The sequence below is a fragment of the Battus philenor genome, unplaced genomic scaffold (assembly GCF_028537555.1).
Source record: "Battus philenor isolate CCGP_79_NKW_IND1 unplaced genomic scaffold, ilBatPhil1.0.hap1 SCAF_5, whole genome shotgun sequence".
Taxonomy (NCBI): domain Eukaryota; kingdom Metazoa; phylum Arthropoda; class Insecta; order Lepidoptera; family Papilionidae; genus Battus; species Battus philenor.
In genome coordinates this window covers 87,552-1,240,984 of record NW_027181715.1, presented here as the reverse complement: position 1 = coordinate 1,240,984, position 1,153,433 = coordinate 87,552, and the positions used below count along the sequence as shown (strand labels likewise).

Sequence of the window (1,153,433 nt, the reverse complement as noted above, 5' to 3'; positions counted from 1 at the left end):
GGCTAATAAGAAATGGCTGCACCAAGTAATCTCAATGAGTCCACGTGGAAAGCATATTTAGGAATGACACTGTGTAATATATATTGCAATACACTGCTGTCTTACTCGGAGATTAGACTAAAAAGGGGTGCAGAAGGATGCAATCAACTTCAATGCTAAGATTCAGACTAAATTAGGTGTAGAGGGCTGAAAGACACTTGTCCTTATAGGTGCTCGCTTCATTCACATGCTTTGCCGTTATATAAAAAGTATAGAAAATATGATGAGCCATTAAATATTGTGTGCCTTTTATGGGAAGACAAGAGGAAGATTTATCAGCTCTCAGCTGCGTTGGCAAAAGTATTTTACTTGGTACAAGTCTAACATATTAATTTCGCATCAACTATGCATTAGAATAGAGAATTTCTATTATTTATCATCGACATAGCTCGAAGAATTGGTAGTTTCGTCTGAAGTGGCAGTGGATGGAATATATTGCTCGTGCAACCGATGGCCGTTAGGGCCTAAAGACTCTCGGGTGGCGAACATGAAATGGCTCCCTGCTAGGTAGACCAACTACAAAAATAAGGTCGTGGCAAGTCTCTGGATGAGAATATAGAGGGGGCTATGTTTTGCATCGTGCGTCCATCAGCTAAAAAGAATAAGAAGAGGATTTCTAAAGTTTCAAATATTATGTCAATATCTTTTTCGTACCTAAGATAAAATCTTTTGATTCCAGTTCCGTGCAATAGAGAAAGGTAGGAAAGATGTTAGCGGCCACTCTCAGCACGTTGACGCCGCGTATGCGGCTCAACTACTCCAAGCCAAACATAGACAATTTGGTGTTCAGACTGCACTACAAAGTGACGGTGACCCTTCTTCTGGCATTCGTCATCCTCGTGTGCGCGAGAGAGTACTTCGGCGAGCACATCAAGTGCATCTCCGATCAGGGCGTTCCGGACCACGTCATCCAAACTTACTGTTTCTTCATGGCGACCTTTACCATCGTAAGTTAAATCTCCGAAGTCAGTGTTAATCTTCTGCGTATAGGATTATGAATATTTTGAAGAGAGCTTCCGAAAAATTGGCGGCAACTTCGGGGAGCTCTTGTCATTGACATAGGAGAAAAAGGCATTGAATAAAGAAGATTTGTGAACGTAGAAATTAGACATAGACATCATTATTTCGTTTAGGAATTATAATTCGCCATCTGGGAGCTTTGACATCTTTACTTCTGTTATTTTGCATGTGTATCCCATAAGTCACACTGCAAGACATAGGCCGATGTAGAAAAGGAAAGGTAAGAAGAGGAATATAAGATATTATGAAGGGAAAAAAAGAAAAATGCATAGATGATATTGAGATGGATAAAAGAGGAGCATGACAGTAATACTATTCAGTAAAAAATTAATAGTTGTATAAACAGTTTCTGGTTTATCATGATTTTTGTTTTTTTAATGTTTACTTAGTCAATTTCTTTTGAAAAAGGAGTATTTTCGTATACCTGAAAATTATCTTCGATCTTTACATGGTTTGCTATAGAAGATCTTAATTCACTTTGCGTAGTTCAGTTTACCTCATATTTTGGAACGTAACCACGTCGCAAAGCGAGGTATTGGTGTATGTTCTTAACATTATTAATAGTTCAGAATTTTAGTACATAATCCATTTTATCCAACTCTAAAATCCATGAAAAAGAAGAAAGAAGGCAAGTATTAATAGAGACTGTAGAAGTAAAAAGAAGGTGTAAGAAATGTTTCAATTGTTTTTAACAGGTGCGACATTACAACGAGAGCTTGCTGGAGCACGGGTTTCTACCGCATCCAGGCGTGGGCCCCATCATGGAGAACGATCGGACTCTCCATCACACCTACTACCAGTGGGTGCCATTCATTCTCTTCCTTCAGTCAATATGCTTCTACATGCCGCATTACATTTGGAAGAAGAAAGAAGGTACTAAACATTTATTTTAATTTAATACCGTTAACACGTTACTATGTATATCTTTAAAATTACGTGTTGTAATGATAAAAATCGAATCACATAAAACTGTGGTTTGCTGGGATGTGCTACTGTTTTATAAGTTTTAATAATATTAATTCATTGTCATAAAAATAATAACGAAACATGAAGAAAATTTATAGGGAAGAAGCGTTTGTTTAAATTTTCTATCAAATTGCTCTTTCGGCATTCTTTTTTTTTTAAATTTCCCTATTAATTCTATTTGTCACCATTATCATTATGTAAGCCGATAAACACCCATTTCAAGTCATAGACCCGCATCTAGAAACTTTCCGCGACCTTTTAATTGTTCTACCTAGTATAAATAAATGTAATAGTAAAAATAGTGCATATATAGGCTATACACGAGCGATCTATCTAATTCTACCACAGACGAGAAATTTGTTGTTTATTATATTTATTCAATAAAGAATTTAATACTAATAATTGAAACAGTAACAACTAGAATTGTAGTACGTTAGTATTATAATACATACGTAGTATTTATAGTTTATTTTGGTATCTAAGATAGGTGCCAGGTCTTGTTTCAATATTAGAAAAAAACCGACATTATCATTATATACTATGTACTTGTATTGTATAATAAATTGTAACCCGTCATTAAAAAATATTTAAATGTGACAAAATGAAATTAAGTTCACAGTTTTAGCGGTCAACTTTACAGTTTGTTTTAGTTTTAGTTCCATCGCTACCCAGTAACAGAGATAAATAATTTCTTAAATGCATAAATAAAAATAAATAAACTCAGAAGGCACTTACGTAACACTTGTTTTGATGCACACTCGCAAATTATTCCATTCCGTTTTTGTAAGCATTATCGACAAAGCGAAATAAAATCGTTGTCACGGATGTGATGACGATATAGTTAAGATCAAGGGAAGTTAGCTGATTATCTCTTTCCAAAGGTCGTTGTGCAATATTTATTGCTGGGTACTGTATATATTATAAATCGATTGTAATGCTTTGTCCAATAAATTATCATATTTATGGGAAATGGCATTACAGGGAAGAGCAAGAGGCCGTCAATATTGAGGGCCATTTGAAATAAATAAAAATGGCTCCTCTTTGGACCTCTTGGGCTGTCACTCGTCAGAGAATAAGGGTATCAATAACTTATTATCTAACTTCGATTATGTAATCTAACTAATAACAACATGTACGTTGTTTCCAAAGGAGGAAGAATCAAAGCTTTAATCGATGGGCTACAGATGGCAGGTCTGGCGCTGCAAGCCGAGGACATGAAGGTGGGTTCCACAACCATCCCATCCAAGGGTACCGTTGAAAAACAAATTGAAATGATCAGAAAAGACATATTGTTAAGGTAAGTTATATTTATATCGATTATTAACAATTTTATCAAAATTTTAAAATCGGTGAACCGATAAGGACAGATAGATTAACGAGAAATAAAATCATTTGTCTGCACGTAACATGATATTTCAGAATTTAAAAAAAAAGAATTCTGGAAATTTGAAATTATTAAGAGGACAGAAAAAGTAAATCAATGATCAATCAGTGATCGCTCTGAAATATGTTGCATTATTTTTTTTATTGAAATGCGAAAAGCCAATAATTTCTGGCAGTATAATTTCTACAGGGACAGATAGTAAACAATAATTAATTTTAATATGTATTAATCCGAATTTTGAAAACTCTTTTTATTTAGTTGCTTATTATTTCTAAAAACATTACTATTCGGATAGAGTGTACAATACATTCATTGAGCAAATGAACGCCTTTAAAGCTTTTATACTTATAACAAATCACTATGTAATATAAATATCGATAATGTTGTCAAAATGTGCGAAATATTAAACCAAAGTAATATTTACACAGGCTGCACATAAGTCGAACATGGTCGACGTGGCTCGTGGCGCTGGAGTTGACCAACTTGTTGCATCTCATGTTCCAAATATGGATAATCAACATCTTCCTCAACGGACAGTTCATTAGCCTGGGCTCCAATGTTTTGGCTTATAACGACTGGAATCAAATCGCCGATCCTCTGGAAACGATATTTCCAAAGGCAAGTATCAGTTCAATCTCATATTCACAAACACTTAAACGTTTAGCCTAGTTCACGGACCCTTCCGCTACGTGAACTCAATACCGATGAAGCTGTAAAACCATTAGGGCTAACAGCATTAACATCTTCAGAAACAATAGAAATATTTAGTGCATTTCGGAATTACAATATTGCCAAATAGAAGACGAAGACTTCAGACTTTTACAGCGTAATGTTGGTAATGTTAGGTTTAGAATTATTCCGTTAATAATAACCGACTAAACGAAATGAAGTGCGGCATGCGCTCTGTCACTCATTAGAGTATCTGCTAGCAAGTGACCTAAGGTCTTAGTGGACTCCTACGAAATATCTTACGTAATATTCCCAAGGAATATTTCGACCCTGGCTAATGTAAAAAGGTTAAATATAATCGCGCTTTCCACTCGGACATCTACAATTAGACAAAACTGTAAAAGCTAATAAGAGAAGTGACCTTATTTTGATTTTGGGGGGATAAGGAATCCTTTGGCTTAACACAAGATACTGTGCTCTCTGGGAAAGGACAAGGTGTTAGTGGCCATTCGAACCTTTGCAAGGCCCACTGGATTACCTACAGAACTAGCAGGTGCCCGTTGATTACTGTTCCATGGCATATCATCAAGACAAGGAACTTACTGGCCGTAACCCATTAGTCTGCTGTCGGTTAAACTACATTGCTTGGTCACTAAAACAAACAAAGATCGGTACCGCGCTGCCCTCATCTTGCGACTTCCGATTGATTGTGCCGTCTGTCCACTAAGTGGGCGATCTACCTATGCTGCGCCTACTGGCTTGTGATCGTTACTCAGGAACCTTTTGTCCAATGGCTGTCGTTTGCACGAGCGATGTACTCAATAAGCGTATTGCCATTTCAGACAAGCAATTCTTTAAGCTATGGTGACCTTGGTTCTTCTGCGGACTATTTGTTATCAGCTACCTTAAAATTTTGTTTATTCTTTATAATACATTGCAGGTTACGAAATGTCTATTTCATAAATACGGTCCGAGTGGTTCCATACAACAGCACGACGCCCTCTGCGTGATGGCGCTCAATATCATCCATGAGAAGATTTACACAATACTGTGGTTCTGGTTCCTTTTCTTGTTTATTGTCTCACTATTGGGTAAGTGTTTGTTTAATTAGACCCTTGTGTTGCGAAATAGTCTTTCTTATCCTTTCATAAGAATTACGGTTTTACGATTTCTAAGAAAATTATCATAGTCAATTAGTTCCCGCTGTCCAAAACACAGCGATGATGGTGGAATCCAAATTAGTGGAAGTAACAAAAGATATGTTGGTTCCATTAAAACGTTTCTGTTTATCGTTACAAGAGTTGTGAGTCGAGTTCCACAACCTATGAACTAACATATAGATAGTATTATAAAAAAGAAAAGAAGATGATGATCGGATCTGTATTACGTTATCTATTCTGAAGGAAAAAGAGATGTAACGCTTTAAGGTAAATACAAAGAAACCGGAACAAGAGAGAATTAAATAGATGAGCATAAAAAAATAGTAATGTAGAAAGATGCCACTGTCTCATAGATTTAGTTCATATTTGTATAATATTAAAAGTGAGTTATGCATGGCAAACAATGCGAATTACACAACCACCACCGTTAAATCACTCAACACGTGTTTCACCACTCCATGGGGCATCCTCAGGAGTAATGTTACACCGATTAGTCTCTGTGTTTGGTATATATTAGTCCTTTTCTTAAATAAAAAAGAACAAAAATTATGAAAATAATCAACAAGAAAGATAAAATAGCTGTGATATTAGAAATGTAAATTAAGTGCAGTATAGACAGTAAGGAAATAACAATAAAGAATGATTAAATTAAATAATAATAAACGTAAAAATGTAAAACTGAAGGGAAGGTGAAGAAAGTAAGGCGATGTATGAAAGGAAAGTCTAGATGAAATGAGAGATATTGTAAAGGAAATTAGAGTAAAGAACGAAAGACATTGAGAAGGACGAAACATAAGTATTGAAAATAATTAAATTTATGTGAAAAATTACAATGTAAAAGTCCTTGTTCACCCATGATAGAGGATCAATGAGAAGCCCAAAAAGAAAAAATTAAAATAGTACATAATCGTTATAGTTGTGTGAATGTTTTAGCTGTAATTTGGCGCGTCATGTCCTTCTTCCTGTACCGCCGCTCGTTAAAGTTCAACCACATGGTGTTCCGGCAAGTGTCTTCTGGAAAGTTCGATCCACACAACATCATCCAAGTGGTCAACGGCTGTCAGTACGCGGACTGGCTGTTTCTGTACTACCTCGCTAAAAACATGAAGACATCTCTTTTCGCGTAAGTTTAGTTTTTTTTTTATTTCATGTAAACATCTAGAAGTACCACAGTTTCTTTTTCACATAGATATACATACATGGATCCTGAAAATATTAACATTACCAGAGCCGAGGTTTGAAGGTTCAGGCGCGCATCTTTAGCACTTTAGACTTTAATGACAGATAGCAGTTGTCCAGTATAAAAAAAACTCATACTCACAAATTACTATCAAGAAAAAGCTCTTATATTCGGGGCATATGTTCTATAAATATGCCGCGAATACAGACACCGTGAAAACGGTATAGTAATTTATATGAGATACTAGGCTAACACTGCTCAATAATATTCTACATGCTGTCGCATTATTTGACAGTTACATAAAAGATTGTCAGGAAACCAGTATTTATCGGAGGATTTTTTAGATTATATATATCTCTCTTCAATAAAACTTAAGTCTCCACTAAGAGAACATCTAAATGTCTACGGTATTCGGTCTTCTAGTAACATATACACCAGGGGTGGTCAAGCTGAGGTTCGCGAGACAAATGCGGCTCTTTGAACGACTATTTTTTAACTTTTGTACACATAATTTGTACTTTTATCATATAGTTTAAATAAATATACTTTATGTAGAAAAATATTCGTTTGCGTGCTTTAAATTGTGGCTCGCGAAAAATTTCAAATTTCGAACAATGGCTCTAATTATCAAGAAGATGAACCATCCCTGGTATATGTCTCCATACGTTCTATTTCTGAGAAGAGAGACCGATGTATTTTAATTTTTCTATCGCTACCATTGTCCATATTTTATTGCAGGGAGTTGTTTAATCGCGTGGCAGAAGAGCTGAAGAAAAGAGAGCTTCATTTAAACAAAGACAAAAATAAGGCGAACGGTGAGGAACCTGTTCTCTTAAGTAAAGTGGAGTACACCGACGAAACGCTTCCACTTAAAAGTGAAAAGAAATCTTCGTAATTACGTCTCTTTAACGAGGATTTTAGACTGTGATTTATATATTTATTATTTAAGAATTTTTGTATGTTAAGTTTGGCTCAAGTGACTACGACTATTGTTTTAAGCTGTTATTCAACACAAGACTAGAATGGACTTTAAGTGATAAATAAGCTCCCAAATTTCAATATTCGCTTACGATTTATACTTAGAAGTATATTTAAAAGCTACTACTATTTCACTAGGCGGTCTTTAGTAAGGAAAGACCTACCTATATATATCTACTACTTGCTGGACTATATAGGAAGATTCCAAACGCGCACTTATTAAAGAGGACCCCACAACGAACTTAGTAAAGTTTTTTTGTGGTCACTTTCCTAAATATACTTTATACAGTATTTTAAAAATAATTTTCAGGCTTTATGATCACTTTAGAACAATCCGTTCTAGTCTTTGTTAATTTTGGCTTTTACTGCTTGAAAATTTATTACTTTTAGACTCTGTGTTTGGCACTAATCGGTGTAACATAACTCCTGAAGATGCCCCGTTGATGGTTGAAACACGTGTTGAGTGATTTCGCGGTGGCAGTTGTGTGATTCGCATTGTTTGCCGCATACGCATTTATCAGCGGGCTGGCAGGCGGTGCACTTTGTTGCACGACTACCACTGCATGTGCGGATGTGGCTAAATATTGGCCCTTTTCTAACTTATTACTTTTAACTTCTCTGAAATAAAAAAAAATTAATGTACATGAAATATAAATGTACTATATAAGATGCTCAAACTATTATATTTCATTATGAATGACAGCTTTAATGCGCAAGGCTAGGTTAAAAGTCAAAATGACTATAGTTTCATAGCATTGATATACAACTATTTTGTTTTCTTATAAGCAATTTATATAACATAGTGCTTATATAAACAGAATCATTGAGGTGAGAAAGCTTTAAAGCAGTGAATATAAAGCCTTCAATTTATGTATGGTATACCTAACGTAATAATTAATAGTTTTAGAAATAATTAATAATTTAATGATAACATAGAAAGAAAAATAATTTTTAAAATTCGGATCACCACAGATTAAAATCATTATTTACAATCTGTCGACAGGGAGACTGTACTGACAGAAGCTATAGACCTGTAGCATTCCAGTAGAAAAAAATGAAACAATGTTACATATTTCAGAGCGATTACTAGATTATTGCTGATTGGAAAAAGTTGTAAAAGTTTTAACGCTTTTTTGCTGACAAATGATCTAAAAGTCCCCCATTTAAAGCTTCTTCACCTAAAATAAAACGCTCTTTATATGTATTACATAAGTAAACATTAGGTTCAATAGTTTTAAGTGAAAAAAATAAATGTTAATGTTTATTTTGTTATATATTAAGATTTGTATTTTGACATAAAATATGCAAGGTTACCAGTTTTTCACGTAAAGTTTTTTTTTTATAGCAATATAACTCGACTTGGACACTCAAGTAAGGAAATATGTTGCCATTTTGTTAATCTTGTTTGTTTTTTTTTTACGAATATAGTTTAAGTTCGTATGTAGATTAAATAAATGTTTACTGATGTCTGATATTGCCGTTTTTATTTACATAATCAATGAAATAAAGACAAAGAGATTAAAACGCTCTTGATTTAGGAACAAAAAAAACAATGATTGCGTCGTTTAATGAAGGTTAAATGATAAACAAATAGTTATCATCAACGTTATTTCATGGCCATATAGTATTAATAATTCCGTTGAAAAAAAAAGATATGTCTTTGACAGTTCTTTTTTTAAATCATCTAAGTAAACGATGACATAAGCTTAATTGCGGCCAGTGTGAAATATTTATAAGCGCTGTTAATTCGACGGATGATGTAATTCGACATTGTCATACAAACAGCATAATAGGCGTACGACAAACATATTTGTAATATTTAGCATCGTGCCAGTAATTATATACTTTTAAGTTAAATGACACTTGTGTAATGCAACCCGAATTGCGCTGGAAAATTAATAAGAGGTTGTACTATTTGATCGATGATTTCATGTTATTAGTCAACATGCAAGGTTAGACGACCTAATAGGGGTTAAAATTATGTCCATGTTAATATATATACAAGGTAATACATTTTTGAAAAGTAACTAGAACCTGAGGAATGACAAAGAAGATTATAATATATTCTTCATTCGGATATATTCTTGCTAAACCCTACTTAATTACATAACACCCAGAGGTAGAATGGGTTGACTGGAAGATAATGCCTTTAAAGTCATTCCACCACTGCAGCTCTTTAACGGTGGATAAAAATATCACATGGGAAGGCATATATTTACCTAGTTCTGCAGCATCCTATTTGGCAGACCTATAATTCATTTTGTATGGTGGGAGGTCTGTGTTCGAATATCTCCATCCTTAATATTAATAAGGTTCAACTTTCTTTATTTTCACCCGGTAGACGCTCACTCCAAGGTACAAGTCTCCGTCAAAGGTCGCCACAATGACTGGTCTCTGACCGCATCGTAGTTCTAACGGGGGGGTGGAGGGGGCCCCCACCAGCCGCGTTTATACTAGTAGTCGCCACTGTTTACTTTAGGTTGTTAAAACAGTGGGCTCTGCCCTCTACCACTACAGAAGAACTCTTGTTTCTCCTGCAGATCTCCTTACGTCGTAATCGTAACGTTACTCCGAGCATAGCCATCTCCATTGTTCTCTTATTGACCTTGAGTCTTCTTATCAGGCTTACCTTCTGCGACCACATCTTGGATTCGTAAGTCATCTCGGGAAACACACACTAGTCACAGACAAAGGGTTTAATTGATTCATTATTATTGGCCATATTTGAATCGTCATTTGGATTGACGACTTGATTTCAATCATAAATGTTTCAAGGATTTACATAATGGAATAAGAAATTTCCGTTGTAATCTTCCCCTTCGATGATGGAGACTAGCGAACAGAACAGTTTACAGATAATGTTTCTGATGATGTCTTTGACATCCGAGACAAAGAGTTTAGTGAGGATTTTTTCTCGTTTGCAACTTGCAGCGCTCGGTAGGCCAAACTTAAGCGTTGGATAATATATCACACGTGGCAACAGTAGACTCAGTCTGCCGATTTTAAGATATACGTATAAAATTGCTAAGTTCTCTTAGGTCTAGCATTTGGATCCTGTTCTACCAAACTTAGAGTCATGTTATAGATGGTAAAAGTTGGTAAAATTAAAGCAGGTTTCACCGTTAAAGATAACAATTATTCTTATTTGGAATAAAGTTTCTAGCAAATTGTCCTCTTTCAAATACACGAACCAATTTTCAAACTGTGGTAACGTCACGAAGGTTACTTTGAGGTGCACAAGACAAGTTCGGTCAAAATGTCGGGTGTGTGGTAGCTATTCAGTTAAATGCGATCATTTTGGAAGTTATATTTAATTTGTGATTAAGTAATCGCTTCGCCGTGAGCTCTGGTTATTTGTTGGCTTTCATCCCGCAGGCGACGCTGGGTGTTGACCCTCGACGAATGTTTCGGGATGTGCAGACATACTGCATCGTTTTTATTCCTTGAAATATTAAAAAATATAGTAATTTAAAATAAGAATGCTTAATTGTTATGATAAAGTTCAATCTAAATCAATTTGGTAGTCAGACGATTTCATTTTTTTTTGTTACCTTTTAATGTCAAGATTTTTCCCACTACAATAATGTATTATTTTCGTATGTATATTTCCGTTGTTTGGGTTTCGAGAATCCAGAGTATTTTATAAATTCATGGTAACGATAAAGTTAAAGTTTATATGTTCTTTTTACTCGTTTTCTCCTGACTGAGGATTTCGGCCATGTAAGACTTTGCTACCATTCTTCACTGAGCTTGTCTATTTTTATAAAGTTTTATGGAGCCGTGCATAGTGGTGATGGACGCTTTTGTAACTGCGTCAACTCTGTGAGTAAAACCGTCTTCTAGCATCTTCTACATCTATATATCTTCTTTAATGTAGGTAATAGATTCACGTATCACTAAATCTTAATGATATTTGTCGAAAAAACAGCAATTCAGTGATTTATATACAAAATTTATGAATGCAATTATTGTTTAAAGTTTTTATTTATTAAAGTTGTAAATATATCTTATTTAAATTATTTATTTAATTAAAAAGAAATTCAAGACTTCAAACAAAGTGAAAAATCAAGCATTTTGCTTACTAGAGAGTGTCTGATATCTTTTAGGTATGTTACTTTCAATTTATTTTATCGAATACATCGAATAAGACATTTTTAAAATTTTAATTATTAGCTGTAAAATTATAAGAACTAATTATACGGCTAATATAATAAATAAATAAAAGCAATATTAAACTAAGCTTTCTATTAAGCGCATTTGCAGCGCTTGTCTTGATACTATATCGTATCAAGTGCGTCCTCAGGACGAACAAGAACAAGAACAAGAACAGAACTCGGGACGAACGAGATAGTCACAAAAATATTATCAATAATTATTTTTGGAAGGCGCGTCCCGAAGCATCAGCGGGTACCTGGAATTTCGGTCGCACAGGTAGCGGCACCGACTGGTTTGGACCGAGCGCCCACACCCACACACGACAAACTCGCGTCCGTCACCCCAGCGCATCTCAAACTTTTACCACTCTTAAATTCACAAAAACGTTACCTATTTTCCCTGCAACTGTGATATACACAATATAAATACCAGAGAACAAACTAATCAATAATATAGAGACTAGATAGATATTTAAGTTATTGTAAATACGTAGATAGTAATAAACATAAATCATATTCATCTTGTAAGAGTGCCGACAAAAAGGTTATGAGTGACGTAATTAATCAAAAGAAAGTAGTTGTAATCGGTTCAGACTAGAATGAGATACAAATCGGAAGACTGCAAAAAAGAACTAAGCAAAGTATCAAAGAAAAAATGTAAAGTAGAAATTTGAATGCAAAAATAAACAAAATATGAAAACAAAATAAAAAATGTAAAAAGTGGTATTCTGAAAATGATGATAAAGTAAAGGCGATTTAAGAAAAGAAAATAAATTGTAGAAAGGCATGATATGAAGGAATGATAGAAAATATGACGAATAAAATAAAAAGCTATAGAAGATATTGAGAAGGACTAATGCTGAGGATAATAAAATTATTAAGTGGAAAGCTTATTTAGAAAAATAATGTCCTTGCGTACCCAAAACAGTATAATACATACACACACACACACACACAAATATATATATATATATATTAGAGTTACTACACTGAAAATGGCTTTATAGCATGCCACACCTGTGTAATGATATTTTCGCCTCATTCCGAATTAAAGTTTATTATTCTCATTTTATTTTATTTCTAAGGATATAGTCCTGCTAAGTTTCTTTCGCTTGTTCTTCTCTGTTCTGAGGTTTAACATTTTATATGTTAAATCAATTTTGAATTGGAGAATTTGTTAGACCGATAGATGGGAACCATTACTTTGACTATCATTCTAACAACAGTGTAGAAGTAAATAAATGCATAAATTATTATATTCTAAAATACGTAATTATTAACAAGTATTCATGTGTTAACAGTTTAATATTGGTTGCGTATGTTTTTACCCTGGGGCAGAATATTTGAATGAGAGGTTTACATACATAACATATTATTTTTTAAAATACATTCCCGATTGGCGTGCTCTTCTTTGTATGGTATTACATTACTACTAAACATCGTAACTCTTTTAGTGAAAGCTTGTCGCGCGTCATGGTCCATGTAACAGTGCCGGCCTTCGAAGGCTTAAATTGCTGCGACCACTATGTTCGTATTCGTAGAGTTCGGACCTGATCAAAATAGGGCATGAGGTTGTGGCTTCTTGTTCGCTGTTCATCCATCTTCAAGGTGATCAAAAATATTTCCATGTTATCTTTTTGGGCTATGTGACAAAACAACTCAAAAATTTGCGTTGCGCATATAGAATCCTTAAGTGATTTCCCTCTCTACCCTTTACGAATATTTATACATACAAATAAAATTGAAGTGTCTGTTTGTAATAATACTAGATGTACATATGCGGCACATATACCAATATTACAGTTTTTGAAATTTCTGTCTGTCTTGTTCCGGCTAATCTCTGAAATGGATGAACCAATTTTGACAGGACTTATACTGGCAGACGGGTGATGTAATAAAGAGTAAGTTAAGCTACTTCTTTTTTTAAATTATAATCGAAAAAAAAAACTTAACAAAATAAATATTTCTTTTGGTAAATTCTGTGCGGAAGAAATTACGGGCACAGCTAGTTAATAAATAAAAACAATCTTTAATTTATCATGTCTTAAATATTAAAGACTAAATGTCGAAGAAGTTTTTAAGCACTTAAAATAGGACAATTTAATTGTTTTTGTAAAGTTTAAAAAGCCGTGACCGCCGTATTTGTGAGACAACATAGCCTGCAAGATAATCCATTTTTCTTTGGCCACTAAATACAATGACAAGTTATTTAATACCGTATTTGACTGGTATAAGATCTACAATCATTTTTAAAGATTTAAAAATACACGAGTGAAAAGGTTCCAACGGCTGGAAAGTATTTAAAAAATTTAGTATTGCATTATCATAAGAAGTTTTCTCTTTGTATAGTACACGCTCTACGTTGCGTGTGTTATAAAGTTTATCTCTTTTCTAAATAAATTTTGATAAGATGGAAAGAATTAAACCTCATGCAATCATAGACCTCTCCCAAAGGTAGCGTTATGACCATTCTTACGCAGTTCTAGGCTTTATGACCTTATAGACCTGTAGGTCTCCCTACGTGTACCGGTTTGCTATTGCCACTTGATAATATTTCGACCTCAACGGCTGTTGGTTGCAAGATCGATATACCTAACCTGCTGCCACTTCAAACATATAAATAAAAGTAATCTAAACATCAATTGTTGAAATTCGTTAACAATCTTCACAATTACTAGACCGACGAGGTCTATGATATATTTTTTATATTATCTGTGGCGTTTCATTAGATTGTTACCGATATAATTTTTATTGCTAATGGCAATGTAATCAAAACCCAGACTGTGCAGAGATGTCTTATTTCAAATACTGGACTGAAATTACATAATATAAGCAACTGTCAGGTTAGGTATAATTATTATATTAAATAAAGATTTTTTACTTATATTGTCTTGAATCAGAGAGAATAATATAGCGAGAAAATTTTTACCAGGATTTGTTACTCTTGAAGTGCTCTACAAGATGGTTTTCTTTACAGAAAAAAAATATAGTATAAGTTTTTAAATAAAATGTATTTTCTTTTGCAATAAAAACATAAAATTCTGAACGTTTTGGTACGTAATGATGGGATAAACAGTTCTTTATTTAAAATAAGTTTGTTTATAATTACTGAATAAAGACAAATATACTGTAATGATCATTGACGCAATAAAAGCGCATAATTACATTAATTTCGCGTCGCGAACAAGTTCCGTGTATTGCACAAATCGACTCGAGCTCCGAGCACAATTATACTTTCCTAGAAATAGTTGTATCAGCTTATTTATTATAACCTTGAATAAAATTAAAAATCGCTTCCGTGTTTACTTAATAATTTTTTCGAGTATAAAACGTGACATTTTTAAATTGCATAGCGAAGCGGTTGCTAATCCTCTCGACTAACTTTCAAAACGTATTTCGTAATGAAGACAATTAAGGAAGAGAAAGGCACGGCAAAAAGACATGGAAATTGTCGGAGGAATCTTTCGGTCCGCAGTCGAAGATCTGGAGGTCGGAGGGTGTAACCGCGCCTATCTTCAATCCCCTTAACATGGCCTTGGCGATGGATTCAGGGTGATCAGCCGCAAGTAAGGAGTTGAGGCACTAGGTCACCGCCGTTGAAACTACGGTAGTAGGCAAAAGCGTTCCCGTTTTTTAACAAAAGGCGTTCAAGAAGACCGTGGGGTTTTAGCCGGAAGGAGACAGGCATAACCCTTTCGTTGCCTCCGCAGCGGAGGGGTATCCAGGAGTATCCAGGGGCACGCAGGATTTAACCACGAGAAAATAAGTCCCACATCCAAGGAGGGATCAATGTCCAAAATAAATACTAAGTATAGTTACATTCTAACCAATCATCATCGTCATCATCAGCCGATAGATGCCCACTCTAAGGCCTCCCCCAAACATCACCACAATGACCGGTCTTGCGCTGCTCGCATCCGACTTCACGCGACCTTGACTTTTCTTATCTACACTTACAATAGACTAAACAATAGTTTTTATTAAATGACTTATAACATTACAGATTAAAAATAAGGATTTGGAATTAAAATACATTTATTATTTTTTTATTTTATTTATTATCGAATTCTGCGTGCAATGTTTTCAGTAACGATACATTCAATTCATTATAACATAATGCAAAACAGATTATTAAAATTATAAATATAACCAATATCGTGCTCGTGGTCTTGGGATATATATGCAAATGAGAAGTAATTATTATCAATTATAGTTTTCTCAACACGGTAAAAATTATGGAAATATCTGTTGTCTAGGATTTTCTTTGAAAGAATATTGATTACAGGTTAAATGAGTGAACCATAAATTTGTTCATTTATAAATAGCTTTAAAACTTTTGAACCTATTTATAATCATCCTTTATATAATGATCGCTCTTAAATATCGATTTTTTATTGGAGCTGCTCATAAACTTCTGGCAGCACAAAATCTAGAGGAACAGATAGTAAAAACCATAAATTGAAATGTTGCAATTGGAAATTTGAAATGAAATTTCTTACTATATAGTTATATTATGTCATTTATTATTTTTGAGGACATTTATTTCTTGGAGAGGTGTACCGTACAATAATTGTCAGCAAATGAGTGATGCATTCAGCGCTTTACAACCTTCACGCCTGTAACCAATTATCCTGGATTATGATGGATAGTGTTATGTATTAAGATTTAAAAAATATTGTGAAAAATTACTGGATTGTAGATAATTCAGTCCTATGTTTATCTCGTCTCTATTTGTATTTTAATATTTCGAAACTCACCGACATAAACAAACTGCGAAAACTCATCAAGACATCTTTCCATCTCACACAACTACTAAGCGGGCACGGGTACTGCAAGCAGTACCTGCACCGTAATAAAATAATCGATAATGAGACTTGCCCATGTGACGACTCCACAGTACAGACTTTTCATCACTTACTCAGACACTGCTCCCGATTCGCACCCAAAAGACGTAACCACGTGACCTTATGTAAAAACCTTAATATACCTCCGTTCAACTTACCGGACCTTCTCAAGAAAAAATCTATAGCAGAATTTTTTGATGAGTCGGCCCGGCACATTGTCCTAAATCTCAAGGCGTTTAACGGTCTGTAGCGCTTGGGCAGCGACTTGAAATAGAATAATGTACCAACTAATATATAATTGAGTAAAACTTCCAAATTGTATTGTTAATGTATATAAATTTTAGCTGTATTTACCCATAAGAGAAAATAGTGTAAGAAAAATTGTAAAAAATTATAAAACGCTGTGGTGCCTTGCAGCTGGGAGAAGAAAGATCCGTATTGAATAGCGGCAACCCTCTCCCAACTGTCTGCGTCTAGTAAAAGAGAAAAAAAATAACACTAGCGATACAAATTAGAATTAATAAAAAACAAGTCTTGTTCTTGAATTAGTCGTGGAATGTAATACGTCTGTGGTATATGTAACCTTTTTTCACAATACCTTATTTCAAACGACTCTATAATATTTCCTGTCTATTGTACGAATTAATAACCATTTGAGATTAATATATCATACAAAAAGGAATATTCGACATTTTACACATTCCTTTACCACTTATGGACGCGTCCGATTTTCTCTTTTGCGGTTTCCCTGCTTACTGATAAACCTAGGTAAATTAAATCCTGCCGTTTCTACCGTGGATGCGAGATATTCAGTCCGGTTCTTTATCATAAGTTTCATCAAGTTTTTGTTTATTGAAAATTCTGCCATCTTTTGAATGGTTTTTTGCTCAACATTGCTAAACAGTTAATTTAATTGCGGTCAAAAGATGCAACAACCAGGTATCATCAGCAAATTGAAGATTACTGATCTGCCACTTCCCCACCCGTTATCTCTTTCTTTATATAATCATTAAAGAATCGACAAAAGAAGTATATGGTCTCCGTCATTTTGTCGATATTGTCTTCGAAGTCTAGACCATACGCACTTAGTCGTTGTAGGTTAAATCGTCCCGCCAAGTCTTCAGATACCATTTCTTGAAGCATTTATCACTGCGGTTCCCAATCAAAGCAGGAATATGTTTTATAATAGAAAATATACTATTATTATTATAAAACAAATGAACATTAACACTTATGACAGATACTTAAGTATCTGTCTGTCTCAACAGCGTGGGAATTGAGTACCAACGTTATAAATTTCACATGATTTTGTGACTGCCTTCTTGTACAGCAGTATTAGAAGTGATTCGATCCAAATCAATGATTTTTTTAATACACTGGACACCTCGAAAGTCGTTTGTAGAGTTTTGGTAAGAGTTTAATGAACATGTTTACTAAAATACTTAACTCTTCTGCAATTACAGTACCTCTTATGCTTGAATTGATTATTTTTAGCTTTTTAGAGTAACCATAACTTCAATTTAATAATGTCATGCACAATTCTCCCATTTTGGAAGTAAAATATGACTACTAGAGGTAACCTTCTCCGCAACACTACATTTTATTTGATAATTATAGCGAATATAAAATACATTATTATTATATTCTAGTAAGTTTCAGTGTTATTACATTTTATGTACTTAAAATGTTCTAGTTATTATTAATGCAACAAGTTTTTTTGTCAAAGTCATAAGACAAACACTTAAAGACAACAAAAATTCAAGAAAACCTTTGTTATATGAATAAATAAATTCTTTAAATAAGTATTAGGTTTAATAAAATTATTACTTATGAAAATTATTTAGTTTTACAATTTTTGGCGAAAAAAGGAACGACATTGTGTCAAATTGTATCTGGTAACACAAAGCTAATGGCGACGGCGGCGATGTGATGTTTATTAGACGTCAGAGCTGAGCTATATCTTGTGTTTCGATCACTCCTCTTGAAAGCATATATAGTTGTTTCAGTTGCCGGTAAAGCTGCCCGTGGTCGGCGTTAGTGAAACAAAATAAATTTGTAGAGTCGCGCGGACTAGCCGTGTGCTTGCTAGTACTATTCGGTGATCGTGTTTTAAGAATTTTATTTTTATGAATGTTATGTAAACAAACGTGTGCATTACTGAGTGAAAAACTTTAAAATTAATATGCGTGATGCTTATATTGAATGACATATATAAAAACTTAAAGCCTATAACTGAAAGCCAATGAAAAAACTGTGAGAAAAACAAAATAACATTTACAGTATAGAAAATAAATAAAATTGAAACTGTGAACTGGTAAGTAACTTTATTAACTAAATTTATAATAATTTTATTCAGACAAATTGATGTAGTTGCGCCGATAATGTTGTTTGTAATTTTGTTTTGTCATATTACCAATAACACGTAACTATAAACCAAAACAATTGTTAAAATAGGAAAGAATTTTAACATACTGAATTTGCTGTAGTAGTGTTAACTTATGATGTTAATAAAAATAAATATGGAATGATTATTTACCTATTCCGAGCATAATGATGGACTTCAAGATATTTTTTTTATAAAAAATGTATTCGAATGGTTTAAATTTAAATAATATTTAAAAAAAATTATAACACATGATCAAGTATTATTTTCGAAGAATTTTATATATAACATACGTTTAACTGCTTGTTGTATGTACATTTTTAATGCCCCTTTTTGTACTAATTTAAACTAATTGCATTTGCAATGTTCATGTAAAGTACTTATTTGGAATACAATTGTATCATGTATTTTTTTATACAATAGCCAATTACAAAACAAGATTAATAGCAATTGTTAATGTGCTTTCTAGTCTGACATAGATAAACAGGTTGTACTGAATTATTTTGGAGTGAAAGTATGTTTTTTTTGTTTCTTAATTTAACCTGTGCACCATTGTTCAAGTAATTTTTTGTGTCCACATGATTATCACACTTTTTATAAGTAATTTAATAACATATTAGTGTACATATTAATATAGAATAAGTAAATATTTACTATCAGGTTATTAAGGTGTTCTATGTTATATTTGTATGAGGCATCATAATAATATAATGTGACATAAAACTTGATAAAACTTTTTTGATATTATGTTTCACAGTAGTGAATGGTGGTTAAGAATAGATAGTAAATGATGCATTTGAAATGAGAAAATATTATTTTAACTTTTACATGTGGTCTGGTCGGCTCTGGAATCAATTTTTTTATTACCAACAGTTTAACAGTTTATTTTATCTGTTATTTAAAATTAAAACATTTTGTGTCTTGTATTTAGAAATGCTTATATTTAAAAAAATACTGTCAGGTTAAGTTAACATTATGATATTCATGGCTTTAATTAAAAACTCAAAGTATTTTAAATTGAAAGGTTAATATTCTAGAGACTAATAAAATAGATGGTGAATAAATATTGCTATGCTTATGGATGACATGATGTGTGTTGATTATTAAGAGAAAAATAATATGATTTAGAACACATACATACTCACTTATGTAGTAATATAGATAAATAGACTGCTTGAAATTGGATTCGAATATTGCGCCGCCATTATAAATAATTGGATTCTAATTTCAAACAGTTTCCTCTGGTTTCATTTTTTCATACCGCTTTTTTAAATATCGAATCCACTGGTAACACGTGTTCAGCAGCGATGCCGTTTCCGCTGGTATAATGACCGTTCAGAGGAGGTCAAAAGCGCGCCCCGAGGCCAGAGCGTGTAATTTGGTCCATCCTGCTTGCAGCTTTAATCACCGATTATGGCGCGCCGGGGAGGGCGGCCTGTTTTGATTTATAAGTAACAATTCTACCGTCAAACCGTCTGTCGAAATTGTGGTGGAGTTGTTTGGTAACTGCCATGTTTCATAATATTTACGTAAATGACATTAAATGTTTTAATTACCTTCAACGTTTTTTGTAAGCAATACGTTTTGAGTAGTGGTACTCCAGCAGTGGGGAACTGAGACATGCGATTGTAGGTCGTGGGTTCGTTTCTCGCGATGTCATCAATCTTATATAATTCACACTTTGTGCCTTATATAGGAATGCCACTGCTCACAAACACGTTTCCAGAGGAAGGGCAGAAGTGCCTTTACTACCAGCCTGTTGCCAATACTGGCGATTATGGTATACCTCCTATACATATCTCTGCAGAAGGCCTATGTCTTTCAGTAGGCGTCTCTGACTATCACAATTAATAGAAGCTTGACTTAAATTTTCTAAAATTGTTCTTTTGTTTTCCCAGAAGGACAATGAACTGAATTTACAAGTTTTGTGAGAATAATCATGTCACATTTAAACACTTTTTGATTTTATAGTAATAGGTAAAAATAATGAAAAGGGATTTCATATTTAACACCTTCATTAGTAAACGATGTATATTTAAATGATTTTTCTGTTACATGCGGGTAATGTATGTTGCTTAACACCGTTGCAGGAAATTTAAAACTAATTCGCATTATACTAGTGTTGAATAAAGCTCAATGGAATCGATAAGAATATTTGTGTGTTGCCAACTTTAAAAAATTTAGAAAAAAATATTTTTATGCGTATAGCATTGCATTGATGGAAAGAGCATTTTCTACAATTACTACAACCTATCCACCAAGAAGAACTACATAGTGATGTACCTATCTACTATAATGTCGAGAAGGAACTATAAGAGCCAACTCTACTATAGGTTCAAGCATGCATAAAACGCTTTAAAAATAATAAATCACCTGGTTTATATACATTTACCTCAGGGTTACTAAAGGCCGGAGGCCTTGCTTTTGAAGAGAGACTTTTCCTGTTCATCAAAAAGATTTGGATGGATAGCTGAAGACATGCTTCAAGATTGGCGCCTCGGTGTCATAATGCCTATTTTTAAAAAAAAAAAACGTTAAATCTGTTTGCACCTGAATAAATGCTGACGGAAGAGGATAGTGGCAGAGGCGAAGACTTATAAAGTGTTGTAGCGCTACAGGAAGAACAAGACATGGCATATTGAAGCAACATACACCGATAAACACTGGCACAGATGACGTAACATAGTGTGTGAAAAACTTTATATAAAGGGTTACGATTAAAGAAGTTCAGCTTATTTTTGAATTTGAGATATCTTTCTTTATCTATTACTCCACAGTTTTATATAAAGTACGTAATTAAATTCTGTTTAGTAAAATTTTTGTTAATAAATACGTTGTCACGTCGCGCCATGACCTGTATTTTGCTTAAATTTGCGGATGTGTCGAACGATAACTGCGTGAAATAATTGAGGTGTAATACACACGGATTACCGTGTCACGCTAGAATAAATCATAGACAAAATCATAGGTTTATGTGGTCAATGGAACTTACACTCTAAGTATATTAACAATCCGCCCAACCAACCTTTTCTTTTCGCATCTTCTCACCTCCGGTGTTATTTACAAACTTCTTTCCAATCAAAATAGCTCAAAGCACCTTCCGTGTAGTGGTACACTAGTTAAACAACGAATTTAGTCATCTCATTTTATTATATTTTTAAATATATTTTATATATATATATATATATGTATATATATATATATATATATATATGGCTTCAAAAGTTTTTAGGGATAATTATATATAAAATATATTTAAAAATATAATTAAATGAGATGACTAAATTCGTTGTTTTATATATATATATATATATATATATATGCCAGGTTTAGCCTGGCACTTTGAACCCACAGAATCTGCAAATGCCACTGGCGCAGCAATGAAAGTCTGATCCTTAAAAAAGTATATTTATTTTTGCACAATAGTACAATATAGATATGTGAAATTAAAACTAAATTCATTGTAGAGTATTTGTGAATTTCTCGTTAAGAATTTTTACTTCCGATTATAGCATGCACATTCGTAATTTCTATTGTTATTCTTGTATTGTTGTAACGTTGTATTTTTCGGAACACAAACCTCAAAGAAAAAGACTGTTATCTGTCAGACTGTTATCCACTAAGCTGACGTACTGCGGATTACTGGGTCTAGCCTGTTTTTTTTAATTAGTAGTTGCCTGTTACACTGCAAGGCATATACCTTCCAGAAAGATCGCCACGGTGACCGGTGTTTCGCTTCCCATATCCAGCGACTAACTGTTTCTTCGGTCTACCTAGTAGTGGTCTACCCACACGTCTACCATTCGTCACCAATCGAGGACTTTTCGGCCCCAACGACCGATGAATGCAAGAGTGATTTAACCCGCCTAGTTCCACTTCAGAAAAGCAATTCCTAGGACTACTTCGATGACCTTAGTTCTGCGGATTTCATCATTTCTGTTTCGATCTCGTGATTACCACACGAGAACCTTCGGGCCCTAATGGCCGAAGGTTGGACGGTGTGGCCGATAGGTTCTTAAATCGCCTCACCTTCTGCCATTTCAGACGAACAATTCTTCGAGCTATATACGAATTTGGTTCTTCTGTCTGAGTTATACATATTGTGCGACAGTTGAAAATGAATTTCGAGACTTACTTGTCAGTCATAACAACTAGTCTAAACTATATACAACTATGAAATTCATGTTATCAGCATGTTATTATATGCTTGTTTTTTATTATGTGTAAACGATGAATTGTTACAAGGCCATAGAGATCGGGTCATGCCCGCAGTCGTAATGAGTCCAATGTTTTGACGTCACCGAATTTTATTGGTGTATAAAAAATAGTATTACTTACAATTGTTCCTTGATTGTTTTTAGTGGAGTCATTGTAAATATTCTTTGTTCTTTTCCTAAGGGGACACAGACGAGTCTTCTTTCAGAGAAGCCATAGACATGGTATCGTGCGACCGCTCTGTAACCGTTTACGAAGACATAATTTGTCACTGGTTGAGAATCGAACCTGTGAACCTGATGTAATGGTATTTAAAAATAGAACGTTAAAACTGATGACGCTGAGTATCCTTTTGCAGCTTAACCCTTAGTAGCCTGATTTACGAAAGTGATTTTTTTTAATATTACTGTGTTTGCTTGAGGGTCTAGATGAAGGGAAAATTAGATTTTTTTTAATTTCGTTGGAAAGAATATTATACAACAGTAAAATACATACAGCCAACTTATAAAAAAAACTAATAGTAATGTGAACATTCGGTTTAAAAGATTGGTATCAAAATAGAAACTCTAGGTTATTAAGGGTTAATGCAGAAGTGTCAGCCATAGTACGTCCACTGCTAGATAAGCCTATATAGTCTATATAATTCCAATAGTTCGGGTTAAAAGCGGCATTTTGGAATTTTATCTAACAATGATATTTTCATTAATTTTATTTCTTGTATATGTATCAAATAATAGAAAAGAATTATATAAATGTAACAATGAGCTGTGGCAACTCGGCGATAGACTGAGACTTGCGAAGCACTTGTAGGTCACGGGTTCGAATTCCTGGATATATCTTATACACCACTGCTCACAAACAAGTTTAGGATTAGCAGCAGCGACTTATGGGTACCATAATACAACACTGCGATCGCCTACCGGCATATGAAACGTGGTGATTAAGGTATATCCCCCCCATAGATATCTTAGGGAGCGGCCTTGCACTAGGTATATATGAGATGTAATATTGATAGACAGAATAATTAATAGAATCAGGCGTTACCTTGCAGAAGTGCATCCTAAGTAAGAAAAGGACCAATATTTAGCCACTTCCGCACACGTAGTGGTTTTCGTGCAACAAAGTGGCACCGCCCGCCAGACCCATGATGAATGCGTATGCGGCACAGAGTCGCACGCACTCTGTGTTTGGCACTAATCGGTGTAACATAACTCCTGAAGATGCCCCGTGGAGGAGTGAAACATGTGTTGAGTAAATTAACGGTGGCAGTTGTGTAATTCGCATAATCAGCGGGCTGACGGGCGGTGCACTTTGTTGCACAACTACCACTGCATGTGCGGAAGTAGCTAAATATTGGTCCTTTTCTTACTTAGACAGAATATTGCTACTTTTTAAAATTTTAATTTTCTGAAAAAAATTACATGTTATGTGTATTGAATATTTCATATGCAAAAATTACATGTCAAGTATCGAAATATAGTCATCATATCATTGGGCAACACCGGCTTATTCTCAAAGGATAACCTTTCCAAGTGACAAAGTCCAAGCTACGTAATATACGTTACGGTCGAAGGCATCGGGTAAACAAAGAATGGTAAGTGGAGACGTCTTCAATGAGCTGTCATTGAGACGGCCTGAATTGATCAATTGCTCCAGTCGCAGCCAATTGTCGTTAACTTACATCGGACGATACATCGAAGTACATAGGTACTCGATTTATATGCCGGGAGAATTGAAATAAAGGTCCGTTGAAAGTGTCACCTAGGGTTTCTCTTTATTATATATAAGATATACAAACAGTGAGCAGTGGTAGTAGTTGAATTCCGAAACCTCTGTTTTCATCCAAAATACCGTAATATTTGAAGACTAAGTACTACGTCTTTTACCAATATATGTTAACGGTGATGCCATACGGGTCCTAGACGTGGTCATCATCGACGGGCCTTATAAGAAGATCACCCAAAAAGAATTGTAAAGGTTTTCTCGAAGTTTCGCTGCGAGATTGAATCAGAAGAGACGCGATCCGTGGAGGAATCAAGACCACCGACGCAGTTCGAAGAATTGGTCGTCTGAACTAACAGTGGGCGGGGAATGCATTGCTTATTCAGCCGATGGTCGTTTTGGTCGAAAGATAGATCTTGCGAGGTTACGCCCCGCAGTAGAGCAACCTGTGACATAGTCAAGGTATATGTGGAATAAAATAAGTACGGGAAAAAACGTGTTTTTTATTATATGTATTTGGTTATTATATGTGCGTATTATCTATTTCCTCCACTTATAAACCTTACTAGTGATTAAACGATACTATAATTATAACATATCCAATTGGTCGACTCACATTTGGCGATGCATTTTTTTTATTTTTATGTAAAGAAGAGACAATTTTTTCGACTCTTAATGAAATCAATTAACAAATTTGTGTCTGTGGTCAAAAAATGGCTGTAGATTTTGGCTGGTGAAATCTGTTATACTTGAATTAGATGTAAAACCAGAATAGCGTCGTACGTTTTAGGAAGAACGGTAGGAAATACTAGGCAATAATTATTCAGGCATTTTTTTTATAATTTTTACTGTATATAATTTGGTAAGTTTCAAATAAATCTGACTATGTTTTATCGACCATTAGTTATGATGCAATTCATATGCTAATTTTTCTATTGATTACATACTGGTAAGGAAGGTAGGAAGTACATAAAAACGGTCAAGGCGATAGCTTGCAATGTTTATGCTTAATACAAATTCGCATTGTCGACAAGATTTGTTGATTTATTTAAGATAGTAAAACATCAGCATTATACTTTTTTGTTTATTATTATGAAACTATATATTTTTTAGAGTATACAATAAAAAATTTTTAATTAAATTAAAATAGATTAATAATTCATAAAGGTAAAAGATATAATTCATTTAGCCAAAGTTGGAAGCTGTGACAGAACTCTTATTGATTGTCTTTTTTTTAAGTATTTGATATTTGACTCTTCGCAAGGAATTATTGTCGTGGAGAAGAAGCAAGATGGAGTATCTTGCTTCTTCTCTACGACAATACACACTTATTAAATACACACTTTTTAAATATTTTGACAAGACAGATTTAAACATATACACTTTATCAGATATAGCCTAAATGAAATCAAAATAATCAAGCGCCAAGGATTCTTGTCATTCAAATATTTGTTTATTGAATAATAATTCTCTTTCCATCAATTTACTTTCAATATGCTAATTTTGTAAATGGTAGTCCAATATTGTTTTTCGGATATTTACATATTCAAGATACTCCCAATGAAGGCCTCTTCTGTTATTTTAATTACTGCCTAGTTTCCCGAATTCTATTTTCAAATTTCGAAACATCGGAAGCATTTCTTCGCACATACAAGTTCAACGTTGTTTTTCTTGAATCATTTATACGATTGCAATTGTTTTTTTGTGACGTATTCCGTATTTAAAAATAGTGAGTTTAAATTAAGAATTAAAGATTGCAATCACAGATGGAACTTTGTCATTATGTAGTATAATTGTTTATAGTTATAAAAGATTTAAAGGAGTGAATGCACATTCGTCAGCAAAAAAAAGTTTATAGCTTCTAAATATATTTTCAATTATTCTGTTCAAAGTGATTACTCTGAGATAATTTTTTTTTGGATATGAGTTCGACAGGCCAGTTATTTTTGGTAGTACAAAGTGTTCAGGGACGGATAGTAAACAATAATCATTCTTAATAAATAGCAGACGTTATTTATGATATCGCAAAATGACTGGCCATATATTCGCCTTTTTATAGCTGACCAATCATCCTGTATATGGTGAAACATATATAGCGGTTGTTATAATATTAATTAACAAATAACTTCAATATGTAAACAGGCGTATTGTATCGCACACATTGCGATGCAGTGTTTGTAAACAGTCTAGACTTCCACCGTGACAGTATTAACTTACATGCTCCAATACACGTTATCCTTCTGGAATGTGGGCGCCATAAAACACATTGTTAGTATTTAGTACAAATAAAAATGTAGGATATTTTAAAACAATGTTGCATACGAAAGGGTATATTTATATATTTTACTAGCTGATCCCGCAAACGTTGTTTCGCAATAAAAATATTTTTAATTTTCAATTTAAAAATAAGGGTTGATCGTAGAGGGGTGAAAATTTAGGGTTGTATGTATTTTTGTATGTTGTATCATTAAAAAATAAAAACAAAAAATTTCGTCAAAAAAATAAAAAAAAATTTTTAAGGGTGAACAACCCTTATCACTTAGGGGTATGAAAAATAGATAGTAGCCGATTCTCAGACCTACTAAATACGCATATAAAATTTGGTAAAAATCGGTCAGATGAGTTCAAGTTCGAACACCGCGACACGAGAATTTTATATATTAGATTATACTTTATTGCAAATAAACAAACAAAAGGCAGTAAGAAATAAAAATAGTAATATAAAATCAGTAACAATTGTTACTTTAAAACTATCTCACTAAGAACATTTAATGAATCAAAGTCAATAATGAAAAAAAAAAAAACTAAAACATTACTAAACAGGGATCAATAATCCAGAGCATTCTGCAGAACAGACAGAAATAATTACGAGTCACAACAAGCCGTCATATTTTAATGAGGTTTGAATTGTATTTTGTATATCCAAAAATTTTGAATTAAATTGTCGTTTAAAAAATACAAGAGTGCGAGAATATAATAATATCACTAATTCATGATATGAGATATATGGATAGTCAAAAAGTATGTTATGAACATACGACGGCAAACAAATGGTTAATAATACAAAATGCATTCGGCTGTAGCTATGTGGCGGGCCGGGATCAAAAATGTAGTATGTTTAGTTCGACTTATCTTCTAAACAGTGATCAGATTGAGTGAAATTAATTTTATATAAAGTAAATTAATCTAGTAATAGACGACATTCCTTGTGTTATCGAAAGTCCGTTTTAAATTTACAATGACGATTCATATTCCCAGAAGTACATACATATGTCTATATTATTTTTGTTCTCCGCATTTGACTACTAAATCACCTGATGGAAATCGACTTTATAGTCGAAGATGAAGCACGCGAGTCTGTAGGTATGTGAAAAGACCTGGGTTTACTATTCTAAGGCAGAGTTCCCCAAACTTTTTGTGTCATAGACCCCTTGCCATATTTTTCCGTGTTGGGTAGACCCCCTACTTACCTGATATTGATTTCCTGTAAATTTCTAACTGTAGTTAAAAACTTAAAGTAAAAACACATGTTAATTTATACATTTATCAATAGAATTAAAACTACTCAAATTACTACTTCTAGGTACTTTTATAAATAATGTAATTGTTTTGATATTATAAGATAGTATGATGTAAGTAAATAGGTACTATCAGTGTATGTGTTGAGATCCACTATCGTGGACCCCCGAATTTTTTTTCGCTGACGTAGACCCCTTGCAGGTTGTCATAGACGCTTAGGGGTCGATATAGACCACTTTAGGAATCAATGTTCTAAGGAAATAAAGAACTGGACAGATCGTTCAAGACACGGGGTCTGCGTATCGCAAACGCATGGTCGGTCTCCAATTAGCACTATTGTATAATAATGTTAAAGATTAAAACTAAAACAGGAAAAAGTACATCAAAGAATTCGGGAATGTTCGAAATATTTAAAAATATATTGAACGACAAAACAAAGCTGCATGTTAAGAAATAATGAAATTTATTGAATTATTCAAAAGAATATTAGAAACAAATAATTTATGTAATGATTTCTAATTATAATAATTACTTGTCAAGAATTATCGATTTTATCCGATTAGTGATTCAAAATCGAATTAAAATCGCAAAAAAGATCGCGTGGACATCGATTATTTGAATTAAATCATCGACAAATTTCTCACGTAAATTAATCGTGGAGTTTGAAAACAGTTGGGGACAGAGAGTAGGTCGAGAATGCTGCGTCGCGCGCGGTCAAGGCGAGCGTGCGAGAAGGCGTTATCGTATTTCATTACGTCGACCAGTCGGTTCAGTTCAGGACCTTCAAGAAGTCGACAAGGATTTTTTGGTTAAATTTCTCAGAAGGCGAGTATCTATCACTAATTTGCTTTTACTTCATTGAAATTATAAACTCAGTAAAAATCGCGAGGTTTAAAATTTTTATTTTATAAATAAAGTATGAAATCTACTTGACAAGTGGTGTTAGTTTCTAAGATCGCAGTCTTTAATTGAACCTAGATAGAAGGAGCTATGTTAGGGATTTAAAGACATGGTAGGTAGGTAGGTAGTAGTAGATGGTAGATAGTAGGTAGGCTACGAAACATGCAGGACAGATGGCTACTGAGGCCTTTATATAACAGAGAGATTGAGAGGTTGAGTAAGCGCATCTTAAAATGTCAGTCCATAAGGTGGATTGCTATCCGGTTTTGATGGAAACCTCAGGAGGAGGCCTATGTCCAACACTACGTTCTATGGCTGAAATGAAAATAATCATGATTGAAGAAATATGAAATAAATCGTTTATTTCCTTATATATTAGTGGAACCGGAAAGTAAAGTCGTTTCTGTCGACACAGAAAGACCGATTGATTTTTACCGCTCTGGCATTGTAATTTGTATACTATGGTAAAAGATTTTATAAGTATAATATAACAGGTTGTCAAATATCTCCCTTCCGCTTTTTTGCTCTTTATTCAATGCTTTATAAAAAGTGTTACAGTGATCGGATTTAGTTTAAATATGCGCCGTTTTGTTCGATAATCTGTTTCCATCTAGACGGCAACTTCATAATACCTCCCTCGTAGAAGCCCCCCTCCTTATTTGCGAAGAACTCGGACAGCCACTTTTCACAAACCTCTTTTGAGTTCAACTTTACTACACCACCAAGGGCGTTCGCCATGGACAGGAACAGGTGGTAATCACTTGGCGCTATGTCCGGGCTATATGGTGGACGTGATAAAACCTCCCATCCGAGCTCCCGTAGCTTCTGACGAGTCATCAACGAAGTGTGTGGTCTGGCGTTGTCCTGGTGGAACACTACACCCTTCCTGTTGGCCAATTCTGGACGCTTCTGGTCGATCACCTGCTTCAAGCGGTCCAGTTGTTCGCAGTAGATGGTAGAAAAGCGTCTGGCCATGTGGGAGCAGCTCATAGTGGATGATTCCCTTCCAATCCCACCAAACACCCATCCCGCAAAACCTTCCTGGCCGTCAATCCCGGCTTGGCCACTGTTTGGGACGATTCACCGGCCTTCGACCACGACCGTTTTTACTTGATATTGTCGTATGTGATCCATTTTTCGTCGCCAGTCACCATCCGCTTCAAGAATGGGTCGAGTTCGTTCCGTTTCAGCAGCATATCGCATGCGTTGATTCGGTCCAGAAGGTTTTTTTGCGTCAAATCATGCGGCACCCAAACATCAAGCTTTTTTATGTATCCAGCCTTCTGCAGATGGTTTAAAATGGTTTGGTGACTAACTCCCATCTCCTGGGCGATGTCACGAGATGCCACATGCCGGTCTAACTCGATGTAGTCCATGATTTGATCGGTATTTGTCGTCACAGTTCTTCCGCCGGCTGGCTTATCCATTGTGTCGTTTTCGCCGTCTCTGAATCGTCGAAACCATTCCTCCGCGGTTAGAAGTGATAGAGTACCATCCCCCAAAACACGGAACGTTTCTCTAGCGGATTTGCCTTTAACGATGGAAAACTTTAAAATAGCGCGAATTTCGGCGTTAGTGAACTCCATGTTTACACGTCTATAACTGTTGAACGCAATATCCAAACTAATCATGCATAGCGTCGTTTTGTAGGTTATGTCAAGTCCTTTCAAATTATGTATAGTATTGCCAGATACGAGCTCTGTAGCGCTTTGTACATAGCCGCGAAATTCAAAAGACAAAAAGGCGGAAGGGAGATATTTGACAACCTATTATAAGTGTTTTAACACGTATCGTTATGTACATATATATATATATATATATAAATACATATGTGTATATATATATATATATATAAATATATATATATATATAACTATAAATGTTCATACACTTAGTAGTTTATAGAACAATGCACAGCAATAATACGTCGCGTCAAAATCCAGCCGCACGTGCTAACAGTAGTAGGATACGAAATAGTTAAAAGTAACGTATATCTAGGTTCCACTGTTAATAACGCTCGAGGCTTCGAGGATCAGATTCGGAGAGGTAGCGTTGTATGTTATATATATATGCAATATATATACCTATTACGTAGGAGCTTGAAAATGTAACAGCGCTTCTATGTGTTACTAAATGGAATAGGATAAATAATATAGGATAATAAATATAGGATAAATAACAAAGCGACAGCGGACTGAGCTCACTACACTAATCGGTGTAACAACTCCTGAAGATGCCCCGTGGAGGGGTGAAACACGTGTTGAGTGAATTTGCGGTGGCAGTTGTGTAGTTGGCATTGTCTGTCGCATGCGCATTTGCGAGCGGGCTGGCGGGCGGTGCACTTTCATGCACGACAACCACTGCATGTGCGGAAGTGGCTAAATATTGGTCCTTTCTTATTTGGAATAGGATCATCAATCTACCCTTGGAATGTGACTGTTTTCCCAAAGCAACATTTAAATCTCTCGTGGTGTAAAGATCACACGTTGCCTAGGGAACACTTTTGTACGAGGTACAATTTCGTCCACCGCTCTTCGTATTGTAACACCGACCCATTACACCTAATTATTATAACAAGGTAAAATTAAATGACTTCCTTATGTACTTTAATTAAATTCAGTTCCGACCTCGCCGTCAATTTACTTTCCAACGCGAAATCGTAATGACTAAACGGCATTTTTTTATTCAATTTTATACTCTATTGTATCGTTAAATTAAAAATTCTTAATGTTGTACAAAGAGCACACTAGTACCGGGACCGCTGTATTTAGTTGTGACGTCAAAGCGTTGGGAAATGTGTAGATGCGATCTTGTTTACGTCTAAAGAACTGATCGGAATATATTCTTAAATGTATGTCAGCATGTTTCCAGGTTTATATAGAAATTAGCAGTCAATAATTAAATAAAACCTCTTTAATAGACTGGATTATAATTTGAAAAATTATTTGTTTAATTTAATAATAATGTTACGTTGTAAATTTATGTATATTTTCATGGGAAAAAGGTATATTATCCAAATCCATAATATTTACTGTTTTGTTTTTGTTTTGTCTTATTATAATTTGAAAGTGTCCAACACAAAATGGAAATGTTTCAAAGAAATTGAATAAACTATGGTAGGAAACACAGTATAGTAGCTTTGATGGTCGTTGGTCTTTTTAATCTCTTTGTATGAGTTGCAGCTGTGAGAAAGATATACATCATGTAATAAAACTTAGAACTATATTGTTTGCGATTCTTGTATAATTTTTTTTCTTAAGTTTCTTCAATTATACTCTACCAAAGACTGTGTTTATGTGGTTTTAACTATAATGAATTTATGTACAATAAAGAAAATAGATGAGAAATATTTTCATTTCTTAAGTGTTTGTCACAATGTGTTGATATAAAAGGAATTATTACATTTGACTCAATTCTAGTATCTCACCAACTACAGCCTTAATGCATCAGAATACTTTAATTCTTGTGTAGTGTTGTACTCAAATTATAATTTCGAATAGACAATCACACGTACATTTAAATTTAAATTTATAAAAAGTTCAGCGTAGTCATGGGTATGGGGTCATGGGGATAGATCAGTGTAATACGATATAGGTCCGAGAGAATGCTATCACCGGCTCGGAATGCTAATCTGTTGATAAGATCCAGACTCAATAAATGCTCGCGCCGGCGCAGGACGTGAGGAGTATGTTGAAGGGCCAGTCTCGCGCCGGCGCGAGATCCACATCTACGAGTTATGAGCCAGTACGGCGCTGGCATCGCGCTAAGTAAAATGCTAACGTCAGTATTGCGCTTGAACTTACTAGCTTCGTTGGCGAATTATCGGTTTTTAAATTTTTTTTTATTGCGCCTTCAATCAGTACGAGAAAGGATCCGCCTCGTGCCAAAAAACACATGCCAGCAAAGATTGTTGATAATTCCTTATGTAACGCCGGGTTCGCGCCATTGCGTAATATTTTTGATTCCTAATTACCTTATATTTGCAAATGGTACTTACTTAATAACTTTTGAATCCCTTTTAAATAAAAAAATAACAATAGAGAAAGTTGGCTTATGACAGACAACCATTATTCTAGGCACTGGCAGTGAAGCTGTTAAATAAAATATAGCAATGCTTGAAGCGTCTTAATATAAATGCAGCAAATTAGTGAACTATTTTATTTTGTAAAAGCCTCGGTATGAACCATCTGAACTTCTAACAAGTCAATATTGAACATTCAAAGATTTTCGTCTATCTTCTACAGTAGCTTCAAAGAAAAACTCTTTCCTACTCCCATCTCATTTATCCAACTGAGGCTTTGTGAATACGCAGACGGAGGCTTACTGCATATTTGCATGTATGTTCCGCGGAACATACATGCAAATATGCAGTAAGCCTCCGTAATACGGACTGCATATTTGAAATAACACCTGATTTGCGTGCAGTGACATTGAAAGTTAGGAATTAGAAGTAATAAGATTTTATAATCATTTGAACTTTTTCATAAATTTTTCATTAGGTCCAACTTGTCAATTCTTTTGTTATGATATTTTTACGATATCATGCCTATATGCTTACGATCATTGGACAGATACTTTTAAAGAGTATTGTTGGGTTAATATTTTTTAATATACTTTCTTGTCCGATTGATTACATGAAAAGTGATGATATGGTAGGATGAACCACGCAGAATCACTCTGGACCCTGAAGAGATCTGGTTTAAAATTTTCGGGCAATAAGGAGATCCTAGCATACTCGGACTGTGCAAATCAGAAACCCTGAGACGAAACGCTCGTTGGTACGACTTCAAGGAAATTTCACAGTGAAAGTGTGGTAGTGGGTTTTCTACTAGTTCTATATAGAAACGTGAATGGTGGGATAAGATCGTTTTCCTCAAAATGAATCCTGTAAAAATTGATCGACTTGCTACTCGCAGTCAATGTTCAAGGTTGAGAATTTTCTTAGAAACCAACTCAATATTATCCATAAGTCGAACAGCACGCAGTTTTACAGAAGGAAGAAAAGCTGATATTTCACCGAGCCTTCGTAAAGGTGGCAGTAGTATCCTACACATGTACTTAATACAGATTATTAATAATATTAATAATCTGTTATGTGAGGCAAAGTGGCAGTGCTTTGATACGGAGGAATTCTATTGCATAATTATCCAATTGCATTTTTGGGGATACAGTGTATACATATGTACGTGGTACAAAACACAAATACGACAATTTTAATTACGTTGTCAAAAACAAAGTGGCTAAGGAAGCTAGTGGCTACTTTGACTACAAAGAAGAAGAGATAAAACTTCGAGGTAGAAGTCCAACTCGCTGGGGGAGCTAGTGGCTACTTTGGCTACAAAGAAGAAGAGATAAAACTTCGAAATAGAAGTCCAACTCGCTGGAGGAGCTAGTGGCTACTTTGGCTACAAAGAAGAAGAGATAAAACTTCGAGATGAAAGTCAACTCGCTTGGGAAGCTAGTGGCAACTTTGGCTAAAAAGAAGAAAAGAAAAAACTTAAAGATAGAACTCCAACTCGCTGGACACAAGTTCAAAGTTTGTCCTGCTCTACGCATGCTGCAAAAAATTTTTCGTTGAGATAATTTAAACGCTGAATGCTGATTCCTTCGATTAGTTGTGTATTTTTTTTCAAAGGTTCGGCTTAAGTTTGTTGATGAAAATAAATTTATGATGATTAGACGATGATGAAATGATCCGAGTTTAAAGGATTTGCTAATTAAATTCCTTGCATTTCCGATGCATCGACGAGTGTTATAAGACAGAAATATCTATGGCAGGAAGTTGTGAAGACTGTTTACGTCGTTTGTGTATATCGTGCTTAATGTACTAGCCCTGGCGTGTACATTCCTCGCTTCGTGTATTTCTTATTTTTGTAAGTCGTCTTTTTGTGTCCGGAAATTAGATATACGTTTTAATACTTGTTATACATACATTACTAATATATCTTTGATATAAGAATGCGTAGAAAGTTTGTATTTTCTTAGGTTTAATTGAGATATTTTGAATATAAGGCCACTGTTTTTAACAGACTCTGCTACGAAACAGTATTGTTAAAAAAAAACTAAATTTATAACCAAATGGTTGAATTTGTGTGATTGAATAAGGAATAATTCAGTTAAATATATCTGAATGGCTAACATTTCAAAAAGCTTAGAATAGATTTTTAAACAAAGCCTAAAGCGTTATGTCAAACCCAGATGTAAATGCGATCGATCAAGATCCGAAATCTGTGTTTAATTCTTCGCTTATTTGTTCGCGGAATATTTTAAACGTTTGACATAGTTTTAAACTTTGTCGCGGTATTTTTAAAGATGCAGTGTTAACATACAGGGCTGTCACTAAAATTGATTTTATTTTTCGATTCATTTTAAAATAAAATTTTTTTTTGGGGCATTCCATTTGGAAAGAAGTTACTAAGTATTTAACTTTATAATAACTTATTAACTATATTAGATTCGTAAATTTTGGTTTTATTTTAAGTCCTGGAATGTAACAATTTTACTTCAAGATTTGTACTGCTCTAAAATGAATGAATCAAATATATGGTTTAGTTAGGTTTTGATATCTTCAAACTCGTCACTTGATTTCTCTTTTATTACATAAATAAATGCAAAAAGTTCCTTTATTTACGTTTAGCGATATTACATAAGTGCCATTCTTTTATGACTTTTGATAACATATATCATGTTGGACTTTTGAACGAAAAAAAACGCGACAGATAATTTTGACAGTATGCCACTTTTTTATGACAAATTTGTACAACCCTATTTCACCGTTGACGTCTTTTCTAATGTTTTTTGACAAAGTTCTGGTTATAGATCGTTTCTCTCGATGTCTCCGTCTTTTGTCGGAAGTTTATTTAGTTCTTTTAGTGGTTCTTTTAGAAAGCGGCGCTAAAGAATAGATCACGATCTTTGGGCGATAATTTTCTTATAAATCTATTTTACACCTTAATAATAATAGGGAAGGTTGTTATTGAATTTATTTTTCATTTCGTCAACTGTAAATTGTGAAATCTAAAGTGTTAATAGCTGAAGAATAAATTTCACGCAATTTCTATAGTTAAATTATGACTATTTAAATATTAAAGAATTTAAGGAAAAATTTGAAAGCGAAAGAGAATTGAAGAATTTATTTAGTACTAAAATCGGGAGAGGCAAAGATACGTTTGTTTGGAACACAACCCTCTGCAGGGTTTATATTTCAAAAGGTTCAGTAGTATTGTGTTCTCATAGGCAAAGAACGTCGTTTACTTAGCTATGTATGTCCTCCTTTTAATAAACTTATAAAAATAGATCTTTTTTATTCATTTGTAGGGTGAAAAAAGCAGTGTTGACCCTGTGGTAGAGAATTGAGACTGGCGATCTTAAGTCACGAGTTCTATTCCCGTTATATAATCTTATATATAATTTACACTGGTGCATTAATTATATAAGATTACCTCTGCTCACAAACATGCTTACAGAGGATGGGCGGCAGCGTTCTCCGCGTACCATAATAACACACTGCGACCCTTGCCAAGCGTGACGACTTTAGTAAATCTCACGTAGATATTTTTAGGGGAAACGACGATTATGTAATTGAAAATAAAAATTAGAATATTACAGTAGGCAATAAGATTTAGTAGTTACATTGTTTTCGGATTTTTAATGTCGTGTATAAAATAAGTATGCAATGATATTATGAAGGTTTTTGTCTCACTAAATATAGTTCTATCAGTTTCAAATACGGAGGACACCTACTGTTTCCGTTACTTCAGGAAAATGCGTGCACTATTTCATTGTCTTGTAAGCTAATAGAAGCCTACTGCAAGGAATAGGCCTCTTTCAGAGATCGCCACGATGAAAAGTCACGCTATTGCGATCACACTATGTTGAAAGTTCATCTATTAGGGGGTCTGCCTGAATCTCTGGGTTCCAACGTGAATCAGTTGCGTACGCGGTGCAACGACAGATTACTCCACAGTTGTTTCTGTTCTCACGCAACCAAACGAGTAACCAAAACATCGAGTTCGAACAATCGCCCGTTGGGCAACCATGTTTGCACAACTGCCGTAAGTGGAACTGAGAGTTCGATCGCTTTTTTATATGTAACAATGACAAAGGCGATACGTGTCTTTTACGATCGGAAAAATACATTGATTAGAAATATGTGTAAGACTAAAGGGATGAATGTATAGCTCATTTACTTTCAATTAAAATATAGTACGTTTTATCGAAAAATCAATGGTTTCAGAAATAATAATATAATGATATAGTGAAAAAAAATTATTATTATTTAAAATGTGTCTCTTCAAACTTTGTACTGCCAATAATTATACAAGAAGATTGAAATTGGTGTTAAAAGTAAAAAAAAATTCCTTCTAAAGAGCTATATATTTTTTTGGAAACCTATTTAAAATCACCTGTATAACGATATTCGTTTTAATTTTACTTAAAATTTGATTCCCTAAAAACTTTTTATTTTTTATTAATTCTAATTTGTATCGCTAGTGGTTTTTTTTTTTACAATATTTTTTTTTCGCTTTTACTAAACGCAGACAGTTGGGAGAGGGATGCCGCTATTTGTTACGGATCTTTCTCCTCCCAGCTGCGAGGCACGACAACGTTATATAATTTTTTACAATTTTTCTTACACAATTTTCTCTTATGGGTAAATACAGCTAAAATTTATACATATTTACGATACAATTTGGAAGTTTTACTCAATTTTGTATTAGTTCATACATTTTTTTTTTCAAGTCGCTGCTCAAGCGCTACAGACCGTTAAACGCCTGGAGATTTAGGACAATGTGCCGTGCCGACTGATCAAAAGATTCTGTTGTAGATTTTTTCTTGAGAAGGTCCGGAAAGTTGAACGGAGGTATATTAAGGTTTTCACATAAGGTCACGTGGTTACGTCTTTTGGATGCGAATCGGGAGCAGTGTCTGAGTAAGTCACTAGAAACTACATCTTCGGAATGCTGTTAAAAACTGATACGTTGTTTTATCATCGTGGTATTGTTGCGCTGTGAAATTAAAACGAAATTACCTTGTCTTGTAGTTTGTCAGTTAATACAAATAATGGATATTAAAATTTAGTTAAATGAGCCTAAGGGCACAATTTTTTGATTTTTTTTTTAAATCTATCGATGGAAACTTTTTGTACATTTTCTGTGGTATTATTGTAAAAGTGTGTATACGTTGCCAATAGAAAGATATGCTAACTCGATTAAGTTTTATCTTATTGACAAATAATTTGTTTTTACGTATTTAAACTGCGTTTGTGGAATTTTCTACGAAAATCTGTAATGTTTTTGTGAACATACAATGCATTTTCATACGTCTTGAGAAGGTGCAGTGAATAAAGCCTCTGGTAATAATTCAAGTAATTCGTTCCATGCGTTAGAGCCTATTAATTTATAATAAACCATTGCACTGTTCTCTCTTACGGCTATAAACATGATTGTCGGGCATTAACCTCTGCAATAAGTTGTAGGCTTATGGCGGTACCTTGCTGAACCTTTGAATCAATTGATTTTCGTCTATAATGCTATGGATATAAGAATTACAATTGTGTGGCCAAGCTTGGTTTATTCGAAAAACTTATAAAGATCTGGAAAGTTCTACTCATGAGAATCCTGGTCTTTCTATATGGAACCGAAAGCTGGACGCTGTGGGTTCTAGATTATAGGAAATTCAGAATCCAGTGGACAGCACATGGATCCAACGTTTCGATCCTCAAAGAACCCTTCATGTAGAGAGGTTACTGTCCACTGTGCAAATATGAGAGAATGGAATATTTGGTGTTGCAAGGTGAAGCGGAAGGCAGGCGATCTCCTGGACGTCCTTGAAGATGGTCAGATCTCGTCAAAACTGTCACTAATGAGTAAATGAATGCTTTACGCCGCCAAATACATACAACCAATTATCGTGTATAAAGATGTCAGATATGACATACATAAGTTCTAACGCTACATATTTTTTTTATTAAAGCATATTATATATTATGTATTACGTAAACCTTTTATAAATTACTTTTGCAATAAATTGCGAAAGTATCTGACAGATTATGAAGGAAATTAACGCGTAATTAAGTAAGTATTGTTAAGAGAATTGTTTTATTTATAGCTTATTGATGTTTCCTCCTACAACCTACCTTTGTAACGCGATGTTTTTATTGCCGAATTTTAAGTTTTGTTTTTACATGCTTTATTGTAGTCAGCCTATTCATTAAGATATTTTGTGTCTGTTAAATGAAATTATATTTTTTTGGAATTTTTCATTTTAAAAATGCAATATAACTGACTATCAGGAAGGTAAAGCAGTGGATGCCCAGCGATATGAATTGTGATCGTAGGTTGCGTGTTTGATTCTTAAGATACAATCTTATGTAATTCACAATTTGTACATTAAATATATATAGGATTTTTACTACTCACAAAAGAAGTTTCCAGAGGATGGGCAGCAGCTGCGTACTAAAATGCTACACTGCGATCGCAAAACCACCTGCCAATCGTGGCGATTAATATCCCCTGTAGATATCTGTGAGGGAGATCTATGCTGATATATCCCCTGTAGATATCTGTGAGGGAGATCTATGCCTTCCAGTGGGCGTATATGGGCTAAAACGATACGGAAGAAAAATCCGAAGGCGTGTATGACTCCCTGTCGGTTGTTTCCTATAATTTTTTTTTAGTTTAACGCTAAAATGCAAAAAAAAATTAAATCAATTGAATAAAATATTGTAATAAGGTCTAAAAATGTAATGTAATAGTATAATGATCTTTGTGAACGATTTTTGGGAATTATCAAGTAATACAAAAAAAAATTATAAGCTGAATGTGGCCAAGGTTGGCGATTGACTTGATAGTACGCCTTTAGTGGCAGTGGGTTTGGCACATCGGGTTGCGCAACCGAAAGGCTTTGGCAATCAAAGGTTCTCGCGTTAGGTAGACGCGGTGTGCTTAGGTCTCCCATTAGATGGATCGACGACATAGTCAAGGCAGTGGCAATGCCTTGCCCTCTACCGGTTGACAAAACGGTGAAGACGCAGGGACATAACAATAATATTTATTATTTAGAGTATTTATTAACGATTCCTTTTCTTTGTTACAGATAAACACCAAGCAACTTCGACAATAATCTTTTTATACAAAAAAAAAAACGAAACATTCCGGCGATACAATGAACTCTTGACAAGACTGATTTTACAAATAGTAGCTCTTAAGTAACGCATATCTTGTGCCAGTGACGCGTGATGCGATAGCGTTTCAACATGTTGCGACTTCTGGGAGGGTTGAGCGTGTACTTCAAGTACCAGGACATCAAGACCGACAACGCAGTGTTCCGGTTGCACAATGTGTTCACCACCGTCCTGCTGCTCACTTGTTCCCTCATCATCACAGCCACGCAGTACGTGGGGCATCCTATACAGTGCATCGTCAACGGGCTGCCGGCCAACGTCGTCAACACCTTCTGTTGGATCACCTCCACGTTTACGATGCCCGACGCCTTCGCCAGAGAGGTGAGCATGATAATATATTTTTTATTACATTTTTGATAATTAATTATACCTCCTGAAAATGCCCCGTGGAGGGGTGAAACACGTATTGAGTGATTTGGTGGTGGTGGTTGTGTGATTCGCATTGTTTGCCGCATGCGCATTTGTCAGCGGGCTGGCGGGCGGTGCATTTCATTGCACGACTACCACTGCATGTGCGGAAGTGGCTAAATATTGGTCCTTTTCTTACTTACAATGGACTTCCGCAAAGTAACGCCTGATTCCATTAAATAATTATACCTCGTTTATACCACCAAACCATTCGGGTCTCTCTAGACAATGTTACGTCGTTATTCGAATATTATAAATTTCTTGTAATCTCCAAAATTAAGTCAGTGGTATTATCTTTCTGCTTACTCTTTATAATAAACATTGTTTAGGATAATTTTCCGATAGATATATATATAATTTCTTTGACACCATTGAAATGCATGGAACTAGGTTTGTTGACACATTTACATGCACAATCTTATAATGTAAATATTGAAAATTGTTAAATTACATTTAAAAAGAGCAACTGTGGAGGTCGTGGCCGGCTTTTCTCGGCAGATCAGCATTCACGAACAAAATTCAACAACTTTTTTTTCGGCATACAGCAGATTTTCGTTTGGCAACAAAATTGCCTATTTAATAATATTTCTAACACTATCTAAAGTACAGAAAGAAAGATTTTAAAATATAATTTCTAAAAATAAAGAAATAATGTATAAAAACTTGAGTAGCATGCACAAATAAATGATATACATACAAGATATGTAACGTCGTTCAAGCCAATAGATGCACAGTGGAAGGCTTAGGCCTTCCCCAAAGATATCTATGGGAGGATGCACCATAATCGCCACACTTGGTATGCGGGTTGGTGATCGCAGTGTGGTATTATGGTGTTCACAGGACGTTGCTGCCATGAGCAGTGGCAATCCTGTATAATAAATACACAGAGTGTAAATTATAGGATTGTATCCCGCGATTCAAACCCAGTCGATCGCAAGTCATAGTTCTCTACCACTGAGATACATCTACTCGACTACTCTACTAGATATGTTTACATAATAGCTTTAGAATAGCATGATGTTATTAGGGACAGTTCATATCGTGTACAGGAATTATAATAAAGACAATTGACAGGAACTAGAGTCCTAACCAGGCATGAGAATGAAGAGGTGGCCAAGCATAGATGTGTGAAGAAACTCCTCGTGTGTCATAGGTGAAGTCGAAATCGATGTCAATAAACTGCGGAATGCATGAATCACTGATTTACAACGCGCGAGGGCTAATGATTATTTGATTGCCTTATGTCGCAAGCGTTGCGTGTTTGCGACATTTGTTTCACGTAATGTTATGTCATTCGAATGATTTTTGTTTTGTTTTTATTAACCTAATATATGTCCAGAGAGCGGTTAATCGTATTTTTTTAACTAATTATATGAGTAGGAGTTGTAGAAGACTTTATCAGGGACAAACTGTCCAGATTGGTAAGTCCAACTTTCGAGAAGGAGATAAATTGCCGAATCCAACTCGAAACCTCTACCCATTCAAAATACAACAATATTTGAAAACGAAGGTCTTTGATCAATGTGTATTGCTGGTGATGACATACAGATCCGAGACTTGGTCACATACGACGAGTCTCATAAGAAAGTTCAAGGTCACTCGGAGAGCAATCAGAAATGAAGACATCCGCCGAAGAACCAGGATCATTGACGTAGGTCAAAGAATTGCTGGTCGGAAGCGGTAGTGGTCCGGGCACTTCGTTGGGGCAACCAAAAGATTCTCGAGTGATGACCACGAGCCGGTGGACGCGGCGTGGGCAGGCTTCCCACTAGGTGGACCGACTACTTGGTTCAGGTCGCGGTATGTCGCTGGATGCGGGCAGCGCAGAACCGGTCACCGTGGACACACTCGCAAAGGTCGAGATAGATTATGAAATCTAAACGATTAAATTAAAACAAGGAAAACAAATAGGCTGGTAATGATGATATTATTAACTCATTTGTTTTCCTTGTTTTAATCGACTCCAAAGTACTTTACGTAATAAGCGTAAATATTTTTGGAAGTTTGTAATATTAAATAATTTAGCGAGTTGCTATAACAATATTACATTTCTAAAGCTCGCAATTTGAATAGACTTTTAATTTAAAACTGCTCTGTATAGTTGTTTAGCTTACAATGGAAAGGTGTTAGTTATAAACAATCCAAAAATGTATTAACCGGCATCAGTGGAGCTAGGAATTTACGACAGAACTCTTCAACTTTGTACACTGTACCTATAAATATAATTCGAACAAAGTTGGGCTTTAAGGTTAGTTGCGTCGTAAATAAGCGCGCGCGACCAATCGCCCACAGATGCTACGGTCACCACATGTGGAACGAATCGCAAACTGTTCGCAGATGTGCCAACTCCTTATGTTTACGTGCTTTATCACGGACCTATGCATACTTACTTATCACTTAAATGATTATTTACCTTGTAGAAGATATAAAGAAGTGAATGTATAGGAATAAGAAAGAAATAGTCGACAAAAATAGATGCAACAGTGTGTCAATCTATTCTGGGAATAAATAACACGTAATAAAAATAAATGAATATTGTTATATAAAAATAGATTAAAGTAGTATAAGGTAAAGTAAACATAAAACCCGCAAGGCTTTCTACTGTGGTGTAAGAAGCAGGTAAATGGAAGAACGATGTAAAAATAAATATAGGTTGTAATAAATACTTAGTATAAACAATCGTCTCCCAGCTATAAAGACTTAGACTTGCGATCAAAAGACTCGGGTTTTTTCGAGATAGAATCGTATATAATTTAAACTTTGTGCATTAATTATATAGTATTGCCACTGCACACAAACAAGTTTCCGGTGTATGGGTAGCAGCGTCCTCTGCGTATCATAATACCACACTGCAATCGCCAGCCCGCCTATCAATCGTGGCGATCATGGTTTATCTCCTCATAGATATCTTTGGGTGAGACCTGTGCTGTGCAGTGAGCGTCTATAGGCTGAAACGACAACAAATATTTATTAGATATTAGAGTTAAACTGAATAAAATATTAACTTATTATAAAAAGTCTCTGGCACTTGACGGTAGAGTCGTAAAGGCGTGAAAAAAAATCTTATTTGCTGTTAATTAATCTATGGTACATCCTATGTAAAAAATCAACGGTTTCAAATGTAATAATGTCATAATAATATGTTAAACAAAGAGCTTTCAAAATTCGGTCCAGAAGAGATTGCACTGTTAGAAGATATTGGCCTATCGCAGTACAATAGAAAAAAAAGTATATGCAGGGTGATTGGAAATAGATGTAAAAACTTAAAAGTGCGACCTCCCAAGGTGCGGAACAACCTACCGGAGTCATTCCAGACAATTATAACTCAGGAGTTCTCAAGAAAAGAGTGCATAGGTTTCTACTGTTCAAGCATGTACCATAGTGGTCGCCGTCATCGATTAAGAACAGGCAAGACAGGGTCAAATTTTTCGCCTATAAAGGATAACTTATTCTTATTCTCGGTTGAGGTTGTTGCTGTTAGCTCGAGGGCTATTACTGCTTCGTCGGAGCTGATTTCACGGAGTGGAAGGGTGCGTGAACTTAAAAATTTATAAATAAACAAAGTTGGACGGGCGCGTACAAATTACATGAAGTCGTTCGCACGCAGCAAAACTCTCTACTTAGTAGAGCTGTGTAGTGTTGATGTTGTGTATATGCAGCTTGGGACGTCAGCGTGGACCACAGGCGAGCCAAACAGGAATCCTGATCCATCCTCGATTAACCCACGCTGATAAAGGATTAAAAAAGTGATGAATGTATAGCTCACTTAACAGCAAATTTGCTCCCTTTTTAAGCTAACCTATTTCCAAACACTCTCTTTAATAAAAGTACCAAGTTACATTTAAAAATTAAAAAGTATAATTTGATTTAACAATAGTAAGCGGAATTTAATACGGACATTTAATTATAATTTGCATTATTGCATTTTGAAGATTGAATTTGTACATTAAGTGTCTTAGACACGTACTGTATACGGAAGTTTAGCGGAATAGCTGCCGATTGCACAAGTGTAATTCGATTCGCTGTACTGTAAAACCTTGAGATCATTAACGACTAATTACGTCGCTCTTCGAAGTCTGTTTGGTCGCATTACCGGCTGTATTCTTTGTGATGCAAATGATATAATTTTTACCGATTTTTTTGTTCAGTTAATGCATAGTCATGCAGTGTTTGTACGAAATTTTCTTTAGTAAACTAGTACAATAGTCAAAATTCTGTAAAATTCACATGGACTTTACTTTTTAAAAATAGGCCCACAGAAAATATAGACATCGGAACTTTGAGGTTTTGGAATGTAGTCCTCGGACCATGCAGCGTAAGACGTCGGGTGACTAAGGATATAGGCCCGCCACTAAGCGGATCAACGATTTAGTCAATGTCAGGGGTAATTGGAGGATGCTGGGCAGCGCAAGATGGTAATGTTTGGGAGAGGCATGTGCCTTACAGTGGGCATCTATAGGCTGAATTAGATATCGTCCTAATCCCTTAAGTAATTCCACAGGAAGAATAAGTAGATAATAATAGTATGTAGATTAGTGTTAGGAAGACCTTCGTAAGCGTATAGAGGCTTTCGAAATGTGGACATATAGACGCATGCTGTCCATAAGCTGGACTCAGAAGGTGACCAACGTCGAAGTTCTGAAACGAATCGGCCATATACGCGTACTAATGCTCACAGTAAAACGAAGGAAAATCGCTTGTCCCAAACACGTTCTTCGACACCAACGATACAATCTCCTTCAACTTATCATGATGGGAAAGGTCGCTGGTAAAAGGAAGGTTGGTAGGAGAAAGAAGTCGTGGCTTCGTAACATTAGAGAGTGGACCGGAATCGCCAGCGCTGCTGAGCTATTACGCAGAACCAAAAATAAGGAAGAGAGCAGGAAGCTGATAGCCAACCTCCACTAGTTGGAGAGGCACTTCAAGAAGAAGAAGAAGATTAGTGTTGTGTTTTAGTTTAGTGTTTAGTTTTAGTTTAGTTTAGTAGATTAGTGTTAGTGTTTATTTGTCATAGAAGTTTTACTTTGTGCTATTTGTGTTGTGCGGTCTAGCTGCTGGCAATTCACACGGACGTGTATCTAAACTAAAATGGTATAATTGAGTCATTTCAATTTATAAACAAACGCACGCGCGGCCGTGTGTCGTCGGCTGTTAGGTCACGCGAACTTGTTACGAGTCAATCTACGACCACTTTGTTTTATGTACGTTATACGTTGTTCTATTATTTTTATTTGATTTTAAATTATGTAATGTTTACGCTGATAAATGTTTAGATTAGAACGCAGCTTGTAACTATTCACACTGGTTACATTTTTGACTTGTCCTTCACTGCTGTTTGAGGGTGATGGCATAGAGGTTGTCTAACCTAAAAACATTTTTAAGGCAGAGAAGTTCGAAGACTCTCTAAGGAGCTTTGGTTTGTGATGTAACGTACTGCAATATTACCGCTTAGGAGGTCGCAGAGCTCTTCGATCGCACAGGCGGTCGTTTCGCGGAGTTACTTTGACCAAAGGGTCTCTCTTGAAGACCTCGGCTTGGGCTGTCAAAAAGCCGAACCTTGAATTAGACGATTTCTATTGCCTGGCTAATATAATTACCACTTCAAAAAGCATTACTGCTGAGAGAAACTTCGAGACTTCTATTAGAATGATCAGAGTTTGATCCCTGTGCTTCAGGAGCTGATCTCGTTTCCGACGAGGACAATTTTTTAGCGGAGCTCTACAATGGCCACTTTTGATCCACAATACTCTTTATTGATACACGACAATACTCTTTCGAATTTTAATTCAAATGCTCATTTGAATTTGATCGCAACGATTGATTGTCGAGGCCATCACTGTCGTGTCATATATTTTATACTCTCTATTCAATACACGCGAATGAAACTTTATTATTAATTCATATTTCCTCGTCGAGAAGTAAGGAGAACAATTGCATAGCTGGTCCCGTACCTCATAAAACGTATACACTACACTACACTCGCAGTGAGGACGTATTGATGATATTGAAATACATACGTATCTCATTTGTTTTTTGTTCTAGAATTTGATGATTTTCTTATTATTTTGTTGATCGTATGTGAACATTGGTAATATTGTATAAGTTACACATGTGCTTCTGTTTATCGAACCAGGTACTAGCCTTGTGGTGGTGCATTATTTGTATACAAAACTCTTATTGAAAGATAATGTTCGGAATGTATGTCACGTGCTTAATGCGTTTTAGCAGATGTTACATATCTATGTTTTTGGTCGGATTTCTTGACGGTATTCTTCTCCAAAGATAAGGAAGAACTAAGGGCACCAACGTAGCTTGAATAATTACTCATCTGAAGTGTGGACGAGGGGGCGTACCTTATTAAAACGACAGTTGTTGAGATCGAAATGTTCTCAAGCGACTAATAGGTGGTAGACGCAGATTGGGTAGGCGCCAACCGGTGGACAAAATAGTCAAGGTAGCATAAGGCCGGTGATCGTGGTGATCTTTGGGGGAAGGCCTATGGCTTGCAGTGGTCATTTATCGGCTGACTTGATGATGATATTCCTTCACTGTTATCGAACAGTATTAATGTTAATTAATATGCAGATATGCGTCTGTCGAAGTATGAACTCGCGATTTATGATCGTAATCTTACATCTTAACCACGAAGTTATCACGTTCGCTTAAATGTCATTGTTCAATAAATAATATATCGTAAGTCACGCGTTTCGTATGCAAGCACGGGTGTTACATCTTTGTTTTCGATCTAATCTCGGGCTTAGACTGAAAGTGCGGCAAAGTAAGAACAGCGGACTGAATACTCGTCCAAAATACAAGGAGCCGGTAAGTATGCTTTTAAACAAGGGCAGCTTTGGCTCCTGGCCAATGTGGATGGCGCGCATTGCGACGCAGTATGTGTCGACGGATTTTTTAAATTGCAAGTAATTTATGAGACGGATTGTCGTTTGAATCGACCTTGCTAATACTTCTTTGTAAACAATCTGTGAATTAAAAATCTATTACTGATCAAACATGCGTTATTTTGTATATATTTCGATGTTGATTGGTTTGATTAAAAACAACGTGTTGTTTAGTTTAACCTTCTGCTACTCATGCCGCGTATATCGACTCGTGGTCATAACTTCAAAACATTAGTCGTAATATTAAATGAATGGATAATGCGAAAGAAATTGATTTAGTAAAAATAAATCTTCCTTGTATAAATCGCGTTTTTACTACATAAACGTGGATGCTATAAAAAGCGTTAATTCATTCGTTCACGTGAAGAACTCGCATGATATCGCGTGATGTTTTTTTTTGTAAAGATGCCATCTGATAAGCTGTGTTTAGTATTATCTTGCATATTTATTATGAAATTTGAAGGGCATCCCACATAATTCAACGCTTATTTATTATTTTATACAGGCGAAGGAAGATTGTTTCATGACTAATATAGAATTAATCATCCTGTATAAACAAGTTAAGGTACATAAATAAGTTGTAGTTATATGAATGTTAACATACATATGGTTTAATACAGATATTTTAATAATGTTTCATTTATAATTTGCAAGGGAAAGATTATCATTGTCATATTAGCCTATAGACGGCCATTGCAAGGCATAGGTCATTCCCAAAGGCCGCCATGATGTTCGGTCTTTCACTGCTTGTATCCAATGACTTCTCAAGTTCTTAACTATGTTGTCGGATCAGTGAGGGGCTTACTCACCCCGCAACTGCCTGCTTTTAGTCGTCACGTTGCTCTAGCGATGTGCACCACAAACTGTCACTTGATGAGCAATTCTTCGAGCTACGTCGGTAACCATAGTTCTACTGTGAATCTTCTTAGTTTTAATAATAAGTGATACTGATGATGTGTATGAATACAGGTAAATATTATACACAAGTAGGATAAAAATGAAGTGTCTGAGGTAAAATTCGAACACAGTATTGAAATGACTAAGAAGTAAATTTACTAGCGCTTGAAGCCTTCGGATGTGTCTTACGACCTTCTCCCCACCGGTATTGCTGACCTGAATTAGGCTTTTCATCATAAGTAAGAAAAGGACCAATATTTAGCCACTTCCGCACATGCAGTGGTAATCGTGCAACAAAGTGCACCGCCCGCCAGCCCGCTGATAAATGCGTATGCGGCAAACAGTGCGAATCACACAACTGCCACCGCCAAATTACTCAACACGTGTTTCACCCCTCCACGGGGCATCAGGAGTTATGTTACACCGATTAGTGCCAAACACAGAGATCATTGCTTTTCATCATTGTCAGGTAGTAGTACAGACAGGAATACTTAACACACGTTTCACTCTTGTTAAATACTGTACTATCTTGTATGTCCGAGTCTTTGTTCTATAAGAGTTAGTTGAATGGTGGACGGAATTCCTGATGACGTCATGTTTGTATGTGTGTAATGTCGCTGCTATTCAAAAGCGGGGTTAAAAAACCGTCTTAGCCTATGTATGAGCAGGGATCTGGCTCTACGGAAAAGAATATTACATCATTAACGTCTCAGAGTAATCGACCTAGTCTTGAACCATCATGGAAGCATAAAAAGTATTTTAGCGGTATCGTGAACGACGCACAGACGAGAGTGGTTACAAAGTAAAACGTCGAGAATGACCACCAAGAAGGTTTTAGAGGATAGAAACTCCACTTACGCCAGTCCTATCCCTAAGCTCTGGGTATCTTAAACATTTAGAATATTCTGACTCACTAAAATAAAAACAATCGTGTGTGTGAGAAAGATACGTGACATCGATCAATCTCTCCAGGACTAACGTGGTTTATGATGTGTGCCATCTCTAGAGTTGAGAGACGCATGTGTGTCCATACTAGAAATATTTGATCTGATGATAAGATGGTGACCGTTGCCCAAAATTACGATGACTAAGATATTATGCAGCCGTAATAAGATTTATATTTTACGATTCATTTGTTTAATTTTCATTGCTCATGCAGGTGCCGTTTGAGACATACCACTTGTATTGGTCGCTTCGTATTTATGTTAATGTTAGGCTTAATTGGAAAACGTTACGAAGTAGCTTTTAAAATTAATATATCTCTAATTTATTCGCGAACGTCACCTACGCAATGGTTTTGAAAGTTGAATTTATGGTACATTGTGTTTAGACACCTCATTCGGGTAGAGTTCTGTGTTAAAAACTCAGTTTACAAAGTTACCTAGAATTTTTGTTTCTGCCTCTAACTACTAAACTAAATCCAGTTTTAATTACTCAATGACAGAAGAGATGGTAAATGAAAGAAATAAAATATACAATGACGCTTTGACATAAATATTTGTCTCTTAAGTTCCTCTCTTAAGATCCTCTAGGAACATAACATAAAGAAGGCTCTTCATAATACAGTACTGATGAGTTTTATGTTATTTTGTCGACATCACCTAAAGACAACCAGGTAAGATCGACAGAATACTGGCTGTAGTGAAAATAGACGGTAAAACACTTCAAGAGCGATCACTTACCTGCTAGCCTGGTTAAGTGAAGTCAATATTGGAGACTCCATTGCTATTGCTTTGAAAAAAGCTGGTGATAAGATAGAACAGAAAAAGTTCGTCATCGATTCAGACAAGGCGTTTGATATTTTAAAATATATAGACGAGGGAGAAGAAGAAATTTATCCAAAACAGATGGATCGACCTGATGATTTGAGATTACCAGATCTAATTTCATTTGACGAAATCGCACGACTTGCAGCGGACAACGGCGCTTGGTGCATGGCCCGTAATAGCACGTTTCCTCCCTAGCGGTGTACGTGACGAGACTACTACAAAAGGATCGTTCATTAGTATTGCGATGTCGATCATCATTCGCTTGTCCCGACAATGGCTGTTGCTTTGTGCTATAAGGTTTACTTTCTCAACATTCAAACAAAAGAATATTTTTACTATTAAATGTTTTGACTTAGTTGTTCGATTGTCTTGAACTCTAACCGTTGGATCAATCCAAGTTACGTAATTAGCGACAGAGAGCTATGTTTTTCATTACTCTATTGTATCATAACTAAAGCTAAGAAATTTTACTGATAAAGTTGTCTCTATTGCTTTATAAATCCGCAAAGTGAAATAGTAATGGATTAGTTACATCTGTCGTGTGGCTCATGGTATGTGGAGGTGGCAGGTTGTGACCACATACGGAACAAGAAGCATAAGTCGACTTGATTTCAGATAAATGAGGAGAGTAAGAGTACACTATGGATGATATTGGGAAAATACAGTGTCCTATAGTAGATGAATATAGAATTATGATGATAAATTATTACCTAGGTAAATGGTACTGGATTGTATTTTCTATTGAATGACCACATTGCTGGGATATATATTGGCTAATGTGACAAATGTTCATGATTTCTTATATTCTCCTTAATCATTTGAGAGCAGTGGCGGTGTTGCAGAAGTAAGAAGTAACACATATGTGTGTATCTCGCGATGTAAGTCGCAGTATTTCTCTATCTAGTTATATACTGGGCGTGCAAAAAAGTATTGGACACATGGTTATCAGGGATGTTTTATTTAATGCCAGAGCTCTTCACGTCCTACAGATGTTTAGCATCCAAACTGAAATATAGCCTTTAGTATAAGTTTGTTCTGTAGTAGGTTTTATTTGTCTTCTATAGGAGAGTGTAGTCACCCTGTGTAGATGTTCAAACATCAAGTTGTAATTTAATTGATAATTGCACATGTCTCTCTGCGGTAACGAATGGTAATTTGTCCGTGTGACATGCTAGGGTTGCCATTGCCAGTTTGTAACTATATATATATATATATATATATATATATATATATATATATAAAAATAAATATATATATATATATATATATAAATATATATATATACTATATATAGACACATGGATGTACGCCCACTGCATAGTACGTATTACGATGACCCTTTACACTGTCCGTATCCAGCGACTTCACGTGAGTTTGACTATGTCGTCGATCCACCGAATGGGAGACCTATCCACGCAGCGTCTAATGGTTCATCGTTGTCAATCTGTTAAAAGTCAATATTGGAATATAAAGCATAAATTTTTATTAGGCTTGAATTATATATTAATATTATTATTGAAAGACGATTATAAATCAGAAAACACACAGAGTATGTGTCAGACTGTGTGTTTGGCAGTAATCGGTGTAACATGGCTCCTGGAGATGCCCCGTAGAGGCGCGAAGTAGGTGTTGAGTGATTTAGCGGTGGCAGTTGTGTAGTTTGCATTGTTTGCCGCATGCGCATTTATCAGCGGGCTGGCGGGCGGTGAATTTTGTTGCACGACTACCGCTGCATGTGCGGAAGTGGGAAAATATTGAACCTTTGCTTATTTAGGATGGACTTTCGCAAGGTAACGCCTGATTCCATTAAAGACGATCATAAACTTATATTATTTCATTCAAAAAGAGCAATTATTGAACTTCTGACCAGCTATTTTCAGCAAAAATATGCCGTCGGTCCACTTAGAGCTTACCAAGTTTCCACCGTCTCGTGATCGCAATTCATGAATATTTCGTCCCCATCGGCCGTCGGTCTACAGAACTTAAATTGTGGGAACACAATTATAAAGAAATATGATTGAAATTTTTCTTTTTCGTCCTGTTTATACAGTATTAATAATCAAGTTAAATTTGACCAGTATTTTATTAAAAGTTTTCGTGGTTATTCTTGTTGTGAATATTTTTAATTTACTTAAGTAATTAAATTTTGACGTAAAATTTTGTTTATTTTTATTTGTGATTTATACTAAGCAATAATGTTTTAGATGTGGAGCCATGAATGGAATTATTAACAATTATAATTAATAAATTTATTCCGTTCTCACAATTATAACATTATTTTTTCTTTAACCAATGTGAAGTAAGATAATGAGCTCTTCGTAGTTTGGGATCGTTTGAATTGTATTTTTCTTGCCAGCATTATGAATAAAAAACATGCATGTGTTCTTGAATTACGACACGTGCTTCAGAAAGATCTCAATGAAATCTGTAATTAAAATAGATAGATTTCTATTCATGAAAAAACAAATAATTCTTGTAATGTAAAGGCATATCATATTCTTCGACTTTGTAAATGTAATTGTATTAAGAAAAATAGAATGTGAAAATTTTCATAGATCTGGCTGAAATTATTTTTACTTAACTTTGAATACAGCTATGGGTTAAAAAAAATTGTTGAGAGTTATAAAAATAACCTTTATGTGAAAAATGTAAATGTAAAAAAAAAACGATATTACTTCAGATCTATGGTGAAGGTTTATATCCAGTAGTGAATGTCATGTGAAATGATGATAAAAATCCCATAAGCAGATTTTTACAATTTATTTATTCAATATTATCGATGCATTAACAAGAAAGAGGAAAGAGGTCATCTGTCATCTTGTCTATGCTGACGTATTATTATTATTGAGCCTTGTTTTTATTCCACATAAAAATAATTTACATTTCAAATGTTATTTAGTCGTATTAGTACAATTAATTTACTAGTCTAATGTATTATTATGGTTAGTTTTTTCTTTATGTCGATCCCATTTGGGTGAAGACTTCGTTATTTTCCAGAATTCTCTGTTTTTAGAAAGGGTCATCCGAATGTGCCCTGCCGTTGCAACAATATCATCAGCATCATCAGTCCACCCTCGTGCTGGTCTGCAAACATTTTTTCTCCTAAAGATCTTTTTTAACGAGTCAGTCTTAGGGTCAACTTATTGTCTTTAATCCTCGAGCCATTACCATTATAATTTTAAATCCTTTGTTAAAGTCATCAGCTATTTTAGATTTTTTCTTGATAGTTTCTAACCTTATTTTATGTATCTTCTTAATTATTAATATACTTCTCTCTGTTGATCACTGAGTGACGAGAGTAAAAATAATGAGAATGGACTCAAGCCGCTTCTAAAAAGTTCTATTGGATATATAAAAGGCATGTTTATATCCAGCAGTGGATGCCATGTGGACAGATAATATTAAAAATCCGCTTAAGGGGATTTTAAATAATAATTTTCAATATAATCTATGCACATAAAAAGAAAAAGGAATAATGGCACTTAACCCTGGAGTCTTGTCCGTGTTGACATTAACGTTGGAAACAATTTTCTGTAAAATCCATTCAAATCACTAGTTATAAAATATGTGGCAACCCTACGCTCGGCCACTTGTTGAGGAAATCAAGTAGATAGAGAGCGCTGACTTACTGACTCATCCAATTACGCTCGTTGATGTCTCCAATGACCCGCTCTGATTTTGTGTCATCGAGATTTGCGATTTTTGCACACGTACAAATGTGGGTGTACGACGCTTGTTACATCATTTATATTAGCTTTGACCGTTAAAACCATAAATCTTATCAATAACGAAGTGATATTATATCTAAAGGACGTAAGCATCAATATGTATTAATTTGAAATCAATGTTAAATGGTAGCATAAGTGGTATACAGAAAGAAAGCTTGCAGCCGTCGTCGATTTACCAGCGCTTATCGGAATCAGCCAGCGCGAGTAATCTGCGCTGGTAATATGCGTCGAGTTTCTATACAAAGCACAGCGCCGAAAAGCTTGTCGGAACCTGTCTGAGACGTTCAGCTCCGGCTGTCCGCTTTCTTACCAGTTAAAGAATGGCTTACGCTATAAATTGTTCATGAAAGGTGAACAAATCGTGAGAGTCCCAACACATCCTTGGACTAACCGAAATGAATTTTACATTTACTAATCTCATACTCTTCTACCCTATAAGTAACTAGAAAAATACCTTGCTAGATTGGTAACTACACGCGATTAAAGCGGAGGTGAGTTATCTCCCGAGCATATCTGACCTTCTTTCGATGAAATATACGTTGAACAATTTGGAAAGAAAAATGAGAGCCAAGATTGATTAAGATGTATTTACATATGTACAAAGAGTATTTACAATTTATACCACCCTAACGAAACGACAGCGACCACATCACTGACGGCGTTCGAATTTAAATCTACGTTCGAATTTTGAATTCAAACGCGCAAGAATTATTTGACATTAAAATATTGTGGTCTTAGTCGCCAGCAACACGGAGCATGCACGCTACATATAGGAGGGCCGGAATATAATGTCGTTTATGTCGACATATTTTACAGAAAACCGATTGCTTTTGATTTGATTAGAATTTTTTTGATTGTTGATTAGAAATAAATGCTTGTTAAAGGTAATCGTGTAAATTTTACTTAAGAAAGCGATATTTACTTTCCGGACCTCCGAATACATTATCATGACAGGCGATGTTAATAAAAATACCTCTGTAAGATTAAATTAGGGGGTCGCCATAGAACATTGTCTACTTTAGTGGACAATATGTTGTCCGAGGATTTCTGATTCTTCCAGGCATAGGTCTTCCCTAAAGATATCTATGGGGGATTTACCATAATCGCCACGCTTAGCAGGTAAGTTGGCGATCGCAGTGTGACATTATAGTACCCAAATACATACATAGCTGCTCATTCTCTGGAAACTTATTTGTGAGCGCTGGCAATCGAATCGAATCCGCGACCTACAATTAAAGGTCTCAGTCTTTATCGCTGTGCTACCACTGTTCGTATACAGTGTACAATTATAAATATTTATATTCCGCCCACGTTAATCATCTGTAATATTTATGACTAGGTATGAGTAAATAGCCTTTGAAACCTACGTTAAATAGTTCATAATGATATTTAACAACGCGTTATTATCATTAATTTTAGAATTTCGAAACACATTATTTTTATACTTTTTTTACTACAAAAAATACAAATAATTAGAAATACTGAATAGCTGGTATAAAGTCGAATTTGTATTTGTATTAATATGTACTTAATTGTAAGAAGTTATTATCGTCATCGCTTCAGTTTATAGACGTCCATAGTAAGACTTAAACCTCCCCCATGGGACATACCATAATCGCCACGCTTGGTAGGCGGGTTGGCGATCGCAGTGTGATAGTATGGTACGCAGAGGACGCTGCTGCCCATCCTCTGGAGACTTGTTTGTCAGCAGTGGCAATCATATATTATATAATTAATGCACCAAGTGTGAATTATATAAGATTGTTTCCTGGGAATCGAACCCACAGCCCACGATCACAATGCTCAGTCCTCTGTCTCTGGGCTACAACTGAGCAATGTGTAGTATATTTATTTTATTACAACCTACATTATTTCCTACTCGTATTAATAACAACTATAATTTTTAAACTGACCAACTTTTTATAGGACAATGCTTATATTGACTATATGTATGTATGTCGGATTATGGTAATACATGATGATATGTTCCATATCTAATGGATTCAGGCGTTACTTTACGGAAGTCCATCCTAAGTTAGAAAAGGACTAATATATAGCTACTTCCGCTATGTAGCAGTAGTCGTGCAATAAAGTGCACCGCCCGCCAGCCCGCTTTGCACTAATCGGTGTAACATTACTCCTAAGGATGCCCCGTGGAGAGGTAAAACACGTGTTGAGTTATTTAACGGTGGTAGTTGTGTAATTCGCGTTGTTTGCCGCATGCGCATTTATCAACGGGCTGGCGAGCGGTGAACTTTATTGTAAAACTACTGCTACATAGCGGTAGTAGCTATATTTTTACCTTTTCTTACTTAGATGTTCCATGTCGTCGTTTAAGCCCATAGATGTCCACTGAAAGACATGGGAGATCAATGATATCTATGGAAGGATATACTGTAATTGCCACGCTTGGCATGTGGGTTGGCGATAGCAGTGTGGTATTATGGTACGCAGAGGACGCTACAGCCCTTTTTTGAAAACTTATGTATAACTAATGCACAATGTGAATTGTATAAGATCTCAGAAATCGAACCTGTGACTTACGATAGCAAGTGTCATTTACTTACAGCTGTGCTACCACTGCTCCACTGCTTGTAATGAGTATATATTAGTTAATTACAATTAAGTATGTACTATGTTTTAATACCGTTGTAACTTGAGTGAGTAAAATAAAACATATGACCGCATCTACAACTAGATATTGTCGCAGTGACGACACAAGTGATTCATCACATCTAATGCACTTTGCACTTATGAATAAAACAGCTGAGATGTCAGCTGGGCGGCGTGAGTTATGACATATAGCTGTGGGAGCAGAGTTTCCGGTTCGTCAGGTTTTCTTATAATCGACTTTTAAATTACACGTTGTCATATAAACACATCTAATATATTCGTAATTAAGATCTTGATTGCTGACAACGAAATAACCGGAAAAATATGTCTAGTTTCACTTAAATATTTAAAAAAAGTGTGAAGTGCAAGTAAAATAAAAAAAAATTTAGGTGAAAGATGTATGTGTTTCCGTTCGATAAACCGTGTGTGATTTCACGAGAAGATTCTATATGCAATGTTTTTTACTTCTAAAACGTTTTCAGCAGTCTATTATATTTTAGTAGGCATTTGTAAGAGAGATAAAGATGTTTTGCGTGAGGGTAAAGTTCTTCGCCCACGACGAAGTACTTTGTGGCATTGCTAGTCGTATTTGCAAAGCACTGCAGTAGCGATGTCAACTCACTACTGCATCTTGACGGGCAGAGAACGAAGGGTACTGAATAAGGAGTAGGGCACACAACGGGCGAATGTTCCGCGACTAGTTGACTACAAAATGTAGCCGGGGACGACGGGCCTAAGCCTTCAGAAACATACGAGGACGTTTCATGAAGTTTCATGAACGGAAAGGCTTTGTAGTTGTAACCTTGACTTAAACCACGTTACTTTTAATAGGTACAGTAAAAAAAGGAAAGGAATTAAGTCAAGATGTGTCCGTAGAAATTTTTTAAATTAATTTTTCCACTGGTAGCTTAGAGTATATGTATTTATTTATTTATAAATATATACATATATATATTTATACAAAAAATTGTTTAAAAAATTTCGACGGACACACCTTGACTCAATTCCGTTTTTTTTACTAAATATATAATTAATTGTTTAAATATATATACATATAAATATATATATACTACTAAATTTTATATATATATATATATATATATATATATATATATATATATGTGTGTATAAATTATTTAAAGTTAAATGATGATATTCAAAAATAAAGGTTATTAACATTGAACACAACCGAATATAAGTGAGGTCATGTACATTACATACTCGTACGTTATGTAGTGATTCATTTGTAATCTGATTTTGTATTAATCAATTAATCTAATTCACTTATTAATTTCTAATGTAAATATATAAGAAGTTGTAGACATACGTACATTTGTTTAAATTAACGAAATTTAGTTTTTTTTCACATAACAGATTTTGTTTTTTTATGTATATTTTAGAAGCCATGGGTCATGGCTCGCTATGCCTCTGCTGGGGATTTCTCTTTGAACCATTAGATCTGTGATACATGAACAATAGTAACCGCCATATTCCTGCGGATTGGCTAGTTTGAAAATAGAAAGAAATGAAGATGACACTTACAGGCGTCATTTAACATAACCTCCAAAGTAGTACTGTCATAAGATAATATATTTAATTAGTTATGAGTACGCATAGTTAAACTCAAATAGTTTTGACTGTCCGTGTGAATTCATTGCACTGACAATAGCGTCCGCTATGCGCGCCCTAGTTTGACCCGCTGACATTTCATACATTTATCACGCCTTAATTACAAATCGTGACAGACAGACTGACGGGAATACATTTGTATGTATACTAGACAGGTTCACCCCAATTTCCAGGAACCGGCCCCTCTGAAGACTGAGGATTTAATTCTGATTGTGAGTGGAGTGGTATTTAGGGATGGATTTATGGGTGATGAGGCGTAAGCACAAAACTGTATGTATGTGTGTGTATGAATGCTTATGCTTGGGTGCTCGGTCATTTAAAGCAATCGATGTAAATAAACGCAAAATATCTTCATAATTTCTTTTTGCCAAACCTATATATCTGTTATGTGCAATGCTTAAAATTTTAAATAAAAACTTGTACAAAATATTAAAAATTTCTATTACTGGTAGCACATTTTAGCAATCCTAAATAATAAGGTATAAGACATCTACAGGCTGATTAGTTACAGGAGTAAAAGCTTTATAGGTGTGAATGTGTAGCTCATATGTCAGCAAAAAACTTTAAAATCTTTCCACCCACTTTTAATCTTCCAGTATTAATTGATCAATCTGAAATGTGTTACGTATATGCAGAAGAGCAAAGATCACAGACGTATCACAAAGAATCGTTCGTTTAATGTGGCAGCGTGCGAGGCATATTGCTTATATAACCGTCGACCGTTGGGGTTGGAAAGTTGTCGAGTGACGCTGCCTTTTTAAACGGTTTTATTTAGTTCGACCCGTACGGAATTTATTTGGATCAAAATTAGAAATTGAAATTGAAGCACCTTCCCGTTGTCAGATTGATCTGAAATTTGGTACACACTTTTAATTTAGATGACAATACAAAATGATAAAATCAATAACATTATAAATCAAAGATGGTCGCCGATACAAAATGGCGGATTACGTATTTTTCCTTAACCACCTCAATATGGGTATCAAATGAAAGGGCTACACTAGTAAAACACGATGATTATGTCAAAATTTAAAATTCAAAATGGACGCCGTTCCAATATTGCGGACTAGGTACATATTTTTCCACCACAATATGGGTATCAAAAAATCTTAAAAGTTTTTTAAATGTATTTATATCTTTTCTATTGGAATTCGACAGACCAATAACCTCTATCTGTACAAGTACATTTTCTATTTGAATTAATCTGAATTTTGAAATCGCTCTTACATATTATAATATTTTTTATTAGTTCAGAAACCATTGATTTTTGGATAGGGTGTAACATACATTAATTGACAGTAAATCAGCTACATTCACCCCAAAGCTATTAGATCTGTATCGAATCACATCGTACATATCTCTGAAAAATGCATACTAGACGTTGTGTGGATGGATCATGTAACACTGATATTTTTTGTGTTAAGTAATAGTATACAGCCTTATAGAGCGATGTACAAACACAGTTAGCCGTCGTCTGCATCACGAAGAGCGGTGAGTGTCACTTGCCAAAACTAAATAACTGAGTCGATGAAATTAGTTTTAATTATACATCGTGAATGCTTATAAAATATCATTAATATGATCCTAAAGATATATTTTTACATATCCTGTTTATATATAATTAATTGTGTAATTGTCGGCCCACACTAGACTAAGTCTGTATCGTGAGAACTAGTACGGTTATCTAACCTTTTTTATGGCCTCCCTTTTTGGGGGCGTCTCGTTCCCCTTCCTTTTGTGGGGCAAGGACGTTCTGGTAAATGGTTTTTGTTTTGTTTTTATTCTACATTCTCTTTCGTTCTTAATGTTACTTTTTATTTATTATTTTTACGCTTCACGCGTCAGACATTCTATTTATGCATGTCATTCCTTCTTTTATCTACATTGCTAGATTACATTTTGTTACATTATCACAGATTATTTTTCAATACACCTAACCATTAAGAGTGTCCAAAAATTCCTTAAATACTGTAACAGAATTATAAAGGAAGTAATAAATAAAAGTAGGCATTAGGATTGAGATATAAGGTCGGGACAATAAAAAGAATAAAATGAGAAATAAAAACATAAAATATGAATTTGTGACTCACTATGATACCATAAATGTGGCGAAGGAGTAGAGACGACTTTTGTACAGAATGAAAGAGATTAAAAGAAAATGAACAGAATGAAAAAAATGCAGCAACAGGAATAGTGAAGTACAAGAACCATGATGAAAAATCATTGCAAAATAACGTTCCAGTTCTAAAATATGACAGATAGAAAGAGAGGCCCCATAAACGGAGGCCAATAAAAACCTACTTAAATAGTTAAATATAAATATTTTGTATATATGTACGTGTTAAGTGTATTTCACTAATGATTTAGTTCATCGAATATTGATCTCTCGCTCTAATCCTCATTAGCAAGCTTCACAGTCGCTCAACTGTTCACGGGATCAGAAGACGAACGTATGTAACCGACATGGCCTAGTGGTTTGGCAAGTTGAAGTGGCAATACGCAGGCTAGTGCAGACTGCTGAGGTTCTAAAGTTGAGACCATGGACTGGCATGGTGGACGTCAACCCATAAGGTGGATGTCTTTATTCAGGTCGATGGAAGACTCTGGATTCAAGCCGCTTTCAATGTGACTTCTTGAAATCTATGAGATAGGTTTATGACCAGCTATGGATGTTCTATGGCTGAATTGGTGATCATGATATATTTAGGTAAAGTTGAGAAGTTAAATTTTAAAGTTTATCGCTAAACAACGTCATTGATTTTGTAATACAATATTTATGTATAAAATTTCTCCTACAGGTGGGCAAGGCGGTTGCGCATCCCGGTGTGGCTAATGAGTACGACAGCACGCAAGAGAAAAAGTATTACACATACTACCAGTGGGTGTGCTTCGTGCTGTTCTTCCAGGTAAGATGATAGGACAGAGTACGTTTCGTCTAATGCATTAGTCTCTGGTTTGGATATCTTTATTAATTAACATTAACAATTATTAAATAACATTAAAAATAAGGGCCGTTACACACTACACGGTAGTTTAAGGTGGGTGCACACAGATCTCTCAAGATGAAGATTGTTTTTCGGGTATACATTTTCGCTATTCCATTTTGTATGATGTGAAGGCAAGAGTTCAAATTTCAGTATCAGGTCTTGTGTTTTAATGGGTGACTAAAAAGGGCTTTTGATTTGCGGGCGTTGGAGCCCTTTTTCATTTATTAAATTCTAAGGATCATAGCGAGGATGATGCGGAGGTTAAGCGTCCTGTCGGACCTGCCTGAAGAATCAAAGAACAAAGCCCTGCAAAGAACTAACTTTGTTCAACTGACTTCTGTTATTTCTAAAAATATGTCGACCAACTGGAATTCGTAACACTAACCTAGGATCGTAAATCACACATGATTACTAATCCGCCACTGTTTCAAATGTGTAAATAACGGTTACTTGTTTATAATTCAAATAAATTTAGTTAGTATATTTATCACTTCGGATAGTTCGAATAGCTGGTCAAATAGCAGTAATGTGACAGTCACGATCGTCGGATCTCGTAACTTTAGTTTCGGGTCGCGTCGTGGGCGCGTAACGGTAAGCGACGAACCGACGCACTCCGACGCGTTCACTGCTAATGAGTTGACCCACTACGACTAGGAAACTACCAACGACCAGATAGACGTTAAGAATGAGTGACTCAACATAGTACAGTTACGTCGTAATTGAGTCGACTCAACAGGATTGATCTTGAAATGATGTTTTTTTAACTATAGTATTGTCATTAACAGTATGTCAACCTTGTTTATTAAAGTATAAAATGAAAATGCTAAATTACTTCAAGTAGCCAGGTGTAGCTTTGGTTGAAATCATGTGTCATGTAAGTGTGTATTGTTCTCCGATGAAGCCGGAATATCTCTGTATTAGAAAGCGTGTGTTTCTTTACAATGTGCCCTAAATACAGAAGCGGGTGTTGGAGGTATAGAGTAAACACATTACGAGTGATATAAGAAATAAAATCGAGGATATTAATGTCCCTTAGGTAGATTCAAACTAAAATTCAAGATAGTCTGGATATGTGTGACATACTGTCCAAGTTTATATGTGATTCAATGAACGTATATATATATATATATAAATATAAATCTCAAGGTAGCTAGAACAAACTTTGTGGAACCATAATATGGTATATAATTTTTTTAGCACGTTTTTGTAGTTTAACTAATCATCTTCGCCAAGGCTAACGACGTGAGAAATACTTTTAGGCATCAAGTTTAGTTACACTTTTGTGAAACGCGGGTTCGAATTAGTGGATACAATGATATATAATACAAACTTTGTGCTTTATTTATATTGTAAGGGGACCGGAAAGTAATGTCGCTTTCTTAAGTTAAATTCACAAGACTACATTTTTTACAAGTTTCTTTTTCTAATCAACAATATATTCAAATTCACAAGACTACATTTTTAACAAGTTTTTATTTTTAATCAACAACCTTTTGCCGTCTAGTATACAAATTTTCAATGCCGGAATTGTAAAAATCAATCGGTTTTTCTGTGAAATATTTCGACAGAAACGAAATCTCTTTCCGATCGCCCTAATAGAATTGCCACTGCTCAGTAACAAATTTCCAAAGCTGTGCAGTAGTAGTGTCTGCGTACCATAATACCACACTGCGATCACCAACCTGCCTGCCAAGCGGCGATTATGATATATCCCCCCATAGATATCGTTAATGGAGGCCTATGTTTAGTAGTGGGCTTCTATGGGCTAAAAACCAGGACACGTTTTAAAGAGAGGTTTTACTAAACAAATATTAGGTTATTGAAGCGAATAGGTTCTAAAGCCTGTTCATGCATTCGTGAGGGTGAGCGGTAAATGTAATGTGCGCGTGCATTCACGTGTGCGTGACGGAGGTCTGTGCGGCGATGTCATTTGCTACTATCACGTACTAAACTAGCTTACAAATTTATACAGCAAATCGTGATGCCAAAAGCACTGCGCTGATTCGACTGTTCTGATAGTTTCAGATAAGTACAAGTGGACCCGCTTTATTGTATTGCATAAATCATTTTTTTTCTTTGAGTTGTACAGATAAAAAAGATAATCACGTTTTTGGATCATATATATATTTAGTATTTCTTATTCTTCAAGTATTTATATCTAAGGGTCTAAAATAAGAAATAAAACAATTTCTTTGGTAATATCAAAAATCGCCCTGATGTCGAAATAGAATATTACTATTTAGTAGTAAATTATTATATTATATTTAGTAGTAAATTATAGTAAAGCAAGAAAAAAATATTGAGAATAAACAACGTGGACAAGATTCGAAACGTCTTTCATAAAAGGGGTCCTAGAGTCTCGAGTTCAATCCAGTCTGGCCAAGCTGATCTAAAGAGTGTGATCTTTATATTAGATTATTTGTATATTAGGTTTCTTCTAGGTAAGCATGTACCATTGTAGATTTCTTGATCGCTTAATATCAGGCGAGACATAGGTCATATGCTTCGCCTATAAAGAATAAAAAAAACGTTCTTCCCACAGGCAATTATGTGCTACACTCCAAAGTTCCTATGGGACGCCTTCGAGGGCGGTTTGCTGCGGACCATCGTGATGGGGCTCAACGTGGGCGTCTGCGATCAGAAGGAGAAAGAGAAGAAGAAGGATGTCATCATCGGCTACCTCATCAGGCACGAAAGGGTGAGTTGCTTTAAGAATCCTTTGCACTTTCATTTTTACGTTATCATAACATAAAATCAGATATATTTCAGAGATCCATGATTAAAGTTTAGTAAATTCTATAAAGGTAGACACGCTGTGATTAGGAGGTCAGCGCTAGAACGGCCACTGTAGCGATCTTTGGTAGATGCCTATGTCTTGCATTTGGCGTCCATCGGCTGAAAATAAGAATTCTATGTGATTGCGTAATAAAAGCCCATCATAAATAGAGGTTATAGTAGTTAAAAATTTTCTATGTAAATATGACACGCGTCGGGAAATTCATATTTAATACATGTATATAGTGTCTGAACATATATGCAAACTTTCATACACTAACTAGCTGATCTAGCACTAGCATGTTTTTAATTAAAAAATAAAATATAAGAGTTGATCGTAGAGGGGTGAAAATTACGGTTGTATGTATTTTTGTATGATGTATCATAAAAAACTAAAAACAAAAATTTTGTCTAAAAATAAAAAAAAAATTAGAGGGATGAAAAATAAATGTTCGATTCGCCACCCTGGCCGATATGCGCGCTAAGATTCACGAAAATTGGTCGAGCTGTTTCGGAGGAGTTCAATCACGAACACCGTGACACGAGAATTATATATATTAGATATTTTAATCCGTCAAGGAATTTTCTTTTAATTGATTATTAAAAACAATATCACAAATATTCATTTCTTCGAGTTGGCTTTGCCAAGCAATTTTAAAAATTCAACACATTGTTACAAAGTAAATATAAACATGTATTTATACGTAAACTAGTTATCTGGTGTTCGAAGTTTTGATTCTAGCGAAAAGAACCCGAAAAAATATGAAAAGTACTCACTATTCGGACTCCATTTAACTTTTTTTCCATTATTAAATCATGTCATTTATTGGCTTATAAAAGTCAATAGATTATTAAATAATACCAAGATTAGTAGCTGTCTATATCGTGTAATTACATCGCGTCTCAGGAAATATATTTGAATATTTTTGAATAATGGAAGCAAGTTAGTTTTAATATATTCTTTGGACATTATATTTACTAAATCGCTTCAGCTATTCAAAGTTGATTAGTTCACAAATAGATGAAAACCAAATTCTTTTCATCGGTGTATGTTATTCGGTCATCGAAGACAAGGTCACAATGGTATTTAAACAAAATTAGCTTAAATAGCTGTTTATTTAGCAGTTTTTATGTGTAGAGTAGCGTAGAAAGAAACGCTAGAGAAGGTTTGGTGTGGCTTGGAGAAGCCGCTGCGGTATGCTCGGGTCATCAGTCGGCCTTTTTGGTATTTATATCTCCATTGTTGTGGCGAACGATGAAGCACCACCAGTGCATTAGTTACGGTACGAAGTTCTAAATTTACAGGTTCAAATCCGACTTTTAAACTAAAGCATACATATTTTTTATACTAATTCGCCTGTTGGAAAGCGACGGTGTGATCGAGGATGAAGCTAGCAGACTCAGTAAACACCTGCTCGGTCTGTGCGGATCAGAAACGTAGAACCAAGAAGTACTACTAAGAAGTAGTAGGTTGGCCTCCTACCTGTTAGAACGTGATATCTATAGATAGAGAAATAATATTTTCCAGAGGTTCCTAAACTTTTCTCACATAGACCACTTTGAAAATATACTCCTGCGGTTACATTAATATCGTTCGTTTCGACAAAAATGTCATCGGATTTAGTATTTAGTATGGAAATTTCAAACGATGTAATAATTTGCAAGCTCCACAACTTAACAGTAATAAATAGGAACAAATGATAAAATAACCAGTGCAATACAAAAACGTATATTAGAACTAATTATAATAGAAATAAATTAAATATGTAAATACTAATATTGAAAATAAGATAAATAAGAGAACTGTGATACAGAGGTATAAGATGTAAAATTAACTAAAAAAGCTGTGATATATATAAATAATATAAATAAACTAAATCGCAGTAATTGAGGATGAACGAAAGTATATTGGAGCGGAAGAGAAAAATAGACTGAATTATGGAATGAAGAACAGAACGATAGAGATTGTGAAGAGTGGAAGAAGAGTATGAAAATAGTACAAAGGAAGTCAAAGATTTTATAAAGAAAGTAAATTCCTGTTCCCAACAAAAACGGGGTGGAACGAGAGGTCCCCAGTGGCGGGGGCCAAAAAGAAAAAAGTTAGTTAGTTTATAAGCTCAAGCACCGTGAGTCGTATTTCGTCCCTTTGTACGTTCAAACGAGCGTTGGTGACGGCGGCGGCGCTTTGCAAGTCTCGACACGTGTTGAATATGGAATATGCAAGTTTTTACAACAGTCGCTGAGCTTTTTAAAATGTTACTTGCCTATGCTGATACGCGACGTAAAGCCAATATTTTTAGCTAGCAATTTACGGCTTAGAGCCGAGAATCTCTTCGGGAAAGCGGTTTAGAACATTCAGTATTGTTACAGTGGCCTCACAATATAATTATGATAATATTTTGTACATTTACAACAATAATAATCAATTAAAAAATATTTACGAGGTATCGCGAAAAACTAGCTGTACCAAAGTTTCGACTGTAAAGTATCTAATTTATTTGTAATAAATCGAAACGAATTATTAAATAACAAAAATCCTTGATAGTGTTCACGCTTGATTATTTTGATTTCATTTATGTTAAATCTCATAAAGTGTATCTGCCGAAATCTGTATTGTTAAACTTTTTTTTTTAAATATATGTTTTGGAGGAGTTCCTTCGAACCAGAGTAGAGTAAAATCGCAGATCCCAAAAAATAAAATAATTTGACCATCAATAAGAGTTCTGTTAAAAGTTCACTTTCGAAAGTGGATAACTTTTCGTGAACCGCTTACAGATTGAAATCACAGATTGTTTTTTCACGCTTATAAGGTACCGTAGACCCCCGTAGAGTCTCGTATGGATCCCTGGAGGTCTGAACTACTTTGGTAACTAAGTATGTAATACTTGCTACTGTATGATATAATGGTTCAATGATGCTACATAGTGGTTTTGAAATTCTTTTACATCGTACATTTAATGTCGACGGATACGCGTTACTTACGCATGTCGTAATATTTAAGGATTTCAATTTAAAATCTGTTCACCACGGCAAACGCGCTTGTTATCCTATTACAAAAAACGAGGAAGTTTTATGTATATATACAACCGTTATATGGCAGATAGGATTATCTATAGGCGTACACTTTGTGTGAATTACAACGTACTCATATGAAGAAGGAAACCTTCATAAAATAATTAAGAAAACTATTAATTATAAGACTCTGTGTTTGGCACTAATCGGTGTAACATAACTCCTGAAGATGCCCCGTGGAGGGGTGAAACACGTGTTGAGTAATTTGGCGGTGGCGGTTGTGTGATTCGTATTGTTTGCCGCATACGCATTTATCAGCGGGCTGGCAGGCGGTGCATTTTATTGCATGACTAACAGTGTATGTGCGTAAGTGGCTAAATATTGGTCCTTTTCTTACTTAGGATGGACTTCCGCGAGGTAACGCCTAAATACATAAAATAATTGACATAACCTATGACTAAAAATTCTAGATGTACATCCAGAAATCAACCAATAGCAGTTTCAATACAAGGATGATATAATTGTTGTTTACATTCACAATAACTTATAGTTTGAATATTCAAATGAATGTCTGTTCACTTATTCAAGTTCACGAGAAAGTATCGCTTAAGTGGGACATGGTGCGTCGAGTCGTGCGGTGCTGAGCTAACAATCGACTTGGGACGCGCGCTGCGCAGGAGGGAGTTGCGGACGAGCTGCACGTGCCCGGCCTAGCTAATGCTGTCCCGGGTTCAATGCTTCCGAGAACAACGGCCATTGTGCGAAGCATTCCATGCAAACTCTTTAGAGACGGCTTAAAACTAAGTATACAGAGTGATTGGTGAATTTATAGTTCACTTGCTGTCAATTGATGTACACTGTAACCTTATATGACTTCTACACCTATTTGCAAACATCCTGTATAAAGTGCACACTCGAAAATAAGTTACATTAATTTATTTTATTCTATTGGAATGCGACGGGCTAATGATTTTTAGCGGTACAAAGTCTGCAGCTATAGATAGTCAAAAACAACCCTTTCTTACCATATTATCATTATGTTATTTGTTATTTCTGAGACCATTGATTTTTGGGAAAATTGTGCCTTTTACCAACAGCAAATGAGCTTTACATTCACTCCCTTAAAGCTTTCACACCTATGTCCACTCATTGTTTTTTTTTTAATTTGAAATCGCCAAACTACACACGAAGTTCGTTGGCGCCAATAGGCGCTCTCATGTAATATAACTGGAATATATATATATATTTATATATATAAACACATACACATATATTTATATATATATAAATATATATATGTGTATCATAATACGCAGTTATTTAATAAGTATGTTTTAATTTATTTACATCATACTTTGTGCGTAAAAAAGTTTCAAAAAAATCTCTTCAGTAGGTCCTTCAGAGTTCTAACACTAATCTAACGTAAAATACATTACATACGGGATAGAAAGATAATATACGATAATTGTTTATAATTCTATTACCATTTGTACACGTAATGAGAACTTGATGATTAGCTATTTTTTAAAATATCCTCCTTCCTTCTGCTTTGTTTGGGGCATAAACTATTTTTATTGTGACTGCTCGCTCTCCTTTCTTTCCCCACAAAATCTTTCATTCTTCAAGTTCCAGGTCTTCTTTTCTCGTTTATACTCCTAATAACACCGGTTCTTATTTCGCAGCGTGTTTATTTGTTTTCTCTATTTAAAATTTTCGCTTATACTTTTATTATTTATTTACTAGTTTAGCTGTTAAGCGTTCGATCAGTCGTGTCGAGACCACAAAGCAATGACCGAGAACCGTTTTTCTGTCGGTCGTCGACAGCGGCCAGTACCAGATAGTTATCATTGGGTAAGCTGTTGCGTAACTTGCGCCGCGGTTTCCTGTACATCGACCCTTGTAATAGATCCAGGGCTTGTTAACTGCCGGCCCGCGTTCTCATGCTTCGAAACTATTTCACGTATCGAGGGCGATCACGGTGTCCGTTGTCTGATTGACAATGAGATGGTACTATTAAATAAATTTAAACGGGTGCTTCTATTCATTTATGCAGGTCAACAATGTCGTAATAGTAAACGTGTTGTCATGTAAATAGAACTAGAAACATAAATCAAGTGTATTTTTTTAAATTAGGTTTAAGTATGTACCATTTTGGTACGTGAAATAATTGGCCAGGTAAAATCATAAGCAGTTAGATTGTTTTTCAGATGGGCGTGTTTTCCTCGCAGGTATTGTTTAAGGATGTAACTGATGGTAACAATGAAGTTGACATATCCTAACCTGGGACCCAAATTAAAAATAAATAAAATCGTTTTAAGTGTAAAAAATTCTGACTGTAGTTGACAACACCTGCATTCGTGTATCCCATTTCCACTTATAAGGAAGGTACGAGACAGATATAGTTTTTGCTCCGATCAGGTTGTCATTCCGGTTTGGGAAAGCGCGGGAAACTAGCCGGCCGGCCTTTCCAGAATTTATTGATTTGTTTTGTATTGAGGCGAGGGAGCGTGCGGGGTTTCACTTTGATGCTGAAATTAATATATACACGATACTGTATGTTTGTGTGTGCGGTTACACACGTGCGGCTAGGCTGCTTTACAAAACTTGGATTCTTATTAACTACTTTAAATAAATGATTTTTATTTAATTAGGTTAAGGAAAATGAAGGAAAATGTACAGCTAGGGCGTATTTTTTTATAATAATAACAGGGATAATTAATAAAGAGTCTTCGTGTGACGACCATGAGACAGTATACATTAACTATATGTTGTAGCCCCACCCCCTCCCCTCTAGGAGGACAGATGACATCTTTAAAGTCTCGGGAAGATGATGAGTGAGGGTAGCGCAAGACTGGTTGTGATGGCGGTCTTTGGGGGAGCCTGATATGATGATGAACGGTAGCAGGAGGCAAATTGAGAGATATCACTTAAAGAAAGCAACACTCTAGAGTTAAGACATGTATTAAGGTCACTCTTTATAAAGATGAATACATATTTCAGCTAAACAAAACGGAAGGACTATTGTGTTTGCTTGTATTTTAAGAAAAATAAATTGACTTTTATAGTCGGGTTGTGTTTTGTAAAAGTTTAAGTCCTCTTTAAAGTTTTTACATATAACCAATAATCAAGTATAAAAGTTAAATACTTTACATAACATCATGTGATCTAACAAGAAGTAAATATATCGGCTTGAATATGAATATATATAAGTATTAATTTGGAGATATACGGCGACACTGTTATATCGATTTATCTAATAATAAATTTATGAAGTTCATTATCTGCGTCATCTGCTGCATTTTGTTTACCGTCTACTTCTATCATTGTTTCATCAATAAGGATGATCACCTCTTCGTCTCGTATCTGGCCTCAACTACAATACTTACATCCCCATCTAGGTCTATACACGATCATTGTGGTCGTCTCATCATCTTCAATATCTTTGTATCCGATTCAATCACTCATAGAAATTCCTAGTGTATATGCTCGTATATCTCTCTCCTTAAAGTCAACGTCTAAATTCTTGTATTTCTTTTGAACTTTATTAGGCTTTGTGTCGTAGGTATGTTACATGTTACAGTAAGACAAATATGGTTCCAATAAAGCCAGCGTAATCTTTAACGGGAGTAGACTTAAATTGGAATTACGAATGTCAACGAACCGTAATAAAAACGCGGACCATTACTCGCTTCTAGTGCATTTTGGATTATCAACACGTAACAAAACCCTCGACGCATCGACGCTTAAGCAGTCGCGTCGTCTGAAGCCGCCTTAATCCTTCGCATTAGACGGCCCACGCCTGATCGAGCTTTCGTAATGCCCGCCGTTGAATGCCTTTGTCTTCGTGTTATTCGTAATTTGTATAAATTCTGCTTTTTCAAAACTATGTACGTGAATTTATTTTTATAGTTGTAACATTTGGAGTCACAGTGTAATACAACATGAGTTATATACGAAATTTTGTAACATGATAATAATCTAAATAGCTCTAAGTCTGTCCTCATATTTTATGACGTTGTATTTATTATCTCAGGAATTGCGTTTAGACTTATGTTAAGATGCCAAACTGGTCTGCTACATGTTCCTGTGATGGTTCCTGGTCTAATGGCCCTTGTTCAACATCAAGGCGAACATACAAATGCATTTTCTCTATAAAAATAAAAAAATAAAGTAATTATTATCATAATCATCGTCATTTCAGTTGTAGGATGTCCAGTACTAAACATTAGCTTTCCTATTAACCAAAACCACCGGTTGGAAGCCTTCCGCATGTTCCGACGACCTTAAAAAGTCCCATGTCATCCTTGACGGTTTTTTGTCTCCCGAACCTTAAGCCTTAGCAACCAACTATTCTGTTCAAGGTATGCTATACGTTAGCATAATGGTCTCTTGGTCTGATGACCCTTGATTAACATCAGGGCGAGCAGGCGAAAGCATTTGCTCCACAAAAACTAAAAAAAGAAAGAATTTATCTAATAATGGCGTTATCAAATCGAAATAAAGTAATCATCATTATCATTTAAGGTGTATCACGTCCAGTGCTGGACATTGGGTTCTCCTATAGATCACCAACAGGATCGGTTGTAAGCTCTATCCACTTTCCAATAGACTTAAAGAAGTCGTCTTGCCGGTCCGGGGTCTTCGCTATAGAATCTCTGGACCCAGCGGCCATTTTTTTATACGACTTTAGGTATTTGACCTGTCTCTCTAATGTTAAGCGAAGAGGTCTACAATGCTACATGCTTGCCTAGAACAAACCTATTCGCTCTAACTGAATGACCCTCAAGTTATAGTTGGATGAAAATAAATTCCGTTCTGCGCGCTATGTGACCTAACCACTGCTGCTTCAACTTGCCAAAAAAGTAATACACTGTTCGATGGTAGAAATAGATGCCGCGGTGGAAATGATGTTTAGCAATTATTCACGAAATTTAACTAAAAAAACAGACTAACATATGACATTTGTTTTGATTGTAACCTACGAAAGACATGCAGATCACTTTGTCAGAACTCATCGGCATATTTACCATCACGTTTGTTTTAAAACGGGTCAAGTAGTAGACGGCAACAGCCCTAAAGAAATACTGTACAAAGTACTCCATTCAGTAGCAAAAGCGAACAGGTTTGTAACTTGGTTCGTCCTAGTTTGTAAAATCGTGTATGGCATTTTTGTAAAGCCCTATTTTAGAATATCAATCTTCAAGTAATTTTGCCTTCTTGATAATAACTTTCCTAATAATTACTCCAATGTACAAATCATTTCTCCACAATTCTATCAAATATTTTGTCGGGCGCCGAATCATTTGTTTTATTTACATATATTTAATTACAGGGGTACATATAATAAATATGTAAATACTATTATTATACGCAGTGATTGGTTATAAGTATAAAAGCGGCACAGCCCGTTCTCAATGAATTAATTTATGGTATAATTATTAGTAATATTTATTAATAATTTGTATTAGAATTTTAAAATGATTTTCTTTACTATACAATCAACACATTATTACAGATAGTAAATCTATCTTTGCGAATTTTGCATTGCCCGAAGAAATTGACATGTCTCAATCCCAAAAAAAAAAATAATGTAACGATGCCAGAGTGAGAGAATATATGATTACACGAAATGATTAGAAGAAGATGTGCTTAAAATCTTTTTGCTTATCAATGAACTATACGTTCACCCCTATAAAGGTTTGATAAAATAACTAATCAATCTGTAAATGTAGGAAGACTTAGAACTCTGTAATTCGGGTTATGCAGACGATGTATTATAACACATATATTCAAATAATGCAACGTAAGTTACCTCGTGTCGCTTTATGAAGTTACACCAAAGTACAAGGGCTGTAATTAAAGTAAAAATAACTTTTAACTGCGCGTCGACTTAACCCAACCGGCTCGTCGGGCGTCCGCTCTAAGTTTAATGTCAGCTGGAACGTCCGTCGCTCATACGTCGGCTTAACTGTGAATTTCTAAACTCAAGTCATTCTTATAGACGGGTTAGATCAGTGATTCCCAAAGTAGTCTATATCGACCCCTAGAAGTCTATGACAACCTGCAAGGGGTCTACGTCAGCGAAAAAAAATTTGGGGGTCCATGAAATGAATATGGGGGTCCACGATAGTGGATCTCAACACATAAACTGATAGTACCTATTTACTTACATCATACTATCTTATAATATCAATACATTTACATTATTTATAAATAATAATATAAATAAACAGACTGGACATCATTAGCCGAGGAGATTTAAGATTAACCCTTACAAAATTGACGCCAAATGTTGATAATTTATATATAAACTTCATTACAGTTAGAAATTTACAGGAAATCAATATCAGGTAAGTAGGGGGTCTACCCAACACGGAAAAACATGGCAAGGGGTCTACGACTTAAAAAAGTTTGGGGAACTCTGGGTTAGATTAGATAATCCGTAGTGTTTGATAGACAGTTTTTTTTTATTTGACATACCGTGCTGATCACGTGGCATATTGAAGTTTTCTCTGGTTTTGTGGGTCAGGGCAGAGCACTTAGCCTCTGTTAAGATAGCCAAGTGCGAGGGTGAACTTCGTATGAATCTCAGCAACAAGAAGAGGTCGTATAGAAGGAAGTAATAGATGATTACGATAGGTTTGCAATCATGTTATTCGTATGTATAAATGGTAGGATGATATAAACGTTTATTTATTTGATTATTCACATAGGATCATTTAAATAGAGCACTGGTGTGCAACATGAGAAGAGATCCAGAAGTGACTAATTTACTAAAACAGTCATTAAATTTAAGCTACGAGGGTACCTAACTCGCTCTGATCTGAGCAGTGTCCATAATAAACTCGGATGAAGCCAAAAAATTTTTGTGGTTTCTTTTACAATATCTTTATTACAATAACATTAGAGCAATCCATTCCTTAACTCTATAATCGCTTATATTACTTTATTCTTCACGTTATAATAGGAGTTTTTGTAATATATCGTGAGATTACTGGATCTACGATAATCAAAATCACCGATGTAACTTGAAATATTGCTTATTTAAAGTAGCAGTGGGGGGACGGGACATCTCCCACGCAATCGATGGCTGTGGAGACCGAAGTGTTCTCGAGTGGTGAACACTAGGGGGACAAGGTTCCTGGAAGTCGCTGGATGGGAACAGCATAACACCGATCATCGTGGCGATCTCTTTCCTAGCAATAGGTGTCTATCTGCTGAAAAGAAGAAGAAAGACTAATTTACCTTTTTAAATTATCATGGTGCACCATCAGGAAATGAAGTTGTTCCACCATTGAAGTATCATTTTACAATTTACTCGACTTTTGATGTAACCTGATCTGTCGCGTATCAAAAACTGCCATATGTTATCGAAGCCTTATGAATTATTCCATTGTATTCCACACGGTTTAGGGTAAAGGAGTTATACAACCAAGTAGGTTACTGGAAAATTGACACGCGATCTAAATCAGAACGATTACGTTTCGGACAACCTCGTTTTTTTAATCAAACTTGAACATGTCGAGTAAGGCTTTTTGTTATATATTAGTCATAATTATTGGGTGAATGGCCCACTCATTGTTTAGCCTGACTTCCTTGTGAATATTAATTTTTTTTTGGTTGAATCAGAATTTGTGCGTCTGAGTCACTGTAAGACGTGATTTTTGTTCTTGCTAACCATAATGATGTTTTAGAATTATAAACACTATATGTACCATTGTGGTAATCTACAATCTCGAAGGTCTTCATTCGGTAAAACTGAGTTTGTTCGACTTTAAGCGTTTAGATTATATGTTACTGATCCACACAGTTTGGATATGGAACAATCTGCCGGCTTCGTTATTTCCAGAGAATTATAACCCAGGTTTCTTAAAGGTTAGAGTGAACAGTTACTTACTAATAAATGGTCGGGTAAGACCAATGGATGTAAAATATTTAAGAATATATACAAAATTACTGCAGATGAATAATATATTAGTTGTAGAATTTAATAAAATGTAAGATACAAAAGTCAAAACACAAAAGTAGGAAATAATTATGTGATACTTTGAGAATGGAGAAGAAGGATTAAAGGCAATGTTTGAATGACAATAATGCTTATGAAGTGAAAGATTTTATAATGGATGAAAGAAAGAAGAAGTATGAAAGATACTGTGAAGGAAGAAAGAGGACAAATGCTTATAAAAAATTATTTAAAAATCTTTTTAATCGAAATTGTAACGTCCTTGTCCTACACCAAACAGAGAGAACGAATATATATAAAAAACAGGTACCTACTGAGTCTGCGTAGTTCATTTTCGGGTTAATATTCGCCAAGTAATTCTCGAACATATAAAAGATTTCATAAGCTATTCATAACATGAAAGGTTGTAAGGTCCACACAATATGAACAAAGATGAAAATAATTACAAAAAAAAAATCATAGTCCACATCCGCACATGGCCGCCCGCTTATACTCGGGGCACAAAAACGTCCAGGTGTACTGCCGGCGCACAAAGGGCACATCTGTCGCGCTCTTCCGATGCAGTGGGGTGCGAATAGACGCGACTCTTCAATGACGCGTTTTAAGAATTACTATTCTATTCGTTCTATAGTGATGTTCACACATCTATCGACATATATATATATAATCTTCTAAAACAATAGTAAATATAAAAAATACATTAATATAAAGAAACTACATAACATTACTGTGGTATTTTGACATGTCATATGTCATTGTATTGATTTATAATAAAATTTTACTCGTCGAAAGAACTTTACAACAAACTTTAAATGTCGTTACTTTGTTTTCAGCAAAGCTTTATTGTTTCATTGTAATATCAGAAAAGGTGTCTAACAAAATTTTAGGAGGAACAAGTTTTAGGATCAACAAATAGACAAACAAATGTAATCTGAATATCCTTAATTGAGACAGGATGTTAGCGTCTTTTGAAGTCCCAGATGCATGCAGGCATAGTTTCTTCTGATTTATATACTAAAATCAGAAATTATTTGTAAAAAAGGACATCGGACACGATCAGTATGTATTCCTTTAAATATGGAATTGATTAAATATATTTTTATTGTTTTATTGTAAGACCAGAAAAGTATAACATAATGGAGTACTAAAAACCTAACCGGAGATAAAAGCGTCGTTGGATTTTCCTTAACCACTTCTCCCATTAGTATCCTTTTGTGTAGTGGTGATAATCCGATGACATCTAGAGATCGAGTAAATGATCAACAGTCCTCTCTCGGATATCCTTGAATTATGTTAAATGTGTATTGAAAGATAGTCCAATATCCTTTATAGGGGGTCCATGGGATTAGTCACTCTAAGAAGCGTTGGCTCCAGTGTGAGCATGGTGGTTTGGACTATCAGGCAAAAACACTCTACCCGTAAAAACTATGAAGACTACAAAGCCATGTAACGTATATATGAAACGCCTTAACAAATATCTTTTCGTCACAAAAATAAAAACCTTTCGTGTATCAACGTATTTTAATGGAAGTAAACATCTGTTGTAAAACACTTCCGTTACAGCCAATAGATGCATGACAAGGTAAAACCCTACCCAAAAGATATCATTGGGAGATATACCATAACCGCCACGCTTGGCAGGCTGTTTAGTGATCACGGTGTGGAATTATGGTACGCAGAGGACGCTGCTGCCCATCCTCTGGAGACTCATAAATAGCAGTCCTATATAATTAATGCACTATATAATATGACATTATACGGATTTCGATAATCGAACCCGCGATCTACGATCGCAAGATCTACTCTTGTACAATACTCGGCTTTATATGTTGCATATCGACTTTTGGAAAGAGACAATCGGCTAATTTCGGCTTCGTATAGCGTTATCTCTGTCGCACGAAATACAAATAGTCCGGTATCTATAAGGAGCTGTTAAAACAAGTGTCATCTCCTTCTTTTGATAATTATTTTTGTTTTTTGTATTAAATACACCAATTTTTCTATAAGTCGAGGCTTTAAGTTGGGGTAAAATTAAAAAAAATATGTTCACATAATGTTTACGTATTTAATTATTTAGGAAAATTACAATTATATATAGTAAACACCACTACACCTATTGTGAAAATAAGACCTTGTAATAAAAATAAAAAAAGATTCTAATTCTCAGTTAATTCCATTTCATTGTCTGTGCTCTCAAAGAGATCAGTATCACTAAACTTAAAACATAAATATATAATAAGTGCGCATAGGTAATACGATATATGCTTTCATTTTGTTCAAAAGGATCCGTAATCCTACACAAATCACTATAAGGATCCACCCAAAGAATTATTAAAGTTTAAAATTGGAAGTCCCCTCTATTTACTGGTGACGAAAATAGATACCACTTAAGAAACAGTCATGGGGTTCGGTGAGACTAATTGTGGTGTAGATCTACCATAGATATATGCATAGAAATAAAACACTTAGGTTATAAATGTATTTACCACTAACTTTTTAATTTTGTCTAAAAAAATTGTTATTAGTAATAAGGTCTATTCTACATTATAACCTTCATCTAAGCCTTTCACTATATGTGATTCTATTCTCTTTTCATCCGGATGCTGTTGCAAGTGTCTTAAAATTTTGTAGTTGTACGTTTAACTTTTGTTATAGTGTTTTAAATTTTATTGACGCACTTGATGTGTTTGAAATTTTGCTGCTAGCCGATTAAGGCTTTGTGCAGCTCCATCGAAATTGAGTCCGCAGAAACAGGAGGTCCGCGGACTATTATTGATGGGTTATCTAGAATATTCTATTATTTTGTAATAGTTACATCTACTTAGACGGTTTTAAGATTAGTGGCGAACGGCGGGGTGACATAAATAATGCTATCTTTTGAAGTCTACAGATGATACGGATACAAATCCTGAAATATTAACGTATTGTATATATATATATATATATATATGTATACACAGTATGTTGACTCAGTCGTCGGTCGGTTTTACCAATGTGACACGTACATTGCCACTTTAGACTAGTAATTCTTAGAGCTACGTCTGTCATTTTAATTTTTTGGTGGATCGTTCGTTGTTCATAGCCCTCTCCGTTGCTCTCTGGGTAAACTTAAGCCTTATTGTAAGGACCATAATAAAAGACCAAAAGCCATCACTAGTATTGGGGTGTTTCGAACGAGATGTTAGTTTTTTATGTTCACAACTTATTAATTATATAAAAAAGAAAAGAACTTAGAAGCAAAAAGATACATAAAATATGTTATTTGCGACTTACATAAATAAACTAGTACTCTGATTATATTTACATGTTGTAAGCTGTGTACACATCGCCGAGTTGAGTTTCACTTGTTTGGTAATTTGTCGGTGGGGCAAGCTCTTTCACTGAGCCGTGTCGAAGAGAAAAATGTCGTAAGAGAAAGTGTTGTAGGAGACTAGTTTTTTTATTTGAATATTAAATCAGATGGTAAATCCACTCGGCTAAAGTACGTGATTCAACTGAGTTAATTATATGTGGTTGAGCAAGTAAAATTTAAATTAAAATGTTTATGTATATAAAATATGAATATATTATTATTGCATCGCATGTATGTCAATTATATATTTGATAGCTATAACTTAGAAGTCTTCAAGTCAAGAGAGAATAGAAACATGCTTGCCTAGAAGATTCGAGGTAAGCGTGAACCATCGAAGACCTCGTCATCGCTTTTAAAAAATGTATTCAAAAAATATATACACTCGATTTTTTCAAGCACCAAAAACTATAACTGTATATATAGAAAAATTATGTGTGTAAAAAATAAACAAAACACTTCAAAAAGCAAACTGTGTCGCCGTTCATTTCGACCCCTGATGACGTCATAAACAACCCCTAAAGTTCAGACATATTATCATCAAAACACCCTAACGACACAAATATGAATTAAAAAAAAAGCCTTTTGGAACATTCTAGCAAGTCATTTTAACCGCTGCCATTTCTTCTCGAATGTTTTGCTTTAATTCACAAAGTGTTGTCGGAGTGTTACAGAAGACAGAGATGGATATATAAAAATCTAGAAATTGTGGTAGGCATGCAATGTCAACCCTCTTCGAAATGGCTGATCTTGGGAGCATTTGTCTTACGAACATCGAACGTTCTACTGAAACCAGTTGTTCTCATTAAGCTTGAAGCTTTGGTTGCGAGAAGTTATTTAAAAAACAAAAGTGATCTTTATTGTCATCATCAATGTAATCTTATATCACATTGGACACAAATAATCATATCTCTTATTACGTTGTTGATTTAAAAGCTCGCACACGAAGCGTTAGTACCGAGAATGGAATGCAACAATGAACAGTTCACACAAACAGGAGCTCGGGTATCGCGTGCTCCGCGCTGTTGCCTACCGTGGTGGTCTTGTCGGTGTGGTCCAGTGTGTTAATACGCCATATCTAATAATATATCATATACTTAATAAAAGGAAATAGAGCTATTCAGAATTGTCAACAATTGTGGAAACTACATAATCCTACGCCAAAAATATTATTCAATATCAGGTGCTAATAGTCATTACAAATCATATTGTATTGTACATAGAATATCTGTCAATATTTAATGTATCGGTAAAGAACTCGTGGAGCGTCCTTTGTACTCCTTTGACCCTGCGGTGAACCAGACTCTCGCGCATTTGATCACCAGCTGTCACGTATTTGGTGGGGAGCATATGGACTGGTTCGGTTGCAGGAGAGAATAGAGGAGGGAAATAAGAAAAAACACTGTCAAGCTTTTAAAGGATGAAGAAAGGTGCCAAACCTTCTTGGAGTATTGTAAAAAGATAATAATAAAGTAATTAAAAGCAACAGATCCTAGTCGGGTAAAATTAGAAGGAGAAAAGAATCTGTGATTGTATGTGATTTCGAATTTAACAAAGTAAAAAGAATAATATTAATTAAAATATAAATAAATAGATAAAATTTAAAAAATGTAAAAGTAATACTGTGGAAGTGAAGGCGAAGTAAGGAAGGTGACGTAAGAAAGGAAAATAAACTATGGAAAGGAATGGAGGAGAATGTGCCGAAAAGAAAGATGTGTAGATGATAATGTAAAGGCTAAAGGATGATGCAAATAAAAAATTCGGTGAACAATTTATTGAAAGCATAATGTCTGCACATCTAATACAGGGATATGTACAAAGAAAAAAAAAATGCTTGTTGGATGCCTAGTCATTCTGACGCTACCGGCAGTAAATTTGTTTTAAAAAAAATTTCACGCCAAAAAATAAATTTATTCAGATTCATATTTAAATTGCCGAACAAACACTTTAAAATTCGAAGCATGCCAAATATATATGTTTGCTTAGCACTCAAGCCTGTTGACGCGTGGGTAGGCGCGCCGCTAGGTGGACAGATGAATTAGTCAAGGTCCCGGAAGTTTCTTGATTCGGAGCAAGATATGTCATCACGGCGATCTTTGGTGAAGGCCTGTAACTCGCAGCGGGCGTCTATCAGATGATGACGATGATGAAGCGCTCTTAAAACACACAGAATCGTCCGATTTTTTATCCTAATTTTTTGTTAATATTTTAATACACTAAATAATGCTTTGTTATTAAGTGGCATCATTAATTATACTCTTAAAACCTGATGAAAACAGGTATGTAATATTTTCAAAGACTAATATAATTAACTTTAATTGTTTCACGTTTTTAGACTTCAAAGGGTTATGCATTAAACAAAGTAATAAAATGAACGGATGGATTCTTTTGTACTTTTTTTGGTTTTTTATTATAAAAACGTGTGCATTTTATATATTATAATTTAATTCGTCGTACTTTTAAAAAAATGCTTATGATGATAAAATGGAGTTTGCATTGACGTGAAAGATATATATTATGAAGAAAAATCTACAAATATAAAGATTAAATGCCCTTATAGTATTAGTCGGATCCGATAGTACCAGCGCATGGAGTACATGCGCTGGTACTATCAGATCCGACTATTGTCTCACGGTCCCTCTATAAACTTGTCAGGACTTCAAAAGTTATGTCCGCTTTGTACATACACTTGAAAGGCAAGTGGATAATCACATTCAGTGAACTTTAGTTGTTTTCGTGGGAAGTTAGACTAATTGGTATTTAATGGAATCAGGCGTTACCTTTTGGGAAGTCCATCCTAAGTAAGAAAAGGACCAATATTTAGCCACTTCCGCACATGCAATGGTAGTCGTTACACAACTGCCACCGTCAATTCACTTACACGTGTTGAGTGATTTGACGGTGGCAGTTGTGTAATTCGCATTGTTTGCCGTATACGCATTTATCAGTGGGCTGGCGGGCGGTGCACTTTGTTGCACGACTACCACTGCATGTGCCGAAGTGGCTAAATATTGGTCCTTTTCTTACTTAGACTAATTGGGTTTATAGGTAAGTAAGCTAAGTAAATCTAGCAGTCTAAAGACCATCGTCATAAGGAAAACTTCTTTTGAAAGCAAATTAGTTTATACTTTATTATAGATGCTAGATAGTATATAAATAGTTGCATAACAGTAAAGAAAAAAGAACAACGCGGTCTTATCATACTAGGCAGTTTCATACAAACATATTATGAAAACAGAGTAGAAGTATAAATAACGGGTAGTTAAGATGTTTAACAGACAAGACATACATATATAAAAACATACATTTATATATAGCATGTAAACTTATAATAATGGTACATAATTATATATATAATAATGAACAAAAACATCTGACTCTGATCGCACTGGTTTCAGAAAGAATAAAAAACAGAGAAAGAAAAAAATAAATAAAGGGTAAATAATCATTTGTCTAGTAAATATTATGGAAGGTTAGTAAGGAATCCTCCCTGATTTTGTGGAATATCACCATGTGGAATATACCATCATATTAACGTTTATAAGAGAACACGTGATGTCTGACATCAACTGCTATTCTTTCTTCTTATTTCTTTTAAAATTATTAATGCAAAGGAAATATTTCCCATAATAAATTGATTATTGTTTAGGAAGGTACTAATGTAGGTTTCCAATACATCGACATGTTACATCAAGAGGTCAAGGTACCCGTTACCGCATTCTCCGTTCTACCGCAAGATTTAATTGAATCCGACGTATGAGGAAACTCTCATATTTACTATCGACCAAAGTTCCGCAATAGTGTCGCTTGGTCTGGATTTACATAACTATAATAACATTGTAATCTGTATTGTTCAGGGTTTACTAAACCACGGGCCGCGTATGTAATATTAAAGAGAATATATGCGGGTCGCAAAATTATTAGTAATTGTATAAATATAATGGTACTCGTATTTAGTTTAAAATATCTGTTCCATAAAAGACTCTTCTGTAACCTCTGCCATTAAATGTAATTGTTGCTGAGTCATTGATGTTTTAATACTGATTTACGAGTCATTCATTAATGATATTAAATGATTTTTGTTTATTACATCGGTAAAATTAGCTTTAATGAATAAAGTTGTAAGTATTGGACGAACGAAAGTAATTGTCATAGTCCAGCGAATTAGCAATGGTTGAAATGGCAGTCGTCACGTAACATTGTGTGCAGAAGTGATGCTGTGGTCATCTATGGTCATCCATGGCCTAAAGGCTATGGTGTGGAGATCCCAGACGGGGAACCCGCAGTAAATATCTCCACCCGGAATGTGACGTGCAGGCCGCTTCATTCATTTCTTCTTCTTAGTGCCATCTTCTTCCGAAGCTCTGCGACCACTAGGACAATCTTAATTTTTGATATAACGGCTCTCAAGATTAAACAGACGCTCTTTCTAAATCACTGACGTAAGTTTTTCAGCCTGGATATTTTTCTTCTGCCAACACTTTGTTTTCCGTGAATCTTATTATGATGATAATTTGGATTCTGTTAGAGGTTTATGTTCATCGGTGACAGTCTTACGAAATTATTATGGCGATGAGGTAACAAAACAGCTTATTAATGTAAAAATATTTTTTTCCAGACGCACAAGTTATACGCATTGAGATACTGGGGCTGCGAGCTGCTGTGCCTGATCAACATCATCCTCCAACTGTGGATGATGGACAGCTTCTTTAACGGGGAGTTCCTCTCGTACGGCACCCGGGTGCTAGGGTACAGTGAGGTGCCTCAGGAGCAGAGGTAGGTTTCGTGGATATGATTTATATAGTTCAAATTTAAATTCTTCAAAATCTACCATCAAACATTAGTGCTTAAGTGTGCAAATACTACCAAACATCTCTCGTCCAATATCCTTAGAGGCCTAAGATAAAGATTTGCGACCAATGTCTGTTACCAGTGACGACTTTCGACTCTGAATCGGTCTTTCATTTTGGACCTATTTGACTAGTTACCTTTGCTCAACAATCCATGGAGATATAGCCTTCTTCATAGTTAAGATTTGTTAAGCTCTGAATTTATCTACCAGAACGAATCGTATATAAGGAGATCCGTTGATGAACGAAAGTATCCGAGATAGCCCAGCGAAGTGTCAGTGACCTGGTTATGTAGCGCGTGGTACAGATGATAGGTGGGGCTTTAAGATGATGGAGATTACGGACCTGAAAGAATATCATACCCACATGGTGGTCAGAATAAAAGATTGAAGGTACGCTCACGTATGGATATAAGAAATACGACTTAATTCTTAGTCAAATCACTGTCTTTCTCATATAAAAAATAACAACAAAAGCAAGGCTTTCGCATTACGGTGATTAATACGGTTCTCTTTTATCAATGCAATAGTCATCATCAATATTGCAGCTGACGTCTAATACATCCACGTCTGAACATAAGTCTCCCTTTAGAGATTTCCTATCGGAAACGATCTGCGTCCAGTGTCTTTTGAAGACCTCAAAGTCATTTGTCCCACTTGTGGGTGGATGTAATACATTAATTATATATAATAGTATTGTACGTGAATAAACGATTAGTTTGACTTGTTTAAAATGAACATGAACCTAAGATAAATGTGCGCTAGCAGACATATCGATGGAAACGTTTGTAAGAAAGTGTAATTGTTCTCATATTCTTCTACCTAACTGATGCCAATATACTATTAAATTGATATAAATACTCATTGTTATCCAAGTTAAAAAGTAATACATTACTAGTGATTGTATTGTTTGCCAGAACAAAGTCCAATGGGTTGTTTCATTTAAGAGACCACAGTCCTCGACCTCTAAGTAAAGGCAGTTCTTTCGTAACAGCATTATAGCTAAGTCACAGTTGTCTCTGATCAGTATTAGTTAAGATTTTACACCTAAGTATTATTTATTTGCAATAAATAGTATATTTAATGTGACGTGCGGTTTTAACTTTTAAGACTTCTTTCTGACTTCCTGATGAATTTTTCAGTGTCTTTATAAAGTGTTATACATTTTAAAAGAAAGTTCTACATTTTCAGATACGATCCTATGATATACGTGTTCCCGCGCGTCACTAAGTGCACCTTCCACAAGTTCGGCGCCTCCGGCAGCATCCAGACGCACGACAGCCTCTGCATCCTGCCGCTCAATATCGTCAACGAGAAGACCTATATCTTCATCTGGTTCTGGTATATCATCCTCGCGGTCGTCCTCTCTCTGCTCGTCATATACAGGTGAGTTGGCTTTTTAATGGTTTGTTATTCTCATAGGCCTCTTTCAAATTTCAGCTGGTTCCTGTTGAGCCCCTGTAGGTAAATTTCTACTATATTCACAATCATCCACAAATAAAAAAAAAATATATTTTTATAATACTTTTTTAAATTATTCACACAAGTAAAATTTACTTAAATTCTTAAAATATTATCTGCCTATATCGATAGGTAAAGTCAATCTATTATAGTTCTTCCTTATAATCGAAATCAGATATATGTTCGTGGACCTCTATTTTTTTGTGACGCCAACGCATACCGGAGACGAGTGTTCCGTAACCACATTGGGTTTCTTTTTTTTTCAACGTTTATAGGCAAAGCATGTGATCTTTGTCACGCCTGATGTTAAGCCTTGACCAGGTCTACTATGGTATATGTTTGCTTAGGAGAAAGATGAATAGTCATTCTTGTCTTGAAGACTCCTAAGTTATGATTGGCGTGAAAAGCAGACAAAGAGTTGAACGATGTAAAATTAGAGATAGTTTGAAATAAATACTTAATAATAGGAAATTAGAGTAGACTAGAAAATAATGTTAAAGAAGTAGAGGATAGCCAAGAATCGGTCAGGTTAGGTAAAAAAGTAAGCAATAGAATAAATATTAATGTAAACAAAAATCAAACCAAATTATTAACCGTGTATCATAAAAAGTTTGTCAGGTGAGACATGAGAAAAAAAAAAGTTATTATCGTCTGTCTAAGTTATAGTAGGACCATCTTAAGCACCTTGAGGACTAATAACTACCCTTTATAAGTACTTTTGTCTTTTCCTTACTATGGTTGTCTGTAAGAGATTGCCTTGTGTGATAAGACCGCCCATTGTACTTTTCTGTATATTATTGTATCTGTATATTATGTATCTTATCGTGTACAGTAAAGAATATTAAATAAATAAAAATAATTCATAGTTGTCACTCATATGTGTCATGAGTACAATACCGGATGAGAATAATTTGACATTCAAATTAAATTCTTCTACCTAAAGCTACCAAATTGGAACCGTCACTAGAGCATCTGGGAGCTCACATCAAACTTGGGCGGTTTTTTTTTATTCATTTTCATAATTATCCTTAAAAATCAGATTCGTATATCCGGTTCTTTAGCGTTTCTCGGCTATCGTTTATTTCACTTCCTAATAATGTTTTCATGCTGAAAAGAGATTTCGATCCGCTCAATTGACGGCTATCTGCAAAAATTTGTCGTCGACATTGCAGATTTGATTTCAGAATGACTCATGAACTGATGATGAAAGATAGAACTGAGTTTGTCCGGTTATCAGCCTTAATCAAATTAAAACATTCTTTATTCGAATGACATAGAATGTCGGCATTGTTAAATTAAATACTAGGCCTTATTCGTTAAACACTAAATCAATACTGTTTGAAAATCAGATTAAATCAGTAAAAGTATGATAAAGTAAACTGAAGTAAGGTAATGGGATACCTCGATAATGTTGGAGTAAGTTAGTGGAGAGGGCTATGCTCGGGATTTCTCTTTGAGATAGGTTTAGAAATGTGAAGATTGGTAGACTTAACATTTTCAGCAATAAGGTAAAATAAAATTACTTGAAATAACCTACGAAAGCTCTTTCAATTGAACTATAACAGGTTAAGGTATTATTTATAAAAAAGGGTTATCTAAACTGGGACACGCCTTTGGTATTGAACGTGAATGGCAAGCCTTAGTTCTTATCTACATAAATAGTTTATGTTTGCACAAAGAAATGTCAGCGACAAAGGCCCGCTGATACTGAGCGCTTTGGAATGTTTATTGAAATTAGATAAGCTTTCGACGTGTAGACAATTCTTTATTTATAATTAATTAATTGGATGCTTGTTTCACAAATGGCCGACATGAGTATAAGATAAATAAACGTGTAAAAAGAACGGTGCTATTTTAAGAAAGAAAACCTTAGTGAGAGAATTCAAAAGAATTTGTATAAACAATTGGACGTGTCCTGTACGAATTTAATAAATCTGGAGCGGTGTATTGATACGTTGAGGCAGTTGCATAATTGTCAATATATTTAAAGATCAGATGTCATCCAATCAGCGAATAGATACCTACTGCAAGGCATAGCTCTCCCGAAGAGATATCTGTGGTAAGATATACCATTATCGACAACGAGACAGGTAGACGCGTCGTGAGTAAGCTCCTCACAAGGTAGGGTTTTAAGATAAGATATTGAATGATAATTTGTAATGTAATAATGTGTAATGATACCCGGCAGGCTGGTGATAATCTTCGTGCCGTCGGTGCGACCGCGGCTACTGCACGCGCGCTCCCGCACCATCGCCATGGAGACGGCGGCCTTGCTCTCCCGCCGCACGGACGTGGGTGACTGGTGGCTGCTCTACATGCTCGCCAGGAACATGGATCCCATCATATATAGGTGAGTGCTGGAGACTTCATTACTAGAATAACGCAGTCCCTATACGCTGGTTCGATCAGGTTAAGACCACGCCGAAGACTAGCAGATATGACGTAACATAGTACGCCAGAAACTATAAATAAGGGAGGTATACGACCCAGAGAGGAGGTGGAAAGAAAGATCGATGCTGCTGGAAAGAGGATAAGGTTACGGGAAGTTGCGGGAAGTCGCGGGAAGTCGCGGGAAGTCGCTGGATGCGGGAAGCGCAGGACTGGTCATCGTTGCAATCTTTAGAGAAAGCCTATGCCTTGCAGAGGGCGTTCATAGGTTAAAAAGAAGAAGCAAAACCTGTATAACAAATATTGTGTATTTGTTTCTTACCTTGATATTAATCGACAGGTAAATAAATGCATCTGAAGCTACTGGAGTGCAACAAATACAAAATACAGGAACCCATTCTTATCCTAAAAGTCTCCCGGTGGCCATTTTCGGGGTTGACTAGGTTAGCTAAACGAAAACAAAGTTTCATTAAAAATACAGTCACAAATAACCAGGGTTTCGCTAGTTGGAGAATTTAGTTTAAACAGTAAAAGAACTTAAACAGTGATCAAAATCAGATAAAGGTATTCATCGTCATCACCATTATACCAGCTTATAGACGTCTACTGCGAGGTATAGGCCTCTCCCAATGATCGCCGCGATGTCATCGATATACTTAGTTAGTTACTTACGCCAAATCTATCCAAATAAGACATAGTTCCCCTAAATTTAATCATTTGTTGGTTTCAGAGAGTTAATAGCGGAGCTGGTGAAACGAATGGGCGAGAAGAGTGGACCGCGCGCGTGACGATCGCTCCCGCTTCAGCCCTCCGATCCGCCCATCGCCACGGTGGGCGTCTGACCAATGGGCACCACCATCATCGCCTCCATGCTTATACATAGTGCCACTCGCCTATACACGTGGCCACTCTGTGGGCACACAGATGTAATGAAAAGTGATTTTATATAGATATGTTATTAATTTTCATCTTTACTGCCATTGCTTTAAAGATTTAATTACATTGACGAGCTGAAATGGCCTCTTGCATATACTCGTGTTAGCATTTAAGTTTACAAGCGTAAGATTTACTTTTGTGTACAAAGTATGCTGATAGGAAGTTTAATTAATTAAAAAAACGATTTTCGATTTTACTTTACGATTTTTATATTTCGCATTCGATTTGCAAAGGACTAAGCATTTAATCGAAAAAGACTCTAAGTAAGAAATATTGTCGACTTTATTTACTTACGATTAAAGTTCATTTTATGAAATAAAAACGAAAGCTGACATATATTAGTTTTTATGAATTATATTTATTTTATACAGCATAGTAAAAAAATAATAATCGATTTCATATAATTCTGATCCCGTGCTACTTTTAAACAGTCTTATAAAGCTTCCATGTTACTGCTATTCCAACAATGTCTTCTTTTTGATATAAATATGTCTGTAAAAATAGTAGGGTGTCCATAAAATACTAGAACGAAATGGACTGTCTTTTTTGTGACGGTTTTCAACAGCTCACTTATGCATATATTATAAAGTTTTTATTTATAATACATATCTGACTTACAGTTAATTTTTACGATTTTTTTCAGATATATAGTATTAACTATATTGCATTTTGTAAAATTTTGACTTATTTTATGAATGAAATTTAAGCTTGGTTAAATATATTCCAACGAACTAAACTCTTTTGTATATCAATATGCCTTATATGTTAGCTATAAGTATATTTTTAAGCGTGATAGAAGGACGTATAACAGACAAATGTCAAAAATATTCCTAATTCATTTGCCATAAGGTCTAATATTGTTTATAGTTGATTATGTATTTAATATACGTAGCTTACATTATAAAGGTCCCATAATTTTATTTGAAAGGTCAGTAAACATGGATTTAAAATGCATTTTAAATGAGTCATAATCCCCGAGGAAATTACGAAGGAATAATTGTAAATGAAATTAAAATTTACTACGTGATAGTATGGAAGAGACTGTCTTCTCGGTATAGGTGAGGAATATTTTTATTCCTTATATTTCGAATGACTGTAGCGTGCCTTGAGTATGGATCTATGTAGGAATTTAGAGTATACAGTAATCGGAATAATACTTTCAACAGGAAATCAAAACATGGACATGCCTTTATCGATATTTAAAATTTCGTTTTTTGAACATGACATCTATTTACATTTTGTGTTTTACTAAAGCGTTGTGAATGAAAGTTAATTTTATAATTCCTCAATTCTGAAGGTATGTCCATATAATATATACATTTGACGCCATTAATAACTTATCAAATATTCCGATCACTATTTATATGTCATTAAAATAGTAGATGTCGCTGTAGTCGAGATCAGTCTGAGAATCTCTAATTAAACTAAAATATGATTTTTTTTACAAGGTAACAAATTTTGTGTTTTGTCATGATATCATTTGTTTTACTGTCATCATAAGATGATTATATAATCACTTTAGAGCAGCGTTTCTCAACTTTTTACAAGCCTTTCTAAAATTCTTATAGGGGAGGGATCCGTGTAACATAATTGTTATTAAAACACTTATTTTAAATAAATATTAACCGAATGCTGTGAAACACTTCAGATGTTGCTATGGGTCATATAGGTGCGATGTAAGGTTTGCAGGTTGTATAGCGAGATTTTTAAACAACAGGACTTCCCCGCGAAGTCTGTAGTCTACTGTAGGAAAGCGACTGACTCAGTGGCGATGACTACGCCATGCACCAAGTTGTTATTTTTGTCTTGTCAAGCGAAATTAAAAGTTTGCTTTTTTCGTTACATTTTGTACCGAAACATTAAATTGCATTTAAATGACCCAGAACGAAGGGGGTTAAACTCGTGTAGAGCTCATTTTCGAATTGCTTCTCTTGACAGTCAAACTACCTTTGTGCTGGGCGGTGGGTCTATCGTTGGGAAACAATGGTCCAGAGCAATGCTTCCAAGTAGATGACAAAAAAATATGGGTTCATAGTTCTTAACCGAGGGTCCATGAAAATTTATCGAATGAGGAATTTTCTAAATGAAATAAGTGAGAAATGGCTGTTTTTTTTTGTACAGTCAGATGTCAAGTAAGAAAATTTGGATGAAATCATTTTTTTGCTTGATCAACTTTGCTTTTTGACATACACTTACAGCATCAATTACTTAATTAACCAATCGATTCTATGTTTGATAAAACTCGTAAATTGCCGTAGTAAGACCTAATCTTCACATTTTTTGGGAAAATGGTAGAAATGTGGCAGGGAATTTACTGGAATCAATTTATAAGCTGTGTTCTATAGTAGCATTTTTTAATCTTTTTGATAAATGGACCTCTTTGTAGTAGTTCCTTTTATGTGGTATGCCGAGTGTGAGTGTGATTTAGTTGTGCCTTTAATTTTTTGTATTATAAAAAGCACGAGAATTTCACGAAACCCTGGGGTTTTATTTAGCTTGAGAAACGTTGCTCTATTGTATCAATGGCTGATTAGAATGTTTATATAATGTGACTTTTTGGTGAAAAGGTTGTATTTTAGATATAGTGTTCGTAAGTTGATAACATTCAATTCTCGTATTTGAAATTTCGGGACCTGATGTTTATGATATACATTCAAGTTTTTTTTTGCAACGTCTTCGTATATCAGTCTAGATTAGCTAATATAAAAATATAATTTTATTATTACATGCATTTGAATTAAATTTTTCAACCTCGATAGGTGATGGATATATCTGTTATGTATATTTGTATAGTTTGGGAAATTTAAAGTATAAGATGAAATACTCGCAATTAAAAATAAATCAAGGATGCAAAGATCTGTTTAATTATCTCGAAGTATATAAAATATTCCATCAAATACCTTCCATAGCTCGTTTCTAAGTATTTCAGAATATACAATGTACAAGTGCCAATACAATTGAATAAAAGTTCTGAAGGTTTTATATAAAAAAGACATTTTTTGTAAGCTATGTTAGTTTAATGTTTGTGGTTCTGTATTAATTATTTTATTATTATCAGCACAAATTGCGGAATATCGAAATACTGGGTACACAGTTATAGCACAATGTACTGATTGAAAAACAAATGGACTTTGTGGTCGCCTTATTTCTCTAGTTTATGAATATGGTGTGTATAGGAATGCAGTCTATGTGTTGAAACAATTGTTTCAATGTTATCAAAGACATCTTTGAATATAATTGTATCAATCTGTAGATCTGAAGTAGGGATAAGAGTTTTTTGATAAATATTTGTAAATATACATTAACATTTGGCATTTCATCGTTGTCAAATTAATATATGTTCTGTGCACTTTTGTATTTAGAAAATTTGACTATTACGACAGAAATTATATAAAAATTACTTTGTCTTTTTGTATTTGACACTATGGTGTTGTTTAAATTTGGTGATAAGACGTTAATACTTTTCACACGTAACATATTTTAGTTTGACATTGACGTTATGTCAAATTTGACAGATGACATTTGCGATTTTGGCGCGCAATTGTAAGATGATATGATTGATGCTCTTGAAATGTCTTAGTTCGATAATTTTATATTTTTAACGGCAATACACAGAACGGTTGTATATGTTCATATTCTAGTTGAAAGGAATCTGTAAGTAAATCGATATACGTCCATATCTGTTCTATATTGCGAAGAAGAAAATGAGTTTCGATGACATGCCGCTGTGTAACTGTGTGTGTTTAAAAAGAAACATCTATTAATGTTATCAAAATTCATTTTCATTTAAATGAATTACAAAGTATTTGTGGTGTTGTGAGCTATATTATAAATGATTTATATTGCCTTCTCAAAGTTTCGAATGTTTTATTCCTTTTGTATACTATATATTAGAACTTTCGCTTCGATTTATATCGAGTAACGTAGACTGTTGAGTGTTCATTTACAAATGTAAGCTAACTATTCGATGCGCGCGTAACGTGTTTTTATAAATGTCGTGCGTTTTACGATTGGCGCAGCATTTGTTAAGTTTATGGCGTTTTGTCATTTTATTATAGGTTATGCGGCGGTATTGCATAACTTAAGATTTATATTTTTAATAAAATTTCTTTCTTGTCATCATGTTAGCCGACTGACTTGTAACGGTCTACGTAATGCGGGGCTTATGCGTCCACAGGCGTGTAATGTGCCACATGAGTACCTTTCGGTCCCACCAAACAACTCTTTGAGCTACGTCAGTTACTCCTGCCGATTTTCTCATTTATGAATCTCACAACGAATCTCTGAGCATAGCTAACTTCACCTTCCCCGCCATTGTTCTCTGGGTGACCGTAACTCTTCTCGAAAGCCCTTCGTTTACCACCACAACTTAGATTTATGTGTCGTCACTAGTAACGGTCACACTGGTCAAAAAACTACATTTTACATTGAAACTTATTGCAATTTTGTCGGTAATATGACATTTTTAACTTCACGACATTTAAGCTCTGAAGGCATTTAGAAAAGTGGTCAAAATTTTTCATTTGGGTCCGTAAAGTATATTTTTTGTTTTATTAGATTGGCTGAAATCGTTCAACTTTCTATAAGAGATCAATCGAATTAAATTCTGTTGGGCAACGTTCGGAAACTTATCATTACTGCTTTATAACGAAAGGCTATAATCAGTGTGATAACCAACGTCACAGTGATGATTTATGGTAAAGAAATGTTGTCTCTCACTTCGAATGCTATGCACACTTTATCTGGATTGTCGCTCTAAACATTTTGTCTGGAGTTCTTTTTCGACGCGTGTCATTATTTTATTTTGTTTTATTGAGTGCGTATGGCTCGCTTTTTTCATGGCCCACGTTTTAGGGGACCTCTTGTATCCCCATACCATGGCAAGGTATATATATTATAACTTGCATTGCTTTTCTTACCTTTCCTTTCGTACATCGCATTCTCTTGGCTTGCTTCAGTGGATGCGTACCTATGAACATAATGAAGTGTTTTTTAATGTCGCCGCATAACCCGTAGCCATTTCACGATCATTCCTAGTGTAATCGTCCCACGACGCGAGCGGTGCATCACCCTTTTATTGTTAAGTTATAAATGTATTCTACTTAAGTGTTCCAACGTTTTATATGTCTACATTAAGTCAGACTTTATTTTGGCAGCTGTAAGATAAGTTGTATGTATCATTATAAATGATTTTCTTTTATTAAATACATCCGACGACTGTCGACACGTACGGCGTGATTAATGTCTCATGTGTTTATTTTGCTCAGACTTTGTTTTCTTTAAATAAACTTTCTACACATATTTTATAATCATGAATAAAATCTTAAATCATTTTAATATATACTTTGTTTAAATTATGATAAATCATGAGAATGTGGGTAATAGATCGGAATCTATTTTAATAGGTTTCAGAACGTATATGATTTTGTAAGCATTTATTATTTTTGAACAAAATACTGACACTAATATTATGTCTAGAGATAACGTTATTTGATCGAATTTGCTTTGACTCTGTAGTTTATTGGAACACAAGTAATTAATAATTGATTTATAAAAATTGTACGTAAGTTTTAAACACTTACAATATTAAAATCTACACGAGTCGAGTGATTTTGACCAGTAACATATATTTCTGAACTGGACATAAATTTTAGAGTTGCCAGTTGTAAATATAAAACGTATTAATTTTATTTCCAAACTCGCAACTTTCCAGCTGAGATGTTTAAGATAGTGAATTTTGTATTATTAATTATTTATTTATAAGAGAGTTATTGTCAATTGCTCGTACCATATTCATATATAAATGATATTTTTGTGTTTTACGTATGCGACTAAGTTAAAAATGAATTAAATCATTTTGATTTTACTTTTTTGTTTTATTCACAACAACGCGGGAGTCTGACTGATACCCAAGGGTTTCAGGGAAGATTTTGCCCTCTGGCTGTCTCTCTTGTTTTGGAACATCGAAAACCTAACGAGTACCCTAACACCTTTTTTTCGGTATCGGGGGAGAAATCTTCTGGAAGATACCCTTTCCTCTGGGGCGAGGACAGGGCTATATGGAATTTCTACCCACTAAAACACCCCCGGTGATTACCCACTGCTGTTGCTATGCGGGAGACCGCGGTATCTCCCAGTCTCTCCACAAAATGTCCACTTAAGCGGTCTATGACATTGGCGGCCTTAGATAAACTCCTAGAGTAGTCCAAAGTAAGCGCATCATTCTGCCACTACGCGGTAAAGCTATGAATGCATTTTAGTAATGATTGTAATAGAAAGAGATCATCTTTGGGTCTCCATTCTTCATATGCGTATCATACAAGGTGATTCACGGCACGAATACATCGAAGGACGTTACAAATTTCTTTGTCACGGAAATCACTATGTAAGACGATTCTATGACAAGTGCTTTCAAAATAGGTTTATTGGTTTTAGATGTAAAAGCTTTAAAGTGGTGAATGTGTAGCTAATTTTTCGTCAATTAATGTATGGTACACCCTATCCAAAAACCAAATAATGTTAATATAGAATACGTTAGAAAATTAGTCATTACTATATGTCCTTGCAGACTGCACTGCCAGATGTTATTGACCTATCGCATTTTAACAGAAAAAATCAATATAGCATATTTTAGAGTGACTACTTTATATAGGAAAAATAAAGATAGGTGTACTTATGCTATAAAGCTTTTTGCTGACATATAAGCTATAACTTCATCCCATTAGGCTTTTGGACCTATAACGAATCACCTTTATATAAGTGTTACTGTGTCGTAACCTGGCAGCTGCTGTACATTTCAGCTGCTGTCATTAGGAATCAGAATTGAATAATTTAAAACAATAACTGACAACGGTGATGTTCATATATACAATAACTCATATGCTCTTTTCTCAACATATTTTGAAATTTAAAAATTGAGATAGTTCTTATGTAGCTTTTTATAATAGTGTCAATGTCACTAACCTTTCAATAGCAAGTGTTAGTTGATCAATTGCTGTTATTTGATTTTATTTGCCGGTTTAGTAATGGACCTTGATGGTACATCGCAACATCACGTCAGACAAGCGGTATACTTTGTGTGAATTTTAAATATTACTAGGAGTTTAGGAAGGCGGTATGTTATATACAAAATTGGCATTCTTTGTAATGGAATAAAGAGAGTTTGTCAAGTAACCAACGTCATTATTTTAGGATTCATTCCACTATTTCAAACTCTATTACGCTAATACGTAGATATTTCATAGAAGCTATCAACTAGAACGTTTTTTTGTGCAATTAAGTGTAAATGATAGATCTCCACTTTAATACTTATACTTCTTTCAGGTACCATGAGAATTTGTGACAAAGGATATTTAAAATTTATACTGTCAATGGTGATAAAGAGTAAATTTCTTCTAGTAAAAACACTCAATGATGACTCGCTTCGAATATTCGTAATTTAAATACGCATGAAATAGTTTTTAAAAAAAATTGGAACAGGCACAGCAACCTAGTTTCGTTGTGCCGATAAACCAAAATAAAACTAAATTGAACGGACTCGTCTAGAATTTTAATACGCTCACCCTGATTTACGACGAAACATTCGCGAAATAATTACAGCGACAAATCAATCAGCCACGATTTCAGTAGCAGTTAACATTATTTCGAAACTGGAATTATATTTCGCAGTGGCTCAATCCGCGTGCGACCGACTGCGCTTGTGAAAAAAAAAATAGAGATAATTAAAAAGTTTTATTGATTCACGCGTCCTGATTGATTTACGGCGCCAATTTCCGCAAACAATTCGCCCGATATAAAAACGGACGGCGGAAGATGGTATGTGTAACTGTGGTTACGTTTTTATTAAGATTTTATAGATTTTTTTTTCGACGAAATAAATATTGTTTGTTCAAAATGGCCGAACCGTCAATCAAATTTGAACTAAGACGCAGTTTATGTTGAAGTTGTAATAAAATAACACAATGTTTACTTCTATTTTTATTTAAAACTGAAACATTAAATAATTTATTTATTTTTGTACATTATAAATCTGTGGTCGCTTACGATGGGCGTTATAAAAATGCTCAAGGTTACCAGATAGCAATGAAAATGCCTATGCACAGAGCTTCGTTGCAAGATTGAGAAGTTGACGTTGTTCGAAAGGCAGGGTTCGTGCAACCGACAGTCAAAACGAGCTGGTCGACGCGGCGTGGCTATGCCCCCCACTAGGGCTACCTATGACATAATTAAGATTGTGGGAAGTCGTACGTGGGCAGCAGTGGTGATCTTTGGAAAAGGCCTATTGCCTCGCAAAGTGTGTCACATGTTCACATGATGAATTATTACTATGTGCGATAGAGAGTCGTGGCTTCGATTCCGGAAAGAGATACGCTGATAATACATCTGTCAAATAACTCATGTATATGTACAAGTGTCACTGTGAGCCGCAGAAATTTAAATCAAGAGATTCATCAACCACATACAAGCGGCTTTACGTTGTATGTCATCACGCGTAATCAACGTGTGATATAACAAATATGCGAATGCAATCTTTCTTTTCCTTTGTGCTAGAAACGTTGACGGTGTGTTTGAAAGTTTCTGAAGTATTTCATTCGTCATATTCAATCCATATTAAATCCGCATTCTTGACATATCTATATATAGGTATAAAGTGTGTGAAGATACATCTGTCCTACATTACCATATGATAGGTATTATTCAACGGCTTACTGATGTTTCCCTGTTGGTATACATGTTGATTGGTTATAGATGCAAAAGCTTTAGAGAGATGAATGTATTGCTTGAATGTACTGCTGTCGATGCAGCTATCTTCCCATATATAATACATTGGCAATATTTGGGCAGGCCTTTGCCTTGGAGTAGGCGTCTATCAGCTGACAAGTTGATACCATTTGATTTTTGGTTTTAGAAATAATAGATAATTTAATGATAATAAAGCGTATTCGAAATTCGGATTACTACATATTAAAATTATTGTTTACTGCTGCCAGCAGTAACAAGTTTGTCGCATTCCAATAGAGAAATAATATTTGTAAATAATCATTTTATACAGGATGAATGGAAACATGTAAAAACTTGAAAACTTTTTAACCTATTTCGGGCTTATACACATATGATCAATCATTCTGTATACCACTTTTCCGGGCTGGTGGTAGGCCAGCAGTCAGCATCGCTTAACCAAAACCTCTTCACAGTTATTGTGATCGCTACAGTGATCGGACTTGCGCTGCTTGTAGTCAGCAACTTCCCGTGACCCTGTGTGGCGAAATACCAATAGGGTCCACATAGTGGCACATAGTGGCACGGGGCCTAACCACACCGCCGTCTAGTCATCGACGGTCGTCGGAGGCATTTAAATGCATAAATATATTTAATTTTTTATACCATAAAGTAATAATAAATATTGAATTAAAGTGATGAAAAATTATTAACTATTTTACGTCTCATATCTTTTTTTCATTTTACTTTATTTCATATCTTTTTAATGTTCAAAAAAAACCTTTGAAAAATCACATTTGTTCTTCATAACACGACTATATACCTGTTTACAACGTTAATTTTCATTTTAAGTCGATCTATTGTAATTATCTAGTGTTTCTAACACCACTTCCTTGTCCGAATTATCCATCAAATGAAGTCATTATATATGTCGTAAGGTATTGCGCTCGTGTAAATTATTTTATTCTATTACATCTATTTTTTTTATGAGCAGTGATAGTTCAGTGGTATAGAACTGAGACTTGCGATTGTAAGGTTCGATTTCCGGAATACAATCTTATATAATTAACACCTTGTGCATAAATATAGATTTGGTACTGCTCACAAATAGGTTTCCAGGATATGGATGGGCAAAAGCGTTCTCTGGGTACCATGATACCACACTCTGATTGCCAACCCGCCAGCCAAACGTGGCTACAGTGGTATATCCCCTCGTAGAAATCTTTGGTGGAGGCTTTGCAGCTCTAGTTTGTCTTATGTGTATATAGTGTGTACAACAACTGAATGTTGTATTTATTTTTAATAATTAAACCTGTTTTTAAACTTTGCACAACTTATGCAATAATAAATGTTTGAGTATGAATCAAATAAATAAAAAAATCTGAAGATACAGTCTTCTAATATTTCAGACAAGACAGACTATAATGATTCCATTTATAAATAAATATTCGTATATCTGTTGATGCGTTTGAAACATTTCACACATCATTTACACCATCTGCTGCTTAGTAGCTGGCCCCGGTAAGAAAGGTGTTTACCACCATTATTTTGTTAATAGGACATCCAGTGCTGGACGACCTTTTCCATACATGGTTAAAAGCGCCATTTGGAACACCTATAGCTATTGTGTTTATGTAATTGAATGTTAATAATGTAACATGAGTACCTTTTATTAACTGAATAGACTAGATGAGTGGCTTTGAGTTAAGAACTGAACTGATGATTGAAGGTCAAGGGTTCAAACTTCGGTTATAATATATCACTGCTAAATAAGATCATTGTACCTTACCTATGCATATCTATCGTTTCGCAGTATACTGTTTAGGTATGGATTCCCAAATAGAATGAAGTATGTACTATTTCATCCATTTTATGTAATTAATTCTGTGTATCATTAAAATGCACGAATTCTTTGGAACTAAAATTTTGGTTGGTGTGGTTGTTTATTTATTGTCACACCGGTAAATCCCCTACTATCACGCGACAGAGATGTTACATTTATTTATTTTTATTTCCTTTCATTTAAATTGTAATATTTATGATCATTGTTCATTTAAGTCATAAGATATAGTTTTTAGCTGATTATAATTCGAATTTTTATTGGATCTTCTCTATTTTTGCACCTTCCTGTAGCCCGTACCATGACGACAAAATCCACCTCAAGTCATTATCTATGCAGATAGGACGCGAAAGGAAACGGAGACGTGTTAATAGTAGGGGCGCTGGCGTGTGACTTTAATGGTTTTTTATTTATCATATGATTTGATAATCATTAATATAGGGTATACCACAATAAAGCTTACCATTAAAAATATTAAAAAAATGTTGTATTTTAGTCGATACGTGGAGGCTATATTACGTCATCGTCTGAGGCATTAAAAAAAGGAATCCCACAGAAATATAATTCTTTATTTACATCGGGCAAAAGGGAGCGCTCTACAATACTTCTTATCTTGTGATTTTATTTATTCGTGGAACATTGTTTTCATAGTTTTAAATACGTGTTAAGCTTGATGAATATATACACTTCTACTTTGTACTTCGTGTTGTTATTACGTCCAAGACTTACCGGTCTTAGGAAGAATCCCATAAACACTAATTCAGCTGTTTATCCGCCTCTGTCACATTGCACGACAAGTCACAGGCCTCACCCAAATGTCACCACGATGACAGGTCTTGTGTTGCCTCTATATCATCGGCCCACCTAGCAGGAGTCACGCACTGCACGCTTTCAATGTCATCCACTTTTGACATAATAAAGGGTGCTTAAATATTAAATAAATGTATGTACAATAACATATCTGTGTTATAAATTTATGAATAGTAAAATTTTATTATTATCAAAACTTTGGTTATCTTTTAGAAACATAAACAAAAGTTTTGTTTGAAAACCTTTTATTTGCTGAGGTTTTTTTATTACTCATCTTTTTTAATAAACCGATGTTTTCTTCCGGGTGTAAACGACTACTTTTTTATTTTAATTAAGTAGAAGAGGTTATAATTTTAACTTTATTTCATTCAATGGCAATAAGCTTAGAGGGTAAATGAAATTCGTAATTGGTTTCCATTATTTATTCGATACTTTTCACTTTAATTCTTTTGTTTTATTTAACATTGTCCTCACTAGAGTATTTATACTTTGGCACTGTGTTTGGCGTGTTTCACTACCATACAACATACAATACTGATTATGTCAACCTATTGCATATTGCTTCGGCTTACGCTTTCTTTGGTACTGATTACATCTTTAGATGCTTAAATATGAACGGACGAAATCCTTCCAGCCGGCTTTGAATTAATTATTTTACATATAAATGTTTACCCGTGGAAGGTTTTCGTTGGAAAAGATATTTTGAAATGGACTTTCGGTGTCAAACATAAACATTTGGAATATCTTTTAAAAGTACAAAAAGACTAATTTCTATTAAAACTATTTTTACAATGTTTTTTTTTTTTCAACAAATAAACGAAATGTTAATGTACGCTTTCGCATTAAATATTTTAAAATAATCCACTAAGTCGCTTACAATTCTAGACTTGACACCTAAAAGTCAAAACAAATATTCCGATAGCGCCAGATGTCTTATAACGGGAACTTAACAAAATCAATATCGCACTTAATTAATAATGTTTAAATAGTTACAGACAAACAACCTTTTCACATTTACAAATCGTCTACTGAAACACAACAGTTCCTCCGACAGCCCTGCATCTTAACACGAGGCAACGAACTCACAACTAAACTTCAGCCCAATAATTATATTTCCCCGAAATCGTTTCGATAAATTACACAATTATCATATTAAAGCGATTATTCAGTTTGGGAGCAATTTTTATTTCATAACGAAATCCTCAAAAACATATCAAAAATTTGATTTATAAAAACAAGAAACTGAGAAATTGAACACTTTGAATACTGGCAAAGCAGTCGGTATACGGTTTTAATTCGACCGAGTTATTCTTTCGAACATCGGGCTAAGTAAAAAGGTGAGAGAATACAAAATCTAAACGCTGACGAAATGAAACGCTTACAAAGAAATGCAGAGCGAAATGCCAGTTCGACTTAATTATTCTTTAAATTTAACGTACAAATGTCTTTTGGCCCGCGAAATCTAATAACGTCGCTTCAAAACATCCCACTAGGAAGACGTTATCTGACAAGTTATGGCGACCAATTCATATGAACTCCCACTTACGATTATCATTATTTATCCTATACAACAATCATTAAATTCCATTAATTATTGCTTCATTTTCGTCTTTGGTCTATCAAATCCATGGCGAGTGTTCGTGTAATAGATAAGTTGTGTGCTATCCATGTGCTTATCTTCGTTTATCAGCTAGAATAGAAAGAAATAAAGCGTCCTCGACAAACATTTACTACGAGCAGCGAAACTATGAGTAAAAATACTTCTAAAAGATGAACACTAGTTACTCTAACGGTAAAGCCGCCACCGGTGACTTGCGAAAGGCCTTCGGTTAGGTTCGTCCTGAGATCACGTCCTTAAACTTTAAGTACAATCTATTATTGCGTGTTTCGAATTGCACTAATGCGATTACAACGTACAGATGAACAAGGTCTCTGATATCTTTTCACACCACAATTACATTGTCCGAGGAGCGGGCGGTGCGCCGCAAGGCGGCTGCTAGGCCCGCTCCTTCTCTGTGTATACGCGAGCGAAAAGGTCGCCGTCTCCGATGCCGGCGAACACTTTCAGTCGCTTCGAGCGCAGTTCAGACGGGCGGGTCCATGTTGCGCTGCAGCGACGTCAGTCACGTGTGGAACACCCACCCTGGGATCGGAGGTCACGCGTCCGGCACGCCGTGGATGTGGTGCTGGTAGTTGTGGTTCAGCTTGTTGGCGAACTCGTGCATTATGTCCCTGAATATCACCGAGTCGAGGTTCTCTCCCAGAATGTAAAGCAGGTACCAGTCGCCCATCTTGCTCCGTCTCACGATCGTGTCCACGTTGTCGCGACGTACTAGACGGAACCGCATCCGCATCATATACACCCGCATCCGCGGCGAGAAGATGATCACAAGCCGGTAGATCAGTGTGATGAAAGTCAGGATGCCGAGGATAACGAACCAGAACCAGAGGAAGACGTAGATCTTCTCGTTGACAACGTTCAGCGGCAGTATGCACAGCGCGTCGTGCCGTTCCACTTCTCCAGACGATCCGAATTTGTTGAACAGTGTACATTTTACCATCCTGTAATATAAACGCAGCTGTTAGATCTCCATTTTCACTACCCACCCTTACTAATACAAATTCAAAACACCTTCATACGAGTAGGCAATTACAGACACTTTTGAGTGGTCAGGTATTTTATTTGTAGTAAGTTCCAATGATTTTATGCTAATCTGTTAAGAAGAGCCGGCCAGTATATTTTTGCAATAGACTTGAAAAAATATTTTTTAGGATTGTGCGAGCTTTGTTGATATGAATTTGAATTAGTATATGAGTTTCGAATTCCAACAGATGTTTTGAATTAGAATTATTTTTAATTAAAGTTACATCGGTCACGTTACCCAGCTATTGGAAATTGTATCTGTGTAATATAATCAGGTTAATTGAAATGATTACAGCGAACCGCACGCCTGTGCGGCTCGAGTGCGCGGTGTCGGGATTTCGTATTATGAACATTTGATAGATTGCGTTTCGATATTATTCCGTTACTAACAGTTTTAGATATTTCCATTTAGTTATATATCTATTTTTACTGTTTTATGTGTTCTAAGTATTGATGTAATGATTTCTTATCCTTACATCTTTAGGCAGACTAATATTGAATAGAATTACTAATATAGAATATATTTACAAAACTAATGGATTCTATTTTGTTCCTTTGACCACAACTGTATTTTAAAAAGATAAAGACTGATCAGCCTGTCAGCCAATAGACTATATGGCAAAGGCTTTCCTCAAACATTGCCAGAATGCAAGGTATTGCTCGAACTTGACTAATCGGTCACTTTAGTGTGAGGTTTACCAACTTCTTAGTTCAGTAAGGTTTTACCCAATTATTTAGTGTAATAGTAGTTCATACTCGATATGTCTACTATAATATCACAAGCGTCTTTTCACTCACTCCAAAAAATAACGTGAATTTTGTCGTAATTTTTAGCGTTGTCAATACGAAGCTTTTTCAATTCATAAAATTAACAAATTATTGTATCACACGTATCAGAACATGTTTAATGATCGAAACAAAACAGTTTATCTTCTACTTACTATGTAACAGTGAAAGGAAGTAAAACAATATAAAATCTTGATAAATATTACCTTGGGAAAATGTAAATCATAGGATCCACTCGGTCTTCCTGATCCGACTCCATGTACGCGATCACCTTCAGCCCGAAGGTCATGAACTCGCCGTCGAAGAAGCGGTTCATGAGGAACATTTGCCCTGGTGAGAGAATATAAAATAACATATCTAGAATAATAGTCAAGAATAAGTGTCGTCCTCCTCGGGATTTACAGCTTGGGTTTGAAGTGACAGAGCGTTGCAGGCGCTTTTTTTTTCTCACACCTCAACCGTTAAGTCACAGAAACTTAATATTATAGGGTTAAAAATTTTCGGTTTGATTTTTGTTTAAATAATTATTATATAATACGTAATTATTTATTCTATTTTGTTCTTAACTAATCTGACCGATTCTTGGCTTAATTCTTCACATTATTATGATCGTTTTTTTTCTAATATAATCTAATTTCTTAATATTAAGTATCTATGTCAACCTATATTTATTGATAATTCGCTCTTTTCTTTGCCTGCTATCCAAACTATTGTGGTAAGTCAGCAGCGTTTATATCTACTTTAACTTATGTCACTTATTCTTTTTGTATACAATACTATTTAATTATTCTATTATTAATTTATTTCTATTATATGTGCGTGCCATCTATATCCCGTTGCAGGCGCTTAGGATATACTTGTTTGCAGTAAGTAGTTTTGAGAGCTTCCTCGGGAGTCTGTCACAGTTCAGGCCTATACATCACACGTTCACACACACTTTGAGTCAGTGAGTTGTTTGTTATATTTCACTTGAAATACTTTAAGTGTCTCGTTTAGTTGGTTTCGGCCTTAAAAGACCGAATTATTGTTTGTTCCGATGGTACAGTCAAGCAAAAATGTTTATTAATATAATTTTAGCTATATTATATAATTCTCCTAATCCGTAGACGAACAAAAGTGAAATCGAAATAGCCTTGCGAATTTGCAAGTTATGGTTACAGCAGGTAGGCCATATAACGAAAAGAGCTGATGGTGTCTAGTCCTAGAGTAGAGACAACGGATATGGCGGCGAAGAATGTCCACCTACAAAATGTCCTTATTTAGATTGTCGGTAAACGCTGAATATAGGTCGCACCCAAAAGGTGTAAGAGTGTAGCATGTTCAGCAGTGGAGGTACTGCGGTTAAAATGATGACGGTGATATTGATTTAGGTTCACAGACAGCGGTCCAGATGTTCAACTCTTATAACTGTTTTCATGAATATTTTGGAGTTTTGAGGTTTCAATGCTTCAAATTAAGAGTCTTAGCTTATTAAAACTATTTACGAACCATTAATTTTATAGATTTTTTGTTTATTAACATTTAAATTGAATTGTCTTATAAAAGCATAAATTATTTACGATTGAGACTCTTTTGTGTGATTATTTATCACTTGCTTAGAGCCTAGTGTATTGATAGAGATGTTAACACTAGTCTTACGAAAAGGGTTAAATTATTTAACCTAAAATTACGAATATTTACGAAAATTAACAAATTTGTTATTAAATGATTTCGATATTTATTTAATATAATTATTTAACATAAACATATTGTAACAAAAATTATGTTTAAAAGAATGCTTGCTCAAATAGACCTTTATTTTTATGACTTATCTATGACCTTTGAATATGTCGACGGAATAGTCACAGGCGCGTTATGTTGCTAGATTCATGACATGATCATGAGAAAGAAATTTTCGTAACATTCATCAAAAATGTAACCATAAGTTTTCCATGTCGTTGCTTAACCGATAATAAAATGACAAAACTACTTAAAAATAATAAACGGTATGCCAAACGAAAAACGCAATATATTTATTACTAGATATGTCAATTCGTAGCTTCCCTTTGTAAATGAATTGATAAATTATGTAGATCGTTTAGAGAGGTCTATGCCTTGCAGTGGGCGTCCATCTGCTGACATAAAATTATATTTTATAAATCATTTAAGATTCTTCAGTATGACAGGTTTACCGACTGTTGAAAATGATTATGATACTATGTACCTTAGTTGTTAGGCCATTGTTCCAACAAGCTGTGGCAGTATAAGTTATTGTACTCGTCCCATGCCCTGCAATACTTCCGGCGGACATCTTTATTTATTAATAAAAAAATAACGGAAATTCGCTGTTCATGCTCCTCCCGTGATGTTGTGGCCAGGAAACTCGCGATTTGACGTAAAATTCCATAACTTTCTTATTGAGTATAATTGATAATTTGTTATAAGTATAAACTCTTTAAACGTGTGAATTTATACCTCATTTGTCAGTCATATTATATTTTTTATATTAGAATGCGAGATGCGAATAACTTTCCACAAAATTTTGAAGATCGTAAACAATAATTATTTTTTTCATATCCATTTAGGTTTTTGAAAATGGTTTTTCTTATTACTTCATTTCGTTATTTATTATTTATAAACCATTGATTTTTGAATAAGATGTACTTTATATGTGCTATACAATCACGTCTTAAGATTTTACACCTATAGCCGACCAATGTATAACGAAATATTTACAAAATGTTCGTTTTAAAATTCTTTAACGTGTTGTCTTGTACTTATTGCTAGTGTTCGTAAAAGATGGAGCGATTAACGGTTAGTGATGTTAAGCGTTTGTTATCTTGGTTATGTCTCTGGGAAAACACAATTTCGAAAGAAACTGTAAAAATCAAAACGTAAAAGTTAATTTATTTCTGCCTATCTCCTTTTCTTTCGATGAAACTGCTTAGACAAGTTCGAAATCGCAAATACTTCGTTTGCGCTCATTCCCGAAGAAATTTTGTAAATTACCGGAAGAGTTTCATGTTAAGTATTCATGTAATGTAATTTCAAATACATACAACTGTTTATTGTAAATTAGTAATAATTAAGTTAAATATTCTTTTACGGGAAGCTCTTAAGGAATTTATATGTAAATAAATAAATATATATAATATACTAAAGTAAGTAAATTAACCAGCTTTTAAGCATTGATTTATCTAAAAATGTTAAATCGGTTTAACAGAACGCTTTAACAGCGTTTATTGACATTATCTCGTTTCGTGGCCCGCTGTTGTCCCAAACTGAAATATCGGAAGGCCATCTGTCGCTAGTCCCGCCCTGAATTACAACTACTGCGCCCGCAGATTATAAATCATAACATATTAAAATAAAAACGCGCGTAATGCGAGTACTGGAATCTCACTACGAATTATAAATATACGTTATTAAAGACGCAACTCTTTTAGCTCATTATGCAGAAGAAATGTTTTAACCACAATACTATCCTTACTAATATTATCTTACTTTCTTAGTCGTTTTATTGTTTGAATGTTTATTTTTGTTACTTTGAATACACTTGTGAGTTGGAAAACACTCAAAATCAGGGCTGAATTGCGACTTCGGCATCTTTCATTTCTCTAGTTGTAATGTAAGAAACTGTAGAACAAGAATAAGAGTCACGGCTTGGCTCGAAGAATTGCTCATTTGAAGTAGCAGTGGGCGGGGCATTTCGCTCATGTTACGTACGGCCTTTGGGGCTGAAAGGTTCTCGTGTGGCGACGGCTGTCGCGGTTTGTGAAGACTTTCACTAGGAGGACTAATAACATAATTAATCGGGAAATTGCTGGACACAGGCTGCGCCAGACCGACCGTAATGGCGGTTTTTGGAGGAGATTTAGCCCTTGCAGATGAAGAAACTTTATTTCAGTCGTCACTGCCTTATTCTATTTAATGGAATCAGGCGTTACCTTGCGGAAGTCCATTCTAAGTAAGAAAAAGACCAATATTTAGCCACTTATGCACATGCAGTGGTAGTCGTGCAACGAAGTGCACCGCCCGCCAGCCCTCTGATAAATGCGTATGCGGCAAACAATGCGAATTACACAGCTGCCACCATTAATTCACTCAACACGTGTTTCACCCCTCCACGTGGCATCTTCAGAAGTTATGTTACACCGATTAGTGCCAAACACAGTCTCTCTCTCCGTGAGCGGGCTGGCGGGCGGTGCACTTTGTTGCATGACTACCACTGCATGTGCGGAAGTGGCTAAATATTGGTTTTTTCCTTACTTCCTTATTCAACTTTTAATATTTATTTATTACCATTGAAATAAATTTATATTTCATATAGTTATGTTTAGTTTAGTAATCTAAAATGTTCCGATATCGGAGTTTTTTACTTAACCCTTTCACGACCACGGGGACGCCGGTGTCCCAAGCAAAAATCATGGATTATTTAAATATTTACGTGACCATTGTAAATAATTTTTTTGTTTTAATATTTCGGAAAGTACCTTTTTATTATTTTTTACTGGCAATATAGGATTACTAACACCGTTTATTGTTTATCGTCATCGGAACGTAAGAGTTCTTTTGGCGCGAATGATCTGCTGTTTGGAATAAATAATTGATATTGTAAAAGCGCTTCTCAAGTTTTTACAGTGTCAAATTATCATTACCTGATAAGTAAATTGTTATTCTGAATATTCAGTAGTAATGTATTTATGTTGTATTCTGTCATAAATCGTTATAAAGATTATGGGACACGGATGTCCCTGTCGGCGTAAAGGGATACTTTTTACGGAATTTCTTAACTTTTAGCCTGGTGATATACCAAAATGCTATCATTTTCTTATTCATATTTTTCTTAGAATATGTTTCGTAAGGGACGTGGAGTTTATGAACTTCGAAAAAATAAAATTCTTCAAATTTTTGTGGGTGACAATAGCGATGAGGAAGATGACTTAGTGCTTGATAACGAAGACCAAAGACTTTTAGTACAGATGAAGACCAAGGGGTATTTGATGTCGAGGTTGAAGAAACAACGACTCTTCAACGGCAAGAATCACCTGAACCTTCAACATCTCAAAAAAACAATCCATCTAATCATCAACCAATCATCTAACATAAGGAATTGTTTTGCCGAGTATCACAACTAACTTGCCCTATTATATTTATATTATTCATAAACAAGTAAAAAAAAGTACACTAAGTAACAAATGTACATTATTTACAACAAAACAGACTTACCAACAAGTAAACCAAAATTTAGATGTTTAAGTAGAAAGTAACCCTTAGCGACCATAGGGACATATTTGTCCCATAAATTTCCAAAAAAAATGTAAAACTTTTTTGAATTTTTAGTATACATTATGTTTTTAGGATGCCTATTAATTCATTACATTTAGCTAAATTGATTAAATAAGGTACCGTAACCTTATGGTCCTGAAAGGGTTAAAGAATATTTAAGATAAACTATTTTGACATGGTGTTGCATCATTGTTGCTTCAATATTGATTGCTTCAGTATATGACAAAGAATGGTGACGCTTTGATTAAACGAGGTGGAGAAAATTTGTGGACATTTTGAATTCAGCGTCTAACTTATGTTTATAATCAAACGAAGAAGCAAGATTTAGAGGTCGAGTACTATAGACGAATCAAAAATTTAAACAAAATTGAGGGCTGTACCCAGTGGCGTAGCTAGAATATTTGGGGCCCCTGGCAAAATTGTGGTCAGGTGCCCCCCCCCCATTTTTTTACTGAGTTTAAAAATTTTTGATTTCAGAAACCAATGGTCTTATCTTTTCACGCACATAAGACCATATGGTGTCCTCTTGGGGTGTTTTTTAAAACTTCATATGGTGTTCTCTTCAAATGAATCTTTTTTTCTAAAAACGCCATATGGTGCTATCATGAAGGTCAAAATTTACAAAAAAATATAAGGTGCTATCTTAAAGGAAAAACTTTTAACAAACACATATTTAGTTATCTTAAAGGATTAAAAAAACGGGCGTTGGTAGCTTTGGAGAGAGGGTCCCAAAAATAAAACGAAAAAGTTACCTTGTAAAAAGAAATTAGCCGAAATTTTAAAAATAACATAAACCGAACAGGATGCATTTGAACCTGATGACCAACTCCGACTAGTAAATGTTTCTGTAAAATATTGTGAATGCGGCTGACCCACGCATATTGAAAAGGGAAGATTCGCCACGCTATTGACGGACGAATGAGGTGTTCACAGAAAACATGTAAAAAAAAGACTTCTCTATTTTATAACACAATTTCGAAAATTAACATATGGCGATTTCGGCCACTATGCGCATTTTATATAAAAATTGTTTAGGCATGAAAATGAAGTATATTTCGGATGAAACAGATGTTAGCAGGTCTGCGATTTATGGTATAATTCATGGCTTCTCAAATTATTTAACTCGCGATACCCTTTCGGTATATAAGTTTTTCGCGACCCCATTCAATAAAAAATTCCTTAGCGACCCCCTCCAAAAAAATATAAAAGGAAAAAGTCTTATAGAAATTAATATTTTCGAAATCTCGCGACCCCCTAAAATTTTCAGGAGACACGCTAGAGGGTCCGAAACTCAGTTTTAGAAGCTTTGGTTTAATCTATATATCTTTTAATAAATTCGATTATGGTTTTTTTAATACTTATTTCGATAAATTTGGGCCGTTTGATACGATTGTGGAGCCACCTCCACTAACCCCTACATGCAAAAAATAAATGAACATTAACGAATTTTACAAAACGAGAAAATATGGATAATTTGGACAGTTTGCATATACACTGAGAATAGTGCTCTGAAAGTAACACATAGACATCGTACTGTACCGAACCAGTTTCGGCATATATTAAATTTGTAAATGTTCTTAGGGCCCCACTAATCTGTTGAATATGTCATTTTTGGCAAAAAAGGCCCCACTGGAGATCTGAACACTGACATCGCTAGTTAAAATCGTGGTTTTCATTTTTCTTTTAACATTTTTTTGTTCATCAAAAAAAATATTTTCAATTTGGGTGCCCCCCTTGCCCGTGGTGCCCTAGGGCGACCGCCCCTCTTGCCACCTCCTAGCTACGCCACTGGCTGTACCGCTTTCTTTAAGAAAAAAAATTTTAATTGACCTTCGGATACTATTATTAATGTAAAAATATGTACTAGCTGTAAGTTTTCTATAAATAATAAAATGAAATTAGCATAATTTTGTCATGAACGTTCCAGAACTACCTCGTGGTTATCGCATGCAAATGGAATAAAGAGAAGAAATTATCTTTGTCCTCACTCACCTATAACATTGACAAGAGCTAACCCCTCGCATAGGTAGTACCGGTACGCCCACCAGTTGTGGTAGCGCAGGTTCTCCCACAGGTAGTCCAGGATCAGTTTCTTCTTCGTCTTCTTCTCTATCTCCGTGCACACGCCCACGTCGAGGTCCATCATGAGCGCTCGTATCTTGCCGCCTTCCCATGACTTCCACAGCCATCGCGGCGCGTAGAACAACATCGCCTGGAACAAGTTACATTTGATATTAGTTAAGGTATCATTTCCCTCCCAGGTACAGTAACAGAAGTCACTAATACCAATCGAGAGGAAATAGAGTTCTCTCTTACAACAAGAATTGTGCTAATCGTGTTTCTAATGACTGCCAAAGCCAAAGTTGTTGACCCTATGGAGTTTCCGCCCAAGTGTTTTAGGTTTGACGGCCTCCTAATCCGTTGGAATAATTAATTTAATGACTGAGGTTGCTAAGGGAGAATTTGAGCTGACTATTAATGGTTAGGATAAATGTCTTAGTCGCTTCGTCACTTAAAACTCGATGACGTTGTAAATGCCAACGTGCCATTTCAGCCGTTATTAAAAATACAACAATGAAATTCATAGCAAGTACCAGCATTCAGCCAGTGATCTGCGATGGTAATGTTGTTAATAATTGCAGATTGTAAGCTTATTATATGTCTTTGTCGAGTTTTCTTTAATAAAAATGTCGATTTTACCGCGCGGTGCTTCTTATACACGTTTACGAACAACTAGCGCCATCTGTCGAATTCGTCCGAAACAACAGAGTTCCGATAAATATTTTATAAGTTATGTACAGAAAACTGTAAAATCTGAATGAAACAGACAGTCTTCTGATCCTATCAGTGAGAATTTTGAATTGTCGAATATCACACAATTCAAGAAATCGTTTTCAGTGATTTGACCGCTCTTTGAACTGTTTTTGGCCTATTAAATGTCATTTCTTTTTATGTTTGGTTCAAGTACAAAGAAGAGTAAATAAATAAATAATAAAAAAAAGCTTTGGATTTTATTCCCCCACGATAATTTTCTCCAACAATTTTTACCAGTTCCTGTATTAGATATTCTTATTGGTCGTTTAACTTCATTACTAAAGGTCGCATCGTTCCTGGAAAGCCTTGGATCTCTTTCTATTATTATGAGGCTCATCACAACCCGAACAGAGCCCGCCCATCGGATTTGAGATCACCCTCTCGGTCTCTTTCCCTTAACTTTTCATACGACTACCAGCTTCTCTAGACTCTGGTTGCCTCCGAGCAATGTGGCTGAAGTAACCCAGAATCCGCTGGTAGCCGATGGTAGCAGCACAGAACTATTAGTTCTTTTTTATTAGATATTTAATTTACATAGTTATAAGAATTAATAAACACGCTTATGGGAATTGACTGGTTTTCACCCAGTTTCGAGTTTTTATGGTTCTGTTTCTTAAAGACGCTTTTTAATTAGAACATGAAATCTACCAGAGTTTACAGCGCTGCATTTTTGCTGTTTTAAATTTAGCCTCATAATATTTTTGTAATTCTGGTACTTGGCGACAACCTTAATAAAAATACACGAGAAAATTATTTTTCTTAGTTATGGTTGAATGTATATTTTTATAAAGATTAATAAAAAACAATTGTGTATAACAACCAAGCAGTAAAGTCGTGTTCTAAATAAAAACGTTCCAAATTATAAAACATGTATGTATTTTGTCTTTGCCTGCGATTTCAATATGTGTGCCATCCAAATATCTGCAATGCAAAATAGACTTAAAGCTGTAGTGATAAGGCAACTAATGTAACAACCGCAGATTTGCCAATAAATTCATCGGGCTAGACGGCGCTATACGGTATCGGATAAAGTGTACGGAGGACTATTGAGGTTTTCATCGGATGCGTTTGAATTCGTATATTTATTTTGGGACCGCAATGTTTTGCTGGCTGTACAAATTTCCCGAGTGATATCTCTATTAAAAGTAAAACCTTGCTGAGACGTTAGATGGCGTTAGTTGTTTCTTTAAAATAAAAATTTTAGACGAAGCATGTAAAAAATAATATTATACTTATTGATATAATGTTTATTAAATAATAAAGTACACAATTTAAGATGCTTTATTTTTAAAAAAGGTCATCCGATTGTCGATGTAATATACAGTAAAAATTACTTTGACTGTTGTATGTATATATCCATATGCCATCTCATAACTACTTTCTTTCAAAGGCAAAAGGAAGTCGCTTTGTTGGCGGTCACTAAAAATGTATAGGAGATTCCCTACAGACCATTTGTGTTAACTTTTTTGTTAGTTTCGGAAATTATTTCATTAGTAAAGTGTGTCTGGTAAATTCGTATTTTTTGTCCAGAGAAGTTTCGCGAAATATGCATCAGACTTCTAAAGAATGCACTTGAAAAGTCCATGTCATACTTTCGTCTTCTTGATAGAGTCGACCGCTACCAATTCGTAGTCTTTCTCTTGTGAAGCAGTTGTGATTTCACAAGTAAGAAAAAATTTTGACTTTTTTCTTATTTTATCTGTGGAACTTTAATTACAGTTCGTAATACGTTCAGATTCAAAATCACACAAACAAACTCGACTAAGAAACTTGGAGGCAGTTGACCTTTTGCGAGACATCAAGTGTGTAGGCGGCCTTAGATGTGATGTCGTCATCGCAATCATGACAAAAACCTTTAAAAATAAACACGAATTCGTTAATTAAGGTGTGAATAAGTAACATAAACGTTGGTAGTTATATATACCATCTACACAGAGAAAAAAGGAATGTATGTCTGTAATTGGAATGTCCGTTTGTGACATTAAAATAACTGCAAAGTTTTAAAATTATATATTTAAAAAAAATTCTGTGTCTGTTTCTTCAGGCTAATCTCTGAAATGGGTGGAGCAATTTCGACGAGACATACTAGCAGGCAACTGGCGTATGGTATATAGGTAGGTAGCATTTGCATGTAGTAAAAAGCGTTTATTTTTATGTTAAAAACAGATACTCCAATATTATTTATTTGCACAGATTATATTACTAATAACATAAAGTAGATCTGTAAGCTTTAGATTGGTAAATATATAACATATTTACTGTCAATTAATGAATGATGCACCCTATCTACGAATCAATGGTTTTAGAAATATTAAATCACGTAAATATAATGTAGTAAAAAAACCGTATTTAAAATAGGGTTTCCTACATATAAAAAAGGATTTATTGTTTACTGTCTGTCCCTATAGACTGTACTGAAGTCATTGGCCTGTCACATTCCAATAAAAAAATAAATTAATGTAATATATTTCAAGTTGACCACTCATCTCCTTTTTCCTTTTTTCAGCCAATAGATGCCCACTGCAAGGCATATGCATCCCCTAAAGATAGCGACGACGAACCGTCACAGTGATCACTGAAGGGTCTATTTCGAAACGTTCTTTATATCTGTCAATAATACCATATAAGTGTTTTAATATCAACATTTGTTTAATAAAGTAGATTGCTATAAACCTTTTTGGTGTTTTATTTATTTTATATTCTGAAATTGGTATAATATATGTAATTTCAAATTTAAGCTGTTATAATTTATACTAATGAACATCACTTCAATCAGCAATGTTAATAAAACTGAGACGCGCACCAGGTCCAGATAAGTAAAGTCCCTATGAAATAATGTTTTGTCGAGAAATTGGGATGAAATTACATGTTATGTTCCAGAAGGATGAGGCGTCTACCGTTGAAGACCATCATAGACTTTCCAATTTCAGAATTCAAAAAGAATAAACCACCAAAAGTATATAGCAATGATAATTAAATTTTATGATCTATAATAAAATAAATGATTGTTAAATCAAAGTCACTAAAACGTCTTGCACCAGCACATACTGCGTAAATGTAAATACTCGATGACTAAAGTCATAGATAAATCGTTCACGCGAGCGCTTTCCCATCTGAGGCAGCCGCGCGAACTCACCTGTGAAGATAAACGCACGGAGCCGGGACTTCCCCGCCGACACACTTAAGTGCTTTTCACTTCGCATCGCGTATTTTAATGCAATACCATATTGTATCTACATAGGCGTGAGCATATCTGTAACCATTATATTTTATTTCTACATGCTAAATAATTCCGTGATATAAAATAAACTATATACTCGTATAAAAGGTACAAATAAACTATTGCACCTATCTAAAACCGCATGAGTTGAATTAGAAGCGAAATAATTTTAATGTATAATTTAAATTTAAATGAATTGTAATCTCTTATGAAACGCATTCCAAAAGCTAACTATACCTGCTTATGTATGTGAGACGACACAGTACATAACTTTGCGATATAAAAATAATTTCTTTAGTTAATTAATCTATCAATAAGTCATTAAAGCCACCACAATTTTTATTAAAGATTATTATAGATTCATAGAGAATAGTGGTGGTCTAGCGGCAGAAAACTTAGATTTGCGATCGTAGGTAGCGGGTTTGATTCCCGTCTTAAATATAATTCAAACTTTGTGCATTCATTTTCTAGATTGCAACTGCTCATAAATAAGGTTACAGATGATGGGTAGCAGCGTGCTCTGCGGACCATAATACCACACTGCGATCGCCAACTAGCCTGCCAAGCGTGGCGATTATGGTTTATCGCATATATATCTTTGGAGGAGGCTTAAACCTTGCAGGGGGCGTCTATAGGCCGAAATTCAAACTAAACTACGAATTGTACTTACAGACATTGTACTGCCAACGCAGTTTATACTGGCTGTCGCATTTCAATATAAAAAAAATAAAGAAATATTGTCATATATGTTATACATGTTTAAAATGGACACACCATTTTAAACTGGTAAAATGGGAATAGGTGTGAAAGTTATAAAGATTTCAGATCACAAATTAGCTGTAAATTAACTTCTTTAAACTTTAACATCTTTAATCTATACAGAGAGAAAGTTTACGAAATATATCCAACATGAAAGGATATTTGGTATTATTAGCATTACGCGCAGTCTTTTTAAATTGTCTTTCAAGTTAGTATTTTTTCGTGACAGTGAACAGTGCTGACCCAAGTCGAATCTGCTATCTACGATCGGATGTCGCACACCTTTAAAACTAACTATTGCTTGCTACGGTTATATGCCCTTCATCTTTTCAGCCAATGGACGCCCACTGCAAGGCATAGTTCTCCATCATATATATATGTATATATATATACTTTAATATTACTTAATTTCATTCTCTACCCCGTGAACCGGAATGAGATAAGTAATGTTGTAATTTTGTTGGTTTTCCTCACCAACACCCGCGCACCGAAATATTTCCCTTCGGATACAATCGCTTATTGCGGTAATGCGACATTAGCAATATCGGCGCACGTGTTTATAATTGTCGGTTAATATTACGTGTAGTTACGCACTGTACGTCGAGGTCACATCACGCCGTGACTCAGTTGGCACGGGCCGCTACCAGTGACCGAGTGGTCCAAGTCATAAGCATTAAGAGAGTGTAAACATTTCCTAATTAATTGTTAATACATCTCTATAATTATCATTGTCGGTCATGTGCTGCTCGATCGAGCTTGACTAATTCGTCAGTTTACCTAATGGTTCTTGGTCGCAATTCAAGAATCTTTCGGCCCAAACGTCAATTACAAAATATTATTACATATTAAAACATCTCTATAAAACTACTTAATTGCGATGCGTCGTCTATTATCTGATGTAGCAACATATTCAATACTTAAAAGCCCTCTTTGAGTATGAACTAGCGTATTCTAAGCATAATGTAGCAACATTATAAAACTTAAAAACCCTCTTTAAGTGTGAACCTCCTCTAGCGTATTCTAAACATCCCTGTCTTTTACCTTGTTTACTGGAAATATCATCTTCCCATCTTTCTGGCCGATAAACTATTCTTTTGCCAATTGGACCTTTTCACTTCATTGACAGCAATGTCAACCTTTTATTTTTACAATACGTGCCCAGCTCATCGCCACTTTGATTTTAGCACCAGGATGAGAGGGTTGTAAACGTTGATTATGCGTCTTGCGTTAGAGATGAACATACTCGAGTCCCCAAAAATTCAGATTCCGGTTTAGAATTACTTAACTCTCACTTGATTGTACCCCTTACTTGTTGCCGTTTTAGGCCTCATTATTTTAGGACTAGCACTAACAAAGTAATACTAATGCACTATTGTTTGACCTAGTTATAACCTAAAATTATAGTAATTGATTGTAAATACAAAATTAAACAATTTTGTAATCAGGTTTAAGGAAATGGGTGTAATGAATTAGTATAACAACATAATTGTAAAACAAAGTGGGGCGAATACGATGGCGGGCCAGGAAGATTATCGTTACCATATCCGCTTGCGCTTATGAGTTGTTTGCTGTTACCGCGGGCGTGCGTCCCGTTTTACAGCGGGACTCGTGACTTTCTCAGGGTTAGGCGGAGTGAGTTATCGCTTAGTAATAATTGAAAAGCTGGATCGGAGCTAGTTCATTGGCTCTGGACGCAATGCGGGGAGAGTGCTAAGAAGGAATATTTAGAACAAGCACTCGATCTAAGACTACTGCTCTGGAATATGTGTTCTAATATTTAAAATGTGTTCTATATTCAAATCATCAAATCTAAATAACACAACTTACTGTCTAACAGTACAGACTACACTGGCCAGTCTTGTAGAATGAATTTAGTAGGGTTGAAGGTATGTACATATAGTTTTAAAATATTAATACTAATTATTCTTGTATGCATATAATCTATTTCTTTGTTCTTATTAAGCCTTGTTAGTAATTTATTACTTTTTTTGTCAGTAATAAAGTCCTGATGTGCGTAAAAAACAATAAAAAATACGTAATAAGAAGTAACTTTATTTTTAATTATTTGTTTTTACCTAGGTCTTTCACAGCTTACGGGATCGTACATAACAAACTATAAACATTCATAGATAAAATACACCAATTACGAGAGTAATTGGTGTATTTTATCTATAATGTTTATGTTGTATATATATGTAAAAATCAAACGCCTGAAGCATCGATTTATTAATCGATGTTGTGTAATTAAAAATCGCCGCAGAAAGTTAGTATATTCAAAATAACAACTTATTTATTTACTTATACATTGAATTCATATGTGGATGTGCGTGCACATGCATATATGTATACGTGCATGTGTATATGAGTATATGTTTATATGTATCATGTATTAGGTCCCTATCCTGTACGTGCTGTAGAGTTTATTGAGTAACTTTTTTCTATGTAGGATTATGATCCTTTTGCACGTACTCACAATGTATGTAATAATGCTAAAGACGGAAACTTGTAATGACATTTTGTTGTATAAGTCGCCTGTTAAAATGTAACTAGTTTTCAAGTTTCCTAAACGTGTAAATATAAAAATATTTCTTTTTTATTAATATAAGGAATTGAATATGATCGGAAATGTCTGCCCTTTCATCTCTTGAAGACTAATGGAAGAGAAAAATTTATCACTGGCTGCACACGATGTTACTAATGTCAATTTCTTTTTTTTTTTAGATATCTGGCGCGAAAATTTTTAATCACTTCAAACGTCACACGGGAATCGAGTATTGCAATTTCAATGTTTTGTCTAGTTCGAGTTGTCAATGTCATGTGAAATGATTTGTAAAGATTTATACCTCGGAGAAAAAGTTACCGATGAATTGTTTACCGTTTTGTTTATTACAATACTATGTTTTATTGGTGGTATATTACATTTATTAATTTTGTTATCTAGATAGGATCATTGTTACCAAATGTGTACATCATGAAACATTCTTACATCAGAAGAGTTCAATTTGATAAAAAATAAAATCTAATTGAATTTACCCTATAAGGCATACTTTGACTTAAAAATACGAAGGTTGTAATGGCGCCATGATCTGAAAAGAGCTTACAATAAACTCAGACTTTAGATCACTTTTACAACATCTTTAACACAGTTGTTAAAGCAATTCATTCTTAATATCTAATAAAGTTAGTTTAGTCCTTCACAATATAAATTTAAAGTTTTCATATTATACAATTCTTAAATTTATTACGAGATAATTTAGTCACATTACATAGGTGTGTATTTTAATAACTTACACAGTTGTCCAAAAACATATACAAATTTTATAAAGACTAGAGAAATGTAAGTCTGACTTCGAGGAAGAAATCACTATTCGAATTCAACTACGATAGGCAGCGTTCGAAACATCTTATTGTCCAAAATACTGTAATGTTTGAAGACTAAGTTCTTTGACCAATGTGTTTGGTCAGTGATCACTTGCAGTTCCGAGACGTGGTCGCTTACGACTAACCACATAACAAGACTCAAGCTCACCCAACGGCTGTCCATTATAATCTAAGTTTCGCAGGGAGATCAAATCAGAAATGGTTCGCAGAAGAACCAAGATCATCGACTCAGCTTGAAGAATTGCTCATCTGAAGTGGCAGCGGACGAGGCTCATTGCCCCCGAACCCCCCCACTAGGTGTACCGACATAATCAAAGTCGCGGGACGTCGCTAAAGGATGATAAAGGAGCGCACGACCAATCAACGTGGCGAGACGGCTTCGGTAACGAGGATGTTTTTCCCGGACGCCGTCTCAGCCTACCGCGTGCTCCGCAGCATCGAGGTGGACGCGGTCTCGGCCCAGCTCTTCACGGGGCACGGGGGGTTCTCTGAGTACCTTCATAGGTTTAAGCTCAAGGAGGACCCCTCGTGCTTCTGTGAACCGGGCGTGGACCAGACCGTGATCCACCTTGTGGCCCGGTGTCCCGCATTCGGGGGACTCCGGTTCGGCTTCGAGTGCCGGTCTGGGGTTCAAATCAGGGAGGAGTCAATAGCCTCCCTGATAGGCGAAAGTGTAACTAGGAACGAATTCCTCAAGTATTGCAAAACAATAATAACACAAGCAATACAAAAAAACAAAACTAGGTAAAAGAAAACAAAAAAGACTGAAGTAAAATAAATAATAACTATAAGTAAACAACTGTGATAACATACCTAGTAAATAAGATTTGTAAAACAAAATAAGAGGATGAAAGAAAGAAGAGTAGAGTAAAAGGGCATAAAAGAAAAGAAATATAACATGATAGAGAGAAAAGAATAAAAGATAATAAGATGAATGACAGATGATTATGGAAATAAAAAACTTTGTGAAAAAATATTTGTAAAAAAAGGTCCCTGTCCTAAAAATCAGATAGGGGTACGAGAGGCCCCCAATAGCGGGGGTCATATAAAAAAAAAAAAAAAAAAAATCAACGTGGCGATCTTTAGTTAAGGCGTATACCTTGATGTGGTTTCTATAATAATATAAGACGTCTAACGTCTGAAAAGAAGAAGGGTAAGGTATAACAAGGTAAGGTATCTATCTTGATTTAAATCGATTCACAGAAATCTGTGTAGCATAGTTATGACTGTAACATGTAACAGCAGTTGAAAGTTTTGTTCGACCTGTGCCTTTCGAGTGTGAAAGAAAAAGTTTTTTCGCGCCAATATTTCCCGCTATAATAATTCTCGAGTTCTTGAATTCGGCGAGCGACGGACCCGGTGTTGTATGCTTAATGATCTTGCATTTCATATTTATGAATGCGACAAGTGGAGAATATTATTCTTGTCTATTTTCGATGACATTATGATTTGAATGTTACCTTTGACATTTTTTTTATCTGTGCACCTGTCATGAAGACATAAAAATGTTTATTGATAAAACTACTTAGTGTCAAAGTTTTAAAGGGACTTATAGAAAGTTGTAAAGAGCTTTAAAGCCTTTAAATTATTTCTAATCACCCTTTATAAAGTGATCATATATGTTGCAACATTTTTATAGTGAAATGTTAAAGGCTAATAATTTCTGTCAATGTGCAAGTTTAAATAGTAAACACTAATTAATTTTAATGCAAAATAATCCGAAAACGCTTTTTTTATTTTATTATCATTACGTTATTATGTCTGATTACTATTGATTTTCTGATAGTGTGTACCATATATTATTTTTTTAATGGAATCAGGCATTACCTTGCGGAAGTCCATCCTAAGTAAGAAAAGGACCAATATTTAGCCACTTCCGCATATGCAGTGGTAGTCGTGCAACAAAGTGCACCGCCCGCCAGCCCGCTGATAAATGCGTATGCGGCAAACAATTACACAACTGCCACCGCCAAATCACTCAACACGTGTTTCACCCCTCCACGGGACATCCTCAGGAGTTATGTTACACCGATTAGTGCCAAACTCTGTGTTTGTCCGGAAGTGGCTAAATATTGGTCCTTTTCTTACATATATTAATTGACAACAAAGTAACTTTATTCACTCATTTAAAGTTTTTACAACAATAACCAATGGAGCTTTATAATACACACAAGAAATAAAAAAAAAGTTAAAATGTGAGTACAGTAATAGCCGAGGGAATAAGGACTCTGTCCAAGGATACTGTGTCATGGGTTCCATTTACAGCAGGCGCTCTTTGTTTTAATTAATTATCACCACCTTTGCTAATAGTCAGAAATAATCGTAACAAACCCTGCGTACCCCATTAGATATACAACATCCACCACTACGCATGGATCCTTCGTAGAGGATTGTTATCTTTCGTCGCAGTGAAAATTACGTATATACAAATAAATATGTATATTTATTTCACTATGTATAGTGATTAGAAATAAGTTTAAAAGATTTATAAAAGATTGTATGTCGGGAATCAAACCCGCGAACTATGCAAATCTGTCTCCTCTACCTCTGAGCTTTCACTGCTCAGTACTGTCACTACAGTATGTAAGAGTAAACATCACATTACTGACAATTAAAATCATCTGATTATTTAGCGAGTACACGTGTAAACTAAATACATAATTAGTTATAAGAAAGACTACTATACTTATTATTTTATTATAATATTGCTTTGCGTTCAAGTACAGATGTCCTTATTACGTATATATAACTGGCATTTTAGAATCAAATTTTTTAGCTTAACGTGAACTTTAAACTAGTACGGAAGATAAAAAGGTTAATACTCTCCATTAAATTAAATAATTATCTATAGGTATCATTATGTATCCACTATAATTGTTCATTAGAACTATGAAAGCTAAATTGAATATATAAATTAAATAATTTTACAACAGAGAATTATATGTCTATTTTCGTAAACAAACGTCAGATTCCATCTCGGTGAGAATAAAAAACTTCCTGTTGGTAAATACATCAAGAGACTGCTCGATGCGCGCGCAATATAGCAAAGATATGAATGCATTTAAGCGATTAGGGAAATTGGAGCGAACGCCCGGGCACTGCCCGGTGAGGAGTCGACTCCAGAAACTGGCATGTTTGAACGCAGCCAGTGGTGGAGCGAGTTAAAAAAACATGGCAACAAACATTTTTAAAATTGTCAATTTTTTTAAAGAAAAGAGTTCAAATTTAGAATGTATTATAGCTAGCTGTATAGAAAATGAACCATAAAGTTAAAAGTAAAATTTAAAGTAGCAGTGGTTAGACCACATAAAGCACAGAACAGTTAGCTGCTGGGACTTAAATGTTTTGGAGTGAATATCACAGATGACATTGTAAAAGTCACCGGAAAACGTTGGAAGCAGGCTGCTTCCAAACGATTTTTTTGGAAATCTTTGAGGAAGGCCTATGTTCAGCTATGGACCTTATCGCTAAATGAAGAATACAGTTACATCATTTCTAGAAAAGAAGTGACAACGTAACCAATAATGTCACTTGAGATACTGTGTCGACTATCTGTTAAAGATGAATTAGTAGAGAAATAGAGTAAAAGAGAAATCCATATTTTGATATCATGGTTGTAAGAAAAGGACCAATATTTAGCCACTTCCGCACATGCTGATGCATGCTAAATATTGGTCCTTTTCTTACTTAGGATGGACTTCCGCAAGGTAACGCCTGATTCTTTTAAATATCATGGTTGTTTTTCTTCTTTCCAGCTAATAAACACCCACTGCAAGGTATAAGCCTCTCTCAAAAATTTAAAAGGCATGAGCGGTTTTGCGCTGTTAACATTCAGAGATAAATGATACTCGAGTTTTAAAACATTGAGAATGCTATGTAAGTAATAAGAATATATGTTTAAAATGTAGATAGATGATATATATTAAAATATAATAAACTACTGGTCCGTATATATTTGTTCCATTGTTCAACTTGCCGGTCGAGTAGACGGGACCGCAAGTCGCGTGTAAACGGAGCACCGCTGGATAATATTAGCCGCGTTGAGAAACGAGTGCACGCGCATATTGTTGTAAGGTGTTTGGTGCAGAGCATCGGTTTATTGCAGCACTCGAGCGCTGCGCGGCGTAAATATAAATAAGCCGTTGTGTTGTTACGCGGGTGTGCGGGTATCCGTAGTAATGTACTAATTAGATAGCTTGCAGCGTCAAGTGCTGCGCTGTAACATAGAGCTGGGTAGAGGACGCCCAGAGCCGTCACGTATTTCTTGAATTTGCGACAAAAATAATCGAAAGTGCCATCAAAGAAAATAAAAGCAGTCAATAACAAAATTTAAATGTCAAAAGACAATAGATATTACCTGGCGAAAGCAGTATAAGCCACTGTAAAATATAAAATATATTAACATTGTATTGTAAACGTAAGTAAAGTAAATATAGAAAGTAACATAAATATAGAAATAAGTAATATCATATAAGCATAGACTAAGCAAAATACATTGTTAATAATATAAGAGATAACTAGTATTGTACAAATAACAATAGATATTATATAAGCGTAAAATAATTATAGATATATAAGAAAGTAACATAATGTATAACTTTAAGAATTCAATTGTAACAGAGCCGACGGAGGGGGTTTTAGTCAGTAAAAGTCTGACACTGCCTAGACCCTCCATTCCCAGGCGTCCATTAGAGGATTCCCCCCCCCCCCCCCCCCGTCTAGAAATTGTTATTTAGAAATATAAGCTCTGACTAAGTTAGGGGAAAATTTTGTAATATTAAATTAAATTAAAAAAAAACAGAGCTAGCCGAAACAGCTGAACAAAATAGATACAGGTCGATAGAAAAGAAATAGAAAAACACATAGAAAAAAATCTGTGATATTTGGTAATAATTAGCGAATTAAGAATGTAAATAACTATATATGTACTAAGTAAATAAATGCGATGTACTAGATCTGTGATATTTGAATAACGAGGCAAAGGGAGTGAGGCGATGAATGAAAGGTAATTAGTATGAAAGTTGTGCAATGAAATAAGAAGAAAGATAGATTATGTTAAGTATGTTAGAAGAGTAAAGAAATAAAAAAGAAAAGGAAGTTAAAAAATCATTAAAAGATAGAAATGTATTTGTCCTATAAATAAAATAGGGGAACGAGTGTAAAAAAACATAAAGCTGGAGAAAAAAATGTATTGCAAATACACATATATATATATATATATATATATACGCACACCTATATATATGTATGTATATGCATATGTATATATACAATGCAAGCTTACTGATTGACGGATAATCGACGAACATCAGACAAGCAGTGGACTCCTACAACAATGTTAATAAAACATAACTGAAAATGAAATCATATTAAAACCTTGCGTTACATCTTTATATATGTTTATCATAATCATCATCATCATTTCAACCATGGGATGTCCTCTGGTAGACGTGGGCCTCCCCCATCATTTTCAATAGGACCTATTAGAAGAGGGCTTTAGTCATCAGCAGTATTTTAAAACTCCAGTGGTCTATTTTCCGGATGATTCTCTTTAATTGGCATGGTAAAATTACTATATCTGCTATTGTCTCTGCTTTGTAACGCAGCTCTCGTGGAATAGCTTGTCGTGCTGGACCAATATAGCAAGCTCTGGTGGTTAGATGATCTAATAGCTCCATTGATGATGTTATTGAAAGCCCAAACTTTACTTTTCCCTTCTATTGTCATATGACATATTGACTGATGCTAGTGATACTCGTATATGAGCTGAGGCAACCGAAATACCTTTGACCTGAATATTTCCGTTGATGCGTATAAAATTAGTTGGTCTTTATGTTTTTTATATTAACAATCTTAATTAAGCACATTACTTTGCATAGTCTTTATACAACAAAACCTTTGTTCTAATAACTTATCTACTATCGATGTTTATTTTTACAAACATTTGTTTCAGCCTGTAAACACTGTTTATGTTTCCGTAATATCGTTTGCTATGAACCATTGGGTAATACTACTTTTATACGACTTCCAGGACTGATTTGTATAGTCATACGTATGTAAAACTTCGATAGGTGAACATTCTTCTTTACTAGTATGCACGTCATTGGCGTTGACGGAACGAGATGAAGTTGTAGAATTCACATTCATTTTTTGACGGATAATTGGCAAGCACACACATAAAACAGATCTGATATGTGAATTTAAGGTAAACCTATATGGATAGTTGAATTTATTATGAATAATTATTAATTTTAAGCTAAAACATATTGCATTTGATGTGATGGATGATGTGCTGCTAGCTTGGTTAGGCTTTGTGCAGCTTCATCAATATTGACTCCACGAAAACAGGAGGTCCTTGGGCGAAAAATTTACCCTGGCAGATCGTATCCCAGTTGAAAGAGGAACTTTACCATTTTCATCTTTGTTGAGCCCACGAAAACAGGAGTTCCTCGGGCGAAAAATTTACTCTGGCCGATCGTATCACAGTTGGAGGAGGGACTATATTCTAGAAGAGGGATTATACCCGTGTAGGTGTATAGTGTTGTGAGTGAAGGGTAGAGTTAGTTGTGCGAAGCGAGGAATACTCGGCGGTCGAGAGTGAAGCAGGTTACTTCCCCGCTACCTATGTCGTTGATACCTGTATGATGTGTGTTCGTGCATCGAGCCATCGAGGGGGCACGATGTGTGGACATATGTAAAATCCGTTATGAAATATTTAAACTAAATCCATATTGAGAGATTTTTTTAAATGTATGTAAATAAATGTGTACTAATAAAGTATAAATAATTAATAATAATTGAAGAAGCAAATTGTGATAAATTAGTAAAGTCGTCTGATATTGTCTTTAAATAAAAAAAATGTTTTAAATTAATGTCATAAATTATTTTAGTCATAAATTAAAGTTATGAATAAAATTTTGCCACATATAGGTACTTACTTATAGTTTGTTATTAAATATATTATTAGAAAGAATTGCGGCAGCATTTGGATTGGGGGGTCGGTCGGTTATCCCGATCGCCTTCTTTATAGAGAGAGAGAGAGAGAGTGAGAGAGGGTGAGGGAGGAAGAGACAAGAAAACTGCCAAAATCACGATCATATCTAGCCTCCATCACCATCACCCCACTTGGAGCTTGTATACTGCGTTACTTCTACCACAGAATGTTTTAATCATCACAAATTATCTTCATTCACTTTAAAAAGTTTTAGATACAGGTCACTTTGTTAAGGAGTTAGCAAAATTAATTTTAATAAAAACGAAAAGAAAAAAATAGTGAATCTGATTGTTGATTCCTCATAATAAGTGTTAATACTAAAATTAAGAATTTAAATTTTGTTCCACTAACGTATTTGTTTTTATTTCAGGTAGCTATACTGGATGAAGAAAACTAAGGGCTGAGGGATATCGAGGAGTGGATTGATAGCATCTTTGTCTAACAACTTTACTTCAATAAGGACAGAGAAATTTAAAGAATTAACGATCAACTAAAATAAAAGGTAGACGCGGTATAGATAGGCTTCCACTAAAAGCTTAAGGCTGCTAGAAGTAACTGGATGCAGTACCGGTCATCGAAGCGATCTGCTTAAAAGAACAAGAAGTAGAAGGAGGAAATTACAAGGCACTTAAAAAGAAGACAAGAAGTTTCCTAAGTGTTTAATTACTTATGATCTGTATACCAAAGTTCAGAGCAAAGACTGACTAATGCCAAACGTCATAAACCTTCCCGGATTGGTACACGATAAAAAAATGTACAATGTTTGTTTAAACGTCTTCGTTTGTTTGTTTGACGCATGTCAATTTGGAACTTGTTGCTTGGACGTGGCGCCATAACAATGATATGCGCGTAATTATATACAGACGCTCGATAAAGCAGACGGCATATAAAGGACATTTTAAACAAATTAAACTCAAAAAGGTTAAAGAAAAATATTGCAGCAGATTGAAGCTAATATAAAAAGGTGTGGTTCATATGTTATTTTGTGACTGGCTGGTCATATCACCATTGTTCGTCAATTTTTATTTAATATTGGGACAAAGGTGTTTTGTGCAAACTATCTGCAACATCATATTAATCATCTTTGTGTTTCCCAACACGCATGGTTTGACGGAAATTTGATTGTTAAGATGTGCCATTTGAAATTTGACTCAGCGTAAGAATTTTAGAAAGGCCAAGGTGGAGCACGGCTCATAAAAAGTTGAAAGTTGAGTTATAGATAGCTAGACAGAATATGCTTGAAGCTTCGCCGCGAGATTGCATCAGAAAGATGGACAAAAGAAAAGTCACCAACTTAGCCCGAGCTGACAGTGGGCTAAGTTGTTTATGTAATTAATAGGATCTCGAGCCGGTGCTTGTGGTTGCTAATCGAGTTGCCGCGAGTTATTGCAGGAGTTCCTGAAACTTTCCTTCCTAAGGTAATAAGAGTTAGAAGAGAGTTTTAATGGGCAATACTCTCAAACAACTACTTGCTTCCCTCTAGAGGTTACATAAGTACCCTGGTACACAAGGCTATCTCTTCTAAAACAAAAGAAGGACGTAGAAGATGGTGGAGAGGGGAAGAAAACAACACAGAGGAATCTCGTATAGTCTTTTGTAGACCCGTGGGTAGGCTTCTCGACTGGGTGTACAGACGACAATCAAATTCGTCACCGTAGCAATCTTCGGAGGATACCTATATCTAGTAGTGTTTAAAGTCTTTCGGCGGACATGACGATGATAAGAAACAAATTAAGTCGTAAGTAAATTATGGTAAACAGCACCAGTTAATCCGCTGTCTCTTGTATTAGTCAAAGGCGAATGCCTTTATAAAAAATCAAAGTTGGTTAGCATGTAGCGATGTATATTCCTTTTAAATAACAATAATGTAATTTAATGCCGAAAATAAAATATGTAAGAGGACGTGTAAAAAAAATTTAAGCCTAATTTAAGATTTTCACGGTCATCATCAAGTATGTTAATTGTTCCTCTGTCCATGCAGAAGATTTCCAGGTTTCGAAAGGCAAGCGAACATCGCCATAAAATTGTTTCCTAAATATTATCATCAACATTTCAGCAAAAGTACCTCCCACCGCTGGATATAGCCCACTCCCGTAGATTTATTAAAGAACCAGCTGCAAGGGGTCCCCATTCAGTGTCTTCCAATGACCTTAAAAACGACATTCCACGTTGCTCTTACCAGTCCGTGGTTTCCACTCCAGAACTTTAAGACCCAGTAGCCACAGACTTTTCTGCCCAATATATGTACTATCGCTACTTAACTTGTCAACCCAACTGGTCTATTCGAGTTACTTTTGTTCTTCTACGGAAGAATCCCTAGCATATACCTCTTTATGGCCTGTTGAGATACTGTTGAGATACTGAAGCGAACAAGTCATATGTGAACAGAGACCATGACCGTGGGCCGTTTCGCTGATATTCGCTAACGTCGAACGATTAGCAAAGACCTCGCCGAAGCCTCGTAATCCATCGAAAGGCGAGGTCGCGGGCCCTTATCCGTTTAAATGATAAGACGCATTTATCTCATTATTCATCAAGGCTGAATCATTAAACAATGTCATTAATCATAAAATACATTAACAATTACATCTAGTACAATGATATCTATCTAAACTAGGTGCATTGAAAGTTATTAACTTGTTACTCCTGTTATTCCTAAGTCAGTGTAACGAAAATACAAAATCCGGGCTATGGTTAATATACTTTAGATTTTTCGTCCTTTTTTCACGGTACCCTATCTTAACGTATGATATTGCTTAGGAAATATTTTTTTCAATATTACGTTCTTCGTTTCTCTTCTTCCATCATTTATATAATCTCGCATTCTTTCTTCATTGCTTCATAACATCTTTCACCGAATAACTTTTATATGCAATCCATCGCCTTCTATCCGTCGGCACATTTCTCACAATATAACATTTTTTATTTTCTTTTTTATCATTTACATTTTTATTTTTACTATAACTATTTATCACGATTATCCTTAGATTCCGTTCATGGTTATGAGTTTCTTTATGACCTCTTCGCGGAATTGAGACGGCATCCTCATTCCCTATCAGGCAAGCGTGGTTGCCATTTTCTACCTTTCTTCCTAGCTCGATCTTTATATCTTTTCGAATAGCACTGAATAAGGTAAAGCAGATAATCAATCATCGTTTATTACTATTATATTAAGATTAAAAAAAATCCTGCATAATTATAATAGTTAAGGCTGTACACTCTTGTAATAGGCAAACATATTTAATTTTGTAGTATATAAAACTAGACTATTGTGAGCCTATATTATGTTTTCGTATTAGTTTATCTGTTTAAAATGAATAAACATTCATAACGGTTAATAATGTTTAATACAAGTTATTTTTACCCCTGTATAACTTGCGAATTTAATCTGGACTAATACTAGCTTATTGTAGCTGACTCAAGAACAAAAATATCATACAACCGAACCGCAATCATGACCAAGTCACAGGTTGCCCAGATCTATAAAAATACCTTGGAGTGACATCAATTAACTCCTCTATCTCCTTTTTTCTATAGGACTAGAAGACTCGCTGATTCACGACATCCATACATGGTTGAAATCCCTACAACGCGCTATAAGCTTTTTGCTGCCTTTATAGCACGAACAGCCAAGGTATAGAATATATAGAAGCATGTAGCATGGTAGACCTCGTCAACACATAATATCAGGCGAGGCAGAGCTTTGCCTATAGTCAATAAAAAAATACCAAACAATGCAAATAGAGCCTTCAAGATACTACCACGACTATAACATCTTGCAAAAAATAGACGAATAAAAAAAGTTGACGATCATTAAGTCCACGATAAATTCTCTATTAATATTTCTATTTTTATTCTTATTAATAGAGATCGTAATAAATTATAAAAATACATCAAATAAAAACCAATTCTACTATAGTATAAAAAATTCTCAAGCGGTGGATATTTAGTAAATTGTTTTGAGCTCATTTCAAAACAGCGTGCGTTTTAACCCTAGCAGTTTGGAATCCATTCAGAGTTGATGTCAGATGTTATAAAGGAACTAGTTTTGATACTAGCTTGAATCAAATTGGTCTATTTCGAAATTTTTTATTGTGTACATATAGTCAAAACGATAGGTTAAAATAATATGAATACATACATGAATAAAGGTAACATCTAGGAAGACGAAGACCAAGTGGAAATTTTGTGTAAATGTAGTCATGATAATTTTTTTTACTTCTTTTTTTAATTTCAGCCAGCCGTTAGTCTTGTAAACATAAATTTGCATTCGTACGGTGTGGTCAGTAGACATTCTGTTTACGCGAAATCTTTTACACTACAATGGAAGAGGCGAGCGTTTCACTAAAATCCGTGCAGACAAACAGAAACTTTTTCATTTTTTTTAATCCTTATAAAACGCAAAAGACTCGAGCCCCTGCTTTGTCCTAGTTTAAACTTCCTTAATCCTTAACAAATACAAGCAAGAGGTTTATATTTAAATATGGAAAAGGAACACTTCCTTAGTCGGTTCTCCGTACAGGGTTCAGTGACACTGCTAAAGACTTTATTATAATCGGAGATGTTTTGTGATTGTACATTTTAGACCCAGATCGAGTGCTCTACCTGAAGGGTCTGATGGTAATACCACATTATGTTATGGCATCTTTGTAGACCCCAGTCTTGATGGGCTTTTTCGCTGCAGAACATTTTAAGAATTGACCACAAAAGGGGAGTGATGTGCTCTTGGTAAAGTTAGACATGTACGTATACATGTATCGTATAAATAAAGCGATATATACAAAGATTATTTTACACTAGAACTTGACTATCGAAGTTTCATCTGAAAGTTTGTTGAAAACTTTTTTAATCTCAAAGGCTATGCAAAACTGCACCAGAGATTTTTTTACTTAGAGACATAATCGATTAGATAGATAGACAGTGAGTTTTTTGCGCTCCGAGTAAAAATATATTTAAATTTACTGTAAAAAAATTGGTAAACAATCAAAATTAAAAAAATACGGCACAAAACATCGTGTTATTGCTCGAAGCTTTCTCTACCAGACAACCTACGAATGGAGATGATAGATATCAATAGAAAGATTGTATAATACATAAAATATGGAATGTATGACTAGGTAATAAATGCTTGTAAATACAGCATTTTAGCGGCCAAAGAATTGCTGTTTTTTGTTACTAACTAGAAAAAGCACCAAGACCTTTATCTGTATCATGTGAAAAAAAAATTATTCACATTCTATAATTGAATTATTTTATTTGCTTTGCTAAAACGACGCCGCAGTCGTATGAACGAGTATCTCGAGTCGTAACCGCCGTTACGGCTCGTTGTAAAAATATAAATAATTTTATTGGCCAGTGTTCGGTATCAAAGGCCAGACTCACCCACACAAGCCGCTCTGCTGCTACCGTTTCACTTTGTACGAAAATGTACTAACGACACATATAGCTTCTGCTACCCATCAATACTTCTGTTCCAAGTTACTGGATAACTTGGTATAATATTGAGGTAGCTTAGCAATTAACAATAGACGCACAGTTTTAATAAATTCGCATATTCGAGGAACCAAAATTACGGTTACAGAACAAAATATGATAGTTCAATGAAAGGTCAAAAACCAACAACGACTTTGCCTTTGTGTAATAAAAAAAAATATGGTTTCTAATAAATTGTCTGTATAAGTTTATTAAGTATGTTTTTTAAAAAAAAATATTTGAAATTTTGTATCTATTGTTATTTAAAAATGGTAATAAGATGTTTTTAACACATCAAAATGTACCAGAAATATATGGAATGTATCATGTTTTGTCCCGTTTTTGTTTATTAATAATTTTAAGTACGGAAACATCTGGATTCGCGTCAAACTTTTAACTTCAGAGGCTGTTTACTGCAGCAATTATTATGATTTCAACAACACCGGTCTAACGGGCTACTTTATTTTATGGCATTCTATCGGATGTCATTAGCTAAGATTTTTTTTTTCAAAAAAATTGAGGGACTATGAAATATACATTCACCCTTTTCCAGCTTTTACACCAATAAGTAATCATCTTATACAAGACCTCATTTTTCTTCCGTTATTAACTTTGATGATTTTTATTGTTAATTTTAACCCGATAATATTTCTGTAATAAATTTAATTAAAACCATTGCAGTAGATTTCACGCGGAAGATGTATAAAGACAAAGTCGCAAGTAATTATTTTTATATCAAAGGTATGATTCTAGAATAAACTATTACATCCAGCCTTGTCTTAATTTTATTATCAAATACAATATTCTTTAATGCGAGTCAGTAAAGTATATTGTTGGTAACTTACGTACAATGGGATGTCTCACTTACAACTATTCCAGGAAACTTTTATCAGTAATACAAGATACATTGCAGTGGATTTGTTGTTACAATCATTAGATTCTTCCAATATGTCATATCCATGTAAAACGTAATTATTTATATAATACTTTTGTAATGTTTCATTAGTAATTTTATACTTGAAATCATATCAATGTTAACATAATATATAGTGTGATTATTTATTGATGTAAGTTTTGAAAGGGTGAATATATAGCTCATTTGCTATCAATTAATGTATACTATAGCAAAAGCACAATGATTTCAGAATTATTAAATTACGTAATCATATTATAATAATAAAAAGCGTTTTAAAATAAGGATATAATATTAAGATACAAATTAAAATAATAATTGTTTACTATCTATCCTTGTAGATTTTGTACTGACAGAAGTTAGCCTGTTGCATTCAAAAAGAAAAAAAATGTATTTGAAAGTGATTACCTAAAACAGGGTGTATGGATAACCAAAATGGATTTTTGGTGATAAATGAGATACACATTCATCACTTCAAAGCTTTTACACCATAACATTAAAATACATAACAACGTAATTCAACACGAAAATATTAAATCATATTAAAAATTATCACATATTATATAGTGAATACGTGTAGATATATCACTTGGGCTCCAGTCTCGAGTAGAGATGAGGCTGGGATTAGAGGCCCTGAAATATGCAAATCAAATACTTCAGCACGCGATGTCCCCGTTCGCGGGGTCACTCTACGACAAAATCGATTACTGATATGCGATGAAAATTGTCCAAATTCTAAATTCACAGACCGATTTTAACTACGACAAAATCGATTACTGATATGCGATGAAAATTGTCCAAATTTTAAATTCACAGATCGATTTTAAGTGAAAAATGCATCAGCTTTGTACAAAATATATAACTTTTAATGACGCAAGGATTAGTTAATAATGTATCACAAAAAATTACTTTGAACTGATTACTGACTTGTAGGATAAATGCTTGGTAGACGTGCTATTGTAATCAATGATGAAGCTTTTCTTAAGGAACCTTCATGGTCTGTCGAGGTAAATAGGGTAGGTGTTCTGTGGAGCAGTGATCTCTGCTTCAACAAGAAATTGAGGGTAGTGAGCGTCGGGTGGGGTACGATAGATTCTGATTAGCCTTAGAAGAGGAGGAGATTAAACTCTCCTGAGATGAGGTGGCATGAGCGGCTGTTAGATGGACTGCAGATATGAAGATAGTCCACGGGGTTCAGCCGTATGGTGATACTAGAGAACCCACATACGTGTCCTTAACACAGCTATATGAGAAATTTGAATTTACTTTTTAATTGGGCAAAAAATTATAACATCATAGTGTGCTTAATTGCGTAAAGTTTGTGACTAATGATAAAGTAAGTTGCTCTGTTAGATGTAGGATATTTTTATTGCCCCCGTTCTTGGAGGTGTTTCGTTCTTTCCTGTCTTGGGTACTATCTTTTTCTTTCTCGATGTCATTTATACATATTTTATTCTTCACAAATTATTTCGTTCCTTTCATTTTTACTAATCCTTTCATTTATCACCTCACTTTCGTTGCCTTCCCGCTAGAGGCTTACATTTAGATTTAAATTATCTGAACAGGAGCGTTGTTTTTCAACAGACACGTTTATCAACATTATCATGATCATGTCTGACGATGGGCACCCACTGCAAGATGTAGGCTTCTCTCAAAGATGACCACTATGACAGGTCTTGCGCTGCCCGCATTCCTCGACTTCCACCTACTAGGGAGTCTACCCACGCGTGTTCGGTGGTCGCCATTTGTGAACTTTTCAACCCCAACGGTCATCGGTTGTACGAGCGACCTCTCGCCCACTGCCACCTCAGACGGACAACTTGTTCTTCGTACTACGTTCGTTCGTAAGTTAGCTACCTGGATTATTGATTTAACACCACTTGATTATTTTTCGGGGCTATACCAAATAACTAACTTAGCATTGATTCGAATATCTCCGTATATTCTGCATACATAATGCAAATAGAATCGATTGCAGCGATCAAGCTTAAATTAAAATAGCCTTAAATTTAAATGAAATTTGATAATTCATCTGTACATGTGATCTTTCGGATTTATTCATAACTAAATCATTACTTCTTGTAATACAATAATAAGTTAAATGATGTTGTATATCCTTAGTTATGATTTTCTTTTATTTAAAAATATGGGTAAAGGTTTAATGTCAAAGATTAATAATTTTACTAGCCTAGCCTTTCAAGATCTTAAATATTAAAAATAATCTTAGATTATTATTTAGTCAAAACAAAAGAAAGATACCATCAGTAAAACTAAAAAAAATATCACAATAGTTTTAATATAGTGTTGTTACTATCAACTCTATATTATATAACTGTATATATAAATACAGGCAACATCCATTAACAGTGTAACTTTTATTTATACGCCGTTATTTGATTTCCAGACATGGCAGCCCCGTGGCGAAGTATTAAGTGAACATCGCTGGATAAAAGTGCGATATTCTAACGAAGTCACTTACTCGTTCTCTTTGATTAAGATATTTTTAAAAAGATACAGGCCACTCCGATCAGCGTCTTATCCTCGAGTGGTCTCCACAGGAGTGCGGTCTGTCTGGATAAAAATAGCTATAACAATTTGTGTTGGCAAATTAATCCGCCGCGCAGGACTTTTTCTTCATTATTTTATATACACCAACATGACATGTATTAAAAAATTCTCAGCATATTAATCTATACATATGAATAAAATTGTATTGTCTGTTTGTAATATTAACATAACCGTTTTTTATTACATGCATATGAATATATATACGACACATATACCATTTCACATTTTTTTTAAATTTTGTTCTGTCAGTTTGTTCGTTCCTATTAATCTCTGAAACGGCTGAACCGATTTTGATGAGAATTATATTGAGAAGGAGCTGCTGTAATAAGGAGTAAATTAGACTTACTTCAGAAAAATTATATAATATAAAAACGAAAAAAAAAAAACAGATAACTAAATATTTTTTGTTAAAATCCACGCGAGCAATAAGCATAAAGCAAATTCAAAATATTATGAACAATATAAGCATTAAGAAGCTATATGCTAGGTCGATGCCATATATTTTGATCGATGCTTAAAACTGCTGACGTTTTTATTGGTGCCGTGAAATGGAATTGAAATTCGACGGCGGTGCTTCAAATTTTATATAATATTTGACAGACAGTCACAGACTAAACATAAATCTATTGTTATGATTCTCGAAAGAAGACAGTTGTGACAGATTTGTAACTGTTTGTTTGGAAAACGTCAATGCCATGAGAAGTCGCTGGATTTGGACAGAACGGTCATCATGGCAATATTAAAAATTAACAAACGAGTATTTGAATACGGCAGGTATGGACGATTTTTATTACAGTGTCGAACTTGCTACATGTGTCTGTTATTAATTACAAAAATTAAAGGATAAATTTCGGTATCAAGATGTCGAAGAAGTGCAAAAGAAGGTTTAACATCGTGAAAAAGATTAGGACTCAGATAGGAGTGGACTGCGTCTCACAATAGAGAACAGATTATAAAGATGACTTTTTTAAATATGAATAATTTATTAGTTGACCTTGGTTTAATTTTTTGCACTTTAAAAACTTTCAGTGTCACCTACGTATTTGTGTATATAGATATTCGTCGTCACCTAATTAGGGTTGTACATAAAGTGTAAACGTGATCTCGTTCGACTCGGTCCGGAACAGACAGCGGCGTGGCGACCGCTGAATGCTAAGCAGCGATATCAAGCGCTGGCTCGATGCTCGATTTTTTATTTTGATTATTTGTGTTAAGGTGCGTTTTCACCGGCGCATATTTACTCGTGAAATTTATTTCACTGCTACACAATTTTTTTTTCATTTATTTTCCGACGGTAAAAGGTCGTGCAGATGTAGCTGTGTTGTTTCGAATGCAAAATTAACACACCGCGCAAATTATTTTCTACCAATTAGAACATGGGTACCAGATTAATATTATTATTTTTTTGTAGTTATTTTTGAACGTAGATGCAATGGTTCATTGTATTTTATTATAGCGAATCCTAGAATATTTAAGAGAAGGAATGAATTTCCTCCGTTATAATACTTTTGTAACAGTGAAAAAATGCATAGGCATTCTATAATAGTCAAAAATATAAATGTATGTGTATAAAATATTATTACATATTCAGAGTGATTAGTAGGTACAAAAGTATTACAGAGGAGAAAGTATAACACATGTTAGTAAAAAGCATTTACACCAATTTACAACCACTCTTTATAAAGTTATCACTCTGAAATTTTTTTTTGTAATACGATAGGCTATTTGCATCTAGCAGTGCAAATTCTGCTGGGACAGACAGTAACAACAAGCTTTTTTAAACTATATTATAAATAAGTTATTTTTTCAGAAACCATTGATTTTTTAGTGTAGCAATAATCGATAAAAAACGGGCTGTCTTCACCCCTTTAGAGCTTTTACACCTATAACCAATCAGCCTGTATTTGTATATTATAAGCACGTATGTAATTACGTTCTTTGTGTACGTTGTGTGCAAATCAGATGAGCGGAGATGACGTAGTTATTAAAAATGCATCCCCCCGTCACCCTCCCCGCGCCCCGCGCACGTAATCACGGCTTATCTTAATACCATTGGCTCGTCAGCGGCCGCCGGCGCTGGTTTACGAGGGGCGTCCTATCGTTAATAAACAGTTAGCAAGGTCAGATGCGACAGATTGTTGAAACGAGACGATACGGTAATTTGTTACAAATTATGATTAAATTATAATTAGCAATTTAGTTAACTTGTAAACTATATCGCGACCCCATGCGTTGGTTCGATCAGGTCCGAAACACGCCCGTTATTACAGTAACTGAAGCAATGCACACTGACGAAGATAGGCACAGAAGGCAACAAACAGTCGCAGGTACACGCGGCGTGGGTAGGCCTCCCACTGCACCGCTGGATGCAGTCAATTCAGACCACGATGACCGTGTCGATCTTTGGAGAAGGCCTATGCTTTGCAGTCAGCGTCCGTCGGTTGAAAAAAGAGGACGAAGAGAAAAAGACGCAAAAAGGATAAATAATAAAAAAATGGGATACAAGAAAGACGATTTTTCACAAGTGTGCCTATACGAGCTTTATATTTTCCGTAGCTAAACATTGCAACGTATAAGTCACTCTACCTCAATATGATGTTATTTATTATGGGCAAGTATGAAGTTTGAAGTACGATTTTTTTTGGTTATAATCGGAAAATGTGGTTTCATCAAGACCGAGCCATTTGCCTCCTTCCAAATACTAGACTACTAGACGCTATGCTAGTTGTTCCTGTGATAGATGATCTCTGTAAGAGGACATTTTGAGAAGGTTCTGTATCCTAGCTGCTGCTTGGTTTCGATTGATGTTGATGTTGTTAGCCCTTCGTTAGCTGTTATAGCTTCATCGGAACTGAGTTCTGAACAGAGTTGAGAAAGAGGAAGAAGGCAACGGTCCGTGAACTTAAGAAATATTCAGAAGGGCATTGCAATTTGAAGGAAATAGTAGAAAAGACATGACTGTTATCCCAATCTTTCTGCCATGTTTATTATATTTAATTCCACAAATCACGTAGCCACACTCAACTATTGGCCATTAGGAGAAGAGATAGAAATCCAAATGTTTAATACATATATGTGTCGTAACGGTTATTTCCACGTCTTTGTTTTATATTTTTCTTTTTAAAACATAAAATGTACAAAATTATTTTCTAGTTATTTCACTGGTCGGTTGGCCAGTGAAAGCCGAGCTTAAGCGGGACCGAAACGACGCCGGCATTAGCATGTCGTAAGGAATTTGCATGGCCCCATGCCTTCCGGCGACGCGGTTAATGAAGACAATGGCGGTGCTCAAGCTCTCGCCCGCCCGATACGGAAAATGAACTCGTTTTCCTTTTTACTATTTATCGTGTTTTTGTTTTGTCGTCATGAATAAAAATACGATACGCGTTAGTTGACGGTCTGTAGAATATTTATTTGCTATATTTATTATTATTTTTAAAAAAAACATGGCATCATCATGTTAGCTGACAGACGCGCATTGCAAGCCTCATAGGCCTCTCCAAAAGATCGCCAAGATGACTGGTATTGCCATGCTCGCATCCAGCAACTCCTCACGATCTTGTTTATGTCGTTGGTTCACCGTATTCGCCACTAAAGAACCTTCTGGTCCTAATGAATGTCTTGTTGTCAACTTCTGCCATTTCAGATGAGCAATTCTTCTTTCCACATATCCTTGCTATTTCCCCGGATCTCCTTATTTCTGAGTCGATCTTGCAGGGAATTTCGATGCAAAGCCATTGCTCCGGGTAGCCTTGAACCTTCCTATAAGTCTCATTGTAAACAAACACGTAGATCCAAGAGTCATTACCAGTAACACACTCTGATAAATGTCCTTCTTCTGATAATGAGGTATTTGGACGAGAAGTTGTTTCGGAACTTCCCGAACGCTGCCTATCCGAGTTGGGTTCCGCTAGTGATCTCTTTCTCAAAGTTAAACTTACTTTAAAGACTATGGCATTTGCGTTTTCATAGCAAAAACCATTAAATTTTAACATTTAAGATCCAAAAATTGATTTGAAAATTGTCTTTGTGTGTTTTTCATTTTGTTTTGATTTAACATGTGACCTAAAAGTCATATTAATTATAGCTAGTTCATAGCTTTGAAAGGCTTTTATGATTTTTTTTATGCGGGTTTGAGCTGGTGTTACGAATTTCCAAGCGTGATTTCTGATTATCTATGCAGAGGACATTGCTTGTTCCAACTTATATTAAACAAATTGTTTATTTATTTTGCATAAATAAAGTCGCATTGCACCCATATCCCCAATTGCAATGAAGAAAGCGCGCCACAATTAAGTTGTGTTGTACTTTTCATGTATTCCGCCATTTCAATTTTGTAAATGGCCGCTAGATGGCGATAGTCAGAGACGAGCTCTGCTATGATAGGGGTTAATCGCGATTTGGCATGCACAAGCAAGCAAGAATTAGCAGATTGAAGTTTTTATAAGAATTTAAAGCAGACTTTTTACGTGATGATATATGTATTAGATTTTTTCGTGACCAAAAATAATATGGGTTATGTTTCCGTTAAATAGAACTTACAAAAACCTAACAAGACACTGTGACACAGCCGAAATCGCTATATATACATCCTTTTACATATATATATATATATATGAATATATGTATGAGGATATGTGTTATTGCAATCTTTAGTTTAATTATTTATATGTACAGCAATACTCATTCTTATAGTATTTTAAAAGACGACACTGGCCACATACTGATGTAGCTTGTAGTCGGGTGAACTGTTAAAATTAAAAAAATAATGTCATTGTTGATGTTCGAAGAAAATTATTCAATAATAAATTCCTTTAGTAGCGTTTTTATGATAACATACATAAAAAAGGAAACAAAACAAAAATTAACTACTAATGTTCAAATTTGAAGAATTTGTGGTGTGCACTATGTATTATTCTTTCATTAAACAACTTTAAAAAATGTACTTTAATATTTTCTAAAATGCTATAGAAACTGTTTTAGTTTGATTATGTAATACGTTAATTGGGTATAGAATTTAAACGCATCCATTATGATACATGAATAAATTAGGAAGTGACTTCCGGTGTCAGATATGTTCTTTATTGTCTAGCATCTAACAGCCTAAGGCTACCAGCAAACAAAAATGCGAATTTTAATACAGAAGGGGAGCGCCGGAACGACATAAATTTTAAAACATATCTATGACAAAGGCAGTCTAGAAACCTATGGTCTAAGTATAAGGATCATGGAGTAACCAATAATCAGAGCTACAGTTCAAAAAATTCTGAACCATTAGATGGATGCTATTAAAACATCATAAAATGGTAACAGCTCATGAAATCGGCATCAAGTGACCACAATTTTTTTTAATCTTGTCGCATATCACCTCGATTTCATATACCGTCAAATGTTTTGATGGTTTTAACACCGTTTTTTTTTCTTGATTAACTGCCCAGATTATCGCGATGTTTAGCGCGCCATTAAAAAACGAGCGCAGATAATAAAAAAAGACAAAAAAAAATCGCTGCGAAACGGGTCGCGCTGTAAACGCGTTAAAAATAACGGTTCCGTTGTTTCATTTGAGCTATAACACGCGCACCTTGATGTTGCGACATGGCGTCTGCTTTTTCACCTGCCTTGCCTCCTCTCAGTTAACATCCAATTATAGCGTTTTAACCTACTAATATTCTTTAGCTGTTTATTTTCCGTCAGCTAATTAGCGTTTCCGAACTCTTCCTGTTATAGTGAGTTTTTGAACGATAAAAACACGTTTCTTTTTCCGAACGTTTATATCAATTAAAATTCTTAATTTTCTCATTTGAACAGCAACAGAAAGGTGAGCAGTGTAAAGTATTTTTATTTTAAACAGTACATCGTTAGAACACACCGCGGCCGTGTTTTAAGTTAGGAAATAAGGTCGCGAACCTAATTACCGATAAACAATTTAATATTGGACGATGTTTTATATGCGCTTTTCTCTTTGATATCACTTGTTTGATTTCTTTTAGATCGGTTAACGCTTCTTTTGTTTGTAGACGTAGTGTATGAACATAACGTAGAATACATAGTTTTTTTTTTTCAATAGTTTCTTTATATAGATCGGGAAAAAAGTCTAATCGTGAAAATAGAACATATAAACTCATAATCAAATTTCTTTTTCTGTACTATTTGTTACCGGCTGACATCAAAAAAGTTACATTAAAAAAAATTTGAATAACAAATTTTCATCTCGAGCTAAAGAAATTCGATGCATTTAAAAAAACAATATTTTAAAAAAGGAAGAAATGAAACGTAAAAATTTAACTTTAATAGTTGATTGTATTGTTTGCGTATTGGTAAAGATTTTATGATCCTAGACATATGGTTCGATTTAAGCGATGCACACATTTTAAGTTATATCATAAATGCTCACAAACGGTGAACATTGTGATGAAACACACGTACTAAAAGACCAATTCTTAAGGTATGTGGTACACCCAGCAATCCGTTTGGCTGTGGTTCGTATCCTCTCTTAGATACTTGTCCCTGGATACAAAATTGAGCATTATAAACTTGTAAATGTCGACCGTGAAGGTAGACAAGTTTATAGCTTCCAAATTAGATCGTCAAGTTCTTTAATAAATAGTATATTATTATACATATGTGAATTACTTTGCATACACATAGAAACACACGTATACGGACACTTCCGTACGGGAAAACAACGAAATGTTTACATTAATAATAACTTCCATATAAAAAAATGTGTAATAATTATTAGTGAAGTTTATGTCTTGTTTGATTAGTAAATAACTTTTGTTTATGTTTAAATGTACACACGTAACCTGGTACAGGTTTTTAATAAATTCTTGATTCGTTCCGTTTTATATTTTCTTTATATTGTATACTTTGTATTTATTACGTGTAATAAATGTATTAATATTAAACTAGAGTTTATAGTTTATCTATATAAAAACATATGTCTTTGTGTATAAAACAGTTTTAAAAATTTAATAACGATACAAGTGTTTAGTAGAGATAAGAGATATTTGTGTAATGACAGAGATAGTAACAGAGAACTCACCTGAAAGAATAGGCAAAAGCACACCCATTGGTAGTACTTGTAGATCTTCCTGTCGCTCATATCCTCCTTCCCTTTCTCGCGGCTGTTCCCGATGCCGGGGTAGGGAACCTCCACTCCCACCTTCTTGTTGAAGAAGCTCTTCAGCGTGTAGGTGGAATGGATCCAGCAGTAGGTGTTGAGAACGTCCTCGGGGATGTCCTTCGTGTGGATGCAATCGATGGGGTTGCCGACGTACTGCCTCGTGGTCACGATGAGACTGAACGATATGAGCAGGATCACGGTTATAGAGTAGTGCAGGCGGAAGACGGGCGAGTCGATGTGCACATAGTTCACCTTTATCAGATTTTTTAAACCACGGAAAACGTCTAACATTTTAAATGTTGGAGTCCGATCTCACACTTGGCCTCGCGAGGTTAACTAACATTATTTAATGTCTCGCTTACTCTATTTATTGTTTCGAAGCACCAGTCATTTTATTTTTCTAATAACATTTTATTTTAAAACTTTCTTCTTTACAGTTCGATGTTCGTAAGGCACTTTTTAGATTGGCAGTGAGTAGAGTCGTCGTCTCGTTCCATCAGAGGCTCCGTTTGTGCTGATGTACTTTTTTTGGTATCTTAATGAACTTCAGCAACGATATCATTGTGTCATGTTTTCTGCGTTTCATAATTCCGCGGGTGTCGTCCGGCCGCTCATAGAGCTTTCGCGCCCATGCTGCTAGTCGCAACTCCCGCGCCGGTGTTTACTCATGGGCCGGGCGGATTGCTATTATGCCTGATGTAGCTGCGCTGGAAAACGGTATATTCTAAGAACTAATTACGTAAACTGGATTACGAGGGCGGAATGCCGTGGGGCGGTTCGCGGGTATTTTTGAGTCCGCGCGTCGATCCGTCCGGAGCGGTGTTCGTTTTGGCGGGAAAATGTCACGTCATTAGCGCGCTATTAGTCAGAACGGTCGCTATTTTAAGTATTTTTCCGCGCTTTGATTCCGTTTTTATTTCATAACATCATTTTTAAATTTCTTTTTAATTTTAACTAAAGCTGCATTAATTTACGGTACTCATATCGTTTCATTTTGCATCATTACAGTATCGTTTGATCTTACAAAATCGTTGATATAAGAACCTATTTTAAGAAAAAACTCTCTTCCTGAATACCATAGATGGTTCAGGTTGTTGACGTTGAGATTAATTGTTCCGTTAATGTTTTATTTTAGTTTAAGTCTCATTGAACTGTTTGCTGCTAGATAACTTTAGATTCCAGTGGTTTTTTGCAAGATACAATTCATTGTATCTTGCAAAAAAACCTTCATTCGAGTAAGCCATGGAAAATGAGCGATTTCGACGTTTTAACCCATAAACACCTAGTACCAAGCATAGACTTCCTCCAAGTATCTATAGGAGAATATACCATAGTTGTCTCGCTTATCAGGGGGATTGGCGATCGCAGTGTGGTATGTACGTAGAGAACGGTGCTGCATATCCTCTGGAAACTTATTTATAACTAGTGATAACCCTATATAATCAATGCACAAAGTGTGAATTACATAAGATTGTATCACGAGAATCGAACTCGAGTCCAACCGTCGCATGTCTCAGTCCTTTACCGCTGAGCTACTACAGCTCAAGACTAAGTAGATCAATGAAATAGTCGAAGTCGTGGGAAATAACTGGATGCGGGCAGCGCAAGATTGGTAATCGTGGAGATCTTTTAGGTAAACCTATTCCTTGGAATGGACGTCTATTGACTGACATGATAAGGGTCATGAAAAGTTTAATATTCACATGCAATTAAAATTTTAAAAGGCAGTAAAACCCTTTAAATATCAATTCCGGTTTATCAACAATTATTCGACCAATTTCTTGACGCTGAAGTGTAGATTCATATTTATATGAATAGTGTTATCTGTTCAGCACAGTTTTAAAGTGAAACAGTCAATATTAATAAAACGAGAAGCGAAGATTGAACGGAACGCTTTTTAATTCATTGCCCTTCGCAGTTGGTTTATGTCTAAGGTAAATTGAACCTTATTTAAATAGCGATAAGGGTGTAGCAGTCAGATGGTCCCTTGAGAACTCGAGATGAGTTAAAGTTCGTACGATTCGTGCCGGCTTATCATTGTATTAATTGTTTAATCGTACGTAAAACGGCGTTCGAAGTTCACTGGAGGCGTTTAAACGGATTTCAACTCTAATTACCATATTAATTAGGTTCAATGTTGAAATTTTAGTTTCAATAGGTGTTCACGAAGTAATAGTAGATAGATAGTCTTTTAGTTTGAGATCGCGTGGTAATGGTTTTCTACAACTGCGACCTTTTTGTCTATTGCCAAACGAAAGTAAAGAATTACAATTTAAAATCTGTTTGTTATTTAAATAAGTGACTAAGATATATAACTTATGACATCATAATTCATTAGTTGTAAATCTACTTTGTCATCTATCGGTTATGTACATTTTCTTATATATTAAGACTAAACCAATTGAGACAAGTCTTTTGAAATAAAAACTATTTTTCGTTATCTAAGACAATATTGTTAACTCTTTAATTTTATATTTAATATTCCAAAGTTATATTTTTTAGATATAGTTTGACAACTGCCATATATGTCAATTTAAAAGTTGCCATCACACTTAAGCCGGGTATGTTACCGAATTTCGAAGCCAAAGGACATCCATTGTTGGACCTAGGCCTCCCCCACAGACTTCTAATAAGACCAGTCTTAGGCAAGTTACATCCAATATTGTCTAACGACATTAATAAGTTACTACCTTGAGGTCAGATAAAATTATTAGTAGGCTATCAATAAAATTGTCGAGGGTAAGCCCCCCCCCCACTCCAGATGGACCGATGACATGGTTAAGGTCTAAAATCGATGCAGCTCGCGCTACTTATTCTCTGTTGAAGTTGTTGCTGTTAGACCGAGGGCTTTTACAGTTTCATCGAAGCTGAGTTCACGGAGCGGAAGGGTCCGTGTCGGCCTGCGTAAGATGTTGAAGCGATCTTTATAAGAGGTCTATGTTTTGTAGTAGGAGCAGTGGTTGCCCAACGCTGAACGACTGAGACTTACGATTGAAGGTTGTGGGTTGGATTCCTGAGATATACTAACTAAGAATGTATCATTTACACTTTGTTTTGCCTCTGCTCAAGTTTTCAGAGGATGGTCACCAGCATGTAATATCACACTATGATCACTAACCCGCCTGCTAGGTATGGCGATAATGATATATCCCCGCATAGATGTCTTTGGGGAAAGTTTAAGGTTGTTCTGATAATCATGATGATATAACTTCATGACTAAAATGTATGAGTCATTTACCAAGAAATTTTACGAATTTATTTTAAATAAAGAAAATTACCAGAAACACACTTGAAATTATTTGTAACGTAAGAATATGTAACTCGGAATAGATGAGGATGTCATTTCGCGCTGGTCCTAAGTCGGGGCTCGCTTCGTCGACTGTCCAAAAGGCAATAATCAATCATGCCGTCAAGTAAACAGTGTCCAGATCGCGCAAACAAACACGCAGCAGGTGAATCGCGTCATTTCATAAGAATTAACAGATCCAAATAGTATTTCAAAGAAACCGAGCGCCGTAAATAATGGCCCGCTGTCGTTTTTAATTCTTCAAACGTCATAACAGCGCCTCGGGTGGCCTCGTCGTTAAACGCAAGATTAATACGTTGTTTGAAATATTGTATATTCATTAAATATATAAAAATTCGTCACGTCTTTATATACGAAATTAAGACGGAACGGCAAATGTTATGACTACGAAGATGAGTGAGGTTTCTTGCGTGATATGGTAGAGTAAAGAGGGAAGACGAAATGGAGAGTTGCGGAGAGTAATGTGCACAGAATGAAATTAGAACTTGATTAAAAATAGAAGAAAAAGAAGAATGCAGTTTTTTAAACATGTATATACAAACAGATTAGCTATAGGTGTAAAAGATTTTAAAAAGTTAATATAGAGTTAGAAAGCTTTGAAACTTTTTAACCTAACTCCAATCACTTAATACATAGTGATTATTCTGAATGTTCTGACAGCACAAAGTCTGGCAGTGAGAGATAATACAGCAATAATAACTTTAATAATGTGTAATTTGAATTTTGAAAAAGGTTATTCTTATTAAATTATGAATTCTATTTGAAACTATTGATTTTTAGATAGGGTAAAAAAAGCGTTTTAAAAATTCGGATGATATATATTTAAATTAATTATTAATTACTATTTGTCTCTGCATATTTTGTACTACCTAGAATTATTGGCCTGACGTATTCCAGTTAAAAAATCAATCAATGGAACACATTTCAAATTGATCATTTCATTAAGACTTGAAGTGTGGTAATGTAACAGATTTTATGTTCAGAGTAAAGCAGTGTTCACCTATATTAGAGACCGTACGTCTGTTGCTAGTATTGAACTATACTAGTAAATGATTCGAATGATCTTAATGATCTTAACACAAAGGCCGAAGACGCGGTTCTGTGAAGCAAAACACGCCCAAAGGTGAGTGCTACTCGACTTCCGACAATAGTTTTGCGGAACGCCGAGTGTTTTGCCATTGAAGTGGGCCGTTTCAGAGACAATAAGCAGATCTACTCATGGTTATCCGTCAGGGACGCCGGGTGAAAGACCTTTGGATTAGCAGAAAGGTAAAAGTACGTGGACAGATGAACTAACATTCCGATCTTATTATCGATTGGCTCTGCTTGTAATGTCAGAGACCATAAATTCGAAAATGCTAATACCTTAACGCCGATGTCTTTCCAATATATGATGTGCACTGAATGGTCGCTGAAAAGACATGGGACTGAATTAGGTTGAGTTTCTTCTATATCATCAACAAAGAATGGAAAATAACAAGATGGCAAGACAAGACAACCAAAGTCACGGACGTAGCTTGAAGAATTGCTTTTCTAAAATAGCAGTGGTCGGGTTATATTGTTCGTATAGCCGATGGACGTTTGGCCCGCAAGGCACTAGAGTGGCGACCACGAGCTGGTTGACGCTGCATGCCTACCCATCTCTCATCACTAGATGGAGCGACAATCCCTTTTTTTAATGGTCCCCGCTATTGGGGACTTCTCGTTCCCCTATCTCGTGTGTGACAGGGACTTTTTATTTCTAATAATTTATTATATTATATTTTTTATTATTATCATTCTCCTCTTTCATGTATTATCTTATCTGTTATACTGTTTCTTTCGTTCTATAATTTTCCATCTTTCTCTTTCACTCCATTAGTAATACATTCATCCTCAACCACTACATTCTAGGTTTCCTTACAATTTTATTTATATCACATTTTATATTTTCTTTTGCAACATTACATTTATTGTTCATATATTTAACACATATTTTCTTTATAATTATCATATTATATTATACTATTTATTGCACTGGTTTTGGTTAAAATTTTATTTATTTTATTTCTTTATTTTAGTGTTGAGTTTACTGTTTTATTTATGGAGCGACAATACCGTAGCCATACGGTTGAGGTCGCAGAAAATCAAAGGATTCGTGTAGCGCAAGACGTTCATCGAGGCGAAGGAGAAGAAGAAGACAAGACTGAGTCAATGCTGTAAATTTGTTATTAAGACAGCCCATACTGGCCGGTCATTTGATGTACTAAGTTAATGTTTCCCATAACGCGGAATGTGAAAATTCTCGAAAGACCTCCACAAAATTGACAATCTTAGGTTTTAATATTATAAACTAAACATTTAGATCTCAAATAGGAAGGCTAAGTATCTTATGAGCTAAAGCCCAAAGTCTTATTTTCTAAGCAACCTTTGTAAAACCACATTAGTAGCGAACATAAAAAATACATGTACATGCCGTTAAAATTTCAGCGTTCTATTGTTAATCGTTGAGGGAGGCCTATGCCCAGCAGTGGACGTATTACCACTGAAATGATGATGATGAGACAAAATAAAACTTTAATTTTGTTCAACTGATGGACGTTGGAGCCGAGAGGTTTTCGAGTGACGACCACGTGTCAGTCGATACGGCACGGCTGGGCCCACCACCAGGTGGATCGACGGTATAGTTAAGGTTGCGTGCAGTTCAAGAACGGTCACCATGGCGATCTTTGCGAGACGCCTATGCCTTGCAGTGGGCGCCCATTAGCTGAGGAGAAGAAAAAATCTGAAGTTTCCACAAGTGGTATTTGCTCCAAGCAGCATATATCAGTGGTGTACCAAAAGTTTACAACCAGTAAGTGAAATCTCGAAGCAAGTGACCCATTTCAGACACACTTGTACTCTTGCCGACTATATCGCGTTCTGCATTCGATTGATTTAAAATAATGATGCCGTTTGCGAAACGTTAGAAGGATCATTCTAAAATTGTCGATACATTTTTTCACGTCGTCTCTCTTTCAGCTGAATATCTACGGCGCTGTTCTGCCGACCTACTGCCGCGTGTTAATTAAAAATAATTTTATAAACAATTTTTTTATATAAAAGAAACCGTTTCATTACGATGTCCTCAGAGATTGTACAGGCCGCGAGGACTCTTGAAAATTAATGAACCACTCGTGGCTAGAAATGGTCGGGGCTTTAGCAAAGCACACGCGGCCGCGGCGAGTGAAACGTGGGCGTCGAGCATAAAAGCCACCTAAATCTTACTTTACTTGCGTTAAATTGCTTGCTGAGGTCTATATAATACAAATCTCTTTTTAAGAATCCCTTTTGTTACTTTAAACATTTATAACATGTTTCGTATTTTGGATCCTAGTACATGGTATTTAGTTAACGGGGTGAGTGTATAATTTATTTTTAAAAAATAATAATATATAGTGATCACTATGAGATATGTTACCATAATTTATATTTTCTATTCTAATGAGACCAGACAGGTAACTTTTAAAAGCACAAAGTCTACAGTCATAGATAGTAAACAATTCATTTTAATATGTTCGATAAAGTAAATAAATCTGGATTTTTAAAACGTATTTCTTACTATATTATAGTTAATTATTTTTTTCTTCTGATGCCATTGATTTTTGTTACGGTGTACTAAACATCAATTGACAGCAAATGATCTATAAGTTCACACCTTTCAAGCTTTTACGCCTATAACGTATACATATATATATATATATATACACACATATACATATATATATATATATATATATATATACATACTGTACAATCATTTCAGTGTCTTTGTGCACCTTGCAATTATGTGAGCTAGGCGCATATTTCGACGAAGTACACTCTTTATGTTGGAACAGTGGTAGCATAGCGGTGTATTAATTATATACGACTACTATTACTCACAAGCAAGTTTTCAGAGCATTGATAGCAGTCACGTACCATATTTTCACACTGTGATCGCCAACCAAAGCTAAGCGTGGCGATTATGGTATATCCCCCCATAGATGTCTTTGAGGGAGGAACATACCTTACAATGGGCCGAAAGGATACTCTTTATGTAAATTATATAAAAAGGGAAATATCTAAAATCTAGGAGATAACGCCATGCCTCTCACAAATCCATCTTGGTAACTTACGTTGTGTTCAGTCTATTTAAAAGGAGACTGTCCCAACATATTTTTCGGGAGTGAATATCGTGCATCCCATTGTCCAATTGCGCTAATAAATGTGGTCTTTTCTTATTTGACTTACCAGAGTAACGGACCCTCGCATCTCAGGTAACATCGTAAACTACATAAAAAGCTAGAACTAGGTCTGACCATCGTTTAGACCTGTGTTCATGGTTTCCAGGTGTCCGTGATCTAAACAGTGGGATGGTAAAAATACCAGTAACAATAATGTACTAATTTTAATTATAAGCTGTACTGGTATTACTTGGAACTAAATGCAATCGTGAATATATTGGCTTGTTTCAAATCACGAGCAACATTATAATCTCACTGGAAAAGCTAAAACTGAATGACTAATACTTGAACTGAATGACACTTCTCTCCATTCACTCTCGCTCCTATGACAATCGGACCCAAATACTCTCCCGGGCGTATTTAAAAAGTCGGCATCGTTTTGTGAATGAATAAGCCGTTAAAATTAGAAGAAGTGGGCGTCCACCCAAAGCAGAGGACGTGGCGATTATCCCGGCCCGCTTTGTACCGGCTATTTATTGTTTTTATGTCTGTCTGAGTGTTTTTCATTGTCCCCTTGACCTCATATAAAACTGTTTCATTTGTAAACTACGATTAGTAGCCGTGTTCACATGCAAACTTATTTGTATTCGATTTGATAGAATTTGGAACTCAAAGGCTGAAATTATTTATGTCTTGTAATAGAATATACTGATGAAATCAGAAATGAGGAGATTTGTGGACGAACGAAAGTAACAGACATTGCCAAGCGGACTGGCAAATTCAAATAGCTGTGGGCAGATTACGCAGCATGCAGAACAGAAGAACACTGATGAACACAACAAAACCACGGACCGGCAGACGAAGCTTAGGACATCTGCCCTCAATGAGGACAGACGACCTTATTAAAATCGTTAAAAGACACTGGATACTTGCTGCTTCCATTTAATTCTATAGGAAGTCTTTAGGGGAGGCTCACGTATAGAAAAGTCTTTAATGACATTATAATGCGTCTCATATGAAAATCATTTAAAAGAATCTTTTTTTTTTAAATTGGTACATAATGTACTGGTTAAAAATTGTATTATCAGCACTAAAAGACTAATCTATTGCTATGTTTTTAATTAGTTTACTTAATGCATTTAATATACTTATGTATGTAAGTTTATATGTATACAAGTCATGAAGGCCTATGTATAAAACCGACAGACAATAGTTTTAAGTAAGATTCGATATTTATATAAACAATAAATGTAAATAAATGAATATCTGTTAATAATCAACATTTTAAAAAAGTGAACAATTTTTTTTTAAATCCTTAAATTTATAAATTATAAATTATAATAATATATCATGTGTTAATTTAGCGCCTATAAAAAGAAAGATCTTCGTAGAAATGCTTGTGATATATTATCTACTGAATTGTGACATGATTAATGTCATAACATAGATTCATAACTTGCAAATATAGACCTTTCTTTAACTAGAAATTGTAAAATCCTTGAAGTTGCGAGTCAGAGAGAAAGATTTTAAAAAACATATTCCATTCACCTGACACTGCAATAGTTGGACCGGCAGTCCATCATACTTAGCGAGTCGCGGCAAGAGTTCCGGCAGATTTGGCTCCGGCAAGGCCTCTAAGGTCGCATATATCAAACGCTGAAACTTGGCAAAGCCGGAAACTTTTTGCGCTTATTTAACACCTCAGTCGGATGCCTATTGCAGAATCTAAAGAGTACTTATTTTCTGAAACTTCAGAATTCAAATTTGTCAAATGAGAAAAAAAGTAAATCATGGTGTAAAATAGAATAATTTTTTTAATATTCGATATTCAAAGAGTATGTCTGTGAGATGTTATATAGACCTGTACGGGGTAAAAGATTTTAAAGAGGTGCATCTATACATTTTTCTTCAACAAAAATATTGAAAGCTGTTACAACTATCTTCGATCTGCCTGTATAATGTGAATAGTATTACGAATATAAAATGTATTGCAACGTATGTAATACACATGTCATTGTAGTCATTCCCGTATCTGACAAGAATTATTTCCTGTAAAACTGTAGTGACAAGCTTTCTTCGGTCTAATCGATAAAATGTATAATAACCGATACAAAAAAAAGGTGAATACTATGCTGGAATTCAACAATCATTGATGTTTTGCATAATATTTTTGTATTAAATTGTGATTATTGTAAGGATTTTTTAGAAACTTTTCAATCATAGCGATATTATTGATTTATCATAGTTTAAACTTTCAAATCCGTGACGGCTAACTTTATTCCTCACAATCCATTCACGTGTCAAATAACTCACTATACGTAAGATCGTTTTCTATTCCGAGAACGCTTAAGAAAAGCATCAAACATAAAGCAAACATATTAATATCTTCCTAGAGTTACAAAGGCCCGGATGCCATAGCGTCGGACGCTTTCGCGCGCTTTTCGAGTTTTGACAGCTCATGATTAAATATGGCGGTCGCTTGGACGTCTGTGAGCTAAATGCATTTGACTTTATATTTATTTCGTTTTATTGCGCTCTGATTAAATAGACTTTTATTTTTTTTAATATGAGCAAATTTTTTGATTGTGCCGATAAAAACACTTCAGGCAGTTTTAGGCTTTGTGCATTTTTGCTATCTAGTCTACTTAGAAAATATGACACGCAGCAAATAATGACAGATTTAATATTATTAAATAATAGAAAGAATTATAAACGAAATAGTTGTTTTATTATGGAAGTAGATATAAATATTTTTTTCCTTTTATATCAAGTCGAATAGTCGATTTGGGCTCCTGGCTGTTTAAAATCTAAATTAGTTATTTAAATTGAAATAAAGTCACAAAGGTTCAGAAATATATAACCGTTTAAATCTAGCTTTATACTCAACTATGAAAGGAATGCATCTTGCAATTTTTTTGGTCATTTTTGAGAGTAATTTCTGAGAGGATCAACGACCAAGTAGACAACATAGTTATATTCAAATTCACAAGCGATGCTCTTTTTATGAACTAGAATTCGTGCAATTATTTGGTTTTTGTTGATAATATAGTTGGATTGATATAATGTCAGCGCAAGCAGTTGCTTATCGGACTGAGCATACTGACCTTTTTTATAAGATGAAATAAAAGTGCTCTTAAATGCTATGCTTACTCGAATAAAAATATTTTAAATTTGTATTTTGAAAATGATATTTTTATTTAAACCCTGATGAATTTATAAAATTTTGCGATACAAAATTAGGGACAGCGCTGTATTTCGTCTTTGTCAATAATCTAAATCGTAAACTAAAGCAAAAAGTCTAAGTTTATGATTTGAAATAAAAATCTGAAGCATTATTTAAAAGCAATTAAAAAAACACCTATTCAAGCACATCAGTTATATTTTAATTAAACGAAGCATGTGTGAGATATTTATCAATTAAATAAGTTACATAGGTAATTGTTTTTTTATTTATTTATAACATAGTTTTTAGTAAACAGCATATAGTGTTGTTGAAAAAAATGTATGTTATATAAAAGTGTCACACTATGATGAATAGTAGTTACAGATAACAAAAGTACAAAAAAAAACGTAAACGTCAGCGACAGGTTATAAAAAAAACGAATGAGAGCCTTACAACCTTTTCAAAATCGATGTGGTATTAAAGGTTGACGGAACTATACCTAGGTTCGATTTACTCGTTGGTCTGAAATAATTCAAAGAGGTTATGGGAATTCCGTAAGACCTCCATGGTTTATCAGAGTCACTAATATGATACGTAAGAAAAAATAATTGTAACATTAAAAAACGTTTTTATTTTTTAAAATTAGATCAAATTAAGAACGATAAAGTTAAAAAGTTGCGCTTGAACTGGTTGAAATGTGAAGAAAGGGTTATAAAACACTTTGATGCACGCACGTTGCAGCTGGCCGGTTGTAAACGCGAGTTACGGCAGCGAAAAAAGAAATGAATCATTGGGCTGTTTCTCGTCGGCCGTGCGGCGGCGACTTGCTTTTGGCGCCAAATGACTAACCTCAACGGAATTAGCCGAATTGTCGAAAATGTCACGATTTCCTGCACCGCGACTTGCCAAAGTAAATAAATATCATATGGCTAGTATACTCTTACATTTGCACGGTTTTCTGCACCCGCAATTTCCAGAGAAACTAATTATCACGTTATTTGAACACTAACTGCTCGTGGTATTTGAAAGTTAAATTCATTTAGCTTCGTAATATTTAAAACCCGTCATTGGTAAGTTGGAATCATCGTCATTATTTATTTAGAAAAAAATATACAATTTATTTATTATATATATATTTATTCTTTTTAGTGTAAGGATGTATAAGAACATTTCAAGAGAAATCTTACGCCTTTATTCTCTTACTTTTAAATCTGGAATTCCAAGTATTTTATGACTTACTTATGGGGTTGATATTCTAAGGTTTTTATTTTCATTTTTTAAGAACAAGTTTTGAGTTTCTGGCCAGCTCTTTTTATCCGCCCTGGGCTAACGCGATGATTAATTAACATATATATTTAATTAAGTAAAACTGAGCAAAATATGAGAAAGTATTTAAGCGCGTGTCCTTAGTAAATAATCAGATAAGGCTACGTAATCATTTAACCCGATGAGAGCGGTAAGCTGCGTTGTCGCTAGACAGATTACAACCCGGCTGTCTCCGGCGGCAACTTGCAAGATAAAGACTGTTTCACACGTGTGTTGTAGATTGTGCGCTTTTTGTAAACAGAAAATTAACACATACCAAGTAAATAATAAATACATGCAATGAATATTGGAAAGGGCAAAGCTCGGAGATTAAATCAGAAATGAGATCCTTAAAAAACTGGTCGTGTGAAGTAGCATGGCGAGGCATATTGTTCGTGCGACCGAAGTCCATTGTGGCTGAAAGTTGTGGCGACCACGAATGGGTACATACGGCGTGGATAGGCCTTCCACTAAGTGGACATGTAATAAAGTCAAGGTCGCGAAAAGTGGCTTGATGCGGGCAGTGCACGACCAGTCATCGTGGCGTGAGTCATATACCTTGCAATGAGCATCTGTTGAGAGGTCTATGACTTGTAGTAGTTGAGATATGCCGATGATGACTCACAGTCCTAAGTTTTATGTAATAATTTATGTTGGATTATAATAATTAATTAACTGTCACTAGAGTATGTAAAAAAATGTTTAGAAATTCCATTAAAACAAACATTGCCAAATATGGTAGGAAAAGACTTTTTATTTGCGTCTATTATTAGCAAATGAACATGCAGAGCAAGGAGTTTGGGAAACCAGATTTAATGAGCTCATTGAGAATTTGCCGCTCGAGAAGAAACGTGCTATCGTTATGACGAATTCCCTTTGTAGAGCCGCCTATAAGTTCGCGGCGGTGCCTTTAAGGTACTTTTGCGGTATCGCGGAACTTAGGAAACGGACGGAACCGCACTGCGCCCACGTATGCACTTCGAGAGATTCCTTTGTGCTCAAGTTCAAGTAACCCGCTCTCCTCGGCTTACGTGCCGTATTACGTACCGTAAGCCGTTAACGGAGTAGTGTTACCATATATAACAATAATTATGGATACGTATAAGGGACATTTAATAATCGCATTTTATAGGACTAGCTTTCATTCAAAAAGATTACACTTGTCTATCTAATGTATATTTTTGCAAAAGCCACCATGTGTACAGTTTCACGCAAAAGATCATATTTAACATGTTAATTCATACGGACTCCGCCAAATCTTAGTGTTCATTATTAATTATGCTCGTAAAATACGTGTTGATATTAATGTAGAAATATAGAACGCAATAACTGTGGAAGTGTGGTGCTAGAAAAAAACAATCGATATCCCATAGACAGCAAATCAGACTATGTCTTCGCTTGTCTGTGTTCGCGTCCATTAAATCTTTGCGTCACATCGCCAGACATATACCAGAGAAACTGGTTAATGGAAAAAAAATTTAGACGAGAGCAGATGTCCAATATAGAAAGGACACAGGATGTAGAAGAAACATACCTTACACGTCATACATGATAATATGTAACATCGCTGCTTCTCACAAACAGGAGGAAAATAATCGAAAATCGAAGGCATCCTGTAGGTTTTAGGACAAAATGTCTAGAAGACTTTTATCAATTCGCACTAAACCTTCGATAGCTTATGCATACGATGTTAGGCTCTTCAAGCTCCAGGAAGATAAAGTCATTAGGGGAACCGGAGAGTAATGTCGTTTTCTTAAGTTAAATTCAAACAACTACATTTTTAACATGTTTTAATTTCTAATCAATAATATATTCAATCTCATTATTAACAACCTCTTGCCATTTAGTATAAAAAAATTAATTTGATTTTTATTGAGATAGTTTATGAAGATCTACGTCTTCTGTCTGCCTTCAAAACAGTTAAAATCACACACTAATCACATCGATCTATATATTATATATGTAAAAAATTGATTTTAATTGTACTATGATATCATAATCATAATTATAAGTTATATTACTTTACATTTTACATATATTTTAATTAGTAAGCCTAACATGTCAAGCGCGCTTAGATTAGTTTATAACAGCATTAGTAGATGAATGACAACGGATATTAATATAATATGAGTAATAATATCGAATAATATATTGCCTATGCTACGAGCTTAGATAATTAACTAAACCTGACTTCTGATGTAGAGACAAATCTCTATTAATGAAAATTAATATCCAATATCATTACGTATTAAATTAATTAGAATAGAAATAAAAAACAACTCAAGTTACATGTAAAATTATTATTATTATATATATATATATATATATATACATACATACACTAATACAAAAAGACTATACACTCCAATTACTTGGAATATAAATATGAATAATTCCAAAGAAACCTCAACTCTGAATATAAAGTAATGGTTTACATACAACAGTAATATTCGATTTAAATATCGAAAAGAGAGAGGATTATGAAGATATTAGTATACAGGATGATTGGTTATAGGTGCAAAACCTTTAAAGAGGTGAATGTATGGCTTATACTTTCAATTAATCAATTACGCGCTATAAGTACGCGCTATCCCAAAATCAATGGTCTCTGAAATAATAAATAACGTAATGATAGTATAGTAAGAAAAATCGTTTTAAAATTCGTATAATTTCTATCTGTCACATGCTAATAGAAAAAAATCAGAGTGATCGCCATATATAGAACGATTGGAAATAAGTGCAAAAGCTTCAAAGTTTTTACATCAGCCGTTATACAAATAAAATACACGCTTGTATAATATAGTACACTTATGTAATATGCAATATACACTCATGATTAGTAGAGTCTAGTATTAACATTTATTTGTTTAGTCGCAAAAGCTGTTTGGTGTTTACAGCTTCACTGAATTCTAGGATAGTTCAAGGACTGCCGTGACAGCTATGATGAATTGAGATACCGGCAAGATTAACGGAGAGCCTAGGGTGATGGTGCCCACGAAGGAAGATCATCGCTGTATATTGATGTGCATTTAAGAAATTAAATGTAGAAGGTCGTTTAAACCCAAAGACTTGCAGTGGATCTGCAGTTCTGTGCAGATCTGCAGATCTGCAGCGTTGTGTTATGGTACGCAGAGGACGCTGCTGCCTATCCTCTGGAAACTTGCGAACAGTGGCAATCCCATAAATTGATGCACAGTGTGAATTATATATAATACTATATCCCAGGAATTGAACCTGCGGCCTAGGATCACAAGTCTCAGTCCCCTATCACCAGGTTACCAACAGTATGGTAAAAGAGAGAAGATGAAAGCGCATAAGAAGGACGTTGCCAATATCGTGGATCGCACTTATGTCTCTATTGTCCAGGAGCTTCGGACCAAGCAATAGTTCACGATGGTTGAGCTACTAAAATACTTTGTGCACGTCATGTGATGATCACGAGGTGAAAGTGAAAGTGAAAGTGAAATCTTTCCTGAGTACGTCAGTACACTGAAAGGGAGAGACCACGACTGCTCTCACAAGGGGATATCCGAGATAATCGAACTGAATCGGTTCTTATTATTGAATTATTAAAATTGAAATGCGTATACGTTAGAACAAAACTACTGCAGCTAAATTTACATGGCAATCGATTGAAGATGTATTAGTGGTATCGAATATAGCAAAGGTGATACAATATCTTGCGAAGCACTCAACGGTTCCTCAGGATTTCCAGGTCAGTGGATTAACAAAGCCGAAGTCGGGGCAGGTCGTGATGGATCTGTCAGCGGACCGCCCGTCCGGACGCATGCCAAATGTTCTCTAATGCTACGGATTTCGGGGGATTCGAAATCACTTATTTCCATTGATCGCATTGGATCAGATTTTCTGGATAGATTAATATAGATCTAGTTAACTGGCAATGGTTAACTGCGGGGTATTTCTTACTATTTCATTCATTTATTTTTCTCTTTATTATATATCAAAACGGCATAAAAATAAATCTAAAAATGTGCGAGTGTGTTTACGATTTACAACACACCTTGTCATTTTTTTAAATAATTTTCTGGCTAAAAATAGCGGAGATAATAAAGTTATATTTTTTTCTCTAAATAAACAAGGTAAAGTACAAACGAGAATAATAAGATTATACTAGGTAAAGTAAAAACTTTTATTCTATTTGACACGCTATAAATAGACATTTATGTTCTTATAAATATTTTCACTGCTTTAGGTAAATTTTTTGAGATAAAGCCAATATCTAGTTTTTCGTCTCTCTAATAATACTTCACTTATAAGCCTATTTATTATCATTTTCAATTTTCTTCTTTTTAGCTGATAGACTCTTACTGTAAGGGATAGCTCTACCGATGTTTCGTGCTACCCGCGTCATTATCTACAATAAACCTAAGTATAATAATAATAAAATTAATAATACAATAAGGTCCTTATATTCAGATATTTCTGAACTGATATTCGACGAGCTTAATAACCAACATTAAAATCTATTGCAAATCATTATTTAATTTCTGGTTAATTAATTTTTTGTAGATACGTGTGCCAGTCCGAAAAGTCCTCTTTTTTTGAATAGTATATTCAAGTGAATATTTATTTACACGTTATGTTTACATTTAAACACAATAATTCTACAGTCACTAAACAATCATACTTTAATTCTATAACTTAAAATTTTATCATACTAAATTGAGAAAATTTCTATTGATTGAACCCGAGATGTACACTTATCGATCTTTTTATACATTTCTTTAAATATAGGTTTTTTGGAAAAATTTTGGAAGGGTGAATGTATAGTTCATTTGCTGTCATTTACTGAATAGGTATACTCTATCCAGAAATCAATGTGTCCAAAAATAATAAATAATTTTGTATTAATATAGTCAAAATAGGCGTTTTAAAAATTCGAGAAACTTTATACTGCCAGATAGGTTTGGACTGTTCTATTCCAATAAAAATACATTAATGCAACATATTTCAGAGTGAGTAACTTTATATTGGGTGATTTTAATTAGATATAAAAGCTTCAAAGGTTTATACGTAATTTAAGTCACTTTATTTGCTGACACAATTCTACATTCATCTCTTTAAAGTTTTTACATTTAACTAATCACAGCGTAGAGGCGACGGCGATTATATAACATCAATCAATATGTATAAAATATCAATTTAATACATTTATAGACATTTCTCTAAGATAGATAATTAAGTACGAATCTGCAGCAATAGGCTCGACACAGTGAAAGTAAGACATAACGAGGTACAAACGATACAGGCTTGTAATGAATCTGGCAACGCTTGCATCGACAGATCGTGTGCCAAATACTGTAGCAGCCGTTTGAGGGATTCGGGTCCAGCTAAATGAATCGCTTTCAAATATAAGCTTAGGTTAGAATTTAGACGAAGATAATACAAGTATTAACAAGATGATGTAACGAAAACGAAATTGACACAATTTCAACGGAAACTTTATGTTTATTTATTAAAAGTTACTCTTTATTACTCCTTGGATATCATTGGCAAGCTCAATGAGCTATGGAGAGAGCAATTTTTGTGATTTCACAACGAGATCGAATCAGGATTGAGAAGATTTTGAGACGAATGAAAGCAACTGGTATAGCCCAGTGAATCGGCAAGTTGAAGAGGGAATGCGTATACTATATAGCACTTAGAACAGGTGATCATGTGAGTCTTCAGGTTCTGAAGTATAGATCACAGATCCTATTAAGATCGTCGGTGATGATGATGTTGTGCAAGCAGCTACTGATGGATGATGATGAATTTGCAAATACGTTTAACAAGAAAACCAATGTCCTCGGTAATATTTAAAAAGGGACACTAACTGGTTCGCAGTTAGTATTTTTGATTAATTTCCACGAACACAGATTTTACATTTTAAACTATTTGAAAGTGAATAGTGGTAGCCCTGCGTTAGAGAACTGAGACTTGCGATAGAACATCGCGCGTTTGATTCCCGGGGTATAACCTTATATAATTCATACCTTGCGTATTAATTATATAGGATTGTCACTAGACACAAAAAATTTTCCAGAGAATGAGGAGTAGCGTCGTCTGCGTACCCTATTGCTACACTACGATCTGCAACCGCCTTCCAGGTGTGGCGATTATGGTATACCCCCCATAGATAACAAAGGAGGAGGTTTACGTATTGCAGTGGATGACTATAGACTGAAACAACGACTATTTTAAGCAAAGAAACTGTGCTTGACCCACGGCGAGATATGCGACGATCGCGTTAACCACAACAGATTCACCAATAACAATCGAATAAGAAAAAAGGCCTGTTTACATTTATTTTATTCATTACCTTTGCTTAATCAAAGCTTGCCAAGTCTCTGTAGCTAACGAAAAGAAGGAAAGTTTCTATGTACATAAATATACGATTATCGCGAGCATATTATATCCCCCTTTTAACGTGTTTATTAGTAATAATATATTACGTGACTGACAATAATTATATTCCAGCTATACGAAGCTAAGTTACCAGCGGTTTGTACAATAAAATCTGGAAACGAATGTGCCCACAACACAATACACCAGGGGTGTCAAACTCTAAAACTAACTTGAGTCAAATTAACAATGTTTTATTTTAGGTAGGCCGCAAAAAAAAAATATTGCGCGTAAAAATAAATATTTTTATTTTTACTAGTATTTTGTAATGAACCTATATAAAGTTAAATTATTGTTTATATATTTATATTTAACATCTCATATTATGGTACTATCTTTTCTATTTCGTGAAAAATTTTCTATTTGGAAATATTGATTGGACCGCAAAAGTATTCGTATCGGGCCGCGAGTTTTACACCCCTGCATTACACCGTATCGCGTCTGAGGCAACAACCTAAATTTCAAGCGTCCATTTGCGATACTAATGGTTCATGATCTATATGATCTACGCATGGATCGGTTATGCTCGACGCGTAGTGTAAGAGTGTACGCTCAGAAATAGCTGGCAAGTGGGTTAATACCCTCTGGATATTTTTTAACTCACCAGACAACAGTGTTGCCTGTATTTGATTGTCTTATCTCTAATGGACAATGTGCTAAAATTTTATCGTTTTTGGGCCGTCAAAGAAGTTCTATAAACAAGAAAAATGAAGATGAGATATTAATTACCTTATATTACGTAATAATAATTAAACAACACGTAAAAGATGAACTTTTATAATCAAATACATTTTACGGCTACTTACATTAGCTTCAAAAAAGAAATATCCCAATAAATTAAGGGTCTTACAAATTAACATACAAATTTGCAAGCAAAGATTATACAGGGTAAATGGTTTATTTTTATATGAATGTTTCTTCAGTTGTAGAACCTTTAAAGGGATGTGTATATAGGTCATTTTGTGTCATTTAATGTATTGTACACCTAACCCGAAACACTATGGATTCAGAAATAATAAATGACGTAATGGTAATAAAACGTATTTTATAAAGTGATTAATGCATCTTAAATTTATTAATTCTTTATATTTGTTCTTACAGGCTTCTTACTCTCTGAAGTAATAACTTCTGCCAATAGGCTTGTCGCATTTCAATCGAAAAAAAAACATTTTTTTGCTAAAGCTTCATAGCTTTAAAGCTTTTTGACAATTACTAAGTAAATTTGAAACTTTTTACAAGCCAAAGTTCAACGAAAAAAAGGTAAAAAGTATATTATTATAACAATATGCCTTATCTGTTAAAAAAGTTACGTTGCTACAGCTAGGCAAGGCTTTATCAGAAAAGTTAAAAAAATGAGTAATGTTTACAGTGACCAATATATTATCCATTTAGATTATCTTCGTTTTAGTTTCAATTTGTCGACTTTGTCCGATCAGATCATACTGCTGTTTTATGTTGCGTCCGCGCGCATAAAGTTTACGAGGCTATTCTTATTTCTGTCCATGTCTAAATTATCCTTCTGGCCTGCACTCGAGCCCGGCCCATCGAGAATCCCATTTGCCACTTAATAGTATATTAAACAGTGGCGTAACAGCCTAACTGTTTAGATAATAAATCTCGCATTGACTAAAATCAGCGGGCCTGCGTTTTGTTAATGCTCTGCGTGTATTTTTGCTGTGCGTCTGTTTATTTCTGTATTTATTATTCTGTGTTACCGCGTGATCCGACGGGATTTTTCCCTACGACCTTCTTTAATGACCTTCGCGGTGATTTAAGTCAAATTATGAAGTAATTGGGTTGTATTCGTGTACTGTTAAATGAGATTCACACATTCCTAAATATAAACCACAACTAATACTGCCACTTTCGAAACTCGACCACTATTCAGCACTATGCAATGTTTTCTCTAAACTTCTGTCGTAGTTATAGACACTGATTGAAACTATAAAACGTGTAAGCATCTGAATATGAATAAATATGAGTTTAAAGAAGAAAACACTGAATATTGGGGCTCTGGTGGAGTGTTTCAAATACTCAATTAATGAAGAGAATCAACAATAAAAATTTCAAAGCTTGTTTATGTGAGCAACGGGAAACATCATTGATACATAAATAAATAAAATATTGAAGACAGAGGAAGGCAGAGGAATCTTATGGCTGAAAAATAAGTAGTTTAAAAATGAGGATCAAAGCGCAGTGTAGGAATCGAAGATCGAGGTTGTCTTAACGGTAGACGTCTGGAAGGAGACGGCGTTATAAGAAGAATATCTGGGTGCGCTTTGAGAGTATTTAACAACAACTAGATATGTCAACCGTTTTGTATATAAATATCATTTGTATGTTCTTAAAGTCTTTTTACGTGTTGTTGTTATGATGTCATTTGGCTTTGAAGATGCGCTGGCGCCATCTTACCTGAAGACAGTTTCTTAATGCATGCAAAATACTTTTGCACCCGGAGGCATGAATTTTAACAAAATGGTTTGTCATTTTCCGTAAATCGCTACACCTATCTCTGCCCGATGATTATACATCATGAACTAATTTCACTTCACGCTGAATACGAATGTCGGTCAGCGGGTATTGAGAATGCCGGGCCTGTGACGTCACACACCCGAACTAAACTTGTTGAATCAAACACAGATCTAAATAAAACAATAAACAAACCACACTAGCACCAACTAACAGTTTATCCGATAGTAGAAACTATTTTAAATGTAGCAACACCTATTTTTTTCCCGCCAAACTTAACTAACTGCGCGGAGAATAGCCTCGTCCAAATAAATAATGATAAATTTAGTATAATGCATGTAAATATATAAAAGGTGTATAGCGTCCATTGGAGAATCGTGTGTAGAGATGTGAGGATAGAATTATAACGCGATCTTGGCATTATGAGTATTTAAAGATTCAATACCTATAAAAAAATTTAGGGAACCGTACTGAAAATAAAACATTTAAAAACCGTACGTTTACTACCTTTTCTCTTTCTTTATTACCTACTGCGTGTGTTGTGAAAATAATTCAAATTAGTAAGCAGAACCGCTATCTGACGGTAGTATTACAATCTATTATAAAAGGCATTGTATCTTGTTGCTCTTTCTTTGTACTTTTCTCTTGAATTCGTCTGTAAATACGGGATCATTAGTCATTTACAGTAATTTTTATTATTTTTGCTGGTACTCTTAAAATATCACGCCTTTTAAGATAAGCGAATAATATATTCTTTGTTGCTTGGTCTAGAATTTTATTGTTACCTTAAATTTGTTCAGTTTACAGTGATTTAGGCGACGTCATAGTATCATGCTACGTACCTTTACAAAAGACCTACTACTGTTTACAAATTGTTTTTGTTGTTTACAATCTATTTACAAAACTTCAAAATTTCAGGCAAATTTTTGACTATTGTAACCTCATGGTTAAGATTTGTGGCTCATATTCATAAGGCACAGGTTCCATTCAGACTTTGTAAATGATGAAATAAAATTAACTTTAACTTATTATATCTTTTTTTTTAATCAATTTTATTCTAAACTCTGCTTTGCAAGGTGTTGCAGTTCCACAACTATAACACTTCTCGAAGTAGAGCAGAGTTTTTTTTCGATTTTCTTATGGTTACTTCGGTGGAGAAATTCTACAACAAGGCATCTTTTTAATAAAGTTTAACATAGATTTACACGTATATACTTTATCACATATAGCCTAAATGACAATAATCTAGTGATAAACAAGCCAAGGATTCCTAATCCTTTTTTCCGACAATTTATTTTTAATATGCGTTATTTAAATTTTGCTAATGGTAGTGCAATAATATTCTATGGCATTTTATAAAAAAATCTGATTCCGTTTATCAGAAATAAATTTCAGACTTTTTGCAGTTGAAACGTTGGTACAGTCAATTTTTCATTGTGGCTTGTAAATACACTATGGAGGTCCCCTATTTTATTGTAAATTTACAAAATATTGTGAGGCCACTGAAAGAATATTGATCTATTTAAACAGATTAACTGCTCACAAGAGATTAAAAAACAATATAATACTTTCGAGTTATGTATAAAATATTTGAGCTACTACGGAACCATGATGTAATTTTTCTGCAATAGATTCTTTTTAGTTGTAGATGATTTACAGTCGCAATACTCCTGCATTAGCTTTAAACGGCCGATCGTAGGCGATCGTATGATTAAGTCATCTCTTCGCGGCTTGCTTTACCATCGCTAAACTCACGGTTTGCGTACAGAATAATAAAAGTTCTAAAGTGTTTTACGATTGAAAATGTATATTACGCTTATAGAAATAAGGTTCATTTTGTTTTTATAGCAATTATAACACGAATAAACACGATATGTTAATAGTTACAAGACGGTGAATATATTTCATCTTTTGACCAGAGTACAAATCACTTGATATAATTGTTCTCTTGTGAACAGTACTATCCAAATAGCTTTATATTGTAAGAAATTGACATATAGTTGGACTAGAAATCTGATACTATATACATATATGTATATATATACGTACGTCCACTACACTACAATGGGTCCGCGTGGATTATATCCCGTACTCTTAAAACTCTTTCACTCTCTCTCTTAGCAGCTTCTGTCCCAAGAGTTGATGAATTACTTGACGACGTAGTCAAAGTTGTTAATCACATATAGCGGAAGATCATCATGGCGACTTTTGGGGAAGGCCTATGGCTTGCAGGATAAAATGATGATGATAGCTATCTAATGGATTCAGGCGTTATTTTGCGGAAGTCCATCCTAAGTAAGAAAAGGACCAATATATAGCTACTTCCGCCATGCAGCAGTAGTTGTGCAATAAAGAGCACCGCCCGCCAGCCCGCTGATCAATGCGCATGCGGCAAACAATGCGAATTACACAACTACCAGCGTTAAATCACTTAACACGTGTTTCACCCCTCCACGGGGCATTCTCAGGAGTAATGTTGAGCGATTAGTGCCAAACAGAGAGTCATTCACTCTGTGTTGGTCCTTTTCTTACTGATTGACAAAATATTTACACTTACTTTTTGATTTGGTTAATTCTTCAGTCTTTAACAAAGGCCTCCTTCTTATTACTAATACATTTTTTATTATTAATACATTTACTTCTATTTAGTTTTATCCTCGTTTCTTTTGTTTCATTTTAATGTCATTATGTAAATAGGACTCTATGAAATTATATTCCGCGTTTTTTTACCATTAGTATTAAATACGTAACAAATCCATATTCCAAGGTGAAACGTATCCGACGTGACCTAATTTTGAGCTTTGCCGCAATGATTTTCATCGATATAATACTTTTAAGATCAAAATCGTCTAAGAAGTTGTTACCTGAGCGATATCACATGACCTAAATAGCTTCGGTATCTAGATTCTATCTAGACATGCATATATAACACGCACGATAGTTGTGAACAACTCTCATATATTAATAAAGGCAACGATTTCAGACAACATATCTATAAATAAGTTTATACATTATACTCGACTAAATTTTCATTTATTTCTTATTCGAAATAAACTACGTTATATCGAACATAATACTATACGTTATACACAGGGTTGCCCGTGTTATACATATAGTAGAAATTGTATATAAGGTTTCACTGTGCACTACCGTGTAGGATTATATGTATTTTTATAAATATCAAAAAGTTATAGAGTTAGTTATGAAATAATTTGTATTTCGTTCATCTTCCAATTTTCAACCAATAGAAGTCCACTGCATGGCAAAGGCCTTCTCAAATATGGTCACGATGACTAGCACGTGGTCGGTCCACCTAGTGACCACGCCGCGTCTAATGGTCACCACAAGAACCTTTCGCCCCCAGCAGCTATCAGTCTTGTATTTATACAACACTTGTGTCACGTAGCAGTAAAATGGATAGTTAATGTCGTGATTTCAACACTAATAAAGATAATAAGTGAAATACTTACTTTAACAGTAATTACATGCATACGGAGCAGTTCTCCTTATTTAATATATTTATTTGGTTAAAAATCTATATTGTACAAGGAAATGTAATATTATTTAAAAACCAATACATAGTCACTTTAAGTTACCAGACTTTTCCTTAATACATTAGCGCTTTCCCCGCAAACTCTAAGTCTCTTGTCACATCTCTACATCTAGCAGAAAATAATTAGATTTTTCTTTAGTTCTCCTTTTCAAATCGATTGTATAATCTTATCAATTCGGATAAATTTTGTGACTAAATTTATTTCTTTTATAAATACATACATAGTAACATTTTTTCATTTAAATGTATTCTAAATTCAAAAAATTGTTTATAATATGTATGAGATAACTTTGACCGTAATAATATAAACAAAGTGAAATTTATAGGCTTTATTTTAAATGTTTACATGTTAGTCGTATGGCATAACTCACGGAGACGGATATATTTGTAAACATGGTAGATAAAAAAATTACCAGTTTCACCACCAACTAATGTGGCACCTTGTCTTTCTGGAAATCGCTTTCGACTCGGAAAAAAAATATTTCAGATAAATATAACGTTGATTCTATAAATAAATGACTCTTTTGCAGGGATTTATATTATTATTTTTTCTATAGAATTATTGTAAAGGTATGTAAAAGCACAATTATTCCTTTTATTCTTTATCAGCCGAAAGGCGCCCGTTACAAGGCAAAGGCATTCTTTTAAATATCGCCATGATGACCGATGTTGCGCTACCCACGTCCATCGACTTCCCGCCATCTTAATATAAATAGGCCTCTCCCTACCAACTACAATAGGGGGGGGGGGGGGCTATCCACACCAACTTATCACTTCGATGGTTATCGAACGAATGACCGAGCTGCCGACTCAATAATCAAAACGCTGTTTCAACCCCACCACTCTCAATCCTTTTACTGGAAGTTGTCACAAAAGAGTGACGGGGTCGAGTAGTGTTGCCATTTAAAAAAAAACTACCTTTTATAAAATTATTACAATTAACTAATTAATGCTTGTCCGGAATTAAACCCACGATCTACAAACGTAAGTCACATTCCTTAGCGACTAGTCTTTTGCAAAGACGTTTTACACGGATGTCATAAAATTGAATACGATTCGAGTGACATAAAAGTTGCAAGCGACTACTTCGCCTTCTCCGGCTGAGCGTAAATAATTCTGAATACCAGTTGATATACGAGCACGTGGTTCGTCTACTTTTACACACGAATGCAATGAAACAGCCGGAAAGGTAGATAATTTATGTAAGTGCACGGCAACCCTAGTTCGTATATAAACCGATATGGTAAATTTTTGAACATACAATACTATCGGTGTCGTGCAACTATAGTCACTGGAAGCGACAGCAAAAAAATGGTGCTTATTAGTTTTATCTGTAAAACTGAAAAACAAGTATGGTATGAGGATAGTGATTTTAATTAAAAATAAATGACATTATTTTGTTATAAATCTGTTTTATACGACGAATTTCATTACACGAATTCTCGTAATTAAAAAAAATTTTGTGTGAAGATACAGAAGGACTCATTTCTGTTATAAAATATAATTTCAGTAGTAGAAACTTAGAATTAATTTCTTCTCCTTTTGATTTTGGAATGACGCCATATTTATTTTATAACAGGTTGAGATAGTAAATGGTACGCCATATTAGACTAATGATAGGGCGTGAAAATCGAAACAGTGGTGATTAAAAAGTTTCATCGTGGTGATGAACGGTCTCTATATCTGGAACCCAGAGAGTCGACTGAGACAATATTTAGTTAGAAGTCACTGAGCATAGGCGGTTTCTTGCTAGACATGAGTGACGTCATAACACATAACATTACGATGAAAATGTGGTATTTATATTTAGTTTAATAATTATTTTTTTATCTAATAGATTCAGGGGTTACTTTGCGGAAGTCCATCCTAAGTAAGAAAAGGACTAATATGTAGCTACATAGCGGAAGTAGCTATATATTAGTCCTTTTCTTACTTCATTATTTTTTTGGTTTAGAATCGAGAGAAGTTTTTAATAATTTGGGTCTCAAATAAATTATTAGATCTCTTAAGATATTTTGACATATCTACAAAGGTGAAATTAACAGACTTAAAGCAAACGATGTCTTAAAAATGATTAGAATTACTTAAAAGGCTAAAGAAAAATGCTTCTTTCACAAAATCTATTACCGAGCATTTACCTTATCTCGTGTTACTACGCAACATACTCTCGACTTTACGGTGTGACGTACGACCGTAACGTTCTGACATATAAAATAGGCAAGTAAAACATTAAACTATTCCGACATATAAAACTAAAAAAAAACCTGTGGTACTATGTGCCCAGAAGAGAGTTAATTTGTTTATTTATACATCGAAATGATTTATACAAAGTAAAGCACTATTTACGAATGCGCAATTGTATTATTGATTCCCACACTAACACATGGCCCTGTAGACGAAATCAACAACTTTCCTGATGTCTAACCTTTGTAAATCATTGTGATTTGACAAGGTTTTAAATTATTACGTTTAGTTGTTATTATTACACTAATATACACCAATACAGGAACAGTGGTTGCCTAGCGGTTGAGGACTGAGACTTGGGATCGCAGGTCGTCACCACAGTGCGATCGACAACGCGCGAAGCGCATCAAGCATAGGCGATTATGCTACATCCCCCATAGATATCTTTGGGGAAGTCTATGCCTTGTAGTCAGCGCTTATGGGCTAAAACGATGACAATGATATCAGTACATATAATGCAATATAAAATTGTCTAACGAATGTCTTTGATAAAACCAAAAAATAGATAAAAGTCAAAATTTTAACTGTACTCTGACATCAAATGGTGTAGCGAAGGGAAAGGCGAGGTGTGAATGGAATGTTAATAAATGATAAGAGAATGTGAAGAATAGAAAAGGATTGATAAGAAAACACAAACGGCAAAAATATTTTAGTAAAAATGTTCCTGTCCTCAAATGGCGCAAAAACGGGGCCATGAGATAAAAGATTTTTTTTCTCTTACTTGCTACACTTATGTGTGTGTTATGTATTATTATATTTAATATGCAAGTTGCATAGTAAGAAATGAAAAAGGTATTGATATTAGTAGAAATTTATTTTATTTATTTATTTACTCTTCGTGCACACAAAAAATGTACAAAGGCGGACTTAACGCCATAGGGATTCTACCAGTCTACCTTAGGGCAGAGGGGAAATAATCGACTAATACTTAAATATATAACCCGTATAAATATTTATATACAATACATAAATAATATATACATGTAATATAATACACGTACTTCGTGTAGATAAATATAAATAATAATAAAGAAGATTCTGCTAATTTCTGACGCATATGTTCCCGAAGTTTTCATAGGAAACTGTAACGGCTTTTTGACACCCTGATTTCCAAAGGCAGCTTATTCTATAGAAGAATAGGTTTCACAACAAAAAAAAAACAAGAGTGAGGAAAGGAATTTGATATTACGTGTGTTTTAAATCTGACTGACCCTCGAATCTGACTACATACACGGTAGGGAACAAATTCTATATATACACTATAATATACATAACTTCATTTTTTGTGTGTTTAATGTAATAAAAAACGCTAATAGATATCGTACAATCTGAAATACATTGTATTTTGAAATCCCTCACACTTGCGTTTGCATGCAGTCGTAAATCTCATCATAAGACACCCAAATGGTATTGATGTTTATAATATCTCTATCTAATTATGTTTTGAATATTCGCAAGTGGAAATCTCTACAACTGTTCATGAATGAATAATAATTATTTGGTTGCAATTAGAAAGTAGCATAGAAATTTAAAAAAAAATTATTCACCTTGTAGACGAACATATTGAAGGAAATAAATAAAATAAGCGTTTTGGCAAATAATGAGTTTCAGAGGATCCAATAAAATTTATATATGTGTTATACATATAATAGATATAAGAGGGGTTTAATATATTAAGAGTTTTCTATTAGTATTGTTATGTTTCAACTACGAGTCGCGATCCACTATACGGATTAGTCATATAACGGTCGATACAATTATTTCATAATTTCGCACCTAGTGTAAGTTAAATATTACGATATTTTATATTTGCCATTTGTAAACAGCGATTTAAAATAACTTATAAAATCGCCAATTGGGAATTGCCATCGCGGTTATAAGCTTCGACACTAGGTTGGCACTGCTATTTATGTAAAACTTTATCTGGTCTAAAGATAACAAGTTTTCTTCTGTAAATAAATTTTTTGTGCTTCTACAAGTCTAGAAGTCTATGTTTATCTTTAAACAGCACAATTAAACTCTTTTTGCTTACGATACAGACCGCACTGCACTTGAAGTTACTAAAAAGTTCCCTTCTTCTCCACCACTTCAGGAATTCTAGGACATTTCTCAGCGTTTCCAGACGCCATTTTAAGTAGCGTTAATTAATTGCCATTGAGCGAGCCTTCTCGGCTATTGACCTAATTATGGCGGCCAAGACTTCGCGCTACAAGGGGGATATTTTTCTCAGCACCTGCGGTTTATACTACCTATGTGTTATTTCACAAATACACCGATGTTTTCTTAACTTAATAAATTAACTTATTGACCAAAGACCAGAAGGATGTGGAGCATCTACTATCTCGAACTGGATAAGTGAGTATTACCTCCCATTATTGGTTCTAGGGCTATACCCTAGAAGTGTTGACATAATAGCAATGCATGTAATTTTATGATTTATTTAACTGTTATCTTTTTCTACCCTTTTCCGAAAAATGATCGCATTGTTTCTTATTGATTGCTGCTAAAATAATTTAATCGTTCATTCGAATTGAGTACATGAACTTATAATACATATACGTTTAATATTTTATACATATATTATAAATATGATTATATATTATGTAATCATATATTTGTGAGAGTTATTCAAATGGTTATGAACTATTTATATTTCCGTAGATATAATTTATTCATACATAATAGAATATTTATAGTTATATGACAACAATTTCTGATTCAAAATATGGAATCTTTGTATATACTTATTTCTACAACGGTTTTGAATATACTTATTTCGACTAAAAGGTGTCTTTTGTCACCTTTGTTTGGATGCAAATAACTATATAAAAAATTATTAAACATGTTCTCTTTCTATTTTTTGATATTTTAATTGCAAAATAACAAAATAAATAAACACTGTAATATTATTAACTTAACAAATTTTCAGTATTCATAAAATTTTAACAAAGCTTTTTGATCAGTGATCGTTTTTTTTACGTGTTTCTTTACGCGTGATACAGCCAATGACGTGGCCCCACTGACATATCGCAGCGCACAATAAACAAATATACAAATGTTTACGAAATCGACAAAGTAAGATCCCAGAGCCGGCACTTCGAGCAGCGTAGCAACATTGCTACGACTCTACGGAGTTTACACGCATTCGTATCAATAAATCGTAGAAACACGCCTCGTGGATTGTTTATTTTGCGCTGGCAACATTGATAAACCTCGAATCGTTTTGATGTGAACTAATAGACCGTGCGCTCTTATCTGGTTTCTGCAAAGTGTATTCATTATTGTGACGTTGCTTGAATTTAAATAAACAATAACGAATCCATTAAAGACAGATTTAAAATATAAAAGTTATATTACATTTTTATTTTATAACATGATGCGATGTGCTATTTTTATTCAACATCACCACTATGAAAATTACAGAAAAGTTGACCATACTGGCCAACTAATAATTACTCTCAGTATCAATAGTTACTTTCTCTGGAGGTAAGTCTCCTTGTAGAAGGTGTCTAGGTAGATAGCGTCGATTTCTCATCACCTACGCTTATGTAAATTAATGTGTAAATAATACACAAATACCAGTCTCATCGTATCAAACATTTTGTAGTTAAACATTAGAATTGAAAATATGAAACAAAAATAAAAATCATATGAAATCTTCAGCCGCTGGCTTCGACTAATACGGCGCTGATTCTTAAGGTGACCTTTGCATCATTAAAACTGGCTTGCAAGCGAAAATAAGCCTTAAACGTTTGTTATTAAGAGACAGGGGTGTTACAGGGAGGAACGGAGGCCTCTTAGTAGGCGCGATAGGCGTCGAGTCGATCCGGAAGGTCGATAACGCAGAGAGCCCTCGAAGATGCGCCGGCGTGGAGCAAGCGGGCTGCCTATAGCGAAATACCATGCGTTCGGCTTTTAAATTGACACATCATCACACAACACTCAGAGGACTTCACGACCTACCTGGATCAAGTATAAAAACTCTCACTACATCATACAATGTTTCAACATAATTGTTTCAGGATTAATATTCTCAAACAATATTTCTTTGCCCCGATAAAATACTACTGGACAGTAATAAAATAAATCTTTGCGAATGTATTCAGACTTGAAATTTTTTAATTCACAATGAATACACATGTATGATAAAAATTATAACTTCCAAAGTTAACTTTTATTAAAATATTCTTCCAGTAAATTATCTGATAAGAACTATTCAGTTTTATATCATAGGTTAACAATAGTTGCACTGCAATGCATAGAAGATATCTATGGGGGGATACAACATAATCGCCATGCTTAGCAGGTGGATTGGTGATGGCAGTGTGGTATTATGGGTACGCAGAGAGCGCAGCTGCCCATCCTCTGGAAACTTGTTTGTGGGCAGTGGCGATCCTATGTAATTAATGCACAACGTGTGAATTATATAACATTGTATCCCGGGAATCAAATCGACGAACTAGGACGGCAGGTCTTCTACCGCTGGGATACTACTACTCAGAGACTTCAGGGTAGGTAATAGGAAAATTTCCCTCGACTGGCTTATAACATAAACCCAAATAATATTTTTGTGACCATGTATACATACATGTAGTGCATGTTTAAATTTTAAGTCGATATTTGATTATTCACCACGGCGTAATGCAATATTAACTATACAACATTACTGTACTTTTAGGAGGGCAATATTTAAAATACTGAGTTTGGGATACGTACAAACTAATGTCAACGAGTGATAATTGGATATGTGGTGTTCATAACTGTTATTTGTGTTATGGGTAAGTCAATTATGATCAAGTATTCATATTCAATCACCACCACTATTTTTGTAATGCTGCACTATTTTCGTACAGTTGTAATCTTTGTGTATAGCTTCACTCTTTTTACAAGTCCACTCTTCTTATACATCTGCACTCTCGTTATACTATTCAGCAGCTGCATTCTTTTTATACAAATACGCTCTTTTATACAGCTGCACTCTTTATACAGATGCATTCTTCTTATACAATTGCACTCTTTTTATACAGACGCAATCTTCTCATACCATTGTAATCTTTTTGTACATTTGCATTCTTTTTTAACAGCCGCTCTCTTTTTGTGCAGTAGAACTTTTTTGTATATTATATAATCAAGTTCCTATTAAATCTCTGATAAATGGTAGATTTTGATATGGACGTTTTGTACAAAGTTAAATATATATATAACAAAGTACTGTATAAGTTTCTTGTCATAAGTTATACATGTATCGGACATCACTAGTCAAAAATATCGATAGTAAAGACGGCGTCAATACTACAACGGCTCGCGGCGCTGTTGTACTACGACAGCTAGACGTTTATCTCGCGTCACTGGCCATTCACTGGCGGCCGGCTTCGGCAGCCCGTAAATAGAGGTTTCTAATTTTGCTTTTGTCGCCGACATGGAAATAACTCATTGCTTTTCTTTCTTTTATAATTTTCATATGCACCTTTCGTATGTACAGAAAAGTTTATTCATGTTATCACGTATCTAAAGGTAATGAACTTCAGGGTGTTTAGTTTTTCGTATGTAACACGTACCTTATAAATCTTAATAATGAATAATTGATATAAATATTGGTAAAAGTACAAATTTATATAGGTTGTTACAAAAAATAAAATCGGTATATACGCACATATACGTGCAGACTTGCAATCGTAGATCGCTTCGCGGATTTGATTCTCGATATACAATCTATCTACGTGTGTAATTCACACATTGTGCATTAATTTTACGGTACACAAACGAGTTTCCAGAGGATGGTCAGCACCGTCCTTTGCGTACCGTAATACCACACTGCGATTGCCAACCCATCTGCCAAACCTGGCGATTACGGTATATCTTCCAATTAATATCGTTGTATCAGAGGCCTATGACTTGCAATGGGCGCCTATGGACTGAAAATGTAGACAAACACGTGTGGATTTGTTATAGATTCAAACTGAATTGATTTGATTGAAACTGAAAAGCTTTTAAAAATATTTTCATTTATCCTATATAAAATTATCTCTCTAAAATAATTTAAGTTTTTTTTTTCTATTGAAATGCAATAAGCCAAAAACTTCTTGCAGTACATATTCAGGGGCACATAGTAATCAATAATTAATTTTTAAATATACTCATATTGTTATTTTATTTATTATTTTTGAAACCATTAATTTTTGTACGGGAAGTACCATATATTGACGGAAACTTCTTTGCCCCCTTTGAAGCTTTTACTTCTTTAACCAATTGTCCTGTACATACATATATTACTATATCTTATCTAATAATTATTTCAGTCTCTCATTTTTATTAGGCCCCAAACAAAGGATTTAAAAAAAATATTATACAGGCCTAAACGAAATGCATCAGCGTAATTCGATTTTCAAAATTGTAAATGATATATAACAACGATTAAACGACCACAATTCGTTATATGGTACCATTCGCGCTACGAAATAAATTCTGTGGCGATGTGGACAATGGATGGAGTCTTGCATATATTATGTTGAGGGCAGTCTTCAGTTAAGTGAAAGGCAGATGCCTGAAGTGAAACTTGGAAGTGTTCCCAATTGTGCCTTGTATGTCATCGAGACGTAATTTAATGCTCTCAGCGGGACACGAGCGCGAGTGCGGCACGCTAAAACGGAGCTTTGCTTTAAATATTAAATAGAAATCAAATAATGATATCCCAAAAATGATGATCATTGTATCATTAATGAAATGTTTAAGTTAAATGATGCCCATTTCAAGACATATTCTTTACACCAGTGATTCCCAAAGTGGTCTATATCGACCCCTAGGGGTCTATGACAACCTGCAAGGGGTCTACGTCAGCGAAAAAAAATTTGGGGGTCCATGAAATGGAAATGGGGATCCATGATAGTGGATCACGTACACTGATAGTACCTATTTACTTACATCATACTATCAAAACATTTACATTATTTATAAAAGTACCTATGAAGTAAAAAAATTACTATATATTATATGTTTATAAAATTGTGTATTTTATAAGTTGTAGGATGTTGGTATTCGCTTTGTGGTCGCAATACATTTTGAACTTGTAAAAACCTGAGAGTCGCAGTCTCGTGTTTATTTAATGTTACGTATATTTTACATAACAGATACAAAATTTTATGATCGCAACCAAAGTATTATGGTACAAAGAGGACTTATTTGTGTGCAGTGTCAATCTTATATAATTAATACAAAGTATGAATTATATAAAATTGTATCCCGATAATCGAATCCGCGACCTACGATCGCTATTGTCAATCCTCTACTGCGATACCAGTGTTCAAATGATATTAAATTAAACCAACTTGTACAGTTAATTTAAATTTAGTAAAATTACTTATAGTTCGACTTATAAGTGGACCAACAACTCTAATAAAGTAAAGTAATATGTGTATATTGACAAGTCATCTACGATACGAAAAAAAATCTAGAACCTTAATGTGTAGTTATTATAGGATCAGTCTATGATGCTTGAGTATTCATTTGATGTATATGTTAATATATCAAGACACTAGTAATTACGTATGTACTAAAATATAAACATAGGAACTTTTCATACTTCAATTCGATGATTAAAATAACAAATCTAAAGTTTTACCGATCAAGATTATATTTTGAAGACGATTTCAAAATACACACAGTCATGATTAGATCAGTATTTTTGACAAGACTCTTCTGAGGCGATATTTGTTAAGAGTTGGAATAGGTAATGATCACTTGTTAGTGTTTATTATCGTGTTTTGTAATTGTCAGGGTTGGCGTTCGTCGTGTGTAGGAGTCGCGGGCCGCGCGGCCGCATCCGCGACGACCTAGACCCGGCGAGCGCCCGAGCCCACTCACGCTCGAGTGCTGTGTAACTAAGTCTCGAAAGATGAATGCGCTAGATAACTAACCCAAGTGCGCTAGGAATCACTTAACATTTAATAAAAGATAAGATTTCAAGTGATTTTCTTATTTCTATCCTCTTCCACCGCTCTTGATATTGACGCTTATCGCTTAAGCGCTCAATGCGCTGGAAAATTAAAAAAAAATCATCGCTGGCTGAATAACCCTGAATCTTTAAAAAGTTATTGTTTCTTTTCAAACATTAACACTTTTGTACGGAGTTTTATGCGCTTAATGATGCGTTGTTAATTGAAACTAACGTAAGTAAAACAAAAATCTAAAGAAGAAAATAAGAAAAATTAACACCACTTTATATAAATGTTCTAACCATTACATCTACTCATAATGGTATATAAATATAACATATATGTATATATATGGATGTCTACACATATAATTAATATAAATAAAAATATATTAATTATATGTGTAGACATAAATAATAAATAACAAAATCTATTTCTTATGAAGATACCGTCAGCTTGTCAAGCAAGAATTGTTTACTTTACATTTGTACTATACACAAATACATTACGGTATCATTACCTTATTTGTAAATGCATACTCAGTTTAAAACAGTTACGTAAAGCACAGTTGAAATAAAATCAATGAAAGATTACTTAGTTCTGTAGCAAAATTTTTGTATAATTTAGCAGTATTAGACGTGACTTAGATTCGGCATTTGTTGAAGCAAAACGGAACGATTACATTTTGCAGACAATTTTCTATCATAGCTATAATAAAACAAATAGATCGCTATTTCTTCTATATGATGTCTATATAATTATACGATTTATAATTATAATATGTAATGAATAAAAAAAAACTTAATAGCTCTTCGAGAATAAAATGCCTGCTACTGTAGTCGAAATTTAAATGCAATCCCTGCATTTTATTTTTTATTTGTTCATTCGGTCCTTTTTGCATAACGTGATTCATGTTGGACTTCTATAATGTATACAATACTATATATATACACACACACACACACATATATATATATATATATATATATATAATGACCGATAGATTCATGCAACGAAACAAACAGATGAACATCTGAATTGGTATCAGTTAAATGCAGATCTTCATTTTTACACGAATTAATTTTTCTGCAAAATTTTTTTTTTGAACAATATGGTGCACTATAACCAGAATAAGTAAATAAGTTTTACTAACATAAATTACGTTATAAATGTAATTTTTTTATGTAAAATCAATGGTCTAATGAAGAAATTGGTCAAATGACTGTTTATGACATTCACGACTGGTTATTTATTAGCATGCTACAATTCTTAGTATAATAAAAACTTTATGGTGATACTACTGCAGAATGAATAAGCAGAAAGCTATTTACTTTACAATTTTATAGGGAAGATGGTTATCCTAATATAATTTATGCTATTTGTAATCTTTTTTAATTTAGAAATGTCAGTCGAGAGTAGACTGAAACAAGATGGCGGCAGAATGACGTATCAATTTAATTAACAGTTTTTAAAACACATTTTGTTAGTGAATCGGCTCTCTCAAATAAAATTTATAATTTTTTATGACTACCACAGATTTCTGCCGCAAATTTGTAGTGATTTAACATTTTTAATTTCTTACTTAAACAATGCTACAGAGTAAAAATTAAAAGACACTGGAGGCCATTTACCGTATTCTGACACTTATACCATTTACGTGAATGGAGTTTTATGATTTAACGATTTTCAATTATTTGTTTTTTATATTACCAAATTTTGTACAAAAATCCTATACACGTTACGTTCAGTAAATAAAAGTTTTTGTTTAGAAACTTTTCTTACTGCAGGGGTTTTAAACTGTGCGGACTGGTGAAAAGCAGATGCTATCCAAAAATCAATGGTTTCTCAAATAAGAAATGTAAAAACAATCAATAAACAGTAAAAAACGTTTTGTAAATTGTATTATTACGTATAAAAAATTAATAATTGTTTACTATTTCTCTGCACACTGTACTGTTAGAAGTTATTGACATTTCGCGTTCCAATAGAAAAAAAAAACATATTTTAGTTTTCAATTTATAAAAATGGTTAGTAATAGGCATAAAAGCTTTAAAACTCTTTGTTGACAAATGAGCTTTAGATTCATCTTTAATTATTACATCTATTACTCTTTATTAAAACTTTTTAACACGCAGACAACAATGAAATGCTTACGTGTATAAATGCTTTATTGAATATTAGAAAGAATTATAAGGCTTTGTATGCATGTATCGCGTATCTAATTAGGTCAATTGTTCTGTGACCCCACTTCGGTGCTAAGGTTACCAATTTTGCATATCGGGGTTAAGACGTTACGAGTACACAAAGGAAGTCGCTAACATCTCGATTTAGGCCTCGCGCATTGCATTTGTCATGTAAATCGAGCGTGTGCACTGAACCTATGGCGGTATCAACACGCCGCAATGCCAGATGCGGAAAGCAGAATCAATGCAAATTTGTACATAATTTTTCGCTTACACTTGCATGATCGTTACGATCATAACTTCTACCATCGCTTTAAAATGTCTACCCGGCTTGTGGCCGCCACTCGAGAGTTTTTCGATACCAATGGCCGTCAACGAGCGATATACTCCGTCTATTGCCGTTTCAGATGATCAATCTTTCAAATTTTCGTGTGTAACCTTGGTTTATCAGGGATCTCCTGATTTCTTATTCTCCATTGCTCTATAGGGGATTTTAAGTTGTTCTATAAGGCACAACGTAAACGAGCACGTCTCAGATCTTTTTATCATCACCGGCATCATCTTTATATCAACATACACCGGAGAAAGATCTTTGACTTTAGAGTTTAGTTTTTTAGTCTTTGCCGAATTCTACTTTAAAACCTACGAATTACCGTAAATCCAGTTTAAAATTTCTCGGCGGCCTGTCCGTATTAACACATATATATAAAATTATCCGTAAGTCACTTTGTCTGTTCCGATTATTGGTTATTATATTGAATGTAAGATATATTTTAGATGCAAATTATCAAGTATGTATTCTAGAAGACTACAAGAAGATTGTTTTTGTTTTTATATAAATAACATTCAGAGAGAGGGAGGGAACAAGTTTTACTTAAATTAAAAAAAAAATCTAAATTCGAATCATTAAAATTCGTTATTCAATATAAATTGCATTACATCTCTTTTTGACATCAAGTTGATACTATCACTTATTCGCGAGTACTGCTTTATATATTCTATGAAGTTATTTACAGTATTGAATCAATCATACAATCTTTGACCTTTTTTTTAAACCGAGCTATGAAATATGGGATCCTATTGAGAAAGCGAATACATTGTCTATAGAAAGGTTTGCAAACTCAATGAAGTCGAGTCTTATCTATACATCTACACCAATAAATAAAATTGGTGTGTCTGTTTGTAATATTAAAATAACCGATGCACATGAATGTATATGTATGGTATATAACAAAATTACATTTTAAAAGTTTTTGCTGTCTCTATCTCTCTATCTCTTTGTGCCGTATAATTTATGAAATGGCTGGACCGATTTTGACGGGACTTTTACTGGCAGGTAGATAATATAATAAGGAGTAACTTAGGCTACTTTACTTTAGAAAAATTAAAAAAAAAACTAAATAATCGTTCAGTTAAATTCAACGGGAACGAAGTCGCGGGCGAAGCTAGTGTAAAAATCTATAATGTTTTGGTGAATGCAATAGATTTTCATATTGAAGCTACAGACAACATTTTATTGTACAGTGTAATATTTATTCCAACGGTATATTGACATGCTTGCGAAGTTTTTTTCACTATCCACAATCGTTTGGTATTTTAATGTTCTCTCTAACAGTAGTTTGATTATAAGACTACCACTGTTTTTGTGAGGTCTCCATTACGCACGTTGCTCTAATTCAATTTGTATCATACATTTGCGATGCGTTCGATGTTTAGACGGGCAACGCCTTTGAAACATCTCTCATAGCTTCAATTCATCATACGTTTCACGCTTTCTTAAATTATCATTCCTTCGCTATGAAATGAAACGAGAAATAATTGATGAAAAATGGATTCCGAGAAAAATATAAAGATTATTCACCAGTTTAAATTTCTCTATATATTCTGATTTCATTGTAAAAGATACCTATGATTTCACGTGTAAAAATCAAACCTGTATTTTTAGTCAATTTTTTTTTGAAAAATCGATTAGTGGAATCGATTTAAACAAGATTATGTATAAACCAGTAACATTATAAACCTATGTACGAGGATTTCGACGAATTGACAACTCTATCTACTGACGCGCGATAGGTACAGTGTTGTCAGTATGTATATAAAGTAAGCAACGATTGCTTAGCTAAGAATGTGAACTGAAACTGTATTAAAAAACTTTAACGCAATGTAGAGCAAGTTTTGTTTTAGTTCTACAGTTTTATGTTTGTTTGTTCGTTTTATATATATTTATATTAAGTTTTGTATTAAAACTGATAAAAATTATGACTGAACTGTGAATATATGTATTTATAGATTTATGATAAGGTTGTCGTAAGGCATTGGCTACTTCTTACCGATCCTATTGAAAATCTAAGGGAGAGACCAGTGCCCAGTTATTGACAGTTTACGTCTGAAATAATGATGATTATGGTGATGATGTACCAGATGAATAAATTTAACTGACTAACAGAACTTTAATACGCAATTAATCGACACTAATTTTTTAATCGAACTTATAGTAAATGTTGGTTTACTAGTTCAAGTATTATTAAAAAAAAATTCTAGACGGGATGACACGGTTAATGAAAGTGATTCTAGCTTACTAATCTCTAGAACAAATTGATGTCTAGAATATTTTTGAAACTAAGTCTTATGTTTTCACAGGTATATGAAAATACAATAACGTATCCCTCTCTTTTTAACCCATAGTCGCCTACGGCAAGACATAGGACTCTCCCAAAGATATCAGGGGGCGTTATACCATAATCGCTACACTTGACAGGCGGTTTGGTGATCGCAGTGTGATATTATGGTATGCAGAGGGCGCTGCTGACTATCCTATAGAAACTTGTTTTTGTGCATTAGCAATCCTATATAAGCAATGCAAGTGTTGACTATATGAGATTGCATATCGAATATCAAACTCGCGGCCTGCGATCGCAAAACTCAGTCTCCTACCGCTGGACACCAAATGTCACAATTACAGATAATTTAATCATTAATACGTTTTATTTACATTCCCATTTACTACTAGGATCGAGTGAAATAGTTAAAGAACTTAATAAAGTAAGCATTCATTTAGAATTATTAAAAAGGATGTCATTATGGCGGATATAATATCGATGCGTCATGAGAGCCGCCATCTTGCGTATGACAGCTGGAAAGCTATGCGTTCGGCAAACAAATTTTATGAGCAATAATTTTTAAAGTAAAATTAATATTAACGTCAATATATCACGGATCTACCGTTAATTGTTATTCAAAATAATTACCTCATTTTTCAAAACCAATATAGGCATGTATTAAAAGTTAAACTTCGTGATTTTAAAAAAAAAAATTTCTTCTATAAATGAAAGACGTAAGTAGCATATTTATAGTGAACACCATTTACTATAAAAGCATTACATTCAATATAGATATGACTGTCAAAATATCGAAGATTTTATCAAGTACATATACATAATAATTGGTTACAAGTATGAACCTTTAAAGGGGTGAACGTGTAAGTCATTTGCAGTCAATGAACATATAGTAAACCCTATCCAAAATCAGTAATTACAGAAATAATAAATAGCGCTATGATAATTTAAAAATAAATTTACTTTTTGCAGCAAAACAAGCAATACATTTATCATATAAAGCTTTTACACAGATAACATAACAAAATGTAAAAGTATTTGATTATCTACCGAAGGTTTTATATTTAAATGAAAAGTGTACAGCGTGGATGCTATACTGGCACTCCGTTTCCACGTGAGGCGTCCGTTAATAAAGATTTAGTGGAAATACCACATAATATAAATACAACATTTTGAGTTTTATTGCTTCGTTCTCTTAAGAACATTAAGCAGATTATGTAAAGGAATGTCTATGGTCCGAATGCCTTAGGCACTGACGTTTACCATAGACAATATAAATAGTTTTATCGGATTTTGTTAATTCGGCTACCTACTATATTCTTTATTTTTTTATGTAAAGACATATCACGGTTTTATTTATTGACACCAGCTAACTACGAACTGATTAATTGAATATTTATTCAATAAATTAAACATGTATTTTAATTTATATTTAATTTTAGTCTATGGTATCAAAGGGTAAAATCTTATTTATTTGTTTGTATTTTTTAGATTATAAATGCATACGTAATTGAAATTTATAATTTCGTTATGATATATTAATTGATAATGAATCCTAACGAGGTTTTAAGAGGCACCGTAGAAGATCGCAAAAGCTGTTCATCAAAATTTTTTAGTACTCATGAATCTTCCATAAAGTACAAGTTTTTATAAAAGAACGTTACTGTCTTTTTCTCTCATGAAACTTATAAAACTGTTTTGATTTAGAATAGTTATGTTAATAGTAAGTTTGATTATATTCATGGTGTTCCAGCATATATGAACGAAGTTTATCCATCGAGTCAGACAATATGTCTAAAAGGCGAAAGAAAAAAATAATATTTTTATTCTTACATCGACAAAGAACGGCGGAATTTATCTCCGCTCGCATTGTGCACTTTATTACAAGAAACAATAAAATAAAGTAAACAATAAAAGAAATCATAAATTCTCTCGTCCGCTGCGATCTGTAAAGATGGCGGCAGGGTAGACATCGCGGTAGCTATGGGAACGTACATAAACCTTTCCGCCAAATTCAAACATGAAATTGAGACATTTTTACCCCTTTTTTATAAAAAAATTTAGACTCACAAAATAAACATATTGGTTATAGATGTAATACTTTTAGGAGGGTGAATGTGAAGCCTAATTACAGTAAATAAATATACTGTACACTATTAAACGTTTTCAAAGGCTTAAAAGGTTAAAATAGGTGAATCTATAATTTATCAAAAAAAAAAACTTTACAGCTTTTATATACTTTTTCATTCAACCTATATAAAGTTTTTATATAACTCTGAAATATATACATCGTTACTTTTAGTTATATATTATTTCTGATACTATTAATTTGAAACAGTGTATACCATACATTAATTGACAAAAATAACATTTACCCGTTAAAAGTTTTTACACCTGTGACTAAACAACTTGTTTTTGTTCATATCGTAACCAAAAATAATAACTGTAATTTGGGGAAGTGGTTTTTTTTTTCAGGAAAATGTAATAATATATATACTGAAGTAATATAGCACTATATGTAAATAAACGCGCCTGTATGTTAAGGTTGGGACGCATCGTTTCCAGGCACACAGCGACGATAATGCTCTGGAAGTTTTAACACAAACAGTGATCGTACAATGTGAAGCGGATTTAAAATTCTACGACATAACCCGCTCGGCAGTCCGAGTCTACTTTATTAATAGACTGTCGTTGAAAACTAATCTTAATCTGTGCTTAATCTGTTGGACGCCGGGAAACCGCCGCGTTCGTTATATGCAAATTTATAGAGGTCGTGTCAAGGGCTTTATTACCATAAAGATCTCCGATTTCCTTTACACCCTATATATATTATATTTATTTAATATCCATTCATTGAATCGATTTATTAAAATTAATATATACGTTGACGTATTTTTACGCGGATCAAAAGTTTGTTACATTTATTAAGTAATGAAGTTATATACATAAGCAAGTTTTTAAAATGCTCTTTCAGATTTATTTAAAAATAATATCAAAGGTATAAAATTAGACTTATACCTAAAGATTCTAATTTGGAATTGTTAAAACATGTTTGCGAACATAATTGATATTGTTCGCTAAGAAAATTACAAATGGCGACTATTTTTAAAAATTTTCTAACCGATTTTTATTAAAACTTCTTTAATCGAATTTTTAATAAACGTTTAAACAAAACCTGTATTACCAGATATTCATTCTTAAAACTTACGAATTTTCGAAATTCAAAATTGCAAAATCGCATTGGCTTGTCCATATAACGTTTGTTCAACGTGTTGTTTCAACATATTACAAAAAACAGATTGTAATATATACTCTCTAATTAGAGTTTTGTATTTTTTTTAAAGTCTATCGTTATTATAATCAGACGTCGATGTACTGGTAGACTAATATAGAATACCAAAGCATCTTCATCTGCTCGAAAATCTAAATCATGAAATGTTACGCTCTATCTCCTCTCTCATTAGCCTAGTATTTTCACCCGACACGACTTTGTTCTGACAAGAAAAGATGACAGGAACAAGCGACGTATTGGTATTCGCCGTCTTCATAAACCCTCGTCATCACTATCATCTTCTCATACGATAGATGCCCTCTGCAAGGCATAGGTCTTCCCCGAAGATAGACACAATGATCTGGTCATGCTACTTACATCGAGGTACTTCCCGACCCTAAGGTAAATAAATCCAAGTTCTCATTAGCCATGCCTTCAGTACAAAGATAGGTTCAAGGACGCTTACCATCCACCAGTTCAAGAGCTAAAGAGCAAGGCGGTCATCGGTGCCCATCGAACCAAAGACACCCTCGGGCTGAGTAACAGTGTCAGCAGCAATATCACGTCGTTACACGGACGAGACTCAAGATGCGACCGCAATATTCATCGATATAGAGAATACGGGAACCACCACACAAATACTGGTGTGCAACCTGATGATGGCCATAATGGAGTAGGGATGAGAAAGTGCTCGCAAAAACCATATTAAAAAAAGTTACATTAATTACTTTTTTCATTAAGAACATTGTATTATAAATAAATATATACGCCACTAAAATGTGGTTTCAATACGGTGCAACGCAGCCGCTGATTATATTTTATAGAGCTCTGATAAAGATGTAAGGAAATTTGTACAGAATATCGAAATGATTTCAACCACGAAACTAAAAACTCGTGAAGCTATTGTGATTGAAAGTTTTAATAAAAGAATTAATATGTATTATATTTCTCCCTTTTTATAAATACTAAAGCTCTCATTTTTCATACTATAAAAAGTTGAATTGTTTTAATTTCAATAAAAAAGTATCCAATAACAGTTGTTCTTGAAGAACGCCTTACTAGCTTCATATGCGCGTGGATTTAAAATTACACAAACGATTTTCAAATCCAAGGCAAAGTTAGAAAGTGAAAGTTTATTCAAACGTCGCAGTTGATATCCGTGCGCCGCTTCGTTCTTCTCCAAATTGAGTTTTATCCAAATATAAGTCGCGGTTAAAAGCCCGCCTATTCGTAGACTAAAAATGTTCCCCAACTTTAAAAAGTTACAATTTTAAATTTGGAATCGAATGCCATCTCGCTCGATCTTTTTCAAGAATTGGTAATATTAGAATCGATATAATTTTATAAAGATAGAGAAGAATTTTGCCGATAAATAATAAGGTTTCTTTGCGAATATAAAACTAATTCTGTATTTCAACTGAATCATAATGTATCCTGTACTTAAATGTAATCCTGTAAGCTGTTGCAAGACAGACTAATTAACAGACAGAGCAATATATCCCGAATAAAGTTTCGACGATAGCTACACCTTCTTAATCTACAGAGAACAGATCCAGAGAAGATTAACACGAGTTTGTTTTTGTGTTAATCTAATTGTCATGGACATATATATAATTTTTTAATTTTATTTTATCATACTAACTTTTTTATTTATTCATGTAGATAGATAAATAAATTATCAATAAACGACCGGTCTATTTAAGATCAAATGAAGATAAGTAAAACCTCTTTCGAAAGCTGTAAAACATGTAATACCTTTGAAACTTCTTGGTTGGATGTTCTATTAAAAAAAGTTTCGTTTACATGAAGTATGTTCCGTCGAACTACGTCGTGTTTATCTGGAAGGCTTCGCAACCCTCTGACCGACCATCACTTAACTAAAAAGCATAAGTTTTAAGCAATATTTTATGCTGTGGTTGTATCATGTGCCGAACATTTTTATGTAAAAAAGATGAGAGTGTATTGGAGTTCAAATTACTGGTTCGTACCTAATGTTTACAAACGAGATTATGTTTAAAACAAAATTATGTAAATATTGTGTTATTGAAACTCTTTAATTTAGTTTTAACTCGGGCAAGTTAGTATAGTTACTTAATCATAAAAAAATATAGTGTAATACGTGAAACTCTACGATATGATTTTAATCACCCTGTACATATATGTAAATAAGAGATCAAACCGAGTAGAGTGATATACGAATAATAACCATCATCTACCAATTCACACTTAGACCGCAATTTCGGCCCCTATATACTCAGATGTTGTAACATTATAAATAAAATCAAAATCGATTTCATATCAATTTAAAAATCAAAATTGGAATATCCATGTTATGTCTTAAGGGTGCAAGTGCCAAATATCGCACGACCTGCAAGGCAATAGGCATTTATGGGTCGCGTAATTTTGACAGTTTCGTATTGAAGCGGAGCGGCATTCGCTTGACGACCGGCCATGCGCTCTGTAAAAATAGACCTACCCACAGTCCGAGATGCGATTGGAAACGCGTTAATCAAACAATGTAATCGCATAACACACTGTATTTTCCGTAAAGCTTTGAAAATGCCTAGAAAATACAAAATAAATTTCATCATTTTCATGTCTACCTAATGTAATACATCCAATTTTAAATCAACTATTACCTCTACTTAAGATAAGTATAACAAACCGTGTTAATAGGAAATACAGTCATCATCATGATCATGATCATCATCATCATCATCATGTCAGCCGGAAGACGCCCACTACAAAACATAGCTCTCCCACTCCGCGATCAACGGTTTTGCGCTCTCCGTATTGGACGACTTTCCCCTACCTTGAATATATCGTCGATTCACTACTTGTACAATATTTCTGACATATAGAGTAAAAAGTAAAAGTTCTCTATTATTCAACATTAAAGCAGGAGATTCTTTAAAAGTATGTTAAACATTAAAACATTTTAAAATGTGATGTATTTTTATTTACATGCATTGTAGTAAGTAATGTATCTATTACATTATACCGTCGGTGTCTTCGTTTCAGTCTATAAGTGCCTGCTGTAAGACATAGGGTTCCCCCAAAGATATCTAAGGAGTTATATACTATAATCGCCATGCTTGGCAGGAGCGTTGGCGATCGCAGTATGATATTATGGTAAGCAGAAGACGCTGCTGTCCACCCACTAGAAACTAATTGCATGAGAATTATATTAGATTATAGCTCAGGAATCGAATCCGCGACTTATGATAGAAGGTCTGTCCTCGACTACTCGGCTGCCACTGATCGACACGTTATTAATATTAACACTTTTTCGTACACCACAGATAATAAATAGAGGAAAAAAAGAAACAATTCATATGGTACAAGAGGCGGTCTATCGCTCCAGGGGATTTCTCCAGACAAACATTTAGACGAAAATGAGAGACATAAGATGGTGTAGAGTGTATGTACATATTAATATATACATACATACAAAAACACTTTTATATATATATAAAATATTCTATTTTACAGGCGAAGGAAGTGCTCTTTTACCACCTTTTTAAACGATTTAGTGCATCTAATTGGTTCTAGTAGCTCATTCCAGAACTTAGACTAACCAGGACACGGTGTTATACGTAGAACAAAAATTATAGTATTTTTTAAACGGATTTATTTAGTTCGACCCGTATGGAATTTGTTTATTTGGGTCAAAATTAAAAATTGAAATTTAAGCACCTTTCCGTTGTCAGATTGATCTGAAATTTGGTACACACATTTAATTTAGAGACAATACAATATAATAAAATCAATAACATTATAAATCTAAAATAGCCGCCGATTCAAAATGGCGTATTACATATTTTTCCTTAACCCCCTCAATATGGGTATCAAATGAAAGGGCTACATTAGTAAAACACGATGATTATGTCAAAATGTAAAATTTTAGATGGACCCCGTTCCAATATGGCGGACTAGGTACATATTTTTCCACAACCACCACAATATGGGTATCAAAAAACCGTTTAATTTAAAAGTTTTTTAAATTTATTTATTTATTACCAACTGCAAATAGATTATGCCGACACTAAAAATTCAGCATTGGTAGCACTGGCCACACAGTTTCGATACATAAAAAAAACAAACAAAAGCCGTAAATTCGCGGTAATGAAATATCGGTGGATTCGAAATTAAAAATCGTTTGCGAACAATGAAATAGTCGATACGCCGGATGGAACAGCGAATTGTCATAATATTTTATCGATATCCGTTAGAATTGTTGAGACCTGTGCACTACACTATAAAAAAATAATTATAGTTATTTATTTAAGAATTATTTACACAGAGAAGAATGCCGAGCTAGTTAGAAGACGTAAGATTCTAAATATCACCTTTCTTATTTATTTGTTCAAAATCAAATTTATTTTAAAAATACACTATTAAAATTTTCATTTAGATACTTTTAATAAAGATTTAACATATATTTTATTATACTTATATATGTGCAGTTATGCAAGATTTAGCTATTATAATATGTTTATTTAAAATCTATGGAAATCAATGTCCGGCTTGTTATGACGCAGATAAAAGACTAAATTGTTCTTAGTTCAACAGCGGTTTACGTTTAACAACAAATAAAATAAAACGCATTGCTCCGAGAGGCACGTTGTGATTATATGCTTAGTTTTACTATACAATATATTTATATTGTAAATATGTAATAAAAAAAGTATAGTTCGTGAGAAAATTGCATCAACACGGCCCACCGTAATCCGATCACGATGAGATTTTATTTGCCGATGTGGAAAATTACAATGGCTACTTGCCATGTATTGCAGTAATATACCATTTGCGCAAATAGTATTAGGGCACAAATATAATTTTCTATATATAACATATACATATACATAATCATTAACGTTTAGTTTTTTTTAATGCTAGTGGTATCAATCACTAGTATGGAATCCTTAATAGAATATACGATATTGAACCTTTATTAACTTTTAATATAAAATGATTTGATATGAGTAAAAAAACAACTCAAAATCAATCATGTGTTATAATTTAAAAACAACCAAAGTTTTTTTCTCTAAATACTGGAATAATCAATTAAAGTCTTAAAGGTTTTGACCATACATGCTACATTGGTATTGGCCATAGTTTTTCCATAAATCCACATCGACGTCCACTTTTAAATTTGAGTATAAGTCAGGGCTATGGGTTATGTCTAACCACACTTTAAGATTGGACAACACACACTTACACACATACTTCTCAAGACGTATACAAACAGTCATTGTAAATGTTCCTATGTGGATAAAATTTTGAATAAAAGCAACCTATAATTGATAGCTGAAGTAGTATAGAGGTGAAGTAGATAGTAGAACTGTAGAAGTTCTTTAACGCAAACGTTAAAGAATTTCTATAGTTGTAGCTTTTTCTATTTTATTGGCAGCATTCGAGCGCACGTTTTTATGTAATAAAATTGATATGTTTTTATGTACATTGCGATCGCAGGTAGCGGATTTCATTTTGGGGATACAATCTTACATAATTCACACATTGTGCATTAATTATTTAGTATTGCCGCTGCTGACCTAACCAGAGAATGGGCAGCAGCGTCCTTTGCGTATCATAATACCACACTGCGATCGACAACCTGCATGACAAGCGCGATGATTTTGGTACATGCCCCCATAGATATGTTTAGGAAAGGCCAAGCAGTGGAAGGCTATGGACTGAAACTTTAAACTACATACAAACTACCTTTTTTAATATAATTTCAAATAAATTCTCATAAATTGAAACATTATGCGTGTCTTTTAATAACAATTAAAAACAAGTTGACAAAGAGTCAGTATCAAATTTTCTTAGCCGTTCTTCAAATTCAACCGCTATGGGAGAGTCGAACTTGTAATTAAAGCTCAAAAGTGTTTACCATATATAAAGTTAATACAGCTTTAAGCGAACGGTAAGTTTAAAGGCTTGTTACAGCATTCAGAATCATATTTCATTGAAAACTTAATCCGAAATAATCGATGACCTTCACAACACGTGGTCCGATGCGACATGGGACGTATCGTCATAAAACACAATTGATATTTTCGCAGCTGTGTCGGTTAATGATCGGCGGGGAATATTATGATTCTTGGTTAGCAATCAACGATCGATATGAAAATTATTGGCGGGAATCGGGAGCTATTTCCAATCGTGTCAATATTTCCAGCCATTGCGGCGTCAGAAGGGAACGTTATGATTATTGAATGCCTTCTGCATCTCTGGTCACTTTTTATTTAACAGAACTAATAAGATATGAACTACAAGTTGACCAAGGTCTGTTTCCTGAACTCTGGTGACTAGAACGTAATGTTACTTTCCATGTTATGTCATATATATTCATATATGTATATCGAGTATACATATTTCAGCAGTTTATGAGAGAGATAAAAAAAACTATTAAAAATAACAAAAAAATAGTTGAAAAGTGTTTTTAATCACCTATAGTTTAGGAGAAATCCCTTCAATGTGCTTAGTTTGCTGATTAACAAAGTTACTCTACCACTATAAGTTAAATTCCTAACTTTTAAGTTAATTAGACGCGCTACCTCTCGTATCGGAACATAATAAAAAATATTTTTAGCGTCGGGCATAGTTAATGAAGTTTCTATTAAAAATCTAAAGATTAGTTTATTTCAGCACACGTCTGGTTTCCCTTACAGCCCATGGATTAGAAGCATATAAATGACGTGACACAAATGTTTACGGTTCGATGAAAACAAAAACCTTGTTTTTGCAGTCGAAACGCAAACATTAGTATGGAGAATTATTTGTTCGGTTCATACCTTGTTAATATTAAAACTGTAAATAGCGGACGAACTCAAGAATTCCAAGCCCAAAAATACCATTAGACGGACATTCCGACAATTATTAGTAATTTACTGATTCTTCGATTATCGATTCGAATTTTCTTATGAAATGACTTCAATGCGACAGTATTTTCAGTATTTTTTTTTGTGAAATTGTAATAATTTTTTTTTCAATGTAGGACATGAAAATGATTCTATTTAATTTTGCAAAGTTATAGTATATATATAACTTATGAAATATGATTTCTTATAGATACAACGTTATTTATGCAAAACGGTAATGAAAGCACATTTAAACTTTTCATAATCCATAATCATCATAATTTTTATCATCATAGATTTCCAATAAGACCAGTTGGGACCCACCAGCATCCAGTATCTTCTATCGTGGTGAAGAAGTTATTCTGTCCAAGTTGTGGGAGTACATCTGGCCCTGCGTGTACATGGTCTCTATTTCAGAGCCTTAATTTCCACCAGTCTTGTTCTACGCACTAAATGGCTTATCCTCTGTCACTACGACGCTCTAATATGCTGGTTTATGTTTGTAAAATCGTCAAGCATCGTTTGTGACTAATTTCTTGGAAATCACGAACTACCGCCTACTATATGGCGGTTCGTATCTATCAAATAAATGGCTTGTGTCAATCAGGGAATGCGTCGACCGCTATCAGCATTATCAAGTGACGCAGAAAAGCGCGCGAAAGCAGAAAGGAGCCATTTTGACCCTCCGAACGACGTCCGAGAACCGCAAAACGAGAGAACGTCATAGATTAGATAATGATGTCCTAACGACACTAAACAGTCGACACTAAATGAAAATTAATTAAAAGATCTATCGAAAAATAAATGTCTATTTACATTTCATTCCATTTTATTTTCTTTCATGCGAAAATTTATGTTGTAGAAATAGTTAATATCTGTATAAATTAAAAAAAAAAACGGGGCACGAACATAAACCTTGGAGCCATGAAAATTAATATTTATAATAAAACGGATTTGTTTCAATGTTTAAATTTCCGAAAAATTTATAATTTTATAGATAACAGACACGGCACGGGTGAAGTTTACGGCGAACATTTAAATATTGTGGATGTAAAATTCAGATAGAGCCGTAAATGTTATTTGTACGAGTGTTAAGATAATAAAACGGTCGCTGCCTAGTTCTTCATATCCGAGCAACGTTTGATATTCTAGCGTTCTAAATAATTACATTACAACGTACGAATTCGTAAATCAAATTTTTTAAAAATATATTTTATTTATTCTTACTAATTGAGTAGGCTTTACGTCTATATTGACTACGACAGACAAATTTTGTTGAATATATATAACTATTTATATTTGTTTTATATGTAAGTGCTATACTTTGATTCAATATTCTTAAACTCATAGTGTGGTGCAACATAGTATATATTGACTAGCTAATCAGTAATTTTCGCAATAATTTGCGGTAGATATTGCTCTGTGCAGGGATGTTATTATGCAATATGAGTAATGTATAAAAATGAATATATGAACTTATATTTAATTTTGGTTTAAAGTATTTTTAAAAAATTATTTTATGTTTAACATACGCTTTAATAAGCAGTACATTTGTTATATAATATATAATAATACAAAATTGAAAACGTTTATTCTTATATAATCTTAACGATATTTTTGGACTTTTAAATAGGATTATATTTGATCGTACACTAATTGACAGCAAATGACTTATATATTCAACCTTTAAAACTTTTTCGCCTAACAAATCCCCTGTATATAACTTCGTTATTGATCACAGATGTATGTCAAACATTTGAGCATATGTTAAAAAATTATTAAAGGATAATTTTAAGTTATTAACACGTGTACTTAGAGGCGACAAGTCGGTACTGTTCTGTCTGGAGGAAAAAATGGTATTTTGTAGCTGTTTCGTGTCCGCCCAGTGTACTTCGTCGGCGCGTCCGATATGGGTCAACACTGTCCAAACGCTTCCAGACGTGTAGCGGCGATGTATTCAAATATTTCACAACTGCCACATCATTTACCTGTACTACTGTGTAAATAGCAATTATTGAACCTGTTCACGTGTACAGATAAAAAATAACGGCAATTGCAAGAGACATTTTTGACCACCACAGATATATTTACCGCCTAATTTTTAGCAATGTTCTAATTTTAAAGCCATAGCTCTTGAAATTTGTGTCCTTTGTCTCTCGTATCCCTATCTATCGTGTGACAGGGATTTTGTTTTTATGTAATAACTTTTTCATGTAATATTTTTATTTTCGCGCTCTTCTATCGTTCCTCCTATGATCTTTCATTCCTTCATTTTCTTTCTTTCATATCCACTTTTCCTTTTATTCGATACCATTCTTTCTTCTCCTCATACCTTATATCATTTGTTCTCGTAGTAAAATATGTTACAGTATTTCAAAGTATTTTTTTTGGGACCGGACATTGTAGCCTTTATGGCATTTGCAGATTTGGTGAATTCGAGAAGGCATGGTGCAGAGGCCGTCAAGTCTTAGTCACTTTTTTAAAGCAACAAAACTCTAGAGTTCCCAGAGGAACCTCAGCTCGGGCCATTACATACAGTCTTACGACATTTATTATTTTTGATACCATGATCTCTTTTTAGTGTAGTAAAACAAGGTGGTGAATATTACTGAAATGAATTATACTGGAATGATCTGGGTTTTTTAAAAATAAGTTACAATAAAGCAAATTTTATTGGACATTTGATGTAGAAGTTAATTTAGTTCAGATGTGTTTAGTCTAGATCTTTTGACAGAACATGAGATGATCTTAGCAAGTCGAAATAACAGCCGCAAATACATACCTTGCCGCTATCAAGATAACGCATTCACGTTAGTTACTTTAACAAACTTCAACGGTATTTTAGTTGACTCGTTGTTGCTCTTAATTGCATGCTTCTAATGAATGCAAACATGCTACAAAATACTATATCCGGTCTAAAAACGGGCCGGCGCTAAATATAATATGTTTTCGCAACCTCGCCGTTGTTACTTCCGGCTAAGTTCAGTCGCAAGTTTATAAGCGTCACGGTGGAGATGCGATATCCGGACAGCGACCGCCCGTGGACCGTTCAGCACTAATTTAATGCATGATTTTTATTCTCTCATTAACCTTCGCGATGCTCCGGTTTCGAATCGACGGCGTTTTATTTTTGAAACACGGTTACGATCGGTGATTAGTGCCCCGAAACGTTTAACACGCACGGAGATCGTCCGTTGTTAAAACTCACCGTATTGTCAAGCGCACATACCTAACGGCTGTACGATATCTTGCTCCTTAGTCTAATATTTCAGTACATCTCCAAAAAGTTTTTAATTTGTCAGTTTTGGCGGGACGCGTCAATGTAGACACACAGATTTATTTTAAACTTCGAATACGATCCCACCTGATGGTAGAGGATGGTCAGGACGATGCGTTTTCCGGACCGTTTTCACATTGTTCCGATTTGATATATAATTTCTTCATTTAAATATATATTTCGCTAAAAATACTAATAATGAACACGTTTCGTTTATTTTTTTTTAATACTCGTCGTAGAACTGGCCGTCGGGACCGCGAGCGCGTTTTAAAAAGTTTTTTAAATTCGAAAAGAGAAGGAGAGCCCGCGTGCGAGGTGCGAGCGGTCGTCACTCGACGGGAGGCGCGCGAGGGCGCGGGCAGCGCGCGGGAGCGTTCGCGTCGACTGCCGGCCGCGCTCAAAAAGCTTCTTACGCTAAACTCGCACCGATGTGCACTCTATTTATAAACTTAACTTGCTTCCGCGCCACGTCCGCGCGCCTTACCAACATTAACATCATAATATTTGAAGCTCGATAGCTTTAATCATCTACATATGCGAGTATATCACTGATAGCCTTGTGGTTAACGTGATCGCGGGTCGTAGGTTCAATCCCCGCTACTTACGACCGATTAACAAAAACAATGCGAAACCGGTATTTTCTAGCAGTCTCATTCATGTCAGCTGATAGACGCCCTTTTTCTTCACCACAATGATCGGTATTGCAGTGTCTGCATCTAGCGACTTCCCGCAACCTTGAATATGTCATCGGTCCATCTAGTGGGGGATCTATTCATTGCCTAATAAATTACTGCGTAGCGTTGAAGTCTGATATTTGTCCACCAGTAAACCTGTCATGCCGGAAGGTCGCTTTAAGAATACGCAATCTGAATGTGTCACCTTCAAGTCATAATATTTGGGACATAATAAAAAGATACATCTTAGGATCAAAAATATAAATGATACTCAACGCGACATCTATAAGTCCACTCTGGGCACACGTGGTGGACCCACCAGTCCACTAAAACGCTGGCTGAAAACACTTTAGAGTTAGTTACCAAACTTGTCTCTATATGTACTTACTATTGTGAGATAATTAAAATCGATATTATTCTATCGTCGGTTACCTCTTCTCTTGCGAGCTTTTACCGAAGCTGCGGATTGGCCGCGGCTAATAAACGTTGGAGGTGCTCCAAGAATAATAGAGATGTAGCGATTACGATTATCTAATGAATCGATTTCAATATTAGTGCGGGGCGATATTTATTTTATTTATTGAAATAACACGCTCGCATATCATAATCGTGTACGGCGGCTATAAAAGTCGATTTTGACATATTTACGCGGTTCAGTGATGTACGGTTAATAAAATTTGATGGTTTTTAACCTTTTGTTTATTATATCCGAAACGTCCGTAACCGTTGATTTATGTCAATGTCATGGGCTGTCAAAACATGCCACTACACTTCAACAGCTGACATGAGTGCAAGACGTGCGAGGTCCTCTTTTGTTTTTTTTTAATTTCTCATCAACACTTTAAAATAATGCTGTTCTTTTGTACATTAGAACGAAGTGAGCTAAATATCAAGGATTTTACTATTTATTTATTACCTTAATAAGTTGTGTGTACTACTGTTCAAATTTCCTTTCCTAGTCATTCGACACTGTTAAAAATTTAGAATTTCCTCACTAACTTTTAGTTGCATACGAGATGATTGGTTATGGGTGTAAACAATTTAAAAGTTGCATAAAGATCCCGAAGTCTACGACCGTAATTGGCAGTCTTATATGACTAGTAGGAAGGTTATTATTGTTCTAGAACATACTCTTTACAACTGCAGGTACATTTTCAACAGCGTAGCATTTCGCCCAGTGCATGATTAGCTGAAATCGATTCCTCCTACACGTTTCTTCTCTGCCGATCTTTTTCTACAGGTGCGTGCAGTAAAGTGTCGCGCACCTAGTGATCATAAAGCTCCTCCTCGAAAGGCGGCGCAAGTCACTTCCGGTAGCTAATCAAGTAATTAAGTTGACAAATAAACAATTATATGTAGTGCGGAAGTTAGATATAAAAAAATTCGTAAAATTTGAAACATAAGATAATTTAAAAATTACTTTCAACTGCATTTTAACAGAAAACGTGTGAATTATTCAACCTTCACCTGAAAGTTAAAATAAAAAACATCGTATATCGATAGTCGGTACGCTATTAGATCTTTTACATGACATCATATATTTGAATACTTAATTTAGATTTTGAGTATAACAAAAGGACAATAACATATAAGTTTAAGCGTGTTCCTAAATTTAAACAACTGTTATAAAAATTGTCTAATGTAAATAAAAAGTTTTCTACGTTATATACATTTAAGTTTACTATTATGTCATTTATAACTTTACTTTATTGTCATTTATTTATTCAATTTGAAGACAAAAAACGTTGTGCCTACAGCGGACTTTGAATTAAATAGAATTAAATAGAGCATTTATAATTGGAATGCTTTATTTATTTCAAATGTACGTTCGGTTTTCTAATAAAAAAATATAATAAAAAAGGAAACGCTAAAAGGGTGCATAAACGCTCTAATCTTTCTCCCGGTGCACCGGCCAAAGGCCTCGACGCCACGTGCGCGCAGATAATAAATTCAAAACAAAACACTGTAACCGCCAACACAGCGCGACATTAACATGGTTAACATACGCAAGGATCCGGTTGACACACGCCTATGGAATGTTACTGGCCACTGAAATACTTTACAGCTCCGTTCGTACATTTTCACTGGCCAAAAGTAATAATCCAATATTTATTAACCTATAAATATCAACCGGTGTTGTTACTGAAAAATGAATGATCTTGGTGCCTTATATACACGGTAATTCTCTTTCACTATTGACCATCTATTTACGTCTTAGTAGGAAATTCATTTCGCAATTTACAAGGCTATAAATATAACCTTAACCTAAGCTAAATGCATACACGTGTCTCTTAGTCATTGATCCAGTCGGGACATTGCTTGTAGGAAAGTATTTGCGTATCGATATATCATAAAAAAGTCTCTCATCTGGTTCCAGGCCACATTAACTCTGCCACACTTTTGATGATTGAAATTATTAAGAAACAAGAAATTATTTATTAGGTTCGTAATATTTTCTCTACTGAGACATATCCATTATTTCAGAGAGAGAGAGAACAATAAGGCATAATCGAGCACGCGATGTTATACTTTGATTTTTTTGTCTCAAGTTATGATAATTTTCTTACGATTTTTTTCATCACTGTTTGTGAGAAGTCTTAACCTTGCTTTATCATCATCACCGTCCATTGCTGGCCTCCTTTATAGAGTTCCAATAGGACCGAATGGAAGCCAACCTTCACTCAGCGTCTATCGACAACCTTAACACAACTTGCAGAGCGATTGACTATGTATATGATATCTTTAAAGTAGTAAAAGCATAGATCATATATATACATACATACATACATATATATATATATATATATATATATATATAGCGCTTATTATAAGAGCTACCAACTAGTTCAACAAGGATAACATTATGTGTATATATTTAATATAGTATTTAATGTTTGATACATTTATTTGTTTTAATAATACAATGTTTTGTGATTTATGCACTCATTATTAAAATTCTTTTCTTTTTAATAATCTTAATAATAATAAAAAAAATAATAAACCTTAGATGTAATATTATCTATATAACCAATTTCTAATGTTTTAACTCTAGGACCTGCTAACGTACTTTTGTTAATTTATAATTTTTTCCTGGTTGTAAGATTTCCACAGTCAATGAAATAGAAATAAATATTTTATAAAAAAAGTTTGAAAGATTTTACTATTATTTCTAATCACCCTGAAAAATATGTTATTTTTATTGAAATGTCACAGACAATAAACTATTAATTCAATATTCTCTTTATTTTATTACACTGTTGGGTTAAATGTAACACACAATAATTGAGAACAGTTGAACAAAGCATACCCGTAAGCATTTACACTAATTTCCCATCAACCTATATATTATGAAAAAAGTAACATATTATCAATGTACGCAAATTTTGTCGCGAACTGCGTAAAAACATCTAATTTTGGGAGCTTAACTGGTGTGGCTGCGACGGGTGCTCCGCGGGCAATAAACTACGATTTAGGATTTGGCGCCAACGCCCGCAGACAGTGCTCCGATTAATATAATGCAGTTAGTTTAATAAAATAATTATTATTAGATTAATTATTTTAATATCAATTAATCAATAGTTTTATATAATTAATTAACGATGATTTTAAGTCACGGAATTTATTTCCGAGACTAACTTTAAATAACTTAGTTATGTTTGCAAAAAAAATTTGAGACAATATCTTTAAAGTGTGTTTACATTGAACTATAAATACGTAGTAGCCATATTATTTCATTACTTATTGAAGTAATACTTTAATATGTGTCAAATTCCTTAATTAGATTCTCATTTGGACAGAAAGAAAAACAAATTAAAATCAACTGAAATAAACTCAACTAACCAGCCAGATACAAATTGTACAAACAAAGATATAACAAGTTTATACTTACTATTGCCTAAAGATATTTTATTCGACATAATATATGAAATTGTCATTGCTCTTCAACATATAATAAATGTAACGGTGATAGTCTAATGGTTAAAGATTCTAATTAATAATCGTTGGTCGCGAGTTGGATTTCAGACAGGCTGAAGTTTGACTGAAACTTACCACAGCTTACAAACAACCATGGAAAATATCATTAAGCATCAAGCATCCACCAATCAGAAATAAGCCCGAGAGGTAGAAACAATGGAAGGCAATACAAATATATTTTTAAATTTGACTGCTTTTGCATTTTATTTATTAATCGAAACCTTGAACTTTGTAATTGGAAAATGTCATGCAACATAACTTTTATTTCGTTAAAGACCGCGAGTTGGGATCAGGATCCGGTAGACACGATAAGGGTAGGCTCCTCTAGGTGGCCTGACGACTTAGCAGTAGGTCGCAGGAAGTTTCTGCGAGCCGCGCTATATCGACCAACGTTCTTTGAAGTAGACTATGCCAATGGGTTTCTATAGACTGAAATGATTTGATTGAATGTTTTTTATCATATAACATTAAATTATGAAACATAAAAAAAAAATATTTCATTTGCCTCAACTGCAAAAACTGGAATATTAATGACGGAATAAGAGAATAAGTTAATTAACATAAGGGTTTATAGAATTGTTAATAAGATTGGAAAAAAATTACTTGTCTCTAAAAATACATAGACACTTGATCGCATTAAACAGGAAACCAATCTCAGTGAAAGCTTGGTGAGAAGATTATCTGGTAATAATTGAATGTTTTGCAGTGACTAGGCAATACTTTAACCCATTAATATATTTCTGGCTTACGTATAGTGTGATAGGACATAATAGGTTTTAGAAATATACACAAATAAATAAAAATCTGAGTGCCTGTAATTTTGAAACAACCGCCTTTTACTACATGTACATGACTTACGAATACTATCGAAATTCTAAATCGCAATCCTTAACCTCTGTGATACCAACACTCTACTTTCCTTTACTTCATTAGTTGCAAAAAATATATATTCATAATTTAAAAGGTATTTTTCAAACTAAAGCCTGCGTGCTACGGCGTAGCACTGCTACGAAGCTACGCGCCGGATCAGTTTTAAGTAGCGCTTTTTTACGAAAAGAAAATGAAATGTTTAACAATAAATAAGTTATAAAAACTTCTACCAAAGCATTATGCTCTTGTTACCTTCTATGTTATGGTCTAAAATATAATATTTTTATACCTTTACCAATATTCGATATTGCTTCTAAAGCGGATTTATAAAACATGCAGTTTCGTTACGAACGACCAATACACATCAGGCGTGCTGCACAGCGTGCAATATAATACAGGGCCAATAAAATACCTTAAATATCCGCTGTATCACAGATTATAACCGATAGAGAAGGTAAGTGATTGCAGACTCCGGTGTTGCCGCTCGATCAATTTTGTATACGAAATAGTAATATTTACTCTCGGAGATGATACTCTATGTAATAAACAGAGTGTTAAATATTAAAGATCCTATATTTTCGTGTGTATATTATATATAATATATTTACGTATATGTATATATATATATATATATATATATATATATATATATACTTAGTATAATACTTAGTATTATTTAAAAATATTCAATTGCTCTTTATTATTGATACATCAATTAGAGTCGATTGTTGCATATTTAAATTATTGTAAAGAAGTCAAAGCTTTAAATTGGTTATTTATAACTCATATGTCTGAAAAAATTCATAGAGCTTTTATGTCTTATTCCAACTAGCCCGTTTAAAGTGATCATTCATGTCATGTCATGTCAAAATATTTTTTTTTATTGGAATGCTACAAAACTAACCTCTGGTAATACAAAATCTGTAAGTATAGATATTAAAAAATAATCGATTTTAAAATGAAGTAATTTGAATTTCGAAAATGTCTTTCGTTACTATATTATCATTACATTATTTATTAATTCTGACACCATTAATTGACAGCAGATCAGGTATACATGTAACCTTTAAATCTTTTATATCTATAGCCAATCAACCTGGAGATATGTACAAATATAACCTGTATGTATATGCCTTTAGAAAACGTGTCTTTTTGCCCGCGTTTTTTCATACTTTGTTTATAATTTACATAATTATAAAAAACATATAATATATTTACTTATAGGTCCTGATTGGTACAAAAAATTCATGCGATATATGTACCATAATTTCAATAACTGGTACACGATCGAGTACGAATGTATTCGCATGAATTTATAAATTTTCTTTCCGCGCCTCAATCATCGTTTTGAAACAGAACAGCGGATAAAATATAAAAATAACGCCACACAAAATTGCGAAAAAAAGTATGCATACAAAAATAATGAACGACGTACATTGTACATTTGTCTTTTACATCAATAAAAAGAAAGAATAACACAAAACCGCAACACGTTCCTGCCGAACTCGTTTACTTAAAAAGAAAAAAAAGGGCCGTCGATGCTACCAAAGTTTTTGTTAACGTCACATACTTTTATGAATACTGTCAAATAATACGGACACCCTTTTGTCAGTTACCAAATAACGAGTGAATCTTCCTGACAGGTAAAGACTCTTCTAACTAGAAGATTATTCTTTAAAGATTTCTTCATTTATTCATCGTATTAGGTTAGTAATATTTCCCACTGCCGGAGTATAGAAAGAAAAGAGAAAGTAGTCACAAACAATTTGTTTATTTAGTCCTTTGATAGTTTCCTTTCCTTTGGCAATGTTAAATTAATCGCAAAGAATGTTCTCTAGCCGAGAATCGAAACTGCGAAGTACGATCTTAATTAACTATTCACAGACACTTTGGTACCATTGCTCTGTACATGAGTAAATACATCATGATCATTATTTTAGCCAAAGAATCTTCAAAGCTCGACTTTCCATCTTATAGATTGCTTACAGAACGGGTCGAAAGCGGCCTATATACAATGACCTAACAAGGTTGTTTGTCCACCTTGAGGGCAGAGAAAGGTTCTAGGCTTCAGATCAAAGATCTCCACTAGATTCCTTGAAGTCCCAGCGGTCATCTTTTCGAAGCGCTATGGTCTGACAGGTGCCAATTCAACTTGCCTTTCCACTGGGATATGTCTGTTTAGTTTGGTTCGTTTGAGGATCTCTACATAGCACATCTAAAATAAATAACTATTATCTATAGCATGTTACTTCTAAAAAAAGTGTAAGCACGAATTTTTGTATATAGTTTGTAAACAAAAAGATTATAACTGGTCTTAATATCGCAAAGTTATTTACTTCTTTAACTGACAGTACCACACTTTGCTACGTTAATAAAAATTTCTTAATTAAAAAAATGCTAAAAAAACTTTTACAAAACAAAGTATAAATGTAAACTTTTAAATCGGCAGTATAATAGTCGAACGCTAGCCTATATTTATTAAAAGAATCCCCTTTCACCTACTATTCAAGTCACCTTCAAGCGCTTGTTAACACCGCCTGCCTACCCCACTTTGCTCACTTCTGGTCAGGAGCATCGATCGAGCCGCAGTCACGTAGACGCACGTCAGCACCTTCGCCTCCACGAGACACTCCAGCCCAGATGCATGCTCGACTCACGACAATACGGCCTTAATACACATATTTTTATACTGTGACATTTAACGACCAACTTTTATAATCTGTGCTATCTGTATATATGTTCTATTTAAATATTTTGTAAACAGGAAAACTCACAGGCTACATAAGAAGTGTTGCTGTCTGGTTATAAAAACCTTAAGTTAAAAATAAATACTGTCATATAAATAAATACTTAATTAAATGATGACGCCATTACATAATGTAAATATAACAGAATTTTAGCGATACAATAAGGGCGCAAATAAATAATAGATACAATTAACGCGTTTTTATCTAAGTTAAAACATAATTATATCAAGAGAAAACAAACCAAATAAACAAATAATCATTTTATTAATAAGAAATAAATACGCATATTTTTAATAATATCAAAACATAAATACATAAATAGAAAAAAATCGATGTATACCAAACCTAGTTTACTGATAAGCGGAGGTTCCGTTGCGTTAGTTGACGCAGTATATACTTTATATAGATGGATATACGTTAGTTTGTGTCACCAAATATCAAGCTATGAATTTGGTACTGATTTTATATTTGACGCGTTTGTTCATAAAGTATAATATATCGAAAGTGGATTGAAAAAACTACTTACATATTTTAAAAATATATATATACAACGAGGGACTAATAAAAGAAACTTTATTTATATAATAAAAATATATTATTTAATTTTATTACTTATGTTTTTAAATAGTATTGTGTGAATTTTTAGTCTTGCAGACGCAGAACTAACCAATCTTAAATTATATTAAATTTAAACTTCTCAGTGCATTTTTACACAAGGCGTTTGAAAATAAATAATAATAAATATTAAAGGGCTTTATGAATAAAACATTTATCAGCAACAAGCTTTAAAGCTTTAAAACCTGTTTCCGATCACCCTGTATAAAACGATAACTCTGAAACTCTACTGGAATTCGAATTTACTGGGGTAGAAAGTAATCAGTAAATAACTTTATTAGGTATATCTTTACCTTATTGATTATTTCTTAAACCATTGATCTCGAGATAGGACGTATTATTACAATATAATAAAATCAATAACATTATAAATCTAAGATGGCCGCCGATACAAAATGGCGGATTACATATTTTTCCTTAACCCCCTCAATATGGGTATCAAATGAAAGGGCTACACTAGTAAAACGCGATGATTATGTCAAAATTTAAAATTTAAGATGGACACCGTTCCAATATGGCGGACTAGGTACATATTTTTCCACAACCACAAAAATTTGGGTATCAAAAAACCGTTTAACTTAATTTTTTTTAAGGAGTTGGAGCAATGGTAGAGTGCTGAGACTTGCGATAGTATATCGCATGTTCGACTCCTAGAATACAATTTTATGTAGGTAACACTGTGTGCATTAATTATACAGGATTGCCACTGCTCATTAATAAGTTTTAGGAAGATGGACAGCCGCGTCCTCTGCGTACCATAATACCACACTGTGATCGTGAAGCGTGGCGATTATTGTATATTCTCCTATAGATCTTTGGGAAGTTCGACGCCTTGCACTGGAAGTATAAGGGCTGAAACGACGACGAAACATTAAGGAAATTCGGTAAATTTAAAGATGTAAAGGAATATAGAATGCGAAATTCTGTATATGTTTAAAAACCAACACGCACACTTGTTGCTATAAATGTCTACCGCCTCGACCAACACATCCGGCAAATGTACATAATGATCATAATAAAAGCATCCATTGAGATATGTTATAACTGAAAAACGGTTTATTCATGCGTTTAGTCATCACAAAGCGATATGTGAATAAGCCTTCCGTGAAAAACAGACGTGAGTTCGTCGGACAGCTCTAAGGAAACGGTAGAGTCAAAGAGAGCGGAGAGGAGAGATGAAAATAACTTCACAAATCAACGCTTGCATCTGTTGCACTTGAATATTAGTCACAGGCGCTACAGGGAATACGTCGGGCATATGATAAATATTTAATTATTGCTATGAATAGGCTTTGCTTTTGGAGAGAACTGTACCTTGGAATGTATATCGGCAGTCATAATATTGATTATATAGAATATACCTTCTTTTTACTTTATGTTACTCAATTACATAGGTTTCATTACTTGTGAAAAGTTCTCCAGAAAAATGCGCAGCGATAGCAGCCTACGGTCTACTATAAACAGCATTATCCGGAAACTAAATTTAAATCTCTATTTGCAGTAACTTAGTGAGCAGTTTGTAAGTGAAAAGTTCAGTTAACTCTAGCCTCCAACTTAAATACTAACTTGAGAACTGAAACTGTTCTTTCACTAGATGAACAATAAAAAGAATAATATGTACCTATATGTTTATACATATGTAAACTTTTACATATATGTATACTTAAAATAGTATTCTGAAGATACAGTTTTATTAGTTTAAAATTCGAACCAGAAACTTCTGGTTACAAATCCTAAATAGACCAGAGATATTTTCGCGTCAAAGATTAACAATTAAATTATTACGTAGTTGTTATAATGATTATTTGTTATATTATACTCTCGATGCTTTATACAGGATGATTAGTTGTTAATATTAAAGTTATAAAGAGATGAATGTATATCTGATTTGGCGGTAAAAAGCTTTAATACCTGTTTCCCCTTCCTCTGTATAAAAAGATCACTCTGTAATATTTTACACGTATTTTTTTTTATTGAAATGCGAGAGGCTAATGACTTCTGGCCGTATAAAAAATTACAAGGACAGACATTAAATAAAAGTAAATATTTATATGTATAATCCGAATATTGATAACGCTTTTTTGTTACAATATTATCATAAACTGTACATTAGCTTCTGAAAACATTGATTTTGAAAATAGAGTGAATCATATAATTACAGATAATTGACTGCAAATTAGCTGAATATACATACTCCTTAAAAGCCTTCAAGCCTATAACCAATCACCCTGTATAATTCTTATATTAAAAAAGTATAATAATATAAACGGAAATGCTCTACCGTTGGAAAATCAAAGTCTTAACCAGGAGATATAAAGCCACATTAAAAAGTTAACAATCCATAATGACAGTGTTATATAATCAAAGCGAAAATAGGGTCGACTTAGCGCCGAGTTAGCGAATATCCTGTAGTAGTTTCAACACATATTTCTTCATCGACCGCAGATAATGCGTTGTAGATTGATAGAGGAATTTGACCGTAACAAAAAAAAATCTTGTCCATTACTTACGATTTCTGAGAAATATCCGACCTTTTGTTTTAGTAAGTCGTTGAATCACAAGTTTTATAAAACCCCATTTGTTTTCAGTGGAAGTTGACCTTAAGGTGTAAGTCGAAGATTTTTATCACTAAAAATACTCAATATATAAATATGTGTGTGTGTGTGTGCGTGTGTATGCGTGTGTATGTATGAGGGAGCATGCAGGGCGGTGAGGACGTATACTCAAAAATCTTTTTTGAGGTTGCTAAACTTGATGACTACGTAGGGCACCTTGGCTTGTGTCGCTGCTAACCAACACTCTTCGACAATAACGCCCAGGAAGCTGTTAAATATACCTGCTTCTTAATATACTATTTCTGCTGTTTAACTCACCTGTGTATGTATGCGGATAGATCTAAAGAATGTCGACACAACTACATGTAGAACCTATATATAAAACCGATTTTATCATGATTCACTAACAGGAAAGTTTCATTTATTAGCTAAAGACTTACTTAAACAATTACAGCGCCGCTTAGTTTGAAGTGACAGGTTGCTGGAGGTGCTTAGTCTAGACTCCACAATAACCATGCTTAAAAACTCCCAAAAGAGTTTCGGCTCAGGCCGTTACATTATGAAGCCGCTCGAATAGGTCATGAGGGAGAGACATCAGTTTGAGCAGTTACTCGTTACGCGATATATACTGATTCGAGAGTAACAGCGAAGGATGAACCACGAAGCAATTGATCATCAGAGTGTAAAGGAGGACCACTTACCTGAAAAAACAGCGTGAAGGCGACCCATTGGTAGTACTTCCCGTAGCGGCGCGGAGATGACCCCGCGCTGCGTACGCCGGGGTAAGCGCCCCCTAGGGCTTCGCCCGCCACCGTAAACGTCGAGTGGATCCAGCAATACGTGTTCAGAACATCCTCCGGGATGTCCCTAGCAGTAAACAATATAGTATTTTTACGAGGCGATACATAAGTTTTTAAATTTTAAAACATGTTCAGTGTTATCATTTAACTTTATATAAATATTTACACCTTCATCATGTCAACCAATAGGCCATAAAATCGCAACGATGATCAATATTGCGCTTCCAGTGACTTCCCATGACATTGACTATACCGACAGTCCACACATACAGAGTGGTATAATTATTGTACTTATATAAATTACTTTGTGGTACATCCTTGCATAGAGCAGCGGTGGAGTAAATGCAAACGACTGACATACACATCTCAATATAGGTCGCCGGTTCGATTTTCGAAAAAAGAGTTGTAACTAACTTAAAACTTGTATGAATCCTTACCACGACTCATAAGCGTTAAAAGAAAAGATCTTGAAATAGACGTGTTATATCGCGAGACAAAAGTTTGTAAATTTTCGTGTGGTGGATAAGGACCTCGTTTCTCACTGAGAGTTTGCATACCAGCAGTGGAAACATAACTAGCATTAAAAATGACATAAAAAACGTAATACTATTTAGGAGCAGAATAATAATCGCTATGACAGTCTCGTAAGCGACTTATCAAAAAAACATCATAGTTTTAGTAAATATTTCACCCTTCACTATTTTTAACTAAAATATTGGTTGTAGTTCATTTTTAACTTTTTACTTCTTTTACTACTTTCTGTTACTTCTACTATAATAATATATAAAACCCCCTTGAAAAGTGGTTTCCTTTCCATTAAAAATTGCTGAAATAATCCGTGAAGGTCTTGTCGCGTGAACTGTAAGGGACAAAATATAAAGATAATTTGAATCATGAATTTCTATTTTTAAGAATAACTTTTAGAGGCTACCGGTTTAGCTAGGAATTATTGATAAAAAAAACTTATATATGCAAACAAAATAAAACTCCTTTTAATTAGACAACCATAAAAGAGAAACCTAAAAAATATAACTGTCAATTTGTCTAAAGAAAATTAAAAACAACGCCATCTATGTCGTATTTGTAAATATAGCAACAAGTCGTCTACTCTTGATACAAACCTTGTATGGATGCAATCTATAGGGTTGCCCACGAGATGGCGTGTGGTGAGGGCAGCACTTGCAGCCAGCAACGCTGCCGTGGTTGCTCCACAGTGGAGGCGAAATGCCACTGAGTCAATTTTCGGGTTGACTCCTTGCTGTAAACGTCATGTACTTTAAACCGCAGAACCTATAAACTTATTGTAGAATCATTACTTGTTTTCGTTATTTTAATTATCCGAGATACATAGTAAAAAAGATGGCGTGACGTATCTACTTCTCTCTAGAGCTAACTAAAATTTTTCTTCCAATACAACTGATATCCGAAGTGATTATTGAAAGATGTAAAGGGAGTCAATTAATTAATGTATGATACACCTTTTTAAAAAATTATTGGTTCCAGAAATAATTATTTTTACACTATCTGTCCTTAATTTTTGTATTTGACTTTGTGCTGCCAGATGTTATTGACCTGTTACTTATCAAATAAAAAAAACAAATGAATGTAACATATTTAAGAGCGACCACTTTATTAGATTTATTGAAAATACATGTAAAGTCTAATCTAGAACCCGCGGCTTAACATTGGGATTTTGGATTGAAAGGACCCATGTTTCCTAAAGTATATTATACAATTTAGAAATATTAAAAAGGCTCCAATATACCTTAATATTACTAAATTCAGGTCAGAAAAACCAATAGAAGAAAGATTCACTTTTGTCTGAAAATATAACGTTAACAAATGACTATATATAAAACAATATCTCTAGACTATGTAGGTATATGCTTTAAATAAACAACAATGCGTTGTTCTGAAAACGAAGAAACAAAAAAAGTTAAAGTTAATATTTAAATTGTCGATTCCTTTTAAAAGTTTACTCTCTCATATTTAATGCTATCGCTGATATTTCAAATACGAACTGCTTTACCGACCGGTGACCGCAATGGACGCCATCATAATACACAACAGCGCCATCTAATAAGTGTCAAAGTTAAATAGCTGCTTTACCGACATCAATTAAGCGTGGCACAACACGAAATAGACTTATTAAAGAAACTACTTTCTTTACATATATTTACAAAAACATTTAAATATATAATTTTTAAAGAGTAATAGATGATAAAACTGTGAATTTTGGTCAGCTTTTACAATAGTATCAAGGTCAATTATTTCATCTAACACTATGCCAATACTGATATGATATAAAGTTCAATGTATACAGATTAGACTTGACGGACCATGCCTCCAAATGCATGCCAAATTTTAATACAATATATGAATAATAAGGTTTTATTTGGACACATTATTGTGGTATTCCAACATAATTCAGGGGACGCTTTCATACCGACGACATCACGCATTCAAAGGTTAAGATCGTAAATAACTTACAATAGCGGAAATGGAACGGAGAAAAATTGCCTATTCATTTGCAATAACATCTACTCGTTTCTATTGAATTCAAACAAAGAATGTTGACCAAAATATTCAAGTCTTATGTTGCCAGAAAAATGTTCAAATTATAGTTAATTCGATTCGATTTTGTAGTCAAAGTAAAATGGGTTTTGACGAGTACTGTACATATTTACTTGGATGAAAAAATATTCTAAATAATTAACAACGTTCAAAGAGTGGTACAATGTCCATGAGAGATTTTAAGAAGACGCTATTTACGTACATTTGTACGTGTATGTATATACCAAACATTTAAAGCAGTGGTTCCCAGAGTTGTATCCTCTTCGATAACTTTCAAAATATAATTGGTTTAAGTGGACTCCAGAGCTACATTTCTAGCATATTTCAAAAATATCCCATATTCGATAATAAATTGTAAAGAGTTTTGAAAAAAAAATTAATCAATTCTCGTCCCTTTTCATGTCACGATACGATGTACTGAATAAAGAATGTGCAAGTTTTTACAAGTAAAGTTTCTTACAATATTATCTGCCTACATTGATAGATGACGTCAAGCCAACATTTTAGTTATTCATTATAGAAAGAACATAAATGTTGTCGGACCTTAAATTACGAATTGTGAACCCATATTTTTTCGCCTCATCAATATAGACCCGTAGAGACTCCTCTAGGAGTCAAGGTAATATCCAAGAAGGATTATTTTGGGAACCACTGATTTAAAGAAAAATACCGAAAATTGCGGTTGTAAGAAGAATTAAGAATATGTGGTAGGTTTAAATTTACTTTAAAGTAATCCAAGTAATGATATTCAGTAACTTTACTTTTACGAGGGACGACTCAATTACTACATTTTATGGTTACATGGCTGCGAGATTACTTTAGAAATGAGAAAATCCACAGAAAAATCATGATCATCGACAAATAAAAAGTCAAAGAATTTTTCGTTTGAAGTAGCTGTGGTCGAAGCACATTGCTCTTGCAACTGATGGTCGTTGGAGCCGTAAGTTTTTCGACTGACGACCACCAAGTGGACCGACGACGTAGTTCACGCGCAATCTCTGGACGCGGATTACGGAAGACCGGTTTTCGGGTCAATGTTTGGGAAAGGCCTTTGACTTCAATGGATGTCTATTAACTGAAAATATGAAGAAGGAGAAGGAGATTTTTAAAATTTATGTGCCACGTCACATCAGAGAGATAGAGAGAGAGAGAGAGGCCAGTATACGACATAATACTATAAAACAAATATCAATCTTATCGGTATTATTATTTTATAAAATGCACCATATCTCAAACTTGTAAAAAATAGTCAAAACAATAGGAAGACTACAGGAAACGAAACACAGCATTTTATTCTGAAACCACTCAGAGGAATTTCTTAAGAACATGTCAGATATATTGATGGTAATCGAATATAAATTTATTGTTAAATCCAAAAAAAATGAATACATAGTATTTAGGAATTGAGTTACATATTCATATAGTTTTAATTAAATATTTGTAAGAAGAAATATTATTTATATAAATGTATATATGGTACGGTGATGCGTGGCCTGATATAGAGCGTTTATTTCAATATATATTTTTTCGAACATTTAACGGTGTACATGAAATTATATTATATAATATCCTTATACATAATAAAAATATCAAAAAGGGTTAAAATACAATCTGTACAATCTATGTCTATAAAAGCTTCTCTAAATAAACTAATTTGTAGCCTGTAATAAGTTCTTCTATAAACTACTAAACAAACTACGTAACTATCGACTATTTCCATATATGAGCTTTTATGCACTTAAAGTTACGAAGTCATGGTATGGAATTAAAAAAAAAGTAATTCCAACATTTCCATATCAATTTTGGTTGTTTGCCAATAAAATTTCAGTAAAATAATAAAAAAAAAAATATTCTGTTGAAAGAACTCAATCTCGGCAGAGTACTAACTAATAGAACAAATCAACTAATAGAGTTTTTACGAATTCTTTTTTCAAATATGAACAGCATGGTATAACTAAAATAATATTATTTCGTTTTTGCAAGTCAACAACTTTTATTACATCAACAATTTTTCTAGATGCATACCGAAAGGTTAAATAATAACATGTCTACAAGACTGTGATATCTACAATGTATATGATATCTCAATATTCAACTTTAGATTTAAGATTAAATAGCGGGCAAGGATACCATTACACGGAACGCAGTCATTCTTATATCATACTGTTTTAAATTAGCAGAATTAAACTTCGAACAGAAGTGAATCTATGAACATCTTTTAGTGTTTTCTTAACAGACAAGAAGTGCGGCTTTTATCAAGAGATAGTCTTGTCTCTATCATCTTTCTCATATGTTTACTATACAATTAGAAAGCCAATTAGGGCTTCAACCTGATAGTTCTATCTCATACGAGTTTTACAAAATGTCCCAGCGAACTCTGCTCATTAATTGAGCAAAAAGGTTTTTTATTGATGAATATACATACTTATATGGATATTTATACACTATATGAAATAGACCACCATAGCACATAGAGATATGGTAGATTTTAAATTATGTAAAATAAAATACGTTATGACTGCTTAAGAAAGGTCGATTTTTTTGGTGAAATTTATTTGGAAATGTTTTTAGTAGAGTTTGTAAAGATTTAAATAAAGGTCTCAACAAAGTCCTCTCTGAGCTTTACATGAATGAAATTTTGTGATTTCTGTGATTTTGTAATTGAAACCGCTTAGGACTATTAGTTTGAACAAAGCTTAGTTACATTAACTTTGAGAGAGCTTAATTTTACATAGCCAAATACTACGAGTATTGATAGTTATTAGGAGCGCATGTTGAGATGAAGCGTCTATGCATCGGAGGAGCCGCACTAGCGGAGCCCCCGGCGAGCAGTGTACAGGCGCGGGCTAGCTACGTAATCAGCCATGTGGTTACATCTTGTTGGTGTGGAGGGTTGCGTCTCACCCCGCCGGAGAGCAGCGCGTAGATGCTGGTGAGGATCTCCATGGGCCTGCGCGGCTGCCCCCCGCGCTCGCGCCGCCTCGCGCCCGCGCCCGGCCCGCCCGCGCGCGCGCCCCACCCGCGCCGCCCCCACGACACGCCCGACTCCCTGCGCACACAACACATCACTTCAAAACATCTTTATACACTTACTTATTCTCTGTTGATGTAGGTGCTGTTATCCCGAAGGCTTTTACAGCTTCATCTGAGCTGACTTCACGGTGCGGAAGGGTCCGTGAACTCTATACAAGTCAGCGTTTACACGCACTTCAAGAAATCGTCAATAATTTTTAAATTTAGAAAAAGTGCAATGTATTCTATCCTGGAGTAAACTACCTCCGAATCGAGAAGAAAAGTGACCAATTAGGTTCTAATGTCTAACAAACGGGGCTCGTCTGGCATTCCTCTCATGACGCAAAGAAGTAATCACCATCAATAAGCGGTTTTATCTCTTATAGAAAAGGCACCCTTAAACATTTATAGGAAAATAAACAGAATAGCGATTATAAGGATAATCCAGGACATATGACATTTTAAAATTCGTTTTAATAATATTATGTTATTCTTAGCAGAAAATAGGGCTAATAAGGCAGACAGAAAATAAAAAGTCTTTATATGAGTAGTCAAGCATGCCTGGCCTATGGTAGATGAAGTTTAGATTTCGAGTATTTTGTCCTATTGTAAAGTGATGATCGCTCATGTTGCATTCTTTCATCTTTTGCCAATAGTGATAAACTGCTCTCAGATTGCTTCTGTCATGTAACCTGCAACTTGTAAATTTATTCGCAGCCCTTAACCAATATGTTACCAATGCCCAAACAATGCGTAAACATCATCACCATGTCAGCCAATAGCTGCCCTCTGCAAAGTACAGGCGTCCCAAAGATCGCCACGATGGTTGGTTCTAGTGACTTCCCGCGATTTTAACTATATCGTAGGTCAACCTAATTACACACGCAGGGTCTCCTTACACGTGTTCGTCTTGTCGACCTTTCGACTTCAGCAACAGTCAGTTATATGAGAAACGTACCCCACCTGCTGCTACTTCAGAGGAGCAATTTTTTGAGCTACGTCCGTGACCTTGGTTATTTTGCGGACTATTTCAATTCCACAGACTAATAATAATCTTAAATGATGAATATGGGACTGGTATCACCAAATAAGATCAATTTTGACAATTACGTAATCACAGTTCGTAAAAAGCAACCATGGCATATTATAACAGCATACGTTTGTGCCATACCATTTCAAAACACCATACTAACATTAGGTTAAGAAAATAAAATGATTAATAAAACAAATACATAGATATTTAAGGCATTGTTTCAGGAAAATATAATCCGGAGGTGTTTTGTATTATAGGCATCAAGTTCCTTTCCCGTGACACGACAGGTCGACGCAGTGAGGCGGACAAGTGCGCGTCACTTGGTCGCACACTGGAAGCTCGCTCGTGATTGTGAATAACATTAAAGACAACAAATAGCACCATATTTACCCAAAAATTATGGGCAAATTTTAAAATATTGTTCATATAAATATTGATCGGAATATTTGGAAGCTATTTGCAATATATTTTAACATTTGTTTGTATATAGATACAGGTAACTAAAATTTTGAAATTTTTAAAAAAATTCTGGAAACTCGAAGATGATGTGACTGTAATGTGATTCCATATTGCTATGTAAAACCAGAATTCTTAATGGAGATTCTTCATAAAGTTAACAAAATAATCGGCATTTGAAGTTATATCCCGATTAAACTATATCATAAACACCTCAATGCCTGAAAATGAAGGTCAACGATAAAGGGTCATAGTCACCCAGAGAACAATGGAGAGGACTATGCTTGACGCTTCGCTGCGTGATCTAATCAAAAATGAGAAGAAGTAGAAGAAGAAAAACAGGGGTCACCGACATAGCTGCATGTCTGTCGACTATTGTACACATCCTGTTTGGTAAGGCGGTAGTCGCCTTATGCGTCAGTGTTTGGAACTTAGGTCGACTCCACTCTGAGTAGTCGAGTTCAAACTACCTCTTTCATCCAAAAATCTTGAGTAACTTTTTGAGTGTGTATCGCTCTCTACCGCAATATTACCTGAATCGTTCTCTCTCTTATTATAAGTGGTCCAAGTACCGATGCGTTCAAAACCAAAAGGTTCAAAAGCTGTTACTTAAATAGGCGAAATCCTCATAATAATTGAGTTAAATAATATTAATGATTGTCATACGTGATATACATTATCTAGCTTATAGGAAATCACCGGGAAAGATCTATGCCTCGGGTGGCATTTATCGGCTTTTATGATGATGATACGTTATTTTATAAATATATTACATTTATTTATTCCATTTACTTTTATTTGTTTATCTGTGAATTGTCCAAACTGGTTAACTTGTAAATGATGTTTTCGGCATAAAATTTGTTTTTGTATTAAGTATACATGCAAAAATAAACAAAGTAAACAAATCAAAGAGAAAGATGTTAAATTGATGAGTTTATGCAATTAATTTATTTAAATATCGTACGCAATTACGAGTATAAGAAAAATTTCCACTGACAATTTTTAATTTTCATTTAACAAGACATGAGTGCGGATTTAAGAACTAAAAGAAATTTTCTGATGCCCAATTTACGACTCTAACATTTAACAACCAAGTGCTCAATGCAATAGCTGCGTTCCAAAAATAATCTCCAACCCGTTGTTTCTAACATAAACTCTCGTATTATTTAAAAAAAAAAAGAAAACTCGGGTAAAGTCGTCGTTTTGTGCACAAAGTATTAAAAATTTTTAGTTCTCAAAGAAGCTACGCCCGAGGCTAGTGTAGATGAGAACAATAAGCTTATTGCAGGAGTTTGTATCTAGGGTTCTTAAGTGATATCAAGAAAAAAACCTATAGCATGAGCAACACTAACTAGTTTTTTTTGGGGTGGTAAACATGCCCTTGCACTAAAATCAGATCCAATATCGTCTTCAGTAGCATGAAGTGACCGTGAGATTTATGTACTGGTGCAAAACTGACCTACACTCGTCGATCAATCTAATATGCTTATAGAAAAAAAAAAAAGTAAACAAATAACATCGTATCGCAATCACTAGCTGTATTGACAACCGGATTTAAAAAAAAAAAACTTACTCTTTAGTCACGCAAAGTCACTTCCGTTTTAAAACAAACACTGGACACTTTTGGCGGGAAAATAGCCGGACAGAGCGCGGTTCGCGCGCGTCTATTAACCGCGCTCTCTGAACCGAACCTAACACTGAATGAAAACCAAAAGGTGTCTTGTTTAGATGAACGTTTATAAAGATAGACTAGCAGCAGATATAACCATCATGAATGGATGATAGATTTACGAGCGTTAGAAATTTTAACAATAGATGTACGCCGCTATAGACTTCATCAAGTCCGTATTAAACCAGGCAAAAGTTGGATACATTTTGTATGTATTTACATCAGTGTATTACTGAAATACTTTTAATCGTTACATAGTTTTCTTTTAGACTTTCTTAAAGCCATCGTGTCCCATTTTCTTATTCTCTGAAAACTTCTTCGTCAAGTATTTATTTTAGTCGAGTTTCAGTTGTTCTTATTGAAATTCACAAAACCTTTTTTTTTTTGCATAGATTCAATTGCTGCGATTCAAGTTCTGCGATGGTTTAAATTATCGTGTTACTTTTCCTAGAATAGTACTCTACTAATTTTTTATTATTTCCAACTCCTAAAGTAAAAAATAGGCTATTCGACTATTGATTCCTTTCATCATTATTATTATTTCAGCCGTCGAATGTTCACTTCTGGACAGTCGTAAATTTATAACCAAGTGTCCGATCATTAGTAACCTCAAACACAGCACTATTCAATAATTACGTTCCGTGAATTCATTTTAGACATTTTTTATAAATTGCGCTTTAATTTGATCATGTCGTATTTTGAGTACGGGAAGAAATGTACAGTAAAAGGCTTTGTGTGTAATAAAAGTTGGAATGAGGCGTAATGTGAAAATTGAAGCAATAAAATTAAAAAAAAAACTGTATAAATTATTAAGGAAGTCAAAATTTACCTATAATAGGGTAAAAGCGAGGTCCCAAAAACGGAGCCATTACAAATCATATTGTCGTTTCATTCCAATGCTAGGATAATGAAATGAAAATGATTCTGACTCAATATTTTTATTTTAATTTCAGTTTTATATTTTGATTTCGTGAGAATTGTTAGACGAATTTCTCCTATCATCTCTCTGATAGGCTCCCACTGCAAGGCTCCTTCCGGCCCATCGAATGCGACGATAATAGATTTCTATTAAAAATAAGCCTTGAAAAATGTTAAAAAATACGTACAAAAAGTATTTCAGAGTAATCTTTTTATTTGTTAATTTATTGTCTTTAATATCTACTCGAAAAATATAACATTTTTTTTATTTTCTATTCGTTCATTTACGGATTAGTAATGACGTGAATATTTTAGTTGTAATGCTTTACTTGTTCGTTCTTTTTGGTTTTGTTTGGCAACAAATATTACGATTCGGAATAAGTATTTTAATTAAATATGGCGCTGGTAGTGGAAAAGGTAATGTTTTTTCTACTACATTTCTGGCTATTTCAACCTTTTTTTTAGAAATATTTATAATATATAAAATAAATAGAATAATTTGATGAACCGTTCTCGAGTTTTGAGTTTAACAACATTTTTGGTGAATATTTTTATTCACATATATTTAAAATAAAATAATTAAACTTTTTTATACAGGTGTATGTATTAGTTATTATCATAAATCTTAAAAAAAATTAATGGTTTTGAAAATAATAAATAACATAATGCAATTTACGACTATTACATATTAAAATAAATTATCGTTAACTATCTGCTCCTTTTTTGCATCTAAAACCAATCACCGTGTACATCTATACGCAGCAAGTGTCAAATACAGTTCGAAGCTGCAAGAATATAACATCCGTAAACTATGCAAAATTATATTGCCTAATCGATAACAGTCTAAAGACAATGAAGGCTCCGCCTTATTTTGGCAAATCTATAGATATTGTCTTTAACAATGGAAAGGTTCCTGCAGACCGGGAGTGCGGATTGCACTGAGGATCGTGATATATCTCCGAAGCTACTAGCGCCGCCTTCGAATTAATTGGAACTGCGCGGTCGATCCATTTCATTTGGTCGCTTTACAGATTTATGGCGAGATAAATCGAAAACCTCACGGCTCACCGTTCACAAAGCTTTCTCAAATCTAAGCCTTCCTGATTCCTCACTAAACGTGGTAAAATAATTTTAAACATCAGATTTCGAAAAACTTGCCAGTATCATCAAAGCGATTAAAAATTATAAAGTAAACTTTTTCGGGATAAAATAACTAACAAAAGGAAACTAGAAAAACATCTTCTTGTACTATACTAAAGTACGACCAATGTTTGACCCAGCACTGTGAAACTCTGTCAAGACAGATAAACTCAGACAGTTGCTCAATAGTTTATGGAGAGGGCTATTAAAGGGTCATTGGTTAGGCCACATAGCACACAGAAAAGAGTGGAGACCACGGGTCCCCTAGAATCACGTAAGTCGTCCACTCGCCTGACGACTTTGTTGAAGTTGTCGGAAGACGTAAGAATCAGACTGCTTCCAAAAGTTTTAAATGGGAATCCAAGCTGGTGATCTATGTCCGTCCAGCTGTGGACGACTGAAATGATGATAATGATGGATATGAATTATTCTAGGACATACTAACTACAATTTCACAAGTCTCTGTTATTGTAATATTTAATATTTAACACTGAATCTCTACGAGTTTTAAATCTGTATGAAACTCAATACTTGCTTAAAATGCTTACGAAATAATTTATCCTTAAAGATATATATTGTATACGCATAAAACCTTACAAATTACATTTTAATTATTTTTTTATTAGCGAATGACAAAAACAAAATTACTTTTATTATAAAGTACTCGAGTAATTTTTTGTCAGTTAACTTAAACTGAAGAATAATCCATTCAAAATTCAATGGTAATGATCATAACCAGGGAATTAATCTACTTTTTAAAATTAGTAAAAAGTTTAAACTGAAGAGTAATCCAGTCAAAATTCAATAGTAATAATCATAACAAGGGAATTAATCTACTTTTTAAAATTATTAATAAGTTTAAAATGAAGGTTCCAGATCTCCCGGCAGAAGAATCGTCCTAACTCTTTAGCAACTAATTTTGCATATATTTAAGTATGTGTAAAGTAAACATAATAAGTATAGTATTTACATAAATAGCATATATTGTATGACTAATAATCTTTTATATAACATTTGGACACCTGCCTACAAATTATCTCTGCTTTACCTTGGGTTGACTGATACAGAATGTCCAAAAGCGTTAACTGTGCCATTACAAAGATTGTTAAAAGGCGAATGAATAAAATAAATAAATTGTTTTATAAAAATCGGTCAAAGTATTCAATAACAGACATAATTTATTTATTTAACCAGTGGTCCATCACTAATGAATCGTTTACATAATCATATGCAATCTTTTATTTCGTAATTTCATCGAAAAATAAAACTTGGACGGTCTCCAGATGGCCGATTAAACATTGACAAATGGGCTATAGAAATCCCTTACACATATCTCTTTTAAAATTCATTGCTCAATTAAAAGAAACTATTGTTGGGCGCATTATACTCTTAACCTCTCTGTTTTATTTTTTATATATTATAAATAAACTCAGAAATCGATTAGATATGTCCTTTACACTGTTTAAACATAGAAACAACAGAATATCGCGTATAAATTCAACATTTTGAGACTATTTAAAGCATTATTTTAGATTAGGACTTTTTTTGTGTCTTACAAAAAATCTGAAATTTAATAAAATCGTCAATAAGAGTGACTAAGCTCAAGGATACCCACGAGGGTACCTCGACTTGGGATTACTTAGTCTACTTAAGATACTGTCTATAAAAATTTTTCAGTTCTCGTTTTCTTAAAGAGAAAAAATGCTGTTTCGAAATTATTTTTGTGATGATATAGTTAACACGTTCATACTCATAACATATATTTTAAACAGTTGTATATGTATGTATATAGCTTTAGACAATTCTGCCTTATATATATATATATATATATGTACAGTACCTTATATATATATATAAAGGCAGTGAGTATATAATTAGGAAAATAACAAAATTAACAAAACGGTTAACTTTAGGAGAATTATTCAGTTAATATATTTGGTTAACAATTTGAGTTACAATAAATGCATGCGATTAAAGCTCTCGATTTCCTAATGTCAATAGCATAGACAAATGGCGCAGTAACTGCATCCGAACGATTTAACTGATGATCTCGTCTATTCGCATCGAACATTTGATAGAAGCTATGTATTCATAATGTGACAGTTGTGGTCTCAGCTTTCAGTTTGTTGCTTTATCAATTTGATTAGTAAGTCTCCCTGGTCAATGTATTCCGTGCGATTGATACAAGCTTCTAATTCGGGTACTTTAAGAGTAAAAGTATTTATAATCCACTAGTGTAGTGGATTATAAATACTTTAGTGAATCCAGGGACGAAAGCAAAATTATACCATACCAAACCTTTTTTATAGCACCAACCATTTACCAATTAGCCTATATATAGCAAACATTATTACATATACATATGACTTTTATTTGAGAAAATGGGTATGTATCTTTTGCGATTAGAGCTTTCTTATGCAGTTTAGTAGATGTCATATATTCCGGTTTTTTGGTTACAAGATACACCAGTTTATCGCTCGAAGTTTTTCCTCGCCGTTCGTGCACCGTTCTACTAAGATTACAATCCTTACTGTTATATATGTACATATCATTACTCGAGGTCATATATCTTAAATCATTTCTCTACTATTGCCCCAGATAAGGACAATTTACCTAGATATATACTCGTATGTTATAACTTGTAAAACCTTTTCTAGTTATATATACTAAAAACTTTTTAACTACTTTTACTACTTTTGAGAAGTAGTAATCCGACCCGCCACGGGGACCTCTCGTACCCCTATCTATTGTGGGACAGGAACTCTGTTTCTATTTAATATTTTTTTCTAGTAATAATTTTATTTTTGCGCTCTTCTATTGTTTCTCCTATGATCTTTGATTCCTTTATTTTCTTTCTTCCTACAATTCTTCTATCTTTCCCTTTCATTTTCATTTTCCTTTTTATTCGATATCATTATTTCTTCTCCTCATACCTTAACTATTACAATTTCTTTGTTTTTGCTTATTTTTTGTGTTCTGAAACTGTAATAAATTGATGCAATGCGCTGTAGCTAATTCTATGGACAGTTAAGCGACCAACTGATACAGGCTACAACAATACATCAAGCGCAATGGTGCAGAGAGATGTGTCGCCCGATCCGGTTTACAATATTTCATCGAAATGTCAATTCACTCATGACAACTATTAATCGATTTTGTAAAACTATTTCATATTCTCGCTTTTTTTTAATTACTGCGTTGTCGCTTTCATTTAATACATATTTAAACAACTCAGTAATAGTATAAACAACGTACTAATCGCCTTTACGTTATACAAGCCAATTTTTTATTATACTTGTTACAAATTTGAGCAGTGCACACATTTTTCATCATAAAAAGACTCCAACAAAATAATATGTTTTACGTTACTCCATTTACACAGAATAATAGGTGAAAGAAATAAAAGCTGTAAAGGTCATTTGCTGTTATTAATGGTTTATTCTATCCAAAAATAAATGGTTAAAAATCACTAACATAATGATAAAACTGTAAAAAAGCGTGTTCAAAATTCCGATTGCTACATATAAAAATTATTGTTTACTAATTATCCCTGCAGACTTTTTACTGTCAACTTTATGTTTCAATCGTATTTAAATTTAAAAAATAAAATAATGTGTCATATTAAATAGGCTAGCTTTTAAGATTTTTACTCAAAAGTGGGTTAAATATTCACTGCTTTTAAGCTTTTGCATCTATAACCAATCAGCCTTTATACATATTTTGGCACTTCGTGTTGCCTTTTTCCCTTTTTGATAAAAAAAATTATAATACATCGAATTATTTCGTTTTTTTTATTATTTTAACGCACAAGAAAGTCAACTGTTTCTGCGTGCTATTGTTTGTTTTTAAAACGCTGTGTATATAAATGTAAACAAATCCAACAAATATAAAACCAAGAATTTTTATTACAAGTTTTTAGCTATAAATATGAAATAGTTGATACCTCTACCTTATTATTTTATACATCTGACGGTGAAATCCAAAGACGTTTTAGTACTGCCTTTTTAGTACGAGCGTAACACATATTTCTTTACTTATTTCTCTTCACAACTAAAAGAGAATTACTGTTTAATGTATTAGTTTTTTTATCGTATATAAGTGTAGCGAAGCATTTCCCTTCGGCCTCGCCTGATGTTAATGATGATCGATGACGAGGGATACATGCTTGTCTGAAGAAACCTATTCACTTTTGTCAAGAAGACTCCTTAATTATAATTGGCTGGAATAAAGTATATAAGAATGCAAGAATGCAATTAAATATTTAGAAATATAGATATACCAGTCATTTTAGCGATATTTGAGGTAGGTATGTACTTTGCATTGGGGGCCTGCCGGCTCACTTGATGATGAAAATGATGATGATGGGTGTCATTATATAAGCCTTTTCAAGTTTTGTGCCAAGCCTACATGTTTCCCTTTTCTTACATAACATTTACCTGTATAATTTATTGTTTTACAATAATTAAATTATATATTCATATATATTGCATTATCTCTGATTTGTTGTACAACAGCGACAACTATTACAAAAATTAAAAAGCATGTAGTAAAGCAAATCACGTGATATATCGCATATATTATTAGCATGGCATGCTAAATTTAAGCGTTGATTAAACATAATTGAATTTAGAAAAATGATTCGTTTATTTTTTCATGCGACTACCTGCGATTATTGATTCTAAGTGCACGGACTCCAGCGTCAGGGCGACCTCCGGACGTCTTTCCCATCGGGTGGTCGGCGTGCGACTGGCACCTAGCGCCTAGTCGCGCCCGCCCGGAGAGCGTGCGGTGCCATCTAACGGCCGCCTAGAACAACTGCAGACAGGATAATGTTAACAAATCTACAAAAAAATATTCGTGTTTTTCAAAATAGCTGTTTTGACAGGTGAGCTAATGGTGGTTCATGGTGTCATAGGATCCCTATAAAATTTTTGAAATAAAATTACAGGGAAATTGGCATTAAATACATTTATTTAATGTAAATATTTGTACATTCAATCTATTTCACGATCGTCTGATCTTTACAGTGACAAGTAATCGAATATTTAATAAATTAAAAACGCAATTATTCATTAAAATAACAGTTCAACTATCAATATCATCATCATCGCATTATTTTGATGATCAGGAATACTTAAGACAATGATAATTAATTAATAATCATCCACAAATGACGATAACGTAAAAACAACACATAAAAAGTGTAACAGATATAAAATGTTTTATACCCCTGCCTTAGTGGAGCGACGAAGTCCCAAATGTGAGGGAACGCGGCTCGTAAAGTGAATACAAAAAATTCCGAAGCTAATAAAGCCTCCTGATATCGGAACTGGGACCGGCCGTTCCGATTTACGACCAATAGGTGCATGTACATAAAAATATGGCGACGGTTTTGAGCCGGCCACTGATTGCCTATTATTTGATAGTAAGTAGAATACATCCTGTACCTATATATATTTCAATAAAGAGAGAGAAAGCTTGCTGGTACTTTAAAATTCTGGATTGGATACCACAGCATGTGGTAGAACGTTCACCCGTATGGTAGACAGACAAGCTTGTTAAAAAAGATCAAAAGACGCTCACATAGTGACATATATTAATCATAAATTATTGCTTTACAAATTTTTAGGTAGAAATATTAAAAAAATATATTTAATCAAATTAACATGTCATGGTGATTGTCTTTTGCTAACTGGCTAATTCAACATTGGGTTAGTATAAATTACTTCAGTGATGAATGTGTAATATTTTATAATTCTTCTAACAATGTCTAGTAATTCTGTGACACTAGACACTGCCTTTATTTCAGACGGACCGACAAATTATTCCATTAGCGTGAATTGGATACTCTGCAATCACATATTATTGTATTGAAAAGTATATATATTATAATAGTAGCGAAATATATTTTAATTACATATATTCTTCATTAATAATAATAATGTCGCTCATATGTGTTTCACGTTTTTTCTTTTTTCGCTTATATATGTTACTCTGGTTTTCCTACATCGTAATAACGTGATCACTGCGGCTTGCACCGCCAGATATAATATTGAAAAGTTCACGAACGCCTTTCGGAAATTGAAATCCATTCGTTCGGCGCGCCGCGATATCGCCGGGATAAGTTACGTCGACGCGGAACGGGTTATATTTCTACACTTACTCTACCCGCCTACTCTACTATTATATATATACCAGCGTGGTCGCGTTATGAATCTCCTATCAAAAAATTAGGTATGAGTATCAGGGATATTGCCGGTAATGACTTAAGATCTAAGACGTGGTGGTTTACTAGATCATATAAGAAGGCTGTAGCGCTCCCAAAGAGCGATGGAAGGGACTATGTTTGTAGCTTTGCACTGAGAAAGTCGTCGAGGTAGGTCAAAGTATCGGCAGATCGCCTGTGCAACTGGCGGCTTGTAGCAAAGTACTCAAGTGGCAAACACGTGTCGGTAGACGATGAAACCGAAATAAGACGATTGTTGCTTTCCAAAGGTCGATGTGCAATATCTGCCGCCGGGTACTGCCATATATATATAAAAGTTTTCATATCATCTCTATATAAATGTAATGAATAATGAAATCTAATTATCGTGATTATTCCGATAGCTTGACGAGCAACAGCTTCCGGATATTCGCTTTAAATGTGCAACGATTCCTGATTATCCTTATATCAAAAGGTAGCGCATTCCAGAGAAGAGTAGATAGTTTTGCGAAGGAGTGAGTAGAGTCGGTACTATAGGAGGAACACATTTAAGTAGACGTTTGCTGAAGGAGCGAAGTGCTTTTTGTTGTACTGGCTACGACTTAATTCCAGTAATTAAGATGTTAAGTTAGCAGGTGAAGTGGAAACTATGTGTGTAATGTACTTCATGATTATATTATAAATTAGATCATAACCCTTTACCGTCTTCTTAAGTACTGTGTTTTTAAGTTCAGCAATGTGTGTTTCCCGTAATGATACCATTTGATAAAACCTTTAATATTTGTCCTCCTGCCTCTTAGCTCATTGCAGATTGAATTATAAAAAAATTGAATTGAAGTAACGTTTAAACGACTCGACTTCTTGAAAGGGATTTATAATTTTTAATTGACTCCGAAAATAAACAGGAAGTTATTTCATTGAAAACAACACACAAAGTAGACAGACCACCGACGATCTTTATTAAGTTCATTGAAAGGGGAAAAAAAAATCTATAGAGAAAGCCTGTGTCTAGTAGTGAACGAAATATAATGATGTTAACTTACCCGTGGATATATATGCATTGAATAGTAGTGACCCAGCGGTGGAGGTCTGAGACTTGAGACCGTAGGTTGCGGGTTCGATTCCCAATACAGTTACGTGTAAGTCATAAATTGTGCATTGATAATATAGGATTGCTACTGCTCATAAACAAATTTCGAGAGGATGGATTGTAGCGTCCTCTGAGTATATAATACCACACTGCGATCGCCAACCCTTCTGGCAAGCTTGGCGATTATGACATATCCCCCATCTTTAGAGAGACCTATGGTTTGCAGTGCAATATGGTTTGCTATTATCATAATCTTTACTAAAAAAACCTAACCTCTTCGGGTTTTATAGTTTTATTAAAATACAGTTTCGTTATTTTATTAATGATTTATTATAATTCTAAAATATACTAGTTGCATACACGTAATATTTTATGAATTACATTTGACGTTCTTAATCAAATATCTTTATTTTCGGTTTACCAAACAAAAATTTTCAGGCCTATGTAGTAGACAGTAGACATCTTTTAGTTGTAATGATAATGGTGATAATATTTCTCGTGACATTATATTTAACTTACTAACTCAAATGCTTGCTGAAGCACAACGTGTCGCCTTGTTTACGTGTTTACATGAGTACGAATAAGGTTCTTGTCTTTGTAATCCATGTTCATCGTATTTAAGACAAGTATAAGTTCGTTAAGGAAAAGGCAACTCAAGACTACGTGTTGAGAACTCTTTAAAACATGTCTAGTTATGGACGTCAGTTAGTTGAATGATGTCAGAATGTAGATAAATGTAGACAAAACGTTGTAGTTATGTATAGCTTCTAAATGCAATGTAAGAAGTATACAGGGTGATTGGCTTTAGTTGCTAAAGCTTTAAAGGAGTGAATGTATAAACAACATGTAAGCGAAAAGAATTTACGCCTATTTTTAACCAACCTCAAAATTATCTCTCTAAAATATGTTACAATATTTATTTTTCTATTCAAATTGGAGTGGCCAATAGCTTCTAGCAGTACCAATCTTGCTGCATCAGATTCTAAAGAATTTTAATTTGTATTTTTTTTTTTTTTTACTTTATGATCATAATGAAACTTTTTTTCTGGGACCTTCGATTTTTGTAAAGGGTGTAACATTGAATAGTAGAACAATTTTCACCAAATGAGCTATACATTCACCCTTCAAGGCTTTCACAGCTATAACCAATTACTCTGTATGTATAAGAATACAGCTTTGCGTTGGTGTTAACCAGTATACCATTTGCATTAATGAAACAGATGTCTGTCGAAAACATTTGGCATATTGGCAGTCATTTATTTTAAATTTATATTCTATTTTTATAATTTAGTAATATTTTAAGATTTATTTAAAATTTTGAGAATTAAGATATAATATGAATTAAGATATATAATTTAAGAATTTGTTAGTATTTATTTAAGATTAAAATGCAGCTTAATATTTTAAACGTAATACTAGTTTTAGAAAAGTTACAAAATCATTGCTCTATATTTATTTATAATATTACAAATTTAAAATTACGTAATAACAGTACATAAACCTCAGTGCAACTTGCGTATCGAAACAAAATGGCCGCTTTCACATTAATATTTTTTTCTTTAGTCTTAAAAACCTTTGATGCCAGTACCGTTCCAGCGGTGAGTTAGTGTTTTGAAAATACCTATTTTACTTTATAAAATTATGCATTATCGAGAACAGTAATTTTTTTACCTTTTCCTAAAAGTATTAATCAGGATTTCTGTTATCGTAACTCCTTCGTATAAATTCAAGCACGAACATAACGTATCTTCTTCTATCTCCTGTATTATTAAAGATGAACTTTCAGAAACAAAAAGAAACACATTAATCAGTGTTTATAGATGATAATGATAAATTAATTAAAATACGTAGTACACAAAACAGAACTTCCTCTGGATAAATGCGCCTGGGGCCGGTTGTCCAACGTAGTCGTATATAATGTAAAATCATAATCATTTCAGACATAAGACGCCCACAGCTGGGCATAAACCTCCATAATGACGCTTAAATCATACGCGAAATACCTCAAGCCACGTTCATGTAGAAAAAAACAGATGTCATTTATAGGCCACTCTGTGTTTGGCACTAATCGGTGTAACATTACTTCTGAGGATGCCCCGTGGAGGGGTGAAACACGTGTTAAGTGATTTAACGGTGGTAGTTGTGTAATTCGCATTATTTGCCGCATGCGCATTTATCAGCGGACTGGCAGGCGGTGTACTTTATTGCACGACTACTGCTGCATTGGCGAAAGTAGCTATATATTGGTCCTTTTCTTACTTAGATGTCATTTGTAATTATTATTTAAATAATAAAATTACATATTACGTTCCCATTGTTGGAATTAAAATCATATCGCAGTCCGGGTTAGCATATTTAGTCGCAGCTATCATATTTTATGCCCCCAGCTGTTTGGAACCTAGATGCCACTCTAACCAGATACGTGAATCGAACAAGCTTTGTTTACTCTGCCGAGAACCATCAAGAATGATTCATCATAATTGAAACACCTTAGGTTGTAAATAGTCAAACAAACCATATTTCAAAACGTTTCCAAATATATTATTTATTTTACTGCCTCGATATCGGATAAAATGTTACACGAATTTCTCAACGATTGGAATGAATTTTTAAAGGCGCGCCTGCACTTGCGGCCGGAATGTCCGCTATGAACTTCACAGTGGACATTTACTGCACTGTGTAGAGACGGGCTTCATTCGTTTTGAAATCGCACCTACATACGAATTGACTCTTTGATGAAGTGAATTCCGTGCGAGGAGACGTACCGTAATCACGGGCAGCTTGAAACTTTTCTTAAATGTTTTCTTATTATAAAAAGGTTGACTGATAGAATACTTTTAAAAGCAAATAATTTTCTTTAAATCAAGTAAAAATTTGTGTACTTTACAGATTGGGTGATTGTTACATCTTAGGTGCTATATATAATTTGTTACTTCAGCATACAATAAGAAAACACCATATACTCAACTTCAAGAAATATATTTTATATACATCAAAATAATATTACAAATCTATATATACTATCATAATTTAGTTGTCGAAAAAAAAAGGCTATCAGCCTTTCTTGACACAAATTATATATATTGTTAATTATTTATCAGAGATCACAGAGATCAGCACGTTTACAATCAAGTTTATTAATAACATTTTTAAGCCATAGATTATCTAACATAACTACATATTACATAAAACTTTCAGTAACATCATTTTCCAAAGAGTGTAAATGTGTATAAGAGTGAGTGTGTACGTATTCGTGTAAGTATGAAATACATTATATCTAGGTGGGATGTGAGAGGTCATAATTGAAGGTCAATAACCAATGTATTTAAATATTTCAATTAGACAAACATTGATTCGTTATCGGAAACAACGTATGTTATTCTTCTTTCTTTACAATTGTCTGTGGAAGAATATAGAAGTAGCATTTAGTTCACGTCTTGGTTAATAATAGAAGAATGTAGCAGTCAGCGATGGCCTCCGCGGGGCGCACGGCCGCGATGATCATTATTGCAGCAATACAATGAGTTCCGATCTTCGATATCTTATTAGATTATATCATTACATAAAAGGATTTACCGGCATTTATATGACTGCGCAGCGTTCCAATCCAATAACATGTGTATGCGAATGCTTTAGAATTTTGAAAGTCAATACAATTTCGGGTTTAATTACAAAAAATCATTTCATCGTCATATATCATTGTACTTTCGTTAGACACGGGCCTCCACCATAAATGTCATCCAGTTAACGAACCAACAGTTAACGTGATAAAGAAAAACGTAGGAAGGAAAATAAATAGCAAAAAGTGGCAGAAACGTAAAATGAAAACGATAGGAGAAATGGTTACTAAGAATATTAAAGAAACATAAGCAATCATCGTAAATTATTACGTATTAGGTAGACTAAGTACTAAATCTGTTTTTTTTTTTTGTCACTTTTATTTGGGTGACCTTAATTCTCTTAATATATAATCTATATTTTTAGAGCCACCCCTCCGTATACTTTGCCATTATGTTTTTCTAAATTAAATATATTTTTACTGTTCATAAACATGTAATCTCCTAAAATTAAATTAAATCGAAAATAAATACAAATTTAAAAAAATCAAAGAAGACTTTTATTAAGGTTAGAGAAATTGACCTTTTTAATTTTTTAAATTTAATAATTTATTACGAGTATATAAGTTATATGGTAATATTAAATAGAACTTTTTAAACATATCTCAAAGTTACTAAAAGCATTTTAGGGATATATATAAGTAAATATCTTAGTCGAATTTTGTATCAAAATTGTATCGACAGCAATATTTTCAAGAATTCCGGCGTCTGTCCAAGGCGATCGTGGAGGCGGTACAGGACTCGCGATTCGATCAGGAACTCTTGTTCGATCTCAAGAAGGAGAATCAGGTTTACTTGAACCGCACCATGTCTCTCATCATAAAGTTCATCGTAAAGAGGTACACTATTTTGTTTAAAACTGCATCACAATATTAGTGACTGATATTGAAAATTGCGCATCCTAGGTTTAATATTGTTTGGCAATATAATATAACAAGCAATGGTAGCACAGCGGTGGAGAACTAAGACTCGCGATCACAGGTCGCGTGTTCGATTCTCGGTATAGATTCTTATATAATTGACACTTCATACCTTGATTGTATACGATTTCCACTGATTACAAATATGTTTGGGCAACAGCTAACAACAACAGTTAACAGATGGGCAGCTTCCTCCTCCTACCGTTCACTGCGATTGCCAACCAAGCGTAACGATAATGATATATCACCCCGTAAATATCTTATATGGAGGCAAATGCTTTGCTGTGGGCGCCAAGGGGCTAAAACAACAACGAAAAAAGCTATTTAAATCGATGTTTATATATAATCATAACTATCCAAATCTACTTCACCACAAGATTCAAATATTCGACTAACAGAATAAATGGTAATACCAGAAACGAAATACTCTTAATACAAGCATAGAAGCAGAAGCAACTAGCAGACCTAAATTAGGACTTGACTTTTTGGAGTGGATATCACTTACAGTCAAGCGAAACGAAGGATGTTCCCACCCATGTGGATGACCTTGTTAACGACGTTTTAAGATGCAGGCTGCTGCGAATAGAATCATTTTATACTAGATTTGTTTTGAGTGATTATGGATAACCTTCTGTGCTGTTATTCGTATCGAGTTTTAGTGCCTCATCTTATATAAGACTCGCGGATCTAAAACCTGTTATCTCAACTCGGTTATAGATATGAGATACCTGGTAATCGGAGCAGATGGCTTATGTCGACTATGTTCATCTCTGACGGTAGATAGTTTATCTATATTGACTATTTAGTTAGACCTAGCTTAAAGCGTGTAATTGATTAATAAGCACTATGTTTGCAAAGAGCAATCATTTGAAAACCGGTTAAAATACAGTTTATACTGGTAACAGCCGATTTGTTTTTCCGCAGGGAGATTGACAACTACAGGGCGCGGCGGACGGATGCCATCAGCCGTCGCATTTACTCGTCGCTCATAATGAAACTGATCGATATCGCGAAGGTATTTTCCCTTAATGATTGCACCGCGCGCTCTGGCGGTACAGATGATGATTCTTCATTAAATCGCTCGGGTCGGACGATAATTACAAACAGACGTGACAGCAAACTGTCTTATTGAAAAAACACAGTTGTTTTTATACAATATATTAGAAGGACGGACTAAAATATTACGCAGTACTGTCTAAGGTTAACTATGGTACTCAAAACTAGTAGGTATACAATAACTTATTCGAGAGGAAATAACCCCCTTGACATTCGGTTAACGCGGTTATAACATGAACTACAAGAAATTTTAAGACTACGGGTCTAACTTGTATAGCTATTTTAGTCGCTATTAATTTTTAGAAAATTCAGTAAATTTCCAACAACATTGTTGTATATAACATAATTACAAAATAATGAACTCAAAGAATTTTTAACAGGTGATAATCTCTAAGTTGTAGGGTTATTTCAAAATCAATAATAAAATTGCTTATAGGGTTATATATTCTTATATATAGAATTATTTGAAATAACGATCTGACTAGATTATAGGAAATATCAGATATTTGCTTTTTTCGTTTATATTCTTTTGAGGTATTGATTATTATAATGTCCAAAAAACTTAAGTTATCACCGTGGTAGGAACAAAGATGGGTTAAAAGACCCGTCATTGGAGCTATAGACAAAATCGCTACATGTGTTCAAAAAATATTATAGCGTTTACTGAAAAATGGCTCCACAGATAACAACTATTTTTTCTATACCACCGGACAGGACTTGCCGCGCAACACTAGCGCCACCAACCGCATCGAGACTGCACACAGATACTATACGTCGGTGGAGAACCGCGATACCCACGACAAGATGGCAGATTACCAGGTGTTTCACGTGTGTGCTCGACTCTACGATGTACTATTCACCGTACGTATTATTTAAAAGAATAAAGCAGTACAAGAGTCAAGAATTTACAATTAATTATGTTAGCTTGAGAACATCTCGTCATATCCCTGACTACAAGAGATTGTTACCGTTTTTGGAAAGGTTCTCGTTTACTGCTACACCATCTATTCCGGTTTTCTGAATGTATTGCCTTAGTTCCTTTGGTAAAGAGCACAGTTCAAACTTGATGGGAACAGTACTTTCGACTGCGCCCTGGAGGTCACCATGCTTTCCAAAGACAAATATTTTTTTTCCAAGTTGTCACTACTTTTCCTGGCCAAACTAAGGACATATTCAACCACTTAGTAAAAATATCCGACAACCAAAAGTAGTGTAGCTACGTAAAGAAAATCTACACAAAAATAAAAATAAAAGAAAAACTAAAATGTGACAAATAGTTAAACAAAAAAAGAAGTGTGACAAAAGGTAGTAAAATAACTGTAATAATGTATATTATTATTAAAAGCGCGATATAAAAATATTAAATTTATAGAACTGTGATAAATTACAAAAGAACTATGATTTTTGAGAAACGAGGTGAAGGAAGAGAGAAAAGAACAAATGGTAAATAAAGTATGTATGAGAATGAAACACAACGCGTAATATGAATGAAGAGTGAATGAAAGATCATGAAATTACTAAAAAAAGAGAATGGAAATAAAAAAGAGAGTAAAAAATTATTAAAATAAATAAAAAAAGATATCCAATAAAAAGATAGGAGAAACGAGAGACCCCAATAACGGGGCTACGAAAATGATTACAAAATGCATCGAGTACTTGAAGTTGTAGAAAGCCTTTGGATAACTTGGACCACACACCAGCAAGAAGTTAATTGCAATTAGTAATTACTAATATTATTAAGCATTGATATATTTTCAAATATCATAAACAATGGACGAGTATCGATACAGTAGAAGCGATAAATACTTTACAAGTGTATTTATTAATAAAGCGTCCGTGATCCTAATGTCTGTGGTATACAGATTCAATAAATAATAAAAAAGTCTATAGACAACCATATAATTATATATTAATGTCATTATTTTTAGGCACCAAGAATTATGTCTCATTTGGGAAACTTCGAGGACTTGACGCCGCGGCTGTTGACAAAACGTCTGATGGAGATGCAAATAAAGCCGGTGCACTTTGGAATCGCCCTGCTGATTCAAGTAAATATTTTAAGAAATATGTACATAAACTGAAAGTAGAAAAGTACTATTTCATTATCATTTACTCCATAGAGAATATGAAAAATCACTGATCAAGACCATGAAATGATTGTAATTACTATTATAACTGCTTTTACGTACTTGATCCGCGTAGTATCCTATATTAACCCCTCGTGGGGGACCCGTAACTTAGTCACTCCATGGAGCGTTTACCGAAGCGATATAATGCCGGTCTCACAATCTGGTAAAATAGTAGTATATAACGGCCCATACTGAGGCTCCTACAGGAGCCCTCAGGTTTCGTTACTTTAAAAAAGGTTTTAGGCTACGCTCACTCTGCGCCGTGCCACCTCAAATCCGCGTAATTTTCCAACTCCATTTGGGCAACAATGACAGTTCGGTCAAAAAAAAATCATCATTATCATTTCAGTCATAGGACTTCCTCTGCTAAACATAGGCCTCTCCTATAAGTTTCTAAAAGGACCTGGTCGAAGCGGCACGCATCTAGCTTCTTCCGGCGGCTTATAAAACTAGTAAGAGAATAGCGATTTAACTATTATCAATAAATATGACTCAAAGTTCCTAATGTTTTGTTTAAATTAAAATTAGCACGTACTGAAATAATATTTTTTGCGAGTTAATATTTTTTTTCCTTTTACCTACACCCGGACGAGAGTTTTCCTTGTCAAAGTCAGAGCGGTTACGTATTTGCGTCAGCAAATTTTCCTAAGGCTTCTGTGGAATGGCTGACGACAATGTTTAAATGCTTGATATAAAAATCGAACAAACATTTTTTAACGTGAATTCAATTTATTATTTTTCTTTTACAGTATCACCTCAGGAACACGATTAATTATGCAATCAGATACAAGACTTTGGAAGTTTTGAGTACGAAGCCTCAGATGGTGGGTTCGAATGTGATCGAAATGCTGAAAGCCCTCGCATCCAGATTGCTGCCGGTGGCTGAGTTACTGGACATCCACCTGGCACATTACAGTCCGGCATTCAAGGATACATGTCCTTCCACTTGGCTAGGAATTGTCAATAATAAACACCCTTGATAAAATATTTCTTTTATTTTCTTTTGCACAAGGATCGTAAATATTGACCCGTCAAATTTCTGCCTAGGATATTAGCTGTAGATATTGAAGCGACAATCTAGATGTGTAAAATTAATTAAAAAATTAGATATCTATGAAACTATGTGAGAGTGTGTATAGAAAGCAAACCGTATACATATTTGTTGTTTAGAGCAGTCGCTTTGAAATCTGTGTACTTATTATGTGTGCAAATATCATTTTAAGGGTATACCTGTCTGTCCTGTATGACCAATTTATGGAGAAACCTTTTACTGTCATCATACTGTCGATGTCAGGTTATGGAATGATCTACCAGAACTAATTAGATGTGCCAAATCACTGTTGCCTTTAAAAAAAATAACCTGCTGTTTAAAGGACATGAATTCCCTCAGATTATTATAGAGGTATATGTTATATCGAGATAGATAAATATACAAACACTTTCATGGAAAGTATGTACCTTTAGTTACATATCGTAAACATTAGATTGAACGATAAAGGAGGATATTGGTTTCAAGGAAAATAATTTCGTAAGTGCTACGAACATTATAGAATATTGAATAAATCCGCCGCTAAGAGATTATAAATTTAAACCTAGCGTCTTTCAAGGTAATAGCTACGGAAGATATAGCCTTAACGCCTTTAGTAGCCGCGCCCAAAGTTTTATCTGATCGTAATTTTGGAATGGAAATATTTAAGTCTAATTTCAAGATAATCTGGAAAGAGTTGACTATTCAATTTAATTATCTGTTCAATTAGAATAAATAATACAGGACAGTTATTGGTTGCATTAGCTTGCTTCTTTTTAGTATGAATAAATTGTGCACAAACTGAAACCAGTAATTACATCGTCCTTATTTTTATTATGCAGACTTTCTTAACAAGTGTAGAAATTGGCACAAGCGTTCTACACTCAATTTTGACTAAGAGTATTAGCTTAAAGGTAAAGTTACATAAAGCCCTTTAAGACCACGAATGACTGAGTAAAAACCTTTATCAACAAGCGACCATATCGCAGTCCCGATCTCCACTGAATATGTCATCATCATCGTTTTAGGCATAGGAGATCCACTTACTACCTAGACTTCCAGTAGAACTGATGAATGAATGTCTGAATGAGGACTGAGTACCTCAACAAGTTCTTCCCTCTGTCATTTTGCGGGCGTACATTGTATTCTGCACTTATTTGTCCTTGTCTTTACTAGAGAACCATAAAGCGTCAGCCAGCATCTGCTGGCTCATGTTCGTTACCTAGGTTCGTTCGATCTAGTAGAGAAATCAGGAGCATAACTCTATCAATAGATAATATCTTGAGATATAGTACTGCTTGTTTCTTTAAGAAGTGTTGCTGAACAGCGGCGACAGTTGAACGGTGTATTTATTTTGTAAGGTCGTCACCTGAATAGCGGGGTGTACGGTAAGAGTATCCATTGTTGGCAGATCACGCCGGCGACGACACCGCACTAATTGCTGCTCTATTATTCACGCGACACTTGGAAGAAAGCGATGTAGTTAATTGCTTATTTTTTTATTCATTTATTGAATTTCTTTGTTTCAATCTCCGTTTGTTATTTCCACTTATTTATTATTTGTTGCTTAAAATAGATCGCACCAAATTCTTTTTAATTTAAGATATGTACAAATTAACAAAACTTAATCCAATTCACAGGTAGGTACCGGTTGTTTTGACGACCTATAGGTAAGACTTATATCTTGCAGTGGGTGTATATCAGCTGACATTAACTAATGAATGGAAAAGTTATAGCTATTCGAACTTGACTAACTCTATTGTCTCTACTAACTATAGCATTCTTATTGTCATTATGTAATAACAAAGAAGTACGTAATACTACGCCGATAAGAAAATTTACGTTTTGTATTAAGAGTTATAAGTGATCACTAAAATAATTAAATATATTTAAAAAAAAATTAAGCACTTTCTAGCGCGGACACACTTGTAGTAATTAGATGGCAAAGATCGTCACAATAACCGATCCAACTATTTCCTATTCCGATCCTAACTTACTTCCTAGCTAAGAAAAAAAATGAATGCTTAACTGAACAAATCAAAACTACACTGGATAGTATGGACTACAATGCTTTAGTTTAGGCTATGTCGGCTATAGCTAGGGCATATGGAAACAAATAAAAACACTAGGAGGTGTGGTAAAATCAGCAACCACTGCATAGATACTGGTGTACAATCTGCGGATAGCAATATGAAGCCGGAACCAAAAAAGCGTCGCATTAACTGTGATAATATACAAACTGGACGTTGTAAAGGTATTTAAAAGGAAACAAGGAGACGTTTCTAAATAATGTTTAAAAAATATAACGAAAACACTTGAAAAACCCAAAAAAAATTAAAAGTTGTTTCAGTTTAATTTATTTTAAAATAGTTAATATTTAAGTTAGAAAGTAGTTTAAGAAGAGACTACATACTCTAGCTCATCTCGCCCTTTAATAAACATGTGTGACATCCAAGTAATTGAGCAAAAAAAAGGTAAATATTAACTTTTATTGTAAAAACAAAACACTGACGCTTATATCTGTGGTATATATATTCAATAAAGGTAAAAAAATAGTAAGAAGAGAAATTTTTTTAAAGAATCAACGCAAAGATAAATATGTATATTCTGCGTTGCCTCTCAACCCTTAACAGATAATTAAACTTAACGATTGTTACGTTACATAAAGGTTTATATGAGACTTATTAGTCTAATATTAACAATGAGAACATTACTTCTGTTTACTATTTTATTATTTATAACCAAACTGCTGGTTTAATCAGTTTTAATTAGATATTTTAATCAAGTTATATGTTATCTTATTAACATAATTTTAAATCTAAGCTTTCATATAGTAATGTAAATTAATAAATATCGATAAAATTCCATGGTGACCTTACAAATATATTTTTGTAGTATCGCTATGTCGTAATATTAATTGATTAAAATTATTATTATTTTACTTACATAACAACATTATATCATCATCATCATCAATTTAGCCGTAAGGCGAACACTGCTGGACATAGGCCTCCCCCAAACATCACCATTAGGATTGAATAAAAGGATGGAAAACTAGACAAACATTTATGGTTACATAATTATGATGTTTTTAAATCTAAAAACTATAATCAATGTACATCTTCCATGAAATTTTAATGAAATGAAATTGTAAATAAAATAACAGCAGCACTTGTAAGCGACGGATGAATAATAGAGGAGCAATTAGCACGGCGCCGAGGTCAGCGCTGGAAGCGCTGGCTGCGTGAGTACACCGGCATTACCTTCCTAACGAGCGCGGGAGCTTCCTTGCAAATTAGTGCAGCGAACTCAAAGCGTTAACAAGTGGCTGCAGGACGATCCGGATCGGAACAATCATTTTGTTGATTAAACAAATACAAGTTTGTTTTATTTTTATTATATATGAAATATCTCTATAAAATGAATAATGTCTTTATAAAATCCTGTCACAGTAAAAACTTTATTCTTCTTTACATCATCATGTCAGCTGATAGTTGCCCACTGAAAGGCATGGCATTCTTCGTCGCCACTCGTGAATCTTTCGGCCAATGGCCGCCGGGTGCACAAGCGAGGTGCTCCGATCATTGCCACTTCAAAAGAGCAATTCTTTGAGTTACGTCAGTCCTCTTTTTTAAAAAATTACGTTCCATTTTTTCAAATTCAAAATATCTTTGTTCAAGTAGCTATTTATAAGCGTTTTTGAATCGTCAATTATTTAAATATTGTAATTAGTAAGTTACCACCGGCACAGAACGCTGTTCTGTTGACAAGATCTGGTCATAAATCCGACAATTGCTCTTTTAAATGAAATTTAACAATTAATCATTTGAACAATATAATAGCACCCATGTAAATAATTCTACAAAATAATTTCTACACATTTTGATCAACTAAAAACTCTCGAATGCTATAATATGATTTATTTAATAATGTATTATTGATTTTAAAATCAAAACTAGGAATAAGGAAGGCCTCTTGTGGCACTTTACCAATAGAGTATACTTCTTCATCAAACTCCTTTTAAATAAACTACAACTTTTATTTCGAAAGTCAAACTATTATGTCCTTTACCTATAATTAACCGACATCAAGAAATTCATATTGTTCGATTTCAGTTAGTGTCATCGCAATTATGTAATGCCTCTAAAACCAAAACTAAAAGGTCTATTTAACACAACAATTTTCTTATTGATCGCACTCTTTTATTCGAAACATATTCAATTTCTGCTTGGCATAAGAACATAATAAACCAAACAGAGAATCTGCTTCAAGCAAAATCAAGTTTACACCTGTTAATATTTTTAAGTATCAACATATAAGGATGTCTAATTGGTACTATCCCCATGATTAATAATAAAGGAATAATTCTCCTTTCATCCATCGGACAATAAAACGTACGGATTCACGACATCCGTACACGGTTGAAATTCCTTCCACCTGACCTAAGGATTTTGTTATTACTTTTATAGTGCGAACAGCGAAAGAGTGGAACAACCTATTGACTTCATTATTTCCAGACAATTATAACTTAGAAATCTTCTAGGCAAGCATATACTATCGTAGACGGCGTCATAACTTAAGATCAGGCGAGACAGAGGTTAAATGCTTGGTCTAGTGGTAATGTTAGTTACTTACTACATTTTACACACTACAATACGGTACGAATGGTAGTACCACTGATAAATAAATTCAGAGTGAATACTTTTCAAATATTTATCGAGTTGATTCTCTATAATTTAATCAAATTCAGGATTCTATCTAGAATGACACTTTCTATAGAGGAGGCAAGGTTGAGAACAAGCAGTAAGTTTCGACTACCATACTGAAGGATAAATTTAGCTATGGGCTTTGATAACAGACTACTTGGCACTAATCACATGATGCTGTATGATAAGGAGATAAAGAATCTTGTCTGCCTTACCCTAGAGCCATTAACCGATCAGCTATAGACCTGAAAATAAGCAATACGATAATACAATCACATCAACCTTTAAAAAGACTATGATTAATCCTTATGAAATGAAAAAAATATTTATTTGTACTGTATTGTACACCAAAAAATATAAAAATAAATTCCAAAAGGAGAACGTAACAAAATAACATAGTTCAGTGGTGATCAACCTTTTTAATCAAGGGGCCTATTTAAATTGTTTGATGGGACGCATATAAAGTAACACTTATCAGACATTAGAAAAACAAAATTAAAATTAAAAAAGTAAGTTTTCATCTACAAATGGAATACAAGAAATCGCGCAGGCGTCGCGTTCATATTGCATGTTCGAACAAGTCGCTGTGCGAGTAACTCGTCACAGATTGTTTTGATTTAGTATGTAATACCAATATATTATAATAAATTTTATATTAATATGTTGATGGGCAACAATGCATAAATTTAATTTAATTTTAGGAATGCTAGGTAGGCCGCATAACATTGATAATAACTAAAAATAAACAATTTAATATAAAAAAAAAACAATTGTCTAGGTATATAGCAGGTACAAGAGGCGTTCTTATTAGATAGAGATGAGAGATATAAAGGATACACTTTCCCACATAAATAAAAAAGTGATGATACATTTGGTGATAAAACTTACTATGACAGGCGGTGATACCAGATCAAGTACGAACTACAACAGATACTCGTCCTTCGGTGTATTTATTATTTCTTTACTTCACCCCCTTCTTCGGGGAAGGCCGATAGTTTGTCACGAGAGGCGACAACGATGCGATCTTACCAACGATAGTCGACACTTTATTGCATGTCAAAGTGAAGTAGAATTCGAGGTGTTAACAGTTCTTTATTGTTAAATATTTACTTTCTTTACTTATAACACATCTTTTGATTACAAGCGGCATGTTAAACCCCATCCTGATACTAAGGTCTTAGTTTAATTTAATATTAAATGACGTGAGGCGCGTGAGGTTACCTGTTCAGACCTAAGTAATTTTACTTTGCCGTAAACCCGGCAGCCTTTAGTCCCGCGCGTGCCTCTTTTAGCGTATTGCTTAGAGGCACCTTGACTCGCGAACGTGACGTCGCATAATTAGTGCATTTTAAAATGGCGGTCACACTCTCATTTTACGGATAATTGAGTCTGACGGAACTTGTTTAATTAAAAAAAAAACAGCGGTAGCAAGCGGTTCAGTTATGAGATGACTGTATATCGAATGATATAATATTGTTAACATTTTCATCGATTTGGATACATATACACTTTACTTCCGAATGTCAAAAGTATTCATTCTGAGTAATAATAACAATAAAGATTTCTTTATTTCAAATCACCTATTTTTTTTTAAATTTCAAATGTTGATAGTAGTGCCTGTTTACTTTAATTCTAGAATTAGTGTAATCTTTCGATTTTGTTATGTGATATTAATCTCTTTTTGGGTAAAGGTCTACTTCGACTGTTTTTACATTTATGTACCTTTTTGTCCATCCACTATTTTCCTGTGGCTACGTCATCGGCCCAATGTTTAATATATATTACACCTGATGTTAAAAAGATCAGTACCTTTGACTATATCCATTTAGTGGTAAACTTATAGGACTAGGTAAAAAATATGTGCACTATATGAAATTGAAAAAAATATATATTGTATGAACCATGTACGGTAAGTACATTGAACCACCGGGATCTACTCTCAAAATATATCCTATTATATTAGTACCTATATGTTGACTAAAAAGGTAAGTCGTTTGTATCACGTCTATATTAAATACAAAGATACGTAATATTTTTTTTTAATTGTTTTGCAATAGTACATAAACGTGAATCATCTATGAAAAGTTGTGCAATCCATTTAAAATTATTTATTATTATTAGTGACACGTTGTGTTACATACACATGTTAATATTTTATAATCTGTCAAGGTTTTCACAACTGAAAATTCACCTCATTGTGAATATTTATTTGTAGTTCAGGCTATAGAAAAATCAATGGAATTCGTGATAAATATTCACGTGAAACAGCAGTGGTATCCCAGCGGTGAAATACTAAAAGTTGCGATCGTAAAACGCAGGTTCAATTCCCGCAAAACAATCCTATATAATTCGCACTTTGTATATTAATTGCCTCTGTTCACAACGCGACGCTGCCATCAATAACCCGCTAGCCAAGCGTGGCGATTATTGTTTATTCCCCCATAGATATCTTAAGGGGAGAAATATGAACGTGAACAAATGAAAAATTTACAGAAATACTTTTAAATTTCTATTTGTATTAGTTGAAATAAATTTATATTTCCTAACAAACTTTCAACAATTCCCACTAGCAAACTATTATACGTCGGTAGAACACGAAAAGAGTAGAAAAGTTTTTACAGCACACGAAATTGATACAACACTGAAAGATCAAAGAAATGTAAAAGTCCCGACACGGTCGCTTGTAAAGTCGCACGAAAATAACTTTGCACTTAAAGTATTGGACGCGTTCAAAGTTTATTTCATCTGCATGTAATTCCTTTTAGTGGAAATATTTTCTTCGTCCTTAGAATAGTTCTCGTCAACTATGTGAGTAAGGACATGTATCTTGGACATAAAAAAGTAAAATAACAAATTTGTTATTCCTGGGACGAAATAATCCTATAGTATAGCCCAGGCTGAGGTTGAGGCTGAGGACCTCCCGGGCACGACTAGATGTCTTAAAAATTGTCAGCCTTCCAATCCGGTAAAATAAATGTATCTACCCGAGCTGACGTTCTGGAAGTATCCCAAACTTGGTTAACAGTTAAGAGGTCTTGGCTAAACGCCTTTGACTGTCACTATGAATCCGTACGCTGTAAATGTTAACAGTAAACAAAATTATTAATGGTCATAATAAAATTTCTTAAATCCCTCTAAGTAAGTAACCAAATCGTGTATCAAATTATTTCTGACGTAATAAGCGTCACCTTCACTGTAAGTGATATAAGAGGATGTTTCAGATGACGGACGCCCACTGCAAGGCATAGGCCTCCTGGGTAAGATCGCTACGATGACAGGTCCTGCGTTTTCCGCATCCAGCGACTTCCGACAACCTGTACTATGTCGTTGGTCTACCTAGTGGGAGGCCTTCCCGCACCGCGTGTACCAACGACATTAGCAGTTAACATATTTAAATATTTTAAATAGCAAACAAGATAAAGTTAATTTAAGCTGTAAAGTTTTATATAACATTTCGTACATATTTGAAATTAATAAAGGACTACACGTTAAATAGTGTATTATAAATAATACAGAGTTTCAACTAGAGGATTCTAATCTTGAGTACTTACAGGGCTAATAATACGTACTATATCAATTCATTTTTTTACCAAATTTTATACTATATGTTATTCTTATATTATTTACAAGTAGATAAAAGCCTTGTTAGTGACAATACTTTACAGTATAAATAAATTTGCGATAATTGTCTATGTGTAAATTTAACTTGAACAAAAGAGTTCGTTTCAATTAACCAGATGATGTTTGCTTATCATCGAATGTTCCCGTCGGGTCCATAGGCCGGTGATTCTGCCATGGCAAGCACCTCCCGTGTCGTTATCCTCGCATTGTTTGCACCTAACCGTCTAGTTAACTGCCCGTTAATTTTCTATCCCGTTAACCAACTCCAACGAACACGGGGGGTTTACACGGAAGAGTAAAAATTTGAAGAAAGACTAATTACCGTCTTAATAAAATGAATCTCTTTCATATGCACCTTTGCATGGACTTGACATTTAGTTAACTAAATTTAGTTTACAGGTTAAGTGTGGTAAAGATCCGTATACGAATGGACGTAACGAATATAACCCATCGGATTGGTAAGTTCAGGAGGCAGTAGGTTTGTCACTTAGCGTGCAGAACAGTTGGTCGCCAGGCCCGTTAAGTTCTATAGTGGAGCTATAAACAGAAATCTATGGAAATGGCCTACGTCCAGCGGTAGAAGACCTGAAGTTGATATAATGATGATGTGGTCACTGAAAGTATATTGCACGTATTATGAGTATTAGAAATTTTACAGAAAATTATTTTATTTAATATCTTAAAGTTAGATATACAGTTAGGCAGATCCCAAGATTTAATTATATTGATGTCTAAAGATACGTTCATTTTACGTATATTTTAATGTATCCACTGCTCTAGTTCCTACTAAAGAATTACCAACGTCTTTTTGTAATTTTTTTGGTCATACACATGAAAATACACAAATTTTCTTTTCCGACGAGAATAATTCAATATTGCTATTTAAGTGTTTCTAAACAATTAAAATTTTCTAGTCTTAAATAACTTTAAAATTAATTGAATAATATTAATAATGAACGTCTCTTAATTAATTGAAATGTTAACGTCTTCATAAATTAAAAATTAATTAAATAATGATAATCTTGGGCGTCTCTTAATTAATCATCTCTTTCATAGGATGTCCACAGCTGGAAATGGACCACCCATTTCCACCAAGACCGATGCCTGCATATAGTTTGTGTAAAAACATTTACTTAAACATATCAAAAATTAAATTGAACTCTCTTGTAATCATTCCAGCCGTATTACATCAGACAGAATCGGTTGGAAGCAGCCAGCATGTTAGCGTCTTCCAACAACCTTAACAAGGTCATCTGCCCACCTTGTAGGTAGACAGCTTACGCTACGCTTGTCGTCCCGTGGTCTGCACTTTAGATCTTTTAGTTTCTAGGTTGTTGGGTTTTATCTTCTGTTTCAGTGCTGGCCTCTAGGATATGTTCTTTCTGTTTCAATTATTTATTCTTTGTTCAAGTTCAAATCAAGTAGTGATACTCAAATATTTTTTAAATAACCACCATTGGTTTTATAAATCATTAAACATTTGCTATATTAGTAATTAAAATTTGCACAAGTTATTTGTAATTATTCATGGAAACATGACTTGCTAATTCTGTTTCAAGTTGTTAATCTTCTTACTGACTTTCTTTTATAGATTCTTTGTGTTAATTTTACATTTTGAGGTGAATTTTTAAATTTGATCTATGTATACTGAAGATCATTGGCAAAACAGTGTTATTTGTATGGTCATGGGTTAGTTTTCCTATAGGCCATGTCATCGTCATCATGTCCGCCAATATACGCCCAAATATCATTTCAATGTCAGGCTTTTCGCTACCCACATTCACTTATAAAAAATTATTAATACTATACTTAACAGAGTTTCGAAAGGTTTAAAAATAGTTTTGTAATAAAAGCATTGAAAATTTTGTTTCAACAACAATTTGCCGTACTGTATGTACACACACTGTGTGTCAAACTTCACGTCTTGTTAACTAACCTTCCATTATGCATGAGGCGCATGGGGTCGCGTCTAGTTCACCCGTTTACATGATCTTTTATGTTGAAGTCGTAAAGTTTTGGTGAATGACGCCCGCTTTATATTTTAATTTGATATACTACACGATCCGGTTTTACTAAATTATATTTAAGCATATAATTAATTATGTAGATCAAATTTGATCATTTAATTTAGGTATAATACGAATAGTTGTACAGGGTGATTTATTATAGGTATAAAGGCTTTAAAGTGGTAAATATATAAGTCATTTGCAGTCAAATAATGTACACTACAGATTATGCAAAATGAATGTTTTCAAATCATTCAAATTCGAAATAATAAAATATTAAAAATCGTTTTCAATATTCGGTTTAATATATTTTGACATTTATAATTGTTTACTAACTGTCTCTCTGAATATTATACTGTCAGTCATTGGCCTGTCCCATTTCGATAAAAACATTATATGACATGTTTATGTTTATTCTATTGTTTCTGAAGATGTTAATGCTGTTAGCCCTAAGGCTTTTACAGCTTCATCGGTACTGAGTTCACCGAGCGGAAGGGTCCGTGAATTAGATGTTTATGTCATATTTTCCTACTGTATAGGTAGGTTGTATATATATATATATATATATATATAGGTATAGGATATATAGGTAGGTTGGTAGGAAATAGGTGTAAGAACATGAAAGCTTTCGCTGACAACTGAGCCAGCTTTTACACCTATTTCCAACCGCCATGTATATAATAAAGTTATTCAAATATTAAATATTCCATATTAAAAACAAGTTGACTTCAAATTATAAAAAAAACTATTTCTGTTAATTATAATCATGATAATGGTTTATTCGCTAGTGCCATATCTCCCTGTTTCCGGTCTCGCGAAAAACGAAATTCATTTGTCTATCCACAGTGGAATATGATAGACATATGTTTATAAGTTTTATTTTTCAGTTGAAATGTTTCAAAGGAAGTTACTCGAAGATTCATTTAGAACACATCCTTTTTTCATCAAATAATTTTTTTATGTATAATATTTTTAAAAGAAATAAATTTTAGTAAATATCTGTTACATTTATAACTCTGCTACATTCTTTAATGTTGCCGTTCTAAGACATCTAATCAAACAAATTGTACTGAGAAAAAAATTTCTTAGTCGGTATTGTGTTTTTTGCAAGCTTTTATAAACAAGAAATCAAACTGTAACTTCAGCGGATGTCTGATATACAAGATAGCAATGATCAAATTCGTGACGTTATAACCAGAGATTAGATAATAATTTAAACTAGTCATAATGTATGAATAACACTTTTACAGTACAAAATTGACAGGACACTTTCTTAAAATGATACCATAAAACTTGTTAATGGATAACCGTGTACTGTGGTATGTAACCATGCACTGCTATTTCCTCTTCATCTTTTCAGCTGATGGACGCCCACTGCAAGACATAGGTCTCCTCCAAAGATATCCATGATGCCTGAATGAGAAGATAAGAACGAAAACGCTCTGCCAAGCAAAAAATTTTAACTCATTTTCCTAAAAATTTATTTAGCTATTACTCATTTCGTACTTACTTAAAATTAAATTCATTATAATTGTATACAAATATCTTACACAGAAGCCTAATACAAGGCATATGCCTCTTATAGGAGTGTTAGCGACTGCCCGGGTCATTTAAAACCTCTTTATTTTTTATACTTTTTATATTGACAGTTTGTGTCGCGATGCAGTTTTTTCTGTCAGTCTATTGTTACGTATTATTTTACTGTTAACTAGTTTTGTAAAATTATATTTAAATTGGCATTATTATTTTCGTTAATTTTATCCATTTATATAGTCCACATGCTCGCCAACAAGGAGGCTATAACATTACTGGACGGAACAGTATTATCATACAAAATTTTATGCGACACAAAATCTGCACACGACTAGACTAAGTGGTTACAACTCACAGCAGTTATAACTATAGAAAAACTGAAGCGCGTAATTATTCAGTTTTTGTAAGAGAGGGATATATTTCGGTATAAGTCTATAGCACCGAAATATTTCGCATCGCGACAGTGAATTATATAGAGCAATAGGTCATAGTTGTAAAACATTTATTGAAGTAAATATGTGGCTCAACTGCTGTCAATTAGTACACACTATCCAAAAATCAACCATTTCAGAAATCATAACGCAATGATAATATAATAAGAAAAAGCCTTCTCATTATTCAAATTACTACTGTACTGCCAGAAGTTATTGGCATGTCGTATTTAAAGAGAAAAAATAAATTAATGTAAAATATTTCAGAGTGATATAAGTGTAAAAACTTTAAATCTTTTCACTGAATAATAATCTATATACACTCTATAAAGCTTTTAGACCTATAGCCGCTTATCGTATATAGATCGACAAAACGCTTGTTATTAAAGATAAGAAAATACAGACATCTTACTTTTAGTCAATCTTACACAGGTGAAGACTGTAAACCCCACTGTTCAATGAGCATCTTTTGTACTTGTAATTTATGCTCTTCTAGTGGCTGCATGAAAAGATAAGTCTACAGAACCAAGAACTTAATCTACTTGCTCTGTCCGCCGCAGGTTTTTCGGGAATTTTTTTTCCACTCACACTGACCATTTATAGATTGTCAGATTTATCGCAAGTTGAATTCAAGTTGTAAGACACAATTTTATGATTTTTTCTATTTAATAACCTTAATTAAAATATTTGTAATTTGTTATATATGATTTCATATTAGCGTTTAACGTTACTGTAATGTAAAAAAATTGTTTAATGCTTTATATAATCATACTAATTACGAATTTATTTTATTGTATACAGGTTATAGTTGTATAGCTCATTTGTCAGTATTATAAACCTTTACATCACCCATTATAAAGTGATCACTCTGAAATACATTACTTTAGAATAGTCGTTTACAGATAGTGGACAATAATTAATTTAATGTGTAGTAAACCGAATTTTCAAAAAAAATTCTTGATACATATACTATCATAACTTTATTATTTCTGACATGATTTGTGGATAGAATATATAATATTAGTTGATAGTAAATATGCTATACATTCACTCATTTCAAGCTTTTACACATATAAATATATGTATGTTTATTAATATTTATCCAATTTCTGCTCTTTACACATTTCTATAACAAAAAAGAAAACAGCGCCACAACCAAATCATGTAACCGCCATAGTGTTGTGGATATTTCTAGAAGTTCTCGTTAATGTCGCCGCAGCGGCGGGGAAATTAAATTTTCATGTGGCACGCTTAAAAAGCGTTTCTTTGTAGCTGAGCTCTGAATAATGCCGAGCTTTCGAGACTGTACCGGAAAGACATTTCGTATTCTTTGAAATTCACTTCTTTTGGCATTTTGATAATCGGAAATAAATATGTAGATTATATTTAAAACAAAGATATCTAAACACTTCTTGCGGTAGACTAAGATATTACCATAACATAGGTTTTAATCTACACGTATCACAGGTGACGAGTGCTTGAACAAATTTTATGTAATAAATCATTTCAGCTGTAAGCATCCACTGTTAGACATAAGCCTCCACTAGAGATTCCTTACAGGATCGGATGGAAGTGGTCTGTACCCAGCATCTTTCGATGACCTTAACAAAGTCATCTGTCCACCTCATGGATGGGAGAGTTCCTAAAGCGTCCTGATCTAAGAAGATTACACAACTCGGTGGAGTTTTTTTTTGTGATCATTCTCACTGGTATCCTAAAATAAGTACTTTCATGCTTTCTGTTCTCAGACCATAAGTTACTAACTCTTTTTGCAGACAGCACTTGCCTTCACTTTAATACAATAATGACATTCATTATATTTTCTCTATTTTGTACACTACTATACAATATACAACGTGACCGTGGTCATGCTCTGGTCGGTTTTAGTCCCCTTGCTGTTCTCATTAAACGTTGCCATGTAGCTCCGTTTTTATCGGCATTTTACAGTGTTTAGTATTTTTCAGTATTTGTTAAATAACGCCGCATTATCGTCACGAAATCGTTGCCAATTTTATTATAAATCCACTGAAAACAAAAATTTATGTTTGCAACATTTTACAATTATTTTAAACAAAAACATGTATTTAAAAAAATGATATTTCATTTTATAAGAATTATAAATAACTTAACGATAGTCGCTGTACAAGTACTTTGCGGTTACAGCGACTTAATGTAACTTAAGTTTAAGCCATGTTTTCATATTTTGGACGTGCGCCCAGTTTTCGTAAATGCTTACCATCGAGTATGCACTTCTGTGCATTGCACTGAATATGAGATAATTAAATTACTCTCGTTATCCCATTCTTGGCTCGGTTTTTAATGCGTCGGCGATACAATATGTTTCGTGTACGAGATTTTTTTTTTAACGCACGAGTATATTACTACTTTTAATAGATTTTCATAGTTTCTGGGATTTGTTATAATGTTATTAAAGTTTTTCAAATGCGTAATCAAAATTTGTTTATCCAACTAGGCATTTCAATCCGCTTTTGCATCTTCAATTATTTTAACATTATAAGATCAGCCAGCCAGAAACACAGCTGTTACTCTTTTAAATGAAAATTTACAATTTTTCATGTATACATCAAAATATCATATAAATAAATCAACAATCCAGTTTCGCACATTTCAAAATTTAATTTTCAAGATTTATTTACTAATATACTTTTAATTTTACATTCAAAACTAAGAGAAAGCTACGTCTAAAATATTTTGAGGAACTCTATTATATATATGCGTACACCCAAACTTATGTAGGAGTTTATTTTTATTAATTGTATTTATCACTATTTTTAATATAAGAAATTTTGAAAGCTTTTTTAAAACTTATGTCAGTTTAAAGTTTACATCATTGACTTGATTAACTTGTTCGTTGTTTCAGCCCAAAGATATCCGCCCACTGCAAGGCATAGGCCTCCCCTAACAGGAACCTACAATAACCGCCTCGCATGGCAGGCGAGTTGGTGACCGCAGTGTGGTATTATGGTACGCAGAGGATGCCGCTGCCCATCCTGAGAACCATTCCATAAAATTTCATCAAAATTTAAATACCTTTTAAAAAGAGTCGAGACGTAAATGTATCGGTAATTTTTTTAATGTTTGGTGAGCATATTTGTCATTTACTTTTTTCACATAATGCATGCTATGTCTCCCCAAACTTTAAGAGAAACACATTGTTTTGTACCGCATTATCAATGTTAATTTGTAACTATTTCTTATATAATAAAAACTAGGTAGCCCACAAAGAACCAATAACCATATAAATAGTCAGCGCTGACTCACTGAAAGAGTGTATATAACTAAAGCAATACAGACACTCACTGTATTCCTATATAGATGCCGCCCAACTATCTATCTAGTTTTATTCACGCATATGGTTCCGTTATGATTTCGTAGATCGGCCTGAGTAATATTACGTTGTATAATAAATAGAGTTAAACAGAATTGAACTCAATTTAAAAGACTATTGGGTTAAGTTTATAATGACAATGAATAATATAAGTTTAATTAAATCTCACACGCCGTGCTGATCCGCTAAATCGTCGATATTGAAAGCATTGTCTCGCGATTGTAATGATTTAAGCTTCAACCCTTTTACGCCTCATTATTTAGATTTTTTTTTTAATTGAGTCTAGGCAATGGCAACTGTATACACTTATGGGTAAATCCTAATCTAGACCATGAGGAAATATAGGAATATTGACGAACATCTAATAAAGTCAAAGTTAAATAACTATCGAAAACAAAAAGTTTTTTTGAGCGATGGTGGTATAAACACCAAAAATACACCAAGATATGCAACCTGTCTGAAAGAGGCGACAGTTATCTTGTAGCCCAAATACCACTAAAAGATCTGGTACAGAAGGCAACGGGTGGCCATTGTACTATTTTCCCAGCAGGAGAGACATACAAAGATCCAAGAGAGATCCTGGGAAAAATAAAATAGTCGTGATAATTAATATTTTTTATCAATTAATCAGACGGATAACCTTGTTAAGAGTGTTTGCGAAACGTTGAATACAAGCCGTTTTCAGCCGAGTTCATTGGAAACTGTGGGAAAGGCCGCTTTGCCCGTCCTATGTTATAGAAATGATGTAGCCGTTGTATAGCGGTACTATACAGAATTACGTAATAAAATATAGGTCTGACCATCTTCTCACAGTGTCTCGGAACAGGAGCTAGTGCGTTGCAATAATTTAATAATTTCACTGGATAAGGCGTCAACCAACCGAAACACAGTAATTTTGATGTGAAAGAAATGAAATCAATTCAAATATGGGAAATTTATCGGCATAACTTAGAGACATGACTGCTAACATATCACAAAAAAAATACTAATTATGTATTTCGCGGAAATTCAAAATTCGTGGAACTTTTTGTACAAATATAGATAACTTACTAACACTTCCACAATAAACAAGTTCATACTATATTTTAATATCTTTTAGTGTTGACATAACTTCTTATAAGCGTTTACTGTTGGATTTTCTAGTAATACATCTTTTGGACTTTCCGTATCCCAAATAATGAAGGAAATATATAAACATCCTTTTCAGTTGTAAAACCTTTTTCTAAACGGATATTACACTGTCACATGTCATACAACTATTGACTACGATCTCGAATCTTTGTGAATGTTGACGTCTATTTTCTTTCAATATAAATGTCTTCGGACATAGTTTCCAACGCGGTTGATGTTGTAGTCCCCATGTCTTTTGGATACACTACAATACGCTACATTCTTTTACCACATTATTGGCGTTCTCATCTTTTATATTTCTCAAATTCTTAAATTTTTTCCTAATACTTTCATTCACCACCTCACTTTTGAATATATACATATATATATATATATATATATATATATATATATATATATATATATATATATATATATATATATATATTATAGTGCCCTGAAAAAGCATATTTTTATATTTATAATTAAGAAAGTGAATTATAAATTAAAACATCCCATTGTGATTGTGACATGTAATATTATATTTTATAACATGGTAAAAGCAATTAAGAAGCTTGATTATAATATCCATTCTCCACGAGCGTTCAATAAATCTCTCCATTATTACGATAATACAAAAGAACGTCTTCAGTTCAAAATGAAGAGTGGGCACTAGTATCGGAGAGAAAAAATAAAATTGAACCGGCTATAGATTGACGAGAGTTAGACATTTTTAATCTGTTTTTAATGATCTCAGCAAGTCTTATTAAATGATTGCCATTTTTTTCATTAATATTATATTAAAATTACATTTAATATAAACAAATTTATGACACAGTTTTCTGTTCTAAAATTTGCATTTCATTTCCAAATATAGAATTCAGTGTACGAACTCTGTTACCGAGAAAAATTTAATGGAAAATCAATAGCTCTTTTAAGTGGTCATTAACCTTATTCAGCTACAGCTAAGGAAATTTATACCCTATGAAATGTTTTGTTATATAAACATGACCAAGTTTTTCATTTGAACCTACTAAAGTTAATTTCTAAAGCGAATATTCATTGTCAACTTAATTATGAAAATGCGTGATAATTGCAAAAAGTAAAAACTAATATCTAGTGTCTTTTTGTAACGATTCTGTTTAAGCTTTAAACCTTAGTTATTCTTGCACTATTAAGTAAGTAGTCTGCCATTCGCGATAGCGACTTTTTTACAATGTCCTCCTTTACTGTCTTTGAACACTTTCTATTTTAAATGTAACAAGAAAACCTCTAACCAAAAATCGAACAAGAGTGTTGCAATCGCAGGTAGTGTTAATTCACTGAACAACGACTGCTCGTCAAATTCTCTAAATAAGAGTTCTGTTAAAAGTTCCAATGTATAAATGAATAAACATATTTTATCTATATCTTTTATCGCCGAAAGTTTTTATACATATATTATTAATACAAAGAATTCTCTTACCTGCAACTTTACCTTGCATTATTAGGTGTAACATCAAGTATTTATTTTGTATTTATTACGTTTTGTTGTATATATAAATTACAGACTTGACTATTTCCGCATTCTATCCTAATCCACCCATGAGAGAGTGAAACTTTGATTCTGTGTAAGAATAATAAATAATTTATTTTAAAAAAAAATCTGTTGCAATCATTCCCTAGAAAACAATAGATTAAATTCAAATGAATCTCAAGTGCAAGAAATATCTGGATAGTTAAACGAAACAACGAAAGATGTACGGTGGTGTTCGTTTTATCTGTCACATTTTCCCGCGCTTTAGTGCCACAATGGCGGACACGTGTGATGTGTGAGCAAAACACATTGCAAACCTTCACAGATAAAAATTAATTCCATTGTACGTACAACAGCGTCAAAATAAATTGTTGTCTTCATATATTTTTGTTTATATCTATAAAATATATATATAATTCTTATTTTAAATGGCAACACAGCCGAACTGTTTTATGTGAACGAAATAAAGTGCTAACGCAAATCACTTGACGTTCCCTATCTCACATTGTTATAAAAAGGATTATTCCCTCACTCTAATTAAACATATCATAAAAAAACACTGTTCTAGGTAGACTGACGATAGTTAAGGTGCAAAACCGTGCATTGTGGCGATATTTGGGGAAAGCCTATGCTTTGTAGCTACAGTCTAACGGCTGATATATTAATGATAATCAAAAATTTATCGTAATATCGCGTAATGTTTCCACTGGGCAAACACAAGCCCTCTCTCAGAGGATCGGGCATCTGTCCTAATCCATCACCCAAGCTTATGAAGACGGTATATGTAACCTATCTATATATTTATTGGTTATAAGAAACGACGGTTTTCTTGTAAAATTTTTATTTGCCATCTGTGAGCAATAACAATTTTTATAATAGTTTCAGGCATAGAAGGTCCACTGTAGTTTATAGGTCTCTCCACCATGATTTCCGATAAGATGGGTTAAAACTGTGTCCCACTTCTGGACTGCGGTGGAGCCGCCTAGGATTCCGCATCGCACACGCTCGCGGACTGCTCGGCGTAGCAGTCGGAGTGGCCGATACTGGCGGACAAGATCGGACAGGATTCCTTGCCAGCAGTCGTGTCGGCGATGTTGAGCGGGTCATCGGCGTGTAGGGCTGTCCTGTGTAGGGATCGGCAGAGGACAGATCCCGTTCGGAGACGACGCCGTCAGCGCAGGATGACTGATGTTCCCCTACCATAAACGGGGTCTTCGGAGTCGCGGGAGTTTAGGCTGGGGGCCGTCAACTTCCACTAGCTTCGGCGACTCTGATGAGCACCACGAGTGTTTCGGCGAGAACCATACACGCATACCCCGGGACAGGCTATCTAAAATAACACGGCGCGAGAGAAGACCGCGTGACGATCTTTGACTGAGAGATACCATAGTTCCCCGTATAGAGTAGATGGCGAATACCGGGGGGGTTTTAGTGGGTAAGAATCCCACATACCCCTGTCCTTCCTCAGAGGCGGGGCATATTGAACGTCTGGAAGATTTCCCCCCGTAACAAAAAAAGTCCCACCTGAGGAACGACGTTTTACGCCGCTTTTGCTAGTCCTTGGTCTTTACTCCAGAGTCCGTGCATTAATCTAGAAATTAGTATGTAGTTCGGTAGAAATACACCGTCGTGTCACCCAATAGACGCCTACAGCAAGGCATTGGCCACCCTTTAAAATATCTATGACAGGGTATACTTTTATCAACACGCTTTGCAAGCAGGTATGTGATCGCAGTGTGATATTTATGGTAAGCAGAGGGCGCTGCTGCGCATCATTTGAAAAGTTGTTTATAATTAATGCACAAAATGTGAATTATATTTTGTATTGTATATAAATGTATCCCGGGAACCGAACTGACTAACTGCAACTGTCTCTACCTACTATTGTCAGTATTACACAGTCATAACGTTATAAATTGTAATTCACACGAAGTATTCTATCAGAAAAACTCCAATTCACAGCACAGTAAATACTTTTATTCCACTTGTAATAATCTTATAGGCCAACTAGCATAGTTTCCACTAGACAACTAATCACTTAGATGGTTATTGAACGAGTGACCGAGCTCCCGACTCAATAATCAAAACGCTGTTTCAACCCCACCATTCTCAATCCTCTTACTGGAAGTTGTCACAAAAGAGAGACGGGGTCGAGTAGTGTTGCCATTTGAGAAAAATAAAACTACCTTTTATAAAATTATTACAATCTCGACTAAAGACGTTAAGTAGTATAGCAACAAGCCTCCATTTTTATATGGCTGGCTCCACGGCAATTTCTTCGATATATACATTGTATGCAAAGTCATCCTTTTTACCGAGCTCCTCTCCTATAGATTTTCTACGACAAATCTTTCGTATGAAGTGCAGTAAAGTTTCTTTTAGTCTCAACTTAAATATTTGTTCACCAATCATCTCTTTCCTCACATCCTTTTGGACTAGACCGGATTACACCGGACTAGACCAGACTAGTTAGTAAAAACTTTTGATATAGTCATCTTTTAAAAAAAATAACAGAAATTTACAAAGCTTTATTAAGCTGAGTATATTTAATAATATTTTTTCTATATATGGTTTCAGAAATGGTCATATTAAAAATAAATTGAGATATTATTTTTACCTAAAATGAGTGTGTATTTCTCGTAGCATTAGCAAATGTTCATGTAACAATCTTGCATTTAACTTACTAACTGAAAAACTTAAACGCAATATGAGAGAGAGACTTTCCTTCACTTAATGAACCACCTTCATCTTACAGTTACATTTTAACTAAGAAAGGGACTAATATATAGCTACTTCCGCTACGGCAAAGAGAAAACCGAGGTTGGCAGGAAGTCGGGTGTCTATAGGGTGAAGTGTGGTGGGTGTGACGGGGTATACATGGGTCAAATTGGTCATAGTTTTAACATTACATAACGGAAGTAGCTATACATTAGTCCCTTTCTTAGTTAGGATGAACTTCTGCAAGATAACGCCTGAATGCCTATTAGTATAGTTACATTTTAGTTTCAGTATTAATATATCTACCACGAAAATTAATAGCTCTAAGTAGTGTGAAAATTCTTACAGAAGTATTGTACCTATTTGTAAACGTCTACCGCTTAAACCAGAGATTCCCAGGCTTTTTTCATAGATTACTTGTAAAATTTAGCCAGTTAAGATGGACACCATACAGCTAATTTTTACAAGTAACAGTTGATAAGCTTCTTAAAATATTATCTGCCTGCATTGAAGATGAAATCAAGCCAAGACTTCTTCACTATTCATATGATATACATTTTCATGGAACTTTGCTTACTTATTGTGAATCCCAATTTTGTTGCGCCAAGGTTGACGCCTTGGACTTCCCGTGGACTCCCTCGGGTCCATACTTTGGAAACTAATAGATTAAATCATGATCAGAGATCGGATCCATATTTTCCTGACAAGATTTATCCAAGAAAGAAAATGCGGCTTCAAATGCTTACTTACACGTAAGTTAAGAAATGATTCTATTTTTGAAAATCGTACCAACAGTACGTGGAGATGGAACAAAAAAATGTTTTTTCGTACTAAACCAATACTTTGCATAACATAAGTAAATATATGATGCATGATTATAACATGTAATCAATATGGGAAATTTAAAAAAAAATTCTACCAAAAGTAAATTAAAAAACGTAGGTAACATAATATATATCTGTCAACTTGGTAGGTTCGTTTCCCGCCAACTCGACGCAATCACACATCCGCCATTGTGGTAGCTTTTATCGCGGTCCCCGCCGACAGCTGGCCGCACATACACTGTTGTGCACTTCGCTTTTTGTCGTTCAACTGTTGGCTCGTGGAAGTTCTTTACGTATGGTGTTTTCATGGACTATATATTGTATTGTCACATTAGTTACTATGTTTCTAACAAGTTACATATGCAGAGTGCATATGCACCCTACAATGGTGAACAGCGCGCTTGGCATAAATAGATAATTTAGTTACTTCAGGTTTACGGAATATCGACTTTCTATCTACAGGTTGATTCCTTATAGGTGTTTAGATAGGGTTATATACAACTCATTTATTATCAACTAATGTTTGATACATCTTATCTAACATTCAACAGTTTTATAAATATGTATATAAATAGTAGTAAGTCTAGTAGCCCTGTCACAATCCAAAAGATATTTTTTTTTTAAATTATAACTTTATAAATAGATTACTTATACTTAGACTTATATATTGGAAATAGACATAAAAGCTTTAATACTTTTTGCTGACAAGTGGCCTATTCACCCCTTTATAGCTTTTATACTTATAACGATTCAGTCTGTATGTATAGTTCATATTCCTCAAACGTCAGTGACGGTATCCTGGAGGCTTCGGGCGATTTACAACCATTAATTGATTTTGTTTACCAAACACCAAAGGTTATCTAAATCAGGCTTACCTAATAAATAATAAACCTAAAATACCTAAAAATAATGTAAATAATATACCTAATAAATAGTTATTAGGTATATTATTTACAGATTTTATTTTTAAAATTATAATGGCAAATATTATAAAAAGAAAACATTTTTCCTCTCTGTGTCCAACTCACTCTCTTTCTTTCTTTTTCTTCCAGATTCATTAACAAAAAGGTTAATGAAAGATGTTATTTATAGTTTAACTAATTCAAATTTATTTTACAAAATATTTTTATTTACTCAATAATCAACTATTTTAACATTATAAGCAGTAAACTACCACCGGCTCGGAACGCATCTGTTGAGAAGCGCCGTCCAGAAACACATCAGTTCCTTTTTTTTAAAGAAATTTAACTATGTTTTATGTACATTATAATGCCAACCCTGTAAATGAGTTTTCAAAACCAAATTTCAGACATTTCATTTAACTTTTAATTTTATTTTTGAAACTAAATATGAAGGTATATATATGTGGGCTGTCAAAATATGGTACGTTACTAGTTTCTTGTATACTGGACGAAACATAATATTGCTGAATGCACGCGGAAGCATTACGGCGGGTATAATTTTGCGAGGTTCATTTTGCTCGATTTTCCCGCGTCTTGTAACTGACAGTTGACAGATTGGCTGCGTTCCGTCTTACGCGTCGTAAGTCACGCGTGAACTTTATGATGAAGTCTCACAAATGGACATATCTGTGTCGATTTCATTAATAATATCCTTGTCTTGCAGCCGCAAACACTACTTGACACACTAAATAAAAAACAAAAATAACAATTCAGCTTTGTTTTCATAATAAGGACAGTAACCACAGTTGTTACATTGAAATTACGAACAATTACAAAAAATAACGAACTTATTCATTAATAAAGCGTGGAGTTATTCTCTCTTACTATTATTTCAAAACCTGGGTAGTATTTCCTAGTAGCATACACTTATTATACTTAATAATAGGTACGATAAAAGTCTTTTAATATGAACATAGGCCATCAAAGTGCGAAGGTCGTGGTCACGGTGGAAGGTCAATAAGTGTTGCTATGTTTATGCTCCGGTTGTAAAGGCATTGTTTTTTATAAGGTTTTACCGCCGGGCTGATCCATCAATTCGGAATTTCCAAGAATTTATGAGATCAGGTATTTACCATGATGACGCTAGGCAATCAACTTCTTTAATCACTCCATAAAAAAAACTGGGGCCAGGTGAAGAGTGATAATAAAATTCAGCATATAATCCTGACTTTGTACCTTCAGGTTTCGATCTCCTCAGAATTCTAAGCATTGTCATGTTTACATTTAAAAAGGACTACCAAAAATACTGTTGCCTTTTTTTAATCAGTAGTCGAAATTTCTACTGCAACGGCCTTATGTTTCTACCTACAAGCTGACTAAAGGTGTATACTATAGTTAAATTTAAATAATGTTTGAAATAACACTTCCTGACGAAAAAAACGAAATATTTTTTCTCCAACCTATTACATCACGAATGCATACATAATATACCAATAACTTTTGGCATACGAAATAAGTATAAATTATTTTTTATTCTTATGTTTCAACTCCTAAATATATACTTACAGTATTTTATATGAGTAAATGGTGATATTATTTGTGCTCTAAAAATCGCTGGACTGTATTAAATTATGATTTTTTAAATTTTAAAATTTTTTTGAAATTTTTCTCGTTTTTAATGCTAAGTAGAGATATGTTTTTTTTTTTTTTTCATTTAATCCGTGTAAATTAGTGTACGTAATGTTCAAATATTGTCTGGCAGCGAGACGTCGTTAAAACCTATATGGTTGTATGCACATAATATCATCACGTTCTATTACAACATAAAATAAACAGCACCGTGCAATTTTTAACTGCACAGTTTACGGAGCATGTTGTAACGGTCTTTTTAACTATGTCGTAAATGCCTGACATCAATATGACAACCAAAATAGGTTTTATATTAAGTTTTTATTGTCTAACGTAATTATTGTCATTTAAATTACCTTGAATAGTTTATCCGTAACATTATTTTGTCGCCTTAGATTATTTAGTTCCAATAAAATAGATAGTTATTTTATAATAATTAAAAATAATGATCATTATAATTAGTAAGTTCAATATTTTTGTATATTACCAATATATTTTAGCATAGAAGAGTCAGCAAATTGGTATATGTTTAGAATAAAGTTCGAGGACCTTTTGGCCGAAAGATCGCATTACCTATCTAATAACGTATTATGTATATAGTATATATCAATTTCAGTATGTTCTGTATAAATATTTATAAGTTTTTACCTTCTATTTAAGTATGTTTGTTAGTAACTATTCATATAAATATTATAAGTATAGTATTTATATAAATACGATAAGTTTATTTAACCAATTAACCTTTATTAATATTTAATAAACTGCCTACTAATTATCTCTGGACCAGCTTGGGTAAGCTGGAGCTAGAGAATGCCTAAAGGCATTAAGTTCATCTTTATAAAATTTGTGAAAATGGTAAATAAGTGAATAAATAAATAATTAGCTATATTAATTTTTATGATATTCAAGAATCTATCATCATCGCCAAGTCTATGATTGGCGCTCACTAGGAATAGGTCTCTCTCAAAGATCGCTATAAAAACCGATCTTGCGCTACCGGCATTCAAAATACTGCAATGTTTGAAGACAAAGATATTCGACCACTGTGTCCTGCCAGTGACATATGAGATGTAAGTGATTATCGAAAACGCAGTAAATTTCTATGGGCCTTGGAGAAGGCTATGCTTGTAGCTTAGCTGCAAGATTGATTAAGAAGATCCGGAAGAGAACCAAGATAATCTACACTGCTCGTATAAATGTTTATCCGAAGTTGCAGAAAGCAGGGCACATCACTCGTGCAACTGTTCAAAGGTTCTCGATTGGAGACCAGGAATCAGTCGATGCGGTGTGAATAGAATCCGATAGGTGTATCGACAACATAGTCAAGAATCTATTAAGGAGGACTTTTTTAAATATTTTATATGCAAAAAAATTAAAAAATGGTCTTGGCTATGTGTGCTATTTGTAATCTAACTGTACGATAACTTACGCAAATGAGTACTATTTCGATTTTATAATCTATGAAGGTCGTACTGCCTTTTATATTGTTTTATTCTGTGAAGGTTATATATGTAAATATAATCAAATTCATTTAGTAATAATACATTTATAATTTTTCTGTATCTATTTTAAGTCATAATTCATATTGTGGCCGGATTATGGCCTCATATTTTTAAAATAATTAAACCAAAATGAAGATAAATTCATTAAATAATTTTTCCTATTTTAACACAGTTTACATCACAATCGGGGCACAAGCATCAATGTCCGAGCGAAAGTCGGTCACCCGCGCACGGGCAGCGAAACTTAACTTACTTTAGTGATTATACAAATCGGAAAATCCTTTGGCCTTCAAAGATCGTACCCCGTACGGCTTCGGAGTACACGTATAACCTACATAAAGCCTTGTCGACGTCCACCGTTCGATACTGGCCGGTTATGAAATGACCTGTTAGTTATTTTCATTTACTTTGTAATGTTCCATGTTCGAATTTCAAATTTGAATTCTGTAATATATTTGTTATTATTATTTCATTAATAATCTTTGTTATATTCCCTGGGGAAGGCAAATACTTTTCAAAGCGAGTATAAGCGCATTCGAAAACGGTTCCGTAGTTTCGGTACTTATTTAAAACCTCAATGTCAAGAAAAATTTTAGAATTTAAGAAAAAGTCTAAAGTAAAAAGTCTAAAAAAATATTTAACGTCATCAATTTAAAAAATATATATTATTATTAGGAACATGTAAAGTAGGTTAAAAACATCACTAGATTATAGGAAAAAGGGCGTCAGAGAAATTTAGCCAAAGTGAGCGCTGAATATTAAGTAAATTTGGGTCGCGGGGACTCGACCCAATCACTTAGCAGACGAATCATTAACATGTACACATGGATAATCTCCTGACGTACGACGTTGTGTTGTGATAACGTTTAGGGAGCCGGATTAGAGACACCGGGCGCCTTGCACTCGTTCCAACATCCTATACACAGGCCTGATGGGGTGCAGATGCCATAAAGATAGCCCGCCCGCCATCTTGGCAACGCAGCTGTCATAAAATTATAGACATGAAACAAAATGTATTTCGGCTGCCAGTATGAAATATGTCTAGAAAATTTTATGCTTTTTAATCTAAGAGCGCATTTTATTTATCATTATATTCTTGTTAATATACTCGTATACGTCTCTTTGTTTCACTATTCTAGAGGCAACGCTAAGGAAGAGAAGCGATGTATAATAAGTAAGCATGTATGGAAAGTATAAATATGAAGTATGTAAATAGAATAAAAAGAATGAATAGAAAAAAAAAAGAAAATATAAAGTATGTATGGTAGGTATGGAAAGAAATGAAAGAGAATGACAAGAACAACAGAGGAATGAATTAAAAATCTTAAGAAGGAGAAAAGAGGAGCGTGGAAATATCAAAAAAATATGAAAAATTTATTGGCAGAGAAGTATTAAAAATATATAAATACGTCTCCTTGGTGAGAGTTGCATATTCCTAGGACATCGAAATGAAACAATATAATAATTCTCAAATTTACATTAAAACCAGGTCACCATCAGCCTGCTATCTGAAAATATTTCTTCACCGTCATCATCATGTAAGTCGATGGACGCCTATTGCAAGGCATCTGCCTCCCGAAAAAAATTTCCATGATTATTGGTTGGCTTCCAGCATCCAGAGATGTCCTGCAACCTAGACGATGTCATCGATCCACCAATAGACGCGCCTGCTCACGCGTCTACCGGCTTGTGGTCACCACTCAAGTATCTTTCGGTCCTAACGACCGTCTGCTACAATAGCGCTGTGCCCCACATGCTAGCTCAAGAGCCTGTACCTAACGAGCAATTCTTCGTGCTACGGTGACCTTTAATCCTTTCTTACTTTAACCAACTAACATTAAGACAGTAAAACTTACTCATTAAATTAGTTATGGTAAACAAACTTGACGGAAGATTTAGAAGACGAAAATCAAAGATCTAGTAGCGTCAGGGTAATTATATGAGTGCCGAGCTAATCCTCTCTTATTGACAGTGACTGACTAAATAATTGCTGCTCCAGAAATTATCAGTACAGCAAGACCTTGAGTTACAAAGACGACAAAGATTTCAGTATCTATTTTATACAAGCTGATTGGTTTTAGCTGTTAGTTTCAGCTTTAAAGGGGTATAATGGTAGAGGTCAGAAATAATTAATAAATTAATAATAATACAGTACGAAAATAGTTTCCATATATGCGATAACTACAAATTAAAATTAATTATTGTTTAATGTCTGCTCTAGTTTAAATTGTCATAACTTATTCTGTCGAATTCCAAAAGAAAACAATCAACATTTTTTAAAATGCTCACTTTACACAGAGTGATTACAAACTGATGTAAAAACTGAAGTTTTACATCTATAAGCTAAAGCGTTTGCATTTATAAACTAATCACTCTGTATAATGATTAAATATACATTAAAAAGCTTTTTTCTTAATATTAGCAAAGAGCTAAAGATTTAGCAACCATTTCCGATCACCTCTATAAAGCTATCGCTCTGAAATATATTAAATTATCTTTTTTTCTTTTCAAATGCGACAAGTTAAGATATTAGCGGTACACAGTCTACAACGACGTATAGTAAACAATAATTAATTTTAATATATAGTGATCGATCTTTTCAAAACTTTTTTTTGCATTATGTGTTTAATATTTTTTAAAACCCGGAAAGAACATACATTAATTGACGACAAGTTGTCAATACATTCATTCCTTTAAAACTTTTACACTTATAACACAAATTTTCGTATACAGAATGCTTCAATGTGTGTATGATATTTTTGCAAGAAGATATCTTAAATATTTTTATTTATCTCTCATCCTACAGCCATTGGTATCGAAAGGTCTGTAATAGCAATCACGAGAAGGTAGACATGGTATGAGTGGGCTCCCTACGTGGATCGACGACATTACTCAACATAAAAGTAACGATACCGGAAGTCTCTGGATACGGGCATGGGTGATCATTGTAATCTTGGCGGGTGACCTATGCTTTGCAATTGGTATCTATTGGCTGACATAATGATGATAAGGGGGGTTTAGATGATTATTTTTCCTCCAAATTAACAATTACGTTTTTCAATTACTCATTTAATGTTTTTATTTAGCATTGAGTAGAAACAGAGACTGACAGAACAATTACACTCCCTTTCGTCTTTGATATCTAATAAAAAGACAATACTCTAACCCTTCTAGATTATCCTATTGTTGCATACGTACGTAGTGCATAAAAAGGAGAAAAATTAAAAAGGGGACAGTACCAAACGTCACGTATGATCCGTCAACATGGGGTGGCGAGCGTCGAGCGCGGCTCAATGCCCTCTCACAGCGCGGAATGCCATTGTCTGCCTCCTCGAACTTATATTGTGAACATTATGTCTATTTAGCGTATGATAAGAGCTGTCAGAAGGACTTAAGTGACATTTACTGACACTAATAACATGGATTTTTATGTGTATACTAGCTTATCCCGCAAACGTTGTTTAGCAAAAAAAATTAAAGTTTTTAATTAACAAATAAAAAATAAGGGTTAATCGTAGAGGGGTGAAAATTTAGGGTTGTATGCATTTTTGTATGCTGTATCATAATAAAAGAAAAAAAACTAAAAAAATTGTCTAAAAAATAAAAAAGTAGGGGTGGACCTACCACTTAAGGGTATGGAAAATAGATAGTAGCCGATTCTCAGACTTACTGAATACGCATATAAAATTTGGTAAAAATCGGTCAAGCCGTTTCGGAGGAGTTCAAGTTCGAACACCGTGACACGAGAATTTTATATATTAGATAACAACAATACGTAGATATAATTATGTGATATAATTGTAGGCTACATTTCAGGCACTACGTGAAAGTATTACCAGCCTAAAATTTTCATTGTCTCGTAGATTGACAAAGATGTAATACTATTGCTAATTGCTATTGTGTATTGTGAAACCTTTAACCCTTAACTTGGCAGATTTTTTTAATATTACATTAATAATTATACCACTTGACTTTTAATACCAAAGGATGCCAACAGAAAAAACTGAACAAGCGTTCGAAAATTAAGAAATTACCTAAACATTCACATACAAATGATTACTTTGCGTTCAAAATTGATGCCTCTATTTTTTTTTAATTCTCATATATCGGGAAAAGGGTTAAAATGGTGAATGAAAATATATTGCCCGTAAAATTTTTAAAACCTATTTAAAATCATCGTGCTTAAAGCGATCGCTCTTAAAACGTTACATTGATTTTTTTATTAAACTGTTCTAGGACTTAGTAAACAATAATTTATTTTTAATATGAAGTAATTAAAATTTTGTAAACTATTTTTCTTAATATATTAATACTCTAAATTATAACTGAAACCATGGATTTTTGAAGTCATGAATAAAGCGTTTATATCTATAATCAAACACCTGTATACAAGAAAGTGTTACAACAATCTATTATCACTCTATTAATACTTAAAATTCAATATTCTTTTTAGTATCGTTACATTTTAACTAGTAAATTAAAAGTAATATAAACATTTAAAAGTAATCTGGGAGATTTAACTTTTTTTATATCCACAACCATGATTTATGTTTTATATTCCTTTGTATAGTTTATAACAGTTAGTGACTTATACAGGAACAAAAACCATTCGTCGATATCTATGAACAATGGTATGCTATATTATATAAAATGATTGAAACGTATTATTATTTAGATATAACTTTTGACAGTAACAGGCATAGATATAAAACAATTAACAAGATTGAGATTAAAAACATTGTCATGTTAAATTACTTATCGTGGTCAAATCAGTGTCTATTTTTTGCACTTATTAAAGAGTTAGACATTTTCACTATTTTATACAAAAATTTTATAATTTCTAACTTATAGTTAGTTTACTAACAAATTTTTGTATAAAATTGACATGAAGGAAGGCCATGCCATATTATACCGTAAAATGAATAAGTAGTTTAAAATATGCAACGCGCCATGTTATTAAAATTTAAAATAAGACCCTCATGAAACTGCCACCGATTGCCCAGCCCCTGCCACTCGAGACACAAATATCCTAATAATAAAACAATCATATCCCGTACATTCAAACCACACCAACATGAAACCGGTGCACGTGCTCGAGTTTCTGGACGACGCGACGACATGATAAGCCACACACGCCGTGCACCGTCATCGTCGCCATTCTGTAACCAACCGGTCTTTTCGGAAACGAGGTCAGATCATATATCGTAAGACAGTTTCTTCCGCCACTTTTTTTCTACCGCTAGTAATTCTTGAAGTGATAGTAATGATGGTTTGGGCTTCTTAGACACCCTGGTGATTTACTACTCAGATAATATCTACAAGTGACAGACCAAGTCGACGTCCTATCCTGAGGACCCTGGAGCCTAGTTGCTCCATGGAACGCCCGCCGAAAGAATCTAACAGCTGGGCGGCGTGCCGATCCAGTTTTAATTAATTATATGTAGGGGTCCAAGCCGAAGCTGCGCGGGGAGCCTTCGAATTTCGCTAATTTAAAAAAGGTCTAAGAATACCTCTGCGTCCTATCAATTCAAACCAATAAATTTTGCAAATATCATTTGGACACCAATAACAATCGAATGGTTTAGGTAATATCTTAATTTTAGATATTGGTAAGAAAAGGACCAATATTTAGCCACTTCCGCACATGCAGTGGTAGTCCTGCAATATAGTGCTCCGCCCGCCAGCCCCCTGATAAATGCGTATGCGGCAAACAATGCGAATCACACAACCACCACCGCCAAATTATTATTCACTCTGTGTTTGGCACTAATCGGTGTAACATATTTCCTGAAGATGCCCCGTGGAGGGGTGAAACACGTGTTAAGTAATTTGGCGGTGGCAATATATACATATTTTAACATAGGCTGTATTAATTTCTTAACTTACCCATTTTTGTCGTTTCATTATTTTGTTATGGGATGCAAATTGTATGTACAAGCAACGTATCGCGGCGTGTATAAAAACGCTGCGAAGTGAATAATGGGGCTGATAAAGGCAGCTAAACGTTTAACGAGCGTACGAAAACAGCCGGGAGTCGTTAGGCGTCGAGTGGTCACGAGAACTGCCCAAGTGCCATAAAAACTCGGACGGTCGCTGACGGCGCGTCCAATTCGATACACTCCATCGACCTCGGCTAGCAAAAGCGCGGGAAATCGATACACGCCATGTTGTTCAACTGTCACTTTATTGTTTTTTAATTTTTTTTTAATTTATCCACATTCGACCAGTGCCAAAATTTTGTATTTAAAAACTGTTATTTGAATTAAATTAAACGTTCAACCATAAAATAGGAAAAAAAAAAACTGTGACATACATTGACCACAGTTTAATGCAAAACACTAAACGTTACATAACAGTGTTTTTGAAGAATATTTGCTAAGTAAATCAGTTATAATGTATAAGTTGTTGAAATCTCAAAACATGCCCATATAGTATACATATATACAGGGTGATTGGTTATAATTGTAAAAACTCTTAAGGTGTAGATGTATAATTCATATCTTAGAAAAAAGCTTTAAAGCTTTTAATTTTATTGCATTAATTTATTTATTTTTAATCGCAATGCGATAACCCAATAACTCGAGGTAGCAAAAAGTCTGTTAGAACAGAGAGAAAACAATAATAATTATTAATATGTAGTAATCCTAATTGACAATGACTTATATATGTTATCTTATAATTTATTGTTTCTGAAACCACTGATTTTTGGATATAGTTCACCTGTCTGATGTATATACATTAACTGACAACAAATGAGCTATAAATTAACGCCTTTAAAACGTTTACGTCTATAACTAATCTATATACAGGATATACATTAACAAATGTTAAAACATATCTTTGTAATATCTGTATTGACAGAATTGTTTACAGTTTTAAATATGGAATTATTAAACCGTAAAGTTAATAGCATCAGTTACCTTAAAATTTCGATAATAGCTTTTCATAGCTATGACAATTCATTTCTGGCTAGCTAACTGGCATGTTCGAGTCGACTAGACATCGTGGTGATCTTTGAGAAACGTGCATCTTGCAGTGGGTATCCGCTGACATGATGCTTGAGTTAGAAAAAAAAAATAGTGTCAAGTCATATTTCTTCTATTATCATAGCTGATAAAGATAAATCTTCCCATAAAACTTACTATTTTCACATAAACATTACTGTTTTCCGGTTTAAGAGTACTATAGCCAATGTAATTGCTGGTTTACTGAGACATAAAATGTGATTTACGCAGATGTAATGTTACAAAGGATATTCATTTTTATTACCAAATTCTATGCAGCACCGAACTCTTGTCACTTCTTAGCATTAAAAATAGGGCTATATAAAGCTTTTGTTAAAGCAATATTGATCAATAGGGCATATAAATTTATTAAAAATCATATAGAAGACAAACATGCCTAGGGCTAGTAACATACAGATTTTTACGTGATAAATAGAAGATTTATAAAAGGAAAATATTGTAAAATTAGAGTTAAATGAGTAACTGTAGTTTCTAGACTGGTACTTTTCGGTAGAGTCAACATTCTGACTCTCATTAGTACGAGTACTTTAAGAAAATTTGATCCAATTTGTATAAATGTACAATATCTTGAATTTTAGAATGTTTGATATTATATCTTCTTCTTTTTAGCCGGTGGATGGCTACTGCAAGGCATGGGCTTCCTCAAAAGATCGCCACGATGTCTGGTCCTGCGCTGCCCGCATCCAGCGGCTTCCGGCACCCTCAACTATCATCAATAAACCTATTGGAGGACCCAAACACGCGGCGTCTACCGGCTCGTGGTCGCCACTTGAGAATTTTTCGGCCTCAACGGCTATCCGTTGCACGAGCGATGTGCTCCGCCCATTGCCACTTCAACGAGCAATTCTTTGAGCTGCGTTGGTGATGTTCATTCTTCTGCGTATCTTCTTATTTCTGACTCATTCTCATAGCGAAACTCCGGGCATTATACGGCCACGGTAGACCACATCTCGGAGCCTTATGATAATATTTTCTTATAAAGTACAAATAAATCCTAAAGTTTCGCAAGTTACCAAAACCATTAAGTAAACTACCTATAAGTGTCTACAGGAAAAACAAAAACAAAAATAGAACAGAAGTAACTTTGGTGCTACAACTCGGTAGATACGTCACGATAGATAATTTAGTTCTGTCCCATAAAGCTGAGGGTTCGATAATGACCTACTTAAACTACATCCATTAATGCAGCCTTCTAAGTTATGTATAAAAATATATTCACTTATCAACAGAATCATAAGTTACATTTTACACGTTTTTACACCAGAAATTGAGGCAGCTTATAACTGGGTATTGCTACTACAATTTCCACAGTTTTATGTGCAACACAAAGTCTGTGTTAACTTTAATAGTCTTACTTTTATGATTACGGCTTCCTTAAAGAACAGTTCTATTTTCACGTTGCTGTCATTTGAATAAAAAACTATAAATTAATTATAGATTCTCATATAAACTATTTTAAACTAAACTGGGATCTTACGGATGCCGATTTCATGGGTAAAGGAAACGAAAGACCTAGTTATAGAGATAAGATACACGAAACTTTCTGAGAAGATTTTTATAAGTCTCTCTTTAAGTTGACCTATATATATTGTTCAGTGTAAATAATGAAGTTACTGAGCTAATTCGATGCGCTTTATGCACAAAAGTTTGTGCTCTTTGTATTGTTGGTTCTATATAGTGTCTGTGATATTACAGTGTGATATACAAAGACTATAGATACAAAAACGTATCGCATTTGTGCTATCCACACTGAAATATGTTACTTGTTAAGAATTGGGCTAAGCCAATTAATTTATAAATTCTTTATTTCTCTAAAGAAATCATTATTCGTAAACTGAAATGTTGATTATAAATCATTTTAATTTTACATATTTTTGAGGTGAGTAAAGATGCAATATAGATCTAAGACGTGGTCATTTACTATGAGCTTCATAAGGATCAAAATCGCCCAAAGAGAAAGAGGTATGCTATGTTGGTAGTTTCGCTACAAAATCGATATAGTGTTACGCAGAAGAATCAAGATTTCTGACGTACCTCGAAGAACTGCTCGTTTAAAGTGGCAATAGGTCAGGCGCATCGTTCTTGCAACCGATAGGACATTGAGACTGTAAGGACTTCGCACCTATAGAGCAGCAACAGCGTGGGTACGCCCCCCCTTAGGTTGACCGACGTCATCATCACAGGAAGATGCTAGATACGAGCAGGATAAGAGCGGTCATTGTGAAGATCTTTGTGATATGATGATAACGATGAAGAAGTGAAGGTGAACTAGTTGAAGGTGACATAATCAATCGATAAACAATAATATTTTTGCAACACTAATTCTTCTGTCGTTTCTTCTTGCAGATATGTAACAACATATTCGAGTATTTGTTTTATTTAATCAACGTAAGTAATTAAAAATTGTGGAATATGTACCACTGGCATGACATATAAAGATTTTGTGTAATATAATTTTGTTCGGATAACTGTGTTATATAGGATTTTAAGCAAACATCTTCATGAACAACATCTTTATATATAACTAAATAACTGATTAAGTTAGTTAACTTATTACCTACCGCCTGCAGACAAACATGAACGCCATATTAACCTAAATTGACTCTTACAAAGACCTAAATAATTTATTTAATAACTCATGCTACAAAAAATAATATGTGCAAGAAAATAATTTACGTTTGAAAAAATAATCGCATAAACTTTATACGTTGCCTAACGAACACAGTTCGGTAATATTAGGCATGGTTTGCATAATTATTATTAAAAAAGTCTGCATACCTAACTTTTTGAACCGAACGTCGAGTTCGAAATTAAAAACAAAAAAAAATAATTCTCAAAGTGAAATTTTTCAACTTTTAATACGCGCGGAATCCAGTGGAGTAGTTGTTATGCGTAGCGTTCGGAATACTTGCGACTTATTTAATTAAACGCATAATAACCCTGGTACCGGGCCGATGCGGTGCACCGTAATCTGCACAGCGCCCGCGGGCACGTGGCTGCCGCAAGGTAAGGTTTAACAGGATTAACATATGGACGCACAGACCGCACTCGCTCTGTTATTATATTTATAGATATAATTATTCTGCAATGCCGGACTTTGATGATACCCTTGAATTTAATGAATGTTTTTAAATGATTCCTTTTTTTTTAAAAATCCTCTTTGGAAAAGATTCTTTTTAGTCTATTCAAAATGGCTACGTACTGTAAATGTATTTCAATTGCCGTTTAAGTACTGTAGTGAAACTTTTTTCAAATCATTTATTTACACAACTACGATCGTGTTATAAAACTTTAATTAATCAAATTGATTTCCTGTTATGACCAATAATAAAAATGTATGAAATTACCATTGTCATTATTTTTAGTCATATACTTATAAGTGCCTTGTACATAAATAGATAATTATAAGTAACATGGATATTCGTAGAATATTTTCAATTAATTTCATAATTTGAAGATTTAATATTATGGTAAATGATATATTTCATCATTTAGAGACAAAACACCAGGAAACAATCTTACTAGCGACAAATTTGTCAAAACAATAATTTATCACGGTTCTGGCTCTGGGGACAACAATTTAGAAATGTCATAAGTTATTGCTGAAGGTCAACAAATCATATTAAGAACCGGGAAAGTATCAAAATTAAATACAATATACAATAACCTTTAACGTGTTTTATGTATGCATGTATATCGATATATATAGGTATATCTGAAAATACTGTTAATTACGCTCTAAAAAAGTAATAAATATTTCAATGGCTACTCGAAGAAGTCGTAATACCAAAGAGGTTTTAGTAAAAAATAAATATATAGACCGTGGAAATGAGATTCACTTTGATGTCGTGCGTTACACATAGAAGCGAGCTTCTTATCGCCTATAATTCTTCCAAAGTGTGCCACGGCAATTTTTTTTCTACAAATGACACAATTCTCTATCCAGCGCTGATTGTGTCGTTTGATTTATTATATTTATACATTTATCATAAATTAAACGTTATTTTAAGTACGTAATAAAAGTAGACTAAGGCGATCCGGATAAATTCGGACAGGTGACACGGAAATTAATTAGTGCCATCACTCACGGTTATCGAAATATGTTAGTCGAACGCACCTGAAGGGGAAACGCGGGAACATCATCTGTCAAAACCGTTGACACTTGGGTTTGGCGCCAAAACATACCACCGAACGGAAACCACTCGCGCGATCGTCTCATTGTTTTATTTCCACAATCACTTATGTCAATTGGGGGACCTTGTTTTTTTTCTACTCCTTTTATACTTTAAAGGAAACATAAAAGAGTGTTTTAGATATTTTTTTTATTTTATTTAATCGCGTCGTCGCGGGCCGGCGCGTAGGTGTCGACCAACACGCGAAAAGTTGGAGGGCTGACTGGATGCCGGCCGCTACGTCGCAACGTATTTTTCTATTTCACGATTTTTTCTCTTGTGAATCGAATATTCCCAGTGAATGGTGGACAGTTGGCGCTATTAATAAACACTATATCGTATCGGTGTTAACTTTTATATAGGCGCACATTGTCAGAGACATTGTGAGTTTTTGAAAGCAATTCGTTCGGCTTTAATGTGATTTGTCGTGACGTTATGGGGTTAGGGCTGAAGAGGCCGCTTGAAATAAATTTTCTTTGATTGCGCGTTATCTCGAATGTTAAACGATTCTAGACATTTGTTCGGACATTTGTATGTTGATTGAAATGAAAATTAGAATAGAGTTTTTTTTCTTGTTATTATTTTAAAATTATATCAGTAAATGCATTCAGATATATTTAAATTTGTGTTTTTCCCGTTACCTAGTTACGGTCATGGAAAAATGACTAGTACAAAAGTTATGATGATTTTTTTTATATTTAACCATTGTCAATTACATTGGAGAGAACCATTAAGTTATAAAAAATGAAGTAAAAAGTTTTAATGTATAATTAGTCGTAACAAAGATTCAAACTTTTCTTACCGTTGTAGCAAAATCTATTTGATTATGAAGTTCGTGTCGATTTTAGTAACAAGGTGTAAGAACAGTAGGACGCACATGAGATTATACAAATCAAATGAAATCACAAAACACGATACATCATCACAACTTTCAAAAAATAGTAAATATCTATTAGTTTTTATCAGTTTTTTATGGTTTTGAAAGCGAAATAAAATTGAGGATTTTTATTATGATTTTATTTTCTAATAGTATATAAATAACATAGCCTTTATTGCTAAAAATTGCACATCCTTGTTGGTCTCATCACGCTATTTTTCTATTATCATTCGTCCACTTCTTATTCTATCTAACTCTACCTCTTTTTCAGGCCCTTGGATACCACTCTGTTAATATTCTTCTCCGTTTATTCTTCTTTCCTCTCATCATGTGCCCGATTCATTCCCGATAATCATCTAAAACAAACTTATATATTGAAGGAATAAGTGTTTCCAAATAAAATATTTATAATGAAGTGGTTTTCTGAGTCCAAAGTTTAAAAGTCTAGAAAACCCGCGTGACCTTCCGAGGAAATAGATTAGTTTAAGCCGTCATCTAGAATATTCTATGCGATATAGCATATGTATATAGTAGCATATTTAAACGATACATAAAATTTGTTTGAATAAAAACCTTAGCATTTCTCAGTTACTCCAAAATTATATCCACGAATGTTCTCTATCCATTTTATCCCACTTATAAACCTTGAATCTACTTTCATCGTTATAATCATTTCAGCCAGGCCGTTCGCTGCTGAACATTGTCCTACCTAAGTAAGAAAAGGACTAATATATAGCTACTTCCGCCATGCAGCAGTAGTCGTGCAATAAAGTGCACCGCCCGCCAGCCCGCTGATAAATGCGCATGCGGCAAACAATGCGAATTATACAACTACCACTGGTAAATCACTCAATACCTGTTTCATTCCTCCACGGGGCATCCTCAGGAGTAATGTTACACCGATTAGTGCCAAACACAGAGTGAGTTTAGGGCTGACGGGCGGTGCACTTTATTGCACGACTACTGCTGCATGGCGGAAGTAGCTATATATTCGTCCTTTTCTTACTTAGGCTGGACTTCCGCGAAATATCGCCTAAATCCATTAGATATAGTCCTACCTCAGAGGTTTCCGATAAAACCAGTTGGAAGAATCCCTCGTCTAGTATATTATGTCGATCTTAACAATAAAGAATTTTAATTATTAATTACAATTGAAAGAAACATATTTGGTAAACAATTTTGTTTGTGTAATCCCTTCCCATCAAAGAATTTAAAATTAATTTAACTTTTGACGATATGCCCGCGTCCACTATACTAGAAGGCTTCAGTCTTCCCGCCAGTGGCATTTAGAGCTTTACAGTAATAGAAACAGTTTAATTTTCTACATTGAAAGTTTATTTTGTTTAAGTTGTATATTCCTATATTTTCATTCGCAACTCTCTCTTTCTCTCTCTCTCCTTTCTTTCAATAGTTCTTCTTTTTCTGGATGGTTGCTATATATGAATTTTAAACCTAAAATTTTAGTTCACGTATAGAATTTACTATTTTTCATCTTATATCAGACGATCTGGTTGATATAACAGTCTCTTGCTCTCTTTCTTCAATGCTGTCTTAGGTAACCAACATCATCTCCACCTGGGACTATATGTACATATACTTTGGTAATATATGACAGAGTGAAACCACGGAACGACAAGCTCTACGTAGAACGTCTATAGGGTGGACAAATGACTTTGTTAAGAACGTTGGAAGGCGCCGCATGCGGCTCGTTTCCAACTGGTTCTTTGCAAAATACAGGGCGATGGTCTAGGTCCGACAGTGAACGTCTTACAGCTGAAATTCACAACAGAATATATTTATACATTTGAAACACAATTTATTTATTTGAACACAAGGCTCCAGCCCTATGTGCTAGGCAGTAGCCGAAGCAATACACTACGGTGAAGAACTGTACTGATAGCATTTACATAGAGGGCATATGACGCAAGAAGAAGAAACAGTTTATTTCACATCAAAATAAATAGTTATTTCCAATGTTATATTGTTAACGATCAATTAATATTTAAAAAAATATTTAATACATTTTAATGAAATGTACTATTTCTTTATGATCATTTATAAAAAAAATCCCATCTCGTTCTATTAGGTATAACAATAATTTCGTGAACAGAATCAAAGCAAAATAATCAAAGCACTAAAATGCCGCTTACAGACGTCTCGGAGACTTGTATCAAGTAGCGCGTGGGGCAACATTTTAGGCATTATAAATCTTATTTATAATATATGCACCGCATTCGGTCCATGGATACATTATTATTTGTACAGGAATAGTTCGTGCGTACAATATCTATCGGTTTACGAGTATTATATGCCTAATGGCATACGAACCCCACTGTACCGTACACGTGGAGGAAAGCTTGTCTCTTACTTTAAAAAAATATTTTTTTTCTCACACTGTCAATAATATAACAAATGAATATCAAAATATCTGTTGTGAATATTTTTAAGATTGCTTATTTAACGTTCCCGCCCACTGCCAATTCAGACGAGTAATTATTCGAGCTACGTCAGTGACCTTGGTTCTTGATTGGTTCTTGGATCTTGATGGTGATGACAATTATCATGCTCTTAATAGATATAGTTAGACGTAATGTAACTGGACAATCACTTACAAAAGAAATCTGCAACCGTTATCAATTTATATATGCTGGATATAATTCAGAATCCACTGCCGTTCCGCAGTTCCCATTTAACGTTCGCCAAATACATTTATCTACCTTGACAGTTCTGTCCCGTTGGGATAAAACAAGTGCACCTGCACACCTGCACTGCTCGCCTGCTCCACCCGTCTGCGGCACTAACATATGATACATTAAAATATTTAACTTAAAACTTATCCAAGATAAGTGGAAAATGAAGGATGGCACACGTATTTGTATTATTTAAGAAGTTTTATTAACTTTTTACTGAACTTGAAAATAAATATAAAAACCTCATTAATAACTTTAGTGATTAGGTTTATATTAAAAATAGATATCGCCTGTCCGCGCTGCGGATGTAATACTAAAACATCCTTTTTTAGTCATTTTTATCTTGCCAAAAAAAAAATTTTGAAAACTCGCAAAAGTCAGTATTTTAATGACCTGTATTCGAAAGAAATATTCCTAATTTCAAGTCACTAAGCCAAATCGAGACCTATCAACTCATAAGCAGTAACCTCTTAAAATGTAATTGTAAAAGTTTTAAAAGTGTGAATGTATAACACATTTGTTGTCAATGTACCATACATAACCACATCCAAATATCATAATACTTCCACAAATAATTAATAACGTAATTATAATATAGTAAGAAAAACCATCTTCATAATTTTGAATACGTCTAATTAAAAATAATTATTGTTATTGTCACAGCAGACTTTGACTAGTCGCCTTCTATCAGAAAAATTGATTACTGTTAAATTTCAGAACAATCATTATATATTAAAAATAGCCACATATAAAATAACTACCATCTATTCCCCTGTATTCACTTATGATAATTTTTGCAGAACGAATGTAAAAATATCAGGATTACTAACGTTAATTAAAGACTCTATCACAATAAAATAAAAATGAAACGGCCTTTGGAATATAAAGTTCAGAGTAGAAATTACTTTCTTGTATCGTAACATTGTGCTCAGGGGTCAGTAGACTGTGACTCTATTTGGCTCATTGGTTCATTTGTTAAGGAATACAAATAATATTTACAAAGTGCTCAGAGTTAATAAAGAGCAGTGGTACTGGCCTAGCGGTAGAGAACTGGGGCTTGCGACCGTAGGAGGTCGTAGGATCAGTCTCGTTTAATTCACACTGTGCATCAATTATATAGGATTACACCTCACAAACACGTTTCCAGAGGATAGGCAGCAGCGTCTTCTGCGTACCACAATACGATCATCAACTTCTCTCCCAAGTGTGGTGTATATGGTATGGTATACCTAGTTCCACACTTAGATATCTTTATGGGTCTATGATTTTGCATTGAGCCTTTTTGGGATGGAACGACAAAAAAATATTAAGAAACTTAAAAGTGATGCCAAATATAGACAGATCAGAATCGATGTGAAATGTGAAATGAACGGAAATGATGAAAAGTAATTATGGAAAAACAAGCTAGATAATGTGCTCCATTTTTCTAAAAAGCTTTATTGAATAAATTTCAATTACGTATACCTTTGTCTTTTTAAAGGCAAGTTTGCAATGTAACTTTGTACATAAATATATAACATATAATATGTGCATCTAAATTGAAATCCTCGTTCATCTTTCTTTATCCTTCTCTTCATTACTAAATGTTGTGTCAGCTTTCGTAAACCAAAGGCGGAATTAAATATCCACTTCCGTGATATCCTATCCTTTGCTTATAGCGTACACAAATTTAATTTTCATAATCTCTGTCACAGTGTTTGTGTCGGATTATTGATAGTTGCCGGGCTATTGGTCCTATATAGTCAACTTTGCCTATCAAAACCTTTTAAAATTACAAATTTTTTTAAATATAATTGAATAAAATTGAATTTCAGTATCTCCGCCGCCTGTACAGTCTATTTCAAACCAACAATCATAGGCCGTAAGCCCATTACAACTGTATTACGATGCTTACTCCATATAAAATAAAGTTAGCGTCTTGGTCGGAAATAAAAAACGATGTTCAATGAACGGTAATGTATTCTGTAATATTTAAATTGAATTTAGGCAGTAATGTCAACTATGAGAGCATCTTTAGGTTATTGCAATATATACTATTGTATTATACAGGGTGATTGATCACAGGTGTAAAATATTTAAAAGCGTAAAAGCTTTTCGGCTCTTACAGCCATTTTCAAAGTGATCATTCTGAAATATATTGGAATACGATATGCCAATAACTTCTAGCAGTATAAAATCTGCAAGATAGTAAACAATAATGAATTTTAATATGCAGTAATGCTAATTTTGAAAACGTTTTTTTTTATATTTCTATGTTTCCCTTTCGTTATTTATTATTTCTAAACTATTGATTTTTGAATAGGGTGTACTATACATACATTGGCAGTAAATAAGGTAAACATTCAACCTTTAAAGCTGCATTTACAACAAATCACTGTGTTCATTCTTTAGGTTATAATTCTATCGAAACCACGTAGATCCAACTATTTGTCCCTTTTTTTCTTTCATCTAGAAGTCAATTTACGAATGAAGAGATCCAATTTGAAGAGAAGCCTTATTATGAGAAATTACTGGAATATGACGTAGTACAACTATGGTATAAAATAATGACATGTCCCATGGTAATATTATTCGTCACAGTGAAATGTTTTACTTCGACTCGGTCTGTTGCCTTACTTATCTATGTCTAAAACACTCCCTGTGGAGCTTCGGCGAACCACTGCTTATTACAATTTAACTGGATTGGGAGGCCGGCGACCTCTTATTTCGCTTAGTCTGATACTTCATGGAGTGACTAGGCTCTTCAAAGGTACAACGGCTTGGACTATCACTCAATAATAGCTTTTTAGGATTCTTACTCAAGGTAAAGGAACCTTGATTTGGTCGTTTGCTATTGCCACGCTATCATTACTACCACTTTAGAATGCTAAGCACTTTATATAGCTAAGAGAAGTGGCGGAAGAAACTCAAGAAACGCTTCGATACAGAATGATCGGGTTGGCGTCCCCTGTCTCCACCTGCGACATCACGCAATGATCCCTTTCCGGGAGCGGCCTCTCGCCCCCAAAGCTGCAAACAAGTGTGGGCAATTCGAGGTAGGATTCGTATTTCTCCTTAGATTTCCAAGTGGTCCACGCTGCCATCCCAAGCAGCACACACATGTAGAGCTGCTGCCTTCATGCTACTGGAATAAGTCCGTACAGTAAGTTTTTTTGTAAGTTCGCGAACCCTTCCATACCGTGAACTTAATTCCGATGAAGTCGAATACGGGCTAATATCGAAAACATCTTTAGAAATAACAGTAGCGTCCCGATTTTTAAGTTGATGGAAGTTTTTAAGTTTGATGAAAAGTTAAAAGTTTTTTTAACAGGTTAGAAGAAACCAAAGAGATAAGTTTCAATAAAAGCAGTAACACTGCCATCTGTGAACAAACAACGCATTGTTGATGAATTCTGTAATGTAACGGTGCATCTAGCTGAAGTTCCCTAAAGATGTCTCTACCGTAGTTTATGAGGGAAGATTTTTTCGATCCCTTCAATTTTCATTTACAAAATACTATTTTTTTACGACTTCCCGAATGGTTTTTATTGTATTTTATGCCTAATGATGAGGAGTAGTAGATCCTTACTTTTATATTTATTTTATTACCAATAAGCATCAATTCTGAAATAAATATAATATTTTAATTCAAAGGATATAGAGAACTTTACTATTTTTAACTATTAAATGCGATTAATATATCTAAGAGGTTTTATAGAAACCTCAATCAAATAGTTTTCAAACTACAAAAGTAAAAATATTGTATTAACATAGTTAATTAATTGTAATAATAAAAATTAAAAAAACAGGAAGCAAACGGAACAAAGAATAAAGGCGGAAAACGGCACGTGACGTCACGTGTAAAAGGGCAAAATGTACCAGGATAGCAGAAGTCACGAAGAAGTTCCAATGACACGATGCTTTTTGTACTTTGAATCTCGCCCCTATTATCGCGGCTATCTCTCAAAATGTATTGACAACGGGTCTAAGCAGGCTAGTAGAAATCGCAGCGAAACGAATTGAACTCTAAATAAGAGGCTTTGAAGACGAATATAATGTAACATTTTTAAATCTACCTGTCTCAATTTTATTTTGTAACCCCGACTGTAAGTCACGCAATACTCCACTGTAAAACATATCTTGTTGCATTTACAATGAGTTTATATTTACTTACACAAAATTTGCCTTTTAAGCTTTGTATGCCGCCGAATTTTTGCTTCGATCACCCCATTTATGTTTTTTGTATGAAAGGAACAAAATTATATAATCCTCGTTTGTGAGAACGAAAGAGATGAAATTGTTTTTCGATTAAATTTACAAAGCATGTTGAAAAAAAAAACTAAAGTATTAGGACATCACGGAAGCGAGGAGTCCTTGTTAGAACTTGAAGTTGGTAGATAAATAAAGAGGCAAAATTACTCGATTTGACTTAATATTGATTGATTTATTGATTAACTAATTGATATTAAAAAGCTTTACACTAGAGTTGTTTACTAAAAAACATGCAAATAATGTTATTTATGGAGATCTAATTTATTTCAAAGGCAGTCAGCCCCCTGCACAGGTCACTACAGGTCTTCCCCAAAGATCGCCTTATCTTAGGCTGCCCGCATACAGCGACTTCTTGTGACCTCATCTATGTCGTCGGTCCACTTAGTGGGTGGACTACCCGCGTGGGTGGTCTACCAGCTCGTGGTTGACACTCTAGAACTTTTCGGCGCCAGCGGCCATCGGTCACACGAGCGATGTGCAATGCCCACCACAACTACAGCCATGCAATTCTTCGAACTACGTACTTTGGTTTTTCTATCTTTCTTATTTTTTGTTTACAAATTACAAACATTTTCGTATGTAATAATAGGTTAACAATTAATATAAAGTGGTTAAACGCAGTAGCTAATAATTCTTACTGTCGGGACAATAGCCATTTTTTGTGAATTTTGGCGTGTATAAGCGAATTTTTGCAACCAAACGACTGCAATCTTAACTAATGCACAGTACTTGTACACGAAAGGTACTAGGCATTATATCTTAGTACGGTGAAACAGGCTCTTTTGCTTCTTGGGTTACAATGAATCATCACTAGTTTAGTTCTTTTTTAAAATTTTACTGTACAGATGAGACAAAGCTATAACGGGAGGAAGAAAGATATAAAGAATAATTACGTCTTATAATCGCTTTACAACAATATTCGATTTTTTATATTTATTTAATTAATTATTTTTAATGTTTAAAAATTGTAAGACATTACAATACGCCATGGAGGAGTTTAGAAGTATAATCACACATGCGTTCGACACTCTCACCCTATTTCGATACTTTACAAGTGCTGTGTAATTGAACTTACAAGGTTTTATTATCTCCTAGTACTTCTGATGCCACAAAACCGTGACTACATTCACGTAATTCTAGCCGGTTGAAGAAGAAGCAAGAAAAATACTAATTTATTTCTACACTATATATATATATATATTGTATAGTAAGTATGACATACAATAATACTATAATGATGTGCGGACATAAATGTTGATGCTCACTCAGAAAGCTAATTATTGTCGTGACACCAATGTAAAACTGAATTCGAAAAGTGCAACTGTTGAGATTCTTGCCGCTTCCGAGCGGGTGGTAAGCTTCCTTGTAGACTGACAATACTGACATTTTATGTTGATTGACGATCCGAAAGTACCTGTAACAGCTTTGAATAAAGAATATTTTAATTTTGATTTTAATAACGGTAGAGCCGCAGCGTAGATAGGCCCTCTACTAGCCAGAACGACATAATCCAAGTCGCGTGAAGTCGTTGGATGCGAGCAATGTAAGACCGACCAGACATTAATGCGATCTTAGGAGGAGACCTGTGCCTTACGGCTGATATATTGATGACTCTACAAATGCAATTTCTACATATAAACACTTGAGTAACAAAGTAAAATATTGTAATATAGCACGAGTTATAGAACCCTCTAAACAATAAACACTGAACCCTGGGATCGGGAACACGCGTGACCTTGAAGTTAATTTTTGTGTACGGTTCTCGGAAATTCTAACCCAGTACTATATCGAACTTACTAGAACTTTATGCGTTGTATAAATAAGTGAACTCCCCATGACGAAAGTTCAGTGTTATTTTTAGATTAAGATCTACTACGATCAGTGATACAAAGTGGCTAATTGGCAAGTTATTTATTTGGACAGTGATTTCTTGAGCGATTTAGAAGCGAAGTTTGAACTAAGCGAAAGTATACTTTGTGTTAATGAAGGGTGACCATTTAATTTGTAAATAAAGCGCTCCTTGTGAAGCAGTAGTGTTTCAATTCGAGTCTGAACTAACAGTATACATTTCGCAACAGATATACTCAAAAAAAATGTTTTCTGCAGTAGCTTATTGGTTACAAACGAATAAATAAACATTAAACCTTGACCGATGCTTTTCTTACAAAGCGTATATTTACGGTTATGAGGTCAATAAAACCACGCCAATACTTACGCAAACTATCGTATAATTTATTGCCAAGCTTTGTCCGATGCTCCACTTCTAACTCGAATCCATTTAACAGCCTTTGTGCCGATTCTTCACAAAAAAAATCTAGAAAAGACCGGAAACGTCCAGCCAACAAACTGTCCACATACGCCATTTTGTAGTAAAATACTGACAAGTTTTCTAGTTCGTTGCTTCTTTACAAGTTTCATCTCTGAGTATAATTTACTTTTATTTTTATATACACCTTGAGAATAGGACACATCAAAGCGCCAAATAATCTCTTCTTTGTTTTTAATCAAAGGACAAATTTTTACATTACACGTCGTAAATAACTTCGAACATTTATTATATTATATATCTTTACACTTGCAGGTTAGATTATTTATTAAATTTGAATATTTAAATAGATCCTTTTTTCAAAGTTGTCAATTCTATTTTAAATTTAACAACGTCTGGATAATTTTCGTCGATGTAAGCTGAAATAGTTTGACAATTCAATCACATGTCTACAGGTGATCAGCGTACATTGTCTTGTACGATAGAATAATATTGATTATTAATGTGTATATCCGCACTGATGCCGTACCTCAGTGGCATAGCCTTCGACGTCATCATCATATCAGCGGATAAGCGCCAACTGCAAGGCCAAGATCTCCTGCAAAGATGACACGCCACAATGACACGCTGCCCGCATCCCGACTTCACGTACGTAACCTTGACTGTGCATCGTTATATAAAAAAAAATTATACTTTGACTAGGATAACATAATAAAAATTGTGTAGACTCGTGTAGACGAAATATTAGAAGTATTTCGTATTACATACACAGTAATAATAACACTTGGTCATTCATTCCTTCGCCTTTCATATAAAAAATTATTATGAACTGAAATAACTCACACACATTTACAGCTAACAACCAAAATTATAATTTATATACAAAAAAATTATATACATTTTATGTTATTTGATAAGCACATATAATAATTACATTGCGGCAATCAAAGTATTTGGAAAAATAATTTATTGAAGAAAAAAATGTTATTGTTCTTTTTTATTTGTTTGTTCCCTTGGCCGGGGGGATTGGTTATCTGTGGCGCGGCATCAGTGCACGGCCACGTGCTTTTTACCTCGAATGTACTAGGACAACAGAAAGCTTTAGTCGCTTAACAACGCGAGCTTGTAGTATAGAGGGTTGTTTTGTGGGGTTGTAGAACGTACTTCTAATGCGAATACGTTCTAATAAATACATAGTAAACGGTTGCTTGTTATGTTCGTTAGAAGACTATTGTAATTTCGGGTTCATCTAGTGGAGAATAATTTTTTTACCTCTGTAAATAAATATATTAAAAAAAATTAACCTCGGTAAAAGAATCGGTCAAAATCATAATAATTTTGCTAATAAAAACTTCAAAACTAACGCAAAGTTTTGATGCTATATTTTTAAATTTATGCTATATTGTAATGCACTTATGTAATTAATATATTACCCAAAGGCGCATTTCCGTAAGAAACTTTCGCTTATATATAAAAAAATCTAAATATGTGTAAGGTAATGTTTTTACACCAATTTATGCTTTTTTACTTCATACGCACATATATAAAGTAATATACCTGTGAAATAAATATTAAAAATATATGAATAAGTATGTGCTTGTTAAACAGAAGATTTACTTGTATCTTGGGTTCTGTAGATTTTAATAATTAAATTAATGGTGTACGTGTCCTGTATACGATAGTTGTTTGAGTGGAAATAATTCTAAAACGTTTGTTTTAATGTGAAACCATTTTTGTAGGAAAGTGTATAAGGTAACACGAAACATTTTTATAAGAGTCCGGGAAAAACTTGTGACTGTGTAGTTTTACTACCTACTGTATATATTACATGTATGTGCATACATTACTCATCCTACATCTTACTACACATATGAAATCTAATACAAAGACCTTGTACGTTCTGATGTTCTAGTACATTCAGTGCCAGAAACACGTGGTCTCATATGATTGACGGTTTTCCAAATTTATATTTATTTTATTTATTATTTTATTTAACCTAAGGAGGCTCTCCCCGCAATTAAATAAATTTTTCCTGTTTTCTTTTCTCTCTGTACTGGAAAGAAATTTAATATAACGATTATTAGCTATACAAAGTTGATGGGGAGAATAAATAAGTAGATAATTATTATAATAATAATAATAAATAAGCACAGAGAGAGGATAAAACAAAACTATGCTAAAAAGATTTTTTTATTAAGGGGACTTAAGAGGGAATGTGACCACGTGTTCTTGGCGTCGAATATACCAGAACATCAGAAAGCTAAACAGCTTTAACGGCGCGCAGTAAGCGTCTTGTTACAAAGAGGGTGGTAAGTGTACATACCTATAAATATTTGACAAAGGTCCAAGTCCTGTCAAATAATAAAATCAAAGTCACAGTATAAGCAGTTAGTTTTTTATTTTTATTATCGATTAAATTATTTAATTCCAGTTTTTAAACCATAAAGATATGTGTGTACTCGTAGTTCATAAAGTAAAGATGTGAAACTATTTGCGGAAAACTTTCTCTACTTAAACTGACGTAACTCACCTTTTTTTAAAAGAAAGAAAAAAACAAAGCTATCGCCGTTATTATGATGAAGTGAGTGAAATAGATAAATTGAATGGATGGATGGAGGATGGATGGGTTAAAAAATTTATTTTATTGAACGGTGACCACGTGGTTAACGCACGGCATATACCAGGAGAGCATAAAATGCGAACGCTTATACGTGCAACTTTAGCATGTGTAACATCATAATAACATATTGAAAGGTTGCACACGTATGTACGTCTCATTTATAATAAGCATTGCTTTTCTCATGTAATCCGGAAGTCATCTTTTTTACTTTTACATTATTTTAGCTAACTAAAGCCTTAAAAGTATGCTTTCTCAATATTTCTGGAAAACTTTCCCTCTCCTTTTGGCTACTCTAAATTAGTGAATTATGCGAACCTATAAACCAATACCACCATAGACATTTAAACTTCAAGCCCTCCCGAGATGCATTCTGTACTTCCGGACGACAAAACGATCTAACTAAATAAAAATCGTCCCCATTAAACACAAGGTGGGTAGCGCAGCGTTAGAGGACTGACACTTGGCGCCATTAGCGCTCTGCCTCCCTACTGTCCACAATATTTGTAAATTATGTTTTACCGACGTTTGCGCGGCTCAATTAATAAACCAAGCTGATACAATTTTTGTACTACTAAAATAAAGCTGTTCGAGCAATCTACATATGTGGATCTAAATATTATGAAAATAACTTACTCGATTTATATTAAATTTGTTCTATATGCATATAAATACAGATGATATATTATAATATATGTTGTGTAAGGAGGAGGAGAGTTAGTTTGTTCAGTGGGTAGGAAAGAAAACACGTGTTTCACGCGATCACGTACTAGGACAGCAAATAGACGGTAGAGCTAACTTATGAAATGCATATGTCTGCTCACTCTAAGTTCGCCGCAAATAAATACAGGTGGCGTCCCGTATTTTTCACCCCACACTAAGCAATAAATGTAATAGTTCGTTTTTTAAATTATTTTTCACCAAGTCTACATCACTATATGCGGTTTTTCTTTTTTAACGTAGTAACTTTGTTTTGTAATTTATAATACAAATAAATAAATTAAATTTTAGATTTTAAATGACTTTCTTTCACATTTTAGCTAAAAAAAATTAACTTCATTAATAAGTTTCATTTAATAATTAATACCCTATAAAATGAGTGTGGAACTACCTTCTGTCTATATGCTATACCTTCTCACTGACAAATCAATAAATAACACGTTACTATAAAGTCTATGCATGTACTTTGTGATTTTTATTTACGTAAAAAAAAAAATTTTCAGTGTAATGTCGCTTATCTCGGCAATTTACTGGATGATTTCAGAACATTGGGGATTGATATGTCAACTTCATGGGCTTAGCTGAACATTTCGCCTTCAGCACTATGACGCATCAAGTCCTGAGGAGTTCCAAAGCGTTTATTGGTCTAGAACATTTGACAATAAAATAGGCTTGCAATATTTAATCAAATGATAAAATCTCTGCTTAACATATCCACTGCTGTCACTTTTACATATTGGGTTTGAAAGAGAAAAAAAATTCAGGCCATCCGAAACAACGAATGACAAACACGTGTTTGAAGGAAAAAGGTACCAGAGTAGCATAAGGAGATGGAGCATATTTTTGTGACAGTGCAATCAATGAATTCGTGTATAATGAAACCGGAGATTATAGGAACCCGCCCATTAGAGGTAATAGACAATATATAGACAATAGACAAAAATAAATAAAAAGCTTCAACCAAATCAAACTGCAAGATAAATAATTAAATACCAAAACTCTTTGAACCGTTGTTCTTTCGTTTACTTTGATATTTAATGTCAATTGCATTATTTGCGATACTAGTTAGTTATAAGTCTAGCAAGCAAATGGCTTACTCAAAATCATTGTGCAAACTAAGCAGGAGATAGCGCGCATTTCCTAAATATTCAGTTTAGAAAGTAATTTTGTTTGGATCGGACTCTCTACTGCCCAAATGGCATTAGCAGATTTCAAGAGTTCGAGGGAGCAGGGTAAGGTATCAAAGCTCCAGGGTTTCCTAGTGAGCCTTTGTTTTGGGCCGCTATGTACTAAAACTACTTCACCGGATTAAGAAACCGTCAAACTCTTGAATCGCTTCGACTGAAGGCTAGTGCAGTGATTGAGCTCAATTGCCTTTAAGAGCGGATCTCGACTTTGGCTGTCAGTTTCGATCATTTTTTATTGAGTTTTAAATGACACCTTTATCCAATATTTATTTATACACGTATTCACCACCCTCTTTGTAACAAAACGCTTGCTGCGCGAAGTTAAAGCTTTTTTAGCTTTCTGATGTTCTGGTACATTCGATGCCAAGAACACGTGGTTACATTCCGTCTTAAATTTTTTGAACAAAAAAAAAAACTTTTTGACTTAGTTTTTTACTTGCATTCCAATACTAGGGCGCTTAAGATAGCCGAATCTCGACTTGAGCGGGTGCAATTTCTGGCTAATTACTCTACTAACACTTGACTTGGACCTCTTCATACCACATTTTATGAGATTATAAAGCTTAGACCTCTGCAGCTCTTACATCGCTTAAACGAATGCTCCACGGACTCATTACACTTAAGGTCTCCTACGAGAGGACCTTGGTTTGGTCTCTCGTTGATAATATCTGTTTAGTATTCTGACTCAATGGTTCTCTTAAGGGCCAAGTGTCAACTTCGCCGGTTGCTATAATCAGGATATCTTGGGAAAGCGTTAGCGCTGGTAGAAGTGGCGCAAGAAACTCCAGCAATCTAGTACGAATGGGAGTTGGCGTGCCCTGTGAAGCAAGTAAGCTATCTTAATTATTCTATTTTAGAAATACAAATTAAAGACTCCGTGGTACATCAGATGATGCTATCGTACCAACATCACATGCATCACACATCTAGAAGAATGGCTTTCCATAGCAAATGAGTACACAAATCGACTCTTAATAAGATTAGTATAGCAAAATTGAACCGATCTTATTAAAAAGTGAGTGAGTGCTTATTTTTACTACTTACTCTTCTTACCCATTTTCTCTACACGCGGAAAGCGCTGCGCGTGGCAAACACGTGTTATTCGCAATCATGGATTAGGGTAGCATAAAGACAGTAGAGTTAAACTATTCAAACGTCCGCCCACTGAACTATCAACAAGTGTCACATGACTCGAGAGATTGTAAACAATATTGTTATTAAGTCTTGTGTTTCCACTGCTAGAACACAGGCCACTTCTTATAGACAGTTATACTCTATTCACGGGACAGAGATAATATACCGATCTTTATGTTGCTTTGTAGTTGGCTTCAACATTTGTAAAGAAATTTATACCAGCCACATATAGTATGATAGTGATAGTGTGATTTTTCTACAGTGTTTTTACAAACAGTATTTAAAGCTATACTAAGTGTACATCTAATAATTCTTTAGGCCGTCATAGTTTTTCGCACAATTTTTTAATAAATACCTAAGTTAAAGATCCCAAATTTATATATTTGGAATATACTTCAGCGCTAAATCAGTTATGTATTTCTTATCTATTAATAAATGCGGTGTTACTACACATGAAACTTATCTTCCACGTTCCTGATAGCTTGGTACATTAGAGCGACCAGCACGTGGTTGTTGTTTGTGTGTCGTAGAAGGAGGGTTGGTGGTGGTAAGAGAGGGGGGAGCAAGCAATGTTGAAGAAGATAAAGAAAGAAAGATAAGATAAAAAAATAAAATAGATTTATTCAACATTAACTTACTAACTAGTATTTATATATATATATAATTATATAATTTAACCTAATGGTTAAATTATTTAACTAGAACTTGAAACGAAATTTATTTGAATTTCGAAAGTGAATTTAAAAGGTAAAAATTGCTAATATTTTAAATGATTACTCCAAAAAAAACATAAAAAGTATGTAATAAAAACCATAGTCTTTGTAATAAAATTTTTCGCTGCAGTGCGGAGTACGATTTGAGCCTAAATTTAGTTTCGTAACGTTCAATCTACTAAAGCTGTGTTTGGAGTATGATACACATGAACACGCATGGGGGTGAACTTATGCCACCTGTTGCAAGTTTGCGGGGACGTAGACTTCTCACAGTTCAACTCTACCAAACCTTTGTAACCCTAGTACGTGATCGCGAATGACACGTGGCAAAGAAGAAAAATAAAAAATAGCTTTTTTTAAATTAACTTTTGTTTTTTTGGCCTTTCTTACTTGCAAAAAGGTTTTTGTAACAAAAACGTACCTGCGACGGTAAATCTATTTTTAAGGAGTAAGCAAGCCTCCTACCATAGAGAGGGTACCTACAACTTAGTACTTAAAAATAATGCGTTGCGAGAGGGAATCGTGGAAGACCACACATGGATTTTGGGATACTGTCATTATCAAACCCATTTAATCTATCTGATTTGTGCAAAAAATATAATAAAGAAAAGTTATATCAAAACTTTAATGTAATATTTTTACCCTTCTCTGAAACACAAAGCGTCTTCATCGTCATCATCATATTAGCTGATAGACATCCACTATAAGGCATTGACCGCTCCCAAAGATCATCACGATGACCGGTCTTGGACTGCCCACTCCGAGCTACGTCGGAAACATTGGTTCTTCTGCAGATGTCATTTCTGATTCGATCTCACTGAAAAACCCCTAGCATAGCTCTCTACATTGTTCTTTGTGTGACTGAGCAGTCTTATAAGAGCCATCATAAGCTAAAACGTCTCAAATCATCACTATTAATACACAGATCTTCGTGTATAGATATTATAGTATTTTGTACGTGATGTGTCAATCACAAAGCGCCTCTAAATAATTATATGCTGTATCCATAAGGCACAGAGAAGTAAATAGCGGTATAAGTTAACTATTACAGTAAGGAAGATTTATAAAAGAATCTTTGTAAATAATTAGGCACTGTATATATTTCAAGGTACCACACACAGTAGCTTGTCTGCGTTCATAGTGAATTGCAAATTTTTTTATATTCCAGATTTGGTTACTAACTGGTTTTGTAATTAGGCCGATATGACAAACCCTTATACGTATCAATGTGGCGTATTATAAATACAGGCACACCGTTCATGCTCCTACGGTATAGAACCTTTATTATTAACCATTATTGCAATTTTGAATTAAAATTCAAACGCAGATTTAAATCAAACGTCATCAGTGATGTGGTCGCGTTCGTTGCGATAGGGTCGTGTACATTGCAAATATATATAATAATAAACCTTTATCGATCAGCCTTCGCCATCCCCTTCCTCGCAAACGTGCTCGAACGGTAATTCACCTCCGCCCACTAACCGAAGTTTAATATTTTGAAACCATAGCCATTTTGATTTTTGATTGATGATACGCTACGACGAGCATTGATTTAAAATTTACGATCCAAGCTGCCTAGGTAATATGTAAATAAATTATATTTAAAGTTTTATATTTCAGTTAAAGGCGTCGTAGTTAAGAAAGTTAAGTAAGTGCAAAAAGATATATTAAATACACTTCATATGCTTATCCTAATTTTTTTTATATACCTATTTTTACCATCATTTTATTTTTACTGATGAGCCGACTGAAATTGGTATTGCTGTCTCTTTTTCACTTAGAAAGAAAAGTCACTTTCCGTCGACCTTCCCGAAACTGCGAACGGCAACCGACACGTGTTTGAGGAAAAAGGTACCAGAGCTTCAGCATACGGGAGGAGATGATTCTACATTTATTTAGAGTGCTCAATATAAAAAATACAATTTCACAGACAACATAGATTGATTGGGGTTCACATCAATATGTTACTATGTAATTATTTCATAATTTACTACAAGAACTAGATATGTTTTTGTAAATAAGAAAGAATCGCTTGCAGCCTAGAAACTAAAGAACGTGACGTGCTTAACAAAACAGGTCTAATAGGTAACGATGTGATCAAAAACACCAATACCTCGCTTTTCGTCGTTTCGTTTTGCGTTTTTTTCGAAGTTGCGTCGCTCTTAATTAGTAATAATTTTCACTGTGCGTCGTTAGATTTTCGAGGTTGCGTTGTTTTTTTTGGCTTCGAGCCATTAACTATTTTTTTTAAATTTTATTGTATAATTTTACTGTATTTTTTGTAATCTTAATTTAGGTGTTTATATTTATATATGTAAAAACCGTAATATATGAATACCCTTTAACCGGTGTGAAATTAACGACCCAAGGATATGAGACGTGGTCGCTTACGACGGATCTTACAATAAGGCTCGAGTCCACATAGAGCAATGGAGAGTGCTATGTTTGAAGCTTCGCTACGAGATCGAAACAGAAATAAGAAAATCTGAAAAAGAACCAGGATCATCAACGTAACTCAAAGAATTGCTCGTCTGTAGTGAGCAGGGCACATCGCTCGTGCAACCACCTGCAGTTAGAGACAAAAGGTTCTCGAGAGGCAACCACGAGTCGGAAGACGCGGCTTGTACAGGCTCCACAGTAAATGGACCACATGACACAGCAAAGACCGATCATCGTGGCGATCTTTAAGGGAAGCCTATACCTCTCAGTGGGCGTCTACCAGATGATATGATGATGCTGATATGGTACTGATGATGAAGATGACGATTCATGACGATGATTTTCATATGATTACCCCCTCTTACTATAAGCTAGTTACCTTGTAGTAAGGCTACATTTTCTTCATACGAAAATACTATACACTACTTTTTGCATTAACATAGGCTCCTAGTTTTATCAACCTGCTCTTGGTTTTTAAAAGTGGTGAGACACATCATCACATTTTCCCACTAATAATAATGCATAATTACTACGGCAGACCCTAAAACGGACTTAATCTAGTGAAAATTATTGTTGTGATAATTAATTTACTTTTATTTTTATAGCATTATTATTTATTATTTTCTTTATACTGGTACTAGATACAAAACAAAGCAAATCTCACATCAACAAGACATATTCAGAATGTGAAGAGAGTAAGTAAGTATGTTAGTTATGCTTCACGGGGAAGGGGGTAAAGTAAAAGTGGGGAAAAAAGCTTTCTTTCTTCTCGCGGCCTCAACGATTCGGGTAGAAAACACGTGGTTTTCGTTATCACGTACCAGGGTATCAGAGTTAAATAGAGCAAAACTGAGAAAAGCGTATATCGCTGAGTTAACACGTGGCATGGAAATGGCGTGTTACACGCCACAGCAATAAAACGTAAGTCGTTCATTTAAAAATGCCATGTAAAAAAATTATAATATGGTGCAATCCCAGCCGCGCTTATTTTAAACCTCTTTTTAGTCGGTTTATCCAGATTAGGTTTTTAAGGACATATTTTAGACGAGCAAGAATCTTTTTAAACGTAATATAAGAAATTCGAAACTGTGAACTTAAAGAATTACGTTTATATTTGGGATACATCGAAAGAAATTAATTTTTCATTATCATCATGGCAGCCGATAGATGCCCACTGCAAGGCATAGGCATCCAAAAAGATTGTCACGATTAACGGTCTTGCTTTACCCACATCAGCGACCTTCCCTCAACCTTCACTATATCATCAGTCCATATCATATGGAGCCTACTAACACCACATTTACCTGATTTTAACCGTCACCCGAGAAACTTTCGAAACTAATTGATGCCTACCAAATAACCATTAACATACCTCTATATACAAAAGTTCTCATGGGCATCATGGCTCTTTCTGTCGGGTAATTAGTGCTCAAACCATTGAAATGAAACATCGCGGATTCGTAATCCGACAGGTGACCACTTTGTTTTATTTCAATAAGGTCATAGGTGTAAAAATTTAAATTCATGAAATTACATCTGCAGCAAGCGACGGGCCAATTACTTCTGGCAATACGAAAACAGCAGTAGCAAATATTAAACAATAATGAATTTTTATATGCAGTAAATATCGAGAATTTTTTTCCTTACTATATTTAACATTACTTTTAACTTTGCTCGCGTAGTAAATTACGGACCATACACAATAACTGAGTATATGGATATATCAACTGATAAAAAGGCCCTGCTGAAAATGATATATATCGCTGTCTCTTTTTACTTACTTTATTAGAAGGAGATTGATTGCTAGTTCGGCCAAAACCAGGAATGCCAACTTTTTCAAGGAAAAAGGTACCAGACCATCAGAATATCGAAGGAGTCGGTCGATTCTATATGCAGATTTGTGAAAAATGTTTAATAAAAGGCTACTACAAGTTGCTAAATTCCAAAATACCTATTATGTTTGAAGTGGTTGGAAATAGGCTGTGTAGAAGCTTTAAAGTATACGTAAGCATAAATTGTTAAGGCTTTTACTTGAAGTTAAATTAGCTCCAGAACTATCGACTGAGTGCCAAATGCGATACTTAGATTGGTGTAAGAATCCATAGCATATAAAAATAAATAAACTGAGAGTTGGCGACTGAATTTGGTGTATAAATTAAAGATTACGCTAATAAAATAAGGGTGACAGTTTCATATATAACAATTGATAGAATTATATTTCTAGAAACATTTAAAAACCCAGTAGATATTTATTTATTAAGTTTGTTAAATTGTATTTAACTGACTAACTACAAAGTTTTTGTTTCTATAATAATGAAAATTAAAAAGAAGGTAAGGTTAATTAAAGAAAAACTTTTAATTAACTTTTTTTTTCTTTATTCTTTTTTTTTAATTAAATTTTTCTGGGTTTTAACAAAGTAATTAAATAAAATGTAACAAACAACACCACTAATTTTAAATTTTCTGCCATTATGACAGAACACGTGGACACGGCCTCGCAATGACCAGGCGATCATAACCCAAGAGGATATAACTGCTGACGGGTAGTGACATCAAAATTTTTAAAATTAAAATTAATCGTCTTTAGATCTTTTATAAGAAACAGCTTATTGGGCTTAAATCTAAGAAAAGATGTGGTATAAAAGCTATGACTATGCTTAAATATTTTCATTTATCGAGACTAATTAATATACACACACCTTTTTATTTAGGCTAAAAATATTTATTCTTTTTTTGTCACATCGCTTCGTATCGCTGGCCACTACGGGCACATTGTTTATATTTTAAATCATTTTTGCGCGTTCGAATTATTTGAGCGATGATTTGAATTTGCACGATGTCATTGTGGTGATTGCTGCCAAGGCTTCTCATATCGATCCGAGGGTAGTACAGCTTGAAGAAGAGACTTCGGGCACCGGAGGTACACCCCTCCAGCGTACTTACATCTGTAGCAGGGTGCTCGAGAGGGTGGAGAAAGACAAAGCGCACGGTGATCAGCAAATTTATCTGACGCATCAGGTGTCAGCAAAGTCTAAAGACAAATATCTTAATAAACGATCATACAATAAATTGTCAAAAAGAAAGCATGTCAGTGCTATTTCACTTGCAGCCTGATGTGGCATAGGAGACTCTTACCAATGTCATGGCCACCTCAATACGATATTAAGGTTCTGATTCCTTACACGCCAAAAACGAATGCTTGCTTCGGTTTCATTCCCAACAACCTGATTTTAGTTTTAATTTGTCGAACTAAAACATACACTACAACGCAATTTTAATTAAATAAAGTACATATATACATATACATATATAAATATATATATATATATATATATATATATATATATATATATACAAACATACATATTGTACCACGTCGCCAAACTTTAGTATATAGTAGTATATCTAAAAAATGGTACGAAGCCTATATACTCTGTGATCCAAAAGTAAGGTGATATTGTCATTTAATTCATAATTCATTTAAAACTGCCGGGCAGGTATATTTCTTTTCTAGGTCTGCAAGGCTATTTACATTTGCCATACGTCTGTTTGTCAAAAGTTGAAATATCATTTGGCACATCCTAAATAATTTTGAAGAATGTTTTGTGTTCCTAACGCGTCAAGTCTTTATTGGTGTTAAAAAAACTTCAAAAACTTGACTCATATCGTTCCGCAGCCGTCGTATTCGTTTGATTTGGATCCGTGCGACTTCTGACTCATAAAATACAAAAAGCTACGAGGGAACGCCGTTTTAACACAATTGAAGAGATAAAAACCGAATCGAAGAAGATCTTGAAGTCCATACTGGAAAAAGACTAAACCGATTGTTTCGTGAATGGAAAAACCGTAAGCCAAAGTACGTTTTATCAGATGGAGACTACTTTAAAGGAAATGAAAGTAATTTGGAAGAATAAAAAAATTATTTATATGTTATGAACAAAATCACGTTACTATTTTATCACAGTATTATATTAGGGGGACCGGAAAGTGATGTAGTTCTGGCGACATATTTTACAGAAAAATTGATTTTCACCGCTCCCGCATTGAATACTAGATGGCAAAAGATTATTGATAATGAAGGTGATATTGTTGATAAGAAATAAAAACTTGTTAAAAATGTAGTCGTGTGAATTTTATTTAAGAAAGTGACATTACTTTCCGATCCCTCTAATAATAATTGTACACTATGGGTGTTTCCTCATTAGCAAGCAATTACTAATGCTTATCCTCTCTGTTAGAGACATATAAACTATATTAGTTAGTACCTTAGTATTCCTACAGACTAGGTTTTTTATTTGAAACCTTTAAACTTTCTTCTTTAGCAGAACTTAACTACCAGATACTGTCCACTACCAGATACTTCGTTTTCATAGGATTAGAGCTAGATTTACTGTATGCCTATATACTACAAAATCATCTATATAACCTATATAAACCAATCACTAGAATTATCGAAACCATTTTAAATTACAAATTACAGGATTTTGTGTCAAATTAAAAAATACTTTGCAGCTAATTCTACTTACACTTCTTACCTACTTTTCGGGGTGGTGGTGTGTGTGCGACTTCCTTTACGTCCGTCCTTCTTCTTCGTTTTAGTATTTTTTGTCAATGCGGAAAGAAAACACGTGTCTTCCGCGATCAGGTACTAGGATATCAGAGTATCAAAAAAGTAAAACTTTGAAAAGCGCATGTGTAAGGGGCGGAGTCAACGTATGGTACATCATATGACACACCTCCAATGTATAAACAAAATTTTTCATTTTTGTCTGTCATCATTATCATAACATTTTAGCAGTAAAAAGCCCACTGTTGGATACAGGCCTCCGTTGTAAATTTCCACTTGTAATATATATCAGCATCTAAATAATGAGGAGTGTGAAGTAACCGTTTTCTTTAGTAAATTTAAAATAGGGTTTGACTGACTCCAATCCCTTTTTATTTATCTTTCCAGTGTTTCCCTCTCAGATAAGAATCATGATTCGTGTACTAAATGAAACTTTATGAAAATTTAGTTCCTTCTGAAAATTATCATCCTAGCAGGAAATCATGTGAATCTTGTACGTAATGTGATAAAAACGTAATGGAGTTAAGTGAATGATTTCGTTTCTGATTTAAACCTCTGTGTGTTTTTGTGGTGAATAACTTGCACTGTAGAAAGTGCTATGTCTATTCAAATTTGGTAACCTCTTTCTTTCTTGCATGATATCTCTGACTACTGAAGATCGCGTCACTTTTTGAAAAGTATATGTCGATATTATGCCATTTTTTATGCTATGTGCTCTGAAATAATAATTATAATTTATCGCTCTAAAAGCGATAGAAGTAACGCAATAAAAGCAATAAAAATAACTCTTATAGAAAAATAACAAATATTTCCTGTTATACCATACTAGCATACCTCGTTTGGTAAAAAGGATGAAGACATACAGCAATAACTTAACCTTTTTCTGATATCCTAGTACAAATCGACCTCGCGACACGTGTTCGCTGCTTAAAATCAATTCGCTTGCTTGCAAGGAAGGGCAAGGGCCGAATCGCGCCGAGAAACGATGAAAAAGTTTAATTAAAATTCATTTAAGTTTGATTAATTTTTTATCAAATAAAATTCAAGAAACAGTAACAAAGTTCTTGTACAATAGAAACACAAAGCAAATCAATCTTTACAAAATGCCACGTCACTCGTCATCATTTTCATCATTATTTCAGCCATGGGACGTTCACTGCTAGACAATCCTTCCCCATAGATTTTAAATAAAAAGCACTGATAAGAGTATTATTTTTTTAATAAAAAATGAGAAGATTTGAAGAATATTTCAGAAAAAAAGCACAGTTCTATTTAAATAAAATACAACAGTTACTAGAATAGCGAATGATTTAAATTGATTAAATTGTTCAAGAGAATTTGTGGAAATAAAGTCTAGGTGTGGTACAAGGTAATAAAATACGAATTTATTTATTCTGAATGAATGATAAAAAAAATTCTGGATTGCTGGCTGCTAGATTTATTTACTACATAAACTAATGAGAAGGTAAAAACTGACATTGAACACAATCTTTATGGCTATTTACTAAATTGAATGATATAAAGGTAATACGATGTCAAAGACATTTCTCTTATTAATTTATGGTTATAGCACATGACTCATTTTATCGTACACATAGTGGTTGTTTTTAGAGGTAAAAGGTTCAAAAAGGTAAAAAACGCTCATTTGACATCAAAAAACCTTTAAACTTTGTAAATGTCTTATCGATAGTGACAGGTTATATCAGTGCAAAGTCTATGTACTAGGTGCATAGTAATATGTACTAGGTGACTTAATTCGAATTTTGAAAATACTTTTTACGTATAACGATATTTTGATTTTAAAAGAGAGTGTTATCCTACATTTATTGATAGGAAATCAGCTACATTGACACTCATATAATTTTTGCATAACACATTAAATGACCGAATCTCCTTTGGGAATTTTTTAGGGTTTATTGGGCTACAGGTTCCGTATCATTTGCCTCCCATAAAAGCCATCCTAAATGGGCACTATCGAGAGACAAGTTCGTTACACTCTCCTATTTCAAGAATGTACGGTTCTTATAACAGAACATTTAAACGATCGGCTGTTATCGATAGCTTTCGTGGCTCCGTATATCTATCTATAACACATTTTTATTGATTTTTCACGCACTTTCCTTTGAGATTGCGAACTGGAGGGAAACACTTTCTTACTATCAGTGTTTTGGGCATTTAAAGCCCTGGTTATCCAAATGTATCTTAGGTGCGATCACTTTTATTTATCATCATCACTATAAACATGTATTTTTTATAATGTTATAAGTTAAAATGAATTTTAAACATTTAGTCATCTATAGAGGAACATATAATTTTTAATTGCAATTTTTAATGTATTTTTAACTTATGTGCACTGCTGGTGCAAAATAAATAAATAATAGTCTAACCGGAACCGCTGTACCACGACGAAATAAATAGATAGTTTTTTAGTAGTTAAAAGAAAGAGGAAGAAGTGCGGGCGCTTTTAGTAGAGAACACGTGTCCTTGGGTTGATTTGTACCGGGAAATCAGGAAGTGGTGAGGTTATTGCTTCGTCTGCATGCATTTGTTTTACTGACCTGATAGCATAGTAAATAAACTGCTGTACTACCTGTGTACCTAATACGCGGTGCTAGTTTCGGATTATACCTACCATATTGAAAAAAGATTATAATACCTCCTTTTTTTAAAACAGTGTAGAATACACAGAAGAAAATAAAGTTGTAAAGTTTTATAATCTGTAAAAGTAATATAATGCAAATAGTAATGTTTAATTACGCCATCAATTGACTGTTCAAGTTTCTTACTTGCAGTCTATCCTCATCACGCTTAGATGCTGAACTATATGTTACATACAGTCTAAATTATATTAAATAAATAAAAAAAAACTTAAAACTTTTGCAAGCATAATTAAATGAACTCCAATAAAAAGTCTATCAATCTAACAGAAAAGCTTAACTTTACTTGCAACTTAGTAAGTCACAACCAGTTTTAGGGGTGTCATGGATGAGAGTAGCAAAGGAAGTCATTGCTAAGTCGGTCAGTCAGTCAGTCATCCGTCAATACGGAAAGAAAACACGTATCTTTCGCGATCACGTACTAGAATCTCATAGAATCGGTAGAGTAAAACGTTGAAAAGCGCATGTCTAGGGGTGGAGTTTACACGTGGTTTCATTTGACACACCCCCAACATAAAAAATACAAAACCTTGCTTATCTTGTGTTGATTAAATAATTGCCATCAACATTCATCATTATCATTTCAACCGTAAGACACCCGTTGGTGGACACAGGACACTGCTGTCGATTTCTATAGACCGACCGGAACCGCTGTACCGCTCACTAGGTCCAGTCTAATTTTTTAACTAATTTTTCGTAAGTAAGTTTATCGTAAGTTTCTCAGTTCAAGTTTCAAGTCTAGTTGCTTAGTTAATTTTTTAATTGCCACGGTTTGAGGGGACCTCTCGTTCATTCATTGTGTATAAGAATAAAATATTTTTTTCAGTTTTGATTCTTCTTTTGTGCACCATATTTCCTTTTTTGTTCAACATGTTTCGTTGTTCACTATTTCTGTTAGTTTTTGCGTTCTCTTCATTTCGTTAAACTTCCTCTTATCCCTCGTGCATTCCTAAGATATCACAGATTTGTTTTAACTATTTTATATCACTTCGCTACTTGGTTAGTTAGTTACTTGCTTTATTACACTTGCGTCAATATCTTTTTTCTTTTCTTTCTTTTTAGTAAACATTTATTTATATTAATTACAAATTTTATTCTAGTTCTTTTTTATGAATCATAAGCGTTATTATTTATTTATGGTCTTACCCAACATTGCCTATTTGTCCTATTTGTTCTGCACAACCTTAGGACTATGGGGCGATGTTACGAAATATTTATGATTCCCAAGGTTTGTTTCTTCTTCTTTCTCCTTCACGGTGCGGCCCTTGTTTGCGCGAATTGATTTATTTTAGCAGCAAACACGTGTTGCGGGGTCGATTTGTACTAGGAAATCAGAAAGCGATGAGGTTATTGCTTTATCTTCATTGGCTGCAATAAAATCCATTAAGCGTTGAGGACAATTAGTTATCAAAAGCAGTAGTCATATAATCTTTCTATAGAAAAAATACTTTGCTAATAATCGTATGGATTGTTTTATGGGCTCCAAATTATCGTGGCGTTAAGAGCAAGGCTTACTCTCTAAAACTGACTATGAATCATAATCCAGTGAATGAGGATCAGGACTAAATGACAGTCTTCAGCTGTAATGAATTAAGAAACATCCGCTTTATCCAAGATTGGGTGGATCGAACTTTATGACTTGGCGCCAAGTCTAGCTAAAAGGTTCATTCTTAATTATTGAAAATTGTGTTGTTAAGATAGATGTCTTAACTACCATCTCAAGAATGATATCCTTGACACACCTGTGCCGTTTTTATACCGTTTTCACAAAAAATATGGCTCAGTCACTCCTTCATAAATAATACGTTACTATAATATCACTGAAGTCGGATAATTTCCAGGTTGTATGTTGAAGGAAGCTTCTGTATAGCTTTCAGCATACACTCGATATTTAATAGCGCGTAAATAAGAAAAGACAATGAATCATATAAAAATGACCGACTCCAAATTCAAACGTGCTATTTTGTTTATATTTATTTATAACCGTATTTATGGTAATTAAATAAATACACAGGGTGATTAGAAACAGAAATAAAAGCTTTCAAACTGTACCATATGAAACTATAAATCCATTTGCAGCTTTTATACTTATAACCAATCAACCTGTATATTAAAAGTGTAATCAATAGGTTTGTGTATTACGAAAAGGGATATCATAGGAGTCGTACAGTGTTAAGGTTTATTGTGAAAATATGTTCTAATTAAAAAAGCTCACTAATTTTCCGTACATGGTAAAGAATTTATGAGGAATATATCATAATCTTTAAAGTTTAAAGCAATATTTACACAATGGAATAACAGTGTCCCTTAGACCAAAAAGCTTCAAAAAACAGAAAAAGCTTCCTTCCTTCCTCCCTTTTCCTATTTTTAAAGTCACACAAACTAAAAAAAATAGTTTCTCTAAGCTGACACCTGATGCGGCCTCGAATATACCAGGCGATTAAAATGCAAGAGAGGTTTAACTACTGAAAGCGCATGCGCAAAGAGAATTCACTCATGCAATATGCGATGAATTTAAAACCATCATAAATTTTTTTATCTTCAAAGAATATTCGTAGCCTAGCCATGCATGCAAAGATGATATAGGATGAAAGTTCTCTAAGGTCAGGTAATTGATTTATGCATCTAATCGAATACAACAATAAAGTTGTTTTTTTACTTTGGGTAAAAAAAATATTCTTAAATAACAATATTTTTAACCGACTAAATAACGTAATAAAATAAATAATATTTATTATTTTCTGCGTTTAAACAGTTTCAAAGGCATTTTACATTTAGTCTAAATAAATCATCGGGAAGGTTTCATAATACCTGAAGCATGCAACCTTCAGGAGGGAATCGAGCAAGAGTCAAAAAAATTATTACTTAACAAAGATATGAAAATGAAATTAAACTAATTATTACTTAGTAACTTTGCTCTGCTCAGAGGCTTATTTTCTTTCTTCTCCTTCTTCATTAAAGTACCCAACGTTTTCTACACCCTACACCACCATCTTATTATTGCAGGCGACGAGAATGTGGGGAAGGGAGAGAGGCTTTGCTAGCTTCGTTCATTCAACACCAGTAGTGGTGTACAAAACACGTGTCTTTCGCGAATGCATACTAGGCTATCAGAAAATCGGAAGACTAAAACTACTAAAAGCGCATGTCCCGCATACGTAGTTGTTACGCAGATGGCCAAAGCTCACAGGAACTCAACAATTAAAAGAAAACTAAAAATCTTATCTTATATCGTTTAAAACTTTGAGCAAAACAACAAGACATTCTCTACCATTACTATGTATATAATATATATATATATATATATATATATATACACATTCATGTATGTGTATATAATACACATATACTCGTATGAATGAGCGTGAACTCCATTTATCGTCTTGTACCGCCTTAAGACGCATGCCCCACATGCTGTCAACTTAACCGTGAACTTTTTTATCTATCTAACTTTCCTAATTTTTAAGAAGGATTTTATAGCATGATTATTTTTAATATGGCTAATTATTTTCTTATTTTAAATTAGCATTAGCCCTAATTAGCAAACATACATACATATAGCAGTAAAGAATTTAACGACTCTACCAAAAAATATGAGGTTATCTTCAAAAATAACTACTAAGTGTCTTCTTTCTTTTCCTTTACCTACTTACTTATCGAGAGTCCCCACCCTCCACCCCCCCACACACTTGACTTCGACACTCATCATTGCACACAAAAACACGTGCAGCTGCCCTCTGATGTACCAAGCTATCAGCAACGTCAAAGATAAGTTTCGCATGCGTTATTCGCACGAAAACACCTTTCTTTATACATATCATCCAGAAACAGTATTTTTCTGCATAAAATGTACTCTTTTCTAATGTGTTAAATATAAATGGTATATTTGTGCAGAAACACCTTGTTCTAGGAATAGATCTATGCATATGTAGTGGTAGATTCACAAGAATAGTTGATATATCTACAAAAAAGTATTTTAATAAAAAAGGAAAAAAATCTAATAACTTTAAAATTTTTAGCCAAATATCTGAACCGGTCAGATCTAGTTCTGCTTGTAAAAGGATTGTGTTCTCCAAGTTGGGAATAGATTTATGCATATGTAGTGGTGGATTCACAAGAATAGTTGATATATCTACAACAAAGTATTTTAATAAAAAAAGGAAAAAAGATCTAATAACATTAAAGTAGCCAAATATCTGAACCGGTCAGATCTAGTTCTGCTTGTAAAAGGATTGTGTTCTCCAAGTGTTTTTATTAATTTCTTTGTCTTCGTCGTTTCAACCCATAGACGCCCAATATAAAGCATTCATTGTCTTCCTCCACTTGGCAGACGAGTTGGCACTCGCAGTGGAGTATACTATATATACTATATATATTATACTACGCAAAGGACGCTGCAGCTCATTCTTTGTACATTTGTTTGTAAGCAGTGGCATTCCTATATAATTAATGAACAAAGTGTGAATTATATGAAATTGTATACCGGGAATCGAACACGCGACATTCTGGGCTACCTCAGCTGGCTACTATAACTGTATCTGTTTAATAATTAACTTTATATTTCGCACCCTTATTTATTTTTATTTACCTTTTATTGTGCACATTCTTAAATATTATATATGAATATCTTTACTTAAATACTCTAGCAAACACATAATATATTACAGACTTGGATTTAGGTGCTTTTCCAGAAGTGTACGTTTTATAGCTGAAATTATGACAACAATGATGAACATGTGCAATGTAAATTTGAAGATTATCATCAGTCATTTTACTGGATTTAGTAACATATAGATGCCCAATCGGTATTCCCATTGTAGCCCAGTTGTAGAAAACTGAGACTCTCGATCGCTAGTCTCGGATTCGATTTCTGGAATACAATCTTATATAATTCACACTTTGTGCATTAATTATATAAGATTGCCAATGTTCATAGCAGCGTCCTCTTCGAACCACGATAACACACTGCGATCGCCAACCCAGCCTTTTCAATATACCCCATAGATACTTTGGCCGTAAAAAATGCATATCATTCCAATTTTCATTATATCTCTTATCTGATAGCAAGTTATAATATACATATACATACATATAATATACATATATAATTTACATATAATATACATATACATAGTACACATAAGTCCTTTATGTTAATAAACATATATATACATTTTCATTGTATACATCCAAATGGTGGACAATGTTTCACAACGCCATCTATTAGAGAGTTACAACAATGAAGGGGAATATGAGTTTCTGCAATTTTCATGATGATCAGTTAAACCGTAAGAAGTTACAAGAGGTCGCATTAGACTTTCTGAAATAACGGATGGTAACGAACACCTGTTTGAAGGATAAAGGTACCAGGGTACTAGCATCTGGAAGGAACTTGATTTATTGAAAAGTTCAATCAATAGATTCATGCATACTGAAACGGGAGATCATAGCGGGTGATGTCATCTTTTGTATATCCCAATAAATTGTGAGAATTTTAGTCAAAGTATAACTTTAATTAAAAGTTAACCGAGTAGTTAAACTGTTTTGTTTTTAACTAAAATATAGATGTGTGCATTTATGCGTAATAACCTGTACAAATAAATAAATATAGTGTCTGTATGTAATGCTAAAGTTTATTTGTAATGAATACATACGGTATATATACCAAAATTACATTTTTCAAAATTTTAGTCTGTCTGTCTGTTTGTTTCGGTTAATCTCTGGAATGGCTGGTCTGATTTTAACGGAACCTTTACTAGCAGGTAGCTAATAATGAGTAACTTAGGCTACTTTTACTTCAGAAAAATTATTAAACGAAAAAAAAGCAATATATACTATTATTTTTTAGGAAAATTCCAAGCAGACTAATTCGCGGGCGCGGAGAGTAAAAAAATGTAAAAAATTGAACGATTTAAAATAAATGAATAATAATATAGTTACTTATGCTGTTTATATTTTCTGATAGAATATAACAGGCCTATAACTTCTGGCAGTACAAATTGAGATAATAAACAATAATTAATTTAAATATGTAGTAATTCGAATTTTAAAAAAGGCTTATGCTAACTACATTTTTACGCTATTTATTATTACTGAAATGATAGTTTTTTGTACAAGGTGTGCCATATATTAATGGAGAGCAAATGGTCTATACATTCACTCCTATACAACTTTTACACCTTTAACAAATAATTTTGTGTGTAGATCTAGAATTGTCAAACGATATCGACGACGGCAGCAAGACTAACAATCCTTTCACTCTATATTTCTCATGGCATAGAAGAAAAGTAAAACATTTACTCATGATTCGCTGAACTAATATAGCGATAGACTTTACTTTTATACACCTTTGTATACGACAAAAACAAGCCAACACTTTTGACTAAAATGATTGGGTTTTCTAAACACATTTTCATCTTCATCATATTAGCCCATAGACACCCACTGCATAGATCTCCACCAAAGATCGTCACGATCATCGGTCTTGCGCTGTCAGCTTCCTGCAACTTCCTGCCACCTTGGTATTTATCGTCACTTAGTGGAAGCTTATTTACGCCACATGTACCAGCCGTGATCGCCACCTTTCTGTCCCAACGTCAACTTACGCTTTCTGTCTAATCCAATATACACATTATTGCCTATGTCTGCCGCCAAAGAATACTTAATGCCCATCTCATTCTTAAGACATTTTGTACAAACATTAAGTATTGCGTAGGGTTACAATTGTTGTGAGCGTGCTGTCGTCGTCGTATCAAGGCATAGACGGCAAGGCATACGCCTCTCCCAAAGATAGCAGTTGGCTTTCGCAGTATGGTATTATGGTGCACAAAAGAAGCTGTTGTCAATCTTTTAGTAACATATTTGTGCGCAGTGGCAATCATATATAACATATTTAACACACAAAGTGTGAAATAAATATAAAACTGTATCCAGGGAGTAGAACGCGCAACCTACCACCACAAGTATTAGTCCTCTATCGCTGGCCTATCACTACTCATGCGGTCTGTAAGCACTTAACAATTAAATAAAAGTTTTCTAAACTTATCTATTATCAGTATCTATACTCTCTCTCTCTCTCTATCTATACTCGTTACAGTATTAAAAAAAACACTACTTCAGGGTTATGAAGTCCTAGTAAGAACTTTCATTTACATATTTTTATTTAAAAATTATAATATATTTTGTTTTATTGGAAAGAAATAATTATTTTTTCTACTGTTGCCAACAAACACATCCTCTGATTTGTCCCTCACGCAGGCCTTCAAAAATTAAACTTTGGTTGTTGAAACACTTCAATAAAACCTAGATTCATTTTAAGATATTATTATTAATTTATTTATCTCTTTTCGAATTAAAAGTTTTACTTACCACTTACTTACTTACTTACTTACTACGCCTGGGTTCAAATTGGAACCCACTAATAAACAGTTTATTTAATTAAATAAATATTGCACAAGAAATGACCCTACAATCTAACCACCTTTTTATTTTATTGTTTATGGGCGTTGTGGGCTTCGCTGAAACCTCATTCGCCCGCCCACAGAACCCACCTGTTAAAGTTTTTGGGTTGGGTAGATAGGGTAGGAAACACGTGTCTTCTTCGATCACGTACTAGGATAACATAGAATCGGTGCAATTGATCTATTCAAAGCGCATGTCCCGCAGACTCAACTAACAAGCACATGACATGCCACCCACATGATACTAACTTATTTTATTTTAATGTATCTTTCTTTATTCAAAAGCCACAAATTACATCAATGCAAGCTTATACACAAAAAAAATGTGAGGAGATTAGAAAAGATGTCCCAAGCAAGTCTGACTTAAAACAGATGCTCTTAAAAATCTTTAATTAAAAATTACTGCTTTTTACTTCCAAGGTGTTGCAAGTAACCAAATTACGAAGAATTGAGCAACGATTATACAATAAATCAAAGTTAGAGCGCAAATTAAGTAGTTGTTAAAAGATAAACGAATTTTTTACGAAATATACTTAAAACACTTTGTAGGCTTTGTATCTCCACTCCACTCCACTTGCTATCGATTAGCAAAAGACCCCAAGAAAATTGACATTATAAAAGTGACTTTAATTACAAAGCAGACGACTGACTGCCTTTTTGATTGTGGGCCCAACGGATGGCACCCATTTTTTATTTTTATACCAAACTATGTTCTTCTCCTGTTCTTTTTTTCTCTTCTCTTCTCTTCTTTCCTCTTCTCTTCTCTTCTCATCTCGCCTCGCTTGGCCTCGCGCCTCTGTTGGTTAATGTGAGTAGGAAGCAGGTGTCTTACCCAATCACGTACTAGGGTATCAAAGAACCAGTAGAACTTAACCATGGCCACGCAAATGCTAACCAACAATTACGACACGAGTATGATTTTTTACAATAGTTTTTTCAATATATGTGGGCAATTCTACCAACGCACGTTGTGGTCACTTTTAAAAAATAGAACAATTCATACTCAAGCTTCGTCACGTAAAAAATTCTTCACTGGAGTGTTTTAATTTACAAAAATTTTGTTTAATGAACTTTTTCATTTGTTCTTCTTCTCTTAAGGTGATAGACGCCCACTGCAATGTATAGGCCTCCACCATACGATGACCGCCCTTGAGCTGCTTGCATCTAGCAAATGATTGTTTTTCTGAGTATTTAAAAAATATAAATTTTTAGACAAATTATGAAACGAAATCATTAATTTTCGACTTACGCAGCTGAAAAACCTGTGAAAAATTGTTTTAAATGCCGCCTCTTTTTTACACCCTATATCAGAGAGGGAAGCAATATAGGTTCGCCGTGACCTTCCCAAAACTGCGAACAGTAACGAATACCTGTTTGAAGGAAAAAGGTACCAGAACATCAGCATTCGGAAGGAGATGATTATACGTGTTTGATAGAGTTCGTTGCAAGCACCGTTCGTTGTTGAGGAGTGGTAACACTATTTGTAATGTAAAGTAACTACAATCATTGTTTACTTATCTCAAGAAAGCCAACATGTTATTCTTGCATTGGAAACATTTCAACGTAGGCCAAAAATTTATTAACATTTCACCAAGTGGTAATAATTAAAATTCTCAATTTTTTTTTACTACTATATTGATACAAGATGTTTGGTTACAGGTGTAAATATTTTAAAGAAGTGAATTTATAGCCTTTTGCTATTATTTAATGTAGGATATAATTAACCCTATCCAAAATCGCTGGTTTCGTAAATATTAAAAATTAAATAACCTTATTAAAAAAAAAGCTTTTCTGTAAATTCGGATTACTTATGTACATATTTAAATTAATTATTGTTAATTATATCTGTCAGAAGGTTTTGTGAGGTCAGAAGTTATTTTTAGCCTAACATAAATTAATATAATATTTCATTCAGACTGATTTATCATTACTTTTTCTTTTTCTTTTTTTTCTTTCTTCTTCGTCCCTCCAGTGCGGGTTGGAAGGAAACACGTGTCTCTTGCGATCATATACAAGGAAATCAGAGAGTCGGTAGAGCTAAATTATGAAATGCGCATGTCCGCCCACTGAGCAAAGGTGGCATAGCATGGCAGGTGTATTATTTATTATCCACACATAAATTATTCACGTGCGGAGCATTACTACATTTTATTAATTTTTATACTATTCAATCTAGTCATCAACCAGCAAAAATGTCAGTGCAAAACAACAGTTTTTACCATCTTTACTCGTAAAAAAACAAAACCATACGCTTCACGAGAGGTTTCTCTAGAAAAAAGAAGCCTAGATTGAAGCCTAAAAGGAAGCTGGGCCACTTCACCCTCTTTGGCCAACCAATCCCGTAGAAGACATTAGTCAAGTACCTCGGAGTCACTCTCAACTCCAAGCTTCACTTCACGTCACATGTCTAGAAAGTAAGAAACAAGGCGGCGTAGATAATAGGTAGGATAATAGTAAACTTACTACTTTATTTACATAATATGAAAAATAACAAAAATGATTTATTACTTTTATTATTTTTAATGTTTCAAAAAGAGTCTTTTTTGTTCTTAAGATTTTTAAATGAGTGGGAAAATGTGAAATATAATCGTTTAACTGTCTCATTTCTGTTACAAGAACTAACTAAAAGTCGAGAATTGTTTTAAAGATAATTAAATAATTATTACTGTGGTAATGGGGTCAAATACATTTATTCGGGTTTATCCTTTGAGGAGTTGTAAAGAGAAATCATGTAAAGTAATTCCTATAAAGTACTTTTTATATACAAATTATAATTAATGTTGTTTATTATTTATGTACTTCATTCGTCTACCAATTTTGTTACGGTCGATTTAAATATCATTTCTATCGTCAACGCCAAAAAACGCATCTAATTGATAATATATTTTTATGTTCTAAACTCAGGTCATTTTAACTTAATTTAAATGGCAAGCTTGGATGGATGGATCTTTTTTTGTTATCTTACTTCTTCAGGCCAACTTTTTCGATTGCGGGGTATACGTATCTTTCGCATTCACGTACCAGGAACTCATATAGTCAATAGAGCAAGACTTCGAAAAGCGCATGATGATCTAGCAGGTGGTAGTAACATGTGTACGATCGCAGGTAAGATAAGGCACGCAAGGAAAGCAATTTGACCTCGTGCTGTTCAAAGCAAGATAAATTAGTTTATTACTAATTATTGTGAACATAGTAACATAATTGATTATTTTGTAATTACCATCTTTATTTTGGAACTAATTTTAATCGGTTCTTCCCAAGTGTAGAATCATGACTCCTAATGTATACTTCTCTTTGTCCATACGCTTGTTACCAAGAGTAAACGAAACAACAGTCTACTGCAACTCTGGTGGCTTAAAAACTGTCTTGTCTGTGTCGGTCTAACTTTGGCATCCGTCAATGCGAATAGAAAACACGTGTCGGTCGCGATCAAGTACTAGGGTACCAAAGAATTGGTGGAATCATCTTACAAAAGCGCAAGCGCTAATTCACTGTACCTATCTGTGTAAAGTCAATTCAAAGCCATAATAACCACTATCCGCAGACGACACCTGTATTACACTTCGGGAGTCACCACCGGCGCCATCACTAAACGTCTTTAGACCGCAGCTAACATCCCAGGACGACGGTTCCAGAAATGAAGGATCGCAATTAATAAGTTTAAAAGCGCAGCAACCTCTCCCCTCTGCGAGCTCCGACTCTCATTGACAGTCCAGTGTCATGGAAGATTCAAACCGGGTATCTAGGTGTCACCCTGGATAAAAAGTTTGCTTTCAATATGCACATCGTAAACGCGACAAAAAGCGGCCAGTTAATCCACACACATGAGCTTATTTATTATAACAATACATTTTTAACCATTTAGAACTTTTACACCAATGCTCCTTCTTGTTGTAATATTTATTGATTTTTATTTTCAATAGACAGAGTAAATAAGGTATTCTCGGAGACAGTTTTTTTATTTACAAAGTAACAAGGTCAACTAAAAAAAGAGGTGGACTGGTTTGGTGCTGGTTCTTTTCAAGGCCAATTTGCAGCAGCAGGTAAAAAAAGAAAGAAAGAACAAAATATACAGGTGTCTTTCACAATCACGTACCAGGCATTCAGAGAGTCAATCGAGGTAAACTTTGAAAACGCATGTCCGCCTACAACAGGTGAAATAGCACGCGTAAAATATATAGATATGTAGATACCTTAAGTAAGCCGTGTACAATCTCTATACAATATAAGTATATCTAACAATCTTCTGTATTAAATAAATATATATCCATCTTCTGTTAATATATATCTTGTCGTCATACACCCTAAAATTTTATGACGTTCCAATTAATACGTCTTCTTTTCCACACACTTTCACCAAATGTTTCTCCCGCTCTTCTGGTGTTTCTGGATAAAGAAGTCAAGAGTAAAAAGGGAAACATAGTCCACCGTTTGGCTCTATGTATCACGTGGTACTTTCTACACGAAAAGAACCTTTTCATGAATTATTGAGAATTTTTAGCATGATGAGTCGTTGAAAGCTATTTTAGTTTAAGTGATTTTAATTGTACGTAATAACACTGATTATAAATGAAATGTAATTAAATATTATATATTGTTGTGTATTATATTTGAGCGGGAGTAAGCCAGCGGTAAAGAACTGAGGTTTGCAATCGTAGATACAGGCCACTGCTGACAAAGAAATTTCCAGAGGATAGTCACCAACGTCCTTTATTTAACATAATACCACACTGCAATCGCCAACCCACTTAATTAGCGTGGCGATTACAGTATATCCGCCCATAGATTGGTAGGTAGGCCTAAACATTGCGGTGAGTGTCTATGGCCTAAAACGATGCAGATGATTTAAAAGTCATATATATCATCAAACAAGAACAAAATGACTTGTAATTTCTAGATCAGCATAATAAATAAGTTCTTTTTTACTAAACCACTTATATGGAAAACCCGCAACAAAATTAAGTTAATTATTGTATTGTATTTTTGTATTTATTGTCTTCACGAGACTGGTTTGTATTGAATTTAAATAAACGCACTTTGCAAGTGTCACCGTGCACTATTTAAACTTTTTATTATATTTAGGGGTACGGAAATTTCGTATTTACGAAATAGATGCGAATAAATGCGAAAATTACACATAAATGCGAATAAATGCGAAATATATGGTAGTGTTCGTATGATGGATTATTAAATTATTATCGTATCGCCAGATTCGCGACTCGCGTCAATTGAACTTGAGTGAAGTTCGTTTTGGACGAAACGGTCTACGCACTTTTTGGACACGAACTGACTCGACAGAACGAAAGCTTTCGAGTCTCTCTTGTTCGTTGCCTATCGCTAGAGTCGTGGACGTTGCATGCGAGCACTCGAGCAGTGTTCATTTGTAACGCTTTAGGCACGAAAGTGTTTTACAAAAATATTTTTTTTGTGCTCTTAAAATGGGACGCCCTAAGGAAGATTTGACAGATAGAATACTAGAATTTAAGAAAGATGGTCTGTATGTGTCCGACACAAATATTTTGATGTGCCAATATTGTAATATTCGTTTGTCTTAAGGACTATGAAGGAATTGATGAGACAATGAAAATTATGTTGAAATCAGCAAGCGACAAAAGTTTTAGCAACCTTTCTCTTCACATAAAATTAAATAAGACGAACGAGGCTATCTTTCACATTGGCCAATTGTTTTCCCCATCTGCGGCTGCAAGTTCAACCACATTAAATATAAACGTATTGCTGGAAAGCTTTTCGAAAATTCCTTTTTTCCAAGGATTTCCTTAAAATGAGCTAATTGATGGGTATGCGCACTTTCATAGGTTAATTCTTCGGTCTATTAATATAAATGAAAACCCCAATGTAAGGGACATATTGTTGGTTGTGAAATGCAACTTTCCGTCCTTTGCTGAAGCAGCATTACAGAGTATTTGGAGTCCAACCAACAGCGTGGACGCTGAACGCTTCTTCAGCATATACAATGTCGTCGTAACGGACCGAAGAACGACACTTAAGAAGTCAAATGTTGAAATTTCTACAATGTTATCTTTTAATTAATTAAAATTGTTTTATGTTAAGACTTGTACTTCGAAATTTTGTTATTGTCTCTTGTTATTTTGTTAAACTTTACTTTCATATTTAGTAAAAAAAATACTTAACAAGTATTTTTGTTTAATAAATACCTAATTTACTCAAATTTTACAACTTCAAAAATATAAAAGCGAAATTTATGCGAAATTTTTAAATTTTGAAAAATATAAATGCGAAATTGGTGATTTTTTTTTGCGAAATTTCCGTACCTCTAATTATATTTAACACCATTTTTTTTCTAAAATAACACTATCTTATTCATGATAAAGATAAAGGATAAAATACGTTTATTCAACACAAGAATTAGATAAAATTGAAACGTTTACATTTACATGTTTTTTTCTTCTTGGTAAATAAAATCCGAGTACGTAAAATTATGGCTAATGAAGTTACTTGGTCAGACATCGTATCGAATTAAGTTATGTATGGGGCACTTAACTAAACGATCCCTGCAAAAAACAACAAACTGCCGTCACTTTCTTACTAAATGTGTTAGAAGGAGAAAGCCTGATGATTCTGCCTCCCGAAAACAGTGAACGGCAACCGACACGTGTTTGAAGGAAAAAGGTACCAGAGCATCAGCATACGGGAGGAGATGATTTTACATTTACGAAAAGTGCAATAGAATAAATTCGTGTATGACCAAAACGGCCGTTCGAAAATCAAATTGTCTCATTGGAATCTTCTCGATCATTCTAGATAAAAACATAGCCGGACTTTCATTCGCCACTTCTAGCGCTAATCTTTTCCAAAGATAGCCTGATTATAGCAATCGACGAAACCAAGGCCCGGCCCTTAAGAGCCCCATTGAGTCGGAATACTAAACAGATATTATCGACCAAAGACCAAACTAAGGTCCACTAGTGGGAGTCCTTGAGGCAATCTATAAGCTCGGCAGCTGAAATTGTAGTATCTAGAGGTCCAAGCCGAGGCTCCCCTGGGAGCCTTTAAATTTCTTTATCTCAACAGAGGCTTTAGGCTAAGCGCCCTCTGCGCTACCTCCTCGTACTCGCTAAATCTACAAATGACATTTGTGAAGTAGTGTAAGCCGTGTCCAAAAAACCAGTGCGAGATCATATTAAGTAGCCTATAAGTTTAAACGCCTACTAGCCTACTAGATTATAGTAAATATATGGCCATAATTAAAAGTTCACCAGAAAAATACAATCGTAGTCTAAATAACTGCCACTACTCATGAAGATTTAAAGAGAATATCGTAAGAACCTTTCAGTCCCAACTGCAGTTATTTCCACTTCAGACAATCAATTCTTCTAATTGCGTCGATGACGTGGATTAGTCTCGTTAAAAAACTTTGAGCATAACCCTCTCCATAGCTCTCTGCTTCACCTTGAGTCTTTTTACAAAAGCCATCCTCAACGAACACATCTTAAATCTATAAGTCATCACCGGCAACACAGACTGCTCAAACCAGACCTTCGTCTGCAAACATTGCGGCATCTTTTAATAAATAACATCTACATTAGTTAAGCCACAGATGAAGTATCATTAAGTTGATGGTAAATAAGTTAGCATAAATAAGCCCTCAAGATCACCAAGGAAGCAATGGAGAGAGCTATGCTCGAAGTTTCGCTGCGAGATGAACTAACTAAGAAAAGAACTATGATTACCGACGTAGCTCGGAGAATTGTGCGTCTAAAGTGGCAGTAAGCGTGGTACATCGCTCTTGCAACCGATAGTCATTTTTTTTTATGGTTCCCGCTGTTGGGGACCTATCGTTCCCCTATCTCGTGTGGGACAGGGACTTTTTAATTCTAGTAATTTATTCATATTTTTTATTATTATCATTCTTCTCTTTCATATATCATCTTATCTGTCGTACTGTTTCTTTCATTCTACAATTTTCCCAGTCTTTCTCTTTCATTCCATTAGCCATACATCCATCCTCAACCACTACATTCTAGGTTTCCTTACTATTTTATTTTGCAACATCATTTATTGTTCAAATATTTAACACGTATTTTCTTTGTAATTATCATCTTATATTATACTATTTATTACACTATTTTTGGTACTACGATATTCCTTTTATTTCTATATATTAGTGTTCGTTTTATTTTTACCTATTGCATTTATTACCACCTTCCTGCAGTAGCTGAGGAAGCATTCTCTCTCCACCGATTGTCATTAGGATCGAAAACTCCTCGAGTGACAACCACAATTCAGATGGATACGGGCAGCGCAAAGCCAGTCATCATGGCGATGCTTGGTTATACTTGTTAAAGGTTTAAATGGGGAAATGTGTACCTCATTTAACTTTATAAAGTTTTTAAACCTATTTCCAATCACTCGTATAGCACATGTCGAGAATGACAGGTTTTTAGTTTGGCATCAAACTTCTAAATAAGTAGATTTCAAGTTTACTCCATTTCAAGTTAAAGAACTTCATTTTTTTTGTTATTTAATTTCTTGTAGCGATCAGCATATAACACTTTCTTTTATAATAAAAAAAGATATTTCAAATCATTTAGATAAAACTCCTTGCAATATATTTTGGAAAGCAAGGGAAGAATTGATAATTTTTGGGATCCAGTTTTGTGCTAAATTATAAAACGACTAACCTTACTACTCAGTGTACTTAGCAAATGAATATATATAATACTTTTAAATAACACTGCCATGTTTCGGGCCTGTAAAAAGTATGAACCTATAAAGTAATCATGTCTTAGGTTTCCTGATCTCCCAGTACAAACGACCCCGGGACACGTATTCGCTGCTAAAATCAATTCCCGCCCGCTTCGCCCCACGGCGGTAATTTCCAATGCTTGCTTGCCTTTAAAATATTTATTTGTTAGGTTATGTATATAAAAATTTGGTCTTTAGTGTCAAATAATATTGTACATTTTTTATTAAATGATTGCTTTTTACTTGTAAACTACGAAATGAGCAAAACCTTTTTTAATTCACTTCAGAATCCAACACAACACCGCATCTGTGATGGTCCGTGTGAGGTGTAAAAAGGCATTACTGGTACCCCGCAGGGACGGAGATAGAAAATAATAGCCGGAACTGTTTTATATATCAAGAAAAATTGATAACATAACCATATATTGTCCACATGACTACCGTTATATGCGAATTGTTTTTCCACGCAAATTTCACTTCAATAACGTATCTAACCGCAAATGTACATGAAATATGTATTACAATTGTGTTTTTTCTCCAACTATTTAAAAAAAAGTTAATAAAGGTACGCTTTAAGTTTAAAATAAATTAAAAATCTAAAAAATCTTCTTTACTAACACACCATACGGCTTTAGATGTACTGGAAATGAATGCATGAGAGAGTAAATAGTTTTAGGGGTGAGTAAAAACGTCTTTGCGTTAAGTACAAATATTTCTTTTCATCACCATTATCACGTTAGCTAATGGACGCCCTCTGCAAAACATAGACATCTCTCAAAAATCATTAGGATGTTCGTTCTTATGCTACCCGCATCCAGAGACTTCGCGAACCTTAATTTAGGTGTCGGTTCACCGAGTGGGGGGAGGCCTATCCACGCTGCGTCAAGCGTATCGAGGTCACTACTTAAGAACCTTTGGGTCCTGATAGCCATCGGTTGCACGAACAATATGTCCCGCATATTGCTTCTTGAGACAAACAACTCTTCGAGTAACTTCGGTGTCCTTGGATCTTCTGGGAATCCCTTCATTTCTGACTCGATCTCTCTATAGTTTGAACTTTCTTATGAGGCCCTATATCATCATCACCGGTAACGCGCATCGGTCAACCTTCGTTTTCAGACATTGTAGTTACTTGAATGAGAATTATTCGGCGAGCGATCTCTTTCTCGTACTTGGATCTACCAAACTGGATGGTTTGTCCAAGGTATATTAATCATCTACAACTTCGAGCGAGGCACCTTCGACTGATTATTTCGTTAGTAATCAATTATAAAATTCTCTTAAGTAAATTAACAAACAACATAATGAATTTAAAATCAGTATTAAGTTAAAAAAAGAAATCGGTAAAAAAAGTAAGTATATTATTTAACTAATTACGTAAAAATTCTGATATTCTACCTGAAAATAATTTTGTAAATTTAAAAAATCTCTAAATGACTGAAACGCCAGGACTCACAAAAATTGGGTGGTGAGCTAAGAGGCGCTTTAAACGGAACAAAGAAAAATGAAATAAGTTGTTGTTGTTGTTGAAATGATTGCAAGAAACACGGAACAATTTGTTTTTCTTTTCCACCTCTTTCCCTAACACGTGAATGGGTCTTGGACGTACCCGGCAAACAGGAGAGTAAAGTAGTAAATTTTCAGTATTTCTTGTACCAGTATGTATATCTGTTAATATAGAAGAAGGTAATAATAATAAAGTTCGTCGGTTCTGTGGTAGCCTAACAGTACAGAACTAACACTAGCCATCGTATGTCGCGGGTTCGATTCCTGGGATACAGTCTTATTTATAATTCACTTTGTGCATTAATTACATATGATTGCCACTGTTCATAAATAAGTTTCCAAAGGAGGGACAACAGCATCCTCTACGTTCCATAATATCACCCTGTGACCGCCAACCTGCCTGCCTAGTGTGGTAATTATGTTATGTCCCCAATAGATATGCCTCACAGTAGGCGTGGACTGAAACGAAGACGACGGTGTTTTTAATTTCTATTACATGTTCAATAAAAAGTTAACTTATTAAACATAAACTTAACATAATTTTGAACAAACACTAATCATTGGATTCTCCATATTATTATCACTAATACCCAACTTAAATCAGTTTGGCTGGGTTAAGTTACCTCAACCACTAAAACCTATCACTGTTACTCCTGTGTTTAATCGAAATGATTACTAGGGAGACATAGGTCTGATGTAAGTAAAGTTAAAGCTAAAATTCTAGGTTCAATTTCTTTCATATCATCAACAAAGAATTGACAATATCTAGACAATAAGACAAAGTAAGAATGAATTAATTCTGTTATTCCGTAAATTAAGAGTATTAGATTAAATGTGTAAATTTAACTATAACAAATTTACCTTATACACGAAATAAAGTATGATTATTAAGAAAATTAACTCCGTTGGAGTTCTGAAAGCCTGGTGTAAGGCTAAAAGAAACACGTGCGGTCATGGCCGCTCCAACCCAGGGTGGTGTGGTGGATGTTGAGGCGTGGTTTACCATACACACGCCCATCCAACATTGCGCAGGGTTCAGTATGCAAGGCCTAGGTTTGGATGTCAATGATAGAAGCGGAATAATTTTATTTGTTCATTTTTTGAATAAATTTGTAGAGGTTGAAGTAATAAATGTAAAAAAAAACATTAAAGGGGTTAATGTTTATCTTACTTACTGCCAAAAATATGTCAGAAATAACACTGTAAGAAAGTGTCTACAAAATTAGAATACATGTAATTGAATTATTGTTTCCTTCGCTACGAGGCCAAATAAGAAATGAGGACATTCGCACAAAAACTTAAGTCAACTACGTAGTTTGTAGAATTATTCGTCTGAAGTGGCAATGGGCAAGGTACATCACTAGTGCAGCCAACGGTCGTTAAATCAAAACTTTCTCGAGTGGCGATCTTATTACTAGGAGGCCCGAGGACATAATCGAGGTCAGTAAGTAAAGGACCAATATTTAGCCACTTTCACACATGCAGTGGTAGTCGTGCAACAAAGTGCACCGCCCGCCAGCCCGCTGATATATGCGTATGCGGCAAACAATGCGAATCACACAACCGCCACCGCCAACTTGACTCTGTGTTTGGCACTAATCGGTGTAACATGACTCCTGGGGATGCCCCGTGGAGGGGTGAAACACGTGTTGAGTGATTTAGCGGTGGCGGTTTTGGTCCTTTTCTTACTTAGGATGGACTTCCGCAAGGTAACGCCTGATTCCATTAAATAATCGAGGTCACAGCTAGTCTCTGGATGCGGTTCGTTCAAGACCACTTATTTTGGCGAATTTTGGAAGAAGCTGTCTTGCAGGAAGCGTCTGTCGGCTGACATGAATAAATAAAAGAAAAATTTAATATACCTTTAACAATTATTTTGAAAAAAATTTGAGGTGCCAACATGAATTTACTGTTTGCTTACAAATTATGAAACATTTAAGTTCTAAGTATTATCTGAAATTTTTTAAATCAACCCTAAATAAAATAACGAAGAAAAAACGTTTGTTTAAAACAAACCAGTCAGTTTACGCGAAATATCTTTGAATATAGTCAGCACACACATTAAAAGAAAAGTTTTTTTTTTATCTTTATGTATTTTCTCGAGCAGGTGGATATTCCTTCACTTTTTTATTATTTCTAATTTGTATGCCTGGTGTATTTTGCTTACAATGGTTTTTTTTTCCTTTACCAAGCGCAGACAGTTCTTCTTGCTGCTGCAAGTCATCTGACGGCCTTACTGTATACAACTTTTCTTATGGGTAAATATAATTAAAGTGTATATATAAAAACGTAATTCATAATTATCACATTCCACTTTAATTTTCTTACATTTTATTTAAAGCCAAGCACTATAGACCGTTAAATGTCTTAAGGAGGTCTGGCAAGTTAAACGTTGATATATCAAGGTTTTCAGAAATCACGTTGTGACGTCTTTCAGATTCAAATCGGGAACAGTGTCCGAGTGATGAATGTACTGTCACATGGGGAGGCATCGCTGTTTATTATTCTAAAATAATGCAGGTACTGCTTGCAGTGCCCGCACCTGTTTAGCAGTTGCGGAAGATTAAAATATGTTTTGATGAGTTAACACAGTTTGGTTATGTCGGAGAGTTTAGTAGGGCTCCTATATCGACCGTGAGCAGATCTTTTATATCTAGCCTGTCAAATACGGTTGTGTTAAGCGCTAATTCCGCGCGGCGATCCTCTTGGTAGACTAAAGAGATAGTCAGGGTCAACTCTGGGCAATCAGAAGTTCTAATGATGATTATGTTTAAGGATACGTCATTTATTTTCATTGAAGATCTAATTTTCAATGTGCTGCTTTGAAAACAATATTCAATATTTTCCTATACATGATGTACTATGTATGTTTTGTATAATGTAACTTCCTCTGACTTCTGATTGCCTGGTATAAGGCCACAGGAAACACGAGCGGTCATGGCCGCTCCAGCCCATGAAGGGTGGTTGTCAAGGCGTGGTTTATCATAGACACGCCCACCCAACATACGCGGACTTCGAAATATCCTAAAGACTAAGTAAAAATTATTTACAAATGTATATTAATTTTTATTTTGTAGATTTAATTCATTATCAATAAATATTACTTTTACTTTATAAACTGATTACTTGTTTACATCATGATAAGAATGTGTAGTGACACCAATCGACCACTTAACCCCCGACACTCTGCACAATTCATAATAGAACAAAAAACTACTCAACACAACACCTGTTCTTAGGGGGCGGCCGCTCCTTAACCGTGAACAGTATGGGCGAACCGAGGTTGGATCCGAATCAATTATTGGCTCACCTGTGGTCCACGCCATCCCAAGCCGCATATATAACATAAACACTACACAGTCTACTCGGGTAGAGCGGTTTACTACGTGCAAACGTCATCGTACAACTGAAATGCGTCTGCCTAGCTTCTGTTTTATTTTAAGTTCACGGACCCTTCCGCTCTGTGAACTCAATTGTGATGAAGCTGTAAAAGTCTCCGGGCTAACAGTATCAACTTCAACCGAGACCAAGCAATATATACCTATCTCAGTCGCACACATCTTCCGTCTTTTCACACATATGACACATGTGATTGGTTATAGAGATTGTGATTGATTGGCTGTTTAAATACAGTCTGTTTGATAACCTAGTTGAAACTAAAGTAATACTTGAGTTACAGACTCTACAAGAAATATGATCTCTAAGTTAGACTGGTAAAAGACCCCGGGCAAAAACATGGGTTGCGAATTCAATATCCGACATAAAAATAACCTTTGTCATGAATTTCCAACGTCGCAACTGCGCACAAATCGTGAAGAAGAACCGGAAAATCCGAAAGCTATACTATTTGTTAAATATGGCCCAAACACTCCCTGATAGAATTTCTACGTCTATTCGATCAATGGTTAAAAAACCGTAGGCTTCTTTCCAGTGCATAACACCCCTCCCCCATACCCCCTATTGTTTTTCAATAGAACCGGAAGGTACTGACAGGTCTTCTGTGGCCCAAGACGGACGTTCTATGCTGGAATGTTATTTAACTAATAATCTATTATATCACAGTCCATTTATTTTTATTAGGGCAAGGTAAAAAAAACTAACTTTATTATTTAATGTAATTTGCGAATAAATTTAAAATGTTATCTGTATATATATATGTCTCTATCAAAGGGATAAAGACAAAGCAATAACCTACCGCTTTCTGAATTCCCAGTACAATCTGACCCCGGAACACGTGGTTGCTTGTTTAAAAATCATTCGCCGCACTACCAAAAAAACAAAATAACGCCCGTACCAAGCGAGAGAAAACGCGATTTGTTTTTTTACCAAAAAAAAGGAAATGTAATTTTTTGTAGTATGTTGTTTATTATGTTTTCCTTGAAATTTTAAATAAAATACACAATAGGATGAATAGATGATAAACACGGAAAATTCTTTCTCAAACAAGAAACTTAAAAAAGAAGAACATAAAAATTCTTCCAGCTTAACCAAATGCCATTTCACCAATAAAATATGAAGATATTAAAAAAAAAAGGAATTCACTTGTGAATACAAAATAATAACGTTCAGAAATATTGTTTTATGACGTCTGTAAATCGAATAGTAAATAGTAAACTACAATAACTGTTTTAAAACAATGACAATAATTACAATATTTAAGGCATTTGTTAATTAATTATTATTACTCTTACTTTTAAGGGAACGAACACAAGGGAGCTTTACATTGGAATATAATACTTCAGGATTCTGTTTGCCTAGTATATTCGAGGCCAGATTTACTTGTATGGACTTTTCATGTCGGGATGGAGAGAAAGAGGAGAGGAAGGAAAAGGAGGGAGGGTATAAAACAAATCTTAATGACAAATTCGTTTTTAATTTATAAGTCTTGTTGAATCCGGGTTATACAAGGTGGAAAGAATGTTTTTTATTATTATAGATAAAATAATAATAATAATTTTTATAGAATATGTATGTACTATGTATTTTTTTTCCGAATGCTAAATAAATCGATCAACCCTACCGACCATATTTTGTGATTTTTGTTAAACTTGTCATTCATTATAACAACATAACTTTAATATTTTTTATCACTACGACAGGAATCTTTTGGTTGCAAACTAACTAGAAATAATAATGGTTATTTATAAATTCTCCCCAAAAGAAAAGAAAAGCAAAGTGACAGTTAATAAATACAGAATCCACTTCTTATCAAGTTGAAATTTTTGTATACACAATAGCAGTTTTTATTGTTCTGTCTCCTGTGAGAGTTATTGTTGCGAATCATGAGAGTGCAGAGCGCTAAAGGCGGTTTGCCTAAAATATGTTTACGTAAGTTAGCTAAAGAGCTTTCTCGGGGATGTCGACTCGTGCCGTTACTTCAGATGCAATATCAACGGATTGAAAGGCCGCCAAGCTATTATCCACCTTAACCAATCTTGGACTATAACTAAATATAACTAACTGCCGTCAACTGACAAACTGTTACAAAACTCCGACCATATATATACCTACCACCAATTACTTAATTGTGCTTTTCTACTTCTCATTCTTTGTTTCATTCTCTCTTCGTCCCCCACAATAATACAACACGTGTTTCCTACTTCTATGTACTAGAATATCAGAAACAGGTGAGAGAAATTCATTCCAAAGCACGTGACTCCATAAAATTCCTTAATAAATTTATAAAAGTCATATTAGGAAAAATGTTATTAATTTAAAATAAATTCACTAAAGAAATTAATAAATAAAGCTTTTAGACACCTGTGAAATAAAAATAAAAAAATGACGAATGCGGTGTTTACATTACAAAAATTCATGATTGAAAAATGAAAATGAATGAAGTTTTGAAAATGTGAAAATACCATCAACTTAATCATGCTTTGATAAAGAATAAACATGCTGTATGCTGTATTATTAAAAACATAAAGAGTTCTTTTAGCAGGCAACGAAAAAAAATTTTTTTTTCATTTATTTTTTACGCTGACGAAACTCTCGTTCTGTGTTATATTAATATATTACCATAACACTAAAATTTTCATGACATTTTTACATATAACTAATTGTTTGTTTTATATATGATTTTAATTAGTGATAATTTAGTGTAAAAGCTCTAAAGGGGTGAATGTATATGACATTTGCTGTCGAATTAATTGTGTATGTTCTTATCCAAAAATAAACGTTACAGACAATAAACATCTTTATAGCAACATAAATAAGAAAAAACGTTTTCTTATATAATTATGAATACTAAATATTAGAATTAATTATTGTTTACTATCTTATTGCTTTAAAAACCTGTTAGCATTGCAATAGAAAACAAATAATTATAACATGAATTTATTTTTCTTAATTATGATGTCATGCATACAATATATTAGAGTTATTGCTTTAAACAGGGTGATTAGAAATAGGCGTAAAAGCATTTGTTAAGGCTTTTGGCTATAAATGTCAGTGCCAAAAATTTAATTTAAAAAAAGTTTTATTATAAAAAAAAAACATTTTTATTTTTAAGACAAACACGTGTCTTCAAATAAAATGTACCAGGAGATATGAACGCTGCAAGAGTTAATTATGTAGGGTCGTGTTTACAAACAGCACTATCGGGGTGGCATGTTACCTCATGTGTCACATTGTTATTTCTTTCCAACACTAATTTTCTCGGCACCTACATACACACAAATTATTATACGTATATACGTATCGCAAAGCATTTTGACAACCACCTGGTCGTCATACGTACAACAGAAAATAATTAAACCTGTTTAACTTTATTCATTGCATACAGTAACGTTTTCCACTATATATGTTTTAAAGAAAAAATGTTTAGTAGCCTATTTCTTTACTACAAAATCAAAGTCAACCATAACTGTAAAACTATACACACATTATAATAAAAAGCTTTAGCATCTATTTCCAAAAATATATAAAGAGTGAGAAGTCAATATGAAATTGATTTGCAAATAATAGATTTTTACATACACGTATTCAAAATAAAGTAATGAACAGTTTTCCATAAAAATTTAATATGATTTTTTAAACAAAAAAAAAATGAAAAATAGACAAAATTTTTAATAAAGGGTAACTAGGAACCAATAAGGCAAAAAACAATAAGTACCAGGGAAGAAGGAAGTGTAAGTAATTAAGAAAGGAGCTTTAAAAAATCTTTGCTATGTTGTACGCTATTTTAAATATTTCTAGACTCAAAGTTAGAGTTTATGGCATAATTATATGTTACATATGTTTTACTTTCTCTTTTAGTTTTATATTTATATCGCAAAAACATGTGTTGTAAACTACCACCCATACCTTTGGAGCGTAAGTTAAATATAAATATCATTTATTTATTCAGACAAAAGCCTTAATTATAAACATAAACGATTATTGGTTTTAGGTCGAGTAAAAGCTATAAGGAAGTGAATGTATTGCAGATTTGTCAGCTAAAAGCCTTAAGAATTTTACACCTATTTCTATTAACTTGTATATAGTATGAATAAACAGCTGTGTAACCAGCGCTGACATCAAATGAGGCACACATTCGCAATTTTCAAACTTTCACACCTATTAACTATATATCACGCTGAATCATAATTTGAATAATTATACTGAAAAAACATATTTTACTAAAACCTTTTATCTCTAAACATTCTGACCATTATTTGAGCATGGAGCCACTTCCGTCAATGCTTGTTCGACATCTCATTTCAACAAGTTTGCGCATAACAGTACGCAGCTGAGTGTTGGCGCGTTATGTTACCCTGTTACTTTTGACTCAAACTACACGTGAGCGCCATTTTATTTAAGCGCCATCCTCGACCAATCCACAACACCCCTTATATTTTTTATTTCAAAAATAATCACCATCACCAACCACCATCGCTGTTGCTCTTTTAATAAAAAAAAACTACGTGAGTTTAAAATAATGGCACAGATGGCTCTTAACGTCCAACTGCGTATCAAAACTTGAGATCTCCCTCAGAAGCTTTGTCTAGGGCCGCTCCATTCAACTTAATTGCCGAAACGGAAGGCTGCTGAACTAACTACAAGAATACTTAGCAGACGCTTCTTAAAGTGACCAAGAGCCAATGAGACCTAGGCTTAAAGCTAATATTAAAAAAGCGATAAACAACCCTACTGGAGGCGAGATAACCGAACCTCGACTTGGTTAGAAATCCTTAACCTTGGGAAAATTGTGGGTTTCTATAGTCCCTTTTATTTCACCAGCCTAACTCATCAGCGGATGCGGTTGTAAAGGAAAAAGTGACGCTGCCTTCTGCATAATACATACAATCTTTTAAATTAAAATATATATTTTTAATTATAAATTAGAACGGATCTCCGTTAGCTTGCTAAGATTTTAAGTCGTAAGAAACAAACAAAAAACGAAGGGAGTTTGTTGTAGATAGTACAAAACACGTGTTCGTTCTGCGAGTGTACCAGAACATCAGAAGACAAGAAGAGTAAAAAAAGTGAAAGTTACCTTACCCTACCTAGTTAGTAAATGGTATTTATGAAATAAAGTTAAGGAAAATCAATTAATATTTTAACACATAAATTAATTAATTATATATCGATACATTTGGATAGAAATTAAATAATTTATTTAAATTACATAATTTGTAAAAAAAATAACATTAAAATCTCTACTGGATTGAGAAACACATAAACAGCTCTATATCGTCCTAGAATAATTAAAGACGTAATATTTTTGTAAGGACATCTAAATTATTATTGATCATACTTTTTGGCTTCTGATAATCTTCTATTTCTTCTTTTCTGCCGATGGACGCCCACTGCAAGGCGCGGTTTCGTGCTGCCCGCATCTAGCGAACTATATAAGAAGGATGTGCGGAACCATACAACCTCGAATCATCACAGCGCCTCCTTGACATTAATGCACAGTTCAAAATGGACTACTAGTGGTGTTCTTACGGAGTAAAATTTTAAAGTAATTGTGGTTTATATTTCTTCTTTGAAGATTATTACAACTGATTAAGTGTTTTCTTTCTCTAAAAAACAATTGTGAGTAAATAAAAAAGACTAAACATACAATTTTATTTCTTTATTAACATCATTAATGATCATGCCAATCCCTGGTCCACTCCGACTTAAAGTATACCTTACAGCTACGTAAGCTGTAAGGTATACTTTTTGTTTAAATAATTTTATGATAGTTGAAATGTTTAATGATCCCCTAGTTATAGAGTCGTAGGAGCATGTGCTCAGTCTGACAGTAACCTCCTCTGGGTGAAAGAGAAGGTAACACGAAAAGTGAAAGGCAAAGCAATATTTCTAACACGCCTACCATAACAACTCCTGTTTCATATTCACCAAAAATCATTTTACTTAAAATTATAGGACCCAATGTTTCCGATTTTACATCTATAAAAACATTACATTTTTCTTTAAAATCAATAAAATATTTTTAAAAAATATTCATTTTGTGCCAAGGTGCCAAGCCTATCTCATGAGGCTCTTGGGGATAAACGACGTTTATCTACTATAACAACTCCTTCATTTTATGTAAACCTAATCAGGCAACTACATGCAAAAATGTTTTCGTGTTTGTAAATTTTATGAGAGAGAGAGAGAGCACACACAGTAAAGTGGAGAAAAAGTTTAGTTTGACAACCTGTTGTTCTTTGTAAGTTTCGGCTGTTGCTGTTGTCCTAGTACATTTGATACCAAAAACACGTGTTCACTGCAAATCTTTCTCACGATTTTTTTTTTTAGGAAACAAATATTGGTTAGTTGTTTAGTTTAATTTTATATAAACTATATTAACAAACATGAAGAATAGTAAACACGTGGATATGCAGGCCACGAGATAATATCATTATCTAATAAAGACCAAAGTTAACACCATAAATATGGCGGCACGTGCAACGTGTTCTTTCTACTACACTAAATGAGGAAGAATTGACAATTGACCTTTTTTTTTAATTTTACTACCAAATCAACGCTTTTAATCAAACAAGCAATTTTTAAACACCACCCGGCCAACACAATTTTTTTCTAGTTTACGTGTGTACCAGGAGTTAATAAAAATAAGATTCTTAACAGTAATTACCAGGAAAGAATAAAAGTATAAGTAATCAGATGATCATCTTTAAACATTCTAATATTGTTTCTCAAAGTTTCTCAAATATAGCATGACATCGCGCACTTTATTTATTTGTCTGTCCATTAATACTATTCTATGATTTATTTTAAATTTCGAGTCCTTAAAACATTCCATACGATTTGGTAGTGAAGAATTATCGTTTAAAGCGTACGTACGTAGTAATTGCGTTAAGTGCGTATTGATAGCTGGCCTCAACATTTACACTATTTACATCTCACAAGACTGTATTGCCATTGGACGGACAGACACCGTAATGGTTTTATATTAATTTATTAAACCAACATACTTTTAAGTAAAATGTTACGAACAATAAAAATGCTTTTTTAACAATATTTATTGTAATACTGAGTATTTAATTTATTTACAAATCACACACGCAGATTGCATAATTTTTATTTTACTGTATGCTTAAAGTTATAAGGAGATACATAAAGAAATACATGGTTTGAACCTTTGATTTGAATTTGTAAAGACTACATGGACTATAACCGTGGACTGAAAAAAAGTAAATTAAAAAAGTACCCATTGTGCCTATAGTAAAAATTAACTTACTAAATTATGGGCACCGAAGAAATTATAAATGAACTGTTATCAGCACAATTTACAATTCAAAATTTAAAAACTTTTGGCAAATATTACTTATTAGTGGACGTGGCAAACTTTGTTCCGCCTTATATGATGATGTAAATGGGAATGTACTTGATGATGCCATAACGAGAAAGCTGTCTCTCTCTTGGTTTGTTTTATTTGCTGCGCGCCAAAAAATTTGTCCCCACCTACCCAGAGCACAAACACGTCTTTATTCTGCTGATCTACTAGAACATCAGAATAAAAGAAGAGTCAACACTACTCATATATGACTGCTCATAAATTCCCTAGTCCAAAGAAGCTGCAAAAGCCAGAAAAGCTTACAGCATCCAGCACCAATGGAATATATAAATCTATTTATCTGTATAAATGAAACATATCCTTAAAAAAAACCTGTATACATTTAAAATCTAAATAATTGCAACACTTTTATTTGTATGTCAAGTTATTTACATAATTAAACAGATACCTGTTATTTTATTATATGAAGAAATGGTTTCCGTCCTTATCAGTATTATAATAAAAAGTTATTAATAAGAAATTATACTCCAGGCATATAACATTGTGCGTTTTAAAAAACAAAACCCTTTTCTTTTAGCAACGCGTAACCAACCGTAGACGGGATCGAATAAATCATCCGTTGAAAAACAAAGGATTGATTTTTTTACCTGGCGAAAAAGACAGGTGTTTGATCGACAAAAGCACCAGGATTTCAGAAGTTACATAGACCGTTTCGAGATAGAATGCGTCGGAATTACGGCATGGCACGCGTACGCCGTCTATTCATCGGAACACTTTATGTTTTCGAAAAACATTTAGAAACAGAATTAGATATTGAATACACGTACATATTTTAAGATAATGCGGTTAGTTTATAGGAAGATTTTAAATACTAACTACCTATTATTACGTGTCTTGTATTTTTTTTTATTTTCCATCTTCTATTCGTCACCTTAACTGTGTAAGAAGGATGTGCCGAGTCCTGCTGCCTCAATATCTACTGTACAAAGATATAGTAAGAAATATCTCGGTCGCAAAGTCTGAAAAAAGTAACCTTCCTCGAGCCAACTCTTTCATTTAAGCAATATTGAATGCAGTTAGGTGAAATAGACGTATTAAAGACAAATTTATTTTATGAACTAGATTAGCATTCAAATCAGTTTTAAGAAATCATATTTTTTGTATATGTATGTTTTATGGTTCCGTTTGGAACTCAAAATTTCTCTCCAAGGGGGGTATGTTCCCTTAATTCATCATGCGAAAGGATTTTTGGTTCCTGCCACTATTTCCTCACAATAAATTGTTATGCAGTGTTTTTAGCCTATTGAAGTTTATACACATGGAACTCCGAAATAAAAACAAATATATCACTTAGTACTTTGTACATTTGTCGTCACATAATACTTAATATCGCTATTCCCCTCTAACATGGGTCTATTTCATTTTGCTTTCTCTTTTCTGATTTATGTTCCCTATACCATCATTATATACAATATCAAACCTGACCTCTGGTTCTGATGCTCTAGTACTTTTGGAACAGGTGCACGTGTTTGATTGATGTCAGGAAAGAAACCTCGTTACCTCCCTCATTCGTTTAAAAAGACAAAGAAAATCAAGAAAGAGATAATGAGAGAAATGAATATTGACGCAAACGATGGTAAACGAAATAAACTTAAATTTCGTATTAGAAAATTTACTTTGTAATTGTATCTCCTCTAAGTACCAATTTAAAATATATTAATTAGTCATTTTTAAAAATTAACTACTAACTTGTTCATATTGTATTAACCTTTTAAGTAAGGATAAATACCAAAACAATAATAACTATATTTTGTCAAAAGATCAGACAGACAGAAAGAGAGAGAATAAAAAAATACATGTTCTTTCTACATTCAACATTATTTTTATCGTGTTATTGGGGGGGAGTAGGAGTTTAAGTTTTAGTAGTAGTTAAAAGAAAGAAAGAAAGAAGTTCAACTAACAAACACGTTTCTCTTCGACAAATGCACTGGGATAACAGAAAATTAGAAGAATTATCATATGTTGATGACGTTTATAAAGAGAAAGTCATTTTACACAAACACATACGTGCGAAATAGTGCAACCAGCTTTAAAGGAGTAATTTCTTATAGAGGGTGAATAATTATAAATGTAATTAATAGCTTTAAAAAGGGTAAATTCAGTTCATTTGTTATCAAAGTCCTTTAAAACTTTTAGACCTTTATCCATCATCCTTTACACACTAGTAAGAGAAAGGTATGATGTATTGTATATTTTATGTTACTTTGAATTAAAATATAAAGAGCGAATGATGAACAATACGATAAATTGTTTTTAAAGGTTTTTGCTACTATAAAAATAAATAAAAAATACTAACATGTAAGTGTAACAAAAAATTAAAAGCTATTTCACCGCGGATGAAATTTTCTGTAGAGTTTTGAATATTCTTAACGATTTAAAAAATATAGGCCAGTAAGAAAGGGACGGCAGAAACAATTTTTTTCGGAAGCCATTTTGTGCAGTCGAACTAACACGTGTATTCACTACAAATCTACCAGAACATCATAAATCACAAACAGTCCAGCTTTCATAAGGGCAATCAATAAACGCGATACACATGGATACTCAGTTTGCGTTATACGTCACACACGTCCTTTGGCATCGAACCTTTTCATATATGGATTTCATGTGTTTAAATGAGATAGATTGATTATTCATTCAAAATCCATCTGTCCCGCTTTAATCGAGAATACATAACGGGTACAAACGGGACAAACAGAATACCACCAGCTCAACCCTACATCTCGCCCTCACACCGAAATCGAACGCCAGACACGTTGTGGTTAAACTAAAATACCAGAACATCAGAAGACTACAAGACGTGATTATATGCAGAAATATTTTTAATTTAATAATTTTCGATATAATTTATAGATTATATAAAATAACTTAGAATTAGAAAGAAAAAAAAAGAAAAAATATCGACCTGGACTTCACCCATATGTAACCATTTATTCACCATTCAACCATATGTTTATTCATATTCGGTTTTTGAATAAATCTAATATATCCATAGAACGGTTCAACCCGTGTAAGTATCCCTAATTAAAGGTTGTGAGTTAGTGACAATACCACAATGATATATACTAAACAAAAACTAGTACCAAAGATGGGTTTCATCAGTTATTTTAAACAGTTTTATTTTAATATATCGATGCAACACGTGATTTTTGTATAAACGGCCACTGCAAGGCGGTTAGTTTCGCAAAATAACTCCACGATGACCGATCTTGCGCTGTCTGCATGAGAAAACTTTTCCCGGCCTTGACTATGCTGTCGTTACAACGAGAGGGAAGCCTAACTACACCACGTCTACCGGCTTATTATCAACAGCCATCCTCCTCCTCATTTCTAATTTATTCATTGCTCTCCGAGTGACCTTGAGTATTCTTATAAGGCTCCTGGTAAACTACCACGTCTCAAATATAAATCATCACCGGATACATACACTGGTCAAAGTCCTTCTTCGTTGCGGTGTTTTGAACAAGGAAAAGATTTGAAGCTTCATGAACGCTGCCGACTCGTGTTCTGGAGTACCGTTTTAAAATGTTTGCGTCCTATTTATCTAATTTTTTCTTTACCACACAACATACACTGGGCCTTATTGATAATGAAGTTATTTCTTGTCAGCTTAGCACTAAACACTTTAACGTAGTTATGTTTACGTAATTCTCCTTTTGTTCCTAATGTCCCTTTGAATTCTCCTCAATTTGAATATTCCTCATAAAAATAGATTGCAACAGTACCTACTTTACTATCTATGTATAACCACAAATAAAAATATATTTCTCAACAAAACTCATGTCATAATTCAGTTTATTAACATTCAAGAAAAATTGATAAAATTGTAATTTTATCTAATTTTATAATCTGTTGAACCTAATTTAACTCTTTTATTTCCCTTGTAAAATTAAGTAAACTTTTACAAAGTTCTGTTTTCTTAGTACTATTGATACAAACTACACGGCTTGTAAGTTTAAAACATTTGTTGTTTCATGTGCTCCTGGTATGTAATCGTTAGATCGCCAAAGAATTCTTGAGAATAAAATAAATAATAATAATATATTATTTATTTATTGGCGGAGGTAGGACCATCCTCAAATATTAAAAGATAGATTTATTAAATACTATAATAATATCATCTTACTACTTACTAAGTGAAAGATTTTTAAGAAAAGATCACTATTTGTGAGACTCTCGTTCCCTCTTCTCTATTTTGACTTTGACTTTATAACATAGTAAAAATAAGTTTATGAAAAAAATGGTACAAAAAATATTTGATTTTTTTTTTATTAATTACCAACTTCTTGTACACCAGTGCCAATAAAAAAATCAATTCATATGGTACAAAGAGGCGGTCTTATCGCTCCGAGCAATCTCCACCAGACAACCTTTGGAAGATGAGGGCACTTTAGGGTATACGTACATGCAAATACATACATATGTACAAAGACAACTTACTAATATGTGTTTTCGTTATCTGGTTTTTATTCCTACATAGGAAACATGGCGTGATTGACAGAGAAAACAGTGGCAGGTGGTAATCACAAAACACGTGCTCTATCCGGGACTACTAGGATATTAGAAACATGTAGGAACTTATGGAAGAGATAGTATAACTCAGTATAATAGAAAAGTCTATTTTCAATGACGATCTCTATACACAAGAAAGTAGGTTCTGCTTTCTCAATTCTGTGATCTAAAAACCATTTAATTTTAATGAATTTTGGTGGCCTTAAGCGTTTTAAAAAAATAAGATTTATTAAATTATAGTCAAACTGTATATATTCAGTTATGTCGTTATAAAAAACAGTCAATATGTACAACAAGTCTTTAATTACTTTTAGTGTTTTTGATACAGCTCTTATTGAGATTTTATCAAAATTTACATAAGCCATATCGATTGATATGCTGTTAATGTCGTCGGAAGACCCTGAATGAAGGACGCTTCATAATATATGAAATCCAGGGAGAGGCATTTGTCAAGCAGAAGTATAACTAAACTGATGATAATTGGCTATTTGAAGTACATCCATCCGCCTGTTTTCTGTTTTCATACTTTCACCAAAAGACACTAACGAAACTCAAACATGGCAGCATCTCTTGTTTTATATATTCATAATTGGTTATAAAAAATGTACAAATTAAGAAATAAAAAACTGGTTTTCATTTCTTCTTTTTATAAAAAATAAAAGCGGAGAAGATTATTAAGATTATTTATTTTAATCCAAACTGTTTCCAACGAACTGCACTTGGTAGTTTGTAAAACAGAAATCAGAGTGTCAGTTGAAAATCCTTCTCCGAATCATCAGGTGGAAGAAATAGGTGGGTTGGTTGTTATAGAGAATGGAGGGGGGAGTACGGAGTTTGTACAACATAACACGTGTTTTGGCTGCCGAGATACTAGGACATCAGGAAGCAAGAGCGGTAAAAACGTATTGATCAATGAGAGGTAGGCTTTTATAATAAATAAAGTTCCATAAGATATATCCGACCTTCCTTCTCTTAAATATAAATGTAAATAAAAAAAATTATATCATTATATAAATCTAAAAATTGCAATTAATAATTTTTATTTGATGGGAATGTATGGAACTTATCGGCTCCAGAGACAACGATGCTGCATATTTCCTGGCCGGTGAGGCTTCTCCATAGGCGTTTATGGCCCGGAGCTTCTCATCCCAAATCCAATCTGTAAGGCCAGATCTCTCGTACCGCAGCGTACTAGGAGTCAACACAAGAGCATTGGACGGGCCATGAGTAGTAATTATCTTTACGTTTTTTATTATTTCTGAAACCGTTGAGTTTTGACAAGTTTTTACTATACATTAATTGATAGGAAATGCCATATTTCATCCTTTTACACCATAATAACCAATCACCCTGTACACATGGCCAACACATAATACTTTCAAAATTGTAAATTACCCTAAATAAAATAATGACTTCTCTCAATCGTTAACTATTTTGAATAGAAATTGGAGAAGAATAAACTTTTCTACCCCAATATCAATCTAGGTCAGCGCTTCCCAAACAAATTTCATTCCACTTCTACTCTGTATATAAAGATTTACCACTTCAGCTATATGATTGCCTGGTACATTCAGGGTCCATCCACGTGTTTTGTCAGAAGTGGAAAAACCCCTTCTTCCTCTTCTTTCTTATCTTAAAATCAAATTTAGTATTTTCTAAAATTAATTAAAAATTATTAAAATATGATTTTTGTAAACGAATAAAAATAACAAAAATTATTTAATTGATTTACTGAGAAGATCGATTCCTTAAACTTCTTGCATTTAAATTTTTAATCTTGTACTTTTTTTTCGGGTTTCGATACGTTTAGAAATTATTTTGTCACTTGTCTGCCCTTTTGTTTCTTGCTTTTTTACTCGGTGACACCATAGAGAGCGTTTGGAACCATACACTAGAATTGAAAAACCGCCAGCCCTTAGATCCCCTGGACAAATACCCCATGGAGTCAGAGTGTCATTCAATATCCCTTTAGTATTCCGATTCGTGAATGGTTTATCCCTTTGTGGACATCAAACAAAAATATAACGAACACACACTCAACACTCACAACCTGTCCCTTTGCGCGAAGTACCGACACTTAAAGCGAATCTTATGTTACTGTCAAAGCTTTATGTTGTCCTAGTATAAATGTCGGAAAACCACGTGTTTGTGTGGATTCTCTTTAATCCTCGGGGCTAACAACAAACAAACAAACAACACCCTTCAAGAAAAGTAATAATAATAATAAATAATTAATGATCATCACCTCATTGAATGAAGAGTTACGCATCATCACGGTTGCGAGCCATGTTTTTCTGCTGGAGCCCTAAGGTTCTGGAGTGCAGAACTCGGACCGGCACGTACGATGCGACCCCCAAGGTAGGAATGTGACCTTGTTAAGGTTGGAAAACGCTGCTTCAACAGGTAATTTATTGGAAATCTAAGAACAAGGCCTTATGTCCAGTTGTGAAAATCCTATGGCTAAAATTACACTTTATTAATTATATATATTATAGAGCAGAGGTATGAGTAACTCACTCAACCTTCGGTATGCGGGCCACATTCGGTTTCTCAAAGAACTATTTGTGGCCCTCGATGAATATATCCGAATTTCCTTTTCATTTTTCTGGTTATATTACATTTTAAAAAAAATCGGGAGATTCAGACAGGGTCTAAAAGAAATACTCAGAAGTGACGAAAGACATTATTATAGAAATTTTAAAGAATTATAAGGAGAAGTAAACCATATATGTTTAATTTTTAAAATTTGATATGATGTTAATAAATAAATATAAGTAACTTATGTAGTCTTTATCACATTTCAAATACGTATTTAATTGCGACTCAGACTGTCAAGGAACTTGGCAACCTCTGCTATATATATATATAGTTTAGCTAACTAACATCTTAGCACTTTTCCGAGGCAAAGTTATTATTACGAGGTTTCAATAATGATCACCATACTGATTACTTCTAAAATTCATACGTTTATACTTTTTAGAGAAGTAAAAAAAACCTTTAATGTTTTTAAACAGTTGATTATTTGGTGTTAGATAAAACTTTTCGTAATTCTTTGAGCAGAGTTCCCGGTTTTGGTTTTGACCAGTTAAAATATATTAGTTTCAGCTGCAGTTTCCCAAGTTTCTATTACAGTTTATGTGCAGCTTTTCAAAGGAATTGTAGATAATAAACATGTATATACATCATGCCATAAATATTGTTAAGAATAAAGACAACATTTTGTATTGTACGCGGTTACATTTATTACAGTCTGTTAGTTAAATACATTAATCAAAAACCATTAATATTATACAAAGCTTATTTCCATTAACCGTTGAGACCCGTTATTCAATATCAGTACGCACTCTTTCTATGGAAACATTCTTCGCTGGAAGTGTATGGATTTTTTAATGACTCCAAATTACCATAACGTTTAGAGCAAGCTTTACTCTTTAAAATTGTTCATAAATCATAATCTGGTGGATTAAGATCAGAATTCTACTTTTGATGCCAGTCTTCAACTCTGATGAAAACCGAAACGTTCGGGTTGGATGTATCGAGCTTTAAAAGCGGGCGCCGATTCCTTGTTAAGGAGCTTAACTACCTTCTCGAGAATAGTTGTGCCTTTTGCTTAATTTTGATACTTTTTTCTAGAAAATATAGCTTATTCACTCCTTCATAGCTAACACCCTACGAAACCATCGCTGAAGTCGGAAAATGAATTTTCTCATTTGTAAACAATTTTTTTCTATGACCTTCCTTTACGTACAGCTTAAGGAGTTGTTTTGATTTCATCACACTCTTTTTTTTTAAATTTTCACTTAAGAAGTGACCAGTGCTCTCATGAGCTGCAAGTCCTAAGTTTTAAAATGCCGTCGTTCTATGTGATATCTTCATCTACTGAAATAAACTATTTTCCTTTGGCTAATTTTCTTCGGATTCTTCCCATTACTGCTTTGATCGCCTTTTTCGTACGAACAACTACAACAACAACAACGTGAACGGCCAGATCTTTCTGTCACAGACCGAGGAGGTTTCGTTGTACCTGTCAATGACCTGATACACAAACATTTCACTAATACCAAACGTATGGAAATTTTTAAAAATTGTATTTGGCACGATACCTACTTAATGTAATGCAATCACAACGCTTCGGTCACCCTTATATAACTTCCTCTATAAACCCGCTCTATTTTAATATCACAACATATTTTATAACAAGAAAACACGATGAACAACCATAAAAAATGATAGGTTTTAAATTCAAAAGTAATATTTTGTGTATTTTTTATTAAAAGAGTATTTATGGCCAGAGTAAGTATATAAATTATACGTCGAAAAACGGCCAGTTGTACCTGTTGAGGTGTCCATAATAGTATATTTCTAGTATATTTCTTAGTTTAACATTGATCTGGTCAATATGTCGGGGTCAAGGTAATTTACTCCATTTGATATTGGTTTACTCCTCTTTATTTGGGTCTGTTATTACGTATAATGTAGTAAACAGTGTATTAGATTTCGGTCTGAAACCAAATTGGCTTATCATAAATTAAATTGATCAATTTTAAAAACATTCCAAGTACTTTATAAAAAACTACTATTGTTTAATGCTATTAATTTTAATTTCATTTCTGTGATAAATTTAGAAATTGAAGTATTAAAGAAAATAAAACAAGTTGCTTTATCACAGAGTGTAATTTAAGAAATAATAAAAATATTAACTTTTTCATAACACTGCCATGTTTCAATCTGTAAAAGTATGAAGATAAAAAGCAATAATCTGACCTCTTAAATATCCTGATCTCCCAGTACAAACGACCCCGGGACACGTGTTCACTGATAAAATCAATAACTACTACTAACCAAGGCCGGCCCCACCGGCTTCACTTGCGTATGGCGATCAATTCTTGAATATCAACAACATCGAAACATATTAAACAATATGTATAATTTACGTAATTGATTATTACCCCAAAATGAGCAAAGTTGATAAAAAATACGTAGCAGTAGAAATCAAGTTGAGTAGAGGACAAGAATTGTCGATAACATCTGTGCTGATAAACCTGTGAGGTCGGAACTGGTTATTGATCGGGATTTCTCTTCGAGCTCTAATTAGAAATAAGATCTAGCCCTAAGCCCTAATCTAGCTCTAGAATAAGAAAGTTGAAGTTGCAGTGAAAAAGCCACAACAGATCGCTGCTGGGGCCTCAAGGCTCTGGAGAAGAGACCACTGACTATCCGTCGAAGCATAGGACGTTCACTATGTGGACAAAAAAGCTTTATAGGATTGTACAAAAATGTATGCTTTCAGCTTGAAATACATCGGAGGAACCTGTGTAATCTTTACATAGTAATGCTGAAAATGGTGACGATGAAGGTATGTTCGAAAATCGGTGCTAAATTATTATTTATCAAAAGGAGGTCCGAATAAATCACAATATAGCAAAACGAGGATTTCAGGGATAGCAAGAACAAACGTAATACCCCGGGTCGCGATATATGGTCCAGAATAGCACAGCGCGTGATACTGTGGGCGTTCTATAACTTGGAGACACCGGAATCCCTCACACAGTCGAGGACATCTACCGAATAGCTTTTAAAGAGAAGGAATCCCACAGAACTCTGTCTGTCTCTCTGAAAGGAGTTGGATATTGATATAGTTTGAACTTTTCTTGCTCTATATCGACTTGGGTTGTTAAACTTTCACTTTTCCCAACATTGTACATGCGAAAACTGTATTATGTTGATTCTAGACTACCTCCTTTACTTTCATGTTTTTCTAGTATATTGAATGTACGAACGAGTGCGCGATTGTGCCGCTAGGAGAGGAGAGAAAGAAAAAATTTCGAAATTAAATTGATCTCTCTTTTAAACTTTTTTAAAGATAAGATAAGAAGAACCTCCATGTTATCCTCGGATAATTTTAATTTACTGCTTAAACAAATATTTTATTCCAAAACGAATATATTATCTGTTAAAAGAAAAACATGCTTTGTCGCTCTATTGAAATAACTGAAAAATATTTTAGGGTTATATGTATTTGGTTTAAGATTAGTTAATTTTTACTTCTTCTCTTTATGTTCACGATAAAGATAAGTAAGATAAAAGATAAAATACGTTTATTCAAAACAGGAACTTTTAAAATATTGATCGTCAACTTATGTCTGTTTTTTTTTAATCTCTTTTATTTTTAACTCTACACTGCCTCGCAGGGTCTTACTTGTGAAGAAGAAACATGAAATTACTTTACAACAACACATCATTTAATAAAGTTTAACACAGCACATTTATACACTTTATCAGATATAGCCTAAATAAAATCGAAATAATCAGGCTACATCACTGTCACGGTTTTATCCGTCAATGTATTTTTAATATGCATATGCATATGCGTAGACCATGTTTATAATTTATCAAATCAGTTAAATCAATATTAACTTAAATATTATCACATATGCCGTTAACATTTCTTTTTATGTTATTAAAAAGCACCATCTTTTGGACATTTTCCAAAATGCCGGGGGAAAAGGAAAAGTTTTTTATAGCAAACACTATTTCAGAAGACCATATAAATAAAACACTTATTATTACGGTAAAATTACAAATTCGTATTTAACCAATGTCTTCAAGAGAGTCACTTTTCTTTTATATTTTAAAAAACATTTTTTTCTACTAATGGGAATTCCCTGTCAATTGACAAGTTTTGGGTTTGGGGTTGGCCGCCGGATCTTCTTTATCTTTTTAAATGAAAATATAGATTTTTGGGTTTTCCAAAATATATTTAAATTATAATCCAAAGAAGTACAGTAATAAGATTAATGATTAATTGGTAAGGTTTCCAAAAAAGGTTTCCTATCGTAAAGGTTTGTTTGGTAAAGCGCCGAGATAGCGCGCCATCACCATAACACGTGTTTATGCTAGCGACATACTAGGACATCAGAAAGCAAGAACAGTTCGAAGCTTCTATTGATCAAAATGTGTGAAAGAGAGAAGTGGTTAAACTATTTAAAATGGTAGAGCGCTAGGTCAATGTCTAGCAGGCTACACACGAAAACGAAACCGATTGCAGGATGGAAAGATCGATCTAGAAATTTTCTCACTGGCCTCTGCGATACAAGGTTTTAGATTTTTTAATATATATTTACAACTTTTCCTACAGGTTTTTTATACGATAGCTAGACAGATATGGTGCCAATCTCCTTTAGTTTTCTGCTGTTCTAGTAATATTAAATGCGCAAACAGGTGCTCGATTTCGCCACTAGAGCAAAGAAAGGTTTTTTATTCGGTATTTTTTAATACCTCTTTAAATAAATTATTAATAATTTAAATTGTCCTTTCCTAAACTGATATTTAATTAATATGTTTAATCCTGTAATATTATTGATTTTTCATATATTTTATGAATTTGAAAATGAGTTTATGAATGAATAACCGCGCCCTCTCGTAAAATTTAAAGATGTTGCGATATTTTCATGTAACCTAAAAACCTGTTAAAAAATCAATGTGGGTTATAAAAATTTTAGTTAGGTGTTAACCACAATAATTCTGCAATTTAATGAATATTTGCAAAAAAAACAGCAAAGTTTTATCGTTTACTCTACACACTTATGTTTACGGTTTTTTATTGGTTGTCCAAAGACTTGAAAAGCCTAAAAATATTATTATAGTAGTAATTTAGTAAAATCAGTTAATTCTAGAGTGTTTAAATGTAATTGATACTATTAAGTTGGTTATAATTGATTTAAAATAGAAAGTTCAGGAAGACCAATCGTTGTTTTTCAAACCCGTGTTGAACGGACTTTGTGACATCACAACAAACTTAAGGAGGTGTAGTTTATTATTTATATTTTAACATTCACTAATATTTTAATAATAGTGGTAATCTATTAACAAAAATCCTCGTTCCAAACAGGTGCGTAGGTTGTTAGGGGTTGAGCGCCTAGTAAAAAGCAAAAAGAGGGCGCGGGTGTGAATCACAACACGTATTTGTACCGTCGAAACACTAGGACATCATAAAATAAGAGTAGTTAAAACTTATTGTGAATCAATATGTGAAGGAGTTCTATATTGATCGGAGTAAATCTTGTGTACATGACAGGTACAAAACTATTTTGGCACATTTACATATTCCGCGGGATTATTCAAGCAGAGCGCATATGGTCGCTTGGCCTCATTTTAAGTAGCAAAACCTGAGGACTCTCTTATAAGTTACAGTTCGAGTCACTACATACTGCTTTATTACCGGATTGGCGTTCAGATGCATGCCACCAGAGGCCGAGATATACTTTGGAACCAAAAGTAAAAGTACTAAAGATAGTTCTTTCTCCGTATATGCTTTTTTCAAACCTGCTCAACTTTAAAATAGTAAATTTTCAATTTTCAAATATATATTGGGAACATTTTCGTATACTCTCCTTTTATATTCAAATTCACAAAATTCTTATTCAAGTAGGCATTTACGTGTTCTTTTAAATCTTCGAATATTTTAACACTATAAGTAGTGTCACCGGAAAGCTTATCTGTTGAGACGAGCCGGCCAAAAACTCAATAGTGACTCTTTTAGATAAAATTTAACATATTTTCGCGAGCACATTATGTGCCGTTAAAAAGGCTGTTGTTGGTAGATGAAAGAAAACAGCAACTCGGCAACAGAAGAAATATATATATGTTTAATTAAAATGGGTAGTAGGCCTGGTCTGATTTTACATCACAACTCGGTACTCCCCTGATGATGGTGGTAGCCAGCCGCACGATCTCTCAGCACTGGTCAGGCGGCAGCAAGTTGAGAGCAGGGAGCGCCGGTAGTTCACAGGATGTGTTGCTGCCGGTGCAAGGTGATATAAATTCAACGTCAATGACAGAAGGTTGTTTTTGGTATAAAACTCGCAACCGTTATGATGTGTCAAAGTTATGATATACATATATGTATATCATATATAAATATATGTACAATTTGCTCCGCTGAACCAATAGCACGCTTCCACGACCCCTCGCCACTTGAGATGTACCGTTCCCCGCCAAGGGTTGAACAATTTTTTGCTTTATTGCGATTTATGAGATGTTTGGTTAAAATTTTATCTAAGATTTAAGGGACGTTAACTTGCAACGTTACAATTATAACATCAATCATGTATATAAGTCAGTCAACTAACTACCATCCACATTTCGATTGACAAAACTTTTGAATGCAATAATGAGAATTATTTAATATTGTACTTTTTATATTTAAAATTAAGAAAGGGAAGGTCTAAGAAATCATGAGAAAATTTACCTATGAATGATTTGTTACCTTTTTGAAGACGAAATTTAGGCGTTACAAGTTTATTTTTATTTCTTATATTCATCATTTATCAGTCGCTACCTTTTTAAGATTATAAATTTCGACGCATAAATAATGTCACTTTTTTAAAATATCGAATAGGACCCGGTAGAACACCAATTTTTTAAAAAGATATCTCTCAGGGAATAATCTCTAGCTTTTAATAGTCCGCACAGTCCTTCTTTGTAAGATAAATATAGAATTATCTACGAAATACAAAGATACCACGAAAGTAGCTAAAATATACGAGTCGAGTTGTATTTACGTTTATTTTTTAACTTCCAAGATGACCGCGCTGCGTTTACCTGCAAGTGGGGATTTCACAGGACCTTTATTTAAGACTTAAAAGTGGTTCATACTATAGTAGTACTTCTTTCCTATTTATTGTTTGTTGTTCCCTTGTTCCGACATGTGCACTTGCACTCTACTTTTTAATTACAAGATATTTAGAAAGCTCTAACTATTATTAACGGTTTTTTAATTATTTTAATAATCATATTGATTTACAAAAATCTCAATCATGTCTTCGCTGGAATACAGAACCTATAAGGGTATGGAAAGTACCATATCATAGAGGGTAATTAATTAAGTTTTTGACGGAAAGGCAGAAAAGAGCGAGCACAGCAACGAAAAAGGAAGAGGATGAGAACACGTGTTTTTGCCATGGAGATACTAGGATATCAGAAAGCAGGTGCAGATAAAACTATTCATTGAAAAATATAATAATAACATGGAAAGTATGTAAGAAAATCTTTAAAAAAACTATGATTTAAATTTATGTCAAATATTTAAGCAATTGGGAAAGATTAAAATAGTTCCTTTAAATGCGTAAATTATTGCAGTAGCAATCTGCACATAGCCCACATGAATTTCGGATCTTCTTTTTTAATAGAGGCCTGTGTCGAACCTATCAACGACACAAAAGACTGAAAACGAAATACAAGGTGATTGGTTATAATTTTTGTAGGATGGATGAAAAATATTGGCGATTAAATATATTTTCTCAAAACTCGGTAAGAGTAAATTGACGCGTAACATTAGACTGACCGAAAAGGATATGTAGGTCGCTTAGCGATACAAACTGTCAAATATAAAAAGTTTAAAAAAAACATAAAAATATAAAAAGGTTTTAAGCAGCCCAGTCATAGTTCATTTGCTGTTATGTGTGTGTGTAATTGCGAACGCCAATATCACAACAAACCAAGAACCAATCACCGACGTAGCTAGATGAATTGCTCGTTGAAGTAGCAGTTGGCAGGGCAAATCGTTGTGTAATCTGCCAGTTAAAGACACATCCAGCCTTTTATTTTTATTGCTATTGTGTAAAGTAAACTTTTGAAATTATATATCTTAAAGAGATATAACATCTGAGCTGGGTTTTATGACCTAGTTCTGCAACCATGTAGTAGTATCCCTAAATATGCACTTAATTAAACTTTTGAATCAATAAGAACGACGAACATTATACATTTTTTTATAGAAGTAACTTTCTCACTAGGATAGATTTATGTATACATGTATGTAGAGAATTCGTTGATGCAAACACAGTTGGGTTTTGCGACAATTTTCTCTAGCTATTTTGATAGCCGGCTATATAAGATGAAAAAAAAATAATTTTTCATCTTAACTTGTTAGTAAGCTTTTGCCTTTTTAACTTAAGAAAAACGTCATTATTGTTTGCAAAAAAAATACTAACGCAGAAGTTTATAAAACAATTATTAATTAACTTTTATATATATCGTTATTAATTTTTTATTACTTTGATTTGAAGAAGTCTGCCGTCGTGTGTATGAAAAGTTTGTTTATATTTTATTTTTCTATAATATATTTTATTAATTATTTTTCTTTCTTGGGTTTCGGTTTGGAAGTCACGTCCTTCATGAGCTGCAACGACCAGGATAACAGATGTTGTGCAGAGCTGAAGTCACACCCTACTCACACACAAATCATCTCGAATCCGTTTTGAAATTTAATATCCGCAAGATGAAACTGATCTGATTACCAACACAATATAAGGAAGACATTAATCAAAAATTAATTATCAAGCATTCAAAAAGAGAAGTGCCTCGTCATTGCTTTCCCAAGCAACGTTTTTCTAACAGACTCAAAAGCACTTGAAAGCTGTGCTTGCTGAGATGAGATCTAGAAAGCCTAACCTTGACTAAAGGTTTTTTTACTTTATTTTTAATAGTGACAATTATTTAAAAAAAAATATAATTTTTTATAAAAATCCTCATCGCTCGGAAGGCGGGAAGGGTGTCTGGGCGAGAAACACGCCAGAAGTTGGGGGCGTATAGTTCACACAACACGTCTTTGCACTGTCAAAACACTAGGATATCAGGAAGCAGAAGTGGGTAGAACCATTTACAGATCAATATGTAGTGATTAAAACTGATTGCTATCGTAAATTATTGGTGCACAAGAGAAACACTGATTGAAATACTTTATCTTACTTAAGAATGAATAAAAACTAAAACAAAAAAATTACGACGACCATCTTTGAAAGAAAAACCAAAGGGAATAAGATAATAATGAGGCTATATAAATTCAGAATACGTAATTCAGAATTTGAAAATTTTGTTATATTTCGTAATAGTTACGAATAGTTAACGAAAAAAAAATTTAAATAATTCTAAAATGTTTATATATAAAATAAAGACATTGTTATAATTCTTAAATATTCTTTCGTGGTCTCGTATTTTAATTTTAAACTCTACATTATTTCAATTTTACTTTATTACAAACTTCTACAGACTATACCGAAGTCCTTATACAACTAAATAATCCGTACACAGGTTTTGTGGAAATTCACTACTACTTTAACTTTCTGCCTGCCCTGTGCGTTCACGTGTTCAATCAGAGCAAGCAAAATAAATGTATTTACTGAAAAAAATTAAATTAACAAACCAAAATCAGTAATTTTTTGCGTTTTGATTTTGTGCATAAATTGATTTATAAATACTAGTACTACTCTAGTTATTCTATACTAGTACTACTCTAAATACTACTCTAGTTAATCTACGAGGAGTTATTAAACTTGATTATTAAAATTAATAATAATAGAATTGTTCTTTTAAAACATTCCTAAAAAATCTTTTCAAATTTTAGCATTGTAAAGATTTTTAGGTTATTATTATTTTTAGTTAAATTTACTTAATAAACATGTAAATTGCCGATGAAAAAGATATAATAATTATATATACATTGTATATATAAATAAATAAATATACAACAACATTGCATCATACATACTCTAACTACACATTCTGTTCTTCTTCTTTTCTCTTCTACTTTTTAGAATTACGAAATCGCATTTGGTGAGGTCAATGTTGACTAGGAATTCAGGTACTGTGAAGAGATACAATTATGTCCAACAAGCGCGTTGTAACCTTCGAGGTGAAAGCGGTACGAAAAAAACATTGCAAAGAAAATTTCACGACCAAGGGATCAAATTTCTTATTCCAGCTATCCACACCTTGTCCTCGAGGAGTAGTTCTTTTTTTCGAACCATATTTTCGTACCATATTATATTGAGAGCAGGTACTATTTTTACATAATTATCTTCTCAGTTCGATTTACTTTTATACTCTTCTTTTATTATTTATATAGTTACGTGACAGGAATAAAAATGCCACCTGTATTCAAAAGTTTTGTTTTCACTGCACAGAGGTAAATTCTTCGAATCCGCTTCTTGAATACCACTGGAAGGTAATTTAAAAAGGGGTTCGACGCCGGTTGGAGAGATGAGGTAAAGTAACTAAAAAAGGAACCTAAAAGGCGAGGTTTTATTTTTGCCCGTACTTTATTTCGTCTCACAGCCTGTAAACTACTGTGAAAGGTGAAATAAAGTGAGAGATTCGCTATAGAGCCCGCATTACTTTCTTGCATCACTCTCACCTGCACCTTTTTGATGCGCGCCGTCAGCCCCGAGAGGCTGGTTCGTGGATTTCGTCCTTTGTTCCCGACGGTCTTCTTTGTGTTGGATATTTGTGTGGTCGTCACAATATTATCTCTCATTTTTACTTCACATTAACCGACATTCCCTTTCTTTTTTGTCCCTTCTATTACTTTCCGTCCTACGTCACGTTTCCTAAAATATTACATTTACAGTTTTTCATTTAACCTATTATTATATTATTAGAATTGTCAGATTTTATCACGGTTCATTATTTATTTATGTATTTTCTACATTTTCCTCAGATTTATTTAAGGATTATCCGTCCTATAATTTTGTGTTCGTTTTATGTTTTCTTTCTTCTTATTATTACATTCTCTGCTTACCTATGGATTCTTTACTTACCAATGGATACAATACTATCACCCTCAATCTAGCCTAGAAAGAATCTAGCCTTACTTCACATATCTGTCCGTTGCCGTTCGGGTATGGAATATGAAGACTACGGTTGGTACTGCACATCTGTGGTTTTGGCTCGGTCTCATTTGCAGATTCCGCAAGGTTTGGTAACCATAAACTTTTCTAGCGTCGTTCATTCATGTCTTTGCGAAAGCTAAACATTTGCCTCCATGTGCCAATCTCCTTTAGTTTTCTTATGTTCTAGTACATTGAATGTAGGTGCTTGATTCTGCCGTTAGAGGATATTGAATAATTGTTATTCAAAGTTTGTTTTAACTTTTGTAAAGATAAATAAATATTTAAATTGAAAATACGTCAGTTGATTGTATAAATAATTTAACTAAATATTAATTTATTTTGGGTAATAAAAACACAACTTATTGGTATATTTTTATTCCATTAATCTGAAACAATATTTAGTCTAAGCGCCATCTGTATCATGTTCGGGGAATCTTCTAAATTTCAATAAAGCTGGTCCATTTCACCTATAATGCCAATACCACGTTACCACGTTAAATAAAATGCAAAAATAACATAGTAAATATAACGTTTTCGCATACTTATAGCGTATCGTCGCATAAAACACATCATTATATTTAATTATAGATCTAATAAAGTTTTTTGGAGTACTTTTTTAATTACTAATGTTAAAAACACTATGTGCTCAACTTATCAATAGGCAATTTTGGGACTCCGTTTCCAGGGGAGAGCGGTTCTCCTTAATATGATTTTGGCACACTGTGAACCTAACCTGTCCGATTCCCTTGAAGCCTAAGCGACTTGTTTTTCTCGGACAGGACAAAGAGCCTGAGAAATACATGTTATCACTTACTTAGCTTGCGCAATCAATATCTTTAATATCAATATCTGCAATAAGACGTCTGCTGGGTTTATAAATTCAGATGTCATAAAAATTTATTGTTTTTAATTTTTGGTACACAAAGTTTAATTTGAAAAGAGGTGTGGAAAAACCACGCCCTCTCGTAAAGTATGATAAATAACCACAACGAAGTCACAATATAATTTTAAACTTAATCAAAATAAAAATGTACACTGTAAATAATTTCCATTTGTTTATAAGAAAATTTAGAGAAGAATGAAAGTGAGCTATGTTACTATTAACTATAGTTATATTTTTACTAGATGTGAGTTTTTTGTAAATGCTTACTTTTCCACAAAATTCAAAATCATTCATTTATGAAGAAGAAGAAAGTTACTTTTAACTGTGATCGTTCTGAACTTTGTGTATAAATTCTTTTCGTCTGCGTGTTGTTTGGAAGGGGCAGAGTGCCAGAGGAGGTAAGAGGGCGCAGTGTGAAATGGCACAACACGTGTTTGTACTGGAGAGATACTAGGACTTCACATAACGAAAGTAGTTGCGAGTAGGACATTTCTTCTTTTAAAATATAGATTTAAAAATTATTCATCATTTCTCAAGATTCATTTAATTAAACACACATTATTTACCTTTTTCTTATATTTATTTTACTGAAGCACTGATGATATGTCAATAAAAATAGCTTCTAGTCTTCATGAGAAAGAGAAACACAAACCATTAGAAAATAATTAATTATTAATTATTTGGAAGTACGAAACCACGTGATTCGAGAGGTCAAAGTTGACTAGGAAATCAGGTATTGTGAAGAGGTAATAAATATCATACCCAAAGAGCACGTGTAATCTGAAAATGTTCGAGATGAAAACGGACATATGTGAAAAAGTGTTTAATTAAGTTGTTGTTACAAATATTACGTAAAGTTCCTGATTAAAGGACAAAATATGTGAAAGGTTTTTTTTATTCAAATATTGATACCGAGTCCAGGAGGATTACGGTTTTTACTATCCCTCTGTGGCTAGGTGCGGAACCTAACAGAGGGATTCTTGCAAAATAAATCACTACAATTAACTTTTCGAAATCGAAAAACTAGAATGATCGAAAAATTAAATGCAGAGTCAATCTGAAGATCTATGATAGAGATTACATTAAATAAATGTACAATAGTTTCCCTTTAAATATATTAAAATATATATATTAATAACAATGGACAGTTATACAAATTTTTCAAAATCGTACTTGTCAATGCGAAAGCTCCCATGGCTGTAAAACACATGGAAAGTACAAGCAAGTTCTCGATGCTGCCGCCAGAGCAGATTGATTTATATAATTTTCCCTTCTTCAGCTTTGCAGATTTTTCAGATTAGCTAATTACTTAAGTTTGTTTATCATTACGTAAATTATTTAATTGAAATAGTTTTATAATTATTATTAATAACAAAAATGATTTTGTCCTTATGTTCGTCGTGTTCGACTAGGCGGAGGTAGTGCCCGGAGGGCGAGGACGCGGTGTGAAATCACACACGTGTTTGCACCGGGGAGATACTAGGACCTCAAAAATCAGAGTAGTTAGAATCTTACATTGATTTATGGAGTTTAAGTGATAAATATAAAAAAGCTGTTTTATACAGGGTCACTGATTACAGGATTTAAAGTTTTTACGCTTATTTACATTCAGCCTGTATAAACTGATCACTCTGAAATATGGCACATTCATTTATTTTTTCCCTTGGAATGCGATAGATCAAAAACTAGCAGTACTCGGTCTGCAAGGAAAAGATAGTTAACAATAATTAATTTTAATATGTTGTAATCCAAATTTTGAAAACCTTCTTTCTTACTACGATATTATTACGTTATTTATTTCTGAAACCATTGATTTTTGGACACGGTGTACCATGCATTAATTGCACGTTACAGAAGATAAACTGAATACTCTCCATAAGCATTTGTACAACTAATAATCCTGTATACGTCTATCAACGGTAAGATGGCGAAATATTTCGACAATTTCAATGTTAACTTGTACTCAAATGAAGAAAAAAGTTTAAAATTAAAAATTGATATTTCTTTTACCTTTTCAAACATCTGAAGCAAATCCCTCATCAATGGTCTCTCATTTTAGAAAACACATTTTATAACAGACTTTAGACAAAATTAAGATATAAGTATGTAAAAAAGAGATATGGTCGAAACCTCTCGGTTGTAAAATTTTCTGTCGAACATATTTTTATCTCAATTCGATAATGACAAAAAATGGTAAAATTGTCTTTTATAGGAGATTAATGTTTTTTGTAGACTTTTAAAAGTAATTTAGTACGTTATCGCATTTAAATAATAATTTCGATCTAAATATTATTTACACGAAAGTTGTTCTCGAAAAATCACAATTTTTTTTCATAAAGGACGCACCGTATATTTACTACCAAAGCTTTTCTAATCGCCTGGTAATTTCAGGTCACCCTTCACCTTTTTTATGGAGGACAAAAAAATCATTTTTTAGCGATGAAGCGTACGTTTTATTGTTTAAAAAACTAAAAGTTATTTATTTATATTAAAACTGCCATTTAAATAATTCTTTATTTGTCGTGCTACTTTTTTCTCACTTGTTTTTAATTCACATTAGTAGTGGTTGGCCACACTTATGACAATTTATTTATTATTTGGCGGAAGAACGACACTTTTTATATATTTTACGTTTACGAATTCTACGGATTGGTTTTACTGTCGCAGAGTATACTTCAAAAATAAAGTTCTATTATCAAACAATATTCGAATGTACTTAATTACACTTGAAAATTGTAATAATTTCTAATGATACTCTTGTATTGTAAATATCCGCCCTACAAACAGGTGGTATTTGAGCGGAGCGCCAAGGAACAAGTAAAGAAAGGGAGGGGGGTGTAGTTGTGAGTCACATAACACGTGTTTGCTCTGTCAAAACACTAGGATATCAGAAATCGTAAGAGGTTTATAGATTTCATTATCCAATGTTAGAGAAAGAGTGTGAGTTGTAAAACTACGATTTATGATCGTAGGTCGTGAGTACAAGAAAACGATTATGAAACGTTCCTGTCTCTTACAGGAGGTCTATGTCTGTCAATAGGAGTAAAAACGTAATAGTTTTATTTTAAATATCTTTAACAATTATTTTCATTTTAATAGTTTATCTACTATTATCTACTAATTTATAGGATAAATTTTCTAGGCACCCACAAGTAATATTTAGTGAAGTTTTACAATACTTGACGATAAAATAGCTTTAGTTACTACTTGTTGCAGATTATATAATTATCATAAATTATAATAAACCTGTAGATGGAATAAGCAGAGTTCTAGATATTCGTAGAATATTCAAACATCGTGCTGCTTTCCACGTATCATTTGCTGATTGTTCGGCAGCAAAGCGTTAAGGCTGTCTAGCCTAAGATCTATTTTAAAGTAGCGAGGCTCGAGGGCTCCCGGGAAAGTCTCAGGGCTTCCATAGATAGACGCACACTACAAGGCATAACCCTCCCCGATGGACGGATTTGCTCTGCCCGCTTCCAGCGCCTTTCTGTGACTTAAACTATGCCATCGGTCTACCTAGTGGGAGACATACTGAAGCCGCGCTTACTAGCTTGCGATTGCCCGTCAGGAACCTTCCGGCCCCAGCGGCCGTCGCATGCACGTGCAATGTACCCCGATCTCAACTACTTCTGACGACCAATACTTTCATAACTTTTCCGACATCTGTTCAAAGGCACATAAGGCCGCTCTCCTTTAGTGTTCTGATACTCTAGTACATTGAATGTAGCAAGCAGGTGTTCGGTTATCCCGTTAGAGGCGAGGTGATTTTTTGATTTAACTAACAAAAATGGCCACACCATAAATTAGTCGTATAAGTTATATATATCACAAAAAACTTAGACGTTTGCAATATTTTTAAATTTATCTAGAAATCATTTAACCTTATTTAGTTATTTTTAGATTATTTGTCAAATATACAAGCAGATATATTAAATTACCGCGCCTTCTCATACAATCTCTATGTTTAGTACCATCTATTGGATATTTTCTGAAATGATTTAATTTCTGGCATACATGAAATTTAAAAACAGTACAAAAGGTACATTGTATACACTCATTATTTACTATTTAAAGACATTAATCCTTATTTGTTTATATTTTTTCATTTCATTGCGATAAATCAGAAAGGAAAAATTCTGTTTATTCTGAAACATATTTAATTTTGAAAAAAAGGATAAACTGTATCTATTTCTAGAATGAAGCCGTCTAGCTGACTAGCAATCTCAAACTGTCATGAATTAAAAAATACGTTTCCTACATAAAAGAAGCCCCTTCCGATTTACAGTAAAAATTTCTCGCGGCGGAAGACATGTTAAAAAAATTGTGTAAAACCGGAATTGTAAATTAATAAATAAACTAGAATATGTGATTACCATAAAAATCCATTATGCCAAAAGATGCCCGCCCTGGTGGCGGAGCGCTGAGGCACCGAGGGCGCAGGTGTGAATCACCATAACACATGTTTGCACTGTAGAGATACTAGGATATCAGAATGCAAAAGCGGTTAGGACAAATTCATTGAATATTTAAAAAATATATTTGTTGAAAGAAACAATATATGTATTTGATTTTAGAAAATTCCTCGGACTCAAATAATTTATGATACTTATTTGTTTACAATAAAGAAAATCAATTGATGACAAACATCCTATATTGAATCATATTTTACTTTTAACGAAACTTCATAAAACGTCAAAAAACATCTAAAGATAAATTTGTCGTTTTTACTTAAAATCCTAAAATGATAAAAAGGTTTATTAGGCGGTTGTAATTTGTACAAAATACAAAAGAGATTTTAATACAGCTTTAGACGTAATTAACTTGTTCATCAAAGATAAAAAAATACTTTTTTTTCCGATAGATAACGAGGTCCGATGCTTTCAAAACAAATTTTATTCCTCTTCATTAAAAGCACATATAAAATATACGATTCGAGCTTTCTTACTGTTAAACAGTAAGTTTCTCGTATATATACAGTAATAGGCTACTTATAGGTAGAAAAGCTTTGAGGGGTGACTGTAAAGCTCATTCGTTATAAACGCCGCAGTTTTAAAATTTGGACTACACATTAAAGTTTATTATGTATCTCTGCAGACTTTGTACTACCAAAAGTTATTGGCCTTTCGTATTCCAATAAAGCCAAATAAACCAATATTAGCCGATTGTCTCTTTTTAAAGGTCGATGTGCAATATTTGTCGCCGGCTACTGTAAATAGGTGTAAAAGCTTTAAAATCTTTTTGTTTACAAATAAACCTCATATTTTTCTCTTTAAAACTTTAATACTATAACTTTTCATCTTTTTTAAGTGGGATATTAATAGAAATATTTTCATAAATTATCAGAGAAAAATCCTTTGTCATCATAACAATATTCAATGAACATTTTTGCCGGTTACTTACGGGGCAGACATTCCAACGGTTTCTTGGCGAGATTACACGGGGTATGGATTTTTATTTAGTACAAGTTGACGATATACTTGAATTTTCACAAGATGAGATTGAACATAAAGAACACCTGCGTACTTTGTTCAAAGCCTTTGACGCTGTAGGCAGCGTCTCCAAATGCTTACCGAGCATTCAGAAAGTCACCTTACTAGACTACCGTTTTTCCAAGGGTGGCATGCGTTCTACTTCGAATAAGGCTAAAGCTCTGCAGTGTTTCCCCTTACCGATGGCTGTTAAGCTACAACGCCGGTTTCTCGAGATAGTTAATTTTTACTGTAGATTTCTCCCGAAAGCAGAGCTTCCAACATCGCTTATCAATGTCCTCACAGATACTCAAGGAACTGCAAGAAACCGATACCTCGCATCCCACACTTAGAGAAAGCATTTGACAATTGTAAGCAGCAACTAACTAAGCTAACGCAACTACACTTGCTTATCCTATAGCAGGTACTTCTCTTGTACTTTTTACCGACACCTCTACAACGCATCGAAGCAGTGCTGCAAACAAAGGGTTCACAGTCAGTGGCAACCGCTGGAGTTTTTCAGTAAAAATTTGAACGAGAACCATCTCGTTTGCCAACACATTACGGGGTCACATCTCAGAAGTGAAACATGTTACAATTTTCACTGATCGTAGTGGTCAGCTTGAACAATAAATATGGAATTAATAAATTCAGAATAGCACCTTATAAAACTGAATAAAGATTAGCTTATAGCAATAAGCTTTCACTACAAATTATTAGTTAAATAGAAGAGAGCTGTCTGCAGACACAGCTCTTATACAGGCCTCTTATATATACGGCTTCTCTATTATATATATTGTTTTTGTAAGATTTATTTTACTTATTATTTTTTATACGTAAAAAGTGGTAGCAGTAGAGGACGCGAGCTAGCTTCACCGGATAGAGATATATAATTCACACTGTGCATTAATTATATAGGATTGCCACTGCCCACAAACAAGTTTTCAGTGGATGGGCAGCAGCGTTCTCTTCGTACCATAATATCTATCACATTACGATCGCCAACCAGCCAAGCCAAGTTCTATTCGTCTGTTACATTTTTATGAAGAAGCCTATAAATAAATAACGATTAACAAGAATAGATTTTAGTGTGTTATTTAGTTACCTCAACATTCTTCCAAGGACTAAGGATTCTAGAAAATTTTGTAAGAAATGAGCAGTTTTAAATAAAAGTGAATTAATTAATAGAGAATATAAATAGCCTGTCGATATTTATTATACGGACATATGTACCCAAAAATTATTGTAAACAAATAAATTCAGCAAGGTCAAATGACGATTTATAATCTCACAGTATTATTCACTCTGCATATACTTTTAACGTAAATTTATACATAATAAATACGATTTTGAAATAGAGTTACTTTTAGTAAATTAATGAAAAAAATGCCTTGCTGCTTCAATTAGGCATTTCATATAGAAAAGTTTTTTGCAACAATTTCATTATTAAGATACTACAGGTAATGAAATCACTACAGATCTATTTCCAATAATCCTCATCATTTCAATAAGGATGATGTGAATTGATGTTTTAGTGATGTGCTAAGGGGAAGAAGGGGTTGTCGTCGGTGAAGTTAGTTAGTTGGGCATGGGTGTGGACACGTGTTTGCATGGGTGTGGACACGTGTTTGCACGGTCGTAACACTAGGATATCAGAAAGCACAAGTACCTAGTGCTATTATCAATAAATAAGTGTAGTATAGTAGATAATAATTGAAATTACAAGCAAGCATATACTTACTATGTGTCAAGTATTTTATCACACCGCAAGCCATTAATAATGAAAAAGAGAATCGTATAAACAGTTTTAGATTTCTAATGATAAACTATTAATTATTAATAATACCTCATATCTCTAATCTCATTTTATAATCATTTAAAAGTGATGTTTACTTGTTAGGCGGAGTCACTGAACTTGAACGAAAAAAGTCTATATTTCGTTCCAAAATTAGATAGATGAAGAAAGAAAAGGAAAAGAAGGTATATATATTATTTAATGATTTCAATATCTGATATAAAACTTTAGTCTTTAAAAGTCCTTCCTGCTACTGGCTACAAACACCTAATATTTATTAATTAGGTGGTGGTGCTGTTTGTTGTGCTAGCAGTGACTGACTGAGTGGCCGTCCCCAATATTTGAGAGAGGGCGCGACGAGGGTTGTGAATCTCTATACCACGTGTTTGCACTACGGTAGTACTAGGACACCAGAATGCAAGAGTAGTCAGAATCTTTCATTGAGTAATAAAATTTACGTTGTTTGCCGGTCGCGACTTCCATTGTCACACGACCACACTTTGTGATACGAAACATTGTTCACTAACAATATAAAAATATGTTGAGGGAAATTAATTAATACTCGCACAATCAGCAACCCGCACTAAGAACTAATAATTAAATAACATTAAGATTAAATCATGTATCGTTGAGGAAATAGCGCTTTTTTGTGCACAAGCTTTCTTCCTCCTAACTGACCCTACTCTCGACACAATACTAAATTATTATGAATAAACATTCACAAAAACATTTGTACATCTAGTTCATTTTTATCATAGAGTTTGGCCGTTCTTAAGTTTATTTTTACTAATTTTCATGGAGAAGTTATTCAAATCAATTAGTAAAAAAATATTAAAAATCGAAGTTCAAAAAAAAGTTTATCCGATTCTTACTGTACTTTTGTATTGATTTGAGAAGTAAACTGTCATTCGGCAACGTTTAAAGAAATTAAATATAGTGTTAGATATTAAAATCATCCAAACATATTAAAGGTTGGTCTGATATAAAAAAGAGCACCAGTTGTATGGCCACGGTTGCGATGAATCTCATAACACGTGTTTTCTCTTTCTACTCTCATCCTTTTTTGCAAAAAAAATATTTGAGCTGCTTGACTTCCTCTTACAATCTAGTTTAGAGCTTAAATCTGTTTGGTTGGTGGTTCTCTCTCTCTCTCTCTGTGAGGAGGGGAGGAAATCACAAAACACGTGGTTTTCAAACTTTAGTACTAGGATTGTAGAAAGCTTTGAGAGTAAAATGTGAATGTGACATTTGGATATTTTGTTCACGGAAGGGGGGGTCGTTCATGTTATAATAGATTACTTACTTATTTATTATACACGTATACGTTCTTACATATAATCTAATATATTCTCGTGTCACGGTGTTCGAACTTGAACTCCTCTGAAACGGCTCCACCGATTTTTACCAAATTTTATATGCGTATTCAGTAGGTCTGAGAATCGGCTACAATCTATTTTCTATACCCCTAAGTGATAAGGGTTGTTCACCCTTAAAATTTTTTTTTTAATTTTTTGACGAATTTTTTTGTTTTTATTTTTTTATGATACAGCATATACAAATATTAAATTTTCACCCCTCTACGATCAACCCTTATTAAAAAAAAAATATTTTTTTTGCAAAACAACGTTTGCGGGATCAGCTAGTTATATATAAAAATTCATAATAACATATATGTACTGTTGTTAATATCACAAATACATATGCTATGTGGCTTAAACTAGTTTACAAAAGTGGGAGGTTGGTTGCCTTATGATGAGTTTTGTTCACGAAAATCATTTTTGTTTTGTTAATTTTCCGTATTTAAAAATCCTTTATTGTAAGAGCGTATTCTTCAAAGCAATTTAAAGGAATACATTATTAAGAGAAAGGTAAAAATTATTTCAATATCTATAACAAACACGGATGAACCACCCAACGGAATTTCACCTTTTTTTCACCTCTGCGCGAACACGTGAAAAAGGCCCTGAAACTATCAGGCGATCAGAAAGTTATGGGAGTAAGTTATTACAAAACCAATGTTTGCGAGGTGTATAAATAATTATTTGTTTTCTACATGTTTTTTTTATCTTTCTGTTTGTTCGAATCACATGTAGCGCGGTAAATATTAAACTCTCACTTCTTTTACTCTTTATTAATTTACCATCAAATAATATCTTTCACGGAATTTCTGAATATAATTATAGAATATGGGGGCAGTTAGACGATAATTTCCGTTTTTTACTTTTTTTTATTCTTTTCACGCGAAAGTGCGAAGCCACGTGTTCTAGAAACTGCGGAGACCAGGACATCAGATATCTTTAAGAGCTAAACTCTACTCTTACCCGCACGTGTAACATCCGTACTGAGAAATGTTTATCAACTTATGTCGAAGGTTACCTTCATGGCACAAGTTTAAAAGTCCGCGGAATCGTGACGCCAATAAAGCTTTTAATAACATATTACTTATGCGTCATAACTTAAAATATTATATAAAAAATAGTGACAACTACATGTTACATACATGAAATAAAAGTATTTCGTAGCGCCTAAATTTCATCTTCAAAAAGACAACAAATCCTTCATGAGTCTGAGAGCACACATAATATAGTTCTACAAGATATTTTAGATCTGTGGTTTCTTTCTTATAAATATAAAATTAAAAGAATATTGCTAAATAAATCTTTCATATAACAGCAGTCAAGAGTTTTTAGTTGATCGAAATGTGTGGAACTTACTTTGTCGACTCATTTACATGGTTTATATTAAATTGTACACATGAAAACTGAAAAGTCCAATGAAAAAGGCTCTTCTCAGTATTTCGAGCCGGTGGTAGCTTACTTCCTTGTAATTTTAAATAATCGACGATTCAAAAACGCGTGTAAGCCTACTTCAATAAAAGATATTTTGAATTTGAATTTGCTGAAAGTTAATCACCCAAATGAATGCGGTCAACAGATATACGTAACATAATAATAATTTTTTATGACTTACAAAACAGATGTAAGGAAATCGTAATGGTCACATTTTTTCTTTATTCAGCCAACAACTCTTAGTAAGATTATACGACAGGTATTCGTTTAAACCATTTATTTGCTAATTTTTTAACATTTTGTGCGTGACAATTGACCCATAAATTATTAATTAAATTGCTTCGTCTTCAATCCGTGGTAACTTGAAAATGTTACTAAAACAGTAACTTTCCATCACCGCAAAATGTAAATGTCTGTGATTTGCACTGGGCGTCTTACGTCTAAAAAGAAGAAAAAATTTTTATGAAGCTACCTTTAATGCTTCTTTCGAACCGTCACACTCCGTAATTTCTTACATACTGACGAATAGTTTACTAATGAGGGAAAACCAGAGAAAATAGCCGTGACATTTTTTGCAACTGCCTTCTTACCATATCGAGCTAACCCTAATTGAGTAAATTGGTCTAGGTTCAAAAATAAGGCATAAGTAAATAATCAAATTGTATAAAATATGAAGCCTTTTAGAACAAAGGCTACGTAAACCTACAGTGGATGAAAGACTGTGTGGAAGTGGTGCTAAAGCGAAGATATAATGTATCTTCTGGGTCATTTACTCGACGACAACGTCATTGATATATTTATTGGTAGGTGGCTTGTCTTATGATCTGAATGGTCAAATATGGAGCCACTATCTGTATTTCTCTTCCTCCTGATCCTCCACCAAAATAAACTTGGTTGTTTTTTTTGGACGGAATGCTGAGGAAATACAGCAGATACAGATACAGACAGAGATACGGAGAGGAGGAGGAGAGCGGGTTGTCAATCACAAACACGTGTTTGTGTTACTAAGCTACTAGGACATTAGAAAGTAAGGGAGCAATAAGAATTTTTTCTCTCTAAGGAGAGAGAGAGACTTCCTTCTATCAAAAAGAATAAAATACTAAGTTTATTAACAATTTAAAGATAAATTTGGCAAAACATTCCCAAGAGAAATACTTCTCAATAAAAAATTTTAATAATTTACTTATAGTCATAACAAACTTTAAATTACATCCTTCATTAAAATAGATTTTAGTGATTCTAGTGCATTTTAAAAATCATTTATAGACGATCAATATGTATCTCAAAATAACGAAGTTTTCTGTCTTAGATATATGTAGAGAATGCAATATATGACCGGACACAGAGGTTTATAAAACTTTATTAGTTTAGTTTTCTGATTGCCTAACACTTTCAGTGCCGATAGAGCAACGATAAAGAAAGAAAGAAAAGAAAAAGTCAGTCAAAATAATTCATCTGATCAAAAATTCGTTTGCCAGGCTGTTGTTGCCTCCTGCAAGGCGTAGGCTTTCCCCAAAGATCGCACCAATGACCGGTCTTGCCCTGCCCGCCTCCAGCGACTTCCCGAAACACGTGCGTCGTAGTTCCACTTAGTGAGGTTGTTACTTAAGCCGTGTTTATCGGCACGTGTTCGCCATTCAAAAACCTTTTGGCCCCAATGACCACAGGCTACACACATTTTCTCCGCATAATGCCGTTTCAGATGAGCAAAATTCTTAGAGCTAACTCGATCTTAGTTCTTTATGAGAAGACAACTTTTTTCCTAGATAAATAAAATAAAAAATAAGAGATAATAAAATACTTTAATATGGAGAAATACTAGAAAAAAGTATTAATTTTTTACCTTTAAAATAAATAAATAAATCATTGTTTTTTTTACTGACAATGGACTCTCCTCTAAACCAAAGGCCACGTGTTCCATGAGGTAACAATACCAGGCTATCATATATTGTTAAACGATAAAATCAAAGCAGCCGCGTCGTGTGTCGAGGTAAAAGCCACGATTAAAAACATCAACAGTGTACGGATATCAGCAAAGGTCCATCCGTTGTGGATTACGGTTTGTCTCTCTGCGAAGTTCATATAACACAGTTTGCGTAGCTGTTTGCCACATATGATCCTAAAAATTATTAATTAAATGTAGAATGGTGGACGATTCAACTCAAAGACTCTATCACACTAGTGTACAGAGATCTTAGTTTATCGTGGATTGGCTTGAAAATAAGAAAAAAGTATGTTGTCTTGTACTAAATATACTTCAATTATTTTAATTGTTTCAACCTTCACATTTTAATAATTATTTATCGATGTGAAATAAACAAAACAGATGGAACAAACATGGCCCAGAGGTTTAGGTCAGCAATTACTATCTTTTTCACCCCCAATATGTATATATATTTCAGTAATTTTCATTGGTTCAGCTGATATGTAAATAATGTAGCCTCCTACAGTTTTTTGATGTTCTAGTACATTGAATGTATAAGCAGGTACTCGATTATCCCGCTAGGAGCAAATAGTAATTTCGTATTTTTCTTACCACAAGTGTGGCAAAAAAAAATTTCAACCAGAACTGAGAGAGATTAAAAATTTATCAGGTATCCGGACCTGGGGACAAGAATTAATACACCATTAAGATAAAAACATAAAAATGATATAAATATTATACTGTTATAGCCCCATCTATTGAATTATTTTTAGAACACAATGAAATGTGAAACACTTTGTTAAAAAACGAGCCTTATTAATCAACTCATTCGCTTATTTCTTTGTACTACGATGTGAATTTCAAGAAAATTCTCTGAAGTTATATTCTCTAGATAGAAAGGCGTTAACTACACATATTGTAAATTTATAATACCTCTCATGAAGTCTAGTTTGTTTTTATCTTAATATAATAAAAAAGTCTATTATTATTATTACTTTAACTAAATTTTTGCAAGACAAGTAGCAATACAAAAAAATGTGTTATAAAAAGTATAATTAAAATTAGAAGATAAATATTATATAAAGTTACTTACCTTTCAGCCATTCAAATATTTTAAAAGGATTTAAAAAATATATATTTTCATCAAAAAATTCTCCACTCTGCGTTGAATTGGGCGGAGCGTCGTCCGTCACAAGGGCGGCGCAGGTAGAATCGCCATAACACGTGTTTTCACTGTGGCGATACTAGGACATCAGAAAGCAAACGCAGTAAGAATTATTCATTGATCAATGCTTTTAAACAAAAGTACAAGTGTGATTGATTTATATTATAAGGTCTATCTCAGGCAGTGTGACAGCAACTACTTATATCACCTATATATGTTTGTTGAAGAACAAAACATATATAATAAATGGTTGTCACATATACAGAATCGCACATTTATTTATAGATATGGGTTACCTGAACAGAGAATCTTTCTCGTAGAAAACGCCTTTGTGTTATAACAGTTTGAATTAGATTTTACATTTAAAGGAGACAAAAAGTTACGCTACATCTAATCGAGATATGTTTGACTTAACAACTTCGGAATACTAACATAAAATATTATGTTAATAGTATTCCGCAATGTTATGTGTTATGTAAAGAAAGGAATTCGTGTAACTTGTCACTATCATCATCATATCAGCCAGATAGGCTACAAGGTCTACTGCAAGGCCTCACCAAAAAATCGCCACGACAACTGGATCTGCGCTGCTTGCGTCTACCATCTTGTAGTCGCCACTCAAAAAACTTTCTACCTTAGTTCTACAAAGAGGTTTCCCTACATTGAGTAGCTACTCCAAACGAGCAATTTTCGACCTACGTTGGTGATTTTGGTTGTTCTGCGGTGATGATCCGGGCATAGCTCTCTGTATTGTTCTCTAAGTGACCTAGAGCGTTCTTATAAATCCTATCATAAATATAAAACATCACCGGCAGTACACTGGTCAAAGATCTTCGTGTATACCTATAAGTAAAAGAAAAGTTCGACAAATGTAAGTAAATCCATAAAAAAAAAAAACATTTAAAATATTAAAAATAATTGTTTACCATTTTTAATCGTGATTAAAAAGAAAAGATACCGTTAAGAATGTCTTATAGTCGATATCGTATCTTGATTGTGCTTCTTGTGTTGTGTGTATTGTTCTCAAAACAAACAATTGTTTTTTCCACTACATATCAGACTGAAAATGTTACTACTTCAAATTTCTGTTATCCTCATATGTTCAGGGCCTTATTCACGTGTTCGGCCAGAGGTGGCGGTTGAGTAAAAAATTTATTATTGAATGAAGAAACGTTATTTATTTACTTAGTTTTAAAATAAATTATTAAATATATGCTTAAAATTATTGCTATTATAATATCAAAGTTTTAGAAATCTATTCTTACTTTAGCATATTTGTTTTTAAATTCAATTAAATGAATCATACTTAGTTAGATAAGTTCATTGAAAGAAGACTATTAAATATAATTAATGTTTCATTTGGAACGCAGCCCACATCATGGTGTCGGTTGCTTGTTGCAATGTCAAATATAGCAAATTAAAATCAAAATTTAACTGCAAATGAATTTATGCAAAACATTTATTTACGTTTTATATACATTAGTTAGCTTAAACGTTATGATTTCACTATTACAATAATCGAATCTAAAATGGTAATTTTACCTTTGTAAATATTGTTTTATTGATTAATTTCTTTTTATCGTATAAAATAGTTTTTAATGATAACCCTAGTTTTAATTTAAACATATATGTAAGTTTTTGGTAAGCAGTGTACAATAATCATTATAGGCCTGTCGAGGTATAACATTGATAACATTAATGAAAGTATATATATTATTTTACTCTCAGAGCCATCTATTGAAAACCATGTGTTTATGTATGACTGAACCCAACTCAACAATTATGTCCATTAAATATTTTATTTTATTTATTTTACTTTATTGGAGATAAACAAAAACAAAAGGCAGTAAGAAATTACAAACTTAGAAACTAAAATTAGTTACAATTGTGACCTCAAAACTAATCTCACTAACAACATTTAATGAATCAAAGTCAAACAAAAATAAAACAAAACAAAAACATTATTAAACAGGGATCAATAATCCAGAGCATTCTGCAGAACAGACAGTAATAATTACGAGCTACAACAAGCCGTCATTTTCCAATGAGGTTTAAATTGTATTATGCATATCCAATAATTTCGAATGAAATTGTCTTTTAAAAGATACAAGAGAGCACGATAATATCAATATCACTAATATATAATTCATATTCAAAAGACCCCGTGTATTTAATTAAGCCTTCAAACTGAGATTTTTTCTTTGCTTATTAAAGACCGATACGACAGAGATGCCACAAGAAAACTACAAAAGTTTGTTTTTTGAAATTGATGTTATATATATAACACTACATAAAATGATAGGCTACCTATGGAATGTAACTTCTTTTAAATATAAATATATATATATATATATATATATATAGATATATATAGATATATATATATGTGTGTGTGTATGTATGTATATATATATGTATAAAAAATATTTATATATATAAATATATATATATATATGTATAAATATATACACACCTTATGTTTATATGTAGTTATTTAATTAACTTCTTATTATTACTTAGAAATAACTTATTAATAAACTGATTGTATTTAGATGACCGATCACAGTAGTTTTATATTGACTAAGAATCAATCGCCAAAAACTTGAACTACACCGTCTCGTATTAATTTAAACGGCGTCAACCCGTTAAGATCTACAAAATAGATCTATAGATGTAGATCAAATGGACTGTTAAATTAAATGTCAATTTAACAATAATCACTTTACTGTATCACTTGTCGCACCATCTCTCGGAAGGTTTCCGAAATGAAATATATAAAACTTAACACACATGATTACAAGCGTTATTTATTTTCTTCTTGGTTCATTCGTATTAATAAAACAAAGGGATATTTTATTATATTTTACGCTAAATTTCTTTGTTATTTTGAATTCTAACTTAATATCAGTATTTATAGTAATTATAGTACAATCAGTTATGATGTAAAAATATATTAGGGGGATATCAAAAGTCTCGGCTAATTTCTATTGGGCGAAATTCAAAAAGGTTGTTTCGCAATTTTCTTCCATAAAAAGTCTATTTATTTCACGTACATTTATTTAACAACTAAATCTTTTAAAACAAAAGAGGCATAGTATATAAATAAAAAAGATTAATTATTTAATGTTGTTTATTCATTTTTTGACTTATAATTTATTTGTTATAAACATCCTCTTCATGTAGTGAGAGAGAGAGGGAGGATTTGGGCGGAACGCTGAGGTAGTCAAAGCGCGGGTGTGAATTACCATAACACGTGTTTGAGCCGTGGAGATACTAGGATATCAGAAATCAGGAACAGTTAGGACTATTTGTTGATCGACAGTAAATAGGGGTGGTGGTTGAATTTGATTTAAGACGCCGAAGTCGTGACGTCAATGCCTGGCGCATACTGTGACAGATAACAAAATATTTATGTATAATTTTTATAAACTTAAATTTTTACAATTTAAAAAAAAAACGAATTAAAATTTTTTGCACAAAAATACCTCTCTCGGTTAGATAGAGAAAAGCGCATGACAAACATTTTTCTGGTCCACTTTTCTGACTGCCTGATATTTTGGAGACTGATTCACGCGTTCGTCCGAAAAATAAATAATAAAAAATTGAGGTAGTAAGTATATTAGAAAGTAAGTGGTAAGTAACGAATGTAGTTAAAGCCATGGACGTCTTTTTTGTCATTTTTATTACAAAAACTGAAAAAAAAATCATTATAAGGAAACGCAGAATTTTTTTCTTCTGACGTCAATCATAGCGATACACATATTTAACGTACAAATGTATACGCGTTAAGAGATATATCAGAGCTACTCATCCGAAACCACGAAATCAGGACGTCACAGGCCGCAGCTTTACCCTGAGATGTTCAAGCACCAGGCACGCAGTTAAAAATATTGTAATATAATATTTGATGTAATATAATATAATAATAATATAATATAATATATGTAATACACCACCACACACCAATAACATATCATTCTATATTTAAATACATTGATTAATTCATATATCACGTCTATGCGAAAGCCGTGCATATGAAGAACGTTCTCTTTACATTTTATGTTGTTTTAGTACTTTAAATATGCCAGCAGGTGCGCGATTGTACCGCTAGCAGGGAATTATTTGTTTTTAATTTTAAACTCAACAAGGCTATTAAAATATGTACCAAGCTTTAAAATATGTACCAAGATATTAATTTTATTTTATTTTTTTATTTTAATTACTTTTATTAACGAAAATATTTGTAACCTTTTTAATTACTCACTATCTTGTACCTTCATAATTCAAACTTAGTCATTGATATGTCAAAAACTAAATTACTTTGCACTATTTGCAGAACTCGTGAGCATAATTTATATATAAGGTGAAGTTATATCTTACATGTGCATCACCATAAATTACTCTTACTTAAACTAAGTTATCTATAGATAAGTTTAAACCAAACTTAATTAGATTGAGTTATGGATATAGATCCGTAGGAATAACCACGCCTTCTCGGATGTACGATTTAGACGATGTCACATTTTGTTAATGTTGAGAACTATAAAATGTCAAAATGCGTTTGGTTAAATCACTACTGATTTAGGTTGATATATTTAAGCACCATCTCTTGGATATTTCCGGAAATGTCATAATTTAATACAATAAAAAAGTGTACATCCCAATTATGAACCATTATATAACAGTGTGTTTATATCATTATAAAATACATCATAAGTAAAGATGTATTAAATATTTCCCAGAGTATAATTTTCCGGACCAAAACTATGAATAGACAAGAACGCCATCTATGGAAAAATGAGGAAAAAATTAAACGCTGAGAAGGATTTAACTGAAATACTCTTTCAAATACCAACCCCTATTCAATTTTACCTCTCAAATAAAACTAACACGGGATCTAAAAGATGGCGTTCTAAACTAATAGAATGCTTTTGAATGGGGTGAATGCGTTATGAAGTACTTACATTTATATCTACAAATGTCTTTTCTTCGTGTTCTGCGCAATGTTGTGCGCAATGTGATTCTTACTAATTTGTGTATTGTCTGTATGATTGTTTGGTCATTGTCATGATCATGTCAGCTGATAGGCGCCCACTGCAGGCATATGCCTCCCCACAAAGTTCGCCACGATGCGCTGCCCGCTTCAGCGACTTTACGAACTATGTCGTTGGTCGAACTAGTGGCCATTTTGTTCCGCTTTTGGTTGAGTAATTTAAATGAAGCTATTATGAACCCGTAGATTACATTCTATAGTTAAAAACTATATATAAAACTTACAGCGATGCAGCTAGTAAAATATATTGAATAGTATGATGTACCATGACACGAGACGACAATCGCAGACCAAGTTTTGTAATATATAGCAATTTATTGTAATGGACAGTTCGCGCTACAATAATTTATTCTCGCCAGTTTATAGGTCGAAATTTTAACTTTCACTAACCTCCTTCACCAAAATGTATTATTTATATTTCTGAAGTTTTTATTACTACACAAAAAAAATAGCTTTGTACTAAATACAATGAACATTGGAGTAAATTTCAAAGAAATATCATCAAAATACTGCAATTTCTGAAGACGAAGGTGCTTGTTGCCAATGATAGTTGCGGATCTGAAACGTGGTCGCTTACGATGGGCCTTATAAGAAGTCACTCAGCAATAGAGAGAACTACGCTCGGAACTCGAATGACGAACACGAACCAGTAGACGTGGCATGGGTAGAACCCCACTAGATGTATCTATATATCGTCCTATATATACACTAGATGTACAGACACACAGATACATAGATATCGCAAGATCATAGGTCATAGTCGCGACCCTCAAAGAAAGCCTATGCTTTGCATTAGGCCTCTATCGGATGATACAATGAAATTTAAATGAAAAACAAAATTATATTAATCCAATTATGATATTTAAACAATAAAATCTCTTGTAGTTCACTCCAAGCTCCTCCACTCTATCATCATTTCACACTCGACGTCATACTTTCGAAGTTCGTCCATCTGTAAGATGATGACGTCCACTGCATCAGGACACCTCGATGCATCGAAATCTTTAGTATCGTCATAATACTCAACAGAACTGACCAGATATTCACTGCGTCTAAGATTCTCTACTTTCACAGTGCTATCTTCATCGACGGGAGACAAAACATTTTTCACATTAACAGTGGTTGCTGTGTTAGAAGAATTGAAATTAGGTCCACCGATATTTATGTCACTTGTAAATTCATGTTCATCGTTTCTTTTATTGTACATAACTTCAGTAATATTACTAAGTGTACATGGATGTTTCACATCCATTTCATCAACGGATAGTGCATCAGATGAAACAAATTCTATTAAACCTGCGTCTCTGGGTTTTGTGTATTTATTAACGTTACCTTCAATATTTTCTGCTGTACATTCTCTATTTAGTACAGCTGCATCTGTTTTCCTTGAGTCATTATGCAAGTCATCATTAAGATCTTCATTAAATCTTCTATTAGATCTGTGTAGATCAAAATCAACTGTGTCCTGTCTACGATCTTTTCCAGCATCCTGTTTCTCTTCGGACACTACGTATGTGTTATCTGCAAGACATGTAGTCATTTTTAAAAGAATATATCCTATTAATAAAATATACATTTTATGTAATTTCTGTTTCAATTCACACGCGAGAGGAAACGATCGTCGACATAGTTTTAATCATTCACCGCTTTATGGTCGACGGAGCGTAAATGAAACGAAATTTAATTTAGTAATTTTTTTTTTCATCGAACGTATTAATCTCTGAGGTTGATGTCATTATTTTGTTCAAATATTCACAATAATTTGTCATTTTCATCTTAAAACAAAATCATTTGTTTTCCAATACATTTATTTTTATTTGCACTACTATGTATGTAACTTTGATCCACATTTAAATGGCAGGTATAGTTTAAATATAGGCCAGTATAGAATTATGAGGTTATTCAAGAGGAATTTGTGTAATTTTTCCCCGTAAAATTAATTCTGTTTATTATGTAAATTAAATTATAATTTCGATTATAAGTCCGAAACGAATATAATGATATTATAACAGTGTTTAGACTGTTTTTAAATTTTTTTAGCTGAAGATGTTTCTATAAAAAATAGTTAAGGTGATTTCTTGTAAAGATTTGCGTATATTTTAATTTACCACATGATCAAACTTGCATTGTTTTGATTCCTACTGAGCTATCTGAATTTATTATATATTGAAATTAAAAGTCTAATACAATCTACAAAAGAGACATCCAATAGTATTCTTAATCCAAAATAAGTGTAATTCAGGGGAGAACTCGACCAGAAGCGTCTAAACAAATGGCTTAACAAGTAAAACAAATTGAGATAGATCCGGCCGAACAAAGATCACGAGTTAATAAAAGCAAAACGACCGCGGCCGCAGCGCCGGATCGTTATCCACAACGCGCTAACTAATCCATTCAGCCTCGGCTACCGACACAACTACCCTTCAAACGTTGGAAAATACTTCAATTAGGCCCGCACACCCCTCGTGAGATCAAAACAGCCCAATTACCTCGCAGCACGACCCCTTTAATAAACCCCGGTTTGCTCAAATCTTAAATAAAGACGATGATAAATAATAACAAATTTGCAAAGTGAAAAGTCCCGAAATTAGCATGACGTTTGAATAAATTGACAGATAATGCGCCTTCCAGGACCCCGCCATGTTTGAATTTCGTAAAATCTAGCAAAACAGCGGTTCATATTCTACGAACATTTATACTTACTTCGTACGTACTCGCTTATAAGCAGCGCTTCAGCGGCTGAAGGGCAAATGCTGATGTTAACAAGTCGCTAAGAGATGCAAATTGACAGCGGTTGGCAGCGGTGTTTCCAAATGGCACCAAATCATTTGCATAATTTTATACGAATTGTAAATGTATACATTTTGAGAATTGAAATGCTTTTTATACTTTCGGAGTGTTTTTAATAGATCTATTTCAATATCTGTCAACATCATCTAATTAACATATAATTTAAGACATCTAGTAATCTTTTAATTGCGAAATTAAAGAAATGTTTATTTAACAGTTTGGCCTTTATCTACAACTAATACAACAATGATTTCTATAACTAAACTAAACACAATTTATTACATATTTAAAACTATTAAAATCTAAGTACATATTCTTCTGTATTGCACTCATTTAGGTGAACTATTCTACTATAGAAAATAAAATAGATCATAGTACGTATGAAAAACTGTAACTCTCTGCTATATGTTTACTTCTCTTCTGTTCTCATCTAAACTTGTAGCGGAAAATCTTTCGAAAATTTATAACTTTATGTCAAGAGTTCCATGAGCTGCATAATATTTACAAGAACTTTTCTAAATTTAAAATCATTTACGTAAATTTATTATCATGTTTATAAATAAAATTACTACCTATACCTAATATTATTTTTTTTTAGCAAAAAAGATCACGCGTCTTTTAAAGTTCAAATTAAGTTATTGATGGCTTTCTATATGATCACTATCTTCATTGGCAAGATTAGTGACAAAATAACTTTTTATATACAAAAGCACAATACACAATTTACTTAGTCACAAATATTCAGTTGATACGTCGCCTTTACAAAAGGTAACAGAGTTAAGCTATCGTCATTTTGGGATTTTAAAATACGCCACACGACTCTCCCGGAGCGTTGTGAAATGTGTAATTATTGGCAGGTTATATATTTAACTTGCCTTATGCGACAATATTATACTTAAAGATACGCATAAAAGAAAAGCACTTTCTCATAGAGTCTATAAGGTACGTCTACAACGTATTTTTTTAGGGATCCTTGTTTATTAATTATTATTTTTTTCTATTTTACATTTTTTTTAAATTAAACCAAAACTTAATTAGCGAAAGCATGTTCGCGAAGTACTTATGATACTAATTATTTCTATAAAATTATATGCGGATATAAGGAAAAAAAAAAAGGTCATGATTTTTTTTGATCTGGCAGAGTGCAGCGGAGCTTAGTCTATAAAACCTCTTTTAACTAAAACTATTTCCCTGCATTTGAAATAGCAAAAGCCTTCAATTTTATAATGTTTATAGTTGGCTCTGTTATATATGTGACTTGCCGACAACTGTTCGACATAAGGCAAACTAAGGTTTCTTTTGATACATTAATTATTTCCACGGGTTATAGTTATAAACAGAATTACAAATGACAATGCATGTACGCCGGGTAGGGCGGTAAGAGAGCGCAGGCCAAGGGCAGAGCGTGGGCGGACAATTCCCGCTCACCGCTGGCAGCCTGGGCGCGGAGTTGCTCCAACCGCAGCTGGTTTTGTCTCTTCCATTTTGTTCTACAACAATAAGAACACAAAGTTCAAATTTTTATAGCATTCACTTTCATACAGAACATTCAACAGCAGACAGCCGCAAGACTCCCACAGCTAGACACGGATTAAAAAAATTTTAACATTGCAGTAATGATGGTAGAAATAGTCACTTGATATTCTCTATGAATAGCAAGTTCATCATCCATCATTTCAGCCGCTAGACCTCCAGTGCTAAAATGCCTCCCCCAGAGATTTCCAATAGAACCTGAAACGGATTGGATCCATGATTTGATTCTTCTGACGACCATAATAAGTTCGTATGTCCACTTTGTGATCGGACATCATACAATGTGCTTTCCAGTCCGAGGTCTCTATTCCAGAACCTTAAAGCCAAACAGTTATTAATTGAAGTTAATTTATCATATTCTTCATTTTGATCAATAACCATAAAGACGTAAAGTTCAAAATTCTTTCAGTTCAAATCAAAAATTCCTATTATTTTTTGTATACAAAACCAAAGATTATTCTTTATATTGAATAGGTTCAAAATTAATGAAACTTGAGGTTATCTATGATTTTTTATTCATAGTAGAAGAAGGAGAAGAAGTTATAAGGTAGGAAGTTAGAGGTAGACACCGGTCCTGCTTGTCAGTGGTACTTCATAAAAACCTAATAAACCACTAATAACACATATACAAAACAAAAGAAAGAATAAACATATGTACGTAGTCTGTCTTTTAATACTGTCAAGTGTAAGCTACACATATAAAAACGAATAAGTGTCTATGTATCTATACCCGATAGATTTAAAAACTTTATATGCAATAGCCGTGAAAATGTGATAAATTATCAGATATATACCTGCACCACGGGAAGACGTATAGTTTTTTATTGGGTTTATTTTAAATATCTATTTATTATTATTATATTCTGTTTATTATCTACATTATACAAATCAATATAAAATTAGTTTAACTGAAAATTTATTCAAATTTACACATTCTTGGTGAGTACGTTCATGCATTGATATCTGCATGCACCATATTTATGTTTCTATTTTTCTCACGGATAATTTCAACCTCCAAAACCTGCCCTATTTTGTAATCCAATGTATTGAGGTCTGAACCGAAAGAAAGAAAATCGTCTAAACTGCAGAAGTCAATGTGTTGACGTCCAAACCGAACTTGGGTAGTTTTAGCCTTGTGTGCCGGCGCTGGTGAATTATCCACACCTGCCCTCGAAGAGTGGTGCTGCGATATAGGCCTTTTACAATTTAAAAACTGTGATAAACTTTGGTACAGACTTTTAATCTTTGCTCATTAATATGCTCATAAAAAACTCCAATTTATTTTTAAACTGTATTATTTTTGCAGTGACAGCATTTGTGTACCGACCGTCATTAAAATAACTTAAAGAATAGCACTTTCACATATTACATATAGCTATTTAAAAAATTGTGAAGGCCAGATTAATTCCATACTTGCTGCTGATTTGAAAATAAAACTCTAGTTTTTTAACAATATTTTCAAGAAAGTACGGCGCATTCTATAGTAAATCGAAGACGAAACAATATACATACCTCCTATTCTGATACCAGGTCTTGACCTGCGTTTCGCTGAGACTTAGCGCGTCCGCCACGTCGCCGCGGTCGGCCACGCTGAGGTACTTCTGGCATCTGAACTTCCTCTCCAGATATGCTAGCTGGGCGTGGGTGAAGGCTGTGCGTCGGCGGCGCGGCTTGCGCCCACCGCTGGGCGTGGGTGCTTTAGGTTGCTGACGCTCTACATCAAATAAATTTGTCTGTTAATTTATCGATCTTAACTCACTGGAAGCTTGAAAGTGGAAGATGAGATATATCCACTTTATACCGGTACAATTTGAAATATACAGGTTCTATGTACATCAGTGGACATCTAATGACTGAAATGATAAACGATAAACTCACTACTGCTAGAACTATTAAGTTACCTGTTTCTGCCATAATCAATGTTAAGTTAAAATTTGTGGTACAGTATCTATTCAAGTTACTTGGCCGATGTACAAGTAGTTTTATTATACCATATTAAATAGCATTGTACTCATAGACAGAATCTATTAGTGAGACGTAAGAAATAAATAACTTAATTACAGTTGCTGAAAACGTTATGTGAAACTGTTTCTATAAATGAATCTTCAAAATCTCAATAACCAAGATCACTGCAAAAGTTCGCACTATTGCACTGTGTCAAAAGAAACAACAACGTAAACATACTAATACAGACGGATCCAATTCATTGTGGATTACGTAATCAAATCTCGCACGAACAGATCGAAAGACATTTCAATTTTTTTTGTCATGATAATCACTTTGAAAGACACTAATATGACTTTGGTTTAGACACAAGGTGATCGATTTAGGTGTAAGATCTTAAAAGAGGTAAATATTTAGCTCACTCGTTTTAGATTAATGTACAGTAAACCCCATTAAAATTAGTTTCAACAATAATAGATAACGTAATGATAATAAAGAAAGAAAACTGTTTTTAGAATTCGTATCACTACATATTAAAGTTAAATATTGTGTGCTATCTGTTCCTGCATATTTTGTACGGCCAGATTTGCTGACTAACCCCTTTGCAGATTTGGCTTATAACAAATCAACCATAGAGTAAAACCATCACACACATATTTCTAAAGTATATCTATGTTTAGACTGTCTTAAAAGAATGTTTATGTACATTAATTCTTCGATACTACACCGCATTTAAAAAAAATCTTAAACAAACAAAAGCATAAAAGTAATTGTTTTAGTAATTGAATTAAACCTATCTATGGCACGCAATTTTACTTCTTGTAGAATATTATCTTTAAATTTCATTAAGATGTTATTCTAATTCATAATAAATTCTATTGTAACATGACAGGCTAATAACATTTGGCAATACAAAGTTTGCAAGGACAAATATTAAACAATAATTAATTTAAAATCATTTTACTTATCCTCTTACTTATACTTTATACATTACGTTATTAATTATTTCTAAAATCATTTTGTACAGTATGTACTATGCATTAATTGACATCAAATGAGCTTTACATTCACTCTTTTAATGCTTTTACATCTGTAATCAATCAGCATTTGCGAAATAAGAGGCAACGAAGTATAAATTTAATATAAAAACTCACTAACCCACAGCCTCCTGTGAGTCGCGCTGTGAACTACCGGCCATAACAGATGCAAATCCCGCCAGAAGCTGCGACTGAAATGAACTCTTGGAAAGGTCCATAGACCTCCCATATATACCCTCTGAGAGACCACCAGCTATACCGAAACCGTCGTTCACCTCGTCCTTACTCGCATCTCTTTCCGCTCTGTACAAATGAAAGAGACCGTTGTCGTATAGTTTCATAGACTCGTCTGTACGATTATCAAATTCATTGTCGTCTTCTTTAAACGGCGAATTAAAACTCGAGTTCTGTAATCGATTTAGATTGTACTCGATTGGAGAGGATCGCTCGTTGTCGTCTGTATCGATTTTTTTCTGGTAGCACTCGGGTTCGTAGCCGAAGCGTCTCTTCTTCGGCGTGGAAGTCTCGCTTCGGTTGTCACCGACGGAGATGTCATCTTCTACATCAGATATCTCCGCGTTGGTAGATGATTGACATCTGCTGTCCCTTTCGACGTCCTCTTGGGGCGCACCTGGAGAAGAAATACTAATTATTAATTTATTTATATCAAAAAAGCACACAAACGGAAATATATAAATTTCGTGTAACATAGTACCAAATCAAATATTTTTACTTATTATAGACGTACACAGCCTTATGCTAGCTTCTAAAAGTCAATAAATAAAAAAGAAAAACAACAGTAAATTGCTCTTTAAACAACAATAAAACTATACACGGTCAATCAATCGTATGTTCAACTGATAATAGTCAAGATTTTATACATTCGTTACAGTATTAAAGGAAATGAGGAAAGAAATTACTTTATGAAAATTGTTAAAAAATTCTCAAATGCTGTCCATTGTTATTTAAAATTGTGTTAGAATTGTAATGGTCCCCGAATATGCTTTCTCATATCCTCAATGTTATAAGTATTTCTAAATTTTGGTTCAATAGTATACCGGTTAACATTGCGATCTTTGTTTCTAACGTTACTACAACAGATGATAAATATTTTAATTTAATATACCCGACAGGCTGTGAAATTACCAGTTTAATAATGTATATATTAGCCCAGCAGTTTTAAGACAAGTCCAACATTTAAATAATAACAGTTTTAATAAAACGTACTACTAATTATCTGGATTAACTTATGGTTATGTGGTATAATAGTTATAAACAAATTCAATTTGATTAAAAAGATGTATGTGCATCTCTAGTGCCGTGTTTACAGAAAAAAATATCATCCGACAATTTGTTAACGAGGTCTCGACGAAAAATTCGTGCGAAATCATTAAGATCGCTTACTTGGGCGACCCCTAAAACATATTTATGCAAAAATGATAACTAGAGGAGGGACTGGAGGGCCGGCCTCTTAACTTCTCCCGCCACGATCGGCACCGAGCGGCACAAATGTTCAGCGCCGGGGAAAGCGCTGAAAAGCGACCGGCTTTGGCTGAATGGTGAATGCTTTCGCCTCGCCATTTTTATGCAAATTAAAAGACACAAACAGACAAGATTTTCCCGCGCTAAACCACCATTCACGGACGTCGCATTCAACGGCTCGAGTGCGGAACGCCCCGAGGCATTAATTAGAGCGGAAACTCTATGGTAACTCTATGGGCGTTCCTCTTTTAAAACTGACGTCTTTATGTGTGCCTCCTTTTGTGCTCGCTGTTAAGTGTGAAGTCTTAACGTCGAGCGATGATTTTGTTTTTAGTTGTTTTAAATAAAATTTCGTTTCTCGAGTCTCGTAGCGTGTTACGTAATATGCACGGTTTTGTACTTAGCTACCATTCTCACTTATTCTACGAAAAACACATTATGGAACTTATATAGCTTATTGTCTTTAGCATGGGAGAAGGTTTGTACCTCAGCAGAGGAAGACAATTTCATTAAAGCCGCTTGCATTATATAAACTAGTTCACTTTAACAACACTAGATGTCACGAAAGCATAGCAGACCACAGCATTGCCCCACATGAATATCATTTGCTATAAGGCTTTTCATATATAAATTTTCTCGCAAACCTATTATAAGGTCGTAAATTAAATGAACACAGTATTATCTAGCTAGTGCATTGTTCAAAGTAATTAACAGAAAATACATAAGTATAATTGCATAGTTAATAATATATTATTAATAAATCTCACAGGTCATAGAAATAGGTATTTATATTTATATATATAAATATATATGTGGGTATATATGTAGTATAAATGTATGTATATTTATATTTAGGTAGGTCTTATTACACCTTTAACTCATAACCATTACTATAATTGCATTCATTTATATGTCGCTGTTTTCACAATGCTAATTAGAAACAACGCCTTACTTCACGACGTGATGAAAATCCATGTGTGATAACTAATGGGATTTGTTTCCAAATTAAAGAACAGGAGCTGCATCACAAATAGGCAACCTATCTATGTCATCATCATTATTTCAGATGAAAGTCGCCAACTACGAGACATAAACCTCTCCTGTAGATTTTGAATAAGACCGGAAGGAATACATGCAGCGGCTTTCGACAACCTTAACTAGGTCGACTATGTCTGTGTGACCTCCAGAAACTTTAGATCAGGGGCTAAATGTTTTCCGTGGCCTGTCCAAAACCATTCCAATTTGCCAATCCGCTAGGCTATTTCGGTTACTTTTTTTAGTTTATAGATCTCGTAGAGTAATCTCGTGTATAGCATTCTCTGTGGGTCAAGCGACTAGGTTTGCTAATGAGGCCCGAGCTATGCGATCTCGTGTCAGTGCAATAAATCATTATTAGTAACACACGTTGGTACTAGACCTTAATCTTAAGGCTCTGAGGGACAGTGGACGAAAACATATAAAAAGTCTACGTAAATAACTAGTCAATAGTGCTGCTAAACGCAAAACTCGAGCATAGCTCCATAGGGATGAAACTTTCCTATTTCTCTAAGACAAAATTAAGGAAGAATTTCGAGGCAAAAAGAATAAACAACGTTCTAGACTTTTGTACAAAAACCGAGAAAATTAAAACATCTTTTAACCTTCTGACTTCACTTCAAACCAAAAAAGTGTGTCATAGAACATTAGAATGAAAATATAATCATACGATTAGAAAGACCTTGTAGATAATTAAGTATAACATAGCTTATTTTTGAGACATTAAATCAATAAGCGAAGTTGAATTGAGAATGGGTAGGTCACATAACACGCAAGACAGATGGCCGGTGGTACCACAAAGTTCAGGAGTGAAGACCGCAGACCAGCGAACACAGGTACAGTACGTCCGCCACGAGGTGAACACATAAACTTGTAAAGGTAATCGGAAGACGCTAGATGCAGGTCGCTTCTAACCGTTCCCTTCAAAAATCTATGATAAAAGCCTATATCCAACGAGACGTTCTATGGCTTAATTGAAGATAAAAGAATCTAAACATAGTATTTACTCTGAATTACGCTATATTTATTAATTTTTATATTATTCTGTAACAATTACTTTTGACAATGAACTATTTTATATTATTTGTTATTGGTTACAAGAAAGCGTCGAATATCAATAATGGGATATTAAGGAAGCGAAGTGGTCAGAAAGTTTAAAGCACCTTGTTACATCGGCGGAGCGCTCCGAGCACTCGGCACCGCGTGAGTACCGGCCGACCCTAACATGTTACAGTTTTAACGATCATCGAGTGTGGGCATGAGATGTGGGAGCGATTGACCGTACATATTATTTTTTTCTCTAGTCCTCAAAGAACTTGTCTATCGATTACTTTATGCTATTGCGTTTATAGGTGTTTTCGTATAGCGCGTGTGGAATTGTGAATACTTTCAAATGTAAAATGTATGCATTCGAAAGACGATTTATAAATCAATACTAAAAACGTATGTTAAACCAGCGAATGATGACACAACTTCATAAAAAGCAAATCTTCGAGCTACATCGCAGACCTAACTTTTTAGTGTGTTATCAATACGTTATTTCTGAAATCATAGATTTGTGGACAGTGTGTGACGCCTTTAAAGCTTTTGCACATATAACCATTCATACTCTAAATCGATTGGGCAAGACAGTAAAAATCTATCTTATTTGAAATCTATGGGCAAACCTATTTCCAGTTGAAAGTGCCTTATGACGATTAAGGTCCTAGTTTCCGAGTAAGTGAGCCCAACCAAGCAGATCTAAATTGGTCTTCATAAATATACATATACTCTAAAGAAAGAAATATACTGAAGGATTAAGTTGCTAGCTTAATTCACATCGAGATCTAGAGTTATAGAGTTAGGTTGTGGCTATTACGTTAAAAGTTATAGTTTCTATTGTATGAATACCATCACACAATTGTAGCTATGACTGTCTTATTTGACATGGAATTCGAAAAACGCTGCCCTAATGAACGAGACACTTCGTGGATCGCCGCCGCAAAGGAACACCGCGTTGACCAGCCTCTTTACTAACTTACTGAACACCGCTATTATTCCCGCGAATTTAAATAGCCTAATATATTTGTCAAAACAAGCATTCCATACGGAACAGCGATGTGGTTAACTTCACACAAGTGTTTTAATTCAGTTAGGATAGAAAACAACTCGACCCCTGAAAGGGTAAAGTAAAAGTAAAGTAAAGTAAGTTAAAGTCAGTCTTTACGTAATTGCAGACGTTTTTCTTTAAAGTCATAGTCTTAATATAGACGAAACACCATTCAAATGGTCGCTTAATGATCAGAATCCTTTTGTGTTTATAAAAAATGACGAAATGTCAGCAAGGACGACGTTGTAAATGGTGCTGCCTAGAGGCAACGCTACAAAAATATTAGTAATACTTACAGATATAAAATTTTACATTTGGTTAGCTTAATTATTTGCCTATTTTGTGTTCATTATTTGACTACTATATGTATCTACATAGGATGATTGTTTTAAATACAAAAGCTTTAAACGAGTGAATGTTACAGCACAATTAACGTGTGGTACACTTTATCCAAACATAAATGGATTTATAAGTTGTAAATAATGTATAATAATAAAGCAAGAAAAACATATTTCAAAATATTTACTGCATATTCAAATTTATATTTATTTACTGCCTTACCCAAAAGCCTGTCCCATTCCATTAGAAAAAAAATATATATTTCAGAGAGTGCGGATTTCGGAATTTTAATTTTATACAGGTTGATTGAAAATTGGTGTAAAAGCTTTAAAGATGTTTGGTGACCAATGAGCTATACATTCACGAATTTAAAGCTTCAACATCTATGGCCAATCACTCTGTAGACAATGGTAAAAGACAACCAGAGACATCACTTGTATTAGTCTTATAATTTTGTTAACCGCGATAGATTCCATTGTGATATGGTGTTAGTTCTTTCTATTTTTTTATTACAAAGTATGTGTTCTATTTAAGTAACGAATGAAGAACGATAAGGTAAATTCTCCAACCGATAGGTTAACGCTTCACATAAAAGAGAAGTTTGATCAATGCGTCTTTGCAAGTCAATATAGTCTCCCTTCATGTATACAAAGTGCCCCTTGCAAGAATCGCTTCCCTTCTTTATGGTCCGCAGTCAAAATCATCTATTCATAATTATCACTGAATGCAAACTGCATATGCTCTCGAGCGCAGCGTGGCGCCTCTCGTGCGAGCGCGCGCCCGCCACGCGCCGCGGTCGCGCGCCGATTTACCGACGTCCCCGCACCGCCCCGCACCGCAACGAAATAACCCCCCCAAACCCCCTCATTTCAAACATCACCTTCCTAATGTTTATATATTCAGTGTGGTAAATGAACTATCTTGAAGATAAACAACATATGTTTAAAATAATAATGTATTTATTGCACACAAAAGACGGTGGTAGCCCAGTGATAAGGACTGAGACTTGCTATTCTCGGTTGCGAGTTCGATTCCCGGCATACAATGTTATGTGCACTTTTTTCAGAGGATAGGCTGCAACGTCCCCTGCGTAACATAACACAACATTTCAATCGCCAATCCACCTGCCAAATTTGGCGATTATGGTATATCCTTGCCTAGACTTGCAGTAGAGGTTGATACAAAGAATACAAGGTAGAGATGAAGATAAAAGAAAAAATAAAACAGAACTAAGTAAAAAATAACTCAACCAGACTATGTACAATTAAAATATAATCTTTAATAGATACCACGAACCAGTAGAGATGACGTGGGCATGTTCAAGAAGAGGTACAAGAGGTTCTAAAGACATACTAATGGCAGGTAGGCAATAGATGCGGGATGCGCACAACTGGTCATTGTTGTGACAAGTACAAGGCCTATGGCTTGTAGTGATAAATAAGATACTTTTTAACAACAACTATCTTTTCGTTGATCAAATTTAAACAAATAATTTAAATGAAACTCCTATGATAATATGTAATTGTAATAAAGAAAGTAAGATTTGGTATTATACATAAAATAGAAACAGGCCGAAGTATAAAGTCTCTAAAAGCATTAAATTTTGAAGAAATAGTTTACATAAATACATCAAGTTCTTTGTGACTTTTTCTTTGTCCATTATTTTTCATAATAAAGTTGAACGGAAACGATTTTAGGAAATCTATTTATTATTTTATATCGTTTTCTATTTATCTTTTAGTACTACAATAACTTTGGTGTAATAATATCTTTTATAATTATATAATATAACTTTAATAAACATTAAAATACTCTCTAAGTTGAACTACTTATGGGTCAAAATTAAACATTACTTAGAGAATCATAAACAATCTGTACTAATCAAACTTCACCCTAAAATTAAACAGCGTGAATATGCGGTAAGTATGGCTCTATGGTACAATTGCCATAGATTACAAATACAGTAATTGTAAGCAATCAGGGTTGTTACATTGGACGTTTTCATATAAAGCCTAAGCCTGTTTGTGTCGCAATTACTTATAAGTGATTGTTAGGGGATCACTGTTGAAGCGGACAACCCTATAATAATAGACTAACGACTATACACCGGCACGCCAATCTTGATAATTTTAAAGTAATTTACTTCATTACATACAGATTTATGTTATGTATATACTAATATATATACTTACATTGTTATATTTATGTGTCACACGAAAGTTTTGCAATGAAAAAATTATATATATATATATATATATATATATATATAATATAATAATTATATTATATATATATATATAAATATATATATTTATATATAATCCCGAACTAAGGCAGTAAGAAAGCAATCTAAATTTTTTGATTAAACATTATTTTAATCAAAAAATAATAAATCAACTTTAACCTGAAGTAGATTAATCGTTTAATACTAAGAATTGTACCAATCCAGTGAAACTGTGGTTTTGGAGCGGCCCGAGTCGGGTTTCCTAAGGAGCTTTCAAGCTTTCCTACCTTAACAGTTTTAGGCCTGCTTACTCAAACCCATGGAATCTGCAAATGCTACGGGCAGCAGTAACAAAAACTATCTAAAACAATCATACCTATACTTTTTTTTTCAAATAAAAAAATAATCTTAGTATCAAGTATCAAATCAGGCTAGTCGGTGTAAACGATGACACGGTGTCGATGTATCGGGCGCCGCGGGAGATGCACTAATTTGTCGCGCGTGCTGTGCGCGTCCCGGTTGAGCGACCCGCGCCACGGTTCGACCTCCGGCCTCTCGAGCGATCTCTCCGCCTTAACGAGCGCAGTGCGGGTGCAATTACTAAAGACACGCGCGCGTACTCGCAAGGAAAACACTAAAACATATAACGTCAATAACGCAGGTTGTCTCAAAGGGTTGCTTACCTTATTACATATATGTTGTTGTGCTTCCAGCATGCTTAAAGGATATTTTTGATGTATCTCAAAAATAAGATGTGATGATATATGTCGACTAAATGTTTGAATATAACTTTGCGTATTTTATTATTAGTTCTAATTTGTATCGATAGTGTTTTTTTTTACAATTTTATTTCGCTTTTACTAAACGCAGACATATATACGGTACGGATCTTTCTTCTCCCAGCTGCTAGTCACGACAGTGTTTTATCTTTATTCATAATTTTTACATACACATACACGTAAAATTTATACATATAAATAATACAATTTGGAAGTTTTACTAAATTATATATTGATTGGTACATTATTTTATTTCAAGTCGCTGCCCAAGCGCTACAGGCCGTTAAATGCCTTGAGGTTTAGGACAATGCACCGGGTCAACTTATTAAAAGATTATGCCTTAATAAGTAGTTAGTAAGTATATTAAGGTTTTCACATAAGTTCACGTGGTAAGGTCTTTTAGATTCGAATCGGGAGCAGTGTTTGAGTAAATGGTGAAAAGTCTGTACAGTGTAGCCGTCACATGGGTAAGAATCGTTGTCGATGATTTTAAAAGTTTTTAACGTAAGCTGCCGCAAGAAACTTTATATTTTTGTTTGATAATTACCTCTATTATTATGAACCTAAATGTGAATTATCATTCCAGCCGTGGGATGTACACTGCTAGATGTCCTCCTCTATAAATAGAACAAATGGTAACCGGCTTGTATACAAAGTCTTCCAATGCGTTAACAAAGACGCAAACACGATAATGTAATCGTATTAACTTCAAAGTGTCGCAGTGTTTTATTTTATTTTATTAAGCGGCCTCTTTGGTAAGATCATAATTTATCAATGTGACCGAATTGGGAAGGAGACGATTCAATAACATCTCATCTTTGAAAGATTAACTTGTAGTGAATGTTCTAAAGAAATATTGAAAAATAATATTTGAAAATAGTAAATAAAACACGTGTTACGCTCCTAAAAACTTTCTCAAATATAATTTCTAATCTATTAGAATAATAAAAACTTGAATAACAAAATACTATCACTGCTTACCAAAAAATGAGTGACGCAAACACGATGGCTTACATTTAGCAGAAAATTAGTTTTAATTATTAAATACCCGTGTTAGACTGTTTTTTGACCTGTTCAATAAATATAAACATTATTTTTACAACATCTTGTATAAATAACTTATTAATCCACAACTATTTTTAAACGCAATCATAACTAATATTAAGTTAACGGTTGTCTTAAGATATGAAATCTCTTTAGAACTGTTATTTCCCAACTTTCACCGCTCTGGGATGATTGCAACTTGATATTCTCTTACCAGCAGAATTACGAATGAATTTTGCTTTTATATATATATATATATATATATATATTGTATGTATTAGATGCTATTAATCTTTTCAGCTTGGTCAAGATGTATGGTTGCGGATGTGAAAGCGTGCCAATACATTACTTATGGTACACCAATAGTTACTTTTTTTTTTCGATGCGAAATGAATACAATGTGTTTGTTCTTTAAAGTAGTTTTATTATGTTATGTATAAAACGCTTTGATATATATCCTTCCGCTATCTATCAGAAAGACTCATTATGACCCATTTTCAAAATATTTAAGGATTATTTGCAAAATATTGTGCGTTTTTATTTCTCGCATAAAATTAAAATAGTACGGAGAGAAAATTTTGAACAAGGGAACGAGTAATAATCGGATGTAAGAAGGTTTAGGAAGTACAGAGCATGCTGTAAATACCAAACAGACTGTAATAATTTTTGCCTTACAACTAACGCAACTTGCGGTCTTTCGTTGTGATGTAAAACGACGTCTCATCGATTCGCCAATTCTGACCGTTTCTCTGCTATGGCGCCTTTCAGTTGATCCAGTCGATTGCAATATTTAACTGCATTGATCACATCACCTTGAGAAAAAAGCCTTAGTATACTACACCTTTTCGGTTCCCGTGCGTATAAAAGAACCTTCTTCGTCGTCGCGACAATTACAAGGTTCATTTTTTTAGACATTATGCGTTTTCGACGCAAATTTTAATATATAGTTCGAATCTTGTCTCCGGTGACAAGCCTGTTAACGAAAGCATACTTTTTATGTCCTTAGAAAAGCCAGTATGTGGTCACGCCGTTCATAAAGCTATATCTTGTTTAATTGTTTTGGAAATATTACTGATATCCACTATCGGACACTATATCGCGAATTATCACATAGCACAGTTTAGATATAGTCCGTATCCGTCGTTGCTATGTGGCCGCAGGTCTTAATCTTTAACGTTAAATCTTGAAATTGTAATCTCTTTATTTTACAAAACAATTGCGAAAGGTCCTAAAAGTGTACCACTCCCGTAAGTAGTTCAATTCTCGTCTGCATTGCCCTTTACACTATTGCCTTTTATTAAAGCAATGAAGTATGACTTTAAAGTGAGATACCAAGTTTCTGTTACCTAAGTCATAACTGGTCTTTAGTCGCAAGACATTGAGGAATATTAGATATAGTCGAGAGTTCCCGGAGGAGCCTCGGCTCTTATCCGATTGGGAGGTTGCCGAAATCTAATCTCACTTTTCAGAGCTTGTGAACGTTCCATGAAATGACTAAGCTCAAGGCACCCACAAAGAGACCTGGGCTTTGGCTATCGTTCGAGGATAAAAACTGCTTATCATTCCGACACAAAGGCGCACTAGAAGGCCTAACCTCGGCTTAGCCGTTTGCTATATCTTCTATAATATCACTACTACCACTTCGGAAAGCTTTAGTGCTTGGAGAAGAATTGGCAGAAGAAACTCCAGCAACGCTTCTGTCTAATATGATTGTTGGTTAGCGTCGCCTGTGATATACAATCCGACCGGTTTCCGACGAGACCGGTCAGTCTTTGTTATTCTATTTTCAAAAAATATAAAGTTTATATATAAAGTTTATATATCTATAAATTATATAAACTAAATTGCTATATAGAATGGCATTTCGATGTGTTCGCTCGCTGCTTCATTAAACGTTCTCGCGAAAATCAGTGTTCTAATATGTTACAGAAGATAAGCTAGTAAAGCGATTTTAAATCGACAAACAAATACGATGTAAATGGAAATGTGAACAAATTCTGTATTTTATGTCACCTAGGCTGTCATCTGCTATTCAGTACTTTGTAATTCGAGATGACGCCACAGTAATTTTAATGGCAATATCGTTGACAGCAATATAGCTTACACTTTATTACAGTTAGCATATATAAATATTTAGATACTGTCTTTAAAATTTTAGCAATATATCTTGATTTTATTGGTCATGCTTCTGTAATTTTTATGGGTTAAATTATATGCTTAAACCTTAATATGATGACTACGTAAAACTTATATACGTCGATCCTTAAATATTGTCACTGGCACTAAAAATATGGCTTAAAGTGACGATTTTTGTATTTATTCGATTTTTAAAAAAATTTTAAACATTTTGGTCGCAAAATTAGATTAATTTATTAATTTGATATGATGAAATGGATGCTTATAGAGGACCGAGTAGCGGTACTTGCTTTACAAGGTTGTGGTCACTCGCTGAGTACGATTTTCGACATACTCAAAAATTTCAATATCTTAATGGTATAATAAAGTTTGAAGCGTGATGACAAGAAGATACCTGGCAGAGATATCAAAGAAATAACGGCGCAAATAACAAGAAATCCTTTCCGTAAGCAAAACTTGTTGACTCTTGCAATCTATTAAGTAGAAAAACTGTGATGAGACTGAGGTACTTTACAAGGATCTAGAATTTACAAAAACAAAACAGGTACACCTTCGCAACCTGCGGTTGAAGACAATAAGATCATCCTTATTAGCCAAATGATTTGGAACTAGTTTTGCAAATGTAGATACGAACAGAAGAGAACTTTCTTTTAATACATGAAAAAGAAATCGAAGCAGTATACGCTAGTACTGCGGAAGCCTACAACACCATTTCCAGAGTTCATCATGGTTACCATCCGTCATTAATTATGTTTTATTATTATTTGGTAAAATCTAGTACCAATATTTATGGAAGATATTGTGATGAATCTGTCTTACATCCTCTAAGACCGTGGGTATTCCAGAAATATTCTGGAACGGCAACAAGAATAAGCCTTTGGGGTAACTTGGTTTGAACGTCAAAATATTGACTAAACCCGACATGAATTGGATCACAAAATATTGCAGGTTTTAGAGGCTAAAGTGTGTGCTAGACCTAATAAAAACTGTAGAGTCTGAAGTCGTTTTTTAGAAAAGCAATGACCAAAATAAACTAATAAACATAATATGGCGCGTTTAGTGACAACTAAATAACCGCATAGTCAAAAGTAATGTTAAAAACACAGGCTGGCATTTGAATATATTTTGAGTAAAATTAAAATTATATTGATACATATTCTATTTAAAAAAATGTTTCAAAAAGCCTTAGTTTTATAGATAATTAAACTTGCAACGTAGATACCGTATATGTATAATAAGATTCCTACTCACTAAAATTCCCTCAGTGGTCTCGTCCGCGAGAAGTCGTCACTCTGATTATTAGACCGGACATTCCGTGAGCATGTTCGCGTTGAAACCGTAGACCGTCATACCACAACAGAAGCAATTCACCACACTTAGCGTCCAATCCTACACAGTTGCTGAAGCAACCGTGCCCTGTGATCGCCTGTGATGATGAGCCTTCAACAGGATCATTCCAAAGACGTGTCGCTCTTTCGCTAGCTTAGCGTGCATCGTCGCGTACGCTCTGTGACGTTCCCGGTTGGAGAAGGTGACTTATTCTATCCATCACCATCATCGATTTGTTTTATCCACAGCGCATATCATACCTCGCCTATTATTACATAAATTAGATAACACAAAACAAATTGCTGGTACTCAAAATAATATTCAGTAGGCCTTGTGTATTAACCGCGATACACTGCTGGAGCTAATGCTCCCGTGTAACAAACCCGGTGACTAAAAAACCCTATCCCACCACTACAACATGCTTTTTGTGCTGTTTAGTTTTAGAACTATTCAGATACTATCAAAGTTCATCCAAATCTTTTTTTACACAGTGGAAACGTACCATAGAATGCGTATAAAAATCGTGTAACAAATACATAAGATGTTTTGAGGATATGTTCAACAATTTAAACAAACCGTGTCAAATTAAAAGAATTTCCATTAAATTTGAAATGAAATCATTATTACAAAAGTATGTTTAAAAAAAAATTTATTAATTTAATAACAAAAAAAATATTTAATATGCCGCGAAAATTCAACATTTCAAAAACAAATTTCAATTAGGAATAAAAATCAATTTAGCAACTATTCATCGCCATTGATAACATGCGCGCACGTTTATTACGGACTCGATCAAAAATACAATCAACAGTAAATATTTTCGTCAGACCTGTATAGAACAACTGATGAGTTCATAGAACGTTCTCGAGGGCCTCTGTAGGTTTTATTATAATTTATGTTATTAACGACTGTTCTCTTGATCTCCCAAGTTGTTTATATAATTCTTGTTATTAATCTACACAATAATTAAGAACACGTTAAAGATTTTATATACGCCATATGCATAATTTAAAATTCGTGTCAAAACAAAAATCTCACAAACAAAATATATTTATCCTTATTGATGAACAGCATTATTTTAAAATCGTACGAAAAACAATTTAAAAAAAGAATTGTGTGCATCGGCAAATAATCACCATTCCGACAGTTTATCCCATCATTCAAAATCACCAGCACCCTGATGATAGACCAATCTATCTTTGCACCTATCGAGCAGAACTCGAACGCTTATCGTTATTTACTATTTTCATAGCTAAATCTCGACTGTAACCATTTCATACAAAAGAACCTCTTTTAGACAAGAAAGGTTTAAGGATTCTCTGATTAAAAGGAAAACCTGCTCTACGTAACCTTTCCTATATCAAGCCTTAGTAATAAACCGCCCCTGACACAAACAGAATCAATATCAGATCTACAAAAGCTTGGTCTTGTTCAATAGTTAACTATGTACAGTATATTTCCATTATTATAAATCCATTTTTCTTGATCTTTTCAGCTGATAGACACTCGCTGCCTTACCCATAGATCGCCATGATAGCCGCTCTTGCGCTGTCCGCATCCAGTGATTTCTTGCGATCATAACTATGTAAGAAAAGGACTAATATATAGCTACTTCCGCTATGTAGCAGTAGTGCAAAAAAGTGCACCGCCCGCCAGCCCGCTGATAAGTGCTGCAATGCATTATTTGCGGAAGTAGCTATATATTGGTCCTTTTCTTACTTAGGATGGACTTCCGCAGAGTAACGCCTGAATCCATTAGATACACAACTATGTCGCCGGTCCGTCTAGTGAAAGGCCTACCTGCACTGCGCAAACAGAACACCACGGAACACTCAGTTCATTCTAAATTTTTCATTATAAGTGTAATCTAAGAAAAAATTGTCTTGCTTCCTCTAGAACTGAAAAAAAAACTAAGGAAATAACAGATAATATAACTAAAGGAGGGAAAATAGAGATGGTTTATAAACAGTTCACTAACGACGTAGGTAACGGTAGTCTTTTGTGGTGGCGCCACCATCGCGGCGCGTGCTCAAGTGCCGACTCGGCCTAATCAACGGGCGGCGGGCACATGTACGCGCTCTCAGCACGTAGGTGCATAAATTAGGACCTAATTTTACATCTCGAGTCCTGAATTACCAGGATCGCATGAATTTTTCATAGCAACGCACTTTTAACGACTAGTTAGCCGACTGGCGTCGAGCAAAATGCGTTATACGCTTTTATGGCCTAGGGCAGCTAATTATCAAAGGAATCTATGCAAGTATACAGTGTTGTATACAAATTCTAGAGTAGCGTCTATGAGCCAATAGATGCAGTGTAGATATGCCCGCTTTTGGTGAACCAACCACATAGTCAAAGTCACGATAAGGCGCCGCAGTAGCGCAAGACAGATCATCGTGGCGATCTTTGAGGGAGTGATAATAATGAACGAGGCGAAAGAAGTGAGGCCATAAATGAACGGTAAAAAGTAAGGAAAAGAAAGATACAAATTGTAGAATGTAAGTAGAAAATAGATAGATCATGTAAACTATGACAGAAGAGCATGGAAATAAAAAAGAAAAGAAAGTGAATCATTAAAAGATAAAAACGTCCCTGTCCCATAAATAAGATAGGGGAACAAGAGGTACCCGATAGTGGGGCCATTAAAAAAAAAGAAGATCCACAATTTTTTCCCATTTTCTTATTAACCTTGCTTTAACACTGTTGCAGTCATCGATTTAAGAGTAAATTTTAATGTTAAATAAAGCCTATTCCTTGCAATGTTTTTCTTTGACGAAAAACAATTACAATTAAAGTGTATTGATTACTAATAAATAAGTAATATATAATTAGACAGTGGTATCTCAGTGGTAGAGGACTGAGACGCGATCGTAAGTCATGGTATCGATTTCCGGGATACAGTCTTACCTATAATTCAGAATTTGTACATTAATTATATAGGATTGCGTCTGTTCATAAACAAGTTCGATGAATGGGCAGCAGCGCCCTCTGCGAATTATTATACCACACTTCGATCGTCCACTCACCTGCCATAGGTGGCAATTGTGGTATATTCTCCCATAGATCATCTTTGGGAGAGGCCTACACATTGCAGTAGGTGACTATGGGCTAATACGATGAAGCACATAGGTTTTTGCTTTTAATTAAAAAAGAAAAATAAAAAATACATATTTTTATTTTTTTCGACTCTATGGACACGTACGTTATGTCAACGACTTGGAATTCTCTTCTTTATAGCAGTAGCTTGCTACCAGTTTAGGACTATGACTTATAGTTAGAGACAAGAGAATTAAAAGGATATTTACCGAAAGTTATATTTTGGTTAAGATATCAACACATATTAATTGCTCCTGCTAAAATATTTTAATTAGAAGTATTTATTCTACCATTTACTGTTTACACATTTTTGTTTTCAATTACATCTTTTTGTATTTTTTGTTGCGTGTAATTGTTGTGTAAAATAAAAGTATATGTTGCCTTCTAGCTTTACCTTACTATGAAGGTGTATTCTATCAGATATAAATATATTAAATTAAAAACTATTTTTCGAGCCGTCCTGCAAACAATTAGTTATACTTTATTTACTATTTGCACACCTTGCTACACTTCTGTCTCATTCGCTTTCTTAGATTTTTATGATAACAAAAGATATCTACATAATCAACCAACACTTCAACATTATTTAAATGTGCATACCGATACATGCCGCGCGAGGCCAAAAGCAATGAAGGCTTTTCTTTTTTTCATCCTTACCTTGCTACTTTTCTAATATTATTATTTACATTAAGGGATCTCTAAATATAAGCCATACTAAATACAAATCCCGAAAAGACATTTTTTTCTTCACTTAAAAGTAAGTTAAGAGAGTAACGATTAAAATAAAACAGTGAATTTCAATTTTTGTTCCATATATATTAGTTTAAGTCTGTATTTAAAAATACCCTAATAAAAAGCATTGATAGAGATTTTCTTGTGTAGCGGTTTTTGCCTTATTGCAGTAGTCGTGTGTGTAAAAACATGATGAGTCTTGCTTTACATTATATCAAAGTTCAAAGGTGGAATGTAAATAAAGAAAAATCGTTATAGAAACGTAATTTTAATTAAAAATTGACATTGTTCCGCTACGAGCGAAAATAAAAAGCTCTCCCAACTTCTCAAGACCCGGTCCAATTAAAAGTCTACGAAAGTGCTACGAGGCCGCTACGGCGGTCTTCGTTTTCACGCCGCGATTTTATAAATGCGAGGAATAATTTACGAATCATTCACACCGCTGCGGGTTTTTTATTTTATTTTATATTTTCCTTTTCACAGTCCTGATTTTTTAATTGTTACCACATAACATTATAATATAAAGACTGATTTAAATCAGGTGTAAAAAAGTCTTAAGAAAATGCATATGTAGTTCATTCCTTGTCAATTAATATACTATTCACCTAACCCAAAGGTTTTATAAATAATAAATAAACTAATAATAATATAGCAAGAAAAAGTTATGTATGTAAATTAATTAACTTTTATTATGTGTTCCTGCAGATTTTTACTGCCTTAACTTAATTGGCCTTTTGCATTCTAATAGTATAAAATAAAAATCCAACTAATTTTTTTCCAGTGATAGCTTTGCAGAGAGTAATTGGAATTATCAATAAAAGGCTTTAATTCCTTTTACTGACGCTTATAATTAATCAATGCATATGACTGTAATTTATGTTTTAAATAATCATTATACTAATTAATATAATAATTATAATAATTATCGATTCAGAAAAGAATAAATATATTAGAAAAAAAAACAATACGTAAATACACTTTAACGGAATTTTTTTATTACATAATAGCTACTAAGAATTCAGTGAAGTGTTATTGAATACTTTAAAGTCAAAATTAAATTCAAAATAAGTTTGTGAACTAACTTAATTGCAAACGTCAACTTAAAATTATGTTTATGCTAGTCCGTAAAGCGCCACATCCTGTAAACAACTAACGTCAAACTTAGTGGAGAAAATTTTTTTCTTAGAATTAAAAATATATTTTTAAACATCGTGGACATATTCTGATAGTCTAGAATAACACATATTTTGACAGAGCCTTACTACGAATTAAATAAAAATTAGTAAAATTTTTGGCGTTATTTCGTAGTTTGATATCATATACAGTACGTATCGTATTGTCAAGTTCACATTTTGCAATGTTTATATTGTAAATCATTTTTACACTAATTAGTATATTCTCCGACTCATAAATTTATGAGTCGGAGAATTTTGGCTTTTGGATATTCTAAAATAATAAATGACTACATTACTCATCTTTCAATAAAACACAGTTTCGTCTCGTGTTACAATATTTGTACCGCCGGTGCGTTATTATTTGTACCTCTAACAAATCTTACAAAAGTATAACAGAACAGACTTCACAAAGCAATATACTGAACAGAGCCGCTGGGGCCGTAAGGTTTTGGAGGGGAACAAACTGGCCAGCGCAGCATAGGGCGTCCACCCACAAAGTGGACAGATAGCTAACAGATAGAACAGATAGCTAACTATAACAATAACGGGTGGACCTTAGAAAAACCTATTTGGCCAGTTCGAGAAACAAGGCTGCCGTATTTAAGTAGATTAGATAAAGCTCGTAAAGCGAACAAGTAGGCCGGAGAAGAGGTGGTTGCGTCTATAAAATTTCTCTGGTTTCGCAACGAAAACTGAGTCAGGAAGGAACGGAGGGTCGGTATAGCGCTGTACCACACTCTCTATCCTCTACGATACGGAATCTCACTGCGTATGTAACGTCGTGAAATTATGGGAAATAAATCCTTCACAGCCGAGAGCCGAATAACAAATCCCCTGCAGGGAGCTGAAAAACGCTTTAACTCCAGGTCTCCTTTCCGGGAGTTCATCGCCTATGTTGAAAATAAACTACAAACCACAAAGGAGATAGTCACAGGGAAATCAGACACTACCCAACCTTACGAAAAAAAGCATATCTACAACAACGATTATATAATAATTATGTAATATAGAATAAGAAGGTTTTAGATAATTACCATAGCAAGAAAGATGTACTTTTTATTCTCATGTAAATAGATTGTATGTAAAGAAATTAAACTAATAAAAATAAAAATATTTCCCTTTGTCGCTGTTAAAGTATGAAAGGAAACAAAAGACAAAAAATTAAATGCAGCACTGCCAAAACCTGAGTTAGAACGGGCTTATTACATTTTTCTGTAATAGTATAACGTGGCCAAACAAATACGGTTGAAGCCCTTGATGAGACGCATGGGCCGGTCATAAAATTTATTTAGGTTATTTGAAAAAGAATAATAACAGACGGTGCGGTGCAAGAAGGTAGTGCCGTTGAAATCACTGAAGGTGCTGATTTTTCAGTCACGAAGTTGCAGTGGTCGACTGCACATCGCAAGTCCACTGTCGAGGCGATTTTAAGTGATTCTTGTGTAACTGATGGTCTACAATTTTGTTACAAACTATTCGACACATAAGTGACGAACCGAGTGTAAATTCAATTCGTTTCTATGAACCGAAATTCTACGCAACTGCTTCGGCGATAAACACTCCATAGCCAGGGCTCTGTCAATCTACAAGGACTCCTGAAAACCTTAAAATGCTTGAAAGCAAGTGGAGGTAAAATCCACGACTTTCAATACAGAAAAGAGCAGCCTCACTAAGACTTCCAAGAGCGATTGTTAATGAAATTTTCAAAAAGAATCTGATGCACAATTTTTAATAATTATTCAAGAACTGTAACAGTGACTTTGTTTCAAGCAAAAATTTATATCAAACGACGTTGGAGAAGTTGAAGCAAATCCGCACTCTAAATCGCATTTATTGGAGCGACGAGGATCATTATCATTTAAACGGCCTCGTCATCAAGCAAAACTGCCGTTACTGGTCTCCAAGAACCCGCAAGTCTCGTCTGAACCATCAGGAACTATTGGCATGGCATGCATTGATGCAGCGTAACTGTTTGATGTGCCGTACACCCGAATAAAATAATTGGACAGGCGACGAATGTAAATAGTAAGAATTATAGACGCATGGTTAAACATTTTCACCGAACCTTCGAGCTTATCCATTGTACGCAACATATATGTGATTCTAATAGGTTGATGCGGATCACACGGTCAGAGCTTCTAATGAAAATACTTCGGAAAACTTTCCACAAAAAACTGATAGGTCGCATTGGTTATAGTCTGTGGACACCGAGGTGGTTGACCTTAACTCTAATGTTTTTTTAAATAGTGAAACCTAAATAAAAGAATCACAATCCCTAAACTCTTCTTCATTTAAATTCTAAATGAATATATTTGTTGAGGAAGCAGCTCAATTGAACCCTGGACTTTTTTACTGAAGCGTATGCTGGACAACACAAGGCTCTGTTTTCAAGGGTGTTTGCAACTTTGCAGAAGACATTAGGATAATATTCATTAAAAAATTAATCCGCATTTTTATTCTATCGTTCAATGATTTTATTAAAAACATGTGTCAAATATAACATTTCCTATTTATTTTAAAAAACATAAATTTGCCTCCAGACATCCTGTACAGGACAACACAGCGCCAAACAGAATTCTGTAATACCTGCAAGACATGTACACTCAATACTTTTAGGCTTTTATTGACAATTTGTATAAACTTAGTAATAAAATGACAAAATGAACATAACGGCAACAATTTTTTCTAACAAAATGACTCGTATAATTATCAAGTGTAAAATATTTGATAGAAACAATAATCAATCGATTCAAAAATAATAAATAATCTAATGTATTATAGTAAAATCATTTCCAAAATTCGGATTACTACATATAAAAATTAATTATTGTTTATTATCCGTCACTGTATGCTTTTACTGCCAGAAGTTATTGGACTTACGCATTCCAAGAGACTAAAATATTGTAACATATTTCAGTGTGATAACTTTATACAGGGTGATTGTAAGTGTAAATGTTTTAAAGCTTACAAATGACGTACACAGTCACCTCTTTAAAGAAAAAAATGTATTAAATTGTACAAGGTTGTACGTTGGATGCACTTCGCTTCGAACCGGTATTTTGGAAATCCTACGGCTTAGAGATCGGACGACGAGATGGCACAAAATACGAAAAAACTTTTACCTATTATTACATTAAAGCCTGTACTTATATGTTACGTAGAACATATATAAATACTCATTAAGTCATGGGACTTATTTTCAAATTAAGTAAGTTTTTACCGAATCACATCAAGTGGCGAATATTTAAAGTAAAATAAAATATCATTATTTTCAAAAAACGAATAAAAGAATAAGAAAAAAATATAATGCAGGTGTATTAATTCAAGAGACATTATCTTTTATCCTTTTATGCAAAATAAGTATATTATAGTAAAAATTATTTTGGAACAATGAATACCGCATTGCCTAGAATGACCTTTTCGGTAAAATAACACAAGCGTTACTCTTATTGTGTCTGTAAACGGCGAGTGATAATTTCAGCCGTAAGTTGTCTTCAGCTAGGCACAGGCCTCTCCAAAATTTTCAATAGAATCGGTTGAAATCGGCATCCAGCGTCTTCCGACCACGGTATCAGCACATTAATCAGTAATAATACGTGTGGAGATTTCACTTTATCATCATCTACTTACCCGCAACCCCCGGCCTCAGCACGTCGCCGAGGAGGTCCTTGATCAGGAACGATTTGTGACTGTCCTGCATCCTCGAATCCATTAAAATTAACACCCTCTATATCAATCCATTAATAGGTTCACTGATATGTCATCGCTCAAACTCCTTTATACTTTTTTTATAAAATTAATTAGCAAATTAATTTGAAGTTCATATTAATTAATTACGTAATCGTCATTAGGGTGACTATAATCTGTGACATCGTTATCCCGTTAATTAAAAAGAAATCGCCGTGACACAATGGCGGGCGCACTTTCCCGCGCTTTGGCGATGACTGTCAGCCATGTTCAGACCGCTCAACCAAGAAAATCTTTTCATTTACCAACGCCCTACTCCTAACCGCCGTTACGTACATTTTCTTGCGGTTTTGGCCCAAAATACCGCTTAAACGGGCGCTTTAGCGAGCGAGCGACATGCGCGCCGGCGCCGGGCGGGGCCCGAGGCTCCTCCCGGCCGCGGCGCGCCAATGGCGTGGCGGCCGCGGACTTTTCCGCTCGGATGACGGCTAAAGTACGCCGCGAAACGGGGGTTTAGACCCTTAGTTATTGAGTTGCTTTTAAAAAGACCGTTTTGAATGTAAATCGAAAAGTTAAGCGAAGTAAAGAGCCTCCGCGGGGGCCCAATTAAATTGATAGTCGCGTGGAGTGGGCTTCGGTCTCTGAATGGAAAATGCCGGGATTTATTTCAACTTACGGCCTCTATTATGTACGGTTTGCGAAATTGACCTATCAATTATTCGATGGCATGCTTGCCATTACTGCACGATGGATTGTTGCGTGCCACCGGTGCAATTTGCTCTGCTCTCTCCCCCTCTCTCTCTCTCTCTTACGTCTGCTGTTCAAATTATGCTTCGCTTTGTATTTCCAGCTGTAAACGGATATTACTGTTACAATACTTTATGGCATTTAGATTAAATGAGTATTGCAGACGACGAGAATGTTTCAGTACTAATTTGGTTTATCTGGTAATTGGACAAGACGCAATGAGCACTCAAAGTCTCGGCGCTGTACACTGAGTTTTGTTTGCAAAACCAACAAAACACCTGAGGAAAGTAACGCGTGGAAACAACAGAAAAAAATCCAGTCAGACGCATTTAAATACTTTTGTTTATAGCTGTAGTGTGAGTTCCGAAGTCCTTGAAGCGATTCGAGGAGAAGGAGGTATCCTTCTCCTCGAATCCTAAGCCTCTTTACTGAGGGTTGTAACAACCTCTACGGATCACTTTCTCCTTGACGAACCTACTTGCGATTGCCGTCTATACTTAGACGGCAATCGCATATACATAGCATCGTAAAGACTTACTGTCTGGAGAGGTGTGGTTTAGATCTGTCCAGCGGATGCAGTATTTTACTAATTTCATCTTGGAGAGTGTGCGCAGTAATTATTTACTTTCGCCGTCTTTTTTACGTTACCGACGTGTACATAGCGCCCATCCATCTTAGTTGATATACGTACGTTAACAAATCACAAAACGTTTCGCTTCGTTGATTTTGATTCATACAACTAAGATATAGAATAGTTAGTGAGTGTTTTCGTCCAAATCAGTTGATTGTCGCCTTTTAAACAGCGTTTACGTAAGGATCTTATTTACAATAATAATTTTCACGTAATCTTATACTTGCTTCCTCATCTTACATCTTTTTTAATGTTTACTTCATTTATATACATCCTCCTTTCTTCTCTTCACGTTATCTTTCATTCCTTCATATTTCTTCCCATATATTCATCGCTTCACTTTCATCGCTAATCTCCTGGATTGTACGTGTACATTTATAATTTTTATTACGTTATTTTCTTTTTTTTACATTTATCTTAAATTCTTTTATTTATTCTTATCTCTCAGCGTCTACCGTTGAAGGATTTATCATTGATTACCACAAGATCGGAAGGGCAGTACAGTCCAGCCCTAATTTTTGCCGCAGTGATTGTCGCACAAGACCGAGAGAGGTGTAAGTTGAAATTACTAAATCTGACTTGAGCGAGTCACCAAATTTGAGAGATTTTAGCTTTTAAGTTATTAATCTTTTATGTAAATGTAATATCTCAAGTTAATACTCTGTAATTTTGATACATTATCGTATTAGGTCATCAAGTTACCCGAAAGATGCCGACTGCAAGGCATAGACATCACCTAAACATCGCTGACCGGGAACTTTCCCCGAGCCTGGCTGTCGTCGGTCTACCTGGAGAAGAATTTACCCATAGCGACTCGTGTTAGCCATTCAACAACCATATATGCACTAACGTAACATAAAAATAGGATAAATAAATAACTTATACACCGGGATTAATCTGTTAACTAAAATATATTATATGCACATGACGTATTCTCTGGAGTTTCTTTTCTCAGAAATAAATTATTTGAAAATAGTCTACTTTCCAACTAGAGAACTTTAGGAGTAGAAACAGATTCTCTATCCTTAATGAAATGAAAGATTGTTGTGTAATGAAAACCTCAAATACGGAACACTATTAATGCCTTTCAAAATTACATTTCTATTTACACATCTGCTGGAATAATATCATAAAGGTTTCCCACAGGCGCGGCGCGTGAGTTATAGTCTCGTTTTACGTTACCTATTTTTGTCTGTCAACATAACAATTTGTCTTTGCTTGAAATGTGACGTCGGTTAGGACTCGGTATGCAACTAGGCGATAAAATATAAGGTAAAAATACTAAATGACTAAACACAAGACTTCATTGATTATTATTATACATAAACTATACCATGAGAGATTGAATTACGAGTTTCAATTTATTTACTGTGGTTTTATTGTAATGCGTTTTCGCTTGTATTTTTTCCACACAAAAGATTATATATATATATATTAACTAAGAAATGTAAAGCATTCTTGCATATGCATATAATTATTGTCCGCTAAAGACTGTGTGCGAAAATACCACAGCGTCGACTTCTATTTTTGAAAAGAAATCGACACCGCAGGCAATAACAACGAATTACCAGTTTCGGTAGCAGCGAGGGGTCAAAGAAAGAAAAATCACATCACGGGCAATGAGGAGAGTCGCGGGACCTTTCTAGAGTATTGCAGGAGGGTCATAGGGAAGACCGTTAAAAGAAACCAGTAGGCAAAAAATACAGAGTGTAAGTCAAAATAAATTCTTAAATTTGTGATAAATGTTATGTAAAAATAGAAAAAAAATTAAATTTTGAAGGAATACAGTCTATAGACACCCATAGCAAGGCATAAGTCTTCCGTCAAGATAACCGTGGGGGGACATACCATAACATAGCCGCCACGGTTGGCAGGTGGGTTTGAGATAGTACGCAGACGCAAGGCTACCACTGCTTTACTATCTGTACTGTGATGTAATTGGACAAGGAGCTTCGCTAAACTTAGCAACAACGAGCAGTCACTGATTTCTTAACGCTAGTACCCTATAGCACCGCAGGTTATGTACGGAGGCGAGCTTCTACGAGGTCATACTTCAAGAGATGGATATAAATATATGATCGGATGCAAATGGATGACAACTTCAAGTGCTTTCTTATAGGCTATTTAGGTCACTGGGTAGAGACTCGAGCGAGTCTGATAAAAGAAAAGAGACAAGTTCGGTGTATACTCCTGTGCACTCTTTCCAAAAAAACAGAAGAAATAAACAAAGATTATTTCTTGTTACGAATGTGCTTACAAAGTTTTTCCGAGACTCAAATTCAATATCTATATGCATCGCACAATATAACATGTGTCGTATCTTAATGCGACTTTATGTAGTTTGATTATTCAATATACTATATTTGAATAATATGACATCAGAATTAAAGTAAAAAATTAATTAGACTTTCTACTACCCAAATGGCAGTTGAAGGTTTCGGGAGTTATAGTCTCGTTTTACGTTACCTATTTTTGTCTGTCAACATAACAATTTGTCTTTGCTTGAGGTGTGATATCGGTTACGACTCGGTATGCAACCAGGCGATAAAATATAAGGTTAAAATACTAAATAACTAAACACAGAACTTCATTGATTATTAGATAAACTATAACGTGAGAGATTGAATTACGAGTTTCCATTTATTTACTGCTGTTTAACTGTATTGCGTTTTCTTAACGTTAGTACTCTATAGCACCGCAGGTTATGTACGGAGGCGAGCTTCTACGAGGTCATACATGAAGAGATGGATATAAATATATGATCGGATGCAAATGTATGACAACTTCAAGTGCCTACTTGTGGGCCATATAGGCTACTGGGTAGATACGCGGGCAAGTCTGATAAAAGAATGAGACAAGTTTGGTGTATACTCCTGTGCACTCTTTCCAAAAAAACAGAAGAAATAAACAAAGATTATTTCTTGTTACGGATGTGCTTCGAAAGTTTTTCCGTGACCCAACTTCAATATCTATATGCATCGCACAATATAACATGTGTCGTATTTATATGTAAAACGTTTTACGCGAAAATATCTGTTTGTTTTTTTATAAAAAGCAAATATCAAAAAAAAATAGTTTCAATCTATGTACACCAGAATTATATACAAACATTTTCTAATGCAGTTTTGTATGTTTCTCCTGCTCGGATTTTCAATCGGCCGACGGCGAACGGTGTTTACGGTATTCGTCTTTCAATATATAACTTTTAATTCCTGTAACTTTTATACAACATTTTTAACTTTTTGTTTCTATTCACGCACAGCTTCGTCTTCGTCGTTAATTTTTATGTACTCACATATTCTAACCGGTACAGTGGAGCCTTAATTTAAGATATTATTTAGTCATGTTGTATAATTGAAAATGCTTGAATTGAGTAAAATAAAACGGTTATGTATTATATCATATGTCTTTCGTATCTTGTTTTATATTTATTTAGAGAGCTGTTTAGTACTGTTTTTCTGTTCTATTTATTGATTAATTAGTTCACTATTGGATACAAGTTAATTGCTCGTGCAACCGATGGCTGTTGGAGCCGTAAGGTTCCCTAGTGGCGACCAGGGGCCGGTGGACGCGGCGTGGGTGCGCCCCCACTAGTAGGACCGACGACATAGTATAGTCTCGTGAAGTCGTTGGATACGGGCAGCTCAGGACCGTATGTCATACCAATCTTTGAGGGAGTCCTATGCCTGGCAGTGGGTTTCTATCGTCTGAAAAGAAGAAGAGAAAGATATGTCAGCATTATTAACGTCAAAACTCTGTACACTTACAACCGGCAAACACAATTATTATTACACCATAAGAGGCAACACATATTATATATAACGTTTAATCCTATCAATTTTGTTGTGCTTCTTTTTTCAATTCTAAAAGTAAACTTTAAGAAACTCAAGTAGTTATTATATTTCCTTATTCTATTTAGATTTAAATTAAATATAACACAAAAATACCAACAAAATTATGAGAACCATCACTTGTACGTTTATATCTTTATTTGAAAAGATGTTATTCTTAAGACATACCTAATTTTACTAGCTACGATCCCCTTCAAATCGCATATTCGTATTACTTGTTGCCCAAATGGCATTTGTCATCAGAATACTACAGGTGTACGTTTTGTACTGTTATGCTTTATTTTTATTTATTTATTTGCTTTATTCTCAAATTTGTATTCCTACATAATTTTATTTTATTTTTCTATTTTCACACATAATTTATCACAGATTTAAGTGTTTATTTTGACTTAAACTTTAGGGTTCCTCTTATCTACTTGTTCCTTTTAATAGTCTCTCCTATGACTCTCCTGCAATACTCTAGAAAGGTCCCGCGACTCTCCTCATTGTCCATAAGTCATACGATATTACTTTCTTCGACCCCTCGCTGACAACGAAACTGGAAATTCGTTGCTATTGCCTGCGGCGTAGATTTCTATTTATAGTTAGAAATCGACTCTGTTGTAATTTCGCACACAGCCTTTAAACAATAATTATATGCATATGCAATAATCCTTTGCATTTATTAGTCAATATATATATATTACCTTGTAATTTGCTTATATAATACAAGATAGATATAGGCTTTATTTATTGGCTTAGCATAAAAATCAAAATTTTGAGCCAAAGGCAAAATAAAATGCACATTTATCTACTTACTATTAAAGAACTCCTTTTTTGTTTGATAATTATAATTATAATAAAAATAATTCACTCCTCTTGATAATAAAAAAGACTACTGAAATTAAAATCGTAGCTTTATCAGTACAATCGTTTAAACCTTCGACTTTACGTTGACATTCACAAGTGATATTGCAACATGTTCTTCTTAGTCGTGCACTGTCGTGGTGATGCCGCGGTTGGTTCTTGTACACCAGCTGCTCTGGCTAAGCGTCGTCGTGTAGTTCAGTGTTTGGCCGAGTGAGAGCATTCATTAATGTTGGTGATCATCGAAGAGATCGCTGGAAGGCCAGCTTCTTTTCCTTGCAGCATCAAACGTTCCATTCTTATTACAGGTTATATGGCCAAAGAACTTGGGAATTCCTGTTTGTGCAGTCAACAATAAAATCTCTTTTATGTAGAGTTCTATGAGGATCGTTCATCCCGTACGTCGTCCTCGGGATTCTGAACATCCGTCTCACCACCAATTTCCTAAGGATCAATTTTGCGATGATCTAGAATCCTTAGCATCCACCTCGCAGGTTAGTGTAATTTCCAGGCCAAGAGTGTTATAAGTCGAACTTTTGTACTTCTGGTTATTCTGCGGTTCGTTTCCAGATTTTCACGACCTTTTCAACTGAGAGTCTGGTCATGCAGATGTCCGAACCTCACCCTCGCGGCCTACAGTAATAGTAATAATAGAGCCCAGATATACGTAGCTTTTAACTACTTCGCATCCTGCTATTATTTGGACGTCCAGTTGGTTTTTGGCGCGACGTATTCTTGCTGTGTATGTTTTCGACTAAAACTGCTATAAAATAATATATAATCTATATTCTAATCTGCGTACAATACACTGGAAAATGTCTTAAAAAATAAGCTTTGAGTGTAATAGATCTAAGTAAGAAAGGGACTAATATATAGCTATTTCCGCTATGCAGCATTAGTAGCGCAATGACGTGCAGCGCCCGCCAGCCCGCTGATAAATGCGCGTGCGGCAAACAATACGAAACACAACTACCACCGTTAATTCACTCAACACGAGTTTCATCCCTCCACGGGGCATCCTCAGGAGTAATGTTATACCGACCAGTGCCAAATACCAAGTGAAGGTCACGCGGTGTTTGTCAAGATAACGCCTGAATCTATTAGATATGTAATAGGTCTTTTCGTGGCACAGTTCGGCAGAAAAGGAAAAATTTCGTGATCGATTATTATCGGGGTTTTTTAAACGACGCGATTATATACGCTGTCGCGAAATAATACTTTAACACATGTAAACAACAGATTGACAGGCATATCTGAAATGAAACTTTGGTTATGAAAAATAGGTCAGTGAAAATATTACGACCTGCATCTTGCGTCTTCGTACGACCTTAGCGTCGTCTGTTCACCTTGTGAACGGGCATCCTGCGATATCATTAGTTTCTCCATACATAATACGTAAATACTAATAAAAGATGCGCTATGAAGGTAGTCATTGATAAAAAAATTAATTTTACTACATACATGACATGCGCCAGAAATTACTTCTTTCCGCTACTCAACTGTCACAGTAAAATTTCACTAACGAACAAAGTGGCCCCTTACAAAGCAGTCAATAAGGCTATCTTTACATACGCAAGCACGTATTTTGCGTATGAAAGTTTTTACATCATACAAACTTCTTGTTATCCAAGGATGCTTTATGCATAGGGTTAAGGTTTTTTTTTTACTTCTGCCCTACTGCAGATTCCACGGGTTCATGGCGGCGCAAAGCGCGCATGACCAGCGACAACAGTGGAGATAAGTAACGTTGGAGTTAAAGTAACTCCAACGTTACTTATCTCCAAGCGATAGAAATGTCTTACTGGTATTTGAGATGGTTTCTGAATTGTTGATGTCCTTTCTTAATTTTCTTGTACCAAATGTGCCCGACACATTAGAGGAAATCGTGTCGACTTGCCATCTCTCAAGGCCGAAAATGTCGTCGACCGCAAAAGGCACGGGATCACCCAGTTCCGAACGTAATACAGACCTGTACGAAAACGAGCATGGGCAAATATACAATTCTTTGTCTTTGCCGCCACAAGTCCAAGTTGTTTACGTTTGTGCTAAGGCTACTATATTGTAAATGACTTCACAAAGGATAGCATAACTAAGAAATAATGTGTTCTCCTCTAGGCTATTTCAATGTTTAATAAATATGTAATTTTACATTATTTTAAAAATAAGTATCTCAGGTCTGAGGCATTTTCATGAAAACAGGTGTAAGACTCAACTTTGCATCAATAGATCTATCATAAATTGAATAAAGAATTTTTGAATTTGACTTTCAAATGTCGCGCCATCCTGAATTTAAGACAATAACGCTACTTAGGGTCTAAGGTTACGTATGAAATAATTTGCAGCCAACTGAGAACAAACCGCTCCTGAAATTGTTGGAATGTAGCCAGGCAACAACCAAGTCAAGGTTCGGCCATCCTGAACGCTCTTGGGGCGGAATGCTAAACGCATACTCAGCGTCCGCCCAAGCCGAGATCCAAACGGAAATCCTTAAGTCAGGTGACTCCATGGAACGCTCGTCTAAGCGACCTAAGGGCGGCAACAGAGTAGTGTGTAGCGACCCAAGCCGACCCTTCCTAGTTAGCCTCCGAGCTCTGCTTTGCAGAGGACTTTTCGGGCTGGCGGAATTTGTAAATACCAATAGGGCAACAGTGACCTAAGTCTCCCAAAAAAATTATAGGAGGCGCTATTTTTTTGTTACATAAAATAGCCCCTCGTGTATTTACAAAAGCTGGTAACAGAGGGCGCTGTTCTATATAAATCAATACGGAAAAAGTAACGAATATTTCCTTTTAAATATTTTTTTAAGTCATATCTTAATGCGACTTTATGTAGTTTGATTATTCAATATACTATATTTGAATAATATGACATCAGAATTAAAGTAAAAAATTAATTAGACTTTCTACTACCCAAATGGCAGTTGAAGGTTTCGGGAGTTATAGTCTCGTTTTACGTTACCTATTTTTGTCTGTCAACATAACAATTTGTCTTTGCTTGAGGTGTGATATCGGTTACGACTCGGTATGCAACCAGGCGATAAAATATAAGGTTAAAATACTAAATAACTAAACACAGAACTTCATTGATTATTAGATAAACTATAACGTGAGAGATTGAATTACGAGTTTCCATTTATTTACTGCTGTTTAACTGTATTGCGTTTTCTTAACGTTAGTACTCTATAGCACCGCAGGTTATGTACGGAGGCGAGCTTCTACGAGGTCATACATGAAGAGATGGATATAAATATATGATCGGATGCAAATGTATGACAACTTCAAGTGCCTACTTGTGGGCCATATAGGCTACTGGGTAGATACGCGGGCAAGTCTGATAAAAGAATGAGACAAGTTTGGTGTATACTCCTGTGCACTCTTTCCAAAAAAACAGAAGAAATAAACAAAGATTATTTCTTGTTACGGATGTGCTTCGAAAGTTTTTCCGTGACCCAACTTCAATATCTATATGCATCGCACAATATAACATGTGTCGTATTTATATGTAAAACGTTTTACGCGAAAATATCTGTTTGTTTTTTTATAAAAAGCAAATATCAAAAAAAAATAGTTTCAATCTATGTACACCAGAATTATATACAAACATTTTCTAATGCAGTTTTGTATGTTTCTCCTGCTCGGATTTTCAATCGGCCGACGGCGAACGGTGTTTACGGTATTCGTCTTTCAATATATAACTTTTAATTCCTGTAACTTTTATACAACATTTTTAACTTTTTGTTTCTATTCACGCACAGCTTCGTCTTCGTCGTTAATTTTTATGTACTCACATATTCTAACCGGTACAGTGGAGCCTTAATTTAAGATATTATTTAGTCATGTTGTATAATTGAAAATGCTTGAATTGAGTAAAATAAAACGGTTATGTATTATATCATATGTCTTTCGTATCTTGTTTTATATTTATTTAGAGAGCTGTTTAGTACTGTTTTTCTGTTCTATTTATTGATTAATTAGTTCACTATTGGATACAAGTTAATTGCTCGTGCAACCGATGGCTGTTGGAGCCGTAAGGTTCCCTAGTGGCGACCAGGGGCCGGTGGACGCGGCGTGGGTACGCCCCCACAAGGAGGACCGACGACATAGTTAAGTCACGTGAAAACGTTGGATGCGGCAGCTCAGAACCGGTTGTCATGAAAAGAAGAAGAGGAAGATATGTCAGCATTATTAAAGCCAAAACTGTGTACACTTACGACCGGCAAACATAATTAATATTACCCTATAAGAGGCAACGCATATTAGTTAGATTACGTTAAATCCTGTCAATTTTGGTGTGCTTTTTTAATAATTCTAAAAGAAAACTTCAAGGAACTCAAATAGTTATTGTATTTCCTTAATATATTTCGATTAAATTTACATAGAACACAAAAATACTAACAAAATGATGAGAAACATAAATTGTACGTAAGAAAAGGACCAATATTTAGCCACTTCCGCACATGCGGTGGTAGTCGTGCAGAGTCCTCCAAAGACAGGGGCTAGACAGAGGACTCTGTGTTTGGCACTAATCGGTGTAACATAACTCCTGAAGATGCCCCGTGGAGGGGTGAAACACGTGTTGAGTAATTTAGCGGTGGCGGTTGTGTGATTCGCATTGTTTGCCGCATACGCATTTATCAGCGGGCTGGCGGGCGGTGCATTTCATTGCACGACTACCACTGCATGTGCGGAAGTGGCTAAATATTGGTCCTTTTCTTACTTAGGATGGACTTCCGCGAGGTAACGCCTGATTCCATTAAATAAATTGTACGTTTATATCTTTATTTGAAAAGATGTTATTCTTTAGACATACCTAATTTTACTAGCTACGATGTCCTTCAAACCGCATATTCGTATTACTTGTTGCCCAAATGACATTTGACACCAGAATACTACAGGTTTACGTTTTGTTCTGTTATTTTTATTTATTGATTTTCTTTATTCTCAAATTTGTATTCCTTTAAAATTTAATTTTTATGTTTCTATTTTCACACAACATTTATCACAGATTTAAGCATTCATTTTGACTTACACTTTAGGGTTCTCCTAGTCTACTTGTTCCTTTTAATAGTCTCTCCTATGACACTCCTGCAATACTCTAGAAAGGTCCTGCGACTCTCCTCGTTGTCCATAAGTCATACGATATTCTTCAACCCCTCGCTGACAACGAAACTGGTAATTCGTTGCTATTGCCTGCGGTGTCGATTTCTATTTAAAATTAGAAATTGACGCTGTGGTAATTTTGCACATAATTGCCTTTAAACAATAATTATATGCATATGCAATAATCCTTTGCATTTATTAGTCAATATACATATACCCTTAATTTATATATATTACCTCGTAATTTGCTTGTATATTACAAGATAGTTATAGACTGTACTTATTGGCTTAGAATAAAAATAAAAATTTTGAGCCAAAGGCAAAATAAAATACACATTTCCCTACTTACTATTAAAGAACAGTGATTTAAAATATAAAATATATGAAAATTATAATAATAACAAAAATAATTTACTCCTTTGATAATAAAAAAGACTTCCTGTATTTAAAATCGTAACTTTATCAGTACAATCGTGTAAAACGTCAACTTTACGTCGACATTCACAAGTGATATTGCAACATGTTCTTCTCAGTCGTGCACTCTTGTCAAAGAGGTCGTGGTGATGCCGCGGTTGGTTCTGGTGCACCAGCTGCTTTGGCTAAGCGTCATCGTGTAGCTCAGTGTTTGGCAGAGTAAGAGCATTCATTTATTGAGTTTTTAGTGATAATTTTTAAAATATCTGTCCATCTTGTTGTTGATCATCCAAGAGATCGCTGGAAGGCCGGCTTCTTTTCCTTGCAGCATCAATCGTTCTATTCTTATTACAGATTACATGTCCAAAGAACTTGAGATTTCCTATTTGTGCAGCCAACGATAAATTCTCTTTTATGTAGAGTTCTATGAGGATCGAAACGTTCATTCCGTACGTCGTCCTCGGGTTTCTGAACATCCGTCTCAGCACCAATTTCCTAAGGAACAATTTTACGATGATCTAGAATCCTCAGCATCCACCTCGCAGGTTTGTGTAATTTCCAGGTCAAGAGTGTTATGAGTCGAACTTTTGTACTTCTGATTATTCTGCGGTTCGTTTCCAGATTTTCACGACCTGTTCAGCTGAGAGTCTGGTCATGCAACGCCTCCGAACCTCACCCTCGCGGCCTACAGTGATAATAATAATGGAGCCCAGGTGTACATAACTTTTAACTACTGCGCATCCTGCTATCGCTTGGACGTCTGGTTGGTTTTTAGCGCATCCTATTCTTGCTGTGTATGAGTGTAATATATATATTTCCCTTTAAACTATTTTAGTTTTCTTCAGTCGAAAACAATTATTTAATAAAATAATACATAAACTATATTCTAATCTGCTTATTATTCACTGGAAAATGTCTTAAAAACAAACTTTGAGTGTGATTTAAGTAAGAAAGGGACTAATATTTAGCTGCTTCCGCTATGCAGCAGTAGTCGTGCAATGAAGTGCACCGCCCGCCGATGAATGCGCGTGCGGCAAACAATGCGAAACACAACTACTACACCCTCTCACCCACCGTTTCACCCGTCCACGGGGCATCCTCAGGAGTAATGTTATACCGACCAGTGCCAAATACCAAGTGAAGGTCACGCGGTGTTTGTCAAGATAACGCCTGAATGTATTAGATATGTAATAGATCTTTTCGTGGCACAATTCGGCAGAAACGGAAAAATTTCGTGATCGATTATTATCGGGGTTTTTTAAAGGAGGCGATTATGTACGCTGTGTCTTAAAATAATACTTTGACACATGTAAACGACAGATTGACAGGCATATCTAAAATGAAACTTTGGTAATTTAAAACAGGTCAGTGAAAATATTACGACCTGCATCCTGCGTCTTCGGACGACCTTAGCGAAGTCGTCTGTTCATCTTGTGAACGGACATCCTGCGATATCATTAGTTTGTCCATACATAATACGTAAATACTGGGGTGGCGAGTGATACGGTTGAAAGAAGTAAAACTGTATAGAATAAGGTACTTAATAAACTCTGCACAAAATAAAGTGTTAAACTAATAATAAGAAATAGAAAAAGAAATGTGTAATTAAGAATTAAGAAAGTAAAATAAATGTGTAAATAAAGATAAAATAAATGTAAGATAAAATTAAAGAATAAAAATAAATAAAATGTACCTAGCCACCTTAGAGTAAGAAGATGATGGAAGAAAGGCGAGGAAAGGAAGAAGGTATAAAAGAGCAAAACGAAAGATATTGTGAAGGATAAAAGTAAAGAATGAAAGATATTGTGACGCAAAAGAGAGTGATAAATAAAGAAAAGACTGAAAAAAAAATATTTTAAAGTCCCTAATCCCAAAAAGTTAGGGGTACGAGAGGCCTCCAATAGCGGGGGCCATAAAAAATACGTAATACTAATAAAAGATGCGCCACGAAGGTAGTCACTTATGAGAAAATTAATTTTACTTTATTTCACTTTTTTACTACATACATGACAGGCGCCAGAAATTACTTCTTTCCGCTACTCAACTGCCACAGTAAAATTTCACTTACGAACAAAGTGACAATTTACGAAGCTGTCAATAGAGCTATCTTTACCTGCGCAAGCTCGTATTTTGCGTATAAAAGTTCTTACATCATACAAACTTCTTGTTATCCAAGGATGCTTTATGGATAGGGTTAAGGTTTTTTTTTATTTCTGCCCAACTGCATATTCCACGGGTTCGTGGAGGCGCAAAGCGCGCATGACCAGCTCCAACGTTACTCATCTCCAAGCGACAGAAATGCCTTACTGGTATTTGAGATGGTTCCTGAATTGTTGATGTCCTTTCGTAATTTTATTGTACGAAATATTCCCCAATCATTAGAGAAAATCGTTTCGACTTGCCATCTCTCAAGGCCGAAAATGTCGTCGACCGCAAAGGGCACGGGATCACCCAGTTTCGAACGTAATACAGACCTGTACGAAAACGAGCACGGGCAAATATACAATTCTTAGTCTCTGCCGTCACAAATCCAAGTTGTTTACGTTTGTGCTAAGGCTACTATATTGTAAATGACTTCACAAAGGATAGCATAACTTAGAAATGATGTGTTCTCCTCTAGGCTATTTCAATGTTTAATAAATATGTAATTTATCTAAGTAATTTAATTTATGTTACGTATCTAAGATCTAAGGCATTTCATCAGAACAGGTGTAAGACTCAACTTTACATCAATAGATCAATAGATATCATAAGTTAAAAAAAGAATTTTTGAATTTGACCTTCAAATATCGCGCCAATAACGCTAGCACAATACGCTACGCAAAAACAATAACGCTACCTAGGGTCTAAGGTTATATATGAAATAATTTGCAGCTAGCTGAGAACACATCGCTCCTGAAATTGTAGGAATGTAGCCAGGCAACAACCAAGTCGAGGTTCGGCCATCCTGAGCGCTCTTGGAGCGGAACGCTAAACGCATACTCAGCGTCCGCCCAAGCCGAGATCCAATCGGAAACCCTTAAGTCAGGTAACTCCATGGAACGCTCGCCTAAGCGACCCAAGAGCGGCAACAAAGTAGTGTGTAGCGACCCAAGCCGACCCTTCCTAGTTAGCCTCCGAGCTCTGCTTTGCAGAGGACTTTTCGGGCTGGCGGAATTTGAAAATACCAATAGGGCAATAGTGACCTAAGTCTCCCAAAAAAATTATAGGAGGCGCTATTTTTTTGTTATATAAAATAGCCCCTCGTGTATTTACAAAAGCTGGTAACAGAGGGCGCTGTTCTATATAAATTAATCCGAGAAACGTATCAAAGAATTTCCTTTTAAATATATTTTTTTTTAAAGTTACATCTTAATGCGGCTTTATATAGTTTGCTTATTTATATATGCTATATTTGAATTATGTCACATAAAATAACGTTTCGCGAATTTGAAACGGGGTCACAGGACGCTTGAAACCTCTTTTAATATAGAAAGCTCACGGGCTCCCGAGTGAGCTTCGTTTCGGGCCGCTACTTACTACTATTTCATCGGATTGGACTTAGGAGTGATATCAGTAAGTTCAACCAGCTTTATTGCACACGGTTCGAACCGTCACTTTAGTGTATGTATGTCCTATCAGTGAAAACGTTACGTACGTAACGTACGAAGCCATTTAAGATAATCATATAGCAATTTACAAACGCATGTCAGACTACAATAATTACATTTTACAACTACAGCGAAGGCTTCACCAGGTTTATCTAATCAAAATTACACACTTTTAGGAAGGTTCAAGTTTTTAAAATAAACACACAGAATCAGTACAAATATTATTTATTTCGTTTTAGTTTAACAAATACCATTAACTATTTTCTTTATCGCGGCAGTGATGGACGAGAGGTTGGGGACGTCGTGGGTTGAGAAGATCACACGTGCGATGAGAACTGCACCACGCTCTTGATGTCCTTGAGAAGGACCTCCACGAATCCTCTCTGCACAGGCGGTTCGTTCTGAAACAAGAAGACTCCATTTCTTTTTAAAGTTCCTTACTTTATCCTATGACTTGCGTATTTTCATACAGAGGTTTTGAATTATAAATAGGCTAAGGCTTTAAAGTGACAGTGAGCGGGGCACGTCGCTCGTGCAGCTGACGGCCGCAGAGGCCAAAAGATTCTCTAACCCCCCACTAGGTGGACCAACGATGAATGTCGCAAGAAGTCGCTGAATACGGACTTCTTTAGGGGAGACCTCTATCTAACGGCTGACATAATGATGCCTACAACATAATTCATAACACAAATAAGAGTACCAAGTTGCAACGCCAGTTACCTTCACAGTGTCGAGTAGCTCCTCCACGAAGCGATCGTTGAACAACGTCACCAGCTCCTTGCGTAGTTCAGGCAGATCATCACCGCCCGCGCCGCTCAAAGCGTTCGCCATGCTAATGCCTGCAAATATTATATAAACTTAAAAACACGACAGATTTCAACGATAGGCATAACCTATTAATTGCTACGCCAACTTTTGTCCCCGTTGATTCTATTTATACTTTTGACTCAAAGGACTTTCACTGGTCCTTCGAATCCTTACGGATTTTTTTTATGATAAAAATAATAAAATTAATTTAAAATCCATTCCATTGAAATTTTAAAGTGGCTTCATTATTATATCAGTCGATTGACGCCATCTATAGGACAACATAGAACTACTCCAAAGACCATAAGATGACACGCGACCTTGACTACGTCGGTACAAGTATTGGGGGGCGTACCCCACGCGTTTACCAGCTCTGACCCCGTCTTACACGTAACGTTAAAATAATTGACAAAATGTCTACTTAAATAAATAGATAAAGGTTGCTTGATGCGTAGTGATGATGAGTACCTGAAGTGAGGGGCACTGCAGCACGCAGGTGCAGACGGGCGTGTGCCCAGATAAGGTGCAGCGCTTGGGAAAGTGCGCCGGCGCAGTACTGCAGCTCGCGGCGACGCACGCGCACGCGCTCCCGCAGCAGCGACACCACGCCCGCGCGCACCTCCACCGGTGAAGCGCCGCACTTCTCTTCACCCAACAATTTCTTCATATCTGCAATTCAAAATGCAATTTTAAACATGTCACCAGTGACATCAAGTTGTCTCTACCACTTGAGAATAACAGGCAAGAACAACTCATCGGAGCTGTGTACATTTAAATGAAATAAAACTGTATCACTGTATACAAAGAGTTATTTAAATGTACCTTTATGGTAATAACAGTAAAATAAAATTGTAGCGATAAAAATAACCGCCGGCGGAAGGTACGTACGTAAAAACGTACAAGACGCAATGGCGCATTTTTTAAATCCCGTGACTCCTACCATACCGAACCACTGCCGTGGGGTTTTAATTGGTACGAATCCCTCATAATTATCTTCTATATAGAGATGAGGACATACCAGGGTAATGTTCTTCCCGGATAGACAATAACATAACGTCCAGGGCAGCCATGATCAAGCTTAATTTATGTCTCGATGATTAAAACGTCCAACAAGTGTCGGTAGCTTTAAATAATGCGTTTAGCGCAAAGAATATTTATTTTCTTTATCACAAGCGAAAAAGACCAAAACACCAAAAGTTTCAAGTCATTTTATATTTATGTATGTATATATGTAGGTGAGTATTTGTGTAGTGTAGCATGATCTATTGTGCAGGCGTCTGACCGTCGAGCGTCATAGCGGGCACGTTGTGCAGCTGGTGCGTGACGGTGGCCAGCAGCTTGGCGTGCAGGCGGTGCCGGCGCGCCAGGTGCTGCAGCAGCACGCGCGCTGCGGCGCACGCCGCGCTCGACGCGCCGTGTGACGTCACGCACGCGCCGTCTCGATCCAGCGTGTTCAGCGCGTACGTCAGCAGGTTGCACACGATCTGAGAGACACGGTCATCCAAACATAAAAATGTGTGGAACTTAATACAATGAGACATCAATACTTTTGATATTATAATGTATATATCAAACATTACAAAGTTCTTTTCAAAAATATCAACTGTTAAGTTTCTGGTCGGTTCTTACAGCTTACTATTTTTGTTAAAATAATTGACGATTCAAAATTGCGTGTAAGTGTTTACTTAAATAAAGACTTCGTAGGTTGTCATATTGTTAGAGGGCCTGGCGCACTGTGGTGCTCTTTAATGGACTAAACACATTCTAAGTATTGACTATACAAACTATTAGGACCTTGAATAAGTTCTCGCTGTTTTTTGAAAGATGGCGTTATGGCACTCTGTGCCTGGAATTTCGTACGGTAACAAATCACCAAAGTAGTGCTATATGTAACCTTAAATTATAGTAGAATAGAGTTTACCACATTGTCAACTACATATTTATTTGCGTTTTGTGAAAATGTGTACTTTTGTGCCGAATAAAGTGTTTTTGCGGGGAATTTTAATGCACTGCTTCATTCAGAAAAAATCTGCAGCAGAAGCACACAGAATTCTCGTTGAGACATATGGTGACAATGCTTTGTCGAATACAACGTGCATAGACTGGTTTAGGCGCTTCAAAAGTAATGATTTTGACCTTGAAGACAAAGAGCGATCTGGAGCACCGACAAAATTTGAAGACAAAGAATTGGAGGCATTGCTTGAAGAAGATCCATGTCAGACGTTAGTAGAGCTTGGGAAAACGTTACAAGTAGATGCGTCAACAGTTTCAAAACGTTTAAAAGCGTTAGGAATGATCCAAAAGCAAGGACATTGGGTACCGTATGAGTTGAAGCCGAGAGACGTAGAGCGACGTTTTCTCATGTGTGAATTGTTGCTTCAACGACAAAAGAGAAAACTGGAAACACTTCAATGGGAAGTTCTACCCCACCCGCCGTATTCACCGGACATAGCCCCCTCCGATTACCACTTGTTTCGGTCGATGGCGCACGGTTTAAGCGAGAAGCGCTTCCATTTTTTTGAAGAAGCCGAAAAATGGCTTGATTCATGGATTGCCTCGAAAGATGAGTCATTTTTCCGACGGGGGATTCAATTGCTACTAGAGAGATGGGAGAAAGTGGTCTCTAATGATGGACAGTACTTTGAGTAATGTCATTGTAAGCATTGTATTTTAAATAATTTTTTTTTGAAAAAAAAAAACAGCGAGAACTTATTCAAGGTCCTAATATTTCATAATGTTAAAATAATTGACAGTTCCTGTGTGTAAATTACTTTAATAAACATATTTAGACTTTTTTTAATAGTCGTCCTGCCTTGGTTTAGTATAACTAAACATGTACCGGAAGGTAGCCCGGATTCTCTGAGCTGGTGAGCTCCAAGTTACCTTGCAATATAGACGGCTGTCAGCGTGTTCCGGCGGCGCCGGCGGCGGCTGCTGGAAGCGCGGCAGCAAAGCCAGCATAAGCCACTGCACGCGTTGCAGGCTCGCCTCGCAGCGCTGCAGGGCAGTATCAGCACGCGCCAGTCCAAACACCTCGCGGTCGGAAGCCCGCGCTATCACCGACGTCAACGCCTCCAGCTCCACCAGCAGACCATCAGGGGAGTTCGGGTGAGCCGCCCTGTGGTCATCAGTTATGTTAGAAAACCATAAAAACAATATCAATAAAGAGCTTTATTAGAAATTGTGTAACAGAAAATAGATGTACCTGATCCACCGTTATAGTCGTGTTACGATTTCCCAATAAAAGTAATATAAGTTTACAGTACCCGGCAATAAATATTGCACATCAACTTTTGGTAAGAGACAATCGGCTAATTTCGACTTCGTAACGAAATACAATGAATGACGAAACGCCACTTAAGTAGTGTGGGACAGAGATAGTGCTCTACGCAGTTGAAATATCAAGTTAAGTTATATTACTTTTATTGGGAAATCATAACACGACTATAATGGTACTGTACCATTTGCATATTACAATAATATACGAGATGAATTTGATATGAATGAATTGAATATAGTTATAAGTGAAGGTTATACGTGTGGTTTGGGGCCTTAGCGTCTTGATATACGTCAGTCGAGCCATGCTGAAGATAAGTTGGCTACAGGAGACAATATAATGAAGATAAATACAAAATTAATTCTTTAAACATTGGAACTTTTAACAGAAAACTTTTTGATGGCTCATTTATAATATTTTTTAATCTATTTTATATTTTATTCTCTCTCAAATATTCGTTTATTGAATAATAAGTCCTTTCCATGAATTTACCCATAACATGTGTTATTGTAATTTTTTTTAAAGAAAATCTGAATGCGTTTATTACGACCCTTTGGTACAGCCATAATTTGTGTCACAATTAAGATAAAATAAATGAACCTTGCTTTACAAGACTTAATAGAGTATTGTTGCACCCAAAATGCACCATGGTATCATTGTAACAAAAGCTTTATAAAGTTGGATGTATTGCTTATATGCTTTCAAATTAATGTATGTTACATACTTTCCAAAATCCAAATTCAGAGCTTTTACACCTAAAACCAAACACCCTGTATTTAAAAATGCAGTAATGCACAAACCTCAGCACCATGTCGACGCACTCCACGTGGCTGACGAGGAGGTGCGTCACGTGTATGACGCAGCTGTGGTTCTGCGTGCCCAGCGACGTGAGCAGGGCGTCGCACAGCGCCAGCGCCGGCACAAAGATCTGACGGAACCTGGAACATACTAATACATTAGTAACGCATATTTAACTAATGAGTTTGAACCATAACTAAAATTTTAATAACCCAGAAAAAGCTAATAAAATTTGTAGCTCCTTTATAGGTAACTTTAAATAAAAGATTTTTAAATAATTTAAATTTGAATTCAGGTTAAAGAACAACTTATCGATATTTATACCTTCCCCTCGAATTGTGAAACTGAGAAGAACCTACAAAGCCAGTCCCAACTGTGGGAATGAAGCGGCAAGTTAGAGTCGACTAGATAGGTCCGATCTATAGAAGAGTTCAGGAGCTGCGGAGATGGAAAAGGTTCCGTTTTCTCCGCTTTTGTCTTGCGGCATTGCGAGTTGTCGCGAATTCACAACCCTCAATAGGTGAATCATAGCTGGCGCCCAAGCTAAAGCCCGTATCCCCCATCTTCCTCTCGTCATATCTGACGGGGCTTCAGGTGTGTGAAAGAGTCCGACTTCCTACCCTATGAAGATGGAGAAAATTCCTGCCAGTTCTATTCAACGCAAGTACAGCCCATCCTTGTATTCTCTCATAAGGGCGCGTAAACTAAAGCTTTTCCGTAAACAAATAAAAAAGAGATATATATGGTCATGGTAGTACTAGCCTGCTGGCGACAGAGGGCACGAACTCCGTGTCGTGGCCGCCGGAGGGCGCGTGCACGTCGGGGTGGCAGCCGAGCGCGCGCATCCCGGCCAGGCAGGCGAGCGCGCCCTGCGCCAGCACCGTCTCCGCGCCGGCCCGCGTGCCCGCCAGCTTCAACAGCAGCGACATCTTCGACTCGTACACGTACAGCACGCGCAGGGACTTCGGGTTCGGCTCCAGCGCCTTCGTTCACAATAAAAAAGGATTTTTAATTCTAGTCTTCGAAACCGACCAGAAATACTGACTTTTTTCTTTTTGGTTGCCTACACGCTGGGAGCTTCTTGTAGACATATGTTCACTTTTACCTTTTTATGGCATCCAATAAATTACAAATACACTTGAAACCAAAATTAACTTATTCCTATTACCTAATAAGTTTTTATTTTGCTAGTCAGAAGGCTTTATTCTGACAAAGTTTCCAGGTACTTCCGCTCCAGTAATAACAACTTTACTTTCAAATTAATAAAGACAGATTTAAATTAAAATATTTTTTGAATAAATAAATAAATTATGTATACATTTATACAAACATATACACAAATACGAATATATCTACATGTGTTATGTCCATATTATTTACTATTTATTTTCATTTTTATACCGTAATTTAAGACAAAAAACAATATATATTTATGTACTAAAGCGTTCCTGTTAATGTCCGACAGTTCAAAGATGGACGGAGCCAATTGAGTCGCTTTTCATGCGACTTGATTTGTTGAAAACATTACTTTGAATGAGAGGGTCGAATAAAATAAAAAGGAGATGGGTAGACTTAGACTACTTTTGAAAATAAGAACCACTAAAAACTTGTTATTTGAGGTATTAGTTTCAAGCAACATTTAGTTTTAATCTAGGCTTGTGTATACATTTCAAAATTAAGAGAATTGGATTTGACCATGTTAACATTAATGGTATAACATTATTCCGAACTAATTTTGAGGGAAATATATCTTGTTAATAATAAAATTAAATTGGGAAATGTAAACAGCACTGACTCACCTCCTTCAAGCCCTCGTCATCCTGCAGCAGGCTGTCAATCAAACTCCGGAGGTAGCCTTGGTTGGTGAGCGTGTTCATCCAGTCGGTGCCCGGGTTGATCTCGATGAGGGTGTCCAGGCAGGACAGCGCCACCATCCGGCACACATCGTGCCCGGCGCCGATGCAATCGCTGCACACGATAGAGCACAGCTTCTCACCGAACCCGTTGATCACGTCCACCACCATTGCCTTCAGAGCGGACTCCTCCTTGTTAGGACGGACGCGGGAGCTGTCGAGCCGGCTCACGTACGTCGTGTTGCACTCCTCCTCCGGGTCCGCCGGGCTGATCTTCAAGTTTACTATGTTCAGGAAGTTCAGCAGCGACCCATACAAGTTGACGCGCATCTTCTGCGTACTACCGCCCGACACCAGTATCCAACTCAATATTTTGTGCAGTATAAACTTAAGAGTGAGAGACTTCGTTTGCATTATCTGATTCGAAGGACCAAAGAAGCTCGCCTCAAATTCTGACGAGTTCAAATTCGATTCCCTTTTCTGCAGGATGTAGCAGTGGCGTAAATTAACAAGAAGCAATAACACAGTTCCGGAGGCAAGGTTGCCGAGCTGCGGCAGAACCTCCGCTGGAGGTATTTTGTTGAGCAAATCCTGAAGGATGTTCAGCAACAAATTTTTTCTCGACTCCAGGCTCAATACGTCCTGTGGTGCTACACAGAATATGATCTCTGTGAGCTGTCGCCAGGAGTCGTAGTAATGCGTAAGCGTAGCAGCCAGATTTCGTTGTCTGTTCACTTCTGTGACGTAGTCTAGGACCTGGAAAAAAGTTGTGAACAATGTACAAATAAGTTATGAACAGATTTGATTGCAAGGAGTGGTAATCTCGATTGCCGGATATATTTTTAATTTTAATTACTTTTGACTATTTTGTTCAGTTTAATAGAAATCTTCATACACTATCCACACTTAGTTCATCACAACATAGTTCTAATTTGCATTATTTGACAATAACTATAGCGCTGTTTCAGGCAATTGAATGGAACTATATGAAGATGGCTGATTATTGATGGCACCAACAAATGTAGAGAAATCTAGACATGTTTTTCTATATCACTTTTTTTCTATAACACTAAACATAAAGGTGATGAAATGACGCAAGGTGTAATTTTTTGTTACCTATATAAACGCATATTAAACCTGTCCAGCGAATGCACTATATGATAAACTCATATACCAACTGTCAATAATAACACGCGCTGAGTGTACAATAATCTCAATGTAAAGTCTTTGGTGTTTTGATACTTTGCTTTGCAAGTTCGGAAAATAATAACAATTTTGTACACATGTTAAATAAGCAGGTACATCAGAATGTTTAATTGTTATTGTGCTTAATTATACCAATTCAATACGCTTCCGATGTGATTATCTATATAAAATATTTAAAAATCAATGTGCACAATAATCTTTTACAAGTAGCAATACTTGTGTTACTATTAATATTAAGATTCCCACCACTTATACAGTACATTGTAAATAGAACTTAAAACTAGAGGCATTAAAGTACAATTTACCTTTTGTATCTCGAGGGCGACGAGGCTGCGCTGGGGCGCGGTGGTGCGCAGCGCGGCCAGCTCGCGCGCCAGCACCGCGTGCAGTCGGCTCACGCTTATGCGCTTGCCGCCCACGCCTGTCAAATAATTCATAATATTATTCACATATGATCATTTACAACGACTATTTGTCATCATTGGAAGGCCAGAAGGGCCAGATTTGCCAGAAACTAGAATAGGAGATAACTATATAGTGCGACCGCTCATACATCTGACACAAAGGAAAAGGCCGGCAAATAAGGTTGAATTTCATGAACCAGCCAGTCGGGGCTGATGGCGCGATACAAAAAAGATGTGGTGTATATATATTATTTATCAATATACATATATAATAGAATCTATTAGGCCCTATAAGAAGGTTAAGCTCGGGACTTCGCTGCGAAATCGAATCAGAAATAAAATCCGCAGAAAAACCAAGATCACCAACGAAGCTCGAAGAATTGGCCGTCTGAAGTGGCAGTCGGAATCAAGGGGTCAAAAGAAGCAAAGTACCCGTTGGCAGGTCGCAGTCGGCGATGGCGCTGCGCAGCTGGTGCGCGTGGAACAACTCCCAGCGCGGCTCTGGTGGCACGTTCACGCTCACCGCCAGCCCCTCCAGCGCGCGTCGGATCACGCACCACTCCCACTCCTGAAATGTGTTCATAAATTTACAAGAAGACCTTAACAAGGTCATCTGACCTTATGGGTAGATGTACATATTTTATACTAACAATCCTTGTATTCACATACATTCACCGGTATTGTAGTGGATATCTAATTCAGGAAGATATATTGGTATTATTATAGTACGACTGTATCTTCCCATTTTGCTATTAACAGTACTATGTATTCTTTTTTATTTAATGTACCCTAGTTGTCTTTTTGAACGATAGTGAATTATATATATTTATATTATCTATATATTTATATATACATGTTATATTTCGTTTTATTGTCCCAATACAGATGTCTCAAAAACAGGATTCATGGTTTTAACCATTAGGACTATGAATATATAATTTTTTATGTGATTTTTATCCATGAACATTAATCTTTCTGAACCAAATTAAAATAAAAATTATTATATTATCATAACATATAAAATATCATGTTACGGTGCTATGGAAGTATGATAATTCAACACGATACATTCAGTTATGTGTAGTATATATGTAAACGTCTTGTTAGCTTCGTGTGTGTACGTTTTTATGGGTTATTTTTTATTTGTATAGTTAGAATGTTTTTCTTACAACGTACTGTTTGTCGTTGTATTTACTGAGCATAGACAGCTGGGAGATTTATCACCGCTATTTGATACTGATCCGTCTCCCGGTTGCAAGTCACGCGACAGCCTTTCATTACATACAATATTTTCTTATGTCTTACGTGCTTATTGTATAAAAATGAAATAAAATTTAAATTCTAAACTATAAAGTATACTTATATTCTACTAGAAGTCACTACCCAAGCGCTACACTCCATTAAACGCTTTAAGTTTCAAAGCGATATGCCTGTGACAGCTCATCGAAAAATTATTGCAGTTGATTCCTTATTTAGCAGATCCGGCACATTGAACTGTGGTACAACAAGATTTTCGAAAAATGACACAGTTACGTCTTTTGGATTCAAATCGGGAACAGTCTCTGAGTAGTCATATATCCAAGTGTACTAAGTGCATATGTGTGCATGCGTGCGGACCTGCGAGGGATGGTGTGCGGTTCGGGTGAGAGCCGCTAGCAGCGCGGCGAGGGCGGCGTGCTGCCTGGCGCCGCCCGCAGCGCCCGCCTCGCAGGCACACGCGCGGAGCACCCATGACCGCGCCGACAGCGTAGTTACAGATGCCGTCTGCGCAAAACAAATATAATACACATAAAAATGTATACCTAGAGTAGATCAAAAATGTAATATAGAATACATACTACATTTACATTTATTCGTTTTATTACTTTATTTCTTTGGCTGTAACATTTATCTTTATTTTTTCTCACCTCGAGGTTAACCGTTGCTTTGACGTGCCTGGCGAGGAAGTAGTCCCTGGAGCGCAGCAGTCGCAGCACGGGCGCCGAGGTGGCAGGTCGCGCGCACAGCCAGTACACCAGCCGATAGCAGCTCTCAACCAACTGACTCGCCTCCCTGATTACCGTACAACTAATTAATACCATTATTTTATTCCTGTAAATCTTCAAGGTGTCTTGATTAGGCCACCAGAGGGCCACGTATTAACTTACGTACTTGATATTATCTCACCTAACATGAAATGATTAATGAAATTCAAACGTTAATAGCCTATACATGCATGTCTTAGATTTAGTTTCGTTCTATGTTCTGATATCTCTCACGTTGTTATAGCCCATAAACACCAAATGCAAGGTCTCTCCTGAAAACACCTATGAGGGATATACCATAATAGGTACGCTTGTTAGGCGGATTGGCGATCGCAGTGTTAATAGCACACGTTACGCAAAGGACGCCGCTAGTCATCTTCTGGAAGCTTGTTTATGAGCAGTGGCAATCCTATATAGTTAATACACAAATTGTGAATTAAATTAGATTGTATCCTAGGATCGCAAGTCTCAGTCCTCTACTGCTACCGCTATTCATATACGCCACTGAGACAATTGGCTCTTGAAATAATCGGTCACATCCCTCGTTTCAAAATATTTACTGTATCTGTATCGCATCTATATTTGTCTGTATATATGCATTTATACATACACACGTATGTTTGTTTGTGTGTGTGCACGTGCGTGTACGTGTGCGTGTGTACGTGTGCGAGCGTACCGTTCGTGCGCGTGCGGCACGATGTATCGGTCCAGTATATCGAGCACGGAGTGAAGACAGGTCCGGGGAGCGCCCGCAGCCCCCGCCTCGTGCAATGCGCTGCGGCTAACCTGTGAAATCATTTCACATCATGATAACCCAAAAAAAACGTAAATGTGCAAAAATTGTAATTATAATACGCTTTCTTGTCCGCGTTTAATTCGCACCAATTCGCTTGATGCAAAGCGACGGCAGGACGTTCCATACTCGGGGTGTGCGGATCAGAAACGTTCAGTCAAAGCGCTAGTAGGTACACCTCCAGAAACTCCAGTGTAAGGGTAGTGGTGAACCGACTTCCTACTCGTCCTTTAGAGAAACGTGGATGATGGGATGAGGTCGTGAAGTTCCGCAGCGCATTCCTCAAAATGAATCCTGACAAAATTGACAGGCTACTCGGCGGTGTTAAAAGCTGTCACCTAGAATTCGAACATATCGTTCAAGAGCTGGTACTTAGTCGAGGCATTCCAAAGGTGACAGCAGTATTCCATACATATCCAAACGTGTACTTGGTAAATAACTGTACTGGTGTGAAATACCACCTGATCTTTTTCAACCAAGCTTTTACCATCCAAAGTTGTCTTAGAAATTCCTTGCTAAATAAATCATACCATACATTTACATAATATCAATGGATGTTTCAACTGTACAACTCCACTGTTTTGGTTCCGATGGACTTGTTGCAGTTACATTTCTACCACATTCCTAAAATTCTACAAAAATAGTGAAGATATAATTTTGTAAATTTGCCTCGTGGTGCATTCCTACCACGAATTAAAAGTTTACAAGCAAACAAATGCAAGTCATATTTTGTCCGTCTGCATGTCTGAGCAAGTGTTAGAAGGCGGGTTGTTGTGTTAGAAGGCGTGTTGGCGATCACAGCATGGTATTATGGTACGCAGAGGACGCTACCCATCCTCTGGTAACTTGTTTGTGAGCAGTTGCATATATATATGACTATATTCCGAGAATGGAACCCGCGACCTAAGGTCGTAAGTCTCAATTCTCAACCACTGGGTTACTGCTGCGCAAAACCTGGACCTACTTGGACCTCTTTGGGAACTAAAGAACTAGAATAACAATGAGGTATACTTACATCGTCGTGCAGCTGATACCCTAGTAGGAAGTGTGCGAAGTTAGGAGGTGCGGCGGGTAGTAGCTGCAGCAACAGTTGCACCACGCCCTCTTTGGCCGCACGGCCGTCCTCCTCCGCGCGCCGCTCCGCCTCGTCGGCCGCGCCCACCGCGCCCACCGCGCTCCCCGCAGTCGGCGACCATTCCTCTGCCTCCAGGCACTCCACAAACCCGTGTCTATCAGACAAAGCGGTTAAGAACTTAGCGTTAAAAACAGAAAAAAACACATCGCTCGTATCACCAACGCCGTTGGAACTGAAAGGTTCTCGAGAGGGCGACTCTTGAGCAACAACATTTTGTTTATTGTCAATTGACATATGCCCTACTCGTTTCTTCAACCTGCTCTTTAGCTCTTTAGCTTTTAATAAATACGAGAATATTGAAGAATATAATATTCGTCAAGAGGCGTAGAGAGCGCACCTAATGTCTGCGGCGAGCGCGTGTCGGTGTGCGAGCGAGGCGAGCAGGTGTCGCGCGGACTGCGGCGACATCAGCGCGCGCTGCAGCAGCGACAGCGCTCGTCGCGGACCCCCTGGTACATTGCTTCGCCCCACCACACGGCAGCACGACACCAGCCGGTCGCAGTTGTCCGGACCCTCGGGAGCTGGAACCAACCCATATGCTTGACATGATATTCCAATCTTTATTTTGACTAGTTTTTTTTTTTAACCATGGACATATTTAAAAATATTTTATTGAAAGAAACATTTCAACGCAATTTTTAATCGTTATTTTTAAAATTATAAAAAGATCAGTGTGTTCAATGCATAAGTAGTCTACCACCGGTTTGTAATGCTGATCCGCTGATAAAACCCAACAATTAAATTTAATAATATTTTATACATACATTATAATATCAATCATTTAAATGAGTCAACTAATCAAGATCAACACAATTCAATTAACTTAAAACTCTTGAATGCTTTAATAAGATTAATTCAGTAATAAAATCTTAATTTCCAATTATTAATTAGAAAAGGAAGGTCTAAGATATCTTGTGGAACTTTACATATGTGTAAACTCAGACCTGTGAAAGATTTGTTACAATACCCGGCGATAAATATTGCACATCGACCTTTGGAAAGAGACAATTGGCTGATTTCGGCTTCGTAGAGCATTATCTCTGTCGCACGAAATACAAGCAGTCACATAGGTAGTGTGGGTTAACGCCGGGTATTGTAACAAGTCTTTCACAGGCCTGAGTTTTCTGGGGTCTAAGTGTTTTGCAGACATGAACTTGTCGTGTCAAAAAGTTTACCTAGCAGGAGCTTAGAGAGTCCAACTAGAAGCAGAGCTCTTCCAGCCTCTGCAGCAGCCGTCGTCAGTGCACGCTCCAGCGCCAGCGCACGCTCCAGCATCTGCAGCGCGCTCACCAGCGCCTCCGCCACGAACTCCTGCAAGACACACCAACACTCAATAAGACTTTTATTACACATTTTCGTACGCCCTTGTCTGGTTCTTTCCACTTCGTCTCATTCGTCTCTTCATTTTTGATGATTTTTCCAATTTTTGCCTGTCATTATTCTTGTGCCATTTGAAAATCGGCTTAGTACTAACCACAGGTATGTTCATCACCCATTTTAAAATTTTAAAATAACAATATGCTTATTGATCAATGTCCCCTTAACATAAGCAGTGAATTTTTTCGCAGATAAATGTAAAATTAGGATTTTTTGGAAGCATATCTTCCCCAAAAGCATGCATCAATTTTATATAATAAACGAAACCTGTGTGTTACAAGGTTATTTTTCTTGGGTGCATTAGACGAAACGATCACTGTTTCTTTTGGTGTGTATGTACCAGTAAAATGTATGTAAGTTTTATCGTAATATGTGTATCAATGATCATTCTGTGTATGAATTAACAAAATATTGTATTTATCACCATTATGTGTACGTATCGTCAAGATGTAATATGTATTGTCAAAATGTGTCTAAGTATTATCAAAATATTGTATATGTCATCATTGTGTGTATGTACCATGTGTATGTATCATCAAAATGTATTTATCATCTTTGTATATGTATCAACATTTTATATATGTATCATCAAAAAGTGTGTATGTCTGATCAAAATATTACCTTCCCGGGGCCTGGTTGTTGGTCGAGAAGCTCGTTGGCGCGGTCGAGAGTGGCGAGCACGAGCCGCAGTAGCTCCGAGTCGGAGTGCAGCTGCACCAGCAAGGGGAATCCCGGCGGCGGATTTACTTCCGGCTCGCGGCCAGCCACGGGAAAGTCCCCGGCGCTCGGCTCGTACTGCTCTAACCAGCGCGCGAACAGGCGGAAGCACAGAGCGATCACCTGAACAGGTTTCATTATTTGGTACCATTTATAGTGATTTGTGTGTTCAATGGGCTTGGTTGTTTTTGCTATTGCCTGCCTAATATTACTACTACCACTTCGGAAAGCGTTAGCGTTGGGAGATGAAGTGACGGAAGAAACTCTAACAATGCTTCTGTCTAGTATGTTCGAGGGTGGGCGTCCCCTGTGATATACGATCCGACCTCGTTTCCGACGAAACCGATTGGTTGTCATATGGCATCGATATGTGGTACAGTGTACACGGCTTGTCTTATTGTCGTCGTGAAAGCAACTCATGCATACCTGCCACTTCTCGTGTGGTACAGCGTAGCGGCGGTTGGGTGCAGGAAGGGCCAGACGATTCAGTACGTGTTGCACGTAGGGTTCCAGACCGGGGGCGCGGTAGCCGGCGCCCAGCGCTCGGGGAATCGGCCCCGCGGCGCACAACGAATCCAAGAGCTCGAGAAAGGCGCGAGAAAGAGGGTATTCTTCCATACGGCATTCAACCTGGAAAGTGAAATTTGTTAAATCATCATGTTAGCTGATAGACGCCCGCAAGGCATAAGTCTCCCCCAAAAGATCGAAACAATGATTGGTCGTCCGTATCCAGCCGGCTTCATCATCATATTACCAACAATAAATAGTCAACATACTTTGATAGTAATTTTTATACAATTAACATTTTTATATATACTTATTACGTAATGTATAGTTAGTATTAAAATGAAATTGGGGACAATATATTTTCACGTGACACTCACGCCGGAAGACGCGGTGCGGGTAGATGTGGGTAGAAGTCGCTGGATGCGAGTACCACAATACCAGTTACCGTGGCGATCTATGGAAGAACCTATGCCTTGTGGCGGACCTCTGTCAGCTAATATGATGATGATTATCCACAAGCGATCATTTAAAGTGACCACTTATGTACGAAAAACCCACAACAATCTCAGACGGATTTTTTTTGTGATCACTTTTCTTCATCTTTAATCTAGTAGTAATTTATTTCTACCCTCTATTATCACTTAAAGAATGCTTTTTTTTGCACTCAAAAGAATGGGAAGTAACCTCCTGTAGTTCAGCGTTGAGCGCGCGCTTGTCTCCAGCAACGGATACCAGCTGTGCGGCGTCCAGAGCCGCCCAAACACGAGGAGCGGTTCCTGCCCGCCCGCCCAGCGCCGCCAATGTGGCGCACAACTGCGCCTTCAGCTGAATCGGGATGTGGCAGCAAATCAGACCTGCAATTTACTCCAATTAAAGTCATTCAAGAAACTATTACAGAATATAATTATTACAGACAATATATTAAAAATACATAAACAAATAGGTAGATTACAACATACATTCATAAAATGAACGTTGGCACTAAACTACAATCAAAGACATTTATTTATGTTTATGATATAAACCTAAATAACTAAAATATATTTATGTCGCGGGAAAACGCTGATGATGATGATGAATAACTAATAATAGCAATTTAAGGTTATTTGAGCCCTGATAATCCAGCGGTAGTGGACTGTGGCTTGCAGTCGTAGATCGCAGGTTATCGGGATACAGCCTTATATATAATTCACGCTTTGTGCATTAATTATATAGTTTTGTCACTGCTCACTAATAAGTTCCCAGAGGATGGGCAGCAGCATCCTTCATAGATATCTTAGGGAAAGATCTAAGTCTTGCAGTGGGTGTCTATGCGCTGAAACAACGACGACGTTGTGATCCACCGAATCCAGGTAGTAAAAGAGCCATAAATATTAAGACATAATCAAATATAAACTAACTGAAATGTAATAATAATATTAAAAACAAGATCCCTGCCGTGTGATTGTGGGATATTTTCAGAGGGTGACAAAAAAATCAAAAAAAATCTAGGTAAGTGTACCAACATTGTCAACACTTATCTAATCCAGCTATACTACAGTACAACTTAACCTTTTCAATGCTGAGTTGCAGTAAGGAAAGTTATTTGATCATTCAATTTTTGTGCTCGCGACCATAATCAAAGTAGGGATTAGATAAAATACATAAAATAGAAAATAAATAAGATATATGAATAGAAATTTCATTGCAAGTATACATTTTTAATAGAAAAACGCGACAGTAACTTTTAAACACGTGACCGCTGGGATCTTTAAGTTCAGGATTGGAAACCGCTGACAGCCAAAAGGAACCTAGGGCGTGCAAGGAGATCGTGATGACATGTGGTCCTCGGAAAACAGGATGCAAGTTGCTTCCAACCGGTCTCAGCTAGCAGGGGTGGGCCCAAAGCTCCGGGCAGCGGGTCTGGTATTTGGCTCTGGCTATGACTGGTCATAACTTAACCGTAAAATACTTTCACAGTCTCACTTGGATCCCACTTAGTTATAGAAGTAGAAAGGTTATCATTATATTAGTCACATTTATGTCCTTTCACGACTTTACTTAGGCTACGGAAGCGGAGAAAGACCCACCTATTTCTACTTCACAGCCCAAAGCCCTATCACATCCATTTCGGACCTTCTACCGCCCAACGCCACTTCAGACAACCAATTCTTCAAGCTACATCATAATTTTATCTCGCAGCCAAGGTCCAAGAATTTCCCTATCCATTGCTCTCCTTGTGACCAGATCCAAAGGTCATCACCAGCAACACACACACACACACACAGGTCAACTTAACCATACATATATAACCAGCCTCACCGAACATGCAATTGACTGCATCCCACTGCAGATTCTCACAGATTGCGGAGCAGGCTGCCTCGTCCACTTGCGCTACGGCCGCTATCAACTTCAACGAAGCAATCATCGCTTCAACCTGCACGAAACAACACATATCTATTAAAATCGTAGAATGTATAGTATTTTTGATGATATACATGGAACTAGATTTTTTGACTCGTTTACATTGTTAATATTATATTGTACGAGTATACCCCAATTGTTAAATTTCATTTATACAGAGCAACTATTGAGTTTCTGGCCGGTTCTCAGCAGATCAATACTCCGAGCCAGTGGCTAATAAAAAAAGATATTGAATAATAAAGAAAGAAATATAATGATCAGATGCAAGAGTGTGAACTGACCTCTTCCTGCCTCACGAGCAGTTTGCCGGGGCGCGCAGCCGGAGTTATGATGGCCGACGCACCCAGCGACGAGGAGTGCAGGTGGTCCGAAAATGGTGCCGGATCCGCGCGGAGGTTCCTATGTTAAAATATCTATCACTATTTTCATCAAATCCATAGAAAAGAAACTATAGAAATTACCTAACAATATTGTGGGATGCTCAACGGAAAACATTCAGGATTTACTTCTACAACTTTAATTAATACAACTGCTTAACAAGTGTTAATCAAAATAACAATCATCATCTGTCAAAATTTATCATCATTATCGGTCATCCGCTGTCCGCATCCAGCGGCTTCATCATGACATTACCAACAATAAATTGTCAACATATTTTTTACAGTAATTTTCACACAATCAACATCTTTAATCAACATACTTATATATTTAAAAAAATATATTTAAAATGAAACACACACACACAAACACATATATCCCTATATATATATATATATATATATATATATATATATATATATATATATATATATATATATATATATATATATATCCATGTGTGTGTGTGTGTTTCATTTTAAATATATTTTTCTGTTTGTGATTTATTATCGACGTACCGGTGATAAAGCTGCAACGCGTTGAGCAAGTGATGTGCGGAGAGAGCGTCGCGTCGAGCCAGCAGCGCCCACGTGTGCCGAGGTACGGCCAGAGCCGCGAGCGCGCGCAGGTATGCCGCCAGCAACGCGGCGCACACCACCTCGCCCGACAGCCGCACGAACTTGTACAGTGTGGCCTCACGCCCCCCAGCCCGGCTGCAATCAAATAATAATATTTTAAATGAAAGGGACATGGGCCACAAAACTCATCATGTCTTTTTTTTTGGACCACTCGTTCCACCCCTATTTATGTGGGAACAGGGTTTTTATTTTCTAAACGAATTTTTGGACATCACTTTTTTATTTCCATTCTCCTCTTCCATGCTTCATGTTGTCTTTTTCTCCTTTCTTTCATTCTACAATTCTATCTTTCTCAACCATTCCGTTCCGTTTATCCGTCCTTAAACACTGCAGTTATATCTATTCTATTTATAATTTATTACAGATTTAAATTTTAACTTATTTTATTTTACTGGTATACATCAATATTTCATTTGAATTTACGATATTTTATATTTTGACTAGGTTTTATTCTACCTATTGCGTGTTTCGCCACCTCTTTGCAGAATTTGAAGAAAGGCACTCTACCTTCTTTTCGTTTATAATGGAGGCAATAGTGGCCTCCTCAATCTTTTTTTTACCCGGCATTCAGTTTCGTGTCGGAGCCCTACAAATGCGGGGCATTCTGCTACCAGGTGGATCACGGTCTCATCCACGCCCGCAACTCATCATGTCAGCCGATAGAGGGCATAGGTCACCCCTAAAGATCGGCACGATGTCAGGTCTTGAGGTCTCGCAATCTACACAGGTATGTCACAGGTCCATCTAGTGGCCTCCCCCCGTGCCGCGTCTACCGACACGTGATCGCCACTCGAGAACTTTTCGACCTCAACGGCTAAACAAGCGAAAGGTGTACAACAAATAACATATAACCCTTTTTATTATATTTTTTGCTATATTGTATAAAAGAGTGCCAAAATTTTATTTTTCCCGGGACACTTGAGTAGGACTTTGAGGACTTGTTTAATGTATATTGTAATTAAATATGAAAAAAAAACAGTTTTTCCGTAATATATTAAATATCTTTACTTGTCAATGCATTTTATTTTTATTTCTGTGTACACCTAAATGAATGAAAAAAATCCGCAACTGTTAAATAGCAAAATCATGCATTTTTTGCACGTTTTTCGATTTCGAGTTTTCGGTTTTGACTTGAAAATTTTAATTTTCGATTTACGAGTTTTCCTCAGGAACGCATCTACCGTGTATATCGGGGGATAGGTGTACTTTGTTTACTGTAGCATTGGTAGGAACCCAATACAAACAGTAGAATCAGAAAAATATAAAGCGTGTTTGTAACCTGAGGGCGGCGGGCCAGTAATCGTCGCGAAGCCCGAGGCGGTCGCGCGCGTAGAGGCGCTCCACGCAGCGGAGCAGTGCGTCGAGGCGTGTGCGACCTGAGGCTGCGCCCCCCGGCGCTGCGAGTCCCTCCGCCCTGTACATCTGCACCGCGCGCGCCGCTTCATCCGCCCTGCGATGTTTACACGTATCGAAATCAAATGGATATTACATTAAAACATTCAAAATACATTTATTACACAAGTCAACTTAAGAAAATTTTCTTATGTAGACACGAGGCCTGAATATTATGTACTCGAACTTATCAATTTAACAGAAAAGAAATATTTAATTTATTGAATCTTTTTTTCGTTTAATTATTCTAAAATTAATATAACCCAAGTTACTCTTTAATACATTAGCTACCTGCCAATGTTAGGCCTGTTAAAATCGGTCCAACCATTCCTGACATTAACCGGAACAAACAGACAGATAAATATTTAATATACACATATAGTGTAAAGGAGTTATTTTAAAAATACAAACAGACACTTAAAATTTATTTTTATATAGATATGAATTTTGTGATGACCTCAATCATTCAGTTCAATTATGTTATATTCTACAATGCCTACGGAAGATCTTGGAGTTCTTCAGACACGTCCAAAAACTCATGGTCACCGACTATGACCAGGGGGCATATCCTTGGTCTTCTACCTCCTCCCCATCCCCATCATGTGCGCTAATCTTACCAAATTCACACCACTCTCAAATTAAAATTCAAAAATTCATTAAAGAAAGACGTCAAGTTAAATCTATTACCAGATGAATCTCAACATGGATGTTTCTGAGGCTGTACAAGTCGCGAAGAAAACCATATGGTGATAATATGTACTTACTTGACCCTCATTTCCATCAGCTTGGAGTGCATGAGGACAATGAAGTCCGTAATCAATGAATGAATCCGCCGTTGGTAATACTCCTCAGAGGCGACTAGCTCCACGGACAGGATCGCATCATTCAGATATTCAAACACCTGTAAACATTTATTACTTAAAAAACCAAACATTTATTTTAATAATAACCTGAAATAACATAACAGAATGTTATGTTTATTTTTATTTAATGTTCTTTATTGTACACGCTCTATTGTACACGCACAAACATACACACTCAGAGGTACCGTTCCATTCAGAACATGACATATTTTGATGTGTGTGTCTATTCATAATTAGTAGTTTATTTTTGTATATACAAGTTTTGTGATTTATATACTACTATAAAATATGGGTATGTGTTACCCAAACAGTGTGTTTGTTATAAATCCAAATTATATCAAGTATTTTTAAGGTTTTCCGTTTTTAAAACCCACTAAATACTACCACTTATAATAAATATTTAAATTAGGTAATGCATATGTACAAAATATACTTAGCTTTGCCATATACATTGTAAGAATAAAAACAACTTTTTTTAAACATAAAAGAACATGATGTGGGTGACTAGATCTTTTTCACACACAGAGGTTTTATTGCACCTAATAATAGCCTGGTATATAAACATTTGACTAATATCAAGCATATGGAGAATTTTCGAAATTGTATTTGGCAACATAAATTTCTCTTTATCACCCCACTTCATTTTAATGTAAAATATTTTACAATCATGTAAAAATGACAAATTCCAAATTTAAAAGTAATGTTTTGTTTTAATTTATTTATATTTCATTATTATTAATTAATATTTTATTGCCAGACTATGTATAAAAAGCTCACCTTCCCATCTATAGCAGCATCAACCAACATTTCATCTTGGTCCAATAACTCACTCTTTATCTCCCCCGTGCTGGACCCTCTTAGTAGCGACTGTGGAGCCCGTTTCAAAGCGGCCAGTGCTAAGCCTAATGATAACTGACATAGCGCTTTTAATCCTGAACCTTTTTCTTGACCTTCCTGCGTTTGATTAGGATTTGAGGGAGGTGAGAATTCATCCAGTAAAACGGATATCAGATCCGGGTCTTGTATGAGAGGCAGTTTCTTGGCTAATTCTTCACCATCTTCTCTCCTGTCAAAAAGGTTGCATAGTTACATTATTATAGTTCTTTATTCTTACGAATATTTTGTTTAATATTCTTAAAAAACTTACCTGTGTAAAACTGATAGGTCCAAAGCATAGAGTAATGACATTTGCAAAGCAAGTGATATTTCATCCAATGCTCCGGTCGGACCATGTGTGGCTGAAGTCATTTGCTGTTGAAAAAGGCTTTATTTATTATGTGTTAAAAATTTCAATTATGTTAATACATATGCCTGATACTTACATCTCGATATAACCGGAGCAGTATATCTCTTTCAAGACCTCTTTGCGCGGAAGCGGCGAAAATGACACCGGCTAGAAGTTTTCTGCGAACAATAAAAATAAAATAAAATACTTTAAAGATCATACATTTTAATAACTATATCTGCAGAAGAAAGTAAAAAAAATACTCCATTATGGAACAAAACACTTTCTGTAATAACATATATTTTGTTAGTCCATTAATGGTTCTAACTAGCACCATGTTTCTTCGGAGACTTTTTTGTTACTAGAGTAAGAGATAACTATATGTTATCATCTTATCAGCCCCTGGCCTACCCCAAAGATCGCTGCGATAACCGGTCTTGCATTTCCTGCAACCAACTACCTTGACTATGTCAACGGTGCATCTAGTGAACCGTTCTGCCTCAATGGACCCTGGCCACTACCACTTCAGAGGTGCAATTTTTTGAGCTTGGTTTTTCTGCAGATCTCTTTATTTCTAATTTGGTCTTTACAGCAAACCCCAAATGTAACCTTTACTCTCTGGGTTATCTTAAGCCTGCTAATGACGCTCATTGTAAGAAACCATGTCTCGGCTCCACACATCATCACCAGCAAAAAACACAGGTAAAAGACATTTTTTACTATTCTACTTATTACATTAATATAGTTTTCATATCACATCATTACCGCATCAAGTAAATACAAAATCCTTCTTAATTTTTTTTGCAAGTCTTTTAATTGCTTTGGGAGTTAACATAGAATATTACAGAACTTAAATAAAATCATATACCTAGTGGTCTCTATGGTAGTGATGAGGCGGACATGGTGGCGGCCTGGTGGCAGAGCACGGTTGTTCTGAAGCAGTTCTAGCTCAGCATCCAACGAGGAACGTCGCAACGCGTCCAGCACATTGCCAAGCAGTCCATCGGCTATCAACTGCTCTACATACCGCGACACATAGTTAACTACCTCTTCCCGAGCATTTATAGACCTTAAAAAGACATAATAAATAAATAATAATATAGGAGCAACATAATGTCATTGTCAGCGTATTGAACAGGGGAATTTTACAGAAATAAAATTCTTCATTTACATCAGTATAATTAAGGGTGAAGCTCTAATGAATATACACACTTCTACTTTGAACTTCATAGTTTTACTACTTCAAGACATACCAGCCCTAGGAAGATTCCCACATGTCTTACAACCTGGATCTTGAAAAAAATTCTTTCAAGCAACATGTTTCAGCTTACTACAATAATTAATAAAAAACACTAATATTTGTGCATATATTTTATGAAAAGTATAATATAAAATTTAACTTAGCTTCCACACTTAGACCTGCATATTTTATCATATAATTGCAAAAACCCACAAGTCACAATTGATGTCACAATTTAAGAAAACTGAAAGTAATTGTCTTGTCGACAGACAAACTACTGACAACAAACAAACAGCTAAACTGCAACAGGACTATAACTCATATGTTGCCCACTTGTGGGAAAACTTTATGATATTATTCCTACACATGTATAAATAGCCATGTAATTTTAAAAATACAGACATTCCGTAATAGTGTTTATTTATTCTTTCATTTCATTAAGATAAAAAACCTATCTCTACTCCTATAGTACTTGTGGTATACCTGAAGTGGAGACCCCGATGTGATTAACTTTTATTAAAAAATGAAACATACCAACTAACTCCATCTCTCGCCACAACCAGGTCCCTCAGTGCTTGTACCAGTGCCCGACGACCATCATGCTGTAAAATAACTGCAAGTAACCCACGTGCGAGGCCCGGGTATCGAGGTGCCTGCCGCTGTGCTGTGTGAAGAAGCTCCAAGCAGACATATTCATTTACATTGTACATATCTGGAAGAAATTAAAATTTACAATATTACCTTACTACCAAGTTAAATTAATATTATTTTATTAAACCGTAAAGTTTGATTGAATTGTAATACAAATTTTAATTAATTCATGGAACTAGAAGTAAAAGACAAATTTAACCTCAAACAAATAATTATTTTGTATATGAGAAAAATAAAATAAACATACACATATATACATAATTTCTGAAATAAAGTTTCACATTGGAATCTGTGCATACTATGTTAGAAATTTCATACCCAGTGTAAATGGTGCCTCTTTGATACTTCTAATTCACATGGGCTCTTTAACTACATCATAAATTTTTACACAAAAAATAACAACATCTTACCAGAAATAATGATAGCCTCATCCACCAATTCTTTGGACAACAGGGTCCTTCCAATACTGGGCAGGTTCACTCCTTCAGTGACACCTCTTTTTATCTCCTCCCGGCTTGTGGGATTTTTAGGCTTTTGAAAAAATCAAAAAAAAGTTCTTTCACTCATTTAAAAATTGTTTTAAATACAAAAAAACATTTATAATTTTGAATACATATAATTATAGTACAGTGTAAAGGTTTTCATTATACAGTTTGGAACTATTAGCTTGAACTACTCTATGGTAAACACAAAAAGTGGACTTTCTTATGAAGTTTCCTCATATCATTCATATATTTTTAGTGTCTGCCCATAAGTGGTTAACATTTAATCCGAATGTTTATTTAAATGTCTTCTAAATTTAATATTGATGTGTGGACTTAAAAAAAAAAAGTCATTATTGAAGACCATAATTTTATTTAGTTTCAATGTGCAAAATAAGAAGAATGAATTAATTATTTATCAAATATTTACTTAAAAATATAATAAAATTTAAGCCTGAATCATTAGGACAAGCATAATGTGTTGCTGTAGGTAGAAACAAATTTTATACAATTATTTATATTACTTTGGACATCTTATATATCATAATAAAAAATATAACTTTAGATATTGAGTGGTTTATATTATCTAGTGTGGTTGTCAGGAAATTCAAGCAACTCGACACATAAATCACCTTCAAAGCACAGAGTCTAAATTCCTATATTAACTTTAGGCCTCTTCTGCTACACTACTTCTAGGTTTGCCTAATTTTAGTTACAGGATTTGTTAAATTAACAACCATAACAATTTTACAAGACATAGATAGGTTAACTAGCTCCTTATCTACTTACAGGATATTTAAGTAAGGATAGGAATGTCTGTTTATGCCTTCGAAGCACGGACTCAAATGTATGAACTGCATAAGGTGCGCCTCCACTCTCGTGTGCAAGATATCCTTCTACGACCGATACAAGTTCCCGGTAAGGTGTCCATAAGTCTTCTATTGTTGTTCCTAAAACAAAAATCAATTTGCAATCAGATTCTTAAATCTTTTACACGTCAGAAATCTAGGCATTTCTCATTATAACATGGATAACTACAACGAAAACTGTATTTTTCTAACGGAGGTTTTGCTAGTGGATCTTTAAGTATGTACTATATATATTTAATAAAGAGTTAACAAGAAATGAAACTGCTAAGGTATGTAAATAGCAGAAAATTATATTTTTTAATTACATGGGACTTATTTCAATCATGTTTACACACATTAATTTTTAAAACCGCCAAAATTGTATAATTAGGTTAGGGTTAACAAACTTCTCGTACCTTCGTTGAGATCCATTTTAACTAAAATAAAAAGTTTCCAGCACTGAAATGCGATTCATTAAATCCTACTAAACTTGTTTCACGTCATTTGTGATGTAAACTATAAAGAATTGAAATTACTCGTATGCCGATATTGTTTTGAAATTATGACAGTTCTTTGAAATAGTTGTATGAAGTAATAATATATTGTCTTTGGTATTTCCAAAGTCGATGCGATATTAGATATTAAAATATTAACCAAAGAAATTTTTTAATAAATTAGATGTTATATCGCATTTGCTTTCATTGTTTAAAGAAAAATACTTGGTAATATTAACACTTATAATAATTAACTGTGTTTAGGTTTACGCACATAGTATTATTAAATATTTTTTACAGTCATAAAATCAAATAAAATACAATAAACAACTAAAATACAATCATTATCATCATTTGTCACCATTTCAACCGCAAGACGGCCACTGCTGATCATAGGCAATGTTAGAGACCTTCCAATAAGACCGGTTGGAAGCGATCAGTATCCAGCGTCTACTGACGACCTTAATACAATTCATCATAAGGGTATCGTTAAAGGGACTCGAATAATGTCCATATTTTCAACAAATTAAAGGTTGTCTCATAGTCCACAAATGCTATGTGTATCTACACAAACAGTAAATTATACTTCTCGGTCTTCCTGCCAAAGCGCGTGGATGTGGTCTATTGTACTATAGCCTTCTCGGAAACATGTTCATGTTGAAGAACCTTATCTGTTTTCCATGTTTTTTGTTTACTAGATTCAGCAAGCTTATATAGGATTGACATTGATAGCGTTTTTGTGAATTGATTTGTGAAAAGAAATTGTGAACTGTGATGAACGCTATCAATGTCAATCCTATATAAGCTTGCTGAACACAGTTCACAATTTCAATTAAAAAATTATTTCAATAATTATCTAGGTTTTGAGGGAAATATAATGGATATTATAATAGTAAGTTAATGTGTAATATTTATAATTTAAATCTATATTACAAATAATTAATCAGCAACGTTTTAGGGCGCGGATCATAGTCAACTAAAATGTAACTGTTAAAAAAAGTTGATTTCAGATATATTTTTCTACTAAAACAGTTAAGTGTGATGAGGAATTGACTCATAAACTTTAAACTAGAAGTAATCAGAAGTTGTTAACCACTAATCTGTATTAGACAAAAAGTGTAAAATACCAAATTTTGACACCACATACTTCCAATTAAATATAAAACACCATATAACATTTAGAAAGTCTTTAATACACTGTGATAGAAGACATTAACAAGTATTATCACAAGAATAAAATAATTTAAAAAAATACTCTCTACACATTGAATACACATATAAGAAATAGTAAGACATTTATAGAGATTGTTCAATCTTCTCTAAGTATTCAGTGCATTTGTTTCTGTAGAATGTGTTATTATAGAAGACAATCATGCTGAAGAAGTCCTCCTTATTAGTCACTTGAACTGGTAGGCAATTTAAAACATCCTTCTTGTCATCCTTGCGGACTTTGTTGCACTCTTCATCGATGAGTTGCATATATTTTAAAGAAGATTTATCAATTAATTTACTTAAAATTATACTTCCAGATGAAGTAAGCCCAATCTTTTCAAAACATGCCCTTGATAAAATATAGAGTATGCTAACATTGAAATGTGTCAATGTGTTAAAATTCTGCAATAGAATTGATTCACCCTCTAAAAGCTCTTGGAGCCCATTAAGTAAAATTTTAAAACAATTTTTCTCATGTACATTATAAGAATCCCTGTACTGAAACTCTGGTAAGGAAATAATTTTAGATGGTTCAGGCCCTAAAAGACTTGGGTCAATCTTTAGTTTAGCTGGTCTGTACAGAATGATGTCTTTGAATTCTTCCTCAGCCAAAATCTGTTGATAAAGTTTAAAAATTGGAACAAAGATAAACTTTGAACTGTTTACCTTTTGTAAAGGTCTCCCGTAGGTAAACACCAGATCTATCTTAGAGGATTGCTCATTGATCATCCATTTGACTGGCTCATTTATGAGGATCATTGGATTTGAAAGCATCTCAGCTTGCAGGAAGGAATTCAAATTTTTGAGTTTTTCCTTGAGCGACATCTTGGTATATAACTGCCTCTCAGTGTAGGAACCTCTATGATAACGAGGATTTGTATTTATTTTATTCTCTTCATGTAGAGCCCCCTTTAAAATCTCCAGTTCATTGTCAATTGGTTTGATATCATATTTCCAAATGAACTCTGAAGCCACTAAGGCTCTGATCTTTTTTATATCCCTGTGCAATGCAATGTTCTTCTGCATAAGATATGCTTGAAGATTACTGTTTATAACTTGGCACTGTATAGAACAGAAGTAGTAAGCACATTCCTCAATCTGCTTAAGGAAAGAATCTGGTATTTTTTCAAGTGGAAACAGTGATTTGTTTGAGTAAAGTTCTGTACCAAATGCTGATTGAAAAATGGGTATATAGGGTGTCAAATTTACATCTTTGTATTGCAGGCAGATGGCATATACCTCTGAATTTCCCTGACGAGACGTTATCGGTTTATAGATGTTTATTTCTTTAAACAAGTGATTAATAAGATACAAAAGATTCACTGTTGAATGTTCAAATATAGTAAATAGTTTAAATATGAGTGTCCCGCCTGAAACAATTAACAATGTATTTGTAACTTTAGATAATAGTAAAGATTGTTATGATTGAAACTAACAGAATAACTGATACTAAACCAGGGCTCAGTGCTTGCAGAGCAGTGATGATCTCACAATAGTGGAGGGGTGATGTGACTTCTTCTTGAGCATCTGGTTTCTGAAGGCAGTCTATAGACCCATCCGCCGTCACAAGTAACACCTAAAAGTTAGTAAAATAGGTGAAAATAGATATTTAGTTACTGCAAAACTGGTCATTGTGAGGATCTCCGAATGAGGCCTATGCCTATGCCTTTCAGTGGGTGTCTTTCAGCCGACACAATGATGATTCTGAATAAATTAATGATGATCCTAAATAGTGTCACAAATTTGAAAGCAAAACAACAATTTGAAGAATTATGTGTATAATCTGATTAGTTATTTACAAAGTTTACAATGATAACTAAATAATTTAAATGCTAGCTTTAAAAATTTGGGGTGTGCACATTTTACCAGAGGGCCCAGTTGAGAGTTATGAGGTACAGAACTCCCCATAAATTGAGTTTGATTGTACCATAAAAATTACTTTGAAAAAACTATTCTAAGTAAAACAACTAACCTTGCCCAAGGCCTTAGCTTTTTTCACTATAGCTTGAGAATTTTCCCAGTCCATCAGGTTGCCAGTGTTATCCACCCCAAAATCCCAGTTGTCTAAAGTGTGGAACATGAAACGATCATCGCTGATCATATTTGAAGGAGAATTACCTTCATAGTAAGGATTCAATGTATTTGCAACCCATTTCCACTGAAAAATTTCAATATTGTTAATCATTGCAAGGAAAATAATGTAACCTAATGTAGAAGAATATGCCTTACATCAATGGGTTCATGGTGCAGCTTGAGATAATGATTCAGTGAAGTAATAAAAGCTCCAGGAGCTTCACACAAATGCAATGAAACCATTTTCTTTTCAGCAACTGCCTCTGATGGCACAATATTGTATGTTGAAGCACATTCATAGAACTTTGTCCAAGCTTGTGTGAGAAATTCTGGATTCACCAAACATCTGATTTTCCAGCACACTTCACCAGCCGGGTTTCGACGCCGGGTGTGGCTGCTCCATTCCTCAATGCTGAAGTCATTTAATTGACTTTTATGAAAATTCAGACGACTTTTCATATATTCCAATCCCTTGACCTTCCACGGCGAAGCGGTAAACCAGTCTTTGGCAGCCGGCAGGGCCCATTCGGCGTTGAAGCGAAATTGGAATTTTTTATTAAACAAATCATTCAGTTCATCTTCAAATTCGTCACCCCTGTAAAGTTTCTGTCTGGACTGCGTGAAAAAATTTTCACCCGAGGGAAACATATTTAAGAAAATTGAGCACACCGTTTTAGAAATCAATACGCATAAAAGCGAAACAGTTTGAGAACATTATCCGAAGATTTTAAACATACATTATATACAAAATATCTTTTATTATAATCACTTTAAATGTTGTAAAAGAAGACTATAACATCATCGCTTTACATAGTTGTTAGTTTTTTAGATATCAATTAAATGAGTCTTAATGTTTACAAAAGAAAAATGAAGAATGTCAAACTTTCGTGTTGACATGCAATATCAATACTTTGAAGCAATCGGATGCACGACTCGGTAATTATACGATTTATTTTAAAAATAACTCCAGGTATTTAATAAATACTGATTTATTTATCTATTAAATTAAAAACTTATATTTTGATGTGCATACTAAATAGATAAATATCATCAATCTATATCAATAAATATCAACTTTATGAAAATGGAATGAACTTTATGACCTTTTGGAAAGGGATTCTTCCTAGAGCCGGTAAGTCTTGAGGTAGTAACAACACGAAGTCCGAAATAAAAGTGTATATATTTACTTTCCATATTCGATTCGTGCTGGACGCTGATAGCCGTTCTGGATTTTACATCTTCTTCAGACTCAGGACTCGCGGATCCGTAATCCACGACCTAATAAATTAAAAAAAAGTCAACGTGAATTGCTTCGTTTGACTAATTGTCATCTACTCGGTTTTCGGAGAAAGTTCTGATACTTTTTTCCGAAGACTTTTAGCTGAATCGATATCGGAATTGGCAGAGGAACGGTTTAGGTCGCCGGCAAGTATAGCACTACGTCGCACACGGATACGAAGGATTTTCATTTGAAAACTGATTCAGTTGTCGTTCGCGCGAAGTGAGACTTGAGCGGGCAAGATGAACGTATATACATTCGAGCTTCGTCCGTATTTATACAGATGTGTTTGAACATATTTATTTCTATTAAATTCCCCTTTTCGATACGCCGCTGACGATATTAGGCGCCAAGAAACTTAAGTTTAGAGAACTTTAAGAGATGTTATCTATCCTGACTGAAGACTAGAAAGACTGTCGTGTGTAGTAAACCACATGACTGTTCCAGAGAGAGCCTTCGCGACGCCTTCTGCAAGACATCTATCAGTCAGGTTCAGGTACAGTCTTTTAAACGTAACTTCTCCACCTGCACACACACAAGGTGAAACACTTGAGGAGTGAGTCTTTCTAGTGCATTGCTATGAGTTTAAAAACAGAAGTAGTTTTCTTTTTATAAATGGGAAGCAATTTTTTATTGTTATATTATCATCAGCATTTTATACAGTATTACTCAAGATGCAAAAAGGTAATAAATTTTGTTCTTTGTTGGCTTATTGTCATTGTTTTAATTAATGTCTACTTTATTCATTATGGGTGACTTAAACTAGATTCAAAAAATTGTAACCAATTAAAAATACTTGTTTGGTAACGTAAATTTTTAATTAAAAATTTTTGGTTAAAAATAGAGAACCCAAGGAGCACAAAGAGGTTCCCTATTCTAATTGAAGTAAACGACTTGTGTGAAGTAAACCATGACTAGTCCATACAGGACGCTATTTCAGAATGCTTTAGTTGATGTTGTTTCTCTAGATGTTTTTCCTGTTAGTCCGAAGCTTTTACAACCTTATTAGAACTAGTTCACGGAACGGAAGCGTCCGTGAACTTGTAAGAAATTTTACTAAGTAGTCGTACTCCAGTTGCCAGATCACGCTCGCACGAAGGTCGTTTTAATTCTACACGTGTAAGTATATGGTGAAATGTGTGTGTCGCTTGGGATGGCAGCGGATCACCTACTCTGTTCGCGGCTATGGAGTAAGAGACTGCTCTCGGAAACGAATCGTACGGTGCTTGTGTTGAGAGAATCACATGTATATTTATACACCTGCGGGACTAAAACCACGATAGGTTCATGAGTGACGCGGCGTATGAGTGGCTCATTGTGGTGGCTTTAAATTAAGTACAGATACTTTAGTCGATACCCGAAGTCAGTCGTCGTTCAACAAGACGATTATTTAATTTTCGCTCAAAGTGTTTTGTCGATCGGCCAATCACCAGAAGCATAAAGTACCAGCTTGTTTAATGATAAATTCCAAAATGCTCTTGTAGCTACTTTCTTTAATTTATTTACCACCGTGTCGTCCACTGTTTTGCATTTAAGAAAAAAATTCTTTTTTCCGTATTGCAATTAAATTATTCTAGAACATCATATTATATCTATGCATTAATTAAAATTACTTAAGTTAAAACCAACTTATGTTCTTAAAACACATTTATTTATACTTCTATTTAAATCTAAATAATATTTATTTTCTTATTACGCTGCTTTAGATTTTGGGGAGATGGCTGAAAATGACATTGTTAGAGCCAATAAGAAAAATGTTAGTGTCAATAAAAAAGTATAATGTTTGGAACTGCCAAGGTTGCAAACAGGAATCGTTTACGAATATTGAAAGTCTAGCTACTTTAAAATAATATTTATAAAATTTATACAGAACAGACGGAATCGGACTAAAGAAATACTGACGACGACTTTCTAAAATTGCTGCGACCTATTCATGAAGAAATTAACAATATTAGTGACTTTCTGACTGTTGACTCGACAATACGTAAACCGTTACTATCACCGACTGAAATGAATTACAGCAACCAAAACATACGCAATGAAGAACGAAAGGAGGAAAAACCCCCACATTCCAGAATATTTGTTGTATGTAGCAAGCAGACTAGAGAAGAAGATCTCAGGCCTCCTTTCGAACAGTTTGGCATTATTGAAGACATATTCATACCTAGGGACCGCAACACTGGTGAATCCAAAGGCGTAGCCTACATAAAATATAGTAAAACGTCAGCTGCAGCAATGGCTATACAAGAAATGCATCATAAAACTTTAAAAAATGACACGAAACCTCTTAAAGTTATGGTAGCTATTAATCGAAATGATTCTCACAGTAGTAGTGAAGACAGGTATACGCGTCTTTTCATAAAAGTACATAAAGAGGCAAGAGAAAATGAAATAAGGGATCATTTTGTAGCTTTTGGCCCTGTAGAGTCTGTGCGTCTGCAGAAGGATAAATTGACAGAAGCTAATAAGGGGTTTGCATATGTTCAATATGGTAAGTTTTTAGATGCAGCCAAAGCATTTGAAGAATGTGACAGGAAGTACAGGCCCATGTTTGCAATACCAAAAGAAGAATTAAAAAGGAGTAGGAACAGTTTGGAGACTGATAGTTTTCATTCAAGTAACCACAGTATTTTTTGTAGAGATTCAGACCGGTTCCATGTAAAAGATGAATTAAATGGTATGATAGTGTCGAAACCCCAGGGTTTTACCAGAGTTACTGTCAAGTGCTACCCTCAAGTGCCACAACGCTTCATTGAGCAATTGTTTAACATTGTACCAGGCATGAAGCAGTGTCAGTATTCCCTAGATACATATCAAGGCATTTCTAAAGCAGTCATCACTTATGAAGATGAAAAAGCTGCAGCATTTGCTGTTGAAAGACTAAACAATTATGAATTCCCATCAGGGGAAACACTGACAGTTAGGCCTGACAAAAATCCTTTAAATAAAGCAGCTACTGAACTAAGCAACATTGTTAATAATTTTAAAAGTGCTATTGATGCTGGCAACCCTGATCTGATGCAATTGGCTGATGCTTTTGCACAAGCATCCACATTAATTAAAGTTGCAACTTGTAGGCCAGAAGCCCATGTTGACCAAGAAGAAGACCTTGGTTATTGCAATATTCCACTTCCTCCTCCAAAACCCTTAGCCAAGAGCAACAGCAGAGTATTACAAAGATGTTTTATAGTTTGTAAGCCACAGCCTCCACCCATCTCTGCATTAAAGGATGTGTTTTGTAGATTTGGAGACCTGATCCATGTTTCAACTTTTCCCAATAAAATATTTGGCTTTGCAAAATATGCTTCCATAAAATCAGCACAGGATGCTATTAAAATTTTAAATGGGGCAATAGTTTGTGGGGTACGTTTAAAAGTGATGGAAGCTGATGAAAGGCCTCCCAGGAGTGACGATGAAAACAAATTAAATGACGATGAACAAGTCGATAATGCTGACAGTAATGTGGACAGAAAAAGAATGAGACTTGTAGACAGTTTGGACTGAAATATGACCAGTTAATTGATAAGGAATTACTGATTTTAAGTACAGATGTCATAATAAGAATTTAATTTATACATATATGAAAAAAAATATCTATTACCTGGTTTTGCTTAATATATTTTTCAAATATTAAAATTCATTTTCATATCAAATTAATCACGTAATTTATTTTGGACCTGAAAGTTATATAGCAGGGGTGGCCAAACAGCAGCTCTTTAAAGATTATTTTTAGCTCTGATTGATTGTCAGATTATTTCTATATTTAAATTTATATTGCTTATGCAATCTCCTAGGAAATCCAAAAAAATTACCAAAATCAAAACACTGATCATAACTAACTGGCATCCTAAGTATTATTAGGAATGCTGTCATATATGTGTGCCATTATATCCAACATTAATGCACATGTTTTTATTTTTTTAAATAATACTTTTTAAAAATGTATTCTATTGCAGTTCACAAAAAATTTCAAATTTGGAAAAATGGCTAGCACTATCGAAGAGCGTAGCCACCCCTGTATTTATTTACAATTATTTATTATTTTAAAATTAATGCTACATTTGAACATTTATGTAATTACTGATTTAATACTCAGGAACACATAATCTATAATTATTTAGCAGACTTCAATTAAGAATATATATACATATAGACACTGTTCATGGACTGGAAGTTTTCTTAATGATTTTAAAAATTAAATTTTTTGAGTAAAATGTTCTTTAACATTTGAAAGAGAGTAAATATGGTGCTCTTTCATCATCACATTTTAAAAGAAGGTTGAATGTACTTGGTATCTTTCTTTGAAAAGATTTGCAAGGTTAAGAAGGAATCAAAATGAGGGCCAAGGAACTCATCACCACCATCCATGATCTATCTTTATATCATTATTACTAATCAATGAGACCATTAATACATTATTTGTCACTGACTCTGTCGCGCAAAATACTAGAAGTTATTAAGTTCATCATTGTCATGTCAACCAACAGACGCCCACTGCAAGGCATAGGCCTCCCCATAGATCGCCACGAAAATTAATCTTGCCCTGCCCGTATCCGGCAACTTCCTTCGGCTTAGACTAAGTTATTGGTTCACCTAGGGGGGGGGGGGGGGGGTTCTAACCACGCCGCGTTCACCGACTCATGGTCACAGCTCTAGAATCTTTTCTAAACAACGTCCATTTTGGTTGCATGAGCGTTGTACCCTGCCCACTGCCCCTCTAGACCAATTCTTCAAGTAACATCAGTGACCTTGGTACTAATGTGGGCCTCCTCATTTCTAATTCGTTCTCGCAGCCAAACTCCGAGTCCGAGCACATCATAAATGACTAAGTCTCAGTTCATAACTTATGATATTACTATAAATTATTATTGACTATCATAGATTATTTGTTTTAAATTATTTTATGTTATGGATCATGAATCTAGTTTAGCATTCATTACTATTGTTAGTAGGAGATGTACATCTTATTCTACGAGTGGGTGCTGCATGTGTGATTTGTGGTTCAAATTTTTCAGGTACTGCGTCAAAAATGGCTACAGTATAAAGTAAAAAAAATATCTAAATTTATTATTATAATGTTTATTAAATTACAATAAGTATTATAAATATTCACTTACAAATGTGAGATCACAAGCATTAAACATCAATTAATTGTTGCAATACTGTGGTACATTAATTACAATATTATACAAAGTATATATTTCAAAATTCCCTTACCTATTGGTCTATTTTTTGAGAAATATATAAAGATAAAATTACAATTCAAAAATTTAGAATAAATAGTTTTAATTTTTAGAGAGAAAAGGTGTTATTTCACAATTATGGTTACTATACACAGAGAAACTTCTAACCACTAGAGTTAGTGGGGAAAATCTATAGAAATTTATGGATATTTAAAGCTACTATATATCAGATGTTGCTAATATTATACTTCTATGGTTATAATGTTGAAATACATGCAAAATTTAAAATCATCATCATCATCATATTAAAATGTTATACACTTAATTTGTATTAATTTTATTCTACAATGAATACTATTAAATTACAATTACATCTCCATATACATCTGTGCCATGTATTTAAAATGAACGAATGTAAAATGAAGTTACAGAAATGAATGAATGAGAAAATTAAGACTTTAAAGTGAATGATGATAGGCCTAATGTGATCTGTCTGAAAGCCAATTGAGAATGGATTGAAATCGACATGTAGTGACCAGCTATCTCATATATCAAATAATTCTATCAAATAAGTCAGCAGTAAGTATAATCTGGTTGGTTCCAGATAATTGTTGAACACTGTTATGATACATGATAAAAATTATAGTTCTATAACAATGAATCCATCTCTTGTGTAGTCCTGTTCTGTTCTTGGCATTCCAAATTATTCACTCGGATATTTTTTATTTCTTATTGTTTGCTTTTCAGCAAATATGAAACTTCATTAATGCCCATCAGCAATTTATTGATAATATTATCATAATACAAAGCATTGCCTTCCTCTCCATTTTGCATCTGTTTATTGTTACATTCACTAAATGTTGTCTTTGTTTGGACCATCTGTAAAAGCATTAAAAATATTATAGTACAGTTTATCCTCCCTGCTAAAAATATTTGTAACTACAATGAAGCAGCATTCAATACTATGTTTATCAACTATGCAGAGGTAAGACCCTTGGAACCATCTGCAAGATTTCATAATTGCTCAGAATTTTAGGGAACCAAACCAGCAACTTTGAATAAGCATGATATATTATTTATCCTTGTTTAATTATGTGTATGATGAAGATAATTTTTGACTTATTAGTTCGTCACCTAAGCAGTATAAACAAAAAATTACTTTAATTATTTATATGACTATTATGAACGTAGTTAATAATTCTCGATAATAGTACAATTTATACCACAATTATATTATATTTTGTTATTATAAATTATAGTCAATTTTTTTAATAATACCTGAATAAACAAATTGACATCTTGACATAGTTGCGCCAACTTCTGCTCCAATTCTGAATTTCGGTTGTTTCCTTGATCCTTGTTCAGTTTCACGTTGGCCAAACGTTTACTAAGTTGATCGAAACTCGTGGCATACATTGTTAAATCCAAGTTTTCGAATTCCATTCGCTTATTACTTACTGGATGTGTTGTAACATTTTTACGGAGATTTTCAGCGTAACTTTTCATAGTGGCTATCAAACTATCCAGATCCTCAAAAGAGTTTTCCGCAATATTTGGCATATCCGAAAGTAGTAAATTCGGTACGCTCGCTTCTAAAATATTAGAAATGTCTTCTGGATTTTCTTTAGTAGCAACTTGTATATTTTGATTGTTTTGTTGGGCATTGTTAAAAATAGACGCTGTATCAAACATGGTTTTGATATCTTTCATAATCTTCTGCGATTCAGCGAGCTCACTATCTAAAACTTCTGTCATCGTTTGAAGTTCATTTAACTTTACCATGGATGGAAGAAATTGGGCGAGAGCCAGAGCATACTCTTTGTGATTATAACTCATTTTGTCAAGCTAACTGCTGGACAACACGTGAGACGATCAACTGTAAACAAAACGTTTTTCACGTTCTCTTATCGATCGTCCGAACAGCGATTTCTATATGACAGTACCTACTGTGTACTTATAGTGCTATCTATGGATGTTTTAATCATAACTTTAAGATTGCTATGGGTTGTGTTTGTAGCCCTTTAAATTGTTGGAACAGTGATTAAAGTTCATGATTTAATTCAAAAGCTAAATAATTAATACTTTATACAAAAATTGGTTGCACCTTAGGAAGGCACTGTGTAATATTTAAAAATATATTTTAAAAATTTCCTACTACATTGTAGAACCTTATATGATATACATAAATATTAATAAAGATATTCTGATTGATAATAATTTATAATGAATTTTAGTAATGCCCTTTGCATAAGTTAATATTTTATATACATTAAGTGTGCATTAATGTATAAATTATCATTGTAATAGATAACAATTAGAAATTCGTTTTACCAAAAAGCCGTAAAGCTATAATTACAGTCTACATAAAATTGTAAAAAATAACAGCAACATTGTTAAGAATTGAATCAAAAGTACCTGACATTTTCTTGACAGTAGTTTAGTGCGAATTTTGTGGTTATTTAAAAAAAACATCGCTTTGGTTAAAATTTTTAGGTTACACCAAAATATTGAAATTTAATAAATAACTACGAATTTTCTAGTACTATTCTGTATTTCTGTTTATGAAAGAATAGAAAATGGTGCGAAATCTAAAATTTCATGAGCAGAAGCTGCTTAAAAAAGTCGACTTTTTATTATGGAAGGTCGACAATAATTTGAATGAAATAAAAGTGATGAAAAAGTATTATGTTCAGAAACGCGAAGATTACACCCGGTTAGTATATTTTTTTAGCGGATTTAACCATTAAAATCTTGTACACATACAAACGAAAACATGTGTACACAGTGTCACTTTTATTATCTCAAATACATCATGACACAAAATAAGGTACCTTTTTTAGATACTGTTATTTCTTATAAATACTTTGTTTGTTTTAGTTATAATAAGCTCTCCAGAGATATCAGAAGCATTGCATCAAAAATAGTTAATTTAGACCCAGAATCAAATTTCAGAGTTAGCTCTAGTGCTCGTTTATTAGAAAAATTATACCAAATGGGACTTATACCCACCCGTTGGGATCTAGCTCTCGCATCAAATGTATCAGCCAGTTCTTTTTGTCGACGTAGACTTCCAGTGGTAATGGTCCGAAGTAAGTATTGTAACACAACCCCCTATTTACATTACAAACTAATGCAAAGTAGCCCTTAAACTACAAAATTGCTTAAAATCCTAGCATACAATATGCTTTTTTTTCAATAGAAAAAACAAAATATATTTTTTTAAAAAACAACAAAATCTTTAAAATAAATTCTCGACATATAATAATATTTTTTGGATTTTAGATAAAATGTCAGAAAACTTAAAAGAAGCCACAAAATTAGTGGAACAGGGCCATGTGAGGGTAGGCACAGAAGTGATTAAAAATCCATCATTCCTAGTCACCAGAGCACTTGAAGATTTTGTTACATGGGTGGACAGTTCAGCCATTAAGAGGCATATTATGGAATACAATGAGATGGTATGTAAATTTTACATATTTCAACGTTTTTGGCTTAAAAAGCTGCTATTTGTATGCAACACGGTGTGAATGATATACAAGATGATTTATTATAGGTGTTAAAGCTTTGAAAAGGTTTGAAGGGTTTTACGCCTTTTCCAAATCACTCTGAATTAAGTGATCACCTTTGCAATATGTCACATTAATTATTTTTTTCTTTTAAAATGCAACAGGCCAATAACTTCAGGTTGTATGAAATCCGTGAGACAGTATAAATACGATCCGTGAGACAGTAGAAACCAAAGATTTTTTAATTAGTAAGAGATTCACCCCTTTTAGACCTATAACTACTATATATGTAGATATATCTTGAGCAGTGGTAGCCCAGCAGTAGCAGACTGAGACTTACTATTGTAGATTGTGGGTGTGATTCCCAGGACACAGTCTTGTATTTAATTCACACTTTGTGCGTTAAGTATATAGGATTGTCATTGCTCATAAACAAGATTTCAAAGCATGGGCAGCAGCATCTTCAGTGTACCTAACTGTATCACCAATCTGCCTTCCAAATGTCTTGATTGTGATTTATCCCTCTATAGATATCTTTGGGAGAGGCCCATGCCTTGCAGTGGTCATGAGACCTATAACCAATAATATTGTATAATGTGTACAACATTACCAGTGTGGACAAAAAGTGAAGGCAGACAATTGTGAAAATTGGTATAATTCTGAAACAATGAATCCCAAAACTAAGTTATGATTTTGTATTACAGTACAACTTAACTCTGTTTACCATAAAAATATGCTGAGATTGTGTGGTTTTAAATATTTTTTTATTGTTTCAGAGAGATGATTATGAGTTTGTTTAAGTATAAATAAATATAAATTAATGATTGTGCCCAAGACATTCATTGGCCTGGATCTCCGACATGGATGGCCTGCATCAGATAACCTTACTGCAATTTTGGTGATTCCAAAGCTGATTCTACTCACTTTTGTCAGCCTATATATATATTGTGCAGTAGTGAACTTCGTTATTGTGGTTTACTGTTTAAAAATAAATAAATTTATTGTTGATTCATCAGCCTTTGATTTATGCCTATTCAAAAACATCACAGATAACAAGTAAATAGCAAAGGAACAGTATTTCCAAATAAATTTACTGTGTGCTGAAACTAAATGATATTAACATAAATATTGTTTGTTACATTTTAAGTTTTGAGTTGCAAATTTTACGATTAGCATTTTGTATTTTTTTAACAATATAGTAGGTATTCATTTTTTAATGGTGATATTGTTTTATGCTATTATAAAAACATTAAGGTAGGTAAATAATGTATGATTATTATGACAGTGACACTAGTCTTGTCTCAATATTCTGGTTTGCACAACTACGCACGCAACATCACTCCCATTTTGCATCATGGCTAGCTTTAATCCGGCCAACCTTACACTTCAAGAAAGCCCTGCGGACCATTGATATCGCCACAGGTCTCGTGGAGGCCCTGTATCTTTTTACATGCTGGGTTACTATCACATACTCATCCTTGTGGGGGTGGAGTCCTGGAAATGTGCTGCACAACAATTATATATGTTAAAATTTGTTTCTTACAACATAGTACAAAATGTTTGCCTATTGTAGTTCACAGCCTTGGCCATAATTGTTAGCTTATGTTATTTAAATGTTAAAGAATGAAAAAAATATATTGAACATCTCTCAAATAGGCAGAAAAAACTTTTTAATTATATAAAAACAAAAGGTTTTTTCTGTTGGGGCCGCGGGTATATGAATATTCATCAACTTCAAGCTGCCAGAGGAGTAAAGGGATATGTAAATTGATACATAAAACAGACATTTCTTTTTTACAGAGTTGAAATTATTGAAATAAATATATTTACAATTGCATTTATAGTAAAATATTACACACATCATTAGTTATTAAAAATTATTGTTCCTTAAGATTAATGTACTGGTAAATAGTATGTTATGTTACATAGTTTGTACATTTGTTCCCTGATTCTTTTCATTTGACATTTTTAAATATGGCAAGGTTAAACAGATAATTACTTTTTTAAATCATTGGAGACATTTTATCAGACAAAATATGTTTAATAAATATATGTTAATATAAGAATTTGATGAAACAAGTAAGGGGTAATAAAAAACTTGATAAGTGTAATATCACACATGTAAATATATTACAATTCCTCATATACCCTAAGGTATATTAGGGACCAAAAAATAACTTGTTTTGTCGGCCTAGACTGATATTATGGGTAGTATTTTTAGCTCTAGTCCGGTAGCTTTAAAGCCTGAGAAGCTCTGGCTTCTCAGGCTTTTATGAGCTTGAGGAACAGAGGTCCACAAACTATCAAAAATATAGACCAGTTCGTAGCACCAATACATCAAAGTCGTTAGCATGATCTTTATGGAGTATAACTATGGTGAGTTTAGATTAATTATTTAATAGATCATGCTGTGAATGGATGTCAAAAAAATAATGCTAGCCAAAAAAGAGTGGTTTTATCTTTCCTTTTTTGACACCTACCATGATCATAAGAAAGTCATCAATCTATATTTATTTACTAAATATTCTAGTTCTCACAAGTAACAGTTGTTGAGTTTCTTTAAAACTTATGCGCTAACAATTTAGTCAACTATTGAAAGTAGCTTTTGAATTGTGTACCCCCATTTCTTAGACACGCCAACCCATTATGAGTCTCCCTTGAACTCCTGGAAGTTTACTTAGCCAACTTTTGGAACTAAGTTTTTAATGAGACAGTAATCATTGTAAATTTCTACGGCAATGAGCATAGACACAACAGTTCATATAGTCAGTATATCATTTTGATTTCCCCTATTTTCTAATACCAGAGCTATTCTCGTGATGGCGTCTGCCTGGGTCGTAGAAGCTTCAGATATCTTCTTTAAAGCTTCCGCCTGCATCACCATAGCATCTGCAATCCGTGCTGCCGCTCCAGCTCGCTGCTCTTCCGCTTTTGCTCTTATTAATTCTGCATCGGCGCGTTTTTTTTCCACTTCTATCAACCATTTTGGGTATAAACCTGGAAACAATCACCATGATCATTTAGCAGTAGTATATTGTTTAAGAACTGAAATTGTCTATATGTGAGTAATAATTATAAAAGTATTGGCATACTTTGTATAAGCGGCTCATTTGAATTTTGATAAGACTCATCATCAAAATCATCATTCGAATCTGCACTTTCCATACAGTCTTTATCACCATCTGTAACCAATTATACCAACCAATAAGTGTGATTTAGGAATATTCACCATCAATTGATAAAAAAAAAAAATTATATATATACATATAAATTTATATGAATTCTTTATAATTTATTTTTGATAGCTTGAGTATATGGTAAAATCTACATTACTATTATAATATTGCTCTTTCCCCATATCATATTATTATCATGTCATCTGATAGACCCCAATTGCAAAGCGGTAGGTCTCTCAATCATCACAATGAGCAGTCTTGCACTACCTACATCCATCGTCTTCCTTACTCACGCCGCGTCTACCTACTCGTGGTCGCCATTTAAAAACTTTCTGACTCCAAAGGCCGTTGGTGAGCTAAGTGCCCTCACTGCCACTTTAAAGCAATTCTCTAGCTATTTCCGTGCCCTTGATTCTAGTGCGGATCACCTCATTTCTGATTCAAAAATGGTTATTCATGGGAAATATTAACTCACCTAACAATCTGTCACTGGTCTCACTCTGATCATTACAAAACTCACTGAATACATTATCTTGATATGCTTCCAGTTTTACTTCTGGTGGTAAGGTATTCTGAAAATAACAAATATTATTATTGTTATTTGAATGTGTAACTCTACACATTGTCTAGAGCAGAGATGACTAAACTTACCTAGCCTAAGATCAGGTAATCAAAATTTTTATAATCATAATAAGTTTCGTGACTCCTGCAATGATTACATGCAGATTTTTTTATGAGCCAAAGAATATCAAACCATTAATAACAGCTGTGGCAATTAAAGGAACATTTGAATTATATTTGTTTTTGAAAGAGCTATGTGTCAGTGCTGTTGCCACTAAAACTTAGCTTCTCAAAGGTGAAAGTACCACAGACTAGGACTTAGGAGCTATTCATAAAAACATTAGTGGATCCAGCGTGTTTCAAAACACCATTACAAAGTGTTATTCTTATTCATGATCATCAATTCAACCTCTAAAATGCCCTGCTAGACATGAACTTTTATTATAGATTTTCAATAGGTCCTGTTGGAAGTAGCTTGCATCCATAGTTTCCCTGAGACATTAACAAGGTTGTATGTGTTGTTATTATAGCACAAACAATCATTAAAAGCATTTCATATCAACCAATTGATTTGCTTAATAGCAAAATGACGTTTTTGGTAAGGAGTGTATGCAGCAAATGCGTAAAGATATGAGAGAGAGAAAAAGGATTATTTTTTAATTTAAGATGACTAATCAATTTTATAAAAATAATAAACATTCTTATAAAATTGATTTAATTAACTATTTTGTAAAAAGAAACCTAAGTTTTTTTTGAGACAAATAGTAGTTTATAAAAGGTTTGCAAAATATGGTCATTGAAGTAGATGAAATTGAACCATATCCTAGAAATAATTCATATAAAATTTATGTTATGGTTAAAATTATTTTACTTTTGAACTTAGTAATTAACTTACAGAGATATCATCATTGAAGCAATCAATTTTCTTCCGGGTTTTTTTCCTTTCAAAATGGGGACCAAGAATGACCAGAGCTCTCTTCTCCAGTTTAGTCAATGGCCTGATACCTTTCTTTGATATTGAGCCAGATCTCTTTCTTTTGGTTAATATGCTCACTTTATTTTTTAATTTATTTTTGAAATCACTCCAATACTGTAACAGAATATGGTTTTATTATTACAAAGTGTTGGATGCATGGTATTTTAAAATTTAACAGATGTGGGACTTTATTACTTAAGGGACAGATGTGGGAAACATTACATTATTCTAACAGTTCCATAAGTATAAACATTTATTAACTTTGTTGTTTAGGTTACAAATTTACTTAACTGTGTGCATACCTTAGTAAATGAAAAATTGCACTATATACACACATATATATATATATATATATATATATATATATTATGGGAACCAGAAAGTAATATCACTTTATTAAGTTAAATTCACACTACTACATTTTTAACAAGTCACAAGAACATTTTTTTTAATCATCAATATATCTTCGTTAACAACAACCTTTTGCCATCTAGTAAAAATTTCCAATGCTGGAGCTGTAGAAATAATTTGGTTTTCTGTGAAATAAGTAAAATAATATTTTCCAGTCCTAGGACACATTATCACATTAAGGTGGTAAGTGCTAGTACCCATGAAACAAAGAATGACTGTATTTTAGGCCAAATTCATTATTTGTTTTGGTTTGTAGCTGACATCATCATCTTTTGACCAAAACTAAAGCTGGTAGATAATATTTATCAGCCTACCAAAATATGATAACAGAATACCTAAGCTTTGTATTATATTAAAAGCCTTTCTTTTATTATATACCACAACAATTTGATAGACTTCAAGCAGTATTTTTGCTTCTTTTGATAATTAAAAAAATAACTTATTTCCTAATATAACATTAAAGGCTGATATTTTTAAACATATTCAATAAAATATACAATTTTATTACATTTATGTCAATATGGTCAAGGTATTTATGGAATCTAATAAGTTTTGTGAGTAAATAAAATAAAATGATTCAGTCAAGCCAGTCTGTCTTCCATTATTAGTTAATCTATCTTATTTGATAGGACTTTTTGAGATAGTTATTCAAACAAACCTTACTCCATCCATCTGTTGTTTTCTTTGTGCCGGTACGACAGCTATTCAAAACTTTAGTTAGTTCTTCCCAGAGCCGTTTTGATGTGTGTCTCGCTTCTAGTGACCGACAATTCCCAGTAGCGAACTCGATATGCTGTCCCATGAAATCTATTATAGATTTCAATTGTTCAAATGATACGTTTCGTGATCGACCGGTATTTTCAGTCATTGTCTAGCAATCCTTTTATGATTAAGTAAACTTTAGCATCAATAACAATCGAACTTAAAGATGAGAACGCACATTTTTTACTTTGTAATATACTTTTCTTATACACTTACACATTCTTAGAATTTTTATACTTTTGGCAGTATAATTTCGCTAAGTTTTAAAATATTTTCATTGCTAAAAACGATAACTGATATTAAAGCGGCTTTTGACAAGACTAAAAAACATAAACATGCATTTATTATTGTTTTATGACACTGTCTAAGACACAATTTAACTTGGTTTGACTGAAGTTACTTTATACGCTGTATTCTTTCAAAGCAATGAATTCGGACTGTTAATGTTAATAAGTAATATACATTTTGCGGATGTAGTAAATTAGTCCATAAAAGTTAAGATAAATTATAAACAAATTGTAAATGTGGATTTGTTTTTGGTCACTACAACGAGTATCATGAAAAAATTATGAATATTAAAGCAATATCGTTGTCTTAATCCGTGTTATAATGGCAACAAACAACATCTGTCTATTCTGCGCGAGTGTGCGCGGAGAAAATTTAAGAAAAAGTAAAAAAAGGAAAGAAATGGCAGTTACTAGAGAGAAAGAAAATTGTTCAAGAAAAATTAATGGAAATATACCCGCGCTATCCCTCAACAGTGATAACATGTCGACATCCACGGACAGTGACGACGTAGCGGACCCGACGTACGAAATTAGGAACATTCGCAGTATTATAAACGTGACGCGTGAAAACATAGATGCTTTGAACGCTAAATTCGCTGGTTTTCGACACCCGCCGCCGCTCTATCTCTCAGAGTATCAGGAGCTTACGCTGAAGTTGCATAACTTAGAGGGAACTCTTAGGGAATTGCTACAGTCAGAGTCGCCGGACCGGAGTGAGGAATATTCATTCCAGGATGACCTTAAGAAATACGACACTCTTACGCGCCAACCCAAGGTGTTTCTGCGGGCGCACCTGCCCAACCAGCAGCGGACGAGCGTGCAGGTGAAGGAAGGGGTGACACTTCGCGACGCGCTCTCCAAGGCGCTGAAGCTGCGGAATTTAACTTGTGAAATGTGCGAAGTAGTTAGGACAGGAAATAACCAAGTGATACCGTGGGATGTGGATATCACCATGATTGACTCTGAAGAGGTATGTCCGGAATTACGTCGTGTTTTGTTTACTGTTTTATTCTAAATTTATTTGAAAAGTTGGTTAATATTCTGTCGCCTGACAAGTTATCCATGCAATGTAAGTGTAATTTTAAATGCATTCATGAATAGTACTAATTGTAAATAATGAAATATTAAAGTTGTAAATAATATTTATGTTTACTATAAATAACTACAAACAATAACCAATTTATAACTTACTCTATTGGTATTAATTTAGTTAAAGCTGTGGTTTTCAATTGCAGTATTTTCTTACTAATGATTTGCTTGAGAGTAACTTAAGTATTTTTATGGGAAAGATATACTTAACTGAATAATATCTATTTTTAGTAATTTTATAGCCTAAAAAGGGAAATAAGGCATATTTAATTTCTGTAACATCTGTCTATTTTTTTTAATGTAAAACATGATAGAAGTGCTAAATTAAGTTTAATGTCTATATAACATAGTATAAGAATGCATGTGTCAAATGTATTGATGAGGAGTGAGTTCATGTATTATGAGTTTTACATGTCTAAACAGAGATTTTAATCTCGGATAATTGTAAGTAATAAATAATATACATTATGTGGTTGCTTAAGATAAGTACCAGTTGCTTCTGAAGCTAAAATAACTCAGACTTAACAATTGATAACCCTCTTAAAATTAACTGAACTTTGGGTAGCCTTTCAGCATTTATTTTTGATAATTTGTTTGGGTGAAGTTATGGTTAAGCAAACAAGAGCAACGGTAAGCCAGTGGTTACTTTTTCTTGTCTGAACTGGCTGGTTTCCGCAACCAAGCCACACAATGCTCATTTTGTGTTGACCTAATAGTTAAGTCAGTTCTTATTTTATATTTTAGGATGGTAAGAAAAAACCTCTGCCTCTAAGCAAATTAGAGAATTTTTTTAATGGGATCTTGTTATGATCTTAAAATCTCTGATATGTCACTGGTTATTATCTTCACCAATAGCTTGTTTTGTGTCAATGCAATGGTTCCAGTGTACAATACCTTTATAACTTAAGTATCACAGGAATGTATAGAAAAATAGGAAATACCTTTTCATGTCCATTGATGAATAATAATAAGGGTATCCCAGAGGGGTATGTTTACATAGCTTAACCATCTTGGAAATTCACTCCTTCCTGGCGGTTACCTAACTTCAATTACAGGTTTCCGGATTATTCTAGAGCCTGGACTGATTTGAATTGAGTTGTCCTTGCTTACATATAAAATATTTGCTTTAATATTGGGTTTGTGAAGCCTCACTAACAACAAACAAGGAATCAACATGAGCATACATCTGAATGTTCAAATAAGTATCTAAAGGATGAACAGCAGTATCCTCTGTATACAATAATACCACACTGCGATTGGCAAACTGCCTGCCAAGTGTAGCAATTATGGTATACTGCTCCATAAGTCTTTCGGGGAGGCCTATATCATGCAGTGTGCATCTATGAGCTCATCTATGAGAATGAAATGACATCTGAATGTCTTTATGTACCAGAAATCTAGATGTATATGTCATTTGGATTTGAAAATATGCTTGATGCTATGAAAAAAATTACAGGTTGATTATATTATTTTGATTATTATTATTTGGTGTAGTAATAAATGAATGAGATATGGATCTAAGAAAGGTCATGACCTTTCTTAGATCCATATCATTATAAATTAAAAATCAATATAAATCAACATAAAGAGTTAGTGTCTTTGCTATCATTTTATTGTATATTTGTTATTATATTTTCATTGTAATTATAGCCTATACTACAGCTTTATTAAATTTACATAGGTTTAGGGTTTAAAATTCTTAAGTATTTGGTTTTTAATTATAATAAAAAAGCCCTTTTATTCCAATATCTACATGCTTTACTTTTTTAATGTATGTTATTTGGGTTAGTAAACTTTACTTACAAATCTATTGTGATGAGGTGTGGATTTCATTAGACTGAAGGCCTTGTGTTTTCAGTTGTATAACTCTAGTGATGGTCACCCAATTTTTTCCAGGTTTTTCTACAATCTCATTAGCCAACATTGTATGTTTAGTATTTATACTGACCAAATTTGTTAAAAAACAATGACTTGTCTACTATGGTCTTTAATGTTTGTCTGTAATTTTGACCCATTGAGATATTATTTATTAAGATATTGAAGTTTAATATTATAAATAATGTATCACAGGTGACAGTTCGCACACTGGACAAGCTGCCCATCATGTCCCACATTTCACACCAGTTTACTCGTAAAACTTTCTTCACTCTGGCGTTCTGTGAGTGCTGCCGGCGGTTGCTGTTCAACGGCTTCTACTGTTCCCAATGCAATTTCAAGTTTCATCAGCGTTGCGCTGACAAAGTGCCAAGCATATGTCATCAGGTAATATTTTAGAGCATATAAAAGGCGAAACCGGTCCCTGAGAGAGGATCACGATCGTCTATTTGCGGCGTGCGTGGACTCTCACTAGGTAGACCGATGAGATTGTTAAGATCGCGAAATGAAGTTCCAGGCAGCACAAGACCAGTCACTGCAGTTTTCCTAAAAATGGATAGGCCGATACTTGTCTGTGAGCATCTTTTGACTGAGATGTCGGTGATGAGAAGACTGCCAGTTTGATTATGGAAATCAACTATACTAGTATTTAGTTGACGTTCAAAGGTAGCAAGTTGATGGACGCTCGGTATAGTCCTCTGCCAAAGATCGCCACTATGATCACTTAGGTGTTGCCTATATCCAGCGATTTCCTGCGAACTTGAATATGTTGGTCCACTTAGTGGGGACCTACCCCTAAAATTAAGATTAGATTTAGTATAAGATATCTTTGATAATTAAAATTTAATACTTTTTTACAATCTGAATCTGTGTAAAAGGATTTTTAATTTAATAAGTAACCTCTGCATCATTTTCATAAAGGTTTTGGTCCCTGTTAGGTCCTTGAAGCCTTTTGTTTCAATTAATTTATTATTTAGTTTCTCTCAAGATAATTGTTGTTATTGGGAGATCTTTGAGGACTTGGACAAACCAGTGGCCTGGTGTTATTTATTTATTTACTTTATTAGAGATAAACAGTAACAAAAGAGAGGAAGAAAGTGCAAACCTAGAAAGTTAGAAATATAAAATTAGTTACAATTTTTACCTTATAACTATCTCACTAAGAACATTTAATGATTTAAAGTCAAACAATGACAAAACAAAGAAAAACTATAATAAACAGGGATCGTCTGTTTAGTATTTATTATTATTAGATATATATATTATTATAGATATATATTATTATTAGATCTGTGTCTATGTGGAGGCAAAACACAATAACAACTTTAATAATCTAACAGGTTAGATTACAATGTATTCATTATTTCCAGATGAGAGTAACAGACACATATTATGCAGCACTACTAGCACAGAATCCAGAAACACAGGCAGGCATCCTACACTACCCCTCGCACTTTGGCTACCACCATATGATGAACAGAGGCGACCAAAACAAGTCTGTATAAATTTATTTAGCATTATTTTTAGTTGACAAAATATTATATATTTGTTAATATATGACTGTGTTATTATCACCAATACATGACTACTTGGGGAAGACATATTCAGAGGCAGAGGTTTAAAGCGATACTCTGCTATAACCAGTTTATTGCGTAACACTGGAACCCAACCTGATGTGACAATATGTTGGACTATACCTATTAATTTGGGTATTATAAATCTATACAAATTAATAAAATTGTAGTGTCTGTTTATGTTATATTAAATTATTTTATCTTTATACTACATGTGTGTATGAACATACCAAAATAACAATTTTTAAGTTTTCTCCGTCTATCTGTCTGTCATTAGTTCTGGCTAATCTCTGAAATGGTTGTACCGATATTGACTGAGCTGATAGTGGCAGACAGTTGATGTAATAAGGAGTTACTTAGTCTACTTTTTTTTTAGAAATTTTTTTTACGAAAAAATAAAATTATATAATTCTTTTCTTAAATTCTACGCGGATGAGGTCGCGGGCACAGCTAGTGTTATAAAATTTGATCAAATTTTGAATGAAAGAACAATACTGGCATTATATGCGTCTAAGAACCGGTAGACGTGACGGTGAAATGCCCCCAACAGGTCGACCGACGAAATAGTTTAGGTCGCAGGAAGTCGCAGGATGTGGGCAGTGATTTGGAAATGATCCCAGGGTTGGTCAAGTTGATTGAAAGTTTGGGCCATTTTTCAAAAATAGTAATTTTTTACGAGCCATAATTAAATATGTTTTAACTACATCAGGTATACAAAAAAAAGTTGTCTAAAATTACAGAAATTATATCTATTGAAAACATAACAAGTTGTACAAAATAAGTGTATTGCATTTAAATATCAAACAAATTTATTTAATTTTTGTCATGGTTCTTTAAAACTGTAACTGGTGACAGCAGCATATAAAGTAATTGGTGACATCAGTCAGTAATTCTTTCAGACACTGGTTAGTTAATACTGGCCAGTGTTTGATTTTCACAATAATATTTTTTTAAAACATAATGAAAAAAAAAGCACGGGCACATTTATTGAGAAACGCAAATAACTCTTCAATTAGCTGCAGGTTGGCCACCTCTGATCTATGTGTTTCAGTGGAGATCTATCAGTTGACATGAAGATGATTAGTGTATTGTATTATATGACCAAGCATTATGTTAATATTGTGTTAAAAATAGTTTTATAGAAGTGTTATTAGCTAAATAGCCATTGCTATGTGCAGGTCTGTCTCTCCAGCGAAGAAGATCAAGGACTTTGATGTCAACTGGTGATTATTTAATTTTGTGCTTCGTGCACAGGCTGCTGCCTTAGGTGTTAGATGTAGTCTTAAATGCTGCCATAATTATTATTAATATTTGATTATTATGTATCTTTGTAGAGCATATTTTATAAAAGCAGTAGTTGGTTACTATGTATTGTTACTATGTATGCACTGTGTATGTGTTTCGTTATCTGTGATTTTTTTAAATTATCACTTACATAGGATCATTCAGTTAAAAAGATAGAAAGAGTGGGAAGCATTATAAAAACCAGAATCAGATGTTTTAAAAAATTTGACATAGATAATTTATTAAACAATAATCTAAAAATTTAGCTATTTATATTAACTTTTAATTAAGTTTTTATGTCTTTGTTTAAAATTTAATCAAATTTTTTTAGCTCCTTATCTGTTTTGGTAATTTTTTTATAATCTCTCAGTAATTTATTATCTATGTTGATTATAGAAATGTAGATAATAGAAAATATTTTTTTTTAATTTGGAATGAGTTACTGCACTGTAGAGTTTCAAATTGAGTTTAATGAACAAAAGTAGTGTTTATTATTGGTCATAAATAAGAATATCTGTATTTAACCAATATAATACAATCATTTAAATGTTTCATGTATAGTTTTTGTAGTACATTAACTATGTTGTTATTCAGGAGTCAGCATCCCCGTTCGCTCAATCAGCAAGACCGCTCCAACTCCGCGCCCAATGTTTGCATAAACATGGTACAGCGGCCCATGACCCTTGCCGAACACCAGAGGAAAAACAATCAGGTTTCTTTATGACCACTTTGAATTTATATCAGCTTTAATAGATCATTAGTTATTATTTTCTTATTTAGATTTTAATTTCAAGGAAATCATTTATTTGGGTAGGCTCCGCAGTACAACACTAGTCTTCTGTGACAGATGGTTGTAAATTAGTTTAAAATGTCAATTATATTATAAATAATTTTTTATTCATTTCATTAGCTAATAGAAAAATTTGCTATAGTTATATTTGATATAGTTATCGATAATCAATATATAAGTCAATTAAATTTCTTATTTACTGTATTAATTTGTTACTCTTTATTGTATTATCAAAAGAGTAGATTAAAAAAAATAGGCATAGAAGAAAAACAGAGCAGGCGGAGTTGAAATCGTACATAAATGTTAAAATACATATACATTTTTTATAAAAGTAATTGCATTGAATTATTATAATTCAATTTATGTGTTCTTAAAGAAAAATAAGGGTTTTCTGATGTAAATGATACAGAGTAGTCCTAAAAAGGAAAGGTACAATACATAATATTTAATTTGCTAATAATCACTGGTATCTATAAAATGCAGGATATAATTATTTAATAAAATATACATATTCATATTTTATTATAGCGATGCTGTGACTTAAACCTTATTTCATAACTTGTTAACCCGAACAACCATTGAAGTACTACAGATGTATAACTTATATGTATGTATGTATACTATGTGACTGTTGGAAACTTTCATGGTATCATTCCTATGCTATTGCTTAAGTAGCGGAGATCCTTAGGAGTAAAAAAGGGGTTCTCTATCTCTTATATGTACACCTGGAGCCATATGGAGGTTCAAGTGGCAGCTACAATAGTTTAGTAATATTATTTAGTTGTTGTATTTGTGATTTGTTACACAGAGTAACAACTCGCCCCAGTCTGCAAAGTACCTGACTTCGGGCAGACACAGCAAGGACGAAAAGGACAAAGGCGGTGACCAGCCTCACAGTCAAAGCACGCAGGTTAGCAGTGTTGTGGAAGTACATGTTTAACTTTGTGCTGTTTACAATGAAAATGTTATTAAAATATAAATGTGTAACTTTGGCTAAATTTACTGTTTCCATTCGCACAAAACACGCATGGATATTGTTTGGCTTTCCACCCCTAATAGCTCATTGGAAGGAATAGGTCCCCCCCAAAGATCGATCAATCGGTGTGGTATTATGGTATGCAGAGGACGCTGCTGACTATCCTCTGGGAAGTTGATTGTGAAGTGGCAATCCTATATAATTAATGCACAAAGTGTGAATTAGTGACAGCCAAAGCCGAGATCCCCTCTTGGGGAACTTAAGATTAGTCACTTCATAGATCGTTAGTGTAGTGTCTCGAGCCGAGGATTCCTCTGGAGCCCTGGAGCTTTGTTAGTTTCAAACAAGTTTAAAATCTGCACTCTGCACCCTTTCAGTTCAAACCCATGTAATCTTCAAATGCCATTTGAGCAGTAGTCAGATAAAAAAAAAAAAATTTAAAATATAACATTAAAACACCACATTATTATTCTCAATAAATATCTCAAACAAAGTGGATATGATACAACTAGTGTGTTACAATGTACATACGTTGCAAATTATTTTAGCATAAGTCATAACAAGCTTCTACAAATTACATCTGGCACAGTTCTTTTCTCGTTTTGTGGTGTTTTGATTTGTGAGGAATTCAAATAATGTTTATATATGTATATACATTGATTAATTATGTAAGATGCTCAAATGCTCAAAAAATTGTAATGGTAAGGCCATATTAGCCGAATGAAAGATAAAATATGGACATCAACCATGACTAACAGGAAAGGATGAATAGAAAGTAGTAGGGGCAGACCGAAAAAAGATGACTAGATGACATTGTCACAACTGAACAAACTGGTTTAGCTTGACAGGGAGAGAAATCTAGAAGAATCTAAAGGAAGCCTTTACCCGTGAGGGACTCATAATAAAATAAATTTCATTTTACTTCTCATTCATATTTCTCTTTATATTTCTAGCTTTTATATCACACTAAATATACAGCCTATTTAATAAAATTACACGATAGCAGGGCGAATCGCGTAACTTTGAACAGTCCCATTGCGATACTGGCGCCCATTTTTAAAAGAAATCACCATAACTATGTTTTCTAAAACTACCCTACATTAATTATCATTTGCAAAAGTACCCTCATATAACTATTTAATTTAAAATGATTGCATAACATATGTAATGTAATTTGTTCAGGCGTCGCCGACGGGGACACTGAGGCCGAGGCGCGCGCGCGCAAGGTCTGCGGACGAATCGTGGAAGCACGCCCTGTCCCCGCGCGAGAGCTACGACGACTGGGTCATACACGCCGACGAGATACTCATAGGGCCCAGGATCGGTACGTCATACACACACACACATAACAGTCTGTTACCATATTATAGACCATTGCATACTAATGCGGCCCAGGTGAACTTACAAGGGTCCTCGGGAGACACCTCCGAGTCTACGTTAGCGTGACAAAAAAAATAGAGGTTCACAAATTTTAATCGGAGTGAGGGAAGGGGATAGATACTAAAATCAGATTGAATTATAATAATTCATTTTGACGCTTTATTATCACTTTAAAAAATTCACACTATGTACTATGAGTTTTTGTATAATGAACTTTGTAAATTTATATACGATATAATATAGAAATATTTTCTTAAGGCTGCGTTTCTGGGGTCTCTTTTACACCCCTACCATGTTTAAGCATGGACCTTTTTTTTAAAAAAAATCACGTAACGTTTTATTTTCATTCGTTCTCCTTTCTTCACTTCACATTACTTTTCATTCTTTCACACAATTAAATTTAATTTAAAGCTAACGATATTAGAATAAACTGATGGTGATGATTTTAGCAGATGGTGTAATAAAATTGCCTGAATCAGATCCAACAGAAAATTCACCAAAAGAGTGGTTGATTATTGATGATGATATTGGCAGGATCCGGCAGCTTCGGGACGGTGTACAAGGCGCATTGGCACGGGCCCGTCGCCGTCAAGACGCTCAACGTGAAAACTCCAACGCCTGCTCAGCTGCAGGCCTTCAAAAACGAGGTCTGTTCCGACTAAAATGATTATCTTCTTCTTTTCAGCATATAGATGGCCTATGCAAAGCTTAGGCCTCGCTGCTTGTATCCAACGACTTCCCGAGGTCTTAACTATGTCGTCAGTCCATCTTGTGAGGTGTCTACCCACACCGCGTTTACCGACTAGTGGTCTCCACTCTAGAACCTTTCGGCCCCAACAGCCATCGGTTGCATGTGCGATGTGGCCTGATTACTGCCACTTCGGACGCGCAATTCTTCAAACCATGTCGATGAGCTTGGTTCTTTTGCGAATCTGTTGAGCTTGAGCCTACTTTCAATTATATTCATCTAATAAACATTACTTATTTTCGATTGTGGAAATTGTATGGTGTTACAAGAACTATTTATTGAATATGTCATTAGTGCAATCAAGTAGTAAAGAGGCTTAAAAGTACTACAGTTTAATTTAAAAAAGTAATGTTTATTTTTAAAAAAAATATATTTTCGTTTATAGATCTTACGTTGTATTTGATACAGGTACACATTTGGACAACAATGGAGATTGAAGAAGAATACAAAGAATATGTTGCATAAGTACTTTCAATTTAATATTTTTGTATATAAGGTGGCGGTACTGCGTAAGACGCGGCACTGCAATATACTGCTGTTCATGGGATGCGTGTCGAAGCCCTCGCTGGCGATCGTGACGCAGTGGTGCGAGGGCTCCTCACTCTACCAGCACTTGCACGTGCTGGAGACTCCGCTGCCCATGCTTCACCTCATTGACGTGGCGCGCCAGACTGCGCAGGGCATGGACTACCTGCACGCCAAGAACATCATCCACAGGTCAGTATTTTTTATTCATATAGTCATATACTGTAGCTTAGTAACTACAGTACTTTGGTCTTGAATATCGCTGCATGGCCTTTTTTTATACACTTTCCACATTTCCCACTCGTGCTGTCATTTCTGAAAACATCTACATCACGAGCTTTTTCTTTATTTACGAAAGTTATGCCTTTGAAATCCTGAACACACCCTGCATGATTCATAGTAAAGGTACTTGTTATGTACAAGGGTGCATTCTGTGCCCCCAAAGGATTGACGGAGTTGGCCTATTGTTTAGGAGCCCATAGCACTTGAAACGTTATCCTAGACAACTCTTAAGTTATACCCTAGCTCTCGAGATAAATTTATATATTTATTTTGAACAGCACACCAGAAGCAGATGCAAATAATGCACAATGGTTTTAATAAGTAAAAACTCAAGTATAATGTAATAATAAAAATGGTAAAAAAACATTTCCAGGGCCCCTAAAATAGGATATTGTGGAGCATCTGTTATTTATTTGTATTTATGTAATACCTTTTCCACGTAAATATATAAGTATTCCACATAAATATATTTGTACGTACATACACCCTTAACTACCCTCTCCTTCGTGTCCCATCTCCAAAGATTGTCTATTAGAGATCGCCTCGAGCGATAACACTGCCTCTTTTACCTTTATATGAACTGTTTCTTTTTTTTTTTCAAATTTTTGCTTTTGGTACAAAAAAGTATAAATAAATAAAGGAATAATACATGTCATTATGTTTCTGTTTCACATAAAAGACCCATGTTATAAAATGTAAATGATATATTGCCAAAAAATATCTAAGCTAGATGCAAGTAATGGTCTTTATACAAACTAAAACTAACTGTACTATGTTACAAGGTACCGTATATGTGTGTGTGTGCGTGTGCGTGTGTGTGTGAGAGAGAGAGAGAAAGAGTGAGTGAGTGTCAAGTAATACTGTACAAGGGTCTCTACTTAAATCTGCACGAACTTGCGCGTGACTTGTCTGATGGCGGCCGAAATCACCATTTGGTCAAAGTGGCCAGTCTTCAAAGTGCGGGCCTGAGGGTGTGGCGTTACGTATGCCCGTTCAGGGCAACGCCAACCAATATTTGTTATTATGATGTAAATCAAATCCACTATGTGTGATAGTGAAACCTTCACCATTTTAGCTTTTAAATAGATTCATGTTACTATTGCTGTTGAGTTAAATAATTTTTTTTTGTTATTTTAGAGACCTGAAGTCAAACAACATATTCCTGAGGGATGACTGGTCGGTCAAGATCGGTGACTTCGGTCTGGCCACGGCCAAGGTGCGCTGGTCAGGTAAATACTAAACACGAGTTAATATACTTATTATTTATCCATCTATATTTTATTTTAAACGAAAAATCAATCCCTATGTTTTTAAAGTAATATGGACGTAATAAATAAGAACATCTGTGGGGTCAGGTGCAAGACATAGCCTCCACCAAAGATATCTATGAGGGGATATACCATAATCACCACACTTGGCAGGCAGATTCACGATTGAAGTGTGATATTATGGTACGCAGAGAACGTACTTCGTGCCGCACCACAAGCTTGCCCAGTGGCACCTTTGGGCTTTATTATATCTGACCACAATTGAGCTATTCACTCACTCCTTTAAATCTTTTACATCTTTTACATCTATTTACAATCATCATGTATATGATATTATTCTAATCTATCAGAGTCATCGTTGGCTGGCGGCGTGCAGTGGCAGCAGCCGACGGGCTCCATCCTTTGGATGGCGCCCGAGGTGATCCGCATGGAGGAGCCGGCGCCGTACACCTTCCGCTCCGATGTGTACGCGTATGGTGTAGTGTTGTACGAGCTGATGGCCGGCGAACTGCCCTACGCGCATCTCAACAACAAGGATCAGGTGTGTGTAACTTGGTAACCGGTAATCCTGAACACTAACATTGTTAGGAAACCAATATATCCAGGGACCAAAATTAAAATAAAAGTAGTTGATAGATACTTGCCCGCTGATATCAATCATTATGTCGGCATTGTCACTCTAGAAACTCATGGCTATTGAGGTCTGAAGTCTGTGGAGTGTTGATCACAGTCCGGCAAGCGCAGCGTAGGACGTTCACCGGGGTGGCAGAAAGCGTTGTTAAGGTTGTCTGCAAATGTTGAACACCAGCCGCTTCCACCCAGCCCTTTAAATCACTCGGGGAGGTTTATATACAGCAATGGACGTATTACAGCTGAAATGTCAGCCAGGTTTGTGTTCACAGTTCAAAACATTACAAGCTTAACAATAGTTGTGTTAGCGATCATTAAAATTAAGTGGTTGAGGGGGTATTTTTGCAAGTGATTATTAATATAAAGATAAGATAAGATTAGATTGAAGATAAGATTGCCTGAAGTGGCAGTGGGAAGACCATAACCATTTAATTTTAAATGATCGCTAACATATTGATAACTATGAGTTTTAGGTAGTTGTTGACAACTGTAAAAGTGATTGTGTGAGGTAATCATGAATTGGTTGTGTGTGTGTAGATCCTGTGGATGGTGGGGCGCGGGCTGCTGCGGCCGGACGCGCGGCGGCTGCGACAGGACGCGCCGCAAGCCCTCAAGCGGCTGTTCGACGACTGCATCAAGTTCGACCGCGAACAGCGGCCGCTGTTCCGGCAGATCCTGGCGTCGCTCGAGTCCATGCTCCGCGCCATGCCCAAGATCACGCGCAGCGCCTCCGAGCCCAGCGTCAGCCGGCAGCTGCACGCCTCCGACGACTACCTCAGCTACAGCTGCGCATCCCCCAAGACCCCTGTCAATTTCCAGTTCAACGCAGACACCAGCTTCCCGGCCTTCTATGGGTTAGTTGGCTTCTCATAACCTCACACATAACAGACATGCACTTTGACATAATCATCATCATGTCAGGTGATCAAAGATCATCACGATGACAACCAACCACCCAGGTTAACCGATGTCCCCCCCACATAACATAAAGCAGCTAAAATTCCCTTTGTACTGATCAAGAAAATAATTTGAAACTTCAAAGTTAATAGAGTAAGACAGTACTATGAAACTTTTTTTATTAACACGTACATTTTATAATTTATGAATTTGTACCAATTTTATTAATAATACGTAAGAATGGAAGGGAGCACTCACCACATGGTTGGCTTAGTTATTTTTACAATAATTGATCAACTACGTGTTCTCAAAATAAATGCAGGTTACACAGATATAGTGCGCAAGTGACTTTACTGGAACTTAAAATACAATAATTTAGATGCAATTAAAAAGAAATTATCTTAACTCTTAACATAGATCTTAAAAATGATTTAATTCAACTTTTATTATCCCAAGAATTTTTATTATACATTCGACCTAAACAGTGTATTAAGCTTGTGAAATTTGCCCCTTCCCTGAATTTGTTAATTGTTTGGATGTGTATGAGTTTCTTGAATCTTAACGGTGATCAAAACATTTTCACACTCCCACTCCTCTATGTCACCTACTTCACACTAAACATCACCCTTGGAAAGTATGTTAATGAACATCCTCACAGATTGTAAGAACATGTCTGCAGTGTCCGTCCGTGCAGGTTTTTATTATTTAAATAATATTTAAGAATGTTATATAATAATTGATACATAGTTTTTAACATTCCAGAATTCCCGTGCCTAATCAGCGGCACCCGTAGGGTCTGTTGCCGGGCTATGACTAGCCTCCGCCCCCGCCCCCGCCTGGCGCCCGTGGACTTGCCAGCGGCACGCTCGTGTCAATTCAGTCTCTGTGTGCGTTTGGAGCTTGTTTGTGTGAGTGCATTCGACTGTACACTCGTGACAGTGTTATCTTGCTATGTATATAAGTACATATATATATATGTGTTTTTGTTTAAGTCATTATTTCAAAATTCAATTAAAAAAAAAAGGTGATTCTATAACATGAGTTAACTTTGGTGTTTATCTATTTATGTTTTTGAGCGTTTGACAGAAAAAACAGAAGTGGTATAAACTCTAATATCACTTTATTGCAGTACATTTGAATTGAGTAGTAGCATGTTCAAATAACTTTACTACCTGAGCTCAAAACTCGAATAGTGAGCCTTTAATATTAAAAACAATGAGATTATTAATATTTATTTTGTTATACCAAGTGTACCACACCTAGTATGAATTTATCGTATAAAACAAACATAAGGTCGGTGTTTACCCTAATTTTAATCCATTTGTCATGGAAACATGACTTTATTTTTAATAGCTACTGGCATTAATGTACAGGACTTCACATACTAGTATTTTTCTATTTTCAAATTAGTTGCCATAATAATGACAACCTATTCCAATTTATTCTACAAATTTTCCTTTAATAATTTATCGGTGACCACAAATTGTAAAAAGTAACCGAATGGACTGTAGCAAATTTGTTATGGCTGTTATGGTGGAATCCACAGGTGGTGTTTGTAAAAACTATTTTTATAATGCCTTCAAGTCGTGATTTATTACATGAGTGTGTGTGGATTGTAAATGAGGAGGACATTACCTCTACTCGCTACTTAAATTGTCTTGCGATTGCATTACATTCAAGAGACATAATATTTCTGCAAAATTATATTTTTGTAATCATACAAAATGTTTTTCACTTCTGTTGATAATGTTCTCATATGTAAATTTAGATCTTATGTAGGAAATGACATTTAAAAGTTGACAGGTGACTCGAGTGTTGCCAGCAAATGGCATAATAATTTGTTAAAAGTATTATTTATGTAATTTATAAAGCATTCGGAGTCGAAAGGCGCGCCGCTGCATAATTTATTGGTAATTTTGTAAATAACTTATTGTAATTACCCTTAGCTTAATGTCGGACGAGTAAGGACTTGTGTATAAATACAGTATAGATAGTTTTAACGCATAACTACCGATTCTAAGAAATACAATAAATTATTGTTTCGATTTAAAATGTTTTTTATTTACATTCAAGATTGCATGTACCCTAGCACTCACTTTTTTTTGGTGTCGGGGAGAATCTGAATGGACACAAGATATCTCCCTGGGGAAAAAGAGTGGTGTAAGATTTCTACTCCACCTCGGTACTCGTCTTCTTTAGTTTGCCTCTTGTCGCTGTACCACAGCAACATAAGACCACTTTGCGTTGCAGCCCTTCTGTGGTTACTCAAGCACCCACCTAGTAAAGATGTTCTCATTTTTGAAGCTTTCCCTCTCTTAGACTACAAGCAAACCTGTGCGGGTTCACCCACCCACGAGTTGTATTACGCAAAGTGTATATATATAGCGGCAAAATAAACAAGCCAAATGAAGCAAGGGGCAAAGTATAAAGAAGCGTAGCAACAAGCCAGAAGAGAAACGAGAACCAAATCGATTAGTAATATTGAATACAGTTTCTTCTACAATCGTTATGTTGATTTGAATTTTGTTTTTTGTTTCTATTTGACTTGATTATAAATTATTTTTGATTAACATCTTAAGCTCCCTAGGATAGCTCCGTTAAGATCGCTTCGATGGACGCTTTATGGAGTGATCAGGCTTATTATTATTATTAGGATTATTATTTTCGATGATAATACCCGGTTAGGATTCTGACTCAAGGTCACCTGAGAGTACTGAACCTTGATGTGGTCGGTAGCTATTACCTAACTACCATTACTTCCACTTCGGAAACCGTTAGCGCTGGAAGAAGCGGCGGAAGAAACTCCAGCAACGCTTCTATACAGATACATGATCGAGGGTTGGCGTCCCCTGTGATACGGGAGCCGACCTCGATTCCAACTTCGTGCATTTAGGACATAACTTATGCGTCGCATGACCGTGGAAAACCTTCATGACGTTATTGCCGCTGGCATATAAATAGTAATGTAACTTTAAATATACAAACACGGAAAAAATAAAACATAATAGTGTAAGAATTGCGGTAAAAGATAGGAGGTGATGCAAGGAACGCTTGTATATAAAACTTTGAGATGAAAAATGAGAAAATCCAGGAAAAATTTTAGAATATTATTATGTTCTAAAATTTTTCCTGGATTTTTTCCTGATTTGAATAAAATTATAAAAGAAATCAAATTTCTTATGTTAACCACGTTAGGAGAACATTATAAAAACAAGAAAAACAAACCTCAGAAGGTTCATTCCAAATTTTCCCTGAATATTACAAATTATTTTTCTTTTTAACCAACATTTGCCTTGAAATTTCTCATAAGAGATATATTATATACTATATATTATATGCATAGAGTATAAATTGTTTTCAGATTCAGTTATCTGTATTAATACTTTTAACATGGGACGCAATAAGTCGTCTACTTTCATAACGTTTCCGTGGTGTAGCGGTTATCACATCTGCCTAACACGCAGAAGGCCCCCGGTTCGATCCCGGGCGGAAACATTTTTTAAAAATAATTATTATTTTATAAAATAATGTTCATTTGTATTTAGCTCCACCGCTTTATAAAACATTTTGCACTTGGCACAGCCTATTTCATAGTGTAAATTCGGTTGAAGTAAAACTGAACTGGCGTGGAGCATACAGTATGGAAATATTTGAAAAAAAAAAATTTAAGTGTCCTCGATATCAATAGTTTTAAAGCTTTAAGCTTTTCATATGATTTTCAGTTTATAAATAGAACTAACTTAATTTATTTTGTCATATTACTTTTAGCACCGTAATAGTTTATTACTATTACATTGTTATCATCAATAATAATTGATACTATATTTTTTTTATGACGTAATATTTAAATAAAATTTTTCCCGTTTGAACGAGAGTAACGACTAAATGGAACTTGTTAGGTTAAAAAAGTTAAATAAACATAGAAATAAAAGAAAACATTTATTTTTCATATCCACATTTAAAATTTAATAAAGGCATCGACATTGTCAAATATGGCTGCGAAATTTTTCGCAAAAGAAACCGATAATAATATTTACAAGTAACATCAACTTACAAACTTATCAAATCCATTGAAAGTTTGTCAACAATATTATCAAGTTTAATCAATTTAAACTTTTTTTTATAAAGTATTAGTCAGTACTATTCTATCCTTACAAATATTAAAACGTTTTCAAAACTTAATGTTTTAATACATTTTAATTATTGTCAGTAAGATTTGCCTAATAATTTTACAGTAAAAGAAAAAAATGTGTATGAAAAATTATTTTAAAATTTTGCCATGCAACCCAAACACACAATAGACAAATGTCAACAAGTGAATGTGATTAATCAGAATAATCACTGTTCGCCTTCCTTTCATTGGCTTTGGGTTTTACTACTTTATCTTTCTTGATTGTTTTTGTTTGAAATTTGTTGACATAAATGTTTTTTCCAATTATCTTCGTGTCTTCAGCTATTTCAATGGCGCGCTCCACTGCATCCGGCCCGTCAAACTCCACGAACGCAGTTGCTGTAATAACATAATTCAAAATTCATTTATATGCAATATGGTGTAGGGTTAAGGAAGTGGTCGCAAGAACAGTAATGTTAAAAACTGGATATTGTTAGAGCATTGTGAACAAACACACAAGACATCACTAAATAATTTAAAAATTATTAGTTTAGTTTAAAATTTGGTTAGGAAAAGTTTAAGAAGAGTATCTTATGTTATTTAAACACTGACATACAGGATGCTTATATCTGTGGTAAATAACAATATATAATGGCTTTGGTAAATAGACAAAGCAGTTTAAAATTTCATAGATATAATTCACAATCCACATAAAACACTTCAAAATTACAAAATATACTGTGTGATGAGTAAAAATTTTTAAGGGGTGAACATATAGCTCATTTGTCAGCAATTAGCTTTTTTACCTATTTCCGATCAACCTGTACAGTGATTACTCTGAAATAAGTTACATATTTTGTTTTTTTTCTATGGGAATGTGACAGGCCAATAACTTGAACTGTACAAATTCTGTAGGCCTCCAGTAGAGATCTCCACCGACCAATCGTGTGCTGCCCATATCCGGTGACTTACCTACGACCTTGATAAAGTTGTCTGTCCATGTAATAGGATGTCTATGGGGGGAAATTTCAGCTCCAACTGCTAATATTTGCATGAGCAATGCACCCCCACCGACTACTACTTCAGACAAGCAATTCCCCTAGCTAAGTCGATGACTGGGTTTTTTTTGTTGTGAATATTGTCATTTCACATTCAATCTGGCAGCAAAGCTTCAGCCTAGCTCTCTCCATTGCTCAGGCACAGATAATAAACAGTAATTATTTTAATATGTCGCAATCTAATTTTCAATTACCATTTTGACACATTACATTATGTATTGTTTCTGAAACCATTGATTTTTGAATATAGTTGTGTGGTCAGACATTAATTGACAGCAATCAACCTTTATAAAGAGAAGGATGAAATTATGGTAATGACAGTTGATAAGTTATAGTGCAGAAAACTGTGGAAAGGAGTGGGGTTTGCTTCTAATATATCTATAAATTATTTCAGTTTACACTGAAAAAATGTTTACCATTAATACACATAAAACATTTGCTTCTTAATATAATAAAAATACTATTTTTTATTCTTTACCCATAGAGTTTCTACCCTTCACCATGTGAAAGATTTTCCTGATACGTCCAGCGCTGCTAAATATTGAGCTTATAGCCTGCTCGCTTAACTCCCCATAGGACTTCACCACAGCTGTTGTCTGGGTTGGAGGGAGTGGCTGTTTTACCCTGATTATACTGCCTTCAAACTTTGTGTTGTCCTCTTCTAATGCCTGCAATGTCAATATTTCATTAGTTACATTAGTTAGACCCCAAAATTTGAATGAAAATATGAATTAGTCTTACTTTGGCTGCACCATCTTTGCTTTCAAAATAGATAGTTGTAGTGAAAACTGGTTTGGGGTCCACAGTAGAGTAAACTTCAACTACCCTGGAAGTTAATAAATTTTATGTTAGCATTAGAATTATCTTCATCATTGTCATATCAGCTGATAGACACTCATTGCAAGCCACAGTTCTTCCTTAAGATCTTACAATGACCTTACTTGCGCTGCTTTCATCCAACAACTTTCTGCAGCTATTGTTGGTCCATGTATAGGTAGCCCTACCCACGCAGAGACTATCAGCTCGTGGTCGCCACTGGAGGGCTTTTTGGCCCCAACAACACTTCAAACAAGCAATTCTTCAATCAATATCAGAAATATGATCTCATTTCCAATTTGATCTCACAGCAAAGCCCTGTGCATAGCACTCTCTGTTGCTCTCTGGGTGACCTTGAACCTTCTTGTAACGTCCATCGTAATCCGTTAGTCATCATATTACAATTTTTGAACTGTCTACATATAGCTCACAGGATTGCTTATATGAAGTTACAATGGGAGGGGTACATTACTCATGAATTTGTTCGAATTGAAAGATCCTCAAGTGGCAAAACCACAACCCGGTATACCCCCCATGGGTATGCTGCCTAGTAAGTGGCAACAACAATTAAGCTGAGATCTCAAGAAGCCGCTAGATATGGGCAGCATGAATTTGGTCATTGTAGAGATCTTTGGACAATGCCTGTGCCTTGCAGTGGGTGTTTATTGGCTGAAAAGAAGAAGAAAATATGCTTTGGACTGTTCAGTCTATTTAAATTAACAATGCCCTGATTAAATATAATGCACAGTAAAATGCTTTTTTGCTACAATAATAATATATTTACGCAATTGCTATAATTTTAAATTCAATGTCATAAATATGAAAAAAAAAAAACTTAAATATAACAAGAAATATTAATTCATGCTTACCCAATCTTTTTCACAACTCCGCATTTTGAAAAATGTTCAGATAATAATTTTTTGTAGCTTAGTATTATTGTAACTGGAAGATTCTCAACAATTACTGGAAATAAATTATTGTCCAGATTACCTTTTCCCTTCTTATCCTTGTTCCACTTTCTGTTTTTCCACTTTTCTCTTTCTTGGTGTGTTTCTAAATCCGATGTACTAGTTTCTACTTTTGGATGTTTACCTTTTTTTTGTTTGCCTTTGCTTCCCCCCTTCTTTTTATTTTTCTCTGCAACTGACATTTCATCAAGAAGATTTGACAGTGAGTGTGCATTAACTCCAATGTTAAGGTTTTGAAGTTCCCCTGCAATAATTTCTGGTTCTTTTTCAATTTGTTTCTTACGCTGTTTAGACACAGGTTCACTAGTAGCTGTATTAGCATCATCATTATGTTTAGGAGAATGTTTCTTTTTCTTTGACTTACTGTTTTTGTTAGTTTGATCAGTTTTATTTACAATTTCCAGCTCTGTGCTTCCTTTCTCTTCATTGGTCCCTAATGTTTCCTTTTTTGATTGTTTATTCAACATTTCAATACACCCTTTCTTGTTAGTTTTTGAATTAATTTTCTTCACTATATTATTACCTAAATCCATAGTTGAATTTCCTTGTAAGTCGTCAATTTTTTCAACTGTTTTTTCAATTTGAACATTATTAGGCTTGTTATGTTCCTCTTTCGGGTGTTCTATACTTCGTTGAGCTTTTTTCCTAGGTTTTTTTAATTTTCTTTTAATTTCAACGGTATTGTCAACATCATTAAGTGATTTTTCAGATTTACTTTTTTTAACAGCAACTTCTGTATTTTCATCTAACATAAAACTGACTGATTTGTTTCTTTTTTTGGGTTTCGCTTGGCTTTCATTGCTAGAAAGGTTCGAATAATCACCTAAATTGGTACCTTCTGCTTTAAAATTAGTTTGGGTTGTATTTTTATCACTTTTATTTGAAGAAGATAAAATTTTAGAATCATCTTTGTTACTAAGCGCGTTATTCACACCAGGTGTTGGTTTGGCTGCGATATTTTTTTTAATCTTTTTATTTGGATTGTGAATAGCGCCAGAATTTATTATTTTCCGATTTCCGTATTTGAATGAAACATTATTATTTTTTTCAATCGAATCATTTTTATTATTGTCGTTATTTTTATTCGACGTATTCCGATTTATCTGTTTCTTTATTTCTCTTTCATCAATATTTAATAACTTTACATTTGTTTCGGCGGCACTTTTATACAAACTAGCAAAAGCTAAGGTCTTGTTTTTATCACTGTCTTCATTTAATTTCTTAGTCTTCGTCTTCATTGTTATATATATTAGTTATTTCAGCAATTAACACTAACAAAACTTATTCATACAAATATCACAAAGTTTAACGTGCAATGTGGTGCGATGCAACATGTGACAAAATTGACATTTGACATGTGTTTTATTTTAATAGAATAGTAACAAGTTAAACGTAGTGTAAATAATTTTAATAACGTATTGTCAAATAATATTATGTGCAGTTATTTCAAAAAAGAAAAATTAAACGGTTTATAACATCGTTATATTCAAAAATAATCATTAATTTAATTTGTACTATAATATAGAACATACTTTAATAACTTTTAGTACGCATTTTTTATTAAAATATCCAGTAAATGCTGCTTCCTAACTGATCGTAGTATTCTTCAATATTAATTGTAAGAAACTGCTAACCACATTAGAGTAAATTCTATTGATAGACCGTAAGACTGATAAATAATTTTATTGTTTGAATATGAAAAAAATAAGAAATTAAACAAATATTCCTGATGCGATAGATTGGTTACCGAATTGATATTGTAGTGATTATATAAATTTAAACAATTTTATTTTGTAAGCTTTAACTGTTCAATTAAAATTATTTCTATAGAATATGAATAATTGTATAACCTTTTTGATAACAATTAATCGTCTGAACTTACAATCTGAAATCATTAATCAAAATTATTAAAATAGTTAAAATCATCAAGAAATTTTTGGAGCACCTTTTACTTAAATATGCTTAATGCATTATAAAAAGACTCTATCCATTTTTATTGTTAAACCGTCAACTACTATTGTCAAAAGCAAAAATTTTATTACGCTAATTTTTTTCCAATATTTAACCGTCATCAAATTTTTATAAATCTTTAATCACTTAAAATAAGTTATATCTTGCAACTCTGACAAATTTTGCGTTAATTAATGGCGGACGCGCTTGCGTGATGCCGGTTGCATGTTATTATTACTATTGAATCGGCGTCTTTTATTGTAAGTTTGTGCTTCGCTTGTATTAAGCTGCGAACAATTGTCAGGTAAGTAAAAGCTTAACATATTAAAGTAATTTAGACATAAAACGCTTAAGGGTGTAGCCTGTAATGACCTTTGTGGTGTACGATTTCGTGAATTTTCCACTGTGAACGCCATGCTTCATGGCGCGTTGGTTCCTTGTAAATGTACATACCGTTATTCATACACCTTGTTTCACTGAAATATGTCTTTCGTTTTTAAAAATTAAAGTTTTTGCACTTTTAGGCGCGAAATAAAGTTTGTCCTTCAGATAATATCGGCGCCAAATCGATGCACGACACTATGTATACGTGATATGTATAGCGCATGGCGGGAAATGCGTCGATGGCGTAGCGTCTGTGTAACTTTCATGTCAGTTTGTTTTATTTCAGTGAGAAATAAACATGGTGGCTCAAAAAAAAGGTCGCGGTGCCAAAACGCAGGCAGCGAAAGCTAAAGCGGCAAATCAAGAAGAGGTATCACAATCCGAAGTAGAAGCGATGGAGGGGCTGGAAGAGAATAACGGCCAGAACGAGTCCGGGGAACAAGTGGATGATACGCAGATCGGAGATGAAGGTCAGGAGATGCAAGAGGGTGAACAGAATCAGGAGAACTCGGAAGAGGCAAAGGCGGAAGATCAGAAGGAAGAAAAAGTGGAATCTGGTAAACTGCTGGTCGAGAACTTACCGTCAAGCTACCTCTTCGACTACCAAGATAAGCTGAAGGAGTTGTTTTCGAAACACGGCGAAGTTATCAGCGTGAAGTGAGTCATATTAATTTTCGGTTAAAACCTCATTTGGAAATATATTTGTTAACATTCAAATATCTGTCCAGTTTTATCTTGTTGTTCTGATTTGGTAATGACTTGTCGTAAAGAGATTTATTATCATTTAAGTTAGATGTAAAGCTTTGACGGCGTTCCGCTGTGCGAGCGCACTCGGAGCGCCGCTGTTCGAACGGAGTATTAACGAGGGATATTTTCTTTGTTTTTAGACGTGGTCCAATCATTGTTACTGAACTGACCACAACTCCGACATTATCGGCTATAGTCGAATTCAAAAACAAAGACTCTCTGGAAAAGGTAAACAAAAGCTTATTAATCTTTTTTATAATTATAAAAAGACTTTAGCTAGCTAATTTAGAGTAATGCAGCGTCTGCCTTTGGGATACCAAAGAGGCGCCAAATATTTAATGTTAAGATTTTTTTTTCCAAATTTCCTTTAAAAATTTCAAATTTCCTGAAAATTATGTACGACTATTTGAATGTTTCAAATAGCTGGTCTCCTACTGCACTTGGTGATGGTTTGGTGCTTCTCACGTTTTTATGTTCACTTTCAAAATTTTACAGCTTTTATGTTTGGATGTAGCAGATCAGCTGATATATGTCTTCAAATTATGCAATCTATATTGTTTTTACTTGTGTTTTTAGTCTGTTGTGGTAATTGGTTCAAGTAAATATATTTATTTCAAAACAAATTTTCCTACACATCTTTCAGTTTATAAAAGTAAAGTTCTTTAACTCTAACTTATGTTTTGTCAAAATACTTACCTATAGTTACTGCCACAGACTATGATTAGTGAGAAACTGTTCACATAGTTAGTTTTTATGTGTACTCTGTGGTCAGCATTATTTGTGTGCCCTTTGATGATTTTTCTTTTGTAATGATTTTGCATTTTGATAAATCAGCCACTGGATGTTTATTATATTAAACAGAGGTAAGTTACAAAAGCACTACATATTATGTTTAAAAATGTTCAATGGTGTTTTTATGTACTCAATGCTGAAGTATGTTTAAGTAATTAGACTGGAGCAAAATGGTTGAATAAAACATTTCATGGCAACAAATTTTAAACTTTTGCTCTGAAATAACTAAAGTACTATCAAATGGAAGAGTCCACATATGTGATTGTCCATTTTTGGTATGCTAAATCTATACAAATCATTAAAATTGGACTATCCGTTTGTAATATTAAAATATCTGCAATTTGTTCATACATACAAATATAAATACGGTACATACATATATACCATATATATGTTTGTATATTATATAACCAAAATTACATTTTTAAATTATTTTTGTCTGCTTGTCTGTTCCGGCTAATCTCTGACCTGGACAGATTTTGAGGGGACTTATACTGGTAGATAGCTGATGTAAAAAGAGTAACTTGGGCTTCTTTTATGTTAGAAAAATTCTTAAACGAAAAAAACAAATATAAACTAAACAATTTTGTTCTTACATTCCACACGAAGCCTCGGGCACAGTTAGTCCAAAATAAATGTGTACATTGGAAAATTAAATATTTTACTTTATGTAATAATATGATTTAAGTAACTAGGTAAGAGTTGTACTGGTAACTTCACTTCAGCTTGCTGAATTTAATACATACATGACTATGGTTATATTATGGTTATATACAACATTTTGGCAAGGCACAACAATCAATTTTTAAATTAATATTAAAGTATCTAAAAAAAATTACGTAAAATAGAAATTATTTAAAAAAAAATCTAACCTAACTCTACTATGTGAAGGATACTGCAACTCTCCCTTGTTGATTAAAATATATCTTGTTTAAAAAAAAAAAAAAAAATATATATATATAGCACAATTTGAGAATTAGTTTGTTTATATTTCAATTTCGTCATATAATACGTTAATAAAATACATATAAAGTTTAGTAGATCTATTAAGTATATATTACAAGTCAATGTGTAACCATATTACTAAATTGTTGTTGATTCTAGAGTAAAATTGAAATACATGATACAAATAATTATGTATATATTAATAGTTGATGTGATTTATATATAAATAACTAACACAGAATATACACTCGATTATTTTTCAAAATTACCACTAAATGGTTGTCATTGAAATATATGGACGTGATTTAGTGCGTGTACTCACATAGTTCCAAAAGATAAATTAGACCTTCCTTTTCTTAGTTTAAAATTTAAAAATTATAGTATATTATTAGAGTATTAAGTTGATTGAAATTTGTGAAACGATGTTGACTCATGTACATGATTGATATTATAATGAAAGCATCAAAAGTTGTTAGATTTAATTTAAAAAGAGTTACTGTTGAATTTCTGGCTGGCTCTTGGCAGATCAGCATTTTGAGCAGGTGGTTGTTTACTACTTATAACGCCTACTTGGATAAAAATATTTTATATTTGGTACTGCGTGTGTCGCGTACGGCGTTGGTATAAGGTTTGTGGGGTGGGCAGGCGCTGACCGAGGACGGCACGGTGGTGGAGGGCAGCGCCATCTCGGTGGCAGCGGAGTCCCGCGGCGAGACGGCCGTGCTGGTGGGGGTGCCGTACGAGGCCAGCACTGACTACGTGCGTCTGCTGTTCGCGCAGTGCGGCGACGTCTCCCACATACACGAGTTCAGCAAGACCAAGTACAAGATACGTGAGTATTATTTATTTATTTACAACTTGTGTGACGGCGGACATAATGCCTTTAAGCATTCTCTACCACTCAAACCAAGGTAGCGCATATATAATTAGTAGGCAGGTGTATAAGATTTATACAAAAGTTAGTAATATGAACATATGTTACATGTACAATCACATACTTAAATTGTGACAGTGGTGGTAGCTCAGCGGTACAGCATTGAGACTTACGATGCTAGGTCGGCGGGTTTGATTCTCGTAATCAATGTTATATAAAACTCACACTGTGTACTAATTATATAGAATTGCTTCGTTGATGGGCGGCTGCATGCTCTGCATATCATAATACTATACTTGATCGCCAACCCGCCTGTCAAAAACGTGGCGATTATGGTATATCTCCCCATGGATATCTTAAGCAGAGGCTGCAGTTGGCGTCTAACGGCAGAAGCGACTTAAAAAGGAGATTTACAAGGAACATAAATTACTTATACTATAATATATTCATATCTTATAAGAAATCAATAACTTGCATATGGCACCACTATGAAAAGTAGTCAGTGCAAAATTTTCCATCAAAGAGACAAGATCCGCTTTTATAATAACAATTTTCAAAACTTTTCTAGAATATTCATATGTAAAAGGAATATCATTGTAATTGTGACATAAAAAAAAATTTACCTCAAATCTTGTTTGAGTTTTTGCCAATTTTTTTTTCTAAAGTGTAAATCATGGGGAGCAGCGAGATTTGTAAAAATTAATCCACACGTTATTCCGGCAGTGCGCGTGACGTTCTTCGATAAGGAGGCCGCAGAGAAGGCCCTGAAATTGGACCGCGAGCTGCGCATTAATGGTTTCCTCGTTACCATCACTAAGTTCCGTGACGAAGAGGAGCAGAAGGCCCACGCTGCAAACACCAACAAGGTATATTCACTTGAGACTCACCATCTTTGATTTAACTTCAAGTTCAGTTTCAGCTTTGATGTGTAATCAGATTGTAGACATGGCGTGGAAGGGGGAGCGTCGACATAGTCGAGGTCGCTAGAATTAGCTGGATGCTGGCAGCGCAAGATTGGTAATTGTGGCTATCTTTTGCGGAAGCCTGTGCCACGCAGTAGGCGTCTAGCGGCTGATAAGATGATAATGAATTCTTCTACTACTCAATACTTAGGCTTAAACTTAGGTTTCGCCTGACAGAGTATAAATTGTCATTAGTTAGTAATAATGATGTACAGTACCCAGCAATAAATATTGCATATCGACCTTTGGAAAGAGACAATAGGCTAATTTCGGCTTCGTAGAGCATTACCATTGTCCCACACTACCTATGTGACGTTTTGTCAGTCGTGCGACAGAGATCAGAGAGATCCATAAGTAACCACACAAATATATAATTTTTGACAGTTAATGATGCCATTGATATCACTGTGTGTCTACAGTTTATTTTGTCTAGTGTATTATGATATATGTAATGTTGACGAAGAAAGCAATAAAGTAATAAATTCCAGAATAAGAGACAGCACGGGCAACAGCAGGCCCGCAGCGCTCCAGCCGCTGCCGCCGCGGCCACCAGCCCCAACTCGCGCGCCAACAACTTCCGCGCACGTGGAGGCTCCTTCAATTCGCGCGGCAACTTCAGAGGTACCAACCCGCCCAATTCTTGTATTTCTCACACACTAAGGTTCATCACACCTGACAAATTCATACATAAGTTATAAAGTTCACATCAAACATCAAATAAAAGAGAAATTAAAGAAGAAAAATTAAGCAGATGAAAATTGTATAATTTGTGTAGTGATTAATGATTCCATTTATATGTGATATAAAGTATATAATACATATTATATCATACATAACTTAAAAGTGTTTCCTAAAAAACATTTTTCTTTTTGTTTATAAAACATATCCTTAATGCACTGCTTTTACTTGCTTTGAGCCTCCATAAGGCGCTACAAAGATAAGAATATTATAAGAACGTATGTTAACCTGTTGTTTACACATCTTATAACACATGAAGATTCTCAGTGCGACTCACCGACAGAATAAGATTCTTTTGTATTTGACTCACATTTTTACCACTAACATGGTGTGTAAATTTTAAAGAAGTTACATTAAATAAAAAAAATGCACATTTAGGAGCTCGTGGACGCGGTTTTGGCGGTCGCGGCGGTGCCTTCCCGCGGGGTGGCTTCGCTCCAGTCAACAACTACATGCCACCGCAACCGTTTATGGGACGCCCGGTTAGTACTAACATGCGCAAACCTCACTAACATATAATAATTCATTTGCAGAAATATACTAAAAACATGTCAAAGAAGTGTACCATCATCAGTATGTACTAATATCGACGAGATGAACTTTCTAGATACCTATTTAAATGATAATGTATGTTTGTTTTATTTAATAAAAATTAATCTAATCTTATCACTAAGAGTCACTGGCTTTTTTATTGTTAACATTGATGGAATGTAAGGGAGATAATTTAGTTTTCTATCTATATGTAGCAGAGAAAGGTTTACATATAAATAAAGAATACCATAAACCTGTTTTAGTGTCTATAAATGAAAATAGATCATAATTGACCAAGTTAGTTATTTAAAAAGTTAGTAGGTTAGAGCTTTTATATCTGGCCATCGAGACAGGCTATATGGGCAGTATCTTCAAGTCTTGAGAATGATTTTAAACCAGTTTACCCACAAGAAAATTTCGCAAATTGTTTGTCTTTGAAGGATAATGGTTATGTTTTAGCAATTCATAGTTATGTATATATTAAATTTTGGGTTATTTATTTTCGGTCCCTTCAAAACATATTTACGTTTAATTATATATATAAAAATATTTTACTAACATTAAAGTTTAATGTCTTTACTGTTAGGATCAGAAGCTCTTTTTGGAGCCTAAAAATCAGCAGGTAATGTTTTTTACTCTGGAAACTTGTAGTACCAAAATCCTATGTGGACATTTTTCTTCAGCTACATTGATTTAATATGAACAATACATTATGATTGGTTATGGGACTTTATTTTCATTTAGGAATTTAACATAAATTTTATTTTGTTTTGATATGCTGTTTTGTAAACTTGCCTTTCATTCATGTATCTTGATTTAGTAATATAGTTAATTATCTGTTTATTCTTCGGAACTGTATTTTTTTGCAATAATTTTTTTTAATGCTTACCATTTTATAATTTATTTGCATGTTTCACTATCACATGTCATTCGGAAATGAGTGCATAGAAAAATGTGCAAAGAAATGCAGTGCATTTGATAATAATCACAGTGTATGTAAGGGCTGCGCTCTTTGCCATTAATGTGTTCTGTGCATTCTTTTCAGAGTTACCTGTAGACATTGTACAAGCAGATTTCGCTCAGGTAAATCTGACTAATATAAGAAAAACTTGTGTTTTACTGTGCACACATGGGGAGTATTCATTTTTGGTTGTGGGGGAACACCTATGTGCACACTACATGTATTTGTTTATGGGCTTCCACTTTCGGTTCCGTGTGTAGTTCTACACGCCATTGGGTAATGCTGACAGAACTACTTTCACCCATTTTATTCTAAAATACTTTTGATCTAGTTAAATTTGTAAAAAAAACTCGACAAATTTTCACTCTATGGTCCATGATGTCTGTGTACTTGTTCAAATTTAATTTCATGTAATCATCATAATCCATTTAATACATTTATCACATTGAATTGGTTCTATAGCATTGATCCCCTAAAAATATATTTTTAAATAGGTCAATATACTATCAATTATTGCTAATAACAAATGCAAATTTATTCTTCAATAAAAAAAATCTAGTCTATGAGTATAGAAGAACATAAAAGCATATCTAGTAACTGGCCAGTGTAGTGTATTTTTTTAATTACAAATAATTGTTTATGTTCAATTCTTAATTGTTAATTGCCGTATAATTTATAAGTTTTAATTCTTTTAGCAATTATTTTACCTGTTTGTTCCGATTTTCTAATAATTGAGGTAATACCAAACACAATACTGTTTGAAAATTTTGTCAGTATTTGAAAACTCGTTTACAACACCAATTACGAATTTCACAGCTGACACTGTCTATGCGGTCAATGGGTTAATGTCGTATCGTCTTTTTTACAGCTATTTTTTGCTATATATAACTTTGAACCTGTATTACAAGTAATTATTAGTTATTATTTAAGTTTGGGTAATTGTTGGGTAATAGTTGGGTATGTTCCATTTTTAAACAACAAGCTTCTGGCGCCAGTAGGAGGTATATTCCACCTCAGTGCCAATTTTCACTAAGAAATATTAAATTGTAGCTAGATTTTATAGTACAAAATACAAAACAGATTATCGGTCATAATTAGACTACAACTGATCATCAATTGAGGTCCTATTTGTGTATGTTCGACACTTTCTATCATAAAGTTTTGGTCATATACAAGACAAGAACACAGTGTCTTCATTAATGTGGAGTACGGTGGCGGGTAACACCTGTGAACAAGACACTGCTACATACTGAGTAGGTTTTCTTCATCTGTAGGTAGACATACATGAATATTTTATTTTAGGCTACATTATTATACCACACAGTTAAATAGTGATGTATTTTGTGATTTCTTCCTCCATATGAAGTTAAAATTATCTGTGAACTTTTCTGTGTAAATATATATAATTTTCATCCCCAGGGTGGTTTCATGAACGACGGGCAGCGGCCGAACAAGCGACTCCGGCAAATGTAATCTTGCTGCGGAGAAATGAGATGAATTATTGTGCGTCGTTGTCCTTATGTTGGTGTGTGTGTGTGCCGAGCGTCCCTACAGAGACTACTACAGTGACAAGTTGCAGTATCAGATAAATCTAGCTAATTGTATTTACTAAGTACATTGACTAAAGTAAAATAATTGTAATCTATGTCTTTTGACAGTAATAAAATATTACTAACACCCACAAACGTATTATTTCAAACCTTCATTATCATAAAACTACACAAGTACAACAGGGAGAGACGGGACACATGAGACATGGCAACAGCACAAAATCAACATCAATACCACTCCTTTTTCTTCGTCTTTCAGTAAATGACTAGATGATGAAAATAAAAGGAAACTGCTATAAACGGATGATATAACACAATTGATTGAAATATAAATAGCGCAAATACCATGAATTTACTCATACCTTGAGATATGAGGTGATAATTCTCAGCAATTGTACAAAGCTCGAAGGTTTAGAAATGAGATCGCAAAAACCAGTTACCGATGTAGCATGAAGAATTGTTTGAATAGGCAGTAGTCTGGGCACATTGTTCGTGCAACCTTGTGGCCATTGATGCTGGAAGGTTTTCGACTGCCGACCACGAACCGTTAGACCCGACGTTAGCAGGCCTTCCACTTGGTGAACCAACGTCATAGTTAAGGTCGTGGAAAGTCGCTGGACAAGCGGGCAGAACAAGACTGGCCATCGCCGGGGGAGGCCTATGCCTTTCAGTTGGAGCCCGGGCTGATATGGTGATGATGAAGCTATTGTTTGGCAGCAAAAATAGCCTCGCGAATATTGTGTCATAACTGGACATACTCTGTAAGTATCGCGCGAATATAAACAAATAAGTGTCTGTCAATATTCATGTTTGTGAACATCGATTAACATTGTTTTTTTTAGAAATCTCTCTGCACGTGAGAATACCTTGCCGGCATGAATTAACTTCTCGGCCGACACGCCAAGCCCCGGGCGCGGGCTCTATTAAAGTTGATGACCGTTAACAGTGCGCACGCGTCTTATTATCCGTTTAAAAGTTATTTAATTTAATATGTCAAAAACATTGAAGGCGTTCACATTTATTGTATTAGCCATAATGCCGAGTGCTCACTCTCGGCAGGGCGCAGGTCATTCAAAAAAGGAATTTCATTTGAAAAACGGAAAAAATACGCGCAATGAGGTTTTTGAAAATCTATTTGTTGTTTACGATCCGACGTTTTTATCTATGGTTTGGCCAAAAATAATGAATGGAGTGCATTTGAATGTAGATCGTGAGTGCTGGAACGATTTGAGTGTATTTTATAAAGCGCTGGGCGAAGGCCGAGCGTGGGCATATAATAGTAAGTATTTTAGTAATATATAACATCTGTAAGAAATTTAGAATTATGTAAAAGTTTTTAATAATTTTGTTAGGAAAATAGTCTATTAAAATAATAGGAGTAACCTGAATAAATTTCAAATAATTTTTAAATTATCAGTTTTTTAATTCATTAACAACTTTTCTGAATTGTCTAAAAATTATTATTTTAGAACTATCGAATTTTTTTAAAAACATTTAAAAACTATATCAAAAACAAAAAATAACAATTTTTTTTTGTAATAATAGAATGAATTTGAAATCGAAAATGGCGGTCGCCTGAATTTAAATAAATGGCGCATTTTAATAGCATTGGTTTCACAGAATTTTATAAGAAAAATTCCTGTACAACAACAAACCCCTATTTTAGAATACAGTATAATACATATGCAAATATGTTTAAATATAGGCGCCGTGCTTATAACTATCTGGATGGTTGATATTAATAAAGGGCTTACATTTATGGAAACATATGAATTCAAAAATATATTAAACGGCTAACGAAAATAAAAAATATTTTTCAGCTTTAATTAGTATTTATCTTGAAATCTTAAAATGTTTCCTTATAAACAGAAAATGTAAATATAAAATATTTTTAAATATTTTTAGGTTAAATATAATCAAAATATGAATTTAATATTTATAGACAATCCTGACATATTTATACGTGTTATATGACATGTTTATCGACATATTTATTTTTATTTGTTGGAATAATGTCAGTAGGCGTGTCTGCATTACAAAAACTAACGTATCTCCTGTTATGCCATTCTAGTAGACTCATTTAACGCACTGTCAACGGCATCGAACGTAGTCCGTAACACGCAATTGTACACCTTATTGTTTATATCTAAGTGTCATTTTCATTTGTCTATACCTGGGCTTGCAGTATTATAAATCAGTGAGAGTTTTTCAATTATCTATGCTCAATAAAAAAGGAATGAAAGCGAAATAATTTCATTATTCGTTGTTTTTTTTTACACACGAGTAGATGTATTTAAATGAATGTTTTATTGATCAGTAACGAGTTGTAAAATGTGTCGTATAGATGAAGTAATAATACGTCAGCGTTGTTATACGTAAGTGATATAAAATAGGCGCGGTTTGAATATAAAATTGAGAAGTTTGAACTTTGACATCAAAAATTATATGAAATGTCCGTTATGAAATGACTGTAATTTTTTTTTGCTAGGAAAAACCTATCTAATATATACATATTTTGGTTTGTTATTAGTCGATTTTAACGGCTTTTTTGTATATTTGAATGAGAGGCCACAAATATTTAAACAGATTATAAACAATTTTTTTTTAATTTTTGCTCATAAACGCATACTATCATCATGCGATTAATTTAATTTAAACAATAAAACTCAATGCAAAACGACAACAAAGTTAATTTAAAGGTTGACATAAACACATTCGTATTATTTATCTATGATTATTGACATTTGTTTGAAAACAGACTACTAATTAAATTAATCTAATTTATATGTTGAAATTTGGCGACTTATTGCATTTAATGATTAACTATTAAAAAAATGGAAAAGACCCTAAAATATATACCTAGATTGTTTTTTGATTTTTGTTCCATCTACATACAGATTTTATTATTCTTATTAATTTGCTTATTCTTATTGTCACACATCGATACTTTCTAATTTCCAGCTATGGACGCTTCGGGGAGATACCAGCCTGGTATCTTTCAAGGAAATCGTCTATGGCTTGGCTCCAAGGAACTGTGTTTTCGGCTCGTAAGTTTTTTTTAATGAGAGAAATACGGTTGACGATTAAGTGTCTCAAAAGAAAGTTTATTTTAAAAGTTTTAAATGTGGATTAACCATTGTCAACAATAAAATACAAGTTGGAGTTTCGATTTAGAAAACCAGTCGATTGTATGTTTACAGTAATGATAATAATATTTAAAACACTTTATTGTACTGCTAAGCAATATTTTATAAATAATAAAATAACAGAAATACAGAAGTACAATTACTATCTTTTGCATTCCATGATTTATTACATACAACACTTTAGATAGATTGTGAAACGATTTGGAATCTTATAGAAAAGTGTTGCCCGATATGAAAGGAGTATATAATGTATAAAGAGTAAAAATGCACATACTCATGTTATTATGTTTTATAATAAAATACACACAAAATAAAAAAAATATTAAAAATACAGTAATATACCTACACTAGATATATCCATAGATAAAAATATTATATATGTAAAGTAAAAATAATTAAAAATTATAATTAATTCAAAGCCCAAAGAGTTTAAGTCATTCTTCTTGTCGACATAGGTAATTTACTTCACAACAAACGAATTCCTTTTCTTATTTTTTATTTCTTCTTTTTATCCTATAGATGCCTCCTGCAAGACATAGGCCTCTTTTGAAGATTCGCGATGACTGGTTTAGCGCTGCTCGCTTGAAGCGACTTCTCGCGCCTTTTACTTTGTCGTTGGTCCACCTATTGCGGGGCCTATATACGCTTTTTCTTACTACGAGCACATTGTCATTATGTTATTTTTATTTCTGAAACAATAAGTTTTTGGTAGGAAGTAACATACGTTAATTGACAGCAAATGAATAGTACTTTCACCTCTTTAAAGTTATTACACCTAAAACCAATGACACTGCATGTACAGTAAATGAGGAATCTACGTATTCCTCCTGAACAAAATAACCGTCTTAGACCAACGGATTATAAGGCTGTGCTCAGAACAAAGACAGCTCTGCTGAGGTTTTTTCTATGAAATCGAATAAGAAATGACGAGACTAGCAGGTTTGGTAAGTTGAAGTGGCAGAAAGGAGACCACATAGCACGAGGAACTGATCGTCGATGGAGCTTTGAGGTTCTGGAGTGGAGACCAAGGGCCGGCAAGATGATTATACTATAGTAGGATTTTGCTGGATGTAGACTGCTTTTTTCTGTACTGGAACAATCGATAATAATGACTTGGGTTTGCGATGGATTCACTTTAATTCCAAAGATCCTACTCCATTTGCCATCATGAACAAGATCTTTATTAATTTCTGATTCAGCTTCTGTCACACGATACACCGGCGCAGAGTAATAAACCTGTAGAACTACTTTTCTTTCGTGTTCCTTGTCAGAGTGGTCATGGTCGTATTCTGGTAGGTGCTGGTACCCCTGCTGTTCTCGCTAAGCTTCGCCATGTTGCTCGTTGTTTGGCGGAGTGAGTGCATTTATTGACTTGTATCTCACCTGTACACAAATGATAGGAAAAATAAGTTTATAGTAGATTCAGTTGATAAATAACGAAAAAGTACCTGATAAGATACCACCCACATGGTGGATTGACAATATAAAGGTCTGGATACCGAATGATTGAAGAAACTGTTCACAAGTTTATTGAAGCTTCGGTTGACATTTTCAATTGAAATTTGAAACTATGTAGATTTAGCTGCATTTGATTTTATACGATTCATATATTAGAATGGTATATGGTAGATTTAAATTTACATGTTTCAGGACAACAAATGCGTTTCGAGTGGTGAACGATATAATAGAAGCAGGTTTGCACTGAAGGAAAGAGATTTCAATGATCGTAAGTTCTTTACAGTTTACGTCTACTATACTATATGTGTCTTCTTTTGGAAGTATTCTTATAGATACTACATTTTTATTATTTACTAATTGTATTGTAAGAGTTGGTTTAGTATGCTTGTATGTACAGGATGTTTGGTTATAGATTTGAAAGAATTAAACAGGTGAATGTATCGTTAATTTGCTTTCGATTTATATATGGCACACACTATCCCTAACGTAATAATAATATAATTAGAAAAAGCATTATCACAATGCTGAATTGGGTACTAAATAAAATATGAAATTTATTTATTATTTACTGTCTGTGTTTGCAGAATTTGTCAGAGTTTATAGGCCTATCAAATTCCAATAGAATTTCTTTATGATCGCTTTATATTGGGCGATTGGAAATAGGTGTTAATGCTTTATATATTTTTACAGACAAGTGTGCTATATATTCACCCCTTTATTTATAACTTTTTTACCTATGATCGATCATTCTGTGTATCATTATACGAAACTCGGGAAATAATTTCGGTTATATAACATTTTTAATTTGTATATATTTGTCAATAGATTCACACGAATGGTCCAATTTGGATGTAAAATATGTATCTCATAGCGCGTCTATTGACAGTACACCGCAGCATCGGCTCGCGTACATTTCAATGCAGATTGTTTTGAATATCACCAAGTTTAAATTGTCTAAGGTATGTATGTAATATAATTATGTATTCATTACTAAAAACGGTGATGAGATTTCATTCATTTTAGCCCACGCCCACGGACTTTTGCCTGACTTTCGACCCACTTCCACCAGGATGAACACGATCCTATACATAATAATTTCAGCTGTAATACATTCACTGCTGAACATAGCTTACATATGAGATCATCTTAATTACCCGTGTATTTATACAGAGAGGAAGTTTATGTCATAGTGGGAACCTTATAATACAATAAAAAGTACGACGTCGAACCAGAAATAGGGAGATCCGCTGATGAACCAGGGTTTCTAACATAGTTTGAAGAGTTGCTCATCTGATGAGGCAGTGCGCGGAGCATACGTGCATTCGTGCAAACGATGGCTGAAAGGTTCTTCAATTGAGACCACGGGTGCGTAGATTTAGGGTGGGTAGGCCCCCCCACTAGGTAGACCGACGGCGTGATGAAGGTCGCGAATGCGGGCGTCGCAAGACTGATTTTTGTTTTTATTGGCTCCCGTTTTTGTCCAAAAAATTGTAAGGCATAGATTATTTACACAATTAATAATTTTTCACTGAATATTATCACTGTCACGCTCCTTTCTCATCGTTCTTAATATCTTCCAATAATTTTAATATTTTTCCTTCATAATAACTTGCATTCCTTCTCTTACCTTTCCTTTTGTATACGGCATCACTTACATCGCCTTCTTTTCAGGATCTTTCATTGACATTTTCCGTAAGACCGGTTATCACGAAAATCTATTTTCTTAAACGACTGCAATAATATTAATAGTTTTTTTTCACAGTCATACAAGATAACACTCGGGTTATGTCTTCCGCGATCATGTTCACCGGATGATGCAGCATCGCTTGTGAACTTCTCAATAATGCTCAACGACCATCTGAAATCAAACGGTACTGTACCGAGATCTGTTACAATCACATCGACAAGGCTTGTTGAAGAACACTATGATATTAAATACGATACTGAAATTGTCGTTCTGATATTGATTACATTAATATTAGCAACGCTATCTATTGTGGCCACTATACTGGATTTTGGTCTAATCAAATGTATTAAAAGCCAAAGTGGATCCCTAAATATTGGTACGAATAAATACGACAGCGAAGATATATATGAAAAAGCCAGGAAACGAAACATCGATCTAGTAAGAGTATTCGTTGATTTAAAGAATGATAATGTTGTGAACAGTGCTGCAAGTGCTGGAAAGGTCAATAGAGAAAGGTCCAAATTGAACATGGAAGTAATGAAGAAAGTGGAAAATATTAAGGAATTTACACCGACAATCAGACTAGATATGGCATCGAAAGAGAGGCGAGTTGCCAGTTGCAAGCGGTGTGGTAAATATAGAAAACAAAGCGGGATCCCAAAACGCTGGGACACTCCTGCCGTCTGCACTCAGATCAACGTCAAACCCAGCGCCAGTGTAACTAACACGGATATTAGAAAGAGAGATAACATCTTCTTAAACTTACTTCTAAGTTTCTCACTCAAACATAATTGTAAGGGGATTTTTAACACTAAAATGGCCAATCAAGATTTAGCCGTTGTCCATTTGATGCGAATTTTTGCCACGTTTTGGATCATTTTTATTCACGTGTCTACAATTGTCGATTATGTTTCAGGTAAAATCCGTTGTTTACAATGATATATGTAGTTGTTAAAGATCTAAAATTGATTGTTCCTTACTTTTCATTTTAGGTGATAATGATATTGCTGGAGCCGTAGTATACCCCGTATTGACAACAGGAACATTGGCGTTTGATACGTTGTTCTTTGTGAGGTATGTGGTATGTTTTACTCATTTTGCAGGCTATTTCTAAATCTACTATCCGGTAAAAGTAGTTTTACAGATTTTTTTTTGTTATATATTGATAAAGACAATATTATTCAGGAAATTCTTAGTTAAGGCCACTGCTATTTTTGATTGCTTTGTTATGTATCGATTAGCGATGGTGGCTACTTCTGTGAAAGCGTCTGATTTTAGTAACTAAGGTCAAGGTATTCCCAGGAAGCCTTAGATTATGTATTGGGTTATTTAAGTTACCAGATTTGGAGGTCTGGAGGCGCTCTTTGATGTCAGTGATGATAAGACCAATTTGCAAAGTTATGGGAATGTAACAGTGTTAATACAATGTTTTCTGACAGTGGTATATTCAGCGCACATCATTTCTTCTACCTGTCGAGCCGGTACACGGTGCGCGAGCTGGTGACCGTTGGCGGGCAGTTCGGGAAAGTTATGCAGTTCATCTGTTTCGTCGCCAACAGAGCTATCAGGTTTGTGGTGATTATTTAACTCGCTACCTACGTTCGCTACCCGGGTAATGGAGAAAACGTAATCCATAGTTCTAATTACCAGATGCATTAATAAGGTATTGGTTTAACTAAGAGATGGCAAGAGCCGAAAATACGCCGCATATGCATTTGACAAAGATGACATTTAGTTAATCTAACACTGAACAACAAACACACAAGTTGAGTTCGCAAAAAACTAGCATTTTTGTTTTATCGTGTTTTGTGCGTGAAAAAGAACGTTTGCAGCTCGCTTATCTCTTCTTATTTCAACAAAAGAAAAAAAGCTTATTTGCCGGTGAAACCATATGTTGAACATGTTCCATTTATAAGATAATCTAAGACATCCTTCCAACAACGTGGTGATTTCAATATGATAGACTGATAGCTCTGGTAGACCATAAAAGTGCAAAGACGGATGGCAGAAGTTATTGGATGATGATAGGATATAACGACAATTAGCAGGAGCATTAAATATATTATAAAAAATAATCAGCAGACGTTCAGGAGTAAAGAGAGAGGAAAATTAAGTTTTTTTTACGTAAAACCCTCACCAGGCTCCTCAATATTGTCTTTGTCAGATTAATGGTGATGTGTTTTTTGAGAATTTTATGATAAATAGCTTTTTGAACAATTTTGACGTGACATGACATAAAGCGCCTTATACACGTATAGGCTATTCGAGCAAAAGCAAATTTGGCGCCATCTCATACTAAATTAACTGTAAATAATAAAAAAAAATAGAAACTTAGGCAAAAGAATTAAACTGACACAATATAGAACTATTTAAAACGAATATTTATTAAACAATAAACGATTTATTTGCTTCTCGATTAAATTCATGTCTCGTGAAAAAATATAAATTTTAATTTATAAACTACTCTAATAGTGAATTTAAAAATGTGTTTTATTTAAACTATCCCTCCGGCGCTTTGGTTTCTCGGTCAGTCACTCGGCTTGACTGTCGCCTTTATCCGGCGCTTTATGTGTAATGATGAAGATGGTTCTTAAATTAAAAATGATGAAATGTAACTTTATTTTGTTTTTGGCAGGTCACTACCACCGTATTTGTATACGATATTCCTAACAGCGGCACTGGCCAAAGTATTGCGAGACACCGTGCCCATCGCCTTGCCAGAGGCCGACTACGAAAACTGTGCTTCTTACTGGTGGAGGAATTTGTTATATATAACTTTGTTCTACCCCCGCGAACAACAGGTGAGTCTGTTTCAATTTTCTCACACGATTTACTCTCTAAATTATATCGCAAGTAATTGTTCCCATCTTATCTATAATTCGATGTGTATTACAATATTTTTATTCAGGGTGATTGGTTACATGTGTGAAAGCTTAAACGAGTGAATATATAGTTCATTTGTCAATGAAAAGTTTTAAAGGTTTCTTACCTATTTGCAATCACACAGTACAAAGTGATCACTTTGGAATATGTTACGTTTGTTCATTTTTTCTCTTAGAATACGACAGGCCATTAACCTGTGGCGGTATAAAGTCTACAGGAATTGATAGGAAACAATAATTCATTTTAATTTTAGAAAAAGAAATCTTTTTGCTAAATTATCATTTTTTTTGTAATAAAGCCACTTCTATGGAGACCCTTCGTACCCCCCATATCTATTGTGGGACAGGGACTTTGTTTTTATTTAATATATTTTCGCGCTTGACTATTGTTCCTCCTATGATATTTTATTTCATTGTTTCATTTCATTTCTCGATATTTCATTTCATATTCATTTTTCCTTTTATTCGATGTTATTCTTTTTCTCCCCATACCTTAACTGTTACAATTTATTTGTTTTTTATTCTATATCACATTTTTGATTTATTATAGGTGTACATTTTTATATGTATTATTTAATTACTTTCCTTTTTTTACTGTGTTATTTACAATTTTTTAATTTTAGCTCAACTCTTGTTTCTCCGCGTCACGTTCACGTTACGTTCACGTCACGTTCACGATCACGTTTTCCGCAATCGCTCTGCACATTTTTAGGAACGTTGGTCTTGCTTCCTTGTCTTTAATTAGCGAGGCCATAGAGTCCTCGCTAAACTTTATTATCATTACATTAATCATTGACTTTCGGATTGGTTGAACGAACTATACATAGACCCTTTTAAAGTTCTTACACCTATGCGTACACACGATATGCGTATTTATTTAAATAATATTGAAGGTGCCAACTTTACGCTGTGACACTGACTATTAGTGAATTTTGTTAACACTTGGAAAAAGAAATAAGAATCAAATTCAAAATTAATTACGTTTTTATTATTCATCTATTTATATTTTATACGCGAATGTATACATTTGAACTTTATAGCGGAAGCAAATCTGGGATTTGAGAAGTGTACCATCAAAGTAACGGGTCCAATGGCGGCTTTTGATTAAACTGCTTAGTAAAAGACTTTTATTTCAGTAGTAACACTACTCGGCCAACCACTATATTTTATTTTTATTATTATTTCTTCTAACGACTTTGACATGGTAGGACTTTGTATACTGGATGTATTTATGAGAAAAGCTTACATATCACATACTCTGTGATCAAAAGGTAAGGTGAAAATTAAAAATTGCGGGCATTAGGAAGGCAGGTATTTTTTTCTTAGGTTGGTAGAACTGTTTATAACATTTGCCAAGCGTCTTTTTGTCATCATTTGGCCCATCATAAACCGTTTTGAAGGATGTATTTTGTCTCTACCACGTCTAGTCTCGATTGGTGTAATTTTTTTTAAAAAAGAATGTCAATAACTTGATTCAAATCGTTCCGCAACCGGAATATTCTCCTAATTTTCCTCCGTGCAACTTCTGGCTATTTAAACTCAAATGGCCAATGCCTGGACGCCGTTTTATTAGATTAAGGAAATAAAACCGAATCGAAGGTTTTGAAGGCTGTACTGGAAAAAGACTATTCCGACCGGAAAAAGCATTAGCAAAAGTCAGATCGTAATTACTTTGAAGGGGATGGATTTTGCAGGGGATAATTGTTTTGGAAAAATAAATAAAGAATTTAAATCTTGTAAACAAATTTACCCTACTTTTTGATTACAGTATCATGTACAGCAGGGGTGAGCAACCTTTTTTTGTCGGAGGGCTGCAGTTTAAAAAACAGTGGGCCACGAAAAAAAATAAAGTATATATTCAAGGTTTAAACCATGTTCTAAACTAATATAATTTATGTTTGTAATTAATCGATTTACGACTAATTAGACACTTTTATTATATTTAAAGCCTTGATTCTAGCATTTTTTTTTAAATACAAAAGTAAAATAAAATTTACTTGCGTTGAGGGTCGCATGCGGCCCGCGGGCCACGGGTTGCTCATCCCTGATGTACAACAATGGTCGTTCTATATATATGTAATTAAAAATAAATAATGTATATAGTTATATTTATTTTAATAATGCTAAAAATTATTTTTATTATTATATGTGTACTCAAGCGTCCTTTATTACTAAATGAATTCATGTAAAAGGATTTCAACTAGACAGATGATCATTTAAAGGTCGGTGGCAGACGATGGTTCAGGCCGCTTCCTGCTGATCCTATTGTCTATGAGGGAGACTTTTATTCAACAGTAGATGTCTTTGTGGTGATGATGAAGTGTTTTAAGTATTGTTGCTAAATTTGCTTGTAAATCGTAGTGCATGCAAATATCCTGGTACCTGTCCACGGAGACACAGCTGCACGTGTGTGGTGCGCTGCTATGCGTGCTGGTGGCTTCCAAGCGGGTGCGCTGCGCTACTGTCCTGTTGGCCGTGGCGCTGGTGACCGCGTCCACTTTCGACGTCATTCGAGCCTTCACCGACTACCACAAGCAGTAAGATCTTATTCACGTATAATATTTCGAATGAAATTTTATTTATTTAACAAAATTAATTATGAATATTAGTTTATTTTTTTATTATGCTACATTACTAGAGGGATTTGAAAGTAATGTTGTTTCTGTCGAGTTATTTTACAGAAAAACCGATGGATTTTTACCGCTCCGGTATTGAAAATTTGTATTATAGCAAGATATTTTTGATACGAAGGAAGATATTGTTGATCCCAAATAAAAACCTGTTAGAAATATAGTCGCGTGAATTTAACTTAAGAAAGCAATATTAGTTTCCAGTCCTCCTAATACTATGTAAATCATATATTTTCCTACCGTTCACACATAAAATGGCTGCCTATCCGACAGCGCGGATCTTAGCGTGCACTAACTACACTTTTCTCTTTAATCTTTTCTCCCACTACACCTGCCTACTTAACATCTTAATTCCAGTTCGTAGTTAGAACACACGACAAAACACTTCCCTCTCATAGTTCAAACTTTATTCACTCTTTCGAAATACAATCTATTCTTCTCTGGAACGCGCTCCCCCTCCATATTAGGATGATCAGGAATCGTTGCGCATTTAAAGCGAAGGGTCGAAAGCAGTTGCTTGACTAGTTGACAAAATCGTCACGATTATTGTATTTTATTATTAATTTCATTTATGTATATATATAGTACATGTATAAATATATGTTATACATTATATTTATATATGTTATATAATTATAGAAGCTATTGGTATATTGATGTTTTTGCGAAAAGATATTTTCCGATTACAAACGAGCATGATTTTTTATTGTTTTTCTATTTTGTTTCGATATGAATAACATAGTTGTTATTGAAAAATCACATCTATAATTTTAATACTATATATAAAGTGTTCACTCTGAAATACGTTACATTAATTTATTTTATAATTACAATCGAAAAGCCAGATATTTCTGGCAACACAAGTACACAGTTTTCAGGGACAGATAATAAACAATTATTATTATTACGTTATTTATGATTTCTGAAACCTTTGATTTTTGGATGAGGGTGTCATCATCATTATTTAAGGCGTGGGCTTCTTCCAGAAGGTCACGATGACTGTTCCTGCGCTGCCCGCCACCTTAACCTTGACCAAATTAACTATACATTGATCCTTTTAAAACTGTTACTCCTATATCCCATCCTTGCGAAGTTTTTTCTATGTCTACTTTATAATTTTCTGTTGTCAGTTTCTATGGGATGTTCGAAGGCTACCAGCTTCTCCTAGAGCGACCTGCTGCGCGCGTGGTCCCTTACCTCGTGGGCTCGCTGCTCGGCTGGCTGGTGCATAGGTTGGATGGCGGCACACGTGTCACCGTGGTCAGTTCTTGCATTGTTTATGTATTTATTAAGATATATGATTGTATTCTTGAATCAAAAATTTGGTTTCATTTTTGTAGTATATTCTACAGAAATTATCTATAATTTTTCGTTACTTCCTTCATTTAACTTTTTTAAATTCGGTCATTATTAGCTGGAAATGTTATTTTGTATTATTTGTTAATATAGTAGTTTCAGCGGTTTGTCTTTTAGTGTAATATTTTTTGTATTATGTTTAATCCGAAATCTGTTCTAAATTAAGATAATGTTGAAGAAACTCGTATTTACCGCATTCTCACATGTTTAGATGCATTGATGTTTTCATAGAACTCTTGTTAGTATAAGTCAAAGTTAGAAGAAACGAGGTATAATGTCCATTAGATGGAAGAATCCGGGATTTTATAATCAGGCGGGCCATAGGGAAAAGATGAAAAAGTCTACCGAGATTGGAAAATATTTACTAAAGTAAAGTAACCTAAATCATTAAATTCAAATCATCAACATGATTGTCTCATGCTGAGAATACGCTTTGTGATATTTATAACATAACATCGTGGCTTACGGAACCATGAGGAACTCTGATTTTTCTATCATCACCGTCTTTAGTATTTCATCATCGACATATCAGGTGACAAACACACACTGAACGGCATAGGGCTTTCGCTAGGATCGCCACAAATGGTCTTGCACTGCCCTCATCCGGCGACTTAACTATGTCTCTGATCCACCTAGTCGCTACTCGTGCTGCGTATATATAATAAATTAATCTATGATATTTGTCATTTGTAAACTTGCTTGTATCTCCGACGGTTACTAACAAAGATTTGTTAACGTTGCAGTCAAGCCGATGTTGCCTGTGGCTGGTGTCGCTGTGCGCGCTGGTGATGTCAGCAGTGACGTCACGCATGTGGGCACACTGGGCGAGCGCGTGGCTGCACGTTAGCTGGCCGGCCGCGCTGTTCTGGCCCGTGCTCACCATCTCCACCGACAACACCGGTGGGTTTCACAAAAAGTTTATAGTCCTTGTATAAAAATACCGGCATATAATTATAGCATATCATTATTTTCATCAAGCCGTAGAACATACTGCTAGATTTAGGCATCCCCCATAGTTTTCCAAAAAGACCAGTCGGTAGTGGTTTGCATTCAGTATACAGGTAGACAGACGACCTTCACAAGGTCGTCTGTCTACCTTGAGGGGGGATTTGCCGGTCCATCATCTCAACTCTTAAGCCCCAATATCCATATTTACTGTCGGCTATATGGCTTGTCCACTGCAACGTCAACTTTCGAGTCCTCTGGGCTGTTTTGTTTATTTAATGATGAGAGAAATCCCGAGCATAGCCATCTTCATGGCTTATTGAGCGACTGAGTCGAAGCCAGTGAGGACCGAAGTGTATTTTGTTGTGAAGTCTGCCCGTGCATTTTGCTTTGATCATCGCTCAAAGCAATTCCTATGGAATAAAAAAGTGGTTCTTACACTTTTTTTCTCTAACACCATATTCCCAAATCTGCCTAAAGATGTGAAGATAGATCTAACTATAGGAATTTTGCTGAATTATCGCTGAGCTTCTTATAATATCTAAATACATTGATACATGAAGTCTAGTCAATGTTTTAGTTCTTCACAATCGAAAGCAGAATTTTTTTTCCTTTTTGGGACCCTTGGCAAACTCTGGTGGACCAATGAGTCCACATGGACGACTTTGGGAACTAATATCTACCCGCAGTATGGGCACGTGGGCTGGTGTCCAACGGTGCGCTGGCCGCCTTGACGCGGCTCTGTTACTGCATCACGTTGCTGCACGGGATCATCGCCAGGTGGCTCTTGCTGAACGGTGGATCCTTGTGTACACACGCGTCTTGTCTTGTGAGTTACTTTAATATTTTTTTTTATATTTCAAGCCTAGTTTTAGTTTTATTTCGATACTCTGGCAACACTGACACACATTAAATGAAATACAGATACTGTATAGATTAATAAAGAAATTTAATATCTGGTGTGCGTATCGTTATTCTGTAATGAATGATCTTGGTCAGTGGGTGTACGTGTCTGGCACGTGTCTGCTGTCGGTGCTGGCGGCGCTGCTGTTGGCGCTGATGTTGGAGATGCCGTGTTGCTCAGCGCTTCGCCGCATTTGCGACTACGCTTACTCCTGACGTGATCTATATGTACCTATGCTTGTAATATGAATAATAAATGGTCGAGTAAAACTTGTTGTATTTATTATTCTGTAATATACCCATATCAATCTTTGAAGATGAAGACGACGTAACACAGTATGTCATGATTCTTTTAGTATCAGGTTTATAAAAATTAGATTCAAAGTTTGCTATTGTAGCAGGCGTCTAAAAGGAGTGATGGCTGTGTAGGACTTGAGATTAGAATATACTTCATCGTCCACCACAGCGAACCTAGGGAGCAATATCACCGGAGGTGTATTATCTAAACTCTGCAAACCACCAGCGATATAGAAGTGATAATAGAGTTACGGAATGATTGATTAGCTTTATCTTTTTTTATCCTTCAAAGGCGAAGTTTTGACCTCTGTCTCGCCTGGTGCCTAGAAGAAAACTATTCACTGTTGTCTGGAAGACTCCTAAGTTATAATTGGCTGGAAACAACGACCCCGGTGGGTAGTTTCACTCCTTGGCTACACACGAACAAGAAACGACATTACTTTTTGGTACCCCTAATAAAACATTGTAAGAAGGTGGTAAATGATGAACCAAAAAAGCCAAAGAAAAAAAAAACACGGATAATACAATTATGATAATTGTTAATTGTTGCCACAGAGCGACGAAGAAAAAAAAAAATACCAACTCTCATGTGGTCAGCTCAACGTAGTGCTTGATAATTATAACTTAAAGCAACTAAGTAACGCTACTTATTACATCTCCAGCGCTCGTATCGGAAGGGTTAATTGTAGTTTCTGTAAAACTGAGTTTGTACAACAGCGTTCACTTCAAATTATCCTTCATGAATTCTTCTTCAACATTAGAATGAATAAATGAATAAAACAATCGTATAGACGACATGCGATCGATTGCTATACATTTAAAAAAATCGTATCACGTAACTCATCGTTTATTTTTTGTTCACGGATCATAAATATGTACTTTCTGCAAAAAAAAATTAATCATTCCGCTTCAGCAATTCGATTGCTTTTTATTTAATAAACCAGCCGAAGTGATTCTAAACAGCAAGTGTGCAAAGACAATCTCTTTGCAAGACCTACATAGGCTTAGTATACCGATCACAAAACCCTTCCAAATTACAGAGGACGATACATTTGGGAGGTTTTATTCTTGTTGTTTTCAGCAAATGACGCTTGTGTTTTCAGCAAGGACGCCCACTACAAGGCATGGTCATCTCCCAAAGACCGCCAAGATGACCAGCCTGGTGCTGCCCGGCCTCCAGCGACTTACCGTAACCTTAACTATGTCGTCGGTCTACCTCAGTTCAGTTTCACTGGCCCCAACAGTTGCAAGAGCGATGTATTCCGTCCACTACCACTTAAAACGAACAATTTTTTGAATAACGTCAGTGATCTTGGGTCTTATCCGAATCTCGCACCGAAACTCCGGGCATAGCAAAGGTTCAAGGTCTCTTTGGGTGACCTTGAACCTTCTCATAAGGTCCGTCGTTAGTGATCATGTCTCGGAGGTTTTATAGGTCGTATAGGTCGTTATTCGAAATAAAATTGTCTTCTCCCCAGAGCATAGGATATTTTGTGAGGAGATAGATTTGGATTCTCCGAAACTAAAAAAAGATTGTTTGCCTTTTCGGCCTTCCGGAAAGTGTTATTCGCACACGGTGCCATTGTACTTGTGTGTGTTAAGAGAGAGGCCACGGTCGCGATTTTTTATTATGATGTTTGGTGCTATCCACAGCAATATAATGCGCAGAAGTTTTGCAAGTGTCGATGTTACTTTAAAATATCCGTTACATGTATTCCATACGGGGGAAGCTATAAATAAAAGTTTGGAATATTTTAATTACTTTTTATTACAAATATTTTTTCAGTAAAAACTTACAATTAATTAATATTTACAACTTATTTACATAGAGTTAAGTTTACATGTAAATACACCGATTATATACAATTTAACAATTTCCGATTTGTCTACAATATCATACACACGAATCATAATAACAGTGTCATTCATACAAAAATACGAAAATACATTTATTTCCATTATTGCCACGAATTTAATTTTACTTTGTAGGTACATCGAGTTGAATACGCAATAAATTTTACAAAAAATCGTATTGCTTTGTACTGAGTTATATTGTAGATAGATGGATGTTTTTTTTAAATAAATTTTTGTACTGGAATATTACTGGCTGAAACACTAAAGTTGATTTTATAATTTACCCCATAGCATCTGCGTTTGGCATTAATGTTTGATTGTCTTTGCCTTATTTAAAAATAAAAAAAGATGGTGAAAGCTCTTATGTTCATGAAGCAAACAAAGTGACATATGTCAAATACATTCTTTAGTATCACCATATTCTAAAAATTTTAATCAGGAAGATTTTAAATTATAAAATTTTTATTTATTCTGTACCACCGTTTTAGTTTGTTTATGTCGACTTAAATAAAACATTCAAGCATAACCAATTTATACAAATCGATTTTACAAAATACAATATCATATTTGTACAGCCGCTTAAGCGAGATTTAAATCTAAATTGTTGATTACAAAAATGGGAATGTAATTATTATATAGTATAATCAGCGACACATTTATTTTGTAAATACAATCAAATCGAAAAAGGTGGAACGATATGTATTTAAAACAAAAATTAACATTGTTATTATATTTTAATACGGTTCGTGTTTATTGGAGTCCGTTAAACGTTATGTTAGCGAATAAGTAACTAAAGTTACCAAAATTTTGCATTAAAAATATTATGTATTTGTTATTCCAAAGGCATGTTCATTCTATTGTACACGTTTCAAGTAATTTGCTTTAAATCGTTCCACCTCTTCCGACCACTATTCATTACGTTGAAGTAATATTGATAGGTCATCAGAGAGCATGTTCATTGTTTTTTTTTCTTTTATTTATTGGCAGCAAAGTAGATATGAGAATTTATATTACTGGAGAGATGCTTCTATTTACAAAATGCTTATATTAATCTTATCTCTTAGTTTGTATTGAAATCATTTTGAAATAACGATCAAAATCTCACACACAAATGCTTATACTACCACAGAACAGAAATCTATTAACTTTTACTCTTTCACCATCGATATATTTATTTTTTTTATGGTAGAAAGTGTTCTTGCCTTCATACGTACTTATGTGATCTTGTACATGTGTTAACGTCACCAGGGAATGTTTTATGACAGAAAAAATATATTTTGTGTTACTCTATCTTTCTCAACAAATTTTTAAGCACAAAAGGTGGTTTTAAACACATAAGTGTTTATTAAAATCACTTTTGAAGCTATGACAGTGAACTTTAAAACTGAATACATCTGTATTCCTATTTGTATAAAGCAAGGAGGAATTGCAACTTCCTTGGGGAGTGCATTCTTCAGTCAGTCGATTGTAATACTGAAGTTATTCGAGCTCATACCCTGTGAGGTTTCTTCTGCGGAGCAACAATCTTCAGCATGGTGACGATGGGCGCCTCGAAGGCCACGGAGATCACGAACGCGAAGAAATACGACATCACAGTCAGTCCCAAAAACAGCACGAACTAATTGGAAAAATTACTTGATTAAGTATCACCTATACTTTACATTATTACATCGTCACAGACGGAGCGTAAATTGTTTCGAATATTTGATAAAAGATGGCGCTTGGGATGCCACAGCTTCGTATGATGCCGATAGATGTCGCTAATAGTTGATGTATTTGCGGTTGAAAATATTAAGTTCAAGAATTCAATGGAAATGAAGATTGTCCAGTTGGAAATTTTGATATCATGCATCGAACTTGTAATATTTCAACTGATGAGGAATGAGACTCATCTCAGAGAAAAATTTTCATTACCTTCTCACCTTCTAACATTTTAAGCGTAATAATGTTAAAGTTAACTTTAATTACTATTTGTGCTAGTAATGTTTTCACTGTTGGACGTATCTCTTCTCTTATGACACAACAGGAGCCTATTGCAATTTGCCTTAAAATTGCAAAACCTTCATATTTCTGGTCCTAAGATACGCCTGTTCTTTTGATTTTGTCTTTACTTATTTTAGCAGCGATGATATAATATAATTTGCACAAATTGTAAATAAAGCAAGTCTAATCCCAAGAGTGAAACAGACTGTACTATTACAGGTTGATTGGTACAGGTGTAAAAGCTTTGAAGGGTTGGATTTATAGCTCATTTACTGTCAATTAATATATGGTATAACTTATTTAAACTTTTTAGAAGTAATAAATAAAAAAATGATAAGATATTAGGAAAAAACGTTTTCAAAATTCGAACTATTACATGTTAGAATTAAATATTGTTTACCCTTTGTCCGTGCAGACTATGTACTGCCACAAGTTATTGGTTTGTCGTACTCCAATCCCTTCCAAAGACCTTATTCACGTTGATTGAAAATTGTTTTAAATGTTTTAGAGCTAAGTAAGAAAATGACCAATATTTAGCCACTTCCGCAAATTAGTGCCAAACACTGAGTCAAATACTAATCGGTGTAGCAACTCCTGAAGATGTCCTGTGGAGGGGTGAAACACGTGTTGAGTAAATTAGCGGTGGCGGTTGTGTAGTTGGCATTGTCTGTCGCATGCGCGTTTATGAGCGGGCTGGCGGGCGGTGCACTTTGATGCACGACAACCACTGCATGTGCGGAAGTGGCTAAATATCGATCCTTTTCTTACTTAGGATGGACTTCCGCAATGTAACGCCTGATTCCATTAAAGATTCCATTAAATAGTTTTAAAGCTTTTACACCTAAAATAATTTTTATGTGGGAACAAGATATTGTTACATGTACAGGGTCAGAAAGCCAGAGCAAATTAACAAGTTTATAGGATCGACTTACCACGAGGAGCTCGCCCAGGTGTATGGGGTGGGTGAGGTGCATCGCCACGTAGCGGAGCACCACGGGATGCACCAGGTACGCGCAGTAGGTCACTCGCGAGAACGGGTACAGGATTGGTGCTGACAGCAGAGGGCGCACCCACCCTGAGTCAAGAAAACACATTTTTACAATGACTTTTCTTTTTCGTCATATTCTTTACATCGTCACGTTCGTTGCAAGTCGTTGCACGGGCCTTTCTCCTTTTCTATCTTTTACTGAGTAGATAGTCTCTAGATTTTCTTTGTTACGACATATCGCCGCCACACTAAATAAAATGATAAGTGAGTAATGCAACACTTCAAGAGAAACGAAAAACTTTATACAAGATGTATTTAATTTTTTTTTGTGTACATAAACCAGTGAAAATATTTATAAGGACATAATTGTATCTATACTTAGCATGTCGAAAAGGATTCTGTTTTTACTTATATCGTATAACCTTTTTATTCTTGTTTGTCCATCAAAAAGTCCATTCGATGCAATATAGTGTTGAATTGGTTGCTGGCTCTTATAAGAAATGCTGATTTAATACACGAAGCTCTTAAAAAATATTTTATTTAATTGTGTAATCGTCTCTATAAGTTTGACTGTCAACTAAGAGTGGTCACCAACTAACCTCCATGCCCGGTGGAGCAGGCGATGATGATCCAGCCGATGCAGGCCGCCCACAGCGAGTGCGAGAGCGCGCTGTACAATGCCGCAGCGCCCACGCTCAGCTGCGTGCGGTACAGTCCGAAGATCAGGAAAAGCAGTGTCGCCGTGCACACCGACCATCCCACCCATGCCCAGATCTACGAAAAATATTCATATAAAGTTAACTCGGGTGACAATTCACGAACACGTGATTGACTTTTCTTAAAACATTTTTTTGTACAAGAACTTGGATTGATGACTAGGCCTGCTGCCCGAAGGCAGCGACTTCCATCTATGGGCTCGTGGTCGTCACTAGAGCACCTTCCGGCCTTAACGGTCATCAGTTACACGAGCGTTTTGTAGGCGGGAGCCAACTGCTATTTCAGACGAGTAATTCTTTGAGCTACGTCAGTCATTTTTATTCTTCTGCGGATTTCCACATATCTGATTCGATCTCGAGCCTTCTTATGCGGGCATTTATATAAGTAACAATAAACTTACTTTATTCATTCTAATTTTCAAGTTGGTTTTGAAGAGTATCCAGCCGGTGGCCATGCCGACCAGGTAGGGTCCGAGCCGCGTCCACGGCTTATCGTAGATCTTGTCGAACTGGGTGAAGGGGTCTTCACCGCTGGGCACGTGCTCGCTGCTCCAGGACACGTAGCCGGTGGTCACCAGCGAAGACAGGAAGAACACACCCGTCATTGCCACAGACACCTTGAAGTGGCTGCAAGATAACTTTTATTTTAATTTATATTACATTCGTAACTTTTAAGTGCAAAACTTAATTGTATGTGTACACATCCCTGGCCATAATAATGCTGGCTCATGTTAAAACGTTAATAGATGAATAAAACAGCAACTTAAAATTGAAAAAAAATATTTTATGGCTCTCTAAATAAAAACAAAACAAGATACCAAAAATCTATGGCATGATAAATTATTTTTAGCCATGATTATATAATTTCGTTACAGTTATATTATAGGATGAGAAAACTTTAAAATAAAATAGTTTTAATATCAAGATATACCGAAATAGCGAAGTATTTAAAGATTATTACATGATACGTTTAATACATAGACTTTTCAAAAAAAACGCAAGGTTTTCAATATATATAGATTTTACTGACACGTGGTGTAACACGCCCCATATTGAAAAAAGAAATTTATTATTTATTCTGTTAAATGAATTTTTAACGGGCTATGTGAAACGAAAAATCTACAGAATTGATTGTTAAATTAAAACTGAGAATCTGAAAATGTAACAAAATAGACTCGCATTTTGGTACCCTTCAATAAATTATTTCATTTTATATGTAAATAATTTTTAAACATATGCTTAACGGTAGTAAATCAAACATATTTTAACATAGTACTTATCTATATCTATCTCTACAGATTTCAGATTAGATCCGTCTATTTACGCTTTGCATAGTTTGAATAAAAAAACCGATGCAAATCTAAATTGCGAAATTATTAAAAACTTTTAGATCACCAAGGTGCCTCTCCGAGATTGCCAGCTACGTTAAGAGTCTGCTTGGATGAGGAGATGGGTTACCTTGGGTAAGGCTAACCCAGACGCAAATTGAACGCAGTACCTCTTGGTTGCGGAAACCAGCTCGCAGAGATGAGTCATGCAAATTGCTCTGTATGTTTCTACTATCCGTAATTTCAGACGGAGATAGTGCTTGATTAGGTGACATATACAGGTTTACACGACAATTTTCAATACGGGATTTCACATCGTTTCAATTTACAGCGTATCTTTCTCATATCGCCATGACAATGCATTGATTGTTAAAAGAAGTAAAACTTATTTATTTATTGGTGGAAAATCTTACCTGGTAGCTAGGATAAGTAATATAGCGCTCACGGCGTAGAACTGAGTGTCGTCTGACAGATACCAACTCCAGAGCATGCACTGTGGAGTAGAGGGCACACAATTAGCTGCAATCCAATTACGCTATCTTGTCATAGATGGTATATGTATAATGATCATAGCTGGTTAAGACTTTGTGCAGCTTCAGCGTTTTGTACCCGTGGAAACAGGAGCTCCGTGGGCTAGAACATTTACGCTGGGTGATCGTATCCCAGTTAGAACGATGCCGTTCGCATGAAAAGGGACTGTACCTGTGAAGGTGTATAGTGTGGTGGCTGTAGTGTAGTGTTAGTGTTGCGAAGTGAGGACTACTCGGCGGTCCGGAGGGACGCCGGCCAACCCTGACTACTCTCGCGTGAATGCTGGTGGTGTAGGTATTTGTATGATGCGTGTTCGGTGTAACGTGCCCGACGGGGGCTAGATGGTGAGTGTTCTGTCGTTGAGACGAGGACGGGCATTTATTTAAATATTGCTTTAAGAGCAGCGAAAAGCGTCGAGTCCAAACTTGTCTTATATATTAGGACGTATTAATCTATACAAATAAATAAAATTGGAGTGTCTGTGTCATGCATATAAATATGTATAGGGTATGTTTATCTAAATTACATTAATTTAAATTTTTATCCGTGAGTTTTTTTCGGCTAATCTCTGAAGTGACTGAACCGATTTTGACTTATAAAAATTGGTCTTACATAAACCCTGGATAGAGTTGCCGAGAGTTTTAGAGTAATTTTGTGTAGAATTTTGCTTAGTCGTTTATGCGTAGCAAAGGAAAGGAATTATTGTCAAAATAATAGTAAAAACGGTAACACTAGGAATGCGTTTGGAAAAATTTGATCATAGAATCATAGAAAAGAACCGGCGAGAAACTAGTAAGCTCTACTGTACTGAGTTACACAGTACACTGTTATTAAGACAATTTGGTTAAAACTAAACCACCCGAAACATTTGAAAGTTTGATAATAAATTTACATGGCTAGTTCTAGTTGGACAACAAAGATCTAGATTATTTCGGAGTAGATTAGATGTTAGCTGCTCGGGTTATAAAGTTCTGGATGATAGTACGACTTTCTACAAGGTATATCCACCTAGACAAGCTAATGAAAGACATCGGAAGGAAATCTATGGTAAAGTGTAAAATGATTATTTATGCTTACAGCTTAGCTAGACTCACCATTTGTTCGACGGGGAACAGTGTGTTTATGTAAAGCAAATTACGCCACCAATAAAGTGGACAGGTCTCGTGGTCAGGCGCCGGAGGCTCGAACACCGCGTTGTGCGCGAACCATTTCATCGTCACCTCCACAACACCCAGCATAAACAGGTACGGCGCCGTCAATCTATATCGAACATTCGGTAAAACCTGAAGTGGTATTTTTACATAATACAGTGTACCACAATTTTGAAATGACATATATAAAATTTTGAATAAGATGGTACTTAAGAATATATATAGTTTAGCTCTGAATTTGTAAAGCGGCTGTGTGCTTTATCTTGAATGTGTATCAATTAAGTTTTGTTTTTGATGGAGACAGGTAGTAAAATTGGTCGATGGTCAAGACTTGACATATCATTTGGTTTAACTTGAAAAAAGACACCGGAGACACCAGGTTCCAGCTTATTTTTAAGTTTGCTGTGTAGAGTTGTCTACAAAAGAGTTACCAAAGAGACTTAAACAAAGGCGAATAAATATAATAAATCAAATTATAATAAACATAACCTTTGATAAAACGGTAGAATGAGAGTGTGGGTGAAAGAAATAATTCTTATAAGCAACAATGATTGTAAAAGTATAAAAAAAAATTAAAAATTATTTGAATACAGTAAGAATAACTTAGTCAATTTTCAGCCAGTAATGTGTGAATTTATCTAACGAAATTTACAGTGACTTTACATCATTCTTTTTATTTGCATATTATCCATTTTTTAACACAGATCTTTATAGATTGCTTCAAATTGTATTATTAGTCGCTCAAGTCCATAGTCTTAAAAAGTACATTACAATTATACACACTGTTATCCAGTCGTGGGTTTTGTACCAACCTGGCAAACCTATACCCCATGAGGCCGAGAAACTGCAGCACTCCGGATGTGAGGGTCCTTCGCCCCTTTGTTAGAAGGTCCAGCTTGCCTTTCGCGTTTGTGCGGAAATACAGGAACGACACGAGCATGCCACTGTGAAAATGATTCACTTTAAACATCTGTTGTTTATTATTATAATCACGTATATTTACGTAACGGTTCATGTCAATATCATAATAGCTTTTATGTGAGATGTTCCATCTTAGACTTTTTAAAATTCTTGCGCCCCCCTGTGTAACATATATATTTTATAAATTAAAGAAGGGTTAAATTCGTATCGAGTCTACTTTCGAATTGACCCCTTTATAATCAAATTCCCACCTGTGGGGCGTGCCCCCCCCCCCCACAAATCGCCACAATAACAAATCTTGTGCTGCCTGTATTCAACGACTTCCCGTGACTTTAACTATCTCGTTAGTCCTGCCAGACGGAGACCTATCCACCTCGTGTGTACTGGTTTGCTTTCGCCACTTGAGAACCTTTCGGCATCAACGGTCAACGATAGCATTAGCGATGTACTAAGTCCCTACTGCCACTTCAGATGACCAATTATTTTAACTACGTCGATGACCATTGCTCATGGATCGGTTCGCATCGAAAGGAATAAAAAGATGAGGCTTTTTAGGTCGTTTCACCAAAGACGGCTGCTTCTTCACTTAAAATCAGTAAGGATCGTAGTCATATCAAATGTAGGTAAAATTTGTTAAGAAATCCGCTCAACGATGCCTAATGTTCGTCAGGTTAAGACTTTAGAACTTTGGACTGACTGGCATTCCTCCCAATCATAAATGTTGATGCAGCCTTTGTCGGTGAAATCTATAAATCTCATCAGGATATGCCTCCTCTAAAGATAGTTACGATTACCGATCTAGCGCTAGTATTAGTCTAGTAATAAGCTATTCACTCTTCTTTTATCACACTCGATTTTTTGATACCCATATTGTGGTGGTTGTGGAAAAATATGTACCTAGTCCGCCATATTGGAACGGCGTCCATCTTGAATTTTAAATTTTGATATAATCATCGTGTTTTACTAGTGTAGCCCTTTCATTTGATACCCATATTGAGGGGTTAAGGAAAAATATGTAATCCGCCATTTTGTATCGGCGGCCATCTTAGATTTATAATGTTATTGATTTTATTATATAGTATTGTCATCTAAATTAAATGTGTGTACCAAATTTCAGATCAATCTGACAACGGGAAGGTGCTTAAATTTCAATTTCTAATTTTGACCCAAATAACAACCCAAAAAACAAATAAATTTCGTACGGGTCGAACTAAATAAAAGCGTTTAATAACTACTAATACAGTTTACGTATGTGATATAGTTTCACGTGATGCTTTCTGGTTTTATAAGATTTTTGATTTGATTATACAAACCCGAGACAGAAGAAGGTGTCGACGCTGTACACCGCGCTGATGATGAGCTGGAACCAGAAGCTCTTTTCGAGGATCGCTCTTAGTGCAGTGTTGTCAGCGTACTTAAACAAAATAAAACAAATGTTATTTTAATATATGGTTAATTTTATGAATATCTCATTACGCCATGGTCACCACAAGGCACAGATTTATATATTAAATTAAAGAAAAATACTACAGAACCGCATTTAATTTTTCCATTCATCTCGACGCTCCATGAAAGCCATCCTACTTTGGAGAAATGTCGATTTACACTCTCCTATCTTACAAATGTGAAGTTTCTTTTTATAATAAGAGCCGATCGGAAGTTCAATAGTTGCTCTTTTATAATGAAATTGACCAAGCCTAGCATCGACATCTTTCGAAACCTGTGTACGCTTACACTAGGCAAACATGTTATAAAAAATGTTAAATGAAACCAATATAAATTAATGTCTTGCTGTTTGCGTACTATAAACTACAACCGATTTGATGGCCATCAAAATAATATTGTTGTACAAATTATTGTTTTATTGCGTCACATGTTTTTATTATTAGTCAGTAAGAAGTAAAGAGTCGGTAGACGTGACGTGGGTAGGTCCCCACTAGATGGACTGACGAAATAGTTAAGATATCGAGAAGCCGTTGGATCCAGCGCGGGATAAGTGGGCGTCTCTCGGATTTGAATAAGAAGAAGAAATAAAGAACAGCAGTACCTTAAAGACGACGATGCAGGTGTGACCGAAGATGACCCAGACCATTGAGAGCGAGCGCAGACCATGTACCACGGGCACCGTGTCCGCGCCCACCGACTGATCCAGGATCTGCAGCACGTTCGCCTTCATGGAGAATGACAGCAGCAGCTCCGACCATACGCCTGAACAATGGTATACCAATAATTAAGTAATTATTTAGTAAAAAAAATCCAGTAGCATTTCTAATTTTTATTTATAATGGCCACCGTTTTGAAGACCTCTCGTTCCATGTTCCATGTGTGGGGCAGGGACTTTACATACGGGTGAATAGTTTTTTCAGTTAGGATTCTTATTTCTCATTCTCTTTCCATTCTTCACAGATTCTTTCGTGCTTTCCTTTCGTCCTTTACAATATCTATTCTTCCATCACTTACATATCATTTGTTGTTCATCGCCTTCCTTTCCTCCTCTTCACTCTTGTTCAGTTCAGTTTGATTCACATGTAAATTTTGGTTTCACAGTATTGACCTATTTTTACTTAATTTACACACATTTATTACTAGATTTCTTTTATTTGAACAGCGTATATTTTTATATATATAATAGTGACTTTAGCGATATAACTTTGAAGGTCAGACTAAAGGTACACTGTAAGTGAATAAAAACTAATATTTACAATGTAACTGCAAGGCCAAAGGTGGTGCAATATATTAATATGTCCCATATTAATAATAACAAGAACTGACTTAGTTTAATTTCGCCGTCGGTGGAAGCTGTCTCGGCTGTGAGACGCTCCTCCGACCTGTTGTTGTCGATGGCAATGTTGTTGTTGACGTTGTACATCGACTTTCCTGTAACAAAAACACACACGATCACAAAACAGTAATGTTTTAGTATATTTATTTACTAATTACAAACCATTGACACTAAAGACGTAATGCGAAGTTTTGAAGCATTAATCCCAGTATTTTATAGATGAGGATAATTATATTTGGAATAAATCCCATGCAAAATTACGTGGGGAACCTTGCAACCTTAAATATACCTAAAAAAATTCGTGAATTTCTCCGGAATTTCAACGTACATAGCCCTGTATAGCATGTGAGATATAGATATAGATACCTGGAACCTTATAAATATTTTTAAGTTTCTTCTATATCAAGAACGCGTGTTTTGATCTACGTGGATTATAAATGGCAGTCGGAAGGCTGTATGTGGGGCACGTCGATCGTGCAAATGTTGGCTGTTTGGGCCGAAAGGTTTTCGAGTGGTGATCACCAGCCGGTACACTAGGTGATCCGACGACGTAGTTAAGGTTGCTGGAAGGATGCGGGCGACGCAGGATTGGACATCATGGCTATCTTTGGGGAGACCTAGGCCTAAAAGAGGAAGAAAATTATAAAGGTGTCTGTGAGAGCGCTATGTTCAATGAATTAATAACAGAACGGTGAAGCGATTGTTGCCTGCACTATTGATTTAAACCTGTAACATTTACTTCTAATGTTATTTAAGGCAACTCATAAACTGATTATTTGCCATTATTTATAAAGTGAGTGTATACCGGCGGCATGTGTGATGGCGTCGAGGGTGCTGATGTCGAGTTTGTGGTCGGTGGCGGTGTTGCCGTCGGCGGCCATGTTGGCCGCGCGGCGACGACGCCTGCGCACTTCGCGACCCAGTCGCATGTCGTACGCCGTCGCGCTCACCAACAGCGCGCCGACCACGCAGCACACGCCGCTGAAAGATATAAATCCACAAAAATTAAACACACACATATACGCACTTTTATATCGTTTATTATTTCAACATTATAAATATGTAACTGCCGGTTACCAAGCTGTCTACTTAAGCTGTGTGATTTAGTTTAACTAAAAGCTTGTTAGCTAGAATCTAAGCTAAGATTTGATAACTTACACCAAGACCTGGAAGGTAGGGTCCGCCATGTAGGTGTAACCTCCGTGCTGGGGCGAACGGACGGTCACAACAGTGTGTCGCAGCAGCGGGGACTGTACCGCATCCAGCAGGGCGCCCACCTGCTGCCGCGTGCAGGAGTGGGGGAAACACAGCCCCAGGTGTAACGTCCTTCGCTGTGGAAGAGGCATAAATACCTGTCAGTTTTCTAAATCAAATAAAGGGAAAATTCTCGGCAAATATACGGGCTACGTAAGATGCTTTGAATATTTTTCAAATTAAATGCTTTCTATAATATTTACATAGAATATAAACGGTATCAGAAATAATTGAATGCATAAAAAGCATTTTCAAAATTTTGAATTACAAAATATTAAAATTAGTAAGTAAAAAAGTAAATTAACTCACCGTCTTCACAAGCTCGTGTTGGTCGGTCGAGACCAGCATGCGGATGTTGTAGAAGGCGGTCGCAAATGGCGGTCCGGACCCGGACATCGTCACGTCGTCTCGCCACTCGCCGAAGATTGAACCGTCGCTTTCTGTACATACGAAGATTTGGATTGTATTTTTGTCAGAAGATTAAAGTATCCTTTTATTGTTCAATTTCAAAAAGTAACCTTTAAGTATTCTAGAAGTATCTTCACCTTTAACAATGATTTGATTGTTGGGTGATGTATATGGATTTATATCATCACTCCATAACTTTTTTTTTAATTGAGCCCGCTATTGGGGTCCTCTAGTTCCACCCCCATTTGTTTGGGAACAGGGTTTTTAATTTGTTAACAAATTTTTCGGATAAATATTTTATTTTCTTTCTCATCTTTCATACTTCACATTATCTTTCTTCCCCTCCTTTCTCTTATTCAACAATTCAATCTTTCTTTCTCAACCATTCCGTTCCTTTCATTCATCCTCAAATACTTCAGTTATATCTATTTCTATTATAATGTCAAATATTTTATTAGATTTATTTTATTTTACTTGTATACATCAATATTTATCACGGATTTGTTATACATTTTTTTATTTTAATTTCAATGAATTCTATTTTATCAAATTTACAATATCTTATATTTTGCTAAGTTTTATTCCTGTCTATTTCGTATTTAGCCACTTTTCTGAAGAATTTGAGGACGGACTCTCTCCCATGCTTATCCCTTATTTATCTTTGCATATCGTCTATGGAGACATAAGAAATGGTGTAATAATTGTCGTAGACATCCCCCAAAGATCGATCTTTGAATAAGGCTTTTGCCTTGCGCCTTTTTCCAGCGACTTTCCGGGACCTTGATTATATCGTCGGTCTACCGTAGAGGCCCTGTTCGCGCTGCGTCAACCATATATTGACCCTTTAAAAACTTTTAGAGCAATGAAATCATCTTTGCTGTCTACTTCATGACTAGTTGCCAGCTTCCATGGGATGTTCCATATCCACCAGCCGCCGGGTCCTATTCACCTGGTGTACGTCGTAGATATTACATTTGTGACACAAGTATTCTTTTAGATGTATGAGCCATAATCCATGATTGAGGGCTATCACTATTCATTTGGATGGTTGGTCATTTAAAATGACAGCTTTTTAAAAAGCTGTAGAATATATGAGTAGTGTCAATGCTTTTAAATTCACACAAGTTGTATCACGTCGGGTATTGAACACGCGACGTATCGTTAGCTACTGTTCTTAACCAGTAGACTACCACAGATGATATATATATAATATTATTTTTCTCAATGTAAAAACATATTGTCAAATATTTTTCTATTTTAAAAAGTCCAGTCACATTGTGCACCAAAATTTCGTTACATTTCTTAATTAAATTTTTATTAATTGTTGAAACAATAATAATTTAGCTGTGTTTATATATGTGTGATCCTCATAAATTAAAAATTAATCTTCACTCTCCTCAATAAGTCCTATCCGAAAATTAATACGTTGCTATCGAAAAGACTTCGAGTATGACATTTGCCAACATGTGGGTGAACGATACTGAATGGAATAAACAGTAGGATGCGGTTCGGTAAATTTTGGACCTAAATATAGCATGTTGCAAATAGATTTGGTAGACAACTGTCGGTTAAAAAGGCATCTTTTTTTTTTAAATTGTCACTAAATAGAATGCAGAAAGATAAGGTAATATATCTCAGCAGTGTGTGTTTGTGTAAAGCCTATACCTTACATTGGGTATAGGATGACATGAATGAATGAACGAACGTGTGAGTGTATGCTCATAGTGTCGATGAAGATAATAAATAATTTATCAACAAAATTAGGTTGTATTTCTTATAATATTTGCAACCAGTTTATGCCATATACAATTTAATAGTTGTAAAAAGTACACGCAATATAACGGCAAGTTTTACGCGACGGCAATGACTTCAAAGGGCTGTACGGTGTCCTTAACACGGCAGCCGCCTTGAGAAGTGACGGGGCTTCGCCGCCGGATGGTGTCCACTAAGACAATCGCTGGCACATTTCTGGCCTAATTTAAAGCCAGTGTTTAGTGATTAGTACAGTAATCACTTGCCACTTGCATTTGTTATTTTATACATCGCACCTCTGTAATTTGTGCTACAAATTTTTATTTCGTGTTTATATTTATTGATTATCATTAGTATTATAAAGGTGTTCTTGCGTTACGAAATTTGTACTCAATAAATATAAAATGCGTATGAATATATGTTCGTTTATATTTTCTTGTTTTGTTCAGAAGTTAGTCTAATAATTTTTTTGGTTGTATCTTTAATTCTGATATCGATAAATTTTTGGAGCACCAATTTTTTTAGGACACTTAAATATTTCGACGTTTCTGCCATGGGGGTATATACTATATTCGGCACAATTGGCAGGCGGGTTGGCGACCGTTGTGTGTGTGTGTATTATGGTACGCAGAGGAAGCTGCTGCCTATCTTCTGAAACCTAGTTTGTCAGCACGAACTGCAGTTATGATCACTAGTAAAAGTTTATTCATATGTAGTACTTATACCTGTGTTATGGAAGTCGTTTATTTATAAAACTACTAAATAATTTTATGATTAATATTTTTGTTCCTGGTTTATGTATTTAACAGTACGTTTAGGTTGACTAAGTGATATTATTTTTAAAAAGTACCCGACTGTTGGACATTCAACTGTGAACCATATGTAAATAACTGTTTTAATCACGAGCCATAGCCTTTTTATTAAAACTATATATAAAATTGCTTATTAAGCTATTATATTTTACTAAGGATATACGACTATTTGGAACCGATGGAATGGTAGCGCAGTTCAAAACCAAATGGGTGATGGTGTGACTTACTGTTGTAGAGCTTGGCGGGACCGGAGTCATGCTGGTCGTTGAGGACCTGGCACAGTTCCGCGGAGCCGGTCCAGTAGTTGTTCCCCCAGTAGAACATGGACGTGTAGCGACCGCTGGCATCCTCCACTGTGGCAGAAGAAATACAACTGTTAGTTTTGTGCAAAGAATATCGTTTTTATAAAAAAAAACATTTGTGTGATGTAATTTTGTTTATTCCTAGGTCCTTCACAGCTAACACAGTATAACAAGATATATACACGTCTTTATCAATTCAAAATATTACGAGGATAGACATAAAAGTAGTGGGCAGGCTGCCCGCTTGGTGGGCCGACATAGTTAACATATCTTATTTTGCTTTTACTCAGTGGTCTATAAATGGCAAAAATGTAGTTTGTGTAGTTATGTTTTGTATTAACTTTTCTTAATACAAGTTCGCTGTGTTCGGATTTGGTATTTGACTTATATTCGATGTCATAACGATGGTTTTTTTAAACTTTTTAGTTGGTTTTGATTATTTAAAGAAGACATTTATATAAATATATACACAGTAAACGATTATATATATATATATATATATATATATATACATATATACACACACATATATATATATATACATACATACATACATATATATATATTATAAGTGAAATAGAAATCAAACAGTAAAATCAGTTACATATTTAAATTTTGATAAGGTGTACTGTAGAAATTATCAATTAACACTAATAAGAAGTTTTTAATTCATATTTATCTTTAAATTTAAGGCTGGTTTTGGAATACCATATATTATTTTATGAAACGAAAAATTTAAGTTTAAGTGTAACTGTGTAGCCGTTAACAGAGCTTTTCGGTTAACGAAGAAAAAAGGTAAATATTTAAGAACATATAAAAACTGTAAAGAGCAAAAACAAAAAATCAAATTAATGAAAAGAATGTGCATAAGTGCGGGTGAGAGTGTTTTTATGTTCGATAAACTAATGCGAATTTGAAAATCGAACAGCCTTTATACTTATAATTAAATTTTATAATTTATATATGATATAATAATGACTTCATTATCATCTTTTCAGTCATACATTGTCTATTGCTTGACGGAGGCTTTTTTATAGTTTTTCAATAGAACCGGTTGAATAATGATAATAACTTATTTATAGTCTTATATCATGTATATAAGGTAAGATCAAATGGGTGTTTTTTGCATTTTGAATTTCATGATTCTGAGTCGAAGACTGGACTGATTGTCGTTTATTGTTTTGAATTTAAATTAAACTCTCCGCTCATTTTGTACGTACACTATAGAAACTAAACACGTAATTTATCCATGACAAAACGATAATTGCATTGGCTTTCTACATATACGGAAACTCAAAGTGTCTGTAGGTGTAGTAAAACCATTCGGGTGGATAATAACACTGCCCTAGGTCATTGACTTATTATTGGAACAATTAATATAATTGCACTGCGTTTACGACGAAGATATATCTTAAGATCAATCTTCGTCTGTCACCTTGGTTTACGTGGCCGCTTTGAGGTCAAGGAGCGTAGAAATTGGTCACAATTAATATTGGCTGAATGAATCATTGGTATTAATATATTAACACAGAAATTTTTTGCCTGTCTTCATAAAACTTTATGATATAAATAGCTAGAAATAAGTAATTTAGTGACTTATTACAAAAAAAGGTTAAGTAATAATTTTTTTGTCCGAGTTGCATATGCGAAACAGGTTTTCTTTAGACATATCATTAATGACGTAAACAGTTGTAAGGCTTACCTATAAGCATGTAGAAATTATTAAGTCGTAGAGTTATTTTATTTTTACTTAAAAAAATTCTAATTTAATATTAATCAAATTTTATTTTAGAAAATATCTAATTAATTTTAATTTATTGTTCTTTAATTGGCTTGTAAAGAATACATCTAGACATTAAATTTTTCAGTATTTTATTTAAAAGCAAAATAAAATCATGTAAAACTTTCAGTACATTGCTGTAGTTGATATATACAAATATTTTATAAAATGTACGTAAAGTTCAAGGAAAATAAATTTACGAGTCAATAAAGTAATACTCAAGCCGAGTAACACTTTCGTAAACAAGTATGTGATATTTAAGGTGTTGAGGCGTGACTTGGTCTGGACTTCCGTGGTGAACCGGAAGTCGCTGCTCTCTGATGGCTTCTGGGAAATCGCTTCCTGTCCGCCGTAACAGCGGCGTTCAGCTGTGGAGTTGCTTAACGATCCGTGGCTACATATATATATGTACGTGTCGTATATATCTGGGAAAGTCTTATGTTCTTAAATTTAGATCTATATCTACATATATACTTAATCTAGCCATAACAATACTTGTATAATAAAAAACTACAACATGACATTTAAATTTGGAACATCTCATTTTGTTCAAATATTGTTTTCAGTTTTGCCAATCTGTGTTAAACATTTCTTAATAAATATATTATTTTAATTTCAAGAAGCTTCCCATATCTGTGATACAATTGTTATCTATATTATTATCACGATTATAATTATAATTGAAAATTAAAATAGGTGTAGGTCTAGTTAAAACTAAATACAAGATAATACTACATCATTAAATAAATAAATAAATAACATAAATAGTCGTGGTTATTTGCCATTCACAATGCCAATTAATGAGTGAGGTGATTAAAATATAATATGTATATACATATCACCATAAATTCAGCCGTTGGATGTTCACTGACAGACATAGCTTCCCTCTTTCGTATATTTCGAATAAAACCTTTTTGAGCTGTTATATTTTACAGACTAAAAAGATCTCGGTTTATTTTGGTGAATAACAGCCGAAAGAACTAATGGTTACTATTTATAAACTAATAAGGATTATAGAAAGAAATTTTCGGTATTACTACTATCGTCGTCATCATCATCAATCCAGTCATAAAACGCCCACTGCTAGAAATAAGCCATTAGATAGCCATATAGATTCCCAATTAGATTGATAGGGAACGGCCTGTATCGTGTACTTTCCAAAGCTTTTAACAAGGTCAAATATCCATCTTGTAGGTTACTTACGCTGTACTTGATGGACCACTCTAGAACCTTTAGATGGCAAAGCTTCAACGTTTTGTCATCTAAATCGCTTATGAATCTAAAGCGGATTAGCCTAAACCTTTTTACTTAACACGTTCGCTCTAGAACTCAGAGCAGGAGCTTTTCATTGTCATCATGTCAGCTGATAACGGCCCACACCAAGGTGCAGGAGGAATTTCAAAGCCACAATGACCGGTCATGCACTGCCTGCATCTGGCGACATCGCGCGACTTTGATTATATAGACAGACCACCTAGTGTGGGGTCCACCAATGCGGCGTCTACTCGGACTTTTCGGCTTCAATAGCTGTCGATTACTCGGACTTTTTAATTATTTATTACACTAAATAGAGCATTCGGCACCGAGTAAAATAATCTTAGTCTCATGCATCGCAGATCGTCAACAAGAATATGCATGTTGAATATCCTATGCAAGACTGTACAGCGGTCATTCCGGCTGGCGGTAAAATCTTTGTATGATCGCTAAAGAGAGACCGCGTGACTTATTCCCGCCATTTTATGAGGCAACGACAACCCGTTTATGGAGCCGGCAAGTGTAATTTAATGAATTCAGCCAGTGTCAGCGCCTTGAATTATCTGTACCAATAAATTTTTTAAAAAGTTTAAGGTGATATATAAGAATGATTTAACTTTAATTAATATTCGATTCTTAATAAATGTTATCTACATTTTTAAACGGAACAGTGAGAGAACTCATATTATTATGAGATGGTATGTCTAATAAGTACAATTAGGATTGAAGACTGTGTAATTACGAAAATAATAAAAAACTGTTTTGTTCTAATTATGATTTAATTCAAATTAAAAATACTTTATTCCAGTAATTTTTCATGCACGCAATTTTGAATCGTCTATTATTTAAAAATATAAAAAAACAATCCGTGATCTACCACCGACACGTAATGCTGTTCTACATAAAAGAGCCAGCCAGAAATTTAACTGTTGTTATTTTTAATGAAATTTAACAATGTTTGACATGTGCAATATAATTTTAACCATGCTTAATCATTGATCAACTTAAAAATCTTGTATGCCTTAATTTGGTTTATTTATAAAAGACTTAATTTTAGATTAAAAAATAAGAAAAATAAGTTCTAGGATAATTGTTGGGACTTTCTTCTATATGCGTACATTCAGACCCTGATCCGAATTTTATTACAATAATATACTTTTAATTTTAGATTTAGAATTAAGAAAAGGAGGAACTGTGTTCGATCACAATTTTTGATTATCTCGCTTTGACTAAGAGATAATGTTTAGTTGGTCCGACCTTTATGCGAGTTTTTAGTATTGCAATATTCTAAATAAATTGAAATAATGTAATATTAGTTCCACATAGATCTAGTTTCTTTGAAACCCTAAAATATATATTTCCTAATTTAATTTTTTTAAGGTTATGTGTTTAATTGTATACGTATATATGTGGTATTCACGTTCGTGTCGTTGACCACTAAGGCCAAAATACTTTTATGTAAAAACATTCTTGCGCGTTCGAATTCTATTTCGAACGTTGATTTGAATCTGACGTCATCAGTGACGTTGTCGCTGCCATTGTATAAGGGTTATGTAAGTTGCAAATATTTTTTTTATGTATGTGAATATTCTATCTCGATAACTTTTGGTTATCAGCTTCCTAGTCAACGTGTTCGGCTAGTAAATCAACGCTAACCGCGTATGTATATGTAACATATCTTTGTTAATGTTTCTATCCGGTCAATGGCAAATAATTACGTATTTAATTGTATATTATTCTTTCACCGCACGTCCTCGGAGGCATTAGTAGGCGGTGTGGACATAGCGAAGGTGATACGTTGCAAAACCTTTAAGTGAACCGCACGGATTGCCGCATTTCAACGCTCGGTGCATCTGTCACAGCTCAAATACTGTCACGATCTCTGTGATTTTAATATTTGTATATGAACATCATTATACAGGAGATAGACTATATCCAGACAGCAACGGAGAGAACTATGCTCGGAGTCCTTTCAGCCTCAGACGCTCTTTGCAAAATACAACCCCCAAGGATATCTCTGAGGGATATATAATAATCGCCATAAATGACAACGCTACTAGTAAATTACAGTAATATTAATAAACTGCAAGTCAACTATGGAAGATGGAATTATGGAATGATAGAAGGAAGAAAAAAAGATATTGTGAACTATGGAAGACGAGGTAGAAATTAAAAAAAAATCATGGGAAAAAATTGTTAAGAAATAAAAAACCCTGTTCCCAACAAATAGGGGTGGAAGGAGAGGTCGCAATAGCGGAGGCCTCACTAAAAAAAGTAAACTATGCAACTACCAGTAACTTGTAAGATTACTATAAAACTACAAAGTTATCCGTAACCTACAATAAATACCAGTAAAATATATCGTCGTCGTCTTCGTTTCAGCCCATAGACGTTCACTGCAAGGCACAGGCCTTTTCCTAAGATTTATAAAGGTAGATATACCATAATCGCCATGCTTGGCAGGCGGGTTGGCGATCGCACTGTGGTATTATGGTACGAAGATGGCGCTGCTGCGCATTCTACGGAAACTTGTGAGCAGTGGAAATCATATATAGTTAATGTACAAAGTGTTAATTACAAATGTTTGTATCTTTGTATCGAATCCACGACCTACGATCGCAAGTCTCAGTCGTCTGCCGCTGAGCTACCACTGTCCGCCATTTCTACCTCTTCAATCATCCTGTATACCAAGGTTAAACATTATTTAACTTTAACTGATTTTTAAAAAGTCATATTTAAAATTGGCTTTTTAAAAATTCTATTTTGTAAATTAGTGTTTTATTTCATATTTTAATACTTTCAAACGATATAAGTAAATAAACCTTATTTTATTTATTTATTAACACTTTTTATACACCATGCACAATAAATCGAGGAAAGAAAAACAATTCATATGGTACAAGAGGCGGTCTTGTCGCTCGAGGCGATCTCTGCCAGACAACCTTTTTATGAAGATGAGGGACATGTAAGAGAGGGCAGTTAAGTGTTAACCTAAAAAGGTTATTGAAGTAAATTAGTTTATATATAAATAAAAACATTTCGATGAAAAGGTTTTTAGATCGGTGGGCCAGAAAGCATTATATAAAGTTACTAGTATGTACACGGGTCGAGAATAATGAGCTCACGTAAGCTGTTTGCACTTTTCCGATCTCTACATCCCAACGGCGTGCGGTTGGCCAACCTAGCAGCGAGCTCGGATTCGTTTCCCAACGCGATGCAACACGACCTAACCGCTACACCACTTTTCGCAACGCAGAATGACACATAACGCAAATCGAGTTTTTACCGCATTCTTGTAATATAACTACACGCAAAGTGGTTACTTATATCTAACATGAGATGAAAAATATCGCTGCCATGAAAATATGCACTCACGATTTGTGCCCAAAATCTGTGAGAAACAATAAACATAAAGCCTTATTTTCCGTGTGTAGTATCATATATACGTTTATATATTTTCTTCACAAATTCTTTAATTCGTTTAATTTTTTCCTAATTAAATCCAACTTCAAAATTTTTAGTTTTATGAAAAAATAAATACTATCAGATACGTACCTCTTTATGTTAAGACACAATAACAAATCACGTAAGCCCGTTAAGTTCACTAGTTACCTCATCTTATATAATTAAGTTCACTTGGAAAGTATTAAACTTAATCGGCAAGACAAGGTTCTTTTAAATTCTTTTAAGTAAATTTGAAATTATGTTCCATACTGACGCCATCTGTTGGTGAATTTATAAAAACACTAGTAGCATAGAAAAAGTAACGCCATCTAGTGGTGAAATTTAATAAATCTGACGAAAATGGGACATAGTTGTTACCAATATTGTTTACTGGTTTATTAATGTCAGAACCGCCAATTAGTAAGAAGTATGAATTACGTCACAACAGACTTGAGCCGTGACGTAGCTACTTCATGCTTTCGGTAGGCATGTGTGACGGCTGAGCAATATTTGCTTGATGTCTGGTTCAAGTGATGAGCGAGATTTTTTATTAATACTTCCGGGAATTGAAGAAGTACAATCAAATCTTTTTTCTTTACAATGAATTGTTAGTTTCATTAATGTCAGCTGATAACTTCTCCCTGTTTTGTGCAGCTTACACACAGAGGCGATTTCAACGTTGGTTATTTCTTCGGCTCGTGGTCGCCACTGAAGGAACTTACTGTACAAAATAAACAAAACTAAAACATTCAAAACGGCAACAATAAAAAGGGCATCTGTGGAAGAATATAGAAATTACGTAAAAGTCCTTAGATTATATAAAATCTCAATCAAAATCTTCTGTTCGTTTCCTGGGAGTTACGTATAGGTAAAAACTAACACCGATTCTGTTACATTAGCAAACGGGGATTAATCAAATTACAACAAGGTAAACAAATAAGAATGTTGAAAAAGAATATTGTTTTTATCGAATATCGTAAAGATTTTTCAAGAGCATAAAATTTAGAATTGACGACGACGTTAATTTGTCAAAATGTATTTTATTCATTATTATTTCAGTCATAGAACCTCCACTGCTGGGCCTCTCGCATATCTTTCCAAAAACGGCCGACATCTAGCGTCTTCTGTCGACCTTAACAAGGTTTAGGGGCGTAAAGTATGCTTTTATCTGTCTCTTATAACTTGGACCACGCACCATCAGCGTTGTGTAACCGTATATTCGGGCGTGCGTACTTTCACTCCGCCGGCCACGCGTGTCGCCTCGGGCGATGTCACTTCCAGTACCACTGGAACTGTCTATCATTCAATCATCCTGTACAGTTCAGGACATTGACCGATTTGATTGTAGTACCAATTAAACATAAAAGTAAAGATTGTGAAGTAACTCGGACAATAAACGACTAAAAATCTCTTTCTACGTGCGTAATACTATCACATAATCATGTATAATGTACTACTAAATTCTTTATCGAACTGTTTTAAGACGAGCTTCCTACCTGATTCTCTTAGCGATATACGATCTTCAAGAAGACTGAAACATTTAAAGGTCTTTGCAATAACTAGACTCAAAACAACTATAATAGAAATATGGTCTAAGGGATTCTTCGGATCAAGCTCGGTATAGCAATGAGATATATTTTATAAGAGAACAAAACGAATCCGTTTGCCGAAAAATTGTTTCGTCAGTCGAGATGGGTAAAACTGTAAAATAAGTCATCTATTTCATATTCTTAAAAAAGTAACATTACATTGGTTAACCACGAGAATTTTTTAATGGTTTAAAAAAAAAATTCTCACCATTGCCACATCAAAAGACAGTAAAAAAAGAGAACGTAATCTGTGGAGCAATGGAATGTCAAGCCCTGTGGGAAACGATCTTTGACCGAACCGGTTTAAAAAAAATATCCACTCCTCATTGACAGGGCGGGAAACGTTTTTTTTTTTTAAATACGAACGAAATTTCGATATATACGATTATTCTTATACGATATATATTATATTTCGATATATATAGGTATAAATACTAACCTTTTATTTAATGGAATCAGGTGTACGTAAATATATTACGTATAGTACGTAACTATAATTAAAATAATGTTTCTTAAAACCTTTGTGGTTTTAAGAAACATTATTTTAATAATAGAACAAATTTGGAAAAAAATTATTATGTTCAAACGATTAATAATAGATTATTATTAAATTATAGATATTATACATGTAATACACATGTATAATGTCATCACAATATATTTATGATAACATTTTGTATATTTTATAGGGACGTCAATAGTGTATTCACTAGGCACCGTGAAAAACTAGTCGTACCAAACTTTCGACTGCAAGAGTCTAATTTATTTATAAAAAACGAAATCATTTTTTTATTTAATAAAATGGCGCAATACAATTTTGGACCAACATTTACAAAATTCAAAGCGCATATTAGCGGTAAATTGACTGAAAAAAATATTCAATAGACGAATATTTAAATGACAAAAATCGTTGGCGGTGATGTCGCCTGATTATTTTGATAAAGTGTGTATGTATAAATCCGTAAACTTTATTAAAAGATGTGTTGTCGTTTAGATTCTTCCTGCTTCTTCTCCACAACTATAAAACCTTGCGAAACCGTCAAAAATAAAATATAATTAAAAAAATAATAATCAATAATAATCAATAAGAGTTCTGTTAAAAGTTAAATAAATGAATTAAATCTTTACCGTTAACTGTTTTCATATCTGATTATAACACAGTTATTAACATTTTAATTGAAGAAAAGTTTTTAATTATCTATATAGTTAGGATTCATTACTTTCGATGTGTTAGGTGATTGAATATTTTTAATAATTTGGAAGCCAAAGTAACTTTTAAAAGCATGTTTTTTTACATCATTAACAGATAATAGAAATTAAATGAGCGGTGAGAAATAATTTTTATTAAGTTTTGATATATTCGTTTAATTATTAATAGCTCTATTTAAATAAGGCTTTGTTATAATATAATTATAACTTTATATTTAACCACTAAGCAAGAAGAGCAGTGGTAGCCAAGCGGTAGAGTTCTGACACTTGCGATCCTACGCCGCGGATTCGATTAGCTGGATACAATCTTATATAATTCACACTTTGTACATCCATCACATAGGATTACTACTGTTCACAAATAAGTTCTCAGAGGATGGACAGCGGCATCCTCTACTTATTATAATACCACACTGCGATCGTGAACCCGCCTGCCATACGTGGCAATTGGCTTGAACAGCATTTTTACCTTTTCTATAGTAAAATATGACAAAAATGCTGCTTATCGCTCTCCATATTTAAAAGAGCACCGACCAAAAACTACTGCGTAAAATCAATTGAACTTATTCACACACAAACCTTGCTATATGAGCTGACAAAACATAGCTATTTATAAACATAGTATAAGTTAGCTGTTAAACAAAAACGAAATTACATTCCGAGCGACCCTTTAGTATATTCTTCCCATAGATATCTTTGAGAGAGGCCTGAGGGCTGAAATAATGACGATTTAGTGTAACATTTCTATAATATTTTCAGGTTGACGTCTTTTATATTAATTTAAAAATACTCTAAGAATATTTGCTGTTTGGTTGTAAGCCATGCCTATACATTTCTAATAAGACCGGCTAGATGCAGCCAAGTGCCTCTTCCGATGACCTTAATAAGGTCTGTCCACCTGTGGACGTCATATACTCAACGGTCTTCGATTCCGTGTGCCATATAGACTGCCTACTGCTACTTCAACTTGTCAATCCGTTGGCTAAGTCTGAAGACTTCACTCCTCCATAGTAACATCATGTAACGAAACCTAGGTGGCTAGGGGAAAGTAAATTAAATAAGAAAATATTAATTTAAAATATACAAAAAATGTTTCTCTGTGTTATTATAATTTTACTTTAAATTTATAACAAATATTAATGTTTTTTTTGGGTAACATTTGAAAATTCAAGGCCTGGTAACATGATTTGGGTATCTTTTAGTTTCCCGAGTGGTAATTTATTAAGCAACTAAACAATCATAGGGCAAGTTGCTATGACGTTTAAGTAAGAAGAGAAAACGCCGATCACCAATCAGCCCTTGACCCTACCCACACAACTATTAGTTAAATGTGTGAAGGTAACAAAGAGAAAGTCATGACAGATCTTTCATTACTAACTTACAAAGTTAATATTCAAGTTAATTATTAGATTTTCATTGATTATTACAAACGGTCTAAGGTTTATTTCTTATCCGAGAATAGTAACTTAGCTTCAAATTAAAATACTAAACGTGCTTGAGTGATACAGTGCGCCTTAAACAGCTTAGGAACCTCATTCAGGATCTACTTAACAGCTTGCTAGCCTGCCAATGCTTTGTAACAAGTAATATAGTCCATGCTAGAGCTCCCGCGTGGGTTTCGGCACAACTTTAACTGGAGAGGTCATTTTATTATTTAAGACGGCGATAATGTAACTCCGTGTGTGGGAAAAAGTTCCCACCATATAGTGTAACCATAAGTAGGAAGAACATTGTGGCGATTTTCACAAGTGCAGGTTTGACAAAATATAAAAAAAAATTACAAAAAAGTTTTTATTATTAATCCTTGTTTTTTTTTCTAATATTTATTGTGTGCCTTTGTCAATTACAATACTTGTATATTGCGCCTGTCAGAAATAGCTAGGAGCAGAAATGTGGTCGTTTTTTTTCAAGCACAGTACATATGTTGACCGTAAAACATTTCTGCTGAAACAACGTCATTTACATTTAGACACGGAAAGAGAAAGAACACAGCTTCTATCTCAAAAATTGGTAGCTTTTTTTACGATTTACCAATGATATACTTCATCAGGATAACGCAACCTGTCACACAGTAGATATGAACATGATTGAATTATTCTTATTTCAGGTTGTATTTATGTTATGCATAATACCATTTTGTACAATACTTGTTTAACGATAGTTATTGAAACCTCAAGTTAAACATGTGCCTCTTGTTTTTTTAAATTCCTGGATTATTAGCATGGAAGGCACTTGGACAATTTTTTGATCGGACTCCCACTGCTGCCCAAAAGGCATTTCCAGATTCCGTGGGTTTGAAGTGCAGAAAGCGGCTAGTCCAAGACCTATTTTATCGTAGCGTGGACTTCCGGGGAAGCCAGGGCTCAGGGCGCTACATACTCTTTTACCAGATTAGGAGGTGCCCTAGGAGGTGACCTCGGGTCGAGTTATCACTCTTTGATGATACCCTCAGCATTTTGACAAGAGCGCCTGTGAGAGCCGAATCTCAACCTGGCCTGTTGAACGAATCCAGTTTTATAGTTTCTACTCAACTCATTGAAGCTGTCTCTATAATTTCATTAAAAATATCTCTGGCTATAAGACGGATTTGAAACAGTAGCTAGGTTCTCTCACCTTTACGCAGTCAACGTACTGTACAAGTTATTTCTACTCTAGTGTGAAAGCTATATGGGGCTTTTCTGCTACCCTGTCTGCAATAATATACGAATTGCAACTTTATTGCAATATTGTAAAGTTTATAATATATTGTCATATTTTAAAATGCTTATTAGCGTCCATTTAACGCCGTTAGAAGTGGACGATGGCTAAAAAATTTCTTTTTAAATTTCTATTCAATAGATAACGAACGGTATGTCAAAACATGCTAAACGTAAACGCTAAAATATGCAAAATTTTAAAAATTATTTTCTTTTTCCACGTTTCCAGTGTCGATAAATAAAATAAAAAAAAATATTGTAAAGGACGATTCGCTAAAGTTTTTTTATTGCTGGTCTGGTTTATGTTCCTATGATTGAAAACATCGGAATTAATGTAAAAAAACAGTTTGAAATATTCACCAGGGTATTCCGATCTTAGGCATCTAACATTGTTCGAAGTTTGAACAATACGGTAACGTCGCTGTGTATTTGATCTGCTAATGGATCTGTTTGCGTACAGAATTCGTTTCGCAATACAAATGAATATTTCCTTCTTTTGCTTAACGCTCGCGGGATTCGAACCGGTTGACTTACGCAACGGCTGCCGTCTCTTTCTTGCCCGCAACAATGGCAATTAAGCCGTCCCTTTCGTTGGCCCGGTTAACAAACTTTCTTGCTTTATTGCTTTTGCATTAAAAAGTGATTTTTTTTTAATTTAATTTAGTATTTTTTTGTGATACACTTTCGTGACTGTGATAGACTGATTATTAAAGAGATAATGTCGTAATACGGATATAAAATTGTTCTACAAAAGATTTGTATTTCAAATTTATTTACATTTTCACTGTAAAACGACGCTCGCTTTTGTTGCCTTTTGATATTGCACAAGCCATTAGTCCCGTTAAGATTTATATCTGGTTTTTTGTTGGCATTTATAGCTTTACCTGATTTGGGATGCAAATCACTGAAGGCGCTTTCATACCTTTTAATAATAACCAAGATCAAGAGAGTCCTCTTCTATATATTCCACCCGATCAGGAGAAAACCAAGCTGAACTTCGGCTTGACCTTCTTCGAGAAAAGTCAGAATTCTTACTAACTCATATAATACATCGTCCACTAAGTGGAACGACGATATAGTCGAGATTTAGTGAAGTCGCTGGATGTAGGCAGATGTTTTGTCGGATTACAAGGTAATAGACGTAGAATCTTTAAAAGAATGAATGTATAGTATATTTAGCAGCTTTTACGCTTTCTCACCTATATCCAATCACCCTATATAAAGTGATCACTCCGAAACACTCTGGCAATACAAAATCTACAGATTCTGATAATAAACAGCAGTTAATTATAATCTGTGGTGATTCGAATTTAGAAAACGCTTTTTCGAAAACGATTTTGGATAGGATGTACCATACGTTAACAGTAAATAAGGTAAACATTAAATCCTTTAAAGTTTTTATACCTAATCATTCTGTTTAGTTTTACTACCTTCAAAGTTTGATGATGCAATCCAAAGTTGCTATGGGAGTTAGTCATTGATAATTACATTTCCATAAATAAGATCTACGGAAAAACAATAGGGTAAACCTTGTGACGCTTGCCTTCGCTTTCTAGTTCATTGAAACATCGTCACGCATCCTTGTCTACTTCGCTGTTGACTACCCCATTACTGGAGATAGGCGTGAAGATAGAGTAGACAGCTTGAACTATGCACACGTTTATATTTTGTTAAAACTATTTGCAATAGTAACACATGTGATTAAAAGGCAGAAATAACGTCAGAGAGTTGAGTAGTAAAAATCAATGTCAATGTTTATTTGCAAAAAATAATCACTTGAGAAATTTTATAAATAATTAAATGTTATTGATAACGTAATAATAATACAGTAAGAAAAAGCGTTTTCTAAATTCGTATTACTGTATATTAAAATTAAATATTGCAAGGAGTTACTGCAAGAAGGTATTGGATAGTCGAATTTCAAAAGAAAAAATAAATTAATGTAATATCTTCGTTTGAGCCCATAGACGATCAAATCAGAGTATAGCCCTCTCGGAGAGATGTCTATGAGGGTATACCATAATCCCCACGTTTTGCAGAGGGGTTGGCGATCGCAGTCTGATATTATGATACGCAGAGAACGCTGCTGTCCATCCTCTGGAAACTTATTTGTTAACAGTGGCAATCCTATGTAATTAATTGACAAAGTGTGAATTATGTAATTGTATTCCGAGAACCAAACTCGCAACTTACGATTGCAAATCTCAGTCCTAACCGCTGAGCTGCACTGTTCAATGTAACATATTTCCGAGTGATTGCTATATACAGGTTGATAGGAAATTAGTGTAAAAGGTTTAATGAGGTGAATGTACGGCGCATTTGCAATAAGAAGCTCCTAAGGTTATACAAAGTAAGAATACATAGACATACATTTATAGTCATGACCGAATCTTAGATTAAGAAAGGTATGTTAAAATTACTCTTCGCAATTTTCTAAAGAAAGCCTTTGATTCTCAAATGTAATTTTGTACATTAAAATTGGAAAAAAGTGTTCGAAAAAAATTTCATACATTTATTACAATAAAATTTAAATAGGCAATAACAAAAATATTTTGAACTCGTATAAAGAAAAGCGAAAAGGTTTTTCTGACATTGTTTTTGTTCAAGAAAAATATTTCTGAAGGTAAAGATAAAATTCATTTATTCAAAAATGGAATTTTTAACGGAACTCTTTTTATGATTTTGAATCTATATTATTTTTGATGTTACTAAAACCATTTTGTATGTTCTTGTTACCTTCAGCATATTGAGATCAAATTAAATAAATCTTACATCGAAGAGTGGAGGAAAACAAACAAGTGGTAACCATGACAGTTTGCAGGCTTCATCGGGAGCAGTAATTATATGCGAGTTAATTAGGTAGCCTCCGAGAAAATGTCAAGTTCGAGTAGGATTTGATGTAATGACTTAAACACAACCTTCGGTCTTTCTTTGTATAGTGTAAATAGTATGTGAACAATACAATACAGTGAATTAGCGTAAAGGGTAGCTAGAAATAAAATTAGTGTACCAAAGCAAGCGGGGTGGCCAACGATCATTCTTGATAGAAGTGTTTCTGGAGGTTCTTCTGTCACTTCTTTTCTCAACGCTTACACTTTTAGAAGTGTTAGTAATGTTAGCTAAGTAATAGAAACGAATTAAATCGATATTCGTCGTTCTCGGGCGCCCTTAGGTCGGAATACTAAAATAGCATTATTGACCAGACAACCCAAGTTGAGGTCCTACCGTGGGGGCCCTTGAACCTAGACACTTCATGGAGCGACAGCCTAAACTATCTAAGAGCTCGGCGGCGTCCAAATCCGGTTTAATTACAGTAAGTAGTGAACCGAACCGAGGCTCGCCAAGGAGCCTTCGAGCTTCGCTAGCTTAAAGAAGTTTATAGACTATTTAGGTAGTAGTGTCAAGTAGTGTTAACTGCCCGGAACTGTTGTCCGAGGTAAATTTTCGAATTCCTGCAGCTAGAACGCGTTCTAGATCTCTCTTCTTTTTACCAACTGCCAAGACAAATATCGGTAAACGTGCACCCTTATGCAGGATGTGTGACCTCCACAATTCATATATTAGTGATATTGATATATTCTCGTGCTCTCTCGTATCTTTTAAAAAGACAATTTATTTCGAAATTATTGAATATCCACAATACAATTTAAACCTTATTAGAACGTGTCGGCTTGCTGTGACTCGTAATTATTACTGTCTGTTCTGCAGAATGTGCTGGATCTTTGATCCCTGTTCGCTAATGTTTTTCTTTGTTTTGTTATTGGTTGACTTTGATTCATTAAATGTTCTAAGTGACATAGTTATAAGTTAACAATTATAACGTATTTAATGTTTCTAAGTTTGTACTTTCTTACTGCGCTTTGTTACTGTTTACCCCCAATAAAGTAAATAAATAAATTAAAAAGGGGTATACAACCTTTTAAAATTTAAAGGTTATAATTTATACAAATTTATTAAAGTGCTCCAAAGCAAAAATTACAGAAATATTTAAATTAGTACCCTAGTGGTTAAGGACCATAGCATTCTATCATAGATCCTAGGTTTGATTCTTGGTGCGGTACATTTTATTTAAAATATTAACACAAACAAATTGTAAAGGTAAACATCGTGAAAAATCCGGTATAAATCGATTTCTTTATTCGGTTAATTTCACTCTTTTATGTCCTAGGATGTTTTAAGACTAAAAATCAGATAGATGTGTGACATCCATCAATTCGCTGTTGGTCTTGACATTAAAAATAACAATGATTATAGTATAGTTGCTTATATACATATGTATTTTATTAATTAAGTAGGAAAGGCGCTTTTAAGAAGTAATGTCAACTTATGAAGAAATATTATTAAATAAACACTCTTCATGTTTTTTGAGCATTTTGAGATTCAAGCACGACTCTGCATTCGTTTCGACCGACTGCGTTAAAATGATATCATCTTATCCATCATACTTGTCCTGTTACTGTCGATTACACACAACACGAGCTAAACGAGCTGCTTGTGAAATGTTTATAGTGAAACAGTGTACAGAAATGGCGAGTGAAATGCGCCATGTTAACCAACATCCTGCGCGACCGGTGAAGTTGCGTACGCGATGTCGCAAGGTTGGTATGATACACGGCCCCAACCTAGGCCTTTAACGTTTATTACACGTTTACTAGCTAAATACTTCGTGAAAGTATTATAAGAATTTATTAACTAAGCATTTTTTTAGATTATGACTACTGTATAAAGGATTTTGGTTATAAAAAACGCGTTTTTGTCGTGGGCGCTTCTTAAATTAGATCGTGTTTGGAAAATTCGTAGTTTTTTTCTATTATGGGGATCTATATTCCATAGAAATTAGCGACCCATGCCTTTCCAATTTTTTTTATTTGCTCTCGTTTTTGCAAGTTTACTAAATCTAAAAAAAAACTAAATCTAGTAAAATATTTAAAACTAAGTTAAAGTCAACTAATTATTATGATTATTTTTTTAACCATTGGTGCTTTGTTTATTTTTAACGACTAACAATGTCCAGTTTTCAAAATTACAGTTTGTTCGACCACTTCCTCATCCTGAGGAAGTTGAAGGAAGCCTTATAGGGGAGTAAAATCTAATTCTAGTTTCTATGAAATTGGGCTATTCTGGCATTTTTCTCATGATGTTAAAATGGTCAGTTTAAATGACGCTATGTAGATAATAATGAATAAACGCAAAGCGGAATTTGGCATGCGAATTGTAAATAATATTTTTCATTAATGTCGAAGAAAGTATTTATGAAAAGTCGTAATTATTCAATTTGTTTTTACAGTAAACATTTCGCGTAATGATTACAATGCACTCAATAAAATTATTCATTTGTTTTGAATTAAAACACGCCGATGAGTATTTGTTTGGAATAATATAAAATTATTAAACAATCATTGAGGATATGGCTGTCCGCCATTTTTATTATGTTTACATTCCATACCGTCCGCCATCTTTAATTTTAATAAACATCAAAAAATTCATATTATCTTCATAAAATTTTTAACTATGTAGTTAATTGTATCACAATTGTGTGTTTTAAATTCCGTCAAATTAACTTGAACGCGTCTTTAGAAATATTAGCGTGAGCAGTTTCAATTTTTTTAATAGCATTATATATATAAAAATCATCAAAAACATAACAAATTTATGTACTCTTTCATCATTTAGTTGTATACTTGCGAGTCTTTTTCGATTCAAACAATTTATATTGTTTAAAATTTATCATTATGGTTGATTTTTGTGCTAGCCTCGAAGTCTTGTATCACAGAGATTGAGGTGTGAATATAAATTATTCTATGATGATATAGATGAAGTGATTAGAAGGAAGAAGAACTCGGAAGGAAGAATCAATGTCATCATTTGAGACGTAAGACGTCCACAGCTGTACTTGGGCCTTCACCAGAGATTTCCAATTGAACCGATTAGAAGCGACCATCTAATGTCTTCCGAGTGCTTTAACAAGGAATATATTTTTATGAGGGGATATATCATAATCGCCACGCTTAGCAGGCTGGTTGGCGATCGCAAAGAACACACAACATATATAATTAATGCTCAAAATGTGATTTTGTAAGATCCCGGAAATTGACCCCGCGACCTTTGATCGCAAGTCTCATACCTCTGCCGCTGGGCTATCACTGTTTCTTCACAGTCAATACAAATATTTTAAAAAGAAACAACAAAGCGTATTTGTAAATCTCACGATCCTTCGATTGATTGAAAAAATAAACCGCGTTAAGTACGGCGTGCTTTATTTGCGAACCGTACGTGGACGGCATATTTCCTGTACATTCCATCTTCATTGTGTTTGATCGAATTATTTGCGGAACGACACGTGAGAGTATAGATAGAATAAACAAGAAGAGAACTTGAAACATGAGTACACGGGTATAGCATGTGTTTTATTTAGTAAATCATATAACACTGCGATCAATAAAGTAAGGTGAATTCGTTAATAAAATGTAAATTCTTTATTTATTCTTCAAAATCTAATTCATAATCTTTAAAGTAATCTTCGTCCGATAAAATGCGCAATGATTCTGTCAACGCTTTTTCAGTCATCTTAACCTATAGCCTTCACTTTCTTCAATTATGTTTTTTATATCCTCAATCATATCAAAACGGCGTCCTAGTATTGGCCTTTTGAGTTTGCTGAATAGCCAGATTCATAATTTTAATAATTGTAAAAAAATAGTTAAAAATCTTTGGATTTTTGTTCTAAGATGTACCGAATTCTTCATCACGTTTCACTACACCGTTTGTAAATGGTGATGATGACGTCTAATTGTTAATATTTACGTAGTATGTGTATGTCGAGAATCTTACCAGAGACGTTTCTGTAACTATTAGATTGACCATTTGTGGTACAATTTATGATATCTAGCGTGATATCTGTCTGTATTTTAGTATTCTTGGCTATTTTAAAACATAGAAATATAACGGTGCTTCGACTTAGTAGTCGAAATCTTAATTGTTTCTTTTTCTCTTGTGAAATTGTTATTCTGTGCGACGAACTTACGTCTTATCCTTGTAAAATTTACTCTCAACTTTCATCAGCCATGTATTGGGGTTATGTACGTGTTTTGAATGAACTTTTAACTTATGAAAGTAAATATACGTTGCTACATACAACACTTTGGCCTCGACCTTACAGCCACGTGGACGTATCGGTAAACGACCATTGTGTTACAACAAAACATTGATTTTAAATTACAAGTGATTTGAAGATGATTTGATGTCAAACGTATACATTAATATGGACATATCTCCGAAACGACGAATTTTAAATATAAAATTCCGGAGGCACGAAATTATTAAAGTAACCGTTATTCATAATCACATTTATGTATTATATATTTATATTATTGATAGAGAATTTTAAGCCATCAAGAAGTCTTTAATCGGCGCCTTGAGTTGACAGATAAATAAGGACTTTTATTATTATCATTTATAATAGTGAAAAGGCGCTTTATGTAAAAATGTGTGTCTAGTGATGAATTCGCGGTCTTTGATTCTCATCATATAATAAATATAAATAAAAAAAGGCGTGTCCGAATGCAATCAAATCAAAAATATTTCCAATAAAGTATTACTATTAAAATATAATTTGCAAAACTAACTGTACGAAATAAAATTTTTATTTTTGTAAGCAATTCTTGTTTATTATGAACTCATTAAATCAATGAACATGAAATATATATTTACTTGTTTATATTTTTTTTTGCAGTGACACAGGCTACGTCAAATTGAAATAATTTGAAATTTGCTATAATTGCTGCTTGGTAACTATAAACTTAATCAACCATAGATGTCACCGGATACTAAATTATATACTGATAGAATTTACCATTTAAAATGTCCACTTTCCGGACAACAAACCAGAAAATATATTCACTAATAAATAAACTTCGGTGTAGTTTTAATTTTAAATATTGTTTTAATATTTTACCTAATAAATGGATACCAGACGAACGTTACGTTATATAACCTCAATATGTATGTGAATATATTAATTATCTGTTGCCACAAGACAGAACGGTAACCGATACTTCGCAATATGCGTTATTGTGGGTTCTTTTAGCGCTTTCTCTTTTATATTTCAGTATTGTTGCGGCTTTTCTCGCGTTACTTCAACAGTCGTTCGTTTTGAATAAAATTATTATCTGTTAATAATCGAAATACGACTCACTCGTGGTTCTCTAAAAGCGCGCGCTGTCAAATGTGTTTTACACAATTCGGATACTCGCACGAGAACATAAGTGTCAAAAACTGACATTTTGTTTTATTATTACCATAAAAAATGGTTAATTGTAAATATTGTACATGAATAATATTATTTAAAATAATTCATTTAATTATTATTTAATTATAAATTATTTTTAACGAGAATGATATAATGCGAGTGTGTGATATAAATATACTTTAAATTGAAGCTTATGTAGGAAATGAATAATACAACGGGTATCAGGAAATGAAAGGGAACGTCTTAGATAAGTAAGTTATCAACGAACACAAGGAAGTAATGGCTCGGACATTAAAGAGATCTTTCTCTAGTTGTATTACAATTGCAGATGATAGAACTCGATCCGTAAATATTACAATAGATTCTAATATATTTCGTGACCAATTTTAAAAAGCCTGCTTACAATAATTCATAATATTTCTACTATTGGAACACAAGATTTAATAGTAATCTTATCCACCTGCTGACTCAGGGAAGTTTTAATTTACCGTTTACGAACAATGGCAATGATTAAGATTTTAAGTCTCAGTCCATATACTCCTATCTACCAATGCCCAACATTTTTTTCTCTGAGAAAATCGACTACAATAATACAGATGTGGGCCACCAAAGCAAATCTATGTATATAATCGATATTTAAATTAGACATTTTCAGCAATCAAAAAAAAGCTAGACGTAAGTAGGCGAGTATCGAAAAACGAAGACATAGTAAGTTGCAGTCTATTAAACGAAGTCTTGAATAGAGCAACGTGAAGTAGAGAGGAGAATAATAAAGAAGGGCCGTTATTAAACGGACAAACGCCAAAATAAGAAGAAATGTAGATTATCAGATTTCACGGATATATTAACTCGCAGTATTATTAAAGGGTTTTCGTTTTTTCAGCCTATAGAAACTCTTTGCTAGGTATAAATCTCCTGATATACCATAGTCGTACCACTTGACAGACGGGTTGGGGACTGCAGTGTGGTATTTTGGTACACAGAGGGCGCTGCTGCCCATACTTCGGAAACTTGTTTGCAAGCAATGTTAATCCTTTATAATTAACACACAAATTGATTACATAAGATTGTATTCCGGAACTCGAACCGCGCCATGTTTTTTTTTTTTAATTTCGTTTCACAAAAAATACAATGTTTTTAAATATTGTACCATTTTAACTATTTGTTTGTTTTTGTGCTCATATTCACGTAAATCTTCACTTTCATTATAAAGTAAATAAATTAGACGTAATTACTACAGTTTCACAGTAAGCTAAGTTACTTTTACAGTCTATATTTAATATAACTATTAAAATATAAATAGTTGCATATGAATAAATAAATATTTGTATATTACTTTGTAGAAGTTATTTATTTTTAATAAAAACTCTTCGGATGTATCATTAAGTATGACGCGTGTAAAGTTCTAAAGTTCGTCTTCCGTGATAGTTTTTAACTTTTTTATTTGCAGATTTCCGTGAGTCTCTACAATCGGAAGTCTCAGTCCTCTGTTGCTGGGCAACCTCGGCTCTTGTTATATATTTATTAAAAGGTTTTAGTAACTCGAAATGTCACGAAGGTAGAATAAAATTTCGTGACGCTTGGCTTCTGGTATTTACTATATTACAAAAGCAATTAATGATTGTGGTGCTGTAGCTTGGCTTGAGCGATGTTTTGTTGCAATCTCTACCACGGTAGAGATAAAAAAATGTTTTCGCTTCGATATAAATTTTAGAGAGAAAACACGAATGCGCAGTAAACAGGCTTATTCAATCAGATATCATGGTCTAGATAGCTAAGCGTTCGCAACGCGAGGTTACATAATCACTTCGTTCGCGGACGAAGATGGACATTGGGAAATAGTGTTAGTAGAAATTCGGGCTGAAGGTCGTGGTGATGTAATTATATGGCTGTTGACTTCTAACACCGGCGCGCTGCGAGGAATATTAGGAAATGTTTGCACAGTATTACGCAGTACGTATCGCACATCGATTTAAGTAGATGCTACTACTACTGTTTTTGTGGAAGTTGCTGCTCTTACCTCGGAAGCTTTTACAGCTTCGTCGGAACTGAGTTCATGGAACCAAAGGGTCCGTGAACTTTTTAGTAGATGCTACTACTACTGTCTCTGTGGAAGTTGTTGCTCTTACCTCGGAAGCTTTTACAGTTTCGTCGGAACTGACTTCACGGAACCAAAGGGCCCGCGAACTCTTCAGTAGATGCTACTACTACTGTTTCTGTGGAAGTTGTTGCTCTTAGCTCCGAAGCTTTTACACCTTCGTCGGAACTGAGTTCACGGAACCGAAGGGTCCATGAACTTTTCAGTAGATACTAAAATAAGAACATAGATAATTTGTTCAAGAAGACTAAAGACGATACGACGATGCGTCATTTATAAGCATCATATCCGTTCATCACCATTTCAGCCATAGGATATCCACTGCCAGACATAGTGCCTTCCTTATAGATTTCTAAAAAAGACTGGTTCGAAACGGCCTGAATTCAAAGTCCAACAAATTCAACAAGATCATCTTATCTACCTTGTGGTAGGCGTCCTGCTCTTCGCTCACCCGTAGTCTCCACTCTGAACTTAACGCCCCAGCCTGGTATTTGAAGCTATTTAATATTGAGCACGTTAAGTGCTGTATAAGGCCTAAAACAATTTCTCATTTGTGACGCGATTAACGGACGAAAACATTTTGTAAAATATCCCCTGTGTTTGGGGCCTCTCGTACTTCCTCGTTTGGATACACAGAAGCCATTTTTACATTATAATTATTTTTTCATCGCATTTCTCGCGTTCTCATATTTTATTCTTCACAAATTATTTCATTTTTCTTAATCCTTTCATTCATCACCTCACTTTCGTCGCCTTCCCACCAGAATGCTACAACTTTACATATTGTTCTGTTTTGCTTTAATTTTATTTCTTTGTTTGCTTTTGTCTTACATTTACATTCATTTATAATTTATTTTTTATTTATTACTTTAATTTAGATTGGTGTAGTATAAAGATTAATATATGTACATATAGTATTTCTTTAGGAATACCACGATTGTCAGTTACTACAGGAATGTAAATAGAAAAGACATTACTGCTTTGAACGTGTGAACGTATGAATTTAAATATTAACATAACTTTAAAAAAATTAATGTATTATTTTATGAAGCATGTGCTTTTATGTAAGATAGATAAATTTGAAATTATCTCTATATTTTATTAAGGTGATTTAACAGATGCAAGGAGGCGTGCTATTGTTTTATTAATCAATAGATCTTTCTTCTAAGTGTTTATAATGGATCAGAGTTAAATACTACCTTATGCCCTGAAATGAATGAGGATTTAGATTCAATATAGCTGTGCTCATAGAAAAAGTGTATGTATATCCTTTATTGAGTGAAGGCTCTCACTCCGCCAAACATCGAGGTACTTGGCGACAGATAGCCAGAGTAGTAGATGCACTAGAACTGGCCAGGAAGTTACCACGACCACCCTGACTTCATAAGTCCGGAATTCTATTTTGATATTCCAGTTGCTCCAAGCATGTACATATTAACATATATTTCATATATGTCGCTTCAGCTCATAGACCATCACCGCAAGGCACAGGGCTTCCCAAAGATATCTTTAGGAGATATACGGAAATCTCCAGGCCTGGCAGGCCTGGTGATCGCAGTGTGGTATTATGGTATGCAGAGGACGCTGCTGCCCATCATCTGGAAACTTGTTTATGAGCAGTAGCAATCCCATATAATTAATGCACAAAGCGTGAATTATATAAGATTGCGTCCTGGGAATCGAGTTCGCGACCTACGTTCGCAAGTCTCAGTCCTGATCCACTCGGTTACAACTGGTCAAAAAATAAAAACGTTTCACATAATTTCCGAAAATTGCATTATTCAAAAATTAAAAGATTTTTATACTCCATTATAATAAATATAAAATAGCGTTAGTAGAAATAAGGGTTAAGAAATTTTATATATTCCGATACGCAGATCTAAAATGATGCGCAGATTATGTGTCATCAACAAGAGCTTCCTGAATACGCAAACGTAGGGCGCATTAGACTGTGCAAATGGGCTGATATGTTCCGCAATACAACATTCGATGCGCAGGAGTGACGAACTGTGTTATACAGGTGGTTACACTTGCTTTAAAGAGGTCATTTATCATATTTCCAATCAACCTGTATAAAAATTTTGAACTCTGAAAAATGTTTACATTTTTTTTCTTTTAAGCCAATAAGTTCTGTCAGTACAGCGTCTGTAGGGAACAATAATTACTTTTAATATGTAGTAATATGAATTTGAATTACGTTTTTCATTACTATATTATTATTACGTTATTATTTTTTTTAACTATGGAGTTTTAGGCACGGTGTAACATACATTAATTAACAGCATTAGGGCCATACATTACACATTCATACGATTACGTTGTTGACATTTTTTCAGATAAATAGCACAGATTATACTCGTGCAAATAAAATAGGTTCAACATTATTAACTGTGCCAATATGAGCTAGATAGTGTGAGAAATGTCACCTACGTCATTACCAGTGATCTGAATAGGCGGAAGGATTTACGAGAAAGATGTCAAATGTATGTGTTAATATGGATACGCCTTGGGCAATTCGAATTTTTTTTAAATAATTCCTAAAACTTTAATTGATTTATTTGACAGGTGATCGCTATTTTTATATTTGTTTTTATTCCTGTTCTTGGTTGTATTGGTTAGAATATGGCTTAATTATTGACTTCCACCATTAGAAGCTAGTAATCACAGTTAGAAATCAAACTCAAAACGCCATTTATTCAAGTCAAATCGTTAATAAACATAAAATATCGGAATTATTGTCCCTACAGAAGGCTACCACGGGTTCGGAAGGCAGTTCTACTGAGAAGAGCCGACAGAAACTCAACAGTTGCCGCTTATAATTATAGTTTTATAAAGTTGTGCGACAATAATCACTTTCCTGATTGAGCATCAACATTTAATTCAACGCTACATCAGTATAGTATTCTTGGATAGAATAATATAATATTTTAAATATAAGAAATAGAAATAGAAATAAGGCATGTCTATGTTCTGACTTCAAGGTATCACCAAATATTGAATATCTATTTATCGACGTAGGCCCACCACGAAGTGAACCAACGACATACTTAGAGTTGCGGGAAGCCGCTGAATGCGGGCAGTGCTATGTCTTGTTTTAGGAGTCTACGGGCTTAAATGATGATGACGATGATGATTTATCGAAGATCAATAGTTATTACTAGATGAAATAAGTGTATTAATTATGATCCACAAATGAAAATAAATCTATTCGCAGATCTATTCACTTTCGCTTCTGTCTAAAATGTATCCAATCATAGTTTACAAATTCGCGCCATTTAAATAACAAACGACGTTCGATATTCAAACTTTCGTAGTTCGACCGTTGCCGAACCCGTTTGTTTACAGCCAGTGTTATGTAATTAGCGGGGATACTTCGCGACATCTGCATAAGTTGACCGACTGTCGACCACGTTCGGAAACAGACAAAACTTTCTAATTATCGCTCGACGCGCTAAAAAGGCGCACATATAGTTTCGCAACTGATAATTTAACACGTGTTATGACTTAGAATCGTATCGCGTATGTTTTTTTTTATTTTTTTTTGTTCTATAAACTCTTAAAAATGGTACTTTCTGTCTACATTAATTTATAACAAAGGGATGATGATTGCACTCTTTCTGCCATAACGTTAGCAAAGTCATCTAAAATTTTACAAAAAAATAAATATTAATTATCGAATAACTAACGTAATACGATAGATTTTCTAATTATTAAGATCAGATATAATACGTATGGATTACGTAAATCTATGCAGTGTGATTAGAAATAGATGTTAAATCTTGAAGTTGTGAATGCATTGCTCATTTGTTGTCAAATAACATATGGTATACTATTCTAAAATCAACTGTTTCTAAAATAAATCAACACTATTGCGGGTAATTCCTTAATACGAGGACAGTAATAAAGTATATATCTTAATATATCCAGAAATTTTTATATACTTGGAAATATTAAACCACTTTCTCTATAAAGGTGATATACAGGAAGGTCGAGAATGACCTGATACAGGAAGCCGTCACAGATTCCTACAATACTACGAGGATGTCATAAACAAAGTTATAACTGTGAACAGAACCTTTGGTCGGGTAATAGTGATAAATAGCTGTGATATAGTAATAAGAAAACAAAATTAAACAACTGAGAAAAACAAATGTAAAGATAAAAATTAAAAATAAATGAATATGTAGGTAATAAAAAAGATATTGTGAAGGAAGGAAGCAGAGAGAATGCATGATTATGTGATGAATGGAACAAGAAAAATGAAGAATAAAATACTGAAAAAAACATTTCGTAAACTATGTCCCTGTCTTAGATTAAGAAAGAAACACGTGAGGCCACAAAAAAAGATACCATTAAAAATGGTGATATCCATTCGTCTACTATACGAGGTCTGCTATACATTCATATCTTTAAAGCTTTTTCACCAACAACCAATAATGCTATATAGCGTGCTTAACCAGTAGTCTTCTTCTATTTCTGCTCCCATCTCTTTCCAGGTTGTTCTATTTTGTAAAAAATTTAAGGAGCCGTGCATGGCAGCTTTGCATGCTTTTGATAATGCGTCAATCCCTTGTATTAGAATTGAAAGAGTTCTAAGGTCTCATAATACGGTGAAATAGTAGTATGTATAGGCTCAAGTCAAGGCTCCTCTGGGAGCTTTAGAACTTCTTTACCTTAAAAGAGGTTTTCCTTTTTAGGTAAAAAAGCTCTAAGAGCTTCCCGGGCCAGGAACCTTCTAAGCCCTGTCTCGCTACCCGCGGAAATTTGAGCAGCAGTGAAAGTAAAAAAAAAATCTCGTTAATCCAACTACGTAATTTTAAAATCATTTTCCATTCGTCACAGTCCTCCAGCATCGATAATTCACGACACGAAAGGTCTATTGTGTTGAAATTTAGTATGGTTGTATAGTAAATTAAAAGGTTAAATATTGTGTTGATCATTTATTAACATATAACTTCTTTTTAATTATAGACACGTTTTTGTAGTGAAACAAATGTAGCAGAAAAAATCTTTATTTATACCATGTTAGAAGTTGTAAATTTTACCAAAATTAGATAAATGACTTGCTAATTGTTAATGCAGTAAATAATAGTAATCTTATTAATTTTTCTCTCTACAAAATACCGATATGTCGTCTAGGGGAATCAGAGTAACATTGGATTAGAATCTGATTAAACCTTCTCTCTCTCTCTCTTGCTTGTTTTTGACAGTTTTGACGGAGATATACGAAACCCAACAGTGTCCTGTGACAAGTTAAAATTTGGATAATCGTGTTCTAATTTTAAAAATATTTTTTTTAAAATTGCATAGCGACTCTTTGTCATTATATTTATTTGTCATTATTTTTTAAAATTTATAAATGACGCATCCGTACTTTCCGAACGCTTTATTTTCACTGGTCAACGTAAACATGGTTTTCTAATCATTAATTTTAACAAATAAAAAAATTTATAGCTCGTATGACATGTATAGCGATAAATTAAAATGATTTCATAAAGGCAAAAGAAACGAATAAGTTAGAAAATGGTATGCGTGGTTATTCAACAGACGCGACCCAGTTGAAGTTTCAACTTAAAGTTACGCAACTTAATGGGGTCCGGTGATTAACTTAAGTCATCATACGTGCGCGAACATTATGCACTGTCAATTTAACTTACTTTCCTACCAACAGACAGATGGAGGAAATGTTTTATATCTAATTGATATATGCGAATTACATTTGTAATAAAGGCGCAAAATTTATTTCTGATGTCTTCGGATGAATATTTGCCTAAGTTAGAGCGTTGACTTATAAAAGAATAACCTTTGAAATCGAAAATAGGCCAGAATGAGAATGCGCAGGACAACATCGAAAAGAAACGAACTGCTTTAATTAGTTTATCTGTAAATGCCTCGTTGAAACCGCCTCTAAAATTTACTTGCAAAATATCTTAAAGCAAATATGCATATGCGTATCCAGTCTCTGATCATTATACTTACTTGTTAATAGATATTACTTTTTAAAAGTGATGTCATAGGTGAAATAAAGAAAGACGATGAACCTTGACACGATCATACATTTCTAATTAAAATTAAGTTTTTAATTATCGCCGTATTTAAGGTATCATTAATAAATTTTGTAAGAATGAAACTCACTTTTTAAAGCCCAGAGTTGTTTCTGCATCAATCCGTTCACGTACTCCTGCATCTCATCTTTGCAGGAGCCATTCACTGTTCTCTGCAGCGCTTGCCACTGCTCCACCAGTATCTCGGCGTCGATTATCTTCAGCATGCTTTCGATTCCGACGAAATCGGTCCGATTCGCGGCGTCTCGAAGCTGCTGTTTCGATTCGTTCAAAGTGTTGCGGATGGATTCGGTGAGTTTCGACAGCACGTCCTTGTTCGGCTTCGACGTGGTCTTCTCGATTTGTTTCGTCGTTTTCACGATGTGCTGGACATTGTGTGACTTTTCAGTGCTCGAAGTACGTCTTTCGGGTTCAACGTCGCCGAACGCTTCGGCGAAAGTGAGCCCGTCATCATCGGCGAAGACCTCTAAGTTTTCTTCCCGTGGTCTGTGGCCGTAGCCGGGGTTTGGGGACATGGAGCCGACGAGGTCCGAGTTCCGGGAGCCTTCGTCGTCTATCCCGCCCTTGGCGGACGCCTGCTTGATGTTCTGGAAGGCGTCTATCAGCGCGCTCCTTAACTTTTCTTCTCGGGCATTTTCTTTGCCTCCACTCACATTTAACTCCACGCTCAGTACGCTTGCGGCACAAAGTAAAATCACTAATGGATACATTTTGAAAAAAAAAAAAAAGATTTTTTTTTAATTCACACGCACATAATCACAGGTCGAGTTCGAATTTATATTTATATATTTATTTAAAATTTAATTTGTCGTCAGTGACAGGTGCGCTCGCGGCGGCATAGTCGGCGGGACTGTCGTCGGCGCGCGCTCTGACATAACGGAGTTACGAAGTAGCGGTCGGACTTTCACTGGTGGCGCAGGTGGGCCGCATCCTTGTAGGGCGCTCTGGTGCGCTCTAGTTCTCTCATTGTGTTAAGTAACGCGTGTGTTCGTGTGTTTCATATTCGGGCCGCCGTTCGCTTTGACCTTGATCGTTTGATTTGTTTTGACAAGCTTTCGGAAGTTGCGAGGCGATTGTGAAACTTCCAGCCAAAGTTTTGAGCTACTAAGAAAATTTTAAACAAGTGTTTGTTTACCTTTGAGCATATTACATAACAAATGACTGAGTTTAAAGGTTTATCGGAATAGCATACTTAAACCATGCTTGATAAAATGGAACGTAAGATGAAATTGAAAACAATTTATCAGGTTTTATGCCTGTTCTAGGCTGGTGAGATTGTCTATAACATTTGCCAAGAGTATGTTTGTCAAAAAGCTCAATTATATCCGAGTTACGCGTATTTTTGTCAAATGTATCAATTTTATCAAATTCGTCAAGTCTCATTTAATGCCAGTCTTTTGAAAAAAAAAATGGCGTCAAAAAATCGACTCATTTGTTCCGCAAAAACCATATTCGACTGATTTGGCATCATACGACTTCTGGTTATTCATTAAACTCAAAAGGACAACGCGGGGACGTCGTTATCGTACGATGTAGGAGATAAAAACCGTATCAAAGAATGTCTTGAAGGCTGTACCGGAAAATGGCTATTCCAGCTATTTCGAGAGTTTAAAAAAAGCGTTAGTAAAAGTGCTTTTTATCGGATTACTTTGAAGAAGATAAAATTGATTTCGAAGAATAAATAAAGAATTAACATTTTATAAACAAAATCACCTAACTTTTTGATCACATTATTGTACAATTGAATTATAATTGTTATAATATATTAAGGATCATTAGTAATGTAAGATACATTCAGCTGAGAGAAAAGTTTACTTGATCTTCAGACCTTTGTCCTAAAAACAAAGTATCCAAACTTGAATATAAAGTTATCTATTCGCTTACGTAAAAAAAACAATGTCATAAGTAAAAGTTTAAATTACAACAATCGAACAATAACTGTTTTATATGTTTTCAGATAGTGTTAAATCAATAGCCTTTTTTAAAAAAAAAAATAACGACCCGTTACTCTAACCTTTATGATAATAAAATTATTTTGTATAGAAGAAAGCTCAAGTTATGATGAGATTATCTCAAAATACTTTCATGTATAACATTCATTGCAGCTTATGTATTGTAACAACGACAGCATTTCCCCACAACTCACTAACTTTGCAGCAATGTATTTAACACACGTATATATGCACTCTTAATTCCTATTATGGTACTAAAGGTCACAGCTGTCTATTCGTAAGAGGTTTATGGTAGTAAAGTAAACTTGATCGAATTAGTTTCAACTTAAAGAGATTTATTTTTTCCGCGCTTTACCGGCCACAGATTATGTAATCGGCTTAGTTCAATTTTTGGTATATACTATTATTACTTTGTATCGGATGTAGTTACTTTGCTAGTTTTTTTTATTTAAGAGATTCAAAATACTTTTTTGCTTTTTAATTGCATAACTATTGAGGGTCGGATTGTTTGTAGGAAGTTTATGTGGGCTTGCTTCTTTTTCTTATTAGCCGATAGATCAGTGATTTCCAAAGTGGTCTATATCGACCCCTAGGGGTCTATGACAACCTGCAAGGGGTCTACGTCAGGTAAAAAATTGGGGGTCGATGAATTGAAAATGGGGGTCCACGATTGTGGATCTCAACACATACACTGATAGTACCTATTTACTTACATCATACTATCCTATAATATTAAAACATTTACATTATTTGTAAAAGTACCTATGAAATAAAAAAATTATTATATATGTTTATAAAATTGTGTAAGTTGTAGGATGTTGGTATTCGCTTTGTGGTCGCAATACATTTTGAACATACACTAAACTTCACTACAGTTAGAAATTTACAGGAAATCAATAACAGGTAAGTAGGGGGTCTACCCATCACAGAAAAACATGGCAAGGGGTCTACGACACAAAAAGTTTGGGGAACTCTGCGATAGATGCTCGTTACAATACAAGACATAGGATATCGGCACGATGACCATTTAGTACAATTTTATATAAATAATATCTGTTATATATATATATATATACATATATATATATCGGAGTATGTTATGTAATACTGTGGCAGGGCATTTTATTATTTCCGTTTAAAATTAATATCGGCTGTCGATTGTTGACGGGTCCACGCGGGGTAACAAAGCAGTTCACAATAAAGCAAATGGCTATTTACAAACATGGCAGGCATTGTTCGAAGCGCAACAATTGTTCCACAATCATTACTATTTACATGCTTCATTTGTTATAACTCATTTCCGGATAGTGTACCAAAACATTTGATTGGACAGACATAATCAGTGACCGAAATAAACGGAACGATTTCTCGTACTCTATGTACAGAATGATTTGTAAATGTTATATTTCTAATCAACCTGTATAAAGTCGTCACTCTGATACATATTAAGGAACAAGAAAGTAATATCGTTTCTGTCGAAATATTTTACAGAAAAACCGATTGATTTTTACCGCTCCGGCATTGAAAATTCGTATACCAGATGGCAAAAGGTTGTTGATAACGAAGCTGAATAAAATGTTGATAAGAAATATAAACTTGTTAAAAATGTAGTCGTGTGAATATAACCTAAGAAAGTGACATTACTTTCCGGTCCCACAAATATTACATTAATTTTTTTTTATTTAAATGTGTCAGGCCTATACTTTCTGGCAGTAAAAACTTTGTAATGACAGATAAAGAAATGAAGAAAGAAAGAGAGACGAATTGTTGTTGGCTTCGGTTAAAATAAGCAAATAGTAAACAAAAAATAACGTAATGGTGATATAATAAGCAAAAGACCTTTTAAAATTCGAAATCCGAATTACAAATTAAAATGCATTAAAATGAATTAATCGGCCTATCAAATTTTAATAGTAATAATAAACTAATGAGACATATAACAGAGCTTATAGCTTTTTGTTGGAGACTAAGTTTTTTCCCTCTATTTATTGTCTATGGTGTACAAAAAAGTGTTAATAAATAAAAAAATAGGTTAGACATACAAAACCTTTGAAGCTTTTATTTATATAGCCAACAATTCTGTGTATATGATACGTATACATAAAAATGCAATAAACAGTAATATATAAAAATCTGAATATTTTTTATTTGAAGTCGTAAAAAATCATTGCATGCAAAAACCGAAAACATTTATTTCTGGACAGTTTCTTAAAGTTTAGAAAAAAAAACTGGAGTGAAATTTAAATTTGGAACAAACCGGTTTTGCCAGCGTTTACATAAAAACATTCTTTGTAAAAGTTTTTGAATGGCCTAGTACATAGAATTCCACTGAAAACGCGACACTTCTTCGGTGAAGTCCTCACAACACACACAAAATAATGCTTCGCCATATACAATGGTTATTACATAATACAAAGATACAGCGGTTTGAACATGAAAACGTAAGCTTTCTCTGTCACGCGTCGACTTCCGATGATAGCGGTCCATCATTACATCAATATGAAAGGCTGTGACGTCATCAACTTTGTACCAGACGAATGGCTTTACCGATCACTGCAATTCTTTAAGTCATATGTCATAAGGTATTGAAATCTTTGATATAATAAGCATTAATACATCTGTAAATAGATGCAATCTGTCATCATTGGATACGGGCAAGGTATTCTATTGTAAACATGACGACGGGCTGTGTTAAGGAGAGGATATCCTATGACTAAAATGAAGATGACGATGATGATAAAATGGATGAAGAATAGAGTTTCCTAACGGCGTTTTCATAAAGGCGATTGGTTCTTGTGTGGAGTACCAGTATATTTTGCTAATAACAAACATTAGACTCTTGTAGTATACATCTCTCCTTATGATTCAAGTCTTATAATGTCGAGGGGTGTAGAGCTGGTTCACGGCGGTCAATCTGTGTGGGTTCAATGACATCCATTTAGAAGATTACTCTCAAATATTTTACGTTAATTTGGAATTCGTCAGGCAAGTAACTTGGTAGTACAGATTATAGTTAATTGCTGCAGGAACAGATAGTAAACAATAATTAATTTTTATGTGCAGTAATCCGAATTTTAGAAACTATTATTCTTACTATAATATCATATCGTTATTTATTATTTCGAAAAACATTAAATTATGGATAGGGAGCTATACATTCACTTCTTTACCATATCGTCCTTGCCTTTACATTGTCACCCTAGTATTTTTTCCTAAATTTTTTTTTAATAGAACAATGTATTAATGCCTCTTACCATTATGTGAATTTTTTTTTTAATTTTACATATCCTCTTGCAAATGGCCATTGTTTTTATGCGTATTGTTTAAAAATTGTTACATAACATATTGCTCCAGCTTGGTAATTTCTACTTTCACTACATCTTCGAGGTCATATTAAATTTATTTCTTATTATATATTTTTTGTGTATGTTTGTATGTATAATTTAATTAAACTGCATAACAGAGCCGGATGTCATGACTATGGCTTCTCTTTGTGTACCCAGAAGCCTGAGAACGTCTTTTGTTTCAGACCCGTACACCGTTACGTTGAAAATTCAACAGTTCAACAATACACTGCTATGTAATGCCTCTAAATGATCTTGTAATAAATTTAATTAAACAAAAACTTGTTAAAAAAGTTATAATAGTATGAATGATTATGTAAGTGATATTAAAGCTTGGGAACGATTGCTCTACTTCGCTATAAAGGATACTGTAAAAATGAACACAAAAATATCCGTTAAAATTTCTTGTTGGTGAATGACGTCAGCCTTTACGTCAATACCTTTGGAAACCCCGTAGCTTTAGGCTAAAGGATGCCATTATTCAGTCAGCATATGACATGAAAGAACGATGGCATCCTTCTAGATACCCACTTGCAGTGGTCACGCTGATCCACGACCCGCGTTGGTTATACCATCGGGTCTCTTTTATGTGGATATGGGTAATCTTCTGTATGGACATAAGATACCTCGTTTTCTGGGTATAGGGTTACGTGAGTTTCCTACCCACGAAATTTTTTTCTGTGTTCGTCTTTGGTACCTTTGGAGGGGCAGCAAGATCTCCTACGGAACTCGCAGCTGCCACGAGGAAGCTGTTTCTCCCCCGGCATCCTCGCTGTACTGCAGCACCACGAGACCACTTCGTTTCTACCCTTGTCAGGTTCGTGTAGAATGGACGACGAAGGCCTGCGAACTCGATGCCCTTTTAGTCGTGCCTTTCGGCAGGCAGGGGTTATCTAAGCTCTATTCTAATGAACCTGAGTCAAAGGGTAGGTGGATAGGATACCTAGACATTGAGTCTTAAGACTCAAGAATCTTTCAACTCCAACAGCCGACGGTTGCACTATCGATGTGCCCCGCCGCAGTTACTTCGAGCCATTCTACGAACAATGTCAGCAATCTTAGTTCTTCTCAGGATCTCTCCTCCTTTTGGTCTCAGATATGCTACTATAGAGGATGTTAAACTGATGATCTTCATTATCATCATCATGTAGTTAATAGGCGCACTCTACAAGGCATAGGCCTCTCCCAAAAAATCGCCACAATTACTTACACTGCTCGCATTCAGTGATTTCCTGTGACTATGACGCCGATCTGTCTAGTGTAGTGCTGTCGACATAACCAAGATACTCACACCGAGTTTAGGGTGGGGGCCCTAAACTCCCACTAGCTTCGGCGACTCTGAGGCGGACGATGGTTCGACGTGGTCTCGAACCATCGTGATAGCACCACGAGGGTTTTAGGGGTAGCGTATACACGCATACCCCGGGACGGGCTATCGAAGAAATAGCACGGCGCGAGGGAAGACCGCGTGGCGATCCCTGACCGGGAGATACCGCGGTCCCTCGTATAGCGCAGAGGGCGACCTCCGGGGGTGTTTTAGTAGGTAGGAATCCCACATACCCCTGTCCTCCCCCCAGAGGCAGGGCATCTTGAACACCGGAAGATTTCCCCCACCGAAACAAAAAAAAAAGATACCTTCACCGAGTCTTCTAGCTAAAGAATATTTCAGCCCTAACATCCTGCAGCTGCACGAGCGATGTAGCCGGCCGCTGTTACTTTAGAGGAACGACTCTTCGAGCTATGTTGGCAAACTTAGTTCTTCTCGTAATCTCTACGTTTAAACTAGATATTAAGGATGCTATTAGACACCCATTGGCAGGCACAGGTCTCCCATAAAGACAACTACGATTGCAGGTCCTGTCCTTGACTATGTCGTAACTGCTATTTTATTCTAGTTTCTATCAAATCGGGCTCTTCTGCCTTTCTGCTATGTAAATTATGATATGTATTATTTATAAATAGCCTTGTTCCATCGACCGTAGTGTCTTTGACCCAGATTCCGTTTCCTACTACAAAGAGTACGGATAAATAAAAACAAAACATTTCTCAATGAAGGTGAATCGTTATGTGTTACCATAAAAACAGTTCAAAGGAATACGAGAGTGTTGTTCTCTTTGTCATTATATTATGATTCCGCTACATTGCATGCATTATGTTGTAAAATTAAGAATGTAATATGCAATCTTATGTGTCAAGGACGTTGAGTGCTAATCTACATTTGCAGTATAACTTTAGCTCTGGACTTTAAATTTCGAAAACTAATTTTACATAGTTACCATTTTACTGACTCATAAGAGCCTATCGCCGGTGTTTTAAGTATCAAAAAGATATGAAACTATCAGTATACAGGTTGTCTCTTAATGTGTGGTACACCCTGCCCAAAATAAAGGTTTCAAAAATAATAAACAACGTAACGATAGTGCGGTAAGAAATTGTATTTTCAAAATTTAGACCTCTGCGTATTAAAATTAATTATTGTATTTAACAATCTGTTCCTGCAGCTGACTTTGCTGCCAAAACTTATTAGCGGTCGCATTTTAATAGACATAATAATTTAATGTAAAATATTTCAAAGTGACCACATGATACAGGGTGATTAGAAATAGGTGCAGCTTCAAATCTTTTTACTAACCTGTGAGCTATATTTACCTCTTTAAAGTTTTTACACTTATATTCAATCATCCTGTATAGATATATTTTTCTTAGCGTTACAACTGTTTTCGAGCAAATAATAAAAAGAAGCTATATTATTTCTTCTTTAAAATAATTTTCAAGATGGCGCGAATCAATGACATTTAACTATATAAAGTTAAGTTCTGTCTAGGTCTTGATAGTCTGTGGTAAAAAGAGACTTTCAGTAATTTATGTATCTGTGGCAAAGAAACGCGGAAGAGTCGCACATGCGAATATGGCGCTATCTCAACTCGAAAGTAATACAATGAGACAATGCTAAAACCCTTGCGAAACGACGATACACTATAATTAAGTGCTGTTACCATAAATATCAAGGAAAATCGAAGACAATTATAAAGATTTAAAACAAAAAAATCTATTATTTTTAGATATTTGTTTATGATAAACTAAGACTCAATATAAAAGTGAGTTTATCGTCGTCTATGCAAATACGAATCTTTTAGTTCTTTGGACATGTCACTCGTAAAGACTACTCAAAGGAACTTTTGTTGATGGTAGGCAAAGTGGAAGGCGAGCTTTCTAGCACGAGATGCACAGACATAAAAACCGTCAAATATGTTACATGGCATCTTAGCGAGAGCAGAAGGGGCTCCAGAACCGTCCAGAGCATTGCCACTTTGATATGAGTGTACGAATGAGAAAAAGTTTATTATAAAATATTAGGGGAACCGGAGAGTAATGTCGCTTTCTTAAGTTAAATTCTCATGACTACATGTTTAATAAGTTTTTTGTTTCTAATCAACAACATATTACCACCTTCGTTATCAACAACCTTTTGCTATCTAGCATACGAATTTTCAATGCCGGAGCGGTAAAAATCAATCGGTTTTTTTGTAAAATATGTCGACAGAAACGACATTACTTTCCCGTCCTCCTAATATATGACTTAGATAAGTGAACGCATTTATTATAAGAAATTAATATATGAAAGCTAATACTATTGGCGTGATTTGATAACGGTTCTTTATTATATGTATTGTTATACATTGTATATGTAAAATGTAATGTCAAATCAGGGGTGAGCAACCTTTTTAATCAACGGGCTATTTCAATTTTAAAAATGTTTGGCGGGCCGCACATAAAGTAACACATTAATAACCTACAAAACTTTATTTATTATTAACTTCAGAAAATAAAATGTAAATTTTAAAGGTAAAGTAAAGATTTCGTATACATATTCAATATAAAAAAAATTACGCAGACACGTCACGTTCTTATTAGATATTCAAATTTGTCGCTATGTAAGTCGTTAAAAACAAATTATTTTGGTTTATTATATTTATACTTTAGTATAATAATATATTAATGGGAGAAAGTCGAAAAAATAAATTCAATTTTTGAAATGCACACAGACCGCACAAGCGGTCCACAGGCCCCTGGTTACTTATCTCTGGTTTGAATAAATAAATATTTTAATTTAACTGGATAGTATAAAGCTAAAAAAATTTAGCTTAATACTATTTCGACACATACACATACGAAAACACACATGTCCATCTATTTTTTTTAAATTAAATAATTATAATTGTACATATAGTCCTGTTTACTTATACAGAAGTTCGTTATGTTCTATTTTGTATATTTTGCGAGTATAGTGTGCAATAAATATATTATTGTCATTACGAATATATTTAATCGCTTGCTCTCTAAGCTCCAAATAAATATAACACTATTATATCTAATTACAAGTACTAGTTTTATCAGGAATGTCCACATAAAGACCGACATCCTGGAGACCCCATCAATAACTATTCCACTGGCACGGGTTTACGTAAGATGTTATCTGTGTCAGATGATCTACAAGCGCCAATACGCGGCCGGGACCGCCTGCTTGTATTGTATTGTAATGTAGCCTCGATGTGAACGTTATATGAGGTGGGATTTCTCTCAGGTGAAGTCAAACAAATAGTGATTACTGTAATTGCTTTTTCTTGATGGACCGTACTCACATGGCAGACATGGCTTGTACCTCCTCCTTGCGTTGTATTCCTCACTACTTTCTGACCCTCTGGAAAGTTTCTCCCACAATATGTTACGCCATATGTACCGAACTTTCGCGGTATGCATTGTTTCATAGAAAACCTTAACATCATTTGAAGACACTGGGACTATTGGGTAGTGGATGTCGTACTGCTGAAATGAAAGCCTTTCAGGTCCTTCACGTAGGTTAATAACACAATTATGTAGCCGATTGTGCTGTGGTGCGGTACCTTCGAATCGAAATGTTATTATTCACTTTTATGGAATCCTTTTTGTTTCTATGGATCGTCTATCTCAGTGGCTAGAACTTGACGGCTACAAAACCCCTTGAAAGATTAATTTGAATCATAAAACTGATCAATGAATACTTCTACTACTATATAAAGGATATTGTGAATGTGCTCACAAAAAAAAACACGCTCGAATTTTTCTTGCGTTCTCTTTTCAAATCAACACGCATTTAGAATGTAGTATCTACGTTCGAAATTTGATCGATTATGTATAACTGGAACAAAACGTACAGCTAAGTAAGTCAAACTTAGAGAAAGACATCACTTGCCGAATCCAACTCGGACGAGCAGCGTCAGGAAACTCTGAAACTACCCGTCTAAATATTGCAATGTTTGAAGATGAAGATGAAGGACCAATGTGTATTGCCAATTATGACATACGAATCCGTGACGTAACGACGTTGCCTCAAAAGAAGGATCAAGGTCAACTAAGGAGCATAGCTCAGAGTTTCTCAGCAAGTTCGAGAAATGAGATCTGCAGAAAAATCAAGATCACAGACGTTGCTCGAAAAATCGCTCGTCTTAAGTTGGTGGTGGTTGGTTGGTGGTTGTTGGTTGGTTGATGGGGCACGTCGCTCGTGCTGCCGATGAACGTTGGAACCGGAAGGTTGAGTGAGGGCTACTAGTCGGTAGACGGGTCGATCTTTGGGGTAGACCTACGCCTTGCACTGGATATCTATCAACTGAAATGAGAAAGGAGATTTAAGACCAAGGATGCCATTAGGCGGAGTATACTATTCATTCCGTATCCTCTTATCTGCGCTGAGGCATACATATACTTCTAATAATATCGACTGATATTTAATATCTACCCGATTTTGATATTAGTCGTGAATGTATATGCATAACAAAAAATGCTTGTAAAATTAAGGTTAACCCAATAGCGGCTTACCTTCCTTTTCAAACACATTACTTGATTATATCTAACTTATTGATAAACATCGTCTGATTAAACAAGATATTTTAAAAGCATATTTTATACGCTCACCTTTGTTTATACATTGAATAACCCGATTACGTAACCTTGGTTAAAGCAAATGTTGGACATGGAATAACAGTGTTTATACAATAAAAGTTAAGGTTGAATATTTCAAGTTACGTACGGCCTTTGATCACTTTTATAAAGATATATTATATAATGAAAAACCTTATATGTAATATATGTATTTTGATTTTTTCGATCTAAATCTACACTGTTGCAGAGGTTTGTAACCTTTTGAACCTGAAGAGTTAAAAATTGCATTGAACAAAATTTAAATTTTTAAGAGCTTTAATTTTTTGCCATAAATAAAGTTTTTATTAATAAAAAATTTAAAAATCGCGCAAAAGAATTATTATTTAAAAAAAAATTAAACAAGCTTCTGGCGAACAGACGAGAGTTACGTCGATTTGTGGTGGAGAGGTGTGGTAAAAAGAGAAAACAAGTGGCTGACAGAGAAAAAAGATGCCTAAATCCTCGATTCAGAACGATTTTGACATCATTTAGATATAATGTAATTTATATTTGCGTATAGATATTAAAGCGTGTAGCTCGCGAGCTTTGGTTTATTTTTCACAGTGGCCCCAGTTTTAGGAGACCTCTTGTTCCTCCTCCCATGCATGGGTCAGTGACGTTACATTTCGGGTAAAGTGTTACACATTTATTCATTTTTATTCATATAATCTTTCCACATTTGCAAAAATTCTTCCAAATATGGCCTTTCTTACCTCATCTACATTCACTGATCCTAATTTAATTAATCATTTTATTTCTAGTTTTACAATTTGAGTTAAGAACCGTTCTTTTTTATTTCAATATTTTTGCTTGTATTGCTATTTACATGTTTTATCAGTTTTGTTTAATTACCGCGAGTCTTATCGATCCTTATTGTCTAAGCTTGAGTCTTATTCCTAATTATCGTTATCTTCCCCGATTTATTGATGTGTACAGGTCCTCGGGCTTGAGGCGGTAAAGCGCGAAAAGCGCTTAATCCAAAGCCCACTTGCCTACCTGGGGTAGGGCCGTTATGCTGCATGCAATTTTACCGGATTGCGTTGCCGCTGAACTCTTAGATCGTTTAGGCGGGCAAGTTATCAGTGGTAGCCCTGCGTTAAGGACTGAGACTTGCGATCATAGGTCTCGGGTTCAATTCCTGTGATACGTAGGATGGTCACAGCTCATAAACAAGTTTCCAGAGGATGAGCAGCAGCGCCCTCTACGTACCATGACACTCGCCTGCCCAGCGTGGCGGTTAAGGTATATTCCCTCATAGATATCTTTGGGGGAAGCTTTTGCCTTGCAGTGCACGTCATTGAGCTGATGAGGCCGGCAAGAGCTCCCGAGAAAGTACCTTGATTATTACTGCTGACAGCATTCTGAAATGCGTTTAAGTATAACAACGTAAATAAATTTCGCAAATTTTGATAAACACGAGTAAAGGCACAGAACTAAAAACAATTTTATTTCGTCAAACAAATCGACAGTGATTCGATTGTTAAATTATTAAAAACGTTGATCTCAGAGAAGAATAAAGAAGAAAATTGTATAAAAGAACAGAATAGAGTTATTAATAGTAAAATTAAACACACAAAGATGACAGTATGAATGTTGTGTTTAGTAAAATCTGGAGTGAGGAACAATCTTGCGGCTTCCTGAGCGGGAATTTTAAGATTTCTTCAGGGTCACAATGAATATACCTAATGAGTCTACGTGCTACATCTTCGACCACAACGTCGTTCCATCAGGCTTGGTGGTCAAACGAATATAAGAAAGCGTTAAAAAAGCACATTGGTTGTCAATTTCTACATGGTTACATTCTATTCAAAATTCAATGATTTCAGAAGTAATAAATAAAGATATAGTAAAAAATGTATTTATAAAACTCGGATTACTACACATTAAAATTAGTGATTGTTTATCTAAGTGATTAAAAATAGATTTATACTTATTCCCGAACATTCTGTATAAGTTTTATATTTATAGCAACAAATTGTATTGTTAATATGTATAAATTTTGCTGTATTTACCCGTAAGTGAAAATTGTGTAAAAAAAAAATAATAATTTAAAAAACGCTGTCGTGCCTCGCAGCTGGGAGAAGAAAGATCCGTATCAAATAGCGGCAACCCTCTCCCAACTGTATATTGTTCAATGCCTTACGAACGAGGATTTAAAGTCATTTCACTATTTGAATGTTGCGGACCTCGCGTATTAAAATTCCTTCAAACGAGATATAATTACAAGGCAGCAATTAAGGTCAATAGATTGCAATTTCAAAAACCAAAAACAGGTACAGCTTAATGCATTATATGTATGCAACTATATACCTATGTATACTTAATCTTGCTATAAATATTGTTACATAGAAAAACAACATTTTTTATTTATGTAACATTTATGACTATTACAGTGTGTTAGTTAATATACCTCCATTAAAAATATATAAAGCTTATTCGAAGTGATCTCCGTTGGCTGCAATACAGTCCTTTATACGTTGAGGCCAGATATCAATAGCAGTACGCACTATTTTTATGGAAAAATTCTTCATTGTCAATCGTATGGATTGTTTTCCTCGTTTATTCCTATATCTCCAAGATGGGGCAGAGGGCGTCCAGAATACGTCACCATTCCGAGCGGTCTTGAGCCTCGCGCTTTACTTCGCTGCACGTCATTCCAACTGCCTTCACTTCTGCAGTGGTCATCCAACAGGTTTGCTTTGGGCGGCCACGTCTTCGCTTTCTTTGACGATTCTGTACTAGGGTTTGTCTCGGTATGTGATCAGGGGCCCTTCAGAGCGTGTAGCATCTCACTGCAGCGTTTCCAGAGATCTACGTTGGAGACTTTCTCAGACCAGTATATACCGAGACAAAGTCGATGATAGTTGTTAACGAAGACTTGAAGCCGACGCCAGATATCTTTGGTGAGCTTCCACGTCTTGCATGCAATAGCAATATGGTTTTCACATTGGATCGAAATATTTTTAGCTTAACTGTACTGTCAATTTCCGTGATTGCTATACAGAACGGAGCCGTGCGAAGGCTACTTTGGATGGATTGTATTATGGACTATAAATTATCTGGGCGTTTAGAGCAAGCTTTACTCTGTAAAACTGACCATATATTATAATCAAGTGGAGTAAAATCATAACTATATGACGGCCAGTCTTCATCTATGATGAAATCCGGAACGTTCGTTTCTACCTATATCGTACATATATCGTTCTTTGCTAAACATATCTTTCAACTGGTTAGTAATGTCAATATGGTGATCTTAAGCATTTTTCTTTGGCGGCAAATAACGTGAAAGAATATCTAGTAAAGAAGTATATTTTTTTTATTTTCATAACTAAAATTAATATTAAGCAACGTAAAACCGGACTTTGCGCCGTGATGAATGCCGAAAGTCCGTAGGGTGGTGTTACACAAGCTACGCCGAGTCATCGTGTTACCCAACCAAAAGTTAATGACATGCGAAAAAATTGCTAATACGCTTATCTAACACAAGAAACTCAGAGTTGACACACAATTACACTGGGAATGGTGTATCAAAGCCATTTATTCTTCTATTAAAAAAAATTGTTAATGTATTCATAAAAAGAACAAATCCCACGGAATTTGTCACTTGCCCTCAATAGATGGCGCGTTACGAAGTTAAGTAAATTTGTAATGGTCTCATGTAATAAAGCTAGGTTTTTTTTTTTCTTCCTCATCTTCTTCAGCCTATGGACGCCCACTACAAGGCATAGACCTCACTCGAAACTCGCCACGAAGAACGGTCCTGTGCTGCCCGCATCTAGCGATTTATCAATTAGCAATCTTAACTATGTCCTATGTCCACCTTGTGGGGCCCTACCCCCTCGAGAACCTTTCAGCCCTAAACGCCGGCGGTTGCACGAGCGATGTGCAGATTATTTTCTGCAGATCACCTCATTTCTGATCTTGCAGCGAAACTCTAAGTAAAGTCCTCGCTGTTGTTCTCTGGGTGACTTTGAACCTTTTGATTTTGTCTTCATTTATTAGAAAATTGAAACAATGACAGTAAAAATAACATAATTTTCTTTTGTTAGAAGCCCTCGAGACAGACACAGTACCCGTGTCTACAATATTCAATGAAACAAAGATATAATCCAATATTAGTTAAAAGGTTATACAAAAATGAATAGTAAAATACCTACTGTAATAAGACGTGGTTACATTCCCGTTCGACTTATTTAAGTAGATGTAATTCATCCGTCTGTGAAACTATTTATTTCAAATTTGTGAAAAGTGAAATTTGTTATTAATATATTTAGTTTACGGGTAATTGTGAGCACCAAAACAATGATTAATTTATATGCAATAATTAAAAATACTGTAGGTTTTTTTGTGATAGTTAAATAATAAATCATATAGGCACGAAAAGGTTCAGCCATTTCGGTTACGTCATTATTTGGTTATTCGAGTAACAGTCTAAGATATGATTTCCACCTTCAGAATAAATTACTTCCAGTCTGTTCAAGGAATATCTGCCTAAACGAGCTCAAACTTTGTCGATTTCCGGTGTAGGTTTCATTTAATCACTCTCATTCACCCCTTGTCATGGTTCACTTGGACTTTTTTGTTCAAAAATAATTATTCACATTTTTATTTGCACTATTATCTTTCATCTGTCTCAATGTCAAGCATTCTTTTACTCTTTACTCTGTCACAAACTATTCCATTCCTTTTCATACTTAATTTCCTTACATACATCACCGTGCTTCCTTCGCCTTTTCTCAGAAATACTACATGACAACTTTGATTTGATATGTTTGATATTTTAATTCTTCTTTTTAGCTTACTCCCAGTAGAGGTTGCAGACGGATTCACCGAGTTTACTTACCGTAAAGAGATTTAAGTTTAATGCCTTCTGCTCTTGGTATTCTCTAACATGGGAAAGCTGTAAATAGCGGATAAACAGCATTTGTTTGTGACAAAAGAGAGTAAGTGAGCGTGAGTTTAGTACTGGATGTCATCAATGATCCACGTAGGTCATTTAAAGCAGTTACGTTTACATTCTGAAACGTTTATGGGATTCTTTCTATGGCTAGTGGGCCTTGAGGTATTAACGATTCAAGCTTCCCCTGTATTTATACCGATGTAAACTTTATTTCTGTGGAATTCTCCTTTTTTATGCGCCCCTATCGACGACGAAATGTTGCCCTAACACGTCGTTTGTCGCAATATGACTACAATCATCATCATTTCTGCCTTGAAACGTCTCCAGCTTGATATAGGCCATATAGGAGACTATAGGTTTTCAATGGGAAACGTCCTGCGGTCTTTCGATGACCTTGACGTCTGTCTACATCAGGACATCGTCTGCTGCGCCTGTTGGTCCGTGGTCTTCACACCAGAACTTTAAATCCTCTTCGGCTATCTTTTCTGACTGCTATGTGGACTGACCATTTCCATTAAAATTTGAAAATCCGCAAGGCTGTGTTAAGCCGATAGAAGTCCATTGCAAACCATAGGTATCGTACCAAGATTGTTGCGATAAACGACTTCTCTAGAGAAAAAATAACGGATAACAATTCCTCTTTAGTTTACAACGAAAACAATTCTGTAATAGAAAAATAGTTTAGAATTAGAAAATCAAAGTAAATTGACCGGTATTACGCCAGTCGAAACAACATATAATTTTCTATTTTTCGGTTAGTAGGGCATTGGCAATGGAGTGTTTCGTAACATTGTTTTGAGGCTACGTTTCGATCTACATTTAAATATTTAAGTATCTAAGTATTGCCTTAACGGTCTGTGCGTTTTGTGTTGCTTGGGTTAATATTTATTTAAAATATATTCGATTTGGTATTTCTTTTTCAAGCATTCGAAATATTTTATATATAAATATTTAATAACTAAATAAACCTTGATTTATCAAACCTAGTGGACATTTTAAAATATTTATTTGATCACTTATATTTACAATGTATAACGGGGGACTTAATTTCATTGGTATTTTCTTCGAGTTCACCATTTGGGAGGTGCAAATATAAATTAGTAAAGGTAAAAGAATAAAAACTTTATGTAATATAGTATATAATAAAATAAGTAGTATATATACTTATTAGTATACTATATAGTAAGTATAGTACACAGTATAATTAAAAAACATGTGTAAATGTACTGACCACTACAACCATATATAAATATAATATAATATTGTGATGGTTCTGTAGCCCCTGTATGCCCTACTGTCAGAATATTCCCAGAGAAAACGGTTTGGCTTGCAATCAACCACGCGGGTCGAGAAGATATCACACTTTCGGGTTAATTGTTCTAGAATGTGCTGGAGTTCTTTCGAAGCTTTACAGTTTGAGATGTGGCCATGTATATAATCTACATAGAATATTAGCATCCAGTCTGCCAGTATATATTTAATCACTCATCGTCATTTCAGCCCGTAGATGCCCACTGTAAGGCATAGGCTTCTTCAAAAAATAGGGGGGATATACCATATATAAGGGGGATATACCATAATCGCCATGCATGACGAGTTGGCAATCGCAGTGTGGTGTTATGGTACGCAGAGGATGTTGCTGCCCATCTTCTAGAAACTTGTTCATGAACAGTGGCAATCCTATATAATTAATGCACAGTATGAATTATACAAGATTGTATTCCGGGAATTTATTCCGCGGACTACAAACGCAGATCTCAGTGCTGGACTGGACTACCATTGCTCTTATCACTAATATCTTATTATAATTCACTATAATCCGCCTACAAGGTTTCAAGCTAGAATTTATTACGCTGAATGCAGGCTTCTTCCATCAGGTCTTATTGGAAATCTACGCGGGAGACATATGTCAAGCTGTGGAAATCCTATGGCTGTAGCGATGACGATTAATATTATAGGTTTCCTTTTTTTTGAATTCGATTTCTTGTTATAGTAATTAAAAAAAATAATTGTCAGATAGAAAAATTGCAGATTTAACCTTTATAATATTACTGACGTCCTTGCCTGAATGTTTATAGTTACCTTTGGCTTTTCAATGATGACTCCTTATATTATAAGTAGTAAGCTACCACCGGCTCAGAATGTTGTTCAGCTAAGAGTCGGCCAAACTCAACAGTTGCTCTTTTGTAAATGAAATTTAACATTTAACACGTGATGCCGTTCTTAAATCTATTTAATTTTAATTGACATTGGGGAATAATTGACATATACATTATAATATCAGCCATGTTTATGAAACATCCAACCAAGTTCGTTACATCAATTGAGTAAAAATTATTAGATGCTATTTATATAATGGGTTTTAAAACAAAAAAAATTACGCAAAGACATCATTTTAAAAACATTAATAACACGGTTTACATTTGCAATGAGATTGCATTTTTTTTCCCGCTTGCCTCAACACAGGCGGGGTAAAACCCAAATTTCGCTTTGTACGGTTTCGTAACTAGTTCCGAATAAGTGAGAGGGGGTTCATTTATTTTCGTTTCGTGGAAAACTTCTCGAATGATTCATGTAAACATCTCTGAGCATTAAAGACAATAAATGGAAAAGTAACTGTGTGTGTATCGTTTTATTGTAATTTAATATGGAAACCCATTTGAAATGTTAATATGAAATACGCAACAGATGGAAACAAGCTACTTTTGTTTAAGTCAAAAATGGCCATCTGTACTACTTCGATTACTTCTTTCATCTTAAATATAATTTATCTGTAATGAAAATTTACATACCTAAAGGAATGAAATGTATAGCTTGAAAGAATGCTTTCAAAATGTTTATGCGATACATAAACACTAAAAAGGTTATACAGAAATATTTTTTTCATCATGTGCCCTGTATCTGAAAGCGGGGTGCGTAGGGATTATTAAATAGTTGTTACTTACTACGTAAAACGTATTTGAAGTGGTGATATACATATGTATTTTAAAATATATATATTAAGGACAGGTTAAAAAGGCAAATAAGTATTCTTGGTTAATTGCGAGAATGAAGCTGTAGAAGAATTTCGCTTGGCAACCAAAATGAAATAGAACAAATATATCATTAGCATTTTACGACTCGCACAGAATAAATAATCAAGACTATTAAAATTAAGTGATTTTACTCTTTAAATATTTACTTTTTTATGTTGATTAACTATATATTACACCTATTTATAAATTCAAGTCATAAAATATTTTGCAAATCGCTAAAATAAACGACAGTAGTATTTGTAAACTTTTGATTCATAATTGTATTTTTAATTTTATGAATTCTATGGTTTTGCTAAAGCTCACGTTTTACCAAAGAATGTAAAAAAGTTTTTTTTCACATTAATGTCTATTTTATTTACAGTTTTTCAATTTAACGATACCATATAAGTATTACGATGTTCGTGATATACAGAAAATAGTAACCGCAATTAGGTACATAAACCAGTGTTCTTTCAAAATTACAAGCAAAGTTTTTTTTTAATTTTATACCAGGAAAGTAAAATTTTTGCAGTGATTTTTAAAAATAACAAATAAAGAACTCATTATTACATATGGCGTTATAATTCTATCGTAGAGATTATATCACACAGATAAATTTTAATAATGCTAATAGGAGCAACATATTTAGATAATAATAAAATAGTTTGTACAGGCTATAACTTTTGCCCTTTTTCTGGAAAAAAATACTAAACGTCACTGTCAAATTTTTACAAACATTTAGGCGGGCAAAATTTTAAATTAATTTTAATACTAATTTAATAATTAGGAGATTATTCAAACATTTATTACTATATAAACAGTGTATATAACTAAATGTTAGTGTAAATATATGCAAAAAGTTATGAAAAGCACCTAGGCATTCACATATTATTTACGCATAATAAACATGTATTGATTTTTTATAAACTCCCGTATTTTCTGTTTACTTCATTTCGGGCTTAGATAGGTTGTGATTTGAGTTGTGGTTTATCTTTCTTTGCAAATATCGTATGAATATTTTATCGTGATATTTTTTACTATCACATTTTGTAACTATTCGTATATAAATGGCTAAACAAATCGCAGAGGTGCAATTTCATGCCGCCGATAACAACGACCCGCTGGAAGATGAGAATTTAGACGTTAGCGTAGATCTTATTGATGATAACCTTTATTTAGGCGAGTATACTTATTTTTTAAAATACCCAAATGCTTTGAACATTCATCAATAATGTTTCAGTTATCATTAAACAAGAAAGTCGCCAAATACTTTTAAGACAGTAATTCTAATGACTTGCACGTATAATATTAGAAATAATCATATAATGTAACATCAAATTTCAAGTAAATTTATAAAAGTAACTAATACTTTTCAGGCAATTTAGCATGTGCCCGAGATGAGAAGTCACTACAAAAGCTCCAGATTACTCACATCCTGACCATTGATCTGGTGCCACTTCCAAGGACAATTCTTGACAGAGCCAACCTCACATTTAAGTTTATTAAATGTTAGTAATAAAGGTTTTATGTTTTAATCTAATACACAGTGCATATGTGTTAATAAATTATATAATATATTTAGCATAGGATATCCACTCAAGGGGGACTGACGACCTTGTTAAGATTATTGGAAGACTCTGGATGCAGGCCACTACTAACCAGTACTATTGGAAATATATGGGGAGAGGCTTTAGTCCAGCAGTCGATGTCTTATGGCTGAAATGGTGATGATAATGTTTAAACATTAAAATTATATAAAAATAATTGTCTAGATGTAGAGATATGGAGCTGAGTTATTTTATTCGCTTACTACTTAATTAAAGCCTTTTTTCAATGTACATACATATAAATAGACAGTACAGAACTATAAGACTTTCTTTGCTGTAACAAATTTTTTTAAATTCATTGGTTTCTTTGAACATCCAATTCTTTAATCAAATGTAAACTGCTCAAGTTTTTACTGACCATATTTTTAATGAAATATTCCTTATTTTACCATTAAGTACTATATGCCAATATGTTCACGAATATATTGGCATATGGTACTATTTAATATTTCGAAATAAAAACATATAGGATAAATTAGTAGTTTGTAGTAATTATATTTTTATTTTAATGTCTCAATAAAATATTACCCAAGAAGTAATTACAACATTGAAATTAGAGGACAAGATGATGCATATATTCAAGTTTAAAGAGATACAGTATGCATTATTATGTTATAAAATAAATAGATAGCAAATGTATTATAAAATATTGAAGTATACAACTATTAAATATACAATAATTACATATCTAATAAAATTTTCAGTGGCCGATGTACCCAAGGAAGACCTTATCACTCAGCTGCCGGACAGCAATCAATTCATCAAGCAAGCTATCAGCGATGGAGGAACAGTTCTGGTTCATTGGTAATATTTAAAATATTATCTATTCTTTTGTGCAGTAGACATAATTTTATATCTTTCTAAGGCCTAATCTTTCTGTATGGCACTCAAAACAAATTAGGGCACAGTTTGGGGAATGATAAGGAATTTATTAAGGGGTATTGATAGAAATAATGAAAAGAGAGGAAAATTATAGTGTACAAGATCAATAATTTATAAACCAACAATAATCAACATTCTGGCAGCTGATAGGCACACACTGCAAGGCATGTTTCTCCAAAAAATCACTAGGATTACTGACCTTTCACTCCCCGCGTCCCCTGTCTTTGACAATCTATTGGACGGCGTACCGACGCCGGGTATACTGGCTTGGGGTCACCATGGACGTTTGCAGTGACGTGACATGTCCACTGCCACTTCAGACATGCTACTCTTTGAGCTATGTCTGTGACCTTGGTTCTGCAGATCAAGTTATTTCTAATTCGCTCCCATAGCGAAACTTCTAGTATTAGTCTTCTCCATTGGTCTTTGTGTGATCTTGAGCCTTCTTATAAGGCAACTTGAATACTTCCAAGTGCACCATCCGTTGCACCCACGTGTCTCGTGGGGTCTATTAATAAAATTCAAAATTATATTTTAACTAACCTTGTCAATATTTTTATGTTCACTTTGACCTCAAGTTTCTCTCAATTTGCAGCTATTTTGGAGTATCACGATCAGCAGCTGTTGTGATAGCTTATATAATGGAAAAGTATGGATTGTGCTATGAAGATGCTTTCACTCTTGTCAAGAGTAAACGCCGGTTTATTGGACCTAATGTTGGCTTTGTGGCCCAGCTGAAGTTATTCGGTCATATGGGCTACCAGCTCAATAGAGATGATCCGAGGTTCAAACAGTTCCGGCTTAAAATGGCTGGGCAGAAGCTTAAGCAAGGTAACATTTACATCTTCTAGAAGACACTATTATACACACATACAACCTATATATAAATATATATAATATAAATGAACATTGCTACATGAATGAGAAATAAATTCTAGTTAATATTGTATTTTAGAGTCCAACAAAGTGCACTTTTACCATAATTTCAAAGCTGATAGCAATTTAGCGCGTTTTATTGCTACTTGCACTTTATTTAGTAAATAACTTTATTTCAGTAAAAATAATACCACAACTGTTTGCTGATCTAATCAAACCGGATCCTGGTCTGGTCAGAGAGAGGCCTGACCCAATTGTATACCGCTGCAAGAAGTGTCGTCGCATCGTCGCCAGCCAAAGCAACATCATACCACATCTACCCAAGCAAGTCAAAGTTGAGTTAGCGAAGAAAGGAATCCGACCACCACCCAGCAAGCTGACCGGTCTGAACTGTACGGAGAATGGTCAGCTTCTGATCGAGAAGCTTAAAAGCCTGGCCTGCCAGATCATGGACCAGCCCAATGTAGAATGTGAAGATTCCAATGAACTGTGCCAGAATAATAATCTGCAAGATGGTGAAGAAGGTTCCAGCCAGGTAATAATTAAAATAACTCAGTTTTTTAGTTACATTAAACCATATTTATTTTCACACATACAGATATGAAACTTTATTCGTCTTGCTGTTCTATGTAAATTCTTCCAGAAAATGAATTCTGAATATTTTAATTGGTGCAATGTTTAATGTTAAATGAATATATGTATTTATTATAAAGATTTGGCTTCTGATGGATAAAGAAATCAGTCATATCAAGCCTTGCTGAAAATCTATCTTTCTTAATACACCTTAATGGACTTTCTTGTCTTCTAAGTTAATAATGTCTTAATATCTTTGGGCCTTGTTCTGCCAACTGCTATTTCAGTTTGAAAGGAGTTTTCAATGCATCAACTTCTTATTTTTGAACTATTAATATTAATTCCAATATCTTCACTTTTCATTTATTCAATAGTTGTCAAAAATTTGCATACTAGTTGCCTTCATTATTAAACATTATTTCTTATGGTCTTTCCATGCGCCTCTTTAGAACCCCTTGTGGTCTCCTTGAATCTAACCACTCCATGGAGTGTCTGCTGAAATGATCCAAGAGCTCGGCAGTCTCTCAATTTGATAAAATATTAGTATGTAGTGGCCCGAGCCGAGGATCCCCTATGAACCCATAGGATTTGTTACCCTATAAGATGTCTTAGACAATGGGCCTTGCTGCCTCGAACCTGCTGAATGTGTGAATGTCTTTTGGAAAGCAGTGAAAGTCCAGTCAAAAACATCTTTGGAATTAAATAAATAATAAAGAGGGTTAAAAATGATGCATATGAATAAATAATTTTAAAAACGTTATTCCAGGTGTTAGACGGCTACAGTGAGGGAAACATGGTAGACGCCAGCATCGTAGCGCGCGCCGACGAGCAGAGCTGCCGTCTGGTGTGGTTTGTGGAGCCCATGAGCTGGATGAAGGGTGTCACTAACGAGCCTCACGGGAAACTGCACTGCCCCAAGTGTCAGAACAAAATTGGTAGCTTCAGCTGGATCATGGGTAAATTATTATAAAATATATACCCTTGCTTGATTTTATACAATTCATATTTTTTTACCACAGACAATACATATAGATATGGCAATGTTAGAAAAGAGAGTGTAAAACTCAACTTTGGCACACAAATAAAATTGGAATAAAAAATTAAACCATTAGTGTTGCCACCAATAATTTGATAAAAAATGGGTCTAATATCTCATCACCTGCATGTGCGTTCTGCATTAAGAAGCTCAACATCATACATTCATCAACTGCTGAACATACGCCTAGCTATTGGGTTGACTGGTAGAGAATTCCTTAAGGCATTAAGTCCGGCTTTACAAATTTAGTAAAAGGGGTAAATAAATAAATAAAATACATACTTTCATATGAACTGGCGAATTTATTCCAGTTAAATAATATCGCCATTAAGATTTACTTAGAATCATCAATAGAGTATACACCAATATGCACATACTTTAACATTATAATAATCTTTACATTTTCACTGCATTCAAATATAGATAGACTTGATATCACAAAATATTACCTTAAGTTAAAAATAATAATCATTAAATACATTATTATAAATAATTATTACAAAATGGCGGGATTTTTGACTACTAAAACTGTGAACTTTGGCCAAACAATATTATTTCGTTACAGTACAAGCAAGCTTAGCTTAACCACGTCGGTACAGGGCTTGTCGGCCACAAAACCATAGGCACAGCCGTGCGTCGACTATACTCGACGGCTGTAATATGAACGAGCATAGCCGAGCGTCGACTTTAGTCGTCAATCAAGAAATTTTAACCTATCTTTGCAGTTACAGTTTATTATAATAACATTGGGTGAACGTAATGCGCATCTGTATCAGCTTGTAATGTCAAACACTCTCATCACAAGTATTTTAAAGAGCAAGACGTGTTCAGTGTCGCGGCAGGTAAGAGCCGGCTGTGTGCATTCACCTGTGGCCGTCGAGTACATTCGACGCTCGTGTCGAAGGTGATTAATTAGCTGTTACTATGTGTTACAAAATACTAACAGTGTATATTATATGTATACTACTATATTGTGGCATCTATCATATTTAATCTAGGCCTAGCCTGTCTGAAATACAAGATAATAATAATGATCATTTTGCAGGTTGCAAATGTCCATGCGGACAGAAAGTTGCTCCGGCGTTTTACTTGGTGCCTTCCAAGGTGGAGTGGTCCAACATCGTTCAAAATGTACAAGTTACAGTCTGAGAGAATTCATATTCAACTTTATTAGTTTGCGCATAGATTGTTATTTACTTATGGAAACTTGTTACCATTGATACATGTAGTGGAGTGATTTTTAATATATACACCATAAAGAAATGACATAATTTGAATTGTAGTAGTAATTTCGAAGTTGAAAATTAATTCCATGGAGCGTCCACCAAAGAGATCTAAGGACTTGGCAGTGTCCTAACTTGGTGAAATGTATATGTAGCCTGAGTCAAAGTTTCTCACAGAGCCCTGGTACTGCGCTGCCTTATAAGAAGTTTTTGGCTGAAAGTGGAATCTGCATATGCCTCTTGTGACAGTGTAAGCGGGGTCAAAAGAGTAAATTAATTTTTTTACACTATATCGAACATAATTCTTAAAATCACCCCACTTATTATAATCACTGGTGATTTTGTTGTATTTTGTAATTAATGCTCCAACAAAGATAATCTTCCTATAGAATATAGTCGGATTATTATCTCGGAGACTAAATTGACACAGGCAAATGTCAAGTTTGTGTATAATATTATCAGTCCTTGTTTAATTTGGTTTAATTCACTATTGTTAATATGAAAACTCAATCATATTATTATTACATTTTTATATTTGCTGTTAAGTTTTGTACTTACCTCACTTTTTTGTTTTCACTGAACAATTCGTGACAAAAACAGTTTACTTTCTTGTGTATGCAAGATGAATATAGTCGATCACCAATGCAGTGTTGTCATAATCTAAATTATATTAATCGATACAATAACTAAAGTAATTAAAAAAATAATATACATAATTTCTAAGGTAGCTTCACGGTGCAAGAAACTGGCAACCCAAGTAATGCCAATTTTGTCTCTGATATAAAACATGGACTACATTTTTAAATTTACTACATATAGTATTTGAGGGTAGTTATTGTTATATCTTGTATATCTTTTGTTAGGTTATGTCTGTCACATTTAATATATTATGTAAATAATTTTATTATGCTATTACAGTTATTACGAGATTTAAATATTTCTTTTATTTACTCTATATCAACACGTATAATCTCCATTATTGTTACCTAAACACCAGATCTTTTTAGACAATAGGTTTTATCTTTTAAATTATTACACTGGCCACAGTTACAGCTGTCAAAGGTTTAATTTTTTTGTGAAAACAATTTATGACTAATATATTTTTCTATATTCCACAGGTATTATCGTGCCCTTGTTTTTTTTTTGCTTGATTACACTTAATATTTCAGAATTTTTATCTCGCGTCTGCATGCGTGTTTACGTCTCTTAAATGATTTCTTAACTTAAATCTTAGGTTCTTTCATTGGTGTCTTGTTTGTCTTTCACGACGCCTTAAAAATGTCCAGTTTTTCAGCGACACTGCGACCACTTCCTCATCAGTGCCCCAAAGGGGTCACCATCAGGTTGTATACATCACCATCCGTGGGGTGGTTGCCGTTTTTGCTAGATATGTTGCGATCGCATCTGTGCCGGTGTGACCCTATTTATTTATGACAGATTAATAAAAATTCTTGATAGCCAGTGTTTATTGTTGAAATTGAAAAAAAACATTTTTTATTTTAAATTTTATTATCTTTGGTATATATATCACTGCATTGTAAAACACTTGGATTCCTATTCAGATAATTCATGAAAATATTTGGGAACCACTTATGCCATTAGTCTGCCTTTTAAAAGATCATTCAAGACATAGGGCCACAAGAGCGCCATAATGACTCGTCTTGCGGTGCCTGCAGTCGTCGGTTAACCTTTTGCGGCGGGGGGGGGGGGAGTGCTTACCCCAAGCCGCATCTACCGCCTTATCGCCACTAACATAATTTACTTATTTTTAAACATGATCAGGAATACTGGTCACCTATGTATGTATATGACGTTATCATAATTCACAGGTTTTTTTGTCTTTGTTCTCATATGCAATTTCGGCCAGTAATTTAAAGTGGCTTCGTATTTGGCATTTTAACTATATTTAATAAATCAGTAAAAGAGGACGAATGAACGAATTAAGAGAAAAAAAATAAAGATGTGTTCACATGAAAGTGTTATATATATTTACAAATTGTAAATATGTTACGCCAAATGAAAGGTTAAACAGAAATTACTCCCAAACCTTAGTACCACGCTAAATAACAACACAAACAAATCCGGTAAACAAAAACAATAAAACTGTGTCTGCATCGTAATATGAAAATTACCGGTGCACATAAATGCATCCTTAATTTATTTAATTACTAATGAGATAAGTTCATATAAAGGTATTAACTTTTACGGGTGAATACAATTTAATTTTTAGTAGGTAGTCACGTGTCTGTGTTTTGGTGGGTAGTTACATGTGTATGTGTGTGTGATGATGGTTAGGTTAGGTTAGGTTAGGTCGTCTGTATGTATGTGTTTGAGACGGTGGATAGTGATAGCGAGCCTCTTTCTGTGCGTCGCGTGTGTGTGTTTGTGGATGTGCGTATGACGGTGGTTACTCATGGCGGGTGCAGCGGCGTGCCGTCGCGGCGCATGCGCGGTATCTCGTGCAGAGCGAGGCGGTGCGCTCGCATGAGGTGCGTCTTGCGCTTCCAGCTGTCGGCGAACGCTCGCGGGCAGCGGCCGCACTGGTACGGCAGCTCACCAGTGTGTGTGCGCGTATGTCGTGCCTGCAACACGCTCTCACTTACTTTTAAAGTCAAAGAATAATATCAAAAAGTCAAAGTATATATATATATATATATATATATTTATATATCTAATATATAAAATTCTCGTGTCACGGTGTTCGAACTTGAACTCCTCTGAAACGGCTTGACCGATTTTTACCAAATTTTATATGCATATTTAGTAGGTCTGAGAATCGGCTACTATCTATTTTTCATACCCTTAAGTGATAAGGGTTGTTCATCCTTAATTTTTTTTTGACGAAATTTTTTGTTTTTATTTTTTTATGATACAACATACAAAAATACATACAACCCTAAATTTTCACCCCTCTACGTTCAACCCTTATTTTTAAATTGAAAACTAAAAATATTTTTTTTTGCAAAACAACGTTTGCGGGATCAGCTAGTATATATATATATATATGTATACACATACATAATGGATAGTTTTATGTAACGAACATCATCTCAACTAAACGTCATTATATGACTATAACGTATTTGATATATTTGAGTCGATTTGCTTGCACGCGAGGGTGCAGAAAAAATTCCACGCTACCACGTCTTTGTAAAGATTACCTTTTGTACAAATTTAAGATTAGGTATACAGACCAGGGCGCTGGAGTCACGGCAGCGCTGTGAGCAGTGAGCACACAGCAGGGACGGGGGTTCCGCGTGCTCAGTCGCGGGGCGGTGTCTCCGCGCGTGCCGCCGGAGCGCCGCGGCCCCGCTGGCCCGGTAGCCGCAGTCCCCGCACGCGTAGGGCCGAGCGCCCGTGTGCCGGCGTACGTGGACCGACAAGTTGCCCGCTGGAGAAACATTCTTTATTTACAAGCCATTACTTATGACAAGAAAGCAGTGGTAGAACAGTGGATGAGAATTAAGATTTGAGATCGTAGGTCGCGGGCTCGATTCCCGGTATAAAATCTTATCTACGAGGGTGGATTGAAAAGTACTCGGCCTAACACAGATCCATTCAATTCTAAAAATCAAATCTACCCACATTAGTTAGTTCAGTTTAGACTAGTTCATTGTGTGAAGTTCGAAACGTGTGCGATAATTAGTTGTGATTTTATAAACGTATTAACAAAGTAATCGGACAAAATTTTCGTAATTTAAAATTTGTGCATTAATTACATAGAATTGCCACTGATCACAAGCAAGTTTCTGGAAGACGGGCAGAAGCGTTCTCTGCGTACTATAAAACCATACTGAGATCGTCAACCCCCGTGCCATGGGTGGCAATTATGGTATATCCCCCCCATAAATATCTTTGGAGAAGGCCTATGCTTTGTAGTGGGCCTAAATGGCAATATTTATATATTATTATGTGTAAATATATATTATTTAAATACAATAAAAAAATTGTAAAGTAAAATAAATCAGACTTGGATTGTTACAAACTAAAAAAATTAAATGTAATTACGCAATGAAATCCTTCCGTGTTAACTATAGTAAGATGTATCTAGGATACTGTTCTGTTTTGATGCAATGCAACCACTTGATGTTTATTTGTGTGTAAGGCGGGTCGTGCGTTTTCAATTAGCGCGCGTGAATGTGTGACGTCAGAGACTCTAGGGGGTCTCCCAGTCTGTTTAACGTTTCACGTTTCGCCGCAAAGTCTTACATAATAAATTACTATAAAACACATTAACCTTATGATTTATAATTATTTTCGTTAATTTTAATTTTTGGAGGTAAATCGTTTTAAAATATTTCGACACTAGAAAAAAACGATAGTCAGATATGAAAACTGCGTGAATTATTTCCAAAACACCGAAAACATTCACATAGTCTGTATTATTAAAAAAAAAACTCACCCTGCGCAAAAGTCCACCCGCAATAGCTGCACAAATACTGTTTACGTCCCTCGTGTACCTTCATGTGACATTTCAGCACACTTTTTAATTTGAATCTATAAAAAACATAGAGTACCTGCGATGTACATCCAATGAAAGCCTTAAATATAAAAATGTAATACTGTTTAAGGTTTTTGATGTGCTAAAACCTTGTCGAATTAAGCAAAGGTTGCGTCATACTTATATATATTAGAGCTCAAGCCGTGGATCTCCCTGAAAGATCGCCAAGAAGACCAAAAGACCTTAACTATGTCGTCAGTTCACTTGGTAGTGGCAGGTCCACTGGTCCCTGCCACGTCTTCCAACTCAGCCTGACCGCCGTCGGTTACAAGGGCAATGTGTTCCCTCACACTGCCACTTCCGACAAATAATTCTTCGAGCTTACGTGGATGACCTTAATTTCTCGGATCTCTTCATTTCTAATTCAATCTCGCAATGAAACTCCCTCTCGTTTACTCTCTAGGTGATCTTGAGGCTTCTTATAAGGCACATCGTAAGCGACTACGTCTCGGATCCGTAAATCATCACCGGCAACACACAATGGTCAAAGATTTGTACACTGTCCATCCGAATTAGCAGAAAATAACAATGAAAGTTTATTGATGGTTTAATTGAAATTTATTATCGGCAAGATATTACATATGTAATATTACCAATAACGTTAACCCTTACTTAGCTATTTCCTGCAGTAAGACTTAACACGAGCTTAAATATGGAAGCCAGTAATCTGATTTTGATTTTTTTTTATTTATACATATAAAGGCTTTCATACCGCTTCTGACACTTATCACAGGAGTATGGCCGCTCATCGGAATGCGAGCGCGCGTGCACGGCCAACTGTTTCCGTCGCTTGTAGCGCCGCCCGCAGACGTCGCAACTAAACTTTCGCTCCTCCGAGTGCGTGGTGGCGTGGTACGCCAGCTGTGATGATTTGCTGAACGCTGAAAGTTACAGTATCCAGTAAACCCTTTAGGACAACTCTAGTTTTCAACCTGTACAACATCATGTAGAGCACCTCAACTCCCAGAATCATTAAATAAAACTTAAGAAAGACAAAAAAATTATTGGACAAGAAAAGAATTTAACATCAAACTTAAAGTTAGCAAAGGAATTGTAGTGTGCTGGTCCAAACAATGGCATCATCGCCATCATTTCAGCACTAGGATGTCCACAGCTGGATATGCAGCGACAACAACCAGCTGCATAATCTACTGCGCGATGCAAATGGCTATATTCAAATGTTGCTGCACACTGTTAGCCGTTTTGGTTTTTACAGCTTCAAGGAACAGGGCGCTGCAAAACTAGGAGTGTTCAAATTTATATACACCTTTCTCTATCTCAGACATCTTCCGTCGCTCTCACACAAACGACACGTGTGATTGGTTATAAAGTAGAGATTGTGATTGGTTGTTTGATAAAGTTAGTTCTATGATTGTTTAACTTAGTCTTAATATTTGGTATAAATAAATCTCCACAAAAAATATTCTGTTTGCATTCAAGTTTTACTTTTAACTCCAAAAGACAGTCTCTTAAAGATATTAGCCTTTGCTATAGATTTCATAGCAACAATAGCATATGATGTGTATAGCGCAAATAGTGAAGCAATAATACAAGGTATAAAAAAAAGGTTCTCTTTCAGTATACTGAAATTGGAAGATGATGTATCGATATTAACTTGAAGTCAATAACTTTGGTCTACTGTGTCGACAATCAATTTAGGGCAGGTAAAAATTCACAATTGTAATAAACTTGAATAAAAGCTATATATAACTATTCTGTAAGCTTTAACACCAAGAGTCTAACATAAACCATCTTATTTGTTAAGGAAGATTTTCCTAAAACAGAAATAAAAACCTTTCCTTACTGCAATTGGCTGTATATTCTATGATTTAATTTTATAATTTATTTTTTGATTTTTTCTTGAAATATTTTTTTTGGTTTTACTATTATTAATCTTCTGGAAATGATCCTAGCTCCTATAAATAAATAATAAAAATACATTAATTTAAAATTTTGATTGTCAGTCTATGATTGTCAGTACTATGATTGTCAGTCGTTTTGTTCCAGGTAATCTCTGAAATAGCTAAATTGATTTTGATGGGATTTACACTGGCAGACAGCAGATGTGATAAGGTGTAACTAAGGCTAATTTTAATTTAAGAAAAACTCTTTAAAGAAAAAATTAAACTAAATAATTTTCTTGTTAAATTCAATATGTATGAAGTTGCAGTTACAGCTAGCTTCATAATAATACCATTAAGAAATGCCTGTCTTCCTAATTATTTATGTATAGCATATTAATGTATGTATTACTAGAAATCATTTTCTAAAAAGAAATTCAATTCATTTAAATTAGTTGAAAAAAATTATGTCAATTTTTTCCGGATATCATTCAATTGAAAACAATAATTAATAATTTTGAGAGATGTTTCAAATTTAAAACTATGTTTACTAGTAATAAAAATGTGTATCAAATAATTGAGAAAAAAATGATGTTTTCTGCCTTCTTCATTTAGATTAATATAAAAGGGAATAGATATAAATTAAACATACTTTTAGAGCATTGGGTGCAGCTATACTTTTGGCCGGAATGCTCTTTCTCCATATGTTTAGCAAACCATACTTTTGACACAAAAGCCTTCCTGCATATAGTACAAATATTTTTCTTGTTGCTATCACAGCTATCATTCACATTTTTTACTACATCATCAGTAGCTGGTAAGTCAATATTATCTGGAACTGATTCCACTGGTATATCATTTGGAATGGCGACTGAATTATTAATTTTATTTGACAATGATTGGTCTTCAATTTTATCAAAGGTGCTGCACAGTTTATAATCAGGTAGAGTCAATTTAAGGTGAGTTTTCACAGATTGTGTTTCCTGTAATCTTGTACAATTTTCTAATTCAACAATTATACTTGTTTCAGTCCTTGATGCCATGTTTTTTAAAGTAATATTAACATTTTGCGCCTCCTTGATAAATGTATACGAGGATTCTATTTTTATGGTGCAGTCATAGCAGAACTGTTTTGGCAGTTTATCTTCTTCGGTTATCTGTAAAAATAATTTCATTCTTTTTTTGCGTTTGTTTACTACAATTGCATATAATTTCATGATATCGCAAATAATTTCATGCTTTCTAGTTTAATTTGACATTTTTTTAAAGATATCAATAAGAACGTAGTGGTGTTTTTAAGTATTTTACGAAAACATTTCAGATTTTTTTTCTTACCTCGATATTCGTACAATAACAAAACATTTCCACAGCTTGTACGTTGAAATTTTCTTTTTCCCAAGAAGCTACTTCCTTCATACAGCCCCGACATAATTTTGTTATATCCATATTTCTTCATAACAATTAATAATAAATAAAGAAAACAGTTTATATTGTTAATAATAAATATAGCAATCAAAGCCGATTGAATTTTAAATATTAATATGACAGGATTTTTTCCGTTTCCGAGGCAAAGGTCATGTTTCCATGCAGTCACATGGAAACTATAGATGTGTTTATTTCTATCCTAAGATTAAATATTTTTACTTATTATAATATCATAGTATGAATTGTGTTAAAAATTTCATTGAACGGTCTTTAACAAATATTCAAATACGCCTGCAAAATTTTTATTGCAATGTTGAGAGATACAAAATTTTACCCACTTCTTTTTTGTCACATAAATATTCGTAAAATAAAGTACAATTAATTCACAATGTTGTTGTTTCCAAAATACGTTTCAAGTTCATGTTGTATTTTATTGTCAACAAAAGATTTTTTTATTTTCAAGAGGGTGGGAAAATAAGAACAATATTTTTAAATTATTAATATATTTTCTGGTTTGGTTCGAAAAACAATTTTTTCATAGCAATTACATTTTAAAGAAATAGAGAAATAACCACATATGTCAGATCTGTTGATAAATGTATAATTATCAACATAATATTAGTAAGTCGAGAAAACAAATGGCAACTTTAAATGGAAAACACTTTAGTTAAATTGTGTCAACCTTTTTAGCGCCGCCTAGCCATATTCGCAGCTCGTCCAAGCCTGTGCCAGATATTGGATCCGCTTCTAACACGGTGGGGGCGTTGTGGAGTTCCGCTGAGAGGCGTGAGTGTTGCAGCATTAATAGCGCCTCGTTCCGCATCTGTCGGTATGCGGCGTCCATTTTGCTCAACACTAAAAGGAACTATACAAAAGATATCTCCATTACATGTGTTTTGTGTCAGTAGATCTAAAATGTTTGGATTTTTGGCCAAAAGTTAGGATGGTTACATTAGAAAGTTTATATTTAGCTTTAATGCGCGATGTTATTAAGTTTGAACAAAAGAGGGCATTAGTGTGAATCGAATACTCTATGTATGTGGACGTGTTTTCAACCATAAAAAGTCTACCGACGTTAATTATAATAATAGTATAATATGCAACATATTAATATCACATTATGTACGTCATTCTAAATTTGTTTATTAAGTAATAAGTTCAAAATAAAATTTGCTGCAGAAACAGGCTAAATAATAATATTTTTACATGAAAACCAATAACAGACGCACAATAAGACAGAGAAGGTTAAAAATAAGAAAATAATCTGTCTTGATATATAAGCGAGTAATAAATAATTAATATTGTTTATAGTCTCACATATTTTTTAAAATTGGTATTAAAGAACAATGTCGTTTATCCGTTATAATAGTGGTCATACCTTCGCTTTTTGGAGTTTCGGTTCTGCCAAGAGAGTGTAAAGCATAACCGCAGCTGCGGATATTTGACATAAGTTAGAAGTATCCACCACGAAAATTACCTGTAATTCAAATAAATACTCTAACAAATCGCACAGTAATACGTGGCTTAATTCTTACAGGTTTTATAATATAAACTACGGACACAATGATATGAATACTACTAAATTAAAAGTTGATTTGATAATGAAAATTATAATGTATTACATTTTTATCGTACCTTTTCAACACCGTCCAAATAATTATTCCATAGTGTCACCATTTCCCCACCGATTTCTCTAATAGATAGCACCTGCTTTTTACCTTGTTTATTCAAGTAATTTATGTCGAATATGTTAGTTCCGATTGTTGGCACAGGGCTGTATGTATAATCTATGCCTTCAATTTCTTGTAGTTTCTTCAGCAACGTGGTTTTTCCAGAGCCTTTCGGTCCTACGCAGAGAACTGGAATTTTTTTCTCTATTTCGTCCATTTTACCTAAACAGATATTGAATTAACAAAACCCTAAGTGGGTTTTGTTAATTCAATATCTGTTCTCCATGGTGAACATAAAGTTTTGCTACTCGATTATAGGTGGCGCTAGTTACCAAATTTATTGTTTGTTATTTTAGATGCTGAACACTTAAGCATTGACCTACTTATGTTAGAGACATTTGCTTTTTTTTTTAAAAAGGTTCGTGATCCCTTTTAATTTAAATCAAATCGTCAGATTTTTTAAATGAGGTTTGTATTGTAATGCTAAAATACGATAAAGTACAAACATTATTTAAATACATAAAAAGCCACATCGCTTGTTTGTGCGTCGCATGATTAACACTTAATTTTTTTTTGTCGCTCAATACATATTCGCTTATAAATATTCAAGAACTTTCGACAAATGAAAAACTAAGTCATTTCTTGATACGATAATTTCGATATCGAATAATGTGACAAATTAATTGTAAAGAAAAATATTATTTCTGAGTATGATCACGCACTATTTTACGATTTCTTAATAGGCTATGGCTATGTAAATGAAATAAAAACATCAATAATAAATAAATTTATTGATGTTTTTATTTCTTTTACATCATAGTAGTCATTGAAAGTTAATTGTTTTGTGGTTACCATACCATGAATATTTTAAATTGCCATAAAATTTTGTTGGCCTTGTATGTTTTTGTTTCGGGGTTAGCACATATGTGTACAATGTTGCCATATGTTAGCTTTTTTGTAAGAATTTCAAGTTATGTTTATGGAGATTGTAAACGCATAAATGTTTACTGCGCATATACACATATATGTTTGTGCTAGACAATTCGTTTCATACTTTTTATGGAAATCGCCATTAAATTGACTTTTGTGTAAAATTTAAGATACATATCATAGTAAATATATAAAATATGTCATGACAAGGAATTTAGAAGAATTAAAAATGTGTCAATAAAAAAGTTAATTGACTTATTAAAGTCATATCGCAGTTTTAAATAAACTAATATATTGTAAATAAATATTATAGTTTTTATACAACTTTTATTATGAAGTACTCAATTTTTTTGACCTCGCAATGACCACGAGGGGTTTCTGCACGTAATGTGGGTGTAACATTTACAGAACACTTGTCGGTCGTTCAAAAACGAAGCAGCCTTAAACTTGGCTTACGTAAGGAGTCGTTTGTCCAATGCCATGCCAGGCTCCACTAGTGATGTGACAATATTGTACGCGATTCAAACTTCTATCTACCTATCAATTGTTCCATGGGCCAACCACCTATGTTTTATAAATTTTTAATTATTTTTTATATTGTTTTCAATTTAATTAAGAATTTTTTTAGGTAAGTCACACAAATGAATGTTATTTAAATGAGTAAAGTGCGTTTAGGCAATTGTTTTAAAAGTAGAATGGGCATTAAAAAGGCAACGAGAAATATTATAATGTATATTTACTTTACGTTTTATAGTAATTTAAAGATAAAAAACTGCAATTAAAAATGAAAATAGGTAGATTAAAGCGTTGATAGCAACTCGGCCCCTCTCTACTCGTTGAGGTTAGCAACTGTAGACCCGCGAATTTCGGCGCGGGGCTGCGTAACTAGGCCAGCGCACCCTTGACCCACTGACTCACTGCCAGCGAGCGCCCGCCATTGTTTTTCAACAATCAATAAATAATACACTGAGCAAAACTCTTTGCGTTCGCACACTTGCGCAACACGGTCGCCATCTTGCCTTCCCGCGCGCCACTTTTGATTTTCGCGCCGTTTTCAATTTTTTTTTTAGGTCAAACGGCTCTGGCGTTTGGATGGCGCGGCATAAACATTTATAAATATTGATGGATCGCGACCTTCGTGATAAAAGCTAAATTAGTGAGTGCGTTTTAAGATCTGCAGCGGATGTTTCGAGGTTCGACGAAGGCGACGTTCTTTATAAAAGCAATATTCAGCCTTAGAGCATGATGCTCGTTTTTTTTTCGGTTAATATATAGTCAAGGCTACCTTCGGTTTTTGACCTTGCGAGGTGTTGGCTCTCGCTCGCTCCGCCGGAACCCTGTACGTTTAACTGTTCGATTGTCATTATTTAAAAACAATGAAGCTCTCCGTGACCTTACTATTGTCAGATAAACTGAAAACTCTAACGAATCACACGAGCAAAGTAAATAATTTATTCGTGAGAGATAATAATGCACGACGCGTTTCTACCTTGATTGCTGAGCGCCATTTTAAATTTTTAATAACATTTTTTTTTTTAATTTTTTAATGTTTAAAACGTGGACACTGGCCACGGGTTTCGTCATAGGCTCTTACATCCTTAAATTAGCATATGTTTTGAGCATATTTAACGAGCTCTCGTGCACTGGGTCAGGTAATTTATAAATTAAATAAATACATAAACAGGCAGGCGCTGCGGCGGCCGCCAAGTGAGGTCAGCACGTAAGAGCATGTGTCCGCAGTAGTCCGGCCGTGCGATAGATTCAATTATAAAACGAAGTTTCTAAACGTTTCGCGAATACCATTCGATTTTATGACGAATGGCCAACGTTGCCTTCAAGTTTAATTATCATTAGCGTTTAACAAAACGCGGCGTTTTGCGCGCGGGTTTTAAAAACGCCTATCGTGTCTACTGTATTAGCAGCCAGCATTATATTTTGGCGGTTAAAAACCTTGAAACTTTTTTTATTAATTTTATGAAACTCTTTACGTTCATTGCTGGTAATTAAATATAATAAGCAATGTACATTAAATATATTTTAAACATAAAAACTATATTTTCCAAGTGCTATTTGATGTTTAGTACTGCATTTCAGCAAATTCTTTGATTACTTGAAGGATAAGGGAACCTTTTGACGGTAAATTCTAAGACGTATTTGATTTGAAATTATTTTCACATATTGTTTATGACACATGCCTTAAATTTGTTGCTCTACTTCATTTCGCAATTCAATTGTTAATTGTGATATGTACGAACAGATTTGAATTCAGGCGTTCCATAAGGCAGTATTCTTTCCCCTCTATCATACCCTTCATTTATAAACTATAATGATGACAATATTGATCATCTGCCAATAAGTGGTATGAATGGTAACTAAGGGTCTTTGTGAAAGATTTCCATGCGCCCGCTGCAAGGTATAGGCCTCCCTCAAAGGTTTTACCGTCACCTTAACTATGTATATATTAATCAAGCTATTAATATAAAATATTGGACTTTTGAAAATTTTGCACTTTTTTTACGAGATATATTTCGTCACGAGGGCCCAAGTGTAAATTGGACATCCTGTATACTTTCTGTATTATGTTTTTGAACCTCACTGCTTGTCAAATGGCATTTGAACATTCCACGGGTTTGAAATAGAGACCTCTTTTGTTGTATTTTTGGTCCTAGAATGTATAGGTCTTTCCCCAATGTTTTCCTTGGCTTTGTAAGTGGTACAAAGAAATCTAACAGCGAAAGCGAATTACTACAATAATGGTACTGTCGTCCTGCAAAGGAAAGCCAAGCTACATACAAAGGAAGTCCAGGATTATGTTATAATATAATATAAGTTAAGCTAGTGTATTATGTTACAATGCATTGAAAAACCTTGGTCTACACCTTGACTATTCTTTGATGGCGCATTTAAGTTACTGTGGTTAGTCGTAAACTTACTGTCACCTTATCGTTTAAGTATAGCTTTAAACATTTTAATTAGTTAAATTGAGTTCCCATTGATGTAATACCAGAATTTTTTTTTATCTGAAATAAATTCATTATTTATATAGAAATTATTTATCTTTTTAATGCATTGAAAAAAGTAAAGTTTGGCTATTGTGAAAATTATGTAGACGCAGTGTTCACGTTCCTTATTACTGGCCACTAAGACCACAATACTTTTGATGTTAATTCATTCTTGGGAATTCGAATTCAAATCGGCGTTCGATTTCTATTGGCTCTACATCTTTATCAAAGACATTTTTATTGTTAACACTATTAACCGATTTGAAGCAGCAAATCGACTTCTGAATTTAGTTAAATTTAGTTTAAGATGAATCCATTGTTTTGGCTACTATGTGACATTTGTTCAATTATTATTTGTTTTAATACTCGCCAACAGCTGTCATCGTTTCAGCTTACAGATGCCCACTGTTAGGTATAGGCCTCCACCAAATTAAGGGGGGGGGGGGGTTATACCATAAATGCTTCGCTTGACAGGCGGGCTTGCGATCACAGTGTAGTATCATGGTATGCAAAGGACACTGCTGCCCATCCTCTTTAAACTTATTTATTATCGGTGACAATCCTTATAATTAATGCACAAGGTGTGAACTATAAAAATTGATTCCCGAGAATCGAATTTGCGACTTGTGATCACAAGTCTCATTCCTCTGTCGCTGGACGACCACTGCTCATTTTGTTATTAATTTTAATATCTCTATTATCATCACAGAACTATATCTACCTACATCATGTAGGTAGATATAGTTCTGTGTCCACAGAATAGAGAAATTCATTAATTCAGTCATAGAACGCCCACTGCAAGACTTAGGTCTCTCCTTTAGATTTTCAACAGCGCAGGTTGAAAGCGGTCTGCATCCATCGTCATTTTCCTTTTTGGATTTATTTAATGCCTGTTGCAACATAAAATTGAAAAATTGACGACACGTCTTTTACATGGAAAGTATTTTAAACCGTTTATTTCGCAGCATTATTGTTTTTAAATGATTGTTGTTCAACATCAGTAGATAAAGTTCTAATAATTCTTGGAGTGTACCATCCTGATCTACCTATTTACCTTAAGGAAAACATCTTTTATTCACGATAGAGCCTCGTGTTCCTCTTCACTTAATATTTGTTACATGGCATCATTGAAGAATATTGTTTAGAATACACTTACCCATCTTACACAACCTCTAAACGCATATTAAAACATAAGGCTTTCATAGTGTAATGTTACGTAAAATTGTTAAAAAAACGTCAATTTTAAACTTTGGTAATGTTATTAAAAATTCTTTAGATTTTCTAAAGGCCCTTGTTATTTAATTCAAGTTTATTTTCAAAAGCGTTATGAAATAAGTTATTAGATAAATAATTTCAAAATATTATTTTAAAACATAGTAAAAAGTGGTGGCAGGGAAGTTACAAAAGTGACAAAAAAGCCACATTGGTTCCTACTTAAAAAGCTAATTTTAAACCACTAGATGCTGAAATCGTTTGGATTTATCCATATTCTTGTTTTCACTTATGATTTGAAATCAAGATATGTTAATTTATGCCTTAGTATTAATATTATATTTAAAGAGAACTGATTATTCAGTGAACATTGTTTAAATTTCTACACCCGTTTCTTAATTTAAATGCGATAATTAATGAACAGTTTTGTCATTTAATTGTACGTACTCTTTTCAGAAACAGTACGTAAAGCAATAACACTACATTAATATATATGATTGAATTGTTGCATGTTAAATGAATAGGGTTGTACTGTCGGCGAAATTGAAAAGAAGCATGTTTTTCCTTTACACCATTAGCTCCGCAGGTAGTTAATATTCTTTATTATACACGCTAAAACACACACATACACACATATATTTATTTTATATTTATATATATATATATAGCTATATATCTATATATCTATATATATATATATATATATATATACAGTAGCATAATAGTATGGAAAAAGTTGATATTTTGTGCTTTTTACTATTCCGGAAATCAAAGACAATTGCTGACATAGATACCATTTTTTTTCATTTTCAATGTTCGTCTCCTTAATGGTTTCTGTTCTGTTCTATGCAAAATCTAAAGCATTATGGTGTGGTCTTCCAAGTACTCCCTTTTTTTAATATAGTCCACCGTCTAGATATTGGATTACGGAATCTCTGTGTTTTGGCATTAATATTGTTTTTTGGCATTAAATATTCTATTAGAAAATATTTTTGAACACGTTCATTGTCGATCAAAATATATGTTATAGATTGTAGTCATTTATCATGAGAATCGTTGTAACTTATTTCACGAAATATCGATTCTACTTAAAGCTTTGGTATCTTCTTTTGTTATAGGAATTAATAGATAGTCAAGTTCGTGTCCCCGATCATTATACAGGTATTCAGGAGTGCGTATTTTCGATGTATTTGTGTAGATTCCGCACGGTTACGTTTAAATATAGAAAGCATATTTATTCTCTGCTTAAATATTTAAATTTCAGTTGGAAAGTGTACCCGATCTTAAATATACTAATTTTGTTAAGTCTTCATTTGTTTTTTAAGTATCTGCTATTCATATAAGTATATATCCGACAATTTGATTTTTAAATTTATCGTTTCATGATTATGAACGGAGAGGGTTCTCCTTAGCTTGGTTTAGAAAATAGATTAAGGCTGCAGTGAAATATTAATGCAGCAACACAATTGAAATCGAAAGTAATGTAAGAAGATCGAGCATCAAAATGGCCGAACGCTTGACCTGGATCGTGAAGCGAAAAAGAAACTGAAATGCGCTCTATCGCGCGAAATTTTTTTTGAGATCTCTTTTTTGGATCGCATTTCAATGCCCCAATCTTTTGTTAGCATTCAAGGGTACACGGTTTGTAATTTCGCAACGTTTTCAATACCAATTTGTAATTTTAACCTTGATGGTTAGCTGAAACTCTTGAATACATTATAATCTCACTCGCAGTACAACTTACTTCTACACTTCAATCGTTTCAGCTTCAGTATTTTCATTAATTATTGTTATTAAAACTTATGCAATTTCCTTATAAAGAATAGCTCACAAGTCAATTTTTTTAAAATAAAGAAAATAATGAACTTGAAGCATTAAAAAAAGTAATAAGTACCGTGATGGCTGGACATAGATAACATATAAAACCGCATTAATAACTAAACTTACAAAATATATTTCTACGAAATAATTAGACTGTGGTTTTTCGTGTGAACCGTTTTGAATAATTAATCCATAAGAACGATAAATAATTGTGAGATGCATAATATTTCGCCAATCAAAAATCGCCGCCATAGCGGTTTACTGTCACTTTCTGTCACGCGACTCCCGCCAACTGAAGTGAAAGGAGAGCGCGAATACACGGCGTCCATTTCGCAGATTATACGCTTATTATTATTGAACGTTTTTTAATCTGTTATATGTAATGGAAATTTATTTTGACTGTAGAATACAGTAATACAACGATGCTTTTTATATTACAGTGCAATCATAATATACACATACATATCGTTGTAAAAAATAAACGTGTAACATTGCCTCCTGTATAATATTTCGGCAGACCTCAAAAGGATGTTTTAATGGCGATGGTGCTACCTATCATAGTCTCTTTCCTCTTGCACTTTCAAATACGAGACAGCAAGCTATGGCATCACGGTACTCTAAAAGCATAGAGACACGCCAATCCTGTGTTATTTGTAATGTCCAGTAGAACTATTCCATTTTTTATTACTATTTATTAAAAATTACAGGATAATTAATTCTAGTAAGTCGTTGGCAGTTGTACTAGTTATAAATTGTATTACAACACCGTTCTCCTTAAATAGCGAAATAATTAAATGACACTCGAATGTACTGCATAAATAATAAAAAAAATCAAGTCTCCAATCAATCTTAATCAATCTCTTCATTAATTACATTTAAATATAATTAAAAATCTGTCGTTTTTTTCGATTTACAAATTAACAATTCAGAATAAGAACTTTTTGAAATAATAAGAGATAGTGTTTGAAATCATATGGAAGTTACATACGCGACTAATATTTATTTATACGCAAATGTGTTTGTATGAAGTTTGCATGTAGTCTGTAAAAATAAAAATGAATGTGTCTGTCTGTACTTGATTGATTCAAAAACCATACATCCAATCGCTGTGAAAGTTTAGTAAATTATAGTGTATATCCTGGGAAAAGTTTATGACAAGTCATTTCTTGTTTTTTTTTTATGTTTGTGGTATGAAAGCTTTGCTGCCCTTTTTTTATTAGATGAATAATACAGCAACGGTTGAACGGGCCTACCCACGCCGCATCTAGTGGTTCATGGTAGCCGTTCAAAAACCTTTCGACCCCCATGGCCGTTCGTTACACGGGTTGTGTCTACCGCCCAATGCCACTTTAGACAAGTAATTCTTCGAGCTGCATCAGCTACAATATTAACGTTACATAACAAAGTTCCCGAGAAAGCCCTCGTACTTGGTTACTGTAAGAGGTTTACACTATGCACCTTCAGATATCTGCCATCTCAAACCAGATGGAGCTGTTTCAATAGACAAACTGAAATAGTCAATATTAAAATGAAAATGTAGCAACAATCAAATTATTTGGTGTTAAAATTAAGTTAAACATACCTATGTACAGGATGATTGGTGATAGGTTTAAGATATTTCCTAAGATTCTGTTAAAAGTGATCACTCTGAAATCTTCTTTTCATTCGTTCTTTTCACTCTTGTCAGAGTGGTTGTAATCATGCCCGTGTCGATCCTGGTGCCCCGGCTGGAATAGGAGCATATATTTGCATCGCACAGAGTCATTGAAATGCTCCTAGCATATATTTACTGACTTTTTAATGTTATGACTCTGTGTTTGGCACTAATCGGTGTAACATAACTCCTGAAGATGCCCCGTGGAGGGGTGAAACACGTGTTGAGTAATTTGGCGGTGGCAGTTGTGTGATTCGCGTTGTTTGCCGCATACGCATTTATCAGCGGGCTGCCGGGCGGTGCATTTTATTGCACGACTACCACTGCATGTGCGGAAGTGGCTAAATATTGGTCCTTTTCTTACTTTTTAATGACAGTTTTGAAAATGTTACGCTAATTTATTTTTTATATTTCAATGCGAGAGACGAGTAATTTCTGGTAGATAGATAGTAAACAATAATAAAGTTTATTATGTTGTTATTCTTGGTTGGTTCACCGAAAGATCGTCATGATGACCTGTCTCGTGCTGCCGGCATCCAGTGACTCCCTGTGACTTTAACTACGTTGTTAGTCCACCTGTGGGCGCTTGCCCACGCCGCGTCTGTCGTAAATTTAATATGTAAAAATCTGAAATTAGAAAACCACTTTTTTACTTTATTATCTCTATGATATTTATTATTTCCATTACCATTGATTTTTTATATGATGTACCATATATTAATTTACTGCAAACGAGCAATGAACTCGCCTTTAGCTATTATACTTATAAATAATCATCCTGTACAACGCAGACGTTCGTTTTTGATTACAGCATGATTATGTTTATAGTGTAAAGGTGAAATAAGCGAGAATTTGTTACTATAACAATGATTGAACAGTTGCGGTTAGGGAAAGCTAGTGCCTGATGTCATTGCGAATGTCATATACATGACATCTGTCGAGTTGAATGGCGTGGTCTGAATTTGAATATATAAACCGTTTCTACTACAAGCGGTTTCATTGTGTTTTTATTGTCTACGACATAAGTAGTTTTAAAACACTGTCTTTATTGTAATGCTACACACATTATTATTACTTCTATACCTAAATATGTAATTGTTGGAGTGCTGATCAAAATATGTTAGACGCGGCGAGGATTGACCCCCAACTAGGTAGATCGACCACACAGTCAAAGTCGTTGGAATTCGCTGTATGCGAGTTTCGTAAGACCTGTCATCGTGGTGATTTTTGGAGAAGACCTATCTCTTGCAGCAGCTGACAAGATGACGATGATAAAATAAATAATGACAACATGGAATCAGGCGACATATAGACATGGATTTTAAAGGTTGCAATTTAACTGTCGATAGCACAAACGCAAGCTATATTTAAAATTATATATTTTATCAGAAGAACCTTTTAAAGTATTAGGAAACTTTAATAATAGGTGAAATAAATAAAAAAATGTTAACTTGATGTACATGAGAAAAATAAATAAACTAAATAAAGCTGCGATACTGCAATAGAAAACACAACTGAAGTGTTTGAGGATGGATGAAAGGAATGGAATGATTGAGAAAGGAAGATGGAATTATGGAATGATAAAAGGAAGAAAAAAAGATATTGTGAACTATGGAAGACGAGGACGAAAATAAAAAATTCATTTAAAAAAAAAATAATTAAAAAATATAAAACCTTGTTCCCAACAAAGTAGGGGTGGAAGGAGAGGTCCCAATAGCGGAGGCCTCATTTAAAAAAAAATAGGTAAAATAAATCGCTAAAATTGTTTTCAAGTTGTGGTGTGACTAACGGGAATGAGCAATTTTTATATATATATATACTACTGTGTTCAAAAAGTAACATGAAATCGTCGCATTAGGAGGGCATCTATTTTTTTCCTCCGTTGGTATGACTGTCTATTACTTTTGCCAAGCGTATCCTTGTCAAAAATTTCAAGTTTTTCAAACAAGTTAAGTCTTAATTGGTGCTAAAATCACCCAATTTTTTTCGTCAAAACTTAACTAACATCGTTCTGCAACTACCGTATTCGCTTGATTTGGTTCCGTGCGACTTCTGGCTATTTAGCAAACTCCAAAGGCGAGGACACTGTTTGGATGGGATTGAGGAGATGAAAACTGAAAATAATGTCTTAAATGTCTATACCAGAAAAACACAATTACCCGACAGTTTCAAGGACTGGAAAAATCGTTGGCAAAAGTTTGTTTAATCGTACGTTGATTACTTTGAAGGGGATGAAATTGATCTGAAAGAACAAATAAAGAATTTGCAATTTAATAACAAATTTATCTTACTTAGCAGAGCTCTGATGTATTTAAAGTGTTAGTTTAAGAAGGTTTACAAGTCCAGCGCTGCGTTTATGCCAATGAACTAACGACGATAGCCCAGCTGTATTAACCCACGAGCCAGTTTTCACGCATATGCGATCTACAATCGAGAAGCGTGTAGATATGTTTAGATAGCACACACCTCAATTATGTTATTTTTATAAAACATAATTCCCGTATGTATACTGCATTATTAATTTTTTTTTTTAAGTTTCGTATTTTTTTTATAACTTAAAATCCGCCGAAATTCTTGTCCCACAACGCGCAACAAAATACATTTGAGTAGTAATAATATCGAAGGTAATATATAACAAATTAAAATAGAAGTCGTGTAATAAAAATGGTCCTTAGTAAATTGGAGAACATCGTGTATTTTAATTTAGATTTATGTTGTTAGAGAAATACGATGTTTCTAATCTGTGGTCATTTTAATCATCATCCAGTATAGACATAAATAGAGGTCTTTCTTTCTTTTTCAGCTGATGGACGCCCACTGCAAGGCGAAGGCTTCCCGAAGACCGGTTCTGCGCTGCTCGCATCCAGGACTTACCGCAATCTTAACAATGACGTCACCTATAGACGCCACGTCTACCGACTGGTGGTCGCCACTCGTAAACCTTTCGGCTACAACGACCAACAGTTGGGCCAGACCGTGGCCAACTTGGAGCCTATTGTCCGGCACATGCAGGGATGCGCAGTGCCCTGGAAACGGAAGTAAAGCTAAAAGTAGATTTGGAGAGCATCGACTTAATGATGAGCGACGACAACCTTCGCCCATCATTCCTATCGTTTGCTCGCAAGGTGGTGAGTGAAACTGTTAAAAGGAATGAAACAGTATAGATAACTAGGTACAAAATAAACTGCACAAATAACTAGTCAATTAATAATAGGAAAAATAAACTAAAAATAGAATAAGAAAAAAGTAGTATTGTATTAAAAAAGTCAAACCCGAAAAAGAAAACTGTGATATTTAAAATAGAATAAGTAATAAAATACAGAATAAAAGAAATGTACCTAGCCACCTAAGAGTAATAAGATGATGGAAGGAAGGCGATGAAAGCAAGAAGGAATGAAAGAACAAAATGAAAGATATTGGAAAGGAAAAAAGGCAAGAACAAAAGAAATTGAGAAGAACGAAAGTGAGTGAAGAATAAAGATAAAAATTTGAAAAACTTATTTGTAAACAAAGACCCTGATCCCAACAAATTAGGGGCCACTTCTGAGATATCAGGTCAATAAAGAATAATTTCTTTACATATAAACTTGTTATTGTTATTTCGTTTTACGGTACAACAGTAATTCAGTACTTTATATGTACATAAATATAAATCATAAAGTAAGACAGGCATTTATATACGCAACGATGAATTGTTATTTATTTTAAATATATAAAGGTCAGTGTAGTTAGTCCGCGAGTAAGCTACCACAGTGTCAGAATGAGGTTCTGATGAGAAGTGCCAGCCAGAAAATCAAGTTTTTTTTTAAAAAGAAGTATAATAAAAAATGTGATTTTAATTTAGCTTAGTAAAAACTGTGATATGCAGGAAAGTGAGCAAAAAAGAAACGAAAATGTTAACTGTTATTGTTAAAACAAAAGCACGGACTAATGTCTGTGGTATACATTTAATAAATTAAAAAAAATAAAATTTTTTTTTTGTCATCACTTTCGTCATCTTTTGCGCTTATTTGTAACAATTTACGTATTGTGCTATTTAGGTTTGATGGGAATAAATTGTTACATAGTTAATCCCGCTAATTAAAGTTATAGTATTTTGTGTACAGAGCATTTACAAATATGTGTTATAATTACTTCGATATTTGTGTATTTGAGGTGACTACGCCTCGTATTTCGGATGACACATAATAAGTTAATGAGTTAATAGTCCAAGTTAATTTTCACGCACTTGCATTTTTAGCGGCGCGCACGCATCGAGTGCGTGAGGCGACGTCAGCGCGTAGTGCAATGTGCACTTTGGGAATTTCATACGCACGCATTTATCTTTGATTTTATATTATTTACGCAATTATGTAGATCGATTTTCGGTCGACTCAGCGATTGAAAGATCCGCCGCGTATGATTTGTGCTGTGTGTAATATTAACTGAAACTTTAGGCTTTTCAGCAATATTTTAATTTTTTGATTTAAAATTTTAATTATAATTTATATAAAAAACTTTTTTTTTATGGAAGAGAGTAAGATTTAGCGAATACAGCGCATCGCAATACAAAAAAAATTTTAATGACTTTTTAGAAAAATGGCGAATTTTGTAATGACGTCACAGAGAATATTTCTAAGTAAGGAAAGGACCAATATTTAGCCACTTCCGCACATGCAGTGGTAGACAGAGTAGTACACAGAGTCACTCTGTGTTTGGCACTAATCGGTGTAACATAACTCCTGAAGATGCCCCGTGGAGGGGTGAAACACGTGTTGAGTAATTTGGCGGTGGCGGTTGTGTGATTCGCATTGTTTGCCGCATACGCATTTATCAGCAGGCTGGCGGGCAGTGCAATTTGTTGCACGACTACCACTGCATGTGCGGAAGTGGCTAAATATTGGTCCTTTTCTTACTTAGGATGGACTTCCGCAATGTAACGCCTGATTCCATTAAATAGAGAATATTTCGGTACCAATGGCCGTTGGTTGCACAAGTGATGCCCCTCCCCCCTGCCACTTCGAATAAAAATTTATTATTTAATATTTATTTGATGTATTAATACAAGAGTTAGTGGCACGCAAGTTACACAAGGCTCTTTGATTACTTAAACACTCTAGAAAAATAATTTGAAAAATTTATTTGAAAATTTGTAGTTTTTTAACTACTCCCCCTTTGTATGTAACTGCAAAGAAGTCGTGCATATAAGAGAACATTTCGTATTTTATAAAGTGTATACTTGAGTTATATTTATATAAAATGTTACCGATATTATTGTTATTAAATGTATCGCTAGGAAAACTTTTACAAGATTAATAACGAAAAAAGTGTGTACTTATTAATCTATTTCTTTATATATTGCTAAAACAAAGTAACTCAAAATATGTTCATAATCTTTTTATCAGTTGAGCAATGGTATCCCTGCGGGGCCTGTGAACGTAAGTCGCCAGTTCGATTTCTGGGATACAATGTTAAATAATTCACGCTTCATGCATTAATACATAGGGTTGTCACTACTCATAAAGAAGTTTCCAGAGGATGGACAGCAGAGTCCTTTGCGTGCTATAATACAATAATGCGATTGCCAACCCGCCTGCCAAGCGTGGCTATCACAGTAAATCCGCGCGTAGAAATGCTGCTATCTGTGGGCTGGCAATATATTTGTGTTCTTGTGCACCAACTTTTATTTTGCTCAACAGTTGACCATGACCACACAACCTGTCTTTTATGTCGAGTTATTTGAGAATCGAAACGTTGGGTACGGAGCATTGTTCACGGGATTCTGAGCATCCATCTCCTGCACCACATTTTCAAGTCGTCAATATTACGACGATCCACATTCTTCAGCGTCCAGGTCTTAGTATAAAAAAATTAGATAGATCAGGCATGATATGAATAGAATCTTTGTGTTGAGAATATGGTAGAAATGTATGCTGGGGTCCAATGAAATCAGTTCAATTTAGAAAGTGGTCTTTTAAAAAAAAATTGATGACCACTGACCTGAAGTATCGAATCATGCCTTGAATTTCGTATTAATGGAAATTCATTCATAAAAATTTCGACGCCATATTGATTTCGTGTTTGCACATTCGCCGTCGTATGGCTATTAAAACATTTAAAAAAAGTTGATTGATTTGCCTACGTTTTTATCTCGACCGACGCGCTGTGTATTGCGAGCGGTCTGTACTTTTTAAAACGGACAAAAACATTATAAGTTACAGGTTAATTATGCATGCACTACACGAGTAATTGTGTTGTTTAAAGATTATACAATGGTCACAGTGATTTTAATATCTACATCAAGGTTTGTAACGTCGATAACATTGGAATTCTGTAAAAAGGTAATAGGATACACAATAGAAAAAAAATAAACAAATGAAAACATTAAACAAGAGTGACGAAATAGCTGTGATATTAGAAATGTAAATTAAGTGCGATATAGATAAGATAAAAATACATAAGAATTAAGAATACATAAGTTGTTAAACAAGTAATAAAAGTGATGAATGTAAAAATTGTAGAATTCTCGACGAAAGGTAAAGGAAGTAAGGCGATATATGGAAGCGAAGTGTCGAAAGAAATGAAAGATACATTGTGAAGTAAGTTAGAGGAAAGAATGAAAGATATTGAGAAGGACGAAAAGTAAGCATCGAAAGTAATTAAAATTAAAAGAAATATTTAAGGTAACTAAAGACCCTGTCCAGTTATAGTACAGGAGGGAGAGGACCCAAAAATTACATCGAAAATATGTAAAGTGCTGATTGTAAAATAGTCGCACAACCTTTAAAAGGGTGATTGTATAGCTCTTTTGGGAACAAAAAGCGTTAAAATGTAAAAAAATTGTAAAAGACAGCATTTATTCTAAATAAAGCGATTACTTTGAAACTCTATAGCAATCTAAAGTGATAGGCAAATAACTTTTAACAGTTCAAAGTCTGCAGTAACGGATCTTTTGCTATAATTAATTTTAATATGTAGTTATTCGAATTTTGAAAATGCTATTTTTACTTTTTTAGGCCGGAATCTCACTGCTGCTCAAATAGCCTTTGCAGATTCTTTTGCAGAAGCACTTTGTAGAAGAGTTCTGCCAGGAGGTGCTATTACCAGTGGGTAGGCGATCGCAGAGTAGTATTATTGTACATAGAGGACGCAGTTGTCCATACTCTTGAAACTTGTGAGCAATGGCAACCCTATATAATTAATGCATAAAATGTAAATCATACAAGATTGTTTCCCGAGAACAGAACCCTCGACCTGCAATCAAAGTCTCAGTCTCAGTCTCAGTCTCTACCGCTGAGCTACCACTGCGCACCGTACAGGGGTGTCCATAAAATAGTTACTTATTTTATTAATCCTAGACCTTTTGAGAATATTGTTGAAAATATATAAAAAGTAAAAACAGTGCGGTAATAAATAAAGGAGGAAACAAAATTGTGATGAAAGTGATCAAAATGGAAAGAAATGTAATAGATATAATTTATTTACTTTATTGGAGGTAAACAGTAACAAAAGGCTGTAAGAAAGTACAAACTTAGAAGCTTAGAAATATAAAATTAGTTTCAATTGTTACCTTATAACTATCTCACTGAGAACATATAATGATTTATAGTCAAACAATGAAAAAACAAATGAAAAGATTACTAAACAGGGATCAAAGATTATGGTATATATATTTATATTATGGTTTAAATTGTATTGTATGTACTCAATAATTTCGAACGAAATTGTTTTTTAAAAAATTGTAGATATAGGTATAATTAAAAGAGTAAAAATCAAAAAATTACTAGTGCAGGCAAAGATTACTGTTATTAAATTGATAATGAAATTTAAAATAAAATAAAAATTGTAATAGTAGTGCCCTGGAGGAATGGAGAATGATGAAAGGTAAAAATGTTATGGAAAGGAATGAAAGAGATTGTGATTGAAAACAGAAGAACTAGTGAAAAATAAAACGGATAAAAGAGAAGTAAGAAAATATAGACTGTTATGTGAATAAATTATTAAGAAAATATTGTTCCTGTCCATCCATGGTGGAGGTACAAGAGGCTCCAAAAACGAGGCCAAAAAAAGCAACTGGGCGTCTATCGCTAGTGTTGATATATGTTTTTTATATTTTTTAAATTAGTTTGAGTTCAGGTTGTACCGTTATTGGCAAGATAAAAATCGTATCCATGAAGTGGTAACGCGGACTCTTCGTTAGAATATACATACATATATATATATATATATATATATATATATATATATATATATATACCTATATATATATGTATATATATATATTAAGGTTGCGGGAAGTCCATTGGCTAAACAGAAAAAGAAGATTATTTGAATAAGTGGATTACCCTTCGACGCTGTTGATTTGTTTCGAATAATGGCGGTTTCGGCAATATCTGATACTAGAATAAAAATGCTAAATGCTTTGATATTGTCCTTTGACTTTATTTCACAGCCGAAATTTTTCAAGAAGCTGTAAAACTCAAGTACTATAAAGAGATATTGTAAATACCAATAGAGCTAGATATAATATAGAATCCGTCGTAGTCAAATCAATATCTTCTATCATAACTTTTTGAATATTTCAAGATTATGAATTTTTAATATTGTTTACAAAGTATCAAATCAAATGAATAGACATGTGAAAATTCGCATTAGATTTTTTTATAATTTAAATGGGAAGATTTTTTTTACTTTACGTTGTTCGAACTACCTTTTAATACAAAAGAGCGGATATTTTGACAATGGTGATATATGGACTAATATACAATGTTGTGTGATATCATCGAGTTCTTCAGGAACTCTGAGAGGACCTTCTCCCAACAGTAGGATTACTATAAGAAACGTTACATAATAGTCCCGCCGCCAAATGATAGCGGTCGCTCATTAAACGCGATAAAAGGCAAAAACAATCGAACACACGCGATATTTTCATTAATCGTTGCAGATTTTTCTAATATCCCTGTCCTGCTCTAACTGACGTGGCTCGTATCGCTTCGTCCTGCTCCGATCGGCGGGCCATCGAAAGCGGTCGGCTGCGCGTGCGCCGGTGAAAGAGTCGATGACCTGCGCGGGAGCAACGAACGTCTTTGCGGCGCATTGTGCTCCCCGCCGCCCCGCTGACCGCCACCCCTCCCTATCGCCGTTGCAGCCGCGCGCTATAGAGCTGTTGCTACCCCTTCTTTTTTCTCGTCTATATCAAAAAAGAGCTTGGCAGCTCCGTCACTAGGTCTCAATTGCACGACATTATTTTATCCAATTAGGAGGCCGACAAAGCCAAGGAGGAAGTCACTGGATCCTGGCACCGCAAGACCCGAACAGTGGCGACCTTTGAGGGCGACCTATGCATTAAAGTAGACTTTTAAAGGCTGAAATGGTAACGGTGTGTGGTCCTCGAGGTTTTTGGTCGCTAAAGCGGGCTCTATTCCCTTTTCTCTTCCCTCTCTCTATTTCCATTTCCATAAACAGGTATCAATCAAGTCAGGTAATCTATAACTGTCTTATTATGTGTGTTATTTAGTTCACGTTTACTTAACTTAAGTCTTGGTTCTGTCTATCCACAACGAAGAAGGAGAAGACTTAGAAGAAATTACCTATTCATTGGTTTAAAATCGTCTGAGAGATTACGAGAGTTTCAGCTACTTTTAATCACGACAAAAGGAAGATGGTGTGGAAGAAGATTAGTAATTAATGTTTACAAAGCGAATATAACCTTCTGCAATAAGGCAAAGAAAAGTGTTTAGACTGTCATTTCATTATTCTACGATTTTCCTTACAGTTAACCTTTCTGACTATGGTATTGTCGATCCGGAGTCCAGTTTTCAGTATAACGCCAGTGCTTTTAGTGATCTGCAGTCAGTATGCTGTAAGCGTGGGTTAACATTTACAGTTTTATAATTCGATGACACCAACAAGACGGCCAAACTAAGGAATATCTGCAATAAACTTATTTAGTACCCCACTCTCTTTTATTGCCGCGTTGTTTTAAGGGACGTATTTGTTGAATCATTTCGATCCCAAATTGTTGTTTATTAAGGAAGTTATAAAACATTGATATTGAACGTTTAGTCGTTCAATTGTCACTAAGAGAATTCAGCAATATTTTCCCGCGTTTTCAATCTTTTAAAATACGCAGTTACAGATTATGATAAGAGGAATTGACAGATAAAATTAAAGGCATAAAATAAGTAGCACGAATTAGATTAGAAAAGTTTTTTTTTTTAATAATAAACAAATAAAATTAAATAATAATATTTCCTATTAAATGCTTTATTTTAATTAAATATAAAATGAGGTAAATTACGAACGTCTTAATGGTAACATTGAACGAATGTCACTGATATTAATGCCGTTATGCTTGATGTCATTATTATTATATTTTTTTTAATTTATTCATTATGCTATGGCATTTAACTTTAGATGAACACATAAAATTAGTTAATTGAGAAAAAATGTTATATTCAAAACAGACATAACAGTTGATAAAGACATTAAAATGATAAATTAATAAGTGAAAATTTTAAATTAATGATTTGCGTGCATTTTGCATATAATTGCATTTAATTATGACGTAAAATTTGAATAAAATCATAAAACGAGTAACCGTTTGTTTGTTCTCATTTATGTGAATAACAACTCGGTGAAAGTAAATGATAATTATTCTGTTTATAACTTTATTTTTTAATCATTAACATGTTACATATATTTATTACATCTAATATTATCTGGGTAAGGCGTATGCCTCTCAGTGAACGTATATCCGCTCACATGATGGTAATAATACCATATATTTATTATATTTTAGTTGGAAATGAACCCGACAAAAGCAGCCGAGAGGCGAATTTCAGCCATCTTGGAACTTCAAAACACAACGCCTAAATCACACGATCACGTCGATCAAACTGAGATCTCTCTTCGAATGTATTCTCTCTAAGAATGTAACGGTTATAAGGTAAAAATCTCTGTAAAAGTTCAAACTCCCAAGGGAGAGCCCACTTAGTTGTTTAATAATGGAGTTTCGATCAAGAGCCGGTAAACATGGTGTAGATAGGTCACCCATTAGGTGGACTTTTGATATAGTCAAGGTCGCGGGAAGTCACTAGATGTGGGCATAAGACCTGTGCCTCGTAGGCGTAAAAGATAGACAGGAGAAAGATAGATAGAAACAGTTAAAAGTGTGATAAATTGTACATCAATTAAATAAATACATTTAAAAAACTTTTAAGTTAAACGGTTTTTTGATACCCATATTGTAGTGGCTGTGGAAAAATCCGCCATATTGGAACGGCGTCCATCTTGAATTTTAAATTTTGACATAATCATCGTGTTTTACTAGTGTAGCCCTTTCATTTGATACCCATATTGAGGGGGTTAAGAAAAAATACGTAATCCGCCATTTTGTATCGGCGGCCATCTTAGATTTATTATGTTATTGATTTTATTATATTGTATTGTCATCTAAATTAAATGTGTGTACCAAATTTCAGATCAATCTGACAACGGGAAGGTGCCTAAATTTCAATTTCTAATTTTGATCGAAATAAATTACGTACGGGTACGAAAATAAAACCGTTTAATAATAATGTCGGATACATTTCATATAAATTACACATAAATTAGTAGCATTGAAGTAATTATCTACGATTACGAAACACAATTGTTGTGACATAATAATTTCATCTCTATGTGATATCGCATAACCGATGCATTAGACGCACACGTTGACAAGATGCAATCCCGCTTATACACACAAACACACGCGCAATCTTCTAATAGATCTCAAAGACCGCGTTCACACTCGAAGCTTATCTAGGAGCCATAATGTAACAATAGAAAGTAAACTGTAAAGATTGCGATGCAATTTATATAACGTATTCATTAAAATATTTAAATGAAAATAACTTTTGAATTAATATATAAATAGATATGTTAATTCTCATCAAAATTTCGATATCTTTTAATTTTAATTAATTTACAAAAGATATTATAATTAGTAATAGTTGTACATACTACTTTCACGTCTCATCTTCATTACTCCTTTCAATCGAAAATTAAAATATAAACAACTCAATAAATAATATACCGTAAATAAAGTAAATAAAATATATTTAATATGCAGGGTATTTATTTGAAACAATGGGAACATAACACTGTTGTAATACATGTATAATTAAATCACGCCATTATGAAACAGCCCTAGGAATAGTTCGCCAAGTGAAAGTGAGCGCGCGCTAGTGTGTGTGTTAATCGCACGATAACTCACACTAGTATAACATGCGCCTGCGCTTTTCAACTGCATAGGCCGATGTTAGGTTTGAAAGCTCTAGCTTCGCGGAGAAAGGTCCTCGGTATCGTATCTTTGAGGTATGCACGAAACGAAAGTAAATTGATAGATTTATTCGCGATCCATGATGCAGGTTCGTTGTTTGGGCTATGGTAATACGACCGATGCAGCGAGGTGGTCTGTTAAATTGCATTTGTATATATTAACGGTGAGATTTAAATAGCCACAGTTATAAACTTTATATTTTAAAAGTACATTAAAATGAGAACAACTATAAAAAATACATCGGTTTTAGGTTACACCGTTTATTTGAAAACAATCTTTTGATTTTGTCGTTAAGATATATTTAAGTATTACTATTAAATAAATATACAATATATTTGTTACGAATGTCATACTATCGTTGTAAAATATTACCTATTTATTATTATCTAATTGTTAAGTAAGTTAATTTATATTGTTATTAATTAATATTAAATCATTTAAAAATACATTAAAACCTTTAATTAATATACATACACAGGGTGATTGTATATAGCATATGTATGTAACATTAAGCTTTTACACCTATTGTTAAACATCCTGTAGAAGGTGATCACTCTAAAACTATATTTAAAAATAACAGGCCAATTACTACTGGCAGTACAAAGTTTGTAGGCACAGATAGTAAATAATAAATAATTTTAATATGCAGTAATTCCAAATTTCAAAAAATTGTTTTTTTTTTACATTATTTATTATTTATAAAACTGATGATAAATTTATTTGACAACAAATAAGCTGTAAATTTATAAATCAAGCTTTTACGCCTATATTAAACCAACCTGTATTAAATATATAAACTAATTAAAATTTTCCTTTTTATACTTTTAAAACATTTGTGGCATTATGTCTAAACAACCTATGTTTTTTGTCATCGCTCAATAAAAAAAAAACTGCGTCAAAAATGGCGGAAAAACCATCGCGCTGTGTAACGCGGAAGCGCTCCAATCGCGACGGACTTTCTTGTGGAAATTGTATATAAAAACAAACCCATATTTCATTTTCCTTTCGACATATTTATCGAAGTGAATTTTTTAACAATTAAATATTTCCTTATTTGCACATTCTGCGAATAACATAATGTATTTGTAATTCGAGTATCAGAGAGGAATATTTATTTATCTATTCTACAGACATACACAGGTTGATTTATTAAAGACATCAAAACTTTAAAGGGGTAACGCAAAGATCATTTGCTGTCAATTAATGTATGGAACACCCTATATGCAAAATATCAATTTTAAAAATAATGAACAACGTAATGATAATGGTAAGAAAAACAGTTTTTAAAATTCGATTTACAACTTATTTAAATTAATTAATTTTTATTATCAGTCGCAGTAGATTTTTTACTGCCAGAAGTTATTGTCTTGTAGCATATCAATATAACACATATTAAAAAAATATCAACATCATCATCATCATCTCTATGTCCACTACTAGAAGATCATTATAAGGCAAACATCTTTATAAGCAGTAGTAATCTTTTATAATTAATACACTAAGTATTTCGGGAATCGATTCTACGACCTGTTATCCTAAGTCGTAGTCCTCTACGGCTACCACTGCTCAACCACCAGATTAATAAATGACTACATACTTGCATAGAATAATAACTTGCCGTCAGTGTTGATAAAAATAAACAGATATAAACGAAAGTTTGTATTGTAATAAAAATTGTTGTAGGATTTTATTATTTATAGTTCAGGATCATCATCATTTCATCCATTGAAGGTCTATTATTTGTCATGGGCATACATAAAGTTATTACTGATGAAGGTTTAAAAGAACCAAGATCCCCAACGTAGCTCGCCTGAAATGGCGGCAAGTGCCCATCGGCTAAAAAGAAGAAGAAAAATGTTAACTTTATGTATCTAAGATGAATTTTCTTAATGGAAGACATTGTACTAAATAAATAATCCATACAGTTTTTGTATGCAATAAGCACTAACATTATTCATAATTCATTTGCTGTCAATCAAATAACGTGTACACCAATATGTACCTATACAAAAATCAATGGTTTTTTAAATAATAAATAACTTAATGATAATATAATAATAATAATGGTATGATGATACTAATAAATATAATAAGAAACTTTTTAAAATTCGAATATATAAGAATTAATTACTGTTTACTATCTGTGTCAGTTGACTTTGCATTGCCGGAAGTAATTGGCATGTTATTTTCCAATGGATAAAAGTGGTTTTTGTGAATTATCATTTTGAACAGGATAATTAAATAAATGTAAAAAATTTAACACATTTTGCTGATAAATGAATTTACATCCCTTTGTGGCTTTTACATCTGTAACTAATCATTGTTTTATTGGGACATCCTTTTGTTCTATTTGACATTTGACTAGCGCTTTCTAAACAAATCCTACCAATTAAAGGAGTAGTAATTCAAGTAAATTTTAACTGAAATAGTTTAAACAAGAAGAGCAATACCACCGGCGTCTTAGTTTTTAGCCGGTCCATGATGTATATCGCATTAACGCCTTTTCGCCATAATCGCAAAAAGCCTGCCCGCGCACACACGCGCGGCACAATGCGACGCCGATGCACGTGTGTGCGTGCGCCGGTCGGCTTACATAACACCAAGCGAGAGTGCATTCACTCGGAGATGGGGGGCCTGAGGGAGGGCCGGAGGGAGTGGGGCGCCGGAGAAATGCATCGCTGCACCGACATACAATGTGATTTAATGTGGATTAACTTTTTTTTTTCTTTTACTTTAATTACGCCAATGATTCGTAGTGTGCTGGGTTTGCGAAATTTATCTATTTATAGCTAAACTTACTACTATTACATCGCAACTAGTTAAGTGATAGTCGAAATAAAAAAAAAACTTATATTTTTTTTAAATATATTCTGTTTGTCAAATTTTTGGTTGAAAATGAAATGCCGTTGAAAACTCCCACTGCGCACGTCACACAACCGTCGAATAGAACTGAAATCGTAACGATATCCTATCTTATTGGACTCTATCTAAAACTTTCTACAGTTAGTAAACAACTTCTACATAGAGTAAATAGAGTCTTTTATAGATATTAAAATGTCTAAATTAATGTTAAAACTTTAAATCGATTTCGATTATAAATAATACGTTATAAATATGAAACTCTAAGTTAGTGTTATATTCGTAAATTACTTGTACTTTTCCACAAGCTTATGTTATTTATTATTTAAAGAAATGTGTCAAGAAGTATAAGAGAATTATTGTCAATATATCTAAAATTTAGTCCGTCATTTGCACCGTGCAGTCTATTTTGTCGGAAGTGGTTAAACGATTTTGATTGGCGCATACTTATAACGGTCACAATGAAATTGACATGTCCAAACATGGATAAAATCCAAATGAAATGAAATGTTTTATATTTGCGTCAACACAGTTAAAAGCTTGCTACAAATTATAAACATAATTTTCACAAGTTTAGTCAGTATCGGAATTTAAAACTTACGTTACGTATTTATTCTATTCAATATCATCTAAAAATCTTTAACAGTATTTAACACCTTAACAGCATTTATCTACTAACCATATCCTACAATTAAAGATTATTTAAAACCAAAACTAATTTAACAAATTGAGACGCAGCTTCTAAAGTACCAAAAGAATTCCCGATAAATTATTATCGGGAATTCTTTTGGTACTTTTATTAAAAAAGATGAGTAAAAGCTTAATCAAGAATAACTTTATATTGAAACTCAATTTTATTTTAGTTTCTACGGAATAAAGCTCTTCTGACATACTCATAAAGATGTAAATAAATACACAAATGCCATGGATTATTCTAAGTAAACAGTAAAATGATTGTGTTATAAAAATTCTTGCATTTCTTTATCTCCCAAGCCTTTTTTAGGTGTTTGCAAAAGCACACTTCATATGCCTTTTTCACTTACAACGCAATAACGTAACAATGATGAGTGAGCAGGCTTCATTGATGGTGTGATCGCCCCGTGCGACCAATAAAATGGGATATTATTACGGAAGACCTTAATAAAGTCGTCTGTACATGATTTAAGTGCACGTCAACCAGTTCAGAAGTAATAAATAATATAAGCACAATATAATAAAATTTATACTATCATTACTTCATTACTGGTTTACATTGGCCTGAGAAAGTCACCAATGTTGATCTCTGGACATGCTGCGGTGAGATGCCAATCGACCAGCAGATCAAACGCCGCAAGTGGAACTGGATAAGTCACACGCTCCGAAAGGACCCTGATCACATACCGAGGCAAGCCCTAGAATGAAAGCCTCAAGGAAAGCGAAGACGTGGCCGCCCAAAGCAAACCTGGCGGCGGACGATCACTGAAGGCAGTTGGAATGACGTGGAGCGAAGTAAAGCGCGAGGCTCAAGACCGCTCGGGAAGGCGAAGTACTGTGGATGCCCTCTGCCCCATCTTTGGGACATAGGAATAAATGATGAATATAATAAAAAAGCATTTTTAAAATTCGAATTATCGAATATCAAAGTTAATCTGTCCTTGCAAACTTTAATGTCAGAAAAATATATTACTGTTTCATATTTCGACAAAGCAATTGATTGAAGTGTAAAAACTTTCGATAGGTTAATGGTAGGTGGTATGGCGCAGAGTGCGCTTAGCCCAAGACATCTTTTATGGCAGCAAAGCTCGAGGACTCCCGTCGGAGCCTTCCGTATATGCCTTTCGTACTTACATAAGTTACGTATAGCATTTCAAACCTATCCTTAACTTTAACCTTAATGTTTACTGCAATTTCCTTTCAAACTTTTATAATCACATTTATATATATGAGATGATTAGTTGCAGGTATAAAACCTTTAAAGCTGTTACACTTATTTCTAATCATTCTATATAAAGCGATCACAGTGAAATATGTAAATAATTTCTATCACAGAGTCTGTTGGTTTATTAGTCATAAGCAATTATTAATTTAAATTTGCGGTAATTAGAATTTTGATAATTTTCTTCTTTTCAGCAGATGGTCGTCAACTGGAACGCGTATGCCTCCTCCAAAGAACGCCAAGATGAACGGTTCTGCGTTACCCACATCCAGCGACTTTTCGCGACCTTGTCTAAGTCATAGTCTAGTCCGTTTAGTGAGGAGCTTACCCTTGCCGCGTTTACTGGTTTGTGGTCATCACTCTAAAACCTTTCGGCCCCAACGGCCATCGCTTGCAAGAGCGATGTTCCTCACCCACTGATAGGCCCATAGACGAGCAATTCTTAGAGTTATATCTGTGGTTTAGGTTCTGCTGATGTCCTCATTTATTGATTCAATCTCGCAGCTAAACTTCGTGCATAGCTCTCTTCATTGCTCCTTAATTAATAGTAACTAATCATATTAATTATTGTAAAGTCAATTGAGTGTCCGTTTCGCTTATTTTACCATTAAAATACATACAATTGATCAGATGGGCGTTTCAAAAATGAGATACTTATTTTTATGCCGTTTTAAACTATTTCGAATCCAGACCGTTGGCTCAAGTGGGAGTTCATTGAACCCGTAGCCATCGGTGCGAGTGTGGTAGATTTTAAACACTTATGTGTTTTGTTACGTATAAAAATAATTGATTTTATGGATAAAGTTTTAAGTAGCCATGTCATAATATTAAATGACATGTTATAATAATGTACATATTTATAATTAAGAGCTGTGGTAGTACAGCGGTATAGAACTGAAACTTGCGATCGCAGGTCGCTAGATTCGGTTCCCGGAATACATTTTAATATAATTCACCCTCTGTGTTAATTATATTGGAATGCCACTGCTCACAATTAAGTTTCCAGAGGAGGGGTAGCAACGTCCAATTCGTACCATAATGTGGCAATGTGATCGCCAATTCGCCTACCTAGAGTGGCGATTATGGTATATACCCCCATAGCTATCTTAAAAGGAGGCCTATGCATCTACTGGCTGAAACGACAACGAACGATATTACTTTACACTGTATGAATATTTTTCACTTGAAAATCATTTCATTATTTTGAAAATAGAAAGAAATTATTAAAGTTAGTTCCAATAAATTTATATTTATATATATATTTAAAGTTCAAAATTTGCATGAATGCTCTGTTCTTTAATAGACATATTAATGTAACATATTACACATATACGATTTTAATTACTTTAAGTTTCAGCTCATAAACGCCAACTGCAAGGTATAGGCCTCCACTAAATACATCTATGGGTGCTATACGATAATCGCCATGCTTGGCACGCAGGTTGACGGATGTATGGAAACTTAATAGTGAGTAGTGGCAATCTTTTATAATTATTGAACAATAATGAAGATTTAAGGCTCTCTGGGAAGCCTCGGCACAGGCTGTTATGTATTACGAATTGTCGCTCGGTATTGTTCTTTTGTGACATGGCAACACTGGAACCGAATTAAAATAATTGTCATTCATTATACGATACTGTGTAATGGTAATACTTTGTAAATAAGTATCAAGATGCGTCTAAAGAAATATAAATCTACTAGCTGATCCCGCAAACGTTGTTTTGCAAAACAAAATTGGTATTTTATTTGCAAATAAAAAATAAGGGTTGATCGTAGAGGGGTGAAAATTTATGGTTCTATGTATTCTTGTATGCTGTATCATAAAAAAATTAAAACAAAAAATTTCGTTAAATAAATTTAAAAAATTTTTTAAGTGTGAACAACCTTTATCACTTAGGGGTATAGAAAATAGATAGTAGCCGATTCTCAGACCTACTGAATACGCATATTAAATTTGGTAAAAATCAGTCAAGCCGTTTCAGAGGAGTTCAAGTTTGAACACCGTGTCACGAGAATTTTATATATTAGATTTACGATGAAACTCTAATCAGATATAATATGTAATGTAACAGGTAAGTTGAAGAAAGATACCTTTTTAAGGCTTTTGCATTCAGTCACTCCACAGAGAGCATAGTAGCCTCCCTATCTTGTAATTTCTGTAACAATCAGAGCAAAAATGCCTGTGCTTATTCTCAGTTGATGTTGTTGCTGTCAGTCCGGGGACTTTTACAGTTCATTCCGTTCCGCTCATTTCCGTGAACAGATGCCTATGGGAACTCCCGAGTTAGTGTAAAAAACTTTGGAGGATAGAGGTTAGACTTTTTTCATGGACCACTTTCATAATTTACGTCACTCGGATAGACATTAGATCTCGACAACAATATGAAAATTAAGCCTTACTATGCAAATTTCCGTTTTCCAGCGTTTACGCAGTTCAACCATATATACTATATATATGTGCCACCACTCTGCGCACTAAACACTACGGACATAAGGTAGATCATCGTGTCTCATTATTAATTTAGTTTTTTTTTGGTGAAATGGTCATTTAAAACTCTCGGGCATTAGGAACGAAGATAAGTTTTTTCTTAGGTTGGTAGGACTGTCTATAACATTTGCCAAGCGTCTGTTTGTCACAAGTTGAAAACCATTTTGATGAATGTTTTGTTTTTCAAACGTGTTGTCTCTCTCGACTGTTGCTAAAATCACCCAACATTTGCGTCAAAAATTCGACTAGCATCGTTCTGCAACTACTGTATTCGTTTCTGATTTGGTTCCGTGAAACTTCTGGCTATTCAATAAACTCACAAGGCCAACGTGGGGGTGTTGTTTTGGTACGATTGAGGAGATAAAAACCGAATCGACGAAGGCCTTGGGGGTTATTTCGAAAAAGCACTATTACAACTGTTTCGAGGAATAGAAAAAGTGTTGCCAAAAGTGCGTTTTATCGAATATGAATTACTTTGAAGAGAATGAATGGTTTTTTTTGGTGTATCACAAGGAATTTTCATCACTTCAAGTTTATGTATGTCCAAATACTCTCGCATTCTTCTTTTTTCGAACACTTGGTAAATAAGAATAATAATCTGCTACTTTATAATGATACTATACTTTCTGACAGAACATTCTAGATCATATAAGGCATTTATATAGAAAAGCGTTACGATTTACATGAGTACATCACGACGGTATATTGCTGTAATGTATTAATACTTATAGTTGACAATGCACAGTTAAGTTAGCTGGATGGTTACGTAAGAAGCAGGACCATGGGCACCGGGAGCGGGGCACGGGACGGGGGAAGGTGAAAGTCTAGCCGCCAGCACGCCATTCTTCGTGCAAGCCTTATACTTCAGCTGTGCTTACAATCTATTCAAATGAATTAACAGATCTCGTATACGGCGCAGTATTTGGAGCTGCATGGAGCAACGTAACCTTTCAATGACGTCACACATCCCGGAAGGAAAGTGTCGAAGACGTTTTGCACATCTGGAAACTATATACTTTGCATCTAATTATGCTCTCTCTTTCTTTCCGCTGTCACAGACATCAGTGATCAGAATGGGCCGAGCCATTGGAAATAATATACCAGTGTAACACTGTGTTCATAGAGTAAATCATATTTGTTTATAAAATATAAATCTTACATTTTTTCTTCGACATAAATTTCATACCCTTCTAAGTAATCCGCGTCCGCTAATACGCACTTTTGCCAACGTTTTTTCAATTTCTCGAAACAGTCGGTTTAGACCTTCTTCGATTCTTTTTTATCTTCTCATTCTTGTCAAAACGGAGACCTCGCAGAGGCTTTTTGAGTTTGGTGAATAGTCAGTCGCATGGAGAAAAATCAGGCGAATACGAAATAAATCGAATCTTCGATGGTTTTATTCTAAAAGATTGAGTGATTTTAGCACCAATCGAGATACGACGTGTTTGAAATACAAAGAGCCCTTCAAAATGGTTTGGACTAAGTCAAATGGTATTTAATGGAATCAGGCGTTACCTCGCGGAAGTCCATCCTAAGTAAGAAAAGGATCAATATTTAGCCCCTTCCGCACAAGCAGTGGTAGTCGTGCAATAAAATGCACCGCCCACCAGCCCGCTGACAAATGCATATGCGGCAAACAATGCGAATCACACAACCGCCACCGCCAAATCTCTCAGCACGTGTTTAACCCCTCTACGGGGCATCTTCAGAAGTTATGTTACACTGATTAGTGCCAAACACATTAGTCAGATGTTATTCCAAATTTTTACAAATAGACGCTTGGCAAATGTTATAGACAGTCTTACCAACCTAGGAAAAACTTACCTGCCTTCGAAATGCCCGAGAGTTTTAAATGAAAATTTCACCTTACTTTTTGATCACAGTAGTATATGTCAATATAAACATATCTCCAGGATTACTTCATTAGAAACAGCAATGCTTAACTTCAGTTTTACTGACGTGAAAATGACCACAATTACTGTTACAGTTTATGTATCGACTGGCCTGTAAGTCAGAAGGAAGATTCCCCTGAAATAACTCCTAATATACCTTTGTGATTTTATAAGCAAACAGATATCTGTTACAAAGCATAAAAATGTGGAAATATTTATGTGTGTAATATAATTACTGGGTGTATTACTTTTCTTTCATCGGATAACAAGAAGCACGATCACGACATCTACACAAAATTGAAATCCCTTCCTCCCGTACTAAGTGTTTGGATGTTACTTTTATAATGCGAACCGCAAAGGTATGTTACATACCGGCATTGTTTGTAACTAACTATAACTTGGGAGTATTCAAGTTAAGACCGAAAAGTTTTCTTCTGGACAAGCATGTGACATCATAGACCTTGTTATCACAACATTAAGTGAGACAGAGGTCATATGCTTTGCTTCGATAAATGTAGTTAAGTTACAAGTAACATCTTCTTCTTTTCAATCAATGAGCGCCCTCTGCAAGGCATTGGCTTCCCCCAGAGATCGCCACGATGAATCAGTCTTGCGCTATATCATCAGTCCACCTAGTGGGACCCCAACAGCCATCATGAGCGACATGCCCACTTCCATTTCAGACGAGCGATTCTTCAAGCTACGTCGCCGATCTTGCTTCGCCTGCAGATCTCCTTATTCCTGATTAGATCTCATCAAGTAATATCGCCCGTATTTTAATAAGTCACGTATTTAACTACAACAAGAAACAATTTAGATTATAGTGTTGCCATAGTAATTCAATTATTACATTTTTTTTGTCCAGGCCGGATATTGTGCGGTGTGTGTAATGTTTTATCAAGTCGTTGTTTGGAGCGGTTACAGTCATGTTCTAATTTTAAAATTTATACCATTAAATACTAATTTAATACCGAAATCATTAACGTTTTAGGAGGAGCAGAAATCCATTAATGAATTGACGTCGGTGACAAGCAATGTCAGTGGTCTTGGATTTGATTCCCGGGATACAGTATTATACATAGTTCACACTTGTGCATTAATTGTACAGGGTTGCCACTGTTCATAAACACGTACTTCATACCATAATACGCTGCGATCGCTTACCCGCCTGCCAAGCGTGATTATGATATATTCTCCCATATATATCTTTTGGGGTAGTCCATGCCGTGATTGGGCGTCGCTAGGCAGAAACGACGACTATAACGGTGAAATAAATAACAATTTTTCTTCAGTTAAAGATAATAATCTCAAAAAAGTTAGGTTACCTTAAAAGGAATATACATACTTAACTATAAAATATATAAATACATTTTACGTATAGAATCATATAAGCCAGGTCTTGCGTTGAAAATGTATAATAAATTACTAATTCTATTTGCTATAAATATTATTACAATATATACAATTTTTGTGATATCGTCACCAAGTAACAACATTCGAACTTTCGCTTTTAGGTCCTTAACTCACGGGTTCTTTTAATATTGACGCTGTCGCACGACCGTATGGATGCAGTCGTGAAGCGGTAGCTTATTGTCTGCCTTCTATCACGATTCAGTGCAATGCCAACGCCATCCAGCACTTTGCTATTCGCTTACCAACAAGTCTCGTTGGAAGCGAAGTCGAATATCACAGGGGACGTCAACCCTTGGCCATACCAGACAGAAGCGTTGCTGGAGTTTCTTCCATCACTTCTTCTCCAAGGGTAACGGTTTCCGAAGCGTTAGTAGTGATTTAATCAGTTGGTTGTGGGTATTGACGAATGACATCCTAAGTTAAGGGGGTCCTTGATCTTTGTCACTCCGAAGCGATGTCAGAGCTCAGCGGTTTCCTAACCCTCTAGCCGAGGCCACCCCGGGTGCCCTTGAGGATCGATAACATTGTTACGTACTGTGGGTTCTGATTCGGAATGAAACACCACAAGTTCACAAGGAGCCTTTTATTCACAAATCAGATGGTCACCCTACTTTAATACAAAGTATACTTTCGCCTTATCCAAACTATGCTTCTAAATCGCTTAAGAAATCACTGTCCAAATAACTTAGTAGTTAGTCACTATTTATCACAGATAGTATATCTTAATCCTATAATTCAAAAAAACAACACTGAACTTTCGGCATGGGGAGTACACCTATTCATACTACGGAGAAGTTTCTAGTAAGTTCACGATAGCACTTAGTTAGAATTTCCGAGAACCGTACACAAAAATCTATAAAATAACTTCAAGGTCACGCGTGTTTACAGCACTTCTTGATCCTAGGGTTCAGTGTTTATTGTACAGAGGATTCTGTAATTAAATTATTGATTAAAAGAGGTCTTAATCTAGGAGCATTCTAGACTATGCTACCTTATACCCGCGGAATCTGCGAAAGACCATTAAGGTAGCAGTTTGACTCTATTAAAAAGAGCGATTCAGTAACGGCACAAAGCCTGCGCACGCGCCACGCCACACGCGCGTTGGCATTGCTAAAAACATTCGGGATCTTAATGCCAACAAATAATAACCATTACGTGAAAAAATAAATTGCAAATAAAGTCCCTGTCCCACCATAAATAGGGGTACGAGAGGTCCACAATAGCGGGGGTCATAAAAAAAAACAAATAATAACGATACTCGGTCATCCGAATATTAAGGAAGAGCGTATTCCAGAGAAGAATTGACTGTTTCGCGTAGGAGTAGAGAGAGGAGTTAGTAATATGAGAGGAACAATTAACTAGTAAAATATAACAGTGTACAGAAAAATCGTCGTGATATCAAATCAAGAGAACTTCTACGACCAGATGAGTAAGTTTGCAATAAATATGTATTTAAATCGCAAAGATGTATCAACTGTGATGTACATAATGCATTATGTATTACGTCGGAGTTTATTGCGACAGCAGATACCGTGGAGCGTTGTATAAGAGAACGCGGTGACGCGAAAGGGCTGGGGACATTATCCTTCACAATCTCTAATCTCTAAGCTGTTATTGTTAAACTCGTCTGTCCATCGAATCTAAACAAAAAGGTTTATAAATTAAATTTATTAACGGTGTCAAAAAACATCGACTATGCTGTAAATATATTTAATAAATACGTTCACTTATAAAATTTTGTATATTGTTCACGACATACTGTTTTAAAACCCTGGAATACAAAGCTGTGTTTAGTATAAGTGTATATAGGTTTAAAACTTTAACACCTATAATAAGTCACCCTGTATAGTTTATTTGATAACTACGTTAAACCGTACAGCCTGGTAAGTTCAAATTTAAGTAAGAGTTCACTGGTCGAATTCGACTCGAATGATCAGCGTTCCTCAAGCTCCGAAACGTCTTGTCCAAAATACAGTGATGTCTGAAGACGAAGTTATTTGACCAGTGTGCGTTCCTGGTGATGACTTATAGATCCCAGATGTGGTCACTAACTGTAAGCATTATAAGAAGGTTCAAGTTTTCCAAGAGAGCAATGGAGTGAGCTATGCTCGGAGTTTTGGTGCGAGCTCGAATGAGCTCGATAAATCGTTTGTCTAAAGCTGCAGTGGGCAGAGCACATTCCTCGTGGCCACCAATGGCCGTTGGTTCTCCTGTGACGACCACGAGTCGGTGGAGGCGGCGTGGGTGGATGGAACGTAGACATAGTTAAGTTAGTAAGAAAAGGACCAATACATAGCTACTTCTGCCATTGCAGTAGTAGTCGTGCAATAAAGTGCACCGCCCGCCAGCCCGCTGATAAATGCGCATGCGGCAAACAATGCAAATTACCCAACTACCATCGTTAAATAACTCAACACGTGTTTCACCCCTCCACGGGGCATCTTCAGGAGTAATGTTACACCGATTAGTGCCAAACACAAAGTCATTACTCTGGCGGCGGTGCACTTTATTGCAAGACTACTACTGCAATGGCGGAAGTAGCTATATATTTGTCCTATTCTTACTTAGGAAGGACTTCCGCAAAATAACGCCTGAATTCATTAGATATTGTCGCTAGATGCCGTCTGCGCATGACTGATGACATGATGTATATCGACTAATAATAAGTAAGAGAAGAATAAGAATTGGTTAATAGATACATTCAATTTTATTAGACTACTGAAATATCCGTGAATGAAGTCGCGAGTAAAATATAGTTAATATAATTTTATTCTAAATAAGCAGTTTAGAAGACGTAGTCTTGTGCTTATTATTTCGCTGACATTTTAAAGTAAAAGTGAATTTCCTTAATGTGACTGAGGTATTTAAAGTTATCCTTTAAGTGGTGACTACAGAATATTTATGACTTGAAAATTTGTAATGGTTACATCCATAGGTCATATTTAAAATTGCGATGTACGTTCTATAGCATATTAGTATAATCAATAGCTATTATTGAAAATTAATATCGGCTATTTGATAGCTCCGTGACTATTTAAATAAAAAAATTATCGAAAAATCTGCTTTTTACTTTTCAACATAACCTCCTTTTCGCAGAGTGTATTTTCAACTTTTTAATTTTGTCAAATAATACTTTCAGCAATCGACTCAAGTGTCTTAATATCAAGCAATTTTTTTAGGTTTGAAAAAAGAATGCTTTATGTAGGAACAGTTCGTAGCACAGATTATAATTTTTGAAGCAAAAATAATGTCTAATCGCCGTCAATCTTAGCTCAAAAAATTGCTCGCCTGAAATGGCAGTGAGCACATCGCTCATTCAACCTATGCTATTTGTATAGTCTCTTAAATAGGTGGATCGATGACATACTTAAAGTCGCGGTATATCCCTGGATGCAAGCAGCGCAGGACAGTTCATCATGGCGATCTTTGGTGGAGGCCTGTGCATTGTAGAAGGCGCTCATTGGTTCATAGGCTAAAAAGAATAAAGTACATATAATAAGAATATACGAAATTCATTTATTCCCCATTTGTGTCAAAATTCTCGAGGTTGTCTTATTTTAATGGACAGTGGCCTATTGATAAATTACTACTGATGCCAGTAGTGATGCATTTAAATATGCTGCGAGGAAAAAATCGAGAATTCACAAAGTTATCAAATAGCCCTATCTTCACTATTACTTTTGACGTGGCTCTAAACTCGACAATACCTTTGCCCCGTATTCAGGTTGATTCCCGTGACATTCACGCCGCGCTGATCGACCTTAACAGAGGTGACATATAAAATTTCGCGCCAAATGTCATACACAAATTAAGCCGGAAGTAATTTTACTGTTTAATATATCGTTATTTATTTTTTTGAAAGACCTTGACGTGGATTTGGTGTTAAATTATTTTACTTAAATCAACGATTTGATTTAATTTGAGTAAAATTTTAGCTACTGAAAGGAAAAGTTTAATTTATCGGAATGCGTGTACTTATTTTTTTATTATTCACACACATTATTTTATTCTATATAGGCGAAGCTTTTCCGTCTCGCCTGATATTAGGTTTGAAAATTCCCGTGTTAATTATTGAAAGCATTGCTGAAAGCAATTTCTTGGCTATGTGGACTATAGAAGTATTAGCATAACGGATGTCGTGAATCCGTACCTCTTTTTGTCCGGTGGAAGAAAGGAGATAATAGAGTTTAATTTGGTGTAATTTAAATAAGCAATATTAGTGGAATAATAATTTTAATCTGTGATTAAAAGTAGCATGCTTTGTCGCTTAGGTATATTAGCATTAGAGAAAATAGTATTCAAAAAAATATGTATTAGGATGATCACTTTCTTATCAGCCGAAAGAGGCTCATTTCACGGCATATACCTACCCCAAAGGTACGCAGAGAGCAGAGAGTGGCACGCAGAGGATGATGCTGCCTATACTCTGGTGAATTCTGAGCAGTGACAATCCTATATAATTAACGCTCAAGTAAAACACTCAAAGTTTAAATTATACAAGATTGCATCCTGGGAATTGAACCCGCTACCGACGTTCTCAAGTCTTAGTTCATCAATTACTTTAATTCTAGGAACACTTTATGCAATACATACTCTCATTTTTTACGGAAAAATACATCTATTTTCTTTTGGGTAACGTTTTGTTTACGTTCTTGTAAAATACGTTCATAACACCCAACACTGTTTTTAATTGTTTGACAGATGGTCACGACACCATAGAGAAGTTGATGACTACATTATATTTATACGCACTCTCTCGCGTAATTCGAGGCATTTGAGCGCGTAATTTGCAATTCGCGTTATAGTGAAACCGCGTATAACGGGGTCGCGTAAAGCGGGGTATTACTGTACTCTGTATTATGTGATCTGTGAAAATGTTGAAGAGTATCTTCTTCTTTTCAGCTTATGGACGCCCACAGCTAGGTAACGCATCGTGTGACCATCGCGATCTCAACTATGTTTTCGTTCCACCTAGCCACACTAGCCACTACCGCGTCTACTGGACCGTGGTCGCCACTCGGGAACCTTTCGGCTCCAAAGAGCATCAGTTACACGAGCGATGTGGACCGCCCACTGCAGCTACAGACGGGCAATTCTTGGAACTACGTCGTTGATCTTGGTTCTTCTGCGGATCTCTTCATCTTCTGACAGCAGACTGTAGCATAATCAATTTTTAAAATAATTCTATTTGTAATATCTTTATACGCTTGTTTGTTTATAGAATAAAATAAAATTTATGTTTATAAATTTATAGTTGGACCTACGACATAGGTGGGACACAGGCACCGCAAGACCGGTAATTTTGGCCAATGCCCAGCATTGGGCGTCTAAAGACTGATGTGATGATGATGATATAAATATCAAAAGCAATGTAATATTTTTAGTAAATTTAGATTATAAGCAATTAGTGTAGTTACTATTTAAAGACTGCGTAACAAAGTATCCATTGACATTGTTTTGATTTGGCTCGTGCGTATGCGCCGATGCGTTCACAATGACAAGCATGCATGCGTGCATGTGAACGACCGAAAGGGAAAGCGTTCGTATTAATTACACTCATAATTAAAATCAAATTAGATTCTATGAGACAATAAATGATTATGTTTATCATTTTTTGTAATAGATAATGGCTAGTTACTGTCTGCAACTGTCAACAAGGATTTTTTGATGACAGTTCTTTTTTTAAATTCAAAGTGAGTCGGAAATTGGACAGATTAATAACATAATATTGTTTCAACATATATAAATATATATATATATATATATATATATATATATTAAATATTTGTTTGCCTGTTATGTTGTGTAAATTATCTGTTATATATTGATAGGTTTAAATATGGTTTTTAATTTTATTTCCACGCTATTTTTTGAAGATAAAAGCTGCCTTAAATATTATTGCTATTTTTCTGTAAAATGTATTTTAATGTTACTTTTGGATTATAATTTTATTAACTGTTAACATATATATTACTGTCGATTTTCTATTCTTATCAGGCATACTGGAAGTGCGTCATTTACAAAAAAAAAATAATATTAGCCATCATTAGTAAAATGGTGTCTTATTTTATTTTTTATATTTACACGTTCAGGAAACTTAAAAACAAGTTACATTTTTACAGGCGACTTATACATTTATTATCATCATACATATCATTACAAGTTTCCGCCTTTAGCATTATTTACATTGTGAAGACGAGCAAAAGGATCATAATCCTACATACTCGAAAAAAAATTCATTTACAAGAATGTAATATTAATTAATCTGTTAATTTTATTACAGAGTATAAATTATTATGATTAATTTTTATTGGTAACAAATAAATTTAATTTAATTTTTGTTAAGAGATTTCCCATCACTAGCCGTGTGAGGGAGAAATGTTAGATTGATACTGAGCTGCGGTCGCGGTGTGAGTTTACGACGACCGGTACGTTGTACAACGGCCGCAGTGCACACGCAGCTAAACCGCACCTCTCCCGCAGTAGTATCGCAGCGAGACGAAAGCGTTATCTCAGTGCTTATATAATTTAAATACACGATGCTTGTATACATTCACACAATGCTCACATTTACACACATACATAGACACACACAGACACAATTCAGAATTCTTTTCAGCTGATAGACGTCCACAAGGAAGTATAGGCCTCATCCAAAGATCTCGATGGAGGGGGGGATATACTATAATCGCGTCGGCGGGTTGGCGATTGCAGTGTGGTATTATGGTACGAGGAAGATGCTGCGGCATATGCCCTGGAAACTTGTGAGCAGTGGCAATCCTATATAATTAACCCTTTCGTCCCGGATGGTACATATGTGTACCACAAATGTGTGAAAACCCCTGGAACCTAAATCGCTCGTTTTCAGTGGAAATTGTACCAGGCCGTTGTTTGGCTTTGAGGTTATGTACAAAAATCACACGCTGTCTGTCGCTTATTTCCATTGTCTGCACGTGGTTTCGGTGTATAAATTTTATGTTATAGTTTTCCGGGACGAAAGGGTTAAAGCAAAAATCGAACCTACGAACGCAAATCTGTCCTGTACCGCTGCGCTACAGCTTCTCACTATTTATTATTGGTGTAGTTCTATGGTATATCTTCTTTAATTAGTTCAATTGCTATAATTGTATCGTGTGCAATTAATATACTATTATTATTTAATTACAACATAGAACTACATTTCATTGCTAAAGAATTAGTTGATACATGAACTACTGATATATATCTATCTGATCTAATCATTATTTTTTTTGGAATTTTCCGATTTGACGTTTCTTTTTTTATATAAATTAGTAAATGGCGTTAGTAGCCAGTGATATACCCAATCTGATCTATCTGTTCCATACGGATTGCTTTGGTGTCCTATTCAGAAAAGGGTTCATATATTGTCAGTCCGTATAAAAGTCTAAATTCTCCGAGAGAATGCGTAGAATATGTAGGCAGCGAGCGGTGCACATCGCTTACGCAGACGATGGCCGTTGAGGTTCTAAGCTGGCTGCCACGCGCCAAGAGACGCGGCTTGGATAGGCCCCCCATTAGGTAGACCGAAATCTTAGTCAAAGTCACGTGAGATGCTAGTGGTAAGAAAATCGTTTTCAAAATTCTAATTACTACTTTTTAACATTGATTATTCTTTACTATCTTTTCTTACTGCTGCCAGAAAGGGATTCCCCTGACGCTTTCCAATAGAAAACACAAATTAATGTTACATATTTCAGACTACACATAATGATTGGAAATAGGTGCAAAAGTTTCGAAGCTTTTTACCAAAACAGGAATTATACATTAATACTTTTAAAGCTTTTATAGCTATGATTAATTAATCTGTAAAATTTGTATAAATTATACAACTGAAGATCTATGATATAAACTCAACTACTTACATGTAGTACAAACTTTGTAATACTAAAGTTATTTGTCTGTCGCATCCCAATAGAGTTTCAGAACGATCACTTTATATACTTTAATTGGAAATAGATATAAACCCATTAAAAGTTTTATAAGCTTGAAGATACCCGTGCTTTATTGAACACGAAATTAAAATAATCATTTATTTGAGCACTTGGATTCATTTCTATTTATATAGATCGTGATTTGTTCAACGAAAGTGTATTAAAAGGTATATGGGTTTTAATATGAGATTTTGCTTGTCTCCTTTCACATGTGCAAGGTCCAGCGGTCATGCTAGGACGGGAAAGGTTCCAATGTCGGCGTTGAGGGCGTTGAGGGCGTTCACCATTACCCGGAAGTGACCTCGAGCACAGTGCATTCAGTTAAGTTTCTCGGTGTATTAATATAGCAACTTCGTAATACGCAATTATAATTCTTTTATTAATAGAGTAATAAACTGCGTTGTATAGATATGGTATGGTTTATAAATTACTCGCGGATGTATTAAGATAGTTGTACGATATCTATCAAAATCATTCTTTATTTTTTTGCATAGTACTCAGTAACTGTGGCCTAGGAAACTATTGTAAAACGAAGATTGATCTTAAATATTTAATGGAATCAGGCGTTACCTCGCGGAAGTCCATCCTAAGTAAGAAAAGGACCAATATCTAGCCACTTCCGCACATGCAATGGTAGTCGTGCAATGAAATGCACCGCCCTCCAGCCCGCCGACAAATGCGAGAGAGAGTGTTTACTCTGTGTTTGGTACTAATCGGTGTAACATAACTCCTGAAGATGCCCCGTGGAGGGGTGAAACACGTGTTGAGTAATTTGGTGGTAGCGGTTGTGTGATTCACATTGTTTGCCGCGTACATACAATAAATTTACAATAACCATACATACATATTCATAATTACGTACATATTTACTTAATTTTTATAGACTTCTATAAGTGAAACATAATCCTGCTGCTCGCTAGTGAAAATCCTATATAAGGGTAAAACAAATTGTGGTCCCAAGAGCTAAAGCGCATTTATATTGGTTGTTTTTAACGAAATTATTTTACCATAATTTTGTAATGTTAATTTTCGTACATTTGTATTTCTCACGGCTGACAACTTTGAACTGGATTTTTTTAAATATGTTACTGTGGCCGCGAAATGATTTTAGCTAGTACTATCGATACAGTTTACGTGTTAAGGAATGACACATGTTAGAGGTCGCGGATCCGACCATTAGGAGGCGAAAAAACTGTACGCATATATGAAAATTAAAAAAAAAACTTTTTTATTCTTTAGCAAATGTATTTAATTTTCAGCGATGTCTTGTATAGTCTGTGAACATATCGTCGACAGTATTAAAAAAATTACTGTTGAATTTTTCATTCTTATAAATGATATTAATTTTAACATAGTTTTCATTGTTTTTTTTTTGTTTTAATTTGAATTGATGTCGTGCTGTTTTCGTGCCATATTTTGAATTTTCCTCGGGGTAGTTGTAATAGGAGTTCAAGTATTAACTTGACTATATCAGACCGGCGTGTAGATGACTTTCTGTGAAACCAGAAGTTTTTCTAAATTATCTTTTTAAAAAAAATATCTAAGTTAAATTTTAAATTAAAAGTCTTCGAGCAATGTGGTCAAACTAACTTAAGACGAACTAAAGAGCTGGTCGAGGTATGTCCACCATATTTTTCTCTAATATCCCATTTCAAAGACCTCAATCCTTTTTTAATCTACCGCGCAAATTGGGATAATACCAACCTTTTCCCTTGTAATGTTCCATAGCTATAGACATTGCAATAAAAATAAAAATTTCATCATATAGAAACATCATACAAAACTATACCGTTCACGTATGTAAAAAATAAGAGTACTTGACAATTTCCGCGCCAAGGTTATTCGAAGATGTATCTGTTTTCAAATATCTCATATGCGTCTTGTGATCCGCGTTAGGCGCTTTCCTTCCACATTTCACTGCTCACATATCACAAGCTGGTAACTGCCACTCCTAAAACTACGAAAGTAAAAAAAATCTGCGACAGTTGTAACAGATTTTTTAAAATATAATACAGCTTGCAAATGAATTTCTATTATATTAAAGGCTTTTGTTAAAGTGAACACAAAAACAATATTACAGTACCAATATCTATGTCTCACACACTTTGCATTTCGTGCGACTGAGATAACGCTCTACGTAGCCGAAATTAGCCGATTGTCTCTTTCCAAAAGTCGATGTGCAATATTTATCGCCGGGTACTGTACTTAGTTTATTATGGACTTTTATTTGATGAAGATGCTTTTGAAACATATGTGGCTTTATTTTAAATTAAAGAAAGTCATAAAAGAGGAGCTTTAATTTATTTATTTTTGGTAACAAATGAGGTTTTATGGTTTTTTTCACTTTTGTATTGTGTGTTATTGAAGCACTTCCACCGATTCTATTGAAAATAAATATCTAGCGGTAGAAGTTCTAAGGATAAAATGATTATAATGAAATAAGTAAGCAAAGAGTCGGGGCATACGCAATGAGTTAACAACACGTATCATGTTAGGTGTAATATGACGTGGCCTTACACAGGGTGTTTAAAATATCCGAAAGAATACTGCATTGTTCTTAAAGTCCTATTAGTTAAACATCCTGTTTACTATATAATTATAAATAGTTAAACAAATACATCTATTTATATAAAAGCATATTACATGCTTTATTTAATTGCATAAAAATTAGAAATTAAAATATAACACTTAATTTGAATAGTTGCTGCGATTGACTTCGCAACTATAAGAAGTTATTGACATATAACAGTTCTAAAAATAAAGTTAAAATTTAAAATATACTTAACGGTGATATTTATATATTAAAATTAATAACAAAATTGAACACTGGTAAACCAGTGGTAGACAACTGAGACTTGCGATCGAAGGTAGCGGATTCGAAGTTTAAGTTTCAAGATGATGGGCAGCAGCGTTTTCTGCGTACAATAATACCACATTGCGATCGCCAACCCGCCTGCCAAGCGTGGTGATGACAGTATATCCCCCATAGATGTCTTTGGGGAAGGCCAATGCCTGGCAGCCCTAAAACGATGATTTACAAAAACAATTTTCTTTTTCGTATCCTGCAAAACTAAATATATAAAATAGTATAACTAAATATATATAAAGTATATTGACCGGCCATCGTGGCGATCTTTGTAGGAGATCGAAGGGTCGGTTGAAAAGAAGATTGACATATACACTGTACTTATTGCCTGAAGAAATTGGAACAGACGAAATGTGGAAAGTAAGAAAAAGAATAAAAAAAACTTAAGACGAATGGATGTAGAGTGCTGATATAAAAAAATATTAAACAAAAAGAAATGACCCTGTCCTTTCACAACATAGGGGAACGAGAATTAAAAAAAAAATTATTGCTTGATCACAACTTTATACGCTTTTTTGATTGCCACATAATGTTCGATAGCACGGCTAAGGTGCTTTAATTTGCTCTACATTTTGTATGGGATACGAAAAAGTACTATTGTTTAGATTTTATTCTTTTCATAAGAACGTTAACAAAATACGAAAAAATGAATGAATTTGGTATGTTTATATTAATATATAACATATTAACTTCACAAACATACATAGGGTTTCAAATAAATTCGCTTATATAGCAGTACTATCGAATAATATCAGGTTTGGAGAGCCGTGTGTGTTTATTGTTATTGCTACGTATGTATATCAATAATTAAAACACAAGTCATCTTTTAAAGAAAGATTATAAGTTTCAATTGACGTGGTTTGTATACAATTATGAGTTTTAATTCCGACGAAGCTCGAAGCATTACTTGTCTGAAATGGTAGTGTGTGGGGCAAGAAAGGTTCTCGTGGAAGCCCAAAGATGCGATATGAGTAGGTCTCCCATTAGATGGGCTGATGACGTATTGAAGGTCACAGGAAGAGTTAGCGCAAGATTGATCATCGTGGTGATCAGTGATATAGGCTATAAATGACGGACCATATTAGTGATGAGAATTAATTCAGCCTTTTAGATAATGTATGACTTTCACCATTTTTATTTTCACCATATTAGTTATATGTTTGTAGTAAAAGTCAAGAGAAAAAGCTGATATTTTTTATACTGGTTACCCTACGCCTGGCGGGAAAAGAGCTCACCTTGTGACGTGTTTCCCGCGCTCCGACCTCGCCTGAGGCCGCATTGCCGTGCGCCTGCGCAGCTAGCCGTTCGGCTGACGTCGGCCAACGTCGGCTGACATCGGCTGTCCTCGACTCCCATCCATTTTAATTGGTGCGAGATTCGCTTTTATTTATCTACTACACGTTGCAATGAAAGCAAAAATGAATTTTCATTTCTATTTTAACGAAATTTTAAAGCGATGATGCCGCGTACGAGGTTTATTATTACGTTTGTATCTGTTATTCAATCGTCATTGTGTTTTTTGTTATGCGGGAGTAAGATAATAATTCTGTATTAGAAATAAGTTTAGACGATTGGTTCACGACCTTCGAAGATAAATCTCTTCTAGGTAGCGTAAAGAAGAAGTCATAACTATACAGTCGGAAAGATTGTATATTTTATTAAGAATAAGACATTTTCGTCATTATTTTTTGGTCCAGTCTTACACTGCTTACATACAGCGACGTCCAGTGACTAAACTAGTCGGTCTGCCTGTTAGGAGGCCTACCCACGCACATTAAGACATACTTAGCTTATATAATCTGTAAGTAATTATCATGTAATCCAAAGTGTCGGAATTTAAATTACTTAATAAATCGGTACGGAAACTCTACTGGAATCCTAGTATAAATCGCACAGGTTCGGACATTTTTTGGAGCAACTTAAACAAGTCAATCCGTTCCGACGATGACATGTAGTTAAAAATATAAATATTTTAAAGTGTATGTCGAATACAACTTATTTAATCTGCGAAAGACTTTGAACGGTGTTGCCATAACGAAGCGGGCGGTTTTGGAAAGTTACGTTTGCGGAGGTTACGAGTAATGCTAATAAAAAAAAACTCTTTCCCAACCGTCGCCGCTGATTCTCATTAATAATTTATTGCAGTTTTGCATGCGCTAAGAGCGTATGATTTCTATAAACGCTTTTGGGCCGTCTGGCGAATCTATTCGTTTTTACTTTTAAATTTGACTCTAAACGTTGATTATTTGATACTTTACATCCAGTATTATCTACGTATGCGTATATATACGAATGTATGTATGTTCTTCTTGTCATTCTTCTCTTTATTTCTGACGTTCGTGTCCGTCTGGATGCGCCTTGTGATAACAAGCTCTTTCTGCACTATCCTATATCTTAATTTCTTTAGAGCAGTGGCAGTAAATTGGCAGCAAAGGAGAGGCAGAAGGTCGTCTACGTGGACTTCTACCATTTAGTTCTCCTACAACCAGTGGTTAAATTTCTTAATAGATAGGTGCGATAGGTGCGTCTTGCTATCCATGGAATGCGTTACATTTATTGTACGTGAATTGTTATAACATTTATATAACCTATTAAAACGCATTAATAATCAACCCTAAATTATTAAAAAATTGATTTTATTAACGAACGCTTTGATATTTTTAACCACCTCTAAGCATTACATGATAAACAACGTTGTGTTCTGTATGCATAAGATTATTATAAAATTAATTAATAAACTTCAGATAAAACTTTCACGAAAATAATTTTGTTTTTATTTTGGGAGGATATTTATATTGAAACAAAATAAAATAAATGGTGAAAAAATTCGAATAGGTACAAATATAAATGTTTATCAAACTAGTTTTCCTTTGAGCAAAGACTATAGAATACAAAATGCGGACTTACAAAATTTTACAGAATGATTCGTTATAGGTATAAAAGGTTTAAAGGTGTGAATACATAGTTCATTTAGCAGAAAAAAAAGCTTTAAAGCTTTTTCACCTATTTCCAATCATCATACATAAATTGATCACTCTGAAATATGACATTTTAATTTATTTTTTCTGTCGGAATGCGACAGGCCAGTAACTTCTGTCAAAAAAAATCTACAGGAACAGATAGTAAATAATAATTGATTTAAAAATGTAATAATTTGAATTTCGAACATAGTTTTTTCCAGCTACATTTTCATAACTTTATTTATAACTGATAGCCACTGATTTTTTGACAGTATATACCATACACTAATTGACAGTAAACAAGCTTTACATTCACCTCTTTAATGCTAGCATATCTATAAAAACTTATACTGTAAATGCCAGTTAATTAACATCGAGATAAAAGTTATGCAACTTGCACGATACAGTAGTCTGAAAGAGTTAAATTTGAAACCTGTTCGTGACGAGGTCCCAAAAGCGTCCCTTGACCCTCCTGGACGCCTTGTGCGAGGTGCTTGAATGAACCAGCCTGTTTTTAAAACACACATGGGTTTTTTACGCTGTTAAATGACTGTAAGAAACTCTATTGATTATAAGAAAACTTCATATCGATCTAAATCGATGGTTGAATTGACACATATTTAAATAAATTTTTATAAGGAATAAACATTAACAATAAAAAAAATTCAACTAGGCCAATGACATCGTGAATAAGTTATTGACTTAAAATAAAAACTAGTGTCTCAAAAGAAAATTTATATTTATTTAGCTGTTTTGTTACACCATGTGCGCATAGTTGTTTTTATTGTAAACTAATACATGTTTTGATAAATAATTTTAGTATTGAATACTTTTTGAGTCTATATATTTTCACTAATATCTGTTGCAAGTATTTGCGGGTATTTCAATATTTTGAATTGTTACTAAAGGTTGAATAATTAAATTTTGGTATGGTACCACTTTTCTATAAAATAAAACACGTCTGAGTTATTTTTGTTTTTTTTAAAAAATTCTTTAAAATGAAAGACAACCCCAAGTTGAAGTCCACAAGTGGGGACTTAAGCCTACTAAGGATTTCTCGCCCGAATGGAGGCTCATATGGATTTCTACCAGCTCCGATACTGAAGAAGTTTAAGACCTAGTGTCCTCTGTGCCTTGCACCTCAAACTAGCGGAATCTGAAAATGCCATTTGGGAATCAGTGATAGTCCGGTCCAAAAGTAAAAGATGTTATAACAGGTGATTTTGATTTGATTTTTGTTTACAGATTACGATACAGATTGTAACACGATAATATAATTAAATATAAATAAAATAAATATATTTTTTTTTTACTTGGTATGTGTGGGGCAGAAGCGTTACATTTCAGATATAAATAATTTCTCAGATTTTTTTTTAATCTTGCTCCTTTTTTTCATTCAAGTTTTTTCTCTCTTTCTTTACTGCCTTCACAAAATCTTTCATTCTTCACTTGCTTTTCTTTAGCCTACCTTCCTCATTTCTACATGACTACATCTCTGATTACCTTACCTTCTTATATCACAGCATATTTTGCATACTTTGTATCCATTATTGTTTTAGTTCACAATATATATATAATATATACATTATATATATATATATATATATATATATATATATATATATATACATATATATATTGTGGCAACTATCAATGATTATTTGTATATATATAAATGTATCTGTGATGTCAATCGTACCTTTTACCAATAGATTGTTGAATAAAAATATCGATATCGTAATGGGTTAATTATCTCTGAAGGGAGACTTGTGTTCTTACGGTGTTAATACAACAAGGTTATAATACTTCACCTTGGAGTCCCGGGAAACTGTCGTATCCATACCCCGGCGGTGCGTTATGTCCACGCTATGACAACGCGGCGGGGCGTTTGTGTGTGTGACCCGATTTTCAAATGCACATCCATTTCAGGGTTTTGATAATGATAACATTAGTTTTTTGGTGGAGTAAAAATACTCGGGCTTCCAGCGGGCGCCGAGCGGCCGCAGTTCAGTGACTCGCGGTGCGCCGTGCCGGTCGGACGTCTGTCTGCCAGCAGCCACATTTGTTCCATTTGTTTCTTACTCGGCGATCGTGTGTGGAGAATCTGACAGTGACACAAGTGATATGCGGTGATACATACACGATACATTTAAACGTTTCACAACCCGATTGTTTTCTATATTTTATGAATGATTTTTTGTGTGCATGTGACGGCGGATCAGTGAACTTTTGGATTGCGTTTTGGATTCGGTGAGTATTATTTAGTTTAAAAAAAAACAAATGTTTATTTACCATTGCAGTTACTTTAATTAAACATAATTTAATTAATATTAATATACCTAATACTATATTATAATATACTTAATACTATAACTATCTACAAATTTATATAGTTTTTATACAACAAGTTGGTTGTGTTTTTAATAATTAATCATAATTATTGAGCTTTGTACTTAATAACAGATAACATAAAAAACCGTAATTATAACTACATAGCGCGTTATAATCACCGGCTTTCTCTCCATCTGTTTGTCAATTTAATTTTTTTTTTTAATATCAACACATAAATATTTAATCAACTTTGTTTATTATAAATTCACATGTAATTTGTTATCTGTTCCTTGTTTCCCGCGAAAATGTACAAACGTTTAACACTAGTTTTTTTTTTAATCCAGTATTTTACTATGAATATACTAAATTATTTACACGATAAAGATGTGACTTTTATGTCAAAAATTTTATCAAGTCTATTGCGTTGTTAGGAGTTTAAATTTAGACGTAATACGCAGTATTTTCTGAAATTACGCTAAGATAAACATTTTTGACGTTTGATGAAATTCAATGAATTAATTTTGAATTAATGTCATGTAAGACAATAAAAAGGATTTGCATATCATGTAACCACAAAGTTCAGCTCTGTATCTCAATTCACAGAAAAAAAAGGAATCTGTTAAAATATAACGTCATTGCATTTACATATCTCTGACATTTTTTAAAGATTACAGATAATCCGTTATATCTCTACTAAAGTTAAGAAAAGATTTAAATAACTCTTTTCCGTTAAAAAAGATATATTAATCTAGATATTATATATAAATGTAATTAAGTTATTGTCAAACTTATATCTGCTATATGCGATAAATATTTCGTTGAATTATAAATTTGATTAGTAAACGAAATTAAAAAAAGTTAAAAATAGTTTTCAAAAATAGCATATAACACAGTAATAAAGATTTGACAACGATTTATTATAAAAGTGAGCATAGATAAAAGGATGTAGCATTTAACAAAGGAGTTAGAAATGAAGATATGTTAATAGTTGTTTATGTTTTTGTATTATTGTACCTTATTACATTTTCTGTATATTTCCTGATCGAGCCCACAAGGTCAGGAGGCTGTTTACGACGACCATCAAGGTTGTTTATCTATATATACATATTAACTATAATTAGTTAGTTAAACTGAAAGTTTAAAACACTGAAAATAATGTTTTAAATAGTTTTTAAAAATAGATTATAAATAGTCGGTATATACCCGTCAAGTATTCTCAATATAAGTCATGTTATGCTAAAAATAACGTTACAAGTAGCATATAGCTCGTAATATAACAATGCGAGGTTATCAATTGTTATAATAAAATTTTAATGATCCCAGTGATTTATTTATTATATAAATAAATAAATTACCTAATAATGTATACGACTTTTAATATAGAGATATTTGCGCCCTGATTTGCATCTGGAAGCGCAAAGGTACTCATTTATACAGCGTGTTTTAAAATTTAATAATAAAAAAATCTTATTCGTGATAAAAATTTATTCACTCCCACTGTAACTCCAAAATCAAATTGCATTCCGGGGACAGAAATCGCGGCCTATTGCAATTTCCATATCTCTACCGCTGAGCTATCCATATTAATTGAAGACAAATGAACTATACATTCAATCCTTTATATCTTTGACATTTATATCCAGTCACCTTGTATAGAGATCGATTCTTTCATTAAAGTTTTCTATCTTTTTACGGCATAATCATTACATTAAATAGGTCCTATTGTCTTTATATATACGTATATTTACCAAACTAGGATCGGATCTTTTAAACAGAAATCAAAGCCTAAATATCCGTTAATCCCTTCACATTTGATATCATCTTCAATACAATCAGACATAGACACATATTGAATCTTCTGATTAATGATTGAAGATACGTGGAATTCCCCGACCTTCGTTGATAATATTTATTTTTAACTCAATTTATAAAAATCTACCTAATTTAAAATAATATTAAAAATATAGAATATAGATACTTCTTTTGATTTAAATGTTTCATAAATTTGAATTTACAAGTAAAAGATAATACATTTAGTTACAAAGTACATAGTACTCAATATTAGAGAGTAACCGATTTTCAAATCAAATAGTGCTTAACTTTGTAAGTGTTTTATTTATTTTATCTTGACCAGATTTGATATTCGATTTTTTTTTCTGTATCGAAAATATCATTGAGAGAAGAAAAGATCATGAGGTTTGATTTTTTTTTAAATTAAGAATAAGATCATGTTTATATTAGATATGTCAAGTTGTTATAAATCGCTTTACGTTGGTCTGATATGTATGTTAAAAAAAACAATATTTACAACACATATCACTGACAGCGTACCAAAGAGTTCTTAATAGATTTATTTAAAAAAAAATTTAAACGATTCCGTAATCTCGTTGTTTAATAATAGGTTTATTGAAATTCACTATCCACGCGACGATATCTTGCGACTTATCTAGATATATATTTACCGGTGAGTATTTCGGTGTTTCGTGTTCGGTAGCTGTGACAGAAAACGAAGTATTGGTTAATTTATTCTATTTAATTTATTAAAAAATGACGCATCTGTTTTGATGAAGAGTATGTTATCTGATACGTCACAGACACGAGATTCACCTTCATTATTACAGCCGCAAGATGTCCAGCTGGACATAGACCAGAGACTTACAATAGGACCAGAAGCTGAGTTAAATAAGATCGTCTGTCCACTGTACGACGCCATAAGCTACGCTGACTGGCAGGTATAATTTCTGATTTGACCTCTTAGAGAAATCCCGAGCTTTCTGAGTTTGCAAACGATCCCACAGAGACCACGTTTCAGCGCTATGAAGAAATCCCCATTTCCAATTTCATTGTAAAAAAGACATGGATGTCCGTACGATGATATCTAAAAAGTAAGAGAAAGCGTTCCGAAAAAAGAAATTGTGCGTCAAATTACAAAAACACGCAACGCCTGACCATCGCAAGGCGGCTAGTATTTGGACACAAAACGATGCCGATTTAAGAATGTTTATAACCGTTTAATAGTGCATTTTAATAGTATTTGAATAAGACTGGCCACAAACAATAAAAAAGATCTGTCATTACTTTTTAATTCTCTGAATTAAAAAGTAATGACATTAGTGACATGCCACTAAATCGATTGTCTGAAATCAAAAGTGTGGCGTCATCGACTTTCGATTGACGTTCTTTCGTAAATGTTGGGATCGCATGTCATCGTCCAATGAAAATTACTTTCACTGGTTAACGGCTATGATATGTTTTAATTTTGTCTTAATCCGCACCGTTCTCTCGATTTCATTAAAAAATAAATACAATTTATACGAACTATGTTTAAGCATGCTATTTTAATAATCTGTGGAATAATGACTGAAAAACAACGCGGGGTAATGGAATTTTCCTCATTCAGCCACTGTTTCATTTTATTATTTCGGAGGATTGAAATTAAATCTTTTAATGTCGTTCAAAGTAATAAAACATGCAATGTACTTTATTTAATTAATAATAATTATTGTGTAATTTAATGACATTTTAACATTATCGGTGTATATATTGTAAATGTAATTGATCAATATAATATAGTTATAAATCAAAATGGCTTCCGCGTGTCTGGCGCGCGTTCCGAGACCGCTAAAAGTGAAAGCCCGCCTCGAGACGTCACCGCAGCGGAGTTACGTAGTCTATTTGTGTTTATGTTTTTTTTTCATTTCGTTATAATCTCGTTACATCTGTGCCCGAGATGCGTGCGATGAAAGTTTATTTTGTGCATACAAATGTTACCGTTTTGATTGCATTTTATTTGTGGCAATATTAGTTAATAATAATATCTTATTAACGTCTTTGTAATGTTCTCAAAGTTAGAAAAATTTGGAGAATTTCCTATCAAAAAGAGCTAGAAACAGATTACTTTTTTAACACTAATAAAATCATCGAATATTTCTGGTTTAGTGTCTGTCACCTTAACTCTACGATGAATAATGAATGATTTTATTTTCGATTTATTTTTCACAAATAATGCAAGACACTAGATTAAGGGTGCGTCCAACTGGTCCTTTTGAAAATCTATCCTTCCTATGTCTTGCAGTGGAAGTCCTTTATTTGAAATATTGAGTGCCGTGTAATCTATGACTACAAAGCACTAGAGCAGACTAAAAAAGAACGGCCATTTTGTTGTTTTTGAATACGTCAAATGTATGTTAGTAAATATACATATGGGTTACATTGTTTATTTAAAAGTACAAAATATGATGACCTTACTGCTTGGGATTCTGTTATTATTAGGAGGTCCGTTGAAAATTAAAATTAATTGAACAACATGGCAAAGTCACAAAATGTTCAATATAAATTGTAAAACACTTTTTATCTGTATGGAATTATAAAAATAGTTACATACAAATATTTTAACACATATTCATTTAAACCTTGTTTGAATATATTTTATGAGGAAAAAATTAAACGAAACTTTCCTAGATTTATCCATAGAAAGTGCTCTATGGTTCAATAAAGTTTGCGAACCGCTGGTTTAGATAATAATTTCTCATTAGCACGGGTGCGTTGGTAGTTTGAAAGTTGTACGTGAATCGTCGCGGCAAAGTTCATTGCACCGGGTTATAAAAATTTCGTGGCGAATACTAAATTTTAAAAATAGACGCGAGAGTCCATGGCGTGTGGTAACAATGGCTGGAGTAAACAAAACTTAAGTTGTTTATAACCTCTATTGTTGACTTCACAAAGGGTTATCGATTGAAAACGTTTACCGTAAAACTCTTCCTATGTTTTTATTTTTAGACATACTACGCTAACGGCCATTTTCTTTATGTTAAATACCAAATTAAAAAAAAAAAAAACGATTACATAATGGCGGGAAAAGTTGACAGGCGTTTTGTCAAAAACAAACTTTTCTATTTTAGTTACATTCTTAGTTTTTATTTTGAGATTTAGTCAACTGTAATAGTAGCATCATTTTCATTAAAAATGATATAAATTGTAATCTTAGTTTTAATGTAAGTCATTTCAGCGATCTATAATTAAAAAAAGAAATTGAGAGAATGCTTCTTCATGTTAGTTATACTTCCGGAATAGCATTTATTGGTGTAGCAACGACGATGTACAGATTCGCAAACGCCTGTAATGATTATTTATTTATCTGTGTCAAAAATAATCTGTTGAAGCGGGGCCGATCACCTCGAACATTTGACGTGTGTAATATGTTACGATATTTTAAAAAAAACGAACTCTGTTATGTTGTTTAGGTTACCTGGCTTTTGTTTTATCAATTGTATAAAAATCGTTTTAGGTTTATTTATGAATCTTGCTCACGAACGGTAAACAATTCACCAATTTTTGTTTTATTTTATTCTATTATATAATTTATATTGCGTTATGTACGCAATGTAATATACAAAATATAATTTCCACTATTGAAACACAAGAAAATTTCCCCCCTAATTATACAGGACAGGACAGACGGGTATTTTTAACAGTATACTAGGATTATTATTACGTGTATTATTAATTTTAGAAAATAAATAGATTTTTATATTATTCAGTAATGCCATTAAATATTATAAAAATAAAATGAGCATAATTAAATAAACCTTATTTGACGTGACTAAGTATTTATCGATATAACTATATGCGTATGTTTTCCGATTATTTATATTTTTTCATGGCTCTTCTCAAAATTTTTAGCAAGTTTTTTATAAAAATATAATGACTTCATTATATTAATATATTTTATATAGAGATAAACTGTTTTTCTGAATATATAAAATGTTATTTATGTAGTACAAATATAACTTATATTGTACCAAACTTAATATTTTTATTCTCTTGTAAAATTATTAGGTTGCTAATAAAATTATATGTAGCAAAATTGTATTTGAACTCCATTGAAAATAGGTGCTCTATCTATTTAAGATATATTTATCTGTAAAAGTAACATAATCTACATTTTTTATTCTACTCCTATTGATAAACATCAAAATGATACTAGAAGTACATCATCTATATTTCGCGTATGCTTATAACTAAAAAAAAAACTCGACTAAGGCCGAGAATGCGGCCGGCCGAGAAGTCTTTTTTAAGCCCCCCGCATAAACAAAGCCCACGTAATAAAATAAATAACTCGGACAGTCCTAATTCTAATCTAACGGCGCCAAGGTCCGCAAATTTTTCTCCAATACGCGTTTCCTTGACACACATCGAGCGATGCGCTAGCGCTCACGCGAGCGAGGTGAATCACGGCCGCCCGAATTCGCGCCTTTTTTCGCTCTTCAAACATGGCCGACTGTCACTAATGACGTTTGACAGTATTACCAATTATCAAGACTTCTATTTTTATAGAATTACACACTAAACAAAATTTATATTATACAGTACTGATGTGTACTATAAAATTATTAAATTACTTTGTAATGGAGCATGGCAGGCTAGTGTTAAGAACTGCAGCTAACAACTGTATTTCGTAAGTTACATTGTGATTATACAAATCCTCTAACGCTGCTAAATAATGACAATAATTTATTTTGAACATATCATTATTTTTTCTATGGATAGTATTAATGTATAAGCAAATGGAGTGTGTAATAATTTACATAATCTTATGACTTTTGTTCCAAGAATATGCAGATTTAGTCAACTTCACAGTTTGTGAGATGTACCGATTTTACACGTTATATAATATTGTGGTTTCCGGTAACCGAACCGGAAATCTAAAATTGTATTTTGCAGTTCCCAACTACCAGGCTATTGAACCATTTGCCACATACCACATTGAACCTGAAACAAACTTTACTTTTGATTTTAACGTCGGGTGTAATTTTTAGCATGCGCTAAAATAATTGATTATTAATAATAAAGTAGTAAATCTTTAAATAGTCGAAGAGTATAGTGTGATGGTGCTAAATATAATTCTAATATATTACAAATTGTAATGAGACCTTGACATTATTATCCAAATAGTATGCGGTCGCATCTAGATTTATTGTCGCAGTTTTGGCGGGAGCGGACATTTTGATTGCCTGACAGTTGTTTTATTTTTTTAATTATATCTAACAAACGGTTATCGAGGACGGCCAGTATTAGGCGCGCGACGAACTAGTTTCGGATACGTGTTTTACACGAATAATAAACGTTTTCAACAACCGTTAAAGAGGTTCTATTAGACTTGATACATAAATATTCGAATGATTAAACACGTCACTTTCTAAAGGTTATATGTGAGGACTATATGATAATCTTGGCGTATGATTTATTTATTTATTCGACGTGTTGGCGCCATATGACGACAATAAAAATACGGTTAAGGGCACGGAACTGTCTGTAATAATTTTTATACGCGTTCAAAACTCCTACGCACACACACAATTATTACGCACTATTTAGATTCAAATCTATTTAAAAAAAAAACTAAAAAAATTGTATGATGAGCTTGTTTAAATGAAAAAAAAACAAAATTGGCTCTACTAACGCTTCTCTAAGACTTCATACGAGTTGTATTTAGATGTTCGGTAAGGGTGGCGAAAGACGTCAAAATCATGTTTTGACCATAAATTATTTCTTGATATTAATAGATATAACAAATAAGTAAAATAAGTCTATATTGTCGTTTAACAAGTTAACAATAATATGTAATATCCACTATAATGTTTTACCTATAGCTTACACAATTTAATACGTAAACTACGTTTTACAAACAGTACCTAGATATCCTCTGAAAGGCATTGTCCTCCGCCAAATATAATATATCTATAGAGGATTGACATACCATAATCGCCACGCTTGGGAGGCGAGTTGGTGATCGCAGTATAGTATGGTACGAAGAGGACCCTTCTGCATATCCTCAGGAAACTTCATATATTTGTAATTTTTATGCATGTATATATATTATAAACACTTTTGTGCGTAGCTGTACATCGTGTAGAACTGTCAACTATAATTATTTATTTACGATAGAGAATCTCTTCCGTTTCTTTAATGAATATTCTAGAATTAAAACTGTGAATGGAGGTAAATAACAAAAAAAATGGAACAATAATGTTTGTGTTTACACACACCTATTGTACCCGTATGTCAACATGAATATTTCGCATTGACATTACATTTGTTATAGTACACCTCGATATAAGACAATAATGGTGAAAAATACATAACGGGAGGTTAGGGAGAATACTATTACTACATTTTTTAAAAACTAAAGTTTTAATTAAATGCCGCAAACATTACTTATTTTAATAAACGAATATTTAAATGATTAGAATCCTTAGCAGTGATGTCGCTTGATTGTTTTGATTTCATTCAGGCTATATCTGATAAAGTGTACTTGTTTAAATCTATATTAAACTTTATTGAAAGATGTGTTCTTGTGCTGTTTCTTCCTGCTTTCCTGACGAAGTGAATGTAAAATTCAATTGCCGTTTTTTAATGTCATAATAAAATAAATACATTGAAAGCTGTTGCTTGACAAGCTGACGAAATCACCACGATAATTGAATTTTATTATATTTATACAAATAGTATATGAAGATTTTTTTTAATATATATATATATATATATATAAAATTATAGTAAATAGTAACTATTAATAAATTTACATAGGAAGTTTTTATTTCAGTGATTATTTTCCTTCTCAATTTTTTTATGTTTTTCATTATTTTTTTTGTCTTTTTTTAAATTATCTCGTTTCACCTACCTTCATTAATTTATTTCTGCACTTCTCAAACGGTTAACTGGTAGAGAATGGCTTTAAGTCCGCTGTTATACGTGAATAGTATAAAATGTGTTAAATAAATAAATGAATGAATGTAGTTGTTATAAAAAGGAATAGTGTAAATAAACTATGTGGGTATTGGTTCAATAAGCGCTTCTTGGTAGAGTTCCGCTGATATTTTCCAGTTCGCACCGGACCTCGTCAGGCTGTCGCGCGGAAAACACCGACATGAGATTATCTAACCGCAACTAATGCTACATATCAAGATAGAAACATATGAGGAAATGTCATATCTTCTTTTTAACTGATGGACGCCTACTCCAAGACATAGGTCTCCCTCGAAATTCGTTATGATAATCGGTACTGAGCTTCCCGTATCCAGCGACTTTTCGCGTCTTTAACTACATGGTCATTACACCTAGTAAGGGGCATACCCAGGCAACGTCAACCAGCCCCTGGTAGCTACTCAAGAACCTTTCGGCTCCAACCGCCAACGGTTGCACGAGCGATGTCATCCACTCGCTTCCACTTGAAACGAGCAATTCTTTGAGCTATGTTGGTGATGATCATTTTTCTTGGTTCTCTGACATTCATAACTCACGATGGGCCTAAGAAGGCTCAAGGTAACTCAAGCAGGAATGTAGAGGGCTTTACTTGGAGTTTTGCTTGGAGATCGAACTAGAATTGAAGAGATCCGCATTTTTGTCTGTGTTTAAAATGTCCAATTTTGACGGGACTAACTAAGATAACTAAGGTATCTGATGTAAGTTCTTAAAAAGTGAACAAATTTTTTTTTTGTTAAATGGATGCAACGAAGGGACTAAGTCGCGAGCATAGCAAGGACTTATTTAATCTAATAACAATTGCGATAAAACACTTGAGTTTCAAATATTTCTTTTTTCACATTTACTAAACAAATGCCTACGAGTGTGTCAAATGAATGGTAAATAATACAATTGGTAATTCCTAAAAGTTAATTTCTTAATTGTATAACAGTTTATTGCTCCCCCGTTAAAGGGTTGCCAGTAAAAAGGCTGGAGCTTTTTATGCGTATTTTTATTGCCGCTTTACGACATGCCGTAAAATTGGTAACATTGAATATTCAATTGTTGTGCGGATAAAACTTTCTAGTTTTTTAAACGGAATTTCTCTAAACAACTATTGCGGGTTTTTCGTATTGTTACTATTAGTTTTTTAAATTTCGAATACTGCTGTGTAAATGACATTTGCCCAGATTCAAAGGTTCTAGCCGGCAAAGTACAGACGACGCCGAGCCCAATGTCTTTTAAGGTGGCGACGTTCCTCCCGTGGACCACTACCACTATGCTACTTACCGGATTGAGACGGCATTTTTGTATTTAATGTGTTTAAAGGTATCCTGTTAGCCGATTTAGGCTTTGTATACCTTCATCTAAATTGAGTCCGCGTAAACAGGTGGTCTGCGGACTAAAAAAATTAGGCAGGGTGGTCATATCCCGGTTACATCGAAGAAGTACGCATGAAGGGGGACTATACCCGTGTAGGTGTATAGTGTAGTGAATGAGGTGAAGCGAGAACTGGTAGGCGGTCGGGAGCGAGAGGGGCCTTGGCTGACCGCACTAGCTTGAACGCGGGCTAGGCGGGCGCTGCTGCCGGGTTATTTGTATAAGTGTGATGAATGTTCGATACATTGTTCCCGATGGAGGCTTGATGTAAGGCTTGGGAGGGCGACGAGCTCATGGGTCACATGGCTCCTTGGCTTGGGCTGTCACTATTCGATAATACCCCAGGGAAACCTGATAATTGCCTGGCTAATATCACTACTACCACGTCATAATGCATTACTATTAATCGTTTATTTGGATAAAGGCCGTTTTACACACATAGATCCATTGTGCATTCACAAATGCGTGTGTGTGCGATTGGTTTTGACTAATCTGTCCACGTGTGCTCGGATCTTGTCGAATAACGCAATCCTAGTTAAACGTTGTTTATTGCTCCGTTCCCATTTAAATAAGAGACCATAGACAGACTTGCGAAAGCTTGTATTGACGATTGGAACACTTGATAGGATAACAAACAAGTAATTTAAATTGTCTGTTTCGGTTGTAATGTTGGTAAATACATTCTATTCTAATGTTTAAAATTATATCAAATTAGTTACTTTTTATTTTAATAAATTCTGTTTATTGTAATGCCACTACGTATATATATTTTTTAATCTACTTATAAAAGAAAGCAAAAAGTAAAAAAGGCCCGAGATTGTCCAAGTCATTTGCTTTACGCATTTAAAGGGCAAGATAAAAGTTTTATTATTTTTATTTTAATTACTTGTCAAATAATTTTTAAAATTACATACAATACATTGTACAGTTTAATCTTGAATAGACCATATATTTGGATTATTTTACAAATAGAAAAATCGAATATATGCCATGAATTATCTATACAAATAAATAAAATTGAAACGTCTGCTTTCAATATAAAAATAATCACATTTTGCTACATGCATATGAACCGTATATATACATATACCAAAATAACATTTTATAAAATTTTAATCTGTCTGTCTGTTTGTTCCAACTAATCTCTGAAATAGCTGGACTGATTTCGACGGGACTTATATTGGCAGGTAGTTGATGTTATTAGTAGCAACTTATGCTACTTTTATATCAGAAAAATTAAACTAAAAAAATAGACTAAATCAATTTTTTATTTAATTCCCTGTGGTCACAGCTAGTACCTAAAAATGTGAAATTTCGTCTTCACTATTTCGATTAAAACCCGTTGCTAAATTACAAATGCGACATCGACGTATATCTCGTTATATTAAAAACATTTCGGTTACTTTCCGAGTAAAATATGTGCGAATGATAAATTATACATACATATTCCGGAGATTTTACAACGCACCTTCTATTTTTAAAAGTGGGCCAAACAATTGTAACGTGAAACCTAAAACATTTGCACAAAGAATTATTCTCATTTAACTATTGTGAAATTTATAATTTCTTATATTGGCATATAATACTACTTTATGTTTTGTAGATATAGGTATTTAAAACAATAGGACAAATGACTTAGTAGCATAGATGTAGTCGCCAACATTATTTGAGTCCTTGCCCTTATACTTTAAAAAGTAAATGAAATGTCACATTTTGGCGCTCATTTGTCGCGTTGTGGGCGTCGCTCGGCAACCTTCGGCGATATTTCGGCTCTCCTCGCTCGTTCGAATGTCGCGTTTGCCGCCAAACTATCATGGTCCCCCTCCGTCCCCACGCCGCTACCAGTGGAGGGCCCCGCCGTGCTATCGCGGAGGCCAGGGTGGACTGGCCCGGTGTAACCTTGGCCCACTTTGATAGCGCTCCCGTCCCACTTCCCCAGACCGACAGATAGCTTCGATAATATTGACTTCCTCACCAACATTACATTTTAGTATTCCGCGAATTCTCGATTCTAAGCTCGGGTACTTTTGTTTTCAGTATCCATGTGTGTTTGTGTGTACGAGTGCTATTTGTGCAAATGTGTGTTTTTGATCTATTATTAAATTATATACACGCAATTACTCAGTTTTATTTTAAATAAAACTTACATCGTCGTCCCTAAATTTTAACCTAAAATTACAATCGATTTACTAAACAATAATATTTTGCATCTGTGGCCTACTTTTTTAAACTTAAATTATTTATTTGACCAGTTAGTTCATTTATACAACGGTGCCGTTTCTGAATAAATCTGTTTCAGTAACGAGTGTTGTTATAGTCTCGAGGTGTCCCAATCGTGTTTGCGCCTTTGCATTAATTTGAAAGTAATTAAAAGTTTTCCATTTTACTTTCACTGTCTGTGGTGCTCACTGACAGCCCGCGCGCGGGAAAATTAAGATAACGAGTTTCGGCGGGAACAAGTCTATGTTAATGGAATTTTTGGAAATTTCACTTAATTTCGTGTAATTTCATAAATATAATTATTTTTGTAACTAGTTTCGTAAATCTGCACCTCTCAGTAGTACATTAATAAATTCTTTACAATAATCTAGTAAGTTCTACTAAGATTATTAGGTGAAGGTTGTTAAATTATGAATATAACTATTAGCGAATGATAAGAGCTGATATTTGTTTACGGCAGAAAGACATGACTAATTTCAACATTGTTAAAAAAACATTCCTTACTTGCAAAATTAAATACAATTCACCTTCTCCAAGAAAGCACATGCTTAATTTATTGCGTAGTATAAAATACTTATAAAATGACTCCTTTTTTGGAGTAAATGTGTCTTAAAAAATGAAGGCTGCATTTTTCTTAATGTTCATCAAAGCTGGTGTTTATAGTTAATTTAAATTATCTGTGTAATATATCAACAGGTGGCATTATTTCATTTGTTTTTTTTTTATCTTTAAATGGATGAAATTTATAATTTTCACATCTACCAAAACTTTATACTAATTTATAAAATATAATTAAATAGGTTATATATGTTACGACCGCCATATTTTTCAAAATGGCCGCCGCAATTACGTCGCATTAAAATATTCTTTGTCTAATTTTAATAATTAGGTTTTTTTTAAATAAATAATGCAATATTTAATTTAAGGCTTAGTATATATTTTTATATAATATGAACTAATATATTGTAAAAATGTTAACAGTTTACTTATTTTAAATAAATTAGTCTATGAATATTTTTTTACACATATCGTTTTTTTATTTTCTTACTTGTCAGCGTTTGATCTGGATTGTGCCTGATGGAAAGCGACGATATGGTCAAAGATGAAGCATGCAGACTCCGTAGATATCTTCGCTCCGATCCTGGAGAGACCTGAGTTATAACTATTGGCAAATCAGCCGGCAGATCGTTTCATACTCGGGCTGTGAGGATTAGAAGCATTGGATCAAAACGCTTCATAAGGAAACTGCATCGTGTAAGGGTGGTCTAGGGCCGGCTTCCTACTCGACCTACAGTCAAGGAAGCATAGTTAAAAAAGCAAAAAGCTAATTCATACTGCCATAGCCATATAAAATAACTATTTTTAAATACTCTAGTGTAGTTTCACGTAGTAGAATCAGTAGGCTTTATAAAATATTTTACCTTTTTTTGAAACGCGAGATTTAATGGACGTCAATGATGTAACAGAGATTCCCGAGCCATTCTCGTATCGGTTGTGTCACTAGCGTGACCTTAGGGTCCAACTAGAAGTACAACTAACTTAGGTGCGCGATAACCTTGATCTCAACCTATTACTGAAAAACGTTGCATTTAAAGCAGTCGAGTTATTGTATTGCACTGCAATTTCAATCAATTAACGCCTTTATTACATACATTATAAAGTTTATCTTCGTTTATATCTTTACGTGGACCTTGACGACTGGCCTTGCCTCTATCTGGCGTCCGCTCTTTCCGCCTTCGCCGAATCAATTTTAACGTTATTATTTTTATTGAGTTGTTTTTTTTTTAAAAAAAACACAACTACGTGTTTAATATTGGCAGTTCATACGCTCTGCGCGGACAAGTGATTCGCGTTAATATATCGCATTGAAGATTAAAATTCCGACGAAACTTTTCCATCGGAATGATAAAGGCCGGAACAAAACTTCTGCACACTAAAAACGTGCGACGAAAATAATTCTGGAAACGCAGTATTTAAGTGACAGGTGACATTTTCTTGTTACTTTTATATCGAATAAACGAAGAGTACGCCGATGGAATCTTAATTCAAATCGGTTGTTAAACTTCAAATAAGGGCGCATTCATATTTATTTTATGTAGTAATTACTATGTGCACTACGTAGATACTTTCGTTATTTATTTTTGTCGTTGGCATATATTTAATATTAAAAAAATACGATGATAAAATGACAATGACATATAAATAAAGATGTTATTCAGTGTGCGTATCGAAATTTGTTCCATTTACACCGATGGTCATGTAACTACGACCCATATTCTAAAATATAACACACTAAAATACGCCTGTGTGTGTGTGTGCGACGAAAATTTCGTACACGAGCGACATTAGGCCGACACACACACGCGCACGCAATCGCTAAATGTATGTCATGTTCAGTAGGTTAAGTTTAAATTGATCCGAGGGCCGACGCGTGCTCAGGTAGGCGCTCGAAGGTCTCCACCGGCTTAGGGTGAGGTCTGACTTAGCGTTTATTTACAAGCTAAAATTATATTCGCTATATTAGCCACACGTACCGTTATTCAAGGTTGCGAAATGATCATTTTTATTATGCCTATCAACAGGTTGATGGTCGATCGGCTTATGCGTATTCTAATCGCGTTTATAAAAGTGAAAACGATACTTTACTTTTCTGTTCGAACACGTTTTAGTGGTTTATAAATTTGTATACACGCTGTGCTTGTGTCTTTTATTTTGAATACTTTAAAAATGTAATATATAAGGCAATATTTTTATTATCAATTGACTTATGACCTTAGCTCACAGGTTTGAATCTAGGGCAAAAATATCGTGAAAAATTGGGTAAATTTCATTAAAGATACCCACTGCAAGGTTGGGTAGGTTAAGCCTTCCCCTAACATATCTATTGGGGATACCACGAGCAGGTTGGCGATCCGAGTGTGGTATTATGGTTCACAGAAGACGCTGTTGCAGATACTTGGGAACCATTTTTGTGAGCAGTGGAAATCCTATATAATTAATGCACAATGTGTGAATTACATAGATTGTGTATACCGGGAATAAATCCGTGATCAACTATGGCAAGTCTTTGGTCTACTGCAGAGTTACCACTACTCGTATGTTTAACTTATCGAAGTCTGTGTAACGTTTTATGTTACAAAGAATTTTTTTTTGGTTTCAAGACATTTTGGATGCTCACGAATTAACTTTCCAAACACAGGGGTAGTCTTTTTATAAATACATGTTTAAATGAATGTTGTATCAAAGCCTATTCGAAAGAATAAATATTTATTTAAATGTTTCAAGTTTATGTCAAGTAATATACAAAACTTTCGGGATTTTAAACTGCGATCTTAAATCGGATACAGAACCTAAACCACAAGACCACTACTGTTGAGATATTTAAAATTATTAATATCAAATATAATTGATATAATACTTACATATAATACATACTATGTTTAAGAAACCTTACCTGTGTTGATAATTGACAATCAAATGCCTTATGGCTCATTAGCTTTCCTTACATTGTATATATAATTATAATCTATTCATCGAACGTACGTGATAATACTTAGCATTATTGTAGTGAAACAAATCAAGAATAAGGGATTCGTAAATGAGATAAGTTAAATGATATAGGACAGGCTGCATAGCGTGAAGAACAGATAGCTGGGGTATCAAGGTTCTGTCTGTAAATGACTGAAACTTGCAATCTTAAGTGGTAGATTCGAATCCCGCTGATATAATTCTATATAATTCACACTTTATGCATTAATTATAGAAGAATGTTGCTGCTCATGCTGGATAATAGCATCTGTCAAGGTCAGCTATTACGGCATACTCCCCGTATATACATTTGAGTGAAGCCTACTCTTCGCAGTGGGCGTTTATCGGCTGTAACGACGACCTGCAGAGACCACGGACCTGCAAACGCAGCGTAGCACGTACATAAGTGGACATACAACCTTCTTAAGGCTGCTGGAAGACGCTGGAAGTAAGCCGTTTTAAACAGGTCCTGTTGGGTAAATAAAAATATGTGATAAAGATTTAAACAATAAAAATTGTGATATGGATATTAAAGATAATAGAAACTATACAGCTTAAATACAGATAAACAAAAATAATAAAATAGTAATTGTAAAAAGCAGTCCGGGAGAAAATGTTGAAGGAAAAAAAAATGAAAACGAATGAAAGAAAAAGAGGAACGAGTGAGAGAAATGGAAAATGATGAAAGAAGAGCAAGGAAATTAAAATAGAAAGTGAATAAATTATTTGAAAAATTGTTCCTGCATACATATGGGGAATAACAAGAGCCAAAAAAAACAAGTTATATTGGAAATCTATAGAGAAGACCTATAGGCTAAGATCTATAGGCCTGCTGATAGATATATCTAGCAGTGAAAGATAATAAGATAAATTTGATTTGTTTAAAGATTGTCTCACGTTATCGAAGTAACTTGTTGCTGACGTTAGTACAGGTTACGAAGTTATTTCAGTTTAATTTTCTCTCAGGCATTTCAGGGTTCAAGCTTCGTTTTCAAATAATGCAGTAATCCTGTTCCTTATATCATCAAGTATACAAATATTTTAGCGTATTTATTTTCGTTAACTTCAACTTCTGTCATTATTTTTCAAGAGATATGACATGACAGTAATAATAACAATAAATTATAGTTTAAAAATAATATACGCCCATGAAGATACGCAAAAAGAAATAGAATTCCGTCATAAAATTTCGATTCCATACCTGTCATATATACCGGTATTATGTATATAGAAAAATGAAGATGTATTTGTTCAAAGGTCTAATTGCGATTTTCATTTATTTTTATTTTTAACAATGCGTACACCGTGTAAATAAAGTAAAGGCGTTATTCAAAGATACCTATGGGGGAATATACCTTAATTGCCAGGCTTAGCAGACGGGTTGGCGATCGCAGTGTGATATTATGGTATGCAGAAGACGCTAATGACCATCCTCTTGAGAATTGTTTTGTGAGCAGTGGCAATTCTATGTAATTAATGCACAAAGTGTGAATTATATAAAATTGTATCCCGGGAATTCAACCCGTGATCTACGATCGCAATCCTCATTCCTCTACCCGCTGAGCTACCACCGCTCGGTGTTATAAAATATTCAATACTAAGTTAGTTTAATTATTTTACAGGTATATTGTTCAAGGCCGTAGCATCTATAAAACCGCTGAATATAAATGCGTGTTTTACAATACGTGTAACTGTAGAAATTGTTTACTGTTTTTAAATTTCGTCGCATTAGCGCTAAGTGTGCTTGCTGTGCACAAAAATTCAGGGCGTATTGTGAAATTGGCACAGTACCGATGCATTTGTGCGTTCTTGGAGTTTAATTTTCGAACAATGGCTGGACTCAACGATTTGTTTCACAACTCGTTCCAGTTTCAATGCTCTGACGTTTCCCTTATTAGATATCGGTTTTCCGTTTAGTATACATAATATATGATTTTTTAACGTAATTTACGGTATCTTTTTTAATTGTGAAGTTTTGCTGTTCGATTTTAATTTTGGCATACATAGGTGCCTCATGATGGATCGACGACATGCTCACGGTTGCAAGAAATCGCTCAATGTGGACGTGTCGGTGATGATCTTTGGGGAGAGCTATTCCTTACAATGGCTGTCTATTGGCTGATATGATGAAGGTGATGATAATTTTGTCCATTAAAATAAAAAATAATATATGATAGATATTTCTTAACGACAATTACTTTTATATAATGACGTGTAAGTCACGTGATTCCGTGCGTGTATAGAAATAAAATTGTTGAAAATTTACTCTCACGTGTTTTGATATAAATAACAGTAATAAATGAACCCATGGTTTTCCTTACCTTTATAAATTCGAAAAGTAGCTATTTCTTTTACCAAAATGATATTAAAATTACTTTTTCAAAATAATCAAAGTCCAAGTGAGAATTTTATTTGCATTTATATATATTATATATTTATCAGAAATCAAAATTAGCCAAAAGGTTAACTTTGTGGTATATACAATTTGGAAAAACCTAGAAAACGTATGAAAATTTACTTTTTAAATGTTAATGATTAAAAAATCCATCAGATCAGTATTTTCCCACCTTTATGTGCCTAAGATTCTTACGCCTCCTTATGCAACATACATAATTTTTATGCTAAAGCGAAAAGGTTAAACACGTGTCGAGTGCACTTTCGAATTCCTTTGGCGATCAAATGTCCCCCCTGTGGGGCGTGGGCCCCACGTTGGGAACACTACTAGTTGGACTGACTTCATAGTCAAGGTCGGCGCAAGTCGCTGGATGAAGGCAGGGTAGCAGGGAGGCCTATGTCTTGAAATGGGTGTCTATGTCTATCAGCTGAAATGATGAACTAATAGAAAAATCATGAAATAATAGATAAATATTTACATTAATAATTATTATTGCAATGAGTATAGTCGTAGAATAGTTATTTTTTTTAGATCGCACCGTAGTGCGTCCGGAATCCGGCAGTGTCAGTAACAACATCCAATTAGAGCAGGACGGAGATAGCCGCGCGCACGTGTCGGAGCGGGAGAGAGCTAGCAAGGTTACGCTCATGGCCGCCCTCAAGACTAGCGCGGCCGCCTTCACGAGTTGTGTATTTTTAAAATGATTAATAAAATTTAAACGAACACAAATTAAATATCGCAATTTTATATCAATATCAGCGTTGTTAACTTTTGAAAGATCTTACTTATCAAAAATTTCGTATAAGACGTAATAAGACGTAAAATTATACGGTGAAGTAAGGTCACTATTCAATAAGTTATATTAAAAATAAAGAATAATGATTTTGATATTTCTAAAGACAGTAATTGTGTTAGTTAATCCAGATTATTATAAAAAAAACAACGGAAAAATACGATCTTTATATCGGGCGTAGTGATTTTATCAACTTTTATATTTGACTTGGCGGCAAGCAACCTTGATGGATGACTTTGGAATTAATTAAATGAAACAATGAGTTTTTTTATTATTATTTCACAGAAAGATTCTGTAAACATATTTTAATAGAATTAAGTATTATGCAACGTAGACATTCAGACAGAGTTTATATAAAATGATTACAATAATACGTTTAGCCTTTTTCGTTTGCAATCGTAAATCGGCCGTGACCCAAAACCGTGTAGCTAACGCAACGAAAAAGAATTGAAAAGTTTTGACATTCGACCATAGAGTACATAGGCTAAGAATGCGCGCCATTGTCAATGTCATCTGTCATTTATTCAAGGAATATTTAGTATTGTGTTCGTGATGTAATTTAGCGCCGAAAAATGAAATGATATTCTCCGAAACGGCCATATAAGGCGGCAAAGTGGTCTCGGGAGTCGGGCAGCGCTAAGGCCGACCGCGGTCGCCTGACATAGACCCAGATACGGTGACATTGGCACTACATTCATGAACTGAGGTCACTCGGGTATAAAAATAATTCCGATGTAAAGCCACGAGTTATTTCTGCATTACGACGGTCGCAAATTCGATTCCACTGCGTAATTCCGGTTATGTATTATCTGTTATTTTTGACATCCGTTATGCAAGTTAGAAGTTTCTAGAAAAAATGTATCATTTGTAATTCGAACCCGAAAAATTGTAATGAAATTTATAGAGATTTTTTTTTAATTGTAAGTCTCGTGATGACATTTATTTTTTATAATCTGTAAAACAATATTGAACGTGTAAGATAATCTGTGGAATGTAGTACATCAATTTTAGTTCGTATCGCTAATGCACATAATATTTTATTTAATGCACGCCGTTTCGGTAGAGTTTATCAATTAAATTTGTATCCTCCGAATGTGGGTCAGTGGAACAGATGGAACTGTTGTGTAACATTTTAAAACTATGCGCACTTTATTTACTGCGTTTGATTTATTTATAACTCATATTTTTGAACTAATAATTAGTAACAGGAAAACATGTTGCCATTTTAATATTTAGTTAAATTTTTTTCCGGTAGTCGGAGCAATATGGAAAGGTATTTTTTAAATGGAACGGAAAAATACCTAACCTTACTGCTTATTATTGTCTGAGAAGTATAAAACTACAAATGGCGGCCATTTTTTTAATTCTATATTGATTTATGTTAAGTTCACTCTTCGGATTATTTATATCCATTCATGACAATTATTACATTAATAAAAAGGAGAAGCGATGGTCACTTTAGTAATTGAATTTTCGGAATTTTACTTTGAAATTACGGCGTCTATATTATATGCAAGACATCGTTTGGTAAATAGCTCTATCTCGGTTAAGGCAGTAGATTTTTTCCCTGAGATCGTTACAGAGGGCCAGGGTTGCCTGAATCAAGCGAGTTCCTGCGACCTTGACTGTTTCGACAGTCCATCTAGTAAAAGCCTACCCACGCTGCATCTAATGACCTGCGACTTCATCGACCAAAGTTTCAACTGAGGGTTTGCAAGAGCAATTCTTCGAGCTACGTCGGTGACCTTGATATTTTTGGGGATCTTTTGATCTCTAGTTCGATCAACGATCATTTGTCACCTATTTTATTACATCATAAACGTGGCCGTGAGTGTTTTTTTTTTAAATATGAATCTAGGGTATTGAGGTCACACAGCCAGGTGAGTTCATAAATATGTCACGCCTATATATCGATATGTCAATGGAAAAGTACGCAATAAATATGTTGCAGAGTTCCAAGGCGTCTCGGAAAGGTCTCAGATAAGGATATTGTCGAGTACGGGATACACCGATCGAGCATTTGCACTTGACACGACAGGCTACAAGATTACAATATATATATATATATATATATATATATATATATATATATATATATATATATATATATATATATATATATATGTAGTTACAGCTTGAAATTAATTATGTTTTTTAATTATTTTTGAGCCGATTTGTATTTAATATCTTCATTATAACTTCAATGATAAATCATCCCCTAGATATATTCCTATTGATTCGATAGATATTGATTGTCTACCTTGTAGGTGGATGTTCTACACCGTGATAACTGCTCTGTGTTTTCCACTTCGAAATCTTAAGACTTCGCGTAAATAATTTATATTTTTTAGTTAATCAAAAGTAGGCTAAACAACCTTTTTGCTACATATCTTTATTTATGGCTGTAAAACATTGACCATTAAACTGTAATTTTAAGAACATGTCATCCTTAGAGCGTCATTAAAAATAAACAAAATACTAGTGTTTAAAAAAAAAGTTGAAATTTAGTTACAAATAATTTACGATTTATGTTAAGAGATAGTTTGAGAGACTTAGTAATTAAATGTCAAAACAAAGGCACAGACGCTAATGCCTGTGGAATATGATAGATTATATTTTTTTTAAAAATTGACCTCTGATTATAAGCTAAAGAAATACCTACCTAACGGACAGCAATTGAGAAGAGTATGATATGAAAAAGGAAGCACTCAAAATTAAACGATTTAATTTGAATTCAGAACATTTTTGTGCAGCTGGGTACATTGCAAGTGATAATAAAAATAGAACTAGAGCTTCTTTCTCAAGTAAAAAAATGTGAAGACTGTCCCAAATATTAGAAGATGTATTTAAACTGTTACTTTAAACAGTCGACATCGAGATTGCATTAAATAGCACAGATTATAAAAATATAAAGATGTCCATAGCCACAGAGTAAACAAAAACATCCAAGCTTTATCATCATCATCAATTCAGCAATCGGACATCCACGGCTGGTCATAGGTCTCCCCCGTAGGTTTTTTATAGGACCGATTGGTCGACAAGGTCTTAAAATTTTTATTTTAGATAATTGCAACCAAAATTCACCTTGATAGAGGCTACTGCAATTATAATAATAATATGTAAGATATATCAAGTTATCTCAAGTTACGTTAAGAGTTAAGTTTTGTCGAATGCTCAACGAATATGGTGCGGGCGGGCGCCTGATTAAGGCAGTGATGAAGTCCTTCGTCGCACATATGACCGCGCATCGGGTATGTGCCAACATGCACGTATTCACTTGAAAATCCACTGTCTGTGACTAACATGTAGTTCAAGTAATTTCGATGGTTCTTTTGATGCATTCTTAAACTACCCGTGCTTTGCTAATATAATAATCTGCATTCACATGAAAACGAATTGACATATATTCAACGGACAATTAAATCGAAGGATGCTAATTAAATAAATATTGCGTGATAAATACAAAAAACAATGTCTTTCTTTTTTTACTTATATACTATATTGTATATTACACCATCTGTCCAAAGCTGGAAAACATTTGAAATGTATCAAAATAATAAAGGCGTTTTATGTTAACCAAATTATTTATTATATCGCGTAGTGGTAGCCTATAGATAGAGTTCTTATACTTGCGAATTTGATTATCGGGATACAATCCTATATATACTCACTTTTAGTTTTAATTATACACGATTGCAACTGCTTATAAAAAAGTTTCCGAAGGATGCACACTAGCGTCCTCTACTAAGCGTGGAGACATATATCCCCCATAAATATCTTAGGGTGACTGAAGTGGACTAAAATGACTACGAATTGTTATTAATGTTTTTGCAATGAACAAAATATTCGTTGTTTAATATTAAGAAAATTAAATAATCTGTCTGTATTAATTTTTTCTTACTTTCTATTGGGCTTCGACTGGCAAATTCATTTTGACATCGTTAGATATCTAGCGGCAGTTGGTGCATAATATTTTTATTTTTATTAGTCATTAGATTTAGAGCTTTTATTTGACATGCTTTACTTTATTCTGTGGAATCAAAACCGACCATTAATTTGTATATGTTTAATTTCCACAAACCTATTTAACTTTTGAAATTATCTGTATTATCCTTATTATGTTATGGAAACTCACGATACATCCACGTATTACTAGATGTGACGTATCTATAAAATATTTCGGTTTAGAGATATATCAGTAAAGATGGTATATACGAGTAATCGTCACGAACTGCCGGATATAGAACCTTTTATTAGTTACAATCTTAGGGCACAGTATAGAAAAGGCTACTGCCGTTCGAGTTATACAAAATCAACCGATAAGCACTCACTGCAAGGCTTAGGTCTCCTCCAAAGTTCGCCACAGTGAGCGGTTTGATGGTGCCCGCAACTAACAATCTAACGTTACCTTTACTATATCATCGGTCTGCCTAATGGTGGTCTGGTCTGCCCACGATGCGTCTATCGACTCGTAGTCGCCACTAAAATATATTACGTCCTGACTTTGATTAAATTTTATTACTTCACAATTTTTGAATATATAATCTGTTTACAAAAATTATCAAGGCTGTATCTTACAATGATCTTTGCTCAATAAATATTTTTAATACGTTACACATCGTTGCTAGTCCGTCAAGATGGCAATATACGCGTTTAAAGGAAATAGTAGCAACAAAAGATTATTATTCCATTGACTATATTGAATAATTTATTTTTTATCGTTTGTCACTGTAGTAATTAATATTTTATAAAAAAATAAATGAATGTTAAAATAGGTGTAAATGTTTCAAGACTCTTTGCTTTCAGCAACGCCAATCCTATAAAAATAGGAGATAAGTGTGAATTATATAAGATTATTATCCTGGAATCGAACCCGTGACTTACGCTGTGCTATCAAAAAGTGATATTATCGTTTAGTTATTTATTATTTTTTATTCATTGATTTTTGGATAGGAATACCATATATTAATTAATAAAGAATAAGCTGTCAATCAATAATTTAACTCTATTAGAACTATAACAAAACTATGAAAAACTATAGCTTTTAGAATTTAAAGCTGGTTGCGAAAATTTCGTAGCCGAATAACTTATATGTATTGTTTAACGCCCTTATGAGGAATATACGTATATATTTATGAGTAGGAAGTTAAAAATAATCCGGCAACTTAAAGTTGATAATTTTCTAATTTCTTCATTAATAAACATGGTAATTTTAAAATATTATAACTGTCGAATTCATAATTCGGTAACAGTGTTAATTATTCTAATAATATTCATAGATATAGCTTTCTCGAGCGCCGTGTCACGAGAGGTCGTAGAAATGCATTTTTATTATCATTATATTCGATTGAATTAGCTAATAATGATGTAATCGTCTGCTAGTTTTCTTTGCTTCCTAGAACACCACTTCCGAATATATATTGTATGCATAGATATTAAAAATAGGTATAAAAGTTTTAAATGAGTGAATGTTTAGCGCATTTGCTGTCAAATAATGTATGGTGCACACTGAGTACGACTCATTCATTCATCATTCATTCATTCATTCGTTCATCACTGCTCCGAGGACTGAGTCTTGTGATGGTAAGTCACGGGTTCGATTCCTGACATACACACTTTGTCCAATAATTTATAGGATTGCCACTGCTTATCATGCTCATAAATTTCCAGAAGATGGGCAGCAGCGTCCTGTGCGTAGAACTATAACACACTTCAATCGCCAACCTGCCTGCCATGCGATTAAATTACATCCCCACATAGATATCTTTAGGGGAAGTCTACACGTTACGATCGGCGTCTATGGCTGAACCGACACGGTATTAAAATATCAATAATTTAATAAATAATGACGTAATGATAATATATATTAAATTTATTTACTGTTTATTATCTATCCCTGTATACTTCATACTGGTAGAAGTGACGGGTATGTCGCATTTCAATAAAAAAAAATTAATGCAACCTATTTCATAGTAATCACTTTATACAGATATTTTCTGACAAATGAACTATATATTCAACCCTTTAAACTTTTACACGTATTTCCAATCATTTCTGTATTTAATTATGTATCAGAGTATTGTTGCTTAATAAAGTATTCTTATCAACTACTGGAATAAATCGCCAGAGTTCGGGTTCCGAAAATCAATTTTCTATAGTTTGTAGTCAAAGAAAAACGTTAAAAGGTAATCGATAAGTAAAAGCAAAAACTTGAAAGGTATGTGACGTTAAACCGTAGAGGTTTTGACGGTGTATAGGAACCGGTAAAAGGTTGTTATAAAAAAGGTAACACACAAAAATACATGTTCATATTTTTATATTCGCATTTATTATATTAGTAATTTATGACTTAATATATTTAGCAGCAGACATCTTCATAATTTCACCTGTGGAATCCTATATGTTATCTATCCTTTCCTCTATCTCTCAAATAGATTTATAATAAGACCGGTTCGAAGCATCTTACGACAACCTTAATTACATCGTCTGTCCATACTTTGGATGTTCATTCTACGGTGCGCTTGCCTGTTAGTTGTCTTCATATAGAACCTTAAGACTCCGGCGGCCATATTTACTGCACCATATGTGGTTCACTGCCATTTCAACTTGCCACCAGTAATAAAGGTATTTTTAATTAGTTTTACATTGTTATTGTTGATCTAAACTTTTGATCTACTCGTATACTTTTATATATATAATTTTATATTTAAAAATTTCATATATAATTTTAAGGTATTTTATTAACTTGTACGTCCAAATTATACATTGTATAATTAACGTAAAGTTTACATATACTTAATTACTTACATTCTTAAACTTTCACAACTGCTACGGCGTAGCAGTGCTACGAGAATTTTACCGCGACCCTTTTAAACGGAAAGTTCTACGATAATTATATACCACGACAATGTGTGGAATATTCAATGATAATTATAGATCAGGTAAAAGGTTTGGAATGTTAATATGGAGGTTTTATAAATCGATAGTATTTTTTTTGTATTTGGACGGATATATAGGCACAGGGCCTATATACATACATAATTTAATGCGAATCATATTAAATTATATATGCTTGGAAGCAATCACTTAAAAATAACTTGGGATCAAAACTCCTAACGACATGTGAAATCGCGTGATGTAACATGCCTTGTAGTAGTCTTAAATTTCTTAATAGTTTCTTTAAAAGTTTGGTGTAGAGGAATTTTCTTCGGTCTTAATTTTCTTGTTGGTGTCCCAAATTTGAAATTGAATTGAGTATTAGTTATATAATCAACTTATTTCAGACTGAAATGGTTAGAACGAAAAACTAGAAAACTGTGTAAATTCTATTAATAGCAAATATTATACAGCAAGCAGTCGTCTCTGATGAGGATCAGTTTATATCTGTCCAATCATATATCTCCTGTTCTCTAGGTGGTTTCGTATAAAGATATATTTAAACTTTTCGCGAAAACCTTGATTTATATACAAATAGATAATAGTAACTGGCCCGGCACATTGTTTATAACCTCAAGGAATTTAACGAAAAATATAACAAATGCAATGTAGAAGTGATTGTAGAATTTAGTGCCAGAAATTATAATTTATTATATTTATATATTTTTGTTGTACTTACTGTTACCTATAAGAAAAATATAGAAAAAGGCTGTCGCGTGACTCGTAGCTGGGAGAAGAAACGTCTGTATGAAATAGCGGTAATCCACTAACGGGTGCCTGCGCTTAGTAAACGCGAAAAAAACATATTGTAAGCAAAATACCCTAACGATACAATATGAATTTAAAAAAAGTACTGGGCCTATCCACAAAACCTAGCCACTAGACACTAGACTTCGTTTTTTATGAATTATTGTGAGGTTTTTATGATGTGACCAAAGTAACTAAAAATTTTTTTGCTTAACTACTCTACTCTCGTTGCTATGTCGGAATACAATTTGAAGCTAAATAAGAATTTATGGCAGCAACAATTCCCCGACATCATTAGTGAAGTAAACTTCTCAGAATTTATTTATTGCCTCTCAAAGTAGGCGGCAGTACGCGGTCGCTTGGCAACGCTACCTTTCTTCCCACTCCTCCTCCGTCTTTCCTAAATATCGAAACAACCCACCAATTCGTCAGGGAGAGTAAACTGTACAAGTTGTATGTTTATTCAATTTAATTGACTTGGAACTATACCCGACCACATCTGCAATGTAATTTGAAGTTATGTTTGTTTATAAATAAATAAGAAACCAATTAGGATATGGCGGTGGCAATCGTGCTATACAAAATTGATTTTAATATTTTATTCTATTTACAATATAATTCTACAATATATTTCTGAAACGGCGTCTTTATCTTTCTTCTATATAGTTCACACGCTGTGTTCTAATTATATTGGTCTACCACTGCTCATCAAATAAGTTTCCAGAGGATATTCAGCAGCGTCTTCTGCAGACCATAATAAACTGCGATCGCCAACTCGCCTGTCAAGCATGACGATTATATTTAGTATATCCTCTCATAGATATCTTTGAAAAAAGGTTACGCCTAACGGTGGGCATCTATGGCTGAAGCGACGGCACCTTCTTCTAAAATCAATGATTTAAAACATAATGTAATGAAAATATATAATAGATTAATTATACTTTACTATCTCCCTGTAGAAGTACGATGTACGACTCGACGACGTTGAATTAAAGAAATATTGTAAGATAAATAGAAAAAAAAACACTCATTTCTTTGAACAGTGTAAGTAAAGTATTAAATTCAAAATAACCGAAAAAATCATTCTGTATCATGGAGAATAAAGAACGCAGTTGCTTTGTCATCGGTCTTCTTAAACTGTGTGAATTATATTATGTTATATAAAAATACATTTTACCTTGTTCCGATTTTTCCCAGAGCCAGAGATTTGGAAAAATATAATCTCTGTTGCGTACACCAAGAAAGACATTAAATTACGTAATTCTTTTAATAACTTAATTTGTAAACAAAGTAAAACATTAAAATATATATATAGAAGCCTAAATTGTTAGAAAGAAACAAATGTACGGTTACGTAATCGGATAAGAGATATCGCGGTCCCTCTACGACGGAGGGGTGTTAAGTCCATTGATAGCGACCGCCCGCCCACCGCCGCTGCGTGTTCGTGTATCGAGTCGTATGAATGACGTAGCTACTACTACGCTCAGAGGGGGCTCGTTGCTACGCCAACCCTTTGTTCGTAGCCACATGTACTACGGTTGAATCGCATAGTTTATAAATTCTATTACGTATGCTCGTGACAAATGTTCCATCTGTTGGAACATAAGTCGCGTCAATATATTCAGGTACACATATCATAATATAAGTGCGTGGTTTTTATATAAGCTTTTTTAAAAATATATTAGTGATTTATTTGATGGAAATACCTTCAAAAGGCTTTTGTCCATAATGCCTCGTGTATATTATTAAAATATGCAAATGACGTATTTTATCCTTGACTTAAACGAATATTATATAAAATAAATATAAAAACAGGTAAATGTTACGTAATAGCAATATATTAATATAATATTCGTATCGGATGAGGTCGCGTTGGCAACAAAGGTCGAACGCTCGAAGTATTTGGTCTACTACGCATCTACGCGGCTACGGAGCTACGCATTGACGTAGAAGGTCCCACCCGATAGTAGCGAGGATCGATAAAGGGCGGGGAGGGCAAGATCCGTGGCTCGTGCCACGTGCAGCCCTGCCTGTGGGTTGGGGGCACACTGGGATCATAATATTTATTCATAAATTAATTAAGGCTTTAGTTAACCTTAAATATAATGTTATTGCTTGCAATTCTTATAGATATCATTATATCTATCTTTTTATTTATCTTTATTAACATTGAGTTGATTATTGAGTTAACATTATTTTAATATAATTATGTCATTTGGTAGTTTCCCTAGATTTTATCCCTTTGTGTCTAGTTCAAACGACAAAAATGATAACCAGAAGAGTGAGTAAAAGGAATTTAAAAAATATTAAGCTAGTGTGTTTAAACGAAGGTTTAATATAAAATGAGATAGATCGCTTAATAAAAATTAATAAGAAGTTTTTATTATAAAATTAACCATTTTTCAATTTCCCGGTGTGTTGACAGCCTAAAAGGTAGTTTGTTTTTCGTGGGCCGCGTATTCGGGTCCACGTGCCGCTTTAGGAGCTGAATTGCGTAAGTTTCAACGATTCAGTATTTATAGGCTATTTGCGTAGCAAGTTGTATACGTAATGAATACTTAATAGTTTTTTCTAATTAATTTTTATGTGTAGATAGATTACAATATTTCTTAACATACTAAACCAGACAGATGATCAAGTGTACTAGGTCTTATATAACTTTTTTTTGAAATACCCTAATCTTGAGGTTTATTAAACGTAAACTGAAAAAAACAAGATAAATGTGCTAGTAAAACTGAATTAAAAGTTAAATATACTTTCGTGCTATTAAACATTTCACTCACTAAATTCAACGCTTTATATAAATACAACAATCTGTATGTAGACAAACATCTACCTATTAATATATTATTACGTATAATTTATTTTTATATGAGGACCTTCAGAGTAAGGATGTCAGGATATCACTTCGATAAATTTGTTGTTAATTATAAAAATTCATTTTTGTTTTTAAAAATAATCACTAATGCCTGAAATAATACAAAAAAATCTACGTAAGAGTACGTAATATAGATATTTACTCGGATGTGAGACGATCACTTAGTTGTCAAAAATCTAGTTTTATTTCGTAGCGAAATGGTAGTTGGTTCTGCCAAAATAATGCAACGCTCGTACGGACGAAGATGGGTACGGTAAAGAAATCCGCCGTCGAATTAATGGGACTTTCACTCTCTACGAAACAATTATATGCGACGTCCAGCGGTTATATGCCGCCTCGAGTCACAAGCGGCAGCGGGTGAAGACGTTTATGCTTATAACAACGAGCGGTGCAGTTATTAATTTATACTCGAAAATAAGAATCGAAAAGTAGTGGTAGAGGACTAAGACTTGCGATCTTATATAATTCAAACTTTGTGCATTAATAATATAGAATTGCCAACATACACAAAGAAGGTTCCAGAGGATGAGCAGCGGTGTTCTTTCCGTACCATAATGCCACATTGCGATCGCTGACCCAGATGCCAAGCATGGCAGCTATAGTATATCCGCCTATAGATTTATTTAGGGGAGACCTATGCCTTGCAGTAGGCGTTCAAGTGTTTAAATGATGAATTTAATATCAGAACTAGAAATTATGTATGTCAAAAAGGTTGCTCCGCAAAAAGCTAAATGTTTAGCTTTATAGCTCAAAATGCTACGACAGTTTGTCCTGCAATGAGAAGTAGATCCTCATCCCTTTTTAATTTTAAGGTTGTGTTTATGTTTTTATTGTGTATGAACCAATGTTCCTTAGTAATGTAACGTAAAATTATTATCTTTAGGTAATACTCGGTTTCCTTGGTCCTTTTTATGAATATTTATAAAACTGTACCATTTTTTTAGTCCCAAGTCAGTTTTTCTAGTGTCAGTTTAAACGTAGGCACGAAATGACAACTGTTTTATCTGATATTAAAATATGTAAACAATAAATTTTAGTTTTTACAAAAGCGTTTATTTATGACTGGGGATAATGCTTTCTAACGAATAACAAGTTTTAATTCTAGCGTATCCTTTTATAATAATATTAACACTACGTTCGTAGTTCTATATTATAATTTATATAGATAAATTATTAACTAAATAGGAGAAAGAAAGGGAAAAGGGTGGACTTGAATGGTGCATAGTAAAACGATAATAGCCGGATGGCCTCTCTAAGCTTCTGCCGTCTGAATATGTTGCCTTCAAGATGTCATATATAGGTTATAATGAAATAGAATACCAAAAGGTTCTATTACAAATTGTAAGGATAGAAAAATGTAAATTTTTCAGCGTTGGCTTTTATGTGATGACGTTTGTCAATGTATTTTTTCCACGCTTATAACCTTTTTCATGATTAGGAAGAGACCATTACATGCAATGTAAAATAAAGCGTAGGTTAGATATTTTTTGAGTCTGGACTTTTTCTTTTATTTGGACAGTGGAATATCAATGTAAAATATTTATTTGTAGTGGTAGAACTGCAATAATTATTCATTAAATTGTCTAAATGCCTAAAAAAAAAATTTTAATTGTAAATAATAATTTCCCGCGCTCCGCCGCCATCTTGCACCGTACCATAGATAATCTTCGTGCATGAGAACGCAGAATTCACGGGAGCGAGCAATAAAAGCAAAGAACAATCTTGTTAGGCAGCAATTAATTCTGAGGCCGCCTCACCGCATTGTGTTGCGAGTTTTCATTATTCTTAATGACAATCGTTGATTAAAAAATAAAAAAAAAACAACTAAAAAAATGACTTTTACACGGACGTTAGCGGTTGCGATTTCGTAGATATTATATGATTTAACCATTGTTTTTATGTATAAAATGAGTAAAGCACACGTATACAGTTTTATAGAAGTACAATTGAATACATAATTAATGATCTATCCGGCATTTATATTTGGCCATACATGAGTCAAGTATAAAACCTCTTTTATTTAGTGATATTTATACATTTCTACTTGTAGATAATAAATAACCGTTTAATATGTTGATACGGAACAGATAATTGAACACATTGGTCTAGGCGTGTGTTCCACAACGTCAAGAGGACAGACGACTAAGCCTATTAGAAAAATAGACAAAGTTGAATGCGCGAGTCGGGATTTTTTTTCCTTTTTTTGCTGAAACTTCGCAAAGACTAAGGAGAAGATTATGTGCCAATTATTTGATTATTCTATGGGCCAATTTAAAGACTGAATAGGCATTGGAAGATGAATAAAGACGCGTCTTTTAGCCACCACCGTCGTATCAAGTTGCAACAGTGTTTTTTATATTATATATACAAAACGAAACAGTTTAGGTAATTATATATTTATGTATATACATATATGTATTTATATATATATGTGTATATATACATATACATATATATATATATATATATATATATATATATATATATATATATACTTCAACATGTGTAGGAAATATGAACATAGGAAAAACCCGAAAGTTTCAAATTCTAAAGTAATTAGTCTATTAGTCTGAGAAAAACAGTTTTGGTGTTTCTGTTCTAGAATATACACTGGAAGAGGTAAAGAGATATGACCACATGCTTCTATACTTGGTTACCATTGTGATTTTACCTTATGTTCAAAATATTCTGTTAAAAAATTAGTAGTTTAAATAAGGCAGTAACACTGTTTGTTTGTATTTCGTTCCAAATTGAATCAACGAAATAATTTTCAAGCTACCGATTCAATTGTCTGTCTATCAGAAAAAAATGTTTAGAATAAATCCAGGGTTTGTTCATCTCGGATCGGTATTAATAGGTTGCAGCGGCATGACATAATCGCACCGGTAACGAACGAAGCTTTATTTATATAATTATAATGTGGACGGCGCGGAAAACGCTCTAAATTCCATAGACAACCGCCACGTCGTCGATCAAGGCGATGTTGCCACTCGTTTTAAATAAATTTTCTTGTCTATATTACATTTGCTTCAGAAGTCATTACAACTTTATTGTTTGACTTAAAAAATGGCGCGAATTTAATCGAAAAAATGTAGCCGCAATGAGTTTTCAGAGATTATTCTTATTTATCTATTTTATCTGTGGTAGTTTTTTATTAGCGAATCTATTTTTTTTGTTGTTTCTTTCAAAATTTACATAATGATGTCATGTGAAAATATAGATTACAAAACTACACGTAAATACAAGTAAATGTTATTAAATCGTATAATATTTTCCGTGTAAAACACAAAATGTGTTATAATTAATAAATGATATTTATTTTTTATAACTCGTACAATCGAAAAATCGTTTAGAGAAATTGTTGTTTGAATATAATCTGTGGCGAGCGGTCATAAATATGTTATCTGTAAGATTATAGGTTTTAATGTCATATGATTAATTGACGTTTTGAAATTAATAATGTACTCGATTTTCGGAAAACACTAAGGAAATCCTGTGTAGGCGTGGACGGTGTACCATAAACAATGTAACTTTTATCGGAGCCATAAAGGTGGTCGCATAAAAATTTCTTCCAACTTTACTATCGGATCAACTTCCTAGTGGACTAACTTTCGCGCCTTGCACTCGGGTTTTTCGCGGCTTTCCTCACAGAAATACGCACGTCTCCCTCTTTCGTATAGCTTCGTCTCCCTCGCGGCCGTGGGTCGACGACCGGGGCGTCGAGCGCGCGAAAGTACTTTCACTGCTCCGGCGCAAGTCTAACGCGCGTTCGCGGTAACAAACGCGTTTGCGTTTGCTTTATATGAAGTTTTACTCGCGTTATGTCGGATTACGCATTGCGGCGGTGAAATGGCCGCTTCGAAGTCATTGCGTCCACTGCCCACTAAAGTTCACTACTGTTACACACTTACACATTATTACATACGTTCACAGTTATTTACCATTATATGTAAATATTATTATTAATTATGATTCAAGATTTTCTGGCGTCACTTTTAAATATATATATGTAAAAAGATTTAAATTAAAATATAAACTTTTGAACAAAAAGTCTTTATAATCACTACTACAATATATTTTTATATCAGGTTGCCTGTGAACAGAATGTCGTGGACGTCACGCAAGGTGTAAAAGGTCCTCGGCGGTCAACTGCAGTACGTTTCGCAACCATTGCTTCTTTCTTATATCAGAGCTATTTGCGATATCTGTTTTTATAGATATATAATGTTCTAATTGTGTTGAAGATAATGTCTGTTCATTGTATAGTCTACTAATGTCTAGGTAATATGTCTATAGAACCTTGAAAGAATGTCAACATTATTTTAAAATTAAAAACATTTTTATTATAAATCTTAAGTTTTATGAAATATTTATTAACAATTATATTTTGTTAGTATCATTTAAAAAGAAAGTTTTTCCGTAATAGAAATATCTATATAAATATTTTTTTTACTATATATTAAATTTAGAAAATTTAATGGATATTTAGTTTAAAAGTTCATATGAGAATTTTGAGCAAAATAATAAAAATCTGTTTCCGCCCGGGATCGAACCGGGGACCTTGTGCGTGTGAAGCACACGTGATAACCGCTACACTACGGAAACTTAGGATACATTTGCAAATTTTATATTTACATGTTCTTATCTAATCATGTTCAATTATATTTACAATCATTGCACAATTTTATATTATTATTATGTAACATTTTAGAAATGATTTTTATAGCAAAATGTATTATAGCTTCATTTACAGAATAATGTAACGCTCCGATAATAGAGAGGGCTGGAATCCTAAAATAATATTGTATGTCCAATGTAATGATTTATGGTACACGAAATATTTTTTCTGAATTCGTCTTTTTGGTTTTGTTTAACCGTAAACGTTCGACGGCTACATACCGATGAGTTAAAAGAAGGTATTTTTGACTATCCTTTTTGCAATTATTCTATTTCATTCTCTATTTTTAAATCTATAATGAAGTTCATGTTGTTAATAAAGTTATGAAAAGGTCCAAACTGCACGAGCCATTCTCAAGTTTTGCACCAATTTCAAGATTTATTTATACATAGATTCATATGTATATCACAAAAAGGCTGTATCCGTAGTACAGCCTATTGGGCATGCAGGTAGGAAGTGTTGGTGAAAGCAGGCGGAAAACCAGAACCCAGCACACCTGGGCGAAGCTTCATAACTGATTCTAGATTTTTTCTAACCACCGTTGTTCCTAGACAACCTTAATAAGTTGAAGCCTAACCTTGTGAAAGTCGAAATTCATTTTCTTGCGAGTATACATTTATGTAATTGTTTACATATATGCTTTAAAGTGATGAATTTATAGCTTTTGCTACCAAATTATATACGGTACACACTATTCAAATATAAATAGTTTTTATTTTAAATGTATTATATATTACATATTGATAATATAGTATGAAAAATCGTTTTCAAAGTTATATAACTACATATTGAAATAAATTATTGTTTACTGTTTCACCCTGTAGACTTTATATTGCTTGCAAAAAACCCAGCGACCTCTCAATTCGGTAAAAAAATCTATTATAAAAATGAAAGTCGAGGCCTCCAGGAATTTCTTAAAATGTGTTACTCAAAAGGGATTGCAAATATGCAAAAAATATGCAACAGGAGTAGTTTTTTTTTAATCCTTCATATTTTTTATATATCAGATATTGGCTTGATAGCATCGATACTTTTGTCTATCATGTTTAACAGTAAAAAATATAAAAATGACAGCATAACAAAAATTGTTCCGGCCAAAATTAAGAGCGTCGCCGTTTAGAGCGAAAAAGCGAGAGTGGACGATATTGAATTACGTAAGATAGCCCTCCGATTCAACTTATTATGTTAAACTGGACTCGGGCCGCTATGCAACTTGGAATTGAGTGATTATGGAAATAAATTAAACACCAATTATAGTTTAAAACAGGGGTCGCAAACCAGCAGCTCGAGATGAATATTTTAAGTAAAAATAAAATAGAAAATATGAAATGAAAGGTGTATATGATGTAAATTTTTCTGGCAGTAAAATTTCTCCGGAAGTAGGAAAGATCAGAGCGTAAAGAATAATTTAAATATATGTTTATTACAATGCACTAGTCAAAATAAAAAATATTTGTTTCAAAGAACATTTATTTTTCTTGTTGTTGTTATTCTTTGTTTGTTATACAGGGTGATTGATTATAAGTGTGATGAGAAGAATGTATATCACATTTGTAAGCTGATACTTTTTCTTCGTTCACTTTGGCCACTGTTTCTATTTCAATGCAGGGCAATAACTTTTCACAGTACGAAGTCTATGGGACCAGATATTCAACAATAAATATTTTGTAGTAATCAAAATTTTCAAACTCTTTTTCTTATTATATTATCAATACGTTGTTTATAATTTCTGAAACTGATTTAATACACTTATGATTAATCTCATTTTCATGTTTTTATTAGCTATATTTTGATTTAAAAAAAGTTGTTTAAGAAAATTTCTCGCATTTGAAACGAAATGTTTATAATAAAACATTACGATGATAAACGAAGTACAAACAAGCCCAAATTAAGTGCGATCGTCGACTTTGAAATGTCATGCCGAATGTCACGGGCGTTCTATTTCGCGCCATTAAAGGTCGCGCGCCCGCGGTCAGCTATTGTCACCTGTCAGATTGACGTGCGATTTTTGTGTTGCCATGGTAAAAAATTCGACGCCGTCCTTTGTATGGAGATAAAGATTTTAAGAATTAAATAAGGCGCAACTTTTTCACTATCATGTTATATTTCAGTTTAATTAACTATTGTGTTTTTACACATAATTATTATGTATATTCATAGTAAATAAAACTTGAATGAATGATCTATAGTCAGTCATTGCGTTGTTACAACTAGTCGAATTTATTACTATGGGTTAGACGTTTTTTTAATGGTCAAAACTCGTTTAAAATTATTTATATGCTTAAACAAATAATGCAATATTTTAATAAGAAATAAAAATGATGAATACGTTTTTTAAATATGCATGACTACGTGCTTTGAGGGCAATACTCATTCTCCTAGCTATGATTTACAAATACAAACTCAGTGATATCCTGTAAACACTTCGGCTAGTTGCAGTTTAGTAGTAATATATACTCATATACATGTATGTATATGTATATAATGCAATACAAAAAATTACGCAAAATTACGCGTGTTCAACAAGTCGCTGTGTGAGTAACTAGTCACAAACACTTTCGGTTTAGTATGTACTACCATTTTATTACAATTACATTTATAACATGTTGATGGGAGAAAGTCAATAAAATAATTTTAATTTTCGGAATGCTTGGTGGGCTGCTTATACGTGTTAAAATGTCGCAAGCGCCCCCGTGTTACTCATCCCTGATTTAGACAAAAAACAATCAATTTTAATTACTCTTTTCGTACGATTTTCTCTTAAGATGGTTTCAAGCAGAGATATAGTAGAAAATAAATTAAAATATGTTATGGGTGGAGCGTCGGACAGAGGCGCATATCTAGAAGTAACAAAGACACACTGAAACTGTGTCGCGGTAAAAAAAAATATTTTAATTTACCTTGCTAAACATACACCGAAACATAGATGGTCTTTCAGGTAATATACTCTGAACCAGATGAGTGGGATTTGTTAAGGAATACTAAAACTGAAAATATAAAAGTGACTTGTCGACATATTAGTAATTTCATGACTTTATCCATATAAAAATGTATGAAGTACATCGTCGATTACGAAACCATAAATTTTTTTCTAGAACATGGTTGCTAACTATAGCAACAACTGCTCGTGGAGCCAATATAAACATACGTACATACAGTTACACTATTCAATACGTATAAACACAAATCAATTAGGTGAAGAATATTCGTGATCGTTTATTTAACACGCATACATTTATCTCAAACTCCTTTCATCGGATATCTCCAGTTACAACCAGATCAATTATTATGTGTATATAGATAATAAATATTATCGCAATAAATACACAGAGTATAAATGACAAGTCAAATAATATACTCGTGTTGGCAGAAAATACTATCGCTTTATAGATTTGATAAAAGAATACATATCTTACTAACTTTTTTTGTATTTTCTATTAAAGGTTTAAGTTTTTTTAGGTAAAACCTTTTTTATTTACCTTAACATACTTTATCATATTAAAAACCACCTCAAGGCCACACAAAAATACGTATTATAATGTAAAAAGTTCAGTTTTTTTAAACGGATCATTTTATATATTTTAAGTTAATATAACTTAGCTTATTGTGAATGCTCACCATCACAAATGATTAGATCATTTGCGACATTTTTGTGATAAAAAAGTTGACAACAAAGACAGCAATATAAGGTGATATAATCTCTCGTAATATTGCAGCACAGTGAGAGTGCCGGAGATTGAGCCACACACACAGTAACGGGCGACATTGGGTCGTTTCGTACAAATTCAAGATCACTGATAAGTAGTGAGCATAAATATATATATATATATATATATATATATATATATATATGTGTGTTTATTTGTGTATATATATACATATATGGACATAAATAGTTTTAATGACCGAATATCCGTAATGGAAACACCAATAAAAAGGCACTTCTTTATATTAAGAAGTTTGTTGATCCGTAATAGAAGTTCTCTACATTTTCATACGATAAAATGGTGTATATAGGTCATTAAATTTCTAAACTACCTATGAGTAACCTCTTTAATTATCGTATACAAGGACGTGGTACAATATATACACACATATATATATAAAGACCTCTCGTTCTTGTGTTTGGTACATGGAGATATTTTTCAATATTTTTTTTTTATTTACTTCTTTATTTACTATTTTTATTTTCATTCTCGCTCGAAGGATGAGAGAGCTCTATCTATCTATCTATATATATATATATATATATATATATATATATATATATATATATATATATATATATATATATATACATATATATTATATCTCCGTCATTGCTATTAAAGTTCATTTATGTGTTTAAGTAGGTAAATTAATGTATTTGGGGTAAATCTATAATAAAAGATAACCTACCTTCTGTAATAAAGACATGGTTTCATCACTAATCGTCCTCAAGTATATACTTTAATTGGTTATCGGTGTAAAAGTATTAAGGGGTTGAACTTATATTTGCTATCAATTATATGTACACCAAAAAGAGTAGAGTGTGTGCTGCCGAAAGTTTTTGACCCATCGCTTTCCAATCGAGTTTCAGAGTGACCAACTTATATATTTGGAAATAGTTGTAAAAGGTTTATTTCTTTTTGCTGACAAATATGCGCTACCCCTTTAAATCTTATATGTGAGCTAAGTTCTTGTTAATTTCCTCATAAAACTATTTTTATACGGAATATGTTTCGTAATGCTATATTAATTATTTGAAGTGATATTTCCTTCGCAGAGCGTTGTAAAACTGCGCGATGATCCCGGGCGATGGGCCCCGCGTTCGAACTCGGCTGCGTCTATTCCCGGTAAATGGGTCAAGCCGTTCCCAAGTTAGCTGCAAGAACAAATGCAAAAAGAGTAAAGCGCGCATCGGCCGGACGCGCCGCGCGCTTAACCGGAGTTTAAACTGCGTTAACTTGCAACGTGCGTTTAACTAGCATCTGCGATTAGATGAATTAAACGAAGATTAACTGTTATATATGTGAAATATAGTTGATAAATATTTACATTTTTTAGATATCGTCTCTGATTGTTATTGAATATAGTTTTCGAATAACCTATATTGAGCGATCACTGTGTCTTTGAAATATATTACATAATATATTTTTACATTGGAATGCGACTGTCCAATACATATACAAACAGTAAACAAATATAATTTTTATATATTGTAATCGTTATTATTTCTGTAACCATTGAATTTTGATAAATAAATACATTCACTCTTTGAACCTTTTACACCTATAACCAATCACCCTGTATACGAAGCTGTATACAAAATATCTATAAACATATACATGAAATAGTTAAGACTCGAATACTGGTATACGTCACGTAAATTTAAATCAAATTTGTTATTTTCCTTATATATTCTGTACTTCGTCTACTTTTACATCTAAATTTCGTGTATAATACATATGCTTTACCCTTAAGTCTAATAACAATTATTATTATATATGTCTAAGGAATACAGAGATATAGGCATATAGATATATAAATGAAAGCGGTAAGTTGACAAAAATACAAAGTGAAATTCAGTCATTAATATTTCGACGAAAAAATTCGTGGCAAGTGGCGAGTCGTTGGGTGGTCGTAGATAGTAATTTCCCTGCGCAAGTCAAATTATCCAGCGGCCAGGGTTGAATCGATCAAGGGTAGATGAGTAAAAGACCAGTTGTCGGCATTGGACGTCCGCGCCGATAATTTAAACGACATTATTGTGCATTTATTATTATGTATTGCGGAAGTGTCGCCTTGTAGACCTGTTAGCCTTACCAGCGAGTTAATGCTACATGTTCACTAGCGTATAAAGCTGCGTTCACACTGCGTTCAAGCTTTTATAATCAAAAATATTTTCTATATTTTTTTTTAAATACCTTTGAATCGAGTTATAAATTAATTATCAAAATCAATACAGTTTACATGAAACAAATTGTCAATTTTATAGGATGTTCATTTTAAAATAACTGAGTTATATCCCAGGTGTAGAAGCATAAAAATGTTGGCGAGCGTGTGGACTGTATAAATAAATTTAATAAATAAAAATGATGGTGGTAATTAAATCATAATTTTACAAAACTAATATATAATAGACTGACAGAACAAACGAACATTCAAAACTGCGTCACGACACAAACTGTTAATTTAAAAAGTATAAAAAACAAATAAAAATCTAAAGAGGTTTTATATGACCCATCCAATAAAAAAGCTTCAGTAATAATAAACAACATAATCATAATATAGTTAGAAAAAGCGTTTTCAAATTTGTATTGTAATATATTGAAATTAATTATTGTTTATTATCTGTGCAATCTTTGATTAGAAGTTATTAATCTGTCAGATGATTGGTAGTTGATGTAATATATCTAAAGATTTTCCTGACAAATTAGCTATATATTCATCCGTTTAAAGCTATCTTCTTTACACCTATCACAAATCATCCTGTATATCTGCAATTCTCGACTAACATATGCTTTACGTTAATGTTTCTAGACATTGCAAACATTGTTTACTGTCTAGACAACTTCATTAATATTATAAGAGGCGATCCTGTGATCAACTTTGCTTTAATTAAAAAAAAAACTTGTACTCATGTGTATTCATTTTGATTTATATCTCACATTTATTTATGTTTCTGGTACAAATTAAAAATTGATTAGCTCGTGTTTTAATATGAATAACATATATGAGCATAGTCTAGCTTATTTTTCAATAATATGTTTTATTGCTTTTACACATATTTCCGTGATTTGAAAATAAAGAGATCACTTTTATATATGTTACACTAATTTTTTTTGTTCGAATGCGACTGGAGAAAAGCTTCTGACAGTATAAAGTTTTCAATAATTATTTTTAGTATCTAATAATCCTAATTACATTAATTGATTTCAAATGTGCTATACATTCAACCCTTTAATGTTGTTACATCCATTATCAATCATCCTGTATATGCACCGATCAATTCTTTGTAACTTAATTCCCGTTTGAGTGTGAGACTCATCATTGAGCGTAGAGTGGTTGAACCGGACGGTGCATCGCCCGGTTGTGTAACCGCCTATTTATAGTCAGCAGTTGGGCGGCTTGGGCGGGCGGGGGACGTCGCGCTAGCCAGGCTCGCTCATCTCCAGTCAGACATCACACGAATGATTTCACTCGATTCGTTAAATCGCACTCGCAAAGTAAATAGAGATCTATCTATGCTGGTAGTTGAGAAAATGACATGTTTAATAGAAATATCTTTGCAAGAAAGTCTAATTTTGTAAACACGTTTTCTCTAAAATCGCTATCAGCCATTCTTGAGTGTAATTGAGAAATTACGTTCTTTATAGAAAGATCAGAACCTATTTTACATTTCTTTTTGTTTTACATCGATTTTGAACTTTTCTACTTTTATTAGCGGTTCATTAAAGCGTTGTTTCTAATCTCCAAATACCTCTGCCTTAGCTAACTTAAATATATTTAAAAAGGAGAATAAGAACAAGAAAAGCTACACACCCAATCATGTTTACCTAAACGAACGAGGAACTGAAACAACTGCGCCATAGAGCTTGTTTGCAAAGATGTCTAACCTAACTGCCTTCATCGATCTATCACTCCGCGTATATGAACACCGAAGGCTCACATGTTTATTGCGGTTACAATAAAAAAAATTACATATCTTATGACCATATATAAAAGGTTTATATAGTTATAGATTCAAGTGGTTGTAATGGTTTTTTTTATTAAATTACCTTTCAATTGAATTATTTACTACGTAGATCGCAAGCAGAGTAGGATGATTATGGTAGTGGTTATGGAGGCATTGATCACTTTACTACATGGAAGGGAAGTATCTCTTGTAATTATCTATATTCAATTGATGTAAGCCTTTCTGGCTTTTGCAACTTTGTCGGAGGTAGTTCGTAAAAAACTACATGAGATGTGACGCCTAAATTATATTGAGTAATTGGTATATACTCTGTTATCGGAGGAAGGTTTAAACCTCTTTTCCGGTTATATTTAGCTGAATAGATCTCGAAGTCTTTTATAAATTAGGGTAAATTTCAAGATTATTCCGTTTAGCAGTCCAATTAATATGTTCGTAGTTAAAAGTGAACATTTAAAACGTATGACTTTGTCGTATTGCTGCTGTACGAGTTGTGGTTACTTATATTTAGTTTAAATGGATATGATTCAAGACATCATGTCAATGGCCGTGTCAGAAAATCAGGTACAAATAAAAAATGAGTGCGTAATCCCGCACGAACGTTCTAATTTTAAAATATTGCAGGAATTGATATAACATATGTTTGGTTTCTTTCAATTTCTTGGACGTAGTAAACGTTTTCATGGGTATATCGACAAAGCGACGCTTCGAAACGTTTCACCGCGTTCAGATATTGCAAAGGGAAACGGTCGCCCATAAACGCCCCTATGCGGAAGCTGTGAACCTACGCATTGTTCGAAACAATTGTTTTTCCATTTTCACTCGTTCCCGGGCGCGGGCGTCGCTCCCGCTGATGACCGCCGGCGACCGTGCGTCGACCTCGCGCGCCGCGGTCCGACTGCGCGTCCCACCGCGTGCTTTCACGCCGCGGTTCGAAATTCGAATTGCCGATTTTTTTTCCCGCGGAAAAAAACAAAGTGGCCAGTGGCAGCTGTCAATTACGATGCAACGGACGCCATATTTGGCGGTAATTTTTAACCTGTTCACATCGCGATGCCGGTGGTGTCGCGTCATATTTTTGTCGAATTATCAAGACCAAATTATCAAGACGCGAGGATAATGTAATGGCTTTTCTTTCTTTTATAAAGAAAATATTAATGAACTTCAGTATGGTTTTTTTATGGAAGAGTGACATGAACTGCCTGTCTATTTATAAGCGTGGTTCGATTACTGAGAGCAGCCGGTGGACGGGAGCGTCGCACCCTGGCCGGCGTCCAATCACGCCCACGGCTCCGGGGGTAGGAAAACATTAGCTATACTCCACTGTATATACTTACGTCTACATTTCCAAGAATCTAATTAAGAATAATTATTTTCTGTAACACCATAAAAAACGTACGGGTAAAATAAACCTTAATCCCATAAAAAACATTTACTAATTACCATGAAAATATACGAAAACTATGTTTTCTCTTTCTAAACAACGCAGTCAGCCAAAAATTAAACGGTTTCATCATCACCCCAAAAGATATCTATGGGAACACATACCATAATCGATACGCTTTTCAGGCGGATTGGTGATCGCTGTATGGTATTATTGTACGAACACTGCTGCCCATCCTCTGGAAACTTGTTAGTGAGTAGTGGCAATCCCATATAATTATTGCAGGGCGTGAATTATATAAGATTGTGTTCCTTGAATCGAACCTGCTACATACAATCGCAAGTCTGGGTCTTCTACCAAACAACAAACTCAGTAGCGTTTTCTCATCGACTTTTACATGCGAGCATAAAATACTTATTTTCTCTATCCATCTTTACTAACCTTATGTAAATAAATAAATTAGATATGTAAATAAAACACAAATAATTATATATTATTTATTTTATCTATGATATTACAATAGATAGTACTACTCCGGTATACTACATACAATGGTTGTGTTAAAAATAAAACTCTGCTTTGTCTAATCTATTCAGGCATACGTACAGCACTAAATGTCGTAAGACCAAAATATTGTAAATTTATCAACATTTGTTTTGTGTAAATTTAAACAAATGTACAAAAAGTGTATTAAAATGCAGTAAATTTTTAAAAAAAAAAATTTATCATACTTATACAATATTGACTTATTAATAATTTGTTACAAAAGAAATTGATCAGAAATATGTATATCATTTTTCTTTAGGAACTTATTTATTATCTCGTCGGATACAAAAAGGGGGCTCAAATTTGAGAGCGATGAGGGTGGGAGCGTTAATCAGCTGCTTGAAGTTCTTCGTCCTTTTTCAGTTATTGTAGCACACCGAAGGTGCTGAAGCTGGTAGAAATTTCCTCGAGATATGCCTGACTTTAGCAAAGTACTCAGGACTATAGAGGTTTACTATATGAAATCCAACTTCCTTTTCAGGATATTTCATACCTGAGCCCCCATTTCTTTAAAAATAACACCTTAATTGAAAGTAATCACCGTTACATTTGCTAACTTAAATATTATATGGAGACTCTTGATCGATGACGTCACGTAATGTACTCCTCACCGTTCCACAATGTTAACCAACACCACATGCTCACCGCGCACCATCAGCTGCGGTATATGTCTGGTACACTCCCACACGCCTTTTCCCAATGGCGTCTCCGTCACAACAGGTACACCGCATAGCTTCGCAGCTGTACCCTTCGGCACTGGAACTCCTGTGATACAAGATATTTTAATAAACCTCCATAGAGTTTTCCTTCAGCACCACATTCCTAGTGATCTTAGGTCATAGGTATCTTTCCTTTTCAACTGCTACCGCTTTTACAAGTAAAATAAAATCAGAAGTAACCTTTAATAACAATGCAAATTTAGAGTTCTATTACGTATTAATACTCTAGATGTAATGTTCCCTCCGTTTGCCTTTGACCTCGCTAGCGCCTCAATCAAAAATTTCAGCGTCAATATTACACGACATCGCCACAATTGTAAAAGGAAACTATTTCATTTATATTTTAATTTATTATAACAACACATGGTTTCACATGAAAGGAAAAGGCCTCGACTAGAGATATCTATGGGGGTTATACCATAATCGCTTCGCTTGGGGGGGGGGGGGGGGTGAAGATCTCAGTGTGGTATTATGATAAGCAGTGGACGCTGCTGCCTATCCTCTGAAAAATTGATAATAGGCATTGCGATGCTACATAAGTAGTACACAATGTGAGACTTCTATAATATTATATATCGTAAATTGAACCCGCGACCTACGATCGCAAATCTCATTCCTCTATCACTGGGCTATCTCTACTCGTTTCAACAACAGGTCAGTTTCCACAAAATCGTATGTACAAAGGTTGGCATGATATACGTAAATACATCCAGGAAACATCAATTAGGAATTATTTAAAACTGCTCCAAGACTACTTTTTTAGTTAATTCTAATTACTAATAAAAATCGAAGACATAAGAGATTTTAAATTACAGGAGAGGTTTATGCCATACTTAAAGAAAAAAATATTTTATTCAACATTGGAACGATTAATAGAACTCTTATTGGTCGTCAAATTATTATCTATTTATTTTTAATTTATTTTATTCTTGACTCTGCTCTGCTTCGCAAGGTATTATAGTTGTATAGAAGCAAGCTGAAACCCCATAGAATCTCAAGAAATTAATCAATGAGAGTTCTATACTCAAATTGAAATAAATTGTTTCCATATTTCGTACATAAATTATTTTTATTTATAACATAAATAAATAATTACTAGTAGTAACTACATATGTTGTTTAGATAAAACACATTTTAAATTCGTAATTTTAATTCATTGCAATAGCAAGAGGCTTGAAGCAACAGACACTTACCCATACAGGGCGGTATCTTCCTCTTCTTTACTGATTTCCTCTTCCAGACCTCCAGGACGTCGCTAAGGGCGAGGTTCCACTGCTTATCGAAGGCGATGAGGGTCGCGTGAAGAACGCCCCTGATGCTCGCCGCACTCCGTGTTATCACCTATTGATATAAGATCCTTAAGATAACGCACTCAAATACAAGTGCCCTCATACATCACGTAACTCGAGTAATAAATTCCGTTGCTTCAAATATACACATGCTTATTATAATTTTATTGTATATTAAACATGTAATATCAAGAGTTGTTCCAGGCATCCGTAAAGCATACTTTGAGAAGGCCTCTTCCTATCCCAACCCCCTCATAGCGAACTCCACTCGCTACTCTTCCAGCACCTCCTCCAGAAATCTCGTAAGGCGTCAGATGTACTTACGGATCCTATAGCAGGGTTTCTGCAATCCAATCACAACACATCACACGCTTCAGACACTCACAACTCAAGCGCAAACATATCCACTGACGACTGCTCAACGCACAATAAAACGTGTGCGCTCCTCAAAAGCCAATCATAACACTCTTCACCGTCCATCACGTAAACGGCATCGGCCTCCCGACGCCGCGATCGCAAACAGCGTGGGCAATCTGAGGTAGGATCAATATCCTTCCTTAGATCACCGAGTGGTCGACGCTGTACCCCAAATTTTTTCATTTTTAATTCACTCTACACTCACTATACAAACAGCAACACTAACACGACCACGAAAGCCTTGTCTTTACTGCCTCATCCTCCATCAGTGTCTAATGTAGGTTCGTAAATCCGAGTGCTTCAGATTTTTTAGTACAGTTCACGGACCCTTACGTTCCGTGAACTCATTTCCGATGAGTCTGTAAAAACCTTAGGACTAACAGCAAAAACATCACAATACAATATCAATACCATGCAACATGTATTTGAATGACCATAGAAAACCGTTATATTACTGGAATAGGAAATACCTTTGACGCATGTCTGTGAAAATAAAAAAAAATCCCGTAAAAGGCGCTAACATTGATATCAATGTAAAGTTCAAGCTATTGTAGTTCTTAATGCAATTGAGACTAGTTTCAATTCCCAATCAATTATTGACTGTAAGAGGTCACAGGACTGATGATGACGTCACATGTGAACCGCTTAGTCGAGGGCATTGCATGAGAACGACCGCTTCGATAGTTTTAATATTAAACTTAATTGACGCTCAAAGACTGGCGTGATATCATTTTTAGAAGATATCTATACACTTTGGGGTCACATCAGGTCTGCGATCGATATTTACGTGGTCAAAGACAGTTACACCCATAATATTGGACAGGCTGTTTCGGTATACCGTCTAAACTTATCGATGTACCGTATCCATATATAAATACGATCGGATGCTTAAGCAATATTTAGGTATGGACTCTTAACTGTTTAAAAAAGAAAAAAATTGAGGCGTTATTTGGAATAGGCCTATGTTTACATTGGACCTTGGTTGACGTGATGATAGATTTTCGACTTTAAATCATTTAATAATAATTTGTATATGTCTCTTACTATTTCATCAAATTGAAGTCCTTAGGCATTCGTCAATGGCTGTAAGAGCTATTTTTTATTTGAGATCACATCCTACAATTTCTTCAATATATTCTAGTTAGAGCAATTCATTACCAAGTATTTGTATCACTTTATAATCATTTACAATAGTAGACTTTGTAGTAATATTATCTATTTGTTCCAGGTGGTCGGCGCTGAGCGGGTGACATCACACCTAATGTGTTCAAATTCAAACAGTACTTCCATTGTTATAAAATGCCAAAGAATTGTCTGGTAAGTAATAATTTTCTATGTATTCCTCTTAGAAATCTAATCACATCTCTAACTTACAATATAGCTACAAGGTTTTCGAACTCGTGCTGATCTACAAAGAGCTCACAATACTCATTGATCACTAACAGAAGTCGTAACGAGAAAATCATAAGATCAAATTTAAATTCAAACATTTTAAACGGCCTACCATTAACAATGCTATTTCCTTCAAAAATCATCAACGTTTTTATTGACCATCCTAATCTATTTAATGAATAGATTTTCCATTACTGCGTTACATCCGTCTACAAAATCGAGGAACGTTTCAACTGCATGTGCCTTTCATATATCATCATTAAAAACTAAGTCCATATCTTCAATGTTTCCTTTGCGATGTCCAAAGTTTTCGTAAGTAGATATTTGATTAATTTTTACTTTCAAACCATCACTACTTTTTGTCTCTACTTTTTTGTTGTAGTAAGAGAGTGATAGAGTTACATTCACATCACAGGGTTGCTAACTTTATCAAACTATGTACATACAACCAAAATAAATTTAAAAAGATATATAGATGCATTGACTTGCTCATTCAAATTTGTTCGGCTGTACGAAGAAGGATACGTAGATCTTCCAAAGAATACACCTTCAGCAAAGCATACTGCACTTAATTACATTGACATCAAATCGATTATTGTTTTTAGTAATTGAATTCAAATAATTACATCGTTGTGATTCTATCAAGTGTTAAATTTTTGTTTCTATGCCTCCCTGTGATAATTTTAATGACATATGGAAGCATATATTGAGTAGTGGTAGCCCAGTGGTAGGGACTGAGAATTTCGATCGTAAATCGCGAGATTGATTCCCGAGATACAATCTTATATATAACTAGCCGTGCCGCAACTTGCCCACGTTGAATTTAACAAAAAAATATCTACTTTCTTTAGTTTTTTTTTTCATTTAAGAATTTTTATGAAACCAAAGAAGGCAAAGTAACTCCTTATTACATCAGCTACCTGCCAGTATAAGTCGAAACAAACAGAATTTTATATTTTAAAATAAAGTTTTAAAATAATGATATTTTGGTATAAGTACCGTATATATTCGTGTGCATGTAGAGTGAAAAGCGTTTTTTATATTACAAACAGATGCTACATTTTTATTTATTTTTATATATTCACACTTTCTTACATTCACAAATAAATTTCCAGAGGATGGGCAGCAGTGTCCACTGCGTATTGTAATATTGCAATGTGTAAGCCAAGCCGCCAATCAAGTGTGGCAATTATCGTATATCCCCTAGATATTTTTGGAGGAGACCTATGCCTTGCTGTGGCAGTCTATGGGCTGAAACGACGAGAAAATAATAGAATATAATGAATAACTGTACTGTATAATGTAAAAACTGTTCATTTACGGTTGTTAGTAGTAGTGAAAAGTAGTATGGTAGTTAAGGAGTGGAAACAACAGATCGGCGCAAGCGCAGCGCAGACTGTTGACTCGTAAGAGACAGACTATCTTGTTAAGGAAGTCTAAAAAAGGATACAGACAGCTTTTAACCGGTTCTATTGTAAATCTATGGGGGAGGCTTATGTCCAACAGGGAACGTCATACGTATTAAATAATGATAACGATGATTTGAAACGTTGGTTGTTATTAATCAATTGTATTGCAAAGGATAAGGATATTGTGAGAGGATCAATTTTACAAGGCTTAAAAAATATCCGTCTATCTAAGCTAGACCGACAAGTTGAAACCGCTATACCCTTAATTCGAATGGAAAAAAACCGGCGGCAATGTGACGTGACAATTTACCGTATAAGTACGAAGACCCTTCAGTGAATAAGCATACTAAATATTAACACGGAAAAAGATATGTTTATCCTTGTTGACCTTTCATGTAATTTGAAAACCCATGATGTGGCGCAACCTTGGAGCTCTGTTTCCACGTACCTGATACTTTGACCTATGACTTTCCGAATTTCTTTTACAAATAAACATATTTCTTGAATCACACCACCACATTACCATCATTGGATGCTTATAGCGACGGTACAGCCTTCGATGGTTACGCACTACTCTAATCAATTACGTCATACTCTAGAAAAGGCTTACACGGATATTCTGTTTCAATTCTTTCCTAAACTATTAATATAAAAGTCTTAAATTGGTTTGTTTCATAAAATATATTATATAGATAAATTAAAACACTTTAAATTAGTTTTTTTTCTTTTATAATATGACCAAAGAGTTCATATACTATTTTTACGTCGCGTCTACGTGTACTGGATATATGCAACATATAGTTTAATTGAAACGAATATCGTTATTATTAATATTATAGAGCATTATAATAGAGTATAACTCTAGCGAATTCCTCGAAAGAATTGTCAACCTCTTTGCTGAAATGTCAGCTAAATATTTAAATTGTCGTTGTCTATAAAATAGCAAGATTTTGACATGATTAATGCGTTCTTATAATTTATTTCGACCATCTTGAATCCACAGACAGAACAGATATTAACACTTTCATTTCTTTTTTTAAAGTTAATAAAAATGTTGTTAATTTTTTTGTTTACTTTGCTAGATTGTCAAATAGATTTTTGATCGATTTGTTTAAAGTTATTATTTTACTAAAAACACCTGGAACTTGTGTATTTCCTTTAGTTCTAACGGTACGTTTATAAAGAACTGTAAGTTCAACTTTCGGAATACGTCTAATGCGTAAAAAGTTCTCAGAGTGCAGCCTAATTCCCTGGACTCTTGTACTGCTAACTGGCTCAATGTGTCAAGGACAGATAAATTCGTTTATTCGCACCGACCTATAATTCAATCAGGCCGACGCCAAACGGCACACATACGAATAAAAACGCACGTAAACACACGCACACATGCGCGCCGCGACCTCGTACCAGGCCGGCTCAATTCGTAAGCCAAGGTCCCGTCGATCTCGACAATTTTATATATATACGTCATGTTTTAAGATGGAAAACAACGCGGAGATTACTCCGCCTCAAACAGGTACATTAATAGTTTGGACTGCTGCGAATTGTTGTCTTATTAAGTTATCTGAACCACAAAGAATTGGTTCATTTCCTACTGCCTCTTCACCTCTTCCATTGTCTGACCCACAGAGAATAGCTTCATCTGCTTCTGCCTCTTTAGTTGTCTTAACCACAGATAATAGCTACATCTTCTACAAACTATTTAACTGTCTGACTAACAGTTTTGATCAGCAATTGTTTGAACCACAATTTATAGCACCATCTTTTACTGCCTCTTCAATTATCATAACCACAAAGAATGGCATCATTTCCTATTGTTTTTTTTTTATTGTCTGTCGGCTATTTCTCAGTGGTCTGGACTGGAGAAAAATACCCTATCTCCTATCGCTTCTTCAGTTGTTTAAAAACCGCCGAAAGTAGATTTACCTCGTACTATTTCTTCAATTGCCTAGGCCGCAGAGAATAGCTCTGTTTTTAACCATCTGTTATATCTAGACTGCTTTTCCAATACCAATTTGTGTATTGTAGCATTTAAACATCGTGGGTTAGGTTAGACACTTAGCGTGAATATATAACCTTACCTTGTAAATATAATAACACATAATTAGATCTGAAATTAGATAGACAAGTTACATCTGTCTACTGTAGCACACGTGATGGTATATGACACAAAGTCTAAAATCTAGAAAAGTCTTCTATACTAACAATAGTAACAAAACTTAAAAAAATATAGATTGCTTCCAACTAATTCTTTTGCAATAAAAGGAGTATCTTCCTTCTAGAATATAAACAAAGATGTAAGTGGAATGACAGTAATGTAAAATGCCTACTAAGAGCTAGAAATACCTTATCAAAAACTTGGAGAAGCTTTATCTATGATCTTAGATTATTTTTCTGATTTATATTTATACCCGCAATATTTTCTCATCCATCTAAAACGTAACCATTTAAAAAGTATAAATTCACCTCATTTGCTTTCTTTTTAGCTACATCTTCTATATTAAAATAATTGAAATCTATTTCGACAATAATAGTTAAAACTGTAATTATAGTAGTTTCAATATAATATTACTAAACGTTTGTATCATTTCGAAAAAGTGACGTCTCAGTCAAGGTTGCGATCTTTGAGGGAGGTCTATGCCTTCCAGAGGGCGTCTGATAGGCTGAAAAGAAGAAGAAGATTGATAACAGTCTAGTTATTTAGTGTATTGTATGCAATTAATACTTTATACACCTTGAATAAACCATTTAAGAAAATGAAATTTCATATATCTTTAGATCAAATATGTCAGTTGGTCTATACGAAGAACGCTGATATAAAAATAGATTGTTTTAACAATAGGAGACAACAATACAGAATGCATTGAGTGTTTATTACAAAACCAAGGTCCGGATAAGGGCACACAGTATAAAATTCAGAGGCACAGTGACAATAAAAACCGCGTCTCAGAGTTCCGGGTGAAAAGTTGTTCCAACGCAAGGTCGGAGGCGGCGCGCTCGTGAGGGCACTGCTCCAATATCTGCACTTGACGGCGAGCAACCTCACCGGCTTGCCAAGCGAATATAAACCTTGCGCGATACTAAATTTAACAAAAAAATTTACGATCGATTTATTACTTCAGTCCTTCCGATCTGATACAAGCGAGTTGATATGTTGATCGGTTTCTTGCCAAAATCCATGTGTTATTAATTTGTAATGATGTTTAAGCAACAATAAATCTGGTCTCGGGAACACACTGAGTAGGTAAACCTAATCCTTAACAGCAAATAAAAAACATAACAATGACATAAAAAATCGTAGTGTATATAAATTTTGTTTCCATATTGTTTTCGATATTTAAATTGCATTATCATTTACTTCTTATACGGTACTATATCAACGAATAATTTATTTTTGAGTTGATAGATTAGATCCTGAGTTTGAAAGTTGACATTGAACACGAGTCCCGGCATTGATGGCTTATAAAATGAACACAGGCTAGAATAGTTTGACGTAGCGCAATAAGATGACACTTCTAGACGTGGGAACAACGATATTGTAGGAAGAGCATTGATGCAGGCAATTTACCAATCAGACGAGCTCAATTGCATCAAGAGCAATGCAGGTGATGGCGCGTCGTAGTGTACAAAGATGCAGTGCAATTGAAAAGAAAATGCAAGCGACATCTGCAGTGCGATTTCTGCACTGGAATTTACTGACTTCTATCAAACTAGTGTTGATTCACGCTATACCTCATAGTCATTTCTTTCTTTGATCAAACCAATAATGTTATGTAAAAAGGGTTGTGTAACTCTCTGTAACTGAATTTAAACGTTCTTCAGAAAATTTAAAACATTCGTATCGGTGGGCAGCCCCCTTTCCTCTAATTCGCGACAAACGTGTGCGATCCGTGGGAGGATTTGGACCCTCCCTCGGATTGCCGAGAGGTCCACGCAGCCGTCCCAAGTCGCAAAGACAACAGTAGTAGTAGAGCTACCATGCTCCTGGAATGAGAATGTCCAGTAATTTTTCTTTAAATTCAACTTAGTACCGAGGAATTAGTAAAAGCCCCCGGGCTATCAGCAACAATTTTTACAGAAACATTGTTTTTTGTTTCATTCACAATTGGTTTAATTATACAATACGCATTACACATTTGTGCATGTAGTAGTATTTAAATATCAATTTTTATTTAGTTAACTAGTCATAACAAACAAGTGCTCATGTACGAGTAAGTTTGACATATAAAAATGTATCCAAATAGATGAAAATTCATTACGAGATCGAATTAAAAATGAGAATTTCTTTTCTGAAGTCGCAATTGAAAGGGCATATCGCACGGGTATCCGACAGTCTTTGGCCGAAAGGTTTTCGAGTGGCCACCATGAGTCTCTCCACTTGGTAGACTAAGACAAGGTCGCTGGATGTAGGCAGCGCAAGTGAGATATTAAAGTATAATTTATTCAAAAATACTTCATTTTTCCAAAAAAATTCTGGATATATTTACTTGAACAGGGGAATAATTATATTCTAGAAGTCTAGAATAGCCGCTTTGACCTGAAACTGAAAAGATCGGCACGCCATTGTGTCCATTGTCTGATGCAGATGCTGTAACGCGGTCGCTCAAACAAATTTGTTTGTTTTACTTAACAGAAAGGTGAGTCCGGAGCGACCGTGTTTATATAATCTTTATTTTTGTTTACCGCGATCCGGCCTTAGAATTATAATACCCATGTTTTTGTTTACATCTGTCTTGTTTGTCTTTACCCATCTCCATGAAGTTCTTTCAGGTTTTTCCCTCAATATCTTAGAGGTGATGTTTATTAACATCGTGTCTGCCTTAGACAAATAAAAATTTTCCTTGTTTACCTTCAATGTTTATAAACTTTCACTTATCAGTTCCACAAGTATCTTTTTATATTGTCTTATATCCACTATGATTATGTCCACTATGATCATATCTTCTATGATTACGTACACTATGGCTTCTTGTTGGTCTCTAAGGATTATTCAGTGCTTTGGAAATTTCACAGGGATTTGTTTGGAAAGTATGAAGTCTATATTTCACAAAACAGGCAAGGATGCAATCTAAAAATAAGCCAAACTGTTACAATTAAATTCTGAAACATAAATATAGTTCTCAGCTAGATTGAACGAATGCTCTTGCATTTCTCTGGTCTCATTCTATAAATAGTCTGTTTGAATTCAACTTTCATTTCCTAACAATACGATAGGTCTTGCTAATGGATCTTGATGAGGCGAGGGGAGCGAGCATGCTCATTGGGTGCAATAAGTCGCGAATATAAACACCAATCAATATCAATCATGGACGGTCAATACATAGGAAGAATGGAATTGCAGCAACTAGCTACTATCTACTTTCCCACATGTCTGTCCGTTGTTATTTCTACTCATTTCTTCATTTGCTGCCCGCATCAAATTATCTGCGATAGATTTTTTTTATACATTTAATGTAACTTCAGTCATATATAAAACTTTTTGATGATCCAAATTCGTTCACACCTTACGAAGGTAAAAACATGATCGTAAAGACTTAAAATCTACACTTTTCACATTGAAATGTACTCGAAAATTAGATTACACGAATCTAAAATCATAAATGGCCGCTATAGGACAACATCTGATTTTAGTTTTAATATCTCAATTGAATATTATGCAATAGGCATCGCCCTTCGCCTTGCCAGCTCCGAGCCAAGTGTCCCGTGACATCGTTTTGATATCTCCGCGCTATAATGGTCGCACTATTTCAGTACCAGGAAGATATGACGTCAGAAGGCACGCGGCCTTAGCGTTACGTACCAATAGAAAACTGGAATCGCGACATACTCTAATGGTACGGACGATAACACTGAGAAAACTCGGTATCTTGTACCAGTATTTACTTGAGTCATTTTGAATTTTGAATTTGAAATACAATCAACATTGTAAAGTTGTAATATTTTATGATGTTGAAAGACTGATATTTGCTGAGCATAGATTATGACAAAGCTCGATATCTCGGTTTAAATTTACCTGAGTCATTTCGAGCGCTGAAATCATTCTACAAACTATTTAAAGTTTAATATATTTTGTATTATTGGAAAAGCATGTTGTGTTGCTTATCGGAATTCTGCTGTTTTTCCTGATATGACCTTTCCAAGCTGGGAAAATTAAAGTATTTTGTCTCTTAAGGCTTGAAGTACTTATTCTTACCGGCAGTCTTGTAAGGATTATCATTATCATTGGTTTTTCCTATTACTAATCGTCGTTACGTTTGGCATGCGTTTCAAAATTAGGTTTAGCATTATCACGATAAATATATTTTATCTTTACTCCAATTACCCTTTGCGGAATTTTACTCGTTGGCATGTTATTGAAACTGTGTCATCTTGAGTGTTCATTGCGTTCGCAATTAATCTACAAATGAATACAATCAAATTGGCCATTACAAATCTAATAACAGTATCGATAAGCTAATTTGAACTTTAATTCAATGTAGTAGAGTTACGTTTTAAGCACTCGAGTTATTACAGTGTATTACAGTACTACGATTGCGTCGCGCCTATTACAAGTCGAACGGAAGGAAAATCTATTACTTTCGTAACACCACGCCCGAAGGTTGCTCCGATGACCGTGAACGGTTTACAAAGCGAATCCGTAGCGCCAGTCGCACGTGAGTTTAATTCGAGATGAAGCACTTAGTAAACTCACAACTCTCTCGAATTGATGTTAACATTTTAGGATTTAGTTTCAACTGAGGATTCGGAATCACCAGACTTGAAATTTAAGTGCGTTGACAACACAAATTTAAGTACTCATAATTATCCTTATTTATTTTACAAACGTATTTCTTTCTATTAGACATTTTTTTGGTTTTCTTTTACAATGTCAAATATGTTACAAAGAAAACTCTCAAAGGGACCTCTGCCTACTAAACAGTACCGTGTTTTATTCGTAAAGAAAAGTACCAAAGTAATTAGTTTCAAGAGTATCATACATTTAATATACGATGTATGTCCTCGTTATGGTCTACACGTTTTTAGATATATTTCTCCTTGATTTTATTTATAACATAACAAATGTGTTTATACACACTCACAGAGTATTAAATGTGAAATTATCAATTAAGATAAAATAACTTATTACTGCGGTATATAAGTCAGCTTTGTCGTCGTCGTTTCAGCCCATAGATGCCTCCTGCAAGGCATAGGTCTCCTCCAAAGGTATCTATGGGGAGACACCATAATCGCCACGCTTGGCAGGGGGGTTGGCGATCGCAGAGCGGTATGGTACGCAAGGATCGCTGGTCATTTCTGCCCATCCTCTTGGTTCAGCTTAGCTTCTCGTGATTCAGCTGAGTAACGATGTCATATTAGCACCTATTACCTTTCACTAATAGTAGCGTATTGGGAACACTGGCGTCTGTTAGTTCAATATTGTAACTGAAAAACTTTCTGAAATATTATTGGGTTTAACCGTGATGGTGTGTGCTTTTACCTTTCCTTATCATTTCAGCCATCGTTTGTCTACAGCTGGACATAGACCTTCCAGACAAATTTCCAATAGAGAAACTGCCTCCTTCTCCTTTATTGCTCACGTTTTTGTGGACCTGCCGTTTACCTACATGTGAGATCGGGGACTTTGTTTACAAGAGTAATTTATGTTTTCACTTTTGATTCTTCTCTCGTGCTTCAATTTTCTTTTCTTCATCATCTTTCATTCTTCACAATGTCTGTTAATCTTTGCATTCTTTTCACATTCAGACTTCCTCATACATCTCTCCTGCATTCCCAAAATAACATAGATTTGTTTTAACTATCACATCACTTAGTTACATGGTTTACGACTTGCGTGCATAACTTGATTTTCATTTGTTCCTAATTTCTCCGTTTTTATTTACGTAGTTTTGAAGTCTTACCCGACCCTGCCTTACGTAACTAAGTATGACTGGTTGAAAGCGGCCTGCATCTAGTATCTTCCGATGATTTAAGGAAGTCGTCTGTCTACTTTGAAGGTGGATATCCTAAGCTGCGCTTGCTGATACATGGTCTCCACTCCAAAACTTTAAAGCGGCTTTTACCTCACTTTAAATATATTTTACATTAAAAGAAAAACTGGAATCGTACATATAAGTCATTTAAAGTGATCACGCAGGTATTCCTCTATATAAAGACCCAACGCATAACAATGAAATGACACGTTCATGTTTTCTTGGCAGGAACGGTAGTGGGGAGTCGTCGTCATGCAGGGCCCTTTCTACACTCTCCCGTTTCCCTCCCAACGAGGCATTTAGTACGCACAGATTCAGAGCTGATACCATGAAGGCTTTCACTTGATTCGACTATCGTAAATTTAAATGTCCTCTAAATCTTGAGTCACATTATCGTGATCAAGTCTCGGTATGAATTCTGCATTTGATTTTGAATTATTCAATGCATAAATAAATTTGTTTTTAATAAAATATTACATGTAATTAGCCCGGTAATTTTAAGAGTAACGCTGCCATCAATACTAAACATAATATATATGGTTACTTATTAAATCCTTTTTTCAAAATTGGTAAAGGCGGATTTAATTCCTTTGGGCATTCTGTACTAGTCAACCTTAGGTGGTACAGAAATAATTAGTGGGCAGGTGATCAAATGTTTTAAATAAACAATTGGTTGCACAAACACACATATATATATATATGTGTATATATATATATATATATATATATGTGTGTTGTATATATATATATATATGTGTACAAAAATGTGTCCAAAGGTTTTGCGAAATACTGGCTATTGAAGCAAAAATACCTGAATAATATCAACATCTTGTATGACGGTTGGCGCGAACCAAACATGTTTATTCTCGAAAAGACCCGTATGTTCTAGAAAAAAATCCAAAATGTCAGTGACGTCATTAATACGTAATAGGATTATAGCTGGTACCATTTAGAGAGCCATTCCACGAGCAAATTCCATGGTTAACTTCACTAGGTTTAAATCAAGATGTATTCACTGTCATAAATCACTTCAAAAGTAACATTTGCTCTATAAAACCAAAGAAAAGTGAAAACACCAAATCTGCAAATGTATAAGAGTGGCGCGCGGGTTTGCGCGCAGGTCACGTACTCGAGCAGAGTCGAGTGAAAGTACACGCGCACGCGGCGGTGCACGTGTACTTATCAAATTTAAACATTCGCCTGTCATTCTGATTATACTTGCAATGCGGTGAAACTGTCGTCTTAACGAATGCAGGAGCATCTCTTTACGATGCTACACTAAATTCATTGTTTAATTTATTTTTATTTACTAGATGTCTTAACAAACTTCATCCTATCCTATAGAAAGAATAAATAAACATATTTCAATATGAACTTTTTATTTCTTAATTTTACTTGAAAGCCAAAATGATAAATAAAATCCACTTCTTAATGATCTTAGTCAAATCTATTTCTATGAAAACATAAGGTTTAATCAGAAGAAATAGTACAAAACAATGAACCGTGAACCCTTCGTGGTCCAAATAATCGGCAAGTTGAATTGGCAGTGAACAGAACACATGAAGGCCTAGGGCTACAATGAAGTGAGATATCCTTGCTTTAAACCAGTCCATATAAAAATCGTAGGAGGTCTATATTCAGCATTGGACACCATAAGGCTTTAATGATGATGATATGTAATTTTTTTTTGCTAAATAAATTAAATTATTTCTTCTTTATAGATTTTATACGAAACATTACCTATATAACGAGAGGTTTATTATCACATGACTAATAAGTCTTTGTCTAAATTTAGATTCATAGAAGCGACGTGATTCTACGTTACAAATCGTACAAGGTAAATCACCAAAATACAATATAGAACCTACAAGGTTAATACAAAGTTATTGATATTATACAATACGTTGCAATAAGATTAAATTTTTATATTCTTCCCGGTTTAAAGGTTATTTTGTTTGTATATATAATAAACGAACTAAGATAATGAAACAACAGTTGACAATGAAAAAATTGAGACTAAATCCCTATTAATAGATATAACGGTAGATAATTACAAGATACAATAACGTATTTAATCTAGACATATGATTTCAAGTATTTTCAATATATTATATGAAACTTATGACAGCATCTAATGGAACAATCTCTGGAGCAGTATTTTTCAAACTTTTATATTCCATGATTCAACTTTATTATTTCTAAAATTATTACGGAACCCCTTATGTAATATATTAATTTTTTATATTAAATCGAAAGAGTTAAACTCGTGTCTAGTTATTTTTTTTATTCGTTCCCCCTTGCTTTGTGTGGGGCAGAGACGTTACAGTTTCGGGTCAAAAAATTTTTTTTTATTTTTTATATATATTTTTTAATCTTTCTCCATCTTTTCTCCACAATATTTTTTTCTCTTTCCTTGCATCATTTACATTTACTTTTATTCATTCCTTTCTAATCTTTCACACATCACCTTTTTTTCCGCATGATCATTTCTGGTAACATTTGTTTTTTTTTAGCATCTTTAATTTTATTTTCTAATTTTATTTCTAATAATAGTGTTAATTTACAATTTTAATTGCTCTCTTAACAACAAAAACAATCACCCCCCGCCCGCCCCGTGGGGCGAAGGGCCCACGTTGGAAAACACTGCTCTAGAGGATTATTATACTATATAATAGATTAACATCATACATATAAATAAAAATGTTTTTGGACATGTTCCACGTATGGAATGACATACACTTCATTCTTAATAAAAAGTTGTTGTTACTAAGAAAGATTAATATTATTTTTATCCTTATGGTCTTCATCGACATCAAGCCTACTGGAAGGCATAGTAGCCTTTCCTCAAAGTTCGACTCGAGAATCGTTCTTGCGCTGCCTGTAATTAACCACTGACCTAACCTTACTTATTTTAATTTACCTTAACATTTATATTACAGCATTTCCTTTTCAATTTTGAAAATATTATTCCAGACAATTCAGCGTTTTCTAGTTCGGCAATAGAAACACGCAAATAAACATGCGTCATGATAGATCTCCGGTTTACTGTCAAAACACCGAAATCCCAGACCGCCGGTGACCATTGACCGCTATAGAAAGTAAATAGTTAGTTATTATTCGTACATGCGTCCTTCAAGGCCGTTTCATATTTCAACACAATCTATAGCCGACTTTACCGCTGTGGACATTGAATCGAAATTTGCTAACTTCCAAATCTGGCAATATACGAACTGAGATATTGCTATTGTAATTTACACTTTAATATGTGTAGATAAAGTACAATTTACAGTGGTAAGGAGTTGAGATTAAGCTGTGATAGTTTAGGCAGACTGTCCCTCGTGTTGTTCGCAGTGAAAGTGAACGGAGCACGCGGAAACCCGCTACCGAGGGGAACGAATGTGTCGGTCGACGTTTGTTCTCGACAGCACTAAATATTCAACGAACGGAGAGGCTTTGGAACATTCATGTTACGTTCAGAGAACAGAATAGAATACTATTTGTTACACATTTGTACATTACCAGAAGATCCAAGTGTCTTTGCAACTGTCTACCTGGCAACAAATCATTTCTAACGAGAGACTTTAGTTCACGGAAAACTTTGATGTATTATTGCTGCAGAGGTACGATACCCAACCGAAGCAAGGACTAAAGAGACCACAGCAGTCAGTAGAGAAGGAGGCTGTTTGGATTAATCTCGACTAGAAAGTCCTGCAAAATAATGCTGTAGACAATGAAACCGTGTCTAGTATGAAGGACTTCGGTCTGACTCCGAGGTCGAGATGTGGAAGAAACGATGGAAAAAGTTGCATTATATTACTAGAATTCTCCAAAAAGTAGTACACTATACAATAGAAAAAAATAAGACTCAGAACTAAGACAAAAATGGTCGAGAAAGATCCCAAGCTAATCATAAATAAGGTTTTATAGGTTTGGTAAATAAGAAAAGTTAATAAAATAGAAATAAATATTAAAACAAATAGCAAAATGTCAATGAATTTGAAAAATTAAGTCAAAACTGTGATGATGATGGAAGGAAGGTGATGCAAGGGAGAAGATAAGAATGTTAACAAAGATATAGATTGTGAAGGACAGAAGGAAATTGTAATATAAGTGAAAGTGAAATAAAAGAATAGGAAGAAAAAATAGTTTACCAGAGTTGTAACAACACTACCCTACACATGGAGAAAAGAGAGGAAGATATCTCCAAAAAGAAGAGCCATTTAAAACCCGTGTCAAGTGTCGTGTTATCGATGAGGAAATACAGGATATAATCAACAAATCTCAAGAAAGGAAAATAAATAAAAGAATCTCGATATGGTATTATAGGATCATATTAGGATGGAAGTGTAAGGATTACCAGTAAAGAGTAGGATAGATAAACAGAATTAACAGTGTGCAGATGAAATACAAACCATCTGAGACAGCAAGGAAACACTGACAGAGATAGAGGAATATAAAAGTAGATGGACGAGTTTAACAAAAGGGAGTTCCAAATTCAAATTGTGCATACTAGTAATTTTTAATGGAATCAGGCGTTACCTTGAGACCAATGTTTAGCCACTTCCGTACATGCAGTGGTATTCGTGCAACAAAGTGCACCGCCCGCCAGCCCGCTGATAAATGCGTATGCGACAAACTATGCGAATCACACAACTGCCACCGCCAAATCACTCAACACGTGTTTCACCCCTCCACGGGGCATCTTCAGGAGTTATGTTACACCGATTAGTGACACTCTGTGTTTGGCCCTGTATGTGCGGAAGTGGCTAAATATTGGACCTTTTCTTACATACTAGTAATTAACAAAATCTTGACAAGACTTAATTAATCAGGATTGCTACGTAAGGACCCCGTTTATAGCTATATAAACTATTTTAAATTTACTAGTAACTGAAGACGTCCTTTGAGTTAAAAATAACATTTTAACAATGTAAACACTAAAATAATGAATACATAGTTATAGTTATAGTTTCCGATGCATCTCGCTCTGTTTGCTCAGACACTGCGCAAATTGGCCACCGGATATTGTTGCCACAGGTGAAATTTAATGTATACACACAATGACATTTATTTGACCTATTTAAACTATTTTTTGACGTATCGAAATTATGTACATATATTAATAGCTGTTAAAATTAATGCGTCGAACCATCTATATTTCTTGATATTTCATTTAATTTTATTTATAGATAGTTAAAATATAAACGTAATGGTTTACGGAAATGTCATATAAAAACTCGACAGCGCCATATATGATAACAGACACTAATACCTCGCTTTGCGTCGTTTCGTTTTGATTTTTTTTTCGAAGTTGCGTCGCTGCTTAATTAGTACTAATTTTTACTGTACGTCATTATATTTTCGAGGATGCGTTGTTTTAGGTTCGAGTCTAACTTTTTTTTGGTATTTTTTTTTTTCTAAAAGATGGCAATACTTTTGTTTCTAATTGCGCCATGCCATCAAAACTCGGGGATTTTCTTTCTAACTAAAACAACGCAATTAGAATACAGTTTTATTTTGTTGTGCTTTTTTTTAAAGAGAATAATAAATTTATCTAAATTATTATGTGTTATTTCTGGTTACAAAAAAGGTAAACATTATTGCAATTTATTTATTGGCAGAACTATATTATTTTTGTTTTTTAAATTTTTACTTTGTTTAATATTCTTTTTAAAAAGTATTATTTTCGTAACCCCGGAACCTATCTTCGATCTTTACATGGATTGCTATAGAAAATCTTAATTCACTTTGCGGCGTTTCAATTTGTGTCGTGTTTTTTGGAACGTAACCACGACGCAAAGTGAGGTATTGGTGTACTTAGATCTAAAACATTGGTTATGTTTGTCAAATACTATTAGAATTTGGTATGTAGGGCTACCTACAGAAAACGAATGAATTTTGGAAACACCAAGCAGTAATGAATCAGAAATAGGAGATCCGCAAGAACTAACGTCTCCGACGAACACCAAGATAATTGCTCTCCTGAAGTGGCAGTCGTGGAAGATATCGCTGGTGATACCAATGGCCACTGGAGTCAAAACGTGGGTCGGCTTTCCTAGGTGGACCTAGGTCATAGTCTGACAATGCGAGATCGATTATCGTGGCGACCTTTGTGAAATATTTATAATTTGCCGTGCAGCAAGTATCTGTCAACAAATTTAATTTTAATACTTGGCTCATACAAAAAAAATGTTTTTTAATTTAAACTTCACAACGCAATTATCAAAAAATAACTTATCTATTTATCGATTATTATACATATATATGCTCTACCCGCGACTTCATTCGCGTGGAATTTAACAAAACAATTATTTAATATTTTCTCATTTAAGAATTTTTTAAAAATAAAATTATATTTACTTACTCCTTATTACATCAGCTACCTGCCAGTATCAGTCCCGTCAAATTAGGTCCAGTGATTTCAAAAAGTTTAACCGTGTAACAAAGAGTTGTTGTTTATTTATTTTAATATAACTTACAGATACTCTAATTTTATTTATTTGTATAGATAATATATATTAATTAGAAAAACATATATCTGTATATTTTTTTGCCATCGGCAATGCTGTTTGCCAGTAGGCATTTATAGCTTCACTAACTAACTTGATGGATACAACAGGGATCTCGTTTTAGGCAAATATATTACTTACTACGCTTGATTTTAAAATCTCCAAAGCTCTGCAGACCCTTTACGGATTGAATGTGTAATTACTTCAAAACGATACCAAAGCTTGTGCTGGTACTCGTATCGCGTTTACCTTTGCAATTCGAAATTGCCCGTATACGTCGATAGTACTTTGATATGAAGTAACAGAAAAATCTCCAACTCCTTTTTATCTTACAAGAGTCATCTAGCAATTGTTCAAATGGTCTATTAATATTTTGCGATGCATAAAAAAGGTGTGCCCACATGCGCGTTGCTCTAGATCAGCCACTCTCAATTTTCAGGCGCCACGGTCAAGGTCACCCGCCGGTGTTTTTGTCCGCCATGTTTTTCTATCACTCACGGCCGATTGGCTGAATTATGTTTCTAAGAACTCAATCTTTTAAATGTCCACGTTGGCCTTCGAACGGGTTTTGCATAAAATTAATTTAATCGCATTATATAACTGGAATAAAAAACTAACTACTAAACAGTTTTATATAATTAGACTTATATTCGTATACATATGGTTTATTTTGAAATATATTCATAACATTATAATTAGAATGTATTGCGTCAGAAATTTTTTAATTCAATATCATGCATTGGTATGTCCGGATTTTATTTAACAATTACTTACCGGTTTTATTTTGAACCGGACTATCTATTTTGCCTAAATGTCATTAGAGTATGCATAGACCTTTTTTAAGATAGCGAAGCTCAAAGGCGTACTATTATGCCGGACTGGGGGGTTTTAAAGTAAAAGATTAAAGGAATATGAAAGGATTTTAACACTTGCGTCCAAGTTATAAGAATAAGCGTGGAAGAGGATTGTAGGATATTACGACGAAGCGGATAAGCGTGCGATGGATTAATTACTAATTTTTAAGTCAATCGATACGTAAACTAGAATAAATAGCGGTAGGAGTTTCCGGATTATTTATTTGAAATTCCGGTTTCAAGAATATCCATACCAATATATAAGTTAGACCGTATTCCAATCACTAAATATTCTTCTAATTAATGTACTACTTACTTTTTACAACTTGTCAACTATTGTTCCGATTTCGATCAAGTTTTTGCGTCTGACTTTTTATGAATCGAATATCTGTAAACTAAAGATTCTTGGCATTGAACTAAAAATCAATATGAATGCATTGCTATGCGATCTTAAATTCATAGGCCGTGACTTCCGCACTTTTTGCCAATCGCGACCTCGGATGAAAGAAAAAAAACAATAAAATGGCGCTAAACACATGACCAGTTGTCAAGCGAAATGTCAATGACTATTTTTATCTGTGTTATATTTGTAAGAACAATTTATTCAATCTAGCTTTCTTTCTTTGTATGTCTGTGAAGGTAAATACTCTTGTTTATTATTTTTAAAATTATCTTAACATTATTACTGGCCGAATGTATTGAAGAACTTAACAATTTAATGATCAAAGAGGTTTAATGATTTTCTTGTACTCCCGGCAAACACTCCCCGGATAATAAAATTTTAATGTTTCCTTTTCGAATTAATTGTAATTACTTTTAGCGCAATTGTTTCAATTGACAACAAAAAGCTATCGAAGGAACCGTGCTTAAAATATTTTTAGGTGTTTTAAGGACACCGGATATTACGCTCGCATGGGACTCGAAAATGAAAGATATTTCTCGCAATACTCCTTACAATCTGATTACTGTTGAATAGGGTGACAATAAAAAATCAAAATTTAACATGTTTTATTTACTTTTATTTTTCTTGATACATTACCTTTTACTTTGATTGTAACATTTTATTTTCTCTTAAATTGTTACATTTAATTTAAATAAGAGCAACTGTTGAGTTTCTTGCCTGCTCTTAGCAGATAAGCATTCCGAGTCGATAGCAGGTTAGTACTTATAAAGTTAAAATAATCGATTATTCAAAAGCGCATATAAATGCCTACTTGAATAAAGATATTTTAATTAGAATACATCAAGAAAATAATATTAATCTGGATTGTAACGACATCGGTAAACTGTAAAAAACGCTCCGTGTAAACACATTCTTATATGAGTCCACAACATACCCGACTTGTTTTTTGTGATCACACCTTTATTCTTTTACTCCATTTATTTATTACACACTTTACATATTGTATATTAGCGGACTTACTGCTTTAGATACACGCTTTCCATCAGTAAAGTTTAAACTTTGCAATGTAGCAAGTTTTATTTACGATCGTGTTTTGTTTTTAGTACTGCTCGAATAAGCGAGACATGATTTGTGGGCAAAGATCCATCACTTAAACCCAGAGCAGATAGGTCGATAAGATTTGTGTAATAGATATAGCTTTCAGAAATGGATAGGCGGTACACTGGGTGGACGACGAAATCAAGGTGGAAACCGCCAGGACGCGCGAGGTCTGCAAAAGTACGTCGCTCAAAGAATTCCTGGTGCAAGCCATCGGTTGTCAGTTTGATCGTTGGGCCCAAAGGTTCCCCCCTACTAGGAGGACCGATGGAATAGTCAAGGTGATGAGAAGTTGCAGAACACAGCGCAAGACCGTGATCTTTGGGAGGCCTATGCCTCAGTTGCCTATCGGCATGACGCTGATGATGATGATATCTTTAAGATTTTTGTAACGATCACATGTATCACAAGATACATTCTTTGAACAGTAGTATCCAGCTAACGTTTTTTTTTTAATAGCTACTTTATTGGGGACCTTTCGTACTCCCCAATCAGATTTTTTGACAGGCATTTAATTTTTTTTATTATTACCTTTCTTTCTACATTACTACATTCTTTTCTATTATTTGTCATATGATCCAACTTTCTTTTTCTTTCATTCTATAATTTTCTAGCATTTCTCTACATACTAATTTCCCTTTATGCATCGCCTCTCTTTTCCTCGTTCTTCAAATCCCCATCTTACGTTGTCCCCTCCTGTCTCTACGAGCTGTTTTCCATTAAGATTACGATTTCTTGTTATTTAATATCTAAAGCACATTTTATTGGACATAATTCAACTAACTTTACCTTTCAATAACTTCACGCTCGATGTATTTTAATTAAGGGAATATACAATACTTTGCAAGCAAGATAGCAATAATAGATAAGAAAAACTAGTAACAAATTACGAATACTTCACGGTGCTTCCTTACGGTTAGTTAGTATAATTGAATAGTTAGATGATGCACTCAGAACAATAAAGCGCGACCTTCGCAGAACAAAAAAAGAAACAAAATGCACCGTGCATCTAAAAGCAATAAGGAAGGAAGCCGGCCGCAGAGGCGGAACACTACGACAAGAAACCACAGCCGAAAAACAACACCGGAATCGAATTGACGGACCTTCGGCAGATAGGCTACAAGGCCGAGCCCTTTATCGCGCGATAATAAAACAACAAACAAGTGATAAGTGGGCGACGTAAACGAATCTAGAGCCAAGGTCACGGTCCCTGGTTTGTGGGTAAAGGTCAATGTCTCCATATTCAATTTACGAGGTCGGAATTTTTTTTCGACGGCATTGGACGCGACCGCAAAACGAGCCGTCGCCGACCATGGGCAACTTGATCGTTCACGGCCTCCGTTTTCCCGAAGATAAATGTGAGAGATAACAAAGAAAATGTTGACTAAGTCCCTATACCACATCGCGTTTGGTGAGACATTTAAATCTTGAATTCTAAAACAAATACGTTACTTCACTAGCCTATAATAATGTTACGATAAATAAACATACCTAAAATGATTTTAGAAATAGCAATACATATGCTACGGGCACTGCTTACATTATTTTGTAGTCGTCAACCCATAGACGCTTACTGCAAGGCATAACCTCCCTTAAATATATCTATGGGGGGATATACCTTAATCAGTGTGGTATATTGTGAGCAGTGTCAATCTTGTATATTTATTCACAAGGTTCATCGATGTGGCGAATATCGCAACCGTCGCACAGATATTCACGCACAACCTGACGATGCCAATATGAAGCAAGGACGAGAAAGTGATCGCACGAACCGTCATATTAAAAAACTAAACATTGTTAGAAGAGACTAATGATGAAAAACGTGGCCTAAAATTACTGAAATATTAATAGTAAATATAAAACAAAGACATAAACTTTATTGTCTGTGGAATATAGATCCTAGTAATAAAAAAAAAACGTATCTGTCACATCCCGAACTTTAAGTATGAGGTCATTTAATTAAAAACAATATCATGCTTAAGTACTTAATTGTAATGATTTTGTGATTCAATTACCACTTTTATATCGTTACAATATTCACCTTTTATTTATACAGAAAATTAGTTGATTTTTTTATAATAATTTCGTGGTCAAAATCGCATGCGGGTGAATGCAAAACATCCGCATGTCCTTGTTGCGTGTACAATACGAAACTGCATTTCGGCTTACTGTCACGATTCACGTTAACTGCAGATTGTTTGTTTGCAGGAAAAACGCTATTAAAACTCTTTATTTGTTATAAAGAACGCTTGGGGTGAACAGGAACTATAAAACTGAAGGTCTCGTGGAAACTTCCTAGTTCAGATACGATCCTAGACAAATAGCTGTGTCTATGATAAGCGGTTTGTTGTGTATTATTTATTGTGTGCCGCTGTTTATCTATGATTCTATTATTTGGTGGAAATCAGATATAAACTATCACTCTGTGAATTATAAGTTTAATTAAGTCAATTTTTACTTTCGGTTTTTTCAATTAAAATATCTCTGCTTTTCTGTTCTAAATACAAATGTTTAATAAAATTCAAAAAGCTTTTATAAATTAGTTTTTGTTTTTCATATGTCTTTATTTTTTTTTCGTATTTTCATCATGACTGATGAATGTGACAAAGGACCTCAGTTTCTGCTAACATTTTTCCAGATTGTTCTATTTGGTGAAAATTAAGTTGCCGTTGACCAATTCGGCCAAACGACCGATATCAGTTATACAACTTTACATAATTCACTTTGTGCATTAATTATATGAGATTTCCGTTGCTCATAAACAAGTTTCCAGAGGATGGATAGCAGCGTCTTCTGCGTACCAAAATACCACACTGTGATTACCAACCCGCCTGCCAAACATGGCGATTATGGTACATCCCTCCATAGATATTTTTGGGTAAAGCCTATGCCTTAAGCTGGCGTTTATAGGCTCAAGCGACGACGCCTTAGCTGTGTTTATTACATAATTCCAAAACTTTAGGAGTTTCTTCAAAAAGAGATGGTCTTTAATATCTCTTATGTAGTTTCTATTCAACTTATTGTAGCCCTTTTACATTACTTTCTTCCATTCCCTTTTTTGTTACATTTGTTCAGTCTTCATGTCTCCGTCTTTTCTTTAATTCTCCTTTGTAATGAAATTAATAGTTTATTTATTTTAACGCGAGTTGTTCTCATATCGTTTACAAAAGGCCAGATACATTTGTTTCCTTTCAATTACGTATCACTTGATTGACACGTACGATCTAATCTATCACCTTACTAAACATGCCTGTTTTTGTGTGACACCTAATTTGGACATTCCTTACATGGACGGTAATGTATAGCAAATGTTTTTGTTATACAACTTGATTGCGTTGGCTACTATTTCCGGATACTAAGGTTAAGGTCCATACCCATAATTATTACAAGGACAGTATAAGTTGATTTGGATTATTGTTTATCTCGGAAAGGAATTACGAAAATCATAATTTTCTTTTCAAAAAAGTTCATAGGTCATTACTGAAAATTATTTCTCATAATGAGAAGTAAGAGATTTGAATCGGACAGTGTCTATATGAAATATCATATTTATAATCCTATCAAAACCCTTTTGGACTCTGAAATTAAAATCGGAAGTCAATCTCAAACACAATCTTAAAGAGAAAGTCAAAACCTTCAGATGTACTAGACAAATCTAGGCCAAATATTTCGAATACTTTACCTAACCTTCTATCAAATATGAACACATTTATAAAATGAACTATTAACATCGACATTGAAAACACTTTAACCGAGTATTAAAAAGAAGAAGCGGGGGTGAGGAAGTGGTCGCACGAGCCTTAATGTTAAAAACTTGACGATGTTTTTGTTGATGATGAAAAACAAACATGCCTATGATTTAAGTTGGGAAATAGTTTAAGTTAGCAAAAACAAAATTCGGAAAAATTAGATGTAATTGTTAAAACTAACGCAAATGTCTATGGAATATAAAAATAAAAAGTGTTAAAAAGGAATCAGTAAAATCTATTGACCCTCGCAATCGATGGGTTCTTGACAGCATTATTGACCGTGATCAATTTAAAAGTGCAAAACAACTTGTGGATCAAAAACACTTGTCACAATAGTAGCTTAAAAGTGTTGTATTTTGAAAGTTGATCATATAACCTCCAATTTTGGCCAAATATCGAACACGAGAAGAACTTAGTTGACAAATTTTAGCTGTAGAAAATTTCGTAAAAAATATATCGTATATGTGTGTTACAAAGACTTTTAAACGGCCATGTCGTACAATAACATAGGTATCTCAATAAAACTGCCTTATCGGGCGCGCATGAAAAGTGCATCAGGAAGCCGACGCGGCCGTGGCTCAGTCGAGGTCACAACGCATTGCAGCGCCGATATCGCTTTTGCGTAACACTGCGATTGGTCTAGTATAGGCTACAGAAAGATTTTCTATACTCGATTCATTATTTCTTTTCTTTTCATCGTCACTTATTGAAATTAATATCCTACGGGAGCGAAATTTATGATTGTTTGGCATTAGTTTGTTACTTCTCTATAAAAACTGACGTACAGCTTCTAATTATAACTTAGAGATAGTCATAAAAGTGACGAAAATTGTAAAGAATGTAATAGATATAATAATAGACAAGATATGATAAGAAAAGTATAAAACAAAAAATAAGGGAGTAGGTAAATGTTACTGTTAAAACGTTAATGAACAGAATAATAAAATAGAAATTTTAAATTAGCATTGTCCAGGAGAAAAGACGAAGGTTAAGAAGCAATATATGAGAGGTAACAAGATATGTAAAGGAATATGTATAAGTTCCATAAAAATTAGAATTTCTGTAATTTTTTCAAAATCTCTGCTTCTAAAAACGAATAAAAAAAGAGTTTTCTGGTACAAAACATTTCTTCAGAGGAGTTCAGAGTTAGTTTAGTGTTATTAATGCAAATTTTCATATCGATATAACATTTTTAGTTTGCATCCCGTCTAAACCTTTAGAATCAACTAAGATCGTCCCCAATACAATGGCTAGTATCTGTGTCGTAAATTTCTATACGAAAAAATTAAATATTAACTTTATAACATTGTACAATATTAATTATTAAATAAAATTTATCTTTCGATACTTCTTTATACTAACTTTTAAAACTTTTAAATTCATTCTTAACTTATAAGAAAAATTTATTTTTTTAATTGTAAATTTTAAAAAAAATTAGACACGATAAAAAAGGTATGATTATAGATAATAAACACAGATAAAAAAATATATGCCCTCAGACAGGGCTTCCACCATCGTATAGATAGTGTAGTTCATGCCGTTGGTCGCTGTTTAGGCGCGGGTTTAAATCGGTAAGAGCCTAAATATACTATTCTTTATAGAACAATACGATATCTATTTACCTTTGTAAAAATACCATACCATAGACGACAGGTAATTTTATCACAACATTAAAATTATCCTGATGTTTTGGTAATGACTTTCTTTCAAAGATATTTTATTATTACCGTATCTCATTAACATTGGTCTATAAAGGCTTTCATCAAAGCCTTGTACCATATGCAGTCCTCAGCATTTTTTATCGAACTTCCAGCAGTTGTTCTGTAATCATCGGTACATCTAGATAGGCGATCTGACCCCATCGTCCCAACCTCCCCCCTTGATCAAATTTTTTTTAATTCCTGCCGCCACACTTTAAATGTGGTCGACAAACATAGATTTTGAAGCTCAATTATTTTAGTTCTTTGTCAGTTTTTTTCGTTTCTCGTGGCTTTTTCCATCGTTTGCGCAGACTTTTAGATGACAGATTTAATATAATATTTATCCTTAAAATAAAAAAATGTACGTTTGATAGAAGTATTTAAAGAAGTAAAATCATTGTGAGTTACATGGTTGCCATTGGCAACTGGAGGATAGTGCATTGCTTAACATGAAGTTAAATGTGCATACATATTAATGAAATACGCACATCCTTTATCGAGATCTTTTCACTCACTCTACAGTGAAATCATCGTAGTGCATTTGTTACGATGCGATTGCGTAGGCGGATGCAACGTTGATGAGTAACAGGCCACAATTGTTTAAAATGTATATAATATTCTTCAAGGTATAGCACGAATTAATTGGTTTATTAAAAATGTTCCACGTTAAATTTAACGCTAACACGATGCAATTGCGTGTTATTTTAATTGAAACCTTGTGTGGAGTTCAGCCAAGGCGATATTCATATAAGAGAGGCGTCCGCTCCGCACGGCGGTCGGGCGTGGAGTGGCGGTCGGCAGGCGGAAGCGTGCGCGCGCGCACCCGCACAAGGCTACGCTCATGACCTCGCGTCGTCTTTGTCTAGCGCTATCTAACGTCTGTTTACCCGCGAGGCCGAATGCATCATACCTTCGCTGCGTACTTGAGAGCTAAATGATTATTGAAACCATAAATTTATCGTTAGGGTTCGTTACTTTTCGAGAGAAGCCTTGTAGATAATTGTAGTGATAATGTTTCTAGTAGTGAAACGAATCCACTACTCAAAGGTTTAATTTTAACGAAAAAGGGAAGACGTATAAGCCGTCTTGTGGGATAGTAAATGTAAGTCATATTAAAGCCCTTTTTTTAAAGTAAAATCATGTTTTTCACGGCCGTTTACTTATAAGGAGAGACTTGTTGGGTATCTTTTAACGTGAATTATTATATTCGCAGGTGACGGCGACACGTAATTGATCCTGCCGGGCCGGATGATCAGTCGAAGGCTTTTAAAGAGCTGTAAGTACATTATTTTACATTTTATCTCGACGTCTGCCTGACTTTAAGGTTCCGGACAAACTGACTCTTATGTATTACACACTTCTAACAATCTTACTAGTATTACAAAACGCTTGAACGTACTTGCTATCGATAAATTATGTATTCACGATACATACATTACGCGGCCTCAATGTAACTAGTCATATCAAATCCGATGCACGGCGAGCAACGAAACAAAACACCGATAAAAAAACGAAGCCCGCAAAAGACGCGGAGGCGTTTTTTTTAACCGCACTTCGAATGTAGGCGACCTTGCGACGGTTTACAATTCGGGGTGAGCAGGCTCTCCGCCCAACCAGTGTCAACTGCAAGGGAAAAAGATCAACACGAGGAAAATATTACTCGAGGACTTATGTTAAATCATGCAAAATATCTTAAACGACACGCAAAAAACTGTTGGCCATTTTTGAATTTTTATGACGTGTCGGTCTTAGGGAGTGAGGTATGTCAAATTTATCTGTTGGTAGGTCATATATATGTAAATAAGTACTCGCCATTGTGGCGAGCTTTGGGGGAGATAAAGAAATGAACAATTCTATTTTTGAAAGTATAAATCACCTTACTGAAAACACCATACTTTAACATATTAACGAAATTTGTATTAAAAATAACTGCAATTATCACCACTCTGCTCGATTCATAATACAAAGAGAAGATAGATAAAACAATTTCTCATTAACATCACACTTCTTAAACAAATAGGGTCAGCAGGGTGACGACTTGCACCACGTTTGTATGATCATTCTTACATGTGGAAGACGCTGGATTCCAACAGGGAAGAGGCTCATATCCAGCAGTGGATGACTAAGTTCCATGGTTCTTTTTCATTTAAAAAAAAAACATTATCTTTTCGGAATCGTCTCAGCTATTCTCCTACATTACTCAGCACTTTGACAGTTGACGTGTCACTTTGTGACGTCACGTTATTGCGTCACAATTAAATTTATCTGCTTGACAAACGCGACGTCTTGTTTCTCAAATGCTACACGAAAGCCTGGTTAAATGCATAAACAAATAAATGAATCGACTTTCCATATTTTGTTATAGCATTGACAAGTATTTTAATAACTTTGTATACCTTGAAAATAAGCAAGAAATTAGCTATTACTAGTAACGGTGGTGGTTAGAAAGAAATCATCATATATTCTTGTACTAAAAAACATCCGCAATCTCATCGGACAATATATTTTGAGGTCGAAGTTAAAAGTAACCTCGCACCTACAACGAGTGTCTCCACAAATACACTGGATGTGAAAACACTCGAGCAGTTAAAAGCGAACCGAAATAAAAGAAGTACAGTCAGCATAAGGCACGGCGTATCGAAGTATTTCAGGGTTGCCACCGCAACTCAATTATCTATCGAGGTGCCCGATTCGGCGTCAAGGCGAGCAACAACACCGAAACAAACTAATGACTGATAAATGGATTAAATCAACGAGGAAGTATACGCGTGCGCACGATTCGTCCTAGCCGGCCCTTGCGCACACATACACGCACGCACACGCGCGGGCGCCACTCACACGCGCGCCCAAATGACCATGAGATAACTGACATCACAACAAGGTCCCTCCGCACGGTACGGTTAGCATAAACATATTGGCATTTTTTTAAATTAATAAATTTAAATATGCCATGAATCGAAGAAAAAAAGATCTTTTTTCGAAGCAATTTTGTCGAATCCAAATTCAGAGGCGACTACACTGTTCAGATTGGCGTCCTTCCTTCACAATGATTATTTGATTAATGGTGAACATGTATGACAGTCACAGTTGACATGTCCCAGTAAGGATAAAACCCTTAACTAAAAATAAAGATCAATTTTTCATCATCCTAATCTGCAAAAAAACACTAGCACCTAATATTTACATGCGTTTTGTACAGTATAACATCACCTATTTTACAGTCAGGGCTATTTGGATTATTAAGAAAATATGAAATACGAAAATTTGAAATTGTTCATTTTAAGTGATCTGCATACATATTTTTGGCTGCTACAAAACTTTGTCTTTAGAAATAAGATAATTTGACAATAGACAAGTAACATATGGCTACCTTTCTTAAAATTTTCGAATTCAAATTTATTCTAGAACTACGTTATTTATATTCGTCGCTAGCCGACCTGCGTCTTTTTAAAGAATTTTCTGTGGCTCGCGGTAAATAAAAAAAAATATTATTAGTTCATTTTCCATTATTGTTCAATTATGTTTTAAAAATATAATATTGTATGTTACAATACATATTTGTACTTTTGTAGAAATGTACACGTTTTTACGTATCATTTGAAAACTTATTTATTTTCGGCGTGCGAAAGATTTTAAATTGTCTCGGAGTATCATGGCGCTTGGTCACCCCTGATCTGATGTTCTTCCTTTGGTTGCTTTAATATCTAGTCTCATTTCAATTAAGATACCAATTAACAATTAATTGCGTTTGATTTTAAGTTACGTAACTTCTAAACGTAACAGACTATTTCTCTTTTTTAAATTAAGTTTTTTTTTCATAAGATACAGTCTTATTTTACAAGCCACAGTATATGCTATAAATAATAGTAAACGTGATAGTTTTGTTTAGTATGATTTTTTTTTGCTGTCGCTACCAGCACGTGCATCACGCACGCTGCGTAACATATAGTAATGACAGTGTTTGTCCGGGCCGCCGACGCCCGGGGGCCTTCGGAGTCGAGCCAGCATTGAATATATTTAAGGGCCTAACGCACACAGACAAACCACTCAACATACAAACACATCGCTCCAGGGCTCGATTGGAAAACTTTCAGCGACATTACACACTAGCACCGTTTTAAAATTGAAGGCTACACTACACATACATTGTTTAATGGTTTTATTTAAACATAATTGTTTATATTAAAAAGTTAAGGTATCGGCTCTAAATACAGATAATGCTTTTTCGTACACACGTAAGTAAAAATGAAATGATTTCCTTTATCAAAAAAAGTTCACCATATAATTTAACGGTCTTAGGTATCAGATTCGAATCCTGACAACCTTACAAATAACAAAACCTACCAATATAGGATTGATCAAAAATCACAAAAATGTGTGACATATTGCAACCTTTTCAATCATGTTATAGGAGTTAGATTTGCTATAGTGGATCGTGGATTCAATTCCCGGGATACAGTCTTATATGATTCACACTCTATGCATCAATTAAATAGGATTGCCTTCGCTGATAAAAAAAGGTTCCAGCGGATGAACAGCAGCGCCCTCTAAGTACCAACCGCCAAGCAAGGCGATTATTATATATCTCCCCATAGATATCTTAAGGAGAGGTCTGTGTCTTCCAGTGGGCGTTTATAGATTTATACAATACGAGATTTATGCTAGGCTAACAACAAGACGGTATGAACTATATACATAATTCAAATGCATTATTTTGCGTGACCTAAATTTTTTCGTAAAACAGTTTCACAAGAAACTTCTGTCGTCTCTCCGTATTTACTTAATATTTATTTGTCATCAAATTTTGACAAACGTCAAGGAACATTATGTAGAGTAATAATATAATATGCAATTTTAGATTATATGCTACGTCAATATGTATTTGTTCAAAATCTTTTCATTGTTATGCAGATGCCATCCACCTGCCTTTTGATGAATTATTTTGATATGTTCATCTTTACAAATAAATAAAATTGGAGTGTCTCTTTGTAATAATAAAATAACTGCATTTTCCCTACATGCATATGAATATATATATATATATATATATATATATATATATATACGGTACATAACAAAACTACATTTTTTGTTAATTTTTATCTTTATATTTGTTTGTTCCGCCTAATCTTCAGAGATTCATGCCATTTTAGAATGGCTAGACCGATTTTGACGAAATTTTTACTGGCAGGTAGCTAATGTAATAAGGAGTTATTTAGGCATTAATTCAGAAAAAAAAATAAAAGAAAAATTTTGTTACATTCCATGCGGACGAAGTCGCGGGCACAGCTAGTTTAATCATATAGAATGCCAGAAGAACCTTATTTGATAGAAACTAGAATCAAATTGAGCTCCCTTGACATATTTTAAATTAAAATGAACCAAACCTATACATATACGAAGGTCATAACAAATTTTATATTAATACCATAGACAAATATGAATCCATTCACGTGGATTTCAGAAATACCAACACTCCCCCTACTTTCAAGTAAATCTCTCTCATCATCACGTCACCCGGTTGAAGGTAAATGCAAGATATAGGTCTCCCAAAAAGATCGCCACAATTCCCGCCACTTTCACTATGTTGTCGATCCACCAGGGAAAGGGCCTGTCCACGCCGAATCCCCCTACATTCTCGCAACTTTTCTTATTCTTTCCAAGTTCTTTTTTTAATATTTATTTTTTACATTATTTTAATACACGTCTGAATCTTATTTTAGCTTTGTGACTATGGAGTTAGTTAAGTTAATCTCAGAACGTTTGAGAACTTTCTAGAAATAAAAATTACAACGGGTGCACAGCGAGAGTGCGAAGCCGACTCGTTGACCTTCGAACATTGCGCATGTTCGAATGCAGTCGACAAAAGCAAGGCTCTTCCTAGACCCGCTTCATGACTCAACATACCATCGTTTTCCAACTGCGTCTTGCAGCGAAATTTCTTTATTTCTACACTATGAATCACGTCCGGAAGACAAAAGAAACGTATCTGCGTGTTAACTTGGTTCAAGCTTTTAAAACAATCCGATACAGCAACTGAATGACCGTGATTCAGTCCCCTATGGTATAGTCGAGACTATAGGTTAAGCCCAGGTCTTTTCTCGGGGACCCTTAAATTTTATTAATCATGGGAGAGTCTTGTTAGCCTACCTTAGAACTATTATAAAAACCCCACGATTAAAATTAAAAACAAACATGGCTTAACAGCGATAATAGCATAGAATTTTTAACGACGTAATTAGCAAATTCGATTTTCAAAATATTGCGCACATGAATGACGGAATGAAAACTATTGGCAGATATGTTTAATCATTTAAAACTAACTGGTTTGTAATATTACATGTTATAACACAAAGAGGTTACTTTTTAACCATTGTACGCGTTATAGGAGGTACAAATAAAATCACGAATATCACCATTAGTTGAACCATGATACTATCTGCATTCATCAATACTAATTTAATATTTTTTGTCATAAAATTGTATATATCAATGCATATACTTATAAATATTTAAATAAAGAATAATATTTGCACTTCTGAACATAGATCAAAAAAGACCTTTGTCCCACATTCAACGTCGTAACATATTTCTTGAGAACATGTTGCTTATCTTTCATTTCAAATCGTAAGAAACATTTGAATCTATTATAAACTACACTTGAAGTTGGCATCGAATTACTAACAACGAAGCAACAAGCAAACATAACATAAACACATTTGAAATGAAACTTCGCGACTTTTTTATATTCTAATTTAAACAGACAATTACTTATACGGTATATTTTAAAAATATATTTAAATTGCTCTTATAAATACTAGATTATTGGATGGCGACGATAGATGGCACTGCAAGTCGATTGACTCACGCTGTCATTTAACATGGGTGATCGTAGATTTTTTTTTCATTAAATTGTTTTGTATTTTATTTTTTTCGTAGTCTTATGTGTTAATATTGATTATGCTTATTAATATTTATATTACACACATGTGTAAACAAAATGTTCGCTAGTCATTTGAGTATTCATTATTATGTTAAGTAAGAAAAGGACCAATATTAAGCCACTTCCGCACATGTAGTGGTAGTCGTGTGTATCGTGTGTGCGGAAGTGGCTAAATATTGGTCCTTTTCTTACTTAGGATGGACTTCCGTAAGGTAAAGCCTGATTCCATTAAATATTATTATGTTATATTCAACTTTTTACACTGCCTACATTATATCATTCACAATACTAGATTGATAGATAATAACTATGGCATTAAGTCCGCCTATGTACGAAAGTACTTGAACTTTTTTTCTTCTCTATTCTCCCTCTATTTACAATCAGCCAGAAAGCTTTAATTAAATTTGTTAAATCTTTTTGGACATGTAAATGGTACAAATAAATTTTGTGTTAACTAAATCAAATGAAATAGCTCTACGATGTTCGTACAATGCTCTACAGTTGCAACTGGAAATGGCTCGCTGTTTTATAGTTTCGGGTATCATAACATTAGATGTGGCCTCTGGTGCATCCTTTGTGCGTCGTTGGACGTCTGCCAACCCGGAACACGTGGAGACTAGATGTGTGTGCACGGCGGAATTAGATCAACGCAACATGATGGATGTCTGTGAAGACTGGACAGAAACGTGGCAGGAGTAGCGTGCTAGCTGCATTCGTGTATCCCCGAAAGCCTTTGATAAATTTTCATTAAAGACAATTGTCGAAAATATGAACCTTGGTGTCACTATTTTAATTTTTTAATTATCGGCCTAAATTACAAGCTTTGGCGATAAATAAAGTAACTTAACTCCGCTAAGATGTCCATTAAAGTTATATGAATAATACCTGAGATACGAAAAAGTTTTCATAATTTATCACGACGATTAATTCTGTATCCTAAATATACTTTTATTCTATTGTTCACTTCATCAGAGATCAGAAAAAGATGGACTAATTTAAACAAAATGATATCCAACGTATGTGTTAATATGTACACGCCGCAATCCGGACTTGCTGAACAGAAATCCGGAAGTACAAAATGACTTATGTGAAAGGCAATCGCTTTTTCTGTTACTATTTTAACGTATCCATTGTACTCTGTTGTACTTAATGTATTAATGGCCATAATTTATAGTTATTTTCGGAAATCCGCTGTTTTAATTGAAATAATTTTGTCATATACAGCATATAACCATATATCTTAGCCTATGTTCATCTTCAAGCATCATTTGCTTCTATTACAGAAATTTATTGTTATCTATATATTTACGCATCATACCTTAACCCTGAGTCTCTGGTCAACGCAGTCCTTCAGTGTGGCTAGCGGACCTTCCATTTTCTCTATTCGTGTCAGGACGTTCTTCGTCATTCTGGTTGGCAACGGCCTCCGCGGCACTAAACCTGTTTAAGATAAATATTTATAGTTACTTACAAATTTTCTACATACCATCAATTTACATTACATATATACTCTGGGTTGAACAGATCGTATACCATCCAATATACAATAGCAACGTTCGTGTCTTTATTACAATGTTGTACTATTATCTCATTGACGGTTGCTGAATTAAGACGAACCTCAAAAGAAGGCTCAAGGTTACTCAAATAACAATAGAGAAGGGCTTTGCTCAGAATTTCGTTGCGATATCGATTCAGAAATGACTAGAACTGCAGAAGAACCAAAATCACTGACATAGCTCGGAGAATTCCTCGTCTAAAGTCACAGTGGGTTGGTCACTTCGCTTATGCAACCGATGAGAGTTAGGTTGGAAAGGTTCTCGGGTGGAGATCAACGTAAACGCGGCGTGAGTGGAGTCCCTACTTGATGGACTGACGATATTAGTAAGCAGAGTCTTGAAACGGGTGTCCTTAACACGTTCACTGCGGCCCCAATTTTGAAGAACTTTCAGCTGGTGCGGCTGAGGTCGAATCAGCCTCAAGCTGAACTTCCTAGTAGTGCGGTTGAGGCCTTTTCTGCCTCATGTTCATCAATATTTATTTACAATATTGAGTCAATGCTTCGCAGACATAAAGAAAGCTATATTTGTCTTTGTCATACCTCATACGGTTGAGTGTAAACAGCCGCCGCACTAGAGAGAAAACACGAGTTTTACGCGCCGCACCAGTGCAAAGTCTACCATGAGGCTGAATCGACCTCAAGCCGCAGTGAACGTGTTAAAAAAGGATTTAAAGACGGGTACTTCGAAAAACTGAACCTACGTCTTGTCAATGTCTATACCATGTCACATGTCTTTATGATATATAAACGAAGAAACTGTTATTGCCTGTCATCGAAATGAAAGCAATAATTAGACAAATTTAACATTGTATATATGTGTAATATTTAGTTCTAATAAATCAATGTACAAAAAGAAATTATCAAAGCTAAGATTTCATATTAGTTTTAAGAGCAATGACTTGACGGAATTAATATCTATGATTGAACAGATAAAGACGAACGCGTGTTGAAATATGAATAAATCGATTTCGAAGAAAGTGAAAATTGACCATCGCTCATAATGTTTGACCATACGCCACGCCGACGCTGTATTCGGCAATATTATTATACTTTATTTTAATCTTTTTTATATTGAGGAAGGTTTTGGTGTTTTGTCATTTTTTTTATTCATTAATTATATCTAGAAATTTAATGTGCCTTTTGACAAAGGCTTCGATAATTTCCAGGGAGATTCTTTTCCAACCTAACTTCAATTATATCCTGTTTTTTTCCGTTACTAGTCAGTTTCAGTCAAAATTAATAGACTATTTTTTTCTATTTATATATATTTATTTATTTATCCTTTTTCCAATTTAAAATTGGACTTTTTAAGATATTTCTCTATTTCAAAATTCTTAACTCAACTATGTTAACATCGAAAGAACTGCTAAAACTACTTTTCGCAATTAAACTATATTTTTTGTACATTGTGAAATAATTTTAAAATTATAACAACCCACAAAATACAAACTGTTCAAAATAAAATGCACTATGAAAAATATAATCATTAACCATTAAAAAATCCTATAATTCGGGACGAATTATTTGTATAATAACAAACTTGTTGGTCAAATAAAAAATGGTAACTTTGTTATACTTAGGACTTTTACCATCATTGTTTTTGTATCCAGGATATATTAAAATTTAGGGAATAGATTGAAGTAATAAGGGCCTATCAGTACTTATTACTTGAATCTATCTACCTGTTGGTTTGTATGTGTGTGCGAGTGTGTGCGGTGGATTGAGTGCGAAAAGCGAGGTAAGCGGATCGCGGCCGGCGAGGTACCAGGGCGGCATGAGTCGCGAGCGGTCGCCGGTCGCGAATTACTTTCACTCCGCTATCCCCGGGCGCTGACCGCGGCGGGGTCGTCGCCCGGGCGCGGGAAACGCCGCCCGCCGCCCGCCATTCAGAAATCCGCGCCATGTTTACACAGATGCGCGCCGAAACGCGTTCCGTTGCATCACTTCCGTTTGCGTTCCGTTTCGTACATTACGTGGACGCGTGACTTAGTTTCCGATGTTTAGTGTTTCTGTGCGTTTATTTTCAGAAACACCCGCCCGGTGTAACACAATATCTACACCGATAACACATCGCGCTCCGCAATACGATGTCTAGAAATAACGTAACATAACAAGTTAATAATAGCGTGTTACCGCTTAAAATAATATAAATAAGCAATAACGCTGATAAGTGTGGCAGTGCGATAAAAGCGGGTACATCGTCGCCGGCGATAACGGCGCGTAACCATCGTTATCGGCTTAGTTAATTCTGCTTGTAAACATGAGACAACTATTAGATTCCATCATCATCACCTATTCATATCATTTTCCACTTTGTAACGTAATCATTTGTAACGATCACTTGTATAGGATAAACGACGAATGAATGGGACCAATTTAATACTATGGAAACTCGGATCAAATTTAGTTCACTTATAAGCGTGCTTCTTTTAACTCAGAATAAGTCTATATGAGTTCCAAACGGGTCCTGAAGAGAAGAGAAGGTTCTCGAAACAAAAACCAAACGCACAAATGGAGAGGTATTAAAAGATAATTATAAATATTAATGGTATTGAAAAGGTCTTCAAAAGATGCCTCTTCAAAATTCGTAAAAAAACTCGGGTTCATTTTCTTTCTGACGGACCTGCGAATCTCTGGACGAAGTCATTGACCGACGCCCCGGGGCGCAAGGGAGACGGCATGCCTCGTGGAAAGCGGTTATGCAACGCACACGAGAAAGCCGCCTAGCGATGTGCACTCCAGTTTAGCCATCGCAATTTCATATCGAGATGACACGATAAAACTTGTCCGCAGATGCGCCCCGCGATACCTTCCTTTGTGCGTTTAGCCGATGGTGATGGTACAGAGCGACGGTTATCGACATCATCTGAGTATATTTCAACACCGTTATGAGTATATCACAATATTTCAATTATTTTATATAAACATGTTATAAAAAAAATACTTTCCAATCTAACCCGCCTAACCAAAACTTTAATAAATTCGATTTTTTAATTAAATTATGATATACTTTCTTTTTCTAGAATATTACTTTAATAGTATAATAATTGTAAAATTAAAATTATATAAGTGTACTGAAGCGTAGTGGTTAAAGATTTAAAAATCATATGTAGTGGGTTCGATTCTGCACGAAGATATTGTTGGATAATCAGCTTCTACTTACGAAATGTAAAAGAAAACATGGCGGGAAAACACTGATTCCTCCATTCTCCATTAAATAGCACTCGTTCGCTCTAAAATTTACAGTTACAAAAAAAAAAAGAAAGACGTATTATAATGACCACTCACGGATTCAGATTCATCTATCATTAGATAAAGTGGTAGTGACAATCAATCTGGCCGATATTTTCTGGGAGACATGTTTTGAGACAGTGGATTTATTACAGGAGTAACAAGCAATCGTCTTACTGACAGTATTCCAAAATTAAAATTATTATATATAGTACTTTTATTAACGGACCGAAATATACAACAAAGGTCTGGTTGCACCATTGGTCAGAAGCTTAATTGGTACGCAATAAACCATTTTCAGTGTGCCTAGTCATTGGAATTAGCTAATTAGTGTTTAATATCTCAAATGGAACAGATAGTTGCGAGAACAAAGCCAAGAATAGTCATAGTCATTTGGAAGGAGTGTGTGGCTACGCAGCTGGCTAAAACGCAACCCGGTTCCACTTTCCCGCGCCATTTTTGTCAAATTACCCGGAACAATGTAAACACACGCGATCGCATGCCCACGAACCCAATTTACATATTCAATTTCTAATTCGCGAATGCCTTTAATTTTTTTTACTACTAAAAGACATTTAAAGCACTTTGCCGTCGTAAAAACATCGTTCACTAATTGTGACAGTCGGTAATAAAAATTAAAATTATACAATTTCATTGCGAACAGAAATGTGCAGTTTGAATTTATTATGAGCGACTTCGTGTTAAATATACGGGGTGTATTAGCTTCAAAATTTAAAGCCTATTTTCCATCACCTATTTTCAATCATCCTCTACTAAGTGATCACTGTGAAATATGTTACATTTATTAAAAAGTCTACAGGAAAGAATGTAAACAATAATTAGTTTTAATATGTAGTAATCTGAATTTTAATAATGACTTCTCTTACTATATTATTATAGCGTAATATATAATACACTTTTTTTGGATATACACATATATAACATACAGTTGTGCGATCATGGTCTTTCTGCAAAAATACAGTATGCCAGACTCTATTGAGCATAAATGAATAATTGGAACGCCTTCATTGAGTCGCATTTATAAATATTTATTACTTAATTAAATTACTTATTACTTCAGATTGGCGCCCACTAGACGGTAGACGTGTCGTGGGTAGCCCTCCCACTAGATGACAAGTCAAGACACTTCAAGGCTGTTTACTTAAAAATACTTAATTTAAATTAAGCATCTGTTATAGATACATGATTTATTAAGATAGTTTCTGAAGATTATAAGAACAGCGAAAGACATCGATGGCAGACATTGTTGAAATATTCTCTTCGTGAGATAAGAGAGTGCAGCCCAACGTTTCTCCCATAACTGGACCCACGTAGGATGGCTTTCATGAGGCGTCGAACCAAAACGCATGACCTGCAGCTCAATAAACTCTAAAACATTTCCACAATAGATTTAGCCATTTAATATTTGACGGTCTTTTAGGGAGGATGTATGAAAGTGATACGTTGAGTGTACTGACTTCTGGATAAAAATACTTGTTGTCGTGTACTTGTGACAAGTGTAGTGGTACAGTGTGTAAATACAGTAAACAGAAAACGTCGTTTCACGCAAAGCGACAAGGCCGGCCGGGGCAACGGGTCACGGGCGTCGCCCGCTATGCAAATCAACCGCCTATGTCGTGGATACTTCGCCACGTCACCGACTACATCCAGGACGCATCACAATGATATGCTGATGAAGGTGAAGGGAGAAAATCTTTTATAGATGATAGATCAGATGAATAAACGTGATTTGTGAACGTGAATAAACGTGTGTTTGAGGTGACAGACCGCTGATCTTAATTTTATTTTATTAAGCCACTTGAAATACCATTATATCACCCGGAAGGACCTTTTACAATTATAGTTCGATTCACTAAATTGAATACTACTTAAAATATACGTAACTTAAGATTAAGTATTAACTTAGTTGCTTTATAATTATCAAGTGCCATGTTTAACTGACGACATAAGAGTCGGTAATGATATTTTTTTAATACTGTATTTTCCAATCAAAACCTATAAATATTTCGCCTAAAACTGTTCACATTAAGCTGGAGAACTCTCAGAGCAATTACGTACAATATTTCTCTGGATAAACAGGTCGCACAGGCTAAATTTCCGTCAAGTGACTGGGAAAAGACGAAAGCTCAGAATTGGTGGTCACAGCGCGAGAAAGCTGAAACTAATCGTAATTCAAAAGGCATAGGTATTTGTTTTAGCTCTTATATCGCTTCAGCTGACGAACCATGCAGTGACTAAACTCGAGGGTCCCCACGAGAGGATCTTGGCTTGGGCTGTCACCCTTCACTTTCTAATTTTATTTCCTCGCTCTTCTTTTGTCCTTCTCAATTTATCTCACGCGTTTCTCTTTTTACCCTCACATAATATCATTCCTTTTCTTTCCAGTATCATTTATACATCATCTCTTTTTCTTCAAATTTCCACCTGGACTGCTTTTTAACCATTTTTATTATTCTGTTTAGCTGTATTTTTTAACATTTCTGCTTTACAATTTTTATTATTATAACTTAAATCTATATCAAACATTTTATTACTTATTTCTTTATCACAGATCTATCTTTACCTATTGACTATTGTTGCGTTTTGTCTTTTATTACTCTACATAGACACTGTTAGAAGTAGGTGAAGAAACTCAAGTAAGAATTGTTTCGTCAATAGGAGTTAACATGCCTGGTGACCTGTTACTGCGAGCTCAAAAGTTGTACCTATAACAGTATTATACTATAAATCTATAGTTAAAATAAAAAATCTGTCCAATAGTATGGTGGAACTGTGTTGATTTTTCACTAGTAAATGAATGCGTAGATCAGTAAGGAACAACTCTCTTGTATTTCGGCACCAATGTCACGTGAATCTTGTTCTGATGAGCATTTTAAGAACTTGTCTTGACACGTAATATGCTAATGAAACACAACGTAAAACATTTAAAATGTGTTTCTTCAGTTACTACACTTGACGTAATGCGTAGGATAGGTAGAAAAATAACATCTGTCAGGTTACTACATTTATCTGCGCTCGGCATGCGTCACACGCGTCCAAACCGGAGCGTCGCGGTCTCGAAATTTCGCACATTCATCGAGCAAGTGCCCGCGCCTGGGTGGCCGAAGATTATCCCAGTTCAACGGGGAATTCGAGCTCCGGTGTTGCCATGCGCTGCATCCAAGTATACCTTTAATATTTACGTTCGTTAACTCTAAATTATCAATTATTTTTTTCAATTATCAGTATGTTAACAACTATAAATAATTAGCACCTAAAATCACAAATAATTAAAAATAAAAATTAATATATTCGCCATAATACGGATCTATATATCAGATACTATGCAACAATTAACATAACATACCGATCCAACATAAATTAGGCCACTTATAATTATTTTAACAATCAAATTTATATTTAATATCGTATATAACAAATTAAAATGACGTCATGAAGTAAACAAGTTTCACTTTTGACACTTGAATGCGGGCAGTGAACACCGATGTCCGCTAAACGCGGGTAGTGGGTGTGAAGCTAGCAACCCCGGTGGCTAAGGTCATCGGCCTACTATGACACAGAGCGGCGTGCGTTGAACGCGGCCTAGAACAACCCGTGATGACCCGTGCCGACCCGCATCGACCCCAACCGACCCGCACAGCCGCGAGTCTTACGGGAGTTATATGTTAATCGCATACTATTTTTTTGTTTGCAAAAAATTAAAGATTACAAAAATAATCATTAGGCCGGAGCGAAGAATTTGGCCTAAAATCTGTTAAGCTAGATAATCGCATGGATGGCGAATAAACCATAAACGCTTAAATTCCTGAGAAAAATCCGTTCACTCATTTTAAACAAACATTTTATGTGACTAATTTAAAGGGCCCCCACAAGTGGACCATAGCTTGGACTGTCAATCTTCGATATCACCCTTTCAGCATTCCGAAGGGCGCCCGAGAAGTCTGTACCTCGGATTTTTTATTTACATTTTTCCCTGAGAAAAATCTTACGACCTGTTTTATAAGAAAAAGCTATTTTTATCGCTACAATTAACGCTTACACTTATGTAGCATGTTATAAATAGCTTATCCTGTCGTTTATGATTGCAGTTCACGTGGCGTGTTATAGCTCTCACGTGACGTATCTATCTCGACATACCACTTGTTTTCTGTTTTTCTTTGCGATCTCGTTTCATCATCATCATTATGTCAAACGATAGACGCCAAAGGTCGACACGATGATCTGTCTTGCGCTCCTTGCATCCGAGGGTCTCGTTTAGAAGGATATTAGATTTAGCAAACACTGGCATGTTTAATTGGAGTGCCGTAAAAAAAAATCATTCAGCTGAAGGATCTGCACCATCTTATTAAAAAAGTTCGTTTTGACGCTTACGTATCGTCATACACTTGATAGTACGTATCAGTTGACATTTGATGAATGTACTCATTATAAAAAATAAAAGAGTCTTATTTACTGACTACTGACTGTAGGCATTTATCACGCACTACTCTATGATTTTATTTACATAAATATTCATTTTAAAAATAATCTTTCTGAAAATCCTATAGAAATGACACATTTCAAAATTAACTAACATGACGAGTCATTAATCATAATACCACAGAATAAAGAAAACTAAAAATCAAAGGTAATACTGAGATTCCTCGCTAGATGGCGTTAAAACAAAATTCGCAATTGCGCGAAAGCATATAAAAACTCTTTAGTGTTTGTTATGTCACATCTAAATAAATTCTATGGAATAGGACAAAATGAAGGAACAATTTTTATATATAACGAGTGATGAAAAAACTTATCAATAATGACAGAAAAGATATCTCTGGACCTGTTCGTGGCATTCAAATATAATTAAAACTAATTGCTTTTAATTCTGTTTTAAACTCTTATCGTAAAATAAAAATGTGTAGATAATTACATATTATCCAAAATCATAAACAAGAGTAAATAGACGCGGCCTTGTGAAGCCTCCACCAGGTGGACCAACAACACAGTGAAGGTCATAAGAGGTTGCAGGTAAAAGCAATGCAAGACCAGTCATCATGCCAATTTCTGGAAGAGGCCCAAGTCTTCCTCTAGGTGTCCATCGGCTGATATGATGATAATGAACCTATCATACTTCCTTTCAAAACATGTTACATCATTCAAGCAATACACTGACAGTGTTACTATAATCCACACATAATGGTTGGCCTTTATTCTTATCAATATTTTATCAAATCTATCATGTCAATAAAAACAGTGTTATTTTATACAGAAATCAAAGTCCAATGCCAAGGATAACAGATAAAATAATTAAATAAACAAACAGTATTGATAACCAAATAAATAATAAATATTGATTATTAAATTATAACAACAAAGATTATTTTTAATTGTGTACAATGAGTAATTTATATAAATTTACAGATAAAATATATGACATGAATTATAAATTACTTAGTATAATCCTACTGGTGTTGTATGCTTCCATAGGTGAGTCACAAATAACCACTATTTAATACTTGTCTTATTTAATCATATTTAAGAATAGTGATTCAATCATAAATACACAACCCAAAGTTGTGGCTGAATCAGCTATGACCACACGGATACTTTCATACAACCTGAGGATGGCAATAGGGATGAGGAAGTGGTTGCATAAACCCCGTAATGTTAAAAACTGGACAAAGTTAGAGCATTGTGAAAAACAAAAAACACTAAATATTTAAGAAAATATCATTATAACTAGTTCAAGATTTATATTAGGAAAAAGTTTAAGAGACTTAGTAAACACTGTCACAAACAGAAATGTGAGCATAAAAAATGTAAAACAAAGGCATGAATGCTAATGACTGTGGAATATTGTCTTTATAAAAAATATTGTAGAAATGAATATTAGTATAGTAATATAATATACAAAGTGGCCTTGCTTTTTTAAATGCTCATATTATTTTAATAATAACCTTCCTTCTGAATAAATATGCTATATTTTTGTAATGTTAAGTAATTCAGTATGAACATCATAAATAATTTTTTAATTAAATATTCTAAACAATATATTTCACATTATATTTATGTATAACTTACTACCTTTACCACATTCTCAATGCTTATTTAAAACTGAATTCATTTTTTTAAATCAGACCATAGATGCCCACTGTAAGACCTTTCCTAAAGATCTCACCAATGAGTTTTATACTGTGCACATCCAGTGACTTCCTGTAACTTTAAGTCATAGGGCTACCTTGTATGGGGTCTACTTTTTCTGCATCTACTAGAGCATGGTCAGCACTTGAGAGCTTTTTGGCCCTAACAACCCTGAGTAATACTATCAGTACCTACACTCAAATGAAAATAGAAAACTCTTATGAAGATGTCACACATACAATATATAGACTAAATCAATTCTTGATTAAAATTGATATGTCAATTGTACATCCTGGAAAGTTGGTCTCTATACATAGTCTATACATTTTGAGGATATACCTCTGTCCCCATTTTATAAAATTATATTAATTTATTTAAAATATAGAAGAAGAATTATGTTTGTTTACAAATTCTATAAACATAACCTCACCTCCGTATCGCGCAAATCGTTGTTTATTTTTCTCTTCTAACTCTTTAGCCTCTTCCATCTTCTTTTTTTCCTTCTCTGCCTTTAGCTTAAGAACTAGTGCACTATTTCCAACCGCAAAAATCGTATTTTTACTTTCTAATGCGGATTCATATTGGTTAACACTTTCGTACATTGGCGCATTTTCCACCGGTGCTGTGCTTTTACTAGAGTAAAGAGTTTTTAGGGGATCAAACTTAGAGCTGCACGCGCTAACTTCCGATTCAGAAGTAGAAGAATCGTCGGACATTCCGCGAAAGTATATCAAAAACCTTAACAAATAATGCCGTAATTTACACCGCCTTGACAATTCGCCATTTGACATTAGCTGTCATAACAAGCAAAGTTGCGTTTCGTTTTACCTTGTTATAAAAATTCTTTGTCAGAAAATTCTGTAATCCTTTTTTTCTTTTTATTCAATCCAAATAATGTTTTAAACTACTTAGAAGAAAGTGAATAAAATTAAAATCGTGATCATTTTACACTTAATCATACCAAGTCAGTACGTAATGCAGACTGCGTACATAGATGGCGCTTATTACACTATTCTAATTAATAGATTAATTCGATACATATTTTAATTGTTGTACTTTTTAATATTAATTTTATTATTAATAGTTTTTTTTATTTACAATAAAATTTACACATATTTAAACAAAAACGAGAGACTGTCTTTATTATTTTTTTAATGGTTTCAAGTTGAACTTCCGTTCAAAATAATTGCAACGTGTGTCTCGAAAACATCATTTGGATATCTTATCCTTTATTCTTATTAATAAGATCACGAAATATTATGTTATTCATCAGTTATCACATAAAATATTGTGTCAATTGTAGAAACAAACATAATATCATGTAAAGTTAAAGTAAAATAAAAAAACCATCGTTTATTCCTAATGTCAATATTTATATAAGTAACATTATCTGTGTAGATTGGTTATTAACGAGATGTTGCTCATCGGCCACGCTGCTCCACCACAAGGACCTTGTATCAGCGTGCAGTAGGAAGTAAACGAATCGAGGCCGGACGAATTAATCTTTTAAACATTTTACCCGGTAAAACTACGCAATAACAGATTAAAAAATAATAACTTGTTTTAAAGGTTGTATAATTGGTTTAGTAATTATCCAATTCTTTATTTATAATTGAAAAAAAAAAACGATTTATGATTTTTAATTGTTATTCTTTCGATAACATACATAAACAATTTTTTTTAAATAACATCTTACAAAAAATGATAACATATGGATCCGAGTCGTGGTCACTTCCGGAGCGCCTTATACGAAGAGTCAAAATCACTCAAAGACCAATTGAAAGAGCTATGCTCAGGGTTTTTAGAAGAACCAAGATCACCGATATAGTGTGGAAAGGTACGGAAACAAACAAAGTCTAGGTACTAGTATACAATTAGCGACCTTAGTATGCAATAAGTTGTAGTACTTATATTCGAAATATAAAAAAATAAAAGTAATTTTAATAATGAGTATATTACGAAGATAAATATATTATAACTACCGAAAAACAAAGCAATAAATTTTAAAAACGGAATGGAGAAAATGTCTTAGAATATAATGTGCGAAAGAGACAGCCTCGGAATAAGAGAGACCATTGCACGTTTCATCGTATACTTGTTGTGTAATATGCGTAATTTCTTTACACAACAGTAATAAGCTTGGTATTTTACTATGAATCAAATTGATAAATACGCTAAGGACTAAAAAGTTTAAACATATATGTATTGGTTAGCGTGGTTGACTTATAAATATAGAATAATATTAATCTAATGGTACAATATTACCATTCCATGTCATGAGCTCAAGAAACACTTCTGTAAGTGCCACTTGAACCTTTATATTTTATTGGCCGATTGCTAATCCGTCAATCGCAACCGACGTCGAAATAATCGTCTTGATGACAGACGAAGGACTTCAAGCAAAGGCTGATAGGACAGTAAGGATGCAACTTGAGCGTCGCGCGACTGTGGAAGCTTTTCATGTAATTATACCCGCTGGGGTAAATAATCCTGTGACTGACAAATACAGGCATGCCGTAATGGCGTTCAATATATAATAATCATATGATTTTCTTCACACAACATACATTTATTTTATTAAGAATAAATATCTCTCTACGTCTCTACTTCGTTATAAAATCTCTCTCTACGCCTATGCTACCGTTACCTTTTTGACACGAAAAATATTTATGAAGCGAGGTAAACAAATAGAAACGCAATAAACAATTAAGCAAATCACAGCATTTTATTCTAATCAAAATAACTGTATTCGACCCAAATATCAAACTTGACATTAGTTTCGTCAAAAGTAACTTTCACTGAATTAGAAAAATTCCGACGTTGTGCTTGTGAATCCATGTCGCGTGTGATGCTGCCTTGCGCGTTGCCATGGCGACGCCAACATGGCGCCCGTGTCAACGCTCCGATCCAGTTAGTCGTTTCCATTTCACTTTCCACCGATGCTCTTTAATATATTGACGTCTTCTTATCGCAACGACTCGGGAAAATAATTAAATATGTATTTCAGGTTTTATTATTTATTGATGTGTAATAAAATGTTTACTCTTTAATTTAAACGGGACAATAGTACAAAAAAAACATTTGACGGACAGACTTGTTGGGCAGACATAACCGATGTATTATTTTGACGATGGATAAGACAGACAGTCTTACCGAAATTATATATATAGGTTATTTATTAATAAAATATTTAAAAAAAAAACATCATTAATTTGTCACATGGTTGTTTCTGACAGCAAGACAACTATAATGTTAGACTACAAGTACAAAGAAATATAGATAAAAGCGCGATGCACGCCGTTGTTACTAGCTATGTAGTTGTATGAGGATACATAAGAATGTAGTCATTAGACCATCGACGAGTTCAGTCATACATAATCATATTAACTGTGATGCAATTATCTATTTAAAATTTAAAAAGCGATGCATTTATACAAAGAACCAATACCAAAGCAATATTTAAATGCCATTCGTTATGCAAAACATATAACAATTACGCAATCAGCTTTCTTCAATGAATATTTTACTGGATTCTCACAAAGAATTATAAAACTTTCAAACTTTAACCACACGTTTATAACATGATTTACATGTCAAAACTATAAATAGATTATTATAATGTGAAAATAAAAAAGGCAAAAGTAAGTAAAACATAGAGCCAGTGATAAAAAAGAAAGTGAGAACGTATAGGAAACGTTTAAAAGATAAAATTATAATTTCTTTATTTCTTTGTCCAATAATTAAAACTTGTGGGCGGAGGGTGCATTGTTAGATTATTACCACACTGGTGTAATTCTTTCGTTTTCTACGAATTGAAGCGACGTCTTCCGCGCATTGTTGTTTTTAAACGTAATAAAGAATCGTTTTAATTTCTTTTGCGTTGTTATTTACATGAATTGCGACTGAGTTGTCATTAAAAACTGAATTTCTCTTTTAATACAGATTATTATATTTCAATAATATATTAATGCTTTTATTTAAAAAAAATGTTACAATCTGTTTTTTTTATAATAGTTTGTCTTTGACATTTGTTCATACATATGCTATAAGTATACACATCGATTCATGATATCGGAAGTTTACCATAACTTATGATCCTATAGTAATCGGATTTTTTTTATTATTATCTTTATTAATCCAGCCGTAGAAGGCAACTGCTATGCTATGCTCCGTAGATATCTAATGGGACTGGTAGGAAGCGTTTTTTGACACCCTAGGTTGTATGTTCACCTAGTATTAAATATTTATTTATTGACTTGCCGTATCCTTTTTAAAATTGAAAATTGTTTATTAACTTGTGATCGAATATATTTAGGATCCACGTTGATGTTTTTAAATAAAATAAACAATATTTCTTGACAGTTGAGGTAAAACAAAACATGTAACAAATACTATAGAACGTCGAAAATTAATATTTAAGTAGTGACGTATTGGACGGTGAATGCATTTAATCACTTGCCAACAGATGTTTGCCCTGCTTTCGCCTCGCTTAGACAAAATAAGAAAAGGTTTATGTAACCATTTGATAACCAACCGGTCTCTTCGAGACCGGATCGCTTATCACAAGGAACGCTTACCCCCCATCATTATAGATAGAAGCGATGCTAGAGTTTCTTCCATTACTTCTTTTAGCGCTAACGATTTCCGAGGTGGCAATAGTATTATTAACCAGGCAATAGCAACCGATCAAGTCCATATACCGTCCTCTTTAGCGCTATCGAAATGCTGAACGGATGTTGACGACGGTACAAGACGTAGACCTTCCGTGGGGCCTTTGAGCTTAGTCACTACATTGAGCATGGCAAATCTAAGAGCACGGCAGAATCTCAATCAAGTGAAATTGTAGTATATAGCGACCAGATCTACGGCTCCCCCATCAGCCTACGATATTCACTACCTTAAAAGAGCCTTAACAAATGCTCTTGGGACTGACTGACCACAGGTGATCGCGTCTATTAGATATTAAGTTATAGTGCTGGGATATTTTTTTAAATTACTCCTCTTTGTGGAGACCTCTCGTTCCCCCTCTTATGTGTGGATCAGGGACGTTATAACTCGGGTAGATTATTTTTTCTATTTATTATTTTATTTCACTTTCTCCTTACATCTTTAACAATAACTTATATTACAATTTCTTTCTGGATTTTCTTCATGCTTCTTCTCCACAACTATAACACCTTGCGAAACAGAGTACAGTCAAAAATAACGTAGGTTAAAAAACTAAACAGATAATAAGTCGAAGATCAATAAGAGTTCTGTTAAAAGTGACTATGCTGAAAAAAACGTATTTTATTTTTTTTATTTTATCTTATAATTTCAATCTTTCTTCACGTTTCTAGTTAAGATTAAATGAACCTAAGGGTTAAACGCCCTTTTCGCCTTGCTACTTCGATCCCGCGGAATCTATTAATGACATTTGAGCAGCAATGTAGGTCGAGTAAAAAAAGGTTTTAAATGATGTCATTTGAATTGTTACAGAGCGACGTATGCGGCGAGAGCAGCGCGTTGGACGCCAGCACCTATGCCGCATCGCCGTAGGTTCGTCATCCACCGGGACATCGCCAGGTGACTTCGGGGCACAGCTGCCCTTACAATACTTACCATAAAAAAGTATAAACTGTTCTATTTCTACGACAAAAATAATATAAAAAACTTCTATCACCCTTTCATAGACGGTAAAACATATATTATTACATATATATAGTCTCTTCTGTGATTACTTTAAAAGAATAGAAGTGATTGACTTCTTATTTTTATTCATATTAATATTCACGTAGCATCATTCATAGTGACCACTTTTGTATAAGCGTTGTTATCCAACCCAAAATAAACGACGTTATTAATGTATATTTCACGAAATAACTTGCATAGACACGCTTAAAACCGTATTCATTATCCATTTGTCTACTTTATGGTGAGAAACCTTGACGGATGGTGAGCGGAATTGCAGATTTAAATTTCCTACCACCTGCACACACTGTAATCGTCTAACATCACTTGGTTCTCATGTCTGTTTGGGAAAGAAGCTAGCACAGAATTTACTAAATATAACAAGAAAGAGAAGAAACATCAAAAATAAAATCGATTTGGAAAAGACTTATCTTTAACTCTAAGACGTAAGTTGTAGCTTACTTGTTAAGCTACATACTTTTAAAGACGTGAAAGCCTACGCCTTATATTTTCTCAGGTCGCTGCTGAAGAGGAGTGGATCGAGGGGAGTGAGATAACCTGGCCGCGAAGCTGGCCCTACACAACCAAGTACTCCTTCAAAGCAAGCAACGTATCTCGTACAGCGACAATACACCGCCAACCGTCATGTGTTCCAAGCAACTTAGTATCTAAGCGACGCCAAGATTGTTTACATCGAATAATGAACGATCCGTCCGTAACGCTGCCAAACGTTTTAACCGAATTTAAACTTAGTGGTATTAGTTATAAGTGTGCCGATCGCGTGTGCTAGTGTTAGTGCGATTTAGGACAGCGCCATCTGGCGTTAAGTAGCCGCGACAAGGTGGCGGGGACGCATGCGCCATCTGGGCCGGCGCTGGCGATGCCATTTATTGAAGACGAGTGGTGGGCAGCCGAAAATGAGGGCAGGATGGTCGACCTCTCCAATTGCCTGCAGGTTTGTTACCTTACTTTATTGACTCACTTGGTGCAGATCATACTTTAGTTAGTTTCTTGTCTTCTTAAGAAATTTCTAATTCGACATTCAAAATTTCTAAAACGTTAATTAAATCTTTAGTTTCATTATTCACTTAATAAAAATCTTAATTGTTTACTTTTAATTTTAGATATGTTCCTTAAAATGAAATTCCAGATTCGTGTTATCGTATTCCACAAAACGATAATCCCTTTATGTAATGTACTTTTCAATTTGAGTAAATAAAAATACTTTATTTTCACATTAAAAGCAATTATCTTATTTGGTTTAGTTAAGTCCATTTGTATCTGCAAAGTATGGGTTTTGTGCTACAGGACGCGGTGACCGGCGGCGGTCAGGCGGCCGCTCTCCAACAGATGGCGTCGTCGCTCGGCGAGCTGTCGCAGGCCGAGCTCAGCAACATCGTGGGGCTGGCGGAGGCGGACGCGGACGACCCCGACGACATACTGAAGCAGCTCGGGGAGACCGCGTTCGACAACTTCGACACGTTCTTCACCGACCTCACCAACTCCACCGCGACTGCCGTGCCGCCCATCGAAATAAAGGTTCGTTATAAAACTCTCTACCTTCGACCATTTTCCAAAAAACTTTTAGTTTTTTCATCATCTAATGATAATGACCATGGCACAATCTTATGGAAATTTCTATTCCATGGTTTTTAAAGAACTGCTATATACAAAGTATTCGTTTGAAGTCGGACATGAAGTTCTGAAATAAGGAAACCATTGACGGGAAAAAGCAAAGTGCCATCATCATTTCAGCCCTTGGACGTCCATAGTTGGATACAGGCACTCCTCCATAACCTGTTGATATGCAAGTTACGTAGGCTTTTCCGTAGTTATATTAATGGCGGCAGATTAAAGTTCATTCTGTGCTTATTTATACAAAATATGAAAATAATTGGAAATTTCACAAAAATATTATCAAAGAATGTTCTAACATTTATTTAAAAAGTTTATTGCACATTTTATGTCGTCCACTGTTGGGCATAAGCCTCCCCCATACATTTCCAATAAGACCCATAGAAAGCGGAAGGCATCCAGCGTTCTCTGATTTTTACTTGTATATATTTTTAAGTAGTTTTAGAATCGTAATTGCGCGTTCGTTATATCAATCTATTTAATATTTCAGCAAGAAGAAAACAATAATATATCACCGGCATCCGGCAGCCAGATACAAGGCCCGTACTACCAACAAACCCAGCTCGTTTTGCCCAATAGTGGACAGCAACGATTGCAGCAGTTGTTGAGGTCGGGCACCAGCGCAATCAACAGTGCAGTGGCGAATAACATCAGTAATGGACGATATAACATTGCCTCAGCCAATCCACTGTTGGCTGAAAAATTGGCCGCGACATCTAGCGGCATCAAGCAGGAACCGATGAGTACAGATTACAACGGAACGGGAATGAGTTATGGAAATGCATCTCCGATGCAGCGGGTGCCGAGTGGAAAGCCGCAGGTGCACGATGCTGGTGGAGGTAAAGGTAAGTTTTATTAGAGTCTGTGGTTTTGCTTACCATCAACTAAAATTACCTCCTAACGCCATCTAACGGCGTGTAGAAACTACAAGTGTAAATTATAAGTATAAATGTTATTATCGTATCATTAGAGTAAAATAGATGTCACCGTTCTCAACTTAAATTTTGATAGTTTAATTTTGTTACGAAAGATGTCGCTTCATAATGTAAAAGTAATGCAATGTTCGCTGCAGCGTGCGAGGCGTGCAGTTTTCTCCCGCGATTATAATCCACTTTTAGTTTCCGCTCGAGGAAGTGCCGGCGATTTTCCTTTCGCGATCCGCCGCTTTTACCGCGAGAAAGTTTTCTTGATGTCCAACGATAATGTAACACGACGCCGCGCTGTTGTTACATGGACATGACTGTCGTGTTGTCACTACTTTTTATATGTTTATCGCTTGTATTATTATAATCACATACATGTCGCTATATGTATTGAATAGAATAGCTAATAATATTAATACAAAACAAAACCAAGGATTATCTATTATTCAAATTTTTTTAGGAACTGTTACTGTATGTCAATTTTCTTACAACAAATTGACAAGGTATGATTTTTTTGACACAGTTTAGCTCTGTTTACTCGTCGAAACTTACAGTTCTACCTAGTTTTAAAAAGAGACGTGAAAGTATTTAGCCTAGATCTGTTTATAGAACTAAAATCTAGAGCTTCGGCTATAACTAATTTGAAAGAACGTTGTTTAGTTATTAGATTGCTCAGGCGAATGCTCTATGGTGTGATTGGAGACACCACAGGAGACCTAAGTTACTATCACTTGATTCGCATGTAATAATCAGATTCGGGGTAAGGCCATGTCAACCATTAAGATACCACGGTGATGTGAAGATGACGACATCTTTTCTTGAATATTTCCTGGTTTATGGATTAATGTGTTTCGTGCGAACTCAAGCTAGTCATTTCGTCTGACGTCGGACGGTGTTGTGGCGTCAATCTCGCCACCGGAAGTGAAAGTCCTGACTGAGATTACAAACTTTCCTTGCTAGTGATACGACGGAAAATTTCTATTTCGCGTTGGCAATTCACTGAGAATTATACATATAGGATACAACTATGTTTTTTCGATCAAAAAGACGATATACATTGTGATTAAAAAGTAAAGTAAAATTATCATTTGAAACTCTCGGGTTAAGGAAATCAGTATATTTTTTTTTCCTTGGTTAATAGAACTGTTTATGACATTTGACATTCATTTGGCTCAACCCAAATCATTTTCAAGAATATTTTGTGTCGCAAAAGCGTCAAGTCTCGATTATTGCCAAAATTGCTTCATGTTTTTGAAAAAAAAGCGTCAAAAATTCGACTGATATCTTTCTGCAAATACCGTATTCGCCAGATTTGGCTCACGGCGAACTTAATACCGAATACATTTTATACTAGTGCGCCGTTTAAGCATGCAAAAAAAATAAATAATAAAGGTAGATGAAATAAGTAAATACCATAAAAGACAGATAAAAGAATAATCAAAATGAAAAGGAAAATCACATGATGATAAAAAACACCTTATAGATAATTACTACTATAGTGATATATAAATAAAATCCAATTATCGTGATTCCATCAGCATATCAAGAAACAGCTGTCGAACCTTCACTTTGAATTCGCAACAATTCCTGGTCATTCTTATATCAAGAAGAGCCTGCCAGAGGAGAATAGATTGTATTGCGAAGGTGTGAGTAAAGTCTGTACTAAGGGAGGGACATTTGAGTAGACAATCGCTCGAGGGGCGAGGTGTTTTGTATATACGGGCTACGAACTGTAATTGAGATTATTAGTAGGCAGGTGAAGTGGGAGATGATAGTAAAGAGAAAAGAGTACACGCAAAGAACGACGCTAACAATAAAATAGGCAGCAATTTTTACTTAGAATGGTAGGACGATACATGGTCGAATTTGCGGAGATTGAAAATAAATTGAATGCATATATTCAAAAAGCGGTAGAATTTTTTGAGGTCTGCATTCAGATCAAAGTAGTGCACATCACCATAGTCAATAAAAAGAGAAAGAGTGACAAGCATTGCCTCAGTTTCAAGGAAGAAAGATTTTTACATGGTAAAAAGTACGTAGAAGATCAGAGACTTTCTGGCAAACGTATATAGATAGTAAAATAAACGTCAATTTGTTATAAAGAAATAATTCCAACCATTAATCAGATCGACCTATATTATTTTCGACGAATCGAATGGCAACATTTTCCTGTTATTACGAATTAAAAAAAAGCATGGCCTCTGATTCAGATATTACGCAATTATAGCCAAACGTACGTAACGAGAAAACAGCTACAGTCTAGCGGTCACACAACATTGATTACTATCGTAGGTCAACACTGGCAAATTAAATAATAATAAAAAAATTAAAACAATTCCAACGATTGACAGAAGTTTAATTAATGACATTTGACATGTTTTTTTTTAATTATTACCATTGAACAAAAGTATATTCATTTTAGGTACCTGTGATGTTCTTTCTTTTTAATTTGACTAAAATAGTTATTTTTTTAACCTCACATTAAGATATTTAACCTTTGTGTATACGAAATTTAAATTCTTAATGCAATGGCCTGATTTCAAAACGAATATGCGTTTAAATGAAAATTAGTTTTACTAATCCAAATTGAACAAAACGTCAAAATAGGTGACATAGATTTTTTTTAAATTAACTTTCTAGGGTTAGTAGCAACTCGTATCTTTTTTTCTTTTCTCGAAAATTCTGCTGGTCAATTATGTCGGACTTCTATCGGCTTAAACCCCTGCTCTTCGCATGCTACCGTAGTTTCAACGGCGAATGCTTCTACTCCTTTGGATAGAGCTGAAGTCACCAACCGTTCTCAATAACACTCAAGAAGCAATTACTAGTACCTGGCTCAAAAGTTGATTTCAGCTTGGCGTTAATTTATGGGACACCGTCACACGTCATTTTGATTTTTATATTACGTATTAATTTTATTCTGGATTACTTTTACACTACTGCATTGATTGTATATAATTCACAATTCAATTCCCTGTGTGAACTCGTAAATAAAAAAAATAATCTCTCTTCAACTTCCTGAATTCTGTTACCCAACTTTAATGGACGCATTAGTGTTTTATCGCCTTATTTTAAGCCGGCGCAAAAACAGATTTTCAAGTGGCAAATTTCGTTTATCTCGCCGAAAGAACTTCCACCCCCCGATACCGACAAAAACGCCAGTGAAGTGGCGCTCACATGTGACATTCTTATACAAGTGTGTCTAATTACCGACAAAAAATACACTAAAAAAATTACAGTTAGCTAGCAGGTTGTTATTAAAGTTTGTATTTACAGCTTAATTGTGTTGTGTGCTACCTTAGGCAAAGAGCTAAACGCGCATAACCTTTCTTTTGTTGGTGAAGAGGAGGAATCTTTTAGATACGTTACCCTGCCCTCTGAGAGAAAAACAACGCTATTATGGACTTCGCAAAAGTTGAAGTTTAATACAGACTTCGTACTGCCAGATGTTATTGACTTGTAAGAATAAGTTAATGTAATTACGTAAATACGTATTTTAAAGTTACTTTATATAGATTGATAGAAAATAGGTGTAAAAAGTTTACAGGTTTTTACTGGCAAATGAACTATGGTGAATGAACGATGGTGTATGTTAATTATTTGCTTCCTTCAAAGCTAGTACAACAATAACCAAACATCCTGTGTTATATCTGGTATAGGTATCGCATGATTTAGGTTTTTCCCCATTTACATTTTTAATTCTAGAAATTAAAACGCACTTTGCATCCAACCTTTGACCAGACGTTGCATGCGGTCAAAATATTTAACTTCGTCATTTTAATGCGTACTCACTGTACTGTACATCACTGTATCTACGTCAGTATTTACATTCAAATGTGTATGACGTGATTTCTTTCTAGGGAATAGTGAATAGGGCTGGTGGGTTTTACCAGCGAAGGCATCACCACTTGCCATCAGATTGGATCGAGGAGAAGCTAAAATCATTATTATAAAATTTTTCGCTTGTGTTATTTGATACGTATTGCCAATTTAATTGACAATATTATAATCGTAAGCGATATATTCTGTCTTTTAAAAAAAACTAGAAGTAGAATCAACGGTATTATCGCAAATATCGAGTACGAAACTTAGGCGCCGAGGAAAAACAGAACCTATATAAATGTTCACACTGTTCTTATAATATACGGACAAAATTGCACATAAACATTTAGACATAAATGTAAACACTTAAATAGGTCAAAAGGAAAACTCTGCGGAACATTCCGCATTGGTAGCGAATGTCCTCAAGGTCTGCACATTCGTGGTATTGTTAAAATAACATGGAAATCTATGTGGGGCGGCCGGTCAAGGCGACGGCGATCGCCCCAATTAACAGGTGACGCGACATCAATGCTATGACGTATATACTATGACGGAGTTCTCTGGAATCAATGTACTGAGCAGTTTGAATATATGATGAAATAACTCGATTTTTGTTTTCTCTTTCTATTATTTATCATCATGCTGGCAGATATCAGGCTTCCCCAAAGATCGTCACGATGTCTTGCACTGCCCGTGTTCAGCGATTTCACGCTACTTTAATTATGTCTTCAATCCACCTGCTGATAGGCATCTATCGACTTATGATTACTCTAGAACCTTTCAGTCCTAACAGTCGTCCTCTCTTACTCTTTGTTGATGAATTTAACTAAATAAAGAAAATTAAAGCAAAATTAACCTAAAATAGGAATGTTGAAAAAGACAATAACGTTTTGCACTTTTAGTAAAATTCTCCAAGTCGAATATCTCATGTAATACCCCGATTGGAGATTTTTTTTGAGTTCACGAGGTTTTTATAAACAGGACTAAATCTAGCAACATGTACAAGACATTTGTAGCATCACATCTAAGACGACACTCTCGAGGGATCATTTGTGCTTACTATAAAGATTATTAGTCTAAGCGCCATTAGTGTTTTAGATAAAGTTGCAAATGACGAAAGACTAAAAATTTTTGACAGTGATCAAAAAATACAATCCCCACAAGAAATACTCTTAATTTTTTAAGAGAAGATAATATTTTAGCACTAATGAAAACGTTGGAGAAAAACCACTCATCATTTTTCACAAGTATATGGACGACAATTCATCTAGTGTTTAATGCACGTGTTTTGTATTTTAAAATTTGTCGGACTCATAATATTTTATTTTAAAAAGTTTCAGATGTAAAAGTTTTAAGTGGGTGAATGTATAGCTTATTTTCTATCAATTAATATAAACTACACCTTATCAAAAATCAATAGTTTCAAAAATAATAAATATAGTAATGATAATGTCGAAAGAAAAAGCGTTTTCGAAATTCAAATGACATATTATCTGTTCCATCTGACTTTTTACTGTCTGTAATTTTTGGCCTATTGTATTCCAATATTATTACAATACAAATAATAAATTCTTGTAACGTATTTTAGAGCAATTATTATATACAGGGTGATTGGAAATAATTATTTCATTCACCCCTTTACAGTTTCCACTAATAGCCAATGATGTAAACAGTATACATCTATCATCTATATAGGTTAACAAGCACAGATGCCTTACATGGTAGGTCCCAGGAATCTAAAATAAGGAATACTGCTATATCTTGACAAAAGGAAAGATATTTTGTTCCAAAAGAATGCGTACATGGTATTTTTTTGGAACTATATTCCACAAGCATTAGCGTCCGTGCCATTGTTTTTATAATTACATTCAATATTTCCGAAAAAAAAATTTTTACTCACATTTTTGAATGTTAGTGTTTAAGACTCTTAAACAATTTACTAACTTAGATCGTAAACTATTTAAACCTAAGTTGAAGTCAACTAATTATAATGGTAATTTTGCTTAGAATTGTTTGTTTTGAACTACGCCATTGCAATGTTCAGTTTTTAAAAGTGTTGTGTTAAAGTTTAAAAACTGCGTACAAGGGAAGACGCCGGCAAACCTACTGTTTGGCAGGTAATAACAGGTCACCTAGACGGTTGCAAGAGACGTGATATCAGTCAATGAATAATACATGCCCAATTGTCCAGTTTATCCTGAACGTGACGTATGTTTTGCAAGGACAATGTTTATTAGAACAACAACAATTCGGCATTTCGCAACGCGCCTTGTTTTAAATTCAACTCGTCTCCAAAACGTCGCCGAATCGCCTGTCTCTTTCCTTGACGTTTGTTAGTGTTTATATATCTTTGTAACGGTGAATTCTTTAGTATTTCATTTTTTATTTCATTCTTCAGTATCACTTATAAATATCTGATGGCATTTCTAATCCCATCAGGTTTGGGGGACTTCTTGTTCCCTCTGCTTTGTTTGGTGCAAGGACTTCATAATTATGGGTAAAATAATTGTTTTCAGCTTTGTATATTTATTAATCTTTCTCCTTCATTTCTACACAATTTCCTTTTCATTTTTCTTATACCCTTCAGATTTTCTCTTGTTCTTCGCGTTCTAATGTTCTTTCACACCTTCGACTACATTCCTAACCTCATCGGGTTTGAATTAACAGAGCAGTAAAGTCGCTTAGTGTAAGTACAATACCTTTTCACCTTAGCAAGCTCTAGGGCTCCTTCAGAAATCTCAACTCAGACTGATGTGTTTCTTATTTCGCCGGATTATGAAACCGTCGTGGGGTATCGGTCGCTAGGTATAAATCTTCCAGGCAAAAACTCCATGGAGTGTCTTTGCGCAAGAGCCTTAGACCTCAAAAATCATAAATTTTTTCGGTTCATCCGAGTAATTATTTCAATAAAAGAGATATTGTTACATTACTGATTGTGATAATAAAAATCTAATTAGTTATGGCTCGAAATTCAAATTATTAAATAAGGGAAAGTAAAAAGATATTATTTTAAACGCTCTATTTTCAAATTACTCAATCAACACAGATGGTATTTTGAAAAATAGCTCTCTCTTATATATTAAATTAATAAAACAATTTAGAAAGATGACATAAAACATATATAGAAAAAATGCTCAGCACATTTCTTTACGTCAATTGTCCGAATCAGGTAAAATTGTAGTATATAGCGGCCCGAGCGCAAGTCAGGTAAAAGAAATTTCAGTTCTTTCTTTGAATAAATCCGTCTATTTATTTTTAAAGTTTTCATTGAAGTAATTTAAAAAGAACACATTATAATTTCTGATATCTATATATATTTTTCTATCGGTATAGTAGTTTATATAAAAATCTTATTAATTCGTATATTAGCAAATCAATTCTCAAAAGAAAAACAATTTCACTGATAAAAAAATCATAATTTTGACAAGTTTTGACGCAGCTTATCAGGCGCGTCGATAGATGGCGCTAGTTCACTAACAACGGGTCGAATCCTGACCTGCCTCAACCGAAGTAAAGTGGCTTTACTTTGTACATGTTGATACAGATTGCATGCAACCGTCGCGCTGCAATAACATACCCTGCACTTTAGAATTCAATTCCGCCATTCCCTTGACCTGGTCAATAAAATGATAAACGATTAATGAACTAATATATGCACAGAAGCGAGATCGCACCGGCATTTTGACAAATTTTTTTTGGCGTAGAGAAGAAAAGAATATTTGTAGCGCAGTTCTTCTGCGTCTTTTATCATTAAATGGTTTACATAATAGGACAATCGTGACCAATCTAGCCAAAATTCGCGCACTAAAATCGAGATGCTAATCGCATATCAAGTGACAGTCCAAGACGACATCCAGCCTCAGTTCATGAAGTGATTTGGCGCATAGTTCTCATTAGAATTTAACTGCCTTTTAGTATAGAGAAAAAATTAATTTGACCGAGTTTGATTCCCGTTTGTAGTTCTCGAGCCTGCTTACAGTTAGTAGGCTTAGATCTAGTTTATTTTTCCTGTTCTAATTTGTTACGTTAGGGTGTTTTGCTTGCAATGTATTTTTTCCTCACGTATATTTTAAAGCGACATTTACGTAAATTTCCTTTGATAATCATGTAAGATATCAGAGAGTTAAAGAAAGCAGTCGGATTTTCTTTTAATGTTACGGATTACATATATGTAGGTTTTTTTTAAAAATCCGCTCATTTTGCCATAAGCATCCGCAATCCGAGCAAAGGCGCGTGCGTCACGCGGCTTCTGTGTGTGCGTCGCTTACGTGTGTGCGTGAGCCGTGACCCGGTTTTCGCTGCGCGGGCGCAACTCCTGTGTAACGCTCGGTTGTGTGCGTGACATGGGTGTTATGTCACCCGAGATGCGGCCGCGACACGAGCGCCCTCACACTCGGCTTACTCTATTTCAGTTTATCGTAAATAAACGTGGAAAGTTCTAGATACATACATTGCGCGCATGCATAATAATTGAATTTCAGTGTAGGTTGAATACGGCAATGTGTCGTACGGAAAGGTCGGGTTACGTGTTTAAAAAGTTTCGTAAATTATCTTCATATGGACTTAAATATGATCAACTATTTAATCATACGAACTTAAATGTATTAATTGGATAGCTAATAATAACAATTGCTTATTTATTTTACTAAAACCTTATTTTTAAGGATTACCCTTACCATAAAATAGAGACGCGCTTCAAAAAGAGATGTGACGGAATAAGTAGGAAAAAGAATAAGAAAAAATACCTAAGATCACGTTCTTAAGAATAGAAATCTTGTACAAGAAAACACCAGTAGAAGAATCCTAGTTCTTTACAACTCTGTTTACTGGTTGTAGCAGAGATATTATACAAGAATCTTAATTAAAGCGAACATAGAAGCAGAAAATAAATTTAATTAGTGTTGACGTGAAAATTTAACTTTCGCTCTGAGATGGGATAGACCTCCCGCGACCCAGAATATATCGTGAATTCAGATATACGTCAATAATGAAATAGTTTTTAGATTTGGACGTGTAATGCACCAGAATTCCGCACTGTGAGTCTGTGAGTAGTAAATATAAAGGTGCCGATAGTGCACGCAACAGCGCGGTCGCCTTGGAGACCAGTTAGCGGAGCAGCGCCCGGCCTAGACCGGCGCTTTGTACCTTAAGCCCTCTCCACACACAACTTCAGTCTTAAGACCCCTTCACACTAGACTCGATTTTTTTTGCTAATTTACATAAATTGAAAGGCTTGACTATTCATAGTATGTTCCATAAGGCTATTACACCTACCCCACAATGGAACATACTACAAAATTAATATATATACATGTATAAATACATATATGCATGTGTATATATGTATGTATATATATATATATATATATATATATATATATATATAACCACGAAGGATGTATAAAGAATTTTTCAAGTGACAATACTGTTTTGCAATGAATTTATCTTACTTGTATATTAATAAATTTGGTGAAAGTGATAATGAAAAACCGGTCGCGTATTGTAAGTTGAAGCATTCCATTATTTAACGGATACATTTTATTCCAGCTTCAATCAAATTCGGATTTTCTGTAATACTCCTTTTAATATACTTAGATCATCACTGCAAAATGATATAAAGCCGAAAATAAATTGATTAAATAAAAGTTAACTGTCGATTTCGGATATACAACGGTAACCAACTGTCGATTCCGAAGATATATCAAAATTGAATGAAAATTCCTATCCTTATATGCGATACATTTCAAAATAGATTCAATAGACTACTAACACCATCTAGTGTCCAGTACACGAATTAAATATACTTTAAATTTAAATTGAGAACAGAAAATTTAAATTGCGGCAATTTATACCTGTATATAATAAAGATAGTACACATAAAATAACATTAGACATTAATATCACTAAAAAGGTCACCGAAAGTATCCAAAACTAAGCAGGTGATTTATTATAAACTTATAGGCTTCCGATATTTTAAGAGTAAAAAATAATTTATACATAAAATTGGATTGTCTGTTTGTAATACTAAAATAACCGCTATTACTACATGCATATGAATATACGGCACATGTATCAAAATTACAAGTTTTTTAATTTATATTTCGGAAATGACAGGTTCGATTATAACGGGATATACTGGCGGGTAACGGATGTATTAAGAAGTAATTAGGCTACTTTTATTTTAAACAAATTCTTATACGAAAATAACACTTTAATAGACTAAATATTTTTTGTTAAATGCCTCACAGGCATAGCTAGTTCAATATACCAGAATTTTGCTAAAAATTTGATTAGTAAATTATTTTATAAACTTATAAGATACAGGAATAGGAATGATTATTCAGATTATAGTTTTGTACTTATCAAAGCACCTCAAGATTTTGTATTTAAAAATGTCGTGAAACATCGCACTGCTTAGGTGAATGTCCTTTTTGTATCGCACTTGGTGCCTTACTAGCACCTCGTAAAACGCACATATGCATTATAACAATTGTAAATATGGCTTCGCACTTTGCAACTTTGTTTGCCGCATCAATTGTTTGTTCTATATTGTCCGAACTGTTTACGACGACTTAGCTCATTTATTTTCTTCTTAGAACTATGATTTACTGTATAGAAAATTATAACAAATCCTAGATGTGTCAATTGAGAATTTATGTTACAAATATGATATAACATATGTATAGTTTAATCTTTCGATAAGTTTTCTATCGAATTAAATCCAGGCCGTTATTTTTTTTCTTCTTTTCAGCAGATCGACTCCCAGTACAAGGCATAGGTATTCCTCAAAGATCGGCACTATGATTGATCTATTATATCTATGTCATCGGTTCTATCTAGTGGGGTATCTACCCGTGCTGCATCTATCATCTGTTTTTTATTAGGATTTATATTCCACAGATATTAGCATCTGTGCTTTTGATTTTCATTTACGTTTAATAACTTAGAATTTTTTTTTGCTCAATGTTTTACATGTTACAATGTCTCTTAAATAAATCTTAAGTAAACTATTCAAAACTAAGTTTAAGTTATTTGATTATTATGACTATATCTTTTAAAAATTGGCGGTCTTAACGTTGCTCTAACAATGTTCAGTTTTATCGCAACTACCGAACGTGGTCTTCACTCGACAACCTTTCAGTTCCTACTGCCATTGGCAATTAATCTCAGTGTATTCGCAAAAATTATATCCATGCGTTTATATTTTTATTAATTTTATTTATTATATTTATATGTATTTTATCAATAAATCTTTGTATTGTGTTGCGAAGCAGTAACGTTTTAAGTCAACAAATAATTGAGTCCCATATATAAAATCAACGCTGTGTTACGGTTTAAGCTGTACTGCAATACATAGGTGAGATAGGATACCCATTATCGGTTATTCTATAATATTTTGCCCATCTTAATTTTAGCTAAGCCAGCTATAAAATCTTATTTATTTCTATGAAGAAGACAGTGATCGCTGTTCTTGTATATGTTATGTAATTTGTCATTTTAGCCTATAGAAATCCACTAGTGACACCATAGAATCTATCATGAAAGACAACTAACTTCATTCCTTTATAAATAGGCATTGGCGTAAGTTCGTACTATTTTCTATGAGATAAGTTAAAACAAGCATACCCTCGTATGTCATTTCAGTCATAGACGCCGACTGCAAGGTATAAGTCTCTCCCTAAGATATCTACGGGGGGATACGGTGTCTTCGCTGTGAACTTGTTTGAGAGCAGTGGCATACCCTCTTATGTTATTTCAATCTAAGATATCTACGGGGGGATACGGTATCTTCGCTATAAACTTATTTGTTAGCAGTGGCAATACGAAATAATTAATGCACAAAGTGTGAATTATATACTCCGCGAACAACCATTGCAAGAATCAGTCGTCTACCGCCGGGCTACCACTGCACGTTTATGTAATTGCTTTTAAAGTTTTCTAAGAACTGCAATTTGTAATTTAATGCACTACAACGCAGAAACAAACACACATTTCATTTTTTATTTAAAAACTATAATATAGTAACCATAGCTTCCCGTCAAATTAACAAGAGAGCGTCTTACATATGGTCATACAATGTTAGTAGTAAAATTATACGAAAAAAAAAAATTAAAAATATGCCGATAAGGAGCAAGTGCCGTGTGCAGGGCCCGCTTTGCGTAGCCGCACAGCTCCTTGGGCCAGAGCGTCAACCCTATCCGTGTCAATGACAACGCCGCACGCACACGCGCGCAGGTCACACACACTCGCGCACAAGTGGCACACATCCTGATCGCTGCACGCATGCAGTCGCTGATTGCTCGAGATGTATCGGCCAGGTGTAGGGTGACCATATCTGTGAAAATAAAAGTGAGAATATTTATTGGAATCAGGCGTCACCTCGCGGAAGTCCATCCCAAGCAAAAACTCTGAAAGACTCTGTGTTTGGCAGTAATCGGTGTAACATAACTCCTGAGGATGCCCCGTGGAGGGGTGAAACACGTGTTGAGTGATTTGGTGGTGGCGGTTGTGTGATTCGCATTGTTTGCCGCATACGCATTTATCAGCGGGCTGGCGGGCGGTGCATTTCATTGCACGACTACCACTGCATGTGCGGAAGTGGCTAAATATTGGTCCTTTTCTTGCTTAAAAGTGAGAAAGCTAATTTTCGCGTTACCTCTCTATCACGTGCACACTTATTACAATGTAACATATGAGCTTGAATATTCAGTGTGTTCTTGGTGACTTACGCTAAGTGATTGTGCTTTACAACTTCACCATCTGCTTAGAGAGTCTAGTAGCGCTTTCACGTACGAAGCACTCACCTTAAAGAATACTGCTGTGAAAGACGATGGAGGCAAGACCTAAAGTAAATAGATCCCCGGTACAACCTAACTGTCGGGAACTTTGGGACAACGAATTAGAATTAGGTTAGAGAAGGTCATGTAACATAAGATTGATTTGCAACGGTGGTCTGTACTGTTATGTGGGGAAATATAGAATTTATTTTCTTTTCCATTTTGAATCTTTTGTGTGATTCCTTGTGTAGTACATCAAGAAAAGAATGCTGGAAGAGCCTAATTTGATAGTAATGGTGCTTTAAAAGCATCCTCATCTCAAAATTCATTCTTCGAAATGTTTTTATTGTTTTTATTAATAAATAGAAAATACAAAATATTTATGTCATATCTATACCAATACAAACCTTCAGCCAATTACAAGGCGAGAAGTATTGTAGAGCGCTCTCTTTCGCACGACGTAAATATAGAGCGCTCTGGTGTGGGATTCCCCTGTTCGATGCGCCTGACTTGATTGTATACCTCACCTTAGAATGTTGCTTCTTCCTGTCATCATATCGACTTTGTTACAAGCCTTATTTCATCTAGTTTTATTCATACGCAAAAAGCATTCAATGGTTCATTGTAAACAAATTGAGACTGTCTCTGAGTCGTACAAACGTTGGGCACCCTGGCACGATCTGCGTCCGTTTTACGTGGCTATTAAAATGACATTTCATACATACATGTCCCATTTTAGCGGCGCCGAACGGAACTCGCCCTACGGTCGGAACGTGGGCCTATTTAACATATCAGTTAGCTATCGAGACCTCTCGCCTTCACGTATCAACATAACCAAGGCTCCAGTCAAACGTTTCCTTTAGCTGACGATTTAATGCCGCAGATCTTGTTGGCTATCATTGCGATAACGGGACAACGTTTATTTATATATGTATATATAAATATATATACGTATATATATTTATATAAATATTTATATTGTCAACAGTCGTATGGTACACTCTTCGAATCCGTGGTTACAAAAATAATAAATAGAGTAATGATAATAAAAAAAAAACCCGTTTTCAAAATTCTGATTACAACATATGAAAATGAATTATTATTTACTATATGTCTTTGCAAAATTTATACTGCCATTAGTTATTGGCCTGTAGCATTCCAATAGAAAAAATAATAAATTGAACAAATACAGTGATTATATTACACAGCAAGATTGGAAATATGTTTAAGAGCTTTAAATGTTTACCTATAAGCAATCATTCTGTATGAATAAAAAATTAGATTATATAAAATAAAAATGCTCTATTGCTATGTTATTTCGCAGGATTGTGTTAAGTGATTGGAATGTAGGTCAATCGTATGAAGTCATCTAAAGTCACAAAAACCGCGAAAAAACCCGCAATGACACAGGTTTTGTGAAGCAACAACGATGTGTCTGCTATTACTATTAATTAAATCACTTGTCTACACATGCAAAAGTTATTTTAATTACCGTTATTATTAATTATCTTTCCTACAATTATTAGGTGACACAAGCTTCAAGCCTTCTATTAAAACCTTTTTACTTTCGGTTGCAAAAACTTCTGTTGAAATCCCGAATCGCGGAAACACGATGACGTATGCCTTTGACGTCATTTTCGGCAAATTTAAAGCTATTTGGGTCAATACTTATTGATAGACATTGAATTAAATCAACTAATTATCTTTTTAAAATGTATATTATTATATAAACATTTAAAATATAGAATATTTCATAAGCTCTATTATCGTATAAAAATCTTTAGCTATGTATTAGTATGTTTATACAAATTTGCTTAAATAATGTTGAGGCTTTTAAACAAAATCTCTAAAGAGGTCTTATATTAAGCGGTTTTGATTATATCGTCTCGTTCCCGGTGTAACTGCAAAAAAAGTATTATGCAGCAACCTCCTTTGATCTGGAGTCAAGTAGTATTCTGGAGGTGAATGCGATGTAAGCAAGGCAAATAAAATATGGAAAGGAATGATAGAATGTTGTGTGGAATATATTGAGAAACGACAAGAGATGAGAAAATAAAATTATTAAGAAAAATAATGTCTCTGTCCACCCAAGCCATAAGTATGAAAGGTTCCCCATAATTGGGTCCTAAAATATATTCGTCTGAAGTTAAAAACATTCTTAATAAGAGATTTATTATATAATATCAATGTACAGAGTGTGTGTTTAATATATTACATTTAGTTTTAACAAATCAAACTTCTCCGTATTTCTCTTTCCGATATTTCATTTTGAATCGATCCAATGGAATAATTTTTTTTTATTATCGATAATAGCTGTTATTCGATGGAACAATAGAACGATATTGGTCGGATAATTACATTGATTTACCTTTGAAAGTCCTATGTAATTGTTTTCTTTGATAAGAGTCGACGACCCGGCGATCTTCGTAAATAAATCAAGGCGATTCCTTTTCATTACGTTTCTTTGATGATTGTAATAATATAATTTTATAATTGAAACTCACCTGAAGTTTGTGCTTCCAGTGTTGCTTTACGGCAAAGAAGCGTGGCTATTAATAAAGGTGAAAACGAAAGTACATACGCTAGGAAATGTAATCGTGGAGAAGAATGCATCTATGTTTACTCTGAATGCAGACCGCTTCTAAATTATGATGAAAAGGTGAATACTACGGATATCTTTGACTCGGGGTAGTGCTGATGTTTTCTATTCTCCGGAAGCTTAAAATCAAACAACATCTCTCGGCAATTTTTCAGTTTTGAGTTTTGAAAAAGGCCTCGCTAAAGGTGACGTAATAACGTACATAGTTTAGATCTGCGATAAACGAATCATGGTGGGACTGTCATGAACCGAAAACGAATAGATGGTGGAAGAATATTTTCCCCAAACCACATGTCTAAGAAAAGATACCTTACACCACTGTGTTGGTACAATGGAGTTTGTTTAAAAGAGTTGTTCCATTGCAGTGCTTGAGTTTGCTGTCAAACTAGTGCATAAATGTTACTGCTAAAACTGCAACCATTTGTTTATGTATAAGCAAAAATAATGATCGTAGGTGTGGGGTTCTACAGAATTTTACAATAATCATATTCTCGACACTTTGTAGTATATAAATATTTATTTCCATTTTTAAATAAAACACGATTGTTCAATTCAAATGCCCGATTAAATGTAATTGCACCTATCTGTCAAATTTTGTCTCAGTTTCTTAATGATTAGCTCCGCCCATCTACGTTTAAATTACTCTAATAGCCATTTCCGGAATGATTACATTTTATATTTTATCTGTATTCATAATATAAATTAAAAAAGAACAAAAAAACTGTCCTTTTCCATCGGGAGCATTTATCATTTTTTTTGGAATTCCTTCAATGAATCATGACATGTTTTTTTAAACGTCATATATGTTAATTATCTGTGGAATTTGACTCCTAGTTATAATTAATCAGGAGCAGTTAAAAAAAGTTGGGGAGGCGCCACTGCCATCTTAATTAGGGTATCGTTTGCAAATCGAATGAACCGTGTTTATCTAAGTGAATGATGTTAGATTTAAATTAAGTTTCGCGAGAGTTAGTTTTCTTTAGAATATTTGAGTAAATTGAGAGAAATGTTTTATACATAGAATCCTCTTATTTTATGATAATTAATTAAATTCTCGCTTAAAGAAACATATCACAACGACTTTTTATTTTTTATGTAATGGTCACTCTAAAATTTATATATACTTTCCAGAACACATAACTCATGTTATATGTTCTGGAATTCTGGAATACAAGATTGCTGATTCAAAAGTTATAAACCCGTGTTCACATTGACCAGTTTAAGTAAATTCCTCGTCAAATATAAATTGTATATAAACTAAATATGTTGCGGAGAAAATGATTTGTTATTATTGCTGTTAAAATACTTTAGTACCAAATTCAAAATATTTTTTATTCGAAAAGGCTGCTACAAGATCTTTCGAATCGTGGATTAACACAAAATGTCGGCATTATTGTGGCAACACGAAACTACCAGCTCGGAAGGCAGTTCTGCTAAGAGCAGGCGAGAATTCAACTGTGTCTCTTTGCAAATATAGTTTTATAAACAGCGCTTGACAATAATTAGCTTCCTTAGACAGCGTCAACATTTAATTCCACGCATTAACATTAGTATAGTATTCTTGGACACAATAATATACTTTTTTTAAAAATGATTTTTAGTATTGTTTTTAAATCTCTTGTGGCAGATCTGAATTGTTTGTGGAATTTTATTATACATATGTATACCTTGGACCATAAATGATTTATTTAATTTTTGAAGACGAACTAATTGAGTTATTATTACTCTAATAATTGAATTTGAGTGGATGTCCGTATATCACATATTATATAATATTTTTTTTAATTTTTCATACTAAATATAATACGGATCCTCTTTTAATTTTCTCCTTCTGTATCGACCTACGGTTTTTTTTTCGATTCCACAGCGCCATATATTTCGCAGTATGGGGTGACCATTTTTTTAATTAACTATGGTATAACCACACGGGCGTGGGCGTAGTGATACATATCCCGTCAATTTCACGCTAACGATTCACGCGAAACCCGTTATTTTTTGCTCATTCCATATTCAATATTAACAGCTTAATTATTTTGACATTCACTTATGAAAAAAATAAAACATTTGAATTTCGAATAGACATCTAGTCTAGAATAGATAATATGCATGCAATTCAAAATGAATATAATCTATAAATTTAAAAATCTTTTACAATTACGATGTTTATCAATGTATTTTAATTTTTTTATGTTTACCTAATGGAATTTTTCTTTTTTTTCAGGTAAGTCCGTTTTACACATCTTACAACATAGAGGTAAGGTTTTATATAATTATATTACTAATAAACTGACTAAAATAAAACGTATTTTATAAACACGCAAAGAGATGGCAAGTAAATATTACTTAAGTTTAGTTTAGTTTTTATAATTTACTAAAGTTGAAAGATGTCATTATCTACGAGATCGAATCGACGAAACAAAATAACCGACACAACCCATCGAAATGATAAGTCCAAGTGGCAGTCTTTACACCACAAACGCAGTACAGATGACATTTGGGACTATAAGGTTATAGAACCTTATAGTAGACAGATGACATTGTCAAACTAGATGAAGGTAGATGTCAGATGCAAGCCTCTTCCAACCGATTCTTTTGGAAACCTATGGGGGAGGTTTATTTCCAAGAGTGGACATCTTACTGCCTAAATGAGAATGATGACAATAGAATTTTACTTTAAAATCAAAATAAATACCTCACCATAAATTTTAAACATATCTGAACGTAATAACAACTGACATTCGGCCGCAAGATACATCACCGAATTGACATTTCGGAGATGGATCAATACGTAAACACTATTAGACTATCATTTGCAAAATTCAAAACGCATATTAAAATTAAATTGACGCAACAAGAATATTCAATAAACGAATATTTAATTGACAAGTATTCTTGGTAGTGATTTTATTTTGGGCTATGTCTGATAAAGTGTATATGTATTAATCTGTACTAAACTTTTCTAAAAAATGTTGAGTTTCTTCCTGGTTCTCTACTACTATAACATTTGTAATAAAGAAAAACAGATTAAAAAAGTTGTCGATAAATAAGAATTTTGTTAAAAGTTAAAATGTTGATTAAATTAATTAATATTTTATCTTTTTCTTAAATAGCCTTTTTTATTTAAAATATTCTACATAAAAATCATTAGTTGTATTTATATTAGTAAAAGTAGATAATAATTTATGCAGAATAACCAAAACGTCAATTTGACGTGATGAGCATAGATTCAATTTGACTCTAACGAATTGGGCTCTTACGGCATTTTTCTCTTGACGTACAAAATAGATGATAGTAAATTAATTAAATTGAATAGAAGTACCGAGTATGTAGTAGAGTAGTAGTATATATATATATATAATAGTATATATATAGTATAGAGTAGTAGTATATCAAGGAGCACACAAACAAACGAGAGATCAAAAAGCAAGCGGTGAAGCGGGCGTTGTGTAAGCTTATTTTCCGCGGCACAAGCCATGACACACTTCCGTGCGTCAAGTGCAATGCTTCGCTCTGTACTCGCTAATGAAGACAGCGCGCATTCAAACTGATAGCTTATCACTGGTCGTACAACTCTATTGATGAATTATACCGCTGCACCACGACCACATCACTGAGGTCTATTTATTTTACAATTTTAGGACTCCTTACACATCAATTAAAATATATAAACTCGATATCAGCAAGGTTTCATTACTCTTATCTATATTGGAGGAGTTTCGCTGCGAGATCAAATTAGAAATTACGAGATCCGTACAAGAACCAACATCATCGATATAGCTCGGAGAATTGCTCATATGAACCATCATTGGACGGAGCACATCGCTTGTAACCAATGGTCGTTGAAACCAAAAAATTCTCGAATGGCGACCACCAGCTGGTAAGCGCGGCGTAGGTAGGTTCCCCACTAGATGTACCGTCGACATAGTTAAGAATGTTAAATGCCACTAGCCTAGCGGTAAAGGACTGCACCTTGCAATTGCAGGTCGCAGATTCTATTCCCGGGATACAATCTTATATAATTCACACTTGCAATAATAATATAGTAATGCGATTGCTTATAAACAAGTTCTCAGAGGTTGGGCAGCAGCGTCCTCTGAGTACCAAGCGTAACGAATATTGTATATCCCCCATAAATATCTTTGAGGTAGACCTATGCCTTGTTGGGCATCTATGGGCTGAAATAACAAAAGCCTCTGTTATCATAAAACTTAGGAATGAAAATGGGAGTAAGAGATATAACATCAATACCTCTCTGTAATCTTCTAAAAGATTCAGGCCCGTTGAAAAGACCTCATATGACCATCCATAGCAGTATTTGTAAGATGTGGTAAAATTTTGCTAGGGAGATACTCCAGTCGGCGAACGCAATGGACCCGGGATTCGTACAATAAATCCAAGTAAAATAATAAAACACACACAGATAAAAAATAGTAAGGTAAATAGTAGTAAGTAATCTTACTATTTTTTATCTGTGTTTTCTTAAGGATCTCGATTATGGGAGTTTCCCTCGTTCACGTCTATCATGGAAAAAAATATATATTCTATTTTTTAAATTCTTTTTTTTTTTCATATATATTCTTCACAACATTTGTTTTTGTTGTCCATACTTCATTACTTTTCATACCTCTTCTCCTTCCTCATCTATGTGGTTAGTTTCTACGAGGGAAACCTATTTTAAGCATTGGTTGTCGTACTGAAAAGATCGTGATGAATATGATCCAATATCGATATAGTTTCCTAACAACAGATTCAGAAGCTATCACAAGTTTACCTGCTATCAAGGTATAATAGCTTTTATAAGATAAATACTAGTCAGATGCGACGTGATGTGCATTACTTCCGCGCTGCATCAAACCAGGAAGGAAAATGTCATATTCATTTGTAATTCCACTCACTCATGCTTAGAGATAACAGGAACACAGTTGGGTTCATTGCCCTCTTCGCAACCATAACCAAACATTATAAATAAATTGTTTTTACTCTGTGCTACGATACTTGTTTCGTGGTATGTTGTTCTTTCAAGGTAATCCTCAATTTTTGGTAAGTATTTAGATATTCATTTTAATTTTACCTACGTAAACTTTAATTATATTTATTTGTATAGATTAATAGATCTTTTAACATAAAAACCACACAAATACACTAAATAACAACTTATTGTATGGTTGTCTCTCTGTAGAATTAGCACTTGGATGAATAATCAAAATACTAATGACACTTGTGTCGGGAATTCCCCGTTTTGTTTGAATCAAAACGCATCTGTATTCATACTACACGGGGTTAACCATGTAACTTCAAGCATTGTAAATTTATTTCCTATATGGTCTGTAGTATATTTATCGCGTATTTATTTACATTTTCTGTCGATATATGGTTCCTATATGAACCTTATTCTATAATGATATGCTACAAATTTTCAATACCGGAGCGGTAACAAATCAATCGGTTTTTCTGTAAAATATGTCGACAGAAACGACATTACTTTTCGGTCCCCCTAATATTTATCTCTTAGAAAATCATACGTAACGTCCGAGAATAAATCTTTCATTCGAAATAAAATTATTGTGTTTAATGAAAAGCTGGGTTGTAATCGAGTTCCTTGAGGAATTGTTAACTTTTCTGTTTCTGTATGGAAATGTTTTAATACATTGTATATAGTTGATATGTTTCGTGTATGTATGTGATATTTATAGGTACTGCATATGTATATATTTATGCGTTCATTTTCGCGTAACAACAACTGTATTACTGCAAACCGTTTACCGACAAGGACATTGGCTGGGCGTGTAAAAGGCGAAGCGTAAATTGCGCGTTATGTATACATGATTTGATAACGCACGCCCGGGCGTGTGTGGTGAGGCCCAAGGCGTCGGTTTCGCAATACGCGGACACTCACCGAACGATTTTGCGCATTTCATTTGTGCGCGCCACTTCATGTGTGAGTATGCGCATGCGCGCGCCGTCCGCGCAGAACTATTGACGGGCACGCTGAATCAACATATCCGTATACGCCGCGCACACATACCTCTGCGCGCACATATGAGCTATGATACGTAAGTGAATGCGTTCTTAATAGCGGAGTATAGTGGCGTGATCTAGTAATATGTTATTTGGAATAATAATAAGCTCTTAAAGCAACATCTGGTCGCCGTATTGAAATTACATTTAATGTCGATTGCCTCATAGCTAAATTTATATATGAAACAAAATTTAACAGTTTTTTTTGGGAACATATTCAAATAATTTTGCATTTTTTAATCTATTTTAAACTAACGTACGTACAAAGTTTATATTTTCCTCTTGAAAACGTGATTTCAAATAGAGATCTTTTTTCTTACATACTGTTTAGACATTGAATATTATAGAAAAGGATTTTTCAGTAATAATTTGAAAATATCATATAGATCAACTTAGGTTGTAAATAGTTTAAATAAATTAAATATGTTAGGTTGTTACATTCAATTCTTTCAGACAATGCTGTAAATACGTTTTTATATCTTAGGCAATGTTGTTTATTTAAATAATAGTGGTAAGATATCCCTTACTATATGTCATACACGCCTGTATATAAATAGTTACATAGAACAAAGTAGCAGTATTAACCCGGTCAATGATAGGTTTGTTAATCTCTGAAGTGATCTCAATTGCATAGACCCAATGGATTCTGCGACTTACCAACAAGTGTTTTATTGGCGTTCCGATCTAGATCCGAGTGCCACCGAGATAGCTGAAGTGCCTCTCGGGCACAAGTAGCCAGAAGAGACCTGACCTTCCACCGCCATTTAGGGCAATGAACTCTATAATCACGCAAAGTATTCATGCTAACAACCGCTGCATCAATACAAATCAATTTGTCCACTTACGTGTCATATATATCCCTTAATTTTAACATAAGTAATTTATAAAAAGGCAAGGATCTTATCAAGTTAATTTTCTCTTCAATTCTGTTCGCGTTGTTTAGCTGATACCTACCGTAGATGTAATTACAAAAGTAAATGAAAAGGTTTACCATTGGACGATATTCCATAATCGCCACGCTTGGCAGGCGGGTTGACGATCGCAGTGTGGTTGCTACCTGTCCTCTGGAAACTAAACCCTCTCTCTCTCTCTCTGTGTGTTTGGCACTAATCGGTGTAACATAACCTCTGAAAATGCCCCGTGGAGGGGTGAAACACGTGTTGAGTGATTTAACGGTGGCAGTTGTATAATTGACATTGTTTGCCGCATGCGCATTTATCAGCGGGCTGGAGGGCGGTGCACTTTGTTGCACGACTACCACTGCATGTGTGGAAGTAGCTAAATATTGGTCCTTTTCTTACTTAACTAAACTATCTGTTGTCTCGTACGATGCTCGTTCGTGCTCGATTGCCGTTGGAGCCGAAAGGTTCTTGAGTAACGTCACAAGCCAGTAAACGCGGCGTGAGTAGGCTTTCCACTAAGGGGAACGACGACATAAATAAGGTAGCTGGAGGTAGCTGAATGCGAGCAGCATAGGACCGGTATTCGTGCTGATCTTTAAGCGAGACCCACGCTTTGCAGTGGGTCTCTACCAGCTGAAAAGAAGATACGAAAACCTTCTTTAAGTTCCGATTCCAAGCGTCTAAAGAAAACCATGGCGGTTTGAAAAGTTATAACCCTTCAGCGGCGTGCTTCTTATATATTTATTGTTACCCCGAAGGCTTTTACAGCTTCATCGGAACTGAATTTACGGAGCGGAAGGGTCCGTGAACTTAAAACTGTTATGTAATAACAAAGAGTGTATATTTGGAAACTAATTCTCTACCAACACAGGTTACTGCAAACTCTAATACATTAATATAATCTATGTAACACTCCGAGCAGTGAGAAAGAAAGGACTTAAGTTTAGGTACTATAACCTTGGTTTATTTTAAAGCATTAACAGCTATGTCATGTTAAAAAGAAGTTAGTAAAGGTCACTAATGCATTGATATTAAAACGTAATGAAATTTTAAGATAATTTCAAGTAAAAAAATCAGTGTAGTTTTTATACTTAACTAGTTTTTAGCTTAGTGTTTATATATAGATCCTAACTAGGATCTAAAAAGCATTAGTAATCGGCTTGTAAATACTGAGAACTAGTTTTAGAGTTGACAGTTTTTGTTGAAACGAACATACCAGTTCACCTCCGTATGTGGGACAGAACACAGGCGGCGTGTCTTATGTAATGTGGTTGGTCTGTCGGCGCAGAATTCGAGAGAGGTACCTGCCAGTCGAGGTCGAGCCAACCTCTCGGTGGTCATGGCAGACACGGGACCGTATTCCACTGTAACTTTATAGAGGTCCAGATGGAATAACTTTTTCTAACCTGAGACAGCAAAGTCCTGAATACACAGTCTCTGTTGCAAGTACAAAGATTAATTTTGAAATAGACATCTTGTCAAAATTTATTAGTTTTTCGCAGTCCAATAGAAATTATTACATAAATATAACGTATTTCAAAGTTAATAACGGTTATTTATATAATGTTAGATTATATCTTAAAATATCGCGAGTTTTGATGGTTTGTATTAGAAAAGAAATGTTATTTTTACAACTTTTTCCACAATATTTACTATCCCTTTCGCTATAGATCCTCCTTGTCTTTTAACGAAATTACGAAAACTGAATTAATAGACCGAATATATGAAATCGAGTTCGAATTTTGTGGTAAACATCCAAATATACGTTGTATATATGAGAAATGTATTTGTAGTCGAACATATTCACTTAAACACGCGGCTTTTTCAAATAAATTTAGAATACCCACCAGCTCTAAGATAGAAGAACCAGTAAAACCCGTAAAATGATTTCTATACAGTGTCCATTACGAAGATTTATGTTCTCTTAAAAAATTGAAAACCATTTACACTTTCATAAAAAAGCAAAAGGATAAAAGTATTTTCCGTGGCGTAAATCATATTCCGAAGAAGATAGTACAGGTTGATACAAATAAATAGGTGAGCGTTCTTTCAGGACCGCTAGGGCCCATTTCACAGTCCACCAGACATTACCGGGAACGTGATGGTCCCACACTAGATGTATTCGGAAAAACACCTGTTATGTTAAAAAAAAACTCTTTTATTTTTATTAATATTTTCGATACTAGCATAGTAGCTTTATATTCAAAATATGTTAATAATTTATATAATTCAATAAAGCGAAGAATAATATAAAACTTAGCTAGAGTTAGACTAAACATGTAAATGCATCGAGATAAAAACACGTGTAAAAATTATTAAAAAAGGAGTCCAAAATATAGGTAATATTCTTGATAATAAATTATATTGTAAACAAAAAGACGCTTTTTACAAAGACAAGGCCTTACCGTTACACTAGCTCTATGTGAATTCTTATTTTTTTAAGCCGATAGACGCCTACTGAAAAGGGATAATTCTCCCTTGAAAGTCACCACGATGATCGGTCTTACTCAACTTATGTCTGACTTTCCACGCTAAATATCTCGACGGTCTACCAGATGGGTAGCCTACCCACGTTTTTACCAGCTCGTGTTCGGTTACCACTTCAGAAAAGCAGTTCTCCGAGCCACGGCGTTGACCATGGTTCTTCCTCGGATCTCTTCTCCTATGAATTAATGTCCCATAGCTTTCTAATTTTTATGTTTGGTAGGTCACATTCCCCAATAAGCATTATTTATACACGCCGAAATGTTATGCGTCCAGCTAATGTAGCACTATCCTATTTCACGTCAGCTATCGACATTGTATCCGATCGATAGCGTTAAACGAAATGAGACGAATGCTTTATATTCTTATATTTTATATAATTTTACATCCACACTGCTTACACACAGGTATATGTTAAAAGGATCCAATGTTCAACTAGTCTTTCTTAGTCATATCATATAAAAACCGGGATACTTTTTTACTTGACAAAATGGCTGCCACAATTTCAGTCGACACGTATATTTAATAACCTCTTTATGTAGTAGCACAGCTGAGAAAAAACTTGCTCTAACTGTCGTACTATGAAAGTGATGCGAAAAAAATCCGTGTGAGTTTGATATAAACACTTGCTTCCTATCAAGGCGCGCTTAGAACCATCGTAATTTCAAGGATGGGTTTTATTATGGAGAAACTGTCAACAATTCTTCCCTTGACGTACACGAGTAATCAGTATAAATGAATCGAAGTTGCATTATAATCTGAGAACAGCATACAATTGACTCTACCGAAGTTTTAATGTCATTTTTTTACTAATCTTTGATCCGAACTATTACTCATTTATATTAGGATACTTTTGAGACATTAAATAGGAGGTTATTTCTTTTTACACATACGTTTATTACAGCTTAGCTGGTCAACTCTACTGCACACGTGTGTTAGAATATTTAAGACTCAAGTGTTGTGTGTTTAGGGCCTTTCTAGATTCATCGTCACGTGTATGAAGTTGCTTTAACAACTACTTCAAGTACATGTCCTTCATTGTTTCGTAGATGTATTTCTAGAACATTCCGTGTGTCCAAAATTTTCTCCGGTAGTGTATAATTCGGTCCGCCTAGTTGTCCATGTTCCAGAATGTTGGCTGAAATAGTCGACGCAGGCCAACAGATGGGTAGGAAGGAAACCGCGCCGCGGCCGAGCGCCGGGCCGCCGACCGCGCGAGGTCGATCCATGTAAATGCGCCTCTCAAGGCGCCCGCCCCACTTACGCCACCACCGTCGCACCTCGCTACCATCCGCCTTTACTACTTACACATAAAGTCTATTATCCACCAAGTCGATTGCAAACGTATCGTTGTAAAACCACTCGATAAATGCATCTATTGCAGCCTATAATGTCAACGCTTTAAGGTTGAATTTAGAATGTTCTGAAAGCAAGGTGTTTTGCGGCTTTAAGTGCAGCGGAGACGGTGACACGAATACTATCCTTTTAAGTCTAATCGCTGTTTTGTTGGAAAAAAAAAATTGCCACGACTCGCGACTCTATGGCGGCTGCGGTACGGTGTAGTAGGTCAGGTCCGTTGATTATCAATGTATTTTGTATCGTATTAACCTTATTAGTATCCCAGTGTTGGGACATTTATTATATTTCTTCCTTCGCGTGTTCTTTGCACAGCAGTCGTGATCATAGAGTCCTCTGTCATGAGTTCCTCACTAAGGCACGCCACGACGTCATTGTTTCCAGCCAATTATAACTTAGAAGCCTTCATGACAAGAGTCAATAGGTTTCTAGGCAATCATGTACTGACACAGAGCTCGTCATTGCTTAACATCAGGCGAGATAAAAGTCAAATGCTTCGCCTACAAAGGATTAAAAAATATCTTGGGCTGCCCGCAAAGAGGGACTTCCCGTGATTTCTCTATGTGGCCGTTCCATCTAGTGGTGGGGTTACCCACGCTACGTCTGCCGACTCGTGAATACTCCTCGACAAGAAACGTTAAGTGTTTTGCCTAACACTTTACAGAATGCGATCTCGTATTTTATGACCTGCAGCGGAGGTTTTAATTTTTTTTTAAAGTTACATATCGAGCAACATTCGGATATTTTACGTCATTAAAAATCGTATCGAGACAGCTGGTATTCGTATCAAAAAAATTAAGTCCATCTCGTGAAAATATTTTAATTTTTTTTCTCCGCAAATATTGCTTATATTACAAATTCCATCACCTAACGAGACAGTTGATTTTAACTGGAAAGGTCACTCTTGAAAAAAGATTGCTCGGCTACATCGATGGGTCCATCCCAATTTGTGTAATGAGCAAAAAATAACCGGTAATAAGTGTCGCTGGATAAATGGCCTGTTAGTTTAACTGTGAAGCACATAACTGAACTAATGAGTCCAAGGGGCTCGCGGTCAGACAGCAAAAAGAGTTTCCGCGGTCTAAGTGCACGATATGATCAAGGTATTCCAATTAATGGACCTTCTCACGTGACAGGTTTTCGGGTTTCTTACTTGAGAGTGAATTTCTGTTAGGGTTATATACATATAAGCATGTAATATTATATCAGAAACATTTCAGAAACATGTTTGTCGTGTCCTTTTCTCCAATTTAGACGCATTGAGAAATATCGTCCAATAAATTTAAGAATGCCATTATAAGAGAGCTCTTCTGTTTTTTTACTTATGCCCAGAGTTAATTAAGATTTACAAAAACATAATATTGAGCTAAATATAAAAGCATCTAGTCCATGGAAAATAGTAATTAGTGGATACCCTGTTCAGGAGTCTGAAAACTCTTGAAATCGTGCGCACTGTTCCCTCGCACTAGAGATATCTACAAATGCCAGTTTTTTTATTTGTCAATAGCCTTTGTTATTGGTGAGTTTTCGTACAATTAATTTTTTTATTTTTTTTCCGTCACAATCTCAGTTATACATTCCTCCATTTTTCTATACAATATCCCACATTCTTCTGGCGTACTATTCTTCTTCTTTTCACGTCTTTCTTGCTTATGTGTGCATATTTATATATAAATATATGGAAATGCCATGTGGGCAGCAGAGCAACTGTAAAACCGCGTAAAGTATGATATGAACTTGCAAAATTTATCCCAACCCACGTGTGGTCGCACGCATGCCAAGTGGCGACTTTAATATCAGTTTGTACCCCGTGTCGAGTCCATTGCCGCTTTTAAAATTTATAGACTAATTACATTATATAAATAGCGTAATTGCATCTCATCCATTGCGCTGACCTCCGAACGCAGTACATTGCCGCCCGGGTATCCGTTAGCAGAAATGTGTGTCGGAACATTACGCAACCGAGATTATGAACTTCCCTCGACGACGTGTTTTCCTCCCGTCGATAATAAAGCCGACAATCAGCCACGAAGTGACCGGTACGCCATAAATTTTATATACAGATAATCTAGACATTTTATTTACAAAAAGACTTTTCTTTTTCACGGACAAACGCATACGTAACGTCGTCGAATTTAGTTTAGTCATAAAACTTTGGATACATATAAATGTCATCGAAAATATTTATACAAAATCAAAAGCCTCAAAGTATAGCTCATTAGGTAACAAAAAATCTCTAATACACCTTTTTCAACACACCCTGTATAAAGTAATCACTCTGAAACCCTTTTAGGATGCAACAGGCCAATAACTTTTGGAAGTAAAAAGTTCACACAGATATATAAACTATAATTAATTTTAATATGTAGTAATTAGAAATTTGAAAACCTTTTTTTTTTTACTATATTATTATAAGGTTATTTATATACATTAATTGACAGAAAATTGACTGTACATCCTCTTTAAAGCCTTTACATCTAAAACAATACACCCTGCATTGAAAAGGATAAGTTTTAATTAAGCCAATTAAATAAATATTATAATTATTTGCGTTAAAAAAGGCTATATGGTTATTAATAAAATTTAAAATAAAAATAATTCTGTCTGATGAATGTCGAAAAAAGTTTGAACAAACTCGTATCTATATTATTTGTAATATAGTTATAGATGTACATTCCGATTCAATTTATTAGTGTTTACACAATTTATCTACAGATATTAAACGATTGGCAATCAATTTATCAAAATTTTCCTCTACTATTGACCAATACATTGGTAGACGCTCTTAGAATACATTGCATAGATACAGATAAGATTGTTTTTTATTAGGAGCTTTATTTGCTAGAACGACAATTATAAATAATAGGTAAGTAAATGCGCGGCCAACCAGATGGCGTTCGGTGACCCTATTGTACGAAAATCTTCACTTCTGAATGTCAATTTATTCCAACGCCGTCACCTTTGTTACCAAAGTTTAAAAAATTCATGAGAGACATTTAAATATGAACTCGGTCAAATTGAAACAAAGTTCCATAAATTTACTACCAAATAATATTGTTTAATGCAACATGGCAACACCGAGGATGAAAGATTTATTTTTAAATATTAACAAAATATGTTACTATATTTCTTTACGTTATATTAGCTGACATGATAATAAATTTATTATTTATTTTTACATACATACTATTTTCATTTTAACCTCTTTGGTAATGACATGACTTTAAATTTAGAATTTATTAAATATAATCTGCTACGATCTTATACTGTTACAAAGATAGGTAAATATTTTTAAAGAAATATTTGGAATAGTAAACAATGTTTTAATTTTTGTTTAAAAACTTTCATTCATTTCTTTTATTAACATATACATGGAATTAAATAATAAATATAAGTGATTTCCCATTAATCAAAGTCAATTTGAAATCAATAATTAAGAATGATGTATACATTTATATGTACATTAATATATACAAGACGTGCGTTTAAAGTTAAATGTAGTAATAATTTTGAGTGCGTGGTGACACAAAATGTGATGTTTTTTTTTCATAGCTTAGACCACATTGCTAAATTATTTTTTATCTGCCTTTAGGTAACATGAAAGTGAAAAAAACCTATAAAAATACAGATTTGTAGTCATAGTGACAGAAATAATTTTATAGGATGCATTAAATTTAATCACTGTTTGAATGGCACTGAATTTTTAATTAAAAATAAAATTTTCCTGTTATGCGATTTCTGCTTGACGTTGATATATGGGACAATTTGTATATCGGTAAACTGTACAAAAATTTCTTTCGCTGATGATAGAATAAGAAGAAATTGTCATTAAAAACTACGAAGTATATTCCTGTAGCGTTTTAGAGGAATCATGAGCTAAAATTATTTATTCGTGACGTAAAATCTACCTAGATCTTTTATACTAAATGGTAACCAATCACATAACGGATATTACTTCGACGATCGCGAAGTAAAAATTTTAGATGTGTTTAACTTGTGGCCCGCAGAGGCCCACTTCTTACTTTAAACAGTCTAAATTCCAGTGTCCATTAAATTATTTCATCGTCATGATGCGTTTTTCGTTACAGTTAACAGTTTTTTTAAATTTTTTATTAAGATCAAGGTATATAGGTAGACCGACAACATAGTCAAGGTTGCGGATAGTCGCTGGATGTGAAGAGTGCAAGACTGCTCATTGTGATAATCATATGGCTTACATGATGATGATAATCTAGTTAATTTGAATTAAACGCCCACACTCAAAAGATAAAAATCAAAACGGAACTCTTATTAATCAATTATTGATTCAATTTTGTTTTTGACTCTACCATCATTGTTTCAATGATTTGGAAATGATACTTTTTAAATCAATTTATAACAAACACATGTGAGAAAATAGAAATTAATCATTTATTTATGTGATACACCTAACACGTGATTGGTAGCAAAAGGTTGAGTACCACTAATACATATAAATGGCACCATGGATGTGTAAATATTTAAAAAAAGGAACTGTTAAATTATTACAGCGGCGTTATGAAACGCTCGGCATTGCTCGCGGGAGATTACACAACGCGCGCGTCCGATCATTCGTAGCTCCGTGACGTAGGGACGTCGCGTGTCGCATTGACCTACTTGCGGCGGGTTCGACACCCGACAGAGGTCGCCTGCGCAGATAATAACCGTCGGCCGCCTCCGCTCGCCGCTTGCCGCGTATAGCTTGCCGCTTACCATTCGCCACTTACCGTTTGCCGCTCGCGAGTCATCGCTTCCAATATCGTGTATCAGAGACGTATATATTTTTTGCATTACTTATTGCAATGCTTAAATACTTTGGCCGCGTTATATGACACAAATATAACTATGGAGAGACTTGGACAAGTTGGAGACGTGATGGACTAGATGATGTACCTCATAGCTTCTCTCACAGATACATGCGCACTAAAGACTTCGGAGAGAAAGATGTTAGGAAGAAAGAAGGAAGAATCTACTACGGGCCACACGACTCTTCTGCTAAAATCATTTGACTACTATTCATAGAATACCTATAGAGCATTGCATACCTTTGAATTATATGTTTATAACATAGGAAAGAAAATTCTATGTATCAAAAATAATTGCATATTTCTGATTATGTTAACGAAAATCGTGTTAAGAAAAATTTAGAAGAAAAAAATTTTCTTTACTTATTTTACGTTCTACGACAGTACATGCTATAAAATTTTAAATAAAAGTACATATCAAGAAAAATGTTTGGAATACTTCCATACTTATAATACTCTAAAGTTGATTTTTTGAACATTTAAAGTTAACAAGTTTTTATTGCTACTGCTCACGTAATTCGTCGGCGTCTCATTAGCAGAGATAACCTTTATTTTTAAGTATTATATGGTTAGGAAGGCTGCAGTTTCGTTTATAACATAAAAATATACCCTTATCCTAGTGTTCTTATAATACTTTGCTATCTAGGGAAAAAATTAATGTAAAATTTTATTTCAATAAAATCCATTCGCTTGTCATCAGAAAGTTACATGTATCATTTCGCATTAGACTCTAGAATATGGTCTGCACCGTGTCACTTAAAATGCGAAACGTCTGAAATAATAAAATTACAACACAAATATTATATAATTAATAGATATTGAACGCGCGATTTCAGGAATGTGACATTACGCGTTCGACGGTAGCTAAAGGGCGGGCTAGGGCGGCCGACGCACCCTGTCTAGAGGACAGCCTCTTGCGAACTCTGTTTATCAAACGCCAGATCAATGGGGAGCTCAGTAGCATTTCTGTCACCCTCCCAATATTCCCCCCACAACCCCTATTCCTGGAGATTCGTCATCACAGAGTGACATTCATAGAGAGAAATATTTGTTATTTTTAATCAAATAATAGCATTCTAATATAGTGCTTATAACATACAATAACCTCAATTAAGTTACAAGTAAGTTACCTTCAATAAAATGACACCCAGAAATGTTCCGAATTCAAATCCGAAATTAAAAACATTTTTAGTAAAACAAACATTACATACTACGATACCTTAATTAACCCATAATTTTTAAAAATAATTTAATCATCTAATAAAAACATAAATTACCATTCAAAGAACTAATATCGTAGGAATAATTTACAAAAGGAATGGTATTGGAAAGGAAGGATTTGAAAAGGAAGCATACATACAGAGTCATGAACGATTTGTTAAATTTTTGAAGACGCTAGCCTTGTTATAAATTATCTCCTATTTTTTTTCCTAAATAAGATAATATAACAACTGGCAAATGATTTGAAGTTCTTTTTAATTTGTCTTCCGACAAAGATCTCTGCGTCTTTCCATTCGGTTCTATCTTTTCTCTTTCGCGTCTAAGTTGGGCCCGCAACATAGGAATATTATGTCATCTTCCCTCCCATCTCTTACACTTCCTCTACTTCTTTTGCCATCCTACCACTCTGTTATTATATCCACTCCAACCATACATTTCTCCTTCTTCTCTCTTTAACCCCATTTTAATTATTACATAATAGTTATTATTGTTACGATGTTGTTATTATTTTATTTACCGCTTAAGATAATGGACATTGAATACTTGCGCGATGGCATTGTTAAACTTAAAATAAAACTGAATGACTGATCTGAAAAAAGCCTTCAACAAACTCCTATCGAATCGAACTCTGACAGTGCTAGGTTCTCAACCATTAAGCTACCTCTGTTATGAACAAATATAGTTATGAAAATTATTCAATCAGATATGATTCAAAGTGTCAGCGAAGAGGGTGAACAAAACAGCCGCCCGACGCATCCCGGGCATCGACACTGGTGTCTAGAGGACACGGCACGTCCTCCTATGACCCGAGTATTAGATTAGAGAAGGTTCAAGATCGACTGCCTATTGACAAACACGATTCGCTATGTAACATTTCGTACAACCACATTACATCTCTATTATACCATACTTTATAAACTCTCTTGGAGAAAAGCTTTCGGCGAGTAAATATTGTTACACACAGTTGATGGAAAAGCCACATAGATAAGTTACAGGAAGTCACTCTGCAGGAAACGTATAACTTTTTTTTGATCCTTTATAGGCGAAGCATTTGACCACTGTCTCGTCTGACGTAAAGCGATGACGAGGTCTATGATGCTACATGCTTGCCTAGAAACCTATTCACTCTTATCTTGAAGACTACTTAGTTACAATTGTCTGGAAACAAACATGCCGGTAGGTTGTTGCGAAACGCTTAGTGCGAGTGGAAGCAATTTCAAACGTGTACGGATGTCGTGAGTCTTGCTGTCCGATGGATGAAAGGTGATGGAGGAGTTATTTGATGATATTCCGCTGCATGCTCTCCAAAGTGCAATCTTTAGAATACCGATAGAATGGCAAGTTTTCACCGCAGCTACGAGCTTTGAAACTTAGCCCTCGCCATCGCTACGAATCAGCCTCTTGGCTCGAGGCGTTCTTTGAGAAAAGCCTATGTCTTGTAGTGGGCGCCTATAGGCTGACATGATGACAATGGTCAATTTACATATGAAGTTAACTATAAAAAGGCTATAAAGGCTTGTCTTTTTGCTGTTATAAGGTCCATAATTTTGTTAAAATTATCTATATAAATTATCTTTTAAAATGGCAAAAACTATTAAAAAAAACTATGTTATAAATACGACTGCTTTAGATATTACAAAATCAAAAATTTGAATATTTCTAGTGGAGGGCGTAGTTACCATAGCTGTAGGCATAATCCAACACTAGATAACTTTAATATATAAATATTCCTGTTTTACAAAATTGAATATTTAACAAGATGACTAGAGAGTGTCATATCGTACAGGATTTCTAATATCACCACTGCAATCACACACATGAGTATGACACACAAATATACATATATGCGAAAGAAATTCTTACTATGCCAGCAATAAAGTAGGCACTATAGTCTGAAACCGAAAGATAGCAAAGCTTATTATCTAATAGATTTACCGAAACTTGTAAAACTAACTTTTAAAAGTTTTAACTGATCTTTACTTTCTTTGAAAATCACTTGAGTGAGTTCATCTTTCTAAGTACGATACTTTCGAAATTGCGGAGAAAGAAAAGAAAGAAAGTTGATGTAATGAAGGGAGAAAAGAATGTAAGTACGAAAAAAATTGTGACGCATAGAAGAGGAGGATTAAATAAAAGAAATATGAAAAAAATATTAAATTGAAAAATATTGTATCTGTTCCTTACAAGATTTGAGTCAACAAGAGGTCCCATATAACGGGAACCATAACAAAAGCATCCAAGTCTTTTAATCTTATATACAGATTTACAAATAATAATATAATAGACATGCCTCAAACATGCGCAAATTTAACCAAATATGTTTTATCTATACATATAAATCACAAGGTATACACGTATAGAAATTCTTTTGTTAAAATATAAAAAAAATGTTTTAAAATATAATGAAGATACAGCTTTGTAATCCGCAAAATCAAAAAATTCACACGGAGAATGCAGAAATTAAAAAATTTTATTTCTCTCAGCACTAGACTCTGAAACGAAGAATAAGAATCAGAAAAATTAATCCATTCGATAAAAATTTGAAAATCTGCGTAATATTTGCGATGTGTCGACCCCAACCATAGTGTTTATAAGAGCAAACGAGAAAGAAAGTTTTGAAGGAATCAATAATTATTAAATAAAAAAACAGTTATCATGTCACAAGACGAACCAACAAATACATCCTTAAATCCATCCTCTTTATGATGGCGACCAATCTATAAATATATGAGGGCGCATAGAGATTCAGTCTATATGGTGAGCTATAAACAAGCTGCGACCGAGCAATGGAGTACCGAATTGTGCGTTCACACGACGCGACGGTCGACGCCCGCCCTTGCGCGGACGAACCGTCCTTGCCTTCCGCCCGCCCAGAACGCAGCCTCGATAAGCCTTCGCCGCTATTTGACATTGCTTATCGTAATGTTAAGAGTTGAATCAACCTTCCTTTACTCATTGGCGTGTTATATACATTTAACAAAATTTATGGCGAACATATTTCGGTAGTAGCAAGCGACACAGACAAGACGCACATGAGATATTTGAAAAGAGAAGGCTTGATATTTGGATAACAAAAGTAGATATCTTATATCTAAATATATATTCTCTTTTAACCACGACTTTCGAATGTCATCTTTCACCGGGAGTACGACTGCCCAGCCAGAAATAATTTTTGATAATTTTACGGGCCTTTCAGTGCCGTAAACTCAGTACCGATGAAGCTGTAAAAGCTCCCGGGCTAATAGCATCTACTTCAACCGAAACAAATCAATCTAATCTTAACATTCAAGAATAACTTCTAAATGTTCCATATAATGTTATTTTGACACGAAAATAGTAAATTCAACGAAGCTATAAATCAAGTTTATATTTATTTACAGTCCGCGTGGCTTCGTGAAATGTATTCAAATTAAAATGTGTATTAAACTCGCCTTATTGTTTTTAAATAAATACACTTGTAAAAATGCGACTACATAATTATAAATACATTTTGTATTATTGCTACAAAATACCCTTTCTCTGCTTTACACAGTATCCTAAATATATTATTGATATGATTGATTAAAATTTTTTACTATCGCTTCGGAAATCCTTCACTCTATAAAAACTTATAGAAAGGTATAGGCCATCACAATCGCTATATACACATATGTATGCGCTATATATACTATGGATTCTATATATATATATATATATATATATATATATATATATTTATATATATATATATATATATATATATATATATATATATATATATATATATATATATATATATATATAAAACTTTCTTCTATGACACAGAAATTATATCAATATCAGTAGTATTGCCCATAAAAGTAACCCAAAGTACATTTACACAAACAACTAAAATGAAAAAGATACAGTTCCATACAACTGCGATGGTGTAATAAAAAAGCAAAATAACCTAAAAAAGTATACATTCGAAATTTAAACTAAATATAAATACGTAATAAAGATCAGAGGTTGCTCTACCTTCATTACTCAATATGCACAAAGTCCTCTGTCGTGGTTCGAGACTCGGGTCGTAGACACGGAGTTCGTAACGGCGTAGAACCGACCTCTACGTCGTAGCCGTTGAACGTAGAAGGGGCCGGGGTGGTTGGACGCATTCGGCGCCGAACTACGCTGCAGGATATTAAATAATGTATTCACATTGCACAGCGCTACACGACTTTGTTTAAATTAAAACTTTACACTTTACAAAATGTTCTTCTGTCATATATACCGTTAGTGCAATTACGTATATTTTATATATGTCTATAAAAGTATTATATCATTCAGGAAATATATGATTTTCATGTATTAGAACTATAAATATAAATTTGTTTTACCCATCATCACGTCAGTAGAGATATACCTACTGCAAGGCAAAGGTCCTCGCTCCTGAATTCACGATCATCCTATGTATCCAACGACTTCCAGCGACCTTACGTTAATGCAATATAAAATACGAGTACACCCGTACACTGTACCATTTTTATGTACCTTCCTTACACGTTATTTTTATAGTACCTTCCTCCTTCAATAAACCTTCCGTACAAAGATGCGCAAGCGATGATTATATGATATTAACTATATATTTATTATTAGTGGAGTTTCATCTTGCTTCTTCTCCATAACATCTTGCGAAGCAGAGTCACAAATAAAATAGATTATAAATATAAATTGAAAATAAGTTGGCGATCGATAAGAGTTCATATTTAATCTTTATTTTATTTTAATATAAAAAAAAATGTTAAATTTCATTTAAAAGAGCAACTGTTGAGTTTCTGGTTGATTTTTTTTTAATTATTAGCGTTCGAGCCGGTGGTAGCTTCCTATTTATAACGTTAAAATCATCGTCGAAGCAAAAGATTTGTCAATGCCTTCTTCAAAAGAGATATTTTGAATTTTGAACACATAAAGAAATTTAATATCTTTACATGAAAAGTATGTATTTATTATTAAATTTTCATTTTAAATACATCGTGTTGCAAATATTTATATCGGCTTAAATCGTATCGGATACGAGGAAAAATAAATTAAAAATGGTCTGGCCTAATTCCGCCGTGGATTTTCACCGTGAAGGTCTTCGCTGATCTCTCAATGCTACCAACCGTTAGGAGCTGAACGAATAGCGAGTGATGTTTTACGTATTGTATTTAAATATATTCAACTGCTTTAAATCAAATTTTCCGCTGTGTTTGTGCACCGGTGCATTTGATAAGAGATCCTAAAGTCTTTTTTAGGTACCGAGAACGACTACGGAAGAAGTTTTATAATTTAAGAGTCCCATATAAAACAAAATATCTTGTGTAGAAAAAAATGCCATTCGTTAAAGGTTCGAACACAAAACTTTCTTTAAAAACAAATCGGTTAATTATAAAAACACTTCAGCGCCACTTTTTACGTCAAATTAAAATAAATAAATTATTAATTGACAGGATGCTCATGTATTAATAAATAATAATTACAAATAAATGATGGCCTAGCGATAGAGAACTGAGATTAGCGATCGTAGATTGTGGCTTCGATTCCCAGAACACAATGTAATGTAATTCAGACATTGTTCATTAATTATATACAATCGTCATTGCTCCAAAACAAGTTTCCAGAGAAGTGGCAACAGTGTCCTCTGCGTAGTATAATACAACATTGCAATCGCCAAATCGCCTGCCAAGCGTGGCGATTACGGTATATCACCCCAAAGATGAAGATATCTTTGGGTAAACCCTTGCAGTGGGCATAGGCTGGAAATAATTACATATTTCTTACAATATCCAAATTTTTGAAATTCTTAAACCACGATTTGTCAAAAAAGCTTCCAAATTTAAATAAATTGGGTTACTGTAAGTACCATAAGATTTTTAATTATAAATAAATATTTGTTTTAATGCTCGTGCATATTAGAGATGTGATATCAGTCAATCTATACACGTGTCGTAAAGACAATACAACATATATTACTACAGTTTAATAATATTTATAAATATAGTTAATTAAATCTTTTCAATGAAACATAATGCTTGCCGAAAGTTAATACCGGCTGGGTGCATAGCAAGGGCGGGTTCGACGCCCGCCTTACGGAACGCTGTGACCGCTGCCCCGCCCGCCCTGTTCCCACTTCTGAAACTCGCATCACAATGACGTTATCAATTATAATATTATTTATTTAAGTATTGATTTAAAATTAATAATTTTGTCTACAAACTTAAACACGTATAAAACGACAGACGAAAAGTTTCTTTGGGCTTTAAATACAAGATCACAATATTTTTTTTTTGTAAAACGTTCTTATGTAAGGAGATTTTAAAACAATATCATTTTACTCATGTATAACATTAAAAATATTGACTCTAGCTTTACTAAATATTTATATATGTGTAATTGAAAAAATTCAGTACCATTTACAATGTTAAAGTGTTTCTTTGATATACCTGCATTTATGTCAGATTTCGAGATGCATCTATAGCTGTGAACACGCTTGAAACTAAAACTCTTCTTATTTAAAAGGACAAGAGAATATAAATACATTTAAAAAACTTTTAAGTGAAACGGTTTTTTGATACCCATATTGTGGTGGTTGTGGAAAAATATGTACCTAGTCCGCCATATTGGAACGGCGTCCATCTTGAATTTTAAATTTTGACATAATCATCGTGTTTTACTAGTGTAGCCCTTTCATTTCATACCCATATTGAGGGGGTTAAGGAAAAACATGTTATCCGCTATTTTGTGTCGGCGGCCATCTTAGATTTATAATGTTATTGATTTTATTAAATTGTATTATCATCTAAATTAAATGTGTGTACCAAATTTCAGATCAATCTGACAACGGGAAGGTGCTTTAATTTCAATTTCTAATTTTGATCCAAATAAATTCCGTACGGGTCGAACTAAATAAAACCGTTTAAAAAGAAAAATATCTAAAATTATTTAAAAAATTATTGTAATAATATATGTGACTTGAATAATTTTATACATATATGTAGGATCTAACACTACATTATATAAATGAGACTCGAACTGTAATTGTTATTGAAGTAATTTCAAGTGATGTAAATTCAATAAAAAATGACGCGTTTCGAAGGCACCAGAATAGATGAGCTGAAGTTATTTAACGGGGCCCCGGGGTGGAGCCGGAGCTCCCGGGAAAGGTCCTTACGCACCTCCGTCTGGCGGACGTCGCGGACGGGGGTGCATTGACCGCTCGCAGGGCGGGTGCATGGACCTCTCGTCTCTCGAAACTTCGGTCATTTGACATACTAGACCACTCACTCCTCTATAACTTTCACCGCCTTCTTGCATTTAAAATCTATTTCACTTTCATTTCAGTATTACAACTGAATACATTTTAAATTTTTAATATATCGTAACTTTTCTTCATATCAATAACTCTTTTGTAGGCAACTGTATATGATATCACAATACACTTCTATGTAATGTCTAATTATTATATTAATAAATATAATGTCCCTCTAAATATTACGCAATAAATTTAAAAATTAATAACTTGTTAAAAAATTTTAAACAGTGTGAGTGTCATTTTTAAAATAATGATCTTCGTTTCAGCCCATAGACTTTCCCAAAAGATATCTATGGGATATATACCACATATTATGGTACCGGAGAATACTGCTGCCTATCCTCTGGAAACTTGTTTTGGAGCAGTGAAAATCCTATATAATTAATGCACGAAGTATAAATTATATAAGATTGCAGACCGAGAACCGAACTCGCGATATGACCGCATGTCTTAGCCCTCTACCGCAGGACTGCCAGTGCTCATTCAAAATACGCAGATATTAAAATACATAGAACTTGTAAATATATTATAAGAATAACTCCATATACTACAAATTAAAAAAAAAAACAATGTATATCGTATTGCTGGCCACTACAGCTACAACGCTTTTAATTTTAAATAATTTTGCGTGTTCGAATTTCAATTCGAATTTTGATTTGAATTCGAACGCTGTCAATGACTTGACCGCTGTCATTGCTTTAAGGTTGATCTTGAGGAATTAAAACATGCATAAATGCCCCTCCACCAGGTAATCGGGAGTACTGCTGGTTTCTTCTTTAAAAGGATAAGGATACGTCCTCCGGTGGTAATTCACCTTCACCAGTAAAACGCGGATACTCATATATTCAATGATGAGCAGGAATATACAATATGTTAGTGACAATTATTGAAGCCTTAATTATTTAAATGTAATTAAATACGTATTTATCATGAATTACCAGGACTTATATAATTCGAACATATTCCCTAGGACACAAATCAAAATTCGATATATCTTTATTCAAATAATCATTTACATGCACTTTTGTCAATTATTTTAACATATAAGTAGTAACCTACCACCGGCTCGAAACGCCGATCTGTTGGGATTTGTCAGCCGCAAACTCAACTCAACTAGGTTACAACTATATGTACATTATAATATCAATCATATAAATGAATCAACAAATATATGCAATATATACTTTTAAGTTTTGATTTAAAATTGGAAGATCTAAGATATATTGTGTAATTTTATTATATATATGTACACCAAGACCAATGAAGAATTTTTCATTGAAAATCGTATGACTTTTCCACTGTCTCTACAAATTTCGAGATATATAACTAAAATATATGCTTTGTTAATTAATCGTTACTATCATGCTTCATGTATAAAAGAATGTTCTAGAATTAAATTTTCGAATACAAGGTGACCGCGATAAAACAACACGGTGGTCAAAAAAATATTAAAAAGCGGCGTATATTTTTTGAGATTTGTTTTTGCAGACGTCTGGGGTACAGCGAGGCCTTCAGTCTTGTAATAACAAAATCGTGGAATTATTTATAAATATTTCTACATGTCTGTACTTGTTCTATGATATTTTTTTCATGTATAGATATATAAGACTAACTTTCAACAGACATAGCACAGATTAAAAAACGAAAAGTATATTATAATATTGCGATATTTTATTCTGTGTATAACATCAAAGTAATTTATATACAGATAGATTAATCATTAGTTTTATATACATATAAAGTAATAAATAATAAATACGCTAACACCACTGTCCTTTTTGACGGAAGATCACTTTTTCAGAAATCACGAAACTCCTTCTTGTTTCTTCTTAACAACTGTACCATCTTGCAAATAGAGTAAAAAATAAAAATGTTAAAAAAAGTCAAAGAACAATAAGAGAAGAGGTCTGTTAAACGTTCCAATATTAAATAGATTAATTCCATAATTTCTCATCTCTGGTTTTACGAGCATTTACAGAATTTAAGGGAAGATGATTGCAGAAGGCACATAGCTTAAATCATCTTTTAAGTATTGGAGGCTACTGCTGAAACCTTTTACTGTCGATATCCTTGGCTTATTTATAGTAATTCTCTTTTGTATATCTGTTTCGAATCATTGAAATCTAGTGTTCAGGAAACTATTAAAAAACACGTTGTACAATATTATTTGCTTTATTATACAAAACAATGTGATGGTACAGTCAACAAAGAATATATGAACAATTTTTAATTCCCTAAAACATTCGCTAATATAGAATCGTGTTAAGCTAGACTCTACGATGTTCCTTTGTTATAATACTAAAGATAAGAACCCTTTATATAATCAACAAGTACGAATTTCAACGTCCCAAAGCCTAGAGCCAACTAAGGCCGGGCCCGAGCCGGCCCTGAAACCCGTCAAACACGCGAAAGTCTAGCCTTTGGGTAAAAAGTGAAAACTTCGCCGGACACCACGGGAATACGTAATTACTACCCGCACACACAGACAGCGCGGCGTACGGATAGAGCTTTTATTCACGGACGCACGCACACACGCGCACCGCACGTCGCACGCAGCACACGCCCGCGCCGCACCCACACACGCGCGCCCGTCTAGACAACTTGTTAAAATGCGGTGTTCCGGGGACTCGACATTCGTCAGTAGGATAGGTCACGGACCAAGATCGTTCTTACTTTCTCTAACGCGCATAATCGCTCCTATCTTCCATCTCGTTCAACTAACGCGTTCGATTTCCGACCCTATCCCGACGGAACAGATGTTTATATCGCTCGCTCCTACGCGCAGGTATAAATTTCCCTTTCAAAGCTAAATGGTTCCCGTAACGAAAACATATCAAGCGGGACAAGTTGTACCGTTAAAGTATGATCTTTTCCATACGCCATAAGGTTTAATTTCGCGCGTCATACATCATAGGTCCTTCCAGGTTCCCAATGATCGCTAGGTTTGTCCTTGGACGGTCAGGACGAATTAGTCGGGAGTAATAATTTATGTAAATGTACGTGTGTACATAATGTACGGAGCTGCTGTGGCCATGTGTGCGGATAATCTAGGATTCGAACAATTGCGAATAATGTAAGTCTATGTACTGGCCAGAACTAAGCTCGCGGCTTTTTAGAGGCTTTTGAGACTTTTACACCTCATATTCCCTTATCTGCTACCTGTTACATTATTTTAAGTGATAATGTCACTTCTAACTTAAATTATTGTATTAGAAACATTTCTCAAAGTTATTAAAACGAAGTTGAAAGCTGGATACAGTTTACTTCATCACAAATCTCTGGAAGGAGACCTATGTTTAGCAATAAACACTTTGTGGCTTAAAAAATCTCGACTTAAAGCGTAATATATATTAATGTTAATGAACGGATATATACTTCTAATTTACTGTATCTCTTCCTTCGGTTTTGTATTTTTTCCTTCCTTCAGACCAAACATAACACATATAGTATTACATATAGTTATTCTACTTTCGATAGCACAATAGTGTTGGTCTGGACCAATCAAATGTAACATTCCATATTTAAAAATTTCAGTGAAGTGCTGCGTAATTCCTTTTTCAAATCTCTGGTGTTTACCAGGTTAATGGCTTGCTTTAATTATGTTGTTGGCGTAAGGAAAATAATTAGAAACTAGTCATAATAGGTTAACCAACTTGTTGGCAGTAGATTTGTCCTTTACTAGAGGTCGCCTAGATTACATTGTCTGTTTTTGTCTGACTTTAGTTTCCGTTACTCTGTTATGATCTTATTTTTAGTGTTACTACAAACATATTGTTCTCTCTTAGAGTTAATTTCTGTCACTAAATAGGTTAAAAACATTAAAATTCTTCTTACCGCTGTCGACCAACATGGTCGTATTCTAATTAATCCGTTAATTTAAAAAAAAACTAGATAAAATATCAAAGGAGGTTTCATGTCAAGAGATTTATTATTTAAGGAAATATGGTTTCGTATCGTACGATGTTACAAGGACACTTTTTATGTCCTAGGCAGTAAGGTCTGAATTCAAGAAGACCCTAGCCTCAACCTCCGGCGCTGCTAGTAATTTGTGACCATTTCCGGTGGGAGGGCAGCCTCCAGCTGTGCGGACCTAATAGTTATTTATATCTAGGGATGTGACGTAAAAAATTAAAGAAATTATGGTAAAAGAAGTTTATATATTTAATTTTTTTAAGTCAGCCGATAGAGGTCCTCTGTAAGTCACTTACCCAAAGATCGTCACGATGACCCATCTTGCACTGCTCGCATTAAACTAGTTTGACTATGTCGTGGTTCCTCTTAGTGAGATGCTTTTGCTGCCGCCACTTGAGGATCTTTTGGCCGCTACGGTTGCCGGTTGTATGAGTGATGTATCCCGTCAACGGCGATTTTAAACGAATAATTCTTTGGCCTATATCGTTGATCCTGGTTCTTTAGCAAGATAGAACTAGAAGAAAGAAAAGAACTAAAAGAAAGCTCACTTATTGAATTCCCATGAGAGCGGTCGAAAACCTGAAAAGCTAGTATTTTAACACAACCATAACAAGGACATATGACCACCTTATGTATGGACGTCCTGCGCTGCGCTTCCCGGACCGTGGTCTACAGAACCTTAAAGCCCCAAAAGCCTTTCTTTTGTAGCTCTAGAAATTTTTTTAACCCGAAATTAAAAATGAAAAATTTAATGACATTTATACTGGTAGAGGAGATACCTACCAGACAAGACATTATTTTCAATTGTTAACAAAACGAGAAAATTTCGATGCCGATATATTCTGTCGACTAATGTAGCCTAGATTTCATATTAAATCGGTGTATTATATTTCTCTTCATTATGTAATTGTATATTATGTATAAAGGATCCGAAAACACACACATCCCTAGTTCCCAGCACTTGACAAATTTTCCCACACAACCCGACCACCCTGTATGATTAAAGGGGGGTTTGTTTCCGAGACTGCCGCCCGCCGCCCCGTCCCGTCTGAAGGTCGTAGGGTAGGCCGTTCACCCACCACTCCCACGTAGCACCTCCACGCCGAAATCCGCCCCTGTGTGCGTAGCGGCGTAGACACGAACGCGTGTGTGCGTTACCTCCCATCAAACAATACGCTCTTTGTAAAACAACCCTCACCTGAAAATTTACACTCCGCGAGTTGATTCAACAAATTTCAACAGCTATCGTAATATTATCTAATTAAGATTAACATATATTTCACTTTGATATATTGATTTGCGTTTACTATATTTTTCTCTTGAGACAATAGCTATGTGTAAATTTCCACGTGACAGAGATTCAAATTAAAAATCAAAATATTCTTTATTCTAATACGCCATTACAAGCACTTTAAAATCATCAATCGACATAAAATGTCGAAATTTTTATTCCTACAAGAATCTACCATCGGTTTGGAAGACAATTCTGCTAAGAAGAGTCGGCCTAGTCGGTATCATTATCACATCACCTCACCGATTGTCGAAATCCGATATATCAATTGATTACCTGATTTAGCGCCATGTTTAAAGGCATTACGTACAGTTTATCATCAGAGGAATAAATATTATCACTACCATTGTTTCAGTAAGACTTAATCCCTAGTATCTCTTAGGGTAGCTTGTTTCATCCATCATTTCTTTCATACGAATATTACCGATTGAAATGTTTGGGAGCGGGATTATAACAAGATCATCTGCCAACTCTTGTGGGAGGAGTTCCTACGGTACGCTTGCCGGTCTGTGGTCTCTTATTCAGAAACTTGAGGCTCCAGCGACCATCTGTTCAACACGTGACCTCACTGTCTATCTTAAAAATTCGCAGGACAGAGTCGGTATCTATCATAATATCATCATAAAATCATATTAAAATGCCTAAAAGTTTAATATGTTATAACTATGTGTAATAACGCATCTTGATTTTATATTTTGTAATTAAATATGATTGTCTAATAAATCAAACACACAGATTCAAAATAAGCAATGACGTTTAAAGTGAAATCATTAATGACATTTTTAATATTGTTGTATAAGAGGCATAATAGTTGGTAAAGTTGTTTTGTATTGCAAAGGATTGACGACCGGATTTATAAGAATCCTACTAGTGTGATGCGACAAGTAATATAAACCTATATCATATATCTAATGCATAAATTGGTTACTATGAAACGACTTTTCTGGCTACGGCCTTCTGTTTCCGTAAGCTACCAAAAATAAAAATAAATAGATAATAATCGATTTAATTATCAATAAATTTAGTTACAAAATTAATATAATGAAAACCAAACAAATTTATATCGCGTTCTCATTTAAAGTTGGCGCCGAACCTTTATTAATTGTTCTACAAGCCTCCAATTCTATTAATTACCAGTAATTAACTTCCAAGGATTAATTGTCAGGCAATTATCTGATCGAAGCGCTGTGTGAATTTCATCCTTAAAATATTTTATACGAATAAATAACCTGTAGCTTTGTTTCTTTTAAATAGGAATTACTTTAACATAAACAAAAATAATATTCACGAAATTAATACAAAGTTGGCAGCCCCGGGCGTATCGTGGCACGGTGTTGCCAGCATTCTATTTCGTGAATGTTGCCACACTGAATATTATTTCGGGCTCGGTGGGAGCCTGTTATATAAGTTTCATAGTACCCGTGAACAAGTAATGAATAATTGAAGTATCGTTGCTTTTGTACAGAATATATATACAATTAGGCATATATTACTTGGCATTTTGGGTCTGTGTTATTTCAAAATACCTTTCTATAAAATATATTTTATACAAAGATAATTAAACATATACGAAATTTTCTTTTACACATATTCATACATTATTTCTCTTTTTTATAACACACAAATTATTACTTCAGTGATATGACTTTTAATTTTTAAAATAAATTTCATATTTTTCTATTTAAAATAATGAAAAAGATGTAGTTTATATTTAAAGTACGTTTGGTGCCTATAACAAAAGTTATTTTTTACTATGGGCACGGGTGTTATTCTTTCACTTTTATATTTTTTTCCGTCCACGATTGAATCTAAGGGGATTACATATGGTCAATACAAAACCGTGTATTTACCCAATGTAATACTTTTCAACAACAGTAAAATAAATAAAAAAATAATACGCTTGCATGTGTAATATTATCTGTTATGGGTACACAAAAATATTAATATAATAATCTGTAACTATTGATTAATCCAAATTCTTTGTTTACAAACAAAGCAAAACTACCTAACGACGATGTCTTCATACGTTTACTTCCTTCGTACTGAGGCCTTAGCTCCTTTAGAACTTCCGGTTTGTTTGTGTTAGACGCTAGAGGCATGTGCCAAGTCATGCCAAGCAAGATAAGCTGGCCACATTGTACTTGCGCTAAGCTGCTATGTATTACACGCACAATAATGTGTAAGTATATATTAACATTGAAACGTATAAAAATTATGATTTACATGCCTGTTTGTCTCTACGTAATATTTTAGTATATCTGTTTTTTTCATTTATTGGTAATTGATATTTGATGAGTTTTCTAGAAAATTTTAACGTAAGAGTCTTGCTATGTACTGCTAAGCATTGTAATATAACAAATGGCGCAAAAGTAACGTCACTCAGAGATATAGAAAATAAATTGCTTATTGACAACCAATTTTCTATATTTCTATCCGAAAAAAAGATAATTTTTTTGGACAAAACAGATATTGGTTTTACAATGACTATACAGTACACCGTATTACCAAAGGTTCTGTAGCTGTAGAATATCTAAAAGCGTCATGTATCAAAATTTTGAAAAAAAAAAAAAAATCTCTCGTGTTTAGCAGTAGATAACACTTCGGTGTTCTAAGTCAACTCTACCGATCACTCAACACAATAAATCAATGCCTCTTTTTCTTAACTATTCGTGGCTTGCCGAAAGAGCACATCCCTTTTTTCCCGCCATACCGGCTGACAGCTGTTTGACATCTCGCGTCGTGCGGTCAACTGTCAACGGATCTTCTATCCTGACAGTTCGAAATGTCGTTGAAATATTTTTTATCTATGCACATTTTTAGTCACTTAAAAATTTTCTTCTTATTCGTTTGTTACAAAGATAACATCGTTATGTTTATTTTTTACAATAAACAAACATTAAATAGGCCTATTAATAAGAAAATTGGTTAAATTTGTTATACAGTTAGTCATAATTTTCTTGTTTGTCTAAAATCAAGTTTTAAGAGGTATATAACAATTTTATTAGTTTTTATTTTATTAATAATTAATATTATGCCAATAGCACAAGTGCAGTTTTCGATTTAATTGAATATTCATCAGAAAGTCGTCGACCTAAATGTAATATACCTTAATTATTTACTATTATTGATTTAAAAAACTTTCCTCGTCCTTACTTTTACAAGTTATGGTCATCGGAAGACGCTTGACGTAGGTCATACCCAAACAGATCCATTTGAAATCTGTGGAAGAAACATACTACAATTGAAATGATGATTTTACTTTAATACTATATACTTTATATACTTTAATACTATATCATACATGTCTCTAATTGTATTTGCTTTCTTTCCAGGTAAGTTCCAATTATACCAGACGAGTCTTGTCTACGAAATGGGTAATTATGAAAAAACAAGTACGTAGCTTTACCATTATCTTTCAGATACGAAACATATTACGTGTCGCTCTGACCCTGATTATACATAAGTTTTTGTTATCTATGATATCTAGTTTACCGTGTTGCAATAGGCATAGCAACTGAAGTGCGGACTATGAAGTAATAAATATCCCACCGTACTCATTCATAGACTTTCGTTTACTAACACACGTGTTTGTGTGTAGCTATATAAACGCGGTAGTGTGCGTGCTGTACGTAGAAAGTGCATTCTGCACCAACGGGCCCGGCGAGGGAAACTTGACATTGCAGGCTATACATCGTACGATTGCATCGGGATAGATCCGAAGATTAATTTGTAATCTATTGATTTTTATCTCGATTTCAAATTAAAATTTGTTTATCATATTTCATATATATAAATTATAATTAAAGAGTACTAACGTTTATTGTTAAATCAAACGTTATATATTTCACAATATGTGTTGAATTTATTTGATTTATATAACTAAATCACATCTTAAACGGTCGAAAAATTAAATATGACGGTAGTGTTGATTATTACATTAAATATTATTAGTCTATGAATGGTTTTTCACATGAAATCAACTTTTTGAAATACTTTAATATTTTTATAATATATATATGCAAAGTATGCGTTTGTATCGTTCACAATATATATGAATTTTATTATCGAACAACAAATTAAAATTGAAAAAGAAAGAAACCTGCATATCTTAAGATGTATCGCGACGACAACATCTCATGTGGGGCTCGGCAGTCGACTTGCGCTAGTAAACTTGAAACAGTTCTCGGCCGAGCCACCACTGCCCCGTTTCCCTTTCTAGCCGCTCGCGTGGCTGCCCTATCAGCGGTCGATATGAACGGGAGACTTATCTAATTACTTATAACCTTTTCTAGTGCATCCTTATGCTATGATATTGAGGAGACACACTTGTTATCTAGTGAAACTAATGAGTGTAACTACCAACCTATCTGCTGTAAACATATTTATAACACAGGCTTAGTTAATGTAAATTTCTACTATTTCATCGTATAGTAAATTACTTTTAAGATACTCAGATTGTTCAAATGAAGGTTAAATACAAGAAGAGATCCGCAGAAGAATCTACATCACCGACGTAGTTGGAAAGATTGCTCGAAGGAACTGGCAATAGGCGGGTCAGACGCGACGTGGATAGGCTCCCAGTAGGAAAACCGACACAACCTATGTGGACAGAGCAAGACCGCTCATCGTGGCGATCTTAGCGAAGATAAGAAGAAAAACAAGCTTTTTTGACTTTCTAATATATTTCAATTAAAAGTTATCGAACGTGATGATATATATTTACAAATATAATTCAGTAAATTAATACAGTTTTAAAAATCATCATTTCTATTTTGTTTACATATAAATTAGCTTGAAATTCAAGATTCGGTAGTATCAAACGGAAGGCATTTTCAAATAGATTGGATAAGTAAAAATATACATAAACATCATTATCATTTCAGCCGTAGGATGTCCAAGGCTGTTGAAAATAGCCTGCATCTTTTAGTGGACAGCGCTCCCTAACGTAGTCTCTAGTGAAGAACCCGGAGGTTCCAGCGCCCATCTGTTTTGCGCGCTGTGTGGCTTGCCTACTGCCACTTTGACCAGTTAATCCTCTTAGCTATGTCCGTAGTTTAGTTTGTTCGCGTAACACCCCATTTCTATATAATATTTACTTGTATTTTTCAAATTTATTAAATAAAGTTTTTATTTGCAAAAAAGATACATTCGTAGATATATCTAGTTAACTCGAAGATGATTATATAAAATAAAATTACATATCTTCTCAGCAATATATAGATAGGTATAATTAATAGTTGGAAAATATTTATAAGAACTAAACACTACAATATATCCCGGTATTATAGTTACATCATTACGCTGACCCATTTTCATTGCGGGTTCAACATGGCCGGCTAATTAGTAGTATAATGCGTAGCAAGCATTGTATTTATAATGAGCAAATGTTTACACATATCTCACTGTACAGAGATACGTCCCTTTCTTTATTACTGGCCGTTGCTAATGCATGCGTCTCTTGAAACGCGTTACGCAATGCCGAGTCTTACAAACAAGCTTTACAAGATTTCAAGGAACCCTTTAGGCTTTACAATTTTTTTCATTTTGTAAACTAGTGCATAATGCCATCCCTGGTGTCTTTGTTTTTCATATAGTCCACTTATTATCTATTGTAGTCCGTGTTACAATATTAAAATGACAACTTAAGAGATGGAATATAAGAGGTGACCTGTTTTTTTTTTGCATACTTGACTGTCTAATGAGAATCTGTAATTTAAAATGAACTATATCTACTACACAATGAATATTTTAGACTAATGCTCTCTGCTCGTAGCCATTTACATTAGCAAACTGAATACAGTAGCTAAGATCGAAAGTACATACATGTGCATATCATAGGGAACCGTCAAACGTTAAGTTAGATTTGAAGAAAGCTTCCGGACTGGATGCAAAAGTAATAGACTGAAGATTTTGGCTTGAACTGTCTGAATATATAGTCCAATCGGTTGCTATCAAAAACATTTGCCTACAAAAATACAAACAAAAAAGAATCTGTTTATAGCAAATGTTAGATCTAATCTTTATACGGAGTCCACAGTATGAATTGTTTCCTTCGCCAGCCAATGTGGTGGTTTAAAAGTGTCGATCTTCTTTCGGTCTGCCGTACGGGTTATCCAAGATTCAGATGCGATTAATTTTATGTACTTGACAGTTACTACTAAAACTGAAGGGAGATATAGAATCTATTACAGAACACATCAATGCTACCGATAGTTACACTCTCTCTCTCTCTCTCTCTCTTTGTACTTTACTCTATTTTATTATATTTTTAAATGTGTTAAAATGAAGGTCGCGAAATTCTTTTCTTTATTTATTTCCACGTTGTTATAAACATGTGAAGTAAATAAAATATTAAATCATAAATAGAATAGATAAGTTAATATTAAAGGCACCTAGTTTTGGAAGTAGATGGTAAATAAATAATAATAGAAAACGTAAAGGAATATTATGATTTAGAATTCGAGTAACGTTTATTCGAATTGTTCGTCCTCGTTACAAATGGAAGCCGGTGGCAACAGCGACGCGGCTCAAAGGAACAAAGATTTTAATAGTAATTATCTAGGATCCAGGCCTAGCGGAGTCTAGACGCCGGCCTTGAACGGGACCCCGCGGCCTCGGGCGGGCACATCGCGGGAATATTATTTATTCACCCGATCCCCCGGGTTCTGTAGCCATGTTTGACATCGCTCGCGTTGCCAAATTTGCGTACAATATTTGCTCTGGATATTAATATCACGAATTCATTTATTGTTATGGTATCGTCAAATGATTATATATTATCTGTTCCAACTGATCATATAGATCTGCGACAGCTAAAAAATACACAAAAATATATAAAATGTTTTTTGAACGTGATATCTTTCTTGTATTAATTTATTGAGCATTAATTAGTTTTAAAAATAATTTGTGCTATTTAGTTTAATGATTTATGGTATACGATTTTTTTGACATATCCTAAAACGCTAACAGCAATAACATCAACAGAGAACAAGTAGACACAGATGTTATCATTTTCTCTGGAGTTTTTACGAAAAAAGGAGTGTTGATTTAATATTTTCCGATATTTTTATGTATTGTCTACTTAAAATCTTTTTTTATTCCTCATGGAATATATAAAAAATACCCGAGTCGGACACGTGTTTAGCAACACAAATATTAGTTTTTATTTATATACATAAATTGGGGAGAGGTTCTGAGTAGCGGTTACGTGTGGGTAGGCCTCCACTAGGTACAAAACACTCATAAGGTCAAGTCGTTATCAATTTTATTATTAAAAATTAAGGATCAAATACAACATGTACGGAACCCTAAATATAAGCACGAAGCGACCCAATGAAAATTAAATATGTTATTTTTGGAGGCTACATAAATATACGTTTTTACTGTGGGGATACATTTGTTCCAAATATGAAATGTTCAAATAGATTGCTATCGCCACACTGTGTCATTTCTAGACAAGTTAATGACCTAATATCGCCATTAAATATGACGCAGATCGTCAAACAACAATTTTTTGTACAAAATACAGCTATATATATTTATATATATATATATATATATATATATATATATATATATATATATATATAATATATATATATATATATTACACCTATTTCTAATCCACCTCTATAAAGTGGGCATTCTAAAACATGAAGAAGATGATAGCCAAGAGTAAAAGAAGACGGTGTATTTACATGAGTTTATGTTTCTTTTTTACAATTTGCACAATCATGACGTACGAATTCAATTCGGCGTTCGAATTTTGAATTCAAACGCGCACAAATATTTAAAAATTAAAAGGATTGTGATCGCCAGCAATACGGAGCGTGAACTCACCAATTTTTATGAATGAATTGATTTCTAAATTAGATTCAACTGTAATTTAATAAACAAGAGTTGTGTGTGTGTTAACAGTAATATATCATTTAAACGATGAACTGCTATATAGCAGATAGCAGGGAATAATTTGACCCAAATATTTAAGTAGCATTCGCGTCTATTCCCAGCCATCTCGCGCAACATTGTTTCAAAACTCATTCATTGTCTACACCAATAACGTTGTCATGTTACGACGTGATTCATAATAAGCTATGAATTGTGACTACAGAATTAAGTGTCAAAATTACTGTGTTCCAAATTTGAAATTGCTATACATGACGATTGGTTGTAGATATAAAATCTAAAGAGGGTTAATGTGTAGCTAATTTGTCAGCTAATATCTTTAAATACACCTATTTTCAATCACCTTGTATAAATTGATCACTCTGAAATATGTTACATGAATTTACTTTTTCTACTGAAATGTCACAGAGCCAATAACCTCGGACAGTTCAAAGTTTAAAGTGACAGATAACAAAGAAAAATTGTTTTCAATGTATAGCAATCGTAACTTTTGCGCTTTTTCTGAAACCATTGATTTTTAAATAAGGAATACCATATAATTATTAATAGCAAATAAGCTAAATATTCCATGTATATAATATTGAAAATAGGAATCATACATGGAACTTAACATATAGTAAATCAAGAATAGAGAGATAAGAGATAGTCAGGAGAGCTTGAAATTAATTAACGTCTATTCCATTGGCTTCGATCGTGGTATACGGTAGTTGCATGCGTGCATCGACGAACGAAAGTGCAGTTTGCAACTCCAGCTGCATCGCGCAGCTATCTATCGGACGTATAATTACGAAGCCGGTACAGTGCAGTTTCCCTGCTCTTCGCACGCTCGAGTTTTTCTCCGCGCAACAATGTCATAATTAAAACGTTTTCCACTTTCCATTTCGCTCGCGGATGGCGGCGAAAAACTGATTCTCTTCTACGGTAACGATGACAGATAAGTCGGCCATCTTGTTGTACATCTCTGATACAAAATGGCCGACTTATCTGTCACCATTACCGGTTTCAATTTTCAGTTTTATTAGTTACAATTTTCTCCTGTTACACAAAAATGTATGGCTAATTATATCAAGCAATTAATTTTTAGAATATGTTGTATGACAGCCTATGTGCTGGTTATTTCTTATTAACTTATTATTATTATATTATTAACAAATTAAAAGCTTGTTTACCTCTCAATCAGATAACTTAAATAAGGTATCAAAATGTTATGCACCCATGTAAGATGCCCATTACCACTTCAAGTTGCTAATTAGAACAATGTCTAATTTCTGATTCGAAATTATAGAGAAAATGTGTTCTGAACATATTTATGCATATTGGATAAACAAATTGTTTTTTTTTTCGGTTTATCATAGTGAGTAATTATTGATCTATATATGTTTATTAGCTGTACTAATTAATAATTGTAGTGTATGGATTCTAGCTTGAATTTATGATGAAGCCAAATATGCAAGTCGTGAATACCATCTGCCAATTACTCTATTAAACATATGTACAATTCTTAACATATATATAATGATATATGTTGCACGAAATTTTCTTGCTGACTGTACACTATTTGTTTACAGTTTTCACTATCGATATATTTCTCGCAAGTGAAAATAGCTCAACCGTTAGCAGAAGTATGGCCAGTTTTTTGCCCGCCCGGCTTGCGAACGCCCGGAGAGATGTCTTTTGTGTCGGAGACATTTGTACTGGGTTATATCGGAAAAATATTATTGCAATGAATATAATACGTTACGACGAAGGCATTTAATCATGTTGATGCAATAGGACGCGATTAGAAAAGATCTGGATTTTTTTGGTTTTCGGAGGGATGTCTTTTAAATACGCACAAAATTGACTGTCCTATAGAAGAGAACAGGGTTATATAGGATTTCCATCAGCTAAAACTACCTTAATGGTACCTTTTGAGAAGCACCAGGAACGACCCAGTGCCTCACGAGTAACACGAGACTACTTCATGTTGCTGCCTCCTTCAGATTCTCTCCTTTTTTATCAGGTCTATCTACTACCACGAATCGCCTAAACATAACGGATTTTATAATGTAATGCTATTAATTTCATGTGGAATAGTTTTTGCTCTTGCTTTACTTTAAATCCTCATGTATATATATAAATCCTCCAGTATAAGATATTTTATATGAAGTTCATGGTGACATATTTTCGTGGCTTTCCGCCACGTTATATGACAGAACGGGAGCTTATGATTTGCGTGACTATTAGGATGGAACAAGTTGTTCGCTAACAGGTTTAAGTGGTAGAGAAGACTTCGACACTGAAAAATATCAGCAACAAACAATGCGACATTTCGTCTTAAGGATATTGACTTTAATTGTTATTGTAAAAGTGTTTACGCCGGCCAAGGTGACGAGCGCTCGAACAGCAAACACTCCAGGCGCAATATTTGAACAGCGATTTATATTTTCCTTTGTGCACGCGGCCCGGCCGGTGCATTTTTAATCTACGGCTAATCTTTGACATTTTATCACACACTCTTGCGCACAAGGCCGCTGACGCGCGCGGAATACCGATCAATCTCAAAAAAAGCTTCTAATAAAAATAATTTCACATTTTTTAAGTCTTTACCCCATGTAATAACGGAGTCAGCTTTCTTCTCTGTTCTCCACTGCATTTCAAATTTTTTATGACCTCTACCAAAGTTTTAACCTTTGCGTTATTTAGACAACTACGTCGTTTAAACATCCACGGGCGCATCGGATTACCAATTGAACTCGCTGCAGACTGTTGTTGCCTCACATACACCTGTGACAAACTTTAACTTTGAAAGAAAAGGGTCTAAATCTTACTTCACGGATAAACTGTGAGATACTACATTAAATTTTTCCATTCTATTTATTGTAACGTCCTCTAATAAAGAACATGTAATCCCCAAATACAGAACTTTTAACAATGGTCATTCATATTTTTAACTCTACGATATATCAGTTTCATCAAGATGTTTTCGTTGAGGTTTCGTTTAAATAAATGATCGTATTGGCGATGATCTCAAAGGGATTTTCCGTATACACATGTGTTTATCCTTAGTACAACATATTATCCAATTGATTCAAACAATTAACACGTAAATCAAGGATTTCTAAAAATGGATAACTCTTGGAGGCAGAAATGTTGACGTAAAATGATTTTGGCTTCGATTTCTATTCTTCTCTTCTGTTATAGATTTAAAATTTCGTCCTTTTAATCGGTACAGGTTTTTATTTGAAACTTTATGTATAATGCAGAATTCTTTCATCTGATCTTATTTGAAATCTATTGGGGCGATCTGTATATAAGGTTAGAACCGACATAGTTATATTCTAACTAGAAATAGAAATGATCTTTCAGTAGTAAACTAGATTTGAAATATTAAATTTAAAATATGCATTTTCCTTTACGAATAGAAATATAAAAAAATACAAATGCGATTAAATAAATAATGTAATATCACGAACTGATGAAGCCCTATGGTTAGTGTGAAGAGGTCCAGGATCCAAGAATACAGGCCACTTTCTTGCACTGCCATTTCATATCCATTGCAGCGGTGAATTCCAGTTGGAATCGGGCACACGCCAATTCAAAAAAAAATTACTACAGCACAAGACAATTAATTGTAAATCCCATGCAAAAATTAAAAAAAAACAAAGCTTGTAGGAATTGCCTCGGGCATTAAGTTCGCCGTTATATACACATTGTATAAAAAGTGTTTAAATAAATAAATATATAAATGGTCAAGGTAGTGTTGAGATGTTGTTTTCAACTTAAGATACACTCTTCTTTCTTATAAGAATAGAATCTATCATTCGCCATTAGATTCCCTTTTTTGCATTCAAGGTTTATAAAAGGACATTAAAAAGTTTTTAAGTTGGAATTATTTCTGGAATGATTCTGATCAGAAATATTTTTAATCATAATTAGACGAAAGTAAGGCAGAGCTATTCAATTATGACCTCCAACTTTGTTTACTGTACCAATTACTTTATTAAAAACAAGCACGATAATAGTCTATGAAACTTTAATATAATGTTTAAATGACAGGAAATTACTAAATTCTCAATCTAGACACAGGACACCGCGGCCGGAAGCGGAGACGGTCGTCACGTTCAATAGGAATTAATGCTAACAAGTGTCAACATTCAGTAAAAACGCAATTCCAATACGAAACTTGTTGCGGTGCACAACAAGCCCGATGCATTTGCATGGCCCGTCACGTATCTCCACGGGAAACTGGCATAGATGTGGGTGTTTACGCGACACAGGCGGCCATCTTTTTTCATCCGCAGATTAATAAATCCAAATACATGGACACAAATAACGGTATCTAGTGCACACACGCAAACATTGTATGTGAAATAATTCGCGCGTAAAACATAACCTAATCCAACGGGCGTCCAGTTGACCGGATAGATGCGTGCTATTTATAAGACGGGGGAAAAACGACCATACACAACCATACACGACCAGTCTTCCTGTGCTAATCGATGCCAATTACGCGGCGCGTGTGTGTGCGCGCGCGGGCGTGTGTGCGCGGTGCGCGAGCGCAACGCGTAGCCTTGAATTCGTACAACGACTGCACTCGTATCGCGCTATCGGCTCCGAAACGTTGTTACTGCGAGAGTTTTATTTATATTTTTCCTGGAACAAGAAAGTAGGAGCTACTTCAAAGTCTCTTACGTTCCCTTAAACGAATCTAGTCTTAGTATTAAACTTGCACTTAATATGATATTTTCTAGATGACCCGTATTATAAATATTTAAACTGATACAGAGTTATTAAAAAATAACTTTATTTTCTGAACTAAAGTAAAAAAATCAACTTTTTTTTAATTTGTCGATTATTATCTTATATTATGACCTTCACACGCACACAAATGAATACATAATAGAATGACAGATTAAAAAGTGATTTTTTATATATTAACGATATATTTAAACTTTTTTGTACATTAACAAATTGCATATGGCATCAAGGCAATTTCTAACAGACTACCATTGGATTTTAAATAGTAGTAGCAGCAATAATGGACTTACTAGAACTGCATGTAATCTTTGAAATACAGGGTGATTATTAATAGGTTTAAAAGTGGTGATAAGTATAGCTGATTTGCTGTCAATCAATTTATGTCAAAATTCAATGGTTATTTCGTAAAAAGCGTTTATAAAATAAAATTAATTATATTTTACTATCTTTCTCTGCAGACTTTGTACAGCCTGAAGTCGTTGGCTTGTTACATTCTAATATAAAAAAAAATAATGTAACATATTTCCGCGTTTTCGGCTTTTACACTAATAACTAGACAGTCTATAAACATACATATTGCCTGAAAATATACGATATATATTAAAAATTTAAAAGTGTTCAATGAGAATAAGCGACAGTACGAAGGTACCATAACTAGAGTATTCATAGAAAAATTCCCAGCGTAATTATATATCATTACTGTAACACAACGCGAAGCTCGAAGAGATATAACAACACACTCCAGATATTGCGCCTCGGGTTAATAAGAGGTAACGTTATATACTTATGTACAAAGGATATCTGTTATCCTTTTTATATACTAATGATTCTTTAGGAAAAGTTGCGTAGTACATAAGAGATGAAATAAAACGAAACGAGTTTGACTACAAATCTATAACTAATCTTCGGACATTTTGGTTAGTTCGTACGAAAAGATGAAAGGAATATCGAAGGATTAAAAGGCGTATATATACAGGATGACAAAGGATATTTGGGCCACAATCTTATAATTCACGACAGGACAGCTGCTCATATACAAGATTCAAAACGAAGAAAAATAATTACAATTACTTACAATAACGACAGAAATTAAACGAGAAAAATAATGTTAAAAAAGCCTCTTCCAAATTCGGATGACCACATATTAAAATAAATTATTGTTTACTATCTGTATTTCAGTGGTGACAGAGTGGTAATTTTATATAGTGATCGGAAATAAGTGTAAAAACTACAAAGCTTACATAAACATCACCCTGTATAATTGCTTCCTTAAAATCGATACGATGTAAGAATATACTGCGTTTTATATATTGATATGTGTAATTATTTTATAAAATAAATAATTAAGAATAATTAAACTACGTTTAACACACGTAACAAGATAATTTTTCTTAATAATCACATATATTTTTTATCTGTATTTATTTCGCTATATTCATGGCGTTCGTTCCGTGACACCTCGTCCTTTGGCCGCGTGCGCGCATCTCACTTCACGGACCGATTACCTCTCTCCCTCTTTCTAATATATAATATTGCCGTCTCATTCCCGCCGGTGCATAATTGGCGCGAAGAGATTGATGATCTAAGCGCTGAATCGATCGCCTTCCCGCTGCACTTTTTTTTTTTTTTAATTTTGTGTTCCGTCAGATACTGGGTATTTTAGTAGATGAAATGTATTTTAAGACTTCTGTATATGTTATTTATATAATGTAACTAGTAAAAATACATCTAGTATAATCCGTTGAAATTGAAATATGCTTACCTTAAAAGAGGTTATAGTTTAAATGTCGTCAATGCTCTGCTCCTTCGCACACGCGTAATTGCAAACATTTTGGGTTGTAGTGTAAATCAGATTAAAAAAATACACTCGATAGTAAGTAATAACTTAATTTCGTGTATATACTCCTGAATTTGACATTAAACTTATATATGCCAACTTAAGGCCTGGAATTTCTTACTCTGACTAAAACGGAATGCTATGCGCACAATGAAATATGGTGCGGACACTTGTATAAACTTTGCGCCTAGTGTCTCCGTTCTCCAGGAGTTCAAGATTAAGAAACAGATCTCAGCATTCTTTCTCTCTTAAATGATAAGTTTATCTCATATTTTACTTGAAAGATGGCGCTAAGAAGATAGTTGATATCGTTTTTGAGATTTAGGCGTGTGGGTCAGTTTTACAATAGACAGATTTTGTAAAAGCCCTCACAGAATTGTTGTTGGAGTGGTACGAGCGTTCTGCTTCGGAGTAAGAGCACCACATTTCCTTCTCCGAAGAGATTGTGAAATAACTCTTATGAATATTCTACTAAGACCGTTCTTTTAAGGAGTGTATATTGCTATTATGGACATACAGTTATTCACATATTTGGTTTTCTCACTCGATTTATGTATTTTTTAACATATCACTCATTCTTCTTTTTTCCGTCATATAATTTTCCGTTCTTTCATCCTTTACCGTTCCTCCTGGATTGTTACAAGGTGTGTATGGTATTATGCAAGTTTTACCACTTCTCCTGCGTGATTGTGCTTCGCACACTTTCTGCTTTCAGGACAGTTAGCTGAACAGTAAACACATGCACCTACCTTACTTTTTTCCTCAACAATTAGCAACAGAATGTTACGCAACTCCATCCAACCGGCGTCGAGATACCGGCTGACCTCACTCGATAACTTTCCACTACCGCCTACCGAATGTTTCCACTGAACGAAACATTTAAAAAGAAAACATATACAATGTCTATCACTCGCAGATAAAAATAATTACATAACCCGCTAATAAATAACCTTATTGATTACAGAGACAAATGCAAAGTCGGCAAAACATCCACATGAGACCCGACAATAGCTAATACAAAAAATACGAGTTCTCTGTATTAAGATTCTAAAGATAAAAAATATTTTCGACCTGTTTAATGTTTACATATACGTTCTGAGCAGAAAATAAATATTTAATCTTTTTTTTAATTGTAATTATAACTCAAACTTATTATAAATCAAAGTTTTACAACTTTAACAAGTCTCAGGTGATTGGAACTGTTGTTCTTGTAATGAAAATCGTTCGTTAATGGCAAAAAAACCTTCTCTTGTCGTAGTCGTTTCAGCCCATAGACACCCACTGCATGGCATAGGCCTCCACCAAAGATATCAATGTTTATTTAAAATTCTACGAATATAGATATGTAAGAACTATTGGTTCAAAAAAAACTGACATTCAATTTACTTTTTATTTAGTCTAGAAACTTCAAAAACAACCGCTTGAATGCAAACAACGTTTCCGGTAAAGAGAGTTGCTAAATCAGCTATATTGGTAAATATTGAACAAGCTGGCTTTAACTTATATAAAACAAACAGGTTGATTGGTTGTAAACTAAATGTAAAAAAAGTCTCAATTGTCAGCGAAAACCTTTAAGGCTTTTACAGTACCCGGCGATAAATATTGCACATCGACCTTTGAAAAGAGACATTCTGCTAATTTCGGCTTCGTAGAGCACTATCTCTGTCCCACATTACCTATGTGACGTTTTCTCAATCGTATTTCGTGCGATATTCATCGCCAGGTACTGTACATCTATTTCCGAATATCTCGAACGAACTCATCACTCTCAGATATTTTCCCTTTATTTATTTTTTCTTTTTGAATCCGACACGCAAATAACTTTTAGCAATATAGTGCAGAGACAAACATTAAACAATAATTTAATTTGATTTCTAGCAATCCAAACTTTGAAAACGCTTTTACGTACTGTTTTTTTATTGTTTTATTTCATATTACTGAAATAATTGATTTTGAATAAGGCTTTACAGTGCTATAATTAACAGCAAATAAGCTGTATATTCGACACTTTATAGCATTATCGCTTGACCGATCATCCTGTATACGATTTAATATTCGTTACTTTCGCAATATATTTCCTATTTTTTTACCTGTAGTTATTCTTGTAAAATATTTCTTTTTATACTTTTATAACTTAGTAATGCTTTTCGAAGATGTTGCTCATTTTACGATGTTTTGATTATAAAAAAAAGTTATAGGTAAGTGCCCTAATAAACTACTAACAAAGCACCGTCTTCCGACACTCTGCTTACCTAATTAACTTTAAACTTACTTAATAGGTAGGCTTCAACACGTGGTTACATTTAAAAATAAATGTTCTTTACCTTAGCGAATTTTCCGTTAGCTAAAACATAGCGAATATCCCGCCTTTTTCTTATTTGACACATAGCTGTCACTTTGAAAAAGCTTTGTAGCATCATAATCGCTTTTAAAGCAAATAAGCGATAACAGCTATAGAAATATGCGATATTTCGTATTTAAACTGTAAATTTATAACATAGACATGCTTTTTATAACAATAAATTGCCGTAATTATTTTTATTTATATAAAAATACCCTCACCGGAGTCTCTGTGTTGATTTTTAAGCTAATCAGTACACAAACAAAAACAAGAGCGGTGATTATCTGTAACCTTGATAACTTCCAGTTTCTAGAATTCTGTTCTGTGTGTTTTTTAAATACCGGTGTAATATATGTAATAAAAAAATATATAAACATGTTTTAGTATTCCGTGAATTCTTTGACTCATTTTAATTGTTAGTAATTAAAAAGAAAGTTAAATATACTTTATATGCTTAGCAACATATACGTATACTTTTAGCTAGCTTGTTAGTATTTAAATAAAGATCGATTTTTTATACATATATAGATATATGTAATACTGAAAATGTACGCCAGCCGTGCCTCATTCATGAACCCGTGTAATCTTTACGGAACGTGAAACCTCAGCTCCACGCCCAACCGTAATCGCCAGCACAAATTTATCTTCATAGGCCAAACCGACGTATGACATTGGTCCTACATTCGAGGCATCCCTATCGGCGGCCAGTACGTTAGACCTCCGCTAGCGCGCGAACCTAGGGCCCCGCGAAGCTCTGCCGGGGCGCGGGGCAGGTCTGCGTACGCTGGCGCAGTCACTGTGTCACGTGGTCGATGCGCACGCGCAACGTTATTTGTAAAGTCGGTCAATGCCCCGAGCGTTAGATAAAAAAAAACATACAAATTGTTTACGCCGTGTGTTACGCAAATCTTCGAAACCGATTGCTCCAGCGTTCCGGTTTGCGATGCTCTGACTTAATACCGAGATTACTTGTCGGTTTGATTATACGTGTTATTGTAAGTTTATTGGTTTGCGTTATCTCGGGAGCGCCTTCCGCTCCGTGCGCATCTCGGCGTGATGCGCTCAGCTCAGCATCTAGGTCATCGAGGAATCAATTTAAACCAATATTTGCGAACGCGTAAACATTGTGCATGCGCGAATAAATCTGCGATGCGCTTGTATATAATTTTCCTCCTGCGCCAATCAACTGTTGGATAACAGCGCGAGAACGAAACGGCCGCCGGACCAGAGCCTCACAATTATTACAATTCTACTCGTCTAGTGAAAACCCGCCAAGCGAGTCGGGAAATTGAGGAAAGCTCGCCTACGAAAGTGGAAAAAGCTCGACGCACACGCACACAAGCGCCGCGGACGTGTGCGCGCAGCGGCACCGCCGTGTGCTGCCGCACACACGCGCCGCGACGAAAACGAAAGTGTCCGACCGCCGCCGAGCGCCGCCGAACGCCGCCGAGGAGCGCTCACGAAGTCAGTGGAACTCGCCGCCGAAACTGGGACATCAGTCCGCAATTCGACGCGAACGCCGGCGGACGCGGCGCGCTCAGACTACGCCAGCTCGCGTCACCTCACGTCACGTTACGCCGCATGACATAACTGGAAACGCTTGTGATTATGGTGTGTTTGTGAATAATTAAATATGATGGCCGTTAAATACGAGGCCCGGGCAGCGAGCGCGGGACCCGAGGCGCGACGCGAACCGGCGCCCGAGCGCCGGGCCGCCAGCGCGGACTCGGAGCCGAGGACCCTTGCCGCCAGGAAAGCCTACCCCGAGCCCTGCGAATCGAGCGAGCCCGACGGCCCGCTGGACCTGTCCACTCACGCGCGCAAGGAGATCACAGTCCGCGAGTTCGCGCGCCACTCTTTCGCCGACCCGGCGGACTACGTGCGCGCCCAGGTGATCCTGCGCCAGTCCCGGGAGTACCTGGCCGCGGCCCGCGACTCCGGCACCGAGTCCGACGACTCGGCCGAGCGCCTCAGCCCCGGCGACGACGCCATGAACGGCAAAGCTTACAAGAAGTCCCTCATGAAGAGATACAGTAAGAAAACTTTTCTAAGCCTCCATCCTTTGTTTTTGTTTTTTCGTTTCCGCTTTGTTGTGACGTTTTTCCGGACCTCTTCAATTTGTTTGTGTATTTTTATTTCACTTCAAAACAATACACACATCCTTTGAAATTTTAAAAAATTAAAAACTTTACAGGGTCCAACTTAATTTAGAATATAACCATTTGACACGTTTTACAATCTAGACCATTTTCGCTAATATAGTTTTAGTGTTCATTCTTTTAACTGACCTATAGCCGGCTTTACCGCACAATACATATTATTTTGTCATTTAAACTCCTTTTTATATACATGGATTAAACTTTATGCATAATCCAAATTCCCATAAAAGTTCTATCTTCATAACATGAAAAATGTGAAGTCGTAGCATGCCCTAAAGGGCTCGGCTACGCGCGTAGCAAGGGCTACAAGGTGCTACGAAATGCCACATTAAGAAGCTTAAAGCAGTACTGCTTCTTCTTATAGGCATCTAAGCGTGCTTTTGTGTAATTTTAATCATTTCTTGTCTTCTGCACCCTACCTTCTTGCTATCGTAAATAGATAGTATATACGACCAGCGTGTTTAATAATATACAAATAAACAGTACTTATTTAAATGCTAGTACACGACGATAACTTTGATTTGCACTACTCGTGGAGATAGATGCATGGCCGGTCGAAATTGGCCCGCACTGAATATGCACTGAGATCCTCGTAAACAAACGCGCGTATGTACAATAAGCTATTGTTCGTGAAGAATGCCCGTCGCAGTGACGCGCGTCACTCTATAAAGCTATTTCCCAATTTCGATACTAGCTAAATCATTTTTAACAACTCCGTTAAAACATTTTTAATCGAAAAAAAAAAGAAAAAGAAACAGAAGTAAAAGCTATAAAGAGGTGTATCTCTAGCTCATTTGCTGTCACTTAAAGTATGGCAGACCCTATCAAAAAATAAATGTTTTTCAGGAATAATAAAAAACGTAATGATAATAGATAAATTCGAATTACGACAAATTTATAATTATTTACTATCTGCACTTTATACTGCCAGGAGTTATTAGCTTGTCGCATTCCTATAGAATAAATAAATTAATGTAACATATTTTAGACTGACTACTTTAAACGTGTTGATTGTAAATAGATGTAAATGCTTTCTTTTGACTAACAAACTGTACATTTATAGCTTTAGAGCTTTTATACCCATAATCAATCACCCTGTATTTTTATATAAAACATCATTTAATTCTTATTAGCTTTGTTTTTAACTATAATAAAATACACCCATGACTAGCATATACCAGTTTTGTAGCTTTTTTTGTTTATGTGTAGAGACGATGGTGTATAGTTTAAAATATCCTTTTACGAGGAATCGAACCTAAAATTATTATAATACATACATAGATCTACTCAAAAATCAAGAGTTTTATGTATTCGAATAAAATGTTTTGCAAACTTTTCTTGTTTTGTATAATTTCGAGGTTAAAAATATTGATACTTTTTTAATAAATAGTTTATATGTTACTATTATAGTTTGTTTTCGAAGGGTATCATTGGTAAATATTCATAATAATCTTCTACACAATACTAACTATATATTCTATATGACGAAGATGTTCGAAATTCTAAAACCTTTGTTAAAGTACGGAATAAGGAATGAAGCCTCCGTTATTTATATTAGAACAGCAATTTAATTATTTTTTTTTAAATACCCTAAACCAATTCGGTAAATAAACGGTTTTTAATCGATTTAGTTTATCTCAAGCGAGAATGATAGTAACTTACATGACTACTTTTGTATTATAAGTATTCATACAATATAGCGATTATCTGAAAATTATTCGATTTCAATTTGATCATGTAATATTTTCCTGAGCAGTTTTTGTTGCAATATATTAAATAGTAAATAATACTATACTTTTAATATTAATTATAACGAACTAATATGTTGCTGTTTTATAGACATCATATGAAAAAAAAAAATTAAAATTCCGTTCTAATAAACTAAGTTAAAGAGAGAATATTTCTATCAAGGAGGTGGCAACCTTATAATATTAATTAAATAACAAAAGTAATACATAAATACACCAAAAGTATTGTGAAATCCAGTAGTACACTATGTAGCTGTTGAGCAGTGGTAGCGCAGTGGTAAGGACTGACACTTGCGATCGTATTTCGTGGGTTCGGTAGTCGCGATATAATCTTATATAATTCACACTTATTACATTAATTATATATAATTGACACAGCTCACAAATAAGTATCCAGAGGATAGGCAGCAGTGTCATCTGCGTACCATAATGCCACATTGCGGTCGGCAACCCGTCTACCAAGTGTGGCGATTATGGTATATCTCCCATAGATATCTTTGAGCGATAACCCCCTACCGTAGTAAGCGTCTATCGATTGGAACGACGACGATTTGTAGCGGTCCGAGCCTAAACTTCCAAAGGACCTCTAGAGCTTTCCTATCAAAAACGAGGTTCAGGCTACACGCTATTTGCGGCCAACTTCTTCGAAACCGACAAAAATTAAAAAGAAACCGAGTTTTTGTTCTATATTTACCTGACGTATTCCGATACCAAATATATCAAAGAAATGTAATATAGAATACAACGCATTTATCCTGTGAGGTAGATTACAAACAAATCTCCTTAAGAGGATACTTAACTCAAAAATATTACAATGCTAACAATAAAACAGCGGCCGGTTTGATATGCGACCTAACTTGTTTATAACTTCAAGGGAGTAAATGAAATCGAATCAAAATATTCTTTATTCGAAAAGGCTATTGGAAACAGTTACAAATCGCCAATCAACATAAAATATCGGCAGGAAACTACCACAGGAGCTCACGCCTTTGATAACGCCTACTCACTGAAGTTTTCCGTCGCTAGGACTACTTAGTGGATATAGATCCTCAGAAGGTGGTCGCTAGACGGCATTTGTGCAGGTCAGGTAACCCTGTCATGTCGATGATCTGCTTTTACTGGCTACCACCGGTTCAGTAGACAGTTCTACTAGGAAGACCCGGCGAGAAACTAAACAGTTGCTCTTTACATATACAGTTTTATAAAGAGTGTTGTTAATAGTTAGCTTCCTGGGTGAACATCAACAACATTTAACTGCGCTCATTAACATCAGTGTAGTATTCTTGAATAGAAACAAATACTTTTTTCAAAAATATTCTTTTTTAGCAGAGCGCTAAAGCCTTAGACCTCTATGCAGTAACTAATCTCGAAGGCTCCCACAGGACTTTCGGCAGAAAGATAGGTAACGAAGACATACAAAAACTTGCGCGTACTTATAATCATACTAATTATACATCTAATTATACATCACACGATATATGCCAACTTAATTATCAAATCGTTGGAACCAAGTGACTTGAAGTTTTGTTTTTATTTTACAAACGTATATTAACAATTTATTAGAAAAGCTCACGAAGTAGAGCATTAAATAATTTTTATGTAACGAAGCCTGGATAACTTCGACTAGGGACACTACACATCGTCAATGCATTGCAAGGCCACACCGGCCTCTTTGGATTAACTAAGCATAAAGGCTCTAGGGGACCTCGACTTGAACTGTCATTCGTAGAGTTATAGGTGTAGTTAAATTTACAGTTAATCAATCTTCAGTTATAGTTAGTTTATATAGGTAGTTAGTCAAATCGTAGGCTGGATCTTGTTTGTATAAATAGGTTTAGTTAAATCCGGTGTAGTTACTGTCGCCGCTGCAGCGATAGCGACACATGCAAAAATAATATATGGTGTCGCATTCGCAAATTAATTTCCGTAGACCGCAGCATTTAGCAGCGCCGCTAACACCGATAAGGTTCAACGACACCAAGCGGAAAACGATATGCGAACGCACCTCGAAACGGCTGACTTCGGCACACACGTTTCATACAAAACTATACAATTATAACAAACTAAACGATGACACGCTGTCCTTCATTTATTCTTACAATTCGCTATGAAAACGATCTAAGTATTTACGCTTAAAGTTATACGTAAACATTACTGTATAATTATAATTACTGTTAACGAAGTTTAGACTTTACTGGTTTATGTAGTTTACGGGAATTGAATTTTACAGAGAAATCTTAACTTAAACTAGAGACTCGAAAACCCCACATCACATATTACTCGTACTTTGGATTAGAAGGTCATAGCATAGACAAACGCTTCATGTAGATCTTCACTTAGACCAGCACTGTACACCTGTTTACACTTTATCGATTCAAAGATATCAGAGATGGCTAGGCTTCTAGATTGGTAGAATTCGACGTAATTATAATGTAAGAAGTTGTAGATTGTTTAGAAAAATAGACCAGTTCATCACATCACTGTAAAATGATCGAAAAGTTTCATCATCCTAATTACCGTATTAAACAATCACTTCAAAGCATAGGCTCCCGCCAAAAATTTGTCACAATGACCGTTCTTGTGCTGTCAAAGATTTGACCTCATGATGCTATTTTACACTATTACGTTAAAAGACCTCCTCACTTACTTTTGTCCCATTAAATCCACCATAACAATGATTGTTTTACCATAGATTTAATAATAATATCTGAAATCACTTATCACGTATACTGAAGCGGTCTTTATACATTTGTTTATAACAGTTTTATGAGTGTTTTTAAAAGTCAAACACGTGACCATAAGGAAGGTGTACAGGTAACTTATCCGGGATTCCCCTGTTATTGACTACGAAGACGTGAATTGTGCAATAAAAATTATACATAACATCATATAACCAATGGGGATTTCCTTTAAATCTCTTTATGTTCTATTTATTGAAAATATGATTTATAATTTAAAACAGCACTAAATTACATTTGTTACACACCTGAGGCGATCACAAATGAACATTAAAACATTTTATTATCAATATAAATATATTAAAGGAATTTTAACGTTATAAATGTACATCGCTTGTCGAAGTATGATATAGTGGTGGGCATACCGTCTACTAGATGGAAAAACAAGATAGTGAAGATCGTGGGAAGTTGCTAGATGCAGGGTAGTTGACTGATCATCTGAGTAACCCTTAGAGGAGGCCTATACCTCGCTGTGGGCTTAAATGATAAAAAAACAATGAGTTTATTAAAAATAATGAGATTTGTTTGGATTATATTGTCCAATAAGGTGAGTGTGACATAAAAACGTGTCGCTAATCACGGTGACAAAGCGTACGTAACCCAACACACGACAAATCGAGCCGAGCGCAGCACTGAGCGCCATACTCGGAAGTGACCCGGGCATCGAACTCGCGCTACCGCGAAACGCTCCGATGATACTCCACTGTTTGCTGACCGCACTAATTCTATAATCGCAAAATTGTCATTGTATGCTGATTCCGACGCCATTTTGAGTCAGCATTCCAATATCGAAACGATCTAACTACATGTTACATTCTAAACAAGTTGTTCACCTCATTTTATTACAATGTGTCCATTAGGGGGGATAGTCAAAGGATCGAACATGACCAAAAACAACAGACAGCGATCAATGCGCACTTAATTGCTGAAACAGCGTTAAAACTAAACATCGTGTTGTTTTTCCCTTTATTTTGAAACAAGAACATATTTATTTACACCTTATTTAAATAATAAAAAAATAGTTAATATTTATTACGAGGACAATAAGAAACAATAGATCATGATGTAGCAGTTGGCATGGCATATCGCTCGAACAAATGATGACCCATAGGACCCAAAAGTCTTCGATTGGCGACCAAAAGCCGGTAAACGCGGCTTGGGTAGACCCTCACACAATAGGCTCTAGGACCGACGACATAGGATCGCAACAAGTAGTCGATATGTTGGAGAATGTTTTTATCAAAATACTCGTGCCATTTTTTTTCTCTGAAGGTTGGCAGCGCTTACAAATTTCGCGCCAATTTCAACAGACTTTGACATATGCCATATCGATTTGAGCCAATTATAAAATCGATTTTCATATTCATTTACATATTTGCGCCTTCGAAAAATTGTTACCGTCAAATCGCTTTATAATTTCGTATAAATTATATTGTTAAAATATGTCTGTAATATGACATAGGGCCAGACGCGGGGACGGGTTCCCGGGCATTTTTGTGTCGATTTATATTTATAGTGCTAAATTACTGGAATCGAGAATGGACGCAGTTATTAATCTTCGGGTTTGACCTGGTTTCGTTTGAGATTAAAAATTACTCGATGTTTTTTTTACATGAGACAGTGGTCATCGAGCCAACATATCGCAATTAGTCATACTGGTTTCGGGTTTATATCCTACTCTCCTCGGAGGAGGCTGTATTAACTATACTATACACTTAGTAAGATACCCTATAAAATATTGTAGGACATTCGTTCACGTGTAATCACGAATTCAATTTGACAGCTGTCAAAAAGAGTCTTAAAGTCCTGTTTAGTTAGTTTCTATCTATAACTTACCATTACATATATATTTATTATTTAAAATATATTTTCATGGTTTTACACCTGATGGTATCTAATACACTACATCTATAGGGATAAGCCGCCATGAAACACAATCTTGCGTTTAAAGTTTTGTCAATAATAAAGTACTATACAATTTGAATACTTTACTTTGACCTATGTCTCGACTTACCACATACATTATAAATTTAATATTCGACTTCAAACATATGCAGTGCATTGACACCATCGGAAAATACCTTTTGCTTCGCTCCATCGGAATGATAACTTCCTGCCGTAAAGGATTCTAAATTCAACTTAGCTCTCGAATTATTATCACCTGAAAATAAATGTTTAATAAAACCAGCTCTCAAAGACCATATGTGGAAATTAAATATATGGTATGTAAGATTATATATTGCTTCCAATTTACGTCAACTTCCTCAATATCAGTTCGATAAGAAGGTTGGAGAAATTCTTAACCTATTGATCCACATTCCCATACTCAAATAAAGGATATAGGAAACATTATCTGCGCGTACGCAGCTGCCTAACGATGTCTGTCAAATCCCTTCCCGGTGAAATGCGTGATACCTGCTCAGGTCGGAAGTGAAAGGTGCGTAAAAAATCTCGTACGGTGCGTGATCGGACGCCGGATGGCCGTGTAAACAATGCGAAGCTGGAGGCTGCATATTAATTATGAGTCTGCCTTCGTAACTGTTGCATTCGCTCGCGGTGGACGCGGGGACGTGACCGTCGCATCCACCGCGCGGGTGAACCACGACCAAGTATCCTTCCTCTTCATAAACACGACAAATTGATATATCCGGCTCGTAAGGACTAAAACCTGTTTATCGATTTCACCGCTTTGAATCAGAAAACGAAGAAAAAACACTTGTAATTTTTTTATTTAATATTTATGAAGGTGAATAAAATCACATATAATAACCCAATATAGTTTTTTTATTTGTTGAAATGTAATTGGGTCCAGTGCTGATTTAAGAAGCCGTACAATTTCTAAGTAGGGTATATTATAAGAGGACAGTGTTTACTCATCATTTGGTTTTCGTGTGAAAAACGAAAGAATTCGTGTAAAATTTCATATTAATATTATTATCGGTTTAATGTATAAAACATCGATACGACGAAGATGTAGTGAGGCATCTATAGAAAAAACAGCGATCGGCCGACAAAGGTCGTTGTTCTTCGAAATATTTGCATATATTACATCTAAAGGCATCGATTCGGACATGTCGACTGGACGACCGGCGAGCCCGTAGACAAACACCACAACTACCTGTTCCGAAATTTGAATTTTCGAACATTAAAAAGGCATAAAATGTATTAACTTATCGCGCGACACGATACAGTCATGAATTATTCATGCCGACGATTTAATAAGAACTCTAATAACAATGCGATTAGGTCACAAATCTTGATGCCCCCGCTTGTGTGATACACCATTATACCTAAACATAAACAATGGAATATAAAAGGGTGAAGGAAGGGTTGGTCTTTTTTTGGATCGCTTCCTGGAAACCTCGTCTCTCTCGTACGACTCCGTATCGCCTACGTACGAGAGGGACGGCCTCATAACATAATCTGTCTCAATTTTATCTTTTTTAAATGCAATTTCAGTATTCTAAAGTCGTTGTGGCATCCGCCTCTAGTGTTTCCAATATAAATAACCGTGTCCTGCACGACCGCCAATCGGTAATCTATGCGCAAACGGTTTACAACTTCCTCACATTTTTTTTAATGATATTCTAATAAAAATGTTCATTTTTTGACAGCACTATGCAGCGCACCACAGATAACACAAAGCGTACGCTTGCACGTTACGTATCTGTTTTTGCGATGATTCTTTACAATTTCGGTATCGCGATATTTAAACCGACGCTATATCTCACAAGGCTATTGGGTTTCATGATATCAGAGAAATAGTCAAACGTACAAACTCACCTATGTTATTTTGTAAAAAAAACATTCGTTCGTTTTAAATACGCGGTAAGCCAAAGATGTTTGTCGCGAGGCCAAAATAAGAAAGTTGCAGTTCGAAAAAACCACTTATTACCAATCGCTGCAGCCACTCCAAAGCATGTGAAGCGATTATGCGTTCCCCACAAAAAACAGGTTAATAGGGTCATACGGTAAAGGTAAAAAACCGCGGGTTTCCGTAACCATACACCGCTCACCTTGCACTCCTCGTGTTCCTTCAAAAAAACGAACTTAACCCAATTTTTAAATTCGACAAAAAACTAACACCCTACCTGCCTCCGGTAGCGTCACACCCCCGCCATTTAAAACGGGCTCTAACTGTCTACGTAATTTTTTGCGAGGACATTTTTTGGCGAATTTTTTTTTGACGGTTGCAGTTTTTTAATTGTCAGATTTATGGCCGCGTTCCTTGTTACACAACGGTACTTCACGTGCGTCTTTGTTTGACGTTTCGCAGATGTTTTTTTTGTTATTATTTTTGTTGCGAAATCTAAGAACTCTATTTTGACGTTACGCATTTGTGGAAAAAAAAACAACAATACCCATAACCCTGTGTTTATTAAAAGGTACACGCTTGTCTATGGTCGCGGCTTCGGTTCTTTTTTTTTTATTACTAACATTGAAAATGCGCAGGAGCTTATATGCATACAATAAAATCTAGATCCTGCGATGGTGAATAGCAATGATGCAGTTGATACAGCGTGAATATTGTTATTGAAGGCGAGCGTCTAGTCGGCGCATGCGTCACTCGGACGGCGGGTGATGGCCGATATCTGTGATGTCACTAGCCACTTCCGGTCACCTACACGTTCTGTTCTAGACGAGCATAATTGCTATCAGTAGAATAAATATAGCAATGCATTTGGCTTGTTCATTTTCCTCGAGCGATTCACAACAGGAATTATTGGCAGAGTTGTTCAGCACATTTACCTATTTATGCGAGCTAGTGCTGTTCGTGTCTGACGTTTATTGAACACGGAAACCGCCAATATTCTGGTACTTTTTTATCACAGAAAAATTCTATTTCTCTTTTAGCATTTACAACGTCACCGGGTTTGAAATGATAGATCGCGGAACCCTGATTTAATTATTCAGAGAATTTCACTATCGTCTAGTGTTCCAAACATTAAAACTGTTGTAACACTAAACATCTTTTGCACAAGGTAAATTACGATCAGTGCACTCTGAGTTAGGACTTGTTCCGTTATTAATCTCACATCAAAGCATCCCACTGATATAGTGTATCTTAACAGAGGTTTTCGTTTATATTTCTACTTACATATATATTTTAATTTTGTTATATTGGCGTGTGCCTAGGTTGCTAAAATAATAGAATTGAAGTAGTAATTTTAATGTTTACTTTAATTAAATAAAGTTGTATCGAGTTCAACATTATTGAGTATAATAGAAATTTCTGTATGAACTATCACAAAGTTTAGATTCAATGTAAAAATATATTACTAATTTATTCGAATTAATTCCACTTTGATATAGAGCCGAAAGTATCTAGAATAGGTCAAGCTAAATATTCAATTAGCAAATTTTTTCGCCTATGTAAATAACAAAGGCAATTCAAGTTTCCAGAACATTCCAGACCAGACGGTCCGCAAACAATGTAAATTGATGGGCACCCGCCGGGGCCGGACTATCTCTGTTTTCTGAATAAACTCGTCCGGAGCGCACACCCTGCCGTGGCCCGCTTAAAAACAACTCGCGCTCGCTAAGTAATGTCTGTACAAGCAAACACAGCATATGATTCAGAGCTGTGTCTATTACGTATAATTATTTCGTTAAATATTCCATTATAAACCGAAGTTGCGGTTCACTAAATTTGAAATCGTCTTACTTTTATTTTAAAAGCTCCAGTCTGCGTTGCTATATATTTTATGAGAAATTTAATTTGTTATATCCCTTGTAATGGCCACTCGGATTCAGAGCACAGGACTAGAATTACCTTTGTTGAATTAATTCGGAATCTTAGATGTACAATGAGTTGCCTTTTGAGATGAGGTGAAACAAAGATCATAATGGATCTTTTAGAGCGATCACTTGTGAACGTCAATTTAAGAGAAGTGTCATAAAAGCCTAAGCCTTCAAACTAAGCTCATTTAACAATATTTTTCATAATGAAACTACAAGGATTCCAAACGCATCATATTCTGGGAAGAACCCGCGACGAGTTGAGTTGAATTTTAAATAAATTTTATAAATGAACTTTTCGATAATCGAACCCGCGATCTCCAATCAAAGTAAAACCACGTTACCTTCACCGTTATGGGCCATTTCCAGTGGCTATTATATAAGTAATAGCCGCTAGAAATGGGCCATCACGTCTCGCCTCTCCAGGGAAACATCGCAACTGCAAATTTGTTTAGGGGGAGATAGAAACAGCTTTCTTTGGGACTTAGGTATCGCTCGGCCACTAGGTATACCGAAACCTGACAGAATTGTTTTATTAACTTGTTTATACTACTTATAATATATATCGTAGCTGTTTAATATAGCATTGTATACGGGCTCCATCATAGTTGAAATATCTCAGGAATCCTTTCGAAAGGTAGCTGATTGCTACCTCTACAAAAGCAGTATATCTATATAATATATATATAATCTATCTGTTTATAATAACATGCATACATTCTGTGCAAGCCAAACTAATGTATAGGCTTTCTGAATACAGAGTATACATCACAACTGTGCGATATGACATGATATCATTGACACAGTAATATTTACCTAACCGCACAAAACTTACGAACTTGCTAATCAAAAAACAAAGTAATTGAAATATATTAATACAATTATATTCTATAATGGGTCGGCCCCTACTCGGTGCACTGAAGACATGGTTAAATTCTCGGGAAGTTGCTCAATGAGCAGCGCATGAACATGATCATCATGACAATCTTCGATGGGGCAAATGCCTAGCAGTGGGCGTCCAGCTAAAAAGAAAAAGAAAGAGAAATATAAAATTACTATCGTGTCTGTGGTATCAATTTTAACAATCTATTCAATATATATATTCCAAATAAATAGTTTCGACTTCAACTTGTGTTATATAACCACTCAGCAATGTTAGACCTTTGAGGTCCATAGCAACGGACCCTAATGTGGGAACGCGACGAAAGTTAAAAGCGTATCGAGATTCAGGACCTTTTTCTCTTTGCGAATCCCGGACGATCGTAAGGTCGAACGCCAGGCGGATCTGAAATATCTCCAAGACGAAGGCTTTTGTAATTTAGAAACGTTAATGGTACAAGAATAAATTCTTAACAATACACATGTACACATTATGTACGTCATAGGTCCTTTTTTTAAGAATAGGCAATGTTTTTGCTGCTTACACCGTGAGTTTAAATATAAATTATAATTTTACAAGAATATATGTAACCTTCATTTCGATATATATGAAGAAAAAAATGTCGATCACTTTTTTATTTCTTAATAATTAACTATTGAACTGTCTCAAAAAGTCAAGCGTTATCTATATTTGTAATACACTTTCGTATCAGTAACAATATTAAAACCTAGTATTTCAAATTCCTGTAACTTATGCAGACTTGAAAATCGATTTAGATAGTACATTTGTATTTAAATCCAGAGCACAATCATAAATAAGGAGACAAGCGAAATTTAAAAACAGATTAAAAATTAGAGAATACGTTCCCATGGACAATCTGTCGCGTTGCAAAACTAGATTTTACGCGGGAAAACACACGTCAACGCTGTCAGGCTGCGATGAGTTCACAGATCATAAAATTTTAAAATATTCAATTTAATATTGTCGCCGGCCAGCGTGAAAACAAACAAGTTTTCAGTTGTATTATTTAATAATAGGTTTTATAATTATTTATTCAATGTTTATTCGTATATTTTACGTGTTATAATTTCTCTCGAGCATCAAGACGTTTATTTATATATTAAATATATTTTCTACTTATTACACGTCTGATAAATATCATTTTTGATCAAGTTGTTTTATTTTTATTTTTGTAACAGACAAACCAAAAAATTTATGAAAGGAATATATATGAATTAATTCACGATTAATAAAGCTGTAGTCACTGTTTTAGTTTGACACGTTGGCTGTCACTCATAGGAGCTGAAGATCGCGGAACGGTTCGAAAGGCACAGTTTTGTAATCTCCGTGGGCGTACTCAAGGCATCGTGCATTTTGCCACACTCGGATGTTGGGCAACGCACACACTCGCGCGCGATGTTGTAAAAACATCACACAAAAACACAACAATCAACCTAACTCTTATCACATGATCGTAAGCATCAATTTCGATCGGCACGGAGTCTTTTGGATTTAGTATGTAGGTCTCAATTTCCCGGGTTTTCCGCGCATATAATCTGAGAATGGTTTACAGAAAGCCCGCTACCCTTTCCTGAACCGATTCGTCAGCGTAATCCGTACTTGTCGACATCATTACATATATTTGTAAAGAAATAATGATACGCTATGTTTTTGATACTGTATTTCCTGGATCATTCTCTGTTAAAGAGAATTTACTTTCATTGTACATGTTTGGATAGCATATGTTACATATAAAATTACGGGAACATAAGTCGAGTCGAAATCTTATAATCGATGATTTATGTATAATCGATAATGACTTTTAAAAAACGTCATCGATACAAAATTATAGCTGCTGTGAAGGAATACCCTAATTTGAGATTATATAATACGAGAGCATCTCGCAAGACGGCACGACGGGCTCGCATAGCTCATAAAATAGTATTTATTTCGGGAACTGAAAGCGTTCACTCCCAAGGCCGGCGGCCGAAAGGCGTGGGAAAGGCGAAAAACAAGATAACTTAATATTCGCTCCGAGATCGCCGGTTAAATCGGACGCAGCGACTCGGTTACGAAATCCGTGTCAATGTCAACAGCTAACCGGACGGTCGGATTCCGAGGCGGGCGGAAACGGTGGGATACCGGCATAGCGCACGCGCCGCCGCCGCCGGACAAACAAACAAACGCACGCGCAAACATCTACACAGAACACTTCCTCCGTCTGTTTTGACACATCTCATTGTTGTCGCACGCCCCGACGCCCAGCCGCTGTTCCAAGAACCTATAAAACTCACTGCATCCTTCATTGCCAAATACACTTCCAACACTCCCAATTTATCTCAAATTAAAAAAATCAAAGTTTATGTATAGGAATACTTGATTAATAAGGCATATTACCGTATTAAAGATTATATAGGAAATAAATGTGCGTAGGATGTTGATTTTAACGAAACATATAGCCAATTTAGGACAAAAAAAAATTGTGTAATTCACGTTAAAAGAGTAATATGTCTCATGCTAGATTCGTCTCGATAAAATCAACATTTCGAACCTAGCGGTGGTCTATCTATAAACACATAATAAAATGATTGTTATATTAATGTCATCAATTTTCTAAAGTATTGGGCAAAAGCCTGTTCCTTAAAAAAATTGTTTTATCATTATTGTTTGTTTATAAATAAAATACCCATCTGTTTTTAAAGTTTTACAATCATTCAAATGCTTGTATCAAACATATAAACTTTATGTAAAAATATATATAAATTACATGTAGTATATAAAATTGTGATGATTCAAGAAGCAGGTCATACCAAGTTTTTGAATCGTACGTGAACTTAGTGTTTGGCAACAAAAAAACCGGTTTTTTATATATCGCAACACCGAACCGAGAGGAACAATGTCTTGCGGAGGTTGCGCAACGATTATGAACAGGAAAATACGCTCGCGCGCCGCAGTACACCGCTCACGAATTATATTTCGTACGTACAATTGCTAATAACGTGACATATATACAAAATATTCCGTCAAACACACTTCGACATTTTAATGACTTAAGAACCAAATTTCCATATAAAAAGACTGTTATGCGAATACATGCATATGGTGGATATCTCATCCTATATAAAGTGATCACTCTGAAAATCTATTGTAATGCAACATGCTAATAAATTCTGGCAGTGCAAATCAGAAGAGACAGATAATAAGCAATAATTCATTTTAAAATTTAATTTTTCGCATTCCTAAAACGCTTTTTGCGCTATTGCGAATGAATGATAAATTCTCCACTTTAAAACGTAAAATATTTTTAACCGATCATCATGTATATTAATGTTATATTTTGATAACCATAATATTTATATTTAAACTTTATTTGATTGTTGGTATATGAAAAAAATAATTTGTTTACGTTCCGCGGGTAAATAAGTAATTGGCAGAGCTTTCATCTGCCATAAAGAAGTACGTTTTCATTTAAGAAGCGCCACATTTGGCGGATAAGTCGCGAGATATCACTTCCAATTCCGCCGCCCACGCAGCGTCGAGCCATTGCTTAATGTTTCCGGTTATAATGCCACCAACCTTTTAAGATTTTGATCCTTATCGTTGTTAACATCGGAAAGAAATTTATATTTTTAATTTACTAGAAAATCATCAATCTCCTAACGACAACACAACTTGTTAAGGAACATAAATTCAAATTCAAAATCTATTTATTCGAATAGATATTCTCACGTACTTTTAGTTACCAGCTTTGAATGCTGATCTACTGAAGCTAGAAGTTCAACAGTTAATCTTTTAAAATTAAATTTAACAATATTTGATGTATACATTATAATATCAAGCATGTAAATGAGTCAACAAACCATGTTTCACACATTACGATCAAGTAAAAACTTTTAAACACTAAAATATGATTTATTTATTAATATACTTTTAATTTTAGATAAAATAAATAAAAGTAAGGTCTAAGATGTGTGGAACTTTGTATAAAAAAGTCACATAATCGATATTCTAGTAAAAAATCCTTTCGATAGGCTGTATACGGTAGCAATGTCTTTTAACTTAAGGCATCTAGTAATATTTTTAGTCTAACTATATATACCGTCTTAGCATCAAGATCACAGAGCTTTTTATGCCTTCTGTAAAGATATTTGTTGGGATATACCATAATCGCCACGCTTGGCAGACGGGATGACGATCGCGGTGTGGTACACAGAGAACGCTGTTGCATATGCTCTGAAAATTTGTTTATGAACAGTGGCGATGCTATATAATTAATCTAGAAAATATAAAAAACATAAGATTGTATCGAATCCAACTTCTGTTCTTTACCGCTGGACTAACATTGCTCGTTTTTTTTTACTAAGAGAATACTGGATGCTGAATAATGTGTAAAAAGATATATCTAACTTTTTTCCTCTCTACATTTTTGTCATCTACCGTTTATTTACCTTTGGCATTTATGAGTAAATAAATAAAATTATGTACTTTATTTTATTGTTACATATATGTCTACTTCGTATTATTCCATGTTAAAATTATCAGAACCAGAAAGCATGACTTCAATGTCCCATATAAGTTTTTGTAATTATGAAATAGATAAATAAATAATAATTTGAACATGGTTACGCATTCGGAACTGATTGGCTATAGGGTTAGCGAGTTAGGTTATTACCTAGGCGTTATCTAGACTTACAGCTATACCTAGGCGATGTTTACTATCGCGAGCGATGCAATTGGGGTCAAGGGAGCCGCGATGCATCGACGTTCTCGTGAAATCTCACTTTCGCGCTGCGCCAACATGGCCGACGCGATGACGCGGCGGGGCTGCCACGCACTATTGTTGCCATTAAAACAAACTAATATTTGCTTAAAAAGGATATTATTTAATTTTCATACGTTGGTTGTAATAATGAAATTTATTTGTATTTATAAATTTTAGGTTTAAAACAACTGGTCGTTGAAGGCATTAAAGCATCAATGCCTATGTCAGAAAACTCCGTTCTTCCTTAACTAAGACATGATATTTCTATTTCTGTTTTGTAATAAAATAATTAACAAAATATTAATTTTAATGATTTTGTCAGTTTTATATTCGTTTATTTCAAAATATTTTAAAATAAATATGTCGTTCTCATATACATATGTTCACCATATAATGTCTGGATTTACATAGAAATATTTTTATACTATGTTATGTGTACAAGTAAGTATATGAGAAAACGTCAAAAAACTATTTAATAGTAGTATTTAATCTTTATATGATTTATGGTGAATACGATTTTAATGAAAGTAATGTAAATCGAAATTGACTTTCAGTTAAAACAACTAAAGTGTAATAAAGAGTTTATTAATATGTATATATGAGTGTACATATTTTTCCGACGCAAAAAAAAATACGTAATGCCTTGTAGTTGCAGAAACCAGTTCGCTGAGACAATACAAGAAGAGTGTATCGGAGTAGATAAGTCCAGACGACCGATAACCGGCAGAGACAGCCCTGTGCGCACGCGCATGCCCCTCGGTTTCGATGACTCGTTTCACAATTTTCCGGTTTTGTGGCCATTAACCAATAATTTGATTACCAACCGTCCGAGGTCGAGTTATTTCATTGTATCAATCTATATATTTACATCAAAATAACTGTATTTTTCAGTATCAAATTCTCTACCACGCTCGGTAGACCGCCGATATAATTAAGGTAGCGGGCTGCGCAAGATCAGTCATAGTGAAGATCTATGCCTTGTAGAGGGCGTTTTCAGCTGATAGGGTGACGATAAAAAAATTTCCGTGAACAAAAATAACTGACAAATAATTATCAACAGATAATAAAATTATTTCAGCATCGGAATTGCAACACGCGGAATGGGTCACACAAGAATTAAGCGGGCGTGTGTTGCAACGTAAACACGTGTATGGAATTCGACAATAACAAATACATATACAGAGGTTGGCTGTATCCTTGTCCCTATTTCTTATTTCCTACGAGCTAGTGCGTAATCACGATATCGCCTTATCAGCCGTAGTAGCGCCTTATCGCATTAGAATTAATGCAACACCGACCCGATGCGACTGGCAACACTGATTCACATGTTTTTTCTTCAAAACAACCTGCCATTTACACGTAAACCACATCGAAAATGTACGGGATTTATTGTCAATCAATGTATATTAAAACAGATTAATAAAAATCAATGGTTTCAGAAATAATAAATAACGTAATGATAATATAGTAAGTTAAAAACTTAATATAGTAAATTCATGTTTATTATCTGTCCCCGCAGACTTTTTACAGGCAGAAGATACTGGCTTGTCGCATTCCAATTTAAAAAAAAAAACAATTCAGAGAGATCACTTTGTGAAGGTTATTCGGAGGTAGGTGTAAAAGCCGTTAAAGATTTTACACCTAAAACTAATCATCTTTTATATCTATCCAATCGATTCGAAATTCAAAAATATGTAAACAAAGACATTTTCCACAGATCCATTAAGTAGATAGTTCGCTTTTAAAATTTACGAGCGGTAAAGCCAGACCCTCCGCGTCCTTACCTCTAATGGCACGGTGTGGAATTAATTAAACATATAATAAATAATTTTGGACACATGTTTCCGGGGTCAAATTCCTCGTCGAAGGTAATATTTGCGTTTATAAGGTTATTTCAATCTAATCAGATTTAAATCTCTCGATTGCGACAAATATAAATCGATGTCGTTATGTTGACGAATCGATATTTTCATAGTTAAAAATCATTGCTCTACATACGCTCATAGTTTCACAACCGCATAAAATTAAACTGAACCATTTTAACGACCTCGGAAGCAATACCTTCGTTCAGTAACATAATAGTATCTAAAATGAGAAGATCAGATCCAAAAACACCGCCGTAGCTCGAAGAATTGCTCATGTGAAATGGTAGTAGGTTGAGCACATCGCTCGTGCAAACGACGGCTGAGTTGGGATGACAAGCTTGCAGACATAGCATGGGTAGGCTTCCCATTAGATGGATCGTCGAAGTAGTCTGAGATGATGTTGGATACGGGTGTCTTGCAGGGCGATAGATATCTATAACGATAGTATGTTCGATACAATATCAATTTGTACATGTCGTGTTTGAGGGATTTTTTGTGATTATAGTAATATATATAGTGTGCAAACTTCCTGTTTACAACGCAAGCTTCATTTAGCCTCCGTGGGCATAGACAAAAAGTAAAAACATCTCGTTGTTTACGCGGCGGCCGTGGTCGGTCGCGGGCCGTCGAGGTTGCACGTAGACACGCCCGCCGCAAGGTGAGCGCCGAAAAACGTATTGCAGCCGCAGATACCGAGCTTTTGGGACATGACTAATAGACAATAGATTGCGCCATAGACTACTCCGTGGCTGAGATTGAAAAAAAATGGTTTTGACAGTGACAGTTGAAAAATTGTTCTAGAATAATTATTTAAATAGCGTAATACAGATTTGAGATATCGAATGAAAAAGCTTTGAGTTAAACTGTGACCTTTTTATAGAATTTCGATAAGGAAATAATAAATAATTTGTTGAATATATAAGAATTAATAGTTAAGAAGAGCAAAGTAATCGATTTTATAGTTGATGACGATTTGTATCGATTTTGTAATTTATTATCAGTATAAAGTTATGAAATCGATGAGCAGAGGTATTAATAAATACAATATAGATTCCACGCACTGAATCCAACAGTCAATTGATTTTAATATAAGTATAGTGCGACCTAAATCTAAAAGTCATAAACACCAACACTCCAAACGTACAAACGCAAAATCCGACTAAGAAACCCGGACGTGGTAGACCATTGTGGAGCGAATTTCTGTCTAGTGGCGCATAGCAATAGAGGCTATAATACCAGAAGTCCGTCGGACATGAAGTGAGCGGGAAATGAGAGTCGCATCTTGCCCTTCAAGCTCTGACCCACTTGCGTGCGCTTGCCCGCGCTGCGCGCCAAACGGAGAACCTATTTGCATCGGTGTACCTTAATTATCGTGTTTATTATTGTTCACTACGTATAAATATACCAAACCTCCACTATCAAATAAAATACAGTTTATTTATTCATATAGTTTTCCATTTTGGATCATTTATCTCTTGTGTATATAAAGAGAAACTTACGGATACGAATTTGATATGAGCTTGAATCAAAATAAGCTACGAATATATAAAAATTGCCCTTATACGAGAGCTCAGTTTTTATGTTCCCGTTTTAGGGCATGTCGTTCAACCATTATCATGGGTGGACAGGATCTTTATTTACATCATAATTTTTTCAAATAATTTTAATTTATTTCTTTACGCATCTATCGTCATACATCTCAATGTCTTTCATTCTTTCCTCTAATTTCATTCACAATATCACTCATTCCTTTCCATATTTACCTTTCAAACATAGTCTCACTTCCTTCGCCTTTCTTCCAGAATTCTACAATTTAAACGTTTATTATTTTTGTAATTCCTTTGACAATATACATATTCTTAATTCTTGTTTATTGTGTCATTACATAATAACATTTCTAATGTCACAGGTATTTTATTACTCTTGTTGATATTTTTAAATTTTGGTTCTTTTTTTTTCTGAGAGAAAGCTCACAGCAAACTCAATTAGTTTTATTTAATGTTAAATGTTATAAATTTCTTTAACATGGTTCTTATTGCAACAATTTTCAGGCTTTATTATCACGTAATAATTCTTTACAATGCAGTTGCTATTTATCAGGTTTGATAGATTTTTTAAACGCATTGCAATCCAGAGACGTTACGAAGAAGTTCATCGGAAATACGTACTTAGTTGCATATATCGATGCGAATATAGTAAAAAAATAGTTAAAATTAAGTTACGTGATACATCTCCCACTGTTGGGAGATAAGCTTGCTCAAAAACATCATGTGTGTGGGTGTCTAAAAATCCGATATATCCAGTACAAATCAGCGAATGTTATTTTTTGGATTTTTAGCGCATGCAAAAGCCCGTTTCACCGCTGGGTTTTTCTTCACAGTTTGAAAGAACTGAACATAGATAATTCCCACAGTATGGCTTTCAGGAGTCATATCTAAAATTATTGAACAGGCTGTGGCTACTGACTTCTACAATATCATTATAGTTAACTTCACGAGAGATTTCTTATAAATGTGAAATCTAAGACACGAGTATTTGTACGGTGGCGGTAAGAAATCGGCAACAGTCGGCGGTTTGCCAGCGATGAAGCAACACGAACACTCGGCCAATGGTGTATATCTCTTCATCGAAACTCAATGGACAGGATATTTCAAAAATGTACTCAGCTAAACGCAAAGAGGAAAAAGTATACGGAAAAACGTCGTGATTTACGCGCACACGATCGATATACGTGCTACTTTATTAATGTAATTTATCAAAGATATTTTTTCAAACTTGCCTGCGATATGAAGTTATAAATTACGAATATATCTGCTAAACAAACGAAAAATTACGATAAATATTTTATTATAATAATCATTTATTAAGACATATTGTTTTCTTTTTCGGATCTTAGATGTAAAATTATAACAGCCAGCTTCCGAAGTAACAGATAACCAAAAACTTTTGACAGCGGCCTCCACGTGAGTCACGCCGGCCGTTACGCAAGTCTGCGGAGCCCAAAACGCATTTGCATAAACAAACTTCGACGCCTCTATTTCCGTTTAATTTAATAAAAATAGCAGCATCACTGCTAATAGCAGCGCTATTAACACATTTATAATGTGGCTTCTGTATTCAGTATATTGAAAAAAATATAACTTTAATGATATTTAATAAAAACAATTCTTCTAAATTTAAAATCATATCACATTTTTGGAGACATTTAATGAAATAAAAACACAGGATAGTTTTAATAGAAATCAAATTTATCTAACAAAATTAATAACAAATTATCAATTAATACAGCATACAAGTAAATAAACAAATTAGCAATTATGCTAATAATTCGCAGTGATTCCTCTGATTGCAGTCTGTTGCTAGTCCGCAAGATAAACGTGTTATCGACGTAATAACACCGGTTTCCATTTTTCTCTCGTTTCCCGCGCGGAGAAAGTTCGCGCGCTTTTCCGTCGCCATCTTTAATCGCCGCCATCCACTCGTGACATTACGTCGTCCGTAGATCTATATCGAACCCGATTTTAATTATCGATTCAAATGATCATCGAGATAATTTATTGCAAATTTAAAAATTTAATTCTTAATTAATAATATACAATGATAAGTAATTTTGCAATAGTAATGTCTGATGTTAAAAAAAACTCGTAAGACATTTCTTACGTTTAATGCGCCGTGAATACGTTAGAATATTATCCGGGAAATGTGGGTGACTCAGCTAGCTTGGAAAATCGTTTATAAACACTCAGCGTCTAAACAGGTGGGAGGGAAATCCGACTGGATTGGCATATCCGTCGAGCAATGCTGAAAAACGAAAATTTTAATCTGTGCTATGTTTCAATGGTTATTTTTTATCTGTGCAATTAGTCACGTTCGAAATAAATACGTTACAGATGATACAATAATTTAAGTTAAATTATAATTTATTAACTAAATTATATTTTAAAAATTTATTTCTTTTACCTAACAATTCTAAATTCAAAATATAAATATAACATAATGGCATATGGCGAATAAAAAAAATTATATTTGAAAATGGTTACTGAATGAAAACGACGGTTGCGCATGCGATGTTTCGAATATACAGCGTGATCGGAAGCCTAATGTGCTTGCCAAGGTCCGATATGTAAGTAGGTCTTATTTACCATCCCAATTACAATACCACTAAACTCCGAGCATGACCTTATCGAAGCAAATCATTAACCAATAGACCAGGGGCTAAATATGTATTACTTTAATCGATTCAGAAAATTACCTTAGATTATTTTTAATATCTAGTATCTAAAACCATATAGGCACAATTACCTATGGAAGATGAATATTTAAATATGATTTCTGGTTTAGTAAAGATTATTTTAATACTTTGGATTATATTAAATGTCTCTTAATCATTTGTCCGGTTTCGTTCTCAATTATAGAATCCATGATTAAGTCTTCCCGCCGCGATTTAATGCGTTAATATGCTTATTATGTATCAATACCATCAATAACAAGATGAACTATTATAAACAGATCCCTACAGCTTACTAACTGCCTCGCCAACTGAGGTCCAGCTCTACCGGTTGTTAGGTTTAAATAGCTATCGCTTCCCGGATGTATGAGCTGACGTCAGAAATCTCCGCTTGATTTCCCGAAACGGACGCTCACAGCGTGTCAATCTAAAACAAAGCTTGCGTTGATAATTATAGAGAACGAATTGGACTGACCGTTGACGTCCTTATAATTCGACCGTTTTATAACCGGTTTGTCGAAAATGGCGCTGCGATCTTCCTGCAAGGAGCCCGCGGCGGCCGATGAAGGACCAATATAACATTTTTACGTCGTTTTGTGTTCGAGGATATTTTTAACATTGAGATAATGCCAAGAAATCGAGGATATAGGCGACACCGAAAGTCTACACCGTCAGAAAAACAAGTTAATCTTCGGTAATCGCATCTCGGGACGCACGTTGCTTCTGACTGTACTTATCAAATTTATACGTCCTTTATCTTGCTTTATGTCGATGTTTGAATAAAAAAAAACATGTCTTGTCTCTCGATTGCATTCAGAAATAACTGTAGCATGACTAGCGAAACTAAACCCGAGGTATTTTATAAATTGACAATGAGTGTTAGAGTAAAAACATACGGGATTAATCACGGGTCCCTGTAAATAACGTTGTTATTATGGCGAGTAACAATAAGATAGCGGAATACGTTGCGCAGCCGCCTGTGCCGCGGTTTTCCTCGACACACGCGCTTAGCTGTTCCGATGAACGTGTTATAAAAATATCGCAATTCGCTTTTATTTTTAATTTACACGTAAACTAAGAAAAACATTTTATTTTAAAAATACTACACCACTACTTCAAAGATTCTTTATTTAAAAAAAAAAAACTAAACTAAAAATAGTCATGCTAAATAGCACAGACTGTTTTTCGGTATGTCATTATAAAAATGGTATATTTTTAAAATTAACTGCACATTTTTTATAAACATGCAAAATCATTAAAGACTTTAATCTAACACCAATTTTATAATTTACACTTAATTCTAAAATTACAATTGAATAATAAGAAATCACGCAAGATATTTCGTGTTCGTGTGTGAAATATTAATGAGAGAATTTAATTATTTGATGATTAAACTCTGCCAGGGAGTACCAGCCCGTCGCAATGACGCAGTACAACGTGACGAGGACTTATATATATCGGACCATAGATTCGTCCGATACTTCCTCCATTAGCCGTGCCTTATGTGTCGCTCGCAAAAACTTACCGCCATTCATTTACTTTTTTTTTTCGTCTTCGCATTAGCAGCCTTTAAAATCAGGTTCTGGCAACTGGCAGCACTGAACGCGCTAACGAACTGATAAAATATCAAATAAAAAACTGGATATTGTGAAAAAAAAACTTGAATATTATTCTGTTTCGGTGGACGATTTTTAAATGTTATTTTCGTGTGTTTACCTGCATTATTTAAATCACAGATGTGTTATTTAAAAATGAGGTGAAATTCCATGTTACTAGTAATCAAAGTCTCGTACAATTGTCACAAACATATTGGGCATATGACAATTGTCATTTTGCCAATATTGTTCCATCAAACATATATTTTGACATTGTGGTAAATACAAACCGAAAATTTAATTATTCCACTTTAGTTACCGTATTATTGTCTTGTTTCAAAATCATTTATTTTTACACTATACGTTTCAGTAGATATTTAATAAAATAGCGAAAATAAAGAAATTTGCTTATCTGTCAATCAGAGAAGTTAAAAATTCTCTGCCAATTCTCACCGACGTTTTCTTCGTTCGAAATCTAATTGTTTCCTGTCATAGAACAGAAGCTGGCTTCGACATGCGGCTACATGTCTTTACGCTCGGATTAAAAATGTAGAGCACAGCTAAAATCGTTTCACGTAGAAATGTGTTTTTTAAATCAAATTATTTCTCTGCGCTTCTCAGAAATAAATTAGTGCGACGGTTTCACGCCTAATTTTTTAGAATGTTCACAGATAACACAAACAGGAAAGAGCATAGATAGTCGGTGTATAATTGTTTATTGTGCATATTCATTTGCAAAAATTATTACTTTGAACAAAGTAGCTCTTTGATATGGAAACACTGTTATTGAATCATTCAGATGACGTTGTGCCGTTTGAAAAAAGAAAAATATATATTTATTTAATATATATTTAATTAAGGGTAGTAGTAGATGGCGACAAAAAAAAGCACACAAGAAGAAATATGTATGTATTTAATTATCTAAGGGTAGTGGGCAGAAGGCCTGGTCTAATTTTACACCGCAGTTCGGTACTCCCCTGATGGTGGTGGTAGCCAGCCGCACGATCTCCCAGGACTGGTCAGACGGCTGCAAGTCGAGAGCAGGGAGCGCCGGTAGGTTGCAGTATGTGTCGGTTCCGGTGCACGGTGATATAATTTCAACAGTGTAAAACTTGCAGTGTAAAACTTGCAGTGTAAAACTTGCAGTGTAAAACTTGCAGTGTAAAACTTGCAGTCTAAAACTTGCAATGTAAAACTTGTAGTATAAACTTTGCAGTGTAAATCTCGCACCTGTGAATAAATGTCACAGTTATGATATACATATATAAATATGTGTACAATTTGCTCCGCTGACAGTAAACCCGGAGATGGCTTGCGATGATGGAAGGGCAGAAACCGAAAGCAGTTGATGTGATTGTTTACTGTCAGAACGGAGTTACAAAATGTAAAGCATGTAAAACAAAAATAGAAGAGATAAATAAATAAACAAATTGAAAATTAATAATGAATACATAATGATGGAACTATGGACACAGACAAAATGTTGAGCTCTAACTTATAGATAAATGCTACTTAATAAAGATGTCTTCATAATATTTGTTCAACACTTACCCCTTGGGGTGCGAGACGATGTAAAGGTTGTGGCGTTAACTAAATGATGCCCGGAGAATGAATAGGATCAAGGCGTGAATTTATAACGTAAATTCTTATTGGCCCCGGCGCGTATGAAGACACATAGCTGGTGAACGCAACCGACACAAAGATTGTGCGTCGGTGCGTGAGACGACACCTAGCTAGTGAACGCGACCGAGGCCTCGATCCTTCTCCTGGCAAATGTGAACTGCTGTCGCTGGTGCGCGGGCGCATAGGAATTTTTGTTATAAAAACAAAGATCCGTTAAACCAATAGCACGCTCCCACGACCCCACGCCACTTGAGATACAAGGTTACCCGCTAAGGGTTGAACAATTTTTTGCTGTATTGCGATTTATGAGACGTTTCTCGTGATTATATTTTTTTGGTTAAAATTTTAACTAAGATTTATGGGACGTTAACTTGCAACGTTACATTACCCCGCGCGTCACCGAAGGATTTTATTTCATTTAAAGGAAATAAAATCCGAACTTATTGATAACAATTTCATTTTTATCCTTTTAAACTCATTCTTTCATACTTCTCGCAAACAAACTAGCAATAGTAATCATTATAAGGATTACTAACGCGACCAAACAATTATGAAGGTTATAGATTCATTCTAATAACCCAAACGAAATATTACGCGGTTAATGGTAATGCTTTAGTTTATGTTATGTCGCATTATGTTTGTTATTTATTCAAACCTATTATTTTTAAATCCTTTATGTTCCAACATTTTTACCGGCCAATACTTCTAATACATAAGAGAGAATTATTTTTAATTATACATTTTATTTAAAGAATCAAAAATAACGTATGTCTTAACAAGCACGTCTTCTACGCTATCGGAATCGTCCGAAATTTGATTGACTCTATTAGTATAAAACATCCCCAGAAGGAAAAAGAGGACCCAGTGTAGCGATTTGTTTACGTAAGTTGTTAACAATAGCGCCATGTTTAACCTACTTTTATAAATTGGTAAAGAGAGAAAGAAGAAAAAATTAAATGCACCACAATAAGGAACGTGTTGAACAAGTATTCTACTTAATCTACTCCGTTCTGTTACAAATTCACTAACGAACGTTATGGTTGCTAGTATAAGAATTAAAAAAAATAACACAAAAAAATATGAAAATGATGCGTATAACTGCAACTAATGTGTACGGTCCTAGGAAAAAATAGCAGAAGCAAAAAAAGTTACAACATAAGAACAAAATGTATGTTAAACTAAACAAAAACTTTTTTAAGTGAAGGATGTACACTTCAGTTGCTGGCAGTAAAAAAGGCAAAAATAACGTTTTACAAAATTAATTAAATAAAAAAACAATCACATAACTACACTACAATGCAAAATCAGACCTTTTAATACCACGTTAAGGGCGCCAGTGTGCCGGTTGAAAAAAAGAAAAGTATTTATTTAAATGGGTAGTTGGCAGTAAAAAGGCAGACAAAGAAAAATACATATGTATTTAATTATCTAAGGGTAGTGGGCAGAAGGCCTGGTCTAATTTTGCACCGCAGTTCGGTACTCCCCTGATGGTGGTGGTAGGCAGCTGCACGGTGATATAATTTCAACAGTGTAAAACTTGCAGTGTAAAACTTGCAGTGTAAAACTTGCAGTGTAAAACTTGCAGTGTAAAACTTGCAGTCTAAAACTTGCAATGTAAAACTTGTAGTATAAACTTTGCAGTGTAAATCTCGCACCTGTGAATAAATGTCACAGTTATGATATACATATATAAATATGTGTACAATTTGCTCCGCTGACAGTAAACCCGGAGATGGCTTGCGATGATGGAAGGGCAGAAACCGAAAGCAGTTGATGTGATTGTTTACTGTCAGAACGGAGTTACAAAATGTAAAGCATGTAAAACAAAAATAGAAGAGATAAATAAATAAACAAATTGAAAATTAATAATGAATACATAATGATGGAACTATGGACACAGACAAAATGTTGAGCTCTAACTTATAGATAAATGCTACTTAATAAAGATGTCTTCATAATATTTGTTCAACACTTACCCCTTGGGGTGCGAGACGATGTAAAGGTTGTGGCGTTAACTAAATGATGCCCGGAGAATGAATAGGATCAAGGCGTGAATTTATAACGTAAATTCTTATTGGCCCCGGCGCGTATGAAGACACATAGCTGGTGAACGCAACCGACACAAAGATTGTGCGTCGGTGCGTGAGACGACACCTAGCTAGTGAACGCGACCGAGGCCTCGATCCTTCTCCTGGCAAATGTGAACTGCTGTCGCTGGTGCGCGGGCGCATAGGAATTTTTGTTATAAAAACAAAGATCCGTTAAACCAATAGCACGCTCCCACGACCCCACGCCACTTGAGATACAAGGTTACCCGCTAAGGGTTGAACAATTTTTTGCTGTATTGCGATTTATGAGACGTTTCTCGTGATTATATTTTTTTGGTTAAAATTTTAACTAAGATTTATGGGACGTTAACTTGCAACGTTACAACGTTTATATGCTTTATTTTAAGATGGGATTGAAATTCGTCAAAGATTGGGGAATCTTATTTTTAGCATTAGGAATAATGAACTCATTTTTCTTCACATTTACCTATTTGATATCTAGCTTATGATTATTTTTATGTATGAACAATGGAATCGAAAATAGATATTTTCAAAAGTTAAAAATTGGGTAACTCTTTGATTAAAGTCTTCTAAGTAAAATATAAGTCACTGTAAATCAAATTATAAAGTATTTAAGTAGACATCCGACCCTTCAAAACACAATGAGATTATGTTAGAACATTACTTTGAACAGTGGCCGAACAAGAGTCCCACAATCGTCATTTAAACCCGATTGAAGACACAAATGTGGAGTCTTATTGTTTGATCATGATTGTAGATAAATGCTACCCCTGATAAATAGCACCTTCGAGTTATATTTATGGTAATTTGTACCATATCACACATAGTCTCGATTGACCCATGGAGTTGATAATCGATCTCTGTATTTTGCCTTCTGTATAAGTGACGCACAGTAGAAAGATACTGGATGCAGGCCGCTTGCAATCGGTTATAAAGAAAACCTTTGGAGAGTACAATATCCAGTGTAGACAGCTTATATTTGAAATGATGACGGTAACAAGCAGCTTACATAAACACTGCTTGATTATGCTTCAAGACCATGCACTGTAAATTTTTAATACTTACGTGTAACGTATGGCCAAAGCCAGTCACGTCGTTTTCTAGTATAGAAAAGCTTCTCGGAACTGTAGTACTTTAAATAGTTTAAATAAGGAATAAAATATTTCGTTATCCTTATCGCACCATCGGGTCAGACGCGATATCGAGGAAAGTCGAAAAAAAAAACCTCTAATTCGAACGTCGACCCGCGCTCGTGGCACGCCATTTCAGTACTTTACAAGCTGAAATAATGCAGCGAGGATATTGGTGGAGTGGAGAGGTAGGGGGTAGCGTGCATTCACCTACCCACCCCTCGCTGCTCGCCCGGTGGCTTATGCAACTTAGTTAATATTTCACTGAAGCAGGAAAGTGAAAGTTGTTCCAGTCGCTTTGCCAGAGTTCACGACGACTGCCTCCGTGCATGCAGGGGCGGGTGTGTTTTGACTCTTTGTATCATCCCTCTTTTGGTTAGACCCGCCTTTTTAGATAAGACGAGGGCATTGACTTAACAGTTCTGCTTATAATAAACATTTTGTCATGTATCCTGTTCCAAATCTACACTATTCAAAATAGCTGCAGCGTCTTGAAACTAAAGTACTGTATACCACGAAAATTCAACACGAGATATAACTAACACTTCTAGTAATACAAAACATGATGTATTTACCGTTAGATTTCGCAGAGGAAATATGGCTTTGGATTTCTACTCACTGTACAGTACAGTCTTATATCTGAATCGCACTTTGTACTTTAATTATATAGGATTGCTACTGCTCGCAAATATGTTTCCAGAGGATGGGCAGCAGTGTCCTTTGCGTACTATAATACAACATTGCGATCGCCAATTCGCCTGCCAAGCGTGGCGATTATGGTATTACCCCATAGATATCTTCTATCTTGAAGAAGACCCATGCTTTGCAGTGGGCTTCTTTGAACTGAAACGATGGATCGAGACATAATATCTTGTAGTAATTGTGTATCAGTGAAATCATACTTTATTTTTTTAATTTAATGTAATATATGACGAATAGTTCATTCCAATTATATAGTAATATTGTGAATCTTGTTCACACTTTGTTCTTTTAAATAAATAAATAATTGTCTCATATGTACAAAGAATACCTCTTTTGACTTGATGACACAAAACAAGAACATAAGTAAGCTCTCAAATAAAATAGAACAAAGAACCATTTGTAAGGAACAATAGAATTAATCTTATATTTTATAAGGACAGGGCAGATTTATGTATCTAAAGTTTTCGCTGAGGTCCAGCCGGAAGCGTCCTTTGTCTACCTGGGACCTCGGAATAAGTCGATCGACCCAAATTTAGTGCTTATTGATTGTAAGTCCACCTACTGCCCCCACACCACGGCGAGGCCTTGTAAGTATGAAGGAACTAATAGAAACAACACGCAGGCCTGCCGAACAAAAGTCTTTGTGCTGACGTCTTCGATCTAATAGTTTTCGCTTAGGCATAGAAACTGTATTACTTGGCAACATTTGCGTCCGGTTCGGATGTTTCAACACCGAGTAATAAAAAAAAAATTGCCCAACCAAAATTAGAACAGAAGTTTTATAATAACCTTTATAAGGCATTTAATAAAAAAATATAAACAAAAAGGTAGTTTTGATACCTAAAACAAGCTAAACTTTTTTTTTTAAAACTATCACATCGATTATATGTTATTTTTGAATCGATTGTGTAGTAACAAAACCTATTTACCGCTAAACAGTAGTAAATACTCGCTATAGTTTGAGCGCGTCAAGATATACAAGATGAATAAATAGCACATTTCTCATCAAGTATCTTCAAAACTTTTGCAACTATTTTTAATTATTCTGTATCAAGTGACAGCTCTGAAATATGATACATTAATTTATTGTTTCTATTGGAACGCAACAAGTCAATAACTTAAGACAGTATAATATTTGCAGGTACAGGTAGTAAACGATAGTTAATTTTAATATAATAAATTATAATTACGTCAATTATAGTTCCTGCAAAATAGATTTTTGGATAGGTTGTACCATACATTAGTTGAAAGCAAATTAGCTATGGACTCATATCTTTAAAGCTATTACATCTATAACTAATCATCCTGTATATTCGGTTTAAAAAATCATGTTCTAAATTCCAAAAGTTGCAACAGTTTAAACTGAAGCACATTCATGAACGGGTGCACTGCCCTCGACAACCCAATAGAAACAGAGTGCTGAAAACTATTTGACGCGTGGATTCGTATATCTGTGGCTATGCACTCTACCGGTCGATGACCCCTGAAACTGTATCTCCTTCCTTCTTCCCACTGAATAATTCATTGCAATGCAGGATCTAATCCACTTTGCACCAGCTCCTCTCACCGACTTGCATTTATTGAAATTCGTTTCAATTCACCCTCCGCATAGCCCTCATCGTGAAAGAGAAAAAGGCGGGAAACGACATATTGCTTATGGCAAATTGTTTTTTTATTTCTTTCAGTAGTTATCTGTGGCCAGTTTCGAATGTATTTTATTTTTTGTTCAACTCGTGGAATAATTGAATACGATTAAAATCGATTTGACATTTCTTAGATAATTATTACCGGAAATATGCCGATAAATATTAATGCGACGGTATCTAATTTAAATAGAATGGAATGAAATTATAAAAAAAAACATGTTTATGCTTTTTATCTTTGCCTTCCTTCACTTCGGCAAAAGCAAGGAGTAACTCTTTAAATTTTAATACGTTATTCTAAGTAATTTAATACAATTTTTTGTATTAAATTACTAAGAATACACTTTTATTTTATAAATATCGTAAAGATCCACGTGATCTCACACTAAACGCGGTGGAGTTAGAACACATCGCGTTGGCAGGGGGTCCCGTGGAAGCGGGTCCAGACGCGCGCCTCCCACGTGTGGCCGCGCCGTAAAAAGTTCACATTTCGTCTAGACGTTTCGACCTAGCAGACGAGAGGGAGGGCGTTTCCCCGTCCCGTTCTATGCGTCAAACATGCGCAGTGATGGGGGAGACAACAGGTGGGCCGTGGGAGGGAGGCCGCGGGAGGGGGCCGCTGGGGGTGGGTGCGGTCGAGCCCAAGGTCGGCGCACGGAAGCGTCTGGCTCGGATGTATCAAGATTATACATTATTGATCTACGCGTAATACCCTCGTTAAAGCCTGGTGACATTTTTACGCGTTTTTTGGGGCCGATTTGGATCACGTGAGTCGGCCCGAATTCCTATATAATCACCGATTGTTATCCGGTATCGATCTATCATCACGTGTTCGACTTCACCTTCGTCACATGTAACATCGGAATGATTTAAAACTGTCGTAATAGTCGACTATCTTATATTGATCAAAACATCAAACAACAACATAAAACAAAGAACTTTTTTGCTATCACAAAATTATTACTGTGATTATCCGTCATCTTTTACTTGATTGCCTAAACATTTTTGAATGTGATACGAGTGAAACTAAACTATATTCCCACGTACCCTTCCGCAAGAAAATCCATTGTAAACTGATGTTAAAATATAATTAGTGCGTAATAATCTTGGCATGGTAACGAGATATCTAGTTTACAACGTCTAAATAGGTCAGAAACAGGCCGCCTGACTCCGGCGCCCCGGGGGATGCTGTAAATACAGAAGTCTGTTACCAAAGTAATTCCTTAGACTTTAGTTACGTTGCCGAACCGTTGAAATAGGTCTTTGAAGTCTGTAATATCATAGCTGACGTTTGGAGGCAAGGCCTGCCGGCGTCCGAGTTCCAGCAACTCTGTGAACTAAGTTTTAGGTAAAACTGTTGCTTGAAGTCGAAGCTTTCGTGAAAATTATTTAGTCTAATTCAATTTGACAGTTACGCGTCGGGAACGATCTCTTTGTGTAGACCCCGAAATGGATTATAGGGTTTATAACTTTTTAAATTTAATTTCGTCAATGCGGTGCGATAACAGGCTTGTCGGAATTTTTTCTCTGTGCATTGTTCATTGTCATTGTTTATTAGAATTATTTGTTAAACCCATACACGTGTGACCGCTGCGTTTACGTGGTTTTCTTAAAATTTTATTTAGATGTAAATCAAAGATGCCTTCTCACAATTCTTAATGCTTTAATATTTGTTCATAAATATAAATACACGATTTTGAATTTAGGTAATTTAAATTAAACATTTTGATAGAAACCAAAATCAGATCGTACTCAACTTTACGCTACAAGAGTTCCAAACGCATCTTGATCTAAAAACTCGCAACAAACTCAATCAGGTTTTTTTTAACTCTTTTACAAGAGCACACCGTTCCTTTGCCCTTCTAGTTCTAGTGAATGCCTCTTTTTATATTAGGTTAATAGATAAGCACTAAATATATGCTGATTAAATATTTTTGTCGCAGTGGACGCAGAACCAGGCGCGCTAGCGCTCGGAGCCCGGGGCTCCCTCGGCAGAGCGCTGCTACACGGGCTCCTCGCCCCAGCGCCAGCGCCACGCCACCACCACCTCTATACCGCACCCAACACCGGTGAGTACCAATACAAACTCTAACCACTAATTAATAAAAATTATGATGACACTGACGCAATTCCGTACAACGCTTTATTTAAATTTAAAATTCGAATTCGATTGTTGACGTTAAATTGAATCTATCTATTCGAATGGAATGCCTCTAATCTAAGAAAAACAGGCGAAAAAAACAGAACCAGTCATAAACGCCGAAACATCGAAATATCATAAAGTGCATATAACCAAATATCCGTGTGACCGCGACAATATAACATGACTGTAATAAAAAACGATATTTAAAACCTTGAGGCTCATTGCAACGGTGTTTGCGGTGTGGAAATCCTGTGGTGTTCACTAAAACAACCGCGTTACACTGAAAACCTTAATCCAGGTAAATAACAATCGGCGGAGCCCGCCAAAACTCATCAATTCCCGCCATTTGCGTTACAGAAAAAAAAAAAACAAAGTGACAGCTTACAGCCAGCACCGCAATAAACTGTCTCAATTCATGCGTTATTGGTTTTTTTGCAACAATAAAAGTTTCTTGTTTTATCGTTAATTAAAAGAATAATTTAGAGACGAATTTGTATTTATATTTATTGACTACAGATTTATTTCAATACTCATTTACTCTGTATTCAACTCTTATTTATCTCTTATAACTTGCTCCCTTTTAAATAGGTTATAAGATTATTTTATACACGTGACAATTGCAATAAAAAAGTAATGTAGCAGTTTTTAATAGAATTAAATTAAAATATTTTAAACCACTTTATATTTATGTTAATGAATTCGTTTGTATGTATAAAATTATATGTATGATTCGGACAAACGTTTAAGTTATTGACGTTATTATTTTTATCTGTTAAAAAAGACAGTTTCGGGGGACAGTACCGTCTGGCCGGAGCCATAAACGACTAAATTGCTTTTATCGGCGTCGGCCGTGACGTGGTTAGAACTCTAGTTTTATCTAAATGATGCCTGGACCTAGGTCGATTGTGCGCAAGCCATCGACACTCTACTTATCATGTATTAACTCCTTTATAGCCTGTATTACTAATTTATTTATTTTGTAGTTGTTATGTTTTTACCTTGGATAAATTCCTAATCAGACATAAAACTTCACTCAGAGAAAGGAATTGATTTTGGTTTGTTGTACATCACAAGCTAACAAGCTATCTACCGATATTAAATAAAATTAAATCAACAACCCTATTAATTGACCACTAAACATCCACAGTTCTATTTAGATATGAAGATGATATTTGAATATAAGATGTCGTACCTAGATTAATAATAATATGTTTAAACCTATTATTCTAATAATAATCGGCAAATAAGTATCTCGTAAGGTTCATTTCACAGTGTTTCGGAACGAAAATCATACAATGGTTATTTCTAAACTGTACCAATTTGTACACATTAACAACGCTAAACGCAGCGCCCGACTTTCCCTGTGATATGAAATATTCATAAAGAGCAAAGAGGAAGCTCGCAATCGATAGACCCATCAGCTGATCCGCCCAATGTCACGACCGCCGCCACGCGGCCGCCCGCCCTACTCCCCCCCACGCGCACACCAAAACAACCCTCACGCAAACACATGCGAGTATTCACAAACGCACACAAACAAACATATTGCGTAACCACTCGGAAATACTGTGACGGTTCCGATGTAGTAATGAAGTCCCTTTGTGTCCTTTAAGGGCTGTTACATGCCTTTAACAGTTGCGATAAAATGTTATTTGTTTACACGCATTCATATTCATTTTAATGTTAAACTTTTTACAGAATTATTTATATTACAAATTGAATATTACCTTATAATGTTAGCTTCTGCATGAATATAATTTTAGTAAGATTTAATTTTTCCTCATTGATATTTTAAAGGCCAAATAAACAAAACATAAGCAACTATTTTTATTCTTAAAAGAAGTTTCACAATGAGGGCGGTGTAACACGGCATATTTCTAACGAACCTCCACCGTTTTACGTGGAATTACCTCGTATTTGGTATTTCCGAACTTTGATAGGCTCGTACATAAAAGTATTAATAATAAATACAAAAGAAACAACATTTAAGGCCTTATTTATAAATTTTATTAGTCCTTAACACAAATATATACGAAAAACATATTATACAGTTAAATTTATAATCTATGGTTCATTTAAAATACACAACATTTTTCTTTAAACTTATTACTATAGAACAACGTTGTTTAGTTTTTATTATTTAAATATATAAACTAACAAACAAAAAGATAGTACTAAAACAATAAATATTTATTTTATATCCACTTAATTAATTTTTTTATTATTAATCATTTATATAGAAAACAAAGTATCTTACAATTACAGTTAGGTAAAATTTATTAATCGTGAATGTCAAAAAAATAGATAAATGTTCTTGTATAAACTTGTAATATTACATATGTATTCCATTATTAAAATTCAGCTCAGGAATCTGGGTCATATCTGTAATGATGTAATTAATATTCCGGCATCAACGCACAGAGCACCCTGTATGCTGAGATACAACAGTTTCAAGTGTCTCCCATATTAGGCCAGTCTAGACTCTTTGGACAACTTCACTTGCTATAACTTAAGTTATCTATTTTAATGTGTGTAGTATTAGTGTTAATATCTTCTTTTATCAGTCCTAACTTCTCATGTAAGTAATATAACGATATTGTCTAATCACCGCGTCTCTTCTTCTGTGAGTTTTAACTCATCATTCTCTTCTATTTCATCTTTTAACTTCTACAAAAGGTACATCTGGAATAGCGAACTTGATATGTCCACCGCACGCGTATATATACTGGCTTTGTTTTTGGGTATTATATTTCTAATTCTAAATATCGTTTTGACAAATACAGTGAACCCATTCTGTTAGCCCAGGTGTCGTCAAATGTGCAATCTCATCTCGCATTCGACAGCAGACACCCCCTCTCCCTGAAACCCCGAGGGCGTGGGCGACTGACCCTTCTTGCACAATAACGCATTGTATTCATTAATAACAGCAATTCGAAAAGGATTCTAATTTAGCCTTTTGTCCATAAGTCATTGATATATGAAACTGTTGCACCCTTTTATTTACAATACGAACTTTTGTGCCTCCATATATTTATTCCATTTATTTTGCAATCTTATTTATATGGTTACAGTATTTAAAATCGCACTTAATTGGTTATATTAGAATTAATTAGAAAGTCATGATTACAGTGACCAGTAGAAGTATACCTTTCAGAAAAACCGAATGTGTTTTTAGTCAATTTTATAATTAAATACCTCACCTATTACATAATGGATCTATAACTTATCGCCAAAAAAGAAATGTAATATATTAAATGAAGTTAATCAAAGAGAAGTGTTATCTATATTAAAAATTGAAACCAAGATGGTCTGTTGCTTTACGAATTCCGGTTTATTTAATAAATTATATCTTATTGTGATTATACGTAATATAATATCCCGCGTTCGACTCTCTGATTAGAGATACATTGGCATTGTCCAAGTTATGATTATGCCGGTAATCTCTTTGCCAACTAAATAAATCTTGATACGGGTGACGGACAAGGAAGAGATCGAAATTTCGCTTTGATGACGGAGTAAAGTTTTTTTTTTTTTAATTTTAATTTTTATGAAGTAAACACACACAACGCCCAACTGAAAAAATTTCAAGTTATTCGCAGATCAGGTTGCGCTTTCTAATCCTTGTAGATTTATTATAAAATGAAAGATTTCATTAAAGCAGACTATTTGGTTTAAATTTCTATAAAAATATCAATTTAATGTAATCACTATAAATGTCCTGAAGAGGATAATGGTTTAAATAAATAAATAGCGCGCGCTTAATGCTATAAAGCTGTATAAGCTATATAGGCTAATAGCGCCCAACATTTGAATATAGCATTCGAGAAACTGCACGTATAAGATTTTAATCAAGGATGCTCCTGGAAATTATTGGATAAAGGGGGGGAAACGGACCTTACCATGACCTGTAAATTTCCTCAATGCTTAACTTTTTATGTAAAATATTTTGTAAAGTAACTTTTACTGGTCGAGAACTCTCGTAGAGTTAAAACACTAGATATTCGGACAGGCACTGTAATGTGGTTTGGTGTGTTATATTTCGGAGTTAGTGGAATGGATGTAACAGTGGAACCTTTTAGTCCAGCCTATTAATACATAGATGTTATGTACATTACACACTGCATTACAGTTGGGCTGTGACCGAGAGGGTTGCTATTATAGGATTATGGATAGTGTGACGCAACGACAACGACACACACAACGTGCGGATGCTGGACTCAATCCTATGCAAACAATAGAACGGCAGATGTATTGCATTACGCACATTTCACCCGAATCCTTTCCCCGTTTTTGTGCAAAAATGGGTTACGTTGCACCTTGCTGTCGCGCACAATGGCCGCTAATCTGCGCTATATCATGCCGACTCTAGGGTTGTCGACACGTCATTTTTTTTTTTTGCATATTTACACACGTGAAATATAAGAACAGTTTGTGATGTCAGAGATATTGGAGACACCGCATTTGTACACCTTTATATGACCTTGTTTAAACAACGATTTCACTATATGTATAATCCGATAATAGGAACGTATCGAGCCAAGAATCGAAAGACCGAAAGTTCTGACATTCTTCGAAGTCGTTTCCTTGGAACTTCGACCAAGTAATATTAGTCTTCATATAAACTATAATTAATATATAATTATACATTTTACATAAAGATCATATTTCTATGCATTCATATACATTAGTAATAACTTGATTATTATTACAGTTTGATTATATCTAAACACGTTTTTTGATTGACGTCAAATAGTGGACATGGGAAAAGAAATATACTATTTTAACTATTTTTCACGTGCATTAAGGAAGTAACGATAAATTTTAAATAAATTGAACAGTTATGGACTTTTGCGGCTAACAAAGTATTTGGCGATCTGTTTTAATTTTTATAAAAATAGATATGTCCGTTGGTGGCAACCCTAAATCTGCGCGGAGGTCTCTTTTGACCGCGAGCAGGTTTCCGGCTGACACTTTGGCAGCGGCTCGTCACGCGTGGGTGCGCAAGCGCAAACCATTGTAACTTCGTTTATACAATCCCGGCGATTTGCAATCCACTATTCCGATGCAACGTTTGCGTGCAAGTTTCTATAACAAATTTTGGTTACACTTTTTTTAACAACTTATATTTCATGTACTGACTTGTTGCTACTATTTATCAATGTTATTTTTCACTTTATATAATTTATAGTGAGCTCTTGTGTACATAACAAAGTTGCTTACTCTTATAATGGTACCTTTTAGCTTAAAACTAGGGTTCCATATGCGTTCTTATTTTTGAAAAACCGACAATAAACTATAACATCACCATTAAAAATTCGTCGTCACTGTCGTAAGATTTTAACTAGCTTTTATTTGAAGAACTTTGTAAGTTAAACGCTTTATCATTTTTAAAACATTATGACAAAGTATGCAGCCTGGCAAGAATAAAAATGATATCAACAAAGCCTCCTAAAATCAGCTTTCAAATAGAAAATAGTTTGCGTTTCTAAACACCATTATACCAATGCAAAGTTTTATTAAAGCGAGGACGTTATTACTGGACGATGATTTGTCTAAGCACGGAGGGAAGTGTCCAACGCCAAGTCTAAATTACACAAGGGCCCTCAGAATTACCATGCTAAAGGCCTCACAAAGTGAGACACTAGAAGATTATCTCAGTGCGTGAGTCATTCGCGTCTTGCCCCTTTGACGAGGGTCGACCAGTATTATTAAATTACTATAATTTCTCCTTTCAAACATTGCCTAGACATTCTGTGGATACACCGCTGATTCAATTAATAGTTTCTCTAATCTAATTTTGAAGTTTCGTTAATTTAAAAATTGTAGCCGCCATGTTCCAATTTCAATAGTTTGTACATACATAATTTAGTTTTAACTTATTATCACTGATTGATATAAAATAATAAATAGCAGCAATTCTTAAGAAACTCATTCAGTGCGAATATATTAACAAATGTGAAAATTTTTGATAGCCTTTTTTATTGTTTACTTCCTAATTCTTTTTAAAATATACTCCATGCTATTGTAAATACAAAAAACTTTGAAAAATTATAAACAAATACGTCATATATATATATATATATATATATATATGTGTGTATGATGTCACCTCTCGGGTACCGCCAAATGGGAATGTAAGACATGGTGCCTAGCGATTCGGTGAAATAAATAAGCTCTCAGCCCGGGCCGATCAAACGAAGCACGAGCTTAAGAACGCCAGGCTAAGTACCACCACTGCAAAGCCTTCCCCAAAGGTATCTATGAGAGGATATACTATATTCACCACGTTTGGCAGATGTATTGACGACCGCAGTTTGGTATTATGGTACGCAGAGAATGCTGCTGCCCATCCTACGGAAACTTCTTTGCGAACAGTGACAATCCTATATAATTGATGCACAAATTGTGAATTATATATAAGACTGTATCCCGGGAATCGAACCATCAGTCCTCTGCCGCTGGGCCATGACTTAACGCTCAACTAGCTAAAACTTATTGAAGCCAAATACCAAGGTCTGATGATGCAAATTTATAATAGCACTTAAGGAACTTAGGACAATAGAGTGATAGAGTGGTGTTTAGCGACAGCGACTATTGCGTACTGGTTAAGCCAGTGCCAAAGACGGCTAACCTTCGAGCCGCGCCGCGCCGTCGGTAACGGTCGGCCTCATTACGTATTCATACGCGAGAACAAGAGTCGCTCGGGATTACGGTCTAACGCCACTGTGCGCGCAGCTTATGGACAGCGGTCACTCAATAAAGATGGCCCGATTACAGAGGGGTGCGCGATCTTTGTGTCTCTTTGTGACGCTTTCCTAATGGGACCGCATTCCGCGCCGACCGGTACGCCGGCCCCGTACCGATTATTTATACTTAATTTATTATTATTTTGATACGCGAGATGAAAGGGTCACGCACAATAGCTGCCGATTCCGTGTTCCTGGCGGTTGGCCGCCGCTCTCCAGTTTCTATATGCGTATATTATCCTTTATATCACACACACACATTATACACTCCGTTTATATACTCACAGACATTCATCTAATCACACAATCATTTATATACGTATTATTATTTATTTATATATTTATATCTGTAGCCTGATTATTGGCCTGTAATATCAAAATCAAATTCAAAGATATTTATTTCAAATAGGCATAGTTTAAAGTCACTTATGAAACGAACATATGTATTACGTTTCCTCTACCAACATGCGCAAGGCGACAAGAAATTCAAGACTCACTTCTTTTCTACTCCTTTTTAACAATATAAAACCTATGCAGAGTAATCACTTTAATTATTCTCCATAACAACCTTCCTAGTGTCTTAACGAAAATATTTAAAAATTAGCCGAATATTTTATACCGTTCTCAAGTATTATGTACAGTAACACATTTGACGATAGGATAGTAGAAAGCCGGGTGCAGGCGAATAGTAAAAAATAAATAAAACGTGTTAAAAAGTTTACTTACAAAAATAAATTTCCTATTTCGCACACAGCAAGACTGGTACCGTGTTTAATGTGATTATAGTTTCATATTTACGTTTTATGGTACGCGATATTTTATGTTTCATTACATATTAACACGCGTGCGGTTTGCAAGAAAAACTAAAAGCATTTTTGACTGTTTTCCTCGCATTATTTTCTGTCCATTACATCTTCTTTCTTCCACAGTAAAGGGGTAATTTTTGTGACAAAAAAATAGGGAATTCTTGCAAAGACAAAGAAAATAAAAAATACAATGTTTCATATATATACAACTAAATTTACATACATTATTTATGTAACGCAAAATTTTATTGACAAAAAAAATTGTATGTTTCCGTATCGTAATAACTGAATATCGCAAACAAACCCGGTAACGAAAATTAGCTTGTAATTTGGCGTTGAATATAGGATCCACTTATAAAAGTGAACTACAAGAGTGTTTGCTACATGTCTTGAAGTTACGTGGCCGGAATAAAATGAGGATTCTCTACCGCCCTCCGAACCTCCCACGCACACGCACTAGGCTTTGCCAAACGAACCTCCTACTTATTTTACCATCTCCTTTCATTTTCAAAGGTCTTCTGTCAAGTAAGCTTGTATATTAAACATTAATTTGATTCGAAAGCTATAATTTCAGTTTTAATATTACACACAAGAGCTTATTTAAGCCCGTACGAACGGAAATAATGTGTTTAGTAGAGTTCAATCTGATTTTACGTACACGAGCGATCACTTTAATGATTCTTTTTAGATAGTCATATAAACAAATGGACGCGTAGCACTACGGTTGACTTCACGCCGAGACATTGTATACTGCTGTATTAAATTTTTAGTTAAATTTTAAACTTTAGCTGTTACATAAATCTAATGATCTATTCGATACGCATTCGAGTCTTCGAGTCGAAACGGTATGGGAGAGTTTTCCTATAAAGGATTAAAAAAAAATGTTTGTATGTTGCATATCGGCTCAATAAGTCTTTTGGTTGTTAACAATGACCAAAAAAAATTACAAAACTATAACCAAATCTCGTTTAATCCCGTACAATTTGAATGCGACTTTATAAGATGGCGCGTGAGATCGTATTTCGTATGCGCGCGTAATCATCTACGGGTATAATTTAAAATAGCGACTGTATAGAGACTATTATGAAGAAATTACACCGCTCCATTCTCAATTTAAATGGTCAAAAGTGACCCCGAGGTCCGCGGCGCTTCCCGGTTCCCACAGCCATTGTCCGGCAGTGAAGGGTTGACAATGGCCACAAAGGGGTGTGGACAGCGCGTTTACTCTTGCACCTGGCAAATGGTCACCGGCCGTAATGTCCGCCATAGTTTCAATGGGCCCGCGATCAATGACTGCCTTTCTTCCTACCTCATAGCTCACGATTATATTATTTAAATACGGCAACCGTTATACGTCAAACTTTTTTTTTTCATTATCACGAGGGCGCCGGACATGAGAAACACGCAGTGCCGGACGTGTTCGACGCGTCTAGGAATATATCACCGGTTTTATTTTTTATCTACAAAACTCATGTTCACTTTTCGCCGACATACAAACTGTTACCCTCTCAACATGTCTTAAACAATTAAATAAAATTAATATAAAATTCGATATCTTCCAATTTTCAAATTTCACACCGTTTAGGAATATAAAATTTCTAACACTGAAATAATAAATATATCCCCTGTAGAAACAGGTCCATTATTAAAAACAGAATTAAAATAACCATAAGTATTACACCATACAACTTAACAGCATAATAACAACGTCTTGGTTCCCGCCAAAATTTGACAGTTTTTTTTTTAATTTCGATAGATTAAATAATGTATAGAAGTTTTCAAGTTTTATTTTTAGTATATAATATGTTAATTTAATGGAAATTCAGTGATATTTACTTAATATTATTATGTATTTCTTTTCAATATTTATTTGTAACATACCCTTTTGGTACGTTTAAATACAAAACACGTTGCATAGGCCGCTGTATTCTATTAACCAAAACACACCGAAGTAGAATTAGGTATGCAAAAAAATGCAACCCCTTAATGGGATCGGGCGACCCCAGAACAAGCAATCTGCATAATCGTAAATTAAAAACATGCTATAATTTTGCATGACAAATGCAACACTGACCACCGGAGCGCATTCCCACACAGGTTGCAGGCAAGTGCATTGGATGAACGTCTAACGGCAGATCACACGGTGACCGCCGGCTGCCCTCGGGGTGCACTATCTTACTGTATTTTATGCCAATTAATATGCGACTCAGAGATGACCGTTGCCTGCAACAAAAGAAGATTTATTTCTATTTGCTAACGTAACGGCTTTTCGCGACGTCATTTTTTTATTCACCAAACCTGCACCCGTCAAATATGTTAAATTATATTAATATGTATAATTAACAATGTATTCTCATCACTAATATATGCATTATGACATTTTTCTTTTAAAAAGATGATTATAAGAAAACCCGCTTAACTTAAATGTAGTATTATTAGAATTAAATAAAAAAAATGTCAACCTCACAAATAGCTTATTATCTATGGTCATCAAAATGCGTCTGGAAACCAATACAATCGTATTTATCATAGATAAAATTAGATTTAATATAGACAACTGATAAAATTAAGCCTTTTAGGATTAATGTAGATGGTTTATTCCTTTTATTATCTATATTAAAAAAAGAGATTTCATTTATATAGTTACTCATCATTACAACTTTGGAACTATAGGTATTAGAGACTTGTAACTTAGAAGGAATATTTCTTTTACTAAGTAAAGGTCCGCTAAGAAACGAATTTTACAAATTTCTACCCGCAAGAGGGTCTGACGAAGGATGGTTTGTAATAAAAAAGTACAATATCAAAACAAAAACGTCTTTACTGTTTACTGATTAGTCGTAATTTTACAAGCCGTGACTTGGTAACGCAACTCTACCGCCCAAGTGACGACATTTACAATAATTATCCGCCAATAGACCAGCGTACGTGCAGTAATTATTGTGTGAAAAACCTCGGGGCATACGTACTGCAATTACGTCTTCCGCCTCCGATTCGCGTCTTTATCACTTGCATAAAACCGATAGATGCCGCGATCGGACAGCTCGCGGCACATTGTTTCACATTTTAAAACATGATGCAACTTGTTTTTGTACACTCCGCGATGCACAGTTTGTGGAAGGGTCCCGCCGCGCGGCGCGGCTATATCCGTCATGTCTATTAATAAAATTACAAAGAACTCGAGTTATTTCATTTGAACGACTTTGTTAGTTTATTTGCTGATACTAATGACGTGCCCCTAGCGAATATGGTGTTGTGACTTTACATACGGGATTAATTCTGTCATAAAATAAAAAATCTGAAATGTTTTTTTCGTTTCGCAGGTTCTCTACCCCCCTCGCCGGCGGATAGTGGTGTCTCGGACGTGGAATCGTCTTCGTCAGGAGCCGGTTCCGCCGAGGAGCTGAAGGCTAGGCTACAGCCACCACCACCGGCGCCCTTCCACGCGCCCTTCCTGCCTTTCTACCAACACCACCAAATAGCCACCTCTCTTCAGCACCACGTCGCGGCGCATCCCAGGCCACCAGGTAAGAATCGCTACAATATTTGAAAATAGTTAGGAATGTAAGCACTATTAACTTTTTCGAAAAAACATTGAGTACTCCACTAGCTGGACCGTCGACATAGTTAAGATCATGGGAATGGACCGGTCGTTGTGTCGATCTATGGGGGAGGTCTATGCCTTGCAATGGGCATTCAACGATTGAAAAGAGAAAGGAAAATCAAATTCGACGAAACAATTCGTTTTAACAGAAATCAATTGTCTTATAACATATATTTATACGTATTATTATCTCTCTCTCTCTGGCCATAACAAGTTTTTTATTTATTTTATAAGCATATCGAGATGTAGTTACGATTCTCTAAATGTCTTATTATTATAACGTGTTGCAACATGAAGAGCTCATATACAGATAGCATTATTTCATGTCAATAGCGCACTGGACTAATTTCTGTCGAACAAAGGTTTATTTAAATTATTACCGGTACTAATAATTTGTAGTTACACACCACGACTCGAAATTTAACTTACTTAATACACGATTGATTGTCGTAAATAGGTAACTTGGATGTATTTACCTACACGGCATTCAATGTACGCGTAATGTTAATAAAACTTACATATGGTAACCTATTGCCATCGATCGATATAGGAGGAACGTTTATTAAAACATTTCTATAACTTCAACATTCTAAACATTAATATGTTTTAATATATCATTATTTTCATCGTTTTACGCTATATGAAAGCTTTTTTTTTATATCGCATTGTAATTTTGAAATCATGCCACGTTCATGTTTATATATCGTTTTGAAGATCGATCTCTTATCAAACTTTTTACTTACTTATAGCAAAGTCTATACAAGTTAAATCTTTTTATTTGACATAGTTCCGCCATTAACCAATTTAAATTTGGAAGCACACGTGCTTCCAAAAGTAACACAGACTAGATGCCTGGGCTCAGACAGCCACAATTTATGTAACATTGTATTGAGACCTTACGACTTATTACCGTCTGTCCAAAGAGAGAGCAAGGTGACACGCACATAACGATTGTGACACACAATTAAAAACAAGGCGAATAAAAAGAATAATGCATAAATAATTTAAAAAGAACCAACAACAATGGCGGGGACGGTGGGCGGGCGGCGCTGTAGGTGACCCGCGCGGTGAACGCCCGCACCCGGAAGGTGACCTTACGGACACCCCGCGCGAGGAATTCGGGAAAACGAGACCAGACGCGACCACCATGGTCACCCTGACATTCAGCCACTGTCTGTTCGTTACATTAATCGATTTTTATAACATCGATTAATACAAAATTACGATATTCTAATCCAATAATAAATAGACAAACGTTTCATTTAATTTATCCCTGGATAAAGATCCTGCTTATGATAATAATAATTAACCTAAAGAGTAATTAAAATATGAAATAATATTTTTATCTTATTTTGCATTATTAGCTACATTCTGATAACGATTGGTTCACAACACGCCAAAGAAACAAGTTGATGAACTAATTACTGCATCTGAACATTCCAACTCAAAAATGGGATCTCTTTGCAAATTCGTTGTATTAATTGAACTAAAAAAATAATCCGATATAAACTGTATTGTCTTCATAAATTACCATTAAAAATTCAAAAGTGATTAACTTGATTTATAAATATTAACGATGTTTGAGTTTAAATGTTTTAATATACTTATTGAACACATTGTATGACACTATTCAAATTATTTGCCGGTTAAAAAATGACACGAGCGACATATATGTCGCCGCCAATGCACGCCCGTACCAACTTCCGGGGGCGTGTTTATTGCACTGGAGTAATGCCAATTGGCCATATTTTCGAAATTTAAAATCGACCCATTAACAGCGCAAATTATTCAGCGACCCAACAATATTTATCTGCCGCGATTTGTAAACGAAAATAATCGCGCGTCTGCGGACTGGACGCTTTATAAACAACGCGATTAATTCGGAGACCAAATTAACTTTTGCCGGAGTCCTTTCAAAAAACACACGCGGGCACGTTTCGTCGCTAATCTCTTTATTGCCGCTAACTGCTAAAATTAATTTGCTCTTTGTAATATAGCGTTCGTTAAACTCAAAATCTGCTATCCGGATGACGGTTACGAACCCTTTTATTTTATTTATATCGTAATAGATATTTCGAATGCGCGGTAAGAATATGTTCAGTCGTTTTTAAGAATATGAAATGTTTTAAAATTTGGCAGTTATTGCTATACTTCTTTTTCCTTGTAATTTTTTTTTTGTAAAATATGAATATTTAAAAGTTCAAAACGCCAATTTTTAACCGAGTACCGCCCTCTAGCGGCGGCGGTGGACGTAACGATGCAAGCGTCCGCCTGTCCTCAGCTATTTGACATTGCACAAGGTCAGTGCTCCGAATATAAAGATGCAAGAGCAGCGACGGAGCCCCGTATGCGACTCGCGTAGCGCCTACGGGCCGCGCATGCGAAGTGACCACTTTCGATTGTCTCGCGTCGCGAAAATGCCTTCTAGGCATCCCGACCGACTCCTTTGTCTCTATTGGGACTGATCAAATTATATGCAAACTGCGACCGCCGCCGCCGCCGCCGCCGCCGCCTCCTGACGTCACTCTCGAGGCATTTAAGAAACGCCATCGGCCAAGATCCGCTCCATCTCACAAACGCCACGCACGTCCTGCCGCCACAATAAAAAATAATCACAACAGATATTGCTGCCGTGCCTTGCTCTTACTCCAATTCGTAACTTTGTAATTTTTGATTTTACTCGTTATTAGCCCAGTATTGAACATCGATAAATAGAAGTCGTTTTTTAAATATAATAACCAGTTCCGATTATAATAAAACAACAAAATTAATTTAACGCAAACGTTTCCGCTTAACACGATTCACTTTAATATCTTATCAAACTTCTCATAATTCCAGTATTTGGAGCCTAAACTTTTAGAAAAAGGGACAGTAATCTCCCATACACGCCCGATTAAATACCTTCTTTTTTTTCCCTGGCCATGTTAATTTCTTCACGATATCAAATCTTAATTGTAAACATTCCGACATCGATTTAACGTAACACAATCGATTCAGGTAAATCGTAAAACATATTTTACAAGACGATCTGTAATGCATCACATGCCTTATTTTTCCCGCCGCCGGTTCGCCGCATAACTCTTCGCGAGTTGACCATAAATACGATTTTATTGCACGATAACCGTTGTTTCCGTGAGGGACGCGCGTAACGCGTGCGAAAACTATTAAAATAAGGGTTATTTTTATTAGAACACGTACCGCATCGCGATAAGGAAACGAAAAAAAAACGAAACAATATCGATATCGGATCGCAGAAGCACATCACTACGAAGCGAAAGTGATGTAACGTTATTTTATTAGCGCTCAAACAGGCCGCGAACGAGGCGCTAATATTGAAGACTTATTATTGTAACCCATTAATTGATATTTCTCGGTATTTAGCATTAAAAGTAACATCTCTATTATTTATAAATAACAATGCAATTGAATTGAATCTGTGCGACAATAAACCGCGAAGGATTTTCCTTCAACAAATGCTATTCCATTTAATATATGAATGAACATTAAAATAATTGTAAATCATTATTATTATAAACATTACGTCAATATCTGTTTTGTCACCTGAATTTTTTCATTAAAGTTTATTAATTAAAATAGTTTATACTATTTATTTATTTGAGGAAAACAATGTAATAAAAATAAAGTAATTTATTCTACACATATTAAAATGAACCTTCGCCTTTTTTACAAGCGGAACAAAAACACATACTGTTACTGGCAATAGCGAAATAAAAAAAAATAAGCTGATGATAGCGTCAAGTTTAAATTACGAATGGGTTCATATATATGTGTAGATAGTATGTCGTGTGGACGTGTGTGTGTGCAGTACGCTCGCATGCTGGCTGCCGGGGGCGAAGGCGCCGTTGCCGTTGCCGTAACACACACGAAATTCACAGTGTTGCAAACGCATTGCGCAAACTGCGCTCCATTGTCGGCCGCTGGCGAAACTCACGACCTTCCTTCTCGAATTGGGCAGTCGAACCTGATTCGAGCGCCGGCCCACCGCAGTCGACCGCTGGACTTTGAACTGTCGCCAACATATGTCTGCTTCGCAATTCATAACAGATAACGTTTTTTCTTTTGTCATTTACGAACGCTGTTCACTCGTTACAATTAACAGTTTAACTGGGTAAGGTAGTCGAATAGAAATATATAAAACCATACATACACTGAAATCTTTGGTGTAAAATGACTCCATCTCAGTAACATGCTGCTTACCACCAGTACAAATGCAAGCCTCTTTCTTCTGCTCCCGGCTGTGGACGGATAAATTATGAAACGAAGTTCATATGGCTGAATGATTAAACACAGCGCTGGTCTTCCGTCGGGCTATTTCGTTATTTTTTATTAGGATCTATTTTCCACAGACATTTATGTCTGTGCCTTTGTTTTTACAATTACTCATTATATTTCCAAATTCTTTTATACTCAGTTTTTTGCATGCTTTTTACTACCTTAAATCATAAACTATCATTTTTTTTATATTATTTACGTCTTGTTTAATATTGACGGCGTCCTTACAATGTCATTTGGTTGTTCATGTCATGGAGCAACTAGATCTCTGCAGCAGCCAAGATCTGTGGCTTCTTCCTATGTTTCAGCGCGGTAGTTATATGAGTAATATTACTAACTCGAGAAACCGCCGAACTAAAGTTTCTTAGGCCAAGGTTTGGGTAGAATATATGATGGTACGTGTGATAGGTTGAGGAAAATACCAAATTTGTAAGCATTCGCTAGTTTTCTGTTGCTCGAGTTACGTTACGAAAGGTATTATTAAGTTTTCATACATTGCACGATGGAAGGTCGTGAGAGAATCACAACCGTGCGCTTGGTGTAAATACAGGATGATGGTATAGCTCAATTGTCAGCAAAAAAACTTTATGGCTTTTACATCTATTTCCAATGACTCTATATAGAGTGATCATTGGAATATTATTTTACTTTTATTACTTGAATACAACAGGCTAACTAGACTTTTGGCTGTACATAATCTGTGGAGACAGATGATAAACAATAATTCATTCTAACATGTAGTTTTGAAATGTTTTTTACGCCACGATGATGCTCTTGCGCTGCCCGCATGCAGCAAGTTCCCACTGTAACTCTGTCGGCGAATCCACCTAGTAAAGGCCACCCACTTTACTTAAATCTCCACGGACAAATGGATATATCCACATATATCCAAATAAGATTATTATGATTGAAAGCGTATTTTGTTTGTATCGATGGAAATGAAAAGGTAATGCGACGCGGACGCATGTTTGCACAGGCCAAATGCAAATGCAAACGGCCGCGTCTATTCTGCAGCGCTGCATCGCTGCATCGCGATAACGCGCGGCTGTGTGCGTGAATGTGCACATGTGTGCGGCAGTGTGCGCTGCGCGGGAGTGCGAGGTGATCGTCCTGTTTCAAGGGCAACGCAGCGAACGGCTCGTATTAATAGGCGACGACTATTTCTGCCGCGCGCCGGGGACCGGAAAGTCGGTGTTGACATTCGCGAAAACGGACTCCGGCTTACATCACACGCCCTTCCTGCTCGCAGCCGCCGCTTCCCCCACAGCAACACCCGCCCCATCACCGATTGTTGATGATTGTTGAACACTCTTTGACTCGAAATGTTTAGTGTGAGACATCCGCAAATACTCAAGCAATACGCAAGTCATATAAGATTTAAATAGAAATAATAAATCATTGGTTAAACTAAGTCACATTTAGCGAGGAAAAGCCCAACAGTTTACGTTCCATCGTAGTTATTTCTAAGTTGAATTAAAAATTAACAATAAATCAAAGTTTACGAGTCGGCCGCGCTCGTGTTGCAAACTTTACAAGCGTCAAGAATTAGTCTCGGTCCGTACTCTGAGCGGTGTAACTCGGAAACGGGTTTGGAGGTCATTGAAAAGGTTTTATCAGCTGAGGTCACATCGAATGCCTTTATCTTGTACTTTTTTTTTTGGTATCGTTTGCCTTCGTTCGTGTCGGGACCTAGATACTTTAATTTAGTTTATATTTTACGATATACACAAGGCAAGAGTTAGAAATGAAGACGATCTTTAGTTTAATTTTATGGAAATTTTGTACAAAACTCTATTAAATCAACTATTACGCTCTTCCAAAATACTCACACGTACCCTAGACTTTTATGAAAAAAAGAATGAAAAAATCCTAACCAATTGTAATAGATATTTGAGTGATAATATAGCTTAGGAATAAATCGCTCCTCTATATTAAAGTTGAGTAATGTGTAAAAGTGATAAAAAATTTAACAAGGTATTAGGATGCATCCGCAATAGTTACTTGGCTCTAAGTTAATCACAATTAATTCTAGTTTGAATCAAATAATCAATTCCGGTATCCTTCTCGGCGTGTGTATCTAATGAGGCCTCTAGGAGCCCAATAGTGTTTTTACGTGCTGTCAAGAAATTGGGGCGATAACGCGAGTGTGAGGCCGTACAAGGAAGGCTGTCCGCGCCATCTGTCGCGCGCGTTGCGAAACTCGCGACCCACTTGCCGACGCCGCGGCTCCTCTACAATTACACGTCGCGGTGTCGCAACCGCCGCCGCAACCGCCGCCGCATCCGAGTTGAACGGCCCGCGACCTTGCGCCGCGCCGAAAGCGAAAGGACCGAGCGATCCCGGAATCCGACCGTCACTTGCACTCTTCACAGCGCCCGCCGACTGGCGGGAAACTTTCGCAGACGTCACACCCCACATCGCTAGTCCAAAACGCTGCCACCGCGCCAAAACCTACCTGATCGACCTACAAGGAAAACTCACGATTACGTAACAAACCACGCCATAACACTTACAGAAAAATAATAACCGCCAGTTTCATTCATGAATCTAAAACCCATTGTGTACGTGACCTCCGCCGCGTCGGACGCGTTATCACCAAACCACATGCACACCACCCCGTGATTCATCACCACGGGGAAGCAGACAGTGCGTCACCACAAACGCTGCTTCCTGCGCGAACTATTTGCATTTTATTTATTTTTTTTCCCATCTCAACTGATAAACAGAATAGGCGCAATTTCGATATCGCTCGTGGCTCTGGAAACTAAATGCTTACTTCAACTAAGCTCGTTACCGAAAATTTTTGATAACGACGTCAATTATAATCCCCATCTCGATAAAGTCAGAGCCCACATAAAAGCCGACGTTGTGAAATTTAAACTAGTTTTCGAATTATATATTTCTTTGTAAAAAAAACCAAAGGCAATTTTATAAATACATTTCCTGCGCAGTTTCGCAACGAGGCGCTGGCGCAACCGCTGTCATCTTCCCGTGTCGCTTCCGAAATACCTCGAAAACTGTCAGCAGACATTCTAGAAAATACTTCTACAAATTAATTAAAGAAAACAAGATGGTGTTTAGCTATAAAATTATGTGTTAGTGGTGTATAACTAAACGTAGATAAGATTTTAAAAGATATTTCGGACGTAACCCGTTCGTAACCCGGTCGCGTCGGGAAGAAATACGCGGAAACATTAGCACGGCCCAATTCGCGCGGTCTCCCGGGGGACCACGCCGGAGCTCGTGGACGTTAGGTACCCACCAGCGGCCTACATACGCTCTGTTGCTTTCCTGAGATTTAAAATTAACCGCACGCCCCCCAGGGGGAGCGGCAGCGCCCTTCACGGACCATAGAGTCCCCCGCGCTCGGAATAGCGACACTTCCCTGACACGAGCGATCCTCTCGTACCCCACTGATCAGACCTCACACTTTTTTTTAATTCGCGGGTCCGTGAGCCGCGTGTGTGTAAGATAGAGGTCGACTTTAAAACAACAAAAATTTCCCAAGTGTTCCAAATCACAATCTACATTGACGAACAGAATTAAGGATGTGATTTAAAAAAAATTCTCTGTTCCAAATACAAATATATTTAAATTAACATCAGAACAGCGGTTCCTATTTATAATCTGTATCAATAAGAGTGATAAAAATATATCAAAATTTCAATATTTTTAGTCTTAAGATTAATTTATTTAGTAGTAAAACGTTGTATTTATACGCAATAAACTTTGAACACGGTTAAACATGCGATAAGGATTTGGAGACGAAATATATTTCGCATTCATTGGTCGCGAACGCAACAGGGAAACGACGAACGACGAACGACTGAAACCCGCTCTCCTTGTGTTTATGCGTCGAAACCTAACCGGGTCAGTGTTAGGCCGCATAGCGTTGCATAAATAGCTTCACCCCCGCCCGCCGCGCCGCGACCACCGCTGCACTTGCCCGGACCCGGCCGCGGGCACGGGACGCGCTTGCATCTGCCCGCGCTATAGCATGTGGGTAGATGTCACTATTTGCGTATTTACAATCGACGTCCTATATGTCTGCATTATCGTTGTAATAATACGAGTTTTGTATAAACCATTAAAGAAAACTAATATAAGGTTATTCTAGATTGTTCTCCATCTTATTACAAGACATTTTACTGACTTTACTACCTTGTAATGTAAATGTTTGTAGTGGAAAGGGTGTTACTGATACCTCATGTTTTAAGATGATTTTGATTTATCCTTTATGTGTATGAAAAAATCTCCGTTAGTTCTCTCCGAGTAATAATATTCATACATATGTAGATGACATTTTAAAAATCGGGAATAGTGTTTGTCAAAACGGTTTTCCGCCATTTGCAATTTTAGCAATGATTGATTTTAAATTCCCGCCATTTATCTAATGCGTTCATTTATACCAAAACGATTGAATGTAGAGAAGAATTTATTTAAAAAAAGACAAATGTGACACAAGCCGACTTAGCAACGAAATGTGGGAAGCAAAAAGTTAGTGCTAGCTATTTCCATGATCTGTTATTGACTCTGGAGATATTTGAAAAGACGTTTTGATTTATAATGTAAGGAATGTATCAAATGTCGGGTATCCACGCTGACTCGGACGTGTCGGTCCACTCCAGCGGGTATTTTTAATAATTGGACCGTGTTAATGGGGTCACCCTAGCGCTTCCGATATAAAACGCGAGTGGTCGGGGATCGTTTCGCAACGTGTTTACGCGAGCCGTGCCAAACCGAGGAATTCGGACGCGGCGCCGACGCAAACTTCACCTACCGGCCGCTCCACTTCTTAAAGAATCATCTTCTCAGGACAGAGAACTGGGGCTCATATGTTAGGTGATTGTTTCAAAATCGAATTACTATAATTTAAAATTATTAATGTGATTAATCTGTCATGCCAGATGCATCTGTTCTGTATTTTCATACGGCCAAAAGTTATTAGCTTGTCGCATGCCAATAGAAAAAAAAAAATAATGTAAGTTTTTTCACAGCGATCACTTTATACGAGTTACTTTTCCAAAATAAATGTAAAAGCTCAAAAGCGTAATATGTAGCTATTTGAATTTCGAAAACGCTTTTACTATATTATTATTACGTTAATCATAATTTCTAAACTTGATTTTTAGACAAGGTGTACCGTATTAGACATATACAGAAAATGATGAAGTTTTTACAGATACAACCAAACACTGTATTTTCGACATCGTTCTCCGGTTTCGAAAAATCTTATATAATATCGTTTTTCGACATTACCTTAATAAGTGAAAAGATAAACGTATATCACGTTCGACATGCAAGCGTTGGCAGCACTTCACAGATAAAGTATTGTGCAATTTGAATTTAATTTACTTAGTGTATAGACAACCTTAGCGCGACGGTGTCAATGTTGCCGTGAGAAAATGGAACGGTTAAATATATCTGGATGCTTCGGTCAGTGAGACAACTCCGTACAATGTTAGAGAAGCCGTTATTGGCTTTTGGGTTGCTTTAGTGCTCATTAGACTAGTCAGCAAGAGGTTTTCATAAAATGTATCTATCCCGAAATTACCATTTTTCGCAGACATTTTTAATAAGCTGCGAAAATATTTAGGGGCATTATAAGAAGTCTCTAAGTCACCCAGAAAGCAATGGAGGGGGACTACATTCGGAATGTCGCTGCGAGATCGAATTAGGAATGAGGAAATCCGCAGAACCACGATCACTGATGTTACTCGAAGAATTGCTCGTCTAAAATGACAGTTGGCAGTGCTCATCGCTTGTGCAACCGATGGTCGTTGGGACTGAAAGGTTCATGAGTGAGGACCACGAGCAGATAGATAGCGGTAGGCCCCTAGGTGGGCTGACAACATAGATAAGGTCGCTGGAAGTCAAGGGATGGGAGCAGAGCAGAACAGGTCATCGTGTCGATCTTTGGAGCTAGCTAGAAGAAGATATTACCTGTGAACAGCATGCAGACATTGTTCTCCAAAATTGACGTACTAATATGCAGGTTATATTACTATATGCTATAATTAACAGTAAAAATAACATTTAATTTATTGCAAGAGAGAAACTTGTTATCAAAAGTTATTTTTATATACCATAAAAGATAAGAACAAGGCGTTTACTTGTTACTTTTCCGCATATAACTAAAGGATTACATCTTTTTGTGTAGTAAGATAGGTTTTTGTAACATTATAATATTGTATGAGGAAAAAACATCTTTAGAACTTTGTTTAGACAAACACTTCGATCAAGGATATACTGTATATGTATATATACACAACTGTAGTTCTGTTTTGATCTTACAAACAGAGTTGCTCGGAATTCTGCAATGATACAGTATCATTAAAACTTGAACACATAAGACCAATTAAGCTCTAAGTGAAGATTGTCTCCATTAATAATAAACCCGTTAAATTGACGTACAGAGTTTGCCGAAGATCAAACTTTCTACGCACGAAAACTTTTCAAACTTTTCAAGTGAAAGCCTTCACGGAATCACCTGTAAAAGATGCGAAATTTTCGGTGTAAGAGAAATGGATGCACTATAAGAAGAACCATGAACCCGACTACTCTGTTAAGTGCAGTACTAAGAAGTTTCAGTTTTATCGTTTAGAGAAGTTCCATCGCCGTGTCTGCACTAAGCACAGCACGGTGAACAATGAAGCCCAAGCGATGTATTGTTGACAATATCAATCGATAATTAGGCGAAAAACGTCGTTCCGGCCTGATTGCGCAGCCAGGGTCGCGTTTGGCAACGCCAGTGGAAACCAACGGCCTTGACCGCCTGGCGGCCCCCATCCGGGCTCCGCGGCTTTCTAACCGCTATCATAGCACAACAGATTCGCGGAAAGTGGAAAAATTTCGATCACTAGACATTACATATTATACATTGCGAAATATATCTCCTCACTGCATGTCTAAGGCATACTTATTAATATTATTTAATGATAAATTGTATAAGGTAAGAGAAGAATGCGAGAAAAGCTATGAAGCTACAATTGAATTGTTCTTCTGTATTATGACATCCTTCAATTTAAATCTACGAAGGTCTTTAACGTATTTTGTTCTAAAAGCGTACGTGCCAATAAAAAAAGTAATATAATAAGCGAATTGTACCGTGCAAAGATAGATTAAGTTAATATATAAGACAAATTAGATATAAAAGCCGTACACTTTGCAAAACAGAGTGGAAATCAAGCAAGGCAAAAAGAAAACATAAATAAAGTATAAGATTGGTAAAAACAAATACTTTTTTATTTACTTTTTACGCCAAAGCTCTATATAAAAAGGGAAATGTAACAAAATAACATAGATAATACTAGATATACTAGGAAAAAAGTTACAATTTATGTACCGATATAAAAGGTAGTCCTATCGCTCTTAGCGATCTGTACCAGACAAGCTTTTAATGGAGATGAAAGACGTGAAATAGAGAGCAGTTGAGGGTGTACATAACATACATTTCAGAGCAAACATACTTCCATAAATACAGACATTGCAATAGATACTAATGCATACAAACATACTTACATAAACATATATACATACTAATAAAAATTAAAAATAGACCAAGAGAAGATATAAAATAAAAAAGCAGAGCTCAAAAGCCAAAAGATAAAAAATAGAACAAGTAAAAATGTAAAAAAACGAACTTAAAAATTATTATTATATTTAAAAAGTCTGCTACTTGACGGTAGAGGTATGAAGGAGTGAAAAAAGCATATATAGCAGTCGAGCTGTGATATATGACAAGAAAATAAAATAACTTATATTTCTACAACTTTTCTTCTTTTCGTTTCTTTTTAATTATACGAGTATAGGACTACTCTAGGGTCAAAGTCCACTTTCATCTTCGTTTCATGTCGTTCCGTCTCTGTCTAGCGTCATCCCCTTTCATTTTCAGTTGTAGTGTGCCTTGCAATAGGCGGCTATCGCCTCAAAAGAAAAATACAAAACATATATATATTGTCAGCAGCCTTTTAATGACATCAAAGGGACAAAAGAATTATATAAAGTAACTTTCTAGTAATTAAATTAAGATAACAACTGATTAGTACCTTAATTTATGATACTTAACAAGTAAAATTTATCTGTTTGTTATTACTGTTGGAGCCAAAATAACTTTTGGAATCAAAAACAAAAATATTACAAAGGAAAGATGCACGCCTCATGTCAATTAACATTGTACAGTTTATTACATATGTTTAAAAAAAAAACAAGCACAATTTGCTAAGAGCATAATTTCAACGGTCATTGCGAGTTTCCATCGGGCCGTGCGGAAACCTAGATTTAGCCTGTATCCAGGCCATAGAGGATGTACATAAACAGGAAACGCTAGAGATAAGCGGAAGATGAAAACTCCCGCGCAACACGCGACCGTGCGCCGTTGCTTTAGTGTTGCCACACTGCGCTGAATAATCGATATCGATACACTGGACATGTATATATATTTTAAATATTGTCTTACACCAGCCTGGATATGTTTATTTAGTCCGTGTCTTATAGAAGTAGCATTCAATTCACCTAAATCTAGTGTGAATTGAATAATTTCGCATTAATTTCCGCATTTTCATCGAAGTACCTTCCGTTACAAATTATGAAAGGTTGTGACGTTCGAAAATGGCGCCCAAAATTGTAACACAAAGGGCAAAAAATGCTCAAATTTTACTATTTTCAAAATAATTCGCTATTCATTGTGTCATTGTTCTCAATGGTAGAATATTTGGAGCTAATTGTGATTTTTTTTGAAATCGAAATCTTTGGGTCCGAAAGTTTCTCGAGGGGTAACCACGACCTAGTAGCCGCGGCGAGGGTAGGTTAGGTTTAAAATGGTCGCGGGATATTGTAAAACCGGTCATCGTAACGATCTTCGGGCCTCCCTTTGCCTTGCCTCTATCGGCTGATATAATGATGATGATGATGAAATCGGATGAGTCCAAAAAAAAGTTCAAAGAACCTTCTTCAGAATATGTTCTAAAGGAGATACATTGTCCGTCTACAACCTTACGTATTGCGCCAAAACTAACAATTATTAAGGTTCATTAACTTGTATCTACTATAGCGTTGCTTATGCTGCGCAAATTATTCACTTCCTGCTGCAACGTGTAATTAGGTTTACATAGGCTTACAAAGCGATACGAAACTATATTTGTTTGTATATTAGTTATTCATATATTATTTTGTCAATCGTCGAAAGAAATAGATTAAGTATAGTATATAATTTATTCTAAGATGCCGTCATATTACAACGTATATTTCACTATATCGCCGATATCTATAATTAGCAAGAATATAGCTTAGTGTTCATTGCATTGATAGTGCTACCGCTTCCAAATAATCCTATTTGAGGTCTATATCTATTAAATATAAGAGTTTCGTTTAAATTATTAAATTACTGAAAAGTGTTTTTTTTTTTTATATTGTCTATGGCTTTATGTCAAAGAAATCTTTGTCTTTTTTTAATCGCCATGCTTTATACTGTATTTATGTAAAAGCGATTTTTGCCGCTTTAAAACAATACATGTTAACGATTGAGGTAGGTCATTGTAACTCGATGCGGCCTCTGTAAATATTAGGTTAACGCTTACCTCATTTCCAATGCAGACATGAACATACAGACATTTTTATTTAATTAAAAGTTTTATGAAAAATTTTGTTATAAGGATGGCTGTTATGATCTCTACCAGGATAGTAAAACCAATTTTATTAAAGTACCTTGTAGTCAACGGTTATTGACTTAGATCGCAATACATGAATATACCATTTAGGTAAAAACATAATAATTAGGAAACTCTCATATCCTCTTAAGCTAATACAAAGCAAGTAATTAATATTTACTACGCATAATCGGCAAAACGACGAAGATCTATTTTCCATAAAACACTACCAATGTTCTCGTCTTTATTTTCAAGAATATATTTATTTATGTAAATTTCTTGCCTTCGCGATATCCACTTATAGTTTTTTTAAACTCTAAAACGAGTTATCGCCTAGTATCAAATTGAATTTATTTTGGACAAAAAACCAAAGTAATGTCAATTATATAAATATAATCGGAGTGTTTTGAATGTAATTAATAGAGTCATTCACGCGAGATTCGCGTTTTCGTCGGATTAAAAATGGCGCTGTAAAACAAACTACCGGATAATGGAAAAAATGAAATGCACCTCGCAAATATCCACAGCCACGGAGTGATTGAGTCAAGATGGCGTCCATCTGCAAGGAAGTGCAGGAATTCGCGAGAACCGACTAATGTAGGGCTACCATCCGTTTTTAGAGACAGTCCACATACTTCATTCTTAATCCGATTTAAAACATCATCTATTTGAATAGTATTCATTCAGTAAAGTAAAGTAAAATTTATTGAATTATATATAGGTTACATATTTTAGCAAAAACACAACTTTCAAAAACAAAGAAACAATATTTGGCAAAATCGTGTGAATTAGATGAGAGTTGCAAAAATGATAATGGTAACCCTAGCCGGTGGCGAAAGAGGCGGGAAGCGGCGCTGCACGGCGCCGGCGGGGTGTGGGACGCGGTGTGCGGGGAACGGGCGGGGGCGCGGGCGGGGCGCGCGGGGCGGGCATGTGACCTTCGCGCGTTGATGCAATGTCGCCGTGTCATTGACCACGCTCGCTGCGAGCAAACAGTTGCAGGTCCCCCCTCCCTGACGCCTCCCGGATCCCGCGCGTCTATCGCCCACCCCGTACGAGTCAACTTCCAACTACTACATCGCGATGCAGCCAATTTTCTCCCCGGTCTTCAGTTCGCGGACGTTTCTGATATCGATTTTTTAAATATGACGTCATTACGTAGTGAAACATTCAGCTTAGTCTGCCATATCTTTGTTGTCAAATCGTATTCTGAAATGTGCACTTTTTGGACATTTTGTCTATCACATTTTAAACGTTTTAAAAATAACTTGTCTGTGATTCTAGACAATATACGACTGACTTTAAAATGTCAAAGGATGTCACTGGGCATCAGAATTTTTCCAAAAATTATACAAGATGACATTTATGTCACTGTTAAAAAATGTAGAAATGATTAGTCAATCATAATTACAGCAAAAGGTCTTTATTGATAAATTCTCGGAATAAGTTACATTCGTAAACTTAATCGATTTAAACAAGTGTATTCCGTAATATGTCCTAGGCAGGTACGCGGCGTCGATTCGACCTTGTGTAGATTGTATAAAATATAGTTATTATAAAAATACGAAACGACATTTTCTCAGTTACATGTGTTTACGTAAGCCGGGGTGTACGAACTCTTCGCCAAATCACCTTCGCCGCGTCCCAATACAGGTTGAGGTCGAATCCGCAATAAAAGTAGTTTTCGATAATACTGAAACGACAAACAACACACTTTCGCGCCGCTCGCCGATTTGCGCGCCAATTGTGACATCAACGCCCCTATGTTGCCATTCTCTAATTTAGCGATTAGAAAAAAAACTAAAAACACTGCCATGTACGCAACATTTTTGATTGTTTACTAAAAAATAAATGTAGAAAATTATAGGATAAGTAATTAGTCATATGTTAGTTCAAATAAGCGACACATAAATCGGATTGGATTAAATTTTAAAACATTTTTAGTATTTTTAAGTGACAAGCTAAGTTGAATTTTGTAGGGATTAAAATGACGTTTTTGCACAGATAAAATTTCCAGCATTACTACGAAGCGCTTTATCTTTTTTTACATTATAATTTTAAAAAGGGTTATAAATTCAACACACATTGTACGACCTCACTTATTTGACATTATTACGGTGAAATGAAACAAATTACCGGCAAGATTTTGACACGCAATGTGACCCAACAGTTAGCGAGGTGCGATTCGAAAGTGAACGTACGGAGGAAGCCGAACGAACCGGTATCCGGGCTCGTGTTATTAGATCATGTGTGCGTATCGCAATGTCAGTTTGACGGCTCGACCGACATTTGCTTGCATTGGCAACGTCCAAGATGGCGGATCGGTGCGGGCGCTCTCGCCCGTCTTCCCTCGGTGGCGCGGCCCGGAGCTGACCTTACACAATATCAATGGCCAGCATTACCGGGCCAAACAAACAGCCACCGAAGTATAAGCGACCTCGCACAACACAGATAAATGCATCCGGCCCGCTGTTTGCATATCGCATGCATAAAAAATTGTTTTGGGCTGTCGATAGTCTTATCTCGGGTTATCGGCGCTCTTCTTTGGTCACCTATGTTCCCGCTCGCTTGAAAGTTATCGGGGTTATTCGTTCATTGCTACCGCGTTCACTGTCTATTTGACATGTACGCTTTTAATGTTACGCAATTAGATTATCAAAAAGTGCATTAAATATTGAAGTGGCCATTTCATTTTTTTATCGAAACTAGTGTATGATTTGTATTCCGAGTTCAGATTATAGGACCCCGTATGTATTATTACAAATTCACAAATGATGATGACATGATGTGGTGAGCTCTTAGCGCATCATACTTCATAGTTGTCAGCAAAAATAAATAATAGAATTAATTTTTACTGGCAACTGTCAAGTATCTTTTTATACCTTACAATGGGCGTGTATCGGCTGATATGATGATGATGATAACGATGGATTTATTTAATATAATACAAGAAAAAACACTGCAATTCTTTCTTTTTTTTATATACATATGCTAAAAATTACTTCATTGTTCTATATGGGGCTATTGTGTGAAGCTAAATTATATAAAGAGTAAATTTTGCGCTCTAAATTCCAGGTGATGTAGTGTAAATTGTTTTTTTCAATAAATAATAATATTTGATAATCACATCGTTGCTATGTAATTAAAAAATAGAAAGAAGTACATTTAGTTTAGAATTTTATTATCGATGAAATTCTATTAGACGGTACATCCTTTTAAAGCAAATCACTACGAGCTGTTGAGAGGCGAGTACCATGTGAATACTGGTAAATAAAATAATGTTAATAAATCGCAAGCGCAGGCGAAGGCTGTTTCGAAACACACAAGCGGGTAGCTGGTCTCTAACGCAACTGATAATGCATGCGAGCCACACGTGCGAATACACTCGCAACGCAAATTAGTCCCAAACGTATTTACAATTTATATTTCTCGGACTCAAATCCTTTTGGCGACATCACATCTGTTTTTTAACAAGAAATTTATGTCAACATGATAAACAAAAGTGAAAACTTTAAATTTACAATCACTTTTTTACACATTCATTTTAAAAAATTGATTTACGAACCCAAATTTTAATACAGGTCAATTTACGATATCGTAAAAATGTAGTGTATGTGTCGTTAAAAACAAAAAAATAAATACACCCTTTTATTTATATTTTTGTTGTTTACCAGTATCGTCTGTTAGACAAAATATCAATTTTACGATTGGCAGAAATTGTCGTAACGACCGTTGTCATTAAAAAAAAAAAATTGACATAACGAAAATGCGCGGCAAAAGTGACGCGAGCGGAGGCAACGGCATCGGAGACATTACAAGAACAATTACAGAGGTTACGCAAGGAAAGTAGTCCAAGAGAACCGGTCGACGCGCGAATTTCGATGGCGTCCGCCCACACACACCACCGCGCACTACATTTATTTACGTACGAATTAACTGTACAAGCTTTTTGTACACACACGCACCATATGCGACTCGGCTCGATTTTGATATCACATCATATAATAAAAGACAAAAGGCATATTATAACTTTTTATTTCCTGAAGAAATCCAATTAATGAAAAAAATAGGAAATTAAAGGAATTTACACTAATAAGGTTTTATATTAAGATTAAGATATTATTAAAAATTGAAAAACAAAACAATGTTAATTCCGTAGCGTTGCGTTTAATACAAGCGGCGAAACTATTTGCGAAAACATTCCAACAAATTTCTATTTTATCTATATGAGTTGTTTATGTGCCGCGCCTCATTCTAATCATTGTTATAATAAAAACGTTTTATATCACCAGGTGTCATTACAATGTTGCATAATTAAAGCAACAATTATTAGGTTACCTAATAGTGTTACATATGTATTATTAAATTATATAAATGCACAAGAATCCCAGATATCTTTTTAAACAGGGTTATCGCTAATTTAAACATTGTACGGTCGTGTCGTGAATTGTTTAAGATGTCGAATAAAAACTTTCGTATATAAAATTTTTAAAAGGGTGACCTTTAGGGCATTATTTTATATAAAACTTTGGTTAATAAATTAATCAATATTGACGAAATGTTAAATGAAATATCCAAAAAATGCCCAAAGCGGTGTGTTACCATGCCAATAACGGTGTTGCCATGTAACTACTTCTGTAAGATAAAATCCCAAAAAGCCGGTAGCAGAGCCGGCGCATCTATTTACCAGTATTGCCATCTACTGGCGTCTCTCTGTTACGTAATGCAATTGCTGACCTTACTTAACGCAGTGCCGGTTCGCCGCGCAATTTTACATTTTTTTTAAACGAAGTAAACATGACAATATTGTCGTAAGGCCTTAGATATAAATGGAATAATGTTTATTCTCGTACAAGATAAAACAGTTAACCATAAAATACATTTACTCTTCTCAGTACATTTTGTTTGTTTAAAACCACAGGCCTCGTGTATTTGTAGAATATAATTGCCAAAAATAATGTCAAATTGTTTCTAGAATTTATTATGCTTCGTTTTCAAAAATATTTTTTTGCAACTCTAATAGCATACATGTCTCATAACATTCTTTCATGCCAACCATTTGGTTTATGGAATATTTTTTGAATGATCTAGCCGTGGAAAGTCACAAGGTGAACATTTTGAGGAGGCCTAAGTAAGACTTAGGCTTCCTCAAAATGTTACAGCGTGTGTCTTTGGACTGATGGGACTTCTCAAAAATATTAAAGACACTCTTCAGCCATGAACATGTCACTGTGAATTTTATGATGAAATTTCAATACCAAAATTAAATTACAATTATGTAATTGGATTTATAAAATAATAACAAGTTCTGTGACGTTGAATATGAATAAAAGGTACTTTACAAAATTACGAAGAGCTTAAGTGCTATATTAAAATCAATTATAAAACATCTGAAAATTATATATTTTAATGGTTTAACACAAATCGAGAGTAAAAGTAATGATAATTACCCTGTTACGTGTAACCGTTATCTCTATCTATTGATTTCTTATCACAGTAATTCAGAATCTATTGTTATTACTCTAATCTTACAAATTTCCGCAATTTTTCATAATCTAGAAGGAAAATGTTGTAAAATTTGCGATAAATCGACTATTTATATGCAAATAATAAATAACAGTGACACTTTTTTAATATTTAAAACCTGTAGCGTGTGACGTCAATGTATCATTGACGTTTGTCGTTACAAAGAAATGTTTTGGTGGTTTCCACGCGGTATTTTAAACCACATAAAATTGCGTTTATAGTACTTTGACCTTACAAAATAAGAAACCAAAGCGTTTTTCTTTTCCCGGAAGAGCACTAACTAAAACGAAAGTATACTTACATATCTTTATTAACAATTAATATTTATATTCCATATCATTGATATAAGTTCATTATACATTAAAATAATATTGAAATATAGTTATAAATAAAAATCTGATTTAAAAAATATATTGATGTATATAAAAAAATCATGCGGGTTAGTAGATATTATCTGTGGTTCCCTTCAGAGACACTGTTCTATTTTCAAATTACTTTTTTAGCGTAAAAAAACCCTTTCAAATGTTATAAGGTAAAAAATAAACAGTTTCACTTGCTACTTTGTACAAATGATAAAGTCGTTATCGGACCAAATACATAACCATTCATATTCTCTGGCGACCTATACTGAATTATTAACAATATTATAGCATTATCATTACACAAACACGAAAATTATTGATAAAAGTTAACTGCATTAATTCGCAATGAAATTTGTGTTAATTGTATACTTGTTTGGTGAACAAAACGTATAATATATCTATTATCAAAGAATATCAAGATAAAGAATTACGATTGGATGTACAAAAACCATCGCTGCTAAAGTATAAGATATGTTGTATCGGTTCGCGAATTGACGCGTCGATGCAGAAGCGTGCAGCGGCGGTGTCGGAAGCAGGGAGTAAAGGGATGCGCAGGCGCAGCATGTGTGTGTGTGTGTGCCTGTGTGAAGGTCAACCGGCGGCGTCATTTCCTGGTCATTGCCTGCGCCGCATCCGACGCCGGCCCGCGCACACATACACGCTGATAGGGTTACCATCCTTTAACGAAATTACGTTAGAAAATGTAACCAATTTTTCATGAATATTTCTATTTATTTAAAAAATCATATTTACAAAAATTAATGCATGTAATATATAAACTTAAAACCAAATGTAGCAATCACTTTTGAGCATATTGAGGAAAATGCCAGAATGACGCGATTCCACACGTATGTTAATCTGTGAAAAGCGCGTAACAATTCAGCCGGTTTTTTTGTAATTACGAATATCCTTAATGAATAAGTTGGAACTGAATTATCTCTTAAAAATGAACGCACTGTAGTAGAGTTCAAATTCGCATTTTTTTTTAATATTTTCTTATTAACCGTGTTATGTTATCGATGTGATTTTTTGGGAGAATTTTCAAAATTAAAGCCGAGATGCTCATGAAAAGAACAGTAGACAAGGATGGTGACCATCCATAGCCCTGGCGTTGGTGCCACGAGGCGTCTTCCGGTCGTGCAGGACGAGATGTCGCCGCACGAGAGGATGTGGCTCGGAATAAAAATTGCATTGTTTTCAAATTACAATTAAACTAGGAACGCTTTGCATTCGCTCGCACCTCACGATTGTTGAATTACCTCGCGATAACAAATGCATCGTCTGCAATAGCTTGCGCGTGGGTCAATTACTTGACGGTTAAATTAATAATGGAGTACCAACTAACGGGCTCTTGCACCCGAGATCTAACTACATAAGTATAAATATATAGCTACACTATGAATTGATCTATAGTATTGGTGGCATTACATAGGATGTCCACCCACGCTTGCCACTTCCAATGGTATTATCGGAAATCTGTGGGTGAGGATGTCCAGCTGATGGCTTCCAATCTAGTTCTTTGTGCGGTCTTCTCAAATCAAGTCACGTTCGGAACCTTTGTATCTTTATTCTAAATTTAAGGATATCAAAGAAGTGGAGATCACAGACCGGTAAGCGCAGCGGCGGATTGAGGACCGAAGAAACTCAATGCAAACCGCTTTCAACCGGTCCTATTGGATATCTGTGGGGCAGTCCTCTGTCAAGCAGTGTAGAATAATGAAGTTTGAATGTTTGTATATAATTTTGTAAATGTGATTGAAGAAAATGTTTACAGGAAGAGAAGTTAATAATATTTACATCGTGTCATGTTAAACATGCAATGTGAATTGCGCTATCTCTTCCGTTTCAAAAAAAAAATGTCACGAGAATCGTATCAGCCGCGTCGTCCGCGCAGCATGCACAGCGGTTGCTTGGAGGAAACGTCCTGCGCGATAGCTTATCGCTCTAATACTATTTGTCATGATAAGGATATTTCGCGAACCACCACGTCATGATTTAACGTGTTTATGATATGCGGTATCTAAACAATACCATTTTAGTTCATTCAAATATTGTTTTTATATTTTTTTGATGGTTAGTTGAATGTTGTCATGTTGTGTAGGCGCCGTATGACTTATCGCGTTACTGCTGTCGTAACAATCGACTAACGAGGAAGTAATTACGAACAAACGACAATGTCCTGCGAGAAATTTAAAAAAAAACAACCACGTTGGATTTAACTTTATCTCCATGAGTTTCTTCTACGTCCTTAAATATAATAAGTATCGTAATACCGATTCTGGCAATGCATGTACACGGGAACGTTTAATAAAACTATATGCGATATATTTGCAATGGTAGCTGTATACGGTCCCAGGAAATATCAAACGGGACGTAACCCTACGCCGCGACGCACCAAGTAGCCGCTATTAGAGGCAGTAAAACAGCACACCAGTTTGTATCGCAAGGGGTTTGTGGGGTAACCCATTTATTGCAAGCGCGGGATGCGCGGGAGAGACCGGTCGCGCCGCCCCCGCGCCGCCCTCGCGCCCGCCCGCCGCCCGCGCCTCTAAACGCGGTTCGCACACTTGCATCCGGGAATAAGACCGTCCCGACAACAAGACGATGCAACATACACTCTAACACAACTGTATATGGTCGCTTTCGCCTTACCGGAAGTGGCCGCAGGGTAGCCGAGTGGAGATGACATTCTAGAGCCACAAGCAGGCGCGTAACCTTGATATTGCAGCAGCAAAACCAGTAGGATGCATCCAGGCGGGTTAAAAATAGACGCGGCGGCGCATAAAATGCAAGTTTTTTTACTGTTTTGTTAGCGCTCCCGGGCGCGGACTTCGTGTACGGCGCTGTGTTGTAAATAAGCGATGCAACTGCGAGTAGGCGCTACCGTTAGGCCCCGGCCGCCCGGGAACCTGCTCCGATGCGTTCGGCAGCTCATTTCTGCCCACTGCTCCATCTCTATGATTAGAGTTTAACTACTGCCCCCTTTATGAAAAAAGTATTTCCAACGCTTCAACGGAAAAGTAATCTATTAACAATACTAAATTCGTCAAAATTGTCTATATTTCATAACGCCCTCATCAAAAACTCCAGCGCCTACTAGGAGGCTGTACCGCCACCAAAGGGAGCCTGTGAGCGTTGCCTTATGCAACCTCAATATTTCCGTTAAAAACAAACATTAGACATATTTATTTTAGCGTAACCTGATGATATTTCAACCAAGTAAAAGGTTTATTTACGTATCACGATCATTATTTCAGGACATATACACCTTAAGCGGCCTGCATTTAATGTTTTAATCTGATGCCCTCATTTCTGATTCGATTTCGTATAGAAACCCCGATCATAACACTCTCCAAGGCTCGTTATTTGTTACAAAAATGACAAAGTTATGTTTTTACTTATCACCGAAACTTAAATAACTTCACTACACTTAAACATACATTACGTTCGTATCATTTAATATTCAGGGCCCGCTGCGTGTGTTCCGAATGTCGCCAACCCGAAAACCCTTGTCTCGTCGACGGCTCTGAGTAAATACTATATTCGGGTTAACATCGCATTAAGTACTCTCTGTGACCCCAGCCGCAGCCGCCGACTGTAGCAGATGTCCTGAAATGATAAGTAGTCGTGTTCACACCCTGGTGACTCCGACCAAACTCCGCGACATCATTATAAAATTATTTTATAATAATAATTAAAATATACATTTAATACAATTAATACGTCATATTTTTGTTAATTCCAAACAACCTCCTTGCTCTAACCTCTTGCATGTGACGTCATCTAAATCAACTTTAATTTTGGAATGACGTTGGCTATGTCACAGCATAACATTGACATTTCAAATAATTATTCGTTAACTTTTATTTCGGCTGCCTTCATGCATAATTATTTTAAAATGTTTATTAATGCCTAAAATATTGTAAAACTAATAGTGCAATATTACGAGTAATTAACAAAGATGTGCCATTTCCTATCCCTTTCTTTCATCTTTAAATTTATGCGAGCCTTCCAAAACTGATTAAATTCGTCCTCCTTTATCTTGTTTATTCATAATCGTAATTAAAAAATCTAAATCCTGCTAAGTAATGAATTCGTTTTTTGATAAAATTTAATAATATACTTAATACATTGCTCACACAAAATACATCGAGTTGCATCAACTAATAAACCGCAACGTTGTATGTGTCGCCATGGAAAATTATACAATTATATTCTAGACAGACACCTCAACTGACACGTCATGGTGACGGCCTATTAAGATATACATTGCCGTTAACTTTTATGATTCATTCAAATTAGGGATTCTAGCTACTCTAACGAAATCGCATGTGAAAGTTTGATACCAAGAGGAAGCGATAGAAAACTCACAAAATCACGGAACATGTTTCTATCGAATGTTACAAGCATAGTGTAAAGTCGAAACAACCATTTCAGTTGCTCGTGAATGTGTAGATAACATGTGTGTGTGTTTACGAATTTTTACGCCTAAGAAATGATGGTTTGTATTTGATATTTTCACCGTTTGTGGATAGTCGAAATGTAACGATTTAAGCAAAGCTCACGCTGCCGGGAATTATCACAGTCCCTACATTAGAGTAACATCGCTTAGTAGCCGCTTGTACAGAGTTAGTTGTACCGAAGTTAAAATTAAAACCGTATGCGTAAATCGGTATTTTCGCGAATATATGCACGAGAGTCCGGCTCACTCGACGCGCGGCGTAGAAGCAACATGAGACGACGCACGGACGGCGCGAACACACGTGCTGCGGGGTCAACGACCGCCGATAACGCGAAAATACGCGAGTTAGATAATATTAGAAAGAAAATGGCGGCCCCCGCCCGCGTCGAACTGTTTACCGTCAGTTTATTAATACGAACTGTAAGCGGCTTATGCCGCCGCGATGCTGATTGTGCGAACCGTAAAGACAACGTGTCTTCTAAAACTTTTTTTTGCGCGGTTATATTTCCCGCCTTAATTAATCAAAATGGCGGATCTTAATCGCGCTAAAACAACATCAACATTCCAAATAGGTACAGCGATACACGGAAAGTTACATATAAAACATTTACAATATTAAAACAGTATATCTTAGAATTTAAAGACAAATTTACAGTGGAACTGCGTGGAAGGGATCTTTTTGTTATTTGAATGAATTAATTACCTCGAAGAGCAATTGCAATTTTTTTAAATGGCTACCATTTAATTTTTTTTTAATTTCAAATGTAACCAGAAAAATATATTGAAGCTCCAAGAAGATTCTCAACTAGAAAACGACCAGTATAAAAAGAATATTCAAGTTTCGACTGCACGGCGCTAGTACAAAATTCTCTCGCGTCTATCGGGCGGCCGTTGACGTAATTTGCGGATTAACTCACGTCCGCTATCTTATCTTTCGCGAAATAATAGCACCAATTTATTTAGAGAACCGGCCGCCTCACTTCCTCGTTCACGAGGAATGACGAGCAATGATTGGTACGAGATTTATACGCAATTTTTTAATTTACGTGGCTGTGGTGTTAGGAATTATTTTAGTTGCCATTTGACAACTGTTGACGTTAAAAAAAAAAACAAGTTTTGACAGTTCGGTTTTAAATGACTTAATCTAAAGTCGTTAGTCTATATGGTTATGAGACTATGTATAGGTCACATACAGCGAAAGGAATGCATTCGATAATACTAGGATTTTAAATCACAGGACATTAAAGGTTTTTTGGCGATTTTTTTCGAAAATTTCTGTAAGCAAAAATATTTATATACACAAAACTTTAACTTCTGGTTTAAGCATTGTGACAGATTTATGATTATAGTTTAGAAAGACAAAATAACTATTTTTTATTTTAAAAATATTTGTGTCAAATAATAGAGAATCAAATTACGTCATCCAAAGACTTCTTCCATTTACAGCGTTTTTGCAAGAGAGACACGTGTTGACGTGTTGCGTTTCACGTTGTGCTATTCCTACAGGATTATAGCAGACCATCGTCCATATCAGAATTAATTAAATTTTTATTTATGTATTAATGAATTAAATATATAAATGGAGCGTTAGGCCAAGTCAGTGTGAGTGGACTTCGTTTTAGGAGAACCCGTTTCTAGCTTCTATCAAGTAATCAATGACCCAGGGAGGTGTCGTGGCTGCGCATGTAGGCACCTTCGTACCGGACATACCGGACACACCGCGTTATGTATACGTGATTAAAAAAATAGATTGAGTGAGGCCATTTAGAGCGATGTAGGAGCGAGTGGCCGCTCGCGGAGGCATTGGGGTCAAGGCGAGCTCTCGACCGGCGCCTGACGCAATCCAGCTCGCCTTTATCTGTCCCGACCACTTCTTATCAACGCTCAGCTGAATTTTTAACTCATTAGACTTTACACCGACTTTGTTTAATTGTTTCGACACCGCTCCGCTATCATCCAGAACTCAGTAGTTTTACCGTCGCATCGCCGTTTCCTTATCAAACGATCTAAATGAAATATTTTGAATGTATTTGCTTTGCGCAACCTGATAAACAGACTAACGGTGGAGTTGCCTAAATTGACGCGCGACGTCGCGGAATGCACAAATATTTTTGTTTTTTAACAATACCAATTGTAGAGAGACAATTGATTTTACGGATGTATAGTATTCTTGAACGAAATTCAAATAAGCAAATATGACGTAGAGATAACTAATTTAGTCTGTTCACGTCTTAAAATATATTTGATCATCATCATATCAGCCAATAGACGCCTTCTGTAGAGCACAGGCCTCCGCCAAAGATCGCCAAGACCGGTCACCTATTTGATAATGCAATATTTTATGTAATCCGATAATAGTAATTTTAGTAACGTAAAATCGCAGTCTGGCCCCGGCAACACCTTCCCGTGTGTGTCGAAAGTATCACCTCAGTTCCCCTTTTGGGAGCCTTCATTTTTCCTCTGGCGGAAAATTCCATGGAGCGTTAGATGTTAAGTAAATATACCTTGGAGGCCTCCCAATCCGGTGCAATAAGTATCGTAGGCTCGAGCCAGGTTCCTGAAGGTGTCTTTTAAAGAAAATTTAGTCCACCCTCTCACTACCGTTTAGCGCGGGTAGAAATTAGAACGGCGGTCGTATGGCATTAGATACCAAAACTGTCGGTAAAATTTATTTACAAAATAAGGTGGCATAGTTTCAAAATATGAATTGTCCCGCCCATCTGCGAGTCCCGTGCGTGCGCTCCCACGATTGTGTCGCCCGCCGCGCGCACAATACAGCGCCGGACCAAATTGGGCCATTGTCTCTGCATAGATGAATAACAATGTCGCTTGATGTCGCGCGATGGCGGGACTGCAATTACACCATGGAGCGATCGCCTTAGTAATCTCATATCCCAATGACTCCCAAATCCTTTGAAATTAATAAATATCCTCTCGTGTTGCAGTGGGTGCGGTGAGCGAGCGCGAGGCGTACGGGTACGGGTACGGCGGCGGGGGCGGTGGGGGCGGCGGGGGCGGCGCGCACCACTTCGCAGCGCCCGCGCCGCCGCCACTGCCGCACGAGGAGCTGCCGTACTCCGTGTTCGACTTCGGCGACTACCAGCGCCACCACCACCACAGCAAACTCAAGCCCAAGAAGAGGCCTCGCAGCGAGGCGCCGCCCGCGCCCGGCGTCAAGCGCAAGAGCCGCGAGGGTTCCACCACCTACCTGTGGGAGTTCCTGCTCAAGCTGCTGCAGGACCGCGAGTACTGCCCGCGCTACATCAAGTGGACGAACCGCGAGAAGGGCGTGTTCAAGCTGGTGGACTCGAAGGCCGTGTCGCGCCTGTGGGGACTGCACAAGAACAAGCCCGACATGAACTACGAGACGATGGGGCGCGCGCTGCGCTACTACTACCAGCGCGGCATCCTGGCCAAGGTGGACGGGCAGCGCCTCGTCTACCAGTTCGTGGACGTGCCCAAGGACATCGTGGAGATCGACTGCTCGCTGGCGTAGGCCCGCGGGCGCTGCGCCGACTACTTCGTAGTGAATTTGTCTATTTTCGAGTCGTCTTGCGTTACGTTTTCCGATCGCTTCTGATGTTGTTCTAAGATGAATATTGTTCTCGAGTCGTACTGACGTAATCTTTATTATGGAATTTAATATTTATACAAGAATAGGAGAGACGAAATCGATTGCTCAAATGTTTATATATATACCTATTTTTAGGGAAATTTCAGAATGGAACACTAAATTTGCTAGACGTTATTTGGGTACGGAGTGAATTTTTGTATGATGTTGAAACGAATTTTGAAATGTTTGTATCGGAGTTTCTATACGTATAATATATTGCATGTTTACCGCCGGGCCCGCCCGGCCGCACCAATCAGAACTTCCTACCTCAAAACTACGCAAAAATAATGATACATATTATAAATATACAATTTATTGGAAAAGAAAAGCAGTTTTTACGATTTGCAATAAGTATAATATTATAGTCTAAATAAGAGTTGATATTGATGAAATATTTACGAAAATTGTTTATATTGTGATAAAGAAATATCTTATACTACAGTCACGCGGACAGAGAACTCCCTCGGTGCTGTTTATAGCCGTTCGCATGTACACCTTGTTACAGTCGAAACACCTCACTCTATATCGAACATATATACGTATATATATTTATTTATACATATATCTTCTTATATTTATATCTAGCTAAAAGCTCCTACGTTACGGTTGAACTCTAGCAACACTGGAGGACGTATCCGGATAGCGGGCAACGCTGCGTCCATTCCGCGCCGTATCGGGCAATGTGGTCGCGGGGATCGGTCAAAAGTACAAGGAACGGAGCGAATGTTGCCAGGCAAGGTCTGTTGTTCTCCCGATTTCCAGACTTCGTCTCGTCAAAACCGAATTTCGAATGATATTATTTTAGGGGAAACACCCACTGCCAACTTTCAGTTAAGAAATAGAGCTGATGAATTATTACTTAAGGTATGGATTTTGTGCGTTGTGTTAATTATTAATAGATGTCTACTGTAAGCGCGCTGTTCTCGTGGGACATCGTCTAGTTTATTTCGTTTATTTAATTGTACGATAGGGAGTCCATCGGACGAGGTCCCGCGCGGTAATACCTTCGACATATCAAATACTAGAATCAAAAACAAATACAAAAATGTTTATTTAACAAATTTTCATATACAACGCATACTTTCTGCATATCAGGACACTGTGAGAATATAGCGACGCAGCATTACCGCGGGACCTCGACAACTTTTTTGTTACCTGAATAAATATTATTAATAATTAATTACTATTTGTGGTCCAATGTTAATGAATCATGATACTTTTAACTAGATAGATGATAAAGAAAGGTCGTATAAGCTGTAGCCTAGATCGTCGACTGCAGACAAAGAGATGCTCGAGAGCGCGTACGTCCAGCGGTGGGTGAGGCGAGGTGAGCCGGCCGCGCGCGGGGGCCTGCCCCCCTGTCATATACAGTGCGATATTTTTATATTTGAAAAAAAAATGAAATATATCAATTGTTTAGCGCGTAAGAAACTCCAGGCGGCGAACACGCGGTCTGCTCATTTCGTTCGGAAACTGAAGAGGGTGTGTGAAGCCTTAGGGGTGTTGTGATGGAGTTAAATGGGTGCTAAGACGTGGGACCGAGAGGGTAGATGTAGACGCGGGGAACGTACTGACGGTACTCTGTGAACTTTTTCTATTTACACTAGAACTACTACTAAACAAGTGGAGCAGACACGGGCAGGTCCACATCCGGCGCGTTCGTGCGACGCAGTCCACTCAGTCCGCGTAGTCCACGTAGTCCACGTAGCAGAACGATCTCAGTGTCCAAACCGCTTGAACGAATCCAGTGCCCGTTTCATGTGATTTATCGTTATACAAGTTATATATAAAGTGGAATTTTAATCATATTTACGTAGGTAGGCGGATATCTCAACGACTCTTTCTTTCGGCACCTTTTTTCTAATGCTTTTGTAAATATAACGTTAGTTTTAACTTATTTATTTTTCTGTCGCGGAAGTGTCCGCTGCGCGCGCGCCGCCGGACCGCGTGTCCGCTTCGGAACCGATCAATTTTGGTTAAAAAAATTTCTCTAAAATTGATCTTTATAGATTATTCGTTGTTCGTCTAAATATTAAATTATTATTAAATTAATCGTTTGCGATGGTTCCCCGCGCGGCGCTCGCGATCGGACACTTTCATTTTTCCTTTTTAGGAAATTTCGTTCGGTAGGTTACAAATTTTATTGTAATATAAATAATATAATTTTAAATAAATGAATAGTAGATAATGAACGGACCACTCGAAGGCAGGAGGCGCTCTCAGAACGCGCGCCGCAATTGTGAGTTACCGGCTAGTGGGCGTGGGATGTGTGAGCAACCATGTAAAAAGATGCTCGGAAAAACTTTTTTAAAAAAATAATTTTAGTCGAATTGATGTTGTTTAAAGCAATCAAAGTCTAATTATTAATGTACTTAAATGTTTCATTGTAAATTTTATCGGCACCTTGTCAAAATATTATTGTTACGAAATTGTTTTTTAATTCGATCCTAGTCTTAGTGCGGTAAATTGCATTTTAATGACGTGGCCGAGAGGTCCACGCGGCCGTGTCCGCCACGCTGTCGGAGCGCACGTCGCACACGCTGCACACGGCGCACACGGCCGCCGGCTCGGCGCCGCTCGTTAGGATAAAGAGGAAACGCTCTCCGCGGAAGCCATGAAAAGGTTAGTGAATTCGGCACGAGAAGGCGGCGGCAGGGAAATTGCATAAATATTACCGCTTGTATTTCTAATCCTTATTATGAAATGAAAGAACAAAATGGCGTGCTTCATTATTTTTAATTTAAAATTTACTTATGATTCGTGATTTGGCCACCGGTCAATCGCTCGTTTACAAATTAAAAATAAATTGCGTTCTGAGAGTTCGTGTAAGTTACAGTTTTTGCGTTACGCATTGCTTTAGATTTACGCAAATAAAGTCCGATATGTTATTTTTTAATGTTAGTTCGTTAATTTAACAAAATACTGTATTTTCTGCCCCCTAGTTAAGTTATTTTTCTATGTATAGTTAGTTATAAGTGTAAATGAGCTAGCACATAAACTTGATGCATGATGATAATGTTAATAAAATATCCACAATAAAATACAACCGTCTCGTTTTTTCTTTTACCCCACCCCAATACAGGTAAAACATCGCCAGTGGGCCCCGAAGAAATTACAAGTGCTTCGTGATCTCAATATATACTTACCAAATATAATGCTCATTACATGCCCACACACATTTTGAAATAAGTTTATTTTTTAGAACAGTGCAAGCCTGCAGTGTATTGCGTTTTGAAAATAGTAACTCTTATTTACTAGTCTTATTGGTCAATATCTACCTGTGCCAAAATTTAATGCGAATAGAAAACATAAACTGACATGCTGTAGTAGCATGACGAAATCTACGATGGTAGCAGCTTTTCTAGAAGAAACCTATTCACTCTTACTTTGAAGATTCCTCAGGTATACTTGGCTGAAAACAAAAAGGCCGATAGATCGTTTCACACGTTGGCTGTTCCCGTTGTAAAAGATGTTTCTTAGCCCGTACTTATTTAAATTAAGAAAAACTCAAAATGTCAAACCAATACTCAAACATATCACAGATAATAACACACTATTTATTTAATCATTACAAATTTGAATTCAAAAGTTATTTATTCGTCCTATGACGAATCACATCACACATCGACGTCTACAACTGTTTAGGATCATAAATGCCTAAGAACCTAGAAGAACATGGGAAAGAAACACAACGATTTTTCTTAAAAATAATATAAAATTAGTTGATTTATAAATATTGAAATAGCCTGGAAGCGTCCACAACATACCCAAGGTGTGCTATCTTCTATGAAGTCTTAGCTCAGAATCGATCTGTGGTAACGTTTTTAAATCTAGCTGTAGAATTTTTCGGAAAAATTATCTAGATCTCTAAAAATTTACTAACTCGAGGTGAAATCTTAGGAGTACAATTTTTTTGCTTTTTATATATATTTAACTCTTAATTAGGCGCATGGGGTCAGGGCCACTTGAAATTCAAAAAATTATGGCTTACAGTCTTCAGAGCGTACTAACGCTCTTTCTAGCTTCCTCAATCCCCCCGGGGTACGCAAATTAGTCACATCCAGAACATTAACGCATGTGCATGCATCGCTGTCCTTTAGAGAGCTGACCCCATGCGCCCAGTTATGTTACATTTTTTGGCGAAGGCAAGTTTTTACTTTTGTTGTTTTTTTGTGTTTATATTAGTATATTGTTTACTATTTATCTTTGTATGTGTGTATTTTGATACGGTATCATTTCTTTATGTATTTTTGAGTTTTTTCTATGCTTTTTCTTTTTTTTTTAATTGAAATGCCTAACGACCAACAAGTATTGCAATGGCTGGATGAAGTGCTTGATGAAGAGCAAGATGTCGCTGGTTCGGATTCGGAAGACGAAACTTTAAACGATGCTGTCATTGATAGTGCTCATAATTCAAAAAGCGAAATTGAGGAGTCTGAACATATCCAAGACATCGAAAGACGGCAGATAATTATTTTTTATCTCGACATACTCAGAGAAATGGCCCGAAAGTGAAATGGTGTAAAGTACCACCATCGAACGCAGTAAGGACCCGAGCACAAAATATTATTTTACATTTACCTGGAGTATATAATAGGTTGTCTCTATCTCCCTTCCGCCTTTTTGTCTTTTGAATTTCGCGGCTATGTACAAAGCGCTACAGAGCTCGTATCTGGCAATACTATACATAATTTGAAAGGTCTTGACATAACCTACAAAACGACGCTATGCATGATTAGTTTGGATATTGCGTTCAACAGTTATAGACGTGTAAACATGAAGTTCACTAACGCCGAAATTCGCGCTATTTTAAAGTTTTCCTTCGTTAAAGGCAAATCCGCTAGAGAAACGTTCCGTGAGATTAATGGTGTTTTGGGGGATGGTACTCTATCACTTCGAACCGCGGAGGAATGGTTTCGACGATTGAAAGCCGGCGAAAACGACACCATGGATAAGCCAGCCGGCGGAAGACCTGTGACGACAAATACCGATCAAATCATGGACTACATCGAGTTAGACCGGCATGTGGCATCTCGTGACATCGCCCAGGAGATGGGATCACCAAATCATTTTAAACCATCTGCAGAAGGCTGGATACAAAAAAAAGCTTGATGTTTGGGTGCCGCATGATTTGACGCAAAAAAACCTTCTGGACCGAATCAACGCCTGCGATATGCTGCTGAAACGGAACGAACTCGACCCATTCTTGAAGCGGATGGTGACTGGCGACGAAAAATGGATCACATACGACAATATCAAGCGAAAACGGTCGTGGTCGAAGGCCGGTGAATCGTCCCAAACAGTGGCCAAGCCGGGATTGACGGCCAGGAAGGTTTTGCTGTGTGTTTGGTGGGATTGGAAGGGAATCATCCACTATGAGCTGCTCCCATATGGCCAGACGCTTAATTCTACCATCTACTGCGAACAACTGGACCGCTTGAAGCAGGCGATCGACCAGAAGCGTCCAGAATTGGCCAACAGGAAGGGTGTAGTGTTTTACCAGGACAACACACTTCGTTGATGACTCGTCAGAAGCTACGCAAGCTCGGATGGGAGGTTTTATCACATCCACCATATAGCCCGGACATAGCGCCAAGTGATTACCACCTGTTCCTGTCCATGGCAAACGCCCTTGGTGGTGTAAAGTTGAACTCAAAAGAGGTTTGTGAAAAGTGGCTGTCCGAGTTCTTCGCAAATAAGGAGGGGGGCTTCTACGAGGGAGGTATTATGAAGTTGCCGTCTAGATGGAAACAGATTATCGAACAAAACGGCGCATATTTGAACTAAATCCGATCACTGTAACACTTTTTATAAAGCATTGAATAAAGAAGCGGAAAGGAGATATTTGACAACCTATTACATATCTGGCATTTGTCATACACAAAGCGAATATTGAGAAGACTTTGACATATTCAAGACGGATTTTCTTGAAGAAAATAGATGCGGCACTTGTGGAAGATCACCAAAAACGTCGCATACAACTACGTGCTGTACCAGCGACAACAAAAAAACGGCTCCATGAAGTTTATAATGTGAACAAGGCGGTTTATCAAACGACAGCTAAGCGCGGGCGCTGTTCATCATGTCCTAGAAAGGACGACAAATAAGTGCTAACAAAATGTTTCAAGTGTTGTAAATTTATTTGTCAGCAACACTCAAGCATTTACTGCGTCGGATGCAGAACAGACGATTCCGCTGATGAGGCTGAATAAACTTTATTTCTTAAGTTGATCTCGGCTATGCCAAAAAAATTAGTTTAAAGAGAGGTTTACTGTTTTAGTTTTTTTTAAATATTTTTAATGTCATAGTAAGTATTTGTTTCTTAAAGTAAAGTATATTAAAGAACTTTATTAATTACTATAGAAATCCATTAAATTTTATTCCTTTTTGATACTCCTTTCCCAATGTTTTTTTGGGGTCATTTTAGACCCCATGCGCCTAATTGAGTGATTTTCTTAATGCGCCTAATTAAGGGTTAAATATGATAATATTTTTCTAGTTACAACATTGCCAAGACTCAAAGCTTTAAGAGTTTACTGAAATGCAGAATTTTGCAGTCAAGATATTCAGCACATGCTGTTACATAGACCAAATTAATATTACAGGATAATTCTCATGTGAACAAAGGTTTTTATACAGTTAAAACATTCTCTTTTTCACTATTCGCGGATTGATAAAATGCGACCAAATTCCTATATTCCCGGCTAAAAATTTCTTTATTCCCGGATCTAATAAATACATACATAATAATAAAAGGATTCTAATAGGTATTGAACGCGATATCCTTTTTAGATGCCGTCAAATGAACGAATTAAAAAAATAAAACAGATCTCATTACAACTTTGCCTAAAATATTTTTAAACGACATCGCCGAGGACTTTGACATAAACAGCCTTCGCACGCGTAAGGAATAGGACGAGATGGGTTCTAGCAGATAGAATCAAATTACATTTAGGATTTGCTCGAAACACAAGATGAAGAATTGACTAAAACCGACTTGGAGAAAATGTAATATTCACAGCCCATTGAAGAAGAGGCTTCAGCAAGCACTCTAAACGTGAAATTTAATCTGAAAAATCTTGGTGAAGGTTTAAGGATGGCAAATGTGCTTTGCCATTTCTTAATGAATATTAATCCGTCTATGAAACGAAGCCTGTTTTTAAGACGCAATTTGCTAATGCGACTGCTGCATATCAGGGTGAATCGAAGGAGCTTTTAAAGACTGCCAAGCAAGAGAACATTACAAAATTAATCAAACCATTGTTTAAATCTTAAGATTAATCAAACTGTTTAAATACTTCAATAAAATTATTTTTTTTATATTTATGTTTTTTGATTTTGTCACCTAGTAACGTATTATCTATAATCCCATATATTACCATTCCATATTAACCGTTTCTATATTTGTGGTATATTTATGGAACTTATACTCCGCGAATAAAGAGCTTTTACTGTTCTGAAGTAGAAATATAAGAAGGGATCAATGCTGTTTTCTTGTTGATGTTTTTGCTGTTAGCCTTGCGGGCTTTCACAGCTTCGTCGGACACAGGGCTCGCGGGTCGAAGACCCGCGAGCTAAAAGTAGGGATCAATGTTGATCGATATTATGATAAAGCCCAGACAAACAGTACAGACTTCAATTAAAAGAAGAGTGTCCACTGATGACATCTTTCATCCCTAAAAGTTATATATACCTATGTTACGTAATAAAAAAAACTTAATACATATAATGAGCATGATAGTTGTACATTTGACCGTCATCATTAGTGTTATTTGCCACTTTTGAGAGAGACAGAAAGTAATACGATTAGTTATTCAAAATAATACAATTAGTATGTACCATACACCATTTGTTATTTTTTAAATCTATTCTAATCACTCACATTCTGTTCTTTTATATCACACGATAATAATTATATTTTGCTTTAAATAATATTAACAGATTATTATTTTTTTCTCTTTCGTCGCATGTCACGACGTAATCCGTTGCTTTTTCTTGTGTTAGTAATAAACTACACCAAGGAGAGTATACATAAAAATATTTTTACAACCAAAGGTAGTAAGATATTAAGATTCATTTTGATCTGTATTGCAGCGTTTGCTTATTATGTAAAGCTATTTACTAAGAAGAAAATACGAATTGATGAGTGAGATGGATATCTAAATCAAATTGCCAGTACTATTTTTAATGGACATTTGATTTAGTTATACCAGCTTGTGAGAGTTTGGCAATAGACTACACCTGCTTTTGATTCTTTTTGTTAACTTATCTATTTATAACTCGCCCAGTCCAACTCTATAACTTCTTTCGATATAAATACTTTTTTATATCCAATTGTCATAGCCTCATAATGTAATATATAACGTAATTATTACAATAATGATAATGGGTATTTATTTCGGAACGTGTTAATAAAGTCAGAGCGGCTGTTCAGCTGACGTGTTGTTGTCATGTCATTGTCAGATCGCTTTGACGTGTTCGAGCAGCTGTCAGGGGACGCGGAAATTTGTTTTCCATTTTTCTAATGATGAGAAGGAATCGCGCAAAGTGACCAAGTCGGACTGAGATACTGTGTGTTAAATTAAGAGACGTTAATATCACATAAGATGGTTCTAATGACTATGATCGCACGGGTGGTGGACGGGCTGCCGCTAGCCGCTACCATGCAAGAGGACGAACAGGTAATAACTTTGTATATCACAGCAGCTTCTACCTCACACCGGCTTCTTTCTCTTTATGTATGATTTGCTGTCCTCGTTTCGCAGAGCGGCTGCAATATATTGGAGTATCAGAATCAAGCAAAAATGCTGTTTAGGAAACTCGGACCGCAGTCGCCGATACGCTGTTCCATCGAAACTGGACCCTATCTCTTCCAGTGAGTCTAAGGCTTTTTATTTTTAGTTATCCTTTACCTCCCTATACTTTTATTCTTAACATAAAACATACATGTCATGCAAGTTATTACTCAATAATTCATTTGTTTCATCATTCCAATTTACATAGGTTTATGTTGTTAATTTTAGTAGGTTTATGCATTACTTAAACAATCCTCTTGTTCCAGTTATTTAATAGAGAATGAGATCTGCTATCTAGTGCTTTGTGAGAGGAACTACAGTAAAAGATTAGCATTCAGTTACTTAGAAGAGATTGCACAAGAGTTTTACCAGCAATACGGGAAACGGGTAAGTTATTTCTTTTATTTCCAGTAAAATTTCTAAGCCGGATATAAGCCTTTTGTTAAAAGGTATGTTCATTTATGGTCCATGAGATGCTTGTTTCCTTTTTATGTCTTCTTTTATCATAATTGAGCAGTAGTTAATCATGGTGAAAGAAATCTTAAATAACTAAGTCACTGATACTTTTTTATGATTTCCAAATTTATGGTCCTTTATTGTATCTCAAACACTATGTATGAAGACCAAAATATGAGGTTATTATATATTTATATCATGCTTATTAAAATACAGGTCCAATTTACAGACCTCAGACTTTATTTAGAAGTCTTAGATCTACATGTATGTATCAAATAATTACTCAAAATTGCTTCTATATAGTTATAAACTTCCACAGACCTTTTTGATACCAGAAATTAATGTTAGTTGGGTTTGATTGGCAACTGGCAAGAGTTTTAATCAGGCAAATAAGTTTCACAACTTCTCCTAACAACTCAAAGATATTGCTATAGTAAAGTGTCCTTTACTATATATACTTGCTTACTTTACAATTTAGCATTTAACATTGTTTTTACCATATTTCTTGGCTTATGGAACTATTGGTTATGTATATATTAAATTAGGTTTGTTTCCTCTATTTATATTTTCCTCTATTTAGGTTTTTTTACTATGCCCCATGTGATTACATCAGTTTTCTGGTTTTATTATTACCTGTAGTTCTATAAACTAAGACCACAAAATATATAATTCATAATAAGTCTTTATTACCAACATATCTACATTTTATAATATTATTTTTGTAATATTATATCCATATCTAGTCACCTGGAATTTGATCTTTGGTGTCAATTTACTCCTTGGCTCAGGCCTAAGATCACACTTAAGTTAATTTAATTACCAAGCACATAGCTTATGTACTTACTTATTAATTATGATGAACCTTTTATATATTTCTTCTATTGTTGCTTCCTTGATTGAACTTGTGATAAGTTTTGCTGAACAGATATGAAGACGCTTTACGAAATTCAAAAAGAAGAAAAAATTACTAGAAAAACTCTCTCTCCATTTACATCCTTCATTGTTAATCTAATATTGACAATTTCAGTTTTTTGTATGGCACAGGTAAACACAGTGACGCGACCATACACGTTCATCGAGTTCGACACGTGGATGCAGCGCGCGAGGAAGCAGTATGCCGAGGGGGGCGCTCGAGCGCGTCGCTCTGGCGCGGCAGCTCAGCTGGGTGGGCAGCTGGGCGATGTGCAGCGCATCATGATGCAGAATATTGACGATGTGCTGCAACGAGGCGCTGTTCTCTCTGGTAAACCATATATCATCATTTCATCACATTATGGTCTTATACTTTTCTGCTAATGATAAAGGAGAATAAGACATACATTATTTTGTTAGATTAAGTACATTTTTGGTTGAAAGCAAAAAACAACAATTTTCAACAACAAAAACAATTAAGAACCCACATTGGGCTTAACATTGTTGTCATTTCATCATTCCTTGTTCTGGCATGTGTTCTGGGTTACTTGGGAGCAAATGCGGATCATTTCCACCTTTTTTTTTTGATCAATCAACCAAAATATATCTAAGTTTAATTAAAAATCATCATCACCTTATTAAAACATACATCTTTTTTTTTCAGAACTAGACACAAAGACACAGAATTTATCAATGATGTCTCAGAAATACAAGAAGGACGCTACCTACCTGAATACGAAATCCATGCTGGTGAAGGTTACGGCAGGAGCAGTGATACTCCTAGTGTTTGTGCTATATTTCTGGGTGCTTTAGGTTCTCCGCCATGGCAACACATACACTCTTGTGATGAACATTAAACCTTTTGTAACAACTTATGCTTAATTAGGTACTCTGCCTCAACTGGTAACACTTAGCTCACAATTACCCTTGTGGCAAATGTGTTTTCTTAATATAAAATATGGCAATAGAACACCAATTCAATAATTTCAAAATTGTTTATTATTCCTATACATGTTCTGTCTCTATGTTAAAATTCTTTATGTTTATGTTTATACAAAAGTCAGACCAAACCCAATTTCTTTTGGTTGGATTTAATGATATCTAAATAAAACGAACTTAAAATTTCATTTTAACTATAATTAAGCAACAGTCCTGTCTAATACAATTTTTCAAGCCAACTGTTCAATACAAAATATATTATATATATAATATTCAAGACTTTCTCACTAAAACTAGTTTCCATAACTGTATTATTTTATTCTAAATCTTTATTCCATAAAGAATATGTAATATGAATTTAGCATAATATAAGTTGTTTATGACACTAGAATTCAAATCAATAATTTTTAAATTGACTAATATATACTATTGACTAACTGTACCCCTTACACACTGATCTGATTGACATTTTTATAAACATTTTATGTAACCGTGTATAGATGACAAAATACTGGACTGCAGACACAAGATATCATTTTAAGGTTAGCATATGTATACATTCTTAAAAGTTGTTAAAGACAAAGATGCCAATGCCACAACTAAATCAAACAGCATTCATAAAATGTTATAAACATTTCCTCGCATATAATTCTCAATTTATTATTATAATTAGTATTAATTACATGCTTTTAAGATTATAGCTGAATTTACATCACTTATTACGTACCTAAATCCATTACTTGCAAAATTTACTTACTGATTTCATAAGAAAAATTGTGTGGATGTATGTATATTTTCTTAACAAAATTTCCTATTTCATTGAATATAAAATTCTAATATCCTATCGTTACTTATTATGTTTTTCAACATCTTCAGTTTTAAATGCTAAGTTTCCTAATATCAACTTTTCTCTTAACCTCTCGTTTCTAATTGGGAATTGTTATAAAGCGCGGCAGATTTAACGGAAGCAATGAACATAAAAATAAATTATATTGCCTTTGACTAATGTCGGCGTCTATTGTCTTTGGTTGCGGTGATACCATAAATTGTCTCGATTTTTTTGACACTTGATAATTGGGTGTTTCACAATAACCACTCTCATTATTGAAAATTAATATTATGTCTTGGGTTGTTTAATAAATTTTATTTTATATTAAGGCAATAGGCATAGAAGGACCAAAATATATTTTTATTTATTTGTTCCTGTAAAAAACTACTTTATTCTTGCTAATTGTAGTCTAGTAGCGAAACAAGTTTGCCTTTTGTATTGGTACAAATGTTATCGTACATTTCTATGAAAATTAATTAATTAGATATATTTTGTAGTTACACTCATTTGTATTCGGCGGCTTCCTTAGTAATGCCTTGAATTATATTTGTTATCGCCAAACATTTAATTTTGCACACGAATCGCGCGTCGGTGGCGGAATGTTGTAAATGTTTCCATCTATTGTTATTGTATTTATTTTAAGATTGAAATAAAAATGCATACTTTTCAATTATATTTTTTTATTTATTTATTTATTTATTTATTTATTTAACAGTTTATTGTACACAATAAAATCATTAAAGTAACAATACAAATATAACTGACACAACAGGCACTACTTATTTCTAACCAGAAATTTCTTCCAGTAGGCCTACGGAAGGAGATTCATAAAAAGTAAGGCAGACACAACGTGCACAATAATTAAATTGAAATATTTACAATAGATACGACTTTTGACCATAATTACATACTTAACATGAACATAAATGTATACTTACATATTATATACTTACATAAATAAGCATAATAAATAATATATATACATAATATAAGCATAAATACATATATAACATATATAACTAAAAATATTATATATACTAGACAACTAGCGATAAATAGTGCTCTTTGACTCGCTTTTTAAATACAGGTAATGATGGACAATCACGTACTTTGTAGGGGAGAGCGTTCCATAATCTTGCGGCATGGACAGTGAAGGAATAGGAAAAGAAATCAGAGTGATGGGTGGGGATGGCCAGTGACGTCCTTACGTTCGTACGACAAGGTTTGTCCTGGGCCCGGGAGAAGTGGAAGAGGTTACGGAGATAAGAAGGAGCAGAGGGATTGTATAGGATGTTATAGAGAGTAGAAAGAACATGAGCGTTCCTGCGGTGACGAATTGGAAGCCACTTGAGTTGCGATCGGAACTGGGAAATATGATCGTACTTACGTAAACCGAAAATAAATCTAATACATACATTTTGGAGACGCTCTAGTTTGTTTAGAAGCTTCTCAGTGGCATCCAGGTAGCACGCGTCAGCGTAGTCAAGAATGGGGAAAAGGAGAGTCTGTACGAGGGAGATCTTGGTTTTCAGAGGTAAAAAGTTCTGGAGGCATTTGAGCGAGTGAAGTGAAAAATGTAATTTTTTGCTGACCTCATTGACGTGCGGGAGCCAAGACAAATTGGAATCGATGATTACCCCTAGATTCTTTGCAGATTTGCTAAAAGGTATAATAACGCCATCGTAAAGCAATGGACGGATAGCAGTGACAGCGCCAAGACGCTTATGCATATATGCGCTCCCAATAAGCAAAGCCTGTGACTTTTTCGGGTTTACTACTAGTCCGAATGACTTAGCCCAAGTAGAGATCCGCTCCAGATCGGCATTGATAAGAGCAATAGCATCATCAAGATCAGAGATTTTGAAATGCCGATAGATCTGCAAGTCGTCTGCATAAAGATGAAAGTTAGACAAAATTACAGTGGTGACTGTGTTTATAAAAACGGAAAACAGGAGTGGTGACAGTACACCACCCTGCGGCACACCCGCACCGAGATCGCACCAGTCTGAGGAGACATCATCAGAGTGGATCCGCTGAGAACGACCACGAAGGTAAGACTCAAACCACGCCAAAGCAAGAGGAGAGACGTTAAGAGAGCGAAGAATAGCGAGAAGGACATCAAAGTCTACAGAATTGAAAGCGCTGCTAAAGTCGAGTAGTGTTAATATCGTCAGAGACTTGTCCTCCATTGCAAGACGTATATCATCTGTGACCTTTAGCAGCGCTGTCACAGTACTGTGACCTGACCGGAAACCTGACTGGAAGGGAGAAAGTAGACTATTTGATGTAAGATAAGAAGACAGCTGATTGTGGACAATGTGTTCGAGGACTTTGGAAAGGTAAGGCAATAAAGATATGGGACGAAAATTGGAAAAGGACGTAGGATTGGAGACTTTTGGAAGAGGAATAATATTTGCACGCTTCCAGGCTGATGGAAAACAACTATTTACTAAGGAGTAATTAAAGATGTGACAGAGAATGGGTAAGAGTTGTGGAAGTAGGAGAGAGATCATGCGGGAGGATATATCATCATTGCCCACGGCTGTAGAAGTGATAGCGAGAATATGCTTCTTAACGTCCTCCTCCGCAACAGTAGTTAATTGAAAAGAAGAGCAAAGAGGGCGTGGCTGGTCATTGAGATGCCCCAATGTGCGAGCTTTAACACTGGCATCTAAGGTCACAGGCACCGAGGAAAAGTGGACATTTAGTGCATTCAAATCCACAGAGCCACTAAAGGAATTTGAAGTCTTACCGATGCCTAGTGACCTCAGAAATGACCAAGTTTTTGCTGGGCTAGAGCCAACGATGGAATTATGTATATGGCGTCTTCTCGCATCCCTACACAGACGACTGCAGAAGTTTCTCCAATACTTGTAGCGACCGAGGTTTATGTCTGAAGGACATTTATTGTAGCGACGCTTGGCGCTGTCCCGTTTTAACATCGCATCCCTAATATCCTGCGTGATCCAAGGCGCAGGTGCATGTCTTAATCTAATTTTCTTGATTGGGGCATGAGCATCATAGAGCTGGAAAATGAGCCTCTGAAATTCTTGAACCTTCACGTCAATGCGGTCGGCATCAATAACAACACTCCAATCAATATGGACTGCATCACGTCTCAAAGCCTCCAGATTGATACCACTGAAATTACGCAAGAGTCGAAAGTTGGATTTAGGTTTGGGAGTACGAGTTTTAAAAGAAAGGTATACAAGATCATGGTACGAAAAGGGGGCAGGAAACTGGCCATGGATAGCAATTTTATCTAGGGAGGAAGTGATCATAAGATCTAGAAGGGAAGGAGTACAGTGGGGGGAATGTGAAAAAATGAATTTTTTATTGTAATTGGTTACAAACTAATCATGATTTAAATAACTATATGCTCATCTTCAATATCTCTAAAAACACTACATTTTTGTATTAAATGTACTAATTATCAGCTGCTTTTTGGCATATCTTGTTCCATACAATTGCCTTCCTCAATCGACCTCCTAGCCTGATGCTTGCCAGTTATCAAGCTTAATGTCTCCTGTAACCGAATGGCCATGCTTGTGTGTAATGCCTAGAACAAAACAGTTATACTGTCTTCTACACTATTATTTTAAAAAGTTGTTAAATATGGAAAAAAGGTAGCTGTATACAAACTTAAAAATAAATTAGGAAAAATTAATGTTATTTCTAATTTTATTATTCATTTCTAGTTTTAATTTCTATTCCCATTGTTGAAAAATAACCCTACTCCCACATGTAGCATTATACAGGATTCCATCATGTGTGGATTAGTACATGTCGCATATATTACAAGTGATTGGTATATTCTTGAAAGTATATGCTGATTTCTTTACCATCTCGAATCTATAGGACTAAAATTGAACCTACAACTGTATATTCATTTCTAAAGTTTTTTGTCACTCCCAAAATATTTATATCTAGTTATATGCTAATGCATAGGCATTTGCCTTTACAATTCATCTGTGAAACAATATAAATATATTTCTTTGTTATTGTCATATAAACAAACCTGTAACAAGTTAACATATATAACAGGCTTGGACTTCCACTGCAGTAAACCAAATACTTGCACCGTATAAGGAATGAGTGTAGACTTGGGATATGTCTTTTGATAACTTAATGATAATCTTATCTCAGTTACAGAGGTTTTGTTTTTATGGTTGTTCATCTAAAAGAGAATTACAAATGTTAGCATGTACATTAACACCATCATTCGCATAGGCACCTTCCTTGGCATTTTTTTCGGTGCACTATGTAGCGCCATCTGCGCTGGTCATCAGTGGGATGCATTGCTTTGGCTACTCAGGCATTAAATATGGTCGGGACCTAAGCTGACCAACGCATGTTGCAGTGGCCTAACCTTCCATCCATTTACTGTTCCAGTGATCAAGAGTTCTTCATGTTGTTCATTAACTGTTAAAATAACATTATAAAGCAAAATCATAATGACTTTGACCAATATTTCTTTATAAAATGTAAAACTGTTATCTCAATACTTATTTCTGTTATGGCAGTTATGCCTAGAAATAGGTTTAAACGGGAAGAACCTACAGTCTTATGTTATATGATGATTACATCGCTATAATAGACAAATTATATTTGATCTGTAGAGGTCATATAATTTAACATGAAATGTCACATTATGACAAATGTCTTTCTTACTCTAATACCAACAATCTTCCTGTGGTATCCTTCATATCCCATATGATCATGAGAAGCAAAGAATAACTTATTCATTTATACCTACAACGTAACACACATTACCGTGATACTTACGCTGGCGATATAAAATTTACCATTTACGCTTTTTAAAATTCCCACAGTACGACATTTGAAGTTACGTTCTTTGAATAGTTCGCACTTAACTGCTAAATCGACAACATCGGAGTACGTGTAGAATTCGTTCTGAAAGATATCATTTCATTATGAAAACAAAAAATAATGTATAAACTTGTTACTTTTTATGGATAACGTAAAAACTTAACCTTAGTGGGTTTTACAACTTTTCGAACCTTTTTTATGGAAATTTGTATACGGAAATTAAAAATTACTTTTTAAATAAATCGTGGTTAGGTATTAATGTAGCTATGCATGTAAATCTATTAACTGCAATTGTTTGATGGCCCTTTAACTACTTATACTAAGAATCAAATTTCTTACCGGATTACTTTCAGTACAAAACGGCATTGCCGTGTACTGATTATTCTTTTCATATGGCATATTTTATTTAATAATATAATGAACCATATTTCTTGATATAATTACGATATATATTACTATTAACAACGGAACGTCAATGATAACTTTTGTCAGTTTTTAAGAATTGGCGCCGTTAAAGATGTCACGTTCCGTTTAATGACTGTTATAGTACAATCTCGTGAATATAATAAAATGAACTTAAATCTTTTAGTGATAAGCAATCAAGTATATTTTCATTGACAGAATATTCATCAAATATTAAAAAAGCTTTTATTATAGAATTATAATTAACGCTTATTATAATTGAATGGTTATTTATAATTAAGGTCATCGGAAAATGCTAGCTAGAAATATAAGCAGCTTTTTTTATTTAAATGAAAATTTACGGGGAGGCCTAGAACCTGTATAAAAGTTTTACTGCTTAAATTATAATGCTAATGGTAATACAAGTTAAATATTAAGGCAACATTATTGTTTTGATAAAAACCAATACGAAAGTTGTCAAATAATATCAGTGTGTATTCGTCACTGTTTACAGTGTAAAGATATATTATTTTTATAAAGGAGGGACAAACTTGGTACAATGCCTTCGACGTTGGTAGAATTGCGTCCTGACCGGCGTTTGTTAGACCATGAATTCGAGGGTTACAAGTTGAATTTGCGAGCACTTCCTCACTTCACATACGAATTATTGGTACCAGTTGATAAGGTGTACCCGGACGAAGTACAGTACTCCTTCGTCCACGCGAAATTATTCGCACTCCACAACCACCTAGTGCTGGATTACTGGGACTACTCCTACGGTTATTATTACATCGACAACAAACAACAAGTTCGTAAAGCCTCTTTCGATAGTATTAACCAAACTTTTCAAAGTACAGTAGTCTATGATGTTCCCGCTCATACTGAACGCAAATTGGGACATTTTAATCTCTGCTTAAGCTTCCCGTCTGTAAATTTAGCTGTGGTCAGTGACGGTACTGGTTACTTGCACATAGTCGATACAGGTCTCAGAAACAAACCTAAGGAACAGCTGCGAGCCTGGCAAACACAGCACTCAAATTTGGTACTTGGTGATGGCAAATATTTCGTTATTGTAGATTCAAGGACACAGGAGAAAGATAACTTAGAAATAGTGCACTGCCTCCTTCAGTCAGTGGAACAAAATGATAAACACTTTGATTCTGTATTAACATGGGTTACATATCAGAATGATGGTGTGAGCTGGACACAAGCAAATTTAAGACAGTTAAAAGGCAAAGGCATAGTTCACTATGCAGCCTTAGAGACAAGTTGTTCAGCTCTTTATATAGCTTCAGACAATCCATTTAAGTTTACTTTAGATTCTGAAACAGAGATTGTAGAGAAGCCTAAGGAAGAAGCCAAGCAAATTGTATACACATGGCTTCAAACAACTGAAGACATAACAATTACACTGAAATTGCAAGCCAATTTTGATAAAAAGTTACTTTCTGTTAATGTAACTCCCTTAACTATCAAGGTGATTTATGCTGATAAATTATTCTTAGATGGAAAGCTAAAGCACAAAGTTGAGAGTGATCTTACTACATGGAATCTGCAAGAGAATGGCCAAGTTGACATTTTGGTTACAAAATGTGAGAGTACATTATGGAGTGAATTGCTAGAAGGTGGGGACAAGAATGGAGAACAAATTCTCGATGCAAGTCTGGTAGAAGAAGCTCATAGAAGACTTGCTCATTTGTGCTCAGAAACAGAAGTAGTTGCTGATAGATCTGCACCAGGGCTTTCAAGACAAGAATTAGAAGAGTGTGATGCTGCATCTGAAGAAGACACTGTTCTTGGTAGGCTTATTGCTATAGCAATTATGTATGGTGTCTTAATGAATCAGCATCAAGTTTACAATTGTTAACCAATATCTGCTCTTTAACTTAATTCCAGATAGATTTGATTTATGGGACACCTTTATTATTGTTGGACTTTACATTTCCATAATTTTTATTTTCAGTGCGCATGGACTTAGATGGTCATGAAGTAACACACCGGCTCCCACTAAGTGTTCATCAATACTTATTTAACATTAAACTGGAAGCTCATGAAGTCCCAGCCTTGGCACTACGGCATGATGTTGACGCATGCATCTGGCAACCATTTGCTCAGTTGGTAAACACTGGAACTTGGCCCATGAGACATCAAGGCACTCTCCTTGCTTTCGGATACATACAGTCATCTAAACAAAACCGCAAATTTGTTACATGCCCACCCAATTATGCTTACAGTGTAGTATGTGAAGCTACTAAGCATATATTTATATATAAAAGTACTAGCGATGAGGAATGCCAATTGAGAAAAAGAACAGAGGGTTTCATGAGGAACATAAAAGTTGGGCAGCAGTATGTATTAAATATAGACAAGTATGGAGAGGTGTTAGGCATCAATGCAACTAATGAGTATTTATTTATTATAACTGAAACTAGTTTAATAGCAATTCAGGTTTAGATAATAAAAATCATTGTTGACATTCTATGCTTTATTTTTTATTGTTTGATTCATTGTCGCTGTCACTGCTGAGTATACTTTCTTCAGATGAATATCCAGTTGTGAATAAAAGATTTTTTGGTCTCTTCTTTTTTTCCTCCTTTAACTCTTTCTCAATTTCCATTTCCTTTTGTTTAGCTATTTTCTCTGTCAATAATTGTCGAGGCCTTTTCCTATTTTCATAATCAGATGTATGATTTTCAATTTTCTTGTTATCATTCTCCACATCCCCATCATCTTTGTGTTCCTTCTTCTCTTCATAATTAAATTCATCTTCTGCAAATAAAATATTACTTTGAACATATTCAATTAACATATAATTATTAAATCAATAATGTTACTATACCTGGAGTTACAATTTCGAAATTATAGGCATGGTCTTTGAGAACAATGAATATTATAGGAAATTCCACAACACATTTTCCTGACAGATTTTCACCCAAGGTCTCTTTTAAGTCTAGTTCAAAAAACTTTTTTGCTGATCCTCTAATTTTTTCAGCTAAAAATATGTACAAAAATATTTAATTAAAATGAGAATATAAATGAGATATCAAATTGATAAACTGTACAAAAGAATATTCCTTTTTATACCTTACCTTTTAGTAAAACCTTTATTCCACTGAATCCAGCCGATCTATAGAAATTTAAAGCCTTAGATCCTTCAAAAGGTGGAGCATTTACATTGAGGTATTTATCCAGAAACATAGACAACTTAGTCTGCTCTGAACATTTCTCATCTATAAATTTCAGTGGCTTTGTGTCAACATTAGGAAATATCCACTCCACCCTCCAAAATATGATATTTGTTTTAAAATTATACCTGGTTGTGTTAATAGCATGCCTTGTAAAGTTTTGAGTCAGAAACTGTAAGACGGTCCCTCTCTTCCTGCATGCCATTTTTAATTTGAATAAATGCTGAAACGAAAAATTAATGTTAACCACTTGCGGTGTAAAGAAATTCTCAGTTGCACATGCCTGAACGATTGAGCAGAAATCACTTTGCAGTGCGTTCAGCAGGTGGGTTCCAAAAGAGAATATAAAGAAGCAGAAGGATAAAATTACATCAGTATCAATACTAAAATTATTTATTAATAATTTTGCAGGGTATGATACCTTTCAAAACAACTTGGAATGTGTAACGCTAAAAGATATGTTTTACACTTCCATGTAGGTACTCAGTTTGTGGATTTTTTTTGGTGTTTATAGGTTTTATATTTCTTGGGAAATGTCCCCATTGCTTCGCTTGTAAGAGACTCGGAGCATTTCCAGCAGACATCCCTGCACGTCTTTGGTAATCAGGAAGACATACTGTTTCTAAAAACTGATCGGCTACATTGATACGAAACTTTGAAAAACACTTTTAACATCTTGGTATTTCCATTTTTTTTGCAATATAAAATATATGAATTAAGCTGTGTCATATCTGCTATGTAATTTTTTTTTATAAGTTTTAATGTATTTTCCCTTCAATTTAAAAGATGTTAATTAACTATCTTGCAGATCCACTCTACCCATACCCTCCTTGTATTCTAAAACAATGTTAGGCTTTGTTGAAAGGCTATTATTATTTTTCCACTTAATTTCCTAGTCATTAGATTCTATATTGTCTTGTCTTCTTTGTTTATTAATAGAAATAACATCACTGACTTCGCTATCACTTTTAAATTTACCATCTGGGGTCAATACTAATATCTTACAAAAGCATGTTGACATGCATGGCACGTCTTTCTACTGCAACTGGTTAATTAATAAATGATATTAAATCCAATAACTGTCATAATAATAATTATTAGCAAAGAAATCACTTGCAGCATTGTGACTTCTCATTTTGTGAAATAAACAAGAAATAGTTGTATAAAGAATTATTGGTAGGTATTTCAATAAGTAAACATTTCAATTATTGTATGCAAAGTGATTAAATACTTACAATGGGCAAATCCTTGTCAATTCTAGTAAATCTCTTCTTCTCATCTTTTTTGATACCATACACAAACCTGGCACACTCTTCTAACATCCTGTAGTCACTCAAGAGGTCTGTATCAGTAAAGTCTTTCATTCGAATGAATTTTGTTCGGTCTCGGATACCATCACATTCCAATTCCTTTTTATGTATTCGCACACAGGCAAGACAGCATGTCTTTACTTCGCATTTAGGGCAGGTATATCGAGCCGCTTGTGCTGCACACACCTCGCAGTCGCCAAGTCTGTATTATATATAGCTACTTAATGAATCTGAATAACGGACATGGAAATTTCACACATTGTTGATAGGAAAAGTTTTGGGAATACACCACGTACTGGGAGATCCTTCGTTACCGCAAAATCTATGTACTGTAATATTACTTACACTATTAATAATAAGTTCAATTCGTGGTTTTTCATAGAACAGGTCTATTTACCATACAAAGATTTTACAAGTTTATTAAATAAAACACATGATTACCTCGGTGGAAAATTCCTTTCACTTTCAGAGTCATTATCTGATGAAGACATTTTTAATTTCAAATTGAAAAAACCAAAAATATCTGTGTGTAAGAGTATAACTTATAACTAAATGGTTTGACACTTCTACTAGCTCGTGGTAAAGCACCTATCGGCTCCAAGAGCTGACGGTTGCACGAGTTACGTGACCTCCTCTCCTCACCATCACCTGCTGCTACCTATTACCCACAACCAAACATGTGAAGTTTACTGGCTGTCAGTTTGAATTGTATAAAAAAGGTTATATTTTGTTATGAAATTAGTGCCGCCAAATACAAAAAATGCTTAATGTTGATTGCAATAACAATTTATTATAGTTCATTTTATTACAGTTTCATAAATTAATTTTAATTTTTTAGCATAAAATACTAAATTAAGTTATATTCCAAGAATATTTATTTACGCTAACCTATTTCATTTTAGGTTAGATACGATTAATTTATTTTTGACTTCGACTACAAAATTTGATTAAACTAATTATTATTTAAAAAATTTCCAAAAACAAATTCCAATAATTTAAATAACGCTAAAGAATAAGTGTTGAGACGTTTATTCAAATCTAAAACTTTAGATTTTAATCAACAATTTGTCATTTGACATCTAGAGAAAAAAATAACAGAAATGACAGCTCTGCACAAGGGGGAAATATAAACATAAGTTTAACGACTGTAGCTGTACTCTATTCATCATGAGTGCAGAATTACAAGGAGACGAATGGGATTTTCCGTGTTCAGACGAAGAAATATCAAAAACAGGAATATTTATTGGAAAAAGTTGGATGCCTGATCCCGCGGAGTTAGAAGAACTATACAAAACAATAGAAAAAACAGGGACATTGCCTTTAGAATGGAAGTGTCCCGGCAGACGGGCCCCCTCACCGGTCCCAGTCAGTAAAGAAAATCAACCTGAAATACCAGTTTCACCCATCAGGGAGGAAAAATCTGATTTCGACTTCATGGATGAAGTCAGTTCACTGCGTTTGCGAGTGCGCAGAGAGGGGGAAGACACATTAAGAGGGTCAGCGAAGAAGAAAACAACTTCGTTTGATGGCATTTTATCGAACATGATTAGACACAAAAGGATAGAGCAAATGGAGAAGCAGGCAAACACTCCATCTTCTTCACCAAATAATACATGAGATAATAACTGAAGTATTTTAAGTTTAATAGGTAAAACATGTTTCTTTTTCATTAAAAAAAGGGCATTTGTTTAAAATGTTATTTTATGAACCGAGATGAGATGACAAGTTTCTCTCCAAAGCGGTTCACTCAATTTCAAATGTGCCGAACTTTACAAATTTTGCTATTACTTTACTTTTACAAATATTTAGTAAATGTAAATAAAAACACCTTTTGTGGCTTAACTTTTAACTGTTTACAAAGTGAAGTCCTAATGCTTTGTTATCCAGACCTTTGTATTTAAGATCCTTGAACAATTAATTGTCAAATAACAAACTCGGCTTCTAATTAATTATTATTACATTTTTAAATTATCTCTCTGTTCTATCCTGTCTGGCTGATGGTATATTCCCCTTACATGTTATTTAGTAGTCTACAATCATTTTTCTGAGAATATACATCACCAAAAAAAATATATGAAAAATAATCATGATTCATCATGTCTTAGTTAAAATGATGAGGAATTAAAAACAAATTGATTACTTCATTATTTTATTTACAATATACTATAAAAATTAAATAGACTAACACTATAAAGATAAAAGTGCAGATTTTGGTTTTAATAAAGTTTCATTGTTTAGAAGCAGCTCTCTGCAGTGGTCCATGTTGCTGATGATGTGCTCCAACTGCCAGTGTTTCCTCAACAGTGACATATCCAAATTGAACTTGCCCTGTCGGATGCACTGTACTCCTGTACAGTGTGCAGATGTCTTGAGCTGGATACCCAGATCATGTACTAGGGTCCATAGGTATTTTTCATACTCATTAACTGCTTGTATTTCTGTGAAAAAAGAGCATCATTACAATCATTATTTCTTATACCATAAAAATTTTCCACTTCTATATAGAATTTGAAAGGGGACAAAAGAAATGTGAATGCAGTCCAGTGTTTTCATATCACAATCTAGTAGTCTAAATAATAATATAGATATAGATTGTCTATCATTGTTACAAATTCTTATTTTGCTGATTCTAAGGGTACAGCTTCTAAATGGTCGACACCTTTTTTGCAGATTTACTTTGAGATTTTGACAAGTTATTGAATTCTATTGATGGCCTATTGGGTTTCTTAATTGCAACTAGAGTCAAGTAGAACTTAGAATCTTAATCATAATAGATCAACTTCATTGTGAGGAATTCTGGCGTGACCTCAAGGTCAGCTTTAGTTTGGATTGTATAGAACTTTCTTCATTTTGATTACCAGTTTCACCGTAAAACTAAAAGTTGTACAAAGGTACTAATAAATGACGCTTATTCTTCTTGCATAATATTAACTTCACCTTGATAAATGAACTTTAAAATTTCTTAGTGAAGAATGACTCATATCTTTTGAAAATACCACAGGAAACTGATTAGGGCTCATTTTGAATTGTTGAAAATAAGAAGAACATACTGATAAAACTAATTTGTGTTACTGGCATATAGAAACCAAAGACATTGGCGATTTCTGGGGAATGCCTATGCCATGCAGTAGGCGTCTATCTAATCATGATACTATATATATATTATACATATACTAATTAAACTACTGCCACTTCAGTAAAGCAATCCTTTGAGCTGCAACGGTGATCTTGTTGATTTTGTAGATTTCCTCATTTCTTAAAACTCTGAAAATGGATCTTTTCATTCCTCTCTGGGCTTATCATAAGTATCCAACTATCATAATATATCAACCTTTATTGCAAGAGAATAAATAAATAAACAAAATGCATACCCAATGTGAAGTTTGGAGGTTCAAAATATACACATTTCAATCCATATATGACAGGTACTTTGCTATTTGATGGCCTCAAGAGTCCTTGGGAAGCAAGGTCGTAAGCTGACTGAGAATCCATGTGGATACCTGAAAGTCTAAATAAAAAGATTACATTGAATTATAGGGATATGTAAGGTTACACTTACACAGCATGAGAAGAAATGGTCAGAATATATGAAACAACTAAAAATTTTGTGAAATTTATTTGTTGACATGAACATACTTTTGGAATCTAAAATGATAAAATGGATTTCGGTAAACAAGGAACAATTCAACCAGAAATTCTTCGAGCTATGTTAGTGACCTAGGTTCTTCTGTGGATCTCCTCATTTCTAATTGTTTCTTGCAGCAAAACTCTGAGCATAGCTGTCTCCTGTGCTCTGAATATGACCTTGAGGCCCATCATAAACAACCATGTCTGGGATCTGCAGGTTATATAACTAGTTATGAACACCATTATTTCTTTGCATGAAAGAATTGCTGCCTAAGGTCTTTGTCTTTTCATGCATCTCAGAAGAGATATCCACCAATGGATATGAACTAAAACCATTTCCAATTTCACAAGTACAGTAATACCCCGCTTTACGCGAGGGATACGTTCCAAAAAAATCGCGTTAACTGAAATTCGCTTATAACGAGGCTTATGATTAAACATAGTCAAAAATTATTACAAATAAATACAAATCATTTTAATCAATCACTTTAATTCTGGGAACACTTTATGCAACACATACTCTTATTTTTTACGGAAAAATACATCTATTGTCTTTTGGGTAACGTTTTGTTGATGTTCTTGTAAAATATGTTCATAACACCCAACACTGTTTTTAATTGTTTGACAGATGGTCAAGACACCATAGAGAAATTGGTGACTACATTATATTTATACGCACTCTTTCGCGTAATTCGAGGCATTTGAGCGCGAAATTTGCAATTCGCGTTATAGTGAAACCGCATATAACGGAGTCACGTAAAGCGGGGTATTACTGTATAGCATTACAAAAGCAAAGTGAGAGGCAACTAGGTAGTTCCTGTGTTCCAGCAGTGGTCCTATTTATTAAGTGGCTTATGGATGCTGTACCTAAGTATAAAAGTAAAAGAAAAATGCTACTACTATAATATGATAATGTGCTGCCCCACTTGAACATTACAATATAATGAAGCAGTTGCTACTCACTCATACATACTCTTCTGATGCGCAGATTGCATGTAAGCAACCACTCTGTCAATCTTGGTTCTTGTCACATGCCCAAATGTAGATCGCTCCACAGTCTTGCCATTCCAGAAGTATGTGTCTGTTGCTTTACCAAGTTTGCCGTGCACCTTATAGGCCCTTGTGGGCCGTGCCATATTAATATGATATGTTAATTTTGTTCCTTCGTTTAACCCTAATACTGCAATCAGTAAATAAATATTTAACATTTTTATATGTAAACCTTCATAATTATGGTTTAAATCACAAATATGTTGTATCTGAAGTAAACTGTTTCTTAGTATTAGGCAGAAATTTGTTTCCTGTTTAATTTTTAGGTTATTTAAAATCCTATGCTAAAAATATTTAGGGAGCTGCACGAATCATAATAAAGAGTAATCTAAGGTCAAGGTAAATATGAAAAACATTGCAACTTGGTCCAAAAACTTTTGGCAAACGACCAAAAATGTGTACATTCACAGATACTAGCTGTTTGAATTTTTTTCTTATATATCTTTGAAGAGTAATTAAAAAAGTAAAATAGACATATTATTGAAAAATTAAAAAAGGCAAAAATAAATCTTTTATTCTGCTTCCAAACAATGCCAGCTGGGTTGAGTCTGTTTATATCACCCATAATTTTTTAAAAGTATCATCCCAAATTGAGCCTATCTGTAATATCATTAGTTTTCCTATAATGATGGCCTTGAAATGGGTTGCATCTACAACAAATAGATGATGAGATTGTAATATAATTTTTGTGGTGAAATATTTAAAACCAGTTTTGCTATTGTCTTACTTTTAAAATATATACATTTCTACTTATGTGCTGGCAACATATTCTTGCCTCTGTAAATCAATGTGATTTATTAATTTTGCAATATTTTGCTATTGATTTGATAGATATTAGGATATGCCGTTATTAGTTATCACACTAACAATATTACCAAAATGGCCTTACGTAAAACTCCACTTGAAAACAGGCCAAGATGAGTAGCCCAGCTACATTTGAAGTCATCGTGAATGTATCTTGGACCGCAGACCAGAGGATGATCCGCATAGTTGGGTACTAGTTTGACTGTCATTGGAGCATTTGTTGCACCTACTATTTCAACTCTCTTCTCCAGAGGCCGGTCGGGAATTGCATTCAAGTCTGCTGAGTGAAATAAAGTTTGATTATCTCTTTATAGATGCAACTAATGTTTAAATTTAATTTGAATATAACCTCTACAGAGATTGGTTACAATCTTATGTTGTACTTGGCGAACCGACACGCACGGTGGTTTGTACACACAAATCAGACCATTGAGGGCCTTATATGCTAGAGCTGCGCTCTGGTATTTGACCATTGTGTTTTAATAAACATTAATTTATGGCAATTATCTCTAACTATATACAAACACAAACTACAGTTGTCAGTGACAATCATAACAATACAAACGACAGATAATATAACCAACACATGCAACATAAATAAATAATAAAACATCATCTCCTAGTTAACATTTATGTGAATATTATTTGCTGTTGCTCTCTACAATTAAAATAAAATAAACTGTACCATACAATAAAACTTATAAAATCAAAGTATTTTTGAGTTTATTATTTTGTGAAGGTTATCGCTCCGCCTATCCTACTAATAAGTAGGGCTTAAATTAATATAATTATTTTCAAATTATCACCTCACGTATCTTTATAGATAGCCATATGTAATAGTCTTAAACACAAGAGTGTTATGAGGAAAGGGTAGAAAAATGATTTATCGAACATTATTACGATTTTGTATAAAATGATTACTCTTGAAGATTATAAACATTTCATAGAAGATATGTTTTGGTGCCAAAATCCTAACTTAGAATACTTCAGAATTGATCGAATTGTAATATAAATAATTCTTTATTCGATTTGATTTTAAAAAGTTTCTCTCAATGTATAAATGTTTGATAAATGCAAATCATTTCCAATTATATTGGAAATCTATGGGAGAGGTTTAAGCCCTGCAGTAGACATATTACGGCTGAAATTATGAAAATTTCGGGATGTCAAAATTGGACAGTGAAAAGAAAATTATAATAATGTTAATCAATTTTGAGAGGGATTCTAATTAAAAATGAAAATTTTCAACTTTTATATCTAATTAAAACATCTTTGGTCAAGTGTTTTCATTTTTTTTAGACAATAAGATGTAAAAATTACTTGAATTACCAATATTTTTAAAAAAGAACGGTAGTATATTTTGTAAAGTAGAATGGCAACATTATAGTAAAGCAAAAAAACCGATGTACATGACACGACACTAGTGTGTTGTGTCGTGCAATGGCCGACTGAAAAAGTGCTTCTCGGGAGCGCATCGCGTAAATCTGTTGTTGCATTCTAATTAACATTGTTATCGTATTTTACAGTATATTTGTCCAAGTGAATTAGATATTAGTGATTTAATTGCTGTGATAAATTAAACTGTGGTGCAGAGAGTGGTCATATGAACGACAAATTGTTGAGTGGTTTCTCGTGAAATTTTTGTTATTGGTAAGTTGGCGTATCGTCTTAATGAAACGTATCTTTGATAACTCTGCTCGTTTAAATATCGGCGCACAATGGGTATTGTGTCGGTGTTCGTTGAATTTTACATCAAACATTCGGCCGTGTCCGACCTTTGGCAACTGTAAGCTGTTTTTAGTTCGTTTATGAATTCCACCAACAATCAACGGCATGTACAAATTTGTAACACACTCTGTGTATAACTCTTTTTTATTCTCATAACTTCTCAAGAGTGTACAGCATAAAACAAATTTTACCTAATTCTGTTTGTATATTTCAATATTTATTTTATATTTAATGTATGCGTATTTTGATACAGAAGTCGATTAGCATAACGAGCATTTTTTTCATCACGATTAATATCAAAGAAAGTAATTTACGATGTATTTGCAAAGTAATTTACCAATTTGATAATATTAATAACAATACCAGTTTATTTGATATTTATATTAACATTTGGCAAGGACTGTGTTGACATCTTCCAATGTGTATTATCTTTATTACTATTTCCGAAAGTTTTTTTTCTTCATTAAACTGGATTAGTTTTCTGCAATATTATTTTTTCATTATGTAAATATTAAATTGTCACTATTGCTCTAGTAAGATGATCTATGAATGAATGTCTTATTGTATTCAAAGCATATTGTCTTAACAGCAACAGATGAAGCAATTGTTGTCACACTGCTATGTAATTGTGTTAATATAACATAAACATCATACATTTATATTAGTTTCATGTTATTTGCCTTAAATGTGAGTTGTATTTTAAATTTCTTCTCCATTCCACAGCAGTAATGATAAGCAGTAAATATTTTCCAAAATAAATATTTTGAATTGGCAGTTTATCTATTAGTTTATTATCTTTCATTTCAATCAAAGTATCTACTTGTTAGTTTAAAATCAAAGTTGCAATCTATGACCATTAGCTACAAACATATGTTATATATGATAATATATATTGAGTATTAAATAATGTTTGACTAGATATAATAAATGAAGCCACTAAGAAAGAATTTTAGAAATCCGACACCCTGCTTAATCTCAATATAATACTGCACAAACTACCTTCTAATGTTGATTATTAGGGGCTAGTTGCTGGGTTGTATTTTCTATTTTTGTCAACTAGCTAGAAATTTATTGCTATTGAAAATAAAAAAAGATATGTATTACTGTCCATTCAACGGTTCAAATCATGTCACAGCACCTTGTTCTATTAATAAATGCTTTTAATTAAGATAAAAGTTTACATTTATAACATTGACAATTAGTCACTAATTCAGTATGTGTTGACTGAAAATGTCACCTTATCAAGTATTATTTCCGTTTTCCCCGTCTTCAACATGCATTATTTTTTAATAAATACTTATATAAACTTGCGTGCTGAACGGTTTATGTATTTTATTACTTGGCACACATGCTGGGGTGTAATTTTAAAAATTATTACTGAACACATGTCAACATTTACATTTGTAATTTACTCAAAACTTCTTATAGCTTGTGAGTTTATCAGCTGATGATGCCATAAGGTGTTTATAATTTATATATGTCTTTGCTGTATTTTTTATTTTTATTTTGCGAAAGTGAACATGTTAACCATGGTAGTATGTTAGTTAAATATGCAATTACAATAAGGTTTTATTAACCACATGTTTCTATTGGGGTTTTAGGACTGTTATTTACTGCATAGGCTAATTGCAGATTGGTTGGTATTTATTTTTGATACTGAATACTGATACCACAAGATCAGTCATTATAGCAATTGTTGCGGGAGGCTTATTCCTTGCAGTGGGCATCTATCAGCTGATGTGATAATGATGATGACATTTCTTTTTTAACTTCGCTGCTGCAATATGTTTTCTTAAACCATTTGTGAGCAGCAGCAAAATTACATAATTTTTCATTTCATTGTCGAGAAACAAACCTGCAACCTATGATCATAAGTTAGATTCATTAACCACTACTCTGATAGAATATTTAATAAGAGTTTGTTTACACTTAATTGCTACCTCCTTAAGTCTTAGTTCTTTGGAAACACATTGAGTTATTTATAAAGTTGTTACACACATTGTTAGAAATAAATAATAATAAAATAAAGATAAACTCCAGTCAGTAATAATCAGTCAGTAATAAAGAATAAACTCCAGTGAGTTTCATCCAAAATAGTGATCATACTTATTTATTTTTACTGTTTTTTAAAAGCATATTCAATGCCTTTAGGCATTCTCAGTCAACCTAAGGCAGTGCTTATGTTTTAGATTAATAATTAGACATTTGACGTGTGAGTAAAAACTTTGTATTTAAACAAACTTTTAAGATAATTTTCATGCTGTACAGATGCCAGATATCCTACATACAGAAAAATAGACTAGGCAGAAAAATAATAATTTTCGCTTCAGAAAATCTTTAAAGGAATAAGATTTTTTTATGCCATAAATAAATCCCATGCCATTAGATTGCTACGGTGGACGCACAATGGAGTGACTGGACACAAGGCTTACAGAGGAACTGGACTTGGGTTCTCTTTCGAATTGTGTTTAGGTTGATATTTGACTCGAATGCGACTTGAAATGAGGAATAATAATAAGAGTTTTGTTGAAAGTTTCATTGTTCAATAAACGAGTTTTATCATTTTTATTTATGTCATTGTTAGCTGGAAGTAGATATTCACGTAAATTTAGAATTCCTTTAACCAGTTCTCGGAATTACTCATTAATAAATTGAATGTTTTTTTGTTTCTTAAATGTGTTTTAGTGTGAGAGGTATCAAAAATATCATCTGGTTACCTTTGAATTGCAAGGTCAAACGATCCAATACAAGTTTACCGTCTTATATTTATAATCTGTTTTAAATAAATTATATTTAATACCTGGCATTTGATTTGGTGCGACGGAAGTACTAATGTTTTATAAAAAAAATTCACATATTAAACATATGAAAGTGAATGAGACACTTTAGATAAAGTGACTGATTAAGCATGGGTCTGTTTTCATTTACTCATCATCATATCTGCTTATTGACGCAAGGCATTAAATATCACCCGGGCTGCCTGATTCCAGTAACTTCTTGCTACCTTAACTGCAACCGCTGCACCTGGCGACGGACATATTAAGTGCTTTGTAACAATGGTTGTAAAGCATAACCAGTGCAGTGTGTATTGATTGCTGCGATAAGATCTCGCGCCGTGAGACTGCGCGTGATATGTTGACGCACGCCTTTTGTTTGCGTTACCTCTTACAATACTTTATATGTAGAAATTGTTATTTGCAATCTGACGTACATCTCATTAGGTTGACTAAGGTTTAAGCTAGGAACCAACCTGTGCAATTCCATTGACACAAATGAGAAAATTTTGGCTTTGGACTCTGTCCAACTTTCATGTTATATATAATGCTATAACGAATCCTGTGTCATAAAACAAAGAATTCAATGATAAACAACTGGCTCCTGACTGGAGATTATACAAATCTGAAAACTGCGCACGTGGTTGAAGTTTGAGTTGACCCACTTAAGTAGTGTTTGCAATGCGTTGGATCACTTTGTGTACTTAATCACAGTAAAGCCTAATAATTATGATAATTGATTACATATTGTATCATCAATTTTCCAACTGTTTTGGCGTAACAGTTGTAGATGATGGTGTTACAACTAGAGTCGGAGCTGACGGTTTCGGCGCTAGAGTCGGAGCTGACGGTTTCGTTCATGATTTACAGATGCCTTTGCTGTGTTACATGCTAATCACAGCACAATTGTTTTAGGAGTCGATTCTACGATTCTCGATCATTAAAGTCAATGTTTAAAACTATTGCTGAAACTGCTGCTTCCCAATGTGGGACCCACGCCACACGGTGGGTGATTTGATTGTTAAGAAGGCCAATTCGAAAGTGGACTCGACTTTAACCCTTTCGCTTTAACATGAAAAATATGTATGTTATTGTACATAGGGAACATAAGAAAGAATAAGGTATGGCACAAAAAGTTGGAAAAATTACACTAAAATTACACTTTGTTAGTTTTTCTGTACCTGTCTGTTTGTTCCGGCAAATCTCTGAAAAAGCTGGACTGATTTTGACGCTAGTAGCTAATGTAATAAAGAGTAACTTAAGACCCACTATTTTTTAAAAATTTCTTAAATGGAAAAAATACTAAATGAAATACATTTTTTGTCGTTAAATTTTACGCGGAAGAAGTCGCGGGCGCAGCTAATTGGTAATAAGCATATAAAACTGATTTCTTTCTAAAAATTGATTGATAAGTAAATTCTTTACACATCAGGTCTTTTTGCCATCGCTTCGACATTGAATGGCCTGAGAGGACTACATGAAACTTAAATCTTAAATAACTTACAAGTGTAACCACTTTGTATTAAACATTAAAATCTTATAAAGGTTATCGACATACACAATCGACAATAAAATACAACAAGCGTAATGATTATTATTATATATGCTATTAAACATATTTTTTAGGCACCATAATTTAAAATGTTTATGAAAAATAGTGATAAACTCTTAACGCCAAAATTTCGTATTTAAAAAGACAAAAAATTATAAACTTTTACAACATATCTTAGTTTTACCGTTTCTTAGTTTTAAATCTAAAGTTATGAGTTTATTATTGAATAAGTTTTATTATAGCATTGAAGAGTTTTTATTTGTGTGATTCATATTATAATGTTTACCTAAAAAAAAATGTTAAATTTAATTTAAGATAGCAAATGTGTAGTTTCAGGCCGGTCTTCTGAACAGATGCATTCGGAGCCGGTGGCAGCTCGCTGCTAATAGTGTTAAAATAATCGACGCTTTAAAAGCGCATGTGAATGTCTACTTGAATAAAGATATATCGAAATATAAATGGCAACAGCTTGCGAAATTATGAAATAAATTAAATCAAATATTCAAATTATTCTATTTTACATTAGCATTTTTCTATGAGCTGTCTCAATTTACTAATAAAAGTGATGTGTGTATAAATTAATCAGATCGTCAGTTTTAAAGTTTAAATTATAATTTTATATGAAATTTTTATCTTTTGCCTAGAAATTTAATTGTCGACCTTTTGAAGCATTGTTCAAATGCATACTTGAGTTGATTATTATTGTTGTGTTTGTAATGATGGCAACGACGAACTTGTTTTAAATAATGTTTACGTAAGAACGGTCGGTTGCGCCCGTGCTCTATCGCGGCGCGGGGGGTCTAGCGCAAGCTTTAAGCAATCCTTTAATTTACAAACTGGGTTTATGTTCGAGTCATTTTGGTCAAGGACACGTTCGTTCCGTTATATCAGTGCGACGACAGCGCCGATGCTTCGTGTCGAAGCAAGTCCTTCATATGTTGCACTCAGTTTCGAAAGTTACACTCGGCTTAAATTTGATTCTAGTTCTAATTAAATAGAGTCCTTATATTATTCTCCTCGTTCTCAAGTTTCAAGTGATTAATAACTCGACGAAACAATATCTAGTTCAAATAAGCATTTCTTTGATTAGCCTAAAACTTTTATTTGTTCGCGGGACTGACGCTATTATATATTTTTATACTACTCTTGTATTGGATATAAAGGGAATTAAACATGTTTAAATCAGCTCATGTTCAGTTCTCATGTCAGCAATCTTCTAGGCGGGACCACAGCGGGCGGTGATCAACAAACTCTCGCGAGTTTCGAATACGTCGTTACTTATAGTACAACTGGAAAAATGATATGATATGATAGAACTGCTCTTTACGAATCTTCTAGAGTCGACTCCGCGATTATCAATCGTTGGTACGATAGTGCATTGGACTTGTCTTCGGGTCTCTTGCCGTCGACCTTTTCAGTCACAATTTATTCTTATACATTGTTTTTAGGTTTTGTGAGAGACGTGATCTAATAACTACAAGTTTCAGCGAAGTTATATATAGGATTCTGGGCAATCTTAAAAATCTCTACATAATTCTTCTGTTCCGCGACAAAAGCGTATCTTCGTCGCTCACGCCAAAAGGATGTTGGTATCTTTTGAAAATTTGATCGCCGTAGTAACCGGAGACCTAAATAGACGATAGAGGCGACGAGTTTCTTTTCGAAGCGTTTCCATCGGCGCGCTTTGTTCCCGGCGAGGGCGAAGTCCGGCGCGGGGCTCTCCAGCGGCCGCCTCTGAAATAAGAGGCCGCGTTTAAACATAAGTGTCGCGCCGCGAGCGACTTGAGAACGCTATTTTTATTATACACCTCTCGGAGTGGACGTCCGGAGTTGTAGCCTTTTATTTTTTATTATATATCGCCGTGTTTTAGTACGCGGCTCCATTTCACTGATTTGTGTCCACTAACCTTACGTCACAAGCCTTTTTCATTAAATAAATTAAGCGTTTTTAAGTACAAAATCGAAACTGGAATAAGCTAATTTAGTTTTTTTTTTAATTCTCGTGTTGCCATTTTCGGTTTCAGCAATCTGTTTAGGAAGTGTCGAATTAATATTGGGTTAGATATTCTTCTTTGTGGTATTTACAATTTCCCCAGATAGGTAGTGATAGGGCGGTGCAGGCGTTTATGCCAAACCAAGCATTTAGTAACTAATCCTGTGGGGTCTGTGAGAATCCAGGCACAGGCCGTTCCGGATTGGATGGTCGTCGAGGTCTTAGCTCGCTTGAGCGAATGTTCGATGCATTGATCACGCACAAGAGCCCACGAGAAGATAACTTAGCCTGTGTTATCACTTTTTGCTCTAAACATTTACAGTTAAGATTGTCTGAAAGGGCAGAAGCTCGTCTTCATTAGTTGCTGTTCTCGAGGTATCCGTATATTCAGTGTTTACCTACTAAGTAATAACTTAGTAGGTAAACACTCAAGTGTCTTCGGAGGGCGTTAGTGCTGGGAGAAGACGTATTGGATAATACTCCAGTAACACTTCGTTTGGAATGATCCTGTTTATTAGCTTTTGGCTACTTGATCATCGGGAATTTACGACTCGTTCAGATAGGCGTCTGACGACCAAGCGTTAACTTCTATCGGGTATCATTTGCAATTCAGAACTGATTTCTACACAACGGTCCGCGTGGGCGGCGGCGCTTTGTTACCAGCTGACGTAGTGACGTCATCGCGCGGATCTGCAGCGTGTTTTCCATTTCGCAAGCCTATTAAACGCACGCTCGCAGATCTCGTCGCGCTGTATGAAAAATAGCTATATAGAGTGGGTCGTGGTCGTCCACACTCGTCATATTTAGAAATATCATTTGAAAATTGGCGCTCATGATGTTTACTCAATGGTATATTAGACACTTTTATCTTCTTCTTCTACGGCACACAATACGCAGTTATGCAGTTTGGTGCTAAGTAAAATGCCGAGCCGCGGCTATCGAGTTTTCCTAATTAGTAACTGCAGAAATAAAGAAGTCTTTAAAGTAAAGACACAGAAGTTAAGAGTTTTTAAAGCTCTACCACCTGGAACCCTGTGTAAATGCCGACGGGCACCGGATTTGTGTTTGTATATACAGAGATGTAACTTACAGTTATACTATTTTATGCTCGTGCCATGTTGTCTAGAGGAAAATAATAGACGGTGCGGCGTTTCGAACTCCATTATAGAGAAGTGAAACTAATTGACCGAATTTAGGACCATCTTGGACATGAAGATCCCAAATACAAAGCATGAAGCTTAGGATTTATTTTTTTAATTTATTGAATATCCACTGAGCGATGGCAAGAGGTCGTAATTTACTTTTGATTCATGGGGTTCACCTGTACGTAATAACAGAAAAACCAGTAGAACAAAATTTGATAGAAACCAAGTTCGAATTGAGCTGTCCCATGATAACATCTAATAACTGTTAAAGTTGCGAGGGCTCCAAATACACACATTATTTGTAAAAAGCCCACAACATTTTGCCACTTCTACAATATTTAAATGTAGGATTTAAATTAATTAATTACAATCTTTAATATCACTTAAATTGTATCTAATTGTAAAAAGTTGTAACGAGTTTTTATTTATTAAACTTTTTAAAATTATAACGTAAACACGCAAAGGGCACACGGAGGTGTTGTGCAGAAAGAGATTATTGTAGAACCGAACAGTAAAGAGTTTAGATATATTTATGGAGCCCAAAGAAAAGTGACCACGAGCATGTGGACGCGGCGTAGGTAGACCGCCCACTGGGTGGGCCGACGGCATTGTCGCTCGGCGCAGACAGCGCGCGACCGGTTCCGTTATTGTTGCGATCTTTGGGGGAGGTGAGGTGAAAAAAGGAAGTAGATGGTATAACAGTTTATCTACATCTCTAATGCTAATTTTAAGTACACCGTTATTTTCCTACGTTATTAGTATTCTTATGAACAAAGACTAAAACAATCTATTGTCATCATTTGTAATGCATTGTCACAACAAATTTAGGCACCCGTGTTCCCGCAGCGACTATCGGCGTACGCGTAAGGCGTAAGGAGACAACCCTTTGTGTCTGTCCGATCCGCGCCGTATGAAAGCTTGTTGCGATACGTCGCTGTACAACAACTCTGTGCTATCTAATATTAAACGCGTTCCGTTTGTCTCGGCGACGCGTCCTTTGTTCCGCCGGCGTGGCGCCCGCACATCCGCCCCCAGGCCGCGCCACATGGCGGCCGAGCGCTTGCAGATAACTGCTAATTGCGTTGCGTTAAATTTAGCGCGCGATAACGCCGCTAATTCTTGTTTTATTGTCTCCTCGTGTCGGCCGTGATTTGTCACTCTCCTTTTGTTTACATTTTCTTATTATACGTAAACTCATTATTCATGGAGCGCATCTTTCATTGAAACACTTGGTAGGCAATGTAATAAGTTACTACAGCGCTGTAGTATTCTATCTTCCTTGTATATTTAGCGCTCCAATGAATGTTGATGGCATGGATACACTTCTTAGAATTCCGTCTTGCACAATCGACGAGTCTTTGATGCGAGATTTTTCCGGATCCACTATATTTTTAGGCATCTTGAGCAACACATCGGTTTAATTTTTTTATGAAATATCGTGTTATGTCATAGTATAGTGTAATCTCTTCAAAGTTTATAAAGTTAACAGACATATTTATGGCAAGTCTAAGTAACCAAGTGCATGCAAGTAACCCCCGTGTTGAATATTCTTTAAGTATTTCTATATAATGTCACAAGTTTTTACGTCGATTACTTCGTATGATTTATTTTAATAACACACTTTTTTCTCCTACTCCTTTTGTTTACTCTTCGGCATTCTAGTGCAGCACGTTAAACATGTAGGCTGTCAATTTGTGTTACATGTTTATCGGTAAATTTGTAAATCCTTTAGATCGCAAAAATTCGAGACGGTCAACAAGTGAAAGTGTTCTCGGCACATGTCCGACAACCTTTTTCGTAGTCGTGTATGATATGTCAAATGGTATATTACTTGTCATTGTGTATGCAGCTTGCAGTGAGCTGGTAAGAGGATAAAATAACACGCCGAGGTGGCCTTTGGGTTTGCGCTTATTCGGGGTCGCGCACTGAATAACGTATTGTCCTTTTATGAGATAAAAGTTTGCAAGATAAATTTATAAGTATTCATTATCATCACCATATCGATCAATAGGTGCCCACTGCAAGGCATAGGTGTCCCAATGGGGGTCCTATTCACGCCGCGTCTATTGGCTTCTGGCCGCCATTGAAGAATCTTGGTCCCAACGGCCGTCAGCGGCACTATTGACATGCCCCGCCCACACGGCCGCTTCTGATGAGAAGCAATTCTTCTGACTACGTTGACGACCTTGACCTTTTTATATAGCCCATTGTAGACAACCATGTCCCAGATGAATAAAACATCACTGGCAACATACACAGATCAAAAATCTGTATAAGTATTACATAGATTTTAATTTAAACTGGTCATTAAATTGTTCTGAGGAGTTACGAAAGTTTACTTATTGTTTATAAGTATTTTTTTAAAATTCCTATTATTCATACGCTGAAAAAACTTAATCAATTTGTAATATAAATAAATATGAAAATAGACTTGTACTACCTATTTTTTTCCTTTAGTAAAATAAACATTAAAATTGAAATAGGACAGTTTTAAGTTTTGAATTGAAAATAAACGTCAAACGTGTGGTTTTGGTCCGTATGTGCTTTGAACTCGTAACAAACTTTAAATATATTATCCAGTTCACAGAATTGACAATACAATGTGTTTATTTTTTAAACGTAATGATTATAATATTAAAAAAACTGAAAGTACACATACAAATCCGATTAGGGAAAAAAGGAGTGTACACGTTTATGACGGAATATCAACCGTAAGTAATGGATTAGCAAAGGCATGGTTGCAGCTGATTTGTCACGTGTGTCTAATTGTCCCCGGCTTCGATTTTATTTTAAAACTTACTCACTCGACCCTTGCCCGATCGCAAACTTTAAATAACGTAGCCAGTGGAACTACTCGAGTGAACGTACAAACTTTTGTAATTTGAAACGTCCGAAGTTATTTTGTTAATTTATTATTAAAAAGTATTAAATTTAGTTATTTTAAGTTTAGTATTGGGTTGTAATATGATTTAACAGACATCGAGTGCTTATGTTACGTGTTATGTTTATAACTTTATTGTGATATAATAAATCCTGTTCTAATAATACATCTCTGCCAATGAGTTACGAGTAATCATAAAATATAGATGTAGCTGTTTCTTGTAAACTGACACTGGTTATAGAGTAATGCACGGAGCCGTCTTAGTACATATGAGACAGACTTCACCATTTTAATTTTTCGTACAGTATCTCCTTACTTATGGGCTCTTCGTATTTGCTTCCGAAACTTTACGTATTGTCGTTAGATGAGGTCGGAATACTTTAATGCTATATTAAATTTTATTACGGTAATCTTTTTGTACGGGATTATTTAAAGTTTTGTTTTTAGCTAGAGTTTATTTACAAGAGACATTAAAGTTGGCAGGCAAATTGCAGATGAACCACTGTTGCTATTTTTAGAGAAAGACAAACAATATGTGAATTCGATACACAAAATTTTATGTTTTGTCTTTCTCTGTGCCAATGCTTTTGTGTTGATGAACGGCTTGGACTGTATAACGGATCAACAAATGAAAATAATGGTAATTTTAACGTGTTATTTCAATTATATTTATACAAAACTAAGGAAGAATATGTAACAGTAGACCGACACTGAACCAACGAAATGCAAACTGCAAAGCGACAAACGTAGTTTGTATGAAAAAACTATAAAAGAAACAAAATAAAACTATAGACACTGTCAGTCGCCAACGGTATATGTAATCTATTTTATTGGTTTCGTTTAGACCCACTGAATATTAGGGTCGTGTTCATTTTCGTGTCCTGAATATAACATATATTTTAGCCACACGATAACAACCTATATAGCCGTGGTCTGGCTCCATCGGGACACACTTAAACGACAATATTAATCATTTTGAGTGAGTCCGGACTACCGGGGCAGCCCATAGAGTTTTTAAATTAATAAGTTTAGGCTAGCCACCCTCAGCTGCCAGTTATAACCCGCGAAAACTGTAAATGTCCTAGAGCAATTTCTCCGCCACAAAAAATATTCATGGAAATTATATTTGTGTTTACCCGTATACCAATTTTAATGTTTAGTTAGTCACATTGTTGCAACGTTAATTGACGATGGAGGGAGCGAAGGGGTGTAGCGCGGCGCGGCGCGGGGCGGGGTATGCGGAAGCGTTTCCATCCGAGATTCACTTGCCAGCGTGCGGCGCGGCGCACGACCTTGTCGCCGATCGCTGCGGCGGTGCGGCGCGACTGACCGCGGGCAATCATAGCCGACCGCGGTGGGCGTTTTGTTTACTACATATTATTTTTGGTATTATGATCACAACTGTTCACTTTTTATATCCTTTTTGTATTGTACAATGAAAATTATGTATCTCAATGCATCTGAACTTTCTCGAACCTTATGGAAACTCCATGATGTTTTTTTTTGCCGCAAGTGTATAAATAGCACTGTAACTTTGACGAATAGAGTGGTAGTATTTTATGTAAGCATTCCGTGCTATTTCATTTAGGATAGAAGACCTCTCCACTCCTAAGCTTCTATATTTAATGGAATCAGGCGTTACCTCGCGGAAGTCCATCCTAAGTAAGAAAAGGACCAATATTGGGCGGTACATTTCATTGCACGACTACCACTGCATGTGCGGATGTGGCTAAATATTGGTCCTTTTCTTCCTAAGCTTCTCTCTATACCTAAACATTGAAAGTTGATATGTGTTTTTTTTAATTACATTCACGGAGAACAAATTTAAAATTAAAATGATTGTATGAGCGGGCGGTTTCGCTGGCTGTGCGAAATGTTGTCGGTAGAGGCGCGAGTACTTTCACCGCGATCTATTCGCGTAACGCCGCACAGCTGTAAGGCCAGCGGGTGATTGTGCGCTCGTAATGAGTGTAAATAATCATTTCAGCGCGCGGTCCACTCAAATTTTCCACTGTCTCACTGCGTGCAGATCGTTGACGTTTCTTATGTCCTATTTTTGTTATTATTCGCCATTATATTCGTGATAATGGTTCATTTTGTATTCTAAGCCACAATATTAGGATAGATCGTACATTAGATTCTCTAATTATATAATATTGCCCTCTGCCCATAAAGAGTGAGGAACAAACAGTATTAAAACAATTATATTGCCGTGTATGTGAGCAGCAGTAGCATAGCGGTAAAGGGCTGTGACTTTCGATACAATTTTATATAATTTACACTTGCATTAATTATACAGTATTTCTACTGCTCACAAACAAGTTTCTAGAGTATGATCAGCAGTGAACTCTGTGTACCATGGTACCACACTGCAGTCGTCAATCTGCCTGCATATATAAAACATTCTGCTAACCGAGACTGGTATTCTACTCTTGAGGGATATTAAAACATGAGTAATAATGGAGGTACAAAATGAATTAAAAAAAAAAAAACAAGATTTAAATATTATCTGTCTATACACTTCCGTAAAAAACTTCGCATTTGACTAGAAGTTTGGCGCGAGCTGTACCCATCACACTGGAGGTTATTGAGCGTCGATGTGTTCGTCATGCTATCGGCACACGAGGTCGATCATTATCCTCGCCGCTCGAAGTCGGCCCGGCCTCAAAATTCGGTGCGCGTCGATCGACGTTGGGCTCAAGGCCTCGGGCCGAAGGTCGTTTCATCATCGCGGGCCCCGCGGGACGCCGCGCCTCATCCTAATCGCCTTTATGTAAACGTGCGGACCTTTGAATTGCCCAAGGGTCTTGTGTCGAGCTCTTCTGTGAAATACTAAATGAATGGCGACGTTAGGATTGTCAGCGTGACTATCCACAAGAGAGAATGTGAAACTTGATTTGTGTTGTATAACATAAATCATTGACTGAGACGACGACGATGGCAGGTCGCGGGTTCGATTCTAGGGTTTCTATATAATGTTATAATATACACTTTATGCATTAATTATATAGGATTGTCACTGCTCACAAACAAGCTTCCAGAGGATGAGCAGCAGAGTCCTTTTCGTACCATAATACATACCACACTGTGATCGACAATCTGCGTACCAAGCGTGGTGATTATGATATACCCTCTTATATCATTGGGGTGGCCTATGTCTTACAGGTGATGACTAAGAGATGAATCAACGAAATTATTACACATGAATTTGTTTTTATTATAAGAACAAAGCATAGGAATTTTAACGAAATGTTTTCAAATTATGCGCGACGGCCATCATATTCATTTATTCATAAATGGCATTTGTGTTTTTTTTTTCTAATGTAAATTACCGATAAAAATTTTTCCACCGGTTTATTCAAAATACTTTATAATATTAATGTTTTAAATGAACAACTTTATGATAGAATAAAAAAATAAAGTAACTCAAACTACGACAATGTAATCTAATTACAGCGTGATTAGTTATATGCAAAGTAAGAAAAGGACCAATATTTAGCCACTTCCGCACATGCAGTAGTAGTCGTGCAATAAATAAATAAATTGTTTGCCGCATACGCATTTATCAGCGGGCTGGCGGGCGGTGCACTTCATTGCACGATTACCACTGCATGTGCGAAAGTGGCTAAATATTGGTCCTTTTCTTACTTAGGATGGACTTTCGCGAGGTAACGCCTGATTCCATTAAATATTAGTTATATGCGTAAAACCTTTAAAGTTTTAACCATTTCCAATCACCCTGTATGCAGTGATCACTGTCAAATATGTTACATTATTTAAATGTTCATAATCAAATAATTTTTAAAGTAGTCATCTGAATTTCGCAAATGCATTGTCTTCCTATATTATCACGACGCTATCTATTATTTATAAAACCATTATTTTTATTTAATGGAATCAGGCGTTACCTCGCGGAAGTCCATCCTAAGTAAGAAAAGGACCAATATTTAGCCACTTCCGCACATGCAGTGGTAGTCGTGCAATGAAATGCACCGTCCGCCAGCCCGCTGATAAATGCGTATGCGGCAAACAATGCGAATCACACAACCGCCACCGTCAAATCACTCAACACGTGTTTCACCCCTCCACGGGGCATCTTCAGGAGTTATGTTACACCGATTTGTGCCAAACACTTTACACATTATTTTTACATAGGATGTACCATAAAACGACCACAAATGAGCTATACCTCCAACCATTTAAAACTATTACCGTGTTCATAATTTAAAACACTGTCAGGATAATTTTTTGAGCTAATGTAGTAATGCAGTTAATAAAAATATATGAGAATAGTGTTGCATTGTAATTTAACTTAACCCTTAATTAGGCGCATTAAGAAAATCACTCAATTAGGCGCATGGGGTCTTAAATGACCCCAAAAAAATATTAAGAAAAGAATATCAAAAAGGAATAAAACTTAATGGATTTCTTTAGTAATTAATAAAGTACTTTAATATACTTTACTTTAAGAAACAAATACTTACTATGACATTAAAAATATTTAAAAAAAAACAAAAACAGTAAACCTCTCTTTAAACTAATTTTTTTGGCATAGCCAAGATCAACTTAAGAAATAAAGTTTATTCAGCCTCATCAGCGGAATCTTCTGTTCTGCATCCGACGCAGTGAATCCTTGAGTGTTACTGACAAATAAATTTACGACACTTGAAACATTTTGGTGGCACTTTTTTGTCGTCCTTTCTAGGACATGATGAACAGCGCCCGCGCTTAGCTGTCGATTGATTAACCGCCTTGTTCACATTATAAACTTCACGAACCCGTCTTTTTGTTGTCGCTGGTACAGCACGTAGTTGTATGCAACGTTTTTGGTGATCCTTTACAAGTGCCGCAGCTATTTTCTTCGAGAAAATCCGTCTTGTATTTGTCAAAGTCTTCTCAGTATTCGCTTTGTGTATGACAAATGGGTTGATTCCAGATATGTTTATACTCCAGGTAAATGTAAAATAATATTTTGTGCTCGGGTCCTTACTGCGTTCGATGGTGGTACTTTACACCATTTCACTTTCGGGCCATTTCTCTGAGTATGTCGAGATAAAAAATAATTATCTTTGATACAGGGATGCCTTGGATATGTTCAGACTCCTTAATTTCGCTTTCTAAATTATGAGCACTATCAATGACAGCATCGTTTAAAGTTTCGTCTTGCGAATCCGAACCAGCAACATCTTGCTCTTCATCAAGCACTTCATCCAGCCATTGCATTATTTGTTTGTCGTTAGGCATTTCAATTCAAAAAAAAGAAAAAGCATAGAAAAAACTCAAAAATACATAAAGAAATCATACCGTATCAAAATACACACATACAAAGATAAACAGTAAACAATATACTAATATAAACACAAAAAAAAATCACAAAAGTAAATACTTACCTTTGCCAAAAAATGGAACGTAACTGGGCGCATGGGGTCAGCTCTCTAAAGGACAGCGATATGTGGGCAAGAGTTAATGTTCTGGATGCGACTAATTTGCGTACCCCGGGGGGAATGAGGAAGCTAGAAAGAGCGTTAGTACGCTCTGAAGACTGTAAGCCATTATTTTTTGAATTTCAAGCGGCCCTGACCCCATGCGCCTAATTAAGGGTTAAAAATGCGGACATGATATGGGATACCTTTGTCTTATCTAAAAGCGAAAATTTTGAAAAATAAATCCACGTTGTGGGTTTCTTTTCTGGCCCTCGTTTTTTGTGGCCTGTCGTTCCCGCTGCTTTGTAGTGGGCAGGGATTATAATTATCGTTACAATATCTCCTTAAAATGTTTTTATCTTCCTCTTTTCATTGTCCAAAATTTCTTTTTCGTTTTATTCACATCTCTCATAATTTTTTTCATCCATTACATTACGTATACTTTGGTGTCTTTACACTAGACTTTTCAAATGATTTTTTTTGGCTTTTTAGAATATAACTTCACCTATTTTGGTTTGATTTAGGTTATTTCGACAGTACGAGAATAGAGCTGCAGTTGGTGTGAGTCGATTTCTCTTTATAAACACGGATCGGCAGTCTTAATGCGCCTGCGCAAACTAATTGTCCGACCGGCTAATTACGGCGCACGAATGTTCGCGTGCCTGTTTATCGTTACGTGTTTTTTTTCGTATTTACGAAGAGAACATAATCGTTATCAATTTGACCGCGACGAATGGGGTCACGGTGTTTGTATAGCCGCGCTCGCGAAGTAAAACTAGCCCTCGTTGACCTCGTTTCTTGTAAAATGTTAACTACATCTGTTCATCATCATATCACACGATTGACTATCGTCTGAAGGCATAGGCCTCCCCCGAAGGTTGCTACAATGACGGTCTTGCCCTGCTCGCAACCGTGGTCGCCGCTCCAGAACTTTCGACCACAACGGTCATCTTTTTCAATGCAACTTTGGTTTTTGCGCATTAGCGAAATTGGGACCCTAGTTCCCTCGTTTTCTCTCTGGGTGACCTTGAGCCGTCGAAGACCAACCTAACGTACGAGATCACTTCTCGGGACCACTGATCGATTACTGATTAGTATAATGACACTTTATGACATTAATTGAGACTATTTATTTTTTCATATTAAATGGGCACGCAAACGGCTTAACATTATACATTACTGTCCTATAACAAAGCAAAAAAAAATATGTTTAATAATAATATGTTTGTTGCCTAGGCCTATATCTCTGACTGTATCATGCTGGCTTACATCTAAATAAATTAATAGCTCGTGAAATAATAATGAATCAAGACCCTAACAACCTTAACATTAACCATAAATCGTATTCATCAGCCTGTGTTTTTACAAGATTCTGAAATACCAAAATGGAATGTGCAGATTCCACGGGTTCGAGGTGGCTGGAGGTAGAGAGCGCCTGGTCTAATACCTCTGTTAAAGTAGCGAATCTGAAGTACTCCCGCTACATACTATTACTTTACCGGAACTGAAGGCCGCCAAGGCCTAAGACCGCTTCGGCAGACGCTTCATGGACTGACTAGGCTTAATAGCGCTTTCACGGAGAACCATATCTATATCCTTACAATAGAGAGGCCCGCGTTTATTAGTTCGGCGTTTCACTGCCAGATTAGTTCATCCGAATGTCATTGACTCTATCGGATGATTTGATACGTAATTCGTATAGGCTTTCTAGATTATTTTAGTCGTTCTTTTTGGTCATGGAAATGTGATAATTTTGGAGAGATTATCTGCATTTAAAAAGTAATAAAACCATTTAGCACATTACTGCGGTACGAAACGATTATCTTGGACCGGCAGCTCGCCGCGGAGTCGAGCGCTGTGGTCGGCGTGCCCGCCCTCCCGTGCCCTCTGCCCTCCCGCGTCCCGTTCCGCTCTCACGCTCCCGATCTGTTGGATTCGGGTCGATTACATTGCGCGCTTTGTTCGGAATAATTATCTATTCAATATTTATTATTTCGATATTGAGTTTATATCATAACCGTCTTAAGTACCTATTTTGAATACCTCTTTTTTCTAGGTCTCTTTTATTATCATTTTTAAAGCTGGATAATTGATTATGAGTGTAATGACTTTAAATTGAATCGAATTATTAAAAAAAACTTTATAGCTTTTACATATATTTCCAACATCCCTGTATAAATAAAGCCATCATTCTGAAAAATGTTGTATGCGACAGGCTATTAACATCTGGTAGTAGTCTGCATGGATAGATAGTCAACAATATTCATTTTAATATGAAGTAATACAAATTTTTAAACAATTTTTTGTGCTATATAACCATAAGTTTTTTTTAAACCATTTAATTTTAAATTAGGTGTTTCATACATTAATTGACAGCAAAGAGCTATACATTCACGCCTTTAAAGCTTTTTCACATATAACCTATTAACCCTTGTACTATTTATCATGATATACACATTGAAACCTTTGTACCTGTAAACAATCATTTTAAGTTTTTTCTAAGACACTAGATGTAATAATGATAATCTACGAACGAATAATGACATACAAACGTAGTAGTCTGATAAGCGGCAGTGACTAGTATCTTGAGCAGTTGTGGCCTAGCGGCAGAGGACTGCGACTTGCCGGCGTAGGTTTGATTCCCGCGATGCAATCTTGTATATAACACTGCATTCATTATGTAGCATCGCCACTGCCCACGAATAAGTTTCTAGAGGATGGACAGCAATGTCCTCTGCGTACCATAGTACCACACTGCGATCACCAACCAGTCTCCCGAGCGTGGCGATTATGATATATACCCCTATAGATATCTTTGAGGAAGGCCTATGTCCTTCAATGTCTTGAAGGAAGTGCATCGTGATTTGTATATTATATTTTGCAGTGGTAGTGTATTACCAGTGCAGCTGTTGTTTTGTCATTGCGCCCGGCCGCGCGGCGTGCTGCAGAGGAACTTGACACAGTTGCGCGCTACCTCGCCATTGCTCAATAAGTTTTCACTGAGGTCTCGCAAGCGGGGCAGGGACGGCTTATCGACCGTCACGTTGCGCGCTCTAAATTTCCTCCTACCCTCATCAGCAAAACAATATCGGTTTAATCACAATCAATCGGTGTATATTGGTGCATAATATTAAGTTATTCATATTATTTTACACTTTATGTGAAATATAATTATACCTATTAAATAGAAACTGAAATCAAATTGTGCTTCCTTATATTGGCACATATTAAAACGAATCTAAAGTGCTAAAAATAGCCCACAATAAACCAATGTTGTTTTTTTTTAATGATCTTAATTCAGTACTTAAATTAATACCTTCCCAACCTATATGAATATATATAGTTAAATTTTGATAGTGTGTAAAAATTATATACTATATATTAATCTTGATATTAATATACAAATAAACGTGTTGTTCCACGTTGTCGTATGACTGCATAGTTAATTAAAAAAATGTGCGCACTTATTGCACAATTTTTTTTATAAATTAATTAAACACCTCTCAGTAGAGTCAGAACATACCGATAACTCTCCAGTCGGCCCTGGTCTTCTGAGATTCCAATTAAGAAGTTTTCTCTTTTTAAATTCCTTTCAAAAATGGATTGTGTTACAAATATCCATTTTCACTGCGATCGCGCTGCCTTCAGTGCGGCGGCATGAAGATTAAATAAAAATGGAGGACACGCAGCGACGCGTATGAGGTTTCTGGCGGACCAGATGTCGGCGAATTCCGAACGCGTCTCTATAAATATAGGCCGCAGATTCCATTCCCGTCGAACGTACTTTGTGCTTTGTGGATTAAATAACTCCGCCGGGCCCACGAGCGGTCCGCGGATATATCCAGACAAACCTGCACGCCAATACGTACAGACAATTACCTATCGCGCGGTGTTTGGTAGATTGATTAAATGCGTGTTTAATTGCGGCTCGCAAAAAATTCCAAATTTGGATAAATGGCTCGCACTATCAGAGCTTGGCCACCCCCGTTATATACAAAGTAATCGAACCTGCTACCTTCTCCTATCACTGCTTTACGATCTGTTAATAGGTGATCTTGTTCGTCATATCAAATCACAAATGATTAGGACAAATAAATAGGAGTGAACATAAGGTATTTGTTAGCCACACACAAAGAGCGCTGGGTCTGTTAGCGGAATCTTCTGGGACGTTCTATAATGTTCTCTACAATGCTATAGTCGATAATCGCGAACAAGACTTTTCTACATACACTGATACATATTTATATTGAAACATAGTCCCAGTCCCATAGATGTGCATACAACAGCAATGCACCTAGATGATACGTAATACGATGAACCATTTATACTGGAGACCAGCGAATATTGAAAGTAGTTCCTATTATGATCGACCGTTGCACACTAGACGACAGACAAGTAAGTGATCTAGCAACGTATTATGTAAAGACAAGAAGTCGGTGCGTGGCTAAATAAAAGCGTATGGTGAATTCCTTACTGGCATAGAGATCACAAGAACTCATACGTTCAGCGCACCATAATAATTAGAGCAATTAATTAAAACAAATCAATGTGATGTTCCAATCATATATAATTTACTTTATTATCCATTTCGTATGCTATTGTACGTCAAAAGAAGAGTGCACGCAGAATATAATTCCAACTAGAAACTAGAAATAAATTAACATCCACTGTGATACCATTATTCAACTTAAAATAATGTTACGAGGATCCTCTGAGCACCCTGATTCGGAGAAACACTAATAGTTTATTCCGGATTTGTTTGAACACTTTAAGAGGATGTTTTGAAAGTAAGGAAGGAGAAAGAGGCAGAATATTAACAGTTAAAATCGTATAACTTCTAATATTATTAAGTAAAAATATTTAAATAAATCGCCAACAGTGAACGCAGCCATAGGCATATTCATCAACTGATATTCCGAAAGCTACTGTTTTTTTTATTTTATAAAAATACAGGATGATTGGTTATATGTCTAAAAGGATTAAAGCGGTGAATGCATAGCTCACTTGCGAATATAATTTTTTAAAGCTTGTACATATTATAATCACCCTATATAAAGTGATCACTCTGAAATATGTAATCATAATTTAAATTTACTATTGGTATGCGTCAGGCCGATAACTATTAGCAGTAGTCTGCGTGGACAGATAGTAATAATTATTTTAATATCCTGTCATCCAAACTTGGAAAACACATTTTTTTAGTTTGGGATAGGATTAATAAATAATATTAACATAATTTAAGAAAAGGACCAATATTTAGCCACTTCCGCACATGCAGTGGTAGTCGTGCAACAAAGTGCGCCGCCCGCCAGCCCGCTGATAAATCGTATGCGGCAAACAATGCGTATTACACAACCGCCACCGCCAAATTACTCAACACGTGTTTCACCCCTTCACGGAGCATCTTCAGGAGTTATGTTACACCGATTAGTGCCAAACACAGAGTAACTCTGAGGACTCTGTGTTTGGCAATGGCTAAATATTGGTCCTTTTCTTACTTAGAATGGACTTCCGCAAGGTAACGCCTGATTCCATTAAATATTTAACATAAATAGACTGCAAATGAGCTTCACATTCATCCCATTAAATTTACACGTATAAATGATCATCCTGTATATTGTACACGAATGGAATATTCGGTTGTATAGAAACCGTTTGGATTGTGTTGCAGTTTCGCGTTACAGGCGCGACCGCTGCCCCGCCGCCGCCCGGCCGCAGGGCTATATTCGGATCCATGTCATGTTTGAACTTTACAACTAAAACCGAGAAATCAGTTATTTGGAATACAGTGTGATATACACACAATACAGTTAAAGTTAAATATTTATTAATGCAAGTTTATCTTGTACCTAACATAAATGTATTCAGATCGAGACCAACACGAAAAATTTTCATATTTCAATATCGAAAAAGGTAAACGAAAACGAAATTTTTGTTTTACCATACAATCGGTGGAGTAAATGAAAACACTGGTCCCAAGCTTACAAACTCATGTTTATTCGAATTTAAATCACCTTTACCATAAAGGTGTTACAAAATATTATATATTACTTATAACTTAAATCTTATTTACATTATGACTTATAGCTGTGGAGCAGCGATAGCCCGTCGGTAAAGGACTGAGACTTGTATGTCGCAGGTTACAATCTTATATTATTTATACTCTGTGCAATTTTATAGGATTGCGACTCGATTGAGAGGATCGGCAGCGTCGTCCTCTGTTTACTATAATTCAGTGCGATTGTCAACCCGCCTGCCAAGCGTGGCGATTATGGTACATTCCTCATAGATATCTTTGGGAGAAGCTTATGCCTTGCAGTGTAGGATTTTCTTTTTTTTTAATGGTCCCCGCTGTTGGGGATCTCTCGTTCCCCTATCTCGTGTGGGACAGGGACTTTTTAATTCTAGTAATTAATTCATATTTTTTATTATTATCATTCTTCTCTTTCATATATCATCTTATCTGTCGTACTGTTTCTTTTATTCTACAATTTTCCCAGTCTTTCTCTTTCATTCCATTAGCCATACATCCATCCTCAACCACTACATTCTAGGTTTCCTTACTATTTTATTTTGCAACATTATTTATTGTTCAAATATTTAACACTTATTTTCTTTGTAATTATCATCTTATATTGCAGTGTAGGAATGTCGGCTAATTATTAGAGAAACTTAAATATGTTTGAATGAAAATTAAATAAGTTTTATAAGACTCGATGCGTATCAACCGTTTCATTTAGTTTGAGGAATGTGTCTGTGTGTGTTATTGAAAACGGCTGCACGTCGGCGAGTGAGCATAAGGCGACGACAGTTCAGCTGTGCAAACACCGGCGCTGACGCGAGCTGCGCGTGCGTCACACTCTGTAATTGACGATCGCTGCACACGACAACTCCTCGAGTGGCAGCCTGGCTCCACTTTCGGGTCCAAGACGGAGCCTGTTCCTTTATTGTCATTTGTATATCAACATAGCTGTGACAGAACTCGGAGACGACGAACTGGCAAGCGAAGCGCAGCACGTCCACCCACAATTTGGACAGACGGCTTTGATAAGGCCGTCATCAGATGCTGGGTGCAGGCCGCTTCCTACCTTTGGGAAATCTGCAAAGGAGGCCCCATGTCCAGCAGTGAACGACCTGCGGCTGAAATGATGACGATATCACATAACTGTAACAAAGTAAATCTATATAATCATAAGAGTTGTTCGTATTTTTTGGTTTCAAAGTCAAATATCCACGTGTCATCATTAATGACGCGATGTGTAGAATACGACACGTATACAGAATTACACACGACGCTTTGCTCTTAGCTCTCGAAATCCGAGGTGCTCGTCGAATTATATAAAACGCCTCCGAAAATTGTACGATTTGATGCTCTTACAAAAATTAATAATAAAATTAAGATAATGTGTGGATTTTAAACACTTTTAGTAAATAATTTATAGCGCGGCGTCAACTGACCATACAAATTTGTAAAAATAAAAGTATGTTTTCAAAAAGTACATCGTCGTAGTCAAACCTATGTGCTAAACGCGCTATTTGCAATAAGTATAGCGAGCCTTTGACAGACGGAGCAGTAATGGACCTCCAAGTCTAACGAGAGAGAGAGAGAGAGAGAGAGCAAAAACTTTGAGTTATCGGTATATTTACAAAATATTTAAAGGGGCATCTGTTTATCACACATGACTAAAAGAGTTCAAAACAATGTATTTGTACGAAAACTGTTGTTATTGGATTTTGACCACTATGATTAATCGACAAAATGCAGATAGCAAAAAATGCACCTATCAGATTTTGACATGTGAACTATTTGATAAAAATGAAGTTGGAGTAATTTATTTATTCTTTTACGTTTAAACTAATTCAATAAATCATAGTTAGATTTCTTGAAAAAATCACTTTTCGACTTGTAAACCTGCTACTAGGTATAGTTAAATGTTCCATTTTCAAAGTATTCAAATATAAGAGGGCTTGGGTACAGATATCGTTTAGTAAAACTCGTCGCGAGCGTAGCGCGCGATGCGTGGGCGCAGTCGGCGCGGCCTCGACATCTCGCGACCGACCGACGGTCAATGTCACCGTCCGCCGTCTGCCGTCTGCCGTGCGCCGCAGGGCGCCGCCTACCACTTGCTAATCAATAACAACTTAACAGCGAGCTGACCATTTCATCAAATTTACATCTTACAATAACTGTCACAGCGAATTCGAGTGCCGGTCTGGCGTTAAAATCAGGGAGGAGACAATAGTCGCCCTGATAGGCGAAAAAGAAACTAGGAAAGAATTCCTCGCTTGTTGCAAGAAAATAGTTAAAAACGTTATACAAAAAAATAAAAATCCAAATGTACAATAAGAAATGTGATAAAATAAAACTCAAATGTGATATATAATGTATTATAGAAAATAAGTAATAAAATATAAAATAAAAATGTAAAAAGAAAAGAGGAAAGAATGATAGATGAACAGAGCAAAAGGGTAAGAAAGTAGAAATGTAGCATGAAAGATAGATAATAGACCGAAAGAGAAAGTAAAATATGAAAGAAGAGAAAAAAAATCATGTAAAAAATTAAATTGCAAATAAAGTCCCTGTCCCACCATAAATAGGGGTACGAGAGGCCCCCAACAGCGGGGGTCATTAAAAAAAAAAACTGTCACAACCGACTTCGTGCTGTCAAAAGGTACCAAAAAAAATAAACGCATTTGAGAGCGAGCACTTTATTAACTTAATGTCTTAATAATAATAATTAACATAATCAACTCTTACATACAAAAATAAGTTATCTGTTTGTACGAATTTTTGTTCGATAACATCTTAACACAATTGTTTCTTATTTTGTTGCTGTTAAATGTTTCCAGTTAGCGATAGCCGTTTTTTTAGTTTATAGCGTATATGGATAAAGAAGTGTTTATTGACTTGAATTCCTTGCAATTTTTAACAAATATTCGGCAAATTGTTCTAGTCGCTTTAGAAAGTTTTGAGAGTAATAACACATTTGGTATTTCATTTTTATTTATGAAGATGGATTATATTCTTTTTGCAATTAGGTTGTTACCGGTGTTGGTAAACGCTGAATAGAACAGGCCATGTCCAGCAGTGAACACCTTTTTTCTGAAATGATGACTATAACAACCTTGTTCTAGAAAAAAATAATGTATAGATGATGCCTTAAATAAATACTTCATGAGTTACAGGTTAACAATAGTCGTGTAATAAAAATTGCGATATCGTTGCCCGTGCAGATTGTTCAATGGTCATTCTGTGGAAGTTATAATCGAAACACGGCCGCCGTAGTCCCACTGCAAGTGAATGCGGGTCTAGAGGCGGGGGTCGCGGGGCAGGGGTCCGTAAACCCGTTCCACGCTAGTTTACGTAATTCCACCGCGGCGGCTAACGTGGCGGGGTTGTGTTCACAGGCCACTCCTGTTTCTGGAATGAACGGGCGCCGCGCCGTTTGAGCTTATACACAGCAATCGGTTACGCAATGGCATTTTATTAATTCGACTAACTTGGTTCATGGGACAACGTTCGCGGTACACTGCGTTTTATTGGATCAGAAATTAAAAACTTGGATCGAGTATACTTATGGTACCGCAAAAATAACAAACGTGAGACAGCAATTAAAAATATCAAGGAAAAGAACAAATATGAAATGCCATCCAAACTTTAGATCTTTACAAATCAATAGTTTGAATGTTTTTAGGTGTTGAGTATGTCTATGTCGATTAAAGTAATTTATTATTGGAGAAATAAAATTGTTTAAGTCAGCAGTTGAAATTTCTTCGGTTGAAACCAAGTTTCCAGTGTGAGCCTTCAAGTTTATTAACCATGAAGTAGTTTAGACAGTGAAGCAATAAATAGCAACTGATTTTTACCTGATTGAGAAGTCTTCGAGCTCATATGGACATCGCTGGGGCGAGCGGTCTGTGGCGATCCCCTGTGAGGGGTCATCGGCTTGGACTACTCAAACACGTTAGCATTCTTGATTCAGGTTGCCCTAGAGGACTAAAATCTGCCTTAGTCGATTGTTATTGCAAGGGAGAAGTTGTCGAAGGCACTCAGGCAATGCAAGATGTTCAGTAAATGCATGAGGGTGTATTTACAGTGTATGACTCGAGCTATTTTGGTGCCGTAATCGAAAGCATCGTCTTGCGATGGTATCGGCGTCATCGACCGCTAGCGCGTGTCCCGCGTGCCTCGCGTCTGGCGCGTCCAGTCTAGACGCGAGCGCTTTCCGCTGAGCTCATCCATTGCGAAATCGTTTATCGCGCGATCTCGCCGCCGCCGCAGTGTTGCAACATCGCGCAGTGCAATGAAATGGCATCTCCGTAACGAGCCGTATCAGATGCAAGCGCACGCAACTCGGACAGAAAACAGACGTTGTGCTAATGCTCGGGCTTCTGTTCAGGGCGGTCGGGAATGGTTTTTTTTTTCGTCTGCAACAATCGCTCTACCCATAACATCCGATGTTTTTGTGAAACGACATTCCTCTTGTCACTTGGCAGTAATTCTAGTAGATAATCTTATTTGGAAGCATTGAGCGTTAGCGAGCGTAAAGGTTTTTTTTAAATTGTGAAGGTTTTGGCGACTGTAAGGTCATATGAGAAGGACGCCCATGATTAGCGGGGTTTTGATGTATATCGTGTAAAAATAGACATTCATCACACACATATCAGCGAATAGACGTCAATCGCAAGGCGTATTCCTCAAAGATCGCCACGATGATCGGTGTTGCGGTGCCCGCGTGCAGCGACTTCGCGTCGCCTTAACTGTCGTCAATCCACTTAGTGCGGAGCCTGCACCATTAACTTACTAAACAATCTATTTATGGTTAACAACAAGATAGGAGTAAGCAGTTGCCGACGATATGGATTTTAGACAAAAAAAAACTAATTAGGATGTACTCTAAAGTTTTACATAATAATGTTTGATTTGCTATCGCGCATCGCAGCCGAGCGATCGCGTTTCACACGTATAATTGTACTTGCGTCGAGTTGTTTTTCGTGTTTATTTCGTGAGCGTCGGTAAATACCCGGATGCTGTCAAGGCCCGCGCCGCCGCGGCCGCGGACCTGGTATCTGTTCAGCTGATACGTTATCGCGTGCCGTGCTCAGCGGTACCTTTATATTACAGGTGTTTACAATGCAAGTATTTTTGCCTGTTATCCGTGGTGCCTTTACATTTCGAAACTTGTAATGGTATTTATGCAAAAAATGCAGTTTCCCTTATTTACGATAGATAAACTACGTATGCGTTATGTCATGTCGTAAGCAATTCAAAACGTTAAAAAGTTTAGTTGTACGGTTCATTGTGCAAAGGCTAGGACGGATTATGCTGCACTGTCGACATTGATGTTTAGGTGGAGGACAGTGCAGTATTTTCCCTTTTTGTGCCATGCCCCACACTAGCCTTTCTAAGATTCCTAACCCCCTCCCCCATGTAAAACACATAATTTTTATATCAATGCAAAAGAGTTAAACTCGTGTAGAATTCGTTTGCGAATTGCCCCACCTAACAATTAAATTATCCCCCTGGGGGGCGAGGGCCTCATGTCAGGAAACAATGCGCCATTGAATAGATGAATAAAAGTTTTTAGTTTTGTGAGGAATACAAAATTGGGAATTGATTTGATTTTTAAACCAATTTTAGAATTCATATTTAATTTATAAAATTGATTTCATTTTGATATCTTTCTAGTTTAGTATAAAATGTTTAGTTTTTTTAGCTCGAGTAACTAGAAATTCTCGTCAAAATATTTATTTAAGTAAAACATAAAGCTGGGTGAATCTGTTGCCCGCCTCGTTGCCTTTTTATAAAAATGTTTAACACGGACTCGTAACGAGGAAACGCAACAAAAACACGAGCTCAACTCGTTTTTTTTTCCTTGAGCCGCGATCGCAGCGCTTATTTTTTGCGGTTACGTAATTGATTTTTTTTACGTTAACTTCGCAATGTGTCTAAACTATGCCTTTTTAACTGGCTCTGGTTTTTAATCAAATAAACACTCTGTCGTGAACCGCCTGACGATAAATTAATTATGGAATTGAAATTTTAATTAAGACCTCGCAAATGTTGTACATGTCTAACATATTCGCTGTATATACTTATTTTTGCGGGCACAAGCAGCATCCAATTAGACCCCAGGCGCGGGCCGTGACCTCGTGCATCACGATCTGACAGTGCCCGCAGCGTCCTTCAAAGGACGTTGTCCTTACAACATTACAAACATGCGAAAGCGATGTCGTATACTTGTGTTATGAAAATATAAATCGTGGGGTCTGTGTGTTGAATTACAGTTTGTTTTTTTTTTTCACGGATAAATCCTGTTTACCCATTGGCATTTACATATTTACCTGGTTGGAGTTGGCAGAACCTACCACCTAACCATTTTAAGGAATATTGGTTCAAGCCTACATTAGTTTTTTATATCGATAAGTTTCAAACTCTTTACGTCGCTAGCATTTATAGATAATACTATGAATATATACATATCCTACTGACTATCAGGTCTATCAAAGAATTCACGTATGCAGTGTGATAACGTATACTACGTATACACGTATGATATGTGTGTGAAGATGTTGAGTTATTTTTTCTAATTAAAGCAATGTGGTAATTCGCAAAAGTGCCGAGATCACCGACGTTGCTCTAATTATTGCTCGAAGTGGCAGCGCGGCACATCGCTCGTGCAACCGTTGGTCGTTGGGGCCGAAAGGATCTCGAGTGGCTACCACGAGCAGGCGGATGCGGCGTGAATAGACCCTTCACTAGGTGGACCAAACCTGCATGCGGGTAGCGCAGGACCGATTGTCGTGGCGGTCTTTGGGGGAGGATCATGCCCTGCAGTGCGGCGCGTCCATCGGCTAAAAAGTAGAAGACGAAGAAACCGACGACATAGTAAGAGTGACGGGAAGTCGCTGCATGCGGGCAGCGCAAGAGCGGTCATCGTGGCGATCTTGGGGGAGGACCATGCCTTGCAGTGCGCGTCCATCGGCTAAAAAGAAGAAGACGAAGAATTAAAGCCATATAAAACAACAAGCCGATCGCGGTGTAGTTATTGACCATCCCTGTTTTGAACAAGATGTAAAGTAGGATGAACTTGAATTGAAAGTAGATTGCAATTCGCGGGTTTTGGGGATCCAGGCCTTTATTTTGATCAAAATTCTGTGTTAGTATTTAGAAATGGCTATTAACCCTGTCCACCTACCTATATAAAATGGTATGACAACATTACAGAGTGAATAAGATTTATCACGGAAATCATAAAGTAAAAGTAAGCGCCTCCCCCGCTAATATGTACATGTAAAGTAAATTACTTAGTCAGCGTTGCGCAACGCATGCAAATGTTGTTGGAAGCGAGCCCGATAGCAAAAGTGGTCCTCGAGTTATCTGTTCTCATAAATAGTAATGCGAAGTGGCGCATTGTCACGCCGCGTTGCCTAATTGGTTACGTCACGTCTGTGACCTTACGTTGAGAGATGTAGCCGGAACCCATCTGGATGCCAGTTTGATCATCTCAAATATCCACTAGAAAGAATCGCAGGGTTTTCCCGAAGTACCAAAGATAAGAGCGGTGGTAGCCCAGCGGTAGTCGACGAGTTTTGATTTCGGCTGTGAGTTAATTATGTAGGATTGCCAGTGCTCATAAACAAGTTTCCAGAGGATGGGCAGCAGCGGTTCTCTGCGTACCATACTATAACACTGCGATCGCCAACCCGCCTGCTAAGCGTGGCGATTATGGTATGTGCCTGATATCTTAATAGAGATGCCTTCGCCTCGCAAAAGGTGTCTATGAGCTGAAACAACAACCAAGGATGATATCAAGAAAAGGACATGTTCGCACTAAGAATGTTTTTACGCCTTGGCTTCTATTTCAAGTCTCAAACAGTATTTCTTGGTAATCTATAATTTATTGATAATTTCTTATGATAACGATTACGTACAGCTGGCTGTAAAATTATTGTACTAACATGTGCTGCGTGGCATTGGGAAGTTATATGATGTTTGTTCCCAAGTGCGCTGTCAAGAACGCGGTCGGTGGAGTCGTCGACAAAACCGATAGTGGCGCCGTTGTATCGTAACATATGTTATCTTTTCAATTTTGAATCATTTACAGCGATTATTTGTATACACTATGAGTAGAATGACAAAAAGGTAGCCTCTATTAACAAAAAGAAGAATTCAATTTATTTTCCCTTCAATGACATTATTTTACTTAAGTCTCGTGGGTTCCAGACGCGCCCTTATTTGACTAAAATTCTCGGCAAACTCAATCGGGTTTGTTCTTTTGTGTGAAATTTACAAATATTCTTAGTTAGTGTTACCATCTGTGTCTGTTTACTCGCGGAAAAGGGAAACGTGTTTAAATCTCCGTGTCGGAGGTAAAAAATACAAAAGTGTCTGCAATGGTTTTTGTTACGCACAACTTTGTAGTGGAGTCAGCTGCAACTACAACATTACAGATGCGATTTTGGGACCTTTGAAAAATAATATCCATTAAATACGGTCAGCGCGGTTGCTACTTTGTTGCACCTCTTCTACACTTTACATATGTTTTTTATACACTTAGTAGTGTATAAAAAATATATGTAAAGTTTGTAATAAACTCTTGGGTATTTTCTTGTAAAATAATTTAAAGTTTAACATACATAGTTTTGTTTAAAATCTTACTTCTACTATTCCTTATCAATTATGTTCTTGGAGTATAGTTACTTAAAATACAAACTAGTTTAACAAATTTTCCTCGAACAGTAGGTGGTCACGTCGATTGTGCTCGGTGCACGGAAAGCGCGTGGAAAGCGGCGCCGCGCGTTGGGCCGTCGCGGGTCATTTGACCGGACTTTCCCCGATCTCACGCAGAAAATGCCAACCGCGCTGTGTTGCGGTTTTACTTTGTGTTTTTCCTAGATTCTTGTAGTCGACTTTAATCCTCTCAACTTCAAGAAGGTGCGTTCGTTTTTGGAACCTCTCGTTCAACCGCTGCCATAGGTGGACAGGGTCGTTATTTACACAATCATTTTTGCTTTTTATTTTTATTGCGTTCACAATATTTTTTATTCTTTCCTCTAATTTTTTTCACAGTGAAATAAATTTAGTTAACTTTGTCTACCCCTTATCCTCGGAGCACAGTTTGAGTAACTGTGGCGGGATGTCTTTATTTTTTAAACAGCGAGAATTCTGATTTGTTATGAATATTTCGTATGTTGCCAATGTGCGGTTCGATAGCCTTTCTGCACCGTTTAAGAGCAATCTAATCAGTGTGCCGTTTCCCGGGAATGGAACTTGAGACTTTATTAGTGGCATCCACTATACACGATCTACGTATACTTCTTACAAATTGTTCCAAGTTATTTTATATTCCGAAGGTTGAAAAGGGTCACCCTGCCTACTCTTTCCGGTAGTATTTACGATCCGGAGCTGTTATTTGCTTTTACGAGTTCACATAAAACCGAAAAGGTTCCGCTCGTACGCCGCTGTGCGAAAAGGACGTCTCACTGCTCGCTCTATAACACACTTGGATACATGTGTAACAACTAGCAACTACAACAGTCTTACTGGCAAAGTTGTTGGCCGGGCACAGTCGAATAATAGAAATAAATAAATTAAACTTTATTTATTGATTTAACCTTTCGTACTCTGGAAGACTTTCTGGTGAACGATACTTTTGGTTTCTTGCTAAGTTACAACAAAGTGAGAGAAAAAATGCTTTGTTCGTACTATTTTCCTTTAATTTTTTTTATTTTTTTCCTCCAATTAGGATTATCTCGTGCCTAATGGAAATTAAAAAAATGGTCAAATTAGTTCTCGAGTTTTGCGCTTAGCAACACAATTAGCGATTGTTTTTTATTTGTTATTATTACGCGCTAAGTATCACATCAGCAACACTAGGCTGACATTGAACTTCATCTGACACGGGCGCATACATTATTATATATAAAGTACAATAATAAATAATTTGAAGTGATTACTTATCATTAAGTCGTGTAATGGATTCTATTGTAACATATCAAACGAGACAAAACAGATCGGTCTATGTCGCGTTATTATCTATGAGGATTTTATAAACAACGGCCTTTGTATATTTACACAGATGCGTGGTGTGATCGCAAATTATTGTAAGTGTTACTCGCTGCTGATTGTTGCATTTACATCGCAATGCAAGAGTCGCTGTGCGTCCGTGCGCTCTGTAAAGGAGCACATTGGAATTAAAGTGCATTCACTTACGTCCAGTTTCATCGGACGATCAACGTAGCAACCATTTGACGTTACGTTAAAATGATCTGCATTGTGTTTCTCAGAGGAGAGGTTGAGTTAAACGTTATCTAATCAATATTTAATCTCTTTTCTTACGTCAGCAAATAGTGTTTATCTCGTTTCTACTGTAAGTTTGCTTTTTTTTTTCTTCCTAAAATGGTTCTAATAAAATGAATCGATGTTTAAGTTTAGAGAATTGTATATTCAACGATTAATACACCTATGACTTAATGTTTTGACAATTCTGCATATAGGAAAATATTTTTATGTCTCCTTTTCTTGACACAGCTGGTATTTTAGGACTTAAAGGCGCTTAGCCTAAACCTTATTTTAAATAATCTCAAGGGCTAATTCGAAGATGTCTTAACCCAACGTAAGTTAGGTGTATCTTACAGATTGACATGTCCATTTGGTCTCTGTTACCTTTGTGTATGAAATGTTCAAGTTATAATTTTGACAATGAGGCAGTCCGAAAATTGAGTTTAGTTTTTAAAAATCGATTCGTGAATTGAGACGAAAGGCAGCCGGTCGTCGAACCGGGCCGCGCCTCGCCCCGCACCCCGCACCTGCATCGCCGTGACGGCGCCGGCACCTGGCGTCTCGCTGATATCGCTTTATGCATTTTTAATATTGATTGAGTATTTGCAAGTGTTGTGCAAATTTTGATTACGCCCCAATGTTTCGCTGTATCATTTTATAGGCTTATCTATAAATACACCAGAAGAGTACTGTTTGACAGCAACTGGGTTTTAAGATCTTATCTCAACTTATGCTATGATGGAATAACACGCGTCGAAATCTAAGAAGGAAGCGCCCAGAAAAAACTCAGTCGATTTTATTTGTGAACATTTGTCATTTTTGTTTAGTTTGGTAAATGTATTATTGCGTGGCCAAGTGAAGAGCTTTTATATAAATTTCTATGCGCAATTGTTTTTATGTTTGTTAACATAGTGTACATACGTAATTTGTAACCATCGCGAATTTGCACCGTAGCCACCTATTGCCACTAAAATAATGGGAAGATAGAGCAGTATTACCTATTGTTACCTCTGCTGCATAAATCATCTCCAGCGGATCGGTGGACATGTCTCTCTGACATCTGTTCTAGAATAAGACGGTTTTCCCACAATGTTCTTCTCTACCGTTAGTAAGTAAAGACATTGTTATTAGCATAAGATACATGTTTACTAGGAATAAAGCCCTCAAACTTCTATCACTAGCCAGTCTCTTAACGGATTTTCAAGGCTTACCACATAACTCTACTCTACTCTACTCTACTATACTATAACCTCTTGTTCAGAGACATGAAATGAGATATCCGGTTAGTTTTTCTTGACGTTGTTTGCTAACCAGCTCTCGACTAAGTCATGTTTTAGTTATCCAGTGCTGATCTCCATATGTTTGCGGAAACGGGAGCAGACTCTATGCAGTCTCTATGTATACATTGTGAATTATTCGATGTTTCATGATGCATTAGGTGTGGTGGTCTTTGAATAGACTTGAAAAAATTGTAACTGCAATTATTAACATCGCACCAACACAATCAAGGTTAACTGGATATCGGTTTCTGGGCGCCGCGCACTCGAGCCGGACCCCACTCGTCCTTATCTAAATCGTCGATAACAAGGATGCTGAACAGTGCACTTGCGTCATTCCTTATCGTCTGTACAGGTGAAAGTGTGGGATCAATGCTAATGCATCAAATGATAACACAATATTTATTATGAAATTTTTGTATAACAATCGTACATTGTCTCAATATAACTACAAAGGCTTTTTTATTTATTTTAAATTCAATGCACCTTGTATGCACAGCGACCACTTAGAACTTTGCACATATTAACATTGCTAGTGCAACTGATGGCAACCAGTAGACGCGGCTTGGGAAGCGGCTGGGTGTGGGCAGCTCACCCATCTTTGGGGGAGTCCTATGCCCAGCAGTGGGCGTCAATCGCTGGAAGAAGAAGAAGAAGATAACTTCAAATTTTTCCCGTATTAGTATACGTGTTATTTTCAAAGACAGAATACATAAATGTTTAGTTTTAAATTTTAACTTTTTATTGGTTGTGAAACCAACAACGTGCAAGTCGGGATTCGAATCCGAAATCTCCTTTTATCGCTGTTTAAAAAAAAGAGGTTTCCCACGTTACCTCTGGATTTCATATCCCACGGCGGCGACAATGTGTATTTGTTCCCCTTGTTGTCATTGTCATCTTAGTTTTCTATTTCCATAAACGGAAATATTTTTTCCACGTCCATCTCGAAACGGAAGTGTGTACCGAATCTTATATTTACGACTGGTCCCACACGCTGATAGGAGGCTATGTGCAAGTAGAACAAAGTGAAATAAATTAAAATTGTGGTTCTGATACTACATTGCGTCTTGAAAAGAATCTTAAAATTTTATATGCTTATATTAAGCATATAAATTGAAAATACTGTATCGTGTAAGCACGCTGCTTCTCTATGCAACGCGTATATATCACTAACTCTTCTTTCGATCACGCGTTACACTCAAAAGATTTACCGTCTATAGGGGATAGATGTAATATTCTTACACTCTAAAAACATGGCTTCTATTTTTGATATTGGGTTTGATCACACGTTATAGAGTTGACTCTCGTCCACGGCATTTGCTTTCTTTGAAGATTCGATGTCTACGACAGACGAGAGATTGTTTAGAATTATTTTTTAATAACACGAGATAAAAGGGTACCTTATTGATACGGCATTCAAATTCAACCCTATTTCTAAATTCAACAGCGGAATTGATTTGTCAGATAATAACAGGTGGCGCAAAAGTAATGTCATAATGTGAACGTGCCTTAATTTTTACAAATGTCACCATTTGTCACTGTACTTTGACATTTGTGTTGTAGATTCATAGATAATTAGTGGTCAACAAGCGATGGATCGATACACATCTCAAGAATGCGGAACCATTGTTACTGCTTATTTGACAAAGTTTCAGTCTGTTGTTCTAATGCGACTTGAATTTCCTAGCAGTTTTCCTCGTTATGCTCCATGTGCGCGAACAGTCAAGCATAGCCTTGTGCAAATTGGGTACACTAAAGATGTCGCATTAAAAACTAACATTAAAGAAGATATCGCCAATTTGGTTTGGAGCCAGATGTTTTGCGAACGACAATTCAAATTCAACTCGGGAGGTGGCCACTAGAGCGATATATATATATTTTATTTTAAGTAATCTTACATTTGCAAATAAACTTTTTTCAACAAATACCTTCATTTAAATTATTACAAAATGCCTGCAGGTTAAAATATGACATTACTTTTGCGCCACCTTTTACGACCTTCACAGTAATACTTTTTATCTCACGATATCTACAAATGCAATGTACGTACACATTGCACTTAGACTCACTTGTATTTACTTTTTAAAATCTTGTGTATCGAGTTAGGACAGTTTGAGTCACGAAAAATCATAAAAGAACTGTAATTGTGTCGTAAAGCGGTGCCGCGTTGATTATGGTCTAGGTTTAAGTTTTATGGGCAGCTGTTTTGTAGTTGTAACACTATGTTTATGTTTTTATATTGTCGTGTTTGTCGTACGTTCAACATGCAGATTGTTATATTGTATTTGTTTTAATAAAATGGTGACTCGTCGTTGTCACAAGTCCCTTAATTCAAAAGTATATGACAGTTGAATTGTGTAGTATTTTAAAAGTGATCATTTGACAGATTGTAACTTCTTTAGTCAATTTTGAAAAAGAATAGATCGCCTGCGGATGAGAAGTTATTGCATTCTTAATGATAACAGTGAGTGTCGGCGGTCGTAAATCATCTCCGCGGCGTCGTTTGGCAAGTGTTTACAAACACGGTGCATAGACCGCACCTCGCGCCGTGTCCTTTGCTCCCGGCACAGGGAATGTCTTGATAAGACACGAGCTAGTGAGTTCAAGGACATGCACGTCGCTGTCGAGGAGCGCGTCTTTATGTAGTTATCTAGGACAATAATTAAGTTGTTTAGGAGTCAATGTTTCAGCCCATAGACCACGAGTTCCCCAAATTTTTTTGTGTCGTAGACCCCTTGCAAGTTGTCATAGACCCCTAGGGGTTGATATAGACCACTTTGGGAATCACTGCCATATACGTTCATTGCAAGGCAAAAGTTTCCCTTAAAGATATCCATGAGAGAATATACCATTAATCGCACACGTTTAGCAGGCGGACTGGCGATCGCGGTGTGATATTATGGTACGCGCAGATCGCTACTGCACATCCTCTGGAAACTTGTTTATGAGCAGTGGCAATCCTGTATATTCAATGCACAAATTGTGAATTATTTTTGATTGTATCTTAGGAATCGAACCCGTGACCTACGATCGCAAATTTTAGTTTTCTATCACTGGGCTACCCCGCTGCTCTTGTCTGCCGTACGAACAGGACCATTTACCTTATTATTAACAGCTAACAACAGTACTACATATAATACTACTTAATTTAGTGTTAAGTATTGTGTAAAACTTCACAATCTTCCAACCGCCTCTGCGCTCGACTTAACCAGATATAATTATGGAGCAAAGCTTTTAATTCAAGGACTATTAATTGAATATAAAAGTTACGGTTAAGCCAATGATAATCATATACACTACACACTGTCGGATTTTGTGTTTGGATTCATTGATCGATCCCGTCTTAAAAATACATTCAATGCCGACGACTAGTGCTTGAAAATGTGTGTAGATAATAAATTCATTTATAATTCAAACGGTGTCTGGGCGGCGTGCGCGCCGCATTCCGAACAATTACGGGGGCCCTCGCAGTTTCGCGGCCGAGACGTTGCGCGGGCGCCGGAGTCATCTGCACAGTACCGCGCGCAGTTTTTGCTGCTCGCAGCCAATTTCGGTCGTCAACCGGCGACGACACGCTCCGCTGCTCCCGCGTCTCGCGTCTCGCCTGTCAAATACCGCCTTGGATCTTTCTAGAATATTTTCAACTTATAGTATGGGCAAATACTGCGAGGGTAGATAAAGGTCTTGCCGTCTGTCCTCGACATCTGGTGTGCGTCTTGTCACCCTTTCATCCCCGTTTTACCGCGCTGATTACGTCATACTTCCTACGACTAGAACTTCCATGACACTTCCACAGCATCACATATTTGATAATTGTCAAACCTACATATATCTGCTATGCGCAAATTTAAGATTTCTATGATATTTAGGATATTGCAACAAGTTAACTGGTCAAAAAATTTCGCTGGATACAAAGCATTAGGGAAACATAATAAGCGTGAAATATACCCTACGTTTCTGTCTGTGTGTCCGCTGACAGAATTCGAATTTCAAATAAGTTTAAATAAATAGAACTGCTAAAACTAAACATTTATATCAATAAAAATTATAAAAAATTTTACGGATTTTATTTCTATTTCAAAATTTTGATTATGCCGGCTAAGTGCTGACCATCACATCGGGCACACTCTTGGAATATGGCCTCAGTATTTCATGCCTCCCGCGGCAATAGTGATCGCAGCACTTACCTTGCGTACGATATATATTTTTTAAGTGCTGAGATGGAACATTGGGTGCGTTTCGAAGACTTAACTCTTTAGGTACCTCCACAAAAAAAGTTCATGGGGGGTAAAATCCGGTGACCTGAGTGGATAGGGCATGTCAACATAATGACTTCAATTTATTTGTATATGTGTTTGATCAAAATGTTCACAAAGAAAACGAATTTCCTTTGCCAGTCACTTCTGAGGCCAATGCGTGTTTGTAACTGTCGTAGCTTTATTTCATGTTGAGATATGTCAAATCAAATCAAAATGTTCTTTATTCGAATACCAAACTCAACATTGGTTATTTACCTAATAGTTTTGCAAAGAGTGCGCGACAATAAGTGAACATCAACATTTGATCCCACGCATTAACATCAATGTCGTTTTTTTTAATAGAATAATATTCTTTTCTGGATAATATTTTTGTAATATTTGTTTTAAATCTGTTCAATGCAGATCAGAAATTGATTGCAGAATTTTATTGTACATGGGTATCTTACGTACGTACCTTGTGTCATAATTGATTTATTTAATTTTGGAACACGAAAACTTAGGAGTATAATACAGCTTATTGTTTTGTGTCAATTTTTAGCTCAATTTGATACTTGTTAATACAAATTTTTTCTCATCCGTGTATCTTTTCATGAAAACACTCGATCAAATAAAATAGATAAAATATGAAAAAATAAATTAATTATCCTCTCTTAAAATAACACTTTTGTTTAATGTCTAAAAGTTATATTGATGTATAAACGATGATTCGTTCATCACATTTACGTTAAGCAAAGAATATGTTTTCGATGTATTTATTACTTAGTTACACGGGTTTGAGTAATTGAAACTTTGGAATAAATCACTGCGTATCGCCGATCCTTTTGGATAAATAAAGTCGTAGTTAAAAATCTTGTTTTTTCTAAAGGAATAAAATACTGTAATATCAGTACCGTAGAAATGTTCATTGATAAAAAAATTTTAGTTCCTATCACCGATGCGCAATTATTTTTTTAATATTTTTGTAGGTGTAATTATTATAAAGTTTTGACGATAGGTAAAATAAAAAGCATAAAGTTTAAAGAGGCGTTGCCTATTTTAATGGATAATTGGTGTAAATAGCCTACTGGTTACAAATGGTGATAAATAGCATGATGAAACCGGAATTTCGTCGTACAATCCGGAAGATATGTTACATTAATTACCCACATTGTGAATTATGATCCGTACGCTGTCTATTAGGAGTTCCTTGTACAGTAGGAGCGTCATAAAGCTAATACTTTCTGTATTATGAGTGATTTAGTAATTACTTGAATCTGTAGCTGTTAATATCCAACGTGCTCCAATTGGTGAAAGACAGGGCTTAAGTTACTTGATACATTCGAAAGAGTCTGTAGTCACGTGTAGCAAGTGTTATTCGTGCTTATTTATAAGTTGCGTTTAAAATAGTGCTTCGCTTACAATTAATTGATCGTCGGTTGACAAACTGTGTGCAATGTCTTTCACATTTCGCTGGAGCAGTTCGCAACACTGCAGAGTTAGGTGAGTAATGCGTACGTATTATAACCGTAATTAGAGTGTCTGCGTTCGTAACAGCGTTGAGGTGCACTTGTGAAACGCCTCCAGTGGCACAGTTTCACAGCCCGGTTGTGCAAAGCGCTGTTCGCTCGCTGCTGGTGACCGTTTACTTTTTAATACTGCAAAACAACATTTAATTGTTTCAATTCCCGGAACCATTATAATACCATTAAACGAATTAATCTTGTTAGTCAGTATTAGACATATAGATGGAGTCGGACTCCTTTATTGGAACGGTTAAGCTAAATTACTCATTGTAATCCTAGAACCAATCGCAGTAGAATAGATAGTTTAGCTCTGCGTTGATCACATCCATATATTCGCTCACTTATGACGTACATGTTGGATATTATCAAAACATTCCAACATCGTCGTCGTCGGCTGCTTGCTTTTTACATATGGAAAACATATTTTACCGATGTACGTATAATGTTTGAACGATCGATCGTATCCCAGGGAACTTCCGTAATCGCAATATTTGTCTATTTAGTGTTTGTTGCAATAATCTACTGCCCCCCAATCCGGTGAAATTGTAGCATGTAGCGACCCGAGCCAAGGGTTCCTAGCTTTGCTGCCTTAAAAGAGGTAAAGCTGAGCGCCTTGAGCTCCCTGCCCCCCCCCCCCCCCCGCCCCTGCCCTGATGCTTGCGAAATCTGCATATGCCGATTGTCGTCTTGTTTTATTGGCGTGACAATGGGTGTTTACAAAAATGTTTGCTGCAGAGCGGGTCTAAATTTTGAAATTAAAAGAGAAAAAGTTTGTAAACTTCTATATAGTGTCAATTGTCTTTGGATCCAAAGGACAGAGCGCAACGTCCCACGCTATGTGTGGAATAGCAATTATCGTGTCTCGATGATCGACTGTGGGCAGCGGAGATCCATAACTCGAGGTCTACGATCCTCTTTAACGGCCGGAGCGAGTTCGCGGGACTCTATAAATACGCAGGCGCCCTCCGCGCACGCGCCTCGCTCATAAACACGCCCGTTTCCGTAACTAACCTACATTTGCGTGCGCGCAGTTGTTGCAGCCGACTAAACAGTAATCACAGAGGTAATCTCAATTATTACTAATGTAACCAGCGGAACGTTTGAATCAATTTAAAGAAAATTATATCCAAAAGTATGTACGTTTCCTTTTTATTCTGAAACTTTTAGCAGTTGAGATAAATATGCCTGAATATTATAAAGTAAATACTTGTTATAAAAGCGCCCAACACTGCCGTCAAACTTATCTTAATGATAGAATTCTATTTTATATTTTTGTTTGCCCCATATAAGATTTTTCCTCGGATTTTAAAAAGTAATAGTTAGTTACTTAAGGGTATTTGTGCATTGCTTAGCATTAATTAAAATGTTACTATTTGCATTAGCCGAGTCACAATCGCTTAGTAATAGAGTCGTTCCTAACTAAAGGATTCAGTTCGGTAACTATGGTACTAATGTATTCAGGCAGTAGCGCACGAAGCTAGTAACTTGTAATAGAAGGTATAGTGCGTATTAAGTTATTGATGAACGGATATCTACGCAGTCGAGTTTTCCTATCCAACTGTATATGTACGTTGTCCTCACCTCTATACAAATACCCTACCTGCTACCTATAAATATTTATGAGTAAGATTAAATATCAAGGAAAATTAATGCAGACATGTATTCTGGGAATTAACTGCGGGAAAAGCTTGGGTAAGTTATTAAAGGAAAAAATCAAATATTTTCCGTACAGGAAATATTTTAAACTATTTCTGCTAGAGAACACTCCACGACTAACGGTTCTTTTACGTTTCATTTTTGTGCATTTTTTTTATGAAGAGCACAAAGATTGTTTATGATAAATAAATAAGTACAGCTGCCACTTGAACCTTCGTATTTTTCGGCCTCTTGCTTGTTGACAGACGACGGACTTCGAGCAAACGGCTGAAGTGCAACAGAACTATAACTGATGCGCCACGCGACTATCTATATCTTTTCATAATATTATACCCGCAGATGTATAAATAGCACATTTTAAAAAATACAATTGTTTTGTAAGTGTTCCATATGGAACAACCATAACGTTTATTTCGCATAACTGTATTTTATTTAAAATAGAGAAACACGTATGCGCATGATATGTCTGAGCTATATTTCGGCTTGTCGTCGAATCCCGTTGTCCGCACGCCCTTTATTTGGTGGAATAGAGGATGTTTTTGCCATGACACAGGGCGGTGTGACCAGCTGGTACAGCGATGATAAAGGAGTATCCCGAGGTGTCAGTCTAACGTGACTCGTAATGCGTCGCTGAATAATTCACGCGGCGATTTATTTAGTGGCTATATTAAATGTTTTAGTGCTTAAAGCCAAGGAGCGGTGTTATTTATTAAATGTTTAGTGGTAAAGTAGTCATTCATAAATTCAGTTTGTTTTCTATTTTGACTCAGTTATAGCGATCTCTTGTGTGCGTCTAGTGAATAATAGCAGAAAAGCCTATTTTTATAACTAGTGTTAATTTAAGCTTCTGTTTATATTGATATCTCTTAACTTGGTCAAATCTACTAACCCGCGCGGCGGGGAATGTCAACTCGCAAAGTGAACATACGACCTTGTTGAGGTCGACAGAAGATGCTGGATTCAGGTCCCTTTTAATCGAACCTATTGAAAATATCATGGACCTCAATCAGTGAACGTCTTACGGCTGAAATGATGATCGTGATGAACTTCCTGGTAAAAGAGGAACACACAATTTATCCAAATATTCTTTTCACAAATGTAGTAAAACGTACACTAGTTTATGATACGGAGAGCAATTAATTGCCACGCGTTACTTAAAAAATTGTTTGAATAACCGGTTGAATGTTATGCGGCGCAAAAGTGTAGCGTTATTTTATCTCTAAAACAGTGACGCAGTTTCGGTGCCTTTGTTTTGTATGTATGTGTATATTTTATTTGACACAATCTAGTATGTTTCAATATGTCCCGCGGTTTTCGTGTGTTCTTGCAGGAATTCCTTAACAGTAAAACGATTAAACATATAGATGTATAGATTGTGGTGGCCAAAGGTTTGTTGTAACACCCTCGCACGGCGTCCGCGTCGGCGTGACGCAGGGTGAGGCAGCGTGAGGCAGCGTGACGCCGCCGGAGCGTGTAAGAGCGCGTCGGATCGATCAGCGGCGCACGGTACGCGGCCGCCATTACTCGTTGCGATATTTAAACAGAAACACATTCGCTTATTGCGTCACCGTCTGCGCGAGAGTCGCAACTTTATTATAACTTTAGATTTTTATGTACGCTTAAGATTTATACTTGGCGGACATAGACATGGGCACGGTCTCGGAAAGTCGCTGGATACGGCCAGTGGAAGAATTGCTCTCCGTACTCATGTTTTGGAAAGCCTGTGACTTGCAGTGTACTTGCAGTGGGCAAGTGTTTGGCTATATAAGTTTCATTTCCACCAGTTTTTCACACAGATCAGATTTAGAGTTCGCGAGCGCTATCATAGATGTTTTTCATTGCTCATTAAAGTAAATTTAGTGAGGATGACAATAGTGAATCCTATTTTGCTACGTCGATACACACAGAAAGCTGTGCTGGAAGCTCAATTTTGGACCGCTTAGAGATTTCAATGGTTACGAATCATACATATAACGTTGTCCAAGATACTAGGCCTGTAGAACTTTGCGTTCGTATATTTATAAAGCCTCGCGTCGTTATTCCATTTCGTGTGTAATTGTTTTTCATGGGGCTCGATTGTAATTGAACTGTCGACAACGCGACACACAGCCGCCCGCAACGCTTGCTGTTCAGTCTCGATATCGCATTAGCGCTGAGTGAAAACGGTTCACTTTTTTGTCGGCGGGCCGCCGTCGCTCTCGCGGTCCAACTCGTTGCTCTGCCTGTCGTTTTAATTTAACCACAATCCGCTGCCTTTGTCTTGCTCCCGGCAAACGCTGTCCCAATCCATTATACCGAGAGTTCAATGGAGGAACTACAATGGTTCCTCCATCGAAGTTGTATGATGTTCCATGTATCGTCTAAGGGAACATCTAAGAACGCTTTTACATCTAATGCAAATTCAAAAGGATCATTCAGATTCATCCTATATATTTCAAAAGGAAAAATGGCTTTTGATCAGATACTCAAACTGGACATGTACAATAATTTTCGCATTATATTTAAAAAAAGCCTACAGCGTTCAATTAAAATTCAGTTTTATAATTTGTTGTACAAATAATACCTAAAAAGATGACGTCAATATTGTTGTATACGTTTTTGTATATGTCTCCGGATTTAGGAATCTCTCGTTGTCGCCTACCGTGGTAAAAAAGGTACTATTTATACGATAAATAATTTTCACTAAATATTATAATTATCACGCTCCTCTGTCATCCTTCATAATATCTTTCATTTATTTCTCTCTTTTCCCTCCACAATATCTTGCATTCCATTTCTTACCTTTCCTTTTGATCGTCGTCTCATTTCCATCGCCTTCCATGTAGGATCCTATATTTACATTTTTGTTTATTTTTGTTTTATCCATTTATTTACCTGGGTTTGACATTATTGTTATTGTTATTTTCTTATTATCTATAACACAGTTTATTTTTAGTAGACCTTTTAAATGACCTTTCTTTGTTTTATTTAAATTATTGCTTTTATTTGTTGGCTCTTATAGAAAGTCTTGTGACTTTCCTACAGAAGTCTAGGGAGGTCTGGCGACTTTCCTTATTGCTCACCAGTGAGGCGATGGTTTCCTCCTCTGTGCTTTCTTGCAACCGAAACTTATATCCCGCTCTTTCCGCGCCAGCTGCACACGTTTAAACGTAAACGTAAATATAGAAGTTGTCACAATGATTACGAGAAACAAGTAAGTAATATCCATGCCCAGGGATACAATATTTTAAAACAAATGTTGCATCTACTAATTCATACCGGGCGCGTGCTTCCAACCCGTTGATGACACTATTGTCACGTGTGTTTTAAATTTTAAAATGACCGATTGTTGCGTTGCTTGTTGTTTAGCTCCTGAAGAATAGAGACATTACTGGGTCTATGAAGTTCGCGACACTGAAAACAGTAAAAGTGTTGCTAGGCGAGTCTTTGTTAGCGAACGATACGACGGCAGACTACGGAACTTATTTGACAGCCGATCGGCTGCAATTGTTCGCGCCGCAGCGGTTACTGATCAGCGCTTCACGCCGCCCGGCCGGGACTAATCGGAGATTAATAGACTAATTTAACTTTTTTGTTACGAATCACAAAATGTATTGTGTTCATTATTGATGGTTTAACTTTGTATTGTTCGGTCTGTTTAAATTACAATAACATGATCATTACAAATCTGACGTCCAGGCTGTGTTACGGAAGCTGGTAAAGGGCATGGTGTAACCTCTTACGATGTTCCTAGTACCTATTACAAGGAATAGAATATAAAAGGTGAAAATAATTCAAAATATCAATATATTAAAAGAATCATGGATTATTTTTAACATTAAAAACATTAAGCTACCATCGGCTCGGAACACAGATCTGTTGGGAAGAGCCGACTAGAAATTCAACTGTTGTTCTTTTAAATCTTATTTTAAAAATTATTGTGTGAATTAGTCAACAAACTAAGTTTCACACATTTCGATTAACTAAAAACTCTTGAATGCTATAATATGATTAGTAATGATAGTTCAATTTTACGTTTAAATCTATGCCGAAGGAATAGATTTAAATGTAATTGATTGCGATTTACTATTGCAGACGAGTGTAAAATATATGCCTAATTTATAATCACGTTGCTTAGTTTACAATAAATAAAGATCATAGATATTCCTTTTCAAATAAATAAAGGGGTTTTCCGATGTGATAATAAAACCTCCTGCCATGTACAGACCTCCGGCGGCAAATAAGGTAGACTTCTGCAGCTGTTGTTCTCTCTCTCTCTCCCTCTTCACGGCATACTTCGCCAACAGGTTCACTAACACAACGCCAAGAAATGCACAATTGATTCTCTCTTTACTTAATTCTTATAAACAAAGCGCATGAATAACATGTTATTCGCAAAAGCTGATATGTTTTGTTGTTGTTAAACTCTCCCGCGTTAGCGAGCTGCTCTAATGTATGTATAACACTGGACGATAATACATCCGATAAATAAATATTCGTGAATAGCATTAGCTGTGTAACATTCCCGAACGCGCGCTGCCGGCAGATGGAAACGTTAAATTGACCTGTTAGTTATATTTGAATCTGTTTGCCGCGAGGTTTGGCCGCCGGCGACTAAAGCCTCTGAAAAATACATTCGTTTAACTTGTTACCTTTACACGCGTCGCAGAAGACAAAATATAACCCGAGGTAGTACTTGATAGAGTTCAAACAAATTGAGTACGAAAAGGACCAATATTTAGCCACTTCCGCAGCTTGAGCTTGAGCTCAGTTCGTCGCTCACTCTGTGTTTGGCACTAATCGGTGTAACATAACTCCTGAAGATGCCTCGTGGAGAAGTGAAACACGTGTTGAGTAATTTGGCGGTGGCGGTTGTGTGATTCGCATTGTTTGCCGCATACGCATTTGTCAGCGGGCTGGCGGGCGGTGCATTTTATTGCACGACTATGTGCGGAAGTGACTAAATATTGGTCCTTTTCTTACTTAGGATGGACTTCCGCGAGGTAACGCCTGATTCCATTAAACATTAAATACAAACAAATTAACTAGTGCGCTCTGCAAAGGCCTAAGAAATTGATGCCAACAAGATAAGGTCCAAGCTATTTTCGGAAGTACCACCAAACCGCTTTTATAATTTCCTACATATTACATTTTAGACAATAATTTTTAAATGTCATTGACGATTCAGTTTAATTAATTTTAAAAAAAATATTGTCCTTCAGAAAAGTGATAAATACTAGACCCCTAAGTAAGAAAAGGACCAATATATAGCTACTTCCGCACATGCAGTGGTAGTCGTGCAAAGAAATACACCGCCCGCCGACCCCCTGATAAATGCGTATGCGACAACAATGCGAATCACACAACCGCCACCGCCAAATCACTCAACACGTTTTTCACCCCTCCACGGGGCATCTTCAGGAGTTATGTTACACCGATTAGTGCCAAACACAGAGTAACTCTGAGGACTCTGTGTTTAGCAATAGCTAAATATTGGTCCTTTTCTTACTTAGGATGAACTTCCGCGAGGTCACGCCTGATTCCAATAAATACTAGAGCTCTGCTTAGAGGAGCGCTACGCCAGTCAACTCATGAAGAAATTCATTATTTCAGCTGTAACACGCCCTCCGTTGGACGTAAGCCTCCCTCGTACATTTTCTATAGAAATGGTTGAAAGCATCAGACATGAACATTTTTACAACCCAGCCCATGTATCCGACGCAATGTAAAAGTTTAAAAGAAATGTAAAATAGAAACGAAACCAGTATATGAAATAAATATTTCATTCAATGTGATTATTTCCAAATATGGAAAGTTAGTATCAGAGAAAAGATGTCAAGTATCAGGACGATAATAATTTAACTTTATATATGTCCATTACAATGCACTGGTCGAAATAAAAATATTTCTTTCTATTAATATTGATTTTTTGCGGCCCTCAGTTATGCATAGTTTATTTGGCCCAAATTATCTTTTTAATTTGACACCCCTGGTTAAGATCACATAAAAATTTAAATGAAATTCAATGATGTATCTTTATCGAGCCGCGGCCCCAATGTGCAGTGTTTCCGCACGGCAGGCGGTGGTACCATAAATAAAATTTGAATTTTAAAGCGGCGCGAAGCGCTGGAGCTTCAGAATATTTACTGTTTAAATTTACGAGGCATATCGTTGAAGTAGCAACTCTAAACAACTTCGGGAACTGCCGAGCTACTTGCTCGGCCATTCGCCTGGCGAACCGCCAGCCCCGAAGCATAAACACAGTCGGTATAAACACAGTTCTTGTCTGCTTTATTGCCGCTGATGACGCGGCCCTAGGATGCCCTGGTTGGGCCTGGTGTTCTTATCTCTTCTCTTTGCTCCAGAAGTATTTCTTGTTCCAACACAATTTATGAGCGACGACTTTTATTTGCGAAATTGAACAACTTTACGATAAGGTAATATGTTTATGAGATAATAAAGCCTATTATCAGCTTACTAATGTTGATACAGTTAGAATATGAACGTCCTATTCTTCCTGCGTCAAACCAAGGACCGTGATCCTATTGAAAAATTACGCGCAATACGTTACGTCATCAATGCCTGTCTTCGGCTGCGTCTTCGTGATCCTTTTTCATACACTTGACTGGTCTTCTCAGAGTCATGGTAAAGTAATGTGTCTATAATCCTCCAAGAAGATCCAATGCGGGTTGCCGCCAGTGCAACCGATACTCGGCAACTCCGAACCCGACTTCTATTCGCCGATCCGTGGGTCCCATTTTCATTCAAACAGCACGAATAAGATACGACTGAAGTATCACTTGTTTTTTTTTTAATTTTGCGTTTTCAATAATCAACTCACGTCTTACCTCCTTCTCAGGGAGCCCTCGAGCTGTCCCAACTTAAAAAAGGTTTTGGGTCGCAAATGTAAATACCACTAGAGAAACAGTATTAGACGGGTCAAAAAAATTGTACCGTCTCGTTGAAATAATTGCGCAGACGGCAATAAAGTTCCGAAGTACCGAGTCATTAGCTCATCTACCCTCGATTCATAATCGCTATTAATGGCACTTGAAGATTTATCCGTCCTTTAGTCGTCTCATAAAAACAGTTCAACAATACCGAATTAATTGCCCTTGCCATAATCTCTAAGAGTGTTTAATGGCTGTTTGCTATGTCGCTTTATAGGTCGGTAATCCGCAATTGTCGGTGACAATTACTCAGTCGGTGGCCGACCGCGCCAGATCGCAGACGCGTTTTCTTGTCGCTGCTATTCTAAACGCATTAACCCAAATTACATTTTCATTTTTAATTGGCGTTGGTCGTTGTTTAGCCTTAATAATTTGTATTGTAAGATATAAATTAAACTCGTAAAAGTTAATAAACCATGAAATTCAAAGTCGTCTGTATGTATGAATTTTTATATGTTCTAGTTTCTACAGAAATTTTGTTTCTATTGAATGACTAAAGGTTGTTAGAAGCTACTATTTGGGCATTACGTCGGCTTCTGCAAACCGTCCCAATGTCAATATGTTTGTTCAAATTACTGTAAGGTTTCGTTACTAAGGTTAAATTGAAATTCATAAATGTTTTACTAAAATCACTTGCGCTCTTACCGGAATATTTGTGTATGTTGTTTTATAATTTGCGCCATAGACACTTGAGATTACTAGAGGTCATCAGACTCGCTGCGTTTGGGGACATGCGTATTCATATGTCTAACCAGTTTAGATTGCAACAGTCAGTTTTATTCAATCAGTACTATCCCTGTGGAGTGGATTGCCTAAGCTAGATATGACGTGCATGGACGACTATTGTCAACTATCTGTCAATCACTAACAACTATTCTATTGCATCACATGTCAATTTTCATGAATTTTAACTTTTAACGATTATCAGAACCAGCCTACATTCGTTGTTTTTGTTGAACGCTCAAATAATTCTTCAAGATAAGATATAACATAAATTAGCATTGTAAACGAAGCAGTGCGCGCAGTCATCGATACTATGCTTATAAAAGTGTTATAATTGAACATTATTGTTACAGAGTGACTCCGTCGCCAGCCATGCCGCCTTGCGAGAGCCGGCCGAGTCCTGGCCGTGCCGTAGACGCAGTCACCCCTACACCGAGCTGAGCGCTCGATCTCCGCCGTGACGTTCATTTACAAGTGCGTTGTCGCGACATACATGTAAAGTGAAGTGCTAGTGCTTGTGTTAGTGTTGGTGCGTTCGTTGAACCGGCTCGATCCGGTCGTGTACGCTTCTATCCGCATCGCACCGGTTCAGACCGGCGCGCGCCCGTGCGGGCCGGCTGCTTCGGACCCGATGTGTGCGGCGTCATGGCGTTCATGACGAAGAAGAAGCGATACAAGTTTGGGGTCCAGTGCTGCCTCGAGGAGCTGACGGAGGTGCCCTTCGTATCCGCCGTGCTGTTCGCAAAGGTGCGCCTGCTCGACGGCGGCAATTTCCAGAATCATTCTAGCAGGTTAGTTCCATTTCTTCCACTTTGATTTGATCCTCAATATCTTGTTTGACATTTTGAGTATATTTCTTTAACTTTACACTTCTTAAAAATAAACTGGGGTAACAATATATCACCATTTCGTCGTAAGAAATCGGGTTGTTGGATGTAATTAAATATAAATAAAGTCATTATTCGACATCGAGTCAACACAACTCGCTCCTTACGTCGGGGTTTTACCGGAGAAGTGACTCAATCAGGTGGGCCGGCGGGGTGCCCCTATGTGCTCGTTGTCATGGTGACACCATACAAACGCTAATAATCGGAGTAAACTAAACTCATAAAAGGGGGGAGGCACTCTAGACATCGCCCTCTTGCACTTGACAGTCATAAATAAGTATTATACTTCGTCGATCATATCCTTGGACACTCTAAATCTATCGTGGTAATGAACAGTTCTTTATGAACACTCTTATAGTATGCGGTAGATGTTACGCGCTACTTTCCACGGAACAGGGTACATTTTTACGGCTGCAGGAGATGAAAATCGAAAACTCCCAGCATAATTTTTGAATTGCAATTACAACGACGTTGATTTATTGAAAACTTTTTTAATTTCTTACATAATACTACTTTTATAACTGTCACTTTATCAATTATAGGACCTATTTAATAATTAAACATGTTTTACATTACCATATCGTTGTAATAATTTTGTTTAAACTAAACTACAGGGTACCTAGATACACAACTATTGCTAAGACAAAGAGAGTGGAGTGGAATATATTTAATCGACCTAATTATCAACGCTAATTCACGAAAATTATTATCGTATCGGAGCTATTATGTATACCAGTAGTAAATCCTGAAATTTTTATAATTTCATCGCAGAGGTAGAAAATTCTAAAATGCCACATGGCTGTTGGAGATAGCTTCGGCGGCTCTTTACGACTATGTTTCATCTATTAGCATCGCTGTTAGTACTGGAACATCGATTCTCAACCTCAGTCTTTGCGGATAGGACCCTCGACCCTAAATATTTTGGATATTGTGGCTTCAATGTTGAAATAGTGTGCGGATAGTGCGGGGTCGTTGTACCGGAGCGTGTGCTGGCTCGTTCCCTCGCGCGCCGCCACTCGGGGCCGCCACTCGGGTGACTCAACGACCTGTGTTTGCTTTGCCGAAATTATCTAGGTGTAGATTATAAACGAAGTCGTCCGAGAGTACGCGAGTCACTTTATTATGCGATGTGTGAGCAATTGGCAGTGAATATTGTTGTATACTTGCGATACCGCAGAGTACCCAACATGATTTTGATGGTAGAAGTTGGAGATGATTGTGTTGGAGTTTCTTCCGCCACTTCTTCCTGCTCAAACGCTATGCGAACTGGTATATATAGTAGTGAGCAGAAGTTATCCGTGAGCCAATAGAGGCGAGGTACGGCTCTCTCGGACACTTTCTGTTCATAATGAATAAATCGGAATGATAATAAAACTTGAGAATGAATGAATGAACATCATTGTATTAAGGATATTTGTAAAAGAGACCACAAAACTCGCATGAGTTTATTATGGGCTCTTCTAGCAACAGGGCGTGCTCAGAATCCTTATAATGATACAACGATAACAACATGAAAATACTATTCTATACACGAGTCGAATGACAACCTGCGCCGGGGATCATATCTCCGGACTCGCGGCGAATTCCCAACCTAACTGAATACGTAACAAAATTGCCAGAAACGAGGTACCTCATGATCTCGATAGAATTATACCGTTGGTATGCTGGACCACATGGCTATTGCGGCGCTTGAATGCATATATTGACATCTATTTAGACTTCTCGAAATATAGATTTTACGGACTATACTCTACTGACCTACATACTAGTATATTCTAAGTAAATATCAACAAGCGCTCATTGCTAGACTGTTATATATAAAACTTCTAAAATTTAATTGAATTGCGCCAGTAAAATTAACATTCTAAATAACATTTAATACACATAATTTTTATTATCCATTGTGTCGTGTCATACACAGTCGGTGAAATGGCGCGGCGCTGTTAGACTGACAGACGGGCGGGCTGTCGAGATGTGTCGTCGTGTGGAAATTGGAACGAAATATTTAACGTAAACATAGTTGGTTATCTCTTCGTTTATTATTTATTTATTTACTTTATTTGAGATAGACAGTAACAAAAAGCAGTAAGAAAGTACAAACTTAGAAGCTTAGAAATATAAAATTAGTTACAGCTGTTACCTTATAACTATCTCACTGAGAACATATAATGATTTATAGTCAAACAACGAAAAAACAAATAAGAATAAAAACATTACTAAACAGGGATTAAAGACTATGGTTTATATATTTATATTATGTTTGTTTATATATTTATATTATGGTTTAATTTGCATTGTATGTACTCAATAATTTCGAACGAAATTGTCTTTTAAAAGATACGAGAGAGCACGAGAATATATCAATTTCACTAACATATGAATTGTTTATCTAGTTAACATATGTTTACTAGAACAAAATTCATCTCATTGTATACAGCTTAACACAAACATTTTTTCATGTTTTCTTCCACTTTGGATCCAATTGGATGGATACTGATGACTTGGGTATTTCTTAAGTATGCTAGAAGAGCCCAGTAGACAATAGACACTAGATTCAAATCGAACTTATTGTGTTATGTCACCAATCAACTTAAAAATGCATATACATACTTGTTTTGAACTTCATGGTGGAACGATCAAAAATAGTTTCAATTATCTCGGTTATCGTTCATGACTAATTTTGTTAAGTTCTCGTGTATTTGCTCTTAGCAATTGTTGTGACAATACGGAGCATACGGTAAACGCAGGCGTGTCATCATGCCAGCCCGTCGCGAGCAAACACCGCGGCGTGACGGCGAGGTGACGGTGACGTGACGGTGACGCGACGCGACGTGACGTGACGTGAGTGAATAAACGCGGCGCGGAGCTGTAAATAGCCGGCTAATTATAGAGAGGGTCGCAGCCGCGCCGTCCTTGCCTCTTATTGCTCTCTGATTGCCCGCGCCATCCGTCTTGCGTCTTCGAGGGCATACGAGCGGAAACGCCAGATCAACGTCATACCATTTGAAAGTAAATAACAAAAGTATTACATTAGTACGAGCAGCGGTATTCCAGCGGGAGAGCGGGAGAGAACTGACACTTGCGATCCTAAGTCACGGGTTGGATTCCCGGCGATACAATCTTATATGACAATTTTATAAATATGTAGCAGCGTCCTCTGCGTAACGTAATACCATACTGCGATCGCCGACCCCCCTGCCAAGCGTAGCGATTATGGTATATCCCCCATAGATATATTTGGGGGAGGCCTGTGCCTTTCAGTGGGCGTGCATGGGCTGAATCGACTAGAACATTAGTACAGCGTTATAACCATATCATCGTTAAAAAAAGTGTTTAAATGCAAGCAACAACAGTTTTAGAACTGTTTATGTAAAAGTAAAACATCTCAAGAAGGATTCTTATATATAAATATCTCAAAGGAATGTCTTTTATATCATTATTGATTTAACTTCCTTATGCTATAAGCAGTTATTGAAGTCGTGGTTGTTGTCTACTAGAAGGCTGGACTTTCATAAACAGTGTTTGTTGCGGTGGTGCACGTGTATCTGTGCTAGTCTGCACAAATGTTCAAATATATTAAAACTACTTCACTTGATAACCATATAGCTTATCTACAAGCAACTAACATAATACTATAAGAAACAATTTAAAAAAAATCTGCTATGTTTAAAATAGATAAAATGAATGACAGTCGAAACCCTAAGCAAGTAAAATTAACGTCGTTTGGTGCATCTCATGGTGTCGTTTCCCTTTCTTCTTGTATCCGAAATCGTCCTGGCTTGTTCACGGTGACCGCTGACTGCGCTGAACTGCAAATCGGCGCGTCGTTGCATTGCGTTGATAGGGCGATGTTAATTTGATTGTTCCCCACGCGACCCGGCCGCGGGCTGCGCGCAGTAGTTGGTTCGCATACGAACGCGGAGTCGAGCTGAACTCTCCCTCCGGACGCCTCCGCATTCCCGCGCTAACTGCCAGCTTCCCGTTGCTACGCGACCGCCGCCGCCCGGGACCCGAGCCCCGCGTATTAATTAGGCAGACCCTCGATCTGATGTATCTATCTATTAAGAGACACGAATGACTTTAATGAAATCAGGCGTTACCTCGCGGAAGTCCATCCTATATAAGAAAAGGACCAATATTTAGCCACCTCCGCACATGCAGTGGTAGTCGTGCAATGAAATGCACCGCCCGCCAGCCCGCTGATAAATGCGTATGCGGCGAACAATGCGAATCACACAACCGCCACCACCAAATTACTCAACACGTGTTTCACCCCTCCACGGGATCTTCGCGAGTTATGTTACACCGATTAGTGCCAAACACAGAGTGAACACAACACAACACTCTACGCATTTATCAGCGGGCTGGCGGGCGGTGCATTTCATTGCACGACTACCACTGCATGTGCGGAAGTGTCTAAATATTGGTCCTTTTCTTACACGAATGTCTGTCGATAGATACTTTCTAGTTTGGTGCCTACATAGATCTCTTCCTTTAAAGAAGATCAAGCGTCCACTCACTGCTACAAAACGCATTCTAGATTACTAATATTAACAATAAGTTAACACACGGGCTAATAATCTCTGGTTTAACAAAGAAAACACGTTTTTTTGGTTCAAAATTAGCTTTATTCATCAATCTAACTGACATCAAGAACAATGCTGTCCCAGTTTTGAAGAACGATATATCTGTTGCCACAAAAAGGCCTCAGTTTCAGCGATAACCTCTTCATTCGAGAGCTTCCGGCGACCAATATTTTTATGTCTGCGAACAGCCAGTAGTATCTGGAAGCCAACACAATTATTTAATACATATCCATCATCCAATACCAACCAGCCCAAAAATACAAATGAGTCCGTTACTGAAGAGCTGGGGACCTTTCGTGTTCCTCTGCCGTCTGTAAGCAGAGACATTATTTGTTATTTCCCCGCTCCTCTTTTGTTCTTCGTAAAATCTTTAACAATGCCAAGTTTTAACATTTTGATCTTTATTGATATCCATTATTTTATTTTCCTTTACTATTATATTATACATTTCTATATCACAATTTTGATTTTGGTTTTTCAGAATTTGTTCAAAATATTTATCTCTCATCTATTGATTTACGTCTTATTCTTTTTTATTACTGTTCCTATTATCTTCCTACAGTATTTTAGAAAGATCTGGCATTGTTTCCTCTTGGCTAACTAGCGAGGAGATGTTAGTTTCCTCTATCCTTTCTTGCAACCGAAACAGGCACGAGGACAAGTTTATTGTTGATACTCTTATATTACCTCGCCCGTATTCATTTTAAGCTAACCTAATTAATATTTTCTTCATAATATTGGTCGCCTTATTTCTTTCTAGTTAATTACAATATAGCCCGTTTCAAATTTAGTTTTTTGGTCGCTCTCCAATAAGCGACAACGTAAGCATTGCCGGGTTTGTGTTTGCGGACACTGGAGCCACTGCGGCAGAGTCAAACCTCTCTGTAACTCTGTGCTGTTGAGCGATACGTCACCGGGCGATTCCCTTATTGACTCGTCGCTTAACAAGTGCGAAATAAAAACAAATATTGTTAATTAGCGGGTCACCTCGTCATGTTTGTTCTGACGCAGAGCAACGTCAACATGGTTCGCTTGCAAGAGGTTTTCAGCGATTCAGATTACGCATCAAATTTTTGAATATTAAAATAAATGGTAATAATGTTCGAACTCGATATCTTTGCGCCGAGATAAAGGAAAAATGACTTACGAGAAAAATAAACGTTTGGATGGGTGCCATCTTCTTGGAATTGAATCTACGTTCAAGAACAAATTTATTTTTATCGATCGATCTATTACATACCGACAATGTTTTAAGAAGTGTAAAACACACGTACGTGTTAGAGTGCGTGGTGGCCGGCGTGCGAGGTCGATGACTTTACAGTTTGACCTTCTGCGATAAGTTTTGAGGTCAGCCTCAATGCCGCGGGCCTGCGCATGCGTTGCCTCGGTGTCACTGCGCTCCGCTGCGTTTCCGCAAACTGGGCGAAGCTCGCGGCAATGTCCCAGAGATGCTTGTCCAACTTTTCATATGATCACATATTTTGTATCGGTAAAGAAACATTTATAAAGGGTGATGAGTTCATTTCCGCAAACGTCTTTATACAGTAGCTAAAACATTTAATTCTTTGATCACTATTAAATGACACCCTGTAGTTGGGTCGATGATGTTAAATGTTGTGTCACATTAGACAGGGCAATCGGCTAAAAGTGTAAAAGCCTTTAAGGGATAAAAATGTACAGCTTCTTTGCTGTCAATTGATGCATGGTACATTCTATTTAAAACCAATTATTTCAGAAATAAACGACGTAATGACTATGTAGTAAGTAAGTGCGTTTTCAACAATCACCGGTGGCGTTCCAATAGAATAAATAAATTAATGTAACATATTTTAGAGTCATCACTTTGTAGGGTGATTGAAAATGGATGTAAAAGCTATAAAACTTTTTACTGATAAAACTGTACATTCATTTCCTTAAAGCTTTACACCTAAGAATAATATTACCACGTGTACATTGGAAATTTATCTAAAATATCTGTAATTTCTATGTTCACGCACTTGAAAACGATGGCTTCATTCCATCCTCGTTTCCTTGATCAAGTGAATAAAATGATTGGTGCACCAGAAAATCCCCTCCTGCAAACCGATCGCATGACTGGCATACAACATCATGCGTAACGTAATTGCCATGCGTATTCATGTCCGTGTAGTAATATTACATGACATTTCCGCTTTTTTTCATTATTTATAAATTACATACTGTTTATATGCAAATTGTTTGTCGATGGTTCTGTTTTTTTTATTTTAATGAAGAAACTTGAAGTATATGGTATAGTAAAACATTAAACACACGACTTTGCCTTTCTAAAATTCTTATGCCCCACTATGTAACATATATATGTTTATATTAAAGCGAAAGTGTTAAATTCATGTCGAGTTCAATTTCAAATTGCTCCCCCCCCCCCACTAAGATGACCGTTCTTGAATGAACGAATGAAAGAATTCAGCAATCTGCCGCGACCCCAACGGTTAACAAGCTAAAACAAAAAAATACCTCATCAAAATATCATCCATTTACAGAACACACAGCCGAGTTTGTAGTGGCTGGCCTGCCCGAGCCTCGCTCACATATTGAATTAGCAGCGTACACGAGTACAGGATGTACTTGAAAGCAATTGGACTCGGCCCGTCCGCTGCTGCGCGCGCCCCGTGCCTTGGATCGGGTACGGTGGTGAGGTATTTCCATAAACACTCACGTCATCTTCAAGTACATTTTGTATCATGTTATATAACTCGGTAAAGTGTTGGAATTGCATCGATTTAAACCCCGATACCCCGGTAGTGGAATCGATTAAACATTTTGACTTTGCAAGTTAGAATTTCATCTCTGATAGGCTTACTGCATGCACTTTTATATATAGCCAGACACTCTTACAGATATTGATTGTTATATCCTTTATCCGCGTAGCATTCGCTATCTTGTCAACACTGTGTGGGCCATGTGGTATGGGTTCCCTGAAACTTTTACTTCAAACATTAAAGATTATTTTGACGTTCGTGGATGACACTCAAACCTCTCGGTGGTCGTTGTTAATATTCGAGGACGTCCTGGGATCTCCCATGGAACTTAACAGACACTTATTTCTTGATATGCATCTACGGTACGCAGGAAGATCAATCTACCCCGGCAGACGCGCTGTGGATCAACGGGGCACTTAACTATGGTGTGTTCATGATCCTTTAACTGCGTATATCTCTAGCCCGGTGAGGCGGCTTGCGTTAATTGGCGGTGATAATTGTAAGGTCGACGACTTCACTAATTACTCAGCGATAACTGGCACCCACGTGACTTTACATGAACAGGCTGTTTGTTATCTACGCGTTCGATATTTAAATTTGAGCCAACTAAACCATAAAATCGTTATCATTGTCGGTCACGTGCCGGTGAGTAATGCGCCGTGCTCATTATTGCTTCGGCTTGCCCCGCGTCTTTGACTATGCGCGAACCAGCACCACCGCGTTTTGATTCCAACCAAAAAGCACAAAAGCGATCGCGTGATCACAGCTGCTCTTCTTGTCACTGAGAGATACTCGTAATATAGAAATAATACACAGGAATTTTCCTAACCAGACTAGAGATTGAATTTCCATGTTTACTGCATCACTGTTAATATACATAGTGCCGGGTTGCGTAATGTTTTAGCTGTCCGTTTGCAACAATATGCACTTGCATTTATCACATTATTTTCTACTTTGGATATTATACAGTGGTCACTTGCATTCATGATGAGATAAATAACGGTATGGCTCCATTTCGCATCATATTGATCCTCCAAAATAGGATTTTTTTAAGCTCGTCACATTTTTGTGATCGTCCCAGCCAAAAATACTGATTGCTTTAGCTGTTCATAGTTGTTAAGAAAAAGTCTGTAGCAATAATTAAATTAAAAACCTTTTACATATCTTTTCAACGTGAAAAAAAAAACACCCAGACCTTAGTTGTTGTCGTAAGGCACGTAAAATAATAAATTATGACGCCTAGCATACGTTATCCAAGTATCGCAAGTCAGGTATAAATACATGTTGAACGTAGTGAACTTATGTGTTAGAGAGAAACGGCACACGGTTGAAACAAATTATATTTATCGTATATCCTATTGGAAATGTATGGGGGCGCCCAGTGTGCAGCAGTGTCCCACGTTCTTTTGAAGCTTTTGTATGAATCTCTTTTAAAAATACGTTGTATGTTATCATGCAGTCTATTATATATACGATTTTAGAAAATATCGGAACATATCTTTACTTACTCAAGGCAAGTAGAGTTATTTTAATTCGATTTTCTAAAGAACCTTTCGATAAAACGAGACCTTACAGTAATTGTTATTGTAACGGAATGTTAGATGACATGCTTAATAAATAAATAAATATATTGGTTGGAATATCTAAAACATAGAAGTCGTGCGTGATGGTGCGCGATACGCGACGCGCGGATTACGACTGCGTCGGAAGAGGAAGCGGCGCGTCGCGGAAACCTTTCCCGCGCAAAAACGCACACTACCCGCTTCTTTGATCGACGCTGATCTATTGTTCATGTCGGTCCATGTGAAGCACAGCTGCTCTGTTCTCCCGCTTTAGTTTTATCATGAGCGTGAAAGAGAACGATCGCTTGCAATTTGTAACGAGGCTCTGTTGTTGTTGGTAACGATGATAGTTTATTGTACCCGTACTGGCCGGCACACGGCACGGGAGCCGCTGGAATCGGACGGCTGTTCCGTCACAAAAGGTGAACACGGCCAGTAGATTGCCACTGTTTTAATATTTTAATTTGTTACTCGAGTTTGTTTAATTACTTTTACTTTTTAGTAAACTTCCCATTATTCATTGTTTTGCGATAGACTTATATGAGCATAATGAATTTCTCTAAGAAACAAAAATTCTAGTTAATACGGATGTGCAATTATCGCTAATATGAATCCAAGAGTTTGCATGTTGCGATGCCTTTTGAATAAATTATCACGGGTATGATTTTGAACATGTATTGGAACGTCGTCGTTGTGTAACGTACAGGGCGCATTACTTAGTTTTAAATCTATGGCAATGGTAAATATTTTATCATTAATCAATAATAAAGTTAAAAAAAATCCCATGTATTGTAGCTTATTCTTTTCAGCGACCACGTTTATTTTATGAGGATCAACTTAGTATGCGGGGGAAAAATAAATGCAGGACTGTGTTTAAAATGGTAAGTAAATGATTTTTAGTGTGAAATATCATCTAAAGAACGCAAAATAATTTTGTAATTGTTTGAACGATACTGAAAGCAACGGATTTCTTATTCTTCAACCCAATATTTGCAATAGTAATACACAATTACAACAAATATAATTATTATAAGAGATATGGTAGATAGGTAAAGTTAGGACATAATTTAAAATAGGAGAATTATAGTTTTTTTTTGAATTACGTGTAATGACTGTTTGTACCGTTGCGGGCCAGCGAGCATCGAGTGCGGCGGCAAGCGGCTCATTAGCCTGTTAATAGTCAATTAGCGCGTTAGGCAAGAGCGGCGCCTCGTGGAAAGTGAAAGACTTTCAGCCGCTCGCGAAAGTGCTCCCGTCGCTTATCGACTCTCAGCGCTACGGCGCCGGAATTGGGTCGCTATTGGCTCGGCGGGCGCGCCTAATCGCTTTATGAAAAAACGTAATGTGGCGACGCGCAACGCGGACGTGTCGCGCCGGAAGCTGCGGCCCGCCTGCTTCAACACCTCCTTTCGTCTAGGCATCGCGCGCGGATTGCTTGGACTTCGCTGGAGTGAGAGGTACTCCGGACGTTGCGGTCATATATCATCATTTTTTGGAATAAATTGCAAGTTCACACGTGTCATGCAAAAGGGCTTTTTTTTTAAACGGTTTTATTTAGTTCGACCCGTACGGAATTTATTTGTTTGGATCAAAATTAGAAATTGAAATTTAAACACCTTCCCGTTGTCAGATTGATCTGAAATTTGGTAAACACATTTAATTTAGATGAAAATACAATATAATATAATCAGTAACATTATAAAACTAAGATGGCCGCCGATACAAAATGGCGGATTACGTATTTTTCCTTAACCCCCTCAATATGGGTATCAAATGAAAGGGCTACACTAGGAAAACACGATGATTATGTCAAAATTTAAAATTCAAGATGGACGCCGTTCCAATATGGCGGACTAGGTACATATTTTTCCACAACCACTACAATATGGGTATCAAAAAACCGTTAAACTTAAAAGTTGTTTTAAATGTATTTATTGATAATTCTCCATTTACATGAGGTTGCTTTAATTGAGCTTGCCCTGTATCGTCATGTATTTAGCGAGATGCAATAGTTTCTCTACTCTTATAATTTTCTAATGTTTTTGCGCAATTATAAAATTAGGAGAATTGGTTTACTTTTGTATTTTGGTTTCGTTTCCGGGTTTTTTTATTATAAGTTGCCGAAGCTGGCATTTGACGTGTTTAAGAACGAGATGTGTAGATGCAGAATAAATGCGCTGTTTGATAGCCTGGGAAGCTATCGTTGTGGCCGATGTCTTTATGCAATCCATTACTAAATATACTTCTAAATACAGTTCAGTAGAGAACTACTTAAAGCTTTTAATATGAAGAGCATATTGATCCGTTGGAAATCTGGCGCTGGACAATAATATATGTGATATCCTGGTGGGATTTTCGAACTAAAAATTTAAAACGTTTGTGGCTGGATCCGTACTATTTCTTTAAATTGTCCCACAAACAGAGGGAAAGGACAAGCCTCATAACATATTTTAATGGAAGACCATAAGGAAAACTGATTGTACTCCTGTCAACAGAGCAATTTAAAATGATTGGATTCAAGTACTACTCGAATAGTATCATTGCAGTAACGTTTAACCTGTTGAATAGTAGCGCGGTGCGGGGGGCGGCTTCGAACCTGCTCCCGGCGACTGCACCGGGCAGTTCGCGCGTTACACAAGCCGCTGCGCACTGGACGGTGTCCGGAGCGGTTTTTTTGATCATTTGTTTTTACGGCGCTCTAAATTTTGGAACCGGTCGTGTAACTGTTCGTGGCGCAATGCTTGCCCGAGCACTAATTGAACAGAAACAATATCACCTGACGCAGCCCGCGCTTTCTGCTTTACTTAACACGTTGAACGCCAGACTAAAAACCATGTTTAGTTCAGTGGGCCGCGACGGACACCATGTGACTGCCATTATGTTGGGTCCAAGAGGCCGCGTCGGACACCATGTGTCCGCATGCCCTCGATCACTTCAGAAGCCTCTAGGGAGCCAACAGACAGTGTTTCGACTGTTACTGTACCAAGGCATGTGACCCGCGCGGCCCCGCAGAAAAATAATGGGTAAATCGCTGTTTCCGTAAGTCGCTTATTATTTTTGAGGGTTTTACTGACAATTTTTGCAAAAAAACACCTTGGCGATTTTTTGACGATTTTCGATTTAATGGTGTGGCCCCAGGGGACAGTATGCTGTCGGACACATGGTGTCCGCCATGGCGTTCAACGTGTTAATAGTAGAGTTGAAATGTGAGCAAATAATGTGTTCCGTTATTCTTATTTATTAAGATTCCCCTCATAAGTAAGAATCGTGGCATCTATCTGCAAGGATTCTTCCGGCCTGCCTACTGCAATACGTGGAGCATTATGTTTTTCAAATTCTTTTCTTTCTTAGTTATTTCTAGGTTTTAGATTGTTAGCCCGCGGCATTTCTTTTATCGGTTTTGCCAGCGATCATAAGTTTCTCCATCTCATTATAATCGCTGCAGACAAAGTGTCCTACTGTATTGTAAATACAGATAACCTTGACAATGTACTGTACGTACACTATAATATCACTGATATACTTCATTGCGGTTATAAAATTTTAGCCAGACCTCTAAATATGAGAAACGCAGTCATAAATCATTTAAAAAGGGCGCCGGCGCCCGATGTCTCCGCGAGCTACGGCCATTACAAGCCGATAGCGTTGTGTAGCAGTGGCCGTATTCACGTTTGCTATTGTGTTTTGCTACAGCTTGCACAATATAATACGGCTAATATTCTATAAAGAGACGGAAGATCCAAGTGATCTTATGCTTACTTTACATTGTCGAGCACAGCAAGAGTGCTAATCTTAAACACTGCATACTACAAAACGATCCCTAACATAATTTAATCACAGTCGTGAGAGATGGTTCTAAGTAGAGAGCTTGTGACCCAAGACGCCGGTCTCGTGTTGCACATGTGCGGCAAAGGGGTCATTGAAAACCTTCCGAGGTATAAAGGTAGACCACCGCAAACTTATGTACAAAGGAATTTGTCACATCCTTGTCATTCCCAGATAATATAACAAGATTTAAAAAAAAGAATAAGTCCCGCTACTCATTCAAGCTTTACAATATTTAAATATAAGGGGTTTGTAATCATTTTTCTGACAACGAGGGGGCACAGCTGCGAAAACTTCTCCCTCAATTGAGACGGCAGCAGCGGGACTTCCCCGCCCGCCGTCGCCACATCGCTTACCTAACAATTGCAAGACGCTCGACCGATTGCAAAGCGATACGCTCGCATTAGAATTGAGTCCGCAGATAATGTGCCGCCATGCGCTGCGGTGGCCACACGCAGTAGATATAAAAGCCGGACAACAATAGTTTGTCTTGTTTTCGTAAATCGGTGTTACATCTCACTCTCTCGGATGGGCACGTGTTAAGAACTGATTTTTTAATTTAATTATAATAAGTATTGAAATCTAGAGTTTATCCAGCAATAACAGTTTTAGACTGAAAGGCTTGTCATTATTCACGTCTACCTCACAATTACATAACGTTTCAATTAATTAACAGTCGATTGTACATACGGTCGTTATGTACTGAAGATGTGAAAAAATAGCAAGGGAGTAATAAATTTAATAGGTGATGTCAACATATGACCGCCAGCCAACCAGTTGCAAAAGAGTATGTGTAGGTTATATGTAAAAAAATATGCCTTTATTAATGTCGCTTCAAAATGTCACCTAAGAAGCTTTATTGTCAGTTGAAAATGTCAGTACGTGTGCTTATAAGTCAATGTTCCAATATTAACCGGCAGGTCGGTCCCCTTCGTTGCTTTGAGTTAGAATCATCCCCCCTTTAAATGTCGGCTATTGTTACCTTTGCAACCGCCGCCTACCGTTCAGACTAGAGACGGGGCGCTCCGTCCGTACGAGACGATATTTGTTTTTACTACAAACAAACAGGGGGTTCCCCAAGAGACATATTTTTATTTACATTAAATTTTCAAAGAAAAACGTGTTTCCTCGTATAACAATACTTGCATTTACAAATGCCACAATAAACAATACGGAATATTGTGTTTGCGTTAAGTAAAATCTTTGATAATTGCGCATAAACATTCATGTTTTTTGGAAAATAACTACATAGTTAGGAAAGTGTTTAAATAAATCCAATAAATGAATATCCGCAAAGATGCAAACGTACGGTGTACGTACTGTTGTGCCCGCGGAAATTTATAAACGATTGGTTTTTGCCGCTCGACCTGGTTGCGTCGGCATCATCTGTTAGCATTTGGGCCGCGAAGCCTCTCTCTGGGCGCCATGCTCACAGTCGAGCTAGGTGACCTGGACGATGCAATGTCAACTAACGGATACTGTGTTGCGATTTGTTTTTTATCTGACAGCAATGCTGCCCTGTGGCTTTCAATTCCACGGGTGCGAGGCGACAGGGCGCAGAGAGCGTTTAACCTAAAACTATTTTAACTTTGGCGGCTCCCTGGGCAACCTCGTCTCTGGCCGCTATTTATCACCTTTTTACCAGACTGGTTGATCGCCTAGCTCTTGGGTCGCTTAGGCGGACGCTCCGTACAATGATGGGGTGAGAGAACAGATCCTCATCTTGATTGATGCCGTCGGCGAATCTTTACTTGCACTTACTACTAAGGTAATCGTCGTATAAAAATAATGTTGGAAGTATTTAATGGAATCAGGCGTTACTTCGCGGAAGTCCATCCTAAGTAAGAAAAGGACCAATATTTAGCCACTTCCGCACAAGCAGTGGCAATCGTGCAATGAAATGCACCGCCCGCCAGCCCGCTGATAAATGCGCATGCGGCAAACAATTCGAATCACACAACCGTGCACAATTAGTGCCAAACGGTGTTACATAGCTCCTGAAGATGCCCCGTGGAGGGGTGAAACACGTGTTGAGTGATTTATCAGCGGGCTGGCGGGCGGTGCATTTCATTGCACGACTACCACTGCATGTGCGGAAGTGGCTAAATATTGGTCCTTTTCTTACTGATGTTGGAAGTGATTGCTTTGCCTAGGCTTTTGGTGCTAATGAGACGAGTCGTCACGCGTATGAAATAGAACAGTTACCATATATATACTTAATTAAATAGCTGGTTTATATTGCACATACGAGAGCATGTGGTCACTGCGATCGGGGCCCGCGTGGGCTAGCCGCCATATAAAATGAAGAGTTGTTTGTTATAAAATTAACTAAGCCTATCCACAAAAGCAGCTCGTGTTTTCCTTAATTACGTTATCTGCAGAGGTGGCGATAACGCTCGCGCCGAGTGCAGTCTGGCCGTTACAGTGATTGAAACTTAACGACGCCTAACGAGTTTTGAATGCCTCGCAGGTTGTTTATCGCTCGCGCGCTGCTTTTTAAACATAACTACTTGTTATCGAAGCCTCTAAAAACGAACTGTTGTTATTACATGTACAGCACTTTTTCACCCCTCGGGACTTTGAGCAGTATTTGTGACGTTTTACTAAATCATAAATAGGTGCGAATACTTCACCGTCGCTTTGTCTGGAAGAATTGTACTGAAGGCTCTTAAGGATTGTTCAAGATTCTATCTTTCTATGGCTTCATCTAGACAGATGCGATAGCAGACGCTAATTCTCTCGTTTTATATCCTTATTTGAAGGTCTTTTATAGTATTAATCTTCCTTTAATCTCCTTGGAGAAGTTCGATGTTAAAAAATGAATTTTTCGCCTCAAATTAAACATTAGTTTAATACGGTGAAACGTGGCTATTATATAAAGTTGTATCAAAAACTTATGTAATAAAACGGTAATGATGTTTATGTCGGTGCACTAGCACGTATCGAGTCTATAGAGTTGCAATACAAAGCCTTGTGTCGAACGATCTATGTCGTCGGTGCGTGAACATCTGTTCCTAATGGAACAGATGTGATCGAAAGGGTCATGGCCCTCCTCACGGGGGACCACCGTGCAATCTCAGTGGACGGTGAAAAAGAGTCGTAACATACCAGAGGACTATATTTGCGATTATTTCGTTCGTAATATTGTCGATATTTTTAAAGACAATACGAAAATAGTGACCATAGTGTAATGAACATTGCAGTTGTCTTTTACTGGTCAACGTTAACACAGCTTTCTAATTTAATGTGATCCAATTGGTCAGCGGGCGTGACTAAGCTGCGGGTCACTATTGACACTTTTAATTCGTACACACCATTGCTCTATTGCTGATCATTAGGTGTATAGATACTTATTAAAAGGAATCGAGTTTTTTTAATGTGAAACGAAAAATATTACTTTTAAAACCTACCTTATAGATAAAAAAAAATAAATATAATACTAAATGCAATGAGAGGTGGAGGGGTGCCGACGTAGCAGCGGCCGGCGGGCGTTGACCCGCGCCGCGCGAAATAATAGCAAACGCAACAATGGCCGCGGCAAAAAAAACTTTGTTTATATAACTTTACACGTTCGACATCGACTGTATAAGGAGCGGGCATTAGCAGCAATGAGCTATAATCTGTAATTCCTGGTGAAGTAGTCTACGAGATAGGACTTTTTTGGAATGGCTATGAATGGCTATTCGATCACGTATGTAACATTACGTAAGACGCCAGTCGACTGCGCGCAAATAGCAGTTATTTTTTATATTTATACCAATTTCCATGAAAATAGAAGTATTTCATAACTCCCACCATTAGAGCAACCAAGTCTTTGGGAGCTGCTGCCATCATGAAAAGCTCCAGAAGCCACTAAAGTCGTGATCGCTCGCGCATATAGACGGCAGTCCTTGTGATATTACTATTGTTAGTAATTGTTTATTAACCACCTTGGTCATCGCCGGGTTGAAGTATTTTCGATCCATAACTCAAACATGTGTAGTATATGTTCTTTCATTGTGTGCGAGTGCACAGCATCAGCGCCCTAGGTAGCACCAGCTAGGTGGCATATTTGTGCTATTGTTTTGTAAATTAATCTTACCTTTTTGGACATAAAGTAACAATAAGGAAGGACACGTGCGCAAGACATTTAAATCAAAATATGTCGCACTGTATTATTATCGGGATGAATTGAGTCCCAAATGTCCGAGTGCTGCGCCTAATGACAGTATTTGAGGTCACCTCGCTCCACGGTCTAAATTCGCTAACCGTGTCACTCGCACGCGAGCCGGGCACGGACTGCAAGCCCATATCTGTGCATGTTTTGCTTTTATCAATTAAAATTAATTTCATACATACATTATTATCTTGTTTTAACCGTTTCAACTTTTGTATATAAAGAACTATTGTAGAATGTTTTTTTAAACGGTTTTATTTAGTTCGACCCGTACGGAATTTGTTTGGGTCAAAATTAGAAATTGAAATTTAAGCACCTTCCCGTTGTCAGATTGATCTGAAATTTGGTACACGCATTTAATTTAGATGACAATACAATATAATAAAATAAATAACATTATAAATCTAAGATGGCCGCCGATACAAAATGGCGGATTACATATTTTTCCTTAACCCCTTCAATATGGGTATCAAATAAAAGGGCTACACTAGTAAAACACGATTATTATGTCAAAATTCAAGATGGACGCCGTTCCAATATGGCGGATTAGGTACATATTTTTCCACAACCACCACAATATGGGTATCAAAAAACCGTTTAACTTGAAAGTTTTTTAAATGTATTTATTTTTAGTAATTGTGTTCCTATTGTTACTGATCCCGTTGCCAAAACGTCGGTTCGATCTCTGGAAGTGGTGGCGTCTCTAGTTTGCACGAGAGCGAGGTGCACTTGGCGCCCACTAGCACCGCGCCTTCATTGTCCGGATGCGGAAATTGTCCATCATTAACTTAAAATTACATTCGCTTCCCGCAAATATCCTGCATGGAACTTGTTAAAGGCAATTATTTGAATTCATTTTGACTAATAATATTTATGAACGTTCGGTGACCTTTACAATTTTTCTTGTTTTATGAAATCACCAAAAGCAGCGCACGTCTAATTGCGGAAACTATTTTCAATAAATTTATATTTTAAAATGATTAATAAATTACTATCTGATGTCATTTACACCAATAAGTGCAAGAATATATTTAAAAAAGCTCAGGAATCACATAGGATTGTATTGCAAATGAAGTCTAATTTATACACTGACTACACGCTACCGACTGATAATCAATTGATAATATTTTAATTCAATATTATTATCATCATGTCAGTAGGAGTCAGAGCTACTCCCCTAAAAACCGGCACGACGACCGACCCTGCGCTGCACCCATCCAGAACCTTCTTGCGACGGTAATCACGTCGTCAATCATCAAAAAGTTTTTAGACTTAACTATCGTATATTTGTCGGTTGCAACATTTTCGTTCAGTTGCGTCAACACACACGCGCCGTGTGCAATCGACATTGTTTGTATAGGTTCAGAGAGTCGCCGCCTTTTGATGTTCAAAGCGCTCCGGTGTTGACACGGAGCCATCGATGCATACAACTCCAATACACGTCCACGCATGTTACAGCTCGCTGATTCGACTACGATTTATGTGGGTAGTACGAATTTGTAAGTGATTTAATCGCTACCGCTTGTGTATGAGAACCGGGATCGAGACCTCAGACATCTCAGAACGCAAAAACCAGGCTCAACTCATTTCAATGAATTAAGAACCTAACTAAACTAAAATATACGGATATAAAAAACTCGTGATTGTAAAGATAAAGGCGCGGACGCTAAGGTGTGTGGAATATAAGAGAAAAAAGAATCGTTACAGGATCTTTAAATGTATCTGCTGCGTGCAAACGTAAGTAAATTCCCAGTTCACTACAATTTTGTGTGCAATACTTTAGACAAGTACACTAATTGATATGAATTCTTTTAAAATAACGTGTAGTTGACGGCTATTTGAGCCGAAAGGTTCTCGTGTGGCGGTCACGAGCTGGTGCACGCGGCGTGGCCGGACTGACGACTTGATCGAGATCGCGGCAAGTCACTGGATGCACGCTCTGCAGTCCACCGGCTGACGTCAATGAACGAGTGTGGACGTGGATAGAATCCGCTACGCACGAAAGGATGTTTAACGAAAACGTTTTTCAGTAAACTTTAAAAAATTTAGTTTTTATTATTGGACGCAACTGTAACTAGGCGGCGTGCAAGTATCGCAATCGTTTCCTTATCGATGTAACTAGAGAAGAGTAGCGAGCGCGCGGTGTGTGTATATGTATGTAAGTGTAATATAACACCGGAGTGCCCTCTTCCTCCTCGCGCCGCCCGGCCGGCCTCTGCGGAGCCGGAAGCGAGGCCGGCTGCTAGGTCGCGGCCGCTGCTATCTGTTACATACGCGCGTAACCAGAGCGTACGGCTTATATGTAACACTGACTGACGATGGAACGTTTATATGTTGCTAACTCATACTGTATACACCCGAGGCCTCTGCGATGCAATTATTAATATCGTGTCAATTTGTTTGCCCAGCTAAGCTATCCTTAATTCCCCATATATAATAACCCATAAGGGTGTGAGAGCGAAATCCATAAGATCCACATAGAGCCGAAGTTTACGAGTTTTATACTGTGAATCGCAAAGAAAGCCTATCGACTTTACTACCTACTGATTTAACTTTAGGTGCCTCTGATAGATTTCTTATAATTTAATGTAGATCTCTATAAGTTAAATAGCTCGAAAATTACAGACTATAGCCTTCGTTTCTAAGAAACGTACAGCGTCGAACATTATTCGAATGTAGGGCTCGGTAAATATAATTTGAATTTACGCTTGAAGTTGGAGAATTGTTTATGTTCGCCCGGACACCGTTTTTGCTTCGCTCTCGCGTACGCACGCCTCAGGCATGAGTAGGGTGCCCACGCAGTGATGTAAACGAAAAGACGTTATTTTTGAATTTTCGTAAATTAATTATTGACAATTGTTCGATAGAAAATATACGAAAACTATCATATGATACGACTTAATGGAAAATTTTATCGAATATAATGAAAACTACACCATTTGGGTCTCCATCTCGGACCTCTCACTACTGAGGATCGTGACCCTTTTTAGACAATTTGTTGCGCTTTTTGTTACGCCATTTGGGTCGGTTTTTGATCACGTGTATTGCTTCAGCTGTGATGTCGAGCATGATTCGGACCAGATCGGCAATCCTTCCACTTTTCTGGTGATCAAAAGTTTATCTCGGTCGTTAACGTCTTCTTTGGGAATCCCGAGTGGAAACTCCGTGGTCACTTAGTATCGACGCATTCGTCTCTAGCGCCACATCGCAGACGCGTCGACGAGTAATCGGTCTGCTTTTTTTAAGGTCCAAGTTTTGGCGTCATTTAAATGTATAGAGAATATCTGCGTAATAACAAACTCGGCATTATTTGTACGTTTTTTCTGTTTCAATAATTTTGTAATATTGCTATAAATATTATATGCTTTTTTGTTTGTTTTTGGTAGTCAAATCTTTTGGCTCTGCAAAACAAACCCTGGAAAATGAGGATATGTTTGATTCCTTCGCACTAAACCAACTTCATCTTGAGTTCTTAGAAGATGCACCGAAAACGCGCCTGTACTACAATGCAACTCCGGGAGGAGGTTGCTGCCCTCACCGAGCTTGTCCTGACAATGCATAATAACACGGAGTTCGTAGTGAAGGTGACGGCTTGCGCTGCGTCACCGTGTGCTTTTGACGCCTTCCTCAGGACGGGGGGGGGGAGGGATGAGCGTCAGCTGCGCGTTCAGTTAGTCGGGCCGTTCCTCCTTGAGTCTAACTGACGGTTTGTTACATAATATAATGCGAATGGTACTCGACTTTTGACAATATTACGCCTGCACATGTTTACCTATTGGTCAATATCGCTTGGGCAGTAGGTCGCCCATTGCTAGACTTATGCCTCCAACAAACATTTGCAATAGGGCGGGTTGGAAAAGGCCTGCCTCCGGCGTCTTATGATCAATCCACTGCGTCGTTCGTGTTTATAAATGAATGATTAAATTTCAAAAGTGTTTTCTGTTCCGAATGTCTCAATTGTATCTTCTCTACTCACAAATCGATGACATGTTGCATATAAAAATTTTAACCAAAAATGCAAAACCAAGGAAACTGAAAAGGTATGGCAATTACATATAACCAAACAAATCGTCACGCATTTTTTGACGTGTGGGTACTGACGTCACGTGCACTTGGTAAGTTTTGTAAATGTAATAGTTGAGCTCGCGGTTGATACATAGAAGTATGCAAGTGTCCAACGAACGTATGCGGGCCAGTGGCGCCAAACTTCCGGCCATATTAACCTGGATGACGTTATGGGTTCAATTTCACGCAATCCCGGTGTTGAAGATATACAAGAAACCTTTTTGGCAGTCATCTGGCCTACGACCGAGACACTGTATTGAGAAGCTGTGCCCACGCCGTGACATTTGAATGTGATCGATGAAAAATAATTTGTTTCGTAACCTTCGCGTTTCAAAAGCGGAAACGTTTTAAAGAGTCTTATAAACGGTTATTAAAGTAAATAGGGTAATAAATATGTTTATTAGTGTGCCGTAACGAAACCAGCACCAACTGCGATAGCGAGCGGCCTTGGACAGAATACACAAAGTTCTCAAAACTAATAACATTTTTATTAAATAACTTAACTAGGTTTTAAGTTAATACATAAAGTTAAATTAATGTTTAATAATTGATATCTATTCTCTGATATAATCTTTCCTTTATCTTCGCAAAAAATGTTTACCGCGAGCCGCGAGTTTAACACCCCTGTGCTGATAACATCGTGGATGTGAGCGGGGCCCGCTCCCGCTCCACTGACCGAGGCGAATATTAATTTTTGTGCGATTGCACTGAATAATTCATGAGATGCGCTTGCGCAATATTACTTTCTCTGAGACGCTACAATACTTCAGCTATGCAGTAACGTCGTTACGCGTCGGATGCTGCGCGTGCACAGAAATATATCTAATGCTTTCAGACGGTATGGTACATTTTACCTTAATTTATTTTTTATTATTTCAGTCATACTACGTCCACTGCCTGACATAGTCTCTACATTAATCCAATAGAACCGGTTTGAAGTGGCCTGCACTCTGCATCTTTCCACTACCTTAATTAGGTCGTTCGTCTACCTTGTGTCTGTTGTCTCCGCTTTAGAACTTCACCTACCCATTACTGTCATTCCAGCTTGTCAATCCGCTGCGTTCTGATTTGTTCTCCTACAGGGTTTCTCGAGTATAACCCTGTCCCCGTTGCGTATTTGTGAACATTCTGAAGATCTATAATGACGCACACGTGCAGAAGATGATGAGATTTATCGCGACTTTGAACAGTCGATTTGCACACAAAGAATATACACATATAGTCTACTTATAACAAGGCATTGCATGTAATGTGAATTGTGTGTGTTTCTTAACAGTATTGTGCATTACTCTCTGCTCAATTTGTTATGACAAAGTAACGTTATTAAAAGCTCTAGATCGAATGTAATTTTTTGTAAATCGTACCTTCGGTTTTATATCGTTGCAAATATATGAATATTTTAATAGGAAATTACTTAGATTTCGGAAGGTTTATTCGAAATTTTAATTTGATTAATAAATTAATAGAATATTTATTGTGTACGCGACTGTGATGTATATATAAAATTAATATTCTGTAGATACATTATGAGGTAAAATATGAACGCAATTAGTGTTAAACAATAGCGGTATGTCCGCCCACACGCGCGCCCCACGCCGCCCCACGCCGCCCCCTTGTGAATGAGACACCCCATCCGCGCGCCACTTGCCCACACTACTCCCGGCAATCGATCAAAATTTGTTACTGAATGGAAGCGCCTCCGCTTGATAAAACAGTAGCGTACTTCTCTCAAGGCGAAAGATATTATACGATTTAATAGGTCGTTATTACCTTGTACCAAATGCTCTTGGATCTTTTTAACATTTATTCATAAAGAATCGGTCATTTTAAAAGTTATATTCTTGTGTTATGTATTGAAAAGGTGAGAATCAAAGCCCTCGTCGCGACTGTCATCGAGTGATATTGACGTCATCCATGCGTCCCAATTCTTGACCAAAATCTCCAGAAAATACTATTGAACATCACGACGATGACCGGGGTTTCTTGTGGAACGTTATTAGGATGCTCAAACGAATTGTTCGGACTTTAAGTTTCATTCAAAACTTTCCGTCATCCGAACTACACTAGTCAAAGTATATATATATATATATCACTCGCATTTCCTGGATCTGATTTGTATCGTAGCACTTCAAGTCCTCTTGCGATTTACTTGTGAACTTTGTCCGGAAGTTGTATGTTGTATATTTTACTAGAGAATGGATTTGCCTTTGCACTTGTGGAGTTGTTGACGGTGTTTTTGTCTTCGTCGTTTAAGCCCACAGACGGCCACTGCAAAGGATAGGTCAAACCAAAGATATCTATGGGGGATATGACATAATTGCCACGCTTCGCAGGCGGGTTGAACGGTTCGCAGAGGACGCTGTTGTCCATCCTGTGGAACCGATAAGCACAGCGTGAATTATATGAGATCTCGCAAGTCTCAGTTCTTACCACAGAGCTAGCACTCGGTCTGCTTACACTACAATGAATAGATCGCGTCGCAGTCGGTGCGCGAGTTCGTAGTTGGTTCTATTGGCCGCCGGCAGGTGCCGGTCACCTTAGCCGTCCTCGAAATATTTTTAAAACATTTCACTGCCGAGACACATTGGGCTTTCCCATCTGTATTTACATTACTAAGGAAACTACGAAGTTAAAGATTTCATAGTCATTCTTTATTAACTAGATATTACAAGGCATCGACAGGCAAAGCGCTTGCTGCGTTAAGTGGGTGTAGTTCGCGAGGGCTTAGCTGTTGCATCATGTCGATGCTAATTATATCTCATCTCCATTACTGTAGTGTGTATCCCACGTGTGGGACGCAGTGATGATGCAACATCGCAAGTGTCATTATAATATATGATATTCAATAGGATACTTTTAATGTAATTAGTGTATGTAAAAAGAGTGTTAGTACGTTATGTGGCGACTTCCTTGAAGATGTGAAAAAAAAATTATGAATAAAACTGCGATTTTTAATTACTTTGTCTATAAAGCAACTGGACTTGACATTTATTATTAATTCGGCTGCTTTAATCTTCGTTTAAGTGTTCAATTTTGTGATTTATGTTTAATGCAACTAAATGTATTTGTCGTTTTATTGCAGGTACGTATCGCAGCGATTACGACGGGGTGAGTGTGTCCTCACTTGTCCGATGGCATCAATGGTCGTTTAAACAATGAATACAGATATTCTTCCAAAATTATGATTTCCTAGCGCGTCATTTGTTAAAATAAAGATCCGTGATCAGAGGCAAAGTAATTCGACTTCGAGTAATTATTCTGATTTAGCTCGGGGCTTCGCTGCCGAATCGAATCAGATTGTGGAGATCCGCAGAAGAATCGAGATCATCGACGCAGCTCGAACATTTGCTTGTATGAAGTGGCCATGGCTCGTGCAACCGACGGGGCCCGAAAGATATTCAAAAGCCGGTACACGTTTGAGGAGGCTTATACCTTGCGGTGGCCGGTCATCGGCTCAAAAGAAGCAGAAGTCATTAACCTTTTCAGGGTTCCGTACTTTAAAATGGAATTATTTTTTTTACATCAAACAACAAGATGTAAAAAAACGCGGAACCAATTAAACGTGTTTTGCGCGGGGCTACCTGTCCTTACGAAGCATGTAATAATATAACCAAAACACTTGTCTCGAATGATTTTTTCATGACGTCATCGGTCGTCGAATGTGTACCGAAGTTGTACGTGAGTTGCAATAAACACGAAAAACTCGGAACGCACTCACCTGATCGCATCATGACGTCACAGCGATACAATCGCCGTAACAGTCGGCGCGGTCGGGCGGATGGGCAGTCATAAGCGAGCTCACAGCTACAGCCAATCGATGTCAAGTCTGCACGAATCAACTAAACCTGATTTGCATTTGCAGCTCGTGTCATTATGTTATATTGAAAACTTGAAACCTGTTTAGGAAACCTCACCTCTTGCTCGTCGGGCGTGATGCACCACACATTCATCACACTAATACTAAAGACACCGGAGGCCGCGTGCGCCCCGCGCGGTCAGGGTTGGCCCGCGTCGCTCCCGACCGCCGGGTTGTCTTTGCTTCGCATAGCCTTCAATATATTACAGTGACTATACTATACACCCACACGGGCATAGTCCTTTTTCGTGCAAACGACATCGTACTAAGTGGAATAGGATCTGCCAGACTAAACCTCCTGTTCATGCGAGTGTTCAATTACAATGAACCTGCACAAAGCCAAAATGGCTAACAGCGTAACTTCATATACCATTCGGGAACCTTGACTCGGGCCATTCCGTGTACTCATACATTCAAACTCGGTAATTCTTCATTCAACATGCGGCGGATTACATGGATCAAATGACCTAAGAAAAACAAACGAAAACAACTCGGCACGACTGTATATGTTTTAAACCGTTTCAATTTACATATTTAATAAACATTAAACTAGACTGGAGGCGAACATACTTCCCAAGCTGTGCCATCTTCAACGAAGTCATTTACATTGCAGAAGCTTAACACGCAAACGTTCTTTGATTTTTTTTAAATGTTGAAATGGAATATAATGGACCATCTACTATAGAGCCATTACTGGATTGAATTGCATACAGTATAACTTTGAGATAAATTAAAACTTGTGTTAATTTTGAAATTTTTAATATTAAAGTTACGGTGTTCGGTAAGGTTGGTATATGGTTTGCGTTCTTCCGGCGTGTATACAGGTCCTCGCGTGCCTGTCGTCGGCACTGAGCGCACAAAAACAGCGATGTTCTCATCGCGGCCGACGGTTATCGAATCTTCTAGAAACGTTGTAAAAACACTGCAACTCAGATCAATTAGCACTTTTAATTACACGATTGCGTCAATGTCTCAGCATGTGTAGTAGTCTTCGGAGGACACGAGCGCTGTTACCTCTTTGTAGAGAGTCTTTGTAATGAGACATGACTTGGCGGAGATCTAAAAACATACATCCTAGATCCCTACACCCCGGGAACGTAAAATTAGGACGTTTATTTTAGGGGATTGTGTTGGATCGCTAGTTAATGATTTCTCAGGTACGCGAGCACTGCTCGTAAAATAGCACTTATTTCTACCGGATTCGTATTACATCGCGGCTTATTTTTATTTTTATCTTCCCCAACTTTTCTAGTGCTATTGATTGTATGTCAGAGGGTCTCTGAGAAGGTACTAAGGAATAACTGAGACGGACGTTTCATATCACAATCACGCCTGTGACCATTTACCATAATTATAGTAAAGACAAAAAATAGGGGACGTCCTTAGTTTATGAAGGAGATACCGTAAAAGCTGGCTGTACAAAATTTCAAGTGCAAAAAATCTCCAATTCATTTGTTATAAACGGAATCAGATTTTTTTAATAAAATGCAGCAAAACATAATTGAACTACCCTTTGCGAAATTCAAAGCGCATAGTAAATTGACCAAAAAGGCTTATTATCCAAATAAGCAAATATTTATATGCCGAGAATCCTTGGCAACGACGCCGCTTGATTATTTGTATATTTAGGCTATTTCTTATAATATGTATGTGTATAAATCTGATTTATTAAACTATTACATGGTGTATTGTTGTGGAGTTTCTACCTGTTTCTTCTTCACAACTATAACACCAAACGAAGCAGAATAGAGTCAAAAATAAAATAGAAAAAAGTTATAGGTTCCGTTAAAAGTTTCAATGTTGAATTAATGTATTTTAATTTTATTTATCAATACCCATGATATGGCATGGCTGTGTCATCGAAAATTGTTTTTATTTTATTTGTACATATCAATCATTAAACATTATTTAGTCTACCGGATTAGCATTGTGATTTACGATCGAAGGAGGCAAACTTCATTCCCGGGCAGTGCATTTTTTTGATTATACAATCTTACCGCTGTTGACGAACAACATATCCACAGAACAGTACCTACTGATATATATTGTCTAGCAATCTGCTCTTTATAAAAGATAAATTTTCCAGAAAATGGAAAACTCACATTATAACTCACTTTGGATCACTTGAATATGTTATGAGAATGTCAGATGAACATAATTTGACAAAAACAAGTATAATGAATGTATGTATAAGGTTTCGCCCTATGTAACGACTCGACACGATAGCTCTGGAACCATACACTTTTGTGATTTAAAATTGACAGAGATATTTCTTTTGTCGAGTTGAGGTCAGTATAGAATGAATTTAAAGAAATTGGACACGTCTGATGGGACTTTGATTCAATTCGGCTGGCGGGGGTTTCAAAAGGCTGCTACATTTATTAAAACACACGGACACACATAGTAGTGTAAAAATGGCTCAAAGTACCGGGTATTATTACCGGAAACATACCGCTGCGTATGTTTCCGAGATCACGGCTATTTGTGTGTTTTAGCTGTCGTCGGCCGTCGACTCTCGCGCAGCATCTGTTAGCAACGTCAAGCGCTTCTGACTATTGAGGTTGAAAATTATGACGACGTTTTATTTTTGTTTCATTAACAATATAAAAAACAGATCGCATTTGGAACAAACGTAAGTGCATATTGCGGTTTACACACCTCAAAAGTCGTTGTATGGAAGAGCGGTGTGGATAAATATTGCTGATGGACATTTATTGTAGCTTATCCATAAGGAAATCATCCTTTATACGTACAGATGAACACGTGTATGTATGTATATATATATATACATATACATATATATATACACACACATATATATATATATATATATATTTATAAGTAATGTATGTATATGTGCAAGTGTATATACATTCAAAAGTGTAATATATTATATTGTTTTTTTATTTTTTTGTAATCAATTACGCCGTAAACAACCTGCTACTTTTTTATTATTTATTGGTGTATAATAAAGTGTTAATAAATTAATAATATATACACTACATGAATACATGTATTTACATATACATGATGTATATTTGGAATAGCCTCCCGCGTGCGTATTTCCATCGTGTGAACAAAGAGAGCGAAACGCTGATGCCATCACAAGCGTGACGCCGTCACGTCATCGACAGATTTGTGTTGTTGCATCTGTTGTTGCGCAACGCTCACACGATGCGTCAGTTCGCTAGCGTTCTATCTAAGATTCCATCTCAAATTAACTGCCGGAGCTAAAGATGATTTGTTGGTAAACGAGTTTCGCCTGTATTTACTCCCTTACCGTTAGTTTTTGTATGGAAAATCATCATTATATAGTCCGTATGGATTCTGATTGAAAACGGACCATACGCGGTGATTTAGTACATTTTGTTAAATAAACAATTTATATTTATTTATCAAGTGATTAAATCAATAGATCGAAACGAATACTGGGTGGCCATTTCAAGATACGAGCTATATAATAGTTTATAAACACTTCACAGCCACAGTCCTTAAGAAAACTAAGTAGCCTTATTACTTAGGTAATAATTGTAACATAGGGCCGCGGCTTTGATTGCTGTCAGATACATACCGTGTCAAATTTGTAGCACCGCACTGGTTCACAAGCAATGAAAGAAAATATCTCATTTTGTCTATTATAGAAAGCCTGAGTGGTGGATTACGGTTCATACGGTCGCTCTGAGAGCAGGCGTGTGTTGGTGGCTCTTTCTAGTTGTTTTAGTTCAAAGTGTCGAACTGATCACATACATTTTTGAATGGGCCTTTTAATTAAAAACTGAAAATTCTATAGTTTGTCACCTCAATTGCTAAACTTGTATGATATACAAATTCAAATAACCTTAGTAAAAATTAAGAATGATTCGATAGGCATTAGAAGTTAGGAATGATAAACAGCCTTAATCTCCGCCTGTGGACTGTTCATTTGCACTCCCACTCGTGGGCAGCATGAGTCGACGGCTTCCCCCGCGCACATGCCCACGCTGCGGCGTCGCGCCAACTTCGATAGTGCTGATAACTTGCGGTGCTGTCGACCGCCGGTGAATCATTCCTGGAGCCGCTATTTTAGTCAATTACAATTTTTTGTGTAAATCGGGATAGACAGGAATAGAACTGTGTCAAACATCAGCGCCGCAAGCATAAACACAACGGTAGACTGTTGTTTGCGATGTGCGCGTGTTAGGTTTTGCAGATAGGTGTCTCTGTGCGCTAAGGCAGTGATCAATTTGTTTGTTAAGAGCCAATAGAATCGCTTCATTCACGCAGCCCTGCGCGCCCTTCCCACCCTGCTCGGCGCAGTCGTGTTCCGTAACAGTATCCTTGCACGTGCCGCTGCACTCTGGTGAATATCTGCCAGCGGGATTCTTACACAGCTGGTTGGGCTGTCACCTAATCCTGACAGTCTATATTGTAATTATTGCAAAATACCATAAACAGTTTTGTCGACTACACGTTGATGAAACATTTGTGTTCGACGCTTAACGTTCTTATCTATGTAAATTAAAATAACTCACTAAATGTGTCGGTGGAATCGGAAGCTGGTTTTCCATGTCGAGCGACGACTCGAAGTGAAAAAAAAATTGTGAAGTAATTATTTAAAACACATGCAAAACTACGAAAGTAAATTAAAATATTTATCTCTCGTTGTCAAATGTTTAACGACTGCCGAACAAGAAATATCGTGCGCCATGAAAAAAAACATTGGAAGTGTATAAATTGGAGCGACGGTAGCGCAGCGGTAGAGCACTGACACTTGCGATCGTTGGTCGCGAGTTCGATACAGTCTTATAATTCACATTTAGTGCATTCGTTTACACAACGAGTTTCCAGTTTCCATATCACCGCCAACCCGCCTGCCAAGCGTGGCGATTATGGTATATCCCACCATAGACATCTTTAGGGGAGAAATATGCCTTACAATGGCCGTCTATGGACAGTGACGGCAATATAGTGAAAACGTAAAACTTGTCTATGTCAGGAATCATCGTTTTTTGATAAGACATTAATCATTCTGGAATACATTTTATTTAATTAATATCTTTTCTTTAAACTGCGACAGTAGACCATAACTGTACGTAGTATATTGGAGGTAATTACCTCATATATATCTATCCGGCATGCATTGATCTGCGGGCGTGTGACGTCACGTCCGGTGGTCGGCTTCGCGATGTGACGCGACGTGACGCGGCCGTAGCGCGGATTAAAAGGATCAGGAAGATAAAAGCGACGCGTGACATCGCACCGGCCGCGGGGCTTTGTGATACACGCGACAGACGGAAGAGATTACGAAATAACCGCGGAAATATATAACGGAAGAAAACGGTGACAGAAAACATCGCAAAGAAATTGGAGTATTCTTTGCACTAAAAATATCCAAAGATATGAGATGTTAACTGAAGTTGTTCGATGAATTACGAACAGTTCCTACGCTCAATATAAGATAATATATACTAACAATGAAGCCAAACACAAAATGAAATATCTGTTCTTAGTCAAAACCGAAATCGAAATATTCTTTATTAGAATAGGATGTTACAAGTCAAAGAGCATTGTTGTCCTTGCAGTAAGGCCGCCGGCTCGGAAGGCAGTTCTGTTGAGAAGTTCCGGCGAGAAACTCAACAGTTGCTCCATACAAATAGTTTATTATATTGAATAACAACATTTGATTCCATACGTGCGGTGTGTGAGTACTTTGAGCTACAAATGATTTATTTAATTTTTGAAGACCAAAACTAGGAGTATACAGTTTAATATATCTCTTGTGGTAACATCGTGTCTATCACTGTTTTTATATAATTTTAGATGTTTTTGCGGAGAAACAAAACATTATAGATATTGCGTCAGAGTCATAAACGTCGGCGAATTATTTTGTATGGCGATAGAATTAACAGATGCCGTACATGTGTTACAGCGATGTGTCATGCGCGTGGTTAGACTGGCGTAAAATGTTTGCTTTTTTTACAAATCCTTGTTATTTAAAATAATATAGGCGTTACATTAGGCTAATATTGATAATAAATTACAGTGTTAATCAAATTTCTAAGTAGATAGAACCGTTTTATATGTACATAATGGCCATGAAATATTTTAGCCATGTACCTATGATCGACCACCGAAAAACACACGCAAGCATCGCTCGTACCGGCTCGCGCCCGCATGCTTGTGTAATATTGGATTATCGGGCCGCCTAATGAGATTGTCCGCTAGCGCGCCGCCAGCGCGCCGGCTGCAGCTGGTTCCCCACGGCTTCTGCCGGTGCACAATACCCACAGATTTATTCGCACATGTCATGTGCTACTGCGATCTGTATACCAGGACTCGTAAACCCACGTTTCAAATAAACATTCACCTCTTTTAGGCTTCTATACCTGTAAGCGAGCAACCTGTTTATAAGTATCTTTACGGTTCGCGAGCCTATGATTAGCACGTGCTTGTGATTGCGATTAAAAAAGTACCACCGGTTTTTACCGTGAAACGAACGAAATATAATTAGAGCTTTGTACACCCGCCTTCATCAAAAGAAAGCACGCGTGCTACAGCAGAAAGCTCAGTTAGTGTTCGACACGTCAAAGCCGGAGCGACCGGAAGTGGCCTCGCCTGCCTGACTCACCCGTTTGCTGATAAGGTCTGCGGCGCCACGCGACCACTGACCCACTGCGGGAACTGTTATCTAGTCGTCGTTTACTGTGACCCATTTGCTAGTTGCTGTCTCCATGTAACGCAAAAAGTATTATGGTTGCCAAATATAATGTCGCGCGAGGTTTATTTAAGGATTTAAATTATACCAATAGTTTGATATGAACACATTTGTAACATTGCAAGACCTCAAGATCGACCGTGCATCGACAATAATAACAAGTTTCTAGGTACATCTGACTAACGTCTCGTGATCACGGCTACTGCAAAGCACTTTGAAACGTACCGAATAGAAAAATAAACAGCCGTGTAATCTGTCATATACATATACGTATATTAATTAAACGCACTATTATTATTTAAGATATAAAGCATTACATTTCGAAATTAGAATTTAAATTATATATATGTATATGTATAAGAGAGCAGTAATGCGAAAATTCCCAATTCAAGTCACGCGCCCACGAGGAGCCGAATTGTGTTATCGTTTGTAAGCTCGGCAACGACATCTCAACGAGCACCGCCGCGAATAGATCTTATCCAGCACTTTGTGAGTAAACGATGGAAGATAATGCGATGAGAAACTCAATAAAAAGCCCCTGTCGTAGCTTCGAGACAGGGGAACGGGAGGCCCCCGAAAGGTAAATGTAAAAAAAAATACTCGGCGAGTGTTGTTATGTGCGACACGAAGCTATTACGCCCTAATTATTTACTATTAACCTTAACGAAACTCCTGCGCAATTTCACTTTGCATGCTGTACCCATACGTGGTATATTTCAATCGAGAATATTAAACAAACTGCAAACTTTATTTGTGTGTTTTGGAGAAGAAGTAGTCTTCTAGTGGCCTACAAAGTATCTGTTTAAATGAGTAGAAGTAGGTAGATGAGATGTTACTTTTTTTTGTTATGCAGATCTGATGTTCATAATACACTCTGTACTTATACAGAGTAGAGAGAGAAGGTACTTGCGTGTAGTGTACAGTACGTGGTCTGTTTGTGTGCGCAGGGAGGAGGTGCAGAACCACGCGGTGCGGTGGAACGCGCAGTTCTCGTTCGTGTGCAAGATGTGCGCCAACGCCAACACCGGCGTGCTGGAGCCGGCGCTGCTGCGCGTCTCCGTGCGCAAGGAGTGCAAGGGTAAGTCCGCGTCTACATCGCGCTCGCTTTAGGAACACGCGCTGTAGAGAATATCTGTCAACTGATAAGTGCAACACTGTGCTTACACACAGCGAGATTATTTCAGTTATTTAGGTCACTTTTACGGAGCAATACTGATGCTAATATTTGTACTGCAGAAGGGAGGGAGCGTAGTCAATCTATAACCTGACATCTGAATACACCGCAAGAATCGGCAATCAACAAATTATCATTATCATAGAAGTGCTATTTGATAGACAACGATGACAACTACACTGTAAGCGCGGTGCGATACGTTTTAAAAGCGGTGACACAATTTGTGCATTTTTTGTTTTCCTTACTATTACTTACCGCAGTATTTTTGATGATCGCGGAAATAATTACAAAAACAATCGCAGAGATTGTAGTTGGCTCTTCTCGGACTCATGCCACGTTTGCAATCCTCGTCGCTTTATTTCTCTTCAAGTCAAAGGATTTCATTACAGACAATCTAAAATTGTTTATGGTTTAATGTCAAGTTGGACTTTTCTGTGATTTTTGCAGAAAATAATGTATGTCATTGAATATTAGACTTCCTGGTTATTTGGACTCAATGGTGCATTACCCCAAACTGCGGCCGAACCAGCGAGAGCTTGTAGCGCAAATGATCAGGCACTCGATCATGTCGCTTCGATACATTCAGTTAGGTTACTGCGCTGTTAATTTATAACTCCTCTCCGTTACCTTTCTTACGTGGGCTCCCCCACTGAGCGTTGTGACATGCGTCGGCTACTTTTGGGTCTTATCGAGTCCGCATTGGGCTTGATTGAACACTGCATCGATACTGTCAACTTAACTCTCACCATTTAGTCCAAACAACACCACATCACAAACGTGTCATGTGTTCTGGGCTGTTTGACAGATAAAATGAAACTATCATCAATTTATTTTCGTTGTGGCCTACTCCGGTAGGAAGTCGACTGTCACGTTAGGGCTATTACGATTCTCCACGCTGCTGCTATGGGTAGCTCTATGCTGCTCGTCCTGAGGTTTTACAGCCGTTGGTGCTCTGACTAGTCAATCATCCGGCTCAACCTAACCTTACGTGTTGACGCATTACTGACAGTGGAATAGGCTTTGTTCCATTTAATATAGTTTTAAATCCAATGTACTACTAAAATAATACAGTAACAGCAGCCAAGGGCAGTCCCGACTTGTTCCCTCCAAGAGGTAGGTAGATATTCACTTTTGTTCGGCCTGTCAGTTCGTTGTACCTGTTATTTCTCTCGAGGCAGCCGCACGCGCCGTTCGACAGCTACCGAGTAGTTTGCGTCCTAGTACCCACACACTCTTTATCTTTACTCACTCCAAAGGGCTAATTTTCAATGTGTTATTATTTATAATAAACACAAATTATTCCTAGACTATGATTTATATTTACAAGAGTACACATGTTCACATTTTGGATAACATATGCAACGTACGCCTTATAGGATTAAGTCTGCGAACAATTGCAGGCAAGGTCGTTGTCACGTTAACTAATGTGTTGATGGTCGCAGCGCACCCATTGACTGCAGATTCGACGGCTGTTGCTTGTAATGACGATTTGCATTTGAATGAAATAAACATTGTGAGAGCCGCGCGCGCACGCCTCGCACCGGGATCAATTAAAAGAATGCATATCATTCATTATCATTCGACACCTATAAATGTAGGCGGTAAAGAGTGAGCCATTAGTTGGAGGGATTTTTCCCAAAACAGTATCATCACTTGAACATACTGTGATAGGATTTTTATTCGTTAAATTTGGATGAATTTTTAACACAGTTTTTCATACGCACTTTACAAAAGAGCTTTTTATTTTTTTAAGCTCATGGGAAAGTCATAACAAACAAGTATATCTTTTTTTTCTATGCGTACTCCGATGTCTTCTCAGCCGACAGACGCCCGCTGCAAGTCTAGGTTTTCCCCATAGATGAGGGATATACCACAATCGCCAAGCTTGGCAGGCGTGTTGGCGATAGAAGTGTGGTATTATAGTATGCAGAGAATGTGCTGCCCATCCTCTGGAAACTTGAAAGCAGTGACAATTCCAGATAGTTAATGCAAAGTGTAAATTACACAAGATTGCACCCCGGGGATTAAACTCGAAACCAGCGATCGCAGGTCTCAGTCCTGTACCGCTGTCTTCATTATTTTTCTAATATTTATTAATATTCTTACACACGTACACAAGGTTTTCTTTCTTCTGAAGCGAACCTCTATGTAAAAGGGTCTTTATGTGTCATATTTAGGACATCCCGCACTGTGTCTCACAGTCTCGATATGAACTCATTACACCATCAGAGCGACCCGTAACACGTGTTATTGTAAAATAACTAAAATAAACTAATCTTGCAGTGCATTCGTCAGTTGATGGATTCAGTCAGTAGCAATAGTGCAGTTGTATGACCGCGGGTATTATTGTGTTGCAGGCGGGCGCTCGTACCAGAAGCTGGGCTTCTGCGACGTGAACCTGGCGGAGCTGGCGGGCGCGGGCGAGGCCACGCGCCACTGCCTGCTTGAGGGCTACGACCCGCGCCGCCGCCAAGACAACTCCGTGCTGCGCCTGCGCATCAAGATGAATATGATCTCCGGCGACCCGCTCTTCAAAGTGTAAGTACACACCGTCACACGATATACCTTACCCATGTGTGCTATACATGATTCCAATGACCTAAGAGTTGTCCGCCTAAACGATCTAAGAGTAGAAAAAACAATGCACCCGCCGAGACCTCTGAGCTACCAAAGCTGACGCTATTAACGCTCTACTAAGGACCATTATCCGTGGCAAAAGATAACACTTTGACGCAAGAATAACAAGGGCGGGCCAAACAACTGCACATATGTGGCCGAGGGGGGCCGCTCAACGTAGCGAGTGTTTATACATAAGAGACGGTACTTCTAAACCACATTATTGCAAAAATTATTAACTAAAACAACACAGAACTTGTTACTGCGAAATCGTAGTCTGAATGAAAACGGTAATGTAGTAAGAAACACTCGGTGATGACGTATCTGAATTGAATGTAATGCGTATCATCGGTTGAATGTATCGAGGCCAGACGTAAGGTGTCCGGTGCGGCGTTGCAGGCCCGAGCGCAAGCAGGAGGCGGCGGAGGGCGGCGACAGCGGCGCGGAGAGCGCGGCTCCGCCCGACGACGACGGCGCCTCCACCAGCGCCAGCTCCGGCTTCGGCTCGCTGCCCAACGCCAAGCACGGTCAGTGGACACTCTTTAATGCATATGGTTATATACAACCTATGTATATAACCTTCTTTCTTCTTGTACCATTAATGCTTTTTCGTATTTAAAGTATAAACTTCAGGCTTTATAGAAATCAAGGGTGTAGTTCAACGGTTAGGAGAAAATATGAAACTAGAATGATATAGCCTTTAGACTAGGACTAGGACTGTGACATGAAAAAGCACAGTTTCTATTTCCAGCACCTCTCACAGACGGTGAAGGAAAACAGACAAATTCGGCGAGCCGCATGTGCACGTATTACGAGAGACGTAACTAAATGCAACGCGTTACAATTTATTTGTTATGTTTTTAGAGTATTTAACGATTATTAACAAAAACATGTTTTCTTTTTTGATAAACCGCAAGATTTTTGTAAAAAAATTATATTATTTTCTTTGTATAGCTTTTGGTGGTACACGATGTTTTTTGTTTTATCACACTCTAACAGGGCTTCTTTGGTATAGTTTGATGTCAGTTGTTTGTTAGCTAGACAGCAAGCGGTCTAATTTCCTGTGACGGGAATTTTGTATAAGGTAAGAAAGAACTTTACAATTTTACTATTTCCATTTATAAAGCCGATAGACGCGGCGTGGGTGACCCCCCTATAGTTAGGGTCGCGGGAAGTGTTGGGACGCGGGCAGCGCATCGTGCATCACATTTGACAGCTCATTATATTTGTTGATCGCCAAGCAGGAATTCGCGAAAGAAAACATTACAGTTTTACTGGTAATATAAAGTTTGTTTCGCAGCGGCGGAGAGCGCGCCGCCCCCGACCCTGACCACGCTGGCAGCCTGCGAGCCGCCCCCGCCCGACAACGACGAGCCGCCCGCCCCCGACCACGCCGGTATGCATACGAGCGACCCGACACGGACGCACCAAACATGTTTTCTACCGTGAAGATATCTTCTAATTTGAACATTCTTTTAGGAAGGCAACATACAGATTACGCCAGACTCCTACCATCTAAAACCTCGTAGTCTACATTTAATAAAAAGTTGTAATAATCTTACTATAGTATAAAGGATATTAATCGTTAAAAAATAATATATATAAATAAAAGTCAACTGCTACGAACCGCGCATATCTAATATCTTAACGACTTGATGTTAAGACATTAGCTAAGCTAAGACTAAAACTGAGGCGGAGATCTGCAACCCTTGCAATGCGCGCAGTTTAGTGTTTCCCTGTTCGGTGCCGTGCCCATCTTAACTTTTCTAAAATTCTTTCGCTCCCCTGTGTACATAATGTTTACATTAAAGCGAAAGGTTTAAACCCGTGTTGAGTCCACTTTCCGAATGATCCAAACAACCAAATTGTCCCCTTTTAGAGCGTGGGCCCCACGCTGGGAAACACTGGCGTAGATAGTTATTAATTACTTATAATAATTTGTGTTTGGTTTCATATTGCAGCCGTGATGCCGGCGGGCGTGACGTCATGCGCGTCCTGCCAGCAGCACACGCACTCGCGCAACTCCTCCAACACCTCCGGCGACATGAGCAGCAAGGTAAGTGTCTACTACTGTCTAGTGTTCAGTTCCTAACCTAAAAGATGCCGAGATGGACACAGTCTTGGTCCAGCTCTTCCGTCCGAGGATTCCCGCACGAGGGATTTTCCGAGTACCTTTACTGAATTAAGCTCAAGGAAAATCCCACGTGATTCTGTGAACCGGGTGTGGACCGGGCCGTGGTGCAATTGATAGCCGACTGTCCGGCATTCCGAGGACTTCGACTCGACACCGAATGCCGGTCAGGCAAAGAGATAGTGGGGATGTTATAGGAATAAGTAAAACAAATACAAGTAGGTACAATAACATACAGCTAATAACATTAGAATTAAATGTTAAGAAAATATAAAAAAAACTAACGGTAATCTGTGATAAAATGTAAAAATTAGCACATTCAAATATATGAGAATAAATTAAGCAAAGAAATGTGTTTATTCTGTGACATTTGAGGAACGAGGCGAAGGAAGTTAATATGGAAAAAAGTAATGGAAATCGATAGAGTGAAAGAAGAGGAAAGATAGATCTTAAGAGGAATGACAGACCCTGCCCCTAAAACCAGATAGGGATACGAGAGGTCCCCAATAGCGGGCGCCATAAAAAAAACCTTAAATACATAAGGGTCTATTCAAGAATACCCTCCCCTTTCTCAATCAAAAACACTTATTTTTTGCAATAGGACCGGTTGTTAGCGACCTGCGCCGAGCACGTGCCGTCCACCTGGCGGTCGTCTCTTAAATTGACTGAAACTCAAGGCGGAAAGTAGTAGTTGCTAACTAATGTCGTTCATTATAAAGGAAATGTAAGAGCTCGAGCAGAGGCTCCCGACAGAGCCCTCGAGTATAATTATTGTAAAGAGATTTAGGCCGTGTGCCGCCATGAGTCTGCCTTGAGACCGTAAATTCCAACGGCCTGATAAAAATGACTATCTCAGAACTGACTTGTGCAGAAGGGTGAACGCGTTATGCTGTAAAGTTTTAGCTAAGCTTAGACCGTTGTATGGTTTCCGAGCTGGATATTGTAGAAAACTACTGATGTTTTATGTGCTGTGTTACAGGCGTCGGGCTACGGCAGCTCGGTATCGGCCGCCTCCGCACACTCGCGCCAGAGCTCCGAGGGTGACTGCGCCGCCGACGCGCGCCACCACAACAGGTGCGTGCCACGCCAAGCGCCCCGTGTCTTGTCTATTTTCTGATAAACACAATCTTCGAAGGGCAAAGCGTTGAATTGCCCTGTTCGCACAGACAGTATTTTGAAAGTTGTCAGGCATTTCAGTTCGAAATCCTTATTATGATCGTGATTTATATTAGATAAGTTATTACTACATTTATATTTATTGCTAACGACCTTGTGTTGCTTTATACTTTATACTTTTGTATTTTTAATGTTTTCTTCTACCGCGTTCAGGTTTTTGGTTTATTTTATTTATTTGTGAGCGGTGTTACACGTCGCCTGGTGCGTAGTGGGGGCGCGAAGGGCGGGCTGCGGTCGGCAGTGGACCGCTTCCTCTGAGCTGCAGTTGCCGCGGGCACTAACGCGCGCTGGCCATGTTTAGCTTTATTAATTTATTTTTGTTTGTCCCCTCCCACCCGTTCCCCGCACCGTACCCTCAGCGTGCGCGTGGAACGTACCACCACCACGACCACCACCACCACGCTGTACGTCCCTGCACAGAGCTGCAAGCACACGGGCCGCGCGCTCACCAAGCTGATGCTCGAGAAGACGATTGTTAGTGAGACCTCCGACGTGTTTCTGACCCCGAACACGACCCTTACGGGTCCACCCGACGTAATCCCGCGCCACGCCCTACAGTCCCCCGCCAGCGAAGAGTACCGCACCCCGGAGAGCACGATCCTCGAAGAGAACTCGTTTGCGATGCCGACCTACTTCGATCAGAAAAAGAGGGCCGCGGCGATCGTCAGCGCCGCCGTGCAGCCGCTTACCAATTTCCAAATCTTCAAACAGAAGTCGCTCAATACTATCCCGGCGCTGCTCGAAAGAAATAAGCGGAACGAGGAGCTCTTCACCAACTTCCCATTCCTCACGCCGCTCGCGCACCGCAAGAACTCTCTGGTCTCCAATGCGAACAGGCTCTCCGGGTGCATAGAGGACGAGTTCTACTGCATCCCCTCGGACCCCGAGGGCGATGCCGAGCTGACGGACAAGATAGACGTGCGCCATCGCTTCCGCAGCCTCTCCAACCAGGCTCTGAACGACGAGGTAGCTACCTCTACCCCTAAGAATGACAATAACACGGAGGGCTTACAAAGGCATAGCTTCGCGTCGGAGAGGGGCCGTAAGCCGGAGCTCCTCAGGCACAGTTACACGGACTATACGAGGTGAGTGCCGCCCGTGTGCCGTCCGCGCGCCGTCCGCGCCGCTTGCTGACCGACACCCCCGCTCCCGTCGTCCCCCCTTACACCCTTCGCCTCGAGTAACGTCCGCTCCGCACTAACACAGGGTATGGGTTTTAATTTGGGACTGTGTCTGTCATCTTTCTGTCTCTCTTCCGTTTATTTGTTTCTTTGTGTTATGGTTCAGATGGATTGTTTTAGTGTTATTGTGGTGTTGGTTTGTGAAAAAGGTGTTATTTAGACCGCTGAACAAGCAGCAAATGTTGACATGTTTATAAATAGGTTTCGGATGTTTTATGACAAGCTCTCGCGTGACGTGACTCAAATGTTAAAAAAGTTTAACTGTGCAATCGGCGTGTCACTAGTGACCTGCAGTGGTCGGTGACCACCTGCTGGGCGTCCGCACGCGCGAACTAGTGCTGTAAGTGAGAGATCGTTGGTTGACTGAGATGCGAGTAACGTTTGTGCGCGCGCGCAGGCGGGAGGCGGCCGAGTGCGCGGCGTGCGGCGCGCGGCGCGACGGCTCGCTGCCGCGGCGCGCGACCACCGCGCGGTCAGTGCCACACACGCATACACACTCACTCACACACACATACAAAGCGCGACTCAATGTAGCCATAACAATGGATTGACAACACGTCAATGGTAGCTTATTGAAATACCATCGCAATAGCACAACTGTGTAGACTGCATCTTAATTTGCCTCCAAACAACAGTGTATTAGGGTTGCATGAATGTCACACAAAAGTCAAATTGTTGTGTAAGACACGCATTACACCGGACGAAACTTGCAGACCAACACGAAGTATGTGAAAACTACTCGAAAGGTTTTATTCGCACGTACTCAATTTGGTCACCACAATACACTTTAAATTTTTCATCGATTACAATCGGAGAGCATCGCAAGTAGCCATGCTTCCGTCAGCGGTGCGTGGCTGGTGATCAGAGCAGGTGGATGGACCATTTTCGTATGTTTAATTAATGATGAACATTAATAAATGTCCGCGAAAAACCCGAGGTTCCCTCGCGGGAACTGCTCGTATGACGAGCAAAAGTCAACGCAGCTGCTCCAACTCTTCAGTTAGTTAATAAAGCAAACGTCTGAACTGGGCTAGGCTTTACGCCGTTCGTAATGCGTGATCTTATGTCAAAAAATATCCTCAGTTTTCAAAGCCTCCCACTTTTTTTATTAATTCACCATTCATCGTACAAGTTTGACACCTCTGGCGATCACGTGACGTCACAAAATTGTTTTGAAACTCACACTCGCACACAAACGCACCAGTCCCCGGCGCCGGAGACACCGTATGTTGTCTGTGACCACGCAGCTCACTCAGCTTTACGTGTTTCAGATGTTTCGCAATAGTCGACATGTTTTATGTTGTTCTAAAACTTGTTCTAAGATGTCTTAGTGTCTCTCTCTGTCTTAATTTCTCTGTAGTCAATGTATGAGTGGGTCGCATGCCTTATGTAGAAGTTAAACATCGAAGAAAAACAAATAGACTTTATAATTTGTTTTCAGAACAAAATAACAGATGTTAGGCCAGTAGCATGACATTGGCGCGGCCTGATCGTCCAGCGAGTCCGGACATGTTTGTGTATATCGGACAGTGAATAACAGCTCGCGTAACGCTTTCTGAACGGTCGTAATCGCATGCGGCCGCTTGCACGGGACGCCGCTCTGCACGTGCGCTTTGCCGATGCACTTCTGCATGCAACGTGTGCATTATTGTCACATCAATGTCACCTGCGGGCGAAACGTGTAACTTTGTAATGTTAACAAATACTTGTTGTATTTGCAAAATGTTTATTGCGCCAAGCAGAGTACCGATTGCAGTTCAAGCTTGGATCTTCTTCCGGCCAAAGTGAATCTCAAATATTTGTGTTGACATTGATGTGACAGTAATCATACTTAATATATGTTTGTTTGTAATTTTTAAATTATATTAATCTTAAAAAATAATTGCATTGAAAAAACTGACTCTCCAACTGCTTGGATATATGTGGAGGCCCATACGCTTTGAGGGATTTGTACTGGCCAATGTGAACGCAGCTTTCCAATTTAATTGATTGTACTGTGTAACGTAAATGGAACATATTAGACTCGTCATATGCGACCTAATATAAGTTATGTTGATACAAACAAGATCCTGTTAGGACCTTTCAACTGTTTGTACAAGTACTGTAAGTTTGAAGCATTGTCAATATTTAAAACTGTTTAACGCTTCATTCACTTATTGTCAATTAAGTAAATAATAAATTATAGGATTTATTTTATTAGTGATACTATAGATGAACTTGTTGCGATAAAGCAGTCCTTTCGGTGTTGTAATGCCGTTTGACAATTAAGGGCTTTGTAATATCTTAAATCTGCCCCTATTAAAAATTAGAAAATTAATATTTGTTGAGATTATCTCGCTTTGTAGTTCTTTTTGTACGCGTTTAGTGCACGCATCAAACTGCGCGGAGACGTAACATTATGTGATGAAGGACATTGCGTGCACGCAGGAACCCGTCGTCGGGATCGCTGACGGCGTCGGCGTCGGAGAGCGGCTCGCTGGAGCGGGCCCGCGCCGCGCTGGAGCGCCGCAAGCGCCCGCCCGCCCCCGCGCCGCCGCCCGCCGACGACCTGCAGGTGCCTACGCCAACACCCTCGCCTCCCACTACAAGCACGCCCGCCCAACCTACAAACTTCTTACATCCAAAAGTTATTGGCCAATTGTTATCCACTAGATAAGAATGATTATGACGTCATCATTTCAACAGCAAGACGACCTCCACTGCTGGAGTACAGAGGTGTACAGTAATTATTTTCTGCTTTAGTGTATTAATTAACATCATAATCTCAGCTAATAGACGCCTACAGAAAGACAAAAACTACAGCAAAAGATCACCAGAGTGACTGGTTTTGAGCTGCCTGCATCCTGCGGCTTCCCGCGGCGTTCACTGCGTCGCCGATCCACCTGGTGGCGGACCCCTAGTCGCCACTCGAGAACGTTCTGTCCCAACGGCCGTCGATTGATTACGCGAGGCATGCTTTAGTAACAAGCGAGCGACTATTTATATATTGCATTATTCCCACTTTAATCCTTAATCGTGCGATGTTTTTGTTTCGGTACATTATTTTTTTTTTGTTTAATCGGTTACACCATTGCTCTGGCAATTTTTATATTTTTTTCTTTCCATAAGAATCTTCGCAGTGCCTTATTGAATGTATAACAAAAAAGCTTTGCCGAATTTGTGGAGCCTTTCTGGAGTTTTGCACTAAGCTACATATTCGGCGATTGGTTTTTGCGTGGATAGATATGTAGAAGTATGATATAGTTGCACGTACGGGAAGCGTTAACGTTGCTCTGCGGCCGGCAGCACGCGGGCTCGTGCCGCGTCGAGAACACGCGCGTCAACCCGGACTCGCTGATCGACGAGCTGCTCGCCGCCACCGACCTCAAGCGCGCCGTCGACGACGCCGCAGAGAGTGAGTGCCCCACCACCACCACCACGACATCCTCACACCAACACTGACACACGACTGATCCTATAAAACTACGTCTGTAGGCTACGCTTGTAGCAAAGGTGTTAAAACAGAACAAGTAGAAATCGATTGTTGCAATAAGTCTTATTTACGAATTTTATATATTGTATAACATGCTCACACAATGCAGCATGCCGCTGCTACACTGCTGCGATGGACAAATTCATTCAAAGTCAAAAAATAATTCTTTCCTAAGCCAGGGTGTGTTTATTAAAAAAAAAAACCGGTGTTCCAAATGTGCGGACGTCTGCAGACCGGTGATCTGCAAGGCAGGCGCACAGTTGCATTAGCTTTATTTGCGAACGTATGTTGCGTTGCAGCGTCGGGGCTGCAGCTGTTCATCACGCGCGACGGCACCGCGGAGCTGGGCTCGCGGCAGCGGCAGCAGCTCGCGCGCCGCGACTACCAGCGCGTCGTGCTGCACCCGCACGACAACAGGCACGTACGCACACACGCACGCACGCACACGCACCCACACGGATGAAACGATACCACTATGTACAAATACTTGACGGTATCGAGTGCTCGTACATAAGATGCGGGCACTTTTGACCGAGCACCATCAAATTAGATTTTAGTTATAAATTCATTTTTAAAAAAATGCATTTTCATATGAATTTGTGTCTTAATCTCGCTTCTAACCCGCCGGCATTGTGCAGGTAGCCAACGGCGTGCGAGGGCGGCCGCCGCGCCCGCCCGCCGGCGCGCGAGTGAACCTCGGGCCGCGCCCCGCGCCGCCCGCTCACCGAACAATGCATATTTATTGTTTCTATTTATACCTACGCCATAATGTTTTACAATATGTAAATTGAATGTTGTTTTATATCGCGCGTGCAGAGGTGCTCGCGACCCGCACGCCCCTCTCCCGCGACCGGTTCCAAAACTTCCTCCTGTTCCCAGTGCTGCTAGTCCTGTGTCCCGCGAACGCCTCGACCGTTACCAGTATTTCTTGTTTTTTTATTATCTGGGGGCGCTCAGCTACCACGACGTCATCAATCATCTCCACCGGCCGCCGCACGCTTTGATGATAACTGATTGACAAAAAGCGCCTCCTTGCACCTGCACGGACTTGGCAATGAGAGTCTGTGTCGACCCACACCCGTGACATCTCACACTCTACTTCCATTTCCTTCCATTTTTATATTGGTGGTGTTAAACCAAAGGTGCCAAAGGGTCCAGACGCGGGGTGGGCGGAAAGGCGAGGAGGAACTCTTCGACTTCCGACTTGAAGTGGTATAGTATGGCGACGTCTTCCTCATGACGATGAGGTACGGTGTACCTGTTGATCGCTTCCGTTCCCAATTATGACGATGATGAAGAATTGTTACGTCACGACGCCCACGCGTGGGCTGCGATGTAGTGGGCGTAGTGAGTGGCTAAAAGCGCGGGAGGGGTACCGTCGGTCTGCTCGGTATCGAGCAGACGTGCTAGTGTTAAGCTGTTGTTTTATTTATGAATAAATAAACTTGTGACCTGTGCACTGCGTTTCATTATAATACATCCGGCGGACTGCCGCTGTTCTTTTTTAAAGTCTGTAAATATATCATCGTTTTTTTTAGACAAGAAATATGATACTGGACTTTTTACCAACCTACGAGGCCACTGGTACTAAAGGTTAAATCCTTAACAACTTTTACACAAAATTACAGTTACCAACCACATGTTTTTGCACAAAACCATCTTAAAGTATAATATTTCCTAATGAACGATATCAATAAATATAATCAACACTTGTCATCGTCATTTATGATTATTTGATTTCCCCTCCCGAAACTCAAGACAGCATCGCGCGGCATTTTTACGTGGCTTATAAGCATGAAGTCATATGGCAGACTTGTCGGCGCACAAGTAGCAATGGAATATTTCTGTCTGCCCCTGTGGTAGCCGTCAACAAGCGCGAGTGCGAGTTCGGGAGCGGCTATGATTAGAGTGGTAAATAAATGAAAGACCGATTCGAGTAGAAATTTATATTTAGTGAGTAAATGCCAATAAGCCGAGTGCAGCGCTCGTGCTGTGGACGGTGGCCGGGCCCGCGGGCTCGGCTGCGACGTGCGCACGCGCACGCAAACATTCTTGTATAGGTTTCTTAATCTAATATACAGTTTCAATAATACACAGTCCTGTCCTGTGCAAGGCCAGGGTAAAAGTCAGCTGTTGTCAGCTGTATGCTCAAAACGACTTCTAAAGAGAAAAGGAAAAGTGACAGTCGCGCGGACACGGGTGCACACACAAATAAATAGCACTAACGTAAACCCGCGGGGCCGCGCGTGCGGCGCGGGTGCAGGGATATCAATCACAACGTCAAGTTCATATAATTAAGTACAAAGGGGGGGTTCCCCGCTTAACGCTACGGAATGTCGAAGACACATTGAGCAAGTCGAGAGAAATTCGCCCACGTAATACTGGACGTGGTAAAAAGAGATAAAAAGTTAAGTACACTTCGACGGCCGGTCGTGAGACATCGCATCCAACTACTTACTGTACTTAGGGCTAGCTCTATGTATATTTAGTATCGATACAATAACGTCTCCCATGTAATGTACAGACTTGTTTATAAGGCACGGGCGGCTCCCCGCCGCCGGCGCGACCGCGACGCTCCCCGCCGGCGCAGCGGCGCGGGGGCGAGCGCGCGGCCACGCGGCTCTCCGCGGAGGAGTGACGCCTTCACTATCATTAATTTAGAATCTTGCACGCTTTTATTTTTCATTATACTGTACAAAATGTCCTTAGCCAAGAGCGGGGCGCCCGCCGGGGCCGGGTCATCGGTGCGGATTACACACAACATTATCTATGTACAGAGGCCCGGGGGGGCGACCGCGCGGTCCTCCCGCGTACCTACAGAGTTCATTATAAAATAAATAAGTTTGCTAATCACATTACATTTACTTAAAAAACAATACTACATCTGAAATACACCGGGACGACAGCGCGGGCGCAGTGCCGCCGCACTAATATTACGTCTACAACTAAATACGACTACGTTACGACTAACGACGCAGCGCCGGTGCGACCGCGCCCCGCCGACATACGCGACTTACAAAGCTAATAAATAGTTCCTCAAAATATTTACAAATCATATGTTTATTATATCATATATTTGAAGAATTGAATTGAACGTATTTTAAATAGAATTTATGTGAAAGACTTAAGTACATTAAAAAGTGTACAGATTAAAGTTTTCGTAGTTTGGAAAATATTGAAACCACAATGAAACGTTATAAATAAACAACAAAAATATAAATAAACGTTAAGGAAATAGTGTCCAATAAGGTCGTAGTGAATTAGAAAACCGCGTCCGTATTGGCCGCGGACTGTGCGGGCGAGTCTTGTCAAATTAATGACGAGTACCTGTGCTAATCACTTGTTACGTGACGCGGGTACGTTGCTGCAGACCGGAGCCGCACTGCGCGGGCGCAGGGCGCCGAGGTTCACGTCCAACTACGTCATATCTCGTTATACTTGCTACCCTATCGCTAAGCGGACGACGGCGGGCGCGGTCGCGGGTTCAGTGGTGTGGTGTACATAAATAGAATTCGATTTACTTAAAACTACAATAAAATCGTCGATCCCTTACTGCGTCCGATACATACTTAGCAGAGTCGGGTAATACTATGCAAGTATCCGTCCGCTACGTAAATACAAAGGGTCATGCGCAGGTACATTGTTTTGACATTTCACGCACACATATACAAATATACACGATGCAAATGTAACCAGTTCAACACACACTGACGCAAAGGCGGCGTGCGCGCAGACGCCGCGTCCACTCCGCCCCGGTGCTCGCCACGCGCCGCGGCCACTCTGCGGACACGCAAACAGATATTAACGTCGCGTCCACTAGCAGCGCAGCTGAGATGGTAACAATTAATTGCCGTAAAATGATCAATTTCACGCAGGAAGAGAGAGATATGTGCTTGGACACATGCCGTCTTCTTCAGTAAGGGCGGCCTTCTACAAAAACGCATGCAGTTCTGGCCTGCACGAGAAAACTATTCAGCTTTGAATGATACGAGCGTGTCTGGATCGCATTTTTTTGGTTATGGAATGATGGAATGATGGATGGAATCACTGTTCAGTTTAAACTTCTCTGGTATCCTATAATTTGAAATGGATTTTGAGTAACAGATAAATTTAAAGTCCTCTCGGGGTTCTCTCATTCGTTAAAACGAGCGGCCGCCTAAGCAGCTTGAGGTCTTGGCTGTCTCCAAATTCGGTGGAATATCTAAGTGTCAAGTTAAGTGTGAGCTTAGTCAATGCAAAGAAGTTTTGGCTAAGCGTTAGGATTTCTCAGACCCGGCGAAGGTGAAAGTGGCTGCGGACAAACTGCGTTAATCAGTGCAGTAAGGAAGAGTGGTGCGTACGTGCAGCGGGCGTGGGCTATATAAGTCGCTCCTCGGGCGGCGGCTTGAGCGCGTGGTGCATCATCTCGGCGCGCGGGTTGCAGTACTCTTGGCCGGAGGGCGAGTAGGTGCCGCGCGTGGCGCGCTTGCGCCGTGCCTGCGCCGCCAGCGCCGCTCCCGCGCCCGCCGCCAGCGCCAGTGCCAGCAGCGCGCCCGCCACGCCCAGCGCCACGCGTAGCGCTCCGCCCGCCGCCGCCGCTTCGGCGTGGACCGTGCAGTTCCGTCCGGCCCAGCCCCCCGCGCAGTGGCACAAGTAGTCAACGTGCGCGCCGCAGCGCTGCTCGCAGCGGCCGCCGTTGGCGCAGGGGCCGGCGCGCGCGGTGCTGTTGTCTGCGGCCACCGGTGCCTCCGCCTCCTCCGTCTGCTCCGTCTCGCTCGTCTCGTAGCACGGGTCCGGCAGCTTGCACTCATCGCCGCAGTATCCCGGGGCGCACTCGCACCTGCCCACCGAAATTCACAGTAGCAATCATTACATATTCGAATCTGATCCTGCCTAAACTAAAAATTCAGAAAGGGTCAGCAACCCCAAGTGAAAGTTGGGCTTGGTTTTTGAGAGTTCGCATGCCATATAACGTTGTTATTCGTCGAGAAATCAAATTGTGTATTGAAGTTTTATTAGTAAATAAAGAGAGACATCGGACTCACGTGTAGGCGCCCGGCAGGTTGCGGCAGCGGCCCGGCTCGCAGCGCACCAGGCCCGCGCCGCACTCGTCCACGTCCGTCTCGCAGCGCGCGCCCGTCCAGCCTGCAGCGAGCGAACTTTCAGTGTCGACGAAATACATAGAGCTAATTATATTACTATAATACAGTGGCGTACCTAGGGGGGGGCGGTGGGTGCGGTCCGCACCGGGCGGCACTTACCTAGGGGCGGCATTTTTTATATTTACTTAAAATTGTAAAAAGCAACTTTTTCATTTCAAATTTATTTTCTTTCTTGAATAATAAATGATTATTATAAGTTTAATATCTAATAAGTCTAATATTTTATATTATACTCAAAAACCTATTACTATTTGATTGACATATAATAGAAAGGGCGGCAAACTGGAGATCGCCCCGGGCGGCAAAAGTTCTAGGTACACCACTGCTATAATACGTTGCGTGAACAACAATCATTTGATAGTGTTGAGTGTGCAAAGGCATTGTAACAAGCCTTTCCTCCTCCCGCGAGTAGCCTTATGCGACGGCTCAGCAAGTACCGCCAGCCTGCACAAACGTTTGTTGACCACAGGAAGCATTTAACTTGGTTAATGCAACTCGCAAGTTTTCGTGCCGATATTATTGTACACGTTCTGCAAGCTGCGCTCCCTCTCCCCGCGCAAACTGTCCGACGCGAGTGCTTTAACTGGACCACCCGGGATGCCGGCGCGCCGCAAAACGATATAGGACATCGAAATAACCTCAGTTCAATTTTGAACGAATTTTTAGAGCAAATTTTATTGAAAGAAATATATGATGTAATAACAGAAAATAAATTTACTTAATTTTACTATTTACCTGCTTTAACATTTACAAAAACACCTTAAAAATTGTACAAATTTAAAGCGGAAGCGGTTAGGTGACCTCGTAACCGCGCGGCAGTTGACCGCGACAGAATCGGCCGCGGCCGTCGCCACGCTTCAACAACACCGGCGCTGACCAGGTGCCGGTTGGAGACATGAAGCATGCAACAACACAATGCTACCATACAAATAGACATGATGCATGCGTTCTACACCAACTGAACAAATACAGGTCCCCCAGTAACGACGTGTGGAGTGTGCGATGAAGCGATTCGTAATCGCCATTGGACTTGGAGCGATTTCGAACTGACAGTATTCAAATATAAGATACTCTCTTGTATCCTACATGCCCGTCGCAGGTCCATAACTTTTGGATTAGCACACGCATCGCTACAGCGACACATCCTTCTAAATTTACTTATTATTATTCAGATGCAATATATCCATACCGGGGAAAATGTATAAAATGTATACAAAATATACAACCTTACTGAAAACACAGCGAACACGAAAGCTGAGGACCAGAGTATGTAAACATCCCAAAACGTAGAATCGATGAAAGAGCTGTTCAGATTCGTGGACTTTAAGTGTCAGCGAGCGACCGCCAAAGCCTTATATAACTTGAGCGGTGAAGAAGCAGATGATGGGCTCGCCGCCACACTCGTGCCATATTACAATAGCTCAAAGATCAAACTACGCCTTAATTCCCAATGTTTCAGAAGAAAAATTCGGAATGTTTTGGCCAATTTATGCAAAGGACTTCAGACTTTTTGTTTCCGTTTCGGAGACCGCGCGAGGCCTGCGACCTTACTGGCGGACCTCGTGGAGGTCGTCTTATTATGAAATCGCTTTACAGATCTGGCTCGGCCCCGCGCGTACCGGCGCGTGCGCAGCAGAGCGTGCCATGTCTGACGGTGATGAACACGCTCTTCCTGTGGCGAACTGTTATAAAGTACGAAAACAATCTTACGAAGCATCTCGTAAACACACGCTACAAGCATAACCTTTGAATATAGTCATAGAACCTGATTACAACAACAATGGCAGCTAAACATTACTGACTTAGCCTTTCTATGTGAAAAGCTCTTTCACGTATATAATTTCAATATTTAAAATAAAAAAGAATATACTGTTTATTCGGAGTGTATAGTAGTATAAGTAATTTTTATTTTCTTCCCTTTCGCAATAATACAATCTATTTAAAAAATTAACTATGTTGTCCATGTTATTTGCTGCGTATGCTTTTGGGTAGCAAACACAGCGTGCGCCGATGCACAGTATGACTGTAAACACATTGATGTTTCCATTCTATATCAGATTGATTTATCTTTACCAATTTAAAGCACCAAATACAAGCTTCTTCGGTGATTATTTTAAATGTGTTTACAACGGTCAAATTATTGTATATTGAAGCAATAATTGACGCATTGTCACTCGTCAGATCACACAGAGACTATTTACTAGATTAATGTGACATACCATTTTAAACTTTAAAATAATGTGCACTGGGTTTAATATTTCACGATACCGCACACCACTACACTGCAATTGAAGGTCATCACCCGCGAAATCACAACGTACCGAGCAGCGCGAGCAGCGCCAGCGCGCGCCACATGCTGCACGCAGCTCTGCGCAGTGACTCCTCTCCTCTCCTCTCCACTCCCTTATTGTACCGAGCGATACCTGTCCCGGGGGAGGTGATCAGGTCGCCGCGCCGCGCGGCTCTGCGGCCGGCGCGGCTTATCAGCGCTTATCAGCCGATGACGGCGCGCGCCGTTATCAGCCGATTCCTATCACTCGTTGATTACGAAGTGTATTCGACCGTTTTTATTTCACGACACGATTTTTTGCTGACAATTTTATTGCTGCGTGTACATTTTTTACGTTAGAAAAGACAAATGAACGGCCATGGTACTTGATTTGAATTATAATTTTTTACCTATTGACGGTAGAAGCGTTTTTGAAGTAACGATACGTACGTAACGATGGAATCGTTACTTCTTTATTCAGCGCTAACGCTCTGGAATGTTGTTATGTGGAAGTTCTCACGATAATTCGATAAAAGCAACCGATCGAGCCTAAGTTCGACCCACTAAGACGGACACGCAAGGAAATGCTAAAAACGATTCGAGTGACAGTACAAGCCGAGATCAGTACCAACATAGACGAATTTGCTAATTTTCGTTATTTTTGTCGTCCATTTCAAAACATCATCTGATAACTGTGCACACTTGAAAATGACAAAATCATAAAATTTAGAAGTGGTGTAACGGCAGATGTTTAAACTACTTCTTTGTTCTTAAATATTTTAAAGTCGACCGCAATATTTGTTAACATAGAAGGCAGTTAGTTAGTTGATCGAAACGCGTGAAACTTGATTTGTTGACTCATTTACATGGTTAATGTAATGTACATGAAAAAAAATGTTAAATTTCATGTCAAAAGGCAATTGTTGAGATTGGCGCTGGGTGTTTTCAGCAGATCAGTGTTTCGAGCCGGTGGTAGCTAATACTACTTGTAATGTTAAAATAATCCGTGATTCAAAAGCATATGCAAATGCCTACATACAGCCGTGTCCGCGTGCACATGACCTCGCTAGCCGCTGGTGCAACCGGTGGCTTAATGGTGATCGGTGAGGGGGTTTGCGTGTTATAATGTTGAATAGGTGCAAAGTATGTTGACCTGTGCCCGTGCAGTCGCACAGGAAGTGTCCGCGCCGGTCCAGGCAGCGGCCGGAGTGCAGGCACGCGGCGCCCTCCGCTCCCCCCTCTGCGCACTCGTCGCGCTCCACCTCGCACAGGCGGCCGCTGAAGCCCTCCGCGCACGCGCAGTACGGCGGCTGCGCACACACACCACTATTATATAACTGAACAGTCTCATATGGAGTCGTGCAATCTCCTGCCAAGTCAAGTACTCTGTATAACACCTGAGAACTCCACCTTCCAGTCTCGAGGGGGGCCCTTTAGGGTAGTCACTTGTGAAGCGGCTTAGGGTAAGTCACCTGTGCCTGACTTTTTAAGGCGAGCTGGTGTCTTTTTTTATTAGTGCCAACAGCGAATACAATAGCAAATGTGACTCCTGCAAAGAATTTTGAGTTATATTGCAGGCACACTGGCGTCACCTGCGACCCAAAAATGTGCTGATTTTCACGTGATAAAAAATAGTAATATTGGCATGTAAAATAGGTAAAATTATCATTATGTGCTTAACATAATGGTATTTGGAGAAAATTGGTATTGAAAATTGTAATTTTAAATATACACTGTATCAATATCTTGGCGTTTCGAAGGCGCTTAAGCCTAGTCGAACAAATAAATGTTTGTATCATTGTTTCATGTGATATCCATTCAACTGTACCACATCTTCGGGAACAGTAAAAGGTAAGATGTCCGTGACTCACGCTGGCGTCTGTCACGCAGGTGCCGTGGTGGCAGGGCTCCAGCTCGCAGAAGGCGTCCTCACAGTGCACGCCGTGGAAGCCCTCGAAGCAGTCGCACGTGTAGTTGTTGCCGGTGGGCGGCTCTGTGGGCGGAAAGGCGCGTTGCTAACGAGCTCAGAGATATGCAGCGCTACCTGCGACAGGAGGACAGGATGCCGGGGAGTGTCGCGACAATCAGTTTTTATAAACTCATTAACAATTAGATGGTCAGCAGTGATTTCAGCTTAAAGGTTTACACGTGAAGGTACGGTATACTATCCACCAAAAGTCTCCCTCGGTATATTATTTCTCGTGTACCCCTTTACTGGATGATATAGGATGTGATGGGACTCCAAACTACTAAAAACCTTTTGATGGTTGTCGTCATACTTTTGGAGAATCTTAGGAAACATCGAGGAATGCACCAGTGCCATCTGTCATGGCCCTCCCGAAACAATTCCAATCTCCCCCACTTCGCACTCTGTGTCACAATAGCTAGAGACCGTTTTGTGATGCTCTCTTGGTTTACTTTAGCGGGCAAAGAGGGTTAATGTTTCGTGAAAGAACGTATTTGTTTTTGATTCCGTTTGAAAATTTTCTAGATTTACACCACACAGCCCTGTGGCAGGAAGGCAGGGTTACCTGTAATTCTTGCCCACTAAAACTCTCCAGGCACTTTTGCTAGGACACCAGAATCTCCTACTATATTATCCTGTGTGCCTTAATACTATGTGATGGTACACTCGGAAAGTGAACAAAACCTCCCTGGCAGCGCCGCTGTTTTGTAACAATATGAATGAAGGTTGGTTTTGAGTTGAATATAAAGAGGGGGGTAGTTTTAACCGCTGGAAATTTGAGGCTACTTGACAGGCTACTTAGTTATATTCTTAAAATCGTGCTAAGCAGTTAAGATAAGACGAAGTGTCAGATTGGCATGGCTGGGTGGAGTGATGCTATATAGTGCAAGTTGTCTGACCGGGCGGCTGGTCGCGGCAGGCGGCGCGCCCGGGCGCACAGGGCGCGTGCGCACAGCTGCGCTCGCGCGGCTGCTGGCAGCGCGCGCCGCGCCACTCCGCGCCGCACTCGCAGTGGAAGCCGCCGGGCAGGTCGTGGCACGTGCCGCCGTTGACGCACGGCGCCGACAGGCACTCGTCCACGTCGCGCTCGCACCTGCGACACAACGCACGCCGCCACGTGTAGCGCACACCCCAACTTACTTGCACAAATAGTATTAAGAACTAATTCAACTGCTTTTAGGCTGCGACAAATACTTGATACATATCTACACAACACGAATAATTCAATTGGTTCTTGTTGCACTGGAAAGCGCTCAGTGAACTTTCTCAACACCAGAGCAAGCGCAGCGAGAGACTATTAATAAATCAACATTTTCAAAATAACTTATTCGGTTTACGGTGCTCGCTCTGTCACTTTTTAACTGTGTCCTTATTTTGTATTGTTTGTTTTTGATTTGCTTTATAAATGTTTGTATACTAATTTTGTCATAATTCTTATTAAACACACATGATATTCGTAATTAAATATTATATTTTATGATAAGCTTTTTTATTAATAAATAAAATGTTGTACTCACAAGTCGCCCTCGAAGCCCTGCGCGCACAGGCAGGTGTAGGCAGCGACGCCGTCCTGGCACGTGGCTCCGTTCTGACACTGGTTCGTCTCGCACTCGTCCACGTCGATCTGCACACGGGGGAGGGCTAGTACTTAAACGCACTTAAAAAAAAAAAAGAAGTACGCAGACATGTTAAGACAGAGGAAAAATGCGTCACCTCGCAGTAGTCGCCGGCGTACCCCGGCGGGCAGGCGCAGGCGTAGGAGCTGCGCACGTCGGCGCAGTGCCCGCCGCGCAGGCAGTCCTGCTCCACGCACAGCACGCAGCCCACGCCCTGCGCAGCGCCCCACGGCCTACCGGACCTGCGCACGAGCGACACCTCCTCACTTACAGATCTAAAACTACTCTCAATAATAAAAGTCTCGACTTTCTGAAAGCGACGCAAACGCTGCCCGCAAATCCGAGAAGATAAAAACAACTTTAGATCCAAAAAATAATAAAATATAGATTTGGCACACAGAATATGTTTGCCAGCTCCATATTTTAAATTTGTGTTTTTTTCCTTCAAATTTGTTTCTCATCAGGAATTAACTTTCGTGGTTAATAATCGTGGTCGTCGTAAGAAAATGATAAATGATTGACATTTGCTTAATCTACATAAAAGGTTCTAAATTTTGCAGAAACAATTTTGCTAGACGAACGGAAAATAACTAAATTCACCAATAGCTCTTCTATCTAATTTTATCAACCATACTATTATCAATTGGTTTGTAATTTGAACCTTATTGTATTATTGAAGACTAATGAAATATTTTTTTTTAACTTCTCTTCCTCCTCATCAACGGGAATACGAATAAACAAACACTCCGCACGGAGCCCGTGCAAATTTAACAAAAAGTGCAGGATTAGCTAAGTTGTGCCTCCCTACGCTTGTGTTTATGATCACCTGGCCGTCGGTCACAGGTGTAGTTGTTGATCGTACTCACAGCAACGCGTAGTAGGGTTGGCGAGCCAGCAGCGACGCGGTGGAGCCCACGAACAGCTCCTCCTCGCTGAAGAACGGCAGCAGCAGCTCGCCCACGTGCACCGCGCCCATGCAGCCCTGCACACGGCACACATCACCACCGGCACTTTTGCATCATCCATGAACACCGTCATTACACTTACCTTGAAGTACTCGCCGACTAAGTTATCTGCGATGAGGTCATCGCCCTCCGCGTACTCCCACGCGGCCTCCGTGGAGCTCTCCGCCTGTCAGCAATGTATTCAGTGAACGCTGGTCACATTAGAATATCAAATACAAAAATCATCAGACTTTGTACTAACGAGCGCTGTGGTGGAGGCGGACGTGGTTGAGGGCGCAGGGGACGTGGCCCGCGAGCGCCGCACGCCGCCCAGCTGCAACTCGCCCTCCAACATGAGCCGCTGCCACGCCTCCACGTCTATCGGTGCTGAAAAGCCCACTTCTTCCTCGCCCTCCGCCTCCACGAATGCGCCTGGTGACACGCGAACAAATGGAAAATTTTATCAGAAAGAGTCTTGACTTACAAACTATTAGGGTTACTTAAAAAAGATGAACAAAAGTTTACAAAATTAAATCTGAACAAACGCGTTGGCCTCAATCTGAAAGAAATGGGAAAAATGTAAAACAGAATGGAATTACAGAAAACCGATGACTTAGTAAAGGTCGCGAGACGCTTAAAGTGCAGGATGAACAAACGGCTGACAACGAGACGCGATGACACCAGAAAAGGGTAAACATCAAATGGACGTCATAACAGAACAAGGGACTCTCCCTTATCTTGATTTACCAAAAGGTCGAGGAACTCTGAATGGAGTTTCTTTATTCGTGTACACTGCGATGCATAAGGGGGACATTGAGCGGTATGTATGACATTGTAACATGTTGTAAACGAAGACCCGTTCCAACTACATATTATATGCTTTTATGCCTGTAGCATACATAGGTGCATTTTTCATTTCAACCGGCGTTGCTGCCGGGACTCAAGATTCAGCTCCTGTGTTTGAATACAGATGAGTAGAAGATAATGCGAAAAGCCTACGTCAAGGGTCCTGACCGATGATTTGGACGTCAATGCGAATGTTATGTAAAAATAGTACATTTATTTTGTTTTATCTTAATTAATACCGGTGATGTGGTTGTCTGCGAGGCGCAGGCGCAGCGTGCCCCACTGCAGGTGGTTGCGGCGCGCGCGCATGCGTCGCAGCACGGGCAGCCCGCCGCCCAGCCGCCACTGCACGGCCACCTGCTCCTTGAACGCGCCCACGCTGAACCACCACTCGCCCAGCTCCGCGTGCAGCAGCGTGCCTCCCGTCTTGCTCCTGCCGGTCGCACTTACACTTTGGCATTTACATACACATTCACGTCCCAATTCTTCAAGTGCCTTTTCATTTAGGTTCTTATATCCCTCACACGGCACTTGTTTATTAAGTATTTTTCCAATAGACGGCGCTGTATATTTATGTAATTAGACATTGCTGAAGTGTACGTATTTAAATATGATATGAATTTCTTGTAAGACAGTTAAATGAGAAAATTTTTCATTGCCTACACTGTTGTTTTATTTTGTTATTAGGAGGTATTCTATAGCCGAGTAGATGGAAGCTGTGCGTGTTAGGGAACAAGCTATTACACTAGTAACGAAGTGTTTAACAGCTTGAAAGTAGAAAGTTAAGAAGTGTATGCGTCGTAGGTACATGTGAGTGTTCTGTGAGTTGATCGCCAATGTCATAAAAATACGAAATTTCAAATGTTCATAAATTCATTTTTACTGCTTCGACTAGGAAAAGTTATTAACAAGGTTTTTTTTATCGGCATTAGTGATTCCTATTTACTGCCTCAGTTTAGTTCGTTAGCACCGATCGCGCCTATCGAGCATCTTTAAGAAACTGGCTACTAAAAGAGATTTTCTCTCGAGAGGCCTTGCATTAAGTCACCTAAAAGCTTGAGGGACTTACAATTCGGTCAAAAAATAATGTAACGTCCCAAGCCGCAGCTCCTGATAGAATCCATAGTTTCTTTAGTTGCAAAGAGATTGGTTTCTTTGTGCTTTGCAATGACACATACCTGTAGGTGATCGTGAGGGAGGAGGGTGGGGACAGGCGCTCGGCCGCACCGCGCTCGGGGAAGGCGGGCGGCACTCGCAGCCGGTAGCGCAGGGTCGTGTTGGCGCCGTCGAACGTCGCGTTGGACACGCACTCGTACCTGCAACACGGACTGAAATGATCACCACGCTCGGCATACCCACCAGCGGCTGCGAGACTATATGATAAGTATATGAAAGACACGTGACAACAACCAATCTTTAAACGCGCAAGGAGCATTACGGCCCGCACCCTCTCTGCAAAGAGGTTAGTTTTCCTAGCAGTGGGAGACTGATATCAATAATTGTTGCGTGGCTTACCCGCCATCGAGGTTGCGGCAATGCGAGTTGAGGGGGCAGCCCTGCAGCTGGCAGAACTCTACCTCGGCGCACTGCTTGCCCTTGTAGCCGCGGGGACACGCGCACCTGGTAAAGCGAAGATATACAATATTAGAGAGCACTTAGAAGGAAGTGAAAGACATATTTCGACAGTTCTTGAAAGAATAAAAATTTACTGTCATCCAGAAACCATAACAAAAAAATTGAAACCAATAAACGGTTTTGCGGACCGACATCGACGGCTCCCCAATTTTGACGTCGCACGCCTTGTGTTTGGCTCGACAAGTTTAATTAAGGCAGCATTGGACACGAGCTCGGGATATATTACATGTGGCTATAGTTCAGAAATAACTAAAATACTCCCCAAATATGTATATTATGTATAATATGTATATTAAATTAAAGAACGATTTTTAATGTTGGTTCAGCTTAGAATGTCAAGGTGTAATTGGGCACTTATTTATTTTACAAAAAATGATGCATATGCAGTCAAAAGTCAATGAACTTAATGTCTAAGTCGCGAAGTAAATGATGTACTTTGTACAACAGGCAAGATATTATACGACAATCGCTTCGAAACGACAGACTTGTTAGTGTCGCGTGCGCTACGCGTAGTGTATGCTTGTGTGTAAATGAGTGCAAGTGTGCAGGTACTCACGTGTAATCGTTCCAGGTGAGCGAGCAGGAGGCGTTGTGCAGGCAGGGCTGCGAGGCGCACGCGTCGTCCGACACCACGCCGCGCATCACGCCGCTGCCCGAGAACGACACCTCGCCGAACGCGGCCGGCAGCTGCAGCCCCTCCGCGCGCAGCGGGAAGAACTCCACCACCCACACGCTGTCGCCGTTCGACACCTGCCGCGCACACACACGTCACGCACGTCACGCACGTCACGCACGTCACGCACGACACATCACACGCAGCGACGAGCTTCGGTAGAGTCTCACCTGTACGTCCTGTATGACACCTTTAAAGTAATCCGGGTCGTCGCTAAGCGGCGCAGGCGGCGTTGGCTCGGCCGCCGCTGGCACCAGTGGCGGAGCGGCGGGGGGCAGCGGTGCCGCGACTGGCGGCGGGGACGCCGACGCTGCGGACGCGGCAGCCACCTCCGCAGGGGAAGCGGATGACGAGGGGGCAGCAGGGGAAACGGGGAGCGGAGAGATGGGGGCAGCAGGGGAAGCAGTGAGCGGGGAGATGGGGGCAGCTGGGGAAGCGGGAAGCGGGGAGATGGGAGCGATGGGAGAGGCGGGGGCGACGAGCGCTGCGGCCACGGGCGCCGCGGGTGTGGTGTCGGCCAGCGGCTGCGGCGGCTGCGGTGGCGGCGGCGGCCCGCCTAGGTACAGCACCTGCGCCGGGAGGGCAAGCGTTAGTCTAGTTCCTAGTCTTTGGTAACAAATACCATTGTCATGTCTTACTTGTGCATCCAGCTGGCGCGCTGCCGATATGGATTTTCGGAAGTACTCCGTGCCGTTCAGTTTTACTTGCACCAGGGTCGAATTCCTAACCACCTGCAAGGAACACGTGTTATATTTACGGCAACAATTATTAAAAGTTCTATTGGACAGGCTCCGCAACTACCACACGTACCTCTATAAGGTGCAAATATCCGTTGTCGAGGCGCGTGCCGCCCACCGTGTAGTTCTCGGGCGTGAGGTTGAAGCGCAGGTGCAGCAGCAGCTCGCCGCCGTTCAGCGATGCGCCCACCAGCGTCTCGTCTGTCTGTCCGAACCTACACGCGCATCGATATAGTGTTATACTAATATTACACAGTAACATAAAAACAACCAACATAAAAGCTCTCTACCAATTGAAGGCAGAAAATTCCAAGTGGCTTAAAAAAGTAACAAAGGCGCAACTTAACGCCTTAGAGCTTAAGAAACTTTGTACGATATTTTAGCATATCCAGACCTAGGCACGGAGCCGAGGTAGAAGATCTGTCCAGTAGGCTTGCGCGTGCGGATGAACATGGATATGTCGAGCGCGGCGCGCACGGCCCGGCGCGCGGCGGGCGACACGCGCACGCGCACCACCTCGCGGCGCGGCGCCGCCTCGTGCGCGAACGTGGCCGGCGTGTACGCGTACTGGCACGTGGCGCCCAGGTGCGGCCGCGGGCACGTGCACACGAAGCTGCTCCACGCGTCCTCGCACGCGCCTCCCGACTGGCACGGGTTGGGCGAGCACTGCGCCACGCGCGGGCATGACGCCAGCACGCCGTGCAGCACCGCGTGCGCGCCGTCCGCCTCACCCTCCGCGCCCTCCTCCTCCTCCTCCGCAGGCGTCTCTTCCGTGGTTGCCTCAGACGACGTGGCATTCGAGTCCTCCGGTAGCACCTGCAGGCAGTATACACCATTTAACAATACCCGATATTTGCCGTGAGTTACAGTACTGTTTCTAATGTACATGTGTGTGCGGAAGCGCTTACCCACTGTCCGTTGACGACGACATCCTGGAAGCAGCCGACGAAGTAGTTGGGGCCGTGCGTGAGCGTGGCCGCGTAAGAGGAGCCGGCGGTGCCGAGCCGCGTGGACGGGAACGAGGTGACGGACGCATTGAACGCTTCATTCTGGCTGATGGGGTAGATAGTCTGCTCCTCGTTGGCCGCGAGCACCAGGTGCGACGAGTTGATCGTTACGAACACCTGCGGACAGACAGTAACAGTTACGTTTAAGTACTGTTAACACGTGACTTACCGTAATAAATACTGTTTGATTGGTTCAATGAGCGCAATTTACAGAAAAAACTTACTTTCTGCCAGTTACTGTCGTTGAGGTTAGAGCCGATGAATACGCCCTCCCACTTGTTGAGCAAGCTGGAGTGCAGGTTGAGGCGGCCGCTGGAAAGCTCCAGGAAGAAATAGGTGAAGCCGCGACCCATGGCGAGCAGCCCGTTGCCCAGCGTCGTCTTAAACCGGAAAGAGATATCGTAGCCCTCCTCGCGCGTCGTCTTCACCTCCGCGTAGCTGCTGTTCTCCAAGGACATTGTCGTTATCTGCGCACCGCAAACATAAATCGTGTGTTTAATGTTATTTTATTCTTCACAGTCTCGTGTGAATACAAAACCACTTGCGCTATTATACACTGGCATATTAATGGTGTGAGCAAAAAAAAACAGAAGATGTAATGTCCGAGTACCTTCTCGCAGGTTGTGCCGTAGTGGCCGGGCGTGCAGGAACAATTGAAGCGGTGTTCAGTTTCGTGGCGCAGCCATGGTAGACACGTACCGTGGTTGCGGCACGGCTGCTCGCGGCAGCCCTGCAGCACCACGGAGCAATTCCGCCCGCCCCAGCCCGTCTCGCAAGCGCAGTAGTACGACGCACGCAGGTCATAGCAGCGCCCGTGCGCGCATGGCTTGTACCTGCCCCATGAGAACAGTTTATTATTATCTCTCCAAGACAAAAACATCAGAATGTATTAAGAATTGTGCCATAACGGGTCACTCACCGGAGACACTCGTCGATTTCCAGCTCGCAGTGCGGGCCCTCGAAGCCTGGCGCGCAGAGGCAGCTGTAGCCGCCCACGCCGTCTACGCACTTGCCGTGGCGGCAGGGCGACGAAGCGCACTCATCCACGTTCACCTCGCAGCGCGCGCCCTCTGTACCCGCCACGCACACGCACTCGAACCTGCGTAAAGTCGTATTCTGTTTGTCAGTAAGTCCGCAGGGACGGTGGGGGTGGGGGTGGGGAGGTCAGTAGACACTCACCCGCTTGCCGTCTCGAGCGAGAAGGGTTGGTAGAAGACGGCGGGCAGCAGCATGTGCGGCTGCGGGCCCAGCTGCAGCGGCGGCGCGTCGGGCGCGCGGTACAGGCTGGCGTTGCTGCGCTCCAGGCAGATGCCGTCGTACTTGCACGGCTCGCCCTCGCACTCGTTGATGTCCACCTCGCAGTTCTTGCCTGTCGACACACTTCCGTCAGCGCACGCGCATGTGTCTTCACCGCTTCTCACACATTTTAATTCTTAAAAACAACCCGTGTTTGATGAGTGACACCATTAGTAATGAATAGAAAAGAAATATTATTAGTATAGTATTGTGATGAAGAGCAAAATATAACAATAACACATAAATATTTTGCATACATCCAACATTTGGCTGCAATACAAAGGCCTCTACAATTTTTATTCTGTAGTACTAGAGTTTAGTTTAGTAATTATTCATACAACACGAACAGTCGAACATACATCGCTGAACAATATTAAATTGCCTTGCCTTGAGGTCTATTCATTTATGCGTGTTTTTTTAGGAAGCATTTTAATTTCAAACAGCTGCTGGAACATAAGCGCAGCGAAGGAGAGGAGGCGGCAGTACCGGTGTATCCAGGGTAGCAGGCGCAGTGGTAGTCGTTGAGGTCGTCGAGGCAGGAGCCGCCGTTGCGGCAGGGCTGCGGCGCGCACTCGTCGATGTTGAGCTCGCAGTCGGCGCCCTCGTAGCCGGTGCCGGCGCAGTCGCACGTGTACTGGTTGAGCGCGTCCGCGCAGCGCCCGCCGTGCTGGCACGGCTGCGACTGCAAAACCACCGCCACATAAACTTACGTAAATATATATATATATATATATACTTAAAAACCATTACAAGGCAAAAAACACATTCGAAACGAATCGTCTATTGTTCCCGGAGAGCCAACGCTTCTTTATATCTTTTACAATAAGTATTGGGGTGCACGCATTTCAAGTGGGCGCCTAATACTTTTGGCCAAGGCTGTATTTTAATAATATACAACTTGGAAATGAATGACTGTACTGTCTTAAAAACATTTGTGAAAGTGATTACAATAAAACCAATTTTTGAGTTTTTTTGTGAGCTCTTCTCCGATGTGTAAGCGTTTAGAACCCTAGTAGCAACAATTTTCAAAGTAATTGTGAATGAATTAATTTTCCTACTTTATTTTAGACATTTTCACTTTATTTTGGACCTTATAAGATATGAACGAGTTTGTAACCACCGTATCTCTGTTTTAATTTAATTGGTGTCATTATAAGGGAATTCAATTTGGATCAAGATTGTATCAAAATGGACTCTTTTGTCATTTTATTGATACGTGAAATCCGAATAAACTATCAAAGGTGTGAATGAATATATTTATCTACACTCTGTCGCTGCTACAAACCGGTAGCGCTACTTATAATACGCTAATACTTAAGTATATATAGATACAAGTGACGTTCCACTACTACTATTAAATGAATTAGTTCCAGAAAGCTCGTAGGTGAAAGAGTTTTGTTGATTTTAGATTCACAAGACTGATGTACAGTAAAATAATTACTTAACTGATATAACTTGCAATTATTGTCATTTACTTAATGTAAATACAACTGGCGTACTATTTTTTTTTTCTATTAAAACCACCGAACGATGACAAAAGGCAACATTTTAGTATATCGAGTTAGCTAAGTGTCAGTATATCGGCGAACATGAACTGGCACCCGAGTCGAGACGCAAAACCTATTCACACGTAGACGAATTAATCACGTACAAATTCTCTGTTTTTGGCACTAATCGGTATAACATAACTCCTGAAGATGCCCCGTGGAGGGGTGAAACACGTGTTGAGTAATTTGGCGCTGGCGGTTTTGTGATTCGCATTGTTTGCCGCATACGCATTTATCAGCGGGCTGGCGAGCAGTGCATTTCATTGCACGACTACCACTGCATGTGCGGAAGTGGCTAAATATTGGTCCTTTTCTTACTCAGGATGGACTTCCGCGAGGTAACGCCTGATTCCATTAAATACGTACAAATTCATTATTAGACACGTAGAATATTAAAACGATCAACACGTAAGTAGAGAATATGTATATGAATTGCAGTACTTTTACACTACTGTTCCACTCATGACGAAGACGATAATAAACCAAGAAGCCCTGTATATTAGCACGGCAATAAGGATACCTGAACACGTCACAGTTTATTCAATTAAAAAACGGTGAAAAGGTCATTAATTTACAACACTACACATAAAGTTTAAAAAATCAGTGATCGGAAATGTTAGAGCGTTTTTAACGGAAAACGATATTAAACGTACATGTTGGTAAGGAAGCACATGGCAGCCGGATTACTCAATATCCTCGAAGTTCTCAAGACGACTTGTAAATAGGGATAAAACGATTTGAGTAGTACTCGATATTTTTCTTACGATAACAAGTACTTTTTGTATCGATACTTTAAGTATCGAGTAGATATCGTAAATTTAATACTTTTTGCTACCTAGTCGTCACATATTTACAAAGCATTCTAGTCCCAATTTCTAATAATAAAAAATTAAAAAAACACCGAAAAGTATTAATCTGAATGTCGACCCTAACCATGAAAAAAAACCTCTAACGGAGTTTTCAATTTTTGATCATAAACAATTTGTAATTGGTCAAAAGCGACAAAAAGCGACAAACTTGTCGACTCAAAAGTTGATGAAATACCCATTTATTTGGCTAATCCAGCCTGCGCTTTAAATTAAAAACCATTCCATTAGAGGATATAAAACATTTAAAACTTGTATTTATAACATTATAATAAAAAAAAGCGCGGATACATCTAAACATTGTCTGCATCTGTGTACCCTGCGAAAGACTATTTTACAAAGCAGGCGCAACTATCGTTGTATCCAGAAATAGTTTAACAGACAAACATAAAAAAAAATATTTGTGGAGCACCACAAAAAGGATTTTTAAATAAACCACTTTAAAACATTTATTTTTATATGAATATAGAATTACATTATTTGTTACAATTTTCGTATATTTAATTTATACTTTTTTACTAAAAAAGATCGATACCGATACTTAACGACCGACAGTGTATCAAATCAAACTGTCGATACTTCACCGATATAGCTCATCCCTAGTTTTAAGCATGTTATTGATGTATGGATTAGTTTCAGAATCGATATAAAATCTGCTTACGAGGAACCTTTAACACAAATCAATAATAAATCTTATAAATTAAGCTGTAATTAATAACTTTATCCTCATCGGATATTATATTTAAAATATATAAAAAAACTACTTATTTAACTTTGGAGTTTGACCCATCAGTCATAAGATAACTCATATTTTTAATAAAAAATAATTGACACACGTTTCAAAGTAACCTGAAAATCACCCCGAAGAATGAATGAAATCCGAAGACAGAGAACTTTCTCGTGGTACACTGAAGTCCTTTACCACAGGAAACTTTCGTACTCGCTAGAAAAGTTATCATTATCAGAATTAAAGAAAATCTATTTGAAATATTAATTGACATTTCTCGACAGCGCCGACAGTCGTTTGCGCGGTCCATTAGCACCTGTAAGGATTCAACTCGACCCGTTTGCCTTAATGACATACTTAAATGCGTTTTACTTTTCATAATTAGCTTCCGTGTTATCCTAATTTTCAAATCACGAAGATTTTGATAATAAATTATTAATGAGGATACAATACCTCACAATCGTCAATGTCGATTTCACAATTGGGCCCGGTCAGGCCCTCTTGGCAGACACACGAGTAGCTGGCGATGCCGTCGACGCAAGTGGATCCGGCGGCGCACGGCGCGGCCTCACATTCGTTGATGTTTATCGAACAATCTTTTCCTAAAATTAGATATCAGCTGTAGCTCCCGAAGAACAAGTGTCGCCACCGTGTAATGAACTATCGTGCTCACCTTCGAAGCCCTCCATGCACGTGCATTCGTAGTTATTCTCTAAATTTTGACACGTACCGCCGTTCTTACACGGCGATGAGAGACACTCATCAATGTCTTGCTCGCAACTGTCCCCAGTGTATCCTTAAAGGCATAATTTCTAATAAAACATATATTTTATATTTAATAATTTGTGAATAATTCTGGGGAGTTTCATACCTGGTTTGCAATAGCATTGATACGAGCCCTGCACATTCACGCACACTCCATGATTGCATATCTTAGGCATTAATGCACATTCATCCTTATCTAATTCACAAAATCTTCCTGGAAAGAAAAAAAAATGTAAAACTGGCAATAATGTCATTTACATATAATTCATAAAACAACTTCTTAACACACCATTAATTAAAGTAAGCGAAATAAAAAATAGTATGCGTAAATTATGCATTGGTGCAATAATACAACTGCTTGAAAAACGTAAGAGGCCTAATTAAAAAATACATTCGAACTTATATTAGTCACGCCGCGTAACATCTCGTTTGCACAAGTGATTTGAAACCACTAGTGTGTATGAAGTATACTTTATCGCAGCCGACCGTAGCAATGTATTTATGAATAATATAACACCTAATTATCGTTATATGTTGAAAATATGCAAATGGATAAACTATCCTCGTTGTATAGGTAGCGGCGCATAAATTACACGAAACGTATTTGTTGCGGGGAAAACCGATAAGCACTAGTTACGTTATCGAACTACGATGCAGTGGACATCACTACAAACGTCACTCCCGGTCCACACCCGCGTCCTCCGCCAAAGTGACAGACTAGTAATAACAACGGAATGTTTACTTAATTATTTTTACAGCCGTAAATTTATTCAAAATGAAACAAAAATATGTGATAAATGTTTAATTTTATTTAAAAATTCATAATGTTATTTCCGACGCGGAAGTTTTTAAGGTTATGTGGAAGTCGAAGTGTTATTATAACTCAATTCTTGAGAACAAAAAGCAACGCAATTAATGAAAAAGCTGTAAGGACGACTACAAATATAGACTTTGACATTCTTCTTTTAGAAAATAAGGATAAAATCAAATTTAGTTCGTATTTGGAACGTGAAAAATTAGACTTAGGTTATTATAAGTATTACGTGAAATCGATTAAAAGAGCGAAGAAAATTGAAGCAAAAAATGTTGAGGAGAAGTCTTTACCACCATTACCCCTTGCTTTAAAGTATTACGTGAACAATAACAAAATATTATATGAAGAAAGTGAAATTGAAGACATCAAACATGAAAACGCATTCCATCTGCCGTTTAAGAACACAACGAAAGTTGAGGTCATCCTCGACGACAAGCAGGCTGGTGAAAAAACAGAGTTTGACCGATGCAACATAGACAAGTGGATGACTAATTATGAACACTATGATGATAGCAAGTTAATGGTACATGAAATACATGAAGAGGACGAGACTGAGCAACTGGAATGGACAAAGAACTACGGAACAGCAGATCCTATGGCAAGCATTAGCCAAGTGCCATGTGGAGGCTGTGGTGCATTACTTCATTGCAATGACCCAGCAATTCCAGGCTACCTTCCTAGTGAGATCTTTAAAGGCCGTGTAGATGATGATTTAAAAACTATGGAATGTCAACGATGCCATTTCCTCAAGGAATATAATATAGCATTGGATGTAACAGTGCAACCAGAAGAATATGAAAAACTTTTGCAGAATATTAGGTAAGATTTCTATGGTTCAACTATTTAGTGAATGATAATTTATATAATCAATTAATTAACATTCCTTGCTAGATACAAAAGGAGCACAAAAACTAGTCTTTTAGGACCAAACAAAATAAAACCCTTTCATACTTTCATTTGCAATGTTACTTTATACAATATAAATCATATGGATGTAACACAGGTCTCGGTTTAATTTGAAATACCATAGAAAATATACTACCATGCTGAAAACAAATTTCTCCTATACTTGGTAAATATCTGTACACCATATACATCACATTTCACACATAAAAATTTTATGCCAAAGCAAATGCTCTTATAAATAAAATATTTATAAAAGAATTGAATAATAATTACATTATTATTTTAATAGGCTACGTCAAATGAATTTAAGAAAACATGATTAATTTTTTGCAGGCATGTAAAGTCTTTAGTGCTGTTGATGGTGGACTTGCTGGATTTTCCTTGTTCAATATGGCCAGGGATTGTTGATATCATTGGCAGCAAGCGGCCACTCATAGTTGTGGGCAACAAGGTAAAAAGAAAATACTATATTTTGTTACAAAGTTTGCACAGAGATTGTTTAACTAATGGCCACGACCAACATATGCTTGCATTTAAACTGTCAAGCTATATGCATAAATTAGGTGACAATTTATCCATCAAAACTAGTATTATATTTAAATTTAATTTAGCTAGCATGTGAAACTTAACAGATACTTATAGTAATATAATGAAATGAAAAACCAGGTTATGTAATATCATGTACAACATTGTATCTACGTTCCATTATAATGATAGAAAGCTATAATTCTTTAAAAAAATCACTGTCTTCTGTTCTAGGTTGATCTATTGCCGGGCGACAGTATAGGCTATCTGAAACGTGTCAAAGAAGCCCTATCTTTGGAAATAGACAAATCACCACTGGGCAAAGCCAATATTAAACATATCTGTCTGATTTCTGCTAAAACAGGTTATGGCGTTGAGGACTTGATTACAACAATGTTCAAGCAGTGGATGTACAAGGGTGACGTGTACCTAGTTGGGTGCACCAATGTAGGAAAAAGCTCATTATTCAATACTCTGCTGCAGTCAGACTACTGCAAAGTTCATGCCGTAGATATTGTGAAAAGGGCAACTGTCAGCCGGTGGCCTGGTACCACATTAAACCTGTTGAAATTCCCGATAAACAGACCATCTGGTTGGAAACTGCATCAAAGATACGAGAGACTTAAATCTAAAGCAAATATTGTCAAGCTTGAGAATGATATACGGAAGGGACAAGTTAAAGGCAAAATTTTTAGTGATACACCCTCATTAATAGATCACATTGGTAGAACCTTCACAATACCTTTGCATGATGAAAATGAGCAACAAAACCCATTTGCTGTACTAGATGAAAAACATGAACTGTTTGCCAACAGTAAGTGGTTCTATGATACACCAGGAGTAATACATCCAGATCAAGTGTTGTCCCTCCTCAGCACTGAGGAGTTGTTGATGACTATACCAAAGAGTATGATAAAACCACAGACATACTATCTGCATCCAGGACAAAGTTTTTTCCTGGCTGGGCTAGCACGAATTGATCTTTTGGAATCTATAGAACCCTGCCGATTCACCATATTTTGTTCAGAACACCTCCCAATAACCATGGTAAATACTGACGATGCTGATGAAGTGTACGAAAAGTTTGTGGGCACGGAGCTTTTTGCTGTACCTACAGGTGAAGCAGAAAGAATAAAAAAATGGCCTGGATTGCAAAAGAAGGAGGACACCTTTGACTTCTGTGGACAAGGGCCAAAGATCTGCTGCGGAGATATAGTTTTGTCTTCAATTGGTTGGGTTTCAGTGACTGCTAAATATAATTCTGTGTGTAAAGTGGCGGCCTGGACGCCGGGCGCGAAGGGAATTCACAAACGAATACCATCAGTGCTGCCAAACGCAATCAATTTGAAAGGGAAAAGAATTCGCGACACGCCCGCCTACAAGGTCGGTAAGGTACACTCGGAATAAGCGTAGCAGACATCTGATACGTTAGTTGTACAGTAATAAATGTTACAATTATGTTTCTGAATTGTTTGATTCATTTCCTTTTTATCATTTTTAACATATGAAAGATTTTGAACAATAAAATGTTTAAAGTAATTTCTTTATTTATGCACACAAAAAAATAAGTATAAATGCACTAACAATAGGAATTTGTTAACGTATTAACAATCAGGTGCTCTATCATGATATACACCTTGATCTCACAAAACAACTAAAGAAAATGCTGTAAGAGATTCGTTGCAACGCCGTGGTTCACACTCATTCCTATATTTCTTAAAACTTGATGAGCATTTGTCGTGTAAGAGAGCAAGACATGTTTCACATGCACTCCTTGACCACGGTGTTGTGGTTGTCGCTTCAAAAGCGACAGAACGTTTTATATAATTATATTTAAAGATATTTTGTTAGATAATTAAACTTATAATAAAAAGGTCTTTATGTATTATTTTTAAAACCTCATAACGAACGCCCAAAATCATAGTTCATATAATAATACTATTGACAAGCTTTGCCATCGAATTATTTATTTGCACAGCAAAGGGTAGCACACGAACATGGAATGTCATGTGTCGATAGAAAATAAGCCTCACCATTGTTGTTTCTTATTGATTAACAGATACAAAACACAATTTGAAAACGGGTTACTGTCTATAATTAATGTGTGTACATTTAACACGGCGCCTACGCTAATTGAAGGTTTCTATGCAATTAGCGGGAGGTTAGGAGAGTGATGAGGATGGTGTATATTTGCAACTATACAAAGTCTATTTAAATTTTTGCCATTTCGCAACAATGACTAACACAATTATTGCGCCGTAGTGGGCAGCAACACTTGCAATGGGTGTTGTAGTGGAAGTGCACTGACCTGTATAGCCCGGCGGGCACTGGCAGCTGAAGAGTCCGGAGTCGAGCGCTAGGCAAGTGCCGTTGTGACACGGAGACGACGCGCAAGCGGATTCCGCCCCCGGCGCCGCGCAGCGCCACGCGCCGCCCTGCTCCACGCACTCCTGCGAAACATCACATTCTCAACACTCACACGTGTACGCACGTGTTTGTAAGTGCATATGTTTGCTTGTGTTAAGAACAAACGTTAAGCGTGTACGTTTTTTTGGGGGCCTCTCGTACTCCCCTACCACGTGTGAGCAGGGATCTTTTTTACAATACTTTTTTTCACGTAATCGTTTTGAATGTTCACCTTCACCTTCCATTCCTTCCTATTCTTTCCTGTACATACATCATCACACTTTCATCGCTTTCTCCTCTGGATTTTACAATTACATTTATTAATTTTATTACTTTATTGCTTTGATTTGTACATTTATATTAATTTCTTTTGTTTATTCTAATTCTATTTCTCACTGGCTATATCACATGTTAAGTTTGGCACATTTTAAAATTTTATCACAAATTGAGTTTTTTTTATGTACGTTACGTCATTTCGTCGTTGCAGATATTAAGAGGGAGTAGCAGTCATCTGAGTAGTCCAGCGTGCAAGAACGCTCACGTAACTCAGCAATGCTAACACACTCGTGGCAATATATTTTTAGTAAAATGGTTGTAAGGGGTCACCTGCGCGGGCCGCGCCGGACAACCGAGCGCGCGGCAGTCGAGCGGCACGTCGCACTGCGCGCCGCCGAAGCCCGGGCGGCACTCGCAGCCCGCGGGCGGGACGCAGGTGCCGCCGTTAAGACAGGCGCGCGCGCACTCGCCCGCCGCCACGTCGCAGCGCGCGCCCGCCCACCCCGCCTCGCACTCGCAGCGGAACCCGCCCGGCTGCGCACACACAAACACACCACTTACACACACGACCCTAGTTCTTAAACTATACTTAAAATGGGGCATACTCCACAGATAAACCAAAGTACGCGTTTTTAAAGTTTATTTTTATGTATTACAATATATAAACATTTGTTCACTTCGTTGGGAAGACCAATAAATTAAAAAAATAATGGTTTCATTTATTTCGTTACGTTTATTATCTGTCCTCGCTGTCTTTGCACAGCCAAAAGTTATTGGTCTGTCGTATTCCAATGGGAAAAATAATTTAATGTAACAAATTTTTCAAAGGAGTCACTTGTTACAGGGTGATTGAAAATAGATGGAAAAAAATTGAGATTTTTGCTGACTGACGAGCTGTACTTCAAAGATTTTATCGCTATACCACCTTGTATGGATATAAAGCGTGAGTTAAATAAGTAAACGGATGAGATATCTCACGAGGTCCCTGCAGGCGGTGGCATGGAGGCAGGGGGCGGAGGCGCAGCGCTCCACCTTCATCTCCGACAGCGCCTTGCCGGCCGCCGGCGCCAACTCGCAGTACACGCCTGCACACATACACACATTAGTCACAAGGATGGTAATGCCACCACAAGCCGCTAACAATCATTCCACAACATCCAGAGACGTATGCAAAACGAACAAGTCAAGACAACTAAACTATATGCACCAATGGACACTGTCAATCAAAAGAAACACTAAAACAAGTACACAGACAGTAAAGCCAGGTCCTGTCACATGCTCGCGGCAGCGGGGGTTGCGGGCGGGAGTGGGAGAGGGGAGGGTTGCGCATTCCGGACACATTCCGAATGCAGCCGCCGGACACGATGCCGTAACTACGATATTTTGAATCGATCGATCTAACATTACTAAAAAATTATAAACTACATGCGGTGTCTGTATTTGTCATCTAATGTTCAAATCAATGTCAACACTAAAATATAAAAATTGAGACATTGCTAGCAATCCCACTGTTGGGGTCACAATGTGGAGTTTCCATTTTAATTTTAGTGCCGAACGTACAGTTCAACTGTGTTACAACAAATAAAACATAAACTAAACCAGTTAACAGTCTATAGACATTAGTCCTTAAAAGTTGGTATAATATTTTGACAGTTGGCAACACTGTTAAGTAAAATTTATGCAGTATTTTTTTTTGGTTTTAACATATTGCTAATTAAAGTTAATCATATAACAATCTATTTAAGTTATACATTACGTAATTCATTATTTTTATACAATTCTTAATAAGAAGGACGTGGACTTAAGTTGTACGTATGTTCCAAACATGAAGACTACTTCTAATGTTCAACCAATAAAATCAAACTTTCTAATCAAACTTTATGACGCTACACTAATATTAAATATCATTTTAAGTTGCCAAACTTACTCCCAAGTGCACGATGACTTTTGTCATTTGATGTTTTTATTTATACTATTGTCAATATCGCAATTTGTATGCTGGTGTGTGTACAGCTGGTGTACCTAAAGAAGTAAATAATTTAAGATCCCGTGCTAATGATATTCTAGGTTATATTAGATCGATCGATTCGTCGCGCGGGGGCGGGACACGCTGCGCCACGTCTAATGGGGGGGAGGGGGCAAGCCGGGCTGCACTAACTAGTAACTGCGGCGGCCGCTCCCAAAACAAAAACAACGTGAACTAGTCGACGCCGCCCGCGGGACGCCCTCTGCAACAGGAGAAATCGCACTCAATTGGAAGCGCGGAGTTATTTCTAATTGTTCTTATTGTAACATCGTGCGCGTCAACTTCTTGTCTTCGTTATGACATGGTCATTAAAGCCCTGTGAGGATGTACGCTCACAACTGCAACACGCTGCACATATAACTTTGATAACTGTCTTTTTTACCATAGTAATTTGGTATGTGTTAAGTGTTTTTTTAAGTGTTTCCCAAATATAAAAAAAATATTTTGTTGAAAATCAGAAGATTTTTTGGATTGGAATATCGAATTTCGAGGTATTGAGGTATTACATTTCTACAGTGTTGTATACTTTATTGATATGAAAATTGTTTTTACATAAATCTAAGATGTGATCGTGCAGTGTTCACTGCACTTTGTGCTGTTCAAAAGACGACCGTGCAACGCGGAGCACCACAATGTTCTTTCCCGTGCACAAAACTGTGCTACCCGGTATTGAGAGTGTATTACAACGCACCTCTGTAGCCGGGCGCGCAGGTGCAGTTGATGCGGTCGCCGGCGCGCGCGCAGGTGGCGCCGTTGAGGCACACGCCCGACTCGCAAGCGCTCTCCGCCGACGAGCAGTTGGGCGAGCGGCCCGGTACTCCTGCGCATGCACACCTCAATATATCATCTCTATGACGTCATAATCAACATATCTAATATCCAATATAAACATTTACAGTTTCTTATAAGTGCCCAAATTAAAGGAACAGATCAAAACATTAGTAAATAATGTACACCAATGGACATTGTCAATCAAAAAAGAAACACAAAACAAAATAAGTACAGTGCACAGTCGGGGGCGGGCTATCCACTGGGTGAACTGATGACATGATCGAAGTAGCGGAACCATCATGGTGACCTTACAGAGAGGACAGTACCTCGCAATGAGCGTCTTTCGTCTGAAGAAAGTGGAGGAGCACAACAAACGGTCGTTGAGGCTTTAGGGAAATCGCTGGATATGGGCAGCATCGTAGAGATCTATGCCTTGCTTGGCTTGTATCAACTGACATGATAAGAAAATACCAAAACTCACCGTAGTACCCGAGGTCACAGACGCAGATCACTTGTTTGGTGACCATGACGCCAGCCACCATGCCGGGGAGACCTGTGGATATATAACTTATTAATATTTTAAGTTTTAATTTATACCACACGTCCTTGTGATGAAAAAGTCAATTAAACTATGTTGCTGTATAGATATAATGCTAAAAGCATAAATATGTTATTTTTGTCCAAGCGAAAAGTAACCTTAGGATCGGATATTTCATTTCAGTTGGTCTGATGTTGCAAGGCCTACTCAACACGTTCGTACATATAGCTTTTAACATTCTGACATATGTCCAGGAGAACTGAACCTTGACTCGATTTCTAAGCTTTAAAGGCATGAATGTATAACTCATCTGCTCTCAGTTAAAAAAAATACCGGCGAAAAATATTGCACATCGACATTTGGATGGTTTTTTTTATTTTATTTTACCTCAAACCTAAAGCCACTACTTATAGAAAAATTGGTGTATTTTATACAAAGAATAAAAATAATTATCAAAAGAAGCAAATGCTACTTGTTGTAACAGCTCCTAATAGATACCGGACTTTTTGTATTTCGTGCGACGGAGATAGCGCTCTACGTAGCCGAAATTAGCAGATTGTCTTTCCAAAGTCGATGCGCAATATTTATAACCATTACACTGTGTACAAAACTTAATGGTTTCGGAAATAATAATAAATGAAGTAATGATAATATAGCAAGAGAAAGCGTTTTCAATATGCGCACCATCACATTAAAATAAATTATAGTTTTTCTGGTTAAAATTATTTACCGTTTATTATCGATCTTCTACAGACTTTGTACTATTACAAGGCAGCCTATTGCATTCCAATATAAATGTAATATATTTCAGTATGTACCATTTACACAGGTGATTGGAAATAGGTGCAAAAGCTTTTATTTTGCGTTACTCAAATGACGCCAGACTTGTCGCAGCGAGGGCCTTGAGTACAAGCAATATTAGGATTGGGCTCATCTGTTAACTTCCTTTATATGAACTTAATTTAATTGTGTTTTAACTACTGACGTTGTAACTAGTGCTTATTCCTTCATTGTACCATCACTAATAGCCAACTTAGATAAGCTTGGACCGGGTTGTCTTACCACGAGACACTAGGACACCAAATAACTTTGTAAGCGATAATTTTGTGTATAGAATGTGTATGCTATTTGCATATAGTACCCAGGGAGTGTGCATCGCGGCAATGCGAGTGCGGCGGGCACTGCAGCTCCGCGCAGGCGGCTGCGTGCGCGGGCTGCGGCGTGGCCTGCGGGGCGGGGGGCGCGGGTTGCGGCGCGGGCGAGGTCGCGGGCAGCGGGGCGTCGCAGTGCGGCGGCGCCCAGCCGCGTGCGCACACGCAGCGGTACCCCGCGCCGCCGCCCTCCTCGACGCACGCGCCTCCTGCGCCGCACGGCCCGGACGCGCACGCCGACATCTGTACCGACAAATCATACTATCCATCCCGCTCAAACCAAATCCGTAACATGACAAGCGCTTTCTTCAACTAACTCTATGTGGATTATGATACGAATAAAGAAATATTTCTTGTTCTATTTACTACCATATACCTCGTACAGTCGGCCAAATATAGTCCAATAAAAACAAATATAGTCCAATAAAAAATAATTGAATAAGTATTTCCAGTTTTCTCGATCCTAGGCTTCCTGGGGAGGCTGCCCACTGGCATCTCGTCACTTGGGACATGCGGTTACCTTCTGGCACTGGTCGCCGGTGTAGCCGGGCAGGCAGGCGCACACGTAGCCGCCGTACGTGTCGTAGCACACGCCGTGCCCGCACACGCCGCGCTCCTCCTCGCACTCGTTCACGTTCAGCTCGCAGCGCGCGCCGCCGTAACCTGGATTGCGTTGTCATTATTATAATTAACAATTATTATGTGTGCTAAATATTATTATATTTATTTGAGCTCAATTATATTGCCGTTCCTGTAAAAGTGAAGTCTTCTGTAATTCTTTTCTGGTTGCTCAATAGTGATCACTATAAATTCTTGTTTTTAATCTGTGGCTCACAGAGTCATAATTGGTAATGCATAGTAAAAAGAATTTTAGTGGAAAAGATTCATCGTCATTATTTTAGACGCAGGGCCCTTCAACTCCAGAAATTTAAAGCCCTAGTGGCATTCAAGCGACGGATTACATCCTTTATTTTTCAAAAAGTATTAAATTGTTGTGCTTTTTTTTAAAACGTAGCCTTAATTTCTGACCATTGAAGTTTACGTCAGTTCATCCATGTATTAAATTAAGTTACATATTTTTGGCTGCTCTAAGGCCTAGGGGATCGCCAGAGATTCTAAATGATTTTGACCGGATTATGTTCAAAATACAAAAGAAAGCACCGCTATCAATGATCGAAAGTGAAATCATCATCATCGTATCGGCCGATAGACGCTGGCTGCAGCGCCTCCCCCAAAGACCATCTCGTCGACCGGTCTTGCGTTGCTCTCATCCAGGTACTTCGCGCGACTTCGACTATGTCGACAGTCTACTAAGTGGGTGGCATACCGGCGCACGGACGTCAATCAAGAAAACCTCTTGTCCTCAACGGTCACAGGTGAAAGTGATGTGAAATATGTGCACAAGATAATGATGGTACCGGTGCCAGTGCAGTCGCAGGTGTAGTTGTTGACGGCGTCGAGACAGCGGCCGCCGTTGAGGCAGGCGGCGGCGGCGCCCGAGCACTCGTCCACGTCCGTCTCGCAGTTACGCCCCGTGTACCCTGCAAGACACGCCTTCTGTTAGTCTTGTTACATGCCCAACACTGGGATACAATCCTTACCAAGAATAGAACAATACGAAGAGTCGTAAAATTAAATAAATACAACAGTGTATTGTCATTTTCTAGTGACCTATTACAATATTTATTTTTTTAATATTTTATATTATTATTGTACACGCTAGATAATGTATACAAAGTTTCATAATAAAGTGAAAAAGTGCAATGGGCGGTATTATCACACCAGGCAATTTCTTTCAGGCAACCATAATATGGAAACAGTAGAAGTTTATAAAATATACATATGTATATAATACTAGCTGTTCCCGCAAACGTTGTCTTGCAAAAAATAGGGTTTTAATTAACAAAAAAAATAAGGGTTGATCGTAGAGGAGTGAAAATTTAAGGTTGTATGTATTCTTGTATGCTGTATCATAATAAAATAAAAACCAAAAAAAAATTGTCAAAAAATAAAAATAAAAATTTAGGGGTGGACCACCCTTATGACTTAGGGGTATGAAAAATAGATAGTAGCCGATTCTCAGATCTACTGAATACGCATTTAAAATTTGGTAAAAGTCGGTCAAGCCGTTTAGGAGGAGTTCAAGTTCGAACACCGTGACACGAGAATTTTATATATTAGATATTTATATAAATGCAGTTATAAATAAAAATATCAAACTGACATACTATATTTACTGTACACATACTTAAGATGTTTATTACTATGAAGTTATTGAAAGTCAGTAAATGCGTCTTTACAAGTAAACTTGTTTATACGTACTCGTGTGCGTGAGTGTGCAGTACATGCATGAATGGGTGTACTTTGTGCACATTTGTGTGCGTGCGCTTGTGCATTACCTGGCGGGCAGGCGCAGATGTAGGTGTCGGCGCCGGGCGGCACGCTGCAGCTGCCGTTGTTGCGGCACGGGCCCGCCACGCACTGCGGGTCCAGCGACACCTCCAGCTCACAGAACGTGCCTTCAACGAACCACAAACATTACATTTTCACCAGGCAGGACGATGGTCTACCTTTCCGTCTACCTTAAAACGTCTTAAGGTAACGAAGCTTGAGAGCTTCTAGGTAGACGATCAAGGGCTCCCTCGAGAGGACCTTGGCTTAAGCTGATGTTCGTCGATAGGACACGTTTAGCATTCCGACACGAGGGCAGTTGGTAGGGTCTAACCTCGACTTGGCCGGTTGCTATTACCTGGCTAACATTACTACCACTTTGGAAAGAAATGGCAAGAAATTCCAGCAACGCTGTCTATCTAGAATTGTAGGGTGTCGGAAACCCCTATAATGCATGAGCCGACTTCAATTTTGACGAGGTCAGTTGGTTTTCGAACGGCTGTGAAATGTTATCGAGCATCAGTGGTACAACATGCAGTGGTAGTCGTGTCTCACGGTGAGTTGGCTCACTCTGTGTTTGGCACTAATCGGTGTAACATAACTCCTGAAGATGCCCCGTAGAGGGTTGAAACACGTGTTGAGTGATTTAACGGTGGTAGTTGTGTAATTCGCGTTGCTTGCCGCATACGCATTTATCAGCGGGCTGGCGGGCGGTGCACTTTGTTGCACGACTACCACTGCATGTGCGGATGAACTTCCGCAAATTTACGCCTGATTCCATTAGATAAACAAACAATCTCTATAATAACTAAAATTTGAAGTATGCTTCCGAGGCCGAACTCACCGTGGTATCCGGGCGCGCAGAGGCAGGTGTAGTCGCCGCGCGCGTCCTCGATGCAGCGCGCGGCGTGCTGGCAGGGCGCGGAGGCGCACGGCTCGCCCGCGTCCACCTCGCAGTTGTTGCCGGTGTAGCGCGCGCTGCAGTGGCACTCGTACCTGTGCACCGCGGTCAGCTACTTACATACGAACTTTTTCACAAATAAATTGACTCGCTGCTCAATAGATGGCGCTGTGCCCAATATTTTAATATCTCATATTATCAAACAGTGAACATCCATGCCATTAAGTCATAGGACGTCCATTTAAGGACACAGATTCCCAGCAGAACCGGTAATGAGCGGCCTGCAGCCAGCGTGTTCTACCTTAACAAGGAAGTCTGACCTTGTGGGCGGATGGCCAACGCTGCTCTCGCTGATCTGAGATCTCCACTCCAAAACCTTGAGTCCCCGACCGCTGGAACCGATACTAATCCCTGTGCTTCGGTAATATTGCGGTACAATTGGATATTTTCACCTACATTATGATGTTTGTATACTTAGAGACTGCAAAATATTTGGAGGTGGATCCTCAGTATGGTTACAAAGGTCATCAAATAATCTCCAGCATAACATTTACAAAGGTCACCTTAAAGTAGAATAGCTATTTGTCTTTTACAAATGTTGTCAACCTATTGGAATTTAGTTAAGCGTCCCTTGATTTGAGGTGACAGAGCACTGCAGACAGCTCGAAGGCTTCCATATTTTAATAATTCTTCTGGGCCGCCAGTCTCCTGGGCAGCGTTGGAGTACGCATTATGAAGTGGAGCTTGGTTCGACCTGTCACTTGAGACACTTCCATTAACTCATCAATATATGTACATAGCTATCACGCGTGGCTCACCGGTCATGGCGCGAGATGCAGGTGCCGTGGCGCATGCAGGGTTCATTGTAGCAGTGGTCCTTCGGCGGGATGCGCAGCACGTCCTTTCTGTCGATGCCTGTGAATACCACGGCTATATTTTAATATCGACAAAAAAGTATTTATTCACTTTCCGCGCTATGTGACTTTCTAACACAGCTCTTGCTTGACAATACAAATTATATCAAACTATATATACGGAATGTGAACGTGACCGCGTCCGCTGGTTGGTTTAAAGTAATTCCTGATGGTAGACGAATCGTCATCATCATCTTAGTCGATTGTCGCCAACCGCAAGGCATAAGCCTCGCCTAAAGACGGCCACGGTGACGTCGCTTTTGGGGATTTTTTTGAAGATCAACAGGTTTTCTTTTAAAGGAATTCTAATTTAAAAAAGAGAGACTATACGGATATACTTTTTAGAAAGACAGTGGAAAAATAAATTATTACAATTAACTTATTTATAGTATTTATTATTACTTTTAGATTACTTCGTATAGGTTAGATTCAGTTAAATAAGCTCCCTGTACACGGAGCGGCACACCAGGGATAGACAGTAAGTAATACGCGTGTCGCCCTTACAGTCGTCGGTGGTGAGTGGGCAGTGGCCGAAGAGTACGTTGCGGTGCTGGGCGTGAGCCGCGTGGAACTCCAGCTGTGGGCCCTCGTGCACGCAGCCGCTAAACAGGTTGCCCACCAGCAGCACGGCGCCGCCCGCTTCCAGCGCGCCTGCCAGTGGGCTCAGTACCTCCGGGTTCCACGTCACGTTCGATATCACCTGCCGACCATAATCACGATTGTTATTGTACATATGTTAACATCAAAAATAAAGATAAGTTTGTTATACCTTTATCTGTGCTTAATAAAATTACACTCCCGTCTAATATCTCTACATTATTTTGTAATAAATTTAGGAAGTTCATTAAACAAAAACTTCTAAAAACATCTTATAGTGAGAAGGAATCTTAAGTAATTATGAAGTTGGGAATGAATTGTTCTTAGTGTATTAAGGATTAGTAAAAGTGACCACGAAAATAAAACGTTTGAGTTTGTTGTGGGCCCTTCCCAGATGAGCGCGCGTTTGTTCTAACTGATTCTGTTTTCTATCAAATAAGGTTATCATCTTCACTCTTAAATCACAGCTTGAATCAGAGGAACATTTTGGTAACACAATATCGACGACTCATCCTTATTTAATTTAATTACATTAATTTCTAGTTTTTTTTTCTTTATAGAGGTTGCACCGGCGGAGAAACGCGTGTGGATATACCCCACTGCGTTGCGTAAATGCGCTTTAAGATAGAAACGACAAGAAGTGACAATAAATGAATCCAATTTTTCTTTCTTCATCTTAGTCGTATGCTCTGGCCAAAATATTCGTAAACTTTTAGACAATGTCCTTGTCTCGTCTACCCTTTAGCATCAGATTTTTGAGAACATGGCTAAGCTATACCCTACACCTGGTAGAAGGCGATTAAAAATAACTTTGATTTCACGGACTTGTGGCCTGAACAGTGGACACTGGAGGAGAGGTTTCTTTGTACAATCACACACCCATGACAAAAGCACACTTGTGGCACTGCCGTCAATAATGAGGGGTGAACAAGTGAATATAATTTTCAATTAAAATCCGGGACAATGGCTTCGGTCCGATGTTCCGCGCGGTCGCGTATCGTGTAATTACAAATTTCATTTGCATTGTCTCCAGTTCGTTGCGCCGAGGAGGATGTCTTTTGTTGCGACCTCTTTGACTGAATTCGATCCGGACACAGGCGGGACTTGCGGGTTAAGATAGAGATATATTTATCATGCAACACTTTTACATTGTTCGATTCTCGTACTCTTTTACCACTATACTAATTTTTACGTTTGTAATTAAGTAATGTTGCTTTAGTATGAATGAGTACATTAAAAATCAGAGTCATTTCACAGCAGTTAACATGACCTATGTTGGTTATGTTAAAAATAATCTTTATGATGATCGAGAAGTTGTCTTTGCAAATAGTATATATATAAGCTGTTTTTACTTATAAGTTACTTTGTTGCTATGAAATAAATAACCTATTACACAATCTAGTATGATGTAACCATGTAAAAACTTTCGGTGGCAACCAAGAACAGTGCTCATCATCATCTCCTCTTATGAGTTATCCGTCACTGTCTTGACAGAATAATTTATCAATAAATTCAACTAATTCTTAGATAATCATTATGCAAATATTTTTTTTATTTCGTCTGAAATTTGCATCCGTCGTCTGTTCATTTATAAGCGGCCAGACTGTAGAAAACAACGGGCATCCCTTCCATCGGCGCTCAGAGCGAGCATCGATATTTTTGCTATAAGTATCTTACATAAGCATGTTTCTTTCACGAGGCATCTTGTGTATAGATTGTCAAAGAAAGGCTGGTCATGCACTGTTCGTAATTTCGAGAGGGTTTGAACACTGTGCCAGCTCAAGCGATTAAGCACAGCGTTCCGGGCAGCGCGTCGTAGAATAAATTAAATATGAAACAATTCGGGGTGAAGCACTCAATGCGCGCGACTTCCCAGAGCACCGGAGAGCGCGGCCTTCCGCGCGGCCGCCGATTGTTTTAGAAAGTAAGTCTTTAATGAGCTCGCTTCTCGCCGGCGCTCGCGCCGCGCCAACACCAAATGCAACGAAGCTACATTGAACCCGGAGACAAACGATGTACATTTGATTTACTTAACTGTGTTTAACAAACTAAGCTGTTGTCTTCGGCTGTACTCATTATTCTCAAATCTACAAGTTTTTTAAATTATTTCGCATTTGTCAAATATAGAAAATCTACGCTGTTGATAATTGATTGATTTGATCTTAATAAAAAGATAATTATATTCCTCCATGGATGACTTTGACGAAATGTGAAGTAAGGTTTGATATTCCGTGTATATTTTTATACTGTTTTTAACAATATTAGCATGCTAAACATCCGACATCTGTTACCCCACATCTAAGAGATTAAATGATATTATGCCTCGTACACAATTCAAAAATCTTTATGATTTTTATTATAGCGAAGAAGGGGGGCCCGCGTCCCTGGGAAGGCGTTTTATTTTAAAAAGTGTGTTTGGATGAGCGCGGCCATTACCTGCGTGTCCTTGTCGACCTCGAGCAGTAGCGAGAGAGGCTCGGGCCGGTAGCGCAGCGCCACCCAGTGCCAGCGGTTGTCGAGGGTGGCGCGCGCCAGCCCCACCTCGCGCTGCGGCTGCCCGGGCCGCGCCCATGACACCACCACCTGCTCGAACAGCGCCGTCACGTGCAGCGTGTAACCCTCGAAGCGCTGCGAGAACAGCTCCCCACCTGCAACCAGAGCGCTCATCAGACTACCACCGACCGCCATTAGCCATGTGAGGCGAGAGACGCGAGGGCGCGATTGACAAGACACACACGAGATATTTCAGAAAAGACAGTTTGATGATTATCTATCTACCCCGTTCTGATGACCGGCAATTGCACGCGCATTCAATCTTCGATATGATATATATCATAAATGAATTCACCCAGTAGGTCCATGTACCCCACGTAGATATAAGTTGATTGTAACGGAAACTTTAATAAAGAAAAAATATTTTCACTTTTGTAAAAATTGTAGCTATTTTGTAAAAAATGAAAGACAAAATTGCCTTCCATTAGCAAATCTGTTAATATATACAGACCAATAAAATGAAGCTAGATCAAGTCTTAGCTTTCTCGAATCTGTCAAAACGTTGAGACTATATATTTGCAGCCCCCTTTACATACATTAATCCTGCCTAATGGAACAGTACTTTTATTATGATACTTCAACTTTCATCAATTTTCATTTTAACTTATTTAACTTATATTTCATATCATAAAATTTTTTAATATCGACTGATAAATGCTCGCTACAATTATGGTACTGTAAACACGCCAAAAACATATAATAATCGACATAAGATAATTGACTCCAAGCCCGTAGTCCAGGCCAACGCCGCGAGCCGAATATCGACGACTTCGAGTAATGATATTTAGTCTTATGTTTAGTCTGAACAGTCGTAATAGTGGAAAGCTAACAAACCGTGGCACCCGCACAAGTTCACATCGTGTGACACTCATGTTTACGTAAAACGACACATTAACAGCTTCTCAATATTTTATAAACTGGCCGGTTAAATAACATCTTGTCCAATAGTCCGAGATGCCTTATGCAATGGACAATCCATTCTATTATCTGATGCAAATTGAAAAATAATCCTATACATGAAAACTTTTACGATAATCGTATACAAACGTAACATTATAGTGATTATTGACACAACGTACGAATTGCACACAAAAGCACAAAAGAAACGTACCAACGATGAATGTATCGAAATACAATAAATTACAAACAAGATATTTAAACAATCATAATCTACACAAGTGTTCACCTGAACTCATAAGTAAGCAAATAAATGGAACCGATATATAAAATCATTTATTTATTTATTCAGGTACACCAGCAGTACACATAAATTAAAATTACACTAAAAGTTATCGTATAAATAATGGTTCCGTTATGTGTTCCCTTATAGCTGACACGATATCAAAAATTAATTTATACAACATTGCAGAAAGATCAGACCACATCAAAGAAAAATAATGACTTAAAAAAGAATGAAGAGAAAAGTGATCGCACGTAAGAGGAAACACATCTTGCTTACGACTTTAAATAACAAAACAGCTATTAATTTGAGATGTTTTCTCCGATTTCTCCTCCGTTTCTCATTGTATATATTGTAGAGATAACATCCAATCAATAAATTTGTAATAACAATGAACATTAAACATGAAATTATGAGAGAATTCACATTTTAACTACGAAGCCTTTTAAAACCGGACTCCACTAATAATCTTGCGTGCCCTGCATGACTTGCCTATGCGCTTCTCTCCTACCAGTACACTACAGCCCCAGGCTTTTTTGACCGGTCACGTAAAAATTTTTTAAGAAGGTCCCAATGCATGGCTCACATTCGTAGATGATGAGGAAATGTGCGTAAGATGTGACTAGATCTCTTTCACTTGTGTCACTTATTGAATCGTCTATTCATGCCAATTCTGCTGAAGATTCCATCAAGCCAGAATAATAATTGGATTCGACGCGAGTGTTCCTCCGCTCCTTCCGCGTGCCACACCCGCACACCAGTACCGACTTAAAGTTGGATGTAAGGATCTTTAGTTTGATCCTTCGTAACCCGACCCAAGCGGTATCTGTTCTTTCGCAACGAAAAATTATCGATTTTTTTTTAAATCTTCAATAATAACGAAACAACGCGATTGCCTTAGTAACGGAAAGACGTAAAAGCCAAAAAAAGTTCGTTTTTATAATTTTTTTTTGGATATAATTTAAAGCAATTATTTAAATAGACTTTGTACTACAAGACGGGTTAATTACGAAATAAAAAAACTATTGTTATTTTGTACTCGTACATAAATATATTGCTCTCGGAAAACTAGCCGTGCCCTCCCGCACTCGCCGGCTACAGAGTTGAATGAAGCCCAACCACTTTTTCTTCGGTTTCCGAATGTCCGGTTTTAATAAAGATACCCAACCGCCGGAGCAGAAGACAGGTTTATTGGATATTCCTAACCCCACGTGGATAGGGACGCAACCGCGGTGCATTTTTTGCTACGGTGTGCAACGATATTAAGACGGTGCTCCTGTAAACCAAATAATGCAAATCATCTAACAGTGTAAAAATGCATATCTATAGTCAAGTCATGAGCTTAGAAACTTTGCAATTTACAATAACGGTTACATTTCTTCCGAAAAGGACAACGTGTTGTGATAGTCTGAAAATAAGAAATATTCCATCTCTTTAAAGACAAAAATATAGTTCCTTTTCATATATCCACGTGGAGCAGTATCTATGAAGCTTTTATGAGTCATGCCACACCTTAGCCTATCTGAAATTCCTATGCCCCCTATATAACATACATAATTTTTATATCATGGGCAAAAAGGGTTAAACACTTGTCGAGTCCGCTTTAGAATTGCCCCCCTTAACAATCAGATTGCCATCCTGTTGGGTACGGACCCCACATAGGAAAACACTGCTATCGAGGAGCGTGACCCTTTTTGGAGAGTCTTGGCAAAGGCCTCTAGTTTCCAAAAGTTTAAAAACCGCTATACGTGTCATGTGGAAAGGCGAATGAACACTATTAGATCCGCTTCTCTTAAACTCTGTATCTACTTACGGAGAGCTAAAGGCATTAAACCAAGTACAAGATAGTAGTTCGTTCCGAGTGTGCATCGGTGTACGCCGGTGCTACTATCTAACTGTATATCTCAATTGCTTATAAAAAGATCGTCTTCTCCAGATCTTTGAAGCGCAACCAACGTTAATTAGTAGTCACTGAAAAAAATGTTCATTTACGTCACGTCTAATTCGATTTCTTAATCGAAGAAGCGCAAAAAGCGGTCGCGTCGCCAGGCGCTCGCGTGCGCCGCACAAAAACGCAGGCGCGTGCGCAACGGCGCCGCGTAACGCACCGAGCTGCTTGATGCTACCGACCGCTAAGGTTTTTGGTCTGTTTATTATCATATTTTTCATTCGCCAGAGGTTCAGAAAGTATAGACTTTAGTTACGCCCGACTTAAAGAATGTCTGGGAAGGTACCACTGTAAGCGAACTTTACCTGTCCAGACTGAAGTTTGTTAATGTAACGTCACAGTATTTCTTGCTACTGACGGCTGCGGTTATAAAATTATAGCCTCATCATCATATCAGACAGCCACTGCAAGGTGTCGGCCTCCCCAGCGATCGTCGAGTTGCCTCGCTGCCCGCTTTCAAAGACCTAAGTTACGTCTACCAACTCGTGGTCGCCACTCTAGAAACTTTTTTCCCCTACGGCCATCGATGTCAGGAACATCTGCTACCTCAGATGAGCAACTCTTTGTGTAACGACAGAGATTTGGATTCTTTTACAAATCGCCTCATTACTGATTCTATATGGTCGTGAAACTCTCAGATTAACCTTCTGCACAGCTCTGCGGGTGACCTTGAGCTTGTTATTGTAGCTTAACGACTAAAGATGTCTATAACTGTAATATATAGATACGTCTATAACTTCATTGAAGTTTATTAATGCAGCTACTGAACTATTTCATTATTACTTTAATGAATAAAACTGTGCGAACAAAGTTAAAAACGACGAATTCAAAGAAAAAGTATTACGAAAGAGTGTCTTATACCTTTTAAATCTAACAGTACAACAAAACAAACAAGAAACATCAAGAAACAAAAAACAACAGTACAAAAAACAAACCTTGCAGTTAAGTTTAAAATATATTTATTCAATTAGGCATTTACATGCGATTTTGAATTGTCGATTATTTCAACATTATATGTAGTAAGCTATTATTGGTCCGGAACGCTGACCTGTCTAGAAAAGCCGGTCAGAAACTCAACAGTTGCTCTTTTAAATGAAATTTAACAACTTTCCACGTGTACTTACTTTATTAACCATTTGAATAAGTCGACAAACAAAATTTTACACCTATTACATAAAAACTCTTGAATTCCATGTTCAGATTTATGAAACTACTTTTCAATTTAAAATTTAAAACGAAGAAAAATGAAACAGGTAAAAGTATGATATGTTTTTAAAATTCTAAATACATATACTTTTGCAAATAATTACGCGCATACTACAAGACGTCGGTTTTCCCGCCACAACCGGCGCCATATTGTTGTCTGACAGCGCATGCGCGACGCACGGTTGACATCAATCAACTCTGACGCGGCTGTCAGTGGTCGTCGGTATTTAGACTGTAGTTATTACGATTTGCAATTGTTACCTATGGTTGATAGTCGGTAATAAGTTAAAAGTAATTAACTGCATATAAAAATAAACCTTCTTTCAGCTCTGAAACACTTGTAAGATGTACATACTAGCATTAACACGTTGAACGCCAGACTAAAAACCATGTTTAGTTCAGTGGGCCGCGACGAACACCATGTGACTGCCATCATGTTGGGTCCAAGAGGCCGGGTCGGACACCGTGTGTCCGCATGCCCTCGATCACTTCAGAAGCCTCTAGGGAGCCAACGGACAGTGTTTCGACTGTTTTTACCAAGGCATGTGACCCGCGCGGCCCCGCAAAAAAATAATGGGTAAATTGCTGTTTCTGTAAGTCGCCCATTATTTTTAAGGGTTTTACTGACAATATATATTTTCGATTTAATGGTGTGGCCCCAGGGGACAGTATGCTGTCGGACACATGGTGCCCGCCATGGCGTTCAACGTGTTAACCAGTTCATAAATGCAAACGCAGTGAGTGATACAAGATATTGATAATATGTTACTTGAACTTTTTGTTACAAAAGTTGTAATGTATTTATGCAGGATAGATGCATAAACATATTTTTGACAATAAGTACAGTTTGTTTCTCTTAAATGTTTAAATTATGTACGTCACTGAGAGCATTATTTTTTTTTCAATATGTCGTTTTTAGTTGCTTTTGTATTTTCCCACATAGGCATTTACTTGAACATTAGGACTAACGCGGTAGTACAATACTACTATGTTTAGAGGTATATGTCGCGTTTAACTGTAACACCAATAACTCTCATCGTGTAAAAAAATCCATGTAAAATTATGAGAGACGATGCTGCCGTGGAGCTCTGAGCATAATGAGCAAACTGACTTTCAATCTGCGGAAACTACTAATTCCACTCACGCAAACCACAAAAATAAATTGTAAGAAAGTAACTTGAGACCCCGATCTGTCCCCGCGTACACCAGAATTAGTTCCGTACTTGTGCTGTTCCATTCCATCAGCGTGTGAAGCCGACGCCTCACGGACTGTTACAAAATGGCGTATTATGTACAAGTAGAACACCCTATTGAACGTGTGTAATGTCGGATTTAATGCTTTATTTGCAACTTTTGATGAAGATGTTAGAAAACCATCATCATACTATTAGACGATAGACTCCTGCTGAAAGGCATTGGCCTGCCCAGCTCCCTCAGGTCGCCACAGTGAGCCATCGTGCTCTGCCCACTTCCAGCGACTTCCCGCGATCATAACTATGTTGTCAGTGCACCTAGTTGCAGGACCTCCGACCCACGTCGCGTCTACTAGCCTGTGGCCGCCACTCGAGGACCCTTCGGTCACAACGGCTAACGGCTGCACGAGCACGAGCACGTTCTGACCTGCCCAATGCTACTTCGGATATGAAGATTTTTGCAAATAAAATAATTGCTCTATTTTTACAAAAAGAAACTCCACTGACTTCGTTTCAGTAGGCGGCGTGTTACGTACTAATGTAAACTTAATTTAAGCTTGACTATGATTAATATGTGTAATAATCTTATGTTATAAAGTCATTTTGATTTTGACTTAGCTTACCAACACACGTGCGGAAGCTTAGGCCGACCAGCTGCTTGAGGGAGATGGGGCGCGACAGTCGGATGTAGGAGCTACCATTAAAGTAGGCCTCCGGGCGGTCCGACGGGCCCGCGGGGCCGCCGCCCTGCGCCCCGCCGCATGCCAGCGCCCACACCACCAGCGCTGTGTAACAACCTGCAACAACGAAACCGACGTTCTTATATCATGCCTGATTTTGTACTGCGTTAAAAATTTGTGAAAGTGATTAAAATAAAAACCAACTGAATTTATTTCAGACATGTTCTCAGCACACTTCTCTTGTGGTACATGTCCAACGGTTCAAAGTTGAAAGTAACGCGGATAAATGTATGACTAGACGCTACTGCGGTAGTTGTGCAATACACCAAATTGACATCGCGAGTAAACGTGACTTCCACTGAAGATAATAATAAAGTCCTTTATTCCGAAATTAGTATTTACAAAATAATTTATTGCTACACATTTTAATACTAAATTTATTTTTAAAGTATGTCTCTAATTTCAGCGTGCCTGTTGGCATAGGCCTCCTCCAAAAACTTCCATTGACTTCTGTCGTTTGCAACCCTTCTCCATTTTACACCCGCAGTCAGTTTTAAATCATCTTCCCATCTTATTTTTTGTCTTCCTCGATTTCTTTTTCTCTCGGGTACCATTCTACTATGGCCTTGCTCCATTTCCCATTCTTGTCACGAATCATGTGACCGGTCCATCGCCACTTTTGTCTACTGAAGATACATAACTTAAAAATAAAAACACTAGTGATTTGCTAAGATTTTTCTCAAGAGTAATTCTTCGAAAATCTTTGACCTGGATTGCAATTATCTCATCGGTTAAAGCTCCCGAAAGTTCAAGCATGAGCCATTGGCTGCTTTTGTGACAGCGATAGAACACAAAAGTACGACCGCAGCCGGCATTCGCAGCTGCACACGAATACATAGCACGTGACGCACGCGACGCACGGCCCGGCCGCGTAGCATTATGTCAATCCATTATCTAAGGCGCCCGCGACCGCAGCCGGTCACCGGCCGCTTGCCTAACTTAAATCTCTGTCAAATTTCTATCGCAATTCACTTCTATAAGCCTTCGCTAAGTACACAATACACACACACACGCGCGTAGTGTTTCGTGAAAGTTATGTCTCAACACAAACTTAAATGTCATCTCGCGTTACGAGAAATATATTTTTTAGCTAAGTAACGAAGCGAATCGTGCATGTGTCCGTATGGCTGCGGGGATCTCTCACTGAAACGTCATGCTATCAAGTGATATACAATTAAACACGTCACCTGCTTCCTCTTACAAGAGATATTTAAAGGCCCCAGATTTATTGCAGGAGAGACATTTTGTCTTAAACATATTGACTGACTGTAATTCACAGGCCGGTTGTCTGCCGCAGCTGTTCTGACCAAATTACTCATTTCTTACTCTGTAACTTGTTGCTGTATACATTTTTCGCGAAGTCGAAGTAGTACTGAGTGCTAAACTAAACTTCGTTTTTAGTAATATAAGCTTAAGGCTTCTCTGAAAGCCCCTTGTCGAGTCTTTACATATTTTTACCGCGGGTTGTGAGGTCCCAACCTCTTAAGTCGCTTGTACGGATATTTCTCGGGGCAGAGACCTCGCATTGGCTTATCAGTCGGGCCCAACCTCTACTTAATCAGCAACTGATGAATCGATCGAGTAGAAGTCCGGCCCTTTCCGGAAATTCCTCAATTTCCACTACTACCTCTATAGATGACTTTAACATAGGCTGCCAGTACTAATCGCACAATCCCTGAGTTGTTTAGAACTTAGGTCACACGGATAAGCTACGACGTACAAATCACTTTAAAACCAAAACTTTAAAGTAATGTTGACTTATGTCTCTTTAGTTAATGATTAAAAAAACTAATAGCGTATTGTGAGTACAAGGGGCATGAGGTGGCGTACGGGGCGATAGACGCGCAGTCTCATTCGCATGCGGCGCGCGGGTGCGCGGGCGCGCTCGGTTTGGGCATGCGGAGGCAGCCCGCTTCCCTGCGTCACTCGCCATCTAACCACGAGAGCCGCTGCCCAGCCGCAGCGCGCAGCCTTCACCGTCCTTATTAAGAAATCCCAACCGGTCCTGCAACCTATTCGGGCTCAAGCCTTCTGTTTGCGAATTAAACCTATATGTAGAACGATGAATGAATCACAATGAGACAGACAGTTTCAAATATCGAATACAATATTTACAAACCGTCAGCGCACGCGCATCGCTGCCTGTTTGCAAATACAGCGCATTGTGTTGTGCCGAACAGTGGCGTGATGCAACATCCTATATCTAAATCTTCACGCTTGCGTCCACTTCTATTGATCTAGTTTATTGATCAAGACATTATTCATGTCGATCGTTCCATAAAAACTCTATTAAGAGATTTCGAAAATTCAAAATGGAAATTCGAGTAAAATTTTGAATTTCATTTATTTCTAGAAATTCACGAAATACTGAACAAAATCAAATTTATTGTCCGCTAAGCTGGTACAGTAGGGCAATAATCGGACACATCTTATGAAGGTATAGAAGTATCGTCGGCATGGTTTTACTTACGCGCAAAAGAGGCGAAGGTTCATTGACAATGTCTACACGAAAAATTGCTACAATTGCTAACAGATATTAAAAATTTTTGTTAAAAATGTTAATAATAAAACGAAATTTATGAAAATAAATTCAATGTCACCTGTTTTAAGGTGCCAAGTCGTACACCAGTGCAAGCCTTGACTAATGAAGTCAACAAGCAGAGTCGGAGCCTTTTCAACTTTGACAGTTCCGATCTGATCTTGAGTCCACAAGATGTCATAACAACCAGTTACGCGTATGTCTGCATTACAGCATTCGTGTGTGTGTGTATATATATATATATATACGCCGACGGACTTCAGATGGGTTATAAAGCCGTAGGAACGCCGTGATAAATATATCACGGAGATTTCTATGATAATCAATGCTTGATACTCCATTATTTACAGATTTTCTCTATAAAGTGACCAAGAAGGAGAACCTACAGAGGTGACCTCGGCTTGGGAGCTCTATGTTAAAAATTCCTATTGGAAGGTGTTCGTCCGAGAGAACTGAACCTCTCGATTCAGTACTATCACCGCATAACGCGAGCTTTTACAATTTCATGACATCACTGCTGATTCGGAATGCGCGGCCTGAACCGGCACGCTCTACCCGAGGTGCCCATTAGCAACAGTTGACTAACCTTTCTTTGAATTAATTCTCAAACTACAACAGCCAAAGGCGGCCAACTGTACACGTCATCGAATGACGTCACGCCGACGGCATTACGTATGTGAAGCAACGTTGTTGATGATGGAAAATACAACACACTGACCGATCGTTCGGATGTATGACTTGTTTTCTTATTAATTGCTGTTAAATTGGTGGAAGTAACATATTTTTGACTAGTTACTATGTATTTTTATCACATACTAATGCTGTTTGATCGTTGGCATCTATTACTAAAATGGTTTTCAGAGTCAACCTTTTTACTATACGAGGGTGGATTGAAAAGTACTCGGCCTAACACAGATCCATTCAATTCTAAAAATCAAATCTACCCACATTATTTAGTTCAGTTCACACTAGTTCATTGTGTGAAGTTCGAAACGTGTGCGATAATTAGTTGTGATTTTATAAATTTATTAACAAAGTAATCGGACATAATTTCCGCGAATGGAGCAAATCGAGCAGCGTGCCGTCATTAAGTACCTCCATAAGAAGGGGCTATCATCAAAAGCCATCCATGATGACATGGTCAGTACATTAGGCGATTGTGCTCTGTCATATTCATCCGTCAAAAAACGGATAGCAGAATTTAAGCGTGGTAGAGAGAGTGTGAAAGATGAACCCCGCTCTGGAAGGCCTTCGACGTCAACTACTGACGAAAATATTAAAAAAGTACTTGATTTAATAATTGGAGACCGCAGATTAAAAATTAGAGAGATAGCCGAGATTATAGGCATCTCTTATGAACGAATTCAAAACATCATTGTCAACGAGTTGCGTTTCCACAAGGTGTCTGCGAGGTGGGTTCCGCGACTGCTTTCAATTGAACAAAAAAGGACGCGATTGACTATTTCACGCGACTGTTTGGAGTTATTTGAAGCCGATGCAGATGATTTTTTGAATCGTTTTGTTACTATGGACGAAACATGGGTTCATTACTGTACACCGAAAACAAAACAACAATCAAAACAGTGGAGAAGACCTGGTTCACCACCCCCTAAAAAGGCTAAGTCGATTTTGTCGGCAAATAAGGTGATGGCTTCAGTATTCTGAGACTCGAAAGGTGTGATTATGATTGATTATCTTGAAAGGGGTCAGATTATAAACTCTGATTACTACTGCACCTTACTACGTCGTTTACGAGAGGAAATAAAAGAAAAACATCGAGGAATGCTCAGAAGAAAAGTCCTGTTTCATCAAGATAACGCCTGTGTTCACACGTCAGTACAGTCAATGGCTGAAATTCACAACTGTGGCTTTGAACTGTTACCGCATCCGCCGTATTCACCTGATCTGGCACCATCAGACTTCTTTCTGTTCCCTAACCTAAAAAAGCACTTGGGAGGTCAAAGATTTTCGACAAACGACGAGGTCAAAGCAGCTGTAGATGCATATTTTGACTCTAAGGAAGAATCATTTTTTTTAACGGTCTAAATGCTTGGAAGGGGAGGTGGCAAAAGTGTATTGAACTTGATGGTGATTATGTAGAAAAATAAAAATATAACCGATTTAGTATGTGTTTATTTTCTTGGTTAGGCCGAGTACTTTTCAATCCACCCTCGTATATAAGCTAAAGGCTTCCGCCGTACACTCGATTGTCTCAAGCTGTTGACCGCAATAGGAAGTTTTTGGTACGAGCGAACACTCACGATATATCCTATCATCATTTGAAAAGAAACGATATATATAAATAAAACTTAACCCCGCGCACGGTTGAAGTCTACACTCTTACAAAATAATCCAATAAGTTTGAATAACTTTAAAATTGTCATTTCTTTTTTTTTCTTTGAAAATATTTAAAATTGTCATTTCTTTAAATATTTCATTTTTTTTCAAATAGAAGCCCAAAATGAAGTTTTCTTTTATTTACACGTTTAAGTTTAGTAAGAAAGTAACTAGGAATTATTGTAAACAAAACATTAGCATTTACTAAGTAACACAATATTCGCATTAATTATAAACACTTTCCGGCGCCGGTGCGTACGTTCCAATGTAACATCTCTTTAAGACGCGCGCTACAGATTTCAACATCATCATCATCACCCATTGGAAGACATAAGCCTACCCCAAAGATCGCCATGATGTCCGGTCTTGCGCTGCCTCCAGCGACTTCCCGTCACCTTGACTATGTCATCAGTCCATTGAAGACGGAGGACAAGGCTGGATTACTCTGCAGTTTCACACCGACCCGCAAGATTGACAGTTTACTTTTGAATCACTGTCATCTTACTTACAAAATGATTGATGCGTTGAAACGTTCGTGACGTCGACAATGAAAAGTATGTCACAGAGTACAAACAATGAATGCAGCGGAAGAAATATTATTAATACATAAGAAGTTTAAACGCCTTACCTAGAATCTACGCAACACCTAAATACGTAAGACAGGGTCCTGTTTAATCTGCTCAAAGCATCTAACGCAACAGTTTCCGGATGGTTCGTATCCATGGCGGTTCAGTTTTGAATATCAGTAACTGCATTGGTCGTTCATAATTTTGTTTTATCCACGACATACTAGAGATAGCACAGATCTTGTAAATTTGTAAGTGTATATTCCGGACGACACCACTAAACAATTCATTAGATAAAAATGTAAACAAGCCAGTATATATACACGAAACACATAATATACACGGACTCATGTCTTGTTCCCAACTACGTAGTCGTCACATGTTTTGACTGTTGAATAGAAGCACTACATAACACAAAATCCGATAGATAAAGCTTTAATGCAATTAAACGACATGCATTATATTCACGTGACGGTAAGTAAATAAGGTTTTTTTTTCACTTATAAAGCAGTAGGAGCCTTCAGGCCGCGGCGGCGTAACGTAGCCGGCACGCAGCAAACTCCCCACGTGACGTAGGAATGCAAGCGCGGACCAGTGCGCCGCCAATCGATGCAGCTCTCACGGCGCCATTTTTAGGTCATCATTGATTTACTGCCCTTAAAGGGCGCGAGACGTTCGCACCTTCGCGGCGTCTAGCTTGCATTAATACAAGTTATAGATCCTTCTAGAAGAATCCGCTAACAATTTAGAAAAACATCACGGTAACGCATAGCACAATAAAACTTTTAAATAAAGATCTAATCTACGTGATGCGAAACATAAAATATATTTTAGCCTCTTTAATAATAATACGTTACATACATGAATGTTTGTGTAGAAAACTACACATTGTACTGTTATATTATCAAGTTTTCTCAGGCTCCATTCATTGGTCGTCGCGATACGAACCTCGGGTCTAGTACAAAAATCGTTGATGACGACGTAATAATGTTACAATGTTAATTTTGCTTTGCGCGCAATTACTGTTAAGTTTGTAAAAAACTAAATGAATAGCATTATAATTTTTTTTTAAAGTTATTACGCACATAGGTTGCTTGAGATACAGCGTGTGTTAAAGCCTTCTAGAAAAATCCGTTTATAATTTATGAAACCTAATTTTGTCAACAATTTGTTTTTTTTTTGAAAAAAAAAATTCTTTAGTAAACATTACAGCACACGCAGTTATTGTTAAAGTTCATTGTAGCATTAAACATCACATCCTCGAGCGAGGTGAAGAAACCCGATGACAAACAGAAGTTCGTTGACCAGAAGTACGTCTTACCCATAACAATTCGGCGCTCGCCACGGAGCAGAGAGTTTTTAGTATTGTTAGCTTGTTACCTAACACTTGGAGTACCTCTCGTTAACCCACTAATTTCAGAGAGCGTCTATCAAACATGAATAGTAAAATCGTAATGTTTACAAACCTTCATCTAAAAATTTCTATTCAGTAACAACAATCGCAGTCGTGGCCCAACTACCATATGTAAGTAACTTCAAGTGATCCAAGAGCTACCCATAGGCCTTTAAAATAAATAAATATTATTGACATTCGTGTCATCGTTTAAGAATGAACATTCCTTTGTTTTATGATTGTACGTTAGGGTGACCATTCGAAAAACCTCCAAGTCCTAGAAAAAATTAATGTTTGTAATTTTTTCACTTTGCTCTTCTTTTTACTACCTCAAGACAGACTTTTAAAGCGTAGTTATAGTTTCGTGTCGGTCTTTGTGTAGAAATCAATTTAGTATTCAAATTTGGGGGGAAATGAGTTTCGGATGGACAAATCTTTTGAATATACAAATTATCCTCTCGTGGAAGGGTTACATGGAATAACTATCCGCCGTAACTCCGTCGGTGTTCATTCACTGTGCTGGTGAGGGAGCAATTCAGAACACGCCGTGGTCCCTCCAGTGCTATGCGTGTACTCAACTTTGCTGACACTACCCCTGATATCTACGTTCAACGACCGCTATGACCATAACTACTCTGAGAGCATACTGTTAAGTAGACAGTTCTCCAGGTCAGCCCAATTTGTTTAACCAAAATTAGCGTCAACTTAAAAATTGCCTCGAATTACAGAATAAATAATGGTCATCGTATAGCAACGGCAGACCGTTGCCCGTGTGTGCGTGCGGAGTGGCGCGGGGCGGTGCGGCGGGCGGGTGCGCGCCGGCCGCGTGACGTCACCGCGGCGCTGACTCAGCGCAGGTATACCCCGTGCGAGGTGCCCCGGCACGGCGCCGCTACCGTGAGCTATGGTCGCCGTCTTCGATACCGTTAAACCGAAGCCATTTTGCGCGCCCGTAAAATTACAACAAAACTTTGTTATAATAAATTAAACATAAATTTGTTATAATAAAATAAACATAATAACATGAACAAAGTCGAATCGAGTCGCCGGCTGCGGACAGCTGGAAACCGGTCATTGAGACAATGTTTGGGGGAGACCTATGCCTTGTAGCGGTCGTTTGTCGGCTGATGTGATGATGATGATGATGAAATCAAACACCGGCCATCACAATGAGAAAGGATTATAAAAACAATAGCGATTTACATTGGTATGTAAACAGATTGTCGTCATTTGCAAATAGTAAAACCTTGAACTAAAAATCTCCTTTACATTTTTTTAACCAGAAATGTTCACTTCAAAATGCATAGTCACGTGGCAATCATTTGACACAAAAATTTAGTAACAAAGCCGTAATCCTCAATATACAATTTTGCAAAAGTAATGTATACAAAACTATTGAAATATCGAACGGAGATGAAAGCCGTCAATAATCACAAGTTTCGTAGTTTTTCGCGGAGGCGTGCGGTGTGATGAGTCACGCGTTAACGGATGTTCTAAAACGTCCCACAAACTATAACAGTAACAGAGAGCAACAGAACCAGTTGTACCCGCCACCTCCTACTAAATGTTTTGAAACGGCAGCGCCGCACTGGCACTGCGCGGAAATACCCATCTGCGTCGCGCTAACAATTTGTAGAAAAATACATCAAAAGTGATGCCGGGCAAGTCGTACACACATCATCTCTACTTAGACATACCTCGCTTAAGGAGGCTATATCCTGGATCTGTAATCCATTGCAAGTCCGGCTTTGGTCATAAAAACCTTACCTTACAGGTAACCTTACCTTAGCTTACTAACCTTACAGGTAAACTAGTGCTTGTCTCTTATTTCGTTTCCGAACCATTTGACAGAATATTCATTTATAAGTATCTTCCCTGTTGATATCTACATAACTATCCCTGAAAACGAGTCTGTTTCTATTAAGTTCTGTATATTAGCAATTAAAGTAAATTTAGTTAGTCATTTTGTTTAATCGCTACGGGCGCGCGTACCAAACGATTGGCAAGCGTTGATTTTAACTTATACTTTGAATAGTCGCTGACAACCAAAATGAAACATAGCCATCTCGTTTCAAAAATAAATAAATAAATAAATAACACCGTCGACTCACTACGACCGAGTCGTACGTTGACACGCTAGGCAGACATGCAGGGCGGTCTCGTGTTGCTGCAGCATAGCGGGACGTGAGAGGTTTAGCTTCTGCCCCGGGATGTACCTTGGTACAGTAATTCTAAGTGGAAGTTATGTGTTCTGTAGGAGACCCAAGCATTCCCTCAAAAACATGTACACTACATAATATTGTTCTCCAACTGTTGTGTGATTTACACCCGAAACCAAAAAGAATGATAGACAAAACCTATCGTCGGAATTTCTTGCCTTGTAAGTCGTGCAAAATTACGAAGAAACTAAATAAATAGATTAAAAAAATTACTGCATTCCGGATTAAAGAACCTTCTGGTTTGACGATGCCAATAAAAATTTAAGTTTCCTGAAACTAAGTCCAGTCCGCGAGCCCGGGATCACTCGTATCGTTATTTCTTATCGAACGACTACGACGAGAAGAAAATCTGTAAATGTAAACAACGCCCGTTACCGTCGACCCGCGTGACGGTTGCGCACCGAGCTGTGGATAATTAAAAATTAAAAAATTTCACTCGACTAACGCACTCGTCCGGCTTACACAATGAAAGCAAATCGGAATATCAACGGGCCGTGAAAACATTACCTTCTATCTTCGTCATTTGGGTTACCAGCCTCCTATCCGTGTCCTTATCTCTCCTCGACATCTATATTCTTTCTGAAGATGTTAACGCTGTTAGCCCTAAGGCTTTTACATCTTAACGGTACTGAGTTCACAGAGCGTACCATGAACTAGATTCGCCTATCTATCAACATATGTATTACATTAGTTTAATTGCAAGTGGATTATCCTTTTCAATTATTTCCTCATGTAATAAGTGATCTGTAACGCTCTTTAGGGTTCAGTTAGTATTAACCAAATCCATAGTGGTATACTTTCTACATATAAAACATATAGCAATTAAAAATATAATCTTAAAACCATCTGGGGTTTCAATGTTTCCAATTGATCGACCCGTGAAGTTCTCAAAAGTTAATAGTCAAGTCGAGTAAAAAAATTCAAGTGCCGCCGAACCCATGTGAGGAAAGACCTTTCCAGAAAAGTCAAGTGTAAACAGGTTGAAAAAACTACTTAGTGTAAAAGCTTATTTGTGCCACTCCAATTGGCCGACCACTTTTTATATTGCGACTGTTGAAATCCAAGTGTTGAAAATAGGATCATCCACTTAAGTAAGGGTATATAAGTAGTGGATACTACAACCGATAAAACAAAATAATGTCGGCTCTTGCAAATTATTCGGGTGTAGAGAAAATAATGAGAACTTTGAAGTAAGTTTTCAAAATGATATATAGATATATAAAATATGATGAAATTAGGTAATAGTTTAAGATACAGATAAAATTGTTATTATACAATCTAATGCCTATAAGCATTATTATGTAGATTTGAAACCAATATTTACGACGTAGGTATTGAAATTAAAATTATATTTTTAAAGCGTCCGGTCAGGCGTCCAAATCAAATACATTTTTTAAATCATTCATAAGCTCAAGCTCAAGACAGGACTATGTATATATATATATATATATATATATATATATATATAACGGCAAGGCGGTGTTGTAGGCGAGCCTCCGGCAACAATGCGTTTGTTCCTCTATCGCGCGCTATACACAGCGCCGAAGGTGACCTGTAATGCAATTCCCCTGTGAAATCGGTCACGTCAGGCCAGCCGGGAGCGCCGGTCGCGCTTCGTTGGGAGAGAAACTAACGATTGAAAGCGTGTCGCCCTCAAGGCCGGAGTGGAGGACACGCCCCTTTTAACTACAGCCTTTATGTTTAATTTGAACCCGCATTATTTTCTGTTACAATACAAGTTTACTCTAATACAATACTAATTACAAAATTATTGCTATACATTCATAATGCAGCTTGAAGAGTGCACCCGTGCTCGTGTGAGGTTGAAAGTAAGTACTATATAACACGTATGGGTCACCATTAGATACCTCATTAACGTAAAACGTAAAATATTTTTGATAAGTACCTTATAAGACTGAACAAGGCACGTTCCAAGACCTAAAGAGACCAAACAGCAAGATTTTTAAAGTTTTACTATTTAGCATTTGCAAAAATATCTTAGACACGATTTTGCGTGTTACTTTGCGCGTTTTTCGTGTACTTTTTACTTTGATGAATTTTTGAAACGTTCCCAGAGCCTGATATTAATGACTTTTCAGAAGATGCTGTGCGCGGCAACCTTGGCGACTAAGTGCATATCAGATCAAACATATATACGAGTTTAATTTCAATACTAACGTATAAAGGATGACGATATTATACTAGATGTCTTTATCTCGTTCCACGAACTTAATATACGCCCCCTAGACCTGCCTTACGAATGGAATCTCGTAAAATCAGTTGCTAGCTGACATCTACACCGCGAATGGAATATAACTTTCAAATTTCAATACTTAAGCTTAACGTTTCAAAACATATCGCGATGAGACAGTACAAAGGTGAAAATCTCTTATACCTATACAAATAGATGTAACAATCAATTAATAATATTAATACGAATGCATACGTTGTATGCATTAGTTATACAAAACATTTCAAACTATAATAACAACTAATAATACAGCGTCCTTCGCTTCACCAGTCACACCCGTTCGTCGGCGGCGGGCCACGGCGGACATGTGGTGTGCTATCTCTTACGCTGCCTCTAATCACACATAGCCGAAGAATCCGAGCTCCCAGAGCAATAAGTTCCTCAGTAGAAAGAGAAACATCAAAGCATTCATTAAATTAAAAAAAAAACCTCATTGTCTAATGGCGACATTTACGTCAGGACTGAGCAAAGGACCGCGCCTTCGCCCAGGGCTGCGGGCATGGTACGCATGCGCGGGCGAAGGCCGATGACACGGCAGGAAGACCCACAATGCTGGCATTAGTGGGCGCATTAACATAATTATATTAATGAAAATACGTTTAGCTATCACTTCTTAAAATTTTGAAAATTTAAAAAGCTTTAAATGAGTCAATGTATTATTTATTTGCTGCACACAAAAAAATAATGCTATCAGAAATAAACAACGTAATGATGGTAAGAAAAATTATTTTCAAAATTCGGAATACTTCGTATTAAAATTAATTAATGCATATCATCTGTTACTACAGACGCTGTACTGCCACAAGTTATTAGCGAGACGCGTTCCAATAATTTCAGAGCGAGCAGAAAGATATAAAGAAAGAGTAAAATATATATACAAGTTAATACGACTGATGTCCTGTTTTAGCTGCGAATAATCAATCCGCATCTCACATCTCAGGAACATTAAAAACGAATGAAATCGGTATACTCGTTCTCAAATTGTGTCGTAGTCAAGGGAAATAGGGATTTATTTTTATATACATGGTGTCAGAGCTTTGAATGGGCTAATTTATAGCATTTAATACACCTATAATCAATCAACCTGTAAACTACAAAATGTATCTGCAGCGAAATAATCAGTGCACAGGACTCGTTACTCTTGCACCGGCTCCAGAGTAACCTGCGCGCCGGCCGAGCCCCCGCCCGCTCGCGAGCACACTGCGTAGACCTTTTCATACGAGCTTTTTAATTTATACAAAATAAAGCTCCAGCTCGTTAAGCGTTAAGTCTCAAAAATTGCTTAGTAAACCTATTAAACACAACATATCAATAAAATATAATCTAATATATAAAATTCTCGTGTCACGGTGTTCGAACTTGAACTCCTCTGAAACGGTTTGACTGATTTTTACCAAATTTAATATGCGTATTCAGTAGGTCTGAGAATCGGCTACTATCTATTTTCTATACCCCTAAGTGATAAAGGTTGTTCACACTTAAATTATTATTTTTTTTACGAAATTTTTTGTTTTTTTTTTTAAGATACAGCATACAAGAATACATACAACCATAAATTTTCACCCCTCTACGATTAACCCTTATTTTTTATTTGTAAATTAAAATGTCAATTTTTTTTGCAAAACAAAGTTTGCGGGATCAGCTAGTACGTTATAAAATAAACATAAATCTCCTCCTGAAAATAGGAGATTATATCGATGGACGTTACATACTCTGGGATTTTTAGTCCGAGGATATGAAATATTTAACTTTATGACGCGATGGCTTAAATAAACGCCCGCAAAAGATTTTTTTAAACAAAATCAGACGTTGAACCCAAAGAATACATTCGGTTCCTAAGAAGTATGAAGCAAGAAAGCGCTTTTACAATAGTTTTCCATAATTTCGCTTCAGATAGAGACGGTAACCGCACGCTGCTACCCACACAGATATATGGTGTATTTTCTATCGTGTATGTACAATGCCATGACAATAGGTATGTATATATGTGTTCTCACGCTGGCTCAAATGTGAAACCACTGCCGCCGTTCAGTTTTCTCCCATACAAGCAACGGTCGTGTACTTTTCAACAACTTTCCGGATTTTCAATGACAGGACGTTGGAGACCTTTAGCTTACACGTCTTCAATAATTGAGCTTGAATGTTACATTACGCATTCTGTCGGATTAGGAGGTAGTTGAAAGCGGACGCTCCAGACTTCTAATAAACCGAGAAAGGACCCGGGCTTGAGTTGTTGCTATCCATGAAGATTTTCACAGATAAAAAAAAATTAGCGCATGAAAAAATAGCGAAATGCTTCAGCATCGGTTTTATCATGAATTAGTACATGTCCACACGTATATTCGTGTGTTGGTCTAGCATTAGAGTTGACATCTCTCTCTTATCATCTTATTACGGTATGTGAAGACAGCGCAGATGATCTCGCTTGGCAGCGGTCGCAGCGGGCGGCAGACTGTGACGGTAGCTGCGGTACTTTTACTGTCGGAACGGTCCCGCGGTCGACCGTTAGCTCGTTCAGGTCAACGCGGCTTTCATGGTACCAACGAAACTAAAAATAATCAGTTAAAAGTAACCGATTAAAGTTATCGCAAAATTAAGATGTGCTACTTAATACTGTCTTCTCGACGGATTGAAATCCAACCCCGCTCTTTGATAAGAATTGCTTTTGCTTCAACTTCACTTCAACTATACTTTTTTAAATCCTTGCTAGGGTTTTGAGAAGAGTTGTGGAACAATATTTAAGTTGATTTATTTTAATGGGCGTAACATTTTGCACTCTTCCATTCACCAATAAAGAACCCACAAGCCATAGCCGCAAAATAATTGATAACCTGGGACTTTACGTGGCCCTCTCGGAAACGATATTTCATCTCGCGGACCACCTTTTCGGGTAAGAAAATAAGAAAGCTCTGGTGCTCTAGGACGTCACCGGATCGGTTCCACGTGTACTGTACTCGTTAAACATTGACCATCGCTGCCTACCTGTTATATACGCATCTTTACCAGTTTTAAGATGGAATAGCGCTAAAGGCACTACTTGGCATAATCACTCTTGGCATTCACTAAGTCGACGGGCTCCCTACGAAAGCACTCCTCGGGTCGGCGCGGTCGCAGCGGCGCGTATCGTTATAGGACAGTGTTATGTGAAATTGTTACCTACTAAATACCCTCGGCGGTCGCATACTGTACTTAACTGTAGCACAAGTCCGGTCATGTGTAGAGTACAGTACCCATCCGTTAGATGGATCGGCGAAGAATCAGCTTCAAGTTTTGGGACCCCATACAAAGACGAGTCAAGGGGCTGAATGGTAGCGATGCTTTAGTGAGCGCTAAGCAAATCTTGGAGCATCGGTGAAAAGTTTCCAGTTCATCGGTACTCTACAGATTGCATTTTGGAGACTATGTGTCGGAATTACACCAAATTATTTCCCATTTTCTTCCATTCGACAAGACGCACGGATTTACGATATCCGTACAAGGTTGAAATTCCTTCCACCAAGGAGTGGAACAAGCTATTGGCGTCATTGTTTTCAGACAAGCTTAGGAGTCTTCAAAACAAGAGTAAATGAGTTTCTTCTGGGCAAGTGTGTGCCATCGTAGACCTCGTCATCGCTTAAGATCAGGCGGTACAGAGGTCAAATGCTTTACCTATAAAGGATCAATAAAAACTTGTGCTATTCCTCACAGTCAATGTGTATAGAGACACGCTCTGAGTGAGCTACCTCTCCAGCCATTTCAATTCTAAGAAATCCAAAAAACTGTCGCAAATGCTGACTTGTCTTTCAGTTTCACGTTCTTCACTATTTATTTCTTTTGTCATCCAAAACAAATCAATGTTTATACTAGAATGTTGACTGAAACGCGTGGTGACGCTTTTTAACCTGTCATAATTTAGAGGACTAGCGTTACCTACAAACTAAAAGTTTAAACAACGTTAACGAAATACTGACATACCTCGATAGGCGCACCCATTGCGTATCGCGCGGTCGTTTTAAAACCGATAACCAATTCTTAAAATTCATAAATGTTAAAAAAGGATTTTCGGTTCAAAAGGAGATATTACTTAAAGGAGGCGTAGATGTAGTCCTTATGCAAATAAATGCATTTTAATTTAGCGATCGAAACAGATCGAACTTATGCAAAGAATGGAATATGCTCGCAATTGTCTACGATTGTATCTTGTGCAGTTGAAATCTATAAATGTCTTATGTGTGTGTGATCGCAGTGTTGATGATTAGGTGCAGAGTCCTAGTTCGACGTCCCCGATGGGCGCGCAGCGTGACTGTACGCGGAACCTCCGACGAGGACACACGACGCGCCTGTGACCTGCTACCCGCTGCTTCTTGACATACTTTAGTAACATTTATCTCAACAAACATTGCGCAGCGCACAAAATATTTCCTTTACTTTATATAAAAAATGAGCGGCAACTGAGCAACTTGACTCAGTCCCTAAAATCATTAATAAGTCACTGTGCGCGCGCAAGTATTCGTCACATACGAATGTGTTAAGAGTCCGTAACGTTAAAAAAAATATGTAAGAACACAGGAGTCTAAATTGACTCTGTGTTTGGCACTAATCGGTGTAACATAACTCCTGAAGATGCCCCGTGGAGGGGTGAAACACGTGTTGAGTAATTTGGTGGTGGCGGTTGTGTGATTCGCATTGTTTGCCGCGTGCGCATTTATCAGCGGGCTGGCGGGCGGTGCATTTCATGGCACGACTACCACTGCATGTGCGGAAGTGGCTAAATATTGGTCCTTTTCTTACTCAGGATGGACTTCCGCGAGGTAATGCCTGATTCCATTAAATTAAAAAAATATGGCTTAAGGAGTTCGTGACTGCATGAGTGAGGATTACCGGTGACAGCCGGGGAAGCCAGGGATTGCGAGAGCAGCCGCAGCGTCTGCATTGGTGCAAGAGATGTGTAAATATTGCACCTAATGGTTCAAAGAAGCCGACTAAAAATTACATGGAGCAACATCGTACCACCTAAGTACCGCATTGGACAAACATTTACTAACCCACTCGCGGGTTATGTCACTTTTCGAGAGATCTTACGTACAAAGAGCAGCATCCGGAATATCATCGAAAAGCGTCAAATATTAAATCAATGAAATGCTTTATACTTCTAATGTTTCCCACAGCAGGGAATCAATTTTTCCCTACGAGCTGCACGGGGCCAGCGTAATGTTTTATCGTTTACTTGTGTTAGGGTTCTGAGATACAGGCGACATCGGTTTCTCGATGCTTCTTTCACAGGTTTTAAACGCTTGTCAGGAATCGAACCCACTACTTATAATGACAATAGTGGCCGGACTTACGTTATTGTGTTTATGAATTAGTAACCCGTAATGGCCTATAGAGAATTCAGCCCACGTGCGTTTCTGCCCTTCGAACAATCGTTAACATTGAATGAGTCAGTGCCCGCCGCTCGCAAACTATTTGTAAAGTATTTAAAAATATTCCAACTTCGATCGTTGCAAAATAAGCCTTCGGTCATTTATTAACGCTTTTACTCTAAGACAACCCAACCTTTTTTTTTTAGTACCACAAACAAAACTTTTTATCTATGATCACGCTCTTCTAGTAGGTAGGTACCTGCATACGAACTGTTAGAAATGCGTCTCGTCTCTCTGAAGCTCCATTTTTTGTAAATCTTCACTTTTGTAATATACCCAGTACTGTATCTTGAGATCTATAGAGACTTATTATGTCATTAACATTTGTTTCGCAGAATCAACGTCACCAGAGTACCTCGAAGAATTGACCTTCAGAAGTGACAGTGGGCGAGGCACATCACACGTGAAATCGATTCTTTACGGGACCGAAAGGTCCTCGCGCGGCGACCACGTACCGGCGTGGATAGGGCTCCGCACTAGATGAACTGACAACAAATTAAGTTCGGGAGAAGTCGCTGGTGATTTGGTGGAGACTATGCCTTGCAGTGGGCGACTATCAGTTATACAATAGTAAATCATTAAATTCATAAATAAACTAACTGATCGCTCTAAAGTACTCTGTATTTATTTAAATTTTTTTCTTTAGGTCAGCGACAAGTCAATAAGTCGGAGCAATTTTTTCCTAAATTACAAATGAACATGCATACTTGCATGCATGCTTTCCCCTGTCCACACGTACGTACACGCATGCACCGCGAACAAGCGCAACAGCACGAAGGTCAGGCGTCACGCGCGGGCGGCCTCCACCTGCCACGCACCTTACCACTGCACCATCACGCGACTGTGACCCTTGTTACTAAACCTAAACGGTACAAAGTCGCGTACGTGCCGCACATAACTGTAAAGGACGTTCCCAGCTGGCCATATTATAAGTAACAGAACAGTTTTTTGGAAGCTCATGTGATACAAGACAAATTGTGCAAAGAAGTACTGTTATATGATTCACATGAACTCTATTCACTACGGCAACTGGTTTTCCCATTTGCCTATATTAGCATCATAAGTGTTTTAATAATAGCAGGTAAATAAAGTTTTAAAATCTTAATTCAGTAATATAATTCCAATGTCGTGGAATTTTTCTGGTATATGTCTTCTATGAACTTGCAACTGCTTTAAATTATCAAAATGCTGTTCAACATCTCGTCCTTATCTTACTATTAGCATTATACTATTCGCCCCATCATCAGGGTTGAGACAGGAGCCTACTGACATAGAGAAAGTATGGGCTGTAGTGTTGCGGATCAACCACTTCTTTTACTTCAACAATATTCTAAGTTGTTAGAACGTTTTAATGAATCTACAATAGTAAACTAACTTACAAGTTGTCATATGTCTAGTAGAACCACTGAGGGGCAAATTCGGGCTTAAAACTGATTTCATATAATAGTGTTCTGACTGGAAAACTGAGAGAACATGCTAACTATGACTCTGTGTTTGGCACTAATTGGTGTAACATAATTCCTGAAGATGCCCCATGGAGGGGTGAAACACGTGTTGAGTAAATTAATGGTGGCAGTTGTGTAATTCGCATTGTTTGCTGCATATACATTTATCAGTGGGCTAGCGGGCGGTGCACTTTGTTGCACGACTACCACTGCATGTGCGGAAGTGGCTAAATATTGGTCCTTTTCCTACTTAGAACATGCTAAATTATAGCTTAAACTGAAATCTTTAACAATGTTACATCACAAACAAATACATAAACAAAATTATTGGTGGCTTTTAAGTTAGTTTAAACAGGGCACAAGTTGTAAATACTTAACTACTGTTGTTAGATACATTTTTTCTTAGGTTGGCATTGTATCACTTGACATTAGTGATATGTTCATTTTTAAACCTTTGAATTGTTGTGATATAATGACAATGCTTATTACAATTTTTACAATGAAATATAAACAAATATTTATACCAAAATATTAAAAGTAATCTTAAACATTTTCTATCATAAAATTATGCTTAAAAAGATTACCAAGAAATTACAATAAAGGCAAATTTATAAGAAATGGCAACCCTACATTCACTATATAGGAATTAGGCAAAGCTGGGCTATTATTATTATTAATTAGTATTGATTAATTGTAACATGGCTATCCCTACCATTATAACATAATGTGTGGACATATCATACTCCCACACCTTGTGCTCTCATTACCAAGGCAACCATCTACATCAACAAGGGGTAAATAATGTTTGTACATTTCTGTGACTAATTTATGACCACTCATACAAGTAGGGGATCTATGATATAGATTTAAATGTACATATGAAATGAATTAAAGTTTCATTTCCAACACATTGAGTCTTTAAATAATATATATTTACATAATATATCTCAAACTGATGTGTGCATGTTGCAGTCTTGAGGTGTAACATAATAAAACCTTTTAGCTAAGAATTTACAGTGTGATCTCCTCATGATCAAAATGTTATCAGCACAGTATAAATCATAAGAAGGAATTTACACACCAGTAACATACAACCCCTCCAAGTATCTGGTGAGATGATTGATATTCATAGTAATGGAGCTTAGTAAAACATGCAAATACAACCCATTTAAATTAACATGTATTTCATAAAATAAATATATTTACTGTGTCAGCTCTTGCTTGTACATACATTCATATCACTAAGTAACAGGAATGAAAAAATATAGCACTAATATTTATGTAATCATCTTTAAGACTGGTTTTAGTTAATAGGTGTCAATAGACAATATTAGATAAATTCTATTACCATCAAAAATATCCATTCATGCATATTTTTATAACAGTATTGGTGCAAATACTATATATTTAACAATACTTCAACAGAGAAACTTATAGATAATTATTACATTGAATGATTATTAATCAGTACACATATCCATTATTGTGCTTGTTAACAATAGCCCATTTAAAAAGCGCCTGTGAAGTTTAGACTTTATGCATGCAATTTATTATTCAGAGAATACAAACAAGTGGCATGGTAGTATCAAAAAATGTATCAAGTTTCTTACATTCGCTTAAACAGATATTTATTTAGTGTAATCACGTTTATAATATGCGTGTTAACACATTTGGTATAAACAGAAAAAATATACATTAACACAACTTCACGGTCTTTTCCAATGTCCAATTACACCTCAACACAAATACAGAAAGGATTTTCGATGCAATCGATTTATTTCATATATAATGATGTTCTGTTTTGTAAAAATATAGATTAATAACATGTAGGGGAAAAGTGAATGCACAAACCTGCTACGTTTAGCGCCGCGCGACGCCTACCAGCTACGTCCACCTTCATTATGTTGAAATAATCAACAAAACACACAAAAACTTAGCACCAAACGAAAAATAACACAACTAATACTTTAAAACATATTTCAGGTGTTAATTTTTAATTAACACTAATTAAATTAAACGAAACCATACGAGAAACGCAAGAGAATAATGGTTACAAAAATAAAATGTGAACACAAACATCACCGTGCAACGTCCATGATTGACTGACGGCGAAATGTCAATTTAAGACCTTCATAGATATAATGACGTTAGGTAATGCTGCTAGTTATTGTTTATTATAAAAAATACCAAAGCAGCTCGAAACTATAAAACAACACTAACTGATAGAACAAAGTATTAAACTTGTTAATTTCCTTATGTTTATACCAGTTAGGTAGATTTTTGGTAACTTTTAAAATATCTTCAATATTTATTCTTAAAAGTTTATTAGCTAAAGCTATTTTCCTACTAAACATGTGTAAATAACTTTGAATTTTTTTAAAATACACAATATTTGTAACAAAATAATTAGGATAAATTTTATTAATATATTTAGACGATCCAATTTCATGTAATTGAAATATCGGAACGGAATGACATGAAAATAAATGTTGCTATTTTTCTTAAAAAATGGCAGCCTTTATGTCGTAAGCTTTTCTTTTTTCTATATGAAAAGTTTTTAAATACGGATTTATGGACGATTTATAATGCAATTTGAAGAGATTCATGAGGTTCACCTGTTTTCAAATAATTGTAAATAATTTTGAAACACTGAAAGTTAGTATGACTGTGTAATCCGCAGTGAGTACCTACTACGTGGTTATATTCTTTTTGTAGCTGTAGATTTGTTATAAATTAATTTTTCACCTGGTTAAATTCCGGTTCCTTTGCGAGTTTTAGTCCGTTGCTTAATTTATTTCAAGTCTAAAAGGTTCATTATTTTTGCAGGTGGTGTAGGCGACTGTGCAAATGTTAATCGGATTGGCCGACGGGGAAAACAGTTGTAACACTAAAACTAAAGAGAAACACGATAATATGAGCGCCGGAAGTGCGACGCTGGAGCGTGAGCTGGCTAGCACCCGGCGGCTGTTGTGGGGCGAGAACGTAAAGGAAGATGTGTTTCGGCGCTGGGCGCAGGGCTTCCAGTTCAGCGCGGACGAACCCAGCGCACTCATCCAGCTCGAGGGTGGGCCGTGCGCGGCTATCGCGCCGGTGCAGGGTTTCCTCCTCAAGATACTGTTATCCGAGACTCCCGGACATAGTTTTCACGACTTGACATCGGAAAAGTGCAATTCTTTGCTTGTTAGGGCCGTGTGTACGATAATAAGCCAGTGCCTAGTTACTAAGTACAATGTGGCCGTGTACCGCAAGAACGATACGGAAGCGAACACCAGCGCCAGCAACAGTGTGAGTGCAGAGGAACAATCATGTGATGCTATAGACCACTTTCACCGGAGAATGGAAGTACACTCGTTCCAGACACTATCTGAAGTGGAGGCTTTTTACACAAGGAACATACGCATTTTGAAAGATAAATATGGTGTACTGCTCCTGCTATATAGTGTCATTCTTAGCAAAGGAGTTAGCACAGTGGAAGCGGAACTAGCAGAACTATCAGATCCACTCATACACTCCACCTATGGCTATGGTTCGCAGGGACTTATAAATCTCATGTTGACTGGAAGAGCTGTGGCCCATGTCTGGGATCATGATCAGGTTGTTGGAGGATTACGACTAAAAGGAATTGAAAGACAGAATGACATTGGTTTCCTCACCATAATGGAGCATATGCAGTATTGCACAGTGGGCTCCTTCTACAAGAACCCCAAGCATCCCGTTTGGGTACTTGCTTCAGAGACTCATTTGACAGTGCTGTTTTCTTTGGAGCGGCGGCTAGCAGCACCAGAGACTGTAGGAGAGTCAGCAGAACGCATTTTCCGCTCATTTGATCCCGAGGGCAACAACTTTATCCCCTCAGCCGCACTGCAGGATGTACTGTGTGCTGCAGATTTAGTTAGTGAGCCTGAGTATGTAGAATTAATGAGAAGAAAGCTGGATTCAGAAAATCTAGGCATCATTTTGTTAAGTGCATTTATGGATGAATTCTTTCCTGGTTGTGAACGTGGTGCCCCGGACACCTTCACCCTGCATCATTATAATGGACTGCTACGCAGCAGCCTCGGAGGCCGTGTGGTGTACCGCACGGGGCGTGCAGCGCTGCTGGAGTGCCCGATGCGTGCCGCCACTACTGACCCCATGTTAACGTGCCTGCAAACCAAGTGGCCCAGCATCGATGTGGTGTGGGACGAGGGCCAGTCACCCTCCCTCAACTAGTGGAACGCGCCTACTAACCGACCGTGCTCGGACACTGATGCTGTGCCGCAGTGGAGAGAGTCAGACCGTAACTTAACTAAGTTGCTGAAAATTCCGTTACTTTATTTTATTAGCTTATGTATAGAAATTGTATTGGATAATATTTTGTGGCCCACATTCAAACCTCGCACTGTCACGGGCAGCTATTTTCCATCATACATTTTGACAAGACCCAAACACAAGAACACAAATGCAATGATGCAGAAGGCCCCCGGGTCTGTCACTTCACAATTTCACCTGGTAAACGGTCATTTTATATGGACTTATTTGAGTGTAGGCGGTTAGTTGTATACCTTTTGTATAACATTCATTTTTTGAACAATGCTTTCAGTGAGGGAAATTGAAATGTATTGTAAAATGTAATTTTGCATAACTACTTGCTTCAATATATACTGAAATTCAACTCTTTTAGAATTGTTTTCTGTTAATCCATATTTACTGCAGTTTGCAACTTTGAGTTTGTGAGGAGAATGCACAGCTGATCACAACATAACTTGTGTTGATTCATCACATGCAGCCCTTAATTTGATATTACAGCTGTATAAATGGTGATGCAATATTGAATACAATAATGTGATAATGTTAGGATTATTTGTTAGACGAAATTATCATTATTCTGGACCAAAGCAATCATCCCTGAAGGAGGGCTTATACTGTGGCATTGGTTATGACATTCCTAGCTCTCAACAATGATACAATAAACTGTAAACACATTTTAGTGGCAAAAGTCCTGTCACCTTTTATTTTAAATTCTAATTTGTGCCAGTCCTGAAACCTCAAAATGGTATTCAACACTAGCCTGTAAATGTACCATTATGTATTTACTTTGGAACTAAACATTTAAATTTCTCTAATCAATATATAAGTAATCTGTTTTCTTGTTTATGACAGTGCCTGATTCAAATTCATTGAAATAAAGCATTTCAGTGCAGTATTCAAGATTTTATATACTTGCAAATAGCCGAAATAAAGAAATAGTTTGATTGTAGTTTATTATTTATGAAAATGTGAACAACAAATGGGTGAAGGGTAATGGACGCAAGAAGGGCAAGTGTATTGGTGACTTCACTAATGTTAATAGAATTAATACAAAATCATTTTATTTGCTAAAAAAATATGTTTTCCACATCTCAACCCTTTACCTCTGATGCTACTGTAGGATCATTCCAGTTGTTTGTTAAGAAAGTAAATATTACAGATGCTTGTTTTATCTAGTAAATGGAGCCTGCATTGCTGTTCCATGCACTGCCCTGGGTTTGCCAAAATTTTATTTACATAATTTACATTTTGTATCAGTTATACTTATGTATATTGAGCGAAAAATGCCAGTTCCAAAAACATTCTGGTCTGAGAACAGCCCATAAGAAACCGAGAGTTTTTTTGTGACCAAGACCATAAATCATTACCATGTATCATAAAACATGTACAATGGGATTATTTAGCTTTTATTTGTTTATTTTTTATTTTTTGTGAGATAATTCTTCCTACGAAGGAGTTATTAGTTTTATGAAAAATAAAAAACTAATCAACGAACAAACTGCGCCTACCGTTATTGCGCCTCAAGTCCAACCACGCATTCACGAACTGTTAAAGGCTTCATCGGCAAAGGGGATAAGGGTCGCGATATACTTTTTGTGTAGGCCGCCTTTATTCCCGCGGTTTCGATGTGCATTTGAAAGTGAGTTTGTCATCCAGGACGACACCTAAATAACGAGTTTGAGTCTTCCATGGCACTGGACTTTCCATGATTTTACCATTGTAAATGTGGTCACGATATACGCAGATATGTTTCCTAATATTTAGTTTGAGTGATACATAATTTGTAGGTTTTCTACGACACGCGTGGAAACAGCACGACAGCTCTGCAACCAAAGCTTAACAATATAGGCAAAAAGTACAGTAATAAAAAAGCTGATATAAGTTCTTATGCTATTGGCATTGCAATGTAGGTACCTATTTTAGTAAACTAACATTATCTTGAATAGTGAGTGGAAGAAAATCGAGTTAGTTTAACACAAATATAATTTTCATATTTCAAGACGAAAATAAGATGTACCGATGTGACAAGTGGCAGGTAATATTTGGTTTGGTTACTTATACAATGTTTTATATGGCCAAACTAACCGTACCGGCTCGGACAGCTACACCGGATTAGGGGCCGCCAAGCTCTTAGATCGCTTCGGCCGGTGTTAAATAGAATCGCTAGACTAAAGGAGACCTCGCCTTGGGCTGTGACGTGTCAATATTAGCACCCATTTAGCATTGCGACGGATTCTATTGTGTGGATAATCACACTACCGCCTCTTCGGAAAGCGTTAGCGCTAGAATAAGAAGGGGCGAAAGACACTTCTAGCCAGAATAATTGTGTGTAACTCTGATACCTTAGGGCCGCATAGACAGGATTACACAAGCCCCTCTTCTACGCCTTCGTGGAATAAAACGATAGTTTCTATCTAATGCAATTATTTCGTGAAAATATCGCCCTAAAAAATTACTTGGATCAGGAACCACTCGCCCGTTCAACTTTCATTAAACTTCTGTATGAAATTTATATAAGAGACATAAGCAATAATAAAACTAACAAAAGGACTTTCTTTTTGTGTCAGAATCATGGCATTCATTTGAGATAATCTGTCAAATTACATTTTAGTGGTTTTACTAATAATGACGCTGTTGTTGGATGACACGCTTGTTGGAGCAGTTCCAATCGAACATGACTTCTACGTAAATCTTTACATGAATATATCCTTATTCTAAGTCACTGCTGTGAAGCTGACCACTTTTTGGGAAGTAAGTAATCGGTTGTATTTTACATACAATGATCTTAGTTGCTCTGCAATACAACTCTTGCCGTAACATATAAAATGTAGTTGATTAATATCTATTATCTGTTACTGGCACTGACCATACATCTTTATATAGCTGTTTTAGCCGATAGCCGTGTCTCATGACGTAACGGGCACTAATTTTTCAAAATAATTATTTAACTAAATTCCTAAAATAAAAGAACTCAAAATCTACCTGAAATAAAACACACGAACTAAACCAAACGGCTATCTCAAGGGGAATGCTTGTAATGACAAAATTAACTGTTGGTACTCGCAAGTATAAGGGTTGCGAAGAACTCGTAGCGTATAAACAAACATAACATGTTGTGGCGGCGTTTCTCGAAGCACGGCCCGTTGTTAAGATGTTCTTGAAGACAAGTTACACGGGAAACTGTCTGTCGTTCTCCCTTTGCTAAAAGCGCGCCGTCGGTGGCAGCCTCCGGTTAACAATTGTTCGATTATGTGCTGGTATGCGCATGATGTGCAGCTTATTTTATGACAGCCACATTTCTAAAATTATTATTAACTTATATGAAGTAATATTCTAAATACAAAACGTTGATATGATATTAACTTTTGTCTACCTTTTGCCATAGAAAATTTCTGTGAATAATGGGAGTTGACTTATTAGTTAGGCGATTAGTTAACTACACTATTGAAAGTAGCGGTCCATGGTGGTCAAATAATATTTGGTTTAAATGAGAAGTAAACGGTTGTAAATTTTTCGATTTATTTAAATCAAATGTATAGTATTAAACTAATAAAATTTAAATCAAAATATTTACTATAACTAAGATTATAATTATTTACTAAAAGAACTATAATATTGTGTATAAAACAATATTTTGGGTATACATAACTTATGTTACTGGCAACATTAATTATTTTGTTTATCTGCCCTGCTGTCTTATTTTGTTCACAATCAGAGAAGTTATTAAAAGAATAGAAGTATATTCTTGAACATTGTTGTACAGCTTTTAATAACTACAAGCAGCGAGATGACTTACGACGGTAACGAGTACAATAAACTTGCGATGGAATATGATCCCATCAAAATAGGCTCCATTGATGGTAAATTAGTTTCACTAAAACTGAAGTATAAGTTTATTTATTAGCCATGTGATTTAGCTTCGTCTCTTTATACCAGGTACTGACACGGAGCCGCATGACCGCGCTATTTTGAGAGCACTGCGCTCTGAATATACCCCCAACAAGCTGGTTAAGGGCAATCCTAAGCACACCATCTTCATCGGCCGGCTGAATCATCGTACTACGCAGGTATTATAATTCAGGACGAAAACGCTTAAAGATCTTGTCTGCATGCTTCTAGAGGCCAATAACATAAATACTACAGTGTTATAAGGTCATCCTACACATAAAGACAATTAAAAAGATTTGTAGTGATAAAATTATAAAATTAAAATGGTTTGTCTTCGAAAGATAGGTATGCACTGTGCATATGCTTGAAATCTTTTTTTAACGTGAACATTTGTTACATCTCAATATAGTGTAGATAAGCCATGCCAAGACTAGCAGCATATAATTTTAAATTTCCATATAAATATATTTTTTTATTGGTAATTGTAAAGATGTGTTTTCACCTGAATCCAAGTCATAAACAGATTGACCATAACAATGGTCTGATAAATAGGGTTTGGTAATATATGTATTTGGAAACTTTACATGTTCAATTAATTTAACCAATCATAGAATGATGAAACACAATTGGTATTTTTCAGGAAACTATCCAATCTGAGTTTTCAAAATTTGGTAAGGTTTTGCACTGTCGGCTGGTGAAGGATATTGTAACGGGGAAATCAAAACAGTATGCATTTGTTGAATTTGAAAAAATAGATTCTGTGGACAAAGCACTGAAGCACATGCATGCAGAGTATCTAGATGGTTCAGAGATCATTGTGGAGAGGGAGGCTGAAAGGAGGTTGATGGGCTGGCGGCCGCGCAGGCTCGGCGGCGGGTTCGGGGGGCGCAAGGAGTCCGGCCAGTTGAGGTTTGGGTGTAGAGAGAAACCACACAGGAAGCCAATCATTGTTGCTACAGGAGATGGACCTCCTACTAAATGGTGAACATTATATTTTTAAATATAATTTTATGCAGTGATTGGTTAGAGTACCACATATTAGTTGACAGACAGATGTACCTTACATTCAGGTACACCTGTCTGTCAAATAAAGTATGGCATACTCTATCCAAAAGTGAATGGTTGCAGAAATCATAAAAAACATAATGATAATTATGTTAAGAAATCATTTTGAAAATTTGAATTGCTACATATTAAAATTGATTATTATATAATATATCAGTGTGATTGCTTTATACGAAGTGATAGGAAATGGGCTTTAAAGCTTACACATTTATAACCAATCATCCTATATAAATCTTTCAGTCTATCTAAACACATGATGCATTTTCCTGTGTTTTAGGTATTACAATAATTAAAATTTATGTGAAACAACTTTACAAGATCAAGAGCAGTAGAGAAGTTGGACAAAAGTAATCCACAGACAATAAAAGATAAGTGTGATGAATAGAAAAGTAAAGAATATCAAAATGGATAAAAATGATTATATTCTCAACTGTGATTTAGTTTTTTAAGATATTTAGTTATTAAAATGAAGACTATTATCAAATATTGCTTTTTATTCAATAAAATACAAATTTTTAGTAAAAATAAAGTCTCTGCTTTACATTAATCTATTGGGTCATGCCGCGTCAACGGTGCGGTCCTGTTAAGTATGGCGAAGTTTAGAGATGTCTGAGAAATGTGCAATGTGTGCTGCAAAGAGTTCAAAGGGTGGTGCCGGTCCTTCACCAGGACGGAGGTGGCGCTGGCCGCTCTAGAAATGGCCCTGTTGGTTATCTTCATCGCCTTTCTAACGTTTCTCATACTGCATCTCCTGGCTTGTGCGGGCGGGGATGAATTCGATGACATTTTAGTAACGAAACCTACCACTGTCCAGATTACAGCAATTACGTCCATAAACGTTACTCCCACACAGACCACCACCGCACACACCACCCTGGATCCGATGGTTGAATGCACGTGGAAGCCATCGGAGAAGACGGAAGCCTCTGTGCGATACTACGAGAACGGTCAAACGAAAACGGCTATATTAAAACATGAGCCAACACCAAACGCATCCACAGCAAGTCAGAAAATTGAAATTGATGACCAAGCCGATGGCACAATCGCGGACGAAACCAAGAGAGGGTTTCTACTCGCACTAGTGAAGATGAAGATGCCTAACGACGTTATTTTCGGATGCGTCCTGACCATTATTTCGCAGCATTGCGCACTCACAGCGGCGAGTTGCGTCGAGTCCATCGAGGAGGTGGACGCCGTGGACTCCTTTGTCATGATCGAGGGGTACGGGGACAGGCGCGCGGGGAGAACTCACGCGGTCTCCGATGTCCTGATACACCCCGAGTATCTGGGTACTGAGAAGAACTTTGATGTCGCGGTGCTGAAGTCGGAAGACACCTTGATAAAGACTGGGCAACCGCTCGTGACATTGCCCAAGATGTTGGACGCCCTTCTTGTGACCATTGGCGAACCGTTCAGCCTTCTCGGCTACGGGAGGTTCAGGTACGACACTGGTTTTAATTATTTAATATTACATAAGGTGTTTCGTGTGCTAACTATTATTCATATTTAGTGTTGATAGTTTTTTTTGCCTTTAAAGCCCCTTTTGCGCGATTGTTCGCTCTTTTTTTAAGAGAATCAGTTCATGTACGCGATGGATAACTTAATATTGTTGTATTAAACGATATGCTAAATATTATATCTAAATTTGTTTCTGTGTTGTCGTGCTGGAAGGTTTCAATATGAAACGAAAAAATAAAAATAAATGGGGTTGCGGAAGGTATTGCGGCGGTGGGGTTGTGTGAAATTATCATTCTCCGAATTATGGTTGGCGATGGAGCCACAGAACAGTTCTCTTGCAAGGGGAGAAAGCCTAAATTTGTGATTGATCGCTCTCTTGGTTCCCTTACCTTCTGGATGCCGGATGTCTTAATACTCAGAGGAGTAGTTTGACTGTGTTGGGCGCAGAAGCCAAGAAGTAAGCTGCGTTAGGTTACTTGGGAGAAGAAGGGTAATTTACCTTTCTTTAAGAGATACGGTTGCAGATGTGTGATTAGGACTGGATTCCTAACATTGCCGTTGGTTTTAATCTGTGCAAATCCGATGTAATCTGTTCTTTCACAAAGGCAGGTAAACAAAGGCATTTTTGTAAGTACATTAAGAAATTGTTGAATGTAGAATTATTTTTTGAAACTATATAAAAAATATATAGATCTGAGTTCGGAGATTTTTTTCATAGTCTTAAAGAGCATTCATTCGTTACGTGATCCTTTTTACAGTTCATTGCCATTTCACCTTCCCCGGGTCACTGCGCACCCATAGATATTGTGGCTCTTCACGAAATAGCCACCTTGAATCATGAGTCACGTTCCGTGCACCCATGTCTGGATATGAAATCTCTTCATAGCTTGATGCACTTTGCATGGGCAGAATTATCTAGTGTGTAGCGGTCCGAGCCGAAGCTTTCCTAGAAGCCTTCGTACTTCGCTATTTGAAAAGAGATCTTAGGCTAGGCACCCTGCCGTCTCGAACCTGAGGAATCAACAAAAGTCATTTATTTGGGCAGCAGTACAGAACTAAAAAATGGACAGTATATTAAAACGTGATATTAAAACTGACAGGCGCGTAGAGGGGGAAACGATGCGCGCAGTGCACGAGGTGCGCGTGCGTGCGCTGCCGAGCGTGCAGTGCGCGCGCACGTGGGCGCCGCGCCACCTGTCGCGGGGCGTCGCGCTGAAACCTGCAGCGTGCGCGCTACCTCCGCTGTGCGCAGGCACGCTGGGGGGCGGAGCCGCTTCTGACTCCGCCCCGTGCGGCTATTGCGCCGGCACGCCGCTGCTGCGCGGGCGCATGCTGCTGGGCACGATGTCGTTCGTGCCCTGCGGCGACCCCTGCGAGCCCGCCTTCTACGTCAACCTCGCGGTCGTGGCTGACTGGCTGCAATCCGTACTTTCTGAACAATAAATTTATTACTACACACGCCTGCCTTATTATTTTATACATCTCACGCAATGAACCAGAACGTCTTTTTTTAATCTTTATTCATTCAGCCATATCGCACATTTATAAATCTCTTGTGTGTGCCGCGCAAAGAATGCAAAGCTGCTTGTTTTTCGGTCGCTTTCACACATGTCGTGCAATAGTTAAAGAAATTAATTGACACGCCGTATAATTGTTCAAAAATTCTTTACAACAGTTTATAGTATGAACTTTTAATTGCATGACAATTGTGAGGAGTCGAACCTCTGTACACAGCAAAACCTTTTTTTAATAAAGATGAGAATAGCAATAGTTTAGAACGCGGGCTGTCACGTCACGCGTTAGTGTAACGTCATTGGGGTGGGCGAGCGTGGTGGGCGCTATGAACAAGGCGCTGCAGGCGTGGTCGATCCTGATGGCGGTGTACACGGCGGGCGTCCTGGTGGCGGCTGTGTTGCAGTTTGCGGAGGACGCGACCGGGGGGCACCACCCCGCCGTCGAGGACTACGACGATGACCCGTAAGTAGGCTTTAAATGGCTATGAAGATGCGTTTGTCATTCATCTATACTCCTCCCTATCGTATCCCTCACCACTGAAGATCGTGACCATTTCTAAAAAGTTTGTGTAATACGATCTATGATATCTGCGCTGGTTTTCCACGTTTGTATTGTTTTGGCTACTGTTATCGGATCTGCGATTAAGTTTTTTCAAGTTGTCGCCTTTTGTCCTGGCTAAGTGACAGAAAAAATCAAATATCCACTTTGTGCTAGTGGAAAGACGAGTCAATAAAAGCAGTGTATTAATAACTTTTGCTTTGAATTTTCTTTCGACTTTAGATCGTTAATAGTGATCATTTGCGTTGGTCACGGAAAGAACTCCAAGCAACCAATTTGTCCAACTGGTATCAATTAGCCGTAATAAAGATGACGTTGTCAACGGCGCATCGAGGGGGGGAGAGGTTCTATGACAGAGCATTCTATAATACTTGTCGCCTTTTAATTGGTTGATAATTGTTTTCAGTTCCAAGAATCTGTATAAATATGAGCTAAGTTAGATCTCTATACAGCACGGGCTGCAGACAATCACAACACTGCAAGCGCTAACGACACGGCATCGGCAGTCATTGCTCTGCGACACACCGCACACGAGATCATTAAAACGTTACTCACCACACCACATGATCTGTATTGGAGGGGAGGGTGATCTCTCGCCCCCTAATCGCGTACAGCGTGAGTGATCTGCGGAAGGATCCGGAGCCTTCCGCAGATCACCGAGTAGCCCACGCTGCCGTTCCACACCACAAACACAACAATCACATTACACACCTCTACACAGGTAGAGCTGTTTCCTAGGTAAGAGTGTCATCGTGCACCTGGAATGCGAGCGGCCAGTAATTGTTATTTTTGATTATTTTACAGACCTTTCCTTTCCGTGAATTCAGCACCGGTGAAGCTGTAAAAACCTCCGGGCTTACAGCATCAACTTTTACAGAAACAATAGTCAATATACACACTTCTACTTTGGACTTCGTGTTATCATTACCTGCAATACCTGCCGGCTTTAGGACGAATCCCACAAAGAGCTTAAAAGTTTTTAAAATTTTTTTCACTCACCAACGTCCGCAATGCAATAGAAAAATTTATTTCCGAGTCATATCATCAGCCTTGAGCGTCTTAAGGATTCTTTACTACACCGTGAGTGTATGATGAACTCCATTATAACTGTGAGGAATAACAAGGGCGCCAGGGGCCGAGTACTTTAGCAGTTGTACCGTTGCTGGTCTTGTTAATTACAAGTTTTATACTTTTTTCTAAACATTAAAAGGATACTGCCTCATTTGCTTTCATATAAATCATGTGTTTAAATTTATTACGTTTTGTTTACTATTTTAAAGCAAACTTTCGTTTGAATATAAAGCTTTGAACTATTGATGAATCCGAAGATATGTTGAGTTTTACTCAGTAACAGTGTAGTTGCATCGGAAACTCTACTGAAGATGGTCAGTTTGCAGGTACTTGGAGATCAGTCGCCGCTGCCGCCACAACGTTGACTGCACGCTGTGAGGCGCCTGCGCACGCGCCAGCTGTGCGTGTTGTTTTGTGTACAAATTTGTTATCAGTAAAAGAGGAGTGAATTAAAACACCGCTATGTAAGCACTAACGTAAACAATTTATTTAAATATTCATTATTCCGTGTCGATTGATTCATCATTATATATAATACAGCTGGAATCCGCTTCCCTCGCCTCGCCGCCGCCCCCGCGCCCGCGCGGCTCCGTGGCTCCCGGGGGGGTTGTATGAGCAGTGCTCTGTTGCACTCGCGAGAGCGCCCGGCTGGTCGGAGGCGAGCCACGGGCCCCGCGGGCGCGGCGAGCGTGCGCGCCCTCATCAATTCAAACTATACATTTGCAATTAATAGTCGATTCAAAAATAATACAGATAACTCATAAAACAAAAACAAAGACTTCGCGCAAAACTAAATACGAACTGTCCGCAACGCCGCACCGCAACCGACTAATATCAAAACATTATTTACATATCAATTCATTTAATTACGTTACGTTGGAGGCCAATTATATAATACACTCCGATACATAGACACGCGGGCACGCGGCTCGCGCTATTTTTTTAATGGCGCGTTAAACAACTCTGCCGCCGGAGCCGCTTCGTCTCCGCTCTAATATTTAACAATGGATAAAATAGATTTGATTATATCGCCCGGAAGAAGATGAATTTGTTACAGAGAAGAGAATACCGGACGATTGAAACAAGGAAAGAACAGTAGTTGAAATGAAGAGACAATATAAGAATGTCCTTGAGGACGGCAGGCCCGAAAGACGAGCTGCCGTAACGTTCCTTCGTCATGGTTCAGGAGTCGCGCTAGATGCCGCTGCGGTACTCCTCCCCTCCCATCTGCGTTGGATCATAGAATCCTCCCTGTTGAAACAAATACGAATAAATACACGTGTATAGGTACATATGTACACTCGGCACATGATACAGGGGTGGCCAAAAGTACAGCGTGTAGTGCAGAAGTTTTTCGCTTGCATGTCATATAATAAAAACCAAAAACGTATCTAAAATTTTAATCATCGACATATAATATGTACTAAAGCGAGTTTTTTTTTAAATCTATTGGTTCAAATTAAAAATCAAAATAGATAATACAAAGCAGATAACGCGTGCCTAGAGTGGTCGCTAGTGACCGCCTGAGGTATTTGAGCAACAAGACAATGGATGGCACAATTGCCAACACGCACACGAGATATTAGGTTAGGCTTCAATTTACTACTTGTGCGAACACTGCAGCGATGGTTGATTACATTTCAGTAACTAATTGCGATGCAGACTATAAAAAAATAATGCTCTATCTCGGAATCATAATATAATAAGAACTAAGAAGCTGCCAACACTAAGGGCTAGTGGGGGTCCTCGGTACCTGGGAGCAGGCGCTGCTAGTGGCCGTTGGGCACGGCGCCGGCCTCCTGCGTGCGTGCGACAGAAGGGTACAGCTAACATAATGTGACTTCACTCCTGGTTCAGTGCAATGCACCAGGAATAAAAACTTTCATATGAGTCCATATTGGACTTCTTGCAAAAGAGATAGACGAAGCGTCTTTGCAACAATAATTACAAACGTATCATATCATATTGTTGCGTTACCTGCGGCGCGTGCGTGGGCACGAAGTAAGCAGGCGTGGCGGCGCCGGCCGCAGGGGGCGGAGCGCCCAGCACCTCGGCAGCGGGTGGCAGAGGCCGTGTCGCAGCGCCACTCGGATTGAACACGTCCACGTACGACTTCTTTATGTCTGCGTAGCAACAAAACTCGAGTTAATCTACTTTAGCTTATGGCACTGAAATGGACAATCGAGTGTATACATTGTATTATCATTGGTAAAACAGGACTACCCTCATCTACCAACCGCTGTTTCCGTTACAGTAAAATACGTAAAGGCATTTTTGACGTATCGAATAATACATTCGAATAGTGTTTTAAATGTTATTATTAGATAAAATATTGCACATTCATATTTCATACATTTTTTTGTATCTTCTATCTGTTAGTTTAAATTTTGCCTGTGTTGTGTTATTTAAGGTTGTATACGGATTCATTAGATCTTAACAAAAGTTTTACGTGTAATGTATTTTCATTGTAACAGGCAGTTTTGTGATACAATAAAGCAAAACTGTTTAAATTCCTGTAACCGGAAAGAAAAAGTACAGACTGAGCTATGCTGTTGGATGCGCTGCTTATTTAGATGCAATAGCTGTAGGTGAGGTAAGCATTCTTCTTATTCTTTTCAAACGATAGATGCTTCCGGTCTTTAACTACGTCGTTGATCCATCGAGTGGGGGCCGACCCACGCCTGGTCTACCTGATAAGCGTTTCCACATACAAATTCAAAGCCTCTGCTGCTACACCCACTGTCTCATATTTAATTATAATATATTTCCACTACTTACGTCTTCCTTTCTGCATTTTGAATATATTAGCGACAGGCGGGACACCCGTGGGCGCGCCCACTGCACCGCCCACCACAGCTCCTCCTCTGAAATAATAATTCATTATTGAAAATCATATATATACGAAAATTTCTAATACCCACAAACATTAACAATAAATCTAGAATCCTATTTATGTAAGAATATGTTGGTGTTTATAAAAATTGTAGAATAGAAATATAAAACATTATTTACTTGTCTCTGGGGTCCATAGAAATACTAATTCTTTTGTTCTCAACAGTGTACGTTCAAAATAAATAATCTCATAAAAAATAAACTGTTTTGTAATGCCCAAGAGTCATGAAATAAATTTAAATATTTAACCAAACCATTAGTAATATTTTTCTAGTTTTGTTTCAAATTTGATTCTGTCAAATTGGGCTCCAGTGGTATTTATCGCAAAAAAGCGTTCACTTTAAATGTTACAAAGTCGACAATATTATGTTTTAATTAATATAGTTAAATATCAATAATATGTTTAACTTGCAAATAAACTGCATATAAGCTAAAAGTAGTTGTTTCCTGTAAGCGGGTTGCTTGTTCGTTTGACAGCTGCACGCATGCAGTGAATGACCTTGTTATATATCAGAGTAGTGTGAGTAGGACAACTAAGGTTAAAGAAGGACTGACTGTGCTGGCGGTGCGGGTGGTGCGGGCGCGGGGGGCCCGGAGGGCGGCGGCGGCGGCGGGCGGGGCGCGTCGTCTCCGTCGGACTCCAGGTTGCGCCAGCGCTTATGCTCCGCGTCCCACACGATCTGTCAGCAACACACGAGTTCATGCCCACTATGTATATGTCTGTTAAATACATCATAAAATCATACTGTACAGAGGCAAACTTACAAAATGTAGTGTTTGAAAATGTTCCATAAATAAAATGTATCAGTGACGCCTGTCAACAGACTACTTATATATGTATGTAAATGTTTACAATCTGTGTAAATATAAACACAAAAAAAAAGTTGCGGGCGGGAGAATGAAACTCAAAAATACAAATATTTTTATTAAGATATCACTATACCAAAATAGATATATACTCGTACATATATAAATATTATTATAAACATTATAACTATACAGGTTAATACATAAATATAACAAAGCATCTGTCAACTGCTTGTCTATAAAATATAAATAATAACTCTGAATATAGTTGAATCTAAAAGGGGGGGTTGGATAAGAAATAGGATAAGTACACCCAATCCCAAATAGTAAGAGAACAAGAGGATAAAAGATAAAACGAATGAAAGACAGAAAGGAAGATAAAACTTGAGAGAGAGAAGTGTATCAGAGCAGCGTGGGCGCTGGGCGGCGCACACTCACGGTGGGGTTCTTGTCGTCAGGCAGGATCATCTGGTTTGGCGACCGCAGCGAAAGCTTGTTGAAGATGCCACCGAACCAGCCGCCCTTGCCGCGGCCCTCCGCCTTGCCCTGGTCCTCCTTCCCCTTGCCCTCCTGCTTCTTACCCTTCGCGTCTGCATCGCGCTCCCCTGTCTGCTAAAATATTAAAACACCAGGCTTAGATGGTCCGGTGCGAAAGAAACAAATAGTCTAATATTTCTGTTTGCAAATCAAATTGATTTATACAACAAAGATCTTTTACTTTTGTTGTATCTGTGGCACTTACCAGTCGCTCTGGTCAGTGTACGGACACGACCACCGCAGCCATGTCTATACCTATATGAACCTACTTTTGATCATCATATTGATAAATACAGGCTTGTTTTTTACAAATTATCACGGGCTCATATTTAAATACTGTAAGCGATCATGTAAAATTTCTAATCGTATATGTATAATAAATTATTTATTAACACAACCAAAACTCATTTCTGAAATTGCCCAATTTAACGAGCTATCCTCAAGTTTTGTCTTTATCAAGACATTTGGCAATTAATTCTTCTCCTCTTTTGTAAAGATTACACATAACTATTCAAGTACAGGTGCGAGTGTACATACATTAGCGTCGGTGCTGGACGGTCGGTCGTCGTCGTAGTCGGCGTAGGGCGAAGGTCTGGTGGGGGCGGTGCCCGGCATGGTGATGGTGGGGCGGGGTTCCGTACCCTCGTCCGCTGCGCCCGTCACTGCCTGCAATCGAGTTAAAATACTTAAAATACAATATTTCAGCGTCGGTATACATATTATGTTTATATAACTTTTACTATCTTTATGCATAATTAAAATTTAATTTCAATTGTCTAAATGACTTAATTTACAGCCCTAAATGTCCAAAAATCTTTTTGGTCTACATCTTAAAAACAAACTATCTTTGAAATCGCCAAAATAAAAAAAACGCAAAAACATCATTGCCGGAAAAACTGTGAGTAGGGAAGCAGTTTTTACTATTGAATTCTGGATTTGAGAAGCCGGTCTAAATCACTACGGAAGTTGCCCATTAGTAACTTTTCATCACCACTACATCCAAATTCTACTTTGTAACAAAGGGAGTCAAGGGTATTTGCGAGTTCTTGCAGTGGTATCATTTCTTTATCCTTTGATTTAAATTCTGTCCAAGCTTAAACATTAAGAGAGCTAACTTTTAAATTCTAGATCGAACTCTTACTTCCTAACACTAAAATGTCTTAGTTATCTGCAGCTATGACCGCACTTAACCTAACCCAATATTTGCAGCAGCAGCAATCTCATTATAACAAGTCTATTTATATACATTTCTGGAAATGGGCGTATCCGAATGCTTCTACTATACGCGGTCCTGGTCAGTCCAGATATTTCTTGACCGAACACCAAAACGTTACCATAACTGATTGTCGAAGACAGAAAGAGTGAGAAATCTTCAATTATCTTTTGGGCACATTGCTGAGGTTATCAATATGGAAAGAGCACCTTGTACATTCTAACGCTGCCGTTAAGACAGATGTATGCCTATTGTAGTTTTCGTGCTTAAAGTGTAAAAAGGTGAAATGAAAAACGTGATTTTTCAAAAGGTTTAATAACAGTCAATACATCTACATCCAAAGCATGGTCAGTGGATAAATACAATAAGGCGAAAACGTAACGTTCAATAATTAAAACAAAATATTAGTGAGATTCACGCAGAGTCAGCTGCAGCAGCGGCGCAGTGTTGTTGTGTTCACAGATGATTATCACGTTCAAAACTGAGATACTTAACAAGTTATCATAGCGGCCACAACTAAGTTCCGCAGCTTGTAAACACTTGTCGAAGTCTAGTCATGGACGCGTTCGTTGAGATTGTAAACAAATCTGTCATGTACATTATCACGGCAGAAACATTAATTAATATAATAAATATACATTCAACAATATAAACTGGCCATAGGCGCGCAAATACCAACAATATTACCTCAGTTAATTATAATTAGGAAAAATCCTTGGCCGGAGAGGGCGTTAATGACCAGATGGTACGAGGATAGACTTCCCGGAACGTGTGTTCCTGCCTTATCGAGGCGAAAAGACTCGCTTAGTAACCGCGACCCGATGAAGCGACCTAAAAAACTCGAGCAGGCCGCTTGGAGTGCAGCTCTCTTTGGAGGCGAGAAGGTGGATTTTGGAACAGAGTTGTAGCAGAAGGCGATTGCGATGCACTTTCCCCCCGTTCAGGACTAAGTAGCGACGCACAGAAGATGCGGCTGCGGTAAAAGGGTCGAAAAGAGCTTGAACTTGTAATAATTCAATGTTTTAGTCTCAGACTGTGGATTTATTAATACTTCTTGGCAAAGAATTAAAATGCGCTTTACAGTCTGATGCCCTCCCTTCAGATAAAAGAAAACACACGCATTATTTTCGCCCTCGAAGCTTATGATTCATAATAATTAACATCGATGGGATTTCAATGGGTGCAACACAACCCGTCTTTGCTATCGCAAGGACGGGTGTGCGAAGGCATTTCCACCAGGTAAATACAAACAGGAGTAGCTTTGACACCGCTTAGAGTTTGGTATCTCCAATATTTCTCGCAGCATGCTCATTAAACATGAGAAGCAAGTTTTGCAGCACCGCGGTGCACTCGCTCTGTTCTTGACTATTAATAAAGTAAATTCCACGCTGAGATCTAACTCCATCACAACTGGCCAAAATTTTACAAATTTATTAAAATGCAATAAGTAATAACATTAATAACATTCAATAAATACAATAAACAAAAAACACAATTGTACATCCACTATGTTATCATATGAGGGGCACGGGCTCGTCGATGTCGTAGGTCTTCGGCCCGGCAACGTAGTAGCGCGCCTCCCCGCGGGCGGCGCGCGCGTCGCGCGGGGGCTGCAACAGGTCCGCGGGCGCGTCGATGTCGAACGTGGGGGCGTGGTGGCGAGCGGCAGCCCCGCGCCGCGTCATCATCGCTTCGAAGCGCTCCAGGCTGCGTTCCACGGTCTCCCGCAGCGCGCGCCGGTGCCGCTCCGCATCCCACGGCGCCGCGCCGCCCGGCCCTGCGCGCTCTCTGTCGCATATCTGTTTGGAATTCTCGAGCGGAGTGGCCGGCTCGTCGATGGGGTAGGTGCCGCCGAATACCAGAGGCTTGAAGGCGCCGTCCATCGTCTTTTGCGACCAGGCGTCTACTGTACCGGTGATGAGAGTTCCGCAGCGCGGTGGACGCCGCGGCGAGCGCGACATAGACTTCCTCACCAAGTTGGGGTTGTTCGCTACTTGAATATCCAGGTCAGAAAGCTTCGATTTTGGTGTAGATGGGTGAGGTGGATTCGTGGCGATCTTCCTGTTCGGCGGTGTTAGGGAGCGATGCGGTGGCGGCGGCGCCGGCTGGGCGCGCGGGGCGGACAGGCGCTCCGCGTGCGGAGGCCTGCGGTGGCGCAGGCCCGCGTGCGCGCGCTGCCCCCACAACACGCGTTAGCACACCACACAATAACAACACTCACGGGGCACTACTCTCAAAACACGCGACAGGAATTCGTTAAACTACCACAAAGTGTCGGCAGTACGTCGTGTTCGTCAAATGAAATAAGCAAGGATGAGAAAAAAATTAAAAAGTTATCCCTTCACCCAAACCAAAGGTGCCATATCACCCAAAGTAGCAAAGTAACTTGTTGCAACAGACTTATCTGTTGTGGAAAATTCAAGAATGCCGATATCTTATTTAACGTAAGTACAGTTTTGTTCACTCTTATTGTAAAGATCCTTTGAAACCAAAAGCAAGCAAATCCCGGGTACGCACCTCTCCATATCCGTAGTGCGAGTCGTTCTGCCAGTAAGGGTCGGCGTAGGTGGAGGCCTGCTCCTCCGCGTACGAGTAGCTGGCTTCCCCCTCCCGCGGCGCAACCTGCTGCTCCGGCGGTGGGTCGTCGTGCTGTTGCGCGTGCTCGTGCGTGCCGTAGGTTCCTTCCGGCTGCGGCAGGGGGGCTTCTGGCGGCGGGTACTGCGACTGCGCGAACTGTCCCTGATAGTACTGCGCGGCGTAGTCTGGAGTCTCCTCCGCCTCAGGGTAAGTCTGGACCGGCGGCTGGTATTGCAGAGTCTGCTGAAAGTTATTAGACATTTAGATATTCACATTGCTTCTGCAGTGTGTCTCGTTGGGAGCTTTGAACGAATTGATGAATTGAGTTTTGTATTACACACACCTGATCGTGATAAGCCGGTTGCTGGTGTTGCTGATGCTGCTGGTATTGGTGCGACGGCTGGTGCGGTTGGGGTGTGCTGTGCTGCCAACCCTCCGACTGTCAAACGAAACGATAGCAGTTTTTACAATTGAATTGTAAATGGAAATGAATTGATAATGGAATGGGCGTAAAAAATAGTTTAAAAAAATACAAGTGACATATGGTAAATTTGTGAATATATTCCACTCTAAAAATTTTGTGTCAGATGAAAAAACTAAATATTTTTTTCAAAAAACCATGCTGAAGAAGTAATAATGAAATCCATGTTGAATATCTATGAGCATAAATAAACCGATGGTTTGGTCATTTATGTGTATGATGGGTTATGGTATTTCCTCAATTATATTTTGTTGCTGCATGGAAAAGTTTCTGTAAGCAGTGTCAAAATTAGTATTGTGCTAAAAAATGTATTCGTTCTTATCGATGTAAAAAAGAGTTTGATGCAGTTAGTAACAGTAATTAATTTATGTGATGTTTGTCCACCCACCTGCAGCATGGTGGCGACATTCTTGACGTCGTCGAGCCACTGCTGGTGGTGGCGCGGCGAGGGCTCCGCGCTGTCGGGCTCCGCATCGTCAACCAGCGGCGGGTCCTCCTGCAGCGCGGGGTCGTAGTACCTCAACCTGTACACGTCATTGTAAATTTTACAACTACTAGCTTTATACTTAAGAAGGAAATGGGAAGCAATTGAAGGAATCGTCCTACGCGAGCGACGCCTTCGCCCGCACCCTGGAGTTAATTCTAAAATCGCTCCAACCCTCTGAAGTCAGTTATCCCAGACAGCGATCAATGCTGAATAGTATCAACGTAATATTGATTTACACAGCTGTTCAAATAACTACTTTCAGAAGACCTCTCAACAATATAAACCCTTATGACTAGCCTTCTAATCCGCTCTCGAAGGTTTTACGACCCAAGACTATTCCGGCCTCAGAGCCACAGGAAAGTGCGCGTGTTACCATCAACATCACAGCTGACGATTGTAATGATCTCAGATAATAAAGCTATTTTGACTTTGATTTTAAGGAGCGTAGGCAGTGAAGAGATGTGAGAGAGGTGTGATGGTGTGGGGACGCACCTGTCGGCGAGGTGCGCGAGGCGCGCGGGCAGCGCGGGCGGGTAGTGGCGCGGCGCGCGCGTGACGGCCCGCGCGGCGCGCTCCACGTACGCCAGCGCGCGCTCGCACTCGCCCACGTCCAGCAGCCGGCACGCCGCCACCAGCTTGTACACCTGCACACAACGCGACACAACACTCGCGTCAATTACATTTGGATTATAATCAACTTCTCCAGGTTATCCAGTAATAACAACCGAACGAGCCGAACTTTGGCCTTATGGAGCACGTTTCGACTGATTACTGACGATTTCGCTTGGGCCCCGCACGCCCAGCTATGAGCTTGGCTGCCCCCAATTGGAAAACGCAATATAAAGGCCTCAACTGACATTCCTGAGGAAAGCCGTCGAGCTTTGTTGCTGTAAGGAGTTCTAGGCTAAGAGTCCATGGGGATCAATAGGTCACCAAATATACACAAGACGGATAGATGTGTTCATATAGACCGGGTAGTGAACCTACCTGCAGCTCTTCAATCACGTAATCCTCCTGGCTGAGCGATAGCGCATACTCGTAGATTTCTGTTGCGAATATGGCCTGGTTGGTGGCGAACTGTTGCAGCGTGTTGGCGCGCGGCTCGGCCAGCAGCAGGCTGAGGCGGGGCGGCGCCGCAGGGGTTGGGGGCGTGTCTCCGGTGGGCGGGGACTGCAGCGGCGCGAGCGGGTGCCGCGCGAACTGCACGCCGCCCGACAGGTAGCAGAACTGCGCGCTGAACGTCAGCCCGCGAGAAGCTAGGCTGTCCCCTGCAATGAACATCACAAATCTCACTGTGCATTTTATTGGAGTACCAGTAACTTTATCCGCAATTTCATTGTGACAGATATTTCCTTATATTATTAATCACATGGGATCACTTTAAGTGATAGCTTAATACATCTTGAGAAAAATGTGAGAAGAACTCTGTTCGATAAAAACTAAATAAGATTGAACTGGGGAGCTATAATTAGTAAGTATAAGACGTTATTCAATTTAAAGTTACGAAATTTTTAAACTCGCCCTGAAGTAAAGAATCCTCAACTGTAAGCAAACACAGATATAATATTGGTTAATTTTAGTATGTTCATAGCATTATGTCATACTGGTTACTATTATGGGGTGAAGATTCTGACATATAGCCGGTTGTTGTACTGCAGGGATCTCACGTTTTTGCCATGTATAATATGCCCAAAAGACTCTTTCAGCAAAAGCAGGTATATTAATAGCTAGATCTAAACATAGTCTATGTAAATGAAAGCCTTTTGACTACTAAAAAAATACTTATGTTTGTTGGGTTTTTTTCATTGTTTTTGGCTTACACAAGTAACCACAATAAATGATCCAAATGGAAGGTAAGCTGATTTAACGGATATGTTACGAGTCGGAGGGTCTCACCGAGCTGCGTGAGCGCGCGACGGTCGTGCTCGGGCCGCGCGCCGCCGTTGGACAGCATGATGGCGGCGTGCGGCCGCCAGTCGCCCCACCGCTCGTCCGCCACGCACTGCAAAAAGAACCACACGCGTTCCTTACAACGCTACGAAACACCTGCACCGTGTAACTTTAGATTGTAATTAATTGTTCTTTCTCTCTCTAACTTTCTCATGTATATGAGTATGCGTACACCGACACCACTTCTTTTTATGTCCCATCACTGATGTCCAAAAGTCATTTGCAAACTGAGACCCTCCCGAAGGAATCTCAGCACGGGTCGTTGTATACATATTTAAATTTTCGAGTCTCTCAAGACCGCCGAGATCGTAGATCGCTTTGACGGACGCTCCAAACAGTGACAAGGGTCAAGGGTCCCCACGCGTGAACTTCGTCTCAAGTTGTATGTTACGATAGTGGGGGTATAGTGGGACGTACCGTGGCGGCGGGCGGCGAGCGGGCTGAGAGCGTCGAGTAGAGCGTGTGCAGCGGGTCGCGGCGCGGCACGGAGGCCAGGAAGCGCGCGGCCACGCCGGCCCGCACGCGCCGCTCGCTGTACGCGGCCAGCTGCAGCGCGTGCCCCCACAGCTTGTTGTTCATCGCCCACTCTGCGAACCGTGCAAATCATAAACTAAAATATCTATATCATATAATATACTACTTGTATTACCAGGCCTCCTCTTTGAACGCGAGCCCAATGCGTACTGGAATCACACAGGTGCTATGGTCCAGGTCAGTAATATGCCAGTTTTTATGAAGGGAACCTATCATGATTGCGAACAATGGCGAAGTCATACCATTCTATTGGAACTGAATTAACAAGTAATGACAAATTACAGGTGCCAAAACACTAGACTATGGTATCCGACATTTGATTTGGCGCGTCGGAAATGTTTAACACAATAGAGTTTAACTACTTGGTATATATAACGACATATAGCAGCACTGTTATAAATACAAAGCCGAACTCAGCCTGTCATATATATCTGACGTGTTCCATTGGGTGTGAAAGGCCTTCTTCCACTTTTTCTAGCTTTCTTTACTTGCAATCGTAGGGTCAACATTTGTGTCAAGCATAGTTTGGATAACATTAACATTTGGATCACTTGGTGTTACTCACCGAGAGCCTCCTGTCGGTTGCCGTAGATGAGCAGCTCTCGCAGCCGGTCCAACGCCGTGCGTTCGTCTACAACCGGCGGCTGAGGGGAGCTCTCCTCCTCGAGAGCTGGTATAGAGAAATTATTTAACGTTATCTTACAACGAATGGTTACATTAAAATCACCAAAAATATCTTGATTAAGTTTACTGCGAGCATTACCTAATATATTTAATGACAACATTATAGGGAAGCACACTTTTAATTTAATTTATTTTTGTATTAAAGTTTCGATTATTAATTTACCAACCGTGAGCGCTCTTTTTTTAAACTGACCATGGGAAACGTCAATATTTTTTTCTGCTCATGTCAAATTGCATGCTGCTAAATAATCCTTTAAGTTATACGTTGGCAATTTTTCTAATGAAAAAAATAAACGATAAAGTATATAAGAAAAACATTCAAGAAAATGTTCGTCGGACATGAATTCATGTCTGCGGACCTCAAAGGTAGTTTTTCTTGGGTTTTAATTTACTTTATTTATATATAAGGGTTTTGATTGTTTATCGCTAACTGGACGGGTGCATTAAATATTTATAATACAGGTTACGGGTAGACGAAGGGCAAATAAGTCGTATAGTTGATGTTAACCACGCACCGGCGGCACAGAAAAGAGAATTGTCAGAGCAGTCGCTGCTCCAAAGAGGATGGATTGATTGCAAGTGCATTATGATTGTCTTACGTGTGTAGTCGACAGGTCCCGGCGACGGGACGGCGTCGGGGGCGGAGGCCGGGGCCGGCGAGCGCTCCACGATGGAGGCGCGCTCTGACTCGCAGCCCTCGCGCGACGCCGACGAGTCGCGGCGGCTTCCTGCAACCAACATCAACACAATGTATTGCGAAAAACACGCAACCAGACTTTTATGATAACGCACTGTGGTGCAATCGGCACGTAGTGATCAACAGGACGAATTCTTGAGAAATTTCATATACAAAAAATATCTTCTTTCTTCATTTCTTCTTTTAAACAGGTAATAAGATTTACTTCCTATTGAATCCACATCTATAACTCTAACATAGCAGAGATTTGCGGATTTTTGTACGAAGGAGAGTCATACACTAAATTGCAAATCTCTGCTGATTGCAATGTGATGATGAAAGGTGACTTCCAGGTCCTGTTAACACGCACATATTTCCTCATTGGAGTGGTCGACAGAACTCATGATGGTGACATTAGATAGTCTAAAGCCCATAAGAACACTGACCTGGTCGCGGCGCGGTATTGGGCTGGTACTCATGCTCGCGCACATTCTTCATCAGCAGCTCCGCGATGTCTGTGCCGACCACCATCTGCAACGATCACCATTCCGTAAGCGTACCTTGTAATTACTTGAAATATGTCGATAAGAAAGGGCTTAGATGACAAACCACAGTACATATTAAGAAGTTATATCAACAATAAGAAATATAAGTAGAATGTCCATTCACACAGGCAACTTGTTGACCAGAATATGATGGACGCAGGCCACTTTCAATAGATCCTATTGTACTTCTTTGGGGGAGACCTAAGTCAAGTAGTGAACGTCTTAAGGCTAAAATTAATGTTAATGGTAGAGGTGGACTTCTCCATCCAAAGGCTTTAGAAATAAGGTGTGAAGATACGAATTTACTAAAATCTTGTTATGGCGTAATATTGTAAAATTGGCGATAAAACAGTAGCTTTAGTGTTTCTTTGTTCTTGTCGATAAAATTAACATTCCATAACGGACTATGTAATAGACTACCTATTATATTAATACATATGTAAATGTTGTTTTTCCAAAGTAAAGTTAACGAATCCTTCATGGGGCTGAGTGTAGTGTGTAATAAAATTCTACAAGATATTTCAAAACTGGTGTGTCTTAGCTGTAAATCCAAAATTCAATGTATATTATTGAATAGATCTTGTTGTAGTATTCAATATTTATTATTAGATTGAATATGTTATTGTAACGTATATATTGAAAATTATTAAAATTAATTTAAAAAGGGTGACTACAGTGTTTCTGGCCGGCTCTTAGCAGATCAGCGTACCGAGCCAGTGGTAGCTTACTGATTATAATGTTAAAATAATTGACGATTCAAGACCGCATGTAAATGACCATTTGAACATAGCAATTTTTTTGTAAAGAACAAATATTTGTCTTATTGTTGGATAGAGTGGTTTATCAGTTAGTAGTAAAGTGAAGGTTATGTGCAAACCCCGTTCTGACGCAGGAGCAGCGCCAGCAGCTCCCAAAGCAGCACGTGCCCGAGGGGGTCGCGCAGGCCCGCGCCCCGCGCAGCCGCCGCGCACGCCCCGCAGTACTCCATCACGCTCTTCTTGTGGGTCACACCTGCAGCCCAAAAGCACAAACTCTGATGCACATTAAACGATAACTTCGCAGTATTTGGTGAATTTATTTGTTCTTTTATCATTGAGAACAAAACAGCATTAAAATTAAAAATTACTTTTCTTAGAGAACCAGAATTTTTGATTGACTTTTTTACTTTATCATTGGTTAAATAGACATGTTTTTAGTTTACAACTTTTCCAGTGTATATTCCAACAGTTCAGTTGCGTAACATTCGCAGTCTGTAAATAATGCATGTGAAAACCCATGATTGAGGGTTAAGGATGTTTGATTAGATATAGGTTGCGTTGTTTTGAAACATCATCAGGTGTAGTACTGCCTCTCACCTTTGATAAGCGGGCCTGGGTAGGCGAGCAGCTCTTGGCGGTGGGGGTGGTGAGCGGCGGCGGCTGCCAGTGGCACCAGCTGTACCGTGGCCGGCCGCCCGTCCACCGGGTACGCCGCCTGCACCACCACCAAGTGTCGCGCCGACACGCAGCCCTGCCAACCAACCACCATCAGCACACCAAGGAAGAGTGAGACAGATACTTGTACGAGTGAGACGGCAAACTGGACCTCCTTGTTCACAAGTAAGATGCTGGAAATAGTTCCTAATGATAATTTAGCTACTTATAACTTATATAGGAACCATCCATAATTACTTGGGCAAAAAAACTCTTTGCAAGGGTCCCGCCTCAGGCCTATATTTTCAAACAGTAAAGTATACCTTGATGTGAGCCGTTGAGAATTTGAACGGCGTCATGCGCTCGGAGCGCACCGTGGACTCCTCCAGGTGCAGGTTCAGCGAAGCGTCCGTGTTCAGATCCCTGCACAACCCACTATGGTGTCAAAACTTTACAATGCGTAAATTCGTTTTAGGATGTAGATATGGACCAGGCCTAAAAACTACCCGCAATTCCAAATAACAAAGAAGGTAAAAAGTAGTTGAAATGAAACTGTCTACAACAATATATAAGAGCGACTTTGTAATATAATTTGTAGCAACTTATTTAGCATTAAATAAAAGTTCACAGATTGAAATATAACAAATGGATACATTGGTGTATGCAATATGAAACAGTGAAGGAGGTGAAAAGATGAATGAAAACAAATCAAGGGCGATGACATGCATTATCAATATGGCCGGTTAAGTTAGAAAAGCAACTGTGAAAGAAATTCTGAACGCAATGTAAACACTTTCATTGACAGGCGTTTAACATTTATGGCCAAATAGGAGTGGAGGAGCGATTTACTTTGAAATCAAAAGATCACTGATCATCAAATATAAGTTCAGTATGTACAGGTGTGTTTAGATTGCGTGCAGAGTTCCACAGCGCGAAGCGTATACCTGTCGGACAAGTCGGTGCGAAGCGAGGGCGCGTCCCGCAGCGAGCCCGCGTCCAGGCGGCAGCCGTAGTACCTACCAGTAGTACGCACCGCGTCACTACCGCACTACCCACCGCACTACCACGCACCACCCACCGCACTACCCCGCACTACCACGCACTACCCCGCAACCCGCCTAATCTTTCCATCTAACTAAATGTAGAACGGTAGGACGCTTTGCAAATAACTTAATATTGTATGTGTTAGTTGAAGCCCTCGATTAGGTCGCAGTAGAAGGGATTATAGAGGATACATAAGAACCAGACCTACTAACGGCTACTGCAATTAAATCTAGACTTAACGCCTTCATCACGTTTTGTTACAAAAAAGTTGCAGTTCTTCAACCAATTAGATAACATGAGCCAAAGCCGCCATTTTTGTTGAATGCGGATTTAAAAGAATGAGTGAACACTCGTTCTTTTTCAATCAATTTTGTTATACAAAAAATGCACTGTAAGGGCAAACTTATGAAAAGCTTTGTTAAGAAAAAAAAATCTAACATTTCTTTTTATGTTTATTTACACAATAACAATAATATAATTATTTGATTCGTCCAGATGTTTCACATAAAAATGAAGATATTACATAACCCTTACAGGGTTCTTACAGGAATCTTTATGAATCCCACTACAAAGCCGCAGTAAAAGTAAAAGGGGTACCGTCCCCCATTGCTAGTCCATGATCTCATGATTGATGATCAACCGAACACGATGAGGTGATAACTTGTCCCATGAAGCATTCAAAATGCAGTAAACACATTGTATATGTTATGATAATATTTACAACTATACAAGGTGGAGTCGATGGGTGGCGGGTAGTGAATGTTGCTGGAGAAAGCGGTTATGTTGCAACTTGATGATCATGATACTTGTAAATTTATACATTTCGACCATACAATAACTTTATATATCTAATAAGTAATTAAATTGTCGTTAGGTAAGGCAAAAAAAATTGTAAGTATGATTTATATGCTACATATAAATCATACTTACAATTATATTGAAAAATGATGTAGAGAAAACTTTATAAATATATGATCTCGGATAGATTTTGGAAATGCAATGAGACTTATTACTCTCCTTTCCAAGACAAGGTTTTTGTCCCAGCAGTGAACCATAAAAGATAAAACAAAAATAATATTTTTTATTTCAGATATTTAATTGAATAGATAAATTGCTAAAAATACATCTGAGCATGTCCCAGGAAGACTTGAATTCTATGTGCCCGAGGATACATGAGAAACCGGGTGTAAAGAACGCAAAGTTAGATCAATTGACTTGTAAATGAATCCCAGTTCTTTACAAATGTTGATATTTAAAAAAATGTAATGATGTTATGTGTGATTTAGAATGACGGGAAAAAATGTGTGCATGATGTTATTTGGTGCGGTCGCGGTTAGTGTGGTGAATGTAAAATCAGTTGGTTTCTTTGTATATACATGAAAGCCTATAATTATGATCTTTTTGCAAAGCGGTGCGGATTAGGTGGCCTGCTCTCCTGTGTGTGTGTGTGTGTGTATATGTGTGTGTGTTTGTACGGTATTGCACGTGTGCGCGTGTACATACGTGTCGTTGCCCTTGAGGCCGTTGGCGCTGGAGCGGCCCGAGTGCACGCTGGCGCGCTCTTCCCCGCGCATGTCGTAGCCCATGGACCCGTACCCTGAGGTCAAAAATACATTTTATTTCGAGGATTTTCAACGATTAGTAATGATTGAAAGCCATTTCGGTTTTAATCTTTATAATAGTTCTATTTGATATGAGTTCATGGCATGTCGCTGTCTTATACCAAGACTTCAATATTATTTAAATTCAGCAGAAGCTTTTTGAAACAACCTTTGATGAAAACAGCTGTGAATGTTAAGCCGATCGACGATTAACCCAAGAGATGAACTAAGACGGTCACAGACCTCCCGTAGGCTTATTAGATGAACAGGTGTTGGAGACCTGACTCACCTTCCGCGTACAGGGAGTGCGGCGCCGCCAGCAGTTGCTTGTAGAGACGCATGTAGGCGGCGGGGTCGGTGCGCCGCAGCCGCTCGTAGTACGAGTACTGCTGCCGCTGCAGCAGGAACGGGTCCCCGTACGAGGTCCCATACCCAGCTGTGGAACAACTAAAACATCAACTTGTGTATTTCACAATAACAAAGCGAAAATAAAAAAGACGCGTTTTTCTTAGTTAATAAACTATCTCCTGATGCTCCCCCTCCCCCAAAGGAAACCATTGTTTCCACCTCCTAAAGAAAGATACCCTAGAACATGTAGTACAACTTGCTTTCGGGCGATTTAGATATATGCGGACAAGAGGAAGCGCCTGGCCTAGCACCTCGTAAAGGAACAATGCTGGAGTGATGTTTCACCAGATAGGGAGGTCGTCGAGCTGTTAGATCGCTTCGACGGACACTCCATTGAGTGACTGTATTTAATACCTGTTTAGACCCTCTTTATTCAGTCAGTTTACTTCCTGAAACGTTGACTTCAGGATGTCTTTGCAGAGACTACGTGACCAAAGTGTTCAAGTGTTCGTGGAAGGTTACCGTGGTAGTAGGCGTCGTGGTCGCGGTCTGGGCGCGGGCGGCGCGCACGTGGTCGGCGCTCTGACTCCGCGGCGTCCTCGTCTGTGGGCACGGCCTCGCGCGAGCCCGCACGTGACGGAGAAGAATACGTTTCGCCTGGAATCGACAGCCGACCGACTTAGCATTGCCGTTATATGTTCCCTTTGGAACACAAGCCATCTATGGCAAGTACCTTAATATATTTTAAGTTTCACTCTCGTTGTTTCTACCTAGAATTTGTTTAATTTCATTTCACATTTTTCATAATGTGTAGCTGGTATTTTTGGAATCAAATAATGCATTTAAAAAACTGTTTACAGATGTTTAAAGACAAAAACAAAGATTATGTTCATATACAGGATGTTTGGTTGCAGGTGTACAGTGTTGATTGGTTAGCCCATTTGAGAGCAAAAAGGTTTAGGATCTTTACATCTATTTTCAATCACCATATATAGTGATCAATCTGAAACATGTTTCATTAATTTATTTTTTCTATAGGAATGCGACAGGCCAATAACTTGTCATTGAGGGATGTAACGTACAATTGACACACATGCTATACATTCACCCCTTTGCAGCTTTTATATCTAAAACGAATCACTCTGTAGAAGTGATATTATATGTGATATGTGTTGATAGAAAGACACGAAGACTTCGCCGTCGGCTTTGTATTGTATGAACGCGAGCCTCTAAAACAAGTGTTTTCATTGATTATCATTATTTTTCTCCTTGCATTAAAAAATTCATTAATCGTAGACTTCTTTTTTAAAAACTAATTATTAGCACTATTAAGAGCCGATTTTAGGACTCCGTTTCCATTGGGAGGCGATGTGTTATCCTTTACACTGTAAAAGGATTGTTTCACTTATTAGATTAAATATTTTAATTATTTTAATGATAATTCTATATTTCAAGCGAATTTATTGATAATATTATGTACATTTGTCGAAAGATTTAACAATTTTTTATTTATATATTTATTTATTTCTTTTAAATTAATTACTGGTTTTATACGTGTATAGAAGATCTCATAATAATATATATATAGGTTGTGAAATGTTAATATTTACATAAAGGATGTCGGCATCGGCGTGCCAATGCACTGCCGACCCACTTATGTAACACTTTCACTACGGCGCGAACCTGCGCCTGCGCCCGTAACGTCGCATCACAATGTATGACCAAGCACACAAGACAATACTAATACTAGTTCAGTTATCTTATATTGACATTTATATTAAAACCGGCTTTGATATACATTTACATATAAGAAAAACCAAATATAATCAGGCATAAAGTACTGTCCACCACACAACAGTGATTCATTTTTTAAGTTACACGAGCAGTGCACAATTTAACAGTACATTAAATGTTACATTGTAAATATTGCCTCTGTTGTGTTTATATTACACACATCAAAAATTTATTATATACAACATTGTTAAAAGATCAGACCACATCAAGTAAAAAAAAATAAAGAATAAATATATCGCACGTGAGTTATATCTCGCTTAATCATTTTGTGTCAAAATTTGTAAACATTATCGTTAACTAAGAAAAGGACCAATATTTAGCCACTTCCGCACATGCACTGGTAGTCGTTACACCGATTAGTGCAAAACACAGAGTCAACTACTGGCATTAATCGGTGTAACATAGCTCCTGAAGATGCCCCGTGGAGTGGTGAAACACGTGTTGAGTAATTTGGCGGTGGCGGTTGTGTGATTCGCATTGTTTGCGCATACGCATTTATCAGTGGGCTGGCGGGCGGTGCATTTCATTGCACGACTACCACTGCATGTGCGGAAGTGGCTAAATATTGGTCCTTTTCTTACTTAGGATGGACTTCCGCGAGGTAACGCCTGATTCCATTAAATTATCGTTAACAGCGTATAAAGAATACGCTAAAGAATTTTAAAGCCTTTAAAGACAGAAAAATCCCCCACAATTTGAAATGAGAACACGTCAACATAATTTCACATTTCTCATGCAAAATAACGGTATTTAAAACTTTATCAGTGTTTTGGAACGTATCGCCCAAAAGTGGACTCGACACAAGTTTAACCCTTTCGCTTTAATATAAAAATGACGTATGGTACACGGGGGCTGAAGAAGGCTCAGGTGGGGCATGACACAAGAAAACGTCGAAAAATACTGGCCTACACCAATTAAATAATGAAAAAGCGTTAATTTCTATAATTAGCGGGAGACGAGAAAGTTTAATAGAAAATATGGATTACGTATTGCGGTACTATATTTCCAATAAAGATTTGCTAAATTTTTTTGACATATGAGCCGGAATCGTACATCAATAGGACATTGAGTGCGCCATTATACAAATTGTAAAACAATTTAATAAACAATAAGACGAATAGAATATATTTCATCTTAAAGAGGACATTAATAAAAGATACGTAATCAGGGATATATTCATCTCGGTGTTATTTAATATTGTGAGGAATGGTTGATCGTGGAGACGGTGTGGAATTTCAGAAATGCCAATATAACGCGAGTCCGTGACCGCGCGGCCCCGCCCGCGACGCTCGCAGCACGCCCATGCGTATCTTTAATTGTCAACATTGCACGCGCCTGTCTGATCGTGTACTGTATGTATATGTACTATATCAAGTATATTGACTTCTGTCATTACTTTTTACAAGAAATTAATGTAGATAAATATATGAGAGCCGCCGTTATATAAAATTAAATCAATCTGTACACAAAACATTTTTTTAAACGGTTTTATTTAGTTCGACCCGTACGGAATTTATTTGGATCAAAATTAGAAATTGATATTTAAGCACCTTCCCGTTGTCAGATTGATCTTAAATTTGGTACACACATTTAATTTAGATGACAATACAATATAATAAAATCAATAACATTATAAATCTAAGATGGCCGCCGATACAAAATGACGGATTATATATTTTTCCTTAACCCCTTCAATATGGGTATAAAATGAAAGGGCTACACTAGTAAAACACGATGATTATGTCAAAATTTAAAATTCAAGATAGACGCCGTTCCAATATGGCGGACTAAGTACATATTTTTCCACAACCACCACAATATGGGTATCAAAAAACCGTTTAACTTAAAAGTTTTTTAAATGTATTTATTTAAACTATCGATCAATATATCTATAGAGTTAAAAGAGGTCACACTGCTACAAATATTTACGTTAAGATTTTGATATACTTCGATAGCGGATAAGAAATCTAAAGATATATTTTATCTGTGGCAACCGAGCGCTCGAGTAGCAGAATGACTTAGTATTATATGAATATAATTTTTTCAAACTCTGTGGTCTCATTGGTCAAGGGCATATGGCATATTGTTCGTTTCCACACATATATGACGTCATTACTGTGTATCGGTGTGTCGTTTTTGTGGTCTCATACAAAATTGCCCGTCATGATTTATAAAAACCAAAAAAAGACAGATGACAAATGTTAGCCAACTCAGGTCGACCGGTGCAGCTTGGCAGTTTCTACAGGTTGATGGTTTCAACAAAATTAACCAAACGACATGCAGAAAAACAAAAAAAAACAAAAACATGTGTTACATGTGTTATGTACAATTATCTGTAATGGTAGCGATTTTTACCTTTGCAACGTGAACTTAAAATGTAGTTACGATTATTTGTACAAATTGTTATTAATATAAATAATCAAAAGACGGAAAACTGAACTATTTTCTTTACTTCTAAATCCAAATGGAATAAAAATAAACGTGTAAATAACTTTTAAGAACCATTTACATTAAAATATCTCCAACAAAATTGATGCGTAAACTAAAACAGAATCATCTATCGACTGTCACCTAGATACCAATTTTACTGATTGTAAAATCACCCCGACAAACAATACAACTGTGCGATTCTAGATAAAGATTCTAAATTAAGTCGAATTCTATTTACGAGAACTAGCCAATGACCAACTCGCTTTCCACCAGCATACTCGTCGGTCAAAGGCGGACAAGAACCCTTCAATTAAGAGAGAGAAAATATAACTTGGTAGTTTACTTATATAAAAATAAAAACAGTAGCAGGTTCAAAGGCACAAGAAGAATCAGTGTATCTAGTCGTCTATAATACATATCACGTCATCATGGCGCAAATAAATATAAAATATTTTCTTGGGATTTTTTATTACGGTCAAGACGTTGTATGTAAAAACTAGCAGGTAATTATACCACTCCACAAAGAAATCCTTATACGTATGTATTAATTCGTAAGTATTTCGTCATCTATAAGCGAGCCTACTAAACTGAAAATAGTATCAACTGTAGTGAAGCACTGTACACGTTACCTGAACTCGCCTTTGCAAAAAATAAATTCCAATCGTCTTTTATTACAAAATACTTGCGCCGCAACAATGAGTTAATTTTTTTAGAAGTGAAAAAGTTTTTTTTGAGGAGTCACTCTCCCTCCAACGTGCAGTAATCGGTCCCGTTGGTAACTTATGGTCAAAGTGGAAAGGTCTTAAAACGATGTGCTGGACACAGTTAATTTAAATTAAAGAATTATAATAAAAAAAAAGATTAAACGATTAGAAATAAAAAAATAACTTTTCGTGGAATGAATAATTATCATAAGCAAATACACTTTTTCCCGGTCTTGTAAAATTTCAATTAAAACTTGAATTTTCCTTTTATCGAGAAGGTCCGGCTCATGTGAAATATTCGTTTAGTGGCGAAAGCGCGCGATATATAAACAACGTGATATTCGTAAGTGCACACATAATATAGTTTCTGTATCAGACCTGTGTGCTTGTTTTTCGTTCCTAAGTATCAGAGAAGTAAAATGCATTTCACTTCACTGTACGATCGACGTCACGCGCGTAATGTCACTGTTAGACGTTTTTTTTTAAATTCCAATAAGCGTTATTTTTACAGCAAATGTTCCAAATGTATAACACCACTATCCGTGACATGAAAAATGATTTTTTTTTATAAGAAAAGGCAAAGAATAAACTGCATTCGGCCACACAGCCCTGCAATGTTCAAAAGCGGATCGCAATTAACAGGATGCACGCACATGCACGCTCTTTGAAAGGCGGCCGTGCAAAATCCACACAAAAATCTACCTTCTCCCTTACAATTATTAGTTTTCGCGTCCCTCGAGAATGTCACTGGAAAAGAAAAAAACGAAACAAAATAATGCGACGTCGCGTCACGGCGGACTCGACTGTAATTAGCCGATTAAAACGCGGCGGCACCGCGCTTTGGGACCGGACATTGCGATGTGAATACAAATGTTCACTCCGCTCGGATATGAATGTCCTTTAAAGTCTGAATGTGACTATGAGAGATATTTAAGATATTAAGGAGCTCGCGTTAATAATGACACGATGTTTCGAAGGGAAACTCACCTCTCCGGCGCTCGTCGTCGTCGCGGCGCAGGTTGCCGTGCTTCCTCGCGGGGTCGATGTCGCGGTAGCGGCGCTCGTAGCGGTCGCGGTCGCGGTGCCGGTCGGAGCGCCGCCGCCCGGCCTCGTCGTAGCGCTCGTCGTAGCGCTCGCCGCGCTCCGCCGTGTAGCGGCGGCGCTCCTTGTCGTCCGGCCGCGGAGGCTTGGAGCCGTACGAGCCCTCCCGGTAGCGCCTGTCGCACCTTACACATTAACCATCGCGCATACGTCCACTATGTGTTTAATACAAAATCACTGACTTTATAAGAAACGTGGCTGAAGCCGCGCAAATTGACTGAGAACTGAGGCGTGCGCCCGGTTACTAATTTGCATTTGTAACTTATACATTTCATAACTGCCGGCAAATTGTCAGTTATGGAGGTAAAGGTTTATTTTTTTAATCATATGAATGTCGTTCCATACCTTCGCTCCTTGTCACGGTCGCTGTAGTAGTCCGTATCCTCGGTCTCGTAGCGGCGACTGCGGGTGCTTCGCCTGTGCCTGCGCGAGTCGGGACTGACGTCTCTATCTCTGTCGCGCCTCTCCCGGTCTTTATCCCTATCTCTGTCTCTATCTCTCCGATCCTTTTCGGACCTCCGGCCGTCTCTTACTGACCTTCTGTCGGGGTCCCTGTCATATTTCCTATCGCCTCTGCTGGAGTAACGTCCGTCCTTGTCCCGTTCCCTGTCGCGGTCGCGATCTCTTGAAGGTTTATTCTTGTCCCTGTCTCTCCTGGGCGAGGACTTGAACGCCCTGTCCCGCTCGGAGTCCTCTCCGGATGTGTTCGTCCGGTTAAGGGAGTGCCTGCGCGAGCCGCTGGCCGCGTAGTCCGCGGAGTCGGCGGCGTCGTGGCCCCGGTCTTTGCCAACTTCTGTTACGTTGCCACTGACGACGTCGAACATCTGCTCCCTTGAGAATGTCATTTCTACTCCAGATATGATACTCAGGTCCTGCAAATTTTCTCCCTCCATCGTCACCTCCCGCTGCTGCTCCTCGGGTGCAGCGCCGAAGTCCACCGATGGGTCGTTAGTCGCTTCTCTTGATCCAATAATGCTGCGCGTTGGGTTCCGTACGGTTTGTTCGGAGTAATCTGATCCGTCGACATTTTGCTCTCGTACGTCCGAGGGGCCCGCATCTGCGTGCATGGGGTAGTCGTGGTCGACGCCGGTGACGACCCTGGGTTCGTTGGCACCACCGTAATTGCCGCCCTGAAACTGCATGTACTCGTTGTTGCTCGGCTCCCCCGGAACCATGCGATCCAGTCCAATCGGTCGTCGGTCGGGACCTCTGGCAGGCGGAGGCTGCGTGTAGTCCGGAGTTTGCTGTCCATCGGCTTGTCTAAACGGGCGAACAGTGTTGTCGGTTAACTGACCATCGACATGGCGGTCCATGTAGTTATCGCTAGATTGATTGTACCCATCAGATTCAGTTTGTTGCCCGGGAACCATCCTTGCCAACCCAGGAGGCGGTTCATCACCAGAAATGTTTAGATTCTGGCCATATTCTGTTTCTTGTTGGCCTACAACCATCCTTTTTAAGCCTGGAGGCAGTATGTTTCTGCTAAAATCTGTGTTTTCACCGTAATCTACACTAGACAGGTGCTCCGTTTGTAAATACTCATTTCTGTCATTCTGCGGAGCAACCTCCAAATTGTCAGGAATTTGTTGTGATACAGGAACTGGTCTAAAGTTTGCTGCTTGTGGTTGATCTGGTCTTTCAGAATTGTCGGGCGTTGTTTCCAAATTGGCCTCAAAACCGACAGGCATTCTTTGTTGTGAAATCTTACTCACAACTGCAGGTGATGTTAAATTTGTATTGGACATCTGTGGCGGGAAAGACTGTGAAGGGATATTAGTATGTGTTTTAGATATATTCTTATGGGAAAATGGACCTGCATGTTTAAATGGGTTCTGAGATGATGTAGGTGGGGGAAAATTGGGAGGTGGCGCTGAACAGGATAGCATAGTAGAAGTAGGTTGACTTGCAGTTGACAGTGGCGGAGGAGGTGGCAAAGATGAAGCAGGAGATATATTTAAAGGTACCTGCTGTACAAACTCTGGTGAGGCAGGTGGTGGTGGTTGAATAGGAAGTGGTAAGTTTTCTGGTAATGTTTGATCAAATTCATTATCTGTTTTTGTGCCATCAGAAACAACCTGGTCAGCATTGGATAGACTCATTTCGTGCATGGAACTGGATAACTCGTCATGACTTTCTCTTCTGCTGCTGCTGCTCTTCTGACTATCTACTACTGTTGCATCTTCATTGAAATGTTTTGACCACTCTGTGCTCTGAGGATACATCTCATCTATTCGAGACTGGGAGTAGTTAAAATTTGAATTCTCTGTATTTACCCCTGGACTACTCTTGCTTGAATTCCTAGACTGATTTTCACTTCTGTAAGTACCCTCAGAGTGTGTATGAGGCCCATCACTTGATTCTTGCGACATTTGTGACTCTATTGACCACTGTGGTGTTAAGTTTTCAAGGTGAAACCTTTTCCCCAATGCCAAATTTGGTAATCTCTCTTTCACTGCATCTTTATCATTCAATGTTTTAATTTCTTCAAAAGGATTATCAGGAGGATTGTTTGCAGTATTTTGATAATGATTTTCATTTTGGTTGCTAGCTTCTGGTGTTGCATGAACTGGAGGCTCCGGAGCTAGTTCTTTAGACTCTTGAGGAACAGATAATGAAGGCTGTTCTTGTGTTTGTTTTTTATCTTCCATTGCCCAGTTCCAAGTGTTGGTGGGTGCAAAGCTCTCCTCAATAATGTTAGCATTGTTGCACACCTGTGACTGAGAACTAGTGGCTTGCACAGGACCCTGATCAGGCACTGGCTTTTGTTTAGAGGAGTCCTCCCAACCCCAGTCCCAGTTGTCTTCCCAAGCATCATTATTGCCTTTAGTCAAGGGGAAGTTCTGCTGAGGTGCTCCCTGGTTTGGGTAATAATTTTGTGTGAAGCCCTGTTGGGAGTTATTGAAGTTTTGATTGGGAAAGTTTGGGTTGTATTGTGCAGGTTGCTGGTAATACTGGTTGGCATTGTTAGTGTAGCCCTGCTGTGGATAAGTCTGTCCATACTGTTGGTTATATTGAGCGGATGGCGGCGGCTGCGTCTGCCAATACTGTGGCTGTTGATTGCTTGCAGCTGTACTCTGATAATTTGAGTACATATTTTGTTGGTTCCCATAAGTCTGAAAAGAACAAAAGCTGCGTTTATTTAAGTCACAACTAGATATGGACGTGAAACATTTTCACTGTAACCAAATTTCAAAACGCAACAACACAAACGTACAATGAGAGGAAAACAACACGGTAACTGTCGCATACGCTAGTACGCTGACAACAATAGTGTTTATCAATCATATGGTTGAATAAGTTATGTGCTGTTGGTCCACGTCATTGTTTACGTCGCTGTCGACATAACCTGCTCACCTGGGGCGCACCGAGCGGCGGTTGCTCCGCGGCGGGCGGAGCGCCTGCCGGGGCCCGCTTCATCCACGACATGCCGCGCTACCGCTGCTTACGTAACATTCGCAGCTAAATGCGCTCGCATATGCTCCCAACTGCACAAACAGCCTCGTCACTATCATAGAACAAAACGATAAAACACTTTCACTCTATTTTACTAACGATTTCCAACGCAAAATTTGCTGTCGATAATAATCACAAATGACCAATTTATTCTGTTGTCTGTTAATGTCAATTACGGTAATTATCAGATTTATTTTGGAAATATTTCAATAAAAATTTGTTGACAGCAACCCATCGATCGAAGGTGCCTTGTTGGCAGTGTAGCCATGTTCATTTTGATTGACGTTTCCGATTTCATGCCATGATAATTATTAGCCACTAGGTTAATTGTATAAAAAATATTATAAAGCAGAGGTATTTTAAATATTATAAGTGGACTAGAAATTTAAAAAGAAAAAAGTTCGATTACTCTATAGTAACACTATAAAAAAACGTAAACTTAAATATGTAATAATTTGCGACTCTTAATTTCTCTAGATAAGATTGAAATAGAAGAAGTTTATTTTTTTTTCAAAAAATTTCATGACAATATTGTCATAAGTCTTTTTTATGCTTATATAAGTAAATAAAAAATGAAACAATTACAATGAATATCATAATGCTTATCTGTGGTGATGATAAATTTTATGACAAATGTCAAACATACAGTGATCATAATAAATCTTAATATTGTATTGACATTTTATTAATACATTCGTTACCGTAAAGAAAAACATTTAGTGAAATTTATACTTAACGTCTCTAAGTAATCATTAGTGAAACTTTATATATATTTTCAATTTAATACAGCACAATTCACAAAACAAAGTGATGGCCACAAAACGTTCAAATCCGTTTATCGAAGACTTTATGCCACAGAGCAAGGTTCACGTCGGCCTGAAGCAATTTAATAACAATGAAGACAGGCTAAGAAAAGTTTATGGTATATAGCAACTAATTGTGTCACTACCCAAGGTATAAAAAGTTCTCTACCCTCATTATTTAATTTATCTAACGACTTTCCAGAGAAAACCCTAGAGCTTTTGTTTAGGGGAGCAAAGAAATCCTCCTGTCAAAACAATGCAAGTAATCAGGAAGTTTCGGTTGTTAATAATAGAGATGGCATGAAGCAGCTGGTTATTGGGAAGGATGGTTCTCTTCTCAATGAGGAAGCTAAGGTGGGTACTTAAAAAATTGTCAGAATTTGTTTTACTAAGTTCGGTAAATAATATTTTGTACATTATAAAAAATCTCTAATTGCAAATTATCATAAACATTTTGAATTCTAATATGTTAATAACTAGTTTAGTATATCAGCTCCTCCATAAGTTAAGTGTCTGGTCAGTTTTTCACAGCAGACCAGCTTTTCAAGCCATTGGTAACATACTACATATGATGGTAAAATAACTGACAATAAAAATGTATGTTTAAAAACCTACTTGAATAAAGATATTTTGAATTGGCATTTAAATACACCATCTCAATATATAATTATTTATTTTGTATAACAACCACAAGCCAAAAGAATCACCAAATGCACTGCAATATTTAAAATAAAAACTGCATTTGCCACAGAGAACATAATTAAACAGGAAATAAATATTAATTTGCTGGATGTAATAAGTAGACATTATATACTTATCAAACAACACATTTTTTTAATTTTGCTTAATACATAATGAATTTATTAAAATGGAACTTAAAAGGTCTTATTATTCTGAAAATTCAAGTTTTACTGTAAGAAAGTTTCAAAAATTGTAGATTCATAACAACTGACTTCCCAAGGAGGCTTGTTTCTCTGCAGTTAAGATTTCATTTCTAATACAATTTTATAAAAAATTTACTGTACTAATCTCCTTTAGGTTCAAGATAAAGCATGTGCAGTGACACATTGCAGCTGCGGTGCGGCTGTGGAGGTGTTCTGCAACTACTGTGAAAGGGCTCTCTGCAACTCTTGCCAACAGTTCTGCACACGCTGTCAGATGTACCACTGTTCACACTGTTCTCTTATTGGGTATGATTATATACTTTTTTAAGATATCCCTTCATTCAAGTCAGCCAATAAATACCCACAGCAATGAATAGGCCTCCCCCAAAAATAATCACAATTAATGCAACAATTGACTACCTGCAATGTTGATTATGTCATCATTTGACCTGGGGGGTTACCTATGCTGCATCTTCTGCCGTGTGATGGCCACTCAAGAAACTTTCGCTCCCAGCAGCAGTGGGCTGCAATTGTTTGAGCTATGAATGTGATATTAGTTTTTCTATGGACCTCATTGAATCAATCTTGCTGCAAAAAGTTGGGCATAGCTCTCTGTTAAGGTATAAATTATTTAGTTGTCTGAAACAACACAAAGGTATAACTCTGTGGCAATATTTAAGTGTTTACATAGATAAACTTCTAAGCTAAAGTGTATTTGCTGGCGGGCACTCCATGTTATAAGGTTTATTCTGTATAAGGAGACATTAGTTAGATATCTATCGCTGACTAGTGATTATTACATTTACAATTTTTGAATATTTAATTGTATAAATAGATTTTCAATGACATTTTCCATTTGTTTATTATCATTTATATCATTTTCCACTTTAGATTATTTACATTGACCACTTTAACTAACTTGTAATGATCACTTGAACGTGTCATAGGGAAAATTCCAGGAGAATCCTCCGATTAGATAAAAAAGTTGTATCAAATGGACCTCCATTTTGAAATCTTTCGAAAGTAAAATGTGTGGGACACTCTGAACTATAAAGCGCCCATGGCAAACTGAATTTTTTGGTACTAATTTAAAAAAAAATTCTTAATAACTTTAGCAATTTGTTCCCAAAATTTATTGTCACCCACAAAAATTAATTATACAATTTTTATGAGACTTCCTAGGAAGTTTATAATTAATTTTTTTGAGTCGATTGTGAGTCTAGTGAGTATTTAGTTCTCATTATTATTTTTGAAAAAACACCATGCTTTAAGTTTCTTTTTATTTCCATGAAGACTGGAAGATATGAACTGAAAACCATTTTGATATAAAAAAATCTCTATGGCCAAAAAATAACCTTATACTTATTATAATATTTTCAATTTTTACTCATTTGAAGGTAGTTCATGGACCAATTCCATATATTCAAATAAACATAATTGTCCCTTTTCAGGTCGGAAGGCGCTGAGATATGTGTCTCTTGTTACGGATAGCTCTGAAGCTGGACCGAGGCAGTAACAATAGTCTAAGTGTGTATTGACAACTTGATTTAAAATGAAAAGGCTTTACTGTTTTTTTTTCTCTAATGTTTATTGCACTGTAATTGTATTAATTAGATGTATGAATGTCTTAGTATGAAGGACATGTTGCAGTTGATTGTTAAATAATTTTTAAGGCTCTGAGCCACCTGGACATTATGAATGTTTTAGTATAGATAAAATTAAATAAAACACATATAATTTTTTAATATACTTTATATAAATACTTTGAAAAATTGAAACAAAACCTCAAACTATTAAACACATCTCTGATGTCACTTAGTTATTAAATTAAAAAAAAAACAATGGAATTGTATGATAGAAACAAAAAATGCACAAATTTTATTCTTAATAAATACGCAAGTTTCCTTAAATCATACACTCAAGGCCAAAAGTTAATACGTATATAAAAACCGAATTAACACCGCGTTCCAACACCCCATGCCATAAAATATTGAATAAAACTATTCTCATATAAAAGTATTCATATAGATGATTCATTTCCCTGGTCTGCAATGTACATTGCTTCGTTTGTGCGGAGCCTTACGTTGCGAACGCGCACCCAGCCAGCAACAGTGCGCACCGGCAACACAATCTAATTACATCAAAGAAAGTAACCTAACAACACCTGGACAGGCTTCAAGAAATTATAATTGGCTCATAACTATTATATCTATATTGCTTTACGTCATCACAAATGTTATGTGGCGTGCGCGAGCAGGAGGACCAACCGCTTCGAGGGTACACAGCGCGCACGTAATTGTAAAGTATGACGGCGACGCACGCGTGCAGTTCCAACATTACAAAAGTACAAACGGACGGCGGGTGGGACGCTAGCACCGGCACCATTAGTTATATTTTGCACATTGCACAGAATGCAACGCGCAGTCTCCGTGTGTAGTCTGAAGTGCATATTTAATTATTTATTTTGGTTGCAGTATATGAGCTACAGAATGTCGCAGCCGCGTCTCAAAACTAGGATTAATGTCATCAAATATGATTATCAGGAATATTGGACAATATCGTGAGGTATATCTCTTGGCAAATCTGTCACTTAAGCTACGGGCTCGGCCGCAAGCGCACGCGCCGAGCCGGGGAGGGATTTTGCTGCTCCATACAACTGAGCTACAAACGGAAAAAGGCACTAGGCACCGCGCCACACAGCTCCCCGCGCTCGAGAACTCCCTGAGAGCCCTCGACCTCGCCGAATCCATTGACTGCAGTACAAATTAGAGAAGGAAGCCATGTAGAGCGGTGCGGGAGGCTCAGCGCTGCGGCAGCCACTACGCGAACAGGTACCGGTACAGGATGGTGGCGGCCAGCGCCAACGCCAACGGCAGCACCCACGACGTCCACGCACTGACAAACAAACAAAAATGGATTAGCATCGACAGCAGTTGGGATGCGCTACTCCTTTTCTAAAAATAACATTATTTACAAGACATCAATATGCTCCATGTCTACGGTCAGGATTCATAAGTTATTTTATCGGCGTTGAGGCACCATCTCATCATAATCCTAGGTGTTATGTCTATCTGTGCACGTCATCGAACATAGATGTAAAGATAGAGAAAAGCGCCTGTTCCCATTCCTGGTTTGACCAGAAAATGCAAAGGCTTCTGTCAGCTTACTTTCCTCCGGTAGGTGGTTTAAACTGGCTATTATCATTTATCCGATATACAGTGGTGCCAGAACTTAAAAGTATATTTTCTGGTTCATGCAATGTCGCATAATCGGAAGAAAATTGTTATCCAGGTTAGAGCAAATGGCAAGAGGTCCGAAAGACTTTCCACTTCATGTTGATGGATTCAAAAGAAAGCTGGATTCACTCCCTCAGAGAGAGTAATACTTTTGTAGCCACAGCTGCTCCACCAACACCACACTACTACAAGAATATTATCAAATCAAACTAGCCTACATTACTTATATATAACATTGTCCAGAGCTTTCTATTTGTTTACCTTTTTTACAATTTTTGCAACGGTGGACTTAATGGCATATATTACTTAATCATCTTTTATTTGTGTAACCATGATCAGTAACAGGAATAAGTGGAAAAATTTTTTGGTTTGACTCTTTAAGCAGAATTTAGGTCAATAAATCATGTTAATATTTACTTAGGATCTCATATAGTGTTCAGTTGTGTACATCATAACAGGAATGACTACAATAAAATTGAGCTCTTCAGCCACAACTTACAATATGTGGCAGCGAAGTCACAGACATGCACTTATTTTAGAGCCCACAAAAAACTCAGTAGAGTTCTTTTATGATCACTTTCGCTGAATTCTTTACCGTAATAGTTAGACCATCACATCCCCAAGTATTATTATCACTTAAGAGTTTTAAACTTATTAAATTTATTTACATGATCACTATGAGGCATTGCATTATGTAGAAGTGTACTGTAAAACCAAACATTACCATATTTTATAGAGGATAGACACGGTTGTAATAAAATTACCATCAGCCTTACCACAACCACTCCACAAGAAAAAAATATTAAAAGAAACCATGTCATGTAGTTTTGTATGTCATGCATATCATGTAGTTTAAATGGTTTCAAATATATGCAGATCCATTAGGACTTAAATGTGATGTGTTTTATTAATTATAAAGAAGAAGCATTTAAATGTTAGTGTAGAAACAAGGAAAAGGAAATGTTTCAAATAAATTGTTAATAGGAAACACTGCTTTAAGGGTAGACAGACTTGTGTCCACTGGAAACGGAGCGCAGGCTTGGATATGATAAATAAGAAAGCTTGAGTTGATTAATGTTATTTATTGTTCCACTCTTACATGGGTGAACATTTACTTTGATATCACTGAACAGTTAGCGGCATAAGTTGTGATCAAATACCTAAAAAGCTCAACAAAGCTCATCAACATACTATCTATAACAAAAAGGCAATCATTTCATGAGTGCGCCTAAACTACTCTACACTACAGGCCTCCATGCCTATGTGGCTACACAAATATATATATCTACATAACAATTTTTTATTTCGCTCTCCCTACGGATGTGTGTGGTAGGAAGAAAAAGTTTCATATCATAAATTATATACATTTAGGAATATAGCAGAGAGCGTTTGTTAATCAATAATAAATAAATATTTGATAGTATAGTTTTAATTGGTTATAATATACTTATAATATATGAATATTAACAAACATCTTATAACATAAAATCACAATGCTATATAAGATCTACAGTAAATACAACAGGCTCCATAGAGATAGATTAATATGTTAAATAGAATACAGGTTTATTATTCGAGGCAGAAAGACTGGATGCGGAACCCTCACCAAGCCTTTGCGTTCGTTATTTTTTCTATTCGACAGCAACTCGAGATGACAGCGCATATATTGTCTTACGTCAAAAAGTATTTCGATTATAACTTATTCGCATTTATAAAAATAGATTTTTTTTAAATTACGAGCTCTGTACTTTGGTACATCTTTGGCACAGACAAAAATGGAATTTTGTTTCACATTTGATAATCTGTTTTCGTTTTAGTTATGAGAATGAGATTCTGGTAAAATCAAAACGGAAAAGGTTTTCTTCAATGAAACAACCATTTTAAAATGCTAGTTTAGACATTAAGTACCTTGAACATACTTGTATAAAAAAGGAGATATATTTGTATAAATAAATATCTGCTAGAAAAATAATATTTATTAAGGCTATTTAGCTAATTAAGTTTTCCTTATTCTTAGGATTATCTCCTAATAAGTACATAAATGAACGCTTCTGTTGCCTGAACTTTTTACTGGAGTTGCTGTCATGCTATTGGAGGTAACGCAAAGGCTTCGTTCAGTTAAGTAACAATAACATATAACTTGTCCTAATAAAAATTCATTGGTATAGCAGAACAAGTCACTTGATGAATTTAATGAAACCAACCTGAACACCGCCGCACGCCACTGCAATTTTATTAACGATAATAAGGCTTTAGAATTAGTAGTAAATACTTTAGCGGTGCGAACAAAAACTCGTTCGCGAAGTGTGTGCGGAGATTTTCACGGAAAGAATTATTGGAAGCCTCCAGGGAGGTGAGAGCTTCCCGGGGGTGAGTCCACCGTCGTTTGTGTGTATGCGAGCGCAGTGTGGTGGCGGTGTGGTGACAGTGGTGGCGGTGATGACGGTAACTAGGCGACTACGCACTTGCCCTGCTCCTGCGGCGTGTCGTTGCTCCACTGCGGCGCGAAGCCGGTCTTGCTGGGCGTGCGGTCTGCCTCCACCAGCTCGCCTATCTTGTACTGCTTCATCAGCGCCCTGCCGACGGTCAAAGTAATCTCGTTTCAATAAATACTCCTTGCAAGCCTTCTGGAATCATTCGATGCATAGAAGCACCTATCGATCAAGATTTCGTACTCCCGAGCGTACAGGGAAAATGAGTAAAAAAGATAAATATGAGATATACTGAACGTAACAGAGATAACCTCTGCCACGCGCGTGTAGGTTAAAATGTATTATCAATGCAGATTACCGCTATCACTGCCACGAACCGCTGCCGGCTCAAACTGCAAAAAACTTGTCTTTCCCATTTTAATAAATGCGCCTCATTCTACAAATTCCAAGGCCATTGGAATTGCACGCAGATAATCATAGAAGCCTGTTTTTTTGCACGCTTAAATAAATTGCAGTAACATACACCAATTAGCCGGCGCGTTTGCGTTTTGTTAATCAATAGCTCAAGTACAGAAATTGGTTGTAGATAGATATTACACAATAGTAAACAAAAAACAAAACAAAGAGAAAGTCAGTGTTGGACGGACGAAGGCGTCGACTACAGTTTTATGCATCAATGATTACGAATAACGTGTTGGACCGATACGGTTCTCTAGAATGTTCCACTACTTTCAGAAGATACTTGATAGTTTCAACTACTACTGCAGGTTTTCACTATTGGTATTGGTTGTTTTTTTTTTAATGGCCCCGCTATTGGGAGCCTCTCGTACCCCCTATCTGGCGTGGGACAGGGACTTTTTGTTTTAATTTATTTAGTTTTTTACAATTTTTTTTATTTTCTTACTCTTCATTTATACATCTTAAGATCTTTCATTCGGTTTTCTTCCACATTTCTTCTTTCATTCTCTTTCGCTCTGTGACCTTTCATTCCTCTCTCGTTACACATTAACATTTTGTAATTTTATTTCTGTTTATTTACATTGTTTTTTCGCTTAACATTAATATCACATTGTATATATCACATTAACATTTCTTATTTTCTATTTACATTTGTATTAATTTTCTTTAACTTTTATTTTTGTTAATTACTTTTATAATTATTTCTTTGCAGTATGAGAGGAAGTCGTCTTTGGTCTCTTTTTCGCTTATCAGGGAGGCTATGGTTTCCTCCCTGATTTTTACGCCAGACCGGCACTCGATTTCGAGCCGGAGTCCCCCGAATGCGGGACACTGGGCGGTTATCATTGTTAAAGGTAAACATAAAATTTCACAAAACTTTGGCAGCCTAGTACTGAAAATGCTTATCCTAAACATACAGTACATAACTCGAGGAATCCCACAGATGTCTGGACTTGGGTCCTTACTTAATTTATAGGATGGATTAGACCGCTCTCCGAGTCAGGTCGCGTGACGTGACGAGCGGTTGGTTTCCCTTGGTCTATTTGCAAGTGACATCGCTGACTTGGCCAATAACTAACATTGACTTCAAGTGTTGAAGCAAGACCTTCAGATAAAAATTCGGACGCGTCTAATTGACCAAACATCGTGGCTTAGCCAACTAACAACAACAAACACAATTATTTTAACGAGAAGAGACTACGATGAACCTCTGAGAGAAGAGTTCCTCTTAGACAAATCTTCCTACGGAAAGAGATCAATTAAGATTGTTATTATTGCTCCTCACCTCGCGTCAGAGCTGTGACTGACATCCTCGAAGGGTTCCGTGGCGTCCTGGCCCGCTTTCTCTAGCAGCACCTCTTCACCACCAGGATGCTGTGGACAAAACAACAATATGGTATAGCATACAACAAATACAACATTGACATACAAAGCTTATTATGCAATAAACGAATATTTAAATGATAAGAGTTCATAGCAGTGATGTCTCATGATTATTTTTATTTCGTTTTGGCTATATCTGATAAAATTTATATATATAAATCGGTGTTAAACTTTATTAAAAAAATTGTTGTTGTAAAGTTTCTTCTTTCTTCTTCTGCACAACTATAGCACCTTGCGAAGTATAGTAAAAAATAAGATATATTAAAAAAAAAACATAGATTATACGATAATAGGTTCACGATCAATAAGAGTTCTGTAAAAAATTCCAATGTTAAATAAATAAACTTTATCTTTATTGATGTTTTAGGAAGCATAAAACCAAATAAGAGTTCGATGAACATGTTACAGCGCATGTGTGAGGTCTTTGTTTTGGGTGAAGTACCTCAACATAGCGATGTGGGTCTCTGATGTCTAACTCAACTCGCCATTATCGAGGTTCATAATTTACTTGATAAGCGTTGCACAGTGAACGCTGTTTCGCATGAACGTGTTCGTGTAAAAACGCATTCGGTTTTAACACGGAGCGGTCAACGAGTCAATGAACTGAATCTGCAGTACTTTGCTCTGGAAATGTAAAACGCGCGATAGGATATTCTAGCCGAAAATCAGACAGAAAAACGATCTCATAATAGAAACAGCTTACAATTTGATACAGATGATCATAGAAAGGTTGTTCAAGCAGAAAGCAAGATATCCCTAACGTATTTATTTAGATAATAATTCTTCATTCAGCCCAGTTAGTATTGTTGATAACTAAAACCGCTATAAAAACCAAAACCGCACATATATATGATAGACGACATGTAATTCATACCTCCGGCCTGTCACCATAAGAGTAGAGATAGACCATAAGATGTCGTAAGTTAACTTGTTGAATGTGTATCCAATCAAAGTGTATTCAACCAATATATATCCAATCTATATGTATCTAATCAATGTGTATTCAATGATTATGTAGCGTATCAAGTGTATCGTGTTTCGAAACGTGAGGTCCACGCCCCACGGGGGGAAAAATTCGTAAATTGACTCGACACGTGTTTATGTCTCGCTTTAATATAAAAATTATATATGCTACATAAGGGGTGTAAGAATTTTAGGTGTAAACTGTCGGACACGACACGAAAAAGGACGTGAAACGTCGGATTAGAGCAGATTTCCTCAAACTTTTTTGTGTCGTAGACCCCTTGCCATGTTTTACCATGTTGGGTAGACCCCCTACTTACCTGATATTGATTTCCTGTAAATTTCTAACTGTAGTGCAATTTAGTGTTAGAAACATAAAGTAAAAACACATGATAATTTATGAATTTAATTTAAATTAAAACTACTCAAATTAAAATTTTGTACCTGTTATGTAAAATATACGTAACATATATAATGTTTTGATATTATAAGATAGTATGATGTAAGTAAATAGGTACTATTAGTGTATGTGTTGAGATCCACCATCGTGGACCCCCATTTTTATTTCATGGACCCCCAAATTTTTTTTCGCTGACGTAGACCCCTTGCAGGTTGCCATAGACCCCTAGGGGTCGATATAGACCACTTTGGGAATCACTGGATTAGAGGAATCAGTTCATTAAACGCGTTCAATAAAGAGATCGTCTTAATTTGCATAAAAAGCGCATTCATTTCTGTCGTGCATGTCTGTTAGAACTGCTTGTGTGACGTCAATTCGCTTATATTTGAAGTAGTACTTCACGTGATGCAAAAACATTGTTGAGACAAGACTTCTTTCGACAGAAGGCCACTGTTCAACAAGCTTAGCTCGGGCCGTTTTAATTTTCTATCAAATTGGGAAGCTCCCAAGCTATTAGGTTGCATGGGTATACACTCATAGAGTAACTCACGAGCGAGCCGCGCCCGGCATGGATGATCACTCACCACTCATTCAGGGCGCCAAACCACGTCTACCTTGTATAACGTTGTCGGGCTACAACGTTACAACCACTCCTTAAGGTACAGGGAGAAAATTAGCGGATAGTCCAGGAGGTACTTGACACTGTAGTGGCTCGTATAAGTTTGCAATCCGTGTTTGGCTGAAAATTGTTTTGTGTATTGGTCGTTGCATCATCCGGAAAGTCGAGAATGTATTCCGGTCTCAAGACGGTGCATTGTTTGAAAAAGGTGTTGACTGGATTGCTTTACAGATACCGACGCCTATCAACAGATTTACAGAGACAGCACTGCGGAGGCTTAAGGTTGAAAAGCTGCAAGACACCTCCACAAAATACTCTGCTTATGATAGTCACCCTCGAGTTGATGTCTCAAGGTCCGACTGTGTGCCGGCGGATGTGGGCACATGATTAATGCGTGCACAAATAAGTGAAACTCTGCGTCGAACACGACCTGAATTATAATCAACGAAACTTAAACCCAGCCGCGCCTTAGGCCTGTTGTACACGCACGTATTTCGCCATGAAAATCGACGCTTAGTTCAACGCATGTAACGGCACGGTTATTAACGTTGTAACATTGTGAGAGCTTGCCGACATAAACAGCCGCGAAGCCTCGGCGAGCTTGTGCAGCGGCTCGAGCCGGGGCTCCTCTGGTTGTCTTCGAGCTTTGCTATTTTAAAACAGGTCTCAGGCTAACCCGCGGAATCTGTTAATGACATTCCATCCACAAATTTATACGTAGTATATAAGAGTATTTTTTTCTTATTTGGGATTTATAGCGCGCACGCCCGTAGCTAAGCGCAGAGAACTTCCAACTACGCGGCATTTGGCCTGTGGCTGTGCCGTGTCATGTACAACTTGCACGTGTTTTTTTGTTCTTCGTGAAAAATAGGTACTAGTGGACAACGGTAAATAATTTTTGTGTTGTTTTGTTAATTTTTTTATTCCTGATTATGATATTGAATTGCATAATAAGAAACAAACGAAGGTCAAAGAGCGGCGTCCGAATTAAATTCTGCAGTGATAACGGTAACGTCCGACGCGGCGCGGCGCCGGCGCAGGCGCACGGACACGCGGCTCGTGTTATGAGACACCGAGCGTTACACGTTACGTAACGTTTATGATTGCCTCATTGATTGTAAGTGTTCTTAAACGTATCTATTGATGTATTCTATTGCCAATTCTATCTAAATATCTACGCAATGGATTTACAGGATTTGCAGTTATTACTGCAGGCGTCGCCGTTCCATGAAACAATTCCTGAGCTACATGTACCAATTGATCACGCGCTGCGTACGCGGCAACACGGCCTCACAGCTGTTTCGTAACTGCATATCAATTAATGATACGATATAATAACAATAACGATGGAAAGGTGACCACGCGCTATTTATTTATTAAAACAGATCAATATATATATATATATATATATATATATATATATATATATATATATATATATATATATAAATATAGAGAGAGAGAGAGAGAATGATAGAAGGTAATAAAGCAAAGTAATCAGCTTAGTTGCCCGCGCATGGGTAACTATTCGCTGCGGTTGATTGTAGCGCGAGCCCTTTTCGACAATATCAGTCAACAATCAGTTTTAAAGGTTCGTTGAGGTCTGAACCAATATATCCTACCCTTTGGACAAGTGCCACGGCATCTCCGCTAGCTTAGGAAACGAAAGTTCCAGACTTATTAGTCGAAATAGAAACAGAGCAGTTATCTACTTAAGGCTTAACTAAATATTACGCATTAAAATAGAACAGTTTTTAGCTGATTACGTTTCGATTAATTATCTGTTACCAAAGTTTTGAGCGATTTACTGCTCTTATGGTCAAACAATACCGACCTACGCGTCATGTTTCCTGCGAGATCTTAAGCGCTACCCATTCTTTATAGAGTTAGTTTTATTTCAAAGGAAATCGAAATTGGTTCGATAAAAACGTAACGTAAAACATGTTGCGCGCAGTTGCGCAGGCCGCGCGTCGCGCTAACGAGCGCGCCCATCCGATCGCACTTTAGAGTCCGATACGGCCTTATCGCCTAATTGAACAGTTACTGCGCGCGCATTAAATCTGTCCTTTAGTACCTACTGGCGTGTTCTTTATTTGGGTACGCATAGATAACATCGATACAGCGGCACTTCGACTAGTAGTATAGTACAACTGTCCGGTTTGGCGGAGGCCGTCGCTGGGGAAATTATTTACTTTTCTATTAATGATAGAGTGGCATTTCACCAAACACAATGTTCATTATAAGGATTTGTACCAATACATTGACCAAGTTTTATCAAAAATAGTACGAAACTAGTAAATTTGCAATCGTTCAAATGTGAACGTTTCTGGTACTAGCCAATCAATAGCCAAGGTAATAGCCGTTGGTGATCGTCTAAGAAATCTCGCGACAGTACCGCGCACGAGCATCAGTAACGCAGGAGAAATATCTGCCGTACAATTAAACAGCAACAATGTATACTTTTGTACAATTACATCTTCATCGCCGGCAAGAATGGATGTCGAGGCCGTGCGCTTCAGTAAAACGATTTGTCCATAAAAGTGAAGTCACGCTCCGTGACGTATGACACGCGCACACGGAAGCCGCTGGAATTAATCTTAAATTAAAACATTACCACTGCGAAGGTTTCACAGAAACACCGAGTCCGCGAATTGCACGGCATTAAATAAAATTCAATTGAATGTTCTTATATAAATGGTTGAAACGCGCGAGTCCCTTTTACAATCAATACGTCGTGTCATCATGTGAACCCATAGCGACGAGCACTGAGCTCACTCTTATTTGAAACTAAATCATTAAACCCTTTGTAAATAATAGCACGAGATTGAATTTTATCACCAAAAGTTAACCGAAGTCCATCGAGACTTTTTTTGAAAATCACAAATAGAGACATGCTAAATCCGTAATAATCCAAAACGGCCATCCAATCCAGTGGAATTGTAGTGTTGCAGCCGCCCGAGGAGCCTTCACAGAAAGCCTTCGAGCTTTGATACCTTAAAAGAGGTGTGAGAATAAGCGCCCTCGGCGTCTTGCCCCTCCGCACCCGCGGCATCTGCGAGTGCCATGACGGCTGCAGACCAAGTCAGATTTTACAACAACAAAAAAAAACGCTGAAACGTAATTTTAACTTTACTGCAAATTTGTGAAAATTGATGACAGAATAATATATATATAAAAAGATTAGTACCGAGTTCTACAGGATGATTGTAGGTAGGTATAGAAGCATTAAGGGCGTGAATGTTGTACCTCATTTCCATATCTAAGATAATAATTAAAAGTATTTTCAAGTGGGCAGTTTTAAAAAGTTTCAATGTGACTAACGTGTCTCGGATCTTTGTCGCAATGAATTTGAGAAAAATTCCATTGCCCTCCATTACAAAAATGGTTAATTATACCAATATTAAAAATGAATTATCAACTCAATTATTACGTAATGCTTTTTTAAAGGTTTATTAACGTCAAAATATTATAAGCACTTTGAATGACTAAATAATATATTTCCACAAATTAACAAATATATTTTATAACTCTCCATGTGCTTCCAGCTAGTGCTGTACCATGAAGGTCTGTGCGGTGCTCCAGGAACACGTCACTTGAACATTTTTCTTGTGTACACTACCTTCAATCAGCAGTTATAACACATAAGGAAGCAAGACAGCGTCCGCATTCGATGCCGCAAAAAAAACTAATTGTATTTTAGAGCATGATGCCATGGAATGACTTGCACTTCGACCCGTGTGTCTCAGCTCTCCGCGCGGCTCGGTATCAAAATGTCCTATTTAAGTATATAAATATCATATCGATGAGACCCGCTCCGCACTATGCCTCAAGTAAATCTTATTCAGGCTGACCACTAAAGCACCTACACCATAAAAATATTTTTCAGATGCAATTTTTAATAAGATAAACTTGAATTTATTGACTCGGTATGTCCATCTATTATTAGAGATGCAACTAAAATATTACCACGTGCGTATGTTTTATATCATAATATCTGTTGAAGAGTCAAGTTAAAGTAAAAGCGAATTTATTACTAAAAATAATTGATGAAACGTTGCTGTTAAGAAAAATTTTATGAAAAAGAGATGCCACTACTTTGAACCCGCTGTCGTTTACATAAAAGGCTCTAGCACACACTATGTGCAATACCATCTTTGTTGTTTACCAATGTCCTGAACAACTAAGTAAAGTGATTCGGCAATCATTCTAACCCGATGGTATACTTTAAGATCTACCCATACAATGCCACGTTTTTAAAAATTAAAATCCTACGCAGTATCACGTTGCTCTTTGAATGGTTGACCGGCATATCATACTACGTTACATGCAGAATTATGATGACATTTGGTTTTTATTTTTCATTAGCGCGGTCGACGTGTGAACGAGTAAGAACGAAAAAATCGCAAACTGCAAGTCATTCACGCGAGATTAAACACAACACTCGTAGGGTCAAATCAGAAATTCGTGATGCGAAACGTGCTCCACAAATTTTCTGCTCATGATTGTACCAAAATGTCAAATCAAACCAATTGTCTGACATGAAAAAAAAAAGCTTCACGAAGTTCTACGCATGGGTGCGGTCCCACATATCGATGCTACAAAAATATGAAATGGTCATAAGAGCTCAAAAACCCAAAAAAATAATTCGTAGGAATGATTTAATAGACGTTACAAACTAAACATTCTTCTGAATCGATTATTATTACTTTTTATGGCTTTGAACAAGTTTCCGTATTTAAAAACTGGGTTATCTCCATCACAGCCAGTTAAAAAGATTTCTCCATAACAACCCGATAAATATCTCAATCTAATAGAGTGTTTAGATGCATATAAAGATGTACAAATTAATATAGAAATGAGGGCACGGGTCTGGCATTCCTCGTTCGTGGCGTTGGCACGCGGAATGCTGGGGTGACGTTCTCCCCCGCCCACCCCCAGCTACCCCATCGCTGATGCTGGGCACGTCTATTATTACGGAACTTAAAGACCCGTTATGCGAATTCCGCGAAAATTATGTGTAAGCGGATAATTATTTTTTTATATTAAGTACATTTAATTCACTAATCCCAGTATCGCTCTATTCAAGCTCTATTGTATATAAAATTAACTTTAGCTTTATATCTTATCTCAACATTCTTATCTTAACATGCATAGACTTTACAATAAATTTTTACATAGGTAAAACTTATACATACTTTGCATATGTAAGTTAATTTACCAAAGAATTAATTAAATTAGATAGACCTATATTTGATTTGTTAAAATTTATATTACCATTAAATGTGCAGACAGAGGATAGTGAATATAATAAAAGGTAAATTAGTAAAATAAATAGAAAACAATAAACAGTTTCAGCTAATAAATATTGAATGTGTGACATCTCCTTTATATATAAGATACCACTGAAGCAAAAAGCACTATTTATTGTATATAACATGTCCCATTTATTTTCAAATAAGTAGTATTTTTGGACATTATTATTAAGAACTGACATGTAAATATCTTAAAACACAGTATATATTTAATCAATATTGAAATGTGGTAGTCACAAATATTATCATTAAATATTATTACTAAAGAAAGATTAAGGTCAGCATGGAATTTATTTAAACTTGTATGTGAAGATTTTTTTAAATTGACCTTCAAATACAATTCAATGACTCACAAAGCAATGCCAAGTTTGTCTAATATCTTTAAGTATAACATGAATTTTTGGTATTGATAACTGTTTTAACAGTTCAGTGCAGAGGTATGCATAACAGCACATGCACCTGACAGATGTTTAGTAAAGTTTTTGTGTTCACATTTATTGTCTCTTAGGAGTCTGGTCACATTAAATTGAATTTTATGCAGTTGTACAAATTGTTTCATGATCTATAGAATTTCTTTTTGAAATATACATGTAACTAAATTGTTATGCTTGAAAATTAACCACATTGTAGATGTTACTCTAATAATTGATTTTATCCCAATTGTACTTTAGGAATATCTCTGCAAGAGAAAATAAACTGTTGTCCATCAAGCCGACCTTATCACAAATCTTTAAGCGGTTTATTTCTACAATATACTAGTTCCTTTACTAAGTTTTATTTCAATTTTTGTGGATATAGTAGTAATATTAATTTTCATTATGTTCTATGTAATTGATTGTGAAAGTACTTGAAACTTTTAAGCATTTTTCATTCATCTATGCGTTAATTTTCAATAATTTCCTAATGACATTTGAAACCACATATTCTTAAAAAATATATTTTGTGTAAAAGTAACTTATTTGCCCATGTTGTATTTGTGAATAAATAAACTTTAAAAAAACATGCTTACTATTAAAAAATTATTTTAATAAAATTTATGAACATGAAAATGTAATATCATATTTTTAACATGCTAATGAAACTTATATATAAGCGACATATTCTACCCCTACACCGATAGGATGTTTCAATACACTTCCAATAAGTAAACTGGGAGGGAATTCAATCTAGAAGTTTGCCTTTTGTATATATTTCATTTTAAAGACACATATACAAATAATAAATTAACAATTGTGCATAAAGTTATGACGTAGATTTAACATTTTAAAAAAAATTAAAAAGTTGAAAATGAATTACAATTTGTCGTGCAAAAATTACCGCGATAGGCAATAGCATCACACCGACGAAAACGACATTTATTCATTACGTCTACCCTCGCCTATTACAATACAGCGAGTAGGTTATTTGTTGAGTTGCCCGGGTGCAAATTGCCGACTCACCTCGTCCAGGAACTTGGTCACATCGTAGACTCCGTTATGTATGATGAGGATCGCGTCTTCGCGCGAATTTCTGCATTTGAGCTCCTCCCGCGTGAACAGTTTCATTTGCTGCTCCATTTTCCTAACTATTATATTACTTTGCGTTTGCAATGCGACTGCCTCGCGCCAAAGTTACAGTGTTAAAGCGCCGTCTATTGAAACGCAACGCCGAAACCAACTGGGAAATGACACGAAGTTTTTTATGTAAACATGATATGAAACGTCAAATTCGGTGTTGTCAGCTCCCTGCAACCATATGTCTCAACGAAGTTTAACATAATAAATAATACAAATAATCGTTACACTTTAACAAATCTTAGATATCTTATGCAGAAACCTACGTCTATTTTTTAAATTCAATTGTTTGATACTTGAAAAATGACAATTAAGGGTTACTTTGGAATTTATACTCATCTTACAAAACTTAATTTTAAAAATACTATTCAGAAATTGTCCTTAACGTTTGTCCAATCAAATATTTTATTTTTGAAATATTTTTTTAAAAAATACGTTTTTTTCTAAATGAACTTTTAAGATACTTAAGAAGAACTTATTGCGCAAAATTAACTCAGTATATATTTTTATAACAATATATAAGCACCAAAGTTATTGTTTGTTTCACCCTAAGACTTGCTGCCTCTTTTTAGTTTACCTTGAATGCACATTCAACAGATTCTTGATAAACGATGTGGACCTAGATTTACTACTTTATCTTTATGTCCATAGTTTTTGGTCTAGTAAGTCTTATTTAGGATTTTTTTGTTATCAGCTTGGTAGTTGGAAGATATAACACAATTGTAATAGTATTCTCAAGAATGGCTATATGAATTTTTATAAGCCCTTGTATTAATTCTTTATATGAAACAAAAAATGTTAATAGACATTTATTATTCTAGTTTAACTTAGAGTTCTAAGGCTAAAACTTGGTGATTAGAGATGCACATCTATATCTACAAGCACCAGTAATCACAGAATAATATATGTTAAGACCAAATATTAATCTCTTTTGTAACAATAATATTGGTTCAATCAACAAGCATGCAACTCTAAGTAAAATTTATAAGTCAATAAAGGATGCAGAAAGAAGAAAACATAAAGATTGTTTTAATTATTTTAATCTATTTCTAATTTAACAAACAATTCACCTAATTTCTAACAAACATAATAGTCATGCTATACTTTAATGGTTGTTGCCTCCTGTATTTCCTTCTGCTTATGGGTGCCGTCACAGAATGGCCTATTTTTTGTTTGTTTACAATTGCATAGCCAATAATCCTTTGTTTTATCAACTTTAAATCTGATGGGCCTGAAACACAAGTTTATACTGTAGATAAAAGATTTTTTGATGAAAAAGTAATATATCTTGAGACAATATGTTACACTAATTAAAATGTATTACTTCTAGAAGTACCACAAATGCTTTCTTCATACATAGATTAGGCTTAGCCCAAAAGCAACACCAATAACAGATCAAATGGATAGAACTTATCTTACCTCTGGCTGATTTTCAAATACACATCCTTGTGAGTTCCATCACACATCGGCTGAGTCTTGGAGCGGCCACAGAGACACCAGTGGTATGTCTTGCCTTCTTCAAGGACCAGCTTAAAGGGTTTTCGATCGTACACAATGCCATTGTCGCTCTGACTATTTGCAGAGTACACAGTGTTTAATGGATTCTTCGGAATTTCTGGCTTGGGAGGTTTTGTCACATAATTAGCCTGCAAAATTATAATTATATTTAATTATGTATCAATTTCTATGCACTGTAAACATGTTGCAAAGTCATTATTGAAGTTTCGTTAATATAACCTGTTTACTTATTGATCTAAGCGAGAGGTTCAATAAAGTTGTACAACTTTTTGTAAACATATTAAGTTCTTGTATTGAAATTCGTAAACTGTTAAACAAAGTCTACTTTAGAACGTTCTTCTCATTATACAGTGATGTAAAACTTAAAGATAAGAAGTAATAAATAAGAAGCCTAAATGGGCGAGATAAAAACAATTTTAGACACTTTCTCGCTAGTTGACAGTTGACACTTACCAAAGTGCTGTGTCGTAGCAATTGTTAATATTTTGTCGTGGCCTAATAAGAAATACCGTTAACATTTTTTTAAACAAAATCTTCAAATACATCTGTTGTTCAATACCTTATTGTATTAACTCTACAAAGACAATTTTTTTTAGTAAAATTCTCGATTAGATATGAACACAGATGTTTAATTTGATGCACTCAATATTGACAGCTAATGACATTGACATTTTCATTTTTTTCTTTTTCACATGTTTTTCGCTTAAGATTGTTTTCATTTTCGTTGTTTTCCCCTCGACAACCATAAAACCATAGGACCAGCAGAAGGGAATATTATTGTAGCGTTCTCGTTTTTGTTTCAAAAAAACATGAAACGGTTTCCAAAAAGGGATGTCCAGAATTAGAGGAATCGAGGCGAAAGCCAAAGTACAAAAAAATGAGTTACAGAATCTACTCTGTAAGAATGGATTTAACATTAGAAAGAAAAATGAAGTGGAAACATTTAGCAAAGACGACATTGAAAGTAAGAAGACCTCTCTTTATACTAATTTGTAAACGTAAGAAACACTTTTGAGTTTTTTTTTATATGTTCTAGAGCAACAAATACATGAACTGCTGCAAAAGCTCCCAACTTTGGACAAAATATTCGAGGTCCATCGCAAAATTGGAGAAGGCACCTTTAGCTCTGTGTACCTTGGCTCTCTGCGCCGCCATTCTCCGCTGCCGCCGGGCGAACGCCGTTGGTTCGCCATCAAGCACCTGGTGCCCACCGCTCACCCGGCGCGCGTCGAGCACGAGCTGAGGTGCCTCCAGGATATGGGGTATAGTGTAATTCGACATTAAACAGTAAACTGCTTGCCAATGTGTCACAAAATCAACTATCTGAAATTGCACCTGTCGATGCCTAAGTATGGGATTTTTTGGTTTTGTCACCCACAACAGTAAGATTTTTGTTGGTTTAAAAAGCTATGATGGCAAGTATTTTTATAGTTACACAAAACTCATATTCTCCCACATAAGTCTTGCTTCTCAAATTTATCATTGTACAGGTATCTTTTCTATGAGCTTAGGAGTTTAAGAATTTCTATAAGCTGAAAGGACTTCCTGGTTTGAAAGTATTTGGTACTGCTTAGTGTCACTCAGTCAACAAGACAACCGTGTTTTTATTTAAAATCAATATTTGTATGATTAACATAAAAGCAGGTGATGTTGTGGCTTGTTAAGTTGTTTGTTCTCAGCTGTTTACTTACATTGCTTATGTTCAATGTCACACCCATGTGTTCCACTTGCTTTGACATCATTGTGTTTTAGTATAATGCTATAAGAGTAACAAGTATTAGGGACTATTTTTCCTCTTTTTATTAATCATAATTTATTAATTAATCATAGATTAGAATGTAATTAAAATTAATTATTAAATTATTTTTCAGGGGAAAAAACAATGTGATAGGTGTGGACTTATGCTTGAGACATTTGGACACCATAGTGTTTATTATGCCATATATACCTCACAGGAAGTTCTCTGTAAGTTGCCCTCCCCAAATATATCTACAATATTACATTTTGCATCATATCCTAAAACATGACATAAATGCCTAACATACATACATATGCTCCAATTTGTGCATATTACATATAAGGTTTTTTGTTTAATTTCAGGAGTATGTGGGAGAGATGGATGCTGATGAGTTGCGGTGCTACATGCGCGCTCTGCTGGTCGCACTGCGGCATGTGCATTCATTTGGTGTCATCCATCGGGATGTGAAGCCTAGCAATTTCCTCTATGACCGAGATAATAAAAGGTGAAGCACGTTTTATTATTAAATACAGATTTTAATAGGAGAACAATCTTTAGTCTGTTAAATACACTATTGCAGGTATCTCTTGGTGGATTTTGGTTTGGCGCAGCGAGTGTGTGTGGCATCTGACGAGTCTTCTGCACCTGTTGCAGGGCCTGCACCCGCTCATGCCAACACCAATAAGCGTCCCAGGGAACAGATGGAGGTTATCTATTGATATGTTGTGATGACAATGTTTAACTATTATAAGTTAGCTGCAGTTTCAAACTGTGTGGTTGTCCACATAAAGGAAAAGAACCAAAGTTTTTGGGAGTAACCAGTTATTATTTTAGGAAAATTATCTGTTTTGGCTTAATCTCAATAGCATAGTCATAAATTTCCAGTCCTTTCTGAATTTGTTTTGCTCAGGGAGAGATTGTTCAGATCATTTATATATTTAAAGCAATTTCATGGATACTAACATTCTGTTAAGAATGGTATAAGGAAATCTGAAGTCAATTATGAGAAGTGTTTCCTGAAACCTTAACAAAAGCTTTAAATAACAATTGGAGCTAAAGAGTGTGATGCCTCTTAAAAAAAATATTCTTATAATCAAAACATGCTACCTGTGGTTAACGATAATCGTTTTCCTAGGACAACTCACCACCGGGCGCCAAACGGATGGCCCTGGATCTGACGGTTGGACCGAAGAGGGTCAATGTCAGCACTCCACTTCCAAAGAAGCTGCCATGCCTGCCAAAGTTACAGGCCACCAAGGTTAACTTACATGTATACACTATCTTCATTATGTTGTACTAAGGAGCTACATGTCTTGGTTATGATGTCATTTTAATAGAGTCCACATATATACTATATCTGATTTTTGGTGGGTGATCTCGACGGTGTTAAAACAAAACTTATGTCACATGTACTTTCTGATATTATAACTACTACAACTAGAGTTTTAATTTTGTCTTTTATGTAAAACAATTGTCATGCGACTAAACATTGTATGGCGAATAACCTTAAATAAATGTTTTGTGCGTTAGAAATGAAAGTGTTGAGTTATCAATCATTGTTTTAGACTGAAGTAGACCATATTTTGTGCAGGCGGCGGATACAGACGCGGCCGCCGGCGAGTGCGCGTGCTGGGGCGCGGGGGGCGTGTGCGCGGGGCGAGGGTGCGCGGTGCGGACGTGCGCGCGCGCCCCTCGTGCCGGCACACAGGGCTTCCGGCCGCCTGAGGTGTTACTCAAGTGGACGCACCAGAGCGCCGCCGTCGACCTGTGGGCCGCCGGCGTCGTGCTCGCCACTGTGCTCGCCAACAGGTACTGACCACACAAACGCACGCCTATTGTAATCTATTAATGTATATATATATATGTATATATATATATATATATATATATACAGGCACGGTCCATTGACACCTGAAAGGTAACAATGCTTATTGGTCGATATACCATAATCGCCAAGTTTTGAAAACCAGCCCGTTGGCGATTGCAGTGTATTATGGTACACAGACGCCGTTGTCCATTCTCTTAAAACTTGTTTGTAAACAATAGCAATCCTATATAACTAATGCACAGTGTGGAATCAAATTAGAGTTTTGCAAACTATAGTCTCAGTACTTGACCGCTGAACTACCAGTAGTAAATGCAAATACAATTATTATAAAGAACAAGACAAATTGCATTTAAACAAGAAATTTATTTATTTATCAACAACATAGAATAATATATGTTTCCGAAAGATTCTCGAGAAGCAATCATGAGCCGGTGGATTTGGTGTAAGTAAACCTCCCACTGAGTAGACCGACTACATTATCATGGCTGTGGGACATCGCTGGATGCAGGCAACGCCAGATTTTTTGGAAAGGGCCTATGCCTTATAATGGATCTCTGATAACTGATGTGGTGATAGTGATGTTATTATTATGTTAAATATTTAGCTTCAATGAATATAAGAGAAGCGCTTAAGGACATGAGTGTGCGCCTGGCCCGCAGGTACCCGTTCTTCCGTGCGGCGGACGACGTGTCGGCGCTGGCTGAGGTGGCCGACCTGCTGGGCACCGACGCGCTGCAGCGCACCGCGCGCGCCCTCGGTACCGCCTCATCTGCATCACTAGTGCTTCTGGTCCAATTCTTTTTGGAGACGAACATGTCTAAAATCGATTTTATTTCTAAATTTTCATTGCTCAATCAGCCATTAAATCCAGCTTCAGCCCCTGGGACATCTTTAAATTGTAATGCTACATGATTTGCTTGATTGTTTAAACAGAAGTGATTGATAATAATAATGAGTCCCCACACTGTGATGGCTATGCAAACTGCTGAAGCAGCGGAAAAGCGATGCACGTCGTAGACTGCACAGCTCGAATGTGGGAGGTGTGGGGCATGCTTGGGTGGTCACCCAATTACACCTGGTTGCTGTGTAAAATGCCCGCTCAAGCAGCTTAAAACCATGGTGACCTGCCAAAGCAAACCAGCAGGCAGCTTGACCAGCTCGCTAACTTGTGGTCTAGAAACTATTGGACTATTGATGCTAAATTCATTTTTTAACATAACATAACATTATACTTATATATATATATATATATATATTGTTTGGTATCAGGGCGACGTGTGCTGACATCGACGCGGCGGCCAGGGTTGTGCTTGCGTAAGCTGTGCGCGCGTCTCCGCGCAGTGCCCGCGCCCCCTGCTCCCCGCCCCGCTGCCACAGGCGCCGCGTGTGCCAGCTGCCGTCTGGCGCGCGCCGCCTGCCTCTGCCCCGACGAGAACGTACCGGTACTACCCTTAGTTGTTTACGCCGGAAGCGCTACAGAAACGTGCCCTCAGCAATTTCTTCTTTAGAGAATAAACTTGGGGGTCGGGTTTTTTGTAGGGCGTGTGTTCTCAGACACTCGTAATAGAGCTTGTCCCTTGAGTTCAAACAAGTTCATTGTAGATACAAACTATGTATTTCCTTTTTTACACAACCGTTATACAGATTATTAACGTTGCCATGTTCTAATTTGGACGTTGCGGCACGCAGGCCAGCAATTTCGACCCTGGCGTGCTAGTGTGCGGATTCCCGGACAGCGCGTTCGCGTTGGCCGCGCGGCTGCTGGAGCCCAACCCTTCGCTGCGCATCTCCGCCGACGACGCGCTGCGCCACCCCTTCCTGGCGAGCGACGACTGAGCATTCTGCTCTCTCCAAACAACCGTTTAAAAGTCATTTTGATAACAAACAAAAATTTTAATGAATTGACTGTATCGTGACCTTTTTTTATAGATATGTAAAGTGTGAGGGAGACAGAGTGATTCATTTTATTATCGCTGCGTCTCGCTCACACTTACCGAAAAAGGAGACAAATATTGTTTGCACAAACTTAGGACTTGTTCTCATTTTAATTGCTGCATCGCTAAATTAGTATGCGGATTGCTTTGTTTATAGTTAAGTATAGTTAAAAGACAACGACAGGATGTCGAGGGGGAGATGTTATCATACATATGGAGGCAGCAAAGGTGACTCATGTTACATCGACACATGATGAGCTTGCGGTAACGCCTGATAAATAATAATATTGGTAACAAACATTTCCAGGTTTTGCACAGCTTGTATCAAACTTCTAGTCTACTCTGAAGGTGTTTCACAGATGAGTACAATCAGAAAGACAATGTTTACACGATTAAAATTTCTAACCTAAATTCTCTGAAAACTTGTTTAGTTTAACCATTATTTATTTTTATGCCTTATGTAATGGTTCATCACCTTCAAAAAATTTGTAGAACGGTAACTGTATTTTTGATTTAATTTAAACTCATATATCTGCACGTTTGTTCCTCTGATAACAATAACTTGCTGTTGCGACGCAATTCATCTCTGTGTTCAGAGCTTGCTAGAAGTTTACCGCAAGCTTTACTATCTGTCCGCTCACGTATTTTAACGCGAGACAGCTTAAGGTGACGGTTTATGTTGCCACTTCCACACGCCGCGCTGCTGCCTCAACGTATAAGCCAACTCTCGCCGGCTGTCGGCCCATTGCATGAATTCCTTTAGTACATAATTTATTAACTGTAGATGTAAGCGCAGCCACGCGTATTCGCCGGGCGGTTCATTTTAATGATTATTTTAAAGTGCAAATGGTGGCTTACTAGATTTATAGTTAGTGATAGTAATGCTTTTGAGATGGTTCTTGTTTTATATTGCAAAGAGAGCAACAACTGCAGTCCTGTCCGTTGCCTTGACATGGGAGAGGCTAATTGCTTGCAAGTGTAGTTAATACTTTTGCGCTGCATCCACGGACTACCGTGTTATGTGTAGATCACAATGTTAACAAATATTTTTACAATGAAGTTTTATATGAAGCTACTGACATCACAAATGACTACAAGCCTGCAGAGCCTCTGAGAGAGCTTTTAATGAATTTTAATTTTCAACCTTTGCACCGTCGTATCTAACGCACTGTTATTTAGTCAAGGGTTGCCGCATATCTTAGTTATATGGAACCTAACCTCAATGGAATAGTGGGTATATATTTATGGTAATAACTACATATGTTGTATGTATAAGATGGACGGCTAAACCCAGAGTCCTCTTTACATGTAATATTTCATTTTATTTTTTTACAAAATAGATGTCATGTCACATTTATTACTGACTTCTGAATTCCCTTAATTATTTTGAAAAGTCGTCGCGAGTGGCCGTAACTGTCCCATTCCGTCCTTGAGGATTGGTGGGATCGCCCTCAGGAAGTGCCTTAGAAAACTGTGTTCAGTAGGGCATTGTGTTGTTACCTCATTGTTAAAGTTCTTAATGAAATAAACTCGCATTGAATTATAACTTGTTTCCATTTCACACATTTACCAAAAGACAACTTAAGAACAAAAATTTATTGATAATTTGAAACTATTCATATTACACATTGTGGGATATTAATGGGTACATATAAATAAAATAGAATTAAACGAAAAATTATAATTATTTTATTGTAAAAATATAATCTTTTAAGCAGTCTTCGCTGATGAAGGAGTGACATTTGAACAATAAACAAACACAGTTGAACAAATCATAGTTATATTGTAGTATAGCTACTGTAACACTTTGGAAAAAAGAATACTACTGCAATCAATCCCACCCTCACACACAAGTATGGTATGTAATATTGGAGTAAGTATATCAATTGTTAAGGTCGCTGCATCACAAACTTCGCAATTTAAAATAAAACTCTCATATTGTATCGTCTGTTTGCTGATAGATAGATTTAAACAATCATATAAACTCTATATGGGGACATAAAAATTAATAAGCATCTGAAGGATGTTCCCTCAAGGGAACATGATACACCTCATGGTCCATGGGCCTTGTTATCTATAGTATGATATGCACATGGATCCATACAATTTCATTGCCTTTTAGTACAAGTTCTAATAGCCGCACCCACCAATAAAATATTCATAAAATCAATTTCAATCATTGTTATAGTACCGAAATGCTTTGCATGGATAAATTCATGAAATAATTTAATAAAACACTTGTATTAAATGATTTGAGTTCATGTTGCAACTAAGCAGGGCTTGAAACTGAAATGCACTCAGTTCATCACAAATTTTTAAAGTCTCAATTGCAAACAAAATATAATGCACAGCTGTCTCCTCCACACACTTGCACTTAAATATGTAACACTAGTTCTTCCAGAAGTTGGGGTTCTGCCGCAGCCTCCGTTCAAAGTTCTGGTACCATGTATGCAATGTGTTAAGAGGAATATATGAAACCCCCGGTGTTGGTGTCATTTGGTCCTGCGTTACTGAGAAAGATCCCACAAAATTGACTAAGTTCTCCAACATCTTTTGGGCAAATGTTACATACTGGTCAGCTTCTTGCGCCTAAAAAATAAAGAGAAGAGATCATTACCACTGAACTTATCAGGTGGACATTGTATGTCGCTGCTCATTTTAAGTAATGCACTCAATGGGAGGTCAATATCCTTTGTAAAATTGTACTAGTGACATTTTTAGGGTGCCATCCTTAAGGAAGATCTTTGATTTGGAATTTGTACATAGGACATGCTTTCAATGTAGGAGCAAAAACATTGTATGACTAAACTTCTACCAGAAAATAGTCCAACATCTCAATTTGATGCTTGCTGTCAAAAATAAAAGTATATTTTCCAACACTGTTGTAATTTTATCAATATTGACCTTTGTCCTTTTATGGTTAAGGTAAACCTCATACATCATAATTGAATGAAAACAGAATTGCATCTTGCTGCTTATGTCTATTTTACGGAGGTTACCTGAAACCCTGTTTTGGGACAAAAGGACATTAAATTCTAAGTTTGTAAATGATATATCAAATTGAGGAAAAGTGTGATAAACATGATTTCTTCAGAAAGGATTTCTTGTGTTAAGCTCAGGATTGGCAGTAGGAAATGGAGTTAGGCCTTTTCCCATCAATTACACCAGTCAAGTTTAGGGTATATGTATACTAGACAATGTATAGTTAAATTAAGTGGATGATCCAAAGTTCTTTAAATAACTTTTAATTTCGAGGCTACTTACGACTGAGGATGCTAGCAATTCCACATTTGTTTCGGGTTCAATGGAGATTCCAATCTGTGCATAGTTACAGATTTGCTGCTGACCAAAGGCACCACCAATTTTGCTCTCCGCTGAAAGATTTACAAGTAACATAAATAACAATTTTGACAGAGGGTAGGTAGGATCTCTGGTATTATTTATAAAAAAAAAAAATAATTTCTGTACATATATTATTGTCCTCTTATTTATAAACTAAAATGTTTGTAACAAAGTCCAATTAACACTAAGAAAACATTCCTGTGCTAGAGAACAAAGCTGTTGTGGATGTGGTGGACATTGGACATAGATATTGGAATATTGAGCTCCCTTGTTTTATGATGTGGCTAACACTAAAAATAATATATGAGTTCCTTAGTTTTACCTCCAAATATTCCATGACTGCCTGACAGTTTGGACATATCGTCAACAAGTATAAAAAATGAAAACCAAATAGTGGAATGTTAAAGTTACCCGACAGCTCATGAAGCTTTTTTAAGTTGGAGATCTTGAATATAGCAGACGGCTTGGCGTTCGAGATGTGACCCAGCAGTTGCCAGTTCGGCGGCGCGGCAGGGTCTGGCCAGCTCCAGTACACCATGCCCACGGTTCCGACCGGCAGCGGCGACACGCCTGTCAGGAACACCGCCGCGTGGTTGATACTGTCCGTGTCCGTTATGGTGATGATGAACGTCGTTTCCGTCAGCGGCGTGAAGTCTGTCTGCACCTGTGCGCCACATCCACGTAAACATACCTTGTTAACAGTGACTAACATGGCCCAAAAAAGTATTTAACGAAAACTATACCCGAAAACTACTGGTCTCTATCACTAGATTAAGTTTCTGTGTTGTATCTAATGTAAATAAACAACAATTTATTGACAAAAAATATGTAAACCTAACCTCAAGTTCGGCGCTGCTTTTATAGAAATTAAACCGAAAAATAACTAAAATTCGCTTACCAGTCGCCCCGAAACAATAATACCGAAAACGTTAGACATGATGTATGTTACAAAATGTACAAGATGCTTACAATTAATATTATTTACACAAACATTAAATGACAGCTGTGTTATAAATAAACTCCCGCAACTTCCACTTCATTCTAGAAAGAACTTTCAAAGTCGGCACAGATAGCGCAAAGATCGCGTTGCGCGCATACCGTGCGATCGATAATAATTATTTGCGGCAAACTCGATTTGCAAAATAGTGCTTACAAAATATATTTCATTTTCGCACATATTTTATAAATTTGTTCCTTTTATGACATGCATGCAGTTCCTTTGATAAATTATGTATATTGTATCGTACACAATATTTAACGAAGACGGCATTTTTTCCATTCTTATTAACAGTTTTTTTCACATTATGCGTGACAATAAACAGGGTGTATGGGACGCAGTACACTAGAAATCGGGGTATAACTAAAATAAAACAGCCCTTGTTAAATTAGGGAGTATACCTTTTAGGAGTCGAGACCTTTAGGCATAGAAATTGGGTCTGTTGTGTGAAGTAAACCGAATTAATGTCCCAGACGGCATAATTGTAAATTTTCCTTTAATTTGTTTTTGTTAATAGCGCTGGACGGTATGCTTCGTGCGGCTTCATCGAAATTGCGAATGAAGGGTACCAAGTCGTTCGTTGGGACAACGTCCATCAACGCCGTGTTTTGTTGTGCGTTACTCGAAGCTCGTAGCCTGTCCACGACGATTATTCTTTGTTCGCTTCAAGAGTGGCGACGGGTGGGACTCGCGGCCTAGCAAGTGGACAATAACATATACAGCTTCAAGTGCAGCAACTACAATATTTTTTAACCTCTTATAGCATCGACATAAGAATTGCGGCGCCTATAGTTTCCAATGAGCAATGAAAGACAAGAAAGTTAACGCCGTCTAAGTAATGAATATGATATTATAAGAAATTTTGGTTACTTGGTGGACATTGTGCATTTTCAATATGATAGAATATTGCGCGTTACGTGTTACATACAGATCTGTAGCTCCTTCTTATGTCAATAAAAAATTGTTTTTAATTATTTACCGACAAATCTTCAAACTTATATATTTGAAGTTTCGTTTGAAGAACATGGATAAGTTTTCATCTACTGAATATTGAAGGGTCCCTTACATTAGAAAACCTCACTGTAATCATCTCATCATAGGGCTTGTATTAATGTTTATCCCCTTTCATTTTAACATATTCACTTAGGTTGAAGAGTACAAAGTCACGATAGGCTAAAGTCCGTCCGCCTCTGTCACCTCATAAAAATTTAAGCTCAAGTTATTAACGCTTTAAGTTCGCTCCATTTTTGGTACTATAACACCATTTTCCGTACGGTGGTGATGAAGCGTGTTTGCAAAACAACATCTTCAAAGCTGATCTGACCTCTCAAGGGCTCGCCGGCCTTCCAATTCGGTGAAATATGAGTATGTAATGGCCCGACTAGAGGCTCCCCGGGTGCCCACGAGCCATGGCTGAGCGCCCTCTGCTCTTCGAATCCATGGAATATGTAAATGTCGTTTGGACAGCCAAAACCCGATAAAAAAATTGATTGGCGCTACTTCATCAAGGTCTTCAGGCATATCAATTAAATTTAGTATTTATTAAGTTGCCACATGTAGACATTTATAAAAATAATCCTTTCCGAGCAAGCGACTTAATATTTTTATTGTCTAAGTTTTTTCCTCACTTTCGTTACTTGCCATAACAATGTAATTATGAAGGTTGCATTAAAATCACGTGCGCTAGGACACAGGCGGCGCGGCATTGCGGTCGGAGCCGCGCGCTGCAGCACGAACTTCCTGCTTCTTAGCCCTTGGCCGGCATTCAATGTTCTGTAGGTATAAATTGATTGTCCGAGATACACTAACGCTTGATGAGGCATAAGATTGCTGGAGCGAGGCGTTACATTCACCAAGTTTCAGAAAGTAGGATAAGTACATTATATAAACAGCTTGTTGAAATAAGTCGTACACTAAAAAACTTTACTGTGGTTGAAACTTACACATGTTAAGTTATTCGTACGCCTGAATATTATTTTGTATGACTGTATTTACGAGTAAATCCGAATAGACGCTAAAAATTTACAAAAACGGCGCATGAGGCAACCAAGGCGAATGCCTTTGTCAACAGTTTTAACGTAGTTATGTAAACTAGTTCTATATATAGAGGTTACAACTCGCGCTGACCACTGCACCGTTGCCGCTTACATGCAGCTCTCTTATTATGTAATAATTTTTGTGCATATTTAAACGCATGAAAACGTTATAAAATATTCTAGTAACATTAACTTTGTAATAAAATTACTTTTATATCACGTCTGTAAAACTTTTTTGAGAGAATGTCATAATCACCTTGGGATGCTGTCAATATTTCTTATGAATAAAATAATATAGATTGTCATTTTAAACGACATTTAGTTTTATAGATAATTAACCCACCAGCAATGATTGGTATAGAACTAGGATAAAATTTCATTTATTATTGATTTCTTTCTAGCGCCCCGATTTTTTCTTAATTTTTCTAATTTTGTACAAGTGAGCAACTCTGTTACATTTAGTAACATAATTTTAAAAAAATAACTTTTTAATGCAGTATGAACGAAATAATGTGCGGCTCCTGTGCCTACCGGGCTTACATCAGCCGTCGCATACCTGGCAAGCGTATGTAGTAGTGAAACATTAAGAGTTTTTAAAGGAAACACCAATGGAACAATATCGTTTATTTATCTGCAATAAATATTATTTAAACAACAATCACTTAAAACGTTTCCCAGTTATAAACACTAAAACCAATTCATGATATCAAGGAGTGAGCAGGAACTGTAGCTTTGGCCAGACTTACAAATGAAATAGGGGTAGAGTTCAACATCAGATGAATTAATAAATATTAAAATAAGTTAATAGAAAATATTATTAAATGCAGAAGTTGTCACAGAGAGCACGCAGCTGATAAGAGATAAACGAATGTGGTTGGAATTGATAAGCTCAGAGCAAATAGTGAATTTGATAAGTCAGTAGCGGCGCCGGCACGGCAGCGGGGAGCCGGCAGCACGCGGCAAGCCACTTGTATCGCTCACACAACATCCTTCAATCTATATCACAAGGTAACACAATTAAAACTTATTTGAATGCAATTGCGTTAACACATTTAGTCTACTCAACACATGCTCTAGCTACTGGGCCACTATAGACCTCATGTCAGTATAGACACAAAGGTCATTGGGTAACTTAGCTTACAACTAGTTGGGTGCTATGCCACCATTGCAGTAACATTTCCATTAATGATATATTATTGTACTCATTGTAGCTCAGAATGTATGGGATGAGCATTTATTACATTTTAATGTCTAATTTCATTTAATTATTTAATCTCTCATATATGGGTAATCAATCTCCCGCAGGGGGACAAAGGTCTCCTTGATTGATTGTGGAGAGGTCCAACGCATAACATAGTTGGGTCCCCCAGCCTTGTCGTTAGTTCCAGACATGCGACCACCACCAAATGGTTGCTGTCCCACAACAGAGCCAGTTGACTTGTCATTAATGTAGAAGTTGCCTGCAGTGGTCTTCAACTCTTCAAGTGCTGTATTCTGGAAGGCCTTGTCATTTGCAAACACTGCTCCAGTCAAAGCAAACTTGGTGGAAGAGCCAACTAGTGCAAGAGTTTTCATGACATCTTTGTCCTCATACACATACATTGTTAGCACTGGACCAAAGATCTCTTCAGTCATAAGCTTGTCATGTGGGTCCACCGTCTCTATGATGGTTGGCTGCACAAAGTAGCCCTTGCTGTCATCATATTCACCACCTCCAAGAATCTTGTTCTTTGTGTTATTCTTTGCACCCTTGATGTAGCCAGTGATTCTGGCAAAGGCCTTGTTGTCAATAACAGCTCCGGTAAATATTGAGAAGTCAATAGGATCTCCAACTTTTAACTTGGATCGCTCATCTAACAATCCTTCCTTGATGGGCTCATACAGAGACCTGGGAACATACATCCGGGAGCAGGCTGAACACTTCTGTCCACAATATTCAAATGCAGAACGGATGGTGGCGGTAACAACCGACCTTACATCAGCAGTGGGATGGATAAAATGATAATTTTTTCCTCCACATTCACCAATCAACCTCGGGTAATTTTTGTAGCGGTTGAGGTTCTTTCCTACTTCATTCCACAGCCAATTAAAAGTTGGTACTGAACCAGTGAAATTAATTCCTGCTAAGTCTGGAGATGAAGTGATAGTACGTCCAAATGTGGGTCCATCAGCAGGCACAAAGTTCACAATTCCAGCAGGCAATCCAGCCTCCCTCATAATGTTGAAAATCCTCCAGTTAGACAAGAGAGCTGTGTCTGATGGTTTCCATAAAACACCATTACCCATCAGTGCCGGGGTGTATGCCAGGTTACCTCCAATTGCAGTGAAGTTAAAAGGACTGATTGCTGCAATAAACCCATCAATACCTCTGAAACGAAGACTATTCTTGGTCACTGTGGAGTTCTCGGATATGGGCTGATATTTTGCATTTTCTTTTAAGAAGAATACATTGAATCGAAAGAAATCTATAAGTTCTGCTGCAGAATCAATTTCAGCTTGTACAACAGACTTGGATTGACCGAGCATTGTCGCAGCATTGAGGCGCTGGCGGTGAGCACCCGCCATCATGTCTGCAGCCTTTTGCCAGATGCGGACTCGCTCCTCCAGCGGGGTACGGTCCCATTTCTTCTGAGCATTCACTGACACCTGGATAGCTTTCTGAATGGTTTTTTCGCTTGCGTAATAAAACTTGGCCAGCTTCTTGTTATGATCGTGGGGCATCACCTGATATTGCACATCACCGTCTTTAATGAACTCGTCCCCGATAACAATTGGCACTTCCTCAGTGACGGCGGCGGTGCGCTTTAGTTCCTCGGCGAGCTCCTTGCGCTCAGCGCTGCCCTCGCGATAACCAAGGACGGGTTCATTTTGGACGCTGAAGTCTTGGAACTTTGGCAATTCTACGATGCTGGAGGCGGCGCGCTCCAGTGGCCTAGCGCCGCGCATGGCTCTTGTGCACAGTACGGACAACATTGCGGTCTTTTTAGGCTCGACGATTCACAAAAGGTAATGTGGAAATACGCAAAAGCCCAAGCGACGGAGTCGGCGGGCGGGCGGCGGCTGTTACGTAAAGTGCGGCCGACGTGACGCGGCGGGCTACTCTCCGGCGCGACTGACGTCGGTGTCTAGCACGACGCGGCAAACCTGATTGCCAACTGCAGACGACCTTCAGCAAGCCCCATTTGTACCAAACAGCATAGCATACTCGTCTCCTACTGGTCAATAACAAAGGCGTGACATTTTAGATCAGTGTTGCAGCCCCCACCGCCAGCCCGTTGCTGTTTACGCAATAGCACTACTGCTCTCGAGTTAAGGTCATTAATCGTGATTCTAAACCGCAAAGTGTTTTGTACTAAGATTCGATTTCTTGCAGTCGGTTCTCTATGGACTTACCGCAGCTGTCATATGCACCATAAACAATTCAAGGTGAATAATTCCGAAAAGATTAAAAATATATTTAAAATTATATACACAAATCACTGTGTTTAAATATATTTTATCAGCGTTTCATAAGCAATCACACTGTTACTGTTATATACAGTACTTTGTTTTAACCTTAATTTTTTTTTGCTGTAAAACTGTAAAGTAATTAGTAATCGATAAAACAAATACATTTTAAAGAAATATTCGTAACAAATAAAATCAAACCTTGAATTGACGTCCAATTCCTATGTGCAAATATATTGTTTTTGACCTACAATCGGTACGCAGCCGCCCTGGGAACAGCGCATGTTATTGATACATTATTCTTTTCCAGACTTGAATTTATAATTTTTTCTATGTTTTTATTTTAAAAGTTATGTCTTGCCGTTCTTTTCAAAATTTAAGCTTTTGTCTTATACCGGGTTCACAACACGGCGCATTTAAAGAGAAAATTATATTTACAATTCCTGTATTAGTTTCTTACTTAAAATAAGTGTTAATGTTTGGGACCTATATTAGTATATTTTCATTCAATTTTTGATGTTACGCAGGTAACGAATCTTACTTTCAGCGAAATGATATACATATTTAGTTCAAACAAAAAAAATTTTTTTGAATTAGATACTTGGCAGTAGTAGATTTATTACGATATCGATAGATGGTAGTAAGTTGCCTATATGAAAGTTTCATTTCCTGTCATCAAGTCACGAGCGTAGTAATGTGATTTCAAAGAGCTGTGCACTGTTACGCGCGGGTACTATACAATACCTTACATACCTAGAGATTCACTATAGAACTTTGAAATACAGGCTTTATTTTTTTAGATCAGGGTATGCGACTGAGTTTTGATACTCCTGGTCCCAGTTATGATGATTACCTATAAGAGATGGCGCTGTAATAAGCATTTCAAGCTAAACCTGATATATAGCCTGAAGTAAACCTGAGATATAGCTGACATAGCTATTACAAATTCTCTGTTCCGTTTATATTTTCTGCTATTATATAGATATAGGATTTCTCGTTTATATGTCTAGTCTGGCCATAAGGAACTGGACTTAGTTTAGGAGGTTTCATCAATCGCCCACCCCCTCAGCTGCCTAGAACGACGACGCCATGATCTGGTATTTAGAGAACTGAATCAAGGAAAAACTGAAGGAAGCACAGAATGGGGTCAAAAAGTTAAATGAAACGATATTGTGACTGAGCAGACGTTTATTGGCGCTGCGGCTGGGGCGCGCGTAGAGCCTAGCTCACTCCGGCGTAGCAACTCACGGGGGACACGCCCCAGACATTCGGTTATCTTCTAGCGAGTAACAACGCTCGGCATTTTGAATTATCTGCGTGTAGTAACACATACCGTGATTGTTTCCCGGGCGCAGAATATCCCGTACCCGGACGTAGGCGTGAGGTGAGGGGTCAATAGTTTGTACTTTTTCTACTCCATTAAAATACGATACAATAAAAACCGAATCGATTACAATTATATTTTAATATCACAAACTGCTTATGGAAATGCTTTTATCATATTTTAAAAACCATACTGTTTACTCTACATCCCTATGAGGTCTATATCTAAGGTCCCGGCGACGGGGTCCGGGGCGTGCGTCCCGCCGCGACCCTTTACAATGAACCCTTACTAATGATAACAAAATGCTGAGCACCACGAGCTCTATACTATATGTCTATAGGCATTGGCAAGTGTTGGCCGCACACACACACACAGCGCACTAACACACGCCTTGTGACGTCATAGCGCGGAAAATTTGTGTTTTTGGTGTAAACAATTTTAATTCCAAAAAATGTAAAGTTGTATGTATGTGTGCAGCTATATACAAGATACGCATACAAACAAAATTAATATGACACTGTCGCCGCTGCCCCGGCGATGCGATCACAATATACGAAAACGGAGCATACACACACGCAATCCGGCGCAATACATCAACCATTCCTAACATTAAGTAAGGCGCCATACAGCGATACATGCAGCGCACCAAGTTCCAGTAATAGTCGTTGTGGCAAAAACAAAGAGCGCGGCAGCGACAGCCCCTATTGCAACGCAGTTAAGTCAAAGGCCTCTTCGAAGTCTTATCTTTCACCTTTTTATCTAATGAAATGACTTAATGTACACACAGGGTACATATAAACAGTACGATAAATCACCCGATGGATAATGTGGCGACAGACAAGAGCGCGGACAGTGCGCTCGCTAGTGAAATTTGTATACGACTACAAAATACAGTCTCGAGGGTCGCAGGGGAGTGGTGTGCTCGGACGCCACGTACACGCGGCGCCCGCGTCTCTACTTACTAACTTAACCTAAAAATTCCTCCAAAACGTTTCCAAATGCTTAGCGAAGTCATTATCAGCTAGTCAGTCTGCCTCTTCCACTGCATGCGCGTCACCACCGTCAAAAGACGCCTAACGGATTCCTGTGTCATGTCATACTTCATGTCTTCTGCTTGCAGTTCCGGATCCAGTTAATCAGCAGTGGGGGATCTGACTCACATCGACTGTTGCAGGATACATTATTGCAGTACATAGCACTTGAGCAGATTTTCACTTATAATCTAACCTAACTTCCAATAGACACGAATATTAGTATAAAAAATATTACAGTATAAATATTGACTTGTCGAAAAAATGCAAAGTAACTTCATTTGGTTGCTATAGTCCATAAATGGCTCCTTCTAGTCTTCCTGCGGGCCGGGCCGGAGCTTTACCACCCAGGAGTCTCCACTAACCGTATACTTCCGTATCACCTTTTCAAGTAGTTAGTCTTGCGTACTCCACTACACGCTGGTGCACTGCGGCGCCGCTGCGCAGGTCAGTTCCCTGTCGAGCGCGTGTCCAGGTGACTTAGCCGTCCTGCACACGCGAGCCGCCGTTGTGGCGTCAGAGCGCAAATTTTTGATTCTCGTATTTCATTCACTCACAAAGACCCACCATCGTTGTAAGCCTGGTGTGGTATAAATGGTTGTACCCTAACAGCACTGTTTCAGTCTTTTCATTCAAATTTCCGATGGCATTTCATCATTGCAGTTTTTGCAATTGTTGGAGTCGACCCAGCCATAGCGAGCGCGAGCGATGGCAGTAAACAGTCTCCCCTCAATAAACAAACAAAGATCTCTATAGTTACTTCTGCGCCGATTCGCACGTAGCGTAAATACACTGCGGATGCGCGCCACTGCACTCGAGCGCTGGCGACATTCGAGAGGATATGCGAAGGCCACCGCCGTAGAATATCAAGTTGTTGTATATCAAAGTTCATTCCGAGCCGCGGGGTAACCAGTGGTCTGTTTTAAGGCACAATTCGTCACCACTAATGCTTGCACTTTATGAACGGCTTCGACCCCGTGTACGGTGTGGTTCAATAAACGTGCTTTCTGTGCTGGCGTGTTTAGAGAGCGACTAGCACAACGACAGGGGGCTATGTGGGGCGTGAGGTGCGCAGGGGGCGTCTAGAACAACAGATCGGTGGAGAGGGCGCGCGCGTCGCTCCAGGAGTGCGCCAGGTCGGCGGCGCAGGGCCGCGCGTCGCCTGCCTCCGTTTCGGCCACCGCCTCCGCCTCTGGCCCGGCGCCATTCGTTGAATCCGCTTCTGCTGCGTTACTTTGCTCCGACTCTGCTTCTGTAATTAATAAATGACACAATTGTACAAAATAACTTTTCACATCAGGAATATTATCGAAGTGGTCCGAACAGTTGACCTGTTGGACTGAGTTGTTACGACTCTCGAGAGAAACAAATTATTCTTTGTAATGCAATCATTACAGTTATCATACTCGATATGATATCTTAGAACACCGGTGTTCGATACGGTATCTGGTAAAACCTATCGATAAGTAATATGACGGGCGCTCGCGGAAGTACGCGAACTCACACTACGCCACCGCTTGTGCTGATGGCAATTAATAAACGCAAGCTAATCTGTTTCTTACAGCGGTGTCTTAAAGGCGGATACTTCCGTGGCGGCCAGTTCCGGCGTAACAGTAGCGCATATAAACTATATGCTCCGGTTCACGAGGGGTACAACCTACTGACATTACTGAATAAACAAGTCACTACCCTCCATCTCCAGCTGACAAACAACCATGGAGCTGCGATTTAAAAGCGTGGAAAATACCAATACTGATAATGGCAACGTTACTGTGGATTGTAAAATGCAAAGTTTGGAACTGATAATGAACGAGCGTGGAGGGAGTAAAGAGCAAATGTGAAATGTGAAAAGAGTGAGAAATGGGCGTAAAGTGTATGTGAAGCAGGTAAGGTAATCAGCGAGACCCACTGACCTGCACCTGCGCGTGGCCGCGCGAGGCCCAGCTGGAAGTCGTCGGCGCGCGTCTTGCTCGGCGTGTAGCGGCCCAGCGCGCCCGACGCTGCGAAGCACACACACAAACTACTTAGTTCCCAACTCGTTAGTTCCCATTGCGGTCCGGATGGACGCCGTGCGTCAACAGGTGAGTCGGCAGAGGTCTACGATGGCATGACGAGGTTCACGAATATTATCTACTTACGATAGTGAAAATCGAATAGGTTGGCTCAGTGCTCGGTGACTGTCACTTGTAAAAACTTAAATGTTCCGTATTGTGTAGCTGTAGGCGGTCCCGCCCCCGGTGGCAGGAAAATTTTGAAAGTCGTCTATGTGAAGTAAAAGTGTGGGAACCTCTGGTTTAGATAGATAGATTATTTATAAGCATCTAGCTCACAGGCAGGAACAAGACAGCGACGGTGCACGAGCCGCTCTACTCCAAACGAACTTGGCGTTTAATAAAACTAACCAAAACGTTTATCGGGGGTGATGTTAATGCAGCGAGCGCAATGGGATGGGCGATAAGACTGCCATTAGCCTAAAAGCTGGTTGTTATCTGGCAGATGATTTGGCCAATCGGTGTCGTTTAGCTACAAATGTGAGGTTGAGTGCGGTCAGTGCCGGCGCCGGCCCACTCGCCTGTCACACGAACGTCTCGGCGAGCGCGCGCCGCCCGCGCACGCGCAGCGACGACGTGCGCCGCGTGCGTGCTGCACCGGCCGCGCCACGCACACGTACATTAGTATTTAAATTTATAATATTCTCTATTCAAGTAAGCATTTACATGTACTTTTGAATCATCATTTATTTTAACATTATAAGCAGTAAGTTACCACCGGCTCGGAACGCTGGTGATCTGCAGAGCCGGTCAGAAACACAACAGCTGCGCTTTAAAATAACATGTCTGCAAACGCTTCACAAAGCAAGTTTCACACATTTCAGTAAAAAAATCTTTAAATGCTGTAAGGGAGTTTATTTATAGAACAGAAGGGTCTAACATGTCTTGTGGAATTTTATGATATATGCATACATACAGACCCATCAAGGATTCGATAACATATTGGACAATAAATTTAGGTGTTGTCTGGAGATATTTTTAAATAAGTATTTAAACCATGGAAAAAAAAAATGTTTTACTGTTGATATAAAACCTGGTTTACTTATCGTTACTTGCACATTCATTTGCAGGATTTCCTCGCCGACTTGCATTCGGGTTCATATTTTATTTCACTCGGTCAACTAATTATTCGACACGACTGTATGTTTGTTTAACATTTGTTAGATGCGAGGTCAATGGGCTTGTTGCCGAGTGATCACTTGGTGCGTGGGACATGTATGTTGTAACGTTGCAAGTTAACGTCACATAAATCTTAGTTAAAATTTTAACCAAAAAAATATAATCACGAGAAACGTCTCATAAATTGCTATACAGCAAAAAATTGTTCAACCCTTAGCGGGTAACGGTACGTCTCAAGTGGCGTGGGGTCGTGGGAGCGTGCTATTGGTTTAACGGATCTTTGTTTTTATAACAAAAATTCCTATGCGCCCGCGCACCAGCGACAGCAGTTCACATTTGCCAGGCAGAAGGATCCTGGCCTCGGTCGCGTTCACTAGCTAGGTGTCGTCTCACGCACCGACGCACACTCTTTGTGTCGGTTGCGTTCACCAGCTACGTGTCTTCATACGCGCCGGGGCCAATTAGAATTTACGTTATAAATTCACGCCTTGGTCCTATTCATTCTCCGGGCATCATTTAGTTCACGCCACAACCTTTACATCGTCTCGCACCCCAAGGGGTAAGTGTTGAACAAATATTATAAAGACATCATTATTAAGTAGCGTTCATCTTTAAGTTAGAGCTCAACATTATGTCTGTGTCCATAGTTCCATCATTATGTATTCATTATTACTTTTCAATTTGTTTATTTATTTATCTCTTCTATTTTTGTTTTACATTCTTTTCATTTTGTAACTCCGTTCTGACAGTAAACAATCACATCAACTGCTTTCGGTTTCTGCTCTTACTTCATCGCAAGCCATCTCCGGGTTTGCTGTCAGCGGAGCAAATTGTACATATACTTATATATGTATATCATAACTGTGACATTTATTCACAGGTGCGAGTTTAAGACTGCTATCTTTACACTACAAGTTTTAGACTGCAAAGTTTATACTGCTATCTTTACACTGCGAGTTTTAGACTGCGAGTCTTATACTGCAAGTTTTATGCTGCAAGTTTTATGCTGCTAGTTTTACGCTTCGAGTTTTAGCTGCAAGTTTTATGCTGCAAAGTTTACACTGCGAGTTTTATACTACGACTTTTATACTGCAAGTTTTACACTGCAAGTTTTACACCGTTGAAATTATATCACCGTGCACCGGAACCGACACATACTGCAACCTACCGGCGCTCCCTGCTCTCGACTTGCTGCCGTTTGACCAGTCCTGGGAGATCGTGCAGCTGCCTACCACCACCATCAGGGGAGTACCGAACTGCGGTGCAAAATTAGACCAGGCCTTCTGCCCACTACCCTTAATTAATTAAATACATATATATTTTTCTTTGTGTGCCTTTTAATGCCAACATTCACTACCCTTTTATTAAATATATATATTTTCTTTAAACCGGCACAATGTTACAAGTGTGATGTCTATACCCAAGTGCGTGTTGGCGGCGAGCGTGGCTGCTGCGGGGGCGGCTGCTGGGGCGACCGCGGGGGTGGCCGCGAGGGCGGGCGCCGGTGCGGGGGCGGGGGCGCCGTTGTCGGAGGGCGAGTCGTCACACAGCGACGTTTCGGAGGGGTACTCGAAGGTGCGCGTCAGCGAATCGTCGAACTGCAACTTCAGCTGAAACATACGATCAAGGCTGCAGTTAGCTTTGTAATGGGAACGTTGCAAATGTCCTGTTGCGACAAAGCTTGCTCTCTGCGAGAAAGCACATTTCACTTGCAATCGCACGAGCTCAACGCGAATGTCGAGACAAGTTTTTTTTATAATCGTAGTTCATTGTCACCTTACTGGCGTTTAAACAAATCCTTAGGAACCTCAGGAACCAGGAAGGAAGTCGCCACATAGTATTCTTATTACCGGATTGGGAGGCCCCGCCTAGCTCTTAGATCACTTGAGCAAAATCTCCAAGTAGCGGTATGGCCCTCGAAAGGGAATTCTGCTTTTTTACGATCGTGTAGCTAACATTAGTTTCAGTTTATGAAACGTTAACGATCGTAGAGGCGGTAGATGTAACTCCAATAAAGCTGCTTTTCATAATAATTGGTAAGTAAGTAGTTTCATCTGGAAACTCGAAAGCGCGTTTCGCTCTCAAGACGGGGGACGTTTGAAGATTCCAGATGGATTAGATAGCAGGTTGCGGCCCTTACAACTAAATAAAACGAATGTGTGACGTCACAGTCGACGGGCGTGTACCTTGGCGATGCGGTGGCGGTCGGGGCGCGCGCGCGCACACATGGAGGAGCGTCCGTTGATGAGCACGTTGTCGTTGACGAAGCGCACGGCGCACGGCGACGGGGGCCGCTCCGCCTCGCCGTCCGACTCGGAGCCCGAGTCGCGCGCCAGCGCCTCCGGCCGCAGCACCACCACGCCCGGCTCGCCTGCCTGCACGCGCACCTTCATTAATATCTTCCCAACTCACACGTATTGCATGCATATATTAAACAAGCGTGCCATCCGCGCCCACGCATACATGCCGCGCTGCCGCGAGACTGCATGCACTGTCGCCAGTCCGCGCGCACATCACCCTTTAAGTGCAAACTACGTTCATTTTCCTTGATGATCATTAATTTAATTTTCTTAACGCACCGAGTCAAGTTATCGTTGGACGTAGTCGCATTTATGGTCAATCGATGATCAGATGATTGATTCCGGTTGTAGACAGATGACAAATACTGTTGTTGTGTTCGTCGTATATATGTTAGAGAGATAATACAAAGAAACATAATAAATCATAACTAAACCGAAGAATATAAAACCTGTGCGAACAACAAAAAAAACTTCCTTTTTGACCCAAGATCTCTACCGCGGCTTTGGTGGACATTTTGTAATATCGATTATAATAACTTTATTGCATGAATTTCATATAAATACTAGGTTTATTGTCCTAATAGGTGTATACATTTAAACAGAAATACCTGAAGAGCTATGAGATTGTACGCACATCATACGTCGATCGCACAGGTCGCGCGGAGACACGGAAATGAGTGTTTACATCGTTGGCAACACTGGGCTAAGTCTTCTCCACGTCATATCAATATAAATTATAATGTACATGTATAGGATGCCAACGGGGGCTCGTCAAGCAAACTAAATAGCCGGGATAACGTTGTCGCAAGCTACACGTGAGACGCGGCAGAGCATATCGTATTATACGTAATGTTTGTATGAAGCCGTGTTTGCAAACACACGTGCGCATCCTACTTTACATATTGGACACACAACACACGCACGGGACCTCATTGCATTACCTTCGCATATTTCTGTTAAATTAGCTTTTGCCGTGGAATTGTTCTGCAAAATTGGAACAGCTATAGTTCGACCGGAACCACTGTGCCGCGCTTTAGGTCTTTATCCTATTTATGTTAAGGACGGCAGAGCAGTTTCCGTCGGACACAGTACAGCCATTTGAGCAATGTACACTGAACGACATAATTATCAGTAATACAGTTAATGCAATCGTCACAAGTACTATCCAGCTTCGTAAAGCAGCGCGCATAAACTTTCAGTAGCAGAGGAACCCGGCGGACTTCAAATCTCTCGCCTAACTTATATAGAGAGCACTGACCAAAATTTCGCGAACCATGCGGCTGGTACGAGCAGGGTCGTGTTTAAAACATACCGTCTCCGCAACACAGACCTGATGCATTCAGATTTTTTAACCTGGCTTACTGCGCTGTCCGAGTGCCATTAGTAGAGTAGAGGAGAGTTTGCGTTTGCGAGGGGGCAGCGCGCAGGGGGTGGTTTAGCCTAAAAGGCTCAAGGCTCAAGGGCTTCCACAAAGGGAGTTCAGCTCGGGCATTCGCTCATTCGTTATAAATTTAACGATCGAATACATTTAGCGGACAGCCAACAGTGCGCGTGCCGTAGCGTGTTTACGAATTGGCGAGATGCCGCAACGGCCGCCGCGCCTCTCGGCACGTATGCGTACGGCGGCGCATGTGCATGCTGAGCATGCGTTGAACTGCTTCAACCGCACGCATTAAGCCACTGAGCTTCCCTCTGATTTGTAATTCAATCGACAAGTTACCTACCGTTTACGTAACATGATCAGTTTATATGTTCAGTCACAGACATCGTTAAGACGATACAAATGTTGTCGGTGTGGCTTGTACATTAATATTCCGCCATATCACACGAGTGTTTGCGGGGCGAATGATACAGTGAAACTCAGTGAAAAACAGTAATATTCTTTAACCATGCATTATCCACTAACGGAATATATCTATAATCCCGTTGGTGAGATGTACCAAGTGTAGGAGCGTGGCGACTGAATGCAGGTCACAGTTCGCCAAAGTAACACTAGAGCCGTAGTCGACGGGCGGGGTCGCGTGTCGGCGCTGGCTGCGGCTGCCGCGCTCCACTTGTTGCCCGCAAACTAATATCTTGTTGCCGCGTCAGGTCACGGTCGTTGTTGTACGCACCAGTTCAACCGTTTGACACGGCGGCGTCGCGTGCCGTACGATTTTTTATTAATCCTAATTTGTATTAGTTTGTACTCCTGTTTCAAATATCTTTGGATAGAGACATTTTGAATCAATCTTCTAAGTTACCGAGACAGTCAAAGAAGAAAGAAGAATAAAATCTAGGTACGCGGGAATGACAAAATACTCGTAGCGCAGTTTATCGACGACTTGTTGCTGACAAGCAGTGAAAGTACATCTGTAATATATAAAAAGATTGGTAATAACACCGCCGAGTTAAAATGACAGGGATGATTCATCGCAGAATTATAAATAACTGATCAGAGTTGTACGCCGACGACGGCGACGAGGTTGGCGCGCGGCGCTGTGGGGGACGAGTCCGTATCGCACTGGATTACATTGGACGCGTCTGCTAGTTAAAACAAAGAATGGTTACCGGCCGCGCTCCGGAACGGGTTTGCCCGGCCGCGCGGCAAGTTCAAGGGAAGAGACGCACACGCGCGCGCACACGCACGCACAAGCACGTGGGAAATGCGCGACGTCGGGTTTGCGAACGCCGCGATGGCGTGTGATATGAATATGTCTCTGTACGGCACCGCGTTTACTTTCGTCTGCAGCGGCTGCTCCGGCACTTTGACTGCGATTGTACCCGGCAGGCGTAGCACATCTGTACGTTACTTCATCAAGATATCACATCCAAGTCGGGCGAAGTAAACAATATGTTGCCCTTTTCAATAAAATTAGGAATTTTTGTCACTCTTCTCTTGACCTACACAACCTACCACAGTAAATGTAACACAAAGTATATAATACTATTATATAAATAAATGAAAGCGTTTTAAATTCTTCGTCCACACAAAACTATGCGGAAACAACTGACTAGTTGTTATGACTTGTTGCGACAACACGACGCAGTCTGTCACACGTGTGCCCGCGTTCTGCGTGCACTCTAGGTTCGCCTGAAGCGACATTAATTATTAATTCTAGGTAAATATAATAAATCTATTGAGAATTCGAGTCAGAAGATGAAGGCATGGGGTAATTGTGTTTATACATAAAACGCCGCTGTGTTCCGTGAGCGTGACGGTTGTTTAAATCGGAATAGTTCAAAGGTAACATTTTACTTGAAGCAATGGTAAAATACACCGTCCTCCAGGCTCTATAAAATAATAACTTCCTTGTAGACGCGCGAATGTGTACGCTTTTAAAATACCACTCCATCAGCAAGGCCTCAAAGTTATCAAAGTTCTATATATTTATATATAATTCTAGAGCAGATTTTATAAGCGATTGATAATTAAATTCGTTTACTCTTTTCATTTCCGAGTGATCACCAAAACACGCTGTTGTTTGTTGCGGGTCTTTCCCAGCTTAATTTTAGATTCAAGAATTTCGTTAGCGTCGAGCTCAGTTTGCTTCCCCTTTTACTCAAATCGGGCTTATCTGGTATTCATCTCTTAACTTTTACATATGATAACAATGAATAATGTAAATTACAAAATAAAATTGATAAAAAGCTTTAAAATTTAACTTGATTACGCCGGGGCTGTGCCGTCACATTTTAATAAAAATGTAGAACAGGTGATAAAGCAGTGAGAAAGGATGTTCACTCTCAGCCTTCTCTCTTCTGAAGCTGGTTGGTAAGAACAGGCATTGTTTTGGTAAAAATATGTAAATTATTTCATAGATGTCAATAAATGATAATAACTAACTTATATCATTCAGATGTCATTTTTACTATTCTCAATTTAAAACAAATAATTTCTGGTGAAATATTGATATTTCATTTATGTAAGTAATCAACCTTTGAACCCTCCGTTTTGTTTGTATATATATATATATATATATATATATATATATATATATATAAATAAAATAAATATTTGTGAAGATATAATGTAAGTGTATTCACTTTTGAGTGGACAATTGTTTTCACTAATGTTTAGGGTGCGCGTGCGCCGGCGTCGCCCGCGGGCCCGCGTGCCCGTCGTGTTTATCAAATAATCCGCGACGCGCGCACAGCGCCGGTAGCTGCGTAGACAACGAGGAGTCTTTATACAGCACATGACAGCTGTTCGCACGACGTGGTCGCTCTGTAAACTTCAACTGCTTTTGGTACAAAATAGCATCCCTAATACAAGATTGACAAAAATTGTGTCAATATTCCAAAGAAGTTTATAAAATGTATTTTTAATCAAAGCCTATTTTTTTTACTTCAATTTAACACATTGATAATTTTTATCTAATCAACACATTTGTAATTATCGTAGTATGATCGTAAGTGCGTCTATTTTACTCCTTGCAGTGCTAACAAGTTGCGCTATGCAATCTCCTATTTAAACCCTCGTAAGCAACGCATGCTTCTCTATACGATTACCAATTCGCCGCCACTATGGATACAAGACTAGAAGTCGTCCAAGTTGTCCTTTGGGTACAACAGGACTTAACCCAGCGAGAAGTCTCTCGTCGACTAAATCTGAGCTAATCTTTTGTATCCAGGGTATACAGGAGGTGGTTCCAAGAGACAAATTCTTAGTCTAAGAGACCAGATAACAGAGAGACGACCATTTCATCGTTTCTACAAGTCTCAGAAGTCACCATCTCACCGGCGTTGCTTGCTGCGCAGCAGCGGTTGGGAGAGGTTCGTAGAGTCGCTGTCAGTTAATGGACGGTAAGACGATGGTTAAAAGATGCCAAACTGACTCCAAAACGGTCTGCCAGAGGCCCTAAATTGACCACAGCTCACCTACAAGCTCGCCTTGCGTTTACTGACAGCTGAACAATGGTGTACTGTCCTGTTCACGGAAGAGTGCAGAGTGTGTGTGCATGGCGGCGACAGGAGAGCTCGAGTCCACCGGCGTCCAGGCGAGCGATATCCGCAATGTTGTTTCGCCGAAACAGTGTCCTATGGCGGTGGTTCGTGCTTGATGTGGTCGGGCATTTCAGTGAAAGGAAAAACAGCTCTTGTTTTCTTTCATCCCTGGTGGAGGCCGAGGAGGCGGTCTGAGAGACCAATATGTGGAAGACGTTTTCTTCTTGATCACGTTTTTCCTAATGAATGCTCCATAAGAGATGGCCTCCTTCTTATGCACGATAATGACTGCTGCCATAAGCACGAATCATTCGTCAGTCACTGAAACACTAAAGGCAGCGCTCGTGGGAAGCTCTCCCTCAATATTTGCTAGTAAGGGTTATCAGGCCGATGATGAACCGTCTTAGAGCTGATTCGAATTCAATTAAATTAAAAAATTTTGAAGAGCCGTGTCGATTCGGATGCACGCGAGTGTAGTTGATGTCATTAATGCAATGAGTTTGCAGCCCTATCATCGGAGACATTTTATTTGTTCGATCAGAAGCGATATTAAATGTCACATAGTGCATTCCACGGCTCACATTGTGAACTAAATGTAAACATTATGGAGAGCGCGCGCAGGTAATGAGACAAGTTCCATGCTGTTTTAATTTGTTTATGCACTACACAGTTTCTCAATACGTCGATAGAGTCGCAGCGCACGAGCGATGCTCTCAAAATACAGGAAATAGGAAGAGGACACGCGAATAAGGCACTACTGAATGTTTTAGCGCACGAGCGCACGGTGAGTTTATTTAGAAGTACCTCACATTTTATGTTCCTTTCGTCTCACGGAGCGAGGATGCTAGTGATACGTGCAGAACTATTAGCTCTACGATATATACGGCCGGCGGTATCTCGGCTTCGACGAATGACAGAAAAAGTGCGCGTCGCGGGCGTGCGCGGGGGTGGGGCACGGGTGGTGCGGGGGTGACACGGCGGCTGGGTATCGTCGGCATGCGGTTCGATCCAAAAGCGGCGCGACGCGCGGCGAAGGCCTTTTTTAAGATGCTCTCGATAGCCGGGCCTTTCCGTTGCAAGTCCATTGGCATTCTCCCGTGCCGCTCTCCGTGCGACTCGCAGCCAGCGACTCGATGCGATGCGGCCTAGAGAGCTTGCGATTATATTCCTGTCCTTAGCGTCGTACACCGACTGCTACTCGAGTTGCCGCACTACGAAACGACCGTAACGCAGTACAAAAGTAATACACGGCTCTTCTCTAATTGTATTCGGAACTGGCGCTGGAATTTCTCTCACCAATTCTACCCCCGCGCTAACGTTGTCCGAAGTGGCAGCAATGGCGCGAACCAGGTAGTAACTACGTATTGAGACTTAACAACTTATATCTTCGCATTCTTGTAACGGAATGCTAATCAAGCCGAGGTCCCTCCTCTCTGGGACGAACGGTGCTAATCTTTAAAGAATCTTTGCAGTGCAGCACGAGTCCATTCTCCTAGTTACTGAAACGCGCTACCAATAGCTTTGGCGACTTCCCATTACAAAAAAGCGAGCTCGGCTCACGCATGGCGCACGCACGGCGCACGCTTGTGGCAAAGGAATTATCGCTGCACGTTCGAATGCAAAGCTTCGCTTCTGTGTACGTGCGTGTACTCTATCACATTCACTCATTCGCATGCCTTGCGCTGCTTTAGGGGCAGTAGAAGCGACGGAATACCTACTAATAAATTACCCCCTGCGAACCCCCGTTACTTGCACGGGGAGTCGGGGGGCAGTGTCATACCATTCTCCGACCGCACAGTAGAAAAATCATAAATCGAATTAGATAAAGTTAATAATCTGCAATAAGATTGCTGCTTTGATAAAATAAATTACACGAAGGATTAAAAACATATCTTTTATTTGATAAATGAATAGGTAATCTGTTTAGAGCGTTAACTTTTTCAATCAATATCCGTTGTTTTTAATTATATAATAATTATTATTTAATTATTATTTACTCAATTTTAACCGTTGTAATATTGTGGATTATGTATTGCACGTGTCGAAATTTGAAGATGTGTTGTATCAATTGTGTCTCACTAAACAGAGAAAGCCGCCTCCATTATAATATTGAATAAGTTTTAACCGCGAGTCGGGGAGACGAGATCATGTAGTATTGTTGAGCTCAGCACACGTACTCAGTTACACGAAACTAAATCGACGAGTAATTGGCATCGCGCAAACTCGCGGCCGGGACCGGGACCACGCCCTCACCCTCGCGACAAATAACATCCAAGCAAAATATAATAGAATGAAATTAAAGAAACTTTTCAACTGAACAGATCTCTAAATTTTAGTCGATTTAAAAGTAAATTATAAAACGGTGGAGACAGTCGATGAATATGACGGAGGGCGACGTGAGTGTTCGATAAGCCGGAAGCGGAGGCCGCAGAGGAGAGCGGGGGGCGCACCGGAGGGGCCACGTGCGTCGCCGGCCTTGGGCCGCGATAGCGCTCCGAATTATAAACGACAAGAGAACAAGTTTATAAACTCGACGGCGCCGGCCGATTCTTCGTTTGTCGCTTAGGTGAGCGAATTTTGTTTGTAGTGCACGTTCTGCTGCGCTTCGTGGCGTTTGCACAACGTGTACGGTGCAGCGATGTTGCGATGGGGACAAGGTCCAGTCCGTGCCGGGGCTCGCGCCCAAGACAAGGCGGGGGTTTCGGGATGTACAATTTTACTAAGATTTCCATCAGAAAGTAAAAAACCTTTGTTTCCCTAATAATGTTTACAAGTATTATAGGGTGCCCAAATGGTTTGTGACGCCGGACTGTCTCGGCAGAAGGAGTTACTTCTGCGAACATATGCTAAGTCTTGATAGGGACACCCTATTCAGCGAATTAACTAGATGCTATTGGTGCGTGGTTAGGTAGCGGTTTGGGTCCCGCGAGTACACTGCAACGCTAATACAAAAGTAAATGAAAACAGTGATCACGAGGCATAGGAGGAACAGCTGGTCGCAATAGTCTGTCAGGAGACAACAATCTTTTAAACTTTAATCTTTTAAATCTATACTGCTGAGCTTTACAATGCAGAACTCAGTCGAGTACAACGCGTGAAATTAAACAACCCCAGTGATTGACAGTTAGAAAAGACCGACACATTATTTTTGTGAAAAAATAGTCTATAAATGAGCACGCGCATATCAGGATACAATTCTTGAGAAAGTGGTTAAGCCTCTCAACAACATCGTGTTCCAAAAACGAGCGCCTCTCCTTTTCAACAGGAACCAGCACAGAATCATAAAGATGGATTCGACCAGGCGTAGCTAAATACAAACGGTTGGGGCTTCATCAGAACTGAAGCCTGGTTGACATCTTGTACATTTGTTATCAGCTGAATTATTACTACGGTCAGTTAGAAAATGGCATGCTGTAAAAGCCATGACAGTTTGAAGAGTCCAAAACGGTTAAATTACCATTGCATTGGAGACATTTTACATGAGTTTAAAGTACTACAGCACCAAACGTTTAAAGTGTTACAAAAACAATATGGATTTGTAACAATACTTCCGACTACACGAAGTATTCTGCTCGCATCTCAAGATGGCGATACGAATCGATTGACCGACCTTAAGACTGCGAGATCGCGAGAAGCAAACGCATGGCGTCACTAGCGCTCAGCCACCGGAGCCGGTGCTTCATTACATTTTAATTGCCGCTGCGATTGACAAACTTCTGACACTTGTTTATGCGTTTGCAGAATCGCACGTAAAGCATAGCTTTTCGTGTAGCCGTGCTTTCTTATGTACACAGGTCGAAATGGCAGGAGGTGTTTACATAACTGCAAGTAATAATGCACGCGCATCTGATAAACAGTTAAAAAGCGAAGTGCGCATCAGATGAAAATGTTGCAAATAAAATATTCAAAATGTAATTTTGTTCCGATGACGTCACGACATTCGAACACTTCTTGAAGTACGACAGTAGCTTCAATTGTCTAAATTTTGTAAACGTGTCGGCCGTTATCGGTTTTAGGTAAATTAAAATAAACGCGCGACGAACGGGAAACTAACTGCGGCCGCGCGACGCCGCAGAGCGAATTGAATTATTATTTGAAGAGAACATTTTCTTTATAACCGTCTAGTCTACTAGATTTTGGAATATCAAATTGAATCATGGAAAAATCAAATCACCGGTGTTCTCATGGCTTCTTGATTAATAACGATACGTATTGCTCAATAATTTAAAATTTGCAATATGTCCACATTATTATATCACAATCTTCAGTGATGAAAACATTATTGTAAACAAAATGGCATCATTTATTCAGTTACCTGTCAATGTAACAAATTAGTGTTAGGCATTTGTAAACTGTTGATATCGACTTTACGACCGCGTCAACTCATTTATTATTGACAGAAAGACAATGTTATTCATATCCGGATATGAGTCAACGCTGCAGTCGGTTTATTGTACATATATATATATATATATATATATATATATATATATATATATATATATATATATATATATATTGATATGGTGGCGCGGACATGCACGTATATGACTTGCCTGCGAAGTGCTGTCTAACAACGTACAAGATTAAAGCTGCCGATCGGCGCGGTCAGCCCGGCAGCGCTGGGGGCGGCTCCCGTTTGTCTTTGATGTCAAAATTACTTTCGTCCTTCCGAATCGATATTTCCACTTGCCCTCCCGTGACGCGCCCTCGGGACGGGAACATATCCACGAGGAAAGTAACGATTTGACGCACATTCATTGATCTTAAAATACCAGAGATTTCAGTTCATTTTGTACTTAGAGCCGTACTAACGCACAGCGGTTATGTAACCTCCGTGTACGCTTAGAGGATTACATTAATCTTATCTTTTTATTTAATTACTTCACATACATACACGGCGCGCCACGTGGAGCAAAAAATGAGTGAATATGAACTCACTCAATTCCCTCCTCCCGGCGAGCAGCTCCATTTGGAATTGACTCACACAATTTGCCCAAGTACGAATTGGAAAACATAAGCTTTTACTATCAGTGCAGCGTGAGAAGCTGAACAGTGACCGTTCCCTTCCCGCGCGGTGACCGACGCGTTTCGGAGGCTGTCCGCTCGTCCAAACTCGGCGCGGCCTCGCCGTCATTAAGTAAAAGTTGTCGAGCGCGCCGCCCCGACGGGTTCCGAGTAAAAGTAAAAACTAGCCGGACGTCATGCGCACCGCTCTCGTACACTCGTATCGACTTTACCAATGGCCACAGGTCTCGAAAAGAGCTATCTTTTATGATTTCGGACTGCATGCGGTTGGTGGCGGGGCCAGGCGCGCGGTTAGCTGGGATAAGTGAAGCTATGAGGTTACCGTATCACAATTAACACTTAACATCGAACCGGAGCGCTCTGCGCGCTGTGAACGGGGGCACTCTACGCGCCGCGCGTCGAACGTAATCTAGATGACGTATTCATTTTTATCTCGGCGCTCTTGTTCTACAACTCAATAACACTAAAGTGCTGTGAGTAGGCGACATTCCTTTATCTAATTTATTGTGACCGGTTTTTTTGCATACATTTCATTAGCATACGATAAGAATTGTCACTCGTGAACATCGTCTAACGTTGATCAGAAGGCGCGGTTCTTGTCCTTACCGACGGAGTGGTGGCGCACAACGCTTTGACCTTGATCATGTCGAACGCAGCCGCCCGCCGAGCCGCGTTGTTATTGCCCTTGCGAAGGACGAAACCTCGGATCTATACACGAGTGTACAATGCGCAGCTGTAAAACAAAGTTGACGAACAAGCGGTCGTGTTCGCGGGCGTTGCGACATCGTTTCAAGTTATTGCAGCCGCGGGGAAAATTAGCGACGCCGGGCAGATTTTTGTGCGCAATGAGGTCGCCCCGTTATCGCCGCGCGATGAGTAAGGCTCGGTGCGGTCAGGCGCCCCGCCCCCGGCACCCTGCGCTGGCGACAATCAACAGGCGAGACTTGCACTGCATTCATATTATTCTTTACTTTGGATCGCATGTATACGCCAGGAACAGACTTAACATCCTAAACAGTAAGAAGATGTAAAGTCCCAAACGCGCGCTTGCCTGAGAAAAGTTTCTAACAAACTTTGTCAACTATTATTTAACAAGGTGCATTATCACTTTCAAACATTTTGTTAAATATTGTGTATGAAAACACTAGTTGAAGTTATTATTTAATTTTAGCAGGATGATATACTATTTAACATATTTGCATTATAATTATATGTACTAAAAGAGCCCACAAAGAGGTATAAAAAGTTTGTCTTCATATCCAGTTGACACAGTAGTGTTTCAATTTTTTTTGCTTATACTTACATAGGTCATGTTTACATGATAAAGGTATTCTATTACTTTAAAAGAACGTAATATTTAATAATGTGTAACTCGCAAACAAGAGAATTGAAAAAACCCAATGAAGCCATAAAAGAGGCCCGACCGCAAAATCGTGTGCTAATCCGCGGCGTGACGCGCCTTGTGCATACAGGCGCGCGCACGCACGCATATGCACGTCACTGCGGGCGACGCTTGCTATCCGTTTACGATATTGCATGCGTGGACATAAAATTTAGCATGTTTATTGTACAAGGGGCAGCGAGCGGTCGGCAATGCGGCAGTGATCGCGCAGCCGGAGGTCGCCACGCTTGGCTTCACTTCAGACTCTCGGAAATGTCTCGGTGCCGGCCGTTACGTCGCCGCGACCTTACTGATAACGATAATTTATCAATTCGTTATGCACTCGACGATTTGAATACAAGTTAAGAGAATTAGATTAGCAATCTCTATGAGCCGAAACCGCGGAGCTCCGCCGTAGTGCATCTAGCCTGTGCCTGTCACGTCTCAAGACCAATAACCCTCGAAGAGCACGAATAATTTATTAATTTGTTCCAAATTGGGTTCCGTTGCGAAATTGACAAGTCAAACGGCACTTTATAAATTTTATTAGCACTTGGTTTTCAATTTTAATTAAAGAAACTTTTGAAAAATCGAGATTTTCTCACGTAAACAGTATTTCATAATTCGAATTAATTGACTGTTTCGTTTTCGATTGTAACGAATTCTTTCAAAAAATCGATTATATAGTTTGAAAGCAAATTATTTTAATGAAGACCACACATTCATTCATCTTGGAGGCACTGTCCGCGGCGGCGGCGTTAGTTCATTAAACAATTCGCGCGCGAATGGGCGGACCGCATCACCTTTCATCGCCATCGCGTGATGATGGTGCTGAACTTGCGAGTAAACAGAAGAGTCAAAATCCCCTTTCATCTTTCTATTTAATGACTGCAAATGTAAGGGGCGGCTCTTCTGCGAAGTCAAGTTCGTCTATGCGTCTAGGTGTGCATGCAGCTACTCGAATGCAATCCACTCCGAGCGGAGGGACGTAGTAATGAGAGGGGCCGTCCTCGCCTGCGGTCGGAGGGTTGCGACGTGAATTTGTTTAATGCGTGCTCCCTTCACACTGCGCTGTAAGAGTGAAAACATTATTGAAACCCACATTATTATGTTTTCTCTACACACGAGTGTTGGAGCGTGCTCAAATAACTTTTTTTAAATAGCAACTAATAAAGGCTCGCGACTCCTGTCAGTACGGCTCCAGATGGATCCCATCTTTCTCACTCTTCGTCCGCGCACTACGCTGTGAGCTTTTAAGTCGTCTTTTGCCTATTGCCGATACTCGGTCAAAGTTCTCCTGGGTATATTATATATATTTTTCAGCTTTCATTTTTCCGACATCGAGTACATTTAGGTATTGAAAAATGAAAGGTTCAAGATTTTTCGTAGGCTATTTTTATTTTAGCGGGGGCATTTATTCATTACATTCGAATTCGGTTGAGAATGGTTGGCACCGTACAATACGGCGGAATTTAAAGATGCAGTGACTACGCGAGATTACGAACTAACTCTCGATGCAAATTAATTGTTGCTGCGCCATCGATCCCGGAAAATTCACTGTTTGATATACACCTATCCCCCGATTTACACGGTACTTGTTTATGTACGTTTTCGTTTTTACACGGTTTTCCAAATAAGTTTTTTTTTGTTTTATTAACCGATTTTATTACCATCTCTCATAATGTAAATATTTCTGCTTCAAACATCGAATCGGCACAAATAGCTTCGAGTGATGAAAGTGAATTCGAACCTTCGGATAAAGGATAATAAAACACCTTTGGTTTTATTTTTTGTTCTTTTGTTTAATGTATTGTAATTAAATAAAAGAACAGTGTTTCCGTAATATATTAAATATTTTAACTTGTCAATGCATTTTATTTTTTGTGTACATCTTAAAATATTAAAAAAAATCACAACTTTTAAATAGCAAAATTACGCATTTTCTGCAAGTTTTTCGATTTACACGGTTTTGACTAGAAAATTTTTAATTTTCGATATACACGTTTTTCTCAGGAACGTATCTACCGTATAAATCGGGGGATAGGTGTATTTGCATATTGTTTAAGCAGCGAGTGACGGCGGGCCGGCATCGTGTTCCGTACAATATTCGGGCGCGGAGAAAGTCCCATCGAAAGCGACATCAGCTGCGAACAACGAATTAACATAACCCGACGCGCCGGCCCGCCCGCGCCCGCGACTTATTTGTATTGGACGCGCCCGAGCCCACCGCACGGACAACTCTTTTGAAACCGAATACACGTATAGATGTGCACTCTGCGAGTGACGAATCTGTTCACCCCCCAGTTGAACATTACAACTGGCCGATTGAAAGTTGCGACACGGTTTACGAATTACAAACACACGTGGTGTGAACTGGTCGAACGGCATCCGAAATATTTGTTGGATGACGTCACCGCCAACGTCCGAATTGTTGAGAACGTGTTCATTGCGTTGCATCGATACATTTCAATATATTTCTCGTTCTTTCCAAGGACACGCGGAGAGTTGGACGGCGGGCTTGCGAAAATGGCAAACTCACCGCGGACAACGCACACGGCTAAATCTCTGCCTAATCAATCGTGTCGCGAATTGTATTGCGTGCGTAATGACTGGCAATGACATTTACATTACGCAGCGTTACTTCTGATTGCAACATTAAACAGTCGTCGAGCACCTTTAGGTGCAGTCCGTTTTAATATCAATAAACAACTTTTTAATTGCATTTTATTTTTTTGCATCCTCAGCCGGAGTCATTTTTCTTTTTAGTCTTTCTTGTCGAGCTACCGACACGTCAAGTGTCTGTTCCGTGCGAGCAGCTCGTAAAGAAGAAGAAGTATGTAACATTGAAGTGGGTGAACTGAATATTAAAAACACTTTTTTTTCTTTAACACACAACTGTAAAATAGGTTAGACTATATATATATATATATATGTATATATATATATATATATATATATATGTATATATATATGTATATGTATATATATATATATATAAATATGTATTAACGCAATCCAATCGATTTTTGATCGCCTCCGAAGCGATTTTTAAGCTCAGCATCAATTTCTCTAAATAACCTTAGCTAGTAGTAGTAGTAGTAGTTATTAAACACTGTATCTTCCTTTACGCACGCATGACTCGTGTAACATGTATTCTCCCCTATAACGATTTTTACGAAATTTTCTACGTTACATTTCTGAATTATGAAATTTGTAATGATTTTACAGTTTATCATTAATTTCGCGTAGGTCTCCGCGTTGCACCAAAATTTAATGTATACCTTTTAAATTATCTTTAAGTAAACGATTTATTTGAATAACGATATCATTTATTTAAATTACACATTTAATATTTATTCCTGCGCATATGGATTAGGTAAAAAAATAACGGTCACCCACGTTCGCAGGATTCAAAACAAGGTGTCATGTTTACTTTAACACACACACATCTGTTGCAAGTAATTATTATTAAACATAAAAAGTAAAGTTGTTCAATGTATTGGAATACATGTAATTAATTAAAACTAACAAATTAGTGTTCTGTATCGCATGAGCGCAATCGAGATGTCACGGAGTTCTGTAACAGGGAAATCGTACAGTGCACGCGGGGTGTACGCGGGGTGTACGCGGGTTCAGGCCGGTGAGTTGCGCGGGTTGTGCTTGTGTCTTGTTCGATCCATTATTTCTACAAGCTGCCCCGTGTGGACTAGACAATTAGCTTTAAGTCGTCGCTTTTATTACACGAGGCAGATATTTATCAGAATGAATATGTGAACAAAAATATATTTGTTTACAATTAATTAATTTGCTATAATTTAGAGGTAATACCTTTCTGAAAGGAATTTAGCAGAGTCCTATTTGTGCATATAAACTAATTTCACACTTGGCATTGTTTTTGGAGAAATACGACGAAACTGTTATACATATGACAATGAGTTTTAAAAGAAAGTCGAACACATTACTGTGTACACGTGCCCAGGTGTTAAGTTGGTTTTAGCGGATACACTCGAACCTCGAGCGCCGCGGGCTGCGGTCACATTGGCTGTGGAGCGGACAAGCTTCGCGCAAACAAACGTGCGCACTAGAACAAGCCGAACGTAAGCGATGCCTTGCGAGTGTAGCGCTGCCGCATGTAATGTTGTCTCCGGGAGCACGAGCCCAAGCCACGCCTCGCGGCAATCGTGGACACAAACTTTAAAATACTTTTTATTATGACGTGCGACGTCGCTTTGGAGGCGCTTAGTGTTCAGCTGGTAGACGGCCACAGCGGCTGGTCTGCGCTGATCGCAGCCGGTGACTTCCCCCGACCTTAACTGTGTCGTAGGTTGTCGTTGGTCCACCGAGGAAATGACGCGATTCTTCGCTTAGTTTTGTGATGGTCGGATCAGGTGAGGATCCACCTTAAGTCACTCCTGCGGACTCCAAGAAATAGGGGAATGACGGCATCGGTGAGGATTATGTGGCGGAAAACGTGCGAGAACAATTGCATGGACCCTGATCTGATTATAAACGCTTTGCTAACATGCTACAAAAAAGTTACAACTTCTGAATATACGCAATGGAATGCACACGAAGCATACCCGCATAGGAAAGCATCTCAATTAAATTTTGTCGTTCGATATCGGAACACGGAAATTACAAAACAGATTTGAAGTTATTCAACTAGTGAACTACTGTTATTGAATAAAATCGCGTCTCTGTGAGCACTCCACATGCGGTTGTGCATTATTCATGGGCGTTGGAGTCCCGTCGCACGCGCACGAGATCTCCGAACAGAAACATTTCAGAACTCTTACTAAATATATAATTTAACAACGAAATCATATTGCAAATTGAGGGTCTGGCGTATTCCAAATGAGAACATTTTGTGACAGTTCATTACTTCATTATTTGTTGCGACGTCTCCCTGTGTCCAAGGTTCAGGGGTTACTCGAACGACCAATCAAATAGTGCTTCGTCGTTCGTTCGGTCAGGTTGGTAAGTAGTAGCGTAACAACATTGTAACCCTTAACATCCCACTCCCAATAGGTAAGGCCAGATCTCTTGTATCGGAGCGTACTAAGAGATTGACTCTTACAGTGAGCAATGGACGAGCCATGAGGAGTGCCAACAAGCAAAAGAGGCAATACCTGCCAAAAGCTGCGGCTCGCCAATAACTTGGTCCGGCTGTCGCGTGCCTAATCGCGCCTGGTGACGGAACTTAACCGATTACAGTGTTTTAATAAACATCTGTTTACTTTAAATGTTACGGGTTATCCTCTGTGCATGTGTTCTGCGCGCTTGGAAGAGGACGAGACTGCTGCCCACGTACTATTTCGATGTACGCGGGTAACGCTCTACAGGGCTCCCCATCCTGGATCACCCAGGCGCCTCCCTGAGATCGCCGGCGACACCAAGTGTCTTCTGGGATTTCTCGAAGAGTTGGGTTAGCTTGAGTAAGGCTAATCCCGGAGCAAAATGAGCGCAGACAAGATAAGACATCGTGCTTCAGCTGTTACGGACACCCTGACACCTATATATATTGCGTACCGCGTATCGAGAAGCAGCGCAAGCCGAAATCCTATCGCGGAAGCCATTGCGTCCAATTATTTCTGAGCCTCCCAGTCCAGAGAAATAATGTAAGAGTTTCAAGCTAAGTAACTGTTTGTAGGACTTATTCCAAGCATTCAACGTTTTACCGCCCTTAAAAAACAGATTATTCGCGATACGTGCATCGCATGTACGGTAACAAGTGCGCGCGGACCCGGGGAGGCGGGGTGGAGCAGAGGAGGAGGGTGCCGTGACGTCACATTACGCAAAGCGCTGCTCTCACGGCGCCGCTGGGAGTGCATTTCTTCATTGTTCCCATAGAAAGCGACGCGTCTCCCCCGCTGCCCTGCTGCAGCCTGTCGCGTGTGGACTAATTCGGAATGCCATATGACCCTCCGAGTTTTTGTTTTTTTCAAGACAATGCTCGATTTTTGACTTTTCGCTAATCGCAATACCAGTTTCTAATTTTCGTACATCTTCTATAATCAGCAATATTTGCGCGCAAATTTCACATTTCACGTTGTGAGGAGCTTGCTTTTCGAATAAAGACGAGCGTTTATACTTTTTTCTAAACTCCCTGTAGTTAGGATTGCATAACTTATATTGCATTGAAAATATACGTTATAAATATTTCCCGCTCCAACAGAGAGATTGTAGATATTTACATATATGTTTAAAAATCACTATGCGCGCGGTGGAATTTGAAAATCCGAGTTATCGCGTAACGTGGCGTAGCGTTTGTATGAATCCATAATGGTATTGGCCGGCTCTCCGTTGCGCTGCAGTCGTGGCGGCGATAAGCGGCGCGTGTGCAGCGCGCGTGATTACAGCGCCGATAGCGGCTTGCCCAATGCAAATCACACTTCAGGTAATAGGTAATAGGCCTCCGATAGGCACGCCCTCTCCAGCCACCGCGCCTGACGTAACCGCGCTGCCGCTCGTTGCACAACCCGCGTGCAACGTCACCAGATAAGATCGCGACAGACTTTTGTAGATAAGTTCCATGTTCCTTTGGTCCTACCATGGCTTCTTCTGATCAGACCAACTTCATTTTGAACCAAATCCCTGGATTTTACCTTGCGCTAATAACTATAGAAGATTGTATTTCTTTTTCAAAGTGCTGCAGTACGAAAGCCATTCTATTTAATTGGTAAACTTCTGAAGGGGGCCTCAATTTTAAATTAGTATGTAATGGCCCGGGCGCGTGTGCCCATAGTGTACGGCATGTGCGGCAACATCTATTCTTAAGTTACAACTTCCGCACCTGTGCGTGGACCTCCTACGGGAGACTATTTGATAATTTGTGTGAATACATTTTGAAAGAGATGTTTTTCGCGAACACTATACTCTTGGCATCTACATTCTTAAAGTACATCTCGCCGGCAGAACACGGGGCAAGGCGAAGACATAATGGGGTCGGGTAAATAAAATTGTAAACGTTGTCAATCTACCAACATTAACTTCATTGCGTTAAAAGTATTAAACAACGATAATGAACTTGTATTGCGTGCAAACGTCACCGGCGGTGTCCTGTTTGAATCCGGTACAAATATATTTAGTAGGTATTTCCCTGCGCCGCCGCCGCTTGAGGCAGCACGTTCACAGTAAATATATTTTTGTACGAGTATTTGACGTCATCACACATAAGTTGCGTACACGACATTTGGACGGAGGCGGGCAATGTCGCTCTCCTTCAGAGGATTTGATTTGACGATCGAGACGGTAGGTAACTATCGGCTTTTAGAGATACAGTCATCAATAGGATTTGGCAGGCGCTCGTTTTTATTAAGCTCTTTGGGCGCCAAGGCTCGGGCGTACATATATTTTTTTGCGGATTGGCGGACGCTCTGCGGAGTGATCTGGCGCAAGGGACCACGAGTTGGAGACTTTGGTTAAGATAGCGCTCCAATCAAATGGACGGACGTATCTGATGATGAGTAATGCTTCGTCACTACCTACGGGACACGTGCTGCCCGTTTCGAGTCCTGGATGCAGCGACGAGAGAGAAGGCTCATCTCGTCAGTCTTACACTAACAGGTGATCACTGGGCAAGGTAGCTTCGGTGATTACCTGCGTAAGATTCTACGCGAAGCAGCGGCAAACTGCTTCCCCCGCGGTGGGGCAGCTCGGAATTCTGTCCGGCACGCGCTCGCAGATTGCTCGGCGTTGTAGTCGGAATCTCACATAGCCGTGTCCTCCTGCCAGAGGCATGAGAGAGCGATGCGGCCGGCATAGGGTTCCTCCCCGTGCGCGGGACTCGCAACCCGCGCAAACACTACTATTTGGGGATCAGGACGGCCTTGCCATCTGCTGTATCTATGAAATGCTCTTTACTGATAACAGCTTTATCGAAATTGATTGTTTTTTAAGTGTCGGCACTCGGAATAACTGTTGTATTAATACTAATGAATGCTCGTAAAGGGTTTTAAACGAAACTATGCGACAGAGAACGCATTGCGCGGTGCGTGGACGGGGGAAGCCCGCGTGGCGGCAGCGCGGCGGCCGCGCTGCGTGCTCGCCGTGGCGGCGCTGCGTGCCCGTTGGCGGTACGTCAGTCGTGAGTCAGTCTCATTAACGGTCGCGGTAGCAAATTTGAATGCCCGCCGGAACAACCGCGCACCGGACTGCGGTCATTTTCACTACGAATTTACGTTAAAAATACAGCCCTGTTTAACGTAAGTCTGAAATGTTTAATGAACACATACCCTCGAGATAGGAACTAAAGATCCGCTCTTGTTAATGTAATGCACGTTTAAATTTGTTTATCTTAAAGTTTGAACATCCATTCTTACAAATTCCTTAAAATAATTATATTAGCTAATCTGGACTTCTGCCCAGCAGTGGATACCCTGCCATCCTACGCGTGTATAATCATGTAATGGCCTGTGCCGACGGTTCTCAGGTAGCCATCGAACTTATGCACTGTAAAGGAATCTGGGTCAACTGCGTCCCCGTGCAAATGTAAATGCTAACGGGATTGTCGGTGATGAAAAAATATACACGTCACTATCGCAGAATGATACCTCTTCTTACAGAAGGAGCGCGCGAGTCCGTGCGGAATATGCGGCGGGGTAAGCGCAACCTAGAATGCAAAAACCGTTGCGCCGCGTTCGAAGGTAATAATTAAATCGCAAATTAAAGTCCGCGCCGGTGACTCAGAGGCGGCTGCACGCCTCGCAGCCGCGCCACCGCGCCACCGCACCGGCAGCGACATCAGGCACCGCCTCCCGGTGATACTCTAGCCCCGACATGCGCACGACTACATGTTAAGTTACCAGAGTAGAGTGAATAGCGCAAGAACCAAAAGCCGTCCAGGTACACGACAGAACCGCCACTGAACCTGGACCTGGCAAATGCCGAGACATATTTTGGGAGACAAACGTCAAGACTAAAAATATTGAATTGAGAGAAGACTGGACAAGAGTTTAACACTTTCGCTTTAATGTAAAAATTTTGTGTGTTACATAGGAGACTGCTAGAATGTTAGAAAGGCTTAGGTGGGGCGCGGCACGGAAGAGGTTGGGAAACACTGCTCTGAAGCTTTGGTAAGGTACGAATATATATTCGTATGAACTCGACGCTCCGTAAGCCTTCTATGAAAGTAACGCACTTGAAAATAGTGAAATATATACGTTGCATTGCACGATGACGTCACGTTAAAGGTCAAGGCAAACGTTTACGTTACGTTTGCAAGTGCTTGATATAGTATCATTGTTTCACTGCAGGTGAGCACTCAGCGCTCGTGTGTTATTAGCTCGCCTGCTAACGTGTCGGCCCGTTGTCAGAAAGGGTGATTGAACGGTTGCAGCAGAAGACACGCAGCAAGCAGTTTGCGGCTACTGCGTATACCATGTAGGCATGCCGGCTGCGGTCGCATGTCCAATTCCGTCCCGCGTCGCTCACATTACGGATTCGTCGTACGGGCTCGGCGCCGCGTAAGGCACTTTGGTGCGCCGAAATCGAGAGTGGTTTCACCGCTCACCCACTTTCGCCCGCTTCCATACCGTACATGCCTGAAGCGGAACGTCGCGCTGCGTTAACCAACATGGAATACCACTTCAGCACTGGGTTCACACTTGCACGTGTTGATACTATTGAGATCGTACTCGTGTGTACACACAATTACTGCAAACGATGACAACTAAAAGAACCAAGGTGTTCCACAAGCCCATACTAACTAAATGCAAGCAAACGCAACAGTTTGAAATTCATTCATCAAATACCCGGACCAGTTGTTTTAATGACGAACGCAGGGATTGTTTACGAGCGCAGTCGTCTGCGCGCGCACCTCGTGAGCGTCCAAATTATTTAACGAAAGGGTTGACGTACCATTCTGAACCGTCTCATATTTCTCAAATGCTAATTTAAATTAAAATTGCGCCTCTCACCTTGATCCTGTTGCGGCGGCTGCTGCGCAGGATGATGCCGTCGTTTTCGATGTAGTCGGGCACCTCTTTACGGTTGGAGAAGTTGAAGACGACGGAGGTGGCGGCGGGCGCGGGAGGGCGCGGCTTGCGGCCCCACGCCGCCGGCCGCACGTCCTGCTCCCGGGCGTCGTCGGCGCGCGGCGGTTGGGGGCCGCGGGCGGGACGCGCTCCGGTCCACGCGCGCTCTATCCCCGCGGCGCCGATGCGCGACGGAGTGCGGGCCTTGATTTCGGGAGCACGCTCCGCCTCCGCGTGCCCGTTCAAGAGCGCGGGTTTAGGCACAATTTCCGTGACGCGCGGCTCCGGCTTCGGGCCCGCGGGTTCAGGCGTGCGTTCTCGTGGCGATGGGATTGGTCGTGGTGAGGGTGTTCTTATAGTTTCGGACGAACCGTTGTCCGAGGGCGGAGCGCGGAGGATCGGCTCCACCGCGGCCGATGGCGGCTCTCGTTTTTCCGGCCGGGGCTCCGGCTCCGGCGGCGGGGTCGTCATTCGAGCGTCTTCAGCAGGTTTCTCCAGGCATTCCTCGGGCTCGCGCTCCGGAGTGGTGGGCGGCATGGGGCGGATGACACCGACGCGGCGCGGCGAGGTCCAGGGCCGGGAGCGGCCCAGTAGCACCGGGTTGGCGGCAGCGACGGCGGGGAGGTGCGAACCGCTCTTTGGAGACTCGAAGGAATAGCGGACGGTGGAGCCGGCGCGGGCGATGCCATCGAGCGCAGCGCGCGAAACGGGCTTGGTGGAGAGCGCGGCGGCATCCGGGTCGTCGATGGCGGACAGGTCGGCTGCGGCAGGGCTGGGGGAGCGCGCGCGCGGCTCGGGCGTGGAGGCGCGCGGGCCACGCGGCGGTGCCCGGCGCGGTGGTGCGCTCTCGAACTTGCGCAGCGCGGCGCGTACGACATCCGGCGGCGGGCGCTCGGCGTCGCGCAGCAAAGGTGCGGGGCGGCGAGGCGGGCGGGCGCGCGGCGCCGCGTCGGGTTCGTCGAGGCGGCTGAGCGCGTCGACGGAGCGCGCGCGCTTGACGGAGTCGCGACGCGGCGGCGCGGGGGGCGCGGGCGGTGCGGCGAGCGAGGCGGGGCGCGGGCGCGGCGGCGGAGGCTCGTCCAGCAGGTGCTCGAGCGAGGCGGCACGTCGTAGCACTGAGGGGCGGCGGCGCGGCGCGTCGCGCAGCGCAAGGCTGAGGTAGCGCGACTTCAGGCGCTTGACGATGCCGGGCCCGTAGCGCAGCTCCTCGTCGTCGGCGGGGGGCGGCGGCGGCGGAGGCGCGGGCGGGGCGGGCGGCGGCGCGGGCCGAGTGCGCGCCGCGCGGCGCTGCAGCAGCTCGCGCTTCCATTGCGGCAACGCGCCGTTGGACATGCCTGTCGGGAGGAGACGCGTTACTATCGCAGATTCTAGCAGCTGCAAAACTGGTTCTAGGCTAGACGCTAAAGGATGGCCGTGGTCGCCAGTTTATTATTTCCATGCCTAAACTCGTTCACTGAATAGAAGCATTATGTAAATTCTCCGGCAGGTCATAGTCTTTTAGATCAAGCGTTAGGAAGTAACACATACTTTATAAAAAGATAACGCGCACAAGTAAACGTGTGTGAGCTAGTGTGTACCATTTCTAGCTGATGTATGAAATACAAATTAAGAAGGTTAGGCTTTAATCAAACTGTATGACTAACCTTAGAGACAACACAGCACCGGGCAGTGAGCAGATACAGATCACGCACGGCAATACAATTTAAATTGCAGATAATGAAAATAAAATTTCGGCATCATGGGTTTGGTTGCACTTCATCTTTTCAGTTAAATATAACACTCTCAAGCCAGAACAATCTCAAGTGTTATTAGAATGACACAACAATGAAATCTATGATGTGTGGTTAAAATACATTTTCCACATAAAAGAAATGCAAGTTAAATAATATAACTGCGGCCGGCACTCGACACACGAGGCGGCGCTGCGGGATGGCATTCATTGAGTGCAAGCAAGGCAGGGCCTCACCGCCGCTACCAACAATACAAATGATATAAATTTACAAATTATGCAATTGTCACGTCCACATTATTCTCAATTACAAAGGAGCATTCTTTTCTTGCTTGCAATCATTTATGCTGTTGTTGGTGTTGTGTGTAATAATGCATTTGTTACATAAACAGAGCTTCTATTTCTTGTTTACACAGGAAAGTATTGCGACGCGACAGTATGTGCAGCCGTGTTATAAAAGGTTATTAATACAATATCACATGTCGCAATGAAGTTGATGTGATTTAGTTTAATTTTAACACTATGGCACACTCAGATCAAAACTAAAGCTTTGGTAGTCAAATGTATAAGCTACAAACATTTGTATTGTAGATAAAACTCTACACTAGTATAATTATCCATGTTCTTCTATTTTATGGTTGAACAGTTGCAATAAAATAATTTAAAAGTGAGATGTCATATATAGCTATATTTACTACATGACCTATAAGAAAACATAATTACTTCAGAAGTTGTTGTTAACATAAATTTTAAATATACATGGAAACACAATTTTATCCCTTTTTCAATATTACCTCTGGGCATACACAATAACACATGTCACAGTACTGTTGCATGTCATATTTATAACAATATCCTCATTGTATCCCATACTGTGGTATATTGCACTTTATGCAAGTAAATAGGTATTTAAGCTAGATTACTCTGTAATGTGGATGTTATAGTTTCGCAGGCACCATGTCACTTACAATGTTATTAAGACATATTTGTTATAAAAAATAAACATAGCTTTGTTAAAAGAATATTTATACTTTCCAATTTACACTAAAAAATTGTAAATTATTATTACAACACCACAGCCATTTGGACTAAACTTAGAACTTTGTGTTGCTGTCTGTCATGCAAAACAAATGACAAACAATAGCTCATTATCAGCCGACCCCAACACAACAAACGGCACACGTTATCAATTATCCCGGTTACAACAGGAAAATAACTTCACACTGAGCAACTGTCCTGTGATTTAAATAATTGTTGGTGTTAATTGTATAGCAATTAGCTTCCACTGCGTAAACATACTCACATTTGACCCCAGCAATCTGTACTTACAATTATTTAAACTAAACAAATTTTAATTGATTGTTTCTGTTACAATGTCTCTTCATTGATTGAAATGCCAGACATTAAACAACATATTAATTAATAAAGTTAGTTTGCAGGGCAGTGGCCTTTAACATCTTCTTAAGTCAAGCTGAACACTGACTTGACAGCTTATCCTCTTTATGATTTCTAAGTTTTTGATATACTTTTATCCAACAAACACAAAGTTGTGAAAATAACAATATGTAAAATGAAAGAATTTGTAACTTTATTGCCAATGAACATATCATATTTGTTCGGTGACCATATTTAACAATGCAATACATTGGACAAAATAGCACATATGCCAAAATACAACACAAAATTTGGCCAGTAAGGATTAATAAGGGCACATAGCAGCTACTAGTTTTACCATGACAGTGTAATTTTCTATACTTTTATTAATTCTTATATATTTAACTTTTATTATTTTACTATTATTTTTAAAATAAGCTTAGCTAGAAAAATAAACTGAACAACTTGTTTTTAGTCATATTTAGCTAATTTAACAGGGTTACAGTGAGCATTGTCATTGAGTAATATTATTATATGAAAATACTGTTAAACTGAAAAGGATTTTTTTAGTGGTAATGTAGCGGGGGAAAGAACTAATTTGATAATTATATTAAGGATATTTAAAAGAATTATGAATAAAAGTCTTAATTTATTGTGGTCTTTTTTCAGATCAGAGGGTGTTTGGAATCTTTAATGTTCTTCATAAGTTGATGAATGCCATTATAAAGGTGCTCAATTTTATTCCAAATTCATATTAGGCTCCTTGCGCATTTTTGTGATGATGTACACAAGTGATCAAAATTATTGATCAAAAGCAGAAGTTAATATGAATAGATGTAGTATAATAGTACAGTAAGTGTAAAATAAATTTGTGGCGTTGAATAAATTAAATAGCCGGAATCTTCACTTGTCAAGTAAACTACACAACTATTCTAATGTTTGTCTTTCAAAAAAATAACACAGAATAAATTATTTGAAGATGTTGGCAGTAAATACATCAGTTTTACTTAACTTTAGCTATGTACCAAAAGGGAGCTCTACATTCTGACCTTGCATGAAGTAGAGGAGCAGAAGCTGGGCACAAACCACTACCAAACACAACAGATGCCATATATTAACACTATTAGTGTGCAACATAAATTAAATAACTAAGTACTAATTACTACTGAGGTGACAAGAAGACACTTACCAAAGTCCTGTGAGGACTCCAGGATAGTTTCCACCATCATCTTGCTGTGGTGCGCACCTCCGTAAGCAACTAAGGTGACAACAGCAAACACAAACAATATTAAGCCCTTTACGTAGCAAAACAAAAAAAGAGAACTGCACAAACTTCAAACTCAGAGGCAAGCAAAGTGAATTAAAAAATAAAAAAATATTTTCAGTGAGACATTATGTCCATGCTTAAAAATACTGATAAAGCATTATTCATTCAATGATAACAAGTTATTTAATCAGCTTATAACGAGATTAGCACCCGTCCGGTAACCAAGGAAATCAAACTGGTTTATATTAATAATTCAATATTATTCTTAATAGCTTCCAGGGGTTCCGCGTAATTTTAAAATGAATACCTAAAATATTTTCTATATTTCACAGACATTTTCGTTTCATGAGTTCATATCCGATGAAGTTGTAAAACCCTTAGGGCTAATAGTATTAACATCTTCGAAATAATACGATACAAATGAATTTAACATTATTTAAAAGATACGCATGTATTATTTCTGTTAAACGTGAAATTCAATTTTCCATGTTGTTTAATTGCATAGTCATTTACGTATACAGCAAATAAAGTCAATAATTATTTTCTACAAGATTTATCAACACAAGGAATCTTGTTTCGATAGGAAGCGCCTATTGTATGTTTTGAAATGTCACTGGCATTCGGCGATAACCGAGTAATTGACGGTTTGGACGAAGCTTGCGTCGCGGCGCGGCTCGGTTTCATCTAACTGTATCCACGGGTTATAATTTGCCACAAGAGTTGAAAACAAACAGGCCGCGGTCCGCTCGGAAGCGACCGCCGCCATCATCCAACCGGCGCATTCCATTCCGCCATGCCTCGCATATCTCGACGAGAACTTACCTACTAAATGTCCATCTATGCCTTCCGATGTTTGTTAATATCAATGTTTGGTCGCTTGCCGGCTCAGCGAGAGGCCATCGAAGTGTGAAAACGAAAGTATTATCACTCGTACAACCAACAGATTCTTTTGAAAAATCACCCCAAATCGGTTCCCCGCGGGCTGCGCTCGCTACTTGCGGATGAACGAAACTAATATCACATGTTCAGACTTGTTGTCGCTTCCAAGCGCACTCTAATACCTCACTCGTACACTCGTTTTTATTCAACAAAAACAGATGAGTCTACAAAATTGACAACCTCGACAGCTCAACACGTACGCCTCCGACAGCGAGTCGATTGACACTAATTTATTTATGTCGTCTAATAACATGTCGGAAGATAAAATAGGTGACGGTTTTGATGAATGTAAACTGTCAAACAATATTTCAGAATAAAATTATTTTATATTATAAATGGAAAAGAAAAATAACTCAAATAACATAAATAACACAAAGTTTGAAAGTGCTTCTGATAAATTTCGTTTATATTTTTAGTGTTGGCAAACCGGTTCATATAGATTAACAATCTACATAATTACTTCAGTATGGTTTTGTTTGTTTAATAATTAAACAATAACTAGATATTAGTTTCCATTAGTTTTTTACGCATGAACTTGTTATTGCTTCCATTTTTAAAAGCATACAATATTTTAAACTGCTTTGATGTTGTACTCACAAAATCATTACTAGGTGGCAGTGTTCACAATTATTGCGTTTCTTAGACGACAATTGATAGCTCTAGCTTTCAATTCGGAAGCGCATTATAATTATATATTACATTTGGCAGCAGATGGCGCTTTAATTTTTTTTTAATAATTACTATTGACGGAAGGACAATTGTGAAGTTTAAAAATAAATGTAATAATTTTTGAAATAAACATTTATTTAATGTACATGTTCTTAATTTTAAGCTTTGTAAGAAAGATAAATGTCTAAATCGCGCTAAATGCGCTAAATCAAGATTATCATGCGCCCCGCTATTAAAACATTTGGTAAGTATTTTAATCCGATTTGTTTTGTCTTAGAAACTTAAATAATGAAAAGTAACGAAGTTTATCTCCGTTTAGACATGCAGTCCGCTGCACGTCGCGGCCAGCACCTAGCTGTGGAAAGTTTTGAATTTGTACAGTTCTTATGATCGCTGCCGTATACTACGAACCTAGTTTTAATTGCTGTACAATAGTAATGTTCCCTCTTCCTTTTGCTGCTCCGGTAACTTGGCGTTGTTGTATAGTTCCCGCGTTTCCCAATTGCAACGGCGACTGACAAGCCTCTACAGGCCGCCGATTGTAATATTCCAAAGACGACTAACCATTTGGAGGGGGGG

The 1,153,433-nt window shown here is 36.1% G+C and overlaps 42 protein-coding genes and 2 non-coding genes across 63 annotated transcripts in view; 21 read left to right on the top strand and 23 right to left on the bottom strand.

Moving 5' to 3' along the window:
* The window catches only part of Inx7 (innexin 7), a 7,893-nt gene extending 494 nt beyond the window's left edge, over positions 1 to 7,399 (top strand). Inside the window, exons 2-8 of the mRNA XM_068772773.1 lie at positions 719 to 986; positions 1,755 to 1,932; positions 3,175 to 3,322; positions 3,838 to 4,027; positions 5,019 to 5,169; positions 6,172 to 6,361; positions 7,157 to 7,399. Coding sequence (XP_068628874.1) covers positions 747 to 986; positions 1,755 to 1,932; positions 3,175 to 3,322; positions 3,838 to 4,027; positions 5,019 to 5,169; positions 6,172 to 6,361; positions 7,157 to 7,313 — 1,254 coding nt within the window. The 5' untranslated portion in view covers positions 719 to 746 and the 3' untranslated portion in view covers positions 7,314 to 7,399. The remainder of the gene's footprint in view (positions 1 to 718; positions 987 to 1,754; positions 1,933 to 3,174; positions 3,323 to 3,837; positions 4,028 to 5,018; positions 5,170 to 6,171; positions 6,362 to 7,156) is intronic.
* Positions 7,400 to 18,496: 11,097 nt separating this feature from the next.
* Positions 18,497 to 88,234, top strand: ogre (optic ganglion reduced). Of its 2 annotated transcripts, XM_068772420.1 has the most exons (8): positions 18,497 to 18,708; positions 40,231 to 40,639; positions 61,060 to 61,167; positions 63,791 to 63,946; positions 82,966 to 83,123; positions 84,388 to 84,582; positions 86,846 to 87,007; positions 87,776 to 88,234. In XM_068772420.1, the coding sequence occupies exons 2-8, from the start codon at positions 40,391 to 40,393 to the stop codon at positions 87,831 to 87,833; spliced, it is 1,086 nt and encodes a 361-aa protein (XP_068628521.1). In that variant the 5' UTR covers positions 18,497 to 18,708; positions 40,231 to 40,390; the 3' UTR covers positions 87,834 to 88,234. The 2 variants fall into 2 exon arrangements, with proteins under 2 accessions (XP_068628521.1, XP_068628523.1); XM_068772422.1 differs by lacking the exon at positions 87,776 to 88,234 and having other exon boundaries at positions 86,846 to 87,011.
* Positions 88,235 to 101,432: 13,198 nt separating this feature from the next.
* shakB (shaking B) lies at positions 101,433 to 194,349 on the bottom strand. Of its 3 annotated transcripts, none has more exons than XM_068772278.1 (5): positions 193,999 to 194,349; positions 141,214 to 142,001; positions 110,040 to 110,259; positions 102,986 to 103,109; positions 101,433 to 101,911 (listed from the first exon to the last, which is right to left on the bottom strand). In XM_068772278.1, exons 2-5 carry the CDS (start codon positions 141,583 to 141,585, stop codon positions 101,506 to 101,508), a joined length of 1,122 nt encoding a protein of 373 aa, XP_068628379.1. In that variant the 5' UTR covers positions 141,586 to 142,001; positions 193,999 to 194,349; the 3' UTR covers positions 101,433 to 101,505. The 3 variants fall into 3 exon arrangements, with proteins under 3 accessions (XP_068628379.1, XP_068628378.1, XP_068628380.1); XM_068772277.1 differs by having other exon boundaries at positions 194,155 to 194,349; XM_068772279.1 differs by having other exon boundaries at positions 141,214 to 141,996; positions 194,155 to 194,349.
* A 31,557-nt stretch (positions 194,350 to 225,906) lies between these two features.
* Positions 225,907 to 233,107, top strand: LOC137929812 (uncharacterized). The gene is made up of 6 exons (XM_068772920.1): positions 225,907 to 225,998; positions 228,702 to 228,856; positions 229,862 to 229,952; positions 230,708 to 230,854; positions 231,922 to 232,041; positions 232,872 to 233,107. Exons 1-6 carry the CDS (start codon positions 225,930 to 225,932, stop codon positions 233,100 to 233,102), a joined length of 813 nt encoding a protein of 270 aa, XP_068629021.1. The 5' UTR covers positions 225,907 to 225,929; the 3' UTR covers positions 233,103 to 233,107.
* A 129,810-nt stretch (positions 233,108 to 362,917) lies between these two features.
* LOC137929848 (uncharacterized) lies at positions 362,918 to 363,651 on the bottom strand. Its single transcript, XM_068772965.1, has one exon. The coding sequence runs from the start codon at positions 363,629 to 363,631 to the stop codon at positions 362,942 to 362,944; it is 690 nt and encodes a 229-aa protein (XP_068629066.1). The 5' UTR covers positions 363,632 to 363,651; the 3' UTR covers positions 362,918 to 362,941.
* Positions 363,652 to 366,187: 2,536 nt separating this feature from the next.
* On the bottom strand, positions 366,188 to 370,427 carry LOC137929815 (NK1 transcription factor-related protein 1-like). Its single transcript, XM_068772924.1, has 4 exons — positions 370,418 to 370,427; positions 369,481 to 369,990; positions 367,891 to 368,092; positions 366,188 to 366,335 (listed from the first exon to the last, which is right to left on the bottom strand). Exons 1-4 carry the CDS (start codon positions 370,425 to 370,427, stop codon positions 366,188 to 366,190), a joined length of 870 nt encoding a protein of 289 aa, XP_068629025.1.
* A 35,466-nt stretch (positions 370,428 to 405,893) lies between these two features.
* Nup205 (nuclear pore complex protein Nup205) lies at positions 405,894 to 431,242 on the bottom strand. The gene is made up of 32 exons (XM_068772572.1): positions 431,119 to 431,242; positions 430,644 to 430,804; positions 429,783 to 429,903; positions 429,256 to 429,433; positions 428,350 to 428,550; positions 427,579 to 427,660; positions 427,404 to 427,507; positions 427,034 to 427,322; positions 426,158 to 426,294; positions 425,281 to 425,451; positions 423,882 to 424,076; positions 423,267 to 423,384; positions 422,884 to 422,998; positions 421,267 to 421,436; positions 420,502 to 420,705; positions 419,980 to 420,198; positions 419,157 to 419,292; positions 418,319 to 418,502; positions 417,862 to 418,075; positions 416,730 to 416,839; positions 415,937 to 416,081; positions 415,647 to 415,793; positions 414,462 to 414,597; positions 413,931 to 414,046; positions 412,366 to 413,175; positions 411,329 to 411,549; positions 410,569 to 410,706; positions 409,375 to 409,609; positions 407,774 to 407,975; positions 406,960 to 407,160; positions 406,405 to 406,523; positions 405,894 to 406,085 (listed from the first exon to the last, which is right to left on the bottom strand). The coding sequence occupies exons 1-32, from the start codon at positions 431,132 to 431,134 to the stop codon at positions 406,002 to 406,004; spliced, it is 5,679 nt and encodes a 1,892-aa protein (XP_068628673.1). The 5' UTR covers positions 431,135 to 431,242; the 3' UTR covers positions 405,894 to 406,001.
* Positions 431,243 to 432,402: 1,160 nt separating this feature from the next.
* aft (adrift) lies at positions 432,403 to 435,322 on the bottom strand. Its single transcript, XM_068772491.1, has 4 exons — positions 434,638 to 435,322; positions 434,381 to 434,566; positions 433,864 to 433,984; positions 432,403 to 433,778 (listed from the first exon to the last, which is right to left on the bottom strand). Exons 1-4 carry the CDS (start codon positions 435,127 to 435,129, stop codon positions 432,493 to 432,495), a joined length of 2,085 nt encoding a protein of 694 aa, XP_068628592.1. The 5' UTR covers positions 435,130 to 435,322; the 3' UTR covers positions 432,403 to 432,492.
* A 2,231-nt stretch (positions 435,323 to 437,553) lies between these two features.
* LOC137929635 (RNA-binding protein 45) lies at positions 437,554 to 439,358 on the top strand. The gene has a single exon (XM_068772678.1). The coding sequence runs from the start codon at positions 437,771 to 437,773 to the stop codon at positions 439,262 to 439,264; it is 1,494 nt and encodes a 497-aa protein (XP_068628779.1). The 5' UTR covers positions 437,554 to 437,770; the 3' UTR covers positions 439,265 to 439,358.
* A 1,563-nt stretch (positions 439,359 to 440,921) lies between these two features.
* LOC137929655 (uncharacterized) lies at positions 440,922 to 442,891 on the bottom strand. Its single transcript, XM_068772703.1, has 2 exons — positions 442,222 to 442,891; positions 440,922 to 441,822 (listed from the first exon to the last, which is right to left on the bottom strand). Exons 1-2 carry the CDS (start codon positions 442,777 to 442,779, stop codon positions 441,673 to 441,675), a joined length of 708 nt encoding a protein of 235 aa, XP_068628804.1. The 5' UTR covers positions 442,780 to 442,891; the 3' UTR covers positions 440,922 to 441,672.
* A 486-nt stretch (positions 442,892 to 443,377) lies between these two features.
* On the top strand, positions 443,378 to 445,444 carry LOC137929718 (U3 small nucleolar ribonucleoprotein protein IMP3). Its single transcript, XM_068772785.1, has 4 exons — positions 443,378 to 443,656; positions 443,821 to 444,032; positions 444,226 to 444,401; positions 445,226 to 445,444. The coding sequence occupies exons 1-4, from the start codon at positions 443,520 to 443,522 to the stop codon at positions 445,247 to 445,249; spliced, it is 549 nt and encodes a 182-aa protein (XP_068628886.1). The 5' UTR covers positions 443,378 to 443,519; the 3' UTR covers positions 445,250 to 445,444.
* Positions 445,445 to 446,400: 956 nt separating this feature from the next.
* On the bottom strand, positions 446,401 to 450,639 carry LOC137929700 (uncharacterized). 2 transcript variants are annotated; one of them, XM_068772761.1, is made up of 5 exons: positions 450,232 to 450,639; positions 449,082 to 449,276; positions 448,101 to 448,197; positions 447,542 to 447,631; positions 446,401 to 447,446 (listed from the first exon to the last, which is right to left on the bottom strand). In XM_068772761.1, the coding sequence occupies exons 1-5, from the start codon at positions 450,439 to 450,441 to the stop codon at positions 447,208 to 447,210; spliced, it is 831 nt and encodes a 276-aa protein (XP_068628862.1). In that variant the 5' UTR covers positions 450,442 to 450,639; the 3' UTR covers positions 446,401 to 447,207. The 2 variants fall into 2 exon arrangements, with proteins under 2 accessions (XP_068628862.1, XP_068628863.1); XM_068772762.1 differs by lacking the exon at positions 447,542 to 447,631.
* Positions 450,640 to 450,950: 311 nt separating this feature from the next.
* Raf (Raf oncogene) lies at positions 450,951 to 464,931 on the top strand. Of its 2 annotated transcripts, none has more exons than XM_068772316.1 (12): positions 450,951 to 451,592; positions 453,782 to 453,973; positions 454,957 to 455,081; positions 457,039 to 457,156; positions 458,043 to 458,144; positions 459,393 to 459,534; positions 460,125 to 460,237; positions 460,835 to 461,055; positions 462,283 to 462,374; positions 462,764 to 462,954; positions 463,581 to 463,897; positions 464,703 to 464,931. In XM_068772316.1, exons 1-12 carry the CDS (start codon positions 451,023 to 451,025, stop codon positions 464,731 to 464,733), a joined length of 2,214 nt encoding a protein of 737 aa, XP_068628417.1. In that variant the 5' UTR covers positions 450,951 to 451,022; the 3' UTR covers positions 464,734 to 464,931. The 2 variants fall into 2 exon arrangements, with proteins under 2 accessions (XP_068628417.1, XP_068628418.1); XM_068772317.1 differs by having other exon boundaries at positions 464,688 to 464,931.
* A 2,431-nt stretch (positions 464,932 to 467,362) lies between these two features.
* TRNAV-AAC (transfer RNA valine (anticodon AAC)) lies at positions 467,363 to 467,435 on the top strand. The gene has a single exon. It is a non-coding gene; the product is annotated as a tRNA-Val (tRNA).
* Positions 467,436 to 467,937: 502 nt separating this feature from the next.
* LOC137929469 (uncharacterized protein DDB_G0284459-like) lies at positions 467,938 to 472,230 on the bottom strand. Its single transcript, XM_068772436.1, has 4 exons — positions 470,795 to 472,230; positions 469,851 to 469,935; positions 469,588 to 469,777; positions 467,938 to 468,450 (listed from the first exon to the last, which is right to left on the bottom strand). The coding sequence occupies exons 1-4, from the start codon at positions 472,129 to 472,131 to the stop codon at positions 468,266 to 468,268; spliced, it is 1,797 nt and encodes a 598-aa protein (XP_068628537.1). The 5' UTR covers positions 472,132 to 472,230; the 3' UTR covers positions 467,938 to 468,265.
* A 793-nt stretch (positions 472,231 to 473,023) lies between these two features.
* LOC137929675 (RNA-binding protein 34-like) lies at positions 473,024 to 481,456 on the top strand. 2 transcript variants are annotated; one of them, XM_068772730.1, is made up of 9 exons: positions 473,024 to 473,147; positions 473,514 to 473,884; positions 474,115 to 474,202; positions 476,357 to 476,543; positions 477,309 to 477,451; positions 478,036 to 478,168; positions 478,664 to 478,767; positions 479,862 to 479,899; positions 481,197 to 481,456. In XM_068772730.1, exons 2-8 carry the CDS (start codon positions 473,526 to 473,528, stop codon positions 479,871 to 479,873), a joined length of 1,026 nt encoding a protein of 341 aa, XP_068628831.1. In that variant the 5' UTR covers positions 473,024 to 473,147; positions 473,514 to 473,525; the 3' UTR covers positions 479,874 to 479,899; positions 481,197 to 481,456. The 2 variants fall into 2 exon arrangements, with proteins under 2 accessions (XP_068628831.1, XP_068628830.1); XM_068772729.1 differs by lacking the exon at positions 479,862 to 479,899.
* A 906-nt stretch (positions 481,457 to 482,362) lies between these two features.
* Positions 482,363 to 496,550, top strand: LOC137929814 (nose resistant to fluoxetine protein 6-like). The gene is made up of 13 exons (XM_068772923.1): positions 482,363 to 482,606; positions 484,289 to 484,374; positions 486,124 to 486,199; positions 486,757 to 486,890; positions 487,694 to 488,543; positions 488,632 to 488,692; positions 489,058 to 489,186; positions 490,254 to 490,419; positions 492,862 to 493,037; positions 494,261 to 494,390; positions 495,230 to 495,386; positions 496,121 to 496,260; positions 496,431 to 496,550. The coding sequence occupies exons 1-13, from the start codon at positions 482,363 to 482,365 to the stop codon at positions 496,548 to 496,550; spliced, it is 2,469 nt and encodes an 822-aa protein (XP_068629024.1).
* A 3,331-nt stretch (positions 496,551 to 499,881) lies between these two features.
* On the bottom strand, positions 499,882 to 542,512 carry LOC137929716 (nose resistant to fluoxetine protein 6-like; the record flags this gene model as incomplete). Its single annotated transcript, XM_068772783.1, has 15 exons — positions 499,882 to 500,103; positions 501,401 to 501,543; positions 502,056 to 502,230; positions 502,574 to 502,799; positions 503,914 to 503,993; positions 505,126 to 505,291; positions 505,995 to 506,126; positions 507,417 to 507,517; positions 508,151 to 508,311; positions 508,876 to 508,980; positions 509,691 to 509,866; positions 510,044 to 510,216; positions 510,449 to 510,579; positions 513,339 to 513,464; positions 541,867 to 542,512. Coding segments are annotated over 15 exons (2,670 nt in total), but the record flags the coding sequence as incomplete, so codon positions are not given.
* Positions 542,513 to 561,840: 19,328 nt separating this feature from the next.
* LOC137929676 (dual specificity protein phosphatase MPK-4-like) lies at positions 561,841 to 567,451 on the top strand. The gene is made up of 7 exons (XM_068772731.1): positions 561,841 to 562,143; positions 562,341 to 562,472; positions 563,276 to 563,375; positions 564,049 to 564,284; positions 564,509 to 564,864; positions 565,669 to 565,858; positions 566,984 to 567,451. The coding sequence occupies exons 1-7, from the start codon at positions 562,032 to 562,034 to the stop codon at positions 567,085 to 567,087; spliced, it is 1,230 nt and encodes a 409-aa protein (XP_068628832.1). The 5' UTR covers positions 561,841 to 562,031; the 3' UTR covers positions 567,088 to 567,451.
* A 2,093-nt stretch (positions 567,452 to 569,544) lies between these two features.
* Positions 569,545 to 575,001, bottom strand: LOC137929792 (zinc finger protein 696-like). Its single transcript, XM_068772897.1, has 6 exons — positions 574,839 to 575,001; positions 574,156 to 574,660; positions 572,375 to 572,543; positions 571,564 to 571,658; positions 570,356 to 570,552; positions 569,545 to 569,743 (listed from the first exon to the last, which is right to left on the bottom strand). Exons 1-6 carry the CDS (start codon positions 574,947 to 574,949, stop codon positions 569,573 to 569,575), a joined length of 1,248 nt encoding a protein of 415 aa, XP_068628998.1. The 5' UTR covers positions 574,950 to 575,001; the 3' UTR covers positions 569,545 to 569,572.
* Positions 575,002 to 575,595: 594 nt separating this feature from the next.
* Positions 575,596 to 576,815, bottom strand: LOC137929813 (ADP-ribosylation factor-like protein 16). Its single transcript, XM_068772922.1, has 3 exons — positions 576,564 to 576,815; positions 576,307 to 576,405; positions 575,596 to 575,793 (listed from the first exon to the last, which is right to left on the bottom strand). Exons 1-3 carry the CDS (start codon positions 576,813 to 576,815, stop codon positions 575,596 to 575,598), a joined length of 549 nt encoding a protein of 182 aa, XP_068629023.1.
* Positions 576,816 to 658,351: 81,536 nt separating this feature from the next.
* TRNAV-CAC (transfer RNA valine (anticodon CAC)) lies at positions 658,352 to 658,424 on the bottom strand. Its single transcript has one exon. It is a non-coding gene; the product is annotated as a tRNA-Val (tRNA).
* Positions 658,425 to 668,284: 9,860 nt separating this feature from the next.
* Lsm11 (U6 snRNA-associated Sm-like protein LSm11) lies at positions 668,285 to 714,255 on the bottom strand. Its single transcript, XM_068773135.1, has 4 exons — positions 713,918 to 714,255; positions 703,873 to 703,994; positions 670,015 to 670,162; positions 668,285 to 668,867 (listed from the first exon to the last, which is right to left on the bottom strand). The coding sequence occupies exons 1-4, from the start codon at positions 714,201 to 714,203 to the stop codon at positions 668,710 to 668,712; spliced, it is 714 nt and encodes a 237-aa protein (XP_068629236.1). The 5' UTR covers positions 714,204 to 714,255; the 3' UTR covers positions 668,285 to 668,709.
* LOC137929971 (ecdysone-induced protein 74EF-like) lies at positions 671,761 to 860,163 on the top strand. 3 transcript variants are annotated; one of them, XM_068773133.1, is made up of 9 exons: positions 671,761 to 671,844; positions 696,825 to 696,887; positions 718,966 to 719,052; positions 719,675 to 720,112; positions 720,466 to 720,696; positions 721,283 to 721,637; positions 817,877 to 818,002; positions 828,952 to 829,155; positions 856,468 to 860,163. In XM_068773133.1, exons 4-9 carry the CDS (start codon positions 720,038 to 720,040, stop codon positions 857,016 to 857,018), a joined length of 1,542 nt encoding a protein of 513 aa, XP_068629234.1. In that variant the 5' UTR covers positions 671,761 to 671,844; positions 696,825 to 696,887; positions 718,966 to 719,052; positions 719,675 to 720,037; the 3' UTR covers positions 857,019 to 860,163. The 3 variants fall into 3 exon arrangements, with proteins under 3 accessions (XP_068629234.1, XP_068629233.1, XP_068629235.1); XM_068773132.1 differs by having other exon boundaries at positions 718,966 to 719,097; XM_068773134.1 differs by lacking the exons at positions 671,761 to 671,844; positions 696,825 to 696,887; positions 718,966 to 719,052; ... (1 more) ...; positions 720,466 to 720,696; positions 721,283 to 721,637 and adding an exon at positions 784,572 to 785,085.
* Positions 860,164 to 865,598: 5,435 nt separating this feature from the next.
* Positions 865,599 to 869,736, top strand: Sec22 (vesicle-trafficking protein SEC22). Its single transcript, XM_068772453.1, has 5 exons — positions 865,599 to 865,816; positions 865,901 to 866,010; positions 866,197 to 866,317; positions 867,431 to 867,629; positions 867,963 to 869,736. The coding sequence occupies exons 1-5, from the start codon at positions 865,742 to 865,744 to the stop codon at positions 868,109 to 868,111; spliced, it is 654 nt and encodes a 217-aa protein (XP_068628554.1). The 5' UTR covers positions 865,599 to 865,741; the 3' UTR covers positions 868,112 to 869,736.
* Positions 869,737 to 872,499: 2,763 nt separating this feature from the next.
* On the bottom strand, positions 872,500 to 874,295 carry LOC137929811 (uncharacterized). Its single transcript, XM_068772919.1, has 4 exons — positions 874,236 to 874,295; positions 873,840 to 873,980; positions 873,085 to 873,243; positions 872,500 to 872,625 (listed from the first exon to the last, which is right to left on the bottom strand). Exons 1-4 carry the CDS (start codon positions 874,293 to 874,295, stop codon positions 872,500 to 872,502), a joined length of 486 nt encoding a protein of 161 aa, XP_068629020.1.
* A 491-nt stretch (positions 874,296 to 874,786) lies between these two features.
* Positions 874,787 to 876,790, top strand: LOC137929376 (nudC domain-containing protein 1). Its single transcript, XM_068772289.1, has 2 exons — positions 874,787 to 876,097; positions 876,262 to 876,790. Exons 1-2 carry the CDS (start codon positions 874,858 to 874,860, stop codon positions 876,750 to 876,752), a joined length of 1,731 nt encoding a protein of 576 aa, XP_068628390.1. The 5' UTR covers positions 874,787 to 874,857; the 3' UTR covers positions 876,753 to 876,790.
* LOC137929377 (box C/D snoRNA protein 1) lies at positions 876,750 to 879,484 on the bottom strand. 2 transcript variants are annotated; one of them, XM_068772290.1, is made up of 6 exons: positions 879,452 to 879,484; positions 879,235 to 879,353; positions 878,719 to 878,995; positions 877,388 to 877,706; positions 877,138 to 877,290; positions 876,750 to 877,067 (listed from the first exon to the last, which is right to left on the bottom strand). In XM_068772290.1, exons 2-6 carry the CDS (start codon positions 879,282 to 879,284, stop codon positions 876,784 to 876,786), a joined length of 1,083 nt encoding a protein of 360 aa, XP_068628391.1. In that variant the 5' UTR covers positions 879,285 to 879,353; positions 879,452 to 879,484; the 3' UTR covers positions 876,750 to 876,783. The 2 variants fall into 2 exon arrangements, with proteins under 2 accessions (XP_068628391.1, XP_068628392.1); XM_068772291.1 differs by lacking the exon at positions 879,452 to 879,484 and having other exon boundaries at positions 879,235 to 879,370.
* Positions 879,485 to 879,960: 476 nt separating this feature from the next.
* Pa1 (PTIP associated 1) lies at positions 879,961 to 880,410 on the top strand. Its single transcript, XM_068772918.1, has one exon. The coding sequence runs from the start codon at positions 879,961 to 879,963 to the stop codon at positions 880,408 to 880,410; it is 450 nt and encodes a 149-aa protein (XP_068629019.1).
* Positions 880,411 to 880,941: 531 nt separating this feature from the next.
* Positions 880,942 to 884,813, bottom strand: LOC137929710 (pseudouridylate synthase TRUB2, mitochondrial). Its single transcript, XM_068772776.1, has 5 exons — positions 884,624 to 884,813; positions 884,360 to 884,551; positions 883,384 to 883,600; positions 882,165 to 882,301; positions 880,942 to 881,231 (listed from the first exon to the last, which is right to left on the bottom strand). The coding sequence occupies exons 1-5, from the start codon at positions 884,745 to 884,747 to the stop codon at positions 880,981 to 880,983; spliced, it is 921 nt and encodes a 306-aa protein (XP_068628877.1). The 5' UTR covers positions 884,748 to 884,813; the 3' UTR covers positions 880,942 to 880,980.
* Positions 884,814 to 885,693: 880 nt separating this feature from the next.
* Positions 885,694 to 979,977, top strand: LOC137929571 (uncharacterized). Of its 3 annotated transcripts, none has more exons than XM_068772585.1 (13): positions 885,694 to 885,924; positions 934,755 to 935,192; positions 967,718 to 967,848; positions 970,302 to 970,482; positions 970,960 to 971,087; positions 971,861 to 971,956; positions 972,522 to 972,616; positions 973,671 to 973,765; positions 974,227 to 974,952; positions 977,476 to 977,602; positions 978,334 to 978,442; positions 978,820 to 978,937; positions 979,159 to 979,247. In XM_068772585.1, exons 2-13 carry the CDS (start codon positions 935,047 to 935,049, stop codon positions 979,160 to 979,162), a joined length of 1,956 nt encoding a protein of 651 aa, XP_068628686.1. In that variant the 5' UTR covers positions 885,694 to 885,924; positions 934,755 to 935,046; the 3' UTR covers positions 979,163 to 979,247. The 3 variants fall into 3 exon arrangements, with proteins under 3 accessions (XP_068628686.1, XP_068628684.1, XP_068628685.1); XM_068772583.1 differs by having other exon boundaries at positions 978,292 to 978,442; XM_068772584.1 differs by lacking the exon at positions 978,334 to 978,442 and having other exon boundaries at positions 979,159 to 979,977.
* Positions 979,978 to 981,938: 1,961 nt separating this feature from the next.
* On the bottom strand, positions 981,939 to 1,043,812 carry crb (crumbs). The gene is made up of 43 exons (XM_068772915.1): positions 1,043,595 to 1,043,812; positions 1,023,475 to 1,023,648; positions 1,017,208 to 1,017,419; positions 1,014,679 to 1,014,874; positions 1,014,079 to 1,014,175; positions 1,013,204 to 1,013,355; positions 1,012,368 to 1,012,487; positions 1,011,387 to 1,011,509; positions 1,010,489 to 1,010,631; positions 1,009,959 to 1,010,211; positions 1,008,761 to 1,008,832; positions 1,008,200 to 1,008,328; positions 1,006,461 to 1,006,567; positions 1,005,813 to 1,006,016; positions 1,005,109 to 1,005,250; positions 1,000,662 to 1,000,769; positions 1,000,464 to 1,000,586; positions 1,000,244 to 1,000,392; positions 997,137 to 997,332; positions 996,534 to 996,723; positions 996,274 to 996,453; positions 995,965 to 996,187; positions 995,579 to 995,821; positions 995,256 to 995,471; positions 994,742 to 995,163; positions 994,421 to 994,562; positions 994,249 to 994,341; positions 993,781 to 994,179; positions 993,494 to 993,687; positions 992,818 to 992,922; positions 992,481 to 992,618; positions 991,542 to 991,735; positions 990,719 to 990,888; positions 990,560 to 990,643; positions 990,379 to 990,494; positions 989,610 to 989,754; positions 989,414 to 989,520; positions 988,796 to 988,989; positions 987,802 to 987,923; positions 987,084 to 987,240; positions 983,545 to 983,644; positions 982,861 to 983,339; positions 981,939 to 982,300 (listed from the first exon to the last, which is right to left on the bottom strand). Exons 1-42 carry the CDS (start codon positions 1,043,641 to 1,043,643, stop codon positions 982,877 to 982,879), a joined length of 7,146 nt encoding a protein of 2,381 aa, XP_068629016.1. The 5' UTR covers positions 1,043,644 to 1,043,812; the 3' UTR covers positions 981,939 to 982,300; positions 982,861 to 982,876.
* LOC137929885 (nitric oxide-associated protein 1) lies at positions 1,001,153 to 1,004,289 on the top strand. Its single transcript, XM_068773014.1, has 3 exons — positions 1,001,153 to 1,002,188; positions 1,002,609 to 1,002,726; positions 1,003,035 to 1,004,289. Exons 1-3 carry the CDS (start codon positions 1,001,380 to 1,001,382, stop codon positions 1,004,205 to 1,004,207), a joined length of 2,100 nt encoding a protein of 699 aa, XP_068629115.1. The 5' UTR covers positions 1,001,153 to 1,001,379; the 3' UTR covers positions 1,004,208 to 1,004,289.
* Positions 1,043,813 to 1,044,261: 449 nt separating the features above from the next.
* On the top strand, positions 1,044,262 to 1,047,407 carry LOC137929432 (ubiquitin carboxyl-terminal hydrolase MINDY-3 homolog). Of its 3 annotated transcripts, none has more exons than XM_068772375.1 (2): positions 1,044,262 to 1,044,352; positions 1,044,570 to 1,047,407. In XM_068772375.1, exon 2 carries the CDS (start codon positions 1,044,591 to 1,044,593, stop codon positions 1,045,953 to 1,045,955), a length of 1,365 nt encoding a protein of 454 aa, XP_068628476.1. In that variant the 5' UTR covers positions 1,044,262 to 1,044,352; positions 1,044,570 to 1,044,590; the 3' UTR covers positions 1,045,956 to 1,047,407. The 3 variants fall into 3 exon arrangements, with proteins under 3 accessions (XP_068628476.1, XP_068628475.1, XP_068628474.1); XM_068772374.1 differs by having other exon boundaries at positions 1,044,262 to 1,044,398; XM_068772373.1 differs by having other exon boundaries at positions 1,044,262 to 1,044,422.
* Positions 1,047,408 to 1,049,762: 2,355 nt separating this feature from the next.
* Positions 1,049,763 to 1,051,418, top strand: LOC137929741 (U11/U12 small nuclear ribonucleoprotein 35 kDa protein-like). The gene is made up of 4 exons (XM_068772813.1): positions 1,049,763 to 1,049,893; positions 1,049,970 to 1,050,100; positions 1,050,562 to 1,050,902; positions 1,051,264 to 1,051,418. Exons 1-4 carry the CDS (start codon positions 1,049,821 to 1,049,823, stop codon positions 1,051,277 to 1,051,279), a joined length of 561 nt encoding a protein of 186 aa, XP_068628914.1. The 5' UTR covers positions 1,049,763 to 1,049,820; the 3' UTR covers positions 1,051,280 to 1,051,418.
* Positions 1,051,419 to 1,051,508: 90 nt separating this feature from the next.
* LOC137929806 (venom plasminogen activator GPV-PA-like) lies at positions 1,051,509 to 1,053,887 on the top strand. Its single transcript, XM_068772913.1, has 2 exons — positions 1,051,509 to 1,052,426; positions 1,053,545 to 1,053,887. The coding sequence occupies exons 1-2, from the start codon at positions 1,051,603 to 1,051,605 to the stop codon at positions 1,053,885 to 1,053,887; spliced, it is 1,167 nt and encodes a 388-aa protein (XP_068629014.1). The 5' UTR covers positions 1,051,509 to 1,051,602.
* Positions 1,053,888 to 1,056,053: 2,166 nt separating this feature from the next.
* Sec16 (Secretory 16) lies at positions 1,056,054 to 1,083,111 on the bottom strand. 7 transcript variants are annotated; one of them, XM_068773098.1, is made up of 27 exons: positions 1,082,760 to 1,083,111; positions 1,079,751 to 1,082,518; positions 1,079,292 to 1,079,521; positions 1,079,019 to 1,079,051; positions 1,073,899 to 1,074,033; positions 1,073,318 to 1,073,464; positions 1,072,931 to 1,073,024; positions 1,071,328 to 1,071,399; positions 1,070,707 to 1,070,806; positions 1,070,327 to 1,070,480; positions 1,069,849 to 1,069,982; positions 1,068,873 to 1,068,957; positions 1,068,350 to 1,068,478; positions 1,067,632 to 1,067,736; positions 1,066,950 to 1,067,119; positions 1,066,479 to 1,066,584; positions 1,065,570 to 1,065,850; positions 1,065,075 to 1,065,226; positions 1,064,484 to 1,064,619; positions 1,063,958 to 1,064,053; positions 1,063,555 to 1,063,857; positions 1,060,362 to 1,060,490; positions 1,059,726 to 1,059,899; positions 1,059,036 to 1,059,160; positions 1,058,367 to 1,058,452; positions 1,057,566 to 1,057,711; positions 1,056,054 to 1,056,839 (listed from the first exon to the last, which is right to left on the bottom strand). In XM_068773098.1, exons 1-27 carry the CDS (start codon positions 1,082,829 to 1,082,831, stop codon positions 1,056,783 to 1,056,785), a joined length of 6,219 nt encoding a protein of 2,072 aa, XP_068629199.1. In that variant the 5' UTR covers positions 1,082,832 to 1,083,111; the 3' UTR covers positions 1,056,054 to 1,056,782. The 7 variants fall into 7 exon arrangements, with proteins under 7 accessions (XP_068629199.1, XP_068629202.1, XP_068629201.1 ...); XM_068773101.1 differs by having other exon boundaries at positions 1,059,726 to 1,059,896; XM_068773100.1 differs by having other exon boundaries at positions 1,063,555 to 1,063,854.
* Positions 1,083,112 to 1,083,511: 400 nt separating this feature from the next.
* LOC137929325 (apoptosis regulatory protein Siva) lies at positions 1,083,512 to 1,086,290 on the top strand. The gene is made up of 4 exons (XM_068772215.1): positions 1,083,512 to 1,083,780; positions 1,083,864 to 1,084,015; positions 1,084,700 to 1,084,851; positions 1,085,997 to 1,086,290. The coding sequence occupies exons 1-4, from the start codon at positions 1,083,669 to 1,083,671 to the stop codon at positions 1,086,034 to 1,086,036; spliced, it is 456 nt and encodes a 151-aa protein (XP_068628316.1). The 5' UTR covers positions 1,083,512 to 1,083,668; the 3' UTR covers positions 1,086,037 to 1,086,290.
* On the bottom strand, positions 1,086,283 to 1,101,030 carry LOC137929326 (cytochrome b5-like). The gene is made up of 4 exons (XM_068772216.1): positions 1,100,789 to 1,101,030; positions 1,091,958 to 1,092,046; positions 1,090,247 to 1,090,357; positions 1,086,283 to 1,087,440 (listed from the first exon to the last, which is right to left on the bottom strand). The coding sequence occupies exons 1-4, from the start codon at positions 1,100,903 to 1,100,905 to the stop codon at positions 1,087,365 to 1,087,367; spliced, it is 393 nt and encodes a 130-aa protein (XP_068628317.1). The 5' UTR covers positions 1,100,906 to 1,101,030; the 3' UTR covers positions 1,086,283 to 1,087,364.
* A 909-nt stretch (positions 1,101,031 to 1,101,939) lies between these two features.
* Positions 1,101,940 to 1,102,856, bottom strand: LOC137929734 (CDGSH iron-sulfur domain-containing protein 3, mitochondrial). The gene is made up of 3 exons (XM_068772805.1): positions 1,102,640 to 1,102,856; positions 1,102,322 to 1,102,548; positions 1,101,940 to 1,102,133 (listed from the first exon to the last, which is right to left on the bottom strand). Exons 1-3 carry the CDS (start codon positions 1,102,697 to 1,102,699, stop codon positions 1,102,001 to 1,102,003), a joined length of 420 nt encoding a protein of 139 aa, XP_068628906.1. The 5' UTR covers positions 1,102,700 to 1,102,856; the 3' UTR covers positions 1,101,940 to 1,102,000.
* A 196-nt stretch (positions 1,102,857 to 1,103,052) lies between these two features.
* Positions 1,103,053 to 1,109,466, top strand: LOC137929534 (cell division cycle 7-related protein kinase-like). Its single transcript, XM_068772530.1, has 10 exons — positions 1,103,053 to 1,103,384; positions 1,103,457 to 1,103,682; positions 1,104,292 to 1,104,385; positions 1,104,521 to 1,104,663; positions 1,104,739 to 1,104,865; positions 1,105,294 to 1,105,416; positions 1,105,750 to 1,105,967; positions 1,106,646 to 1,106,743; positions 1,107,256 to 1,107,428; positions 1,107,676 to 1,109,466. Exons 1-10 carry the CDS (start codon positions 1,103,252 to 1,103,254, stop codon positions 1,107,820 to 1,107,822), a joined length of 1,482 nt encoding a protein of 493 aa, XP_068628631.1. The 5' UTR covers positions 1,103,053 to 1,103,251; the 3' UTR covers positions 1,107,823 to 1,109,466.
* Positions 1,109,467 to 1,109,566: 100 nt separating this feature from the next.
* On the bottom strand, positions 1,109,567 to 1,112,302 carry LOC137929535 (protein OPI10 homolog). Its single transcript, XM_068772531.1, has 4 exons — positions 1,112,161 to 1,112,302; positions 1,111,674 to 1,111,926; positions 1,111,185 to 1,111,294; positions 1,109,567 to 1,110,509 (listed from the first exon to the last, which is right to left on the bottom strand). The coding sequence occupies exons 1-4, from the start codon at positions 1,112,197 to 1,112,199 to the stop codon at positions 1,110,309 to 1,110,311; spliced, it is 603 nt and encodes a 200-aa protein (XP_068628632.1). The 5' UTR covers positions 1,112,200 to 1,112,302; the 3' UTR covers positions 1,109,567 to 1,110,308.
* Positions 1,112,303 to 1,114,793: 2,491 nt separating this feature from the next.
* P5CDh1 (delta-1-Pyrroline-5-carboxylate dehydrogenase 1) lies at positions 1,114,794 to 1,117,674 on the bottom strand. Its single transcript, XM_068772265.1, has one exon. The coding sequence runs from the start codon at positions 1,117,266 to 1,117,268 to the stop codon at positions 1,115,565 to 1,115,567; it is 1,704 nt and encodes a 567-aa protein (XP_068628366.1). The 5' UTR covers positions 1,117,269 to 1,117,674; the 3' UTR covers positions 1,114,794 to 1,115,564.
* A 3,448-nt stretch (positions 1,117,675 to 1,121,122) lies between these two features.
* Positions 1,121,123 to 1,152,397, bottom strand: LOC137929512 (uncharacterized). Its single transcript, XM_068772494.1, has 7 exons — positions 1,152,069 to 1,152,397; positions 1,151,169 to 1,151,237; positions 1,146,820 to 1,148,210; positions 1,125,454 to 1,125,642; positions 1,124,688 to 1,124,877; positions 1,122,011 to 1,122,097; positions 1,121,123 to 1,121,349 (listed from the first exon to the last, which is right to left on the bottom strand). The coding sequence occupies exons 2-7, from the start codon at positions 1,151,206 to 1,151,208 to the stop codon at positions 1,121,180 to 1,121,182; spliced, it is 2,067 nt and encodes a 688-aa protein (XP_068628595.1). The 5' UTR covers positions 1,151,209 to 1,151,237; positions 1,152,069 to 1,152,397; the 3' UTR covers positions 1,121,123 to 1,121,179.
* Between the last annotated feature and the right edge of the window lie 1,036 nt (positions 1,152,398 to 1,153,433).

Excerpts from the sequence above, each read along its gene's own strand:
- ogre (XM_068772420.1), top strand. The coding sequence starts at position 40,391 with ATGTTGCGACTTCTGGGAGGGTTGAGCGTGTACTTCAAGTACCAGGAC. Across the intron at positions 40,640-61,059 it reads CCGACGCCTTCGCCAGAGAG|GTGGGCAAGGCGGTTGCGCA; the intron begins GTGAGCATGATA and ends TTTCTCCTACAG. Across the intron at positions 83,124-84,387 it reads GAGGTGCCTCAGGAGCAGAG|ATACGATCCTATGATATACG; the intron begins GTAGGTTTCGTG and ends CTACATTTTCAG.
- shakB (XM_068772278.1), bottom strand. The coding sequence starts at position 141,585 with ATGTTAGACGTTTTCCGTGGTTTAAAAAATCTGATAAAGGTGAACTAT. Across the intron at positions 110,260-141,213 it reads GCTTTTGCCTATTCTTTCAG|GCGATGTTGTTCTACGCGCC; the intron begins GTGAGTTCTCTG and ends AACTTGTTCCAG. Across the intron at positions 103,110-110,039 it reads AGCTCTTGTCAATGTTATAG|GGCAAATGTTCCTCATGAAC; the intron begins GTGAGTGAGGAC and ends TTCTCTCACCAG.
- LOC137929812 (XM_068772920.1), top strand. The coding sequence starts at position 225,930 with ATGGCCGCTTTCACATTAATATTTTTTTCTTTAGTCTTAAAAACCTTT. Across the intron at positions 225,999-228,701 it reads ATGCCAGTACCGTTCCAGCG|CAATATTTTCAAGAATTCCG; the intron begins GTGAGTTAGTGT and ends TTGTATCGACAG. Across the intron at positions 230,855-231,921 it reads TCTACGATGTACTATTCACC|GCACCAAGAATTATGTCTCA; the intron begins GTACGTATTATT and ends CATTATTTTTAG.
- LOC137929848 (XM_068772965.1), bottom strand. The coding sequence starts at position 363,631 with ATGTATATTTTATTAATAGGATATATTCTTTTAAAAATGACTACATGT.
- LOC137929815 (XM_068772924.1), bottom strand. Across the intron at positions 368,093-369,480 it reads CGACTCACAGGAGGCTGTGG|AGCGTCAGCAACCTAAAGCA; the intron begins GTTAGTGAGTTT and ends TATTTGATGTAG. Across the intron at positions 366,336-367,890 it reads ACCTGGTATCAGAATAGGAG|AACAAAATGGAAGAGACAAA; the intron begins GTATGTATATTG and ends TTATTGTTGTAG.
- Nup205 (XM_068772572.1), bottom strand. Across the intron at positions 414,047-414,461 it reads CGACTGCGACCTGCCAACGG|GCGTGGGCGGCAAGCGCATA; the intron begins GTACTTTGCTTC and ends ATTATTTGACAG. Across the intron at positions 406,524-406,959 it reads TGCAGTGCCCCTCACTTCAG|GCATTAGCATGGCGAACGCT; the intron begins GTACTCATCATC and ends TAATATTTGCAG.
- aft (XM_068772491.1), bottom strand. The coding sequence starts at position 435,129 with ATGTTTCCCTCGGGTGAAAATTTTTTCACGCAGTCCAGACAGAAACTT. Across the intron at positions 434,567-434,637 it reads TGCACCATGAACCCATTGAT|TGGAAATGGGTTGCAAATAC; the intron begins GTAAGGCATATT and ends GAAATTTTTCAG. Across the intron at positions 433,985-434,380 it reads AAGCTAAGGCCTTGGGCAAG|GTGTTACTTGTGACGGCGGA; the intron begins GTTAGTTGTTTT and ends ACTAACTTTTAG.
- LOC137929635 (XM_068772678.1), top strand. The coding sequence starts at position 437,771 with ATGAATTACAGCAACCAAAACATACGCAATGAAGAACGAAAGGAGGAA.
- LOC137929655 (XM_068772703.1), bottom strand. The coding sequence starts at position 442,779 with ATGAGTTATAATCACAAAGAGTATGCTCTGGCTCTCGCCCAATTTCTT. Across the intron at positions 441,823-442,221 it reads ATGTCAATTTGTTTATTCAG|ATGGTCCAAACAAAGACAAC; the intron begins GTATTATTAAAA and ends ATGCTTTTACAG.
- LOC137929718 (XM_068772785.1), top strand. The coding sequence starts at position 443,520 with ATGGTGCGAAATCTAAAATTTCATGAGCAGAAGCTGCTTAAAAAAGTC. Across the intron at positions 443,657-443,820 it reads AAACGCGAAGATTACACCCG|TTATAATAAGCTCTCCAGAG; the intron begins GTTAGTATATTT and ends TGTTTGTTTTAG. Across the intron at positions 444,033-444,225 it reads TCCAGTGGTAATGGTCCGAA|ATAAAATGTCAGAAAACTTA; the intron begins GTAAGTATTGTA and ends TTTGGATTTTAG.
- LOC137929700 (XM_068772761.1), bottom strand. The coding sequence starts at position 450,441 with ATGACTGAAAATACCGGTCGATCACGAAACGTATCATTTGAACAATTG. Across the intron at positions 448,198-449,081 it reads GCTTCAATGATGATATCTCT|AATACCTTACCACCAGAAGT; the intron begins GTAAGTTAATTA and ends TGTTATTTTCAG. Across the intron at positions 447,447-447,541 it reads AAATGAGCCGCTTATACAAA|GTTTATACCCAAAATGGTTG; the intron begins GTATGCCAATAC and ends GATTGTTTCCAG.
- Raf (XM_068772316.1), top strand. The coding sequence starts at position 451,023 with ATGGCAGTTACTAGAGAGAAAGAAAATTGTTCAAGAAAAATTAATGGA. Across the intron at positions 451,593-453,781 it reads CCATGATTGACTCTGAAGAG|GTGACAGTTCGCACACTGGA; the intron begins GTATGTCCGGAA and ends AATGTATCACAG. Across the intron at positions 457,157-458,042 it reads ACCAGAGGAAAAACAATCAG|AGTAACAACTCGCCCCAGTC; the intron begins GTTTCTTTATGA and ends TTTGTTACACAG.
- LOC137929469 (XM_068772436.1), bottom strand. The coding sequence starts at position 472,131 with ATGAAGACGAAGACTAAGAAATTAAATGAAGACAGTGATAAAAACAAG. Across the intron at positions 469,778-469,850 it reads GCAAAGATGGTGCAGCCAAA|GCATTAGAAGAGGACAACAC; the intron begins GTAAGACTAATT and ends TTGACATTGCAG. Across the intron at positions 468,451-469,587 it reads GAAGGGTAGAAACTCTATGG|CAACTGCGTTCGTGGAGTTT; the intron begins GTAAAGAATAAA and ends ATGTTATTACAG.
- LOC137929675 (XM_068772729.1), top strand. The coding sequence starts at position 473,526 with ATGGTGGCTCAAAAAAAAGGTCGCGGTGCCAAAACGCAGGCAGCGAAA. Across the intron at positions 474,203-476,356 it reads ACAAAGACTCTCTGGAAAAG|GCGCTGACCGAGGACGGCAC; the intron begins GTAAACAAAAGC and ends TGGGGTGGGCAG. Across the intron at positions 477,452-478,035 it reads ACGCTGCAAACACCAACAAG|AATAAGAGACAGCACGGGCA; the intron begins GTATATTCACTT and ends AATAAATTCCAG.
- LOC137929814 (XM_068772923.1), top strand. The coding sequence starts at position 482,363 with ATGCCGAGTGCTCACTCTCGGCAGGGCGCAGGTCATTCAAAAAAGGAA. Across the intron at positions 488,544-488,631 it reads TTATGTTTCAGGTAAAATCC|CCGTAGTATACCCCGTATTG; the intron begins GTTGTTTACAAT and ends ATATTGCTGGAG. Across the intron at positions 496,261-496,430 it reads GTACACACGCGTCTTGTCTT|TGGGTGTACGTGTCTGGCAC; the intron begins GTGAGTTACTTT and ends GATCTTGGTCAG.
- LOC137929676 (XM_068772731.1), top strand. The coding sequence starts at position 562,032 with ATGGCTAAACAAATCGCAGAGGTGCAATTTCATGCCGCCGATAACAAC. Across the intron at positions 564,285-564,508 it reads TGGGCAGAAGCTTAAGCAAG|TAAAAATAATACCACAACTG; the intron begins GTAACATTTACA and ends ACTTTATTTCAG. Across the intron at positions 565,859-566,983 it reads TAGCTTCAGCTGGATCATGG|GTTGCAAATGTCCATGCGGA; the intron begins GTAAATTATTAT and ends ATCATTTTGCAG.
- LOC137929792 (XM_068772897.1), bottom strand. The coding sequence starts at position 574,949 with ATGGATATAACAAAATTATGTCGGGGCTGTATGAAGGAAGTAGCTTCT. Across the intron at positions 574,661-574,838 it reads GTTATTGTACGAATATCGAG|ATAACCGAAGAAGATAAACT; the intron begins GTAAGAAAAAAA and ends TTATTTTTACAG. Across the intron at positions 571,659-572,374 it reads TGTGATAAGTGTCAGAAGCG|ATTCAAATTAAAAAGTGTGC; the intron begins GTATGAAAGCCT and ends TGTTTTTTATAG.
- LOC137929813 (XM_068772922.1), bottom strand. The coding sequence starts at position 576,815 with ATGGACGAAATAGAGAAAAAAATTCCAGTTCTCTGCGTAGGACCGAAA. Across the intron at positions 576,406-576,563 it reads ATTTGGACGGTGTTGAAAAG|GTAATTTTCGTGGTGGATAC; the intron begins GTACGATAAAAA and ends TTTGAATTACAG. Across the intron at positions 575,794-576,306 it reads CGAAACTCCAAAAAGCGAAG|TTCCTTTTAGTGTTGAGCAA; the intron begins GTATGACCACTA and ends TCTTTTGTATAG.
- Lsm11 (XM_068773135.1), bottom strand. The coding sequence starts at position 714,203 with ATGTCCGACGATTCTTCTACTTCTGAATCGGAAGTTAGCGCGTGCAGC. Across the intron at positions 703,995-713,917 it reads ACGATTTGCGCGATACGGAG|GTTTAGTGCCGCGGAGGCCG; the intron begins GTGAGGTTATGT and ends TATCTTAAACAG. Across the intron at positions 670,163-703,872 it reads ACCAGAGACTCAGGGTTAAG|GTGATAACACGGAGTGCGGC; the intron begins GTATGATGCGTA and ends TTATATCAATAG.
- LOC137929971 (XM_068773133.1), top strand. The coding sequence starts at position 720,038 with ATGCCATTTATTGAAGACGAGTGGTGGGCAGCCGAAAATGAGGGCAGG. Across the intron at positions 721,638-817,876 it reads CGATGCTGGTGGAGGTAAAG|TGGACGCAGAACCAGGCGCG; the intron begins GTAAGTTTTATT and ends TTTTTGTCGCAG. Across the intron at positions 829,156-856,467 it reads GGCGCATCCCAGGCCACCAG|TGGGTGCGGTGAGCGAGCGC; the intron begins GTAAGAATCGCT and ends CTCGTGTTGCAG.
- Sec22 (XM_068772453.1), top strand. The coding sequence starts at position 865,742 with ATGGTTCTAATGACTATGATCGCACGGGTGGTGGACGGGCTGCCGCTA. Across the intron at positions 866,011-866,196 it reads ACTGGACCCTATCTCTTCCA|TTATTTAATAGAGAATGAGA; the intron begins GTGAGTCTAAGG and ends CTCTTGTTCCAG. Across the intron at positions 867,630-867,962 it reads ACGAGGCGCTGTTCTCTCTG|AACTAGACACAAAGACACAG; the intron begins GTAAACCATATA and ends TTTTTTTTTCAG.
- LOC137929811 (XM_068772919.1), bottom strand. The coding sequence starts at position 874,295 with ATGCCATATGAAAAGAATAATCAGTACACGGCAATGCCGTTTTGTACT. Across the intron at positions 873,244-873,839 it reads TCGCCAGCGTAAGTATCACG|ATGAACAACCATAAAAACAA; the intron begins GTAATGTGTGTT and ends ATTCTCTTTTAG. Across the intron at positions 872,626-873,084 it reads TATATGTTAACTTGTTACAG|GCATTACACACAAGCATGGC; the intron begins GTTTGTTTATAT and ends GTTTTGTTCTAG.
- LOC137929376 (XM_068772289.1), top strand. The coding sequence starts at position 874,858 with ATGCCTTCGACGTTGGTAGAATTGCGTCCTGACCGGCGTTTGTTAGAC. Across the intron at positions 876,098-876,261 it reads TGAAGAAGACACTGTTCTTG|TGCGCATGGACTTAGATGGT; the intron begins GTAGGCTTATTG and ends TTTTATTTTCAG.
- LOC137929377 (XM_068772290.1), bottom strand. The coding sequence starts at position 879,284 with ATGTCTTCATCAGATAATGACTCTGAAAGTGAAAGGAATTTTCCACCG. Across the intron at positions 878,996-879,234 it reads GAAAGGAATTTTCCACCGAG|ACTTGGCGACTGCGAGGTGT; the intron begins GTAATCATGTGT and ends TATATAATACAG. Across the intron at positions 877,068-877,137 it reads TTTCGAAATTGTAACTCCAG|AAGATGAATTTAATTATGAA; the intron begins GTATAGTAACAT and ends TTTTATTTGCAG.
- Pa1 (XM_068772918.1), top strand. The coding sequence starts at position 879,961 with ATGAGTGCAGAATTACAAGGAGACGAATGGGATTTTCCGTGTTCAGAC.
- LOC137929710 (XM_068772776.1), bottom strand. The coding sequence starts at position 884,747 with ATGGTCAAATACCAGAGCGCAGCTCTAGCATATAAGGCCCTCAATGGT. Across the intron at positions 884,552-884,623 it reads TGTAACCAATCTCTGTAGAG|ACTTGAATGCAATTCCCGAC; the intron begins GTTATATTCAAA and ends TTCACTCAGCAG. Across the intron at positions 883,601-884,359 it reads GTTTTCAAGTGGAGTTTTAC|TATTAGGGTTAAACGAAGGA; the intron begins GTAAGGCCATTT and ends TACTGATTGCAG.
- LOC137929571 (XM_068772583.1), top strand. The coding sequence starts at position 935,047 with ATGGCGTTCATGACGAAGAAGAAGCGATACAAGTTTGGGGTCCAGTGC. Across the intron at positions 971,957-972,521 it reads GCCCGCCCCCGACCACGCCG|CCGTGATGCCGGCGGGCGTG; the intron begins GTATGCATACGA and ends TTCATATTGCAG. Across the intron at positions 973,766-974,226 it reads GACGCGCGCCACCACAACAG|CGTGCGCGTGGAACGTACCA; the intron begins GTGCGTGCCACG and ends CCGTACCCTCAG.
- LOC137929885 (XM_068773014.1), top strand. The coding sequence starts at position 1,001,380 with ATGTTATTTCCGACGCGGAAGTTTTTAAGGTTATGTGGAAGTCGAAGT. Across the intron at positions 1,002,189-1,002,608 it reads AAACTTTTGCAGAATATTAG|GCATGTAAAGTCTTTAGTGC; the intron begins GTAAGATTTCTA and ends AATTTTTTGCAG. Across the intron at positions 1,002,727-1,003,034 it reads TCATAGTTGTGGGCAACAAG|GTTGATCTATTGCCGGGCGA; the intron begins GTAAAAAGAAAA and ends CTTCTGTTCTAG.
- crb (XM_068772915.1), bottom strand. The coding sequence starts at position 1,043,643 with ATGAAGGTGGACGTAGCTGGTAGGCGTCGCGCGGCGCTAAACGTAGCA. Across the intron at positions 1,000,770-1,005,108 it reads GTGCCCGCCGGGCTATACAG|GAAGATTTTGTGAATTAGAT; the intron begins GTCAGTGCACTT and ends TTTTCTTTCCAG. Across the intron at positions 990,644-990,718 it reads CCGCCTCCACCACAGCGCTC|GCGGAGAGCTCCACGGAGGC; the intron begins GTTAGTACAAAG and ends CATTGCTGACAG.
- LOC137929432 (XM_068772375.1), top strand. The coding sequence starts at position 1,044,591 with ATGTTAATCGGATTGGCCGACGGGGAAAACAGTTGTAACACTAAAACT.
- LOC137929741 (XM_068772813.1), top strand. The coding sequence starts at position 1,049,821 with ATGACTTACGACGGTAACGAGTACAATAAACTTGCGATGGAATATGAT. Across the intron at positions 1,049,894-1,049,969 it reads CAAAATAGGCTCCATTGATG|GTACTGACACGGAGCCGCAT; the intron begins GTAAATTAGTTT and ends TCTTTATACCAG. Across the intron at positions 1,050,101-1,050,561 it reads TGAATCATCGTACTACGCAG|GAAACTATCCAATCTGAGTT; the intron begins GTATTATAATTC and ends GGTATTTTTCAG.
- LOC137929806 (XM_068772913.1), top strand. The coding sequence starts at position 1,051,603 with ATGTGCAATGTGTGCTGCAAAGAGTTCAAAGGGTGGTGCCGGTCCTTC. Across the intron at positions 1,052,427-1,053,544 it reads CTCGGCTACGGGAGGTTCAG|GCGCGTAGAGGGGGAAACGA; the intron begins GTACGACACTGG and ends TAAAACTGACAG.
- Sec16 (XM_068773098.1), bottom strand. The coding sequence starts at position 1,082,831 with ATGTCGTGGATGAAGCGGGCCCCGGCAGGCGCTCCGCCCGCCGCGGAG. Across the intron at positions 1,073,465-1,073,898 it reads CCACGACGCCTACTACCACG|CTGGGTATGGGACCTCGTAC; the intron begins GTAACCTTCCAC and ends GTTGTTCCACAG. Across the intron at positions 1,059,900-1,060,361 it reads CGTCCAGCACCGACGCTAAT|CAGACAGGGGAGCGCGATGC; the intron begins GTATGTACACTC and ends TTAATATTTTAG.
- LOC137929325 (XM_068772215.1), top strand. The coding sequence starts at position 1,083,669 with ATGGCCACAAAACGTTCAAATCCGTTTATCGAAGACTTTATGCCACAG. Across the intron at positions 1,083,781-1,083,863 it reads CAGGCTAAGAAAAGTTTATG|AGAAAACCCTAGAGCTTTTG; the intron begins GTATATAGCAAC and ends ACGACTTTCCAG. Across the intron at positions 1,084,852-1,085,996 it reads TCACACTGTTCTCTTATTGG|GTCGGAAGGCGCTGAGATAT; the intron begins GTATGATTATAT and ends GTCCCTTTTCAG.
- LOC137929326 (XM_068772216.1), bottom strand. The coding sequence starts at position 1,100,905 with ATGGAGCAGCAAATGAAACTGTTCACGCGGGAGGAGCTCAAATGCAGA. Across the intron at positions 1,092,047-1,100,788 it reads TGACCAAGTTCCTGGACGAG|CATCCTGGTGGTGAAGAGGT; the intron begins GTGAGTCGGCAA and ends TTTTGTCCACAG. Across the intron at positions 1,087,441-1,090,246 it reads ACGCCGCAGGAGCAGGGCAA|TGCGTGGACGTCGTGGGTGC; the intron begins GTGCGTAGTCGC and ends TTTGTTTGTCAG.
- LOC137929734 (XM_068772805.1), bottom strand. The coding sequence starts at position 1,102,699 with ATGTTTACAAAAAGTTGTACAACTTTATTGAACCTCTCGCTTAGATCA. Across the intron at positions 1,102,549-1,102,639 it reads TTAGATCAATAAGTAAACAG|GCTAATTATGTGACAAAACC; the intron begins GTTATATTAACG and ends ATAATTTTGCAG. Across the intron at positions 1,102,134-1,102,321 it reads TATTTGAAAATCAGCCAGAG|GCCCATCAGATTTAAAGTTG; the intron begins GTAAGATAAGTT and ends CTTGTGTTTCAG.
- LOC137929534 (XM_068772530.1), top strand. The coding sequence starts at position 1,103,252 with ATGTCCAGAATTAGAGGAATCGAGGCGAAAGCCAAAGTACAAAAAAAT. Across the intron at positions 1,104,386-1,104,520 it reads TACCTCACAGGAAGTTCTCT|GAGTATGTGGGAGAGATGGA; the intron begins GTAAGTTGCCCT and ends GTTTAATTTCAG. Across the intron at positions 1,105,968-1,106,645 it reads GCCACTGTGCTCGCCAACAG|GTACCCGTTCTTCCGTGCGG; the intron begins GTACTGACCACA and ends CCTGGCCCGCAG.
- LOC137929535 (XM_068772531.1), bottom strand. The coding sequence starts at position 1,112,199 with ATGTCTAACGTTTTCGGTATTATTGTTTCGGGGCGACTG. Across the intron at positions 1,111,927-1,112,160 it reads TTATTGTTTCGGGGCGACTG|GTGCAGACAGACTTCACGCC; the intron begins GTAAGCGAATTT and ends TGTGGCGCACAG. Across the intron at positions 1,110,510-1,111,184 it reads AATTGCTAGCATCCTCAGTC|GCGCAAGAAGCTGACCAGTA; the intron begins GTAAGTAGCCTC and ends TTTATTTTTTAG.
- P5CDh1 (XM_068772265.1), bottom strand. The coding sequence starts at position 1,117,268 with ATGTTGTCCGTACTGTGCACAAGAGCCATGCGCGGCGCTAGGCCACTG.
- LOC137929512 (XM_068772494.1), bottom strand. The coding sequence starts at position 1,151,208 with ATGATGGTGGAAACTATCCTGGAGTCCTCACAGGACTTTG. Across the intron at positions 1,124,878-1,125,453 it reads ACCGCCACCGCATCGCCAAG|CTGAAGTTGCAGTTCGACGA; the intron begins GTACACGCCCGT and ends CGTATGTTTCAG. Across the intron at positions 1,122,098-1,124,687 it reads CGCCGCCAACACGCACTTGG|CGTCGGGCGCGCTGGGCCGC; the intron begins GTATAGACATCA and ends TGTGCTTCGCAG.